Here is a 1072742-nt window from a genome sequence, read left to right as displayed (position 1 = left end):
CTGAAGCAGGCTCCAGGCTCCGCACTGTCAGCACAGAGCCCAACACAGGGTTCCAACTCACGGACCACAAGATCATGACCTGAGCTGAAGTCGAACACTTAACTGACTGAGCCACCCAGGTGCCCCTGTTTTTCCATTTCTTTGTGTCATTTTCCATTTCTTTCAGTAGTGTTTCATAGTTTTCAGAGTACATATCTTTTACCTCTTTGGTTACGTTTATTCCTAGGTATCTTATGGTTTTTGGTGATAATTCCTTGTTATTTTCTGACTTGGTCTGCTTGTTCAAAGGTACCCACACAACACATAGCTTTTGAAGGTAGTCCATGAGCCAAGAGCAAGCTGTTTTCACCTTATATTTGGGGTTTTACTTGTCTTTGTTCCTTAGCTCTGCCTTCATCAAGGAAAAAAAAGAATAAAACAGAAAGACTGTGACCTTGTTGGTCAAGCAGCTTGTAATTTCTCCAGGCCAGAGGAGGAGAAACAATGCATCAAACTTCCTGAAGAGGTAAGTAAATTTAGGAGGACACAGAATTATTTGTGAGTCAGAGTTTTTCTCAACCTCAGCACTATCATCATTTTGGGCCAAATAATTCTTTGTTGTATGAGGCTATCCTGGGCTCTCTAGAATGGTTAGCAGCATTCTGGCCTCTATCCACTAGATGTCGGTAGAGTTTCCTGCTCACCCGCAACCAGACATGACTGACGGAAATGTCTACAGGTCTTGCCAAATGGTTGAAAATCACTGGTTTGAGTTTTCCTAAAGAGTATAAAAACTACCAATCCATAGTTAAAACATAATAATTACTGGGTTGTGCTCTGGCAAAGAGGATCAGAGATACAGCAAAATAAGCGAATGCACTCCTTTATAAATTGTTGTTTACCATGCAAATCTGGAAAGCATCCTGAAGTGAGCACAGGGAAACAAAAAAGGGCTTATTTCGCTTTCAATTCATAGCTCAGAAATCTAAATATCTCACGGAGTTTTGGCAAGAAGGAAGTAACTAATGTGCTTAGATTTCTCTCACAGGCAGAGGTTCATTACTGTCAAACATGAGATGTCTGCCTCTGGCTAAGTTCTGCAGAGTCTCTCTTCTCTCCTGTTCTCTGGGGCACAGTGGTTTCTTGGTTCTTAGGAACTATGGGGCCTCAGGTTTAACGTTTTTCTTCTCATCTCTTGATGTCTTCCTACTTCTTCAGTGAGAAGCTCTGTTAGGATCTCCAGGCTGTGGGAATGTCTGCTTCGAAGAGTGGAAATCTAAGGAAAGTGCCCTTGCTTATGGATGGTGAATTGTTAAGTACTGAGTGCCATATTTCACAGAGGATGATCAAATTAACTCTAATAGGTGAAAAATTGGCATTGCCCCTAAATTGACGAACATTCAAATGAAGGTTTGAAAGAGGGTTTTTTGTGGCTTTCACAGAAAGCCATAGAGATAATAGGATTGAAAGCAGAATCTTTGGTGGGAAAACTAGTGGGAATGGGGTCATTCACCTTGAAGAAAAGATTGGAGATGAATCCCAAAGGGTCACTAAACAAAGAAGCTTCTAAGTGTTTTCTACCTCTGCCTAAGGTAACAAAAAGAAATTAATATGGGTGTGAGGAATTTAAATTTATTTCAGGGGAACATTTCTGATAGTTAAGGCTTATCAGCTTTACAAAGGGTGCCAGAGGTGGTTCTGGAATCTTCTTTAAAAGTCTTTAAGAATTGCCTGGACTTGTTTCTGGCTGACTGGCTCAGATAGGGTGTGGTCCTACAAGGGAAGGAATAGCCTTGTCAGTCTCACTGCTCTGGCACTTGAATGGCTCCATACACATTGCAGTCAGCAGTGAGGTGACAGCCTGTAACCTACAGAGCCTTAACTTCATTAAATCAGGACTTGGGCAATGTTCTTCCATAGAGATGGGTTATTGATCAGATTCAGTGGATGGAGGGTTTTCACTGTGCCTTCTGTATATTGATTTAATGAGCAGTGTTGCAATATGGGTTCTCCCCGAAGCTGACTGAGATGGGGATCTATGTGCAGGCTGCTGTTCACTAGGGAGTGTTTTTGATATCAACAGTGTGGAAGGCACAAGGAGAAAGTATGGGCAGGGGAGAAGTTAAGCCCTGAAGCAATCCCAACAAAGAATTCAGCTTGCCAGGAAAGCTCTGAAGCTGGGAGGGTGTACGCAGATGGGGCTAGAGGGTCAGGTCTTCACACTCCTGTGGTTGGGTCCCTGGCTGGGGGCTGCCACCAGAAGGCAGGACCTTGGGCAGGGCAGCTTCCTTTGGCCCAGGCACTCTCAAAGAGGTCTGACAGCCAGGAGTCTTCTAGCAGCGCTTCACATGTGGGGGAACAAACTCTTCCTTCTGGAAGGGAAATCTGGGGGCGTATCACTGCAATCACCACAAGCGGCTTCCCCTGTCTACTCACATCTGAGACTTGCCTTGACCTTTGTTTATACAAGAAGCGTTTTCCCTGTTGCAGGGACATATTGCCCTTACCTCATTCCGAGCCAACCGCGGCCACCCTAGAACACGGAGTAAATGCAGTCACAGATTCTGTTTGTTCTGAAATATATTCGTTGCCTCCCGCCCTCCCTCTTCCTCACTTTCCTCCTTCAGCTCTCATCAGGCAGATTCACCTGCTTCCAATTTTAGCCTCGTGACAGCCAGCCTGGATGGCGAACTAAAAGTCAGCTGATTTCTTCCTCTTCAGAGTTTCTTCATTATTCCGTGAGTGGGCCCATGGCCCCCTCTGTCCGTGCCTTGCGCACGAATTCCCAGGGCAGTTGTGCAGCCAGCAGAAGGCTGGCCTGGAGCCGGGGTTAGCTCAGCCACCGGCTTTGGGATTTTGATCACGGCCTGTGTTCTCCATTAGCTCTCTAAAATGAGGAGGGGCCATTGGCCTGAGCGATCCCCAACATCTCTCCTAACTCCCACATCCAATGACTTTTTGATTCGAAGGGTTTTCACGAAAGGAAATGGGAACAAAAAGGGATGGCAGATTTCCTATTTAGTCTTTGCTTCCTGTCTCCCTCACATAGACTACTGGAACCTCCTCTCTCAGATAAATGCAAGATGTAGGATTCATTATGGCCTACCCTGAAGTGTTTGGGGGAGTGAAGGTTTAGAATCCCCAGGACATTTTGGAAATCAGTCTGAATTGAAATCAAAGTTGCTAGCAGCTGAACTTCGCTTGTGGCTGTGAGGTGAGTGAAGGTGAACCAGGACTAGCATTGAGCTGCATTTGAAATGCGCAAGGCAGTTAGTTCACTGCAGCAAAATTGGTTTCCCCCCCCCCCCCCCCCCCCCCGCTGGGTTCATTCTGCTGGCTTTTCCTTCCTCTCTGCCTTTTCCTAATCTAAATGGATTTAGCTATCACTGCTGGTAGTTTCTCTGGCAAAAGCAGGAGATTGGGCCAGGATAAACACTGGCCCTCCAAACAGACTCAGGCTGAGGGAGACCAGATAAGACCCTTCAAACTGTCTTTTTTCATGCTTGGTGTCTCATTCGGTAATGACAGGCCATGATAAATGAGTGCCACAGAGTCAAGATAGCACAGAGTCTGGGAGCTGGAGAGAAAAGGCTAGTGGAAAAGTGAACCTGGCTGTTGAGAGAGTAGAGCTGAGCTTATTTGCATAGTAACTCAGGTGTGGTTACTTATTGATGAAGCACATGTTCTCTGAGGTGTGGAAAATAGGCTAGCTGTGAACCCGATCCCTGCCCTAGAACACTCATGGTCAGGAGGCACAGCCTAGGGGGAGCCGCCATCCTCAATTGCTTCCCCTTTCCGGGTTTTCTTTGAATTCCCTGAGCCTTTTCTAGCCTTGCCTTATGCTAGACTGTGAGGTCCTGGACCTCCTGTCTTTGGTCACTATCATTCCCCGTTTCCCTAATCTCACCTGGCACGTGGCAGGCCTTTAATAAATAAATGTGTAATGGAAGACATTTGGCAGTGAAGCTTACAGCTACTTGGGAGTTAGAGTGAGATAAACGCAAAAGAAGAAGGCAGGACTTGTGTTTCGCAAAGTAGACACCCACCCTGAGGGAGAGGGGGAAGTAATGTTAGAGACTAAGGGACAGAAGAAGGGATCAGCTGTGAACCTACTGCAGGAGAAAATCCCAAACAAATTTGACTTTCTTCCAAGTGCATGGTTTAAGTCCTCCAAAACAAGGGGAAAAACCATCCTGTCCACCCCCAAAATACCTACCTCAAACAACAATTCCTCCAGACTCCTAGTGGTGCCCTAGTTACACAGCAGAAAGAACAAAGAAGTGATTTAAGCATCTCGACACTGAAAGAGCTATTGCCAAACACCAGAGGATCAGCAGAATCATTAGATTCCAGAAAATGCAGAACCTCTTAGGCCTCTGTATTCTTCCATCCTGATGTCACACTGCTGGCAGCCCACGCCGAGCTGCTGTATAAGAATGTGCTGCTAGAACGACGGGAGGAGGAAGGAAGGGCAAGGTCGCCTTGCTGGGAATTTGGAAGCTCTGTCTTGAAGACAGCTTAACCATCAATGGACACTGTGGTTTCTCTGCTCCCAGTGATGGAGGAACACAAGGGTGGCCCTTTGAGCTGACTGGACACGGATGTGGATGTGTCTGAGTTTATCAGTCACGGGCCTGATTTATCAGGATTATCAATTATCAGGATAAATTGGAAAACAATTGATCCCAGGTGGCTCAAATGAAAAACTTTAAGAGATTAACAGAGATGCAAGCAGGGTTAAGGAAACAAATAGGGAGGTGCCCAGAGACTTCCATCACCTGGAAGCCATTACCTCCCTGAGGCTAAAGGGCAAAGGGGAGAAGGGAATTTTGGTCCCTGAACCACTTTTCCTGCTGGATGTCTCCCGTTGTTCAAACCAGAGACCATCAGCGAGGGTGCCCAGAAGGATGACTTTCTCAGAGGTCAGCTTCCTGGGGCTGGGAGCACATGGGGGTGAGTCAAAAGGAGAAAAACACGACAACAAACCTTATTACCATTTGGCATATATATTTTAAAACATTTCAGATAGCTTCTTATGTGTTACCTCATTTAATCCTCAACACTAAAGCAAGTCTGAGCTGGGGGCTCTGGAGAACACCAGAGGCTGGTGCATACAGTGCTTTCTCACGCCTGAGAGCTCGGGCTAGGCTGAGGAGAGGGGAAGTGTGCTGAGCCTATCACGTGGAGCTCAAGGTGACAGGGGCTCTAAAACACCAACTAGGAAGGAAGTCACTGGGACAGTGTCTGTGGGCAATCTGTCCACTTTCTACAGCCTTTGTAGTTTCCCCACGTTTGTGCATTTTATCCTGAATGGTTCCCAGTAGTAGGAATGTTGTTTTTTGATCAACGGGCAGCCCTGAGGGGAGAGATCCTCTGGGTTTCCTCCTTCTTCTGAGGAAAGAAGAGGAGGCTGGCTCCCTGGTGACATCACTGAGGGAGGAAAGGGAAGCAGAAGGGCCAGAAGCCAGATGATCCAGGGGAGGGGTTGTGGTTGGGGATGAGGGGCGCTTAGTCTATGCTCTGTGTCTCTAGATTCTCCTCCTGGTCCTTCTGCTTTCCTGCCTGAGGGGTTGGGGGGGGGGAGCTGTTGGCCATGGCTCACGTGCAAGCTGGAGTGAGGGACCCTTCAGCCACTCAAGCCAGTAGGCTGCAGACACTGACATTGGGTCTACCTTATTGTAAGGTAATCCAGGCCCGAGTGGCCATTTGATCTGAAGGGCAAGGTCTTATCACCAAATAAATATTTCATCATTCTTGGGCCCCGGTGAGCCGAGGCATGGACAGGACTTGAGTCCCCTGCCCCCTCTCAGATGTCCACTGCCCAGAGAAGGGGGGGGGGGAGGAGAGCCTGTGGCTGAGCCATTAGAGGAGGTGGGAGAGGGGGGGTCAGCAGCCAGGGCTCTGAGTTCTCCTCCCATGGCCTCCACCAATGTGCTGAGTCACTTGGTCAGGCCACTTCTCTGTGTCTTAGTTTTCTCAGCTGCAAAATGGAAATGATGTCCCAGCCCAGCTCTAGTGTCTTTTGTTGTTGCAAAGATCAGAAGTGATAAGGCATGAAAGCATTTTGGAGGGCAGAAAATGAAACACCTAATATGCTAATTATTAATGCTGACTGACTGTGCCTTTTCAGAAAATATTCCTTAAGAGGCCTAAATCACATTTGAGTTGCTTTTATTCCCTTCTTCATTTAACAGATATTTATCTAGCCCCTGCCCTGTGCCAGAGGCTTATATTTTGCCTGATGGATTGGCCGGCTTCTTTGTATATCCTTCATTTACCTGTCCTTTAAGGTTTTATTTTAACCTCTGCTCTCTAAGGTTGACAGTATAAAAGGAAGTCGAATGCTTGTTTGGGTTGATGAGAAGTATATTGGCTGAAATGAGATTTCATTGCCCCTGCTCATTCACTCATTTTAGTGACCTTCTGCCTTTTTTGCCTGTGGAGTCTCAGGCTGGGTCTGCTCCGGGAGCTGAGTGGCCCTCAGGGCGCCATGGCAACCACACAGGACCACCACCAGGGAGTTCATGTCAGGTGGCGCCTTGCAGCTCATCAGCTGTGGGCTCAACAGAAAAGAAACCCTTTCCCACTCTTTGAGGTGGAAAAAGGGGAAGAGAGGCAGGTGTGCCAGATACAGCTCGGGCAGGCCACTGTCAGCAAGCTGCATTCATCAGGCTGGGATTTTCACTTGCAGCAGGACCTCTGCTGGCTGGGAAAGCAGGAGGCCGGGCTCCAGCAGAGAAAGGCACAGATGCCTGGCTTGGGTTACTAAATACCGGGATGTCCTCTGAGACCAAGAAGCCTAGGGGTAGAAGGGCTCCCACGTGGTTGGGCAGTTTAGGGTTCCTTGCCTGTCCTGAAGGGGAACCATCGTGAGTTGCTCCTAGATAAACCATACACAGCCCCCATGTCCCGGACCCATAGTCTCTGGGTGTGTGATAAACTTTTTTGTTCCTTTCTTTACTTAAAGCATTCATTAAAAAAAATTTTTTTTTAGTGTTTATATTTGTGTTTGAGAGACAGAGTATGAGTGGGAGAGGGGCAGAGAGGGAGAGAGAGACACAGAATGGGAAGCAGGTTCCAGGCTCTGAGCTGTCAGCACAGAGCCCGACACGGGGCTTGAACCCACTAACTGTGAGATCAAGACCTGAGCAGAAGTCAGACACTTAACCAACTGAGCCACCCCGGTGCCCCAAAGTGTTCAGTTTTTAATAGGACGTGTTGGTGGGCACCCAGTAGGTGTTTGGATTATCTGACAAAACCAGCCCTGGTCCTGAAGAGCATTATCTGCATAGTATCACTAAATAAGGAGAAAAGAGTGCCCTTGCTGAAAGACAAAAGGAGAAATGTGTGACAGGGTCCTCCCAGAGACATGGTATCCCTGGGTACTTTAAAAATATGTTCCTACTCAAGGTCCCAGGGAAGGAAGGTGCTTATAGGGGAGCAGACATAAGCGAACACCTTGCATGGGGCCACCCCACTACTTCCTGTTTCCTGGTGGACTCAGTGTGAATCTCCAACACTTGGTAGCAGGCCTTGTCTGCCAGGAATTTGTGCTTCCGCCTCTATTTTAGCTTGCTTTGTGATCTCCAAACAAATCTAGTCTCCTTATTCACTTCATCAACCACAGGCAGGCCCAGAGTAGGAGCTGTGTCCCTGGGGAAGGTGAGCCAGTGTTGGATGATGAGGGTGATGAGGCCCCTCAGCCAGCCACCTCCTGGCTGCCATCTCCTTGCCCCCATCATTAGGTAGTAGTGGCCATTATGATGATGATGGTTGACAGCCCTTCAGGGGATTGGTCTTATTTTAGCTACTCTTTGCTCAGGTGTGTCAGGGCTTTGTAAAAACCTCCCCCTGAGCTCTGGTGATTTGTCTTGTATTATTTCTCAGACCCAGGATACTATTTTGATTTAGAAAGTTTGCTTGCTTGTGCTGCAGCTGGTGGTGGCCACCATATCCTTGGAGGAGAGGACCCGATGGTTGTCTGTTTTCATAGGTGCTGTGTCAGCTGTCCATTCAGTATTGATTTTTACACTGCTTCCTGTAGTCACTCCCCATTATGCTGCACTGGCCCGGGGCTGGTGCAAAGATTTTAACCTGAAATGTCTTGGTTGATTCTCTGGAAGCTGCTGACGCTCTGTCCTTTGGCTGCCCCCACCAGGTCTGCTGGGGCCCCCAGCTTGCCACTGACCTCCTTACTGTTGAGTTGAAAAGGTCTGGGAAGAGAGGGTGTCCACACTCATAATTGCTAGGCATGGCAATTTGGCTTCAGCTCCTGAGGTTGCTTCAGTCTTGGGATGTAGGGTGGGAGGGGCTGAGCCAAAGAAAATTCTCAAAGGAAGATAGCATGCATTAACATCAGAAATCTGCAGAGTAAGACTTTGAAAAACATCCCATAAAAAGAAGTATACTGTATCTGGAAATGGCAATAAGGGTTAGTACCCTGCAAAATGAGTACCTCGTGCATGCTGTTGAGAGCTCTGGATGGATGCTATGATGGTCAAAGGAGAGGGACTGTGCCCAGGGGCTGCGTTTGCTCCCACCCACTGCCTGAATGCTGTGTGAACCTTCCCTTTGTTCTCCATCCCCATGCAAACTTAGGTCTTGCAGGGTCTTAGAGCTCTGAGCTTGTGGCAAATGCTATACATGCTTGGTAAGGAAAATATCCAGAATTGTGGGCCACAGATGGGCCTGGAGGACATGGGAATATGCAGCTGGGGTGGAGAGTACTGTCTTCGGGGTTTAGGGGAAGTTGTAATTGGTGATACAGAGCAAGACCTGTGGGGGGGGCCCAGGCTACCGGAGAATCAGAACTGTTCCTGGGAGGAAGGGGCAAATGATTTACTTGAGTGCCCACTGTGTATGATGCTTTACACACATTTTCTCATTTAATTGATACAGTATTCCAGGAAGAAGGTGTTGCTGTCACTTTTTTACGCAGGAGGAAATTGCACAGAGCTGCTGTGGGAAGGGGGTGACACCTCTTCCTCTCTGAGGAGAACATAGAAGACTGGTTTGGGCATGTTCTGTGGACACTGGGTAGGGGTGGGGCAGCCTCCTAGCACCCACTTCCCAGGGGAAGGAGGTTGGGGGGGGGTTCAGGCTGTGGAAAGGACGTCTCTGTCCTGTGGAGGTGGAGGCGCGATTCTGGGGGAGGACCAGGCCATAGTGGCACTGCTCTAGCATGAGCTGAGAGGGGCTGAATCACACCCCCTCCACCCAACACACACTGAGCCCAAGACCCTCCGTGGTGGGGACACAGAGTTCACAATAGCTTCCCTGACTTCTCACTCTTCTCTCCAGGGCCTTGTTGGCCAAAGGCCCAGGCTCTGCTGATAGAGTACTGACAGATTTCCTAAAATAGGAAGCCTTGTCACCCACCCATTATCTCTCTTTGGCTGAGCTGGGTGGGGCCTCCTCAGTAAAAATCTCTCTTTATAGATTTGTTTTACCAGAGAAAGCTTTGGCATGAAAGAGTGTGGCTGACTGGATGCCTTTGGTTCAAGGGCCAGTTTGAACCCATTGAAAGTGTGTTGAGCCCTGGGGTGGGGCAGGGGTGGGGGTAACTGGAATAATAGGGCTGGTTGGGGGCTGGACTGGAGTCTGCACTCTCACTTCCTGTTTGAAAGGGATGAAAGAAGCCCAAGGGACCTCACTGACTACTCAGCTGAGTTCCTTCCCTTCCTGTAGAGGCCCAAGGCCCGTGGGACACTGCAAGGAGTTCTAAGCTTGGTGTTAGAACAGCCAAATTCAAGTTCTGGTTATATTATTTTTCTAAGTAGAAGACCTGGAGCAAATCTTTCTGGGACTTTATTTTCTCATCTGTATAATGGATGGAAAAGTCCCTGTCCTGCCTACCCACAGGGTCGTAGTTCAGGTCCAGAGAGGCAGTCTCCGTGTGGGTCAAGTGCTGGGTCAACCCTGTGGTGTGCTCCACCTGATAAGAGACAAGATTTTGTTTGCTCAGAGATAACACCCAGGGCCTGGAACAGGAAAGGTGAGCTGAGGCCTGCCTGCCTAGTCAGAAAGCTTGCTTCTGTGTAGCTGTGACTGGGTCAGCTCCTCTCTCTCCCATAGCCTCTCTTTCACATTGATCATAAAAATAACCACACGCCTCGTCTGCTTTGCTGTTTGGATTTTGCTTGGCAGCTTTAATTCACTCTTGGGTCACAGGGGCTTTTTCCTCCATCTACATTCCATTGATTTGAAATCAGATTTCACCTAATGGAGCAGAATTTCTCATTCTCTTGTTGGTGAGGAGTGTGGGTTTTGTTTTTTAATCTTGTTTTGTTTTTACTGCTCAGAATTCCCCTGGATACACTTAGTTTTCTGATTTTGCCTGTGATTAGAAGGAGAGGCCATTGTAAGAACAGCAGTATGATAGTAACTTTCCCTTCCCCTCCCCAGTGTGATTCCATTGGGAAAAATAGTAAAGACTGAGACAGGGCAGACCCATTTCAAATCCCGATGGTGCTCCTCCTGAGTCTGTTCCAGGGCCGCAGACATGGGCCTATGGTGTTAGGCCCCATTCCTCTGCCGATGGCCATGGGAAGGACCCTCAGGGCACACTTGCACACTTAACCGCTGCCTCTGAAAGGCAGAGGCCTGGGGAAGTCTAATTGGAGTGGGGAACTCTCCTTCTCCCTTGGCATGTTGGCTTTGGGTGTTGTGGATGGGAATGGAGAGAGAGAGAGAACTGCAGTAAACTACACAATGACACAATGGCTGAACCCACAGAGGTGTCCCAACCATTCATGCTTTACTGCAAGCAGAATCTTGCCCCAAGCCCCTTGTGAGCAGTGCGTTGGGACCCTCCATGCCTACCTTGGAGGCTGAAACCATGCCTGTTCCTCAGTGATAGATAAAAAAAATAGCAGATAAAGTCCCTGTGTTTGAGGAACTCAAGACCTACCAGGGAGCTTAAAGTGATCTCCAAATTTGGGGCGCCTTGCTGGCTCAGTTGGTAGAGTATGCACCTCTTGATCTCGGGGCTGTGAGTTCAAGCCCCACATTGGGCATAGGAATGTTAAAAAATCATTAAAAAAAAAAAAAGCAATCTCCAAATCACGAAAGATGAGGCAATTATTACCAAACAACTGGGTGTGTGGGTTTGAGTGTGAGTGGGTAGGTGTGAGGATGGCAACTTACCTGGGCTCACTTTGGCCTTCTGAACTGGCACAGAGGAGGGGATTAACAATCTGCTTGTCTCTCTTCTTCCCTCTTTGCCTCCCTTCCTTCTAATAGAAAACCTGCTAGGTCCTGCGTGGAGGTAGATGTTAAAATAAGGGATTCGATAGTTCCTATGCAAGAGTGTCTGTGCCAGAGTTGGTGAGTACTACCTTAAGGGCCAACCTATCCTGCCTGAAGGGGCAGGATGTGGACTTGAACTAAGTTTCAGGGCAAATGAGCTTCATCCAAGCACATCATTTTAGACAGACCACATCCTAACCTCTGCTTCTTTACCTATCCTGTTCCTTTGCTCCTGCTTTTGAGTCTAAATCACTCACATAGATTCTGCCTCCACATAGGTGTCTTTCCCATGATTATCCCAGTGTCTGAATCGGAAAGACCCCTGACCTCACCCCTAAGGAAAAGTTTTGGTACTGAGCCCCCTTTCTCACCTTAACCAGTCTACTGGTTTTGGTTCTGGTAAGTGACTTCAGCTCGGATGGAGCATACAGGACCTCAGATTAATTGAGGAGGTAAGACTAGAAACAAACTAATAAAGAAAAAATACTATGTTAATTCCAAGAGAACAGAATTCTGTAAACTCTACAAGGCCTTGGTTTTAGTCCTGAGGGAGAGTCAAGATTTGCATAAGTGGAAAGGAGAAGGGAGTGCATTCTTGGCAAGAGACAGGACTTTAGCAATGGCCCAGGGATGGAAATGTGCTTCATGAGTTCAGGGAGCAATGAGTAGACTGGTTTGCTAAAAAATTTATTGAGTGCCTCCTATGTGCGAGACACACAGAAGATAGAAAGGGTAACGAGTGATCTCTGTCCTCTGGGATTCCGTAGGGCTCTGAATCAGAAGTGCTCCCATCAGGACAGAGAAGCCTGGGTGTGCCTAAGGAATAAAGCAGAGACCACAACTGAGGGAGCAGGAAAGTGTCCACTCTCCCAGCACAGAGGTATGGATGTCTAAAAAATGTGTGCTCAGGATATAATCTTAGTAAAGCTGCAGATTACATTTAAAGCAAACATTTACAAAGAGGATTGGCATGAGGAATGTGCACTGAGGGGGAGCGGCTCTGCAATGTGGAGCTTCTGAATTGCTGTGGTAGAATTAGCCAGCAAAAGAGGAAAGAAGACCAGCTGGGGGCCAGGCACAAATGTGTTTTGTATTAAAAAAATTTTTTTTTTAATGTCTGTTTATTTTTGAGAGACAGATGGAGCGTGAATGGGAAAGGGGCAAAAAAAAGAGAGGGAGACACAGAAGCTGAAGCAGGCTCCAGGCTCTGAGCTGTCAGCACAGAGCCCGATGTGGGGCTCAAACTCAAGAGCTATGGGATCATGATCTGAGCTGAAGTCAGACACTTAACTAACTGAGCCTCCCAGGCACCCCAGGCACCCCAGTTTTAAAGTAATCTCTCCAGCAGGGGCTCTTGCTAGTGATGTTTGTTATGTTGCTATTGTCTTGGTGACCCTGGCAGCAGAGTCTTACGGGCCCAGGGAGGCTTTTCTAGGTTGCTAGATTCTTTGGCTTTTTGAACTTATCACAAGAAGTTGCTTTGGTTTCCTCTCACTGCATGCAGAGGAATGCCTATGGTCTCTGAAATAGAGTAATGCTTGACAGATCTCTGTGTCCTTGTAGCTGGAAAAATTGCTGAGGAGATAGATGATTTTTCGTCCTTGCCTTTGGTCACCTGAGCATGTCCTGAACATAGCTAAATTCTGATGGTTTCTCTGAAGGAACTTTTACAAAAGCTGGTATATCATCCTTTAAAGTACAATCAAAAAGTAGCAAGGCATGAAATAAACACATAGGAGTGCCGATACAATGAATATTCATTTATTCAACAGGCATTTTTGTCCCTATTATGTTCCAGTCACTCTGCTAAGTACAAAACTAAGTGCCTATTAATAAAAGCCTCACTTGCACTATCCTCCTGAGTGCACAAGTTCAGAACACTCCTCAGCTGAGTGAACAAGGAATTTCAGGCGCTGTTCTTCCAGTGCAAGCATAAACTGTCTACCAAATAGGAGGGACATGGTCTCTGGCAGTCATTTGGCCACACAGGCTTCAACTTTATCCCTGCCTTGGAACTTTGGAGCATACTAAGTTTCAGAAGAAAAGGCCTCAGTCCAGACGTGTGTATGCAGGAGGCATAATTCTGGGAGAGACAGGAAAACAATCTAATGAAGCAGGGAATAAAACCCAATGTGGAGCCCTGCAAAGTGGGGGCTCACCTCTGAAGAAGCTGGTTCCTTTACACAAGCAGGCACGCTCTGCGTGTTCTCAACCCAGGGTTGGTGATCCTTATTGGAATTAGCCTGCTGGGTGAGAAGGTGTATTCCCAAGAACTGGGGGTGAGGTACAAGAGCCAAGATCTGAGCGTGTAGATGCCTGGAGTTGACCCCATCCCCTGTGGGACAGGGTGGGCCCCTGCTGGTTGAGTCCAGAAGGCCCTAGGGAGAAAGTGTGCTGTGGGAGTTCAGTCTGTCTGTGTTCCTTCCTGCTCCCTTATTTGAGAACCAGACAGAAGCAAGAGAAGAGGGATTGACACAGGATGGTGTCAGAGCATGTTCTGTGGAAGACTGGCCCGGGGCTTCTGAAGGTTAGCTTCTGGGTTGCCAAAAACACAGGACTCTACTGTGGGACTGTTGTTCTAAGTAAAGATACCTATCAATATGAATCATTTGTTAGAAGAGCTCGGGTCCAGAAAGAGTGGAGACTGTGCTGCCCCTGGGTTTATTTTTGGGAGGTTCTTCTGACTCAGAGGATTAGGTGATCATTTGTACCTCAGTTTCTCCTACCCACAAAAACAGGATGAAACTCGCCTACTGCAGTATAGGGCTGTGGGAAAGTTAAAGAGAATAAGGAACATTTACATGCTCTTTAATACCTTTGAGGGAGGCAGGATTTTGGCCTGGTGAACATTTTCTATAGGAAAGCTACAGGGTAGTCTGAAAATCCTTCCTCCCTCTCCCTCTCCCTCTCCCTCTCCCTCTCCCTCTCCCTCTCCCTCTCCCTCTCCCTCTCCCTCTCCCTCTCCCTCTCCCTCTCCCTCTCCCTCTCCCTCTCCCTCTCCCTCTCCCTCTCCCTCTCCCTCTCCCTCTCCCTCTCCCTCTCCCTCTCCCTCTCCCTCTCCCTCTCCCTCTCCCTCTCCCTCTCCCTTCCTTCCTTCCTTCCTTCCTTCCTTCCTTTTAGGCTGTCTGCCCAGTGCAGAGCCAAGCAGGGGGCCCAAACTCATGACCCTGAGATCAAGACCTGAGCTGAGATCAAGAGTCAATTGCTCATCTGACTGAGCCACCCAGGCATACCCCAAAATCTTTCTTAATAAGAAGCCAATCTCCTTGTTTGTGTCAATATTTTCTTCCTACTTCCCTTGTTATCATTCCCCCATAGTAATGAACCTCATATGATAATATTAGTAACTAATAATAAAAGCTATTATTGACCGGACAACTCCTATGTGTCAGTCATTCTGCTGGATATTACCTGATCTTGAATTCTTTTAATTTTTTTTAAGTGTTTATTTTTGAGAGAGGGAGGGAGGGAGGGAGGGAGGAACACAGCATGGGGGGTGGGAAGAGAGAGAGGGAGACACAGTCTGAAGCAGGGTCCAGTCTCTGAGCTGTCAGCACAGAGTCCAACGTGGAGCTCGAACCCATGAACCCGTGGGATCATGACCTGAGCCGAAGTCAGAAGCTCAACTGATTGAGCCACCAGGTGCCCCTACATGATCTTGAATTCTTAAAACAGATACAAAAGAGAGGTGTTATTAGTCTCCCATTATACTGTGGAAACTGAGGCTCCAAGAGATTTGTGGAAAGGGTAGAGGTTACCCACAAAGAAGTGGGAGAGCCAGGATTGTAACTCAGGTCCACCTAGTGCAAAGTCCTGTCCTCTCCACTACACCCCACAGGCTCCTGGCTACTCTTTGCAGATTTCTGAGGGCACGAGAGTGGAATCTGCCCAGAGAAAGCAGCTCCTGGCAGAAGAGGTGACCACAGAATGCTTGGTACTAAACACAATGCTGTCAGTACCAGTGCTCAACCCAGTGATGTGTGTTTAGGCTGGCTGTGGTGTGTGTAGAAACCTGCACCTTCAGAGTTCCCAGCTGTGGAGGGTGACAGAACTCAGAAAAGGACAGAATTTGTCTGGGGAAGACTCCTCTCACACCCAGGTCCCTCTCCCTTCTTGAACTTGAGGGATGCAGCAAGCCTTCTGTATCCCATCTGACTGCTTGTTAAGGCATCAAGGCAAGGCAAGGATCTCATTGGGCCCTGGGGATTGGGCCTCTGTCCCTTGGCTTCCAGAAAGCCCAGTCTTCTGGCAACATGGCTTACTTGGAAGCTGTTAACTTTGCCCTAGTTCATTTTATTGCATTCATATTTATCCTTTTTGTGGTGCTTTCAGACGGTGGGTGTGGTGGCTGATGAGTTGAAACCTGTCTTAACTATCCACTGAAGCTGGTTATTACCTGCTTAATGACAACAGCTTGCAAAACAGTTTCCATGGCCCTCAGCACAGCCAGGCCTGCGTTGTCGTACATCTGCTGCTGAACAGGGTTTGCCATTTGGAAATGCAAGCACTTGGCTTCTTCGGCACGCTGTGGCCTGACACAATCATTCTAGTGTTCCATGTCCTCTAAATGTCATTGTTGAGTAATCAGTATTGATTTTTGGTAGCTCTTTCAGAGGCCAGGCTGTCACTAACCCCTCTGGGGGGCATCCTAGCCTTTGATACCTGGAGGGTAACTGCTTGTTTTATTGATGGATTGCCAGGACCAAACTTCCCAGGTCTATCATTAGCTCTTCAGAGGAGTTTTTGTAAACAACATCCAGAATCCTTGTGAAATTTCCATATTGTGTAATCCTCATCAATACTGTATATGTGAGACATTTCTTCTTCTTCTTTGTGGTAATCCCTACCTTGATGCTTAGTTATTTAGGTAAGGATGCACAATAAGGCAGAAATTTAGAGCCATTTCTTATACATGGTATTATTCTATTTTTTTAACTTTCCATAGCCTTCTCAGGAAATGATGCATTCCAATAGCATATTTTTTCTAGCATCTAAAATTTACCTCTTGAAGTAAAAAAAATTAAAAGATTCTTAACTTTCATAGTATAGTCCTGTCTTTTTTTTTTAAATTATATATATTTTTTGCTTTAACATCTATTTATTTTTGAAAGACAGAGACAGAGTGCGAGGAGGGTGTGGGGCAGAGAGAGAAGGAGACACAGAATCCAAACCAGGCTCCAGTCTCTGAGCACAAAGCCTGATGTGGGGCTCGAAACCATGAACTGTGAGATCATGACCTGAGCTGACTTCGGACACTTAACCGACTGAGCCACCCAGGTGCCCCTTCAATTTTTTTTTTTAATGTTTATTTATTTGGAGAGAGGGAGAGAGTTGGGGAGAGGCAGAGAGAGAGAGAGGGATAGAGAGAATCTCAAGCAAGTTCCAAGCTGTCAGCACAGAGCCTGACACAGGGCTTGAATCCACAAACTAGGAGATCATGACCTGAGCTGAAATAAAGAATCAGACGCTTAACTGACTGAGCACCCAGGAGCCCCTAGTCCTGGTTTTTTAAATATTACAGATTTCAGGGAACGCAGTTTTTATTTTAATGTTGTAGGGCAATCAATATCAGGGATTATATAGTAATGCTGTAACTCAGTGATACTCTCTCAAGATGCTGAGATTCATGGGATTGGCCTTTTGTCCCCCAAATAGTTATATTGCTATGTGTTTTTATTTATCTGAACTTTTAGCACTCTCCACTTTCTTTTCTCCCTACTGGCCTACGTCCCACTGCCTCCAATCCACAAGCTTATTTCTTAGAGTAGGATGAGGACTTGAAAATAGCTTCTATTTCCTGGACACATTCAGCACATGGATTTTGTGACAGCAGCCCTGTGGCTCAGAGGTCCTTTTTCATTTACTCCAGAATTCACAGCTCTGCCGTAGATGGTGGAGGGTGCAGGAAGTCAGAGCCTCCAGTACTCCAGGGTGTTTACTGGCATTGGCATTGAGCAGAGCTGCCCCTTTGGAAAATGCATGTCAGCCTGTATGAGGACATTACAGGCTATGGATCCAGCACGTGTATGATAAGACTAGTGTCCTTTATCTCCGGTCCTCCCTTTAACAGGGAGGATTTCTATTTTAGCAAATAGTGGATGCTTAGTGGAACGACCTAGGCTTTCCTTCATCAGTCTCCAGAGGGAAATGTGACCCGTTTTGCCTTATGTTCCACTCCTTGGATGGGCAGGACATGCCAACACAAAACCAAAGCAGAGAACCAGCCACCCAACTTCTGAGCACTTCCGAGGATCCTTTGGTAAACTTCATAACATGTGTAATTTCTTCTTAAATGCCCATCTTCCCCATTAGACTGTGAGCTCGAGCTCCAACAAATAGGAGGACTGTGTCTCTTCTGCCTGTAGCCCCAGCCCCTGCAAAATGTTAGACATATAGTGGGCACTCAGGGAGTAGTCATTGGGCTGGCTTAAGTGTGTGAGGGCCCCTCATCAACTCTGTCATCTGAACAGCCTTGTAAGAATATTCACCAGACAGAGGTATATTTCAGATGAGGTGTTTGAGCTTGAGGAAAGGTTCTCCCCTGCAGGGCTGATTGGAAGTCTGTGCCATCTTCCTGGTTTTTGGCCTGGGATTGCAGTCCCACCGCGAAGTGGCTACCCTTTGCTCAGCTATGAAGGCTGGAAACCCACTGTGTGACTTTGCATGTGCCAAAAACAAGTCTATATTCCAGGTAGGGAGGCAATGGCAGCCCCGTGGGTGGAGTACGTTAGGCGCTCGTAAGCCTTGTGGGATTCGGAGAGGACAGAGAGATGGATGGAGGCTGAGGTAAGACTAGGACTCCCATGGTTGAGTCTTTGATATTTGGGTGACTCAGTCTCTTACCTCTGCCTGTCTTTGTGGGACCGTTACTTTACAGTATTCCGTATTGCTTGCTTGTTTAAACTGCCACTTCTCCATCCTGGGCCTCTCTGGAGAGACAGCTGTAGGCTGGATGTAATAGGTATGGGGCATCTTCCCACCTTGATTTCTTCCTTCCTGGTCTCATTTTGCCATGTCATTGTTTGCCTCTTCCAGCTCCAATATTCCACTTTTCTTCACGTGCCCTTTCCTGCTGTCCCACCTCTCAGGTTTCCAGTCTTCCTTTCCCCACACGCTGCTGCTCATCTGAACACATACTGCCTAAGCGGGAGTCTGTTCACATCTCCTTTCCCATGCTTTTGCCTACAAACTAAGTATCTCCATGACCCATCACTTCTGGGCTAGACTTTGCATTTTCCAAGATGAGAGTGAATTTTCCAGTACATTTATCTGCGTGTTAAACATTTACCTTCTATAATCAACAGTGACACGCTCCCTAGAAAAGTAACATAATGAAGATTCACCTTCCCAGGAACTTAGAACACTCTGTTGGCATTTATCTTTTCCTGCGAATCTCTTAAGACTTTCTGATAAAAAAAAGATAAAAGAATTTGGGACGTAAGTTAAACTTACATTCCTATCCATCCTGACCTTGGACATCCATTCACGGTTGGTGGGAATAAGACATTGCGTGGTATCAGTCAATGTCCTCTCGTCTAGCTTTGGGAATGCTTTGCTCACCTGCAGACACAGACGTAAATGGAGAGCATCAGATTCCCTTGGGAGGTGGGAGGAGTCTCAAGGGAATTGTTAACACTGATGAAGAGAGAAGTTTCCCCTTCTGTGATTAGAGGCAGGAGTAAAAACTTTGAGAGAGTCCACATGGTGAGCAATGAAGCCAAAAGGAGCAGGGCCCTGGTCTCCTGCTGCTAGCAGCAGTGAGCTCTGTGGATCTGTCTTCCACCAGTGGTAGCAGTGAAGAGCTACAGAGGAGAACTATCAGCCCCTCAGGCCAGGGACTCAAGGGACATGTTTGGGGATGATGGGGACTCCACAGGCAATTGAACTTGCAGGAAAAACTCTGGTGGAGAATTAAGATTCAAAGGCATTACAGTTGTTCTTTATTTGTCTCCCCCAGACTTGATGGGTGCACAACAGAAAGATTAGGTAAAGAACAAACTATGGCCCTTGTCCTCTGAGAGGATCACATTGTGATGGGATGGTTAGAGAAATGGACACATATGTACATGATATGGGGGAGTGAACAGAGTTGGGGTGACGGGTAAGGAGAGAAAGTGTTGAATGTGAGCTGGGTGTGGGATTGCCCAACCTTAGTGAATCCAAATGGGAAGAGTGTTGTGGCCTCCATGGAAATCAATTAAAGTGACTGGTGTTTGTTTCTCTCTGTGGCATAAATGCTGTCAATAATGCCGATGAAGAGATGAACACTAAACCTTCTTCATTCATTCTGACCAGATAAGATCATTAGTTTCCGAGAACATTTTCTTACTTGTTTATACTGAAACTTCTCCACCCTGATGTTCTCTGGCCAGCACAGGGGTAAATATTAATGGAGCCAGGAAATTAAGCTTAGCTGGGTTCAAGTAAAACCAACTATCCAAGGGGGGTTGGTGCCATGACCACTGCTCAGGACATTCTTATTCCATAAAGCTGGTTTCAGCATATGAGGTACAGAATTCCTGGAGATCAGTGATGGCAGGGATCATATGGATAACCAGGCACAGCTTCGCTCCTCTCCCAATGAGAAATCTGAGATCTGGAGAAGATAAAATCTTGCTCAAATTCAGAGTTGCAGAACCAGAAAAAGAATCCATGTCCTTCAATTGCTAGGTCAATGTGTTACCTCTTCTGCAGTATAGCCTCAAAGTACAATGTTCTCCACCTGGACTGGACTAAAGCACTTGACTCTAGAAGCCTCTTGGTGAACTAGAAAATAAAGCCATGCATTAAGCTCTAATCGTTAATAATGCTTTGGTGTGGATGGTGATAACTTTCTCTTAAATCAACCAGGCCAATAAGCTAGGATTTAAGACTAACTTGCTCCCCATCCTACTACTGGTAAAAAAACAAAAACAAAAACAAAAAACTTCCCCCTTCTTTCCTCCTCCTGCTCTGCCCTAAAGCATGTGCCCATATTGGTCAGGGCAGGAGGATATTGATTATTATGGATTATCGATTATTATTGATTAGCCTAGAAGAATGCCATGTTGACTTTCTTGTTTGGGCCATGTCATGATTCTCTGTAGAGGAGGCAAAGCTTTGGGCTCTTCCTGTGTTTTTCTAGCTGCCATTTCTGTGATGGCAGTGCAACTGAAGATGTCTTAGTAAATCTCACAAAAACGCATTCCCTCTTCACTCCTAGGAGATGAGGAGCAGAGGAGGAAAAACTATGAAACATTCCTTCTGTCAGCTAATGGGGTCATTGATGACCAGCATGATAAATGCCTTTAGAAAAACTGACACTAAAAAAAAAAAATAGGCATTTTATGTGTTTAAAAACTCCATTCTAGAGTTTTGTAAGTGACATCCTTTATCTGGAAATTTAAAAAAATGTTGAGGTTCCATTGCTCTTCTGTGAGGAACATGGGTCATGTGCCTTCCTGCCACTGGGTGAAAATGAGAAGTTTGGATCAGCTTTCACCACTGAACATACACCCACTGCCTGAGCTAAGTCTTTGCTTTTCCTTTCCTTCCATGTCTTATCACAGAATTATGGGCTCTTCAAACTGGTCAATTAAAGACCATAAACATACATCTCTGATCACCTCCCTTTCCTACCCAAAACAGTGCTGAGTGACTATAGAGTGGTCCCTGGACCAACAGCTTCAGCATCATCTGGGGGCTTGTTAGAAATCAAATTCTTGGACCCCACCCAGACCCACTGATTCAGAAACTCTGCAGCAGGGGTGCCACAAACCCTGTAGTGATTTGGACCAGCACATTTGACCAGCACTGGACTCCAGCATGGAGTACTCTTGAGAGCTTGCCATCAAGGGACTTCACAGCATAGCCCCCAAGCCACCTGTTCAGCCTCCCGGTGCTTCCCTGTGCACACTCTGTGCTCTGGTTATGCTGAAGAGGTGCTTCATTTTCATGCCTTACTGCCTTTGCTCAAATGCCTCCTCTACCTGGAATGCCCTCCCCACTCTCCCCCGTATCTGCCCAATTCTCCACCTAAAAGTTTTGCCTGCTGTAAATGCTGGCAGACATGTTTCTGATGATGGATATTTTAGTTTTAGAAGCAGAGATGGGGATCTCCAGTTACTCCCATGTCCATTGATCACTCTAATCACCTCAGCAGCACTGAAGGGCTGCTCCAGGTGACCGCTGGCAAACATCCTCTAATCAGCACATAGGTTAACAAACATTTGTACATTGCTTTCCTTCCAGGAGCCTCCAAAGGCAAGTGTTGTGACAGAAGAGGGGGTGACTCAGTCCACACCTGTTGGGAAAGCAGGATATAAAATCCAGTAGCACTGATGTGAGCAATGAACAATAATGGCAACCTATTTTTAAATGGCATGAGCCTTGATAATTATCACTTGCAGTATCTAGCCTCCCAAGCTGAATGCATCCTCAGGATGTGAAACTCATTCTAATAATTTAGGCACTGGAAAACAGTGGAAGGCTTGTAGAAAATATATACTGTGAGCACAAGATATTCTGAGCAATGTGTTTACTTCTGTCTGGTTCCCTGTGCTAAAATGACTGCCTTCATTATGAAAACCACAAACAAATTTTTAAATAATAGTCCTCAGGTCTCAGCGACTCTCCACAGGGCATTGATCACGATGGTCTACCATCACAGTCCCTGCCATCTTTGAGGTATCATTCGGGTCTGTAGCCATTTGTATTTGTGGGACAACCAGGCAACCTCTTAGTGCAGATGGATGATAATGAGTAACATGTCTTGCTTTCTCTGCAGGCTGTTGGGAAGATTAACTGGATCATAGACCCCCCTCTAAATGACAACGTTTAGTGTAAATGTCAGTTAATATTATTTTGACCACCTGGATGCCTACTCCAAAGTCAGAGACCTTCAGTTTCTCTTGACAAATGGAGAAATCATTCTTCTTACAGCATGAATATTGACTAGTCCTGGATTGTGCCCGTAGGTGACTGGGGCTTGGTTGAAAATAAGCACTAGCTTTTAGTGAGATTTTGGAATTAGGATGTGGAAGGAGTTAGATGAAGCAGATTTGGTTCAAAGCACTGATTTTCCCGGTGGTCCTCAGACTAGTTTCTGTTCACAGAATTGTGGGCTCTTTGAATTGGAGGGGGGGCTGTGGTGGTGAGCTAGTCTAATCTTTGACACTTTTCACAACTCCAGGCCACAGCATTCAGGACAGATTTCATTTAGCTCTTGCTGGGACATCTGCAGAGTTGGGTGGGCTCATCATCTCAACAGCTCATTGCGTTGTTAGACATTTGCAGTTGTTGGAACATTATTTCAGCTTTTGAGCCAAAATCTGCTTCCATTTTACTTCCTACTATTGGTTTTCATTCTCAACTCTGGCAGAACACACAGAAGGCTGCTCTTCTCAATAAGCAGGGCTTCCTGAAAAAAATAACGCACAGCTAGCATGCTTCTGTCAGAGCTTCTCTTCTCTGAACTAAACATCCCCTGGTCTTGTAACTGTCCTTTGTGGATGTCGTTTTCAGAGCCACCTCACAATCTTGGTTTTCTCCTTTGGGCAAGGAGCATGAGTGTTTATAATATGATCGCTGGAGTAAGAATAAACTGGCAGGGAACAGCTAGATCTTCCATAGTCTTACAGTAAAGCAAACTATGCCCTGAATAGTGCCCCTGCTCCCTGCACCCTCACTGCAGCACACAATTGTAAGAATTCAGAGAGGAACCCGATGGTAACTGACTCTCCAAGGAACCACCCCGGTGACATCGGGTTGTGGGAGCAGGTTGATAACTGTCATGTGGAGTGAATTCACTTGGTATATACTTCCTACTGATCATCTCTTTGTCCAAAGTGATAGGATTCTTCCTAGTAATTGTATAGAAATGTCTAAGCAGCAGACAGTGTGGAAGTTGGATGCAGTGATAAAGTGCGCACGCAAACAGGCAGATCTAATTTCAAACATGGCCCTGCCAGTTCAGCAGTTTGCTTTACATCTCTGAGTCTCTGTTTTCTCTTGTATCAAATGAAAATCATTCCTGCCTCACAAAGTTGATGTGAGGACTAAATGCAATGATGTTTTCAAAACAGTAGGTGCCTATGAGTGCCCTCTGATGTTCTTAGCACAGGGACTTTTTGTTGGGGTTTGGCCCTCCTTCCTCTAAAGCAGTCCAGGTCAATGTGTTTGACACGTTCTGGTGGTAATGAGAGCCCTGAGGAATCTAAGTCAAGGAGTGGCAAGATTCTTTTCGTAAAGGGCCATGTGTAACTTCTTTACATTTAAATAGCCACATGTCTGGTGACTACTTAATTGAACATAATAACCTTGGAGCATGTGGCAAATAAAGTTAAGCCCAGTCTATGGATTGAGTGAAAGACTACCGGTAGCAGGATGTGTTTCAAGTTTTGCAGTAGGAGAATGACAAGAAGAAAACTGTGGAGAAAACTAAGATGACCAGTCGCTCACACCCTTGTGTAGGGTAGTCAGGAGTTTCAGCTTTGCGGGTCATACGGTCATGGTCACAACTACTCAGCTCTGCTGTTGTAGTGTGAAAGTAGTCCTAGAAAATGCATAAATGAATGCATGTGGCTGTGTCACAGCAAAGCTTTATGTATTTACAAAAACAAGCAGCAGGCAGGCCATAGTTAGTCAATCCCTAGTCTAAAGACTTCTCCCTTCTCTTCTCCCTCCTTTCCCCTCTTCTCCCTCCCCTCCCCTCTTCTCCCCTCCCTTCCTTGTCCTTGTCCCTCCTTATTTTGTCTGTTTCTTTCTTTCTTGTGGTAAGAACACTTCACATGAGATCTACTCACTAACACATTTTGAAGGGCATTATATGCAGAGTTGTTAACTATTATCACAATGTTGTACAGCACATCTCTAGAACTTACTCATCTTGCATAACTGAAACGTTATACCCATTGAGCAGCAATTACCTGTTTCACCTCCTTCCAGTCCCTGGCAACTACCATTTTACTCTTTGCTTCTATGAGTTTGGCTATTTTAGGTAACTCATATAAGTAGAACCATGAAGTATTTGCCTTTTTGTGGCTGGTTTATTTCACTTAGCATCATGTCCTCAAGGTTGGTCCATGTTGTTTCATGTGGCAGGATTTCCTTCTTTTTTTAAAAGCTGAAAAATTCTCCATTGTCTGTGTATACCACATTTTCTTTATCCAGTCATCCACTGTTGCACATTTAGATTATTTTTACAACTTGGCTATAGTGAATAAGCTGAAGTGAATGTGGGAATGCAAATACCTCTTTGAGATCCTGATTTTCATGCTTTTGGATAAATAGAAGTGGGATTTCTGGATCACAAGGTGGTTCAGTTTTCAGTTTTTGAGGAACATTCACACTGTTTTCTGTAGCAGCTACTTTCACTGGACAAGAATTTCAATGTCTCCACATCCTTGAAATGTTTGTTCTTTGTTTTTTGATGTTAGCCATTCTAACAACCATAAGGTGGTTAGAGCCTCATTTCCTGATCTCAGCCCTGGGGACCTGCTTCTATTGCATTTATCTTTCCAGAAGCATCTCTCTCTTACCTGAGGGGTTCTAGGATCCTCTCTGGGGTCACTGGGCATATAGCCGCAAAACCTGTCTGAAGATTTGCTTCAAATTGTTGTAGCTCCTGGAGAGGTAGGGACCTCCATCCACTATTCTGTAGAGTGCACAAAACCTTTAGAGCAGGGACGTCTGGGTGGCTCATTTGGTTGAGTGTCAGACTGTTGGTTTCGGCTCAGGTCATGATCTCCTGGTTTGTGTGTCTGAACCCCACATTGGGCTCTGCACTGACAGCCTGGAGCCTGCTTGGGATTCTCTCTTTCTCCCTGTCTGCTCCTCTCCTGCTCATGCTCTCCCTCCCTCTCTCTCTCAAAAAAAAAAAAAAAAAAAAGATTAAAAAAAACTCACAAACCTTTAGAGCAGACCCACGGGAGATTTCATTATCACTGGGAGCAAATACCTAGGTTTCGTGTTTCCATGTAAATCATTTGTTACATGTGCAGAGTGCCCTTGTGGAGGCCTCTGTGACACCCCATCCTCATACTTCATAGAAATACTTGTATGATGAGATGTCCCTCTCTATGAAGTCAGGACAATGTTAGAATTGCTGTTTGTGGCTATAGCCCTAGCATCTAGCAAAGTGACCAACACAGGGTACCCACTCCACAAATACCTACTCCAGTTCAGCCTCTAATCCACAGAATTTTTTCAGACAACATTGTTAGACTTTGTCATTCTAACACTGTGGAGGAAAGTTCATGGACTCCAGGCCTGAAAAATAACAAGTGTATCATAGGCGTGGTCTTAACCAAAGACCTATAATATTAGGCCTCAAAAGTTTTCTTGGCAACTATCACTGACACAACTTCTCTTTACACAATTGCCAGACGTTTCTTGTAGGGAGTTAACATTAATAACTCAAGGAATGGTTCCTTTGAAATTTAGAAAGGGTGATTCATTCAATATTTTCTTCCTTTCCTTTCTTAGACAAAGTACTTTTAGAATTTTTGAATCTGGTATGCCCTTTTCTGATCTTTAAATTGAATTTTGTTAACTAAGTTTTGGAAGGCTTTTCCTTTTGTATATTCTAACCACAGCGGAAGAAAGCTAAGTGCTGCTGAATCCTGTGTTCACAAACCAGCCATGGAAGTGCAGGCATCTGAGCAGTCCCAGAGTGGACAGAGCTGGCTGACCTCCACAAGACAGGCTTCAAAGTGCTGGGTGGGCAGGCTGCTGCCTTGTTCACACCCCCAGGGGGATCCAAACCTCTGGGTTATCCATAGGTTTCTCTGTAGGGGTCAGTGAGGTGGGAGGGAGGGGGTCAGTGAGTGGAGAAAGAGATTGATGACCTAGCTTTTTCCTGTGACTGTTATTCCAGCCAGCTAGTGACCTTGGCAGGTCTCAGTGGAGCGCAGATCCCAAGTCACTGCCCCTTCTTCCCTACTACAGCGATGCTGAAGGCCCATTCAATCACCATGGTCTTTACTACCATCACTTGGCTGAATAGCTCTAGTCCCCACCTTGTCCCATGAATTCCTACAGATTTGAATAGAAGCTCAGTGTGGTTTCTTCCTCTTCTCTCTTCCCCTTTGTTTGGGCACTGTAGTGGTTAAACAGAGGTCCCTCAAAAAGATATGTCCAAGTCCTAACCCTTGGAACCTGTAAAAGTGACCTTATTTGGAAGACAGATCTCTGCAGATATAATTTAAGGACCTTGAGATGAGATCGTTCTAGACTTAGAGTGGGTCCTAGGTCCAATGACAAGTATCCTTAGAAGAAGAGGAAAGGACACACAGACACACAGGAAAAAGGTTATGTGAAGTTGGGTGGGAATTAAAGTGATAGAGCCACAAGCCGAGGAATGACAAAGGTTGCCTCTAGTGAAGGCATGGAATGGATTCTCTGTCAGAGCCTCCAGAAGGAACCAACCCTACCAATGCTTTGATTTTGGATTTCTAACTTCCACAAGTGTGCAAGAACAAATATCTCTTGTTTTAAGCCACCCAGTTATGGCACCCCTAAGAAACTAACACAAGTGGTGATATGAGTGTGGTTTGGAAAAGACTCAAGATCTGAGCATTACTGCACCATATTGTCATGTTTCCAACAGCATTGTCTAGTCTGATGCAGCCAGAGCTTGGAAGTGTTGAGGGAAACAGTGCTGGGTCAGGTGCTATTAACCACCAGCCCTGGGGTTCTCCTCCCCAAGAGCCAGTGGCTGCATAGAGCAGATAACACCTCTTTTCTCCTTATCAGCTGGGAAAATGAAAGAATAACCATACAGCTTAGCAACCACCTAGTTGGCTGAGGAAGGGTAGAAAGTGCAGACTGCTCATGGGACCTTCATATCTCTTTCCTGTCTCTGTTCCTTATTTGCCTCTTAGCATATAAGCTGGAAAAGAACAATGCCCTGCAGGTTAGACTAGAAACTAAATAATGGAATCTTCCCTAAAGGGACAATGTAAAGCAATCTTCAAAATTAGAGAAAAGCAGCCTTCCCACCCTCACTACTCTCTTTGGTCCTTCCTTCTCCCAGGCACTTGCCCTTGAACATGATGCCAGCAATGTGACCGGAAGCATAAACTGGGGGAAGCAAAGAGTGAGTCCCAGGCATGTGCAGGCGAGATGCTCTGGGGAACCACTAAGGGGCCAAGGTAGGAGATGGTTCACTTTGGCTGTTTTGGTTTCTATCATATAAAAATATTGGAGGTTCATTTTGGTGTTAATGTGCAAGAACCTTCATTTGTTCTATTGGCTGGGAAAAAAACAAAACAAAACACCCACGCCTGTCTCACTTAACAGTAGAGAGGTTTTTGGCAGTCACTAAGTGGTCCAGTGCTATAGCCTCAGTGCTATAGCCTCAATGAAGACATTTCTGTTAATACATGTATGCCACTTAGAGTCGCATTCATGTTCTACATTTCATTACGAACCTTCCAACAGCTCATGAGATGAGTAGAGCAAGGATTATTACTCTATTTTCAAATGAAAAAACATGAGGTTCGTGAGGCTAACAGAATTTTCAGAAAAATAGTAGGAAATTCCAAGCATGCAGAGGAGTGCAGAATGGGGGTTGTGAAGGAATCTGGAACAGTAAGATACCTTCATGGTTAGAGAGCAGGGCATGTGGGGTGAGGAGACAGCTGGAGGGCTCAGACATCTGAAGAGGTTCCTGGAGTGGAGGAGGTGAGTGGGGATGCTAGCCAAATGGGAAGACAATGAGGGAAATCTGTGGTTTGTGAACAAGGTTCCCTCCTGAAGCCTGAACATTCAGTAGGAGATGGATTTTGGTAAAACTGTGTCTCCTCACACCAATGACTGCTCACCACAGTGATGCTTCATAATAATACAATGAATGAACTCTGTCCTCCACAGTAAAGAGTGGAGGCCACTGAGGTAGTGAGTTGTTGCATCACGGGCCTGACCGTTGAATGAGTTCCCCCTACACAAGGCAGCACTTTGGGAAGTTGGCTCTGTCAGGCATGGGGAGGCCTGGGCTGGTGGATGTGACCGTTGGGTTGTTATCGTGCTGTGGTGAGCTTTGAGAGGAGGAACTTGGCACCTCCAGACTCCCCAGCAGGAGGCCTGTCCTCAGCTAGTCTGACACATCACATTTGCTTTGGGATTTGCACACATAAAATGAATCTCCCCAGCGACCCTCTCCCCAGAGCCTCATCAATTAGAACTGCTTTTGTCCTTAGCCTCCTTTTGTTGACCAGCTTGGAAATTAGTTAGAAGGGAGAAGAAAGGGAAGTTGTCTTTGTGGACAGTGGCACTGGAGCTCTGGCTGCTAATGAAGGAGCCCTGAATGGTACGATTGTGCTGCTGTTTATATAGTTTTTATTTTAATTTGCATCCGTACCAGGCTCGGATCCCAAGAGTCATTTGGCTGTGTTTGGAGCTTTTATCTCCTCCATAGAGCCAGACCTGCCAGCTTATCATTTGCCTCGAAGAAATTAATGTGAATCCCCCCTCCCCCTACTTTGATCATGTGCTGTTGAATTGTTCATACATCCGTGGAGAGAAAGAAAGCCTCCACGGAACTGCAGAAGAAGGGTTCTTTCTCCTTTAGCTGGATCATCTGAGACTTACCTCTCCTGGTGAAGGGCTGCTAGGGCCCAGGACTCAGACAGCAAGGCCTGGGTTGAGGTGAGGGGACGGAGGGTAAGGGATGGACGCATGGCATCCAGGAGCTGAACTGAATGTCTGAAAGTAAGAAGTGAGAGAAGCTATACTCCAGTTCTCCTTATCTTCTGCATGGATCTCTATCTCTTCTCCTACTTAGCCTGAATGTATCAGCAAATTTTGACTCAAGAATCATCTCTAGCTCACCATTCCCTTTTCCAGTAAGTTGCAACTCCTCAGTGTGGCACTTAAGACTACACATAAGTTACTTCCTTTTAGTTTGTGCCCCTGCCTGATGAGAACGTTTGGTTCCAGCACATGAACTTCCCATGCCTGTGGTTCTCCCCACCTGTAAGCTTAGCTCTGGAGAAGCACTGGTTAGGCTGACCCAGCCCAGAAAGCCCCTCCTGCCTTGTCCAGTCCACCTTGTCCCTGCCATTAGCCCCCAACTTCCTTGTTTATGGAGCTTTCTCTAAAGCTTACATGGTTCCCTCCATTCCTAGGGTCCTTGATACTCAAAATGGGTCTTAGACCAATAGCCTTGGCCTTCTCTCAGAACATGTGAGAAACACAGAATCTTAAGCTCTACCCCAGAACTACTGAACCAGAATCTGCATTTGAACAAGACCCCTGAACACTAAATTTGGAATCCCTGTTCTAGATACCTGTGACATTTATCGATTTGTCCTACCCGCCTGGTAATACATTTATTCCCAAATGTCTTCATGTGTACGCATCTTGCTTCCCTAATATGAATGTTAATACCTGAAGATGGGAACAGTTGACTTAGGTTCACTTATAATATCTTTAATAGCTCGAGGACCATGCTGAAAACATTGTAAGATCTCAATAAATACTTGGTTAATTCCAGGGCAGATTTGCCCTGTAAGTCACATTTATTTATTGCTCCTTTAAAAATTTTGGACAGGAGCACCTGGGTGGCTCAGTCGGTTAAGCATCCAACTTTGGCTCAGGTCATGATCTCACCATTTGTGAGTTTGAGCCCCACATTGGACTCTGTGCTGACAGCTCAGAGCCTGGGGCCTGCTTCAGATTCTGTCTCCCTCTCTCTCTGCCCTTCGCCCGTTCACACACACACACACACACACTCTCTCTCTCTCTCTCAAACATAAATACACATAAAAAATTAAAAATAAAGTAAAAATATTGGACACAATATTGGACATCCAATGTTTTGATGTCCTTTTATGTATGTTTATTCTGTCTTCATATTTTTTTAAGTTTATTTATTTTGAGAGAGAGAGAGAGAGGGAGGAATAGAGAAAGATGGAGAGAGAATCCAAAGCAGGCTCCATGCTGCCACCAAGGAGCTGGACACAGGGCTAGATCTCACAAACCTCAAGATCATGACCTAAGCCAAGATCAAGAGTTGGACACTTAACTGACTGAGCCACTCAAGTATCCCCTGTCTTCATCTTAATTATTAATATGTTAAGGGCAGGAATCTTTGGCTATTTTTTTTTTTCTTATTTTCATACAGCTTTTTATCCCCCTTGATAAACTGAGACTTCCCCAGGACTTTTCAGAGTAGAGAACAGAGTAACTGTCCAGTCTGGAGAGATCACCTCTGGTACTCTTTCCACATTGTGTTGGGTCAGAAATCCTGGTGCATGCCCAGAGCATGCCCTCATCCCTCTGCACACTCTTCTTATCTCAGCTTTCTTAAGGCAGCTCCTGCTTACATCAGATGACTCTAAAATCTCTATCTCCAGCTCTCCTGCTCCAAAAACAAAAGACAAGGATGCTGTCTTGAAGACGTGACAGTTTAGTAGGAGTGAAGTAATTTACAGAGGGCAGTGCACAGAGTGCCCTGAGACACAGGAGGACACGCTCTTGAGTCTGTCCTCAGGGGGAGCTTCTGGAGAAGGAGCCTCAAGCTATACCTGGAAGAAAAGGAGGGTTTTTGCTGATCAGTTGAGGCTGAGTCTTGCGACAAGGCACACAGGTGAGGGAACACAGAGTGTACTCTTGTACTGTGCATGTGTGTGTGTGGGGGGAGGGGGTAAGGCAGGGGGTACAGGGAGGAAGGGAGAGACAGGAAGTACTGCAGAGATGGCAGGATGATGTGACACAGGCCAGTGAGTGGGCCTGGCTCTCCCAGGTCTTGGTGACCGTCTAAGGCAAGTGAGATTTCATTCTGGAGGTAGTGGAAAGCCACAGGGGAAACTGAGTTGCCAGGAGATGGAGAGTTTAAGTCTCTCTGTGCCAACAATGGGCTCGGGGGTCTGGGCAGAGCGAGTGCAACACCTGTGGGGAGGCTGTTGCCAGAATGGAGAAAGACAGGATGACGTCCACCCAGGAGCAGCAGCCATGAGGGACACCGGAGTTGACTCTTCTGAGTGCCTCACATTCCATTGCCAATTCCTGTGAAATCTGCTTTGGAACTCTCCAGAATGTAGTCCCTGTTGTCTGTTCCCAGTGGCATCATCCAAGGATGCATCACTGCTGTTTTCTTCCCCCCAAGTGTTCTTCCCAAGTACAGTCTGGGCTGGCACTTTTCCCTGGCTTTCGTGTCTGTGTCTGGAGGACAAGGACCAACCCCTCACCAAGGCATAGCAGGCCCTTCATCCTGGCCCTTTCTTCCTCCACTCCCATCCCATGCCATCCTCTCTGCTCACAGATCCCAGCTCCCGGAAACTGCCCTGCCTTGGGAGATTTCTGAGTTTCTCCTGCACTTAGAAAGCCCTCCCCCAACTTTACTTGGTAGATTCTCTTCCTCTAATACCTGGTTCAATTACTATCTCCTGGGGAAACCTCCCTGAGCTCCCCACAAAGACATCAGTTTCCTCCTTTCCACACCAGAGGCTTTATGTCTCTCTCTCTGGCTTCTCATGTTGGGTTTGAGGTGACTACTTATGCATCTACCTCCTTCCCCTCCAGATGGCCATTGCCTTGGGGCGGTTCTTGGAAAAGGTCAGTTTGGGAGGCACATGTTTGGAATCTGTACCCAGTGTCCCTCTCTTCTTGGGCCTTTTACTTCTGTAACAATAGTTCCTCACTCTGCACCTGGCCCAGTTTGTTGAATTAAGCTCAATTAGGTAGGCAGCCAACCTGAGCTGGGAAAGTGGAGGGCCTAGCACAGAACCTAGAGGGGCACTATTCGATAGAAATACAATGTGAGCACATTTTAACATACACTAGCTGCCACATTAAAAAACAACAAAAAAAGGTAAAGTTAAAAGACATAGAGGTGCCCCTTGGTGGCTTAGTCAGTAAAGCATCTGACTCTTGATTTTGGCTCAGGTCATGATCTCATGGTTGTGAGAGTGAGCCCTGCATCAGGCTCTGTGTTGACAGCACGGAACTTGATTGGGATTCTCTCTCTTCTTTTCTCCCACTCTCTCACTTGCTTGCTCATGCTCTCTCTTTCTCAAAATAATAAACTTAAAGAAAATAAAAGACAAAGATAAGTGTTCATACCTGCTTGATCTGCAATAGCCCCCAAATGGAAACAACCTCTGTTTGTCAACAGGTAAATGGATAAACAAACTGATATGTTCATATAATGAAATACTGCTCAGCAGTAAACAGGAATGAAGTTCTGATACATGGAACAGTATGAGTGAAGCTCAAAATAATTATGCTGAGTGCAGAGTAGAAAATTATGCATACTGTATGATTGTACTCACATAAAATTCTAGACAATGCAAAGTTCTATAGCAACTGAATGCAGACCAGTGATTATCTCAGGATGGGGGATGGGAAGGAGGGAATATAAAGGGCATGACAACTTTTTCGGGGTGACGGATATGTTCATGATACTGATTTTAATGATGGTTTCATGGTATACAATGCCAGAACTTATCAAATTGTATTCTTTAAGTACGTGTAGTTTGGGGCATCTGGTTGGCTCAGTCTATTAAGCATCTGACTCTAGATTTTGGCTTAAGTCATGATCTCTTGGTTCATGGGATCAAGCCCTGCATTGGGCTCTGTACTGACCGCGTGGAACCTGCTTGGGACTCTCTCTCTCCTGCTCTCTACCCCTTTCCTGCTTGTGTATGCTCTCTCTCTCAAAATAAGTAGATAAACATTTAAAAAATTCATGAAGGGGGACCCAGGTAGCTCAGTCGGTTAAGTGTCCGACTTCAGTTTAGGTCGTGAATTCTTGGTTTGTGACTTCAAACCCCACATCAGGCTCTGTGCTGACAGTTCAGAACAGAACCTGGAACCTACTTCAGATTTTATGTCTCCCTTCTCTCTGTCCCTCCCCTGCTTGCACTCTGCCTCTGTATCTCTGTCAAAAGTAAATAAACATTACTCTCTCTCTCTCTCTCTATATATATATATATACACATATATATATTAAAAAATGTATATAGTTTATTGTATGTCACTTATACTTCAATAAAGTAAAAATGAAACAGAATAATTTTGATATATTTTAATCCCATATATCCAAAATAATATAGTTTTAACGTATAATCAATATAAAAATTATTAATAGATTTTTTTTGCCTTCTTATTTTTGTACCGTTTTTGAAATCCAGTGTACATTTTATATTACTGTATATCTCACTTTGGAGTCCATATTTCAAGTGCTCAGTAGCTGCATGTGACTGGTAGTGACTATGCAGACAGCACAGATCTCGACCCTCTAGTGAAACCTCCTCCCCTGATCAAGAGTGGCTTTCTCCTCAGAATGGACAAACTGTGGCAAATTATTCCTCAAATTTATATGTGGAATAGTTTGGGGCTGCCTTAAGAGCCCCCTTCTGTGGCCTTGAAAGTGTTGGGCTCTCTGGGGCTGTGGATCAGAGAGTGGCTCTGGAGAATTCAGATCATAAACCTAGAACTTTGCATGAATTCCCATCTCCTGTCCCACTCTCCCTTTCCTCTTATATTTAAGGTTGAGAAATAGCATTCTTTTTGCATGTCTGTTTGCTTTAAGAAAACACCTTCTTATTTTCCCTTTTGCATCAATAAGCAAAGTCTAGGGGCACCTGGGTGGCTCAATCAGTTGAGTGTCTGACTTTGGCTCAGGTCATGATCTTGCAGTTTGTGAGTTCAGGCCCCGTGTCCGGCTCTGTGCTGACAGCTCGGAGCCTGCAGCCTGCTTCAAATTCTGTGTCCCCCTCTCTCTCTGCCCCTCCCCTGCTCATACTCTGCCTCTCTCTGTCTCTCAAGAATAAATAAATGTTTACCAAAAAAAAAAAAAAAAAATGCAAAGTCTACTTCATGTGCAGGGGTTGGTGCTGGGGTAGGAAGTGGAGCTGCCAGAGTACGGAGGGCATTTGCTGGGTGAACATCAGCCTTTGAGAGATGGAGTGAGTCTGGGCGCTGCCTCTGGCAGCCTGGGAGAGTCCTGGTGCACCGCAGCCTTGGACTTCCTGCAAGCCTTCTCTGAGCCTGGGATCTGCACCCCGCCCCCATTCCCTCAGCTTCTGTCAACAAGAGCTAAGAAGGGATGGAGGAACGGGAGGTGCTGGTGGCAGGACAGACAGGGACTTCACTAGCCCTGTGGTTGCAGGGTCCCCTTGATGGTTAGGCATCAAAGGCTGCCTGAGGGTCGTGAGAGCTTTTTATGGTCTTGCCACAAACCAGCTCAAGGAGGCTGACCAAGTTACCCCTTCTTCTCAGGGTCTGTTTCCCCATCGGTAAAATGAATTAATTGGAATAGACAATCTGAAAGGTCGCTTCCAGTCTTGTGAGGAACACTGATTCCAACTGCATTAAATGGAGCTCATACCAGTGCCCGGCAGGGTCCTGCATAAGGGGAAGGTTATGAGAAACACACACGGCACAATCTACGCCTGTATTAATGGAAGGTGGATTTACAGCTCTCTGTATTGTTTGACATTTTTACACAAATACATTACTTTTACAAGTAAAGGCAGAGAAAGGGAAAAAGCTAAAAAAAAAAAATGTGGGTGTACTATGTGTATGAGAAACTAACCCCCTAAAGTGATGAGTATATTTCTTTTTAACCTTTTATTTAAAGTTTCAAACATACGTAAAGGTTGAAAGCCTGGTATAATGAAACCCCATGTGGCCATCCCCAACTTCAATAATTATCACACTGCTTCATCCTGTATCCACTTAATTGTGCTGGTGGTTTTTAAAGCAAATTCCTGATATCGGATCATTCCACTCATAGATACTTGAGTAGGAATCTGTAACAGATAAGGACTTTTGTCAGAATAAAGTAATGCTATTAGCACACCCAATAGTAACTTCTTTAAAGTTTATGTATTTATCTGGAGAGAAAGTGAGAAAGAGCACACATGAGTGAGCATGTGCATGAGCTGGGGAGGGGCAGAGAGGGAGAGAGAATCCCAAGCAGACTTCACATGGTCAGCGCAGAGTTGGATGTGAGGTTCCATCCAAAAAACTGTGAGATCATGACCTGAGCCGAAACCAAGAGTCAGAGGCTTAACCGACTGAGCCACCCAGGTGCCCCTGAACAGTAATTTTTAAAATACCATATAATAAAATATTCCTTTATCCCGACTGACTTAAAAGTCACTGGTTTGTTGGAATTAGTAAAAGAATACTTGAACCTTTTAAAAAGTATTTTAAGGAGCGCCTGGGTGGCTCAGTGGGTTGAGCGTCCTGCTCTTGATGCCCACTCCAGATGTGATCCCAGGGTCATGGTAGCAGGGTGCGTTCTCAGTGTGGAGCCTGATTGATATTGTCTTTCTCTCTCTCTCTCTCTCTCTCTCTCTCTCTCTCTCTCTCTCTGTCCGTCTGCCCCTCTCCCTCCCTCATGCATGCTCTCTCTCTCTCTCTGTCTAAAATTTAAAAAAAGTACTTGAAAAAATACTTTGAAAAGTGTCATTCTGGTGGTGGACCATGAGCTGTGCTGCCTGGAGCTCCTCTCCCGGGCCTGCCTTCTCAGGTGCAGCGCTCACCGGCTGGTGGACAGTCCGAGGATGTGGAGCCAGAGGCCACACGGTGACTGCACAGCTCCCAGCCAGGGCCTTCCTGGGAGGGACCTGCACAGGAAGACTGCCTGAGTCCAAAAGAAGCTAAGGAGGGGGGAATTGGTGTCCCTGATGTTCCAGATTCTTAAGGGAATGGGCTGCTTCAGAAATTCAGGCCTCATGGGGCTTTTACTCCCTAAAAGCCTTGTGGGGTGTACTCTTGACCTCTGGTTTCTGTACGCTTTCTTCACTGCCCTTTATACTTTTGTAGTCAAATCTTAGGAGAAGGAAGCTGGGTCCTCTATAGCCTGGGAGAGCTAGGGGTGTCCTTAGGGGTGAACAGAGGCCTTGGGGCAGCAGTGGGGCTAGGTGGAGCCTGTATGTTTAGCAAGCCTCCTGGTCTGTGCACCCCATGAGGGGAAGGTTACAGTAGAACAAAAGGCGGTGAAGCAGGGGTGCAGGGGGAGGGGAGGCACAGTGGCTGGCAAAGTTAAAACCTGCACCACTGAAGAACAACCTTGTCAACCTGTACGTACATTATGTATGTATTTTTAAGTTTATTGTTTTCATTTATTTTGAGAGAGAGAGAGAGAGAGAGAGCAGGGGAGGGGCAGAGAGAGAGAGAGAGGGAGACAGAATGCCAAGCAGGATTCCACACTGCCAGCACAGAATCTGACGTGGGACTTGAACTCACCATCAGTGAGATCATGACCCCATCCGAAGTCGGGAGTTGGATGCTGACTGAGCCACCCAGGTGCTCCTTTACATGTATTTCTAATTTCTATCCTATTTCCATGAAAGATCGAGGTGACTCACAATAAAAGTAATAAGTACAGGGGTGCCTGGGTGGCTCAGTCAGTTAAGCGTCCGACTCTTACTCTCGTCTCAGGTCATGATCTCATGATTTGTGAGTTTGAGCCCCACATTGGGCTCTGCATTGACAGTGTGGATTCTGCTTGGGATTCTCTCTCTTCCCCTTTCTCTCTGTCCCTCCCCTGCTTGTGCACTCTTTCTCTCTCCCTCTAAGTAAATAAACTTAAAAAAAAGTAATAAGTACTTCTGTCATTAGAGTAGGCTAAAGAAAGATATGGCATGTGGACTGTCCTGTGCACACCCAGTCATTTTTTCCTGTCATCGGTCTTTATTAAGGGACCTGCACATTTATGAATGCATATTGTCTATTTTTAAGCCACATAATGCCCCCCATTAGACTAAGAGTCAAAATAAGCAAACGCCAGTGACAAGTTTAAATAATGTGCTACTGTGTAGCTATTATAAGTTTTCTTATCTAAGTGCTTTTCTTTTTGACAAAGTTGTAAACTGTTTTGAAATACAAAGGGTATTATTCTTTCTACTTTTTGTGGAGACAATAATATAATGGATACTGCTATACTTATCACTCAGCTTAAGAATTCGTATAATTACAGGGGAGCCCGGGTGGCTCAGTGGGTTTAAGCATCTGACTTTGGCTCAGGTCGTGATCTCACGGTTTGTGGGTTCAATCCCCGTGATGGGCTTTGCGCTGACGTCTCAGAACCTGGAGCCTGCTTCAGATTCTGTGTCTCCCTTTCTCTCTGCCCTTCCCCTGCTCACTCTCTGTCTCTCAAAAATAAAATTAAAAGAAAATTAAAAAATTAAAAAAAAGAATTAATATAATATAAATTGAAGCCTCTTAAAGTGTTCCTCATCCACCCCCACCCCACATGTTTATGTCTCTCCTGCATGTCTTTTTTTTTATTTTTAAATATTTATTTTTGAGAGAGGGACAGGGACAGAGTGTGAGGGGGAAGAGGCAGAGAGAGAGGGAGACACAGAATGTGAAACAGGCTCCAAGCTCTGAGCTGTCAGCACAGAGCCTGATGGGGGTGTCGAACCCATGAACCATGAGATCATGACTTTAGGCGAAGTCTGACACTTAACCAACCGAGGCACCCAGGCGCCCCTCTCCTGCATGTCTTTATGTTTATACTAGTTTGTTTCTATTAAAAAATATATATCAATATTATGTAATAATAAGTATTCATAAATATAAATAGTAAATAGTTGTGTTTTAAACGTGCTAAAAATAGCATTATACAATCTGTAGGGAATTAAATGCTTGATTTTCTTTGTACAGTGAAGATGAATATGGGGTCCACGACTTTTGTATAGCTCTTGGATATTTCTGTTCCAACCCGCTATTTAGAAGAATCGTAATAATTACCTTCTTAATACTTCTCCATTGTTTCTCTTGTTTTAATCTGTCCTGGCTAACCTTGAGTCTTTGCAAGCCACTCCCTTCTTGGTGGCTCTGGAATCAACCCAGACCTGGACCAAAATCTTTCTGTGTTCCTTGTAGCTCTGTGACCTCAGGCAACTTACTTTACCTCTCTGAGCTTTGATTTCCTCATATGTAAAATAAGAAATATTAGTACCTGTAAAATAGATAATATTAGGGAGCACCTCAAAGTTATGAGGTTTGAAGAAGACCATGCATGTTAGGGGCTTAGCTCTGGACCTGCCAGAGAGCAAGAGTTTGATAAGTCAGATTTTCAGAGTGCAATGTCCTGAATTCTTCCTCCATTTTTGCGGCCTGACATCTTTGAAGGAATCAGGGCCTTATGTTCTCCACCGCCCCCCCACCCCCCACCATCTAGTGATCTAGAACTGCCAAATGAAAGCATAAGGCCTAAACCAGGCTATACAGGTTTCTTCAGAGTTTGGGGAGGAAAGAGCGACTATTTCCTTTGTGAATAGGAGTGGCATAAGGATAAACGTTTCCGTGTTGGTAACTGTGGGTCCTTACTGTGCTCAGCTCTTTGGGTTGATGGAAGCCCCTGACTCTCTACAGAAGGACTTTGATGCACAATGGCTTAAACCTAACAGGCAGATGGGACAAGAATGGGAGGGAGCCTGTGGACTTAACTCTAGACTGCTGGGATTTGTTAGTGGCACCCAAAATGTGGTGTTCCTCTTTTCCTCTCTTTACTTTTCAAGCAATGGATTTGATTTACTGTGAATTAAGTTCTTTCTAGATACTGAAACTGAGACCAGATCATTACCAGGGCTTTTTTTTTTTTTCCTTTTAAGATTTTATTTTTAAGTAATCTCTACACCCAATGTGGGGCTCAGACTCATAACCCCAAGATCAACAGTCCCATGCTCCACCGACTGAGCTAGCCAGGCACCCCATTACCAGGGCATTTAAACTCAAAGCATTGCTGCCTGTTTCTGCTCAAACCATCCCCCCCCCCACAAATTTAGATATTTTTCCCCTTCAAACTTTGCTTCGTGGGTCCTACAGAAGGAGTTGATACAGGTAAGCCTGATAAGCAATGCCTCAGCCTGGACACCCAGTTCCATGCTTCTGTTGTTGACCAACTTCCAGGAAAGACATCCCAGAACACATACCAGATGTTTCCCCACCTGTAAAAATGTGTAGCCTTGCCTCATTTCTTCCAACCTCAGAGATGGTTGCTTAGCTCCAGATTCCTCTGGACACAGCAAATTTCCCAGACTCCCTTTCAGAACTGAGGTACTCATTCCCCCAGATGCCTCCCACAGCTGAGTGTCTCCAGGGACTCGCCCTCAGCTGAAGCAAGTGGCTTTGGCCAAAGCCACACTCCCTTCCCAGATAAGTCCACACTTAATGACTGGTCTAGGTGGAGGTAAAAAGGTCCAGGCCCATTCTTCATTTTGGGATGACTCCAGATGTCCCTTCAGCTCCAGAGCTCCTTCTGGGATCTGCCAAGGCCTCTGTTGTGCCTGCACCACAGCCCCATTTCTTCCTCTGCTCAGTTTCAGCTTCACCTCCCTCAGAGGTGGTGTTCCCAAGAGCTCTTACCAGTAAGAGCTTCTCTTAGCCCTTTTCTTCCATGCAAATCACAGAGTCTCAGAGGCTATTTCCCAGGGAAGCTTGACCTGAGGCATTAGCAGAAAGTAGAATAGCATCTGTCAATTCTTGGAATTTATTTGGAGTCCTGGTATGCCATGTAAGTGACAAATAACTTTCCAAGTCTTACAAAAATTGTAATCGAGGGAACACAAAAACAGAAGGGAGAATGGCCTAACTGAAACAAGTAAACACAGTGGAATCAAACCAGGAAAGGGAAGGAGGACACATGAAGGGGTTTCTATGAAAGGTCTTGGCTAGGGCGAGTATCAGAAACAAGGCTGGCATCTGGCATTTGGGTGGGGGTGACACTGGACACATGGTGGTTCCCTTTCTCTACCCTGTCCCCTCTCCCCATGCCCTAGTCAGGCTCTCTGTGTCCCCTCAAAGGAAAGCAGACATAATAGATTTTATAGATCTGTCCTTGAACAGCCTTGAGGCCATGGTAGTTCCCTTCTCATTTTAAACTTGCACATGTAATATGTAATGCATTCTTCTTGTAATAATGTCAATTAACAGAACAGTCATTGCAAAAGTCTTTCCACTGCTGTGTTCCCAAGCCCACTTTGCTACCCAAAGTAAACAATTATTGTCAGCTTAGTATGTATTTATTCAGATGAATTTCTATCCATTTACATACACAGGTACATATAGAAACAGGTGGTTTTTGAGTGTACATGTTTAAAAAACAAATTATGCATATTGTTGAACAATTCACTTATTTTTACTTCATAAGTCTTAGAAATCTTTCTATGTCAGTGCTCAGCATGACTGCTTTCTAACTGCTGCATAATGATTCCTACTCTGACCATCCCAAACCTTATTAAGCCATGCTTTTAGTGGAGGGCACTTAAGTTTATTTCCAATGTTAAGCTTTTACAAACAGTGTTGTAATTAATGTTGTGTACACGATTCCTCATTGACAAGTTCAGGTGCTTCTCTAGGTTAGCTGTTGGGTGTAGAAAGCTGTGTCAAAGAGCATATACGTTTTAAAATTTGATGCAACCTAATTGCCCTCCTAACTCTCAACACTGGATGTTTGTTTCTCTTTTCTTCCAGCTTTATTGAGACATAATTGACATATAACATTTTTTAAGTTAAGATGTACAGTGTAATGATGTGATACACCTATCTACAGTGAAATGATTACCACGATAAGGTTAGTTACCACATCCATCACCCTACAGAGTTACCATTTTGTTGTTGTTAAGGTGAGAACATTTAAGATCTACTCTTGTCAGCGGCTTTCAAATACACAGTACAGTATTGTTAACTGTAGTTGCCATGCTGAACATTAGATCCCCAGGACTTACTCCTCTTATAACTGGAAGTTTGTACCCTTTGACCAACATCTCCTCATTTTCCCATCTCCTAGGCCCTGGCACCCACCAGCCTACTCTATTTCTGTGGGTTTGGCTTTTTAGATTCCATATATAAATGAGACCATACAGTATTTATTTTATCACTTGTCTTTTTGATAATAGCCATTCTAGCAGGTGTGAGGTGATATCTCAATGTGGTTTTGATATGCATTTCCCTGATGATGAATGATGAGCATCTTTTCATGTGTCTGTTTGCCATCTGGAAGTCTTCTTTGGAAGTCTATTCAGGTAAAAAAAAAATTGTTTTTTTGGAAGAGTTTGGGAAGGATTGGCATTAATTCTTCTTTGAGTGTTTAGTAGAATTCAACAGGGGAGCTATCTGGCCCTGGGCTTTTCTTTGTCATGAGTTTTTGATTACTAATTTAATCTCCCTACTTGTTATAGGTCTGTTCATATTTTCTAATTTTTATGATTCAGTTTTGGTAGGTTGTGTGTTTCTAGGAATGTATCAATTTCTTTTAGGTTGTCCAGTATGTTGGTTTGTAATTGGTCATAGTAGTCTCTTAATGATCTTTTTTCATCTGTTGTAATGGGTTCTTTTGTTTAAAATTTTATTTGAGTCTTTGCTCTTTTTTTTTTTTTTCTTGGTAAGTCTAGCTAAAGATCCAACAAGGGATATTAGTAGTATTTTCAATGCTTGCTAATTTGATGAAAAACAACCATATATATATATATATATATATATATATATATATATATGTGTGTGTATATATATATATGTATATATATATACATATATATATATATATATATATATATACATATATATATATATAAATTTAAATTTTTTTGAGGAGAGAGAGCTGGGGAGAGGGGCAGAGAGAGAGAGAGAATCTCAAACACGCTCCATGCTCAGTGTGGAACCTGATGCAGGGCTTGATCTTATGACCCTGGGATCGTATCAAGATTAAGTCACTCTTGCAACAACGTGGATGGAACTAGAGGGTATTATGATAAGCAAAATCAGTCAGAGAAAGACAAATATCATATGACTTCACAAATATCATATGTGGAATTTAAGATACAAAATAGATGAATATAAGGGAAGGGAAGCAAAAATAATATAAAAACAGGGAGGGGGGACAAAACATAAGAGACTTAAATATAGAGAGCAAACGGAGGGTTGCTGGAGGGGTTATGGGTTGGGGGATGGGCTAAATGGGTCAGAGGCGATAAGGAAGACACTTGTTGGGACGAGCATTGGGTGTTATACATAGGGGATGAATCACTGGAATCTACTCCTGAAATCATTATTGCACTACATGATAACTAACTTGGATGTAAACTAAAACAACAACACAACAAACCAGAAAGTCATCAAAAATGTGAACAATAAAATACTTAAAACCAAAAAAAAAAAAAAAAGGAAATATAAAGTAGTGGAGTGCTACTCTCACAGTGTAGGAGTGAATGCTAGGGCAGATCCATGAACACAGGGGAGGGAACTCATGGCTCTTTGACTCCTGGACTTGCCCTAAGACCACGCAGGTCTTTGGTTTAAACCAAACTATATTTGGTTTATTAAAACCTCTGATCTTACTTAAAAAAAAATTTAGTCATTCAACTAACTGAGCCACCCAGGTCCTCTGAAAAAACAGTTATATTTTAGTATGTTAATTGTATTTCTGTTTACGGTGAGATTTGGAATGTTTTCCTTTGCTATTTGCCATTTATATTTCTTTTACTGTGAGTACCTCTTTATATTCTTTGCCCCTTTTTATTAAATTGCTCACCTTCCCTTTTTCTTATTGTAAGAATTGTTGATATACTTGTTGAAAATCGACTTCTGTGCCTCAGAGCTGAAATACATAATGCGAAGATGGAGTTTGTATATAAAGAAGGAAGATGGTTTATTATTTTGTGGGCCACAAGAGGCTGCAGCATGCTAAGGCCTTTAAACTGCAAGCCCCCCAGAGGAAGGGGCTGGTGGGTTTTACAGGGAAATACAGGATGTAGCTGGTTTTGACAGAGATTATGTACATGCTGTCAGCCTTGATCATAGGTCATCATGTCTTGAGGGTGATACTGGGTTCCTGAAACAAAAAGCTAAGAAGGGAGGAGGGAGGTAGGTCTGCAGAAGAGAGGATAAAGGTTACTTAGTTTAAAATTGAGCCTCACACGCCTGGGTGGCTCAGTCGGTTAAGCCTCTGACTTCGGCTCAGGTCATGATCTTCTGGTTTGTGGGCCTGAGCCCCAGGTTGGGCTCTGCGCTGACAGCTCAGAGCCTGGAGCCTGCTTCGGATTCTTCCTTTGCTCTCTGCCCCTCCCCTGTGCATGCTGTCTCTCTCTCTCTCTCTCAAAAAAAAATAAGGATTAATGAAAAAAAAATTTAAATCGAGGCTCACAGAAGCACTAGTGCAGCCATTTTGAGTTTTGTTCAGCTTTATGCTTTTAAGCAGTTTCATACTATTAATCCTTTGTTATACCTGCTGCAGCTATTTTAATATACCACTTTCTTTGAGCTTTGTGATATATTTTATTCCAAATTTTGGATTATTATGCTGCTTGAGTCTTTTTCTTCACGGCTTCTGTGTTTTTGTACCTTAAGCAGGCCTTCTTTACCCCATGGTTATGAACATGAAAACCATTTATTAAAATTGCAATGAGTTGAGACTGTCCTATGGAGCCAGAATCTGCTTGGCCTCAGATGCTTAGAGAAGACCCTGTAGGGGAGCTATGATCTGGAGTCCTACAACTCCTCATTTTCCTCATTCCAAGAGGGCAAGAAACAGAAGCCATGGCTTGTGGGTACTCACTGCCGCCATGAAGCAAGTCTAGGCAGAGTGCCTTTAAAAAGGACTGTTGCTGCCCTCTCTACCTCAGAAGAGTGCAGAAGGTGTCAGGTCACCTTGAAGAGTGGAGAGTTCTATCACCTCATGCCCAAAGTCCTTGACATGCTCAGCAGTCCCAGAACCATGCAGATGGTTTATAACAGGAGAGATACTCACAGCATGTGCTGCCGTGTAGTACCACTGGGTTGTGGTTCTGATGCTAAACATGGAAACATCTATCAGCACAAGGTCTCCTGAATTATCTGCCTTTGTAACACACTGTGCTGGGTGGTGTGCAAGAAGATGTGATGCCTGCTCTTTTAGAGATGCCGCTCCACAAAGATGTGGTCGAACAGAATCAGACCCATCTGTGACTGAGTCCTAGCCCTGGCCTTGAGCAGCTGTAGTGTGGGACTGTGGGCAAACTGATGAAGTTCTCAAGGCCTCTATCTCCTCCTCTGTAAATGGGCACTATTCTGGCTTGGAGGAATGTGATGTGAGGACTGCCGAGTTCATAAATGGGAAAGTGGGTTGTATGTGTTCTAAGAGCCACAGTATTGTCTTTACACCTGGAGTCTGGGTGACACATGAAGAAGAAGATATGGTCTCTGTCCTCAAGGAGCTTGTGATATACTCACGTGGAAACAGAAAACAGGGCAGGGCAGGAAATGGTTAAGTTGTCAAGTTGTACAGTAGTGGAAATTGGAGAAGGGTCTAAAGTTTGGGTGACCCAAGGACAATCCCATTTGTGTTTGTGTTTTTATGAAAGCTGCCAAATGTGTTTGGTGTGAAATGAAATGAAACAGTCCCAAAGAGATCACCTTGTCAGCAGAATCCATGTCCTGCCTTGTTCAGTGAAGGACAGTGGAGCATCAGCTGGGGTAGTTTCTGTCCCCAGGCTCCCACTGTAAGGTTGACTTTCTTTTCCTTCGAATTAGACATCAGTCCTACAGGGCTTTTATCCATTGAAGACTCTGACCAGCCTTGGTGAAGTGGCCTGGGAAAGCTTCTGGGTATCTAACCAAAAATCACCAAGTAGTATTCAGAGGGAAAGGCTGAGAAATTGGCTGTTGGCATCTGAATCACAAAAATGTAATATATCTTGTGCCGAGTTCCTCAACAGGAATTCAGTTTTCTCCATGCCGTATCCCCAAAGGAGCGTAGATGTTCACCTTAGAAGGAAAGGACACCAACAAAAAAAGGGAGGTTGGGGTGATGTTCTCAGCCATGACTTGCTGCCAAGTCCACGTGTAGGGGGCTGGCAGTTCCACTGTGGTTGGCAGAGAAGAGGCCTGTGATTGGCCTGTGCATTATTGGCCTGTGGGCCAGTGCAGTGAGGGCATGAGGTCCCCAGTTCATCTCTGAAAGGGCCATTTTCCTTCCCAAGACCAGCTGCCTAACAGATAGATGCTCAGCCCTCCTTACAAAGGGTGATGGTGGCTCAATGACCTCTGGAAAACAGTCCAGGAGAGGGCTGGCTACATCATTTGCAGGGCCTGATGTGAAATAAAAATGCAGGGCCCTTGTTCAAAAAGCAGGAAAGAAGTTCCATTAAAGGTTTTAAAATAGAAAACTTTTTCTTTAAAAAAAACTCTTGTTACTTACAAACATAAGGCATAATGGTATTATATAAATAACAGCCCAAACTTACAAATGCAAAAATAGTAATGCTTTTGGTATCATATAATGTTATATAATACAACGATGACTGTATTTTATTAACGTGGTATCTCCAATATAAGATTTTTCTGGTTTACTTTTTTGCAAATTCATTTATTAGGTCATTAAGAGTTACACTTCCAGCAACTTCATTTTCAGTTGATATAATTGAAAGTGACATTAGTCATTCTTGGCAAATGCAACATTTCAAATAAATGTTTGATAATTGTTAATTTTGAGAAGGATCTTTCTGTAGGTACAAAGGTTGCTGCAAATGTTAGGTATGTTTTAGAGGCTGGGAGAACATTGGGGTAAATTTCTGGTAAATTATTTCACAATAGAAATTTTAGTACATGTAGAGCTGATGAGCTTCATGTAAGTCTGAATTTGATTTTATTTAATTTTATTTTTTAAAATTTTTTGTAAAGTTTATTTTTCAGAGAGAGAGAGGGAGATAGAGAGAGTGCATGTGCGTGCATGAGTGGGGGAGGGGCAGAGAGAGAAGGAGACAGAGTCCGAAGCAGGCTCCAGGCTCTGAGCTGTCAGCACAGAGCCCGACACTGGGCTCCAACTCACAACCATGAGATCATGACCTGAGCAGAAGTCAGGTGCTCAACCAGGGAGCCACCCATGTGCCCCTGAATTTAATTTTAAATATAAAGTTATGCAATGCCATTTTAATGTTTCCTCTGGTATTTCCTGTAACTTGTAGAGGTCGTACAAGAAATTGAAAGCAGCTTCATAATTAGTGTATAATTAAATGTGCTTCTTTATGCATTCTGTTGCTTTATTTTCCATTATAAGAAAAATTAATTTTAAATTGTCTTGTTAATAATTGACTTGTCTCAAACATCATATGAAGATAATTTCCTTTCTGTTGAAAGCAGAAAGTTTACTTTCTGTTTCTCAGCCTGCGGGTATTTGCTTTATGGTACTCTAACAGTGTTCAAAACCAGAGATTCTGTACTCTTTTAAGAATTTGAATAACTGTGACAGTTTTTATTGCAGTGTCCACATGTGCACTTTCATTTTGTGGTACTTTACTGACCGTCTGCTGCCTGAGGACTGGCCGTTCCAGTGCTCAGGCAGCTCCAGTCTCACACTGGAGAGTTCTGGTTTGTGCAGATGTTGCAGGGACTTGCTGGGGATGGAAGGGCACACTGGCCTCCCACTGCTGCCCCCGCTCTGCTTCCATGACGGGCCCCTCCCTCTTTGGGGGCTGTGGCCGCTGCTGCCATCGGTGCTTCTGCTGCAAGCACAGCCACGTCACTAATGTGATTTCAGATCTGGGCCGGGCTCACTCCCTGATGCCCACAGGCCCAAAGCTGTTTGTGTGTGTGTGTGTGTGTGTGTGTGTGTGTGTGTGTGTGTGTGTGCGCGCGCGCGTGCGCGCACACGCACGCTGTCAGCCTACCTCCTCTGCTCACACATGTTTAGTTGTCTCATCAGCCTTGGCTCACAAAACACAAATTGAAAAAATAAAGTCATTTGGAATTTCAGGATAGCGGCCACAGCTGTTAAACCAAATAGGAGAGCTGGATTCTGTGGGACTGAACAGGGTGAGCCCTGATTCAGGGCTTGTGTGCAAACCTTGGTAGGGAAGCAGTGGCATCCTTGGGTGGCAAGCCAGAAAGCAGGGGACTCCTGATAATCAGGACTGTGTTCTAAAAGGGAAACCCAAGGGGTGACTGGGTGGCTCAGTCTATTGAGCTTCCAACTTCCACTCAGTTCATGATCTCACAGTTTGTGAGTTGGAGCCCTGAGTGGGGCTCTGTGCTGACAGCTGGGAGCCTGGAGCCTGCTTCAGATTCTGTGTCTCCCTCTCTCTCCCTGTCCCTCCTCTGCTCGCACTCTCTCTCTCTCTCTCAAAAATAAATAACCATCTAAAAAAATTAAATAAAAAGGGAAACCCAAGTTGTAAATTCAGTGTCCCATACTGATAAATAGCTGCAAGACTTATTTCTCCTAGGGTCAAGAGGAAGCCATTGCTAAGTACCTCCTGTTACTTCCCCCACTTCTGCCCCAAGTCTGGTGACCTAGGCCAGTGAGAGGTCAGCTGAGCACCTCGGGTGGCCACTGGTGCTTTACCATCATCATAGCCTTCATCCCCTCTTGGTGCTAGAGAGCCCTGGGCAATGGCCTAGGCTCTTCCCCGCCAAGAAGAATGTTCCCTGGATGGAGCAACAGGAGGCAGAGAAGCAGATCTGGCCTTATGTCCAGGCAAGATGACTGATCTGGTTTTGGCTCTACCACAAGTGTTTCTTAGGGTAACGCACACCCTGCAGCTCAAAATGGGATTTTCCTCTTCATTCAGGATCCTAAAAAGAGGACGAGTTCTGCAGTTAAGCCAGTGCCTGAAAAGTTTTTATGACTATCTTCTCATTACAAAATCAGTTCCAATTTTTAAACAGATGTTGATTTAGAAAATATGGAGAAATAAAACCAAGAAATATCACCTAGCAGAAAAAAATCACTGTTAAAATTTTGACAAATACTCTAGCAATCTTTTTGTTTGTTTTTCTGTATGTATTTCAGGAAAAAGTGTTAACTATAGGAAAGTGCAGGGAATGACATGATAAGCATTTATGTACCCAGTACTCTGGATAAAAATTTATATTTTGTCATATTCGCCTAAGATTATTTTATATAAAAGAAATATTGCTGATAAAGTTCAAGTTCCCTTGGTACTCCCCTCAAATGCTGTTTTCCTTCTTCCTTCCCTGGAAACAACTATTGTAAATTTATATGTATATCATTTCTATACACATTTTTATAGATTTACTACATACATGTATTTATATTTTGTGAGGTATTAAAGATTTACCTAAAAGTATATATTGTTTCTGGAATTTGTTTTTGTCATTCATTTTTATCTTTAAGACTTACTCAAGTTGATGCATATAGACCTAATCTACTAATTTTAATTGCTGTTGTAGCATTTATTAAACTGTGGCTGCGAGCATATCTAGCCTGTGAGCAAATCTGGCTAAGAATGGTTTTACATTTGTAAAGGTTGTTTAAAAAAAGAAGAAGGAGAAGAAGAAGAAGAACAGAACCTGCAGTACAGACTTAGGTGATCTACAAACCTAAACATTTACTATCTGGCCCAGAACAAGTTTGCTGAGACGTGTTACATAGCATTCCTTTGTGTCTATATAACAATCCATTCCCCACTGATGGCCATTGAGATTGCTTCCAGCGTTCCACTCTTAGAAACAGAACTGCCACCAACATGTTCACATACGTCCTGTGTGTGTGTGCGTGCAAGTTTCTACAGAACACGTGGCATTGCTGAGCAGAATGGTGGGTGCCTTTGCGACACCCCTCCACAGTTGCTGTGCACATCAGACCCCAACCAGTGGTAAATGAGAGGTCTTATTTTTTTCCCTAAAAATTTCATCTACATTTGATTTTTATCCGATTTTCAATTGTTGTGAATCTAATGGAGGTGAGTGTCTTACTGCTTTTATTCGTGTCTCTCTTCTTTTCTAGTGAAGATGGGTAGCTTTTCCTAAACATATTAGCCATTCAAGTTTCTTCTTTTGTGAGTTGCCTTTCTGTTTCATTTAACTCTCTTTCTACTGGATTATTTATCTATTTTTATTATTGTAGGAATTCTTTATATATTCTGAATTCTAACCTTTTGTGAGTTTTATATGTTACAAACCTCCCTTCCTACTTTGTTGTCTTTCTTTTCTTTTTCTTTCTACTGTTTATGGTATCACTTAATGTATAAACATTTTAATTTTTGTTGTAGTCAGATGCAGCAATCTTTTTCCATATGGTTTGTGCCTTTTACTTATCTAAGAATTTTTTCTTTATCTTGAAATCATATAGACTCCTGTTATTATTTAAAATTTTTAAATCTAGAATTTGCTTTTGTGTGTATTGTGTGTGCGTTGAATTTTATTTTCTATCTGGAAACACCAAAAATCCCAACACCATTTTTTGATGTTCTTCCTTTCCCAGCTAATTTATCATTCAATCATTTATTCACTAAGTATTTATTGAGGTTGTACTATGTTCCAGGCACTGTTCTAGGCATTGGAAAACAGAGAAACAAAACAAAACAGGAAAAAAACCTTTGTCCTCAAGAAGCAAACATTCTAGCAGAGGAAACAGACAGTAAACAAAGAAAGTACACTGTGTATCAGATAGTGATACCATCTATGGAGAAAAAGCAGATAAGGAGGACAAAGATTGCGGAGGGACTCATATGCAAGGTGGCCAGGGAAGGTGTTACTTACAAACTGGCAATGTGACATTTGAGGAGAGACTTAAAGGAAGTGAGAGAGTAAGGATGTGGGAAGAAAGTTCCAGGAAAAGAGAATGATCAGTACAAAGGCCCTGAGGAGGGAGTGTGTTTGGCATGTTCAAGAAAACCAGCAAGGAGATCCACATGGGAAGCAGAATAAGCCAGGAGACGAAGTCAGACAAGTAAGGAGTAGCTGGCTCATGGAAGACCTTGGGGGACGTTGTTAGAAATCTGGCTCTTAATGTGAGTGCAGGGTTTTAAACAGAAGAGGACATTATCTGACTTAATGTTTTGTAAGGTTCACCCTGGTTGCTGTGCTGGGGGAAGTCCATGAAACTTCTCATCACCTCACTTTTTCTATCTTTGGGGTTGAAGATGTCTAACTCATCCTATGTTCTTAGTTGATATGAGGCTGCTTATACGATGGCCATAAAGGGCTGAGCCTTCTTGGGGGAGAGGCTTCTGGAGATTATTACTGTCAGGGGGAAGAGTAAGAATAATGGCAGATGATAATAGCATGCTGATTATAATGACCTCAGTGGATAAAGGGATCTGTCGTGCTTCCCAGAGAATTATGGGCTCTTTGACGCTCTATGATTATAATTATTTATTCCCAGAGCTTTATGTTCAAGAGACTGGTAATGAAATAGAACACACACCAGATGGGTAGATATTTGCTGCAAGTTTAATTAGCTGAAGAAAAAGTAGGGATGGCCTAGGCTAACAACCCCTGAGACCCCAATAGTTTGAACTTCGCTGTCTCTCTAAGTGACAGTTTCCTTATCAAGGCAATTCCTGTGCTCAGTTTAGATATTCCCTACCATTATGCTCTTGGTTCCTTGAACTATATTACAACACTCATCGCATAATAACCAGCTTAATTGCAGGTGATTTCTTCTTGACTGTCAACTCCATGACAGTAGGGATTAAGATTGTCTCCTTCACTGCTCTATTCCTTGTTCCATGCATCTGCTGGAGTAGGTGCACGGTCTGTATTTGGTGACTGAATAAAGAAACTCTTAAGGCATAGAGCTATTGTGTGGGATTCGTAACCCGTCTGGTTCTTGGGTTTAGTCTGTTGGGCAAGGAAGGCATTGTTGTGTACTGCATTTTTCTACCGGAGTCCTGGGTTCGTTGGAATTTTCCCAGCTATCCTGGGGGCCTCCTGGGTTTCCTTGTTGGTTGAATCATCCTTGAGCGGAGACCCTGGGGACCCCTGCGGCCGGAGGCAGTGTCTGCAGCAGTCATCGCCTGCAGCTACGTGGGTGTGATCTGGAGACCAAGTTTGTCTTAATCTCTGCGCCAGGCTGCTGACAATAAACAAGCTTTCCTCCCAGCAGCTGTTGACAGTCGCCTCCCACACGGCCCAGAGAGCCCTGCCCGGAGGTGGCATGACTCCCTCCCAATTGCTCTAATAATAACACTATATTCTTAGCCAGAGCTCCAGGGCCTCACTCGGATAGACATTTTTCACTTGTTTTAGAACAGGAGCCGGAGAGCATAGAAACAGCAAACTCTTTTGGACGTTTATTTAACCACTTCCTGGAGTTATTCTGTTCCAGGTCCCAGTTTTCGAATTTCCCCTGCTGCTCGCGTTCTGGCAGCGGAGCCCCGGACGGGGCAGGCGGAGCTGCGGTGCAGCGGCGGCCGGAGGGGCAGGCCCGGCCCTGCGGTCTGTCCCCGCGTGTGCGGGCCGGGGATGGGGCCGGCTGGCAGGTGCCACCTCAGGGAGCTGAAGTCACGGCGCCAGGGAGGATTGCCCTCCTTCGGAGACCGGGCGGCTTGCTCCGGCTTGCGCCTCTGCCCCTGGGAGCGGGACTGTGCGGCTCCGCCCCTCCGCAGGGGCTGTGGGAGGGGGGCCGTGGGAGGGAGGCCGGCGCGGGCTGCACCCCTGCGGCCCCCAGAAGCCGCAGGCCCCGCTCCCACAGTCCCACCCCCATCCGCCCCGCCGTCGGGTTCAGCCAGTGCCTGATCCCCACGCCCCTGCATAATTAGGGGGTGCCCACGCGGTCCGTCTCATTTTCTCAGCAGCCCTGTGAGGTGAGGGGGAGGAGGCGGGCTTCCGGAACCACAGGCCCCGGGGCTTAGGCACTCCACCAACCTAGGAGCTAGGCTGTCCTGGGAGATTCCCCCCCCCCCCGCCCCCCCCAGCATTGACCTCGGTCTCTAGTTTTTTTGTTTGTTTTTGGTTCTATGTTTCTGCTCCCTGCAATACTTGCACAATTTTCACTAACAGCTCTGTGAGGTTTTGACTTGGGCGGCTCACTCTGCCCAGAGAATATGGTATTACCCTGTAAGCAGGAATCCCTGAGGTTTCTTGAAGAAAAGTGTCCCATAAATCCAAGGCATTATTGTATTTACTTCTGCTTTAAGGCTTTTATACTCACATCCAGAAAGTCTGTGTTCCTTAGCTGAGCGAGGAGCCAGCCAGCTATCACACATGAGCTCTCTGTTCTTAAACAGACTCAAGGCTTTGCTTAAAGCTTTTCAGATGGATTCGTTTAAAAGTGCAGCTTCCTTGCCACTTTAAGAAATTCGTCGTGTCCGCCATCAGTCTGATACTGCTGGATATGTTACTACTCTGCAGAGACACAGACGGCAGTCTCCAATGTTGAAACTAAAACTTTTTATTGGAAAACTGCAGAAAACTTGCCTGTAATTCACTAAGAACGTATTTTGATAAATAAGGAAAAAACATTTCAGAAAGTAGGTCAGAGCCCTTTTAGGGAACCCAAAAGCCCACAAGTATTCTCTGCAGGTATGGTAATTGGGCTGTCAGTCTCCAGCCTTCCGCCCCCTTCTTTTGTGTTTCTTTTCCCTGCCACTGTCTGTGACAGCTCCGGAAGGGGCCCCAGGCAGCTTTTCTCTGAGTCCTTCCCTGTGACATCTCCTCTCTGCCTTCTCTCTACACAAACCAGCCTCACTAGCACCTCAGCTTCTAATTTTAGCTTCTGTTTTGCATTTTGTGCAGCAAAGGAAATATAATGCAGAATTTAGACAAGGAGAAGTCAGGCTGTTTTCTTCCTCATAAACTGGCAGCGATCCACAGTTGATGGCTGAAGGCTGATGGCAGTCAGTAAAACAGGGAACAGCAAAATGGTTGTGCCTTCATCTGCATTAGAGAGCAGTTTCTTTTAAGGATCCCATGAGCTAGAAGCTTTTTATCCTTTTCCCTCTGTGTGCATGACTGGTTGCATGACTTCAGAAACCACTACACTCACTGCTGGTTTTGTAGAAGTTCAAACTGACACATAATTGATTATGTTGAGGATATGAGTGTGTGTGTATTTGGGAAGCAGGGAGGATTATTTCACATAAAAATACTTAATTAGATTCAGTGATCTATCAAGACTAGAAGCTAGATATGTCTACATTGACAAACAGGCAGAGGACCATATCTTACATCCTCTTTCATGTGGACTGTCTCCTTGTGTGTCTTTTAAAGGACAGGGCAAAACTTTAGGAGCAGACAGGTGGTACTCAAACTGTGGTAGCATCAACATCATCTGAGAGCTTGTTAGGAATTCAGGATCTTGGGCCCCAGACTCTGTACCTATTGAATCCCAATCTCTGGAGGGTGGGGTCCAGGAAATCTGTCTTTTGCCATGTTCTCTAGGTGATCATTATGCATGCAAAAGCTAAAAATCACCGAACTTCATGATATCTCAAGGTCTTTTCTATCCAACTAAGACTTATTTCCTGTGGCTTAAAAAAATTTTTTTTAGTGTTTTTTATTCATTTTTGAGAGAGAAAGAGAGTGAGAGAGACAGAGCACGAGTGGGAGAGGGGCAGAGAGAGAGGGAGACAGAGAATCTGAAGCAGGCTCCAGGCTTTGAGATGTCAGCACAGAGCCTGACATGGGGCTAGAACTTGTGAACTGTGAGATCATGACCTAAGCCAAAGTCTGGCTCTTAACAGAATGAGCCACCAGGTGCCCCAGTTCCTATAGCTTTTAAAATGTCTTCTCAGGTGGGGTTGCTGCAAATTTTACTAATGAAACAAAGCCAAATGCAACATTTGTTATTGTGAAATACAATGCACAGAAAAGTGCATAGATGAATTCTATGAAGGGGACCCCATAAATCTAAATGAATTATAACAAAAAGTAAACCTATGTTATTTCTACCCAGGTCAAGAAATAGAACCTTGCCAGAACCCTAGGAGCCCCTTTCCCAAAGGAATTCCAACCCTCGTTGCTGTCCCAAAGGTAACCACTCTCTTGACCTCTGTGGTAATCCCTGCCATTCTTTCCTTTATATTTTTACAATCTAAAAATACATCCCTAAATAGCACAAGGTAGTCTTGCCTGTTTTTGACCTTTATCTAAATGGAATCACAAAGTACATATTCCTTGGTGTCTGGTTTCTTTTGCTCAACGTTTTGTCTGCAAGATTTCTTTAAGTTTTCAATACAATTCTTGCCCTTCATACAGCTGCAATGCCCTCTCATTGTTTGGATCCATAGCAACACCTCAGAGAAGCTACAGATTTTCCTTTAAAACCACAGCAAACTTGGGGCGCCTGGGTGGCGCAGTCGGTTAGGCGTCCGACTTCAGCCAGGTCACGATCTCGCGGTCCGGAGTTCGAGCCCCGCGTCAGGCTCTGGGCTGATGGCTCAGAGCCTGGAGCCTGTTTCCGATTCTATGTCTCCCTCTCTCTCTGCCCCTCCCCGTTCATGCTCTGTCTCTCTCTGTCCCAAAAATAAATAAACGTTGAAAAAAAATTAAAAAAAAAAAACACAGCAAACTTAAATTAATTTGCTTAATAGGAATTTCATGGTGCTCCTTGAGCCAACCATTGGCTCCCCAGGATGTTGCTGAATGAGGACTGGGAATTAGTGCTGTAGGGCTCCAACTGCGTCTTCTCTGTGGTGAGGATGGGGCTGAAGAGAGGGTTGGGAGGTGACACCTCACTAAAGGAAATGCTCAGACTGTGAGCTCCCAGGGGCCTCAAAAGCCCCAACGTTCAACCAGTGTGTGGCATTGGATCAGGTGCAGGATGACTCAGGGCTATTTCAAGGCTAATGTGTGTTTGTCTTCATGGTAGTTTCACTCAGGTTTTCTAACCCATCACACAAACAGCAACTGTGCATAAGGCACATGATAGAAAGTATAGAAGAAACACACCATCCAAGACCCAGTTACTGTCAGCATTTTCCCCCTGGACTCTTGTCTCCGACAGAGGTTAAGAGCGTGGCCTTTTGAGTCAGACCAACCTGGCTTCTGGACCTGGCTCTGCCACTGCCCAACTATGTGATCTGAAGCTCATTTCCATCTTAAAAGCGGAGATGATGAGAATAGTACATACCTCATGGTGCTATCTTGATGATTAATTAAGAATTGCTTGAAAAATGCTTAACATAGCATCTGGCTATTAATAATTCCAGCTAACAGTGAATACTTTCAATGTGCCAGGTTCTGTAATCCTATATGATTGGTTCTGCTGTTACCCTTAATTTCAGATGAAGGAACAGAGGTACAGAGAGGTTAAGAAACCTGTCCAGGATTCCATGGCTAATCTGTGGTGGAAGTAGTCTAATGCCAGAGTCTTTGTTCTAAACCACCCTGTGTGTGACTCAATAACTGTTACGTATTTTTTTAACATTATGCTTTATTAATATTTTTTAATGTTTATTCGTTTTTTTTGGTTTTTTTTGTCTTTTTGAGAGAGAGATAGTGTGTGAGCAGGGGAGGGGCAGAGAGAGAGGGAGACACAGAATCGGAAGCAGGCTCCAGCCTCTGAGCTGTCAGCACAGAGTCCAACGCGGGGCTTGAACCCACTAACTGTGAGATCAGGACCTGAGGCCAAAGTTGGATGCTTAACCAACTGAGCTACCCAGGTGCCCCTACTGTTACATATTTTTGTCATGTTTTATGTGTAGGCTTTGGTATTGTTGGCATGTTTCTCTCATCTGTTTCATACTTCTCCCGTGCCTTCTGGCACAGCCAGGGTCCTCCCAGCTGCCAGGCTCCTCCCCGACTGATCTGAGACAACACATGAGACTGGCTTTGGAATTTGAGGATGGTTCTGTCTGCTTGTTATATGATGCTCTTTTTCGTTTGTCCTTCACAACGGAAGCTGGTGACAATGATGGTAGTCAAGTTAGATGCATACCAGAGGTCTTAGCTGTCCCTGTATAAAACACTGGCTTGCTCCAAAAGCGTCGTGCCTCACTGGATTGGGATTCTGCGGCAGGGAGCTGTCAAGATGGTCCAAGTGTTGGAAAATGGTCTGTAAACGACAGCTTACAGGAATTTATAGTCATTTGGTAGTGACATATTAGTGACTCTAACTTTGAACAGTTTTCCCTGCCCACAGATGGTAAAAGAAGCAGCAGCATATAGAAAGGGAAGAGCTTGACAGGATGTTTTCCTTCTATTGATGACAAAGACTCACTGCCCTGGAGTGGGTAGAATATTGAAGGGCTGTTAGAAACACGCTGTGCTTTCCTGAGCAGTAGCCTCGGCAACTTCAGACAGGGGCAGACACCCTCCCTTCTTTTTCCACAGTTTTGTGGTAAGGACATGTTCTCTTCATTCTCAAGTTTCTAAAGACCTTCTAGAGGATGGTGAGCAGAATCGCAGCCCCCAAACGAGGTCCACATCCCAAGCCCTGGAACCTGTTGCTAGAAGCGTGCTCACAGGGGTTCTTCTATGGGGAGGGAGGTAGAAGGAGTCCTTTTCAGAGGGATGCCATGTGGGAAAGGCTCTGGCAGTCATTGCTGGCTTTGAAGATGAAGGAAGAGGAGCATAAGTCAAAGAATGTGGGCATCTGTAGACGTTGGAAAGGACAAGTAAATAAATTGTCCTCTAGAACTTCCAGAAAGACACGCAGGCCTGCTGACACCTTGAGATCCATGTCAGACTTCTGACCTATAGAGCTATGGGATAATAAATTTATGTTGTTTTAAGCCACTTAAGTTTGTGATGATTTGTTACAGAAGTTATAACATGGTAGATTGAGGGGGGTTGATTTTGATTTTTTGCTTTTTTTTTTAAATGTTTATTTATTTTTGAGAGAGAGAGAGAGAGAGAGAGAGAGAGAGCCAGTAGGAGAAGGGCAGAGAGAGAAGGGGACAGAGGATTGGAAGCAGGCTCTGTGCTGACAGTAGCAATCCCGATGTGGGGCTCCAACTCATGAACTATGCGATCATGACCTCAGCTGAGTCAGATGCTCAACTGACTGAGCCACCTAGGCACCACTAGAGGGGAGGGATTTTTAGTCTTTTCTCCCAGCCTACCTTTTTTTTTTTTTAAGTTTATTTATTTATTTTAAGAGAGAGAGAGAGCGAGCAAGTGCTTGCACACAAGTGGGGTAAGGGCAAAGAGAGAGGGAGAGAGAGAGAATCCCAAGCAGGCTCCACACCGTCAATGTGGAGTCCAATGCAGGGCTTGAACTCACTAACCATGAGATCATGACCTGAGCTGAAATCAAGAGTCAGACACTTAACTGAGCTACCCAGGAGCCCCTCCTAGCCTGCCTTCTCTTTCCCAAGTTCATGAGATTCACAAGCTCAGACGTATGTGTTAGTGTGGTGTGAACAGTAGTAACAGTGAATAAGTACCTTGGTTTTTGAAGCTGTCTTCAAAGCTGCTTGTCAGATGATGCACCCTGTGAGGTGCCTTGGGATAGAGAGGGGGGAAGTGCATGGGGACTACTATTCCTCACCCTGTCACCACCCTTGAACCTCTGCAACCAGAGAAGCTTCAGAGGAGAATGTAGTAGGACCACTTTTCAAAGGCATCACGAACAGTATGCTAACTTTTTATGCTTCTCTGGAGTCACTTTAATCATTCATGACCTGAACTTTGGAGCCTCCTTGTCCCTTTCCAGCTCCAGCCTCTGATTAGAGAAGTGAGTTTTTTTCCCTGTGCTGACTCATGTCTCGGACTGCAAAGTGGAGCTGCAGACTAATTCACAGAAGCCAGGAGGAAGAACAAAAGCATCATCGCAAAAGATGCACCAAGTCCCAGACAAAGAAGTGACATCACAAAATGTTCTAACTGTGCCCGACTTACTATAGATTAATGTAAAGATAGATACTTCCAAACTGCAGACTGGAAAAAAGTCTAGCTATATTTTTCTATAAATTATATATTTAGTATTTTATTCTATTTTTTTAAAGGACAGATATTTCTTTTTTAATTTATTTTTTTAAATTTATTTTTAATATGAAATTTATTGTCAAATTGGTTTCCATACAACACCCAGTGCTCATCCCAACAGGTACCTTCCTCAATGCCCATCACCTACTTTCTCCTCCCTCCCACCCCCATCAACCCTCAGTTTATTCTCAGTTTTTAAGAGTCTCTTATGGTTTGGCTCCCTCCCTCTCTAACTTTTTTTTTTTCCTTCTCCTCCCCTATGGTCCTCTGTTAAGTTTCTCAGGATCCACATAAGAGGGAAAACATGTGGTATCTGTCTTTCTCTGTATGACTTATTTCACTTAGCATCACACTCTCCAGTTCCATCCACGTTGCTACAAAGGGACATATTTCATTCTTTCTCATTGCCACATAGTATTCCATTGTGTATATAAACCACCATTTCTTTATCCATTCATCAGTTGATGGACATTTAGGCTCTTTCCATAATTTGGCTAATGTTGAAAGTGCTGCTATCAACATTGGGGTACAAGTGCGCCTATGCATCAGTACTCCTGTATCCCTTGGGTAAATCCCTAGCAGTGTTACTGCTGGGTCATGGGGTAGGTCTATTTTTAATTTTTTGAGGAACCTCCACACTGTTTTCCAGAGTGGCTGCACCAGTTTGCATTCCCACCAACAGTGCAAGAGGATTCCCGTTTCTCCACATCTCTCCAGCATAGATCTTTCTTTTTTTTAATGTTTATTTATTTTGGGAGGTGGGGGGGAGGGTCAGAGAGAAAGAAAGAGAGAGAGAATCCCAAGTAGGCTCCATGCTGTCAGTGCAGAGCCCAATGTAGGGCTCGATTCCACGAACTGCGAGATTTTGACCTGAGCTGAAATTAAGAGCCGGATCCTTAACCTACTGAGCCACCCAGGTGCTCCTGTCTATTTTATTTATTTATTTTATTTGGAATTTTAAAAGAAAAACTTCCAACAAGAACAAATAAAATCAAATTTTAAATAAAATAGAGTTTTCCTGAGCAAGTTTGTGAGGCCATTTCAGGAGCCAATAGCCTGAGCATAGAAGTGTTTCTTTCGGGGCGCCTGGGTGGCGCAGTCGGTTAAGCGTCCGACTTCAGCCAGGTCAGGATCTCGCGGTCCGTGAGTTCGAGCCCCACGTCGGGCTCTGGGCTGATGGCTCGGAGCCTGGAGCCTGGAGCCTGTTTCCGATTCTGTGTCTCCCTCTCTCTCTGCTCCTCCCCCGTTCATGCTCTGTCTCTCTCTGTCCCAAAAATAAATTAAAAAACGTTGAAAAAAAAAATTAAAAAAAAAAAGAAGTGTTTCTTTCACTACCTGGCTTAGTTCCCTAGAGGCCAGAAGGACTTGATTTTCTGGTTTGTGCCAAGTAGGGGTGGCCAAGACCATTTCCAGGGGCAGAGAAGTTCCTACATTTGGCACTAGAGTTAGGCAGGAGGCTTCTTGGCCATCTGATCCTCGGCTGGTCAGTCATGGTCCCCAACCACTTTGGACTGGAGGTCTTCCTCCCTCCCCTTCCTATGAGGGTAGTAAGTGTTCCTACAGCTCCCGATGGGCTGGGGGGCAGTATGGGTGATGAAAGCAGGCTGATGAGCCAGTTTACCTACATTGGAGCCCTTGGGTTCTACAGGTTGGGGTGAGAAGTCATCTACTGGGGGGAAACCCATAATGTTGTCCAACCTATGGCCACTGTAGCAACTTCTCCCCACAGAGCCGCTGCCACTGCCCCCTGTCTCCTCTCCCCACTGTAGGCAGACTGACAGAAGCTTCCCGAGGGAGGTCTGCATAGTCAGGGATGCTAATGAGAGGGGAAGGTCACCATAACCTCACCTGAGCTCCTTCTCTGTGGTCAGTGAGTTTCAATGGGGCTTGGGTTCAATTCCATAGTGTCTCCAGACTATAGAAACCATGGTACTGGAGCTCTGGAGGGCCATCTTCTATAGGTCAGCAGTGCTCCTCCGACAGAGAAGAGAATGTACCTTCCCCATCCCAGGGTTGGCCCAAGCTGCTTCCCCTCCTCCTAAAAGAAGCAGAGAGCCCTCTTGCTGGTGGACCTTTTTACTTTTCTAGTGACAGCACAGGACAGAGCCTTTCTCTTTCTGTCAGGACACCGTCTTCCTCTTCTTCATGCTAGCCTTGAGGTTTCCCCCGGGTCCTGGAATCCTGGTGTGCCCAGGCCTGTTATCTAGGGACCATCCACTGAACACCCGGATGCCCACATTGTTCTGGCCATAGTTTTTCATTCTACAGTTTGTTTTCCAGAAACCATCTTTGTAAGTGTCAGACTCTTCCCATTTCCCCTTTTTTGCTTTTAGGTATTTTATTCCTCCATAAACTCTAGTTATGTGTTGGCAGAAGAAATCAAACAAGGAAGCCGGAGTCATGAACAGCTCTGATGACTTCTCTAGCAGAGGAGAACTTTGATTCATGGTTAAATGAGAGTTGGGGATTATCTGTTATAATTATCCTTGCTTCTTCAACCCATATTTACTCTGTTGTGGAAATGCAGGCCTATCCCTGAGCCTCCAGGGTTTATCCATTTGGAAATCTGTTTTCACAAGACAGCACGAGCTGCAAGGCTGGGCCCGGAGCCAGCGGCAGCATGGATACAGTGAACTGTGGGGTCAGGTTCCAGAAGAGCCTCTGAAGGCTGCTGCAGACATAACCTAGGCAGCCTGGCTCCAAGTTTGCTGGAGGGACAGTGCCTGGGGAGATGCTACTCTATAAAAAGCTCACAGGTCAATTTGCAGGGGGGGGGGGGCTTGCTTCCTATCCTTTCCCCTGTGTGCTTAGATTTAGAGCCATACTGGTGTGGATAGCACAGCTTTTCTAAAGCCAGTGGTGTTGAAGTGGTTAGGTGTCTGGACTCCTAACCTTCCAGGTCTGAGCTCAAATCCTGCTTAATCACTGCTTGACTTTAGGCTCTATGACCTTGACTTTCTTCTAAATGAGAATTTCACTCTCCATCTTCCAGGGTTGCTATGGGGGGTGGTAAACGAGGCACCCTATGCCAAGGGTTTAGCAAATAATAAGCGTTCAGTCAGTACTGCCTTTGTTACTAGATCTGTTGTTACCATCATCATCATGACAGCCCAGTTGGAAGCTAGCAGGATGGGCCTGGTGGAGTCCTAAGCAAGCTTACCCAGCAGCCTCTTGGGACTGGCGCCTGAGCTCTTTCCAGGGCTAGGTATGCTTTTTCTTGATTTCAGTAGCACTGAATTGGAAGATATGGCTCCAGTGTTCACTTTCTTTTGACCCTTGGAGCAGGGTCCCCAGAGGCCCATTGCAATCAGCTGCCTCTGGTAGTTAAAGCAGTTTTTAGAGCTGAGCCTGCCCACAAAGCCAGACTTCACGCTGAGTCATACTGCAGGGTCTAAGCCAGTCACCAAGACAAAAGGCAGGCAGCAGTCGGGAAGATGAATGGCCGTGGCGTACAGAATATTTTTCAAGGGGATTTTAGTGCATATTTCTGTTCAATGTGTCTGGAAGAAGGAAGGGTGGGGTGGGTGTTAGCATTTATTAAACTCTTACCACCCACCTGGCCCTACAATTGGGCTTTAATTTTTTTGAACCCCACCCAAACTACCCAGCGGGGACTCTTACCTCTTGAACAGCCCCAGACACCCTCTTGTGTGGGTCCTTGTGGGTAGTGTCTGACATCCAGCAGAGGGAGGGAGGTGGCTGTGAAGGGAAAGCTACTAGAGTGGTCCTGGATTGGGGGGGGGGGACAATCCTCCCCCTCCCCACTCCCTACCTGGACATGCACTCAAAGTGAAATTATGGGAACAAGAGTGGAAAACACTTATTTCTGCCTGAGACTGAATGGGGTGTCACAAAAGGAAGTGACCCACAATAAGGACTGTGCCGTGAGATCTGTTTTCCATAGTTGCTCTGGATATTTGTTTCTGTTACTTCCACTGTCTATTTGAGTGTGCGGTATGAGGATGCTGTCAAAAAATGCTTTCCCACATCTCTGTACTTATTTTCTGATTTAAAATCTTGAAAGGATAAAGTGAAGTGGTTTCTTTCACACAAATACTTCAATATTCTCTGAAAAATTAGGGGAAAATAAAAAGCAACTTTGCAACTAGCAAATTTTCCAAGGTTTGCAGGCAAGCAAGTAAAGAGAAAAGAGAAACATAATGTGTATATATATATGTATATACATATATATACATATATACATATATATATATATACATATATATATATGTATATATATACTTTGAATAATATGTATTTTTCCTGCTTTGAGGTTGGCTCTTGATTTTATTGTGAACACATTTGGCATTTATTTAAAGAATGAGGCAAATAAAAAAGGATCCAAATGGATGTATATGTCTCTTAAGATAGATTGACATTGGTCTGCATTATTGATAAGTAATCAGGAAATGCTGTTTGGGAACATTTGTTTTCTTCATCAGCAAGAATTTTTTCCTATCCTTTATTGGCTCTGATAGGTCACAAGGCATTCCTGATTGTTTTGCTTCTTTTGATATTATTGTAACCTTGGGTAAATACCTATCATAAGAAAATGGAGGGTGGGAAGGAATGCTAAGGAGTCATCTGGTCTACCCTTCTGCTTCATTTATAGCCACAATTGTTTGCCCTTCCTTCCTTCCTTCCTTCCTTCCTTCCTTCCTTCCTTCCTTCCTTCCTCCCTCCCTCCCTCCCTCCCTCCCTCCCTCCCTCCCTCCCTCCCTCTCTCCCTCTCTTTCTTTCTTTCTTTCTTTCTTTCTTTCTTTCTTTCTTTCTTTCTTTCTTTCTTTCTTTCTTGATTTTTTTTTTAATCTCTACACCCAAAATGGGGCTCAAACTCACAGCCCCGAGACCAAGAGTTGCATGCTCAACTGATTGAGCCAGCCAGGCACCTCTATAATTGTACTTACTATGAGAGAGACCCTCTGAAACTGAGATTCCAGATTATTGTTTTGATAATTTGTTCCACTATTTAACATCCCTTCTTTACCCAAAGTTTTCTGTTACTGCTTATGGGTGTAAGCTGAATGTCTCACTCTTCAGTGAAGAGGCAAACAGTCCCCCCCCCCCACCCCCACCAGGGAATAAATAGTATCCTTCCCCAGGTCTGAGGTTTTATTTGAGCATTCCTTCAGTCTCCTCTTTCCTTGACTGAGTAATTCTCATTTTCAAATGTTTAGAGGATATTTACTCTGAAGATCCTGTGTCCTGCCAGGCGCCCAGGCCACATATGCTCTGAATCACTTCTTGGGTGTTGCTTTTCTCCCAACGAACTCCTAATGTGGGGCCTACACAGTAAGACCCTCTTGCTCCAGCAAAATATTCATCCTGCTCAAGCTCTTCCTTTTCTAAAACGTGTTTCATCAGAATGGTTGGTGAATATCTGTAATAAAAAATTCCAGGGTCAAACATTCTCATTGAAGCTGAGCTGTGTATTGTCTATTCAGGGCCCACCTAGCTACTTGATACGGCATGTGTTGGTTCTGTAGCCTGGGAGAAATGTGAGGAATGGGCAGTACCAGAAGCGAGCAGTGGAGTAGAAGCTGGGCTTGAGTTGCCCTGAGCAATTTATTGTCAGTGTTGACACTTCCCTAACTTTGCATCTATTATTGAAGGGCCCAAGCTGTTCCGGGACTTTCTCCCATGGCAGTATCCACTTGGTAAACTTTGCATTATGGCTTGTGATGTTGGACGTTTACTGCATTTTATTTATTTTTTTAATGTTTATTTATTTTTGAGAGAGACATTGACAGAGTTTGAGCAGGGGAGGGGCAGAAAGAGAGGGAGACACAGAATCTGAAGCAGGCTCCAGGCTCTGAGCTGTCAGCCCAGAGCCTGACACGGGACTCCAACTTACAAACCGTGAGATTATGACCTGAGCTGAAGTCAGATGCTTAAATGACTGAGCCACTCAGGTGCCCCATGGATATTTACTACATTTTAAAAGGAATTTAGCACTCTTTTGTATATAGCTTTTTTTTTTTTAATTTCAAGATTCTAGGAGATTATAGTTTATCGATGTTTTAAGAATTATGGCTGGAAAAAAATATAAAAACAGGGAGGGGGACAAAACATAAGAGACTCTTAAATATAGAGAACCAACAGAGGGTTGCTGGAGGGATTTTGGGAGGGGGGATGAGCTAAATGGGTAAGGGACATTAAAGGAATCTCCTCCTGAAATCATTGTTGCACTATATGCTAACTCAGATGTAAATTAAAATAAATAAATAAATAAATAAATAAATAAATAAATAAATAAATATGTATATAAAAAAAGGAATTATGGCTGAAACATTTCATATAGTGGGAATACTTAAAAATAATAGTTCAACCTGTAGACTTTAAGCAACTTCACTTCTCATGATTCAGAAATGGTACTTGGAGCAGAGCCTGTTGTCACTTTTGAAAAAGCTTCTGGCCTTGACCTTGTCTTTGCCATTTTCTTAAGAACATATTTAACAGAGAGCTCCTGGAGCTATTCTCTGGGGAGTGTAACTGTCCCTGTAGATCCTCTATTCTTAGTATTTTCTGCAATTCTGGTTTTAGAAGTTGGTCCGTTATTTCTTTCTTTTGGGGATCAGAGTAATAAGACATGAGAGATAGGTAAGGGTAGAGACAAGGCCTAATGGTTTTTATTTCCAAATCCACTTATATTAGCTTAGCTTCCCCAATCACCATCCGCCCCGGGAGCTGCTCTCCCTGACCCCTGTACTCAAAGTACAGTAAAAATAGGGGCGCCTCGGTGGCTCAGTTGGTTAAGCATCCAACTCCTGATTTCAGCTCAGGTCGTGATTTCACGGTTCATGAGTTCAAGTCCCACATTGGGCTCTGCACTGACAGCACAGAGCTTGCTTGTGATTCTCTCTTTCCTCTCTCTCTGCCCCTTCTCCCCCTCTCTCTTTCAAAATAAATAAATAAATTTCAAAATATAGTAAAAACAAAACAATAACAACAACAAAAAACACCACCGCCCACCCATAGCTAGCAAGAGACTCTCTGCCACCAATAAATTTTGGTTCTCAATCTCTCTCTCTCTCTCTCCCTCTCTCTCTCTCTCTCTCTCTCTCTCTCTCTCTCTCTCACACACACACACACACACACACACCAGTAGAATTCCAGGTTCATCCTCTACCCTGCTCCCTCTCCACTGTGGCAGGAAATAGGCACTCAAGTTACTAAGTGCTCAACAGCTTGGAATTTGGAGAATACAACAGAAATAGGCCAATATTTTTAAATGCTTACTCACACTTCCCCAAAACTCTGTATGTATGTATGCATATATATATGCATACATACATATGTAACTGAATTTAACATGATAAGAAAAGTAGGACTTATAGTTAAAACCCAAGCTCTAAGGTAGCAGAAGTCATGATGAGGTTGTTCCGAATTGGGTGCACCCCATGTAGCCTTTCCTGAGTCACTCAGAAGTATCTCACAATCTCTGGTTTTGTGATCATAATTGGTCAGGGGGAGGAATCCTGCCTTGGGATCTGTGTTTGTCCAGGGAGTGGCATGGACATTCCTGATACAGACATGAGGGCTGTAGATGCCCAGAGTACCCTTTGTCTACCCAGAGCCTGACTGACATCTCTCTTCACTTCAGTATCTGTTCAGCCTGGAGTACATGACCTCTTTCTATAAATACCAGCTGTGTTTAAATAAGAGCTGCCTTGGACTCGTGGCTACCGCAAATCCCCCAGATGCATGGGGGCAGGCGGTCCCTTCCTCGCTGTGAGGTTTGATCTGCCCTCCCTCTGGGAGAAGGAGCAGAGGCATGGGGGGAGGGCTCAGAGCTGCCATCACTCTTTCTTTCTTTCCACAAATGTGAGGCCCTGGATGAGGGCTCTGGTGGATACAAAGATGAATAAAACTCAGTGCCAGCTTTCAAGGAGCTTACAGTGTGGTACAATAGAGGGGATTACACAGAGAATTATGCTTTGAGAAAGAAAGAAGAACCATAGGGGATGAGGGGCAAAGGGAACAATTAGGAATTGAGAGGAATGTGAGCCCTCTCCCAAGTGGGGCAATCCTGAGAGGAAAATAGGTGAGCTATCTGGGAAAATATTACTGTAGCTCCCCAGCATATACACCAAGCTAAATTCCAAATCCTAGCAGCTTAACATTAAAGAATGCAGTTCCCCAAATAGAAGAAAATATAATTGAATATTTATGTGATCTTGAAATGGGGAAGTTCATTTTAAACATAAAAAAGAGAAAATGTGGGGCGCCTGGGTGACTCAGTCATTTGAACATCTGACTTCGGCTCAGGTCATGATCTCATGGTTTGTGAGTTCGAGCCCCGCATCTAGCTTTGTGCTGACAGCTCAGAGCCTGGCACCTGCTTTGGATTCTGTGTCTCCCTTTCTCTCTGTCCCTCTCCGCTTGCACTCTGCCTCTCTGTCTCTCTCTGAAAAATAAATAAGTATTAAAAAAACTTAAAAAAGAAAATGTAAAAGGAAAGATTGCTTTTGACTATAATAAGATGAACTATCATAAACATCCTACACAAAATAAAAGAGCAAGGGAGAATAGGGAAATGCTTGTCACTTATAGAGATAAAAGGTTAATGGCAACATGAAGAACTCACAATAAATTAGAAAAAAAACATATTTTAATAGAAAAATGGGCAAAAGGCAATGAGCAATTAACAAAAAGAGAAATATAAATGGCTTATGAGTAGGAAAAAATTCCATATGAGTAGTAATTAAGAAAACTAAATGAAAACAACAAGGATATGGAATTTCTTACCTATTAATTAGGAAAAGTTTTGTTTTTGTTTTTATTTTTTAATGACTATTCCCCCATGTCCAGCAAGAAAAATGGGGAAGAATGAACAGCTCTTTCATTCAGAACTGACTTTTATTTTATTGTTATTATTATTTTAAGTTTATTTATTTACTTTGAGAGGGACAGAAACAGCACAAGCCGGGGAGAGAGGGAGAGAATCCCAAGGAGGCACCTCGAGGTCAGCATAGAGCCTGACTCAGAGCTTGAACTCACAAAACTGTGACATCTTGACCTGAGCAGAGATCGAGGGTCCCATGCTTAACCAACTAAGCCACCCAGATGCCCCTAGAGCTGCCTTTTAAAAACTCATTATTTCTTTAAATGCTTTCTAAACTTGGTTTAAAAACAGATGTTATGATAGTAACCTTTTGTATTAATGAAGCTGCTTAAATTTTATTTGTTTTTTGAAGGAGAGAGATCAGGAGTGAGAGCAGGTGAGAGGGAGACAGAGACAGAGAGAGAGAGAGAGAGAGAGAGAGAGGGAGAGAGAATTGCAAGCAGTTGCCATACTCAGCAAGGAGCCCAATGCTGGGCTCAATCCCATGACCCTGGGATCATGACCTGAACTAAAATCAAGAGTCAGATGCTTAAGGGGCACCTGGGGCTCAGCTGGTTAAGCGTCCAACTCTCGATTTCGACTCAAGTCATGATCTCATGGTTCCTGAGATAGAGCCCATGTCAGGCTCTTTGCTAACAGCAAGGAGCCTGCTTGGGATTCTCTGTCCCTCCCCCACCACCCCCCGCCCCAGTCAGAATAAATAAATACACTTGATCTTAGCCAAAAGGCTAAGAAGCTATCTCTAAATAAACAATAAAATAAAATAAAATTCAGGAACATTAAAAAAAGAGAGACGCTTGCAAAAAAAAAAAAAAAAAGTTGGTTGCTCAACCAACCAAGCCACCCAGGTACCCCTTACATTTGTTTTTAGAAAAGTAACACCATGATGTTTTGTTTCCAAATATCTTGGATTCCTTCCACTATTCCCTAGCCCTCAATTCCAGGACTCCAGAGAAGCAACAGATTCTAAGTATCAAGTGCTGGCCTAGAGCAGAGGCCGCCAACTTATGGCCATGGTCATCTGCCTACCGCCTGATCTTTATAAGGCCTGCCAGCGAAGAATGGATTTTACATTTTTAAAGGATTGAAAAAAAAAAAAAAGAAGAAGAAGAAGAAGAGGATTTCATGACATGTGAAAATTATATAACATTAAATTTTTAGTGTCAATAAAAAACATTTTATTGAAAAATAGTCATGGCCATTTGTTTATGTATAGACGATGGCTGCTTCTGTGCTACAAGAGCAGGGTTAAGCCATTTTGATGGTAGGGAAGGAAGAAGTTTTCTTTGACCTTCTTAGGGTCCCTGATTAGGTCTGCAAATTAAACTGATGTTTGTTAGGATTAATAGATTAACAGGAGAAAATCATACAGGCTTTATCGAATCTTTACATGGAAGATTTCACATGAGAATGAAGACCCGCGTGACCAGAGTAGGAAGACTTTACAACTTTGAGACAAAAACCCAGTAAATTTGTGAGGAATTGGGGAGACAGAGATGCTTGGCTAGAGGTGGTAAAGGGGGAAGAAGTAACTAGGAAGGTAAGAGTTTAACAAGGTTTATGTATACAGGCTTCTTGGTCCTACATTCCCTGCTGCTGGTGATAAGAATGTCTTCTTTCCTCCTGGAAATAAATTTTATGACTCTTTCATGAAAGAAATACAAGTGGGGGGAGATCTGAGGGACCTTCCTGCTTTTGCCATTTTTTAAATTATGTCTTCAGCTTAAGATACTTAATAGGCCAAGGCGCCATATTTTAGAGCATTGTGTCCTGAACCCCATCAGGACAGAGACCGCCTGGCCCACAAAGCCCAAAACATTTACTGTCTGGGCCCTTTATAGCAAAAGTCCTCTGAACCTTGGCCTAGAGTAACAGCAGATGAGCATCTGCAAGGAAGTCCAATTCTGCAAATATTAAATTCAGTTCTATTTCACGTTCATGCTCCCTTCCCTTGTCCCCTAAATTGTCACCTGTTCAAAAGGAAGGACTGAAGAATGTGGACATGATTGGAGCCATAGGTTATGTTTAAATTTTTTTTTTAATGTTTATTATTTTTGAGAGAGAGAGAGAGACAGACAGAGGGAGACACAGAATTGGAAGCAGGCTCCAGGCTCTGAGCTGTCAGCACAGAGCCTTTCGCAGGGCTCGAGCTCACAGCTGGCAAGATCATGACCTGAGCTGTAGTCAGCCACCCAACCGACTGAGCCACCCAGGTGCCCCTGGAACCGTAGGTTATGAAATAAGAACATCTCATTAAAAAAAATTTTTTTTTTAATTTTTTTAACGTTTTATTTATTTTTGAGACAGAGAGAGACAGAGCATGAACGGGGGAGGGGCAGAGAGAGAGGGAGACACAGAATCGGAAACAGGCTCCAGGCTCTGAGCCATCAGCCCAGAGCCCCATGCGGGGCTCGAACTCACGGACCGCGAGATCGTGACCTGAGCTGAAGTCAGACGCTTAACGGACTGAGCCACCCAGGCGCCCCCCACCCCCCAATTTTTTTTTTATGTATGTTTAAGAGAGGGAGAGACAGAGCACAAGCAGGGGAGGGGCAGAGAAAGAGGGAGACACAGAATCTCAAGTAGGCACCAGGCTCCAAACTGTCAGCACAGAGCCTGATGTGGTGCTTAAACCCACAAACACTGAGATCATGACCTGAGCCAAAGTCGGATGCTTAACTGACTGAGCTACCTAGGTGTCCCTAAAATATCTCATTTTTAAGGAAGTTGGTGTTAATGATTTTTTAAAATTGATTTGTTAATTTTGTAATTCAAAATAAGACCAGAGACTTTTAAAAAATGTCCTTAGTATCCAGAGGTCACATCTATGACTGAAACACTAACAGGAAAGAAGATAAGCCTTCTCGTCTATTTCTGTTCTTCTTATTTTATATTTTATTTATAAGTATCAAACTATATATCACAGTGAGTGATGATTTTGTGAAATTTGAATATGCTGATGAGATAATGCATGTTAGTCGCTTAGCCCTTATTGAAAGGAAAAATTCACTTAGTAATAAAAATTTGAGTAGAAGTACAGTTAACTTATTTGCTTATTATTTATTCACATGCAGTAATTCTAGTTTATTTCTGATAATGCTTTAGGATATGCACAGGGCTGGTTCATGCCATAATATGGTATGAAACTGAGTTTGTTTTTATTTATTGAAGTATAGTTGACAGATAATATTATAGTAGTTTTATGTGTATAACACAATGATCTGACATATATATCAAGAGATGCTCATCATGATTAATGTAGTTACAGTCTATCATCATAAAACATTACTATAGCATTATTAACTATATTCTCTGTGCTGTACTTGACATACCTGTGACTTATCTCCTTTATAACTGCAAAGTTGTACCTCTGAATGCCTTTCATCTATTCCACCCATTTCACCATCCCCTTGGCAAACACCAGTTTGTTCTCTGTATTTATGAGTTTGTTTTTGTTTTGTTTTGTTTTAGGTTCCAAGTGTAAATGAAATCATATGATATTTGTCTTTCTCTGTCTGACTTATTTCACCTAGTATAATACCCTCTGGCTCCATCCACGTTGTCATAAATGATAAGACCTCATTCTTTTATATGGCTGAGTAATGTTCCATTGTATATATGTACCACCTGGTCTGTATCCATTTTCTATTGATGGAGACTTAGGTAGCTTCCATATCTTAGCTATTGTAAATAATGCTGTAGTAAACATCAAGTGCATATATTTTTTCAAGTTAGTGTTTCCATTTTCACCTGGGAAATATCCAGAAGTAGAATTGATAGATCATATGGTATTTCTATTTTTAATTTTTTGAATAACCTCCATTACTGTTTTCATAATGGCTGTACCAATTTCCATTCCCACCAACAGTGCATGAGGGTTCCATTTTCTCCACATACTCACCAACACTTGTTATTTCTTCTCTTTTTGACACTAGCCGTTCTGATTGGTATGAGGTAATATCTTATTGTGGTTTTAATTTACATTTCCCTGATGATTAGTGATGTTGAGCATCTTTTCAATGTGTCTGTTTGCCATCTGTGTTTCTTTTCTGGAAAAATGTCTATTCAGATCCTCTACATTTTTTTTAATCAGATTGGTTTTTTGCGGGATGTTGAGTTGTATGAGTTCCTAATATATTTTGGATATTAGTGCTTTATTAGATGTGTCATTTGCAAATATTTTTTCCTGTTTAGTAGGTAGTCTTTTCATTTTGTGGATGGTTTTCTTCACTTGCAAAACTTTTTAGTTTGATGTAGTCCCAGCAGTTTATTTTTGCTTTTGTTGCCCTTGCATGAGAAGACAGATCCAAAAAAACAATGGTAAGACCAATGTTCAAGAATGTTTACTGCCTATGTTTTCTTTTAGGAGTTCCATGGTTTCAGGTCTTGTATCTTTATATAAGGTCTAAGTTTATACCTTTAGGTATAAAGGTCTTTAGGTCTTTAATCCTTTTCGCTTTATTTTTGTATGTTGTGTTTATTTTTGTATTTTGTATGTGTGTGATTTGATGACTTTCTTTAGTGTTATGCTTGGATTCCTTTTTCTTTACTTTTTGTGGATCTATTATAGGTTTTTGTTTTGTGGTTACCATGAGGTTTATTTGTAATGTCCTATTATATAGCAGTCTATTTTAAGTTGATGGTCATGTAAGTTCAGACACATTCTAAAAGCACTATAATTTTACATATACATATCATATTTTATATCTTTTCATTTTGTGTATCCCTTGACTAATTATTATAGATACAGTTGGTTTTACTGCTTTTGTTTTTTAACCCTCATATTAACTTTATAAGTGGTTAATCTACTGCCTTCACTATATGTTTGCTTTTACCAGTGGATTTTTTTCTTTCATAATTTTCTTACTTCCTTTCCTTTTCTGCTTAAAGAAGTCCCTTTAGCATTTTTTATAAGGCCGGTTTAGTGGGATTAAACTTCTTTAACTTTTATTTGTCTGGGACACACTTTGTCTTTCCTTCAATCCTGAATGAAAAATTTGCTGGGTAGGGTATTTTTGGTTGTGGGTTTGTAGCACTTTGAATATATCATGACACTCCCTCTGGCCTGCAAAATTTCTGCTGAAAATCAGTAGATAGCCTTATGGATGCTTCTTTGTATGTAACTATTTACATTTTCTTGCTGCTTTTAAGATTCTCTCATTATAATTTTTGATATTTTAATTATTAGGTGTCTTGGTGTGGGTCTTTTTGGGTTCATGATTGTGTAGGGCTCTCTGTACTTCCTAAAATGAGAATGGTAATACACTTGATGTTGTACCAGAGGTCCCTTAACCTATCCTCATTTTTTAAAAAATTCTTTTCTCTAAGGGCACCTGGGTGGCTCAGTTGGTTAAAGCTTCCAACTTCGTCTCAGGTCATGATCTTGCGATTTGTGAGTTCGAGCCCCTCGGAGGGCTTGGTGCTGACAGCTCAGAGCCTGGAGCCTGCTTCGGATTCTGTGTCTCCCTGTCTCCCTGTCTCTCTGTCCCTCCCCCACTCGTGCTCTGTCTCTCAAAAATAAATTAAAATGTTAAAACATAATAAAAATTCTTTTCTCTTTGTGCTGTTCAGCTTGGATGATTTCCATTACATAGACTTTTATATCACTGATCTGTTTTTCTGCATCCTTCTAATCTGCTGTGGATTCTAGTATATTTTTCATTTCAGTTATTGTATTCTTCAGCTCTGATTGGTTATTTTTTTATATTTTCTATCTCTTCTTGAATATCTCACTGAATTCATCTATTCTCCCAAGTTTAGTGAACATTTTTATGACCATTACTTTGAACTCGTTTCATTTAGGTTTTTGTCATTGTTGTTGTTTGTGGGGTTTTTTTTGTTTTGTTTTGTTTTCCATGGTCTTCTTTTTTTTTGGTCTTCTTTTTTTTCTGGTCTTCTTTTTTTTCGGTCTTCTTTTTTTTTCATTTGGAACATATTCTTCTGTCTCCTTATTTTGTCTGACTTGTACTGTTGATACCTATGTACTAGGTAGGTTGGCTATGTTTCTTGGTCTCGAAGGTGGTGGCCTTACATAGGAGTCTGGTGGGGCCCAGAAGCCCAATCCTCCCAGTCACCAGAATGAAGCATTCCAGGAGTGTTTCCTATATGGGCTGCATGAGCCCTCCTGTTGTGGTTGGGCTGATTGCTGCAGGCACACTGGTGGGCAGGGCTGGCCCCGGCCTGGACGGCTTAGAGGCCCAGTTATGGCTGCTGCAGGCATGAGAGTAGGTGGTGTTAGCCCATGGTATGGTCTGACCACGAGGCCAGGCCATTACTGTTGCTCTTCCTCTCTGGGGCAGGTGTCACCTTTGAGGGGTACTGGTCCTGGCCAAGGCTGCCTGTTGGGTGTGGCAGGATGGGAGCCTCTTTGGAGGGGCACCTACAGTGGGCATGTTGGGCAGGATGCTTCCACAGGGGAATGCCAGGGCAGGGCCAGTGGTGCTAACAAGGTGATGGAGAGTGTCATAATTGGTGCCTACCAGTGTCTGGCCAGGAAGGCTGAAGGAGGGCAAGAAAAGCGGTGCCTACCAGCACCACTGTTTTTTTAATTGTCTTCAGGTGTTTTCTCGGAGCAAGGTGTTCTGTATAAAGTTGTAGCCTTGGTGTGTCTGTAGGAGGAGGTGGCTCAGGATCTTCCTCTTCTGCCATCTTCTGAAGCAAGTTTATCTTTTCTCCCACTGTATACCTAGTTCTTACACACCTAACACATTGCCTGGCACATACTTCTAACGGAAATACATGTTTAATGAATAAGTATGGTTTGTTCATTGTTTTACAGATACCAGAGTTTTAAATTCCATTTGGTTTTAAATATGTAGAAAGCATATACTACTGGCTCAGTAGCCATGTGACCCTGTGGCCGGTCAGAGTGCTATGGGATGCACTGGGACTGGCATCGGGGGTCATGGAGGTGGCATGGAATGGGCCTCTTTGCCTTTTGCCATCCTGACTCTTGTGAACGCCCCATATAAGCACGGCCTCTACTGCAGAGAAGACTCCATCCAGTACCCCTACTGTCCAGACACCATCACCCATGAGTTCATGGCCAGAGGTCACCATCACAGCCACCATCATCCTTGTCTCAACCAAGGAGGCCTGCCTGGTGCACACAGACTGCCTCTATTCCCATTCCAACTTCAACAACAGAGTGGCTGGCTTCTATAAGGTGCTGAGAAAGTTCCTGTTCAGGGCTGCAATGAGTCAGTCACTGGCAGACCTGGCCAAGGTCACGATAGGCCATCTGTGGCCCAACTTCCTGGCTAAGTGTGACCCTGACTTGAGCCACTTCAACTGCTCTGTCTACCTGCATGTGGAGAAGATGTGCAGGGAAAGCCTAGTAACATCACCGAGTCCAGAATGTCTTTCTACTCCGGACACTCCTCCTTTGGGATGTTTGTGGTGCTCTATGCGCAGGCAGGCATGGCTCTGCCCCAAGTGAACACAGCTTCTGGGGCCCACAGTGCAGTTCTTCCTTGTGGCCTTTGCACCCTATGTTGGCTACAGCCGTGTGTCTGACCATAAGCACCAATTGAGTTATGTCTTCGTTGGCCTCCTGCAGGGGATGCTGGTGGCTGGCCTCACCATTAGCTACATTCCTAACTTCTTCAAGGCCTGGCCTCCATAGCGCTGCCTGGAGGAGGAGGAGCTGGGACTGAAGCCCAGACTGTCACTGACCCTGACCCTGACCCTGACCCTGACCCTGAGTGAGGCTGACCACAACCACCCGGGTACCCTGTCTCCTCCTCCTGAGGCAGGTGCCTGTCTCTGTGTCCAACTAGGGCTCAGGCTGTGCTTCAGTGTGTTCATGGTCCTGGCAGAGGCCTCTCCTGGGGTGGTGATGAGGGCTCTGGATAGGCTCTGGGTGCCCCATGCTGGCTGCCAGAGGGGTTTCCACTAACCCCACCTCTTGTGCATGGGGCCAGGGGCCTGGGGATGCACAGGGCAGCCCCAGCATTTGGAAGGGGGACATTGTCCTCTTATTTCCCTTAGAACCCTCCTATATTGAATTAGAGGGAAGCAAGAGATCCAGATAGATGCTTTTTTTGTAAAGTGCAATGTATGTGTATATGTGGACTTCCAATAAAATAGAGTGTTTGCTTGACAAATGGTGTCAGCCTCTATTCTTGCTTTTTTTTTTAACGTTTATTTATTTAGAGAGAGAGAGAGAGAGAGAGAGTGCAAGTGGGGGAGGGGCAGAGAGAGAGGGAGAGAGAGAATCCCAAGCAGGCTCCACACTCATCCCAGAGCAGGACATGGGGCTTGAGCTCACTACTGTGAGATCATGATCTGAGCTAAATTAAGAGTCCATTGCTTAACCAACTGAGTCACCCAGGCACCCCTGTAAGCCTCTATTCTTTATGACCATTCTGAGAACTGAGCCATTCTGAGCCCTCAGTTGGGGGCTCAACTGAGTTAGGCATCAGAGTAGCTGGTTGCAGTACTGTGGTTTAGAGGTATGGAGAGGGCAGTGTATTCTTTTCCTTGGTCCTCACCCTATGTATCTCTTCATCTTGCTGTTGATTCGTAGTTATCACATCCTTTCATAAGCTGGTAAACATAAAAAAAAACAAAACAATCCAAAAAACCCTATACTAAATTGTTTTGGATTCAGTGAGGGTTAGTTATACTGTTTTTTTTCCTATACCAGTTATTATAGTAATCTTTTTAAATATAATTTATTGTCAAATTGGCTAACATACAGTGTGTAAAGTGTGCTCTTGGTTTATGCGGCTGATTTCCGTGGTTTGTTGCTTACATACAATACCCAGTGCTCATCCCAACAAATGCCCTCCTCAATGCTCATCACCCATTTTCCCCTCTCCCCCACCTCCCTATCAACCTTCAGATTTTTCTCTGTGTTTAAGAGTCTCTTATGGTTTGCCTCCCTCCCTTTCTGTTTGTAACTATTTTCCCCCCTTCCCTTCCCCCATGGTCTTCTGTTAAGTTTCTCAAGATCCACATATGAATGAAAACATATGATATTTGTCTTTCTCTGACTGTCTTATTTCAGTCAGTCTAATACCTTCCAGTTCCATCCACATTGCAGCAAATGGCATGATTTTATTTTTCCTCACTGCCAAGTAGTATTCCATTATATATACAAACTACATCTTGTTTATCCATTCATCAGTTGATCCATAATTTGGCTATTGTTGAAAGCAATGCTATAAACATTCGGGGACATGTACTCCTATGCATCAGCACTCCTGTGTCCTTTGGATAAATTCCTAGTAGTTCTATTGATGGGTCATAGAGTAGCTCTATTTTTAATTTTTTGAGGAACCTCCATACTGTTTTCCAGAGCGGCTGCACCAGTTTGCATTCCCACCAGCAGTGCAAGAGGGTTCCTCTTTCTCCACATCCTCGCCAGCATCTGTTGTTACTTTTAGCCTCTCTGACTGGTGTGAGGTGATATCTCAGTATGGTTTTGATTTGTATTTCCCTAATGATGAGTGATGTTGAGCATCTTTTCATGTGTCTTTTGGGTATCTGGATGTTTTCTTTGGAAAAGTGTCTATTCATGTTTTCTTCCCATTTCTTCACTGGATTATTTGTTTTTTGGGTATTGAGTTAGGTAAGTTCTTTATAGATTTTGTATACTAACCCTTTATCCAATATGTCATTCTCAAATATCCTGTCCCATTCTGTTGGTTGCCTGTTAGTTTTGTTGATTGTTTCCTTTGCAGTGCAGAGGCTTTTTATCTTGATGAGGTTCCAATAGTTCATTTTTGCTTTTAATTCTCTTGCCTTCGGAGATGTGTTGAGCAAGAACTTGCTGTGACTAAGGTCAAAGAGGTTGTTGCTTGCTTTCTTCTCTAGGGTTTTGATGGTTTCCTGTCTCACATTTAGGTCTTTCATCCATTTTGAGTTTATTTTTTACACCAGTTATTATAGTAATAATAACTGCTATTTTCACAGAAGCTTACTCAACTGAGAAACTACCATGAAAAATCTCACTAATAATATTAAAATTAATATATAATTAATAAAATTAATGATACAGTCTTTTGCTCTTTTGCACATATTATAATAACAGTGGTTTTTTAAAAATATTTTTTTCTGATTGAAAAAGTAATACTTATTCATAAGAAATTCTAAAGAGTATAGAAATATATAAGAAAAATCTATTATAATTTCATCCCTGAAAATAGCCCCTATTGTCAGCCTGAGCTATCTTTCTTCAGATTTTTATACCAAGATGTATAAGAATTATTATCTTACTAAAATATGATCCTACTATACATACTGTTTTGAAACTCCTTTTGGTTCTCTTAATACCTAAAGATATCTTTTTTTGTTAAAAATTTTTTAATGTTTTTATTTATTTTTGAAGGAGAGAGAGAGAGACAGAGCATGAGCGGGGGAGGAACAGAGAGAGAGGGAGACACAGAATCCAAAGCAGGCTCCAGGCTCTGAGCTGTCAGCACAGAGCCCGATGCGGGGCATGAACCCACTGTGAGATCATGACCTGAGCCGAAGTCGGACGCTTAACCGACTGAGCCACACACGCACCCCTAAAGATATCTTTAAGTATCGATACCTAAAGATCCACTTTATTATTTTTAGTGACCAAATAGTTTCCATTATGTCAGTCTACCATTTTTTGTCTACAACTTCCCTGTTGACAAACATTTGTGTTACAATCATTATTTTTAAAGTGCTTCAAATGTTATATGAATGGCATGTCATCTTATTGACAAGCAGCTACTTGAAAAATGCTGACAATGCAATAAGACACAAAAAGAGGAAAAAAAAATTAAAGCAAGTGAGTAAATTTTTGTTTAAGCAGTGATAGATCTTGGGGCATCCTGGGAATTTCTGGCCAGGGCTGATGCAGTCACAGTGCAATTATATGTCAGTGATGCAAGTGTGTAAAATTGCAAACAAATGTCTTTGTCTTAAAGAACTCATGGCATCACCACTTGAGAGACTGTTCACATTAGGGCTCTGTAGCGTCTTCAGGTTCAGAGAGGTCCCAGGAGGCTTTGTTGAGATGTAAGGAACCAGCCTCCTGGGCTTCTGCTTCCCTTTCACTGTCTTTATTTGACCAGTCAGTGGTAGCAGCCCTGAAGCCTTTAACCTCTCAAGCCTGAAGAAAGAGTTGTATTGCAAATGGCTAAATGGATCAAGATTTTAATAAGGATGAGCTTCCAGAGCAGGACCGGTGTTAAGATTTATGTGATCTGCAATATGCCTTGAAGCTCTACCAGTTTGATTAAAAAGGGAGCTGGAGGACTTTGGGGAATGCCATCTCTGATAGCTCCCTGTGTTCAACTAAGAAAGACCAGACAAATGTGACTTGGCAAGGCCCCCAGTGCAAAATAAGAACTTAACTCCACGGTTGGGCCACTCCCAGCCAGGCCTCTGCCAATTTACCCCTTTCCAAAGGAGCATAAAAAGCAGGAAGTACACGGGTGCTTGGGAACTTTATGAATGCCATTAGCTTTGTTGAGTTTGGATTCCTTTATAGGAAATGTTCTAATATGTGTGAGTGTTGCATCACTTAGAGCTACACATTAGTGGGGCCAATGCTGCAGATGGAATGTTAGAATAATTTTCTTTAATAAATCACTGTGTCACTAGATATGAATAAAACGTAAGTCTGTGTTACATCCCAGATGACCTACGGTGTGGGCAGGCAAAATGACAAGGCTACAAAGAAACGAGTAATAAGAATTTTTTTTAAAGTTTATTCATTTATTTTGAGAGAGAGAAAGAGCACAAGCACAAGCAGGGTAGAGGCAGAGAGAGGGAGAGGAAGAATCTCAGGCAGGCTCTGTGCTGCCAGTGTGGAGTCCAACATGGGGCTTATCACGGGGCTTGAACCTGTGAACCATGAGATCATGACCTGAACTGAAATTGAGAGTCAGATGCTTAACTGACTGAGCCCCCAGTAGTAAGAATGTTAGTGGCCAACTTTTACACAGCCCTCTGTGCCAGGCTCTATTCGAGGCATTTTACATACATTTCTTCATTTCAATCTCACCAGGATCTTATGACTTGAGGTAGCGTTATTATTCTCCTTTTATAATTGAAGGAGCTGAAGCATGGAGAAGTTGATAAACTGGCCAGTGAATACCTAATAAGTGGTAGAGTTGTGATTCAAACCCAGGCAGTCAGTCTACCCCTGGAGTCTGCACTGTTAGCAACTAGTATGTCTGAGAAATTTAAAACTTCAGAGTCAAGGTCAGGTCAACCAAGGGGCAGTGAACATCCCCAGAGCCCTGATAAAGGTCTTGTAATACCTCTCCCATTAAAAGGAGCCAGGCTGATTCAGGTCTGGGGCAGGAAGTGAACAAGAGAGACTTGAAGCATCCTGTCACATAGTTGAGGAAGTTACCAAAGACTACTAGGCTTGCTCCAAAAGAACTCAAGAACGAATCTAGAGAGGTTCCCATTGGCCAAAGGTGTGACTACTTGAGCATTAGGGGGGATAATAGTGGTAATAGGTGGAAACATCAAATATGTTGAAGTCTATGAGTTTATAATGATGCTCAAAAAACTGGTCACATTTAGAAGATGATGGGGAAACAACTCATTATTGGTTTGAAAACTGGTAAAGAAATTATATTATTTTTTCTGAACTTTTGATGTGACTGGTAACCGAATAAGGCATGAAGTGAAGCTCCTCTTTTTTTTTTAAATTTTTTTTAATGCTTATTTATTTCTAAGACAGAGAGACAGAGCATGAATGGGGGAGGGGCAGAGAGAGAGGGAGACACAGAATCAGAAGCAGGCTCCGGGCTCTGAGCTGTCAGCACAGAGCCTGAAGCGGGGCTCTAACCCACAAACCGTGAGATCATGACCTGAGCCGAAGCTGGACACTCAACCGACTGAGCCACCCAGGCGCCCCCTAAAATGTTGTTTTTAAATGAAATAACTAATTTTGGGGTTGCACAAGGTACACACCATTTCTGATCAAAGAATACATGAGTGATTTAGCCCAAAATAGTTTAGGTGTTAAGACGAAATGAACCTCACACCCATGACTTTAATGTATGACTTTCCTGTGCTATGCAATGGTATAAAGAGATACATTTGAATAGCTATTGTTAAAATAAAATGTGAGAACCTTGAGCTAGAAATAGGAAGATAAAAACCAGATGGTACTGTGTCAAAAAAATATCATCAGCAATAATTTATAATAGCTTGGTAGCTCTTGTTTGAATAGATTCATTTACCATTTAAATGCTAAGATTTTAAGTTCAAGTTGATGCATTACCTCTAAATCTTCACCACGATGTCACAAACATTTATTAGGCATCTACTCTGTGCTAGATGCTGGAAATCCAGAAATGTTTCTACCTCTAACAGGAGAAAAAAGAAAACGGGACACCACTAACCCTAATCAGAAATGGGGCACCCGGGTGGCTCAGTCAGTTAAGCGTCCAACCTCAGCTCAGGTCACCATCTCATGGTTCGTGGGTTCAAGCCCTGCATTGGACTCTGTGCTGTCAGCAAACGAGATACTGTAGCTCAGTGCTGGGGTTAGTTCTATCTGGGGGTGAGAGTTGGACAGATAGCTTGTGAGGTTGTGTTAGGCAGAGAAGGGGACTGAGTGAAGGGCTCTCTCATGGAGGGCAATGATGCGAGATGGAAGCAATGAGCAAGAGTAGGGAGTGCCGCAAGTCCTCCACCTGTCATCTTTGGCTGGGCAGACCCCACCTGCTTCCCTGGGAATTTTATTTTTCATGTTTTAACCCACATGGTAGTGACTCAGAAATTCTTATCTTCACCCTCGACCCCTATCCTGAGCTCCAGTGCTGTATGTCCTAATGCCTACACTTCATTATGGATTTCACTGCAAATTCACCATGTCCCAAAACTCTACTCATTATTTTTCCCTGAAACCTACTTTTTTTCCCCATTGTGACTATCTATGCAGGCATCCAAGAGACAGACCTTGGAGACCCACACCTCCACATCTGACAGCCCACCTTCTAGAGGTCTCAGCAGTCACCACCTCCTCCTTTTCCCTTGCCTTACCGTCTCTCAGACACCAGTAGCTGTCTTCCACCTCTGGGGTCTTCTCGTTTCAACCTATTTTCTAGTCTGCTGTCAGAGTATCAGTGTTCCTAAGTTTCCCTCATAATAAATATATGGGATGCCCATTAAAATACAGACTACCAGGCTTCCCCTGGACATTCTGATTCTGTGAGTCTAGGTTGGGGCCCAGAAACCTGTATTTCCAACAAGGACTCTGAACTGGTATTATCCTCAGGGAAATTTGAGAAATACTGTTTGAATACATATCCCTGCTACATATCCTTGTAAAACCTGCATAGAACAGTGTTTTAAAATGCTTATTTAAAGGTGATTTCCAGCAAGAAATAGTTTACATTGCAAACCAGGACATGCAAATATTTATATATGCAGTAACAGACAAAATGTCCACAGCCAAGTTTTCTCACATGTTCTATTTCACTTTAAAGTAATGATAGTCAGGGACTCACTAAGTTGATTTCAGACCAACAGTTTAAAAACACTGTCCTGTAGTTGTTTTTTTTTTAATGTCTATTTATTTTGAGAGAGAGAGAGAGAGAGAGAGAGAGAGAGAGTACACGCATGGGGAGAGGCAGAGAGAGAGGAGGGAGAAGAGAGGGAATCCCAAGCAGGTTCTGCGCTATCAGCACAGAGTCAGCTTGGGGCTTGATCTCATGACCTGAGCAGATCTTAAGAGTCAACGCTTAACCAACCGAGCCACCCAGGTGCCCCTGTCCTTGTTTGGTCGCATTCTAGCTCATATTCATGTTTTGCAAATACTTCCATATTATATTTCTCAGTGGCCTTGACTTACTCTGTGCATGAAGTGCCCTCTGTCTAGGCCTTCCCTCGGCCTCTTGTCTGCTTGGCGAACTTTTATCTATCTTTAAGACATGGTAAGATACCATGTCCCTTGTGTAATCTCCCTTAAGTACCACAGCCACCATGCAGGACTTTGGTCCAGACTCCCCCTTTGCAATTTGCCCATGCCCAAGTTAGCATCTAGCATCCACTTCCCTCCTCCACAGTTACCTGTTTACAGTGCTTGTCACCGTAATGTCACCACCCTCCTTGACTATAGGGAGCCCTTTCTCAGCAATTTCTGTATTGCAGGGCCTAGAAACATGACTGTCACAGAATGGAAGCATGAGAAACCATAACCCAGTGGCCTGCATGAAGGAATGAGCAGGGGTGTGGTCGATCCTAGGAGTGCTAGTGTGGAGCTCAGACGAGCCTGTGGTCAGGTTAAGAAAAGGGCCTAAATGTCATGCCTCCCTGTCTTTCTGCCCCTCCTCTACTCTCTCTTGCATGCTCTCTCTCTTTCTCTCTCTCAAAATAAATAAATAAACTTAAAAAATGTTTAAAAAAAGAAAATTCAGAGGATGCCTTGTGTGGAGTAGAGGGTCATTCTGAGACCATTGTTCTTTCATTGGTATTTAAAATCTGATGCTTTTCTTTTCCTTTTTTTCTTTTTCTTTTTCTTTTTCTTTTTCTTTTTCTTTTTCTTTTTCTTTTTCTTTTTCTTTTCTTTTCTTTTCTTTTCTTTTTGAGAGAGAAAGTATGAGCAGGGGAGGGGGCAAAGGGAGAGAGAGAGAAAGAGAATCCCAAGCAGGCTCCACACTCAGTGTGGAGTCTGACCTGCGGCTTCATCCCACGACCCTGGGATCATGCCCTGAGCCAAAATCAAGAGTTGGACACTCAACCTACTGGGCCATCCAGGTGCCCCATGAAACCATTTTTTTTAAGTAGGCTATACACCCAGTGTGGAGACCAATGTGGGGAATGTGGGGCTTGGACTCACAACCCAGAGATTAAGACCTGAGTTCAGATCAAGATTTGGAAGCTTACCTGTCTGAGCCACCTAGGCACCCCTGAATTTTCTTGCCATGTATCTCTTACTTCAATTTCTGGGTATTAGTACTGAAGTCTGTCTTAAGTCTATTCATTCCCTGCCTGCACTAACTCACAGGTAACTGTCAGGTCTTACACAGGCACAAACTAACACCATGATCCTGTAGTTGGGATGTTATTCCACCAAGTTTTCTCTTAGTTGGCTCTTCTTTATCCTTTGGCTCAAATGTTCCCTCCCCAGAAAGCCTTCCCTGACCACCAGATCTAAAGTGGCCCTTCCTATCATTCTGCATTGCATTCCCTGTTGTGTTTCCTCATGGCTCGTCTAATCTAAAATGTATGTGTTTGTGGGGCACCTGGATGGCTCAGTCGGTTAAGCGTCCGACTTCGGCTCAGGTCATGATCTCGCAGTTTGTGAGTTCGAGCCCTGTGTCAGGCTCTGTGCTGACAGCCTGGAGCCTGCTTCGGATTCTGTGTCTCCCCTTCTCTCTGGCCCTCCCATGCTCATGCTCTGTCTCTCTCTGTTTCTCAATAATAAACATTAAAAAAAAATTAAAATGCACTTGTTTGTTTACTTGCTTATTGTCTGTGGCTAATCTTCCTGTTAGAGTCAAAGTCCCACCATGAAGGTAGAATCTCACTCATCCACTTTACCCGTGCTTTCTTCCACAGCCCTGGAGCAGTACCTGCCCATGCTCAGTAAATCTCTGCTGAATGAATTCACATAAAACACTGTCTTTGTTAGCTCAGGTTGCCATAACAAAATACCACAAACTGGATGGCTTAAACAACAGACCTTTATTTCTTACCATTCTGAAGGCTGGGAGGTCCAAGATCAAGGTGCTGTTGATTTGGTTTCTCGTGAAAGCGCTCTTTCCGCTTGCAGATGCCTTTCTTCCGGCTGTGTCCTTACACAGCAGGGAGAGAGAGAGAGAGAGAGAATGAGAGAGACAGACAGACAGAGAGATTATAACTCCATCCATTGTGACTCCATCTCCTCTGCTACCCAGACACATGCGTGTAGGATTTTAGTTATTTCAGGAGAATGGACTCTTTTATGGTATTTCCATTTCCCTCTTATATTCCTTAAAAAAAAATTAAAAGCAAGAATTTTTTTCCTTTATGATTGCTACCCCAATTCTTTTTCTCCTTAGACAAAACAAACCATGCAGCCACAGACACATATCTAAATGAAATACATTTTTTCCTTGACAGATCTTAAAGGAGAGTTAGGTTGAAGAACCCTCAGACTGTCTTTCTCTGGCTGGAATCAGGAAAAGGAAGAATTGGCCACATTTACCCTTTTCTTCTTCCCTTTTTTTTTTTTTAAATTTTCAAATGTTTTATTTATTTATTTGTTTGTTTGTTTATTTATTTATTTTTGAGAGAGAGAGAGAGAGCAAGCAGGGCATAGGGGCAGAGAGAGAGGGAGACACAGAATCTGAAGCAGGCTCCAGGCTCTGAGCTGTCAGTGCAGAGCTGGAGGCGAGGCTCAAACTCACAAACCACAAGATCGTGACCTGAGCTGAAATCAGATGCTTAACCGACTGAGCCACCCAGGTGCTCAACTTTTATCTTTTTCTTCTTACCAATTTATCTTTCTTTCCTTCCCTTCTTCATCTTTGACTCTCTCCTAATTCCCTGGTCTGGGTGGGGGAGAGCTGTGGGTGTTCTGGCATGCCCCAGATCTCAGGGGAGATGTGGGAAATGAGTTGGGGCTTGCTCCAGGAGAAACGGCACCTCTAAGCTGAGCAGGGACATAACTTTGGGGTTATGAGAGCCAGGACTTCCCTCAACTATAATAAACACCTTCCTGGCATATCAGGAGAATGAAGAACAGTCTCTTGGGGCCCAAGGATGTTACTGGTTCATTTATTCAAGGTTTGTGTGTATGTGTAAATAAAACAACAAACACGGACACATGCTTTTTGCCATTTTGAGTTCAATGGCGTTTCAGTTGTACTTGTGAGCACTTCAACTGCAGAATCTGTTGAATAAACATTTACAGGTATTTACTAAGAACACATATGAATTCTGTTCATGTAAAAAACATGTGCAACATTCTTTTCCTATAAGAGTTATTATGGCAATTAGCAGGCTCTTGAAATGCATCACAAGCTATTAGATCAATCAGAATAAGGCAAGGCCCTCATCATCTGCTGTTCAACACACACACACGCATTTATTTATGTCAGTTCTCAGACTCAGTAAGCAACATTGCGTTGATAACTGAAAAAATAAACTTCGTAGTCATTAATAGTGATTAGTGACTAAGGGTCAAACAAAAATGTTTTACCCTTTGGGAAAAGGTCTGAAGAGAAAAGAAAATGGCAGGAGCAGGAATTTTCTGTGAGGTTTTGAAAAGGTTCAAAACTGGATACTTGGAAAGAATGAAACTTCCCTCTTGTGTGAATTTCCCCAGGGCTTTGGCCAGCCCTAGTGAGGACCCTGCTTTGCCTCCGGGAGCCTGCAGGGCATCCACATGAAACAGTGCCCATTTTACCCGACTTAGAGGAACCGCCAAATGACAAAACTGTAATAAGTGAGGCTTTAACCAGATGCTGTAGTTCAGGCTGGTCTGGGGCAGAGAGAAAGCAGGAAACAAGGGAGACTCAGATGCATTCATTCCACAGGCTTTACTGAGTACTATTCTGTGCCAGGTACTGTTGTAGGAGCAGAAGGTAAGAGTTTCTCCCTTCATGGAGCTCATATTCTAATGTGGAGACAAAGATGAAAACTGTGTAATCAAACAATAAGAGTTGTTAGGAATAAAGCAAAGTAAAGGTAGAGAGTGACTGGGGGCAGAAGTTTGGAGGTGGCAGCAGCTTGGCAGAAATTTAGGGGAACACACTCTAGGCAGAAGAGTAGCAAGTACAGGGGCGCCTGGGCTGCTCAGTGGGTCAGTACCCGACTCTTGATTTCAGCTTGGGTCATGATCTCACAGTTTGTGAGTTTGAGCCCTGCATTGGGCTCTGTGCAGACAGCGGGGTGGATCCTGCTTGGGATTTCTCTCTCTCTCTCTCTCTGCCCCTCCCTAGTGTGCTCTCTCTCTCTCTCAAAAAATAAGCATTAAAGAAAAAGAAAAAAGTAGAGTAGCAAGTACAAAGGCTCTGAAGCGAGAAGGAACATCATGTGTGTGTGCGTGTGTTATGTGTGTGTGTGTAAAAAGGGGCCAGTGTTCATGACATCCCAAGAGTTCAGAAAGAGAAGGAAATGAGGTCAGGGAGGTGAGCCGGCTACGTCACGTGGGGCCCCTTAGGCCATGGGGAGGAGTCTGAATTGCAGTGGGAAGCTATGGATGATTTTAAAGGGTAGGGTCATAGGTTCTGACTTGGACAAACACAGTCTTATCTGGCTGCTATTGCTATGTAGTAAAAATGGCACTGGCACCAGATTAGAGGCAGGATTGTGTTAATTCAGTTGAGAAACGGTGGCTGATACTTAGGTGGGATCAGTGGAAACAGTAGCCAACACCAGGAAGACAGTGGGAGCTAGCATCTTGAAGACTGTCTCCAAAGCCCTGAAGATACTTCCAGGTTTCTGGAAGGAAAATGTGGGACAAAGGTCAGTGGGTGTGTGCAGGAGGGCAGTAAAGGTCAGGAGGATCTTTGTCTTGGAGTCAATCACAGGTGGGGTCTTGCTGGCTCAGGGCAGTCAGTGCTTGAGGGGATGCTTTGCCCCTAGGATCTTTTACCCGAGTTAAGAGATAAGTGGAAAGAAGAACTTCATCAATTAGAAAGTTTCAGGTCAAAAGGAGGAAGTGGAAGTCTTCTTTCCAAATGTTCAGACTTAGGATATGTCTTGGAGGTGGGGGCTGATGGGGCCTGCTGGTGGCTTAGCTGTGGGGGATGAGCTAGAGAATCCAAAGCTGACTTGCAGTTTGGGGCCTGAGCTACTGAGTGGATATGGGGCTGATAACCGAGATAAGGAAGATTAAGGGAAGAATGCGCTTGGAGATGGAGTCAGGTTTGGTTTTAGGTCATTTTAAGCTGGAGTTATCTGTCAGACATCTAAGAGGACAGATTGAATAGGCAATTGGCTTCAAGGTCAGGCCTGGAGAAGGTTTTTTTGGAACCATTGGCTGCAGTCTCCTTGCCGCGTAGAATAGGCTCAAATGCCTTTCCCACATTTCATGGAACTCAACAGCGGTCAAGATGATTTGGGGGAATTTCCAGGTGGACAGGGAGGGAAAGGTGGCTTCATTCCTTGTCACTTTTAGCTCCAGCTTCTGCTTCTTTTGAATCAGTGCAGTTTATGGACAATATCTTCTTCCTCTGCATCACCCTTCCCTCAGAGAAGGAAATCAGCCACTTCCTTGATTTCCATATTCAGTCAGGCTGTCAAGTGTTTGCTGGAAACAGAGGTGAGTGTGCATGTTTGGGGAGAAGGTGGGGTCGTACTATACTAACACAAACTTGTTTTTTTTTTTTTTTTTTTTTTTTTTTTTAGAGAGAGAGAGAGTTTGAGCTGGGGAAGGAGCAGAGGGAGAGAGAGAGACAACCTTAAATTTTTTTTTGTCTATTTTTAAGACAAAGAGAGACAGAGCACAAGAGAGGGAGGCAGAGAGAGAGGGAGACACAGAATCTGAAACAGGCATCAGGCTCTGAGCTGTTAGCACAGAACCCGATGCGGGGCTCAAGCCCACAAACCATGAGATCATGATCTGAGCCGAACTCAGACGCTCAATCGACTGAGCCATCCAGGCACCCCGAGAGAGAGACAATCTTAAGCAGGCTCGATGTTCAGCTTGTGAGCTCATGACCTGAGCAGAAATCAAGAGTCACTTAGCCAACTGAGCCACCCAAGCAAGCCTACGAATACTATTTTTTAATAACAGAAGTACTATTAAATGGAATACTAGTCTTCCATGTTCTTAAAATGTCTTAGATCGCTGTATGTGAGGGACATTTCAGGGTATTTCTTTTTTTTTTTTTTTAAGTTTATTTATTTATTTTGAGAGAGAGAGAGAGAGAGAGCAAAAGCGCGCACAAGGGCAGGAGCAGAGAGACAGGGAGAGATAGAATCCCAAGCAGTCTCCGTGTGGTCAGCACTAAGCCTGGCTCGGGGCCTAATCTCAGGGACTGACAGATCAGGACCTGAGCTGAAATCAAGAGTTGGACACTCAACCAACTGAGCCACACAGGTGCCCCATTTGCTCTTCTTCTTCTTCTTCTTTTTTTTTAAGGGTATCTCTGTGGCCCTTTTGCACCTCTCATTCTTAGCACCTAGACTTTTCCTGGCAGAGGAACTAAACTCTCTCCACCCATGCCCCACTCTCCCCACAAGGCAGCTCCAGATCCATATTTATATATTCAAATCCACCAAGAACTGAGAAAAATCTCTCTTTAGAAAACATTTGCTGTTTGTAAAAAGTCAGCCTTTCTCAACTTTGACAATCCCTGAAGCATCCAGACAGCTTCTCAGGGCAGGGAAGAGGGAGAGGGTTCAGGCAGTTGCCCCTCCCCAGTCACTGATGACGGTAGGGGAAAATAGTCCAAGCTCCGGTGTCCCAGGAGGCATCTTTTTACCACATACCTGGAATAAGACCCGTTGGCAGCAGGACCACAGGACTTGGCGGAGGAGCAGGGGCCAGCAGAAGGCACTTTGCCCTGGGGGAGACTTGTACCTCAAGTGCTTCTGCATTTCACAGATTTAGGAAATGACAACTCAAACCAGAAATAGCTAAAGCACTAGACATGCCCTTGATACTGTAGAACATCTCTGTTGTTGAAACACTGAATTTTAAGCACATCCAGACAAAGAGAAAGATATGCAATTGATAGGTCCCTTAATGCAGATAATGTGAGAAAGTGGCTGGGTTTATAAAAATGTTATGTGACCAGAAAGAACTGGAAAAGCAGAAAAGACACATTCCGGGTTCTGTGGTTTCAGTACCAAAGCAGAGAACTTCCTGCCCAGAGTGTAGGGTTTAACAGTGCCGCCCTGGATGGGGTGGGTATTTTAATGCTAGATGGGCTATTGTAGTGCTGGGTTTTAGTATTCATACTGCTGCTTAAATTAGTGATAAGTAACGTGCTATGAATTCAGTTCTTCTGAACTCTTTTGTTCTCTTTGAGGTATCCTGAGATAAAAGAACCCCAAAGATAACCTTATTCTTATGCTGTCCTCTGGCCAGAGGATGGGCAACCAGATAAGCTTCTCCTTAAAACAATATTGCCTAATGAGGATCCCTTCCTGATAGGTGGTGCCAATGTTTCATAACTCCACCTTTTTAGCTGTCTCTCCTCTTCCCAGTTCCTCCCTCTGTCCCTGTTCCTCTGCTTTCAGAAGATTCTTTTCTTTCTCACTTTCACCAAATCCAAGTAGTCATTACTTACCTGCTTTGCTTCCCAAACACTGTGAGGAAAACTATGGACCCTCACCCAAGAAAAGTGTATATATAGGAGCATACATAGATCATGGTACTAAAATGGACCCATGTTAAGGACCCTACCCCGAGGGGCTACACAGTGGTTGAAGGAAGTAAGGAGAGGGGTTGGAAGCTATTTCTTTAAAAAAAAAAATTTTTTTTTTAACTTTTATTTATTTTTGAGAGACAGAGACAGAGTGCAAGTGGGGGAGGGGCAGAGAGAGAGGGAGGCACAGAATCGGAAGCAGGTCCCAGGCTCTGAGCTGTCAGCACAGAGCCTGACATGGGGCTTGAACCCACGAACTGTGAAATCATGACCTGAACTGAAGTCTGACGCTTAACCAACTGGCGCCCCTGGGGTTAGAAGATCTTGATCATAGTCATGAACTAGGGCTCCTGTGACAGAGCAAGGATGCTGCTGTGAGAATAGGTGGGAACTCTACTTCCTGCTTCATCATCTGTAAACATGCAAGTCTTCCTGTTCCCTCTCGTAAAATTGTTTGTCACATAGCTTTATATTTCCATCTTGGGCAATAAACCAGGTAACTTAATCTTTGTGTGTTTTCAATGTAGATTAATTGGGAAATTGAATTAAGTTAAAGAGCTGCTATCCTTGAGGACCTGTGGGACTTCTGTCTGTGGTATATATTTGATGCAAGGAGCTTGATTTCAGAAGACCCGACTTCTTGGCTCTGTTATCTATTAACTCTACAGTCTTGGACACGTGAAAATAATTCTCTGGCCTTAATTCTGGCCATATGAGGACTACAGTAATGGATTGTTGTGAAGATCACACAAGATGTATCCATGAACATATTTTGTAAATCTTGAGGAGCTACAAATTCAATTTGTTATGATCCAATAAATGTATAGCAAGATGATATTCACATCTCATAATGTCTATTGCTAGGGGCTGGGGCCTTTACTAATATGCATTACAGGCTCTGAAATACAAATTCTCTCTCCTCTCTCTTTTTTTTTTTTCTGTGTAGATTGGGGAAGGATTATGTGATGGTTAGCTTTATGTGTCAGCTTGGTTGACTGGAGCCTAGTCCTCTAGTCAAACATGTTTAGATGTTGCTGTGAATATCTTTTAGATGTGATTAACATTTAAGTCAGTAGACTTTGAGTAGAGCAGATTGCCCTTCATAATGGGAGTGGACATTATCTAATCAGTTGAAGGCCTGAAGAGGAAATGAGATCCCACAAGAGAAAGAATTGCTGCTTCCTGACTGCCTTTCACTCAAGACTACAAACATCATCTCTTTCCTGGGTCTCAAGCCTGCAGCTGGCTCTGCAGGATCCAGACTTGCCAGCCCCCACAACTGCATGACCCATTTCCTTAAAATAAATCTATATATCTCTCTATACATCCTATTGATTCTATTTCTATGAAGAACCCTGACTATCAGGTCAGGTAAAGGGAAGAGGAGAGGAGGGTGAGGAAATTTTGCATGGCCGTTAGAAAAGAGAGGATCTAGTGCCCTGTTTAAATTTTTTTTTTTAATGTTTATTTATTTTTGAAGAGAGACAGAGACAGAATGCAAGTGGGTTAGGGCAGAGAGAGAGGGAGGCACAGAATCCAAAGCAGGGTCCGGGCTCTGAGCCGTCAGCACAGAGCCTGATGTGGGCCTCGAACTCACAAGCTGTGAGATCATGACCTGAGTTGAAGTCGGTCGCTCAACCAACTGAGCCACCCAGGCCCCCCGGATCCAGTGCCCTGTTTAAAAAGTGAATTCTGTAGGCTTGGGTGGGCTGCTTTATCTGGATTACACATGGAAGCACAGCTTTTCCCCTTATAATTCCTCTTAATTCGGTACTATTGAAGTGAAGGTATAGTTTGCCTATTAAAAGAAAAAACTGGTGTGTTTCCTTCCTCTGTGTGTGTGTGTGTGTGTGTGTGTGAGAGAGAGAGAGAGAGAGAGAGAGAGAGAGAGAGAGCACATGTGTGTGCATCTATTTTAAACATACTTTAGATCATTCTGCATGTAGAAATTCACATCCTGCTTTTATTCTTATGTTTACATGCAAGCATTTTTCTGTTGTGACAAACTGTCATAGGCATCACTTTTAGTGGCTGCACATCAATCTATTGATACTAATTTATTTACTTATCTCTTGATTGTTTACCTTTGGTAGTTATTGATATGTTGATTGTTGTTACTGTCATTTTAAATTATAATGCAGCAAGGTGTGGTGGGTAAAACACAAAGTTTGGAGATCTCTAGATGTAGGTTTGAATTTCAGAAAAGATATTTAGCTGCATGACTTAGGAAAGTTACTTAATCACAAAATGTGAAATGTGGGTGGTATTACTTTACACGTTTTAATGATTGAGAAAACATAAAAATGCCGGTAGAGTCCCTGGCACATGGTAGGCATTCAGTAAATGATAAAAATACATTTCAAGTCAACTGTTAAATCCCCAAGGTCAAGGCATGATTTTATTATTTCCAACGCCTATCCTGGTTTATGATGTATAGTACTCAGTACAGGACGTATTTGCGGAGCTGTTGACTGCTTTAGTGAGCTTTGCCAAAATTTAGGATTATTTTCTTAAGTGGAATTACTGGATCAAAGGATAGAGACAAGCAAGGCTCTTGAAACATGTTACAGATTGGTCTCCTAGAAGGATTGTATCAATTTAAGTGGTTGTTATGCCAACAGGGAGTACATTTATGCATGAAAGCAGCAGACCTCATCTGCCGTAAGTCATGACTATTGTCATAACCAGTGGGTGTGACCTTGAGTACTGCTGGCACCAAAGCAGTCCTGTCCCATAGGGAAGGGGAAAAAAAAACACCTGGCCAGGAGTGGGTGAAGTGGGGCTAATCACAAGACTGGGTTTGCTAATAAGGCAGCCTGCCAGGGGATTGCCCATTGAAGGAGCTTATTTGGGAGTGTGGTAGTTTAGTTTTTGGTGGTTGCTCCTGATTTGGCTTTTCTTGAGTCCTTGACTTTTGGGGGATAAATGTATCACCAATAACAGTTGGGTTTAACTTCTGAGTGTGTAAAAAACACTTACAGAAGTGTTCATTTACTGTTGCTTTTATGGAAATCAAGGGAGATCAAGGCATCAGACAAATACATCTTGGTTCCTATATTTGTACTCCAAACCAGGAAATGGTAGAGCCAATGAGAAATAATCCTCATAGTTTCTGAGATTACAGATGGAATCATAATAGGTACAAATTTTTGCACATTTATGCTTATGTCATATGATTATATCAAAGATTGAAATTCAATTTAAGCCTTCTTAAATTGGGTAAGTAACTACCCATCTATGGAGAATAAGATGGCTGTCATATTTAAAATCAGCATGAAGAAAAAGGAAGAATTTAAGTGTGTTCAGGTCTCCTTTTCCCCATACCTGATAAATTCAATTAGCATTCTTGATTAGCACAAAGAGGAGGGGCATTCCATACATTTTTTTCTATCACCTAGGTGAAATAAATAAACTCTCTGGATTCACAATACAATAATCAGAAATGTTTAATATTCAAAATGTCTGTTATTCACACAAATAATTCTGTGTTGCATATATGCCGTTTAATTTAGACAAAATAAATTTGCGGTTCCTTTTCTTGTGTGCTGTAGCTTAAAAGAAGATGCAGACAATGTACCCTTTTGAGAACTCCAAATATAGAAAAAAGTATAACATCCCTTTCTTCCAAAAGAAATTGCTTTCCTCTCTTTTTCCTTTTTAAGACCAAAAGATTTCACTGAAAGATCAGAAAATCTGGCCATGCCCCCAAGGTTCCCACTGAACCACAAACTGTTTTTATACTTGGGCTCTTTACTCATCTAGGTCACCTGACAGACTCAGTAGATCAGACTTGAAAAAACAAAGGTCACTTCCCCCTCCCCTGGGGCAAGGAAGCCTAGCCTTCCAGGAAACAAAGCCCTGTTTGCCGTCCCAAGAGGTGGAAGAAGAAATACTACTTGTTCCTTCATGATGAGTCAACCCCCTAGACACAGTTAATTTCTCACTGGCATTGGTATAAATTTCTGCCTCCATAAATAACAAGATTGGTTTGGGTTTCCCCATCATCTCCCTAGGCACTGAGATTTGAAGCCTTGGCAGTCTTTGTGGCTCTTCCCTTGTGTTTGCCAAATAGTTCTATCAGCTGACAAACCTAGATTCTTCCACCAGAGCTCTTGTGCCCACAACCTTATCTGTATCCCCCACACCCACCTCCAAGATGCTACTTTTGTTATGGAACCAGGCTGGAATGCTGATGGAAAAACCAAGTGGCACTCGGAGATCTTGGTGGATCCGAGGTTTATTTAACACTGGCGTGCTCAGAGGAGACCATTTCTCCAAAGATCTGAGCCCTGAATGCGAGCGGGAAAGGTAATTTATAGTTATCAGCCTCCATATTTGTGTGTGTGTGGGGGTGGGGGGGGGTGGAGTGGGGGGTGGTTCACACATGCAGCAAACAAAGGAAGAACCCAGAGGAGGGGTCTCTAAGCTAGAGACCAGGGTTTGTTTTAGCCCCATCAGCCATCTTTGGTGTACTTTATCCACTTCTCCAACATTCCCCCCTTTGATGCCTTTAAAAAAAAACTGAGTAGGCATCATCTTTCAGTTTTACAGGTTAGTACACTTGAAAGGCTAAGATATGTGCAGTAGTCTGGTAAGCAACAGTGTTTTCAGTAAAATGTACCACGGCATTCAGTATACAGGGGCCAATGGATACAAGTAAAATTATGGAGAGGAGGGGCCCCACCAGGGCAGGAAGCCAGGATGCCCAATCTGTGAGATCCCATCCTTTCCATTGATTGATACTTTCCTGTTGTCTATGTTGAATTCTTTTCTTGAGTTCCTTAACCTTAGTTGTAACTATTCCTGACAGGTTTACGAAATAGCAACATTCCTCCCCCAGAAAGATGAAGTCCCTCTTTTTCTGAAGTGAGGAGGTCAAGGGCTCGCCTATTTTGGAGGGTCACTGCCACCAGAGAGTTTATTTGGCTTTGTAAGGTTACCAGAGAATCTGCCCCTTGTTCCATGTCTTCATTTAGCTCTTGAGATAGTCTGTGGCATAGTCCTATGGATGAACCTATGCCCCCTATTCCAGTTCCTATTCCTGTCGCAATTCCTGCTCCTATCAGAATGGATAGCAGGATTGCCCATTTAGCCTGGGACTTGGGGCTAAAGGCTGTTAGGAGCTGATCTTCATTGTACACGGATATCTCTGGGGTTAGGAAAACAGGATAACATATCTGAGTCCAGTTGGCCTCTAAGCATCGGTAGGCCAAATTAGAACACAGAACACACCAGGGGTTGAACATAGGGTTGTATTTCTCTTTAAGGTTATATTTCTTCCGTATAGAGGTACTATTCATACCTTCAGGGACTGTACAGATTAGATTGTCAGCATTTGTGAGACGGATCCCAGTGGCCAGGGGTCCAATTAAGACAGAGGTGTTGGTTTTGAGATTTTCAGGAGCTTCCCAGGTCAAAGGGATAGGAGTGGCTAAGTAAGCCCTCCAGCTAAGGGGCAAGCGCATCCAGCAGGTTTGGGTGTGATTATCTATTTTATGAGGACTTGTAGAGTAGTGTTGGCCCAACGCTGGAGTGGGGAATTGGTAAGCATCTGAATGAGGGCCGAAAGGTTCAAGCCCTGGTAGGCTGCCGGGGGAGTGGTCGCCTTTATGGCTTGTATCACCCTGTCCTGGGTATCCTCTATAACGTTTTGGAGGGCCCTGTCTTGCATCCCTCCCCCGTCCAAGATCCCCCATTGAGGAAGGTAAGTGTAGCAAGCTCATTTCCCTTTCTGGAGGCCCTTGTTGTGACATGTGTTCCTGATATTTTGGGTTATCTCTGTGGTCCAATACTTAGTCCTTGGGGCACTGGATGACTGACAGAGAGTGGGTGTTTTTCCCTTGTAACAATCTTTGTGGAGGGAGATGAAGGCACTGAACGCCCTTGACCCCCCTTATTGTCGTATAACAATCCTGGGGGCAAAGTGTGTAAGTGGCAATTGTGAGGGTAAGAGAAGTTATAATATACAGGCAATACTTAATAATCCTCCCATCCAGAGGAAGTATGTGAGACCCAGCATGCATCTTTTGTCCCATGTCCAGCTTGTTGGTGCAGTCTCTCTCAGCCCAACAGTAAGAATTAAGATCAGGACTATGATACCAATAAGGGGCAAGAGCTGGCAGAGTTGTATCCAAACCCCTGGGCTCAGTCCACATGTTGATTCCTCAAGCTTCTGCCATGTGCAGGCCAGCCAGCTTCCAGGGTGTGGCTGGAGCAGGGCTGGAGATCTCAGGGGCCAGTGTCTTTTTGAAGGTCCATTTAAGTGGGTTGACTGGATCTGGATCACTTCACCAGGTTGAGGGTTCCTCTGTTGGCCTTCTTAATTCTGGAGTAATGGACCCATGGGGTGATATCTAAAACTGAGTCCTCTATTTGGTTGTATATCTGTAAAGTCCATCTCCAAATCTTCGAAAGAGGTGGGTGTCTGGTAACTGTCAGATCAGGTTTAGGGAAGATATGGTTTGCATATTTAGAGATCCATCCTGTTTTCCAGTTGTTTAAATAATCATATGCCCATTGGGTCTTATTATTATCCTCATAGAATAGCAAGCATCTAAGATTGCCTATACATGAAATACTGTGACAATTTTCTGAAGTTTACCTCAAGTTGTCTAGTTTAGGCAAACAACAAACATTTAAAGGCAATCATAACTAGAAATCATAACATCCATAATGGTGTATTGTTGAAATATAGTTGTTCTCTCTAAGCACCCCCCCCCCACCCCTTTCCAGAGATAGCCAAATTGAGACCAGTGCATTTGTAGACCAAATCCAGTCTTAACAAATCTGGCCTAATTATTTGCATAAGTTCAGCAAGAATAGCGATTGATCATGAGGATCTTTTAAAGTTTGCTTTGTTGGAACCTTTTATAAGGATCTCTGGGTTGAAATTTTAGTAGCCTCTCCAGGCCAGAAGCCAAGCCAAATACTTGCCATCAGACAGGTCTGTGATACCTGTAGAATTGGGTGAATTCCTCTTCATGAGGTGCCCAAGATATCCTGAGGTTCCTGCACCTGCCAGGAAGTGACCTTCTTTACTTACCTGGTGAGGCTGCTGGAACTCTGTAAGCAAGGCACCAAGCCAACATTATGGCTCCATGTTTTATAAAGCCAACCCTAAGTGGCTTAAGGAACCTTAAGTTCCTTAAGTCTGTCTGGTTATAGCTGAGTCTATGAATGTCATCCTCAAATATGACATTCCAGTCAAAGCCTTGGTAAAATAACCAGTATTTCCAATGGTGACCTTTTACAAGATGAACAGATTCTTAATGAATTTATGCAAACAATTGTAATTGCCATGAAAGAAAGAATACTCATTGAGAGTTTTGAATTTGAGGGGAGTTATGTAGAGAGAAAAGATAAATGCTTCAGTATACAAATGCATACTTTATGACATTTTTGTATATCATAGATATCTTAAGAGAAAGTTTCCTTAATCTGGAAGAGGAAACATTAGAGAACCAGCAATATTTTCAACAAGAATCACAAAACTATCATCTACCTCAGTTCATTTAATCCCATGTTCCTAATTCTTGTTCAATTTGAATGCAGCTTTTTAGTTCTGGAAACTCTTACCCATTTTAGTATTAATCTTAAAGATGTTGAATACCTGTATTTATACCCAAAGTCCTTTTTATAAATCTCCTTGAACAAGAAACACATTTTGTGAGAGAATAAGAACAATTATAAATGACAAAATCTCAGAAATAGACATCGTTAAAGATCTGATGAAAGTTCATTATGATGCAATTGACAAAAAAATTCGGTTATTTCTGTGACACATAACATCTCAAGTGATCAGAATATTAAGTTATGACCTTATATCAAAACATTAAAACTTTAGGAATTGCATATATTAGGGCAGTTACAGCATTTACCTGTGCAATACAACTTAAGGTTTACCATCGTATGACCGTGCTTTTCCAAGTAACAGCATCCCAAATAAAAGGGCCTAATTGGTCAAGAAGACTTCATTTACCATTTAAATCCTGAGAAGTTTGTTAAAACCCCAGAAGTCATAAGTGCATCCTAAATAGGATTACAGATCATTACAAATCTTATAATTTTATTTATTCCATCAAAGTGGCAATAAAAGTTCCCAAAGGTGAATGTATAGCATTACACAGTTGTTATCAAAACCTAGCTCCTTTAACATTGAGAAGTTTTAACTAATCAAAGACCTAATAGAGATGAGACCTAAAACTCTGATTTTCCCAGAGGATAAACCTTTGTTTGCATTGTCTTATCAAGAGCAGATCAACAGTTCAAGAAAACGTTGTCATTTGAGCAGAGAGAAAAGCAGAATTTCAACCTTATACCAGTGTACTTTTAAAACTCCATTTATCTCAACCTTCTACAACTTTCTTTTGCTTCCAAATTTTGTCCCAAAGCCATTTCTTTCCAAATAACCAGTCTCATTTACGACAAAGTTACTTTCTTCTACCCTCAACAAAACTGTATTTCCATTCCTTATATCTTTCTTATATATTTCCTATTTTCCTATATACAGGGTTGCTTTCTTTATTTTCATCAGTCTTAAGTACATTTAGCAGAATTTTAACTCTTAGGAAACCTTAGTCTCCAGTTGAGGACTTAGTAACCAATTGAGAGGTGTTTACATCATAATTTTTTAGATAGTGAATTCATGAACCAATTAAGTACAAAGCATGTTTTCCAGTAGGTCCGAATAGCCTTTATTTCTCAGCAATAAGAAGTTAAAATCACAAACGTATGTTCAATGATCAAAGCTTTAGCATTCCATCCTATTTGGAAAGTTTCAGGTTACCAAGGACCTTGAAAGTTAACAATTACCCGTGAAAACTTTGAGACAGGCAAAGTTAACTATCATTAACAAATTGCAACAGAGCTAACATGAACTTATTTGACCTTTGCCGATACCTTTAAAGACAGGTTCAATAAACTTAAATTAGTTTAAACATCAAATATACTTCACCTGCATCCACCTAAAAGTCAATCAATTTTCCCCATTGTCAATTTTCATTTGGGGCACCAGTGGAGATATCTGAAATGGGTGGCCCAAGGGGGGTGCACTTTGCTCCTTGACTTGGAGGGTGGGAGGAGGAGCCAATGGTGCCTGAGACACTGAGGATGGTATAGGACCACACCCAAGTTGGTGCAGAAACATGAAGGGGAGGGGAAGGCAGAAGCAGCAACTGCTTGGGAATATTCCTTAAAGTCCCTGTCCTGAGGTAGACTAACCACAGTTGGTTCTAATTATAGCCGTTCACCTGGGAAATGAGGGATAATCCCTCACATTTATTAAGCAGAGGAACAGGGAGAGAGAGTCGGTGTCCCCTTTTAGTCTGGTTCTATCTCGGCTAGACCCGTAAGGTCCCCTTCTCGAGGTTCCTCCTGATTTTGGTTGGAGTTTTGGGACTTTCCCTTGTTGGGACACTTATTCTTTTTAATGTCCTTTCTCCTTGCAGTAGGTTCATATTTATGGCCTTCTCAGCCCCCTGCTCTGATCCCCCAGAGAGCCTCTTGATACCAGCAGACGTGGACTGGCATCTGGAGAGTGTCTGAGCCTGGCCGAGGGTGCAGTCTGGCCGGTGGTCCTTGCGGTGGAGGGTTCTCTGGCCCGGAAGGGGAGGAGAGATGGGAGGCTGCCGTGGCAGCTCCGTGGCAGCGGCAGTGGCAAGACAGATGGGGAAGAGTTTCGAGCTCAGGAAAGGGGGAGGGAGCCTAATGAGTCATGAGGACTCAGAACACTAGGGGAGCGGTGGGTCGCTTCTTTGGCTCCCTGGGTGAGTCTCCAGATAAAGTGGCTAAAACCTTTGCTTGGCTCTCCTTGCTCCGCCCCGACCCCACAATGTTCCCATGAGGTGGAGTCACAAAGACAGACAGAGGGACAGGGGCGCCCCCTCCAATGAGGAGACCAGCCAGTTGCCCGTCTGGCCGTGTCCGAAGGGATCCAGGTGACGCTCAGCCCCACAGGTCCCAGCCCTGTGACCCATGATCAGAAACCACTCTGATATTGCCACAGATGAGCACCATCCATCATGGAATTGCAGACAGGCCCAATCAGACTCCGTGGGCCCCTGGGAACCCCAAGGACTCCCGCCAGTGGAGCCACGGAATTGAACTCGGTAGGCAAGCTAGACCGAGTTGCACATTCACATTCACATACACACCAGAGGTTATTACATTCCCTCCCACAGAATTCCTACCTGTGAGACTTCTGAAATCTCGGGGAGTGATCAGGTTCCCCTTCCACTCTTGCAAGTGGGCCTGACTAGATTGGGCCCCAACCTTACCAGTTCCGATGTCGGGTCCAGGTTCTTACCTGCCAAGTCTCCTCAAGTCCGATGGGAATGGCAGAGCGGGGCTGGCCCGAGGTGACAAAGCAGGAGACTGCCAAAATTCAGGCAGGGCGCGCACTCTCCCTTGTGATTCCTCATTCCGTCACCGCCTCACCATTCTCCCAAACTGGTGGTAACAATGAGCCAGTGCGGTTGGGTTTCCCGGTCAGGGGACCAAATTTGTTAGGGAACCAGGCTGGAACGCTGACGGAAAAACCAAGCGCCACTCGGAGATCTTGGTGGATCGGAGATTTATTTTACACCAGCGGGCTCAGAGGAGACCTTTTCTCCAAAGATCTGAGCCCTGAATGCGAGCAGGAAGGGTAATTTATAGTTATAAGCCTCCATATTTGTGGGGGGGGGGCGGGGGGGGGTCGCGAGCACAGCAAACAAAGGAAGAAGAACCTGGAGGAGGGGTCCCTAAGCTAGAGACCAGAGTTTGTTTTAGCCCCATCAGCCATCTTTGGTGTACTTTATCCACTTCTCCAGCACTTTAACACAAACTCTCCTCACCTCTTGCCTGGACCATCCTGATCTGTGACTTCTTACCAGGTCTACTGGCTCCAGTTGATATTTTTACTTTATTTTCCACTTTATGTGTCCCATCCTTATCCCCATTGCTCAGGTGGAACTCAACCTCTCTTTTTCCCAGTACCTGATGGGGTTGGGGGATCAGAGCAGACGGCCAAGAAAGAATTCTTGAAGATGTCTTTGGTGCAAAAAAGGGTGATTTTATTAAAGCTCAGGACCTGTGGACAGAAAGAGCTGCCCTGGGGTTGTGAAGAGTGACTGTGGAGTTGAGGGAGATAAAGTCAAGAGGAAGCTTCTTAAAGGGATTTCTGTGTGCTAAAGGACTTTTTTTTTTTATGTTTATTTAATTTTGACAGAGAGAGAGAGAGAGAGAGAGAGAGCACAAGTGGGGGAGAGGCAGAAAGAGAGGGAGACACAGAATCTGAAGCAGGCTCCAGGCTCTGAGCTGTCAGCACAGGACCCAACATGGGCTCGAACCCATGAGCCACAAGATCGTGCTGGGAGCCAAAGTCACTCAACTGACAGCCATCCAGGCATCCCTCCATGTGCTAAAGAAGACTTACAGATTACTGGAGACCTAGCTATTATCAAGGTAAAGTTGTCTTTCCCTCTAGCAAAGCATTATCTTTAAGACAGTTAAGAGTTCCTGGAGATTAGGCTATTGATAAGCTTGCCCTTTTCTTGTAATATTACTAAGATATTTGTAAGCTGATGGAGACTCTATCAGTTTAACTCGTTTGTTTTCTGTCCTTTCCTTTGTTCTTAGGCAGCCAGGCCTACTTGAGGAGGAATATCACACATATCTCACCCGGGGGAAGGGGGTTTGTGCTAGCTTGTGCTTGTCCCTCAGCCTGCCTTATGCTCCCTCACCAGTACCTGCGCTGGCCTTTTCTACTTCTATCATCATTCCACTCTTTCAATCTAAAATTCCCTTCCTGTCTTCCCACTTATTCAAACTTTACCTCTCTTTCAGTGGCCTTAAGTTTCACTTTATTCCGGAATCTTTCTCAATGGAAATAATTACCCCCTCTAAGTTTCCACAGCATTTTTCATGTACCTTCTTTAAGCATTTACTGATGAAGTTTGGGGGTGATGGTGGGTTCAAGAAAGAATTCTTGAAGTCATCTTTGGTACAAAGAGGTGCTTTTATTAAACCATGGGGACAGGACCCATGGGCAGGTAAAGCTGCACAGGGGTTCTGACAGGTAACTCATTACATGCTCTCAGGTTGGGAGGGGGTCAGGGATAGAGTAAGTCTCTAAGGAATTTTGGAAGCAAGGTTTCCAGGACCTTGAGGGGCTAGCTGTTGCTAGGGGATTCCATTTATTACCATTTAATAAAAGCCCAGTCATGATGCATATCAGGGGGCCTAAACTTGGAGCATGATTGCCAGCATATATCCTGGGGCAGTTGAGATAAAGAGAGTAGATTTACAGGATCCTGGAGGTTGGGACAACGGTAAGCAAGGTTCTCTTTTGCCCCTAGCAAAGTGTCATTATCGAGGCAGCTGAGCTCCTGGAGGAAAGTCATTCTGCTGGTTTTAAGGACTTGTCCGTGGGCTGTAGGCAGAAGGGAATTAAATTTTTCATTTGCCTTAGTTTCCCACATCACCATGGTGAACCCTTAAACCCCTTTCCTTTGTTCTTGGGTAGCTGGGAGTGTCAGAGGAATATCACACATATTCAACCTGGGAGTGGGGGAGGTATGCCAGCCTGTATTTTGCTCTCAGCCTGCCTGGTGCTCCCTCACCACTTATCACCACCACTCTGTTTACAAATAGTGTCCCTACTTGACAGCAAATCTTTTCACAGTCGAGCTCATTTTTTTTTATGATTTTGTATGTCCAAAAATGGTATATTGCAGGTATTAAAAAAATGTTTACTTATTTAGAGGGGGAAGGGCAGAGAGAGAGAGAGAGAGAGAGAGAGAGAGAGAGAATCCCAATGCTCAGTGCAGAGCCGACACAGGGCTCAATCTCATGACTGCAAGATCACAACCCAAGCTGGTATCAAGAGTTGGTCGCTCAACTGACTGAACCACCCAGGTGCCCCTTCTAGTGAGTTTTTTTAACGTTTTTTTTTTATTTATTTTTGAGACTGAGAGAGACAGAGCACGAATGGGGGAGGGTCAGAGAGAGGGAGACACAGAATCTGAAACAGGCTCCAGGCTCCGAGCTGTCAGCACAGAGCCCGACGCGGGGCTCGAACTCACAGACCGTGAGATCGTGACCTGAGCCGAAGTCGGACGCTAAACTGACTGAGCCACCCAGGCGCCCCTCTAGTGAGTATTTTTTAGCAGGTTTTCAATATTTGTTAAAGGAAGACAGGCTAAAATCTCCTACAGAACAAAAATGTATTTAGTAACAGGAAATTAATTATTTTTTTGGTTATTGCAGCCTCACCTCTATCATTCCAGTAGAAGAAGAACTGGAATATCATTTCTAAATCTACATAATTCTGTCTGAGAAAAATAGGGCAAAAATATTTCTACACTGATGTTTCCTTATTTTATGATAGTCATCTATGAGCTAGCTTTAGAATCACTAACTGCCACAACAGCCTGGAAGACAGGTGAATTCCTGACACATATCACATACAAGAATGTGTGCATTGGAGAGAAAGGACTTAAAATTGACCAGAAGGCTAGGTTGTGCTTACTAGTTGCCACATAAGTTCTTTGGTTGTGTAAGTATGTGAGTTGCTTTGGGGACATGCTGTGGCTTTGGCCTAACCTTAGATTTCATGTAACCCTGTGATGTGGCTGGGGCAGGTGGCCCTAGGGAGCGTGGACATGTGGGTGGTGCACCACATTTCACGTCAGAGATGGAGGCTCAGGTCCTGGTGCTGCCATTTACCAGTGAGTGACCTGGACAAATCTATCAGTCTCTTTGCTTGTAAGGGAAGAAAATCGCTCCTTATTTCTAATGTTCTTTTTGGTTCCCAACACCTGTGCATCAGGCTGTGAGCTGATGATTTTCAATAAATTGAAACAGCAAATGTTTCCAGAAAGCCATCGATGTGAGCAGCTGGAAGACAAATGGGAATTCTGGAAACTGTATTTTCAAGTTGCACCTAATTGATGCCTGGTATTTTTGCATATTGACATAACAATGTAGCTTCATGCAAATGGCACGTATTAGCAATGTGTTGTAATTCCCAGAATTCTTCCCAGAAAATACTGGGGAAGTCTTCAGCCATTCCCTTAGGTGTACCAACTTGCTGCCAAAGTCCCCTTTTGCCTTTTGCTCTCACTGTTTGGACAGCGCATGAAAACTGAGCTACTGCTATTGTTGCTTATAAGAGTCACAACCAAATGCTATGCTGTTGCATATTTATGTTTCCTATAGACTTATTTGTAGACATTATAAATGGCTTCATATGACAAGATGCTCACTGGGATATGGAATGAATACTCTTGGCTGTTTGATAATTTATGGAAAGAAAGAAAGAATGAGATTGATCTAAAGGTTACCTCTGGCAGGAAAGAAAAAGATCATCTAAGTTTACATGTGGCAAGAAACTCTATTTTAAAAATGGTTTCTAGGGGTGTCTGGGTAGCTCGGTTGGTTAAGCATCCAACTCTTGACTTTGGCTCAGATCATCATCTCACAGTTTGTGAGATTGAGTCTTGCATTGAGCTCTGTGCTGAGAGTGTGCAGCCTGCTTGGGATATTCTCTCTCTCTCTCTCTCTCTCTCTCTCTCTCTCTCTCTCTCTCTCTCCCCCTATGCACCTCTCCTGCCACATGCACATTAGCATATGCGCTCTCTCTCTCAAACAAACATTGGAATAAAAATGGTTTCTATAGAAAAGATGGCTAGTTAGAATGGTCTTGTTTTGTTGCATGGTATATACAGTAAAGCTCTGGCTTGTAATTAATTTTAAAATATGTAATAACCAGGCTTAGCCTCTTGATAGAATTGCCTAATATAATTGCAGAAATAAATAATTGTATGGGGAAGGGGTGGAAATTAGAGGAGGCAACTGAAGAGGACACATTAAGGAAGCCCAGCAATTGGTGAAGCTTTTCATGGGTAGAGTTACAGAAAGAACACTAAAATTTCTCTTTTGATTATTTGAAATAAACATATCTAAAGCACAAATGGTGACCCTGAAAAAGAAAAAGAATGATTATTATCATGATCTTTATATTTAGGGACTTTCCAAATTTGAAGATCACATAGGCATTCTTTCAGATAATTTCAAAATTAGAATGTATATCAAGTATCATTAGGCATGTGCTCAAGGGCTAAATGGTACAGATATATCTAGAACAGAGAGATGGCACCATGATACTTAAAGAGAAGGAATCCTCAAAAACTTATCAAAATTGAAATCTTTAAAAATGTGCCCCTCACCCAGAAACTCCACAGCATCTAAGGAAATACATATACATATACATATACATATACATATACATATATATATATATAACATTTTTAAAATATTTATTTATTTTTGGGAGAGTGCAGGTAGGGAAGGGGCAGAGAGGGGGACAGAGGATCTGAAGCAGGCTCTGTGCTGACAGCATTGAGCCTGATGTGGGGCTCAAACTCACAAAATGTGAGACCATGACCTGCGCTGAAGTCAGATGTTCAACTGACTGAGCTACCCAGATGCCCTGTATAACAATTTTTTGATGATATTTACTCAGTTTTATTTATAATTACAATGAAAGAGAAAAAGATGAAAAGGAAGGAAGGAAAGAAAGAAAGAAAGAAAGAAAGAAAGAAAGAAAGAAAGAAAGAAAGAAAGAGAAAAGCTAGAAACAGCGCATTTCCAATAAGGAATTGTTTATATAAGTTGTACACGTCCATACAAAGGAAGAATATTTTAATGACATGGGGTATTGATGGGAACCATTTAGTGCAGGAAGCAGGGGGAGGAAGATGGTGAACATTTCTACTTTCTTTTACTCTGGAAAATTCTCTTCTGGAAAGTTCTCAAGTAAATGGAGTTTATCTTAGCAATCTTCCAACTTGCCTTTCTGCTCTTCTCTCTTCTTTAGGATCCTAAAATTTTCAAGCTAACTTAGTCACTACAACACCTCTCTGTCACAAAATTATTTGAACTCACCTCTCCTGAACTGTTTATGACTTTTCCAATTGCTTCCCTGCCTTCGTTAATAAATCCACAGAATCTCTCAAAAGATGCCAGGGTGGGGTTTTTGTTTTTTGGGTTTTTTTTTTTTTTTCGTTACAAGTACAGCCATGGCAGCCATGCAGGGACTATGGTGAAAGGTTTGGACTAGTGTTTGCAAGGAAGAGCTAATCTACAAATGAAGTGTCTGGAGTCAACGATTGCCTGCAGTATTTTTCATAGAATCAGATCGCACTCATTCTCTGCACTAGCAGTAGCAATTAAGTGACTGGTATTTTAGTGGCAAATGGCCCTACTCCTATACCGGCAAGGCAAACCATAAGGAGTTAAAAGTGGGAAAAGGCATCAAACACTTTAAAGTCATTTGTTAATGGGCTTCCGTTTTTTGCAAAGGTCATGAGGAGTTAATTATGTCTGATTATAGTTTCTCCTAACTTTTCAAAGCACTTTTACATCCCCTTTTATTGTATCCTTATAATCAGAAAGTAGGTGAGATGCTCTTGCACCCACTTGGGAAATGATGAAACTGAGGTGCAAGGAGTTAATTGCAGAGCAGCAATAGGACACAGGATGGCTGACTCCAGCCTAGACACTCTATCTTGTACATCACCAGTGGGAGTCCCTTGGTAGCTGATTAGTTGTTACTGTAGAAACTAGGCAGCATTTGAAACTATTCCCAGGAACTCAACCTGAGCTTAGAGTTTTATTTAAAAAAATTTTTTTTTCAACGTTTATTTATTTTTGGGACAAAGAGAGACAGAGCATGAACGGGGGAGGGGCAGAGAGAGAGGGAGACACAGAATCGGAAACAGGCTCCAGGCTCTGAGCCATCAGCCCAGAGCCCGACGCGGGGCTCGAACTCCCGGACCGCGAGATCGTGACCTGGCTGAAGTCGGACGCTTAACCGACTGCGCCACCCAGGCGCCCCAAGAGTTTTAAAGTCCCATTTAAAAAAAAAATCAGAAGGGGTGCCTGGAATGGCTCAGTCGGTTAAGTGTCTGACTTCGGCTCAGGTCATGATCTCACAGTCCGTGAGTTCGAGCCCTGCATCGGGCTCTGTGCTGACAGCTCAGAGCCAGGAGCCTGGTTGAGATTCATTGTCTCCCTCTCTCTCTGCCCCTCACCCACTCACACTCTCTCTCTCTGTCTCTCTCTGTCTCTCTCTCTCTCTCTCTCTCTCTCCCCCACCCTCAAAAATAAAAATAAACATTAAAAAAAAAAATCAGAATACTGTTTGTCTGTGAAAGGAATGGAGAGGGTTTATTCTTTTGTTTTGTTTTTTTTAGTGTTTATTTATTTTTGAGAGAGAGAGAGAGAGAGAGACAGAGCCAGAGCATGAGCAGGGGAAGGGGTAGAGAGAGAGGGAGACACAGACTCTAAAGCAGGCTCCAGACTCTGAGCTGTCAGCAGAGAGCCTGATGCAGGGCTTGAACCCAGCAACCATGGAATCATGGCCTGAGCCGAAGTCAGACGCTCAACCAAGTGAGCCATGCAGGTGCCCTGAAAGGGATGGAGAGTTTTATAGGTTGAGATAATAATACATCCAGACCAGTGGATTTTAAGTAGGGGCAACTTTGCCCACTCACTTCACTGCTCTCCCCATAGACATCTGGCAATCTCCAGAGACATTTTTGGTTGTCCCCACTGGGAGGGAGTAGTACTGGCATGTTGTGGGTAGCAGCTAGGGATCCTGCTAAATATCATACAGTGCACAGCATAGCCCCCGTAACAAAGAATTACCCTGTTCATAAGGTCACTAGTGCCAAGGCTTGAGGATCCCTGCTCTCCATGTCTCTCTGCCTTGGTTAATGGTGATTGCCAAGCTCTCAATTTGTCACACATACAGTCTCCATCATCGGAATTATATAAATGAATGGACAAAACTTTTATTTTTATTTTTTTAAGTTTATTTATTTTGAGGGAAAGGGAGGGGGAGAAGGGGCAGAGGGAGGGAGAGATAGAGACAATCCCAAGCAGGCTGTGCACTGTCAGCTGAGAGCCCAATGTAGGGCTCTAAGCCATGAACTGTGAGATCATGACCTGAGCCAAAACCAAGAGTCAGACACTTAACCGACTGAGCCACCCAGGCGCCCCTATATAAACAAATGGACAAACTTTTAAATTAAAGAGTTTGCTCTTGTGTTCCTTCTACCCCATATGTAGTGTTTCCTCTTTGTTCTTCCTCCCTTCTCCTAGTTCTTGGTCCCTCGTTGTCACCCTCCCTAACTCCTTGGCTAAATTTATATTCCTGTGCCTTTCTCCAACCTCATCCTCTTTGACAGCAATCTGACATGATTCCTCTCTGCTCTGGGCTGGGCCCCTTCTTCTTGTGCTCTGTAAGTGAGCACTGAGTCTGGGCAGAGACTGGCTGATGTGTGGGGCTGCAGGCCCTGGAGGCCACCAGGAATGCCAGTTGGGCCTCTCTTGGGAACTGCTTATCTCAGAACTTCAACTATTATTTTTGGAAGAACGGTTGGGTGGGGGAAGCAGAAGTCTGTCCTGAGTGTCTTAAATAAAACCCACAGGCTAATTTTTCTAGAGGGAGAGTAAACTACTCTTGTCCTAGAAGGAAGGTAAAAAGTAGACCCCACATTCCCCTATGCGTTGTAACTCTATTTGCCTAATAGTAATGAACTATGCATAGGAAGTCTCAGGCCATGCAGACATTTTCAGCAAGCTCTTAGACACCGGGTAGATTGAACGTACTAATTAAAAGGATCACTTAGGCTATTACAGGGACTTGCTGATTTTTTTTGTGAGGAAAGAGGTGCAGAGGGCCAAGTAACGTTAATTTTAACTTTCCAGAAGGGTGCTAACAGGGATGGGAAGCACTGTTTGCATCTCAGTAATAAAGATTGGGACTATATATCCTAACTATTTTCATCAGCCTCCTTAGGGTTGGCTCTGAGCTAGGTGAAATGAATCCATCATCTTCAGCTGAACTATCATCTTCGCTCAGCAGTTCTCAAAGTGTGGCCTCCCAGACCCTGCATGCTCCTGAGACTCTTTCAGAGAGTCTGAAAGGTCCAAATTTGCCAAATAATGCTATTAACATGTTATTTGCCTTTTGTCTGTGCCATTCTCCTCCCCGGCTGTGTACCGATGATGCACACATAATGGCAAAGAGGAGTGTGGTTGTCTTGGCGAAACTTAAGCCGTGGCTCTAAGGGGTGCTAGTTGTCATTGTATTCTTTGCTTCCGTACTCACAGTAAAAAAAAAAAAAAAGTTTCACTTAGGAAGGTCCTCGTTGAAGCAGTAAAAATTACTATGTTTTGTTAAATCTTGACCCCTGAGAATTTGTATTTTTAAATTCTTTTTAATGTTTATTTTTAAGAGAGAGAGAGAGAGAGAGAGAGCGCGAGAGCGCACAAGCAGGGGAGTGGCAGAGAGAGAGGGAGACACAGAACCCGAAGCAGGCTCCAGACTCTAGCCATGAGCACAGAGCCTGTCGCGGGGCTCAAACTCAGTGACAGTGAGATTATGACCTGAGCTGAAGTCAAGATGCTTACCCAACTGAGCCACCAAGGTGCCCTGAAAATTTGTACTTTTAATAAACTGGGTGGCCAAACAGGAAGTGCGCGTAAAGCGCTGTGGCTGTATACGAAGTACAGAATGCAACGATTGTCTGAAGGAAAAGCATGAGTGCAGTTCAGTTGAGTGCAAACTGAACTAGTCACTTTGTTTCCATGAAACATCACGTTTACTTGAAAGAATCACTGAAATACAAACTATGATTAAACTTAGGCGTTTGATAGAAGTTTTCAGAAAAGCAGGTGAAGTGAGCCTGTCATTTTAAGGGGGAGAAAACACTACAGCATTTTCTAAAGTTGAACTCTGGGTTTTTAAGCAAAAATAAGAATTTTGGTAAACTTGTATTTACCACTGTGAGTTTGACAGTTCCCACTACTAAAAGACATTTTTGGCGAGATGAGTAGTGATATCAATTCATGTGATATTTTAGTATTATATAAGGAAGTGTGTCAGAAAGACCTGAAGTCTACGTACTGATATATTCAGTAGGACCAATGAATATTGCCACCCAATTACAGATGGGTGAAAGAGCCATTAGAAGTATAAGATAGACCAGTGGATTTTAATATAGCAGAGGAGCAGTTCATTGATAATAACTTTTCACAAAAAAGCAATGAACCAAGTTCATTGGTTTCAGATTCTTTGTAAATAACCTTTATGGAACCACTATTACTATTTGATATAGTATCAAATAGTTAAATCAATAATTACCTGAAAAGGCTATTAAAATACTCCTTCCTTTCCAGCTACTTACTGTGTGAGGCCAAATTTTCTTCAACCAAAACAGTATGTTGTAACAGATAGAATGCAGTAGAATTGAGAATCCAACTGTCTTGTATTAAAATAGACTTTAAAACCTTTGCAAAAATGTAAAATGATGTCTTTTGGCATGCCTGGATGGCTCCGTTGGTTAAGTATTTGACTCTTGATTTTGGCTTAGGTCATGATCTCGTGGTTCATGAGTTCAAGCCCTGCCGTTGGATCCCAGCTCTGGCATTGTGGAGCCTGACTTTCTCTGACTTTCTCTCTTTCTGCCCCTTTCCTGCTTGCTCTCGCTTCTTTCTTTCTCACCCCCTCTCTCTCTCTCTCCCTCCCTCAAAAATAAATAAATAAACATTAACAAAAATGATGTCTCTCTTCTCACTAATTTTTATTTTAATTTTTTTTCAATGTTTTTATTTATTTTTGGGACAGAGAGAGACAGAGCATGAACGGGGGAGGGGCAGAGAGAGAGGGAGACACAGAATCGGAAACACGCTCCAGGCTCTGAGCCATCAGCCCAGAGCCTGACGCGGGGCTCGAACTCCCGGACCGCGAGATCGTGACCTGGCTGAAGTCGGATGCTTAACCGACTGCGCCACCCAGGCGCCCCACTAATTTTTATTTTATAAAAAATAGCTATTTCTCATTAAAGTTATTTATGTTAGCATGAATGGGTATATTCATATTATTTTTAAATAAATATTAAACAATTTTTAGTTTACATTTATATTGTAGTAAGTATTTATAACCAAAATCCACATCAGAGAGGGTGTGAAAAGATTCTGAGATCAAGGAGAACGGCTGGTCTAGAAGAACATAAATTGCAATATGGGTAGTACAAACTTGATCTCTTCAAAGCAAATATGGGCTATTTCCTTTCTTCATTTAAAACAATAGTGATTACATTTGGGTAGTGCTTTATACTTTGCAAATAGCTTTTACATGCATCAGTAAGTTAATCCTTTGTGTAATCTTATAGGTCAGGCATTATTTTCTCCATGTTATACTAAAGAAAATTAAAGTTCAGAGTAATCAAGCAGCTTATCTTAGATCAGATAGCCAGTGAAAGAACTGGAATGTGCACCCAGATTTTCCATTGTCATAGCATTTTCATCATATTTCTGTAATACTACTATATAGGTTCAGAAACTATTAGAAATTATTGGTATGTGACCAATATAATCACAAATTATAATCAATTTGAAAAGTTACTTTTGAGCAAATATTAAACTCAAATATATAATCAAATTGTATTGGTTTTGAGTTGTATTCTTTATGTCGATATGCAAATTATTTCAAATTCCACATTAGTAATGTCTAAATGAATGTTTTTATATAGTTTCTTTATATCATTCATATATATTTCTTTGTGTTAATTGTATTACTTTGAACTATAAAACTCAATATTCTCTCATTTTTTTACTTAAAAACATGACAATTTTCATATGGCTTGAACTATGCAATTTTAAAAACAAGGAAAATATAAAGAAGGCTTTTAAATTAGGTGAGAAATTATATCAAAAGTATGAAAAAGTATAAACAAAAAAATAGTCTATGTACACAATCTAACCATTAGTCCCATATGCTAATAGTCTAAGGTAACTGCTATCAACAATTTTCTATATATCTTTCCAGAAATTGTCTATGCAAATACAATCATACATATATCTATTAAAACACAAACACACTCACAAACACACACAAGTGGGGTCATGCTAAACAAACTATTATGCCTTTTTTGCTAAATATGTTTGGGTGTCATTCCATTCAATTCATGTAGTTCTATTCCTTTAAAATTTAAAGTTCTGTGAGTCTATTGGAAGATGTACCATAATTTACTGCTGAATTTAAAAAAGTGTTGAGGTACATATCCATTTAGTAAAGTGCACTAATCTTTTTAAAAAGTTATTTATTGGGGCGCCTGGGTGGCGCAGTCGGTTAAGCGTCCGACTTCAGCCAGGTCACGATCTCGCGGTCCGGGAGTTCGAGCCCCGCGTCAGGCTCTGGGCTGATGGCTCAGAGCCTGGAGCGTGTTTCCGATTCTGTGTCTCCCTCTCTCTCTGCCCCTCCCCCGTTCATGCTCTGTCTCTCTCTGTCCCAAAAATAAATAAATGTTGAAAAAAATTTTAAAAAAAAGTTATTTATTAATTTTTTAGAGAGAGGGAGAGAGAGAGAGCGCGCACACATGGGAGGGGCAGAGAGAGAGGGAGAGAGAATCCCAACCAGTCTCTGTGCTGTCAGCACAAAGCCCAACACAGGGTTTGAACTCACAAGCTGTGAGATTATGACCTGCGCTGAAACCAAGAGTCAGACACTCAACCAACTGAGCCACCCAGGCTCCCCTAAAACGCACTAATCTTAAAGTTTTCTACATGCATGTGTGTATATGTGTATGTCTAACTGTATAAGCACCACCTAGATCAAAGTATGGAATGTTTCCAGCCTCCAAGAAGGCCACATTGAGTTGCTTCCTAGCCAATAACACCTCCTCAAACCTGCAACCATTGTTCTGAATTTTAATACATAGATCAGTTTTGTCTTTTCTTAAACTTCATATAAATGGAATTATACAATGTCACTGTATTTTGGGGTGTGTGTGTGTGTGTGTGTGTGTGTGTGTGTGTGTGTCTGGTTTCTTCTACTCAATAGCAGTTCTCTGGGATTGACCTATATTGTGTGTAGCTGTAGTTTGTTCTTTTAAATTGCTGTATAGTATTCCATTCTATGAATTTGTCCATTTCTACTGTTGATGGACATTAGGTTTTTTATATTTAAAGTGTTAGATATGAATAAAGCTTTAATGAACATTCTTTACATGTCTTCTGGTGGACATTTTCATTAATTTTCCTCGAGGTAGTCTTACCTGATTTCATTTTGGTTTAAATGTCTGACTATGCCTGTAAAGGCAGTACTTTATAGAGGAAGTACAACACACCCATCATGCTAACAAATAGTGGTAGAAGGCAAATGGATGAAATACAGAAATTATGAGTGAGATTTGAAAAAACCTTTCAGATGCAGAAAATGTGGTATAAATAAAAATAGATGTTTTAGTAAAATCTATATGAATTGGATGTATGATGGTGGATTCTAGTATGAAGAAACTCTGCCAATAGAATGCTAGATAAAGAGGATATTCTGTAAGAGCAGAACCACTGGCTTTTTCAGGCTAAAGATATCAATCAGTAATATACTAGCTAAACTTATCTCTATGATTTCATTTGCATTCTTTCCGTCAGATGCTTACTGGCTTATTTTGAGTGCACTATTTAAAAATCCATAGGATATAATACATGCACTCTAAATGGAAAAACTAAAGTTGTTTATCTGTAATAATCTAATTTGGTATCAAATCACTTTCAGATCAATGATTCTTCCTAAAGAGGAAATTTTTATTAGGACGTAATTTATATGTTCGGTTAAATATATAATTTAAAATGAGAAAAACCTCAATTAATTGGAACTTTATGTTATAATTAATTTTGTTTCTTGTTAACTAAGGACCAACTAGAAAACTCTTTTTATTTCTCACTGATGAGCATTTCTTAAGTAAATAATCATATTTTCCCAGTCTTGGTATTTTGGTATAAATATCCAATTCAATTCATTCTTTGATGATTTAAAAACTCCTGTGTTATTGTTTTAAATATTAATTATTGTTGCAAAAGTGCTATAGATGGTCTATACCTGAGAGGACTCTGCAAGTTTCCTTTAAAAATACATTTTGTGGGGTGCCTGGGTGGCTCAGTTGGTTAAGCGTCCAACTCTTGATTTTGGCTCAGGTCATGAACTCACCATTCGTGGGGTTGAGTCTGGCATCTGGCTCTGGTCTGACAGCGTAAAGCCTGCTTGGGATTCTCTCTCTCCCTCTCTCTGCCCCTTTCCCACTCACACACATGCAGGTGCTAACTCAAAATAAATAAACTTAAAAAAAAACACTTTACTAGTTCAAAGTTCTAATTAATGGTTTATCATTAATTAATATTTTACCTAATTCAGATCTTTTAAATCAAGCATTAATATTTCATGTAGTATGTCATAAGTAAAACAGATAAAGCTTGAAGGTAATCTATCATATCATTTTACCAAAATGACACCCAATAGTAATTAGCAAAGTAGTTTTTGGTTTAATTGACATGTTAACATTTAGAATGTTTCCAGATAATAAACATGGGTCTGTTTATTCATTACCTGAAACCATTATTAAGTTAATGTTACTGGAAAGAGATTCATTAGTGTGGTTTCTTTCTTTTGATTAAGTACTGAGTGACCAAGGTATATATATATATATATTTTAAAAAGTATCGATGGTGGTAATTTGTTAATGTAGAGCTTTAGAAAACACTGGAAGCACTCTCTTGCTCTGGATGTTTATATCAAATTGCTGGCTGGACACCTCTGCCTCAACATTGTGAACTGCATGTGCCCGGAATGGAATCCTGACGCCCCACGTCTCTGCTGTGCTATTTTCCTCTCCCTGCTTCACACCCCTTCTTCCCCAGTCTTCCTCACTTCAGAGAAAGGCACACCCACCTATCCAGTTGTTTAAGCCAGAATTTTGGAGTTTTATCTCTGATTCTTCCTTCCTACATCCCACCCAGCAGCAAGTTCCGCCCTTCCTCCCTCACATCCGTCTCTCATTTGTCTTCCTCCCCCTCCCCAGTGCTGCCACAGTAGCCCATCTTCTCCTGCCCAGACCTCCACCACAGCCTTCTGTCTGGTGGCAGTGCTTCCAATTTTGATGCCCTCCATTTGTTCTCCACGCAGCAGTCAGAATAATTTTTTTTATAAGAATGAGGCTTTCACTTTTTTAAAAAGTTTATTTATTTTTGAGAGAGAGAGAGAGAGAAAACGCAGGGGAGGGGCAGAGAGAGAAGGGGAGAGAGAGAATCCCAAGCAGGCCCCTGCTGTCAGTGCAGAGCTGGATGTGCGGCTCCAACTCACAAACCGTGAGATTGTAACCTTGAGCCGAAATCAAGAGTTAGTCGCTCAATGGACTGAGCCACCTAGGCGCCCCAATCATTTCTAACAACATAAATCAATTTTCTCCTCAACATTACACTTGAAAAAAATTCCAACTGTGACCCACTCTTAACACGACTTACTAATCCAGAATGATGAGGCACCTGCTAACCTGTCCTACTATGTCTGGTGCCATTAAGCTCTAGCCATATTGCCTCCTTTTAATTCCTTGAACACGTCAAACAAGCCCTTTCTCACCTCATCACTTTCCACACATGGTTTCCTCTGTTTAGGATACTTCCCTCGCTTTCACACGGTTTGTTCTTTCTCAGCATTGCACTCTCAACTTAAATGTAACCTCTTTGAAGTGGCCTTTCTTCATCACCCGATCTAAGTACCCCACTATTTTCTAGCCCCCATTCTATTTTTTAAATAACATTTATCAAAATTGTAAATATATGTTTGTTTTCTTGTTTATTTTCTTCTTTGTTGCATCAGTTAGAATTTGGTTCAACTGCTAAAAACCAAAAATACAGTGGCTGGAAAAGATAGTACATTTTTTGCCCATATAAACAAAGTTTAGAGGTATGTAGATCAAGATTAGTTTGATAGCTCCACGATCATAAGAGACCTAGGTTCATTCTCTCTAAGTGTTCCACCAAATTCGGCATCTGGCTTCCACCTCATGGTCCAAAATGGTTGATTGAGCTCCAGCCATCATGCTTTTCTTCCATCCAACAGGAATCAGGAAGGTAAATGTGGTCTTTATTCAAGGTGAAGGAGATTATATACACAGTTAAAAATGGTTAGTTCCTTAATGAAATTATTGCTTGAGCAAGGATTACTAGTTAGTGTTAAAACTATTAGGAGAATGGCTAATAAGAAAAGAACCTTCCTAAAGTATCCCCCCATGTGCCGCCCCCCCCCCCATTTCCACACAGGTTACTTTTTTTCCACTGGAGAAAAAAAAAAAGTAGCTTCATAGGAGAGGAGTCGAGCTGTCATCATCTTAATCCAGTAGTCAGCTATGCTGTGTTTCCTGATGTGATGCAACATGAAGTACATGATACAGTGTATGGTGTAATCTTGCCAAAAATGCTTGAGTCTAATTGGGCCTTTTGTCATAATTTCCAGGTTTACAGGAATTACAAGGAAAAGAGAAAGTAAATGATACCCTGAGGAAGCAATCACACAGATTGAGAAATTGGGACATTCTGTAAGACAGTTGTCTCTGTCTGCTTCGTTAACATTTCAGTTTCATGAATATAAGGACTGATTTATTTTAAGGAGACTGAGGGTACATGACAACCAGATGTGATGTGAGATCCTCAACTGGATCCTGGTTTGGGCTAACCAGCTATAAAGGACATTGTGCAGACAACTGGAAAAATGTCCAAATATGATATGATATGATAAACTATTCAATGTATAGAACTGTTGAATCATTATATTGTGCACCTAAAACTGATATAACACTATGTTAATTATACTTCAATTTAAAAAGGAATTATTAAGGAATTATTAATGTCAGCTCTGATTCTGTTATTTTGGTTATGTAGGAAAATGTTCTTATGTTTAAAAGATGTATACTTGGGGTGCCTGGGTGGCTCAGTTGGTTAAGTGTCCGACTCTTGATTTTGGCTCAGGTCGTGATCTCATGGTGGTGAGTTCCAGCCCAGTGTTGGGCTCTGTGCTGACAGCTCAGAGCCTGGAGCCTCCTTTGGATTGTGTCTCCCTTTCTTTCTGCCCCTCTCCTACTTGTGCTCTGTCTCTCTCTCTCTCTTTCTTATAAATAAATAAACATTAAAAAAGAAAAAGAAACTAAATTCTATGTGTTTTTCAGGATATTATTAGAAATTCAAGTAACTTTTTTTCTCTTCTTCATTCCTACGTTCTTTCTTTCTCCTACTACTGCCCTGATGAGATAGCAAGACACTCATTTGCCAACTACAGCTCCTTCCTATTGGCCAACTACATTACAAGAGAGTTTCCCCCTTCCCTGCATCTTTAGTTGAAAAGCAATAATTATGAGAAAAAAAGGGGGGGGTGCCTGGTGGCTCAGTCGGTTAAGCATCCAACTTCAGTTTAGGTCATGATCTCACTGTTCCTGAGTTCCAGCCCCGAGTTGGACTCTGTGCTGACAGCTCAGGGGCTCCAGGCTCTGTGTCAGATTCTGTGTCTCCCTCTCTCTCTGCCCCTCCCCTACTCATGTTCTGTCTCTCTCTCAAAAATAAACATTTTTAAAAAATTAAAAAAAAATAAATAATTAAGTTTTTACCATATGTATTATTAAAAAAAAAAAAAAGAAAACCAATTCAGTCTAAATCATAGATCTTGTTCTTGGGAGTCAGGATCAACACAGATAAAACAAAACTAAAAAATCCCAGCGATACTTTATTTTTCTGTGCTGGTTTACATTTACAAACAGGTCTGACAACAAAATTTCATTTATTCCCCAAATGATACCTTGCTGTAGGCTGGGTTTGAAAAAAAAGATTAATTGTCTTGCTCAAGGTCATCTCCATAGTGAAAGATAAATCTGGTATCAGAACCCATGTTGTCTGACTTCTTGTGCCACATTCTTTACAGATTACACTACCTTCTGAAAACCAAAACATAAGCCAGTGTTGCCTTTTTGATGCTACAGTGTGCCAAGGACAATTAACTGTGCTACCCTGTGATTGACTAAAGTACACCTTGACTGCGGGAATGATTTCTATGACTTTCATTTCTGGAATTTCCCGCCCCTCCCCCCTATTTTTCTTAGCAACCAAGAAGTACTGTATTATCTTCTCCCTTTCTGCTGAGCTCCAGCAGCAACAGACCCACTGTGATCAGCAAGAGAGAAGGAAAACCTCCAACTACCATGAATCGTGCGTAACACAGTACGAGAATGTTTTGGATCCTACTACAAGTTCATTTAAAATTTCATCTACATAGCAGAAGCTGTGAAAAGCATAGACAAGGCTGAAAATGGCTGGTAGCTGGCACGTATATCATAGGCATTCCTTATGAGGAGAAAAGAATCTGTGATTTTGTGTGGTACATTTAGCATTATCACCACCTACACATTCAGTTAAAAAGCTGTTCATGGCTGAAGAGAAACCTGATTCCCTCCTACGTCACCTCTCTGCCTCTTTTTGCTGTGAGCTATGGGTGGCTTCCTTGAGAATGTTTGTACCCTTTACCCAGAACAAACATTCCAGTAGGGCAACACTTGGAGAATCTATAAAATAGATTTACTTAGTAATATTTCATAAGTAAATAATAATACAGTATATTTAAAAATATTTTCCTGGCTATTCCCTCTCTTTTATCCCCTATATTTCACTAATCAGTCTTTGAGGTCTTCCCGTATTTAAAAAAAATTTTTTTTAATGTTTTATTTATTTATTTATTTATTTATTTATTTAAAAATTTTTTTTCAACGTTTATTTATTTTTGGGACAGAGAGAGACAGAGCATGAACGGGGGAGGGGCAGAGAGAGAGGGAGACACAGAATCAGAAACAGGCTCCAGGCTCTGAGCCATCAGCCCAGAGCCTGACGTGGGGCTCGAACTCACGGACCGTGAGATCGTGACCTGGCTGAAGTCGGACGCTTAACCGACTGCGCCACCCAGGCGCCCCTGTTTTATTTATTTTTGAGAGAGAGAGAGACAGAGTGCAAGAAGGGGAGGGGCAGAGAGAGAAGGAGACACAGAGTCTGAAGCAGGCTCGAGGCTCCAAGCTGTCAGCACAGGGCCTGGCGTGGGGCTCGAACTCACAGACTGTGAGATCATGACCTGAGCTGAAGTCAGACACTTAACCGAATGAGACACCCAGGCACCCCAGCCTTTCCATATTTTTAAAGTCCCTTCAATATATCTTTTATTTCTACTCTACCACCCTTGTTAAAATACTAGTTGCCTTTAGTACTATAAAGTCCAATGAATACCCTTACTACCCATTCTCTCTTTACTTTCTCCAAGTCATTCTTTATGTGTTCCAAACAGTTTGACTGAATTAAATTGTTTTCTGTTTAAAAACACACAATGACTTGAAAAGTCTTAACTTCTCTGACAGTCGAAATCCTTTAGAATATGATCTTCACTAGAGACTCTTAACTATAGAGAAGAAACTGAGGGTTGCTGGAGGGGTGTTGGGTGGGGGAATGGGCTAAATGATGGTGGGCATTAAGGAGGGCACTTGTGCTGAGCACCAGGTGTTATATATAAGTGACGAGTCACTACATTCTACTCCTGAAACCAATACTGCACTGTATGTTAACTAACTTGAATTTAAATAAAATCTTGGAAGAAAAAAAAAGAATATGGTCTTCACATACCATATAACCTTATCTTGCTCTTCTAATTGTCACAACAACAATAATTATTATTACTAGTTGAACACCCAAGTCCCAAACTCTGTGCTAGGTCCTGTCCATATTGAACACAAACTCCTGCTCCAACTAGACCTGGTTCCCCAATCTGCCTTGCTCTTCTCAACACTATGTCCACGCTCTATTTTTCAGGTTCCTTTTGTCCCCAAATCCTACTAATATATATTTTTTAATGTTTATTTATGTTTTAGAGGGAGAGAGACAGTGTGAGTGGGGAGGGGCAGAGAGAGAGGGAGACACAGAATCTGAAGCAGGCTCCAAGCTCTGAGCTGTCAGCACAGAGCCCGATATGGGGCTCTAACTCACGAACTGTGAGATCATGACCTGAGCCTAAGTCAGACGTTCAATCAACTGAGCCACCCAGGCGCCCTCCAAATCCTAGTAGTATTTTGAGAGTGAATTAATTTCTCAGCTCCTCCAAAATTCTCCTCAAATTATTCAGACCCATTTATCTCTTCTATATCTGAGTTTTTTTAACGTTTGTTTATTTTTGAAAGAGCACGTGCAAGTGGGGGAGGGGCAGAGAGAGACACACATACACCACACAGAATCTTAAGCAGGCTCCAGGCTCTAAGCTATCAGCACAGAACCCAACAGGGGGCTAGAACTCAGAAACTGTGAGACCATGACCTGAACTGAAGTTGGATGCTTAAGCAATTGAGCCTCCAAGGTGTTCTGATATCTAAATTTTTAACACTTTTTTCTATGCCACACACTATGATATTTAGAACCACTGTATGATTGTTTAGTCCTTTCAGGTATGCAAATTCACCACCCATTAAGTTGTCATATACTGGTATCCATGGATTGGCTTCAAAGCATGCATGAACTGTTTGGAACCGCATGCTTTCCATTTGTGCATTTTTTTCTAGGTCAGGAGTTTTTATGGCATTGTGGAGAGGCCTGTGGAAAAAGTTGAGTTACTCTCTGGATACCAAGTCATACTTTTAGTTCAAGCCTCTTTTTTTTTTTTTTTTTAATTTTTTTTTTCAACATTTATTTATTTTTGGGACAGAGAGAGACAGAGCATGAACGGGGGAGGGGCAGAGAGAGAGGGAGACACAGAATCAGAAACAGGCTCCAGGCTCTGAGCCATCAGCCCAGAGCCCGACGCGGGGCTGGAACTCCCGGACCGCGAGATCGTGACCTGGCTGAAGTCGGACGCTTAACCAACTGCGCCACCCAGGCGCCCCAGTTCAAGCCTCTTAAGTAAACATAAGAAATCTATGTCTTATTGCATGTCCTCTGATCATTATAAAAATTCTAAGGGGCATGGGACTGAGTGTTAAAATTCTGAACTGTTGTTTTACTCTGCATTAAATATGAGGTGTCTTGAATTTTGATGTGAAAAACATAAATCATTATATGCAGAACTTATTTCAACAATAATTTTTAAATTAAATATTTTTTGAATAAGGAATATAGTCAGATAATATAATAATATCTGTAGCTTCATTAGCCAAGGCTTTTTTGGTTGCAAGCAACAGAAATTTATTTCAAACCAGTATAAACAAAAAGTAAATTTATTTAAGAATAGAGTATCCCAGGGGCGCATGGGTGGCTCAGTTGGTTGAGTGTTCAACTCTTGATTTCAGCTCAGGTCATGATCCCAGGGTCATGGGGTTGAGTCCCACGTTGGGCTCCACAGTGAGCATGGGGCCTGCTTAAGATTCTTTCTCTAAATAATAATAATAATAATAATAATAATAATAATAATAATAAATTGTTCTAGCTCTGTGACAAATGCTAGTATTATTTTGATAGGGATTACACTGAATGTGTATATTGCTTTGGGTAGTATAGACATTTTAACAACATTTGTTCTTCCAATCCATGAGCGTAGAATGTTTTTCCATTTCTTTGTGTCTTCTTCAAGAAGATTTATTTGGTTAGATTTATGTCTAGGTATCTTATGGTTTTTGGTGCAATTGTAAATGCAATTGATTCCTTTATTTCTCTTTCTGCTGCTTCATTATTTTTATATAGAAATGCAACTGATTTCTGTATGTTGATTTTATATCCTGCAACTTTGCTGAATTCATGCATTAGTTCTAGTATTTTTTTTGGTGGAGTCTTTTGGGTTTTCCACAAAGAGTACCATGTCATCTGTGAAGAGCAAAAGTTTGACTTCTTCCTTGCCAAACTGTATGTCTTTTATTTCTTTGTGTTGTCTAATTGCTGAGGCTAGGACTTCTAGTACTATGTTGAACAACAGTAGTGAAAGTGGACATCTTTGTTCCTGACCTTAGGAGAAAGGCTCTCAGTTTTTCCCCCATTGAGGACAATATTGGTGTGGGTCTTTCATATATGGCCTTTATGATGTTGAGGTATGTTCCTTCTATCTCTACTTTCTTGAAGGCTTTCATCAGGAAAGGATGCTATATTTTGTCAAATGCTTTCTCTGCCTGTACTGAGAGGATTGTTTGGTTCTTAACCTTTCTTTTATTAATGTGATATATCACGTCGAGTGATTTGTGGATATTGACTCAACACTGCAGCCCAGGAGTAAATCCCACTTGATCATGATGAATAATTCTTTTAATGTATTGTTGGATTCGATATACTAGTATCTTGTTGAGAATTTTTGCATCCATGTTCATCTACACATTCAATGCAATCCCAATCAAAATAACACCAGTCTTCTTCACAAAGTTAGAACAAACACTTTTAAAATTTGTATGGAACCAGAAAAGACCCCAAATAGCCAAAGTAATGTTGAAAAAGAAAACCAAAGTAGGAGGCATCACAATCCCAGACTTTAGCCTGTATTACAAAGCTGTAATCATCAAGACAGTGTGGTACTAGCACAAACACAGACACAGATTAATGGAACAGAATAGAGAACCAAGAAATGGACCCACAAATGTATGGCCAACTAATCTTCAACAAAGCAGGAAAGAATATCCAACAGAAAAAAGTCTTTTCAGCAAATGGTGCTGGGAAAACTGGACAGCAATGTGCAGAATGAAACTGGACCACTTTCTTATACCATACACAAAAATAAATTCAAAACAGATGAAAGACCTAAATGTAAGGTAGGAAACCATCAAAATCCTAGAGGAGAAAGCAGGCTGCAACCTCTTTGACCTCGGCTGCAGCCATTTCTTACTAAGCATGTCTCCAGAGGCAAGGGAAATAAAAGCAAAAATGAACTATTGGGACCTGATCAAGATAAAAATCTTCTGCCTAATGAAGGAAATAATCAACAAACTAAAAGGCAACCAACAGGATGGGAGAAGATATTTGCAAATGACAAATCTGATAAAGGTTAGTATCCAAAATCTATAAGTAACTTATCAAACTCAACACCCCAAACCCAAATAATCTAGTGAAGAAATGGGCAGAGGACATGAACAGACACTTTTCCAAAGAAGACATCCAGATGACTAATAGACACATGAAAACATGTTCAATATTACTCATCATCAGGGAAATGAAAATCAAAACCACAAAGAGATATCACCTCACACTTGTCAGAATGGCTAAAATTAACAACTCAGGAAACAACAGATGTTGGTGAGGATGCAGAGAAAGGGGGAATACTTTTGCACCATTGGTGGGAATGCAAACTGGTGTAGCCACCCTGGAGAACAGTACAGAGGTTTCTCAAAAAATTAAAAATAGAGCTACCCTATGACCCAGCAATTGCATTACTAGGTATTTATCCAAAGGATACGAAAATGCTGATTCAAAAGGGCACATGCACCCCAATGTTTATAGTAGCACTGTCAACAATAGCCAAATTATGGAAAGAGTCCAAATGTCCTAATGAGTGGATAAAGAAGATGTGGCATACATATACAATGGACTATGACTTGGTGATGAAGAAGAATGAAATCTTGCTATTTGCAACAGTGTGGATGAAACTTGAATGTATCGCACTAAGTGAAATAAGTCAGTCAGAGAAAGAGAATTATCGTATGATTTCACTCATATGTGGAATTTAAGAAACACAACTGATGAACATAGGGGAAGGGAAGAAAAGATAAAAACAGAACAATCCTAGCTCCCTTCCTTCCCATCCATCCATCCATCCATCCATCCATCCATCCATCCATCTTCCCATCCAAGTCTAGCAGTACCTTCTTAGAACTCCCCAGAACTTGTACTGTCTTAAATTCTTATTTCTCTGCATGAAAATCCTCAAGAATGTTTATGAAAAAAACTAACCTGTATAGTGTACTTTTGTGTGCCAGATACTCTTAAAGTTCAACTTATTCTTGAAACCATCCTATGAGTTTGACCACAATTATTATCCCCATTTACAGATGAGGAATGAAGCACAGAGAAGATAATTGCTGAAAATCACAAACCCAGTAAGTGGTAGTGTAGGGATGTAAACCTAAGTAAGTTTGACTTTAGAATCTATGCTTTTTACTCCTACCTTCACTATGTCATAGTGAAGGCTGTATTCAAAACAGTGATTACCAAAATGTTTAACATGTTCTTTTCATTTATTTTTTAAAAAATGTTTATTTACTTGTTTTGAGACAGAGAGTGAGCAGGGGAGGGGCAGAGAGAATCCCAAGCAGACTCCTTGCTGGCAGGGCAGAGCCCAATGCGGGGCCTGATCCCACAAACCATACGCTGAGATCAAGAGTCAGATGCTTAAGTGACTGAACCACCCAAGCGCCCCTGTTTAGCATGTTTTCGAATATATGCTGCTGTCATACTTAACAGGATTGACAAATGTGCTGGTGCAGCTCATTTGTGGGGCTGCAGAACTAAGTGGATCTGAACTGGGCTGGTGGGCCTGATTGTCATTTATTTTTGCAGCCATTATTTTGAGGACTTACCTTTGGTAAATGCCACCTTTCTCACAAGTTTTAGGTTTGGAAGTTACCTATGAATACAAGATTCTTTAAAAGGATTGTGGCTTCAAATTAAGCCAATATGGTCTCTTCCAATTTTTTATTATTGGTAATTGTATTGCTCCTTTGAATGCTGTCTTCCTAGGTGGTGGTCATCCACGTGGGCTATTATGGCAGAGCTCTGTTGGAAGTGGCAAAAGAGATGAAAATAAAGTTAATAACTAAGCTTGGATGAAGCTTGAGAATGCAATAGGACAAATGGGTTATTGCTTTGGAGAGGTTTTGATCTAAATATGGAGAGTGATTATAAACTGTCTGTAAGGCTTAGAAGAATCAGTATGACCCTGTAAAGATAACAGGCAGGAATGCCATGCTTGAATCTTCATCTGCAAGTTAAGACTCTGCAGTGCTCATGACTCTCAAGAACATTTCCAATGAAGTCAGACACCTAATGTGATTGACAGCCTAGTGAGATTAGTGATAATGAATGTGAATTCAGACTGGTCAGCGTCGTGGTGTGTTTTTCTCAAGCCACGTTCAGCTCTGATGGTGCAAAATTAGAGAAGGCAGAGTTGGATTTAACTGGGGTTGTGGTTTCCCAGAGCCAGATAAGGGAAGGGAGTTGAGGGAGTCTTTGCTATTCTCAACTACTCATTAAGTGTAAATTTTGTAAACATCTCGTCACCCTTCATGTGAAAGTCTTGGGAATTTATTTGAACTCCCTTGAGCATACTAATCAATTTGGGACTAATCACCTCCTTTATGATATTGAGTCTTCTCTTTATAAGTTCCTATAATATCTTAAAAAAATTTTTTTTTTACATTTATTTTTGAGAGACAGAGCACTAGTGGGGAGGGGCAGACAGAGAGAGAGAGAGAGAGATTGAGAGAGAGATGGAGAAGGAGAGGGAAAGAGAGAGGGAGACACAGAATCCAAAGCAGGCTCCAGGCTCTGAGCTGTCGGCACAGAGCCCGACACGGGGCTCGAACCCACATACTGTGAGATCATGACCTGAGACAAAGTTGGACGCTCAACTGACTGAGCCACCCAGGCACCCCTCCCTATAATCTCTTTTAATGTAAAGTTTTCAATTTTTCTCCAAAAAAATTTAATCACATTCGGATACTAAATCTAGTATCAGTAGACATGAAAGAAATTGTTTATCACATTCTTGCTTATTGTTTTCATATCTAAAGTTGTCTTGTGAAAATTTTCCATCTAAGTTTCATCATAAAATTATGAAATTATTATTGCTGTCAAATTCTTATTTTGAGACTTGAATGGTTTAGTAATATCAAGTGTTGTAACTCAGCTGCCCGTTTTGTAATAGTTCTCTTGAAAAAAGAGAGAAAGAAAAAAGAAATAATTCTCTAGTAGCTGTTTTTCTTTGAGTTTTTATCTTTTGAGTAGGCTGCCTTGCTTCTCTCAAAGGTACTGTGTTATTTCTCCGTTGTAAATATTTGCTTTTTTTTTTTTTTTTTTACTTAGTACCCTTACAGTTCAAAATATTTGGAAATGCAGTACCTTAAAGAAATTGTGTAAATGTTATAAGGCATCATACATTACTATAATTAATAACTCAAGTTCACATCCCCAAATCATCATTATTTTAGATTTTTAGAAATCTAGTAATTTGGTTAAAATGAGGGTTCTCTTTGTGTGTGCGCGCCCGCGTGTGCGTGCATACATGCGTAACATTTGGCTGTATATTTGGATTAGTTTCCTATGGTTACCATAGCAAGGTACCACAAACTGGATGGTTTAAAACAATAGAAATTTGCTCTGTCACACTTCTGGAGACTAAATGTAGGAAATCAAGGTGTTGACAGAGCTGTGCTCCCTCTGAATCTTCTAGGATCCACTCTTCCCTTTCCAGCTTTTGGAAGCCACATGTATTCCTTGGCTGTGGTTCCAACACTGTAATTTCTGCCTCTGTCTTCACATGGCCAACTTCTCTATGTGTTTTTGTCTTCTCTTCTTCTTAGAAGGACACCAGTTAGATTGGATTAAGAGCCCACTCTGCTCCAGTAGGACCTCATCTTAACCAAATACATCTGTGATGACCCTATTTCCAAATAAGGTCATTCTGAAGTACTGAGGATTAGAACTTCAAAATACTTATTTGGAGGGAGATACAATTCAACTCAAAACAACACCTAATTACTTACTAAGATCCCATGTTACTTTTTTAGGAATATGTGCAAATTCATTTAAAAGTGTAGTTTCCAAAAAAATAAATAAAAGTGCAACTTTGAAAAAATAAAAAAGAAAAATAAATAAAAATGTAACCTGAACTCTATTTGAAATAAAGAGATAAATGAAATAATATACTGTTAAAATCTTCAGGAACGAAATATTGTACATCAACTAGGTCTTTATGGTGACTCTCCATTTTTTACTTCAATAAAAATTCTGCAGGCAGTATATTTGCTTAAGAAATTCGGCTGAGTCACTGACTCTACTATGGTTTACTTGAGTGTATTTCCAAGTCTACTCAGCTTTCTACATAGTTTCATATTTGCTTCTAGAAATGAGAAAGATAAAGTTTGAGGAAAGAAGCTCATCTAAGTTAAACACACTGTGTGACTAACTTCTGTCTCTTTATTTTTTGACATTGAAATGTGTAAAAGGAAATTGCTTTCTTTCAAAAAAGTCTCTAAAAGATCTTGTTACATTTACAAAGCCTTCTGAATGCTGTAATAAGTCTGCCAGCACCATCTTTAGTTTAGAGCATTGTTGCAAATGTCCTTTTGTAAAATAGATCTTTCTGAGCTGGTCATCCCAATATTTGGTGTTGGCTCGAAAGAGAAATTAAGGTTAAAAATGAACAACAGTAAAAAAAAAAAAAAATCTTGAAGGTAGATCAGAGCTAGGGCAGTCATCTAGTTCAACTCCCTGATTTACAGTGGAGATATCAAGGCCCAAAGGTTCCTGAAGGTCACTTTGCTGAAGCATGGCAGAACTGACTCTAAAATCTTGCTCTACAGAATCACATTGTCTTTTCTTTCATATCATATTCAGACCTTGTACAAAGGTGAACAATGGCTGGCACTGAATTGTACACTTTTTTGTTGAAGTATAGTTGACACACAATGTTATATTAGTTTCAGGTGTACCACATAGTTATTCAACTTCTCTGTATGCTATGCTCACCACAAGTGTAGCTACCATATGTCACCATGCAATGCTACAGTACCATTGTCTACATTCCCTGTGCTGGACTTTTCATCCCCATGACTTATTCATTCCATAACTGGAAGATGGTACTTCCCACTCTCTTTCATTCATTTTGCCCATTCCCCCTTCCTCTTCCCTGTGGCAACCATTAATTTCTGTTCTGTATTTATCAGTCTATTTCTTTAAAAAAATTTTTTTAATCTTTATTTTTGAGAGAGAGACGGGGAGAGAGAGAGAGAGAGAATGAGTGGGGAGAGGGGCAGAGAGAGAGGGAGACACAGAACCCAAAGCAGGCTCCAAGCTTTAAGCTGTCAGCACAGAGCCTGACATGGGGCTTGAACCCACAAACCAAGAAATCATGACCTGAGCCAAAGTTGGATGCCCAACCGCCTGAGCTACACAGGTGCCCCTGGGTCTGTTTCTGCTTTTGTTTGTTCATTTGTTTTGTTTTCTAAATTCCACTTATAAGTGAAATCATATGGTACTTGTCTTTCTCCATCTGACTTATTTCACTTAGCATAACCTCTAGGTCCAACTGTGTTGTTGCAAATGGTAAGATTTTATTATTTTTTTTATAGGGCTGAGTAATACTCTATTGTACGTGTGTGTATGTGTGTGTGTATCGTCTTTATCCATTCACCTATTAATGGACACTTGGACTGCTTCCATATCTTGGGTATTGTAAATAATGCTGCAGTAAACATATATCTTTTCCAGGTAATATTTTTTGTTTTCTTTGGGAAATTACCCAGTAGTGAAATTATTGGATCATATGGTATTTCTATTTTTAACTTTTTGAGGAACTTCTGTATTGTTTTCCACAATGGTTGCACCAATTTGCATTCCCACCAACAGTGCACGAGGGTTCTGTTTTCTTTACATCCTTGCCAATGCTTGTTATTTCTTCTCTTTTTGATGCTAGCCATTCTGACTAGTGTGAGATACTATCTCATTGTGGTTTTGATTTGCATTTCCCTGATGATGGATGATGTTGAGCATCTTTTCATGTGTCTATTGGCCATCTGTATGTCTTATGAATTGCATACTTTATGTTTTTTATGTTTATTTATTTTTGAGAGAGAGAGACAGAGTGTGAGCAGAGGAGGGGAAGAGAAAGAGGGAGACACAGAATTTGAGGCAGGCTCCAGGCTCTGAGCTGTCAGCACAGAGCCTGACACAGGGCTCTAACTCACGGACTGCGGGATCATGACCTGAGTGAAGTCAGACACTTAACTGAGCCACCCAGGTGCCCCTGAATTGCATACTTTAACGGCATAAATCTTATGGTATGAGAATTATATCTCAATAAAACTGTTTTTAAAAAAAGATGAATGGCTGGCTTTCAGGGCAACAGCAATGAAAGTACAGTATGCTTGAGAAACATTTATTTTAAATAATAAATGGTTTCTTCTTAAAAAAATTGCACAGGTTTGTTCCTCTTTCTCAAGATTGCTTTGGCTATTCAGGGTCTTTAGTGCTTTGACACAAATTTAAGGATTGTTAGTTCTGTTTCTGTGAAAAAGGTCATTGAAATTTTAATAGGGACTGCATTGTATCTGTAGATTGCTTTGGCATTTAACAACAATAATTGTTCTAGTCCATGAGCCTGGAATATCTTTGTGTCATCTTCAATTTCTCTCATTTATGTCTTACAGTTTTTAACTTATAGATCTTTCACCTCCTTGGGTAAGTTTTTTCCTAGGTTGTTTTGTTGTTGTTGTTTTTTTTCTGATGTAATTGTAAATAGGATTGCTTTCTTAATTTCTTTCTGATAGTTCATCATTAGTGTCTAAAAACACAACAGATTTTTGTGTATTGATTTTGTACCCTGTAACTTTACTGAATTTATTTATTAGCTTTAACAGTTTTTTGATGGAATCTTTAAGGTTTTGTGTATAAAATATTAGGTCATCTATAACAGTGACAGTTTTTTACTTCTTCTTTCCAATTTGGATGCATTTTATTTTTTTCTTGCCTAATTGCTATGGCTAGGACTTTCAATACTATGTTGAATAAAAGTGGCAAGAGTGGGCATCCTTGTCGTGCTTCTGCTCTTAGAGGAAAAGCTTTCAGCTTTTCACTGCTGACTATATTAACTGTAGGCTTGTTATATATGTCCTTTATCGTGTTGAGGTATGTTCCCTTTACATCTACTTTGTTGAATTTTTATCATAAGTGGATGTTGAATTTTGTCATATGCTTTTTCTATGTCTATTGCGATGATAATATGACTTTTATCCTGTATTTTGTTAATGTGGCATATCACATTGATTTGCTGTGTTAAACCATCCTTGCATCCCTGGAATAAATCTCACTTGATTATGGTATATGATCCTTGTAATGTTTTGCTGACTTCAATTTGCTAATGTTTTGTTGAGGATTTTGTGACTATGTTCATCAGGAATATTGGCCTATAATTTTCTTTTCTTATGGAATCTTTGTTTGCTTTTGGTATCCAAGTAATGCTGGTCTAATAAAATGAGTTTGGAAGAGTTCCCTCCTCTTCTATTTTTGGTAGAGTTTGTGAAGGATTACTATTAGTACTTCTTTAAATGTTTGATAGTATTTACCAGTGAAGCCATCTGGTTCTGGATTTTTGTTTGTTGGATATTTTTTGATTACTGATGCAATCTCCTTACTAGTAATTATTCTGTTAGATTTTCTTTCTTTCTTTCTTTCTTTCTTTCTTTCTTTCTTTCTTTCTTTCTTTCTTTCTTTCTTTCTTCTTTAAAGTTTATTTATCTTGAGAGAGAGAGAGAGAGCAAGTAGGGCAGGGGCAGGGAGAGAGAGAGAGAGAGAGAGAGAGAGAGAGAGAGAGAGAGAGAGAGAGAATGAATCCCAAGCAGGCTCTGCACATCAGGGCAGAACCCCATGTGAGGCTCAAGCACACAAACTGTGAGATCATGACCTGAGTTGAAACCAAGAGTCGGCTGCTTAACCGACTGAGCCACCAGGTGCCCCCTGTTCAGATTTTCTATTTCATCATGCTTTAGTCTTGATAAGTTGTATGTTTTTAGAAATTTATCTATTTCTTCTAGGTGGTCCAATTTGTTGATATGTAATTGTTCATAGTAGACTCTTATGATCCTTTGTAGTTCTGTGGTGTCAGTTGTAACATCTCTTTCATCTCTGATTCTATTTATTTGAGTCCTTTTTTGGGTGAGTCTAGCTAGAGCTCTGTCAATTTTGTTTATCTCTTAAAATAACTACCTCTTCATTTCATTGATCTTTTCTATTGTCTTTTTAGTCTCTATTTCACTAATGTCTGCTATAATCTTTGTTATTTTCTCCTACTAACTTCAGCTTCATTTGTTTTTCTTTTTCTAGTTCATTGAGGTGCAAAGATGGGTGGTTTAAGACTTCTTTTTTCTTGAGGTAGACATTCATCACTATTAACTTTCCTTTTAGAACTGCTTTGCTGCATCCTGTAAGTTTTGTGACATCATATTTCTGTTTTCATCTATCTCAAGGTATTTTTTATTTACTTTTACAATTTCTTCTCTAATTCATTGGTTGTTCCATAGCAAGTTTAATCTTCACATATTTGTGAATTTTCTGGTTTTCTTTGTATAATTAATTTCTAGTTCATACCACTGGTTCAGAAAAGATACTTGATATAATTTCAATTCTCTTAAATTTATTAAGACTTGTTTTGTGGACTAACATATGATCTATCTTGGAAAATGTTCTTTGTGCACTTGAGAAGAATGTATTCTGCTGCTTTGGGATGGAATGTTCTGTAAATATGGACGTCCATCTCATCTAATATGTCATTTGAAGCTGATGATTCTTTATTGATTCCATCTGGGGGATTTATCCATTGATGTAAGTGGTGTACTCAAGTTCCCTACTATTATTGTGTAGCTATTTCTCCCTCAAGGTCTATTAATAGTTTGTTTTTTTTTTATCTGTTAATACCCTCTTTTACAATTTACAATTGTTGTACCCTCTTGTCGGATTGACCCCTTAATCATTATGTACCCTTCATTGTCTCATTACAGTCTTTCTTTTAAAGTCTATTTTATCTGACGTATAAAAAAATAAAGTCTATTTTGTCTGATGTAAGTATAGTTACTCCAGCTTTCTTTTGGTTTCCATTTATACAGGATGTTTTTTTTCCATCCTGTCACTTTCAGTCTTTGTATATGTTCTTATGTCTAAAATAAGTCTCTTGTAGGGAGCATATAGATGGAACTTGTCTTTTTATCCATTCAACTACTCTATCAATTGGAGAATTTAGTCCATTTACATTTAAAGTAATTACTAGTAGCCATGTGCTTATTGCCATTCTGTTGTTTTATGGCTGTTTTGTAGTTCCTCTCTGTTCCTTTCTTTTTCCCTTGCTCTCTCAATCTCTCTCTATCTCTCTCTCTCTCCCTCTTTGTGTGTGTGTGTGTGTGTGTGTGTGTGTGTGTGTGTGTGTGTGTGGTTTGGTGACTTTCTTTACTGGTGTGCTTATATTCCTTTCTCTTTATTGTTTGTGTATTTACTATACATTTTTGCTTTGTGTTTATCATGAGGCTTACCTATAAAACTTGTATCTATAACAGTCTATTTTAAGTTGATAGCAACTTAGGTTTGATCCCATTCTAAAACTCAACAATTTTACTCTCACCCCTCCCCCCAGGGTTTTGCTTTGATGTCACATTCTACATCTTTTTCTATTGTATATCTCTTGAAGAATTATAGTAATCATAGTCATTTTTATAATTTTGTCTTTTAGTCTTCATACTAGCTTTACAAGTGATCAATCCACTGCCTTTAGTATATATTTACCTTTCCAGTGATGGTTTATATTCTTGACTGGAAGTTTTTTCTTTTAGCACTTTAAATATATTTTGCCCTTCTCTTCTGGTCTACAAAATTTCTGCTGAAAAATCTGATTCATTGTATGAAGTTTCCCTTGTATGTTAGAAGTTGTTCTTCTCTTGCTGCTTTTAATATTCTCTTCTTGTTCTTAACTTTGGACATTTTAATCATAATATGTTTTGTTGTGGATCTCTTTGAGCATCACAATCCCTGATTTTTAGATTATATTACAAAACAATAGTAATTAAAACAGTATGGTATTGGCATAAAAACAGACACATAGATAAAGAGAACAGAATAGAGACCCCGGAATTGAACCCACACTATATATGGTCAATTAATTTATGACAAAGGAGACAAGAATATACATAGAAAGGACAGTCTCTTTAGTAAATGATGTTAGGAAAACTGGACAGCCACATGCAAAAGAATGAAATTGGACTACAATTTTATACCATACATAAAACTTAACTCAAAATGGATTAAAGACTTGCATGTAAGACTTACCATAAAACTCCTAGCAGAAACATAGGCGGTGAACTCCTCAACTTAGGTATTAGTGATGATTTTTTTTTTGAAACTGACACCAAAAGCAAAAGAAACAGAAGCAAAGTAAACAAGTGCAAACTACATTAAACTATAAAGCTCTTTATAGCAAAGGATGCCATCAAGAAAATGAAAAGACAATTTACCAGATGGGAAAAAATATTTTCAAATCACATATCTGATAAGGGGCTAATATCCAAAATATAGAAACAAACTGCTATAACTCAATAGCAAAAAACAATCTGAATTAAAAATGGGCAGAAGATCTGAATAGGTAATTTTCTAAAGAAGACATGCAAAAAACCAACAGGCACATGAAAAGATGTTCAACATCATTAATCATCAGGGAGATGTAAGTCAAAACCACAATGAAATATCACCTTAAACCAATAAGAATGGCTAGTATCACAAAGACAAGAAATAAATATTAGCGGGATGTGGAGAAAAAGGAACCTCATGCACTATTGGTGGGAATGCAAATTGGTGCAACCATTGTGGAAAACAGTATGGAGGTTCCTCAAAAAATTAAAAATAGAAATACCATATGATCCAGTAATTCCACTACAGGATATTTACCCAAAGAAAACACAAACACTAATTAGAAAGATATATGCACCCCTATTTTTACTGCAGCATTATTTACAATAGCCAAGATATAGAAATAAACCAAGGATTAGATAGAATAGATGAATAAAGAAGATGTGGTCTGTATGTGTATATATATATGTTACTCAGCCACAAAAAAGAATGAGATCTTGCCATTTGAAGAACATGGATGGACCTACAAGGTATTACACTAAGTGAAATGAGTCAGAGGGAGACACATAGATCCCATATGATTTCACTTCTATGTGGATCTAAAAAAACAAAACAAAACCCAAGCTCATAGATACAGGGAACAGATGAGCAGCTGCCAGAGGTGGGGGTGAGGGGTGGGAGAAACGGGTGAACTGTGTATTTTTTTGTTTGTTTGTTTTTTAGTTTAAATAAATTCAATTTTGTGGGGGGCGGCAGGAGAAAAATAGAACTCAAAAAAAAATTGCACCTTACATAGTCATCTGAAAATAGCAACCAAACTCAACTCTAAGATCTAAATAAGAACTTAAGGTAGACTTAGATTGTATTTACAGCACTATCAATTTCATAGAGATAAAGGGTGATTGATTTAGAGAAGGAAAACTGTTTAAGAAATAGTCTTAAAACATTTCTTGACATTCAAACAATCTGCACACAATTATAAGGTTGAGTTAAAATGTAAACTCTTAAATAATGCTCTGTCATGGAGCATGTAGTACTGTACTGCAAGTTCACCTTTCTAGAGGGCAAGTTAGATTAATAGAAAACTTAGTGTTTTTTCTGGTCTTTCTTTGTGGATCTCTTGTTAGTGATTCATAGGCCTTCCAAACTGATCTTCTAACTTTCTTTCTTTCTTTTTTTTAATTTTATTTTTTTCATTTACATCCAAATTAGTTAGCATATAATGCAACAATGATTTCAGGAGTAGATTCCTTAATGCCTCTTACCCATTTAGCCCATCCCCCCTCCCACCACCCTTCCAGTAACCCTCCATTTGTTCTTCATATTTAAGAGTCTCTTATGTTTTGTCCCCCTCCCTGTTTTTATATTATTTTTGCTTACCTTCTCTTATATTCATCTGTTTTGTGTCTTCAAGTCCTCATATGATATTTGTCTTTTTCTGACTGACTAATTTTGCTTAGCATAATACCCTCTAGTTCCATCCTTGAGATCTTCTAACTTTCCTATCTTTTGTCCTCTGTATTATATCTTTGTCTTTTTTTTAAAAAACATCTGTATTGAGATAAAATTTTTATCCAATAAATTTCACTCATTTTAATTGTACAGTTCAATGAGTTTTGACAATGTATATAGTTGTATAGCCTTCACCACAATTACTCCAAAAAGTTCCCTCATCTCTGACTTTGACTCAGGTCATGATCTCATGGTTCATGGATTTGAGCCCTGCACTGGGCTCTGTGCTGATGGTGTGGAGCCTGCTTGGGATTCTTGCTCTCTCCTCTCTCTCTGCCCCTCCCCTCCCCTTCTCTCAATATAAATAAACTTAAAAAAAACAAACAAACCCCCCAAATTCCCTCATCCTCTCTGCAGTCACCCTCCTTCCCTTCCCTACCCCCTGGGAGTTTTGCCTGTTTTAAAATGTCACATAAACAGAATCATATAGAATGTAGGCTTTTGTGTCTTGCTTCTTTCATTTAATATAATTCTTTGGAGTTTCTTTTATGCTATATACATCAATAGTTTGTTCCTTATTATTGCTGAGTGGATTTCCAAAGTCATGTGTTGTTGGTCTATTCACTAGTTGGTGGACATATAGGTCATTTCTGGTTTTCATTTCTTCTGGATAAATACCCGAGTATGGAATTTCTGGGTCATGTGATTAAGTATGTTTAACTTCATAGAAAATTGCCAGATGATTTTCTACAGTTATTGTGCCATTTTATACTTTCAAAAGCGTTTATTATAAATCCTTGCCAAGATTTTATTCTATGTTTGCTTCAAGAAATTTTATTGTTTTATAGTTTATAGCCGTTCTATTTAGGCCCATGATTCATTTGGGTTAATTTTTTTGCATGTGAGATTAGAATCCAAATTTTTTTTATTTATTGATTTCTTTTTTTTTTTTTTGTATATGGATATCCATTTGTTCTAGCACCATTTGTTTGAAAACACAATTTTTATCCCATTGAAATACCTTGGTACTCTTGTCAAAAATTAATTGGCTATATATGTGTGTGTCTCTGAGTCTATTTTTTGGACTCTCTATTCTGTCCCACTCATCTCTTTGTCTATCTTTATGCCAGTACCACACTGTCTTCATCATTGTAGCTTTCTCATAAATGTTGAAATCAAAGTTGAAGTCCTTTTAGTTTTTTAAATTTCTCTCAGCAATATTTGTAGTGTAATGGTAGTGGGCATATTTTGTTTAATTCATCCTTAAATATTTCATGTTTTCTGATGCTATTGTAAATGATATTGATTTAAAAAAAGAAACCTTAATTTCTACTTGTTTGTTGTTGATATATCTTTTTGTTCTTTTTTCTGTTTTCTGGGAGATTTTTCAAGTTTATCTTCTAACTTATGTTAATTTTTTTATAATTACAATAAAAATTTTTTAGTGTGGTCAAATATGCATGGCATAAAATTTACCATTTTAACCACTTTTAAGTACACAGTTCAGTAGCATTAAGTACATTCATATTGTTGTACAACCATCATGACCATCTATCTCCAGAAATTTTGCATCATTCCATCCTGAAGCTGTCTACTCATTAAACACTAACTCCCCATTGCCTGCCCCTCCCTCTAGCCCCTGAGACCCACTGTTCTACTCCCTGCCTCTATGTATTTGACTATGCTAGGTCCTTATTCACAAATGACTTACCTTTCTTTTACCACCTGACAGGATAAATTTCCACCTAGGACAATAAATAATACTAAGATAAGATGGAAATGTAGATCACAGTGGTCTGTAGCAATAAAAGGAAAGAGAGTTTCAAAAAAGACACAGGCAAGGCAATATATTATGGCATTTCCAGTGATGAATGTATTTCTGAGTTCTCTGGAAAGCAGAAAACAAGTTGAGTATGAGCAATGTAGATCTGTTGATTAAAAAAAAAAATCCCATACCTCATAAATACAAGTAGTATACAAAAGAACCATTTATTGTCTAGTTAATTTTTTAATTTAATGGAGCTTGCTTAATCTCTTATTGCTTTTCTTTCAACCATTTCCTTCTCTTCAGCACCTTCATTAGAGGGTGGTCAGTTACACGTAGAGGTTAAAGACCACCAGGCAATTCTACTACTTGTTTTTGGCTAAGAGGCTGGCGCTACCAGCTTAATGAGGGTTTAAGGATTATCTGTGGTTTAAATTATTGGTATTGTCCCTACTGCTATAGATTACTTAGTGCTAAATGTAATTATATTGAGTACTTACCGGAATACTATTTGGAGTTCTGAGTTTAATATTTAAAGAGGAGGAGAAGATAAAATGAAACTGAACAACTAGACCTATGAAGAAAAGCAAAAGGGAGGTTTTTTGTTTTGCCCAGGAAAAGTAAAGATTATGTGGAAATAGCATTGTTCTAGTACATCCAGAGATATTTCGTGTTGGTGTTTCCCATGGCTCCTTTCTAGGCCCTGTTCTCTGAGAATAGCAAACAATATGCATCAACCTGCTCCACTGCCCCCACCCCACACTTTCCCCCCAAGACATTACCCATGAAACTTAACTAACACTTAGGTTCCTGCTGTCCAGACTACAACGTCATCCTAAGTCCCAGCCCTGGCTTTGCAGCTGCTTCCTGATTGTTTCTACCCAATATTCCAAAGGCAATTCAAGGTCAATGTATCTAAAAATTAAGGTCATTATACTCTCCCCAGCATTACTCACCAGTTCTGTGCTTCCTCTCCTGATTTCTTTGCTTTCACTATGGTAGCACCAATATACCTTGCCACCGAAGCATAAAGCTTATTTCAGCTCTTCTTCTTTTCCATCAGCCCCTCCATCCTATTAGTCACCAAATTCTATGAATTCAGCTTCTTCAGTGTTTTTCAATTTTATCTTCTCCTATTTCCTAAACTATTGGTTCACGCTTTCATCAATTTTTGCCCAAACTCTAAGCAGTAATTATGTTTCACTTAAACTATAGTAGCTATAATCAAGTTACTGGGCAAAGATTACCTGTAATATTATATAATTGCATCCTAAATGTTATTTCCTTATTCTAGCATCCATACTCATCTATGTTTATAACACTATCACTACTATTTTTGTAAATTAGCAATCAGGTCATCTCACCATTTTACTTAAAGCCTTTTTTTTTTTTAGGTTTATTTATTTATTTTGAGAGTAAGAGAGACAGAGAGCATGGGGAAGGGGCAGAGAGAGAGAGGAAGAGAGAGAAAATCCCAAGCAGGCTCTGCACTGTCAGAGCAGAGCCCAGTGAGGGGCTTGATCCCAGGAACTGTGAGATCATGACCTGAACCTAGATGAAGAGTTGGATGCTTAATCCAATCAGCCACCCAGGTGTCCCCATTTTGCTTAAAGACTTTTAATAACTCTTTACGTAGAGAATAATAGCTTCACTCTTTAGCATGGCATTTGAGACCCTTCATAGTCTGTATTTGATTTCTTTATTTGGTTTTATCTTCAGTCATTTTCTACCTCTCTAACCACACCTAATGTCTCTCTATGCCTTGAATCTATATTGGAGTTTAACTCCTCTTCCTCTATAGGTGCTATTTTCCCTTCATTAGATGCCTTCCCTTCTTTCTTTACCTTAAAAGAGTAGCACCTTTTATGAAGCCTTCCCAAACTCTGCTGGAATATGTCTGTTTCACTCTTTCTCTAATATATACATATATATATATATGTAGTATGAATTATATTGTATTAATTATGTAAGTATATAATATACATATTATATACTTATAGTATGAATTATAGTAATATATGTATATTCTATATATTCACATACATATATACACATATATATGAATATGTTTACACATATATGTGTATACATACCTATATATTTTTCTATAAACTAGATTATATGTTTCTTGATGGTAACAAGTGTGTTTTATTTACCCTTTATCTCCAGAACCTAGAAGCTCAATAGATTTTAGTTGAGTAAATGAGTCATGTTTATTGTAAAGCTAGTGACTACCTGGTTTCTATTTCCACTGAAAATAAAACAGCAGAAATTATACTTCAGTTTTTAGGTATTAGGAAGAATAGGTGAGATGCTGGAATGAGTTATTTATAACTGAGATCATTTTGTGAACTCTTTTCTGTAGTTCTTTTTTCTCATGAGGATAGATTTTTATTTGTCTAAGATGGTTTAAGAATTTCTCTGCTTGGATTTGTGCTGCTAGATCAAAATTAATTTTCTTCTGAATCAAAAATAGTTTTTATATTAGATCACAATAAATTTCACCAGAGAAATGATGCATATTGAATTTAGCCTAAGGGAATGCAGTATTAATGTGGAGGACCAAAGAAGGTTAAAGGAGAAAGACTAGGTTCAATTTTAATTATGACTTTCACTTGGCTTTTATGTGATTTCTTCTTGGAACTTAAAAACTTGATTTTAGGTCCAACAGTAATTTTCTTTCTTTTTTCTTTTTTAATGTTTATTTATTTTTGAGAGAAAAAGCGAGAAAGAGAGACAGAGCATGAATGGGGGAGGGGCAGAGAGGGAGGGAGACACAGAATCCGAAGCAGGCTCCAGGTTCTGAGCTGTCAGCACAGAGCTCCACACAGGCCTCTAACCCACGAACTGGGAGATTCTGACCTCAGTTGAAGTTGGACGCTTAACCAACTGAGCCACCCAGGTGTCCCAATAATTTTCAACGCTTAACTAGCATGGCTGAAGATGTTGATCTTATAATACTTCTATTTCTATTCTCATTTTAGAATGAACTTAGTATAAGTCAAGATGTTAACCAGAACCATGAACTGCATTTCATGAAAAATGGTAGGGACAATGACACAGCAAGTTTTTAGTTTTCCCCTTAGGACTGCCAACATGATGTTTCAGGGTTTTTTTGTTTTGTTTTGTTTTGTTTTGTTTTGTTTTGTTTTGTTTTTAAAGACAAAGGTTGAATGTAATTCAGTGGTGATCTTGAATATTGGCAAGTCATTTCCAGTAGACAAAAAAGTTGTGCACAGCTCTTGATATAAGTTTGTCAGGAATTAACCTCTCATCTTTCTCCTGTGGTTGCTGAACCCACTCTACATATGTAGACAAGAATATAGCTATCCTATGCCTTTTAACTCTTTCATGGGGCATACATGATAGAAGGACAAATAACCTGTTCTGTGTACATGGATTAGGTATCAAGTGAGCTTTCTGCAATAAGGTATAATATAATAGAAACAGGACGGGATATTTCCTTAAGCGGTGAGTCTCCCTGAAAATGTCCAGGCACATTTGTGCTGAGTTGTTCAGTGCTGTATTCCATGTGCATGATGAAGAGTAAATACCCAATAAATATTTCATATACGAATGAGTAAAGCACAAAACAGATGATGTTTAAACTAGCTTTTGTTCTGTAATGAACCATCCCAAAAGGTAGTAGTTTAAAACAATGATTTATTACTTTTTATGATTCTGTGGGTTGGCTGCAGAATCTGAAATGGTCTCACATTTCTGGGACCTCAGCTCCCAGAGAGTCAGCTAGGTCTCTTTCCCCATGTGTATCTCATCTTTAGCCTCAGTGTTCCAAGACAGTGAGAATAGAAGCTGCAGTGCCTTTGCTAGTTAGGCTTGGAACTCACTTCCAGAGCATTCTATTGGTCAAGAGAGTCACAAGGCCAGGTCAGAAGGGGTGGGGAAACTGACCCTACCTCTGAATGGGAGTTGTTGCAAAGAGTTTGTGGCTGTTTTTAATCTAGCACCGATGGTCAACTTTAAAAAACCTTCTGTAGGGAATTCTTGTAATGGTAAGGAAATTGGTCAAACTGATCTCCCAGATTCCTTCCAACTCTGAGATTCTATAATTCCATCAGGATGAATGGATTTCTTGTAGTGTTCTAACAGAACAGTTACTAACTTGTGGTATCTGAAAACTTTAATCTTCTACTTCTGGTAAGATAATTTCAAAAGTAATTCACTGAATAATTCTTTTTCTAACTATTATTATGATCAAGAATTTACATTCTTCCTTTAAGCATTTCAAATGCTCATCAGAATTTTCTTGTTAGCGAGAGTGATATTTATATGTAGTTATCCTAATGTGTAACTAACTCTACTTTTGATTCTGGTATATCAGCAACAGTCTCCTTTCCTTATCCTTTGTTGATCATTCTACGAACACTGGGTAAACTCTTTACCCTTAATTCATCCATCAAATACTTACATTTTAAACTTCCCTGAGCTCAATAAGATTGTTATTTTTCTTCTGCTTCAGAGGAGAGTGCTTATATTATTGCCTCAATATTTACCATTTATTGTAAAAGTTGTAAATCTACCACTTTTCCATAATTATCCTTTTATGACACTTTTAATAAATTAAAGATATTCCCTTGAGACTATTTTAGTAATAGCAGGCACACATATATATGAATGTGGAGATATCATATAAGCAAGCAACTTACAAATAATATATGAAAACTGTAAAATTTTTCTATTAAGGAGTTTCAGAACAATTATAGTGGGGAAAACAGTACAGTGAAGACTGAACTACTGATAGCTAAATTGTTACATAACAGAAAAAGTTCATACCATAAAATTTTGCTAGTATATTTTTGTATGTGTATGCGGTTGAAGATCATATACATTTCTGATAATTTTTGACGAATACTTGAAACATGACTTTTAGTAATCATTGTAGGACTCTGTTTTGTTTAAAATTTTTAGTTTGGCATTAAACTTTCCACCCCCAAATTCTACACTAATGTTTCTCTCTTCCTACTCTTCAAAAATGACACAAAATAAAAACCAAATAAACTCAAAGTACCTCAGCCATTTTGTAGAAATAAAACCAGTTGGTCTTTGTGGAATGGATATGCCAGGTCCTGAATGTCATGGTGCTAACCGGATCAGGTAATGTTCCCAGGAAATCTCGTTCTACCCTTCCCTTCTTAAAGAATTAACACATTTTGTTTCTTAGAGCAATTTTAGATTTATAGAAAAATTGAACAGAAAGTACAGGGAGTACCATGCCCACTCTCCAACCATCCCCTATTACTAACATCTTGGTATGGTACAAGTGATGAACCAGTATTGATATATTATTAACTAACCTCCATTACAGTAGGGTTCACTCTTTGTGATGGACAGTCAATGGGTTTTGCCAAAAGTATAATGTCATGTGTCCACCATTACAGTATCATACAGTATAATTCTGTTGCCCTAAAAATCTGTGTTCCACCTATTCATTTCTCCTTCCTTCTTCCCTAACCACTGCCTTTCCTTTTTAATACCTAAATTAAGCCTGGAGTAATATTAATTAGTTTGAGCTAAGAATTTACTTAAATAACCCTAATGATTCCCCATGGCAATCAGAATTTCTTAATTATTTAGACTAGCACTGCCCAAAAGAAATACGTGATCATACATATATTTAAAATATTTTAGAAGCTACATTTAAAAAGAAAAAAAAGTGAAAACAATTTAATATACTTCTTCCAACACATCAACATCAACAGCATCAATTACAAAATGTAACCATACAGAAATTGAGATGTTTTAATTTTTTTTATACTGATACTCAAAATCTACTGTGCATTTTAAACTTATGGCACATCTCATTTCATGTAGTCATACTTCAAGTGCTCATTAGCCACAAGTGGCCAGTGACTAAGATATTGGACAGGGCAGGCCTAGACTGTGAGCAATCTGCAAGCAGGTCATCCTGTCTCCAGGGCCTCCACAGTAGGAATGCAGTGAATATTTCTGTAAGATATACCAGAACCATAAAAGGGACTCTAACCCCTTTGCATGCTGATACTTGTATGTTCTGTGACCACTTTCCTTTAAACTCCCTCTCCCATTTTGGAAAAAGTAGAATGGGGATCAGGCTCATTCCAGCATATCAAACAAACCAATACGGGCTTCCTGACTCCCAGAAGGCCTGAATCATCTGAAATGTTGACTCATGAGCCTAAGGTGACTGAAATGTAATGTGAATCAAATTTGCCTTCCAAGGCATCGTTTTGTTTCCACTTTCTTCTCTCTCTCTCTTTGGGTGACTCATCTTTCTACCATGTGAGTCCAGCAGCAGGCAGATCCCAAAACCGTCCTGGAAGGAGATGAGACGAGTTTGAAATGATTTTAGTCCTCCAGACTGTCCAAGCCCAACTCTGTTTTGCCTACTTCATCCAGGGCCTGCAGTGTGACTAGAGAACAACCTTAAAGCTGTCAAAAAAATTTCTTTTCTTTTAAGGAGGTTGCAGGTAGTAGTGATGAGTTGGTCTGGTAATTTAAGTTTGAAAAAATGTAATCTTTTTATTTCAAAAATTTTTAATTCTTAGTGTATACATAAATCTTTAGGGCCTACTTCACAGTACATTTCTCAACCCTGGGATTTTCCTTTCCTGGGAGGAAAGTTACCACCCCCAGTCCCCCAGGATAACGCCCTTCCGGGGGTGCGGAGCCAAGAACCTCTCGGACCCTTCAGGGCAGACCGCCAGCCCTACCGCACGCTTATGGAGCCCTAGGGCCGCAGGCAGACCTCCAGCTCCAAGACAAGTAGAGACCCCGGCCCAACCCGCAAGTACCCAAGGTGAAGGGTGGGTCTCCCAGCTCCAAGCCCCACCCATCGAAACCACCCCAGCCGGTAGGAGAGAGGAAGTGCAAAAAGCCCCACCCACTTTTCTCTCTTTCTCTTTCCATTGGGCCAGCTGGTTGCCCATCGTCTCCATCCCGTAGCCGATTGGCTCTCTCCCTCCCGCGCCAGACCCTGCCTCTCCCCGCCAGGGAGGGTAAGTCACGCCAAACTGGGCGGAGAATCTGCTGGCCTGTCTCCTTCGCTCGTCTGGGCGGTGGCGGCAACTGGGGACTGGGCGGGTGGCGCATCACGGGCGCGGAGGCAGGAGGAGCAGTCTCATTGTTCCGGGAGCTGTCGCCACTGCAGGTCCCTGGGCTTGTTCGGCCCTGCCCCTCTCAGTCCTCCCCAACCCCCACAACCGCCCGCGGCTCTGAAGAGAAGCGTCCCGTGGAGCCAGCAGCTGCAGCATCATCTCCGACCCGCAAGCCATGGAAGACATGGACCAGTCGCCTCTGGTCTCCTCGTCGTCGGACAGCCCACCCCGGCCTCAGCCCCCGTTCAAGTACCAGTTCGTGAGGGAGCCCGAGGACGAGGAGGAAGACGAGGAGGAAGACGAGGAGGACGAGGACGAGGACTTAGAGGAGCTGGAGGTGCTGGAGAGGAAGCCCGCCGCTGGGCTGTCGGCAGCCCCAGTGCCCACCGCCCCCGCCGCTGGCGCGCCCCTGCTGGACTTCGGCAGTGACTTCGTGCCTCCGGCGCCCCGGGGGCCACTGCCGGCCGCGCCCCCCGCAGCCCCGGAGCGGCCGCCGTCTTGGGACCCGAGCCCTGTGTCGCCCTCGGTGCCCGCGCCATCCCTGCCCTCCGCTGCCGCAGCCTCGCCCTCCAAGCTCCCCGAGGACGATGAGCCTCCGGCCCGTCCTCCTCCTCCTCCCCCGGCCAGCGTGAGCCCCCAGGCCGAGCCCGTGTGGACCCCACCCGCCCCGGCCCCCGCCGCGCCCCCCTCCACCCCGGCCGCACCCAAGCGCAGGGGCTCCTCAGGCTCAGTGGGTGAGTGCCGTGCCCTTACTCCTCGCGCAGTCCCTCGCGCCCTCTGTCCTTTGTGTGCACCCCCAGATGCCTCGGGCGGAGCCCTCCTCTCCGGCCCCGAGGGGCTTTGTCCGTGGACCTTGGGGCGAAGGCGCCCCCGCTGGTGGGAGCCGCCAGGAGCAGGGTGGGGCGGCCGAGGAAACCCGGGCTTGTTCTTTATTGTCTGTCTCGGTATCGGGGAACACGTGCACCCCGTCGGCTCCCGGCTTCTTCCCCATAGTCCCTATCCCTCTGCGTCCCGGAAGTTAGGCATCCACCCCTAATAGGAGCTGGGTTTGTATCGAGGAACTAGGGTTGTGCGTTGGGCTGGCTAGGTTCCCGGGTGAGGATGGAAAGGCCTTGGCGCCCTTAATCTTTTGTCTCCCAGGCTGGGTCATTCCTAGGGAAAAGGCGCAGTTTCGCTGCTAGTCTGTTTGCCAGCGTTGAGCCCTGGACCCCCTCCTCACCTCCCTGGCTTGGGTGGCCCCCTAGCACCTCATCCCCCTCCCTCTCGATTCTTGGCGCTGGTGGGGAGCTGGCCCAGTGGAAAACATCCACACTGACCCAACTGCAGTGACGGGAGAGCGCCTCCAGTGGTGTGGCGCGTGGAGAATTGGGAAGGCCAGAGTTCTGGCAAAGTCCTGGCACCGCCCAGTTTATCCGGGTTGTGATGTGGCGACTCCCTAGCTAAACCGAGCCTGGGAAGTGGGATCTGGGCATTTGTGGCCCGAGGGGAGCAGTTCTGCCAGGGTCTTAGCTGCAGAATGAGACGGATTGCTGTTGCTGTGGTTTAGGCTCTTGATGCATTATAATGAATCCGTAGAGGAAAAAGGCAAAATGGTTGACGTTCTTAAAGAAGAGGAAACCTGTGGATTTTTTGCCGCGAATAGGCCAATTGAATTTGTGGCAGATTTGTCAGGAGCCTTTAATACAATGTTTTGAGACAGATGTTTTCTTGTAGTGGTTAGAAATACTATTTCTTAGAAGTTCTATGTTTTAGGTCGACAGAGACAAATCTGCATAGTTTATAAATGGTTTCCAAATCTTTTCATTCACTTTAGTACCTGATTGTATTTTTTTTTAAAGGAACATTGTTTTACTACCCTTTTCATTTTGGGAAATTGTTTATTTTGGAAGAGAAAAAAAATCAAGTTTGTTAGAGATGTTAAATCTTATTAGACAAGTTACTAGTTTATTAACATGTAGCTTGTTACTTTGGGGACAAAGTGTCCCACCAGCAGTAGGATCTTTCTTAATGCATAAAAGGGCAAGAATCAAGTAGTTTAACTGCCTGCTGAGAAATCTTCATAGCTTTATCGGATTTTAGAAATAGTTCGTTTTCTAGAAGAAGAAAATCAATCTGAGATCACACAGAAAATACATATATTTTTCAGTTCGTTTCTCCACAGCAGTAAAATAAGCCATTTGTGATGTTTCTGAATAACATTTTGATGACACACCCCAAAGCATTAATCAAAACAATAATCATTACACTAAAGATATTAGAAGATGAGGAGTAACACGATTTTTTCTTTTCCTGAGTCAAAAACACATTTAAGAGAACTAAAGTGAGGTAGAATAATATAAAGTAGTAAATTTGCAAATGGGCAGTTTAAGGATTAACAAAAGCATACTAATTTGTCATCTTGTATTCCAATATGGAAACAGGAGTAGGGTTCTGATCTTTGAACATTCGGGATTCAGGAGGTGACAGCATTCGCGGAATTTTGACTTTTGGAATACTAAGTTTGGAAGACAAAGGAGAAAGGATATTGCCTACTCAGGGACTCTTACCTTTATATGGTTCCCTAATTCTGTATTTATGATACCTGTTTAGAAACTTTAGTTGCCTTAGTGAACCGCTGAACATCACGATTATAGTCATGGATAGTTAAACCATTTAGTGAGTCTCAGGTTCTTAACAGTTTATTCATTCATTCAACTGAGACAGGTTCTGTTCTGGGCTATGAGGGTATAGCAATGAACAAGACACATATGCTCCCTATGCAGGGAGTATAGATAATAAGCACATAAATAAGAAACTCAGAATAGTGGTAAGTGTTACGAGGAAAATAAATTGGATGATGGCATGGAAAATTACTGAGGTGTGGGGGGGGAGGGAGTGCCTTTTAAGTAGTGTGGCACTGAGAAAGACCTTTCTGAGGAGGTGAGATTTTAAGCTGCAGATAAACATTTCCAAGCAACCCTCTAGGAGGCAAAAGCCTTGAGGCAGGAATTAGCTTTGGGTGTTTGAAAGTCTAGTAAGACTAATGAAAAAAGCTGGAGAGAGAGTGGTGTAACGTGAGGGTGGGGAGGTGGGCTACACTTAGCTCATTTGGGGTCTCTAATAGGCCATTGTAAAAAGTTTTTTTTTTTTTAATTATTTTAGAAATATACTCTTTAATAATTATATTGTGATTTGAAACAAAAATACAGTTTGAAGATTTAGAGGAACCAAGAGGACTGATGTGAATAAAGACAAGGTGAGAGATGTGCAGAGCATGGTTCAAAACAGACCAGCCCTATGGGAAGAGGGTTATATTTACTGAGTTAGGCAGACTCCTGACACTTGTGCATTTAACATTGTTTACATTATTTTTGAATAATTTTGAATTTTGTTGTTTACTGTCCTTGGAACATCCCCATTGTACAGTAATGAAATGAGATGGAAGCCTCTCACTTGACCATTTTCCATGGAGAAACATTTGGCTTCAAGTTGAAAAGGTGCTTGGTTAATGGGCTTTGAAGGTACTCCAGGGAAATGCTGCATAAAAATTGCATTGAGAGAAATGTAAACATCATTAACAATGACATTGCACTGGCCTTTGGGCATGTTCTAAACCAGTGTTAATTAAGATTGAAAACTCGCGGTAGATCTGGATTCTGAGGGGTATTGGATACTAAATTAAGGTATTGGGGTTTTATTATCCTGTTTTTATCCATGCTCTGCCATCCACAGTTGCTCTTGGTTTTGGTAATTTATATTATGAAACAAAAAATGTTTTTGTTATTGTTTCCAAAATGTAAAAGTTCTTTCATTATTTTTCTCTTTTGTCCTGAATTACTGCTTTACGCATTGTGAGGCCATTGGAGATTATTGAACTGAGGCATGCCATTGTTAAAGCGGTGTTAGAAAAGTGAATTAACGACAGAACTCAAGTTAGGTTGGAAAGAAAAACAGAACTATTTAGAATGCTTTTGCAGGTGTTTTGAAAGAGGTGAGTAGAGCCTGAACTAGTTTACTACTACCTTCAGTCAGTGAAAATGGAATAGAAGGGAAGAATATAAGAAACTCTAAGAAGTAGGATTTTTTTGGCTGCAAATCTCAATTTTTATAGTTAGGTTAAAAAAAGGTTTTATGAAAGAAGAATTGATAGAGCTTGGAGGCAGGGGATGTAAATACAAAGAAAGTGTTGGGGCTTACTAAATCAATTTCAGAGACTGTCCAAATTTGTTAATTGCAATGGACATTTGTATAGAATTGAATATTGCTCGTAAGTATAGTTTATGGCTTGGGACTAAAAATTACTAGTCTTTTATGAAGTCATTTATTATATGATCATGTGTATTGGCATGGGAGCACATAGTAGAAATGCTAAAAGATTTTGAGTGATGTATAGTTTAAATCTTAAGTACTAGTTCTTAATACAAAGGCTAATTGAACAGTGATACTCATTTCTAGGAAGCAGGTGCCTCTAAAGAAGGAACTCTCATGCCCTATCCATTCCCCATCCTACTTTGAAATTGGAATCAAGGTAAAGAACTGATGAATTTACAGATTTGGAATAGTTACTCTTGTTAAGCCATTTCTAATTTTGGACTAGGAATAAAAGTTGGTAACGGTGGTATGCTCCTTATGGATAAGTTAAGTTACGTTTTAGGTTGGCTCATAGGAAGCTCCACGTCAAATGTCAAATCGTTTTTAGTAACTGGCAGACTCCCTCAAACCATTTTCAAATGAAATGATGAGGGGCGCCTGGGTGGCGCAGTCGGTTAAGCGTCCGACTTCAGCCAGGTCACGATCTCGCGGTCCGTGAGTTCGAGCCCCGCGTCAGGCTCTGGGCTGATGGCTCAGAGCCTGGAGCCTGTTTCTGATTCTGTGTCTCCCTCTCTCTGTGCCCCTCCCCCCTTCATGCTCTGTCTCTCTCTGTCCCAAAAATAAATAAACGTTGAAAAAAAAATTAAAAAAAAAATAAATGAAATGATGAATATATTTTGTACCTTTGATAAATAACCTCAGTATGAGTAGTAGTATTTAAAAACATGCTATTTTAGCACTATATCCCTGTAAACTTAGAAGATTTGCTATCTTATATGAAATATTTCTAAAAAGGAGCAAGTATATTATCTATTGTCTAATAATTGGCTCTGTTTTATATGTAGTTATTTCATAATCTCCCTAAAAGCAGTTTATTTGAAACACTGCTGATACAAGGCCCCAAATTAAATGGCACATTTTAAAGGTACTTTGCTAGCCCAGGAAAAGGTACCAAGTGGATGATATTTCTTGATCCTTTACTGAAACTTCTAATTAAGTAGAAGTCAGTGTTGTAGACACATCACTCTTATACTATATTCTTTGATACTTTTTGTTCCTTTTCTAAATATAGACCCTAGAATGTCCCTCTGGGTGTGGCAGCACCAGTAATGAGAACTGTAAGGGCAGACCATAATTCATCAGTGTTTATATGGGTAAATGTGACTTTTGTGGTTAGCTAGTATAGGACATAGGCATGCAAAATGGTGGGACGCAGCTTTACTGATGCTGAGGTCTTCTCACACTGATGGCTTCATCATTCTTTTAAACTCTAAAGGAGGACTTAATAATTTTACATTTAAGTGGTTGGTTTTTTTGTTTTTTGGAATGGTGATTATTATTATTTTTTTAGAAGTAGATCTAAAATTTATTTATTTATTTTGAGAGAGAGAGAGTGCACCCTTGCGCATGTGAGCTGAAGAGAGGCAGAGCGAGAGGGAGAGAGAATCCCAAGAAGGCTCTGTGCTGTCAGTGCAGAGTCCTGTGTGGGGCTCAGTCTTAACCAACTGTGAGATCATGACCTGAGCTGAATGAAGAGAGAGGGAGAGAGAATCCCAGGAAGGCTCTGTGCTGTTAGTGCAGAGTCCTGTGTGGGGCTCAGTCTTACCAACTGTGAGATGATGACCTGAGCTGAATCAAGAGTCCAAGGCTTAACTGAGTCACCCAGACACCTTTAAATGGTGATTATTTTTAAGTATTCTAATAACATTCTATATATGTATCATACTGTATATGGTAGTAGTATGTTTACTTATTTCTGTTCTTTGCCAGACTATATGCTCCTTGAGGAAAGGGGCTATATAACTTTTTTTAAAATATTTTTTTTTAATGTTTGTTTAGTTTTGAGAGAGAGATTGAGAGAGAGTGAGCACGGGAGGGGCATAGGGAAAAGGAGACAGAGGATTCCAAGCAGGCTCTGTGCTGACTGCAGAGAGCCAGATACCGGGGCTTGAACTCAGGAACTGTGAGATCATGACTTCAGCCAAAGTCGGACGCTTAACTGACTGAGCCACCCAGGTGCCCCTGAACATTTTTCTCTTGAGGAAAAAGACTATGTGACATATCTTTACTGTTGATCACAGTGCATTAGATGTGGTGTTGGCACTCAGAGATTTGTTGAATGGATCTGATATTATGGATGTAAACTGATATTATGGATGTATAGTCCTAGAAGTACAATATATTCTCAATAAAAATCATATGAATGAAAGCATTTATTTACATATACAAGGTATATGGATGTTCCATATTTTATTCAGTCAGTCTCTTACAGATAGTTAATTAGGTTGTTTCTCAACTTTGTTACAGATAATGTTGCTATGCACTTATATATATTTCTTTGGGAATACATGCTGTTATATATATATTGTGGGATAAATTCATGCAAGTAGAATTACTGGTTCAAAGGGTATGTGCATTTAAAATGTTGATAAGTGGGGCGCCTGGGTGGCGCAGTCGGTTGAGCGTCCGACTTCAGCCAGGTCACGATCTCGTGGTTCGGGAGTTCGAGCCCCGCGTCGGGCTCTGGGCTGATGGCTCAGAGCCTGGAGCCTGTTTCTGATTCTGTGTCTCCCTCTCTCTCTCTGCCCCTCCCCCGTTCATGCTCTGTCTCTCTCTGTCCCAAAAATAAATAAACGTTGAAAAAAAAATTAAAAAAAAAAAAATAAAATGTTGATAAGTAATGCTGAATTGTATTGCAAAGTTACTGCAACCTCTATTTCCACCAATAATGTGTTTAAAGTACCTTTTTCCTTATGCCTTTGTAAACACAGTGTATTGGTAATCTAGTGAATGGTTTAGCAAATTTTCTTTTTTTTAATTTACATTTCAGAGTATTTTTTGGCATAGGTGCCAGTAACTTTTTTCTGATCACAGCTTTTGCTTATTCTTTTGGGTTTTTGTTCTTACAGATGTAGGAACACTTGATGTATTGTAAGGAAATTAGCATTTTGTTGTGTCCTGAAAACTTTTTTTCATGATTTGTTGTTTGTATTTTGACCTTCAGTATATTTTTTGCAGAAATTTTAAGTAATCACATTTAAGTATCATTTTCTTTTATGCCTTTGAATCATACGAGTCATTGAGTTTAATGTAATTCTTAGAAAGGCCTTCTCTAAGATTGTAAAAATTTCTCCCATGTTTTTTCTTAGTCCTTCCATGATTTTTATGATTTAATTTTAATATTTGATCCTTTCATTATCTGTAGCTTATTTTGTTGTAGAAAGTGAAGTAGTGATATAATTTTATTTTTCAATATGATATCTCATTTGTCCCAACACCATTTGTTGAATCATCCATCTTTACTATTTAGATATGCCACTTTTGTCATATACTTGTATTATCGGTGAAATATTTCCTCTTTTCCATTTCTTTGTCTTTTCATGTATAGGTATCAGACTGTTTTAATTGCTATAACTTTCCAATGAAATGATAGCTGATAGGGCTTTTCCAGAATTATTTCTTCTGGCTATCTGCTTTTTACCTGATCTTTAAAATTTGTTTATTTAATTCCCTCTCCCTCTGTTGAAATTACAGTGGGGCTACATTACATTTAATCATTAATTTAGGGGAAAATTGATATTTTTTTGGACCAGTATTATGTATTTTTCTACAAACACAGTTTTTATTAACCTGTATTTTTTTTAACCTGTATTTTTAAAAATTAGTTTGTAATTATGTGAAATACAGGCTTTAAAAAGTAATTATTAAATACTCTAGCCTGCTTAGTATAAGATACTTGATATGCTGGGTTATATAGATATTTGGACCCCTCTTTTCAGTTAATTATAGATAGACAGGTAAAGAAAGAAATCTTGCTTTTTTATTTCTAAAAAAAAAAACAAAAAACAAAAAAAACCTTGTTTTGAGAAGGGGAGAAACATTTTCTATACTCTCGTAGTATAGAGCTATGGCTACTAAATATTGGACTATTGTTTTAGCAGTCTCTAAATTCTTAAATTTAGAGAGGGCCTTAAGTGGTCCTCTAGTTTTAAGGAAAAACATGATTTCTTTAATAGTTTGTTCTTCCCATTGATGGAATTGTTACCATAGGTGAAGAGGGCTTATAAAGTTTTGTTATTCAAACAAATTTAGCGGTTGTTTGGTTATGTTAGTATTCCCTTGAAGTTCAACGTTAGTTAAAAAATTAGCCTACTCCTTTTCCTTTTCCTTTTTTTTTTTTTTTTTTTTAAGCAATGCTTAGGGCTAAATATGGGGACAAAAAGATGAGTAGAGGTTGTACTTAAGAGAGGCATAGGTAGCAGATTAAGGGAAAAACACAAGTTCCTAGTTGTAAAGAATTTTCTGCTGTCTTAAAACTGGAGGAGCCTTGTGATTGTACTATAGGGATAGTCATAAACTTACCTACTTGTCAACAGCTTTTGTGAAAAGAGAAAAAACCTTAATTGAGTTCTAGGTCAGTCTGCATATTTTTTCTTCAGTTTTACAGATTGACTGGTAAACTTGAGTAGTTGGAAGGTGCCATTATTAAATTTACTTATATTAGTGTTTTGACAGTGCTAGGTAAAGCAACCTAAAGCATTAAAAACATTTTTTTAAGTTACTGGTGTCTTTGATCTCAGAAAAGAAGGGAATTTCCTTTTGAAAAATTTTCTTTTTCTTTGTTCTAAGAAAGTTGTTAAACATGCTTAAACCATGCCTTTAAAACTTCTCAGTCTCGCGGCACCTGGGTGGCTCAGTCGGTTGAGCCTCTGGCTTCGGCTCAGGTCATGATCTCACAGTTTGTGAGTTTGAGCCCCACGTCGGGCTCTGTGCTGACAACGTGGAGCCTGGAGCCTGCTTCAGAGTCTGTCTCCCTCACTTTCTGCCCCTCCCCAACTCATGCTCTGCCTCTTTCTCTCTAAGGAATAAATAAACATTAAAATAAAAAAAATTAAACTTCTCAGTCTCAACTAATCATCATTTTTAAATTATAGAAAGGTTTACTATTCTATCAAGTTCTGATATTCTGGTATTTTAATTTTTATACAAAACAATTTGATGAAAACTTAGGTACTTTTGCTTATATAAGGTGAATTATGAAAATCAGAACTTAGGACATCATATATTTCATTATGTAATGTTTTATAGGCCGTTCTACACTACATAATACAGATATGCTATAAGGATTTGGGCTTTAAGATATCACTTTGAACAAGGACTGAAAAACTACCTTTTACCAGCATACTTTCTCATTTACTCATTCTTATCCCACCAAGCTTTCTTTTGACCTTACTAAAATTTTGTTAGTGAAACATGTTCAGCATGAGCTATAGATAGTTAGCATTGATAGAATCAAATATACATATTTTAATTGCTGTAAGAGTTGTGGATAAAACTAATTAAAATTGCTTCAGTATATAGAATTTTAGTGTGCTTACATTGCCATATCTCTTTTTTGAAGGGATTTTAAAAATTATACTTCTCGTATGGAAAATTCCAAACATAGAGACAGAATAATGAAAGAAACTTGATTAGCTGTCACTGAGCCCCAGTAGCCATCGACCCATGGTCAATCCTACCAATCCCACACCCTCATAAATATTTCATTATGTATTTTGCAAACTGTAACTACTTTGCAAAACATAACCGCAACACTAATCAAATGTTTCCCCAACATATTTAACAAAAATTAATGTCCTCAAATATCCAGCTAGTGTTTATATGTCATAAATGGTCTTTTTGTTTGTTTGTTTGTTTGTTTGTTTGTTTGTTTGTTTGTTTCACGGTGTTTTAAGAAATCAGAATCCAAGGGCACCTGGGTGGCTCAGCTGCTTAAGCCTCTGACTCTTGATTTCAGCTCAGGTCATGCATAATCTCTCATAGGTTCATGGTTTCATGGGTTCAAACTTCACATTGGGCTCTTCACTGGCAGCAGGGAGCCTGCTTGGGATACTCTCTCTCTGCCTTGCTTGTGCTTGCTTGCTCTCTCTGTCCCTCAAAATAAATAAATAAACTTAAAAAAAATCAGAATCTGAAGAAGGTCTACATATTAAAATGGTTTGATTTCAGGCACCTAGGTGGCTCAGTCGATTAAGTTTCTGACTTTGGCTCAGGTCATGATTTCATGGCTCATGAGTTCAAGCCCCATGTGCTGACAGCTCAGAGCCTGGAGTCTCCTTCAGATTCTGTGTGTCTCTCTCTCTGCCCCTCCCCTGCTTATGCGTGCGTGCGCGCGCGCTCTCTCTCTCTCTCAAAAATAAACATTAAAAAAATAATAAAATGGATTGATTTGTTTTATAAGTCTTATTGACTGTCCCTTGTTTGTGTGCACTGTCTCTCCAAAATTTATTTGTTGAAGAATGCTCATATACTTTTTTTCATTTTAATGTTATTTTATTTTTTTATTTTTAAATGCTTATTTATTTATTTTGAGAGAGAACATGCATGTGTAAGTGGGAGAGGGGCAGAGGAGGGAGAGAGAATCTGAAGTAGGCTCCACAGTGTCAGCACAGAGCCTGACACATGGTTTGGTCCCACAAACCAGGAGATCATGACCTGAGCAGAAATCAAGAGTCAGAGGCCTAGCTAACTGAGCCACCCAGGCACCCCTTTGTGTTTTTTATTAAGATATAATTTACATGCAATAAAATGCATAGATCTTAAGTTTTAACAGTTTTGTGTTCTGACAAGTGCGTCCACTCATTGACTCACTGCTGTCAAGATGTAGAACATTTATATCATCCCCAAAAGATCCCTTGGGCCCTTAGTAGTCAGTTCAGTTGAATTCTTGTTCTGTCCTTCTTCCAACTCCCCAATCCCAACAACACTGTTCTGATTTCTTTCACCACAGATTAATTTTGCCTGTTTGTTCCTATTCACATGATGCTATGTAACAGGCAAAATGCATCATGTGAATGGAATCATACAGCATGTACTCTCCTATGATTACTTGCATTAAGTATGTGTTTAAGATTTACCATTGGTGTTGCAGGTCTCAGTAATTTCCTTTTTACCACTAAGTAGTATTCCATGATAAGAGTATACCACAGTTTAATTTTTCATTCACTTGTTGATGGACATATGGATTATTTATAGCTTCTGGCTATTATGAACAAAAGAATGCCATGAACATTCTTATACAGGCCTTTCTGTGAACATATGTTGTCATTTCTCTTGGGTAAAGAGAGTAGAATTGAGTAACCAACTGAGTAACCAGCTAACTTATGGGCTAAGTATATATTTATAAGAAATTGCCAAACAGTTCTCCAAAGTGGTTCCACTTCCATCAGCAATATATGAGAGTTCTGGTGGCTTCACATTCTCAACAACATTTGATATCAGTCTTTTTAACTTTAGCCATTTTAGTGGATATGTAATGATTTCTCATTGTGGTAATTTAGATCTCCCAAATCACTAATGAATGAGAGGACTTTTACATGTTTGTTGGCTACCTGTATATTTTCTTTTGTGATGTGTCTTTTGCTTGCTGTTACATAGCGTTGTAATGTCTTTTTCTGATTTATTGTAGGGAGTTCTTTATATACTCTAGATAAGTCTTTTGTCAGATATATGCATTATGAATATATTCTCCTAATCTGTAGCTTGCTTGTTAATTTTATTTATGGCTTCCTGTTATTTTTATTGATAGTTTCTTTTGGTGAGTGTAATTTTCTAATTTTGAAGAAGTCTTTTAATTTATCAGTTTTTTTCTTTTATGGTTAGTGCTTTTTTTTTTTTTTTTTTTGGCAGATTACAGATACATTTTTTTTCCCTTCCAAGATTTTACTTAAATTCAAGTTAGTTAACATATAGAATAATATTAGTTTCAGGAGTAAAATTTAGTGATTCATCACTTACATATAACACCCAATGCTCATACCAACAAGTGCCTTCCTTAATGCCCATCACCCATTTAGCCCATCCCTCCCACGCAACACTCCTCCAACAACCCTCAGTTTGTTCTCTATATTTAAGAGTCTCTTATGTTTTGCCTGCCTCCCTCTCTGTTTTTATCTGGTTAGTGCTTTCTGTGTGCTGTCCAAAACATCTTTGCCTACTTCAAGGTTGTGAATATTCTGTTTTTTTCTAGAAGCTTTCTTTTAGCTTTTATGTTTATTAAAAAAAAATTTTTTTTTTAAGTTTATTTGGGGAGAGAGCGCGCGCGCACACAAGCACAAGCAGGGGAGGGGCAGAGAGAAGGAGAGACAAAATCCCAAGCAGGGTTGGAGCCATCAGTGTAGAACCGATGAACTGTAAGATCATGACCTGAGGGGAAGTCAGACGCTTAACCAGCTGAGCTACCCAAGTGCCCCAAATAGCTTTTATGTTTAAATCTAATACACATTTTGAATTAATGTTTGTCCGTGGAAGTGTTACAGATCCACATTCATTTTTCCATAAAGATATCCAGTTACCCCGGCAGATTATCTTTTGGAAAGAATTTATCTTTTCTCATTGCTTTGGCACCTTTGTTGAAAATCAGTGACCAGACATACATCTGTTTTGTTCTGTTGATTTATTTTTTCCTATCCTTTTGCCAGTATTAGACTGTTTTGATCGGTATAGTTTTACAAGCTTTAAGTAGTCTTAGAATCAAGTAGTGTGCCTACTCCAAGTGTTACTTTTTATTTTCAAAATAGTTTTGCCCTTTCTATGCCTATTGTATGTGCATATACATTTTAGAATCAGCTTGATCATGTCTACAAAATGTCTGCTTGGAATTTGATTGGTATTGCTTTGAGTCTAAAGAGCAATATGGGGGAAGTTGACATTTGAGGGTTTGGAGCATTATAACAAGCTAACAGGATAGTCTGCCGTAGTTTCTTGAATGCTGGCAGAAGACACAGATACCTGGGTCAGAGATAGAAGACTTTATTACTCAGCAATGTAAATAGCTGGAATATCAGCATTTTCTTGTGCACGTTCCCTATTCCCCATTTCCTGTAGAGCAACACTGGAGAGTGCCAAGTGACACTTATTCTTGCCATGGGCTGAATAAGGAAAGGAACTTAGGGAAACTGAATTGTACGATGTAATAAGTATGCCTGGTGCTCAAAAGGAAGACACATATCTCTGTCTCCAGGATTGTTCCGTATATAAACATCTTTGAAAAGATAGTCAGGAGCAAAGGTGTTCAGTACCCAATCCTTCTGCTTATAAAATGTGCAAAAACACAGGAAGCATAGAGTACTCTTTCCTAACACTTAACATTAAATCTTTCAATCCATGGACATGATGTCTCTTTCTCTCCGTTAAGATCTTTATAATTTCTCAGCAGTGTTTTGTAATTTTGTTTAGAGGTTTTATACGAATAATTTTTGTAAATTAATTTTCTTGTAATATCCTTGTTTAGTTTTGGTACTAATGCATAATTATAGAAGATGTTTTGGGAAGTGTTTGCTCTTTATACATTGAAAGAATTTGTATAAACATCTTTAGATATTTACAGAGTTTAGCAGTTTAGCAGTGAAGCCATTTGGGCTTAGAGTTTTCTTTATGGAGAAGGTTTTAAATTGTAAATATACTCTATTTAAGTGATATAGGGATATTCAGATTTTCTATTTCTGCTTGTGTCACTTTTGGAAGTGTACGCCCTTCAAGGAATTTGTTCTTTCCTTGATGAGTGGACATCAAGGAATTTGCCCACCCATTTGTCTTATTTGTTGGCATAAACTTGTTCATAATCGTTTATGGTTTTATGATCGTTAGTGATAATTCTTTTATTTTTAGTACTTGCTTTTCTTTTCTTTTTCTTGATCATTTTAGGGGTTGTCAATTATCTTCATCTTTTCAAGGAACCAGCTTTTAGTTTCACCGATTTTTCTCTTTTTGGTTGTTTTCTGTATCACAGGATTCTGCTCTTATTTTTATTATTTCTTCTACTTATTTGGGTTTAACTTGGTTTTCTTTCTCTAGTTTCTTAAGGTGGAAACTTTAAAGTTTGAATATAACTCTTTTTTCTCAAAGTGTTTAGAGCTGTGAATTTCTGAGCATTACTTTAGCTATATCCCACAAATTTCCATTATCATTCAATTTAAAATTAAATCTTTAATTTCTTCTGTGTTATTTAGAATTGTGTTGTTTACTTTTCATACATTTGGGGATTTTCCAGATATTTTTGTCTTATTGTAATTTCAGTTTAATTCATGTGGTCAGAGAACATATACTTCATGATTTCAGTCCTTTGAAATTTACTGAGACTTGTTTTATAGACCCAGAAATGGTTAAATTGGTGAATGTACCATGTGTACTTGAGAAGGTTGTGAATTCTGTTGTTGGTTATAGTGCTCTGTAAAAGTCAGTTAGGTTTAGTTCGTTGATAGTATTGTCTAAATCATCTGTATTCTTGGATTGGTGTGTGTATGTGCATGTGTGACTAGTCTGTCAGGTGAGACTTGAATGTTAAAATTTTAAAATAAAATTTGTAGATTTGTCTATGTCTTTCTTTAGTTTTTGCTTCATATATTTCCCATACACTTTAGTGTTGGTGTATCTATTTAGTGTTATGTCTGTTTACTTGTTTATCATTAACTGATGCCCCTCTTTATCTCTGGTAATCTCAAGGTAATACTCTGTCTTAGAATCTGCTTTGCTCAACATTAACATTAAGCACTTCAGATTTTGTAGGGTATATGTTTGGATGATATATATATCCTTTTACATTCTTTTACTTTTAATTACCTATGTTTTTATATTTAAAGTGTGTCCTGTAAAGGGCCAAAGTATGGTTTTTATCTAGTCTAAAAACCTCTGTCTCCTAATTGGATCCATTTACATTCAGTGTAATTATTCATATGGCTCATTTAAATCTTCATTTTCTTGGGCGCTTCGGTGACTCAGTTGGTTGAGCCACCTGGTTGAGCCCAGGCCATGATCTAGCAGTTTGTGAGTTCCAGCCCTGTGTCAAGCTCTATGCTAACAGCTTAGAGCCTGGAGCCTGCTTGGCATTCTGTGTCTCCCTCTCTCTCTGCCCCTCCCCTGCTTGCGCTCTGTCTCTATCAAAAAATAAATAAACATTTAAAAATTAAACATGTTCATTTTCTCTTTGTCTCTTCTGCTTTTGTTCTTTTATACTTTTCTATATTCCTTCCATTCTTTGTCCTTTTATTGTCCTATATTTTGCTTCCACATATATTGCATACAGTAATTAGAGCTTCAGAAATCAATTATTCTTTAAAGAAATTAAGAAATGAGAATAACAATATATTTATCATTTTATGATATTCATCATTTCTTTGAAGAAATTATGGAATGAGAATATTTTGTGTTTACTCAGGTATTTACCAATTTTGTTTTTCTTCATTTGTTCCTGAAGATCCAGGTTACTATCTAGTATCATTTTTCTTCAGTGTGAAGAACTGCATTTAACATTGATTGTAGTACAGGTCTCTTGGTGATAATTTCTTTCAGTTTTTGTTTTCATCTTTTGTTTATCTGATAATACTTTATTCATCTGTATTTTTGAAGGATATTTTTGATGAATACAGTCATATTGTTCATGGTAGTTCTGTTCTCTAAAGTCAAAGAAAACACTTAATTAGCAAATCCTGAATCATTGCCTCAAGGGAAAATACAGGGTTAGATTCCTGTGAACCTCTAGTCACAGTATTGTTACCTGATGAATATATCTTTGTTTCATGTGTGTTTCTATTTAAAGACATGTTACTTAATATACAGTGTTGATTTATCAACATTAAACTCAAGGCGAACAGAACTATAACTTATGCCTGAATGAAGCTCATCTAACACACGTGTTTTCTCTGTAAGGTACATCATGGCCTTCTTGTGGTTAAGAATACTAGCTAGCACTTAAGCACTATTCTGAGTGGCCATTTTAAACAAATCACAAAAATTTAGTGTATGACACTAAATAAACTGCAGAAAGCACACGTATTTGTAGTATGAGAGCTGAAACAGGAAGGCATACGGTTGCCTTGTTTGACGTTACCTGGGAACGTGTTTTAGATGACTGGAATGTTGTGCTGCTCTGCACATGACCACTGCTAAGTATTGATCTGGGGAATATCAATTTAGTACACAATCTGACAAATAGCAGTCAGTGAATAATGATTGTATGTAATTCTAGGTTGGTAGATGTGTCATCATATAAAGATACTATCTTCCGTATTCCATTGTTTCCAGTGGCAGCTGAGGTCATTCTTATTGCTGTTTCTCTACCTATTTCCTTTGTTTTTAAGATTTTCTATATCTTTAGTTTTCAACAGTTTGATCTCTACAATGTATCTCTTTCTGGTTTATTCTACCCAGGGTTCACTGAGCCTTTTGGATCGTGGATTTGGTATTTTCCATCACAGTTGTCAAATTTTAGGCCATTTATATCTTTCCCTTTGTTCCTCCCTCCCTCCCTTCCTCTGCTTCAGTCACTTTTGCCTTCTTTAGGGACTCCAATTACATATACTTTAACTGCTTGATTGTCTTGCCGGTCACTGAGACTCTTCCTTTCTTTTTTTTCCATGCTGTGCTTCAGTTGGGATAGTTCTGTTGATCTTTCTTTAAGCTTATTGATCTTTTCTTCTCCATTGCCCAGTCTGCTTTAAGTCCATCTAGTGGGTTTTTCTTTCACTTAATGTAATTTTCAATCCTAGGATTTTCATTTGGTTCTCTCTTCTATATTTCTCTTCCAGGAGTCTCTCTCCATTCACTTGTTATGTCCATCTTTTACTGTATCTACGTAGGAATATTTTAATAGCTATTGTAATTTTCATTTTAGTGCTTATGAATACAATGTTTACATTATTTCTTTGTTTATATTGGCTGTTTCTCTTATGCTCATATTTTCTTTTCATGTCCAATAATATTTTATTCTACACTGGTTGCCATGGATTTGGTGTTAGTGTTGTTCTGGAAGTCAGTTTGCTGGCAAATCATCTTGACCTTTTCAAACTTTGATTTTAAAGTTAGGGTTTAGAGCAGGGCTTGGCTTTTTTTTTTTTTTTTTTTTTTTTTAAGGGTAAAGCAGTAAATATTTTAAGCTTGTGCATCATGTAGGTTCTTTCCTAAATACTTAAGTTTGCCCTTGTAATGCCAAAGTAGCCATAGAGGATACATCACACAAATTGACATGGCTGTCTTCCAATATAACTTTGGCCCACGAGCCATATTTTGCTAACTCGTGGTCTAAGTCTAGACCAAGTAACCTTTAGTTTAGGGTTAAAGTAATCCTCCTCTTAAGATGTGCCTTTCCTCGGGTCACATTTTTATACTTGGGGTGTTCAGCAAGATCTCTCCACTCTGGCTTCTCAAAAACTTTCGATCATGTCTTCCAGTACAGAGTCTGACCTCCAGAATATACGTTTAGTTCACAACTCTTTCATAGATTCTCTGCTTGGCCTTAGTAGGTCTTGTGCTGTATATGTGTTGCATAGTTCAACCAGAGATTTAAAAGGAATCTCTATCCAGATTCCTGGAGCTCCTTTTCTGTGAAGTTTTCCTTTGTATGTTACCTTGCCCCACAAATTCCAGACAGCTGAGCTGTTAACTCAACTTGGCCAGAGTGTTAGTATTCTTGGGCTCCTTTTCCATGTACTGTAGACAGAGTGCCTTCAAGTAGAAAGCCAGGGCATCATCTGGCATGCTTTCCTCTTCTCAGGAATTATACCCTTCATGTTCATGTACTTCATGTTATCCAGTGTCTCATGACAGTTGCTTCATATATTTTGCCCAGTTTTATAGTTGTTTATATGAGACAAGTTAGTCTGATATAATTATTCTCCTAGCAAAAGTTTTTTTCTGTGACTTTAAAATGAAGTTTATTTCCTGTGCTTTATAAATTACTTATGATTTTTATTGACTGACCAGTTATACTTTTGGCTGAAAAACTGGTTTTGAAATGAACATGTCAAAGAAAATATTTAGTATAAGAGTATGTGAACATTGGTGAGATCGTGATAGCATATTTTGAATTGACCAGTAATAAATTCAAAACTGACATACCACTTTTACTTTTTAATGTTCAAAAAAAAGTTTTTAAATTAAAAATTTTTATTTTAGAGAGAGAGTGTGAGTGGCAGAGAGGGGCAGAGGGAGAGAGAATCTTAAGTAGGCCCCATACTCAGCACAGAGCCATTGGGCTCTATCCCATGACCCTGGGATCATGACTTGAGCTGAAAATCAAGAGTTGGACGCTCAACCAACTGAACCACCCAGGCACCCACCTTTTACTTTTTAAAAAAGTGACTTAAAAAATAAATCTCTTTCGTGAACTTTAATTTTGAAACTGATCCTTGTGTGATGGAAATAATTAGTATTCAAAGCATATAGCCCTGAAGCTTTAGTCTAAATTTACACTCTAGATTTAAGCTTGGGTAAGGAAATGAATCTAGCATCAGGGCTAACAAAGAGGAATAGCTCATTTGGAAAAAGTTTTATGAATGGTATTCATCTTTCATACTGTCGTAAGTATAGTGATTCTGTTCTTTTTACTGAGGGTAATAAGGAAATAAATGTATATCTGTTTGTAGTCACAGTTTAATTATAATTTTCTAGCTTTGTCATTAACTAGCTATGTGACTGAATAAGTCACTTAATTCTCTGAGCTTAGATAACTGGAAATGTTATAGAAAATGAGCAGAAATAAGGATAAGTTTTAAAAAGAAAGTAAAGCTGAATATGGTAAATTTGTGTTTTAGTGGATGTCAGCATTCAGATATGCAGGAGGTGGAGGCGTGGGTTTGGTTGGGAAGAATTATTTATGTTTGATTAACATAGATGGCATGTGAGAAATTGTTGAAATAAGTTTAGACAGTTAAGTGAGGACCGTAAGGTATAGGACCTTATCTGAGAGTTTCAGGTATAATTCAGCAGATAACTGGGAGCTTTTAAATGTTTTGAGCAAGAGAATAAATAGAACTGTCCTGTTAGAAATATTAATTTGATGGCAGTAGAGTAGAGAGACTTAATAGAAAAGTTCTGGCTTCCCTTTTGTGTATTATTTAGTGAAAACTTGTTTTTGTTCATTTAAATATGCCACTGTGTTTTTACTTAGTGTATGTATAATTAAGTCCTTAGTGTTATTTTTTTTGTTTCTTCAAAATAGCACAAATGAGGTTGATGAATAAAGTTTCAATTTCATCCAACAGTTAGAATTTGACATAGTCATAGACAAAGATCATACAAAGAGGGGGACTTGTTTACCGTTTTTGTAAGACCAGTAATATAAATATGTACATAACATGTCTCAGTAATTCAGAATATTATACTTTTAATACAGTGTCCCATATTATAAAGTAGTTTATTCACTTGTGAAAGTCAGGGTCTTTTATAGAAAAAGGAAGACTAACCTAAAATTAGTAATTTTTTTCAAAAGAAGAAAGTAATTAGTAGGCATTTTAGTCTTAAAATTTTGGTAGCTTATGATATGTAAGTGTTGTCAATCAAAATTTTTCTTTAACATCCTTAATTTAGTTTATAAAAATTTTTAAACTTAAGTCCAGGAAGAAAGTACTGCAGGGTAGTTAAAGAAAAGAGCATGGACCTGTATACTCTGGATTCAGGTCTCAGATCCATCATTTTTCAGTTTTGTAACTCTGGGGGAAGTTATCTAAACTCTTAGGCCTGTTTCCTCATCTCTGAAATGAGGATAACAGTAGTACCTACTTCATAGGGTGGTTTTGAGTATTGAAAGAGCATCTGAAAAAAATGCCTGGCCGGCATTACCGTCTCTCTAAATGTTAATTGTATTGTGAAGTAGAAGAAAATAACCAAATATTTCAGATAACTATAGGGTATTTCCTGGATGACAATTTATATTTCAGGAGATCAAACTTGAGGGGCTGATTAAGAAAGAAGACTTCACACCAGTTGCACTTATATTATAAACTCATCCCTCCAAAGATAAAGCACATAACTTAAGAGTTAGACATGTTTACATACTGGCTTTCTGGCCTCCTAGCCCTGAGACTTAGGGCAAGCTGTTTCTTATTCTTCTCCTCTTCCTCCTGCACAACATTTTGAGGGAGGTACTATTATTCTTATTTTACCAATGAGGAAAGGAGGCACAGAGGGGATAAGTAATAACTTTTCTCAGGGTCGCACAGTTGTAAGTGATGAATCTGGGATTTGAACCCAGGCAGTTTGATCCCATGATCCATGATTGCTTCAGGAGAAGTCAGAACAACTGTCCTTCTTCTTGAGGGCCAAATGATAGTGATCTTTTCTGAAATTTTTTTTTTTTTTGCTAACTGCTTTTAGAAATGCAGTTCTTGTTTCATGATTAATTTTGTATTGAATCTCAATGTACAGTTTTTCTTTTTTTCAAAATTTAGTGAATATTTGAAATACCAGTTTATAAACTTTCTCAATTGGTCAAGGGCCAGGAATATAGTTTTTACTATAAGAGAGGTTCTGGTATTAGATAGGAATAAGGATACATTTAAAAAATACTTTAAGTTTTTGGCACAAAATTTTAGTTGTAGTTTGTTTTCCCTCTAATTTTAACAGTAATCAGTAACATGTTTTGAATTCACTTTCCAAGAAGACTGACCTGCATTTGTGGCTTTCAGTTATATTAACTCAGTGAAGAAGACTGCCATTTTGTTAAGGATTTGCTACCTTTTATTTAGATGTAGTAGCTATGTAATTATTTGGTTTTGCTCTTTGATCCCCAAGTCTCAGTTTTATACAAGATTATAATTCATTATTTTAGCTGAAAGGAATTTTCAAATTCCTTTGTTTTACAAATGAGAAACTATGTAACAAATAAGATCACATAGCAAGTCATCTTTAAGAAGGGTGCACACAGGGGCGCCTGGGTGGCTCAGTTGGTTGAGCGTCCGACTTTGGCTCAGGTCATGATCTCACTGCTTGTGGGGTTGAGCCCCACTTTGGGCTCTGTGCTGACAGCTCAGAAACTGGAGCCTGCTTTGGATTCTGTGTTTCCCTCGCTCTCTGCCCCTCCCCCATTCGTGCTCTCTCTCAAAAATAAATAAACATAAAGAAAAAAATGTCTATATGTGTATGTTTTATAAAATCTCATAAGGTGGTGTGTCTTACTGGTTTGGATGAGTTGCCCATCTAACCTATTGTTCTGGGTTATAGGAGACTTTTTAAAAAACACGTATAATGAATTTTCCCTTCGTCACCCCATCTAAGAATCCTTTAGATATGACATCATGTCCAGTGTGGATTTATCTAAAATTTATACAGCATTGTGAATTTAATTCTCTTATTCTTCAAGGGGAATATCCTTAGAAGGTATGTCCACGTTAATGATAGTCACATCTCTGTTTCGTTGTTGATCAACCTTGCCTAGTTTGTCCTTCCAGATACAAATATCCAAATTTTTTAGGTTCTCTCCACTAAAGGAATACCTTCCTGCCATTCTTCAGGCTATCTCAAATTGTTTTTTGCTAGAGGCCTTTCTCTAGTATAAACCACAGAAGACCTTTAGCTCAACATCTCCCAGCTGCAGGTATAAAGTGATGCTGTGCAAGCTTAATATACCAATAGGTACTGCATTAGTCGTCTCAGGCTGCCACATCAGAGTACCACAGACTGTGTGGCTTAAACAACAGAAATTCCTCACAGCTCTGGAGGTTGGAAAGTCTAAGATCAAGATATGGGCAATGTAGGTTTCATTCTGAGGCCTCTTTTCTTGGCTTATAGGTGGCTGTCATCTCACTGTGTGCTCACATGGCTTCTTTATGTTGCTCAGAGAAGAAGAGGAGGAAGGGGGAAGTGGAGGAGCTGTTGTCACACAGGCATGAACAAGCTCTGGTGTCTCTTATAAGGGCACTAACCGTATCAGCCATGGTCCCACCCTCATGACCTCATGTAATCCTAATGACCTCTCTGCATGGCCGCATTTCCAAATGCTATCACACTGGAGGTTAAGGCTTCAACATACGAACTTTCAGCCATGGTCCCACCCTCATGACCTCATGTAATCCTAATGACCTCTCTGCATGGCCGCATTTCCAAATGCTATCACACTGGAGGTTAAGGCTTCAACATACGAACTTTGGGGAGGAGGACACACAAAAAAATTAAGTCCGTAACATATAGTGGCTAAGAAAACGAGCTCTGGAGTTGCATTGCCCTGAGTCTTACTTAGTTATAGATGGAGTGAGTTACTCCTCTGTCAGTCAGTTGTGTTTTTTGTTTCATTTTGTTTTTTTTTTATCTGTTAAATGGGGGATCTTAACCCCACTTATAACAAAGAGTTATAAGGAGTAAAATGAATTCCTGCATGCAAAGAACTTGGTATAACAAGTATCCCTCAGTGTTAATTTTAAACAAAACAAGACTGATGATAATAATTATCTTCCTAATGATAATTAGTATTTTCTTTGCAATTTGGACAGTGGCGCATAGGACTAATATCCTCAAGGAATAGTGCACAGTGACTATTAGAATGTTTTTCTTTAAAGGTAGACAACCTGGAATATAAGAAAATATGCATGATTCTCTGAAAGTGTTCTTCTGAACTGAATATATGCCAATAAAAAAGGATTAAGCAAAAGTAATTATTAATTTTACTCATGCATCTTTTTAATTTTAGGCTTGACTAGGGCAAATAAGTTACCTATCTGAAAATGTGAATAAAAGCTTTGGATGTCATGTTAACTGAGAATAATAATATCTTAAGGTTACTTTGGTTTATGAAATTCTTTAACATAAACATGTTATTGCCTCTTGAAAAACGATAGGTTCTGTGGATATGATTTAATCATCTTTATAATATAAATATATAATGATAATTTAATCCAAATTAATGGTACTACTTTTTCCTTTCCATCTTGGCTTTTTCTTTATAAAAGTTTTGTGTTAACTTATTACAAACTGAACCCTTGCTTGCTCCTCTTATCTTTAGTCTCCTTCAAACTCTGTCTTTATTTCTGCTGAGGTTATATTCTATTTGTTTTTCAGATGAGACACTTTTTGCTCTTCCTGCTGCATCTGAGCCTGTGATACACTCCTCTGCAGGCAAGTTCTTTCTGCTAGCCTTTTATCTTCTGTGTATTCTAACTTTGACTCTTTAGTTTTATTAACTCTGTACAGAGTGGATTCAGTTACTAAAATTTAGCATGGTTCCAAGAATGTTTGTCTATTGAAAAAGTTGAAATGTGCATTTTATATGCTATGTCCAAGAGACAAATGGGCAGAACATGATTAATAATTGGTTATATGTAAGGAATTCTTGGACCCTTGATTTACATTTGTATATTGATTAGTCCTTTTCTCCAAATACAGTTTACTTGCTTATGGCTGAAAGGCTTTCATAGAAATGAATGCCACTCTATCGCATTTAATTATCCAGTGCCTTTTCTATACTGCCACACCCTCTTCTCAATTCTCTTGTCCTCTTCTAGTTAGAAGTAGCTTTTCTCAATTGATTATACTTGAGGTTTTTTTCTTAGACTTGATTTATGTCTTTTCATAGCATGCAATTGCCTCTGTAGCCATGCACGTTTTGACAATAGCTTTAATTCTTTCCGTAATGATTCAAGACTACTTGATTATTATTTATTGTTATTTACATTTAAGTTTAGTTAACAGTAACTCTTTACTAATAGTATTTTGAATCTGTCATAAAACTTGCATTAACTCTGAGAACGCTGGCATTCTCTAACTTTCCTTTCTGTCCATGGTCACAGAAAAAATTATGGACTTGAAGGAGCAGCCAGGTAACACTGTTTCCACTGGTCAAGAGGATTTTCCATCTGTCCTGCTTGAAACTGCTGCTTCTCTTCCTTCTCTGTCTCCCCTCTCAGCTGCTTCTTTTAAAGAACATGAATATCTTGGTAATTTATCAGCAGTATTACCCACTGAAGGAACGCTTCAAGAAACATCAGCAGAAGCTTCTAAAGAGTTCACAGAGAAGGCAAAAAATCCATTTATAGACAGAGATTTAACAGAGTTTTCACAATTGGAATACTCAGAAATGAGAGTTTCATTCGGTGGCTCTCCAAAAGCAGAGTCTGCCATAATATCAAATCCTAGGGAAGAGAATAAGGATGAAAAAGAGGATTTAGTTAGTGATAATATCCTTCGAAATCAACAAGAGTTACCTGTAGCCCTTACTGAATCAGTTAAAGAAGAGGACAAAGTTATGCTTCCAGAAAAAACAAAGGATAGTTTTAATGAAAAGGGAATTGCAGCAGAAGCTCCTATGAGGGAAGAATACGCAGACTTCAAGCCATTTGAACGAGTATGGGACGTGAGAGATACAAGCAAGCAAGATAGTGATGTGTTGGCTGCTGAAGTTAATATAGAGAGCAAGTTGGAGAGTAAAGTGGATAAGAAATGTTTTGCTGATAGCCCTGAACCAACAAATCATGAAAAAGATAGTGAAAGCAGTAATGATGATATTTCTTTTCCCAGTACACCAGAAGCTGTAAAAGATGGTTCAGGAGCATATATCACATGTGCTCCCTTTAACCCGACAGCAGCTGAAAACCTTTCAACAAACATTTTTCCTTTGTTGGCAGATCATACTTCAGAAAATAAGACAGATGAAAAAAAGATAGAAGAAAAAAAGGCCCAAATTGTAACAGAGAAGAATGTTAGTACCAAAGCATCAAATCCTTTCCTTGTAGCAACACAGGATTCTGAGACCGATTATGTCACAACAGATAATTTGTCAAAGGTGACTGAGGAAGCAGTGGCAAACATGGCTGAAGGTCTAACCCCAGATTTAGTACAGGAAGCATGTGAAAGTGAATTGAATGAAGCTACAGGCACGAAGATCGCTTTTGAAACAAAAATGGACTTGGTTCAAACATCAGAAGCTATGCAGGAGTCCCTCTACCCTGTGGCACAGCTTTGCCCATCCTTTGAAGAATCTGAAGCTACTCCGTCACCAGTTTTGCCCGATATTGTTATGGAAGCACCATTAAATTCTGTAGTTCCTAGTGCTGGTGCTTCTGCAGTGCAGCCCACTTCTTCACAATTAGAAGCTCCTTCTTTAGTTAATTACGAAAGCATAAAACCTGAGCTTGAAAATCCCCCACCGTATGAAGAGGCCATGAATGTATCACTAAAAAATGTATCAGGAATAAAGGAAGAAATTAAAGAGCCTGAAAGTATTAAGGTAGCTGTTCAAGAAACAGAAGCTCCTTATATATCTATTGCATGTGATTTAATTAAAGAAACAAAGCTCCCTGCTGAACCAACTTCAGATTTCTCTGATTACTCAGAAATAGCAAAAGTTGCACAGCCAGTGCCTGATCATTCTGAGTTAGTTGAAGATTCCTCACCTGATTCTGAACCAGTTGACTTATTTAGTGATGATTCAATACCTGAAGTTCCACAAAAACAGGATGAAGCTGTGATACTTGTGAGAGAAAATCTGATTGAGACTTCGTCCCAGTCAGTGATAGAACCTGAACATAAGGAAAAACTCAGTGCTTCACTACCACCTGAGGGGGGAAAGCCCTATTTGGAATCTTTTCAGCCCAGGTTAGACACTACAGAAGATACCTTCTTACCCAGTCAAGTTTCAACACTGACCCAAAAGGAGAAAATTCCTTTGCAGATGAAGGAGCTCAGTGCTGCAGTTTATTCAGACGATGGCTTATTTATTGCTAAGGAAGCAAAAATAAGAGAGAGTGAAACATTCTCAGATTCATCTCCAATTGAGATTATAGATGAGTTCCCTACATTTGTCAGTTCTAAAACTGATTCTCCTCCTAAATTAACCACTGACCTAGAAGTATCCCACAAAAGTGAGATCGCTAATGTCCAGGATGAAGCTGGGTCATTACCTTGCTCAGAGTTACCCCATGACCTTTCTTTCAAGAATGTACAACCTAAAGATGAAGATAAAGTCCATGTCCCAGATGAACTCTCCAAAGATAGGTCTGATATTTTGAAGGTGCCCTTACTGCCTCCAGATGTTTCTGCTTTGGCCACTCAAACCGAAATAGGCAGTATAGTGAAACCCAAAGTTCTTGTGAAAGAAGCTGAGAAAAAAACCCCTTCTGATACAGAACAAGAGAACAGATCACCATCTGCTTTATTTTCAGCAGAGCTGAGTAAAACTTCAGGTAATCAGTCCATACATTGTTTTGTACTTTCTTGCTAGCTTTTGACTTACGGAATATTCCACTACATTTTGTGTGGTATATTACATTCATAGTATCTAATATATCACATTGATAAGAATTCTTTACTACTGTTTCAGAAGTTCAGTGTTTTTTTTTTTTTTTTTTTGCACTCACTGTTCGTCCTTGCTCATAACTTTTTCCACACAATTATTTATTGCTCCTTTTTATATTGCACCATGGAACTAGAAAATTTTATTAGAATTGGCTTCATGTCTTTCTTTTCTTTTCCTTCAGTATTTCCTCATAGCATGGAGATTAGGAGATACTAAAACAAAATATTTCCAGATGCATTTACTGTTGTTTTCCTAGAAATTACTTGATTTTAAATTTTTATGAAGGAACGTTTCTGTAACAAGTCTCCAATATTTCAATATACTGGTGTATTTTCCAGTAATAGGTAGAAAGTCACGCATATTGAGTATTTTGTTGAAAAGTGTAAATTGAGGTATGCTGTTATGAATTCTTCTGAAAAGTAGGGATTGTCATTTTTTTTCTTTTGATGCTATATTCTTACACACTTGTTTTGTGTAAAGTGACTTGCACCTGTGTTTTTTATTTAGCATTCTAATTTAGTTGTGTTTTCTATGAAAATGTGTAGTGATTACTCCCTATTTCTTGAGTATACTTCTATGTTGGAGATGGGCAGTACTAGTGGCAGAGAGACGAGGTTAGAGATTGTTGCTATAATTTAAGAAAGAGGAGATGATAAATATTAAGGCAGTGGGATGAGCATGGAGACATAGGACCTGATGTTTGATTGGATATGGACATGAAGGATAAGGGGAGAAGTTAGAGATGACTCCAGGAACCCTGGGTTCCATGTGTTTTCAAGTACACCTATGGCGGTATGAGAAACTGAGTTAGAGAACATGAGAGAATAAAGTGGGTTTAAGGAGAGAAGATGAAAAATTCAGCTTTGAATATTTTGCTATTAAAGTGCCTATGAGGTATCCAAGAAGTGATGGATGTTGTACATATAAAGCTTTTGAGAGACCTTGGCTATATGTGTTTGTTTATCATGGGCTCAGAGATAGTAATTAAAACCACAGATACTGACTAGGGAGAGCCAAGAAAAAGAGAAGCTTTAAAGGTGGAAGGATTGGACAGCATTATCAAATGCAATAGAGCTTGGTTAAGATAAGGATTGAGAACTTGTTAAAAAGTAGGGAAGGTGTTGGCATGACAATGGCAGGTAGAGTAAATGGGCAGGGCTAGGAGTGCTGAGGGAATGACACTTGAGCAAATGGATGCTGAATGCTAATTTTTGAGAAATTTGAGATCATGGAGAAAGTGATAGCATGAATGAGGTAGAGGATAGACTTGAGGAAGAACCTTTTTGTTTTTTTAAAGATGGGAATGAAAGTCTAAAGGTGGTAGTAGAAAGTCAGGAGGGGATGGGGTAGGATGAGATCCAGAATTCAGGTGGAGGAATTGGCATATAGAAGTGGAACAATTTTGGAAGATATTGTAGTGAATGGAAGGGAAACTGTGGGTATTGATACTGCTCGTTTTGTGGCTGGAAGTTGAGGGAGTGTATGGTGGTTTATGTTTATTTAAAGCAGTATGTTAGGTCATTTGCTGAGAATGAACTAGAACATGCTTAGGTGGAGGAGGTCTGACTAGGGAGAGAGAGGCATTATATTAAGAGTCCAGTCAGGGTTGGAGGTTGAGTCCATACAAGTCTGTATGGTAGAGTGACTTTTCTCTAACTTTGCCCAACATCCTGGGTATAGGTTCAGGGAAGGCAAATGCTTATATTGATTCAAGCTTCTGTTTTGCTGGATGGCCCAGTGGAAGAGTGAATCAAAGGAATTGAGGATTAATAAATAGTAAGAGAGTAGTTTGATGTGATGGACTGTGGCATCTAAGTTGAAGAATGTAAAGAAGAGAGCAGAGGGAGTTGATAGGTGTTTTTCCTGAACCATTTGACAGTAAGTTATATACATTGTTTTATCCTTAAGTTCTTCAAAAAGGGCATGTTCTTATATAACCTCAGTACAGCTATTAACTTCATAAATTTACATTGATAAAGTACTTTTTCCAATCTATCAGTATTTCAGTGTGTCTGTTGTGACCTAATGTGTCCTGTGTAAGTGTCATCTACTACAAGATCCAGTCTAGGGCCAAATTTTGCTTTTAGTTGTCATGTTGCTTTTGGCTGCTTTTGTCTGTTACATTTCCAGTGTTTATCCCTTACATTAACATTTTTTAAGTGTAGGCTCTTCCCCATCTCCATTTTTTTTTTTTAACGTTTATTTATTATTGAGAGACAGAGAGAGACAGGGCTTGAGCAGAGGAGGGGCAGAGAGAGAGGGAGACACAGACTCTGAAGCAGGCTCCAGGCTGCATAGAGCTCTCTGGCAGCACAGAACTTGACGCGGGGCTCGAACTCACAGTGAGATCACGACCTGAGCCGAAGTCGACGCTCAACTGACTGAGCCACCCAGGCGCCCCCCCCCCCCCATCTCCCTTTTTAATAGAATGTTCTTACTTTACATTTGTCTGCTGTTTGTCAGAGATTCAATTGGGGTTTTGGATTCATGGCCAAAATGAAGATGTGTAGTACCCCTTACCCTTCTCATGGTATCATATCTGAAGGTACCCACTATTCATTAAGTCCCTCAGTGATGAGGTTAATTTCTATCATCTGGTTAAGGTGGCCCTCATTTCCTTACTGTATAATTGCTTTCTTCTTCCCTTGGAACTAATAAGCAGTCTGAGGGGTGACATTTCAAGACTACAGATACCCTGCTCCCCATCAAAATTCCCTCCTAGATTTAGTGTCACTGTTTACCATTAAGGTTGCAAAATGATAATTTTTCAATTCCAACACTCCCTTCACGTTTATCAGTCATTCCATGGCATTCTGCTACTGTTAGCATTCTGCTTTTCTGTGATTTGATTAGTTAATTACCAATATGGATTTATAAGTTTCTCTCTTCCCCCTAATGTTTTATAATTCATTACTGAATTATAATTCATTAATTGTTTTGTTTATAAATTGTCCCAGATTAGAAGGGCCCTGTTCAGGTTGGCCCAAGGATGTGCAGCTATCCTTCTTTTTGGGATGGAGAGAGAAGCTCTTCTGACTTTCTAGCCTAACAAAATATAGGCTCATCTATGTCTGTTCTACCGCAGCCCTGAAATCAATCATTTCTTGAAGGATCCCTGATTCTTTTTAGTTGAGAGTCTATTTCCAGAAGATTGTTTCTTTCTTCTCTCCTTTCATATTTGTATGTTCCTTCTGTAGTGAGAACCCTGGCAGCTAACACATTTACTCATTTACTTGATCGTTTAATATTTCTAAGATAGTTTTAGAATGTTTTCTAATATCGCTATAGTAAACACAATGAAATAATTCAAAGTTATTTTGCAAATCTACACCCCAATCCTGCCCAAGATTGAATGTATATAGTCAAGTACAAGTTACTTGGATTAGTTACCCCTCCTTTCTCCCCCTTCCTTCTCTCTTCCCCAGCCTTCAGTGTGGTTATAATTCTCATTTGAAATATAGTTAGATCAATTTGTTTCAGTTTTCTTTCAGTTTTAAGTTTTCTTTCTATTTAGGAGGTTTTTAACTTGAATTTTCAAAGACTGAGAAAAGCTGAATTTTTCTCATTTTATCTGGAAAAGGGAGCTGCCATTTATGGGAAATCTTCTAAACATCAAGCAGTTTGACATAGTCTCTATGATGAGAAAGAAGGAACCATTTTATGAATGACAGCACCACTGTGTGGGACTTAGTCTTATTTCTTGAAGTTACATAGCAAATTATATAGTAAGCACAATACTTTTGAACCTCTGTATTCCAGACATTGGGCTATAACTTTCTTAAGTAATCTTAACTTAATTCCAAAAGGAAGATCATTCCACAAGGAAAATCTTTTTCCCAACAGGTGAATAACGGATTCCAACCTAGAAGGGATTTCTCCCCTTCTCAGTCGTTTTCCATTTTGGAATGAGGATTTATTATGCTAAATTTTGCAGCAATTGAGGTGCTGTGCTTTTATTACATACATGTTGTGTTGTAACCAATGTTAAGACAGGTTTTAAAAGTCAAGAAAGTTGGGTTACCATGTACATTTTTCTCACATGATTTTCCATATGTAGGGATATCAAAATGAAGGTAACAGTTTTGCTTCCATGTGGAGACTGAATAACCCTCTTGTGAACAGCTGCTATCTTTATTGTTGGTAGGCTGTTGGTAAGGAAAGGTGCTAATGTCTCTCATCCAAACCACTGACATCTTCGCTTCAAAGACATTGATTATTTACTATGTTTGTTGGTTTGTTGGTTTGCCAATGATGCACAGAGTATTTTTAGTTCATAATTAGAGTATAGATTGTTTTGCTGACCTGCTAGAACTTTAGGTGAGTGAAGTGTAAACCACCAACAACGTGATTGTTTTTTCATTTTATTTAAAGTATGTGATATCTACGTAGTATTGCCATAATAAAGTATTGCCATAATAAAGGACTCATTTAAAAGGGGCCCTTTTTTCTAGGTAAAGAATTAAAAATTATCGTTTGCAGATTTATATATGCTTCTTAAATGTGTTCATGAATAAGAGCTTTCTTTAGATAGTGTTTATAACTTAACATTTTTATTATTAGGAATTTATAGCCTTTGCAATTTCTCAGTAAAGTTTTACAGACATTAAGGTTTGGTATTTTGGTTTAAATATATTTTTAGTAAGCATATTTAGGATACTTTGATAATTATTAGTTGGACTTTGATTCTGACACTGAGCAGTTAATCTGATAAAAGTAAGAAATTTAGGGGCATCAGGGTGGCTCAGTTTGTTAAGCATCTGACTTCCAACGACTCAGGTCGTGATCTCACAGTTTGTGGGCTCAAGCCCCGCATCAGGCTCTGTGCTGACAGCTCAGGGCCTGGAGCCTACTTTGGATTCTGTGTCTCCCTCTCTCTCTGCCCCTCCCCTGCTTGCAGTCTGCCTCTCTCTCAAAAATAAATAAACATTAAAAAATTTTTTTTAAGAAGAAATTTAAGTACCCTGAAAAATTAACACGCTTAATCTAACAAATTGAGTAGAATACCTTTAGGTGGGAATCTGTTAGTAAATATAGCTAAATTAGAAATGCGCTGTTAATAAAAGAATCAATTATATTTACTTCAACAAATGTGACTTAAACCAATATAAAATTAATGAGGATTTATTTAGTGCTCACTATGAGCCCAGTACAGATTGAAAATAATTATGAAATATGTACTATAAAAGTTAGGTGACAGTAGTGTGGTTGAAAGACTTCATTTTAGGCATCTTAACAGACCTGAGTTCTAATTCTGGCTTTATTATGGATTATAGCTGTATGACCTTAAGCAAATGTTTTAATCTGTTTGAGCTTAGGAGTTAGAATTTGTCTGAAGGACCTGCTATCAGTAAAGTCAGATCAATGATACATGAAACATTCTGTAGTAATGCATGCTCATTATACAAATTTGAGAAGTAGAGAAAACTATTGAGATGAAAAAAATTTGTAATCATATTGCCCAGATATAGTAATTGTTAATATTTTAGAATATATTCTTCTTGTCTATTTTCAATGCATATAGATACTTTATGAATGGAGTAAAAAAAATGTGTTTTAACAAATAGGGATCATAGTCTACACATTGTTTATAGCTTTAAAAAATCAGCAGTATCTTATATAATGCTGACATTTCCATGTCCTTATTCTGCTGCTGCATGATTTTTTAATGCTTACATTTCATTAGTATTGTATATAATTTAACTAGTTTGCTATTATTGGATTCTTAGGTGGTTTCCAACTTTTTAACTTATAAATAAGGCTGTTGTTAACCTATATTTAAATATTTTACATATCTGAATTACTATTTTTCATAAATTACTAGAAATAAACCCTAGGTAAATGGGTATGACCATTTTTAAGAGTTTTGACAAAACTTGGCTGTCAGAAAAATGGTACTAATTTTTCCCCCCCAAAAGAGTAAGAAAACATCCATTTCTCCATTACCACCTACAGTTGATACTATTTATTTATTTTTGGATAGGTAATACTTCCATATTATACAAAATTCAAAGAGCCCTATGACACTAAGTCTTCTTCCTGTCTCAACAAGCTACCTTGTACTCCTTCAGAGTCCTGTGCTAGGACTTACTTCTTAGATATCCTTCCAGACATTCTGAATTTGGCACTTAAAAAAAGAAAAACCTTTACCAGTTTAATAGGTTGAAGTGGTATCTTGAAGTTTTGATCTTTGATTGCTGGTAAAAGTAAACATGTTTCATGTGTTTATTGGCTATTTTTATGTCTTTTGTGAATTGCCTGTTCATACCCTTTGCCCATTTTTAAATTTAGATGTTCATCTTTTTTCTGATTTTATGAGAGCTCTTTGTACAATGGATGCAAACTCCTGTTATGTTACAGTTTTCCAAACAATTTTTATTTTATTTTATATTTTAGTGGACATTTTCAGTTTTCACATAGGAAAATTATGTATGTATGTATGTATGTATGTATATATGGTTTTATTTTTATACTTGATTCTTACCTATTTAAAATTTATTTTGAATACTGCTCAGAGATCCCTTTATTCCACATGTGTTCTTGGTGGTGGAGTTGTTTTCTATTGCTGTTGTATTCTGATCTCTAGTTCCCTATTGTCAGGCAGAAAGAGCCAGAAAATTAAGAACATAGTTTTTGTTGGATTGCATGCCTAGAAAATTAGACAGTCTACTGTACTATGGGTGTTGGTGCCATCTAGTGTTGTATATAGAAAGTGAGGTCTATGGAATGTTCTGTAATTGACCATATGGAATAAATTCAGATGATCAGAGAAATTTAGTGAGTTGTGGATATTTGGTTTACATTAACAAATGACTTTATAAAAGGATTTTGACACATTGTGTTGAATCAGACAATGCTTGAATCATGTTATTTTAAACATTATGGAATGACCTTTAAGATTCCCCTAAACCTGTTTACTTTAGTGAAAATTGAAAAGTTTTAAAACATCTGTCCAGAGCCTAGTGACTATTAATTTTTAATTCCAAATTTAGAAATGCTTTGGATCTTTTGGAATTTGTATATTTATTTTAGATTATAATACATGAAGCCAGCATTTATTTAGTTCTGAGTAGTATCACTTTAAATTTCTTTCTCTGTGGACTTTCATATTCATTTTTAGCAAATTACATGAAATTGTAGACTTTCAAATGCTCTTTTTTTTTCCCATTTGAAGTTGTATTGTCATTCATTTTTCTAGACTAAAGTATTTTGCCATGTCTTAAGATTCAATTTAGTAGTTAATGTTGAAGTGCTATAATTTAGTCCATAGAGGGCATTATGTTACTGCGTATGGTATTAAGCAACATTGGTTAATACCTTTCAGTAATGGGACATATGTTTAGTTTCATATTTTTGTATAGCTCAGAATAATTAAATTTTTAAATAAGTTTGAAACTCCTGTGTAACCGTAATTGTTTCTTTATAAAAAAAAAAGAATCTTGTTCTCTGTTTACAGAAAGTAGAAATACTTATTTTAGCTATTAAGAATGGTATACTAGCAATCCCCAACTTAGTAACACTTTAAATCTAAATGACTACCTCTTTTTCATTTATTTCCCTTGATTTCTAAATATTCTGGGGAAAAAAAACCAAAAACTTGATTTTTTTCTGGGATTGAGAAGTAGAGGAAGGAAAGAAATGGAAAAGGAGGAAAATCTTGGGAAAGCTGGCTGGAGTGGACTTACTGCTTAGGTATTGCTGCCTATTGCAAAATACAGTCTTGAGTCTGAAATCTTGCCACTTACAGATGCAAGCCACACACACACACACACACACACACACACACACACACACACACACAATGCATTAAAAGGTTACAGAGAAAGGAATTTTTATTCTTTAGCAGGAAATGATTTAATCATATGATTCTCCTACTGGTGAGGTTAAGTACACTAAGAAAATGAGAGTTTTTATTCGAGGTATGAGGAGAAGAGAAATCTAGGTAATTTTAGAGCATGAAATCCTTTGGGAAGGAGTTAGGATTATGCTTGGGCAGGTTTTCATTTATTTTTCTCATGCTTGGAAGAAGTACTGGGGATGTGGATATTGAGGAGTGGGAAGTTGCCAAATATGAACTTTGAACAATTTATTTCAAAAGTTCTGTGTAAGGCTGATTTTGAGTTTTAAAGAGGAAAATGCCTTCCACTCCTCTGCATATGCTATAAGACTTAAAATTAGACTGCACTTTTATTTTACTTGCATTGTAAATAAAGGAATCTTCTGTGGCCCCCTCCTTTGAAAGCCTTTACTTTTAAGGAAAAATAGGTTTCTGTCCCAAATAATCAAAGTGCTGTTTTACAAGTTGGGATGTATCTCTTATGTTTGAAAATTGTCCATGAAAGTATTCATTTTTTAAAAACGAAATATTAAATATTTGAAGGAAAACAAAATAAATGAAGGTAAGTTTCTAACAGATTTATGTCCTTTATTTGTCTGTTATGTTGGGATTTAATGTTGGACCTATAAACTATCCCTATAAAAATTTTTCTGAGCTGGAGTATAATAGAACTGTGTAGCAAAGTATGTGTGTGCATGTGTGTACGCATGTGCTTGCGCTTGTTTAGAAAGGTTTTGGGTTAGTCCCTAGAATTGAATGGCTTAATATATGTGCTTTTTTAGATGTGGTTTATGTACCTTGTCCCTACTAGTTTGACTATTATTTGTAGCATAACAATAATGTCTAAGGCTTATATAGGGCCTACTTTTTGTCAGGCCACTGTCCCAAGGCCTTTTGCTTACACTAACTCATTTGATCCTCACTATAAGCATAGCCCATATGGTTTTATATTTTTAACAGATTTGTATTATTTATTGTGTATTTATATTTAATCACTTTTGCTTAGGTAACCAAACTGAACCCTTTTAAAACTTTTTAAGAAAGAAATGGGCAAATGTCACTTGATTTACATGAGTTAGTTTTTCCTGTAAACTTAGTAGTTTCAATTGCAAAGATCTTAATAATTAAAGAATTAGATATCATTATATAAGATCAAACTTTAAGGCTCCTGTTTTGACTTTTAATCTACCAGGGGAGCTTTTAAGTGTATTTAATGTTTGTTTGTTTGTTTGTTTGTTTGTTTTTAATGTTTTATTTATTTTTGTGAGAGAGAGACAGAGTGCGGGCAGGGGAGGGACAGAGAGAGGAGACAGAATCCGAAGACAGGCTCCAGGCTCTGAGCTAGCTGTCAGCAGAGTCTGATGTGGGGCTTGAATTCACTCAGGAATCGTGAGATCACAGCCTGAGCCTAAGTCAGATGCTTAACTGACTAAGCCACCCAGGTGCCCCAAGTGTATTTAATGTGTAGGTAAATGGTTATTATTACACATTCTTGCTCTCTGAGACTGTTACTAAATATCTTGAGTCAAATCAAGTACCAGCACAGGTGAAAAGTATAAATGGTAAATACCTTTGTCTCAAGAAATCTTTTTTCCCCCCTCTCTCCTATTTGTGTAGTAATCTCTGACTTGAAAACAGTTTGGGTACTATTTTTGAGTGCTTTATTCTAATGCAAAAGTATTTACATGTCTTCAGTTTCAAAGGATTCATTGTTAGAAAATAAGTATTATGGAAATATTTTATATTTACGGAATAGTTTGAGATTTCAAACTATTGTTTGGAGAAGCCAGACTTTTGAATCCATAGTATAACTTAGCAACAGAGTTGTCAAATACTCCATTATGCATAGGTCCATTGAATAAAATTTAAAGTTAGGTATTAACTTTTAAGCTTAGAATAGTAGACTCTCTTTAAAAATTACTTCGCTTTTTTTATGTATGGAGTTAGAAATGCAGATAGTGAAAGAACTGAGTCATTGACCAGGCCACTTCTGATACTAAGGATTTTGCAGAGTTTTTTACAGGAAGTTCCAGAAAATATTATACCAATTTCAATGTAGCTATGTAGTCTTAAGAGCTATAGTACATAGACTATATATCTTATAATACTTCATTATATTACACATTTTAAAATGTTTTAGCTGATTTCTCATTATATATTGCCCTTTGCTTGGTTACACACTGAATCAGTTCAGCCAGTTGTGGAACATTTGTAAAGACATAATATTCTGCACTGGAATGAATGTCAGTTTTATATAGTTGAGCAAAAATTTCAGAAATTCTATGTATAGATTTGTTTTTGTATTTTTCAGTTCAATTCTGGTTTGGTCTTAGGTCATTTTCCCAAGGCAAATGATATAATTAGCACATGAATATTTCTCTTCAAGCTGGGTCTATTAATAGTACCTGCAGTAATGTTTGATAGATATTTATTGAAAGATTGAGTTGTAACAGGTGATGATTAGGAATAAATGTATATTCTTAAGTCTGGATTTCCATAATTGTAAAAGAAGAAAAACTAGAGAACATTACATTAGAGAGACTCCCGAGATAAAATAAAACCTTTTTTCTTTTGAAGTAGCATACACTGAGTAAACATTAATAATTTGACTTTGTGATTCTCTACTTATACCCTCATAAGGATACAAAATGCTGAATGCTCTAAGCCTTAACACACGGGAGAAAGTAAGAAGAGATTCAGCATTTCCCAGGATTGAAATTTAAGCTATTACTTTTCTTTGGATCAGTCCATTTTATCTTATTAGGTAACTATTGATTTTAGAGTTTTAAATGAGACAAAACCAGCAGCATAATTCACCCATGTACGAAAAGAATAAACTTGCATATGGCCGTAAGTACATTTCGCATATAATCAATGGTTAACTGTGTCACAAGAACAACCTTCCTTTCCTTTCTTTGGTAGCACTCCCCTCCCCCTGCAAAAGTAGCTCCCTTTGGTATGAGCAACAAGCAAAAGACTAGAACAATAAACACATAGGAAGAAGGCGGTAGTGCCTGAGTATTAGTAGCCTAGTTACAGATTGCACTGCGTCAGACTGTTCCACACCCAGAAGACGTCAGGTGACTTCAGTCCTGCTGCAGTTGTGCAGCAGAGACTGCAGACTTCGGTTGAGGAAACGGATATTTCATGTCTCACAGGGTAGATTTGTGCAGCTGCAGCTTTTCTGTTGGTATGCATAATTGATAATTGCATCTGGAGGGGGCAGATCGTGACAAGAGATGGACTGTCAGAAGAAAAATTGGAAGGATAAGGGTATATCTGCTTTTTAATCTTCTTTTCAGTTTTTTTCATGTGACCGGTAATATGTTTCTATGAATAAACTTTGCAATTTTAGACACCTTTTGGATTGAAAATGAAGCCTATGAAAGGTTTAGGAGTAAAGGATTAAAACAGCTATTTGGTATGTGTTTTTATATTTGGTTGTGTATGAGGAAATGTCATGCTGTTCTGTTTCACTGGCATTTGATTTAGGCTTCACAGTCCTGTAGTTGATTAGGTTCTATTCTTTAATCTTGCACATTGTAAACAATATAATTTTAACATATTTCATTTGTTGGTCACTTTGGTGTGATAAATGTACATAGCTATCTTTGCATTACATAATGACATTTTCTGTGACTACGTTTTTTTTTTTTTTTGAGCTGATTTGGTGTAGCTGAAATTCTATCCAAGATTTGTAGGTAGCAGAATACTGCGTTTGCAATAAGCTTGTTTCTTCTTTGGAAATCTGTTTAAACCTTTAAAGTCATTACCATTCACTTTTTAAGTAGATTATATTTTTATGTATCTTGAAATCATTAAAATGTATGCACAGTAGTTTTAAATGCATGTCTATATTTAAGTTGTTAACCTTTGTCCTTGTAGTAACCAATCAGTGATCTTGATCCCCTTTCCTCCCCCTTGAAAGCCCAGCAGATCCTTTCAAGTCTCAGTGGGTCATTGTGTAAGAATTTAAGCCCATAAGTGATAAAATGTTGACTGTAATGAATATTTTAAAAATACTTTATTAAAAAATATTTTTAAAAATAAAAATATTTAATATATTAAAAATATTTAAAAATGGGTTAAATGTCCCATTTTTTTAAAAAAGAGAAAGTGGTAGGCTGTATATCTGACCACTCATAATAAATTGTTAACAATTATTAGAACTATTTTTAAGTAGTCCACATAGACCTTACTAAACACAATTTTTTTTCTGGCCATATTCAAGTTTTATAGTTTCTAAAAAATGTTATTTCCTTTTATGGCAGAATTATTAGCAGGATTGGTAATAATGTTTCTAAAAGCAATATGTGGGGCTAATTACAGTAATGTTCATAACATCCTTTTAAAAATTGGTTCAATAAAGAAAGGTGGGGAAAAGGTGAGTTTGAGATTGAGTTCACACTCAGACATTAGAAATATTTTTATTAGTTATAATTTAAAGAATAGAAAACTATACAGTTTTGTAATTTTACCTTTATGGTTTCTTTATATGGGAATTTAAGGAAAAGAACGATTTTTATTTCATCTTTCTGACCATTAGCATTACAAAAGAAAGGTGAATTGATACACTAGTTTTTGATAATTAAATTGTTAGTAGTGATAACAGTACAATAAAACAAGCCTTAAAAATAGGGAAAAAGTTGTATCAGGGCCTACTCTGCAGATATGAAGGTTCTGTATTAATAATTTACATCTTAGACCATTTAATAACATCTTAAGTTATTTACTTGCTGAATTTAGGGACATTTTGACACAGGAGAAATTAAGATCCAGTATAGCCCATATTATGCCAGAGATTTATTTTGATTATTTTTAGATACTCAGTATAAAATTATATTTACTCTTAGAGCTCTCCGGGAGCCTCATGTTGTATGTTAAATGGAATGGCTTAATATTTTAGTGCTTGTCTTTGTTTTTTTTTGTTTGTTTTTTGTTTTGTTTTTTTGCTTGGTACCTGTCTTTCTGATTTACTGGTGAAGTTCTATTTTATTATTTATCAGCAGCTAATTTTAATGTTGTAGATTATAGGTTACAACTTAAATGGAAATCACTGAGGAGGTGAATCTGCCACAGAATGAGTTTTCCTCATATGTGAGGAAATGAGTGTTTTTCATTTTATGATCTGGGCTCAAATCTAGACTCTAGGTACATTTTAAAAAAAATACTTGGGTCCATATTTTTTTCTGCTGTTCCCCTCCCTACCTCAAGTGCCAGGGTTGAAATACAAGTCAGGCCTCATAATGATGATGAAGTAGAATAGTGTGACAAAAATGAGAGATACTTTGATTTCAGTGTTTTAAAAAGTTGTTTGGTTGTTTTTGCTGATTAGGCAAAGTAAGGCATTTTATCTTTCAGGCCAAGACCAATAGTAATAATTTATATTCTTCTATATGTTTTTTAATCTTCAGTTTTCTATTCTTAGCACCATACTTACATAATACCTGAGATCCATATGGGTGCTTGATTATTGGGGTTATATGGAAAGCATTGATTAAGATTTTGAAGAGGTTAGAATAGGAAGGAATGAGTAGGTTTTGAGGGTTGGGTAGGGTGGAAAAATGTGATATAACCTCTAAACAAGGTATAAGTGAAAGTGAGTAGAGCTTTTTGGATAGAACAGTATTTATAAGACAGTAGTTGAAAGGTAAGATTGATACAGTCAAAGAATGTAGAAGATTTGCAAGATTTAGGTCAGGTTTCCTCAAACTTCCCTGAAGATGAGAGAGAATCACCTAGTGCTTCTTAAATATTCAGAGTCCTGTGATTGTACTCAGACCTACTGAATCAGAATTGACAGGGGACGGGTCTGGCAATCTGTATATTAAACATCTTGGTGTAAGTAATGTTATAATCAGGCAAATTTAGGAAATACTGATCTTGGTTTTTAAGTTTCTGGTCTGGTAATTTAATTTTGGCCAGAGTAAGGCACTTAGCCTTTTTGGTCTTGATTCAGTTTCCTCATTTGCATGATTTCTAGGCTTCCAGTTTTGAAGTTCTCTGTCTTTATGAAAAGATACCCTGGACCAGATTGCAGAGGACATTGGCTTTTGGATTTTATCATAAAGGAAATAAAGAGCTTTTGGAAGTTTTAAAGTTAAGAATGATAAAATGATTATCTGGTTTGAAAGACTGGTTTGGGGTGCTGTAAAAGATAAATTCAAGTACTTAGAGGCAGAAGTTAGGATGACTGTATTTGTGGCCAGATTTAAAGCAAATAGTGCCCGAACTTGGCCTGAAATAGGAATGAAAAGGAAGTGACAGATTTGAGAAACTCAAGCGAGTAATACTTGACATCTGACATAGATTTGTAGGACTAGAATGAGGGAGGTTTTCAAAGGACAACATGAGATTCAGTCGTGTTGAGACTGGCAGTGCCAGTGCTTTTTAGTGTCCATGGAAATAGGCACAAATGATGCCAAGTTCAGTTTTAGAAGCTTGAAATTTGAAACGACTATAGAATTTCTCTGAAGCTCAGAGAAACGTCCGGTTTAATGATAAAGAATTGGAAATTGGAATGGCTAAATACTACAGAAAAGCTGTTTACTGTGAAGATTGAGAAATGGTTGCAGACCCTGTTGAATGAATTTTAGGAACATGTGCAACACTGTCCTTGGTTACTAATGCTTTTTGAATTTGGCAGTTAACACGCTGTAGGCGATCTTTGAGAGAAGTTTCTGTAGTGTGGGGACAGAAGTGTTCCTAGCATTAAAATCCAATTTGATTAGATCTTAAGACGAACTGCTTTTGGCCCACTTGTGGAACATACTTCTTTGCAGAGGTTCTTGTTGGCCCCCTGGTCTTTACTTCTGATAAACCACTTTCAGTTTCTTTGGAGGCTTAATGTTAACTAAGTATGTGGGTATGTTTATTTGTTTGTTTTTAAGGTTTTTTTTTTTATGTTTATTTATTCTTGAGAGGGAGAATCCCAAGCAGGCTCTGCACTGTCAGCACAGAGCCTAACGTGGGGCTCAAACTCAACAAACTGTGAGATCATGACCTGAGCCAAGATTAGGAGTCGGACGCTTGACCAACTGAGCCACCCACGTGACCCGATATGTGGGTACAGTTATATGTGCATACTGACATTCAGGTAGAGAGGAGCAAGAATCTTGCTGTGTGAAATAAATGCCTCCCTTAACTCCTGTGAAAGCCAAAAAGTACCTCAGAAGGGAACTGTGGAGTTAATCAATTTTGAGACTGTTTTTGGGAGGAAGGTCCTTGCTTTCCATTCTAAATTTAGTTGAAACCCAACGTTTAGGCAGTCATTGGATATTTCTTTCACATCTTGGTTTAGCACAACACTATATTTGTATATACACAGATACAGATATATATAGGGAAATATATAGGTATATACATATTTGTTGTATTAGGTGTCTTAAAGAGTAAAACTGTTGTTTCACATGGAGTGGTTTTGTTTTGGTGTTTTATTTTAGTGGTGTGTGTGTGTATGTGTTGGGGGACATATGGTACATTTTGTTCTGTAATCTTTCACTAAATGGGGAAATATCTTTCATTTAAAAAATGTTCTATATTGTTTTAATGGCTATAGTATTCTAAGTATGTACAATTAATCTCCCCTAGTTAAGTATTCAAGTTCCTCATGATTTTGCAAGTATAAACAATGCTAAAGTGAATATAAATCTTTGTTTTTATCCATGATTATTTCCAAATTGCTGGTTTATAGTATTTTGGCTTTTGGTTCATGGTGCAAAATTGCCCTCCAGAAAGAGGATACAAATAATAATTATTATTATTTTAAGATGGTACAAAGTATTATACAAATGTATGAAAGTGTCTGTCCTGAAGCTTTGGTCATATGCATTTCTGATGGTTTTAGCTCTAAGATAGTCAGTTTTAAGTAGTTAAATCACTTGATGAGAACCAGGTTTATATTAAAAAATAAATTTGCAAATGCTTTCCTCTATCTGTGGTTTAAAGTCTTCTATAGATATGTGGGAGTGTTGGTGGAAATACCCTCTCTCTTTTATTTATTTATCCAAGTTTGGGTATTCCTAATTCCTTACTAAGACTCTTAACTGGTTTTCCCAGTAAATCCTATGTATTGCAGCCAAGTTAATCTTCCTAAAGTGTCGCTATAATCATAGCACTTAAGGAGTTTTTCTTTACTTTTCAAATTAAGTTCATACTGTCTATCCTGGACTTTCAAAAGGCATTCTGTGGTTTAGTCCTAACTATTATAATCCTGTCTCTCATTGCTCTGTCTATAGACACATTGAAGGATGTGTTCCCTAAATATGCTAGTTCTTTGAACTTGCTTGTCTTTTTTCTGTCTAGAATGCCCCTTCTCCCATTTCATTTTGCCCAAGTATTGCTTACCAAAGCCCCAGTCTTCCTTGTGGTCTTTACTTATCCTCCCATGTGGAGGTTCTCCAGTGTTCCTGCAAGCTGTGCAGAGTCAACAAGGAGACTGATCAATGAAGCCACCTCTGTTTCTGCCTTTGTGGAATTTAGAAGCTAGAAAAGGTCAAGAGATCTATATCTATAGATAGGTGTATAGATGTATATAGATGTGTCTCTAGATTTACATGTATATCTAGCCTGTGAACTCCGTGAAGGCAGAAACAGTGGTGGCTTCATCGTTGGGTTTCTTCGTTGATTCTGTACACCTCAGTGATGTAAGAGGCTGGCTGAGAGCTGTGATGTTCAGCTGGGTTTATTCCTGGCCTGGAACCCTATACATATATTCTTGAAAAATGCAGACAAGGCATCTTACTAGTGTTTTATTCTCACTTCCTCATTTTATAGGTAAGAAAACCAAGAAGAGTAAAGAGATTAAATTATTCAGGACCACATAGCTGATGGCATGGGGCTTTTGTTTTTATTTTACAATTTCTATTTGTACTTGAACAACTGAAGATTGAAAAATGTAAATTGACCCATGTTTTGATTTTTGCTCATTTAATAGGCTGTATCATCTTATTGAACATGGTGTATGTTTCTTTTTTGTATGGTCTTTACTCTGCAATAAAATAGGCAGTAATCTTTCACACTAGCAGTGAAAGAGGGTAGGTGTGGTTAGTTGTTGAGTATTGTCAAAATGTTAAGCCTAGTGAGGATTCTGTGAGCCAGGAGTATAGTTTCTCTTTGTCCTTAGAGATTGGATTACATGCTTGAATATAGGAAAAATACTTAAGCATTGAATAAAATTCTTATTCTGATCTCTAGGTTCCCTTGTTATTTATTCAGTTTAACTCATCTCAGGCTAGAATTTAGGCTAAATTATGTTATTAAATTTAATTTAACCAGTGTTTCTCTTTGCATCTTTGAAGTAGTATTCTGAGACCAAATTTTTTGTTTCTGTACTTCATCATAGATAATGCTGACTTTTGTTACTGTGTGTGTGTGTGTGTGTGTAAACCGGCTTTCACGTTTCAGTCCAATCAACCATCAGACATTTATGTTAGGTATTGATAGACACTAAAATACTGTTGTCTCTCCTAAAATACTGTATCACCACCATCTTATATTTATTCTATATAGCATTTACTTAAGGAGCTCAAAGCAATTTAAAGATTAAAAATTAGCAAACGATAATGGTATCTCTGCAGGTCCATTGTTAAAAGCTAGACATTGACATAGATTCAGTAATTTCTACTCTCAAACTACAGACTTGTTAAAATTATGATTTTCATAAGAATAACAGGAATTATAGCTGTTCTTTGTTGTATACTCCCATTGTGTATTTTTCTCATATAAACTAAAATAATGTAAGATATGTTATTTAGTATTCTGATATGAATACTACCTCCTTTAATCGTCTGTACTATCAGCTACTTATTCATTGAGCATTTATATTCAGTGTGAATGATAGGTATAAATGGTTATAGAAGTACAGATCTTACTTGACTTATGATAGGGTTACATCTGATAAACATATCATAAATTGAAAATACTGTAAGTTGAAAATACATTTAATACACTTAACCTACTAACCATCATAGCTTAGCCTACTTTATTATTTTTTTTTACTGGTTAAAAATTGATTTAAAATTTTTAAAGTTATTGTTTAATTTACATTCAAGTTAGTTAGCATATGGTGCAACAATGATTTCAGGAGTAGATTCCTTAATGCCCCTTACCCATTTAGACCATCCCTCGTCCCACAACTCTTCCAGCAACCCTCTGTTTGTTCTCTATATTTAAGAGTCTTTTATGTTTTGTCCCCCTCCCTGTTTTTGTATTATTTTTGCTTCTCTTCCCTTATGTTCATCTGTTTTGTATCTTAAAGTCCTCATATGAGTGAAAATGTATGTTATTTGTCTTTCTCTGACTAGTTTCGCTTAGCATAATACCCTCCAGTTCCATCCATGTAGTTGCAAATGGCAAGATTTCATTCTTTTTGATTGCCAAGTAATACTCCATTGTATGTGTATACCACATCTTCTTTATCCATTCGTCCATTGATGGACATTTGGGCTCTTTCTATACTTTGGCTGTTGTCGATAGTGCTGCTATAAACACTGGGGTGCATGTGTCCCTTCGAAACAGCACATCTGTATCTCTTGGATAAATACCTAGTAGTGCAATTGCTGGGTCGTAGAGTAGTTCTATATTTAGTTTTTTGAGGAACCTCCATAGTGTTTTCCAGAATGCCTAGCCTACTTTAAACATGCTCAGAATATATACATTAGCCAACAGTAGGGCAAAATGATCCAACACAAAGCCTCTTCTACAATAAAGTGTTGAATATCTCATGTAATTTATTGAATACTGTACTGAAAGTGAAAAACAGATTGCTTGTGTAAGTTGCTTACCCTCGTGATCCCATGGTTGACTGGGAGTTGCAGCTCACTGCTGCTGCCCAGCATCACGTGAGAGTATCATACCACATATCGTTAGCCCAAGAAAAGATCAAAATTCAAAGTATGGTGTCTACTGAATATGCGTTGCTTTCGCACCATCCAACGTAGAACCATGTAAGTCAGGGACTATTTAAATATCATTGGCTTACCTACTTCTGAAGTTCATTTTCTTTCCTTGTACTAATAATTTGCTTTGGGTGCCCTCCGCCATTCCAGTCTGTTAAGATTTTCAAGTTTCTAGAGTTAGGGAATAGTGTGTTTTCCATTTAGTTTATTAGTAGAAAATAGAATTTTGAGCAGTGATTTTCTACTCCTAAGGTTTGGTTCCTATTTCTTGTAATGTTGTAATGCTCAGATGCCAACAAGAAATAAAATTTAAACTATAGTAAACTATGCATTGAACCAATGTCTGTTCTAATTTTAGGTTTACATTTGTGTACGTCTGGATCAATTCTAGTAATTTAAAATAATGACTCCATACTTACCAAAGTTACCAGAACTCAGGTGTTTTATAGGAAGAGTCCTTATTTTTACATACTTTACAGCTGGGAATTGTTTAAGTTTGTGCAGGCAGGGAGAATCATTGGTTAGGATTATGTAAATTTAACATGCTCAGAGAGAAGATATTTATTTAGCTTTACCTTAGAGAAAATGGAATTAGCTATATAAATTTTCCTGTGGAGGGAAAATTATCATGGTTTAGAGAAATTGGAAGTGGGAAATTAGAATCTATCTTCTGTATTTTTTGCTTTTTAATAAAGCTAGAAATAGAATGTGGGGTTAAAGGAAGTATTGAAAGATACATGAACTAATTAATTGGTGAATTTAACTTACAAATGAGGCCTGTACGAGTACTGACATATTCCTTTAAACACAAAATGTGGTATGGTGGAAAAAGTGAGACTTTCATGGTCAGAGCTGAATTTCAATCTATGACCTTACATAATAATTTAATACCTCTAAGCCTCACCTGCCTCATGTGTAAATACTTAGTAGAGGAATGAGATTAGTGATAATGTATGCAAATTACTCAGAACAGTTCCTTGCTCAGAATAAGGGATTACTAAATTATTATAGAAAAAGCAGGTATAGAGTTTATGCTGATTTTACTTGAAATGCTTTTTCTGCAGGTGTGTGGTGGTTGAAATTGTTCAGTATACTGTAATGTTGTTGGAAGTAAAGCAGGAAAGATTTAATGATAAAAGAGACAAGGACCTGAAATTGTGTGAGATCTTCTCAGAAACTCTAGTTATAGGAAGAGGAGATGGCCAAGAGAGATGCTAGTATTTTTGCCAACTATTTGGTTGAGATACTTGGTAGCAATAGTAGGGATCCATCAATCTGAACTGCTCACTGAAACTAAATTAGCAGTGCTTTCAGAGAAAGTTGAATCACCCTTAAAAAAATCTGGGCTTAGTTAATAAGCATTGCATGTAATATTTGATTGCCCAGCTTGACTTTGTCTCATAAGATACTAGTTAGTTCATCAAGCAACTTACACAAGCAATCTGTTTTTCACTTTCAGTACAGTATTCAATAAATTACATGAGATATTCAACACTTTATTGTAAAAGAGGCTTTATGTTGGATCATTTTGCCCCACTGTTGGCTAATGAACTAGTTAGTTCATCTGTGAAATCTCTTTTCGGCTTCAACTAACTACTTAGTTTGATGTCTGTTTTCTAATTTTATACATGGGGAAACTAGGTTAAGTGATCTAGTCTAGGTCATACTGATGGTAAATCGAAGGAAGAAATAGGACACAAGCCCATCTTAACTGTCTTTGTTTAAAGAGTTAAGTTCCCCCTCTGCACAGATCTTTTTCTGGACCTCCACCTGTCATTTATTAGCTTGGTGAGTGCTCACTTGGTGGTGGTAAAAGCTTATTACATAGGGCTAAGTGATCAAGTCTGAGTTTGAGTCAGCTTTTCCTGGCAATTGGGAAGAAATTGATTTAAAGTTGTGGTTCCTAATAAATACATAATGATTTATATAAAGCTTATGGTTGTGAAAAATAACAATTTTTATTATAACTTTAATATATGTTTATTAGTTTCTTACTTAACTGCCTGACTTTATTAAGGAAAACTTAATATTTGCTTTTGCTTAGGAAGAGGCATTGTCCTGCCCAGCCATTCCCTGTACCTAACAGTATTTTTAGGACCAAATAGTTCAGCTTTTCCCCCCTAGACAAAAGATTTTAAAATTGAAACCTGGCTTCAGGCTATTCAAGGAAGAGCTAGTAAGAATTTGATTTGAGGCAAAATGTAATTGGATGACTTTTGCATGTAAGGCATGGACGGTAGCACTATTTTTAGCTCTGACAGATGACACTTTATGATTACCCAGTGTAGGCAAGCAACTCTTCTTACTCTAGATTGGGCCAGAGGTTTTTATTTTGAAGAAAAGACTGTAGTGTAGAGAGTTGTTTTTAAATAAAAATATTAGTTTGATAAAGATGCTGCTGCTCTGCTCACTGCACAAAACACTAAAAAGTTTTCACATTTTTATTTTGAAAATAAAAGTGGGTAGGCACTGCAGGGAGTAAATCACTTTTTTACTAAACAACCAGAATGTATTGAAGTTAATCAGCATTATTTTGGTACAGCAATCCATAAGCATTTCCCACAGTTGTAAGAGGAAAGGCACTGTTAAATTAATCTCAGATCTTTAAAAGGATATTTCATGAATATTTAATTTTTTAAAAATATTTTTATTTATTTTTGAGACAGCATGAGCAGGGGAGGGGCAGAGAGAGAGGGAGACACAGAATCCGAAGCAGCTCCAGGCTCTGAGCTGTCAGCACAGAGCCCGATACGGGGCTTGAACTCAGGACCATGAGATCATGAGACCTGAGCCAAAGTCAGACGCCCAACCAACTGAGCCACCCAGGCGCCCCTCATGAATATTTTATAAAAGAGTAAAGTTAAGGCTACAGTAGGTTACCTTGCATGATTAACATTTTATTTTGCAGTGTAGAAGGAGACCTCAGAATCCATGAAAGATTAAGTTTTTCTTGCACAAGCCCTTTGTCTTAATTTTGGTATCTCAAGAATAAAAAGACCATTAAACTCTTTATTCATAAACAGTACTAATAAGTACAGAAGAACCCCAAATCAGCATTATAGTGAACTTAGAGTTCTTATTTAAAGAAGTCCTTTATTTTAATTTGAAAATAGTATAGTCTTTAAATGTTTCTGTTCCTAAGAATAATCTGGCCTGTATTCAGACAATGCAGCAAATATTAATGAAGCAGGTAATGGGAATTTAAAGATGAGAGGTATTCATCAATCCTTCAGGGTCTAGTAAGAAGAGACAAGCCTGTAAAACAGTATTTGCTGTTTTATAAGTTACCAGACAGCAATGCTGTTTGTTACTGAATAAGTATAGATATCTGAAAGTAGTTTAAATAAAACAAATGTGAAATCCAAAGCCCCCCCAAAAAATTGAATAAGTTAATTTACGCCAGCTTGTTTTAAACTGTCATAAAGTATGCATTCATTCTAATCAATCAGCAATATCTATTGAAAGTTTAGTTGATTGAGGCTTTGTGCTGAGCTCTGGGGATATGGTAAATAAAGGCAACATGCTGTCTTGTGGGGTTTACAACCTAATAGAGAAACAGATGTTAAAACAAGAATTTTTTAAATTTACTTCTAAATTCTTTTAGGTATAAAATTCATTGATATTTAGTATATTCACAAAATTGTGTAATCATCATCATTAATTCCACGATATTTTTATCCATACCCCCCAAAATCCCATACCCATTAGAGTCACTCCCCCATCTACTTCTCCCAGCCCCTGACGACCACTACTTTCTGTCTCTATAGCATCACCTAGTCTGTATTACATATAGACATTACATATAAAGAGAAACATATAATGTGTGACCTTTTGTGTTTGGCTTCTTTCACTTAGCATGATATTTTCAAGGTTCATCCATGTTGTAGCATATATCAGTGCTTCATTCCTTTTTATGGACCAGTAATACTCCATTGTATGGATCTACCATATTTTGTTTATCCACTCATCAGTTTTTCAGCATTTGGGTTGTTTCCTCCTTTTTGGTTACGAATAATGCTACTATGAACATAAGTTCTTGTATGGACACATGTTTTCTAGTCTTCTGGGTGGAAATTTCTAGGAGTAGAATTGCTGGGTAGTATGGTAACTCTGAGGAATTGCCAACCTTTTTCACAATGGCTGAATTTTACATTTCCATCAGCAATTTAAGAGGGTCCCAGTCTTTGGGACCTTCTTGTCAACACTTGTTACTGTCCATCTTTTTAATATTAGCCATCCTGGTGGGTCTGAAGTGGTATCTGATTATGGTTTTGTTTTACATTTCTCTAATAACTAATGATGTTGTTTTGTAATGAGCATATTCTCATTGCTTTATTGGCCATTTGTATACATTCTTTGGAGAAATGTCTATTCAAATCCTTTGCCCATTTTTAATTGCCTTATTTGTCTTTTATTGTTGTAAGAGTTTTTTATATACTATGAACACAAGCCCCTTATCAGATGTTCAGTTTGTGAATATTTTCTCCCATTCAGTGGGCCATCTTCTTACTCTTTTGAAATAGTGGTTTTTTGGGGTTTTTTTTTTGGCAGTTGGTTATCCAGTTGTCCCGGCACCATTTCTTGAAAAGTCTCCTCTCCACTGAATTGTCTTGATACCCTTGTCATTCAACTGACCATGAATACTAAGAGTTTATTTTTGGACTCTTAATTTTATTCTATTGATCTGTCCTTCACCCTTGTGCCGCTACCACACTGACTTGATTACTTTAGCTTTGTAGGAAGTTTTGGAAAAAGCAAGTATGAGTTCTTCAACTTTGCGGTCCTTTTTCAAGATTGTTTTGGCGATTCTGGATACCTTGCATTTTTCCATACGATGTCTACCAATTTCTGCTAAAGGCATTTAGGGTGTTGATAGAGATTGCACTGTATGTAGTAGTTCAGTTTGAGGAGTATTACCATTTTAATAATCCTTCTAATCCAGAAACATAGCATGTCTTTTCCATTTACTTAAATCTTTAATTTCTTTCAACAATATTTTGTAGTTTTAAGTTTCTAAGTTTTGGGGTTTTTTTTCATTTTTCATTTTGTTCCTAAGTATTTTATTCTTTTTGATGTTAGTATAAATGGAATTCTTTTTTTTTTAATGCTTATTTATTTATTTTGAGAAAGAGGCAGGGGGCAGAGAGAGAGAGAGGTAGAGAGTTAATAAAGTAGCCTCCGTGCTGTCAGCGCAGAGCCTGACTCACGGCTCAGTCTCACAAACTGTGAGATCATGACCTCAGCCAAAAATCAAGAGTCAGATGGTTAACTGACTGAGCCATCCAAGTGCCCCTGGAATTATTTTCTTAATTCTTTTTTAGGTTGTTCATTGCTTTTATAGATGTATGCTTGAGTTTTTTGATACTAGTCTCACATTCGGCAACCTTTCTGGACTTGTTTATTCTAGTAGCTGTTCTGTGGATTCCTTACGATTTTATGTATACAAGATCATGTTATCTGTATACATAAAAATAGAAAGTTTAATTTCTCCTGCTTAATTTCTCCTTTATAATCAGGATGTCTTTTATTTTTTTTCTTGGGGGTGGGGGGCTGATTGCTCTACCTCATACCTCCAGGACAGTGTTGACTAATGGAAAGAATGAGTGTCTTTGTCTTGTTCCTGGTCTTAGGGGGAAAGCTTTCAGTCTTTCATTAGTAAGTATGATGTAAGTTGTAGGGTTTTTGTAGATATTCTTTATCAGCCTGAGGACGTTCCTTCGATTCCTAGTTTGTTGAGTGTTTTTATAATGAAAGGATGTTGGATTTTGTCAGATGCTTTTTCTTTGACTGTTGTGATGATCATGCAGTTTTTTTAACCTTAATTCTATTTATAATATGGTGTGTTAAAGTGCTTGGTTTTCATATGTTGAACCAGCTTTACATTTCTGAGATAAATACCACTTGGCCATGGTGTATATAAAGCTTTTTATTTGTTGCTGGATCCAGTTTGCTGTATTTTGCTGAGGGTTATTGTGTCTGTATTCATAAGGGATATTGGTCTATAGTCTAAATTAATTAATGGATATAAGTCTTTTGATGAATATTAGATGCAATAGCATTTGAATATATTTCTCAGAATTTTGTTAAAACTTTGTGACTACTCCCTTATAATTGAAAATAAACAATCCTGGATAAACTTAATCTTCCAAAGTTTCTTCATTAAAACCAATTTAAGGAAATCCAAGAGACTAGAAATACTGAAGAATGTCACTTAAGGTGGCAGCCCTGTTTGCTAATATTTTTATAATCTAATATTTTTTCATCCTTGCAATTTCATTAACAATCTTTAAAATTTCCTTACACAAAATTTATTTCTTTGCACAAAATTTATTTTGCCCAATGACTTTGGTAACAGTGTAGACTGCCTCTCAGCCCTTCCTAGTGTAAGTTATATTAATTTTTGTCTTCCTGTGACTTTCAGTACCTAGTTGTCTTTGACTCTCTTGGCTCTTCTTCCCTTTTTTCCTCCTCAGTGCCTTGAGGGTCTGCAGCTCCACCACCACATCCCTAGGGCTTATTTCAACAAAGCTTTCAAAATATCTACTTTTGAGTATTCTTGTATAGCTATTTGCATATGTTCATGTAATATGTGGAGGCTTGCATGTGTGATTTTCAAAGCTCTTCCAGTTTTTGAAAAGACCTTATTTCTAGGAATCATGATAGGCAGAAGGAAACTAATAGGTTAGGGTTTACTGTACCTTCATGCAGTTAAATTTATTTTAGGCTGTAATCACTGAATACTACTACACCTTATACATGACTATTTCAAGATGATGAACTTTGGGGGAAATTGACTTGGTTCAACCCAAAGCCCCATGTTAACAACTTAGCTGTATACTGCTAAAGTTTTAAGTATAATAGTAATTCATGTTTGCCATTGAAGGGAGACAGTTTCAAATGGTATAGAAAGGAATAAAGCAGCAAGTCTAGACCCGGGGGTAAAAACTGTGTTTGCTAGATACCCATTCAGACTTCATGGTTACCCTAAGTTTTTAAAATTTTACTTGATGAATCTTTTTTAGCATTTTGTTTCTACTTATCAATATGGACATGTTTCTTTGGTGATATAGTTCTGCATCACTGTACTTAAGGACTACATAATGTTCTTTTGCATTGATGCATTTTCTAATTTTACTTAATTAGATTCACATGGCTTTTAAAAGCTGTTTTTCACAACTTGATTAATTATAGTTTTCTACTATGGGAAGGTACCTTCAGGTATGTTGGAATAGAGCTCTTTGCTCCCTTTTGGATTTAACTGTTGGTTAAGATAAAATTTTTGTCTCATTGATTAACAACATCTCTTGTTAGTCTTACCTTGACTTTCCTGGCCTTTGTTATTCATCTCACATGTGATTATTTGCCAACACTGCTTATTCATTATGTGTGCAAATGCATGACATTTTGAAGGACATTAATGTGCTGAACCCTCATTTTGGCATTATACATGGGGCATATGAGTTTTATCAATAGGAAGTTTGTGTTGAAATCGGTGTTCTTACCATTTACTAATTAAGTGATATCCGTCCAGTCATATATAAGAGCTTGGCTCTCACTTTCTTGTCTGAAAGCCTGCCTTTTAGGGTTTTAAGAATTGAAAGAGATAATGTTATATAGTCTATAGATAGTATTTAGCACAATGTAAGTGCCTGGTTCATACTGACTCTGGAAATAAAGGGAGGTGTGGAGAATGTAGACCAGCAACTTGGAAGAGATTTCTGAAACATCTTTCAGTCTGTCAGCCTTAAAAGGTTTGTAGCTTTCCATTCTTTTTTTTTCTTTTTTTAGCCTTTCTCATACTGTGACCTTAATGATACGGTTTATAATTGCTTGAAAAATTGTAGAAATATGAATTTATTGTTTTCCTAAAGTTTTAATGTTGTTTGACACTTAAAAAGCAAAGTGTTTTTGTTAAGATTCATTTTAAAAGACTGGTATGAATAAACATATTTAAGCCCCTCCTGAAAATCTAGATCTAAAAAACAAGATATTTTAAAATTTATATTTGGCACAGATAATACATGAATAAAATCTCATTAATTCAGACCCACTGATTGGGAATTTGAATTTGGGACTGATGTATATCTTTGTACTAACTGTGTATTAGTTTCTGAAGGGAAAAGAAAAATCTTTTATCTAATGCCCTGTTTACTAATGATAAAACTGAGCTCCAGAGAACTTGAAGTCTCATCCAAAGTTGTACGGTTGCAGAGCCAGTACTAGATTGTGGTTCTCTTGAATCCCAGCCACGGGCAGTTTCTTCCGCCATATCTATATAGAAATTATAGACCAATTAGAAATCATTCTTATCTAGTCATTGAAACTGTTCAGACAGTAACTCTTATATTAGGTAATTTGGTTAGTCATTGATATTGTACATCTCAAATCTGAAATCATTCCTTTTAATAAAATCAGGTCTTACTGAATAGTTTCTAATGATGGTAAGGAATAGTGAAGATATCTGCATTTATTTTAGCTTATCACCAATGGTGATTTTGAAGGTTAATAAATGTTGGAGCACATTGAGAATCCTACATTTTTATAAAGCAGCATTTGTTCATCTAAAAATTTGAGTGCTTTAGTAGAAAAATAAAGTACTTGTTGATTCTTCTAGGATGCTTTTTATTTGTTCAGTAATAGTGAAAGATAAGTTTGAAAATCCTTTTCCATGTGGGTTATAAAGTAACATGTTTATAACAGCAATACAATTCATTAACTTACAAGTTAACCATAAGGTTGAAATTTTCTTTTCTTTTTGTTCATATTTAACACCTGGATAAGATTGGTGATAGTGACTGTGATGGTGTTCATAATAATAACAGCAGATAACAGCCCTACATTTACTAAGAATTTATTATATGCTGTGCACTATGTTATGTCCATTATATTTGTTATCTTATTAATGAAAAATTTTGTTAGTTCATTTTCTCACCTAATTCTCACAATATCTCAATAAGATCATTCCTATCTGTATATACATTCTATAGATGGAGAAACGAGGTACAGAGGGATTTTAGTGACTTGCCTGAGGTCATATAGCTAATGTACGGAGTGTAGGTGATAACAACACTAGAGTCTAATTGCTTGGCTTGGGGCACAGGGGAGCCTCACAGGAAAGAATTACATTACCAAGGGCAGTCTTTATCATTTGCTTCCTCTTTCACTGTACCCTGTTTTAAAAAACTGCATTAATTATGAGAACCATTCCTAGCAGAGACTTACAGTGATGCCTGCATGTTTATATGTTCTATATCTTCCCATTCTTTAGGACCCAGCTCAGTTTCTTTTTCACAGTCTTTTAAGTTTCCTCCAGTTTTTTTTGTTTTTTTTTTTTTTTTTTACTGATGAATTCTCATGGTGGTGCAATAGTTATTTTATTATTTTTGTCATTGTTTTATATGTCTGATCTTCCTAGAATTGTAGTGTTGTAGAGTTAGACAGGGCGTTAAAGAAAAGTCCACATCCCCATTTTTAGGTTTTTATTTCATTCTACTAGGTTGAATTTCTTGAACAGTATCAGCTCAATAAATGTTTGCTGAATGTCATAAAACTCCTAGCATCACTTGCTATCTCTTTATTCAGTATGATATTATTCATGACATCATTTTGATAGCATAGGTACACTGCTTCAAGTTCTGGTTATTTCTCAGTTGTGCTAATGTATTGGTACAATAGTAGAAACAAGTTGAATAGAACAAAACTGATGCAGATGTTTTAGGCAGGGTTGGAATGAACTTGAGATGGGGAAAATGAATAAATGAAATCAAAGTCTGAAAACAAAGCTGTAAATCATATATAGAATATTAAATTAATAGCATTTGAATCAAATCATGGTTAGGAGAGTAGAATAAATGCTTCCCAACCATAATGAATGTTGAGCTCCCACTGTGTGTCAGAGACTGTGATGGGCATTTAAAATCTGTTCATCAGTACTCATGGTATATATATACTAACAGGAATTCAGGGCTTCAAGATGATCTTAACATTTTACATTTCACATTTCACATGCATAATTTTCCCCACAGAAGTACTGCTAACAGTAAAGGACAGTTACATACTTTAGAGAGCCTCAAGACCAAAGCAGCTCCTGGAAATGTGGTTTTTCTTTGTTACCTTCTTTACATTAAACATTAACGGATATTTAAGGGGCTCCTGGGAGGTTCAGTCAGTTAAGTGTCCAACTCTTGATTTCAGCTCAGGTTATGATCTCACAGTTTGTGAGTTTGAGCCCTGCCTAGGGCTCTATGCTGATAGCAGGGGGCCTGCCTGTGGTTCTCTCTCTGCCCCTCCCCTTAAATGAATACACTTAAAAACTAACAACTAACTAACTAACTAACTAACTAACTAACTAATGGATATTTAATATTATACTCAAGAAGGGGTACCTGGGTGGCTCAGTCGGTTAAGCCTCCGACTTCGGCTCAGGTCATGATCTCACAGTCTGTGAGTTCCAGCTCCACGTTGGGCTCTGTGCTGGCAGCTCAGAGCCTGGAGCCTGCTTCAGATTCTATGTCTCCCTTTCTCTCTGCCCCTCCCCTATTCATGCTTTGCCTCTTTCTGTCTCTCAAAAATAAATAAATGTTAAAAAATTAAAAAAAAATTCTACTCAAGAATATATCCATATTTATTTTACTGTAAGAATATCACCCCTCCCCCTGTTCACAATCCATAGACAAATTATGTTTTGCCTGTGAATTCAAGAGCTGTTGGGCACACTGCAGAATTCTCTGTGGGTTGTACATAACCTGACCTTAAGAACGTGGGCCTATGCTTATTTGATCCCCAGTGGCTCTCTGACCATAGGCCAAGAGCAAACTTGCTAAGTTTGGCTTTGTCTGACTCCTTACTATTAATAAACATTATATAACAGTGTAGCACATTTAGTTTTTCTCTTTTTCTTTACACCTAAATTTTTATGGCATTATATTTATCTTCACTCACAGAGAAGTAGCTTTTCAGGTAATCCAAAAGCTGTTTCCATTTGTCTTCAGTGTTTTATAGGAAATTTTTGCTTTAATGATAGCCAGGTTAGGTTACAATTTTATTATGTTTCCCAAAGACAGATTTTTTTTAATGTTTATTTTTGAGAGAGAGAGAGAGAGAGAGAGAGAGAGAGAGAGAGAGAGAGAAAGAGAGAGACAGACATAGAATGATCAGGGGAGGGCCAGAGAGATAGAGGGAGACACAGAGAATCCCAAGTAGGCTCCCAAGTAGCTGTGCTGACACCTCAGAGCTGTGACATCGGGCTCGAACTCACAAACCACAGGAACATGACCTGAACTGAAGTCGGACACTTAACCAACGGAGCCACCCAGGTGCCCCTCAAAGAGAGATTTCTTAAAAGAAGAACTGTAGAACACCTATGCGTAGTTTTTCGTAGTTTTAATTTCTTAATATTTTTTGAGTTAGTGGTTTTTCTGCAGATAAATACATTTTTACATCACTGAAGTATCTATTATTTTAGTGAGTGCGTGTTAAGGTTTTTTTCAATTAGTTGTATTTATATCCTGCATTGAACAAAGTTTGAAAGCCTTCAAGATGGTTTTTAAGAACCCTTGTTTTGGATTAGAAGTCTGCTGTACTGGGCTTGAGAATGGAACAATCTTGTCTAGCCAGACTGATTTGGACACGAGGGAAATAGATTTGGATGAGAAAAATTGATGGTAAATAGAAATCGCTATAGGTATGATTCTAATTTACAACTTAGATGGGTTTAAAATGCAGCTTACAAAGTTCATTTTTCTTTAACAATTTAGGTTTTGATTGTACTTTAGAGACCTTTTTATTTTTATAGGTGGAGCAAATATAAGTGTGCCAAATCCAAATGGATAAAATAATGTTCTAATTTCAGATTTCTTCTTTTTTAATTTTTAGTTGTTGACCTCCTCTACTGGAGAGACATTAAGAAGACTGGAGTAGTGTTTGGTGCCAGCTTGTTCCTGCTGCTTTCATTGACAGTATTCAGCATTGTGAGTGTAACGGCCTACATTGTCTTGGCCCTGCTCTCTGTGACTATCAGCTTTAGGATATATAAGGGTGTGATCCAAGCTATCCAGAAATCAGATGAAGGCCACCCATTCAGGTGAGATGTCTGGAAAACAAGGCACACGTTGGCAACGCTGTAAGCAGGATTAATTTTGAGACTTCATTCTATTTGTAGAATTACAGGCATGCATTTTTTACTGTTTAAAGATAATTGTAGATTTTTGCTCAAAACCTATTCCAAAAGCATCTGCTTTTGAGATTTTTGAGATTAAAGGTCATTTCACGGGCTCATGATGGAGAAAACTGGGATTGTGTGTTACTTGCTTAACTCTGCTGTGTGTTAGTAATATATATTTATTAGAACTAGGTATTGGTTCCCTAATTTTACTTTGGAAGCTATCTTTTTAACATGGTAAGGATTGATGAAAGTTATATTTTCTTTATTGCATACTTTTCATGTTGATATTAGAAATACCTTTCTTTCCAACAGTGTATGTTTTTATATAATGCTGTCTTACCATCCCTTCTCTATCTAGTTTCCTCTTCTTGTTCCCTAAGGCATACATTTGTATTACCCTTTGGTGAGCATCTGTATTAGCTTCTTGTCTCTAAACTATCATCTTTTGCCCTTATTTTTTACAAGTACACTCTAGCATCATATCTAACTGGTAATGGGACAAACCTCAATTTGGGTCTTCTGCCCTCACTTCAGATTTACCATGTTTTTCCCTCACTTAAAAAAAAATGAGATTAAATTCACATACTATAAAATTCAGTGGTTTTTAGTATGTTCTCAGAATTGTACAACTATCACCATCCAATTCCAGATATTCTCATCACACCAAAAAGATATTTTGTACCCATTGGTAGTCACTTCCTACCCAGATCCTGACAACCACTAACTCCTTATGTCTTTAAATGAACCTTTTTTTCTCAGACTTGTCAATTTCTATCAGTACACCACTATTATCCTCATGTCAGGCTCCCAATTTTGATGTTATCTTTGTTAGCATCTCACATAAAGATAACTATGTTGTGTTGTTTCCCCCCTGCTTCCTCAGTGTAGACCACAAGTCCATAAGCTGTAGCTAAATCCAGTCTGCTGCCTGCTTTTGTAAATAAAGTTTTATTAGAACATAGCCATATTCCGTCACTTAGCTGTTTTCATCATGCTCTAATAGCAGGGTTAAATACTTGTGACAGAGACCATATAGACTCCAAAGCCTGAAATATTTACAAAAAAGTTTGCCTACTCTGGCTGGACTTCACTTGTTACCAAATTGGGTTCTGGTTACTTTGGTTTACTTTGACTTTTATGGATGTTGTCAGATTAATTTTTCTCAAATACCACTTTTATTGTATTTTTAGGCATATGGGCTCCCTGTTCACTACAGGATGAAGTCCACATATCTTTATCTTCTCTCTCATGTGCCCTTTCTAGGGTTTTGTGCCCATTGATGCTGCCTTTTTAGCTTCTCAGGTGACCCTATATATTACGTTTTTTTATTTGGTTCTGTGTTTGATTTCAAGATGGAACTTTTTGAAGAAGGCTTCTCTAACACTAGGTCCAAATGATCTGAGGATTGATTTCCTATCTCACTAAATATGGCTTTGAAATGGTCTCTGATTGTTTTGTATATGGAATTTTTTTTTCTCAAATGGATCCTGAATATTTAAAAAACTATTTGGTAAGGCAAGTATCTATGTGGGCATGAATGAGTATGTAACTACCTAGAACGTTATCTAGTTGGTATTAATATGTAAATGTAAACTGATTTTCACACTTTACAGAAGAGAGCTCCATCATTTTGCTTATTGTAAAGACTGGTTATTTGTTTCTCTCTAGGTCTCTTCGTATTAAGTAATGATGCTACATAAGTTTTAGGGAGAGACCAACATTGATGAATGGTTCTTATGTCCCTAGCCATTTATGTACAGACTGAATTTTCCCCAAAACTCAATGAGACCGATGGTATTATTCACTTCACAGAGAGGGAAACATACTTGAAGTTCAGTAACTTGAAATTGCAGCTTCAAAATAAATGGCAGAGCCATATCATGCCATAAATCATAGAGGAATATGGTTTTTAGTTAGTTATACTGAAATATATAAAAACATTATCAAGCCAAAACTTTTAAATTATCTACGATATAAATTTCACACGTTGTTTGATTTTAAAGAAGACTTTTGCGGGAAAAACCTAGTGATTTCCTTCTTTATTTCCTTAGAAACACTTTATTTTTCATTCAGAAGCCTTTTTTATAGTCATTATAAATTCAGCCAACATGCCAGTTTAATCCTGTTGGACAGTTTTTCTAAGTCCTCCCAGTCACACTGCTAGCAGTGGCACCCTTCAATTTGTATTTGATACCTATGGTCACTGGACAAGATGCTGGCAGTGCTGGCGTGGGGTTATACTATCACCTCCGTGCCGGTTGAATGAATGTAAGTATCCACGGGACTTCATTGGTTGAGAGGGCCACATGTGTGCCTGCCTGCCAGGCATCTTGTCTTCAGCAAGGATAAGAGCAGTGGTACAAAGGAACAGAATATCAACTTCAAGCTCTATCTGCTTCTGTTCTGTGTTTCTTAAAGCTATACAAATAAATTATTGCTGATTTAAGGGTAGATGTGAGTCTTTGATAATTTTTAACTTGATAATAACAATTTGATATTTGCTGGTTAATCAATAAAAGTTGGCTGAGTGCTATGCCATTGTAATAAAGATATATTCCTGGTTGTTAATAGTTTATACTTTAGTAGGGAAAATGTACAAGTATACACATTTCCAGGGCTGGATATGGCCAATACTATAATACTGCTACAAAAGAAAGCTACAAAAGAGTGCATTAGAATTGCATAGTAGTGTCTTAGAGAAGAAAGAGCCACAGAGGCTTCATGTATGGGTGAGATTTGAGACAGGCTAACTGACTAGATATGCTATTACTAGAGGTGAGAGGAGAGCAGTGTGGATTGGGAAAACAGTATGGTGAACAAAGGCAGTAAGATTAAAAAATGTTTGATGAATGGCTCGTATTTGGCTGCATCATAGTGAGTAGTGAGAAATCAGGTTGGAAAGGCTGAGGAGAGCTCTGGTTGAAAATTTGGAACCATAGAATCACAAAACGTTGGAGCCTGAAGAGATTTAAGAAGGTCTGTTTCTTTAATTTTCAAGTGGGAATCATGACCCTGAGAAGTCAAATGACTTCACAAAGTTACCTTATCTAGATAGTAGCAAGTGTCCTAACTCCTACCTGAGGTCAATCTAAATAGCACTGTTTAGGATAGCTCAAATAAAACTGATCTGGCATTGGCTGAAGGAATGGATTAGGATGCAGACAGATTAGAGATTGGTTTGGAGACAGATAAGAATACCCCAGTTGTAAATAAATGAACACTTGAACTAGAGTGCTAGCATCGTGAGTAAAAATGAAGGGACGTAGTTGGGACATACTACAGAAGGAAACTATAGGATAAGGAGTTATCAGAGGACTGTTGTTTCCAGTAGGAGTAGCTAGTATCCATAGACATGGGGGAGTGATGAGGAGAGACTGGGGTTATAAGTAGGTATTTCTGACAGATAGAAAAGTTCTTAGCATTTCTGAGCTGGTTGTACTCTGCCAAGATAAAATGGCTGCTTTGAAACAATAACTGATAAAACAGTTCCTTGCATTCCTGCAGATGACTTTTCTTCTTCATTACAGTTCTCTTCTTAAATAAAACAATTCCAGCTATCTTAGTATAGATTAGGGCATCTAAAAGGGCAGTAACTATTATGTTTTACTAACATTAGCACTATACTTCTGGCAGCCATTTCACAGCCTGGGCCTTGAGATATTGGGTAGTTTCCCCTGAAAGTTAGGCTGTGAGAGTGTAGTATTTGGGAACAGATAGAATCTTTGTTAGGAAAACCCAATGACAGCCTAATGTCAGCTTGAAGAAAAAAAACCAAGTCCCTAATAATAACTACCATTTATTGAGTGCTTCTTTGTGCCTGCTTGTGTTAAGAAGCACTTTATTCAGTGACTCCTCATGATAGTAACTTTCCAAAGTGACACAAGACAAGTAAGTGGCAGAGTTTAAGATTCAAGCCCAGATCAGTCTGACTTGAAAGCAAATGCTTTTTTCTGTGCTCATCAGCTGACAGCGTGCATATCAATGAAATCTACCCATTGCTTGGTGAATTTTTACATTGTGCTTCATTTAGAAAGAGTAGTTTTTTTTTTTTTTTCAACGTTTTTATTTATTTTTGGGACAGAGAGAGACAGAGCATGAACTGGGGAGGGGCAGAGAGAGAGGGAGACACAGAATCGGAAACAGGCTCCAGGCTCCGAGCCATCAGCCCAGAGCCTGACGCGAGGCTCGAACTCACAGACCGTGAGATCGTGACCTGGCTGAAGTCGGACGCTTAACCGACTGCGCCACCCAGGCGCCCCAGAAAGAGTAGGTTTTTTATGGTAGAGTATTTTGTTAATGTCTTTTTTTACAGATATGTAATTGCTGATTGACAGACATCCAGGAAAAATCACTCTGATCAGTGACAGGATGTGTTTTGTTTTCCAGGGCATATTTGGAATCTGAAGTCGCTATATCTGAGGAGTTGGTTCAGAAATACAGTAATTCTGCTCTTGGTCATGTGAACTGCACGATAAAAGAACTGAGACGCCTCTTTTTAGTTGATGATTTAGTTGATTCTCTGAAGGTAAGTTTATTTGCTCTTCATTTTTGACATAGAATTCAATATCAAAAGACTGGAGTGTAAAATTCTACTTTTCCATATTAAAAGTAAATGACAAGTATGTAGCGAAATCAAATGACAAAGATGTACTGTCAACTTAAGTGTCAAAAATTAGAATCCAATCAACTATTTGAGGTGGAAGAAAGTACTATTCTTTTTTAAAGGAAAATAAGTTAGAAATTCATACTTTTGGAGATGATAAAGATGAGAAGTGGGAAAATTATACATTTATGATGAGCACTGAGTAATGTATACAGTTGTTGAAACACTGTACTGTCCACCTGAAACTAATATAACGGTGTATGTTAACTGTACTGGAATTAAAATAAAAAATTAAATTTAAAAAATGCAACAACAAAAAAAGTGAGAACATTAAAGGGAATTTTCACTGTAGGAATGAAGATTAGATTTGATACCAGAATGTGATTTAATCTCTTTGCCTTTCTTTTAGAGTCTAGCACTTAATTTCTTAGCTTATGTGTGATTTATATACACACATAAGCTATTTTATATCTTGGACTCTTTCCCGAAATGTTTATTCTGGAAAAGTTCTGATACTTGGAACACCTCAACTAATCTTCAGTTAGTAATTACTGGAAGTCTTTCTTCAGTTTTTGGATTTTGCTAGAGTGACTGTTAGAGTCTCACCTTGCAAATAAACTTTCCTGGAGTTCACTGACTCAAAGCAAGCACTAAATCACCTTGTAACATGAGTTCTAAGCACTGAGACTTGAGTTCTTTACATAGAACTTACCATTTGTGTTTTGTGTGTTACTGTCTGTGATCATGCTTAAGATAGACTCATTTCCAGTCTAAGCCTGGGTAGAAATGTACTACGGTGGTATTTATAATTTTTCTTTGGTAAGAGATATGTACGAGATAGCAATTTATCATGCAGACCAAGGATATCATAGCAATACCGTGATTGGGCCTTTTGACTCAGTGAAGCAATTTCTGAACAGGTTACAATAGGTTTAAATGCTCAGTGCTTTTGACAAACAACTTAGCTTTAATAAGCCAGTAGATGGACATTATTTTCAGCTGTGTCCTTTCAGCTTCGGACTGGGAATCTCAGTTACTTACTAACGGCATTAATGGAAAATCATTTAGTTTCCTTTTATTAATATTTCTTTTGTATCTATAGAGTGCTTGCTTTTAGTGACATTCTGTAGTAGTGCTTTGATATTATCTGATGTCAGTCTGTAAATGAAACTATGATGGCTGTGTTATTTGGGATGTTTGATTAATTACTTTCAAAGGGAAAAAATAACAAAATCCTTTGGAGTAAGTGGAATAGAACCTTGTACATATAAGTGCCACAAAAAGCCAGTTCCTATTCATTGAAGTGATATACGCTATATATAGCTTATAGCTGGGGTAGAACGTGTGAACCATTGAGGAGAAAGGTACTAGTGTGGTTTAAGAGGGAGTGGTTGTGGTTGGGAACTGGTTGAGAAAACACACTATACGTAGTGATAAAAGTTTCAAACAGCAAAGGACCATCTCTGAAGTTAGCAGTCAAAAATTGGTGGTGGGGGGCGACTTCAAACAAAAGCATTATGAAGCTTGATAGAGGAGAGTCATTGTTTTTATAGACTTAATAAAAATTGCAACAGATAGAAACCAAAAGTCATCCTTCATGTTTACACAGTTTAGCCATGAAGGCAGCGCTCTGTATGTCTAAAAGATGTTCTTAAAGAAATCTGTTTAAAAATAAAACAAATTGATCTGGGAATGATGTGTTATGTTCCAGTTTTTACAAATTTTAATTGAAAGTTTCCACATGTCTTTAGTCAAAAGAAAATTCTGTTCTTTCAGATTTTATTGTCATCTATATACATTTCTAGGCGTAGACAGTTATGTGTGGAAATACTTGGCAAAGGCTAGAGGAGCATGAAAACGTTAGAGGAGGCTTGATGAAATACTCTAAACACCTTTTAAATTACAGATATGTGAAAATAGGATGAGGAAATTTTATGAATAAGTTACTTCTAGAAGATGAATTATTTCATTTTGCTATTAAAGCTCAATTTTTAATTTCCTTTGAAAATTACCTCAGGGCGTTGGTTTTTTGTTTTTATTTGTTTTGTTTTTATTTGTTTTGTTTTGTTTTGTTTTTTAAGCAGGCATGTTATTCATGATGGAGCTAGCATAAGCGAGAGAAACTGAACTTGATAAATTTTTGCCTTCAGTGACTTTTATATGTGTGACTTTGTAGCAGAAAATGGCACATAATGAGGCAGATTTAGTTTGTGAAACACTTTATTTTTATGACCGTTTTTTATTTCTTTAAAACAAACATTTTTTTTTAAGTTTTTTTTTTTTTTCAACGTTTATTTATTTTTGGGACAGAGAGAGACAGAGCATGAACGGGGGAGGGGCAGAGAGAGAGGGAGACACAGAATCGGAAACAGGCTCCAGGCTCTGAGCCATCAGCCCAGAGCCTGACGCGGGGCTCGAACCCACAGACCGCGAGATCGTGACCTGGCTGAAGTCGGACGCTTAACCGACTGCGCCACCCAGGCGCCCCACAAACATTGTTTCTTAATGTTGGGGGGGAAAAAGGACATGTGTTAGAATTATAGTTTACTACTTTTTGTCCTTACAGATTAGCAGTACTTCTGAAAAGAGAAAAAGAAAAGTTACTTGAATGGTTTCCTTTAGTAGTGTTTTTTGGCAACCCCAGAGCTCAAGGAAAGCTGCGTGATGACCTCCCAGGTGGTGATTCTTCCTGGGCTCCAAACAAATAACTGGTGCTTCAATATACTAACATATAGAACGAACTTTGTTTGCATTTAGGTCTCAAAACCTGTTGAGGCAAAAGAATAAAAGGCAGGGTGTGTCTTTTTCTCCCTACCTTTGCGAAGGTGATGGGTGAGAAGCACTTGGTAATTCAGTTGTAAATTCTGATAATACACACAAAGGGTCTTCCTTGATAAGCCTGGTGGTTCTGTTATTTGGGGGACTTCAGTTAAACCTTTTCTTTTTTTTTGTTTCCTATCCTGGGGTAAGTAGGGTAACTCCAAAGCCAATAAACTTTTTCCTTTTACCCTTTGACCCCCTTTAAAATTAAAAATTAAAAATTGACCCCCTTTAATTAAAATAAAATCTTAATGTCATTGTATGTGAGTGGTACACATTCCATTTGTTTGTTTCCACTGAATAAGGGTACTGTATGTAGAAACACAGGATACTTGCCTAAAATGTCTCTTATTGAAAAAAGCTGACAAAAATCTTGACACTCTTGGCTCTTTATAAAAAATACTTAATAGTATCCTTTTCTATAGATAGATTCTTGAGCATTTACCACTCTTAGTCCTCCACAGTTTTTGTTTATATAAAGAGCGTTTTCTTTTTAAAGAAAATGATTTTCCTTCTATTACTTTTTGCCTTTTAGCCGCAGCAGCTAATAGGGAGCCCTATTCTCTCTCCCTAAAGCAAGCAGTTCTTTTTTTTTTTTTTTTTTTTTTTACTTTTTCAGTATAAAAGAGAAATGTTGGCCCTATTAGACTGATTCATTGTATTTCCTATATTTAGATTTTCAGTCTTTTGAAAGTTTGCTAATAAATAGTCCTGGTCTCTCCAGTTTCCAAATGAATTTGTTAAATAACACTGAATTTTCAAAAACTTACAAGTACCACAGGCACCCGGGTGGCTCAGTCATTTGGACATCTGACTTCATCTCAGGTCATGATCTCATGGTTCTTGAGTTTGAGCTCCACGTTGGGTGTCAGCACAGAGTCCGCTTTGGGTCCTCTGTCTGTCTCTGCTTCTGCCCTGCTTGTGTGCACACACACTTTCTCAAAATTAAACAAACAAACAAAAAAAAAACTTAGAAGCACCAGCTTTTTTTTTTTTTAATATGAAATTTATTGTCAAATTGGTTTCCGTACAACACCCAGTGCTCATCCCAAAATAAGCACCAGCTTCTAATTGGAATTACTTTGATTTTGTATGATTCATCAATTAGGAAAACGGATACCACCCTAAATTCAAGAAAATGAGTGGGAGTCTCATTTACAAGTTCTTAAATGTAGTTCTTAAATACACACGGTATCAAGTTCTGTGGCATATTTAAAATAATAGCTTTCAAACAAAAATTTGAAAGAGGTTTTTCTATAACTCACTGCCTTCATAAATTTGGTGCCCTCAAATTTATATAATCTACATTTCTAGATTCTGGGTCACAGTTACCATTACTTTTATTTGAAACCTTCTTCCTTAGAAAATTTTAGAGCCACTATTCTTAGCATGTGAAACTTTTTCATCCCTTTGCTCATCACTTTTTTTTTTTTTTCCTTGACAGTGAGAGAGAGGAGCCTATTCTTTCAAATGTGATTAAAAACAAAACAAAACTCTCAAGGTTCATGAGCAATCAGGCCTGTTGAAAAAGACCTGATGTGAGATGGTGGTTATCTTTGTGCCTGGCCTAAGACTCCTTTTGGCAGTTGACTTGGACAGATACAAATAAGACATGTTTTTGCAATTTCTCCTTTTTAAATTCCCAGGCAGTAGTTCAATTTGTTTTGCTCCTTTGCAGGGAATTACAAGCTTCTAAGTCCTAGAGAAGATCTCACATGTCCACAGATGTAGCAACAATGTATTTCCCAAAGGATGAATTTTAGTCAAATATGGCAGAATTACTAACAAAATATATCTAATTCCATTCAGTAGAACTTATTTCAAACATTAGTTTTTCACTGCAGCCAAATGTTTTGTCCAGCGTTCAGGATTTGTTTTAAAGGTTATATTTCTTAAAGGGGTTTGTTCCATTGAGTGCCAGACATCAGGTGGGGAAAGGAGAATGAATGAAAGGAAAGCAAAGGAGGAATGTTCTGTAGTAAAATTAAGTAGCAAAAGCTGTGTATGTAGCCTTTTCTTAGCCTGGTGTACTTTATTAGTCTCTGAGAAGTCAGAAAGAGGCAGGATAATTTTATTAACCCACTGATATTTGTTAACTTTTAAATAAGATCCATGACTACGAGAAAACAAGTTTAAGGTAGTTGAACATATTTAGACCACCTAGTTAAGGTTTAATTCTGTGATTGCTCTTATGTGTGAGGGATCTTTGATCGGGTTCATTTTAAAACAGTGGTTCTCAGTCTGGGCTGCAGATTGGAACCACCTGGGAGCTATAAAATTTACTCGCTACTAGGAAGGGGGGTTGGGGAAAGGAAGGAATATTGGGATATCTGTGGATATTGCCTGGAGAATCACAGTTTTTGAAAGTTGTGGCATTAAACTCTAAGCCCCAGGCCTTTGTTTTCCCCCCACTCTTTCCTCCCACTACCACCAGGCCTGTTGTAAAAGGAGGATATTTGACAGTCCCCACTGGGCTCAGCTTTGGAGTTTCATGAGTAAGGCTCCAAGTTTCATTAGTGGGATCCTGGCTTTTGAAACCTCAAATCTCAAGAAAAAAATCTAATAATTTTATTTACCAGATGCCATGTGTTTTAGGCAAAGGTTCTTATTTTTCTGTAACACAGCTTTGGGTGATAAAGCCTGGATTCAGTATGACAGTTCCGTGACTTTCAGTGAAAATATGTTAAAATTGTAAAAAAATTTCTAGCTATAGTTGTCCGAACATCAGGCATTCATAATGTTCCAGAATACAGTTCTTAAATCTGAAAGCGAGCCAAAAAAGGTCTGCACTCCAGAAATAGCTGACCCAGAAGAACTTTGAAATTTAGTTCTTGGGCTCTTATATAGTTATTAGCATACACATTTTGACAGTTTCTGCTTTCTCTGGCTCACAGAAAAATTAGAAGGGAAATGGGCTAGGGAAAATGTAGGCAAAGTGATACCAATGAATAAGGCTGTAGATGTCAAAAAAAGGTCAAATAATTTTGAGTTTAAAAATGACAGCATGCACATTCATGACAAATTTCCATTAATAACGGTTACTCTGTAGGCGGTTTTACTGTATGGCACAGCAGGTAGATTCTGGAGTCAGATAAACTTCAGATCACTGTGACCTCTGGTCTGGCAACTTGCTTAATTGTTCTTTGTCTTGGTCTGCTCTTTGGGGATAATAATAGCACTTAACTTTTGGCACTGTGATGAGATTAACTGACCTAATATATTTGCCAAAGGAAAAAAAAAGTTAGTTGCTTTCATTATATAACAGTTCCAATAATTGTGCAGTTGCTAGATGCATGTCCTTAACTACCATTCCTTTCTCTTCTGATGGTGTATTCTCTGGAAAACTTTACTTAACATTTTTGTTTGGAGCCCCTGAAATGTAAAATTTTTTGCAATATTTAAAAATTCTGTGATACATAAAAATGTGAATTTCTGGTTTCTCTCTCAAAATGGGAAATTTGGGCAACATTGGCCTGACATACTTGCACGGCAATATTCTGTGGAGCCGGGGTGTACATGCCTCCCCGAGAGGGAGAATGTGTATGTCTATCTGTCTGCCTCCGTCCTTAGTCATGCTTCTTCGTGCCAGTCGGTCACTTGTTCCACATTTAGTTCTCCCTCTGTTCTTTTCTTTGCCTTTGGGTAATGTGGCTTTTAGGAAGAGTGTCCTGCAAGAAGCAAGTCCAGTGACATTTGAGTCCCTTAGATAGCCTAGGTGTGAAGTCTTGGGCTTCTCTCCTTGCTGACCTGGGAGTGGAGCCTTGTGGGTGACTTAATGACCAAATTAGGACTTATTTTTAGCCTGTGTGTGTTAGTATCTGAATTCTGTCATGACAAAGGTGTCTTTACTGCTAAAGCAGTTTATTCTAAAATGTGGAAGGTTGATGCTTTTCCCTTTTAGACTTGTCGATAGTGATGGATGAAAACATGAAAATGTTCCTTAGCAAACTTGCTTAAATGCAGAAGTTAAAATTAGCTTCTGCAATAGGAGTCTGTAAAACTCTGAGACGGAAAAGCCTTGCTAACTGGAGTCATGCTGCAGACCTTTCTTACCTTGGCACTTGCTAAGACTGAGGCGGGGTGGGGAGGGGGTGGTGGGGAAGGGGGAAGGTAGCATTTAATTTTTGATTTTCAGTTGGCAGGTATTAAGAATGCTTGGCATTTGGTCACTTGAACATTAAATTCAGTTGTAGAGGTAACCAGAGTGTTGCTATTTGTAAAACTGAAGTTGGTGGAGGAATCCAGATTGTATTCCTAACCTGTAGTAAATGTGAGCTTCAACACCTTAATTACTGCGTGGTACTCAGCTCTTAGTAGGCGATCGAATTTTGTTGAATGAATGAGTATCTGGAAGAAGACAGTTCAAGGGTCTGCAAACTACTGCCTGACCCATGGCGGGTTTTGATATAGCCTGAGAGCGAAGAATGGTTTTTATGTTTTTTAAAGGATAATATTCAAAAACTATTCAGAGACAACATTCCAAGAATATATGAAAGACCCCCCCCACCCCGCCACTATGGCCCGTAAAAGCAAACATGGTTATTATCTTATTATCTTACTTGAAAGGAAAGGTGTGCTGATCCCTCCTCTAGGAGATGGAGGGCTGTTGTCTGTCCCTGACTAATCACTGTAGACGGTGGCATCATATTGTGTTACCTGTTGACTAGGGCAGAGCTAATGCCAGACACATGAAGGCTTTTAATAGAAAGCAAAGGTATTACTGATTAAGAATAATAAAATCCAGACTGACTTTGTGTTTTAAGTCTTCCAAGAACTGTTTCTATCATGTCATTGAGTCTGTACTATATGATGTCACCAAATTTTAGAATGGAAAGAAAACTCTGCAATCCTCTTGTCCAGCCTTTCATGAATAAAGTATGAAGAGGAAACAAAGGACTTCTCAAAATGAAATCTCTTTTTAGAAGAGCCTTTCCCAAACTGCTTTATTTGATGATTTAAAAAAAAGAAAAACACACACACACACCTAGATTTTAAGACCATGATTACTGAAGTAGGAGAGTTTAGTTAATTCACTGCAGTTCCCTACCCGTAAAGAGGACAGTGAAATCTGACTGCTAGCAAGGTATTAAAACTCTTTATTCTCTAGTTGTCTGTATCTGCTGTGGTAATAATAACACCCACCTCATCAAATTAAGAGGAATAAATGAGTTAATATTTGTAAAGCATTTAAAACTGTGCCTGGCACTAATATAGTAAGAACTATAAATAAGGCATAAAGAAAGCAGTGACCAAAAGAATAATAGTTTTATTAATACATATACAAGTTTGAGACATCCTCATTCCCAGGGTTAACTGTGGCTATTAAAACATGTATCACTCGGCAGCCAGTGCTTCTGTTCCTTTATAAAATGCCGGAGCTGGTAATTTTGGTACCTGAAACCCATTCTCACTGATCATAAGTACTCCTGCCTCACTGTTACTTATTCAGATGTCTGAGATTTTAATGTCTGAATTATTCAGCTCATGTGGATCTGAAGTACTTGTTAGTGCTTTAAAATCAGGTTTAATAGCAAATTCTCATCCCTTTTCAGTCTTCCCATGTAAAAGCTAAATGCTGTATTAAAGTTGAAGGAGGAAGGTATACCTTTGGCATGTTTTCCGATCTCAGAGAAAATTGAATCAACTACTTGGTAGTGTAGTCCAGACAAAATGAATCAAATCTATTTTAATTAGGATTCTGAAATTTTGAATTGAGACTGGTGACTTCAAGATGAAATATCCATATGTACCAAATCTCCAACAATTAGGCCTCTAGTAGGTTGGCCGTTAGATGGGATGCTTTTATTTGAAAGCTTCAACTTCATGTGAATTGTGGTTTTAATAGGCTAATGTTTTCTTACAGTTTGCAGTGTTGATGTGGGTATTTACCTATGTTGGTGCCTTGTTCAATGGTCTGACACTACTGATTTTGGGTAAGTCTATAAAACTATTTGAATGAAAAACTGTACAATAAAAGATGATTGTGTGTAGGAGCTTAAAAAACATTTCAAAGGATTTTTTTGTAATGTTTGTTTATTTTGGGGAGAGTGAGAGTGGGGGAGGAGCAGAGAAAGGAAGACAGAATCTGAAGCAGGCTCCAGGCTCTGAGCTGTCAGCACAGAACTTAATGAGGGGCTCAAACTCAACAAGCTGTGAGCTCATGACCTGAGCCAAAGTCGACACTCAACGGACTGAGCCATCCCGGCACCCCAAGAGACATTGTAGTGGAGAGAATTCTTATGTTGTGGGGAAGACAGGACGTATATTTGAGGTTGTGATCTCGTCAGCTAAATTGCTGATACTGATACTGTGTATAGAATTGCTACTTTAGTTCCTGAAGAATGCTCCAGTTAATAGTGATAAACCAGATGGGGGCTGGCCTCATCTGATGGTGCAGGCATAAATCACACTAACCTGGGATGCCTGTATTTTATAAGGTCTGTGTGACGTGATTTTAAGCTAGGAATGGTTCCTGCAGCATCCCTTGGTTAATTCACTCACTGCTCTGCAGTGGTTCCCCACCAGCAGGTGCCTCCAGGAGATCCTTGTGTATTTATTCATTCGTTAGGAACACTGCCTAGCTATCTTAAGAGTTTACCATTTTCCGTGTTTGTTCCCTAAACCCTCCCAGTCGATTTTAAAGGCTGTGTATTTCCTTTTTCAGCTCTGATTTCACTCTTCAGCGTTCCTGTTATTTATGAACGGCATCAGGTAATTTCTTAAGTATAGGTTTCAGGATACAAGTCTCACTTTATTACTTCAAACAGATGTATTATTGCCAGTTTCCATAGCCTTATAAATATGAAAAATGTGGTTTCTTAAGCCTTTATTAAGCCCTTAATTTGCCGGAACAGAGTAACAGTTAATAAGACTCTACCAACGTTAATTTTCTAGTAACTCCTTTATACCTCTCTTTCAGGCGCAGATAGATCATTATCTAGGACTTGCAAACAAGAATGTTAAAGATGCTATGGCTAAGTAAGTACTTAAAATCTGCAACTTTTGTTTTCTTTTTTACTAAGGCCAAGGTGTACTGGACTTTGTGTTTTCATCTTCTAGGCATAATGAGTAGCAAATCTTAATCACACTTAAAAAGTGCGACAGTATTGCCACACGATTTTTCTCTACATTTGGAATCGTTGATTTCTGTTTGCTTTTTGTTGTATTTAAGGCTTTGTTTAAATCTAATTCATCAGGCAAAGTGGCATAATTACAGCTTGTAGTTTGACAGCCTTAAGATTTCATTTCTTGTACAAGCTGAGCAATATACAAGTAGTTCTTGAAGGATAGCGTTTTAAAATACTTAAAATTTAAAAATATTTATATTGACCTTTTGTCCCAACCTTTCCATTTGTAGAATCCAAGCGAAAATCCCTGGATTGAAGCGCAAAGCTGAATGAAAAAGCCAGAAATCATTAACAATAGTTTATCTTTAAAAGGGGATATTCGTTTGATTACATGGGGGAGGGTCAGGGAAGAAGGAAACCTTGACATTGCAGTTTCACAGATCTTTATTTTTAGCAATGCGGTGTCTGAGGAAAATTACCTGTCTTGACTGCCATGTGTTCATCATCTTAAGTATTGTAAGCTGCTATGTATGGATTTAAACCGTAATCATACTTGTTTTTCCGATACGAGGCACTGGTGAATAGAAAAAGATCTGAGAAAGCTGTATATTACACTTTGTTGCAGGTAGTCTTGCTGTTTTTTGGGAATTGCAGAGAAAGTGAAGCTGAAAAAAATAATCCTTTTCACAGTTTGTGCACTGTGTGTGGTCTGTGTAGATTGATGCAGATTTTCTGAAATGAAATGTTTAGACGAGATCATACCACTAAAGCAAGAGTGAAAAAGCTTGCCTTTCTGGTATGTTCTAGGTGTATTGTGAATCTTACTGTTATATTAATTGCCAATATAAGTAAATATAGATTATATATATATCTATATATAGTGTTTCACAAAGCTTAGACCTTTACCTTCCGGCTACCCCACAGTGCTTGATATTTCAGAGAGTCATTGGTTATACGTGTGTAGTTCCAAAGCACATAAGCTAGAAAAAGAAAATCTATTTCTAGGAGCACTACCATCTGTTTTCAACATGAAACGATGCCATGCACATAGAACTCCTCAGCATAAACTTCATTGCACAGACTTACTGTAGTTCATTTTGTCACAGACTCTGAATCTATGGACTGAATCTAATGCTTCCAAAAACGTTGTTTGCAAATATCAAACCTTGTTATGCAAAAAATTATAAAATGAAGATTTATACATTTGTGGTTTAAGCTGTACTGAATCTGTGGAATGCATTGTGAACTGTAAAAGCAAAGTATCAATAAAGCTTATAGACAAAATATGTTTGGTATTTTGGCTCCATGAAACTGCACCAGATTAAAAGTATACACACAGTAGACTTTGCTTCAACTCGTGAGCCGTGGCTTGTACTCTTAGAAAGCTTTCCAGTGCGTAGTGCAGCTGTGTTTACATAATCAAATTTATTTGACACATACAAAATGTTTTCAAATTATGTATTTTTTATACTTTGCTAATTGAAAATAAATTCATGCACCAATATTTTAACATATAGAACACAGTGCAGGATAAACATACATAAAATCATACCATATAAATGTTTACAAATAAGATTTAAGAAGTTTTCTTGACACAGACACTATTGCTCTTTAAATATAGTTGTACATATCCTCATCGATCAATTTATTTCCACGTGGTTATTTCAATACAAGATCTGATTATTATGAAAGGTCGGTGGTACAGTATAGGCAGACATGGTCATCACTCAGCATCGCCAGTTACATGGTTACAGAAAACAGAATCAGGACTGCACAGGGACTCTTAACTGGGGACCCGACAGCCTATCAGGGGATTAATGTAAGGCATTCATAACTTGGCATATAAAAATAGCTTCATGGGTGATCTAATCCATTTAGAATGCTGAAGCACTTCTGGGGTAAATGTTAGTAATCTGTTTAATTGAAAATGCTTCATTTCACTGTCGCTAAACTGACAACTGCAAATAGCCAGAAACTCAAGACCCAGAATTTTGGTTCACTGATGGGAAGGACTGATGGGTGCACGTGTGCTCAGAGTCCCCAGGCCCTCACCAGCCTTCCTCGCGGTGTGTGCTGTCAGCCCCTCCTGGAGTCAGTGGTGAGCCAAGTGTGAAGTAGGAGTGAGGCAGGTCAGGGATGTCGTCTGGTTAATACTGTCCAGGTCACATTGTGTCATCTAGCCAGCTCTGACGAACGCCAAGCTAGCCTGTTTTTGTTGAATAATCTTTCAAATATTGCTTGGGCTTGGGAATTTGTTCTGCTGAGATTTTTTTCTTTTTATCTGGACTTGACCTCGATCAGTTCATCTGAACAAATCCGTGGTGTCAAGTCAGCCCCACTGGGTGGTAGACCCAGTGCAGCCTTGGGTCCCCGCATTTATTATTTTAGGATTAAGAGTTCGTTAATCCTAGACCCACTTGAGCTTTTTTTTTTCTTTTTCTCTTTTTTTTCCTACTATTTTGTAGTAGAGGTTAATTTTACTTCTATTTTGGATTTTGTAGGTTTGGCACTAAACAGTGAAAACCCATTTTTACCCCCTCCCTCCTGAATTTAAGTTTCTTTGCTGCTCACCTGCCACTACTTCTCAAGCAGGTAACTGATGTCTTTCATTTAGGAAGCCTCGACATAAACACATGACATGGGTGACAGACCAGGAATCTGTTAAGGGTCCTGTAGCCCTCCTCAGTTTTGAAGTTTTAGCACCATATGTAGAAAGGAGATAATTTGTGGGAGGGGAGACAGCAGCCCACACAACTGGAAACTTTCAAAGGCACTTAATGGATATAAAACTCTGCAAATGAAACGTTAAAAAATTAAGTTTCTCAACTTGTTTGTACATGGCTCATTTGGTTTTGAAAGCTAAATGTGGAGAACTGAGGCTATCAATATTTCTAGTGCTTTAGGCGCATCTAAATTAAGCTGTCTTGTTCAACTCATTTGTAAAAATGAACATTTTTAAAGTATATAGAAACATAATAGCAAAACATCTTTTGTAAAAGTTTTGATGCAAATTAAAAGCTACATATTGGTCAGGGTAACTGAGGCTTTAAATTTCGTTGGTGGGCTACATTAGCAGGATTTTTTTGTCATTGTGGTCAGTATAGTCTCAGGAACAGAGGAAAGCACTCTTAACATTTTAGAACTGACCTTCTTGGCATCACAGTTTTGGAGATTCCAGAGTCTGGGAGCAGTCACCCCACTTCACTAGCACTTGGAACTTGTGCGGCCCGCAGCGTAGGCCTTTCCCAGCAGCTGGTGGCAACGAGGGGCCTCGTCACTGCCCCTGCAGTTGCTGGGTGGTAGCAGCAGCAGCAATAAAGAGGGTTCCGGCATTTACAGACATCGCCACACAAACACACTGAAAAGGCAGATCAGACCGTCATCTTGCATGGCTGGGCATCATAACTTTGTCAAGTGACAAAAAACAATCTTACCAAGTGCTCTCGAGTCCAGCTTAGCTGATATGTGCTGGACATTTCAACTTCTAAAGGCAAATTGGGGATCTTGTCACCAATTAAAGATTTATTGCTTGTTTTTGGGGGGGGCGCCTAGCTGGCTCAGTCGGTTAAGCATCTGACTTTGGCTCAGGTCATGATCTCACGGTTTGTGGGTTTGAGCCCCAAGTCAGGCTCTGTGCTGACACCTCAGAGCGTGGAGCCTGCTTCAGATTCTGTGTCTCCCTCTGTCTCTTCCCCACTCGTGTGCACTCTCTCTCTCTCTCACAAATAAATAAACATTAAAAAAAAAATAAAGATCTATTGCTTTTTTAAAAAGTTCTTGTTTTCTGTTTTGTTTGGTTCTCAGCAGCCTGAATGTGTTGAATGTAAGGACTTTTGGCAATTTGACTTCACACTATCTCTCTTGTTACTATTGAAAAGGTTTTATCAACTCCACTTGAGTAGGAGAACCCTTTCTAGTGTTCAGCATAGAGCCAGGGATCAGAATAGGCTCCCAGGACTACAAAGGCCTAGGGGTCCTGCATTTTAAAGGTGACTTCTAAGCCTTTCATCGTAATCAAAAGTCACCTCGGATCTCAATTCACTTATTGCTGGCTTGTTCACAGTCTGGCGGGTGCTGCTTTCAATGGGTGTTTCCACTCCACAGGGAGCTGCTGGCAGTATTATCTCAAGGGCTCTAAGTGCCAGCCGCTGTTGGCACAGCGGACTGGAGATTGTGCTCTCCCACCGGCTATCAGCGTCCTTGGGGGCCATTTTCTACACCATGCTTTTGGATAGGAAGTGGGTTGACATTCTCTACAGGTGCCTTTTCCACAACCTCTCTCAGACCACTAAAAATATCTGGGGGAACCTGGGCAGCTCAGTTAGTTAAGTGTCCAACTCTTGATTTTGGCTTAGGTCATGATCTTCCAGCTCATGGGTTTGAGCTCCACCTCGGGCTCTGCTCTGTACTGACAGTGTGGACGGAGTCCGCTTGGGATTCTGTCTTCTCTCTCTGCCCCTCCCAGGCTCTCTTTCTAAATAAATAAATAAACTTTAAAAATACATATATATCAGGGGGCGCCTGAGTGGCTCAGTCGGTTAAGCGTCCGACTTCAGCTCAGGTCACGATCTCACAGTCTGTGAGTTCGAGCCCTGCGTCGGGCTCTGGGCTGATGGCTCAGAGCCTGGAGCCTGCTTCCGATTCTGTGTCTCCCTCTCTCTCTGCCCCTCCCCCGTTCACGGTCTGTCTCTCTCTGTCTCAAAAATAAATAAAACGTTAAAAAAAAATGTTAAAAAAAATACACATATATCAGGATTGCTACACTTCTTTATCCCCCCAAGAGTTTTGCTTGGGCTGAACAGAAACCTATATTCATGTTGCAGTAAAGCCCTTCAACTACATTAGAGGTGGAGAATGAGAGATTCAGGAATGACTTTGTCCTGTTCCTCCACAATCCAAATAAGGAATGCACTTGGAGGGACAAGAGAAAGTGGCCTTTGGAAAGGCTGAAGAGGCTGATGTCATCTCTGGAGCAGGCTGGTAAGGGTCCTTCCAAATCACTGGAAGGCCAGTCACACCTCGCACGGAACATGTGCCTGTTTAACACTCAGCAGCAGTTAAGGTTAAAAGCAGCCCAGTCCAAATAGCTGGTTGAGGATCTCCTGCTACTAACTAGCACTGGGCCTAATGGCTTGACTTCTCATCAGATCTCATGTAAAACTGGGTGACACCCTTATTGTTTCTCACGGTGACTGAGGCTTTTTTTTTTTTTTTTTTTAATAATTTTGAGAGCACCTGCGAGTGCTCCCCATCAGGGGTGGAATGGAGGGAGAGAGAGAATCTTAAGCAGGCCCTATGCTCATCATGGAGCCCAACATGGGGCTTGATCTCACAACTTGTGAGATCATGACCTGAGGTAGAATCAGTAGTTGGACACGTAACTAATGCTTAACTGACTGAGTCACCCAGGCCCCCCTAATCACCCATCTTAAGAACTCTGGTGATCAGCTGGAAGTTATGAGTTAAAAGACCTATTCAAGGCCATTTTAACCTGATTATATGCAATGATGCCTTGGATTGTCCTACTGAAATCAGCCACCTGGAGTCCCTTACTCATCTGTCCCTCCACCCAGCAATGTTCAGAGGAGGAATCCTGTCCTCCCCTTCTCACCAATCCCAGCACAGCTCTACTGGGGACACGGGCCCTTCAAGACCTGGGTTCAGAGTCACCAGACCATACATGACAAGTCCTTGTCACTATGATGTCAGCCCCTCCCTGTGTCCCATGGGACACCTGATGTGGGGACAGGAAGAGGGAGTAACAACCAGGCCCGGGGAACCAGAGCAGGTGAGTCATGTTCATACCTGCAGTCGTCTCCTCCAGTGCTGACCACATACTTGTCATCGTGAGAGAAACGGATGTTCGTCACGTGAGCTGAGTGGCCAAAGTAACGCTTATGTTTGGCCTGTGAGCAAAAGTGAATGGAGACCGCTGAGACCCTGCTCCTCCTGGAAACCACAGACTACTTCCAGGACTCAAATCTCCCCGTCCCAGAATCCTCCACTCCTGGGATTCCCATTTCGTCTGCACATTTCTTTTAGCCAGCCTTTCACTGATGGGTTTTCCTGTCCCATTCTTGCCTGGGATGGCCAATTTGTACCCCTCCCAACCTCCCTTCTCCCGGCTTCCAGAACTTCCCCTCCAAAGGGAGATGCAAACGTTAGGGGTCCCCAAATCTCCACAGGACTGGAACAAGATTCCTCTTGCTCTAGATTCTCGATGGCCATCTAGATATGGCCACTGCCTCCTGCAGACTACAGGAAAGAGCCTGGAGGCCGTGTAGGGAGTTCCTCTGAGGAAGACTCACAAATTTTTCTGTGCATGGAAAATCAAAGAGCTTCACCAGCCCAAAGTCATCTCCTGTGACAATGTTGAGGCCAGCATGGGTCACACACGCGCAGTTGACATCAGCCTTGTCCGCATTTCGTGGCCAGATGCCAATGACTTCATCCCCCAGAATGCTGTTTTGAGTAAGGAGAGGTGTCAGAAGGAGGTGCATGAGAAGGCTTCCTGTGGTCAGGTGTCCCCTCCCAGGGATAAGGAGAAGAGAGGGCTATTTTGCATCATTGGCTATGATCATGTGTCTCTTCTCTCCCCTGCCCCCCTGTGCATTGACCTAGCTCTTACTGCTCTGCTCTGCCCCCCTCCTTTGCACCCCAAGAGAAAAGTTCCCTCCATTTTTGATTCACTCCCTCCGCCCTCTAGTCCTTTTGGATGTGTATATGCTTGGGCACCTTCAAGCTCGCAGCTTGGTGGTGTCCTTTCCCTTGAACTGGCAACGCACTGCTCCTTATCCTGCTAAGTGGCAATGCCGGCCCTCCCACCCTCCCGTCCCTCCTGGCGACTGGAGGCCTCCACTGCAGTGCACCAGGGCTGAGCCAAAAGCTGGGAGGTAATTTCCCTTTGAACATGCTGGGTGAGTTTGCAGATGCAGGACCAAGGGATTACACAAAAGGGAGGGCTTTGCATTTCAAAAGCCCAGGTTCAAGAAGCCTCCTGCCCCCAGCCCCCAGCCCCCAAAGACAAGACAGCTCTATCTCTGAGCTTTTTTTTTTTTTTTTTTTTTTTACATCTGGGCCACATACAAACTTGGAGGCTGAGTCTGGCCTAAGAAACTTCCTTGTGATCTTTTCCTTAAGAAGTGTCTTCCTCCAGGAGCACCTGGGTGGCTCCGTCGGTTAAGTGTCCGACTTTGGTTCAGGTCATGATCTCACAGTTCATGAGTTTAAACCCCGTGTCGGGCTCCTGTACTGACAGCTCAGAGCCTGGAACCTGCTTCGCATTCTGTGTCTGTCTCTCTGCCCTCCCCTACTCGTGCTCTCTGTCAAAAATAAATTAACATTACAAAAAAAAAGTGTTTTCCTCCAGTCACCTTGTCCAGGAGGCCCAGGTGATCTTCTCAATGGCCACGGCTTCAGTGACCCGCTTCCCCAGGGGTACCTCATGCACCTGGCGCTTGTAGGCTCCTGTTGACACCTGCGAGGAGAAAGAGGCAACCATGTCCATCAGCTTTCTCTCCAGGCCAAAGGGCCCCCCTTTGGGTGTACTATTTCCCCAGAACACTGGCCAAGCCTCTGGATCCCTAGGACTCTTCAACAAACCCAAGTTCAGCTTGAGGCTGCAAAACCTGTGGTCAGCCTATAGCGAAATTCACATGAGCAGGACGGTTTTCCATTCATTTTCTGGCTCTTTTCCAAAATCCTAAGGCAGCGGTTCCCCAAATGTGGTTCCTGACCAGCAGCTTCAGCATCATCTGCAAAGTTGTTAGAAATGCATCTTCCTGGGCCCCACCCCAGACCTACCAGATCAGACACTCTAAGGGTGGGACCCAGCAATCTGTGTTTTAACAAAGCCGCCGGGTCATCTGTGATCCTCACTTAAGTTTGGGAGTCCCTGTTCTTGGACAAACAGATCCTTTGGTACAGATGTAGGTGAGTTTTCTCACAGACGGCAACCGATGTACCTGAGTTTGGAACCATCTAGGACCTGACCTTTGCTTCTTTGGGAATGTTCTAGGGGGAGATAAGCATTTTCTAGAAAATCGCCAGCCCCATCTACTCCTGTGGGTGTCTCTAGCCTGGCCACCCTAGGTTTTCTTGCTTTTCATGGAAAGCTGAGATCTTTCCCACCTCAGGGCCTTCATACAGATGGCCCGGAACAATGTTCCCACCTCTCTTTGTTGGCTAACTCCTACACATCCCACCGGCCTCAGCTTAAATATCACTTGTGTGGAGAGGAAGTGAATCTAAATTCAGCGACTGTTAAATGCTCCCGCAGCACCCTGTACTTTTCCTTTGCAGCACATAATCACAATTTGTAATTATAGGTATATTTTGTGGTTATCTGTTCGATGCTTGTCTTCTCCCTTATAGGGAAGCTACAGGAGAGCAGTGACCAGGCCCATCCTGTCCATCCAAAAGCCTAGCACAGCGCCTGGTTCAGTAAATAATCAATGAATGGGTCCCCTCTCATTTCACAATGGGTTATCCACTCCAGGCCAGCTCACTAATGCACAATATTTGTTCAGAGTGCTGGACAAGACATTGTTCTCTTTTCAGCTGTAAGTCCCAATGGTGGGACCCCTCTCTATCCCTTCCAACCTGTCAGTTGGGACCCAGTGAGGGACCCAGTGAGGAGCCCCCACTCCAGGCTTGGAGTCTGGCATCCAGACCCCAAGTGTGGACGGGCCACACCCGCCCCCCCTCCCCAGACTTGCAAGTGAAATGACTAAATATGAGAAGCCACGAGGGCTTAGGGGTAGCCCTGGAGAACCAGAGGTTAGGAAGCTTTCAAAGGGAGGAAGTGAAAGGAGGGTTAAAGTTATTAGGGCTTGAGCTGCCTGCGTCTCTTACTGAAGGACAGCTCTACTTTAAAAATTCTATTTCTTCAACATTTTTAAGTTCTCTAGGCCCCTGCTTCTTCATTTATAAGGTAGGGGAAAAGTTGCAATACTGGAAACATTCCTATAAAGAGGAGATGGGTGCACAGCCTGGCGCAAAGCAAGCCCTCAATTAATATAAGCCACCACTGTTGCTGTTACGATAATGGTGATGATTCTTGGTTGCCCCAGATACTAGCAAAGCTGAGACATACCTGGATGTATCTGCCATCCGCAGAAAAATCCATCTGAATGACAAAGCTTGGAATATCTTTGCAGTAGCCAATGCGGTTCAGGCTTGTGCCCTGAGTGAGGTCATAGAAGTCAACTGTGTGTTCAGAAGAACCAACAGCTAAGAATCTGCTGTCTGGGCTGATTCTAGAAAAAGCAATCCAAGAGCATGGTCTGTGAGAAGGGCTAGTCAGGTCTGCTCTGGAATGGGCCTCCCAAGCTCAAAGGCAATGAGATCTCACTTCATGACTCACACGTGGTTAGCATTCTAGGGAATTCAGCAATTTCTCTGTATGCAATCCCATGGAAGTACGGGAGTGGACGCACGCAGCCTTATGCAGAATGGCGTCGTACACACAGTTTTTAACCACACTCTTCGTGGAACTTAGCAAAGACATGTCTGGGAATTAATGTGTGAGGGAGTCTCCTTCCACGGCTGGCTCGTTGAAAGGGACCCTCCCACAACTGAACTCTTCTTTCCAGTCATGACCCTTCCAGAAAGGTAACCACAGAGAAGGAGAATGGGTGCCCTTCTTTTCCCTGCCCAGATGACCTGCTATGTACCTGATATCTTGGATAGCAGACTTCCGGTCTCGTTTCTTCCCCCAGACTTTCAGGCTGTTCACCAACAAGATGACAAACTCTCCATTCTTCATGCCAATGGCCACCATCTCCCCGTCAGGGCTGTAGGCTGCACATCTGGCCGCGTGGCCCAGGTTCACCTTGTTAAGCAGTTTCTACATAGATACAAAGTAGCACGACCTAAGCCCTAGGCCTTCTTGGCTGGTCTCCAAGGGAAATCCTGCACCCAGGCCAGAGCAGTCAGGCCGTCTTTGCTGCCACTTTGGGCCTCCAAACGTCTTGCTTCTTATAGTAACTGTCCCTGAGGAACCAAGATGGGCAGTATGTTTTCATCAGAACAGCTTGTGCAGAGGTTGGTCAACTTTTTCTGTAAATGGTTTGGTGGTAAACATTGTAGGGTCTGTGGTCCATATGATCTCCCACAACCTAGACACTATGTAAACAATGAGCATGCTTTTACTTTGTAGAAACAGGCGGCAGGCCAGACTGGATCCTCCAGTCTTAGACTGCTGACCTCTTGCTCAGAGAAAAGAGTTTAAGCTTTGGCACCTCTTGGTTCAAATCCTGAATCCTGTCTGTCACTACTGGCTGGGTGTGTTTGTGTCAGTTACTTCCCCATTTTCCCATTTGAACTTTTTATTATTATTATTTATTTTTGAGAGCATGAAAGGGGGAGAGGGAGAGAGAGAGGGAGAGAGTGGGGAGAGAGAGGGAATCCCAAGCAGGCTCCGCACCATCAGTGTGGAGCCCGGCATGCAGACTGAACCCACGAACCGTGAGATCGTGACCTGAGCTGAAGTCAGACCCCAACCAGCTGAGCCACCCAGGCACCCCCCCCGCCATTTTCCCACTTGAAAAGAAGTGATATCAATACCAGTCTTGCAAGGTTATTGTAAGCATTAATGATCGTGTATATGAAGCAGCTGGTGTATAGCAGGTATTCAATAAATGATAGCCAGTGTTCATAATACACAAACAATTTTGAAAAGTAATTTGAGTAAAACAACTATACCGTGAGTCTGTTCTTTGATCCTCACACTAAAAATATGACTGAAATATTTACTGGCTATTTTGTAATGAACCCAACTATTTTAATGATTAGAACTTACTTTTTTTAAATATCAGATACGACATGGTAACAATAATTACCGCCCCGGCCCCAACCCCGACTATTTCCTGCTATTTTTTTACTCAAGATGAATTTTTTAAATTATTTTTTTCCAAACTCCAAGAGGAACTTTATTGGGGATTTATTTTTTTGCTTGTTTGTTTGTTTATGTTTATTTATATTTGAGAGAGTAGAGAGAAAGAGAGAGCACACACGAGTGGGGCAGGGGACAGACAGAAAGGGCCACACAGAATCCGAAGCAGGCTCCAGGCTCTGAGCTGTCAGCACAGCCCAAAGCGGGGCTCGAATTCAGGAACTCTGAGATCATGACCTGAGCTGAAGTAGGATGCTCAACTGCCTGAGCCACCCAGGTGCCCCATGAACTTTGTTGGGGTTTTGACTGAAATGTCCTATTTGGGAACATTTGAAATTTTAAGTCATTTTTAGTCTTCCCATCCAGGGAAGACCTATCTCTTTATTTTTTAGGTTTTGTGGATTTTTTTTACAACAAAGAAACTTCATTTCCAGATTATTCCTGTCCTGTAGTTACACGTGGGTATATGCAGCTAACAGACAGACAGATTGGACGTGTGTGAGTGGGACTTTCATCACCAGGCTTTCTAACTTAATTGCAGACCCACCGCACCCCCCAACTCTGGATCCAACCCTCCTCACTCGGGCTCTGGCCAGGCCCCACCTGTGGGCATCAGAGCACAGTGGACCCCTCACCTTGTCGGCCAGGTCCCAGATGCGGGCTGTGCCATCGTTGCTGGCAGAGATGAAGATGTCCTTGGAGGGGTGTGTGGCCAGACCCCAGATCTCCCCTTCCATGTGCCCATCAATCAGGATGTTAGAAGCGGCATTTTTTTCACCAACTTCAATTATTTCTCCATCTTTGGTTCCTACTAAAATTTTCCCCTGTTGTCATAAAAACATTATTAGGAAAAGGACGCTGTATGATAGTACCCCTATGGCGCACCTGGTCCAACATGTAGAAGAAAGTCCAACGGTGGTTGCTGAGTGTTGCGGAGGGGGAGGGGCAAGGGGAGTGAGGACTTCATAGCTACAGAGTTTCAGTTCTACGAGACACAAAATGTTCTGTGGGTGGATGGTGGCGATGCCTGCACGACAGTGGGAATGTACTTTATACCGCTGAAGTGTACACCTAAAAATGGCTAAAATGGTAAATTTTATGTTACTTATATTTTGCTACAATTTAAAATGAAACATTTTTATGATCTATTAGGAATCTAGTAGGTGAGAGATTGGTAGGCAAATGGATGAAAATAGGTAAAAAATAAGATTTGTATTTTAAATAATAACTTAAAGGCAAACACTATTAGAGCAACATGGGGAAGTGGCCCCTGCTGGCAATGGTATTAACACCGGAAGAGCCGGGACAAGTTGTGTTGTTAACAACAAAATCGCCCGCCCTTCCGTGACCTCCTCACTTTTCCTTTTCTCCCTCAGCCATGGATGAGAGTGTCGGCACAGAGACTGCCATCATCTGGTCTCTGCCAAAACATTCCACTGACGGCAAGCTCATGACAGAGCGGGGTAGTCCATTTCTGTTGTTGGACGTTCAATGTCTTCCCAAATTCTTCCTCGCACTGAACAACGAGCCATCTCCCGAGGACTTCCACATTCCGGGCCTACCTCTGCCTTCATCTCCCAGATGTCTGCCTACCTACCAGATGACTGGTATTTATCTATCTAAAAACAAAGCTCTCGATTTCTAATTATGGAGACTCTAAGTCAGGTCTGCCTTTTTCAATGGGGAACATCCAGAAGGCACATTCTTAGACTGCTAACAATTCAAAACTATAGACACAGGGTATGAACCAGAGGTTAAGATTTGTTTTTTTAAGGACCTCAGAATTTCTTGGGGAATTAAAAAAAGAAAAGAAGAAAAGGAACACACAAGTCATGGCTAAGACTCTGATTTGGCAGCTCTGGGTAAGTACGTGGACAGCCATATATTAAAAACAACAACAACAAGAAACAACTCCACAGTTGTTTCTGATATTCAGCCCAGGTAGGACTTGACAACCTATGGCTTTGAGTCAGACAGTTTGATGGCCCTTTACTGTCCCCCCTTACTGACCATGTAACCGTGCGCATGGCAAATTATTTACTATCTCTGTGCCTACGGTAATAATCACATCTATAACAGTAGCAGCTGACATCCACAGAATGTGGCTCTGAGCCAGGCATAATGGAAGGCATCGCGCATTATAACGCACGCGACCCTCACAACCACCCGCCTGGACACAGAAAGGGTACGTAACACACCCAAGGTCATACAGCCAGTGCTGACTCAGAAGAGTCTGCGCCTGGGTCTGTGGGACCCTGCTAAGCCGACTCCCACCACAGTGCAAGTAGCACCTTGGAAGCCTGTTTTAAGGATTTAGCACCCGGGCACAGGGAAAGAGTATGGCTGAACTCCTTCTCTCTCTTGGGCCCCTTCCGGGCCCAGCCCCCTAGGGACAGCTGGGGAAAGACCGGCCCGCCCACTCACTTTGCCGCGGCACACAGAGCGCACACACTCCACCGGCTGCCCCGTCTCCAGCTGGAAGGCCCGGCAGCGCTTCATCTCCTGGTCCCACAGTTTCACAGCACCGCCTTCTTTGGTCCTAAAAAGGAGTGAGAGGACCTTGGCAAGTTGGGCCTTGTCCTAAGACTTGCCCTTGATGCTCCATGTCCCCTGTCCCTATCGTCAAGGCCACCGGGTCCCAGCAGGACAGACCCTCCAGGGTGGCTTCTTTTTTGGCCCTGCCGACGGGTAGTGACAACCATTTCACTAGAATACTTTCAAAATGCCACTATGGCAGAAGGAAAGAGGACTGCGATCTCAAATACCAAACCGTGTCTTGATTAGATCAAACACGAAGAGAAACGTTTCTCTGCTGCTCTGCTTCCTTCTTACATCTCTGTCCCCAGGGGAACTTCTCTCCCCGCCTCTCCATCCTCCCGTCCCCGAGACCTAGGGGGAAGTAACACTCGATGAAGAGCATAGTCACTCGAGTCTATTCAAGAATACCTCTCTGGATTTTCCACTACCATTAAACCACCTCCCTCCTTCTCTGACTTGTACTCTGAAGGTTTGTGCCCAGGGCCCTCTTGGAGAGACGGCAGACTCGTCTCCCTGATGCAGGCAAGATGGGGGAAAGAAAATCTGCGTTTTCTCCCCGTGGGAGATGCTTCTGTCAGTTCCTCCCAGCACAATAAGAAAAGATCAGTTGTTCCCAGAGGAGTTTCGCCTTACGGCCGCTCTTTGCCACCGGTCACTATGAGTCCATCCCGGAGGGTCGTGTACATTGTGAAGACAGGGCCCGTGTGAGCCTTGGCCACCAGTCGGACGAGGAAGTGGTCCTTCCACACGTAGACGTCTCCGTTGATGGCACCCGTGAAAGTGAGGTTGTTCTGTAAACAAAGGGACATCTTCCACACTAGGACACTCACAGCACCTCTCAAGAGGGTCCCCTCCCAGCCACCTGCTCCTTGGTTAGGGAACTAGAACTAGAGAAAGAGAAACACACTCAAATTGACCTTCTGTGCTAAGGAAAGGGATAAAGGAATAAAGGTTGCAAGTAAGCCAATAAAGGTGAAAATGTGGAAATAGCTTTCTTGCTGTTTGTAGCTTTGTGGCTATCTGTGCCCCCCATGCCCATGCCTGGGGTTCAGGGTCCCCTCTCAGGAAGCTTCTGCTGGAACTCACAGCACCGAAGGCCACGGAGAGCATCGTCTGCATCTTGGCAGCCTCCATGGATCCAATGACCCCTTTCTTGTAAAGCAGGGCACTGCCTGCCAGGGTCCAGAACTTCATATGTTTGACCCCAACAGACACAAACTGCGTGTCCGAGTCAGGGCGAAATTCCACCACAAATATGCGCTCCAGGTGACCCCCTCGGCTGGCAACCTTGGCGCCTGTATGGGTGAGAGAGTCTGGTGAGGTGGGTCCTCCCACACTCTGAGCTCAGGATGGCTCTCCATCCAGCAAAGCCCAGGGTACACTTCAGGTGTTCCTTCTTCCTCCACGGTACCCTCCCTGCCTCAGGCATGACTAGGCAGGTGGGGAAGAGAGAGGTTGGGAAATTTCCAGAACAGCAGGTGCTGCTAACATAACCCCAATCCCGCTCCACCCCCACAAAGCCACATCCAGGCACCCATGAATGTGCAGGAAGGGATGGCCCTGAAGATATAAGCTTCCAGATATTGGAAAAGGACAAAGGACACCCTTCATCTTCCTATCTCCGGTCTCTGACCTCATCACAGAATTCCTGCCTACCAGAAGTTGAACCTTCCCCTCGAGTGTAATTAGAGACTCACATTCCTTTAGACTGTTCTTAATTTCTTTCCAACATTCTCTGCTTTTACTTTCCTAAGAAAAAAAAGAATCCTTCATATTCCTTTGTCTTTCATGGCTTTTAGGTTTAAAAATTCTACCTTTAATATTTAATTACCAGGTTTTTTTTCCTCAAGCCCATTCATTTATGTTTTTGGATTCATTTGCTTTTTAACTTTTGTCCCCACCAAATCCCAGCTCCACCATTTATCTGTAGAGCAACTTTGGGAAAATTATTGTCATCTCTCGGTGCCTCAGTTTGCTCATCTGTAATTTGGGGATAATAACAGTTCCCATTTTATAAGGTGTTGTGAGGATTAAGCGATCTGGTGCAAGCAAAGCCCCCAGGAGCCGAGCCTGGTGCCATGACTTCTCCGCAAATATCCACTTAGTGTCACCACCCTCTACACCTCCTGCCTTGTTGTCTTTCAGCCTATATTGTAAACCCATCTGTTTTTACCTCATCATTATTTTTCTGCCTTCGAGTTTTTAATTTTTATTTTAAACTTTTCTTTCCATTTTCTTCTTAGTCTTAATGTTTTAGTTCCCATTTCCTATTAATTATCTCCCCTGTTACCTCATGTGTACTTTTCCCTGCCCCTCCTCATCATTTACCTTTTTAAAAAATTCCGGCATAGTTAATGTACAGTGTTATGTTAGTTTCAGGTGTACGATATGGTGCTTCATACGGTGTCTAAACATTTCTCCGTGCTCATCATAGTCAGTGTATTCTTAATCCCCTTTTTCTGTTTCACTATGTGTTTGTTTTTAAGTGGCTCCCCAGTGGAGTGGTGGTCAGTTCTGGCATAGCTGGCCTGGCATCTCAGACTCATCCTCCTAGAGGCCCTTCCCAGGACTTGCTGCACGTCACCTCTCACAACAGTCATTCTCTCTCCACCTATGGAAAGTTCGACTTACCAGAAAATACCTCCATACTGAGAGCTCAGAGGTTTAAAAACCCATGCTCTTCAAGGATACCGTAAACTAAGTTAAGAGACAAATACCACACTGGGGGAAAACAATTACAACACTTACCGGAGATGAAGAAGTAACCAGATCAGTAAAAAACTACACATAAGGAAAACACAAACACCTCTCCCTTCCCCAGCAGAAAAAGGATTCCAATGACTGGATTACAGAAGAAGTGGCCCAAGTGGCCACTAAAGACATAGAGGATCATTCTTGGGAGCCAAGGGGGGTATGCTGTTTTATTTTGCGCTTTCTTTGTCTTTAAATTTTTTAATGTTTATTTACTTTTGAGAGACAGAGGGCAAGCAGGGGAGGGGCAGAGAGAGAGGGAGGCACAGAATCTGAAGCAGGCTCCAGGCTCTGAGCCATCAGCACAGAGCCCAAGGCGGGGCTCCAAGTCACGAACCCTGAGATCATGACCTGAGCTAAAGCCTGACGCTTAACCAACTGAGCCACCCAGGCGCCCCTGCACTTTCTTCTAAGCAAGTGTTTGTTTTTTCCTGGTCTTAATCTATGGACACTTCTGACCGTGGAGATGCCTGTATCCTGCCTTACGTTGGCTTCCACATTGCTCAGAACAAGTTTCATACAAGTATCTAGGACCTGACAACATTCATTTTATACATAATAAGCTCATTTCTTACTCAACTTTGCTTCTGAACTACACACACACATACATACCTGGAGTTCGACAAAACAGTCCTTTAACAAAAGAGGAGTAACACGCATATAAACCTCTCTCAAAACTGTCTCATTTATAAGCAGAACTTAAAGCTAAGGGAGGCCCTCACACAACCATCTCAGGAGAGGTGGTGGTTGGTGACATACCATTAGATATCAATGGCTCAGAACCCTTCTGCAGACAGCCACGGGCCAATTCCAGCAAAGACAAGGGGAGAAAGTTACCAAAGAGAAGGCATCTGTTGGCCATGTTTAGAAGCTGGTTTAAAAGTCCTGGCTCCACCAGTCTGCCCTGCAGTGGTCAAAAGGGGCCCAGGGTGAGAAGGGGTCTGTGCTGGGGCAGGTCCAGAGCAGGAACTGCCCAGAGGAGCAGATGGCAGAAGTGAGGACAGCGAGCCTGGCAAGACTAGCCTGTGCACAGGGCCCAACAGGATTAACCCTCTTCCGAGGAACTAGGCACAGATCTGGTCTTGGCCACTGCAGAAGCAGAGTTAGTGCAGTACAAGAAAGGCATAAGGAAGCAAGTTAGGCTCTCTTATAAGGAAGGGCTTTATGAGACATTTCCAGCAGGGGGTGGCTGCCTTGGGAAGTGATGCAGGCCACAGCCCTGCAAGTGTTTGGTGGAGGAGGGGAGTCAGCCTGTCAGGAATGCACTTGTAGGAACTGCCCCATGGGACGGTCGGGACCAGGCGGGAAGACTTCACCAGTCCTTTCAACACCACGAGGCTATGAGTCTGTTGTTTAAGACACTCAGCGTCTCATCCGGGGCTGAGTCTATTTCAGGCCAACTCGACAGGACAAGAAATGAAGCTGCATCCCCAAAACATAGATTGTGGGGCCCTCTGGACACAATGCACTGATGAACAAGAAAATGAGAAAGGGACCGAATATGATAAAGGAATCTCATTATAAAAGTCTGCAGGTCCCCAACCTCTTTTTCTCACATGGGGGCTCAGGAGGGATTGGAACTTAGCTGCCATCTCTTTACAGCTCCCTCCATGGGGAGGTGCTGAGATAATGGGTCTCTAGAAGCCCTGAATTGGAGAAGAGCCACCTCTGTGCGCGCCTGGCTCTGAGTGCCCTAGATACAGGCTGCCCTGCCGGAGACAGACCTCATTAACGTCCTAACTAATTGGATCTGTTCTGCCAACCTGAGAATACACTTGAAAGATTACACATCTTTGATTCTAACATGAACATAAATTTAGCAGCAGCCTGTCTGTGTGTGTGTGTGTGTGTGTGTGTGTGTGTGTGTGTGTGTGTGTTGGGCGAAGGCAAGAGAGAAATCCTGTTACGGGAAACGTAAACCTTGATTATAAGGTGAATCCCCATTTCACAAAAGCGAAATATAAAGTGTTTTTGAGACTACGGTGGTAAGATCTTGTCCCAGTTCCTGGAATAAGGGAACCAGGGTGATAAGGCTGTGGCAGGATCTGGAGGTCACAGAAGGAATACCAAGGACAAGGAAACTTGGGTAGAAAGGGAGTTAAGACGGAAAAGGGGGAGGCTGAGGTCTTCTTTGTGAGGAGGAAGGCTGCCTGCACTGGGGCAATTTTCCAGAGTGCACAGACCCTCCACTAGCTAGCCCAGCACTCCCCTGGCCATGGAGTCCAGGGACCTGATAGGCAGCTTCTCCAGGAACCGGAGATGGCCGATTTCGGCTGACCCAGCAGCAGCGCCCTTGATGGTTTTCGGGGTGAGGCCCATCTAGTCTGAGCCCAGCACGCAACACAAGCAAGCCTCCCAGATGGACAGACAGCCCGGCTCCTTTTACCTTCCTGCCAACGCCAGACAGTGATGGTGTGCTCAGGGTCCACTCCCACCGATACAAGGAGCTTCCCAGTGGCGCTGAAGTTGATGTAATTCACCCCCTTCGAGTGGAAGCACCGCAGCATAGAGAGCGTGTGTTTGGTCATGGCGTCCCAGATGTGGATTGAGGGTGTTGTTCCTGAATGTGGGAGGCATGACACACAACTAAGGCTGAAGAATGGCGGGGCCAAGGCAAAGCTTACGTTCACCCGGAAGACTTTTTAAGACAAATACTTGGGGGTGTTACAGTTACTGGGCCTAAGAGACCTATAGCCTGACCTGGCCGGAGGTGAAGCAATGAGAAACATCTGTTGTGCTTTTAGAGCCAGAGGCCTAAGAGCGTTTATGTCCACACACACACTTGTGGAGGAGTTTACACAGAGGCAACTGGTGAGATCAGTGATTTGTATCTGCAGTTTGGCCAGATACAAGCAGCAAACACGATACAGCGACACGATTTTGCTGTGAAGATTCAAACTACTCACGGATGGAACAGCCTTACCTTGGGTCTCCGTAATATCAACTGCATTGGGTGGGCAATGGCAATGAGGAAGCGTCAAGGGAAAACAATAGCTAAAATAAGTCATGTTTCTGATAGTGAAGCACTTAACACCAGCATCAGGAAGTTCCAAATTAAATTTAAAAATGGACATGGGTTCAATGAAAACAAGCAGAAGGGTATGTTCATAAAAAACTGCCTTTGAAACGACAAAGTTCAAAAAAAACACACACAACTTTTCACAAATGTGAAGTGCCAATCAGTTCACATTTGTCATTGGCAGTTTGCTAGGGTGCAGAAGAGCTGGGCACACAGACAAGCTACCCTTGCCAAGGACAATCACCAGGCTTCGGACACAGGGCTCTTTAACTGACACCTGGCCGGTGAAAAATTATTCTCCACAAGTCCACAGGGATAGGGGCATCCATTTATTTGGATTATCGGGCTCTGGTCTGACTTTATGATCCCTAAGAATCAACAATCACTGGCTATTTCAACTGAGATGACACAGATATACTGAGTGCTCAAAAAAGAACAGCAATGTCCAGAATGGATAGATGTCCACAACCCACCAACCCCCTTTCCAGATATTTGCTATTAAGTCAATGTCCCTGCTCAGCTGGGAAAAAGCTCAGCTAGGGCACGACCCTCCTACCTATCTGGCTGGTGGCCACCACGTTCCTGTACTTGGGGTGCTGGTTCACCGTGAGGCAAAGGATGTCATCCGTGTGCTCCAGGTAGAAGCTTTGGCTCCCTAGGGGGAAGACACGGGATGGTGAGCAGGGGAGTCTTCGAGACCTCTCAGGACAACCTTGAAGGATTACATAGGGTCTGGAAATGCCTTGTCAAAGTGAGAGATCAAGGCCACAAGCTCGCAATTTTAGAATCATCCTTGGGGAGATGGGAGATCATTTTTTACATTTACACATTCTCTTCCAGGCCTGGCGGAAGAGCTGGTATCTATTCTCTAGCACACACCAGCTCCCCTGCCATCCCTCCCGCAGCCTGTGTGGGTCCAGAACACAGTCCAAGTGCAAGGCTTCCAGGGTCCAAAGTGATAATGGAGATAATACTTAACTGAACAAAATGGCACCACTTACTCATCTGAAAGGGAAGTCTGTGGAATAAGAAAATACTTCGGGTATCTCTTTTAAACCATTGTTATTTCTCAAAGTGCCAATCCACTTGGGAGCCTACTGGATGGCACAGGTGATGTATTCACCCCCTAAATGCCCTAACTCGACATGTAACACAGAAAATAGAAGAAATCACAGGAAGTATTTATTATCTACTATGGAAAATGGGTTTGCTGACTTCCAATGTGGCCACTGTAAGCCCATCCAAGTAGCCAACACTACTAGGAGGTAAGTGATGGCACTGATAGACAAGAAAACAGCACATTGCTGCTAAAATGATAGTATGTCTAAAAAAAAAAAAAAAAGGAGAAAATGTATAGAAAATTTCAAGGTCCTCCTCTCCAAAAAGAGATCGTTATGTGCTCAGTGACTTCCCTGTCTAAAAATGTATGCATTAAATAAGTGTGTGCAATTGGGAAGGAGCATAAAAATTTGAAAAAAAGAAAGGGGGTCTGTTTTAAGATATAAAGCAAATAAGGCAAGATGTTAACATATTTAAATCTGGTGGCAAAGGTACGTGTCAAATTCATTTCTACATGCTCCCTTTGCCTTGCAGTGTTTCTTTTCAAACTATTTGTTTCATGTGACTCACCCTACCAGTTAAGGGACACTTTGGGGTGCTTACAGTTTAAGTGTTCTCATCCTTATGGTAAATCTGGTTAACTACTCAAAACAAGCAGAACTTGAAAATTTGAGCTACTAAAAAATTGGTCGCCCCTAACAAATTAGCAAGAAAATCTCCCCTGTGCTCTGTTCTTGGTAACCTGCCACAAGGAATTTCTCCACTCCCTACACCCTCTTTCTGGCTTCTGTCCATCCCTCCCAGCATCTGAGCAGCTGATGGGAAACAGGGACACCTCCCTCAGAGGGCTGACAGCAGGGTGTTGTTCGAAAGACGGCTGTGACCTTTGAACGAGGCCTCCACACTTTCTAGGACCAAATGATACCAGTCTGGAATCGAGTGAAAGGGCTCTATCAGGATAAGAATGCGTCAGTTTGGGGGGCATCTCCAGAGTGGGGGAGTACACACAAAGGGACTAAAGTGGGGTCCTGTCCTCAGAGGGGGGTTCTCGGGCTGAGTTACCTGTGGAGAGGCTCTGGAGCACGCCAGCCGCCGCGGTGTGGAAGATGATGTCCGCACCGTCGTTCAGGTAATGCAGGTTGTTGCGACAGTCGAATCCCCTGTAGCCAAACACGTGGTCGAGAGCCAGCTCCTACGTTCCCACACACAGATAAAAGCGGCTCTCAGAGGAAGTAAGCGCAGAGGCACAAACCCACACTCTGGGAGCAGCCACTTACCTCATGGGAACCGCATGGCTGGTTAGACAGCCAATACCCCACAAAAAGCATTTTGCTTCTTGACTAGCTGAGGCTACAACGCAGCCCTTTCTTTAGTTCCCTGAAAGGCTAGGGGGACAGGCCAACACACAGAATTACAGGGAACTTTCTAAATAGGCTAGATAGGTTTCCAGGCACTGCAGGGGAGTCAAGGTCTACTGATTAGAAGCCCTGTAAAGGTCACCTAGAAGTTGTATGTCTGTCCCTTGGCAGGCACTCTTCAGGGGAGTTGAATGGTGGCCTGGAGGTTTGCTTTGATTCCCGCAAATGCCACTGGGCCTGGCAGGGGCCGAATACTGAGGCAAATGCCATGTTCATTCTGTTGCTTGGTGCTTGCCCTACAGAGTTTCAACATAATTTGCATTTTTTCCCCCCAACAACTAGATGCTGTTCTGGGTTTATAGTCTTTTTCTTCTTCCTGTCTTATCTTCCAAGATTAAGCTCAGGATCAGCTATTAATGCGATTTGATGCACACTTCCTGTTGCCAGCACTTCTGTGCCAGGCACTGTGTTGGTTGGTGGGATACAAGGTTAAGAAGACGTGGGTCCCTGATTCTAGGTTCCCTGATTTCTTTCCCCAAAGCTCCTAAAATACCACAACCCCTCCTTACTCCGGAACATTCACTGACTTTCACTGCCTTCGGGATAAAGCCCAAACTCCTAAGTTGGCACAATTACTTCTACTCACACATCTTCTGTGCCCTCGGTGAAGCTGCATTGTCTATTTAGCCCATACATCATGAGCTTTCCTACCTTTATAATTCTGCTTTGTAAAATAGCCCTTGCCTGAAGAGCATTTCTCCTCCTTTCATCTCAGCCTTCCCCTACCCCCACGTGTTTCCCAGAAACTGTTTATGTAAAATGTGACCCCTCATCCCAGTGGACAACGGACTCGAGCTGGGCCAGTCACATGGTTTCTCCCAGGAATTTAGAATTGAGGACACTGGTAGGCTGGGCTGTTTAACTAAGTGAGGAGATATAAACTCAGGTGCTGGGTCATACCCATTTGTCTACCAAAATAGTTCAGGAAGTGTGCAGAAAAAGAGAAGAACGCATCAGACAGACAACTGCAGTGGGCAGAGAGTGACGCCATCTTGGTTTATGATGGCTTTTCACCTTCCGGATCCTGCATCTTCTGGCTTGTGCTCTGTTTCATGATAAATCGCCCCAATGAGTCCCCCTTTTCCAATAAAAAGTTTTAAGATGGATTCTTCTGTCTTTAGTGAGTTCAAAGTGTGGTAGGAGAGACAGATGAGTAAGAAATAACGGCAGTAGTGTGTGTGACAAGGGCTGTGGGTGAGGGGTGTGTGTGAGGGAGTGTAGGAATGTTCAGGATGAGGAGAATCAAGGAAGACTACACTGAGAAGATGCCAGAGAAGAGCTTGGAAAGACCAGGGTGTGGGCATAGAAGAGGAGGAGACTTCTAAAACACAGGGGCCTGAAAGCCCATGGCAGCTTCAGAAAACATTAGGTATAGGGCTTGGGGGCTGGAGATTTGAGTTGCAGTGGCAAATCACAGGTGCTGAGGCTGCAAAGGTGGCTCCTGGGTCAGGTTTTGAAACCATGCACTTGAATCCCACAGGCAATGTGGGAATCTCCTGGGTCTTAAAGCTGAGGTGAAGTGTGAAGTATTCTATTTGAGAGAGCTAATTCTGTGGGAAGCAAGACATGTGTCAGAGAGGGAGGGGACTCTGGAGGCAGAGACAACAGTTAAGAGGCCTCTCTTAGAAAAGAGAAGGTCCACAAAGCTGCAATCCTCAAGTAGGAACAACTGAATTTAAATCTCTCTGCACTTCCTGGCTTGGAGATCTTGGGTGCAGGACCTAATTAGTCGCTTAGCTTTTCTGAGCTACTGTCCTTATCTGTAAAATGGAAATAACAGTACCTTCCTCATGGGTTTGACAGATTATATGAAATACTTGATGGAAAGTACATACGTAGTACCTGGCCCATGGTGGGTGCTCAAACAACGTTAGAGACAAAGAACAAGCTTGCATCCTCCCTGTGTCTTCCCTGCCCCCGAGTGGGACTGGTCTAGGGGAAAGGAGACAGGTTTGAAGGACATGGGACATTTGTAAGTCAGGACTGACAGGACCTGGTGGCAGGGCTGAAGGAATATGACCCGGTGGGTGTGATTCTGGGATGGGGGATACAACACTCTGTAGAAGGGAGAGGAGACAAGAGAGACCCATCAGCTGCACTCAAGTTTACTTGAAGGTATCTCACCATAAGCAGATGGTAGTGTCCATTGGGCAGGTCTTAGAACACTGATCTTAGACGAAGACCAAAACAGCTTAACTTTCTCACCTCAACCAGTTTCTTTTTTTTGGTGATGTTGTTCTTCTGGAGTTTCTCAGGCTGGGGGGCTGCTCTGCTAACAGGCGGTCTGGAGCAGAGAGTGACAAAAACAGAACAAAACAAAACAAAAACAAAAACACAGTGTTGAACAATAGGCAGCAAGGTTGCTTGTCCAGTGTGCTCAGCTAAGGCCAGAGTCAGGCTCCCCTCTCTCTTGTCCCCCACTCCGAGGACCTTCCACTGGGTTTGTTTGGTCCTGCTCCCTCCCTCGCTCCCCCAGAAAAAGTAGATTCTGACATTCAGGGTCCCATGTGATGGGGGCTGGATTTATCGGCGTTGGGGTGGGCTTCCTCACACACCTAAGGCATCATAGTCAGGGATCAGTCCCTCTACCTCCTGGGAGCCAGGAAGAACACCTGGGCCAGAGAGGCTGGTTTTAAAACTAAAGAGGAGCCTAAGAATGAGAAGGAAGGGGCTGTGCTTCCCGAGTCTACTGGCCATTTTTCACACAGGGATATGCTTATGTTGTTCAGAATTAGGTGGTCAGAGATCATGCCGCGGTGTGAAGTGGGCCTTACAAGCCAGGTTTGGAAAAAGGCTCGGCTGGCCAAGTGCCCAGGTCATTTATGCTACACAAAAGGGCAAGTAGGAAGTATGGGAATAAAAGACAGAAAGAGCACCCACTCTGCCCTATACCTTAGGGTTATGGTCTACATTAAACTGCTATCATCATCCCAAAGTTTGCCTTTCCCTTCTCAGTCTTGGATCTGGGCCTCCAAACTTAGGAAAGAGTTTTTATAACGGGTAAGCTCTCTACTCTTACATGAGCAGGCCAAGGTTTTGTAACACGGGGCTCCCTTAAATCAGACTTCTCGGAGTTTAGGAAATGGGTAAGGGAGACCTGTAGCAGGTCCCGCTGCGTGTTGCAAATCCATTAGTTATTGCTCTTGGGCTATGCAAAGAGAAAGGATTACCTTGATCCCCTTGTAAGCAGCAAACAAAGCCAAGTGAGAAACTTAGTACAGTTTAGAGCCGCATTAGCAACCACCTCATTCATGCACAAGCATTATCCAAGTGAACAGACATTCCTGTGTGGCACAAACCATGCTTCCCGAGCATGCCAGCAAAGAACTAAAACAGAAATGAAAGAGTGCACCAGTCTACAAATTCAGAAAGCTCATACCCTGGCGTCTCTGGGCAAACTCTGCACTAAAGCGCCTACAGAATAGGGAGAAAAAAGGAAGCCTTGTCAATGCTTCCCGCACGCTCTCCGCGCCTTTGCGGATGCGCCTGGGGACTCTGCTTATTTGAGAGTGTGCTGGGGGAAAACTTGTTGTCAGAAAAACAATAACATCCTCCTGGATGTCGTTGGGAGTTATGCACAATGGATGCTTTGTTTCCGAATCCAGTTCGACTCATAATTTAGCCTACTAATTCCCAGTGTTTCTTGGTAGGGCAGCTTGCCCGCTGGAAAGGCTTGCATTTTCAGGCTGGGGAAAAACAAGTTACCTTTATTTTCTGAGAAAGTCTTCAATCAAAACATGTTATGTAATCATAAGTGATAATTGGACCAAATGGTATTATTATCTGCACTGAAGAATAGGGAGTGAGCACATCTCTGCAAAACGACACCCCCGGCTGATGTCACCGCTGCCAAATTGAGCAAAACCGGGAGGCTGGGGGCATGCCAGTTCTCGCAATTAGACACTTCCTTCACATTAATTATCACTTCCCAGGACATCTGCTCTTTCTTCTGTTTTAGTGGGACTTTCAAATGAAATCCGTGGGTTTCTTCTTTCACCTAAGAATGTTTGAGTGTGTGACAAAAGCAAGCCGAGGTCTGAGATGGGAGCAGTACACCGGGGCTACAGCGTGGTTCAAAGGCAGAACTGGAGATTAAACGCAGGGCTTGTTCCCAGGGTACACACAGGTTGTATAATATGTCACATATTATACAGTGTATACGAGGTATGCATACAAGCACAAACACTGCGTATTTATATATACAGGAGATTGTATATATATACACATAAAGGCAATCCGATGCTTTTTTTCACCTTGATTTTCAGTTAAGAACTGAAAAGTAAAGCAATCTCAGAATGTTTCTTTCTTATTTCACAAGCATATGTTTATGGCTGTATTGCTTCAAAACTGAAGATGAGAGGGGCAAAAGGAAGAAACCTGCATGGTGGCAAATTCAGCGGATTGTTAAGTATAGACCCTTCGCGGTTGTGGATTCTGCATGAACGCTTAGTACTGGATGCTCATCGAACACCTGGGCTTTTCCAGAGTGCTGTGAATACTTACTTGACAATTCCCTGCCTCCAAAGGAAAGCAAGTTAAAACACAATACAAGCATTAAAGGCTTCTTTCCAGGCATCTGTAAACAGTGTTCGTAACATCAGACGTGGGAGGAACTGCCAAAAATCTCAAACGCAGCCAAATGCTGGAGGTTTGGCATTTTTCAGCAGATCTAAATCCTTCCAGATTCAGATTCCATTGGAAATGTGACTCTGAAAAGCTTTGCTGAGGTGGGAAAGAGCAGGGTGTGTGAGAACATTCACTCACTTTTCAGTCCAATAAACTCTTTATAGCTGGTTGCCCCAGCTGGCACTCAGGACGGGAGAGCCAGGAAGGGAGTGAGAGCAGTGAGGATTAGCGCTGGGGGGTGGGGGGAGGGGGGTGGAACTCAGGAAGGTTAAGAGCCTGATAGGTAAGGTGGTGGGGAGCCCCGGTTGGGGGAGGGGCAGAGACACAAAGGGACCTCTGGGGGCAAGTGGAACTTTGAAGTCACTCAGGGAAACAAAGAAGAAATAGAGTTTCCACTGGGCAAGAAACTTAAGAAGGGAACCTGGCAAGAGAGCAAACAAATTGGATAATCAGGAGAGAGGACTATGGACTGGCTTGAGCTCCAAGAGAGCACAAGAGCAGTTTGCCAAGGAAGAGAGTAGAGGCAAGAAGCCAAGGGGAGGCCTGCAGACTCAAGCACGTGACTTGGTGTTAAGTAACGAGGCAGCACTGTTCTTGTCCAGTGCCAGGCGTGCAGGCTGCCAAAGACGCACCCCTACCCGTGGATACAGTCCCTACCTCATGTCCCCATGTCCTCTGTGGAAACAGCACACTCTTGGGCAGGGAAGGACCATGAGGAGGTCAGTCCACGCTGCAATCCTGTTGTTCAGCAGCTGGGCTGCTTAAGAGAAAGCTTAGGCTCACTTAAGATGAGTGGGATCTTAAAACATGGGCTTGCACCTCACGGAGGCCACCAGAGGTAGCCAGTGCCCAGTGTTTGCCCCTCTTTGTCCCCTCCCCAGGGTGCTGGGATGACAGAATGAAGGGTAGAGCAGAGCACATGATTACCTGAGATGCACAGGAGAGGGTTCGGAGCCAAGGTTTTTAGGGAAGCTTCTGAAACGACTGAAGATGTAATGAAAATCAGTCACAACCCCAGATGAGCACAACACGAAAGCCAACTGGAGAGTGAGGTGCAGAAAGCTAGTAAGAAACAAAGTTGTTGCAAACAGCTTCTACAAAGAGGGGTGTTGGTGTGGAGAAAATCAGCTATATTTAGCCAAGAAATGCAAGTTTAGATTTGTTTTCAGTGTTGTTAGTCAGACAATGTTTAAAGTGTCCTCGGAGTACGAAACATAGCTTTCTTCAGATTCCAAAATGGGCCATAAAATGCTCCAAGGGTTTTCAAAGTATCTTGGGAAACTAAACTTTTGATCCCTTTTGGTGGGAGCCAGCAGATGACCTGAGCACTATTTCAACATTGTCTTCCAGCAAGACCTATCAGCCCTTGTGGGCTTCAGGTACTCAGGCCTAGTTGTGTTTGCACCTGTGCATTTTTCTGGGGGAAACAATCTGTTTTAAACAGATTTTTTAAACAGATTTTTTAAACAGATTTTAAACAGATTTTTTAAAACAAAAATCTGTTTTAAATAAATTTTCAAAGATGTACATGATTTGAGAGAGAGAGAAAGAGATTAAGAATCATTGCTTTAGGATAAATCCATGTTGAGGAAAATGCTACAAAGCCATGGGAGACCTCTATTATCAAAACAAAAGGAACTGGATTCTGTTAAATGTATTCCTATGTCTTCCAGAACCTCCTGTAGAGCTGCTCAGTAGTAAAGTGGAGTGGAAGGAAAAGAGTCAGACAGGAGAATTATGGGATGCCCTCAGGGAAGCCTGCCATCTTGAAAATGCTTTGGACTGAAGCCTATAACACAGTCTCATCTCCCCACGCTTTTGAAAAAATGGGGATACGGTCCCAGACTTGGACATTTTAAATGAGTATCAATTTATTGGGGGAGAGGGTGAAAAACTGAGGTCATAAAGGATGGAAAGGAGGGAACTACGAGTAAGGTGGGCAGGCTACTGAAGAGGCTACTCTAATAATCCAAGGGAGGGATGATGAGGATCTTGACTAAAGCAATGGTTGTAGAGAAGGAAACAAGTGAATATTTAAAGAAATAGTGGTGAAGTAGACTTCAAAAACTCTTGAACTGATTAGATCTAGGGGTTGAAGGAGGAAGAGAATGCAAGTGGAATACCAGTTTTCTGCCTGGGCACCTGGCAGGAGAAGAGTGAGGTTGTAAGATGGTGCCATGTCAAACTTCAGACGTCTATGGTCTGGCTTTACTCACTAGAAGTGCAAGTCAGAGGTGGGACTCAGAGAATCATCAGCCAATGGGTGAAATACAGGAGATTAATCAGGAAGAGAGTTGCAAGCCTGAGGCCCAACAACATGTGAATGGCTAGAAGAGGAGGCAGACAAGGGACACTGAGAAGAAATGATGGAAGAGGTAGGACGAGGGCCAGGAAAGATGGTTTCTAAAAAGATATAACTTCACTATCCAATATGGTATCCACTGGCTACATGTGGCTTGTCCAAATTAAGGTGTGCTGTAACTGTAAAATATATACCAGATTTTGAAGACCCAGTAAAAATAATTTTTAAAAAATATAAAATGACTCAATAATTTTCACAATGACATGTCGAAATAATATTTTTAACATATTGGATAAATAAAACACATTGTTAAAATCAACTTCACCATCTCTTTTAACTTTTTAAATGTTTTAAATGTGATTACTAGAAAAATTACCTACGTGGCTTGCATTGTATTTCTATTGCACAATGCTACTCCAGAAGAAACAAGTTCTTCCTTTTTAACAAGACAAAGGGAAGATTTGGGAATCAGAAAGTCACCATGCCAGCAGAATGGCAGGGACAGAAGACAGATGGAATGGACTAGAGAGTGAAGGAGAGATTTGGTAAAGCCTGGATGAGAAGGGGAAAGGAGAAGGAAGGTAAGGGTTGGAATATGTGTGTAAATGTTTGGATCAAAGGATTTACTTATTTCCTGAACAGAGTTTGGTAAGGACGGCAAAGACTGAAATGCATTTCTTGGCTGAGGACATGAATCCTGAGGGAGCAGCACAGGAGATACAGGAGAGGAGAGCAATGGTCAGGGAGCACCGATGGCTGGGAGGCTAAGGTCCAAGCAACCAGCTGAGGAACCCACCTTGAATAGGAGGAGGGACTTCATCTCTCTGAGAGGAAAGGATGTGAATGGTTTACATGGGTTGGAAGATGGGAAACAAGATGGAGGAGAGATAAAGAAGTGCCAAGATGGAGTTCATGCCCAATAGCTTCTGTTTTCTTGATAAAGTAGGGGAGAAAAGCCATCTACCAAGAGTGGAGGGGTAGGGTTTGGGCAGAAAGGTAAGGAAGGGGCAAAACTGTGTTTGACTGCTGAGTGGCTGGCAGAGGGAGCCAATCAAAGACAAGAAAGAAAACAAAGGAACAGTGGAGAGCACCTCAGTGTAGCTGGCAACATGGAGTCTGGTGAGGGCAATCTGCACCAGTGTGACCTTCTAGTCAGAAGAATGGAAGTATGTGCTGTAGGAGAAATACAGGGATGAAGGGCCAAGAAGACTGGAAAAGTGGCATTCAGGTAGAGAAAAAATGAGGTATCAAGGCATATAGGATGCTTTAATGAGGATCAAGATTAGGATTACCGGGGATGAGAAATCTAGAGGAGAGAAGTTTAAGTCACTGAGGGAGAGGAGAGCTACTGATGGTGATGTAACCCATGGCTGGCAGGAGCCAGCTCAGCCAAGTTGACCATTAGCTGAACTCCTCAGACAGGAAGTTGATAACTGACAGGGACAGGGAGGGGGAGAAGATGGAACATGATGGAAACTTCAAAGGATTGGGGTGGGGCTGCTCAAAGAGAGAGGCAATATGCTTTACACACACCCACAAAAACACCCAGATACTCCAAACCTTACAGTCAGGGACACTGTTTCAAGGGGGGCAAATCATGCACCCCAACAATTGCTTCTGCAAACACCTCCCCAGTTACCACCTCGTGACCATACAACAGTAGAAAAAGGGAGAGTAACCACCCCGGTAGCGCCCACTCCCTCCAAATGGAGATCTGAGAGATGTTGAGAGACTTGATAAAAATAACTGTTTCCAATCCTGCCACTGTCTTGTAAGAGAAGTTCCCTTTCATCAGAAAATCCCTCACCTGTGTGTGATGCACTCTTTATCCCCAGGAGCAAGTGGGTTTGAGTCAACTGATTACACTGTAAGAAGATGATTTCCTGGGTCTATTAATCTTTCAAAAAAGTCACTTTACCTCTGCATTTTCAAGCCCTGGCACATTTTCTTTTTATGATAAAAAGTGAACAAACTACTCTTTCACGAATGGCAGGTTTAACTCCTAAAATTATCAGTTATACGGAAGTCATTATTTTGCTTCAAACAATATGTAAAATCAAGAGAATAAGGAAAGTCATTTATGAAGGTAGCTTTAAATTCCCTTTAAAAAACCAACTATTCGGCTTTAGGCAGAGTTACATAGCCAAACAATAGGCCTTTGAAATGGTTAATTTCAGCATGTGGGGGGTTTAATAGATATTGTAACTTCACTTCCTTCCACCCTATTAGAGAACAGGAAACTTGCTACCTTTTACCTACTCAGAGCAGCTGTGAGTGCAGAACTCTACAGAATTAAGGGGCAGAGTAAAGAAAAACTCTGCCTAGAGAGAAAAGCTCTGGGTGAATGAGGTCACACCTTGCCGAGGTCATGGTGTGCCCTGTATGCTTGCACTTCCTGTCCTGGAGGAAAGTTTGAGCCTAGTTTACACACAACAGACAGGCAATGGCGGGTCTCTGTATGAACTCGGGCTTGTTAAGATCACTCCATCATCACAGATTGGAATGAAATGTAGAATCAGAGGTTCCTCCCCATTTATCAGACCAAGTTTAGGATAGGATGTAGTGGTTTTGACAGATCTCAAAATGGTAAATTTTAGAGTAAATTTAGAAGCACCTGTTAGCAAGATTGTCAGTTCTTAGCAGCCCTTACAATCCGAGCTCACAAAGCAGCCACTGATCAATGATGACAAAGGGCCTCTCTGAGGCCAGTGGAGCGAGGAAAGGGAAGTGCCAGGCTGTTTAGTCGTGTATTTCTCCATGGAGGGGAGAACTGTCCTGATTTGTCAAGCTCATCATGCTTCAGGCAGACGTGAAATGGGCAGTGACTGATTACATACAGCATCTCTTAAAAACTGGGGGCAGGTTTTTCTCCCTAAATACAGCATAAAAGGTTAGAAGAAAAATTGGGATTACCTAAAGATGGTGGTTTCTTCCAATTCAGGGAACTCTATCAAATCTTTGCTATATTTTTACACTTCATCACTTGTGAGCATGATCTTTGTTTCACTTTAATCCGCTGACAAAGAAGGCCTTGCATGTAAAATAGGTGGGATGGCTACAATAACACAGACTTTTCAGTTCTTTTTGCCTTGGGTTATTAGATTTAAACCAAACAGACATTTAATTCCTAACAGACAGATGGTACGAAGATAAAATTATTTAACCAAGAGCAGTCTCATGGCCAGATTCTACATGGGTCACACCATTCCCCACAAAGATGAGATCACCCATTGGTGCTAACCAAATGAAGGTAAATGTGGTTGTTGACCAAGAAGGGATTTGTAGAGCATTTTGAGAACAGATTAATTCATGTATATATTAAGAGAAGCAGGCTAAGTAAATTCATTCGTTCATCTACTCATTCAAAAAATATTTGTTTACTATGTGCTATGAGCAAGGCACTGTGTTAGGCACGTGGTGAGAACCATGACAGTCACAGTGCTGACCCTTAAGGAACTAAGACACCCATACGCAGAGTTTACAATCCAGCAGAACTTTAAATATCTTGATACAAGGACCAAAATATTAAGAATCCAAGGATTTGGGGCTAAAACAATGAAACAAAAATAAAATTTCCTTTATGTTTCTTTATAAACCCGTAATGTATGGTTTTCTTTATAGGATCTTCTTTTTGCTTAAGTTCATAAATCTATACAAGTGGATTCAGAAGGGATATGATAAAGTAGGAGAAGATAGATTTTAGGCCCTTCCCCGTTCAGCCCTAAGCACAATTTAGGAAAAGGTCTGTAAACCCCGAGTGCTGGAGTGCAGTCTTGAGGTCATTTGGTGGTGGGATCCATCAGTTCAGAGATGAGGAAACCAACATTTATAAAAGGCTCAGAATCTGCTTCTAATTGTGGATTGGCTTCTTGGTTTCCTAAGGAACATATGGCATAAGATTGAAAGTTAAAAATGTATCAGAGGAACTAAAATATTAATGTAGAAGCATTCACAGATTCCTTCGTTATAATTCTCTGCTAAGAATAATTCTGGCAATGCCATCCCAGCGTCTCCTCATACTGGGTGGCTGAGATGGATGGAGGGTGACATTATTTTGTGCATCAGGGAGGACTGGGAAAGGGATTCCGCTGAGAACCAAACATCCCCTCATACATGCTTGGGGGTACCCAAACCATCTCTTCATAGTGGGGGGGGGGTACTGAGATGGGGAGGAGAGGATCGCCCTTCAGGATCCTGGTTTGCCTACAGGTCCACAAGTGGGGGTGACTGAAAGATACTGAGATGCTGACAGCTGAGGTTAGTGAAATGGGGGTGAGTAGCGCAGGGGCCCCCAGTGCCTGGGGACAAGTCCCTGTGGGGGGGACTACTGGAGGCACCACTCATCCACCCACATGGAAGGAAGCTCACAGCACATATGAATGAGGACGGGAGGTGCCTGGTCCCCTGGATCCCTTCTAATCACCTATGTCACACACTCCCTGCCAGAAAAAGGGGACAGTTACCCTCAAAGCTGCAGGTACTAGGAGTAAGGGCCTCTCCATTTTACGCCATTGTTTGGAATTGCCTAAAGGCAGGAGCCAGATGGTGACTAACCTGAGAGCTGGAAGGATAGCCAGGGGTGCCAAATGCTTAAGAGGCAGAAATTCCCAAGCTGGATTATGGGTATACAAGCAAGATGCCAACACAATCTCAGATTCTGATACCTAACCAGTGGGTATCAGTGACTAGAAATGAACCTAAATCTTGTTAAATTGTTAAGGAGTTTATTCACTCAATCAACAATCATTTACTGAACGCTAGCACTGTTATCAAATTTGGAGAAAAGGCAGTGTATCAGAAATTTTGCTTTCACGGAGTTGACATCCTAGCTGCAGGAGAGGAGCTTTATGCCCCAAATCTGGCAAACAACAAAGGCTTGTTTCCCAACTCTTAAGGCCTCCAACCAATAGGAGGAGAATAACAAAGTGAAACCCAAAAAGGTCATCCCCCACAAAGCCAATCTCGACTTGGCAAAAAAGAACAAGGAAAAACAAAGATCTTGGCAAGTACAACACGTAGACCAGAAGGATGACCAAGGACCCTATCTCACACTGTGCTGGAGATAACCTCACACAACCTGAAACCAGAGCATGCTGAGGCAAGATTCTGGTAAAGCCAAAGTCAGTTTCCTTGATCTCATGTAAACACGTTGCAGTGTGTGAGAATTGTTTTATTGTGGTTATACCTCCCGAGCTTGCAGGCATTGATTCAGACTATCCTCAACATTTGGGTATGTGTTTAGGGTGGAGAGAGAATATAAAAAGGTATAAAATAAAACCTCAGGAGAACATTAAGGGAAGCCTCTTCTACTTGGAAAAAAATCCTCATAAGCATGGCTGTCTGTCTCACTGGGGCACTCAGGAGACTTGGGAAGCCTTAACACTGGCTTAGGAAATGCTGTTAGTTCCTGCCTTATGTAACCATGCCTAAAGCTTTCCAGTACTTCAAAATTAAAGAAACTGTACATCTCTAACTTTTGTATTGTCATCTTTCCATCATTGGCATGACTGTCCTATTGTGATGACCAAGCAGATTCCTGTCAGAAGTGGGATTAATGCCAAGGACTCTCTCATGCCCTTGTCACAATGTAGCCAGCCACTTTCTAGATAAACATGACATCTACTGAGGTTTTAGATATAAAAGGAAACCCCAAGGGAGTGGAGTGTTGCTTTGACTTTCACTGAGCCAACTCTTTCTGTAAAAGTTAGAGACTCCAGAATCAAAAAACAAGAGGAATTCAAAGATGCCAAAGGTTTCAAATGTTTGAGGTAATGGAAGCAATGACAGAGTTGATAAAAAACTGTTACCAATTAACATTTACTTAAAAAAAAATTTTTTTAACATTTATTTATTTTTTTGAGACAGAGACAGAGACAGAGCATGAACGGGGGAGGAGCAGAGAGAGAGGGAGACACAGAATTGGAAGCAGGCTCCAGGCTCTGAGCCATCAGCCCAGAGCCCGACGCGGGGCTGGAACTCACGGACCGCGAGATCATGACCTGAGCCGAAGTCGATCGCTCAACCGACTGAGCCACCCAGGCGCCCCAACATTTACTTTTAAAAATGGCCAAAGTGGAGAATAATTTCAAATTAAAAATTGTAACTGAAAATTTCTACTGAAAAATATGTGAATTATCCCAATGAAGGCAAGCCCAGAATGAGGTGGCTTTACTAGTGAAATCTACCGAGCATTTAAAGAAGAATTAACACAAATTCATCTCTAACTCTTCCAAAAAACCAAAGAGGAAGGACCACTCCCAAACTCCTTTTACAAGGCCAGTATTATCTGGATACCAAAACCAGAAAAGGACACCACTAGAAAAGAAAAATAACAGGTCATTATCTCTGATGAATACAGATGCCAAAATTATCAATAAAATACCAGCAAACTGAATTTAGCAGCACACTGAAAAGATCATTCACCATGAGCAAGTGAGATTTATTATGAGGATGCAAGGATGGTTCAAAATATGCAAATCATCAGTGTGATACATCACAACAGGATGAAAGAAGAGAATCATATGATCATCTCAATAGATGCAGAAAAGGCATTTGACAAAATTCAATATCCAATCATGATAATAACTCTAAACAAACTAGGCACAGAAGGAACAAATCTGAACATGATAAAGGTCATACAGAACAAGCTCACAGCTAACATTATATTCAAAGGTGAAATGCTGAAAGCTTTTCCTCTGAGTTCAGGATGAAGACAAGGATGCCCATTTTCACCACTGCTGTTCAACACAGTACTGAGAGTCCTAGCCACAAACAATTAGCTAAATAAATAAATAAATGTATGTATGTATGTATGTATGAGAATTGGAAAGGAAGAAGTAAAATTGTTTTTATTTGCAGATGACGTGATTTTATATATAGAAAATACTAAAGACTCCACCAAAAACCTGTTAGAGCCAATCAATGAATTCAGTAAAGTTGCAGGATACAAAATTAACATACAAAATATCAGTGGCATTTCTATGTGATAACAACAAATTTTCTGAAAAAGACATAAAGAAATTGATTTTTTTTAACGTTTATTTATTTTTGAGATAGAGAGAGAGACAGAGCATGAATGGGGGAGGGTCAGAGGGAGACACAGAATCCGAAACAGGCTCCAGGCTCTGAGCTGTCAGCACAGAGACCGACGTGGGGCTCAAACTCATGGACCGCGAGATCATGACCTGAGCCGAAGTCGGCCGCCCAACCGACTGAGCCACCCAGGCGCCCCAAACCTGTGTGCTAAATTGATCCCATTTACACTAGCATCAAAACAATAAAATACTTCAGGAATTAATTTAACTAACAAGGCGAAAATCTCTATGTTGTAAAGTCTAGGACCTTGATGAAAGAAGTTGAAGAAGATACACATAAATGGGAAGGTATCCCATGTTCACAGATTGGAAGTATATTGTTAAAACGTCAATACCACCAAAATCCATCTATAAATTCAATGCAACAATCCCTATTTAAGATTCCAAGGGCATTTTTCCAATGGTCAGAGGTAGAAAAAAACCCTCCTAAAATTTATATGGAACCACAAAAGAGCCCTAGTAGCCAAAGAAATCCTGAGAAAAAAAAGAACAAAGCAGGAGGCATCACACTTCCTTATTTCAGGCTATCCTGTAAAGCTACAGTCATTAAAGCAGAATGGTACCAGTTTAAAAACAGATAAACAGACCAATGGAACTGAATCAAGAGCCCAGAAATAAACCCAACCATACGTAGTCAACCTAACATTTGACAAAGGAGCTAAGAATATTCAATGAAGAAAAGACAGTCTCTTCAATAAATAGTTCTGGGATCATTGGATATTCATATGTAAAAGAATGAAACTGGACCCATATCTTATACCACTCTCTAAAATTAACTCAAATGTATTGAAGACTGAAAAGGGAGACATGACACCTTGAAACTCCTAGAAGAAAACAGAACAACAAAGTTCCTTGACATGGGTCTTGGTGATGAGTTTTTGGATAGAACACAAACACAACAAACTAAAAAATAAACAAGTGGGACTACACCAAATTGAAAAGCTAATGCACAGCAAAACAAACCATCAAAAAATGAAAAGACAACCTACGGAATGGGAAAAAATAATTGCAAACCATGTATCTAATAAGGGGTTAATATACAAAATATATTTTAAAAAACTCATACAGCCCAGTGGCAAAAAACAAAAACCTTAAAAAAAAATGGGCTAAAGACCTAAAGAGACATATCTCCAGAAAAGATATATGAAAGGTCAACAGGTATGTGAAAAGATGGTGAACATCACTAGCATGAGGGAAATGCAAATTAAAACTGCCATGAGATGTCATCTCACACCTGTTAGGCCATCATCAGGAAGACAAGAGATAAATACTGGCATGGAAGGGGAGCAAGGAGAATCCTCGTGCACTGTTGTGGGGAATGCAAACTGGTGCAGCCCTATGGAAAACAGTAGGGAGGTTCCTCAAAAAAAATTAAAAATAGAACTACAATATGATTGAGCAGTTCTATATCTGGGAATTATATCCAAAGGAGCCAAAACCCCTAACTCAAAAAGATATGTGCACCCCCACGTGCGCAGCAGCATTATCTACAATAGCCAAGACACAGAAACAACCTAAGTGTGCCTCAAGGGATAAAGATAAAGAAAATGTGGTATAACCACACAATATTATTCAGCCATTAAAAACTGAGGGAATCCTGGCATTTGCTAGGTGCTGTCACTTTTACATGGAATCTAAAACAAACCAAACCCACAGAAAAAGAGACAAACTTTTGGTTACTAAAGGTGGAGGGGGAGATGAAGGGAACCTGGAAGAAGGTGATCAAAAGTATAAACTTGCAGTTATAAGTAAGTCCTAGGGATGTCACGTGGAACATGTGGAACTATATAGTGAATACCGCTGTATGAAAAATGGAAAGAGAAGAAATCCTAAGAGTTCTCATCACAAGGAGTAGGTTTTTCTCCTCCCTTTTCTTCTTTCTTTCATTTTTGCTGTATTTCTATGAGAGGATGGAGGCTAGCTGAACCTACTGCGGTAATCATTTCAAAATATATGTAAATCGGCCATTGTGCTGCAGGTCTTAAATTTATACAGTAATGTCAATTATTTCTTAATAAAACTGGAGGAAAAAAACAAAACAAAAGAGAGGTATGTTGATATTTACCCAATACTGGATGACAGGGAAATGAAGAAATAAATAAATATATATACATACATATGTGTATATATATATATATATATATATATATATATATATATATATGAGTGTGTACTAAATATTTCCCTTGACAGCAGCTGGACCTTGTAATTCTATATTATTTAGAAACATCCCACTAAAGGTGATATTCAAATTTAAAAACAGTTTTTAAATTATATTCCATACGCCTTCTCTGGAAAACAAATAGTATTTAATTAAGACACAAAGCTTGCTTGATACAAGTGTATGAAAGCACTGTTTCTTGAAACTTCTTTTTACAACATGATTGTGTGCTTGTTACCTAGTCCCAGGTAAAACAGCTCAACATCTAGACTAAATACGTTTAATAAAATGATGACCACAACTAGAAATGTCCCAATTTCTAGTTATCCATGATTCCTAAGTAAGCTACACTAAACTGGTGCTAAGACAATATAATATCAGTATTAAAAGTGAACTTTTCTACCTCAGACATCTATTTATTTATTTACTTATTTGTTTATTTATTTAGCAGTCACTGCAGAGCCCAATACGGTGCTTGATCTTGCAAACTGTGAAATCATGACCTGAGCTGTAATCAAGAGTTGGACGCTTAACTGACTGAGGCACTCAGGCGTCCCTGGACATTTTTTTAAAGGGAGAGATGATTTTCCAAGTATGAGGCAGGAAAGGGGAGAGCAAGCCTAGGGCTCTGCCGTGGAAGGGAAAATATGGTTTAGGTCGGTTTGGGATTTAGATTTGTGGCCATAACTTATGCAGCTTCTGAGGTGAGAAGTCAGGGGGAAGGTTTTGAACCTCTCCTTCTTTAAGGAAAAGGTGGAAAACATAATGTTATAAAGATAGAACCTGGAAGGGTTAATCCCACATTCTTCTCTTTACCCCTGGACAAGCAGCCAAAAGCTGCAAGCCTCAGCACTTATTACTGAAGAACCTTGAAAACATACAGACTGCTGATTGAGGTGCAGTGAGAAAGCAACCCCTGAGCTAATGATCACATCCACTTAGAAAAACATAAGTTGGTGAATATTTATATGCCAGTTTCCATTAAAATAGTTCAATTGGTGTTTATTTTGTCTCTTTCATCACAGAGTTAGGTTTTTGTCTGAATGCATGTTACAACTAAATATATCAAATAAAAATCTCCATTATTTCTGTTCCCTATTCAGATGGTTAATCTAAGTAGTTGGGGGAGGAGGAGATGGACTAAGTGTGTCAAACAGTACATATTTAAAAATAAATTATGAACCATGGCTCAACCGGGTGAAACTTGGAAGACCAGTGGCTGGTCACTTCATCCGGATTTTACTAATAGACCACATGCCACATGGAGACATTATTAGATCCTATCTATACGTCATGAAAAAGATGCTTTTGTGATCCACCGCTGTGGTGATCACACATCCAAAATTGGGTTGTACGATAATTTGACCCTTACAAAAAATGGGTATTTGCACTAGACATGTGCACAGTTTTAAGTTTCTAAGTTGCTTTTTCCCTTAATGTGAAAATAAAGACCTCTGGACATAGGCCAAAGATGTTCACACATTAGTTTTGAAGATATGTGAGAATACAAAAATGTAATGTTAATATAAAATATCAGTTTAAAAAAGTTACCATTCTCAGTGTACTTCATGTTTTCTCTAAGTTAATTCTTCTGGCACCCCTAGACAGTGGTGTGAAACTGTGGGTCATCAAAACTGATCCATTTAAATTGGGTAGAGTTTTAAATGTCTCTAATGATTCTTGATATCGATTTGGTTATATCTCGTCCTATCTTTAATTGATAGTATATATTCAAAGGCATTTATAAATGATAGGGATTACTGTTCAACGTTAAAATGGCAAGAGGTTCTTTTCTGTGATAATAATATCACTTTCCATTTAAAAAAAAAAGTAAGGAGCATGAGCTGGATATTTTCCATGCACCCCTCCATGTCTACTCTCCACCCTTCTCTCCTCCTGCGCTGTGCCCTCCACAGCTGGCCTTCAGGGACGACATCAATAGACTCTTTTGCTCTTACCTTCAACCTTCCCCTTCAGGTCTCAGCTCCTGTAAGTAGTCTGCTCCTACAGCTAATGTTCCCCACATTTGGCAACAGCTTCCCCCCTGGCCCCTTCAGACCCAAGGGTGGTGATGGCTTCCAGCCACTGCTATTTCTGAGGTGCTACCCCATCCCTATTGTCTCTTAATCCTGCCCACACCTTTGTTACTAGTCCTTTCATTAAACTCTCCCCACATTACTTTCTTTTCAGAGTGCTTTATCTCCTGCTGGGGCCACAACCAACAGAGGGCTTGGGTCAAACCTAAAAGACTTAGGTTATACCTCTCACTGTCCACTAACTCTAAGAAATTCTAAGATACTAGCTGCCCTGCATTTTTACATTCTTTGAAGCTAGAGAGCTAGAACCAAGAATCAAAACCAGAAAAGGAAAAGAAGCTTTCTCATCTTTTAGACAACATGCTATTCAATATAATCTTTAGAAATACAGTATATGAGGAAAAGATAGCATGACAAAGCTCCTATTAAAACAAGGCAAAAAGAGAGTCTCTCTCTCTCTCTCTCTAAAATAAAAATAAACATTAAAAAATTTGTTAAAATTTTTTTTAATGTTTATTTTTATTTTTGAGAGAGACAGAGGGCAAATGGGGGAGGGACAGAGAGAGAGGGAGACACAGAAAAAGAAGCAGGCTCCAGTTTCTGAGCTGTCAGCACACAGCCCAACACAGGGCTCGAACCCACAAACTGCAAGATCATGAACCAGGTTGAAGTCAGAAGCTTAACCGACTGAGCCACCCAGGTGCCCCAACATTAAAAAAATTTTTAAATAACATAAATAAAATAAAATAAAGTAAAATAAAATAAAATAAAATAGAATAGAATAAAATAAAATATCAGTATACCTGATGACCTTTAAAAAAGTGTTTTCTTTTTCTGTTTTAGGTCTGCAATAATTTAAGCAACCACCAGTAGTTATGGGGAACTAATGTGCCCTCACAGAAACCAGATTCCCTGCTGGGACAGGAAAATCAACGATAATCATGGGACCTCTTGTCAAAAAACAAGGACGATTTCAGAAGTACATGATAGTGTTTGTGGAAAGTCCACATACACCAACCCAAAGAAAGGTCTGCTAAAGACCACACAGTCACAATTTAAACATTAAACAATGACAACAATAACAGACCATCAGAATCAGCTGAACCTAAAAAGGTTATACTATTACTTCAAGGTTATACAAATAATAAGTATGCTTTTAAAAGAAAATACATACCAACAGTGAACAATTAGCAGGTGCTCAGTTTATCATCAAAAAAATGAGGAAAGAATGAAAAATAATTTAATTGATTTTTAAAAAGAAAACAGTTATTTTCTTTAATTGATATGATAATTAATTATGAAGTTTAACTACTTGATACTTTAAGAACTCAAGTAGTTACCAGTCTGAGATGTCAAAAGTATTTTTCTTGCTAAGGTGTGCTATGAAATGCCAAATCTTAGGCCAGAAGGTAAATGGTAAAAATGGAATTAGATGGACCTGAAGCTTGGGCCATCTGGGAGATGTCTCTAAAAACTGGCCATCCCCTCCCTGTCTGACTGTGTGCACGGGTCATAGTCATCTGGGGAGTGCCAAGCACAGAGAAAGAGTTTTTGCAAGAGTCGGTGTGGGTAGGGAGGGAATTCAGGGGAGGGTGGGAGGATTCAATTCTCCCATGGAAATGACTAAGGAGTTTCTGGCCTGGGAGAATTCTTACCCCACAGGGGCATCATTTACATTCCAGGAGGTATTTGAGAGGCTTGGGGAAGCTGGTTCTCTTAGAGAACATTGTGTCACTTCCTACTTTATGTTTTCACTTGGTGTATCTTTCGTCATCACCAACACAAGCTTTACATCCTCCGATTGTTGACATCTTCCAACATTTGTATTGCTGTCGAGCTGTGCAAGAACACGCGCATGGCAAGGGCAGGAGTCTGTGACCATCTCAGCCAGCAAAGGATTATATGGACATGGACCAGTGACTACTACATATTGTGTCTCACTCTCTCTCTTTCCAAATGCCAATTAAACAAACCAACAAACTATCCTCGTTCTGTCCCCTCTTCACCACGGTCTATTTGGTATGTGATGGTGGTCAACACTATCATTAGTCACAGGACTATGAAGAGCTTTATCTCAACCTGGATGAGAAGACTTCAAAACTCCCTAAGATTCTGGACGTGAGGCTGGATACAGTAACTGACCAAGACTCTTTGTGGAGGGGCTACCTGTATTTTCAATCACTCATGTAGATAGTTTAAACTGGAACTTTTTTTAAAGTTTATTTTTATTTGTTTTGATAGAGTACACGTACTCCAGGAGACAGGCAGAGAAAGAGGGAGAGAGAGAGAATCTCAAGCAGGCTCTGCACTGCTAACACAGAGCCCTATGAGGGGCTTGATCCTACAAACTGTGAGATTATGACCTGAGCTGAAATCAAGAATCCAAACTCTTAACAGACTGAACCACTCAGGCACCCCTAAATTAGAGCGTTTCAAGAGTGTGCATATGAAAAAAAAAGGTGGAGCGCAGTAGACGTGTGTTCTTTTGGGTCTATCCAGAAATCAAATTTTGTTAGCCACCTTGGACTTTTACTTCTGGTGGAGGTGATTACACCGCTAGTCTACAGGTGGCATGTGACTAATTACGAACAGTCAATAAAAGGCTCTGCTTCAAGGGTGGTCACGTGACCCACCAGAGCCAGTAGCACATCATAAAACACTTGTGAGGACTTATCAGATGCAGTTCTTTTGAGCCACAGACACTTGTAAGGTCCAGGCACTGCAGCCGTTTTGCTGCCTGAATTGCAAAAACCTAGAGGAAGCAGAACTGAAATATGGAGAGAGAACAGAGAGAATAGCAAGATGAATTTCTATATCAAGTGACACCTAAAGTTACTCTACCCATGGATTTCAGGTGTCTCAGCCAATAGGTTCCTTTTGCTGAGGCCAGTTTGTGTTGGGACCTCCCTGAAACTAAAAGTCCTACCTTATAAATTAAAAAAAAAAAATGACATATAAACTTGGTGCGTCCTTGGTAAAGTGGTGAAAGAAACTTCTTAATTTTATAGGCAACTCTAGTAACCTGATGCTGAGGAAATTTCAGGGATGTGTCACCTGATGAGTTCAGAAGAAGTCTTTTTTTACTGAAGTAAGAACCCAGTGTTTGGGTACTATCCCTTGTGCTGTGACAGTGGTAGGCATTTTATATGCTAAATTGCTCTAAAAAACTACATCTCCCCCCTCCTGTTTTTCCTTTTCTGAAAAAGAACTGGCATTTCAAGTACTTATTAAGTAATAATTTAAGTTTGCGGATGGACGCGACAGCTGTAATATTGAGAAAACATGGCCAAGTAGGAATGAGGTCAAAAGTTGAAAGCTGTGTCAGGGTAGAGGTGGGAACTTGAGAGACATGAGAGGTTTGGAAAGGTTGCTCTAGACCAGAACTGGAAACAGCAGGGGAAGAAGGAAAGCACTATGGGGCAGGCCTGAGCGTCCAGATAAGGCCTAAAGCATTGGTTCCCCGCACTGGAAAAGATTCCACGGCTTTCCTCAGCCACATGCCACACATGGGCAGCTGACCAGCAGGATTACCCAAGGGTTCAGCCAAGTTGGGCACTGGCTAGCCAGGTGTGGCTAGGGGAAAGAGGCAAGGGTGCTAGAGCAAAGTTGAAGTGGGTGACCAGGGTACACACCCACAACGGATTACATACTAGGTAGGCAAAACTCAGTATTCTTTTAAGAGCAATTATGCGCTTCTCTCCACTTTCCCACTTCTCAGAAGAATTGAACTAAAGATCTTACGACTTCTGAAAAATAACAACTCGTGTGTGTAGACATTGTATAAAGAAGCACAATCCAAAGCCTCACAGCTATTTTAAAATCAAATAACTGAGTCTAATTAGAAACAATTTAGGACTATCTGAAATGTTAGGAATTAGAAACGCATTTGCTTAAAAAATAACCGAAGCATAATGTACAGCTGTCTGCAAGGCACTGTTTTCAGTATGATGGATCCTGTGCTCATCGCATGGTTCTAAAGAGGAAAAGGATTTAAACCGGGTGTAGAACTTTCTGGAACACTGGTAAGAGGCAAAGTAAGTCCGTGCATTGAGTGGTTGTTCCAAGCTCACTTCTCTTGCAATCCTCAAGTGTTTGTCTCCTGTTAGTCTTACCGGGACTCGTCTTGGCCCAGGTGTTTAGAAAAGGCACACAGGTATACGTAGGTATCGTCAGGTACACACAGGAGGGAACAATGAAGGAGAAAAGCCTCTGTCTCTCCACGCAGGAGGGCATCAAGTAGTCAAAGGTTAGAGTGTCAGGGTTGACAGTCCTGAATACTGTCAGAGAAAAGCCAGGTGCTGCCTGACCCCATACTCCTGTGGTCTGAAGGACCCCAGCATTTCTGTCCCTGCCTCCCTCTTCGGCCTGGGATGCTGGAATCCACAGAGCCCATTTCTTATCCCAGGTGAGGACTCAGGTGAGGTGTCTTCCCAGCTTATTGCCAAGAGCCCTTCCTACCCCACCTTCCTTCTCTCATCATGCTTTCTCACAAAGTCTCTGAACACCCACCTTGTCTGTACCTCCTTCCCTCTTCTGCAGTTCAGATGCTGTCTACCATCCTATCTCTGAGGTTTAAGTTCCCCTAAAATTACTGAGGAGGACTGGTGGAGACTGACGATTCTTGGTTCTGATTAGGATTTGCCTCCATGAAGGCTGTGGATTCAGACACCAATTGCTGCTCCTTCCCCGCTCACCCCTTCCTGCTGTGGTCGAGCTTTGCTCCCAGCATGCTGTGCAGCTGGCACCCTGCTCTCTGGTTACAGCCCACTCTAGGAAGTGAAGCTATCAAGGCCTTTAAGTTATCAAGGATGTTGCTTTCTGTAAAGAAGGCTTGATTATTCCTCCAGACCCTATATTTATCTCAAAAAATGTTTTGTTCGCTACATGTTTTCTTCACTACACCCTGGTGTGAATTATTTTTTAAAATGCCAACAGAGTACTGAAAGGCCTACCCCTGTATCTCTTAATACCATGCAGCATTTAGTTTTCTTTTGTACATATAAGAAAGTCAATCCTGCGGATGCTAATGTATGTACAGCAAGTTCCCCAACTGATGTGATGAGGTCGCTTCAGAATTCTGGAGTTTAAGACTGAAAATTCTTAGGGTCCTCTGTACCTTCACCTCTCATAACTTTTCCTAAGCTGAACAGGTTTGAGGTCTTTACAGACCTACCCAAAGAGACATCACAACACAGAAAGGTTAAGCTGACCCTCAGTTTAGGTCAGAAACCAGCTGCAGTGTTTGGAATTGTGAATTTGCTTAGATAGATAGATAGATAGATAGATAGATAGATAGATAGATAGATAGATTTATTTACATTTTAAACAACCTTTATTGAGATATAATTTACATGCCATGAAAATCACCCGCTATAAGTATATAATTCAGTTTTGATTTTTTTTTTAGTATGTAAAAGGTTGTACAATCATGACTATAATTTTAGAATATTTCCATCACCCCAAAAAGAAACTTGGTACCCATTAGCTGTCACTCCCCATCAATGCCCTCTGGCAGCCAGGGACTTTGCTTAGATTTCTAAATCTTAGTGGCTGGCCTAAGTCTCAGCATGACAAAGCACTGGCTTGTACAAATCAGCCAGAAACAACCTTGGAATAATAGCCAAGTCAACTCATTTCATAATGTTATGTGACATTGGAGAGGTTGGGTAATTTTTTTTCAAAAGAATGTTTAATTTAGGGCAAATGTTTTTAAGAGTTCATTATTTAAGGGGGAGGCTTATTTAGGCACTAACATGCATATAGGTTTTTTTTTTTTCTTTACTCTTAAAATTAGGTCCTTTAAAATTATTTCATCTTTGGGGCGCCTGGGTGGCGCAGTCGGTTAAGCGTCCGACTTCAGCCAGGTCACGATCTCGCGGTCCGTGAGTTCGAGCCCCGCCTCAGGCTCTGGGCTGATGGCTCAGAACCTGGAGCCTGTTTCCGATTCTGTGTCTCCCTCTCTCTCTGCCCCTCCCCCATTCATGCTCTGTCTCTCTCTCTCTCTCTCTCTCTCCCAAAAATAAATAAACGTTGAAAAATAAATAAATAAAATTATTTCATCTTTGTGACCACTAAAAAACTATGTTGCAAGCAAGATAAACTGTAATTTATGGACTACTGCAAAAGAAAATTTCAATAATTTTTTTTCATCAAAAGAGAATTCTGAACCTTCGTAGTGACATCTAACAAAGATGCTAGGGATGAGTTAGGGAATTTTGCATCAGAGCCCCTCTTTTTGCCTGTAGCACACCCACTTTTTATCTAGCTGATTTATTTATTTATGTACTTTTGAAAGCGAGCGAGCGAGCGAGAGAGAGAGAGATGAGTGGGGAAGGGGCAGAGAGAGAGAGAGACACACACAGAATCTGAAGCAGGCTCCAGGCTCTGAGCAGTCAGCACAGAGCCTGATGCGAAGATGGAACTCAACCACGAGATCCTGACCTGAGCCAAAGTCAGATGCTTAACTGACTAAGCCACCCAGGTGCCCCTATCAAGCTTATTTTAACATGGGGCACTGAACTGAGGCAAGAGGAAGAAATATTTTACTTCTTTATATTTATATTCCTACATACTAGTAAAAAGTGATAGAATAAATTTTTGAAATAATTACTATTAGGAAGAAAGCCATGCTGAATGCAAAAAAACAAAACAAAACAAAACAAAACAAAAAACCACAACGAAACAAAACAACAACAGAAAACAACCTGAATCTCCTTTCTTATAGTGGATCCAGGGTACCTGTGAACAACCAATCCATGGCAAAACATCTTTGGGATCCATGAAATTCTCTTCAGATGTGAGAGTTTTTACTGAGTATTTATCCTTTCTAGTATGAATATGGTAAATTAAATAACTGTAGAAAAGATGAGCTTTTTTTCCAAAAAAAGCCTAAATATTTGGCTATTTCTCTTATTGATACTTACAATAACATATCAAAAAGGCCTAAAATAACATCTGAAACCTTCTTTCTGTATAAGAATCCCAAGGCAGCCAAATCAAATTGGTTAGGTCTGGAGTCACCAAACCCACCTGAACAAATTGGGGCAGGTGAAAACACAGTATGCGATGGTACCAAGTGACCCTGTGTAACGCACAGACTGGTTCGAACAGAGGGTTATTTCTCAGGACCCACAGACATTCCTTCTGGACCTTAGAAACCCACCCTCCCTCGCTGATCAGCACGTCTCCTGTTGGCCATCACATTTCAGACAGTACATAGGCTACCCTGACATCCTCTCTGGGCAAGGATAAGCCTGGTCCAATCAAACCTCATGTCTATTCAAGTCACATTCCACAACCAACTTCTGCAAAGCATAACCCACATATCGAGGGCCACATATCGAGGGCCATGGATGATTTTCAGCGGCTTAACTCTGTATGCAGGTTAACACTCTGCGCATAGACACAAAAGACTAGCTTCAGTAACAACTCTGAGGGCAAAGAAAATGAACTCTTGTTGAAATCAGGTATAATAAATGCAAACCTGGTGACACCATACCTTTCTTCCACTGAAACTTCTTTCAGCTGCTGGTGAGGTTTGGTGCCTTCCATCTCCCTGATGCTCACAGCATAGATCTTGGTGGTGTAATCAATGGCCTTCTCTCTGGCAACGTCACTGTCATAGCCTCAAACAACGGAAAGAGATGGGCATGGGGTTGGTCGGCAGTGGCACGGGGTTGGGGGGTGGGGTGGGATGTGTGGAAGGGGCAGCCGGCACATGGGGCTCACTCACCTCCGTCCTCTTCGGCATCGGTGTCCGACTCCTCGCTGTCCACCAGCTTGCTCTCCTGGGTCCCCACAAACTCCCTCGTCCAGATCATCAAGGCTGTGTCGGCTCCACCAACTGTGAGCAGCACAGAGTCGTTGTGCAGCCACCTCACGTTGGTGACGTGTGCGCTGTGCCCCACATACTTCTTGAACCTTGCATGCTGGCCCTGTAAAGCCCAGGAACTGGTGACTACCCCAACCAGTCTCATGACTCCTGTCTCCAGACTATTTCATCCATATTATTTTCCAGAGCGGCTTCTAGTGGATACCGATTAAGCAGTTCATCCAAGCAGCAATTTTCCTCCCGTTCTTTAGAGGGTAAGCTCCATGAGGGCAGGAACTAGGTCTCTCTCTCTTTTTTTTTTTTTTTTAATAAAACATTACCTGGCTCATCATGGGTCCTCAGTAGGTGGTTTGTGAGGAAACAAATGAAATGTTAGATTACAGAACCTATTTCTGGGAACCTAACGAAATAGAAGCAGCTTGATTCTGTTTCTCTCAAATATGAAACGTACATTCTCCATAGGTCTCCTGTGTAAACTCCTGATGGTGAGTCTGGCTGACATTTGACATCACAAGTGTCTTCCCAGTAATCCCCACAGCCCCACAGTTGTACCACAGCCCAGGCTAAGAAAGAAGAGCAAGGGACTTCTTCTAACTCTGGGGCCTCAAGTAAGATTTCAAACAAACACAACAGTTGCTGCCACAGATGTTTGAAACAAATTTGGACACTGGAAACACAAATAATTGGTTTTAAAACAAAGTGAGTTACTTTTCTTTTTAAAAATGTTTTAATGTTTATTTTTGAGAGAGGGAGAGAGAGAGAGAGAGCGCGCATACGCGAGCAAGGCAGAGGCAGAGAGAGAAGGAAGGAGACACAGAATCCAAGCAGGCTCTAGGCTGAGCTGTCAGCACAGAGCCCGATGTGGGGCTTGAACTCACAGACCAAGAGATCATGACCTGAGCTGAAGTCAGATGCTTAACTGACTGAGCCACCCAGGCGCCCTAGTAAGCTTCTTTTCAACAAACCAAATAAAAGGTCCGGTTTATTAGTAATCATGGAAAGCTCTTCAGCACTGCACACAGGGCCATACAACATTCATTCCAGGTGGGAAAGGATGAGGTGGAATAGCAGTTGGCTGCTCACACTGTGCAATCCTGACAAGTGGTGGGAAGCCGAAGCTGCCACCAGAAACCAGCTTCCATTTCTGGCTCATGAGCCATAGCCTGGCAAAAACAGCTCCAGTGAGAGCCATTTAAAGAGGGAGTTTTTTTTTTTTTTTTTTTCCATCCTCTCAGCGACTCTTGGAGAATACCTTAAGCAATGTGGGTAGCCACATGTTCTTTCTGAGGTTGTGAGAGGGCCATCAGTGTCCCCGCTGAAAACTTGACTCAATAACGGAAGAGACTTCCAGAGGGTTTTGGACTGGCATGCTAGGGAACCCGAAACCAGCACAGATACATGGCAGGAGACAGGTGCAGCAGAGTGCATGACTTTGAAATTCTCTTACTCAAGATCTCTCTGTATTTAGCAGACATCTACCTGACAGCAAAGTGGAAATGCCCACTCTGTCGCAGAGTAGTGAGTGTAGAAAGGTTAGGGAAGCAAATAGGCAGGCCATGTTTTCAGGAAGCCCTCCAGAGCCACTAGTTTGCTAGAAAATAGGCAGAGCAAAGTAAGGATTTCCAAGGGAAACCACTACGTGACTATGTGAGATCCAGAAGGCATGGAAACAAAGAGGACAGTCATAGTGGCTGCAGCCATGTGTCCTGCTGGTCTTCCAGCTGGAAGCAGGAACCTACCCATTATATCTACTACAAACACAAGCCGGTTTCTTGAGGAGGAAAAAGAAAAAGAGCCTGAAAAATGCCTCTCCATGCCCTGACTTACTTAAAGCATTACAGGATTTCTAGACAGGGTGGAAGAAAAAAATCCAGAAACAAAAGTTCAGAGAAAAATTATTCTAAGTTGATCATAATCAGGTTGTGAAGGAAAAGAAAGGAACAGAGGAGAAAGAGGAAAAACTTCTGAGTCACTGAAGCTATTTAACAAAGCTGGGATTCTTGCAGCAGAGGGGGATTCAAGATTCTCAGAATAGGAACAAGATAACTGCTGGGTGGAACAATAAAGGGAATTTGCAGTTACTAGAAGTTTCTAGGAAACCAGCTGCTCCCCCAGGAGGAAAAGGCCAGCAGGGATGTTTGGTGGCTCCCTTAGGACCTGTGGAAGGAGTCTCGTGAAGACGTGACACAGATGGTCAGATGAGCTGTCCTTCTGGGTCATCATGTCAAACCACGCATTTCTGTAACACTCATAGAGATTCACTACCACAACTTTCCTCTTCCACTGAGTCATGAAAGAACAGAGAATGTCTCCACAAGGCTGGGTGTTAACTGCTGTTAGGTGAGAAATTCCTGAGAGTTTGATGGAAACCTATGTATCCTCTCCCACATTCACAACGGTTTTACATAGTTTCTCTGTCTGTAACATTTAACAGAGAGAAGGTTCCTCTCTGAAGAACCATTCTCCAGAGTCTTTGACTTTCTGGGGAGGAGACTTGAGAACTTGAGGGTGGGTTTTAGAAATGTAAATGACATGGTGGCATTTTAACCGCTCTGGTATAGTGGAGAGACACAGCTTTGCAAGGGAAGGGAGGCTATGGGAGTAATGGGCCAGGTGTCCAAGGATGGGTCTTGTGATACATGATTTAAGGTACTAGAAAAATGGGCGGGCTCTGGGAAGGAGAGTCTGTTTTATGGAGGCTGGCAATAATGTGATTATCAAGGGACTAATGACCTCATTGAGAATATTTTAAACTGAAAAGAACACCTTTTTGTCATTGAGAGAATACTGCCTGGAAGAGAGACAGAGTAACTCCTAGCAAAGGAGAACAGGGAAAAGGGTCAAGAAGAAGATATGACATTAGAGTCTAACAAATGCAACCTGAATTTTGGGCAAAGAGATTGCTGTGTAGTGTTGAGATCTCATAAGTATCATTAAGACTTCATGACATAGAACTCAATGTTAGAACACTACAGTGGGATGGTGTCTTAAAGTGGTAAGTCTGTCCTAACAAAATATCACATTCTGGGAGGCTTAAACAACAGAAACTCATTTCTCACAGTTCTGGGAAGAGGCTGGAAAGTATAAGACCAATTTGGTTCCTGGTGAGAGCTCTCTTCCTGGCCTCATACCACGCATGAGCACATAGAAAGTGTGCTTATGGCCTTTCCTCAGTGCGCATGGAGACGGAATATGAGCTTTTTGGTGTCTCTGCTTCTTCTTCTTCTTTTTTTAATGTTTATTTAGTTTTGAGAGAGAGAGAGACAGAGTACAAGCGGGGGGGGGGGGGGGGGGCAGAGAGAGAGAGAGGGAGACACAGAATCTGAAGAGGCTCCAGGCTCTGTCAGCACAGAACGTGATGCAGGGCTTGAACTCACAAACCGTGACATCATGACCTGAGCCAAAGTCAGATGCTCAACTGACTGAGCTATCCAGGTGCCCCTCTTTGGTGTCTGTTCTTAGAAGGACACTAATTCTATCAGATCAGAGTCCCACCCTGTGACCTCATTTAACCTTAATTATTTCCATAAATGCCCTCTCTACATATACAGTCACATTGGATGATAGGGCTTCGATACATGAATTTTGGTGGGGAAATATTCAGTCTATAACAGACGGTGAGCTCTGTCCAACAGATTCAAAGCATTGGAGGAGGAGGACTACAAAGCTAGAACTATTCATCAGCCTGGGTCCACATATTTGGGAGCAAAAGTGTGCCAGAAAAATCAGGTTAAGAAGAGGAAGAGAAGTGACACTGTCAAAGTTGTTTACATTGACCAGTGGTTTTCAAATGCTTTTAAATTATGAAACTCTTTCTTGCATCAAATCTTACATAGAACTCAAGAATAACAAGAAACAATCCAACTTATTATAGTGGACAAAGGATTTGTATGAACACTTCACAAATGCCCAGTAAGGAAACAAAGAAATGCTTAGCGTCATTAGTCATCAGGGAAACATAAATTGCAAACACAGTGAGATCCCTGGGACAGCTAAATTTTGCAAGTGTGACAACACTGAATGCTGGCACCTGGAACTCTCTTACATTCATTATGAAAATATAAAATGATACAACCACTTTGGAAAGAGGTCTGGCAGTTTCTTAAAAAGTTAAACATGCATTTTCCCCTATGACCCAGAAACTGCACTCTTATGTATTTACATAAGGAGAAAACATGTCCACAAGATTTGTCCAAAAAATGTTGATAGCAGCTTTCTTACAACGAAACAGTGGAAAAGCATAGGCCCTTTGACAGCCATGCGGGTACACAAACTCTGTTCTATCCATACAATGGACTTCCGCTCAGCTATACAAAGGAACAGACTATTATTAGGAGGAATCTCAGAAACATTATCTGCGTGAAAGAAGCCAGACACAAAACAGTACCTACTTGATCATTTATATGAAGTTCTAGAACAGGTAAAACTTATCTATTGTGGAAAACAATGGAATAGTCTTTTCATGTGAGAATGATGGGGGGTGGGGGGATTGACCCAGAAGTTAGCATGAGGAAACTTCCTGGGGTGATGATAGTGATCTATATCTTGAATCTGTATCTTGACAGGTGTTTGGATTATGTAGGTGTATGTGTTTATCAACGTTCATCAAAAGGAACCTTAAAAAAAAAACTGTGTAATTCAACTATATATAAATTTTACTTAAAAATCACCATAAGCACATTGCGCTAATGGTGTGGAGCCTCCTTAGGATTCTTTCTCCCTCTCTCTCTGCCCCTCCCCTGCTCTCTCTCTCTCAAAATAAATAACTTAAAATAAAAACACCATAAGCAAATGTTGAACTACAGGTAATGATAGGCATGCTGAAACATTTAGGGGTAAGTATCCTTATATCAACAATTTACTTTGTTCAAAAATTTTTTTTTTTTAAATTTTAATGTTTATTTTAGAGAGAGACAGAGACAGAGTGCCAGCTGGGGAGGGGCAGAGACAGAGGGAGTCACAGAACCAGAAGCAGGCTCCAGGCTCTGGGCTGTCAGCACAGGGCCCTGATGCGTGACTCAAACTTATGAACTGCAAGATTAAGACCTGAGTTGAAGTCGGCCACTTAACCGACTGAGCCACCCAGGTGCCCCTAAAAAAATTTTTTTTAAAAATGTTTATTTATTTGAGAGACAGAGACAGAGTGTGAGTGACGGAGGGGCAGCGGGAGGGGAACACTGAGTCCAAAGCAGTCTCCAGGCTCTGAGCTGTCAGTACAGAGCTCGATGTGGGGCTTTAACTGGTCAACTTGAGATCATGACCTGAATCAAAGTTGGACGCTTAACCGAGCCACCCAGGCACCCCTACAATTTACTTTGAATTATATATAGAATCAGGGTGCCTGGGTGGCTCAGTCAGTTAAGCTTCCGACTTCAGCTCAGGTCATGATCTCGTGGTTTGTGGGTTTGAGCCCCACAATGGGCTCTGTGCTGACAGCTCAGAGCCTGAAGCCTGCTTCAGATTCTGTGTCTCCCTCTCCTTATGCCCCTCCCCTGCTTGTGCTCTCTCTCTCTCTCAAAAATAAAGAAACATTTTAAAAAAATTTTAAGTTTGAATATGTATAGAATCTATGAATTCTGTATAGAACTCCAGGAGTTCACTGTATCATTTTTTGCTTTACCTGTATGCTTGAAAATTTTCATAACAAAATGTTGGGGAAAAAAATCTTATACAGAAACTCAATGTATAAAATATAAAATGCAGAACGGCTCTGGGGCAGTAGGGATGGGGTCCCAGAGCCCCTTCAGTTGGCCCCTACTTTGTTTGTTGAGGTTGTCCTTGAGGAGCCTCCTTGGAACTCTGGGAGTTGGAGGAACACAGCTTGAAATTTCTGCTATAGACAGCCTACCTGGGCAGGCTGGGGATGCAGATGATGAATTCCCAGGACCAACAACAAATGTAGCTCAGGAGCACAATGGAGTTGTACCATGGGGATTTTAGCTACTTAAAGATCTGCCACAACCCATCTACTAAAGCCAGGGTATCACTAACTTTTTGACTTGTCCTGCAAGCAATCTTTTTCCAAAAAATGTAAAAGTAGGAAGGAAAAGTGCTACAGAGAACTGAACTGTGACCACACAGGAAGGGGGTGCTGATAAGTGATGGTGAATTGATGGGAAGGACAATGAAGGGAACACTGGATATACTCAGAAGCGTATCTTAGAAAAACTACCAAAATCATACCCTGACAGGATGTTAACAAATGAAGAATTAAAGAGGAAGGCATTTAAGGAAACCAAAGTTGCTGCCGAGGGAACTGGTGTGTTCAACGTCTTAAGCGCACAAATGATGGAGGAGCGGATAACCAAGGATGAACGCAGAAGTCTTGCACAGAAAACTTTAATATAGTTTCAGGAATGCTAAAGTCAAAAACTAAGATAACTGTAAAGAATTCAAAGATACAGGGAGGACTAGAAAAAAAATAGGCAAAAGTTAGAACACATCTTAGATCACATGATTTCATACAAACGGAAAGGAGATTTACTTATCTCCTCTGTAAAGAGAATGCCCTTCAAACCAGAAAGGGCAAAAAAGAACTATGTGCTTGAGTGCAGATTCTTTTAACATGACCACACAAGTAAAGTCAGGAATAGCTGAGGAGTTTAGAAGCCAGGAGAGGTGGCCTCAAACACAAAAAGGTTCCTGTATCCAAAAGGGAAAACAAGCAGACTCTGGCAAATATTGATTCATGAGTTGATGCAATCCCTGGAAAATTCTAGGGTGAATTATTACACAAAAGGTCAATAAGCACTTGGAAAAGGAAGTAATGATCACTAGACAGCAACAAGGGTTCAGTGTGAAATACGTGTCTTTTACCGATTGGTTTATTAAAAGGGGAGATTTGCTTGCTTGCTTTCAGCAAGATATCTGCCAAATCATTAACGATGTGTTATCTGGAGTAGGATAGAAACGTGAGCTCCAAGACAGCACAGTCGGGTAAATGTAAATGTCTGATCCTGACTGAAGAACTAGAACTCAATGTGTACATTAATAAACAGAATAACTGAATAGGGCTCCTGACGGTGATGTTTGGTTGTCCTGGTCTTTTTTTATTTCCCGTGATTTAAAACTTACACTTGTGAAATGAGAAGATGACATGACGCTGGAAGGGAAAGTAAACATTTTGAAAAGGTACTTAAAACGTGTTGACAGGTTAGAACAAGGAGGTGAGTGAAGTAAGATAAATCTTATTTGGTACAAATATAAAGTTCTGTGCTCAAATTTAGAGTATCAATTGTGTAAGGACAAGATGAGGGATAAGCTGAACATTTCTTTAGAATGAAATCTAGGATTCAGTTGCATAGTGTGGCAGCCCAAAGAGTTGGTGCCATTTTATTTGATTTAATACAAATACAGAAACAAAACAAGAAGGTAAATTTCCCACTGACCCTGAACTCGTCAGATTACATCTGAGATGGTGAATTCCTTCTCAGAGGAGACAGTTTAGAATGGAATTGATAACATGGAGTGTGTCTAGAGGGAGGGGCAGCAGGAAACCATGTCCTGTGGGAAATGGCTGAAGAACTGGACACGCACGTTTAGGCTGGAGAAACTGAGATTTCAGGGAGTCGAGGACTATCTTGCTCCATATGAAGGCTGTTCAGCTGTATATAGAGCTAAACGTTTTAATAACTGAACTATTTAAAAATGAAATAGTTGGGCTGCTTTGTGAGGTAGTAAGACCTTCCTCTCTCCAAGGAAGTACCTATTGGAAGGCACTGGCCCAAGATGTTGTAAAGAAATTCTTCCTCTGCAGTTTGTGAGATGTTGGATTTGATGACCAGTGAAGGCCTTTCAAGGAGAAATTCTATATCATGAGAATCTGACACCTAGTAGTAAACAGTGTCATAAAGGTTTTTAGATAGCATAAATAACAATGGTGATGTAGATAACATTATTGATTGCTTATATTTAAAAATCCACTTGGAGGGGCACCTTAACTGCCTCAGTAGGGTAAGCTTCTGACTCTTGGTTTCATCTTAGGTCACGATCTCATGGTTCGTGAGTTCGAACCCTGTGTTGGGCTCCATGCTGACAGCGCAGAGCCTGCTTGGGATTCTCTCTCTCTCTCTCTCTCTCTCTCTCTCTCTCTCTCTCTGCCCTCCCCCACTCACACACTCTCTCTCAAAATAAATAAACTTAAAAAAAGTCTTTAAAAAATAAAAATATCCATTTAGATACTACGCATAGATTTTAGGTTATTAATGAGACTGAGCAAGTAAATATAATAAACATGCAGTATTACCTTGACAGGATATGAAAAAAGCTTAACAAAACCAAAATCATCTCCAGTGGCTAAGAGGGAACAGTCTTTGGTAAGACTGGCAGCATTTACATCAGTCACATCGCTGTGTGCAGGCCAGATTCCCTCACACGTAGGCCCCAGCACGCAGGTCCACGTGTCCCACTCTATTTTCTCAATCTTAAAAAGAAGGAAAGAAATCAATATATTTTTGCACAACCTAGAGATCTTTTTCTTTATTATAGTTGACATGCAACGTTACATTAATTTCAGGTGTACGTCACGGTGATTCGACAAGTCTACGTGTTCATTAAGGTACGCTCAACAAAAGTGTAGCTACCACCTGTCACCACGTGACTCTGTTACACTACCAATGACTGACTATATTCCTTATGCCATACTATTTAAAAAAAAAACAGCAATAAAAAATGCAGCTGAATAGTTCTTACTGATGACTTTGCCAGCACTAGGCAATTGTGTTGTGATCTGAGGTGCGTAAGTTCTAAGATGCAGTTTTTAAGTGGCATACGGATTATCTAAGTAAACACTACAGTCAGATAACCATTTTTCTATGTATAAAATCATTACTTTGGAATTGTGGAAATCTGACAATAAGAAAGTTTCTTAGGGGGCGCCTGGGTGGCTCAGTCAGTTAAGTATCTGACTCTTGATTTCGTCTCAGATCATGATTGCATGGTTGTGAGATCGAACGCCTTATCATCAGGCTCTGAGTTGACTGTGGAGCCTGTTTAAGATTCTCTCATTCTCTGGCTCTCAAAAAATAAATAGAATAGAATAGAATAGAATAGAATAGAATAGAATAGAATAGAATAGAATAGAAAATCTAAAAAAATAGTTTTTTAGTTCTTGTAGGTTTTAGCATCATTTAAGCCATAAGCTAGATCAGGGTTTCTCAGTGTCAGCACTATTAATGTTTTAGGACAGTTGATTCTTTGTTGTCAAGGGCTGTCCTGTGCATGGTAGTATTTTAGCAGCATTCCTGTCCTTTACCCACTGGAAGTCAGCAGCCCTCCTCCCCAAGCTGTCCCGAGACATTGGCAAATATCCCTGGGGGAAGGGGCAATATCGCTCCCAAATGAGAACCACTGAGCTGCATTGATCAATAGGGCTGATTATTTAGCAAATTATTTTAAAAACTCACAAGATGTAACTTTTTTTGAAGGAGTGCTTTCTAGAAGGAATGAGTAATAAGATTCTGCAGCTAGCCTAATATCCTGTATGCTAGAGAGAGACTACCTTACAAACTTGAAGAGCTGTTCATATTGCATTACTATGACTATATTCTATCCTTTAAAACTGTTTTCTCTGAAATTCATGGACAAAAGATTTGAGATTCATATAGGCAAAATCTTGATATAATCTAGGCTTTCCTTTTTAAAATAAACAATAGTAACAACACTGTGTATTAGACTTTCCTGGGGGATTTGATCTGTTAACGCACCTACGCATTACAGAGAAATGGCAAGATAAAGATGCAGTTGGGTTTTAGTCATAACGTGCAGAGGTATTAAATGTATTTTAGTCACTCAAACTTCTCCTCATTTAACATTCTGTGCTCCTCCTGGAACCATGCAGAACTGGAACCAAAAAGCAGCGCTGGCCCTGGTGATTTGGGGTGCCTCAGGCAGGACCACAGACTGAGTTGACTTGAGGTGCCTCCTCAGCAATCATCTCCATTTTCTGGGGTTCTTATCCACTAAACTGGCCTTTGCAGGAAGAGAAGGCAAATGCTCCTGCTGGTTCTGCAAGCAGGCTTTCTGGCCACTGACTCCCTTCCACGTTCCAGATTCTGTTTCTGAGACTTTCCTGTCCATCCCCAGTGCCAGCGCTCTAGGTGGCAGTTTCCCTGACCTCGTTATCTAGGCACAAAAGTGGGCGGTTGGGGTGGGGGTGAGCTGTTATTGCTCACCCTGAGATCACCCCAGCAGATCATCCTTGGCCAGATCTGGACACTGAGGTCCCCAAACAAATACCCAATTTGTTGGAAGCTACAGAAATTGCATTTAAAAGGGAGCATTAAAAAAATGATCCTTCTAACCCACAAAACCCAAAAGGGGCAAACTTGTTAAAAATCCTGAACCTCAGATGGAAGAGGAGTCCTCAAAGGGTCTCTTCCATAGCACCTTGCCTTGGACAGATGTGTCATTACCATCACCATTTTCCAGGGGAAGGAAGATCCAGAGAGGTGAGTCACTTAAATCACATCTGGTTTAGGAGCCAGAGGGAAGTGGGCTCAAGAGAGCCGGCCTCCTAGTTTAGTGCTGCTTTGACTGTGCTGTGCTGTACCAGATGGATTTAAATGGGCATTTTAGTATTCGTCATACAACAATTTGCCGAGTAAGGTTTGTATTAGTTTCACCATGGCTGTTAAAAAAAAAACAAAAAAAAAAACACCTTTTTTGAAAAGGGTTTCTGTAGTGCCTGGGTGGGTCAGTTGTTTAAGCGTCTGACTCTCGATTTTGGCTCAGGTCATGATCTCGTGGTTCTTGAGTTCGAGCCCAGTGTTGGGCTCTGCACAGCAGTGAGGAGCCTGTTTTGGATTCATTTTCTCTGTCTCTCTCTCTCAAAATAAATAAATAAACTTAAAAAAGAAAAAAGAAAACAATACTCAATTCTGCCTCACTGGCTTTATTATAGCAAGAACATTTTTATTCTCTGACAGTGTGGAGCCTGCTTGGGATTCTCTCTCTCTCTCTCTCTCTCTCTCTCTCTCTCTCTCTCTCTCTCTCTCTCCTCCAACTCCCCCAAGATAAATAAACTTTTTTTTTTTTAATTTTTTTTTCAACGTTTATTTATTTTTGGGACAGAGAGACAGAGCATGAACGGGGGAGGGGCACAGAGAGAGGGAGACACAGAATCGGAAACAGGCTCCAGGCTCTGAGCCATCAGCCCAGAGGCTGACGCGGGGCTCGAACTCACGGACCGCGAGATCGTGACCTGGCTGAAGTCAGACGCTTAACCGACTGCACCACCCAGGTGCCCCTAAACTTTTTTTTTTTTAAGAGGATTTTTTCATCCTTCATAGGTAGCTGAAGGGCCTGACACTACTGGTGGAAGAAATGCTGAGCTGCATCTCCAGTGCCCTTAGGTGGCAATACCAGAGAATCCCAGGCATGAAAACATCAGCTGGATGGCCTCCGCAAACAGCAGCACCAGAGATCAGCCTCTGGAATACCAACTGTGTACCTCAGAGTGACAGATGAACTCTTCAGAGCCAGAGTCTGGTATGTGAAGAAGCCTTCTGATAACACAAATTTTCCTCTTGTGCAGATTCTTAAACACAGTAATTGCTCATCGGTCCCAAGTTGGTATCCTTCCCCCTCCACCATTTGGTTCGACTGAATTTTATTTTAGTGCACTTATTTTGGGGCACCAGAACATGAAGGGAAAACACAGATGAAGTGATGTAAAATGATGCTTAAATACACAGGAAAAATCCAAAAGGCCCCATGGTCTAGGCTGCCAAGTAGTCACACGTGGACCCCTCGAGACTGGGACCACAGCTCCATGGTCCTCTTACTCTCCTGGAGGCTTAATCTCCCTGTCTGCAAAATGAGACTGACAGCCATCACACAAGAATGTTCACAAGACAACAACACAGGCGTACGAAGTGTCCAGTGAATAAAGGACTTAATTTAAAATATCTCTTACTCAAGGCTACAGAAGTTTCTTTAAAAAAGTTAGAATGACGACTGATCAGAGATAAATACATTGGAATCTGGGAGTGAGATCGATTGATCAGCAAACAATTTCCATTAATATAATGCCATCATCTCTAACAACTTATACTTCTTAAGTACCGCACATAGACTTCTTTTAGAAACCATGAAAACATTATGAATGGGCACATATCCCAATGTTTCTGGGAGTACTTTGCAATGATGGGACGGTTTCTCTTAATGACAGACTGAAGTTAGAGGCAGATGCCTATCCCTCAGTGGTGTACCCTCTGACACCTTTCCCTCTAAGGAAGCAATTATTTCCTTTTCGTTCATCAAAGGTTACATAGCAAATAAATGACTCAGGTTGTCTCCTGGGGCTAAGAAGAGGTCCTTAATGCTCAACCAGGCAACCACCTTTCAGCCATCCATGTTCACTCTGTGGAACCTCCATACAGACCCTGGAAGAAGCAAAAGCACCCTGGCCACAAAAGCACCTTAGCCTTTAGAAAGGCATTAGTTCATGGATTCAAAAGTTGTATAGAGGCTTTGATTTCAACAACTAAGAAATTATGTATGTGGCCAAAGACATGAGGAAAACAGGGAAAAGGGAAACAGTTTGATACAAATGGATGGTCAGGTTGTACATAGTTTTTGTTTTAAAAAGTAATTTTTCTTACCGCAGAAGATAGTGTTGTTACAAATACTTACTGAGAAAGTAAGTTTCAAAAGTTTATGTTCACAGAAAGCTTTGCACCAAGGGACAGGGCATGTCCAATGGAAGAAGTAATATGTAGCATTCAAATTATAAGCTTAGTCATTGTCTTGCAGCAGAGGAAGATTAAGCACAAGGCTGACTGTCCAATGCTCCATCAGCAGACCAGTGAATTCGTAGGTTCTCAGAATGTAGGGAACCAGATTAAGCACTCAGATTTAAGAAACAATCAACCTTAAAGGTACACTAAATATAACCCATACTAATGGATAATAATGGACAGGGTTTATTAAAAATGCACATATTAAATCTTCACGAAACACTTTTAAAAAGCTCTGTGTATGACCGTTACCTCCGAAGGTCTTATTATATGCCGTTTGCCTCTCGGAGCTTCAAAAAAGAGTTGTTCTTTGGCACCCGAATTAACTTGCAATAATTTTCCTAGTATGATAGAATGAAGCAAAAAGACAATTAACATCTGCATTTATCTTTCTGTTGTAAAGATACAAGCACGGTTGCAACTATTTTGATTCATTTTAATCAGGCTCATAAACTGAGCAAATGAATGCTGGATTATCCAGAAGTGCACGTAAAGTCAATTATATGGCAGGGCAGAAACCCCAGAGCTATGAATTTTTTAATGTGGGCCTCATAAAATCTGACCTTGCACATCCCTCATAGAATCAAGCCTGCTAGGTTTTACTCTGTTATAAAAGGAATATCTGTTTTTCAAAAGCTTGACTAAATCTAGGCTTTTTGCTCATTTTCCTGGTTGCACAAATGTGTAGTAAAAGGAAACTGCTTTGGCAAGAATTGTGGCATCACAAGTGAGAACCTTGTGGCAAGCACTCACATTTACCCAGGTCTAAATTCTAAATTTGTACTTTAAAGCCTAGAAACTAGAAGATAGTGACACATAAAACAACATGCAAATGCTTGCCCTCTCCCCCTACCTTGCTTGAAAAATTGTAAAGAAATCCAAGATTTTCCCAAAACAACACGTTGAGCAAAAACAGTCTTTCGGTCTGATGTAAAATTAAAATCTAGTAATCACTATGATTAATGTTGAAGAAGAATAGACACCCTGATTCTCCTCTTTACACCTCATTGATCCTTTATGGCTTGAAATTTAAATGACTCAAAAGACATACACTCCAGTATTTTTTTTTTTTCAGCATTTTTAAATCATGGGACATTTCAAACACATATAGAAGTAAGAAGAATATAAAAAAAACCCTACTGCCCAGTTAATGTTCAGTTTCAACAGTTATTAGCACATGGCCAACCCTGTTTCATGAGCCTCCACTCAAGGCTTTCACCCCACATGGTTTCGAAGCAGATGTCCCAATACTTCATTGGTAAAAAATTCAGTGTACATTTACATCATACTATTTCTTCCCCTGCTCTCTTTTTCCCCATAACTCTGTACATCTAGTAGTCTTGAAATGTCTTTCTTGCAAAAGTAATATCAAAATAACTTGTCATGGTCTTTAACGTTTAAGTGGGTGCCACCTGGGTCTGAAATCTAGTTTGGCTAACCTTCAGAAGTCACAGGTCTATTTCTCAGTGAATGATTAAAAATAAGGCTCTCTAATTTTGCAACTGAAAACCTTAATTGTTTCTAATTTGCTGGGTTATAATATGGTGATGAGGGGCCTCGACTGTGAGGAGCAAGTGAATTTGAAAAAGTTTCTCTTGAAATGGGCACATTTCCCTGAATTTATGGCTGAATATATACAAACAAACTAGGTAGTTAAATTAGCTTTGGCTATTTAGTATTGTAAGAAAATGAATAATATTTCTCCAATGAACTAAATAGACCTACAAAGTATTTTTTAGTATTTTAAAGAAAACTCCAAAATTATCATAATAGTTAAATACTTTAAGACTGCAAGATTATTAGAGGATCTAAACACAAGACACAGGCACCAGAATGCTGTGTAGCACCACAGACACCTGTGGGGTACCAACCTGGCTCATGTCCCACCCCTGAGAACTTCCTTCCCACCTTGCCTGGACCCCTGTGGTTGTGTTTGTCCTCTGGTAGAAGACGCTGCCCCAGACACTCCCAGAGCCTGACCCAGTCAGGCTGCAGATGGGAGTGGGCACTCAAATTCTCTTTCCTGGAAACTTAGGATCTGGGAAACTCAATCAGTGGGTGCCTAGCTGGGATAAGATGGACTTTGGAACTTAGGGTGACTTTGGGGGGCAACAGAACAGACCATGTGCAAATGAATTAAGGAAAGTTGTCCTGCAGAGACAGGGGCCGAAAACCAACACCAGACCCAGGAGAGCAGTAGACTAAGAGAGAGGAGGGAAGTGCCTGCTTGCTTTTCTGGTTCATTCCTAAAGCCAGTTCCTCAGGAGATGTTGCTTCCTGCTCTTAGATTCTATGAGCTATCCCTATATCTTCCAAATAACCTCATTCTTTACTATTATTTAGAAAATTTAAGCTGAGTGGGTTTGAGTTCCTTGCAACCAAGGATGTGAAGAAATTTTTAAAACTGCAGCTATTCTTATATTAGGAAAGAGGAATTATGGGTATGATTCCCACCCCCACCCCCAACCCCCTACCATATTCTTTACTGCAGTTACTACTTTTTTTTTTCAAGCACACAGAAAATATTTAGGTCACCACTCTTTTTTTCTGCTGCCTCTGCTCTGTCATAAAGGCACTGAAATATTCTGAGAACAGAAGCAAAGAGCAAAAAATCCGTATAATCCATGTATAATTGCCACTTAGTAACAATAACTCTATTCTTTCAAAAGTGTCACATTTTTATTCACTAGAAATGTCTACTCACAAGGTGGAAGAGAATCAGAAGAGCCAGATGTCCTCATTACTAAGCAGGTATAGGAAACCACACACCCTGAAGGTGGATAGAGCTACGTAATCCACGAAATGATTCACACCCATCATTCTAGTTGTTATATAATTTTTAAGTTAGAACAATTCCAAAATTCATACTAAATGTACCAAATATATCAGATCATTTGCAATGAAAATGGGAATGAGAGTTCTATTATGGCCCAAACTGTTGACTGGACTTTTAGTCCTGATATTTCTAGAAATGAACTAATATCAACTAGGAAATATTCTTCCAAATTTTATCTCTCTCCACATTTTCCCCCTTCTCGGCAGCTTTCATTCAGGGGCAGCTGACATTCCTGCAAAAGGCTGATGGGCTTTTTGGTTCCTTAGGACCCATGGTTGCCATGGACACGAAAGGCTGTGCCACCCCCCACCCCTGATGAGCCAGCTGGCTCTAGCAAATGTGTTCACTATTTTTGACAAGATCAAAGGCATGAAATAGAACCCTGCTCCTAAATTCTGCTCTCTGCCCTTACCGGACCCTCAAGGCCCTGCTGTGAAAAACTAGGCTGGTCTTGAGGCAGTATGGAACATTCCTGAGGTCAGCCACTTTGGGAACTGGGATATCAGGAGCACAATACCAACATGACACATGCCTGATGGCAATCAAATTGGAGTTAAACCAGGGAAGGTCCATGGGCATACTTGCTCTGATTCTCCAGGTAATATAACTCCTCCCTGAAAATCAAAAGTATTCTATTTTCCTCTCCGTCCATAGAACACATTTGGTCTGATGCTCTCATCTGACCAAAAGGGCCACATAGGACAGGAGATGAGGTAGGTTTTCAAAGACCTCGGCCTCCTTACTCCCAGTGCCTTTTCTATCACCCTGAGCTCTGGTTGGACCACAGAAGCTGGCTTAGGGCAAAATTGTGGAAATAGTGAGGTTTGCTCCTCTGCCTGCAAAGTGATGGCTCTACATTGGGCGCCTTTATATATAAAGACTATCGCCTCCATGATTGCAACCCACTGATCCTGGCCAAGATCTTGTTCTTTCCATCTAGGACTTACTCCTCTTTATAGCCCTAGCATCCAACACAGGGCCTACACATTTGCAGGTTAAAAAAAAATCCCCAAATGCAAATAAAAACCAAAATAAGATACCATTTCATACCTATAAGGATGGCTATTATAAAAAAGACCTCCTCCCAAACCAGAAAATGGCAGGTGTTGGTGAGGACGTAGAGAAACTGGAACACTTGTGCCCTGTTGGTAGGAATGTCAAGTGACACAACAGCTGTGCAAAATAGTATGGTGGCTCCTCAAGAAGTTAAAAATAGAATTACCATTTGATTCAGCAATTCCCCTTCTGGGTAGATGCCCCAAAAGAATTAAAAGCAGGGTCTAGTACACTCACGTTCATGGCAGCATTATGCACAATAGCTAAAAGGTGGAAACAACACACATGTCTGTCTGTAGATAAACAAAATGTGGCATATACACACTTTGGAGTATTATTCAGCTTTAAAAAGGACAGAAAATAAACAAGAATTTTTTTTTTTAATACTAAAAAAGGGGAGGGGGTGCCAGGGTGGCTCAGTCAGTTAAAAGTCTGACTCTTGGTTTCCGCTCAGGTCATGACCTTGCATTTCTGTGAGTTCGAGCCCTGCGTTAGGCTCTGTGCTGGCAGCACAGGAACCCGCTTGGGGTTCTCTGTCTCCCTCTCACTCTGCCCCTTGCCTACTTGCACTGTCTCTGTCTCTCTCAGAATAAATGAATAAATTTTAAAAATTTTAAAAAGGAAGGAAATTCTGACACATACTATAATATGGATTAATCTTGAGGACATCATGTTAGGTGAAATGAATCAGTTACAAAAAGACAAATACCATACGATTCCACTTACATGAAATACCTCGAGGAGTCAAATTCATAGCGACATAAAGTAGAATGGTGGTTAGCAGGGTCCGGGAGAAGGGGAAAAGGGGAGTTCTTGTCTGATGGGTATAGAGGTTCGGTTTATAGAAATGGACAGTGGTGAAGGTTGCACAACAGTATGAATGCAGTTAATGCCACTGAACCGTACATTTAAAAATGGTTAGGATGGTAAACTTTATGTGTATTTTACCAAAATTAAAACAAATGTAAAAGAGTCTTCCCCATTGAAATTGATTCTTCCTATGTCCCATTTTCTCTTATAAATAAAATGTAACATGTGAATAAGAACCAAGTGTAGCCTCCAGTGACCACTGTCATGGTGGGATTTCACATATTGTGCTATGTATTTTGTGGGTGTTGGATTCCCAACAAAACACACCGTACTCTATTCTACAGATGCATAAGGCTGCCCCTGACTGTTCTAAATTCTCCTCCCAACATGACATAAATCAGGACATTAGCAAGAGAATTTACAGGGGAAATCACTGTCTTTTTTTTTTTTTTTTTTTTTTAACAATGAAGCAGAGAACATCCAAGAAGTGCGGCTGAGAAGCAGCTGTCTCCCTCTATCTGTTTGGCCTCAATGGTTCCTAGAGGACTGTCAGGCCACCAGTGTCACCTCTGATCACAAATGCCAGCCTAAGCCCTCGGCGCTGTGTCTGGCAGGGAGGGCTCTGACGTGAAAGTGAGAGAGACTTATCTGATCTCCCTTTGCCCTTGTTGGGACTTGCACCTCTCACAGTAAAGAGCATGCTTTCTTCCATCTATTGCACTATATAAAGTGCCTGAAAGTTGTAAGGCTCAAATAAAGTCCAAATTCCAATGCATCAAGTACAGTTACACATGAATACCTGCTTGGCAGAAGGATCAGTCTATGGCCAGTACTTCAAAAAAAAATACTTGAAATAAAATATTCTGGCAACTCTGAAATAATCTCTATTTGGTGGAAGATCTCAGCACCTCTTTCTCCTGGCTGATTTTAGTTGCTTTTCCACTCCAGGCTTATTCATCCTTCCAAAGATGGCAGAGAACACCCCCCTCCTGCCCCACCTCTAAATCTTTTATAATTACTTAATTACCTCCAGGATAAAGTTCAGTGCTCAGCTTCCTAGTAGGAGGTAAAGGTTCCTTTGCATCCTGTCCTGGTCTTTCCCTCCACATTCATCTCTCTTCTCGCCCTTAGTCACTCAATATTATTATTTCTTAATTTCCCCTGTTTCTCCCACCTCCTCATCTTGACATGTCATGTTCCTTCTGAGCCTGGAATGCTTCACCATCTGGTGAACTTCCGGTCATCTTTCAAGATCTACCTTAAAGGACACTGCTTCTGTGAGGCTCCATGGACTCCCCTGTTGTGACCTCCTTCCTTAGAGACACCACTGGGCTTGGTGCTTTCTACCATGGTCAACTAAAACTCCTTTCAAAACTGGGATCCTGCCCATTCCTAAATGCCTACTCCAAACTCTAACAACAGCTAAGTCCCTGGGATGAGATTTAAAAGTGACCCTCCCTGGGGCAATGATGCTCCATCTTGGGTGCTGAATGCTGACATGGTCCACTCAGAGGCCCTGCATAACACCTCCCTGTGACTCTCCAGTTCTTGTCCCCATGCCTTAACATTTGGGCGTCCATATTTTTCAAGCACAAGTATGTCTCCCCCACTAAATTATAAACTCTTGTGGACTACTACAGGAACTGTGTCTCACTTCTGAATCATCCACATTTCCTGCCTTAAGACTTTGCACATGTAGAAACTAGATTTGTTAAATAAACAGGCCAATTCCCATGGCATCTGTGGGCATGACTTGCAGGAGGCAGGGGGTCGGCTGGGAGTTTTGGAGAGCAGAGTAACTTCAGGTGAGCTGCGTGCAGAGTTCTACCTCTGTCAGAAGACGAAAATTGCTAGAGACTTCTTGGGCAATTCTCAGGGAGGTGAAGCAGTGGTAGAAAAAGGAAAACAGTAAGGAGGAGATACAAGGCAAGGACAAGGAACACCGAACCCAAAGGTGAAGTGGTGGCTTGCCAGGGTAACAGAAGACATCATGTATCTTCAATGGTCTTAAAACTCAATGGCTTGAATTAACAATAATAATAGTAGGAGTAGTGGTGGTGGTAATAAGACAGAAAAACTATGCAAAATGTTAACAGCAGGTGCCCTGCGTTGTAAAATTACAGTTGCTTATATTTGCTGTGGGTTCTCCACTCTGTCTTTCTCTAAAGCTCCACTGCTCTTCTCTCTGGAAACATGTATGAATGGATATTGACTTTTGTGAAACAAAAATTTTGTCGTGAAAGCCACAACATACTTTACCTCTAGAGTCCCAGTCAATATGGGTAATATAACTAGAAGCACCTTTACAGATGCCCACCCGTTTGCTTGTCAGTACGTTGTAAATATCCACAAAGTTATCATGGGATGCCACGGCAAGGTATTTTCCTGTATCTGTAAAGAAAAACATGCAATTAACACCCAAACATTTTAGACAAGAATTTACTTCCAGGAACTTATTTCAAATGGGGAAAAGGTCAAGGAAGTACTTAAAGAGTCCACTCTCGTAAATTTTTGCCCCAAACACATTCTAGAAAGTTTCTGCTTTAATCTTTACCTTTTGAAAATTTAATATCAGAGATCATTTCTTTTCTGTGATGGAAGGAGACCATGTCTTCAACAGTGTCAGCATTTACGACCAGGAAACTCCCATCATTCAAGCCAACTGCTAAGGCTTTCCCATCAGGGGAGAAGGCACAGCATCTTCCACCTACAAAAGAATCCACAAAGAACAGTTATTAACCAGGATTCTACTATCAAACATATTCAATGAAGAGATGGAGAAATGTGCCTATGTGCATTATGCATAGACATGTTACTGTGCCTTTAACACTACTTGTGAGGAAAACTAAAACTTGGTCATTTAAAATATATCTTCCTGGGGTGTCTGGATGGGTCGGTCCATTGAGCGTCCGTCTTCAGCTCAGGTCATTATCTCGCTGTTCGTGGTTTCGAGCCCCGCGTCAGGCTCCGTGCTGACAGCTCAGAGCCAGGAGCCCGCTTCGGATTCTGTGTCTCCCTCTCTCTGCCCCTCCCCACTCAGGGTCTGTCTCTGTCTCTCAAAAATAAACATTAAAAACAATTTAAAAAACAAATCTTCCCTTCAAACCCAAGGACAAAGATCAGAATGCTAAAAAACAAAGAAAACATTTTCACTTTGAGGTTTATCCATTCATTTCTTACTACTTGAATACTGGGATTTTCTTTTTTTTTTTTTTTAATTTTTTTTTCAACGTTTTTATTTATTTTTGGGACAGAGAGAGACAGAGCATGAACGAGGGAGGGGCAGAGAGAGAGGGAGACACAGAATCGGAAACAGGCTCCAGGCTCCAAGCCATCAGCCCAGAGCCTGACGCGGGGCTCGAACTCACGGACTGCGAGATCGTGACCTGGCTGAAGTCGGATGCTTAACCGACTGCGCCACCCAGGCACCCCAATACTGGGATTTTCAAAAGACACATGGAGTCAACGGATGAAAGGAGCGAAAGATTAAGAAAACCAGTATCTCTGTTCCCAAGAAAAGAGATGATACTTACAAATGGGAATTCTGGAATTCAATTTCTAGAAACCGTTTTTTGGTTATCATGACCCAAAACTTGCACAGAGACCTTGTGGATCTTGTAGTCACTCCAAGTCTGATCCATGGATCATAATGTGTGATTCTACAGGTGAAAGATTTTATCTTGCCTCTTCTGTACTGGATAACACTCTCTCAAGAGGTGTCTACAAAACTAAACAGTATGGGCTGACAGGGCTCCATGAGCAATGTTTTGTACTGCTCTCTGCAGGGTCACAGGGAGACATTTCTGAATGAGTATGGACTCTGTTGGGGGAGTGGTATTTAATAGGATATCTGTTTAAGAATAGCACCCCCCCCCCCTTACTATCAAGGCTTTGGTAAGCAGAGCTCCGGGCATGGAAAAGTCACACAGCATTGTGCTAAGGCATTCCAAAGTCAGCTTCCACACACTCCCCTCCATCACTGTTCATGGTATGTTGAAAGCCATGTTATACCAGTAACTTCAAATTGACTTATCTAAATTGTATCTTCATTCATTCACTCAGTAATAAGTTATTTATGTACTGCTATGAGTCATGCATGGTGCTAGGGCCAAGAGGACAAAAGACAAACCTGTCCTTGAGGAGAGTCATCAAGATTAGGTTAGCCATATTTTTTAGTGAACAAACCATGACACTTCTGAGAGTGAAAGGAAAAGCTATTAATAATTACACAGGGACAAGCTTTCTAAACTGGGTGGAAAGGTCAGCCCATCTAAGATACATTAGTAGATGTTCTTTTGAACTAAGACTTAACCTAGTGAATAAAGCCCACTGTCTGACATTGAAGTCACTCACAAGGAGGTCTTGGTGTATCATTTTCCCAGTATAAATTAGTGGTCAAATGATTCAATCAGGTAGTGGTTTAAGAGCACAGGCTTTGGACTCAGACATGGGTCTGAATCCTGGCTCCACCACTTACTAAGGGTCCACAAGTCCACTGTAAAGAGAGGCTATAGTATGGCAGAGAAAAACAGCCTCAAGCAGTAGCCACAGGTGTGCTCTCTGAAGCTATGCTGCCTGGGTTTGAATTCAGTTCCGTCACCTACTAGCGGTGCAAGACCAAATGCAAATTGTTAGTAGTCACTGGCTCAACAATATTAGCCACCATTGTTACTATCGTCTTGACATCTTCTCTCATTTTATCCCCCTAGAGTACATTCTCCTCATCTCTCTCACTTGTAAAGCTACCAGGTACAAGTATTTTAGGGCCAGACCCCAATCTCATCCTTTCCTGAGAACTTTTACAAATCCTCTGAGCCTCAGCTCTCATGTTTCCTCCTTGATGAAGTTGTCCCTGGCAGCATGCCTTCCTCTGAGTCTCACCAGTCTCTCCACAGCACTCTCCACCCCACTCTGTGTCTTCTGCAGGCCTATGTAGATGGCATCGACAGGTTCCTTTGCCTTCTGGCTTTGATTGCCTTTGGCCAAGGGGGAGCATGGACAGGAGGCTCGTGGGAGGGAACGAGGAAAGAAGGGAGAACAGAGAGTCTGGGGTATGTACCCCCCCTAGCAGCCTTCCCGTGGGCCCACTGCATGCTGGCTGCGTCCCCAGGCTGACGGATGGTCCTAGTTCCTGCCAGCCCCATCAACTCATACAGCTCTAACTTTCAAGGTTCCGGCACTGCTCTCTCTCTCTCCTCTTACTCCTCCGGCCCAGGGCTGGTAAAGGCACCAGGCTGTTACTGGTGTTGCACTATCCCTGGTCACCTCTCACCACTCTGCCCACTCCTCTAACAAATGGTCTCCTTTTGAGACTCTCCTCCGATTGCTGTATTTGAATGGACCGTCTGTTGCTGGGCTCTGTTCAACTCTTTTCCACCTCTGACACTAGAGATGGGACCACTCACTGTGGGATCCCCAGTACCTGACACATAGCAGCTACTCACTAACTTGTACTTCCTGGTATACCTCTCTGTTCTGGTGCACATAGGGGTTAAATACAGGTTTACTCATTTTTTGATATTAACTATTTTTTTTTTTAATAAAACTGACTTTTGTTTTTCAGTAACAAAATCAGTTGTTAGAGGCTGTTAGACATAAAGATAAACAGCATTCTGGAAATCTGATGTGTTTCAACAGATTCCCATAGCTCTCCATGAGAAGAAGAAGGACATATTGCCCCCAGGTGGCAAACGTCTGTGCAATGCAAGGGAAATGAAGGAAATAGTAGATGAGGCCAGCCTTCTGGAACTTACGTCTGTAGCGAAGAACATTGAATTCCCATTCCCTTGCAGATCTGGGGGCATGTGACAGGCACACTCGGGAAATATTACTTGAGCGAATGAACGAACACACCACATTCTGTTGTTTGTAAATACTTTTACAGATGTGTAAGGTGATTGCATGTACCTTTTTTGAGCTTGCGCACTGCCAGCATGCGGTGCTGGGAGGATAATTCCCATATCCGGAGAGTTTTATCGTCGCTCACGGTTGCACAGATGGGCAGGAGAGGGTGAGCTGCCAGCCCCCACACTTCTCCTTCCATGTGCCCCTGTGGGAGAGGAAACAGGGCAATACAAACGTGGCTCACGCTTCCTGGCTAGCCCTTTGGTGGCACTGCGCTGCATACCCAGCTGAAGAGGATCTTAAACAGCTCACAGTTTGAGCTTCCTTGAGCCAAGATGAAGGCACTAATTTTTTTTTTTTTCATCTGAACTTGAGTCTAAAGCTGGTCCTACATGATGCTGAAGCATTCACTGTAAAGCAAAACATGGACTCATTGCTCATAAGCTTTGTTCATATGATGCCAAACATTTTTCTTTTTAGAAACATCTGGATGAATAAGGAAATGCCATCATTTTATCCTCTTGCTTGATATTGAGTTAACCCAGTATATATAGATACAAATATACTTGGAAAACAGCTTGATCATGACATAAAACACCTTTTTCGATAAACTCATTTTCTAAAAGATATAGGTACCACCTATCTCTATCAGAGCAATATTCTTGTTCATTTAATTCCATTTTAGTCCTGTGAATGCATAATATTTGGCAAAACAAAAGTAAAGAGAGCTCAGTTTTCAAATCAAGCGTCCTGGGAATAACTCAAGTTCAGTGTTGGTTCAGAAATTATTCTACCCAGGGTATATCAGAAAACTGAAAGGTGCTTAATTGACATTGGACCAATTCCATATACCTATATCATATCACAAACACACCTAACTGGATTAGAAATATTGAGATAAAACGATTTTAAAAATGAACAATTAGGAAGAAAATGACTCTGATTCCTACAATTTATTACTTGATAAAGCAGTGTAGAGAATAGATTAGTGCACAGAACAATAAGAGACCAGACTGTTCACTGAATTTCTGCTTTTAGTGGCCATTTAGAAAAAGTCTTTGCTTAGTAAAGCAAAAAGGAAGACCATACAGGCAAGTGAAAGGTGTTTGTACTTGGAATGCTTCAGGGAACAGGTGGCTTTCCAGAGAGAAACTGGATGATTCTGGTTTAACAGGGAAATTGTTTGAGCAAAAGAGTAATTTGGCAGAAGATACAAAGTTCCAAATAGAGCTGACATTCAACTAGCTGACAAGGGCCAAAGAGTGAATATATTGCATCTGGAGCACCTCATTAGTTTTCTAGTTGTCTTCCCATCTGAAGCCTCCTACCACAAAGGTCATGGTCAGAGGACAGGTCAGGTGTCAACCCCAGTGTTCCCCCAGAATGGATCTGCTTGGAGCCATTTCACAGACCAAGTTCCTTTTACATTTGGCTTGAGGACAGGACACACCTCTGAGATCCTTTTCAACAACTGTCTCATATATTTACGTAGACGTCATATTTTCCTAACGTGACAGGACTAAATTTCTGTGTAACATAGGAATGGACAGTGAGCAAGACAGGCTGGAAGTATCTCAAGTGGCAGAGAAATGAGCTTGGAATCTTACCTTCCTACTGATCACCCATAAAGCTGGTAGTAAATAGGTGCATAATTCAGAGTCGATTATATTCAAAGAATACACAATGGGAGTTTTCAGAACTCATCTCCTATCACTTCTCTCCCCCAACCCAGACTGCCTTCTCTTAAAAAAAAATAAGGAATCTATTTCAAGTGACACTGAGTTGCCATGTTATTGAAACTGGCAAAGTGGTTCTGACATCTTCCCACAGCAGGGTAGTTGATGGTCTTAATCATGCTTCCTGTTCCTTAACTTTCCCTCAGTGTCCAACCTCTCTCAGAGCAGGCCTGTGAGCCCCAAGAGGTTAGGAAGCCCTATTCCACTGTGCACAGCATGTAGCACAAGGCTGATCTCAGCAGGAGCCCAACAAACACTGATTGAATTGAACTACTTAGTTCTGCTTAGGAGGAAATGGCAAAGGAGTGATAGACAAGAAGAGGAAAGAGAGATGCTGACAGAAAAGGAAAAGAATGGTACGAGCGTAAGGAGACAAGATGGTGGTAACCAACATTTTTTTCTGAAGGTTCCACCAGTATTACTGTCTGCCCACAGATCAGGAGGCCACGCCTTCTGCATGGCTCTCTGGCAGTCTCCATGCCGAGACATTTGGAGAACAGCCCGGTGTAGTGCAAAAGGAAAGGCTCTGGTATCTGACAAACCTTGGTTTGAAATCCAGCTCTATAGTTCTTAGCACATGGATGTGGACAATTTACTGGGCAGTGGGTCCCTCATCTTTTAAACAATTTCAACTGAGCAAATCTGTTGTGGAGAAATAAATTCTGTGCAACAGTATTGCCTGACACATAGTAGGCACTCAATAAGTGGTACTCGTGGCTGCTTTTATTATTAGAGCAACAGAACCAAATAGGGGAAAGAACAGAATTATAGAGAATGAAAGGCTAAAAGCTTTTATTTTCAAGTTTAAAAGATATTTAAATGAAATTAAGCTCAACTGTAATATTTTTTAAATTAGAAAACAGAATTTAAATCTTACAGTATTGTTTAAGTCATAATATAGTAAGGATGTGAACAAATATTTAGCAATATAGCATGTGTGCAAACAAATTAAAGTTCAAACACTCGGGCATTAGAAAGAAATAGTCACTTTTCAATAAAATTCAATAAGAAGTCATGGCCAGAAAGAAAAAGAGATTCATTGGGAAGGAAACAAAATCAAGATCAGCTGGAGAACAGAGAAGCGACACCTCCTGGATGTACCTCCAGCACATTCTCAGTCCTGTCTCCAAAGCACAATCAGAGACAGAGCTTTGGAGGTTTGTTTTTAACACGGAATTCTTTTTTAAACACATTCTTATTTGGGACATACTGAGTGGGGCTTGGGTACATGCATTTTTAAAACCTCACAGTGTTCTAAACCATGGTTATGTGTGCACACCTGTCTCCAAGGTGCAGCAAATCAGAGGGCCACTCTCAGTGGGATTTTGGGGCTCATCTCTAACATAGCAAGCTTGTAGGAGACAGAGATGGAGCTCCTCCACTGGACCCACAGAAGTCCTGAAACTTATATAATCAGTGCATATTTTTTTTCACTCCACCTTCTGAATGTACCCCCACCCTCTTCCATGAGCCTCTTCCACCCATAAATAAGGTCCATCCATCACCAAATTGGGCAGGACTATCTGTCATCTCCACACACTCCCACCCCCTGAAGTGAGATTTTTTCACTTCACTGATCTTTGAAGACTCTGTTGATGTTTATTTTAATGTGATTTTACCTGAATATAATTCTTAAGGGGAGAGGGAGGGTAAGAAGTAGGTCATACATTTACATGCCTCAAGACTGAGACTAGACTGAGGCATAAAATCTAAGGAGACACTTGCAGATTTGGCGTGAGTGGAGAAAATAATTTTTTCTGACAGTTTTCTAGATTGAGAGATTGAGAAGAAATATACCTAAAAAGCCTCGTCCATAGCTGGACTTGATTTAGACAATGAGGTTACGGACTTTGAACAGATACTGTAATGGGATAACACTCTTGGGGACTCTAGGGGAGAGGAATGTACTCTTCATGTGGTAGGGATAGTAATAATCAGTGACCAGGGAAAAGAATGCAATGGACACATTCACGAGGTGACCCTCATGATTCTCCTGGTTTTCACTCCTGCGTAAGCCCTCCTTTTGAGTGTAGCATGACCTGTGGCTATTTGCCAGCCAATAAAATATGGCAAAGGATATGGATGTTCAAGATTACATGTATTTGATGATATGATTATGTCATATAAGACCATATTGCCTTTTTTTTTTTTCTCCTTCTTTTGGTGGCCTCAAGGAAGCAAGCAGCCATGTTGGGGAATCCCATGTGGCAAGGTTGTGTGCAACCTCTAGGAGCTGAAGGTGGCCTTTGGCCAACAGCCAACAAGAAATGGAGCACTCTTGGGGCTGCTGGATGGCTCAGTTGGTTAAGCGTCTGACCCCGGCTCATGTCATGATCTCATGGTTCATGAGTTTGAGCCCTGCTCTGGGCTCTGTGCTAACAGCTCAGAGCCTGGAGCCTGCTTTGGATTCTGTGTCTCTCTCTGACCTCCTCCACTCGAACTCTATCTCAAAAATAAATAAACATTAAACATTTTTTTTAAGAAATGGAGCCCTCAGTCCTACAACAAGGAAGTGAATTTTGCCAACAACATGAGTGATCCTGGAGGCAGATCCTTCCTCAGGTGGACCTCTGATGAGACTGCAGCTGTTACTGTAACCTTGTGAAACTTGAAGCAGAGGACTCAGTTAAGCCACACTTGGACTCCTGACCCACAAAAACCTTCAAATAAACATGTATTGTTTTAAGTTGCTAAATTTGTGGCAATTCATTATACAGCAATAGGTAATTAACACAGCAGTTGCATAACCCTGAGACTGAGTACCTACTTACACACTGAACCCTAAGTGGCCTCCTTGCCTCACCCTAGTCCCGGCTCTGATGGGAACTGTGCTTTAGAATCTGTAAACTGTACCTGAACGAGCAGTGTCATTGGGCCGCTTTTGTCAATTTCCAGGATCTCCCCATTTTTTGTTCCCACCAGGATATGCCCATGTCCCAAAGTAATGGCACGAATTGAAGGGTTATCTTCCAAAAGCAAGCCTGAGGGGGGAAATACAGTACTTAATATTGCAAATACTATATTTAGTAGAACAACAACAAGAAGCCTGATTATTATATACAATCTGTCTTTGTAGTTCAAAAGCAGATACTAGGCAATCCCCCTCGATATTTCTACCAGGGGCTAAGAGCTCTAAATGCAGAAGGAGGAGAAGTGATTTGGTAATGGCCGTCTAAGAACGTTGGTACCATCTTTTCCATTCCTATGAAAAGAAAGATTCCTGGGGCGCCTGGGTGGTGCAGTCGGTTAAGCATCCGACTTCAGCCAGGTCACGATCTTGCGGTCCGTGAGTTCGAACCCCGCGTCAGGCTCTGGGCTGATGGCTCGGAGCCTAGAGCCTGTTTTCGATTCTGTGTCTCCCTCTCTCTCTGCCCCTCCCCCGTTCATGCTCTGTCTCTCTCTGTCCCAAAAATAAATAAAAAATGTTGAAAAAAAAATAAAAATAAAAAATAAAAAAAGAAAAGAAAGATTCCTATTACGTATTTGGGAGTGGCACCTTTTGAGCTGGTTGACAACGCTGCTCTTTTAATGGCGTAAGTCTTCAAGCATCTTTCAAACATGTCATCCCAGAGCTCCACAATTCCGTCCTTTCCACCCGTTACAAAACCCTGCAAAGACACACGTGGGAAGAATTAAATATACATCAAGATGACAAGTTACCCACCCGGCCTCAAAAGGGGTCCCCCTTGGGAAAAGCAGCTTTGTCTGTGTTTTCTTCCTAAGTATAGGAGACCGAAAAACCTGGTAACATAGAATATTAATATAATATCGGCTGGAAGCACGCTCCCCTACTTCTGCAGTGGATAGCATGTTCTCACTGTGTATTCTTTACATTTTCCTCAGACCTTTGGTTGGCACTTGGCACCCCGGGTCATGGATGGCCGATTCTGTGCCCAGCCCCCTACTTCAATGTGGGTACCTGGGGAATAGGACCAGCCTGAAAGCCTGGCAGAGTTTCTGGTACCTCATCTCTTCCTAGTGAATGAACTGGAATTAACGTTACAATTAAAAATGATTATTAAGGGGCGCCTGGGTGGCGCAGTCGGTTAAGCGTCCGACTTCAGCCAGGTCACGATCTCGCGGTCCGTGAGTTCGAGCCCCGCGTCAGGCTCTGGGCTGATGGCTCAGAGCCTGGAGCCTGTTTCCGATTCTGTGTCTCCCTCTCTCTCTGCCCCTCCCCCGTTCATGCTCTGTCTCTCTCTGTCCCAAAAAATAAATAAACGTTGAAAAAAAAAATTAAAAAAAATGATTATTAAATACTTGAAAATTAAACACTTACTTCCAGGAGAGAACACCATTATTTACTAAGAGTAACTTAGGCAGTTCATGTAACAAAACTATCCTGTTTTGTTCAGTGAACATCAATTTCCAGGTTAATTTTTATAAAACCTGGAAAGTAAAATGCCTAACATATTGTTTTACTGAACAGTGTTTGTTTGTTTGTTTGTTTTACTGAACAGTGGTTTTTATTCTAGTTCTAAGCTTATGATTTCTTGGCTTTACTAGTTTTCCTTTCCGGCAAATACATATACCAACCTGCTCTTAGGAAAATCTTTTTTTCGGATGAAAAATACTCAGTAATTAATTGTTTTCTTGGAGACTTAGTTTACTTTACTTCAGCGAAGTTCACGTGGAAATAATATTTTAAAGTTTTTTACCTTAAATTCTGTATTCTCATTACAGGTTTGTAGGGAAGATTTAATTCCCAAATTAAATTTAAATCCGGTTTATTATGCTGTGTCATCCTCATCTTTTCCATGATGTTTCAGGTTAACTTACCAAGCAATAAAAGAGTTTAAACAAGTTATTGCACATGAACTTCTAGACCTGCTCAAATTTTGCATCCTACCTTAATCTTATCCAATGTGCACTTTCACCCAAAACAAATTTGCCAATAAGCAACAGCTTAACCACTAAAACAGCCATTATAATTGCACATCTAATGAGGACCTACTTCTGTACCTGGATCAGAAGTTCCCTCCTGGGAACAGGTAAATGCAAAATGAGGATTGGCTTAGTTAGGTTTGTTGGCCTCCACTGTTTGGAGGTCAGAGAATACAGACAAACTGGTACCACCAGCAAGCTGGCGGTGATTGAAAAACAGGTTTTTCTGGCAAATGGGTTGAACAAAGTATTTTAGCAGTACTGACAGTGTGATCTTTCTTAAAAACAAACAAATAAAATCGCTGCAAGGCAGGAAGGTAGCTGGACAGATCAGGACAAAGGTGAACTTAAGTGGAGATATAGCAGATGTGATGATTAATTTTGTGTCATCTTGATTGGTCAGAGGGTGCTCTGATCAAATATTATTTCTCTATATATCTGTGAGGGTATTTCCAGATGAGAGCAGTATTTGAATTGGTGGACTCAACACACTTGGCCTTAGCCAAACGGCCGAGAAGCGATGAATTGGTGGACTCAATAAAGTAGATGGCCTTCCCCAAGGTGGGTGAGCAATGTGGGTGAGAATTGGATAATTCTTTGAGAGCCCAAATAAAAAAGGCAGAGGAGGGGGAATTCATCCCTGTTTTTCCTGTCTCACTGATTGAGCTGAATCATCTCATCTTTTCCCACCCTCAGACAGATTTACACTACTGGCATCCCTCGTTGCCTGGCCTTTGGACTTGCTGTGAATCATACCACCAGCTTTCCAGGGTCTACAGCTTGCCGAGGGCAGAGTGGGACTTCTTAGTCTCCATAACTGCACGGACCAGCTCCTTACAGTACATCTGGTTTTTGTGTATGTGTAATCTGTAATCCCACTGGTTCTGTTTCTGTGGAAAACCCTTATACAGCCAGTGAAAAGCTTCCACTCCAACACTCTTGTGAAAGCTGAACCTGTCCACACAGGAACAAACTGGTTATCAACTTGACTTTTGGTCAGATTGCTGAGCAGGATAATAATTGAACCGGTTGGTACTTTGAGGTCTTTCCTTATTGTGTACAAAGGGGAAAGAGAGTGCTGAAATATTCCTCAGGACTCATCTGCTACTGGGTGTGTACATTATCCCAACACTTCTTAAGGGATTTTCAGAGGTGAGAGCCACGAAGAAGGAGTGTGAATAAAGTGGAGAGAAACTGCATTTAAGAAAAATTTTAAATGAGTGAAATTTTAAAAATATTTGTACTCATTTACATTCATGACAACTACTTCCCAATTCAGATAGGACTGGTTTTAGAAACGAGCATCCTGTTGATGTGGGCCTTCCAAAGACTAATTTATAATTTTTGAAAGCTAATGATGAAAATATGTCATACCTTATCCAATGCATACATAGCAAACACAGGCCCATCATGAGCTTTCACTGTCTTCAGTAGGAGGATATCTTTCCAAATAAAAATATCTCCAGTAGCTGCTCCTGAGAACACTAGATCTTCCATTCGCCCATAAGAAACACACATCATTGTTTCCAATTTTCCAACACTTCCAAAAATTCCTCTTTTAGAGGTGAAGCCCCCACCTGAAGTGGACCAAGAATATGTATTATTTTTTGAAAAACTGACACCTTCTATGAGCATTTGGAATGACTGTCTTCAATGAAAACCCAGGGTGTCTACATTATATATACATATGTACAGATGTATAAATATGGCAGAAAAATCATAAAAATATTTTAAGAGGGTTTCTCATTTACACATTCATTAATTCAATGTTTACTGAATCCCTCCTTTGCGGCAGATACAGTGGTTGATGATGGGGTATAAAGATGAGAAGAAGAAGTTTCTTCATTCGATGGATTTAGGTTCTGGTTGGAGAGAGGACGCCATCTCGGTCCAACAAGACATGTGGCTAACCAAGGTTCAGTGCCAGTTCTGTGCCAGACAGAGGAAGGAGTGACTAAGTGCCAGGGGTAACTAGGAAAGTCTACATGCATGCTGACCAAGGAGAATGAAAACAGCACTGGCAGGAATGTAAGATGTAAACATGTTATGTATGTCTTACCTCAATTATTATCATAAGACCTTTAGGGTAAGAAAATGAATCACTGTGTAGGAAAAGGTACATACTTCAGATTTGTCCTTGCAATGTTCACATTTCCCTGCACTTCCCAACTAGCATTGAGAAGCCCATACCCATTCCAGAAAACTATGCACAGGATGGTTCTCCAGACATGTTGGATGCCATTGTCTCTTCTTTAAACGTAGAAAGCACTGGAACAGTTGCTTATGTTTTGTTCAGTGTAAGATTAAGCCTGGTATCAAAGCCAATACTAAGAATTCACAATCCCAATAACAGGTCTGGTTTATTAGTGAGAAAAATAAAATGTGCGTGCATGTTCTGACATGCTTACTTACTCATCCTTATCAACATTATGATGCATAAAAATTTATTTGGATCACCTACTGTGTATAGTGTCAGGGATTAATTCATGTGTTAAATTCAGCGATAAATAAAAGAACCTTCAAAGTAGTGAAAAATTTATCCACCCAATCAAAGTGATTATTTTATTTCCTGCTCAGTAGTCTAACACAATGACTGCTTTCAGAACAGATGACTATGAAAATAATTATTTTCACAGTAGAACATTTCCCAAAGCTTTCTAGTTATCGATAAACATGCTTAGCAGCATATAAAGTGTTTTAAAACTTAGACATCAAGTAGCCGAGTGAATATGGGATAGCATGTCTTCCTGACACATTTTAATTTTAAATTGCTCGGTAGTGGTGGTGGCCTTTTTTTCAGTTGGATTTCGGTTTTTTTTTTTTTTTTAAAGCTCTTCAACCACATAAACGATAAACCCAAAGAACAGTACCTGCTTGCTGCCAGAATTTGATGTGCTTCATCCCAACTGTAACCAGTTTGTCAACATGGTGTGGGTTACACTTTACCACAAATATCTTATCCTTATGTCCTCTGCAAGAGACCGACAAGAAAAAAAAATCCAGTTTTCATGGAAGTACTGATACAGAGTTTTATTAAAAGTATACATTTGGTTTAACTTGCATCAAACACATGTAACAGGACAAGTAAATTAGAAAATAGTTTAAAATACACATGAGGTCTATATTAAAATCACGAGCTTTGCTTTCCTTTGCACGTTTGAGCCCTCTCTTCTTACTCTAATGTTGCTACCAAAGTGTAGTAGTTTGTTTTAAACAAATTAACAAAGTATTTATAATGGATCAGAATGTCTCCACAAGATAAAATTCATGCCACCAGCATAAGATTGTAATTCTCAGGATATAGAGGTCTTATACAGGAAAAAGGGGAAGATACTGGAGTCATATTAATGAGAAGCTTCAAATATAATATTCTTTGCTGTGGGCAGCATAACTTTAGGTTATATGAAAGTTCAGCTAGAAATTATTAACTAGGAATGGAAGCCCTTGGCTCATACCAATGGGGAGAGAAAGGATGTTGTATGTTGAGTCAAGGTACTTTAGGATGCTCTGCATTCAGAAATACGAGTTGATAACCAAAGATACAGAAGGACAAATATAAAAATGAAGACTGATTGTAGACCTGGAGCTTTAGACCTGGTGTTCCATAGCACCAGGAAAATTTTGCTATAGACTATAATCACGTTAGAATTTAAGGATTTACTGGACTTAATAGATTTTAATGGATTTAATGGACTATTTGATGGTCTTCTTTGGTATATTATGACAAAACCTTCATTATGTAAATTAAAACAGTTAACAAAAAGAGCACAGCTGACCAATATCTCTAATGAATATAAATAGTAATATTTATATAATTAATAATATATATATATAGATAATATATATAGATAGATAATATAAATAATATCTCTAATGAATATAAATAGCAATACCTTGAATAAAATTCTAGCCAAGAAAATCCACTAGCACATCAAACAATCAGACTTTATGACTGAATGCAAGGGTAGTTTATTATGAAGGACTCAAATAGTACAATTCATCATATTAACATGCCTAAGAAAAATTATGTCATTTCACAGATACTGAAAAGTTATTTTACAAAAATCTAACACTCATGTGTGATTAAAAAATAGTCAATTCACACTCAGCAAAGTAGGAATTAATGGAGATTTATCTCTTAGACATTTATATTTCCCTCAAGTCCTTGGCTCTCATTGAAAAACCCAGATTCATTCAAGAATAACTATACACAGGCTGACTCTCCATATGTATGCGCCATTATCCTTTAGAAGCATAAAGTGCTGAAACAGTAGCTTATTCAAGATGTATTTTTGTGTGTGTGAACGCAAAGTCAGATTCTTACTTAATGTCATTCCCAATAAAATCAGGAACAAGATTATTACCACTGCTATTTAACCTTGTATTGAACATATTAACAAATGCAATTAGGTAAGATTTTAAAATTTAAGGCTTAGGAGCTGGAATGGAAGAGGTAATACTATTTCTATTTGCAGATGATATAATTATTTACCTAGGATATTCAAAAGAAGTAATGTAAAAACAATGACAAACAAGATAATTTAGTCAAGCTGCAGTGTATAAAATTAAACAATCAATAACCTTAATATATACAAAAAAAACCCAAAAAGTAATAACAAATGACTCTATAAACAGCAAAAAAATCAAGGCATAAATTTACAAGAAATTTGTATCAAACATAAGTGAGTGAAACAAAACTCCACATCTGTAAGATGGAAAAAAAGACTTAAAAAATGGTAATACATTCATGTTCTTGGTTGGAAAATTCAATCATAAAAGTGTAAATACTCCCTAACTTAAAAAAATTTTTTTCAACTTGATTGCAATAAAAAAAAGAGCTTTTGGTGTTTATTTGCTTTATAATCTGGGGTTAGACTCCTTGATTTTAAAGTTCTCATGGAAGGATAAACCAGCAGTAATCATCAGGAAAACTCTAAAAAGGAAAAGTGGGAAGAGTAGCTCTCCTAGATATTAATATAATTTATAAAGCCTCCATAATTAAAACAGTGGGGTATTGGTGCACAAATTGATAAACTAATGGCAAAATAGAACATGTGTAAAGAGACCCAAATGAATATTAAAATGTAGTATATAACAAAGATAGGATCTCAAATCAAGGGGGAAAAGATGAACTTTTAAAGTAATTGGTGTATGTCACCAAATGCTGGAGGATGTGGGGCAATAGGAGCTCTTGTACATTGCTGATGGGAATGCAGAATGGTACAGGTACCTTGGAAGACAGGCTGTTTCTTACAAAACTAAACATATTCTCAACAAAACTAAAAGGCAGCCTATGAAATGAGAGATGATATTTACAACCACATATCTGATAAAGGGTTAGTATCCAAAATCTATAAAGAACTTATCAAACTCAACACCCAAAAAACAATCAACCTAGTAAAGAAGCGGGCAGAAGACATGGATAGACACTTTTCCAAAGAAGACATCTAGATGGCTAACAAATGCAAGAAAAGATGCTCCACATCATTCATAATTAAGCCAAATAAGTCAATCAGAGAAAGACAAATACCATATGATTTCATTCATATGTGGAATTTAAGAAGCAAAACAGATGAGCATATGGGAAAGGCGGGGGAGAAGAGAGAGGGAAACAAACCACAACCAATTCTTAACAATAGAGAACAAACTGAGGGTTGATGGAGAGTGGTGGGTGAGAGGTGGATTAGATGAGTGATGAGTACTAAGGAGGGCACTTGATGGGATGAGCACTAGGTGTTGAAGGTAAGTGATGAATCATTGAATTCCACTCTGGAAACCAATATTGCACCATATGTTAGCTAACTAAAATTTAGATTAAAAAAAGCAATGAACCACCCCCCCTCCGACCTCGCACGTGTGCACACACGCACACACACACATGCACACACACAAAACAAAAAAACCCCTCAAAACTAAACACATTCTTACCATGATACCCTGCAATTGTGTTCCTCAGTATTTACTTAAAGGACTTGAAAACTTATATCCACACAAAAATCTGTATGGATGTTTACAGCAGCTTTAATTGGCAAAGAGAAGACATGGAGGAACCTTTGGTGGAGTCTTTTAGGGTTTTCTCTATATACAATCATGACATATGCAAATAGTGACAGTTTTACTTTTGCCTTACCAATTTGGATGCCTTTTATTTCTTTTTCTTGCCTGATTTCTGCAGTTAATATTTCCAGTACTATGTTGAATAAAAGTGGTAAGAGTATACATCCTTGTCTTGTTCCTGATCTTAGAGGAAAAGCTTTCAGTTTTTCACCATTCAGTATGATGTTAGCCGTGGGTGTTTCATATATGGTCTTACTATTGGAACTAATAAATGAGCTTAATAAAGTTGCAGAATACAAAATTAATACACAGAAATCGGTTGCATTTCTATACACCAATAACAAAACAGCAGCAAGAGAAATTTAAAAAGATCCCATTTATAATTGCACCAAAAAGCATAAAATACCTACAAATAAATTTAACCACAGAGGTTGAAGAACTACACTCTGAAAACTGTAAGATATTGATGAAAGAAACTGAAGACAACACAAACTAAAGGAAAAATACATGATGCTCATGGATTGGAAGAATTAATATTGTTAAAATGCCCATAATACCCAAAGCACTTTAAAGATTCAGTGCAATCCCTATCAAAATATCAATAGCACTTTTCAAAGAACTACAACAAATAATCCTAAAGTTTCTATGGAACCACAAAGACCTTGAATAGCCAAAGAAATATTGGGAAAGAACAACGCAGGAGGTTATCAAAATCCCAGATTTCAAGATACACTACAAAGTTATAGTGATCAAAACAGTATGGTACTGGCACAAAAACAAACACATGAATCAATGGAACAGCATAAGGAGCCTAGAAGCAAATCCATGCCTATAAGGTCAATTAATTTATGAAAAAGGAGGCAAGAATTTATAATGGATAAAAGACAGCCTTTCAATGAAAGGTGCTGGGAAAACTGGAAAGGTACACGAAAAGGAATTTCTTATATCTTATACAAAAGTAAACACAAATAGATTAAAGACCGAAATGTGAGACCTGAAACCACCAAAGTCCTAAAATAAAACATAGGCAGTAATGTCTTGGACACTGACATCAATAACGTATTTCTAGATAGGTGTCCTCAGGCAAGGGAAACAAAAGCAAAAATAAATTATCAAGACACCAAAATAAAAAGCTTTTGCACAGCAAAGGAAACTGTCAACAAAACAAAAAGGCAACCTAGTGAATGGGAGAAGACATTTGCGAATGACATATCCAATAAGAGGTTAATATTCAGAATAAAGAACTTAAACAACTCAACACCATAGAAAAATCCCATTAAAAAATGGGCAGGCGTGAATGGGTGGCTCAGGTGGTTGAGCATCTAACTCTTGGTTTCGGCTCAGGTCATAATCTTGCAGTTTTGTTGAGTTCAAGCTCCGCATTGGGCTTTGTGTGCTGACCTCATGGAACCTGCTCAGGATTCTCTCTTCCCCTCTCTCTGCCCATTCCCCGCTCTCATACTTTTTGTGTCTCTCAAAATAAATAAGTTTTAAAAAAAAATGGGCAGAAGACCTGAATAGATATTTTTCCAAAGAAGACATACAGGTGGCCAACAAACACATGAAAATATGTTCTATATCACTCATTATCAGAAAAATGCAAATCAAAACCACAATGAGGTATTACCCCACACGCATCAGAATGACTACTATCAAAAAGACCAGAAATAACAAGTGCTGGTGAGGATATGGAGAAAAGGGAAACCTATGCACCATTGGTAGGAATGTAAATCGGTGCAGCCACTGTTGACAAAATAGTATGGAGGTTCCTCAATAAATTAAAAACAGAAATATTATAGGATGCAGTAATTTCACTACTGGGTATTTACCCAAAGAAAATGAAAACACTAATTCTGAAAGATATATGTGGCCCTATGTTTACTGCAGCTTTATTTAGAATAAACAAGCTATGGAAGCAACTCAAGTGTTCATCCATACATGAATGGATTAAGAAGATGTGGTGTGTACAAACACACCACACACACACACACACACACACACACACACACACACACACACACTAGAATACTACTCAGCTATTAAAAAGAATGAAATCTTGTCATTGTGGCAACATAGATGGACATAAAGGGTATTGCGCTAAGTGAAAAAAGTCAGACAGTGATAAATGCCATATGATTTCACTCACATGTGGAATCTAAAAAACAAAGCAAATGAACAAATCAAACAAAATAGAAAGATTCATAAATACAGAAAACAACCTGGTGGGGAATGAGCAAAATAGCTGAAAGGGACTAAGAAGTACAATCTTAAAGTTACAAAATAACTAAGTCACTGATGCAAAGTACAGCAAGAAACAAAGTAATATTTTAAAAATTTTGTATGGTGACATAACTACCCTTATCATGGTAAGCATTTCATAATGTATATAAATGTCAAATCATTATGTTGTACACCTGAAACTAACATAATATTGTACACTCTACTTCAATTAAATAATAAAATAAAAATATGCTTTTAAAATTAGAAATGCTTAATGAAGTATATACAGGTCAAATGACAAGTGGTCTTAAACTGTCTTTAAAATATTTTAGCAAATAAGTAATACGAAAAAAAATGAGGGGGGAGAGATCTGTACCATCTGTAGGTTGATGCAACAGGGCTGAAGGGAGTCCATTATGCTGTTTCCTCCACTTCTGCGTAACTTTGAAATTTTCCATAGTAAGTTAAAAGAACAGGACAGACATCTCCATACCCATTGCATGGGCCCCAGAATGACAGGCAGGGAAAGGAGAAGGAATTGATTTTTGAACTTTCTCCCTTCGTTTGTATCAAAGTCCAAAGTGAAGCATGGACACTAAGGCCAAGACACATCACTGGAAGTATTAGAAACAAGTAGGAGACAGAGATACAAGTTTAGATATGTAAGAAGAGAAAATGTGCTAAACATCAAGAGGACAAATAAACCAGATAACCCTAAGAGACTTTAAGCATCCAAAGATTTCTTGATTGGAGAAAAATCCCCACAGATTCTAAATCATTAATAAAAACTTTAAAGAAAAGATGCTACAGAAAACTGACAGGAAAATTGAGAGCAGGTATAACGAATTACATTCCCTGTACAGACATGAACACTGTTTTGTGTTTATATAATCTCACCTATGAATAAAAATAGATCAAAATACTAGACCAATGTTTACCGAAGAATGTATGCTATAACGTTGGCTATGTCGTGGGCAGTGTAATTGTGATTTTCATTTTCTTCTCAGTGCTTTTTTGGACTTTGAATTTCTGTAAGGATCACACACTATTTTGAAAACTCTGTTTTCACTTTAAGAAATGTTATTCTAAAAAAAAAATACACATTTTTAAAAAGGAAAGTGAGAAAAGAAATGTGCCAATTTGGTATACAGGAGGCTTCGTCATATTCACTAAAGGTGTGTAAAGGTAGGGATCTATAATAAATAAAGCAACAAAGCTAAAACGGAAGTACATACACACCTGCTCATCCTGGGCCTACATGGTGTCCCAGGCTTTCCAGTAGCATAGTTATTTCACATTGACAGCCCAATTATTCTTGTTAGGCACCTTGATAACTCTTTCATCTACTGCATTCAAACTTTTGAGATGAAACATATCAAGAATAATTAGCCACTGTCCCCCATAGCCCTATTACTGGTGCATTAGAAATGCAAGTAAAGGGAAAGAAAGGTACCAGATTATCTCATTATTCACCTCTGACACTGACATTAGGCCATTTAATCACGGCCCGTAAGAGATTGACTTTGGTTATTAAATGGGTTACTTGTAGGTTACACTAAAACATGAACAAACTTCAAAAGGAAAAAAAAAGACTTAAAAATTCATTTTTAATGGAGGGAACTGAAATCTTTTATGAAAGTTAACAAAGAGGAAAAAAAAATTGTTCCAAGAGATTTAATCAAGTCTCAGAGAGATCGTGCAATAAGATCTCTACATGCCAATCTTGAATTTCTCTAATTTCTCTGAGCTGATAAAAAAGAAGCTTCGATTAAACATTTTCACAATGGAGGGGTGGGTTTGGAGAGTGCAGTGTTGTTCTGGAGGCACACCTTCCCACTGGGCGCCTGCAGCATTGGTGGTGACACCATCATGGCTACTGACTTGCCCGTCCCTCCACAGGGAACTCTCACATCCTGGGAGAGAGGGATTATTGTAGAAGACCGTCTGGCCAAAGCAGTGCCAGCTGCCAGAAGCAGGCTCACTGCTAAGCCTTGCTAGTGCCCAACGCTGGCAATGATTTGACACACAAAAGTGCAAAGGAGGGGTGTCACTGATCTGGCCTTTCTAAGAGTAAATTAAGCCCTCTCAGGAACCAAGAAGACTCCTTGAAGCCAGTAAGGTACCATCAGTAAAGTATCACCTGTTTTCCTTTGTCACTTCTTTCAGGTCCCAGTTTTTTTCTTTTTAAGATATATATATATATTTAGTACTCTCTACACCCAATATGGGGCTCAAACTTATAAACCCCAAATCAAGAGTTGCATGCTCTACTGACTGAGCCAGCCAGACACCCTTATGCCTCAGTTTTTAATGTTTCTATCTGCTTAAGTATGTAACTTAATGTCATAAATAGGTTTTTATTTATGTGTATATTTATATGATCATATAAATATGTGTAAATGTGATGGAAATAGGCATTTATGGAAATATTTACGTATTTGTTATTTTAAAATCTAGTAGTCTTCAAAGAACTTTAGCAATCCTTGACATTCCTTCTTGGAAAGAGCCCTGGTTAATATTACAATGCAAAAATATTCTTGGAGGGCAATTTTGCAGGTGTCCTGTTTTAGGAATGTGACATAAGGCTTGGGAACAATTCCACAAATAAAGTGTGTTACTAACATAATGATGTTAAGTCACTTTGTGTTAACTAAATAGAAGTGACACTACCAAGCATATCGAATAGATACCTTTGACATATTAATAAAAATTTCTTTCTTCCATTTCTATGAATGTTTCTGGCATACAACAGGGGAGACACAGAAGGTTGCACAGGGTTTTTTTTTTAGCAGGAAAATTGCTTTTCTGTTGCTTTGGAGATGCAGACAAAGGCTTTGCCTGCAATAATCTGCACTGCAGTTGGTATGTTATCAGAAATATTAAACTAAAATTCAGTACATGAGTCTAAAGGGAAAGGAGAGTTCTAATCAAGAGCAGAATCCGAGTGCCAGTTGGGGGTGATAGAACAGTGAGGAATACTTGACAGATACCAGGAAGGCCCACTTGGGCAGGCAGCTTTGGGAGCTGTCTTTTGCTGCCAAGAATTTAATCTCAACCGCACTTATCAGAAAAGCTTTTCTTTTTCTCCTAAGACAGTCAGCTGGAGTCCTCAGGGCTCCATCTGCTCCTCCTCTGAGTCCCCCCGGCAACGGAGAGATTTTCGTTTACTAAATCAAATTGCAAAAAACCCTTTTTTTCTTATGTAATATTGTGAAGGGAAGTATTAATTTACAAAGTGAATACTGGGGTTCAAAGCCATTAACTTAAAAATGATTTTATACCGAAAGACAGAAGGGAAATTGGTTAATGTAGACAAGAACTAGCGGAGAGGGAAAGTGATAACCTGTCTTGGGCAACAAATTCGATCACTGGGCCTTGGCTGCCAACCGTGCTGACCTCTGATCATGGCTGGGCACACAGCTAAGCCCTATGTAAGTAGGAGTAGAAAGTAGTGTTGAGACTTCAGGCTGATTCAGCAGGGAGGGAGCCTGGGGTAACGGAGGACAGGTGGTCTATAAACAGCAGACGGTCTTAGAAAAGTCTATTTATAAGACAGGGAGATTAGGGAAACAATTTGCCTGCTTTGAAAGCGAGTGGCAGATGCACACGATGGGGCCTCCTTTTCCAGCATGCGGCAGCTTCATGACAAATGGTACCTCTGACTAGAGTGACATTGACGCTCCTTCACCAGATGCAAGACTGTAGAAAAACAAGGGACAAGGCCCAAGTCTGAGAAAAGCTGCTTTTCCACTGCTGGAAAAAGCTTTGATAAAGACAGCGCATATATTACTAAAACCCAAGTGACAAGTAACTCCCCGGAAAGTGTTTCAGAATTTTCCAGTTCCCTGAAACAAACATTAACTGCTGTAAGTCAGGTTTGTCACTAGGAAATATTGCAGTATGTTTTCCCTCAAGTGTTAAGCTTTCTGTGTGAATTCCATCTGAGTTTGAAGATGAAAGAAATCTCCCTAGAAAATGAAAACTAGTGACCTTTACTGGAGCAAGATAATCAGCAGGATGCTGCAAGACCTCAGCACCTTCTTACCTTGTGGTGGCTATCTTTTCTCCCTTTTTCCAGTCCCAAAACACAATACTGTGAAAATCGTCTAAACCAACCGACACCAGACATTTTCCATCAGCTGTATGAAAACAACACAAATGTCAAGTGACTCATTTCTTCGATGAAACACCAAAACATTTCATTCACTGTAATGATGAATACAAAATTGATCTTAAGAATATTATTTAGGCTCCAATACATTAGAAGTATCGTATGCTGAAGGGACCTCACTGAATGAAATGTGTAACAGTGATAGCTGAGCTTCTTAATGTACAACAACTGGTTGATGAATTAAATCACTGATCTAACATTCCAGTGTCAGACACAGAGCCGGGAGAAGCCTCTCAGTTATATCTCAAAAACCTTGTCTATTTTATGACAAATCTCATGACATTTATTCAAAGAACCATTTGGCTTTGTGACTATATTTTCAGCTTAAAAAAACTGGGTTCTATTTAAACCTCCAAGATAAGAGCATTTGTAGAAAATAAATTTAATCTCAAAAATTCTTTCACAAGATGATTTTATAATTAAAAAATCCTAACCTCTTTGTTTCCCTATTTTAAATGTAGTAGGCTTGTTATAGGACACTTAGAAAATATAGATAAAGGAAATTTATAAATCACCTCAATTTACAGGCCTACCTTTGGTGTATTTCCTGTCATTTTCTCTACATAAATGTGCTTTTGAAAAACAAAACCAGGATGATAATGAACATCCTATTTTCTGATCTTTTTTCAATTGTTATATAGTGAACATTTTCCCTTAGTATTAAATATTATTTATAAGATTGCCAATGGTTACTATAATGTAGACACTTCGGTTGTTTTCCAAGAAAAAAAAAAACTTAAAAAAATACTTTGTATGTACAATTAAATTTGAAAACCAAAATTGTTAACTTGCTTTTTCCCTTCAAGACCAAAGAAGCCGTGCAGTCAGTCTTTCCTTTGCTGCCTCCTCACAAGCCAGATTCATAGGAGGAGTATATGGAGTCAGCGATTCTACCCTAGCTTCATGCTGGTTAGGATATAGGTGACCAGACTCAACACGTATCAGTTGAACAGAGTGTCTTCCTGGTCTACCGAGGACCCACAATATGAGAGGATAAAGAAACACAAGTATGTGATCAACTATTTCCAAGTCTGGGGTCAATGCCACATTAGAGTTGCCAAGTAAAATAAAGGAAGCCTACTTAAACTGTAATTTCAGATAAGTAATGAGTAATTTCTTATTGTAGGTCCATGTAATATTTAAATTATGTATTTACACTTATATGGCCTGAGACATACTTTGTATTAAAATTTATTTGACTTCCTGTATTTCTATTTGCTACATCTGGCAACGCTCCCCAAATGCTAACCAATGCCCAAACTGTGAGTGCCCTTACTGGGGCCAGACACTATTCCCCAAGCTACCGGGAACCATGGTCTGCTCCTTCTCCAGAGGAAGGAGCAGAGTCAGAGGAAGGAAGAGCCTGGCTTCACTAACAGATCCTCCTCAATCCTGGACTGCTGGTAAGTATGAGGCAAGGATTTGAAAGTTACATGAACCATTTCAAGCTACTAGGCTCAGTATTAGAAGAGACATTTCATGCTTTCCACAAGTCCTAAATGATCATCAGGTGATTACTATAAACAAATGTGTCTTCTGAATCACAATGAATGATATGTCCTTACGCTGAACCGTTATCAGGCTTTAAATTGTGTGAGGTTTCTTTTTTCTTCTTCTTCTTCTTTTTTTTTTTTTTTTTTTTAACAGAGTTGGGGGTCAAATTCATTACCCTGAGATCAAGACCTGACTGAGCTCAAGAGTTGGACCCTTAACCAACTGAGTCACCCTGGTGTCCTCAAGGCCTCTTTTCTATACGTTTGGGAGAGGGGACTGGTAATGGCTTCCTATTCATTACCAATATTACTCACTCTTTCCATACCTTTTGGGATGGCCTGGTTGTGCTTCTGTATTAGCATGCTTCTGTATTTTTGTGATTTGATTGACAGATTGGAGCTTCCTCTCTCTGTTTTTAGATTATAAGCTCTGCTAAGGCTTATAGTAATCATATCACATTTCCTCTGTGATCCTCCCACTAAGCTAGTTCCCAATGAGCGTGGAGGAGATTGGTGACACTGAGGATGACGAGGGAGATAAAGATAGAATGTGTGTACGGATGCGATGAAGGGAAAGAAATGTGCTATGTTATCTAGCTATACAAATTTTAAGTGTTTTAATGATCAGTTCTTTAAAAAAACATGGCACTGGTATTCAGTGTCTTTTTTCCATTTATTAAGTCTACCTTTTGTGTTTTCCTTTGTAACCTGTGTAGCTCTATTAATATGTCCTTAGATGGCAAGCATCCACACATTTAAAATGGCAGTTCAAGTTTTATGTCTTTTAAAGAAGTTCTCAGGGTACATTAATTTTTTTGGCTTTTTATTGGAATTTCTGCAAGGCCCCATCAGCTCGTCTTCACAATTATACAGCTTTCTACCCCAGTCTGTGACTATGAGGAGAAACAAAGAAATAGCACAAATCCAGGGGCGCCTCTACAATCACACCTCTTCTTTAAGATAGTGACCTTTTCTAAAATTCTGCAGGTGGAGGCTATTTCTGCCTGCTTTGGAAATAGAATTGGCTACATTTTTATTTTTTCCCAGTTTTCACACCCCAACCCTCCCCCCAAAGAGACTTGGCTTTAGCTTTGAAAATCCATTGTTCCTTGACCAGTTGGAGGTTTTGGGTTTTTTTTTTTGCCATGTTTTTAGAGTCGAAGTAATGTCCTTTTAAATCTTTTCAGTCACAGTATGTATTAATTATAGATAGTGACAAAGTCCAGAAATAATTCTAAGGTACTTAATGTCAATAGTAAAGGGCATATTAGAAAGAGAGAATTTCTACCCAATTACAAGTTGGTCCTTGCATTCAGGGCTCATAAAAAATGCATAGATTTTCAGAATTGAACACAGTGAAATCCAGTTAGTCTTAGAGGTGTCCTTGGGGAAATCAGTATTATTCAGTGAAGATTTTAAAAAATATGAGGATAATATTAAACTAAAAAAGATTTATGTGGCTGAACCTTTCTGTTTCTACTCTGTTTTCTATTCATATGGAAGCACCTTCTATCTTGTAAGCACAAAAACAAAAATGGGCCCATTTTCCCTAGACAATGCTAATACGTTCACAAAGCTAAGGAGTCACTCAATTAAGTGAGATAATGCAAATTCATTCATTCCTGTTCACAGACAGTTACGGATTATATTGTAAGAAATGCTTTTCATTAAAAATGTCTTTGCATTTGCTGTGGAACAGTGGCAAGTATAGATTAATCTAAACCCCAATGTATAATTGCTTATTTGTTGTCTATTTTTCACATCATTTGCCTGTTTTGTATTTCCATGATAATTTCTTTTTCTAATAAGGGGCAAATGTACTATCAGGTCTCCACAGAACCTCCTCAAACGAGCTGGCTTATAAGAGATGGCTGGATATGGGGTCCAGAGTACACAGATGGTGCCACCAGCTAGGTAATGACCAATGTTGGTGCCCTGTTCACATGGTTAAGTAGGGAAATCTTAATAATCTCCTGTTTTGACTACTCACTTTTCTATCACTTTTCAAAAGAAAGGTAGAGCTGCTCCTGTTCCACTTCACATACATGTGTGATCTGAGGTTGTTCTAGGACAAGACTCTCTTTTCACTGGGGGATGTTCATGTGGAAGCCTCTCTGTACCACCTGTCCATTCCACCTTTACACTGGCGAATGGGGGTGGGGCAGGTGGAGACACGTGCCTTTGGGTGGAGTCGGTGACACTGAGTGCTCCAGGTAGGACTCTCATGCTAAGAGTTCACACTAGCCCTGGTGGAGCACAAGGCAGCAGCAGACAAGAGGACTCAGCGGGGAGGGCTCTAGGCACAGCTTCTGCCAGCTCACAACCCCAGGCTTAGTGGCCTTTTCCCTGCACTGAGGCCAGGAGATGTGGGTTCTAGCTCAGGATCTGCCATGGTTTGACTTTTACCACAGCCAAACCACCAAACTCTGTGGATCTCCCATTCTTGGTTGGTAAGGTGATATAGGGCTTTCAGTGCATCATTGCTGAAGAAATATGGCTCCCCCTCCCCCCCCCCCGTCATTGTTATCTGCGCAACAGAGACTATATTGTTGAGACTGAAATATCCTTTTTATGCAGAGAATATTTTGTATCACAATATTCCTTTATTTGCCCAAAATGGGAATTAGAAGCAATGACAGAATCAGCTTCTCAACCTCTTTCTAAAACATCTGGTTTCTCTCCCCAGGCAACTGGTATGAGGGGCTACCTTATGAGGGAAAGATTTCAAAGTTCACTTAACTCTCTTGATCTTTCCCTCTACAAACTACTAGGTCCAGAAGAGAGAGAACTTCCTGGAAATACAGAGGTCAAGTTACTGGGTACCAGTGTATCTGTATTCAATGTCTTTGATCCTCTAATGCCATCCCTAAAAGGTATGTAAGTAACCTTTTGATGTATCTAAATGTAAAAACCAAGAAATTAATTTTACAGAGAAAAGATTCTAATGATTATTAAATTCTATTTATATTATTCTAAATTTCCTGCCCCTCTGTTTATATGTTAAGTTACATACACACATTTTCAGTGGAAATCAGTGAATAGATGCTATTTTGAGTTCTATTTTTCTCTTTCACTTAACTTGATACATAGAAATATGTATGAAATACACACAGTCAACATACTTGCCATTTTGAATTACAGCTTTTATTATATGCTGTCAAATTGTCTGCTGGAGTTACTGAGTCAATTTTTAATGTTGCCAAAAATATGAATACTGTATATTAGGTTCTCCATAATTTAGTGCACAATTAGGTTTTATTATTTTATTTAGTTTTGCTACTTTAATGGGTGTCTTACTACTTTTTCAGAGTATATTTATTAATACAATTTTTATATTAAGTATACACATGTGTATTGGCTAGCAAAGTTAATTTTAGGAAAAGGGAGGTCTGGCTATTGAGGGAAAAAAGCAGAAGAAATTCACTCACATCCTTAGAAGAGAACCATGTTTGAACTCAAATTATGATTTCCTTTTAGATTTTACTGCTTTATCAAGGATGTATGACACTTCCAGTTTAAAACTGTATGTCCATCAAACTTCTGGAAGTTTAGGACTTTGTATTTGCTGTGACTTGGTGTGTTATCTGGGCTTCCCACTGTTCTCGCTTCCTCGGCATTCACATGCTTTCTCGACCTCACATGCCTGCCAGTGTGGAGTAGGAACTCTTTAGCCTTAAGTTTTACTGGTTCAATAACCACAGAGAGTATTGAGCAACTTCTAATATGATGTAACAATTCAGATTTCTACAGCAGTTTACAGTATGTGAGGATGTGCATGTCACAAAAATATTGCCCCAAACCGTTCCATGTTGCTATAGGTGAAAAAATAAAGTTAATTTTCACCCCAACACAGTTTACAATGTGAAGTACCAGTAGTAATAGTGAAAGGCAAGACAAAGTATATTAGGCAAAGCTCCATTCATGCCTTCACATTTTTGGAAGAGCTTCTGTGTCCATAGCACTACAATATGTGCAGTGGGGAAGAGAGACATGGGCTCTACTGCCCAAGTAGCTTATTGAATGAGAAACATTGACCCAGACAGCTACTGTACCACATGGACTCCAACAGGTAGCATGAGAGCAATGACAACAATGGGCTAAGAGATGTAGAAGAAGGGACAAGGTTATTTCTCCCTGGAAGGCTGTAGGAGAAACTTTCAGCTTGGTCTTAGAGGATGGTAGAACTTGAACAGACACATGGCAGCAGCATGAACAAAGGGACACGGGCAAAAAGAAGGACAGTCCTGCATTTAGGGAGATGTAAAGGAACACGAATGGGTAAGTGGGTAGAAACACTGCTAAGGAAGGTTGAAGCCAGATCATGGAAGGTCATGAATGTCCAACCAAGGGCTCGGCCCTGAGTCAGTCAACTGACATGAGTCTACAGGGGGGCAATGTAACTGTGCTTCCAGAAGATTCCAGAACTGGGCAGGATGGACCAGAGAACATGGGAATGGAATCAAAGACCAATATGGCAGAGATGAGAGGGAATCTGGGCTTGAGCAAGGAGAGTAGAGAGTGAGGGATGTAGGAAAGAGAATGCGGTTGTGGAGTCATGGAATTTAATGACTACCATTACACACACTGCACATATTAAACATTTGAATGGGATTTAGAAATAAAGAAATTACAGTATCAGTTTTCAGTAAAAAGTTTATACTTTTTTTCTACCGATCTAACTTCTACTATTGGGATTAAAAATTCTAGGTAAAAACACCTTCTGTAACAGGCCCTTATTCTCCTTTCTAGCTTAAAGAAACGGCCTCACCCTAAAGAAAATTACATTCATCAGTTAGTATTCTACTAGCACTGTGTTCAAATTCTAAATTAAAGAGATGGAAAATCCAGTTCTATTTTTCAAATATGAAATTTATTTTCAAAACACGAGTGTTGTCAAGTGGCCTTTTGCAGAGAATTTGCAGCCCTCCCTCTAGTTCTTTGTATTTTAAATTGCAAGTGCTGTGCTCCCACCTCTTTGGAGAGATGAAATTGATGTTCTGAGTCAATGCCAGACGTTTGCAACTAAAACTATCTACAGCAACAGCTGCTCTGGATTTCAAATTGCTCAAGCAAATGCAGAACACAGTGTGAGCTCTGGGTAATGACTTGGGAGAGAGGAAATGAACAAGACTGGGAAAGGCCTTTGATATAATCCAAAGGCCACATATTTTTTTTGTGAGGTATTCACATATCTGATTTCCAGTCTAAGAATGGGTAGCTAACATACAAAGGGCTTACTTACCTTATTACAAACAGAACTCAACTAAATAGGAGGTTGTAAAACAAAACACAACAAAACAAAACCCAGCCCTAAGTAAAGCAGAACCATCAGTGACTTCAGCAGAAAACTGGTGCTTACCTGAAAAATCAAGTGCACACACTCCTCTCTGGTGTTGTCCTTTCAATAGTGACAAACATTTTAGAGTTTGTGTGTCCCACACATGAATAGCAGCATCTCTTCCAACCTTAAATAATAGGATGAGTGTAATTAACCACTTATAAATCATAACAAGAATGATGCCTTAGAATCACTTTCAGAGTTCCTTGGAGTCAAGTGCTGCCCAGACATCCACACATTTGGGGAGCAGGAAGACACTTGGAAATCATTGTTTTCAGGATGATAAAACTGAGGTACAAAGAGTCTAAGAGGCTTGTTCTGGGCATCAAATTGGGGGCCAGCCCAGCCTAACCTGATACATGGCTCCCAGGCAAGGTACTTTAAAACTGCAAGTCAAATGTCCACTGTGCTTTTTGTAGGAGTTCTAGATTTTTCTCTCCTGCCTTTCCAACTCCGCATAAGATTCCACTTCCTGGTCAAGCAAGTCACCTGTGTGTTGTTACAGCAATATCTTCAGAGTTCTTTCACCATCCCAAATATTTTACTCATCCCAAGAAGGCCTGGCTCTGCTTTTCCTCCCAGGAAATGACAGTTTCATGGCCTACCTGTTGGTAAGGTGGATTCTCCTTGAGGGAATACAAGCTTCTCTGACACTAATCCCCAACAACAAAATTTCAATAAAGTGGTTTTCCTCACTTAATTGTAAGGGAAAGAAGAACCTTGTTGGGTGTAGTGACTATAAAAGGGAAAATGGGACATAAAACAATGCACATAACTGGGCAGAATCCAGCCAACTGCCTCACTGGTGTCTGGAGCCCCAGTTACCCCCGGAATGGCTACTGGTGCACTAGTTTGTCAATGGTCTGCCTCACACCAATACAGTATAGAATGTGGTGTATTAAGTATACACACATGCACTGGCTAGCAAAGTTAGCCAATATATCGGTTAAAATATAAAATAATGATTTAGGCAAAATGCATGACTTTAAGTTTTATAAAAATAACTATTCACTAGATGTTATACTAGCACTAAAAGATGGTTCATTCAATAAACACTCACTGGTTACCTAGGATATATGAAGTACTGGGTATACAGTGATGAGGAAAATATATTAAGACTGCATCCATGGAACTTACTTTAGTTTTAGCTAATCCTATTTATGGATCTCATGTCAGAAGGAAATCTCTCAGAGGCTTCCCAACAGTGCTGTGTAATGTACTGGTTAATTCTTCTACTATCATGAAATGACGCAGCATTTACTGAATCCTCAGCTTATTGCCTCTTGTTTGTTTCTACCAAGTATTTCTTGAACTAGTATGTAAAGTGGACTCAAAATGAAATCCTCTTGGGCTAGACCACCATCCTAGAGGAGAACTACACACCTGCCCGGTGGCCACGTAGTCTTTCACTGGATGGATGGTCAGGCTGAGAATGTCATCATCGTGCCCCAGGTACAGCCTCTGGGAGTGTTGCTGCCTGTTGTACACAACAGCAACTGCAGCAATGTGATAGACCACTTCTCCGGTCTGCGTGTAGAACAGATTGTTTCTACAGTCGTAGCCCCTGTAACTGAAGCACAGGTCCAAGACATGCATGGTAGTTGAATGAACAGTGAACGAACAGAGCAGGAGAGGTCAGGAGGTAAAGCTAACATGTTGATATGGACATGCACAAGGAGAATCCCAGGGATCTCCATAGCTGCCTAGGACAGTCGTCTTCAACACGGGTGTGAGGGCGTCTGAGGACATGTGGCAACTCTCTAACAGGGCTAATGTGTGCTGATAATTTTAACAGAACTTGTTTCTAGATCCTCAACTACTGTATGTGCTCTTTCTTTTTTTTTTTTTAATGTTTATTTATTTTTGACAGAGCGAGAGAGAGAGACAGAGCATAGTGGGGAGGGGCAGAGAGAGAGGGAAACGCAGAATCTGAAGCAGGCTCCAGGCTCTGAGCTGTCAGCACATAGCCCTACACGGGGCTCAAACTCACAGACCATGCGATCATGACCTGAGTCCAAGATGGACGCTCAACTGACTGAGCCACCCAGGTGCCCCTGTATGTATGTGCTCTTTCTTAAAACTGACCAGTCTGAGAACACATCTACAATGGGGAGGTTTCCCTTCTCACCTCCCCTTTCTCAATCACCTTCCTCTCATGTTAGAAAGTCATTCCTCTTGTCCACCTGGACTTTCACTGTGGTGTATTACCCTGGGGCATTGAACCATCCAGGGATACCAAAACAAACTCAAGTGTGGATGTTGAAAGTGAATAATTCCAACAACTAGGTATGAAATTCTTCTGTAAGTCAAGTCATTTCCAATTCTTTGCTTTTAACAAAATTGAAGAGTGATTTGATTGAATTGACAGGTGGCAGATTAAACTATATTATTGTGTGATGTATCAAAATCATGAAATAGATCTGTATTGCAAGAAAAATTAAAGAATTGAGTAACATTGCTATGATAAAGTTGCTTCCATTCTCTTTTACTTATTCATGTAAATAAACTCTCTCTGTGCTTGTAACTATTAAAAAATGAAAAATGGGAATAGAACCAATGCTAAACTGTCACAATCTAGCAATAATACACACACACACACACACACACACACACACGCATATCTGAACTCAGTGAAAAACAATCTTAATTTTTTTCCAATAAAATTTTTTACATTTAGTAACTACTTATTAGAATCTGTACTATATTTATGTTGGTCTGATAAACTTTGTAATACTAATAGTTGTAACAAGAATTCAATCCAGAAAAAAATTAACACTCATAGCAGCAATGTTCAATAGAAATATTATGCAAACCATGTGGGTAAGTGAAAACTTTCTATTGTCATATTAAAAAAAGATAAAGACAAACAGATGAAAAATGTTAAGAACTTTTAACCCATTATGTCTAAAATATTATCATGCAATCAATAGAAAACATTTAATGAAATCTCTTTCTTTCTTTCTTCATGCTAAGTCTTCGAAATCCAGTGTGCATTTTACACATACAACACGTGTGCATTGAGACTAGCCACATTTCAAGCACTCAGTGGCTTTCAGTGGCTAGTGGGTACCATACCAGATAACACGAGTTAGAGACTTAGGATTGCAGGGAATTAAATTTAAACTGCACTTATATACATTTCTTCCCTCGCAGAAGGTATGATAGGGTGATCAACAAAAGGCTTTCAAGCATAAAAATATTACATTAGTGTAATATTCATGTAATATTCTATGGGAGAAGTGGAACAGAAATATGAGCTCATGTATTTTTAAAATTGATGATGGTGAGAAACAAATATCAATGACATTTAGGTTCCAACTGATCCACGTAAATGAATGATGTATTAATAAAACACTAGATGTTATATTCTTCACAATCATTTAACCTTATGTTGAAAAAAAATTTTTTTTATTTTTTAATGTTTATTTATTTTTGAAGGGGAGAGAGACAGAGAGAGAGCATGAGCCAGGAAGGGGCAAAGAGGGAGACACAGAATCCAAAGCAAGCTCTGAGCTGTCAGCACTGAACCCAATGTGGGGCTCAAACTTATGAACTGTGAGATCATGACCTGGGCTGGAGTTGGGACAGTCAACCAACTGAGCCACGCAGGCACCCCAAAAAATTTTAGATGTCAACCTCAAGGGTGATAGGTTGTGTATGATATGATTTTCAAAATTCAAAATTATTTTGGCCATATGTGAGCAAAATTGTTTAAAGGAAATACTGTCAGAGTGGAGCCAACTAAATAGAACAGGAGATATGGGGATAATGGGAGCAGCAGTGGCAGAGACAATGGAGCATGATAACAATGGGCCACAGAAACATACCCATCATGGAAGTCACTGAAGCAGGAAACATCTAGATACACACACTGTTATGGCCAGAGAACATCAACTAAGAATACTGGACAGATAATCATGGTTAAAATATCAAGTTCAGGTAAGTACACACTGGAGAGAAGAGCCAGCCTGAAGTGGGTCAGCACCAAGAAGAGAGGACCCCACTGCTCTGCTGATAAGGCTGGTGACAGGCACCCACCCGTGTATGAACTGGAGTTTCAAGCTGTCCTCAGGAGCCTTTTCTCTTTTGAGGAAGGGCACTGCATGGTTTTTCTCTTTACTTTGTTGCTTTAGCTGAGGTAGATCTTCTTTGTAAACCTTAAAGCATAGCAGAAACATTTAGTTGAGACTCTTCAGGTTTCAAAATTATTAATATCTTGGCATTCTCAGGAGGTCTTTAACTGTAGGAAATCAAGTTTTTGAGAACATGAGAAGCTAAAAATGGTCACAAGAGACAAAGTAGGTCATTATATAATGATAAAAGGGTCAAATTCATCAAGAAGATATAAGAGTTTTAAATATGCACCCAACATCAGAGCACCTAAATACATAAAGCACATACTAACAGAACTAAAAGGAGAAATAAACATCAATGTGTAATAGTCGGGAAGAGTCACTCTGAATAATGGATAGATGATCCAGGCTAAGAATCAATAAGGAAACAGCAGATGAAGAACACTGCAGACCAAGTAACCTAGCAGACATAACCAGAACATTCCATGTCTCAGTAGCAACATACACATTCTTCTCAGGATGCCTCATATGTTAGGCCACAAAACATGTCTCAATAAATTGAAAAATATAGAAATCATATCAAGTATATTTTCTGGACACTGTGGTATGAAAGTAAAATCAGTAACAGGAAGAAAGCTGGAAAATTCTTAAGTATGTGGAAATTAAACCACACACTTTTGAACAACCAGTGGATCAAAGAAGAACATAGAAACATAGAAAATATCTTGAAACAAAAGAAAATGGAAACAATGTAACAAAACTTACACGATACAGCAAAAGCAGTTCCAAGAGCAAAGTGTGTAGCTATATAAACATACATTAAGGAAAAAAAAAACTCTCTGATAAACAACGGAACAATGTACCTCAAGGAACAAGAAAAAGAATACATTAAACCCAAAGTTACCAGAAGGAAGGAAATAATAAACATTAGAGTAGAGGGGTGCCCGGGTGGCTCAGTCAGTTTAGTGACCACTTTGGCTCAGGTCATGATCTCATTCATGGCTTGTGGGTTTGAGCCCAGCATTGGGCTCTGTGCTGACAGCTCAGATCCTGGAGCCTCTTCAGATTCTGTGTCTCCCTCTCTCTCTGGCCCTCCCCAACTTGCATCCTGTCTTATCTCTCAAAAAATAAATAAACATCAAAAAAAATTTTTTTAAACCATTAGAAATAAATGAAATAGACAATAGAAAACAGACAATAGAAAAGACAAACAAGAGTGGCTTCTTTGAAAAGATAAACCGAACTGAATACCTAAGACATGAGACTGCATTTTACTTCCTAATGAACAAAACTAACTTGAAATATCTTTTAAATCACTGGGGTTCAAGATTTTAAGTTTAAATAATACATATTCAGAAAATATGGTATTAATTTTCTGGTAAATAAGAAAGGAAATTACTTGATAAAATCATCAATAAAAATCAATAAAATATTTTGTTGTAATTTTTTCTAAGGTGAGAAATCTCTTGATTCATTTGCAAAACACAGACCTCATGAATCATGGTGATCACTCTCTGGAATTATCTTCAGTCATAATCTTATGCATCTTGACAGATTAGACTCTGAGATTTAGAGCAAAGTTTGGTCTAACCTAGGACCTAAAATGTGCTGCTGATTCAGAGAACATTTCCTACAATTTAAACGTAGATAAAAAAATTAGTCTGTTTTGCTACCATGTATATATGCCCTACTATCAACAGATATCAATTTAACACATTCAAAATGAAGTACAATCTTTTAGTAATTGCTCATCTTCATAGGGAAATTTTTCATTTGATAAAGCTATGTAACTAGAAAGATGATATATTATAATTAAGTCTGTGTTAGATTTAATAAAAAAATTTAAAAAAAAGGATTCAGAAGATACCTCATTATTGCTTTGTCTACTGCAGATACAATGAATTAAGCTTGTAAAATCTTAAGCTAATTATCCATCTGAGTCCATGATGCTTTCTTCAGCTCATCAACTCCTCAAGAGCACTGAATTCTGGTCTTGGCATTTCTACAGGTTATTGGAACAAGTCTCATAAACTCTGTGGACCTAAGATTCTCATTTGTAGACTAGAATAAAACTTTCTGCTCAGGAGTAATTCAAGAACAAAAAAATAATGTAAATCAAGTAATATAGACGAAAGCTTCAGAAACTAAGATACCAGGGAGAATATATAAATCCTAGGCATGGATTTCAGTATAGTCAAGTCTTTTCATTCTTTGACTAACACCTTTCATTACATAAAAAAATCCCAACTAAGATATTGCTTTTCTTTTTTTCCTAAATTTTATGTTCACTTTGCTTAAATTCCATGTCCCCTGGATATGAGGACATAACATTATTCACTGTGTATATATTTCTATGTTAATAATTTCTTTTCAATCCTCATCTTCAGTTTTGTTGCATAATTCATTGTATCAACACATGGTCAAGCTGACTTAGTCACGAAGTTGACCCAAACCATCAGTCAGACTGCCTCTAATTTTTCAAACACTAAATCAATGAGTGATAATTATCATCTGGAAAGTTTCAGTGCTTACGCAGTGGCAAAGCCAAGCAATATGCAGAATGTATGCTTTGGAGAGCAGCCCAGATCCTCATTCTTATCTCAATACTACGGGTGAGGTGGACGTGGGCAAAATAGTTAACATCTCAGGGTTATTGTGAGGTTGGATTTGGTGTATATACAGAGCAGGATCCGGCCCTGTAGAGACAGGTAATACACAGCAGCTGCCACAGGCCTATATGGTAAGTCTCCATGGGCAACAGTGACATTTGCTATGTCTGAAACCGGAAATCTTACTCCATGTTCACTGACAGAGTCTACTTCACATACTTTCATGATATGACAAGAAAGAAAATAGAACACCTTCAGTTACCAACCATAAAAAAGGTGAGATGTCTCCAGATTCCTATGAAGGAATGTTCTCTTTAACACTCACTGTTCAGCACTAAATGAAATGTCTACTTTAAAAAAACTAGGACCCAATTTTTTTGAAATTGTGTAACTTTTCTACTAGCGATAATTTCGGACTGGAGAGATCATACGTAATGTATTTGGGTTTTAACTTCAATTAAATGGATAACGGTATATGGAAATTGAGAGAGAAACCAGGACGCTAGTTATCTTGAAAACTACCATGGCTTTAAAGCTACCAATTCTGTAAAGAAAACGTGCTTTAAAATTTTATTATTTATTTATTTATTTATTTATTTATTTATTTATTTATTTATTTATTTATATTTAGAGAGAGTGTGTGTGCATGAATGAGGGAGGGGCAGAGTAAGAGGGAGAGCGAGAGAATCCCAAGCAGGCTCCACACTGTCAGTGCACAGAGCCCTACATAGGGCTCGAACTCATGAACCATGTGATTATGACCTGGGCCAAAACCAAGAGTTGGATGCCTAACCAACTGAGCCACCCAGGCACCCCAGAAAACATATGCTTTCAGATCTGCTAAGAAAATTAAGAATGCTTTAGCTTACTTGCACATTTTTCTGCAAAAAAATATTTTAAGTTTTAGGCGCTCGAAAGGCAGAAAACTCTGTCATGGGTTCAATTTAAAAATTTGGTACTACTTTCCACTAAAAAAAATTTTTTTAATAATGTGAATGGGTAAATGCCTTATTTTCAATATGTGCTTAAAGACAAGAAGTAGGTAATTTTCCTTATTCTTGTCTGGATTCTCTTCTGCTCAGGTACCAGCCATTTTTAGTGCAACATCCAAATCCAGTGAGATCGACATTCTGGGCTGTAAGGCATTTGTTAGGAGGCCCTCTGCTTACTGACCTGGCGATCATAATTGATTTGAGTTTCTTGCTCAATATCAGAGTCCAACTCTGGCACATCAGATAAATCCGAATCAGACTCTTCACTGTAGGAATCAGTGCCACCTTCTGCAGAAACACAACCCGTGAGAAACAAGCAAAAGTTCTGAGACCCAAAATAGCTTATACATTTATTTAAAATATTTTCTTTCTTCTAGCAAAGTAAATTAAAAAAATCGATATAGCTTAGTTTTCCTTTGATGTAGGTTCTTAAAACGTCTCCCCCCCCCCCATCCCTTCCATCTTTTGGTTAAGTTCAGCACATCATCTCACCCCTTACAGTAGCGTTAACAGACCTGGGCAATTCTCCCCCACCCCTCCCCAGCAGACAGAACTCATTGCCACACTTCTGTAACAAATCTTTGTGTTTTAAATCTTGCTTTGAAAAGGGCCAAAAAGAGAGAAAGAGAGAGAGAGAGAGAGAGAGAGAGAGAGAGAGAGAGAGAGAGAGAGAGAAAGAAAGAAAGAAAGAAAGAAAGAAAGAAAGAAAGAAAGAGAAAGAATGAAACAGAGAGAGAGAGAGAAAGAAAAGGCAAGGCCAGGGGAACGTTTTACCAAAATGAAGGCTGAAATAAAGGGAAATCTAACCACTTAGTTCTTAGCCTTTGCCACATCTACCAAGTGGCAGTAATTGCCAGGGTCAAAACCCCTGCAGAAACTGTCCCAATGAAAACATTTCCTCACATGGTTTCAAATTTTATTACCTGATTACTCCTGCTGGCATGACAGTAAATTAAAAGACTACACATCCAGTGAACTGGAAGACTTCAGTCCCAACTGTGGACCATTCTTTGAACTTCACTCTGGAGCCAACTCCTAAGGTCACTCTGTCCCTCTGTCCCCCTGCAGCCTGAGTAGACCCACCACAGTTATAGTTGTCCTAAGGAGGCTGAGGTAGATTTGTTCCTGACATTCTCAAAGGCTAATTCTTCATGTAAACCTTTGATCTTCAACTGGCATCTGGTATAAACAAAATCTTCTGAAGGAAATTAACCAACTAATTCACATATAACTCAAAAGTTTTGTTTTTACTTTTAATTTTAAATTTTATTATAGGGATGAATTTTTCAAAAATTGCTTTAACTCTTTATGTCCAGGAGAGATGTTAGAACATTATTTGAAATTTTTATTGCCAAAAAAAAAAAAAAAGCTTGAAAAATTATAATTGGTTTTACCCTGGGGTGCAGTTTCCAGCAGACCGTTGCTGACACCTTCTGGAATAAATCTCCACTGGAAAACTGAGTGGTCAGCCCCTCCTGTGCTCAATACCCACTGAAAATCATGGGACCAGCGGACATTTGTGACATGTGCAGAATGGCCCACATACTTTCTAAATTTGGCTCCTGAAAAGATATTTTGAAGAGATTAGTAATGCAAAAAATACAATTCATTGATTAAAATATTACATTCTGATTCATGCTGAAAAGTGAAATTTTTAAATACATTAGAAAACATAATTTTCAGTATTATATATCTTAACAAGCAAAGCCTCCAAAAATTATCTCAATTATTCCACTATGGATTAAGCTAAAAATGGCCTTAAAATTTAAGTCCTGCAGCTGAAGACACATCTGAACCTTTTCCAGATAATGCCTACTGCTTCACTGATTCTGCAACTAAAATGCTTAAGCATGATTATCTTACACATTCTTATTTAAATACAAGATAAGACAGGTGGTCCTTTGCAATAGGGAAACAGAGAATCATTCTGTGGGGAAAAAAAACAGTCAAATTACTGTTCAGGGTCATGTGGATGTAGAGCTGGAAGAATTAAATTTGGTTCCCTGATTGCTTTACTTAGTAAACACCATCCCCAAGGTCATGAATGCAGAAGAAAAGCTATTTGCACTTATGGTTGTAGCTGAACTACTGCAGTAAAGTATCCAGTATGTAGTTGGTACACGGCAGCATGAAGGAAGTCAGGGAAGTAAGCAGGGTCCATGCTATCGTGTGGAGGCCTCATACTCCAAAGGCTACAGGAGATTTCAGGGGCCGGCAATCCTCCTTCAGAAATCATTCTACCTATTGCAGGCCCTCTAATGGAGCCTCTTTAATGGGGGAGAAAGCCACCTGTTCAACTAAAACATGTTTAAAATTCAAATACCCATTGGAGAGGTAATGATTTAAAGTTATATGAAGGTGGGGCGCCTGGGTGGCTCAGTCGATAAAGTGTCCAACTTCAGCTCAGGTCATGATCTCACAGCTTGTGAGTTCGAGCCCTGAGTCAGGCTCTGTGCTGACAGCTCAGAGCCTGGAGCCTGCTTTGGATTCTTTGTCTCCCTCTCTCTGCGTCTCCCTCCCTCCCTCTCTCTCTCTCTCTCTCTCAAAAATAAATAAACATTAAAAAATATTTAAAAAAATAAAGTTATATGAAGGTGAAAATGACCATGCTATTTAAAATATACCACCAAGCTGCCCGATTTGAGCGCTCCTGCTACTGTTTGCTTTTGTTTCCTTCATAGCCTTTCTCACCAGATGTGTTTACATTTTGTTTATTGACTGTGTCCCTTCAGTAGAACAAAAGCTCCATGAGGACAGGGATTTGTGCTTGTTTTACTCACTGATGTATCTCCAGCCTCTAGAATAGCACGTAACAAATATTTATTGAATACATGAAAACCACACCATCTCTTCCCAGGCTTTCCTTAGGACAGTGTCACTTTTTAAGGCCTCTCTTTATTCTCTGAACCACAGGGAAGGCTCTTACCTCTCTGCTGGTCCTCTCTCCTATGGCTTTACGTACTGTCAATATGCCCTCAATTGCTGAACATTCATTTTTCAGCTCTCAGTTCTCCCTGGACTGCAGATGGCCTGTGTGCCATGTCTACTTGGATATCTAACAGGCGCCTCAAACTTATCATGGACAGCACAGACCAAGGGGTGCCCCTTACCCTTCTCTCTTATCCCCATGTCTGTCTGTCTGTCTGTCTGTCTGTCTCTCTCTCTCTCTCTCTCTCTCACACACACACACACACACACACACACACACACACACACCTTTTTCCTTGCTCATTTTCCCATCTTCATAAGTGGTGTCATCATCCACCCCCACTGCTCACGCCCGAAACTCATCCTTGGCTCTTTGCCTCTATTCCCACATCCAAATCCATCAGCAATACTTTCAGCTCTACCTTGACACTGTTTCCTAACCTCATGCACCTGTATTCACATCTGTTCCTAATACCTTTGTCCAAGCCACAAAATCTCTCTCCTGGACTTATGTGAAAATCTCTCTACTTCGAGCCTTCACTTCCCTAATTCATCCCACATGCTATCAAAGTGGTCTTTTAACAACTTAGATGGGTCATGTCACTCCTCCATTTTAAATCTTCAGTAGTTTCCTACCACACTTAAAAGACCCAAAATTTTCACAATGGCTACAAGGCCTTTGTGACATAGTCCCCACTGCCCTCTGCAGACTCTGAGTACACAATGCTCCCCTCATTCACCATGCTGTGGCCACCTTGACCTTTCTGTTTCTGTACTGCCTCAAGCTCGTTCAAGCTCTACTGGAGGCCAGTGCTTTTTTCCTTCAAGGCCCAGACCTTATGCAACTCATGTCTTACAACATCCAGGACATTTTTCTTGGGAGTTCTTCAAGGAATGTGTATAAGTGTGTGTGTGTGTGTGTGTGTGTGTGTGTGTGTGCGCGCATGTGCACGTTTGTGTGAAGGATTAATGGGGCAGCAGCACAGAGGTGAAACAGGAGATCCTCAGCCTTGAGCCTTCCTTTGGAGAAGGGATGGTAAGACACGGCAAATGTCAATGAGCTAGGCTTTGGATTTTTACCTCATGGAAGTGTCTGTGCGATGATGGTTAAACAGAATGTAGTCTAAGCGACACCAGGGAAAATGATCAGGATTGATACTAGTTATATGAAAAGATTTGAAAACTGTCAAAACGAAATGAGAAAAATTGGTTTGACCATGTAAAAATAATAACCATTGTAGTCATTTTCATTAACTGCAGAAATTTACGTCTCAATACTATGCAGCAGAATCCTATACACAAGTAATTGTAAATGTGTCAATGAACTTGGTTGAGAGTTTGATTTAATCACAGAGAACTATAATATTTGCTCAGTCTCTACACTTCTCATGGTCACTAGCCCCTTCTCATATTTGGCTGTTTACAGGTTCAAAAGTTGGGGGACTACCCACCACTGATACCCTGGGCTACAGGGAGACAAGAGCCACCAATTGTCACCATTCCCTTCAACAATCCCCCTTTAGAAACTTCCCTGCCAGTAGTTCTGGCACAGAAAGGCCACAAAAGCCTGAATGGCTCTGAGACAAATTGCAAGATTTAGAAACCACTTGCCATGAAGAGTAGAACAAGTAAATTTGCTATGAGAATACGAATAATTCCACAGATTGCTGAGGTGGGTTTTATTATTCCCATGATACCATCACTCAGCAGTCAACCTCCCCTTACTCTGCAGGTGTCTCCTGGGTTCCATCATCCTCAGGGTCAGTTTACCCATCAGGGGGTCTTGTTTGGACAGGCAGCACTATTCATCGCCTCCCACCCCCCTTTCCCCATTCTTATCAATACATTCAGGATCTCCATTTCTAGACCCAAGTCCACTCTACAAGGCTTGGGAATACGCAGGAAATAACAATTCTGGGTGAGTTACCTTCTTTCCTAGTGTTCACATGTGAGGCCAACAGTATTGTTTCTGGCCTCAGGGATGTATGTTTCTTCTCAGTTCCCAGACCGGTTGCCTAACTCACGTTCTGCAAGTACATTACTCAATCCAACAGGACACACCCTATTACTCAAAAAGCCCGTTAGGGAGAGGAGAGTGTGAATTAGGCACGGGAGGTAATTTTGTGCCTCAAGCATTTTAAACTGATGGCCATGCTGTCAAGCGTAAATGATGGTTTGCTGTGCGTTTTATGTTCAATTCTCTACCATAACTGTTGGTGCTTCAAAACTGCCAGTTAGCCGAAAATGACTTTCTGATTACATTTTTCCATCCCTTCCCTTTCTTAATTTAAAAATTGTTCAAGTGAATGAATTTTCAAGCAATAACACGTCCCTGATGATTACTTTCCAAACATCTGATTTTCAGGGTGCTAGTGGGGAGTCTCAGAAAAGCCTGTGTATGGGCTTTGTCTAAACTTTTTAAGGAAAAAGAAGACAGGGTCATTACATGGTTAACTCAGTCACATTCCACAAAGTCTAAAGGTGCAACAAAAATTAAAGCGACAACATTTTAACTACAGTAAGACAAAACAACAAAATGTGAGAGGAGGAAGAGTTCTTTTGAACCAATCTTCACTCTCAAAAATTTCACCAGTTATGTAAATTGGGTTTGCAAAATAAGCACTACAACAAGCAGTCCACGAATTGTGTTATCACCAGAGTATTCACTTGTAGATTTTATCTAAAAAGACTTTGCTTTGCTTTCCATGTATAAGCACAATTAGCAGTGAAGCCTAAGAGAATTTTAATTACAATATTTTAATGTAATATGTGATTTAAATTATGAGTATTTATTCACATACATAAAAACAAAACAAACTATGATTTGGTTAAAATGTAAAACATGAAGCTTATGAATTACAAACTGGTTAGTAATAACTGCGAACAAATTCTGCCTTAAATTAGTAATTTTAGAATATCAAATAGTCTGGTTTACACTGTGTACACCTTCTAGATTAAATATTTATTCAATGAAATATCTCTTTTGGCCTTACCTTTCTTGAGACAAGGAAATTTAAACAATTTAACCAGTCCAAAATCATCTCCAGACACCAGCACTGAGCTGTTGTAATTTGCATCCACCGAATTGATGTCAGTGACATCGGTGTATTTAGGCCAAATTCCACTCACTTCGGGGCCTTTCACACATGTCCAGGAAGCCCAGGGAATCCCTTTGATTTCTTCTTTACTTGTTAAAGGCTTCCCAGCTGAAAATAATCAATACATGGCAACATAATGTTACATTTATTTATTTATTTATTTTTAAATTTTTTTAACGTCTATTTATTTCTGAGACAGAGAGAGACAGAGCATGAACGGGGGAGGGTCAGAGAGAAGGAGACACAGAATCCAAAACAGGCTCCAGGCTCCGAGCTGTCAGCACAGAGCCCGACGTGGGGCTTGAACTCAGGGACCGCGAGATCATGACCTGAGCTGAAGTCAGCCGCTTAACCAACTGAGCCACCCAGGCGCCCCCATAATGTTACATTTAAATAAAAAGCATATTCTAATTTGTTTTATTCCTTTTCCATATAGAGGTCTATATGGAGGGTTTAAAAAAAAAAAAACTTCCATACATCAAGGAAACTGTAGATTCTAATCTCTTTACCAAATTTATGATTTTTTTCTTCTTCCAGCAGGGTTTAAAGAAAGTGTATGATCAAAACTCAGATACAGAGACAAGAAAGAAAATGATCACTGTACTCAATGTAATATCTGAAACTACTATACAGCTCGTATGCTTTGATTATTGAAAGTCATATTGACTTTTATGCAATCGTAGGTTATCACATTTAGTCACCAACATTTTGCCTGATTTCTAAGAAGTTTATTCTGGACTTCTACCTTTCATAATTCAAGGAACCATAGAAGTGATTTTTTAAAATTTAGGCTCAAAAAATTAGTATGAAAAGTTAATGGATTTTAAATTTAAAAGCATTAGACAATGAAAACTGTAAGTGGTTGGCGAAAATAGCCTTGACAGTGTGCTCGATATGTTCTCAAATGTGTGGCAACTCCCGGCTTGTACCAAAAGCAGGTGAGGGATGTCCCCAGAAGGCATGCAAAGGCAGAACCACACTGATACAGAAATGCTTGGGAAAATGTCCAGCCATACACAGTTTTAAAATTTAAAATCAAGACAATTTAGTGTACCACCTCAGAGTTTCTTCTTCAAAAATAAATATTTTCAAATAAAGAATCATCTGTGAGAGTAGGTGCTCTTATGCGTTACTGGTGCACTGCCAAACTGGTATGCTGAAATTCTGGACTGGAACAGCATGACATAAAAATTCATTAAGATGACCATAAAATGAGAGAGTTGACAGAACATAGTCCTTGACCCAGCATTCCCCCTTTGGAGAATATCGTCCAAGGAAGTGACTCGGAAGAGAAAATCCCACCTGTACCAAGATATTTCGAGATGCACGGTCTGTACCAGCAAAGAAACAGGAAATAAGCCTAAATGCTCACTAACGGGAGAATGAGATAGCAAATTGTGATATTATCACTAAGAGGATTTTACTTTGTTACTGCAGGTGAGAAATGTGTATTCCTTAATTTTTCACATACAGAAAATATATATGAAATAATTTCAAGCAAAGAAATATTTCAAGCACAGAAATATGTTCCTAGTAATGGTGTGCTAATGATTTAACAGGGCAGAGAACTCTAAAAAGCTGAAGTTACATTAGATGGTGTATATTATTTTACATACAAATTAATTATTCAATAAGAATTTTAAGATGAAATATAATTACTTGAGGACAAGATTCATGTTAAATATTATACTTTTCCACTTACATTAAAAAATCATTAGTCACAGATTACAATACAGAAACTTGTCTTTTATTTCTACCATTTTAGTATTACAAACTAAATGTTACTGAATGTTATCGAAGTCTGATGAATCTCTTCTAAAAGAGACAGCAGAGGTCACAAATAGAAATTGTGTTTTTTAAATCCTAATTAGCATATTTCACCAAATAATGCCTTAAGGGCTTCCAATTATGAAAAGCACAGATTTTGGAATAAAATCATCATAGTAAATAAGGACTGTGATCCTCAAATATTTAGCGTTTTTTTTAGTATTTTTCTAGGCTATTTTTCCTTTCACTTATCTTTAGGCATTCTTTTAATTTCTAAGTATATATCTTTTGCCCATTATAACCATTTCAAGTATTTACTTCCAGTCTGCGCCTCATGTTTTCATAATCTCTTTCACTGTGCAGTATTTTTAAAAATTTTAACGTGTTCCAATTTAGTTATCTTTTCTTTGGGAGTGTGAGATTTGGGGGGTCGTGTTTCTGAAAACATTCCTTGCCCTGAGGTCATGATGACATTCTCATACATTTGCTGACTCTGGTTCGAAGTTTTGATTTTCACCACCATCCAGGGCCTGCGTGACTCACATGGCATCTTGTAGAACAGGCGTTCTCCCGCGCCGTCATTGGTCTGCAAGTATTTGCTATCCAAAGACCAGTCAATGTGTGTGATGAAACTAAGCGACTTGCTGCATTCTCCAATTTTCTTATACCGCTGGGCAACGGCATACACGTCCACTGGGCCATCATTGGATCCCACCGCGAGGTAAGAGCCATCTGGAGAAAATTTCATTTCATGAATGACTTCTTTTCGATCTTTGATATGAACCACTTCTGTCATATCTCTATAAGAATAAAAACCAGCAATAAAAAGTGATAAGCAGCAAATCTAGAAATAGGAACCCCAAGCCATGTTTTAAAATTTGTATGTCAGAGAAAAAAATGTTTCAAAAGAGAGAGAACACGTGTAAGAATTAAAGGAATAACTTTTGGGGAAAAATATAAAACTATTTACTTAGTTTCTGGCCAATTTAGGCAAAATTAACCAACATTTTAAATACTATCTGGGCTTCCAAAGTAAAAACAAAACAAAACAAAATTTAATGAAATGCATATTTGCTTTCATGTTTAATTGTTATTTTCCCCTAAAACTTTGTGCTTCAAAAATTTGGGGTTTGTAAAATTGTTTTCAAAACATGCCCTGGAGAAAGGTAAACGTCCACCAAGGGTAGCATAAACATCAACCATCTTTTTTATACTTTAAGATCAAGTAACCAGCGGCTGTGAAGCTTGATGCTTACTGTTGCAAAAAAGACCAAGTCCAAAAAGCATAAGAGGAAAATTTCTTTTTAAATATTAAATTCTTATGTCATTATTTAATTGTTACCAGGAAAGGTCAACAATGCATACGTCATGTCACTGGAATATTTTGTATCCTTTCCGATCAGGTTCTGGTAAGAAATGCTGCCTGCATTTGAAAGCTGCCACCATGAGACAGAATTGTGGCTAGCAGTCTCCTAGGCCAGCACCGAAGACTTCACCCACTGCCAACACAATCAGTGCATACATGATGGCAAATATGTGCTTCTATGTGGTAATCCCCCTCACCAGCTATCACTTATTAATAGCAATATATTATATAATATAATGTTTACTCTAATATCATCAAATAGGTTTTTTGGATTTTTGTTTGTTTTGGCTTGGGAAATCCATCAAAAAGAAAAGAAAATCTGGTAACTGGCCATCTTTCCATACCATCACTAAGCAGAGAAAGAAAACGTTGCCCATCAACCCAGCATTAAGTTATGTGTGGTTGGTAAGGAGAATTTAGTGTAATAAACAGTGCCAAGATCATTTTTCAAACCTATATAGAATTTTCTATGTGCAAAACATGCAGTATCTAATTTACAGCAGCATTTTCTTTCTGTAATCACAAATTGTAGAAGCCATAAAAAACAACCAGTGTTATTTAGAGAAATTACAAGTGTGGGTCATAATTTTTGTCCAGTAAATATAGCATGTTAATAAATATGAAATGTCCCATTTTATTTTTCATTATAGGTGGAAGAAATTTTGACTCAAGCTCACCTCTAAAAATCTGGCACTGCTAGAGACTGCTTTCTCATTTCTTTCTCTTTTCTTGGCTTCCTATAAGCCCAAACCCCCTTGGGACCAGATGAGCTTAGGAGTTCATTATTCAGTGGATTTTAGAAAGGTTCATATACAATATATTATGTAATACCCTCCACAGGAGCTAGGGCAACACCCCGTATTAAAAACATTAATATTTTTGTAGTGAATCACATTATAGAGAATTATTCCTACTAGGAGATTAATAGGCAATAAACAGTCTCAGATCAGTTCATTGGGTCAAGACGTGCTGTCAAAGAAGTTGCCAAAGAACGGTGGATTTTCAGAGTGTTTGGATTTGGGAATTACAGATCCGGTGACTGAATCTAGAATGTTCCTACTTGAAAGAATAAATGCATTTTTCCTAAAGTCCAGGCATACATTGTGACCAGGAGAACTAGTTTAACACAAGAGCATTTCTGATATCATTTTCCCTAGCAGCACGTGCCTGACTCGGAGAACAATGAAAGAGCCGTCCTTCATGCCCAGGGCCAGCTGAGATCCATCCGGGCTGAAGGCCACACTGCGAACTGCTTCCTCCATGTTACAGCGGGCAATCAAGGCATGGTCAGCCAGGCTCCATAGCCTAAGCACAAGGACAAAGTAAAAACAAAACCAGTTTCTCAGACACCAGCGAGCCCTAGGATGGAAGGCTGTTCACCACTCTGATTATGATGACAACACAGGACGCACTAATTTCATACTAGTGTCCTTCCTCACGGCATGTCTGGCAATCTAAGAAGGTGTTTAGATTATCATTGGGTCATTTGCACCATTTGAAATCCCCAGCAAAAACTCTAAGACCAGAAAACCATTTCCAAAGATTTTGAGATTAATCAAATAAAGACATTTTAAACACTACTTCACACAACATCTTGCTATTCTCTTTGGAAATTAAACATTGTTCTTTATTTATACCAAAAATTGTTAATAGCATTTAGAGAAAAAGAAGTACTACTAGGTGTTATTGTTAGTTTGTTTAAAATAATGTGAGTGTCCTTCTAATAACTGTGTTATTTAAGTGCAGATAAATGGAAACACACATTACATTTATTGGCCTCCCTGGCAAGAAAGAGTATCTGTCTACAGTCACCAGCTGTCATGCTTCACAAGGCCTCTGGGTGTCCCACTGCAGATAGATCCACTAGCCCTGGTTGAGGCAGATACTTTAAGTGCCCCTGACTGATGGGCACCGCTACTGCTGGAGAAATGGAGGTCAAGGGGCACGTGCCCCTAACACAGTTTGCAGCAGCTCCTGGAACACCTAATCCAGGCACCTCAGACTGAGTGAACGTGGACTAGTATTTGAAGATGCAAATAAGCATTTAAGTGTCAGTTGTGATTGGGTAACTGACCTCTATCTGTTAGTACTCTTAAGACAGGCTTCTCTTAACATACAAACATTAGTATCTGCCAGAGGGGACACAGAATCTCGAGTTCTGCCATAAGGAAGCAAGAATAAGTCACATGTGGTGCGGTTTCTCTAAATGCATTCTGCCATCAGGACGGACGGGGGCATGCTCCTTAAAATGGAGAGTTGCACAGTGAAGAGCTTACTGATCCCTTAGGCAGCCTGCACTGTTCAGCCTAAAGCTCATGGTAGTCTTTCAATACCTCGTCCATTATTCATAATCTCATGCTGCTTTTAGCCTTGTACTATTTTAAGCAACGTAAGCTTTGCTTTACTAGCATGCAGAAACCATCACTCCCCAGTAGACTGTACCATCCTATAAAGTCACTAAGCTGATCTTGCTCAAGAAATTAGGAATCAGACCCTTCTTAAATTTCAATACTCCGTGTAAAATAACATTTGTCATTTGAGCCAAATTAATGGTTAAGAGGAATAAGACAAATTCTGACAGCCAGGGCTCCTTGGAGATGTTTGCAATTTTGAGACTCAACTAATTTGCCGAAATACAAAAGCCAAAGACTTTCTTGAAATCATTTCTACCTGGATAAATATAAATCGAGTATCTCAGGTGTTTGAGTTGGTGGTACCATTTTGCCTGTTCGGGGAAAGCTCAGAGTAAAGGAAGGAAAAGGAAGAGAAGAGGAGGAAGTTGGGTAAAGAGAAACTTAAGCCAAATAAACATTGATGCCACATGGAGACACACTGTGTTTTCACTGATCTTTAGATTGATGGGGCTTCAGGGCCTGGTAAAGATCACAAAATGGATTTACTTTTAAAATTATACCTCAGTAATGAGCACACCGTGTCTTGATCAGATTCACAGACATACAGAGTAAGAGCAAGGGAGAAGCAGGAACCTGCTTCTAGTCTACAAAATTCTAATTTAGCTACTAGAGCCCAGAAGCAGTAATCAATCAACAAACTGATGGACCAGCCTCTCCCTCCCACTGGCATACACTCTTTCTGGCCTGCTTGTCATTGGGCACATTTAAAGGTCAGCAGTAAATACAAAAATATTGAAGTCAGTGTAACAAACTTCATCACACACTTCTAAACCCTGTGTTCAGTCCTTGAACAGTCACAAGGACATCAGAGGTGTCCTCGTATTGCTCATTTTATGCAATGCTGTGCTCTCAAAGAATAACAAATGATCCACAGCAAGAATCCTTGAGGCCCTAATAAAATTGCCTATTTTCTCAGGAACCAGCACTTTGATTTGAGGACAATGTCCAAAATTCCATTCGAGAATTTGCAAAGAAAGAACTGTTTACTCACATACTGAAGGCAACTCTGAAAATCAGAACTTAAGTTCTTTTGAAGACGAGTTCATGAATTCACCAGTGGAGATGAAGGTAGGAGAAAACGGAAATGCCATGTGCAGCCCCCTGCAGATGACCCAGCATATGAGGGGCAAATATGATCTTAGCACAGATGAATGCCCTGAGCTCTCATCTTTGATTGAAAGAGAACTGGGAGTCTATCTAACCAGGAGCAGTGTATTTTCACTCACTCAGAGCACTTTCACGACTTAAGATACAGCCAGAGAAAGGCGGCAACACCAAAATGCTAAGAAGCCAAGTGTGGTTGGGCTCAGTGTCTCAACGTTCTGTTTGGAACACGTGTGGTTCTACACTGTGGTTTATCCGTCTCTTGCGTAACAAGCAAGTTTGGGCACAGTAACTGTGTTGTCCCAAGGCAGTCAGTGCATGACGACCGCCAATGCCAAGGCCTCACCTGACAGAGCGATCGTCACTTCCCGTCACAGCCAGGGGCTTCTTGGGGTGCAGGGCCAGAGCCCAGAGCTCCCCCTCACAGTGGCCTTGCAGGATCAGCATTGGCTTGTCTCGTTCGCGCACAATCACTTCAAATATCTCACTGTCCTGGGTCCCTGCTAGGAGGCGGTCTGCTTTCCAGCACACGCTCCGGATGGAGAGGCCTGAGGGAAACAAGCAATTAAATAAAATGAAAGCGTATATTCACACCATTGACGAAGAAAGGAAAACACCTACATGTCCTTTCACCAGGATAGCATCTGATGTAACACATCTTAAAAACTCCTGAAGGAGAAACACCAACACCACACGCCATCCTGTATTATTTACCATTTCCTTACCCCTCACCATCTGGATTTTACACATGAGTAGTCACTCTTTCCCGTCTGACTTAGGATAACCATGTGTTTTTACATCAGGATGCATGTGAAATACTACATCTTAAAATGAGTATGAGAAGAAATAGGTCTTTATGAAAACCTATCCCTTTTTGAAATAATGTACTTCTGATTTACTACGGAAAAGTTAACAGTCACTTCAGTCTTTAGGATGCTAACACTGTATTAAAACTTAAAAACAAAAAAAAATTTAATGTTTAGTTTTAGTTTTGAGAGAGAGAGTGAGAGAAAGAGAGAGAGAGAGAGCACGCACGCAAACGAGCATGCACCATGGGGTGGGGCATGAGAGAGAGGGAGACACAGAAGCAGGCCCCAGGCTCTGAGCTGTCAGCACAGAGCCCCATGTGGGGCTCAAACTCATGAGCTGCAAGATCATAACATGAGCCAAAGTCGGACAGCTTCACCGACTGAGCCACCCAGGCGCCCCTAATGCTATGTTAAAATTCTATGTGGGTGATACTCCAGAATGGCTAATTGTCATATCGGGTAAGTTTACTATGATCAGAACCTAGACTCATTTTGCTGGATAAACAGATGTACCATGTCCCAGAAATATGCAAATGAAACTGATTTCAGTCTCAAAATACCATCAAACATTTGTCAGTGAAGATGTTATTCTTCCCCCACTTAACATTTTATACAATGCTCTCTAAAGGCACAGTACTTCTTTGAAACACAATCTTCCACCTCAGGAGTACTTCATACTCTCCAGGCAGGTCTTTATTTGCCTGTCTGATTTGTGATCTCTTGAACTTCTTGTCAGTTTTGTTGCTTACCAGGTACATTATTTATTCACTTGGTGAGTTTTCTCAGGTCTGAATTAGAAATACAGATAGAATCCCACTTTCAGAAGTACTGTAAATAAGGCAGGGATGTGGTAAGCTTTGAGATCTGAGTCGCCTCCCCAGTGGGCTTCGTGTCTTTGGCGTAGAAAGTACCAGAAGTCAGAGCACAGGTCTTTAGTCCTGCTCTACACTTGATTGGCCAGACACACCAGGAGTGTCCCTTTCTCTCTGGAGACTAGTTTTTCTCTGCATTAAATGCAGACTATAATTAAGGAGACCATGTAATTTATCATCCAAATTGTGACTACTTTGAAAGTCAAATTAAATTTACATACTTCAAAAATGTTTATTTTTTTCCCCAAGAAAGCAGCTTTACCATGTTAAAATAAAAAGTTCTATCAAAATATTTTCAAAGATAAAATTATAGTGACACTGCATTACAAAATGAAGAGTCCAGAACAGAGGAACGAATAGGCAGGGCACAGAGGATTTCCAAGGCCCTGAAACTCTTCGCTATCATGGTAGATACATGTTACTATGCATGTAATATGCACAGAATATACAACACTGAATGTGAACTCTAATGCCAACTACAGGCTTTGAGTGATGATGCATCAATGTAGCTTCTCCCATGGTAACAAAGGTACCACTCCGGTGGGGGGTGTGGATAGTCAGGGAGGCAGGGCATATATGGTGTCAGGGGGGATAGGAGAAATCTCTATACCATCCATTTAATTTTGCTGTGAACCTGAAGCTGCTCTAAAAAAATTAAGTCCATAAAAAAAAAATCCAGGACAAATGCTAAGGCAAATGGGATGCTGGGACAAAAGAAGGGTTAACTGGGGGTATATGGGCACACTTTGTAATCCTCACTTTAATCAACTCACAGTGGCCTTAAAAGGATCCGATGAGATGATGCATTTATTTACAAAAAAAAGTTTGGTTTTTTTTGATGCACAAGCCTATTTTTACACTCAGTAACTCTCTTTACCCCTTGCTCTGAATGCAGTTACATGTCTTGGAAGGAGAAAGCACACCGGCAGATTTATTATTCCTGCTTTTAGTAAGTAGAGATACCTTGGCAACGGTTAGTTCAGGGTCATTCAAAACCTTTCTAGCAAACATCGTGACAGGCTTTCAAGGTTGGGACGGACAGGGACGTGGTGAAAGCAGCCAGAGGAAGACTGCAGAATGACAGGGCAGGCAGCTTAGCGGCAGGCAACTCTGCCTTAGAGCAACAATCTCTTTGCCCTGTCCCTTTCTTGTCCTTATCTCTTTCTCACGCTTTTCTAGAGGTTTAGTTACCACTCTCTAATTAACACAGTCCAGTTTCTTCCAGGAGGGGAGTCAATTTGTCTCCCTGCTGTCCTCCCAGCAGATCCTCCCTTAGGATCACCTATGATTTTATTCCAGAAGAGGTATAACACCTTGTTCTTCAGAAAACAGGAAGTAAAGAGGGATGTTAATTCCACTGCAGTATCAGTAAAATCTCAAATAATTTACTTTTTATTATATTTATTGTCCGTTTCATCTCACTAATGTCTGTGAATACAGGAGTTTTCTCAGTTTTATACACTGTTGTATCCTCAGTACCTACCACAGTGTTTGACATGTAGTACATGCTCAATGAAAATGGCTGAATAAAATAAAACATTAGAATCACAAACATTTCTTGTGTCCTTGGAGATAACCAAGAAATAAAAGAATATCCTCATCCTCAATGCAACCATTTAAAGGAGGGATATATTGACTCACTCATTCAAACAATTTTTATTAAGTGCCTACCATGTGCCCAAGACCAGAGCTTGAACAGTGAACAAGCCAGCCCATGCCCTATTGGAAATTACATTCTAAAGAGGAGCAAGACATTTGTAAGCAGACATTTATACACCAAAAATCAATTAAAATGATATATACAAGGTTCTGGTTCAAGATGGAATGTAGGAGGATCCTGAATTCACCTCCTCCCATGGTCACACCTAATCGACAGCTACATATGGGACAATTCCCTCTGAAAGAAATCCAAAAGTACTTGAACAATTCCTATGTACCAGGCAAACAACAAAACACACACACACACACACACACACACACACACACACACACACCCTCACATCTAAATGAGTAGGGTAGGCTCAGACATAATCTCAATATAAATCCCACCCTTGGGCCAGTAACCCACGATTGGGAAGCTCACAACTATGAGCTTCTTTCTGAGAAGTGGAGGGTTTGAACACCACATCCGGCACTCCACTACTTAAGACCTGCACCTGAGAGGTGAACCCCCCAAATACCTAGTTTTGAAAGCCAACAGGGCTTGTATCCACAAGATCCACAAGGTTATAGCAAACTGAAAAACAGTGGGTTCACTGTGCCTATATTCCAGGGTCTGGTGCAGAGGTAGCTGAAATACCCAGTCTTTCTGTGAAACAGGCCTATTTGCTTAAAGTTTCAGTCTGAAGGGCAAGCATCTAACCTAACACACATCTAGAGGCCTACTGAAATACTCCGCAAAGACTGAAGAGGCTGGAGGGTGCCACATAGACACTTCCCTCTGCCTTCCAGCTTGCTGTTATCTCCAGGAAAGATACAAGGGGCACCATGGTTTTTGTGGCTACTGCTCAAGGGTCACCCCTTGAACTTTCCGCCAGCAGTGCCTACATTCATTGATCCCACAGGACTGTAACAAATGGAAAAACAGTTTTATTTTTTATCCTTCACTCAGATTTAATAATTATCAAATTTTCCCACATAAGCCTCTATTTCTTTTTTCTTTTAAAAGCAAATTTCAGTAATCATATAATTTTGTACCTCCCATACTTTAGTTGGCATCTCTAATAATATGGACCTTTGATATAGCCATAGTACCATAACCATACTTGACAAAATTTGGTATCGTCCAGTTCACAATAAAATTTCCCTTATTATCTATAAAATATATTTTACTTTTATTTATTTTTCCTTTTCAAACTTTTATTTAAATCCTAGTTAGTTAACATACAGTACAATATTAGGTTCAGGAGCAGAATTCAGTGATTCATCACTTACATACAACACCCGGAGGCAAATGGAGAAATCTGAGAAACCATTCTTAACCAACTACCCCCTAAGGCAGCAGAGACAAAGAAGACTGAGGTACCATCTTTCTGTAGAAAAGGCCAATTACTTTATCTTCAAAGCTGTGGCCTGAAGGGCCAACTTCTAAATAAATACACATCTAGAGGTTGAATGCAATCCTCTCCAGAGATCAGGGAGGCCGGTGGGTACCATCTTTACACTGTCCCTCTGTCCTACCAGATCATCAGTGTCTCCAAGAAAGGAGCTTATGCACAGGTCTGGGACCCCAGCTTTTGTACCTTGCCCTCAAAGGATACATCTCTTGATAACCTGGTTCTGAAAGCCACCAGAGCTTGTGTTCACAGATGCAATGGCAGGGTAAGCAAACAAACAAAAAATTCTTAACTAGCTATCACCCCAGGGCTCAGTGCAGAGAAAACAAACAAAAATGCCCATCTCTGGCTCTTTCTCTGAAATAGCTACATGTATTTACTTAAAAAAATTTTTTTTCTAACATTTATTTATTTTTGAGACAGAGAGAGACAGAGCATGAACAGGGGAGGGGCAGAGAGAGAGGGAGACACAGAATCGGAAGCAGGCTCCAGGCTCTGAGCCATCAGCCCAGAGCCCGACACGGGGCTCGAACTCACGGACCGCGAGATCATGACCTGAGCCGAAGTCGGACACTCAACCGACTGAGCCACCCAGGCGCCCCTACATGTATTTACTTTAAAAGCTGCTGTCTGATGTCTGGCTCCCAGTCAGATTGAATATAGGTGCTAAGATCCTACCTTTTGGGACACTAACAGGTCTTAGCTTACCTTCAACTACCAGAAGTGACAAAGAACGAAGTAGGCTGTTTATACCATCATAAAGGTTTGAAAGACAATCAAGAGCTAGGGCAGCGTTAAACAGTAAGATTCAGGGGCTCCTGGGTGGCTCAGTCAGCTAATCATCCAATTTCAGCTCAGGTCAAGATCTTGCAGATAGTGATTTTGAGTCCCATGTCCAGCTCTGTCCAGTTCAGAGCCTGGAGCCTGCTTAAGATTCTGTGTCTCCCTCTCTTTCTTCCCCTCTCCCACTCATGATCTGTCTCTAATAAACATTACAAAGAAAAAACTTAAAAAAAAAACCAATAAGATCATCTACATGAGGCCATCTCTTTAAGACTGGAGAGGTGGCTGTTTTATCTAAAGCTGAGAAACCAAGAATGAGAGTCAAGGAAAAAATGAACAAACAGAAGTATATGCTCAAGAGAACAACATAAAAATCTCAGAAAAAACCACAATGAATTGGTAATAAGTCATCTACCTGATAAAGAGTTCAAATATAACAGCCATTCAGATACTTACTAAACTCAGGAGAACAAAGCATGAACAAAGTGAGAATTTCAATGAAGAAATTAAAACTATAAGAAAGCACGAAAGAGAAATCACAGAGATGAAGAATATAATAACTGAATAATACACTAGAGGGGTTCAACAGCAGACTAGATGAGGAAGGAAAAACATCAGTAAACTCAAACACAGGGCAGTGGAACTCACCCAGTGAGAGCAACAGAAAGAAAAAAGGATGAAAAAGAGTGAAGACAGCTTAAGGGACTTATGCAACAATATCAAGTAGAGTAACATTGGCATTATAAGGGTCCTAGGGGAGAAGAGAGAGAGAATGGGGCAGAAAACTCATTTGCAGAAAAAATGGCTGAAAATTTCCTTACCATGGGGAAGGAAACAGACATCCAGATCCAGGACACACAGAGAATTCCACATAAGGTAACCCAAAGAAACCTATACTATGACTCATTATAATTAAAGTGTCAAAAGTTAAAGACAAGGAATCTGATAGGCAGCAAGAGAAAAACAATTTAAGACTTAAAGCAGATTTTTCAGCAGAAACCTTGCAGTCCAGAGGGAGTGGCACAATATATTTAATTTGCTGAAGAAAAAAACTGCCAACTAAAAATATACTACCTGTAATAGTTGTCCTTCAGAATTGAAAGAGAGAGAAAGACTTCACCGCACAATTAAAAGTTCAAAGACTTCATCGCCACTGGAACAGCCTGACAAGAAATGTTCTAGGGACTTCTTCAAGTTGAGATAAAAGGGCACCGATCAATAATAGGAAAACATAAGAAAGTTTAAATCCCATCTGTAAAGGCAAATATAGAGTACAATTCAGAATAATTTAATGTTGTACAGGTGGTGGGTTAATTACATATAAAGATAGTATGAAAGTTAAAAGACAAAAGTAATAAAAACTATAACTATAATAATTTGTTAATGGACAAAAGAAAAAAGATATTAAGTTGTAACATCAAAAACAAAATAGGGGGGCAGGGAGGAGTAAAAATGTTAAGCTTTATTAGGCATTCAAACTATTATCAACTTAAAATATTCTGTTATAAGTTGTTTTGTAAAAGCCTCATGGCAATCACAAAGCAAAACTATAATAGATACAATAAAGACAAAGAAATCTAAGCATACCACTACTGAAAACCATCAAATCACAAAGAAAGCAAAAGAACAAAGGAATTACAAAATAGTCATAAAACAATGAACAAAATGACAGTAATACCGATCAATAATTACTTTAAATGTAAATGGAAAAAATTCTCCAATCCAAAGACACAGGGTGGCTGATGGATAAAAAAAAACCCGAAGACCTATCTATGCACTGCCTACAACAGACTTATTTCAGATTTAAGGACACACAAAGACTAAAAGTAAAGGGATAGAAAAAGATATTCCATGGAAACAGAAACCAAAAGAAATCTGGGATACCTATATAAGATAGGCTTGAAGACAATGACTGCAGTAAGAGACAAAGAAGGTCATTATATAATGATAAAGGTGTCAATCCAGCAAGAAGACATATTTGTAAATGTTTATGCACACATCACAGGAAAACCTAAATATATAAAGCAAACATTAACAGACCTAAATGGATAAATATGTACAGCAATACAATACAGTAACAGACTTTAATACCCTACTTTCCTCAAAGGATAGATGATCTAGACATTAAATAAGGAAACAATGGCCTTAAGCAACACATTAGACAGATGGACTTAAAAGACATTTAAAAAACATTCCATCCAAAAGCAACAGAAGGTGAGTTCTTCTCAAGTGCATATGGAATATTCTCCAGGATAGATCACACATTAGGCCACAATTCTTAACAAATTTAAGAAGACTGAAATCATACTAAACATCTTTTCTGATCACAAAGGTATGAAATTAGGTGTCAATGACAAGAACAAAATTAGAAAATTCACATATATGTGATGATGAAACAACATGCTACTCAACAATCAATGGGTCAAACAAGAAATCAAAAGAATTTTTAAAAATGAAAATAGAAATACAACATACCAAAACCTTTAAGATGCAGCGAGGGCAGTTCTAAGAGCGAAGTTCACTGAGATAAAAACCTACATTAAATAACAGAAAAGATCTTAAATTAGCAACCTAACTTTATACTTCAAGGAACTAGAAAAAGAAGAACAGATGAAGCTCAAAGTAAGGAGAAGGAAGGAAATAAAGAGCATCGCAGAAATAAATTAAGTAAGAGACTAAAAGACAACAGAAAATATCAACAAAATATAAACAATAACAACAAAACTAAGAGTTGGGTGTTTTTTTGTTTGTTTGGTTGTTTTTTTTTTTTTGTTAAGAGAAAAGCAAAATAGACAAACCTTAAGCTAAACTCACCAAGAAACAAGAGAGGACTTAAATAAAATCAGAAGTGAAAGAGGAGACCTTGTAACTGATACCACAGAAATACAAAGGATTGTAAGAGACTGCTATAAAGAGATATATACATACAAACTGGATGAACTAAAAGAAATGGAAAAATCCCTAGAAACATACAATCTACCAAGACTGAATTATGAAGAAGTAGAAAATATGAGCAGACCAATACTGAGTAAGGAAATTGAATCAGTAATCAAAAACCTCCAGCAAAGGAAAACCCAGTATCAAATGGCCTCACTGGCAAATTCTACTACACATTTAAAGAATTATTATCAATCCTTCTGAAATGCTTCCAAAAAATATAAGAGGAGGAAATCCTTCCAAACTGATTGTATGAGGCCTCAATAAACTCGATATAAAAACCAGGCAAAGATTTCACAAAAAAATTTACAGGCCCGAGTTTAAGCTATATTACAAAGCTGCAATCATCAAGACAGTATGGTACTGGCACAAGAACAGACACTCAGATCAATCAAACAGAATTGAGAAACCAGAAATGGACCCAGAAACATATGGCCAACTAATCTTTGACAAATACTTAATAGAATAAAGACAGTCTCTTCAGCAAGTGGTGCTGGGAAAACCGGACAGCGATATGCAGAAAAATGAACCTGGATCACTTTCCTACCACCATACACAAAAATAAACTCAAAATGGATGAAAGACCTAAATGTAAGACAGGAAGCCATCAAAATCTTTGAGGAGAGAGCAGGCAAAAACCTCCTTGACCTTGGCCGCAGCAACATTTACTCATCATGTCTCCAGGGGCAAGGGAAACAAGAACAAAAATAGACTATTGGGACCTTGTCAAAATAAAAACCTTCTGCACAGCAAAGAAAACAATCAGCAAAACTAAAAGGCAACCAATGGAGTGGGAGAAGATATTTGCAAATGACATATCAGATAAAGGGTTAGTACCCAAAATCTATAAAGAACTTATCAAACCCAACACCCAAAAAACAAAAAATCCAGTGAAGAAATGGGCAAAAAACATGAATAGACACTTCTCCAAAGAAGACATCCAGATGGCCAACCAACACATGAAAAAATGCTCCACATCACTCATCATTAGGGAAATACAAATCAAAACCACAATGAGATACCATCTCACACCTGTCAGAATGGCTAACATTAACAACTCAGGCAACAACAGATGTTGGCGAGGATGTAGACAAAGAGGATCTCTTTTGCACTGCTGGTGGGAATGCCAACTGGTGCAGCCACTCTGGAAAACAGTGTGGAGGTTCCTTAAAAAATTAAAAATAGAACTACCCTATGACCCAGCAATTGCACTAATAGGTATTTATCCAAGGGATAGAGGTATGCTGTTTTGAAGGGGCACATGCACCCCAATGTTTATAGCAGCACTATCAACAATAGTCAAAGTATGGAAAATGCCCAAATGTCCCTCGATGGATGAATGGATAAAGAAGATGTGGTATAAATATACAACGGAGTATTACTAAGCAATCAAAAAGAATGAAATCTTGCCATTTGCAACTATGTGGATGGAACTAGAGGGTATTATGCTAAGCGAAATTAGAGAAAGACAAATATCATATGACTTCACTGATATGAGGACTTTAAGATACAAAACAGATGAACATAAGGGAAGGGAAGCAAAAATAATATAAAAACAGGGAGGGAGACAAAACATGAGACTCTTAAATATGGAGAACAGAGGGTTACTGGAGGGGTTGTGGGAATGGGGATGGGCTAAATGGGTAAGGGGCATTAAGAAATCTACTCCTGAAATCATTGTTGCACTATAAGTTAACTAACTTGGATGTAAATTTTAAAAATTAATTAAAATAAATAAATACAGAGAACAAACTAAGGTGGATGGGGGGGGCAGAGGGTAACTGGCTGATGGGCACTGAGGAGGGCACTTGTTGGGATGAGCACTGGGTATTGTATGTAAGCCAATCTGACAGTAAATTATATACATTAAAAAAAAATTATAGGCCACTTGCCTGATAAGCATAGATTTGAAAGTCATGAAAAAATTTTTGCAAATCAAATTCAACAATACCATAAAAGATTCTTACACCATGGTCAAGAGGGATTTATTCCAGGGATGCAAGAATGGTACAACATCTATGTACCAATCAATATGGTACACCACATTAACAAAGTGAAGGATATAAGTCATATGATCATCTCAATAGATACAGAAAACGCATCTGACGAAACTCATTATTCATTTATGATAAAAACTCTCAACAAAGCACACAAAGAGGGAATGTAACTCAACACAACGAAGGCTACATACGACAAGTATACAGCTAACATTATACTCAATGGGGAAAAGCTAAAAGCTTTTTCCTAAGATGAGGAACAAGATAAGGATGCCTACTCTTGTCACTTATTCAGTGTAGTATTTGAAAGTCCTACTCAGGGCAACTTGGCAAAAAAAAAAGAAGTAAAAGGCACCTAAATTGTTAAGGAAGAAGTGAAACTGTCACTATTTGCAGATAACATGATTTGATATATAGAAAACACTAAAGGATCACAAAAAATTTAGAACTAATCACAAATTCAATGAAGTTGCAGGATACAAAATCAATACCCCCAATCAGCTGCATTTGTATATGCTAAAAATGACCTATCAGCAAGAGAAACTAAGTAAACAAACCCACCTATAATTGCATCAAAAAGAATAAATACCTAGGAATAAATTTAACTAGAGGTAAAAGACCTGTACACTAAAAACTGTAAGACATTGATGAAAAAAACTGATGATGACACAAATCCATGGAAAGATATTCCATGCTTATGAACTGAAAAAAATTAAGGTTGTTAAAATAAGTAGAATGCTCATACGACACAAAGCACTTTGCAGTTTCAATGCAATCCCTATCAAAATTCTAATGGCATTTTTTGTAGAATAAACAACCCTAAAATTTGTTGTATGGAACCACGAAAGACCCTGAATAGACAAAACAATCTTAAGAACAAAGCTGGAGGCAACATGCTTCCTGAATTCAAATTCTATCACAAAGCTACAGTAACCCAAACAGTATGATATTGGTATAAACAGAGATACACAGATCAGTGAAACAGAATTGAGACTCCAGATATATAGAGACTCCAGAATTGAGACCATAGATATATGGTCAATTGATTTATGACAAAGGAATCAAGGGACAGTGGGAAAGGGACAGTCTTTTCAATAGTGAGTGTTGGGAAGACTGGACAGCCACACACAGAAGAATGTAACTGGACCACTATCTTACACCGTACATAGAAGTTAACTCCTTATGGATTCAAGAATATATGAGCTGGGTGGCTCAGTTGGTTAAGCATCAGACTCTTGAATGCAGCTCAGGTTGTGATCTCATGGTGATTGTGGTATGTTGAGTATGGGGCCTGCTTGGGACTCTCTCTCCCTCTCTCTCTCTCTCCCTTCCCTACCCACACTCACACACAGTCTCTTTCAAAACAAATAAATAAACATTTAAAAACAAAAAAGAACATAAGAGCTGAAACCATAAAACTCCTAGAAGGAAACGTAGACTTTCTGAAGTCACTCTTGGCAATGATTTTTTTGCCTGACACCAAAAGTAAAGGCAACAAAAGCAAAAATAAACAACTCAGACTACTTCAAACTAAGAAGCTCCTGCACAGCAAACGAAAGCAAAAGCAAAAGCAAAATGAAAAGGTAACCTACTGAAGAAAGTATTAGCATATCAAGTATCTGATAAGATGTGAATATCCAAAATACATAAATAACTCATGCAGCTCAAGCAAAAAAATAAAATAAAGAATCCAATTTAAAAATGGGCAGAGAATGTGAATAGACATTTCTCCAAAGAAGACCTACAGATAACCAACAGATGCATGAAAAAGTGCTGGATATCACCCATCATCAGGGAAATGCAAATCAAAACCACAATGAGATACCACTGCACAATGGCTATCATTTAAAGAGACAAGAAATAACATGTGTTGGTGAGGATGTGGAGAAAAGGGAACCCTTGTACACCGCTGGCGGAAAGGTAAACTGGCGCAGCCACTGTAGTAAGCGACAAGGAGATTTCTCAAAAATTAAAAATACAACTAACACATGATCAAGCAATTCCATAGACAGATATTTACCCAAAGGAAACAAGAACACTAATTCAAAAGGAAAATGAAACTCCATGTTCACTGTAGCATTATTTACAATAGGCTGCTTCCATGTTCGGGCTAAGGGTTTATCAGTGGATAAAGGAATAAAGAAAATATGGCATACATGCATACACACACACACAGGAATATTATTCAGCCATAAAAAAGGAGACACCAATTGAGGGCATTATGCTAAGTGAAATAAGTCAGAGAAATACAAATATTATATGAACTCACTTTTATGTGGAATCTAAAAAACAAACAAGCAAACCCAAATTCACTGATACAGGGAACAGATTGGTGGTTGTTCAGGTGTGGGGTGGGGATGCAAGGTAGGCAAGAGGTAGTCAAAATATACAAACAGAGTTCTAAAATAAGTTAAGTCCTGGGAATGTAACAAACAACATGATGACTATAGGCTCACAACACTGTGTTGTATATCTGTAACTTGATCAGAGAGTAGATCTTAAAAGTTCGCAGTAAAAGAAAAAAATTGTAACTGTGTGGTGACAGACATTAACTACACTTACTGCAGTGATCATTTTGCAATATATACACATATTGAATCATTATGTACACCTGAGATGATGTCATATCAATTACATCTCAACAAAAATGATGGACACGTACAGATATACGCACAGGTCTCAGCAGTGTGTTTAACTGTTATTGAAAGAGCCAAACCCCAATCCCCTCCTAATTCCACTGTCTTCAAGACTCCCCCTTTCTGAGCAGGCCTGGCACCTGCGGCTGTCCCGTAAGCATGAGTATGCCAGTTCTCCCCATGGCCTCCAACAGCACGTCCTCTTCTATGAGGCTAAATGGCTCAAAAACTGAAATTTCTCCCAGAGATCTGGCATATTATTTGGCCCAGTATACAAACAGTTTTTTCTCCCCACCACCCCGACTATTCTTTTACCTACTTATTTTGGGGAACAGATTCAGAAAGGTTAAAGATTATAAAAAACAATCTGCCACCTGGAAGTGACATATGTTAACATTTTTACAATGTTTGATTTGTCTTTTAAAAAGAGGTTTAGGAACAAAGAAAAACTTTCCAACTCAGTGAAGACTGATGAGCCTGTCAAGTTATACAGCGCCCACTGTGTTCTCAGACTGTGTCCAGAGGGTTCTTGGATTCCTCCATAGGGCCTACAGGGTTTGACAAGGAGAGGGTGGGAAATCGAGACCAAGAGTCAGAGTTTGAGGATCCCACCTCTGTTTTCCCTCAGCACCTCACAATTTGCAGATTTCATTTGATAAAAAAGATTCCACTCAACTAATCAACATATGGGAGAGGCTTTACAGAAGGCAAAAGCAATAGAATAAAGTTGATATGGATAATTTCTGACTAAATATGGGCAGAGGGAGGAGAAAGGAGGAGGAAAGGAGTTGTTACATTTTCATTGTTTACAATATAAACTTAATGAGATGTGAACATTTTCTCTCAGAGACCAACTCAGTCTCTCCATAAATACTTAGTTCTTCCAACAGATAAATTATGTTTTGCCACATCAGGTAGGTCAATCCCAGGAGTCTACCTAAAAAGATGGATAGGATACTGGACCACTCTGACATCCAAGGTAACTGTTTAAAATAGGAATCACTTCCTGAAAACACCTCAGCAGGCATAGAACTGTATTCAAGTTTGCTAATAATATCCTATTTTCACCATTTCTGAACCTAATTGCTGTTCTGCATGCAAGACTGGTGAAGAGAACAGCGAAGTCTCTTCTGGGTACATTCTGGAGAGTCCCTGGTGTTGTGGCAGATCCCTGACAGGGTTCTGACAGTATTGTTCTTCTCTTGTCTACTAAGACTTGGTTTTACCTTTTCTGACACAAATGCAGAGAACAGTAATGTAATCGTGGTTTCCTAGCCAGACTGGCCAAGATTGCCGTTGCATTGAGAAATGACTAAGCTATTTTCGCTTTTTGTCTTCTGCTATGGGAGTCAGAAAAACATAAGCTATTATTTTAAATACGGATAGAAATCCACTAATAATAAAGAGAGCTCCAGGAAAAACCATCCTAAGTATTTAAAATCACAGTTCTCTTTTCTTCTGGACAAGTGCATGTTTCAGAGACTTTTGACAGTATGGGCTGAAGGCATTTTGAATAGGTGAGGTTGCCTTCTTGGGCACTCCTCTACGAGAAATGTGGGGCTCTGGCCTGTGCTTGGTCCAGATAGCCAGCAGATGGCAGTAAAGAGCAACCACCCACCTAAACAAAAACCTACAGCAAAGACCAAAATCTCACCAACCCTTCGCACAGTTTCATACTCAGAGCAGAGAATGAGTGGTAAATAGCATCCTTCTAATCCTTTTGGCGCATGTCCTGAAACCAGGGCAGGGGTAGATCTAGTCCATGAGTACATGAATATCCATACAGACCTAGAGGACACTGCTTATTTTCCATCAGTTCACCAAGTGGTTGAGTATCTGGGCTGATTTATATGCCAGCCCCAACCCCTCCCAGCTGTGACCATGGCAAGCCATTTAATCTTTCAAATCTTCAGTGTCCCTGTCTGTGAAGTGGAGAGAATATCAGCACTCATACTTTGCAGCACTCTTATGAGGAATCCATGCAATCATATATTTAAACACTTCACCTAGTGTTTGGCACTTAAGAAATTAATAAATCTGAGTTGTTACCTTAACCAGCAAGTTTTTGTTAGTCTCAGTGGAATGCACCTTACTGTATGTGCAGTCCGAGTCCAGCTCCAGGAAGATTTAACACGAGGAGCTACAAAGAAGTTGCAGTTACTTCCTATGTTATATCTTAGGTGCTGTTGTTGTTTTGATGTGCTAGCACGAGAGACTGGTGGAAGGAAAGGCTATGGTCCAACACGCAAAGACAGAACAAACTATTTGGGGAATAAAATGGTCTTTTCCCCCAATTATTTGGTCCAAGAAGGGAAGACAGTGTGTGTGTGGATGGGGGAGTGGGGGGATATTTGTGTTCTTAAATCCAGGGCTCGTAGGTCTGCTATACAGCAAAGGGACAAGAGCAGTTGCTTGGTCCTCATTGTGCATTATAATCTACAAGAAAAGCATTTTTAAAAAATGTTTTGGGGCGCCTGGGTGGTGCAGTCGGTTAAGCGTCCGACTTCAGCCAGGTCACGATCTCACGGTCCGTGAGTTCGAGCCCCGCGTCGGGCTCTGGGCTGATGGCTCAGAGCCTGGAGCCTGTTTCCGATTCTGTGTCTCCCTCTCTCTCTGCTCCTCCCCCGTTCATGCTCTGTCTCTCTCTGTCCCAAAAATAAATAAAAACGTAAAAAAAAATGTTTTATTTATTTTTATGTTGAGACAGAGCATGCGAGCAGAGGAGGGGCAGAGAGAGAGAGAGAGAGAGAGAGAGAGAAAGAGAGAGAGAGAGAAAGAGAATCCCAAGCAGGCTACGCAAAAAGTGTTTTTTTAAAAATATGGATGCCTGAACCCCAACAAGAAATTCCTCTTGGTTGGCTGGGAGTGGGGCTAGGCATAGGTATTTTTAGCACCCCAGGGCAGAGGACTGCTTGTTGAGAACCACTGCCAAGTGGTTCCCAAGCCAGCGTGTGTTATCAGATTTAGTTCCATTGTTGAAAATTCAGATTTCCAGCTACATCACCAGCTGATTCTAATGCAATGGTTTTTCAGGTACAGGTTGGAAAACTCTGCCCAGAGGATTAGAGAGTCCAAGTCTGATGACCAGAAGGCAAAAGAAAGTGCAATGATGAGAAGTCAATTCTGAGCCAAACAAGCCAGCTGTGTAAATGGGCAGGCATGATCCTCACTGGCATTACCCAGGCCTGTGCCCAGAACTGCACATATATGCTGGGAATGTTCACGACTCGGGAGGAGGCCCCATGGACAGCACCAGGCCCTAAATGGGGACGGTAAATATCTGTTGAATAAATGATGAAATTACAGCAATGACCATGTATATTAATAGCCCAAAGTCCCAGAGTGATCATGCGACAGAGAACAAAAATGAGGATTAGCGCAGACCAAGTCTGGAGCAAACACTCTTCCCCACAAAGGTAATGCCCTTCTCCGTGGATATGCTTCCAGGACATGGTACCAATAATGAAACAAGATATGGTGATGGCTTGCACCTATAAACCTGACCTTATTAAAAATGGATTACTAAGGAGCACCCTCAGTAAAGAGGTAAAAGGTAATAAAAAAAAACACACACACACAAGAGAGAATTCACTCAGTTGGAGGGAATGTAGGGGGAGGATGAGGACATGACAGCAAGGACCTCTGATGCCCCTTGATTCATCTTAGGATAAAGTGGCTGAGGCCACCAAAGGGGTCTGGAGCAGGCCAGGGACTCCTGATGTCCTAAGAATAATGCTGAAGGCAGAGTTTGGGAACCTGGAGGAAACTAGGGGGAGGGAAGGTGTGCATCTTCCAGGGATTTGTGAGCACAGACGACTAAGTGACAGGCCTGGCATTATGATTTTCAGAGCTCAACACAAAATGCAAACATGGGACCCCTTGTTAAAAAAATCATTAAGAATTTCAAAGATGGCCACAGAAAAGCACTCAACCAAGTGCTGAGCCCTTCTGAGAAGGGGACCCTGTGACCACACAGATCTCATGCCCTGGGAGCTGCCATGCCTGGAGACCCCCGGTTAAGGGTTAAATGGGATCCTGCAGGGGCGTCTGGGTGGCTCCGTCGGTTGGGCACCAACTTTGGCTCAGGTCATGATCTCGTGGTCCATGAGTTTGAGCCCCACGTCGGGCTCTGTGCTGACAGCTCAAAGCCTAGACCCTGCGTCGGATTCTGTGTCTCCCTTTCTGTCTGCCCCTCACCTCCTCACACTCTCTCTCTCCTTCAAAAATAAATAAACATTTTGAAAAAAATGTAAAATGGGATCCTGCAGAGCACTTAGCACAAAGGCCTCCACGGACACTGGGAGCTGCTGCATGAGTTGTCGCGCCTTGCCACAGGCTGGGCAGGGGCTAGTCCTAAATTAGTCTGCAGGCTTCCTGCAGCAGGAAGGACTCATGGCCGGCTGCTCATGTCTCTAAGGGCTCTCTGCCTGAGAATTCCAACAGACTTCATAATGAAAGTTACTCTTTACTAAATCCTTGGCTATTGCAAAATTCAGTCCACAAGATTCCAAATCCTGTGGCCATAGGAACTCTGAAGGATCCACACAGCCTAACAGGACCTCTGAAGGCAGAAACACATGACCAAACCCACACAGCAAAGGAACTCCCAGACTGGTTTTTATCTAAGACACCTTCAAGAAGAGTGTTCACAGGGGAATTACTATCAGAACAAACCAGACAGTCAGCTTCTGCTCGTGTGACAGCACATTCCACCTCGAGTCTGAACAAACAACACCGCACATGTCCCCTGGCGGCCTATTTCACCATCCCACCTTCTGCTCATGCTTGGTCTCCTGTAGTACCTCCAGTTCTTGAGCAGAACAACAGTGAAGCAGGTGGCCTGGCCCCAAGGACAATGGTGGGCAGACAGGGGGAGAGGTGACAGAGGGAGGTAAGAAAGCCAGCCAAGGAACCACCAGAACAAAAGAAGGTGCTTTCTCTGTTTCTACTGTAAACCAGGGTGCTCACAGATTTGAGAGTTGGTCTCTTGAATATTCTATACCAGGTCTGCTCAGCCACAGCACTGTTTAACATTGAGTGCTGGATAGTTCTTCCTCGTGATGGTGATCATTGCAAGGTGTCACTGTAAGATGTTCGGCAGTATCCCTGGTCTCTACTCAGATATGCCAGTAGCACTCCACAGTTGTGACAGCCAAAAACATCTCCAAGCAATGCCAACTGTTCTCTAGCAGACAGAATCAGCCATGACTGAGAACCACTTCACTCTATGATCCTCAGTGTACTTTGAGGAAGCCAAAGGGCATTGATTAGTGGGGAAGAATAACCTGGACTGCCACTTTCAATCCTGTCCTCCACCCTTCCCTCTGTGCTCCAGAACAGGGTGACCTATCTGAGGTGATGGGCATGATATGTGCCTCCCTAAACCTTTCTCTGACCTCCGACCACTGGTGTTTAAGGACTTAAGCTTGAATACAGCAGGCTGACCAAAGAAAGGAACCAAGCTCTGTGTCCTCCTCTGTGTCCTTGTCACTTGTGCTCCTTCCCAAGGCTCTGCACCCCAGTCACTCACATAACTCACCTTTCATTCCCTCATTGGCAGCTATTTCCAGGGCACCTGCAGGTGCCAGGCACTGTTTTAAGCCCTTAGGAAGCATCAGTGAACAAAATTTCCTGCTCTTGTGGAAACAGACAAGAGCAGTAAACATAATAAAAGGCAAATTATATTGTTTGTTACAAGGTGAGAAGGACATCTGGCAGAAGGAGATGGGGAGTGCCTGGGGGAGTAGAGGCTGAGGGGATTTCAATTTTAAATAAGACATTAGGACAGGTTCATCTGAGCTAAGTCCTAAAGAGGAGGGCAGTAGTCACGCAGACCCCTGGGGACAGTGCTGCAGGCAGAGAGAACAGCCTGGGAGCTCAGAGGTCACAGGAGACAGTGGCAGCCAGGGCAGAGGGCAGAATGGAAGGAGGAAGGCATGAAGGGGAGGAGTTCGTAGGCCATCTGGAGGACTTTGACTCTTTTTCGAGTAGAATAATGTGATTTGGCTCATGTAAGATTTTTTTAAGTTTGTTGATTCATTTTGAGAGAGAGAGAAAGTCCAAGTCAGGGAGGGGCAGACAGAAAGGAAGACAGAGAGAATCCCAAGCAGGCTCTGCTCTGTCAGTGTGGAGCCTAACACAGGGCTCAAACCCATGAACCATGATGAGATCATCACCTGAGCTGAAGTCAGATGCTTAACCAACTGAGCCACCCAGGTGCCCCTGGCTCACATAAATTTTGAACAATCTCTCTAGCTGCTATTTTGAGAAGCAGGGACACGAGGTATAAATATAAAGCAACTGCAGAAATCTATGTTAAAGACAGTGGTTCAGGCCACCAAAGGGGCAGCAGATGTGATGAAAAGTCTATGAAGGGTTATCTTGTAAGGGGACATGAGCCTCCTACTCTTGCTTAATGCTGAGGTAATGCTGCCTAACCTAATACAAGACATCTCTGGATTTGAAGTTTATATAGTTTATTAGAGAGAGTTACGATTCAACAAATATGTGTTTGAAGTTAAAATAAATACACAAAAAATTCCTAAGTAAAATGCCTGAAACATGCTTTTTAGATGAGCTCATCCAGTTGCTAGGCATGTATCTGACACTTAGTAAATGCTTAATAAATGTTTATTCAATGAGTAAATATATAATACATCCTATACTGTGTGAATAATTACCCTATTTCTTTAGACATAATCATTTACAACCACTATATCCAAGTATTTTATTACCATTGATGTAATTCATTTTGGTTGCCTTAAGAGTTATTTTTGGCTTTTTTGTTATCGCTGTAAGTCATTTAAGCTTCATTATTTATGCAGATCATAAATTTGTTTTAAAAATGATCAAACTCAAAATGCATTGTTAAGTTTAAAGTGAGATAGGAGTTAGAGCCTGAATCCTACAATTAGCTGAACGCCAAGGACTCTGACCTCACTGTATTCATCCATAAGGTGAGAGCTCTACACTCCAAAATCCAATGTCTCTACCAGCTTGCAAATTCCAGAATTTTTCACTGAAAAACATTTAGGGGTTCCACTATCCCATATATCTGAGATTCCTTGGGGCAGGTTGCACTTGGAATTGTGGAATTCAGAAAATTTTGGGTTTTGGACTCATTTAATACATCCAATGGGGTCTGGGGCAGCACCTTGAAATCAAATATTTCTGTAGTGATGCGTAAGAATATTCACACATATGAAGACAAAGAGCCTCATTTAAGTTCAGGTCAAGTTTCACTGCTAAATTAGTTATTAAAAGTTTTTTAGAGGGGCGCCTGGGTGGCGCAGTCCGTTAAGCGTCCGACTTCAGCCAGGTCACGATCTCGCGGTCCGGGAGTTCGAGCCCCGCGTCGGGCTCTGGGCTGATGGCTCAGAGCCTGGAGCCTGTTTCCGATTCTGTGTCTCCCTCTCTCTCTGCCCCTCCCCCGTTCATGCTCTGTCTCTCTCTGTCCCAAAAATAAATAAAAAACATTGAAAAAAAATTTAAAAAAAAAAAGTTTTTTAGAGAAAAAAAGAATGAAGTTAGACCCTTGCCCTACACCATATACAAAAATTAACTCAAGGGGCACCTGGGTGGCTCAGCCAGTTAAGCATCTGACTTTAGTTCAGGTCATGATCTCACAGTTAGTAAGTTCCAGCCCCACCCCTGGTGAGCTTGAGCCCTGCCTGGTTCGGGTGAGCACAAGCACTGCTTCAGGTAAGCATGAGCCCCACGTACAGTGAACCCTGCATCTCTCTCTTCCTTTCTTTCTCCCTCTTTCTCTCTCTGCCCCTTGTGAGATTCTTTTTCTCCCTGTCTCTGCTCCTCACTCCCTCCCTCTCTCTCTCTTTCCAAAAAAAAAAAAAAATAATAATTCAAAATGGATCAAAGATCTAAACATAAAAGGTAAAACCATAAAATATTGTAAGAAAATATGGGGGGGGGTTCTTCATGATACAGTATCTTTGGCAATGACTGTTTGGATATGATACCAAAAGCATAGGTAACAAAAAAAAATTGGGCATCAAAATAAAAAAAAAACTTTTGTGCATCACAGAACATAATCAACATAGTGAAAAGGCAATTTATGGCATGGGAAAAAATATTTGCAAACCATGTATCTGATAAAGAGATAATATCTAGAATATATAAAGAACTGTCATATAAGATATGACAACAAAACACTAAACAACCTGATTCTAACATGGGTAAAAGACTTGAACAGAAATTTCCAATGAAGACATATAAAGGGCCAACAGGCTTATCAAAAAATGCTCAACATCATTAATCATTGGGAAATGCATATCAAACCCATGATGACATAACACTTCATACATATTAGAATGGCTGCTAGTAAAAAAAAATAATATTTGGCAAGGATGTAGAGAAATTGGAATTCTGTGCCATGTTAGTGGGAATGTAAAATAGTGCAGCTGCTATGGAAAACAGTATGGCAGTTTCTCAAAAAAATTAAAAATAGAAATACCATACGATTCAATAATTCTACTTCTATCTAGATCTATCTATCTACATATTCAAAGGAACTGAATGTAAGGTCTCAAAGAAATATTTATGCATCCATGTTCATTGCCACATTATTTACAATAGCCAAAAGGTGGAAGCAAGTATCCTTCACAGATGAATGAATAAACAAAATGTAGTATATACAACAGAGTATTATTCAGCCTTAGGAAATTCTGGCGCATGCTACAACATGTGAAGACATGTTGCTAAGAGAAGACATGCTAAGAGAAGTCAGTCAAAAAAGAGAAAATCCTGTATGACTTCATTTATATGAGGTAATTAAAACAGGGAAATTCATAGAAATGCAAAGTAGAACGGTGGCTGCCAGGGGCCAAGAGAAGAGGGGAAAAGAGAGTTACTGCTCAATGGGTACGAAATTTCAGTTTAAGAAGATGAAAAATGTTCTGGTGATGACGGTCATGATGGTTGTACTACAGTGTGAATGGACTTAAATGATGCCACTGATTATATCCACTTAGAAATGGTTAAAGTGGAAGACTTCTGGGGAAGATGGTGGAGTGGGAAGATCCTAAGCTCACTTCAACCCACAGATATAACTAGATAATACCTACATCAGTGTAAGGAACCCAGAAAAGGACCCAGAGATTGGCAGAACAAACTTTCCTCAGCTAAATATACAGAAGAGATCACATCAAAGAGGATAGGAGGAGCAGAGATGTGGTTGGGAGCTAAATGGACCCACAAGACTGTCCATGGGAGGGAGGGATACTGCAGGAACAGAAAACAGAAAAATAGACTCTGACACCAGGGAACCCACTGAGAGAAGATCAATCACCATAACATTTGGCTTCAAAAACCAGAGGGGCCAAATTTTGTGAGTTCTTACAATCAGTAGGGCCTAAAACCTGGAACTTTAAAAATCAGCAGGCTTGGCTCTGGGAGAGCCAGGAGGATGAGAGGAAACTGAGTCCCCACCCTTAAAGAGCACAACAAACAGCCCTGTGGAGATATAGCATGAAAGGAGCAGTTTGAAGAATGCCAGTGGTATACAGGAAGGAAATTTGCTTACTAATCTCAGAGCATGCAGGAGGGGCAAGGATCATTGGGTGACTTCTCCAGGAACACAGGCACTATTTCTTACATCCATCCCCAAACCAGACACATGGACACCTGCAGGAACCAGAACAGCACGAACATTTCTACCTACCTTGCTTAATACTGCATCCTACCCTTGTGTTCCCTTGTGGATATTACCCCTCCAGAAAGGCCTCAGCTCCAGGTTCCCTTCCACAGTAGACCCAAGCAGACCTTGCTAACACCACGCACTCCACCCCCATGTTCTTCTGCAGTTCACTGCTACCGCATCTCTGGTAAATGCCTGGTCTGACTGAACTCAAGCCCAAGAAGGATCCAGACAGGACCACTAACAACATATGGGACAAACACTGCTTATAACAGGCAAAGAGACCTAATGCAGATGACAAAAATGAAAGCAAAAGTGGCTCAGCCCCAACAGCAGGGCACATGCAACAACATGGGAGACACCCTTGAAGTGCCAGGTTCTGGAAAACAGGGGACATTAAACTTCAGGGTACTAAGGACCTCTTCTACATAAGGCCACCACTTTCAAGGACAGGAGAAATAGCTGGCTTGCCTAACACAGAGAAACAGATAAAGAGAGTTAGACAAAATGAGGACACAGAGAAGTGCCAAATGAAAGAACAGAACAAAATCACAGCAAAAGAGCTAAGTGAAATGGAGATAAGTAATATGCCTGATATAGAATTTAAAGTAAATGTCACAAAGATACTCACTGGACTTGAGAAAAGAATGGAGGACCTCAGTGAGACCCTTAAAGAGACAAAAACAAAAAAAGAACCAATCAGAGGTGAAGAACTCAATAACTAAATTAAAAATACACTAGAAAAAATAAATAGCAGACTAGAGGAGGCAGAAGAATAGATCAGTAATCTGGAGGACAAAGTAATGGAAAGCAAGCAAGCAAGCAAGCTGAATGGGAGAAAGAAAGAAATAATAAAAAATGAAAATAGTGTTAGGGAACTCAGTGACAACATCAAGCATAATAACATTTGCATTATAGGTATCCCAGACAGAGAAGAGAGAGAAAGGGGGACGGAAAATTTATTTGAAGGAATAATAGGTGAAACCATCCTCAATTTGGAGAAAGAAACAGAAATCCAGATCCAGGAGGCACAAAGAGGCCCTGACAAAATCACACACACCAAGGAGGTCCACACCAAGACACACTGTAATTAAAATGGTGAAAAGCAGTCATAAAGAGAGAGTTTTAAAAGCAGAAAGAGAAGGGTGCCTGGGTGGCTCAGTTGGTTGATTTTGGCTCAGGCCATCATCCCAGGATTATGGGATTAAGCTCTGTGTTGGGCTCTGTGCTGAGTATGCAACCTGCTTAAGATCTCTAGATCTCTCAATCTCTCTCTCTCCCTCTCCCCTCCTCTTCCCCCTCTACTGCTTGCACTCCCTCTCTCTAAAATAAAAAAAGAAAGCAGAAAGAGAAAATAAAAGTTACATACAAGGGAAACCCCATAAGACTATAAGCTAATTTTGCAGGAGAAACTTTGCAGACCAGAAGAGAGTGGCATGATATAATCAAAGTGCTGAAAAACAAACAAAAAAAAAACAAACAAAACAAAAAAAAAAAAACACCTAAAGCCAAAAATATCCTATCCAGCAAAGCTATCATTCAAAATGGAGAGAGTTGGTGTGCCTGGGCCACTCAATTCGTCAAGCATTTGACTACAGCTCAGGTCATGACTTGCATTTCCTGAGTTCAAGCCCCACGTCAGTCTCTGGGCTGACAGCTCAGAATCTGAAGACTGTTTCAGATTCTGTGTCTCCCTCTCTCTCTGCCCCTCACCTGTTCACACTGTCTCTCTCTCTCTCTCTCAAAAATAAATAAACATTAATTTTTTTTTAATGAAGGAGAAGGTTAAAAGAACTTACAACCACTAAACCAGTGCTACAGGAAATGTTAAAAGGGACTGATTGGAAAGACCATAAGCAGTAGTGCAAAGAGTAGGAAACACAAAAGGAGTAAAATTAAGTATATCTATAAAAATTCAGTCAAGAGATTCACAAAATAAAAGGATATAAAGCATGAAACAATACACCTAAAACCTGAGGAGAGGACAGGAGTAAATAATGGATTCAAATTTCAGTAACTACCAAGTTAATATAGATTGCTCTATGCACAAGATGCTATGTACAAGATGCTATGTAACCACAAATAAAAAACCACTAATAGATATGCAAAAAACAAAGAGAAAGGAATCCAAGTATATCAGTAAAGAAAGCCAACAAACTGAGACAAAAGAACAAGAGAAGAAAGGAACAGAGAAGAATTACTAAAACCACCATAAAATAAGCAATAAAATGGCATTATGTACATACGTATCAGTAATTACTTTGAACATAAATGGACTAAACACTGCAATCAAAAGACATAGGGTGATGGAATGGATAAAAAACAAGACCTATCTATATACTGCCTATAAAAGACTTGTTTCAAACTAAAAGAAACATGCAGATTGAAAGGGAAGGGACAGAAAAGCATTTATCATACAAATGCGAGTAAAAAGAAAGCTGGGGTAGCAAAACTTACATTGGACAAAATAGACTTTAAAACAAAGACTATAAGGGGTGCCTGGGTGGCTCAGTCAATCATCTGACTTTGGCTCAGGTCATGACTTCATGGTTCATGGGTTCGAGCCCTGTGTCAGGCTCTGTGCTGACAGCTTGGAGCCTGGAGCCTGCTTCAAATTCTGTGTCTCCCTCTTTCTCTGCCTCTTCTCTGCTCATGCTCTCTCTCTCAAAAATAAAAATGAACACTAAAAAAATTTTTTTAAAACAAAGACCGTAATAAGAGACAAAGACCACACTATATAGTCATTAAGGGCACAATCCCAAAAGAAAACATAACAATTGTAAATATTTATGCACCCAACATAGAAGCACCCAAATACATACAGCAGCTAATAATAAACAAAAAAAGAAATCATCAATAGTAATACAGTTGCAGTAGGGGACTTTAACATATCACTTACATCAATGGACAGATCATTCAAACAGAGAATCAACAAGGAAACAGTGGCTTTGAATGACACATTGGGCAAGATAGACCTAACAGATAATATTCAGAACATTCCAACTTAAAACAGAATAGACATTCTCTTGAAGTGCACATGGAACATTCTCCAGAATAGATCACATATTAGGCCACAAAACAACTCTCAACAAATTAAAAAACAACAAAGTCATAGTATGCATCTTTTCTGACCACAACTCTATGAAACTAGAAATAAACCACAAGAAAAAAATCTAGAAAGAACACAAATACAGGGAGGTCAAATAACATGCTAGTAAACAATGAATGGGTGAACCAAGAAATCAAAGAGAAAATCAAAATGACATGGAAATGAATGAAAATGAAAACATATAGGTCCAAAATCTTTGGGATGCAGCAAAAGCTATTCTAAGAAAGAAGTTTATAGCATTCCAGGTCTACCCAAAAAGCAAAAAAACCCCAAAAAACAAAAAAACCAATCTCAATTAACAACCTAACCTTTCACTTAAAGGAGCTAGAAAAAGAACAACAAACAAAACTCCAAACCAGTAGAAGGAAGAAAATAATAAAGACTAAACCAGAAATAAATGAAACAGACTAAAAACCCAATAGAACAAATCAAGAAACCAGGAGCTGGTTCCTTGAAAAGAGCAACAATATTTATTAACTTTTAGTCAGTCTCACCTCCCCACTCACCAAAAAAGATAGAGAGGACTCAAATAAAAATCTTTTCAAGTTGGGCAGTACATAGTGGATTTCTGTTACAACACTGTCAAAGTGTGACAGGTGGGGCACCTGGGTGGTTCAGTTCATCGAGTGTTCAATTTCGGCTCAGGTCATGATCTCAGGGCTTATGAGTTCAGGCCCCACATTGGGCTTGCTGGTGTCAGCACAGAGCCTGCTTCAGATCTTCAGTTCCCCTCTCTCTGCCCTTCCCCCACTTATACTGTCTCAAAAATAAATAAAACGTTTAAAAAAGTAGTGAAGGCTTTATAAAGGATGCATATTTTTAAAAAAAGTGTTTTATTGTTTATAGTAAGGAAAAGTAAAAAAAGAGATGTATTAAAATCAATTTGGGGGTACCTGGGTGGCTCAGTCGGTTAAGAGTCCAACTTCAGCTCAGGTCATGATCTCATGGCTCGCGAGTTCAAGCCTCACATAGGGCTCTGTGCTGACAGCTCAGAGCCTGAAGGCTGCTTCTGATTTTCTGTCTCCCTCTCTCTCTGCCCCTCTCTGTCTCTCCCTCTCTCTCAAAACTAAACATTAAAATAAGTAAATAAATAAAATAAAATAAATTTAAAGTAAAATATTGAAAAAATAAGAGTATTGGTAGTAAGCAGTGATTGTAAAAATCAAGAAGGTGGCAGGAAAGTGGCTGCCATTTGAGGAATGGCACAACTTCTCAAGGCTCCCTTGGGTTCAAACTGCAGCATGGTCTTTAAGATCCTTTGAAAGCACAGTCCATCACTCCCATGGAAATAGGGATCTTGTCTCACTGGTCATCCATCTACAAATGCATGCATGCCAGTCTGTCTCCTGATAAACTGTAAGCCCAGGCACCACAGGCCACATTTATGATGTACAGGCACACTTCCTGTCTACCATGCACCACCTCTATCTGCTTTGACCTTGGCAGGGACATGTATGTAGGAGTCTGTCGAGAGTGAAAAAAAATGCAGGCTGTTCCTGACCATCTCCCTCTGACTCCAGGGACAGGAGTTGGCCATGCAGTCAATATAAACCCCCACTTACCTGGATGCACATTATGCACTGGCTTGTGAACTCTCCTTTGAGACCCTTAAGTCAGGGACTCAGTATCAGGTAGAAAAGTACAACACGGTAAGTATGGCTTCTGCTATGATATCCACTTTAAAATCTATCTTTTAATTTTGTGATATAGTTTCTGGATGAGCTGGATAAAGTGCCAAAAAGGAATCATCATTGCTGGTTTATGCTCCCCAACATCTAGCCAGTTTATGGTCAATAATCCCACCTAGTAAATTAACTCATCTCTTGTCTAAGTACATGATTTTCTCTCCATTTACCTTGAAATATATACCAATAAGTTTCATGATTCAAAGTCAAACGTTTTTGGCTGCTTTACCAATATTTTTTACATTGCTCTTATGGATGCTTGCTTGCTCATATCTGTCTTAAGTATTTTTCTGAATAAAGTTATACTGGCTCATGCACTATGGCAGAGAACTAAAGGGCCTCAACTGTCTCCTTGTCAATGGAATGAAGTGGACACGACATTTTACAACTTGGTATGGTGACCCCTGTACCTGGTATTCACAAATGCATCCAAACATGATCCCGAGCTTCCATAAGAAAATAACAATCCAATCTCCAGATTAGCTTTTTGTATTTAAAAGATATTTTAGGAAACTGGACTCTGAGTACATATAGGAAGTACAAGATCCAGCTCGCTTCTGTATTGCATAATTTTCAAGAAAGTTTTGGTTGACAACAATATTACTCAAGGAGGATGGCCTAAAGAATAGGTAGTATTCTTCTCTCAGTCCTCTGGAATCTACCTCAGGTCAGCAGAGAGCTCTGAGCACCACCAGACCCCTTGGCCTTTGAAGAAACCTCTGTGGCTACACTGCTGTCAGCCTGCATCAAGAGGCTTCGTGGAAAAGAACCTGATGAGTAACGGCTCACTTCAGGCCTTTCGAGGACTTGGGTCTCCTGTCACAGAACACTCTCTAGGAAGATCCTTGGGAAATTTCTCTCTCATTTCAGCACTGGGAGAAATTCACCTTCACCTGAGCAGTGAGTCAGTTTTCATCTTGTGGACAGCATAAGTCACGGTACTGAGCACCCCCTCCCTCAGCGATGGCTGGAGGAGCCAAGAGCAGCGTCTGGGGCCCCTCTGCAGCAAATAGTAGAGCCCCCCCTCCACATACTTAGTGTACCAACATCGCCTAGGACTTCATCTTATCTTTTCTGTTTACATTTCCACTTTAAATTCTCTCAAACCCCAATTCTTTGTCTGTAAGGATGAGATTATAATATGATGAGAATTTAAATAGATGTATATAAACTGCTTTGTATTGCCTGGTACCTATGATGAAAATTCAAATGTATATAAACTGTTTTGTATTGCCTGGTACACATACTCAGTATATTGTAATAATAGCTAATATTTATTGAGGGCTGATTATACCATGACTTAGTCTAAGCACTTTGTACATGTTTTTAATCCTCACACAACTCTACGTGGCTGTTGCTAGTATTATCCTCATCTTAGAGAGGAGGAAACTGAGACCCAGAGATTTTTAAACATTTGACTCAAATCTATCATAGGCAAAACTTGGATTTGAATCCATGTCCCCAGCCCTGATCCCAAGTTAACCTCTACTACTATGATAGCTACTACTTTAAAGCTGATTTTTTGGTCTTCTTTTACCTAGCAATTATTTATTTACTTATTTTCAGAGGCTGGGTGCAGTCTCATTTAGGGTCACCAACTTGTCCAGAATTTCCCAGTTTTATAATTCAAAGTCTCATTTCCCAAGATACCACTCGGTGGTTTTCTCATTATGTTATTGATCTTTGTAGCAGGACCATTGCTAGTACACACAGATACCTTCATGCAAATGAGAAAGAAGGGGTATCCATTTGTTTTTAACACACTTTTGATCGTGTATGCAATCCATTTATGTAAACTGCCTTAAATCCTTTCCGGAATAAGATGGGTACAGAAACAAATACAAATACAGAACTTCACATTGTATTTAACACTTCTAGAGTTATGGGTAATTATTACCACATGCATTACCTTTATATCCTTGTTCTGTCTCCCTGAGATCAATTTTGGTTATTGGTTTGAAATCAGTATCCCATAATCGAATACACCCATCTCGTCCACCAGTGGCAAAGCCTTCTTCACAAGCATACATGCTAAAGATTCCAGCCTGTTGAGTAAGGCAGATTATACTCAATACTTGAAGGATGCTAAATAGTCATTATAGTTGGAGCTTCATGATTAAAAAAAAAAGCAAAAACAAAAATGTTTTTAAAAACCCTTGTTCTTGGGGTGCCTGGATGGCTCAGTTGGTTGAGCGTCCGACTTCAGCTCAGGTCATGATCTCACAGTCTGTGGGTTAGAGCCCCGCGTCGGGCTCTGTGCTGACAGCTCAGAGCCTGGAGCCTGCTTCCGATCCTGTGTCTCCCTCTCTCTCTGCCCCTCCCCCGCTCTCACTTTGTCTCACTCTCTCAAAAATAAATAAATGTAAACAAACAAAAAACCTTGTTCTCTATTGCAATCCTGACAATAGAACAAGTAGCCATTTATAATATCCTTCATTTTGGCTAAAGTAAAAATTAATCATGACTACCACCAAAGCAAATCAGTTCAAATGCTCCTTTACCATTACTAAACTGATGGCAATTTGAAAAAAATATTATTCACTAATTCCTTGGTTAAAGTAGATATGAAGATCAAACTCCTTTAGGTGACAACTGATCCTTATAAAGAAAAGACAACAATAGAGGTGTTTCATATAAATCACTTCTCAAAATAATCAGGCAAAGATATTTGAGCTAGGAACAGAAACACTTTTACTGGTACATAGGTGCCTGAAATGCATCTCAATGAGTTCAAGAAGGCAACACCTGAGCCTAATTGAAAACAAATTACATTTGTGTTAATTTGTTAAGCATTATATGAAGATGCTTTTTTTCCCACACCTGAAATAGCCCCATAACTTAGAGATGCTTCTCCACAGGAAAATATTTTACCTGGTCTATTGAGAAGTGCTGTAAGAATATACTGTTGACCTAAGATCCAGTGTGAAGAGAAATGAGGTTACTAAGGCAGCTGCTTTTATGCATGGGGACAAATGCTGACCTCTGAATGGTTTCAAGATCGGTTTCATAATTAGTGAAGCCAAGAAAATCGGTTCAACATACAAGCCAATGAAAGATCTAAAATTTTACAGCTCTTTTGCTAAGACGTGCTTAAACTTTTCTTTATTTAAGAGTAATGGGGACCAATTTGGAGTCAGGACCTAAGCTACAGGTCTGGTGAGTTTCTAAAAATTGTTTGCCAAATTTCCACTTACTATAATAGGCTTTAGCTTTCACATCTCCCCATTCTTCTGGGCATTTCCATTTTATCATCTATAGATACAGCAGTGTAACCATTATCATAGGTGTCAAAAGAGAGCAGAATGGTCAGAAGTAAAGTTTGCCCATGTTCTTATAGAGCAAATCATCAAAAAAGAAATGTGTCAATGGTTTCTGTTTGCATTTTAAGAACTTGTGATTTGGATTTAGAGGTTACTTACTCAGAGTGCAGAAAATCTACCCTTACTAACAAATGTAAAAACAAGAGTTGTCTACATATGGGCCACAGGCCAGCAGCAAAGGCATCATCTCAGACTTACTGAATCGGAATGTGCATTTTTAACAAGATCCCCAGGAAATTCACAGGTACATTAAAATTTGAGAAGTACTGATCTATAAGATAAAACTGATGATGAAACAGTCCTGTTCTTCTAGATGTGGATGAATAACACTAATCAACCAATCAATGATTGAGGTGAAGGTTAATTAAATTATTGACCTTTGAACTATTTCTTTTAAGGTGAACAAGAATAGCTATAATTGGGGAAATCTTTGATGAATGTTTAGGTAGTTTTCAGAAGAGTTCTGCTGATTTTAATACAACAGGAAAACACACTTATTTGTGATATCAACTTATTTAATAATCCCCAAATTTCCACATGGACATACTCACACTGTGTGCTCCTTGAATGGTGCGGACTAAATTGAGCCCTTTCCAGACATAGATGTCGCCATTTAAAGCACCAGAATAGGTGATGTCATCTTTGGCACATGCAAGGCAAAGGATGGTCTGAAGATCCCCTGTTTTGCCAAATATCCCTCTTTTTGCAGTCAGGGCATTTCCACAGAGTGTCCAAAACTGGAAAGTGATTAAAATACGTAGATCCAAAAATAACATATTCATCCTGATGCATCACATCATTGGTATTTGCTTATATTTCAGTACGTTTCATATAATTTGCTATAGCTGAACTAGGCACATGTAATTTAACTTGTTCTGCGGCAACCAATGGAATCACAAAAGCTTTTAGCCAACTACTAGCAGCATAATAAACACTTTTAGCAGTGTTATTAAAACTTTCCAAGCTCCAAAATTTCCAAACTTTGCTAATTGTTTAACGGTGATTAAATACAAAAGCTCAATGTTCTCAGAGTTGGAATAAAGTGAGTGAATCATCATGTCTTTAACTTTTGGTCAAATTACAAAAGCAGTATAGGTTCATTGTAGAGGAGTTTAGAAAAAAAGAAAAGAGGAAAAAAAAATAAAGAGGAAAAATGAAGTATCTACAGTCTCCTGTTAACACGTGGATGTATCTTCCAGATGTTTTTTGGTGTGCGTGCATGTGTGTGTATGTATGTATTTGGATATCATGTGTTTCTAACTTGAAATGTTATATATCTTCACTGTAGAAATCTTACTCAAAAGCTTCCTAAATATGAGTTGTCTTCCCATATAGCCAAATAACTAAGCTTTTCAATTTTCACTGAATAATTTATCATGTGAAAGACCATAAGCATAAAGCTTGAGCCACTTTATAGAAAGCAACAAGTAGACTTCTGTGGCTATACAGAAATTAATTTTTTTTTGCCATAGTTTTTATTTTCAAAAAATTTTTTTCAACGTTTTTTATTTATTTTTGGGACAGAGAGACAGAGCATGAATGGGGGAGGGGCAGAGAGAGAGGGAGACACAGAATCGTAAACAGGCTCCAGGCTCCGAGCCATCAGCCCAGAGCCTGACCCGGGGCTCGAACTCACGGACCGCGAGATCGTGACCTGGCTGAAGTCGGACGCTTAACCGACTGCGCCACCCAGGCACCCCTGCCATAGTTTTTAAAATGTATGAACTGGTATAACTTTACTGCTAAGTATATAGCCCCTCAACATTTATAAAGGCTCTTTACATTTATTTGATCTTCATAATACTCTTGAGAACAGGCTAAAGCAGCTATTCTTATCATCCCCACCTGGAAGTGAGGGAAAGGGGGCCTAAGTGGTTTGTTGAAGGTAAGGATTCAATGGGGGTTATACATGAGAAAATACTGAGGTCTTGATCTTTGCTTTGAGAAATTTCAATCATTTTTAAAAATTTATTTATTTTGAGAGAACGAGAGACAGAGGAGAGAGAGAGCAGGAAAGGGACAAAAGGAGAGGAGAGAGTGAATCCCAAGCAGACTCTGCATTGTCAGTGCAAACCCCAACTCCAGGCTCAAACTTACAAACTGTGAAATCATGACCTGAGCTGAAACCAAGAGTCAGATGCTTAACCAGCTGAGCCACCTGGGCACCCCTGCCTTGAGAACTTTGAATCTAATGAAGATACGTATAAAACCAGAAATAATTTCAAAGCAGCATATTTAGACTACATGCAAGTGCCAAGAAAATTCAGAGAGAACCATGTTGAATTAACTGGAATGAGCAAAGCTAGGATTTGGATCAGTGGTGAGAAACAAGGTGCATCTGGGATTAGGAGAGCAGGATCAGGCAAGTCCAGGTGACAAATGTGTGAGGAAAAATCAGTGACAAGCCAAATATTTTGTGCCATAGGAGAGGAAAAATGGTGGCCCTCTTAAGTATTGAGGGAAGGAGTTCTGGGCTGATTGTACTACCTTGGAGGTGCAGGACTCTGGCAGCTATGGAGGTGACGGCCCTTATGGAGGATGAGAGGCAGGTGTGCAACCACTTGAGACAATATAGAATTCTTCTCTCATTAAGGAGCAATTCTTCTCTCTTCTGTCAACTCCAGTGATTTGTTTCTTGGGTATTTACTATTTCTATGAAAAGGTACTCAAGTATAATACGGAAAGAACAAAAAGATTTGGGGAAAAGAGGAGTATGTATTAGCTTTGGGAAAACATTTAAGTATTAGCTTTGAACCTGAACAGGGGTGCCTGAGAAGCTCAGTCGGTTGGGCGTCGGACTTTGGCTCAGATCATGATCTTGCGGTTCTTGAGTTTGAGCCCAGCATCGGGCTATCTTCTGTCAGCACAGAGCCCACTTTGAATCCTCTGACCTGTCCCCCTCTCTGCCCCTCCCTGCTTGTAATCGCTCTCTCTCTCAAAAATAAATAAACTTAAAAAAAAATAAAATAATTTTGAACCTGAACAAAGTATTAAATGTAAACACCTACTAGTAGTATAACCATGCCAAAACCCAAAGGCAGATGTTTCCTTTTCTCACCATATACGAAGATTAAAAGGACAATAATTTAAAAATCATTATTCCTAAAGAAGGGTAATTACTTTGCAGTTATTATTTCTCTAACTCTAGAATGTGCACCTCTGATCCGAGTTACTGAAATATTCTAATGAAAAACCACAAAGCATAGAGAGACCATTATTCTCAGACACAAAGGTTTCTAATGAAATCACCCAGTCAGACGGAACAAGGCCAACATGAAACATTCCAAATAATCAAATGACTCTCTAAAAAGGCACATACAGATGTAACACCAGGATAGGTATGAGAGTTTTTGTAGAAATGGCAAATCTCTGAATTCTCGGTTCCTGAAAAGCGCTTCCTGTTTGGAAAACAGTGACAATTTTGGATAGCAACATACCAGCAAATCCACATCAAAAGAACAGATGTAGTTTATCTTTCCCAGTCTCCATTCCCAGATTGTAATGCAAATTTTGTTAGAACTGGCAGATACCTTGGAGTTCATTTGGCCCTAGGTAATCTCCAAAGTCCCTTCTGTCTGTGACTAGAGACTAGAGAAGGATCAACAATATCCACAAACCTGGTAGGCTCATTTGCTGTAAAACCAACCAAGCATGACAATGATCAACTGCTTCTGTTTTCAAGCTTTCATTTCAGATAATTGTTATTTGCCTGTCTGCCAACACTGGGGATTTGCAAAAACACAAAGGATTTCACCCTAGCTACAAAAATGTCACATAAAAATATTTTCTTGGAGTACATCAAAGATTTTGCATTCAGCTTGTGACTGGAATCATTCATTTGCTGTTAGGTAGGTTTTTGCAGGGCGGGGGTGGGGTGGGGAGTGGGGATCCTGGAATTGCTTGTAGAAAATAAAGATAGTGAAAATATTTGTTGGAAGCCTGCTAAAATTTGTTATGGATTTCTTTCTTTTTAAAATATTTTTTTAAGTTTTTACTTATTTTTGAGAAAGAGAGAGCGCAAGCACTTGTGCACAAGGCTGGGAGGAGCAGAGAGACGGAGACAAAGAATCTGAAGCAGATTCCAAGCTCAGAGCTGTCAGTGCAGAGCCGCATGTGGGGCTTGAACTCACGAACCACGAGATCATGACCAGAGCTGAAGTCGGATGCTTAATTGACTGAGTCACTCAGGTGCCCCTGTTGTGGATTTCTTTCTAAACAAAATTAATAAAGATGGGTAGATGGGCATTGGGAGATTATTCCATTTGAGGTAAAAATACTTGGGGTGCCTGGGTGGCTCAGTTGGCTAAGCATCCGACTTCGGCTCAGGTCATGATCTCCTGGTCCATGAGTTCGAGCCCCGCGTCGGGCTCTGGGCTGACAGCTCAGAGCCTGGAGCCTGTTTCAGATTCTATGTCTCCCTCTCTCTGACCCTCCCCGTTCATGCTCTGTCTCTCTCTGTCTCAAAAATAAATAAACGTTAAAAAAATTAAAAAAAAAAAGAGATAAAAATACTTAATTTTGCTTAGAAAAAAAAAGTGCCTGTCTGCTAAAACATAATTAACAATTTATTTTTCTAAATGTTTATTTTTTGAGAGAGACAGAGTGCAAGTGGGGGAGGGGCAGAGAGAGTGAGACAGAATCGGAAACAGGCTCCAGGCTCTGAGCTGTCAGCACAGATCCCAACGTGGGGCTAGAAATTACAAACCGTGAGATCATGACCTGAGCCGAAGTCAGACACTCAACCGATGAGCCACCCAGGTGCCCCCATAATTAACAAATTTAATGGGATAAACAGCTCTTAGTGTTTTCAAAAGAAGCTCCTGGGTTTTATATGTCTTTGTTTTTGGAATTAACTGATTAGAAGAGTTAACCAAGGATGAAAACAAACAGGGAAGAAGCTGGAGAATTCCATCAGTTAAGCAGCTAATCTATTTTTTTAATATTTTGTTTTTTGGGGGAAAATCAGGCCAAAATAGATTATTGAAGAAATAATTTCCAATGGAAAGACCTCTACACAGGGAGCCAGAGACTGAGTTTAAATCTTATCTGTACCACCATTTTTGTGATCCCAGAAGATGGGAAAAGAAATTAACATTGTGCCCCTACTGGTTTCACACACTGTGTAATGTAACTCTTAACACACTCATGAAGTAGTGATCCACAACCCCCTGGTTTCATGGGGGTGTTTTTTGGAAGAGAAATTCAGCCTCAGGGAGATTGAACAGCTTTCCCAGAGACAAGCAGGAGATACAAAGAGGATTCCAAGTCAAATAACCGCCTAAGTCTTGGCTTCCTCACTGTAGAATATGCAGACTGGATGATGGCCCTGTGATCAGAGTCCTAGACTTCCATAAAGCCACCATCACCTGATGGAAACCAGTCTCATCATGAACTCACATAATTCTTTGCTTGTGGGTAAAAAAACAATTCACTGCCTTTGCCATTTGTCGACAGATTAGAAATTCATGTTGATGGATATATATCTTTGATTAATAAAAATTATAAAGGGAATTATTGGTAGGACACTTGATACCTTTGAATAATAGAACCTATACGCTTATCTTTTTTTCTTCTGTTTTTTTTTCATTACTTTTTTCTGATTTTGGAAAAAATATGTTACTGTAAAATAATTTTAAAAATAAAGAAACAATCATAAACTCCGTAGCCAGTGTTAACTGCTTAACATTTTTTGGTATCTTTCCAATTTATTTCCTATACAAAAATATACTTTACTTCTAAAGTAAAAAGAAAAAAATAAAAAAAAAATTACCTCACCTAGTAGACTGTAAATAAATCTTGAATATTTCCTAATAACATTAAATAATCATCTAAACCATGACTTATAATGATTGTACAGTATTTCTTCCTATGGATCTACTATATTGTATTTAACCACCTGGGGGCAGTTTGGTGGCTTCAGGCCTTCTTTAGTCTGGTTTTATTTGCTGTTGGTAAGTTATTCAGCAATGAACCTATCCTGGTTCACACTCCTAATAATTTCCTTGAGATAAATTCCAAGATATGAAAATATGGGCTGTGTTCTCTTCACAGCAGCACATATACTAATACTGAAAAAAAAAATCACTACCTCAAAGGATATTAACATTTTTTTAAATTAAAAAAAATTTTTTTTAATGTTTACTCTTTTTAGAGAGAGTGAGAGAGACAGAGCACAAGTGGCGGAGGAGCAGAGAGAGAGGGAGATACAGAATCTGAAGCAGGCTCTAGGCTCTGAGCCATCATAACAGAGGCAGAGGTGGGGCTCGAACCCCCGGAAACCAGGAGATTGTGACCTGGGCCACAGTCGGAGGCTTAACTCACTGAGCCACCCAGGCACCCCAGGATACTAACATTTCTAAAGCTATCGATAGATATTATCAAATTTCTGGACTGAAAGACTAGAAATACTCATTTATAGTACTCATTTACATCTCCCCCAGCAAGGTTTGACAGTGTTCAGTCACTAAATCTTTGTCAACACTGGATACACTTTAATCCTAATTCTGATGGATTAAACATTGTTATTTAAAAATTGTTATTCCTAACTAAGAAGATTTAGCATTTTCATCTATCTGTTAGCCAACGTTTCCATTTTTGTCAATTATACATGTCCTTTCTCTGTTGTACAGGTTTGCTGAAGGTCTTTACATTTCAAGAACAAACCAAAATTCTATCTAACACGCTTGTGGCTTACACTTTGCTCATGTGTGGTTTGTCTCTCTTGTTTCTTAGCAGTTGGGGGCAGGTAGACAGAAAGTTTTAATGTTTATATAATTGAATCTATAATATTATTTTTATGGTTTCTTACTTTGCTTCTACATTCAGAAAGGCCTTTCACCCACTTGAGAGCAGTTAAACATTTACTTAGATATTCATATAATTATTTTATAGTTTTTTAAACACTTAACTCTTTAATTCATAAAGAATTTATTTTAATGTATGGTATGAAGTAATGATATATAACTTTTTTCTCCCAAATAGATAACAAACTGTCCTAGGGCCCATTGGTCAAGATACTATTATATTCTAAATTCTTACACATATTAACCTCTATTTCTCAGTTTTTTTTGGGGGGGTATTGTTATTTATCCTTATCCCAATCTGATACATTTTAATTATTTTAGTTTCGTAATATGCTTTAGTAAATACAGTATTTTCCTATTCATTATCCGTTTTTTATTCAAGTTCTTGGTTATTCTCATTCTTTTATCCATCTAGACTAACTCAGAATAATTTAAAAGGAAATGTCAGGTAACAATAACAAAACTTCTTGAGATTTTAACTGAAATTGCACTGAATATAATTGAAGTGATGTGTTTAATTTTTAGACTTCACATCCAGAACCAAGGTTGTCTCTCCATTTGTTCAAGCCTTTTGTATTCCTCTGTGAAGTTTTGTAATATTCTTTAAGCAAGTCTTGCATATCTCTTGTTATATTTATTTCTGGACATCTGATCATCTGTCCCTTTCTAACAATTAAGTAAGAACAATGGGAAGGATCATAAAAAACGAGACTGAAAAAAGAACAAAAGAACAGGGAAACAGGAGGAGTTGGTTGGGGAAATAATACAGATACCTATTCCGTTCATACAAAAATGCAGCAATTTGGTACTAGCAGAGATCCACACATGCTGTAGTCAAGCAAGTAATCCTCACACTCTTTCAATTATGAACTTTAATCTCTATTGTGTACAAGTCTTTAGACAGAAGATTCTGGGTCACATCCCAGGGTCCAGAGGAAATTTCTGCTGTTGGAGCAAAGAAAGTTAATGGTGTTAACTGTGCTACCCAATTAACAAAGTAGAAAGAAGCAAATAGCTAAAGGTAGGTCCTGGGCTACCTGTGGTATTTGAGGCTGTGTAGTCTAGGGGAAGACAGAGGCATTTAAAAATCAACGGCTGGGGCGCCTTGTGGCGCAGTCGGTTAAGCGTCCCACTTCAGCCAGGTCACGATCTCACGGTCCGTGAGTTCGAACCCCGTGTCAGGCTCTGGGCTGATGGCTCGGAGCCTGGAGCCTGTTTCTGATTCTGTGTCTCCCTCTCTCTCTGCCCCTCCCCCATTCATGCTCTGTCTCTCTCTGTCCCAAAAATAAATTAAAAAACGTTGAAAAAAAAATTTAAAAATCAATGGCTCAGGTAGGCTCGTACTGTGTATCCCTCTATTTTTATGTCCAACCCAACGCTGTTCCTTCTAAAATAACTTCTCAACATGACAGAAAATGTTTTGATATGCAGTATGTGTAAACATTCATCAAAATGTAAAAACTTATTTTACAATATTAAAATCAGAACTGTTTTAAAGCATGCAATCCTTGAAATACTAGGAGTATTTGGTTTAGCATTTGATTAACACAAAGTTTTCTTTTCAGCTGCCTGCTGGGCACTTCACCCGATGGTCCTTACACTGTAGTTCTGAAAGAGAGCCCCCTCAGCTGATGTTAGCTTGCTTCAAGATCAATGCAGTAAAAGCCTCCAAATTTTAGAAAAATAGAGCCATTCCTCAACATCAAATTATATATATATATAAACACCTTAAATTCTCCACATAAAAGTTACCAAAAAAATTTTTTTTAAATAACTACTTTACCTTTATATGTTTTACTCCACAGCTAACCACTCTGTTTGGCTGATATGGATCCCAGGAAATATCAAAAATCTGTTTAAAAGAATTAAAAATTACTCTGTTGGTAATATATGTGTTTTTGCCTTCTTTCAGATATCAGTTCAAATGCCAAGACTCTATCCAAAATTTAGAATACACTGTTAGTTGGATGGACTGAAAAATGGGCGATTTGGCTCTGGGGTTGGTTCAGGAATTGCTAACACATATTTTGTTGCCTCCTATCTACTTACCTTAGACCTGAATAAAGAAATAATAATTAACCACAATCCATGAGACAAACTGGTGTCATATTTTTAACTTGGTTCATCCAGGGTAAACAAATTGGAATGCTTTAGAATAATTTTTTGATCCAATTTTTCTATACCTGTACACAATGCTAGTAACATACTTTGACATAGCTTTACAATAAAAATCAAAAGAAGTATGAAGTGTTTTATTGTGAGTAGGAAAATGTTTAACAGTCAAATGCAATTCAACGTGGCCAACACTTTCTTGTAATCATGGGCAGGGGCATTTATTTGGCACCTAAATTAGCCCACCAAAAATAGTCCTTTAGCCTCTCATTTTAATCTGACCCAAAATACTATTCTATTTTGCATTCCCCAAGGAACTGAAAACATATCCATTAACACTACTGAATGTTCTTTAAGGAAAGCTACTAGACGGTTTGCAGGCAGTTCTTTTTCCATTTTTGGAACAAGGAACAGAAGACTGTCAACCTTGAGGGTCAGACCACCTGTGGCAAAGTACATATTTCACCAGCCAAACTGAAAGATTCGTATCTAGTGGGTCTGAAATTTGGTCCATGCAGCTGCATTTTTAAACAGACCCCAAGAGATTCTGATGCAGTCAGTCCAAGGACCGCATTCTGTGAAGCTCTAATAGAAAAAAAGAGTAATTGTTAGGGCCAATGTCTAAGCCAGATAAAGAGCTCATGACACTAATTTCTCATCACATAGGAAGGAGCAATATGGATCAATCATCAGAGAGAAAAGGAGGACTACAGAAACAGCACTGAAGAAAGAGCACTTGGTCCAAGTACCAAGTTTCAATAAGGCCCAGTGCCCATTTTAGCTATGCAACCTCAGGCTAGTCTCATCATCTCTAAAATACATGACACCACCTCAGTTCTGTTGTGAGGGCAATGAGTGTTATGAGCACTCAATTACAAAAATGAGTGCTAGGGATTAAGTATTTTCTCCACTAAAATAATCTTGAAGATAATCATTTGCCCATAAGGAGACATTAATAATTCATACTGGCACCAGTAATAAAGAACAAAACTGTGTTCTCCCAGTTTTGGGAGACACTGTGTTTCTCCCAGACAAATCATGGAGTCTGGAAGAACAGTGTTCAAAAAGAATAGTATTTCATTAAAACATTCTAGGATCTGAAAATTATACATTTGCACTAGAGTAGCATTGTACTTTTCATAATCTACTTCTAAGTGGAAGGTATAAAGTACATGAACAAAACAGTAAGAAATAAATTCACATTGATCTAGTCTAACTCAACTTACTTTATATGACACGATGGGATTATCACTTAAGCAGAAACAGTAATATACAAAATGTGAGCATTACAAGTATTTTCAAACTGTTCATTAAGTACTAAGTTAATACTGATTAATTACCAGTAAGTTAATAATCTGGGAGCAGAGCCCAAGCATCACTGCACTATAAAATCTCCCTAAGGAATTCTTACATGTTGCCAGGGGTAGGAACCATTGGGAACAAAAGGGTGCTAGAGCTCCTCCAACACTAAAGTTCCAAGGCTGGTCATTTCTGGACTTTCTGAGAACTTAATCCTTGAGTACAATTTGCTCAAATGTGCCGTAACAACTATCGGGTCACCTTAAAATTATGATTCTCCCTCAATGAATATACTGTTCATTTGAAAAAAATTTTTCAGAGTTCACACTAAGGAAGAGATGATGAATTTCATATTTAATTCAGGCCTCATTCTCACTTACACTGAGAAGAAATACAAAACTATTAATCAATGTAAGATAATCATGCCAATTCACTTTGTTTGAAATTATAAAAAATAAAGTGGTCACATTATTTTAATTATGCAAGAGAATGGAGAAATAGATTTCTGACCTGCTTCATAACCTACCTTGCCTGCTATGACTGTATGAAATTATTTCTGAGCACACTAACTTCAATATGATAAGCAAGGCACAATCTTAAGATTCTCAAATATAACAAAAATCCCTAAGTTGTCATTATACTCATTTGAAGTTAAAATGTATACACCTGTAAACATATTTTGTGAGTATTATTTTCTAACAACTAATTCCATTTCTAAAGGAATACATCAAAACTTTACGATTTAAAATTCAATTCTAGGGGCGCCTGGGTGGCGCAGTCGGTTAAGCGTCCGACTTCAGCCAGGTCACGATCTCACGGTCCGTGAGTTCGAGCCCTGCGTCCGGCTCTGGGCTGATGGCTCAGAGCCTGGAGCCTGTTTCCGATTCTGTGTCTCCCTCTCTCTCTGCCCCTTCCCCGTTCATGCTCTGTCTCTGTCCCAAAAATAAATAAACGTTGAAAAAAAAAATTAAAATTCAATTCTATTTTGACTTTATGATGAAGAAGCTAGATGCGGATATCAAAAATTTGCTTTGCCTATGAAAGGTAGTAACAATTTAAAGAAAGCATCCAATCACCAGAAGAGATCATGCCAACACAGCTATTAGTCAGGAATTGATTTTTTTTTAAAGTCAGTTTTTAGGTTGAATATGTAGAAGAAATCTTTACATGGAGAATTTACTTTTAAAAATAGTACAAATCTGGGAAGCTACTTCACAATTCGCTCATAGTTATGAAAACCGTGTGGCTTGATCCAACAAGCTTTTCTTACCCGGTCAGAGTGGCCGGTGGCTGAGGCCAGAAGTTTTCCCTTCCTCCAGTCCCAAATGCAGACTGTGTTTTTTGCATCCAGTCCCACAGAGGCCAAACGCTAAGAATAAGAACAATAATTTAATAGATAGGCACATTCCTGACTATCCATGTCTTCTTTCAACAAATGGTCACTGATTACCTACTCTGGGCCAGGCATTGAATGTATGCAAAAAACAAAAAAACAAAAAAACAAATGATTTCTCAAAATCTATTTGAAGTCCACTGCTAAAGGCATCACAGATGACTTCCATTAGCATATACTACAATTTCAAAAACCCAAAAGCTGTGACTCATTTGTCACAAAGCCTCTGATTTAACCAGGTGAAATCAGAGGAACACAACTTGAAGACAAGGTTCAGATTTTTTAATTTTTAAATTTAAAATATTAATGTGAGATTAAAGATAATCTAGGATTCCATAATCTAAAAGCCTTGCCCAACTGCTAAAATCAAAGGGATTGACGAACACATAGGGAAGAAAAACCCATAAATGAACGTTACATTCATTCTTAATCTTCATAGTTTCACAAACATTTCAGGTGACTAAAGAGAGTATATACTGTTGGTAAAAGAAATCTGGTACTTCATTTTCCAGTCTACATTCTTTGGGTTCATTTCAGAACTCATTCTCAAGGAAAAAGAAAATTCAACATATTTAAGTATACACAACATCAAAAGTATCAAAATATGTATTAGAAACACCAACATCAGAGGACCTAGTAGGATGCCACACCTAAGGAAACAGCCCTGTGTCATGGATAGAGGTCCGGAATGGGTGTAAGGAGATTTGGCTTCTGTTTTGACTTGTGAGGAACCAGATCTTGAAAAATTAATTAACCTCATTAAATTAGGTTTTCTCATTTGTAAAATAAATGCAACATATCTGTTATGTCTACCTTGTAGGATTATTGTATAGGTCAATGCAATCAGTGAAATGATGTAAGTCAAAGTGTTTTGAAAATACAGTGTCACTCAAGTTTAAGAGTATCTGAACTTATGTGTTTCACTATGTTTGAGTGTGTGTGTTTATGTGTGTACATATACGTGGGATGACATATGGCCACATATAGCTACATGTATATATGTGTTGTTATGCAGGGATTACTCAGGTTTCTTCAGTAAAGATGGCTTCTATTAGTAATGTTTAGTATAAAAAATATATAGTTGGAAGTTTTAAAAATATGCCCTCGGGGCGCCTGGGTGGCGCAGTCGGTTAAGCGTCCGACTTCAGCCAGGTCACGATCTCGCGGTCCGTGAGTTCGAGCCCCGCGTCGGGCTCTGGGCTGATGGCTCAGAGCCTGGAGCCTGTTTCTGATTCTGTGTCTCCCTCTCTCTCTGCCCCTCCCCCGTTCATGCTCTGTCTCTCTCTGTCCCAAAAATAAATAAACGTTGAAAAAAAAAATTAAAAAAAAAATATGCCCTCAAGAAAGAGGGTCTTTGCGGTGTTTTTTCCCATTTTAATTGTGCATTCAAGCAATGAAAACTGTAATATGTGGTTGCATTTTTATCCATATAAAAAAACTTAAAGTGGTGAATTTCATGTGGCTTATTCTTTTGCCTTTATTTTTTTAATAAACACAGGCACTAAAGTAAAATCCACATTTCCTGATGGAAAAAAAAAAAGCCAAAAGTTATCTATTTTGTTCATTTGTAGACAGTGACAGGCCCCATAGCTACCTAAAAAGCATTTCTATTGCCTTTTGTTGTTGGAGAGGTGATGGGCCATTTGTCATTTTCTAAATATCACTTGATTCCAGTGAACTCTGTCCAAGGAATAAGGCAGATGTGAAGCAGTAGGCATCAACAAGCCAAGAAATTCATCACAGCAAGCAAATAGGTTATTCTTCTCAACTGACAGTTAAGTGCCATGCAGTCCACCCCCAACGTCACCCTTCCAAATGGAACCTACAAATGAACAAGATTCCAACACAAATCACATGGACAAAGAATTAAACATTAAAGCTGGATTTCCTTCTGCTGCATGGCATTTTCTTGTGATGCTTCTGAACACATTTTTGACAATGTTTGCTAGAAAAACACAATCAGACAATGTGCATATAAGTACACATCTAAGCATACATTTACACTTAGACTTGTGTATGCATTCTGGTATTCATTGATTTAGTCAGGAAGTCCGGAACTACAAATCTGGACAAATGTGACTACCCAGGTATTTCTCCTTATACATGGAATCACAGTGGAATGGATGCATTATCCTAACTAAAGTAGATGTGATTAGAGTAGTAAAATAAAAAACTATACATTCCAGGGGTCTACATATGTAGTGAAGCTAGTTCAAGAAAGAAAAATGCAATAGTGATCATTACCCTCTCAAAACAGCAGGAAACACTAAGTAAGCTGTTTAAAAAGTGACTCAAACCAGCTCAAGTCCCGTGATCCACTCAACTTGCCCCAAACTCTCAGGCCTGTCAAGCCTCTATGAAGAATTTCATAGATCTTTACACAGCAAGGACCTACAAAATGAACGCTGAAATTTGCCAGAACATGGACTGAAATATTAACTGGCAGAAATACAGAGGAAGGGTGGCCCAGGATCATGGAGAAGGCTGGGGAAAAGGCACAGCCCTAGTTAGGAGGTGGAGGCAGTGGAAGCCAGGAAAGGTGCCTTTCTGTGTGCACTGCCCTTTCTGTAACATATTTTTAAAATGGACATGTAAGTGACATCTGTAACGTTAACAAACCTTTTCTGCCAAGGGTTGCTGGAAGTCAAAGGCAAGAAAGAAAGCTTGTTAGGGGTCCTGGGAAGGCTTCAGGAAATATGTCCCTTAAAGACCTTTGAAACGTCTTAGAAGAATGAATCATTTTAAGGGGCAAAGAAGGTGAGTAGGGCACCAGAGACGGAGAAACACAGCATGAGGGAGGGGCTGGAGGAGCCAAAGTGCAAGGTCTGGTAGACGAATCTCACCGCCTTGTCCAATCTGACTTCAAGGAGATAGTGAAGCCAAAGGCTAGAAGAGTCAGTTAGCCCACAACACCCAGACACAAATTATAGACTTATTCACGGAGTTCTCCAAGCTTGGGTTGTTTTTAAAATAATGCTCTCACACTTTTTCTAGTTGGTGAAATACATTAGCAAGAAACTGTGTGGAGACCAGTCAGAGGATACTTCAAATGTCAGGCAGGACATGGATTTGTAACTTACAGGATGGTGGCAGAGAATGGGAGGGGAGAATGCATGTAAGGGTCACTGTAGAGATACTCACAAACACTCATGAATCAGTGGCAGCTTGAACTGTGGGGAGTGGGTAGGGAGAAGGAGGAGTTAGAAGAGGAACTTAAAAAGTCAAAGAGAATTTTCTCAGTGAATTATTAGGTGGTGGTGAATTATTAAGAGAGGACATTCTCAAAGCAAAGGGAACCAAGGAGATGCTCAGGGCTTGAAGTATATGAAAAACGTTTAGGCCAACACTAATTCCAAATAGGAAGCTAACATTGGACCTGGGTCACGATGGACCCAATCCGCATGAGTTCATGACTTCCTTCTGGAAGCTTTTCAACCAACGCTAAGACTGGGGGAACCAAAACTGGGGCCTACCCAGAGCTGGGTATCAGTGCCACAGCTTGGAAAAGGATCTGACATGATTCTAGGAGGCAGACAAGGGGAGGTGGCAAGGGTTAGTAGACTTTCTGAGCCTATAAGCTTCATGCACTGTAACTCCAGGTGACTCGTGAGAAGTCATTACAGAAAACAGAAACGGAAAAAGATACATACCTGTCCGTCTGAGTCGAAAGCCAAGCAGGCGACTCCATGTGTATGGACATCCTTAAGAATAGACACAGTCTGGACATTATAGGAATCCCATATACATATATATGGCTCCTTTCCAACTTGGCCAGTTGCAACAAGAGTTTTATCTGGGTGTAAGGCAAGGCTGAAAAATAAAAAAGCCTCTTTTCATTTCCTCCTGAACAAAGTTAGGAAAAATATTGATTTTCTTTTATCCACATTTATTTCTCAATCATCTAGCAAGATAATCTCAAGAGAAAAAGTCTGAACTGTCCTCAAAGTAGTAAGTTACCTGACTGGTCTGATGGAAATGTTGAATGGAAAAGAGAGGCTTAGCACAGTTTAACAATAATTTCATCTGATTTTACCCATTTGGTTACCTTGAAAATCAGACACTATTAGAATTCCAGGATTAGAAAACCTACACGGTTCTAGAATTGTTTTATGTCAAGATATTTACTTAATGACTTTCAAAGTATTACTCAGCTTTTTCAAGTTAGCTTTTGACTTTAATTTGAGGGGGAAAAAAACGTTGTTGCTAGGAGACTATGTGCTGCTCAGAATTAATTAAACCTGCCTGCACAAGTGCTGGATCCCAACTTCATTAGGATTTCAAACCACGAAGGGGTCCCAGAGTCAAGTGCTGTTTCTGTGTCTGTTACCACAGATTATGCATTTTCAATGACAATTCCTATTTTACACAAATCACTGTAACACCAAGAGAACCACAAATTACTATGCTTGTGGTCTTTGTAACATTTTTCCTCTGTAGTCCAGTCAAAATAAAACTTTGTCAAATGCCAACGAGAATTTCAGGGAGTCTGTACTAGTCCAGAGGGGGAAATGTCATTATTGTTATTCCTAGATGAGCAAGGACTCTTCATGTTATATAATCATTGTGTAAAGAAGTTGTGCCTTGGGGCGCCTGGGTGGCGCAGTCGGTTAAGCGTCCGACTTCAGCCAGGTCACGATCTCGCGGCCCGTGAGTTCGAGCCCCGCGTCAGGCTCTGGGCTGATGGCTCGGAGCCTGGAGCCTGTTTCCGATTCTGTGTCTCCCTCTCTCTCTGCCCCTCCCCCGTTCATGCTCTGTCTCTCTCTGTCCCAAAAATAAATAAACGTTAAAAAAAAAAAAAAAAAGAAGTTGTGCCTTTCTAAAAACAGGTGTTGGGAATTGAAAAAAAACAAAAGGGCACATACCTATATGAAAAACTAGCAGATGACTGTTTACACAATAGAAGCGGGATTTTTTTTTTCCGATTTCAACATCTATTTACACAATTAACAGAGTTTTGTTTCGTTTTTACTTTTCAACTTCAGCATGATTTTAATACAAGTAAATGCTCTATAATCAGATACCTGAATTTGCACTCAAAGCCCCTATGACCTCTGGTTCTTTGGGCCTGTTGATCTCTTTTGCCTCAGGTTCCTCATCTAGAAAATGGAGTTACTACATAAAAGTAGACAATATACAGAACACAGAGCATTCAGCACTGCACCCGGCTCAGAGTAAGCACTCAAAGCAAGTATCATTATCATTGTTTTGTGTAACTGACATCTAGATACAATTAACATATGCACAGCTAGGTGGATACAGTGCCTCTTTCAAACACAAATTACTTCCTGCTTCTTTCAGGGCCCACGTGTGTTCTCCACAAATTCTGCAGCAACCAAGCCCCTAAACAATCCCCCACGGCACTCTTTCCACCAAGCTCCCTTCCTGGGCCTCCACCAAACCTAGTGTCTTTTGCACCGGACCGGGAGTACTATCCCCTTTCAGCATTGAGGGTCCTCCCAGACTCCTGCACCCTGGTGCTGGAGTGCAGCTGGTCTTCCCAGGAGCTCCCAGCACCTGTCACTGCACACGTCCTTGTTCCTGGAACTGCTCCCTAGACTGGAGGTGCCTTCTATCTGCACTCTCCTCCCAGGCTGGGTGCTATATGGGGTTTTTGTCTTCTTAGACAAATAGAGTGCAGGTGGAGCCTACAGTGGGTGCTCTGTAGCTGTGGGGAAGGAAGGTGCAATTATGGGGCTAGATGCAGGGGCAGGGAGAGGATGGCTGGGAGGCACTGAGCATCAGGGGCCCAGAGGACCAGAAATCAGGCCCCAAGTGCTGCTGCCACAACTACTCTTGCCAGAAGTCTGATCTAAGGGGAGCTCAAGAGTTCTGCAGGAGGCGGTGGAGGAGTACAGGGAGGAGTCATACCTGGGCGCCCCAGGTGCCAGAGGCCCCTCATGAAGGATTAATCTATAAGAAGTTTGGCTCACATCACCTGTCAAGCCAAACCCCAATCCTCCACAATGCCTCCTGCCCCTTCCCCTCCACTCAGAGTTGCAGCGTAGGGCACTTGTCCCAGAGGCCAGTCCTGGTGTTGGGGACCTGGTTTTGGCCCAAAGGTGGGGAGGTACTGCTGGAGGCCAGAGCTAGGGAGTGAAATGCACATACCCCAGCCACAAGTCTACCACCTTCCAGGAGGAAGAAGGGCTCAGACAACAATCTTCTTCTGCAGGGGTCCCTGGGGCCCAATCCAACAAGTGCAAAGGTCCAAGCCCGCAGCAACAAGAATGCACCATCATCGTACATCCTCAAGGCCAGTGGTTTCTCCTGGCAGCAGCAAGGTGTCTAGAATTGTCCCAGGAGATCAGTGCTTCCTGTTCCTTGAGCCTCTCCCTGAACAACATTCTCAGGGCTTTGCTCTCCCTCTCTCTGAGGTAGCGTTCTGCAAGCGTTCTGCCAGTGTTCTGCGATGGGTCAGCTGGCTTCTCCACCCCAGCCCCCTCCGTCAGCAAATGTTCTCCTGTGAATGGGCTCTGGATGCCCATAAGCCTGTGCGGGGTGGGGGCGGTGCACGTTTCCCATAACGGCAAACAAGGAGCAGGTGTGCTCTGTGGCTTACCACGTGGGGGGAGTGAGTGCAGATCCAGATGCACCAGCAGGGACGGGATGCGCTGGTAGGTGCTGAGCGCCAGAGCAGCTCAGAGTGCAGATATCAAGTGCCCCGGTACTGCCCTCCACCACTCTCCCCAGAGGAAGCCCCTCCTCACCAGATCTAGGGAATTCTAAAAGCTGGTAAGAAGAGTCTTGGGATAAGAAACACCTGGGTGCCCCAGATCTGAGTGGCCATCTAACAAGTGCTTGCCTGCAAATGTATCCTCAGGAATCTTTATAAGGAGAACCAGAGAAAAATAACATACATAAAAGGTGCAGAGGGCATCCAGGTGAAAAGATGGTACTCACAGTTAGTCTTGCAGAGAATAGCAGAAAATGAGATGGGTCAGGTAAGCCAAGGCAGCCTTGTAAGCCTTTTTAAGCAGGCCAGGAAGTTAGGGCACCACTGACAATTATTAGAAGATGTGACATGAACAGGTACATATTTTAGTAAGGTAACTCTAACAGCAGTGAGGCAGTGGGAAGGACAGATGGGTGGGAAATGTTAGGAGAGGAGGCCATGAAGCCAGGAAGGGAACAGGTGACAGATAGTGAGGTAAGAAGGGGTAGATGGGGCAGAAAAAAGGATCAGTTAAGAGATACTTAAGGGAAAGAGATAAAGAGGTTGAAAATGCCAAAAGCGAAGGAAAAGGCTGAGCATGTCAGAGCTGACTGAAATTTTTTGCTTGGGCAACTTTTAAAGTCACAGAACTTGTAGCACTAGAGTTTAAAGCCTAGGAGGCCTGATTCTGGGAAAAGATGGCCTTAACCCAATTTTTAGTGGGAAACCAAGGAGACCCCCCTCAAGTTAGCACCACACCTAGAGTCCTAAGTGCTATAAAAAAGAGGATCTGATTGGACAGTATGATCCACGAGGGCAGGGGCTCTTTCCATCACTCTACACATAGTTCCTGAGGCAGAGTTCACACGGCAGAGTATTCACTAACAAAGTGCTTGCCAGAAGGGAGCAAATGATGCCACCAATCATGGCTGCCATACTGCCTCTCCACACTGACAGTAAGTTCTTTTTTTATATATATATATATGAAATTTATTATCAAATTGGTTTCCATACAACACCCAGTGCTCATCCCAAAAGATGCCCTCTTCAATACCTATCACCTACCCTCCCCTCCCTCCCACCTCCCATCAACCCTCAGTTTGTTCTCAGTTTTTAAGAGTCTCTTACGCTTTGGCTCTCTCCCACTCTAACCTCTTTTTTTTTTCCTTCCCCTCCCCCATGGGTTTCTGTTAAGTTTCTCAGGATCCACATAAGAGTGAAAACATATGGTATCTGTCTTTCTCTGTATGGCTTATTTCACTTAGCATCACACTCTCCAGTTCCATCCACGTTGCTACAAAGGGCCATATTTCATTCTTTCTCATTGCCACATAGTACTCCATTGTGTATATAAACCACAATTTCTTTATCCATTCATTAGTTGATGGACATTTAGGCTCTTTCCATAATTTGGCTATTGTTGAGAGTGCTGCTATAAACATTGGGGTACAAGTGCCCCTATGCATCAGTACTCCTGTATCCCTTGAGTAAATCCCTAGCAGTGTTACTGCTGGGTCATAGGGTAGGTCTATTTTTAATTTTTTGAGGAACCTCCACACTGTTTTCCAGAGTGGCTGTACCAGTTTGCATTCCCACCAACAGTGCAAGAGGGTTCCCGTTTCTCCACATCCTCTCCAGCATCTATAGTCTCCTGATTTGTTGATTTTGGCCACTCTGACTGGTGTGAGGTGATATCTGAGTGTGGTTTTGATTTGTATTTCCCTGATGAGGAGTGACGTTGAGCATCTTTTCATGTTCCTGTTGGCCATCTGGATGTCTTCTTTAGAGAAGTGTCTATTCATGTTTTCTGCCCATTTCTTCACTGGGTTATTTGTTTTTCGGGTGTGGAGTTTGGTGAGCTCTTTATAGATTTTGGATACTAGCCCTTTGTCCGATATGTCATTTGCAAATATCTTTTCCCATTCTGTTGGTTGCCTTTTAGTTTTATTGATTGTTTCCTTCGCTGTGCAGAAGCTTTTTATCTTCATGAGGTCCCAATAGTTCATTTTTGCTTTTAATTCCCTTGCCTTTGGGGATGTGTCAAGTAAGAAATTGCTGTGGCTGAGGTCAGAGAGGTCTTTTCCTGCTTTCTCCTCTAGGGTTTTGATGGTGTCCTGTCTCACATTCAGGTCCTTTATCCATTTTGAGTTTATTTTTGTGAATGGTATAAGAAAGTGGTCTAGTTTCATTCTTCTGCATGTTGCTGTCCAGTTCTCCCAGCACCATTTGTTAAAGAGACAACATTGACAGTAAGTTCTATACAGGAACTAGAAAATGAAGAGGAATGAGTGTTTTCCCCCTAGATGGTCAGAGATGCTATCAAGAAACAAACAAAACTCTTGCTGTGATCACAGCTTCTGTTTCTTCTGTTTTTTTTTTTTTTAAGTTTTTTAAAAGTTATTTATTTTGAGAGAGAGAGAAAGTGAGGTAGGGGCAGAGAGAGAGGGTGGAGAGAACGAATTCCAAGCAGGCTCTGCACAGTCAGCACAGGACCCGATGTGGGGCTTGAACTCACAAACCATGAGATCATGACCTGAGCCGAAATCAAGAGTCGGACACTTAACCGACTGAGCCACCCAGGCACCCCTGTGTCTTCTGTTTTAAAATGCTTGAGATATTTGGTAAACTCCTGGGGTCCTGAAGCACTCAGAATTTAAAAAAAAAAAAAATCACTCTTCCAGGCAGTTGTCCTTACTATAATGTCAGGATTCCTGACCTTTCTTACTTCCTTGAATTGGGGCGGGGGGGGGGGGGGGTAGTGAAAGAGACAGCTTTCAACAAATATTTTTTTTCTAAAAATTTTTAAAAGTTTGTTTTTGAGACAGAGAGAGAAAAAGAGACAGAGCACGAGGAGGGGAGGGGCAGAGAGAGAGGGAGACAGAATCTGAAGCAGGCTCCAGGCTCTGAGCTGTCAGCACAGAGCCCGATGCGGGGCTCGAACTCATGAACTGTGAGATCATGGCCTGAGCTGAAGTCCAGCGCTTATCTGACTGAGCCACCCAGGAGCCCTCAACAAATCTTTAAAGAGGCCTTCAAAATAACTTCCCAGTCTCACTCAGTTAGTAGTGTGACCCAAAAACATTCCATTATGGATTTCAAGTATTTTTACTCGGGTTATTAATTGTTCTTTTCCCTCATACCAAAGCCCATAAATTTATCACATTCATTAAAAAGTTCACATTGGAAATTTTCATTTTTGGATTTTTTGCCAGAAGTTTCTTTATGATGTTCTTGATATCCTCTCATCCTAGCACATGATATTCACCGATCTAGCTTCCTGCTTTGCTGTTTGCATACATTATCAGTTATCAATTTCTCCTTTTGTAAGCTGAGAGTCTCTGACCTGACCTCTCTGGCTTACATGCCACTTGATTGCTTAAAATGACTCCCAATGTTCCTGTTTATCCATGTCCATATCAAGAATAGAGAGAACAGGGAACACATACTTTGTTCACTTTGCCGTTTGTTACCTCGCGATCAGCTCCCCAGAAACATCACTCCTTCCACCCGATAAGAGAACAACAATATCCATGTATCTTTTAGAGCACAGCCAAGTGGCACTTTATTTTTATTTTAAATTTGTCATATCATTTCAACAGCACTTTTAAACAACCTTTTCCGGGGGGAAAACCAACAAACTTTAATCCCTGCATTTGCAAGAGCATAGTGTTAAAGGTATCTGTAATAGGGCAGTTGCAGAAGCAGGGACAGCATGAGCAGGTTGGAAGTTACCATCAAAGTATCTAGTCCTTTCTCACATCTTTGCATTCAGGAACTCAAGAACTTCATGAAAAGTCATTTTGAGCAGGATCTGCTTTTGTTTAAATCCCAAAACATGTTTGGAATGTTAGTTTAGAGGCATTCAAGTGACAGATGTGTATATATGTAGCATTTTCCTCACATCAAGACCAAACCCACCCCCTGCTGCATACTTCAGAACCTGCTCCTTCCACAGAAGTGCCCTGAGCCTAAAAAGCTACCCTACAGTAATGCCCTTAGATGAGCCAACGGATTAAAAGAGGTTAGGTCCCCTTATCCGATTAAGGGGATGTCATGGAAAGAATCATGCCTCTTGAGTTCCTTCTGATAAGATTTCATCTATGAAATGGTCAACTATTATGTACTTCCAGAGAGAAAATGACAGAAGTGGAAAGTACCGTCATTACACAAAATACCTGTTTGACGTTGAACTTCCCAACATCTTCTTTGCCATATCACAGTGTTGTAAGTCTTGGTGACAGAAAGTATTGATGCTGTTTACCTGTATTTTAAGTCTATCTGCCATTAGAGAGACCATAAATTCCCATCTCTTCTGTTTTTTTAAGAAAACTTGCAAATTTTACAAATTGTTTTTTTTTTTCAAATCGTTTTAATAGCAATGCCACAATATTAAAACTTTAAAAATTGACTCTTTCACTAAAGGTCTCATTCCACACCTATATAAAAAGGGTTGGTGTCATTCTGTTTTTTCTTTGGTGCTCAGTTTATTACATTGATTATATTATGCACACAGCAACAAAAAAAGGGATCAAGCTTTTAAAGAACTGCTTTTCTCTGTGTATATAAAAATCTGGTTCCCTTAGGAAATCCCATCTTCTGTTACCATAGCAATAGAAAGCACTGCAGAGAAGGACTTTCATCACCCTATCTGGGAGAAGGAATTGATTTGTTTCTCCAGCATGCCAGGAGGGCAAAACCATGTCTTTCTGATGTCAAATGAAATCAGGAAGATTTCCAAATATGTTGTCTGAGGACAAGATGAGAATTAATAGGGTTGTGGAAAGAGGGAGGCTTGCTTATATAGGTTAAAGAGAAAACACTAATCAACACTAATCATTCCTGAAGGCAAAAAATTATATTTGAGTACTTGTTCCAAGTCCAGCATTTGAAAAATGTTCATTGTTCTGACTTCACTTTTTAAAGCCTCATTTCATTTTTGCCCAGGCTGCTTCAGTGATTCTCTAAGTAATAAATTTACGTTATTATCTCTTTTTTAAAGTACCCTCACCAGGAAAGCATGAAAGCTTTCTCTTTGCCTACCCTACAGATATCACTGAGAGAAGTTTGCCAGTGTTGAGGCATACGTGCGTCCTGGTGACTGGGCTGAACTGTCTGAGAACAGCGGCGAGGTGGCTGCTTTCTGGGCTGGAGAGAGAATGGCCAGGCTTAGTGGATGGGTACTGGAGGAAGAAAAGGCAAAGGAAGGCTTTATTTGAACACAGTCGTCTGGAGGTAGTGTGGCCACAAACGGAGGTGGCTGTGCTCTAGTCCTTGTACCCCAGGATACCCTTAGCACTGGAGTACCATCACTGGGACTGTGAGGGAGGGCTCTGCCTTCCAGGTGGGCCTGAGCAGGATGAATGGAAGTGATGGCAACATGTACAGACTATCAATGGTCCATTGCCATGTTCCTGACCTGTGTGAGCCTCAGGGTACCTGTATAATCCACGATTGAGCATGACGGTCCCTCACATTGGACTTCTCAACGACCTTGATGAGTGGTACATCTAATAGGAATTAATGCAATTTAGAAAAATGAAGAAATGCAATGTATCTTGCATGCTTAGTACCACCATACCTGTATTGGTATGGAAGCATATTCTAGCAATACTTTAATAGCGCATCAAAGAGTGGTTAAGAGCATAGTGGTTTTGCTGCCTGGGATCAAAGCATGCAGTGGCATGCTGAAGCTGGCTCAGACTGACCAGCCAGAGCTGTTAAATGTTAGCAATTCTGAGAATCAGTTGTTAAACACGACCACTGTTAGATAGTAAATTATATGAACTTACAAGTATACAATTATATTAAAAACAAAAATATATATACTAAAATTAATTATTTCCTAATTATTTTACTACATTTGACTTTATCTTGAGGTTATTTACCACTATCCTCTCTCTATGGTAGAAATACTATAGAGCGACATACTGCTACGGGAGCATTTACATCATGGAAATCAACAAACACTACAAATTAAGGATTGACTTGTTGTTTTGTTGGTTGTCTACACTTAAGACATAGAAAGATAAAATGTTAATAATGCAGAATAAACTTAAAAGGGTGTCATGTCTGTAGCTGTTACATTCTGAATAACACAAAAAATGAGAAATATTTTTCCAGTATTCAAAAAATATCATCCAGTTCAGCAAAGGAGTCGCTCATATCACTGGCAAATGCTTCAAGTTCTGATATATGTCTTTGTGGTTTCACTTTTGTCTTAGTAACATAGTCGAAAATACCAACATTTATGTCAGAACTTTTGTCAATGATGTGAGAGACTTCTTTTCTGAACCAGATAGTAATCAAGCATTCATTCCTTGTCTGACTTTGTCAGATCATAGTTGAACTGCAAAGTTGGGCCACAGATACATGAGTTCAACAAAAATCAATGAAAGCATTCTAAGGGAATCGATTGGCTGTATGGGATTTACAACAGATGGTTATATATATTTTTTTACTTATAAACTGTGTGCCACCCATCATTTTTACCAGTAAAATTTATCACAAACCTTGGAGGGCATATGCGTACATTTTTTCTAAGAGCTGGTTGTTAAACAGTCATCAATACATCACTGAAGCATATCTCCTCTACTCACTGGCACATAAAGTTCCTCACAAATCATCTTCAGCAAATTACCCAACTTCTCTGTGCCCCAGTTTCTCTTCCATAAAATAAGAATAATGACAGTACCTACCTGAAAGAAGGTAGGAATAACTGTGAGGATTTAATAAATCCTAAGGCAGTGATTAAAACAGTAGTGCTTAAAACCTAGTGAGCACCAAATAGATATTATTATTAATTAACTGCTATGTGATAGAATCTGCTCAAAACAAACACATATGAAGCCTGTCCTTCACCCCTGAGGATTGACATTCTAAGCCAAGGAAACTAGTCCCCAGAGAAGTTATTGTGAACTAACCTGCAAAATTTTAAAATAAGACTACCCTCTGAGAATTAAACAGTTAAGAACCACATAAAATGGACAAGATTGGTTATCTAAAGAAGTTATCCTAAGGAGAAAATATATCAGACAAGACCAGACTTTGAAAATCTAATCTGCTCATGATCAACAGTGAGATAATTTAGATTCCACTACTGAAATCAATAAATCTGAGTAAAAATGCTAATAGAAGGGGAAGTTCTGTGTAAATCCTCTATAGGAAAGAGTCAGAATTAAGCCAGTATAGTATTGGCGTAAGGATAGACATATAGATTGATGGAACAGAATTGTGTCTAGAAATAGACCCACACTTTTATGGTCAATTGATTTCCAACAAAGGTGTTAGGATAACTCAAAGGGGGAAGGATGGTTTTTTTAACAAATAGTGCTGGAACAATTAGACATCCATATGGAAGAAAAAGAACCTTAACATTTATATCTCATTATTCACAAAAATTATCTCAAAAGACCAGAGACCTCAGTATAAGAGCTAAAAGTCTACAACTGATAGAAAAAAAACCACATAGCTAAACCTTTGGAATCTTTGAAAGACAACGTTTCTTAGAGAAGACGAAAAACATGAGCCATAAGAGAGAAAAATTGATAAATTGGATTTTAAAATTAAAACTTGCGCTCTTTGAAAGACACCAGTAGGAAAAGGAAAAGGAAGAGGCAAGCCAAGGACTGGAAAAGAAAATTTACAAAGGACTTTTACCCATAATACAAGAGGAATGCTTATAATTCAATAGTATGAAGAAAACCAAAATTAAAATATGGCCAAAACACTTGAACATTGTCAAAGACATCTAAAATTAGTAAGACTGACATTACTAGGTGATGCGAAAGATGTAGAGTAATTGGAATGCACATACTTTGCTGATGGGAATATAAAATAATAAATCATTTTGGAAAGTATTTGGCAGTTTCTTATAAAGTTAAATATATACTTACTATATATGATCTAGCAATTCCATTTCCATATATTTACCCAAGAGAAATAGTGCATCTGAAGACCTATACAAATGTACAAAATGGCCATCAACAGGTGAATAGATAAAGAAATTATTATACATTCATACAGTGGAATAGTTCCCAGGAACAAAGAAGAATGAACTACTGACATACATGTCAACACGGATGACTCAAAAACATTACAGTGACTGAAAGAACCCTAGAGTATTCAGTGGAATATTCACATCAGTATCTTCACCATACAAAGGTGGCAGCCAAGAGATACTGTCCAAAGTTGATGACCCCAAAAATAAAGGTATAAAAATATAACTTAAAGTTACAAAGGTAAATGTTAAGGGTATTAAAAGTAAAATAACCCTTTGTGTAAGAGAAGGAAAGGAATATAAGAATGGTATATGTAAACTACATCCTCAAGTATTTTAGAAGGAAGTCAATCATGGATTATATCTAAAATAGATTGGGGCGCCTGGGTGGCTCAGTCGGTTAAGCGTCCGACTTCAGCTCAGGTCACGATCTCGCGGTCCATGAGTTCGAGCCCCGCGTCAGGCTCTGGGCTGATGGCTCAGAGCCTGGAGCCTGCTTCCAATTCTGTGTCTCCCTCTCTCTCTGCCCCTCCCCCGTTCATGCTCTGTCTCTCTCTGTCTCAAAAATAAATAAAAAACGTTAAACAAAAAATTAAAAAAAAAATAGATTAAGCACAAAATAGCAGTTAATTCCACTGTTTTGAGATGTGGAGGTAACCATCAGAAAAAAAAACCAGTCCTAAGAATTAAAAGTGTTCCTTTGGAAAGTAGATTGCGGATGGGAAAGGGTAAGGCAGAGGCATTTTTTTTCATTTACATTTTTTTTACATTTACATTTTTTTCATTATGTAATGAAAATTACCTTCTGTACTCTTTGATTTGTGTATCTATATTGCTTTGATACAAATATAAAATTAAAAAAAAAACAAAAAAGCACTTACAGAGAAATAAAAATGGATTCACTTATGCAAAAAAGAATGTATCTGGTGGTTTAGAAGTCTTCCACAGGCAGGAAGTAGGAAGGGATATCTGATGACTCTGTCAGATTTATCAACCCCCAGATGTTCTCATCAAGTACAATTGTTACTGATAAAATGAATTTGATCAGCATGGCTTGTCTTACAATTCATTCTTGAAAAAGGAGAAATACCGCCTTAAGACTCCAACGCAACAATTTGGTAATGAGAAGTTTCACTAATGAAAGGGGTCTATGTGAAACCCAGCTTTCTGGAGCTATTCATCTTGTTTTTTCCTCTTCAAGCAAGGAGCATGACTCAAGCATTGAGGGCTATATTTGGCAGAAGTCCTGTTAACTTAGGATAATTAAATATGCCAGTCATGTGTTTCAGTAAGGTCTGATTAAATACTTTAGAGAAGTCATTAGTGAATCCATCTGGTCTAGTGGCTTTGCCAGATGGCAAAATGTTACTACCTCTATCTGTTCTGCTCTTGGAATATTCTACTTCTATTGTAAAATAGCATGCAGTTCTTTTCAGGGTAAGTCTTAATTTGCTAGTTTATATTCTCAAGGGATCTGAAAGGTGGAAGGCAAGCTTCACAACTGTGTTAACACCATGCCAACTGAGCCACAAGATCCTAAGGCTGTATTAAACGGCCTGTTGTTGCATTGTTGAATTCTAAATGATTTCGTCATTTCCGTTTCCTTAAAATGCTCTTTGCCAAGCGTTTCAGATGGTGCTTCATTCGTGACTGGAGAGTCAAAACCGCAGGGAGAGGTAACCAGATGTATTTCGCATCCATGATATTATAATACTACAAGATAAGGAGAACCCTGGAAGTACTTCCTCCATGTAGATGGTTATCTAAATGGAAAAGTGGCCAATTTTGATTTTTTTAAATTACAGAGTCACACAGCCCTGTGAGAGTGCCATAAAATGACTAATTTAACTTTGTTTTGATTCTTTGACCATGCAGAGTTAACCTCTGACTTACTAATTTCCCAACCAGCTGGGTCAAAATGCAAGGTATTCTCCAACACATTGACAACGGCAATTTATTTCATTTTTTAAAGTATATTTATTTATTTTGAGAGATATTTATGGGGGGGAGGGGCAGAGAGAGAGGAGGAGAGAGAATCCCAAGTAGACTCCACACTGTCAGCACAGAGCTCAAAGCAGGGCTTGATCTCACAAACTGCAAGAGCATGACCTGAGCCAAAATCAAGAGTCGAATGCTCCACTGTGAGAGCCACCCAGACACCCTAACAATGGCAAATTTAATAAGATCACTTCATCAGTTGGTGTCTAAAGTAAATAATTAAACCCAAATCATAAGTGGGGACTTGGAATTGCTGGAGGAGAGTAAGGGGTGGCTTGATGAAGACATGAGGCAAAGATAAAGCTAGAAAAGAGCCCCAAATTTTATTGCCACTCTCAACCTCCAACCTCTAAAGTCTATTCTAAGGCTAAGTATTAGGTTGAGCTGAAGCCCCACTCTCTCCTAATAAAGGCCATATTTGCATATCTAATTGACTGAGTTGACTGTAATCAGAATTTACATTCATGGAAACGTTGCTACCAAGACCAACCCCTCAGCATCTGGGAACTATGGCAACTTTTGCACTTAGAGCTTTATTTTTATTTTATGCTTTGTTGACAGCACTTTCCTTTGTTTTTACTTTATCCCTCTTCCTTTCCTGACTTCCCTCCTTTTCAAGTTTTTCTCTATCTTTACTCTGGGGTGTTAGGTTTTTTTCCAGCATTTCTAGGTGTTTGGAGAGGAGCAGGAAGGGTGAGAAGGTATGTGTCTGTCACCTCAGTCCCATATGTTGCCAGAACGGCAAGTCCATGCTTGACTCCTGACCACCACCCTCAATACTGAACAGCTGGGATTCTATCATTGTAGAGCTAACACTGAACTTGGCGTAATGACTAATTAAAATCTTTTTAAGATCTGCATGTGTATCTGTTTCTACTGAGTAGAGATGGTTGCAGAGCAATGCCCCCTACCACTACCATTATCTCTCATCACTGCCGACACCTTCAATGTAATGTGGGCAACAGCTGGAAAGATCCAAATGGGGTTCAGGGGGTGCCGGGGTGGCTCAGTCGGTTAAGCATCTGACTTTGGCTCAGGTCATGATCTCATGGTCCATTGGTTCGAGCCCCACATTGGGCTCTGTGCTAACAGCTCAGAGCCTGGAACCTGCTTCAGATTCCTTCCTCCATCTCTCTATGCCCACACCCCCCTTCCCCACCTGCTAGAGCTCTGTCTCTTTCTCTCTCTCTCAAAAATAAATAAAACATTTTAAAAAATTCAAAATGGGGTTTGGGATTATCTATCTTTGAACCACCTGTGCTCTATGGTAAAGCAAGAATCTGTGATCCCAGAGGCCCAGTTAGAAGGGGCCAGAATCAGCAAACTGGCTTTTTCATGTGGGTATGAATTAGGATAGAGAAGGGATGATCTCCATAAAAAAACTGCTGAGCAAATGTCTAGCACCTCTGCCTCTAGCAGACCAGGTGCCAAAGAGCACTATTGACCTTCAGTCCAGGGAAATGACTGGTTATAGCTTGGACTCTGCAGTGCTAAAAGAGAAGAAAGGAGGAGTACTCTTCTGATGACTGGACTCTCAAAAAAAAGAAGAGTCTTTCAAGCTGCTCCTTCCTTTGCTGGTTTTTTTTTTTTTTTTTTTTTTTTTTGACTGCTTGATCTATCAACCACAGAAGGAGTGCCAGTATTTCCCACTGGTTGTGAATGGATCAATTTCTCCAAGTAGGTCTGTTGAGTTTTGGTTTACATTTTTTAGGCTATTTTATTAGGTACATACAAGCTTAGAACTTTTTATTTTCCTGGTAAACAACTTTATCATCATGTAGTTACTCTCTTTATCCCTAGTATTTGATCATACTTTAAATTATATTTTATAAGATATTGAGTTATATAAGCTTCTTTTGGGCTAGAATTTGCCTGGTATATCTTTCCTGTCTTTACCGTACACCTTTCTGCATTCTTAACCTTTAGGGGTATCTCTTCAAAAAGGATATAGCTGGACTTTTTTAACCTCAAGTGAAAATCTGTATCTATTAACTGGAAAAGTTCAGCTTATTTGTACTTCATATAATCACTGAGATTTTTGGATTTATTTCTGCCACTTATTTTATGCATTATTCATCCTTTTTATGTTTTCTAGTTTTTCTTCCCTTTTTAATCTTTTTAAAGTGTGTTTCTTTCTCATTCTATTTCTCCATTCTATTGTTTTACTGATTACTCTAGAAATGTTAACATATGTTCTTACAAAAATCTAAAGTTAAAAGAGTTTTCTGTACCTTCTTCTTTAATCATGGAAGAACCTGAGAACACTTTTTAACTCCTGTCTGTCCTGGCTCACATTCTAATTCTACCATTATTTTAGTTTTTTTTTTTTTTAACTTACAAGTTAGACGTTATTATTATTGTTTCATGCAGTCAATGTTTATTTAGTTGTAAACATATAAATTGACCAATTACTTTGCTTACATTTGTCTTGCCTCTAAGACACTTCAGTTTCAGATCATTTTCTTTCTATCTTAAGTATATCCCTCACATTCTTTTAGTGGAGGTCTGAAAAGATTCTTGTTTTACCTGAAAAATTCTTTATTTTGTCCCTGATCTTGAAATTCAGTCTCACCAGATACATAATTCTAATAAGACTTGTCACTCTATTCTCGGCATTTCTAAACCTCTCTGTCCTAAACCATTTATTCAGATATACCTTCTTTATCCAATTGTGTTTATTCTGCTGTTTATTTCAAAGCTCTAATTGGTTCTTTTTCAAATCTTAGTTATTTGAAAAAATTTTTAACATTTATTTATTTTTGAGAGATAGAGAGAGACAGAGCACGAGCAGGGGAGGGGCAAAGAGAGAGGGAGACAAAATTTGAAGTAGGTTCCAGGCTCTGAGCTGTCAGCACAGAGCCTGACGGGGGGCTAGAACCCATGAACCATAAGATCATGACCTGAGCCAAAGTCAGATGCTTACCCTACTGAGCCACCCAGGCACCCCTCAAATCTTAGTTATTTTAAATAGTGTCTTGCTCCTAATTCATATTTTAATTCCTTATTTATTTCTTTAAGCATATTAATCATACTCATTTTTAATATATAAAGTCTTCATGGACCTTATTCTATTCCCTACGTTTTCCTATCTCCACTTATGATGTCTTATTTTCTTATATATATTGTGATTTTTGTTATTTATTTAAAAAAATTTTTTTAAGTTTATTTATTTATTTTGAAAGAGAGGGAGTGTGAGCAGGGGAGGGGCAGAGAGAGAGAGAGAGACAGAGAGAGAGAATATCCCAAGCAGGCTCCATACTGTCAGTGTGGAACTCCATATGGGGCTTGAACTCATAAATCATGAGATAATGACCTGAGCCGAAGAGTCGAACACTTAACCAACTGAGCCACCCAGGAGCTCCTACTTGTTTATTTATTTTTATTGAAGCTTCGTGGTTCTTGGAATTTTACCTGTGGGACTTCTTTGAGACTCAGGGAAAAAGTACATTCCTTTAGAGTACTTATACTTGCTTTTCTGGGCACTTGGGAACACCACTGTCCAAGGATCACTGTGTGAGGTTTTGTGAGACCGCACAGCAGTGTGAATTTGTGTTTTAAGCCTATATGAGAGCCATCACATGATCACAAATTTTCAAAAAGGAGATTTTATTTCTCTCTTCCTTACTAACCTCTTATGCAAGGGAGTGGCTTTGTTTTGTTTTGTTTCTAGTTTACTATTACAATGTGGGTCCAGGTCTTTGGGGTTCTAGTTACACCAGCATCTGCTATTAGACAATTTTTCCTCTGTCACCATGAGGTCATCCAAATGGAAGCTCAAGAACATCAGAGTTTAGCACATGCCCCAGAGAAAAGATCATCTTGAATACTGACTAATCTCTCTGGGTCTCGACCTCCACTTCATTTTTGGCCTCTAAGCATTCCTTGACTTACCAGCTTATGCAGAAATAAATTAAAAATGTGTTTTACGATATTGAAGTATGTTCCATCTACCCCTACTTTGTTGAGGGTTTTTATCAAGAATGGACACTAGGTTGGGGCGCCTGGGTGGCTCAGTCGGTTAAGCGTCGGACTTCAGCTCAGGTCACGATCTCACGGTCCGTTGAGTTCGAGCCCCGCGTCGGGCTCTGGGCTGATGATGGCCCAGAGCCTGGAGCCTGCTTCCGATTCTGTGTCTCCCTCTCTCTCTGACCCTCCCCCGTTCATGCTCTGTCTCAAAAAAAAAAAAAAAAAAAAAAAAAAAAAGAATGAACACTAGGGACACCTGGGTGGCTCAGTCAATTAAGCATCCAAGTCCTGATTTTAGCTCAGGCCATGATCTCACAGTTTGTGGGATTGACCCTCATGGGATTTTCTCTTTCCCTCTTTCTCTGCTCCTTCCTCCTTCTCTCTCTCTCTCAAAATAAATAAATAAGCTTAAAAAAAATAAAGAATGGATGCTGTATTTTTTCAAATGCTTTTTCTATTTATTTATTTATTTATTTATTTATTTATTTATTTATTTATTTATGGGACAGAGAGAGACAGAGCATGAACGGGGGAGGGGCAGAGAGAGAGGGAGACACAGAATCGGAAACAGGCTCCAGCCTCTGAGCCATCAGCCCAGAGCCCGACGCGGGACTCGAACCCACGGACCGCGAGATCGTGACCTGGCTGAAGTCGGACGCTTAACCGACTGTGCCACCCAGGCGCCCCTCAAATGCTTTTTCTGAATCTATTCGCAGGATCATATAGTTCTTACCCTTTCTTTTATTAAGTGGTAGATCGCGTTGATTGATTTGTCAGTATTGAAGCATGCAGTCCTGGAATAAATCCCATTTGATCATGGTGAATAATTCTTTTAATGTACTTTTGAAATCGGTTTGTTAGTTTTTTGTTGAGAATTTTTGCACCCATGTTCATCAGAGATATTGGCCTGTATTTCTTCTTTTTAGTGGGGTCTTTGTCTGGTTTTGGAATTAAGGTAATGCTGGATTTGTAGGATGAGTTTGGAAGTTTTCCTTCCATTTCTTTTCTTTGGAACAGTTTGGGAGGAATAGGTTTTAACTCTTCTTTAAATGTCTGCCAGAATTCCCCTGGGAAGGGATCTGGCCCATGACTCTTGTTTGTTGGGACATTTGTTAATACTGATTCAATTTCTTTGCTGGTTATGGGTCTGTTCAAATTTTCTATTTCTTCCTTTTTCAGTTTTGATACTTTTTGAGTTTCAAAGAATTTGTTCATGTCTTCCAGATTGCCCAGTTTGACCATAATTCCAGTTGGAATATAATTTTTCATAGTATTCTAGTATAATTGTTTGTGTTTATGTGGTATTGGTTGTGATATCTCCACTTTCAGTTGTGATTTTATCTATTTTGACCCTTTCTCTTTTCTTTTTGGTAAGTTTGGCTAGGGTTTATCAATTTCGTTTATTCTTTCAAAGAACCACCTCTTAGTTTTGTTGATCTGTTTAACTGGTTTTTTTGTTTTTATATTGTTTATTTCTGCTCTAACCTTGATTATTTCCCTTCTGCTGGCTTTACACTTTACTTGCTGTTCTTTTCCTAATTCCTTTAGATGTAAGGTTCGATTGTATATTTACGGCCTTTCTTGCTTCTTGACATAGGCCTGAATTGCAATAAACTTTACTATTAGGACTGCCCTTGCTGCATCCCAAAGGACTTTGTTTTTATTTTCATTTGCTTCCATGTATTTCTTTCTATTTCTTCTTTAATTTCCAGGTTAACCCATTATTCCTTAGTAGGATGTTCTTTAACCTCCACGCATGTGAAGGTTTTCCAAATTTTTTCTTGTGGTTGACTTCAAGTTTCATAGCATTGTGATCTGAAAATATGCATGATATGATCTGGTTATTTTTGTACTTGTTGAGGGCTGATTTATGACTCAGTATGTGATCTATTCTCAAGAATGTTCCATGTGCACTCGAGAAGAAGGTGTATTCTGCTTCTTTAAGATGAAATGTTCTGAATATATCTGTTAAGTCCATCTGGTCCAGTGTGTCATTCAAAGCCATTGTTTCCTTGTTGATTTTCTACTTATATGATCTGTGCATTGCTGTAAGTGAGATGTTAAAGTCCCTTACTATTATTGTATTATTTTCAATGAGTTTCTTTATGTTTGTTATTAATTGATTTATATATTTGGGTGATTCCAAGTTGGGGCATAAATATTTACAATTGTTAGATCTTTTTGATGGATAGACCCCTTAATTATGATATAAGGCCCTTCTTCATCTCTTGTTACAGTCCTTGTTATAAAGTCTAGTTTGTCTTGTCTCCAGAGGCATGGGAAACAAAACCAAAAATGAACTATTGGGATCTCATCAAGATAAAAAAGCTTCTGCACAGTGAAGGAAACAACCAACAAACCCAAAAGGCAACCAATGGAATGGGAGAAGCTATTTGCAAATGACATATCAGATAAAAAGTTAGTATCCAAAGTATATAAAAACTTAATCAAACTCAACACCCAAAAAACAAATAATCCAGTGAAGAAATGGATAAAAGACATGAACAGACACTTTTCCAAAGAAGACATCCAGATGGCTAACAGACACATGAAAAGATGTGCAACATCACTCGTCATCATCAGGGAAATACGAATCAAAACCACAATGAGATACCACCTCACATCTGTGAGAATAGCTAAAATTAACAACTCAGGAAACAACAGATGTTGGCAAGGATATGGAGGAAGGGGAGCCCTCTTGCACTTTTGGTGGGAATGCCAATTGATGCAGCCACTCTGGAGAACAGTATGGAGGTTCCTCAAAAAATTAAAAATATAGCTCCCCTATGATCCAGCAATTGCAGTATTAGAGGTTTTTATCCAAAGGATATAAAATGTTGATTGAAAGGGGCACATGCACCCCAATGTTTATTAACATCATTATCAACAACAGCCAAATTATGGAAAAAGCCCAAATGTCCATTGACTGATGAATGGATAACATATGCACACACAACGGAATATTATTCAGCGATCAAAAAGAATGAAATCTTGCCATTTGCAACAATCTGGATGGAACTAGAATGAATTATGCTAAGTGAAATAAGTCAGTCAGAGAAAAACAAATATCATATGATTTCACTCATGTATGCAATTTAAGAAACAAAATGGATGAACATAGGGGAAGGGAAGGAAAAATAAGATAAAAACAGAGAGGGAGGCAAACCATAAGAGACTCAAATAAAGAGAACAAACTGAGGGTGGCTGGAGGGGTGTTGGGTGGGGGGATGGGCTAAATGGGTGATGGTCATTAAGGAGGGCACTTGTTAGGATGAGCACTGAGTGTTATACGTAAGTGATGAATCACTAAATTCTACTCCTGAAACCATTATTACATTACATGTTAACTAAATTGGATTTTAAATAAATAAATAAACAAACAAACAAATAAAATAAAGTCTAGTTTTTCTGATAGAAGTATAGCTATTCCAGCTTTCTTTTGATGCCCATTAGCATGACAGATCCCCTCACTTTCAATCTGCAGGTATCTTTAGGTCTAAAATGAGTCTCTTGTAGGAAACATATAGATTGATCTTATTTTTTTTTTATACATTCTGATATCCTATGTCTTTTGATTTGAGTATTTAGTCCATTTACACTGAGAGTGATTATTGAAAGATGAATTTAGTGCCATTGTGTTGCCTATCGAGTTGGTGTTTCTAGCGATGTTCTTTGGTCCTTTCTAGTCTTTGTTGCTTTTGGTCTTTTTTTATTTGTTTTTTCTCCACTCAAAGATCCCCCTCCTTAAAATTTCTTGCAAGGCTGGTTTAGTGGTCATGAACTCTTTTAGTTTTTGTTTGTCTGGAAAATTCTTTATCTCTCCCTCTATTCTGAATGACAGCCTTGCTGGATAAGGAGTTCTTGGCTGCATATTTTTCCCGTTCAGCACATTGAATATATCCTGTCACTCCTTTCTGGCCTGCCAAGTTTCTGTGGACAGATCTGCTACGAACCTGATCTTTCTTCTTTTGTGGGTTAAGGGCTTTTTTTCCCTTGCTGCTTTCATGATTCCTTACCTGTGTATTTTATGAATTTGACTATGATATCCCTTGGTGATGGTCAGCTTTTGTTGAATTTAATGGGAGTTCTCTGGACTTCTTGGATTTTGATGTCTCTGTCTTTCCCCAGATTAGGGAAGTTTTTATCTATTTGCTCACATGAACATTCTGCCCCTTTTTTTTCCTCTTCATCTTCTGGGACTCCTACGATACAAATATTATTCCTCTTTAATAAGTTGCTGAGTCCTCTAAGTCTTGTATCATGATATTCTGCCTTTGTTTCCCTCTTCTTTTCAGCTTCATTATATTCAATAATTTTTATCTTCTATACGACTGAATCACTGCTCTGCCTTGTTCATCCTCACAATCATGGCATTCATTTCAGATTGCATCTTGGTTATAGCATTTTCAGTTTCAACCCGACTAGGTTTTAGATCTTTTGTCTTTGCAGAAAGGGATTCTCTGGTGTCTTCTATGCTTTTTTCAACCCAAGCTGGTATTCTATAATCATGGTTTTAAATTATAGTTCAGACATCTTACTTATATCTGTGTTGATTAAATTCCTGGCCATGAGTTCTATTGCCCATTCTTTCTTTCAGGGTGAGTTTCTCCATTTCATCATTTTGTCCAGAAAAGAAAACAAAACAAACAAAAAACAAAGAAACAAACAAAAAAACAAAAAAAGTAGATCGTGGGTGTGTTTAGTCTGTTTATTAAAAGAATTTAGATAATAAAATAAAATAATAAATAATAAAAATTAAAGGAATATGTACATATATAAAATGTATATATAAAAATAAAAAATAGGGGCACTTGGGTGACTCAGTCAGTTAAGTGTCCAAGTCTTGATTTCAGTTCAGGGTAATCTCATGGTTATGATATCAAGCCCCACATTGGACTCAGTGCAGGGCATGAAGCCTGCTTAGAATTCTCTCTCTTCCTCTCTCTTTGCCCCACCCTGGCTCGTTCTCTCCTCTCTCTCTCTCTCTTTCAAAATAGAGAAATAAACTTAACAATAAATAAATAATAAAAATAATAATAGTAAAAAGTAAAAAAATAATTGAAAAAATAATAAAATACATTTTAAAAACCATAAAAAATAGAGAATAAAAGGAAAACAATATGCGAATCAAAACCACAATGAAATATCACCTCACACCTGTCAGAATGGCTAAAATTAACAACACAAGAAACAATAGGTGTTGGCGAGGATGTGGAGAAAGGGGAACACTTTTGGACTGTTGGTGGGAATGCAAACTGGTGCAGCCACTCTGGAAGACAGAATGGAGGTTCCTCAAAAAACTAAAAATAGAACTACCCTATTATCCAGCAATTGCAGTATTAGGTTTTTATCCAAAGTATATTAAAATGCAGATTTGAAGGAGTACATGCACCCCAATGTTTGTAGCAGCATTGTTAATAATAGCCAAACTATGGAGAGATCCCAAACGTCCATTGACTGATGAATGGATAAACATGATGTGGTGTATATATATATATATATATATATATATATATATACACACACACACAATGGAATGTTACTCAGTCATCAAAAAATTGAAATCTTGCCATTTGCAACAACATAGATGGAGCTAGAATGTATTATGCCAAGCAAAATAAGTCAATCAGAGAAAGACAAATACCATATGACTTCATTCATATAAGGAATTTAAGAAACAAAACAGATGAACACATAGGAAAGGCAAGGAAAGAGAAGAGGGGGAAACAAACCACAAGAGACTCTTAGTGATAAAGAACAAACTGAGGGTTGATGGAGGGAGGTGGGAAGATGGGCTAGATGAGTGATAGGTATTAAGGAGGGCACTTGGTGTGGTGAGCACTGGTTTTTTTTACGTAAGTGATGAATCACTGAATTCTACTCCTGAAACCAATATCACACTGTATGCTAACTAAATTAAAAAAAAATCAGATGTGAAAATAAAAAGTCCAGGAGCAAAAAATGAAATAAAATAAAATATATTTTAAATATTTTATCTAGCATTTTCAATCATTCTCAGTAGGAGAGTTGTTCAGGTTATCGGATCTTGCACATCACTAAAAATATGAAATCTGTCCCTTTTTCTGCAATCTCACTATTACTGCTGTGGTTTAGGGTCCTAGCTAATGTTTAGAAATCACTCTGTAATCCTTCACTGCTTCACTTACTACAGTCTATCTAGAATCATAATTAGGCCTATTTTGAACATGCATCTCATGTTGTGAGCTATACAAGGACAGTCTGATTATTATTATTTCACAATGCCACCATCCACTACACATAAAAAGCACACAAACACAAATACACTTACACACACTGACCCCCTTACACACACTCATCCACCTACCCTCATACACACAGACTCACATGTTTTCATCCACACACACATTGCATGGCACTATACCTTGCACAGGAAATGCTCAATACAGGCTTAGGTGAATCACATTTTATTTTCATATCTTTAACTTTTGATGCCCAACTTATATCAAGTTTTTGTGAACTCTGTGGTTTCTAGATCTGGTGGTCATCTAGGATCTTGTTCTGAGTATATATTGTAATGTCATTGATTTGGGTTCCTGATCTGTGACCATCAATGGAAGAAATGTGCGTGATGGATAAGAACTCTGACTTTGGAGTCCTATAGACCTGCGTTTGGTTTGAATCTCAACTCTACCACTTACTGACTATAGGAATGCCAAAAGTTAAGTAATTTCTCTGAGCCTCAATTTTTTTTTTATCTGTTAAATGGGGTAAATGTAAACATTTAGCACAGGGTCTGGGACTCAATGAGCACTCAACAAATAGAAGTTATAAGTGACCACTAAAATTATTACTAAATTTAGTGAACTAAATATAAAGCCTTAAACATGTAAGATAAGTTATTTATTTTGGTTTTTAGATGTGGGAAATAAAAACTGAAATGAACATGTTTTCTCATTCTTTCTCTTCTAGGGATCACTCGTTATAATTCTACCATTACTTCTAAAGAATGTTAGCTACAAGAGGACAGGGATTTTAGTTTGTTTTCTCATCAGTGACACTGGATCAGCACAGTGCCTGGCACCTAATGGATGCTTTATAAATACTTGCTGAACCAGTAAATACATCTACACACATAGCTCTAAATGTCTGAATAAGAGGAAGACAGGTATGCGAATACATAAATGATAGAGGCACCCTTCATGCATATAACTCCTGTCATAAACTCTGCAGAGAAGAAAGATCATGAAAAATGCAATTTGTACTTGAGATTAATAGTTCCCCCAAAATATTTATTCAAAATTATCCAGAAGATTAAAATCCAATTTTGTAAGTGCCATTCTAGGAATTATGGCATAACATTTTAATTCATGGGGCCTCAAGCTTTTATGACTAAATTAGGTACAAAATTTAAAATAACCATGTTTGTGATACTGGTTTTGAAAACTTGCATATTAGATTCCTCACAAGAGTTTGTATAGCAAAAATGTTAAGCGGAGATGAAGAAAGGGTCTTTGAAAGCCAAGAACACAGCAAACAAGCCTAATTCAAGGTCAATGATTTTCTTTTGTATTTTAGTTCAGCACAAGTGGTTCATCCAGGAGAAAAAGAGCTTTGTCGATATTGTATTATTCTACAGAAAGGAATCGTGCCCTTCTCCGAGCAGAGGGATGAATCAAGAGAAGAGTCAAGCATGAATAAACTCCCACTTTAAAAGAAGGCTCCCTCCAGAGACAGGAATTCATGCAAGCAGCCTTTCAGTGTCCAGGCCAGCCTAGCCCACTTGCATTACTTCATAATCTCAGATATGTCATGGGAAATGATTTTCAACTCCAATGAGCAATTTTTACAGAGCAGAAATTAATGTCCAGGGTTAAGTAAATTCAAGAAAACAAAGTACATGAAGGAAAACTCTATTTTGGCTCCTCAATCCTTAATGCAATGGGAGTCCCCTGCCAGCTCCTATTCCAGAGGCTTTGCCTGCATGGTCAGGTTTAACCTCCAAGAAGGGTCTAGCTTGGGGGCACCTGAGTGGCTTAGTTGGGTGAGCATCTGACTCTTGATTTCAGCTTAGGTCATGATCCCAGGGTCGTGGGATCAAGCCCTGTGTTAGGCTCCAATACTGACTGTGGAGCCTGGTTGAGATTCTCTCCCTCTCCCTCTGTCCCTCTCCCTTCCCAGTTCTTTCTCTCTCTCTAAAAAAAAACAAAATTTAAGTTAAAAGAAAAAAAAGAAGGGTCTAGCTGGCCTGGAACTACGGGTCCTATACATGTACTGTGCAGAGTACTCTACCTCCCTCACATTCTACCATATCTGATTTTATCCACTAAGGGTAAAAAAATTAAAAAAAAATTGTTTGAGGCCAAAAATTTTGCACTCTGTCCAGAATGGTGGTCCATCTATCTCCCTATCCCAATATCTGATATGTCAGGGGGTGCAATGAGAATGCAAGGGCTGTGTCAACAGGCCCAGAAAAGAATTTACCATCTTGGAAGGCAAAGTGATGTCCGTTAGTTTTAAGAATAATGAAAGCACCCTGTGGTGGGGGTCTCTGAATATGGTGATTATTTTAGGACTTGTTTGATGATAAAAAAAAAATGTCCATAGTTTTAAAACGGGTACTCCCCCCAAAAATTTTGGCTAAAGTGTATGCCTTAATTCAAGCTTTGTTTCGATGGAATAGTGGGGGATACCTTTAACACCTAAGTCCTGAGCTTATTTGATCCTTCTAGGCAGCTATCTGATCTTTCTTCAAATACAAAAAAAAAAAAAAAAAAAAAGGCACAGAGTAGTTAAGTGTTGTGCCCAAAATCTCCCAATTAGTGGCAAAGCCCTAGATCAGGTTGACCACTATACCTCTAGATCATCTCCCTTGCTGGCCTTAAAAACAACAAAACAACAACAACAAAAACAAAACAAAAAAAGGCTGGATTTCAAGTGAATGACATGCTCTCTGGAAAAAGGTGCCATATAAATAACCAGATTGTAAGCAAAGGACTTGAACTAACAATGATTGCTTTTGCTAATCCCCCCATAACCTTGGGGGATAGTTGTTATGGTCTTAGTTTACAGATGGGGAAAGTGAGGCTCAAAATATAAAGTGATTTGTCTAAGTTCAGTCCATAGATGCAAATTATCCAAACATGACTAATATAAACTTGCAAGGAATCAAGAAAAGTCTTACTCAGATCCCTCAGGCGATTATAAGACAGACTTTGATCTCAAAAGGAAAGAAACAATTAAGCCTTTAATGTGTGCCAGTGGTTTGCAAGTCCTTTTCACACTGACTGTCCTTTTAAAGAAGTTCTATTGAGGAGCAGAGAACACCATATAATATGGAGCTGAGCGAAGATTCAAAGTGAGTTTAGAACCAATTAATTTTACCTCTCCACACAAGTTTCCTTTCCATCACAGGTGAGGCCAGCAAACTTTTTCTATAGAGTCAGATAGTAAACAGTTTAGTCTTTGAAGGCCATAGCAGCTCTGTTGCAACTACTTGACCCTGTCATAGTAGTGTGAAAGCAGCCAAGAACAATATGTAAATGAATGAACACATCTATGTTCCTGTAAAACTCTATTTACAGACACTGAAACTTGTATATCATAAAATTTTCACATGTCATGAGATATTATTCTTCTCTGGATCTTTTTCATTCAAAATGAAAATTTCATTTAGGGGCACCTGGGTGGCTCAGTTGGTTATGCATCCAATGCCTGATTTCAGTTCAAGTCATGATCTCACGGTTTGTGAGATCAAGCCCCATGCCGAGCTCTGAACTGACAGCTGGAACCTGCCTGGGATTCTCTGTCTCTCTGCCCCTCCCCTGCTTGCATGCCCACACAGTCTCTCTCTCTCTCTCTCTCTCTCTCTCTCTCTCTCTCTCATTCAAAATAAATAAACATCTAAAAAAGATTTTCTATAAAATGAAAATTTCATTTAAAAAGAACTTTAAAATGCAAAAACCATTTTAGCTCATGGACCATACAAAAACAGGCAGTCAGCTGGATTTGGCCTGTGGGATGTTGTTTAATAATCTGAGTTATATTATCCTTCTTTTAGTATCTACTGGATGCCAACAGTCAATTAAGAAGGTTTCCTAAAAATCTAGTTTGTCAAAGGGTTATTTTACTTCTCAGCACCCAAATCCTTAATTTTGATGTTATGCACATGGCTTACAAGGGAAAATAATTTTTTTTATAAAATATTTCAAACATATAAATATGTATATATATATACTCATATGTACATATAATATGTATATATAAGGCATAAACAATAAAATGAACACCCATGGGCCCATTATCCAGTTTAAGAAATACATTACCAAACAATGATGCTCCTGCCTACCCTTCCCCAATCACATCTCCTCCCTCCCCAAGAAAATACCAGTATCCTGAATTTTGTCTTTATCATTCATTAGTCTTTTTAATATTTGGTTGATTATGCATGTATGCAAGTTTGTATTTGAACTTTATTTAAATGGTGTATTATTATATGTATTTTTCTAGGATTCACATTCTTTCATTCAACATTACATTGTGGGATTCCATCCACATTGGGCATGGCTGTACCAAGAAAAGAAGAAGGAGAAGGAGAAGGAGAGGAAGAGGAAGAGGAAGAGAAGAAAAATGAAAGAAAGAAAGCAGTCAATATATCTACCCACAAGAGCATGGATGATGACATCGTGGTATGTGGAACTGATTCAGCAGTAAGTTTAAATAAAATAAAAACAATAGATTTCTGAAACCAAATGGTGAGGGGCCTTATGGCAAAACTTATCCCAGAGTCACAAGGACTCGACCAGACTCCCTGATTGAAAACAGAGGATATTACTCTGAGACACTGGCTCCGAATGGATCCCAGGCAGAACCTTGTTTCAAAAAAAAAAAAAAAAAAAAAGAGCAAAGGTGTGTAACTGGAAACATGGAGGGAAAAAAAGTAAAAAGAAAAAACAAACAAGAACAATAGATTTCTAACTAAAAATATAAATTAGATTTCAAATAGTCTATTGATGTTTAAAAATAAATGCCAAAATCCTTTAAATAAAAACGTATCTTCTGGGAAGTTATCAATCTCAAATATGATCTACATACATAGAGTTCATGGATGAGAGAGAGGGCAGGAGAGAGAGAGGAAGGCTGCAAGTGAATCCCTTCGGAGAGTGTAATACTGGTGACAGGAGTCGGGGTGGGGCAAATTTCACTGCTTGAAAGTATTTCCTCTTCTAGAAAAATGGATTACAGAGTTGTGCATGGAGGCCCAAATTCAGCTGCTTGGAAGGTATACCAGTGAATCATAGACATGACTGATTGAAACTCAAGTGATGTGAACCACCAGTCTTCTTTTCGTGCCAATAAAATGAATAGTCCTATTAATGCTACTGAAATTGTATATTTATCTAACTAGAATGACTCGGGTCCTTTATGAAAAAAATACATCTGTAAATTAATGTTAAAACAAGATTTCTCACTAATAAATCTAGGAAAAAGTATCTGTACAACATTGTTGCATTAATTTATACTAATGACTTTAAAATTCGCTGCAAATTACTGATTGACCTGGAAATGAAAAAATGTACTTAGAAATAAAAAGCAAGAGAATAAAATATGGCATGTACATCTTATAATTTCATGGAAAATATGTTGGGATACAGCTAAAACTTCAAGTGTCTTTCTAGAACCTGTTTGCTAATGTTAAAAAGCACAAAGCTGACACACCCTAGTGACAATATGGCTAACCCTGTGGCAGAGTTCATCTATTTCTATGGCTACACCCTGGAGCTTTTCCTCTCTTCCCCAAAATTCTTTCCTTCTAAGATTCTGAAATAGGCTATTTACTCCAACATAATGTTATGAATATTCTAAATATAATGTAATACTCTAAAATATTATTTACACACAGCTCTTCCCCAATATCTTTCTCCAGGATTCCAGGAAGATTCAAGTGTAATTATGTTGAGTACCCACTAGGTACAGGGAAGTTAGAAGTAAGTGTGGGTATATAGCGAGTTAAAGAACCTGACTTTAAGACATGTAAATTCAGTAAGAAAGACATGCATGTAAACAATGTATAAGATAGACTAGGTTGTGCTGCAGTAACCAAGAACTCTATAGTCTCAGTGGCTTAGTCCTTCTTCATGCTACCTGGCTATTGTGAGTCCAGCAGAAGGGCTCTCTCAGGGACTAGGCTGATCAAGTGGTCACTATCTTGAACATGCCAGAAGGAAAAACACATGGTAAAGTACCACTGGCTTTTAAAACTTAAGCAACACATATTACTTCTACTCCTATTTCATTGGCTAACACAAGTCACATGGCCATACCTAACTCTAAGAGGGTGGGGAGGTGCAATCAGATCTTGTGCCAGGAAGGAGAGACAACTGGAATATCTGTGAATAGCATTAATGACAACACAGGAACCAATGGCTGTATAATAAAAGGAAAAATAATCAAGGTGTTGAATGGTGCTAAAGAATAGAAGGATATAGAGGTCTTCAGGAACAGTGGCACTTAAGTTAGACCTAGGAGGACTGTATTAGGTAAAGGCTGTGGGGTGGGAAGACAATTGAGGGTGAGAAACAAGATAAGCAAAGATACCGAGGCATGCACCTACCTGCAGGGGGTGTCCAGAGTGTACAGGAAATGAGAACCAGGAAGTATAGACAGAGTTCACATGCATGTAGGACGAAGAAGAAGCTGACCATCAAACCATGCTTAGCATAAATACTATACTGAAAAATTTCAATTTGAAATACTATACTGAAAAATTTCAACTGGCTGGCTCAGTTGGTGACAAATACAACTCTTGATCTCAGGGTCATGAGTTTAAGCCCCACATTGGGTGTGGAGCCTACTTAAAATAAATACATAGATTTTTAAAAATCAAATAAAATAGAAAGAAGGAGGCCACTGAAAAAATGTTTTGTGTATTAATAACAACATTTAAGCAGCTTGATAATTTTTTAAGTGATATTATCTACTTTTAACCCTCACACCAACCTGGACAAGATGTAGTATTGACATATCCACTATAAATTTTTTTTTTACGTTTTATTTTATTTTTTGAGAGACTGAGAAACAGCACAAGCAGGGGAGGAGCAGAGACAGGGAGACACAGAATCCGAAGCAGGCTCCAGGCTCTGAGCTGTCAGCACAGAGCCCGATGCAGGACTTGAGTCCATGGATATGAGATCATGACCTGGGCCAAAGCCAGATGCTCAGCCAACTGAGCCACCCAGGTGCCCCACATACTCACTATAAATATAAGGAAAGTGAGGCCTAGATCACAACACAGGTAAGGAGGGGACTCAAATTCAAATACCATGCTATATTCACTAAATCACATTACCAAGACATGAATGAAACTGGTTTTCATTCATTCATTCATTCAACAAATACTTACTGAATGCCACTATGGGAGATACTGGGGATATACTGAAGAATAAGATAGTCTGTAATGTCACATCATCCAAAGTATACTTCAGGAGAGAGACAAACAAGCAAATACAGTGAGTTAAGGGATGCATAAGAAGCACAGGAGAATGAACAATCAACAGAGGGGATGCTGGGACCTTTCCGAAAGCTATTGAGAAATGAGAAGTTGCTGTTCAACAGGTACACAGTTTCAGTTATGCAAGATCAACAAGTTCTAGACACATGCTGGACGAAACTGTGCCTATGATACTGTAACATGCACTTCAAAATTTTTGTTAAGGAGGTAGATCTCGTGTTACATGTTCTTACCACAATTTTTAAAAACAATTTTTTAAAAAACTATTAGGAGGCCACTGAACCAGGGCAGTGTGGGCAGGGACACAAAGGGGAGGACAGACATGGAGGCAGACCTCACAGATGGGATCAGCCGACTGACGAACAGCAGGAGGAATGGATGGGATGGAGGACAGTTCTCAGGGTGGGACAGCAAAGGAACACAGGAAGGAAGCCAATGGGGAGAGACGATAAACTGTAGGCAGGGAATATGTCTCTTCTGTTCACTGTGCCTGACAGACAGTGGGATCTGATGAAAAACTGCTCAAATAATGAATACTTCCATTTTGGATAGACTGAGATTTGAGCAGCATCAGATGGTCTAGCAAGGGGTAGGAAATCTCTGTCTGGTCCTCTGGAGAGAGGTTAAGGCTGAAGACATGGATTGGAAGGTACATGATGAAGGTCACGCCAGTGCCAAAGCCAAATGATACATCCAGTCTCACCAGCCTTGCTTTCCTGGTTTTGGCATTCTCAGTAATTTTAACATTCCTGGGTTCACTTTTCTCCCTTGGCGTTATCTTTAAAAAGTCCTCTTCAGTTATTCCACAGCAGATACTCTCCTCCTGACTGTAGAAGATGCCAGGGCACTGTTCTTTCAATCTACACACTTTCACTATACACTGAGGCATTCTGGCTCTCTGGAGAATGTTCTTTCTCATTAAGCCAGGAAGATTATGATATGTTATGAAATGACAATGGTTTATTTTTTTCCTCCAGTAATGAACATATATGGATGAAAAATTTTCATCAATTAACTTAGGATTATTATCATTACTGCAAATATTATGAGCTTGTGTTTACTGAAATACTAGATTTGAGAAGACTACTATGTTGGGTTATACAATGCTTAGAGTATTTTATTATATTTTAACAAAATATTTATAAAATTACTTTTTATGAAAAGGGATTTGTTATCCATTGCAAATTCCTGAGAGACCTTCCTACCTCACATAATAAAGGAAACTAAAATAAACAATATTTATTGAGTATCTCTTTTGGGTATGGGCATCAGACACTTACATACCTGAATAAATGCACAAAAATTAAATTCTCATATGCATGAAAAGATTATACAAAATCAGTATAAATAGGGGCGCCTGGGGGGCTCAGTTGATTAAGCATCCGATTTCGGCTCAGGACACGATCTCAAGGTTTGTGAGTTCGAGCCCTGCATTGGATTCTCTGTCTCCCTCTCTCTATGTCCCTCTCCCCTTACACTTGCTCTCCCTCTCTCTCTCTAAATAAACAAATAAACAAACAAATTTTTAAAAATCCATATAATTTTAAACAACTGACACATTATTGTAATGTCAACATCAAAGTACACCGTTAGATTTCAAAATTCTAAAGTTGTACAAACAGTTTGGAAGGACCATTTCTCAGGATATAGCAAAGCAATGCCATTTACTTGAAGTGAAAAGACTGTGCACAGAAAGGTGTGATTCAGCCTGGGATTTCACTCATATGGACTAGGAGCTATGCACACACTGCAGGGGCTCACAGTGGGGGACAGACAGTCAGGAAGAGGAGAGGAAACCAGGTTCCCTGGGGTCTATAGTCTGACAGATGGGGAGGTAGATGAAGAACAGCTAGGCACAATGTTTCAGAATCTAGGCAGCCAAGCAGGACTGAGGAAGGATCAGCTGTGTTTAGCGATGCCATAGGTACTAGGGGAGGCCCAGGAGCAAGGTCCCATATTAGGGAAGATAACTAATAAGCGCAGAGGTTAAGACTAAAGACACATTTGGAAGTTACATGATGAAGTGGCCAAAGCCAAAAGATACGTCTTCAGACTCACCAGCCTCACCCTCTTGGTTTTAACATTTTATAGAAGGTAACTAACAAGTTCCTAAAGGGAACTTAAGAATGGAGTACATACTAGCAACCTCAACTCACAGGTATGAAAGTGGGGAACAATACACAAGCCCATAGGCAGGGGTTTCAGGGAGCCAAGAAAGGGGCTAGAACTACCTCCATCAGAGTTGTCTCAGGAGCTCAGCCAGAATAGTCTGCAGGTAGAGGATACAATGGTCTTAGCTATGGGCTGAAACATGGGTACTGCAGAGGGAAGGAGAAAAGAAGGGCTGACAGGAACTCACAGAAGGGTTATTAATTGAAGTTAAAGTTAACTCAATTTAGGAGTGAACTCAAGATATTCTTTTAAACTCAAATCTAAGTATTAATGTTACTGGCAGAGATTAATCATTTATTACAGATTCGCATGGAATTTTCATGACATCTGAAGCCTAATATTGGGCCAAGTTTCTTATGCACTGCCATTTCTCCAAAAGTAGTATTCTCTTTAATGATTCCATTTGCAGGAAAAAAAAATGTAGGAGTCCTAAATAATTATCAAATGGAAAATTTTTTACTCACTGAAGTTTTATGTGAATTGCTAATTTAAATAGAAAAAAAGTCTACTATTTAAAAATCTAAGCAGTGTACAGGGAGTAGATAACACTCTTTTAAAGATGAATGAACACACCTATCAGAAAATGAAAAAGCTCTCAAAAGTTACAAATTTTCACAACTACCTAAATATTAAATCATGGCAAGCAGAAAGAATTGAAAATATTGGAATAAATTACCCTTAAATTGGCTTCCACAAACTACACCAAAAATAAGCAGGAAGGGAGAAACAAAGGTAAGAGCAGAAATCAATGAAACAGAAAACTGAAAATGATACAGAAAATTAACAGTTCAAAAGTTGGTTCTTTGAAAAGATTAATAAAAATGACAAGCCACCAGAAATACTGATTTAAGAGAGAGGGAGAAAAAGAGGAAGAGAGAACAGAAATTATCAATATAGGGGCACATAGGTGGCTCAGTTGGTTAAGCATCTGACTCGATTTTGGCTCAGGTCATGATCCCAGGGTCATGGGATAGAGCCCCGCATTGGGCTCTGCACTGAGCGTGGAGCCTGTTTGAGATTCTCTCTCTCTCTCTCTCTCTCTCTCTCTGCCCATCCTCTGCTCGCATGCATGCACATGATCTCTCTCTCAAAATAAATGGACAACAACAAAAAAAGAAATTATCAACATAAAGAATGAAAGAAAGGATATCACTGCAGATCCTGCAGACTAAACAGATAATAAGAGAATACTAAAACAACATTATGCACCATAGAAATACAATGGATTATAAGAGACTACTATGGAAAATTATATGCCAAAACATTAGACAACCGAGAAAATGAATAAATTCTTAGACACAAAAAATCTTCCAAAATTGAATCAGAAAGAAACACCAGTAATGAATTGAATCAGTAATCAAAAACTACAAATAATCAAAAGTCCAAGACCAGATGGATTCACAGGCGAATTCTACCAAATATTTAAAGAAGAGTTAATACTCATTCTCCTCAGCTATTCAAAAAATAGGAAAAGTGGGATAATTTCCAAATACATTCTATGAGGCCAGCATTACCCTGATACCAAAACCAGACAGACACCACATACACACACACACACACACACACACACACACACACACACACAGACACACACACAAATTATAGGCCAATATCACTGATGAACACAGATGCAAAAATCCTCAACAAAATATTAGCAAGACACGTTAAACAATACAGTAAAAGGATCATTCACCATAATCAAGTGATATTTATTCCAGGGATGGAAGGATGATTCAATATTTGCAAATAAATCAATATGATATACTACACTAATAAAATGAAGGATAAAAATAATATAATCATTTTAATAGATGCAATGAAACCATTTGACAAAATTAAGTATTTATTCATAATAAAAACTCTCAACAAAGCTGGTTTAGAGGGAATATACCTCAACATAATTAAGACCATATATGAAAAACCCACAGATAACATCTTACTCAGTGGTGGAAAAGTGAGGGATTTTCCTCAGGTCAGGAACAAGACAAGGATGTCCACTCTTATCACTTTTATTTAACATAGTACTGGAAATCTTAGCCACATCAATCAGTCAAGAAAAAGAAAAAAAAAAGGCATCTACATTGGATAGGGAGAAGTTAAACTGTCCCTATTTGCAGATGACATGATAATACACATAGAAAATCCTAAAAACTCCTCCAAAAAACTACTAGAAATAATAAATAAATCAGTAAAGTCACAGGATACAAAATTAATACACAGAAATTGGTTGTGTTTCTATACACTAATAACAAAATACCAAAAAGAGAAATTAAGAAAACAATTCCACTTACAATTGCACCAAAAATAATAAAATACCTAAGGAATAAATTTAATCAAGGAGGTAAAAGACCTGTACTCTGAAAACTATAAGACATTGATGAAAGAAACTGAGGATGACACAAACAAATTGAAAGACATTTCCATGCTCATGGATTGGAAGAACAAATATTGTTCAAATGTCCATGCCACCCAAATAAATCTACAGATTTATGTAATCTCTATCAAAATGCCAACATTTTTCATAGAGCTAGAATCAAAAAACACTAAAATTTCTATAGAACCAAAAAGACCCAAAATAGTCAACACAATCTTGAGAAAGAGGAACAGAGCTAGAGGTATCACAATCCCAGATTTTAAGATTTATATACTACAAAGCTGTAGTAATCAAAATGGCACGGAACTGGCATAATAATAGACACAGATCAATGGAACAGAATAGAGAGCCTGGAAATAAATTCACACTTGTATAAGTAATCTATGACAAAGGAGACAAGAATATACAATGGGGGAAAATACAGTCTTTTCTATAACTGCTGCTGGGAAAACTGGACAGCTACATGCAAAAGAATGAAACTAGACCATTTTCTAACACCATATACAAAAATAAACTCAAAATGGTTTCAGACCTAAATGTGAGATGTGAAAGTATAAATCTCCTAGAAGAAAACACAGGCAGTAATTTTTTTGACATCAGCCATTAACAACATTTTTCTAATGTGTCTTTTAAGGCAAGGGAAACAAAAGCAAAATTAAATTATTGGCACTACACCAAAATAAAAAGCTCTTGCACAGCAAAGGAAACAATCAACAAAATGAAAAGGCAGCTTACTGAATGGAGAAGATATTTGCAAATGATATGACCAGTAAGGGGTTAATATCCAAAATACATAAAGAACTTATACAACACACACAAAAAAACAAAGAATCCAATTAAAAAATTGGCCAAGGACCTGAACAGTCATTTTTCCAAAGAAGATATACAGATGGCAAGCAGACACATGAAAAGACACTCAACATCACCAATCATCAGGAAAATGCAAATTAAAACCACAATTAGATATTACCTTACACCTGCCAGAATGGCTAGAATAAAAAAGACAAGAAATAACAAGTGTTGGTGAGGATGTGGAGAAAAGGAACTCTCATGTACTGTTGGTGGGAATGTAAATTGCTGCAGCCACAGTGGAAACAGTATGGAGTTTCCTCAATAAATCAAAAACAGAAATACCCTATGATCCAGTAATTCTAGTACTCAGTATTTACCCAAAGAAAACAAAAACACTAATTCAAAAAGATAAATGCACCCCTATGTTTACTACAGCATTATTTATAATAGCCAAGATATGGAAGCCACCCAAGTGTCCATTAATGGATGAATGAAGAATGGATAAAAAAAATGGATAAAGAAGATGTGATACACACACACACACACACACACACACACATGCACACACACACACACACACACACACACACACACTGGAATATTACTCAGCCATAAAATAAAGAATGAGATCTTGCTATTTTCAACAACATGGATGGACCCAGAGGGTATTAAGCTAAGCAAAATAAGTCAGAGAAAGACAACTAACATAAGATCTCACTTATATGTAGAATCTAAATACTCCCAGGTGTAGTAAAAAATGTGGTCTTGTCCAAAAAGATGTGGCATGTGCCCTCTGCTACTGGGGATAATCTCTGGACCCTTAAAATGTCATGCCTTATAAGAATGTCTTTGTCTGCTTGGGGGCCTTGGGTCATTCAGAGAGTCTAACAATACAACCAACAATGGGGATTTAGGTCATACAGTTCATCTGGAGGCTGAGATCAAACACATGGGCAATCACTCAATCAATCATGGAGACGCAGTAAAACCTCTGAATACTGAAGCCTGGGTGAGCCTCCCTGGTTGTCAACATTCTGTATGTATTGTGACACATCAATATCCAAAGAGTAACATGCCCTCACTCCACAAGGAGAGGACAATGAAAGCTTTGCATTTAGAAACCTCCTAGACTCCTGAGCCTGGGTGGTTCAGTTAGTTAAGCATCCGACTTTGGCCCAGGTCATGATTGCCTGGTTTGTGGGCTTGAGCCCCGTGTCAGGCTCTGTGCTGACAACTCAAAGCCTGGAGCCTGCTTCAGATTCTGTGTCTCCCTCTCTCTGCCCCTCCCCTGACTGCACTTTGTCTCTCTCTCTCAAAAATAAGTAAACATTAAAAAAATTTTTTTTAGGTGGCTCAGTCGGTTGAGCGTCCGACTTGGGCTCAGGTCGTGATCTTGCCGTTCATCAGTTCAAGCCCTGCATCGGGCTTGCAGCTGTTAGCCTATCAGCATGGAGCCCGCTTCGGATCTTCTGTCCCCTCTCTCTCTGTCCCTCTCCTGCTCATGCTCTCTCTCTCTCTCTCTCAAAAAATAAATAAAAAACATTTTAAAAAAAAGGAAGAAAAAGAAACCTCCTAGACTCTGCCTTATGCCCCTCTTTCTTTGGCTGATCTTAATCTGTATCTTTTCCTTATAGTAGAACAGTGAGTATAACAGCTTTCAGGGAGTTCTATGAGTCTTTCTAGCTAGTCATCCAAACAGAGTGGTTTTGGGAACCCTCAAACTTGGCAGTTGGTGTCAGAGGTAAGGGTGGTCTTATGTGAAACATTTGCCCTCTAACTGTACAGTTGGGCCTGAAATGCCATGCACTCCCCAAGACAATCATGTTCAATGAAATCAAATGTGAACATGATCCAAAATCCTTGAGACAGTCACTAAGAAACTTCAGAACACTGACAACCAAGCTGCAGACAACTCCCAAGAAAATTCTAAGTCACTAAATGATTTCCTATAAACTTAGAGATTAAAATTATTTTCTCACTAAATAAACAAGACATCCAGACCCATGATTACATTGCATGATGTGATGCACAAATGTAGATTTACATGACTGACAAAAGATGTTTTCAAAAATAGGGCAATCAAATAAATACCATTATTTTTCAGAAAGTCAACTGTGGTGCAAATGTAGAAAATTAACCCAGAATCTAAAGTTCAGTACTTTATTTATTTGATTTATACCTATTCATATTACTAAAGGTAAAGAGGATCAGAGAGAGGTCTCCATGCCAGACCATATCAATTCTTCCTTCTTTGAACTCCTATGGTTATTATTGTTCTACACTAGCCCCTAGCGTGGTCCTCAGACCAGTAGCATTGACAACAGGTGAAGCTTTTTATAAATGTAGAGCCTCGGGTCCCCCTTCAGACCGATTTTACCTTTTAAAAAGATCCCAGACACCTCCCCTCCCCCCTTATGACCACCCCAGCCCCCCACTCCCACCTCATAACTCAAGCGTCAGGGTAAGAAGCATAATAAAGGCAAAAAGTGCTGGTCTGAATCACTTACTCCTGCACTGGATCCTATATGGTCTGGTGGTGCTCTAAAATGGCTTGTTCTATGCATTCACATCATGTCACTACAACACAAACTGAAAATTTCTTCTAAGTGGGGTTGTGCCTAGTATGCCTAGTATGCTTAAAGCCCTGTAACTGAGTCTTTTGGTGCTGAGCCAATGATAGTCGTGCGTGTGTGTGTGTGTGTGTGTGTGTGTGTGTGTGTGTGTTCAGGCATGTTTATTATATTCAACCTTTCTTATAAAAGGATTAAAATCTTCCTTTAAAATAGTGAAATCTCCAAGCATATTTCAAACAGGATTTAATTTACCAAAAAATCCACTAAAACCAAAATGAAAACTCTCAATTTACTCAATGCTCTTCAAAAAGGCACAAATCACATAAACGTGAATTCCAACTGAAGTGGGAATATTTCATTTCTCCTTTAAGAAACAGATTCTCTAAAGAAATAGGTCATTTAGCTTTTTTATGCCCTTATTATGTTATTTTGAGTGTAATAAGTAAGAACTGAAGAGAATAGGAAATTCAGGAGGAGATATTTTCTCTCTCATCAGTCATTTTTAGAATCCATTAATCAGACTGATTCCCAAGGGGACTACTTTTGGTTAAAGTTAGATATAGATATAGAGATATTGAGATGTCATATATAGATATGATACCCTAGAGGTTTTAATTATACACGAGATGGGTTATGTATCATACTTGCCTTTTTTTTTTTCGGAATCTTTCGAAATCTTTATCTCCTTAAATTTTCATACATAGAAAGATAGAAGTTTCATTTATTTATATAATTTTATCTAGTATCCAATGCTTTGAATAAATTTAGATAATGAGAGCATCTCATCTACATTTTAGTGTTGGTTTTTTAATGCTGACGATTGCAACCTGCTGATTAAGTTTGTCCATGAAATAGAAATTATGCAAATTCCACAGAAGCAGCTTCCTCTGAAGCCAAATGAGTACCATTTGTCTTAAACATTGAAAATGTACCTCACTAACCTGCTCCTCTGTTTCATCACTATTTCCTCCAGAGACCAGGGAATCGGGCTCACTCAGTTATCAAGTACTGAATATGTGGAGTCACATCTGCTACAAGGGGCTGGATTTGACATCTTGCTCTAGTCAGTCCCTTAGCTTACCATCAGGAACAGCAGTGCATGTGGCTGGTGTATATGACTCTGTAACAGCGCTGAGGTCCCCTGAAGAAACCAAACCATTCCATGGGATATACACGCCTTGCAGGGAGTGGTAGGAGGCCAGCCGTACTTCCACCCCACCCTCTCTCTTTCCAGGATATGTGAGCTAAACGTGTGTTTGATAAGACTCACTATGTTAGTTTCATACCCTCAAGAAACTTACAACCTCTCTGAAGAAGGAAAACCAACCTACAGGCACAGTTGCCAAATAACTGAATGATATGGCAAAAGTCTGGGGTAAAGGCTATCATTGATGAAGGAGTTTAAAGAAGAATAGGTCAATGGCAGATGGTGTGGTCAAAGCAGAGTTAACAAGTGAATCAGCATTCTGAATTTAGCTGCTGTCATAATAGAGCCAGTCCCAGTCCTGGAACCTACTGACACAGTGACCCTCCTTTAGGCATTTACAAAACACAACAAATATGGCATTTGTCATGTAAGAATGCTTAGTACCTTTTATTATTAAAGTTAATTTCTGAGCTCAACAAATGTTTATAGAAAACCAAGACCTTACTCCACTTAAAGGAAAAGGGGACTGCTGGGCATTAAGAAGGTTTTATGGGGAAACATTAGACAGACAGGATCCCTAGTAGAGCATGTGGACCAGTTTAAGGAGTCAGAGGGGTGTAGAGGGAGGGGTTTGGATTAAAGAGAACTGAGTTGACTCTTGCCCTCTCCTCTCCACCCCTTAAACATATACTCTCAGACATTTCTGCCAGAGAAGAGGACTGAGAACTAATATTTTAATAATGAAGTCACACAGCTGGCAAGTGGCCAAATTTAGACTTTTGCTATAAAAAAATTGTAAAATATAGGTTAATGATACTCAGTGGCAGAGAAAGAGGTGATGGATAGATTCTGCAGTACTGAATTGGTGTCTCTAATGTATTTAAATGATCTATAGTAACAAAAGTTTGAGTGAAGATGAACGGGCAGCATGGTGTTATGGGCCAGTCTGGAAGCAAAGAGGCCTCAGCTGTAATCCCAGCTTCCATGCTGTGCAATGAAGCTATGGGGCCAGTTAGATAATCTGTCCTGGCCTTTTAATTTCTTTATCTGTGAAATGTTGGTACTAACAGGATTTGCTTCCGAGGGACGTGAGACTTATATGAAAAGATGTATGGAATGTGTTTAGTGCACTGCCGGGAAAGTATTAAATGCTCAGTAAGGATCAGCTTTTTTCATATTTACTGGGCCATGGCAGGTGAAGAGAGAGGATCGAAGAGCCATTTAAAGGAAACCAGTGATGAGGACTGTTCATCAACTGTTAAGTAGAGAATTTTTCTCTCAGGGCGCCTGGGTGGCTCAGTCGGTTAAGTGACTGACTCTTCATTTTGGCTCAGGTCATGACCTCACAGTTTGTGGATTCAAGCCCCACACTGGGCTCTGCACTGACAGCATGGAGCCTGCCTGGGATTCTCTCTCTCCCTCTCTGGCTCTCTCAAAATAAACATTTAAAAAAAAAGAATTTTTCTCTCAGTGTGGAGACAGCGTGGTGCCTTAGGGGTTCATCGAGGGGGCAGGGGGAGAGAAGTAAACTAGTCTGAAGTTCCAACCATCATGCCTGTATTCCAGGCAGCAGGAGGAGGGGAGAGGCAGAGGTCCCATGGCCCTTACCACCCTAGTGGAGCCAGCTCCCCCATGAGTGACTTCCTGGAAATCCACACAACACTTAATGCAGTGTCACCCAGCCATGTCTGACTCCAATAAAGGCTGGTAAATGCCATTTTTCAGGGATACATTGCTACCCTGAAAAAAATGGGGTTCTGTTGCTAAGGAGGGTGAGAAAAGATATTTGGTAGGCAACCAGCAGTCTTTCCAAGTCTTTGAGATGATAATTGCCTGTGCTGAGTGTGCGTGAGGAAGTACAACAGGATTTAGTGTTTATAGTAATCATTCACCTTTCTTAAATTGCACAGAAAAATTAAATATACATAGATATGCTTCGTAAGGTAAATGTTCTTTGAAATAAAGGTCATCAAAGGTGGTGTTGTCACCAAAATTAAATTCATAAATACTGACCTTGTACCTTTTCAGAAAAACAAGGCTAATCTGTGTTTTATTATTTATTTTATGACTTGGTTCTTCTCTCCTGTCCCTCAAGGTTGAAAAGTAAAAAAATTTAAACCAACATATAAAAAAACCCAGATGCCATACTTTAAACATTGTTTATGTCTTGTTTATTTCTTAACCATGTTTCAGGTTTCCCACCTCTATATTAACTCCAGCTGTCTGGCAACAACAACAGCAAAAAGTGACTGCTTCCAATAAATCTTTGTGTCCTAATAATATACCTTTTAAAAATTCTAAATTTTGATCTCCTAAATAAAGTATAAATTGCTTGTGAACAATGACTTCTTTGTCTATAAAATCTTTATTTCTATATTATCCCAAAGTGCCCAACAGAGTATCAGGCATAAAAAAACACCTCAATAAATAGTTGAAATATTCTTGTCTTTCCAGATCCTTTTCTAACAGTAACTTTAATTCATTTTTTTAAAAAATTGAGCTATAATTTAATAAAGGGAAACTCAACCTTTTTAATGTATGGTTCTGTGAGTTCCGACAAACACCTGTGGTCATATAACCACCACCACTACAATCAAGATACATAACAGTTTTGGGGCACCTGGGTGCCAACTTCGACTCAGGTCATGATCTTGTGGTTCAAAAGTTTGAGCCCTGTGTTGGGCTTTGTGCTGACAGCTCAGAGCCTGGAACCTGCTTCAAATTCTGTGTCTCCCTCTCTCTAAACCCCTCTGCTGCTCTCTCTCTCTCTCTCTGTCAAAAATAAACATTAATACACACACACACACACACACACACAGCAGTTCTGCCACCCTCCACAGTTCTGTCTTTGCCCCTTTTTAGTTGACTCTTCCCCTCGTATTTGGCAATTATAGATATAGCTGCTATAAACTTTGTGACGTAGGTTTCTGTGTGAACAGAAGTCCTTATTTCACTTACGTAAATATGTAGGCATAGTATTGCTGGGTCACCAGTTCCCTACTCAAAGCCCCAAAGCAAGAGTTAGCTTAGATATAAACTTTTTATTAAGCATTTTGACAGTCATCCCCAAAGATGTGCATAATAACTTACTAAAAAGAGAAATTGGCACCAATACTATAAGAGACAGCCCAAGGGACATTAACAAAGTAGGCTATAAGTGAAGGGACAAAACGTATCAAGATCCATTTTTCATTCTGCCCAACACAACAGAAATAAGAGGAAATATTAGATGTTGAAAAGCAGTAAGGAAATACATGGTTTTAAGATTAATGTTTCCCATCAGTGCTGTAATTTAAACTTCCTTCTATTACTCCTCTTACAAATCACATTTCTGAACTTTAAAAAGATTGTTGAAGAGAATGGGGATGACTTTGGGAGGTCCTGGTGACTTCTGATGTCTGCTTATGTGGAAGCTTCTGAAGAGCTCCCTGTAAAAAATTCTATGCTAGACCTTAAAGAGATCTGATGGGATTTTCTGGGTGAAACAAGACTTATTACTCCATAGAATATGAACTAAAAGAAAACCCAAATACAATCTCATCCCACACTCACAGTTCATAGATAAGCCAAAGCCAGATAAATGACTTGCCCAAAGGCACAAGCTACCTGAGCTAGAACCTAGGGCTGGACTTAACGAGGGGAAGGCAAGCAGAAGGATGGACAGTATGGAACTTTTAATATAATTCTATTATATAAATCTTCAATTTTCACTGGCTCTAGCACACAGGCTAACATCACGGGTATGTTTGCTTTATATAGGCACACAAATAGAGAAGAACAAAAGGGGTACTTGTGTGGCTTTTTGTTTGTTTAAGATAAATATTTTATTATAGTCTCTTAGCAATTCTTCCTTCTAATTATAGAGTGCACTAACTGGAACTAGAGATGGGGACACATTGACCAACTGCAGGGTTTGTATTGCTAGAGAATTCTACCAATGATGAATAATCTTCTATGACAGATACAAAAGGGGGCGATACTGCTGGATTTCTTTTACTCTTGAAGGTGCATTGATTTATGTAAAAAACAAAAACAAAAGCTAGGACTCATCTCATCTTAGCAAACTACCAATGAAATCACTCACTGAACTGAATGTGAGCACCTTGCTGATAAAAGATGAAAGAGATGAGAAAAAGGCCCACTTGAAATAGCATGCAGTGGGGTGACAGTTGGGACTACAAAAGCACGAATCCCATTCCTGATGGCTCCACCCTGAAGACCTAATCACCTCCCATAGGCCTCATCTCCTGATTCTAATACATTAAGAACTGGGCTTCAACATATCAATCTGCAGGGGACACAAACATTCAGCCTATAGCACTTCCTGATCAGGCATCTACTCATCACCTCATCTGTGTTCCCAAACACAACTCAAGAAAAGCAGAAAATAAAGTTGAACCCTTCATACCCCACTCTTTTGATACCAATATTATTTTTGTACAGAAGAAACTTTTGCAATGTAGTAACTTAGGCCTGTAGCTAATATTTATTTTAAAGCTTAAAACTTAAATTATAATTTGCATCATACATTATGGGGTACTGATATTGACCTGGGAATGACTGATCAACCATGGCAAAGCCTGGTGCTAAGTATTTCTTAAATATAACTAACTTTGATTTTGTTTCCAAGTCTATTAGAACTATGTCTTTGGCTCCCAAATGTTCATATCTGAATGTCATGACACAAGATAAGAACAGACCCTTTATTTACTTATTGATTTATGTCTGTATTTATTTTATTTTATTTTATTTTATTTTATTTTATTTTGAGAGAGAGAGAGAGAGAGAGAGAGGGAATATAAGTGGGGGAGGGGCAGAGAAAGAGGGAGAGAGAATCTCAAGCAGGCTCTGCACTGTCAGCACAGAGCCTGATGCAGGGCTTGAACTCACAAATCATGAGATCATGACTTGAGCTGAAATCAAGAGTCAGCCGCTAAACCAACTGAGCCACCCAGGTGCCCCAAGAACAGGCCTTTTAGCTTTAAAATGGGTAGTGATGACAAAGAACAAAGTGGTCATGCATACGCAGACTAAAAGTGAATAGTATGTAAATATCATTTATATTTCTCACTCCTTGTAAATGTATTCCATTATTCAGAGTACAACACAAGATGAAGATGCTTCCCCCCACCCCCACCAACAGTAAATCTGAAATTAATTATCCAAACATTCTCTTGGGCACAATATAAAATGTTTAACCTAATTAACTTGCTAATGTATCAATGAAAACAATATGTATATGTGTGGAAAAACAGCGGGAGATAAATTATCATAAAATGGTTAAATTGCCATTGTACACACAGAAAATAACCCAGTTTTTTTTATCTGGCTTGTTAGAAATAACTGCCCATTATTCAATCTTTACTATTTAAGATGATAGTAATTAATGAGTTTTAAGATACATAAATTAGTATTATTATCTATTTAAAATTTGGGAAGACATTCTTCAAACAAATAATGTACAGGTTACCTTTACATTTGTCATCATGTAAAAATAATATAATACAAATAGGTATGTAGCTTTGAAAAAATGAGGTAAACACATACTCTGAAGCTTGTTCGAATTTAATGTTCAAGATCCAGAGAAATCATGGTCTTTGTAGATATTCTGTGTTCTAAAGTTTTTTTATACTAATTGACTAAGAGATGGATATTAAAAATGGTACAGTTATTAAAAATTCAGGAGGTGGGGCGCCTGGGTGGCACAGTCGGTTAAGCGTCCGACTTCAGCCAGGTCACGATCTCGCGGTCCGTGAGTTCGAGCCCCGCGTCAAGCTCTGGGCTGATGGCTCAGAGCCTGGAGCCTGTTTCCGATTCTGTGTCTCCCTCTCTCTCTGCCCCTCCCCCATTCATGCTCTGTCTCTCTCTGTCCCAAAAATAAATAAACGTTGAAAAAAAAATTTAAAAAAAAAAATTCAGGAGGAATAAGTTTTCATCTTCTGAAAGAATGTTCCAAAAAGTTTAGTCCTATTTAAAAAGCCAATTAGGGGTGCCTCAGTGGCTCAGTTGGTTAAGTAGCTGACTCTTGATTTTGGCTAAGGTGGTTCATGAGTTTGAGCCATGATTCATGGCTCATGGCTTCATGGTTCATGATTTTGGCTCATGGTTCATGAGTTTGAGCCCCACATCAGGCTCAGTATGGAGCCTGCTTGGGATTCTCTCCCTCTCTCTCTCTCTCTGCCCCTTTCCCCCTAATGCTTTCCTGCTCTCTCTCTCTCTCAAAATAAATAAACTAAAAAAAAAAAGAAATCTTATCATTAAAAAGAAAAAGCTAATTAACACTCATCACCACTTCACAACCAAACAAGTACAGAAATAGCACCTTTGAGAACTTTCAACATCATGACTGATCCACCAGTCTGTCAGACTCTACAAAGTGGTAAAAGCAGCCAAATATCCAGTTTTTTTAAACGTTTATTTATTTTTGAGAGAAAGAGAGAGAGAGAGGAGGAGGAGAGAGAGGGGGTGTGGAGGGGCAGAGAGAGAGGGAGAGAATCCCAAGCAGGCTCTATGCTGTCAGTGTAGAGCATGGTGAGCGGCTCAATCTCATGAACCTGACATCATGACCAGAGTCAAAATCAAGAGTTGGATGCTCAACCTACTGATCCACCCAGGTGCCCCAAACCATTTATTTTTCTAATAAAAACTGTTGTTTGATCATTTCACTTAATTTCAAAGACATTGAACAAATTCCATTTAAACACATAGGCTACCTTAGAGAAGGTACTGTAAACCTTCAATAAAATTTGAACTGAGGGACCTCAAGAAAGCCCCCCAAACCAAAAGAGACCTCTCCATACATATGACTCTAAGTTCCTCATTAGCAAGTTGGTCTACTTTATAATTAAAATTGCATTTAAAAAATTGCATTCAATTCCATAAGCATTTATTAATCATTGAATGACTACTATCTACTATCTCTTGGTCAATTACTATGTGCTACTTTACACAAGAACTCATTTAGCCTCAAGAACACTCCAGTGGGATACAGATGATACAGATACTTATCCCTCTTTACACACAAGCATACTGAGACTCAAAAAGGTAAGGGAACTTTCCCAAGGTCACATAGGTTGTACATGCAGAGCCAGGATTCAGATTCAGGTCTATGTGACTTTAAAGTCTTTTCACAATTCAATCTTCCTATGGTTCCCTTTTAAAATATAAATACTCTTGAACTTCTCAAAAAAACCTGACATTTAGGTACAAATAAAGTTTCATTTCCTTTCTTTCATCTCTGTTGTTGACAAGGACCAAACCAAGGGGGAACCAAATTTTTATATGAAAGGTAGGATATTGATGGGAAAATGAGAGCTTTTGGTCAATTTGAACACTACCAGCCTCTGAGTAGCCTTCTCCAAAGCCCTCTCCCCTCCACAATCATGACTTCTTGGAGCCCAGATGGGTCTCCTTTGGCACTATCTGCCTTGCTTGGAGACAAGATAAGAGCTTACCTGAGGCATGCATCCCTCAAGGAGGACCTGTCTTCTCATGTCCCACCCACACCTGCACCATTGTTTACAGACCCACAATCGCAGCCTGATCTCAACTGTACTAGAGACCAAAGAAAAAGTAAAATCTAGAGAAAAAGGCTAACACACCAAAAGAATGGCAATATTTTTATAAACTTACAAACTTGTAAAAGTTGAACAAGTTTCACTTGGCCAGTATAAGCTTGGAGAATCTTTGTGGGAAAGCGTTCTAAAGGAAGGGAAGAACATGATTCTAACTTAGGCTTTACAGATCAGTTGTCTTAACAGAGCTTCTCGATTCAACTCTCTAGCAACTGGGAGTAATTGCAATTGTTTGCTCTATTTCTTCACTTAAATCTGGATTCGATGGGGACCTATACTATTTGCCAGAAAATTCTTACTCTAATGGAGAGGAAGGAATCTAAAGACTTTGATATGTGTGTGGTGGGTTTTATCTTGTGCAAACTGTTCACTCACCCCGATGTCCCCTGAGAGGGCACAACAGACTCTTCCTTCACCACAACTCACTACAGGCATGGGTAGGAGTCCAATATGGCAACTGAGCGGGAGAGCCCAGTGTGGCTAGGCTCTGTTCTGAGTTGTGTGGTCTCTGGCTCTTCTAGAGACTCACTGAACATCCCAATACCTGTGACTTTTCTGCTTATATTACCAAGAATAAATTCTGTTTGTTGCCAAGCACTCTGACACCTCAGCCCAGGACATTCTTTACTGCCATAGGGTAATGAAGACAAGAGCAGCAAAGGAGGGCTGGAACCAAAGACTTAAGGTGGGAGCAGCCTCCTTCAAGCATTACAGGGAGAAATCTTTTAGGAAAAGCGGAGGAGCCACAAGGTCCAGTCATCTCACCTTCTCTGCTGCCAACCTTGCACATCTCAAATTGATTATACTAGAGAAACAGAAGGTTCTTTAAATGCTCTCAGTTAACTGCTTTACCACAGCACTCTCTACGGCCACTCCATCCCCAGTCACTGCTAATCCTAGCCAGTGCTCCCCGTGTCTGCTGCACAGGCCCAACCAGCTCCTCTCTCCTGGTCGCAACCATCCTGGCTTCTTCCTGAAAGCAACTGGCTTATGTGGGCTGATCGCTTATAAAACCAAGTCTCTCTGAATATTTATTAATGTTCTTTGTCACTTCTTTAATAAGACAGAGGATTTTTTGTTTGTTTCATCTAGTTAAATATGCTTTTAATTTAAATTTTAGTTGGTTAACATACAGTGCAATATTGGCTTCAGGAGTAGAATTCAGTGATTCATCACTTACAACACCCGGTGCTCATCACAAATTACCTGCCTTAATGCCCATCCCCCATCTAGCCCATTCCCCACCCACTTCCCTCCTTCAACCTTCAGTTTGTTCTCTATCATTAAGAGTCTCTTGTAGTTTGTTTCCCTCTCTTCTCTTCCCCCTCTCTTCCCATATATTCATCTGTTTTGTTTCTTAAATTCCACATATGAGTGAAATCATATGGTATTTGTATTTCTCTGATTGACTTATTTTACTTAGCACAATACATTCTAGCTCCATCCCTGTAAGACAGAAGATTTTATTATCCAGGAGGTTTGCTCTGCTTCTCCTCACAGAAAAGCAGGTAAAACTGGGAACCAGACTATACTTCCGAGGAGGCGGCTCCCAGCAGGGAGGTTCATGAGTCAGGAGAGAGTTGTAGGGAAGAAGTAGAAACAAAGGAGGAAAAAGCAGATGCCATGGAGAAAGTGGGGGAAGAGAGGGAAAGTGAGAATGAGAGAGGATATGATAGGAACAAATGTGAATGGTGAACGAAGAGGAGCAGGACTGGGGAAGCACTTTGGGAAGACAGATGAAATAGGATATTTTGCTCAATGGTATACTGTGTAAAGCTCTGTATAACCTCTTTAAGGAAAGCTATAACCAGGATTTACATTATTCTGCAAGGCTGCTAGAGTTGCATTTAATTTTGGAAGGGTGGTGGTAGAAAGAAGGTTTAGATAGGCCAGGAAGTAGAGGCAGGTTTCGAGCCCAACAGTTATTCTGTTTACACCTCTAATAGCTTATATTTTTACAAATGACACAATTATGCAATAATCTACACAACATTTAGTCATCTTAATCATGACAGAGCAAAATAGACAAATTGAGGTAAAATTATAGAAAATCCCCCCAAAATTTCATCAAGATGCTTCATTTCTTCATGATCTTAGTTTTTAAAACTAAAATTAAAATAACATGTTATGTAGCGTTTACGTCTTAGTTTAGAAAAAGTGAGGCCCTTCAAAATTGAACTTGTCTTTAGAAAGAAACCAAAATAATTCCACCCAGTCCAAGGTCTACGTGTTACCGCTGGTGCAGTGCTCTCTCAAAGGTGAGTTCTTGTCACGTTAAGTCTAATTTGGAATAAGCAAGACAATATGGTAAGGGGTGTCCAGGCCACATATGCCCTGTCCTTCACTCCCTACTTCTGCTGAGGAAAGACAGCATCTTTGATGGAAGGAAGGTGACAGAATTTTGTCTATGACATACTAACCATCCTGTTGTCTTCTGTCTGACTTGACAAAGACCACAGTAGAGCTAAAATAACAAAAAGGTCCAGGAATCTAATTCACTGTGGCCCAGCAAGAGAGTCCCAAAAGCAATGATGAACTGTAAATACACAAATTCTGTAAATTGGCATGGTAGTCTACATGTATCGAAACCATAACCAATCACCAGAACAAGAAATAAGTGACAAATACAGCAAGGAGAAAAAATGGACAGTGGAGAAATAATCCAAATATAGAGACAGAAATATATACACATAAACTAACAGTTCATAAATTTTTATTTCTAAGACAAAGAGTAAGGAAGGATTGTTTAAAACATTATGTTGGGTAGGGGAGTTCAAAAGCATCTATTCACCAAAATGAACTACAGAGGAATCACAAAATCTTAAATAAATACAATAATTGAAATTACTGGCAAAAAATGCAGACTATCAGATATGTTAAAGATAACTTTCTTAGCTTTGAAGCAACAGACATCAAGAAAAATATCGCATTTTTAAAAATGAACACATTTAAACATTTAAGAGGGCAAAGACTCCTGCAAATATTTGCATTACATGGAACCAATGTCAAAATCTGTACATATGGAGGAAGGCTTTAGTTTTAATTTTAGAATCCTATGGCCTGAGTTCAAATTTCTCATTACTACTTATTTAGCTGGGTAACTTTGAGCCAGTTACTTCTCCTTCAACTCAGTTTCCTCATCTGTAAATGAGGACATAAGAATTGCTAGCTCATGGGGCTGCTGGGAGCATTATTAGTACAATGCCTGGAACATGACAAAGGACTTCAAGAAATGATACAGCTCTGAAGGTGAACAGAGATTCTGGACAAACAATATGCCCAAGAAGAGGTCAAGAGAAAACTGAAGGTGTTTTTATTCCTGATTCGCAAAATTAGAATATTTTTAAAAGCCATGTTACATTCCTAAAGTGCAAAAAAATACAACATCCAATGATGCCAAAGCAGGGTTATACATATTCACTCTTGGTGGTATAGTAAAACATTACAACACTTTTAGAAACATAGTAATGTGTGGCAAAAGCTTTATTAGTATTTATGCTAATTCACATGGTAATTCTACTTCTATTTATCCTAATTTAACATAAAAGAGAGAGCCATAATAGAGTTAATTGCTGGTAACTGATTTAAAAACGTTAACTACATAAAGGTGGAACATTAAGGAAACAGCTTAATAAATTATGAGACATGAACATGATACACTAGAATGCAAATATTTAAAATAATTATGTTGCCATGTGAATTTACTTATATTAATATTAAATGAAATAGCAGAATATAAAATAGCATCACAGTCCCATTACAACTATATTATGATATATGCCAACAGAGACATATTTCATTTTATACAAAATGAAAAATAGTCAATATTTTTAGGGTGGTAAAAAAATGATTTTTTTTTTAACATTTATTTATTTTTGGGACAGAGAGAGACAGAGCATGAACGGGGGAGGGGCAGAGAGAGAGGGAGACACAGAATCGGAAACAGGCTCCAGGCTCTGAGCTGTCAGCCCAGAGCCCGACACGGGGCTCGAACTCACGGACCGCGAGATCGTGACCTGGCTGAAGTCGGACGCTTAACCGACTGCGCCACCCAGGCGCCCCAAAAAATGACTGATTTTAATATCATATTTAAAAGCCTTGTCTTCCCCAAATCTATTTTTTTTTTTTTTTTTTTGAAAAATCAAGCCTTGGAGCGCATGGGTGGCTCAATCAGTTAAGCGTTCAACTCTTGATTTTGGCTCAGGTCATGATCTCACTGTTCATGAGATCGAGCCCCCACGTCAGGCTGTATGCTGACACCATGGAGCCTACTTGGGATTCTCTATCTCTCTCCCTCTCTCTCTCTCACTAAATAAATAAATAAACAAACAAACTAACTAACTTAAAAAATCAAGCCTCAAAACTTTTCAGTGTATATGACTCTGTCACAGTTGAGTCAAGCTAGCCTCAATTCACTATAAACAGCAACTAACTTTATGGACATTTTTGTGTGCAACACCAGATACCCACATTCAACTACATTCTAAAAATTAGATTAAGAACAGGTATATGTCTCTATTTCATCTCCTTTCTAGTTAGATAAGCTCCTAAAATCAAATATAATTTTGTTCAAGATGTGAAAAAGGATTTTACAAGCTGGACACAAACTGACCACATGGTAATACAAAAAACTATTTGTGATGTTCAGAGGATTACTGAAAATATTGACTAAAGAGAAGATTATAAGGTATAAATTTAAAATATAGACTTAAGCTTGGTTTTTGCTTGCAATATATTATACTGTTTCATTACATACTTATATATCATCCATAACAAAAAAATATGCATATACATCATATGCTATCATATATGAATAATATCTTGTTTCATGAGACAAGATAGGAGGACTGTAAGTGACATTTCTCAGGCATTGTAAAAAAGTATCCTTCCATGTAACATGTAGGATATGATGTAGTATAAGGCTCTCCTCCGTTACTATTTACTGATTGACATAATGTATGCCCGCATATATACATATATTAACTTCCCCATCATGTAGAATAATACATAGGGACAAAGCTAATGGTCACTGACAGCAATAAAAATATCTATAATTTACTGGGCTTTCCTGGTGCGCTGGGCAGGATGCTAAGCCCTTTACATGGATTATTTCATTTAATCATCCCAACAGCCCTAAGGCAGGTGCTACCCTCATCTTCTCTCTACAAATGAGACACCTGGGGCTTAACATGGGTTACACAATAGAGAGATGGTGGTAAAGGTGTGAAACATAACATTGTCTCAACCCACAGATAATAACCTTTATGTTTAAATTTTTTTTTTCAACGTTTATTTATTTTTGGGACAGAGAGAGACAGAGCATGAATGGGGGAGGGGCAGAGAGAGAGGGAGACACAGAATCGGAAACAGGCTCCAGGCTCCGAGCCATCAGCCCATAGCCTGACGCGGGGCTCGAACTCACGGACTGCGAGATCGTGACCTGGCTGAAGACGGACGCTTAACCGACTGCGCCACCCAGGTGCCCCATAACCTTTATGTTTATATTCAGTAAATATACTTCTTGGGGAAGAATGTAAAAATACAGCTTAGAAAAATTTCAAACCTGGTTTTTGCAATAAGTTTTTTTTATACATATATTGGCTCTCAATTAACTTAAAATTAATTAATCAGAACACTCTAATATCCCCTGCAAACATTCTCAATAGTGGAGGTTATGGCTTTTAATCAAGTAAGGAGTTTACAAAATGGAGATGGAGTTGGGGAGATGAGCAATGAATGAAGGCAGGAAGGGTGAAGCATCTTGGAGAAGAAGACAGAAAGACAGAACCTAGTGAAAAAAAAATTCAAGTTGATCCAGTAGAGTTATTTGTAACCCCTTATGCTTTGATTAGACATGTTCATTTTACTTGTTAGAGAAGTCGAAAGAGCATCCAGAAGACCATAATAATTAATGGACGATCAGTGCATGTATCTTAGGTGGGCTCTAGAAGCAAGAAGAACTGGACCTTTGAAATTAAAAGCAAGACCCTGAATTTGATCAAGAAAAAAGAAGTGATCCCAATCTTTTGGGAAAAGCATTTTAATGCATGTCTCTTTCTATTTCCCTAAGAAACCTTCCTAATATTTCAAAACACTATGTCAATTATTCTAACATCTCATTTTTAACATGCTTCCCAATATTTGATTTTTAAAACACCAAATAATATTTCACAAGAAATGAAATGACACTTTATAAATATTTTAAAGGTTTCATTTACTAGAGGAATACCAAAGGAAACTAATTACCAAACTAATCATCAAACAAGATTAGCAACAAAAGAAAATTTAATATTTGAGCTAAAATTTAACATAGGTGCAGAAAGACCCTTATTAGGTGATACAGAAATTTAGAATATAAATTGGTAAAAGCACAGATTTATTTTTAACATTTTATTATTTTATGCCTGATTTCTATACAACATAGAATGCAATCTGTTGGCATGAAAGACATAACCTTTTTGTTACATGTACTATTACTAAAAGTAGCAAAGATAACTCAATATGAACCAATTTTTTAATATTTTTAAATGTATTTGTAAATTTATACATGTATTTTACTATAACATTTGTATGCTTTTTAGTATTAGATACATATAAGCTTTAAAACATATTTAGGATTCACTAACCTCAATAATTTGTCACTACTGCCCAGATACAGTTATATTTCAGAATGTTCACCAGTAGAGGAAAACTGCCATCATTTGGGCAAGAGTTTCAGACATTCTGTTTAAGCATGGTGGTAATATTTTCATTTCTATGTGAGCCAATTATGGGAATGAAAATGTCTTCCATTTCCTAGCCACAAGCTGCATCTTCTTATTAAGAAACCACCTAGCCAGTCCCGCCACTCACTAGCTCTCTTTCCTTGCGTAAGATACTTCCCTTCTATGCCTCATGTGTAAAGTGAGGATAATATAGGTTTATCTAGTAGGGTTTTGGGGATCATTCAATGCTTAAGTGCTCGGAGAAGTGCAGGCACATGGTTAGCAATCAATAAAGGCAAATAATTTTTATTATTTGGTAGTATCTCCTCATGTACAGAAAACTATACACTAGTATTACCTTTAAAAATTTCACATATGGGACACCTGGGTGGCTCAGTAGGTTAAACATCCAAGTCTTGATTTCGGCTCAGGTCATGATCCTACAGTTGGTGATTTGAGCCCTGCATTAGGCTCTGCACTGACAGAGGGGAGCCTGCTTGGGATTCTCTGTCTCTCTCTGTCTCTGTCTCTGCCCCTCCTCCACTCTCTCTCTCTCTCAAAATAAATACATAAACTTAAAAAAATTTAAATACAAACCCATAATATCGAAGATGATCATTGCTTTCCTACTGCCTAAATAAAAATTGTAAACAAGTATAGGATTTGGACCTTTATAATCAAGTAGCATGCCAATTGCTTAGAGGCAAGAACCAACCATCTACCATACTCCTGCAACAATTCCAGCATTCACAGAATTTAAACTACTATTCATGTGATGCACAAGCAAAAATGCAGTTTATTCTTAAGCACCATCCTTTAACCATGTTTCCATGAAAATACCTTGTTCAGATCACCATTGCATATTTAAAGCTATGGTTCAATTATTCCACTGGAAAACTAGGTAGGATTTGTAGTATTTTCCTAAAGAATTGTAATTATTATTCCTTATCTTAGAGAAAGACATAACCACTGTGTATTTTTTTTAACCTTGAATTCTCCAGATCTCCGATATTATCATTTCCTTAATTTCTGGGGAAAAGAAATAGAGAGCATAGGAAGAAGAGCCGTTTTGAACCACTCACCCAGAGCAGCCCTCTTTGGAGAGCAAGAACATGCAAAGAAGTTCTCTGCATCGAAAGTCAATAATTTTCCTGTACAGTCAACCAACTACTCGTGTAAACCTAAAGCTATACCCATCATTTCCGCCAATGCACTTTAAATACTAAGGGATATTAAATCACTCTGGTTTTTGAAATGTCATTTTCAACAGCCTAGTCCAGTAAATTGTTCAGGCTTAAGTGGCACAGACTGAAATAATTTTTATCATATCTAATTAATTATTGATTTCCAATTACATTTCAATAAATATTATGCTATTTGGGTTAAAAGGCTCTTAGTTGTGTAATATTTATAACAGTGAAAAACCGTAAAAAAACAAACATCCCTCAGTTAAATGCATATATTTTGGCATCCACATAGATAACTGCCTATAAGGATATACTCCCAACTTGAAGAACAGTGACCTTTGAAAAACAAGATCAGGAGTTGGGGGGTACAGGAGAGTCTCATTCCACATTGTACGTTTCTGTATTATTTGAAAGTTTTACAATCATCTCGTGTAACTTTTTCAACTTTTGTAAAGATTTGGTTTTTTAAAGGATATTCTAAAAGAGCAAAGCAGTGCCACGTCAGACAAGGCTAAGGGAAACATGTCAAGATCTTGGATTCTCTTCCTGAATTCTACCACTGATGAGCTCATGAGACTGTGACCACAATGGTTTTCCTCACCTATTGGCTCCTCCATTTAGAACACCTACTCAGATTTTATTACACTGTACTTAAAGAAATCAAATTCCAAAGCTCTGTTATTTCTCAGGTAAAAGCATGAAGTAGTCACCATTTTTTATCATCGCAATTATAAAGAGTGTAAAGTAGGATCTTTTATACATTTAAAAAATATAAATTTTATTATTTAAAATGCACTTCTAATTATATTTCAGTTCTCTCTCTTCTCTCTGAAAACAATAAAAAGAGATACATGGGACCTGACTTAGAGCCTGGTTTCCACATCTCAAGCAGACTAAAAAAAAATGGACTATGATCATTACCATCACTTGGGAATAGAGCAGCTTTAAGAATCAAAATTATGATTCAGCCCCACCTTGGGAGCGGGTATGGAACTTTCCTGACAGAAAACTATCTTCTCTCTCTCTCTCTCTCTTCAGAACCTTCTTTAGTAATACATTTTAGCACTTAATAAGCTTTACTGGGATCTAACACAAACCTTTCATCTGTCGTCTTAAATTGATTTTATCTCATTTTCTTTTGAAAATTAATGCTGGATTTGCACACTCTGACATAATCCCAAACAAATCAAACATTTTGAGATTCCCAGGTACATATAAATAGAAAAGAACTCTTATTCCAACATGTCTAAATGAGGAGAAAAAAAGGAAAGTCTGCTCAAGTTGAAATTTCCAATCTTTTGTATGTTTACATGATAAACTACAGGTTATCTTTTCATTTAAGCATTAAAATAATTTTTCCTCCTAGTTATAAGCTTAGATTTGAAAATAGAACTCCTATTAGTATTAGTTCACATGTAAATATTGCCCAATCGTTTTATTAAATGCATTTAGAAAGTCTATTTTGAAGGCAATAGAAACCTATAAATAAATCATACTACAAAATAATTTCTTCACTGAAGAAAATGTGAGTACTTCCAAGTGAGTTTGCATTAATATAACATTCCATGCCAATATCCCAAGCATGGAGAAAGCTCCTTCTGCCACTGGAATCACTGCACTGAGAGTCATTGTCACTCTCAGGGTGAGTAAAGGGTTCTAGTTGCTGGATGGAACTCACAACTCTGTCTCTCCCAAATAGCCAATTACAACATAAAGAAGTTAAATGAGGCCTCTTAAGGACACAACAAAAACAATAATTGTGTTTCTGATTTCCAGAGCTTTTTCTGCATTGTCAGGATCATGTTAGAGTTGGGGCACCTGGGTGGCTCAGGCGGTTGAGCATCCGAGTCTTGATTTCAGCTCAGGTCATGATCCCAGGGTCATGACATTGAGCCCCACACCTGGCTCTACGCTGCACATGGACCCTGCTTAAGATTCTCTCTCTCTCTCTATCCCTCCCTCTCCTTCTGTCCCTCTGCCCAGCTAATGCTGTCTCTCTCTCTCCTTCCCTCTCTTGCTCTCCCTCCCTCTACTTCTGTCCCTCTATCCGGCTCATGCTATCTCTCTCTCTCTCTCTCTCTCTCTCTCTCAAATAAAATAAAAATAAAAAAGATCACACTAGAGTCTTATTTTGCTGAACATTAAATACTGAAAAAGGGTGCTAATAGTAGACTAAACCTTTTGAGACATATCTGGAATACGGAAAGCAAAGGGCTCAAATTTACATGGAACCTGAAGCAAAAAACTGCAAACTAGATATGGGCATAAAAGTTCAAGCTTAGAGTCAAACAAAGGTAGGAAGCAGGAGTCATCAAAATACTCCATTAAATGACCTCCTGCAAAACAAAGTCCCCCACCCCAATACTTAGCCGACAGGGAAAAGACATTTGGCTCCATGCTAAAACCTTAAGATGTCCACCAAATGCGTCTTCAGGGCTGGGAAACTTCCCTTCTGTAAGTGTTGAGATCAAAGAGAAGGAAGTTGGAGACTGTGGTAATGCCAGGTCTCTACGGGTAGGGATGGAGGCAGACAGCAATGCTGTGTCCAGAAGTACATGTGTCCTTATGTTCACAAATGTGGTAGAATAAAAAGAGGCCCCCAACAAAATAGAGAAAGAACAACTGTTACAACAACAAAGCAGACCTGATTAATAAAATCAAAGGTGGTTTTCTAAAATAACAACAAAGTAGGTAAAACTGTGTCAAGCTTGATTAAAGCCAATGAAAGAAAACACAAATAAGCAATATTAGGAATGATAAAGGAGACACAATTATAGATACAAGAAAACTTGAGAAACTTATTATGTAAAATATATTCAAAACTCTTGATGAAATGAAACCTTTTCTTGAAAATAAAATTATAGAAATGTACTCAAAAAAATGAAACTAACTGAATAGGCCAAAAATCATAAAAATTATAAAGATAATCAAACTTCTACCCAACACGAAGATATCAAGTCAATTTTATAGTCAAGTTTCACCAAACCTAGATAACACAGGGATTCCTATGTTATTTAAACTGTTCCAGAAAACAGAAGTAGATAGACAGTATCCCAAGTCCTCCTATGAGGCTGATACAACCATGACAATGTTAATGATTATCAAAACTGGATAAAGATAGTAGAAAGCTACAGAAAACTGTTCTTACATGCCAATACTAAATAAAATATATAATAGCAAACCCAAGAAGAGCATTTTAAAAAGTTGTATATCAGGGTGCCTGGGTGGCTCAGTTGGTTAAGCATCTGATTCTTATTTTGGCTCAGGTCATGATCTCATGACTTGTGAGTTTGAGCCCCACATCAGGCTCTGCGCTCCCAGTGTAGCGCAGAACATGCTCGGGATGCTCTGTCTCCCTTTCTGCCCCTCTCTCACTCATGGCTCTCTTTCTGTCTGTCTGTCTCTCTCTCTCAAAAATAAGCAAACAAAATTCTATAAAAAGTTGCATATCATGACCAAGTAGGGTTGTCATAAGAAATACAAGGATAGTTCAACATTAGAAGCTCTATTAAAATTATTGAGTACTATAATATATTACAAGAGAAAATTCTATCATTTTCACTGCACCTTCTGTTCGAAGGGTTGTAGACTATATATCCCATGAAGGCAGAGTCCACAACTGTCCTACTTATCACTGAATTCCCAGAAACTAGCATACTCACTCCTTCATTCACAAAAATGTATTGAGTGCCTGCTTGGTGTCACTCTTCTGGGGAAAAAGCAGTATGAAAAATAAAGTCCTGTTCTCTCAGATCCTACAGTCTGGTTACAGAGACAAACAATGAACAATATCCAAATAAATAGACAATTTCAGGAAATAATAAGCACCATGAAGAGAAGTAAAGTGGGGTGAAAGAGGGAGACAGAGAGACAAATGGTACACCTTAGACAGAGGACTCAGGAAATGCCTCTCTGATAGGGTAGCAGGGCACAGAGACCTGCATGAAATGGGGGAGCAAGCCACGCACAGACAGAGGGAAAGAGCATTCCAGCACAGGGAAGAACAAGGACAGGGTCAGGAAGTCCTGGGTCAGGAACTTGCTAGGATATCTGCAAGACGACAGAGGCCAGCATGGCTGGAGCAAACTGGCTGGGTGGAAATGAGATCAGAGATGTGGCCAAGATCCAGAACCGCAGGGCCTGGCAAGGGATGGCCAGTACTTTGAATTTCATTGGAAATACGCTGGGCAGCTATCGCAGGATTGAGAACAAAGGGAATGAGAAGACTGATTTAAACGTTTAAAGGATCACTCTGGCTGCTGCAAGAACACCCTACAGAGAGCAGAAGTGGAAACAGTTGACACCAGACAGGAAAGCACGGCAGAGCACGGGAGAGAGATCCTGGCTTGCACGACTGGGGCAGACCCACCCACAGAGTGCATGCTCAATAAGTATTTGTTTAACGAATGATTTTTTTTTTCATTTCCTAATCTTATTTTCAGTAAATTTCTATGTTACACATTTGCTAACAGAAACAATGCATATCAATGATACAGAATCTTAAGTTTAGAAAAGCTCTTTCTGAATTTCCACTTTGGTGAAAACCAAAATCAAAAGCAATGTAAACACTCTTTTTTTTTTTTAAGTTTTTAAATGTTTATTTGTTTTTGAGAGAAACAGAGCACAGTGAGAGGAGGGGCAGAGAGACAGGGAGACACAGAATCCTAAGCAGGCTCCAGGCTCTGAGTTGTCAGCACAGAGCCTGATGCAGGGCTTGAACCCACGAACTGTGAAATCACGACCTGAGTCAGTCGGATGTTTAACCAGCTGAGCCACCCAGATGTCCCTAAACACTCTTTTCTAATGTAACTCACTAGAAGAGGCCTTGACTAAACATCAACCATAGAAATCAAAGATTATGCAACCCAATATTTCCTAAATTTGATCATTAGACTAGGGATGGTCAATTCTTTTTAGTCCCACAGGATGCTATGGGAGAAAAATATCCTATTAAAATAACTTAGGGAGGGGCGCCTGGGTGGCTTGGTTGGTTAAGTGTCTGACTTCGGCTCCGGTCATGATCTCACGGTCCGTGAGTTCAAGCCCCGCGTCAGGCTCTGTGCTGACAGCTCAGAGCCTGGAGCCTGTTTCAGATTCTGTGTCTCCCTCTCTCTCTGCTCCTCCCCTGTTCATGCTCTGTCTCTCTCTGTCTCAAAAATAAATAAACGTTAAAAAAAATTTTTTTTAAATAAAATAAAATAAAAAATAACTTAGGGAAATGCTGATACCACATCTAGGACTGACTGGATACTTACCATAAGTCTAGTCCTCTGCAAAAGCCCTCGACATTTTGTGTGTTCCTCACAACCACTCTGGGATGTAGTGTGGCAGATATTCTAGCTCCCTCATTCTCCCTGTGGTAGACAACAAGAGAAGTCATCCAGAATCCCCTTCCATAAAGGACGTGTGGGCCCAATTGCTGGTAGTGTTGCTGGCAGACAACCTCCAGCTACCGGTCTTCAGGGGTCACTTTAACTGACAAGAGTTGCCTTGCCCAAGGTCATACCTACTGCCAGGCCAGCCATAACCAACAACTGATCAATACAGGAATATAAAGGCTTGGCCATCTCATCTCTAAAGCAACCTGTGTGGCCCACTGAGGCTGTCAGGGACTCTTCCTTCTGCCTCTCTTCAATCACTACTGACACATAGAGCACCCTTCTTTAATAAATATCCCACAACCTAAAGTTTGTCTCCCTGGGGAATTCAACCTATGCTACTTCCCTTCTTTCTCAGAGATAGGACATCCAAGTGTCAGCTGGGCACAATGCCAGGAATAAAGATTATATCTCCTAGGTTCCCTTGGCGCCAGTGAGAGCCTGCAACCAAGCTCTGCCCAACACCGTGAAGATGGAAGTGTTTCTACCAGGAGGAGAAGGGCCTTGCCCCCCTTTCTCCTACTTGCTGGCCGGAATGCAGACATGAAGCCCAGAGCAGGAGCAGCCACCTTCTTGAGGATAGCAAAGCAACAAGATAAAAAGAGGCTGTGTCAGTCATCAGAAGGAGTATTTCATACTTAATCCAGTGAGGTAGGTAATATTTTCCCACTTTACAAATGAAGAAACTGAGAGTTAAACTGTGCACAAAGGCAAACTGATGATAAGCAGCAGCACTAGATTTGAACCCAGATCTGACTCCCAAGTTTATGATCTTATACCACAATGAGCTGCCTCCGAGAGAAAAATTTAGGGATAACTTTGCTTAGCGGAAGTACAAATTAGGACTATCCATCTCTTCTCAGCACAGAATAGAGATATGAATGTTAAATAAAGTATGCAGAGTTTAAGTCAGCTGCAAGAAAGAAGTTCCCAGTTGTAAATATTGTAGATTAAACAAGAGAGGACAGAGATATGGCTCCTCCCTTGGAGATCTGAGAGATTAGACAATGTAAATGGGAGGCAGTTATTTAATGATGCTATGCCTACAGACAGAGATATCAGCTCATAAATCTTCTAGGCCCGCAATTCCTTCTAAATATGAGCAATGCCTTTTCCTGTCTTGAGTAATGAGAGGTAGAAGAAAGCTCGCCCTTCAGGCATGATCTGCAGGGATGGGGGAGGAAGGGAGGAGTCATCCCTGGCTATGGGCTAAGGAGAGGAAGACCAGGCTCACTTATGGATGTGAGATAAGCAGCATGATGGCCTGGCTGAGAACACTGGCAGACAGAGGTAGGCACACAATATGCCCCGGAAAAAGCAATTCTGAAGCTTCTCTGACATGACTGGTCCTCCCAGTTTTGGGTTGCATACTGGGCCTCACGGCTAAGTGGTGCCTCCGGATCCCTAAGAACTTAGGTCACTTACTGTACCTCTAGCTTCTTTTGAGAGAAAAGGTTTCTCTTAGTGTAGCCAGAGGCCTGCAGCATCAGCACCTGGAAAGACCCCTAGCCTCTAGTGGCACAGTTAGTTCACAAAGGCTGACCCTTGCTGAGGCAGTGTGGCTGGGATCGCTGAGGGGCCCTTTTACTCTCTTGAGCATTTGGGCCTCACCTTCCATGAGTCAGCTGCCCTCTTACAAGGAGACAGAGGAATAGGCCAGTGTTGTCCTGTCCTGGGCCATTAGTACCTGAGCTCTCAGATCACTGAGCCAACAAAATATTGGAAAGCCTGGTTCCAAGACTTGGCCAAATGTAACATTTGGTTAAATTAATCCAGAAGAGTACACATGGATTCTGCCTACAGCATCACTTGCATCAACCAGCAGGCACACATATAACAGCTGTGTGTAAAAAAGACCATATTCTTGGGGCTGGGGGAGGAAGCATGGTCTCTGAAGTCAAACAGACCTGGTGTGAAGCCCAGCTCTGCCATTTATCTCCTATATGCCAGCCTATTGACCTCTCCCATCTAAACTATTTTAATAATATTATCTACATTACAGAGCTTCTGTTGAGTAGTATCTGGGAAGGTGCATAAGGCATCCAGCACATGGTGGGTATTCAATAAATGTTCTCTATTCTCATGAACAAAAATGTAGCCTCAGTTCAGGGAAAATTTTATCTTGGAATGAAATTCTGAAATCTCTCTAAAGGTAACAAAACACAGTTAAAGTTAAACTTGGTCCCACGGTATTTTACTTTACATGGAATGTTTGGTAATTTCCACAGTTCTGGATGATCATTCTCTGGCTGGTGTTATTCACTGAAGTTCACATCTATTATTACCTATTTAATTTTGGTCCAAACAAGCAGGTGGAATTAATTCCCCTTTCCCTCCATATTTCCACAGGACTTCTCTCACACCACTAAGCAAGACACTAGAATTTGGTTTTACGGATAGCTATTTCTCCCATTAGATTGGGAGCCCTTCAATGATAAGACTCATGATTCGTGACCATCCTTAATTCGTATTGCCTAGCACAGTGCCTGGCACAGAGGAGGAATTCCATTAATACTTGGCAAAACTGTACCGAATTTAACAAATGCTGTGGATTCTATGTATTTCATAAAGACTGCTCTCAGTTTTATAATCCTTATGGCAACTGTGATCCTAGAGCATAAAGCATTTCAGACACTACTTAGTGCCAGTACATTTCACTGGAGAAAATTTCATTTTAATGAGAGATTGTCAATTTCATTTGGATAGCCCACAGGGTCCTAGTTAACACTGAGTAGGAGAGATCCCATTTTTCATTACAAATCTGAAATTAATTCAATTTTCAGCTTTGCTTGCCTAGTCAATTCAATTCTAATCCTCATGTTGAAGAGGCAACACAAATGAAACCATCAGAGTAGAAAACTAGGCTGCAGTCTTGCTGCCCATTGTGCGGTCATTTTGTACATCAAGGAAACTATGTGGACACTACATCAGTCAACAGATTATTGGACAACTGTGAGGAATGGTCTCAACCCCAACTACATATGTGTCTATGCAACTACATATGTGTCTATGTGTGTGTAACACACACATATATATACATACACACACAACACACACGTATGTATAGAAGGCATTCTGAAAATGTCATTAAGAGAATTCATTCTCACAGAAGGCATCCTGCATCCAGAATTACCTACATTTGCATTTATTTATGTAATTAGCATATTTCTATTTGCAACAGAAATGCAGCTGATAAATACTTGATAAAGATTAGTTGAGGCAGAAAAGCTACATAGCTTAAATATTGGTTTTTGCATAACTACAGACAGAGCATGAGATACTTACAATTAATGCATCTGTTCTGGTATGAGTAAGAAATGGTGCCTGGGGCATTAAAAGTGACGTGGTGGGGAGCCTGGGTGGCTTAGTCGGTTGAGCGTCCAACTTCGTCTCCGGTCATGATCTCACGGCCCGGGAGTTCGAGCCCCGCGACGGGCTCTGTGCTGATAGCTCAGAGCCTGGAGCCTGTTTCAGATTCTGTGTCTCCCTCTCTCTCTGCCCCTCCCCCGTTCATGCTCTGTCTCTCTCTGTCACAAAAATAAAGAAACATTAAAAAAAAAAAGTGACGTGGTGACTCAGAAGATGACAGAGAATGAGCATGCTGAAAAAAAAAAATTGGAGACCAGAATACCAAAGAACACTTAATCTGGCCAGTGCAGGTTAAAGGCCTTAGGGATAATCTGGTGAGTAGGTAGCGAACCCCAACTGTAATTAGAACTGCCAAGTTCGTAGCATACCATGAGGATAGCACAATAAATTACACAGGATGGATGACAGGGCTCAGTTTCTCTTGACTAATTCTTTTGTCATCTCCACAAAGTTGTGAGTTAATGAAAACTCTTCAGGAATAGGTGAGGGGAGTTACAGAATCAATTTTCAAACTGACTACGTGGATGCTCAAATTAGCTTAATGGAGCAAACAGCCTGGAGTGGTGTCTTAACAAGTGGGCCACTCTCTACATAAACACTGTGGGGAAGATAATGATTTGACATCATTACAAGAAGAAGCACGTACAAAGCTTACAAAGGCCCGCAGCCAGAAGACCATGCAGGGCTGAACAAGAGATAGAGGAGACAGAACAATAAACAGTGCTGGCTTTGAAATGAATATGGGTCACTCATGATGTTGAAGAGCTGCCTGGGACACAAGTCATCCCAGGTCAGAGTGACCCATGTTTGTTCATTCAACAAGAATCAAGTGCCTAACATGCACCAGGCACCGTTCTACATGCTGAGACACGAAAGTAAACAAAATAGACACCATCCTTGCTAGTAAGAAGTTTACATTCTAGTAGGCAAAGGAGGTGGAAGATGACAATAGATACAGACTCTATTAGAGAAAGTACATAAAGTAATGGCATAAACACTGATTTGGACGGGGACTACTACTATCTAAAGTCAGGAAAGTCCTCTTTAAGGAGATGAAATTAGGCTACAACCTGATTGAGAAGAAACCACTCATGCATTAAAACCCAGGCAGAAGGAATAGCAGGTGCAAAGACCATGACATAGGGTAAGTTTGGTGGCTCTGAGGACCAACAAAACCAGTGAGTTGTCAGTGCTCAGCAATCAGAGGAGAGCAAGAGAAGGGGCTAAACAAAAAGCCAGATAGCCATGCAAGGAGTTTGGATTTTTTTTTTTTCTATCCGCAGTGTGATGCCTCAAGCCAATTTTGAATAGGAAAGTACCTTCTTTTAAAAGCTCTCTGGCCACTGGGGAGGCAGGTGGGGTGATGGATGAAATAGGTGAAGGGGATTAAGAGTACACTTATCATGAAGAGCACTGGGTCACATATAGAACTGTTGAATCGCTATACTGCACACCTGAAACTAATATAACACTGTATGTTAACTATACTGAAATTATAAGCATACCTTTATTACATACATTAACAAGGGAAGATTTGATGGATGGTGGTAAGAGATGCCCAACTGGAGCTGACTGAAGAGAGAAGAGGAAGTGAAAGTGGAAAAGAAGGAACGTGGACTATTCTTGCATTAAGAGTTAAGGAAACATAAGAGTCTGAGCTCTGAGTGCTAGTAGGTTATCCTAAGAATTAATGCAGATTCCCTATTAGAAACACCAAAGAGCCAGAAAAGAATGTGTAGTTTAGGGCCAGTGCCCAGATGCAGCAGAGTTCATGACCATGTAATTCAACAGGAGCCAGGAACCATGGAACAGAACAGGATAGCTAGTAGTCCCAAGTTAACCTAGAGTGACCATATGTCTGGACGATCCCAGTTGATATCTTATTCCAGTGTAATTATTAAGGTCTCTCAAAGTGTCCTGGTTTGGATGATAAATTATATTGCTACCCTATTTATAATTCACCATCTCCTTAACCAGCACTGCACCAAAAGTAAGAAGTCTTACTTTTCATTTTATACACTTCAGTAGTTTTCACTGTTTTATGTCTACCGTGAACATGTATTACTTTTGTGATTTAGATTTCTTACATTTATTTAAACCAATACCTAAATATTTCTCAAGAATAAGAATCCATGGTAGATCAGGTGCACGGTATTAAACTCTCTACCTCCAGGCCTAGTCCCATAGCACCCGATGCTTTTAGCTCTGATAGATAAATTGAAGTGAAATCAGATGTCCTCTGCAGAACGCTCTATGACAATATTTAAGCCTAGAATTATGGTGAAGTCTCCTGACATCACTACTAATTCATCGAAGTTTCCTGACAACCCACCAGGTGCATAATGCAGCCAGGCTGACTCATATAAATCTCTGCCAGTTTATTCACAAAGTCCCATCAGATTCTGGTATCTCAACCAGCTTGTCTGTACATTATATTTTTATTAATGAGCATAAGTCGTTTCCCAGCTTCTTGGCTAGTGTGGTTCTCAGATGCCCAGCTTTCAGCTAAAAGTTAAGACCTGCACAGTCAAAATCTTATGCAAACAACATCCCTGCCACTCTCACAGATATGTAAGCTTGTATCAACTCTAGCTCTGTGATCAGAAGCAGGAAATTGAATGGGAAGCTATTTGAGCCCTATTTACAACAGGGCACAACCCTCTAACCCTGTTACAACCATCCCACATTTTTCCATGTCATGCTAAGATTCTAAGTCATCGTTATCCACATGTGTTGGCATTATGGAAATATAAACCTGACATACTTCTGTTGGAACCAATATGCCACACACTTTGGATTGAGAATATTTTGTGTGATTTTCATATGCATAGAAACCAAAGTTCCATTCATTTTCTGAGAAAAAAGATATAATTTTGAGTAGAACCAATTACATAAAAATATTGAACTAGAAAAGAGGTGTAAGAATCCTTAGAATTGATCTAATCTATACTTTTTTCAAATGAGAAAATAGATTGACAGGAGATGGTGGCTTGTCCAAGATCACACAGAAAGTTAACAGCAAATCTTGGACTAGAGTCTGGGTCTCCTGACTCCTAATATCTCTACTATGTTGCTTTCCATGAAAAAAGTAAATTCGGATGGACACTTCACAGACAGATATTTATACAAGTTGACTATACAATAATGAAATATAATCTACTTAATGTAAATAAACCATTTACAAGTGTAATTGCTGTGTTGCCTGCCACACTGAAAACCTTTCAAGAGTCAGTTCAGAATGCCTTCACTCCCACTGACAAGAATAGCAGTGAGGACAAACTTAGTAGGTCCTTGCATATAATCCTTGAGATGCCATATCTCTCAGTAAGTTCTAGCAATATAAGAAGCCAAGACAATGCTAAATCAGTCTGATTCTTTGATAGTTGCTGAATCTTTTTAATTAAAATATAAGTGATATAAATATTATTAAAATATAAATGAGTGGCATTGCTGGGATCAGCTGAAGCTAAACAAAATGTTTTCAGTGTTCTCAAAGACCAGTGAGTCATCAAAAAATTTGTTTCTCTGATCTGCTTAGGGAGGAGAACTAAAACGGAATATCACAAGTCAGGAAGAATCCTTCAAATATGATCTCATCCACAAGGTTACCTTTCAGGATGTCCACTCCTGAACAATGTAAAAAACTTGCCTAGAAGACAGTTCCATAATCTTTGAAAGAATATTTCTCCAGAATGCAATATCATACAGATGTCTGTAAGGGAATTTAACATTAAATGAAAAGTATTTCAGTATATATATACAATGGAATATTACTCAGCCATCAAAAAGAATGAAATCTTGCCATTTGAAACAACATGGATGGAGCTAGAAAATATTATGCTAAATGAAATAAGTCAGAGAAAGACAGATACCATATGATTTCACTCATATGTGGAATTTAAGAAATGAAACAGATGAGCACACAGGGGAAAAAAAGAGAGAGAGAGAGAGAGAGGCAAACCATAAAATAGGCTCTTAGCTACAGAGAACAAACTGAGGGTTGCTGGAGGGGTGATAGGGACGGATGGGCTAAATGGGTGATGGGTGTTAAGGAGGGCACTTGTGATGAGCATGGGGGGTTATATGTATGGGATGAATCACTAAATGCTACTCCTGAAACTAATATTACACTATATGCTAACTAACTAGAATTTAAATAAAAACTTGAAACAAAAAATCAATCAAAAATATTTCTTTAAATATTTTTTTGCAAGTTAAAGCTATCACAATTGCATGTGTTTAAATTTTTTTTTAATGTTTTTATTTATTTTTGAGACAGAGAGAGACAGAGCATGAGCAGGGGAGGGGCAGAAAGAGAGGGAGACACAGAATCTGAAGCAGGCTCCAGGCTCTGAGCTGTCAGCACAGAGCCCAACGTGGGGCTCAAACTCACAGACTGTGAGATCATGACCTGAGCTGAAGTCAGATGCTTAACTGATTGAGCCACCCAGGCGCCCCTACAATTGTATATGTTTATACATATACAAATATGTATACATACCTGTATATATGTGTGTGTGTGTGTGTGTGTGTATGTTATACATGCAATGTGTATAATATACATATACATATACATACCTATTTTTCACATTACTAATTACTGCACAGGCCCAGGCAGGCTATTCAATAAATACGCATTACACACAGAACTAAATTAAAATAGAAACAGTAGAAATAAAATCATCTGCATGTGAAATATCTTTTTAGACTACAGACTAAAAGTATAAGCTTGGGTGTTTTTTTAGATGAAATAAAATATGCTTTCCAGTCTTGATAAAAATACTTACATACATTTATTTATTTTTATCTAGCAGATTCTACTTTATCACCATATAATAAAACTGCAAAAGTATCTCTGTGTGGATCCCTGAGAATCTAAGATTTTCTTAGCTGCAGATTCTTCTTCATTGATACAGCATCCTGAAGAGGTTAGCAATTGTCAAACTGTCATGTTAATACTGAGCTAAACTGTATTTATGCTGCACAAGTTAATACTTTGTCACAACAACAGTGTCTGAAGAGGATTTGAGATGCTTCAAAGAAACAGTGACAGCAAATAGATGCTCTACAAAAACCTACCATGATCACCTCACTTAAGGAGAGTAATTTTGACAAAATGATGTGAAAGCAGGCTATTCTGCGAGACATATTTAATATATTAGGTGCTACTTTTAGCTGCAATTACAAATAAAGGGGAACAGATGATTCTATCATCAAAAAAAGCATTCGTCATGAAGTTATTTGTGGTAAACACCAGGTAATGCACAAATAGAATAATGCATAGTGTTGACTTAAGAGAGCTATGAGAGAGGTGCCTGGGCGGCTCAGTTGGTTAAGCATCTGACTTTAGCTCAGGTCATGATCTCACAGTTTGTGAGTTCAACCCCATGTCAGGCTCTGTGCTGACAGCTCAGACCCTGGAGCCTGCTTCAGATTCTGTGTCACTGCCCACCCCCCACCCCGTCTCTCTCTCAAAAATAAATAAAAACAAAAAAAAAATTTTTTAAGAGAACTATGAGAGAATTCTGAAGCTAAATAAAGGATACTTATACTCAAAATAATAACCAGAATCTAATTAGAAAACCACCATTTGGAGACCATCATAGTAATGAATCATCAATTGATGCTAAATTCCCGAGTGAAAGTTTGATGAGAAACATATTCACATAGTCTCAAGGTATATTCCCAAGAGATACTTCTTAATTACAAAGGATAAAATAGTAACTTTATATGAGAAATCTGACAGGTACCACCTAAATAAGTCACCAAAGTTCACATCACCAGTAATTGTACAAATCAACACATTATGTGCCTCTTGATAACAGGTACAGAGAATATAATATCACTTCTGTGATATTTCTGCCAAAAATGTATAACCCAAATTGTGAGGAAAATTGGACAAAGCCAAATTGAGAGACATTCTACAAAAGAACTGGCCTGTATACTTCAAAAATGTGAAGCTCATGGAAGACAAGGTAAGATGGAGCAAATGTCCTAGAATAAAGGAGACAAAGGAGACTTGATATATAAACATAACACAAGATGGGGCGCCTGCGTGGCTCCGTTGGTTAAGCATCTGACTCTTGATTTTGGCTCAATTCATGATCTCCTGGTTCTTGAGATCAAGCCCTCCATAGGGCTCTGTGCTGACAGCGCAGAGGCTGCTTGGGATTCTCTCTCTCCCTCCCTCTCTCTCTGCCCCTTTCCCACTGTCTCTCTCTCAAAATGAATAAATAAACATTAAAATTAAATAAATGTAACACGTGATCTGGGATTTTCTTTTGCTCTTAAGAATATTATTGGGACAACTGCCAAAATGTTAATCAGATTTGTAGATCAGAGAATAATGTCATTTAAATGTTAATTCACTCATTTTGAGAACTGTATGTAGTTAGGTTTAAAAAAAGTCCTTGTTGTTAGTAACTACACATTGAAGTAATCAGGGAAAAGAGCTATAGAACAGGTCCACAACTTATTCTAAATGGCTCCAAAAATGTACATACATATACATACTTGTATATATGTGTATGCGTGTGTGTGTGTGTGTGTGTGTGTGTGTGTGTGTATTATGGGTAGAGGAACAGATGGCTGGATACATAGCTAAGTAGGTATGGAGGGAGGAAGGGAGGTAGATGAAGGAAGGGGAGAGGCAGGGTGGAAAGAATGGATGAAAGGAGGAGGTGGAAGAAAAAGATAAAATATTAAAGCAAACGTGCCAAAATATTAACATTTGGGGAATCGGGGTGAAGCATATATGCGTAGTCGCTGTATTAATCTTGGAACATGTCTGTAAGTCTGAAATTATTTCAAAATAAAAGGTAAACTAAAAAAGGAAGTAAAATATATGTGCATAAAGAATGGCCAAGAATTAAAAATAATAATTGAGTATTAAGTACCTACACAAAAAAGAATGTATAAAATGTTTTTTCCCTTAAACTTATAGAGAAAAAAGAATTAATACAATAAAGTAATCAGAGAGCAGTTCAAAAGGGTAGATATTTAATTAAATGCTAAAGATTACAAGTATGCATAATTGATTCATAATAATTTTAAGCCACTGTTAAAGACTTAAAATAAGGACAAACCATACCAAAAATATAAGATCTAACAGCATTTCTGTTCTTATAAATATGTTTGTAAATAATTTCTAAAGATATGCTTATGTGTGCACACAATCACACATAAGAATTTAGAGGCTAACTATAATAAAATATTTACTGCTTCTAAAACTTCTGTAATCACCTGGATCTAAAATACAGGTAATTTTTCCACTCAAAGTAAGGTATCCAGAAAATGTTACTATATAATAAAGTGGAAAACAGAAAGAATACTCAGATGGCAAAAATAAAAGTGAGAGAAAAAAAGAAACAAATACACGCTGCCAACACATACATTAGCTAAGCATTCATATGTGTGACTTCACCATTTCCCAGTAATCAAATATCAACAACCCCAGAGGAAGAAAATCCTGTAAAAGCTTTATGCAAGCACTCATGGATGAATTTTACCATAAGCAATTTTGTAAACAGAAGAGTTAAATAGGAGAATCTGGTGTCTCTTATACTCATACACTGAATAGAAGCTGAAAAAGCCACCTTGACCTTTTGTTACCCCATTCCCCAACCTGGGTTCAATTCTGCTATGGGGAGGACATTATTTCGTCATTGCACTGATGAGATAGGTGACATTCTTAAAAATCAAGTCCATCTTTCAGTTCATCCTTGTATTTACTGATGAGGGCACAATTCCATTTTGTCTCTCTCAAAGTGAAAGCCAGAGGATATCACTTTAGCCACTGAATGACTAAGCATTAATGTAAGCAATGCAAATAAGCCTACATAAGCAACAAGAGGCAAGCAAGTGCAGTTAAGGCTAATGTACCTCAGATTCCTTATACAAGTGGAGTGCCCCAAGGTTTTACAGGCAACCAGGATAATGAATTTATTTATGATTACTTTGGGGGAATCAGATGTTGAGTTAATTACAAATTTCACTTTTTTCCTCTTGGTCTAATCTCATTAATTCCATATTTACTTTAATTGGCTCTAGTTTGAATTTTCTGATTTCATAATGGATGACTAATAATACTTCTACCATGGCCACTTTGTGCCAGTTTGTGTGGTATGAGGAAATTTTAGGAGTCAATCTAATTTTACATGCAGACAGGCACACAGTATACATGGTTGTTCTTTACAACATTTTTTTAAATGGCAGAATGAAAGCATTAGAAAGCGTGAGGTTGAATTATGACCTTGGACAGGTTACTTAACTCAGCCATTCTTGCCAAACTAAGGAAAATAAAACATGGACTAAAAAAGCACGCAGATAAGATCAAAGAAGAACCGGGGGCCTGAGAATTACCTATCTCTTAACTTCCGCCTCATTCCTGGGTCAATCTAACACACAGCACGGAACCACCAAGAAAGTTTTGGGAGGCCTCCAGGGCTAGGGATGTTGCACCTCTCCTCCCACACTCAGCCTGAGAGGAGGCCTACAGGTACATCTCAGCCAACGCGCCCCCTAGTGTCTAGCCGGGAAAGCACCATGGCTCTTCAGAGTCCCCAAACCTCCTGAGGCTTTTTTCCAAAGAAATTAATGTTATTCCCAATCTGGACCTTAACCATTTTGAACTACATTCAGTTTTTTAGGCTCCTAGTATTTCACTTCTACATTTTTTCTATGACTTAGAGAAGAGACACCAATATCCTCTACTCAGATCAAAAAACACAAAGGCCTTTAGCCTTGCTTGATTTTAAATTATCATTATGCTATGCTATTTATGCTATTTAAATTATCAATATTCCTTAAGAGCAGATTACTAACTTAAAAAATAAAAAATTAAAGAAGTTGTCATACTTTTCTGAGTATACACTGTTTTCTATAGTCAAGTTTTAAAGTCGCATTACTGCTCCTGAAACCAAAATTGCACTGTATATTAACTAAAATTTAAATTAAAAAATAAAATAAAATCATGTTATGTTCTATATATTCAAAAAATTAAATTAGATCAACAGAGAGGTGGGGAAGATCCTAAAACTGAATGCAAATTAAAATAAATGAACCCAACTATATTTAAAATGAATAACATTACCATGCTAAATTTTTAAAAACAGAACTTACCCAAGTAACTTCTGAATACAGAACTCTACTTCCAATATAAAGGAAAGTAAAATAATTGCAAATAATTTGAATTCTTTTTAGTAGGTCTGTTTTTTAGTCAGTATATAGCAGTCCTGAAACTATTTTATATGTATTGCAGACCTGATCAAAGGACTAAATGTTTCTTGTGAGCCAGGTTTTCACTATGGAAGGAAGGAGACACAAATAAGGAATGGGGGATGACAAGGAGGAACCCAGGGTAGGAGCTACGTTGGAATTGGAAGTATCAGTATAAATTCAGGATTTTTAATATATCTTCATTTTTTAGCTGCATCTATGAGAATATGTATGTATATTTATTTCCCATATCTGTCTGCTGAAAAGATCAAGAAGCAATGGCAGTGCAGTTCAGCAGTGATCACAATCTTGGGCTTTCAATTCCAGTCCCCAATAAAAGGACAAGGGCTCCTTCGGAAAATAATGGTTGATTCCAGTACTGGGGCATGGAAAGTACAAGATGGACCTCAAATAGCTAATTATGCCAAAGAGTAATAAAATATTAAAAAATTATAAGAGCATGTGAAAAGGATGCAGGAAATAGCTACCTGGGGATAATCTGAGCATCAAACTAAATAAAATAAAAGCAGGAAGTATTTCATTATAGCAGAATGCTGGTTAATAAAACATAGAAGGAATGATAGAGTTAAAAATTATCAATTCAGACATAAATTAGTAGCAATGGATCTCAGATTTGGGGGTGAGAGAAGCTTGATGAGGACTAAGATATTTACATAGTCTTAAAATGTTTACCCACAAATTATTTATTAACTACAAAAGGAAAAACAGTAAATATACAGCATGGAAAATGGGTAACACTTTAACGATCAATTTTAACATGATCAATAACGGGTGAATACACATCAGGCACCTCCAGATGTGATGCCCCGAGGAGGATACAATATCATTCCTGAGGTACTCCAGCCAGAAATGCATACACTGAACCTAATCACAAGGAAACACATGAACCCAACTGAAAGGACATTCTGTAAGATAACTGTCCTGTGTTCCACAAAAACATCTGTATCCTAAGAGACAAAAAACAAAAACAAAAACAAAAACAGCTGACATACTTCTCCAGATGAAAGGAGACAAAAGAGACATGACAATTAAGTTCAATACATGATGTGGGCTGGAGCCTGTACCAGAAAAAAACTGCCCTAAAGGCAATTACTGGGACAACTGACTAAATTAGAATATAGACTGGATAAAAGTATTACATCATATTAAATTTCCTGAATTTAATAACTATACTGTGGTTATGTAAGAGAATATCCTTATTCTTGAAGTTGCATGTTTTAGTATTAAGAGTAAAGAGGAATAATGTATGCAACCTACTTTCAAATGATTCAGGGAAAAAAAGCAACATTAATATGTATCTAAAAAAGAGGAAAACCGGTATGTCAAAATACTGAAGATGGATGAAATCCATGGGCTATTCTTGCTATTTTTCTGTAAGTTAGAAATTATTTCAAAATTAAAAACTGAAAAAGACTTTATATTTTGAATTTACAATACAGGTGCCTATAACTAGTCTTTTAAAACCATTTAAATGTTTCCATAATAGAACTCAGACAAATTAAGGTCAAGCTATATCTGCAGAGTTTATGATTCGTATTAGCAAAAGAAGCACTTTCAATCAAATTGCATGTGATTCATAAATATCTACTTTTATGCCATTGTGGTTTTCAAAATGATGAAGCAAATATTTGGTATCTCAGGTACATTCATATATTAAAGCATACTTTAGATAAAACTGGTAAATTCCTCTGAAAATGGATAATACCTTATTTGACTTTCTTATCAGTAATCATAAACATGGAAGTAACCACATTTTTTTAAATCCCTGATACTTCCCCAAGGTTAGTAGAAATAGGCACCTTAATTTGTGCATTTTTGCAATACCATTTATTTTTAAAAACACATATTATTCACTGTTCTACTCTCCAGTCTACAAAATCATACAAAATTCAAGTTTATAACACTGAACAAGTTCACTCCACAAACTCAGAGTATCAATGACATTTGTAATCTGTTTAAAATCATATTCTCAGATGAAATAGCTGTATGAAAAACAACTTCTCAATTTCATAACAATGATGAGATTCAATGTCATTCAGCTACACTACTCAGGCGAATAAACCAGGAATTAAAATCATAAAGCAGAGAAGCTGAGAATCTAGGTTTTAAAATAACTTGGGATTAATTTCACCGGCATAAACCTCAAAGATAACTGGTTACTGAACTCAGAATTTCCCCGATTAATTAAAACATCATTGATCACCATTCATCAGGCTAAGCCTCATCTCTTCTCTTTATTCAGGAAGTTTGTATGTCTGGGCTCCCCCAGACACAGAGGGCACCTCCATTCTTTCCATTGGTCCCAGTAAATATATTCTATTTCTTTGTCTATTAGTAAATACAGTCCCTTCATTCCAAAGCAGGGGAAAGAATTGGGGGGTGGCTCATGTGCACATCCACCATTTCTGAAGTCTTATTAATTCTAAGGCAAGAGGAGCAGTTAGCTGTTACGGTTTGCTGTGAGAGGAAAAGATGGAACATTCACAGGCTTACTTCTTTAGGTAAGAAAAGAAACCCCAATAGAATTATATTTGGCAAAAAGAATTACATTTGACAGTGTCGTATATGGAAAAGGTGTGGGGAAATGGGTCCTCTTCTAGCCTGCTGCCTTTTGGTAGTGCAATTATGCAGAATATATCACAAATGAAAACAGGTAGCCCAGGTCCACTTCTAGATACTTCCCTAGAAGTACATTCTCCCGTGTGTACAGTATTTACCAAAACACTGTTTACAAAGCAAAACAACCTAAATGTCTATCAGCAGGGGAATTTATTTAGAAAGAGAAGAAAAATCGATGCACAAAGAACCATGTCAATTCTTAGGGAGATATGTGAATATAAAGATCTAAAAAGATATACATCAAACTCATAGCAGTGGTTAACTTCTGGGGATTCTGGAGGCAGAGCACGAATAGAAAATAAAGCCTTATCTGGGATGTTTTAAGTTTAAAGAAAAATGTATTCATGTGTTAGTTAAGTAATTAAAAATTAATTTTCAAAGATTAAAAAGATGGATCAAATTAAATACCAAGTGAATCTAAAACAGAGGCCAATTTGACTATAAAATGGTAGAAAGTGAGAAAGAGCGAAAATTAGGCTAACTTTGAATTACTAACTTTTAATACATCAGAACAATGGCTCAGAATCATAGCCTGAATCTCGATCTTTTTGCATATAATGAATCCTGCTGACTCCTAAAGAGAATTAACTGTCTTATTTCCTCATCTATACTTAAAAATTTTAATAAACCATTCAAAAGAAAGGAAAGGAACATAGGAGGGAGGGAGGGAAGGAAGTTTCCCCAAGTTTTACACCTAATTTTGTTTGTATGACTTCAAGCTTCAATCTTCGATCATGTAGAAGATTTGCGTGATGGGAAGAGGAATGTCAGCAGAAAGTTCTCTCAAAAACCTTTGATTTAAAATAAAACAATAGGGGCGCCTGGGCAGCTCAGTCAGTTAAGCATCTGACTCTTGATTTCAGCTCAGGTCATGATCTCAGGTTCATGGTTTTCAGCCCTGTGTTGGGCTCTGTGCTGACAGCATGGAGCCTTCTTTGGATTCTCTCTCTCTCTCCCTCTCTCTCTCTCTCTCTGACTCTCCCCTGCTCATGCTCTCTCTCTCTTTCTCCTTCTCTCTCTTTCTCTCTCAAAGTGAATCGATAAAGTTTAGAAAAAAATAAAACAACAAAACAAGAGGGGAGGGGACATTCTACTACAGAGACTTTGAGGTTGCCAGACTCTAGAGAGTTGAAATTATCAACTCTTTTTCAATAGCGGTTATAGAAACAACTCGCAAAGTCTAGGGAAATACATTTAGGACACACAGGCAGTTAGCAAGATGAAGGGATCCACTTATTTTAAATAATTTCTGAAAAGAAAATGGATACATTAATTTGCAACTTTCTTTGACCCTCTTTAGTAAAATTTAAGGAACTATTCTCTCACATATGTAAATTTATTTCCTTAAATGCAAAAGAAAATAGCAAGAGGAAGACAAGAAGGCTAGTTTCTTGTTGGCAAGAAGGTTGGCAAATAATACATCTTCTAGAAAAGATCAGAAGTTTATCATGACATTTATTTTATGCTCTATTAGTTTGTAATTCTTCTGGTCATTACTCCAGGAATTACAACATACACCCTTCACCACTAAAAGCTTAATGTTAATCCATACTTTCACCCACTTTCCAGAAAAAAATTTGGAAGACTTTAAGTCCATTTAGCCCCTTTCACTTAAATGCTATTGTTGTTACACATTTTTGAAATATTACATATAATCTTTTTTAAAAATTTTTAAATTTATTTATTATTGAGAGAGAGACAGAGACAGAGAGAGAGAGAGAGAGAGAGAGAGAGAGAGAGAGAGCAGGAGAGGGACAGAGAGAGAGAGAAACACAGAATCTGAAGCAGGCTCCAGGCTCTGAGCTGTCAGCACAGAGCCCAACGTGGGGCTCAAACTCATGAGCTATGAGATCATGATCTGAGTTGAAGTTGGACACTTAACTGACTGAGCCACCAGGTGCCCTGAAATATTACACACATTCTTAAAACTTAACAAGATATTACCACCATTGTTTCATATAGTCAATGTTTATTTATCCACATATGTATCACTAGTCTTTGTTATCTCTAGCTTTCCAACTAGGATCATTCTCCTTCTGCCTAAAGAATATCCTTCAGAATTAAAACTGAGGGATTTGCCACCAGTAGACCCACACTAAAAGAAATTCTAAATGGTATTCTTCATTTAGCATAGTCTCCAAAAGCCCAGCTTCTCAGACTCCTCTAGAGATAACCCCAGGGGGAAAACAGCAACCCTCTCTGGATTCTCCACTTCTCTGAAATCTCAGCTCTAGTAACTATTCACTATATTACTAACTTTGTGATGCTTTTCAGAAGATTTTATTTATTTATTTCATCTAACTGTTTTAGTTATCTTCATTGGGAGAATTGGCTCGAAGTGCCCAGTCTACCATTACTAGGAATTACTAGAACACGGTCAGAGAATTTACAGCAGCAATTATCACCTTAGCACAGCCTAACATTTGGATGTAATTAAAATGTCTCCAATTCCAAACAGATTCTGAAGGCTCTTTCCTGAGCACTCACATCACAGCTTGATGATAAAGATTTACTGATGCAAATCCAATTTTTCTTTGTACTTAAATGAGTTCACACATGTTGTTTTTAGAAGAGTGCCTGGCACATACTAAGCGCTCAATAAACAATAGTAAATATTATTGCTACTTCCAAAACAAGTGGATCCTTACAGTTTTCTTCCACAACCTTACAAGTTACCACCACTATTCTTAATTCTAGTATTACCAAAAGAAATACTCCAGAAAACTCAAATCACTCATTCATTTAGTTATTTACACACACACACACACACACACACACACACACACACACACACAGTATTAGGCAGTATTCCTAAACTCAAGTTTTGAGGGTAGCTATAAGAAGTACCAGTCAAAGCCACTGCAAACTGTGGGCCTAATTATCAGATATGCTCATTATTATTTACCTACTAAGAATGTGTCATTTCTTACTACCTGAAAAGAGGGCACTATAACTACAACAGGTTTTTACACAGTTGTTCTATAGTCACACATTTCATAAATGAGAGATGAATTGAAAACATTCACTTAATGGAAGCTGTTTCATTGTGCATAAGAGTGAGACACACAGACCACTGATCTGTTCTTCTGCACCCTCTAATCTCCTACTGATTCCCTCTAGGGTATTTTTTATTTCAGTTACTGAGTTCTTCGTTTCTCACTGGCTCCTTTATATATTTTCTATCTGTTGAGAGTCTCACTGAGATCCTCCATTCTTTCCTCAAGTCTAGTAAGTATCCTTCTGACCATTACTTTGAATTTTTTATCAGGCATATATTGCCTATCTCTGTTTCATTCAGTTCTTTTACTGTGGTTTTATCCTGTTCTTTCATTTGGGACATATTCCTCTGTCTCCTCATTTTGTCTAACTCCGTGTCTGTTTCTATGTATTAGGAAAGTCAGCTACATCTTCACCATCTTGAAAGTAGTGGCCTTATGAAGAAGGGACCCTGTGGTTCCCTGGAGCACAGTGCACCAGAACCAGGCACTCCAGGGATGTCTCCTATGTGGGCTGCTTGTGTTCTTCTGTGTTGTCTGAGCCAAGTTTGCCCTCAGTCCAATTGGCTGCAATGGCCCATTTTGCCTGTAGTGGGCACACTGCAGGGTTTTGTTCCTGTGCTCTTTGGGGACCTGCCTGAGGCTGCTGCAGGCTTGCAGTTGGTCAGTGTCAGCAGTCTGTCCATCTTCCAGGGCTGCAGTCACACTGAACTGCAGGATGCTCTCCCTGTGATGCCCTCTGAGAGGTTTTGTTGGTGGGTGGGAAGAGTGAGCCATGTAGAAAGCTGTACCATACGCTGAGTGCCAAGCATTCCACCACAATTTTTTGTTTTCAAGCATGGGATCCATTTATGTGTTATTATGTGGAAGTGATGACAACAGGAAGAATGTCTATAGCTCCAAAAGGCAACCTATGAGCTATGCACAGTTTCTGCTTGGACAGTAGCCTCCCTGAATCACCCTATGTTGTTCTATGAAGGACTGTCATTTAGAGTGCAGTGAAACCAGGACAAAGAACAATGCTCTCAGACCAACCTGTAATCCATTCCTGCAAAGCCTCTTAAAATAAGATACAGCATCATACTCATTTAAGAATATTTACTGACACCTGGTTTCAGCCAGCTATTTTGGTAGGAACTGGGCATTTAATGGTGAATAAGATAACATGATCCTGGCCTCCCAGAATTTAGTCTAGTCATGCAGAAGAGAGAGAAATAAATGTGTGACTATATTACAGGGTAAGAAGTGCTATGATGGAGGAAGTATAGGCTACTGAGGGAGAATATAGGGAACGGAGATCAGGAAAAGAGTCCCAGGGAAAATCATTTCTAAACTGAGACATGAGAGATGAGTAAGAGCCAAGCAAAGATGAGAAAATAGAACATTCCAGAAACCACATGTATACAGAGAGGCCCAGAAATAAGAGAAACCATAGGGCACATTCTGGCCAAACAGAAGCAAAGGCTAAGCTGACTTGGTAGGTATGTCTCCATAACCAGGATAGGCAGGACTTCCAGAAAAAACAATATTCCCACCAAAAACATACCACAAAGGGAAACAAACCACCATAAGGAAGAGTCAGGAGACAGAGCAAACGAGATGAGCACACACACACACAAACCCAAATACTTGGAAATAATAGAACAATTTAAAAGATTCTAAATATACTTAAAGTCGATAAAAAGATAAAAGGAGGTATAATTACCACATGGCAAGAATAATAGAGAATAAAACAGAACACAGAAAACTTAAAACCAAATAGAACTTGTAGAAATGAAAAATACAGTCATTGGCATTTAAAGTCCTTGGGGCGCCTGGGTGGCTCAGTCGGCTGGGTGTCCAAGTTCAGCTGAGGTCATGATCTCATGGTTTGTGGGTTCGAACCCCGCGTTGGGCTCTGTGCTGACAACCTGGAGCCTGCTTCTGATTCTATGCCTCTCTCTCTCTCTCTCTGCCCCTCCCCTGATCATGCTCTGTCTGTCTCTCTCTCTCTCAAAAATAAATAAAACATTAAAAAAAAAAGTCCAGCACAAGACTTCTAGTTTTAAAGCATTCATCTGTTTTTCGCAAAACCAAACTAAAAAGATAGGTACTTGTTTTAAAAGATACAAACTCACAAAGAGAACAGGAAAGGAAATAATATCCAAGAGAAACTTTAAAAAAAGGAGGGGGAGGGGGCAAAAAGCAAATGATAAAGTGGTAACTGATTTGAGAGCCTTAAGAAAGTTGAAATCTAAGCCTACAGGGCAGGAGAGGAGGAGTGGGAGGAAGCCAGAAATCTGGAAAGGCTCTGGGTTTAGCAGTGTGAGATCACCCTGAAGGCAGGAATGAGGGTGAGGGAAAAGAGCAGGACTGGCTGAGAGTTTGTCTAGAGAGTAGTTAGACCACCAGACACCCTCCTCCCACCCAGCAGAAGTCTAGAGGTTTACTCTCTGGGGAGGTTGCCCAGCAGGGCAGAGGATTGACGCCTATTCAGAGGGTTAAGTGTGTCTGCTTAATTGTAAAACCCCTCCCCACTTGGCTATTGGAATCCTGGCAGATAGGCCCAGGGCCCATCTATCCCACCCCCAGGCAAGAGATTCAGGTACTTTTCTGGGAAAACTGGCCAATGCAAGAGAAAATACCTCTCAGTTCTGGCATTTTATCATCCTTCAATGAAAACAACGGGCTTACCTCCTCAGCACCCTATGGTAAGGCCACTGAACAGCCCTGCCCACCCCCCACCCCCCGACAGAGCTTCCCCTAAGCTTTTCAGAGTCTTGCTCTTAAATATAAAAGGAACCAAAGGTTACCCAACATGTGATGAAAGCCTCGAACCTAAAAGATAAACACCAATACAAATATAGAGAGAGAAAAAAAGGAATATACTGAAGTAATAGAGACAATGAAAGGGACAGAAGAAAAAACAATAATTAATATCCCTAGAGAAATAAGAGAAAATGCTTGGAATATACTGAAACAAGAACAAGAAGCTGTAGGATGCTGGGGCAGCTCAGTCGGTTGAGCATCTGACTCTTGATTTTAGCTCAGGTCATGATCCCAGGGTCGTGGGATTTAGCCCTGCATCGGGCTTTGTGCTGAGCATGGAGCCTGCTTGAGATTCTCTCTCTCTCTCTTTCTCTGCCCCTCCCCCTGTGCTCTCTCTCTAAACAATAATTTTTAAAAATCTTTAAAAAAAGGACAAGAAGCTATAACAAGGAAACATTCAGTAAATTTAAAATTGCTTCTCAAAATACAAAATATGGTAACCGAAATAAAAATTCAATAGAAGTTTTAGAAGATAGAACTGAAAAAAATCTACCAGAAAATGGGAAACATAACAATGATAAGGAAAATATAATTACAATCACAGATGAATCTATAGAAAGTCTCAAAACTACTAAAAAGGACTTTGGAGGGAAAAAAAAAAAAGATCAGAGAGAATGACAGACATTATCACAGTAACAATGCAAGAAAACATTCCAGAACTGAGGCTCATGAGTATGCAAACTGAAAGGTCCCAAGAGAGGAGGCTAGAACAATGGATAGAAAGAGACTTAAACAGGCATATGATTATTAAATTTCAGCATGAAAAGAATAAAGAGAAGTTCCTAAAAGTTTCAGAGAAAATAACAACACGAACAGCAATAAATGAATAATTCTACTTTTTAAGTAAATAATCCCAAATCCAGAACAGGATTTTTATATAAAAGTGCTCATTGGGGCCTCATTTATGAAAAGGAAAAGAAAAGAAACCACCTAAGAGAAATAGTTAAGCAATCTATGTTGTAAACAACATAAAATCAGGACCTAAACTTGTATAAACAGGACACAGAAGGTATTACCAAAAAGTGTAAGGATGATAAATTGGACTTCATTAAATTAAGAATTTGTGGTTATCAAAAGGCACCACTAAGAGTAAAAATGCGGGGCGCCTGGGTGGCTCAGTTGGTTGAGTGTCTGACTTCAACTCTGGTCATGATCTCACAGTTTGTGGGTTCGAGCCCTGTGTTGGGCTCTGTGCTGACAGCTCAGAGCCTGGAGCCTGCTTCAGATTCTGTGTTTCCCTCTCTGCCCCTCCCCTGCTCAAGCTCTGTCTCTCTCTGTCTCTCAAAAATAAATTTTAAAAATGTTTAAAAACTTAAAAAAAAAAAGTAAAAATGCAAGTTACAGGATGGAAGGAGATATTTGCAATACAGACTTGACAAAGGTCTCATCTCTGGAATATATACAGAATTCCTGTGTATCAATAAGAAAAAGAAAATCAGTTATTTTAAATGCTCAAAAGACCTGAACAGGCACTTTGCAAAAGAGGGCATCCAAATGGTCAAGCATATGAAAAGGTGCTTACATGAGTTTCCTATTGCTGCCCTAACAGCAAGTTCCCACAAACTTGGTGGCTTAAAACAACACAACTGTATTACCTCACAGTTCTGGAAGTCTGGAGTTCACAGTGGGCCTCAATGGGCAAAAATTGAGATACCCTCAGTGCTGTGTTCTTTCTGGAGGCTCTAGCAAAGAATTCATTCCAACTCTGTAGAGGCTGCCTCCCATCCTTGGCTAGTGGGCCCGCCCCTTCCATCTTCAAAGCCAACAACAGCCACTCAGGGCCTCTCACACTACATGGCTGCTTCCTCCATGACACTCCCTTCCCATACTCTCCTGCCACCCTCTTTCACATGTAAGGACTTTATGATTGCATTGGGCCCCTTGGGATAATCCAGAACAAGCTCCTCAATTTAAGATTGAGCTTTAACAAGCTCCTTAATTTAATTAACATCTGCAAAGTCCCTTTTGTGATGGAAGGTCACAGATTCACAAGTTCCAGGTATTAGAACATGGACATCTTTTGAGCGACATTATTCTGACTACAATGTACTCACTTTATTGATTACCAGAGAAAACATAAGTACCATGTGCTGCTACCCACAAAGATGGCTAAAACTGAAAAACTGAAAAAGACAGATGATACAAAGCATTAGCTAGAATGTGTAGAAACTAGAACTCTTATATATGGCTGATTCATAAATTAACACACTCGCTTGGGCAACCTGTTCAGTAGCATATGCATTAAATAAAGCTGAACACATGCTTTCTCTATAGTCTAGGTACATACCAAAAGAAAAGCATACATTCATCCTCCAAAAGACATATATAAGAACGTTCTAGATCCAAAGGATGGACACATGACTCCTGCAAGGCAAATCACAGAGTGTCCCCTGCAATGTTATAATCTGATATGGGAAAAACTCCCTGTTTCCTCTGAGGTCTCAGAGCTGAGACGCTGAAAATCTGCAGTCCTCCATGGCCATGGCATCACTTCTGCCCACTCCCCTGGCTTGGAAGAAATTTGTCATCGAAAGGAGAAGGAGGCCAATGGCCAGAGAGAAACAGCCAAGAGTTGGACAAAGAGTCTAAGAGAGTACTGACAATGTCATTTGAGTCCCTGTAGGCCCTGATGTCAGCACCAATCTGGAACTTTCCAGTGACATAAGGTACTAAAATCCTTTATTTCCTCAGGCCAATTTAAACTAGGTCCTGTTACTCTGACCCAAAAGTCTGAAAACATCACCAACTTGTAGTGGTGGTGATGCCAACCACTAGCTGCCCACATCAACTCCTTACGGCTTACCAGAGGAGCGAGTATTTCAGGGTGTGGTCTGATGGCTGAATAAGTGACCATGGAACCACTCTGAACGGTACATTTCCAGGTCAGCCATTCTGGGTCTAAAAAATGAATCCAGTCCCAGGAGACAAGGATTATCAATCTGCATGTCACCCGAGTTTTCTCTAGGCCACATCTAGAAGCCAGAACCCAGGCTTTCCAGCTGGGCTGCAGGGCCAGGGAATGTGGGGTGCAGGGACACTTTTGAATAGTCTTGGAGCTCACTGCAGCAGGGCCCTGCTCTGTGCCCAAGCACGGTGTTTCTGTCATCACCAATGTCTTTTTTGGGTAAAGCAAATGGGCGCCCTGTTCAAGGGATAGGTGATGGGGATTGTTACCTTTGCTTTCAGCAGATCCATCAAGGAAAAAAGTTGTTCAGGACCTAGAGCCCAGCAAGTTCTTGAGAGAGGAGACCTAGATTCCTCAACTGGGACCACTCTGATTGCCATGAGGAAGTATCCTTAATGGGTATTCATATTAGATGCATGCCAGTATTTTTCTTTGGAAAATATCCTTGGGGTGCCTGGCTGGCTCAGTCAGTAAAGCATGGCACTCTTGATCTCGGGGTTGTAGGTGCAAATCCAATGTTGGGTATAGAGATTACTTAAAAATAAAATCTTTAAAAACTTTTTTTTGAAAAGGCCAGGCAATTAGGTAAATGATAAACTAGGCAACTGGAGCCTGGGGTAAGAGAGGCTGGGTTTGAATCCCAACTTGACAGTTTTTAGCTATTGTTCTTAGGCAAATTACTAAATTCTCTAGGCCTCACATTCTCCTTCAGTAAAAGGGGAATAGGAACATCTATCTTAAAGTCTTGTTATGAAGAATACATAAGATAATGTACACAAAATGCCCAGCAATGTGCTTGCACATAATAATGTATTATTAACCAATGAAGTACATGTACAAAAACTTGATTTTTATCTTCTCTCTCCATCAACAATATATATTAGTAGAAGCATTCTGCAGACAATATCATAAATAAATCCTTATTATAATATTATGATATCAATAAAATTATATTAAATCAAGCCAAAAACACTTGAATATTTATTATTAAATATTTTAACTGAATCTATTTCTGTGAGTCTTCACATATTATAGATGTAGACATCACCATTAAAAGGGCCAAACAGGGGCACCTGGGTGGCTCAGTTGGTTAAGCGTCAGACTTCGGCTCAGGTCATGATCTCATGGTTTGTGAGTTCAAGCCCCATGTTGGGCTCTGTGCTGACAGCTGGGAGTCTGGAGCCTGCTTCGGATTCTGTGTCTCCCTCTCTCTCTGCCCCTACCCTGCTTGCGCTCTGTCTCTGTCTCTCAAAAAAAGGGACCAAACAGAAAAGAAGAAACTTTATGTTTACCTTCACCCAAAAATGTCTCACTTTCTTAAATTATAAAATGTCTACATTCGTTCTGATTTCAGAAGAGTTCAAGTGAATCTCATGCCAGATCAGTAGAAGCTGCAGAGGAAGGTCACTCTCCTACATGTATATCGGTGCATCTCTTTTTGGAATGTAATTTGCCAGTATCTATCACAATATACAAAGTACACATTCTCTGACCCTAGCCACTCTACTATATATGTCAGCTACATAAATACTCTAGAGAGCAGATATAAGGATGTGTGCTACAGTATTGCTTGCAACAGTGGACAATAAAAGTGCCCATCAACAGGAATGCAGAGGGGCGCCTGGGTGGCTCAGCCGGTTACGCGTCCAACTTTGGCTCAGGTCATGGTCTCATGGTTCGTGGGTTCCACATTGGGTTCTGTGCTGACAGCTCAGAGCCTGGAGCCTGCTTTGGATTCTATGTCTCCCTCTCTCTCTCTCTGCCCCTCCCCTGTTCATGCTCTGTCTCTCTCTCTCTCTCTCTCTCTCTCTCTCTCTCTCTCTCTCTCTCTCGTTCAAAAGTAAATAAACATTAAAAAAAAAAAAAGGAATGTAGAAATACAAAACAGAGACTCAATTGATGAACTAGAAGCCCAAGGGTCCTTCTGATATCCATATTCAGGGAGATTCTGGCCTCTGAGTCCATTCTAGTCGAAAAAATATATTCAGTGTCTGCCCCGTGCCAGATGTTGTGTTGGGCATGTGTGGACAATGATGAATAAGAGATTCTGACCCTTTAGCTAGAAGAAGAAAACCCAAAACCAGATTCCATATTTGCCTAATACATGTAAGTTCTTATTAAGACTTTTTAATAGCACCTGTGATTTTTATTTTGTAATTTCAACTAAGGTTCATTTAACAATGATGCCTACTGAAAGCATGGGGACAATGAAAAGGAAATAAATCTTCATTGAGTCTTTCTTTTGCACTATAAGAATCACAGTTTTGATCATATCTTATGTCATCTTACTGTTTATTTCTCCTGAGGTTTCTGCCAAATAGCTGTAATTTCTTTTTGGTAGCTTGCCAAAAATCAATAAACAATTTGCCCTTTACAATTTTTGTAATAAACTGTGCTGAAAGGAATCTGTTTTCTCTAGAATTACTGGAACACCTTGCATATATTAAAGTGAAGTATTCTTAACCTATAAATTATAGAAAATATAACCAGGCACAAAATTAAGATGAGTAATAGTGGCTCAGTTCTGTAATCCAGGTAACAATATGAGTAGTAATCCTAGATAAATTTCTATAATGTAGTTATGAATAAATAAGATTAAAATAAGTATAGGAATAAAAACAAGAACTGTTTAACATTCTTCCACATATGCCTCAAAGATTTTTTTCCCCCACACATCTCAAGGATAAATAACATGCCATAAAACCAATCACACTAGGGGCACCTGGGTGACTCAGTTGGTGGGGTGTTCAACTTCAGCTCAGGTCATGATCTCATGGTTTGGTTAGTGAGTTCAAGCCCCATGTCAGGCTCACAGCTGTCAGCTAGGAGCCCGCTTTGGATTCTCTGTCCCTCTCTCTGCCCCTCCCCTGCTTGTACTCCCTCTCTCTCTCTCTCAAAAACAAACATAAAAAGAAAAGATCATTCATTGTGTGAGCTTTAGACATACATGCTAGTTTTTTCATAACATAGCAATAAGCAAGGTTATAGCAGAAATACATAAAGAGCAGTTTGGTTTTCTGTCATTTCACAAATATTTGTTTAGCTCCTATATCAGGGTTTTTGGAACCCTGAACAAAACTAATTTAATTTTATTTAAATAGAGTTTTTGATCTCATTATTAATTTGAACTGTTGTGAATTTCTGGGATTCTGTCTTGTAGTATAATTTCTAGCTTTCATCCGCCACTACCCAAATATCAATCTAGCAGACCTTTTACCTTATTATTCAGAAAGCACACTTGTTATGAAAAGAAAGATGCCCTTTGGTAGATGTGCTTCTTTTGTGGGAAAGAAAAGTAAAGTGGCAGGGCACCTGAATGGCTCAGGCAGTTGAGTGTCTGACTCTTGATTTCCACTCAGGTCATGATCCCAGTGTCATGGGATTGAGCCACACTTCGGGCTACATGCTGAGTGTGGAGCCTGCTTAAGATTCTCTCTCCCTTTGCCCCTCTCTCCAGCTTACACGTGCTCTCTTTCTCTCTCTCTAGCTCTCTAAGAGAAAATTAAAAAAAAAGAGGACTGCTTTGAACATGTGAAGACCTTAGACTCTCAAGTCACTGTACAGGGTGGCCTTATTATGAAAACAAATGAAGCATTTTATTCACTTACATAATGGAGACATTTGGCGAAGTTCTATAATTATTATTACTTACTCTTTATATATTTACATATTTATCAAAATATTGTGTATCTCCTTGATACTTCATAAAATTACTTTTCAAAATCCTGTCATTACAATTCCCAAAAATGTTTAAGGGAAAAGACCAAGGATTTGTGTTCATTTCAAATGAGCACAGGTTTTGGAAAATATACAATGCTATATTGCAGTCTCTCTGAAATGCACATAGAGCAGGAGAAACATAACTCAGACTTCGACTAACTGACAACCTGTAAGCTCTTCTGGAAGATCTCCTGAGTGATTGCCTCCTTGATATGGCTCCTCTGCGAGATCCCTCACGGCATGCTACTGCTTGATACTTTCATTGATTTATTGCTAGAAATATGATTTCCACTTTTTTGTGGCACCCAGAAGGAAAAACCAACCTGCTGAATTAGCTTCTGAGATTTGGATGAAACTAGGACATGTATGGAATCAAAATACCTGTAAGCAGATAATCATTTTCCATCTGTAAAATAACAAGAAAAAAAAGCAATGACTTAAAGAGAAAAGCTACTTTTCTCTTTAATAAGCTCTGAATTTTGTGAAATTTGAGCCTATAATTTAATTTAGTCTTTGCAGTTTGACAGACTATAAGGACAAGCAACAACAACAAAAAACTGTTTTCTTTTCTCCTTTTCTCTAAAGCATTTAAATCAAATATTGTACAAGTCTTGAATTGAAATAATATTTGCCTATGAAATCACAAGCCTGTCCTAAAGAAAATGATACATGGATTTTCAAGTCTCTGATTTGTTGCTCCACTGAAGCAGATGTGCCTCTTGGTTAAGGACAGTTTGGGAGGAAGAGACACAGTTGATGGTCACTCGTACCTTCATTCAGTATTCCCTACTGAAACAGATAGCATCTTGGGGGTGTTTCATCTCCCAGAATAGGTGCCTATGAGCAAGATGGCTCTTCTAATCTCCCAGGTACCAGGAAGTGTCTGCCCAAGTATGTACCCTAATTAGGCTACATTTTGCTGTTGCCTCCACATGTTTATTCTTACTCATTGCTCTAGCCATCTGGGTCCTGCCCCCACGCTACTAGAGTGAAAATGCTCTCCTCTTGACCTCTTTTGAGTACTAATCCTGGTCCCTTTCTTTGCTGAGCTCCAAAGCGGACCCCTCTGCCATCCCCTCAGCAAGAGCCCTTCCACAACACATCTGATCTCCAGTCCCTGCACTCCCTGCCTTCTTCCTGTCTGCCCACTCTTTTGCACGTGCCTTTGTGCCCCTTGTCCTCTGCTCCTAACTTGAAGGTAAGGGTGTCTCACAGGTTCTATCTCAAGCCCTTGTCCTTTTCACTTCACGTGCTGTCCTTTGATGCCGCAAATATGGTAATCACAAGTGTCTCCTGGTAGGCACTCAGTCAGTGTCTGTGACAGGACTCTCACCCTCATCCATTCTGCCAGCCACCCACACACTGTCTACTCTGGGTCTCCACCTGCCTACCTGCTCTGACCAGTCCACCCTCCCATGAAGGGGTGACTTAGAGACTCCAACTCTACTTAACATTTTCACATTCGGCTACTTAGCTAAGGTGATTGTGACTCTCTCTCCTGTCCTTCCTGGTTTATTGTCTCCACCTAACAGAAAGAGTGTGGCTTTGGAGTCCAATAGAAATGAGTTCCAAACTGGGTCTGTTAATTATGAGATATGTGACTATACCTTTAAATTTTTGCAGGATTATCAGGAAAATGTTTATATGTAAAATACATGTATGGGTTTCTAAAACTTACACAGCACCTAGTGAGCTGTCTTTTTCTCTATTTCTCTTTAATTTACTTTGCAAAGTTCCTTACATGCATTATCTCACTGAATTCTCACAGTAACCTACCAGTAGGTCTCAAGGAAGAAGCTGAGACTGGCTGGGTGACAACCAATAAGTGGTAGAAACAGATTCAAACCTAGGTCTGACCAGCTCTGAAGCCCCAGCTTCCCAGAGATGGTGTGCTGGAGTTGCCTCTTGGATAACACGAATCTGCCCCACAGACAGACTGGGAAGGGCATTCTAAGCAGCAATGCCATGAGCAGTAACGGAAAGCAAACCATCTGAGTCACTGCAAAGAGTATGATGTGATGGCAGTAAAGGTGGGGAAGGGGCGGTAATGGAGTTGTCGTAGGAGACGATGGCAAAAAGGTAGGGGGTGGGCATGCTCGAGTGTTTGAATCCCATTCCAGAATCAACAGAGCCAGCGGGAATTTTGAAGCAGGGCAGGAACAGATCAGATCAGTGCTTTTGAAGGATAATCTCAGCGCTAGTATTGTGCAGGAATTCTGGAACCCAGAACCAGTTTGGGAAGCCTTTTCTTTTCTTTTCTTTTCTTTTCTTTTCTTTTCTTTTCTTTTCTTTTCTTTTCTTTTCAATAACTTGGTTTGTGTCATTGTTGTGTTAGCTACTTTGATTATTATCATATTAACTTTGATTATTAATTATTGCTTTAACTTTGATAATTAATGTTAACTTTGATCATCTGGTTAAGGTGGTGTCTGCCAGGTTTTTTCTACACTAAGTATCTTGTGGTGAAGTACTATGTAAAAACATCATGTTCTTCAACAAACTTTCATCACTGGTTATAACATCTATTGATTTTCTAAATACATCATTCCATCCATATTTAATAGTTGATGTTTTACTCAAGAAAGAGCTTTCAGGGAGCCTGGGAGGCTCAGTCGGTTGAACGTCCAACTTTGGCCCAGGTCATGATCTCAAGGTTCATGAGTTCGAGCCCCGCATCGGGCTCTGTGCTGACGGCTCAGAGCCTGGAGCCTGCTTCGGATTCTGTGTCTCCCTCTCTCTCTGCCCCTCCCCAACTCATGCTCTGTCTCTCTGTCTCTCTGTCTCTCTGTCTCTCTGTCTCTCTCTCTCAAAAATCAATAAAAACATTTAAGAAAGAAAGAAAGAAAGAAAGAAAGAAAGAAAGAAAGAAAGAAAGAAAGAAAGAGCTTTCTCTTGGGGCGCTTGGGTGATTCAGCAGATTGACTGTCCAACTTTGGCTCAGGTCATGATCTCACGGTTTGTGGGTTTGAACCCTACATTGGGCTCTGTGCTGACAGCATGGAGCCTGCTTCAGATTCTCTGTCTTTCTCTTTCTGCCCCTCCCCTGCTCTTTCAGAAATAAAAAAAAAAAAAAAAAAAAAAGAATAAGAGCTTTCTCTTCTCCTCATTAGTTAAAATAACATTACAGATGCAGGCATTTTTATCTTATTCAAAGGTTTATAATTCATGCTCATATTTTCCCAGATGTGGCCAATAGAAGTTCCTTTAAGCTGGCTCCTAAGTCATTTTAATATCTCCCCTATTCTTTGAGCATTGCTGTACTTTCTGGCACAAGAAGATATTCCAAACTCATCTTCCCTGCCCTAGGCTTAGACTCAGCTTCTTTTTGAAAAAAAACTCTCACTTTGGGGGGGGAGGGGGGAGTGGGAATGGTATTTAGAAACAAGTTCTGGGTGCCAGATGTGTTCCTGCTATCGGTGTGTCATTGCTTGCCAGTCCTCTCAATGGAGAGAGCAAGGAAATGGTGTGTGCATGTGTGCACGTCTGTATACACCTGCATCTGTATTTCTAGGGGAAAATTCTTTAAAATTTCTTGGGAGGGCTCCCAGCCAGACCTACTAAATCAGAATTTTTAGAAGCGGGCTCATAAATCTGTATTTTTTAAAAGTTGAGCCAGGTTTTCAAACAGAGGATTGAGTAGGGGAGTGACAGCAGAGGCAAGTAGACCTGCAAGGAGGCCACTACAACTGTCCAGACAAAAGTTAACAGCGGTATGAACTAGGGCAGAAGCAGCACCATAGAGAGGACATGAGGAACCTCACTTGGGGCCGGCTGGATAATGGAGATGAGACGGGGAGGGAGAGGCACTCAATGTTTCCTGCTTAGATAAATGTCACTGCTGAGGCCCACACACTGTCATTTACACAGTGAGCACTAAACACATGTTTATTTAATTGAACATCCTCTCACTTTCCTCCTATAGATTATATAAAAATCCAAGTGACATTTCAGGATGAAAGTAATTATAAAACATTCTGGAGTTTATCTCTCTTCCATTACATTGTATCGTACGGACTAAAAGCTGAGTGTTACTCCAGGCAAGAAGGATGACTCATGAATTCATTGTCAGCAGGGCAGTCTCTGGACAGATAAACATAGCCTGGCCCAAGTGACTGCATTCATGTCTATTATGCAGAATAGATCTGGAAGACTTTTTAACAAGAAGCAATATAGCAGTATCTCTTATAGTAAAAAAAAAAAGGTGGGGGGGAGTGAGAGAGAGAGAGCTAGAGTCTGCTCCAGATAGGACAGAAGTCATTAAGCAGAGATGACTGCTTACTATCATTGCAGCATAAAACTCACTGGAGCATGAGCAAAATACATAAAGAAGATGTAAGAAGAAAAGCAGAGCTAAAAGCAAATGACCCTTGAATTCTAACTGCTATAACAGAAAGTTTAAAATACAGATAAAAGTACAACCCAGAGAAAAATAATCATTTCCACTGTTGGTGTAGTAAAAGCAACTCAACACTGATCTTTCAAAGCCAGTACACGGGGCCCTTTTCCAGACTGCTGAGGTCTCCTTGACACCCTCTCTGCTCTTAGCCACCAGGGCACCCCTCTTACCTGGTTTTCCTCCTACCCCTGTGACTGTTCCCATCTGTCACAAGCACTTCTTTCTCTGCTGATCTACTAAAAGTTGATCGTCCTCAAATCCTGACCCTGGCTTCTTCTCTTTCCTCCCTGTGGCCTCTGAGACACCTCAACCACCCCTACATACTCACTGCAACTCCCATGGCTCTCTCCTAAGCAAGCGACCCATACATATGTATAATCACCTCTTGGATGTCCCACAGACACCTCAATTTAACTATGTCCAAAGCTGAACTCATCACCACCTGACCTTGAATCTGTTCCTCAATCTATTTCAGTAAATAATAACCACCCTCCAACTAGGTGACTAAGACAGAAACTAGACCATTTCCTTACACCTTATTTCTCTCCCACTGCCTATCTCCAATCACCAGGAATCTAGAATCTCCAGAATATATTCACTGCATTTTTGCATACCACCATAATGATCTCACCCCTGAATAACTTCAAGGGCCTCTTCTCTGCACTAATCCATTATCCACACTGTATAGTAATCAGCCCAAAGCCTAAATATAGTGATGCTCCTTCCTCCAGAGAGCCTTCTCTGACCACCACCCCTTCTCATGAATAAGTTAGGTGTATGTCCTAAGGCTCTCATATACTTTGAGCTACCTATCATAGAACTAAACACACCATATCCAGCTGCTCATTCATTTATGAATATTGCCCTCGTGATCATAAATTTCCTGAGAGGAGATGCATATTTTTCACTGATGGGCCCTCAGGACCTTGCACAGTGAATGGCACATAGTAAACACTCAAGAGATCTTTGCTGTAAATCACTTTCGTTCCTCTAAGCTAGGGGGTCTTAACCTGGAGTCCAAATACCCCTTAATAGAATTCAGAAAGGTTTATGTACTCAGACTAAAAACTACTAAAAATCTTTACTTTTACCAGCTTGTAACAGACTTTAGTATTGCCTATCATTCAGAATATAGGCAACAAATTAGAGTAGTATTAGCAGTACCTGTCACCCTGAGACCAATAACATCACAGATATTTTCATATTACATTAAAGCTGTAGCAGATCCCTACAACACCATGTATATTCATCACTACTTTGAAATCCATAATTATTAAGACTGCTAGACCTTTCAGTTGTGTGAGTTAATAAAGCACATGTAATACACCATGACATATTAAAAATAGTTTTATAACTATATTTCAAAACATCTCATTTTCTTTATAATCCTCCTTATGTATTATATTATATGCATTAAGAAACATTATTCTGTGATAGTGTGAGTATAAATTGATATATGCACTCTGGAAAACTGTATGGGGGGCCTAGCAACACTGACCTATCGTGCACCCAGTGCCCCAGAAATACCACTCCTGTGTGGAATTACATGTGTATGTTTACTTGTACTAGAATGGCGAAGTAGCCAAAAGAAACAAAAATTCACACAAGTGCCCAGATACAGTAGAATGGATCAATAAATTATAGTATCGAACTGAGAATAATCATGTACAAACACAGATGCATCTCATAAATGTAATGTTGGTTGAAAGGAGCCAGACACAAAAGAATGCATACTGTACTATTCCTTTTTTTTTTTTAATTTTTTTTTCAACGTTTATTTATTTTTGGGACAGAGAGAGACAGAGCATGAACGGGGGAGGGGCAGAGAAAGAGGGAGGCACAGAATCGGAAACAGGCTCCAGGCTCTGAGCCATCAGCCCAGAGCCTGACGCGGGGCTCGAACTCACAGACTGCGAGATCGTGACCTGGCTAAAGTCGGACGCTTAACCGACTGCGCCACCCAGGCGCCCCTGTACTATTCCTTTTTAAAGTACATTAGGAAAAACTAATCTACCCTGTTAAAAGTCAGAATAGAAGTTACCTTTGCAATGGGGGTTACGGCTGGAAGAGGGCACCAGAGGTTCTCTGTGGTGCTGGTAATGTTCTGGTTCTTGATGTGGGTGAGGTTTATAGGTGCATTAGCTTGTGAAGACTGATCCAAATGTGAACTTTTCAGTATCTATATTACACTTTGATCAAAGGATAGAACAAAACAAACAAACCCATTATTCTAAGATGGAATCCATAGGCTTCATAATCTATCAAAGGGGATCCAAAAAAGAAGTCCTATTCTAAGCAGAAATTCCAAAGGGGTTATATTAAATGAGCAAACACAACTTGTTCATTTATTCATTCAAAAATTACTTATTAAGTATCTTCTACATACCAGGCACCATTCTGGGCACTGCAGGCAGGGCAGTGAACAAAACAGTCCTGCCCAAAGAGAGCTTAGATTCTAGTGAAGAGAACAACAAGTAACAAAATAAATAAGAACTAAGGGGAAAAATCAAACAGGGATGGATAATAAAGAATGTGTTGGAGAGGGGTTCGAATGTTAAATAGGGTAATCAGGGAAGGCCTCACTGATTGATGCAGGGAACTAAGGGAGATGAGTAAAGTCACATGGATGTCTGGGGGAAGAAGGAACCAGACAGAAAGAACAGTTAGTGCAAAGGCCTTGTGGCAGAGAAGCAGTTGGGTTTTCAAGCAGCAGTCAAGAGGTCAGTGAGGCTGGAGTGAAGCAAGGCATGGGGAAAAAATAGTTTAGACCACAGAGGTAACAACAGTAGGCCAAATTCCCCCATAGAGGCTTAGAGGCCCATTATTAGGACTTTGGTTTGTAGTCTGAGGATTCCAAGCAGAGAATTGACATGACCTGACTCCTAATGCAACCAGATCAACTGGCTGCCGTGTTGAGAACAGAATGTGAGGGCAAGAATGGAGGCAGGGAGGAGGCAATGTAAGAGGTCTTGGGGAAAGAGCACAGAATAAGAAGAGGAAAGAACAGATGCCATGAGGAACACAGACACAGACACACATTCAAACACACACACACAGACACATTATTGTTGTCATATTTGCTGCTGCTGTTACTTAAATGGTTGAGAGCAATTCGCAGCCTTCATGACTCTTCACTCCTTAATAGTCCAGCATGTATCTCCTAAGACAAAAGCTTTTTCCTACATAACTACATTGCTAGAGTCGAATCCTGCTAGTACCTAAAATGTGGTCCCATCTTCAAATCTCACCAATTATCCCAATACCAGCATTTGTAACCATCCTCCCCACTCCAATCCAGGATCTTACACTGCACTACGGTGGATCTTTTTAGTCCCCCTTAATCTGGAACCACTCTACAATCTCTTGTCTTTTATGAGAATGACATTTTTTTTTTTTTTTTTTGCAAAGTATAGGCCAGCCGTGTTGAAGAAAGTCCCTTATTTTGTATTCCTCATGATTACCCTCAGATCATGCATTTGGGGCAGGAACACCTGGTGAGCAATGTTGAGGGTCCTTACACATAAAAGGTGGGTTTAGGGAAGAGAAGACCAAGGTCAGTCAGAGAGGTAAGAGAAAACCAGGGGCTACAACCTCTGGAACAGAAAAGGGAGACTGTCGAGTAGAGGCTGGCTAGCAGTACCCAATGGTGTGAAGAGGTTAAGCTTGATGCGGCCTCCTTCAGCACTGGAGGTCACTGGGGCTGCTTCAGAAATGACTGCAGTGGCTGGTAGAAGGAGAAACCAGTTCTTTACATTAAGGAGTGAGTAAGGATATGAAGGCAGTAAATGGAGACAACTCCGAATCACAGCACTTTGATTAGAAAAGATTTTAGAAGGGTCTTAGAGATCACACAGTCTGCCAGCTCATTTTTAGATGAGGCCCACATTAAGCACCATACCTAAACTCACTCATCTGGCTAGAGACAGGGCCAGTGCTGTGTTAGATCCCCTAGGACTCCATCCCCCGTATGATGCCGTGTTCCCGCTTCTGAGAAGTTTGGCACTGAAGGAAAAAAGCCTTCAGAGGGGAGGAATCTCAAAGAAAAGGTTAATATAAATAAAGTAGAAATTCTCTGCCTTCAGTGATCTTCCTAAAATGTAAATTGGCCTTGTCTCACCCTGTTTAAATCCTCCCACTGGTCCCCATAATTCGTGGGGGGAACTGCAAACGCTCTCGTGATCTAGTCCCAGGCCATGTAACCGGCTTCATCTCCCACGACATCTTCCTCACTCCAGCAATACTGAACCACTGCCTCTCCCTTCAGGAGACCTTGTTTCCAAGTCCCTGGGCCTCTGCACAAGCTGTGCCCTCCTTGGTGTTCCTTCCCTCCCTATTCCTGTTCCACCTGCTTACCAAATTGCTCTTCATCCTTCAAAAGTCACTTGCCCCAGGAGGCCTGCCCTTGAACACCTACTTCTGTATTTTGGCGGGGGGTGGGGATCTCTTCTGGAGTGGGAACGAAGAGCCAGCAGATGTTACTTTACAATCTCTGCAAAGCATTTCTTACAAGCATTCCATCATGTTTTCAAAAGTTGCTTAAAAGATCACGATGTTTCCTAAAGCTAAAGGGATATAAATCAAGATTTTCCTCATAACACAGTCAAAAATCTTAAGTCATTCAAAAAAAGTGTTTCATTCATTATAAGATCCATGGATATATTTCAATAGAAAAACACGTATGTCTTCAATGGCTAGATTTTCCATCTAGACCAGGAAAACAGTAGGAGGAAGAAGATAAATAGGATTTGGTGTCTGACTTAAGAATAGTGAAGGTTACTATTGTCACCCAAATATTTTTTAAAAACAAGATTCTGCATCCTGCCTATACATGCCAGCTGACAGTATATTTTCAGGATTTTGTCTCTGCAAAGTATGTATGGAATGAGTTCTATAGAAATATCATCTCTGTTTTACACCTTGCTCCTTCCAAATAATTTGAGATATGAAGAACCACAAATAAAAATATGTTAAGCATTTACTAAGCCCACAACACACGTGACACAAGGGGACACACTCAGAACTCAGATCGGAGTAGATCTATAAGTCAAGATCTGTAAGGTAGAGAGATGAATAAGCCAACAAACACAACACAATCCAATGACTCCAGAAGGCAGGTACTTGCATTGTTGCCTGGATGTATAGAGAAAGAAGGGCCTAAAAATAGGCCCTGTAGTGTCAGGTAAGGCTTTGGGGGAGAGGACACTACACTGAGATTGAAGGAAGAAAGAGACTGTACAAGCAGAGAAGTGAGGGTCATTTCAGGCAGCCAACATGGCACATGCAAAGATGAAGATACACAAAATAGGCAGCCAGGCTCAGGGAACAGCAAGGAGTTTGTTGTGGCTGGAGGATGTTAGGACAGGGAGAGACATCAGCCTGGAGGAGGGGCAAGGAACCAGATTGTAATAAGCCTTGGAGACTCTGCGAAAGAAGTCTGAACCCTGTCCTGTGCAACCGGGAGCCTTAAGCAGAGTCCAAGCCTGGCTTTAGGAAGATTTGTTTTCAGTACCTGTTAGATGGCCAACCTCACAAAATCATCTAAGGATCCACTCAGGTCACTCATGGCCAGGGCTGGTGTTCAGCAGATGTGCAACAGTATGTGTGTCAGGTAAATAGTATGAAAATATTTCTTCACCAATTGGCAAAGAGCTGCACCTCCATCATCTTGCAGGCTGCACCGGCCCCTCCTATAAGTGCCATCTGGCCACCTCGCTGGTACCTGCTGGCATCAGCCCCCTTCCCATATACTTCCCTCTCCCTTCTACCACCAGACCCCAGCAGGGAGACAACACCCTCGATAGTAGTACTGACACTCTAGGAGGAAAATGTTTGATGTCCACTTTACCCTACGAGGCTGTGGTCGCCAGCCATCAGACAGCATTCCCTAAGCACACCCTGGCATCGCCTCAGATGAGAATTGAAAATCCCATGATGTGTCATATCACCAATATTTTGGTGTTTTTTAAATTTTATTTATTTTGAAAGAGAGCAAGCAACTGCACACACAAGTGGGGGAGGCGCAGAGACTGGGAGACAGGGAATCCCAAGCAGGCTCCACAGTCAACATGGAGCCAATGCGGGGCTCATCCCCCAACCTTGAGATCACGACCTGAGCTGAAATCAAGAGTCGGTAGCTCAACCCACTGAGCCACCCAGGTGTCCCTTCATCACCAATATTTTGTATTTAAAGCCCTCTTCATATCCTCTTTCCTTGCCTTTTCTCACCTTCGACTCATCACTCTCCTGTTTTTTCTATCAAGAAATCATTTGCCTCCTTTTCTTATCTACCTCCTCTAGGAGAGCTGCCATTTATTCCTTCTCAGCCCATACCTCCCTTCTAAGACAATCTTTCTTTTTAAATTTTAATTCCAGTACAGTTAACATACTGTTGTATTAGTTTCAGGTGTACAGTACAGTGATTCAACACTTCCATGTCACTTAGTCCTCATCAAGATTAAGTATAATCCCAATTCCCTTTGCCTATTTTATCCATCCCCCCAATCACCCCCCTTTAGTATCCATCCGTTTGTTCTCTATAGTTGAGTCTGTTTTTTTAATTTTACTCTTTTTCCCCCTTTGCTTGCTGTTTTCTTCCTTCAGTGCCATGTATGAGTGAAATCATATGGCAGTTGCCTTTCTCTGACAGGATTATTTCACTTAGCATTATGCCCTCTAGATCCACCCCTGACATTACAAGTGGCAAGGTTTCATTACTTTTTTGGCTGAATACTATTCCATTGTATCTCAGTACCACCTCTTCTTTATCCATTCATCTGTCGATGGACACTTGAGCTGCTCTTACAGTTTAGTTAATGAAAATAATGCTGCAATAAACATAGGGGTGCAAATATCCTGGTGAATTAGTGTTTCATATTCTTTGAGTAAATACCAGTAGTGCAATTACTAGATCAATCATAGGATAGTTCTATATTTAATTTTTTTTTTTTAAATATGGAACGCTTCACGAATTTGCGTGTCATCCTTGCGCAGGGGCCATGCTAATCTTCTCTGTATCGTTCCAATTTTAGTATATGTGCTGCCGAAGCGAGCACTATATTTAATTTTTTGAGGACACTCCATACTGTTTACCACAGTGGCTGTACCAGTTTGCATTCCTGCCAACAGTCCCTGAGGCTTCCTTTTTCTCCACATCCTCACCAACACTTGTTTTGTCTTGTGTTTTTTTTGTTTGTTTGTTTTTATTCTTTTTTGTTTTGTTTTTTGGGCTTTTTTAGAGAGAGAGTGAGTATAAGTGGGGGAGAGGGGCAGAGGGAGAGAGAGAATTTTTTTTAAGTTTATTTTGAGAGAGAGAGAGAGAGAGAGGGAGAGAGAGGGACCTTGAATGGGGGGGTGGGAGACCGGGGGGGGGGGCGGGGAGGGATTCCCAAGCAGGCTTAATGTTGTCAGCATAGCGCCTGATGTGAGGCTTAAACTCACAATCTGTGAGATCATAACCTGAGCCAAAATCAAGAGCCAGATGCTCAACTGACTGAGCTACCCAGGTGTCTCATTATCTTGTGTTTTGATTTTAGCCACCCTGACAGGTGTGAGATGACATCTCACTATGGTTTTGATTTGCATCTGCCTGATGATGAGTGATGAGCATGTATTCATGTGTCTACTGGCCACCTGTAGGTCTTCTTTGGAAAATGTCTATTCATGTTTTCTGCCCATTTTTTAATTGGATTATAGTAGGGGTTTTGGTGTTGAGTTGTATAAGTTCTTTATATACTTTGGATACTAACCCTTTATCAGATATGTCATTTGCAAATATCTTCTCCCATTCAGTATGTTGTCTCTTAGTTTCATTAGTTGTTTCCTTTGTTGTACAGCTTTTTATTTTGATGTAATCCTAATATTTTATTTTTGTTTTGATATCCCTTGCCTCAGGAGACATAACTAGAAAAATGTTACTACAGTCAATGTCAGAGAGTTACTGCCTATGCTCTCTTCTAGGATTTTTATGGTCTCAGGTCTCACATTTAGGTTCTTTATCCATTTTGGGTTTACTTTCATGTATGATGTAATAAAGTGGCCCAGTTTCATTCTTTTGCATGTTGTTGCCTAGTTTTCCCAGCACCATTTGTTGAAGAGACTGTCCTTTCCTCACTACCTATTCTTGCCTCCTTTATCGAAGATTAATTGACCATATAACTGTGGGTTTATTTCTGGGCTTGCTATTCTGTTCCATTGATCTATGTGTCTATTTTTGTGCCAGTACCATATTGTTTTCATTACAACAGCTTTGTAACATAACTTGAAGTCTGGAATTGTGGTACCTCCAGTTTTTTCTTTTTCAAGATTGCTTTGGCTATTCAGGGTCTTTTGTAGTTCCATACAAATTTTAGGATTGTTTGTTCTAGCTCTGTGAAAGATGCTGTTGGTATTTTGATAGGGACTGCATTAAATACGTAGATTGCTTTGGGTAGTATTTAACAATACTACCAGTATTGTTACTGGGACAGTTTAACAATATTTGTTCTTCCAATCCAATGGCATGGAATGTCTTTCCATTTGTTTTTGTCATCTTCTGTTTCTTCCACCAGTGCTTTATAGTTTTCAAAGTACAGGTCTTTCACTTGTTTGGTAAGTTCACTCCTAGGTATTTTATTATTTTTGGTGCAATTGTAAATGGAATTATTTCCTTAATTTCTCTTTATGGTACTTTGTTATTAGTGTATTTCAGAAACAACCTATTTCTGTGTATTAATTTTGATCCTGAAACTTTACTGAATTTATCAGTTCTAATAGTTCCTCAGTGGAGTCTTCAAGGTTTTCTATATATAGTGTCATGTCATCTGCAAGTAGTGAAAATTTTATTTATTCCTTATCAATTTGGATACCTTTTATTCCTTTTTGTATTCTAAGATTGTAATCTTAGTCAGATTGTAATCTGGCTAAGACTTCCAGCTGAAGTCCTATGTTGAATAAAAGTGATGAGAGTGGACATCCTTGTCTTGTTCCTGACCTTAGGGGAAAAGCTCTCAGTTCTTCCCCATTGAGTATGATGTTGTCTTAGACAAACTTTATTAAAGGGGCAGCCCTTTGAAACATGGTCCCACCCTCTAGGCTACAGCTGATTGGACTGGGTGGACATGGTGACCAATGCTAAGTCAATTAGATTCTCTTTCCTGGGAATTTGGAATTAAGATTCAAAAGTTCAATTGATTCAACTGGTATTATAGGACCCCAAGCTGGATAGTCATGTGTGCTGAGGGGCCGAGATGAATTTTGGAGAGGGGTGACTATGTGCAAAATGGATCATTGAGTTAAGAAGACAGTCTGCAGTTATAGAAAATCAAAGCATATATTATCCAGAGAGAGGCAGAGGTATGAATCCTTGTGATTCTTACAAGAGAAAGAACTAGGGAAAGACTAGCTCCCTAATAACCGCACAATGCCTAAAAAGGTCAGCCACACTCCCTCTAATTGAATTCCAAAAGATTCTCTTGTCACCTTATGATCCTCTCCTTAATTGGATTTCTTTGAAAAAGTTTCAGTCTTGCAACTGATCGCTTATTTAGAAGGCATCCTGTCATTTGTGGATGTTGTTTTCATCTTACCCATAGAATCAATTCACAATGAACACAGAAAAATGTTTTAATGACATTGTTGAGTAGCTGCTAAACTTAACAAGAATCCTCATGCCTTAAAACAATTCTCAATAGCTTTAGAAAAATTATCTGACCAACATATTATGTACTGCCAGTCAGGAGAAAGATTCTTTCATCTCAGGGAGGTATTGCTGGCCCGCCACTCCCCTCCTTCATGCTAATGGGAAGAGAGGTGGCAAAAAACAAACAAACAAACACACCAGGGGTAACTGTGGAATACTTCAATTTCTGTGTTGAGGTCATCCAGGTGCCTGCCTCCCACTGGGGGAAAAAAGGAATGAACTGAAAAAGGAGTAGAGGTCAAGGGGCACATTCACATTCTCTGACTATTCCCTCTGCTTTCCCTTCTGCTGCCTCAAAAGATCTGTCTTGAGCAGCAAGGATGAAGGCTGGAAATTCATTTTTAAAAAGCAAGAATCTTTGGGAGTAAACAAAGCTAATGTGTATATATAGACTGTCGGTGGTCCCTAAACCAGCAGTTACTAACTACTGCACTGGTTCCTCAAAGTATAAATATAGTTATATTCTTTAAATATTTAAAAATCTTAATATCCTTATAGTTTCTAACACCATCTTTTCAAACAGGATAGCAACCAAAGCCTCAGATTTCTATTACTTCTGGGTTAATCTTTTTAATGACTGTTTCACGGTTTCTGGGTCTCCAAATGTTCAGTATCTTCTAAATGAAAACAATGGGCCCTCTACCAGGGGAATTCAAAGGTTAGAGCCATCCAAGGCAGTTCAATGGGGAAAAAATAGGCTTTTCAACAAATAGTGTTGGGACAACTAGATATCCACCCACAAAAGAATGAAGCTAGACACCCCTACTTCACACAATACATAAAAATTAACTAAAAATGTATCATCTGTCTAAATGTCAAAGCTAAAACTCTTAGAAGAAAACACAGGCCTAAATCTTCACGACCCTAAATTAGGCAATGGTTTATTAGTTTAACACCAAAAGTACAAGGGACAAAAGAAAAAAAAGAAATTGGACATCATCAAAATTTAAAACTTTGTGCCTCAAAGGACACCATTAAGAAAGTGAAAAGACAACTCACTGAATGGGAGAAAATATTTGCAAATAACATAGCAGATAAGGGACTCATATTCAGAATACATAAAGAACTTTTACAACCCAACAATAAAAAACAATTAAAATGGGCAAAAGATTTGAGTAGACATTTTCTCCAAAGAAAATATACAAATCATCAATACATTTATGAATTGATGGTCAGTGCTATTAGTCATCAGGGAAATGAAAACCAAAATCACAGAGAGATACCACTTCACACCCAGGAAGATAACTATTATCAAAAAAGACAGAACATAATTGTGGGCAAGGCCACAGAAGAGCTGGCACTCTCAGACATTGTTGGTGGGATTACACATCGCTTTGGAAAACAATCTGGCAGGACTTCAATAAGTTAAACACACAGTTACCGTATGATTCAGCAAGTCCACTCCTAGGTATATACTCAAGAGACTAGAAAAACGTATGTCTACACGAAGGCAGTGGACACACTCTTCCACTGCCTGCAGGGACAAGCTCACCATTTCCTTAACTTGAGCCAACAAGTGCCTGCTTGGTTCTTTCTGGAGAATTTACAACACGGGGCTAGGAATCACCTCAATGAAAACATCAATTCTCTTAATTTAAGAATTTAATAAATGTATAGATTACATATATTATTAAAAGTCTATTTCACGGGCTACCTGGGTGGCTAAATTGGTTAAATGTCCAACTCTTGATTTCAGCTCAGGTCATGATCTCACTGTTCATGGGTTCAAGCCCCGTGTTGGGCTCTGCGCTCACAGTGAGAAGCGTGCTTGAGATTTTCTCTCTCTCTCTCTCTCTGCCTCTCCCCTGTGCACGTGTGAGTGCTCTCTCTCCCCTTTCTCAAAATAAATAAATAAAATTTTTTTAAAAAGTCTATTTCACCAGCTGAAAATATCACGTGGGTTGAAAAAAACACTGGTCAACTGAGTTCTGAAACACACCAGTGAGGTCCCTAAAATCTTGCTGTGGCCTGTGGACCAGAAACAATGGCATCACTTGGGAGATGGTTGGAAATGCAGACTGTCAGCCCTCATATAAGATTCACTGACTCAGAATCTAGATTTTAGCAAGTGCTCAGGTGACTCCTATGAACAAGGATATTTGAGAAGAAATGTTTGCTCTCAAACATTTTAATTACACTTAAGACCAATCCACATATGACAAACTTGCGTTAAACCTACAAGAGGAGCCTGACTGCTGAAGTTGTACAGAGTCTGGTGGCTTATGGATGGTTTTCCATATGGCTTCAGGAAGAGGAAGTCCCAGAAGCAAAGCCAGCAAGTCAGCTTTCCCAGCAGCTTCCTTCTTTCGGTGGCAAAAATGTCACCTACATTGCAAGAGTGTTCAGATCCAAATCCTGGTGGGTAGGAGAGGCCCTAAGACAACTCTGCTTAGAGATGCTGTCACAGGACAGTTTTTCAACTACCACAGTATAATCCACATCCCAATTGGCCATTGCCTGTGGGACCAATATCATTCTTTGTAAGAGAGTATATTCTGCTATTATGTTTTTCAAACAATGACCCTTTATGGAGTAACCATATTTTCTAAATAAAAACATAGTCATATATTCTGAATTAAAAATAGACACCCATGATACGATAAGAACAAAGATATCTATCACAATAATTGAATGGAATATTTGTGACTGTCCAGGGAAATCTAGGACATATGGTACCAAGACCCCTGAGGCATTAATGACCTGGATGAGAATTACAATGACCTTGATCCTTCTCTGGGTATCTACACCAGAATTCTGGGTACACCAAGTTCCTCCCCACCCTGGTGCTTTTGCATGTAACCTCTCCTCTGCCATGCCATCTTCACTTGTCTGCCCCATCTCATCCTTCAGGTCTCCGCTCCAATGCCATCTCCCTAGAGAGCACAGAATTCCAGCTCTGGAATTCTATGACAAGTAGCACCCACCAACCCAGCCCCTCTCTGTGATCATTCCCTTCTCAGCACTTTTTACAATCTCTATTCGCCATGTCTTCTTGTTCTTTCACTGTTGGCCTCCCCCACCAAAACGGAGGCAAGAATGTGGTCTTGTTCACTGACGCACTCCCTGCATCTGGTACCTTCTAGAAATTAAATGAGTTTTTGACGAATAAACAAGTAAAATGTACCCAATTTAGAGAATAAATAAATATTAATAAAAATCACCAAATATACTATAGCTTATTAATAAGAATAACAATAATAAGATCATTTGTGAACAGATCATAAACTTCCATCAGAACCTTTCACTTCATGCTCTTGCAAATGAACAGGATCCAACAAATAGTTGATAGTACTACCGAGATAACTTTGCTTAAATCTTTTTCCTTCTCAGAGCCTCTTCCCTCTCAGAGCCATTCCCTCTCAGAGTGAAACGAGAAGACTATACCTCAGAATTGGGGGAGAGGGAAATGCAAGATGAAATATATATATATATATATATATATATATATATATATATATATATATATTCTGATGCAAAACAGGCACTCAACTCAATATGGGCTTGATCCTTTATAGTTACCCCCGTGCTTCCCTTATTCAAACTGGTCAATGAATATGAAATCACATCTCCAGGCCTTCATGTGAACCTGTTTACTCAACACTCTAGACCCAGCCATAGCTGTTAGAACCGTCTTTTTAAATTCAGCAAGTTCAACTGTGTTTGCAGCACCAATTATTTCAGCCACATCACAATTGAGACTTAATTTAATTTCTAAAGAATACCTCCAGTAGATCATTGTTTCAGGTCATTGTCTCAAAGTTGGTAATGTTCCTGAGGTGAACTTGAACATGGTTCCATTTCTAGACTGAGTTGTAGCAATCTGCTTCAAATGCTCCTGAATAAAGCACCGGACTGATAAACAGAGTTACAAGAAGCAAAAAGCTCCCTAAGTACTCGTTAGAAACAAGGCACAGTGGTAGTGACCACAGCAACTGAGAAAAATAAAGAGTTTGTAAAACAGTGAAGCAATTTTGGAATCAGATTTGGGTTCCAATTCCCATTTGATAGCCTGCTAAATAGTGACCATGGGCAAGATCTTCAACATCTCTGTGCCCTGGTTTCCTCATCAGTACAGTGGGGCTAACAACAGTATTGATGTCAGGAAGTTGTTGAGAAGATGGTTAAGGTAAATCTGTACACACATTTAGTGCTGAGTCTGCACTCAAAAAATGTTGGCTCTGGTTATTAAATTGATTCTCATCCTCAAAGATCTTATATACACTTATCAATGAAAATATTCAGAAGGAAAGAATGGTACTAAATGATACATATTAAGTGAGCAGTACTGGTCATGAAAGATGCAAAACTTTAGGAATGCAAGGCACCCCTTCATCTAGGGATGGTAGAAGGTCTCCTGGGAGTGGTAAAACCAAAGCAGATGGGGCCGTGCAGGACTACAGGCCCCCTGCAGCGGGCACTTACTGTTTGCCAAACACAGTGGGGCACCTTGTATGTAATCGCCACAAGCTACAAGGTAGATACCTTTAAATCCCCAATTTATAGATGAGAAGCTGTTTTACGGATAATGGCTGAAGCTCACACAGGTTTAGTCATTTCCCCAAGTCACCCAACTGGTGGCAGATCAAAGTTTAAAATCATGCCCGTCTGACAACCCATCACTGTGCCATTGTTGGGAAGAAGGGTTGACGGGAAGATAAATCATTCCATTGTGAGGCAGGAAGGGACAAAGTAATCTTATTAAATGGCAAGTGGGAAGCAAACAATATGTAATTTAAAAAGAGAAAATAAGGGTAGAAAGGTGGGTTAGAGCCACAGGGAATGGAAAGCTACGGAGTTTGAGCTTCAGCCTGTGGACAATGAAGAATCTGTTTTGTTTGTGGTTTAAGTGTGTGCTTTTGATCAAATACTACCGCCACCACCACTACCAAGAGCATTTATGGAATACCAACTAAGGGCCAGGTCCCAGGCCAAACCATTTGCATACATTACTTCCAATACACAATTTGCAATTTAGGTATTATTACCTCCATTTCACAAATAAACAAAGCCCTGAGTGGTCAAGCCCCTCAATGGGATGACTCCAGCATGGTGGGGTTCATAAGTGAGTGTGAGCAAAGTCAAAGTCAATACACTTCCTTCTAAAAGAGTATTGCAGAAAAACCTCCCTTGCAAAAGAGAGTGGGGGAAAAAAAGAAAAAGAAAAACAGAGGGAACTAGTCTGAAACAATATACCAATCCAGAGTAAGGAGACAAATGTCTTAAATGGAGTCACTGAAAATGGAAGGGAGGTGACAGAGAGCAAATGTGTTCATGACCTTTTCTTTCATTTACTCAATTTCTGTGTCATGATGTGCTCCCTGAAGTAGAAACCAAGTTAGTAATTATTCCAGTTTCTATTACCAGCCTTGCCAGTAAGCCTGATTTGAGCCCTGTTGTTAGCCTGAGAGCGAACACTGCGTTTAGTATTTACCTGTCCTGTCACAGTGTTATCAGGGCTAAAATATGGCATCATCCTCTAATCTGTTATCTGTATTGAAGGGTAATCATTCAAAAGAATAAAACTAAGCCTCCACATCCAATAAATCACATTATGCTTCACATATCAACGCTTTAAAAAATCTGACCTAAACACATAGTCTGTCAAAACAGGAGGACACATACGCTTAAGCTCTAATGAGCTCTGCCAAATCCTACATTATTATTAAAGTTCATCGTGAGCTCAGAGGTCACACATTTTTATAAAATGGAATGCGGTATCAATATTTGTTGGGCTGCTTTCTAGTTAATATTCTAGAGAAAGTTGCATAATAAAGCAGTAGGAAATACATGCATTATGAATATATCTTTCAAGCTAAGGCAAAAGCTAAGTAGACAATTACTTAACATTATGTCATTTTTTGGAATTAAGAGTTAGGAGCTTGGACATTCATGTAATTTTTCCAAAAACCCAAAACACTTTTGCACTAAAACCTTAGCTATAGTGCTCCTCATTCAATAGCTAACTGCAATATGTTCAGTGGGAAATCAGTAGTAGAACAGGAACACACAGAGTTGAAATTCATAAAGATAAAAGAGTATAATTTTCCTGTCCAAATCCACAAGTTAATACATGAATATTCCCAACAATTTACAATATTAATTTGAAATATCAAATGTTTCTGAGAATAAAATTATGAAAGAAATGGCACCTTAGAGTCTCACTTACTAAGGATAAAGACAAACATGGTTTGTGTACTGCATTCACCAAAAAAAAGATGTATATATAGACACATGTATATACATATATATGTCTATATATATGTCTATATATCATACATATATATGTCTATACATCATATATATAGATTTATGATAAAGCAAAGTAACAGCATAAACAGTCTAATTTTACAGCTCTTAATTACATAATGATCTGTGGTTTGTGTTTTTTAATCTGTTGGACTTAATTTTATTTCTTTGTGCAAACACATACGTGGATATTAAAGAATTCTGCTCACCTGTGCATATTCAGACCCAAATATCATGAAACATTTAGCAGTAAAATCCAGTCTCTGAAGGCAGGCTTACCACTACGCCACTATTCAGTGTAAAGATACAACTGCCTTCATAATAGACAGAAGCTAAATCGTTTTTTTTTTTTCTTTGCATCACTTGAGGCTTCCTGCAAACCCAGTCATATAAACAACTTCCTTCACCTTTTCTTCAAATCTGAGTGTTTAATTAAGCCATATATCATCACAACCCCTCTAGTCCAGCTGTCTGTCAGAACAGAGGTTTCCTGCAACTCCACCCTTTTCCCACCTTCAGCTTCAACAGTGCATTTCATTTTTTTTTCCTATCAGAGAAAAAAATTAAGATGAAGAGTTCCAATCCTCAAAGTAGTTCAGTGAACTGTCACAATAATATCATTTAACCCCAGGGAATTTTCTGTTTAATTGCCACTCTCTCCCTTCACCCAAAGGGCTACATCTTCTTTCAATGGTGTAATGGAAAGCACCGCATTAAGAAAGACAGAGAGAAAACATAATCGGTTTAAATTTTTAAACATCTAACCTTTTCACCAGTCACTTTTAATCATTTGCACCTGTGACTTTAATCATCAGCCTGGCAATCAGAGGACAGATCTAGGAGAGATGCCCCAATCACAACCATTATTGTATTAAGGAGCAAAGAAGAAAGCGATTTTCTCACATGTGACACGAAGAAAGTTTTACATGTCAGTAACACCCAATCTTGGGAAGAATAGAGCTCCTAGTACTTAAAATCTTCATTTTCTAAAAGTCAAAAGATTTTCTTAAAATATATACTTTACTGTATTTGTAAATATTAAGTTTTTACATTTTGTAACAATTTTTCAACTTTAGGGCTCAGAAAAAAAAAAGGCTCTAGAATAAGCAGAACATTGGGGGAGGCAGTGAGATGTTTGAACCATTCTCCCCAAGGAGAAATCAAAACCATTACATTATGCCACATAACCATTTATTTCACTCTGCAAGGCAAACTTAGAGCACAGTGGTAATATTCTGAAAATGTGATAGAAGTTCTACATCAGTGAACATACAAGTTTGGAAGGGACAAATATGGTCGCTGTCAGTTGTAGTCTGCCCCCAGCAAGTCAACAGCCCTGTGGGTGAGGCTCCCATATGGAAATCTTCCTTGACTGCCCAAGGCTGCATGGGATTCCCTGTGAACAGCATCTGGACCACACCTTGTTTGGTCACACAAGCAGCTGACAAGAGCTGGAGGAAAATGCATCTGGACCAGAGATGAGAGGACAGGGCCAAGAATCAAATATGCCCCTCTAAAATTTGATGGGGAGGGCCCCTTAAAAAGGCTATTTATCCAGTCATGTTTTTCTAATCAGTCTTGGCCATTCACCGGCAGATGTTGGTCATTCTGGGGACTAACTGGTAGGATTTTGTGGTCCTGCAGCTGCCAGCCTTTCATAACCTCAGTGATGTTGTGGAAGCATCCATTTAGTGTATAAATATGCTTTTTTTTTTTTTTGCATTAAAACACTGCCAACTGAAATATTAGAGAACAAACTCCCCACCCAGTGCAGAAATTTTCCAGTTTCAAAGCATCTGGGATGAAGATTCCAAATTACCTGTAGCAAAAATTTCTTCTAGATTTTTTAAAATCCTCTTGCTTGTTGAGGAACCTACTGAGGAGCCTGCCAAAGATGACACCCACAGTTCAGATTATTGGTCCTACATTTACCTAGTTAGGGCAGGAAGAAGTGTTTGATGGTTACCCAGGATCCTTCCACTTGTAGCAGGAATGAACACCAAAAAAAACAAAAACAAAAACAAAAAACATCAGGACACTCAACTCCTTAGAGATTTAAAAGACTTCCAAGAGGAATAAAGAGGAAAGAAATCTCTCCCTCCCCACCTTCACCCCCCACCCTGTGTGTGCCCTAGCCATGTAATTCCATGCAGTTCCAGAGAGAATCCTTTACTCCACAGGGCTCCTAGATCTGACCCCAGCAAAGCCAGGTTGGTCATCCTTCTCCCCACGCTTCCAATCTCCATACCAACCCCTCCCCACCACCTCGGGCCACCTCCTTACCTGATAATGTCGTCGTTGTGTCCCAAGAAGAATTTTTGGCTGTGCTCTCGGGTGTTGTAAACCACCCCGACCCCAGCCACAAAGTAGACCACCTCCTTGCCGGCCGTGTAGTACAGGTTGTTGCGGCACTGGTGACCCCGGTACCCGTACACCCACTCCAGCCGGAGCTGGCAGCTGGGAGCTGTCCGATCCGCCATGATAAGCCGACCCCACTCGTCCCCCGGCCCCCCCGCGCGCGGGTCCGCGGCCCCTGCGCTCCGGGTCTGTCCTCGCCAAGACTCGGGCTGCGGAGGACCTGCAAGGGCTCAGTGGGCAGCGCTGGGCGCTGATTTCCGCGGCGACGCACAGACACAGCCCAGTGCGCCGGCCGCCACCATCATCCGCCGCCGCCGCCAGAGATGAGCCGCCAGTGCGCGGCCGCCAGACCCCGCCGGGCGCCCCGGCTCCCTCTCCCCGGGCAAGGCGTCTTCGCGGGCGCCAACACCCGCACGCACACGCCTCACTGCACCTGCGGGCTTCGTCCCCCAGGAGAGGTTCTTGGGGGGGTCACCCCGCCTTTTAAATCAGGGATCTGCATATCCAAACACTGATTACCCAGTTCGCTCACTGAAGTTTGCAGTGCGTGGGGGCTTCGCAGCAGGCAACGGGATTTATTCTGTGACAGCTTTGATTTGACAGAGAACCCGGGTAAGCTTTGCCATCACCATCCTTGGATCCGAAACTGACAGTCTATACCCAGGATGCAGGAGAAAGGAAGAAAGAAACAGATTTTTTGTATAAGTCACCAGTCCAAGAAAATGACCCCCAGACTAAACCAAGGTTTTTGGTTTTTGGTTTTTTTAATTGTCAACTATTCTCCTCCCTCCAGATCCATTTCCTTAATGATATGAAATATGCCCAAAATGCTTCTGGTTGCTGATATGATTGAAGAGAATACTTGCTGTTTCCCCATTAAGCCAGGGTGAATATGCAACGGTCATTTTTTTTTAGATGCTTCAATTAGTTGTCATGTAAGTATTTTAAAATCACATCCTCCGTGAAACCTCTCTTGACCGAAAAAAATCATGAAGAACTTAGCAGTTCTCACTAATCAGCAACTCCAAGTGCAAGCGTCATGAAAGATTTTTCTGAATTGGAGGAAACGAGACACTAGTGCAGTTGGAGGCAGGAAAGCGCTACCTACTAACGCTCCTGGTCCCGAAGAAATTAAATAATTAACAAGTGGCAAAAATCGAGTGCCCCGCTTCGCGAAGGTCTGAACTAGCTACGGGGACCCGTGGGCTCAAAGGTCAGCCTCTAGCCAGGCGGGGGTGGGGGCCGGGACGCACTCCGCGCCCCCCACCCCACAGCAACGTGCGCCCACACTACCCTAGCTTCGGCTGCCGCATGTCCGAGGGAATGCCAGCCCCCAGGGACAGCCCGACCCGCGCGCACTGCCTCCCTGTCAACGTCCTGCACTCCTCCCACACCGGATCCAGCCTAGTGTGCAGAGCATCCCCGCTCTCTCCGCCTCTAACCTCTGCTCGGAGCGGGCGCCGCCAGCACGTCCCGGATCTCGCACAGGCAAGCGAAATCCTCTGCCTGCCCTCCCTTCCCCACCTCCCGCACCCGAGAATGGGCTTCGTCACTGGGGCGCAGCGGGAGACGGGTTCTTCCTCCAGCGGGCGCTCCGGGGGCGGGGCCACAGCGCAGCTTTCGGGAACCGCGGCGGCCGGTTACTAGGCGAGATCACGGCGCTTGGAAACCGCGACGCCCCAGAGCCTGGGGCCGCCCCTCTCTCTCCCCGCCCAGGTTTCTCCCTTCCTCGATGCATTCTGGGAATTGTAGTCCTTTCAATGCCGACTCGGTTAGGGAGCCCTCGGAGCTGGACCACAAGTCCCAGGATTCCGCACGCCCAGAGGGGGCAGTGCAGAGGCCATTACCGGCGTCGGTGGTGCCTCTTGTTCTCCCGCTGAGCAGAGGAAGGCGCATCAAGGGCGAACGCTTGTCAACCGCCCTGCGATCCCTAAGTGACTGAGGCGGTGGCGTGCGTGCGTGTGTATCTATGGAGAAGAGCAGTGGAGTTGGAGTAGAGATAACCTCTATGGCCCGCCTCAAGAATTTCTTTTGCACCAGTGCCTGAGGGTTACTCTAGCTAGCCGACTGGAGCCCAAGTTTGTTTCCTACTTCAGTTTTCCTTTTTGTTCAGATGGGTTCTAATCTGTTAAAGTGCGGTGCTGCCACATTTAAGAAAAATGCTGGGGGATGTGGGCTCACTCTGCCTTAACCAGAGCCTTCCGTGAGCTACCTCCTAAATTACGACGGGATTGGGGAATTGAAGGACAACCAGATTTTGAAAATGGGAAGGTGAGAACCAGCCTTGGCCTTCAAACACGGATGTCTGTGAATGCCACTGCCCAAAGTGAACTATGAATTCCGGAGTAGCCCATTTTCGTATTGGGACCACAGCAGACCTGTGGAAAGAGATTTCAAAATTCCAGTGACTAAAGACTCAAAGGATGATAGAAGGGATATTGGGAGCATATCGTTTATTTTCCTCTCTGAGCTCTCCTGCAACCACTTAACTAGTTCTTCAACTACCTCAAGTTTTTGTTTTTTTGTTTTTTTTTTTTTTTAACGTTTATTTTTTGAGACAGAGAGAGACAGAGCATGAACGGGGGAGGGTCAGAGAGAGGGAGACACAGAATCTGAAACAGGCTCCAGGCTCTGAGCTGTCAGCACAGAGCCCGACACGGGGCTGGAACTCACGGACCGTGACATCATGACCTGAGCTGAAGTAGGCCGCTTAACCAACTGAGCCACCCAGGCACCCCCAACTACCTCAAGTTTTAATACAGCCCTCTGAGTGGTAGGAAAACCTCCAGAAGATTAGAAGTGCCAGAGTTTGGAAGAGCAGTTGCTGCCTGCAACAATGAAGATGTGAATTGGTTTCAATGTTATTTTTAAGGGAACAGGAATCTACAAATATGTGAGGTGGCATTGTGCAGATAAGGGCACTACCAAGAACAAAAACAAAATTCCTGAAGAAGATTTAAGACATAAGCAAAAATATAAATGACCAGTAATGCCTTACCATAAAACACTGCCAATGAATTATGTAGAGACAATAGATTCTATACAGGAATTCAAAAGATGAAGAGCTTTTCCAGTTATAATAAGTCAGGAAAGACTTCATGGAGGAAATAGGAAGTACGGGTAGAATTGAGATCAATCAAGATAAACAACACTCTACATGGGTCTATGGAATAAAAAGATAGATGTAGGAAAACATAAATTTAGAAACAGTGAATAGAATCCGTGTGAGAGAATTCACGTAAGATGAAAAGGGGACATAAACCTGAAAGGTTAGATTGTGGATGGAGCTGAACCTAGAGGTTTCCACTGTATCCTTAAAATAATGGAGAGCTGTTGATTTTTTTTTTCCTTGACAAGGAGAAAAACAATAAAAACAGTAGTCTTCAATAGGAATAAAAAGTTTCATCAGGACCTGCCCATTATCAGGGGACTGCAGAGCCAGGGGAATAAGCCAAAATATATGGAACTAAGATACATAATTGGCTGCATGGAAAGGGCTGTGGAATAGGATGTTTCATAGGCTCTCAAGAAAGAGCATAAGGCGTCCGACTTCAGCCAGATCACGATATTGCGGTCCGTGAGTTCGAGCCCCGCGTCGGGCTCTGGGCTGATGGCTCAGAGCCTGGAGCCTGTTTCCGATTCTGTGTCTCCCTCTCTCTCTGCCCCTCCCCCGTTCATGCTGTCTCTCTCTGTCCCAAAAATAAATAAATGTTGAAAAAAAATTAAAAAAAAAAAAAAAAGAAAGAGCAAAGGCCTGTCCCCTAGCAGAGGCTATACTGAATCCCAATAGATCTCACCCTTGTCCCTACTCCATCCTTTTCCAATATTAGACTATAGAAAAGTAGACAAAACAATGCCCAGCCACCAAACTATGACTCTAAGAAGATCAACTTATTCCTAGATAAAGTAGGAAGTATGTCAAAAATTCATGCACAGCGTATCAGAATAAATGATTCTGGAAAGAGCTGTCCCATCAAACAAGCAGCAAAACAGGGCATAACCAATGCAAACCAAGATCCTGAAAGTTACATTATGTAGAACCCCATCTGGAAGAAAATTTATGTCAAAAAAGCAGATTGTCTACCAAAGAAGAATTTAGTTATAGTATGAACTCAAAATATCAAGAGCTTGAGGTGCCTGGGTGGCATCCAACTCTTGATTTCAGATCAGGTCATGATTTCCTGGTTACTGAGATATTCCTGAGTTGGGCTCCATGCTAACAGCACAGAGACTGTTTGGGATTTCTCTTGCCCTCTTTCACTGCCCCTCCCACTCATGTGCTCTCTCGCTCTCTCTCTCTCTCTCTCTCTCAAGGTAAATAAATAAACTTTAATTTATTTTAAATAATAAAAGTAACACAATAACAAAATACCAAGAGCTTAAAGATGGATACTAAAAATAAAAGCCAAGCTAAAAAAATAAATATAAACACAGTTTCAGATCTAGTGAATAGCTTTGAAACAACAGAACAACAAAAAAAAGGAAATCAAATTACCAGTATGGAAAAAACACTGGAAATTATCACAAGAAATGCAGAGAGAAAATGGAGATTCAAGAGAAATGAGGGGCACCTGGGTGGGTCAGTCGGTTAAATGTCTGACTCCTGATTTCAGCTCAGGTCATGATATGGTTTGTGGGTTCAAGCCCCACATCAGGCTCTGTGCTGACAGTGTGGAGCCTGGTTGGGATTCACTGTCTCCCTCTCTATCTCTACCCCTCCCCTACTCGCTATTGTCTCTCTTTCTCTCAAAAATAAATTAACATTAAAAAAATGAAATAGATGATGCTTAAGAGAGCAAAGCTAATCCAGCATATAGATCATTGGTATTCCTAAATTAGAAAAGTCAACAAATGGAACAGAAAAAGTATTCAGAAATAAAGTAATATATTAACTGAATCTGCACATTAAAGGCATACAGTGTATACCAGGAAAAAAAAGATGATAAAGTCTCCATGGAGGCAAAATTATTTAACTTCAAGAATAATACTTCAAAATCATTCATGAACTTTAGAGAGAACTATTGCACCATCTCTGCCAATTAGTAATTAAAGGGAAACGTTTAAGCATTTATTGTGTGTTTTGGGGGGAACTGAGGTTTATCCTCAGTTGATAAAGGAAAGCTGTTTACCTAAGGATACCAGCTAATAAATGTAAGAAAAATTGTAGATTTAGAAAATTATTCAATGATGTAATTGATGCAGACAAAGGTCGCAAATGTATACTAAAATGATTAGATGAAAGAGTAATGCTAAAGAATCACTCACAGATTATGTACATTTAAATGGAAAGATCTGGAGGTCAAAATCTCAAACAAATTATAGTATCAGTGGGGTGCCTGGCTGGCTCAGTCAGTGGAGCATACAACTCTTAACCTCAGGGTTGTGGGTTTGAGCCCAATATTGGGTGTAAAGATTAATTAAAAATAAAATCTTAAAAAAAACAGTTTAGTATAAAAATTTTTTTTCTCAGTCTGTTGAATGTAAAGCAGAGGTTCTCAAAGTGTGGTCCAGGAACCCGAGAGTACTTGAGGGGCTTTTAAGGGGTCCGCAAGGTCAAAACTATTTCCATACTAATATTAAGACACTATTGGGTCTTTGAAATCTCATTCTTGCAGGAGAGTGTAGTGATGTTTTCCAGAGGCTGCATGATATGTGATATTTCAGTGGACTGACTGCCAAGGCAGATGTAAGTTTCCTTCCATCTTCTGTTAAACCAGATATTCAGAGATTTGCAAAACTGTAAAACAGGGTCACTTTTCTTACTAAGTTTTTGTTTTGTTTTGGAAAATATAGTTATTTTTCATACACACAAAAAACAGTTTAGTATCACCAATACCAGAACAAACTGCATCTTCTACCTCTTGATATGATGCAATATGAAATACTGCATAAAATATTTTTGGCCAAATAATATCGAACCCAAGTCTAATCATGTCTTAACACCTAACTCAGTTTACAGAAAATATGGGATAGGTGAACAAACAAGTTGATTGAAACCACGAGGAGAAACAATCAGGTAAAGCCAGAAGATAGGAGAGGATACAACACAACTGGTCTGGCCTCATCAAAAAAAGTAAATGTATGAAACAACAAAAAATACAAAATAAAGTGCGGAATTATTCTTGTTTAAAAGAGACTAAAGAGACACAAAAACTAAATACAATGTGATTAGATCTTGGGTCCTTTTGGTATTTTTTAAGGCTACAAAAGATAGTGTGGGTAGAAGGAATAATAGGGGACATCTGAACACAAAGTGGACACTAGAGGATATTAGGGAATTCGTTTTTTTTTAGAAAATTTTATTCTTTGGAAATATATCCTGAAGTATTTAGGAGTAAAATGTTATGTCAGCAACTTACTTTCAAAAGATTCAGAAAGAAGTGTTATCTGTATACATACAAACACACACATGCACATATGCATAGGGAGAAATAAAGCAAATAAGGCAAATATTAGCAATTGCTAAATCTAGCTATTTTTTAACTTTTTCTGCATGTTTGAATTTTTTTTAATAGAAGATTGGAAAAGAATGTTTTTTGATCTAGCCAGAAACAAAAATGGAGGATGGGTACGGAAAGAAATTAGGCTGGCTTCAGCTATCTGCCCTGCAACCTCCAATGCCAGAAAAAATGAAATAGTATCTATATATACTGATAGAGAAGCAAAGTATAACATCAGAATTATACACAGCTAAATTGTGTAAGTGTAAAGGCAACAGACATTCTTAGCATTAAAGAACCTAATGGCATTGTTTAGCACTTGTGACAATTATAATGAATTTTAATGGCAAATGACTAAGGACCCCAAATAAGCCATTTAAAAAGGTAGAGATTTTGTGGCTACATTGAAATACAAGTTATGCTTCTTCCATCACAGCAAGTTTATTGCAGTGGTGACAATGAGACCTGTAACATTTTCTGCTAGGCCCGTGGGGTAGAGTGGAAGTAACAAGACTTTTCAACATTAAAAACAATTAAAGAATACTTATATTTTAGGTCATTTGCCAAAATAGCAATCAATGTGCTTCCTACAGTTTGACTTCTAGGGCCCTAAAGTAATTTGCTTGAAGAAATTGGATTCCAAAGATTACAGGGGGGAATTTTTGAAGTATGTCCATTTTCAAGTGGAGATCAAAAGAAGCCCAAAAGAAATAATTGTGGACTGACTGACAGTGACAATTGCGGATTGAACAAAAGTTCTTTTTAAAGGGGCTGTTTTGAAGATTATGATTCTGACTTTGGAGGAACCAAAGTGATTGGCAGTAGAAGGAATCACATGTGAAATTCCTTAAAAATTGACTTTAAAAATAACAAAAATAAAAAGTTTCTCTCATAAAAAGTCTGGAGGTATAGCAGCTTAAGGAAATGGTCAGCTGCTCAGAATCCTTTTATCTTGTTGTTATACTACATTCAGTACAGATCTTCCACCTCATGGTTGAAGATGACAAATCAAACTTCAGTGTTTACATTTGCGTAACAGCTAGCAGGAAGAAGAGCAGAAGATGGGCATATCCTCTCTAAGGATATTTTCTGTAATTTTCATACAACACTTTGCTTATATCTCATTGGCCAGAACTTACTTAGCATCTAGCTGCAAGGGAGGCTATGCTTAAACACTGTATTCTTGGGGGCAATGTGTACATTTAAAATCAGAAGTATTAAGGGCACCTGAGTGGCTCAGTTGGTTGAGCATCTCACTCTTGATCTTGGCTCAGGTCATGATCTCATGGTTCATGAGTTTGAGCCCCAAGTTGGTCTCTGTACTGACAGCACAGAGTCTGCTTGGGATTCTTTCTCTCCCGCTCTCTCTGCCCCTACCCCATGTGCACATGTGAGCACTCGCTTTCTCTTTCTCTCTCAAGATAAATAAACTTAAAAAAATAAAATAAAATCAGGACTATTATACTGAACAATGGAAAAGTAATGTTGCTGTTCAGTAGTTTCTACTATCACATCATGGGTCCTTTATGAAAAAACTCTGTTGATGATATTCAGCAACTCGAGAAGTGAACAAGAGGGTCAGAACTAGAGAAGTCATGATAAAAAGATGGGAGGTGAGCTTTGAATCAATTTTATAGAGAAAGAGTTTTCTCTGTTCATTCCTCAGTTTCACCTGTTTTCTTTTCTTTTTTTATTGTTAACTCAAGTAAAATTAAAACCTTTTTATTTTTAAAAAGCGGATATAATATGATCCCATTCTCATGAAATTATTTCTATCCATTCAACCATCTGACCCTGAATCTAACTGTATCTGTTTGGAAGTATTATACTTTCCCAAAACCTAACTGGTTATTTCTGGAAAAGTGAGGTTTATAACAATTTATTGCTTTCTTCTTTATATCTTTTTGATGGTTCAAAAATGTTTGAAATGAGCATGTACCATTTTCAATAAAACAATAGGTCATTGCTATTGAAAATATGTGTTGATAATAAATTACATTTTTATTGGAATAATATTTGGAGTCATTAGGACATACCCTTTGGTTGATACACGCACACCCTCTTAACTGGCAAGATCAAAGTCCTGTCAGATCACAACAGAGTTAGGACCAATGAGTGTAGCTATTTAACTACCATTTTCTTTGTAAAAGCTAACCAATTTATTAGAGCTAGACTTTGCAGTCTTGATCTCATCATAAATTAACTACTAAAAATTGACAATGATATTTTACCAGCTATCAACTAATGGGGTTAAAGTCCACATTTAAAAAAATTTTTTAACATTCATTTATTTTTGAGAAACAGAGAAGGAGTGGGAGAGGGGCATAGAGAGAGGGAGACAAAGAATTCAAACCAGGCTCCAAGTGGTCAGCACAGAGCCCAGTGCAGGGCTCTAACTCACAAACGGTGAGATCATGATCTGAGCCGAAGTTGGACACTTAACCGACTGAGCCACCCAGGTGCCCCAGAGAGTCCACATTTTTAACCGAGTAAAAGATTTAAAAACAGACCATTAAAAGATGCTCAACATCATTAAGCACCACAAAACTGCAAATCAAAACCACAATGAGATACCACTTCACGCCCATTGGAATGGCTATAATCAAAAAAATTACAAGCATCAGAGAGGATGTGGAAAAATTGGAACTCTTATATGTTGCTAGTGAGGCTACAAGATGGTGCAGCTGCTTTAGAAAACATTTGGGCAATTCCTCAAAAAAGTTAAACATAGGGTCACCATGTGACCCAGCAATTCCACTTCTAGACATATACCAAGCAATGTAACATCCATCCACATGAAAATTTGTACATGAATGTTCATGGCAGAATTACTCATAAATAGCCAAAAAGTGGAAGCAATCCAAATGTCCATCAACTGATTGACAAATAAGATATGTATAACCATATGAGATATTATTCCTCAATGAAAAGGAATGAAGTACTAATACAAGCTACAACATGGAACCTTAAAAATATTCTCAACAAAAGAAGCCAATCACAAAAGATCACATGATGGATGATTCTATTTACAGATGGAATGTTCAGAAGAGGCAAATCTATATAAACATAAAGTAGAGTACTGGCTTTCTACAAGAAAGAATGGGTAAGTGGGGGAAATGTGTGTGACTATTAATGGGTATGGGATTTGGGGGTGGATGATAAAAATGTTCTAAAATTACATTGTGATGATGGTTGCACAACTCTGAATATACTAAAAACCATTGAATTGTATATTGTTAATGGGTGAATTTATAGTATGTAAATTTCAATAGGACTAATAAAAATAAAATCAGTGTTTTACTTATTTTATTTGGTTGTTGCATGTTGATTCCCTGTGTATTGTACATAATAACCATTTCCATGTAACTCCTTAAATGTCATTCATTTTTAGAGAAGATATTATTATTTATAGAGGAAAAGATTGATTTTAAAATTTAAGTTTATCATTTTAGACTATCATCCAGAATGTATCTTATGTTAAATATTTTTATAGGAATATCAAACATTTTGGGTAAACTATAGAAGTCACATCAGAAGGAACAAATTCTAAGGCTAAAGAAATGGGAATTTATCAGTCATTTGTGGAGAAAAGAACTTCTCAAGCTTTTTCCCCACCTCTTTTCAAACACTTCTAACAAAGGATAAAGAAGCTCTATTGAGCTGTAATAGACACTACAGTCTAAGATCAAATCAATAAAAAGTTTCCAGGATTTTTCATTAAAGGTAGCGTTTCTCTATATTCTCTATTCAATAAGGATAACATGAAAGAACTAGATCAGACAAGTAGGAAAAGGCCTCTCTAATCCATGTTTGAAAAGGAACTATTCTAAAAAGCATTCCCAGATACCCAGAGAGAGTCTGTCTTTCAAATTGTAATTAGCTATGATTCTATGTAAAGTCTAGTTTACCTCAAGACCAACTTGCAGTGTACAGACATCCAACGTGAGCACATTTGATATTTTGTACTCCAAACATGGGTCCTGGTATAATTCTTTTTTTTCTATTCCTGGTAATAATTCAGTTGCAGTGTTCCTTCCTACTAAAGCCTCCACTGAAACTTTTGCATGAGATCTCTAATCTCAAAGAGAGACTGTGAAAAATTAGTCATACAACTAATAATATATGCCATACTTTCAGTACACTTGAAATGTTTTAGGTCAGTTATAATAGGGGTAACATCTAGTTGTTAAAGTGGATCACTGTATCTGACATCATTATATATTCTTCCTAAGTGGACCCTATAGGCTAATTAATATGTCTTCTGTAAAATTTTTGCAGTGTTTCCTATTAAGAGCAATGAGAAGTTCCTATAGAAGATGTTAATTTGTGTTTCAAAGTTTTAAATATGTGGTAATCTCAATGGTAGGTAGGATCCTATAATTATAATTTAATAATTATTATTACTAATTATTGTTATTAATTATTAGTAGTTTTGTAATGCCTTCAGGTACACTTTCTGGAGCATTGTTCAAGCTTACACTGAAGGGGAATTTGTAATCATGTCTAGAATCACAGGATTCTAGAGCTGAAAAATATCTTAGAGATACCTTAATTTTACTAGTAAAGGATGTTCAAGTGATGGTCAAGAATGAAGATCCCTAAAAACTTTGTTGAGTACTTGCATAGTTAAGCAGATAACTCCTTAGTACTGCTATGGGGAGGGATTAATAATGCTACACAGAAAGTATCATGGAACAGTGTGAGGGGGAAATCCTTTCAGTTCAGAAGACAAGGCTCTGGAGCCAGATTGCCCAAATTGTAATTCTTACTCTTCCATTTAGTAGTCTCTTGGCCTTGGGCAGTTTACCTAATCTCTCTAAGCCTCAGTTTCCTCATTGGTAAAATGGACATAATAGCACCTACCTCATAGGATTGTTGTTAAGGATTGAATGAGTTAAATACATATAAAGCAACCTGGAGTCCCATAGGGACTCTCCTTTTCCTTGGGGAGCAGATTTTGCAGGAATACGGAGATATGCCCACCCAGAACCCATCACCTCCCCCATCTCTTCTAGACCATACTCCAGGTATCCAACACACTGGAATTATCAACACAAATGGCCCTGAGCCCACTTATAGGGTTACCTTGGACTGCTCCGCTGGAGTGTACTCTCCTGGGTCAGAGATGACCCGATGACCCGATGACCCGAAAGGACAGCTATTTGTGGAGTGAAAGGCATGTATCTGAAACTTGGGTACATGGGTTGAATGTCCACAAACTTGTATGCAAGGCCCATCGTGGACACAGGAGGAGGTAGGATGAGAAGAGAGGCAGCCTAGAGGCAGGGGACGAATTCTTCTCACACTGTCACCTTCTGGCATGGAACTCAAGGAATTCTAAGAATTCTGCATTTAAATCTGTCCTTCCAGGTTATTATGAAGGCACATTTGACAAGGTAAAAGGAAAGAACATATGTGATAGTCTACTCAATATCTAACTTTTAAGTGTATAGACATATAGCATGGACCCCTTTAGTATTCTTGCCTTGCCCCAACTGGTGTTAGGGGTAAGCCTGGTGCCTTACCCATAGTAAGCATTCGATACATTTTAATCCTTATTATTGCTGTTGTTATCACAAAAGGTAGCAAAATAAAATCTTTCCTTTTCCCTCACTCACCAGAGAGAATACAGCCTGCCAAGAGAACGCTGATGTACAAGCACTCTCAGGTTAGAGATTTCTTAAGGCCCAAACAGAGAGGCAAAACCACTTTTCAGGTTAGCAAGTACAACAGGGAGGTAAGCAAAGCCCTTTGCAAAGATCAACTGACAGAAATTCCATACTAAACATGAACTGAGCATCAGCATTTGTAAATGTGAAGAATAGCTTCCAGGGAAGGCCTGTGCAACAATGAAACCACACTCCCAGCACAGAGCTGCACAGGATAACTGTCCTTAGGACAAGAGAGTGATCCTAGAGAGGACAAGACAGTGACAAATTCTGTCAGATCTGACAGAAGAGGAAGCTAGACCCGAGGAGAGCAGAGCATGGATTATTCTCCCGGCCTCCAGGGCTAGGCTAGGCCTTAGCACCATTTCCTCAGTAAGGATGAGCTGGAAGTGGAACAGAACCCTACTGTTGTCTTTCACTATCTACTTTGAATATAGCAGAGAATGTGCTTCCGGGCATTCCGAATAGATCCCTTTGTTATTTTTATAAAGTCCTGAATTTTACAACGTGTTCTGAAAAAGATAGAATTTGATCCAATCCTTACACCTCACACCTGCTGGTCATGATTTCATGGTTCATGAGATCAAGACCTGCATTGGGATCTGCGCTGACAGAATTGAGCAGAACCGACTCAGAACTGAGACGTTTTGGGATTCTCTCTCTCTGCTTCTCCCCAGCTTGTGCTCTCTCACTCTCTCTCTCCTCTCTCAAAATAAATAAAAATAAACTTAAAAAAATATATATATATAGGGGCGCCTGGGTGGCGCAGTCGGTTAAGCGTCCGACTTCAGCTCAGGTCATGATCTCGCGGTCCGTGAGTTCGAGCCCCGCATCGGGCTCTGGGCTGATGGCTCAGAGCCTGGAGCCTGTTTCCGATTCTGTGTCTCCCTCTCTCTCTGCCCCTCGCCCGTTCATGCTCTGTCTCTCTCTGTCCCAAAAATAAATAAACGTTGAAAAAAAAATTAAAAAAAAAAATAAAAAAAAGAAAAAAAAAAGAAAAAAAATATATATATATAAATGGAAAAATAATACCGTGGAAGTATAAAACAAAAACATGAGTTAATTCATCTACAACTTGGAGCAACATTTCTGATCATGATGCAAACTCCAGAACTAAAAAAGGCAAAAATTGATGCATTCAATTACCAAAAAAATGAAGACTTTTTGCATGGCAGGGAATACCATATGACAGTGAAAAGAAAAATTATTAACTAGGAAAAATATTTGTAATCAATATCACAAAGAAAGGGGAAATATCTCTAATATATGAGCTTCTTTTGATAAAAATTTTGATAAAATATTTTGACAAAAATAAGAACCCTCACTCTATGGAAAAAAGTGAGTAGGCACTTCACATAAGAAATCAAAATAGCCCTTAATCATGTGAAAAAAGGAATGGTCAAAATAAGAGAAATGCAAATTAAAAACTACACAGATTTCAAAACATGGAAGATTAACTGTACAGTCTCAAGGATACCTAAGGATGAAAAGAATAAAATGGACACGTCCTGGAGGATAGAGTCTAAAGTTAAAAAAAAAAAAATTAAAATGTTTTCAGTTGTCATATTGGAGCATAATAAATAATATGACCAGAATACAGTCAGCAAATTCCAGACTTTTGGCATTTCCCAAGGAAAACCTGTTTTTGGTATTTTAAAAAATCAATTAAAAGAAATAAAAATGAGAGGTGGAGGGGCCCCTGGGGGGCTCAGTTGGTTAAGCAACCAACTCTTGATTTCCAATCAGGTCATGATGTCACAATTCCTGAGTTCGATCCTTGCCTTAGGCTCTGGGCTCACAGTGCTGAGCCTGCTTGGGATTCTCTGTCTCCCCCTTTGTCTGTGCCTCCCTTTCTCTCTCTCTCTCTCTCTCTCTCTCTCTCTCTCTCTCTCTCTCTCTCAAAAATAAATAAGCATTAAAAAAAGAGAGAGAGAGGTGAAGGGGAAACTGTATATTAGAAGGATACTTAAAAGACATACCAGTCTCAGGGAGCTTATTTGGATTCTGATTTGAACAAACTTAAAAAAACAAAACAAAACAAAAAAAAAACTCTATGAGATACCATAGAAATGTTAGCAGTGACTTAATATTTGATGGTTTTAAAGGTATTAATTTTTAAGTGTCGTAATGGCAGTATGATATGCTTTTTAAAAGGAATCTTATCTTTTAGAGATACATGCTGAAAGATTTATGTGGGAAAAGTTTTGAGGTCTGAATTTGCTTAATTTGCTAAAAATAATCTGGAGAGGATAGGGAGAAGTGGGTGGGGCTATAGGTAAAATCAAATTGGCCCTAAATTGGTTATTACTGAAGCTGGGTTATGGCTACAAGTTGGTTCACGATACTATTCTGTTTTTTAAATTTTTTCTAATGTTTATTTATTTTTGACACAGAGAGAGAAACAGAGCATGGGCGGAGGAGTGGCAGAGAGAGAGGGAGACACAGAATCTGAAGCAGGCTCCAGGCTCTGAGCTGTCAGCACAGAGCCCCTCGCGGGGCTCAAACTCACAGACCGTGAGATCATGACCTGAGTGAAAGTCGGATGCTCAACCGACTGAGCCACCCAGGCGCCCCCTATTCTGCTTTTTTAATGTTTGAAATGTTCCATATGTTTCATATTTCCAATTAAAAAACTGCTTTGAATACTGTTAGAGCCAGGACTCTGGACAGGACCCCTCCTCTCTGATTGTCACAGCCAAGATTCTAAGTGGAACATCAGAAAAACAGCATCCTCTACAGAATCTTCTTTTGGATTTATTTCCATCTGAAGGCGTTTATCCATTCCCTGTGCACAGTGTTTTGTTATTATGGTCCCATTAAAATGGGTCAAGTAAAATCTTGGGTTATTATTTCCTCCAATGAGAAACAGCAAATGCAGCACGACGGTTAAGGACTCAGGCTCCGGAGTCAGATGGCTGCACTCATGTCCAGCTCTGCCATCTGGATATGAGACCCTGGGCAAGTTGTGGAGATAATACTGATAACCATTTCATAAACATGTGAGGATTCAGCGATTGACATAATGCATGCAGTGTTGAGAATACCCAGAGCATAGTAAATACCCAAAATATTTATTATTGTTAATAATAGTAAATATAACCAACATTTAAAATATCTGCCAATAATAGTAAATATAACCAACATTTAAAATGTCTGCCCACAGAAGTTTCCCACCAAAGAATTTAAAATAAGATTTTAACTTAGTTATGCCCAAGCCTGTGTGATTGCCTGAGTTACTATTGCTGTGTTTATATGCTGCCTGGCCATGAATTTGGCATCTGTTCATGGAACCACAGTTTTCGGATAAAGCTGTAGAATCTGTTGGAACTGATGCTGCATCAATGTAAAAATTCTCCACAGCCTTAAAAGCATCAACATTACTTATATGCAAAGACTTCAATGAGCTGAATAATACGCCACAAATTCATTAAGTTGCTACTGTTATTGAATGTAGCCCAAAAGGTCTTAAATTGTACACAGACGGCACCGTACTATATCATCAAATTAACAGCAGCAGAGTCCTCAGAACCAAGAAGTTGTGCCCTGGAGTGAGGAAACCACAGACACATTTAAAATCAAATGGCTTGGCCCCTGAAACCCCGGATTTCTGAAAACACTTTACTAATAGAAAGGAAACTAAAAAACTTACTTTTGTGAAGGGCCCTTCTGGTGCCTACAAATACCAACCTGATCTTCCATTTTAGCGAGGAGTTTTTACTCCTTGGACAAAAGGTGAACAATCTGAATGGGGAGGGGGGCAGAATTACTGAGCGAGGGGCACACGGAATGAAACAAGACCTGGGGTCCTGCCCTAATCACTTTCTGCATGCCTTTGGACAAGGCACTCGGTCTCTTCAGGTCTTGGTTTGCTCAACTGTAAAGTGAAGGAGCCAGACTGACCTGTAGGACCTCTTCCACCGCTAAAACGTTATGGCCAATTCAAAGCATTAGTTTGTTCTTGGCAATATGTATTTCAGGGAAGTCGTGTCATTTGACATCACTGATTGACATCCTACTTCAGAGAGTGGTGAAAACAAGGCAGAGTTGAACTATTCACTCCCACTGTGGGCTCTTTAAAAAGACTGGGTTGGGGCACCTGGGTGGCGCAGTCGGTTAAGCGTCCGACTTCAGCCAGGTCACGATCTCACGGTCCATGAGTTCGAGCCCCGCATCAGGCTCTGGGCTGATGGCTCAGAGCCTGGAGCCTGTTTCCTTTTCTGTGTCTCCCTCTCTCTCTGCCCCTCCCCCGTTCATGCTCTGTCTCTCTCTGTCCCAAAAATAAAATAAACGTTGAAAAAAAAAAAAAAAAGACTGGGTTAACCTTGTGAATATACTTAAAATTGTGTTGTCAATTATAGGTCAATAAAACTGGGGGGGGGGTACTTAAAACAGTGGAATTTTATATTTTCAAATGTTAAGTTTTATGGTATGTGAATTACATCTGAAGAAGAAGAAAAAAAAAGACTGCTCATCTTCCACGAGCATCTTAGGTGGCCCAAAGAAGCTTAAATAGTGATGTGAACCAGAGTATGAACCTTCATACCATAACCAAGAAAACCAGGGCAGCAACTTAGCTAGACCAACAGTGAAAATCACCCTTTACCACGACCGGCTACAAAATTTGCATGGCCCAGGACAAAATGAAAATACAAGGCCCTTGGTCAAAAATTGTGAATAATTTCCACATAGTGACAGCACAGCGTTAAACAAGCTCGTGCCCCTTCTGGTCATGGGACCCTTTGTGACCACACGGGTCACAGGCCTATGAGCCAACTGTATTTACTGAATTGTTAAGATTTTCTAGGCCCAGGGCAGAACACTTCACAGGCAGTTCTTTCCGTTTTCACCACAACTTTGCAAAAGTAAAATTATTATCCCTATTTTATGAGAGAGGAAATAAAGGCTTCAAGAGGTTAAAGAACTTCACACTGAGGCCTAATTCCAAAGTCATGTCTTCACCAGTTGGTCTTCAAACTTACTAGTAAAAATTTTTGAGTGAATACGCCAATGTATGTGGAAACACAGAAAGATAAATTATATACATATACTATTGTAGTATTTTCTTCCCATACCTCAATCGTCTTTCACAATCCCTAGAGTACTCAGGGGTTAAGGCTGTCCTTGACCCAGACAAAATTAGAGTTAACAGTACTCAAGATGTTAATTTTCCTAGGAAGTGTGACATTTTCATAAGATATTCTTAAAGGGTAACACTCAAAAAGGCGAGTTGCTCATAATGGAATTTTAGGCCCTGTGAAAATCAAGGGGCATTTACTTTTTTAATCCTGGAGGCTGACTTGCCTTGGAGAAATCTCATTTTGTTCACTGATAAAAAACAAGCAGGCAGGGCCTGACCAAGAGTTTTGGTATATTCTAGGCTATCTGCACAGTTATACAGAAAAGGCTAATTAAGAGAACACAGAAAAGAAAACATTCACTTGACAAGTGTTTACTGAGTGCCTAAGACAGGCCAGAAACCTTGCTGGTTGCTAGGGATAGAGTGAGCCAGATGGACAGGGTCCTGCCAGCAAAGAGCTAAGTGTGTTCTAAAGGAAATAGGGGGCCTCATGCCAACAGAAATAGCCTTGGAAAGAGATGCGGTTTTTCATCTCCTCCTTGAACAGAAACCTTTAGAAAGCAAGGACTGTGCTTACAGGAGTATTTTATGAAAAAGTAGCTCAATACATTAGAACTTGATGAAAACCACGCATTTTCCTTAAAAGTGTGAGAATCAACTTTTCATAACACTCTTCTTTCTCTAAACTATAGTCTCGTTTTTAGACCTGTTGACATACTGGGATGCAATGAAGTAAACTACAGAATTTCTTTTTTAATTCTGCTTTTATCTCTCTGTACATAATAAATAATCTGCAGTTGAGTCATGAAGGTGCTAAAGACTGACCGCCCAAATACAGATAAAGGAGGTTTTTATACATCTTCCTCCAGATGGCGACATAGGACCGTGTCTTTAAAACAGGGATCTAGCTTGTGTCCTAACTCTGTGCTGTTTAAATAAATGGAACATTCAGAGTTTATTTCCTTACCAAATCTACATGAAAAAAAAAAGTGTAAATAAATGACATCTACAGGGCTACATTTCTCTAGTATCCTGTTGGTTTAAAGAGTGAATTATTTGGATAGCTTGTGTGCTTTGTAAAAGTAGCACCAAGGGAAGGAAAAAAAAAGGTTGGGAGTAGAAAGAAGAAAATCAGAGTTGCAGATTATGTATTGAGATGGGTATGTCAACAAGTCTTCAGTTTCCTTTCTTTGGTTGCTCTGGGAACCCCAGGTTCATTTACTCAGTCTTTGTTTTAATAGGGCTCTGAAATCAGTAGAATGTTGGGGATGCAGTCAGACTGCCTGGGTCAGATCTTATCGCCACCATTTACTAAACATGTGACTCTCACCAAGGGAGTTAACATCTATCCCTGTGTCTCAGTTTCTTTATTTGTAAAATGAGGATGATGATAAACTGAGAATAAGCATGTAAAACACTTAGCACAGTACCTGGCACATATCGTGCATTCAATAAATCAGCACTCACCACCAAACCACCATCATGGCAACAACTACATGAGCTAAAGACTCATCGAAACATTTGTTTCACCTTTTTTTAGGAAGAAGCATGGTACTTGGTATTGGCCAACCCCAGACAAGGAGGAATACTTTGGGGCTAAGCAGTATAATTTGAATATCTGGCTTATTGCTTAAAATGTCAAATTGTTGGGGCAACTGGGTGACTTAGTCGGCTAAGCGCCTGGCTCTTGATTTCAGCTCAGGTCATGATCTCATGATTCATGAGATTGGGCCCCACTTCTGGCTCTGCACTGATAGCATGAAGGCTGCTTGGGATTCTCTCTCTCTCCCTCTTTATCTGTACCCCCACCCCAAGTGCACACACACTCTCACTCTCTCTCTCAAAATAAACGAAAAAACATTTTGAAAAACTCAGATTGCTCAGTTTTTCATTCTGTTGCAATCAAATAATTTGATCAATGAATCACTTCATTTTGTTTAACTGTCATTTAGAATCTTTTTAGTTTTTGCCTTAACAAATTATCATTCCAAATTACACAGCCTTCATGAACAAGTTTAATCTTCTCATATTTGTAGGAGATGCTTGGTTTTAATTTATTACTATCCTCCTTTTGTCTTTCCTTCTCGATACTGCTAACTTTCTCAGGGTTTAAGCAGTTCTTTCAACATTCATTCTTTCCACTGTCATTAATTTTTTTAACCGTCAAAATAACTTTCCATATCAACATGCCTGCTCCCAGCTGGTCAAGATTCAGTTAGTCTGTTGATGTGGTTGATCTGTTTTGTTTTTCCTTCTGAACAGTTCAATTTATCTACAAAATCCCAAGTTTCTTGCTAGCTTCCCTCAGCTAATTAGTTGTTTATCTTCTACACAGCATTGTTTTTTGAGTTTGCTTTTGAAAATGCTTTGCTTTTGATAGAATCATTTCTCATTTTTTTTCTACTTACTATCAGTGAGACTGAAGCCCTTTCATAGCATGACAGTTGGCACTGTGTCATCCATCCATATTCATGTCTCCCTGCTTCAGCCTGATGGCAGAAATTGCAGAGAAATATGGAACCACAGGCAGAGATCCTCCTAAGAACCTTGGGCAAGGAGAGACAAAAGAACCCATCTATATAGTAAAGCTTGTCTCCCATTAACTGGATAAACTGACACTTTCTAAAATTATGCTGCAGTTTACACATTTTACTTTGTAATCAACATTACTTGGCTGCACGCTAAGATTTTTGACAAATGGTTTTTAAAGTCAGAGAAACTTGACTTGTGTGATCTCTGGTACTATTTCCTACTTGCTTCCTACTTGCAACTTTATTAGAGAGGGGAAAGAAAATAAGCCCATCCTTTCAAACAAAATATTAGAGAAAAACATGGTATGGCAGTCTGTTACTTTGGTGCCCCCAGTGAAATATTTCCTGGTATTTGCACCCTTGTGTATTCAAGCCCTTGACTCTGGCCTTGGCCATGTGACTGGCTTTGGCCGATGGGACATTAACAAGTGTGACACAACCAGAGGCTTAATAAGTACTTGCACATGGGGTCTTGTCCTCTTGGAATGCTTCATTTAGAGCCCTTGAAAGGCCAAATGGAGGGAAACCATGGGAGCCATTTGGACTTTCCAGCTCCAACCAAGCTGTCAATGGAGTAAAAGAGCATGAATGACCTCAGCCAGACAACATGGAGCAGAAGTTCCTCCCAATGGAGTGGAGGTCAACCCACAGAATTATGACAAGTAACAAGCTGTTGTTGAGCTGCTATGTTTGGGGATGGCTTGTTACACAGCAATAGATAGCTTGGACACATGGTAACAAAGTACCTTCTTAATTACACATGGCATTTACTCTAGGTTTCCTCTAAGGGCAGCATCACTGTGTACACATTTCATTTTAATGAAGATTCAGGTCTAAATTTATATCCAGCTGAAATGTCAGAATGATGCCTGACACCCTGCATTGTGCTTTGGCCTTTGAGCTATTTAAAAACATGTCACCCAGTGCAGCCCTGTCCTCAATGACATCTCCACCAGGAAGCCTGGCTGGGTAGTGCTCTAGGCATTGCAAATCCTATTTTGGAAAATGCTGACAGATTATTCCACAGAACATTGTCATAATACCATGTCACTGAACATTGAGTTGCCTTCATGGTAGCGGGTTTCTGCAGGGTTTAGGCTTATCTTTTTAGATTCCTATGACTCCAAAGTTTCCTTTTTCTTAAAATGTAAATTTACAAAAGGTAATTATGAAACTGTAGAAAACTAAAAAAAAGAAAAAAAAGTTTACCTACAAAAAGAGTATGGACATTAACAGTGGACTAGTTTAATAAACTCCAGTATGTCCACACAATGGAGTGCTATGTACCTATACAAAAAATGAGTAAGTTCTATAATATTGATATCGAAAGTGCTCCCTGATACAATATTAAATTTAAAAAAAGCAATTTCAGAACAGCGAGTATGGTATGTTACTCTTTGGGTTAAAAGGGAAAAAATCTATATTTGTATTTGCGTGTATGTGTAATGGATTTAAAAATCTAAGAACAGGAGTAGGAAACTGACCCTCGGGTTGGAAGGAATAAGCACAAGAAGGAAACTTCACTGTATACCTTTTTATACTTTCTGGTTTTTAAACCATATTAATGTGCCACCTATTCAAAATATAAAGTAAGTTGTTTAAGTTTGGGAAGACATGAACTAAAATGTTAACAGTGATTGCCTCTGGGTGATAAGATTTCACATATGTTTTTCTTTTTGTTTACTTGTATATCTTATTTTTTCTGCAAAAAGAAAAACCACCCATGTAATTTAGAAAGCATTATCTAAAAGTTACCAAATAAAACCAAAATCCACTGATAGTCTCACAATTCAATCCTGATACAACTATTTTTTAAATTTTTTTTAAAGACTTTATTTTTAAGTAATCTCTATACCCAACATGGGGCTTGAAGTCACAACCCCGAGATCAAGAATCACATGCTCTTCCAACTGAGCCAGCCAGATGCCCCGTAACTATTATTTTTCTATGCATAAACTTTGTAATCACAAAGTATATGTATCCCTTATCTGAATATACCAAGGTTTACTTAACCATTTCCCTGGAGGTGAACACTCTGACATTTTTTTAAAAGGGATGATTGTCTTTTTTTTTTTTTAAGTCTTTCCTTTTCCCATTGATCATGTGGCCTTCTTTATAATATTTTTGGTTCTATAATATTGCAAGCAGTGGAGGGGCAGAAAGAGAGGGAAAGAGAGTAGATCCCAAGCAGGCTCTGTGCTATCAGTACAGAGCCCAAAGTGGGGCTCAAACCCACAAACGGAGAGATCATGACCTGAACAGAAATCAAGAGCCACTTAACCAACTGAGCCACCCAGGCGCACCAACACTTCAATATTTTTTTATTGTATCCTTTCGTAAATGATGATGCAATACATCTGTTTATATAAAAAGTCTTCTATCTGTGCGTTAGATCCTCAAAAATGAAATTCTGCTTCAAACAGTATAAACATTTTCAGACGTGTGATATGTACTGTCTAAATGTTTTCCAAAGGGATTGCTGCCCATAGAAATTTATGAGAACTCCAGGTTCATTAAGGTATCACTAGCATTGATTAACATTCTAAGAATCTTTGCTAATAGGCTAAATTTGAATCTCTTTATAACTTGTCTTTCTATTTCTTTTGCAACTAATGAAGATGAACATTTTTCTACTTATGTGTTGACAAGTTCAATTCCTCCCTAAAATTTCATTTTCAAGTCTTTTGCCCATATGGAGATTTTAGAGAATTTTCTTTATTTACAGGTTTTTAAGTATATTTTAGTCATTAGCAAGTGTGAACCACCTTATGTGTCCTTTTCATTGGAAATAGTTTTCCTCTGTCATCTGCATTTTGTTTTATTTTATTGCATTTAGAGTATTAGGTTTTTATTCATATCTTTTTTTTTAATTTTTAAAATTTTATTTATTTGAGAGAGAGAGTGAGCACAGGTGAGCAGGGAAGGGGGAGAGGGAGAGAGATAGAGCCTGAAGCAGGCTCCATGCTCAGTGCACAGCCTGACGCGAGGCTCAATCTCATGACCCTGGGATCATGACCTGAGCCAAAATCAAGAGTCGGGTCCTCAACCAGCTGAGCCACCCAGGTGCCCCTATTCATATTTATTTTATATGCCTTGACATTGCTCATCTTCCATCAGAGGTCTAATAAAAATTCACTTCTATTTTCTTCTAATTTGATATATTTTTATTTAAAAACCTTTTTCTTTATTTAGAACTAATTGCTGTGTACAATGTTGGAAGATTTGAATAGGTAATTTTAAGGCTACTCACATTCCTTACAAACCTTTATTGAATAATCTTTCCTTTTCCCATTGATCATGTGGCCTTCTTTATAATATTTTTGGTTCTATAATATTTTGGTTCTATTATGCATAATAGTGTCCATTTCTATAATAGATACTATGTCCACTGATTTACATCAGTATCACACTCTCTATGAAAGTTTGAGAATATCTTTTCACAAATGGCAGTGCTCCAACCCATCATGATTATTATGGCCATTTCTTTGATGCCACCTCTTAATTGGAGGTTTATTCATCAGCTTCCTCAGGTAAATAATTTTATCTTTCAAAAATATTCCATGGTTTTTGTTGGAAATTTGTCAAATTTATGAGCTAGTTTGAATATAAATTGGTGTTTCGTTTTTTGTTTTTTGTTGTTAATATTTTGCTTCCAAAAGGAACATGCTTCTCATTTCCATTTAGTCAGCACTTCCTGCAGCTTGCCACCATTTTTGTTTGTTAATTTCATTGGTTGGTTAGGTTTCTTCTTGTAGGTCACCTGTATTTCACATTAAAAGCACTCCTTAGTACTTGATGTGCTTTGTTTTGTGAATGGGGTCTCTTTTGTTATATCTTTCTAGCTGATTATACCTCAGCTAGAGGCATGGTAGTGACTATCTATCTATCTATCTATCTATCTATCTATCACATCTGGTTCTTTTGGTGGCTTTATTATCCTGGAAAACAATTTCCAGTTGAGGTTTTCTGGGGATACAGGTTGTTTTAACACTTAAATTGGCCTGAAACTGTTAAGTCGGGGGGGAATCATTAATGGTGTCACAATGGCCAATTAATGGGGTGACCTAAATGTTCACTTCCCATCAGTTTTACTGTTTTGTGGACACAGCCTATTTTAGGGATGTTACCATGGGACCTTGTAAAAATAGAAATGTGAAAGTATGCTGATGAATTACAAATACAAGAACAGTCCTTGATTTAGATGTGAGCAGTGCACCCAGCTAACTCACTCTGTTTTGACAATCGCAGGTGAGGAAAGGTGAGAATCCTAAAATAGAAAGGAAATTGAAGAAATCGGCAGAATGCCTGAATCAGTGGCTGGTTTTAATTACCTGCCCAGATGTCTGAGTACTTTCCATATTTAATTGGTTCTATCATACTACCCTTGTACAGATAAAGATTCCTAAGAGAACTGGAAAGACGTGGAGATTTATCCCTTGGTGCTGCTACAGAGATTACCCATATTACTTTCCTTTCCTCCTGGCCAAGAAATGAGGTCATTCTGTGTCCTCTTCATTGCAAGCCTCCTGTAGATACACATAGAAGTGGGCGCTGGTTCATTTTGACCAACGTGGCCAACAGTGTTCTGGTGCAAAAAGCCACCTTGCCCAAGCTCCTGACTATAAGGATGGGAGCAGGGCATTCTACCCCAGTGAAGAAGACCCACGGGGACAACAGGGAATACAAACACTGAGAGAGCAGTTAGGAGGGGGGATGGGACGGAGGGAAATGGAAAGCCTGATATGAACTAACAGATGTCTTAAGGGTAAATTAAGAATTGTTTATGTTCTCTGTGTTCTGTGTATGCTCCAGCATCTAACATCCAATTTTCCTTCAGATAATTGTTGCAACTTCCTTCCTGTTAAAGACCTGGTTGATGAGTTACCTAACAATGTGTATCTCCAAGGCCCAGAAAAAGGTGAAGAGAAAGGATTTAACATGTAAACAGCTGCATTTGTTTATAACTCCGTTTCGCAGTCAAGATCAGTGAGCAGAAAGTCAAGATGGAGCAGCAGTGTAGCAGAGGATAAATGTTCAAGTGAGACACATGCGTTAGAAGGAGTATTTTCACTGAGCAGTGCCAGTAACATGGTAGGCGTTTCAAAGCAATACAGCTGGCAAAGAGCTAAGAGAAATGACTTGTGCCCTGAGAAGCAGCAGGAAGATGATAGAAAAAGGTCATTTAAAAAAAAAAATTAATGTTTACTTAAAAAAAAATTTTTTTTAACGTTTATTCATTTTTGAGACAGAGAGAGACAGAGCATGAATGGGGGAAGGTCAGAGAGAGAGGGAGACACAGAATCTGAAACAGGCTGTCAGCACAGAGCCTGACGCGGGGCTCGAACTCATGGACCGTGAGATCATGACCTGAGCTGAAGTCAGATGTCCAACCGACTGAGCCACCCAGGCGCCCCTAATGTTTACTTATTTTTGAAAGAGAGAGACAGGCAGGGTGTGAGAGGGGGAGGGGCAGAGAGGGAGGGGGAGACACAGAATCCAAAGTGGGCTCCAGGCTCTGAGCTGTCAGCACAGAGCCTGATGCAGGGCTTGAACTCATGAACTGTGAGATCATGACCTGAGCCAAAGTCAGACGCTTAACCAACTGAACCACCCAGGCGTCTGAAAAAAGGTCATTTTTTTACAATAGTAAATTAAGAGTAAAGCAGGCAATATCTTTAATAAGATCTGTAATAAAGAACCCCTATCCTGAAAATCGGTGTCAGGATGGACAGAGGCACACCTCATCTTGGAGAAGCCCCCTCAGGCTGCCACAGCTTAGTGTTTGGAAGGTCAGAAGACACAAATATTTAATTGCTTTTCTTCTTTATTTGTATGTTCTCACCCAGTGACTCTCTCCCTTTTTCCTCCTAGATAGGTGCTCTCTTTGTGGATTATTCTGGTATAAAATTAGGATGCACTATCATTCCTGGTTACAGGGGCAGGGGGAGAGATGAGTTCAATGATATCCTGTTCTGGCAAAGCTGTTCCTCCTCCAAGCCAGAAGCGAAATCTGACCACATGCATGTGGGGATGCACAGACCCACCTCGTTCACAACTGCACCCCAGACCCTGACACAGTGTATGGCACCATGGGTCACAGTAAATTGTTGAATAAAGGCAACGCCTAACTATATTTCCAACCTTTCATCTGTTCTCCTGCAGCTCCACAGGACCTCTGATCTTTCAGAATGTTGTTTTAGAACTTGGGGTCCACTACAGAGGCAGGGAGTATTTTCTTCTATCTTCCTTTCCTTAGATACCACTGTCTCAGCTGTGATCTCCGTCAACACTAAGAACTTATGTATTTATTTATTTTTCCTGGGAAAATGGATCCAGGATTGGAGAGTCACTAATTTCCTCAATTTGGAAACCAAGGCTCTGCCCTGTGGAACTGCCTCCGTTCCTGGTAGAGACGGCCCAAGTTAGAGTTTCCACAAGGGCCTCAACTCACCCAGGCCTGGAGACACCTCCATCTATCAGGGAGCTGTTAGGAATTGGGAGTGGGGTGCAGAGATGTATTGTTTTCAATTTTAGACTTCCATTTATTTGGACTTTGACTCAAGGGGAGGGTTATCTGATTTCGAATTTTAATTCCTTTGGACTTTACTGTCTTTGGACTTTACCATATCCCTAGGTCTATTCTTTAAACTTTCATTTCTCCCTGACAATTTGTAACAGACGAAGAATTTATATTCACATCTGGGGCCTCTTCATAATGTTTGCATTTTATGTATGGCATATCTTACTGTCAGCATTTGCCCTCATCAAAGAACCTCTGGTGATAGACAATGTGACTGACTTAAATGCGGGCTGGAAACAGGACAGATGTGAATTTCCAGCTCTGTGTAGAGTAACCTTGGGGCTTCGTGTGCAGTTCTGATCCATCTCAGAGCCTTCTGAAGACAACACCTAAACTACCCAGCAGAGTTAGGGGGACCTGAATCTTATACAATTTGTAGGGAGGGAGCAGTTTAAGGAAAAAGGAACATAAAATGATGACTACAAAATTAGATATAGGGCCATGGAAGGGAGCTGAATAGTGAGGGTCCTGTAGCATCAGTGCCCTTAGTTTTGCTAAATCCACCCCCCTGCCCACCTGTGGTCTCGAGGACACCCAGAGAAACTGGCTTAGTCCACAAGGACAGGAGCAGGAGCCTCCCAGAAGAGTTGCTGACCTCTCCCCAGATAGCTGCACCCCCTGGTGGATCATAGACTCAACAGCTGTGGAAAACCCATATAAAGCGATGCTGTTATTCATAACTGACTCCTTTCACCAATAATTGTGGCCTCCACTGTAACCTCACTACCAAGTTATAAGGAAAGTGAGTCTTAGATAGAATTCTTCCACTCATGGAAATGTTGATTACCAAGCAGGCATGACACAGTCCTACAACCTGTTCTGGGATCTATGAAGTCCCATCTCTGTTCTTTGCATGGAAGGTTAACCAGATGCAAATATGACAATATTATGGTGACAAGATATAGTCGATTCAGGCACAATAATTGTCCACCAAGGATTTCAAGAGTGGTTTTTTTTTCTCCCTAAGAACAAGGACATTCTCCTACACAAGAACAGTACTAATATCAAAATCAGGAAATTTAACATTTATACCTGCCTATTAGCTAATCCATAGTCTATATTCAAATTTTGTCATTGTGTCAGTAATGTTCTTTTTTTTTTTTTAAGTTCATTTATTTATCTTGAGATAGAGCACAAGCAGGTGAGGGGCAGAGAGGAGAGACAGAATCCTAAGTAGGCTCCATGCCATCAGCACAGAGCCCAATTCGGGGCTAAAACCCACAAACCACAAGATCATGACCTGAGCTGAGATCAGAGTTGGATGTTTAACCGACTGAGCCACCCAGGTGCCCCCTGGTAATGTTTTTTATACCTATTTTTTTGTCTTGGTCCAGGACCCATTCCAGGATCACAGATTGCATGTGGTCATGAAATCTCTCTGCCTGGAACAGTTTCTCAGTTATTGTTTTGCCTTTGTCAACCTTGACATTTCTGAAGAGTAAAGACCAGTTCATTTGTAGAATATTCCTCATTTTGGCTTTGTCTGATATCTCCTTGTAATTAAATTAAGATTATATATTTTTGGTGCTACAGAAATGATGCTATGCATCATATCAGGAAGCACATGATATTGGTTTTCCCCAATATTGGGTGATATTAGTTTTGATGGCTTGGTTACAATGGGGCACTCCAAGATTCTTCACTATGAAGTCACCACTTTCCTCTCACGGGATGAATAAACAATGTCCAGGAAAGACCTTTGAGACTACGTAAAAATACAGTTTGTCATGAAACTCACCCACCATTTTGGGTAACATTGATGAGTTTCTAATTCAATCATTTATCTTTATTGTTTAATTTCCATTAAATGGAGAACTTTATTTATTTGTTTCAGTATGAACTCATGAAATTTTTATTTGGGTTGTACAATGAGTTATGATCCACTATCACTAAAATTTTAAAACCTGTTTAGGTAATAGTGGAATTGTCTGTAATTTCCAACCCACATCTTGTATACCTCTCATTTGATTGATGACATCCATTTGTCTAATTAACAGAGCCTCTGTTGCTAATCAGAGATTAAGAGAGCTGAAGCATTTTTAGTAGCAAAATGACCCATGGAGTATATTCCTGAATTAGGAAAATTGAATACTCACAGAGTGTAGATTAAAGAACATATTTACATCACAGTGCCTATTCTGAAGAACTTAAATTACATAGTACATCAGTCATTAAACCTGAGAGGTCAACAGAATGAAAAGTTGGGCAATATTAAGAGGAAATGTACCCTCCCTCCGCCCCTCTCTTCTTGGAGCTAAATTAGTATGGTTTTTGATCTCTGTCTGAATTCAAGCTCAGCTCAGCCCCTCCCTACCCATTTTGTTCTTAGAAACCCAGTCTGCTTGTGTGGAGCTTGGAGGTGGTTAAGCGTTTGACTTCGGCTCAGGTCATGATATCACTGCTTGTGAGTTTGAGCCCCGCATAGGGCTCTGTGCTGACAGCTCGGAGCCTAGAGCCTGCTTCAGATTCTGTGTCTCCTTCTCTCTCTGCCTCTCCCCAGCTCATATTCTGTCTCTCAAAAATAAATGAACATTTTAAAACAAAACAAAACACAACAATGCCTTGCCCTCACAGGATGAGGCCTGAGAAAGTCCAGCACTTTCTGTAACTGGTAGGTACATCTGTCTAATGCTCAGATTCCGTTACAAAGCCCATGTGCCCTAACATAAAGCCACTTATTCTAACCTACCCTTGACCCTGTAACATACCTGATATTTTGGCCTTTCTCCACAAACCTCTTATTTTCCCATTGGTTGGGAACATGGTTGGGAGGAGGCTAAATTTACTGGACCCATCAGAGACTTCAACCTTCCAAGACCCACCCCTTTCATTTCTGCAGCAAGGCAGTCAAGCAGCCTCCCTCTGTGTTGATGACTCTCTCAGCTTTCCAACACACTGAAATAACTTCTAGGTTAAGAGAAAAAGCCCAAAGTCTGCTTTGATCCTCCTCACTAGAATGGCGGTGCTCTCCAGGGTCTACGTATGTACCTCACTGCTCAGCCTCACCTCCTCCCAGTTGATATTCCCTACAGCAACTAGAATTAAGCTGTGTTACAAAACCAAACCACTTCTCTGTTCAAAATCCTTCATGATCCCCTCTCTTCTTCAGCATATAAGTCCAAGTTCTTACCATGGCCTATTGAAATAAAAACATGGTTTGGATTGCAAAGTGGGTGGATTGTACTAATTTTATCTTGCCTGTGGCCTAGCCTCTCTTACCTGTCTACCTCCTCCTCCTTCCCTTCCCCTTGCTCACTTCTTTCCAGCCACTCTGGCCTTACTTTGTTGCTCAAACACATCAGGAGCATTTCATCCTCAAAACCTCTGCCCTGGATGTTCCCTCTTCCTGGAACAATTCTGTACTTATCTTCATTGCTCATTTCCTCAACTTCTTTGAAATTTACTCAAACGTCTTCTTCGTAGGGACTCCATTTCCAGGACCCCCTAAGTTGCAACCCCCTCTCAAATACATACAACTCTCAAATGTTTCTTCAGCATATATCAGGACTTTTAAAAAAATTTTTGTTCTTAATGTTTGTTTATTTTTGTGAGAGAGAGAGACAGAGAGCACAAGCAGGGGAGGGGCAGAGAAAGAGGGAGACACAGAATCCAAAGCAGGCTCCAGGCTCTGAGCTGTCAGCACAGAGCCCGATGTGGGACTCAAACCCACGAACTGTGAGATCATGACCTGAGCTGAAGTTGGATGCTTAACCAACTGAGACACCAGGTGCCTCTGTATCAGGATTTAATATAACTATATATTCTATTTAATATTGTGTTAATTGTCTATGTCTCCCCACTAGAACGTAAGATCTTCCAGAATAGAGCATATACCCAAAGAGAGAAGTAGAACTCTGGAATATAGAGAGGTAATCTAGAATGCCACTGGTATGTACTTAATGTACCACCCCAGCCCTCATTTATATGTTTATGCCCTACCCTTCAGTATGGCTATATTTGGAGATGAGCCCTCTAAGCAAGTAATTAAGGATAGGATGGATCCAATGGGATTAGTGTCCTTACAGGAAGAAACACCAGAAAGCTCCCCACACCTCTCTGTGTGCACAAAAAAAGTCATGTGAGCACACAGCAAGATGGTGGCTGTCTACATGCCAGGAAGCGAATTCTCACCGAGAGCATCTTGATCTGAGACTTCTAGCCTCCAGTGCTGTGAGAAAACTAACTGCTATTGTTTAAGCCACTGAGTCTGTGGTATTTTGTTATAGTAGCCTGAGTAGACTAATACAGCCACTTAGAGAGATTTTGTTTTTCAAAGACACATATTATGATGGTAGAAATAAATCCAATACATGAGTAGTTACAACAAAGAGTTTAAACTCTCCAATTAAAACAAACAAACAAAAAAACAGAGTTTATCAGGGGTGCCTGGCTGCCTCAGTAGGGCATGTGACTTCTGATCTTGGGGTCATGAGTTCAGGCCCCATGTGGGGTATAGAGATTAATTTTTAAAATAACACGGAGTTCAGCGGTTTAAAATTTTAAGAATCCAGGTATATGGTATATATAAGAGATACACCTAAAACATAAAATAATAGACCAGGGGAAAACAATAATTAAAAAATATGCAGTAGGCAAATATTAGCAAAATGAAATTTCTATACTAGCCAAATGAACAAAACTAATATCAGACAAAATAAAGTTTAAGGCAAAATCATTACTAGACAGAAGGTAAATAGATATTATTGAAAAACTTCAACTCATCAAGAATATATAAAAATTCTAAACTTATATAGACCTAATGTTAAAGTTTGAAACAACATAAAGCACAATGGGTAAAATACTTTCTGACCCATTTATAAAGCTATCAGACCGTCATACCACAAACATATAAAGACAGGAAAATTATGCCAGTCTCACTCCCATGTGACTGCAAAAATCCTAAATCAAAGTTAGTACACCATATGTAGTAATGTAAAAGCAAACAAAATCATACATCATGAATAATTTGAGTTCATCTTAGGAACACAAATTTTGTTCAATAATATTATTGTAGATGCAATTCATTTTCCCACAATTTATTTATTTATTTTAATGTTTATTTATTTTTAAGCGAGAGAGAGACAGAGACAGAGTATGAGTGGGGGAGGGGCAGAGAGAGAGGGAGACAGAATCTGAAGCAGGCTCCAGGCTCTGAGCCGTCAGCACAGAGCCTGACACGGGGCTTGAACTTGGAAAGGGAGAGATATGACCTGACCAATGTCAGACACTTAATCGACTGAGCCACCCAGGTGTCCCTCATTTTCCCACAATTTAAAGGAGAAAGCAACATATACTTATCTCAACAGACCCAAACAGTTCTGCCCCCAACTCCTTCAGGGCTTGGGGCAAGAGTGCAAATGAAGGCCCAAAAATCATTGAAATGATTTTTTAAAGTTATAAATCAGTCTAAGATATTGATAGATAAAATATGCTTTATCCTACTCCCTTGATAAATATACCTCCACAAGGACAACATTTTTTAAATATGCACAAAGCCTTAGGATTCTATACCATCAAAAGCATGCCACAATATCCAAGATAACTCAATGTTAGTGTTATTCTACATATCTGGATAGTGTTTTAATGGACTGGCTATGTTGAGATGAGTAATAACGTTGAAACATATGTAATTGATAAGGTATATATTTTTTCCATAAAATATATTTTTCTCATCTTTTTTTTTAGAAAAATTACTAATTTTGGGGCACCTGGGTGGCTCAGTTGGTTAAGCATCTGACTTCGGCTCAGGTCATGATCTCATGGTTCATGGGTTCAAGCCCTGTGTCGGGCTCTGTCTGTGCTGACAGTTCAGAGCCTAAAGCCTGCTTCAGATTCTGTGTACGTGTCTCTCTCTGCTTTCTCTGCTCCTCCCCTGCTTGTACTTTGTCTCTAAAAAATAAATACACGTTAAAAAAAAAAGAAAAATTACTAATTTTGATGTTACCATCAAGCTTTTCACATAATTTATTGATAGTAATGATCTAAGTAGTTGAACGTAAAATATAAATGTATTGAAAGCATACAAAATTTGAATATATTTTATCAAAAATGCAAATTAAGATAAATGCAAAAATTAAAACATAAAATTATTCTTATTACATTTTCTAAGAGAGCTATGTTATTTATACGTGGGACCAAAGTATAATTAATGTATTTTTTAAATGTTTACTTATTTTTGAGAGAGGGAGACAGACAGAGCATGAGTGGGGGAGAAGCAGAGAGAGAGGGAGACACAGAATCCCAAGCAGGCTTCAGGATCTGAGCTGCCAGCACAGAGCCTGATGCGGGGCTTGAACCCACTAACTATAAGATCAAGACCTGAGCAGAAGTCAGACGCTTAATTGACTGAGCCACCCAGGTGCCCTAAAGCATTCATTTAAAAAAAAAAAATTTTTTTTAATGTTTTATTTATTTCCTGAGAGAGAGAGAGCAGGGGAGGGGCAGAGAGACAGGGAGACACAGAATCCGAAGCAGGCTCCAGGCTCTGAGTTGTCAGCGCAGAGCCCAATGCAGGACTTGAACCCGTGAATTGTGAGATCATGACCTGAGCAGAAGTCGAACGCTTAACCAACTGAGCTACCCCGGCGCTCCATATATATTTGTGAATAGAAGTTGCAAATAAGTTGAGCAGGCCACAGGTTGTCCTCCCTAGTTTTCATCATCCTGTGGACTATCTATCTGTGGGCTAGATGCTATTAATTAAATACAAAATGAAGGACTAACCAGTCTGAGGTTCCACATCTGTGCTGACCTAGCAGAGGCACACGTTTGATTGTTCAGATTCTCCCTTCCTTCACTTTCATGAAAAACGAATACCAGTGGTACATGGAATACATGAATGCTTGTTGACTCACAACTAGGTAGGTAAAACAATGCAAGTACTGAGTTGGAATTTTTCAAATGAGACATTGTCATGGATTGCTAAAAACATTCTAACTGTGCTGGGATCTACAGGAACAAAAAAGGGCACTAGAAACAATTTCACTTCAAAATAGAAACCCTTCTGGGAAGGAAGAAAAAAGTGCTTACATTTTTTAAATTAATTAATTAATTAAAGTTTATTTATTTTGAGAGCGAGAGAGAACACGAGCAGGGGAAGGGCAGAAAGAGAGGGAGACAGAGGATCCGAAGCAGGCTCTGCACCCAAGGCACGGCTCAAACTCACAAATCATGAGATTACCACCTGAGCTCATATGCTTAACCGACCGAGCCACCAAGGTGCCCCAAAAGTGCTTACATTTTAAATGGCTGCTTATTCTCCCACTGCCTCTCAAATTGCACATGATTGTGCAAAGCTCAATTGTGAGAGAAAAATTCTATACTAGTGAGTGAAGTTATCAACAGGTGTGTCACTCAGGGGACTTTTTTATTAGATTCTTTTGCAGTTGTGACCATCACAGTCTTCAGAATTGAAAGCTTTGTCCAAACCCCACCAGGCACGTGCCTACCACCTCTCTCATTCCTCCTTAGCTCCAAATCTGAACATGGATATTCAAACCTGATCAAATACTATGTCAACAAAATAAAATGGTAAGAAAACAACAGTATTAAACCCTTGGGATTAGAAAATGACAATAGAATGTGTGGTGCTGGTGGAAAAACATCTATAGTTAAGAAACTAGAAATAGGCCCCGAAATACAGAAAAGAGGATCATAGGGTGGATTTGTGAAATCAGTAAGAACTGACTGAAATTTAAATTTATTATTAATACCCCTTCCTTCCTTCAACAAATGCTTACTGAGTGCTTGCTATATGTTAAGTTTAGGCACTGAACTAAACACATGGGGCCTTGGTTCACCTTGTGTTTCTGCAATGAGACAAAAGTTAGATAATGTTAACTGTACTTGGTGTTTAATAAATGTTAGAGGCTCGGGGTTGCCTGGGTGGCTCAGTTGGTTAAGCGTCTGGCTCTTGGTTTTGGCTCAGGTCATAATCTCACAGTTCATGAGTTTGATCCCCATCCCCTGCCTGGGATTCTCTCTCTCCTTCTCTCTCTCTGCCCCTCCTCTACTCTCTCTGTCTCTCAAAATAAATAAACTTTTAAAAAAAATTAAAAAAAATAAATATTAGATGTCAAAAAATCAAACATTACAGCTCTAAGTTTGCAAAGAGGAGAAGTGAAGTCTGTTTACTCATAGTATTGTGATAACTGGCTAGAAATTGGGAAAAACAACTAAGTTAGAGGTACTCCTTATAAAAGACAGCAAAATAAACTTCAGAAGAATTTATGAAAGTGTAAGCACTAAAGAAAAAGCAGGAAATAACCAGGTTATTGGATCTATGAAAGATGAACGTCATCAGTGTTGAAGTAATAAAGTCACAAAGAAAAAAAAAAAAGGATGGATCTTAATATTTAAACATTTTCCAATTCCATACCAAAACCAAACAGCAGACTGGGGAAAATAGTTTGATTCTCTATGACTGATAAAGGTTACAAATCTAGAGAAAGTATTTCAATGTATAACAAAATCATGATGACTTCAATAAATAAATAGGCTACGGATGTTGTGGTAGATATTTGCCTTTTTTTTTTTTTTGACAACTGTGATAGGCAGAATAATGACCCTCCAAAGATATCCATATCCTAATCCCAGAACCTAGGAATATGTTACATTACATGACAGAGGAATGAAGTTTGCTAAATAACTGACCTTAAAATAAGGAGATTGTCCTGGATTATATAGGCAGGCACAATATTATCACATAGTCCTTAAAAGTAGAAGAGAGATGTAGACATTCAGAGTGCTGTGTTTGAGAAGGACTTATATCCATTACTGCTGGTTTTGAAGACGAAAGAAGAGAGCCACAAGCCAAGGAATGCAGGCAGGGAAAGAGAAGGAAACAGATTCTCCCCTAGAGCCTTCAGAAAGGAATGCACCCCCCCCCCCCACCACCACAAACACCTAGATTTCAGCCACTGAGACTTGTGTCTGACTTCTAATGCACAGAACTGTAAGATAATAAAATTGAATTGCTTTCAGCCATAAGCCTATAGCAACTTGTTGCAGCAGCAAAAGGAAACTAATACAGCCACCTAGTTTTTTAACCATGTTCCTATGTTTACAGAATCTACCACCTCTTTTTTTTTTTTTTTTGTATTTTTTTTGTTTATTTATTTTTTAGAGAGAAAGAGAGTGACAGAGTGTGAGCAGGGGAGACACTGAGAGAGACAGAGAGACAGAGTGACAGAGAGACAGAGTGTGAGCAGGGGAGAGGCAGAGAGTAAGGGAGACACAGAATCCAAAGCAGGCTCCAAGCTCTGAGCTGTCAGCACAGAGCCCGATGCGGGGCTCGAAATCACGAGCCATGAGATCATGACCCGAGCCAAAGTCGGCAGCTTAACTGACTGAGCCACCCAAGCACCCCCTCTTTTTTTTATGTTTATTTTTGAGAGAGAGAGAGAGAGAGAGAGAGAGAGAGAGAGAGAGAGAGAGAGAAGGGGAGAGGCAGAGAGAGAGGGAGACACAGAATCCAAAGCAGACCCTAGGCTCTGCGCTGACAGCAGAGAGCCCAATGTGGGGCTCAAACTCACAAACCATGAGATCATGACCTGAACCAAAGTTGGACGCTTAACCAACTGAGCCACCCAGGTGTCCCAGAATGCAGCACCTCTTGAGGCAGAATTAGACAGAACTGGGTTGCCTTTAGAGAGAAGTAGGATGCCTTTCCCTAGCCTCCCTGGCGTTAGAGCCCCAGTCAGGAATGAAATGCAGGTGGCACAGCTGTGAATCGGAAGTGGCGATATGAAGGAGAGCCCATGCAGGAAATGTTGTCACCAAAGACAGCAGGACAGGAGTTCCCGAGGCAGCGTGACTGGGCACTTGTGGGTCCTTGCCCAGTGGCAAGTTCAAGGAGCCTGCCTGCAAGCAGGGCTTTGGGCATCACTCCTGGCTATAAAACCCTCAGCCTGGGGCTCTGGCCCCTTAGAGATTTTGAAGGTGTTAATAAGTTTCTTTTCTGCTAAACTAGCCAGAGTTGGTTTTGTGGCTCGTGACTCAGAAGCCTTGTGATCCAGGTATGAACAGAAAATTTACTCGAAATGAAAAAGAAATGTCAAACACAGGACAGCAAGTTTACCCTAGCTGGTAGTCAAAGACCCTCACAGCAAGCTTGAGATGGCACATTACACTTCCTGCAAATAAAAACAATCCCATTCGTAGCAAGAGTGTTATCCTTGTTTACAGCTACTAACTAAGTGTACAGACAGTTTAGAAAGAGGCAATAGGAAAATGAAGCAAAATCTGTAAATATGTTCCAAGTGATTCCCAAGAAAACATGGCAAGATGTGTGTCAGGATGAAGCCTAACTGTTTCTGTGTTTGTATGAGAGGAATTATTGATGCAGTCTTAAAATCTGTTGGGTTGTGGATAACAATTGCATGAGGACCCTGGAAGATTTTAGGGAGCAAGACCCAGTCCCAATTTCTTGAAATATAAAGTTACTAACGCTGTCAGTGTGGCTGAGATCAAGGTCCCAAGCTGGAAAGGGCAACAAATCCCCTGAGAGAATGCTTCCACAAGGTGGAAAGAGGCTGGTGTCGGAGGTGTGTACCCTGCACTGAGGGAAGTAGCTATAGGAGAATATGGTCTGTGAAGTGGCCCTACCTGGAGGGAGTTAATGGCCCCAGAGAACTGTCCTTGGAAAGAATCAAGTCAGAGCCATAATTTTAGGAATACAAATCTCTTTGGCAGGGAGTGATCTTATTGCTAAAAACCTAGAATTTGAGGAACGTGTTAATAACTACTGGTGCATTGACCAGCGGAAAATTATATATCACCCTTGAAATAAGCATCACAAAGTGTAGCAATATAACAAAATGTGACACAAATTTAAGTGAAAATACTACACGGAATAAGTACGTGTGATGTTTAACTGTGGAGGATTTTACACACGTGGGGAGGACAGCCGAGGAGTAAGGTGGACACTGGGGAGAGTCAGAATCAGAGCAACAAGAAAAGACAGATGTCAGAGAACAAAGGGGCCCTGTGGCCAGTCAGGGAGCTGGAATGAGGATGGGGCCCCATGTCAGCTGGAGCCCATCAGTTCCCACAGCTTGTCTCCACCTCTCTGGTCTGGAAAGAAACCTGTCCACGGAGACTGAGCTAATCTTTTCTCTTTTCTTGTTTTAAGTACGAAACATGGGCATGGGTTTGATGCTGAGCTATCATTTATTTTGCCACCTTTCTGAGGTGGCACTTCAGCTGATCGGAGATTCCTTCCACCCTTTCTTCGCTCTTCTCTTCTTTCCTTCCAAATATTTATAATGTCCCCCTGTCCTTTTTCTGACCTTAAATTTGACCCAGAAAGGACTTCAGCACAGGGACAGCCCAAATCTGGGCAGCTGTAGATTTGTAAGGCTGAGCCAAGCATCAACCACCCTCCAGATATGTAGCACATGCCTTTGAGAACAACCTTGCCATTTGCACATCTAACTCTAGAGGAACATGGGTGCTGAGGAGCCAGAGAAGGGCTGAGACTTTGAGGATCCAGGCTTGTGCAGCAGTTAAGTGGACTGACACTAAAAACCCACCTTTAGGGGGATGGTTTACACGCATGAGACGCCCCCTGTCCCCCACTGGCTAGTGCTGGTTCCACGAGAGTTGTTTCTCAGTCTACAACCTAGGTGAGGGACATCAGGAAGGCGATCAGTCCAAGAGTGAGTGTGGCCTCTGAAAAGGCGTGTCAGAATCCGAGTCTCCAGCTGCTGTTTACACAAGCACTTAAGTCTCTAAGTCTTCCTTTCCTCCACTGTATAACTAAGACAATAAACATTGCCCCACAGAGTTGCCGTGAGAATTCCCAAGAAATAGCTCAAGTGCTTAGCACACTATCTGGCATGAAGCTAATGCTAGCTGTTGTCACTAGCAAGACAAAGTCATTCCGTCTGGAGAAGAACAAAGGCTGAAACACATATGTTCACAGGCACACATCCACTCACATAGCCCTGGGCTGGCCATGCGGGATGCTGGTGATATCCCAGGCAAACAGCCTTTTTATAAGCTGAAGATTATAACACAGCCACATGGGGATGTGGCAGGGGGACATGTCAGTCATGGGGTCAGCCAGACCTTGTCAGAGCTCCAGAGCACTCTGAGATGCTGTGGTCTCGGCTCTCTACCAGCTCTGGCTTGGCTCACTGTCTTTAGTTCCCTGCAGCGACAGTTGTGTTCTGAGCTGTAACAATACCTCGCCTGGTAACAACTGTCTACCTCCCAGGGTCATTGTGAGGTCGCATGAGTCATCATATGTGAATTGCTAAGGGTAGGGTCTGACACTTACAGGAAGAGCTCAGCAAATGCTGGCTGTCAGTCACAGCCAGTGCAGAAATGGCACTCCTCTCTGTTGGGCCCCAGGTGCTGTCAAGACAGCCGTGGGGTGGAACACAGGCCCTTCATTGGTCTCAGCTCCCAAGGATCTGAGACACAAATGGGAGCCATCTGGTTATGTTCCCATGGTGGGGCACCTCCCCAAGAGGCAAGTGATAGAGAGATGACAAAAATGCCAAGTGTTGAAATTAAAAAGATAACGTAAAGACCGGTTCATCTTTGCAAACTGCTTTCCTATGGAATTTAAACCCTTTCCCCTCCTAACTGAGGAATGTCAGACACTCCAGCTTCTCTCCTTTCCAGAGACCCAGGGAAGTGGAACTCACTTCTGCCAAGCTCTCTTATCCCAGCCAATGGCTTCCCCTGGTCGCTGCCTCAGCACCAACTCAGTCACACGACAGACTCTTGGCCTTTTAAGTCATTAATACTCTGGGGAACTTTACCTCCTGTCGATGATGAGGACTCTGTAAGAAACAGAGTGCTGAGTAAAAAGGCACTGTTCCATGGAGAGGCGGGGCGCCCAGGGACATTGTTCACCCATGGCGGATTGTATCTTGGCCAAATGGTGTTCCAACCATTGACTCGGGCACTCAGGACTCCTCACATAAATACCAAGCACCTTTTGGAGAACTGTATTTCAAAAGAAAAAAAAATTCATTTCCTTATAATAAGCAAGCATTTGTTAATTCATGAATTTATAGCACCCTATTAGCTTCTTTTGCTCCTGAGCTTACCAGTGTCTGAAGTAACTCCCCAGTGACTGCTGGAGAGGGTTCCTTCCCAGATAGTAGCAAGTGGGACCAGACTCTTACAGGCCCTTCCTATTGATTAACTGGCATCTGTTCTCCAAAACCAGGTGCACCCCAAACAAGCACCTAAGAGGGAAGACCCAGTAGCAGTATTAACAAGTGCAAAGTCAGGGGCAACCTTGAACACATTAGCAACGGTGCTTTAAGATACGAACAGCTTCAAATCTAACTTCAAGAGGAGGTCCTTCTAGAGACAGCATTTCTCCTTTCCAAAGAATAAGTGGCTGTTTCTCTGATCCCACCCCTTCGGGAGCCAACACTTTCTTGTGGAGAATAGGCAGTATTTGGGGGCTGGGAAGAAGGTGGGGGCTTTAGCACCCCCAAACTCATCCTCCATCAAACCCCCCACTCTACCTCACCTAAGCCACCCTTTGATATTGTTATTCTTTGGCATATTTTTCTTAATCAGATGTTGTGAGGGACACTGAGGGCCCAACCATCCATGTTCCTTCTGTAATGACCTGCGGTTTGGATAGACCAGGAGGGCACCCTGGTTGCCTGAGGTGATTTCTCCAGTAGGAGATGTGGTTCAAGGATGGACGCAAAACATACGTTAATCTATTCAGAGTGAAACACAGACTTTGTTCTGTTTGGGACAAGAGGAGCCTTTTCCCTCCTCTTAGGAACCTTACCTTGGCAGCTGCCATCATCAGGAGGGAAAACACCTGAGGCCAAAACTGATGACGGCCGGGTATGGGGCTGAGAGAGTAAAGATGTATCCAATCGAGTCCCAGTAAGATAGAGAACTTTGGTAGCAAATCAACCTTTCAACCAGCCCTACTTTGGGATGTTTTAGTTGGTGTGCTGACAAATTCCCTGGTATTTGCACCACTTGGATGTGGATTTTCTGTCACGGAACTGTGAAACACTGTAATAAAATTATCTTTAGGAAAAAAAATCCAAAGAAGCCTCTTGTTGGCAGCATACCTCACGTGAGAGGGGGAACTGAGTTTTGGAGTGCAATGGCCTTTGCCCCATTCCTTCTATCCCCTTGTAAAGGTAAAAAGAGCCAGGCTCGCTATGACCTAGTAATAGTACTAGTAGGTATTTATCCAAAAGATAGAGGAGTGCTGATTGATAGGGGCACATGTACCCCAATGTTTATAACAGCACTTTCAACAATACCCAAAGTATGCAAAGAGCCTAAATGCCCATCAACTGATGAATGGATAAAGAAGATGTAGTTTATATATACAGTGGAATACTACTTGGCAATGAGAAAGACTGAAATCTTGCGATTTGCAACAACGTGGATGGAACTGGAGGGTATTATGCTAAGTGAAATAAGTCAGTCAGAGAAAGACAGATATCATACATTTTCACTCATATGTGGAACATGGGAAACTTAACAGTAGACCATGGGGGAAGGGAAGGGGACAAAATAGTTTCAAACAGAGAGGGAAGCAAACCATTAAGAGACTCTTAAATACAGAGAAAAAACTGAGGGTTGATGGGAGGGGCGGGGGGGAGAGGGGAAAATGGGTGATGGGCATTGAGGAGGGCACTTGTGGGGATGAGCACTGGGTGTTGTACGTAAACAGTGAATCTCGGGATATACGTATACGTATACGTATATACGTATACATCTCGGGATGTACGGATCTCGGGATATACGTATACGTATATGTATATATGAGCCAGCTCAGATGAAGCAGATGGTGAGGAGGGTAGCATACTGCAGGAGCTGCTCCCCAACGTGTATGGCACTTAGTAGGAGCTTTGCAAAGGCGGCCAGGGAGGAACACTTGTCATTTGGCTGGCTGGTGAAGGAGCCACGACCCCAGCCAGTCTGGGCTCAGAGCCCACGCCCTTTCCCCAGAAAAGCAGAGGCCAAGCAAGCCGCATGAAGGAATCAAATCACATGCACCCAGGAAAGACGGGGAGCGACGGGACAGACGAGTAACGGTGGCAGCAGGAAAGGGGTGGGCCTGTACACCATCTGCAGCACTGGTTCAGATGCACGCTCTTCACGGCCATTTTAGTGAAGACTGTGACAGACCTCTCCCTGAGAGGGAGGCCCTGGACAGGAGATGAAAACATCGACGGCCTGCGACGTTGGAAACAATTCACTGCGACTGAAAACAGAGTGGATTCTCCGAGGAAATGCTGTGAGCCAAGGCTTGCTTCAGCTCCGGGGGAGAAAGCGCCCAGGGAGCACCCAACGCCCAGACTCCGGAATGCAGGATGCCGCGCCCGGTGGAGAAAGTCCCGGCTGGGCGGGGCTGGCGGGCTTGTGCAAGAGAAAGAATCTGTTTCTGGAAATCCCGTTGCCGGGCCTCCTCCTGCGTCCCCACTCCCAGACACAATCGGTCCCCAATGAGTGATAAATATCCAGAGGGCGAAGGGAAGGCCGAGTGGAAACTTGCGCAAGCCCACACAACTCTCGTGGCCATGACGTAATCCCCCCTCCCCGCCCCTCCCCCGCCATCACCGTGTGCGCGCACCGGGGCGGGCGCAGGCCTGTGGGGGCAGGGCGGCCAGGGGAGCACAGGTGTCCTCTGGCTGCGGCGCTGCTGAGCTACACAAGGACAATCACGCCCCGAGAGGAGAGCTGACCGCAGGTCTGAAAGGAAGGCTGACAGCCCCGGACAACGAACCCCACGTGCCCCGGGAAACCCGGGCATTCCTGAGTGGTGTCCTCTATGCGCCCCCTGCGGAGAAAAGAGCGCAAGCGAGGCTCTTGAATTGTGCCACATAATTCTGCCCCCTCTCACGGCCTCTCCCACGTCAGCCCAGCCCACAGGAGGCTCCGGGCTGGCTCTTCCTCCCTCCGCTGCAGTGAACATACACCCTCCACAGCAGGGAAGAGAAGCTTAGCACCTCACACGGCTTGATCCCTAATTTAAACGAAAGGGCGAGAGGAGGCCCCTCCAGTTCCACTTCCTGAATCCCTTCTTTCAGAAGAAGGCTGGCCTTTTACAAAAGAAGCATTCAAAGCCCCAAACAGGATGTAACATTCTTTCTCGAAGCCAACCCTGTTGGAATTTTTTTTTTTAACTTAAAAAACTCATTTTTTTAGGGTAGCCTGAGTTAAGGTGGGTCTAAATCTTGAAAAACTCTGAACGCGCAGTGATTTCTCCCTTGGGAAATCTTTATTCAGTCCTCAAAGCATCAAAAGGGCATTTCACTTTAAGTGCTTGACTCAGAACTGGCGGAAAATAAGGGGAGGTGAGGGTGGCAGGAGGGGGACACTTACTTAGAAACAGACACACTCCAAACAACCAAATGAAGCTAGCGTTAAATAGTCAGTTGTAGAACTAAGGATTAAGAGAGAGAGAGGGCGGAATAATTATTTGCCCAGACGGTAGCTACAGTCAAACGACCTAGCGTAGGGGTGCGGCGGGGAATGAAGAGAGCACATACAAAATATTTTTAAAAATTGTTCTTGACATTCCTGGGCATCTTTTTTTTTTTTTTTTTATTCCAGAGAGATGAAGATTTATGTCCACACCCAAAGCCCCACATGAGGGTTATAGCAGCTCTGTTCATAATAGTCCCAAATTGGAAACGACCCAGATGTCCTTCAGTAAGTGAATCCACGAACTGTGGTACAGTCGTACCTCTGCTCCTCAACAAAATGTAAGTGACTACTGATACACAATAACCTGGAACAATCTCCAGAGAATCATGCTGAGTGGGAAAAGAAACCAGTCCTAAAATGTTACATCGGTGTGATTCCAGTGATACATTTGTGAAAGGACAAATGTTTAACAACGGAGAACAGACTGGTGGTTGCTTGGAAGGTATGGCTGTAACAGAGCAGCAGGAGGGGATCCTGCAGGGATGGAAATGTTGAGTCCTGGCTGCATCAGTGTCCTATTCTGGATGTGATTCTGTATTACAGTTACATTACAGATGTCACCATTGGGGAACAAAGCTAAAGTGCACTGAATTCTATCTTACAACCACATGTGAATCAATGCACAATTATCACAACATAAAAAGCTTTAACCAAAAAAACCCCACAACCAACTGCTCTCAGTAATTGTATTGGTGGCGGTATTAGTATTGCTACTCGGAGGAGTATGTGTGTGTAATAGGTGATAAAGCACATGAGTTGTTATAGGATATTCTGATTCTTTGCCCCCTGATCGTTGAGTGCTGATTCTGGGTGGAAAAGATTATGACATAATATAGAATATGTTAAGTCAAAAACTGCAATCCTGAGTTGCAGTATGAACTCATGATTTTTATCTACTGATACACACAGAAAAAAGGATTAACCCAATAGTAATGAGCATTTCTAGCACATAAATTGTGGTTCTGAGATATCATTTTCCACTAAAAGAAACCAGGGTTTCTTAGAGGGACTTCTGATTGCAGGTCTGAGGCAAGAAATGTACCGGATTGGGCCTGGCACAGCTTGTCAGGTCAGAGAGGGAAGAAAGGATCAAAGATTACTAGGGTTATATCAATAGGACTCAGAAGCCAACTGGAAGGGGCTTCTACCAGCCAAAGACGGGACATCTTTAAGTTTCAAAAAGGATAATGTCATTGTTAGTGTTGGGAAGTGGAAGTGAAAGGTTTCACTATGACTCTCAATGGTGACAGAAATCTTGAGCTTTGAAGTATAATTTTTCCTTTTTTTTTTTTCTTATGGCTTTTTGGGTTATGGGTCATGCTTGAAAAAATCAGTTTAAATAATGGAAGATACTCAAGCTTTTAATCCTACTTTTCCTATATGAATTTTACCACTAAACCAAAGAAAATACTTTAGTCCAACTAAGAAATGAAAATAATGTATCCAGAGGGAAATAGCATGGGATCCCTCCATACACAACCAATCCTAACAGTGCCAAACACCTGGTGATAACAATGTGTCCACCACCCAGTCTGATACACTCTATTTCATCCACTGAAGACGACTGGAACTATAAAAAGCATCATCACTCCAAGTACCCCCAAGAAAACACAACCCTGAGGTGCCATCAACTGAAGATGCATTCCAACTTCAGAAATGGTCGAGACAAAAGTGACCTTTAATCAGTCAATACCCATCGCATATCCTGACAGTTTTGTTACTGCTTGCTTCTCACTTTTCAGATATACAGAGGCCAGTATTATCACCCACCCACATCACTAAAAATTAAAGCAAAATAGCACATTATAGCAATAAAGGTAAATGTGTACAACCCTCAAAATACTAGTGTGCAGCGTTTTTTTTAAACCCGTATTTACCATGATACGATTGACACTCGTGATCCTCTATGGCCTGTAGCTTCATCCACCATGTCTTGTTGGGGTTCCTTGATCACACCTGTTGACATTAGCCCCTGATGACCCACAGAAGCCAGTCTTCTGCTGCAGCTGCTTTTCCTTCCACTGCCCATCGTCTTCCCCACTGTGGGTCTCCGCAGATCCTCAGCAAGAACAGTAAGGAGAGACAGTACCACCAAAGTGAAGTTTCGTAATCAGAGATTGGTCAACCTCTGCAATTATGTACAAAATATCCCATGCATACACATTTTTTATGGGATTCTGGAATTGCTGGCTATTTTCCATTTGAGTGAGCCTTGCCTGCCATCTGGCTGGCTTTGTCAAGAGTAGGCTGTAATCAATCCTGATTATTTTTCAAGATGCTTTTTCTTAATGAAACATTTTGGTGAGAGGATCATCTGTTGAGACATGATTCCAATCTTATGTAAGGCAAGGACAAGGGAGTGTCACACTGAGATAAATGGCCCTAGTGCATGAGAGAGGAAGGAGTGAGGGATGGCAAAGTCTCTGGAGTAACCAGAAAGCTCCAATGCCAGTCAACTGTGGAGTGCAGGACTAACATCACATTAGGCATGGGCACAGCTCACCGAAAACCCATAATACTAGCATCCCTTGCCGCTTTATGTAGGAAAATATACAAGTGCTATGCAGTCAATATACCCAGATTAAAAAAAGGCAAGTAACATGCATATCTAATCCATGATCTCTGGATCTATGCTGGCATCACTGAACTGGCCCATGGGCCAAATCTGGCCTGTTGTCCTTTTTTGTATGATCTATATAAGATATATTTTACACTTCAAATATTAAAAAAAAAAATTAGAATATTATGTGGCACATGAAGAGGACTTAAAATTCACATCCGTGTCCATAAATAAAGTTTTACTGGAACACAACCAGACCCATTCCTTCACACGCCATCGATGGCTGCCTCTATATTACACAATGAGCAGAGCTTCCACAGAGACAGTCTGGCCCACAAAGCCTAAAATATTTGCTATCTCTGGCCCGTTACAGAAAAAGTTCACCAACGCCCTCCTCAGAACTCAGGTTTAACAAGTTCTCTGTTAACTTTGCCATAAATAAAAGATAAAATCTGGATGTGTAGCTGCAAAACATTCCATATTTATTATTCTGTTTGCTGTAGTTTCCAAAGCTGGTGCACCATACACGCACAAGAATGCAAAACAGGAACCCAGACGGATGGTCTAATGTTTCCTGTTTGCTATTTCTGGCTTTGCAATTTTCCTACATGGCATGCACGCAGGGGAGAAAAAACAACAATTACCCACCGTGCTAGATTTAAAAGCATTTAATGACATAGCATATATTTAACAGGGCAAAAGTTGAGAGGTACAGGTCATACGACTGAGTGCCAGGCCTGAGCGACCACCTCCCTGCTCTGGCCCAGCCTCTGGAGTTCATTCCTATCAATGCCATTTTGATTGTGCAGTAAGATGAAAATTTGTCATTACAATCGTTACAGTGACAAAGAAATGCACACTATGTATCAAATAGCAAGGTAATGAAGCAAATTATAACACAGTGTGGCAACACACGAGCAAGTAACCATTAGAGTAACATTACTTTGTCCAGTAAATGCTTCAGTTCCACTTGTACACTTACCAATGATTTAAAGGGTTTATTATACATCTAGTTTTATTATACTTTGTACTAGAATTATCTCAAACATACAATATAATGTATTTCAGCAAAAAAAAAAAAAATTGAAATTACAGATTATTTAAAACAGTATCAGTTTTCTATTCCTTCTCGTATACCGGTATACCGACATTCTTAACTGTCCTTGCAGTTGATGCAGAAAAGCCGCATGTCATGTGTTAGTAAGTGATGCCAGATACAAACGGTTTGGTCTGTAGATTTAACACGGAGCTGCACTGTGGCTGCAGCGAGATCATAATACACGATCTGTTTACTCAAGGTTAGACCCGTCGTGGGCACTTCTAATAAGTCAAGACTCAAGGTAACCACTGGAAATAAATGGAAGAGAATGGTGTCAGGAAATTGGTACATTTTGTCTCTGGTGAGCACAGGAAATATTGTTTAAGCACCGCTGCCTTGCATACCAACAGCACTAGAGGCGGGTTATTTCCAACGCAGCCTCACAAAATTGAGGAACAGTTTAAATATTGAGATCTAATCTATAGAATTTCATTAAAAAAAATCTGGTCTTCCCTCTGCACCTCAAACTTTTGTAACTTGGAGATAAAGTGTTTAGGTATATTTCCCCCACCCCCCAAGAAATGCTCTATAAATAAAAAAAAAAATCAACCACATTGAAGAACATTAGGCACAGAGAGTAATGTGTTGGTTCTGAGCTTGCATGCTGGAGTTTCACTGAAAAGGTAAGAGAAGGGCAGGAGGTGAAGGAAAGGAGTTCACTTCTTTTTGCCAAAAATGCTGAACCTCTTCTCCTTGTCTTTCTCTTTGTCCTTCTCCCGCTTGCCAGGGCTAGACTCGCTGGTGATGGTGACGACGCTGGTGGGCAAGGTCTGTGCCCGGCTGGATGCTGGCGTGCTCTGGGTGCTGGCGGACACCTCGTGTTTATCAGAGGAGATGGCGGAGGAGATGGCCTGGATCCATGTGTTCATTTCCTCCTGGACAAAGGAGGCACAGGTGAGACTCAAGTAAGAGAGGTGGGCTGAAAATGCTCTTGCTCCACCTGCCCCACCAGTGTGCCTCCATTGGTAGGAAAGCTTGGGAACAGTGCATCTGGCCAACAGGGGCTCCTAGCTAACTGAGAGGCAAGCAGTTCCCAAAGAGGCCTGCGCAGAGTGAACACGGTTCAGCTCTCCCGAGAACTCGGTTTACAGTATCCTTCAGAAGTCACCATTCTAGTATGTGGACCTACAAACGTGGAGGAATGAGAAGACGGGTCTCCACTGGTGGGGGTGTCAGCTCCCACCTCTATAAATTCCTCCTTCTTTTACTTTTTTTTTAAAAAATGAAATATATTTGATATACAAGCCTGCATAAATTTAACAGAAGTTGGTTTTTCAAATCTAAAGCACTGCCCATGTTGTGGTTCCGTCAGCAGACCTTCTCTCCCTGCAAGGAGGGGTACAACCATGGAATGGTCAGGTAGAGGTGGTGGAGTGCAGCAGGGAGGCCCTGTGACTGGACTTCAGGATCCACATCCGGTCCTGGAAACACTTCACTGTGCCTCATCCACTGCAAGGGGAGTTGGGGGGTGAGGTGGGGGGAGATTTTCCACTGTCAACTTCAGGGTCCTGGTACTAGCTCTCCTGACAGGCAAAGACACAGTGAGATGCCATTCACTGCCCCCTAGAGATATAAGGGGAACCAAACAGCTTCCTGTTGTTAGTGACTGTGGAGACCAGATGACAGAAGCCATGGCTGATCATTACTTCTATATGGAACACTGTAGATAAAGCTTATCATGCCAATAAACACTTGCAAATACCTAACTACAGAGAGAAATGAATCTTAAAAACTTACATCATCTTTGGCTTGGAAGAGGTACTCATTGCCATCATTTAGTCTGTAAATTGAAGGAAGAAGTCAGTCACAATTTGACTTAGGAAGAAACAAAACCCTCAATTCCCGAAACCTATGTGGATATAAGCAGGCCACTGGAATCCTACCAGAACTGCCCATCAGAGCTCTGCATACATCACCAGCTGTGCCCAGGACCCACAAAGGCCGAGCAACAGCACCTTCAACATCAAGAAGCTATATAATTGGGCCAATATAATATACACAAAACTTAAATGTTTCAATCCACTGGAAGGATAAAAAATGCCCCCAAAACCATCAACATCTGACTTTGCTGTGACAAAGGAGCACCTGAATCATTGCTCTACACTGAATTTAAGAGAAAATGCTTTAAAAATTCTAAGTCCTTTCATTACATAACCATAAAGGGAACAATCCAACAAGAAGATGTAACAATTATAAATATTTATGCACCCAACATGAAAGCACCCAAATACATAAAGCAGTTAATAATAAACATAAAGGAAGTAATCAATAGTAATATAATAACAGTAGGGGACTTTAACACACCACTTACATCAATGGACAGATCATCCAAACAGGAAATCAACAAGAAAAACTGGCTTGGATGACACATTAGACCAGATGGATCTAACATATTCACAACATTCCATCTTAAAACAGTAGAATACACATTCTTTTCAAGTACACATGGAACATTCTCCAGAAAAGATCACATATTAGGCCACAAAACAAGTCTCAACAAATTAAAGAAGATCAAAGTCATATCATACATCATTTCCGATCACAATGCTATGAAACTAGAAATCAATCACAAGAAAAAAAAATCTAGAAGGAACACAGATACATGGAGATTAAATAACATGCTATTCAACAATTAATGTGTCAAACAAGAAATCAAAGAGGAAATGGGGGAGACAAATGAAAATGAAAACACAATGGTCCAAAATCTTTGGGATGCAGCAAAAGGGAAGTTTACAGCAATACAGAATTCACTAAACAAGGAAGAAAAATCTTAAACAACCTAATCTTACACCTAAAGGAGCTAGAAAAAGAACAAAACCCTAAACCAGTAGTAGAAGGAAGGAAATAAAAGAGCAGGAAAAAAAAAAAAAAAACTAAAAAAACAATATGAGAGATCAATGAAACCAGGAGTTGGTTCATTGGAAAGATCAACAAAATTGATAAATCCTTAGCCAGATTCATTAAAAAAAAAAAAAAAAAAAAAAGGACTCTATTAACAAAATCAGAAATAAAACATGAGAAATAACTGACACTAAAGAAGCACAAAGGATTATAAAAGCATATTATGAAAACTCACATGCCAACAAAACTGGGCAACCTAGAAGAAATGGGTTAGTTCCTAGAAACATATAACGTCCAAAAATTGAATCGGGAAGAAATAGAAGATTTGAATAGACTGATTACCACCAATGAAACTGAATCAGTAATCAAAAAACTCCCAAAACGTAAGTCCAGAACTAGATGGCTTTACAAGTGAATTCGACCAAGCACTTACTATTTTTAAAAACTTTTTAAAAGTTTATTTATTTATTTTGAGAGAGAGAGGGAGATAAGGAGAGAGAAAGGGAGAGAGAGCGAGCAAGTGAGCAGGGAGGGGCAGAGAGGGGGAAAGAGAATTCCACACTGCCAGCACAGAGCCCGAAGTGGGGCTGAAACTCATGAACCATGAGATCATGACCTGAGCCGAAATCAGAAGTCTAAGTGACTGAGCCACCCAGCTGCTCCTCAACCAAACGACCAAACGTTTATTTATTTATTTATTTTTGGGACAGAGAGAGACAGAGCATGAACGGGGGAGGGGCAGAGAGAGAGGCAGACACAGAATCGGAAACAGGCTCCAGGCTCCGAGCCATCAGCCCAGAGCCCGACGCGGGGCTCGAACTCACGGACCGCGAGATCGTGACCTGGCTGAAGTCGGACGCTTAACCGACTGCGCCACCCAGGCGCCCCAAACGACCAAACGTTTAAAGAAGAGTTAATACCTATTCTTCTCAAACTATTGCAAAAAACAAAAGAGGAAAGATAGTTTCCAAATTCATTCTATGAGGCCAGCATGACCCTGATAGCAATACCAGATCAAGATACTACAAAAAAAGAAACTATGGGACCGTACCTCTGATGAACATAGATGCAAAATCCTCAATAAAATATTAGCAAACCGTTGGGGTAACTGGCTGGCTCAGTCAGAAGAGCACTGGACTCTTGACCTTGGGGTCGTGAGTCTGAGTCCCATGTTGGGTGTAGAGATTACTTAAATAAAAAACTTAAAAAAAAAAATATTAGCAAACCAAATCTACAATGCATTAAAAAAAATCACTGCAATCAAGTGGGATTTATTCCTGGGTTAAAAGGGTGGTTCAGTACTTGCAAATCAATCAACGGTGATATATCACATCAACAAGAAAAAGGATGAAAAACATGATTGTTTCAATAGATGCAGCAAAAGCCCTCAAAAGTAGGTTTAGGGACGCCTGGCTGGCTCAGTTCGTAGTAGAGCATACAATTCTTTACTCAGGGTCATGAGTTCAAGCCCCACGCTGGGTATGAGACCTACTTAACAAAAACAAAACCAAAACAAACAAAGTGAGAGGGAATATACCTCAACATAATAAAGGCCATCTATGAAAACCCCACAGCCAACAACATCCTCAAGGGGGAAAAACTGAGTTTTCCCCCTAAGGTCAGGAACAAGACAAGGGTGTCTACTCTTACTGCTTTTATTATTCAACATGGTACTAGAAGCCCCAGCCACAGCAATCAGACAACAGAAAGAAATAAAAGGCATCCAAATTGATAAGGAAAAAGTAAAACAGTCACTATTTGCAAATGACAACGTTATATATAGAAAACACTAAAGTCGCCACCAAAAAACTACTAGATCTGATAAACAAATTCACTAAGGTTGCAAGATATAAAAATCAATATACAAAAATATATTGCATTTCTATACATGAACAGAAGTAGCAGAAAGAAAAATTGAGAACAGTCCTGAGGTGCCTGGATGGCTCAGTCGGTGGAGCATGTGACTCTTGATCTCAGGGTTGTGGGTTCCAACCCCACGTTGGGTGTAGGGATTACTTAAAAATAAAATCTAATCTTCAAAAAAATTTTTAAGTTTACTTATTTTGAGAGAGAGAGAGAGAAAGAGAGAGAGAGAGAGAGAGCACAAGTGTGCACGTAAGCAGGGGAGGGGCAGAGAGGAGACAGGCTCTGTGCCATCAATGCACAGCTTGATATGAGGCTCAAACTCACGAACCTGTGAAATCATGACCTGAGCAAGATCAAGAGCTGGATGCTTAACTGTGCCACCCAGGTGCCCCTAAAAATAAAATCTTAAGAAAAAGGTCCCATTTACAATTCCACCAAAAATAATTAAAATAGCTAGGAATAAACTTAACCGAGGTGTAAGACTCCGAAAACTATAAAACCCTGATGAAAGAAACTAAAGATGACATAAACAAATGGAAAGATGTTCCAGGCTCATGGACTGGGGAAAACACTGTTAAAATGTCCATACTGCACAAACCAACCTACAGATTTAATGCAATCTCTATCAAAATACCAACAGTATTTTTTCACAGAACTAGAACAAATAATCCTGAAATCTGTGTGGAACCATGAAAGACCCTGAGTAGCCAAAGAAATCTTGGAAAGCAAAAAAAACCAAACAAACAAAAAAATTGGAGATATCGCAATCCCAAATTTCAAGATACATTACAAAGCTGTAGTAATCAAAACAGTATGACACAAAAATACCGGCACAAAATCTATGGAACAGAATAGAAAACCAAGAAATAAACCCGCAATTATACGGTCAATTTATCTTTGATAAAGGAGGCAAGAATATGCAATGGGAAAAAGTTCATTCAACAAATGGTGTTGGGAAAACTGTACAGTAATGTGCAAAAGAATGAAACTGGACCACTTTCTTATACCATACACAAAAATAAACTCAAAATGGATTAAGGGCCTAACTATGAGACCTGAAACCATAAAAACTCTAGAAGAGAGCATAGGCACTAATTTCTCTGATATTAGCCATAGCCACATTTTTATAGAGATGTCTTCTGAGGTAATAGAAAACAAAAGCAAAAGTAAACTATTGGGACTTCATCAAAATAAAAAGCTCCTGAACAGGAAGCAAACAATAAGCAAAACTAAGAGGGAACCTATGGAATGGGAGAAGATATTTGCAAAGGACATATCTGATAAAAGGTTAGTAATCCAAAACACAGCAAGAACTTATAAAACTGAACACCAAAAAACCCCAAAATAATCCAATTAAGAATGGCAAGAAGACACGAATATTTTTCCAAAGAAAACATACAGATGGACAGACACATGAAAAGACGCTCAACATCACTAGTCATCAGGGAAATACAAATCAAAATTACAGTGAGATATCACCTCACACCTGTCAGAATGGCTAAAATCAAAAGCACAAGAAACAACAAGTGTTGATGGGGATGTGAAGAAAAAGGAATCCTCACACACTGTTGGCAGGAATACAAACTGGTACAGCCACTGTGATAAACTGTATGGAGGTTTCTCAAAAAATTAAAAATAGAATTACCACATGATTCAGTAATTCCACTATTGAGTATTTAGTCAAAGAAAAAGAAAACATTAATTCAAAAAGATATATGCACCCCTATGTTTACTGTAGCATTATTTACAATACCCACAGTATGGAAGTAACCCAAGTGCCCATCGATAGATGAATGTATAAAGAAAATGTGATCTATATGTATTTATTTATACACACACACACACACACACACACACACACACACACACACACACAATGGAGTAATACTCAGCCATAAAAAAGAATGAAATCTTGGTATCTGCAACAACATATATGGGCCTACAAAATATAAAGTTAAGTGAAATACATCAAAAACAAATACTATATGATTTCAGTCATATGTGGAATTTAACAAACAAAACAATGGAACAAATGGAAAAAATAGAGAGGAAAACCAAGAAACACATTCTTAACTACAGACTACAAAACGATAGTTATCAGAGGGGAGGTAGGTGGGGGGACACATGAAAGAGGTGAAGGAGACAAAGAGGACACTTATCGTGAGGAGCAGTGAGCAATATATGTATATAGAATTGCTGAATCACTACACTGTACACCTGGAACTAATAAAACACTGTACTGTTAATTATACTGGGATTAAAAAAATTATGATTCTTTTTTGAAATTCTGCTATAGAGCTGGCATCCCCCACTTTATAAATACCAGAGTTTTTAAATAGACATAAATAAAAGATCTAGATTTCTCTTGTTCTATGGTACATAGTAAAAGAAACTGTCCTTACAAGGCCATCCCTGATACTGAAAAGTCACTAGTTTAGAGGGCTCACTCATTCATTTCACTGAGGTACAGAAGGAGTGATCCTGGGGGGTGGGGTGGGGTGGGGAGGGTAAGTACCCTTTGCCAATATGCTAACCCTCTGAACCTGCATCAAGGGAGAACAAAGGGGGAGGGAGGCAGCCAGGGAGCCAGGCTGTCTGCGCCTTGTCTTACAGAGTGTAAACGTTCCAAGTTCTGAAAAGCCTGCCTCCAGTGCTCCTTGAAAGAGCTGAAGAAGTCACACCCTTTGAGACTCTCATTTGCAGTCTTCAGCCTATTCCAACTGACAGGACAGAAATGCAGAACTGAAGACCAAAGCTTTTCAGGTCCCAAGGCAATAGATCATATTAGTATTAAACTAATTAAAATTGTAACCACTACCATGTTTACTTTCTAGCGGATAAAATGATTTTTCTGTCCATTTCCCAGTATAAGAAAAACTTCTAAGCTTGGATCCACTCTGTGGGGAGTACAGGTGTGGGTTCTACAAGCTAAAGACACTTGGAACTAGATGTTACCAGAATCAGCTAGAACATCTGCTGGGCAAGTCAGGGGAGCACGGACACCCAGTTCTAAACATGTGCTTCCTACTTGTCTCCATCTGGCTCGAGGATGACTCAATTGACCCACCTCTAGCTAGCTCTTGAGCAAAGAATAGCATCTCCTGGGTCTGGTCTGGATAAGCTGCAAAGATGGGTAAACTATTTTTCTAAGCTTCCCTTAAATTGTGAGATGTGAACAGTTCACCCTGTCTTAGGAGACAGTAAGTTCCAGCTTATCAAAACAAAGCTGTTTTCTTCAAGGTCGAGCTGTGCCATTAACCACAGGGAGGCCGGTGACTGGCCACAGTCCCTAAAGATCCAAACTGAGACATGTGCCAAATTGGCACTAGGTTCAGTGGTGTTTTTTTTCTTTCTTTTTTTAAATATGAAATTTATTGTCAAACTGGTTTCCAACCAATTTGCTCATCCCAACAGGTGCCCTCCTCAATATCCCTCACCTACCCTCCCTCCCTCCCACCCCCCATCAACTCTCAGTTTATTCTCAGTTTTTAGGAGTCTCTTATGTTTTGGCCCCCTCCCTAACCTTTTTTTTTTCCCCTTCCCCTCCCCCATGGTCTTCTGTTCAGTTTCTCAGGATCCACACAGGAGTGAAAACATATGGTATCTGTCTTTCTCTGGATGACTTATTTCACTTAGCATAACACTCTCCAGTTCCATCCACGTTGCTACAAAAGGCCATATTTCATTCTTTCTCATTGCCATGTAGTATTCCACATTGGTGTTTTTTTTATTTTCTTCTAATGGCAGAGAGAAGGAAATGACTGATCGCAGTATCTGCCTAGTAAAACCAACCCCCAGAGTGAAAATAAACAGGGACATTACTCTTGGGAACCAAGGAATGCAGCACCTCTCACCTTAGCTTGAACACGTGTTTCTTCTTCTTGTAATCAAGGGCCACTTCACAGATGGCTTCTTTCAAACTCACAGGGACCTCGCTGTGGTAGGGAATTCCAGAGGCAGCGGTCTTTGCATCTTTGTAGAAACCCATTTCTTGGTTATTTATGACACAATAAACATTGTGCCAGGACCTGAGCAGTAAAGAAAGAAACGTCAAGGTTCTAGATCACACTTCCTTAAAGAATTAAGAAAATTAAGAATTTGATTAACATGAAAACAATCCACACACAATGTGATGTGACCCACTGTTAAAAGCCTTTCCTAAATTCTGCTAAAACTGAACCATGGAACAAAATTCCTCCGTGGGCCACCGGGACAGTGTACACGTTGGTACAGCGGTGGGTGTTTCTCAGAGTCTGGGGAAAAACACGGTACCCTCTTCTATTAAAAAAATACTCTTGGCTCTGATGGGAAAGATTTTTTGCTGGTGTGGATACTCTCTGCTGTACTATCCTCTTGTGGTGATGCTGTACAGGGAAGGCTTCTCATTTGAAACATGCCTGTCCTTAAGCAGCTCCTCCAGGACCTCAGCTTTAATCCTGATGTGGCCTGGCGATGTGACAGGGAGGCAAATCCAGAGCCATTAGCACATGTGGAAACTCGGGATGAATCAGAAAAGGATGGCCTTTCCTGCCACGATATGGCAAACTGTCACGATTTACTGATTTTATCAGAAGTTACTTTACTGCCACCTACCTATATTAACATATAAATTTATGTTGTACTCAATGTGGATGGCAGCTTAGATGGGATTTCCTGGTCTAATGTTTGACCTGTACAACTGTAAAAGGTGGTCTCAGGCAGAATGGTTTACTGGTTAAGCACACTGGCTTTGGAGTCAGATAGGAATTTCACCCCAGCTAATGCCATTTACCAGGTTTCTAAAGAGTGGGCTTTTTTAAACACAAAGAACCTCCATTTCCTTATCCGTAAAATAATAAAAGTAGGGTTTATTGGGAGATAGTGAATATAAACACCGACAGGGAGATATATCTGGGGAAATGAATGTCTTAAGAAAAATCTCACAAGAAAGAACACTTCACTTTAAGGAAGATTCCCCAGCCTCCATGTAGCACATTCCTTCTCAGGAAGTACTAGGAAGGCCCCTTTTTTGCAATTCTTATGCACACTTAACTAACCTTCTTTCTGTGAATAAGAAGCACTTATTATTATTAAGTGAGTAATAAGCACTCTCCTCCCAACTTCCAATGTCAGCCCTAAGAAAAACGTGACGCCCAGGAAGCCAAGAACAAATGGACTTCACAAGCAACCCCCTGTCCCCCCAATTCAACACGCAAGCGGATGCCTCTTTCTTTAATGGGCTGATTTCCCATCTTACTGCCTTAGCCTTTGCTGCTGTTACCTGCTTGAGGCTTTCTTATTGTGAGCCTCCCACTCGTGCTTCCGATTCAGGAAGCCTTCCATCTGGGCCGAAGGCGTCTCCTGGGTTCTGGCCGGCAAGGTGGCGGCACTCTGGGCCGGGAGGGCAGTCTTGGCTTTGCGGTCGGACGTGGGGGAGGGGATGGGGCTAGACTCCTTTGAGCTTGTTCTTTGCTCTGCGGCGCCGTTGACCATTTCGCTTGTGTCCACCGCTTCTGCCATCTAGGGACAGCGGAGAGGCCATTCAGCTAACCCCGTGAGCCACAGGGGCGACCACATACGCTCTGACTCGCACACGTGGCTGTGTATAAATGCCTGGCACAGATCGAGGCAGTACAGTAAAACCATTGCAACATCCCACAAAGCCAGCTGGACACCAAGGACATTAGAAGGTGGGAAGGGATTAATGCCTGCCCGCTTATGGGAAGATGAGAAAAGCGAAATGCCAGGATGAGTTTTACTGCACTCTGCTCCTCTGATCAATCCATTTTCTCTAATGGAACTCAGATCATTTCCTCTTGTGGTTACTTTAAAACAAAAGGACAACAGGAACAATCACACATATTAAATATGAGAGAGTGGACGTTATACAGCAGCCACCTTACAACCAAGGACGTCACCAGAAGAGCTGGAAGTTGAAGCGAAAGGGCATTCACAAACAGGTCGACAGACAACTCTATCAGAACTACACAGCATTCCCCCAGAGTAAGACAAGGAAAGACCTCCGGTTTCTGAAAATGCTCTCTGGCTCTCCTCCCCCACCCCTCAACACATCATCATAAACACATGCAGAAATTAGGATGACAATCATGCATTTCACATCTACCATCCCAGTTAGATTTTGGAACTTAAGAGCTGGAAGGAAATGAGGCAAGTCAACAAACATCAATTTAACCACATCTGCCGGAGTTGTATCGTGAGTGGGTTGTAGTTTGTGTTAAAGGAGCTGGAAAAGCCAATCACAGTCACTCAACACCACACGGCTATTTACCCCCAAACACAGACAGAACCAGGGCCTTCCCCATCACGTGTTGGTTGATCACGGTGCCTTGCTGCACTGAGACGAGAAAGCCCAGACACAGCCAGGCTTCCCGCGGCTCTGACCGGCAGGCTGGAGACGTCTTCGGGAGCTGTTCCTTCCCAAGCTCATTTATATTGTAACCCTCAGGGCTTTTCGGCTTTGGAAATGCAGTAGGGTCTCGGTTCATTATCGCTTTCAGCCTGTGTACCATCAACTGTGTACCATTAACTGTCGCGGCCCCCGGCGGGTACACCCAGGGCATGGGATTAGCAAGTTACTAAAGCTGGGTGTGGCTGATGCTTTAGTGGATTACAGACAACCTGCACCCCTTGTACACGGACAAACATGGAGGTGTCAATGGCAACGTTCATTAGATACGTCCCCCACCACTGCTGCCCAGAACCAAAATGACAAGTTAGCAGCAACAACCTCAGCAGGATAAATGGTAGAACGACCACCACTGCCTTCAACACTCAGATATGTCAACTCTCAGGAACTGGATCGCTCATTCAGTCAGGTCTTCTATCTACGTGGCTGGGTGGGAGTCAGGAGTTTCTATTCCACATACACAAACTATCACTGCCACCATCAGGGTTTAGGGTGAGACGAGAGGCTTTGCAATTTAAGGGTGTTTGTGACCGGAACCCTTTACCCACAAAGCAATGTGGAAAATGGAGTCTTAGGGCAGGAAGACATGGGGAGAGGGGGTGTACGTGTGATTATCCTGGTCTCGTGACACCCTGTAGACGCGTGCTTATGAGCGACAGGCTATTTAAATATTTCTCTTTTCTTTCACTTTTAAAGGAGAGATGCAGGAAGAGAAATAACAACCAAAAAACAAAACCCTGAGTCCAAAGAAAGTGAATGGATTTTGAAGTTGACAAATCTGTTCTAGTGTGGAATTTCAGGAGACTTCTGATGGGAAGGAAGTGTGAGTTTGGTCTGAAAGGCCTGTGCCAGGTGAGTCCAGGGAAACATAAGGTTAGTGTGTATAGAAACCAGGTTAAAAAAAATTAGTGCTGCAGCTGTGACTTAAAAACTGCTAGTGACAGCAGTGACCTGGACGGAGTAGCATTTGCTGAAAAAAGGCTAACATTTATAGCATTTGGTCAGACTTCAAGGTAGGTGAAGGCCAGGGAAGCCTCTTCTGGGGGAAATTCTGCAGCAAAAATTTTTTTCTTTAGAGTTAGAAGGAAAGAGAAAACCCCAAACCAGTATGCAGAGATAATTAATGTTTATGCAAATGAATCACTAAACCAAGAAAACAAGGGAAATAAAAGGAACAAAATGAATTTTAATGGACATGTGCTGAAGCATGCCAACAGACAACACATCACTAGAGACAAACATCAAAAGCAAATCATAGCGCTATGACCATACATGTGACTCGCTCCCCCCCCCCCCCCCCCCCGCTCCCCACCCCCCAACATTGCTTCTCTTTAGCGATTAGTCCAGAGTGCTTTAGTGGCTGGGTACACCTGAGATCTTTAAATCAGGAGGTGAATGAGCATAAATGCAACGTGACAACTAGTAGCACAAGAAACACCTGATTGGTTTTCTAAGTGCATGAAGCAACACTATTTTCAAGTTCATTAACTTGAGTCTCTGCATCACAACTCAAAAGAATGAAAAGGCTTTTCTTTTTTCAATTATAATAAAAAATTTGTTCTGGCAAGCTACAAATTTAAAAATCTAGATAAAAATAGGCATGAGAACAAATGCCAAAAACATCATAGCACTCCTTCTCTGTGCTTACGTGGTTTTTTTTTCCTTTTTTTGTCTTCTGAATACAAAAAAGCATAAAATTGGGTGTTATTCCAGATGATATAAAATTTAAACATATATATATATATATGAAACATCACATATATACATATAGATCAATGACACACAGAATTTGGAGCCAGAAACACACATCAGGGCTCCCTAATGACCAAAAGATAAAGCAGTAGTTTTTTCTAAAATGAATTTTGGTGTGTTTAAGGCAGAGACCCAATAATGGTGCACACTACCCCCAGAACATAAGAAGCTTGGCATCTATCTATATACCCATCTACAGTTACAAGTAGATAGATATGTACATAGAAATAAGGAAAAACAAACAAGATGCTATATGATGTTATCCTGACAAAAGAAAAAAAAAAAGACATGCATCATGAAATGAAAAGACAAATCAGACTTAACTCATGGAAAACACATATCAAAACAGGTTTCTGATTTCACTAACATCTAAATATGGCAAATGAGCAAGTGACTGTCTCACAAGGCTTTGATGTAGTATGGATTTGGTTCTGTTCTGTCTTTATCAGTACCAGGAAATCCCCTCTTTCATAAGCTTTTATTCCTAAGGAATAGAATTTATGTTAAAACATATTCAATCCCTGCTGGTGGTCTGATAAATGCCATCCTAAAAGACTCCTTACTGAAGACCTCCACAAAAGGTCGTGAGAAAATGAAAAATAAATGAGAAGATCCATATGAGACATACAACGAAATTTGTCTACACAGACACTAAAATTACTCCTGAAGCCAAGCGGTGTCCAACGGCTCCCTAGGGGTGGTCCACCACATTCATGGTTCAAGTAATCAGGGTGAACCAGAAAGGCTTCTGTTCTGTTTGTTTGAAAAACTTAAACGGTCTGACACCCTGAAGTCATCAACTGAATGAAGAGGCCTGGAAGTCTGAGAGGCAGGCTTCCGAAACATGCTGAGAGCCACTGCCACCCGCCACGTTGGGCGTCACGGTGGTGCCGACAGTGATCAAGACGTGGGGGGCGCGGCAGAGGTCAAAAGGCACTTCACTCCTGAGGCTGGCTGCGTTATTTGCTGCAAGTAAGCCTAGAAGTCTCAATTCAGGTCTTGGCAGAAAAAAATGAGAGGAATTCATTTGGAAAAATAAATAATCCAAGGGTCTCAAAATCATTTCAGATTCTGCACCTAAAATTAATAGCGCTTCCCAAGTAGATCCAACCACACCCCCCTTTTCTTCCTTGCTCATTTTCAATGAATAAAGGCATCCTTCATGGAATGTGACACAGGTGACTTACAGTTTTAATCTTAGTACTAAGAGTCTCCTTCCTCTTATCCCAGTCTTCCTAGTTCCTATTCAACTATTGCAGGTTAATAACATCTGTAAAGGGGGCTCTGTGTAGTGCAGTATTGCACCCTGTTAGTATAACTGGATGTGTCATACCTGTCGGATTCTAGTTTTCTTCTTCATTTTGCTGTAATCTCATTTAATTTCAATTACTCATGTAAGGCTTTCGCTGTAAAATCTTAATAAAGTAAAAAGCTCACAATAAATAAACAAAAAATTAAGAATGTTGCTTTAAGGCAACTGAGCATCCATCATTAAAAGACCCAAATAAACATGAATTAAATGCAAACAAATATGAAACCAAGGAAGCCTACGAATTAAGGAAAATTTTAACACTGTGGGTGAAGTGGAAGCCAAAAGGTCAAACCAACAGGATTTGGAAAGAGTGGTTCTTGACAAATGGTAGTGAACTTCACAGTCCAGACCACGGCTGGTCACTGGCTGTCCGTCTGCTATTAAAGTTTTTGTAGTTTTGGTAGGTTTGAGAGCGGTAACTAACCCGTGGAGATCCCTGTTCAGTCGGCAAACCGTTCTGGGAAACTTGCTCTCCTTTTGAGGTATCCCTGTTAGGTAAAGTGGGGAAGGAGGACAGAGGAGGGAAGGGAGGGAGAGGGAGGAGAGGGAGAAAAACAGAGGATGAGAGAGAAGAACATCAGTCAACTTTATTATAGATTTTCTCTTAGAAAAACATACGCAACCCCCTTTTACATAACGTAATTTCTTTTTAAGAACTTCCCAAGTGTTCCAAACCAACTCTAGGTAGAGAATAAGACCACAGGCATGCTTTTTCTCCCCAATAAAGGCAGCATTCAGGGTTGGCATGGGGCTCTTACCACAACACAATAATTAGCTTTTCAGAAATAGACAATAATTTCTGTTCTTTACGTGAAGGACATTCAAAAAGTATCACCACATAATCACTGGCCTGAAATCTGGGTGGTTCACTCCATCCATTTAGTCACATGGAAATTCTGAGTGAGGGTGTGTTTGTGCGTGCATGTGCAGGCAGTTGAGTGAGCACTGTCCATGCTCCACTTCTGCTGCCTACACAGTAGCAATGTGACTGTGGATAAGTCCCTGTTCTCCAATGTCATCCTGGGGTGACTGCACGGATTCTAAGTACTCTACAGAATTAAGAGGAAGGGCATGTGGCAAGGCCTAGCATAGCACAAGCTTAAAAAAGATGCTCTCCAAACCTCACTTGACACTGAAACTAAGACTTGAGGAGGGCAGTCTGCCCATGACTCACCACTGCTGCTGGGACTCCATCTCCTCAGAAGCCTTCGTGCTCGGCTCAGGAGAGGGCGGCCGCCTCTTCCTCTCCTCTTCCTCTTGCTGTCTGCGCACTTCCAGTAACTCCAACTGAGAGAGAACACAATAATGTTCAGCAGAGCCCCAAACTTTGCTCCAATTAAGGAAAGCCTTCTAGAGGAACCCAGAAAGCCCTCCTGTCTGAGTTTTCCACACTGGATTACGCTGGACAACCAGAAACTCTAACATCCAGCAAGATGGCACTAGGATCACAGGATCTGCAGCTACAACCCCAAACTACTGCAAACAGAGATCTGCGTGACACACAGGCCTACTCCATGGGGTTTGCATGTCCCCTGGGACATGGGGTTTAATTTCTAAACCAACTATGCAGCTTTCAACTTCGTTTAGGAAGAAAGTACTTGAGCGTGAGCGTCCACGTTTAATTCCCATCAGAGCTCAAACACCAGACACAGAGCTACAATAAATCTCAAGGAGGCTTCTTGTGCTGTGGTAGGCATTTGTGTTCAGCTCAAACCCAAATAACACATAAACAAAAGCCACAGGGTAGTCTAATTGAAACTAAGCCATTCCATAAGCAGTATGTACATACTAAAAGTATTCCGTTTGACACAAAGTATGCAGGTATGTTTTAAGTCCCCAGACCTGTAGAAACCAGGAAGAACACCATTTTTGTACACCATAAAGGATCAGCTTTCTACCAGGAGTACAAGTGTCATAGGAGAGGAAATACCAGTGAGTAAGCCCTATTGTAAAGCTTTAATTTTAATGGTGACAGAAGAAACGATCAGGAATGGAGAGAATTTTCAATGGTTTGGGATCCAGCTATTACTTGACAGAAATTCTAATTCTGAAAACCTGAAGAAAACTGCAAGACTAACAAACTCACCTACAAAGCAAAGCTTTCATGAGATATAAGAAGAAAAACAGACCAAAAGAGAAAAGCAAAGCCCACTCAATCAATTCCCCGGCAGGTAGCTATCGTAAAAGTGATCACAAATCTAGGTATCCAGGAGTAACTTAGGGAGTAGTTGTCCTGGATAGTCTCCCAGGTCCTGGATCAAGAGAACAACCATTTCAGGAAGGTCCTCACTGTTTCTAAAAACAGAACAATAACATGAATTCTCTGGTCTAGGTGGTGAGCAGACAGAAGCAGCTGCCAATGGAAACCAACAAGCAAAGCACCCCCGGCATCCAGCAGTTACTTACCGTTGTCAGCCTTTCCAGGGCAGAGAACCTCTCGTCCCAGGTTGCTGCAGACTTTTCAAAAGCCTCGTGGCGCTTGATGAGCTTCTCCACCTCATCCACACTCTGGCCTATTTCTCGGCTGGATAGGTATGGCTCTTGTCCGAGCAGCCAGGCCTCGGCCACACTGGCGTCCCGTGAGAACTGGTGGACCTCCAAAACTGCACAGAGTACCAAGAGTGAGTGCTGGCCAGCAGGGTGACCTGGCAATCAGGGAGGGCACTGCCCTCTGGTGGCAGCTGCCCACACAACCAGTCTATAGTCTAAATCTGCGCTGTCCAGCAAAAATGTAATGTGACCGACATATCCAACTTTAACTTTTCTAGTAGCCACATAAAAAAATAAACTGATGAAATTTAGTAACAAGCGGGTCAAATTAAGAAGTATATTTTAGACAGCCTAATATATCAAACTAGTATCATTTCAACATATAAGCAGTATAAAAAAATTGAGAGATGTAACGTTTTTTCCTTACGCCTTTGATATCCAATGTACATTTTATACTTATAGCACCTCTCAATTTGGACCAGCTCCATTTCAAGCTCTCAAGAGTCACTTGTGGATGGCAGCTACCACATTGGACAGAGAATAGTGCAGGCCTAGAAGGTATGCTCTACTCACTCAGCCCTACACCAGTGAGACAAGCCTCAGAGCCCTGAAGGAATTCAGTCTACGCACAAAGACTAGGCTGATGAAGCAGGCATTCATCAACCAACCTTTCTGGGATGGTAGTTATAAGTTTTATTTTGAGGGGCTGAGAGGGAGGAAAGGATATGGGGAGTACTCTGGAAAGTGGGGACAATATGGGCTAAGGCTTCTGCTTTCCTCATTCTCAAAACATATAGACCAAATTCTCATCCAAAGAATGTTCAAGAGCAGAACTTCTTTTCCAAAAGAGGGCTCTAGCCCAAAGGGTAACGTGCCTTCATTTGGTATTTTATACACATTTTACAAAAGGCCTCCTGGGTTCTGTTTCTAGTGAGCACCCTTGGTGTCTGAGAATGGGGTTCTAGTACATGAACAGAGCCCAGAGCCCCACACATGCAGAATGGCAAAGTATGGCAAATAATGCTTGAGCTGGGCTACCTTCAGTGTTCATACCTATTATTAAATGCTATTCCCAATACTCTATGTTATAAACTCTGTGGTAGCTCACATATTCCTTTATAAAATCAGATGAAAATTACAATCTACCTCAGAGGTTCACTTGAATAAATGCAGAAAAATATATAAAACACTTAAAATAATGCCTAGCTCACTGCAAAACCTTTATAGTTGGTTGCGTTTGTTAAGTTACCAACCTTCTTCTAAGAACACCAGATATAAGAGGTAATCTGGCCAACTCTCTACCTTCTTGACTGCAGTAATAATTCCTCTTAAAGATAACTGGAGGAGGAAGGGACTTCAATCTGCACTCTTCTAGAGGGATACTGAGTTGTCATTTCCAGTCTGTTCCTAAAGAACACCCAAATCCCATTTACAACACTGAGATCAATCATGGGATAAACAGTAATAAATACACCCCAGGGAACAGGGAACTACTTAAAAATATTTAGCATGAAATGGTGAAATAAGGCATTAAAGAAGAAGTATTTAGAACTCCAGAAATCATTAACTGATAACATCACATCAAATCAATTAAAACAGGAAACTAAACTTGCATGCTTTCAACGGACACCCAAAAAGAATGGAAAAATTAAGTATGTCCTTACTCAGTCTTAACCATTCCCATCGGTCTTCCCACTTGTCAATCATTTCTTTTCTCTTTTCCGTCAACTGCAATAGCTTTTCCTTGATCTTGAGAAAAGAAGGACAACAGGGACAGCTTAACAGATTGTACCACATCCTCCTAACCTCCCCTTGATGGGCCACTTCAAAGAAGAAAATACATTTTCTGTAGAGACCACTACTAAGCCAGGGAGTATCTAAGGACTACTCAGTTAATTTGTGTACTGGAGAGAAAAACATGACAATGTGCCTTCCAGAAGGGACTGAGACGAAGGCTGGGCTCCACCCAAAGCTGCTATCATGAGGAGGCCAACAATGCACTGAGCCCTCTCCAGATTCTGGAGCTCCGGAGGGTAAACACACTCAGGAAGAGGGGGACAGTGAGAGGTGCAAAGCCCTGACTTCTTTGAGAGAACAACCTAACCTTTCATCAAGTGGGTCACACATGCTGACTCATCATTTACCCCTGTATTACCATCATTCTAACTGGAATTAGCAACCTTCCGCTAACAGCAAGCTGACCTAGAGGACATGTGACAGATAAGGAGTGGCACCCAGGGTGAGTACTGATGGAGGAGGTGACAGAGGATGGAACTCCAACCTGGGGCCCTCAGAAATTGTCTTCTGTGCCAGACTCATTGGCTCTGGGCCTAGAGTCTTCTTGTGTAACTATACCACACACACAGGAGAGCAGCAAGGAAGTTTGAAATACATGTAAGCATATCTATGTATGAATGCACATATATATTTCTCTGTGTGTGTGTACATGCATATACACATACATACACACTCACAAAAGAAAGTTATCTCATGTCTTAACACCAGCTGCACTCACCCCAGGGCCCTAAAGCAAACAGCTGTCCTACCTCCTCAGATGCATAGTGCTTCCTCGCCAGTAGGGATTTCCCAAGTTCAATGCAAGTTGTAAAGCTGTCATTACGAGCATCGATTTCAGCTTTGATACCTTGATGATTATTCATTAATAGTTCAACAGATGATACATCCCTAAAATTAGACAAATAATACCTCCTTTAGGAGATCAAGTTTTCCAAATAAATGTGCAGGTTTCAAAATACGTCATCAATTTCAAGGAACTGTTCACTAGCACAATATACAATGGTACAATATGACTTTCAGGTCTGATTTACAGTCTGAGCTTAGGCTGGGTCACTGAGTTAAAGCATAATAATGGACTAATTCAGGGCCAGTGATAAAAACCTAACATTTAGAATAAGGTTTCTCTCATCTGTGTGTGTGTGTGTGTGTGTGAGCACCTGAGTAATTCAAAAAGGTTTCCAGGCAGGTGCCAGGAAAACCACTGGATTTCTGTTCAAACTTTTGTACCTTAATGGGTTAGTGCCAAAGGTTCAGGACATGTTCAGAGCAGCAGATATATCCTCTCCTAATTCAGAGACATAAAGAGGTACCCAGAGCTGGAACCAGCTTAGAAATCAACAACTGTAGACCTGTGAGAACTTCTCATGGGTCAAAACCTAAAGTCCTGATCTGGGAAATACATATATATACACACACACACACACACACACACACACACATACATACATATATATATATATGTATATATATACGTGTATATATATATGTATATACATGTATATATATATGTGTATATATATATATGTATATATACATACACAGTAATAAGAATATTTCTTCTCTATTACACTGGGGGGTGGGGCTGGCAGGGGTCCACTGGAGTTGTGCATATACCTGCCTGTTCATCTATTAGCTTCTCTTCACTGCTTTGCATCAAACATGGCCAAAGAGAAGATCCCAAACAAATATTAAATAATCATCTCAAGATGCCATTTAAGCAGATGGTAAGGAATAAGAGACATCTTTTGTAACATGTATGAAAAGGGATAGAGTGGTTTTGAATCTAACAGATACAGAAAAAGAACTCAAAAAAAAGCCATCTCATTCCAATGATGAAGTAGAGCTAGTCATGCCCAAGGCATATGGCTGCTTGAAGCATGAGGCCCAGAGAGAGCAGGAAGGCAGCAGTGAGTGTGGAGCATGGGGATGGGGACATATAGAGGGCTTGAAAATACTGTGCCCTGTTTCCCTGGCAACTGTGTGCTAGAGACAGCTAAAGCAATGGAAGCTGTCCCAAACTGCCACCAATCCTGTTCTGGCCTTGAAGCTCTCCACAGAGGTCCCTGGTTCTCCTCCCACCCAAGAGGCCACGAAGGTTACCTTGGCTTCTCCTGGGCTTCAATCTGCCGGATGACGTCTTCCATCCACAGCATGAGGTCTCGTACCATGCTGAAGAAGCGGAACTTGTCCCCCGTGTCCACCAGCCGCACCCTGCGGCCCTCACAGGCATCCAGCAGGGACTTCCAGGCTTCCAGGACCTCATTCTCCCGCTTCTGGATGTCGTCAGCCTTGTCACCCGCGTAGGCTGCCTGTAGACGGGCCGCATCCTCCTGCAGCTGCCTGACCTGCAAAGCCACAGTGGGGAATGAGCCAGATCAGACAGGTGGGCCTTCTCTCCATTGCCCCACTGCTCCCTTCATGCACACCACATGCTGTTCTGCCTGCCCACTAATGGGACCACCAAGTCAAAACAGGGCCCTGCATCCCAACAGGCTCACAATTTCACCTACATTGGAAAAATCAAGTTCACTATAAATGTACTGGACTAGATTATTGAGTTCAGCGTAAACGGTGAGACAGTGAAATACTACAGGACTGTCTCTGGGCAGGACACCTTGGTTAGGTCTACTGGAGGTAGTCTGGGATGTAAAGACAGTACAGAAAGCACAAGGTACATACTCAAATATAGTAAAAAAACAAATTAGCATGTAATCTGTTCCTGCAGCGTACAGATGGTACTTTTATCATGAAACAGGAACTGCCATGAAGAATTCACTTTGAAAACAAGTTTTCCATTATTATGTGATGTTGCTCATGAAAACAACGTATGAATTATCTGTAAGAGTGCTCACATGTGACAGTTCAACTTGAAAAACAAAAATACAGAATCTAACATAGCTCAAAAAATTGACCGATGCAGGGGCACCTGGGTGGCTCAGTGCGCTAAGAATCTGACTCTTGATTTTGGCTCAGGCCATGATCTCACAGTTTGTGAGATCAAGCCACACTGGGCTCTGTACTGACAGAGTGGAGCCTACTTGGGATTCTATCTCTCCCTTTCTCTTTGCCCCTATCCTGCTCACACTCTCTCCCTCTCAAAATTAATTAAAAAAAAAAAAAAAAAAAAAGCTGACTGATGATGTCTAAGAAGGTGAAATTTTCACCAGCCGTATTTCAATAAAAACTTTGCAGAACAAGAAATGCAAATGGGTATTAGGAAAAGATGCTCCATGGAGATACTAGAATTTGTCATCTATTAGTTGGCAAAAATTCAAGTCTGATGATGTCTCTGCCAGTGAGCTGATTCACGAATGATAGGACAACGGTCTACAGCTCCTGCAGAAGGCATGGGCAGTATGTATCAAAATTACAAACATAGGTGCCTTCTGATATATGAGTCCACTTTGGGGAATTTATCCTGGATAGAGTTATGCACATTTAGGAAATGAAATATACATCATTCATTGTAGTAGTGTCTGCAAAAGCCTAAGACTGAAAATAAATGTTCATCAGTGAGAATCCGGTTGCATTAATAAGGCTCTTCCAGAGTCATGAAAAAGAATGAGTAAAGGCCCTACATACACATGAAAAGTGTTCCAGAATGATGGCTCTATCAAAAAAGCAAAGTGCAGACAGTGCACCTAAAATCTACTTTCTATGTGATAAAGGGGGAAAACAAGGATCAGCTTTCACCTTCTTTTGAGGAGGGGATGGAATGGAGATAGGCTTTTACAAGAGAAAGTAGATTTTTCTCTTACACATTAGTAGTGCTGTACTGCATACAACATCTAATTAAAAATACATACATATGGGGGAATAGACATTCAATCTTTATTTACTGAGGCTATGTAATCAAAGTTCGCAGACAACTGTCATCCAGGACTGCAGGAGCCTTTAGAGGTCTGTGAGGGGAGTATGCCGGTAAGTATCACCTGGGGATGTATGTGGGGAGAAAAGGAGCAGGGATGGACAACACTGGGGCTTTCAGGGAGGAAGATACTGACCCGGACCACACAAAAGGACTTTAGGTGGTGGGAGGTTAAGGAAAACAAATTTCTACAAAAGATTCAGTGAAGTTTGTTTTCCCTGATGATCTGATTTTCATATCCTGACTTCTGCAAATCTACAATTATGGCTCAGGTATAATTCAAATTACAATGAGCAAGTTCCTAAGAAATTATTGAAAAGCTAATTTCCTATATAACTAACCAAATCTTTCCCTACAGTTAAAAAAGCCCAAACAAAAACCCAAAATCTCTTCCTGTGCCTCTGGCTGTTTTAAAACAAAACAATCCAAAACCAACCAAGCGAACAAAAAACAAGGTGGAGGAGGGATGGCAAAAGTGAAAATTCCCACACAAATGAACCACTGCTTTAAGAAGACACTGAAGACCACCACTGCATGCAAATGTCCTAAGGCTCCAGTGCAGAATGGAGTGGGCCGGTGTGAGGGTTAAAGGGCCAGGAAAGAAACACCAATGGCTTCTGGGAGCCTGCACCAAGTGCCTTCCCTCTATTCTGATTCTGTTACAATAAACTGGATTGGGTCGACATTTGCAGAAGGGGCATGCGTACTATTAGAAATGCAAATGGCCTCATCCAGCAGGTATCGTGAGGTGGAGACTCTCAAGACTCAAGGGAGTGTACTCCTGTCCACCCTCAAGATGAGATGGGCACCCTCATCAGTCTGAGTCTCACAAGGTGAAGGGATTTAATGAAGAAAATAAGAGAGCAACTCCATCATCTCTGGGGTCTGCTGAAGTTCTAAAACTAAGTGATTTTTACAGGTACAGAGGAAAGACCTCCTGTTGGTAAGATGTGTTCTAGCTCTGCCTCTAGGGATCTCAGAGGTTCTCCCAGTCAGAGAACACTTACAGAGCTCTCACAGGGACGTATCTTTTGCAAACAACATCTCAATCCTCAAAGCATTAGGGAATGGAAGCCTAGAGAGGTAAATTAAACTTGCAGTGATACAGAGCAGCAGGCCCGGTTCAAACTAGCATCTGCCCCTCTACGGGGGGCCTTACTCCAAACACAGGTGAGACTGCATTGTTATGGATCCTCATTCATTCACGTGGTGCTCCAGGACCTCATGTGCAATGAAAGCCTCTGAATGTGAAGCTGACAAGTTGTCACAGAGCTGGGGAGTCCTCCAGCTCTGAAGGAAAGATTGGAAACGCTTAAGGTACATGGTAGACCCTCCTAAATTCTGCTTCATACAGACCCTCGGCCACTCCATGTACCTATTTTCAAATATTTCCTCAATACGTTCTATCTCCTTGGTGGAAAAGCTAAAGTCACTTAATATACATGGAGCCCCATGCACAACCCCAACTGTGATCTGTTTCTAGTAGGTGAGAAGACAATGGTGGTAAAGGTGGTTCCTCCAGAGAAAACCCGAAAGCAGACCAAAGAATGGTAAGGACAATGGCACTGGATAGGGGTCAAGCCCATAGTCAAATTTTGACCATGTGTTTTCAGAAATAAAGATTCACTGGTACGCAGTCATGCTCCTTCATTTTCGTATTGTCTAGAGCAGCCTATGCTACAATAGCCACGCTGAGTATTTGCAACAGGGACCATGTATCCCACAAAGCTGAAAATATTTACCATCTGCGCTTCTATGGAAGAAGTTAGCCGATCCATGCCCTGGATTACCAACGTGCTCTTAACAGACAAGAACAAAACTCCTAATCTACTCTGGGCTGGTATCTTTAATAGAACTGCCTTCTTTTTTAGAACTATGAAGTTTAGGAGAAAAAGATACAATTTATTTTTCATCTAAAAGTCAGAAGACTGAACAAGACACTGTGCAGAGATTAGAGAGGGAACTAAAGCATGATTATACTATAAGTTCTTACTGCTATACTGTTACCACTTTGTCAAACATCTTTTAAAGAAAGTCTTGGTGTTAGGCATTTCAGACAGGGGCAGTGGGGAGACCAGGCATATTAAAGCATTAGACTCTTGTTTTCCCTCTTTCCAGACATATAACTCAGACCCTGATGGATGGAAAATAATAAGATATTATTTTAGAAATTATTCTGGGTGAATACACTAACATAGTACTAATTCTTGCTGAGAAGGTCTATAACTTGCAAATGTTTGCAGGTGCATCTGGTTTGTTTATTTTAATTGTGGGGATATTCACTTAATAATGTCTGTACATGTGTCAAACTGAGAATTTTATGGACTGAATTCTCCTAAATGGAGCATTATAACAATGTGTGTGTAGAGGTGTGTGTGTTTAATTTGGGCAATTCTTTGACGCATGTTTTGAGGAGCCAAGGAATGGAGAGAGATCCTTAGTGATGCACAAAGATGCTCCCCACCACCCATGGGCATCTCCCTAACCCACCTGAGTGCCCAGAGCCTGGATGTCATGCTCAAACGTGGTGTGCATTCTCTGTAAGGTCTCCACTGTGTTCTGATCTCTCCCAAGCTCCTCGGGGAGTTTCTTGTGTTTGTCCTGTATGCGCCCAAAGATCTCCTTGGCATCATGGTAAAACTTGTGCAGTTCATAAGAGGCGGCGAGAATCTGTGTTCTCGTGTCGATGAGCTCCAGGAGGTCAGCCCAGGCTTCGTTGAGCCCATCCTTCCACTCGGCGATGGTGGCGGCATCCGAATGACCAGAGTTGATGAGCTCATCTGCCATGTGATTGACTGTGTCCACACGCTCCTGTCCAATGTTCCCTGTGTCTCTGGCAAATTCCCGGAATCGTTCTTGTAACATCTGAAACAGGAATAAGCACGAAGAAAATCGGTAAGACTACTATGAACATTTTATTTCTTGATCACATGAATGTCCTTTGGAAAGAAACAATATGCGTGATGTCACAGGTCTTAGCTCTAAAACTCAAATCAGGCTTCCTTCCTGCCCTCTGTCGCAGAGCAAGGCCCTGGCTCCATCTCCTTTCACTACTGGAGAAAGGCATGGAGAGGTCAGACAAGCTAAGTCAGAGTTTGCCTGGCAATAAAAAGCTGAGCTGGAACTAAACCCCGTGACCCCTGATCTGAGTCCAGGGTGTCCAATGTGCTCACAGATAAGGAGTCAAGCAAGCACCCCTGCCCAGTGCACCCTGCATGGCCACCCCTGCTCTGCCCAGGGTACTTGCCGTGACATGCTCGTAGTCCTGCCCCAACTCATGCGACCCTGCGACCACCTCCCTCTCAGCGATCCACTGCTCCAGGTCGTCCACCTCCCGGTTGAGCTGGAAGAGCCTGTGCCTCTCGTCCAGCTTGCCCCTCCGCTCTTCGGCCAGGTCTTTCAGACCCGCGTACAGCTTGTCCACTTTGGACTGCCGCATGCTGATGCGCTCACTGGAAACGGGGGTGGGAGGGGCAACAGGTAAAGGACCTTAAATGTCAAATTTTCTTCAGGGAGAAAACAAGTGAAGGGAAAATGCCAAGAAAACATCTTACATAAAATTTCTCAAAGGAAACTTCCGATTCACCTATTTGGCCTAAAAAATAAAACTCTGAAATTTGACGAGTAATGAAGAGCCAACACATAAAAAAAAAAAAAAAACAGTAATTAAGGCTGATGGCCATCCTGTGATGACTGGGGGAGGTGGCGAGGAGGAGAAACCCTAACTCTCTGCACTGCTGGCTCTGTTAAGTCAGGATTTCCTTTGACATTACAAGTTAATGAAAAATCCAGGAGCTATCTTCCTCTCTCAAGAACCATGCTACTTAAGGGACAAAAGATAACCCTGTCTGGCACACACCTCCACCTTCTCTGGGGTGTATGCTCTCCCCTGCCACTCCTGTCAAGTGGGTCATGGGAGTACTGCATGCCCCTCCCTCCAGCTCCCTGCCCCCCTGCCCCCTCCCCCCTCCATGACTGTCTTGTAACAGGAAATCAAAGAGACAAGGACTTCTTGATGCCGGTCCCTAGAGACTAGGAAGGCCACTTTCCTGGGACTTCTATCATGAATACATGAAGGACCCCCTACACCAACACAGCCACCACTGACTGCATCTTCAACCTGCCTTAGTTACCACACAAAGCCGATTCTCTTCCTGAGTTACGAAGGCAGTTACATAGCAAGCCTAAGATAACTGCCATTAAAGTCAACCTGTGAACATGGTATAAAATTGGCAAGTACCACACACATATCTTCTGTAATTCCCAACGTGCTTGAAGGACTTGACATGCAAGAGTGAGGAAGCGGTATCATCCTGCTCTTTGTGGGAGCTCAATTATTTTACAGGTCTGTGCATTCTTGTTCACCGCTCCTGCTCAAGCTCATCATTTTCCTAAACTGGATGACTTTCAACCCAAGGGTAGGTTTTGATAACTTGTATCTATGCAAATCAATTTGTAGTTTTGCCTCATGACACCAATAATTTTTCAAGAGGGCCTAGGCTCACAAGAGATATTTAAACCACAAGAGCAATTTCCTAATGTAATAATAGTTCACCCTTCCCATTCAGCACAGACCTGTTGGGTCTATTTTAAAAATGCTTCCCAAAGACCTACATCACCAGTTACTCAATGCTGTCATCCATTTCCTTTGGCATTGGGACAGAATAAGAGACCCTCGCTGGGAAGAACCAATAGGCCAATCTCTTGATAAAATAGTACTCACCTTTCCGGATGGCTGTCAGCCACCAGGGCCCGGCTGGTCTTAGAGAGCTGATGCACGGTCTCTGCATAGTCCTCCACGGCTTGTTCCAGAATCTGGTGCTTCTTCAACATGGAGACGGCGCTCTGCTCATCCTGCAAAGATGGGGTCACAACCACAGTCGCCCCCTCTGACTGACACCACCTTAAGGCAAGACCAGCTGACTGCATCATGGGTGGAAGGAAGAATCATCAGAAAGAACAAAACCATAAGGAGCATCAATATGAACTGGACTGTATGCACGTGGGAGGCCTCTGTGAAAGACGAACACGAGGATCACACAGAATGAGTGAGACCCCTCTGAGGTACAGGGTAAAGCCCAGGAAACCAAGTGTATCCTGGCTGGCTGAGACTCCTCACAGTCTAACACCTGTGTAGATGACTGCATCTTGGAACTCTAAAAACTTTCAAATTGTCTTAAAAGCATCTTGTAAAGTTTAGGTGATTCTATTAATTAAAGAGAGCAAAAAGGACTCTAGCAAATATCTATTTAAAAAAAAAAAGAAGGAAAAAACGAGAAGAGAAACTCAGTCTTAATGACATGTCAGGACTCACACAAGAAGATTCTGTGTCAAGAGGAAATAGCCAGATTCCAGCCACCTTAATGCATGTGGTGCCCTCCCACCTGTGACACTTGAAGGCAACAATGAAATGTTTCACAAAGACACAGCCACCGGCAGAAAACAAGCTCGGGGTCTGAGATGGAGGCTCTTAGGGAAAAGCTGGAAACGTCTCTCACCTTGGCCTTCTCCTCAGACATCATGTACAGCTCTTGCTCACTCATCCATGCCTCAGCCTCAGCAGCATCGAAGTAGTACTGCTGGGCCCTGTGCGCCTCCTCAAGCCGCCTGTGGCGCTTCTCGGTCTCCTCAATGAGGAGACCCCATAGCTCCTTGAGGTCAGCGAGCCTCCGTCGAATGGCTTCGGCGTTGAGGCTGCTGCTGTCGGTGACAATGTTCTGGCTCCTCTCAAAGATGTCATCAATGCGAGGCTGGTGCCCCTGGATTTCTTTCTGGAGGGTCTGTGGGAACGGGGAACACACAAAAAAGGCTTGCTGAGCCGCAATGGCAGGCTGTTTCATGAGGGCCAAGGGGAAATAGTGAACCTTCAAAGCTCTCACACATTCTCTGCTCTGTAATTTGGAGCAATTATTTATCAGACTGAGCTAGCCCAAGCAGAAATGCTTACCTGATTTTTCTTTATTAACAGCTGCACAGTCTGGAGGTTGTGGCCATGATCTGTGGAAGTTGCCAAAGGCATCCTCTCTCCAACCCACAACTGGAAAAAATTACAAATTTAGATGGTCAGGACCACTCAAAAAGAACAAATACTTGATGCAAACAAAAGTGCAATAGAAGATTAGCAGGGAGGCCAGCTTGAGAGAGAAGGCGTATTCGATCCCACTGGGAAGGGCTGCCCGAGGAGCCTGCCCTTCTTGCCCAGTACAAGGTGAGGGCTAGTCTTTCAAAGCTTACTTCATCCTCACTGCTGGATCCCCTCGAGTCCTCACCCTTAATTTATTTTTAAAACTACTATTCTAGGGGCAGTAAAAGCCTAGAACATCTTTAGAATGTCAAAGAGAACAGTAGAGTTGCATTTTGTATGAATATATAAAAGCATGGGCTTTCATAGCCCAACTCACCAATGCAGCCCAAAGTGAGTCTAACAAAGAAGCAAGAATGTCCTAATTAAGGCAGGACAGGTAAGGAAGTTTATGGAAAAGCCCCTTGCATAGTGATGGTCTACTTACAATCTCATCCTCCACATCCCTGTTGAACTGATGGATCTCTTTAGAGGCCAGCAGATTATGCTTTCTTTCATTCAAGGGCTCCAGCAGTTCCATGAACTTGGTCTGCACAGTGAGGCGCTTGCTGTCCACCTCGTCAGTGCTCTTCCCCTCCTGACTCAGGGCCTGGGCCTGGCTCTGGAGCTCCTCGATCTCCTTCTTCCGCACCTCCATCTGGTTCTCCAGCATCTGAGAACAGAAAACAGACCAACTGTCACACCGGAGACAAGGGAAAACACACACAGTCCACAGTCCTATAAAATGTTTGTTTTGAGCACTGGCCAAAATGGAAGACCGAATATTAATTTATATAATGGAGAGCCCAAGAAAGGATTCTTAACATCTATGAAACAATCATTAATCCCTTCCCAGGATTTTTAAACTCAGGAACAACACTCGAGTTTATCCAGGAATTCAGAAGGCAAATGACAAGAGAAACAAGAATTAATTACGGGAAAGGACAGTCTTCATCTGCTTGTTCAGATGCCATAACGGTGCTGGAAACCCATTTAACCATCAGGAAAAGGTAATGGAACTTAAGGTTCCAGTTCTTTTAGGCAAAAGGAATAGCTAATGTCATCATCATCTCTCAATTTCTTCAATCAGGAGGCTGATTATTCTTTTTCTTAAATACTGGATCAGCAGGTGAAAACATACTAACTGCTTATCTACATGAGGAGAATGAGCCAAAGTGAAAGCAGAGGAGTCTCAGTCAGGGAACGACACACTGGGAATACCATACGCTAACGGTTGAGAAACAGGGGGGTCCCCTCTGGGAACAAATGGGCTCCTTTCTTAGGTAAGGCAGTAAACAGCCATGAGTAAAAACTACCTGTAGCAAAGCTCCTTAATGCATAATAGTGTAGCCAAATAACTGCATCAGTTAGCAAAGGGAAGGGTGGGGATCACTCTGAAGAAACAGGCTTCAGCACTCAGCAAAGACACTTCCACATTGACTGGTTCAAAGCAGAACCATTGGGCTGGGGACTTGGCTGCACAAGGCAAAGCAAGCCAGGGAAGCCACTGGAAGCTTCTGCCACCAACCTGCTTTTCCTCAACCTCACTGAAGCTGTTTTCTTGCCAGTGTGAAGTAAATTCATTCGCCTTTAGAATGCTCTACCATGACGTCCAAAAAACAAGTACATAAATAAAATTTATGATCCAAAAAGTACCCTGACCAACTCAGATAACTGATACATACCCACTAGATGTTATAGAGCAAAGTATGTGAAAAGGATTTCCCTGTGTAAACCTCAGAACTGAATGAAATGCATATTTACTCAACTATTAAATGGTGATACTATCCATCAACTAAGATGATGACGATAAAAAGAAAAGCACTGCCATGCACGGACACCCAATATTTCTACTAATATGTATCTTTCCAGTTGATTCTGGAAATGTCCCATGACGCTGTCAAGACAAACACTATGCTGGGTTAAAACCCCTCACAGAGAAGGCAGGTGGTTGAGAACACAGTAGTGAGTTAGGGCTATAAGGATGATGGCAATGAAACAGAAAGAGGCCCGAGTATGTGGCTGCCTCGCCCACTTGCCTGTTGCTTTTTAAGCAGGATGTTGACGCTGGTAAGGTCTTTGCCATAGTCATCAGACTGAATCTGACTCTCCAGGCCGTGCAGCCATTTGTCCAGATCTGCACAGCTCTGGGTGAAAAGTTCAGCCTTGTTTGCATCAAAGAGCCGCTGGGCCTTGGTCTGGGTGGTGGACTCGAGGACTTCCCACATGTTATGTAAACCAGTGAGTTTTTCCTTTACCACAGCTTCCGTCTCAGGCTTTTCTGAAATGAGCTGCATTCCTTCCTGGAAAACATCAACAAATACAGTTTGCTAGAGAACAAAGGGCAATGTGAGAAACAACCCTACGATATTTAATCTGTGATTCACCTATTCATTCACATAAGGTTATGGCTTAATAAAATGGACAAGGGCCTAGTCTATGTACACTACACGGCTTTCCAAAGAGTGCAGCAAGAAATGACTGTTGCATGATGAAATACTTTCAACAGGGGCAACGGGAAAGTGCTAATGACTTATGACTTCCACTGCACTTGGCTCCCGAAGATGGTAACACATCACTTTAACCATTAAGAATCTGAAACAATATAAAAAGTCTGAGGAAAAGAAGGAAGGGTGGGGAACTTCACCTTCATGTTCAGTTATGCTGCAGAGAATCTCCCTGTGCCAAGATGATACATACTAAGTTACCATAGTGCCTGGTCACACAAGAAAAATCGAGGAAACTGAAAATACGTAATATTTCTAAATTCTGTGTAAATCATCAGTCTCTGTCACAGTCCAGGACACATGCTGTGATCAAGTAAGTGGGACTCTGCCCAGGAGGCTCACAGCCCATCATCTGCAGCAGGTGAGAAACAAATCGAACAACTAGTACTTACTAAAAGACAAATCAAGGATTTTGAACCACAACTGGTTGGGTTTCTGCTGTTCTCCCTTCTAGCAGGTTAAAGCTGGCATTTGGTTTAGTGGGAGAGGCCCCGCTTCTGGCAGGGTAACTTCTGTATGGGATCAGATGGGACTTAAAAATGCAGGAGAATGTGCTGAAGAGAAGAGCTCGTTTCCCACCTGGTTCATTTTCTTGCCATGGCCACACCACCCAAATGGGAGTCTCATCCAACATTTTAACTCACCTTCTCAATTTTGTCAAGCCATTCTTTGTTGGATGCAAGTTCTGCCATAAATGCTTGATGTTTTAACCATTTACTGTGCAGATTTCTGGCTTCATCGTAAGACATGTCCTGGGCAGTAAGCATCTTTTCATTGATCCAAAGAGATAACTAGGAAAAACAAAAATCAGAAAAATGTCAGAGATTGTAATCACAGACATCAGCCTTTTTTCTGCCTGGAAAGAGTTGTGTTATGTTGTACTACACATACTGCATGTTTCCATGTCAACTGACAACCAAATATTTACTTTACAACTCTGACCCGTCATGACAGGTTATCTCCATTGTACGGGAGATGTACCTGAGCCTTGCTCCAAAGTATCTAATGTTAAATCCATAGGTACAAAAAGCTCTCTGAGCCAGCCTTCGAAGGGTTTGGCACGCACAACCAGCCTTTCCCCTAAAGGCTTGTGTTTAAAATTCTGCCCTAACCAGTCCAAGTCACTTCTTTTTCTTCCAAATACTTGTGCCAGCTATACCATGTTAATCGTGATTAACTGTCTTTTACTTTATTCGGTAATCTTTTTATCCTTTTAGTTCTTTCTATTACATATTAAAAAGACCAAACACAAAACCCCACTCTTTGATCCCTCCCCTCCCTTCACAGCGTATCTATGGGAATGCCAAAAAAGCATAAATAACTTGCTCACTGTAGGAGCAAGGCAACAATGATGCCCTCTTAAAGTTTCCTTCAAGTTTCAGTCACCTTCACCCTTTTTTCTATAGCCTCTATTTCTCTAAAGAGCCTTCCATTCAGACCGAGAACACTCCACAGGATTTGATTTTGAGACCCAACATGTCTACTTGGATCTGAACTCTGCAAAGCATCACAAAGCCTGCCAGCTGCTGACAGATCTAAGAAGGGAGTTCTCTCACGAGGCTTGGGGTGGGAGGCAGCCCAACGCGAGGCCCTGGACACACTTCTCTTGCTGGCTTTCATCCCAATTTGCTCGGCTCCTTACTGCCTGCCTGTAGTTGGCCATGCCAGGTCCTAATTCCTACCCCATACACAGCACTAACCCGGGAAGAGCTTTTTGTTTGCCCAAGAGAAATATACACAAAGGAATGTAGGATCAGGCCAGAATCAGAAGCAAAGGTCTTCAGAGACCATGTCCCTTCTCCTGTGTGACCATAAGAAGCCCACTTCTTACACCAGTCGCTGCCAAAACAAATTTGCACCCTCATGGTCCAATCTTCAAGGTTTAGAGATTTCTGTGCCAATCTCCAAGGCATAGAAAACCAAAAGAACACTTAAAGGATCAACATTTCTAAGACCATTCACTCACACTCGGGGCTACTGCTGGGAAAGGCTTCCCTGCAAATGTGTTTAAATAGCAAGTCTGTTCTTTAAAAACAATGTCAAGGAGGCTGACACAGGTCACAGGAGCACCCTTGGATCTGAAGGTGGGTGAACTCCCAGTCACCATCTCTACTTTCTCAGCATATTCACCCACTCTCTGTACAGAAGGGGGTGGAGGTAGAAAGCAAAAGGTAGTGAGATCTTAGTTGTTATTCTTTATTGAGGTGAAAAACCAGTAAATCTCATAAAGCCCTTTGTAAGCTAGGACCACAGATTGGTTACACAACAGAGACAGTAAACTTCCTACTTTAAAAGAATTATCTATTTTCCAGTTACCTGAGTAGGCAAAACCTGAAATACTATGGCCATTCATTCGGTCCAAGGGGGAAAGAGGTTAAAAGGAAACCAAATGGTAAAATTTTCCCCGTGTTCCACATACACACAGATTATACACAATAGAAGGCATTTATCCAAAGTGCAAAGGACATTCACATATTTTCGCTATTCATAACCACCTACCCAGAGAGATTAAAAAAAAAAAAAAGAGCTACATAAAAATCAGAGGCTTATAAACAAATCTGCTCTTTGCTGAACATCATCCTACAGATAAAGCATCATGCGATACAGCACAATGAAATGGATCTATGGAACTTGCTAGTTCATCAACCCTTCATCAGCACTCTGGAATCAGAACTGCAGTTATTATTTGTGGGCATTTACAAAGGTCATTTAAGAATATACTCATTCTCTGCAGAAAAGAACACTGTGCAGATTGGAAAAGGATAGGAAAAATGCTTTGATCACTGAATCAAGCTTTCCAAAGCAAAGCAACGGAACTTGCTATCCCTGGTGCCACATGAGTCTAGCTTTACTGCCCTCTTAAAAAAACACATCAATTTCTGAAAACAGGAGTTATGGTATGAGAGAATAAAACAGAAAAGCAGTAACTTCTAAATCATTTTCCAGGAATACACATCAAAATAACGCTACAAAAATTATGATGTTCTTTATATCCCCATCTACAGCTGGGGATAGGGGAGCCCCTGCAATAAATTTCCCCATCTAGGCAGTGGTTAATGGGAGTGGCAACCAAGGCAGATCTCACAACTCCTGCCTGCTCCAGCCAAGGCACTACAAGGAAGGGACTATGACAGGGACAACTTGGATTCCCTAGACTTGGACGATACCAGTAGCCAGCAATGGTACTAATTCTGACCTCTGGGTGCTCTCTAAGTTTCTAGAAGCATAGAAGGTAGATTTTCAAATGCAAAGCTAGTCCATACACAAACTCCATTCTCAGAGATCCTGGCTTAAAACGTACGTATTTTAATGATGCTGAATGATGCAGAGCTCACGGCCAAAGAAAACTACATACCAATGCTTTGCTTGCACTTCTACACCAGGGTTTTGGAGCCCCCAAACCTGCCCTAAATTCTGTCACTACACAGAAACTGTACATGCTGATGTGGGAGGGATTGCACCCCCCACCCCCAGCATCTATGGTTATACTAACTTTTTATTATTTATTTTTAGAGAGAGAGAGAGCACAAAGGGGAGGAGATGGGGGGACAGTGAGACAGAATCTTAAGCAAGCTCTATGCTTAGCTCAGAGCCCAATGTAGGGCTCAATCCCACGACCCTGGGATCATGACCTGAATCGAAATTGAGTCAGATGATCAACAAACTGAGCCACCCAGACACCCCTAGATGTACTTTTTTTGTTTTAACGTTTATTTATTTTGAGAGAGAGAGAGAGAGAGAAAGTGAGTGTGGATGAGAGCGTGCATGTGAGTGGGGAAGAGGCAAAGAGAGGGAGACAGAAAATCCCAAGCAGGCTCCCTGCTGTCAGCACACAGCCCAATGAGAGGCTCAATATCATGAACCATCATGACCTGAGCCAAAATCAAGAGTTGGACACCTAACCTACCAAGCCACCCAAGCGCCCTGAGTTGTAGTAACTTAATGAGGCTAGAAAGAAAGGCTAAAACAGGAAGACTCAGCAGAGCAGTCACAAAGAGACCTGCACATCATTCCCAGGATGTAAGAACGCAGCCAAAACCTTTCTGCACATAGGGGAAATCCCACTAGGACTGAGCCCTTGAGGCATGCCCAGCAGTCACTGGTGCATGTTAAGGAGTGAACTACTTGTAACCAAGGGTGCTAATTTAGAACAAGTGCTAACAAAGCTCTAATGACCTAGTAAGACCATTTCCTGTGATTCTACTGGGAAGGACTATTATTTTACCCACTTACTTTTCCCATGTTTCTACTTATGAATCCACACATGTGTAAATGGAAAATAGGGAAACTCCAAATGGATTTCTTTCAAGGGTTCCTCTCGCCTCCTCACCTCCTGCTCATTTTCCAGCATTCTTGTTCCCAAATTTAACCTAGGTTTCACCATGCTGAGGTTCATAACTTTCATCTCATTAAACTTGCCTTTTAAGCAAGAGTATGGAATCCTACTGGCTCCCCGCTTCCCCCTATATGGGCTGAGGTTAAAATGAGTCATCGATGGTACTACAAGGGAAACATCAAGGGATAATACAGGGACCTCCAATGTGTGGAAGGCACAGCCCAGGCTACGGACATCTCCTGACCCCTCCAATGAGTAAGAGTCACTTGGTATTCACTATGGCACAACATGTGGCCCAATACAGCTAACTTCAGATCCCATTACTCTCCTCTATGTCCCGTCCGGGGACACAAATACCTCTTTAAATAAGCATCCTATCCAAATGGGTTATTAATGCTTGGGTGCCACTTGAAGAGGCATTCCTGTTTTCTGCTTGTCTGGCTCCAGGCAAATCCCCCAGAGACCTAGATTCATCAGAGTGGCACAGAAAACTGACAGACCCTGAGCTACACAGTTTAGGGGCTTTCCTTCTGAAGGTTTAGCTGCTGGAGCATATTGCAAGATTCAGAGTCAGACAGCAGCTGAATGGATATGAAGGATCGCTTCTGTCACACGCGATCTAACGCGACTGCTATTAGGGCTGTATTACTTCTAACACACAGCCACACATTTGCATGCAAGGTGTTGTGATGATTTCAGTCACATTCTTTGCACACGACCCGATCCCGTCCCCACACCCTCCGATACCCTTCCCCCAAGGCCCCTGCAGCTTCTCTTGGATATTCTTCATCCCATTTCTGCCTCCGAGTGGATTTAACCTAATAAACCAGAGAGAATAGAGTCTCACTGTTATTCTCCGGCAGAGAGAAAAAAATGCAATGTGCTCCTGAACTCACACATGTGAAGGCAGCCAGATGCTTTTCTCCAACTAGCTTGGAGAGAGACTGCATTTTTCTGGCTAACTTTAGCTTTCCAAGTTTGTTTGTGCACATATCAGGGGAGCATGAAATAGTATGAGAATCATCAGATTAATACCACATGTTAAAACTCACAAGTTTGAAATCAGGAGTGCTGCTCTTGGCATGTTAGACATGTATTCAAGGAGCTTGAAAGATGGTTATTTCAAAGTCTTCAGTGAGTAAGAAACTCAGTCTGTATTTTTTAAATATTTGCTTTTTACCTAGATAGCCAGTTCCAGTACTCCTTAGTTCTTTCCTTCCATACCAGTAAGCGTGTATTACTTTAAATAGTTAAAACACGGCAGTAAATGCATTTACAATACAGAATATCCTAGGGTGTCACTGCCTTCGACAACTGAAATGTTCTAGATCTGCACTGTCCAACGTGGCAGCTGCTAATCACAGTTGGCTAATAGATGTGATAGAAGACAGAAGAGCTACACCTTGATATGTACAAAAGAAATAGCCCCATGTGTGGCTAGGGTCCACTGTCATGGATAGCAGAGTTCTGGACTATTCTAGATTAGAAGAATCTAGTTATTCTAAGTGGTAGCTTGCAGGCTGGAGAACTGATGAGAACTGCCACACTGCCCCAGCAGGAAACAATGAATTTCTGGGCCTTGATTAATTTTATAATTCAAGGGCTCTTCTGTTAAGTGCTCTGGATCTCCTCAGAAGCAAGGAAGGGAGGCATACCTCCTGACAATCTTGCAGGAATTTCTGAAGATCCCGGTTGTCCTTCAAACGCATCAGAAGCTCGCTGGCTGCCTCGCGATTCTTCCTATGTCTGTTTATAATAATAACAAAAATAACTTTTAAAAAAGGAGACAGAGAATCTTGAAATACTGATTTTACAACTCAATGTCTTTCCTGGGTTTCTATATATGACGACAGCGGTATGCCTGTACGGTTTTAATTATGTCAAAAAGGCAAGATAAACGAGAGAATTTAGCATCCTCCAAATGAGTAAGCCACGGTACGAGAGACCAAAATACTGTCCAAGCCACAAAACAGGCAGAAGAGGCTGTCAAATGAGCCATATAAGTCCAATGCTTCCTAATCTGGTGCTGGGGGGAAAAATCTGATCATGTACTGTGTACAAATCTCCATTTGGGGCACTGAAGGAAAATTTGAAACTTACCTTTAAGACACTGGACTAAGAAATTATAGACAACCATACAACCGGCTTTAAATTAATGTCTCCTAAATAAATATTCTGTCATCCTGAGAAAAACTCCCTCCAAATGACAATTAACCAAGAATGAAAATTTTGAGACCTGTAAGATTATTTATCTACTAAATCCCACTTTATTAACAGGTAAGGGTAACCAAGGTTTAATGCAGCTAAAGCACAAAACCTTAAGCAAAATTGGTAGGAGCTGCTGAACTTGGTGAACAGCAAGGGAAATGGTGTGCTCACTCCCCACCCTGAATGCCCACACTTCGCACACAACGATGAGGCTCCAGAACTTAGCAGCAGACTTCCCTCATGTGCCCGGTGGCTTAGGCTCACCAGAGATGGTGAAGAACAGCCATGTGAATACTGGGAGTGCCAGGAGAAGGATGGCCTTGACACAGTTCTGCGGCAACAGGGGAGAGCCACAGCACACCAAGAATCAAGCAGTGTCATTCTAATACGGCTTCCCTGATATTCCCGAGGAACCTAAGCCCAGCCAGCCAGCCAGCCAGCCAGCCAGCCAGTGAAGGACATTAACTGGGGGAGATGAGGATGCTGGGTTTCCATTCTGATTCTCAAAGTCATCTCCTGCTGCATTTGCCTGGGCAAGGTCTCTCTGGTTCGGCCCCCATGGAAGGAGGAAGAAGACCACGACCTGATTCTCTATGATGCCCAGAAAGAGCAGCTCAGGGAGCACTAGCTGCTGACTGACTTTCAAGAACCCTCCTTGGGAGCAAGAAAGATCATACAGCCATGCCGTGAGTCACACAAGCTCTCAGTGAGTGCTGGTGGAACAAGGAACCATGGCAACACTGCCGCTACCACGTGTCTGGGGAACGGAAGGAAGGGCTCTCAGCTCCTACAGGCGCCAGTGACGACAGAACAACTGGAATGATATGAGCCGAAGTAATGCTGCCAGGTATATGCTAGTTACATAAAATCACTTTCTAATTTTTTATTTTTAGTTGAAAGGGGTTTTATAGCTTCAGAAACGGGTCTTAGTATGTTTAATCACTTAGGTAAAATGCAAAAATAGAAAAATACTTCTTAAATAATGCTAAATGGAAAGTGTATGCATGTTCAGTGGCACAATTAGAAAGCAGAAACTGAAATGGCAGGTGCTACAGGTGAGATTCATGGCTGTAGCTTCTCTCCCAACATTTTTAACATTCTGTTGTTTTCATAACAAAAAATAAAGGCCAAATCCTCTTAACTGCAGTGATATCCTTTCTCGGATACCAAAAATTAAAAAAAAAAAAAAATCATTTAAAGACTGTTAGTGTATTTGGGCTAAAGGAATTACGTGTTTAAAAACGGGTAGGGAAGGAATGTCCAAAAAAGTTTTTTAAATTCCCAAACCTCAAATTTCAGGCACTATTTGTAGGGAGTTTTAAGAATATAAAGCCAATCCTTCAGGAGGTTAATTTGAGTTGGAGTCAGGCACAAAACCCAGGAGGTCCAGCCTTTACTCAGAGGCCTTGAATAAGGATCCTAGTCCTTTCCACAGTGTCACACCCAAGTGCTCAGAAAGCAAGGAGGAACCAGAAACTGACAGCTATAGCAGGACATGCATCCTTGAAGCTCAAGGCAATAGTGGAAATAAAAATAACTTCAAACACTGAGAAGACTCACCGAGACAGAAACAACCAGACAGAATCCTGAATGTATCTTACATATTCAAGTCACACACATACAGCAGACTTCTGTCCGGCCAGTCTTTCTCTTCTAGTGGGACCAGGGAGAAGAGAAAAGCCAAATGGTGACTTAGGGCCCCGTGTCCAAATGACACAAATCTACGAGAGGACAGGATGATGGCTTCGGAGGGATATGCTTCTCATTGTAAAAAACAGTTACACGGGCAGTGGACATGGTTGCTGACTCAGAGAACCCTCGAGAGAAGTCAGTGTGGCTTCATTGCTCACCAGTGGTAACCAAAGGCGTTCAGAGAAGGCCTTTCAAGGCTGGATCATCAATTTAACTATAGGAAAGGACCATCTAAAACTTGGCTATAGTTTCCCATAGTCCTAAGGGTACTTTTTGTTAGGGGCAAGGTTAAATCTCTTGCTTTGTTTCCATCTCTCACCTCCTATCCCTATAATAGGACTCAGAAGCTCCTTCATCCTCTGAGGCGGATGCTGGGTCTAACTCTGGTTCTTATAAAAAGTAAAGAACCACAGGTGCCTAAGTACAACAGACGGGTAATATGTAAGCTTCTTTTCCCATTGAGATAGGGTCTGGCTTTATGAAGCTAGATCCCATTTTCTTGCTCACCCAGTACTGCAATGTGTCTGGAACTTCCTTGGAGCCAGGAAGCTCACCCAGTCACACCCCTGGGGCGGGCTTGGACAGCAGGCTACTTTCCACCCAGGCATGAGCACTTTAAAGGTCACTTGTACCACACCCACATCTGTTAGGAGCCAGTGTCTTTGTTCTGGTACTTTTTCATTTCAACAAACTCAGTGGTAATGACAAGATTTCCGGAACATAAGCACATTATAATGACTTTCGCATTTTATGAAAATAGCTTCACAACAGCATCAGAAAGTTTCTGGACAGGGGATGAGATCTGAAGATTTAGATATTTATACTTAGCTTGCGTCCCCACAGCACCTGGAATTCACATATTTGTGTATTTTGGTAATAGACAAGTATCCTCAAGGTCAGTTTCTGATCTTGAGGCCTCTGGGGATATTAAAGTGAAACCAGAATTCATTTAACATCAGCTGAGGACAGCGTAGACCTCCTGAGGGCAGATCAATGGAAAGACCCTTCCCGCATCCATCTTTCTTATGTTTATGGACAGTATTTCCCATTTCTTGTGCTTTTTTTTTTTTTTTAAGTAGGCTCCTTGCTCCATGTGGACCCCAACAGAGGACTTGAACTCATGACCCTGAACTGAGCTCAAGAGTCAGATGCTTAACCAACTGAGCCACTCACATCCCTCCATTCATCCTCAAGACAGAAATCCTAAGAAGGCTTTGGAACCCCTGGAGCTCAGGTTCCAAATCAAGGGCAAAAGGAAGGTTAAACCGACTGCTGCTGAAAAGTTCTGTCATACACAGGATTCTCCATTGACAACGTCACCTGCTTCCAACAACCCCTCACAGCTGCAGCACCAGGGGACGTATAAATACATGCAGGAAACTACAAGGCGGCTGCACGTCTGCCTCGAAGCACGTGTCCCTAACGGCCAAGCCCGCCTTCAGGAAACCAGCTGTGTGCATCTGATACAGATGAACATGAGGTATTATATTTACAAAATAACTGGAGACTTAACATTAGGAAGAAAGGAAATAAATTCTTTTTCTCTAAGTTAAGAATACCTGGCCTAATTTTTATTTTTCACACTCACTCAAGGGTTTGGTGGAGGGATTTTTCCCCTTTTTTTGTAGCTACTTAAAAAGCAACAGACACAAAATTATAATTAATGTATGTCATACCTTATTCAACAGTAGCACCCTCAGAATATATGGTTCAGGCTCTGAATCAGTGAAAGAGACAGACCGGAAGTGCTAAAGCCAAAAGCTGAATCGTCATGGGGAGGGAGTAATTTCCCCTTTCAACCCATATGCTAAAACATTAATCTGGCCCAGGGTCTCAGGAGATGCTCTTGGACATGGTAAGCAAGGAAACGCTCTCAGCAAGAAGTTCTTCCTTTTCACTGCACTTGAAAGTCAGAAAAGAAGCCTTGAGGAAGAACTTGCTTCTTGAGGACATCGGTTTCACGATGAGCCCTTAAAAATCCAACCCAAACCGGGACCACGGAAGATTGACTGGAACAGAGGCTAGGCAGCAGATGGGCCAGACCAGAACCGGCCTGTGCTGGTACATCCAGATCTTGATCTGCCCTGACCTCGTACTTTAGTAACCACCAAGGCAGGGTAAGAATTAAGTTACAAACAGAGCGCATTGGCTCTCAGTCAGGGAGAAAAATCTTACAGGACTCCAAATAAATGAGTAAACAAATAAAAATTAAAGAAGAGCATCCAATCTTGGAGATGTCTTGGCAGAAGAGGAAAGGGGCTTTTCTCTCATCAGAAAAAAAAAAAAATCCTATCAAGGTATTATCCAAGCCAATTTTCTGAGAAGGGCCTGATAACATTCCTTTGTGGCTGTGCCAGATACGTAGGACAAGAAAACCTCGCCCTCCCTCGCTACTCCCTCCGAAAGGCTTCAGAGGAGTCCTGTGTGGATGAAGGTGAACATGGGCTTAGCTGGGGAAATGTGGCTCTCAGAGTCCCACCAGGTGACAGGCTATACATCAACTCTCCAAGGGCATGGCTCATATCCAACTGCTACTCGGCATCATGAGGGCTCTTACAACCCTTTGATTTAGTATTAGTTTAGCTTCTCACAGCTTCTTTTCTTTTGTGGACACCTGCACATGCTTGACCATAAGAACCACAGTGCCAGGTAGCCATGCAACTGCTTACTAATTTTCTGTGAGGTAGGGAGATTTTCTGATAGATTAAATTTTGCCAGCTGCCTATACTTCACTCACTGGGAAATTTATACCCACAGTCCCAAGGATGTCTGGCCAGTGATTCGGAGGCTAGAGAGTCCCAGGGTGCCAGACTCCCTCAGGAACCTTGGAACACCGTACCTGTCATCAATGGAGTCCACCTTCTCCTGGATGCGATCTGAGTTGATGTTTCCATCGCTCACCAGCCTCCGGCCTGTCTCCACGACAGCATTGATCTTCTCCTCATTGGCATCCATGGTGGTCATGAAGTCCTCTTGTTTTTTAATAGCTGCTTCAGCTCCTTCCAAGGTGGTAGGCATTTCAGTATGAGCCAAAACATACTCCTTTTTCAAAGAGAGAAAACCAAAATCACAGCAGGATGAAATATGAAATACAACTCATTTTCAGAATAATGAGAGCACTGTTTCCCATATCCTGGGTTTTTGTGTAACATACTTCATTACACTTCCTTCATTATTCTTAAATAAAATAATCTACTGAATCAGAAAAAAACAGAAGTTGGGAGGGGAAAATACCTAGTGGGACACCATAAGGAACTAAATTTCCTTAAGTGGTTCCATGTGCTAAATTTTTCTCTAAAGTGAGTGAGGACAGTAACCAAAGCTTTGTGCATCAGCCACCAGGGTCCTCTCATGCTCATGAAGGCAATAGTGACATACTCTTCAAACGCTCTCTTAAAAAGAGAGATTAACAACCCTGATGTTGGCCACCATCTTCAGCTGTTTTCTTTCCTGAGTTTCTGACTCAAAGTCCCTCTTATACTAGAGCAAGGAAGACAACCATTTACTCCTCCATGAAAAAAAAACCAAAAGACAAAAAACAAAACACTCAAGCAAACAAATAAAAAAACCAATCAAACAAAAAAAATCCCTCACCGCACCTTTCAAACTGTCAAACTGGATTGCTCTCTCACAGAATATCGCCAATTGACGTGATACCATGAGGACATACTATGAATGTAACAGACCCTCAGAAGCAGCTGAAACAGAAGAGGACTCTGCAGATGAGGAGCTCCCGCAGGGACCCGCAGCTCCCATCCCCTACACTGTGATGGCTTTCAACACCTTAGAAGTCGGGGAAAAGAGCCTCTCAGATACCTTTCTGCCTCCACACAGGGGTGCTTTGAAGCAGCGGCCTGCTCTACAAGGAAGGAAGCAAAGGCAGTGAGGAGAGGTACCTGGTTGTTAAGGAAGGCCTCGGCCTGCTTCGTGTCCCTAAGGAACTGCTGGTAGGCATGTGACTGGGACAGGAGATTCTGCCTGTTCTCCCACATTTTGTGCAGCTCGTTCCACCCGGTGTCCAGGGCCTGCAGCCGCTGCCGCAGAAACATGTACTGGGCGTCGGTCTGTCCCTGGGTGACCATCTCGCCCATGTCCCTCATCTTCTGGTAGTCCTCCTCGTAGTTGTCGATCTCGTTTTTGATGTTCTCATGCTGCGTGAGGAGCTTCTCTGCCTCAGTCAGGGTGTTGGGCATGTCCTCAGAGGCGATGGCCGTCTGGGTCCGGGAGAGCCAGGACTGGAAGTCGTCCAGATCCCGCAGGAACTGCTGCAGCTTGCTGGCCTCTCCCAGGGAGGCCTCGCGGTTTTTCAGGGTTGTCTTCATCTCCTCCCACACGTCGCTGATCTCGGCCAGCCGAGACAGGATGGCCTGAGCCTGGTCGGGGTGCTCGGACTCGAGCTTCTCCGCCTCTTTCTGCAGGTCACTCAGCTTTGCCTCGATGGCCACCAGGTCCCGCTCCATGCCGGTCAGCTTGCGCTGCAGGGCCATGACGCCGGCCAGGTCGTTGCCCAGGTCCTGAGTGGACTCGATGACTTTTGTCTTTTCTCGAATCCAGGATTTGGTTTCATTGCACTCAAGGTGGTAGTTCTGTATGCTCAGGGCAGAGAGAAGAGCGTCCTTCTTCCTGTCGACCAGCTCTCGGAACTGACTCCACCTGTGAGTGCAAGGCCATGGAGAGAGAGTCATGTAAGAGACAGGCTGACAGCCCACGGCTGGACAGTCACATTAACTGCGGTGGTCATTTCCTCTCTCAATCTCTTCTAGGAATACATGCTTTTTGGAAAATCATCTCACTCTGTATATGGATAGCAAATATTATCAAAACAGCTCAGGGATACAATATAATCTGAAAAAAGCCAGTCATGAGAGGCACTTGTTCAAAGAGCTCCAATGGAGCTGTGACAGCAGCACATCTGTCCCCCAAAGAGTCAGTTACTTTTCTGTAACTGCATTTCTGCCATGTGCATTTTACTCACCTCTGAACTGCAGCTAATGAACATTTTCCAAACCCAAAACCTGACAGATACCTTCAGAGCCAAGGCCACCACAACCTAGTCAAATGTGTTTATGCAACAGAAAGATGACAAGGGGACAAAGGTCTAACTTGATAATCAGGACTTTCACTGACCAATTAGGCCTAAAACATGCTAAAACCCTGTCCCAGAAAGATTAAGATTAAAAGGGACAGTAGAGGTGCCACCTTGACGCTGTGGTGCTCCACTCTGGGCACAGGCCTCACCTTAACATCTTGACTTCTGATGCTAGGGGCTAGGCTGCCTTGTATGACACCACCCCAAAAGATACTTCTTGCAAAACTAGGGGATGTTGTAAGGCACATGCCAATGCTGTGACATCAGTGCCACAGTATCAGTGAACCTTTGTAGGAAATTCCTGACAGCAAGTCTCAGCAAGTGACCTTGCCCTCCCTGGCCCCACACACTGCTGGCTGCACGCTCACCTTGTGTTGAGTTTGTCCTGCTGGGCTTTGATCTCCTTCTCACTTGGGTGGCCACTGTGCATGAGCTGTCGTGCAATCTGGTTCACCACTGCAACCCGGGAAGCCTGGTTGTTCATTTCAGGCTCAAGGCTCTCAAATCTGGAAAAGCAATTGAACAGGGTAGGTCACCCTCTTGGTCACAAGTGGTGATGGGGGGGCGGGTGGTGGCCTCAGCACTGCTGGCAGCTCTTGCACTCACCTGTGCTGGATGACTTCCAGGTCCTCCAGTTTTTCTGGGATCTGCATGTTGTTGAGCCACTGCTCCTTCTCGTCGATCCAGAGCTCACAGGCATCAGCCTCACTGAACATTTTGTACAAGGCCAGGGTGTCCTGCAGTGCCTGCTTCCTCAGCCGCGTCAGCTCTGCCACCTCCTTGTACCGTTCCTCGATGCCTGACAGCCGGCCCCTCACATCTGGAGACTCGGCATGCTCCTGGGGGAGGGCGCTGGCCTGCTCGTGCAGCGTGTCGATGGTGGGCCTATAGTTGGCGATCTCCTCTGCCACGTCCTTGTGTTTCTTGACCAGAGACTGCGTGGAGTACTCGTCATGGCCCACGTCATTGCTGGAGACAATCTTGAGGATGTCCAGCATCCACGCGTCAATGTCGTCGGCGTCTGCCTGGAACTGGTGTAGCAGCGAGGCCTCCTCCAGGCGCTTCTTCCGGATGGCCGAGAGCTGCTCCAGGTTGGCCCACTGCTCCCGGATGTAAAGGATCCGCTCTCGGATCTTCTCTGACCCAAAGTGCTCCTCCGCGATCATGTCTTCACCTTCTTTGATGGCCTGCTCGAAATGGCCACTGCGGCCGCTCATCTCATCCTCGAATGCCCGGTGCTTGCTGAGCAAGCGCATGACGCTGGTCAGGTCCTTCCCATAATCGTCGGAGGACAGGATCTTCTCCTTCTCTCGTATCCAGCCCTCCTCTTCTGCCATCTCCCAGAAGAACTTCCAGAGGCGACGGGACTCTTCCAGTCGAGCCCGGCGTTCGGCTGCCAGCTGGCAGAGTTCTTGGTAACAGAACTCCATGTGGGCCACGCGGTCTCGGATCACCTGAGGGTCACAGGGCTTGTAACCTGTTTAATGTCAAGGAAGGAATGTGGGAGTATGACAGTTTAGCAGAGGTCCCTGTTTGTTCGCAGGCAGTGAGCTATACCCATTTTCTCACCATGAGATTACCAGTTCCATTCTCACTGCAGAGCCAGATTATGAGGCAGGGGCAATGAGAAGTGTCATTTTTGGCCCAAGTGCAAAGTCATTACTTATGAACCAAAAAAGGCACATAAATTATAAGAAAAAGGGCAGCTACATTTAATTGTTTTGCAAATATAAGGAACACAACCAAATCCTTCCAAACATCCTCTCAACAAGGATATGTACAACCAGATGTGAAAAAGCCATGAGATGCTTAAACAGCCATACCAGGGTGTTGGTATGAATCAAGTGTGGTCTAGGTCAAGTATGATTGCCAAATATCACCATTAAAAACCAAGGAGCACTTGGGTATTTAAGGAAAACACCTGTCCGTTTCAGAAAAGCCAGACAGAATTAAATAAAGTGTCCATTAGGCTACCCCACTGCATCTTGTGTACACCCACGACGTGATAGCAGACAAACCCACTGGGAACCTACAATGGCACAGTAACTCCAGTTACTGAAGGGACAGTGTCCCTGCTGGCACACACCACTTATCTACTTCTATAAAAATGGATCTCCGGTGATGAAGAAGTAATGTCTGCAACAGTCCATCCTCACCTTCCCCGTCTGTTGCGAACTTCTGGGCAGAGGCATTGACGCCTCTCACTCGCTCTGCCTGGATGCCAATGTCCGCTTCAACCAGGGCGTGCTTCTGTAACAGGTCTTCCACACCAAGCAAGTGCTTGCCATAGTCTTGAGACAGTAATAGCACCTGCGCGCCAGAGAAAACAGAGAGGACATCTATGCACACAACCTTGACTTCAGTGTCTTATAATCTTTGGACATGCCGAGAGCCAGCAACCATGCTACACCCTCTCTCCAGCCACCCTCCCTCCCTGCATCTCAAGGGGAGAAGGACAAGCAATTTGGAACAAAATCAAACTAACCCAGAAGCTTTCATCAGGACAGACATGATAAACTAAAGGTGATTTACCCTGGAATACGCAGGTCACAACTACACTAAGAACAGAATAGAAAAAAAGGGAGCAGTGGAAAGCGGTATGGCGGGTAACCTGGGGCTCGAAGACTCTATCCAAAAAGATAAGAGATAAAGGTCACAGAGTTATTTCACTTCAAAGTTTAAAGAAATCTCCCAGAAGTTGTGGACCTCTCAAATGGATGTTTGCCTCAGTTAAAAGCTTACTGTTATGCCTCTGAGATACTTCTATCATCAATGGGAGAACAATCTAGTTGAAAGCTTACAAACCACACCTTTAACCAAACAAACACAGGGTCAGGCAGCTTCATGCTTAGAAGGGCCTGAGCAATTTCTTTGGTTTAAGTTCGAATCCATTACCATTTTCTTCTTTTCTTCCATCAGCTCAATTTGGGGGCCTCATGAGACCTCCCCTCCAGATGGAACTTCCACTTCACTCCTACTTCTGAGGGAAATCTCTGGCCCCAAATCTGAACTATAATGTACAACATGATTTATAAAATGAGAAGCATATCCCTGTTAGATTTTATGAACATTTCTACGTTAAAAAGTCAATGCAGACCATACTTGAGAACCTAATAAATCTTGGACGATAAGAGGGCAAACTGATGTTATGAGGTGACTCTGCCTCGCCGCCAGGACAGTTCAAGAGGCGAGGCAAAAGACGAAGGCTTATATCCCAGGAAGGAAATCCCCTGCATAAGGTCAAGCTTGGGAACACAGTGTGCTGAGATAAAGGGGGTTTCACGGGACTGTCTACAAACTGCCCTGTTCTGTTCGAGCTATGAAGCCAAGTGCGTTCCAGCTGGGGGACTGCGTGACATGGACGAGCCTTCTACCACTTGCAGCAGAGAACACAAACGGGCGTGGGGATTTGGCACAATGGCAGGTCTCCTCCCGGGCGGGAGGCAAGCTTGGAACTCTATGCTCAGGGCTGTCCAGTGAGGAAGGGGAAGCACAAACTGGCACTGGCAGCCACTCTGAATCCACTCTGTCCTATGATGTGTACACATATTACCACACTTAGTCCTTGCTACAACGGATTGAGGTAGGTGGACAGTGCGATCTCCACTTAAAAACAAAGAAAGGAGGCTCAAGAAGACTACACAGCTCCAGCACCGACAATCTCAACTGGTTCCCAAACACACTGCCTACCACTCTCCCATGTGCCCACATTATCTTCCCAGGCCCCTCCCCAAACTAGAGCCACTCACACAGATCAATGAGATGGAAAGCTAGTTCAACTCTCAAAAATCAACAACATTTGATTGACTCGCTACTGAGGAACAGATCTAAATGAAGTCTAAATCACTGCAGCTGACCTCTAGCTACAGAACTCGTCTTTACACTCCACACGCCATTTAACTCTTAAACTAACAATCTTCCCACGGGTAATGTGGCCCCTCTGTGGCTTCACAGAGAGGGCAGTTAGACCAGTGGCACACTGTACAGCATGGGTTCCAGAAAAGGGAGGCCCCATTTCATCAGCTCTGGCCTCCTTTCACTCAAGTTCTACCTTCATTTCGTCCATCCAGTCCATAATGTAGAGCATTTCCTGGAATATCTTTTGCAGCCCCAGGTTCATCTCAAGACGCTGCCTCCGGGCCCTGAGCAGTTCCAGCAGGTACTCCCAGAGCCGGATGACATTGTCTTTCCTTGCTGTGATGCGCTTGATGTCGTGGTAGTTCTCCGCCTCAAGCTCCCTGGCCACTGCTACCACCGCCTGCACACGTTCCTCGTATGCGGCGATGTCTGTCTCAATGGCCTCGTGCTTTTTTGTGGCGGCCTCAACAGCAGGAAGGTCAAAACCAAAGTTGTCCTATAGAGAAATGGGAGGAAAAAAACCCCACAAAATAAAAAAGCCATCCAGCTGGAACAAAGAAACCGAGACGGAGGATGAATCCTGAACACCACCTCTGGTGGTTCTAAGGCCACACTGACTTGAGCCCTGCCAGATGCTGGTCTGTCTCTGCCTTCCTTAGGACACTTACAACACCTTAGTCGAGCTAGGATGCCCTCTCCAAAGCCAATCAGCAACTTCTCATTTTACACTGGAGTCCAAGCTCATATCTAGACCTTTATACTTATGTGACTGGAGCAGGTGACAGTTTGCGTTACGCTAAGTAGAAAAAGAAAGCCACTTTTATTTATTTCATGACTAGTCTAACTGCCTTGAACGTCAGATGGTCAGAGACAGAAGGTAAGAGAAATTTCTAAAAATTATATAAATGTGAGCAGTTCACACTCAACTGGCTCTAAACAAACTGCTTGAGCTGTTTTCAAATCTATGAAAAGTTAGATACACAGAAGACAAAGTATATTAGAAATGATAAACATCCTCTTCATAGGAAGTGAGCAAGAGGACTCGAGTTACTTCAGAATAGTGGGTGTTGATAAGTGGCTGTCCTGCAGTCCTTGGGTATGGTCTACATTTCTAGATGACCCCAGGAGTGGTTCCCCGAAGAAGGTCTAGAGCAGAACCTGAGACACCAGACGCTGGTTTTCGCTCAGCCAGGTCTCCCTCATAGCTGCCTTGCGATCGAATCTGCGGGCGAGCTGTTCCAGTTTCTCCTGTCTGATGAGCTCATTCCGCAGAGCCAGTTCTCGCTCGTGTTCCGCTTTTTCCAGTCTTTCCCAGGCCTACAGGGGCGAAAAAGAACAGCTTCCTGCAATGTTCAAGGAACTTTCCTTGGCTACAGTCAATGGCTAGTACTTCTCAATAAGACCTGAGAACTTAAAAAGGGACATCCTGTTTCCAGCCTCCCTGACCCTTAAGCCCGGAGAAAAGAAATCGTTTTCTCTCAGTTGAGCCACATGGGAACACTCTCTCCAATCTTTATTTAAAGGTCTGCTATATTTGGAAAACAAAACAGGGCAGATATGGAGAAATATAACTAAATTATAAATCTCTCACTTTGAGAGGAATCAAAGTATCTTCAACAGCTCTGATCACATAAAAAAGACAAATCCTTTTTCTCAGAAAGAAATCATATTATGAATCTCTTATTCACCCCACACTGGGCCATTTGTTATTTTTTTGCTTTGTTTTTTTGGTTCAACATTTTATTTATTTAACTAATCTTTATGCCCAACATGGGGCTCAAACTCAACCCCAAGATCAAGAGTGGCACACTCCACCGACTGACTGAACCAGCCAGGCACCTCCCATGCCCTCCCCCTTCTTTGTGTGCCACTTTGTTTTTAATTCACACACCTAGCATTTTTTTCAAAATCCTCACCCAATGTCCACATTAAATTCATTTCTATGAAATATATCTTACATTAAAAAAATGTAAAATAAAATAATCTAAATGTGTACCACTGACCACAGTTCTACATTTTTCAAATTTCTACTTGGAAATAATACCCACCACGAAATTCTATCATTACAGACAAAACAGGCCAATAATGGAAACTTTTGGACAGCTTCTCTGATAGAAACAGCCCAAATCCTAAGCTCAAACCTCCAGAGGTACATATATATTCCAGATATATGAAATAAGGTTTCAAATTCTCCCTTCTGCAATTTAAAGATGCTGTAGTTGGGGTGCCTAGGTGGCTCAGTCAGTTGTGTCCAACTTTGGCCTCAGGTCATGATCTCGCAGTTCATGAGTCTGAGCCCTGTGTCAGGCTCTGTGCTAACAGTGTAGAGCCTGGAGCCTGCTTCAGATTCTGGGTTGCCCCCTCTCTCTGCCTCTCCCCTACTCTCTCAACAAACAAACAAACATTAAAAATATATATAAAGGGGCGCCTGGGTGGCTCAGTCGGTTAAGCGTCCGACTTCAGCTCAGGTCACGATCTCGCGGTCCGCGAGTTCGAGCCCCGCGTCGGGCTCTGGGGTGATGGCTCAGAGCCTGGAGCCTGCTTCCGATTCTTTGTCTCCCTCTCTCCCTGCCCCTCCCCCATTCATGCTGTGTCTCTCTCTGTCTCAAAAATAAATAAACGTTAAAAAAAATTTTTTTAATATATATAAATAAATAAAGATGGAGTCGATGGCCTTGAACAAATGAGAGTAACAAGGTAAAGAGAATGAACGAAGACCAGTTTGATAATATCTAACATTCCCTCACCAAACTCCAGTGGACTAGCCCACCTCAAGTATTTGCTTGACCCCCTGCAAAACCCCAGCCACCACTGTTACTCTTCAACTCAGCAGGCTGGGACAGACCCTTTCAGACTGCCCTCTTAGCAATCAAGACCTAGAACCTGAAGCAATAAAGCAGGTCAAGGCCCTAACAGGACCAGATGGATTGATTGGCTTTACCTTGTTAATGTCAGAGATGAGCTTGCCCTCCCGGGGCATGTAGACCTTCTGATTGTTGGCCCTCATCTTGCTCTGAATAGTAAAAAGCAGCACTTCCAAGTTCCCCTTCTCAGTAAACCTAAGCACAGAAAAAAAAATAAATATGCTCTTCCTTCAAGGGGAAAAATTAATTTGCTTTTGGAGAAAAAAACATTTCCCACAGCCACACAATCTTAAAAGCCATTTATCTCTGGTCAGATTTATGTGCAACTCAGGTTAGAGAAAACGCAGTACATTAGTTTTTGGGTATTATAGACCTCAAAAAATGCACCTAACTGTGGAATTTTGGTGGGGTTGGTTGACTGTTGTTACTGAGATTTATATTTGGGGGCATACAATACCAGTCCTTTATTAATTACTTCATTCAAGGTTTAGATTATATACATTCCGGATGATGGGCACAGCTGAAAACATTCAGCAAGAATTACTTCAAATGGCTACCTACTATAACTTTCAATGGGTTTCAGAGACCGCAGCAAGGAATTCTCAACAGAGCACGTTTACAGAAAAAGGAATGACTTTCCAAATATAAGAAGGAATAAGGTCCATAATCCTTATCTGACAATTAGAATTTTCAAAAAGAAGTTAAAAATCAAATTTAGGGGAAGTGAAAACTGATCTGAACAGATAGATATAAAACTATATATTATTTGTCTTTACTCAACACAATGTGAGTATTTACACATTTTGCTACACACTTCTCAGTAAGCCTGACAATGGGTTACTGCCTCAGATCTACTGGGAGTCATATAATAAACAATATCCATGCACTCAGCTGCTTCTCTAAAATCCACATCAAGCATGAGGGTTTGGTATAAGGGACCTGTACTATTTCTTAGGATTCTCATGTATCACATGTATCAGACCAGGGACACAATCCACTGGAAGGGCTCACAGAGGGCATGATTTGTAATAAAGTTCAGCCACTCAGGGTCAGATGAAAAGAAGTAAGATAGGCCACTGGTGACAGGCATTCATTAAGTGAGGAGATCACACAAGTCAGAAAGCAGGGGTCCATGCTGCAATCATCTCTCTTTCCACACTAATTATAACACATTCCAATCTGCATCTTACTTGGGTGGTTTCTCCACAGTGCGGTAAGTGTTAAAAGCCTGAAGCTGTTGTTGAACCCCAACCAGAGAATTGGCAAATTTGCGATTGTTCAATATAATGATGGTTTGTTCAATCCACTCCAGAAGATCAGAGGCAAGTGACTCATACTTTTCAATCATTTTTTCTGTTTCAATAGCATTGTCAAGCACCTGTAAACAAGAGTTAGAAAAACGGGAAAGATCGTGTTGCCAAGTAAGAAAAACGTGATTATAACCCTACATGAGCACATGCACACTTAATGGACTGGCTTTGAAACAGTTCTCTGCTACTCTGGCCCAAGCATTTCAAACTAGAGGAACTATCTGTTAATAGGCACTCAGACTGCAGCCATTATTTGTGAGCAATGACAGCTTAACTCAAGTGTAATTGGTTCTGTAACCTCCCAACCCCCAGGCAAAGGGTTTCAGATTCTGAATGACTCCTGTTGCCTAAGCTCCAAAATTCCTAGAAAAAACGAAAAGGGCTCTATTTTGCTTGGTCCTGTCCCATGAATGCCCTTGAATTTTCTGAGGTGTTCTGAAATACATGGTGGTGAACATCAGCCAAATGAGAATTAAGAAGCATAACAGTGAGGCCTTTTCAACCGAATAAATAGGATTTCCTACCCATGACATCAACCGACTCAGATTTCTAATACCCAATCTTCTGATAGGGTGTAGGGGAGGGCTGTCTCTGGGTCTGAGATGCCCCTGAAATCCCTCCCTAAACATTGTAGCTACTCCTACCTCCTGTTACTCTTAGGGACAAAGAGGCTTCCTGCCTACTTCTCTGCCACCAGAAGTGTCCACCACAAGCTGCTGCTGGCTGAACTGATGAGTGCACGGGAGAACAAGGTGCTCGGTGGCAGTACATTAAGACACGAGCTTTAATCATGTCTCACAACTGATAAAATTGGTGTGAACTCACCTTTCCAATTCGTTTTCCTTCAACAGCCAAAGCCTTCATCTTAGAGAAGTAGTGGTAATAAGTCACCACATAAGTGATAATGGACTTCTCATCAGGGTGGTCCACACTGATATCTGTAACCCGGAGAAGATTTCCTCAGTACTCTGCTCAGAGTGCTACCACCCAGGCAGCGGCAACAACCCAGAATGACCGTCTAATACTGACACAGGTCAGTGTCTCCAATTTTTATACTTAGAGTTCTGCGATCAGTGCAGTAATTACAAGGCTAATGAGGATGAAACCATCTCACTGACTCTTTTATGATATGAATATTCACGAGTGCCTTCTACTATTGCAATAAGGACATAAAAGTCTTAAAAGACATGATCCTTTCTCTTCAGGATCCCAAGCCATGAAGAAAACAACATGTACACAAAACAACTAGAGAAAAATGAAGAATACAGTAAGAATTATGTCAGAATTCTTAGCAATGTGGCTACTATCTAGCCACACCACGTTCATCTCCCTGCCCAATTCTACTCCCAAACTGGGTTTGTGCTACTTGAATCCTCATTTATGCCAATGTCACCTGAATTTCTTCCAATCATTCAGTCTTTGGACATCTTTACCTTGTTGTTACCTGTTATCCAGTTAGTCACCAAATCTGAGTCCAGATGATTCTACTTATGGAATCTTTACTGTCATTTATGGTTCAGACTCTCATGGTCACATAACCAGATATGAAGCAATAGCTTCCTCATTGGGTTTCCCTACCACCCAAGTCACTTTACACCCTGTACCTGGTTGATCTTCCAGAAGCATAGCTGTGAACACTCTTTCTCCTAGCTCAAAATTACTTAAAAGTGCCCTACAATTTACAGAAATAAAGTCTAAGCCCCTTAACCCTCTGCCATAACTTTCCTTCCCTTCATTCCATCCATCCATCGAGTATTTATCAGGCTCCCTATAAGAGCCAACCACTGTTCTAGACATTTCTAATTCTATAGCCTATTATTTATTCTCAGGCATAAGGAGACTCAGGCATAAGGGGGCTATTCAACACCCCCCCCCCACACACACACATTCCACAATTCCTAATACTCCTTCCCTTTATTCACAATATCCCTTTGCCTAAGACATCCTTCCCCACGCCATCACCTTCTTCCTAACCTTCAGCTCCACCTGAAGATACCACCTCAACACAGTTATTTCTGATCCCTACAGTCAGAATTAGTGTCTCTCTCCTAAGTTCCCTTAAGGACTCTGTTTACATGGACACACAGTCCATTCTCTGCCAGGTATTATAATTCAGTACTCATACACACTTTCTTTGTTTTACAAGACTAAGTCCCCAAGGGTAGGAACCCTGTGTCTTGGTAAGCCTGGTGCTGCTCCACCTCTCAAATTCCTGGTGTGTTGTCTTGCACAAAGTGGGTAGTCAGAAAGTATTCACTAAGAGGGGGAATAAATGCATGAAGATGGCAAGTGTTTGAGGTATGGCAATACAAGTGAAGTATTAAACTCAGGACAGATGGAGAAGAGAACACATAGGATGAATAATACATAGGATAATCAGGCTGCTTTTCAAAATGCATTCACACATGTGCCTTCTATCTTCCTGGCGCCCTGTGTGAGCCAGGATTGTTTCTCTTACTTTTAAGATGAGAATACTAGGGCACAGGGCAAGAAAGCTCCCTGCCAGTGTCACCGAGATAACTGATGGCAATGGGGGCCAGCAGAGCAGCTACTGTTTCCCCCCCAGAGTCCCTGCGGCCAACTCTGCATCTGGCTCAGCCCCATTCAAGTATGCCCCAAAGAGAGAGAAATGGATGAAGGCCAGAAAAAAAATGCTGTACACAATACAATAAACACAAAATGTCAACATGACTGGGAAGATGTGAGCAGGCAAAAACCTTGTGGTTTTGTAACTAAACTGCAATCTTATCTTAGCTGATGCTCTCTGGGGCACTCAACAACTAACAATAGCTAAGAACAACTAATAATCAAGATCAAACCGGACAAGTGACATCAACTGCCTTTTTTAGCTCCTTGTCTTGTGATCTGGGAAACATCAATCCCCTTTTCCATACTGGGAAATGATTAGAAAGATTAACTAATGAGCAAGTTATTTAAAAAATATCTGTCATAGTGGTAGGAAAAAAAAGGTTATTTAGCAAAGCACAAAGAGCTACAGCTGAGAAGAATGTCTTCCCATAGTTAAAGTAGGGTTAAGAAGGAAGATTAATCACAGCCCAAGGAATTTTAGTTTTCTGTTTATATTAAGAAATCATTTAATGGGTTAGCACAAAGATAATTTTATCTCCACTTCCTGTATAGTGAATTTATCAGTGAATCTGATGCATTGGAAAGAGCAAGCCTGCTTGGCAGCCTCATGACCTCAATCTGTCCTTGGGGAGTTCAACTTCCTGTTCTATATTTATAAGAACTTTAAACTTTCACTCACAGCTTTCTCTGTAATATCTGCTCGCAGCTGAGAGCCATGATCTAAAGAGCTCCAGCACTACAAACAAATCCTCTTATGTTTCAAATGCTTTTCAATATAAGAAAAAGTACCTATGACAGCTCACGCTAAAATCCTACAATTAGGATTCTGTGTGAACTAAGGGAGTTATGGCCTGAGGGAATGCCCCACACCAGTCGACTCCAAGTCACCTGCAGTCAGTCTCTGGGGTCCTGCTGCAGGGACTGAGAGTGGAGACAGTGGTTTCAGGCAGAAGCGGTCAGCCGTAAGAAGGGACTAAGTCTTAACACTTCTTCCATTCACATGTTCCCTTTCCTGATCCACCTTCTTCACCTAAGTTGTTCTTGCTCACAGCAAACACTGAACAGCCTCCTAGGAGACACCTTCCCCACCCCCCACCTCTAGTCTTGCACCCATTCATCCCCTATGGCTGCTTGCCACCTTGGGATGAAAGTAGTCAATAAACATTTGCTGAGAGTCTATGGCAGGTTCTCTTCCTTGAGCACAGCTTCTAAGAACTTCCAGTGACTGCTGAATAACCTCTAAAAATTTTAGCCTGTAGAGCCCTGACCCACCTGTCCAGTGGTAGTTCCTATTATTATTCTAAACACCATTCCCAACGAAGTGTTAGTCCCCAAACACACCTTCCTGGTTCCTGGTTCCACACCTCTGCTCACACAAGCACCTCTGCCTAGCAAGCCCTCCCTTCCCATCATGTTTAAACCACACTCATCTTTCAAGGCCTTTTTAAACAGAATCCTTTGCACAAATCCTCAAGTAATTCCCACCCCAAAATTAAGCTCCTCTTCCTTCAATAATTCCCAAAGCACACTACACAAATAAAACAAATTGACAGAAAGCAGATTTTATATAAGCCCCCCAATACCATCCCACCTTTCATCCCTCACGTCCTTACCTTCCGGATCCAACAGTTTAGTGAGACCAAGGTGCTGCTCTGCCAGATTAAACGCATTCTGCAGATTGTAGTGTGCATTGGATTTCTTTAGTTTGTCGAAATCTATCAGGTCAGGCCTATGCAGAACAACAGTGGAACATGACAAAAACTATGGCTTGAAAACACATGTGACCAATGAGATGCGATCATTACTCCAAAAGCCATAGAAATCACCCCTTAGAGTAAAACTCTATAATATTATTTAATCATCAAACAATGAAATCTGATTTTTGAATAAACACTTCAAAGTTTATTAAGACAGCTGAAGATAGATAATGGGCAAACTTGTCTGTTTGGGAGAATTTACATATTCTCTCACACTTTCCTCACATGGAATGCAGAATTCTCACCGTGGTGCAACATCTAAGGCAATGGATATGAGGATCAAAAGTCACCCAGATCTGCTAACAGAAGAGTGTCAACATTCTACCCCCAAGTCGTTAGCATGATTCCTAAGGATCTGACTTACCGGTGTTTGTGTATCAGGGCATTGAAGGCCATGCCGTCCCTCCAGCTGGTGGTGAAATTGTGAATGTTGACGTTCGGGTACCTAGCAGAGACCAAGCACAAGAGAAAAATCAACAGAATTACTAAATAAAGATTTACAATTTCGTGAAATGCAGTGTTTAAGAAAAAGTTTGTAAGCACTGTAAAAATGTTGAGGCAGTAAATGTCAAAAGGACAATTAAGTCAGAGCAAACACTGTTTCAACTTCAGCATGCTATAAAATAAAAAAATACACATCCACATGGCTTTTCTTTCTTGGTAAGTAAACTGGCCAAAAGACTGTGAACTGTGTCCTAGATTTAAAAACAACACTTAAAGAGGAAAAAATGACCACAACCCAGATGCCTAGAGGCCTCTCTGCTTTCACTGGCCTTCTACTCTGTCAGCAAAGATATCAGGAGTCTGCAGTCACTGAGATCTGAATTCACAAGCTACTTGGGGAGAGGAAGCAGCTGGGATTCACATGACACTTGGCTTTCTTGCTTATTATCACTGACTTGAATAAAGTCTTATCAACCAAGTATCTCCCTGAAAAACTTCCCTATGTTTGAGACCTACCCCTCATCACTGAGCTATTCTGTACCATACTGCATATTACTAACTTTGTATCTGTGGTTGACTAAAGGTTTATAACTAAGTTGATGCCCTTATTAGACATATACTCTTGATGGGCTCCATGCTTACTGTTAATTGATCATGTCCATTAGAGTTATAACTGTCCTCAAAGTAGTTCTGACAAAAACTCCAGTTAACCAAAATCGGTGCTAAGTATCATGAATCCTAGCAATTTTAGTGAGCAACACAACAGGGGCAGTGCTCTAAAAGTATTTTCACTAAAATTTCACTAAGGAAAACTGAGATAATGTATAAGGACTACTCTTAAGTTTATCACACAAAGCTCTCCAACAGCAGCGAAAATTAAAGGGAGGAGAAAACCCACAGTTGCTTTTTAAAAATATCATGGATGTGTTTCCTAAACATGGTTTCTTGATTTTAAAATTCAAGATATATTGCTCTCTGGAGCGTCTTTAACAAAGAGAGGGAAAGTGACTACAGAGATGACAGGTCCAGAATATAAATCAGAACTCCTTCCATGTTGTGAGCTAGCTAAAATGTCAGCTATCAACTGCTTATGAGTTAATAAGATTTCTCGATGGAAGCAGTGGAAGAGATACTTGTCAACACCTCAGAAGTGATGACTGCAGCGGAACCTTGTCCTGGGCGCAGTGGCCCCTGATCCCCTGTGAGTTCACACTCACCCAGCTGTCTTCATCTGGCACCACAACAGCAATGCATCCTTGGCAGATTTCTTCTCTTTGTTGTCTTCAGTTTCTACACTGATATCCTGGATCTAAGATTTACAAAGAAGTATTAGTCAAACAGATGGGTCAAGCTGTCCACGACTGCCAGAGAAGAACAGGTCTCATACATGAAGAGTAAACTTCAGATCACAATCCAGTCCTGCAGATTTACTTACTGTGCCAAAGAAAACTGCTTTCTTCACACTTCACCTAACAGAAACACCAACTAGGTTTTCTACTTTGCATGGAGGTAAGAAGTGAAGACTACTTAACCTGCATGACTTCTCAGAACTATCCACTGGGAGTCACTTCTAACCTCTAGGTAGCCCATCTTTCCAACTACAAGCTAGCACAGTGGTTCACATTGTAAATAACTTGAACCTTGTCAGATCCCAGAAAAATACCTGGTTCAGTTTTTTATAACTAATTTTTTTTTCACACTAGGGTGTGTGTCACTCATAGATGAGGATAGTCTATATTCCTTTTCCTAAAAGGTGACCCAAATTCTTGGAGAAAGGACACATTTACACTCTGTGCTTCTGTAGTCTGTGCTATGGTCTGAATGTCTATGACTCCTGCAAATTCTTACACTGAAATCCTAACTCCCAAAGGTGATGGTATTAGGAGATGGGGCCCTTGGGAGGTGCCTAGGTCATGAGGATGGGATCCTCATGAACAGGATTAGTGCCTTATAAGAGAGGCTCCAGAGAGGTCCTTAGCATCTTCCACAATGTTAGGACACAGGGAGAAGTTTGTGATCCAGAACAGGGCCCTCACCAGACCATGCTGGCTTGATCTCAGACTTCACCTCCAGAACTGCGGGAAATGAATTTCTATTGTTTGTAAGCTACTGTGTTTGTGGTATTTTGTGATAGCAGTCCAAATGGACCAAGACAGTCTGCATTCATAAGCTGCTCACTGGCATCATAAACACAACAGTATACATAGAGCTTGGTCTACTGGCACCAACATCAGGCAGCCTAGGTCTAAAACTAGGTTCCACCACCAACTGTGTGTCACTGGGCAAGTTCCTTAGCTTCCCATCTGAGGAGTGGCAACAGCAACAGTGGCTGTCTCACAGCACTGTTGTGCACTTAAATGAAGAAAGAATATCAAGTGCTGACTTCATAATAAAGATCCATAAATGATAGCTCTTTAGATTAGGGGCTATCTACCAGTTATGTGATTTTAGAAAAATGCTCTATATACCCTCTGTCTTTAGGTTCTTGCCTATGATACTACAATGTGGGATGGTGGGTGGGGGTAAATGGTGGTGGCCTAGCAGGCCCTCCATCATCTTTTAGCTCTAACCATTCCAAGTTTCCCTGCCTTCGTCCCTGTTAAAGGTCTTCCCATTTAATCTAGAGATGTGCCCCAGCATTCTTTTTGGAAAAGAGACAGGAGGAGGATAAAATATATAAATAAGAGATGAAAAAGTCAGAAACTTTCAACTAGGAAAAACACCTACAAATTGAAATAATTATACTTCTAAAAAAAATATCCTTTTTTAACTGTGGTAAGTATGTGAGGTGAGTCTGCATAAGCTCCAAACGTTATCATTAGGATCCTGAGTTCTTATGCACAAAGTAAATGTGAAAGAACAACCTTACTCAAGGGATAAGGCACAGATTCATCAGGACAGACAGGTGGAATCCCACACACTAACCCCTGTCAACCTCCTTATGCTTCAGGGTGAAGAAGGGAGTCTATTTCCACACTTGCTCATTTAGAAACAGTCTACTCTTCTTCAATGAAGACAGCTCCCTATCTACACAAGACAAACTCAGAGGCCTTCACTCCAGTTTCTCACAATATCCTTTACTCTCTTTTAAAGGGACAGAATAAAACCTGTGTGTTATCATTAGTATTTAATGGATACCTACTATGCACAGACAGGCCAGGCCATGTCCTGGGAGTTCTGGGGCCACACACACACACAGACACACACAAAGAGAGAATGTAAGATGAGGCTGTATATTCAGAAACTGGGAGAAAGAGATTTCCGTAGAGCGTGGGGAAACTTCACAGAGGAGGCAGAAAGCAAGCTGGGCCTTGGCTGACGCAGAATCAATACATATTTGTGAAATGGGTGATGATTCAATAAGCCTAGGAAGCTAGGTCATGCAAGACACTAACACTGCAGGCCATGCAGTGACATCATTAGCCTAAATTTCTTGCCTCAAAAAAAAAGAGAGGAAGTATGTATCAGCATTTACAAGTTCAATTACAGAAAAAGACAAGCTGTCAGGAAGCTAATTAATCGATGACTTAACCCCATTCATGCTGAGAATCCTGGAAAGGGCTGCGTGTGCCAGCTCACCAACGTGGGCAATGACCCGATGTGAAGAGAGGCCACCATCAGGATGCCCCTCCACGCTCTGATTCCTACAGGCCAAAGGCAACAGAAATAGAACATTTTACTCTACAAAACTGAGGTGAGGTTCAAGGAGGGTGCTGTTAATATCACCTCTGTTGGCCTGAGAATGAGAGCTATTATTAGTGAATTTAATGGTATTCATTTTCAAGTCATTCAGGAACTAAATGACAGAAACCTACATAAGAATTGTTTGCAAAATAGTCTTTGGCTGTTGTAATTAACTCCATTCACGATGTCTTCTTCAACAGTGGTCCCTCCTTAAACCCACCTAAATAGAATAGTTGGGAGTGTGGACAGGGGAATCTGAATTAGTAAAAAGCTTTCCCAAGGAGTCAGATGATCAGCCAGACTTGGGAACCACCATTCAGGGAGTTTCTTTGGATAGCTCTTTTTGCTCCCACCTCCTCCTCCCACATACACACCCAAAACACTGCTAACTCAAACCCACTCCCAGTGGAAATGAGAAAGAAAACAACTGGTTACCCGCTGACTTCAGAATTTTAGGAAGAATACAAAGAGAGCTATAATTTGATTTCTGGCTTTGCCCTTTTTTGGTGAGATTTTTATTTAGCTAGAAAAATCAATCAGACTTTATATCAAAGGGGTGGAACAGGAAGGAAAGGCACAGAGAACACAGCCACCCAGGAGACAGGATTGTTAGGACATTTGTTTGCAGAGTAACCTGACGCTTTGGTTAAGAAGTGTTTCCTGCATTTCAAATTCTAACTGAAAAGCAAGAGCATGAAGCATTGCCTGGAGAAAGAACCAGTAATCAGGCCAGAGGTGCTCCACAGTGCTGAAATTCTGAGCTCTCTCCTAAAGGGTCAGAAGTATGCATTGCAGCCCTGACTGGCCTTGTAATCCTGGATAAAGCTCCTCCCTTTCCTCACAAAGAAACTGGACAGAACGACCTTGAGAGTTCCTTTTGGTTTAGACATCTATACTTAGAGCCTTCCCCTCAAGTATATCAAACCCAAAGAATTGTCATCGATTCAAACAAGCATAAGGTTTTTGCATATTCCCCCTGAAAATGGCTTCCTCACATCCAAAGGAGAATGAGAAAGTGAAAACAGAGTGCACACACAAATCATAATCCTAAACAACTTCTCCTGAATATATTCCATGACACGTGCTACAATCTGGTGAAGTTCAGATAGTCTACTACCAGTATGCCAGCATCAACCACATCCTTCTTATCATTGCTCCTGAAAGACTAGTGGCAGACACCAGACATTTAGAGGAGGTACCAGTGAAACGATGGGTGGGGATGTAGCCCAGAAACTCCCTTATCTGACAAGAGAACCAAGACTTTCAGGGGCTAGCAAGACTGAGGGAGGATGTGGTAGCTGCAATGTGCCTATGGGTGGCTGAATGGGACCCAGCGCTCCGCACACCTGACTTGGGGATGCCATTTCCACAAGGATGCTCCTAGCCAGGGAGAAGGCAGAACCTTGGGGGCCAAGCCCTTACCTGGAAGCGCAGGATGATGGTCCAGATGAGGCCGAGGGTCAGCCGGTGGTTCCCATCCACGATGTCATGGGACCCCATGTTCTCAAGATGGACTCTCTGCTCCTTCAGGAACTGAAGGGCCTTGTCCACATTCTCCAGACAGTGGATACGCATTCGTCCCTTGGTGGGTTTAGGCTAGAAACAGGAGAGCAGAAAATAGAAACAGATCATGTAATGGGGCAGAGACAGGCTCAGCTCAGAGCTACTGCCCAGAGTTCACACATGCCTGCTCATGCAGCACTCTTCTACCCAAACCAAAACATTAAAAACATGTATACTCAGTACAAGGACAGTATCTACCTAACATCCTTATGAGAGAGAAGTTTACTTAACGGATGGTGATCACTCTTCAGAGGTTTGTTTAATTATGCAAGTGACACAATTTACAAATGAGCAAAGAAGCTGGAAGGTTAGAGAGAAAGGAACCCCATTTCCGTCAAGGATTTCAGAGCTACTGCTGCCACCCACACAGTTTTCTGCAGATGCAGGGCAAAGCACTCAATGATTTTTCTGACTGCTTTAAATGTAAAAGTAGGTTTGCTACCTGCAGGTTTGGGCTGTTTCCTAAGGCTGGCTCAAAATGAAAAGGGGATACACCACCAAATGAGAATTTCCAAGTGGCAGTTTTGTGAGAGTGACACAAAGGGCTGAGAAAAAGGGTGTGACCCCCTGAGGATAAAGGAAAAGAAAACGAGAGAGTAGTTTAATGTGAATACCTCAGTGTCTCTTTTTTTACTCAGTTATATCTAATCCAAGAGGCCCTGGGGAGGTGAACATTTTAAATAAGTAAAACAAAAGACAAAGGCACACATACAGGAAATTCTCTGTGCGCCTCTGTCCTCTATGGGGTCTAGAGCAAGCTCATGCCTCCACCGCCTGGCTCTGTCCCTCCCCTCCTTTCTATTTCCCAGCACAGCCCCCTCTAGCACAGGCAGCACCTCAGACTGACAATTCCTTTCACGTCCTGAGGCCTCTCCCTCTCATCTCTTTTCAAAATGACTGTGCACCTGACTAGTAAGACCTGGGTCCGCTGATGCATGCTGTTTCAGTCCCAAAGTGGCCTGCAGAGCAATGAGGACAGGACCATTCTACTAAGTGCAGTACAGTCTCCCAAGTGTGCCTCAAAGGGGACAGAAGAGGTCATTTCCTAACTGAGGGTGAGAGAAACAGTGTGGATGGAATCAGAAGGAGCTAAAGAGATGGGGAAGGAGTAGACTGGGGGGCTGTTGGTATCTTCCCAGGCTCCATCAGGTATAACGACTGTTCTTTCAGACTTTATTTTAAAAAACTCAATCGCAAACACACAAGGCCTTCCAAGCCTCTATTCTCTCTCTATAAAATCTCAGTGGAACCTGTGCTCCTTTCCACATGAATGTATATACAAAGTGTGAGTGGGGGAGAATGGTGATAAAGGTCCACTTCCCAACAGGTTGATCAAGTCTAATGCCACCTCGCAGGGACCCCATGTGTTTGTGACTGGCCATGCCAGATGAGCTATGGATGGTTCACTAGAGACCCAGATGCAACTTAAGTCCCTGAAAAGCACCAGCCATTGGAAACACCAGGGCATGAGACAAAGGAAGGAACTAGAAGAAAAAATTCAGACAAACCTCTTCAGGTAAAATGGTCAGACTCCTTCAAATGGTTAAAAAATAAACAAACCTCATGAACTTCCAAAACCCAGGAAAAAGAAAAAAAAAGAGGGAAAACTTTAGGAACCAACCCTCTTTTTTGCAATTCTCCCCAAATCAAACCAAGGCGGGGGTGGAGTTTCCATTTCCCTAAAATTTCCCTACTGCTCATGGCCTCTTCTTTTAAATCATCAGACACGAGCAAACCAGCCCTCTGCGGTAAGTTTTTGTTGGACAGTTGAGTATAGAAGATAACAACTGTAATGTTGAAATACCTATGTTCAAGCTACAATTTCCCCATTTTCTGGCAAATAAGAGCCTCACTTCTCAACTGTTTACCCATAAATTGATCAGAATACCAATAATTATCTCAAAGGGCCGCTACATAAATGAAATGGTAATCTAATCACTATAGCATTCTCAAACACACAAAATGTCTCATTACCAGCAAAGGGCACCTCAAGTCTCTTCCTCCCAACAATTCTACTTAAAACAAAAGGGGGAAGACTCTCCCCTCTCTCTGTGTTTAGATACAACACACCTCTCTGGAGACAGCAGCAAATTTTTAGGGTCTAGACAGAACTTGCCCACTAAGAGCCTGAAAAGTTGAAAAGTTAACATACTTCAATTTTTGAAAGGCAAGTTTAAAACCGGAAGAAAATGTGCCTCCAAACAGTGATGATAATACCACTCTTCTAATCTTGACACCCAAAATTAAATTCTGGACTGGAATGAAAAGAAAAAGTGGTAGGAAAAACTGTGACTGGTTGGTGTCTTGACAAAGGGGAAAGGACATGAAAATACCCAAATCTCAACACTTGGGGCTTCTGCAATAGTGAGGACTCTGTAGTTCAAAGTTTATTAGAAAACAAGTTTAAGAAACATGATTTACAGAGACATTTTAAGTATTATTACTGTAGGGGCACCTGGGTGGCTCAGTCAATTGAGCGTCCGACTTTGGCTCAGGTCATGATCTCTTGGTTTGTGAGTTCAAACCCCACATCAGGCTCACTGCTGTCAGCACAGACCTGCTTCCAGTCCTCTGTCCCACCCCCTTCTTCCCCCACTCTCAAAAATAAACATTAAAAAAAGAAAACTAAATAAATATTATTACTGATCTATAGCTGCTAATTCAAACTCAGCCAACTACCATATAGTAAAAATTATCACTCTATCACCTTTCCGTTTCTCCAACGCTTTCCCACATTTCATCTCAGTGGAAGCTCACTCATCTTTGGTGGCACTTGTTAAACTCCTTCTCAACCAAAAGAGTAATAAACAAGACATGGTGAGGTTAAAGGATGGTGGCACGATACAAGGGAGAGTAAGGATCAAGACTAAAACTCAAGTATCCCGGTTTTCAAGTCTCGTGTTCTGTGTGCTTCACAGAGGGGCTATAAAATATTTTCAGGCATAATACTTGGGCACATTTAGAAATGACTAGGGAAACTAATTTTAAGAAATATTAATGACCTCACAGAGCTATACAGTGAAACACACTGGTCATTAAAACTGCAAAGCCCCCTTAGGGGCACCTAGGTGGCTCAATTGGTTTAGTGTCTGACTTTGGCTCAGGTCATGATCTCGAGGTTTATGAGTTCAAGCCCTGCGTCAGGCTCTGTGCTGACAGCTCATAGCCTACAGCCTGCTTCAGATTTTGTCTCCATCTCTCTGTCCCTCCCCTCCTCGCTCTGTCTCTCTCTCAAATATATATAAACAAAACAAAACAAAACAAAACAAAACAAAACAAAACAAAACAAAACAAAACAACTGCAAAGCCCCCAAGATTTAAAAATTCTTGGTGGCCACTGATAGACCTACTATGTTAACCTCTGTTAGGTGGTTAATAACTGTTATTGCATTTAATCCTCACAGTAACACTGAATAATAATTACCATCTTATGGATGAGAACACGCTGGTTTAGAGAGATGGAGTAATCCATGTGGCTAGTCCCTTTGTGGCCGGTAAGGATTCCAAAGCTCACGGTCTTCATGCTACACCAAGAACCAAGAGCAGTGCACATTTCCACACGAAAGGAAATAGACTCAGTTCCCATCTAGCAGATAGTTTTCATTTTTTTAAGAGCTATTTTTATATCACTAAACTTCCATCCTCTTAAAAGGAAAAAAGAGATAACAATGGAGAAAACTGAACACAATGGAACTAGGGGGAAGGGTGCATTTCTCAGTAATAAACACTTTCTTAAAGCCGCGCCCCAAGAGCGGCTGATTGTGCCAAGAAATGGAGTGCTCCCTGTCTTGCCTCCATTAATTATTGTCAAACTTCTAGTGTGGCATTGGTGTGTTCCCACAACAACATGTGCATTTCTGTTCTGTAGGTCATTTCTGATGGGGAAGTCTGAAATGCCATTAATGCGGAGACAAGGATCAATACCAGACCCATATGTGACTCAGAAACAAGTGGTGGTTGGTGGTGGTGGCAGTGGGGGTGGGGGTGGGGAGAAGATTCCTCCGAGGAAATGCCTATTTTTATGGATCCTCCTGGAAATCATTTTAACAAGGTGGGCGCCTGGGTGGCTTAGCCGGTTAAGCATCCAACTCTTGATTTCAGCTCAGGTCAAGATCTCGTTGTTCATGATTTCGAGTCCCGCATCAGGCTCTGCGCTGGCAGTGTGGAGCATGCTTGGGATTCTCTGGTCTCCTCTCTCTCTGCCCCTCCCCCATTCATTCTTATTCTCTTTCTCTTTCTCTCTCTCTCTTTCCCCCTCCCTCCCTCCCACTCTCTCTCAAAAATAAGTAAACTTTAAAAAATAAGCTTTCCTGCTCCTCCCACAACAAGGCCCATGTTCCTGTATTTTGCAGGCACTTTTCCTGTTTCCCTTCCCAAGGTCCCTTCTAGTCCCAAATCTTCAACCACAGCTCCATCCTACATTTCACCCCAGACCCATCTTTTTTCAGACTCCAAGTAAGGAGAAGAAATTACAGGGCTAAAGAACCACCTCTAGCATCTGACAACACAATTCTAATTGCTTATTAGAGCAACTTATCCAAGCTCTGCCTCTGAGAAGCGGTATGGCCTTGGGCAAATCTGCCTGAGTGGACCCAATGCCTTTAAAGAACAAAGGAGCTGGATGGTGTCCAGGCCACCACTCTGCCTCCACTGTCTGCCCGTCCTTGAGTTTGAATCTATTATACCCTGCAGGGCATCAGGATTTGCAGAACTACAGAATAATCACAATGGCAGCGTCTAGAGATAGAAAAGAGAAAACAAATGTTTCCTAGAGCAATTTCACCTCCTTGAACAAAAGAGGAAAACATAAGGGAGGGTTTCTGGCAGGGTGTTTGGGAGGCCCCCTGGGAGCTGGGCCATGCTGTTCCACCCTGGTAACCCCTACTTCCTCAGATACTTTCCATGGGTTTCCAAAGTCACCTTGAAGCCACCTGGAGCAACAGCTCTCCAAGGGTTGCAGTGTGACCAGAGAACCAGCCCTGGGAAGTGGAAGAAGCAGACTCTAGGCCTCTATCTGCCACACACTAGCTGGATGGCCTGGCCGGTTGCTTTTTCTTAGTATGAAGGGATGAACTTCCAGCTATAAAACAGAATGTATATGTTAGAGGTTGCAAGGCTTACTAACATGCCTCCTAGTCTCTTGTTCAGTTGAAGAGGAAATGGAGAAAACACACTAACTGGTCTCCACCTACCACTGTGACTGACACTTATGTCTTTGCCTTTTTTTTTTTTTTTTAATGTTTATTTCTTTGAGAGAGAGAGTCTAAGTGGGGGAGAGGCGAAGAAAGAGAGGGAGAGAGAATCCTCCCAAGCAGGTTCCATGCTCAGCACAGGGCCTTGATGCAGGTTCGATCCTATGACTGTGAGATCATGACCTGAGCCGAAATCCAGAGTCAGACGTCCAACCGACTGAGCTACCCAGGTGCCCCTGTCTTTCTTTTAATCACAAATGGTTCCATCACACGCAAAAGGCTCTACTTAATACAGATGGTGGGATGGGAAGCATTTATTCCAGTCTCCTCTAATACAATACACAGCCCAACTCACTTCACCCTAAGTCCCCAGTCAAGTTTTAGCTTTAATAAGAGTATAGATGATTCTCGTCCAATTCAAATCAATCAAGAAACAACACACTGTGTTCCATTAGGTCCTGCCTGGCTCCTCACTGGCTGGGCCCTCTCCCAGTGAACATTTCCCTTTAGCAGGGCTCAGAGGGAAAGGAAGGCACCAATATAAACAGGAGAATGGACTGGAGTCCACGTTCTGTTACTTACTAGTGATACTGGCCTTGGGCAAGATCCTGGTCACCTCTGCCTATTTCTTTCATAAAGCCTAACTGTCCACTTCATTAGACTGTGAGAACTCAGTGAGATCATGCATGTGACAGTACAAACTAAAAGCAACAGACCCTCAAGTTACCATCATCACTCTTTCCAAAAACAATCCCCAATTTAGCCAGGATACTTTCCTACACCAGTTCCTTCCTAATGCCCACTGCCAAACTTGCTCCTTCACTCTCCCTCACAGCAGACATCTGACCCTTATCTCCTCGGGCCATCTAAACCTAAACCCCTCCTCCCGGATCCCGATGAAACCCCACCCACTTGCTATGGCTTCTTGATAAGCCATCCAAAAGGCTGGTTTCCCCTTCTGAACTCTAGGACTCTGGGACCATTCACTTGGTACTGATCATATGTACCTATTACTATTAATTCGCTCTTTGCATTTGTGCATTTAGACTGCAACTTAATGGTGCTTTCTTCTGTGGCCATATTTAGAACAAAAGCAAATACTCCCAAACAAACAATATTACAAACAACAGGTAGGTTCTGTGGCCAGTCCACAAAATCCCATTTCAACAATACATGCCAGTATGGCTCTCCTAACGAAGGCTTTATGCAAAACTCACTCAGAGCAGTTCAATGTGGGATTTAAGGCTTAACAAATCTCGTGGTAAATCTATCTTCCTCACCTAGCTCAGCCTGTTCTGGAGTTAACGGTGGCAAAGAAAAAAAAAATCCTTTTTGTTGTTGTTGCTTTCTCTTCTTTGACACTGATTAACAGAGTAAGAAGACCGAATATCAGGAAAACACAACAGGCAAGCAAAAACCAGTGATATCTGCTATTGGAAATGGCAGGCAGAGGTGTTAAGAAAACCTTGTCCTCTCTGGGTCAGAGGTGAGTGCCCTATGTGGCAGGAACCGGGCAGAAAGCTGGCAGTCTTACTTAGAACCATCCCTCACTGCTGAGGCCCATGGAGGAAAGGGGGAAGGCACAGGCAAGCTTCAACCCTGGGTTATGACCCGTGGGCCCCACTTCACCAAAGTCCAAGCCTGACAGCATTACTCCTGAGGCCCTAAGATCTGGGACCACTGACAGAATGACTGGCACAGCTTCTGTGCTCACAGCATTTATCTGCTCAGGTGATGTTAAAGTTAAGGGTGGGTCTGTATTTTTAAGGGAATTTTAAAGCAACGCCTTTATGAAGAGCTATAAGCCACTGTCATTTCAGAGTAAGATATTGAGGAAAAAAATGGTTTTCTTTGTCATCAACCCAATCCCACCCAAGTAAGAGAAGCTTCCTAGTTCAGTCTCAAAGTTTCCTCAATGCTCCACAGGCTGACATATTTAAGGCAAACAAAGGGACATTTCCAGACATGGATTCTGTCCAAGCCTTGACCAAAGAAAGGGATTTCTGCTCTCTTGACGCTCCCAATACAGCAGAGTCAAGTGCCTTGATAACCCGAATGTTCAAATGTAACTCAAATTTTATTGAGTCAAAATGCAGGATGGGGTTAGGGTAAGAATTATCTGGAGCTGTTGTTTCTCTGAACTTTACTCAATAAAAATCAAACTTTCTCCTTTGTAAAGAAGGATGAACTGGCTCCATAGATCTATTACATTTAAATACTCTAGTTCCTCCTATATTCATCTGTTACCCACCGTCAACCTGATGGTAAGGCTGGGGCTAAAATGCTGACTGAGATATAGGCCCAGACAGAGGGCAAAAATGTTACCCAGGGTTTGGGACCACTGGCGCAGAAAGCCCAGAGCTCGCTAAATGCTATCTGACCATACACATTTAGCTGTGGACAAGAATTTACCCAAGCCTGGAAGCTCTAACCACAACTCATTAGTTCTGTACTCTGAATATGCAAGGATTCTTTGGGGCCAGACCTCAGAGAGGTCATCTGCTGCAGGGAGGGTCTCTAACTTGAGTCCCTGGCAGCCTCCGCAGCCAAGAGCAGAGAGTAGTTTGCGTCCCGTCCAGAAAGTTCCATGAAACAAATAAACCATGGGGCCAAACAGGCTAAAAAGTCTCAGTTCGAATGAACAAGAGTCTTAGCTCACTCTATCTATGGTACCCTTATTTTTGGAGTAAGAAGATTAATCAGACTGCCCAACCTATAATCAGGGTTGGCTGTGAGGAACAGATAATGAAAGAACTCAAGGCACTTGGGGCTTCACAAAGGGGTATGTCATTGCTAAACACCATATCTAGCACTGACTGCCTAAGAGGTTGGAAATGGCTCCCATTTTCTGTTTTTCCCCATTCCTACTCTCCTAGGCCTCTGGATGACTGCAAGAAAAAGAAAAAGAATAATGGAAGAAGAAAAAGAAAAAGAAGAAGAAAAAAAGTATTGCTAACAGCAAATAAAGAGAGGAGTGGGACCCACACATAACTAAGAATTATGCTTTGCTGGTTGCTTTCTTTTTCCCTAGTAAAGTTTTTGTTGCCCTGTTCAGAATAAATGGCAATGGGACTGATCCCATTTATTATGTGGACATTATCAAGGACACGATCTTCTTGGTATTAAAGAACCATGGACCTTCAAAGGTGAATACTTTGCTCCCTAGAGCCTGGAAGACTCGACCCTACTGGAACCAAAATAAAAGTTCAAGTTAATTTTCATCCATATGACCTTTAATGATTTTTTAGCTACTTTCCAAACAACATTCCAAAAAATAAAAAATAAAAAATAAAATAAAATGAAATAAAATAATCATACTAAGTTAAACATTGAAGAAGGGGGGAAAAAAGTCTGAGAAGTAGGGGGAAATGTCTGGTTACAAAAGTGAAATTTAGGAGTGCCTGGCTGGCTCAGTCAGAACATGCAACTCTTGATCTTGGGGTCGTGACTTTAAGCCCCATGTTGAGTGTAGAGATCACTTAAAAATAAAATTTTAAAAAAGGGGAGGGAGTGCCTGGCTGGCTCAATCAGTAGAGCACTCAATTCTTGATCTCAGGGTTGTGAGTTCAAGCCCCACATAGGGCGTGGAGCCTACTTAAAAAAATAAATTCAAAATATGAACAAAAAAATAAACAGGAAAAACAAAACCAAAACCAAAAACTATATTTAAAGGTGCATATCATGGTAATTCTATCCTAGGTTCTCACACAGGCTCACTTCAAAAAACAAGTCAAGGGGCGCCTGGGAGGCTCAGTTAAGCATCCAATTTCCGCTCAGGTCTTGATCTCACAGTTAGTGAGTTCAAGCCCCGCATCAGGCTCTGTGCTGACAGCTCAGAACCTGGAGCCTGCTTCAGATTCAGTGTCTCCCTCTCTCTGCCCCTCCCTGGCTCGCTTGCTCGCTCTCTCTCTCTCTCTCTCTCTCTCTCTCTCTCTCTCTCTCAAAAATAAACATTAAAAAAAATAATAAAAAAAATTAAAATGCAATAAATGAGGGGTCTTACATCCCCTCCATACGAACCCAACTGCCCCAACTCCTACCCTATATACCACTTGTGAGGCAGCCATCATGGGCTGGAACAGAAGCTCAAGTTTAGCTTGAGTTTAGTTCTCTAGTTTAGCTTGACCCACAAACTCTCAAAGATGAGGTAACAAGACCTGCATGCTTGGGGAACAAAGCACACAGACAAAACTCACTACAGATGAGATAGGGCTTGCCTCACTATCTTTTAAAGGGCTCTGTTCTTGAACGTAGGAATGCGAGAGAGAAAACTCTGTGTCTTCACCCAGGCTCAAGAGGCAATTCTGTTGGCAGGCTAATAATAGAGCAAGGTACAACCTTAGCCCCTTGCCTGTGGTCAGAGGTGTGTGGGTCGGTCTGCATACAGACCCATGCGGCTGTCAAGTTACAGGGTGGAGCTCAAGTTAAAAATAAGGCTTTCTGGCAGCCCTGCCAACCACCAGCATCATATTTTCCTGGTGATGTCACTACAGATGTGGGACTCTATCCCTGGGCGTCAGTTTTTGGCTCTGTCCCACCACCACCTATGGAACTACATGTGTTCTGGTACAATATAGCATCTATTTTCAAACCAAGGCGAGACAAAACCTGTTGGGTCAGTTACAGTGACTGGTTTATGGTTCATAAACAAAAGTCACATCACAGAAAGCCAGAGTAGCTCTGAGAAACAAAATGGGAAGAGAATTTTCACTGTAGGCTGACAATTCCCCTGCCCAAAAAGGCACAGTGAATTCATCAGAAGCTGAGTTTCCAAGATGACAAAACACCAGCCTCTCCTTCCACCCCCAAAATATGAAGTATGCAGGGAAGAAAGCAAAAAACATCAAAGACTACTGAATTCAATTCCTGCCACCTTGTAACAGCAGCTCAGATTTTCCAGGGAATCAATAAGAAACAGATTTAAAATTATTCCATGATCTTGTGGGATACAGATTCATCCTGGAGCCAGTGCCTACGTCTGGCCCTTCCATTTCCAGTGCTGTGCCCAGTTTAACAGGGGACACCAGCCAAGATCTTTCAGACCAAGGGTAGTAACCTCACAAATTACCAGAAGGAGGCTGCTTTATTACAGTTCAAGAATATCACCCAGACTCACAATGGTACACAGGAGCTTTTCCCAACATACTCATCTCACCTATCCAGATTCTCGTTCTCAAAAATATTAGTCATTAACTGCAAAATTCATTAGAAAACACAAGTCCACACTTGATTTTTCAAAAACATTTTCCGGCCTATGATGCAAAGTCACTTAATAACATTCCCACTTACCAGCCTCTCTCCAGAGAGAACTTCCAGTAGCTTGATGAGCATCCGTCCATCTCGAAGGTCAGTGTACAGGTCTGTGATCCGGCAGGACACCCGGGCGAGGTGGGAATTGACCCACTTGGTGAAGGTCTTCTTCTGCACAGCTTCACGCTCATCTGCAAGCAGAAGAGAGCTCGTTTTACCATCAATCACAGCATGGCAACAGCAGCTTTGTGCTAGCAGGGTCACAAGAGCCCAGCCAAAGGAAGAACAGGAAAACTCAACTCTAACTGAAACTGCTACTTAGCTTCTCTGAAGCATGATAAACGCTTGAGGAATGTAAGAATCATACAATCCTTGAACATCTGAGCCCCTACGTGTACCACCAGCAGAATATTCTTGCTCTCATTCATTTCATTTTCTCTCATCTCTGTTGAAGAGTCAAGAGGATACAGCAGATCACAGTGGGGTCCTGTGCAGCCCTGCCCCATAGCATAACATTCGGTAAAGTTTCTAATGTGTATGTTACAACTACTATTGTTCCTTCAAAAGGTGAGTATTAGGGAAGCACACAGTACAGGGAGGGACATGGGGTAAAAAAGCTAAAGCAAGAAACTGCTTCTCTCATATACAAAGGATCAGAAGATACGGGGTGCCTGGGTGGCTTAGTCGGTTAAGCGTCCGAATCTTGGTTTCGGCTCAGGCCATGATCTCACGGTTCACGGGATAGAGCCCTGCATTGGGCTCCAGGCTGACAGCGTGGAGCTTCCTGGGGATCCATTCTCTTCCTCTCTCTCTGCCCCTTCCCCACTCATGCTCTCTCACTTTTTTAAAAATTTTTTTTAATGTTTATTTATTTTTGAGAGAGACAGAGACAGAATGTGAGTGGGTTGGGGCAGAGAGAGAGGGAGGCACAGAATCTGAAGCAGGCTCCAGGCTCCGAGCTGTCAGCACAGAGTCTGACAAGGGGCTCAAACTCACGAGCTGTGAGATCATGACCTGAGCCGAAGTAGGATACTCAACCGACTGAGCCACCCAGGTGCCTCAAATGCTCTCTCACTCTTAAAATTAAAATAAACTTAAAAAAAAAAAAAAAAAAAAAGAAGACAAATTCACTCATGACCTTGATCTGCAATGACCCTCTCACCTGCTAAATCACACACCCAGGAACAACAGAGAAAATGGCAGTCAATGTGGTAAGGTACAAAGAGATCTGGCCAGGCACTGGGAGAGCAGGGCCTGGGCCCAAGGTTTCACCAAAAATGTGCTGAGATACTGTGTTCAGTGTCCCCTTCTATAAGAGGAGTGGACAGCTGTAATCTCCAAACTACAACCATTAGTTGAAAAGGCAACTGCTAGGGGCACCTGAGTGGCTCAGTCAGTTGAGTATCCAATTCTTGATTTCCACTCAGGTTATGACCTCATGGTTCCTGGGATGGAGCCCCACAACGGGTTCTGTGTTTATGACACAGCGCCTGCTTGGGATTCTCCCTCTCTTGGGATTCTGCCTCTCCCTCTCTCTTTGCTCCTCCTCCTACTCATGAGTACACATACATTCTCTCTCTCTGAAAATAATAAACGTTAAAAAAAAAAAAGGCAACTGCTAGTTTATGGTCTAAAGCATAGTAGTAGTACATCCAAGTCATCTAGGAAACAACGCTAAGTTTTTCAAGCCTCAGTGATCAAGTTTTGTCCAATTCAAAGCCTAAAACTCTAGACATATCAGCCCAACAGGCTGTTGAAACCTTCAACAGAGATCCACATAACATGCCCTGTACACATTCATATTCACTGACTGTTTTCTACAGAGATACCCTTTTGCCAGTTACTCACCCCACTTCTGGTTCTGTAGCATAAATTTGCGTCAAAAGGACCCAAGATCTACTCCTTCCAGTGTAAGCCCTAACCCACCAAGATGTCTATGCATTAATCTACAAAAAAGGGAGCAGACCCCAATAATTTTTATGTATTTCGCCACCACTTGGTGACAACTAAAAAGCCACCCTTGTGGACAAGGGCATGTATCTGGTGGCCTGGAGATACTGGGTTCCCGGCCTGGCCGGAATATCCCGGGAGTCTGCCTGGAAGGCTTTGCTGAGGCCTCCAGCCATCCCTCCACAGGAAGGGGGCCAGGCAGAGACAACACAGGACAAGCCTGTACTGCTGCCAGCCTGGCAGGTGAGGCGGCTGGCCACCTGCTGCAATGAGCAGCTCCTCCCTGCCCAGCCTTTCCCTAAAGGAACAGTCCGTCCAGCAGAAAAGAGGGCCTTTTTAAGGGACAAAAGCCAACCCAAAAGAAAGGATCAGAAAGGGCAGGATTGGGGGAACAAGAAAACGGTAGTAAGGGGCACAGTTGCAGATGAAAAAGGAGTTGTACCAATAACATCATGATAGGTCACACAGAGAAGATCACATGCATTATTAATCACACAATCATCATGATGGATGGCAACTTCAAGACACTGACACAGGGATCTGTATTTTTTGCCAAAGGTTGGCTGTTTCGAAGAGGAAGTCCAAAGCAGAATACATAGACATTAAGTACATTTCAGAGATGGCAAGTAACTCCTGGTTCAGACGTATTTAGGGACAGCTAATTTTTTAAAAAAATTCTAATACATTTTATGTGCTACACTGGAGTTAAAAATGTCTTTAATAAAGCCCTTGATGGGTTTCGAAGCTGTTATTCAAGGGTTTGGGCTCAAAGTCACTACCACACCCAACCTATCAAGGGAACAAGATCAAAATGAAAACCTGCTTAGATTATGGTATTTCTAAATAAACAAGCACAAAGGTGTTCCTCAGCCAACTGTCACTCTTTTAGATAAATCTCACATTACAAAAACACTCCTGGCTTCCTTCAGGTTCTGAATTCACAGGTTCCCTTACAAACAAGGAGATTCGAAGGATTTGCTTCTCAAGACAGTAAGTACACTCCCACACTACCCAGTTCTGGGAGTTATAGTCGAACCCAGACCCTCCTCCCCCTGAAGTGGGCAGAGAGGTCATAGGTGGGGCAGAGAACTGAATGGAAATAAAACAGGCTGAGGATCTATGTGAGGAGGGCTACTTCCATCCCCAGAAACTCCAGGAAGGAGGGGGAAAAGAAGATGAAGAGAACTTAAAAACAAAAGGAAAAGAACAAGCCCTTGCTTTCTTGTCCTCGCTCCTGTTTCCTCTTTCTACTCTCCCCACACAGCTAAAGAGCAGGCCCCAGATCACATAAGTGTGCTAGAAGAGTCACATAAAGCCTAAGTTCCTCTGGCTTGCGCCACTGCTCTGGAAAAGACATGGAAGATTCCATCCAAGGACTGGACCACAACCAACACTCTTATGACACACGAGGGGCAGGAAACGGGCTCAGCAGTGAGACACAAAGTCCAGTCAGCTTAGTGTGTCCTCTGACAATGGAGGGCCTGGTGAACAACAAACACTTCTGAGGCCGGAAGGAGGGAAAGGGAAGGAAAGAAATCTACCCAGCAGCCTAGCTGAGGATGAGGCTGTGTGTCCTTGGGGACCCCGTCCTTTGTTCCACCCTTCCTGGGAAGGCACAATGACATCACCCCTGCACTCACAACCCAACGAGACAGGGGCAGATTAAGCCAGATGACTGCTTGAGGAGGAGCAGGAGGCCCTTGGCACAGATGATGGAAGACAGTCCAGAGGCGTGTTTCCAAGCTCAAGCTGCTGTCACTGTGCCAGAACTGTGTGAGAAAGTGGTGGGAATAGCTGAGAAATGAGAGACCATTTCAGCTCTACGGGTATGAGGCAAATCTGGTACCATGAAAAGGGAGCCCTTGCAAACTCCATATTGATTTGGTTATTTAGAGCAGTAGTTCTCAACTCCCCAAGGGACATTTAGCAATGTCTGAAGACATTGTCCTGCCCGGGGGTGGGTGCTACACTGGCAACTAGTGAGTAGAGGCCAGGGATCCTGGTAAGCATCCTACAGTGCACAGGACAGCACCCACAACAGGAATCATCCAGCTCAAAATGTCAGTAGTATCCAGGTTGGGAAATCCTGGTGTACACATTCTGGTCTTCTGCCAAAAGGAGTTGGCATTTGTAGTGTCTCAGACTGCACTCCCCAGAGAGACACCTGACTTGGGGTGCTGTTCATTTCACTATTCTCTTAGCCTACACCCAAGGTTTTATGAGCCCGATGGTCTGCATGTTGGCCGCAGCAGGAGAAATTCTCTACCCTCAACCCCACTCATTCCACAAAGCTCTTGCTTACTGCTTCCTTGTAAGAAAGAGCAGCAGCAGCAGCAGCAGCAGCAGCAGCTGTGTCTGCCTCCGGGACAACCAAAGGGTAGGGCCCAGTGTGACACTGGGCATTTCTGTACCCCAAGCCATTTCTGTTCTCCTTGTACCTTTTTAGGACCTTGTAGTGCTGTTAACCAAGCCAAATCATGCCTGCATCTGCGGATGTCTGAGCCTGACACTGGGGCAGGTTCAGTGCCCCCCACCCGCCCTAGCCCTGCCCATAACCTGGTAAGTGCTGCCTCTAAGGAACAGGCACTTCCATAGCTCTGTTCCCAGTGAGTGTCTCTCAGGTATTTGTTCATCCCCCTCCCACCCCCACCATTTATTTATTTAGAGGGACTGACCTAAGGTCGCTCCAGCATTAGATGAGAGGAGGTCAAGTGCACAGCAAAGTGCCAGGCTTGTAACTATCAGCTTCTTCTGCACTGCCCCAGTACAGCAGCACTCTCATTAGTTCAAACCATCTGAGATCCAGTATCATGGAGCCATATGCTCTCAGGGTAGAACAAGGCTTTGAAAGTTATCTAAAACAACACTCTTTTTTAAAAGCAAAAAATTCCCTTCTACCACACCTGGGCCAGCTATTTAAAAATCTCGGGAAGGGCGGGGGGAACTCTGTATGTGTACATGGCAAGAGGTTGTTAACAGTCATACAGAAGAAAACAGCTTCTTTCCTTTTTATTAAAAAAATAATAGCATTAATGTGACTTCCTGTGTCCCAGGTACCTATCTACATGCTTTACAATCCTTGTAATCACTCTATGAGGTAGAATTAGTAACTTTCCAGATGGGCTGGCTCTAAAGCCTGGGTTCTCAATCATGTAATAATGCCTCTAGCACAACATTAAAACAAAAACAAACGTGTCCATGATACAAGATGTAGAATCACCCACCATTTCACCATCCTAAGTCCTTATTTTGCCAAAGGGTCTGCTCCATTACTGGGTAACTCCAACTGTGTCTCTAGCAAGTCTAGATATGTCTCTATGGCCCAGCAAGGCTCACTCTACCCACAAAGCTACAGAGAATATAGGTCTCCTCACTCCTCCACATAAGGGCCTTCATGTTAAGCAATCCTCATTGATGCCTCTTTGCAATGAGCATCATGATGTGGTAGGCAGAGTGGAAACCAAGGTGGTAGACGAGGACGCTACCACCTCTGGCAGCCTGGCATCAACTCATACCGACCAGTGGAAGTCAACCTGCAGTGTCAGCAGCCCAGAGACCAGGAATGTGGTGAACCAAGTGAAGAAAGGGCAGAGAGAACCAGCAGCCCCTCACAGGAGGGGGTGTGGTGAGTCTACATGTCAGTGCAGGAGTAGGAGTCGGAAAGGGCTAAAGTGACTCCCAAAATAAGCCTCCCAGAACTACCAATTCTACCAAAATGTCCTCAGAACAGACCCCCAGAACCAGAAGTGGTTCCGGGTGAGATCTAGCCAGCTAAGTCTTTGTCCGCACAGACACAGAGAAAAATTAGCCAACCACCTAGAAAATGAGGACTATTGAGAAGCAGAAGAGAAAACCCAACCTTGAGTGAGAGGCAATCCCTAGAAGCAGTGAACTGTAGGTGAAATTCTACTATGGTGACCTTTCTTGAAAACAGAATTTGACAAGATGGTGTGTCTGCAGTAACACCATCATGCATCCCAACAGCAATTTGCACTTTGTCTGCACAGCAACTCTATCAGGGAGGTGGAACACAAGAGGTATCTCCACCAAAGCTCAAGGCCTGGTGAGGACAAGGGCTGCTCTGCAATGCCAGCCAGTAGAGGCACAGCTGACATATGCTGGGTGTCTCTGGGCGTTGCTCAGTCTCTTCCATTGTTTAGTCAAGTTAAGACCAATTATTATGCATGGCTATACCTTCTTGAAGTATCTAGATTCACTGTCTTTTGGTTTTGATAAATAACTTGAAATTTTCAGAAGATGGCTTACTGAAAAGGGATGGAATATTTATAACAGAGAAACATACTTGCTTATTTTTAATGAATTAATTATTTAATTAATTTGAGAGCAGGAGAGAGAAAGATCGTGCAAGCAAGTGCGAGCAGGGGAGGGCAGAGAGAATATTCCAAAACGCCAGGCTTGAACTCATGACCGCTGAGAACATGACTGGAGCTGAAATCAAGAGTCAGATGTTTAATCAACTGAACCACCCAGGTGCCCCCATACTTGCTTAATTTTAACCAAAAGGCTGTGACTATCCTTTCCATCATCAGCCCCTTTGAAGCACATAACTGACTTCCATGCTTTTTGGGGAATGGCTACTACCAATACCATAAGACTGTAATGCTTCAACATTTATTTACTCTGGAGGATTTGCTACAACTAGAAAAATGAACACTGTGTTAGCATAAGTTAAGCTAGAAGATATAGAAATAGCTTTGATGAACAGAAGGGCATTGTGTTATGGAAATGATTGTATAGCATCTTTCGGCAACACCCTGTGCATGGAGTGCTAAACACGATCATATTCACCATATGCCACAATTCTGGCTATGAAAAGGGATGGGAGCCAGGGATGAAGAAAGGCCTCAAGGCATGGAACATTTCTGGATGGAAAATAAGGGAAACACAGAAACAGGAACTAGCAAATGACCCATGCAGTATTCCCCCAAAGACTAGATTTATACCTGGCTGCAGAGAATAGATCTTTCTTCTACTTTTCAAATAGTCTGAACCTGCTGGTATAACACAAGAATATTTTCTTCCCAGGATCTTCTTCAAGTGTGCTAAGATAGTGGCCTATCTTAAGGAAGAGGTGGCAATCATGTACAATTTTTCTTTGTACAGACTCAGCTACGTTAAATGTAGATGTGGGTTCACAGTAGGAATGGAGAAACAAGGACAGAAGTTGAGAAGAAATCAAAAGGAGGCGATGAAGCAATCATGCCTTGAACACTGCTCCATGGCTGGCTATTTGAATGGACATTATTGTATCTATCTGAGTAATGACTAATCAATCAGAAGGTCAGAGTATTAACAAGTTCCAGTCTTTATGAGGCACCTACTGTATGCAGAATTCTGTGTCTCAGTCAAAATCGAAAGTCAAAAAAATAACAAAAGTAGTACAGGATCAGTTGCCAGGAGAATGACTTCAAGATGTATTTCTGGGTGTTTGGAAGAAAAAGTTTACTACAATTAGGACGGCTTCAGGCCCACCCCCTTCAACAATTCCTCAAGTCTCCTGCCTCATGCTTTTCTCATTCTTACCCACCTTAAATATCACTGCTGTGGTCATCTCCCCTAAATAGCAGTTTCTCAAAGTTCTACCACTGTACCAAAACCTTCAATGGCTCCCAGCCATCCACAAGAGGGTCCAAATCACTGAGCTGGGAGTTCAAGAGTCTGGAACAGCCTCTCTTGAGGAGGCACATGCTTCCTCTGGGATCCTCCCTGACACATGAGCTCTGTGTTCCAATCTGACAGAGCTTCTTCTGTTACACTCTGAACTGACACCTTGCATATCCCTTTGTCCTACCTTTGCTTACACCATTCTCCTAACCTAGAGGGCACTTACTCATCTCTTACCCTTCTCCTTTAAGACCCAGACCAAGATAAGCTCTTTGAGGGGCCATTCATTTGATGGGATGTGAGGTCTTCTTTTTTTTCTTTGTACATTTATTTATTTTTGAGAGACGGAGAGAGACAGAGCACAAGTGGGGGAGGGGCAGAGAGAGACACACAGAATCTGAAGCAGGCTCCAGGCTCTGAGTTGTCAACACAGAGCCCTACTCGGGGCTCGAACTCACAAACTGTGAGATCATGACCTGGGTCGAAGCCGGACGCTTAACCGACTGAGCCACCCAGGCGCCCCTTATGTCTTATCTTTTTATCATATATCCTGTGTCCTTTATTTCCTCAACTAGCCTGTAATTGTGCCCAGGGCAAGGACTCAATTCTACATCTGTTTAGTGCCATATGCCTGATAGAGCACACAACAAACATTTGTTGAATGAACCAGCAGATTTCCAGTGCCCAACAAACAGGCACACTGATAAATCCTGCTGCTACTGGTGATCCTACTTAAACTGTTCAAGAAAGAAATTTGAAATCACGTAGACAGGCCTTAAGAAGTTAAATGTTATCATTGTACAGCAACTAAAAATCTTTTACAACTGAATTGCTTCTTGCAACTGTTCCTCAATGTCTGATAAATGATAAAAATGTAATTTTGTGGTACAGCCTTTCAGAATAAAAGGGGTCCAAAGCTAACCTAAAAAGTTTGAAGTTTTTACTTCTTTCCTATTTGTTTTGTGACAACTGCCATCACATACCTGTATAGAACAAGGCAGCAAAATACATAAGGGTGTAATTACAACATTATTTTAACATGACCAAGTAGGCCAATAGTCACAAGACTCAATTTATAATAATTTTAACAATTTATCCATTAAAGCTCAATTCTGGAGTTATTTAAAAAAAAAGCATCTTAATTCAAAACAAAAGACTACAGAAGGGTGGAGTTCCCATGTGTGTCTTGGCTTGAAAAAATAAATAAATCATTTCCCATGAGCAACATGCAAAATACACACAGCCGGAAACCGGAAACAGGCAACTGGCTGTATTGATAATAGAGAATCGAGCTGTTATCTTGAAGCAGCAAAAGGAAGGAAACTAATCTTCTGACTAAAGGCCTCCCTGTGACGGGTTAGTCTGCGTGCGGGCCTTTAATTTATGTTTGCTGATTTATATATAAATAGAACTTGAGTTAAAATATTTTTCCTAACAGTTTAACCTGCTTTGTGGACAAAACACACATAAACATCTGTTCTAAATGCATGTACAGCAAATATGCAATTCTCTGCTAACACTTAACAGCCTGATACGCAGACTACAGAACAACTGTGAACTCTATATAACCCTGCACCTAGGGTTTACATCCCTCAGGCAGGCCCTGCCTGGAGCTTGCGGCCGGCCTTTCTTTTGAGTAGCCCAGCCCAGTTTTGCCAATGGGGAAACTAAGGCACTGCGGGGGGAGACTCACAATAATGAACTGAATAGACAGGCCAATTCCCAGTGGTCCTGCCTCCCTGTCGCGGTCATCACTTCAAGGTGAGCCCCTTAAAGTCACAATGCACAAAAAGTTAAGACTGTGGATGAGGCTATGGTAGGGATGATCTGCGAAAGCAAATGGCCAAAGCAACACCACTAATTCGTTTCAATGAGAGCAAAGCTGAGAACTAGGGTGAATTAAGTAGTGTAAAATGCCAAAACCAGGAGGGAAAATTAAATGCCTTAAAAAAAATAGAAAAATTTACCTTATATGTGCAAACTAAAAACCAAAACAAACGAATGAAACAAAACGCAGACACACACCCATAAATACAGAGAACAAAGTGATGGCTGCCAGAGGAGGGTGGAATGGGTAAAACGGGAGAAGGGGAGAAGGGAGGTGTGGCACAGGGGACATAGTCAATGGTATTGTAAGAGCTTTGTATGGTGACAGATGGCAGCTACACTTGCAGTGAACACAGCATAACCTACGGAGTTGTTGAATTGCTGTGTCAACTATACTCAAAAGGATACACACACGCACACACCAAATTTATCAAATCACTGATTTGTGGGGAAATTCACCTCGAGAGAGTTCATTCACATGAACTTGGGAATGTTTGTTAATTTTTTAATATTTATTTTAAAATACCAAAAATGTTTCACAGAAAAAATATCAGTAAATGATAAAAGGAAATGATTGGTTCCAGTGCAAAATAATCTATCAATGAAGCTTATTTTAAGAAAGAATGTTATTTTACTAAAAATTTAAATTGCACATAATTTTCCAGGAACACAACTATTAAATAATATCAGATTTCATTATACTGTTTAAAAAATTATTTGGTCAGTACCCTGATTCATATTGGTGATTCTAAAAGAATTACTGTAGCTCCCATCATAGCAACAATAACATATTAAATTTATTGAGCCCATTTGCCAGAATCTCTTCCGTTTTAAATCTATCCATTTATTTAGACCCATTGTTATTAGATATATTAATTATTATTCCCAGTTTTCAGGTGAAGAAATGGAGGCATCAGGTGCCAAAGGTTATATAGTCATTAAGTGATTATAATCAACAGGTTTCTTAAGCTTCCGGCAATGGGATTATGATGCATGTTGAGTAACAACACCTCATATGTTTGACACCGAAAATACACTTTTCCTCCACTTAATATTTAACATAAATGCAGCGTGGGGCACCTGGAAGGCTCAATTGGTTAAGCGTACAACTCTTGATTTCAGCTCAGGTCATGATCTCCCGGTAAGCAAGTTTGAGCCCCACCTCGGGCTCTGCACTGACAATGCAGCGCCTGTTGGGGATTCTTTCTCTCTCCCTCTCCCTCTGCCCTCCACTGCTCCCATGCTCATGCGCACTCTCAAAATAAACTTAAAAAATTAAAAAAAACCCAAAAACATAAGTGCAACTTAATCTTTGGAAGTTTGGGGCTGTAAATGTGTTTTGGTGAAAATGTTTCTGAAATTTGTTGCATGTCTCAATAAAATATGTTTATGTTAATAAAATATGATAAAGATTAAAAAAAAAAAAAAAAAACAAGAAACAGGACCTGATAAAGAAATACTCAAGAAACCATTCACTAAATATGCCTGAAAATGGATGGCACACTTCAAAAGTGTGAGCCTACTAACCGCTACTCTCTATCTTTAAGGGACATTCTGGCACAAACCGTCTGCAACTGCAGCCAGGGAGAGTCAGCAGGACCAAGGATGAAGTCCTACTCGGCTCCTACGCACTGGTAGATGCTGTGTTAGGGCCAGTGTTAGCTTCACCTTGCTCATTAACATATTAGTTCTAACTAGATGAGGCACAGAAAGATTTTGGTGATTTGCCTGAGGGCATGTGGCTAGCAAAGGCACAACCAGGATCAGAACGCTCATCTCTGTGAACCCTGAAGAATCCCAAAGCTCCTACTCACACGATCATCCCACATTGCTTGAGGAAAATAACATCTTACCTCCCCCAAACAACACCCATCCACTCAGGTCAGCTCCTTGATGACTGAAAAGATCAATTTAAAATAGGGACAAGCAAACTTACTTTGACCTACAGCCGTTTTTTGTACAGTCAAGGGGCTAGCATGTTTTTATATTAGGGTTGGGGGGGCATTTTAGGGGCAACATCAAAGGAGAATGAGGAGATATGACAGAGACCCTATGCGGCCCTCAAAGCCTAATATAGTTACTGTCTGGCCCTTTACAGAAAAAGCGTCATCAATTCCTGGCTTAAACATTTTTATACTGTCATTAGTCCTGTATCCCCTTTGTTAGCTTCCATTTTCCAATCAAAATTAGCTTAGCAAATACACACTGAGTGCTTGCTATAAAGAAGATACCACACTGGGGACCATTTGAATTTCTACTATTAAACGGGCAGACAGGTTGATGTGCCCCATTTTTTTCCTTTTTAATTTGAATTACTAGGACTCTGTCCACATGTCAAATCAGCCAGGGTGTGAACTCTGGGCCCACTTCCCTCCCTAGCTGAGGTATTCTTCTGGCCACCTTGAAAAAAAGGATTAACAGTGCTAACCCAGCAGTCAGGAGGGACACAACACAGTGGGCACACAGGCCAGAACTTGAAGCTGTACCTTCATTTCGAAGGATGAGGAAAAGCCAGGAGGCTTCAGGCCAGATTTCCCAACTTCCCACTTCCTCTATGCACAAGCTTCAGGTACACTTTATTTGCCATCACCTCTCCTCCTCCAATCCTCCCTGGAAGAAAACTAAAAAACATGAAGTCCCAGGTAGATTAGGGTAATTTGTAATATCCTCAAAAGGTGGAAAACCTTGGAACTAAAGAGACACCACTTTAAGTATTCAGCTTATATGGGAGAATGCTAACATTAATAATACAGACTCACTAGGAGAGAATTTTTTAAAGGGCAACAACTATAATGGGTACACTAAAGAATTTATAAAGGTTAATTCCATTGCAATATATGAGGGGGATATTATCTGTATCTCTTCTTAGCAACAACTAAAGAAGCAGTAAATAATGTATCCTAACCAGGATATCATATGGCACACAAATTTACTTGTAAAAATAAAATCCTTTACTTCAAGAGCTAAAGGTAGTTTTTTATTATAGTAGCCTTGGGATTACTGTGGGAGGAAGTAGCCTTGGGATTAAGTGGAGGTGGTGAGAGAGAATTAAAATTTATTATGTTTTTTTCATGCAATGCACAAAAAAAGTAGCCACACTGTTCTGTGGATCATGCAGCTGGTCTAAGCCAGTATATTAAAGATCAAGTAGCATGTACCCTGGCCCCTGCTTAGGATTTTCTCTCTTCTCCAGTTTCCCAGAATTCTCAGGGTCAACAGTGCAAGGAGAAAAACAGAACTCTCTTCCACACACTAGAGTCACATTATTGTAAGAAATTCAAGATTTCTTGAGAGGATACAGCCCTCCCTCAATGCTTTCAGAAGGGCTGATGCTGCCAGCAGGCTACTGCACCAGTTCTAGCCACTCAGGACAGTTTCTGACAGTTCTATTTAAAGAGGATGTCCAACTCACCTCTAATTTATTATTCCAAAGAGCAAAAGTCCAAGAAACTTTTTAAGCCAGAAAGACAAAAACAAGAAGGAGGGGACAGTCAAAAACCTACATGTCATCACAAAGCCATCTCCTTTTCACGGATGGTATAGCATTTAGTACAATGATCATTTCCGAAATCAGTTGTGGAAGTGCCCTTCTAAGATAATCTACCATGGAAGTCCTCCAACTACGGTTCTATGTGTAAATTTAATCTGCAAAGTATTACTATTTTGGAACAAAGAATGTTACAGGGATGCCAAGGTATCACTTGGAACTACAGAATTAGGACAATTTTCTAATTAATGGGAAATTATATTTAAAAACAAATGAATGTAAACACAAAAGAACTTAGAAATGGGGGCGCCTGGGTGGCTCAGTCGGTTAAGCATCCAACTTCAGCTCAGGTCATGATCTCACAGTTCATGAGTTCGAGCCCCACATCGGGCTGTGCTGACAGCTCAGAGCCTGGAGCCTGCTTCGGATTGTGTCTCCCTCTCTCTCTGTCCCTCCCCCACTCATACTCTGTCTCTCTCTGTCTCTCTTAAAAATAAACATTAAAAACATTAAAAAAAAAATTTAGAACTGACTTCCGTCCTAAAGATCATTACAAATTAGTTACCCAAACCACTCCGACAGAGAATATGACCCGCTGTAGAAACTCAGAGTTGAAATGGCAGATTGGGACGTTAAATAAAACTGTTTCAACTTCAAGGCCAAACTCCAAAATTGCAGTTGTATATGCAAGTAAGCCCAAGGTTTCATGTACTGGGGATGGGGGAGAAATGTTCAAATTACAGTTGCATATCAGAAAGAACCAACAGTTGTGACAAGATTTTTTTTTTTAATACATAATGTTGTAAAGATAAGCTGTTTCCTGAACTGAACTAAAAAATTTCCGAGTTTAACACTATTTTGTAAAGTGATATGTCAGTGCATCAAACCAAAATTTTCACTTTTCATGGAGTATTCTTCATTCAGTAAGTAATTTACTGAATGATACGCTCTGACCCAATCCTTGGTTATAGATTTAAACTCAGCCAACGATTTCACTGCCTAAAAAATTATTCCTTGTAGAACAGCATATGTTTTATTTTATTTTAATGTTTATTTATTTTTGAGAGAAAGAGACAGAGAGTGAGTGGGGGAGGGGCAGAGAGAGGGAGAGAGAATCTGAAGTAGGCTCCAGGCTCCTAGCTGTCAGCACAGAGCCCAACGCAGGGCTTGAACCCACAAACTGTGAGATCATGACCTGAGCTGAAGTCAGACGCTTAACCAACTGAGCCACCCAGGCACCTCAAACAGCACGTTTTACACATTAGTACCTGACATTCAGCCATATGGGCCTCTTCGTTTTTTTTCTTCTTGAGTTAATCTGTTAACCAGTAAGCAACCATTTATTGAGTAACAAGTGTGAAGGCACTGGGAAGGGTACCTAAAAGCATTAAAAGTCCTCTCTTAAAATAGTTAATGAGAAATTTTCAATTCCTTGAGAATTCACAACATTAGATAATTGATACCCATATTCAACCACCATTTAGTTATTTTTAGGATATATTAAAATGAAAAAGAGAAAGTTATCACTCACAAGACCAAACACTGAAAAACAATTCCGGTAACTTCCTTTGTGGCTTTACTCAACCTCACACATAGAATGGTTACACAAGATTTCTTACAAAACCAAATAATACAGAGTTTTGGCGCGCAGATCTTTTAAGTACACACGTACACTACCTTGTTTTAATAAAGGAGGACAGAAAACTTGGAGGTATAAATGACCTCAGATTTAGCCCCTATGGTGACCTAGTCAACAGGGTGGGTGGCACCAAAGAATCCCTCACCCTAATCAAAAGAGGACAGGACAGTTGAGTTTATACTAGTTTTTTTTTCTTTAATTAAAACCTATTTTTCATTAATAGGAATACTAATCAAAGCTTTAAGCACAATTTTGTATAAGACAATGCACAAGGTGTAATTAGATAGTATTACTTAACCCAAATGCCAATCTCTTCCCACAACACGGAATGCATATCTTTACAATACCCCAGAGTGCACCCCCACACACAGGACCACCAGCTCGGTTGTTCCGGGTCTGTTCCTGTCTCTATGAGGCAAGTCTTTACCTCCCATCCCACAGCTTTGGGTACTTGTAACAGGTGTGGGGACCTTGCTGTTTGTAGTTTTGCAGGTTTGTGACATGCTGGTGAAGGGTAAGGCAACCCTGTCACGGGAGAAGTATTTCTGCTAGTTACCTAGATATGCCTGGGAAGCCAACTGCCATGGCTGATTCGTTCTTGAGGGACATTTTATTGCTTAATGAAGACTTTAGCTGTTTCTCCTCAATAGCCTATATAAAGATAGTAATCTTGGAAACTGGGTGGGAAGGGCTCACAGCCCATAGATGATGTTCCGCTAAGGTGGCAAAAAGTTCCACCTACAGGACTAGGTGGAAGCAGGCAAAAATAAACTAATTCTACTCCTTGGACTTGAAAAACAAATCCTGTCACTTACTGAAAACATGAAGAAAAGGGCATACTAGTATGTGGTTGGTGGGAGGATAAATGGGCAATATCAAAACTTAAAATACGCATTTCCTCCATCTACCAATCACACCTGTAGAGGCACTTTCCAGAAATGCTTGTGCAAGCACACAAAGATGTATGAGACACAGATTGCAGACTTTTAAAAAAAAACTAAAAAACAAACAAAATGTTTATCAGTAACAACAAAAGAGTAAAGACCAGAAACAACTAAATATACATTAACAGGTTGATAAAGTAAAATATGATGCATTCATGTAAAAGAATAGTCTGTACGCATTAAAAAGAGTAAGGGAAATCTGCAGCATACAGGTTTAGGGAGACAGCCATGAATGAAGTCACTTACAGAACACTGTATATACTTAGTATGATCCTATAGAGAAAGATATGTATTTAAATGTAAGCAACCAAATAAAAAGGTATGGAAGGACACTTCCCAAACTATTAACTGTAATGGTCTCAAGGGAGACAACCAGAACCTGAAGGACTTATGCTTCTGTATTTCTGCACTGTTTGTTAGTTGTTTTGTAAAAACAAACAAAACAAAAACAGCATATACCACTTCTAAATATTCAAAGGGCATTTCTATTTGAGGGAAAAACATACAATTCATCTTAATTTGGGTAGGAGAACCAAGCCTCACAAATGGGTGCGAGATTGATGAGCAGGAATAGAAAGGGCATTTGCTGGAGGAAATCATTCTCCCAGGGCACAACAAAAGGTCATATGTGAATGCTGTCTCCAGTGAGTACTCTAAAATAAATAAAATGTCACCCTAAATTTTCACGCCTATCATCTGGAGAATGCCAAATCAGTATTTAACTTAAAACAACATTTATAAGCAAAATAAGGCAAACAGATACTATTTCTTCCCTTTAATTGAGGGAAGAAATTCCCTAATTAATAGGGAATTGAGGCTATTAATACAAAAATAAGTGACATTCACTAAAGAAACACTGAGGTCTACAGGATGCTTGGGAAGTAGTTTGCAAACCAGGCTCCCAGAGGTCAGGCTCCAAGTACCTATTTATTTGCACTCGGGTCAGAAAAGCTCCATTATACCCTTTATTTACCTAGGTTCCACCTCTGATTTCATCTGCCGGGAAAATAATTCCATTTTTAAAAAGCGTTCATAAATCACTATACAAAGAAATAGGAAATTAGGATGCATGCTGGAGAGGTTTTCAGTTTAATAACACACGGCAGTTAATTACACAGCATGTAAGAAGTGGCAAAAGAGAGGAAGGAGCAAAGCACTGTAGGATCATCTGACCAGAGGTGATTCAAGGGGTCAAAGTGTCACCAATGAGGTTTAAGTCCAGGTGACATCACTACACAGCCACAGGGATAAGATCAGAGCCCAACGGGGTTCATCCACTAACAAATTCTAAATGATAGAGAAATTCAATTACTGTCTTCTATATTAAGCAGCGTACTTAGGGTTTATGGAGCACTTACTGTAAAAGGGCCAGGCACCCTTCTAAGCACTTCACTGAAACTCATTTACTTCTTTTTTTTTTTTTTTAACTTTGTGTGTGTGTGTGTGTGTGTGTGTGTGTGTGTGTGTATTCATTTTTGAAAGACAGAGACAGAGCACAAGCAGGGGAGGGGCACAGAGAGAGGGGGACACAGAATCTGAAGCAGGCTCCAGGCTCTGAGCTGTCAGCATGGAGCCCGATGCGGGGCTTGAACTCACGAACCATGAGATCATGACCTGAGCTGAAGCCGGACGCTCAACCAGTTGAGCCACCCAGGCGCCCCTAAACTCATTTACTTCTTACAACTGCCATGTAAAGGAGGTACTCGTATCAAACATGTTTTGCGTAACAGCAAACCAAAGTCACAAAGCACAGTCCCATGGATTGGAACCAAGATCTGCCTTGCCAGCCCCCACTGCTCCAAACAGAATTCTACACTATGCTGCATCTGAGATGAAATAGAGGAGTCAAGCCTGACTGGTGAATACGTTTTTTCCCCCACCTAAAGGGAGCACATGGAACTAAATATCTTACAGTATCCTGTAAACTTACTTCCTGACAATTTGAACACCAGGAGTTTTACTTAAAATTCAGTGCAGAAGCCCTCACCAAAAAGAATCCTCCTTTCAACAGTTCTTTCAGTTCCACTGGGATCTCCCGTTAAGTCTCAACAATGGAAGCATGCTCCTCTGCCCTGCCTGTACAAGTCACCATGTACTATCAAGGACTCCTTGCTTTCAGTCACCACCAGTCCAACCCCCAAGATCAACACTTTGCTTTTCATGTCACCTGTAGCTACAACACAGAACCATCCATTACACTCCCATCCCAACCCCCATTAAAATTCTTTGTTAGACTCTGGAACAACTAGCTTTGTGACTGTTCTGCCATCACGTATTTTAACAAACATATGAGATAATTTAAAGAATGCATCTGTTTAAAAAAAAATCAATTATTGAGGGGTACCTGGGTGGCTCAGTCAGTTAAGCATCCAACTCGATTCAGCTCAGGTCATGATCTCACGGATTGTGGGTTCAAGTCCTGCACTGGGCTCTGCGCTGATGGTGCAGAGCCTGCTTGGGATTCTCTCTCTTCCTCACTCTCTCTGCCACTCCCCTGCTCTTTCTCTATCAAAAAATAAACTAAATAAAATAAAAAATAAATCCATTATCAACTGAAAGCTTTCAACAGTTGAGGTTACACAAAACCAGGCTTCCAGAGGCACCCTATTCTTGGCCCTGATAATTACAGGTATCCCATACCCCAAACCACAAGGTAGCATATCTGCAGCCAGGGGAGAGTGAAATGCCTGTTGTCTGGCACAGGCAAAGGTCCTCATTCAGGTTTGGAAAGTGAGCAGAGTAATTAATTAATAAAAAGTATAGCTGAGAGTAATTAGCAGCAACAAAAATGTTTAGCTGAATTTCCTCTTTTTATCTTGAGGCAGTTCCTATGGACAGATAGATGCTCAGGATTAATGAACTTTAATGAGACCTGCAGCAGCTGGCTAATTAGTAAGGAAGAAGCAGTAATGACAAGGGGGAAAGGGTTGTATTCTTGTTATGAAGCTCGGGCCTTGAACAGTTTTTTTTTTGTTGTTTTTTGTTTTTTTTTTTAAACCATGGGGCTATACCCCCAGGAAAATCCATGAAAGGCCTCAAAGTGGTCCCAGAACAACAACAACAAAATGGCATGAATGCTGTGCCACCCAAGGGTTGGCTTGCCGGCTGAGGAGTAACCGCGGGAGCCCAGATGCAGGGGCAGCTCAGTGCCGGCCATGATCCTCTGGAGAGCAACACCAACTGGTCAACCCCAAAGGAAGCCCATGTCCTGGGCAAGCTGGTCAGACACCGGCTTGTGTCTCACTGAAGCCCTTACTGAGAATTTTCAATTTAGAATACTGAAAGATTATAAGGCACAAAGGAGGAGCACTTAGTGACTACAGACAACTCCTCTACTCTCCACCCTCCACTTGTACTCTCATTATCTTTGTTATGTGTGCATCTCATCTTCATCACCTCCAGGCATGGTAAGAACCCAAATCCTGTCAGAATTAACTCCCTCCTCACAATAAACTTCTTATTCTGTCAAGAAACAATGAGGGAGGGAGGGAAGATTCTTTTACTGAAAGAATGAGAACATACTGGAATTACCACACCCACCCCACTGCCCCAGACACACAAATAAGCAGAGGATGGCAATACTATTGATCATACTAATTAACAAGTCCTGTGCTTCAAGTTGCATTCCCAGTAATGGGGATGAATTTGTCTTTTGTGTATTCAAGACATGCACTGTGAAGAGCCACGGTGGGCATTTAAAATGAAAGGTGCCCAGCCAAAGTGGGCCAGAAGCTTCTAAATGGTGGTTTCCTGAAAGTTTCAGATAGTTTTCAGCTTCGCACATAGTTAACCACAACTCTACACAGCAGCAAGAAACAAAATCTACTCTTTATGGACCAGAAAAGTCACCCCAGAGTAACTCTCACAGAGATACTACTTCAAAGATAAACAGCTTTTCAGCCATCACTGTCATGTAGAGGATTTGTTAGGGTTCTACCTGACCACTTGGAAGCTTCAATTTGTTCAGCATTAGCTTCCCTCCCCACGACAGGGGCCAAAGGCTATCATGTCAGGACCAGTCTGCAAACCTCTTAAATACATGGCTTTAAAGTAAATGAAAATATTCCCCTCTTAGTCATTTACATGAAGAAGGTCATACAGATTTGTCCTAGCAACACGGGAGAGCAGTCCTCATTAGGAGCCTTTACTCTAGGAGAGGAGAAAAGAAACACTCAAGTTCAGCACAGAGATTTGGGTTTATAACCTGCCCCCCAAGTAAATATAGTTAACTCCTGTCGACTCTTTACTTTTACAGTTTTAGGATCTTGCTGTCACACCGTACTTTCTCACATGACCTGACAGTCATTTTAGTCAATGCATTTGGCTAGAACTGGTTCCTACATTCTATTTAAGACTCTTTAAGACTTACATTCTACCTAAACCCCAGGGTCAATAGTCAGGAGTTACTGGAACACATAAAGATACCTTTCAGAACTCCACACAGCAGATCTTCCCAATTCAAAAGCAGGACTGAACTGCAATGATCATACTCCCTGATATGCCTAATCTTCAGCCATGTGCTCCAGCTAGGTGAGATCTGGTCTGCCCACAAGTTCTGATATTGAGGGGACCAAAGATTTCCCTGCATTCCTACTGCACAGAGATGAAGCACCCCTCACTGGGTGCTATGGTCTCTCCCCGTAAATGTGAAAGACGGGGAGGTCAGGTGTTTTCAGAAATGTTCTGGTTTATGGTTATTACATGGTTCACCCATAAATGGCTCCACACCAGCTTCATCTCCACAGAATCAATCCTAAAAAAATAGCAGCTGATAATCTGGTACTGACTCTCTTTGGATGTCACTCTTTACAGCTGTGGTGTACCACACGATGAATGGAAACTGTTATAATTCATCTTGACTACATGCTTGTCATACCTCCTTCTACACCTTGAGTATACTGCATCTCAGAGAAAAGGTGAATGAGATCACTTGAACTACATAAATCCAAAATATAAAGCTTACTTTCCAAAGAGATCAAAATGTGAGTTCATAACACATACATCATATATATAAGAAGACTTCTCTATAGCACCATCAAAAGAAAATTTGCTGGGGGGGGAGGGGTGGGGAAAGACATGCAGCAGTGACATGGCACCTCTCAGTACTGCAATTGTCAGGCCTTCCTAAAATGTTCACAATTTTCTAGATAGGGGCCAAAGAAGAGAACAAACTCAGTGTTCACCAACCCAACAGACCCATCATGAGTTTTGTGATTCCAGACAGTGCAGGCAGCAGAATTACCATCACACATATATTTTTTTAAAAAAAGGTCGGGGCGCCTGGGTGGCTCAGTCGGTTAAGCGTCCGACTTCAGCTCGGGTCACGATCTCGTGGTCCGTGAGTTCGAGCCCCGCGTCAGGCTCTGGGCTGATGGCTCAGAGCCTGGAGTCTGCTTCCGATTCTGTGTCTCCCTCTCTCTCTGCCCCTCCCCCATTCATGCTCTGTCTCTCTCTGTCCCCAAAATAAATAAACATTTAAAAAAAAAAAGGTCATGAGAAGACACTTGCCTAGGTCAAATTAAATCATTTCTGGAACTGGGTGGGCAGTGGAGGGAACTATATACAATAAATACAAATCACTTGCTCCTCTTATGCCAAATTTACAACACAAGGTATGATGAACAAAATCAAGCATGCAGTTTTAGAATAGCAATGAGCAAGGATGAACTGGTGCTTCTCTTAAAAACTATGTGTGTATCTGCTGTGGGAAAACTCAAAAGGTGGCCCGAAAACAAAATATAAATAGCAGCTGGAAGTCTTCGCCTATACTTGGCAGCAACAGTCGAGCCAGAAATTGGGATTATCTACTTTATTCACACATGGACATCACAGAATAAAAGGCAACTTGGCCTAAATACACCAACAAAAGCTCCAGCAGCTGAAAATGTTTAAAGTCAAGAAAAATCAGCAAACTCCATGAATGTAAACTTAAAACGTGGGTTCTGGCCCAGCTCCATGTTCCAGGGTAAGACCATCACCACTGAAAACTGCTCCAGGGTTACCTTCTGTGGAGGCTACCACAGGAGTAAATATCACCCTTTTAACTCCAAAATTCTACTCCAGCACTATGACCCTTCATTCCAGGCTCTCCAAGTCTCTTTACAAATAATGTTGTACACTGGCAAAATACCAGGCAAAACAAAACAAAACACCACTAACGAAAACAAACAAAAAACACATCTAAACAACAAAAAACCAATCCCGCTAAAATGGAGGTGGAAAGCATGTAACACAGTGACAAATAACTTGTGACACTCTAGAAGGAGAGGGGACAGATCGAGGAGCCTGCACTGTCAGATGAATGCCTCTTACTCTACCAGAATTACCGAAGCAAACCACCAAAGAAAAGGGAATGAAGTCTTCCTAGACTAGGCAAGGCTTAAATTTTACGTTGCATTTACCATGCTGCCCTTCACTACCCCCACCAATTCAGAATGAAAGTCTCAACAGATCCTTTACAGTTGGAGTACGCTCAGGAATTTCCACTTCCCAGCAAATGCTTTCACCAATCAAGGTTTTGAGAAGTCCTAGCAAAATGCTAACCTGCGATCTACAAAAGCATAGGCCTTAATTGCCATAAGAGAAATGCTCTGGAGAGGCAGAATGGCAAAATGGTTAAGGATTCAGACTCCACTTCAGGTGGCCTGGGCTGGAATCCCAACTCCACCACTTACTACCTATGTGTCCTTGGACAAAGCATCCTTTGTACCTCAGTTTTCTCATTTCCAAAATGGAGATAACTCTTTTCTAACAGGGAGGCTGTGGGAGCATATGAATCAATACATGCAAAGTATTAGACACGTGCATGAGGATAAGTATCAAGAAACTTTAGCTGTATTACTATTACCACCACCACCAGGCTGGAGTTTAGGTAGGGACCTACTTTTCCTTCTCTCTGCATGAGGATATAGCTTTTCTTTTGCTTTCCTTCTCCTCAGGAGCCTGTTAGTTTCCAACGGGACTGATCCTGTGAGCCCAGAGGACACAGAAGCCAGATGCTTGTGTGTGTTTTGCTTTGTTTTTGTTTTTGTTGTTGTTTTGTTTTTGTTTTTTTCTTAGCAGTGGGCATCTACCCAGCAAAGTCTTAACAGATGCCTTCAGTAAAATCAAAGTTACCACTGGTTACTGGTACTACCAATAATACCTTCCATACGTTTATTTGCAGGAACCTTCACGTCTGTGCCAAATGATGATCTCACAGTCCCATCTAATAGGCGAGAGAAATGAGATGCATATCACTTGTGCAAGGTCACTTTACCAAAATTGGCTGCTAAGCACCTGATTCTCTGTACCTGTGCCAACATTAGCTGCATGTTGGCTAACAAAAAGGCCAAACCCCCAACTAGTAATAAAGCATTAACAATGGAAATGGAAGGGAAAATATACATCTAACATCCTAGGCAGGTGTCTAGCCATTCCCCCAACATGCCTCACTGTTTTTGTGGCTCCCTCTGGTCAAAGCCCATCCCTACCCCCCCAGCACCCACCATCTCATTACCTAATCCTGGTCCTAAAGTTGTAGCTGAAATGTCAACTCCAAAAAGTCTCTCTCCCATCCTACCACAACCTAGGGGTGTTATGTGCACATCTTAGAACACCTGCCACTTTCTACCTAGTATTCCCTTTTAGAATGTTATTCAAGGGAGTGACTGTCTCTTACACCTGTTTTCTAGAGTGTTTAGCATCTTAACTTGCTCACCATGACACTCACTCACTTGCTGAATTGTTGATTAAACAGGTGGATGGATTTGATGGCTCCTTTGGCAGTGTTAGAGCTATAAACATGTTCTAAAACTTGATCTTGCTTTCATCCACAGCACTTATTCTTCGTTACTTAGTAGGCACATGCTACTCCATCCCAACAGCCAGTCTGCAATAGTGCATCAACTAGAGCCCATTATAAGCAAGTGGCTTCCAGGTTATGCCAGTTGAGTTGAGGACAAGTTCTAGATAACAATACTTATCACCAACAGAAAGAAATGGAAGCAACAACTAGAGCCAACAGCTATCTTCCTATGCCTACATGCATCTCCCCCCTCAGCGATGTTCTAGATTTCAGTCACAAACTGAGCCACCGCAGTAAAAGGTGAAGCAGACCCCAGTGACATCAGGTGATATCAAAATAAAAGACCAACATCGTTACCCAGCTTTCCCTCTAACTCCACCGCGATAACCTAAAAACTGAGCCGGGTTCTGGAAGCTGCCCTAAGTACCCACCCAAACACATTTCTTTCAGGCTACAGGTCAACTCCTGTCTCACACAGGAGAAAGGAAGAAAGACATGGTTTTCATGACTGCCTAAGCAGAGGCATGTTGCGACCCAGCTTTCCAAATGTAGGTAAACACATTTCCCCTCCCCTTTTGGTTCAGAGGTTTGTGGACAGATTCAAATGAGTCCTTCATACTTTAAAGTTGAGCTGTCCTACAGTTTGGCTGTCACTGAGTCACCACATCATTTAAATCACAAGAGATGTCTGGCTGCAGGTATCTCATGTCTAACAACTCAAAATCCAGAGTCCTCAAAGTACTGGCACTGGGTCCTTATCTACATGCGTGTTTATAGCTATCTTCAAAAAGATCCTGATAGACCAAGGCTTAATATCACCTGAATTTGAGCTATCACATGGCTCAACATCCTCCCAAATACCCTAAATGCATTTACCATTTATCCAATGTATCCAAATGGATGTCAGCTCTGACCTTCAAGATATGCAGATACAGCACCCCTCCCGGCAATGTTATGTCCCTTGCAATATCTATAAGCAGTTTAGCAGATGACACTGTTTTTAATGGAAGGATATACTCATCAGTAGCAAGCAGTTTGATCAGAAATTCATCCTTGAGAAACCTGACTGACAAGCCTATCATTTTTAATCTATGTATTCAATCTTTTGCTAGGTTAAGTGTGACACTTTAAAACACCTATGAATTTGGTTGAAACCCTAATAAAAATAATTGAATACATGTGTTTTCAACAAAATGTAAATGAAATTAAAATCAGTAAAATCTACCCAGTGCTGATAAACATGTACACTATGCCTTGCTATCTGCCTCTACCCTATGTAAAAACAACAACAACAACAAAAACATACTTTAAGTTCAAAGAAATGTTGAAAACAGCCCCCTCTTGCTGCAAAATTTTGCAAAATCACCCATTTGTCACTTGCTGGCTAAGTGATCAAGCCACCTTATTTCACCTTTGTTATCTTCAGGTTCCTCAATTCTCAGGGCAGATAGGACGCCACCTACCTCACAAGGCTACTGAAAGAATAATATACAATAGACATCAAAGCACCTGGTTCATACCTGGTTCGTGCTGGAAATTTCACCCACAAAAGCATTTTTTTTTTTTTTTAAGGTTACATTCAGTGCAGGAGAAAGAAGCTTGTGGTTGAACTCTTACATCACAGGCATCAGGGCACTCATGAGCAATGTGGTGGCCAAGGCTGTGACCTCTGATTCCAAGCCAGCCTGCAGTGGTCAGGCCCCCACAGCACCACCAGCTTACCACACGGTGACACAAACATGACCCATCCTGAACACAGGGCGGGGACCAGTGACTCCAGCACAGCACATTATCAGCCACCCGTGGGCTTTCTGACCCTGGGGGAGAAGGGCCAGAGGCAGGAGGAAGGAAACCACATCATAAATCCCACACCCACAGGGGAGGACGCTTTCTGAGGAGCAAGCGCTGAGGAAGCTGCTTCAAAGCACACTCAAGAAACTGTGTAGGCTGCTGCTAGACGAGGTCCAACCGCTCTCTCCACACCTTGGCACGCCTAGATCTTCCCAGGAAGATAACTATCTCCAGAGAGGCAGCGTGGAGTGGGGTCTGTGAACACACAGCTGGGTGTGATCATGGCCCCGCCGTTTACTGGCCCTGTGACACTGAGCAAGTGTCTTCATCTCTCCAAGCCTTGGTTTCCTCATCTGTAAACAGAGATAACATCTATGCCTATCTCTAGCATTCCTCTGAGCCTGCAATGAGGTAATGCATATAATAAATGGCACAGAGTCAGGTATTTAAGTATTCAGTAAATACAGGCAATTGTTATTGAAAAGGTCTGTTTCCTTCTTCAGACCAGTTGAGTGAAACTGAGAACAGAGTCTTGCCATTCGTTTCCCCACACAAAAATTTCTTGGATTTGATTACGGATTTGTATTTTTCATAGGGTGCTCACACACATTATTGTAACTGATTCTCAAAGCAACTCCTGGATGAGCAAGGAGGGCAGGTGTTCTCCATTTTGCAGGTATATGAAGCACCCACCCCATCTTTATATTCACCCATTTAAATCCTATTACGAAAAGCATATCTGTTTTGCTGTCTCTTGACTTGTTTGTGAGCCTCTAGAGGGAAGTTGTACCCTAGGTGCCTAGCAACGAGCTACAGAGATGCCCTCCATAAGGCAGAATATTAAACAGGAATTGAGTAACACCAACTATTATTCTAACAATCACGTCTCCCACTGCAGTAGTTTTATTTGTCGGTTTTTAATGCAGGGGACCTTAGCAAATGACTTACATTGTAAATTCCCACTAGGGAAGGGGAAATAGAGGAGATCCCAAAGCCAACTGCTAAATCACTGAGTGCCCTGTGCCTCAGTTTCCTCTTCCAAAAAACACTGATGAGCAAAAGAGCTGCTCCTTATCACAGAAAAAGTGATCCACAGCATAACTTACCTTTGCAAACAACTATGAGCTCATAAGTAAAATGAGGTAAGAAAGGTCACTACCGAATTACTGGATGACAACACTGGCTGAGATGATATCTGGACTCACCCTCCCATCTGACTCAGCACACAGGTAGGCAAACAGTCCCAAAGCCGGCCAGATGCAGAGCCCTAGACCAGCAGGCCAGTGCCCTAGTGCCTCTCCCTCAATTCCAGGCCGCTCCTTTCCCAAAAAGCCAACTGAATTTACTACCCTAATAAAGGCTGCAGTATGTGGTTCTGTGGCCAAGAACTCCTAGTCAAGCTTGGCTATAGTCAGGCCCACTGCTGAATGACTAGGACTTTTAAAAATTGCTTCCTTGTGTTTCAAATGAAAAAATAACCTCCTGTCTCAAAATAGAAATCATATATATTTGCAGAGGAAAACCAACATTTTTTTTTTTTTTTTTTTTAAGGAGGGGGCAGGGGACTGGAAATCACTGTGAGCTGAGAAACAGTCTTTGGCCACAGCTAGTTTTCTCGTGGCTATCTCTTCAGTTTAAAAAGCCAAGCTTGCATCATAATCTGATATCTACATTTCTGAGGCCCTGCCTCTATTTGCTCAGAGTATCATTAACTGCTTGGCTTCCAGAAAAACATTACTCATGCTGTATCACTGTGAGCAAAGACATATTTGCAGTTAGAAAAACTGCCTTCATTTCACAGTCACACAGTATAAAAATCTGAACGAATGGCTACCACACCTAGAACAATGGATTTCAATTTCACAGGGTACTTTTCACCTCTCTGGCTATGAAACTAGATTACATTAGGGTGATCCTAACCTTCTCTGGTCCAACTACTCTTGCCCCATCTCACTCAAAGGGAAAAAAGGAAAAACAACCACAACAATAAGTCTAATTAACTTCTGGGGAACTGTTACTACCTCTCTAAGTACTTCAGTACCATGGGCTTCCTTCTCTCCTCGCCAAAGTTAAATCCCCCAGCACCCTGCAGACTACAGGGACTGTTATGCGAGAGGTCCCTAGGGTCCTATTGAAATTTCATTTTATCAAAAAAGTAAATAGATCCAGATGAGCCCTTCCTGAAGTTATAGCTTAGCTACATCATAGAGCCAAAACCATTATTATATGATTCACTCTTTCAACACATTATTTATTATGTGGCTGGTAAGGCCACCTCTTTTCTCAGGAGAGGAGAGGCCACAGGGAGGAAGACCAGCTAACTCACTTTAAAGAACTTTGTATGCATTACTGTCTTCCTTACTTTACTCATTTATGTGTCAAACAGTAGGAAGGCATATAGGGATGAGCAAACACACACAGACCTTGTCTTCTGTACATGGTAAGTATTTTCATATGTAACTATAGTGACCCACTGCCCAGCTTGCCTGGGACTTGGGGAGATTGCCCAGAAGGAATAGCCACTGCTGACACTGGGAAAGTCTCTGACATACTAGGATGAGTTTGTCACCCAATCAATACGATGTACTAATTTAAGTTTTACAGCCACCCCAAGGGCTATTTATTTTTCCCAGTTTTTAACAGATCAAGAAAATGGGGTCCAGGGAGGTCACTGGTGAAGCCAGGATTTGATACTGGTTTACGTGACTCCGCGGCCCATGTGCTTTACGCGATGCTGTGTTTCTGAGAGATGAAATGTCCGAACGCTGAACACTGCCGACCACAGCCTTTGAGTCTTCTGCACCACACCACCACAGCTAGGTTCTGATCATTCTCCTCCTCTGCTCCCCCAGCCACTCCCACCCAGTCTCCACCACAGACTGTGCAGCTGTGATTTCATCTGCTTGGCAGTTGTTCACAGATAATGCATAATCTCCCTCTACCACTACAAGAGTCAACTTTTTATAGCAAGTTGTTTAAACCTCTGTAGGTAAACGTCTCCTTCAATAGAAATCAGGGCACCATTTTCAAGCATCAGAAACACACTTTGCACTAGACTTGTACTCACCTCTCAACTACTACACAAACTAGTGATAAACAGAAACTCACTGGCATTTAATAGTTCAAACAGAATACACGGACTTTCAAAGATTTCATATACATTAAAAAATATATTAAAACAGACCTTCAAAGTTTCTCTTAAAAAAAGAAAAAAAACCTAATTCAAAATGCCAAGGCCACATTCCAAGAGATAACCACCATTTGCACATCTTCAGTGTCACCAAAATAAGGTCTATCGTTTGTGTAAGTATTTCAGGCAAAACACACACACACTCCAACTAGTCTGTACTTAAACGGCAGCTCTCACTCCAAAATTCCAGCACAATTACACTCCGTAGGGGGTAAAATTCACCCAAATAATGACACAGCCTATGTAATTTCCTTGCCACCAAAGAAGAACAGAGCCTGCAGACTTTTTATGTTTTGCTCACATTCTTCATGAATAAAGCGTGCCTCAGTGATCCTCAAATTAACTTTCCACTTGCATCATTTCAGTATTAAAAGAGACTTTAAGGCCGGATCTTTCACAAGGCCTTTGTGAAAACCAAATATAGGCTGGCCTGTGTCTCCATGCTACTGTGATTACTGGATTTGCCACTTAAAGACCCTATGCCTCTTGAAAACAAGGTTGGGGCAGAGAGAGAAAAGCTAAGAAAGGCCTTTCAAAAGCACACACAGTAGAGGCATTCACCAATCTGCACAAGGCGGGTAATATTAGTTTGGCTACAGTAGTTCTCTCTGACAAAGTGCTGGAAGCTCTGGCTCCAGCAATAACTGCTCTAGATGCTTTTTATGAACTTGGGAAAGCCAGCACCATTGTGACCTTCAACCTACATCAAAAGTTATCAGACTCAGACTCAAGTGACTGCAGTCAACCTTGTAATATGTTCTAAAGGGGAACATAAAAGGGGTGTTTCAGTTGGGTGCATTTTCAAGCAAACCAAACACTCTTCTGACATGCTGAAGGAAACCACACCCAGAACAGGTTTCAGGGGTGGAGGTGGGGTAAGATACCCAACTTAAGTTCAAGAGACCAGCCACTGTTGGGCCCCACTTTGCCATTTAACCAGAACGTGTAATAATAATGGCTGTCATTGATTACTGAGGGTCTACTATGTACCAGGTACTGTGACCACTTCCATGGAGAATCTGACTTTTTCTTACAATAATTTTATTTCATAAAATCTGTATTTACCTTCATCCCAGAGATGAGTGAACAGGCTCAGATTAGTAAAAAGACTGCCCTGATCTACAAAGCAATTTGGCAATAGGCACAGAAATACTCACATATGAAAGTTTATGATAAAATGTTAAATGAAAAACAGAAACAAGACACCAAAAAACTGAATCTATATAATGATTATAATAACGTTAAACTGTACATGCATATAGATAAGAACTATCGAAAAGTTAAAATCTGCTGGGATTGCTGGATCTTAAACTATTCTTTCTTTTTGAACATGTCATAATTTGGCTATGAAATAATTATTTTATAAGTGAATTTTGGAGTAATATAAAGAACAGTTAGAAATTAAACTTTTTTTGCCCATAAGTGACCTTCAATCCTACTGTGGTAAGAATATCACCTGAGTGGCCTCTTGACTCATACTGCTTTCATTACCTGTGCCCTTTTCATCAGGAAGGCTTTGGACTGGTGCTGGTTGAGAACAGAAATAACTTATCTCCCCCATCCCTTTTCTTTCTTCTTTAAGGGGCAAAAACTTCCAGCCATCAAGTTTCAGCAGATGTTTTTTCTCCTCCACCTAATTAATACCCACCAATTTTAAAGCTTCACCTGCAGACTCACAGGAAATGAGCACTTATCAAGTAACAGATATTTAATGTATGTTAAATCCACTTTTAACAGCCACACCTGAAGGCACTGCTAGGGAAGTCTGATATACATGAAAGTGGACTAAAGTCTAAGTGCAAGTGCAACAAGGGCATCATTGATTTCATATAGGATGCTTTTACTAAAACGGAGCATGGGGGAAGGAATTTTTTTGCTTTAAAAAAAAGTTTAAAAGTATGTAAAAGGTTGAAGTCATAAAGCAGGTATGAATTTACCAAACCTCTACTTCCCAGGATAACACGCTAAAATTCTGAAAGAACTTAAAGAAACTGGCCGAGAGAATTGTTTTAATGCTCCATTAATACCAAATGGGTAGGGATGCTTGGGTGGCTCAAGTGTTCTCTTGGTTTTGGCCTTGGTCACGATCTCACAGGTTCCTGAGTTCAAGCCCTGTGTCAGGCTCTGCACTAGCAGCAGGGATCCTGCTTGGAATTCTCTCTCTCCCCTCCCCCCACCCCCACTCACACTCTCTCTCTCAAATTAAAAAAACAAACTTAAAAAATACATATACCAAATGGGTAAATGAAAAGAAACTGTGCTTTTTTAACCTCACCAATTTTGAGAAATGCAGGATTAGCAAATGCAAAAATCCCAGCCAAATTCTACAAAGATTTACAAAGCTAGGAATTAACCAACCATGCTTTTAAAGCCCTGTAATCTCCTAGGGTAATACTAAACTTTCTTTAATTAACTATTATACATTTGGATATAAGATTATTTTTATAGTTACTTTAAAATGCTCTAGATTACCTGAAAGAGAAAAAGACCAGGAAACCTTTAATGTAGACTCATATAAAACACATAAACTTTAAACCTCAGGAAGGTCATAAGCTTTCTGGAACTTTTTTGCTGTCTGCTCACAGGGGTAAAGAGGCAAGTAGAGATTATTTTCAAGGCAGCACTTTTTTTTTTTTTTTAATGTTCATTTATTTTTGAGAGAGAGACAGAGCATGAGCAAGGGAGGGGCAGAGAGAGAGACACAGAATCCTAAGTAGGCTCCAGGCTCTGAACTCAGTACAGAGACTAACTAGAGGCTCGAACCCACGATCTGAGCTGTGACATCATGACCTGAGCCACCCAGTGCCCCCCAAGGAGGCACTTCTTAAACTTGAAGATGCCTACAAACCACCTGGGGATCTTGTTACAATGAAGTTCTGACTTAGTTGATCTGGGGTGGGCTTGAGATTCTGCATTTCTAACAAACCCCCAGGTCATCTGCAGACCACACTAAGTAACCAGGTTCTAAGTACCTTGCAATTTAAAATTCGAGGAGGCTATGCTGTTTCTCACCCCACAAATGCAACAGTCTCCCAACTGGTTTCCAGCCTCTTTTCCTGACCACTACCCTCTAAAGCAATCAACACTCTAAGCAGTCAAACACACCTTTCTTGGGAGGAAAAAAAAAGTCAGAACAAGTCACTATCCTATCTAAAATCCTTCAGTGGCTTTCCACTGCTCAACTTACCTCCGAACTCCTTAACCTGATTTACAGAACCACACATCCTCTGGCTTTTCAATTATCCTTCTAGAACCCCTCCTATCCACCCTTCCTCATTCTGCACTCTACAAACTCTGGCCACCCTGAACCTGCTCCACTTCCCCTACCCTGGTCTTGCATCCCTAGCCTGGGTCTCTAACCTGGAACAAGTTTATTCTCCACTTGTGTCTCTACTCTGTAAGCTCAATCAGCATTTCCAGCATTGCTGAAATATACTTCCTCACACACTTCCTAACCAGGGGACAGGTCTCAACACATTTTTATTAATAAGCTGATAGGATAAGCAAGAAAGCAAACCCTCTATTTTAAAAATCAGTTTTATTATTTCTTGGGATTCTTCTTGCTCTAAAGTTACCTAGATTAGTGACGGACTACTGAGCTTTTAAATGCCAAGTCCTTCGCACCCATGAACTGGTTTAACAACTGCCAAAGTCTTAATTAAGCCAATCTAAGAACATAGCCAGCAATCTTAGCCAGCTAAGAACACAGAAGTTAGAAAAATGCTTACAATACCTTTATTGTTTATTTCACCTGTCATTAGTTTTTCATAGCTGGGGGCCTAAGAATTGATAGAAACTTGTCAGACAAGGGGGAGAAAAGATACCAAGATCTAAAAATGGCCGAGATCTACCTGGCTTACTTTGATAACGTGCACAGGTGTAATTCCACTTTGATGGATGTATGCCTATGAAGCTATCATTAACTGAAAACTTGAAGCTCTGTCACTAGTCATGTCATTTTCCAGAAGACAAGAAAACAAACCCTGAAATCCATATTTAAATTGCTGTGCAATACCAGACTTCTTAAGAGTTCATCCACATGTAGAACTTTTCTTTAAAAGAAAAGATGACGATGGAAACAATAACCACACTTCACATTTTTAATAGTACATGGATATTTTCATGGAAGCTTCATATAGATTATGGCAGCTACTGTTCAACACAACCCTGGAAGGTAAACCTGACAGGTATTCGGATAAGGAAAGCAGCCCAGATCTTCAGAGATCCAGGACAGGGCTGTGGCGAGGTACTGCATGCCTGCCTTCCAGTCACCAGGTCGTTGGGATTTCTGTTTTTACAGTTAAATGCAGTAGATTCTTAAGAACCTAAATGGAACTAAGCGAGATGCCTTACAGAACTGTACTCACAACCTGCAGATACTAGTGTCTTTACCTCTATTTTTTCTAAACTTAGATCTTTCTGGATTGATCTTCACACCAACTTGGTGGGCAACTAGGACAGGTAATTGACCCATCTGGCAGATGAGGTAGCTGAAGCCTGTAGATGTTAAATGGCTTTTCTAATTTAGTGGGACAGAGGCCATTCCTGACTAAATGCCTTTTCCACTATTAAACAATTTTGTTCTGAACATACTTTTTCACAACTCTTCATTCTTCAATAAATCACATATATTATCTGCTCCTATTTAGGAGCAATTTATGCAGTCAGTTCCTCCCCATCACCAAATTACAAAGATTCTATGAATGATCCAACAAGGGAGTATTCTCAAAGTTGAGTGTGCGTTAGAGCCACCTGGCAGGCTATAAAAAACACCTACTGCTGGGCCCCACCCCAGAGTTTCAGAAGTAGGGCCTGAGAATTTATATTTCTAGCAAGTTCCCAGATCATGCTGATGCTGCTGGGCTGGGGTACCTCCTATTGAGAACCACTGCAATAAAGCAGCCCATAATAATAATTGCATTTATTTACTCTTTAACAGACTTGGTAACTATTACATGTAAGACAGGTTATGTCAGACTTTTGTCGTTATGCCCCTATAGTAACCAAAAGCAGTATGTAAAAATCACAAAATGAGCAAGTGCTTAAACTTTAAATCTTATAGGAAGGGAATCCAAGCAGAGATTCTGACCTCCTCTCCCTCTGGGAATACTTAGAATTAAGTGGCATCTGAACTGGAACTCGAAAGTAACAATCCTGACTCAAGAAAGAATTCCCGGTGCAAGAAAGCTGGAGAGCAGGGTCTCAAGGGCAGGGAAAATGCAGGGTAGGTTTAGGGAATACTGAGTACTGTTGAGGAAGGAGTAGCAGGAGCTGGAAATGGGAAGGTCAGCTGGAGCCAAGTCACAATGGAGTCAAATCCCAAAACTTTTTGCACAGAGCTCTAATCAGGGCCCAGTTTTAGGAGGCTTTAGGAGACCAAAGAGACTAAAACACAGGTAGAGGCAGTGGGGCGCGGGAAGAGATCCCTTTCTGGGCCCTAGGCATGTGAAGAGGTGACAGGAACAGAGTCATCAGAAAGCTTCCTCAGCAGTCAGGTCATTTACTCCTATTTCACTACCCTAAAAAAAGTGGTCTCTCTCCCTCAAAGGGAGTTATCAGTCACCTCCTTCTTCTTGCTAGCTGGCCTCCCACAGTCCTTTTAATGGACATCCCAGTCAAACACCAGATTTAAGCTAAAGGAATTGGCATTCCCTTGACCATCAGAGTTCCTAGCCCACCAAAACCAGAGAGCACCACATGTCCAGTAATCTGACCAGTCCATTAATTTTCCATGCCACCACAATGCAATTCATGATATCTGGGGAATGGGTGCTATTGCTCATACCTAACCCACTTTGTTGTCCTAGAAGAGATCAAATTTGGAATCCAAAAACCTGGATTCTGGAGCGGTAGCCTCATACCAAATGATCTGCTTATTTACCTATAAAAAATAATATCTAGCCCAGAGAAATATTATTATTAAATACATGCACACTTACTTAGAACTTACTAAGTACTACATCCCATGCTGGGTACTTTGAATAGTCTCATTTAGTTAATTATGCAAGATGATTAAGTTAAGTGCTGTACACATTAGTAGTAGTTATTATTACTACACCATTCAAAAAGGATTCTAATTCACAAATCTGTTAAGAACTTCCAAATTTTAAGGTGCTCTGGGGTGGCTCAGTCGGTTAAGTGTCCAACTTTGGCTCAGATCATGATCTCACAGATCAAGAGTTCGAGCTTCATGTCAGGCTCTGTGCTGACAGCTCAGAGCCTGGAGCCTGCTTTGGATTCTGTGTCTCCCTCTCTCTCTGTCCCTCTCCTGTTTGTGCTGTGTCTCTCTCTCTTAAAAATAAATAAACATTAAAAAAAATTTTTTTTAAAAGAACTTCCAAATTTTAGGCTGAAAGTCTGGTAAACTGTTAAAAAGATTTTTTTTAATTGGTTACTTGTCCCACAAAGTTATCTGGGCTTAGAAAAGCTATCGTATCGTACTGGCAGGTATCCAGACCAAAACGCCAATCTTGACATGCTTTCATTAAACCCAAAAATGCTCTTATAAATCCTGGCCCCCACCCCCAAAAAAGAGTTCTCATTCGTCACCAACTCTTTTCACTGTCACAATGGGAAATATATGAAGGCTAACACTGTATCTAAGAACTTTAAATTTTCTTCATGATGAGGAGGTAGAAGCCCAGCAATCTTCTTTCTCTAAGGTTTAAGATATTATGCAAGACAAATATCTAGGTACCCTAACAAACTGGCAAGTTCTTAAAAACTTAAGACCAGCAATGCTCTTGCACTAAGAGAAGAAACCAGGACCACAAAAAAATATGAAGAAATGCAATAAGACAACTCTGAGATAGCAAGTAATAAACTGCTCTGTAGTTTTCTCTGTGTCCCACTGAAGACAAATGACTCCATAACTCCTTCTGGACACTGGGCACGTTCATTGAGCCAGAACAGCTAAGAAAAAGCACCTTTTCCAGAAATACCAAGTGCTAGATGTCAGGGTTAGACTGCAAAGAAGGCAGAAGAAATTCATGTTGATGCTTTTCAACTAGATCCTGTCTTCATTACAACCCCACCGCCGGGGCCAAGAGAATCAGTGTTCTGGGAGGCAGGTAGGCAGGAGAGAGCAATCTGGTTAGGGTGCCCATTTCACAATGTAACCTCATTACTATTATTATTATTATTATTATTGCAGAAATAAAATCAGTATCTAAAAGTCTAGGAAAAGAAACCTAGAGAACAACAATATGCAGCCTGAGCTCAGTAATGCCTGTGAACCCTCGTCAAGCTATTTGATTGTCTTCTCATCTTTAAAATCTCCTAGGTGTGTTACGAAGACAAGATACCATATATAAAGCTCCTACTAACATGTCTGGGACACAGTAGGCACTCAATGAAATCTTTTTCCCACCAACCACAAGAGAGGAGACAAGAAGCTTTATGGAATAACTGGAATGTGAGCAGAGTCTTAAAAAATTATAGGAATGATTTGTGCACGTAAAATGAAGAGTGGGGCATTTAAGGCAAAAGGCAGACAATGAAGGCAAAACCTGGGGCTTGGTTTTATGAAGAGCTGCAAGCCTGCCTACCTGGAAGATTTGACTGGAATGTAAGAGGCAGAATATGAAGTATTTGGGGTTTGGGTCATTTGGGGAGGGTCCAATGCCAAGTTAAAGAGCCTGGCATTTAATTTACTTTCTAGGCACAAGCAACAGTTCCTGAGTAGAAGAGTAGCAATTCCTATAGGGAATTCAGCTGGCTGATTTGAAACTGAAGGAAAGGTATTATGAATCTGTTACTACAAACACATTTTTTAAAACATGTCAGGTTGAGTTTTTCGTTTTAGCATTTCTTTCTTATTTGAAAAAAACTAACCCACCTTTAAAGACACATGATCAGGCTCTGAGGAAGGTGGTAACTTAATTTTGCAAATGAACAATTTCAAAAAGAGAGAGAATGCACTTTGGGTGTGTCTGTTAGGTGTGCTGGGTGTTGGTGGTTAACGTCTGAAGCCATCAGAGGCTGAAAGTCTGTTTCTTGTTTTACTTATACCAGGAACACCAGTGTGACAGATATCACTCTACATCTCAGACCCTTAAATCAGAGTGTAAATAAGTCACACTTACTTGCTTACTATCTAAGTAGACTAAACACATTTTAATATCATATTCCTTTAGCTACAACATCAAATCTCATCCCCTGGTCCCTCCTGAAATTTTTAGGATCCACTGTGAAAATATGCGAAGCCAGCAAAAATATCTCCTACGAAATCACAGTACCCTCAGAAATAAACATCTCAGGCATAAATGCTAAATGAATAAATTCATGTAAGAAGCATTTTAAAAAATCAATTCAAAAGACCAGTTTACCAATACTGGGTTATAACTGCTAGGAAGGATGATATTCAGAAGAATAAAAAACGGGGTGGTGGGGCAAGGAGCAGCTTTGGAGGCATGCATAAAATTAAATCAGATGATATAATCTATATATTATAAAAGATGTGATGATTGTAAGAACTACAAATACAAACTGGGGGTAGGAAAGGGAAAAAGTTTTAGCAAAAATTTTCCTAAAGTTGCTCACAATGCAATCAGTTCCACACACCCCTACCAAGGAGGATGCGATGTTTGTAATTCTCCTGGGATCCACCATACTTGGAAGTTAATTCACCCTTTCTCAGTTCCTCAACATGGGTAGTTTTCTGTTACAGAAATACCAACACTCAACTTGTGTAACTCCTAAACCACAATATTCAGAAATAAGTTATCTGGTACTACATTAGGGAGCAAAAGTCATTAAAAAAAAAAAAAAGCCAGCAAACAAAATGTGAAGCCTACACCTTTTGAAGAGATTTCCTTGAGAAACAGTAATGAGCACCTGGTGATTTTGTGTTTTTTTTTTTTAATTTAAATTTTACTGTATCCAGGGAGGACAGTTTAAGACATTTCCTGTGTGTAAGCTCCACCCTTCTCAGTGAGCAGTTTTACAACCATCCTCAAACCTTTCAGATAACGGCCTTTTGTTATGGGTGGGCCTTTGAGAACACTGCTCCCCACACCTTCTTACATTTTCTCCTTGGTTTTGCATTTTTTTTCCCTGAGACTACAGGAGTGGGCTGATTGGATGTTGGTAATAGGTTTTCTGATCAAGGATCTGCCCGTTGGGTGCTTTCTCCTTAGCGGTGTGACACAATGAAGCAGGGAGACTTAGTCATGCTTACAGGAGGTGCATTCTGAATTCTTAAAACCTAAAACCATGGGGCTTCCAGCACAGACCCAGAAGATAACAGACACACCACCATTCCTTTCTTTACCGTTTGCAAATATCCCCTACCGCCCTGTTTCCCCAACCCAAATTTTCCCAAAAAGCAAATTCTACCTTCAAAGAGCTCAAGGGGAATGAAGCAAAGACACATAACTACTCCCTGGGGGGAATGGAGCTTCCTCTTAGCTAACTGCCCCAGGAATGCAGCACAGACTAGCAAATGTTTAAAATCACGTCCCGTTCTGCCTCTTGTTTTCCAGAAAAGTGTCATTACTGTCAACTATTTCACAAGACAAATAAACCTTTGAATGAAATATATCCTCCCTCCCCTTCCCAATGAAAACATTTTAGGATTGAGCTGCTTCCTTCCTTCCTCCTCCTCACAGGAACCACATTTGTGGCACTAAGAAGAGTTAAAATAAGAAACATACAGTGTGTAAAGGCCACTTTTTCACAGCATTAGAACCATTCCTGGCCTACTACTGATTCCAGGGGCTTCCAAACGGAAAGAGTTCTGTTTTCAGTTATATGAGTCCTTTTTCATGTACAAGCTCTGAGAAACCAGCCAGGCCTGCTGGTTGGGCAGGGACAGCCAAGGGCTGGAGGGGCCACCCCAGCAGCGGGCTGCAGGCCCATCATCCCACACACTGCTGCACACAGGTCCCTGCTCTCCATAAAAATATGTGCGGTAAAATACTGGATTCATTCAATTATTTCAGACTAATATAGACGCCAAGAAACCTATAATTGATCCAACTAATCCAACCCATAGCACTGGAATGACAATAACTGGCTTTCATTATAAATTACATAGCCTACTAAATTGATGGGAAGGTTCTCCCCAACACAATACATCAAAAGAGTTAAAATTAAGCTTCGGAATCAAAACTGTAATTTACCCAAGGCTTAAGAACAAAAAGACCACTCCCTCCTCCCTTTTGCTATTGTTCTACGGGACTGGGTGTCGAGCAGTGCACTTTACACCTTTAGGATTCCCAGAGGTAAGAGGCTGGGGGCGCTGGGAGACAGAGGCGACCCAGAATCTAATGCTTGCATACTAATAGGTCTATTAGCATTGATCTACTGAGCTGCAAAGATAGCTAAAAGGACCGAAAAGGTGTGTGCAGTGAGCAGCAGATACCTGACAACCTAGAAAGCCAAAAGGATACTGGGTTGAGGGCAGAGGGGAGGAGGGGGAGAGAGAGGGTGGGGGGGAAAGGGAGAGAGGGGGAGAGAGAATGGGACTCCAAATGGAGGCTTTTCTAGAGAGTGAGAAAGTGTCTCCTTTAAGGAGTGAATGGGGTGCTCACAGCCAACCAGAGGCTTTGGGGCTGGGCCAAACGGCGGCTCGTCTTCTTTAGGGTTACATACCATATGGCACAAATAAAACCTCGGAACCCCTGTAGGCAGGGCAGGTCCGGCCTTTGGGACGGGGGCTTACCTTGTAGCTGCTTGAATCTGCCTTCCAGCTGGTTGTAGTTGTAAGGCACCTGCCCCGTGTAAGCTGGGGACAGCGGCCCAGAGATGCTAGACGTCCTCTGCAATTCCATTATGCCCGGCGTAACGCCCCGGCGGGCTGCACGGTGGAAATCCCACTCCGGCCCCCGCCTACCCCCATCCAACACACAGCAGCTTCCGCACGGCTTGGCTCCCGGCCCCTGTGAAAAGGGCTGGACCTCAGGCAAGCCCCATTCCGGTCTGAAAGTCCAGCAGGCTGATCTGATAGGAAGTTGGCTGCAGCAGAGTCCACCTTAGCCCGGCCAGGAGTTACCACTCACGCATCTAATTCCTTGTTGTTTTCCTTTCTTTTGTGGTTCTCGACTAGAAGCTTGAAATAAATTACCGAGGAGGGGCGGGAAGACGGGGGGAGGAAGGGAAGGAAGGTGCAAGTCCTACTTTAAAAATGTGTTTAAATATGGCCAATCCTAAGCATGCCCCGATCGCTGAGCCCAGGAGCTCGCGGGAGCAGTACACACACCTCCTCCCGGCTGCCCGCGGCGGCCGCCGGTTTGTAATTTAATCATGAGCCACTCTCCGTGCGCTGGGCGGTGATGTCACCTGATTAGCATAACAGCATTGTAGGGGAAACGCAGGCTGTACCACGAGGAGGGGCGCGGGGGACGCCGGCCGGCCGGCGTCCCCCCACCTACAGGCGGCCCGGGACGGCCCACGCCGCCTCTAAAGCCCTGGAGCCGCGGACCCTCGGGCCAGGCCCAGGACGCGCCCGTCGCAGTGGTACCTTCCCAAACAAAGCTGCTGGAATTACAATCTTTTGTTGAGAGCCTCGTGTAACGGAAAAGTCTCCGATTACTATCACATGAAAAGGAGGCAGCCCGGGAGGGTGAGGAGCCCCGCAGGTCGCCGGCCGGGGCGGTTCATCCACTCCTCAGCGTCCGTGGAGATAACGCGGCCACCAGGGCCGCGCACCTAGGTGCGCGCAGCGTCCCTACTGCGCGGGCGCCAACCACTCGGGGGCGGCCCGGCCGGCCACTGCGTACAAGTGAGACAAGGTCAGGGCCACAGCGAGGGGAAGTGTGAGTTCATCGCACCGAAGAATCTCCTCAATAGACTTCTGCGGCCATCACAAGATGTTTAGCGGAAGGTTTTCTGGTATAATACTGGCTCCGTAATACTAAGTCGATGCAGGATTTACGGGAGCACTGATTTGCAAGGCATTGTGGGAGAAAGGTACACAGGTATATACCTCAAGGATCCCTGACCTGAGGAGTTTACCAACCGATGGGGAGATTAAGAGACCAGAAATTATCTTCAAATCCTACTTTGATTTGTAAAATGAGACTCCTGAACTTTTGGGTTCTTCAAGATACTAAAACTCTCCTCCTTAACTTCTCCCACCGATCTCAACCAAAAAAAAAAAAAAAAAAAAAAAAAAAAAATCTCATACAGAGACAGTAACAGTGGTCAAAATATATTTTGGGTAAATAACTGACCCTAGTTTTTTCTTCTCACCACCCCAACCCCCTCTCCCCTAACTACAGACAGAAAACAAATCACAAATTTGGCTTTTCCACATGGAATGCTGCAGCAATACTCACTGAAGAAGGTAATTTCTTCCTAAGGGATTCCAATCTGCACTAAAGAGGTGGGCCTCCACTCCAGGTTTACTTTAGTCCCCAGGGCACTGGTAATTCAAGCAACTGCATCCTGTCCAGGGCTAGAGTTAAAACAAACCTAAAGTTCAGCTAAGTGCTCAAATGAGCAACCCCCATTGCTGGTATCTACAGGACAAGGTTTTTAATATATCCAGTGTCAACCTTTAGCTTTCTAAAGCCAGGTCCAGGATTTGAAGGCATTTCTCATCATGCAGGATGCTGACAGGAATGTGGGGTTACTGGAAGAAGCACTGGACTAGGATTCCAAGACCTGAGCTTCTAGTCCTGGCCAAGCCTCTTAATCGCCTATGACCTTAGAAGAAACCTGGATTCTTTCTAAACCTCCCCTGTCAGACAGGGATAATTAATGCCTATCTTTACAAGGTCAATGAGGGAATGATGTAAAAATACCCTGACAATGATGATACCATTCAAATAGAAGTGCATTTTTCAAAATACACCTTTTGCATATTTTCCCCACATATCACATCAAAGCTACAGAAAGTTGAATGGAGAATTTTCTCAATTACAATTTTAACAGGCCCTTCTTCACTATTTCATACATTATATATTAACATTAAATATACTTCACTATTAAATATGAAATTTTAAGTCTCTTTAAGTGTCCAGCTGTGGGCAGAGACAAGGAGACTGCAAAGTGCTTGCCAATTAACAATGCTTTATTTTTAATCTTTAAGCCACTTAGTGAATAGAGTATGAGTCACCACTCTTCGAGACTCCCTTTCAGCTCCCTCTGGTATGGGGAAGTAGGTGAAATGAGCTTTCTAATCAGCCAGGTTACATACTAGGTGATGGGGGTAGAGGCTGGGACTAATGTAGCCACACTCAGTACTAAAGAGCAGACTCCAAACAAGCCAGGCAGAGTGAATACATGCCAAGTAAGGAAGGTTTTGAGGCTGGTGAAGGGTTTAATAGCCCTGCAGGGGCAAGAGGTGAGAAGTGGGAATCTATCTGGTATGATGGGGCAGGAGAAGAAGAGGACACAACCCTGATGATTCATCTGGCCACCTCCAACTCAGCAGTGGGGTGGAGGTAAAGGAAGGCCAGAGTCACTCGTTCTTTATTCCATTCAGCATTTACTGGACCGCCAACCTTGTGCAAGGAACAATGCCCAGTGGAGGTTTCAGAGATGACTGGGAGATGGGAGAGTTTCTGGCCAAGAGGATGGGACAGATACACAAACAGTCTGATAGCAGAAGAACAGACAGGGGCTAAAGAAGGGGAGCTACAAGAGTTCAGAGGACAAGGGAGACACAACTGCCTAGGAAGACAGGTAGAAACAACTCTAGGAGGGATTGGCATTGTGATCAGAACCTGAAACACAGGTAAGACTGTCGATGGGTGGGATGAGGGGAGCCTCCTCTCCTAGTGTGGAAGGTGGGATGGGAAGCAACATAAATAAAGACACCAACTGGGCTGTTCCAGGAACAGCACCAGCGAGTGTTACCATCTGACTGGAGCATAAGGGACTGTCAGACCGGAGGGAAGCCCTGAGGGAACTAAGCCTGAGCTGGGAACAGTTGGAGACATTTCAGCCAGAGGAAGACTGGGTCTGGGTTGGGCTCTCGGGAAGATTATTCTGGCAGTGGTCAGTTAGAATGGGTAGAAAGGAGAGAGACTAAAAGCAGCAAGGTCATTCAGGTGGTTACTGGAGTTCTCCAAGTCAAAGGACTAGTCAGTGTGAGGCAACAGACACAAAAAGGAATGGACTGATGCAAGAGTTAATCCATAGGACTCTCGCAACCAACTATACATACGTGGGAGGTTCAAAGGCTAGGGTTGCACAAGACTCCGGGGTTTTTAGAGCTGGTGGCCAGGTGTAGGGGAGGGCTGACCATTTCCTTCTGGTTATGCTCAATCTGAGTTACCTGCAAAACCTAGAGGTGACATGTCCGGAAGTGGTCAAGGATGTGGAACGAGGGAAAGCTCAAGGCTGAGGAAAGAGGCCGGGCACAGTGAGAGATACTGTAGTAGGCTTACACCTGGGAAGGAATGTAAGAGGAAAGTGGCTGGGCAGAGAGCCCTGGGGAAAGCCAGGGGCTGTAAGCAAGAAGAAAAAACAGTGGAGATACCAAAAGAGCTATGGAATGAAAATCCAAGAGAAGAAAGAGATACTCAAGGAGGAAAGGGGGTAGGATGGCATCACACTGCAAACAGAAGGAACTAGAAGTCAGAGGAGATGTGGATTAATCCAGTATGGGAATGAGGAGGTCACTGGGGTATTAAAAGCTGAAGCAAGGTTACAGGGAGTTAGAGAATGAGGAGCAAAGGGAAGAACAACAAGAAGGTAGAGGTGGTAAACAGGAGCGACAGAACCAGGGGAAGGAGCTCTCGGTCAGGGTCCAGCTGAACACATCCTCTGTGCACAGGTTTCAGCCCTGAGTTGGCACAGGTAGGAAAAGGCCAGTGGGAAAATGGCTTGAAGTTATGGCTGGGGCAGTCAGCCGTAGCCAAGAGGAGAGATACCCTTAGCTTCTGAGGCAGAAGGGAAAGGATGAGGACATTCTGAGGAAGAAAAGAAGAAATGTAAAGGAGTTTACCCAATTCTAACTTAATAAAGCAAGAGGCCAGGGGTCTTACCCACATTTTATGGTGCTCTAAGAAGAATCCTGAAGACACTTACTGCAGAAACACACGGCATGTGAAAGGGAACACGAAGGGAGGCAAGATAGTTTTCAGAGTGCTCAGCAGTCAACCAAGCTTTCTGCAGAAACAGACCCTGTGATTTGGGGCTGTCCCCTCAATCTTTTCTAATCCAAAAAACTAGTGTCCCTCAGCCGGGCCAGGGATATCAACACATGCAGCCAACTCTGATAAGAGCTGTACCTGCCTTCAAGTTGCACCAAGATTCCAGGGCGCAATGAAAGGTGGCCACAACTGACAGGCACAGTTAGCTATGGGGTCAAAGCAAATGAAACCTAAGCAACATGTACCTGCCATCCTTGTGGTGCCAGAATAGTATAACCAAGTCCCTATGGTTATCTGTGGACAGCACAAATTAGAAGTGCTGTGGTGTACTCAAAGACCCAGGTCCACAGTACTCAGGCTCACCCCATCTCCTGAGTGCCACGGAAAAGCCAAATAATTGCATGTGTGTCTAACCTTCCCTGGACCTCACCTAGAGATCAAATAGGTTGGAGTCTATGGTCATAAAAAATTCCTTCTAGTTCTACATTTATTGGTGATAAATAATCTCCTCTCAGAGACTATTGTTGTAGTAGTAATTATCATCTATCTCCATATAAATGATTGGCCATAATAACAACAGTTATCACATTACTACAGCACTCTGTAATTTACAAAATGCTTTCACATACATTTTCTCAAGTGACTAAACCTATGAAGTAGGTATTGTGTCCATTTTGCAGACAAGGCAACTAAGATTCAGAGACACTGTGCTTTGCCCAGGCCAGGAATAGGCACATTCCCTGCTAGTTCATGTGGAAGTTGCTACTTTGAGGGTTCTCTTGTTGTGAACGGGTTTTGTTTCTTTTCTCATACTTGGTAGACCTATACACTAAGATTCTGTATGACTTAGCATGAAGCATGTGAATGGGAACACTAAGAGAGGATATTAAGCCTCTGTTGCAAGAGGTCTGAGCGGTTATGAAGTCTGAGAGGTTAAAAAAGAAAGAAAGAAAAAAAGATGACCGCTTTCCCTGCATCACAACAATCTCAAAAGGGTAAACTACGGAGTGTTCATTTCCTGAACATCTAAACATTAGCAAGATTGCAGTGCCTGGGAGAGGATGGCCAACAAGCTGTGATGGGATTTGTACACATTCAAGGACTTGAAAAACCTACCCAAGAGCTAGGAAAGAAGTGGTGGGAACAGGGAGGTCAGAATACAAGAAGGTTTCACATATAAACTGTTTTGCCAAGTTCTCTGCCGTTTCCCGATCTGCCTTTCCTTCATCTGGATAACAGCTGGACGACCACAGACAATTTCTCCTGAACGTTTCTTTATAGGAAATCAAAATACTACTACTAAAATAATCCTCCACTGGTGTGGCCAGATAGAGAAGCAGGCTCCAAATTATGCCAGTGCATTTATGTTCCCAGGAGCTGAAGCTTACGTGATCTGTCTCACCTCTCTGGCCCACCCACCCCCTTCTCCAACCAGCCTCCTGCCCACTCCTAGTCTTGAATCCTTAACTGTGGGCATTCTTTCTCTGCCTCCTCTCTACTGTACAATGCCCAGAGAGCCTTCCGCCCCCCAATGACTGAGTTACCACTGTCCTTTCTCCCAAAGCCTGCCTCAGTATGTGTATTCTCAAAAGCCCAGTCCTTTTTCAAAGGGAACTGCACCATGTACCAGAAAGCTCATCAACTAACCAAGCATACCACCATGAAATCCAGTCAAAAACAGAAAACAGAATTACCTGAGACCTTCTTCCCCTGCCCTCCCGAAAAGAACAATTTTCAGTAAGTCCCACTATAACAACACATATCTCTAACATTTCTGTGCCACTGCTAGCAAGCAGCCTGCCATGCTTCCAGAAGCTTCTCCTTTCTCCCCAGTGGCACCTCACATACAGGACCACAGCCTGGGTTGCTGGAAGCAGTCAGCAGCATTTCCTCATGACCACATGGCTCCTGAAGATCAGGGCCTACACCACTCCTCAGCTTACTCCCAGAGCACCACCCACGGGGCATTTGGGTCAGGGTTTAGAGGAGGAAAGGTGCTTAAAAAGAGACTTGGAATCTAGGAATCTGGCTCTGCTACTTTCTAAGCGTGTGATTCCCTGAGCCTGAAAAGTCAGCACAATAAGGGGGCCAACTTCAGAGAGTTGTCCTATAACTGAGATAAATGTTTGCAAAAGAGAAATGCCAGGAAGGCAGCCACACTGTCTGAGCAGCTATGATCACTAGTCTTTAAATTCTTCGTGGAGGAAATTTCAAAAAGTAATTCTACCCCACCTTTGGCCACCTGTTCGCCAAGGGGGCTGTTGGCTGGAGGGTGTTACAGGTTTCCTATGGAGTCACTGACCTCAAGGCAAGGGACCACAGTGGGCACCCCTCTGGATTTCTGGACAAGGACAATTCAGGATGGTAAGACTAGTCCTCAACTGGGGTGGTGCTCACAAACCTCATTCCCTTCTCTTTCACCCCATTTTGCATGGGGAAAGGCATATTCAAATGTGTCTTACAATGTTCACTATGAAACAAGTTACAAAGGGCCTCTGTTTTTAGAAAGGCCAATGTTTATTTGAGGTGGGGCTATCAGATTTGATCCTTCAGGACTCAGAATACCTAGAAGAAAAATTAAAGGGAAAGCTAAAGGTATTTTTCATCTACAGCAAGTGCTATCTCTGTTCCATGGAAGATATGCGTGGTTTTTTTTTCTCTCTCCACACACACACACACACACACACACACACACACACACACACACACACCTCCTGCAAAACTAGTTACACGGCTGCATTTGAAATACCAGGGCAAATCTAATTCCCATTTATATCCTTTTCCTGTTTCTTGTTCGGCTGGTCACAGCAGAATACAAAGTACCCGACATCTCTGCTGAGAAGGAGAAAAATGGCAAGTGACACTCAGTAACAAGCACCCAAGGTTCTGGGGAAGGAATGCAGTTTATTGAATCTTCTACCCCGGCCAAACCTTATCCCTGCATTCTTATCATGTCTGTTATCTGCACATGCAAAGCTTCCCTGTATGGGCAAAAGAATGCCCCAGTCCAGAGGCCCCACCTTTGGCAAACAGGTGTTGCTATGCCTGTGAATATAACACCAGCCAGAGCCAAGACTGGGCTCCTCTGCTACAGGCAGAGTGGTTCAAAGGGAAAGAATATCTGAGGAATGCAGCTGGGGCCAGGCCTGCTCTTGCCCAGAATTTTGGGTTCTGTTTCCCACTTCCAACATGGAAGGAAAAGGCTGACACGCACAGGTGTTCAGAACCACTGGGCCAGAGTTTTACAAGAAAGCAGCTGGGACAGTGAGAAAATGCTGTTTCCTGGTAGCACAGCTCAAAGGAAAAAATTGGAAGAGAGGAGATACAAATCTATTCTTTGTGAAAACAGGCCAATGGACCCTGCCCTCAGATCTTCATACCCATGTTACATTCTCCAGAAGCTTACCATAGACTGGCTGCAATGAGAAAAGGTGAAAAGAGCAGGCTGAACAGGCACCCAAAGAGGGAAGGAGGAAGGAGTGGAGGGAGGCAAACCTCATCATCAAGGCAGAGGCCCCATACCTCCTGGTCCACAGAAAGTAAAAGTCAACCCATCTAACACATGTTTAGTCCCATCCAGGAACACAGGCCACTGGAGGGACCCACAAAGTTCTAAGATGTGATTTCTTCTCTGCAGACACTTTCATCCTCTGCAGACACTTTCATCCTAGCTGAAGAAATAGGACAGACGGATGGCAACAGACACACATAGACACACACACACACAGGGCATGTAACAAATGAAGTCAGTGACAGTAACAGTTATAGTTACTGCAAGTACCATTCTGAATGGATCAACAATAGCATCTCTCTATTTGGCTGAGATAAAAACAGAGCAGAGTGGGGTTTCTCCCACATGAACACTCTCTGTGGCTATACTGTCTTATCTGCGATTTTAATGTGGCTCCTAGCCAAATCCCTGCCAACAAGTGCCAGAGTCACACAGGAGTGTAGGTTATTGTATTTGTTAATTAGGGGTCGGAGATACTATTTCTTCTTCTTTGAAAAACAGGTCCTGATTACCTCGTTGCAGGTCTATGGAACACTGTGTGAGGCCCTGGCATGTTAAAATGTGAAATATTTTAAGGGTGCAGTCATTTCTTCCTCCTCAGCACCCGAGCTTCTGCCAATCTCTCAATGAGATAACACAGCCTCCTTCCCACAGAACTTTGCTAGGTACAGGCCCTGAATAATTCATGGTCAGCCCAGTCACTCAGGAGTGCAAGGCCCACCAGCTGCCATTAGCTAGGAGGCAGGCTCCAGGCTTACTGCAGAATTACCTATCAACTACCTCTGAGACCCTCTTTACAGAAGCAAACAACTCGTCCCACTTTTCTTCTCCCCATTTTTAACTAGACACTTTCCCACTAGATAAAAGTGTAACTTTTACTCGAAAGAAGACAGATGGGGGTGGGAAGACAGTGATGCTCTGAAACAAATGCATGGTCAGGGTGTCATTTCTCCACTTGGGACACTGAGATGACACGGGTAAAGGACCAGACACTGTGCCTCACACAAGACAGATGCTCAATAAATGCCAATCCTCGTCCCTTTTTCCTACTTGTCTTTCTGCTCCAGCCAAGCTTGATTCACACTGCACCCTGTTTTGGGCTCTCCCATCTCCATGCCTCTGTTCTGGGTGCTCCCCTCTCCTCTGAAGTCAGTCTATCTATCCTTCTTCAAGCCAAGTTCAAAACTTCCCTCCTCCAGGAAGATTTCCCAGATTATCCCTGCTGAGATGATTGCTCCCCCTCTCAGAAACCCTATACCAGTACCGTCAGCACCCCCTTGTCTGGCACCTATCATGCACTGCCTTAGAGTATTGCTTTTCTTGTGTACCAGTCTTATCAACCTAATTAAAATAATGGCAAGTGCATCCGTTACAGACTCGAGAGAAGTGAAAAATGGACTCTAGACTCAGCTCTTGTCACTGACTGGCCTTGTGACCCTGAGCTGGTCCCTTGGCTTCTCCAATTTTCTCCCCCAAAACCACAAGATGTGAAATTGAAAAGCTCTACGGTCCTCTGGATGCAATGCTCTTGGAAATACATTACCACCTGTCTTAGGGCAGATTCAAGTCTTAGAACACCTTTACTCTATATCGTTAAGCCCAGTTTCCCCTAAGAGGCAGCTGTTAAATACCATTCAGTCATTTCAGAAGCCTGGACACCAAACAGAAGCCTGAACAGAGCAAGGGCTCTGTGAGGGAGGAGCCACTATATGGAGAACTGGAGAGCCTTCTCCACCTTATGGAACACCCCTTGGTTTACATGTCAATCCTTCATGAGGAGAACATGAGAGCCAAACTCCTAACAGGTATCAAGAAGGTCCTTTTCAAAATGTACCTACCTAAGCCAACCATCTCATTAATAGATAAGGAAAATGAGGCACAGAAAGGTATGCCCAGAGATACGAAGGAAGTTAAAGTATACCTTCTGAAATCCTGCTGCCTTTCATTTCTAGGGCAAACCAAGAGCTGTGGACAGAGGAAGTAGCAGGCATTTCTCATGCCTCTTTGTCCGGGAAGTAGGCCCAGGTCTCAAAATTAGAAAAGGCTCACCTTCGTCCACTCTCCCACTTCACCACCCAGCATCCAACACCATGGTGAAGCCAAGAGGCTCGTACTAAGTGGCAGATGATCCTTATTTTCCATGTTCTCTGATGCCCAGTGTGTCCCAGCACAGACAGAATAAAGACCCAGATGATGGTACTGACAGCTTCAATCTTACCTTTACAGACTAACACAGAATCAAATACACTGTCAGCCCCAATAAACTCTCTTGTCCAAAGACCCTTTCTCATTTTTCTGCACTGAACTTTTATTTTTCTTATGATATTCTGAGAGAAGAGTTTACTCAGGAGGCGTTTTTTAAAAACATCTGAAAAATGGACTATTGATCAAAAGTAGAATTTTTTTTTTTAATTTTTTTTTCAACGTTTATTTATTTTTGGGACAGAGAGAGACAGAGCATGAACGGGGGAGGGGCAGAGAGAGAGGGAGACACAGAATCGGAAACAGGCTCCAGGCTCTGAGCCATCAGCCCAGAGCCCGACGCGGGGCTCGAACTCACAGACCGCGAGATCGTGACCGCCTGAAGTCGGACGCTTAACCGACTGCGCCACCCAGGCGCCCCCAAAAGTAGAATTTTAATGACAGGGAAGGAATGAAGTGGGCTAAGAGAGAGACTAAGCTCTTTTCTAAAACCTGACATGCTCATCTATAACCACCTCTCCACTCATCTTTTATTACCATTTCTACTGCCCTCTTTCTTAATTACCACCTACCAGAAAAAAAAAAAAAAACACATAAATTGTGACCACGATGGTGCATTTCTCCACTCCACCTTATTTTTATAACATAATAAAAACTTCAGTAAAGGATGCAGAGAAATTGGAACACTTGTGCACTGTGGACAGGAATTTAAAATGGTAGAGGTGTTATGGAAAACAGTATGGAGGTTTCCTCAAAAAATTCAAAATAGAATTACATATGATGCAGCAATCCCACTTCTGGGTATCTATCCCAAAACAAAACAAAACCAAAACCTGAAAGCAGGATCTCAAAAAGAGATGATTCGCACACCCATGTTCAGTGCAGCATTATTCACAAGAGCCAAGATGTGGAAACAATGCAAATGTCCACTGATGAATGAATGGGTAAAGAAAATGTGGCATTTACACACAACAGACTATTATTCAGCCTTAAAAAAGAAAGCAATCATGTGACATGCCGCAACACAGATGAACCTTAAGGATGTCATGCTAAGTCATTATGAGGACATCATGAAAGAAGCCAATCACAGAAAGACAAGTACTGTATGATTCCACTTACATGTGGCATCTAGAGTAATCACACTGATGGAAACAGAAAGTAAAACAGAGGCTGCCAGGAGCTGAGGAGAGGGTGGAGGGGGTAGTTTTTCGGTGGGTACAGAGTTTCAGTTTTCCAAGATGAAGAAGTTCTAGAGATCTGCTACATAATATAGTGAATACAGTCAACACTACTGAACTGTACACTTAAAAATGCTTAAGATGGTCAATTTTATATGTTTTTTACAATTAAGAAAAATTAAAAAAAAAAAAACGAGTCGGGGAATGCAGTACTGAGTGTGGGGACAAACAGCAAATCTAAAGCTATGCGGTATGCATGTGTGAGTCCCAAGCTCTAACAAACATTCTCAAAAACTATTGACCAACACTCTGATCCCTCCAAGCCCGTTCTTCAACCCTTAAGAAAACTTTATGGGAATCTTGCCAACTCTTCAGTTTTGTAAAAACTGGAAAAAAAAAAAAAAGGCTTAATAAACGAGTTATTGGTTCCAAACTGCCTCACTCACATCCTGCACAGCACTGTAGAGCAACCTCCACTTACCAGTTACCACCAGGGTCAGGCCTCAGAATCTCCACAAGTCCAAACTCCATGAAATTGTTTAAAAATGATGTTGTCTGAGATTGAGTGCCTCAAACACAAAAGTAATCAACTGGCAGTTAAGGAATAGTCAGTAGTGACACATCCTAGTTGAGCAGGCATGTGCACACTGACACACTTTGGATGTAGGGGTGTGTGTGTGTGCGTGTGTGTGTGCACGCGCACGTGCGCACAGGCCCACATGTGCACAGGATCACCTTCGCAGATATTAAATAAACAAGTTTTCCTTACTCCTAAGGTTTTGTGCTACTCCAGCATCAACTGTCCTGCAATACTTACAAATGCCCACCTAGCTAAAAAATACCCATATCCTGTCAGTGTGGGCACACACATAGTTTTCTGTCAAGAATATTTTAGTGTAGAGGTGCCTGGCTGGCTCAGTGGGTGGAGCACGTGACTCTTAATCTTGGGGTTGTGAGTTTGAGCCCCATGCTGTGGGTAAAGGTTACTTAATAAAAGTTAAAACGGGCACCTGGATGGCTCAGTCGGTTGAGCGTCCGACTTCGGCTCAGGTCACGATCTCATGCTTTGTGAATTCGAGCCCCACATCGGGCTCTGTGCTGACAGCTCAGAGCCTGGAGCCGGCTTTAGATTCTGTGTCTTTCCATCTCTCAGCCCCTCCCCTGCTCATGCTCTGTGTCTGTCTCTCAATAATAACAATTTTTTTTAATTAAAAAAAATAAAAAGAAGAGGAAGAATTATTATTTTAGTGTAATAAGGACTCATGAAGCAACAGACAAAGGTTCTTACTGATCAAAATGTCCTTCTATCTTGCCTATTAGATTGAGGAAGGCAAATGGCAAAAATCATTACACAGGAAAGGGGACTGTAATTTGCAGTCATTATAATCAAAGATTTGTTAATACTCTATAAGAACCTGCATTTCTGACTCATCAAACACAGAAAGTTAAAAAATTAACAAGAGCCTCAGACTGGAGTCTGAGTCACACGACATTTATTATTTCCTGGAGAAGGACAAAGGTTGCTATCAACCCTATACTCCCACACAGTTAGCTTCTCACTGTATAAACAGAAACCATCAGGAAAAGAGGCCACAACATACCTTGGTAACGAAAGGATGTTAGCCTGCTAACTCCCCTGGAGCTCACACACAATCTCAGAGGCCTAAGCGACCTAAGTATCTAACCAGCCAACCCCCTCATTTTGCAAGTAAGGAAACTGAGGCTGAGAGGCTGGATGACTTCTCTCATGTATCAACTAGCCAGGCCCAGTGGCCCCCAGATGTCCTGGATGCGATAAAAGTACTGACAATGGCCTCCTATCTGAAGCGACTTTGTAAATACCAGAAAAACGCTTTGTGACCCAGGGGCACCTGGCTGGCTCAGTTGGTAGAGCACACAATTCCTGATCTTATTAGGGTTGTGAGTCCAAGCCCCACATTGGGCACAGAGCTTGCTTTTAAAACATAAATAAATTTTTAAAAAGCTTTGTGACCTAAAAAAAAAGTTTTCCTTAGATTTTAATTACCACCTGCAGACAGTAGAATAGCAACAGAAAAGTAGGCATGTTACATAAAGGGTCTAGCTAGCATCTGTTACTTGGTAGGGTCTTAGGATAGCCTCACTTACTTAATTTTATCCTCCCTGAAAATGAAAATAACTTGTTGTTCTCAAGTTGTGCAACCTACCAATAGTCATATCTAGGAGAAAATGTATATTTCCACACCATATAAGACAAATCATGCTGCTATATTTTTTTAGTATACTATTTAACACATAACTGTTTGATTGTTTTTTAAATATATAAGTCATTTAGGCCTTCCTTTTTCAACTGGTCACATTTCCCTTATGCTTGTCCAAATACAAAGAAACAACCCTGTACAATATCAGATTCTTACTTTTGCTTTCCTGTTAAATATAGGTAATGTGTGTCCTATTGGGAAAGGTTTTAAAATAAGCTCAATCAGCACTGATGTCACAAATGAGTATTCACTACTTAAACAAAAAAACCCAAAAAAACTACACTCTAATTTCTGTTCCTCCAGCAATTCTCATCTTCTAAGTTTATTCAAGGGATCTCAGTCTTGATTCTCTAATATGGAGTCATCATAGAGAGAGCCGCAAGATTTCTCTCCATTCGGAGACCTACAAATACTTATTCGAAGGAGAGCAATTTCCAGTAGAGTTAGAAAAAGCAAGCCAAAGATAGGCATCAGAGGCTTTCAATCACCATCCCAGACCATAGGAGCCTCTGATTTATATTAGCACTAAAGCAGGCAGGCTGGGGCAAGTAACAGCCCAGTTCAGAAAAGCTCAGATTGGAATCTGTAAAATGGGGGGTAATGCCCCCCTACACTAAAGACTGCTCTTAATACTAAAGTAATATTTTCATAATGTTCTCCAAGATGAAAGTGATACACAAATTTTAAGTGTTCTAGATAATACCAATGAAAATCTAGTAATATTTCTTCGTTATTATCCCCTGATACCAAACTACAGCTGTCTCAACAAAGAGGAACAGTGCACTCAAGCCAAAAACACCCCAGGAAGGACCAGCTCTCTTCCAGTCAGAGCCAGGCTGTTCGACTGGGATTTTCTGCACTGAACACATCTCTCTTCCTCCAAGGAACACAGGTCTGTCTGTCTCTGTCTCTGTCTCTGTCTCTGTCTCTCTGTCTCTCTCTCTCTCTCTCCTATCTCCATCTCTCTCTCTCTCCCCCTCCCATCTTGGCTATTTCTGAGGGTGGGAGGTAGGGGTAATAACTTCTCAACCTCTACTCCAAGAAAAGTTTTAAAATATTTTTACTGTACTTTCGCTGAAATCATTCTCTCAGTAAATGTTTGGGGTTGTGATCATTTTAAGGTGTAGCTAGAAAGAATATAGACTAATATGAGCTAAGGAAAACATGATATAATCCTGAAAATCGGAGGCCATGTAATGGAGAATAAAGAACAAAAAAACAAAAACCACCACGACAAACAGTGGCCTGCTTTGCAGATATGTGACCAACATACTCAAACAACCCTCATCTATCCCAAATATCTGGCACCCAAAAGAAAAACTTGGCATGAGGTTTCATATAACCTAAACCAAACTGATATTCCCCACCCCACCTCCTATGCTCCACAACCCACTATAGAGCAAATCCTCAGGAGGCAACCACAACAGCTTAAGTCCCTGCTCTCTCAAGCCCTTTGCCACTGCCCTGTTTCAGGGCCTCCTCCTTATCTCTCCCCCAAACATGACATTCTCCTAAAATGGCTCTTCTCCCTCCAGCCATTCTCCCAAGTCACCCTCCATGGTGTCCCCAGGGGGGTTCCTCCTGAGACATAAGTCCAGTGCTACCTGTGGCTCTCAGGTAAAGTCACCAGGGGCTTTAGAACCCCTCGGGGTAGAAATCTAGAGAAGACTACTCTGTTTCATTCAGCTTGGCTCCAAGTTTGCCATTTTACATAGTGAGGTAACAAATTAAATTCTATTTGAAAATAAAATTATCCTGAGCTAAATGTTGAAAGCTGCTGGCCAAAAGGATGGATAAAAGCTAAACCTCTTGGCATGGCATTCAAGGCTCTCCTGCCTGCTCCTACCTTGAGCTCCTTCTACAATTCTGCACACAGTTCCTGAGAGAGAGCCAGGCACCAGCACACCATTCAACAGATCACGTGCTTAGCCTAAAATTCGCCTCCATCTACTGACACTGCCTGTCCTGTGAGAAGAGAAAACCTCTGCTGACCATACACCTATGTTCACTTAATTACCTATCTCTGTATTTCTAATAGTAATCACAGTATCTGGTAGGCACTCAATAAAATTTCACTTAGTCATTCGCTAATAAATGAATAAAACAAAAAAAATCAAATACTACCTAACCCATTTCACAATCATGATTCACAAAGCTTAAAAATAAAGAGGCCACTTTGATGTCCTTTAATTGCACCTGCTACCACAGGGTTTCCTAACCATTAGTTAAAAATTCTAATTGGTACGGTTGCCTGGGTGGCTCAGTCAGTTGAGCGTCCGACTCTTGATTTTGACTCAGGTCATGATCCCAAGGTGGTGGGATCAAGCCCCACCATCAGGGTCTGTGCTGAGCATGGAGCCTTCTCAAGATTCTCTCTCTCTCTCTCTCTCTCTCTCTCTCTCTCTCTCTCTCTCTCTGTCTCTCTCTCTCTCTCTCTGTCTCTCTCCCCCTTTGCCCCTCTCCCCTGCCTGTGTGCTCTCTCTAAAATTAAAAAAAAAAAATCTAATTAGTAGATCAATACTAGCATTTAAAAATATGGGATAGAATAGAAAATATCATAGCATCTCATGAATTCAAGTTCAGCATCACATTGTGAAATTTAAATGAGTAAATACATAAACATACCCATACACATAAATTTCTGTGTATACTAGAATACTATGTAAAATATATTTCCTACTGATATTGTGCTCAATTTTTTTTCTGTCAAAATCTTAAGTCAATTACAGATTAGATTAACATGATGAGTAAAGTCTTCAGTTTAGTTTAAAAAACAGAGAGAGAATGCCATTGGGGGGAGGGGGTACCTGGGTGGCTCAGTTGGTTAAGTGTCTGATTCTTGATTTCAGCTCAGGTCATGATCTCATGGTTAGTAAGTTCCAGCCCCACATCAGGCTCTGTACTGACAGTGCGGAGCCTGCTTGCGATTCTCTCTCTCTCTCTCTCTCTCTCTCTCTCTCTCTCTCTCTCTCTCTCCCTCCCTCCCTCCCTCCCTCCCTCCACCCCTCCCCCACTTGTGCTGTCTCACTCTCTCTCAAAATACATAAGCTTAAAAAAAAAGTTAAAAAAACCCACATAGATACTTCATCCTTCATGACAAAATCCAGTTCAGACAATAATGGTGTTAAGCATGCCAATTAAAATGGTTCACTGAATGTGAGGGAGTCTAAAAAAAAAAAAAAAGATCTTCATGAGAATACACCTGAAGAATATGCCTGATTAAATGCACAAAGAAAGCTGCACCAGCACACCTGTTAATTCAGTGCTGTGGGTTTTGGGTTTCGAATTAGTATCAAGTGCATCCTCTAGCCTGGCCTCTTCTCCATCCTGTATTTCTTAAGGCAGTCTTGAATACCTCTACATTATTTACAACATCCCTACTAACTCTGGCCTTCCCTCAAATGCTGGGAGACAACTCCATGGATGGCGTGTATAGGGGCTCAGGGAAGAAGCTGGAAGCTCACACTAATCCTCTGCAGAGCAACCAGTTCCAGGTATAAAACTCTGTGTTCTCACAACAGAGACATATAAAGGGCTAACTGATTTGGTCTGTAAAACCATTTCTCCAAAATTAGTTTCAGGACTGTCAACACATGGAACTGTCAAACCCATCTCAAAAGAGGTAAAAACTGACCAAGGGCCGAGCTGGCTAAATGACATACTGCCAGTCCCATGGACTTAGAAATGTTGCTGAATGGTTTTTGTTGTTGTTAACCACAGAAGAAAAGGTTTAAATTATATACCGGTTAAAACAACAACGACAACAGTGTTCTAGTCCACTTGTAGCCTAGTCTGAGGGACAGACGAATGGCCTTTGGCTGTCATAGTGAAATAAAGTATTCTAGGAACCATAAACTATAATTAGAGCATTCCATTCCCTGTCATGCTTGGCCACTATATTCACCAAATTCCCTATGTCCTTAAAGTCACAATACATTATTCCAGATGGCCAACTGTGGCCAGCATTTATAAATTTGTAACGAGCCATTAAATTATCTAACTCCAGCTGCTGGCACCCACTGGAAGCTAAGTGACACATGGGAAAAACACAGGCAAACTGTGGGCCAACCTGGGAGTGAGAGCCTCTTTAGAGATGCCCCCATCAAGTGCCTTTAGTATCTCAAAACATGGAAAGTAAAGAGACAAGGAGCTTTCGAAAGAGGTCCAGAAACACTGCAATGATCTGAGGAAGGAGTGGACAAGTACATCTTTAGCTGTAGCTCTTTTGGCCAAAAAGTATAAAACCCTAAGGGCAGATTCTTGCAGCACAAAAAGAAGCAGGGGCCGAACTGAAAGCATCATTAAAAGATGTCCCATACTCTGTGTAATGGTTTGTATCAGCTTAAAAATAATGCCCCAAACTTTCAAAAGCATCTCCATAAGTTAACACTGTAGTAGTGAGATCAAATCCTGCAAGAATGAAAATCTAAGACAAATCCTCTTTGCTGAGAGAATACTCCAGATTCTTATAATCAACCTGTCCTGCTTCTGCTTATTACTTAAAAAAAAAAAAAAAAAAAAAAAGGTGTTTCGGGACACCTGGGTGGCTCAGTTGGTTAAGTGTCCAACTTTGGCTCAGGTCATGATCTCGCAGTCCATGAGTTCAAGCTCTGCATCTGGCTCTGTGCTGACAGCTCGGAGCATGGAGCCTGTTTCTGATTCTGTGTCTCCCCCTCTCTCTCTGCCCCTCCCCCACTCATGCTCTGTCTCTGAGAAATGAATAAACCTTAAAAAAATTAAAAAAAAAGGTGTTTCAATAATGTGCATGGAAACTATCTCAAAAGATATGTGTCAAATTTTAAAAGGAATTATCTCTTACATTTTTTTTTAAGAGAGGGAGCAAGTGTGCACCTGTGGGGGAGGAGCAGAGGAAAAGGGAGGAAGAGAATCTTTTTTTTTAAAATTATTTCTTTATTGAGAGAGAGAGAGAGAGAGCGCGCGCACATGCACGAGCAGGGGAGGGACGGAGGGTGGGGGACAGAGAGAATTTCAAGTAGGCTCCATGCTGTCAGTGCAAAGCCCAAATGCAGGGCTTGGTCCCACCAACCTCAAGATCGTGACCTGAGCTGAAACTGAGATTCGGACGCTTAAATGACTGAGCCACCCGTCTCATGACCATGAGTATCACGGCCTGAGCCTAAATCAAGAGTCAGACACTTAACAGACTGAGTTACCCAGAAGTCCCTATCTCTTACATTTTAATGTAAAATTCTTAAACACATAGAACTAACTTTCCAATGGGTATCACGGAAATTAGGGGCAAATTTTCCCCAAATAAAGTGGGCTCTTCAGTCTGACAAGTAAAAACACCTAACTGCGTTTTCATTTACACGAGGAACTGTAGGAAATGTGGAAAGAAGTATTATTCAGTCACTGTCTTCAAGGAGTTAAGTGATTAGCTGGAGGGAAAATAAAGATACACCCACTTTAAGCACACACATGAAACTAATAAGACTCAGGGGATAGGGTACAGAAATACAAAGTCCAAAGAAGTTTTTTGAAAAGGTGTGAACCATGCAAGAGATGGCTCCATGGAGGGGCTTGGAGTCAGGGTGAACACTGGAAAGGCGTGGGTTTCCTGAAGATTTACAGGGTGATCCAAAAGGTAACATATGATGCAGGCAGGGTCTGGAACCTGGCAAATGGCCCAGCATCTCTCTGATGCTGTTAAGAAGCAATCACGTGGCTAGTGAGGCAATTTCACATAGATGCTCAAGAAATCTAAGGAGGCTGCAGAAATTTAAACCTGTATGGCAAAATTTTTATCAGCCTCACCCAATAACATGTGTCCATCACCCAGTTATGTCACTACCTTAGAGTTCTGAAAATTCACAGGCTTGTAGGAAAGACATCAAAACTCAAGCTCAGCAAATTCCCTTGAGGATTAACCCAATGAGAATAAGGAAGAAGAATTGTGGAAAAGGGGCATGTTTATCAACTGGAGAATGAAGAGGTAAGATCTAGGATTTGGGGAAGCATCACAGCACTTTTATGTAATCCTGTCACATTCACTGCTTGTTTTATACACATGATCTATTTCCCCAAAATAGATTAAATGTGGGTAAGGAACATGCTAATATGGTGCTTACATTGTTGTACTGCTAAAAAGTCTGGAATGATGCACTATTATTGGGCATCTGTCATACTCCAAGAATGGTGTTAGTCTTTGAGGCCTCAAGAAGACAGAATGGGTTAGAGTATTTCCAAGTAACAAAATTGTCAAATTCACGAGTTAACAACTTAGGTGCAAACTAAGCATCTTATTAGAGGCATATTCTAAAGACTGAAACGCTGGTGTACATTTCTCTTTTTTCAAAGATCTTAAAGGAAGCTGTACATTATTAGTTGCTTTTTATTTTTTTAAGGAAGCAATCAGACAACAGCAAATGTCACCCTGTCACTTTATAATAGTTTTATTTCTGAATCAGGAACATTAATCTAGGGGTGCCTAGATGGCTCAGTCAGTTGGGCAGCCGACTTCAGCTCAGGTCATGATCTCACTGTTCATGAGTTTGAGCCCCACATCGGGCTCACTGCTGTCAGTGCAGAACACGCTTTGGATCCTCTGTCCCCCCACTTCCGCCTTTCTCTCAAAAATAAACAAAAAAAATGTTAAAACAAAAACAAAAAAAAGATCACTGAAATATCTGAAAATGTGTGAACATTTATTGTTACTTACTGTCATCTGCCCAGCACCCACCTCCCTTTCCAGGAACATCTCCGTATGATTCCAGGGAAAGCTGCCATGCTCTCACATTCCTCCATACCTCACACCGCAGTTCACTGGTTCAGGACTGGCCTCCTGACCAAAGCCTAGTAAATTAAAGCCTCCCTATCAAACACCCCCACCCCATGTTTCCAACTAGAACTAGAAAAATAGAGAAAGTGGTAGATAGCAAAGTCCAGGGACAGATGGCAATCATATTTAAGTCACCTGAAAGACCACCTCTGAGGCAAGAAACAGAAGGTAAAAACAAGAGACAGAGATGGAAAGCCTTAATTTCTGTGGTTCCAGCGCCTGTCTATACCCTGCCTTTCCCTCATATTGGCTGTTTAACTCTTCCCTTGATCATGCAGAATGCCCCGGTATCTTTCCCCAAAAATCCCAACATAAAGTACCTTCCTCCACTACACCATTCTGCATTAGAAATGCCAACCATAGCCTCTAACTGCCAGCCAAATATCCTCTGAGCTGTGGAGGGACAGGGCTGGTATGTTTTATACATTTGGCTTCCTGCTCTTTACCAGTGCTGTGGATACCTCTTCTAAAGATAATCATTTATAAGTACCCCATTGGTCGTGGCCAGATATAAAAAGATTACGTGGGCCAATTGGAGCCCTATCCTCATATTCAACCTCATAGGGATCTGAACTAGAGAAAACCAGGATATTGAGTCATTTCAAAGAGGTCAAAAGAGAAAAGATTGGCAAGATGTAGAGCTGTAACTACAGTACGCCAAAGCCATGTGCGGGCTGAATTAGGAGGGGGCAGATACTATTACTATGCACAGGGCTCCAACGAAAGAGGCACACAGTCCATGTGAAAGATGAAGAATGCCTCCAGCCCCACAGCGGCCTCAGTCACTAATGGATTTCTAGGTCTGGGTAAGCCTGAAATTTTGCAGTAACCCTCTCCCACTCCTCCCTCACTCTACCACAGGCCCATATCCTTTTTATTAAGATAATTCAAGTGAATTTCTGTTCTGGACAACTGGAAAGAACTAACCAAAAATAATTTTGAATGCAGGATTCTTTTCAGAGAAGCCAAACAAACAGTAAACACAGACCAAATGCTTGTTACCTGGCTACCCAGATCCCTCCCAGCAGATTACTATGTAATGGGATCATGTCAAAATTGACAAATACACAAATACTCAAGACCATCTTCTTTAATCAACTTGGTGTCAAAAATCAAAATGTAATTTAAGAGACTATTAACACCTACCCAGCATCAATCTCTCTATAAATCAAAAAACTAATACATTAAATTGAATGGTATCACTGAAGATGGTGGTTACATAAAACTTTAGCTATCTGAACTGCAGTGTTAACGTAAAACCTACTTTTTGACACTTCCAATTTTTTCTTATCATGTAACATGTTTATTTTTAAAGTGTACAGGACTTTACAAATGTCCTATATATAAATTATATTTTCTCTTTTTATCTTCCTATGAGGGTACTTACTCACAGGTCTACTTTGGTAGAAACTGGCAAAGGAGTTAGACCGTGTAAATGAACTTAATAAAGGCAACAGATATGACCACATGAGACACCAAACAATGAAATGAAGAAGGTCCTAAGTGTACAGGACTTTCAGATACCTACAATAGATCTGCCATCTGTTCCCAGTAACTGCCAGATAAAGAAGTATTATGATGTTGGTAGCTTTTACAGAATTTTTCTGTCCTTTCTCACTAATCTACCTCAATTACTTACATAAGAGAGCAGAGGAAGAAATGAGGTACCAATGTATGCTATAGCATAAATGAACCTTGAAAATGTTTTGCTAAGGAAAAGAAACCCAGTCACAAAAGGCCACATATTGCCTGATTCCACCTATATGAAATTCCCAGAACAGGCAAATCCACAGCCAGAAAGTACAGTAGTGGTTGCCTGGGGCTAGGGGGAGGTGAAAATGAGAAGTGACTGCTAATGTGTATGGGATTTCTTTCTGGGTGAGAAAAATGTTCTGGAATTAGTGGTGGCTGTTGGACAGCTCTGTGAGTATATTAAAAACCACTAAAGTGTACCCTTTACAGGGACAAATTTTATGATATGTAAATTATATCTCGATAAAGCTGATATTTAAGAGACAGATGGGGTCAGGGGCACATTTGCAGAGAGAGCCAGGAAAAGGCTAGGAAAAGAGAAAACGCTTAAGTTTTCCTCTTCTGCTTACCCAGGCAGTCCTCAAAAGACAGGTTATATTCCCCAAGTTCATTCACAAGTTAACTTATGGGAATTTTCTCATAGAAATGGTGACTATGGAGTTCTTTAAAAGTAAGAGACTGACTTAAGGAAATCATGTTGCTGGGCGGGGAAAAGGAGTTAAGGCAAAGGCTAAGTGTGCAGTAAGAGAGCAATAAAAGAATGAGAACCAAGGGAAGTCCACTGAGGTGGCTGAGAAAGGAGAACATGGGCTCTAGAAGACAGGGGCAGGAACGGGGCTGGGGTAGGAAGAGGGAATGGTGGGTGGTGAAGCAGTGTAATGAAGGAGAGGATTGGTAGGCTGGTGCTCCCCACCAGGATCATTCACCTCAGCTACTAGGGGATGTCAGCACAGCTAAGCTGATAACAGAATGGGAAGAGTATAAGAAACAGCAGCAGGAAGCCAAGCTGATTTCCAAAGTGGGGAGGGGTCATCCCCAGCAATCAAGAGGAAAAAAAGGGAGGGAAAGAAAAACCTGGGGAACTGTACCTAAACAAGAAAGAAACTATTCCTGCAATCCTATGGTCAGGAAACTACTGAAGCGATACGTATACAGAAAATAAATGGAGAGTATAACCCAGAACTACATACACGTAATGACCTGAACAGACTTTCTTCTCATTACTTTTCACGAACCTCTTTCATATCAAACGGCTCCTGCAGATTCCGATTTACAAATAATGGGTGGTATATTTACTGTACTCTAGGCACCATACCTCTCTCTCAAATAATACCAAATAATACAAAATTTAGGGAAACAGCTTCAAGAGTGGATGAGGAAAATAATGGATAGCTATTAAATCCCTGTTAATCCTGACTATAAATGTCAATTCCATCATGCAAGAAGACTTTCCCTGGGGACATAAAAGTGTTCCATCCGAACGGGCGGGTGGGTATGCACATAAGAAAAGCTCTCAATTAATTTTAGAGCAATGAGTCCAAGCTTTAGAAGCCAAAAGCTGACTTTCTGCTTTAATGAGAGGGGTCCTCAGAGATCTGCAGCCTGGCCTCTACAGTTTTGCTGCAGTAGAAACAGAAACAGCCATGCCAAGGTTCAAGCCTCAGTTCCTCTCCAAGTTCCAATGTTCTTCACACTACTTCGTCCATCCTCTCAAAATGACTAGCTTTCTTCCTCTTGTGTTCACCCTTTGCCTCTCAGTTACTAGAGCACTAATTGCTTATACTACCTTCCTGGCACTTGCATCCATGTTTGGTTAATGTTTCATGTAAATAGGTCTTGTCTTCCTATTGAGACAATTCTAGACCATGTTTTAAAGATTTATTTATATATCCAATAGGAGGCTAGCTTTGCACTCTCACTAGAAAGAAGGTGAATATTTTATATATGCATACATACATAGATACATGTATAAATTTTTGTTATGTTTATTCATTCTGGCAGGGGTAGGTGATTATGAATTAACAGTCTAATTCTGGAAAGTCTCTAAGTAAAACCATCATATTATAGATCGTAAAAAATATAAAGCCAATATCTAAACTATCTCATTAAAAACTCATGACTGCTAGGTAGAAAAGACATTAAGACATCTCTCAAAAAAGGTAAACTTAAAAATCTTTTAAGGTTTTAAAATAGGCTTTCCCCCATCTATGTGCAGGTCTGTCTATTCTGGAATTATGTAAACAACTTAAGTACATAACTTTAACCACAGCTTGAAATTTGTACTCACGTGGGAGAAACTATGACAAGTTTTGCTCCAATTTTCAGTGTACAGAATCCAGCTCTTTTCCTCCTGAGAAAAACCCTGTCCCTGAATTTTTATTTTTATCTATAACTGCAGAATTTTTTTAGGATATACCTTTCAAGTTTCCTTACTAATTTTGATTAGCACTAGAAAGCTAATTTAGGCCCAGAGAAACTGTCTACCCTCCTGGAGATTACAAACTAAAAGGCCTCAACAGTGATAGAGGTTGGGGACGGGCGGCGGGGGGGGGGGGGGGGGGGGGGGGGGCACTTTATCATCTCTGGGACCAAGAGGATCCACCCAGAGAGGGGCTGGAATGAGGCCTGGGATTAGAGGAAGAATGTGCTCCCCCTGCCAGGAGACAGCACTGTACTCAGTTTGGGCACAACATTAAGGCTTCTTAGGTGTCAAGATATCAAAACATAAACTGTGACCTGCTTACTGGGGGAAAGGGCAGACGGATATTTTGAAGAAGAGATAAAAAGTTGATTTTCACTTTGAGGGGAAGACTCAGACAGAACAGGATATGAATATTAAGTGAGAACACTCAGGCCATGTCCCAGGAAAATGTTTCTCAAAAAGTGTATCAGATGCATTAAAAATGCAGATCACTGGGTTCCCTCCTCCAGTGGTGAATCTCAACTTATGGGGGAACCTTAAATGCGCATTTTTAAGTAAGTGTGCTATTGAGTCCTCTGCATCCAAAAACAGTGCTTGAGAGCAGTGCCAAATTTTCAGCTGAAACAGCAGAACAAAGATGTGGTACAAGATCTGCGTTGTTGCTACCTGTGTCTTAGTACCAGAAAGCACAAAAAGGAGATTCATTTTTACAACAACAATTTGACTGATGCATTATTCCCAATCAGAATTTAAATTTACACTTAGCCAAGTGGCCAACTACTTACTGCTCTATAAATATACTCAAGACCAAATACCTGATGGGTATTTTAAGCTCACATTTGTGTGGCTGGATCTATAAAGTTTTAACCAGTAAGTGTCTATGTGAAGGCATTCAAGTTGCTCTGTCCAAATTGGTAGCCACTGGCCACACGTGACTAATGACCATAAGAAATGTGAGTGGTAAAATACATATTGGATTTCAAAGACTTAGTAGAAAGAATGTAAAGTATCTTGCGAATAACTTCTTATACTGATTGCACATTGATACGATAATATTTGAGATGATTTAACTACAAGATGAAAGTTAAAAATCACATGTGGGTAGGTGGCTCAGTTGGTTAAGTATCTGACTTCGGCTCAGGTCATGATCTCAGGGTTTGTTGAATTTGAGCCCTGCATCAGGCTCTGTGCACAGCACAGAGCCTGCTTCAGATCCTCTGTCCCCTTCTCATTCTGTCCATCCCCTGCATGCACATGTGTACTTGCTCTTTCTCTCTCAAAAAACAAAACCATTAAAAAAAAAAAAATCACATGTGGCTAGTTTTACATTTCTTTTGGACAATACTGCTTTAAACATTTAAAGCAAATCAGTGCTTTAGCTGATTAAATGCTCCACCAAAATTATTGTTCATTCAAATGCTTGTATTTAAAGGGAGTCTGGCCTATACATATAGCCGCCAATAACTTATATGCTCTAGGGATATAATGTAAAAGATACAATTAGTGAGTGGCCTTCAGCTCATTTTCCTATGGCTATCAGGTGTCCTTGATTCCCCACTAACCATGTAAACTCAAGGTCAATTTCTTCTTCCAAGTCCATAGCTTACCAGAAAGGCTCTTATGAATAATTTTAGCTCATAAATGTTGACGAGTGACAACTCCCAAAGGAATTTCATTTTTTTTTTTTTAATTTTTTTTTTCAACGTTTATTTATTTTTGGGACAGAGAGAGACAGAGCATGAACGGGGGAGGGGCAGAGAGAGAGGGAGACACAGAATCGGAAACAGGCTCCAGGCTCTGAGCCATCAGTCCAGAGCCGGACGCGGGGCTCGAACTCCCGGACCGCGAGATCGTGACCTGGCTGAAGTCGGACACTTAACCGACTGCGCCACCCAGGCGCCCCAGGAATTTCATTTTTAATTTCTGTCTTTTTTAACTACTCATTTATGTATAGGCTTTTTCCTATAACTTTTCTATGACATGATTTTTTTGTGGAAATAATTAAAACTTCTGAATGTGATATTAGGAATTTATGTTTTGTTTTCCTTATTACAAATTAGTTCAGATTTTATGTCAGGAAAAAATTCAAATACAGGTAAGAAAAAAGGGAAGTCATTCAGAAATAAACACTATTTTGGTGTACATCCTCCCAATTTTTAAAATTACTGCTGATGAGTGTTGATACAAAAATATTAATTCTAATTACTTTATCAATATTTTCAAGCAAAATGTACTTTTTAATGGACTACTTTTCATTTCCTACTTTATGTTGATTCTACAAAATATAACCTGTAACCATAAACACTTATCACTTGTAAAAAGAAACCATTTACCTTTTACATTTCTTTAAAAGATCTAAGTTTTTTTGTTTTTATTTCAAATAAAATGTTGCTTTGCAAAAAGTCCAGCTTTTTCTAAATCACTTTCATTACCACATGTTCCACACTACTGGGGCAATTTGGTCAGAGGTCAGGAATGTGGGTACACCATCATGGGATGCAGGAAATCATTTACAGAATGCATAAAAAAAAGTCACTTCACAGCACTCTGCCTTAAGGCTGAATCGGCACGGCATGATCTCTGCTACACAACACAATGCACCAATGCTCTTCTCATCTTCCTTCTAAATTATAAATGGGAGCGCACAATTTAGGCACAAGTATAAATCTCCCCAGCCTCGTATATATAAAATTTGTGAACATGTGGCAAGAGTCAATATTAATTCTAATTACTTTCTAAAACATTCCTAAGTCTTGACCTTTTAATTTTTTTATTGTTTAGTATTTATTTTCGAGAGAGAGAGAGAGAGAGACAGAGACAGAGAGTGAGGTGGGGGGGGGGGGAGCACAGAGAGAGCTGGAGACACAGAATCTGAAGCAGGCTCCAGGTTCTGAGCTGTCAGCATAGAGCCCGATATAGGGCTCAAACACACAAACCCTGAGATCATAACCTGAGCCAAAATCGGCTGCATAACTGACTGAGCCACCCAGGTGCCCAGTCTCAACATTTTATAAGCTAACAATTCAAGAGACCCTCTCTCCACCTAACTTGTGTGAGGGGGAAACTTTCAGATGAAGGTTTTCTCTACTGTAAGAAAGAGCTGCTGTTTTCAACCCCACCAGGAGATTCTCTAGGTGGATTATGAAGACAGCAGTGCTCAGCTCCTGATGCTTTCACTAGTGTTTTCCTCTGATGTTTCAGATACTAAAGAACAGGAGGGGGGTGCTGAGTGACTGAGAGATGAATCAGACTAATTTTCAAGCAAAAAAAGTCTAAGGAGAATGGAAAGATTCAGAGCTCCCTGGGCAATGGAAGTGACCCAACTCCAGACTCTTTCATCTTTGCAATGATAAACTGGCACTTGACAAGTGACTGCAGGCCTGATTCCTACATTTTTAAAACATGGCCACGTTCCACACCATACCAGGGAAGCCATCTCCCCTATGAAATATCTTACTGAGTCTGATACAACTCTGACACCAACTGGGTGTCCCAGACTATGATTCAACTCTGACACTAAGTGCTTGGAGTTAGCGCTGACCCCCCAGCTTAAGGGATCTGTCCCACAAGACTGCCTCCACTTCAGATGCCAGTCACAGGCCCGAGACCACCATATTTCTGACTAACAGCAAAAGTTCATCAGGTCCATGAACACAACCCTCAGGTTCAAAAATTTACTAGGAGGACTCACAGAACTCCAGAAAATACTTATTTTGCTGGTTTATTATGAAGGACACAACTCAGAAACAGCCAAATGGAAGAGGTATGTAGCCAAGGTATTGGGGGGCAGAACTTCCATGGGGTGGGGGCAGAACTTCCATGGCCTCACAGGACACACCACACTTCCAACACACTGGTGTGTTCCCCAACTCAGAAGTTCTCCAAATCCAGTCATTTAGGAGTTTTTATAAAAGTCTCAATATGTAGACATGATTGATTAAATCATCATCCACTGAGATTAAACTCAATCTCCAGCTCCCCCTCTTTCCTGGAGGTTGGTGGACGGGGCTGAAAGTTCCCACCGTCTCATTATTTGGTCATTCCAATGACCAGTCCCATCCTAACACTATCTAAAGGTTTCACCCTAAGTCACCTCCACTAGCATAAATCCAGGTGTGAGGAAGAAGGCTTTTTATGAATAACAAAAGACAGCAAATTCCAAGGGTTTTAGGAGTTCTGTGCCAGGATCTGAGTGCAAAGATAAAATTTATTTCTTATTATACCACAAAGTTAAAAGCAAGAAGAGGATGAAGGCAAGTAAAACTGAAATTAAGAATGGTTTTTACAACTCAGAGGAAAAAAAAATATATCATATACATAATATATATTACCTATATGTAAAATATGTAATATATATTACATATATAGCAGCTTAATAATAGAAAGGATCTGCGAACTGGGTAAAAACTAGTAGCAAGTAGTTTACCTCACCTTATTTTCTCAGAGAAAAGCCACTTAGTAAAGGACACAACCCAAGGTGGCTGTTACATTATCAATATAAGACACACTATCAATACAGCACACTATAAAAAGATGAATTCCTACAGTAATGTCCTTTGTATATCACCTCGGAGTTTCAGACTGAAATCTAGAGAAGACTCAATATGCAGAACACTTAAGAGGGACAGGAAACTTGGTATGCACATTTCTACTCACATTTCTAGTGCTCTAACCAAGATTTCCCACTTTAGAATGTGCATTTGTAACAGAAATCCTACAACAGTACTCTCTCACGCTGGGCCTATCACTATACTACTTCCCTGTAAGGAACAGGAAGATATTTCTCTCCTCTCAAAATGAGGTGCCAGCCTTCCACACCACTCCCACATTAAAGTGTGTCTTTCAGATAGCTCTGTTGAGTTTGATACTTTAATTCTTACTAGACTTCAGCTGGGTCTAGATGAAATAGTCTCAGACGCCCAAGGAAATAGACCAAACATCAATACTCCACACCAGTCTGGAAATGTGATTCCCCAGACCAGCCACATCAGTATCACCTGTTAGAAATGCAAATTATCAAGCCCTATCCTGGACTTAATGAATCAGAAACTTGGAGGTTGGCCCAGCAATGAACAAAACGACCAGGTGATTCTGATGCATGCTCACATTCTAGAACCACTGTTCCAGACACTGCCGGACTGTTCTGTTACTCCTGTTTTCAGCATATAAGATTTCTTAGAGAGTTCAGAGATCTTTCTGTCCCACAGAAGTGGGAAGTCAGATAACAAGAAAATCTCCTCCAATACACAGATGGTTTTCCTGATATTTTCTGGATTCACTGAAAGCAATTTTTTTTTCTATTTAACTTGAAGGCAACACGTTTTCTTTTCAATAACTTGTCATGGTTACTCATGGCTTCTTCTAGACCACAAGATGCATTCCTGAGCCTTTTAAAGATCTTTTTAAAAACATGTTTCAATTACTCATTATCAATACTCTATACCAATATGCTTTGAAATCATTTTGTATTTTACTGAATATAGAAAAATAGGTATACACTTTGGAGGCAGTCTGCCTTAGCCATTTATCAGCAGTGTGACCTTGGGCAAGCTAGTTAATCTCTCCATGCCTCAATTTCCTCATCTATACACTATAGATAATAATAATGCCCCTCATATATGGTTGTTATAGGATTAGCTGTTAATATATACAATGCATTTAGAACAGTGCCTGCACACAGTAAACACCATGTTAAGTGCTTACTATCATTAACTATAGTAGTTCAGGGACCCAGATAGCATGGAAGAAAAGCCACCCTAGGAAGTTTAAGAAAACTGACCAATACTAAGTACAGCTGGAGATATCCTCCAGAACTGCAGGAAAGACCAGATACAAAAAGCAAGAACTGCTCTACAGTTGTAAATACATCTTCTTTTTTTTTTTTAATTTTTTTTAATGTTTATTTATTTTTGAGAGAGAGAGGGAGACAGAGTGTGAGCAGGGGAGGGGCAGAAAGAGAGAGGGAGATACAGAATCTGAAGCAGGCTCCAGGCTCCAAGCTGTCAGCACAGAGCCCCACCCGGGGCTCAAATTCATGAGCTGTGAGAGCATGACCTGAGCCAAAGTTGGATGCTTAAAAGACTGAGCTACCCAGGCACCCCATATTATTCTTCTTAAAAGGGAGATAATACATAGTAGCCTAGAACCAGAAAGTAAATGATTCATGATCAAAGGTAACTGGCTACCCAAATCATACTAGTCTAAAGGCTTAAATGAAGATTCAAGAAAAAGAGGTAAGGGATTAAAGTACAAATCAATCCACTAGCACAAGCCAGCAGCAAGGTTTCCATAGGCTTCCATGTTAATGAATACACTAGAAAATAAAGCTTCAATTCTAGAGTGACTATCTGGTTAATCATTCATTTATGCACTCAATCAGGCAAGCTCAAGAAAGATCATTAAATCACCACCACTCAAGAGACAAATTATTCTAAGGCAACTGAATAACCTTCCTATAGCATTTAGTTAGCTATATTCCCAGCATCCATTTCCCTCCTCCTCCTTCCTGTTATATACCAAATTTTCTAGCCAAGGAGCTCAGATGGAACTGACCCCTCTCTGCCTCACCCCACAACCCCCACGCCAGAAGTACATCCTCATTAGCTAATGTCAATCAGCGTACCCTCTTCTCTGACTCCACTGGAAGAGAGATTCTAAGGAAGGCCCATGGCCCAAGTCATGATCGATCAGGTCAGTGAGACTGATCCTAGGACATGGTAGAAGTACTGGGGCAGCAGAGGTGCTCTTTTCTCCTGGGTATCCTTACAGATGGATCTGGGACCTGGGGCAGCCATCTGGGAACTATAAGGCCAAAAAATAATAGAGAAGGAAACTGGGTCCTGTGCACACCATTTAAGCCCAGGAATAAGTCTTGCTTAAAGGCCAAATTTGTCTTCTATGTGATCAATACATTTTCTTTACCATTTAAACCACTTTGGGTTAGGTTTCCTTTTGCTTACAATCAAGAGAACTCTAAATGACACATGCATCATAAGCAAATTATACTATAAAGGTAAAAAATGTGAGCTATATGAACAATTAACAGTAAACTTACCTGTTAAATCATGGCTATAATTTATGTATCGTGATTAAAGACATTCAGAAAAAAAGTCATAAACGTACTTCTCTCATTTAGAAACCATTTTATTTAAAATCTCAAAGTACAGATGCAAGACCTTAAATAGACTCCACTTTGACCCTTGGTTTACATATATTCAGTACTGCTGAATCCTGATGAAACTTTGATGAAACCCTTTCCTGATTTCCAGGGCAATTCAGGGCAAGACCACTACCCACCCCAACTAGGGTTAGGGTAAAAGTGTGTTCTAAGTATTCAACAGCACCAAGAGAGTTAGAAATCACAAAGGAAGGATGTGTTCCTGCTAATTTTAGTGAATTAATGGCAAACTTACCTGTTGTAGCATTAAATATGCCCTCACCACATTAAGTTATTGCTCTTTACATCTAAAACCCTTGCATGTGATGCTAACTACTCTTGGTCAGTCAAAGTAAGAACTCTACTGTAACAAGTCAGGTCAACTAAAATATCACAGCAACTAAGCACACAGGATGATTTGTACATTTGTCTGAATACGGTACAATATGCTGCATTATTTTGAAATGTAAGAGGAGTCAAAAATAAAAGAATTCTTAATAACCTAGGGCAGCTTGAAAAAAAATCACTCAATCATTTTGGCCTTAGGATCAACAGTTCCCCAAATATGGACCTGGCTACCTTATGCAACGGTCAACTCCTAGGACATGTTTAAGTAGAGGTGAGCTGACCTTCCTGTAGAAGAGAAAGGGTGGGTGATTTTAAAGGGAACTATCAGGCCCCTGGGCTTCTGTCACAGGGCATGAGAAGACTTACCTGCCAGAGCCTTGATTCGGGACCGCTCAAAGAGCCTTGCGGAGCTGTTCTCATTGTCCCAGTCATCCACATCCCAGCGGTTGTTGACATCGCTGTACTGCTGTTGGATCTCAATGTTGTCATAGTCTGTGGCTACTGTGGTCGTCATCTTGAACTGTCTCAGCTGCTCCTCCACATCAGCTCCTTCTTACAGTTCTGTGAGAAAGAGCAAGAAAATCCTACTTAGAGGTCAAAAATGCTCTGTGCTCCCATGAAACCTACTGGGATAAAGGTAAAGTAGAACTGTAGAACAATTCCTACACGTCAAGAACAAGTTTCTGGGGTAAATCAATGCTGGTTTTGAACTTGAGCACTGCCTCATAACACGTGTGTGACCTTGGCTAGGTTATTTAACATCTCTGCGTCTCAGTTTCCCCAACCATTAAAGAGGAAAGATACTCTCCACGTTGTTCACAGGACTGAATGAGATGACACACACCCAACACAGGGTGAGTTTCTTCCCTCTTTGTAATGTTTAAGTTTTGCAGTTTTAAAGTTTTATTTAAGAACTAAGATGAACACCTAGGGCTTCTGAATGAACTCATTTACTTCTACTGTGTACCACCATAAACTATAATCTCTTAGCTTCTCCTAGAAATTCATAAAATGTTATATAAGAGAACAGATCGTTTCACCTAAATATCTCATTTTCATATCAGAACTAACAGATGCCTAAGATCAAATGAAATAGTAAATGTAAGGCACCAAGGACTGTTCTGGTGCATAGGAGAGGTTCAAACAATAATGACTGCAATTATTTATATTATTGTTATTTACAAATTCTATGACCAATATCCATTTCTCAGGGACCCACCCAGGTCACAGTATTTTACAAGAACAAATAAGAAACAAGAACCTAGGCCTCAACTTTTGGTCCACTGCTGTCTTCACTTTATCAAAATACCCTCAGAGAATAATCAGAAATACATTCAGCTTATATAGCTTCTTCTCTCTTCAATACAACTACGATTCATCCACTGAACTAGAATGTACTTAGGACTCACTACGTGCTCAGCACTGTTTCAGATGCTAGGGATAACAGTAAACAAGATAAAGACTCAGTTCGGGGCACCTGGGTGGCTCAGTCAGTTGAGCCTCTGACTTCAGCTCAGGTCATGATCTTGCGGTGCATGAGTTCAAGCCCCACATTGGGTTCTGTGCTGACGGCTCAGAGCCTGGAGCCTACTTCAGATTCTGTGTCTCCCTCCCCTTCTCTCTGTCTCTCCCCACTCATGCTCTATCTCTCTCTGTCTCAAAAATAAATAAACATTAAAAAAAATAAAAAAAAATAAAAAGAAAGATAAGGACTCAGCTCTAGTGAAGCATATGGCATAGGAAGAGGAGCTGAACAAAAAGCACACAAGCAAGAAAAGGCAAAATAGTTGAAAAAAAATGAAAAGTGGAGTGATACAACACAGTCAATGATCAACCACACTGTATTATAAACCTCAAAGTTGCTAAGAGACTAGATCTTATTGTTCACACCACACACACACACACACACACACACACACACACACACACACACGGTAATTATATCACGTGACAGAGATGATAGCTAATGCTACAGTGGTGATCATGTTGCAATACACATATATATCAAGTCAACATGTTGTACACCTTCAACTTATATAATATTATACATCAATTATATCTCAATTTAAAAAAGAAAGAGAGGGGTGCCTGTGTGGCTCAGTCAGTTAACAGTCTGACTCTTGATTTTGGCTCAGGTCATGAACTCAAGGTTTGTGAGTTCAAGCCCCATGTCTGCTTGGGATTCTCTCTCTCCCTCTCTCTCTCTGCACAATGCCCCCTGCCCCCTCCCCTCAAAAATGAATGAATAAACCTTAAAAAAGAGAGAAAATTTTGAGACTATTTGAGATTTGGTGGTCAGGAAAGTCCTCTCTGAGTCAGTATTTAAAATGAGATCTCAGTGTCAAAAAGGAACGAGTCATGCCCAGATCAGGAGCAACAGCATCCCAGGCAAAGCAGAGACTTTATGTTGAGAAGCAGGATAGCTTGTTGGGAGGAAATGAAGAGCTCAATGACCCAAATAATGACCCATCTTCGCTCAAACACAAACATTTGGATGGGAGTAAAATCCTGGATTCCCATCAGGTAGACATAATCAATTCCAACAATATAAACTTATCAGTAATTTTAAGACTTACATTAGCAACGTATTTAACCACATTTTATAAAAACATAAAAAAATTATAGAAAATTAAGCCAATAAGTATATTCTATTGATCTTACTGTTTGTTGCTTTTCACATTGAGTCATAAACCCCTTCAAAAAAAAAAATCAATAATGTCATGTACCATTTGACCTTGGGAGATGGTTAATTTTCATAACTATGTTAATACCAAAGACTTTCGTAAAATTCAGCCTTGGAGGATGCCATCTCTATGGGGGAAAAATGTGAAAGTGCTATGAATTACAAATTTGTGAAAGCAGAGAAAGTGCAATTCAACCCAACCCATGGTGAAATCTAAACACTACATACCTCTCCAGATTCGTGCTGGCTATTTGGTGCCACCTGCTGACCAATGAGAACAAGCCACACCACGGTCTCTAGGGCAGCTAACAACCTGTGCTCCATCCCACCACATCGGACTCCTGAGTAAGCCCAACTAACTGCAATCCTTTCCCCTACGCAACCCTCTTCCTACCAATGACTTATCCCAAATTCAGCGACTGCTTTCCAGAAATTTCTCAACAAGCGTTAATCCTCCTCTAAGCTTTAAATAAGTCATTTAAAGCACATAAGTACGTCTTGTCCTAAAAATTCTTCTTTAATGGTGTTCTTTAATAACGTAATTTTCCCTTAAGACAAAGAGCAACGTGGGAAGCAAAAGCTCCTACTAGTTTGTGTACAAAAGAAATATTGATGCTATCACTTAATTCTTTTTTTTTCAATTGGTTCACTTGAGTGTCTAAGAACTTGGACATCGGGGTCACTTTTTTCTTTAACATTTTCCATCTGTCCTAAGATAATATCTTTATCAAACAGCTGATTTTTCATAATGATGGAAGATGGAAGCTCCCCGCGCCCCCTGCCATACCAGGGCAATGTTAAAATGAAACATCCCAAACCCCAAAGGGCCACAGTGAAAGGGTGTTTCTAGGTTTTCAAAAACAACAACAGAGTAACCTGAGGATAAAGGGAAAGTCAGAGTCAAGGAAAGATGGGGATGAGTATGCCCATGACATGTGGATTCCAGAAAGCTCAGCACACTATAAACATTATTATCCCCCAGCCTATTTCAACAAGTGCCAGTGGAGGTGTCTCTAGTAGGTTATCTATAAAGGGCTAGATTTTCCTAAGGTGCTATCAGCCATGTGACCCCACAGCCAGTGAAGTAATCTGTATTTCTTAAATGGCTGTGGGGAGATTAGGAGGAGAGAAGAAAGGAGAGCTGGCCATCTTGGAACTCTGCCTAGTGGGTCCACCATTTGGAAAGCCTGAGATGGCTATATAAGGTTGGCATGAAACAAGACACTCTCCCCTCCCAGAGAAGGTTCCTCCCTGCCACTATGGGCTCAAGTAAGGGCCTGGATTCTCACTTGATCACCACAGCAGGAGCTCATTAAATAATCCCCAAATGAATAAAAATCAATAATATACTGGGTGCAGTAAGTAATACCCATGTTTTTGTGGCTAGGTTTGGGAAGATGGGTAAAAGTACATACCCACTTTCCCAGCCATGAGAGAGAAAGAGAGAGAGAGAGAGAGAGAGAGAGAGAGAGAGAACACGGAATATATAAGAAAATGCCAAGACTTCTCAACAACGTTACTCTTCTGTAACCCTACATCCTATGAACTGGAATTTTCCAAGATACAAAAAAAATTCCAAAAGCTCATCATTTTCTGCTTCAATAAGAAGATAATTAATTTTATTTCTTTAAATTGGCAGACCAGTTTAGATCTAGATCTAGAAGGCGAAGAGGTTCCTACAGCTCTTACATGTACCACTATAAGGTCACAACCATCAAGAAAAAATCCAGAACATTACCATTCCAAATTTTAGTAGTATTCCATTAGTTCACCTCTTTATTGATTAAAATTCTGTAAGTCAGTATCTCTCAAAGCCCAGAAGGAAAATACCATATCTGTTAATTTTCCGAGATGCCAAATCTGTTTTCCATGTGACACAGGTATTAGATAAATGTACAGGTTTTTGTTTCTTATGGTTATCTCCAAGTTTCCTTCCACTGCCCTCTTCTGTTACTGTACAAAATCTCCCTTGGTGATGTTACCCACTCCCCAAGCTTTGGGTCCTTCCCTATGTTGACTGCTGCTCCCTGGACAGCTAAGTGCTAAAGATCACCAGGTCAGTGTCTAAAACTAAACCCCTAGTTCCTCCCTGCAGACCCTGTTTCCCTTCCATCAATCCCTCACTAAATGCCACCTTCCTTTTTTCCAGTTACCTCACCTTGCAGTCCCCATCTCCCCCTCTCCTCCCATCTTCAGCCCCCAAGGCTGCTGGTACCCCCTGAAAATCCCAAGAGTTAGCTTAAGCAACAGTTTCTTCTTTTTCCAGCAACTCACCTCCAATTTTAACCCCTAACCCTTTCCCCTACATTGCCACCAGAGGGAACTTTCTCAAATGTAAGTCCAATCATTTCATTCCTGTGACTAAACCCACCAATGTCCACCCCTTCAAATATGCCCAAAAACCTTTGAAGAGAAATGTGACTCTTCATGAGGGAGCTCTGACCAGCTCTCCAGCCTGGTTTCAATATTACTGTTCTAAGCTCTTGTAGCTCCTGAGAAAAAAAGTCAAGCTCTTGACTTACCAACAGGCTACCTGGAAACAGCTTTCTCCTCTTCCCACAAATCCTAGCTTAGGTATCACTTCATCCAGGAAGCTATCTCTTATCAGTTACCACCATTAGCTCCTGGTCTGAATTAAGACCACCTTAGATAAGCCTGCATAAGCCTGGGAGGGAGCTCCCAGACACCTTATACACCACTGACGTACCACTTACCATACCATTATAAGACTGTTTCAAAATTACAAAACTTCTAGCTACTTACTGTTAATAGGCCATAGGCTCTCAAGGTCACGTTCCCATCTTACTGTCCTTGTATCTTCTCAACTCTTAGTGGAGTGCGTGGAAACATTAAGTGCTTGCTAATTATTTATTTGTGGCTGGCTAGGTGGGTGGGAGACCGGTAGATGGAGGTCTGAAAGGTGAGGCAGATGTTACCTTCTTGACAGAGGCAATGTCAATTCAAGCTGCCATGCTAGTACCATCTCATCAGTCACAAAGGCCAAAATACATACTATTCTGAGCTATACAGATCTTCTAGGCATTCTGCTTTTAAGGAGGTCACAATTTTAGACTAGGATGTTAATAAACATGAACAGATTTAATAAGGTACTTCCCCATGTACATTTTGAAATTTATGTTTCCCTTTTTAATTTAGTTTTTACCCACTAAAAGAATTTATTTTTTGTCTGAACTATTCAGATTTTACAAAGTAACAAGTAGAGAATAAATGGGATTTTCACTGGTAACACATACATACACACACACACACACACACACACACACACACACACCCCTCCTTAATACTCAATTTTAAAAATTTTATTTGAGAGAGAGAGACAGAGAGAGAGAGAGAGAAGGTCAGAGGGAGAGGAAAGAGAATCTTAAGTAGGCTCCATGCTGAGCTTCAATGTGGGGCTTGATCCCACGACCCTGGGATCATGACCTGAGCCGAAATCAAGAGTTGGATGATCAGGGGAATGAACAACTCAGGTGCCCCTTTAATGCCCAATTTTATATTAAATGCTCTAATAAATTAAATGAAAATGAAAAAAAGGTAACTAACAGTTGCCAATTCTTTTTGAAGATGAAAACCATATGCTAACAATTATTTTGGCAGAATCCATAGACTCAAATGTTCTGCAAACACTAAAAACCCTCCCACTTACTCCTAAAAGAGTTGACAAAGCATACAATGGGTTTCTGGTATGCTATCTTTAAAAACAATTCTCCTCAGGTACTTTGAAGAGACAAAACTGTGTGTCTGACAATTTCCAGGAAGAGACCCAGGAGAGTTCTGCCTCCAACCTCTCAACTATAAAACATCCACAGAAAGTAAGGCAGTCACACCCTGTTTGCAATGTGCCCATTCAGTCATTCTGCAGCATGAATAAAACAGCCAACAAAAAGGAATATCTGCAAGAAACCACATCTAGAACCAAAGTGAAGGATAAACCCAGCTAACCTATTGTTATTCAGGTTCATGGAGTTAGTTTCACAATAAGTCCCAAGACATCATCTTAAGTATTCAGAGTTCTCTGCTCACAAAACCAAGACATAAATGATAAGTTCTAGTGTGATAGCTAACAAAGTCACATACCCAGTTCCAGTCCTTTATAGAAGTATCATTCACTTCCTTTTTTTTTTTTTTTAAATAAGCTCTATGCCCAACATTGGGCTTGAACTCATAACCTTGAGATCAAGAGTCATGCTCTACCAACTGAGCCAGCCAGCCACCCCAGTATCATTCACTTTTAAAATGACCAGTTTTGGGAATGCAAGCTGGTGCAGCCACTCTGGAAAACAGTATGGAGGTTCCTCAAAAAACTAAAAATAGAACTACCCTAAGACCCAGCAATTGCACTATTAGGCATTTATCCACAGGATACAGGTGTGCTGTTTTGAAGAGACACATGCACCCCCATGTTTATAGCAGCACTATCAACACACACATATATATATATGTGTGTGTGTGTGTGTATATATATGTATATATATATATGTATATATATATGTATATATATATGTATGTATGTATATACACACACACACACACACACACACACACACACACACAATGGAGTATTACTCAGCAATCAAAAAGAATGAAATCTTGCCATTTGCAAATACGTGGATGGAACTGGAGGGTATTATGCTAAGTGAAATTAGTCAGAGAAAGACAAAAATCATATGACTTCACTCATATGAGGACCCTAAGAGACAAAACAGACAAACATAAGGGAAGGGAAATAAAAATAATATAAAAACAGGGAGAAGGACAAAACAGAAGAGACTCATAAACATGGAGAACAAACTGAGGGTTACTGGAGGAGTTGTGGGAGGGGGGATGGGCTAAATGGGTAAGGGGCACTAAGGAATCTACTCCTGAAATCATTGTTGCACTATATGCTAATTTGGATGTAAATTTTTTAAAATAAAATATAAAATTAAAAAAATAAAAATAAATAAAATGACCAGTTTACTTGCTGCTTTACAGGAATATACCAACTATACAAAAAGCATGATTCAGTTATACAAACAAACAATTCATAGAATCAGGCCATTTTGAGAGGGAGGTATGCTCAGATACGTGTTTAATAACTACCCATCATTAACAAAGGTGGTCTTCAAATACTTTATACTAACTTCTGTCTGTTTTATTTATCAGTGACAGAATAGGTTAAAATCTCCCACTGTGAGTGTGGATTTATCAGATTTTCCTTGTAATTCCTTGGATACATACAAATACAAATCATATCTATTTTGTCTTCTTGGTGGGCTAATAACATGGAAATAGTCCATTTTCTCCCTAGTCACATATTAACTCTACTTCTTTGATAGTAATATTTACCTGGTATATTTTTTCCATTCCACTCTTACCTTCTATAGTCATTTTGTTTTAGGTTTTAATTATGCCTCTTATTTTTAAAATCTAATCCAAGAGTTTCTGTCACTTTGTGGACAAATATAATCCATTTATGTTTATTAGGATTACAGCCATATATGACATTTCAACCAACTTGTTTTCTATCTTAATTAAAGAAATGGGGGACCTGGGGTGCAAAGTGTTAAACAACTGGACCATGTCACAGCTGTGAGCCCAACATCCATAGTATCTTAGTCACCTCTGAATCCTGAGCCATAACTCAATCTAATTTTTAAAATGCAGAGAGCTGACGAGTTTAACAACCAAAGAAAATGCTAATAATACTTAAAATAGCTTAATTTTCATGCTGGCTTACTTTATGTGAGCATAGTGCTTTACTTACTTTTTCATTCAGTCCTTCCCAGGAAACCTTTGAGGAAGATATCATTATTAGCCCTACTTTATTATTTATTTATTTTTTTTTTAATTTTTTTTTCAACATTTATTTATTTTTGGGACAGAGAGAGACAGAGCGTGAACAGGGGAGGGGCAGAGAGAGAGGGAGACACAGAATCGGAAACAGGCTCCAGGCTCTGAGCCATCAGCCCAGAGCCCGACGCGGGGCTCGAACTCACGGACCGCGAGATTGTGACCTGGCTGAAGTCGGATGCTTAACCGACTGCGCCACCCAGGTGCCCCTGTTCTCTACACCCAACATGGGGCTTGAACTCACAACCCCAAGATCAAGAGTTGCACACTCTACTGATTGAGCCAGCCAGGCACCCCTATGAGCCCTATGAATAAACTAAGGCTTTGCTCCAGGTAGCAGAGCAAGGAAAAGAAGAAGCCAAGGGGATCTGAACCCAGTATATAGGACTCCATAGCCCATGTTTTAAATGAATGACTTAGCCTACATTCTGAAGCACAAACCTTTAATAGTGGTCTATATCAAAAAATATCTAATGGACTCAAGGTTCTTAAATAAATTAGGAAATAGATTAGCCCTCTTCAAAGTCTAATTAACTGCTTAAGGCAGCAAGTGACCTAAATGGGCCTCCAAAATTGTGCATTCTCAATGGAGGTGATATTCCTCCCAAAGAGTGAAAATTCATTTTGGGAATGGGGGGAAAATACTCTTTCCAATATTAAGTACAGAGATATGGAGTATTTGTAGTATTAAAATTTCATGGATGGAAGATTAGGGGGAAAAATGTCTAAAAGACTCCTGGTAGAGAAAAGGAATAATGAAAAAAAGGTTAAAAAGCACCATCCAAGCTAAGAGAAAACATGTATCACTTTTAAGTAAATGAAGACCTGAAGGCAGCCACAGAAGACAGGAAGACGAAGAACAATTTTTTTTTTTGTAGAAAGGATTAGAATTTCATATACCAAAGGTCCTATTCATCATGTTTCTGATGTAAAAATTCACAGTGGGCTACTCTTCCCAAACACTAATGTATGTGCTTTAGAGAAATGATGATGGTTAAGCCACCTTCTCCCTACAACATTCTAAGAGTAAAAAGCACCTATCACAAACCTTCTGCTATAGACTGAATGTGTCCCCCCAAGAATTCACGTTAAATTGTAATGTCCAATATGGTGGTACTGGGAGGTGGGGTTTGAGGGAGGTGATTAGTGTCCTTATAGAACAGACACAGAGTATAACCTCATTCATTCTTCCAGGAGAGGTTACAGAAATGTGATAGCCATCTATGAACTAGGAAGCAGGTCCTCATCAGACACCAAATCTGCCAGCACCCTGATCTTGGACCTTCCAGGCTCCACAACCATGAGAAATAAATGTCTGCTGTTTATCTATGGTATTTTTTTTATAGCAGCTCAAAGGGCTTCATTCCCAATATTTAGAAATAACCTCTTTCCTACGCAAGTAAAAGATACCCCAAAAAGGCTGATACTTAGTTTTATGAACAAAGTCCTAGGAACAAATTTTATTTTTTAACATGGGCACGTGAAGCCAGGCTCTACTATTTGGAGGAGGAAATTTCCTTTCCTTATTGTAAAGGAAATTAATTATTTTAAAACATTTCACTAGCAAGCAATACATTGACCATAATTCATTTTATCTTAAAGCAATCTATTTAAAAAGTCCATCACTATGGCTTAACAATTTACATTACACAATGACCAACAACAGATTTCTACAACAAGGAGGAGTATAATGTAGGGGGGGAAACAAGGCATTGCTGTGACCTTCCTCTATTTTTTAGGGTAAGCTGCACAAAAACCAGTGGAATTATAAACAGAATTATTATTTGACCGTTTTAAATGAAAGAAAAATTCTTAATACACTGAATAGAAATTTATCCTCTTTTACTATTTGTAAATGAAATTTTTAAACAAAGTACCTAATTTATTTTCTCTGCCTACCTATGATATCACCCAATTCTAAATATAAATCTGCAAGCCCTGAAGGTTTTTTTAGACTAGCTTTATTTTGAAAACAGATCTAGACTAAGATTTTTTATTCTGAAAACAAAAGATTTTTTATTTAGAAAGAAAGCTTTTGCCATGTCTACCTAATATGCCTCAAAATCACTTAACTTGAATCAAACAAAAAAAAAAAATACAATAATTTCTACTAAACATATGGCTATCTTTATCGGCAGCTAAAGACCAAACTTCTTTTTGTCTCCTTACAGAGAGAAGCAATTAAAACTGAAATCATTAACTCAATGCAGACCTAACACCACGATCTGATATGATAGCCAGTGTGGGATTTCTGAGCCATTAGAAGTAACTATTTTGGTCTTACCCTTATTCCCAGACAGTTTTAAATTACATTAGAATATAGGCCTAATGGCACTGCTGCCAAAGTGCTGATCCTGAATTTCAGTAAGTTTGGCATTTCACTGCCTTATTTGAGAAATTTCCTAAGTCAGTATCATGTGCGCCTAACCGGAACAATAGAGGAGCAATAATGTGCTTTCTATTTGGAAAGCAGAGTTTTCCTTCTAGAGTAGCCCATTGCCAAAATCCTCTGCAAATCTATCAAGTGAAAATGAGTACCTCTATTTCCTGGAATAGTGATCAAATGAAGGAAATATATAAAATGGCAATGAAAAACAACACTATGGGAAATGATGAATGAGGCACACATACCCTAAGCTCCACGAGGGCCAGGATCCTCTCTGTTCTGCTTATTTTTATACCGCCAACACCAGCATCAGACTTAAGCCACAGCAGGTGCTCAAAAACAATTATGAATTAAAATGGCAGGTGCCAGGAGCAGTGTTAACTCCAGAGCAATTCTGAAACACAATGCTTTTTTCTGCCTAAATCAAATGTATCTTGGACCCCAATAAAATTCTCATTGTTACATACGTGGGAACCTTCTCTTCACTCAGTTTCATTTAGAAAAGGATCAGTTTTTACGAGAAGTTTGCTTTCAAATGTTACAAAATAAGACAGATCATATTTGAATAGGAATGGAGCAATCACTAATTTCACAATCTCATTTGGGATAAATAAATACATGTATCTTAATACGTAATGTTTTAAGAATCATTTCCCTTTGCAAAATGACCAAAACCCTAGGCTTGTCTAATACCCAAATTTCCAAAGGTTTAAATATCTCTAGTTAAGTTTTCTCAGAGAGAAGTTCAAACAATTTTCGTTGCTCAGGTTAATACTTTGGCAACAAGCCTTTCCCCTATGTATGCCTGGTGAATGTTTCCCAAAGCTACTTAGAAATCTGTAACCTTTCATATGAACAAAATGAGTAAAGGTTGGGCTATGATACTTGAAAAGGAGAATTGACATTAATTTCAGAAAATAACATTCAAATAATTGCCGTTTTAATATGATCAAACCTCTATTACTAAAATTTGTTTAGAACTGATCAATTTGAAAAACTTTACAAAAAAAATGTTTAACAATTAATACAGGCTGAACTCCATTAGAATTCTGCACATTACTTTCAAAAGCTTGATTCCAAAGGAGCTCAGTATCAACCTTGGTAACAAAGGTCAGTTAAAGTAAATGTGGAGATCCATTTTGGATTTCTAGGATATTTAAACGTTGATATATGAGAAAAAGGAGTCACAGTGTTTGAACTGTTCCCTCAAGTTCAGAATGACAGAGAAACTCTCTGATATATAACTAAGAGCATGCATTTCATCATAGGAGACCAAACACAAGTACATCTACCACAGGGCCAGACCCTAACCTGACCGACTGAGTCAGCTCAGCACCCCACACCAAACTTCTCACAAAGGCCAAGATTAAAGCATGGCCTACCCAAAGCTACAGGGGCATGGGCCTGCAATTCAAATTTGCTATTGCTCAAGTCACTTCAAAATGAAAATAAGGTCTCAGCTGGTGAAGTCCTTAATCAGGTTCAAGAGCAAAGGAAACCAGCAACTTTCCTTGTTCCCCCCAACAGCAGAAAATAGGCTTAAAAGAACAAGAACTAGAGCATCCAGAGCATTCCCTTTAAAAGCTCCCTATTGATATGATTTTGGAAACTGCATTTTTGAACTCCTCGCCTGAACAAAATCAAGCCTAGACTTTTATCTCCTTGAAATATGTTATTAATAAACCAGTTTTCTACTTCCCAAAATACCTACAACATAACATGCACTTTGTTTTTCCTGCTTCCAAATGCTTTCAAATAAGTTAGTTACTTCTTTTGCCAAACTCAGCAACAGTGCGAAGAATGAACAGGATGGTGGGGTAAATTAGAGAACTAGAGGCAATAAATCCTGTTAGCATTCTATGATCCTGTGCAGAGAGAAAATCAGGGGGCAGAAAATCAGGGGGTGACTGGACATTTAGGGATGTCTGAGTGAACTCTGACGCTGTCTTTCCTGCCATCAAACGCTAATGCCGATTCGAAAAGATTCCTGTAATTAAGGGAAGCTTACTAATCTCATTAGCAACAGAGCTACTATCTCTCAGTAACTCGTGATTTTAAAGACTGGGACAACAGAACCAGGTCAGCCTAAACATTACTTTCTCTAGGAAGCTCTTCTGAAGCTCCCAGTCCCAACCCATGGCCTCCTATTATATGCTCTTGTTGGTATCTTTTCCTCATGGCACATACCTATAGCGTTTAAGTAATTATATGTGTAATTATTTGTTAAATAACTATCTCACCTTCTATACTATACTCTCCATGAGTAGGGCATCTCTCTTTTTCATCAATGTATGCGTAGATATAATACCTAGCACATAGCAGATAATAAACATTTAATAAATAAACTTAAAAAAATTTTCACCTTCCACGAGTATTATAAGCACTTTCCCTATGAAATCTGCTGTATCAAGAAAAAAAAAAAAAGTCCAGTGTATTGAATGGTAATTTTTTTCAAATGAAAGCAAAACTCAAACAAAATCTGAATAAACTCCTAAGTGATCAAGAATTATCTGCATAATTTTACTGTATTTACATTAAAACTTTTAACTTCCCTGACTGACCAAGAAGAAAAACTTCAAATGACAACTTCAACTTCAAATTACAGAGGTTAATTTCCTCAGTAAAAACTGCATTGTCGGCTGAAGAGCCATAGTCAAAGGGTGCCAAGTCAAAGATGAAAAGTGTGGTGGGTCAGGTCCATAACCCAGGGCCCAGACAGAAAGTATACCTAGAAACCTCAGAAAGTATACTTAGCACAGTGAAGGACATCAGACAAAGAAGAGATTCAAAACTGTTCAAAAACACAATCGGTACTCCATTTTAAGTACCCAAAGTTGGAAAAGGTGAAAACTGACAGCATTCCAAAGAAAATGTGGTAAGCTCAGGGGCACCTGGGTGGTGCAGTCGGTTGAGGGTCCGACTCTTGGTTTCGGCTCAGGTCATAATCTCACAGTTCATGAGTTCCAGCCCCACATCGGGCTCTGCACTGATGGCGTGGATTCTGTTGTGATTCAGATTCTGTCTCTCCTTCTCTCTGCCCTCCCCCACTTGTGCACTCAGGCACATGCGCTCTCTCTTTCTCTCTCTCTCTCAAATAAATAATTAAACTTAAAAAAAAAGATTTTTAGAAAATGTGGTAAGCTCAACATGAAGTGCCAGCAAAAGACAGTACAAACATGGGTGGCTTGGTTGTTAGAAATGAAGTCATCACCCCAGGGCACTGACCAACTCTAGAGTGCTGAGAAGCGGGTAGCCAGGTTGGAAGACACCTGGAAGTCCAGGCCCAGGAGCCAGGACCTCACAGGGGAACAAGTCTTAGAGGGACATTCGGCATCTACCCTTAAGAAGAGCTTCAGGAGCTCTCATGTGGGCACTGGCACAAACTCCTTGGCAGACAGGGAGCAACAAATTCATAGTGACTCAGGGTTAGAAGGCACTTTCTAACAACTAGAGCTCTCCAAAAAATGCAGAGGGTTGGCCAGAGAGCAGGGAGCTCACCTTATCACCAGCAGTTCACACAGGGTGGGGGAAGTACCATATGACAGGGAAGCTACAGAGGAAACCAAGTACTGTGTGGGAAGCTGGGCTACATGAACGCTAAGATCCCTTCCAACCAGCAGGCCCCTAGGATTTGGTTAACCACAAAGTATTTACCATTCTTACAACCAGTACACTGTAGTAATAGTACAGTACTCAAAACTTAGTTCCCAAGGTATGCACGATACTCTCTCTTGGATGGGGCTTAAAGGATATTTCAAGAGAATGACTTTTCCATTCCTATTTTTAACATGATCTCTGTTACCTTAATTATAGCCATTCTTTGTGTTTCCATATAAGGAAAGTATTTGCATTCTCTTTAAAACAAAAGTGTTCTTCTGCAAACATTTATAAATATTTTCATTGAGTTGCACAACCCCAGTAGAAAAAAAAATTGGCAAACAGTTTTGAAACTGGTTTTTACTTTTTTTTTTTTTTTTAAGAGAGAGTGTGAGAAGGGAAGAGAGGCAGTGGGGAAGAGAGAGAGAGAGCAAGAGAGAATACCAAGCAGGCTCCAGAGTCAATGCAGAGCCTGATGAGGGGCTAGATCCCATGACCCTGGGTTCATGACCTGGGCTGAAATCAAGAGTTGGATGCTCAATTGACTAAGCCACCCAGGTTTAGTCATTTTGATGAAAACATTAAAGTGCACCACTGAAAATATTTATCAAAACAATTATTTTATTAGGCAACTTTATACTTTTATTAATACCATAATGTACCAAGTAAAACCTATGTTCATTAAAAAAAACCTTTATTTAATTAGAAAATACTGCCTATGCTGGCATAACATCTCTGTGACCCAAAGCATATTATTGAGTCTGGGACGGTTCTTTGCAAAATGTAGAGACATTCCTGATACCTAAATGTATGTATAAAAGTTTTTATTTAATAAAGTCAGAATGTCAGAATATAAAACAGCTTGTGCTTCATAAACCCTCTGTTTACACTGCTTAAATGAAAACCTCTCTTTACTTCTTCAGTTTTGGGAGAAGGGTGCTGCATTTCAAATAGATTCCTTAAGAAAATTACTCTGTGATCCCCCTGATCAGATTTTAAATTCATCAGCCCCACCTACTGTACTTAAAAGTCAATGGAGGGGCGCCTGGGTGGCGCAGTTGGTTAAGCGTCCGACTTCAGCCAGGTCACGATCTCGAGGTCCATGAGTTCGAGCCCCGCGTCAGGCTCTGGGCTGATGGCTCAGAGCCTGGAGCCTGTTTCCGATTCTGTGTCTCCCTCTCTCATTGCCCCTCCCCCATTCATGCTCTGTCTCTCTCTGTCCCAAAAATAAATAAACGTTGAAAAAAAAAAATTAAAAAAAAAAAAAAGTCAATGGACACATATCCAGTGTCCAGAATTGGTCATTTTCCAGCTAAGTCCTGACATAACGAGAGTGACAAACCAGATCAAATAACCAAGGTACCAAATCAGCTAGAGAACTGGTTTTGCTATGGCTGTTTTAAATGCAGTTCCTAGATGTGTCCTTTTCTCACCCGTTTTCTAGAGGCAGATCACGACTGCACCATAACATTTCTGAAAAAAGTGAATACATTTGGAAGCATTAAGAAAGTGTGGGAAAACTTCACTGTAATCATACTCAGCTATGGGATGATGAAGAATTAGTCATTTAGCAGCTTTTCTGCCAGAAGTTGGCTGGTTTTGCTTTCTGGTGATGTACATGTGTTTTTGATACTGCCATTTTGCTCAAAAAGGGTTGATATGTTCAAAGACTAGGAATGAGACACCTGTTTGTGAGAGCAAGGATCAAAATGGTGACTTACAAGAATGGTCATTGCCATACTTACAGAGATTTCTTGCCTGTAAGCCTTGGATACTTTTAAATTCTGCTAAATCCCTCAGACCCTCCAGGGGGAAGGAGTAGGCAGCCAGTGTCAGAGATTTCTTTAAAACACATCTTGCCTCACTGGAAGACAACAGGGAGGGTATTGATCTGCTTAGTTTGCTCTGACTGCAAAGGCACTAAGCAGGTGGGCAGAGACCCCTCACATTATGGAAGGCAGCCAATGGTTTACACAGTCTACTAAAAACTAGCCAAGTTCCCATGAGATCCTTCTATCTTCAAATGGAGGATGCAAAGAAATGGAGTATAAGACATCAGAATGGAGACTCCAGTCTTGGGGGCAGGTGAGACTGGTTGACCAGGATCCAAAAATGCCTTTTTTTTTTTTTTTTTTTAATTAATCAGCTCAGTAAAGTACGCTCTACAGGGCAAGAAGATTTTTTTAACTTAGCAATCGCTGACCAGAAGACTAAAACATACCCCACTGTTAAAACCCCTCTCCATGTAAAATCTAGAGTGACTACTGTGCCAGGAAATATGCCAGCTACACAGCCAGGGAGTATCAGTGTTCCTCTTGCCTCATGACCACAGAGGGAACACGGCAGTGACATCAAGTGCATTCTCCTTCAGATGAGCTGGCTGATGTACTAACTCAGGAGTCTGTGCAGAGGTCTCTCTTCATTCCTAATGAGGACAAAGCCAATCAGCATTGGTCCTCTTCAATGAGACTGCTCACCACTCCCACACACTCTAGGAACCTTCCTCAAGAAGTTCCAGAAAGTTCCTGCTAGCCAGCTCCACAGTCTTTACAAATGAAGGAGGAGACCCTCCCCCTTGCTTTCAGTGTACATTCCAAGAAGAAAACACACACACACACACACACACACACACACACACACACACAGCAAAGCCAGAGTTTACCTTTGGTTTTGCAATGAGATTTTTCATTAACACATCTCTGTCTGACTTCAGACTAAGTCCATTAATCTTTACGTACAGAACTTTGCAGAAAAAGCAGGCTGGGAGCCTGAATGCATACACGTCCCAGCCCCAAAAGGTATTCTCTGAAGTGAATATTTATTTCATTTCCTCTAAATAGCAGGAGGGATCTTGCATCTCTGCCATGCCTCTGTTGCCAGAAATAGCAATGTCAGGAGCAGCCCTCTCTGATGTAAACCAACTCCTCATGGAGGAGGGGCGGGCAGGTACAGCTAGACCATTCTATCAGCCTGACCATCCCACAGTGCTAAATTGATGCCAGCTGTCCATTACTGTCTACATTCCTTAGGTCTCTGGAACCTGCTCCTGACAAGAATAACAAACCTTCACCATCAGCTTCCAGATGATAGCAGAGGTGAGGCCTTCAGGGCTAAAAAGCAGAAAACCACCAGCTTCCCCATCACAGCTACTGTCTCTCATGGAAAGGAGGGGGGTATTTCAGAGGCCGGTGAGGGTCTTTTAGATAAGAGATGAATGAATTTTCTGATTCATGTCCTGAAAGAAAAATGCATTTTTATTTTCTTCATTTCTCCGAGTTTTACATTTGGAAATGGATGCTGTCATGTTACAAGAATCAACAGCAGGTCTGGAAATGAACCAAAGGCCTTTAATCCAGTCTTGCTTTAAAATGCAAGTGGTTTTCAATCAAACATTCCAAAATATGCTAATGATCACCTGCAGCACAAATTTTCAGGGAGCTGTAAACACTTAACCAAAATGTGATCAAATTTTTCTCAAAAGTCTCTATGCACAAAAGTCACTCCATATCTCAGCTTCCTCTTGTCTCACAACTCCCCAGCCCCTCCGTTGTACTCTCCTCTCCTCAGAAGCTTCATCTCCCAAGTAGGCTGCGCCACATGTGCCCTGTGTTGGGCCAGGGGGCAAGCCAGGTTACCACCTTCCACTGTGCACAGACCTGACCAAGTGGCCAACAGAAGTAGGCAGGTAAAGAGAGCATTTTAGACAAAGCCTCCAACACAAAAAGTCACGGACCAATTCAGAGTCCAGGGGTCCAATCCCTCTCTTTGATGCTGCAGACCTGTACCTTACTGTCCAGCCAGGTTAGCACTTAATTGCTTTAAACTACCCTTAATGGATACAGGTAGCATTAGAAATTGTCAGTTATCCAGAACACTGCCTAAATAAGCTCTACTATTCCCTAGAGAATAGTAATAGAGAAAGAGGCTTCTAAGATATGCAAACATGACCAGCTATACCAAAGACTCTTTCGTGATAAACAGCAACTGGTCTGGAAGCTGCCATCTCATTTTAGCTAACTGCAAACCTATTTGTTTCTGGAAAAAAAAGAACAAAACAAAACAAAACAGAGAACCTGAGGCAGTTTATCATGCCTCTCACTGAGGAATGTGGTAGCTCCAGTGGGGAAATAGAGGGCAGTTTCTACTTGGATGAAAGGGACAGGCTGATCAATGCTTCATCCTCCTTAATGGGGTCCTACCCTCTGTAGCAGCTTGGCCGGGCTCTCCATAGGGGCCAGACGCCCAGGAGATCACCAGAGATCCAGAATCAGAGACTGTGACATCCCTTCCGGAAGCCAATTATCCCATGTTTATGTCAGTCCCAGAAGGGGCCTTAGGACAAGTCACCTCAAGGTTCAGGGCCTCAGTTTCCCCATCTGTAAAGAGAGAGGTCCAGACTGGAACAGCAGTTTCCAGCCACACATCACAATCCCTTGCGGTAATTCTGTGACTTAATTAGGCTCAGATGTGGGTGGGCATCGGGACCTTTAAAACTAAGGGCTGAGATTTACTGATCAAATAGAGGCCCTTCCCGCCTAAAGGAAACAAAAGCCTTCCTAAGCCTCAAACGCAAGGGAAATCATCTGCACTCCTCCCCACTTAGGGTGGTGGATGCAGAGGAAAAAGGTGAGCTCATCACAGCGTTAGGCAAGTCTGTCAGAGAAAGGGGCATCTCCAGCCAGCCCCATCCTGAGAACACCTGATAAACACTGATGTTGCAGCCTGCTTGAATGTTCTAGGAAGTTTCCAGTCAGTTCTAAAATTTGGACACTGTATTTGGGATTTAGATGTTCTTCCCTCTTGCTGCCTGAAACATGAGTCTCACAATAAAGTATCTTTAACGAAAATTTTGTGGTTATTTAAGTCTTTAGCTAACAAATGAGACTCCTTGTCATTTGTTTTCTTTTAAAACAAAGAACAACTGGCTAAAACATTCGTTCATTCCCTCATTTTCAGTCTATTATAGACCACAGAAAAGTACAAAACAAATTCTAAGAAATGAACAATTAACATAACAAAAAGTGAAAAGAATTATAATACCAAGATGCCAAAAATACTGATTACATTTAAATTACTATTTGCTCTTTCATCTGGAAAACATATTCTCCATTGGAAAGTACCCAGTATAACAGCTGCATTGCTTTTTCAACTTTCACAAACACTCTCAAAGTTAGCCAAACTCTGTGTTGGCTGCTGTCCAGGGTTTTATTGTTATGTACTATTAGTTCATAGTGAGAAATGTGGGCTAAGGAAAAGAGAAGGTGAAGGAACAACAGGGCTTCATAATCATGTGCAGATGTGAATGTTCCCGAAGGTTTATCTGCCAGAAAATGCCCCATATTACTTCTATTACCTGTAGCCTTTATTAGTTTAATTAGATAATTACAAATGTTGTGTTTTTAGGACATCATTTAGAGACTTAACTTTAAACAATTTTTCTTCTGTCAGTGGCTGACATTTTAATACTTTTCGTATGTAAAGCAAACCGGTCCATTCTCTTCCCCTCCTTCCACTTTTTAGCAAGTGCTGAAAGCGAATCGAGAGGAAAACCAACAGTCAACCTGCCTTCATATGTCCACTTGTTGTCAAATCAATTATGGTTCAAAAGCCTCTCACTTTTAGTAGTTTATAAATGTTGGGACTTTATATCATTATTTTTTTAAGTTTATACAAACCAATGTAGTGACAATGACATGGTCCAGCAGAGACTTTTCAATCTCATGAACTGGTTAAGTTAAACAACCAACCAAAACAAAATGGAGCAACCAACAAGGGTTTTGACTTTTATTTCGTTAAGGATAAAAATTAAAACAAACCCCAAACTAGTAAATCATATTGCCACTATCTTATAAAAAGATCCCAAATAGGAGAAGGATCATCATCTGAGAATTGAGACATCAATCCTTTACATAAAAGAACACACAGTAACCTCACATCCAAGTTCATGAAGCAGGAAATGAGCGGCTCAAGTCACACCTGGCCCCACAGGTGCAATGGGAAGCATGAGTCAGCAGTAAGAAGATGAGAGCTGAAAGCCCAACTCACCAGCCAGGAGCAGGCACAGCTGCTGCAAGTTTCTGAGTCTACACCGAAACATTTACTCACCCTACACTTCTATAGTCCTATCCCGTTCTAAAGTTCCATATCCATCAGATGAGAATACTCTGCTAGAACGTTACCTATTTCATTAGGATGAGGCATAAAAACAAGGTCTCTTTTGTCCCACAATGTTTATCTCCAGCACCCAGCATAGCACTTGGCAAAAAGTAAGCACTCATCTCCATAGTATTTAAAGGGTTTTAAGAAAATTGCACTGATCATTGATGCTTGGGAGCTTCTTGAAAGAAAATACAATGTGGATCGGGCTTTAATTTTTAACTTTATAGAGGTATGTATATTTGTATCATTTAACACATACATAGCTCTGTGTGCCGGCCTAAGCCTCAAATAACCTTTATGAGGTAGGGACTATTATCTTTTGTATTTTATGGATGAGAAAATTATGGCACAGGTCAAAGGTCAAAGCTAGTGGAGTTGGGATTTGAACCCAAGTAGTCCAGATTGTGAGTCTACTATCCTATGCCATCCAGTATGGTTGCAACAAGCCACATGTGGCTATTTAAATTTAAATAAAATTAAATAAAATTTAAAATTCAACTCCTCAGTCCTAGCCATATGCACATGTGGATCATGGTTACAGTACTGAACAGCACAAACAGAGAATACTTTCATCACTGCAGAAAGCCCCAATGGAGGCACCAATCTATGCTCTTAGGCAAAATTCTATTGCTGCCTCCTTGATCTGGGTTTACCTCCAGACCTAAGGTCCCATCTCCAGGCCTAACCTAACCTAATAAAACAACACAAAGGGTTTTTCCAATAGGGACTCTAACACCTTCTCTTTAAGCAAAAATACATAAAAGCAAGTTGACAGCAGCATGACTCTTGACGAATGTCTTCAACAAGAAAGCCAACCAGAAACTCTTTTTTTTTTTCCTTGTTATTCTCAACTCTTCTCTTGGCAGGATGTTTGCAGAATGGTCTCTGGCTGTAAACTCACTGGCACACACTTGCACCTGTCCTGCTGTGAAAGACTGAAACCCTGTATTTATGGATTTTGTAAGCAGAGTTCAGCCAGAGGGTAGCCATTCCCAAAATTCAGTTCTCAAAATATTTACAGATATTTTTCAAAATGAACCACAGAAGGTTCTTTCTGTAACATAAGAAAGTTCTTGATATCAAGGCAGCCTTTAACTTCTATGTCTTGGAGAAGGATTCATGGTGAGCTGCCATGAAGGTGGGGGGGTTGGGTGGGGAGGTGTTACGATTTCTGCCAATTCCCGAAATAGTTACACTTTTAAGAAAAAGGCAGTTGTGAAAGTTTAATCACCCTAAGAACAGTAACACACTGAATCCTTGTTCAATACAACATCCGAATCCACAAGGACTTGAGGGAAGATGAAACCCTGGAGAGGTAAATTCCGGTAGGACAAAAGTCAAGTCCTAGCACCAACAGCCATAACAATAAAGAGGTAAAGAGGAAAACTTATAGGGTGGAGCGAGTCTCACGGGAAGAGGAAAGGTACTCAAGTGGGCTTACACGCGGGCTGGAGAAACCAAACAAATTCATAGCTCTGCTATGGCTGGACTTCCCAGTTGTAAAATTCTGCTTCTGCATCTGTTAAGTGAAAGATATTCATCATTCCTCTTCCTTCTTCTCCTACTTATTTTCAGAAAACCCTAGAGGGTTCCCCACAGAAACTTCAGGGGTTCCTTGAAAGGACATGCATTCTCTGGGTCAAAAGAGGACTAGTTTCTCCGGCACTACAGAAAACAGAGGAAGCCAGGTATGCTGGCTCCTCATGGAGAGCCAAATACCCACAACCAAGAGCTCCAAGTGGACACAGATGTTGGATCCTCATGTTCCACACTATATGTTTACCCCTATGTACTATTTCCTCAGCACCTATTTCTGTAAACACATGCCCAAATCATCATCTCCAATAGCTGAGCAATTTTCTACAGTATGGATATGCTATAATCTATTTAACCAAGTCCCTATAAGACACAACTTAGGGGACAACTATGCTCAGTATTTTTTTTTTTATATAAATGTGGTAATATCATTGTAACCTTGCCCATTATTTTCTTAGGATAAATTTCTAGAAGAGCAATCTATTGCCCTACAGAAAGGCACTTTCCCACCAGGATTATTATACAAGAGGGCCTGTTTCCCCTCTCCCCTGATCAGCCTCCTCAAGTGTTATGGTTAAGATCACTCCAGGTCTATAAATTAGTATTGCAGTATTATTTTAATTTGCATGTCTGTGTGCACGAATGACGTGACACTGAGTATGTTTTCATAATCTAAATGAATCACTTATTTGAGTAAGCTACTAGCCTCTCTGTGCTTCAGTTAATTTATCTGTAAAACAAATAATCATTGAACCTATATTCCATAGAACTGTTTTGAGAATCAAAGGAAATAATGCACATAAAATATTTACAATATATGGAACATTAAAAAAAGTTAACTATTACTGTTATTTATACTTTTTAACTTATTTCTGGTATTTATTACTTTTTAACTTATTTCTGATAAGGAAGAAATCTTCCTTTGAAACAACAGAATTCACATCAGTGGCTGCTTTTTGCGAACAGCACAGATGAAATAATTATCACTGGGTAACAAAGAACCACTGTATGTACCCATGTGTAATTCTAGAAATGGACCTCCCTCCCCTTCATTTGGTTTTAACATCCAGTAGACCAAGGCTATTTTTCTGTAACGTTAAAAAAAAAAATACATGTTTGAATAAAATTTTAATAAACTACGGATTCTTTATTTTCCTTTTTAAATAAAATCCTCATGTTCTCAGAATTTAAAAAATGTTTTAACAACAACAAAATTCCCAAAAAGAGTTTGGTTAAATAAATAATGATACACACACACACAAACACACACACACATATATATACACAGACACACACATACACATATATACACACACACTCACATACATAAAAAATATGTAGACTTTCAAGCCTAAAATAAAAACAATGATATTTTATAGATATATGTAAAATATGGGACAATTATCAGATGAAATAGCAGGTAACAAAATGAGTATGTTATGATTCTTTTTTTTTTTTTTGAAAACATACCTTTAGCTGGAAGAGTATACACCAAAATGTTAAAAGTTAGCACTGGCTGGTGGTATGAAAAGCAATTTAATTTTTCTCATTTTTCTTTAAAAAAAACCCCTATTTTTCTCAGTTCCTACAAAGAACACTTTGATTTTTGAAATGAAAAATTTTAAGTATTTGTACAGGTGGGATTCCAATGTGGTATGCAGTTTCTTGGACAGAACAGAGCCTGGCAAGATGGTCCCCTCTTGGATAACAAGGTTCTCTGGCAGGAACATTTTTTGGACTGGGGAGTAGCATCTCCTATGGGTTCCTTGAGCTCTGAACCTGATATTCTTGCCTCATTTTCCCAGATATGGGCAAGGGCTTTGAGCTGATTTTGTCTTTCCCCCTACTTACCAGCCATCAGTGATGCTCCAGGGCTTTCAACACTGGTCAAACTCTCCGATACGCACACAAGGCCCCTGCTTTCCCCCAGTCTCATCCCCTGGAATGACCACATATACCTTCATTCCAGACATTCCCAGATTCAGATGTAACACCCCTCTCTCCTAATCAGCTCAAGATCACCTCCTGCAGGTGTCTTCATTGTACCCCTATGCCCATATCTAGCACAGCATTCTGTACCCCAGACTACAATGCTGGCCCATTCTTGCCCACGTTCTTGACTTTGAGTGGGTTGGGAGGGATGCAAAAGAGTGGTAGAACCAGTAGGCAGGAGGAGAGGGGACTTACTGAGGTATAGCTGACATATAAGAAATACAATGAGTGCTCGCTTCGGCAGCACATATACTAAAATTAGAACGATACAGAGAAGATTAGCATGGCCCCTGCGCAAGGATGACACGCAAATTCGTGAAGCGTTCCATATTTTTCCCTCTTACACTGTTGGTGGGAATGCAAATTGGTGCAGCCACTCTGGAAAACAGTGTGGAGGTTCCTCAGAAAATTAAAAATAGACCTACCCTATGACCCAGCAATAGCACTGCTAGGAATTTACCCAAGGGATACAGGAGTACTGATGCATAGGGGCACTTGTACCCCAATGTTTACAGCAGCACTCTCAACAATAGCCAAATTATGGAAAGAGCCTAAATGTCCATCAACTGATGAATGGATAAAGAAATTGTGGTTTATATACACAATGGAGTACTACAGGGCAATGAGAAAGAACGAAATATGGCCTTTTGTAGCAACGTGGATGGAACTGGAGAGTGTGATGCTAAGTGAAATAAGCCATACAGAGAAAGACAGATACCATATGGTTTCACTCTTATGTGGATCCTGAGAAACTTAACAGAAACCCATGGGGGAGGGGAAGGAAAAAAAAAAGAAAGGTTAGAGTGGGAGAGAGCCAAAGCATAAGAGACTCTTAAAAACTGAGAACAAACTGAGGGTTGATGGGGAGTGGGAGGGAGGGGAGGGTGGGTGATGGGTATTGAGGAGGGCACCTTTTGGGATGAGCAATGGGTGTTGTATGGAAACCAATTTAACAATAAATTTCATATATTGAAAAAAAAAGAAATACAATGAATGGCACATATATAAATTACACAGTTTGAGAAGTTTTGGCATATGTATACACCTGTGAAGCCATCACCACAATCAATGAGCACATCCATCGCTCCAAAAAGTTTCCTCATACCCCGCTGTAGTCCATCCTCTTGTCCCACCTCCATGTATTCACACCCCCCCCACCCCCCAGACAACCACACATCTGCTTTCTGTCACTATAGATTAGTTTACATATTCTCTAATAATGGGATCACACAGCATGAAATTTTTCTGTCTTCTTCATAATTACTTTGAGATTCAGCCCTGTTGTTATACACAGCAATACTTTTTTTTTTTTTTTTATATAGCTGGGTAGTATTCCATTGTACAGATACAACACAGTTCATTTACACATTCACCTGTGATGGATATTTGAGCTGTTTCTGGTTTGGGGCTACTACAAATAAAGCTGCTACGAACATTTGTATACAAGTTTTTGTGTCGATACATGCTTTCATGTCTCTTGGGTAAATGTCTAAGGAGTGGAACACCTGGGTCATATCATAGGTCATAGTGTAAGTTTTTTAAGAAACTGACGGGGGCACCTGGGTGGCGCAGTCGGTTAAGCATCCGACTTCAGCCAGGTCACGATCTCGCGGTCCGGGAGTTCGAGCCCCGTGTCAGGCTCTGGGCTGATGGCTCAGAGCCTGGAGCCTGTTTCCGATTCTGTGTCTCCCTCTCTCTCTGCCCCTCCCCCGTTCATGCTCTGTCTCTCTCTGTCCCAAAAGTAAATAAACGTTGAAAAAAAAAAAACTCAATCATGGAGTATTCTAATTTAATTAAAAAAACAAAACAAAACAAAAGACAATGAGCAGACAAGTACCCAAATGCACTAGGGGAATATCCTTTTAAAAGAAAGATAATAAATCCCTTTTATAAGGGATGAGTCATTTTATAATGTGAATAATCATTCTCTGTAACTTTTAAAATTCAGTCTTCACATTTGAAGTATTTTTTTTAACTTCAAATGAGTCATGCCTATATCAATTACAGTTATACAAAAATTCGCACTCTATCCACTGCCCAATTCCCCTACATTGAGCCTCATTCTTTTCAGGATTTGGATGGCACCATTTAATTGCTTCTTTCTCTGTAATTCTCTACAGTGGTGTTGCGAGAAAGAGCATGACACTGTGATTCTATCAGTCTTGAAGAAGGACCCTTTCTTTTTATATGTTCCGAGAAAAGACAGTAACCCACTCATGTGACTTTGGGGAAGTTATGCTAACTTTCTGTGCCTTTGATAGTCACCCTATTCTACTGGCATTCAAAATTAGATGTGAGAGTTAAGGGCCTCTTGTTTAAATGACTATTCTGCAGTAGATACAACTTGAGCTAAAAATAGAAAAAGCAATTCTACATGGAAACATTCTTAGTCTAGGACCCTCCCCCCAACTTAAACCTATTTAAATTCAGAACAGATAGAAGCATACATTTGTAGAATACAAAAATAAGAGTAATCTGGAACACAGAGGAAATTGTAAGAAAACTGCTCCTTGGTTCTATCCAAACTTCAAAAGATTGGGTTTTCACTGGTAAACACTGTATTCAATATTCTGTGGATGCTTTACACTACACAACAATTTTCTAAACAGATTTAGAGGAGTCTAAGTATAAAAGCATAATAGAGCTAAACAGTCTGACAACTTTTATTATTTCTATTAACCCTTCTGCTCTAGTTTATACAAACCAATAAATCTCATTCTCATTCCAGATAAAAAGAAAGGAAATTCTACACAGCAGTCAAGTACATTTCTATTGCAGGCTGGGAGTATCTTTGCTTGAGACCTAACACGCATGCTCATGATTCCTCAGCACAAAGACCACTATGATTTTACATAAATGTTACAGAAGCAGGGGAGAGCCTGGGTGGCTCAGTCAGTTAAGCATCCTACTCTTGATTTCGCTCAGGTCATGACCTTGTGGTTGGTGAGATCAAGCCCTGTGTCAGGCTCTGTGCTGCTTGGGATTTTCTCTCTCTCTCTCTTTCTCTCTCTCTCTCAAGCCCTGTGTCAGGGTCTGCACTGCTTGGGATTTTCTCTTTCTCTCTCTCTCTCTCTCTCTCTCTCTCTCTCTCTCTCTCTCTCCCTCCCTCTCTCCCTCCCTCCCTCTCAAAATAAATAAATGAACATTTTTTTTAATGTTAGGGAAACAAACTGTTCAAGTAACAAAACCCAAATCAAGCTTGCTTAAGCTTGAAGCTATCTGTCATAGGAAGGAGGAAGTCAAACAGACACCTGCAAGGAGGTCCTGGGAACACATAACCTTAGAACAGGTGTTAAATAAAACTCCTTAGAACTAGGCATTCCCCTCTTAGAAATCTTCAGAAAAACGAGAATTCAGATAAAAGTTTGAATTCAGTAATGCTCATCACAGGGCTTTTTATAGCAGCAAAAAAGGTGAAGACAACCTAAATGCCCAGTAATAAGAGTACTTTACATAGCCATGGGTACTTTACATAGCCATGAAAAAAAATGTTCAAAAAAAAATTTTTAAATGGACACAACTCATGACATAACAAAGGGAACATAATTATATAAAAACAAAAGTATAATTATGTGGTTGTATGTATGTGAGCAAGTATGAATGAACAAGACCAGGAAGAAGGACATTTATCAAAATGTTAACAGGGGATAGAATAGCATCAGGATCACAGGAAAATTCTTAAATGTATTACTTTCCTAATCATAAATTTTTTCTTTAATTATGTATTTCTCAAAACAAATATTTTACAGGGTTGTCGGGTTTTTTTTTAAGCCCTTAAAGTACCACATTATTTCTCTGGAAACAGAATCTAAGAACTTAACTATGGTCACCAGCAATATGGAATGCCTGTTTCTTTAAGGGTCTATAAGCAAAGACTCTAATAAGACAATTTGGATTTAGAAAAGAGAAAAATCAGAAGTCAGCTACTTAAAAATGATTCTTCAAACCAGAGAAGTTTCAAGAAAATTACTTTAAATGGTACATGGCTAGGGGCGCCTGGGTGGCGCAGTCGGTTAAGCATCCGACTTCAGCCAGGTCACGAACTCGCGGTCTGTGAGTCCGAGCCCCGCGTCGGGCTCTGGGCTGGTGGCTCAGAGCCTGGAGCCTGTTTCCGATTCTGTGTCTCCCGCTCTCTCTGCCCCTCCCCCATTCATGCTCTGTCTCTCTCTGTCCCAAAAATAAATAAACGCTGTAAATGGTACATGGCTATAAGACACTTAAAATATGATGTTTAAAATTTTACTTTCCATGAGATTCCTCAGGTACATATTTACTCTAAAAAACTATTCTCACAGGGGCACATGGGTGACTCGGTCAGTTAAGCATCTGCTGATTTTGGTTCAGGTCATGATCTCACGACTTTGAGACTGAGCTCAGAGTTGGTCTCAGCACTAAGCATGGAACCTCCTTAAGATTCTCTCCTTTTGCTCCTCCCCCACTAACATGCTCTTTTACTCTCTCCATAAATTTTAAAAAATTAAAAAGTTAAAAATTATTCTTACATAATATGATCAACAATTTCTGATCAGTTCTTCATCAAGAATGTTAACCACCACAGGAGCGCCTGGGTGGCTCAGTCGGATAAGCGTCTGACTTTGGCTCGGGTCATGATCTCACGGTTTGTGAGTTTGAACCCCGCGTTGGGCTCTGTGCTGACAGCTCAGAGCCTGGAGCCTGCTTCAGATTCTGTGTCTCCCTCTCTCTCTCTGCTCCTCCCCCACGATGCTTTGTCTCTCTCTGCCTCAAAAATAAATAAACATTAAAAAAAAACAATTAAAAAAAAATGTTGACCACCACAATAGTTCAAATCATAATATCTACAATTTTCTAATTGTAATCAGAAAATATTTGAAAACTATAAAGAATTGTTAATAATGTGGACAATCTTTAACCACTGAATATAGATTTGGAGACTCTTCATAATGTATGACTACGTGAAGGTAAAACCTCACAGTGACAGACACGATGCCTTGGGGATTCAGTTTTTGCTGTCAGTCAGGTTTATTATTAACAGTTTCTCTGGACCCCCCCTAAATATTCTGAGCTATCACCCTGACTCTGGTAAAGTCCCTCAGTGTTTCTTGACAGAATTATGGCCTACTCTGCCATTTTGTCCTACAAAAATTTATTCTCTTCCATCCTGGAATTCAAGCGAGCTTTGAAAAATACACAGACTTGCCTAAAATCTTTCAAAGCCTCCCGCTTCATCTTTGAGGTAAAACCTCATTTCAATGTATGTAAGACCTCTTTCATCTTGCTTCAACCACATTCAACACAGTCCCTCTACGCCAGCCATAGCAGAACACTTCCCCAAAGCACACTATCTTCTTTCTCCATGGTTGTGTGCATGCTGTTCCCTCGGGTGGGACTTCTCCACCCCCTAATATTTCCAGCTAACACCATTCATTCTTCCAGAGTCATCTCAGGTCATCATCCTTCAGAAAGCTGTCCCTATCCCCTCATATCTGTCACCTACCTAAATAAGACATGTCAATTCTATGTCTACAGTTATACCAATGACAAGGACTCGTCACTGGTTCCCTATTTCCTCCTCTGAACACTTGTCCCATGAGGGCAGAACTGGTGCCAGCACAGAGCCCAGCAATGGGAAGTATTCAACATTCCAACTGAAGCTCCATGCCCATCTAGGCTACGGAAGCAACCTTATAAACATATCCACTACTGAGGGAAAACTAAGATGTAGCAGATTAATGAGAGAATTCAGTTATTTTAAAGTGCTTATTCCCAATCAGAAATTTCTGGAAAACTGACTTTTGAAAGAAGTTTCTTGCCACCACTTCAGTAATTTCAAGATTGTTCAGATGTCCTACCTAGTTTCCCTTTTACGTGGCGCTACCTGAATTAAGAGCACGACCAGAGAAGACCCTTTAAATATTTTGGGAATTAAAAGATCTGTTTAGAAAATGTCTGAAAGTTGTTTTCTGCTCTCTGCATCATCAACCAGAAAAGTTAAACAGATTCTTGGGATGGCTCTGTGAGATCAGAATGGATGATGAATGCTAAAGCGTTCCTTGTATTCATATAGAAACACAGTGAGGATTAAAACTATTTCAGGCTCAAAGAATAGATCATAGGTCCTCTCTTTGATCCAGAAAAATCCAACTGATTCAAAACCACAGAGAAAAGATCATTTCAAAGTAAAGAACATTTTCTATAAATAATCCACATACTCAGTAATATTTTGCAAAACATGCCCACTTAGGGATTTCTGTATGCATGCTCTTTGCAAAAGCTCTTCATCATTTGAAACATATCAGCTCTCAACTCAGAATTATAACTGTAAAAATCAGTAACTTACATCTCTATATTGCCATGTATTTTTCCAAGTACTTTCAATTACATCATTTTATTTGATCCCACTTTTGGCACTCATTCCATTTCTAGAAAAAATGGATTATTACCTTAGCATCTGATGCTAAAGATGTAAGACAGCAACAAATAATACAAAGGCGTAAGGGTAATAATATTCTTAATTTTTGCCAGTGGAATTAAATACTGTACACAAGTGTGTTTGTTCATGATTAGTGTCTTTACAAATGAGTCCTTTGTAAGATTAATAACTTCATTAAAATTGAAAGTAGGAAAATAATTCACAGAAAGTGTGAAAAATTCTGTTATTTTCCCCCTATACAAAATGTACCATCTGGAGTTATTCTGTAGCCAAAAATATAACAAGAGATAGGACTTTTTTTTTTAATGGTGAGGGGAAGGAGGAAACTATAAATCACAAAGAAGCCGCTAGGATGAGATAATGCACAACACTGAAATCTGAGGAAGAGGGTCCCAAGAGATCATCCACACACTCACACTCAGCTTGTGTAACCATGCAGGACATGTGACATGCCACCTTTTATAATGAAGCAAGAAACAGCACTCTGGGATGAGAAGAGGAACAGAATTCAACACACTGCCAAAAATAAACAATAAAATGAAAAGAAGTAGATTTCGGAAAGAAGGCAGATTCTAGAAAGAGGGTTTGCCTGAAGAAAGCATCATTTAGAAAATCTACATCCTTCGGCATACTACATTTTGCCTCTACCGTTTTCTCTTTTCCTTAACCCTACCATACTTGGATTTTATGTGACATGTCTGAATAAAAATGATCTAGTCTGATCCCATTCTCTTAACCTCCATCTGCCCTCCCTCCAGAACATGGGAACCCACAATGGAAATTTCACTGGAAATATGAGCTAGCACCACCCTTCTCTCCCACATCTGAGAGTTCAGCTGAGACGGCAAACAACTGGGGAAGGTATTTCTTCAACAGAAGGGATTTTTTGCCTCTCACCTAGTTTTACCCCAAATTCTCAGGCTTTAGTCCCTTAAAGGGCATTCTTCAGCTCTGCAGAAAATAAAGCTTAATTCTCTCCTTCCTGGCCCTGGACTCCTCAGAGTTCACATTTTCCTGCCCTTCACCCTTACCACACCCCAGCAGGCCAGCCTGCTTTAAACAGGGCCTTTCAGCAAGATGCGACACATAATCCATCTCACCAACTGCTGCAAGACTTCTGGTGCCAAAAGGCCATTGAGAAAAAGGCTGCTAAAAACGTGTGTGGTAATTCGGTACTGGCAGGTCCTGCTGGATTAGCTCTATTCCAAGTCTGTCTTTCCTGTGTCAGAACTCTCCAATGTTCATGGCTTCTCCCTGTTTTGTTGACATCCTACAGAGAGAGCCTGAATCTAAACTTTCTGCCATGTTGGAAACATTCTATATCTTCACTGTCCAAAACAGTAGCCATGAGATTTATGTGGCTATTGAGCACTTGAAATGTGGCCAGTGTGACTGAGGAACTGAATTTTTAGTTTTAGTTACCTTTAATTAACGTAAATGTAAGTTGCCACATAAGGCTCATGGCTACCCTGCTGGACAGCATACACTAGAGTCGTAATTCTGAGAGCAAAGAGTAATATGCAACCTGGGCTGTATGTTTCAATCACCTGGAGAGCTCTTAAAAGTCCCAGGGCTCATTTTACCACCAGATGATTAAAGCAAATTTTGTTGGGGTGGGACCCAGACATCTGCATTTTTAAAGGCTCCTCAAGTGATGTCAATGTGCTGACAAGAAGGAGTATCACTGCTCTAAAATGCGAAAATTTCTACCATTAATAGCCAATCCTCATCCAACAAAACACTGACAAACACTAAGCTATGTAAACAATTGGGTCAAATATTCTCCCCATCATGCAAATCAATCCCAAGACACAAGGACAAATTTAGAAGAATTCCTTCAAGAGCAAAACCATGTCCAAAAGGAATGGGCCGCTAAAGAAAGCAAGGAGTAGAAAAGGAAAGAGCTCAAAAAGGAAAGCAAAACAAGGAAGGAAAAGAGTTTTTCAAAATAACTATCAGCATCCAGAGCCTGGCTAGCCTGTATTTTTACATACAAGTAATTTATTTTCTGGAAAGGCACCAATTAGCAACAAAATGCACCTCCAAATCTAGCACTTTGAATAAACAGCTCTAAGTGGATTATTTTTCCTTGGCTAACTCACCCACATACTATCTGCGTCTGACAGCAAGCTCTTGAGACTGTTGGTTTTTCTTCAAAGAGTAACCTGACACTTGTGCCTTTTCATGGAGCACATGAAACTTTTTAAATGGCAGTAATTAAAAAGCCAGTATCACTCCAAAACCCATGTCTTCTGGCTCGCTCTTCTCGGGTGGGCACAATGTCAACCTTCACTTGCCATTACTAATTTCATCAAGTGTATCATTAACCTGGTGCAGCTCTGTTTCTGAGGCTTGACTTAACAGAGGCATTATACCCAGAGTATAAAAAAATGCAAACAGTCACTCAAGTTCCCACAGCCTCTAATCTTCCAATCAGCATTTCCCAAAGGCACACAGTGTCCTTCAGGTGGAATGCTGACAGAGTTCCAAGGCTGATGCAAAAAATTCACCAGCATTTTCTAGGCAGCAGTACTGAAAGTCAAAAACAGGAAGAGGCGATTTTAATGGGAAGAATATTTGAAGGTCACTCTTAATGACAGTAAGTTGTTCCCTCTACTGAGAGGTGAAATATAAATGATCCAAAATTACATCTTCCCCCACTTTCCCTGATTACTACTAACATAATTCAGTCATAAAACTGAGAACTTGAGTTGACCAAGGCTTCAACAATTCACCTTACCCTCCAAGGAGAAAGGGCTGGCTTAAGTCCATCCACATTCACAGCCAAGAAGTTCTCACAGAGCAAATGTAATCCCTGCTGCTGTGGCAAACCAGATGATATTCCTTTTCATCTTAGCGTTGGTGGGTACCCAGCAGCAGCTCCTTATAACAACTTCTCAACTGTCCATTCCAATGGAGAGTAAAACACATGGGCGTTTTTATATTATAGTTCACACAAAGTTTACAGTAGCAACTGGACTATACTTTTGTATATATATCTGAATGTGAGGTAGACTGAATAGGGTAAAAAGGCTCTTTATATAACTAGATGGCCAGATAAACAAAGAAAGACAAACTGAAGATGAATTTCAGATAAAAAATTAATTTTTGGTATAAGTAACCCCCAAATATTGCATAAGGCATATTTATACTAAAAAAGATGTGCTGTTTATCTGGAATTCAAACTTAACTGGGCATTCTGGTTTCTTTGTTTTTCCCAAATCTATCAACCCGACACATCACTGTGCTGGGAAAATCCAGCTTGAGAGAGTCAAGGAAGAAACCTAGTTTTGGCATCCCCACCCCCCCCCCTTAAATATCCAACCATTCCTATTTCTCAGGGCCAACTATAAAAACTGTGTCCCTAGTGTGAACACTAATTTGCCACCACCTGATAAACATGTGTCCCAATGCCTTTCCTTCTCTGGACCACAGATGCTAATTATACAACTAAGTGCATATACCTGGGTATTTGGCACAGTAACAGTAAATTTTAGTTTCAGGGCCTTTATCTGAAGAAAGGCCTCAGATAAATCAAGTAAATTAAGTTTGAGATGGTGCCATAAATAGAAGTAGTCATTAGTAAATGTTATTATTCCATCAATAAAATTAAAAGCAAAATTTTCTATGGAGAAATAATATGAAGATACCAGAAAGTAAACTGAATATGTAAGTGGTTGTCATGTGAATTAAGTATGCTAAATAAGTTTTTTTAATAGATGACTTTAGTGAACAGTTATTATGTGCCAAGCAACATTCAAAACACTTCACATGTTCTATTGGACTTAATCTGATTCCCCCAAGAAGTGAGAACTATCATCACTCCCATTTTACAGCATGAAGAAACTGAGACACAAAGATGGAATAATTTGATAAGCCTAGGATGACCATATTACCTGGTTTGCCTCAGACAATCCGAGTTTATGCATGCTGTCCTGACACAGTTGTTAAGAGGGCCCCCTTTCACTCTCATAAACTACCCAGTTTAGACAATAAATTACCTGGTCACTTACCAAAGACCCACACTCAATAACCAGGAGAGGCAGGCTTCCATCAGGTAGTGTGGCTCCAGAAACAGAACTCAACTACTGTAAGATACCCTCCCAAGTCTTACCTTCCACAGAAGACTGGGATGATGGGATTTATTCTTTTTACTTTCACCCCATCATACCCCAGATTTCCTGCATGCTGACAAATCCATGTGGGTAGAACTGGTAAGACCATGTTTTTCAGAACTGTCCTTTATCCCCCTTTAAATCATTGATAAAATACAACACAAACCCACTGTGGGCACAGAGAATTCCTGTCAGCCTCTATTCACATCCCTGGGTCTGAAAATTTTTAAACGTATTCAGCTTATCCGAGCAATATTTAACCAAATCCTTTTCTACTTTACAATGACCTTCACCTTCGTCCAGACTAGCCTGAGCTGCCAGGACACAGGTGTTTGCTATTTCTATTAAGACAAAGGTGGGTATGCTGTATGTGCCGACTTTTAGTTTCATACACAATGGGCTTTCTTTTTTTCCCTAATTCAAAAGCAAACAACTCTCTCATTTTTTTTTTAATCTATGGTAAAACACTATTTTCTCAATAAATATTTCCCATTAAACATTAATGCTAGTTTGACAGAGTGAAAACAGCAAACATGAGCATTAACTTGTAGCCTCACCATGTATGTATAGTTTTAAAATGGCCCAAGTAAGCAGTGGTGGCAATTTCAGCCCTTACCAACAGGTTGTGTGGCTTTACCTGGCCTCTCTGAGCTGGTCTCCTTCTTTCCCCAAAAGGCATGGACTACTAAGATCCATAGGGTCCTGCCCAGCTCTAAAGCTTCTAATTCTATGTATTCTCTACAATCTTTCTGACCATGAGCTGCAGCCTGCAATGGGAAAACATTACTCTACCACAAAATTTCCTAACAGCTGGCTTCCTAGCAGGTCCACAAGATCCACGATGGGGCCACATTACTATTCCCTGAAGGAAATGAACAATCCTCCCTCCAAAGCAGACCTACACCAAGGCTACCTTTACTGAAATTTAACATAAGATCTGAGGTCTTCAAACACAGGGAAGACCTGCCACAGGCAAGGGTCCCGTGAGTAGGCTTGGGAGCAGCCCTGTGGTAAAGAGGGATGGCTCTCATGTTTGTGACACTCCTCGGATATATTACGTTTGACTTCTGTCAGCCCTAGGCCATGTGAAAAATGCTTTTTAATGTTTTTGTGATGGGTCATGAATGCTTTTTCAACAGTGATACTAAAATCAACAAAAAGGATAATGGAACCATGGCTCTAAAGAAGATTTTCCCTGCCTCAAAAAGTCCCCAGTCACCTTCAAAAGGCAGGTTTACTACTGGCCAGGTCCTGATTATAATGGCAGTGGTAAAGGGGCTGGATGGGCAGCAGGGTGCTACTGAGTTAGCTGAAAGATTTAGAAGCATGTTTCCCATCAGGAAACAATTGCCCTGGGCAATTTTTCACTCACAAAGGAAAAAAACAAAGAAAAGACAAAATGAAAACTCAATTCTCAGCCTGGATTTCATACAATTTCTAATAAAAACTGAATTCATCAATTAAAAAAAAAAAGACAGAAAGAAAACAAAAAAGCCATAAACTCAAAGGTCTGGAGAGTTGGTCATTATTAAGTTTTACTCATGCATAGTCATGAAACAGGAAGAGCACCTCCTTACCTAAAGTTTTATTACATGAAGTTTACAGCCACATTTAAGTGAAAGCTTCCATATACTGAGATTTATTACATATGCAGGCATAAAATCCCTGGCAACAAATATCGTGTTTAAATCCAAAGCCTTTTGGTAGAGAAATATGCAATACCTCTCAAAAAAAGTTGTCTCTCTGTTTACCAGAGCTCTCATTTCAGTAGTGTCAAAACTTCTAGAAAATTTATTATGGAAACTCAGAGGGAACCCACAAAAAATGTTGAAGCCAATAAAAAAAGTTCTATGCATTTGGGTCATTTGTTCAAACCAACTTAATCTTTTCTAACAACTAAGATGTGTGGTCACGGTTTGTTTACCTTTCTCTTTCCAATGGTAGGCTTGGAACACAACAGCAACTAAATGAAGAAAAAATCATATGGATTCAACACAGGCATATAACCAATAATGACGAAATTTTTAAAAAAGACTGTTTTAAAAAACTGAGGGCCTGCAATTTGATTCATAATAGAAATCAGACTCTTCAAGTAAGCAACTCTTCTAACAATAAAAACAAAGCTTCTTCCTAGTCTATGTAATAATTAAAATGAAACTCTAGTTTTTGCTCTGTGTTTCATACTAGACTAGTGTACCCCAAGTACATTTTATGAAACCTTAAGCCTAAGAGAGACTATAAAAAAAAAAAAAAAGAATTCCAAGGTCAGGTAAATTCGGGAAACACCATATATTTATTTCTCTCCCTCTCCCTCAGAATACCTATTAACTTATAAAAGTTCTAACCTATTACATTTTACTTAGCCTAGCATTTTCTTCATAAATAATACATGTTAACATACTGCAAAGCTAGTGCTTCAAAGAACTTGATGGACAATGTAAAGGACCTACACTGTTATCTAGGTTTGGTCAAAAACTTCTAATCATCACACATACCCAGTCTCTTCTCTTTCTGGTCATATGGATGGATTACATTTGCCTGCTCCCCTTGCAGTTGGGCAAGGTCATGTGACTAGTTCTGGCCAAGGGCTTTTCTATGACCTGTCAGCCAGGGTTCTCGAGCTAGAAAATGTGAGGCAGAGCCCCCTGCCATCTTATGATGGACATGTAACATGAATCAGAAATACACTTTTATGGCTTTGAGCCACTGAGATTTTGGAGATGTTTGTTACTACACACCAAGCCTAAACTGCTTGATACACTATGGAAGGGAAATGTCTTAAATAGAGCTATATAAATTGACTAGAAGTGACAAAATAAATACACAGATGTATGAGAAGAACGGGCGGATAGCAGAATAAGCTTATAAAAATGAATCTTTATGAAAGCCACTTTGGTCTACTGAATCTTACATTAAGCAACGAAGATGAGGGAGTTAAAACTAAACAACATGGTACGGACGAATTTGAAGTGACCAAATTTAGTTTGTTTGTTGACAAGGGTGGGGAGTGAAGGTGGGCAGTAAGGGACATAGAATCACTTACTGAATGCCAGAAATGTGTACAGACTGACACAGTGGTAGTTGGTAGATGATAACTACCATCATCTGGCATCATCCTTGGCATCATCTCCCCTTCACATGATACAACCAAAACTCTATTACATAATTTGTCTAAGATCATATTGCTAACAAATGGAACTCATGTAACTACATGTTCCATTCTTTTTACTATACCATTCATCTGAATAAGCAGAAAAATGTAAGTCATGAGATTAAAAAAAAAAAAAAGTTTGGAGTTTTATTGCCGAGGCACTTTATAAGAATGTGAAAGTACTGTAGAATCAAACTCTGGCCAAATGGTATGTCCTGAGCTTTCAAAGAATAAACAGGATGTTCTTATAATTAACATACTAACTGTTTACAAGGCATGACATGCACTTTTGAAAAAAAGTTTATTTTTTCAAATTATAAAAGTAAGACATGCTTATTGGTGAACATTGGAAAATACAGAAAAGCACTGAAATGAAAACAAAAGTCACAATCCCACCACACTTTACAAAAACTTAAAATGTGGAGTATTTCCTTCTTCTTTGTGTGTGTGTGTGTGTGTGTGTGTGTGTGTGTGTTGTTCTACATAGTTGAGATCACATCATTTTTTTGTTTTTTTATTTAACTTTATTTTTTATTTTTTAAGATTTACATCCAAATTAGTTAATATATAGTGAAGCAATGATTTCAGTAGATTCCTTAATGCTCCTTACCCATTTAGCCCATCCCCCTTCCCACAACCCCTCCAGCAACCCTCAGTTTGTTCTCCATATTTATGAGTCTCTTTTGTTTTGTCCCCCTCCCTGTTTTTATATTATTTTTTTTCCTTTCTCTTATGTTCATCTGTTTTGTCTCCTAAAGTCCTCATATGAGTGAAATCATATGATTTTTGTCTTTCTCTAATTTCACTTAGCATAATACCCTCCAGTTCCATCCACGTAGTTGAAAATGGCAAGAGATCATATCATTTATATAAATTTGTGTTTTGCTTTTATTCCTTTATATTAAAAAGCTCTGTTATTAGAATGTCTTCAATAATATTTTTATCAATATAATAATAACTAATAAGTATATATTTGCCACTATTAGACTAATCTCATTATTTATATCCACTTACTTAATCCTCACAAGAACCCTCAAGGTCTGTATCATCATTGCCCCCATCTTACAGATGAGGAAACACAAGTACAGTAGGGTTAATGACATGCCCAACGTCACAAAGTGAGTCCATGGTAGATCTGGGATTCAGACCCAGGCAGCCCCTGGGTTGGCACTTTGAACCACTACATTGTAGTGCCTTCATAATACTTCTTCCACTAACTTACCAATGATGAGTATTTGGTTTATTACCATTTTTTCCCTAAAATAATAATGTTACAACAGACATTGTCATGGGCATTTAAAGCACTATTTTATCTAAGCCTATTCAGACAGCAACTCTTACCATTCCAGCAAGTTGAATTTATTTTCAGCTAGCTGACAACAGCTGTAGAAACATCTAAGATGGCTAGCATTTCATAAACCAACTCACTACTCCATCTACGCCTGGTATGAACTTCCATGTGGTCCTCACCTGTCCACTCCACTGCCATCTGCAGCAGATTTCTGTAATGTTTCCATCTGCCTTCACACTGCACAAAGAGCCAGCTAAAACCCTGTGTCTGTTCTGTGCATCCCCTAACATTTATAAGCAAATTCCGTAAATTTTTGCCTGGAATATTTTGAATGCTAAATATTTGTTCCCAGTCTTATGAGCTTGTGCCAATACAAGGAATAGAAACCCAGAGAGATGACATCCAGTACGCAAGTGTAAAATTAAAATGAATTTTCTAATTGAGACAGTAACCTAGGAAAAGGATATCAAATATTTTACTTTTTGTCTTCTTATAGTGAATGATTGAAGGCTCTTGCAAGATTAAATGATCTGAGTTGAAAGCTATCCAAAATAGTTTTGCAAGCAGATCAGATAATGGTGTGTTAAGTAAAAAGAAAACTGGTGGCTCTAGCTCCTAGTTCACATCTTCTGAACTCAATTTACCAATCTGTTTATCCAAGAGTATGTTTAAAAAACAAGGAATGTGTAAAAGGAAAGACAAAAACATAAAACAACTTAGAAATCACAGGCTCAATAAATACATTTTCCAACATATCAACAATAAGACACAGAGAACTCATTTGTCATCTAAAAATGAAAAGATCAGCACAGCTAAAGAAGATGTATCCATGCATTTTCCACAGAACATTTTTCCATGTGGTAAAAACACAAAATGTTTTTTTTTACATATTCTAAAAACATATGTAGAAAGATAACCTCAATTCTATTGACCAAAGCCCTGATAAGTATAAAATAAAAATCTCTGTATAAAGGCACTTACATAAGAGCCAGAAATAATGCTTCTATATGAGAAGAGGCCCTCTGAAATATGTGTACGATACTGAAAATGACAAAGCAAAATTCATGATTTCTAAATCTAACCACAGCAATACATAAGAAACAAAGCCATGGTGCAAAGTACTCTAAAAAGCTCTAAAATTACTGCAATTAGTCTAAGTCCAAATTTCTAACGGACTTTAGAGGATAATTAAAATATCTGTTAGTAACATCTTTCAAGAAATTCTTAACAGAAATTTGGTTTGTATTTAAGCCCTTCAAGATGAAGTTCACTGTTTTTTTTGTCTGTTTGTTTGTTTTTAATGTTTGTTTATTTTGAGGGAGAGAGAGCACAAGCAGGGGAGGGGCAAAAACAGAGGAAGAGAGAAAAATCCCAAGCCAGCTTGAGCTCGACATGGGGTTTGATTTCATGACCCTGGGATCATGACCTTAGCCGAAATTCAGAGTGGGACGCTTACCCGACTGAGCCACTCAGGTGCCCCTCACTGTTTTCATATTATATTTAACATCCAAGTCCTCTCTGTTCTTATTTTATTTCCTCTCAATAATCTAAATGTTCCTTTTTTTAAAATGTCATCTTCACAGTACCCAAGCTAGTAAGTAAGTTGACCGTATTATCCCCACAGGCAGCCCCCACCTCCACCAAGCCTCATCCTCTGCAGGTGATGATCATGTCACCATCGGGCTCAAACTTGTACAGGACTCCTCCGAAAGACTGCACACCCCAGTCCTCCTTAGTTTACCATCCTGACTTTGAAAAACAAGACTGTTTTTTTTTTAAATTGAGAGACCAGAATTAGAAAGTAAATCAATTACAAACAAGAATCAAGTGCTGCAGATAAATGGCAAAAACTTAATACAAACCCAAAAAAGCAATAAACAAAGAAAAAAACATTCTGCAGGACAGTAACCAATGCCCTTTACTATCCTTCTACAATGTTTTAGTGTTCACACATCAACAATTCATATCCACATATATTTTATGACATAAAATATAGGGCTTTAGTTTTTATCCTTTAGGGCCCAAATTTCTATTCAAACCATGGAAACTACATATTTTGCAGTGAGAGGGATGAGTGGGGCAGAGGAACCTCAATGTGAAGTTTGGCATAAGGCATTACTAATTAGTCCAGATAAAACTACCCAAGATAATATGTTACACAGAAGAATTTTCCTATATACAGGCACAAGACTCTTTTAAGACTGTTGGAACAAAAAGCTAAATAATAGTAAACCTTACTAAACTAAAGAGGATAGCAACCATTTCTATTTCTTGGGAATATGTTTACAGGAGTGATTTTGCTCAAGTGAAATGACAAGTTTCAAGATATTTTGTGAACGGTCGCTATTTTAAGGCAGGCCAAGGCCGCATTAGTGCTTGTCATACAGCTTGCTCCCAATCTCCTGGCAGTTCTCCAACACATTCCAACTTCTGATGCACAGCCTTGCTGGAATCACATCCCACTTATCTCTAAAGATACACTAAGTAAGATGTGGCCACATTACACAACCAACCTGCCATTTATTCCCATCAGATCACTTTGCACAATGTCTGACTAAAAAAAAAAAAAAAAAAAAAAAAAATCAGACCACCATCTGTGAGGACACCGTTTAGTCCAAATGATCCAATGTACAGTTGGTTCCCAAAATAAATATTAGAAAACTGATCAAACTGGGGGGGGGGGGGAATGCTGTACTTTACTGCCCAAAAGAAGGCTGAGTACTCCTCAACTAACGAAGGAGAACGGATATAGAGAGGGAAAAGCAAGATTAAATCTTAAAAAACAAACACCTTAATTACAGATGCTAAAACCCTAGTAATGTTCTCACTGTCTACATTTTGAAGCAGATTATTAATCAGGATATATTTTAAAGGATGATATCAGTATTTAATAAGTCCCATTACTTCCTTTAAAAAAACAGTGTAACCTAGTAATACATCCTCTCAGTCAACATACTCTCTAATTGTTAATATTTGGCCAAAAAAAAAAAAAAAAAAGTCCTCTTCAAAAACAAACCAGAATGGTTAACCACATGCTGCTACATTCCATTCTTGCTTTAAAAAAATATATTTAATTAGCACATTTGAGCCTCATACTCTGCACAGCTGCACAACATTCCAGAGATAGACCAGCCATCAAGGTACTCTTTACATTAAATATCTATTTACTTTAAAAGTTGAGAAGACTGAGAACCAGTTTTCAAATATGACCCACTAAAGATATATTTATTGCACCTGAACAAAAGTTTTCTTTAACAAGAGTGTAGCCCAACAAAAATGCACAATATAATTAGGAATAAAATATTCATGTAAATATACACTAACAAAATAATTCCTCAGAGCTGGAAATATATATATAAATAAATACTAAACTGACAGATAAGAATAGTCTTACGCAGGATAAAACAATAAATTAACCTGCTCTCTAATTTTTTTTTTTAATGTTTATTTACTTTTCAGAGAGAGAAATACAGAGCGTGAGCAGGGGAGGACAGAGAGAGAGGGAGACACAGAATCCAAGGCAGGCTCCAGGCTCTGAGCTGTCAGTGCAGAACCCCACACAGGGCTCAAACTCACAAACCGCGAGATCATGACCAGAGCCAAAGTCGGACACTTAACCGACTGAGCCACCCGGGTGCCCCAAATTAACCTGCTCTCTAATTAAACTTTCACCCTTTATGAATTGAGCAAGATTCTTAGAACTAAATGAAAGCTGGTATTCTTAAAGTCAGGAACACACACTTCAAAAGCAAAATAAGCTTTTCAAAATGAGAAATCATCCTGATTATCAGGGAAACTCAGAAATTCCTTTAGCAGTGGGTGTTGATTTAAAAACAGACAAAAACAAACCAAAACAAAACTTACCTTTAAAACAAAGAATAAACCACTAAGTGTGCACTGGCTTCTTTCCTGCTCAATAGCACAGCACACGAATGTCTTTGCTCCAAGGATCATAGTACATCCTTGACTCCGTCCCAGGAGATAAGTTGGGTATTTAAGGACAGCTGGCAACACAGAGTTGTCAACCTTGCTGTGAGAAGGACCAGGCCCCTCTCAGAAAAATTACCCAACTGATACCTCTGACCACCACTCGCTTCCTTAAAAAGTGACAGGTGTACTTATCCATTCAGAGGTCCGCATAAGGCCACATCCTAGTCCCCCATCTCCCCATAACCTGGGGTGCAGGGACCACGTTGAGCACTGTCTCACCTCAGTGCCTCCCCAAGTGCTAGACCCAACATGTGCAGGTGTCTGGAGGTTAAGCTGAAGTACCTACTACAGGTTTCGGACAGCCCAGGCACTATAACCATCAAGCATTTCCACTGATGAGTTGTAGCCACCCTCAAAAAGAATGATTCCTATCAGGTTGGGAGTTTCTGAAGAATCCCTTATTTGGAGAGAAGAAGTCCATGTAGCACAGCTAAGTTCCAAACCCCAATCTTGGTCCATCCATCACCAAGCCCAGCTGAGTTTTCCTCTACACTGTAAAAGGAACTACCACTGGCCTTCAGTATTTAAACCCGGGAAGAAGGACAATTGCCACTTTTCCTCAGGGCCCACTACTCCAAACAAGACCAGTAACAACCACAAAGTACCTCATGGAAACTGCTAGAAAGGACTTTCTTTCCCAATGAAAGGGTATTCCACTCATTTCCCTAAACACATGAAAAAAACTCTTTTAGTACCTTTTTAAGGAAAAGGCCAATACCAGAATTACAGTAACAAAGAAGCACTAACAAGTCACCTCCATCCATCCAATGTCCCAGGGCTTAAATAACTGGCTTGCACAATCCAGTAAGTACGTTGCTTTTTCTCGTTGAAACAGATCTTAGAGCCAGAGACAGTACTTTAAAGAATTCAGCCAATACAAAGACCCTAAGAAGGTCGAGCTCTAGTATACGCTTTCAACAGTTACAGCCAAACCCAGCCCAGTAAAATTTATTACCTCTAAAACCAAGATGCTAATAACTATATCCATTCCATTTGTAACATGTTATGGGGTAGCTGTTTTAAAGATTCTCTGAAATCTGAAGATAAAAGTAAAATCAGATGTTGTCCAAAGCATATAGAGATGTCCCTTGAGGGAATTAATGCAACTCTGATGAGAATTCTTTCCAAAACAAAACAGAAAACACACATTATCTAATGAGAACTTAATTTCTGGTATTTTTCCACTTTATTTTTTTTCTTTTTCTTTTTTTTTTCACTGTATTTTTTTCTTGAAAGTAGAAAAGTATCTATAATAAAATTTGGATTTTCTGTTTCTTCACCATTTTTCTTTACTACCCCCACCATTAAAAACAGCTCAGGCAACAGACAGTGTCCATGCCACAGCTTTAAATACAACCAGTAATAGGATTTTATGTTTTGCCATGCTACATGTATCAAGTGATTATTTAAACTGTCAAAACCTGACATCTTTAGCCTGAGATCTGAGAATTTGGCCCTTATTTGTGAGATGAACAAATATATACACAGGGAAAAGAGGTTTAAAGGATAAACACCTAAATGTTAACTGCGTGTTGCTGGAGTCACTGAATATCTAGTGACTTTAATTTTCTTCTCTGCATTCACTTTTATTTTCCATGATCTACAATAAACATTTATTATTTTGGTAATAAAATGTTAAAAAATCTTTATGTTAGATGATTTTATGCTAATTTATAACCTTATGAAAGTATATATTCCTCAGAAGCCACTCAGAAAAAAAATTACACATACTATATATACAGTGGCAGACACTGTCAAATATTCAGGGATTCCAAGAAGGTAAAAAAAAGTGAATATTTTAACTCTTACTGACTATTCTACTCACTATAAAAACACTCCCATGCTACAGATTTAAAAATACAACAGAAAATGTTTAAACGTCAGAGAACAAAATAAATAAGCGTTGTTTTAGGGAAGAACCCAAGTTTTCCTTCCCCTTTAAATAAGTAAGATAAAAAGGCTAAAAGGGGGAGGGGGAGTAAACCATGATAAGAACATGCATTAACCCATCCCAAAGACTGTAAGCTGGTGAAAAACATTTCAGAAAAATGAACAGCCCTTGAATGTTTAGATTTAGCCTTGAAGCAAACACACTAGAACAAAAGTTATCCCTGAAACTGCTACCCAAGAGGGTAAGGAAACAACAAGAAACTCAGAGCCAGAGACAGTAGCCATAGACGCTGATCTCCTGGAGGATGTTTTTTACCCGCTCCCTTGTGGCCCAGTTCCTACATTTTTCCCACACTCTACAGAAGTACTAAAACGCCAAGGCTCTAATAAACTGCATATTTAAATATGGAATGGAAAAATCTTTTCAAAATTTCAGTGCTCTTTACATCTTTAGTATTAATACTGCTTTCCTGTAAGTTCTGGCAGAAAAAAGTTGAATAGCAAAGGGTATATTTGGCTGATCAGTCATTTTACTTATTAGTTGTTATCCATCTAAAATGAGGCTTATAGGTGGTGTTAGGATATTTTTGATAAAGAGCAAGAGTTTATCGTTAGGTACTTCTAAAAATTTGGGAAATGTGGAGATGACATCAGAACTCTTCCACAATCCCATCACCAGCGATAACCACGTTCTAAGCACAGATATATTTAATTATACATATATACCTCCAAAGAATAAATTCTGCTAACATATAGCATTCTGCATTTCATCCTAGTTCATCTGTTGGATAAAAATTTGTAATAATGTTCTAATACAGACTTTACTGCGTAGCCAATGGCTTCAAGTTTATATGTTAACATCAAAAACAAGGATCCTCCATATTCCACATCAGAGATGTCAAATGGCTTTAAAAATCGCTCAGGTGTTTACTTTCATAGTTTAGAGTTTATTAAGAATGGAATTATGACACCTATAAACAAAGGGTCAATTTCTAAGCAATCTTGAAATTATAACATCTTACTTTCACATCTCAAAGCACATTTAATCTGAAACCCTCCCCAATCAACTACTTAAAATCGATGGCAGAAAAAAACACAAAACTCGTGGAAGTGAATCAGTTCATTTCTACAAGCTACATTTTACAAAGTACCAATACCGTTGGGATTTGCACCATGAAACAAAAAGTACTATTTCCTTCCAAACATTTCCACCAAAGATGAAGGGCAATGTGATTCATACCTAAGATTCACCTTCAAAATGTTATCCCCACAAAATTCCCCACTTTCAAAGCCTTAAAATAGCCTTCTGCTTCCGTTCATGGTGGAGATTACTCAATCACACATACATCTCTTTTTCACCTATGTGACAGACAGATGCAATAAATCATATGCATACCTAAGAACTTCCTTTCATACAAAGAAGGAAGGATATTATTAAAATTCATTCCTCTCACTCTTAGCCTACACTACTCCCAAATGGTGAGAAACCATTAATTGGAAGTAATATACATCTGGAGTTATTTTTATTTTAAAATTTTCACTTGGAATTTTATCCATATTTCTGACCAATTCCAAGGAAACATGATGGCCTAATGGTTACATCCCAGCAGTAGCTGGGTTTCTACAAGTGAGGAAAGTATGTCACAGAATTCCAGGGCCCTCTCTTCCCAAGTGTGCATTTTGGAAACACTAAAGAATCCTGGTCTTCCCCACCTTTCTACCTGACCCAGGTTAGTATAGAGTCACATTAGCATGCCATCACATCTGAATGCTCTACTTCCTCTCAGCTCTATACCCTGAAGATACCGATTTACGTATTTTTCCTCTGCCCTTAGAAAAGTGTACAGAAGGACAGATGAGGCAATCCTTTGGAAGTTTAAACGATTCTTTAATAATGATCTATAGGTGGCCACATTTGCTTTTTTTCTTTCCTTTCTTAAAATGAAAAGCTGCTTGCTTTTTTGATCATTTAAGAACAGCCCTCATGATAGTCTATTATATTTACTGTACTCTTCTCTATTTATAAAATATTTCAAAACTCAAAATGAGAAACATTACATCATTGGAATTTCCTTTCTTGTAAGAAAGGAAATCACCCATCAACCTACCATCCAAAGCAAACCATTAATATTTTAATGTATTTCCTTCCAGTCTTTTATTTAATAAAACAAAACTGGAGTCAAGCCCTATTATATACCCTTGCATAAAGATATTTCCACTGGATATGATATTGTTAGCATTTTCTCATTTCAGTAATATTTTAACAAACCAGTACTATATTGAATTCCAGCCAATCCTGTGCCATAATTTATTTGAGTATGTCCCATTTGCTTTTTCACTAGAAATACTGATAAGAAAATCCTTGTTTAGAAACCTCTGTCCTTGGGTGGGAGTGCCTGGGTTAAGAGTCAGTAGGTTAAGAGTCTGACTTGAGACTTGATCTCTTGGTTCATGGGTTCCAGCCCCATGTCCAGCTCTGTGCTGACAACTCAGAGCCTGGAGCCTGCTTCAGATTCTGTTGTCTCCCTCTCCCTGCCCCTCCCCCCCCCCCAAAATAAATAAACATTAAAAAAAAATTAAAAAAAAAAACCAACCCTCTGTGCTTGGGGTGCCTGGGTGGCTCAGGTGGTTAAGAGTCTGGCTCATGTCATGATCTCATGGTTCGTGAGTTCCAGTCCCACGCACGTCAGGCTCTGTGCTGACAGCTCAAAGCCTGGAGCCTGGTTTGGATTCGGTGTCTCTGTCTCTGTCTCTCTCTCTCTCTCTGCCCTCCCTCGCCCCCTCTCACACTCTCTCTCTCTCAAAAAATAAACATAAAAAAAAAATTTTTTTAAAGAACTTAAAAAAAAAAACTCTGTCCTTATTTTTATTTCTTTCTTTAGGTTACAGAACTGCAAGTGGGATTTCACTCCAAAAAGTTATAAACATTTAAGGTTTCTGTTATATATATAATCCAGTGTTTTCTACTAAGTTTGTATTAACCCAAACATTCTCCTGACAGGTAATGCAGAGCTTCTATTTCATGGCATCCCAGAGAATATTATCTATCTACTAATTAAAGTGGAAAAATTAATCTGATTGTTTTGTGTTTTGTGTTATTGGTGAATTTGAATAATTCAATATAGTTATAGTTATTGAACTATCTGTTCATATCCTTTCCCCTGGGTAGTAGGATTTTAGTGTTTCCTTGTTTGTTAAAAGTAAGTATTAGTTAGGTTTGCCTTACCTATAATTCAGACATAAGGACAAGTTTAATGTAGATTGAACTTAGCATTATTTATCTGAATGATGGTATTGTTTACCGGGATATATCTTTTTTGAATAAATCAAAATATTTATTTGAAAGAAAGCATAAAATTGAGACAAAATGTCCACGTCTCATGCTAATCAAAGGTACTGTAATGGGCAGTGGATTATCTCACTTAACTTTAACGATCCTTTGTGACAAGTACTGTCAATACCACTACCATGCAGATGGAGATACTGAGGCACACAGACAGGTTAAGGCAGTTTGCCCAAGGTCACTTAGCCTGTAGAAGGAGTCACTAGGTTGTGTAACTCCAGAGCCTGAAACTTGGGACCCTTGCATCCAACAGCCTCCCATGAGCCACACTAGCCCTGATGTGTCTCAACTTCTCCATTATCTCCACTCAGGGTTCTACTGGAACCTCAAATTCAACATGTTTAAAGACAAAACTGATTCTCTTACCAACCAGATTTCCACTCTTTCCTGGGTCTATTTCTCTCATCATCACCAACCATGCTCTTTGTCATCATCCAAATTTGAAATCTTTATCACCTGAGCTCCTTATCCACTTAGCTCCACTTCCCATCCATGTACCCTACAAACAGCTGGCACAGGACTGGGCCTTCACAGCCTTTCTCCCTTTTCTCCCCTCCTTCTCACTTCCTTGGCTATCACCATAACCTGCTCCCTTAACCTTCAGACCCCCACAATCACCTATTTCTTGTCTCCCTGCTTTTGGTTTCTTCCTGTTCCACTCTATTCTCAACTCTTCCAGAGTGCTGTGTCACTCCAATATCTTATCATCACAGAATATTAGGGGTATATGGGATCTTAAAAATTAAGCATTAGATCTGATCAACCAGTAGTCACTGCCTGAAGCACTGCATTGAGAAAGTTACTGAGGCTCTATCTCAACTTCGCAGAAAAAGTATCAGGGCTGATTTTCTACGTCTGCCAGGGACAGAGGGAATGACACTCATGTGCCAGGTTTTATCCCCCACTATAATTTCATCTAAGTTTTTCATTTTACAAATTTAGAACTCAGAACAGAAGGGTAAATGGCTTGCCAAAGTCACACACCAGATCATTAAGAGGTTTTTTATCTTCTGTGAATGTACAGAGAGTATATTCTATTCAGTAGAGTATACAGTCCTTAGATTCAGGAACTAAATCTTATTTAACATTAAACCAGCCCATACCACCATCACTGCAACCCAATTTCAAGCCCTAGCAAGAGAAGGTATCCAGTAATTATTATCCAGTATCCAATAAGTGTATCAAAAACTAATACTGAAGAGTAATCTTAGAGATGCAGCAAAGGGAGAAGAGTAGTATAAATGCTTCTTGGTAAAAAGAACTATCATACTACTTTCAAGAACGGGAACCTGAGCTGACAAAGAGTTTCTAGTAAGTGGTCTCGTACAACCTGTGCTTATCAATACATAAATTCCATTGGTAAAACAGCCTTTTAAAAAATAAAAGAATAAGCTGTTTAATACCTCTTTTGACATAAAAATATTAAGGTAGTTTGGGGAAAGCATTCAAAAGAAGTTAGTGGCTCATATGGCTTAGGCAGTTTGAAGAGAAAGTAAAGGAACTGTTATTAACTGAACACCTACTAAGTGCCTAGCACCATACACTGTGGTCTCACAACTGTATGAGGAAGTATTAACATTTCAATTTTACTGATGAGGAAACTGGTTTCAAGAGTAACGAATTGGCCCAAGGCTAGAACCTAGCTATGGCCACATGAACAATACAGAATAGCATTAGGATCTGAGCCCAGATCCGTTTGACTCCAAAACTCATGCTCTTTCCCAACTGAAAAAAATTTTTCTGCAATAACAAAATTATCCTCATAAACCTTAAAGGACAAAAACTGATTATGACGCTACTGAAATTATGAATGACTGTTCATCAAAAGAAACTAAGAAGAGTTTTTAAAAACAAACTGGGAGGCAATTTTTGCAACACATATAATCCACAGGGATTAGGAAGCAATCTACATAAAGAACTCCTACAAAACAGTAAGAAACAAATTTAAAAGATAAACAGGCAAAAGACTTAACAGGGACTTCACAAAAGAAGGAACCCAAATGGCCAATAATATAAATAGATACTTAACCTCAGTAATCAGGGAAATGGCAAATAAAAAGTGCTACGAGACATTTCATAAATATCAACTAGACAACAGTTTAAAGTCTGTTAAATGAAGTAGTTGCAAAGTTGTGGACTAATCATAACACATACATTACTAGTAGGAACACAAACAGTACAACCACTTGGGAAAAATAGTTTGGCATATCTAGTAAGGTTGACAATCTACATACTCTATCATCCAGCAAATTTCACTCCTCAGAGAGGCAGATAATATGTGTATGTATGTTTAAATCTATCTCCTCATATGTATTAAGAGACATGTAGAAGACCCATTCACAGCAGCCTTTTTGTAAGAGCAAAAAACTGGGATCAATCCAAATCTCTATCTACAGTAAAAGGAATAAATAAGCTGTAGTAGAATACTATACAGCAGTAAAAATGAATGAACCACAGCCACAAAATGAATGAATCCCAGGAATAAAATGTTAATCTAAAAGTTCAAGACACAGAGGGGCACCTGGGTGGCTCAGTCAGTTAAGCGTCCCACTTCGGCTCAGGTCATGATCTCACAGTCTGTGAGTTCGAGACCCGCATCGGGCTCTGTGCTAACAGCTCAGAGCCTGGAGCCTGCTTCAGATTCTGTGTCTCCCTCTCTCTCTGCCCCTCCCCCACTCATGCTCTGTCTCTCTCTGTCTCAGAAATAAATAAACATTAACAAAATTAAAAATAAATAAATAAATAAAAGTTCACCAGACACAGAAAAATACATGAAGTATCATTCCTTTTACATAAACTTCAAAAACATACTAAATTAAAAAACTTTAAAGGGTAACCCATAAAGAAGAACAAGGGAAGGATAAGCCTAAAACTCAGGACAGTGGTTGCTTCAGATGGGATGACAGAGAATCACTCAAGGGACTATGAATGTACAATGATAAGGTTTTTCCTCTACTAGGTGGTGCTTGTCTGAGTGTCCACTGGTTTATGATTCTGTAACATATCTTTTATGAGCATTATTTTGTATGTACAAATCACTTAATAAAAAACTTCAAGAAGGCAATGGACCAGAGGGGCAGGACACCGAACATACCAGAAGTAACTGACAACAGAGAACAAGATGTCAGTCAGAGGAGAGCAAAGGGACCAGAGGGGACACCTTGCACTCAGTCAGGCAAGCTTTCCAGACTCCAGTTCTGCTGTCTCAAAGCCAAGGCCTTTTTCTCTAGGCAGGGAGGGCATATTGTTTACCAGCTTTAGAAGTGTTCTAGAAAAGAACTAAAAAACTTGACTAATCTAAATAAACTACAAAAAGTAAGGGTCTTCCACCTAAAGATTAAAGAACTTTACAATGTACTCCTGTATTAAGTGATTTACAGTCAGTGCATCCCTTTCCTCAATACCACTTAATTAACACAAAGGGAAAAACGTGCTGATACTTTAGCAAAAGACAAAAGAAAGATACCAGAAGGAACCTTCTGATACAGAGGTCCCTTAGCTGAAGAAGTAGAGCAGTTTGTCCATTTAACATGCATATAAATCACTTAGGGGTCTAGTTAAAATGCAAATTCTGATGGGGTGGATCTGGAATGAGACCTCTAAGAATCTGTATTTATAACTCCTGATGTTACTGTTCCACAAACCTTACTACCATACCATATCAATACATTATGAAAACGCATTTTGGGGTAATGTCTAAAAACAGAAGTATGGGTGCCTCTAACTGGGATAGTTTCATTTTACCCACTAAGATACAGAAACTGATGATACTACTCCTACACTATATAAACTTGGGTACAGGATTACTGTTATCAGAAATATCAAGAAGGGGTGCCTGGGTGGCTCAGTGGGTTAAGCATCTGACTCTTGATTGCAGCTCAGGTCATGAACTCACAGTTTGTGAGTTTGAGCCTCACATGGGCTCTGCACTGACAGCAGGGAGCCTTTTTGGGATGATCTGTTTCCCTCTCTTTCTGCCCCGCCCCCCCCCCCCATAAAACAAAACATTAAAAAAAAAAAAGAAAAATCAAGAATACTAAACTAGGTCTTTTGCAAAGAAAAAGGTGCTTTGGGAGACAGCAAGGACTGAAAATTTACAAGAGAAACTCATGAGGGGTTTTACTCACTTCCACAAACCTATAGAAGTAGTCTTTCCAGAAGACATATTAGTCCCTTCCTAATGGAAAAATGGTTTCCCAATAGTATTGAGGAAACCAGGACTACCCTAAGGAAAGCCACAGAATATTACTTAAAGACTGATTATAATGCAGATGTTGGTCAGGGCCCAGAATAATTAAAGGAGCATCACATCACTGTATATATACATGTGTGTATAGCTTTAGACTCCTAAGAATATGCTCTTAAAATGAAAAGCTTATTATTTTAACAAAAACCACATCAAATAATATTCACTCATCATGTCTGTTTGTTTAGTAGTAGTAAAATCCTTCCATCTCAAAATAGTACTTCTACATGTAGAGTCATGCTTTCATACAGCACTCAATAACCACTCAAACAGACTCTTCCAAGGAAACGCCAGTGCCAAGTCTCTGCTAAGGATGTGTCACAAGTAGAGAGTGAAGTCTTCTCACTTGCTCCTACAACATCACAGACTGTTGTTACTAGTCTCACCCCAGAGATGCTCTGCACAGAAAGCCTGCACAGCAGGAGACGGCCAAATGACAGCAGTTTCCTCATGGCCCCAATGCTACTCTCAGATGAAGGGTTTGGTTAGTCCAGAGATGACAGAGTTACAAACAGCATAACCTAACAGAATTCTGCACCTGGTGTGTACGTCAGAACAGCTAAACCCCCTGTGCCATCAACACAGGATATTTTTTTACAACATAATAAATCCAAAATGTCTGGATAATCCATGGAAACAATACTCCCAACCATCCGTAGGCATCACAATTTTATACAACCAGAGCAACGATGAAATCCAAATTCAAAAAAAATTCTGTATCTTAATGGCCATCTATTACAGAAATTCAAAATAATGCAATAAACCACACAATTTAAATTCAGTTCTCCTCTGAAGAGCCCCATAAAATCAAATGCGACTAAGCCGGATTCATTAGAGAGTTTTTAAAAATAAAAGTAGATACGCCCTTGCATTGAAACACTGACCTTCCCTTCCAGTTAGCATACCGAAATTCTCTTTTTCACTTAAACATTTTAGAAGAGTCTGAGGTGACATTTAGATGTATCCCATTTGCCATCGCACACTGAATAAATGAATTGTGGAAGCAGCATTTAGAAGAGAAATTCCCAATGTTCCCAGACTAAACAGATGAGGACACTGGGAATCATCTCCTCTGACCAAATACCAGACACCGAGGCCTTGGTGGTCTCCCCTTTCTCTTGGTCTCCCTCCCCAGCCACATCAGCAAAAAATATGTATGCAAAAAATACATATAAACAAACACAAGTGCAGTCCGTTACCATGATAATTCCATTAGTCATGACTGGACACTTGGCTATCTAAATCAATCTGAATACCAACTGACCAACAATCATGACACTCACTTACCTAATAATCCTTAGTAAAGAATCCAAATATGCAACTGTACTTGATTTACAGAAAAAAGCAAATGATGGAAATACAGCAAATACAGGTTAAAGAAACAATTTTTAATCCATCAAAAAATACCTTCCTTTTTAAAACAACTTACTGAATGTTAGTATTTTTAGAAATGTCTCAGAGACATAAGAACTAAAACACACCAATCATTTCATTTCAAAAAAATGGTTTCCTATAGGAAAGATTCATATTCTTAGTATTAACCAAAGACAGAGGTACTGTAATGTCATCGCTGTGAAGCTCCAATTAATCAACTTTTCACATATGAAGAAATCGATGGATAGCTGGGTTGCAGTCACAGATTATGGGTAATGCACAGAAAACACTGCGACTCCCAATACTGACTGCACCACTGCCTCTGCACACCCCGGGCCTGTCCTCCCTGCAGCCCCTCCCTACGGCTCAGGTCCCTAGGTCGAAGATCAGATTCCCGTCCGCAACCGCAGGCCGGCTCCCTCAGCCTGCATTGGCGCTGCAGGACGCCCCTTCTTCCCAGCACAGCCCGACAGGCGGGGCGGGAGGGCTCACCCCAAACAGCAGACTCCCCCCCTCACTGCTAGGTGACCTGGTCCTCCTGACGCCACATCCAGCTGAAGCAGCATGACAAGGTAGAAGCAGCTCCCAGCCTCGGCCAAGGGCAGCCCCGGGCCTGGGTGGGGCCGGGCGGGGGCCGCAGGCGCCGAGTGGCCGTGCCAAGCCCCGGCAGCGAGAACCAGGGGAGGCTGCGATACTGCTGCATTGTGCTGCATCACGGCGAGGGCACTGGGAGCCATCCATCTTGCCAAAAAAGCACATCCCCGCCCAAATAAACCCCACCGAATCCATTTTTCTCCTCTGCTGAAGCACCGTCACACTCGCCCTCTCCTCGCTCTGTGGCCCTGCTTTTGACTGGAAAAATAATGGACTTGGTTTCGTATACTGACATCCACAACACTCCCCTCCCCATCTGACGGCAGACACTTGGCATCTCTCCTCTCACAAAAACAAAGAGAAGGCTCCCCCCAAATAGGAGGGCCGCGGGCGTGGTGTGAGAGATGAAGACGAGAGGGGCTTCCAGCCCACCACCCCAAAGGCCAGCCCGGAGGGTCACCGCGCTGATACAAACCTGTTGAAGAGCCGGTGGCTGGAGCTGAAGGGCGGGCGCCACCGCCGCTCCGCGCCCCGAGGCGGCTCACGCCCAGCCCTGGGAGAGTGGGGACAGCAGGGAGGGCGGGGGGCGGGCGCCGGGAAGGGCGGGGGGGGGGCGCCCGGCCGCCGCCTCCGGTTCAGCTGCAGCGCAGCGCAGCGGGGACCACGCCTGGCCGCATCCCCCGTACCGTTACGCGCACAGCCCGGCCCTGTCAACGCCGCCCCCGCTCCCCACCAGCCCCGGCCGCAGGGAGGGCACCCGAAAATACGCCCAGCGTGCTGCCCACTCCGCACCCACCCCCACACCAGTGGCCGCTGAGCCCCGCTGGAGGGAGTAGGCGGCGGAGGCAGGGAGGAATCCGCGCCGCTGCGTCGGAAGATGGGGCTGGGCGGCCGCGGTGCGCACGGGGGAGCTGCGTTCGCCTCACTGCGGAGCCTGCCGCCCCTGTCCGCATAGCCCGCGTACTAATAAGCACTGGAGATCAAGGCTCCCCGCGCCGCCCCCGCCCCTGCTCCGCAGCCTCCCTGCCCCCACGCCGCTCCCCAGGCGCAGGGCATTGGCGGGGCAGCGGCGTCCTCCGGACCTGGGCCCGCGCCCCTCCCCCTGTCCTCCCGCCGCCCAGGAGCCCGCCCGGGAGGCAGCCCCAGTGAGTTGGCATCTTCCAGCCTAGGCCCCCCACCTACCTCCCGAGGATAAGGGGGTGGGGGCGCCGGGGTCCCGTCCTCCTCCCGCTCCTCGGCGGCCGGGCGGGTGGGCCGGGAGGCGACTCCGCGGGGCTGTCCGCGGCTGGGGCCGGGGCTCACAGGACGGGACCGGTGGGCGCTGCTGCGCGGGGCTGCGCGCTCGCTCCGGGCGGAGAGGCGGCCGAGGGAGGGACTGGAGGAATCCGCAGCCTGCACGGCAACAGCTGCACTGATTCCGGGGGCTGGGCGGGAGCGCGGGGCGGGGGGAGGAGGGGAGGGAGCAGGCCGGGAGGGGGCTAGGGGCGGGGAGAGAGAGCGCGCGGGCGCCGGGAGCGCGCGCACACACGCGCGCGCACACGCTCTCTCCCGCACACCCTCCACACTCCTCTCTGCTCACCGCTCCTCCCTCCCTCAGTTCCTCCCTCTCCTACCCTCGGCGCCTGTCGGGAGCCCCGCAGCCGCCCACCCAGCGCCTGCAGCGCGCGCCAGCCGAACCTCCGGCGCGTCCACGCACTCCCCAGCTGAGGCTCTCCTCCGGGCTGGCGCCTACCTCGTCATATGCCGCGGGGACCCGCCAGGCTGGCCTGGCCTGGGTGGGCACCGCCGCCGCTGCCGTTACCCGGGCGAAGGGACAATGGGGGCTTTGTCCCCCACAGCCGGCGAGGGCCAATTTCACGTTTAATTTGAGGCTAATTTGATTATCGCTTTAGAAAGGGGCAGCCTAATTTTCTACGTGATTTGTGCAGCCTCTTTTCGCCTGCGATGTTGGCGTTTGGAACGCGCTGGAGAGTGTTGAGAGGTTTTAGAGCGTCCTTTGGTTGTTTTGGTTTTAGATAATAGTTGGTGATGCTTTATAGGTTCCGCCCAGCCTCATGAAGAGCCACAGTGACCTCTCCGTGGGAAACGTTGGGCGGTGGGGGCAGAGGGTTGTTCCTCGGTGAAATCACGATCTTCCCCCGATTTGTGAGTGCTTCTTCACCGTGTCCCTCAGGGCGGACAGTCCCTACAAGTGGTTTGTCCAACTCCTGCCTCTGGGCGTTCTGGCTCACTTCAACCTAAAACCGAGTTCTTTTCCCGAGCCACCCGTACGGAGTGGGGTCGTTCAGGCAGCAGGGCAAGCCCCGCGATGGTTTTAGGATTTGTTTTCTTCCCCTACCCAAAAACCCTGAGACGGACACCGGCCGTTAACTCGAGTTTTTGTCAAGTGCTAACGCCTCTTCCTAACCAGCTTGCCCACCCAGTCAGTCCCCAGGCTATGTAGAAATTATGGAACCGCCACTGTTGGGGAGAAAGGATGGTGTCATCACCATGTCCACGAATAGAAACGCTCTTTAGAGAGCAGAGTCGGGGGAAACTGACGTTCTGCCTGCCTTGTAGGTAGCCAACGGCTGCACTGCAAGCTTTCACAAGGAAGAGGGCCCTTCTCCTTTGACTACGCCCAAAGGCTTCTCTCCCTAAAGATCTGACCTCAACCGCTGAATAAAGACAAAAAAAAAAAAAAAAGACAATTTAGATCATGCTTCTATCTCAAATCAATAGACCCGAGGCCTGGTGGGTTTATATTTTTGCATGTATTTTTTAAATGAATATATTTTTAAGTAAATGTAAATGAAATTGTTCCAGCAGAGTGAAGATGATTCTTCCTTTTAGCGCTTCACCATCAGTTTGGATGTTTGGATCAATGTTTACTTTTGATATATATGAAAAAAAAATTGAGAAAGGCAAGTAATTTAATATTTTTCCCAGAGGGTTGATCAACACCGCCAGAAGGTGAACTCTCCAAAGACGGGGTTCTTTTGTCTGTTTGTTCACTGTTTTGCACATAGCAGGCGCTTAGGAGGTGCTCAAAAATATTTGTTGAATTGAATTGTACAGAATCAACACGTAAGTGGCTGCCCTCATTAGGTAATACAGGAAATCCACCAGGAATGAAAGTTGTTTCCCTTTCACTTATTTTGCTCCATAGCCCTCAGCAGTCCCTACCCACAATGTTAATGAAATACCAAAGAAAACAATGGCAATTGTGGAAAATGCCTGTTTAAATTCTTGCAGTGTTACTCTGAAATGGTGACTCTTAACAGCTTCCTTTATCACAGATAACAGTACTTGAATAAATCTCCATTTAATGGATGAGTCACCTCCCCTACCCCATTCCACTCCCACTTAATTTTTAAAAATTTCTTTCAAAAAGGGAGGCCACACACAACCCTAGCAAGGTACTCTAGTAAAGTGCCAATAAGTATTTCAAAAATGTGAAAGGCAAGGATTCAAAGTTTCACTACAAATACCTGAGTTTTCATCAGACTTTCACTATAAATACCTCACAATTTTGAATTTTTTTGGTGGAAAAAAAAAAATCATCTAGAAGAGCCCAGTGTACCACTGACCAAAAAAAAGTAACAGGACAAATAAAAGAGTCTAAATATGGAGAGATTATTGGTGAAGACCTATATCTCTGTGAAAGGCAATAATCTAAAAAAGGATAAAAAGCCTTAGTAATGATGGTAACTCAAAAGGATTATTCTCAAATATGTCAGAAGCTGCTTTGTTGAGTTCTTCCTCACAATAGAAATCAAGATGATTTAAAGCAACCTAGAACTCATTGATAATCATGTCTGTAACATACTATGCTATTACTCTCCATTTTTGAAGCCACGTGATTATATATGTCTTTGTCTCCCATAGAAATAGTACTTTATTACAAAACTTTTGCAGATACAAATTGTTATTTTAACTTCCCATTCAAAATGTAGACGAAAAGATTGTCTATATATATATGTCACTACAGACTAAATTATGATGTTATAATACACAGTTCCCAAATCTCAGTATAGCACACGAGTTCCAAATCAACGAGTTAATTTATTGCTGATATCAAATCAACTGTGGTTCCAAGAGACCGTCTCTTGGGCAAAGCTGTCTTCTATGTGTCAGCTCAGCATTATAGAATATGTTAATATTATGGTACCTCCATGTCATGGGTACTTGCACAATCTCCATTGTAAGGAAAGACTATGATGGAGGGTTAAGTACCAGCAACTAAACACTTCCACCCAGAAATGACGTAAGGTTACCTCCACTCACATTTCATTTGCCAAAGCAAGTCCCATAGCTACACTTGAAACCGGATATTGACAAACAAAAGTATTGTCTGCCTGTTTTATTTAGAAAAGAGAGACTGGTGCTTAAAGTATTTCCTTGGTTACATTAAATCAACCCAATTAAAACCCACCTTTTATTGTATTGATAATGCCCTAAAATTTGAAATTGAGAACACATTTTGAACATTTGAATAAATGTTGTTCATTTCTATTTACTCCTAAACTTGACTTCCTTTCAACTCTGAACTAGTCTGGAAGTTTCCTCATAGTAGAAATGTTCTATTTGGGGCTTCAGACATATTAATTTAGCACTGGGAAGATGTAAAGACTTACATGTTTGAACTATCAATATCATGAATTAATAGTTTTTAATATTAAAGCACTAATATTAAAGCACTAATAACACATTTACTGATGTATGAAATAATTCATTCTCTCATTTATTCAGGAAATATATATATACTTTGATCTGTTCTAGACCATGAAATAGAGCAATGGGCAAAATAGAAAAAAATCACTGCCTTCATGGATTTTCCTTTCTAGTAGGGGATACAATCGATCAATAAACAAGTAAGATATATGTGGGATAATAAATCTGAATAATCTAAATATGTAGAAATAATATTTATAAAGTGATGAGAATAAGAAGCCTAGCTTTCTATGAAAGTCTCCTCAAATTTTCTATTAATAAAAATAAACATAAGTAGCAATTGTAAAATACTTTCAGTTTTTAAAATGCTTTAAAAAATATATTTTTTGTCCTTTTTGTTAGTCCTGTGGGGTAGATATTAATCCCATCTTATAGATTAGAAAACTGAAGACAACAGTAGGTTAAATAAGTTGCCCAAGGTCACACTGCTATGAAGAGCCACTGGTATCTGCTTAGAAGATAGCATAGCAGAGCCGTGTGCTTGACATTGCATTATTATTAAGAAGCAGTTTTGTTTTGCAAGATGAAAAACTTCTTGAGATTGATGGTTGTAATGTTTGCACAACAATGTGAATGTACTTTATGCCATTGAACTGTACACTTGAAAGGGTTAAAATGGTAAATTTTATGTATTTGTTACCACAAGGTTTAAAAATGTTTAAAAAATGTTTTAAATAATTTTAAACTGAGACCTCTAGAATAATAGAATAACTGCTCTCTTAACTCTTCTTCAGTTAACACATTTGGATTACACAATTCATTCCCTCTGTATTGTGGGCAGATTGACTGATGTCCATAGCACACCAAGCACACTTTGACAGTGGGCTGTATTCTGCTACAACTATATTTTTCAGTTCCTGCCATCGTGCTATGTACTTACCAAGTCAGTTGGGTTTATTCCCAAATTTATTTATGCCAGTTATACTTGTTATAGTTATACCTATTTTACTTAGTAATTATTCTTATTATAATTAAGCATCACATAAGCCAAATAAATATGAGTGGGCAAAGAGACTTATTTCAGCGATAACTAATTTGCATATTTTAAAGTTTATTTACTTATTTTGAGCAGAGGGATGGGGGAGAAGAGAGCGTGCACATGCACATGAAGGGAGGGCAGAGAGAAAGGGAGAGCGAGAATACCAAGCAGACTCCATGTTATTAACTCAGAGCCCAGTGCAGGGCTTGATCTCATGAAGCCTGAGATCATGACCTAAGCTGAAATCAAAAGTCAGACACTTAACCAAATGAGCCACCCATGTGCCCCTAAGTTGCATATTATTTAAATGTCTGTTAAAGGCTAAAAATACTGCATCAAATTATATGTGGGCAAGATAACATTAAAATTTAGGGAAGAATGGAAATCATAAAAACTTTGAAATATCTGGAGTCAGGTTGCTTTGCAAGCGTCTCTAAATTCTTAGTCAACTTAAATCAAACTATCAGATAGTTGTGGCTTATGCAAAAATAAGTGGTCTTTCACTCAGTAAACATGTTGGAAGAAACCTTTTGACTATCAACTGATTAGCAGGTAAATTTAAATTCATGTTTCAAGTAAAGTAAAATTTTATGTCTTTTTCCAGATATAAATCTATTGTTATTTTTTCAAAATGTGCCTCATGGATTAGGCAATGAATTGTTAGATGTGACACCAAAAGCATGACAAACAACAATAAATACAGACAAGTTGGACTTATCGAAATTGTAAACTTTTGTGCATCGAAGGGTATTACCAAGAAAATGAAAAAGCAATCTAGAAAATAAGAGAAAAGATTTGCAAATTACACATCTAATAAGGGTCTAGTATCCAAAATACATAGAGAACTCTTACAACTCAACAACAAAAAGACAACTCAATTAAAAAATGGGCAAAGGACTCAAACAGAATTTTCTCCAAAGAAGGGGCGCCTGGGTGGCGCAGTCGGTTAAGCGTCCGACTTCAGCCAGGTCACGATCTCGCGGTCTGTGAGTTCGAGCCCCGCGTCAGGCTCTGGGCTGATGGCTCAGAGCCTGGAGCCTGTTTCCGATTCTGTGTCTCCCTCTCTCTCTCTGCCCCTCCCCTGTTCATGCTCTGTCTCTCTCTGTCCCAAAAATAAATAAACGTTGGAAAAAAAAAAAAAAATTAAAAGAATTTTCTCCAAAGAAGATAATACAAATTGCCTATGAGCACATGAAAATATGTTCAACATCATTAGTCATTAGAGAAATGCAAATCAAAACCACTATGAAACAGTATTTTACACCCACAAGGATAGCTTTAATTTTTTTTTAATTTTATTTAAGTCCTAGTTAGATAACATGTTGTGTAATAATAATTTCAGGAGTAGAATTTGGTGATTCATCACTTACATATAACACCCAGTGCTCATCCCAACAAGTGCCGTCCTTAATGCTCATCACCCATTTAGGCCATAGCTTTACTTTAAAAAAAAAAAAGAAAAAGAAAAAGAAAATAACAAGTATGAATGAAAAGAAAATTCAGCAAGATGTAGAGGAATGGAAGCCTCATATATTGCTGGTGGGAATGTAAAATGGTGCAGATGTTGTGGAAAAGAGTTTGGCAGTTCCTCAAATAGTTAAACAGGATCACCACATGATCCAGCGGTTCCATTCCCAACTCTATGCCCCAAAGTCCAGAAAACAGGTATCACGCAAACACTTGTACACAGATGTTCATAATAGCACTATTCACAATAGTCAAAAGGTAGAAACAACCCAAATGTCCAACAATAGATGAATCAAAATATGGTATATACATACAATGGAAGAGTATTTGGCCATAAAAGGAATAAAGCACTGATACATGCTATAATGTGGGAAAAAAAGACACAAAAAGTCAATATTATATGATTCCATTTATATGAAATATCCAGAATAGGTAAATCCACAGAGATAGAACGCAGATTGGTGGTTGCCAGGGACTGGGAGAGGAGCAGGGGAGTGAATGGGGTATACTTAATTTCATACCTAATTGGTATGAAATTTTATTTTGGGCGATGAAAGTGTTTTAGAATTACGTAGAGGTAGTAGTTACACAACATAATGACTATACTAAATGCTACTGAAATGTCTGCTTTAAAATGGTTAGTTTTAGGTTATCTGGATTTCACCCCAATTAAAAAAAATATAATTCAAAAGTGAAAATCTTTTTTATTTCTCATTTAACATTATTTTTCAATAACCAACCAACCACTTGTCCCATCTGGTGAATAGGCTTCTGCATATTCTTTAAAACTTTCCTACAATGCATGGCTTGAGAAAGGGTTTGTCACCATGTACCTCTCATATATGTAAGTTGATTATTCCACTTGCTTATTTTCAGACAGCTTGATTCTAATTATCCCACCACAGAAATGTTAAAGGGATTCTGAGTCCGTATTGTTTTGGGAACAAACTAGAAAAAGTTATTGGACCCTCCCTTTGGCATATAGCACTTGAGGATGTAGCAGCAGAAGACCTCTCCATAAAACATCATGCACTTTTTCTTTATTTTCTCAGCCTGCAGTGTCTCATACAATAATAGCCGCTAGAAATGTAGCTGGAGTGACAGAGAACTGAATTTCTAATTTTACTTACTTACTTAATTTTTAATATTTGAAGTTTTAATTTCAAGTTTAGTTAGTTGATATACAGTGTAATATTAGTTTCAAAAGTAGAATCTAGTGATTTGTCACTTGCATACAATATCCAGTGCTTGTCAATTTTACCTAATTTTAATGAATTGAGATTTAAATTTAAAAATCAGTTCTTGGTTTGAGTTATCAGAAAAATGTTAACTGTATTTGGAACAACTTGGATATTCGAATGTACTTGCTTTAACTGTAAATTTTGTGACGTCTACATACACACCAGGTTCAGGTTTAGTTAAAAAAAAAAAGGATATAAAATATCTCAATTTTTTAAATATCTGTTTTATGTTGCTATGAAATTATCTTGATATGATGGATTAAATAAAACCTATTTTTAAAATTAACTTTACCATTTATTTTTATTTGTTCAAATATGGCTATTTAAAAATATTTTTAATGTTCATTTATTTTTGAGAGAGAGAGAGAACATGAACCGGGGAGGGGCATAGAGAGATGGAGACACAGAATCTGAAGCAGGCTCCAGGCTTTGAGCTGTCAGCACAGAGTCCAATGTAAGGCTCGAACCTAGGAACCGTGAGATCATGACCTGAGCTGAAGTCGGATGCTCAACCAACTGAGCTACCCAGGCATCCCCCCAAATTTTTTAAATTACATATGTGGTTCACATTATGTTTCTGTTGGATAACTTTGTTCTAGGTATTGTCAATGGGGACTCCAGTTATTGGCATCCTCCCTATTTAGGCTGAGGAAAACTGAAGAAAAGCAACTAGAATTTGGAATATGCTACCAAGTGAGAATCCAAAGTGAGGCCTAATCTCCAACTTTCAGGCTTTCCATAGTGCCTCCATCACAATGGCCTTGGTATGTGTGGGTGGCAAGCCTTGGTGCTTCCTTGTGAGCAGAAGGCAGGCATGGCTAATATTTTCATGACTGGTGTCATTCTTTCAGAAGTCCAAAGATGACCTTGGCAATGACAGAGAGGCATTGCCTCAAGATAACCCCACCCCCCAATGTGACATAGTTTGCCAGCCTATGTAAAGGATTCCAGAAGTGGGCTAGATTCATGCCTAGAATTCATTTGAGAAATTGCAGAAATTCATAGGCTGATGGGTGAGGAACAAAGAGAAGAAAAATCACTTCCCCACAGAGGTCAGAAAAGTTTAACATGCCACTGGTTTGAGGAGAAGTTCTTCTGTCTGGATTGAGTGATTAGATCTTATCCACTTTGCTCCCCAATCATACTTTTGATGTTGGAGTGTCCTCATTTCCCATCCTGGGCCCTCAGATTCTCAGTAGGTGGGGATGCCCAGCCGCAGCATAAATGCCGTGTCTCGGGCATGACAATAAAACACTCAGACTATCTGAACATTTGCTGTGGAGGCAATGAAATTCCTTCCTTGCTCGCTTCTCATGGTTGGCAGGCTGTTTTCTTCTCTTGGGTTTTTTCTTTTATACGCAGGCTAGAGTAAACAAGAGTTCAATTTTAATGGTAAGCATTTATTTAAGACTGAAACTGGAGCCTGTAAAGAATCACAAAAATGAAGAAATACTGTATTTGCTCGATTTCAGTTAGTATTTCCCCTACATGAGATATGAAGTATGATAATTTTTTGTTATTGTTTTAACACTGTTATTTTTGTCACTCACATATATCTCTAGGCACTCCGCTAAGTACACATACTCATTTTATTTATTACTTGTTAGTTGATTACATGTATTTGTACTTTTATTACTCTATCTTACCAATGAGGAAATTGAGGCACAAAGAGGTTGGGTTACTTGTCTGAGGTCTTACAGCTAGTAAGTGATGAAAACAGAATTCAAACTCAGATCTGACACCAAGTTTCTAAGTTTGTTTCTAAGTCTGAAAAGGGAAATAGGATCTTATGACATTTATTTACTAGCTTTACACTCAAACATAATGAGTCAAAATATGGGGCCAAAAGCACCTCTTTTTTTTTAACTGAAATTGCTTTAATAAAACTTTAAAAAGACTTTTTTTAGACGAAGGTTGTAAGGAGGTATCTAAGTTTGAGGAAGTTTTAAGCACCTGGATTCTTATATGTTTTTGTTTCAGAGTTCATGCAACTTGAAAGCCATCGGTTCCTTAACAAGTCCTGCCAATATGAAATAAGAAAAGATACTTTAAACAGAAAATCCCCCTGTGCTTGGTGAACAGAGCGGTATTGTTGTTTGCTTTTTTAAGGGGACAGAAGATGGGGGTCGTAGTGGGGGTGTTTGTTTTTATGAGGTCTGCTTTGAAAAGCTCTTCTGAAGCCTTCCCAGGAGTAACCAAGCAGGAGTGCTGGGGTTTGATGCAATATATACTGGCTAAACACGTGGGCCTGCCTCAGCTGCAAGTAATTTAATCTCAGGATTCTCTCCAAATGGGACCCTGGACCACAGCAATCTGAGAATGTCGTACATTGGATTTCTAATTGCTGCAGGACTCTGTGGTAGAAACAAAAATATTTATAGGTCTAAGTTTCTTAAGGTGGTGGGTTACCTAAATTTGAGAAGAACGTGGGATTTCACCCATTGGGGAGGAAGATTTGCACCATCTGATAGATAGATTTTTTGGGAAAGCTGGAAAAGTTATCTGAAAACATTCCCTGAACTGTGTCATAGCTGTTGGAGTGTAGATGTGATCACTTTAACCATTCCCCCCACTTTTTTTAAAGAATTTATCTCATCTTGGGGTGCCTGGGCAGCTCAGTCGGTTAAGCATCTGACTTTGGCTAAGGTCATGCTCTCACAGCTTGTGAGTTCAAGTCCTGCATCAGGGTCTGTGCTGACAGCTCAGAGCATAGGGCCTGCTTTGGATTCTGTGTCTCCCTCTCTCTCTACCTCTCCCCTGCTCATGCTCTGTCTCTGTCTCTCTCTCAAAAATAAATAAACATTAAAAAAAATTTTTTAAAAAAGGATTTATCTAATCGTTTAAAGTAATCTCTACACCCAACATGGGGCTTGAACCCTGCAACCCTGAGATTAAGAGTTGCATGTTTCACTGACTGAGCCCACCAGGCACCCCATCTTTAACCATTCCTAAAAGGAGAATCAGAGCCTTCTCTGAGTCCTCTGATCCTCTGTTCATTTGCCTTCCATGAGGATTTGAGAATTTGCTAGGTTGCCCCCTCCCTTCCTCCTCAATTGAATTCTCCCAGATCCTCCAGGAAGAATAGGGGTGCTGATATTGCAGCCCAAGGCCTTTCCTTTAACTACCAGCTACCTCCTAGGTGGGTGGAGGCCTCTGGCTGCGGAGCATCTATCTGCATCAGGTGGCATGAACTGGGGAATCAAGGTGGCTGGCTTGAGAAGAAACCTTCAAGAATATCCAAATGGCCAAAATTTCACCTTTCAAATGGCAAGTATGCCACAGGGATTCATATCTCAGCACAAAGGTACAGCAATAAATTAGTACATCATTCCTTAGTTCGACCCTAGCCTCACTGAAAACTGAAAATAAGCAAATAGGATAAACATCTGTTTTTGTTAAACATTGTCACAATCAGAGGTTTCTCTTGACTTTTTCTTCAAATAAGCAATGCATTCGCATAATTAAAAAATCAAAATGGTAGGGGCTCCTGGCTGGCTCAATCAGAAAAGCATGTGACTCTTGATTTGGGGGTCATGAGTTCAAACCCCACATTGGTGTAGAGATTATAAATAAATAAATAAGTAAATGATCAAATGGTGTTAAAAGGAATGCATTGAAATTCTCTTTCTCACCCTGTTCCCACCAGTCCCAAACCCCAGCCCATTTCCTATAGGTAACCATTTTATTTTTTTTTAATGTTTTTATTTATTATTGAGAAAGAGAGAGAGAGACAGAGACAGAGCATGAGTGGGGGGAGAGACAGAGAGAGGGAGACACAGAATCCGAAGCAGGCTCCAGGCTCTGAGCTGTCAGCGCAGAGCCCAACACAGGGCTTGAGCCCTGACCCGTGAGATCATGACCTGAGCTAAAGTCGGACGCTCAAACGACTGACCCACCCAGGTGCCCCTATAGGTAACCATTTAAAAATTTTTTCTATGTACTCTTCCAGGGCACCTGCCCAGTGTCCGTTTAGGCATACATAACCAAAATCAAATATATATTCTTATAACTTCTCTCCCTTTTCCATAAAACAAGGAGCATTCTACAAACACTGTTTGCACCTTGCTTTTTTTTTTTTTTCACTTCATGCGTCCTAGAGATCTTTCCTTAGTTGCTTTCCTTATGGTAAGCTTCCTTCTTCTTTGTTGTTGTTATTAGAGCTCCACACTATTCCATTTTATGCCACACTTTTTTTATTCGGGTTGTTTCAGTCTGTGTTCTTTTATAAACAGTGCAAGCGTTTCTAATCAGACATTTCTGGCTCAAATTTTGTTCCTTCTATTCTCTTGAAATTCTTCAGGCTTACAGAGGGCTGCCCAAGGGGTGCACACTAGACTTACAGAAGAATAGATGTAGAAGAGGCTTTAGAGCTGGCCTAATCCAACTCACTGTTTTAAGGGGAAATCAAAGCTCCTGTAAAGTGACTTCCCCAGGGTTACAGAGTGGGGCCAGAGTCTAGGTTTACTGCTTCCCTGCCTGAAATTGTACCGGCTAGATCACACGGCTGGATACTGAGTGTGTGTGTGTGTGTGTGCATGCCTCTAGGAATATAAAACTCATTGAATGCAATGTCAAACGTGGTAAGAGCCAGGAGGAGATTACAAAGCCCCTTTCAGCATTGGATCCCTTGGAGCAGGAAGTCACCTCGCTAGGGAAAATCTGGAAAGGCTTCATCAAGGAGGCAGCATTCGTGGTGGGCCTCGAAGGATGGGTAAGATTTCACCAGGGAAAAAAGATGAAAGACAAGAGTTGTGAATATGGGAAAACATCAGGTATCTTTGGGTAGCAAGGAGCCTACTGTGGCTGGAGCACAGTGTATGATTAGAAACTAAGACTACTAGTAGTTTTAATGAGACTAGTGAATGCTTACCCTAGACTAGGTGTTATTCTTATTGCTTTATCAATACTAGCCTTTAAATGTCACAACCCTGTGAAGCAAGTACCAGTTGCTTAAAATTATCCCCATTTTACATGTGGGGACACTGAGGCACAGAGAGAGTTGATAAGTCAACTTAAGTCAAATGTTACACAGTAGGATTACATTCTAGAGAGTCCGACTCTAAAGCAGTGTTAACACTTCTCCATGTTCTTAGGAAATGAGACTGGAAAAAGCCCTATTAGAGAGGATACTGGAATGCTTGTTGAAACACAGAAAGATTTATACTGCCTTGTTTGTAAATGGAAGGAGATACATATTTATTGAGCATACATACCTTAAAAAACATGTGAGATAGATATCATTTTCGATAGAATTCAGATGGGGAAACTAGGGTTCTGAGAGGGAAAGTAACTTGCTAGCTAGCAAGTGGCAAGAGAGCCCCTGAGGCTGGCATGTGAATGAAAACCAGTGCCTGTGCCCAGGCTGACGTTTATCCAAACACAGCCCATAGAATACTAGTGCCTAGCTTAGAGGGGAATGGGGTTTGTGGTCAACTAAACTTGGGAAATGCTAAGATAAACAAAATTAGACCTCAATTTAATTGCAGATTTTAATATAGTTTCCATGCTTCATAAATAGAGAGGTAGATGTTGCATCACAGACCTACCGTGATTCACTCTGCTCCCACCACTTCCAAGCCCTTTGTTCAAGTCATATTCAGTGGAAATAGTGCTGGGAGGTATACTGGTTTGGGAAAGCCTGAATAGAACATACTGGAGAAAGGAAGGAAAGATGTGTTTCCTGATCAGCTGGGCATACAGGCACTCTTTACAGATCTATAATGTTAAAATATGAAGGGCACATGAATCTTACTTTCTGAGGATGGCACAGAAAATAAGTTATCTAAACTTCCATATCTCAGAAGACTGGAATGTTTTGTGGGTTTTTTGTTTGTTTGTTTTGTCTTGGTTTAAGTATCAAAATGGGAAAACCTGATTTGATTTCTAAGCTAGAAATCTCCCAATTTCTATTCTAGTTCTTTCACACCCCAAGGTAAAGATGTTGCAGTGTTGGGAACCAAAAAATATATGTAGGGTATGCTTTTTAGGTTATGCCCGTGAACTTAACTTCTGATTAGCTGGTGGTTTAATTTATAATCTGATATTGCTATTGTATTACTCTAAAAGAGAGTATGCTCAAAAAGAATACCTTCACCCTTTCCTTCAAATTGCCTCACGAAATGTAAAAGTTACATGTATGGCATGAGTAAACCAAGTAAAACCTTTGTCATTAAAAAAGTATTCTGCAGAACACCTGGATGGCTTAGTTGGTTAAGCATCTGACTTTGGCTCAGGTCTTGATTTCACAGTTTGCAGTTCATGAGTTCCAGCCCTGTGTCAGGCTCTGTGCTGACAGCTCAGAGCCTGAAGCCTGCTTTGGATTCTGTGTCTCCCTCTCTCTCTGCCCCTCCCCCACTCATGCTCTGTCTCTCTCTCTCTCAAAAATCAATAAACAAAAAAAAATTTTTTTTAAGTATTCTGCAAATCTTAAACACAGTGTGAAAATAATACTCTTTTACCGGCTACAAATTCTGTATGTCAAAGGTCATTTCTGTAGGCAATTGTTATTACATTTGATAAGTTGAATGGAGCTTCCTTTTTAATTCAATTCTATGAGTATTTTTTTAATCTGCAGGATGATTATTGGAATGGCCAGAAATGCTATCGGTGCTGATTTTATTACCCCCATAAAATGACCCAGCTCTAAGAACAAGAGGGAGATTTAATAACATCCATTCTTATTTAGAGAGCTGGGGTGCGGGTAAAGGCTTAAATACAACCCTGAGTTCTTGCAAAAACTGGTGGGATCACTGACAGTAGTGTTATTTCATACTTCTGGAGACATTTGACGGGGATCTCTTCAGATACAGACAAGATCGACTTTTGGATATTTTTCCTAAGAAAGTTTTCATAATAACATACTTTGCTGCTGCTGCTGTTGCTCTAAAATTTAATTTTAGTGACTTGAAGCTGTGAGTAAAGTTCAAACTCCCTCTTTTACCACTGCATTCTGATTGGAAGGTAGCTTATTTAGGATAACCATCAGTTCTTTTGCCCGGAGTCTACAGTAAGAGGAACCCAAAGGAAAAACACAAATAAAAAGACGGTATTCACTCATAATCTTTCTTAGGCCAAAATGAACAATATATATATATATACAAATGCTAGTGAAACAGATTGAAAATAGAACCCCACAGGAAAGTTGAAAATGATGCTAACTAATTGCAGTAAAATACAAATCCACCCATAACCTAATTAATATAAATATCTTCTTTCTTTTGCATACCCCATAACATGGACATATACATTGAAATGTTTCTCAAGCACGGGCAACTGGGATCCCCAACCTATGAAACATACCAGCCTTATGAAACGTTCTCATCTTAGGAACCACTGGATTTGGGATTCTGTACCATTCTAGTGGCTTCTTGGTTTTGGAATTGGGTATGAAATCTTGGGTGAAAGGAGACTCAAGATGTGCGTCCTGAATTGTAACCTTGGCACCACCCACCCTGTGAGCTCAGACAAATGACTTCATCTCTGGTGCCTGTTTTATTATCTCCCAATTTCTATTCTCGCTCTTTCATATCCAAAGGTGCATGTCATCTGAAGCCTTGGGCACTTTGCATCATAAATCAGAAACAAATCCAGGAGTGAGAAAGAGTGAAGGAGACAAGTACCTGGCTAGGAACACTAAGTTTCTGCACACACTTTGTATTAGGTTTTGTTCATGGTGTTTCATGTTCTGGACCATTCCTTCCACATTTATACATTTTCTCCTGGTCCTTGGAAAACTGAAGTCTCTGTGGAACATTCCATGAATGATCATCAGCATTACGTTCTACTAAAATAACTGGGACCTATTTATAAACCACAGGAAATTGTTCTTGCTCAGGATACTGTCTGAATAAGTAATTTAAAAAGTGGAAAACACTGTCAGTCTTCCATATGTTTTCTCTATTTATTGTTTCCCAAACTGGCCTTGAACATTCCTATCTCTATACCTTTGTTTATGCTATTCTCATAGCTCACATACCTTCCTCACTTATTCAAATCCTCTCCTTCTTTAAGATTCAGCTCAAATATCACTTTTTTCAGGTAGAAATTTCTATAACTTTTGACATGGGTCCTCACCCCCCACAACCCAGGGATCTTTTTTTTCCCCTCAAAACTATGAGTCACTTGTACCCCCAACACATCACTTAGCACTTAAGTCCTACCCTATTTTGTTTTCTTCTTGTTGCCATTACATAAAATTGGGATTTCCAGAGAGACTGTGAACACCTTGAAGAGAAGCTCCCACATGAATAAACCAAGATAGCATCCAATACACAGCTAAGAACACAGAAGGTGCTTAGTGTTGTGGATATAAGGTGATGGTTTTCAAATGGTCTAAAGCCAAATAAAAGAAAATCACAGAAACCCGACGTGCAAAATAGACAAAAGTTGGCCCAGTGTGGTAGAAGTTGGAGTATAGATAGGGACACTGGCATCCCATAAAATGGACCCCATTCCCTACCCTCCTCTTTGCTCAGATGCTGGAGCATCCCCACAGCTCACACTCCCTTTCTCCCTTGGCCTGTCCATGCCCAGTGTCCCCAGGCTTCTGTGCTGGGAACCTGACCTTCCCAGCACCTTAGTGGCCTCATTCCATTCCCTCCAGGCATAAGCATAGATGTGTCTGAGCTGAGCTGTTAGAACTCTCCAGTGTGCTAATGTTACCTACCCGCTCCAAAATGTTTGCATTCTCATAGAATTTTTCTAAAGAGAGCACCTCAACCACACCCATGGATCCCTAACCGGTCACTTGGAGAACTCAATATGGCTGATCATGGAACAGTCCTTTTGACCACATTCCCTCTTTCCTACTGCCCCAGCATATTCCCTTAGGAATGCCTGTGTGTTTGAAATTCTGGAAGTCCCCAATAGTATTTTCTGTCAACACAAACATACTCTTCCCCATAAGCAAAATTCTCTTTTCTCTTTCATACTCTCAATTAATTGGAAGGAAATAGAGCAAGCAAAGTTACCGGTAGTAATTTTTTTTAATTGAGGTAAAATTGACATATAGCATTATATTAGTTTCATTTTAATGAAATTATAATGATTTCATGCAAATACATTTTGCAAAGTGATCACCACAATAAGTCTAGTTAATATCTGTCCCTGTTCACAGTTACATTTTTTTTTCTTGTGATGAGAACTTTTAAGATCTATTCTCTTAGCAACGTTCAAATATGTAATACTGTATTACCAACTACAGTCATTCTGGTGGTACATTTTGTGTGTGTGTATTTTTAATGACTGAAACAAAACAGATTTAAAACCTCAGCTCCTGGAAGAACCATTTGTTCTTGCCGGTCCTGTACCTCTCTTGGAAGTTTACCTTGGCTACTACTCAAGCCTTGCATTTAAGAGCAGGGTCTCTGAAGACATCCTTGTTGACGACAGTTTTGTCCAAGAGGATATGCACAGAGTACTTTATGGGCATGCATGATTGTAGTTATAAACTTTCACAAAAGACTTGATCTTTGACCTCTTGATGATTTCCTTCTTTCCCATGGCAGCTTGTCACTTTGCAGGGATAGCGGTCAATTCTAGCCACCAGAGCATGGCTGTAGGGACAGTCTGAGGTATCATCATCAACATTCTTCATGATAACTGCTTTGCATCTGGAGCAGTGACTGGCCAGGACCAGCATCACCTTCCCCGGTTTCATGAACTTGCCCATCTTGATGCCATCTAAATGAACTTGCCCATCTTCGAGCCTCTAGAAGAAAGCTCTGGTGGTACTTTAAATGGCACAAGACACATCTCATTCAGAGCACAGAAACAGAATGAAGAGTGGCTGTACTGTCCACTCCTTGGCCTGGCATTATTCCAGCCCATTTGCCCCAGTGCTGGACTGCACTCCTCCAACATTGACCACTATGGCCTCCTGCTCTCTCGGGCTCCACACTCGCATTCTTGCTCCTCCCCTGATTTGCCAAACATGCTTATTGGACTAACAATGGGTTTGTCCTTGACTTTACACCCTGTTGACCTCTTTGATTATGGAGATCCAGTTTTCACTTCAGACCCCAACTCAGACCCTGGTGCTCTTAGTTTTGTTCACTGGCCAGGGGCCTGTCTGGGTCCACAGATCCTGGCAACTTCAACCTTCAAAACACCAGGCCCTGCCAACCACAGACGGCAGGCCACACTTGCCAGCTGCAATCTGGGGCTATCTTCCAGGAGACCCTCTTGCCTGTGCTACGAGCCCACTTCCATTCAGTTCCAAACCCTTAACTTAGCAACTCCGATCTCAGTAGCCTCCTGACTTCACACTGCATGTGTTCTTCCCACTATTTACACTCAGATTACCTCTACAGACTTTGGCCTTATTCACCTTTGCCGCTCCATGTGCCCTCTAAAACCCTTTGGCTTCTCTGCCCACCCCCCCCCCCCCCCGTACCTGGCCCACTGCAAGGAGAAGTCATAGCCTCACCATCACCAGTGTGGAACATTCCACTGGCCCCTGAGGAGTGGGCATAAGCCAATCAGGAGAATGATTTTCCTGGTAAACCAGTCAGAGAGAAGAGCTTTTTGGTGTTCTTAAGTCCACTGTGCAGGTCAGGAGATTATTCTCAGAGAGAGATATGAAATAGGGAATTTAAATCTGGAGTCTTAGTCCAGTTACAAGGAGGTACACACATTTTATAAAGGGAAAGTGATTTAATCTCTCTCCCATCATTTTACCAGATGGGCTGAGTCCTGCTGGGAATGTGCTGCGAGGGAAAACGTTTATCAGGAAGAGAAGTAAAGGACCTGGGATTCTTGTTATCCATCTTCCATAAGCAGTCATTTCTTTTTTCTTTTGTATTTTTTTTTTTTTTTAGGGAGAAAAAAGTGTTGGCCTGAACTCCTCGTGCTTTCTTATGTAATAAAAAAGTCAAGCAAAGGTCATGTCTTGGTTCAGCCTGGACTCGGCAGACTGCCTGCATTATTACAGTGCTGGGAGTCTGAGGCTCTTTGCTCCTTGAGGATTATCATGCAATTCCTCCACAAGTGGTAGGCCTCTTTCTCTGCAGAGGGGGCCCATCTCAGGGCAGGCCATTATGATGTCTACTCTGTTGTTGATGTTCAGCAAGAGTTATATACATCTTAATGGTTTTATAGTAGAAATATTACACTTGGGGGCACCTGGGTGGCGCAGTCGGTTAAGCGTCCAACTTCAGCCAGGTCACGATCTCGCGGTCTGTGAGTTCGAGCCCCGCGTCAGGCTCTGGGCTGATGGCTCAGAGCCTGGAGCCTGTTTCCGATTCTGTGTCTCCCTCTCTCTCTGCCCCTCCCCCGTTCATGCTCTGTCTCTCTCTGTCCCAAAAATAAATAAACGTTGAAAAAAAAAAAAAAGAAATATTACACTAGGGGGCAAGATTTCCAAAACCAGTTCTCTGACTATGCTAAGTCACTAGCCTATCTGGGTCCCTTTGCTCATTTGTAAAATTATAAAGGTTGATCCCATCAATGAGGTTGATATAAACCTTAGAGATACCCTCCAGCTCTGATATTCCCCAACTTTGTAATAAATCCTAGTTGGCATCTAAGCACTGATCAGAACTCTATAAACCAGATAAGATATTCTAGAATTGAATATATTAGTATCCCTCAGGGATCTTAGTAATAGAGTCTTTGCTTCAAAAGGAAATCAGCTTTTTCTTCAATAAATAACAAAGATTAGGGGCACCTGGGTGGCTCAGTTGGTAAAGCATCCAACTTTGGCTTAGGGCATGATCTCACAGTTCGTGGGTTCAAGCCCCACATTTGGCTCTGTGCTGACAGCTCAGAGTCTGGAGCCTGCTTCGGATTCTGTGTCTCCCTCTCTCTGTGCTCCTCCCCTGCTCACACTCTGTCTCTGTCTCTCAAAAATGAATAAACACTTTTTTAAGTTTAAAAAAGTAACAAACATTAAATGAGATAATATATCCATGGGAAATCTAGCATGGAGGGGCACAATACATTTCAGTTAATGGGGCATTTCCTATACTAGCATTTCCCAGAATATAATTCTAGAAAGACTATGCTTTCACTGAGATTCACCAAGGCAACTGTATCCTAAAAGGTCCTTTATAATGTTTTTTAATACATTCAGGATCCAATCAAGGATCACATAATTGCATTTAGTTATTGGTTGTCTTTAGTTATTTTTAATCTAGAATAGTCTTTTTTTCATTTTTCATAACATTGATAATTTGAGGAGTCTCCCCTGGTTATGTTGCAGAATATCACACAGTCTGGATTTATGTGGTTGTTTCCTCATGTTTAGATTCAGAGTTAACATGTTTGGCAAGAAAACTGCAGAAGTGATGTTTGTACTGTTATTTTTTAAAACTATTTTTATTTTACCTTTCATCTGTGATCAAATCTGATAGAAATACGTAAGGTGGAAATGGAAGGCTCCCCAAAATGCCAACTCCCGGAAATAACCAGTATTTACATTTTAGTATATATGCCATTACATTTTTTTCCTTCGCATAGAACAAAAATGGAATCATTTTCTACATCATTTTTTGCAACTGGTCCTTTTTCCTTATTACTGTTTCTTGGAACGCTTTCTGTGTGAGTACCTGTAGGTCTACCTCATTCCTTTCAGTGGTTTGTTTCCAGCGTTTAGCTCTTAGGAATGATTCTGCAACCATCATCCATATACATTTTTGTCTTTGTGTATGTCTGTAAGTTTTTTCATAGATTCTATTCATTAAAGTAAAGCTTCTGGATCAACTTTGACCTTGCAAAACTGCCACCACAAAACATATCAATTAACACACTCAACAAATATGGAGGAAAGTGACTGTTTCCTCACATCTTCTCCTGGTTTTACCACCACCATTTTTTTCTTTTCTTTTTCTTTTTGTTAGAAAGAGAGAGCACAAGCAGGGGACAGGGGCAGAGGGAGAGACGCAGAGAATCTCAAGCAAACTCCATCCTCAGTGTGGAACCTGACGAGGGCCTCAATCCCATCACCTGAGCCAAAAACAAGAGTTGGATGCTCAACCAATTGAGCCACCTAGGTGCCCCACCAACACCCTTTTTGATCTTTGCCAATGGGAAGTGAAACTTGCCTTATCATTATCACTTGAATTTTTAAACTATAAGCAAGGTTAAGTATATTTTTGTATGTCTATTTACTGTTTTTTAAGGTTCCCTCCCCGCCCCGAATTATCTATATCTATCCTTTGCCTATTTTCCACAGGATTATATTTTTCTTATTGATTTGTAACACTCATTTTTATGTTAAATAAGTTAGCCATTTGTTTTCTGGAGGTGTAATAATTATTTCGTCTAGTTAATTGAAGCACCTAAGTAACACCCTGTGACAGGTGCTCCAAAGAATACGCCTAACTAGAAGAAAGCCATACATAGATCCTTCTCTTTGAACTTTCCATACAACGAATAGGGGCAAGGCACCTACTTGATTCAAATCTCTACGCATAAATATGTCATATGCTTATAACATGTATGCTGGACCCTGTGTGTATAATTGGAAAGTGTCTTTTCAAAAAATGTTTTCTCTGTGGTAAATTTCTTTCAAAAAAAAACTATGTTGAGATTCTTTAAGACAAAATTCTTAAACTACTGGGCTGGGCTGTGGGGGGGTTATAAGGTAGAAGCGGAAATTGTTCTGAAGCTGGAAATAGGGTGCAGATAATGAAATCCAGTGTTTACAGCTGGCCAAATCTTCTTTCCCCCCCCCCATAGCTAAACACAGTTTGGAAATCATGCCTCTGGAAAGTCTCAAGAAGCTCCGAGAAGAGCATCTTCAGAAGATAGACTGTGTCCACTGAATTTTCTCCCACCTCGAGCTTCTGGGTTCTGTTCTGTGGCTTCTTGTTGGCAGTCTGCCGATTGCATTGTCAGATGCACTGCCGGCCCAAGTTCAATCTTCAGAAATCTTTCCAAACGAAAATGACTTCTGGGCCAAAGTTGTTTTTTGTTTTGTTTTGTTTTTGCTTTGTCTTTCCTATCCCAACCAAGTTGGATTCTTTTTCTCACAGTTTGGATCATGTCATTGCATTTTGTAGGAGCAAGATTGTCAGCTTCAGAGACACCTATATTTGGTGATAGTGAGTTATGTTCAGCTTTTTTGCAACATTCTTCTTAATCATCTATCCCAGTTAAGTGGACATGCTGGCTCTGTGCCTGGTACAAAAATTAAAGATTAGTTAACTGGATTCACTAGGTACATTGCCGCCAGCTCAATTTAGGACACACAATTAACTCTCTTACCTCCTCTAAGTGTCACACTCACTCCTCTGGCCTAAAAGTAACACATTTTTTCTTCTTGTTCAATACTAGTGACTCCTTCATAGAAAGAGACAAAAGAAAAATTAATCTCCAACTTTTGAGACCCCAGAGCTGGATTTGTCAGCAAACTGGAATACGTTCAGTCTCCAATAATAAAACATTTTCATATGTTGCTCATAGGGAGTTAGAATACATTTGCTGGGAATTTGATTTCACACATGTAGGCGGTCTAGGAGGGCAAAAGTGAGATATCCACCCCCAGCCCCCAGCACAGCCAAGAAATAGGAAACGGAGAAATAAACACATACAGCCAAAAAATAGGAAATAGGGAAACAAACACACTTTCTGAGTGTTAAACTATGAAGTCAACACATAATGGCACCGTGCAGACAGACATACATAAAAATCTTCTTAAAGGGGCAGAAATCAATATCTATCCTATGCCTTTAAGGTTAAACTGCTGTGGACTCCAGGATAAACTCACACTGAAAGAAAAAATGCACATTACTTGTAAAAGGAAACACAGCAATGTTGCATGACAGCTTTTCTGGTGGTTATATAATATAGATATATTAATTTTGTTTCATCATTGCTATTCTTTCCATCTGCCTTTTTTCCCACAGGAGAGACTCACTGGAACAAAAATACTTTCTTTTTTTATTTTTTTAACGTGCTGTAATTGCTAACATAGTGGATCTGCTTCAGGACTGTGATTAAAAACACTCATCTGACTTGGTTGGGACAGAACCTACTATACCTACTTGATTTGTTAAGCTACAACTGAAATATTTTGATAAGAAAAAAATAGGAAACAGCTCTACAAATAAACAAAGGTACATCTGCAGTGAAATAAAAACTTTCCTGTCATGAGAAATAAACTCCTAACATCTCTTCTCTGAAGCAGAGAAAAGCTGGCATAGAATATGGCTTATTGTGCTACTGATAAGTTTATTTAAAAATTAGGTCTTATGGATGAAGCATATTGACTATCACATCTTTTGGTTCCACTCCTCAGCAGCTATTCAGTGAACTAGGACTTCATAAACAGAATGTTGAGAAAAATATTTCTGCTGCTTCATGGACACACCCATAACACATTCGACAGTGGTCTCCCACGCCCTGGATTTACCCACTCATTCTGTACCACGCAGCAGACAGCAGTCAAGTACATGTTGATTGGATTGTACCACAAGGATATTCATCCTAGCTAATCATCTGTAAGGGAGATTGTTTATCTCCTATAAACGTCGAATGTCTAAAGATTTTGACTGAATTTTGGCCATCAAGTTTGATGTTCCCCAATGACCGAACCAGTTAGAAGAAAAACCAAACAAACAACTATTGCACTCCTCATTCTTTTGTTTGGAGTGATTGTGCCATGATTACTTAATTTGCTTTTCATACTTTGCAGAGAAATTTAAATAGCTCAGATGTTTAACTCTTGGGGGAAAAAATTGGTTACTAGTCACACGTAGCAACTACCTCCCTTGAGAAACATCACAAGGACGTTACAATTGACTGCTGGGTTTGTTCAGCATAGCATGAACAAACTTAACATGTTTACATCCCGTATCAAATACTATCTTAAAAACAAAGGCACCACTCGAGCCAATCAAAGCAAGGACCCTCATTTTTAGCACCGTGGCACTGCTCTCCCTCACTCTCACATTTTCAACATGTTAAAATGGTTCTGTTCTTACAATATAGGAGTTCGTGTATGTGTCAGAACCACCAAATGCAAATAAAAGGTGGTCAGGGCACCATTCCATGACTGTCTGTAGAACTCAAAGCTGTTGACCATAAGGAGAAGGGAATTCCAAAGCAAAGGCCTTGTTGGAAACCATGGCCTCAGGGATTCAGTGGACACTGCTCATAGGCCCTGGGGAATAGCTGTGCAACCACCCCAAACCACAGTGACGCCAATGAACTCGCGGAGTCAAATCCTAACAGCATACCTGAAAGCACAGGGAGAAAAGCATTTCAGCTGAATAGATGGATTCTGAGATGAAAAGCACGTTGGAATAGGCCGTTCCCCAAGACCCCACCCTGAAAAAACCCTCTACTTGCTGTTGTCTGAAATTGTCTTACTTCTTTGGTTTAGGGCTTTCTTAAGCCCTAAACCTTAAGCCTTTTTCTTAAGCCTTTTTCTTAAGCCTTTCTTTTCATTTTTTAGATGAAAATAATTTGAGAGAGGTATAATATTGTTCTTAGTATTATGCTAATGCATAATAGCTGCTCTTAGTTACCCATGCCTTTACATGAACAAGGAATAGAATGTTCCTAAAATAAAATGTGCTTCTAGAGCACAGGGACACAGGAAGAACCAGCCTTCTTTGGGTCCTTGGGGAGAGGATGCTGCAAAGGTGAGGAGCTGGGGCTTGATGCTTGACGTTTTGCTAATGGCCTCTCTGGTATCCTGCTTAAGTTTCACTCCAGGGGACAGTACTGGTATTTAAGCTGCTGTGAAGCAAACGGGGAGTGGGCTGCCTGAGTGCTGAGTAGGAGAAAGAGCTGTTGATCTGCAGAGGCAGCGTTGTGTAGCAGAAAGAAATGGGGTTGGTGATTGGAAAACCATTTTGTCGCTTTCTGTGGCTTGTAGGTTCTTCCTGTGTAATCAAGTCCCCTTGCATGGAAGATTAGCCTTCTCTAGGTATTTACAAAATTAATGTTTCAAGTTAGTTCCCAAACCCAAGCCTGCCAATGCACAGGGCTGGAGAAACTTCCATAAGCAAGAAATGGCAATTGGTGGATCTCAGGAGAGAGGAGCCAACATCCCTCCCCCATTCCTCACTTGCTGCCACTACTGTGTCTCTGCCCAGAGATTGAAGTTTTGTTTTTCACCTTTCTGAGTGGATCTCAAAGCCTTTGACAGACAAGAATGAGGGTTATCCCAGGACAGGGCTCTTAGTTTGTATTCATCAGATTACACTTGGCCAAAGCAACAGTCTCAGTTGGAAGCAGGAACAGGCTTCATGCTTCCTAAGAAGTCTCGTAGGGATTTTGAAAGCACAGGATGAGACTGGAGTATGAGGCAAGTCTCAAAGTAACTAAAAAATGTGGCATCAGTGTGCCTCCCTGAGACTTACACACTGCATATGTTGTGCGTATTCCTTTAATTCGATAGGCCAGCTGGTGGTAGTGGTGATAGTGTGCAGTAGACAATAATAACCACCGGCATTTACATAGCATTTATGACACACCAGACACTGTTCTAAGACCCTTAATACATCAATAAATAACAACCCATAATATGGGTACTATTAGCATCCTCCCATTTGACAGATGAGAAAACTGAGGCACAGAGAGATTAAGTAACTTGCCAGAAGGCACATAACAATAATAGAATGCATTACCTTTTAAATTGTAAAAATAACCGCACTGCTATTGCCTTCATTCTGCAGATCAGGAAACTGAGGCTCAGAGGTCTGATGTAACTTATCTAAGGTCACACAGTGTTGAAGTGCTAGCGTGGCCCACTCCTAACATTTAGGGACCTTGGAGCAAGCATACAAATTGAGACCCATATTCCATGGCAAAAGCTATATAGCAAGCTTAAAGTTAAATACAATATCTTCTCTTTTCCTGCTTCATAACAACTTGGAAGGCCAGATTCAAATTTAGAATTTTCAGACTTCTTGGTTTGAGCCAGAAAGAGGCAGTGCACAGCGAGCCATGCCCCAGTCCCTGGCCTGGTGCCCTTCTCTTTCCAGCCCCGAAACTCACACACAGATACTTCGGCACACGCTGTCCAACTCTTGTCTGTTCTGTCCACAAACAGCTGCCCCTAAGCCACCCTGAAAGCTAGGAGATACATACCCTTGGGAAGGCATGCCTGGGAAGAGGCCTGTGCAGGTCCTGCGAACAGACTTAGGGCCATGGGCACAGTGAATTCTGGTGTCTCAGTACCTGGAGCATGGTCTAGAGAAGATAGGGGCTCTGGTGGGCATGTTCTTTGACCTACTGGACTCTTGCCTCCATGGAGTGGAGCTTGACCTGAGGAGGGCCAAGGTAGAGCTCTCTAGACCTCACAGCTCAGAGCAGATGCCCCTCTAGTCAGGCTCTGAGAGAAGCACTGGTAGTGGTCACAGGGCTTTAAACCTGTCTACCTGACCCCAACGTCCTTGCCCTACTGAACCACCATTAATGTCACTCCTCTGCTTCTAACTCCAGTTTTCCTGTCACTGGGACCTGAAGTGGTAGGTAGAGGAACAGCATGGGAAGGAAAGAACCCTAAGGTGGGGGGCAGGGGCGTAGCAGATGAAGGGAAGAAGTTCCCCTCACCCTCTCTCACACCCTCCTTTTCCACCCAGCCCTGCCTCTGGCAGCCAGCTAGGACTGCACAGACACTGCCCAGAGCAAATCCAAGTTCCAACCACACCCTTTCCTTGTTTACGAACACAAAGCAAGGGAGAGAAAAGGAACAGCTTTGAACTGGATTCTTTCAAAGACTGTTAATTCTCTCTTAACCTGTTAGATAAGACTTCTGAGCAATTAACTTGCCTAGAGAAAAGCCCTTTTTCCTCCTTCAGTTATTAGAAGACAGCCAAGGGGCCTGCAGGCCTAGCTGGTCCTGCCCCTGCAGTTACTTCCTGGCACCTGGCATGGGCTATTTACATGGATTTAGGAAGGATCCTGTCAATCTGTCCAGGCTTCTAAATTTAGTTTCCATACATAAATGCAATTTCCTGTGTTAGCTATCATAATTGAAATTTTCCACAGGCTTAATTTTGTGTTGTTGACGCTCAGATGTCATCATTCGCGGTGTCATGCTTCCCTTTTTAAGGAACTACATTAACACCCCCACTAACCCACAGCTCGCAAGCTCCCGACTGCATTCACAGCTAAAACTGCAGCCAGCAAGGGCCGTGGACCCCGACTGTCTGCCGCAGTGCACTCCCCCAGCGGGCCTCAGTTGCACCCTTCTCTCCTTTTCCACAGGCACTGGGGGAGTGAAGACAGACCTCTTGCCAGAATACCAGAGCGTTCGTGTCCCAGTCCTGGGACTCAGAAACCCATCCAAACCAGCAAGAGGAAAAACACAGTATTTTGTCGTGAGGTGTAGGCCACACTCGGCCAGAGAATGCCTCCAGATCTCTCCAGAGGATTGAAAACAGGAACAGGAAAGCTGTCAGGAACTGACCTCTCTTCTCGCCACCCCCACCCGCCTCGATAGTTATTGTATCTTTTCTCTCTCCCTACGGTCCACTTCTCTCTGCTTCTCCACTCCTTGGCACCCCGAACGGCTGGGCAGGAAGCCCCACAGTCCTCTCCTGGAGAGCCAGGCTAACCACAGCTGGGTACTCAATTCCAAACTGAGATAATTTGATTGGCCCTGCTTGAGTCAGATGTCTATGTCTGGTCCAATCAGCTATGGCTCAAGAAGATGGGTGGAGTCAGAGACAGTATGAATAAGTCTGCAATTCAGGTCCTTAGGATGGAGTAGATGAGAAGTTTTCATTGATGTGGGTGGGCAGATGCCCTGAAGGCAGGTTGGGTCCCCTACCCAGATTGTACCTGTTTAAGATAGATGAGTATCTCTTTACCTTTGCCTTAACTCTTTGAATGATAAAGCAGTTAGAGGTCAGGTGTCACTTTTTTTTTTTTTTTAATTTTTTAACGTTTATTTATTACTGAGAGACAGAGAGACAGAGCATGAGCAGGGGAAGGGCTGAGAGACAGGGAGACACAGAATCTGAAGCAGGCTCCAGGCTTTGAGCTGTCAGCACAGAGCCCTATGCGGGGCTCGAACTCACAAACTGTGAGATCATGACCTGAAACAAAGTCGGTCGCTTAACCGACTGAGCCACCCAGGCGCGCCTGGGTGTCACATTTATGTGAGTTCCGTTGCACATTGTACATGCTTCTTTACCAGGAATTGTCATGATGGCAGTCTCCTCATCATCAGTACCCTTTCTGGCTTTCTGTTGTGGAGCCATTCCTGAAGGCCAAACTCAGAAGTAGAAAGAAATATTGTGGAGAACCCAATATGATCACCACATAGCATTTTTGCCTGGTTTAAGCCTGCTTGGAACTTGCATAGAAAAATGACTGTTGTCAATTTGATTCACTTTTTAGGCCCCGAGCCTAATCATAGCATTCATTGCATTTACTTGACCTGTCTAATATGTAAAAACAATAGCCCATTCTACACTCTGAAATATCATAAACCTCTCAGTCCATAAATCCCAGACCAGGATATCTGAGGAATTTTTGGCAGATCCACCCAAGGAATAAGGCCAATCTAGATGTGAGAGGAATTTCTTGAGTTTCAAGCCAACCAAGAACATTAACACTTCACCCATATTTCAGAGGAATGCAATCATTTTGTACAGTTGGACAGTCTTTAGGGAATGGGCAGTATTACTATTATACATTTTAAGAAATGTGTATTTGGTTTCCCTGGTATTAATGTTCATGGGGAACAAAGCACTCATTGCAAACTAAATTTGGGGCATGGTATAGTCTATGCTGCCAGATTCGGTTTTTTCTTCTTTCTTTCTTTCTTTCTTTCTTTCAACTCTTCTTGATGGAATGACTGAAGAGATATTCTGCACCAAAATCAAGATGTAAGCTAAATTTCATTAATCTCTTTATTAATTCATTTGCTGTTCATTGGACATTTGCTATGTGCTGCTCCCTGCACTAGATGCTGTGTATGCAGAGATAAAGGACCCAAGCCTTGCCCTCAACCCACTCACAGTTCATCAGTGAAGAGAGGTGTATAAACCAAAAATGACAGTGCAATGTAGGAGGGGTGATAAGTACATAGAATGTTAAAGGAGGACAAGGAAGGCACTTCTAACTCAGCCTGGGTTGGGTGGGGTGAGGAAAAACTTCCTGGTGGAGAATGAAGTCTAAGTTTTAAAAGGAGTTAACCAGCTAGATGAAATGGGAATGGTATTCAGGAAGGAGGAGAGCATGAAAGAACACGATGCATTGCAGGTATTTGGTGATAGGCTTATTTTGGCTGGGGTAAGGCCAGGATTAGTACAGATAGGGTTGGAAAGGTTGACCTGGGACCAGGTCACAGGGCTTTAGGTCAGGCTAAAGTATTGGGATTTTATTCTTGGGTAAGATGGAGTCTTCACAATATTTCTTTTTTTTAGGAAAAAAAATTATTGAAATGTAAAATATATGCAGAAACATGCACATGTGATAAGTGTTCCGCAAGCACATATGATAAGTTCATGAACTGAACACAGCTGGATACCCAGAAACTTGATCATCATGTAACAAGAACCCCTGTAGGCCCATCTTGTTCCCTTCAAGTTAGTACATCCCTCTCCAAGGAGGCCCACCTGCTTAACTTCTAACACAATGGATTCCTTTTGCTTGTTTTTGAACATTATTTAAGTGGGACTTTACTATATGTACTTTTCTGTCTGGCATCTATCAGCCAGAGTTATGTTTCTGAACATCATCCACTCTGACACATGGAGATATAGTTCATTCAATATCATGGTTGTATAATATTCTATCGTATGAATTTGCCATAATTTATTTATACTTTCTACTACGTACCAACATGTGAGTTATTTCCAGTATGAGGCTACTATAAGTTGTGCTGCTATGAATACTCTTGCATATGTCTTTTGGTGAGTATATGTATGCATTTCCACTGGATAAAACACTGAGGAGTGGAATATCTGGGCCTTAAGCTTAGCATATACTCAGCTTTATTTGGATTCTGCCAGTTTTACAAAGTGATTGGACTAATTTAAAGTCCCAGTAGCAGCATATAAGAATTCCAGTTGTTCCAGTTTCCAACAATTGATATTGTTCATCCTTTTCATTTTAGCTATTATGGTCTGTATGTGTGTAATTGTTATGGACTGAATTGTGCCTTGCCCACTCCCCACCCCCAGCCTGCTAAATGCATGTGCTGAAGCCCTAACCTTCAACGTAACTGTATTTGGATTTACAACGTTTACAGAAGTAATTGCATTTCAATGAGGTCATAAAAGGGTGACCCTAATATGATAGGACTGGTGTCCATAGAAAAAGGGGAAGAGACACTAGAAAGCTCTCCCTCTGTCTGTGCACACACGGAGAAAAAGCCATGTGAAGACACAGTCAGTTGGCCAACTATCTGCAAGCCTGGAAGAGAGTTCGTATCAGAAATAAATCCTGCTGGCACCATAATCTTGAATTTCCAGCCTCCAGAACTGTGGGAAAATAAATATCTATTATTTAAGCCACCTAGTCTTTGGTATGTTGTTACGGCAGGCCAAGATGACTAATGGAGTATTGGAATCTCATTATAGTTTTAATTTGTATGTTACTCCTCAAAGTGTATTTTTTCTTAATTTTTTTTTCTTTTTTAATTTTTTTTTCAACGTTTATTTATTTTTGGGACAGAGAGAGACAGAGCATGAACGGGGGAGGGGCAGAGAGAGAGGGAGACACAGAATCGGAAGCAGGCTCCAGGCTCCGAGCCATCAGCCCAGAGCCTGACGCGGGGCTCGAACTCACGCAGCGCGGGATCGTGACCTGGCTGAAGTCGGACGCTTAACCGACTGCACCACCCAGGCGCTCCTCTCAAAGTGTATTAAATAACAAGAAAGTTACTAGGTTTATACTATAGCTTTAGGACTAAAAATAAGGAGAAATAACAAAAAGCTAAAGGAACAATCTAGGCAAAAATTTATGAGAGCCTGAACAAAGTCAGAGCCAGTGGGTTGGAGAGAAGGAGTTAGGTCAATAAATAGAAAAGAAAAGAATTGGCAAATCATTTAGATGTGGAAAATAAAGAAGAGAGAGGTGCCAATTTAGCATTTTGTCCAAGAGTGGCCCTAGAGCCAAGCTATGTGAATTCAAAACCTGGCCCTATCACTTAGTAGCTGTGTGACCCGAGCTACATATTTTATCATACCAAACTTCCATTACTTCAACTATAAATTAAGGAATTAATAAAAATAACAACTTTTTTCTAGAGTTACTATGAAAACTAAATGAGATAATGTAAAGTACCTATGGGAAAGAAACATATATCATATAATTATATAAATATAATTAATGTATATAATTTATATATTCCTATATAAATATACAAATTTCTATATAAAAATAGAAATTTCTATTTAATATATAAACTTAATATAATATTAATACATTAATGTTTATAATTAACATAATTATAAATTTTCAATTAAAATTAATATTATATATGATTAATAAAATTAATAAAGAGCCTATATGATTTAAAATTAGTATAATTACAAATTAGTTACAAAATTAATATATTATTATTTAATAATATAAATTAATTAATATAATTACTTTATAACTTCATAAAGTTAAAACCAGAGGCTACAATTTATTTATTATTAAAATGTATTTATTTATTATTTTTAAACATGCAAGAATTAGAAAATTCTTTTAAAGTCTGATGAGTACTTGTTTTCTATTATTTTCTTTGTGAATACTTATAATCGTGGAATACATATAAATTTAGTCTATTTTGTATCCATTCTAGATGCAATATCTCAGAGAATATGAAAATATGCTTTATTGAGGATGATGACAAGATTCCATTTTTCAGTTTTCTTAGCCCATTTAGCTGATGAAAAGTATAGGAAAATATGTCCAGAAAGTCCTTAAAGTCATAATTAGTCCAGTCGAGGGCAAGGGATTAGTAAATTAAAGATGTCGTTAAATGACAAATATTTTGTTTTGATTTAATCCATGTGAAATAAGTTAAACTATGCAACTGTGTTTTTAAACCATCTGCTCAAAGCAGCCTTCTCATTATAGGACAGGGACATAGTAATGAATGAGGAATTTTGACACCAATTTAGTTGTTTGTAAGAATGCGCAGTTACTAACACAAGTGCTTTTGAGAATACAAAGCATTAGATTAGTACCAATGTTTGCTTTATAGTTGAATAAAGAAAAGTAGTAATTACTGTATTTCCATATTGGTTACCATACAATTTAAGTTAAATTTACACATATTCTATATCATCTCATAATAAAGTTGAAACTTCTGTATAAATAAAAGGTGATTTCAATGAATAACTTTAAACACAATGCAAGTTTTGTCTTTTCCTTGACATTAACTCAGAGCAGAGTATGTACTAGGTACTCAGTAAACGTTAGTTAGCTGCCTTCACTACCACCCACCACCACACCATATTGTCAATATGGAGGCATCTAGGATTACTTCTGTGTAGATTGCAAAAATCCTACACTTCTCCACCACACTGTGTATGTGTATCCACATCACTTGCAATTTGACTTCGCAGCTTTTTCCATCAAAAGGTGTTGGGTATTTCTCCATTCCTTGACTCTGGGCTGGCTTTGTGACTTCTAGCCAATAGAATGCAATGGGAGTGATGGTGTATTAGTTCCCATCTTAGGCCTCCAGAAGCCTTGAGTGGTTTCTGCTTTCTGTCTTAGAACTCTGCCCCTCTGCCGTGTGAATAAACCTAAGGTGTAACATGTTGGAGGATAGACCATATGGGCCCAGTTGGTGTGGCTGTCCCAGCAGAGACTCCAGACATGTGAGAGAGCCCAGCCAGGACCAGCTGAGTCAGGGTCAGGTTAGCAGAAATGCCCAGCTGACTCATAGATTTGTTAGCCAATACTAAATGGCTGTTGTATTAAGCCAGTGTTTGGGGATGCTTTGTTAGGCAGCTGTAAATAACTGATATAAGTTCCAGAGACATAGACTCCAGGAGGAAGAACCCATCTGAGGGTAGGAGAGCTCTGTTTCAGACATGTGGAGTTTAAGGTAGCTGGGCGACACCCTGCAGAGGAGTTGATAAGTACAATCTGACATGGCAGCAGAGATTTAAAAGGATCCAGCATTAAGCGGAAGCAGAAAACCCAGGAACCAGTTATATTTTCTGGGAAGATGGAAAAGAGAGCTGAGGAAAGTACCTCAGGGAAGCTAACATTTAAGGGATGAATAGAGGAAAAACAAAGGAAGAAGGAAGAACCAGAAGAGATGACTCTAATGGAAGAAAGACATGAGACTTTAAAACATTATTACATATTAATTTTATTATGATAAAAAAGAAGGTAAGGAGAAGATCCAGAGCAACTTCCCATAGCTAGATGACTATGTGTGAGGGAAGCATGGGATGATCCTGAAAGATCATGAAGGAACTCATATGGCGTCCCAAGGGGTCTGGATTTTATAATAAAAACTTTTAACAAAGGAGTAACTTGGACAGATTTTTTGTTTGGTTGGGGTTCATTTTGTTTTGTTTTGTTTTGTTTTGAACTTCACTCTGCAGCCATGTGGTAGATGGGCTAATTGGAGCGAGCAAAGCAGAAGTTATGAACCCTAGTTGGGAAACTGTCAGAGAAATCCATGAGAGAAAGGATGAAGGCTTGAGCTTGAAGACATGGCTGTGAGCATGAAGAGGGAAGAGGGATTCAAGCCAATGTCAGGCAAAAGAACTGATGTGACTTTGTGACTGAATATACACAGTAGGTCAGATGATACACAATCAGTTCTCTTTTTCAGGCTTGGATGGTGCAGTAACTGGTCTAATTTGATGGAAGTAGATGTAATCCAGGGGAATTCTCTGGCCCTGCTAGCCTGTGACTGTGACATAGTTATTCTTCCTTTATATGCCTAGATTCTTATAGCATAGAGCCTGCACCAGAACCACTTGCTGGGAACCCGCTCCTGCCAGAGTGTCCTGGCTGTCATTTCTCAGTGTCACAGAGTGTCTCTCCACTGAGCTACAGAACAAGTCCCTTGGGTGATTCCCCTCTAACCTTCTAATCTTGCTGCTTTGCTGCTCTTGCTACTACTGTTCATGCCCTTCTGAGATCCCTACTCTGCGGGATCAGCTGACTTATGGTGTGACTGCTGCCTGTGGGCCCCCTTCCAGCCTTGAAAATGGGATGGGCCTTCTCAAGACTAGCCAGGTCCAGAATTGCTGCCTCAGTCTGGCGTCTTCAGAAACTGGCCCCGTTTTTGCCTCACATTCTCAGCCTTCGTGTTGTTGCTAGATCAGAACTCTGGCGTTCTCATTCACTGCTTCCATGTGATAGTAGCAATGCCTCTTCTTGTAGAACAACTCTAGGCTTCTCTGTATCTCAGATTCAATCTCAGCTGGTCTTAGGCCCTAGATCTTTCTCTACTCCAGTTCAAAAACACACCCCACCTTTCATTTCTTGTCCTAAGAGAAACCACGTCAAGGGATGATTGAGCAGAGACATCCAGTCTCTGCTGGGAAAAACTCCATCCCCAACCACCAGCATGTGGTTTCATTCCATTGCTCAAAAGACACAACCACACAATAGTTCAAGGTTAGCATACTTTCCCTACCCTGGGTCACTCACTCCTATGCAGGGTTACCTTGATAAACGGGGAATACAGGCAAAGGTTTATAGGAAGACCGTGTGTCTGTTTTGCTCCTTTTGATGCTGAGAAGATGTGACATTTAGGTCAATTTGAATGTGAAACAAGCTCACAAATGGGTGAGTCACACACACAGAGGGATATTTCAGTATGTAGGTGGCAGTGGAAGTGATGGGTTATGGGTGATGGGTGATGGGTGCTGGAGCTGTTTCATACAGCTGGTAAGAGCCAATTCTGTGCATCAGTTCCCAGCTCCACAAATGGTTGGTAGCTTGAGATCAGCAGTGATGAGAGAATTTACACCACAGAAATCAGCAAACAGCACACGTTTTTACCCTCCCTGGCAGAGCTGTTCGTTAACGTTTATTGCATGCTGTTGTGGGTTGAGGGTGAAACCATCCAAGGAGGGCAAATATAGTGAGAGAGGAAAAGGCCTGAGAAAGAGTGCTAAGGAAATAACATTTAGGGGGTGGACAGAGAAAGAGGAGTTGTAAAATAGAACCAGAAGCATCTAGGATGCAGCAAAAGGTTGTGCTATAGACACTAAGAGAGGGGAGATTATAAAATCATCCTGTGGGTTGTGTGTCTCAAGATGCCCATAAGCAAGGTTGGATTATGTGATGGAGACCGACTGATCAGAGGTGGTTATTCTTATTTAAAAAAAATATATATTTTAACTGTTTTGAAACCTGTTTTAAGCAAAACATGGTCAAGTCAGTAAGTGGTCACAATTGCTGAAATAACCAGCCAAGGATTTTCAAATCTGGTTATCTTGGTCACTGCGACAACGGAATGGTGTAACAGTTTATTCTTGAGCAACAGACCTATTCGAAACTTCTGTCTGATCAAGTTATAAACATCAAATGATATTATTTGGGGACTAGAAAAGACCTTCAAGATCATCCATACTCTGATCACCCAGCCAAGAAAACTACTGTTCAGAGAAGGGTGACCCAGCATGTCAGACTGACACACAGGTGACTGCTGGTGCAGACTGAATGGATCCCCATCTGCCAGCTTCTCTCACCTGTTGTCCTTACCTCTTCGCAGAGACTCTACCCAGGAGTGAAAGATTAACCTAAGTTCATCTGAGATGAAGCATTAAGCAAAAATGTCAGCAGTCTTTGCAAACTTTTTTAAAAAATTCAAATGAATTGGGGTCACTGGTTCTTCTTCTTCCTCTTGTGGATGCATCTCCAAAAGTATGCAGGCTTTAAGCCCACGGTGGACTCTGACTGCCATAGTCAAGGGAAACAGGAGAGTCTGGGAGCCATTCAGTTTTCAAGATGATTCCAGGAGGAGTGTGTTGACAGATGTTCTCTGGGTCCAGGAAGCTTGGTACCAACTACCTTAGCTTATCCTGAGTACCAAGGAAAGGCCTGTTTGCTGCATCAAAAGACGAAGTTTTGAATCTGCTTCGAAATCACAAATATTATGCAATGTTTATTTAAAATATGACAATTTCTACTAGAAATAAATAGGGAAAATAACTTTGGTTTACTGGGAATTCAAATCTATCCACTAATATTATTTTCCAGTTAAGCTCTTCAGGGGAACTGTGGTTCACAGTATCAGCTTTCTGAACAGTTTCATTTCCTGATTGCTGTTCAGAAGCCAGAAGACACCCCCACGACTTTGGGATGATGTAGGAGAACATTCTACTCCTTTCCTTCATCAGAGGGAGTAGGGCTGGGGGTGCCAAGAGCTGTTAATTGAGTTTTCTTACTTTTTGACTTGAGTGGATCAGAGCTAAGGTTCCAAACTGGAACCATTATGATTCCTCACTAGATAGTGAACCAGTGTGTACCCCTGTTTATTGCCCTCCAGGAGCCTGTTGGTCAATGAAATGCATAGAACACTTAGTCCTTATTGTTATTTGCTTCTTAAGTATGACTGCAGTCACCAGTGCTGCCCTGAATCCTAAATTAATTTCTTAAAATGGCATCTAATGGACTGTGACACATGTCCCAGCTGCCCACACTTTCAGATCCTAGTTGGCTAATGCCCCTTCAGCTCAGAATCTCTCCTCCCATTACAACTTCATTTCCACTCACTGTCCTTTGCATTCTGCATATTCTCTGCAAGCAAATTTTCCTCTTTTCATATGAAGTAGGTCATCTAAGGAAATTATTCACATTTCCTTTTGCAAAATATATTCTCCTTCTCATGTGGGCATTATTCCTAAATAATTTGGTTCAGCAGTACATGTAAATAATGCTTGATATCATCTGCCTCACTTGGTTTTGTTTCTTAGTTTCCTCCGTAAACTACACACTTTTTTCCAGTTGTCTCTGTTATTGGTACCCTTTTATTATATCCTTTAAGCAACATTTATCTTTAAAACCATTTACAGTAAAACGAAAGGAAATTCTCCTTTGTGTTCTGTGTAACATGACTGATCCTGAATGTCTTGTTTATTAGTTCCAGGAGGTGCTACTAATCTCCTTTACATATTATAACTCTGTCGATCCACCAGTGTCTTCTTAATACATCACACACACATATGTGCACACACACCCATGTGCACATGTGTACATATATGTACATACTCATTTATTTATTTAATGCAGATATCTTATTTGGGTTTTTGTTTGTTTTGGCATGTCTGGCTTTATAATTGGTTGATGTATGGGAAAAATTCTAAGTAACATTTCAATGCTAGGTTTCTGAGGTCACATGAGCATTAAAATACCCTAATACAGAATATTTATTAGAGAGTTTTAACTCGGCAAAGACATGTTAAGAAGCAGACTTGGGAAACTTGCCAATGTTTGCTTGTTGATCTTGAACCAGTCATTTGTGTCAGTGATTCCCCATGATGTCAGGGATGATATTTCCAAAGGATAATGGCACAATGAGGGAAATGAAGTCAATAGAGGGAATGCATGAGGAAATGAAGCCAAGCTATAGTTTTCACAGAACAAAGTTTATTCAATTTAAAAAAAAACAATGAAGGTGGGGGCACATGGCTGGCTCAGTTGGTGAAGCGTGTGACTCTTATACAGGGGTTGTAAGTTCGAGCCCCACATTGGGTGTAGAGATCACTCAAAAATAATAAAATCTTAAAAAACAATAATAAAATAAAATAAAAAGTAAAAGACAGTGAAGGTTATGTCTTTTCTGCTCTTTGGAAGTTAAATGTCCTTTATCTTATGGCATGATGGTGACAGTAATGGTATCTTTACTCAGCAAAATAAAAATAAAATTATTACTCTGTGTTGGTCTCTCACAGGTTTTCTTAGGGAGTATTGTAATCCCAAAGTCTAGAAAGTGAGCAGTTTAATTCCTTGTAATTTTCTGTTTGCTTACTATACCCCTAACACACACACATCCTCTGCCCTCTTTACTGTCACTATGGCATTTACTATCCCCAGATCAATTTAGAAATTTAAAGTCATGCCTGAACTGGTATCTTCTTCCTTCCCACTTATCATGCAGGCTTTCTGTGATTCTTACTGTCCAGTTTTATGGGAAAACAGATCCCCAGAGATGCATTTGTGCGTGTATATATGCATCCAGTAACAATTTGTCAAGGGCCTGGGTGTTAGTGGAATAGCAGTGACTGAGACAGATGAGTCCCAACTCCCTCAGGGTTCATTCTCTGTTGAGGTGTGGGGCAGAGCTGGGGGGTAGAGGGGAGAGTAATATGAAACAAATCCTTAGTGACAGAATTCCATATAGTGATAAATATGAGGCTATGGAGCCTTTGCAGGTTATCTTCATGACCACCAGAGTGACTGGAAGGGGTGCTGGGCAAGGGAGGGCCTACTTTAGAGGGGAAGTCAGGGAGAGCTCCACAAGGAAGTGATGTTTGAATGACAATAAGAAGCTCTCCATGAAATGACTAGGAAAAGAATGTTCCAGTCCCAGGGAACAGCAAGTGCAAAGACCCGGACACAAAATTTGTTTTATGGAGTTACAGGGGTCTAGAGTGAGGGAATAGAAGCAAAAACTCTGTTCTAAACATATTAAGATGATCATTGGCATCCAAGTGGAGATCTTACATATGCAGCTGGATTTATTAGTTCTGAGTTGGAAGAGTTTGAAGCTGTAGATAAAATTTGGGAAGTATCAGCATATGGATGACATTTAAACCAAGGAGTGGGTAAGAAGATAGGGTCAAGGAATGAATGACCCTTGTGTGAACTGACATTGAGGAATCAAGGAAGAACAGTCAGCAAAGGAAATGGAGAAGGGGCAGCTAGTGAGGTAGGAGGAAATCCAGAAAAATTTAGAGATGAAAGCATTGTAAAAGTGAGGGCCAACTGTACCCAAACCCAATGTCAGTGGTATTTTTTAAATACAAAAAACACTCTTCATTTATGTTGTTTCAATATACCTGCAGTTATAATACAGGTAAGGGTAGCTCCTTTCACTTGATTCAGGCACCACTTGATTTAAATTAACGCTGGTTCCACCTTCACTTTCCCACTGCTCAGCTCTGCTTGCTGCTTATGCTTCCAGAACAGCCTGGGCCACTGGAGGCTGAGCACCATGCTAAGCTTAGTTACATTCCCCATCCAGAGCCCTACAGAGAGTTCAGCCCACTGACACAGGGTTCACTCTTAATTACCCTTCAGATTTTGAAGGCTGACATTCCTTTCATGCTGAGAAAAGAGGATATAAAGTTTTCTGGGATGCTGAGTCAGCTCCAGTTCCGAGTTAGAGTCAACCCAGTCTCCCTCTACCTAATCAATACAGATTAAATTTATTTTGCAGAGAATAATTTTGGTTTGCTTTGACTAGGTTAGTGAACTATCAGATTCCCCATCCCATTCCTTGTTTTAGACTGTTGCTGTCTTTAAAGACTGTCTCTTTTTCCTCTATGGGTTTGAAAAAACAGGTAGAGAAGCAGAACATTTAGAAAGCAGCTTCACATAGGGCTTCTCATGTTCCTCTTTGTTGGGGAGATGGCTGCGAAGATAGCCTAGAAACCGCTGAAGCCTTATATTATTTTGTGTTGCATTCGTTATTGCTATTATTTTATTTTTTTAGATCATTTGGGCAAAGGCATATGATGGAACCAAAAAAACGCTGGACTGGAATTTGAGAAAACCAAATTCTGCTCCTAACTCTAGCAAGTCAAAATCTCTTTGATTTTCAGAGCCTTTCAAGGTGAGGGGGCAAGCCTACCTGTATTAGCTGTCTGATAGGTTAAAGCGTAATTTTCAAAAGGGTAAAATCCTATCCCTCAGGCAAATATAATAACAATACATGTCAAAGATTTTATTTATCAAGGGGACACATTAAGATGTTAAAACTGGTCAAAAGAACATTGGAGATTATGTGTGTGTGTGTGTGTGTGTGTGTGTACACAATTTATAAAGAAAAGTAAAAGATTGTTGTTAGATATGAAACTGATCAATGTCCTGTAATCTTTGTGCTTATCTAATCTATTGGACATAAATTATTTGCATCTTCACAAGACAAAAATTTTCATGTTAGCCTCTATACCCTCAGAGTTTTAGAGTCAATAGAAAATTAATCTCAGTTTTGCACTGAAAGAAGACCCAGTAATCTTTTCTTCCTATTTTCAAATGTCACATAATCTTTCTGACAAATATATATATATATTTTTTGTATGCTATTATATTATATATTATATTATGCTAACCAGAATTATATATATATGTATATATATGTATATGTCAGATTATCAGATATTATATGTATATATAATGTCAGGTCTTATATACTGTGTGTATATAGATATATAATGCTGGTTAGCATTTCTTCAGCACTTACTACATGCTGGCCAACACTGACATGTATTGCCTCTTTGGATGCTCACCACAAGCCTATGAGGTAGACACTTTTATTATCCTCATCTTATAAGGGAGAAAAGATTGAGGCTCAGAATGGTTAATTAATCAGCCCAAGGTCACACAGCTCATGAGACAGGGGTGGCAATCAAATTGAGATCCTATTCCAAAATCTTTGCTTGAACTCTTGTTGTTATTATTATGTTAAGGGTCAAAAGAAATAATGAATGTAAAAGTGCTTTCAAGATTGTGAATGTGCTAGAAAATGAAGTGTTATTATTAAATCTCCGTCCCTATTAAAGAATAAGGCAGTAAGAGTTACTTCCAGCTCAGTGCAGAGGGAGATGTGTTAATTATGGAAAAGGTCTATTGCCCTGGGAACACCTCTGAGACTTTATCTTAAATCTGCTCCCTTGAATTGTATAGGTTTTACTTAACTCAGCCTACCTTTTCCTTCCTCCTTTTTTTTTTTTTTGAAGTGGATTTCATTGAGACTCTTAGCCCATTCTTTATTACACGCATGGAGATGTGTCCACTCTGAAACCTCTCCTCACTTCTCTTAGTGTTTCTTTTCTCAGCATAGTAAACTGGAAAGGACACAGATCTCAGACCTGGACAGGCCTGAGTCTGAACTTGAGCACCCTGAATCACTCAGTGAAGACCTTGGGCAAATTACTTAACCCAGATTGTTGCATAGTCTGTCTGACTGCGCCAGCATCCCTCAGGGCAGTGGGGTACTGCTCACTCTGCATGCAAGAGAGGGGCCTGAAGAGTCTGAAATTTCAGGCCCTCCCTGGTGAAAGAGCAGTATTGGTACCCACCTTGAACGCGGTTTTGAGAACTGATATTTAGTAGGATGTCGGAAATGTTAGTTCTCTTGTTCCCATCTTCTTTCCAATGAAGTTTATTAATTTACCATTCTTCTCTCCTCTGGCCCCATGTGTTCCCTTCCCCTCATTCCCTTCCTCTCTCCTGTCCATCAATTCTTTCATCTCCTGCCCTCTCTCTCCTTTCCTTTCTCTCCTCATCCTCATCCTCACCATTCCCTTCCCTCCCTCTTTTTGGCCCCACCTCTCCACTCCCCTACATCCCTCTGTCCTCTCCCATCTCCTCTTATCCTCTTCCTTCCCATCATCTCCTAAATCTCCCCCTTCCCTTCCCTGAGCTCCTTCCTTACTTGTTCCCCCTCTTCTTTCCTCTCCTTCTCCTTTCTCCCAAGGTCCCTGAGACCAGATGGTTCTTTTTTTAAAATTTTTTTTAACGTTTATTTATTTTTGGGACAGAGAGAGACAGAGCATGAATGGGGGAGGGGCAGAGAGAGAGGGAGACACCGAATCGGAAACAGGCTCCAGGCTCTGAGCCATCAGCCCAGAGCCCGATGCGGAGCTCGAACTCACGGACCGCGAGATTGTGACCTGAGCTGAAGTCGGACGCTTAACCGACTGAGCCACCCAGGCGCCCCCAGATGGTTCTTAAATAACGAGGTTGGTCCTTACCTTAACTAATTTAGAGAAACTTCGCTATTCCAATCTAGCAGAACTACTGGGCCCTCTTTCTGTTCCAACTCTCACTTGATTGATGAGGGAGCTGAGAACAGACAGGTTAAACCCTGCATATCCTAACTTCCGGGTAGTGCTCCCCCTAACACATTTTGACCTGCATCTGCCTCTGCATTTTTGACACAAAGTTGTGGTTCATCCCCATCTTTGCCTCATGCTGTATTGAAGGGACTGGAAGAAATGGGGCAATGACCCATTTCTGTAGTCTGCTCATAAAGAGTGGGGTAAGGTCTCCTAACCTGAGACCATCAAAGAGAATATGTCACGGTGCATAAAACAAAAAGGTTAGACTTCACCATCACATGTGCAGCGTCTTACTTAGCTACTTGGGAAAAAACAGCAAACACAAATTGTAAGCTAATCCGTCAGTGGTCACTTTCACAGAGAACCACAGTTTTTGCATTCAGTGTCCCTGGAAAAGGAACAAAATGGCATCTGGCAGGCGATAAGGCTGGCGAGGAAGAGAGTTGATGAACTTGGTGAAGGTGACCAGAGACCAAGCTACCACACTCACCGTGCCTCCTGCAAGTTCCTTAGTGGGAAAATGAAGATGCTCCACCAGAAGGTGTGCTTCCTGCCCAGCCCTCATGCTCTTCTCACACTGGTTTTCACTGGTCCCCCTTTCTTGGCTCGAGATATCAAGGAGGGAAGCTGGGAACCGGGGGCTGAAAAGGTTCTCACCTCAAGGAGGAGGTGCTCGAGTTAGGATGATGGGTCTTCAGAACCCCACAGGCAAGGTATGCAACAGTCTCTAGATGCACAAGAGGCTACATTTAATTCCCTTGTGTTATGTCTGAACCTTTAATAGGTGGTGGTTACTGTCTTTCAGTCAGCTCCTCCTCAGAGGAGGGTCTGTATCCACACTGAGGCTGGAGCATTGAATAGATGTTTCCCCTGTTTACACAGACCCAGGGAGGGCAGCAGTAATTCTGGAGGCTTCTCTCAGAGCAAGGTGAAGAATAGGCAGGTCTATAGGCACAGAAGGTAGATTAACAGTTACTGAAGGCCAGGAGGAATGGGGAGTTTCTTCTTCAGGTGATGAAAATGTCCTTGAATTAGATAGTGGTGATTGTTGCACCGTTCTGTGAATATGTTAAAAGCATTGAATTATGCACTTTAAAATGGGTGATTTTATAGCATGTGAGTTATATTTTAATTTTTAAAATTTGAGGGATAAAAGGGGGCAAAGGTGAATTTCAGAGCAATGCTCAGGGTTGTCAACGCCAATAGCTGTTCTCCCCTCAGGTATCCTGCCCCTGTGTCCTAAATGTTTTTAAGTGTCTTATATACTTTTTCATAATGTTCATTCTTATGGAGGGATAATGGTCCACTGTGTATCATAATTCATAAAGAGATATTTCCAATGTTGGTGATTTCAGAATGTTCCATGTTTTTCTATTTGAGATGTCAAACAAGGTCAATACAGCTCTCTGCCCTGTGCCACAAATCTTAGTTTTCCACAAACTTCGTCCTGGAATCTCTGTTCTTATACTGCTGGACAACTCATTGTCCCTATTTTCTTTATTTATTATTTTAATGTTTATTTTATTTTTGAGAGAGAAGGAGAGACAGAACGCAAGCGGGGGAGTGGCAGAGAGAGAAGGAGACACAGAATCAGAAGCAGGCTCCAGGCTCTGAGCTGTCATCACAGAGCCTGATGTGGGGCTTGAACTCACGAACCGCAAGCTCATGACCTGAGCAAAGTCAGACTTTTACCTGACGGAACCATCCAGGTGCCCCACATGGTGCCTATTTTAACTCTCTGTGCCTTTTTGCCTATAGTTTCACTTTGCCCCCTTAGAAAGCCTCATCATGAAAATCTAGCTCATCTAACTTCCTCTTTGTTTTTATTGCTGGACTTACCGCACTGTTTCATAATGTAGTTATTTGTCTATTTGCCTGCTTTGCCAGACTGTGAACCCCCTGAGGTCAGATGTAGTGTCTTATTAATTTCTAATTCCCTAGTGCCTCTGGTTGGAATGTGTAAAATATATGTTAACTGAATTTAATTGAATTGCAAAGACTCTGAAGAACTGTGCTGAGGCTGTCTCTTTGCTTCTGTTCACTTATTCTCCTTAGTGTGAATTGCAAAAATTGGATTCACTAGGTTAAAAGGCACGGTGTCTCTCCTGACTTGCCACAGTGCTTTCTCAAAGCTGGTACAGATTTGTAGCGCCACCCGAAATGAATACCAACCAATATCACTGTCACCTTGCCAGCTCATCAATTTAAAATATGCTAATTTAGTAGGCGTCAAATAACATTTCAAGGTTGCTTTAATTTGCATTTCTTTGGTCACTACCAGGGCTGAAACATTTTCTCAGGTGTGTATTTCTCCTCAGGGGGAATTGCTTGTTCATATTCTTTGCCCATTTATCTATCAGAGTAAAGAAATATAACTAATAAATTTGAATAAGGTCCTTTTATATTTTATTTATGACCCTATAGTCTGTCACATATGGTATCTATTTTTCATATTCTGGATTTTGTTTTCTTATATTTTTGCTGTTTTTCATCATACAGAAGTTTAAAATTTATATACATATTTACCTATCACTTTGTTTATGGTTCCTTTTGAAGCTTCAAGAAAGAAAAAAGTTCTTTCTCACAGATCTGCTCCATCTTTTATTCAACATTCTTTTTTTTTCTTCTAATAAAACAGTTAACTCATTAATTTAGCTGAATTATAGTGTCTTAGCTATTTTTAAAATCACTAATTTCTATACCTCTTATCAAATATTTCTTGTATCAGTTATGATTATGCAACTTCCAGTAACAAAAATCCAAATAACAGTGGCTTAAATAGATAGAGGTTTATTTTTCTCACTTTATAAGAAGTCCAGAGGTTGGTAGCTATTTTGAAATGTACCTGTGGGATTTTAGTTTACAGAAGTGACCTAGTAATGACACAGAGAGATCCATGTTACTGAAAAAAAAAAAATTATTACTTACATTTCCTGATTGAAGAGGTAACATCATGCCATGCTGGACCACAGAAGGAGCATCAGGTTTTGGTCAGAAGCAGTAGCTATGGAAAGCCTAAGGCAGAATCTTTATGGGGGTTTCTGCAGGGAAGGTAAGGCAGAGCAAACAGCTTAGGAACAACTAGTTTGAATAATTCTGGTGGGCTTTGGGCTATAAAGGTGGTCTCTCTAGTTGCCTGATACCTGGCCCTGAGATGATTTAGGACAGGAGAAATATTGGCTTGGTGTGTAAGAATGAAATAAAGGGAGGGGTTGGTGTGTATGTAAGAAGCATACTTCCCAAGTAAGTTGTTTACTATCTTGAGATATTAGCTAGCCCTGGAAGGGCTATTCTCCCGGGCCAGTAAGGTTTTGTTTTTGTTTTTTTTAACGTTTATTTTTGAAGGAGAGAAAGACAGAGTGTGAGCGGGGGAAGGGCAGAGAGAGAGGGAGACACAGAATCCAAAGCAGGTTCCAGGCTCTGAGCTGTCAGCACAGAGCCTGATGAGGGGCTTGAAACCACAACCTGAGAGATCATGACCTGGGCCGAAGTCAGACGCTTAACTGACTGAGCCACCCAGGTGCCCCGAGGCCAGTAAGATTTTTAAGATGTCAGGACAGATGTCAGATATAGAAAAGTTTAAACAAAACAAAACAAAACAAAGCAAAACACCATGATTGATATACTAGCTTTTGGCCTCATTTCAGCATCTCAGTGATTTGGGGCTGAGACTCTAAAATTCTCTTGGCCTTTGCTTCATGCTTATCACCTCATGGTTCCTAGATAGCTGCTGAACCTCAAACTATCTCCTCTGTATTTAAAGCAGGAATAATGTTGCATTCAAAGCAGGAAGGAAGGGCAGTGGGAACCACGTCAGTTGCTTTTATCAGAAAAACAAAAATTTTCTCAGAAACCTACCAGCAGACTTTCACTTATGTCTCATCAGTCAGAACTGCATCATGTGGTCACATCCAGCTGTAATGGTGGCTGGGAAAGAATTTAATTCTTCCCGCTTTAATAGTAGAAGACCGCAAAAGAGAAGGTTGAGAAAGACCACTGAATCAGCCAACTAGCAGTGTCTGCCACACACCTTCCTTCTCTCCTTATATTAAAAAAAACTATTTTTTTTAAATTTTTTTTTCAACGTTTATTTATTTTTTGGGACAGAGAGAGACAGAGCATGAACGGGGGAGGGGCAGAGAGAGAGGGAGACACAGAATCGGAAACAGGCTCCAGGCTCCGAGCCATCAGCCCAGAGCCTGACGCGGGGCTCGAACTCCCGGACCGCGAGATCGTGACCTGGCTGAAGTCGGACGCTTAACCGACTGCGCCACCCAGGCGCCCCAATTAAAAAAAAACTATTTTGCACTAGATTATTTTATTTTACTTTTTGTGAGCAAAGTGATAGAATTTATTGAGTGAAAGTACGTAGCTCTCGAGAATGAGAGGGGTCCCAACTGGGTTGCCGCCAAGGATTTTTGTCTCTGACTTTTTATTGGGACTTTATCAGGAACTGGCTAACAAGTTTGTGACACTCTCTTCATGGCACCTAGCATGTGCAGGTCTGGAATGCATTTATCCTTTTTTCCAACCCCACCTCCGCACCCCCACAGCTATAGCCTCCCACCTGCATCTGCAGCTGGAGGCAGGGGGTGAGGTGGACTCCTTGAGGAGTAGGAGGGCTGAGGGCACCTAAGGTGAGCCTTGAAGCCTAGGGTGCAGGCCTGGGTGGAATGAATCAAACTATATATAGGTATACATATGCGTATGTGCATGTATGTATATATATATGCATGTACACACATACATATGTATGTATACACATACACCCATAATAGTTATACTTTGATTTATTCCATGCAAATGCTCCTATAAATTGTTAGGCCTTTTTAAGTCTCCTTATTTGGTTCCACTAATCTGTGATCTATCTGTGATCTATCTAGCACATTATTTTAATCTTTATTATATAGTAGTTTTTAATGGCTGATATTGGTAGAAACTTCCATTGCCTTTCTTTTCTATACTCTCTGTTGATGGTTTGTTATTATTTTTATGCATACATTTTAGAATAATTTTGTGGATTGAACATAATTATTGGGCTTTCAACCAGAATAGTATTAAATCTATAAATTTAATTAAACTCAAATCCAATCCTATTGGTTCAGACATCTTAATGTTATTGTCTTTTCACCTTGGAATTGGCTCTATTTCTTCACTTATGTGAATCTTCTTATCATCTTTTAAATGTTCTAACAAAGTTTTGAGGTTTTCTCTTTAAATGTCACATTATGTAGCTCCTAATCATTTTAAGTTTGAAAATTTGTGAGTGTGATGTGTGTGTGTGTGTGCCTATAAATCAGATACTTTTTAAAATTATGTTATCACATTGCCAACCTGGCAATTAAGTGTAGGTAGGAGTTGTCTTGTATTTTACGTTTGTCTTGAAAATCAGACTGTCTCATTTAAATGAACTTATAAATTGTAGATAAGGGACTTATCTACTTTTTGATCAAATCTCACCTGCTGTATCAGTTAGTTTGGGTTTGATTGTAAGTAACAGAAAACTCAAACCAAGCCGCCCTAGACAAGAGAGGCTCCCATCATTGAGATTAGTTCAGCCACTCTACCAGGTAATAAAGGGTTTAAGCTCTTTTTAGCTCTGCTGGGCAACATAGCCTTGCTGCTGAGGCTGCTGGTCCTTGTGGTGATCAGATGGCCAACAGTAACCATTAAGTCTTTGCACTTCCTTATTCATGTCCATTAAAGAAAAGACAGTGTTTCAGGGCACCTGGGTGGCTCAGTCAGTTAAGCATCCCGCTTCAGCTCAGGTTATGATCTCACGGTTCATGAGTTCGAGCCCCATGTCAGGCTCTGTGCTGACAGCTCAGAGCCTGGAGCCTGCCTTGGATTCTGTGTCTCGCTCTCTCTCTGCCCCTTCCCTATTTGCACTCTGTCTCTCCCTCTCTCAAAAATAAATACACATTAACTTTAAAAAATAATTAAAAAAAAGAAAAGACAGTGTTTCTTTTCCAGACCTTCTTCCCATGCAAACCTCTCTCTTTTCCACATCTTTTCAGTCATATTGCAGATTAGTCCTTGCTTATACCTGAACCAATAATTGGCTAAAAGGATGAACTTATGCTATCAGACTTGAGTTGAGGGTGATGAAATTATTTCCCCCAAAGCATATGAGCTTCATGTAGAAGGTATAACTATCCCTGGCAGTCCAATCTCCACCACCAAATTAGGGTAGTTACCAAGAGTTGAACAATGAACATTAAGGAGGCAACAATAACGTCCACCACACTTTAGATTCTTCCAGGACACCTGGAAGTGTTCTTCCAGGACACCTGCCTTGCTGCCCTAAGTCCAAGTTCCAAGTCTCTCTTATGTTTGCTTTTAACACAGGGGATAATACCACAGTAGACCTGCCTGTTTACTTATGGGACAAGGAAAATAATAATGTACTTATAATTCCCTGGCCATCTTATAAGGAAGAGAATCTTGCTAATGTTTGGAGAACTTTGTTGGAAACCTGAGATGTAAGACTTAAGTAGTCTGCATAAGGAAGAAAGATTTATAGAGCAGCTTTCAGGGCAGATGCAGGGACAGGGGCCTGTTCCTAGACTGGGAGACGGGGGGTGTAAGACGGTGGTGGGGTGAGGAGGTTAAGGGTTGATATAATATGAGGACAAAGATGCTTATGGAGACTTTTGGTGAGAAATTATGTGTATTGTGAGGTGTAAACAACTTATCCTATTTATTCTTCAGTAAAATATCTTTCATCTTGGCCTAATAGAGTGAATTTATTTTAGGAGCATGAAGAGAAGGGTTTGCATTCAAAATGGCAAGGTTGAGAATGGGAGCAAGCTTCGGGACATCATGATATTGTGTCTGGACTCCTCCCCAGACTCCAAGTTTTGTGATGGCAGAGACCAGGTCTGTCTTGTTTACCTCTTTGCCTAGCTCAGTGCCTAGTACACAGGAGCTTAGTAAGTATTTGTGAATGAATGAATGAATGAATGAATGAATGAACTAACAAGCCTGATAAAATCAGGCCATTTTCTCATTTGTGGAATGGAGAAATATGACAATCACCTTGTAACCTTATCGTGAGATTTAAGTCTAATTTAATAAATGGTAACCAGAATTATAATTATTAGCTCTTCCCAAATTCTACCAGCTAAGCTACAAAGACTAAACATAACAAACGCTAACATTTATTGAACATATTCTTTGAGCAAGATCCTTTGGTAAGCACTGCATGTGTATTACTTTAATTTCAATCCTCCCGACAACCCTATAATTATCCAGATGTCAGTTATTCCTCCAGGACATTCCACATGCCCAACATCCACCAATATCTCTAGTCACTCACAGGCACCAAAATCTAGGAAGGGAAAGAAGGAATGCTTTGCTGATCTGTTATTTGCTACTTGACTCTCTAGAGATGCACAGCTCCATTGTTCTAACAAGATTGGATAGAATGTAAGTGAGTGACAATTTACTTCTAATAGTGAAATGTGATAGATTCATGGTTGTTGTAGCAATGAAGACCGCATGACCCTAGAGGCAGGCAGAGGCTGAGACTGTGGTCACTAGAAATAGGAAACAGCAAGAATGGATTTGTGAGCACCAGGAATCAGTGATCTTTATTTTCTCACAAGGTCCATTCCTGGAACAGTTGAAAATGCTAAGGGCTAAATTCAGGTTTCTGGATGATACTCAAAGATTGCCCAACGAGAAGGAGAAAGGAGAAAGGGACTTTATTATAGTTCATATAAGTCCTCTGGGCATATTAACGTTTGGGGATGTTAGTTTTCTCAATTCTAGAAGAGGAATAACAATACCTGATTCATCTTCTTCTCTCATAGGAGTATTTCAGTATTTAATAAATGATGTTTAGAATTTCTCTATGGAAAAATGCTACAGAGATATAAATTATTTCAATAACTAAATATATATTAGCTCCATGTGTACTCTGAAGAGTTGAAGGAGAGATAATACAGACTCATTTAAGATTAATTTCTCCATGAGGTTCAGATCTGTGTTGTGCCCTGAAGTCTCCTTAATAATACATTTATGACTCTACTGGTGTATAGAATATTAATAAATGTACTGTTAAAATTGTGAATGCTCTGAGATGCAGAATCATGTGCTTGTTGCTGTTCTTAACTCCTTAGATTTCTGTCTTTTCAGAAAATATCAAGTGATCACTTTGACAATATTGTGTAACACTATCATATGAAATCGTCACTTGTTTTACATGTCAAAGGGACTACTCAAAGCTTAAAGCAGTTGGCAAAGAAATAAGGTAACAGGAAAATATGACTTAAAGAATTTCAAATCTTCTAGACTAAAATAACTCCATTGTGTAGGAAAAGTGTTTTCATCAAAGCAGTCGAAGATTTTAATTGAGAGTGATAATGACGGTCATGATTGTTATTAAGTTTTGGTAGTTAAAAGGAATAAGCTTCAAGGGCACCTGGGTGACTCAGTCGGTTAAGCATCTGACTCCGGCTCAGGTCATGATCTCGCAGTTCATGGTTGCAAGCCCTGCGTTGGGCTCTGTGCTGACAGCTCGGAGCCTGGAGCCTGCTTCGGATTCTGTGTCTCCCTCTCTCTCTGCCCCTCCTCTGTCCACACACTCGCTCTCTCAAAAACAGATAAACATTAAAAAAAAAAAAAACTTTAAAATAATAATAATAATAATAAGGAACAAACTTTAGTTATCTAAAGTAGATCCCCTGACATGGAATGTTCAGTCTCGCCTATAATCTTTTCTGTAATTGATTCTAAAGAATTTGGCATACGGAGACCTGTGTTCTGGTCTGTGTCCTGCCACTAATTTGGTGGATGTGGGCGATCTTAAAAAAGTCACCCAATCTTGCTGCATCTCTGTTTTCCTACCTGTCAAGTGAGGAGAATGAAGTAATTAATCTCTATAGTCCTTTCAGCTCTTAGATGTTTCAATCATTTCCGGGAAACTTAGTGCTTATCTTTGGAACACTGCTAAGTAACAACCTGAAATGAGAGCTTAACATTAAATGAGACTCACTAGGGTTACCGTAATAGTTAATGCTGACATTATTGAGTGATTTCACGGCACCAGACTCTGTGCCCCATACTTAGCACTTACTATCCATTTAATCCTCAGAACAATTTCGGGAATACCCAAGCACACATCTCAAACAAGGAATTCCAACAGTTTGTGGAACTTCAGTTATCAACCGACTGGTCCTTACTTACATGAAGACTTATCTAAAGCCTGTTGTCACTTTGGAATAAGTCCAGGGAGGGACGGTTGCTGGGATTGTTTTCCATGGCTTTTTATCCACCTTAGGTGTTTGCTTAGGTGTTTACCAAGCACCAGAGTAGATCAATTCTTAGCCTTCATTTTCCTAGACATTTTGGTAGCATTTGACATGGTTGACTGAAACAATTCTTAAAACATTTCCCTCATCCAGCTTCCATGAGCCTGAACCCACCTGGTTGTCCTCCCTTCTCTCTGGCTACTCTTTCTTAGTGACCTTTGCTGGATCCTCATCTTCCCAGTCTCCACTTGTTGAAAGACCTCTTCTCTTCTGCACCTGCACTCACCCTTTTGGTGATCTCATCCAGGCTTGTGGCTTTCATTAGTACCTACATGCTGATCATTCTAAAATTAACCCTCCATCCGGATCTCTGCTCTGAGCTCCAAACAACTATATTCAGCCGTCAACCCAACTTTTTCCCTTGGATACCTGACCTCAAACTTAAAGATCTGGACTTTCAAAGTTCTCCTCCAAACCTGCTCCTTCCCCAGCATTCCAAAATGCAGTAAAAGGCACTATAGATACCCCTAGCGGAGAAACTAGGAGTCCTCCTGGGTTCCTCTCTTTCTCTTACATGCTACCTTTAATCCATCAGCAAATTCTATCAGTGCTAGCCTGGAAAAGTATCCAGAATCTGAAGGCTGTTCACTAGCTCTGTCATCTCCCAGCTTAGTCCACATGCTAGCACCCTTACTGAGACTATTGCAATAATCTCTGACAGACCTCTTAGCTTTCACTCTTGCCTCCAACCTGTTCTCCAAACAGCAGCTTGTAGTTCTTTTAAAATGTAGGTCATTGCAAACCCAGGTACCTCCCATATATTGGCACATTCTCACCTTGGCCTGTGAGAGCCTGTGGGATCTGGCTTCCAGGTTTCTCTGCAACCACTTCCCTTGCCACTGCTTCCTCACTTACACACTCCGGCCACACTCGACTTGTTCTTTTTTCAACACATCCAGTAGACTCAGGTCTGAGGACATCTTCCCTTTCTCTTCCCTCAGTCAGACAAACTTTTCCCCCAGAAATTTGTTTCATTTCCCTACTTCATCCAGGTCCCATTCAAACGTCACCTCATCAGAGAAGTCTCCTCTGACCTGCTATATGAGAAAGAGGTTCCCCCTTCTACCAGACACTTTCTATGCTGTTATGCTCCTTTTCATTCTTTGTAATTGGTAACCTCCTTCTCTTGTTAGAGGCTTTGTCTATTGTGTTTAATGCTGCATCACCGTGGTTACAACAATGCTTGGTACATAGCAGGTGCTCAATAAATATTTGTGGAGTGAATGAGTACGTCAACATTATAATTAGAGAGGCAAATTTTATGATGTGAATAGATAATTCACTCAAGGAGAAACAACAGTAAGAAAAGACGTTGGCAGCAATCAAAGTAACAATCTGTTCCTCTGACTTTTGAAGGTCTGGTCTTTTTCCTGCCCTGCTTCAATTGCTTATGAGAAGCCCTCAAGTCCTTGTTTTTAACTTCCTTTCTGCTCCAGTGGCATGCTGTTCCTTATTCTGGTCTCAGTGGACTCCCCAGACCCAGGCTGTATATCTATCTCTCCACCTCTGGCTTCCCGTTTTAGGTTTTCCAGGTCCTGGTGACCTGTGGGGACACTTTTCTTTATTTTCACACCTATGCCAGCACTATCAAAGTTCAACTCATTAGTAAAATAATACATTGTAATTGCTTTACACTCATCATCACAATACATATTCAATTTATAATTAGAAAAAAGGTAGAGAATAAAAATCGTACAAAATCTCTCATACATACTCTTCAGAGCTCCCTTTCAAAAGACTATTAGCATTTTGCTTTAACTTAGCTCTGTGTGGTTCAGTCTGTTAAGCTTCCAACTCGGCTCAGGTCGCGATCTCACGGTTTGTGAGTTCAAGCCCTGCATTGGGTGAGCTTGAGCCCTGCTTCAGGTGAGCCCCACTTCCCTCTCTCTCTTCCTCTCCCTCTGTCCCTTGGAGGATTCTCTCTCTCTCCCTTTCTCTACCCCTCACTCACTTGCGCGCTCTCTCTCTCTCAAAACAAAACAAATAAAACTTAGCTCTGGGTAGGAAGCTATCTTGCCCCAACTATGGTCATGTAAGATCTGCCCTGGCTGGTTTAGTCTTCTGGTCTCCTTGCCAGAAAAAATGGAAATAATGTAACATTTTGTTAGTTGGTGAATCAGCAAAAAACAAAACAAAACAAACACATCTAAATAATGATAGTACCATGCTGGTGAGGTTGTGATTAAATTTACAAATGTATACGTATACAAATATATGTAATATATACATATATATGTGTAAAATATATACATATCACTAGAAAATTTTAAGCTAAAACAGTCATTCTGCATGAGAGTTTGACAATATCTTATAAGTCATAAAAATATCCATTGCTTTTTTTGAGGTATATTTGACATATTATATTCATTACAGATATATAGTATAACGATTTGATATTTATATATATTGTAAAATTACCAGCACAGTAAGCCTAGTTAACATCTGTCACCATACATAGTTTAAAAAATTTTTTCTTGTGCTGAGACTTTTTGAGATTTACTCTCTTAGCAATTTTAAAATATGCGATACAGTATTATTAACTACAGTCATCATGCTATACATTACATCCATATGACTTTAGAGGTTATTTTGCACTTAAAATAATCTACTAGTTGGGGCACCTCGGTGGCTCAGTGGGTTAAGCGTCTGACTTCGGCTCAGGTCATGATCTCGCGGTCCTTGAGTTCGAGCCCTGTGTCGGGCTCTGTGCTGACAGCTCAGAGCCTGAAGCCTGTTTCAGATTCTGTGTCTCCCTCTCTCTCTGACCCTCCCCCGTTCATGTTCTGTCTCTCTCTGTCTCAAAAATAAATAAATGCTAAAAAAAATTTAAAAAAAAATCTGCTAGCAGAAAAACTTATGAAGATGTTATTAGTATACCTATTTTAGCCAAAATATAATAGTATAATCTATTTTAGCCAAAAAACGTAAAATCATCTGAGTTCAATAATGAGGAAAGGGTTAGGTTGTGATATATCTTAAAGAAAAAACTTTCCATTAAAATTATAATTGTAAACAATATATAGAAAAATAGGAAAATTATTACAGTGTAATATTAAATGAAAAAAATATAAAAATAGATTGTAAACAGGTAAAAATATTTAAGAATATGGACTATGGACAGGGAGTGGAAGACAAAACATGTAAGAGAAATCTTTATAACAGGAAGGTGGAATGATGAGTGATTTTTTCTTTTTTCAAAGTATTATTTGAATATATTTACTGCAATTACAGTTTTGATGTATTTTTTGTTTTATTACAAAACACAGAGAGCAAATAAACATATGCAATTGCTGATCCCTAGAAGTTTATACTCTGTGTTAGATGTTTGTGGCCTACTCAGCAGCTGTTCCCAGCCCCCTTTGAGCCAGTGCTCGTCATGACCCACTCCTGGCCAGTGCAATCCAAAGGGAAGCCTGTTGGACTACAGCTGCAAAAAAGTTTCCTCCCTGATAAAGTCCAACCCACTAAGAAAATCCTTTTCTGCCTTTGTCTTTTTGCTCTGCCTTTTCCCTCTGGAAGTTGTGGCAGCCATCTTGAAACCTCACCAACTCTTTGAGGAGGGCAGGGTAGAATGACTAGACAATACCACTGAGTTACTGAATAAACTCAAGGACAGACCGCCTCAAGACTTTTTGATAACTACATAATAAATGTCTTTGTGGTCTGAACCACTATTAGGTTTTCTATTACTTGAAGCGCAGTGCATTTTAACTGATATAGGCTGACAAAAATAAGACTCTGGCACACAGAGCTATCTAAGTATATGGAAACCACAAAGTGACAGGGAACATTGCAATAAATATACAGAATAATATAGAGGAATGTTATACTCCTACAGAAGAAAGCAAAAAAAACAAAAAACAAAAAAAAACAAAGCAAAACCAATAACCCAATAAGCACTTTTTTTTGTTGCCAGTTTCCCTGGATCTGTCAATATTTCCTGGTAGAAAAAAATATTAATTTATACTTCCGATTAAAATAAAACAAGCACCCAGATACTTTTTTTGGCTTGTAATCTTTTTCAAGTGCGTATATCTCAGGGAACAGTCTTTTAGGGAGTGATATGGTAGTGTTTTTTTCCTTCCTCCCTCCATCCTCTGACTTCTTTTATTATTATAGAATACTACTAAATTATGTAAGATGGAGCTCCCTGGGATTCGAGAATGCACTGCCTGGTGGGGCTGGGGGAAGAATGTGATTTCTTTATTGATCTAGTATTGGGAGTCTCTTCAACTCAGGCTCTGTGCTACTCAATACAAATCTGTTTTTGAAGATGATAATGAGTAATTGAGTTTGCTGAGAAGGAAATTGATTGCTTGAAGCTGGAGAAGTGGGTGATGAAATAGCTTATTAAAAACAGACTTTAGAAACACAATTCTAACTTATCCAACGTTTTCTAAATGGTAGGTGACCCTTAGCTTAAACAAAAAGCCAGGAGAATGGATTCTGTGATTATTTTCAGCGAGGTAGTGAATCCTTGGCTTGGTATAGACACTGAAATGGGATTTAAATAGCACATAAGTGATGAAAGTGAAGACATTCGCTCTGCCCTACAGTGCTCTTAAATGATGATGGGTTGGGGGTGAAATGGCCACAACGTGTTTCATCCCTGCATTGGTGTTGGTTTGGATGCTCTGGCTGTCAGGGGGCAGTGGGAGGAGAGAGGTAAAGGGCCTCCTTCATCCTTTGCTTCTTCATGATGTTCCCTCTTGAAGCTGTTTCAGGAGACAGGGATGCTCTCAGTTCAGATGGCAGTTATCTGCAAGTAACAGAAAACCCGTCTTAGAGTGTCTTATACAGATATCTATTTACTTTTTGTTTTTCCACATAACAAGAAACCCAGAAGTAGGCTGATGCTCATTTAATTCAGCTGATCAAGAGTAGCACCAGGCACCTAGTCTCTTTCTATATATCAGCTGCACCATCGTTAATGTGCCAGTTTTCACTTTCATCCTTGACTCCTGATGATGGCCAGGTGGCTATACTCTGTAATTAGAATCCAAGGCAGGAAGAAGGGAATGGCAGAGGAGGATGATATTAACTATATATATACCTATATCTATCTATATCTATCTATATCTATATCTATATATCTATATATATATATATATATATATATATATCTGGAAAGCAAAATATTTTGCAGAAAAATTCAGGAGACTTCTGTTTATGTGTCATTGGTCCAAACTGTGTCACAGGGCCATCCCATGATGCAAGGGGTAGGGGAAAAAATAGCCTGTTACATTGCCAGCCAGAGCAAAATTGGGATTCTGTTAACAAGATGATTCCACAAAAATATAGAAAGAATAGAAACATTCTCTCCTGCTTTGCTAAAGATCGTTGGACAGCTTTGGGTTCTTCAAGGGCTCCAGAAGCCATGGTGGAACCTGGTTGGAGACAGTGGCAGAGCCCAGGAAGGAGAGCAGTGTTCATGAAGAGGACACCCTGAGAACAATAACATGACCTCTCTCCTCACCTTTTACTCTCTTCTCCCAATGAAAGCAGTAATGACTCCTCTGATGGCAGATTTTGGAGGAAGGAACTGGGCATACCCTGGTCATTCCTTTGCTTCCTCCTCTCCTTTGGGACTTCCTGATTCTTCTGTTCTTAATCATACAGGAAGCTTAGTGCACAGCCCTTGACCCTGTGGATGAGGAGTAAGATTGTCCAGCTGTGCCTGTGACCGGGGGCAGTGTGGAATAACTGTTGTACAATACAACGATACAATATTGTTGTACAACTAGCTATGTCCTCTAATTTAGCATTTCTCAGTAAGAAAGCCCATAATTTTCATTTTCAGTTATCTGACACTTATGTCTGTCTCTTAATTAGTATTGAACTCAGATGAGTGAAATATAGGTACTATGTATGAACTCCCTAATACCCCCACATGCATGAGCCTCTAGGTGTTCTCAGACTGGTATGCCGCTGGGACACTCAAAGCTCTAATGATCCACACTGATAACCTGAAAATGGAAGGTACCCTCCAAAGATGTGGCCTCCTTTATTTGAGTAACGTTTGGCTTCCATTTCTGAGACTTTCTTTTCTGCCAGGATCAGGTAGTTGGCCACTTTTAGACCCAGCTGGACTGATAACTCATACAAAGTGAATCCAACATAAGTTAGCTGAGGTTTAAAGATGATTAAGGCAGTAAGACTGCCTCCAAATTACTTCAAGGATGGATATTTAGAGTTAACAAAAAATAAGTCTTCATTCTTGGATTGAATGAAAAACAAACTCCAGAGGAAAGAAAACAGATTTCTGAAAATATCTTTTTCTTCCCCTCATAAAAAGAACATTGGCAATTCTTCATTGTCAAGCAGCTGTGTTTGGAAACTTCTTATTCATCTAGATTTGGGGTTACTTAAGATCCTGTACAAGTCATGACCCGTATACCTAAATCTGATCCAAAAGAAACTCTCATGTAAAAAAAAAAAAAAAAAAAAGAAAGAAAGAAAGAAAAGAAAAAGAAAAAGAGAAGGCATTATATTCAGGAAAGTTCAGCCATGAGAACAATAGTGAGAATTTCCTGAAGTGTTTTCTAGATCTTACCAGCTCTCTGTGCCTAAACATGCATGTAACCAAAATGTAGTTTTGTGGCTTCTGGGCAACTCTCATAATTTAAAGCAAAACCATTAAACATCAACAGACCCACCCATGTAGAAGAGTTAAATACATTTTCGCTGCTTGGCTGCCCAACAGGATTACTATTTGCCCTGAAAAGACTTCTTTCCAGGATGTATTAGTCCTGTAATGTGGTAGGGAGGCTAACTGAGCAGATCAGAGGGCCCTGGGGTGCCCTGACCTTCCCAGTGCTGATGGAAGACTGGCAGTAGGGCATTCCCAAAGGTGTACCCTGGCCACTCAGGGTTCCAGTAGCCCTTCCTCGTGTTGTTCATGTAAGAGAACCTAAAGCAAAGTTGTTGAAAAATCCTTAAACTGCTCTGAGCAATAGGCTGGAAGCTGATTGCATGGAATGCTATTGGTTTAAATTCCAGATATTTAGGGCCGTCTGGATGGCTCAGTCGGTTGAGCGTCAGACTTCAGCTCAGGTTGTGATCTCATGGTTTGTAAATTTGAGCCCCGCGTCAGGCTCTATGCTGACAGCTCAGAGCCTGGAGCTGTTTCGGATTCTGTGTCTCCCTCTCTCTCTGCCCCTCCCCACTCGTGCTCTGTCTCTGTCTCAAAAAGATATAAACATTTAAAAAAGTTGAAACTAAAAAGTTGAAAGATGTTTGTCCCAAATAAAAATGTTAAAATTTAACTGCAGATTTCCCACCCAGGTGAGGCTAATGGACAAGTAACCTTGACCTTAACAGTGGTAGCCTAAGTCCTTTTTTCCTTTATTCACCAAAATGCACCCAACCGAGTAAAATTAGTGTATCCATCAAGGTTTTATCAGAGAAGCACAATCACTAGGGGTGACCTAATAACAAGGGATTTATTTTCGGGGTTTGACCTTATGCAGTGTGGGAGCTCGTTAAAGAGTCTCTGTGAGGCTTTGCTTCTGCCTCTGGCACTGGAACTTGAAGTTAGCAGACAAGCAGTTGAGAAGAAAAGATGGGCATGAAGGGGGGAAACATAGACACACCAGAATAGGTGGGAATGAGGCAGAGGCTGCAAGGATGGCTGGACCTCAAATGGCACTCTCGACTACCTTCAAGGCTCCAAGTCTACATAGTGCAGGTACCCTGCAGAAGAAGCCGGCAGCTTCTCTCCCACAGAGAAGAGTGCAGTGTCCATGGAGCCCCAGAAGCTGATGCAGGACAGCTGGAAGCACTATGGCCAGGCCGCAACAGTGGCCTATGCCAACCAGCGGAGCCACTGAATCTGTAAAGACACACGTGAGTGGCACCAGCGCCCCGTGCAGGCACCAACCTTCCAAGCACCAAAAGAAAATGGCTATTTCATTTCTGTCTTCTGAATCTCAAACAAAATTTCTCTTTTGACCCAAGCCAGCTATGCAAAGAGAACTCTGGGAAATGTAGTTCTAGCTTAGCTAAATTGACATAATACACACGCATCCCAGAGAGGAATAAGGCATCCGAGTAAACTGTAGAAATAGTAGTATCTTGATTATGTTGCTGGATGGAAAGCTGAATATGCTTTATAATCAAGTAGGTCAACTGAGGGCAGGAAAATGGGGCATTTTCACTTTACATGACAAAAGAATCGGAGATGGAGCATATAAAAGCTAAAAGCCCAGCATAAATTACTCAAAATATAAAAAGATACAGAGAAAACAAATAGACACCTTGAATAGAATCAAAGTGTTGGAGGCGTACAAACTGCCCTATTGAAACAAGATTCCTTGAGAGGGCTCTAGTAGCAACAGCAGTAGAAGCACCAGCTGAACAGACATTTAAGTCTTCGCTGACATCCGTTTGAATGAGGAGCAGGAATGTGCCAGAGAGTAAATCGGGAGATTTCTGTGCTTATAAAAATCCCAAAGAAGGAAAGAGGTCCAGCTCTCCCTGTCAATTCCCAACATCTCTAGAGAAGGCATCTCTGCTAAATCATCCAAAAGGACAAAGTGAGGTAATATACCATAATCCATGACCTGCCAGCATCGTCACATCCTTAGTTGTTTGGGGGGGTCCCAAAGACGGATTACTGACTGGGTTCCTGGAATTCTTGACACACATGTGCTTGCACACTCTCTCATCCTCTCTCCTCTCTTTCTGTCACATTTTTCAACCCTCATAATTTTCTCTAGTAGGAAACTGGAGCCTTGAGTCATACCAGATGGATAGAAGGAACCAGCCACTTACTTGTGCAAAGGGACATGGCAGACTTTAAAACGATCACTGTGATAACTGTTAATGACAGACATTCTGAAATGTTTCAGAGACATTTGGAAGATGTGATTTATCTAGAGAGGCTTATGTTATTTGGAACTGTCACTTTTTCTATATATCATTAGGCAGTGCCTCCTGCTAATTGCATACATACAGTTGCCCTCAAGTGCACTTATCCTTGACCTGCCCACATTATAAATATTTTAGATCTATGTGCTTCTAGTCTGAGAAAATGACTGTGATTCATCCTTTCCTCTCTGGGTTGCAAACCAGGTTGCTCTATACAACTAGAACAGGAAGCCAAGACTCATTATATTTTGGTTTTTATAATAATATTTTAAAGGGAGAAGAATTTTTACTAGCATGAATGCCATAAAGTGTAAATAATGACTGTATATTTGAAAGGGAAATTAATGCCATCAAAACTTAAATTAAGAGGAAAATAAATACGTTGTTTAATTGGTAAAAAGATAGGCTTCTGGGTGACCCTACAAAGAAACTAAATGTTTCCCTGGATATCCCACAGTACCCTCAGAATGTTGTTTCTAGAAGTCAACAGAAACTGGGCCTCTACATTTAGAAAGTATGAGTGCAATTTATATCGACTATTTCAGTTAACTTCCGATTGATCGGAACTGGAAACGTTTTCAGAGCACAGAACATGTATCAACTATTGAACATCTCAGCAACATAAAAAAATATTGACATAACATTAGTACATGATTTCTATTACTTACCCAAAGTATTTCATGGATTATTTTAAGATATATGTAGTTCAAGTCAATTTCCCAGAGATCTACATGATGACCCTCCAAAGGTTTGAAAGTTTTGATACTAAAGACAGAATTTTAAATAAGAACCCATAAGGAATGAAGCCTTAGCTGCTTAAGGCTCTAAATTGAAAGGGATTAAGTTATTTCCAGTTCCATTTGAAATGATGGTTTCTGGCAAGTTCCAAAGAGCCGAACAAACCTGCCATTTTGTCTGAATGATGCTCTCTTTGAGGACAGCTTCCTTCCAGGGGTAGATTGCTCACAGCTCTCTTAGTAGGGGGAGTCTAAAAACATAGGCTGGCTTCAGACAGAATCACTACCTAAAGCCTTAATAAGAGTAATTCAGACCAGATAATGGCTGCAGCGTGTGGATGTGGTCAGATGAGGGGACCACCCTGTCTCCAGAGGTAACTTCCTAGTGACCTTCTTTCTTACCAAGAAAAAAAAAAAAAGTTTATTAAAACAGGCATGTCTTCCTTCCCCCTCCACGTTCTTCCTTCCTCCCTACAACCAAACAGGACAAAATGGCCGTGTGAATGAATGCTTTGAATGCTTCCTCCACAACCTTTGACATTACCACCTGGATGGGTGAGGCCTATTGTTTCTTTTCCTCCTTCCCCAGCTTGGCTCTGAAAGGACACTGATGCAGTTACTGATAAATTATTCACTGGGACTCAATGACCAGTCCTTAGTTTAATAGAATGGAACGGATTCCTCTCAGAGTGAAAGCAGGGCCTTTACCACGTTTGTGAGGGATTCAGCCTCTTTCTGGCTGCTACACTGGATCAGGGAAGGCACTCCGGTGCCTCTGTATGCTGGGAGGGCATCGGAGCCTGGAAAAGCCACAAGCGTGTTGTGCGTGTTCTCCCACAGCCTGCTCTCTGGGGTACTCTTGGCCTTGAAGGCTTGACTGGGGAGTTCTTCCTATTCCTATGGTTGCCTTAGGAAAGAGCAGGACAAGGTATAAAGCATTTCCAGCACTGCAGAAGGTTTCCTGGATGCACCGGTTTCTAATAGACTCTGGGACCATAACAGACTCTTGATTAACAGAGGCCTCCAGTTTCAGAGAAAATCACAAACCTGTGTGACACCGGTGACCTCCCCTTATCCCCAAGAGAGAACCACCAGCCATTAAGCCCCCATTAAGTGAGCTAGCCCCCCCCCCCCCCCCCGCCCCTCACCACCAAAAAGAGAGAGGTAGCCCTTGAGAAGGGGCTGGCAGTGTCAGGGCAGGTGTCATCCCCCACACTAAATACACAAACCCATTTCCAAGTCCACTCTGGAGAAGGAAAGAAGAGCTTTGAATCGCTTATGACATTATGAGCTTGGACAAATTTTAATAACTAAAAGTGACGTGAAAGATATCAGATCTGCCTAAAATAACACTAGGGGATGAAATGGACAATTTGAAAGGACATGGTTGAAAGCAGTGATTAAAAAAATATAAAGCCATTTCTGTGGCGCCTGCGTGACTCTGTCAGTTGAGTGTCCAACTTTGGCTCAGGTCATGATCTCACGGTTTGCAAGTTCAAGCCCCACATCGGGCTCTGTGCTGACAGTGCGGAGCCTGCTTGGGATTCTGTCTCTGCTCCTCTCTGTCCCTCCCCTTCTCGCATGTGTGTGCCCTCTCTCAAAAATAAATAAGCATTAAGTATCTATCTATATCTATATCTATATCTATATCATCTATATCTATCTATACCTATATCTATATCTATATCTATCTATAAAGAGCCATTTCCTTCTTCAAGGTAAGGCTCCTCAAATAAACTGGTTACCTAAAATGCATAATAATCTGGTTTCTGCAAATTTTAAGTATAGAGCTAAAGCAACACCACGGAGAAGAAGAGAATGGCCAAAAACCTCGAATATTTCTAATTTTCTCTCTCCTGAAGATGTTTCACCTGTCCATGAAAAAGAACACCTTGACAGCCTGAGGTTTGAGTACTGGGCAAGGAGTCAAGGGACCAGAGCTCTGGGTCCTGCAAAGGCAAACAAAGCTGCAGGCTTGGACAAGCCCCACTGCCTCTCGAGTCTCGGTTTTCTCATCCATCAGACGCCCTGCAGCACCGGCTCCCCAGCTGTTTCCAATTTCCTCTCAACTTGCTCGTGAATGACTCATAACCTGGTCTTTTATAGGGGCCAGAGCATTTGAAACACATCAAATATAGGTTAAATACAATTCAAACAGTTAATCCACATAAAACACCAATTATGTAAGTAAAGAGGTTCCTTCACTCCAGGGTTTGTGTGTTGCTCTGGAGGTCAGATTAAATCTCGTGCACATTCCAAAGCGGAGTTACTAAGTGGACATTGATGATGCAGCAGGAGCCTGATACTGTGGCTGTGAGATGGATCACCTGGGACCCTCAAGTCTCCGCCCCCATCAGCAAGTGGACGCAGGCAGCCAGCCTCATGCTTCTCCAGCACAGCTGTTTTGCCATCGCAGTATTAAAGGGAGAGAAGAACTACATCAAAGCTCCAAGCAAACGATGTAGTTGTGGCTTTTTTCCCCAGAAAAAGTTTTTAAAAAGTTAGTTATTAAATATTTCAAATGTATAATAAGATACAGATAAAAGTATAACAGTACACATTTACCTTATCCAGGTTTTAAGATCATTAACATGTGGCTACATGTCCTTAGATTTAAAAAACGGAAGGAAGGAAGGAAGGAAGGAAGGAAGGAAGGAAGGAAGGAAGGAAGGAAGGAAGGAAGGAAGGAAGGAAGGAAGGAAAACATTTTAGTTGGAGTCAGAGATGTCTCCCCAACCCTGACTGAGGAGATCCTGCCTCTTCCCAAAGGTAATAACATTTTTATTCATGTGCCTTTTTCCTGCTCATGTCTTTATACTTTTTCTACATGTATGTTCATAAATATATGCACATATATAATTGTGTGTTTTCACATTTTACATAAAGGGACATTTTGTAATTTTCACTTCCATTTAGCATTACATTTTAATCTGTGCTGAAATATGTAGATGTTTATTCATTGTAACTGGGTATACTATTTCATCATATCATGAATCGTATGATGATGAAACCACAACCTGCTGTTCCCCCATCAGAGGATATTAGCCCTTCTAATCCTCACATGACATTCACATTACAAACAGTGCTGCAGTGGACACCCTTGTATATCTGTCTGTCTTCTTCTGTACCTATCTGAGTGGCCAGTACCTGAAGGGGAAATTGATTCATAGAAGGGTGTTAGCATCTTGTACATCAGTAGATACTGCAAAACTGCTCTTCTAAGTGGCTATGCAAATGGACACCCCATCAGTAAGATAGGAACTTTCGTTGCTCAACATTCTTGCTAACATTTGGTATTACCAAGCTTGGATTTTAGTCATTCTGTTAAGTGTGAAATGGTATCTGTCTCATTTGTGATTATAACCAGCATTTCCCTGATTACTAGAGATGTGGAAGATTTTTTTCATGTTTATGGGACTTTAGAGGCTTGTCCTTTATTTATTTTTAAAAGTTTATTATTTTGAGAGAGAGAGAAAGCACAAGTGGGGGAGGGGCAGAGAGAGAGAGAGAGAGCGCGAGAGAGAATCCCAGGCAGACTCCCTGCTGCCAGCGCAGAGCCTGATGTGGGGCTTGAACTCACAAACTGTGAGATCATGACCTGAGCCAAAACCAAGTGCCGGAGGCTTAACAAGCAGAGCCACCCAGGCACCCCAAGTTTTCTCTTTTACTAACTTTCTATTCTTTGCTCATTTTTCCATTGGGTTGTTGCCTTTTTTCTTACAGGTTTGTATTTCCTTCTGTTGAGATACTAATCCTTTCTTGGTTGAAAATAGGAGTTGCAAAATATGCAAAATACCTGCTTTTGCTGGTGGATGTGCCTGTCTCTCTTGATAAAAGTGTAACAACTGACACTTGAGCTTGGACTTGGGGATGGAGAGGAGGAATCAGCTTTTCATTTGACTCTGCTTTGTGGCTCTTAATTGCAGGCAAAAGTATGCCTTAGGCCCAGCCTAGCTCACTACAGTAGTGCAGTGAGATTGGGGGCTGCAGCTCCTGAGAAAGTTACTTGCTTTGTTTTCTTCTCTGAGCACCTCGTAGGAACCGATGGCTATCTAGGAAGGGCTTAGGATCCTAATGATTCTAGACCTGTGTTTCTCATGGCTACCTGCACATTCAAATCTCCTGGGGAACTTGCAAAAATAATATGGATAACCTGGCCTTACCCCTGAAACAATTAAATAAGAATTTCTGAGGATGTATCCTAGGCATCCCCATTTCATTTATTTATTATTTAAAACAATTCTTTTAATGTTTATTTATATCTGAAGGAGAGAGAGAGAGAGAGAGAGAGAGAGACAGTGTGAGTGGTGAGGGGCAGAGGGAGACACAGAATCCAAAGTAGGCTCCAGACTCCAAGCTACCAGCACAGAGCCTGACACGGGGCTTGAACTCACAAACTGCAAGATCATGCGCTGAGCTGAAGTCAGAAGCCCAAGCAACTGAGCCACCCAGGCGCCTCCAGGCCATAACCTTTTAAAACTTTCCAAGTGATTGTAATGGGCAGCCGGGGTACCGAACCACTGCCTTCAACAAATACCATCTTAACCACGGCCTGTTGTTACTTTCAACACTTTGAAGTTTAAGTCAAGACACCTATCCTCATTAAGAATTATTAATTAGCTCTGGGGAGAGGTTAAGAGTTCTCTAAGCAGATAGGAAATAACTATTAACACGTGTATTTTTAAAAGGCCAAGAGACTGATTACTATGTGACACAAAAAGCTTTTAAATCACATGCAGTGCTGAGGTCAGTAAGCTAGGGAGTTCTGTACTCCCCCTTCCTACCCCGTGTATTATTTGATCTCTATTTTGGTCTCCTTGGAAGACAAAGATGTTCAGTTTGTAACATTTTTGCAGCTGGAACAGTGGTCCCTGGAACCTGAAGCCTTCATTTTATTCTGAGGGTTGTGACGGTGACCCTGCAGGATTTATAGTATTTTTCTGTCCTGACTATCCTTTCTCTATTTTCCAGTTATTCCCTCTACTCAGAATCTTCTCTGCTATGTTGTGCTGAATTTTAGTTTTACAAAGGATCCCTTCAGCGTTGATTACCTTAGATCCTATTCTCCAGGGCACCTGGGAGCTTCCCTCAGCTGCAAAGCCTTGTTTAGGGTCAAACATCTCTAGCATACATAACAGGGAAGAACAGAGGTTCTTGGAAGATGCTGGGTCTCTGTGGACAAATTTTCCAGGTTTCCCTTTGAGGTTGCTTTGTTCCTCTCTCCAGGGAGAAGGACAAGATTTCCTCTGGGCATTGACAGACTGTTCAGATGCAATCCCAGGGATCTTTGAGGTAAATGAGCAGAAGGTAACTGGGCTGTTTTCAAAAGGGCATGTGTCTAAACTCAAAAGGAAATGTCTGCTGAAAGGAAACACTAGATGCTTGTTTTCTCTAATGATTAGAAACTACTGATGAATTATGGAAGGCCCAAAATTTCACATCGTTCCTTCCCTCTATACCCCCAGGGTGACACTGACTTATGGTTCATTCTTCACCACTCTTACCTCAACATTCAATGACAACCATGCTTTTTAGTCTCTTTCCTTGCAACTGGGGGCATGAGTCTTTTCCTTCATCTTGTTTTCCACTTCATCTCTTAATTTTTTCTTGAAAGAAGGTTACTCTTTTTCTCATGCTAATTGTTTGCTTTGAAACTCGGTTTCTTTTAAAACCTTTTGTGAGGGGTGCCTGGGTGGCTTAGTCAGTTGGGCGTCCGACTTCGGCTCAGGTCATGATCTCTGGTTCTTGAGTTCAAGCCCCGCATGGGGCTCTGTGCTGACAGCTCAGAGCCTGGAAAGCGTGTTTCAGATTCTGTGTCTCCCTCTCTCTCTGCCCCTCTCCCACTTGCACTCTGTCTCTCAAAAATAAATAAATGTAAAAAAATTTTTTTTAAGTATTTAAAGCCATTTTTTAGTACTCCCATCAAAAGGTTTACCCCCACTCTCCAACCTTCAGTGTTCACTCAGGAGGGCAGATCTGGAAGGGGACAACAAGGCAATTTACTTTGTCTTTATAAAACTTCCTTATCTTTACTTTCTTAAAATGGGCACATATGACTTCTGTTAAAAATCTTAGAAAGTACATTTAGTCACAAGTAAAACAGAAAAAAGTGCACCCTTTGTCAGAATTTATGCAACCCCGTAATATTCACATTATGTGATAAATTTATATATTCTACATACACACAAATGTAGATGCATAAATATAAATATGTTAGCATTTATAAAGCAGTGAAGACACCATCCAGACCATAGTCAATAAACTAAAACAAATAGATGTGCCATCATTCAGCAAAACGAAGGATTTGTGTCAGGTCTCTAAGTGAAAGGAAATTCCGAGTTAAGGGTGAAAACACAGTGCTTGGTCCAGCGTGGAGTGCCTTGCTCTGCTGATGGGTAACTGCTGAGGTTTCCTTTGTTCTCATCTGAGAAACTGGAATGAGTTAAAGGCAAGGAGCATGCTGAGCTTGAACTCCTTCCATAGTTTCAAAGTGACACAAGGCATGATTTAAAGCCAGACAGCCTGCCCAGGTTTTTAGTTCTTAGTGGAAGCTGTCTGTCTTTGATGGATTACATGGGACTGGGGGTTCTGAACACCTATTGTGACTGACCCAGGGCTGAATGCAGCCAGGCAGATGGTTTGCTGCATTCCCATAGGTTTTCCGGTTCCAGTCAAAGCCCTTGGATTTGAGTAGCCATGGGATTGACCTAGGACTTGTTGGCTGGTCCTGGACCCCGTATCCACAGATAGGGCCCCAAAGTGTCTAGGCTGTTTCCATACCAGACCAGGGCACCCGAACCTTGAGTCTGATAGTCAGCTCTGGGTACTGACTAGGACTTTTGTCCTCCATAGAACTAGGGTTGGGCTCTAAGCTAAGTTCCATTGGGAGGAGGAGGCAAGGTCAACCAGGAGTTCTCATAGCCCAGATAGCCTGAGACAGATAGAATCCTAGTCAAACTCCTGTCCAGCAGGTAGGTCCAGCCGGACCTGTTCTGACTGTAGCACTAAAGGTTTAGCCAACCCTGGGTCAGCTTTGGTTTTGGCCCAGTTGAGTTGGTGTCAATGCTGCTTTTCCAACTCAAAGTTTTCTTTGAAAGCAACCAAAAATAAGAGAGAATTACGCTTGGAATATATTTTTTACACATATGTATTTTTGATCATAGTAATTTGTAGCTGCATTTCTTTTTTAGTTGTTAGAAAAAAGAAAAAAGTCTAAATCCTGAACAAACATGGGTGCCTGGGTCACTCAGTCAGTTAAGCGTCCAACTTTGGCTCAAGTCATGATCTTAGGGCATCCAACACCACATCAGGCTCTCTGCTGTCAGGGCAGAATCTGCTTTGCATCCTCTCCCCCCACCCCCACCCCTTCGTTGCTTATGTGCATGTGCTCTCCCTCTCCCTCTCTCTCAAAAACAACAACAACAATAATAATAACAATAATAGAACATTTAAATCCTAAACAGACAACTGCATTCAGTGGTTACATTGGTGGTTTGAAATGATGCTTTCGGTAATTTTTTTTTTAAGTGTAACTTGTTTTCTTTGGCATAGAAAATTCCACAGGGACTTGTGAAAAATTATAGGGGCTTCTTTGTGTTTTTAGGCTTTAATTCAAAGAATTGTTGATGGATCAATAATGATACAACTGAACTTCTGAGAGAAGTCATCCTACTGGGGTTTCTTTAAGTTTAAAGGAAAATATTTTGTGAGGCTTACTTGGATGGGGGAGAATTAAGTGTGGATTCATGATTGTTTAGGGAGGGATAGTTTGGGAACTTTCCTAATGACCCCATTCCAAGTGAGGAGCCAAGTCCAGCCCCTGGGACCACACACTCACATCCTTCCGGCTATTCTAGCTGTGGGGGGAAGTCCAGAAGTACCTCCTGTCCTGGGACAACTGGTTAGGGTGGAGACCAGTCAGAAATATAAAGCGAAAGTACCAGAAGCTCTTGCTGTTCATGTCCTGAGCCTAAATTCTTACTTGACTCATTTAACCTCCTTTAGCCCCCTGAATTGATGCCCTTGGAGAACCTGACTTTCCCAAAAGGATAGGGGTTTATTTATAATTATCATATGACCAAATCCACTGTACTGGAAATTCATCATATGCATGCTTAATATATAAAATAGCTCAACAGTTCAGGTTCATTCCCATTTCATTTCAGCTTTCTCCAAACCTATCCTGGCCAAAACATTGTAATATTTAGAAATGGCCTGGGCACTTCTGTTTTGATTAAGAACAGATGTGCTTATAGTTGGAAAGTCTTTTCTCTCACTGTCTGTGTCCCCCTGATAGCATAGCAGAGATTCAACAAATACTTACTAAATAAATGGATAAAGAACAAAAGCTAGTTTGGTTCCATTTCGAAGCATTTATCAGGTACCTTGTACATCCAGGAAGAATGAACACAAATACCTGCTCCCAAATCTGGCCAATCCCAACCTCACACTTGGTGTGTCATCCAAATAACTAAGAGATGATCCCCCTCCCATTGAATCACATGTTCTCTGAGCACAACTTGACGGTGAATGTCTACGTATACAATGGGGTCAACATATCTATAGCAGGGTTTCTCAACCTGGACACTATTGGCGTTTTTGACTAGAAAATTCTTTGTGGTGGGGACTGCCCTGTGCCCTGTGGGGTATTTAACAACTTCTCTGGAGGCTGGTAGGACCCACCCACCACCAAAAATGTTTCTAGGCATTGCCAAATTTCCTGTGGGGGAAACAAATCACCCTGGGTTAGAAACCGTGAATCCCTGTAAAAGAGTAGTATGTGGTTATGCCATCTTAAACAATACTAAAATTACAGAAAAACCCAATAACCCATTTTTTTGGTGTCGTTCAGTGAAGGTGTTTTGTAACATTCTGCTCTAAGGAACACACACTGAGTGGACTATTCTCTGAGAAACAAGTCTTTTGTTTATGGGAACAATAAGTGTTGTTTTAGGGCAGAGATTTATAGTTAAAAAACCAAACTAAAAATAGTATTTTATTTCTTTGAACCAGAATAATAGAAAAATGAAGACCCAAATAGTCAAATCCTCACCCTGGTGGACTCTGACACTTACAAAAGTAAAATGAATAAGTACACACAATAAAAAGTTAATATAAGAAGTAAAAGTGGAAAACAAATGTCTCCCCCTTCCCCAATGCCCCTAACTCTCCCCAGACCTAGCCACTTTAAACAATTAAAAAAAAAATTACAACAAGGAGGGTTTAAGCTCACCTTTGGGAGGTTAGAATAGATACAGGTATAAACTTGGAAACAGGGCAGTGACTTGAAGCTAATACCAATTCCGAACAAATCAGAAAGGAAGACCTGGGCTTTGAGACTATTCATTATTTATCTACCCTCCCTAGGAAGGGATAGTCTTCTTTTTCCCAGGCTGCACTGGCTGTGTGCTTTAGAAATTAAGCTGTTTTAGTTTAAATCTGATAGGGTTTTCACTCCTAGAGCAAGCTCGCTGAGACTGGTTTCTGGCAGGGAGTTGTGTCCCCATCTTTGTTAAGGCTGACCTGCTGTGATTGTGCCAGGGACTCATTTACGGCCTTTTTCCCTCAGTACACAGGGCACCCACTCTTTCACTGCATTAGCGTGTTGTTCTGAACAGAACAATTCAGCCTTTGTCATCGTGCTGAGGTTCCCCCCGCCAGGCCTTGTGAATGGACACAGGTTTCTAGAGAAATGGGCACCCATCAGTACAGTAGTTCCTGTCTTCTCCTTAAAGGTGCCTGTGGATTCCAGTAACTTTCTCTGAGTCGGCTCTTCAGAAAGTCCTGAATTTGTTTGATGTTCTGAAACACTTTGGACTCTTTATCTAAAAATGTAGACATGATGAAGAATTTCCTAGTATTCTCTAAGCACGCTTTTCATCCAGTGAATGAATCTCTTTATGTGTTCTAGCCACTAACACCCTAAAGTTCAGATGCATACAAGTAAAAGGAGGCATTTGTATGAGGACGACAAGATGTCAGGACAACAGATTTTTTTTTGACTATTTGTGAACTTTCGTGACATTTCCCCTCTTAATATATTACCAATTGTTCATTCACATTTTCATGCAGTCACAGACATTAATTAAACAATGACTGTATGCAGGAAGACTGTGTTGAGCACTGTGTGGGATACAGGGGTACATGGGAGGGAGCAGAGCAGAGTGGTCCAGAGCTCTGAGTTTGGGAATAAGAACACTCTTTGGCTTTTCCTCTTCTGGGCCACGTGATCTTGAGCAAGTCACTTAACCTCTCTGTGTCAGACTCCACATCTGAAAAATTATTGTAAGAATTAAATAATACATGCTTGCAAAGCACATACTGCCAAGCATCTTCCAACTGCTTGTTTGTTCATGTGAAAAAAACATTTATGTCAATAATTATAGCCTGTATGGTAAGGAACAATAAATGCTATGAGAAGGCAAAAGGAGGGTGTATTCACACAGTAAGTAGCATTAGCTACTGTAATTAACAAGCTGTGCACCTGTGGTTTAGCACAGTAGGCATGGTTTTTCCAGGCTACCTCTGTTCCAAGTGACTCGGAGGCCCTGGCTCCTTCCATCTGTGGCCTTCTAGAGCCTCATAATCATTCACTTCAAGGTACACAAGTAGGAAAAAGGAGAGTATGTGTGAAATACTGCTTGGGATGTGTTGTAGCGAGGCCTGCCTATTAGTTACCTACTGTTGTGAAACACAGGGCCCCAAACCTAGCAATTTAAAAGAAGCCCTAGTTTCTGCAGGTCAGGAATTCTATAGCAGCTTAGTTGGGTGGTTCTAGCTTTGGGTCTCATGAGGGTGGAGTTAAGATTTGGCTGGGCTGCAGTCATCTGAAGGCTTGAATGAGATAGGAGAATCCTCTTCCAAGAGGGCTTATTCACATGCCTGTTGGCAGAAGGTCTCCCTTCTTGGCTGGCTGTTGGCAGGATGCCATGTGGACATCTCCCCTGGACTGTTTGAGTGTTATTACAACATGGTAGCTGGCTTCCCCCAGAGCCAGTGATCTGAAAGGGAGAGCAAGGAGAAAGCTCTAATGCCTTTCTATGATCCAGTCCCAGAAGCCATGTGCTGCCATTCCTGCTATATTTGCTCATTAGAAGAGGGTCACTAAAGCGTGCCTGGGTGGCTCAGTTGGTTGAGCGTCCGACTCCGGCCCAGGTCATGATCTCACGGTTGGTGAGTTTAAGCCCTGTGTTGGGCTCTGTGCTGACAGCTCAGAGCCTGGAGCCTGCTTTGGATTCTGTGTCACTCTGCCCCCTGTGTCTCTGCCCCTCTCCTGCTTATGCTCTGTCTCAAAAATAAATAAAAATTTAAAAAAAAATTTAAGAAGAGGGTCACTAAATCCAATCCACATCATGAGAAGTAGAGTTAAGCTCCAATTCTAGAAAGGAGGGGTATCAAATGTATATTGAGCCCAGAGCTCCAAAAGCCCTTGGGGTGTTCTAAATGGTAAGAGTAGATAAGAGTGTCTTTGGTTATTTAACAGAAGGCTCTTTCAACCATACCTCAGTTTATTTGAATGAGGTGACATTTGGAAAGACCTGAGGGTAAGGAGAATCAGCCTATGGTCAGAGGGCTGGCATTTTCAGCCCCATTGCCTACAGCTTTCAGCGAGAGACTAGAGGTTGAGTTCATTGCCAATCATGCCTAAAATGATAAAGCTTCCATAAAAATCCTCAAAATTGTCAGTACAGAGAGCTTCCTGGCTGGTGAATGCATCCGTGCGGTAGGAGGGCAGTGCACCCCAGCTCCACAGGGAGAGAAGACCCTTCTGGATCCCACCCTATGTATCTCTTCATCTGGCTGTTTGTCTCTGTCCTTTACCACATCCTTTATAATATGATAAACTGGTAAATGTAAGCAGGTGTTTGCCCGAGTTCCGTGAGTCATTCTAGCAAATTACCAAACCTTTGTGGGAATCCCAATTTATAGCCAGTTGGTTATATGTGCAAGTGATAACCTGGGATGTGCTATTGGCATCTGGACTGAGAAGACAGTCTTGTGGAACAGAGCCTTTAACTTGTGGGAGCTGAATGCTAATTACTGGATAGTGTCAGAACTGGGTTGGACAGGATGCCCAGCTCATGTTGGACAATCAGTTGGTGTAGGGTACAAAACCACACACATACCTGGTCACATAAGTGAGTAGAGCAGTGGAGGAAAACACCACTGGAAAAGAAAAAGGGGTTTCCTCTCATAGCTTCTAATTCCTTCATGGATCCTCATTAGCTGTGTACCTTTGGGCAGTTTACTTTGTCTCTATCAGCCTTGGTTTCTTCATCTGTACAATGGGAACAATAATATCTCTTTTCATGGGTGTTAAGAGGATTTTAGAAAATGTGTAAAATACTTAGGACAGTAAATGGTGGCTCCAATGATCAATGGAGCTTCTTCATGGTGAATAAAGAAATAGTCATAGAAAGTTTTAACAACACGCTCAAAATCAGATAGGGGCTTAATTAGAAACTGGACTAGAACCAGTATGAACATAGGCGTAGAGATCTAAAAATAAGACCTGGGTCTGGAATAGAGGTAGCAGAAGAAGCCACCTGAGCACAGAGGGACAGGGCAACACCAGCCCTTGAAGCAGGAGAGGAACTTGAGCTGATCTAGTAAAGAGAAGGATAGGGTCATAAATTCTTGGGCAAGGAGGCGTTTTATGCAAACATATTCTGCGATTCAGTTACAAATAGATGAATGATATAATTAATACAATAGACTTTGAATCAGGAATAGGAATACGCTCATTCAGCCACCAAGCTCAGTGGTGAAATATGTACTAAAAAGCACCCAGAGAGTTTCATCATTCTCAACTTGTAGTCAGGGAAACAGGGAGACTAAAAAAGATATCACCAAAGAAACACTGTTTTGAAAATATCTGTACAAGAAAGAGGAGAACCAGCTATGTATTCTGTGCCCATGTTCCCATGGTAGCATGTGTCTGTTTGGAGCACCTGTCCCATAAAGCACAGGTGTAATTGTGTGTGTGTGTGTGTGTGTGTGTGTGTGTGTGTGTATGTGTATGTGTATCAAGGGCAGGTGTGGAGAATTCATACCAAACTCATGTGATGTTGCAGTTGTGGGAAAGATATAAGCACATGGTCCCCCTGTGGCATCCACAGGTGGATGAGAAATTCCCAGGAGCTTTTTGAGCTTTTAGCTTTTATGGAAAATGATCTGTGGAATAGCGTCTCAGAAGTCATTTTGGTCAATATAGAAAATATCACCTGGGGGTGCCTGGGTGGCTCAGTTAGTTAAGTTTCCAACTTCAGCTCAGGTCGTGGACTCATGGTTTGTGGGTTCAAGCCCCATGTCAGGCTCTGTGCAGACAGCTCAGAGCCTGGAGCCTGCTTTGGATTCTGTGTCTCCCTCTCTCTGCCCCTCCCCTGCTCTCTCTCTCTCTCTCTCAAAAATAAGGTAAAAGGCAACCAACAGAATGGGAAAAGATATTTGCAAATGACATATCAGATAAAGGGTATCCAAAATCTATAAAGAACTTATTAAACTCAACACCCAAAAAACAAATAATCCAGTGAAGAAATGGGCAAAAGACATGAATAGACACTTCTCCAAAGAAGACATCCAGATGGCCAACCGACACATGAAAAAATGCTCCACATCACTCATAATCAGGGAAATATAAATCAAAACCACAATGAGATACCACCTTACACCTGTCAGAATGGCTAACAGTAATATCTCAGGCAACAACAGATGTTGGCGAGGATGCGGAGAAAGAGGATCTCTTTTCCATTGTTGGTAGGGAATGCAAGCTGGTACAGCCACTCTGGAAAACAGTATGGAGGTTCCTCAAAAAATTAAAAATAGAACTACTCTATGACCCAGCAATTGCACGACTAGGCATTTATCCAAGGGATACAGGTGTGCTGTTTCGAAGGGCACATGCACCCCAATGTTTATAGCAGCACAATCAACAATAGCCAAAGTATGGAAAGAGCCCAAATGTCTATTGATGGATGAATGGATAAAGAAGATGTGGTATATATATATATATATATATATATATATATATATATATATATATATAACGGAGTATTCCTCGGCAATCAAAAAGAATGAAATCTCACCACTTGCAATGATGTGGATGGAACTGGAGGGTATTATGCTAAGTGAAATTAGTCAGAGAAAGACAAAAATAATATGACTTAACTCATATGAGGACTTTGAGACAAAACAGATGAACATGAGGGAAGGGAAACAAAAATAATATAAAAACAGGGAGGGGGACAAAACAGAAGAGATTCATAAATACGGAGAACAAACTGAGGGTTACTGGAGGGGTTGTGGGAGGGAGGATGGCCTAAATGGGTAAGGGGCACTAAGGAATCTACTCCTGAAATCATTGTTGCACTATATGCTAACTAATTTAGATGTAAATTTTAAAAAATAAAAAATAAAATTAAAATAATAATAAACATTAAAAAAAAGAAAAAAAAAAAAGAAAGTATCACCTGGAACTTGGGATCTCAACTTTGTGCCTCCTGCAAATAGAGAGGCACCCTGTATAGTAGTGGGGTAGTCAGTGTAAGGTTGTGGAAAGAACTGAAGACATGTGGCCAGATGGACTTGGATCAGAATTCAGCCTTAGTACTAACTCGCTGTGGGGCCTTTGGCAATTTGTGTCTGAGACTCTCCTCTGAAAGAAAATGGTGTGAGAATCAAAGGAGACATCTTAAATTAAAGGAGCTGGTACCTGGCCTGTAGGAACCACCTAACACACTCCTTTCTCATGTCTCTCTCCTCTTCTGAATAAGAGACTCTTAAACTTAAGAGTACATAAGAGTCACCCAGGAAATGCAGGCCTTGCCTCCCACCTAAGAATCTGATCCAACACCTTTAGAGGGGGGCCATGAATCTGCATGTTTACCTGGGGCCACAGGGGATATGATGAGGTGATCAAACAACCATATCCTAGAAGAGAAAAAAAACTAGAGAAACATAAGAAACAAAGGATAAACTGTCAAGTGAACACCAAGGGTTCCTTCCTGGCTATTTTTATTAACCAGGGGATGAGGAGGGGATTGTTGGGGGAAAGCCACATCACTTTCCAGAAAAGCCTGTCACTCTGACCCCAGGGCAACAGGCCACATTTATAGAAAAAGCTTGTCATTTTAAAAAAATGCTTATTTATTTTTGAGAGAGAGAGAGAGAGAGAGAGAGAGAGAGACAGAGAGACAGAGAGAGGGAGAACGTGTGCATGTGCCTGTTGGGGAGAGGTAGAGAGAGAGAATCCCAAGCAGGCTCTGCGCTGTCAGCCCAGAGCCTGATGCAGGGCTTAATCCCACAGAACTGTGAGGTCATGACCTGAGCAGAAACCAAGAGTTGGATGCTTAACCGACTGCACCACACAGGTGCCCTGCAAGAGCTTCATTTTTAAATTGAATCAATGCAATCTCCTTGTGTAAGGCCAGATAAGGAGATGGGATCACAGAAGCCATGCTTTGCCCAAATCCATAACTTCTGTTCATTTACTGCTTCATTGTTTCACTTATTCTTCATGAATTGACTGCCTGTTATATGAAGCTTGCATGAAAGTACAGGACCTGCTCTCTGCCCTCAAAAACAGGAGACGTTAAAAAAGGACAATTTGAGTATCTACAAAGACGACAGTACAGAATGTGAGAAAAGTACAGACTGAGCGGTAGAGATAACGTGTTCTGTAGCTGTGGGAATTCAGGGGATGGGGATCCAAGAATGGTTTACTGGAGCCTTTGGGAACCGGGCTGGGCTTGAAAAGAGAGTTTGATTTGGACAGAGAGTGAGCGGAAGGCATTCCAGCTTTCCCCCTTCATTGAGTACTTCTTTTTAATTTCTTGTGTGGGAAATCATTACATACCCTTCACATACCCTCCTGCATACCCTCTGTTTGTAAATGTGTTACTAAGTTTTGTCGTTGTTATTCAAACTAGTAACTCTTCCCTTTACTGTTGATGATACTGTTTTCTGGGAAAACTGAATGCTCTTTTCTTCTACCCTAGACAAGTTTTTGGTAAATTCACTTGCATATTTCCTGAAATACATTAAATTTTTTTTTAATGTTTATTTATTTTTGAGAGGGGGGCAGGGGCAGGGGCAGAAAGAGAAAGGGAGACACAGAATCCAAAGCAGGTTGTCAGCACAGAGCCCAACACAGGGCTTGAACTCGCAAACCGCGAGATCATGACCTGAGCCAAAGTCCGACGCTCAACCAACTGAGCCATCTAGGTGCCCCTTCCTGAAATACATTTTATAATAAATTTCTGATGTTCTAAAAAAAAAATCTATTAACACGTATAAAACACGTGATTTGATCAGTTAATTAGGGAAGAATTCAAATTGCTTTAATACAGAGTTTTTCTGTTGAAAATCTGTTGACAAACTCTGTTCAGGCTCATCTAGGTGCAGGCCTAGAACCCTGGATAAGCTCACGTGGCTGCAGAGCCGTATGAGGCTGAGATTGTTATCAAGAATGAAGAGCGCTGGTTATACATCCAATCCAGATGACCCAGAGGAATATTTTCACCACAAACTCAGGACGATTCTATCTGTAGAAACTGCCACACAGTGGCAACCTGAATTAGTGGGCTAAACTGCAGACCGTTGCCAGGCACCAGGATGATAAAGTCAGTGTTTCTTCCAACCTGATTTCCAAATCAGGTGAAAAGAAAAGGAGTCAGGTTCAGCCTGCTGTGTCCTGAAGCTGCCTGGTTCTGCAGGTCTCTCTAAATAGCTCCAATCGATTACCTGGGATCTGTGGAGATGCTCTTTAAAGAGAAAGGGTCCTAATATGTATTAAGCTCCTGTTAGATGCCAAGTGCTGTATATGTCAGTCCTTAAGCCTCACATCTGCTTTATGTTTAAATACGTTCTCTACCTGCTTGATCTTTTTATTACCATAGGTAATATTATTAAATCATTAAATTAAGATCCAAAGATTAATTAAATGGTACATTGATGCAGAACACTACTGGTTTATTTGACTCGAACGTCCAAGCCTTTCTTCTTCTGTACTGTCCAGCCCCGATACCAAGCCCAAGGAGCTGTGAAAACAGACGCATGCATCAACAGAGCACTGCCTGTCAACATACTGATACATGGGTTGTTGAAAACACAGGGAGATCTGGGTATCCATTAAGGAAATAATGACTGTGATGTTTCCAGGAAAAAGAATATCCATAACATCTGGCACTGTGGTAGTCTCAGGGGTGGGCTGGAGCCAGTTTGTATTGGCTTAAAAGAGCCAGTTGTTAAATTTTCAGGAATTTTGTGAGTTGTTAAACTTGGCCATTATTAGATACTAAACTACATAAATTTTTGATTAAATAAGATATTAAAAATGAATGTCATAAATACAACTCACTTCCTCGTTATTTTATTACACTTTACCATTACCTCTGCTCTTAAGGTAAAAATGGTATATGATGGTACGCTATTGTGTGCATGTCTTCTCAGTGCTCAGCAACATTTTGATGGGATCTTGAACTCCATCTTGGACATTGTAACTGCACTAAGAAAATTAATAAATATTACAAACCAGGGTGTAGTTTCTCCAAGAGAGCTGGTTGTTCAACATTTACCAACCCACCACTGGGCAGTATCCATACAAGTGTTGTCATGAATTCCCTTTATAAGAAAATAAACAGTCCACAAGGACTAATGAATACCTTCTGTAAGCCCAAAGTGCTATCCACACAATAGAGAGTTGTCCAGGAGAGTGGAAATCAGGAAAACAAAGTCTGTTGGAGTGTTAGTAAAGTGAGTAGTATAGATTCCTTACATCAAAAAAATGCTTGGCCATTCACAAAATTGTGACACAAACTCTAGTGTGAGCTTCACACGGATCCTGTGGTCGAAAAAAAAAATCTAATTTGTTGAGCTTACAATGCTCAGCTAATAGAAGCCCTGCAGTGGCCTAACGCTTTTTCCAGAATGCTCAGCTTCTTGGGCTTCAGTGCTATTGGCCAAGCAGTGGCAGCCCTAGCTGGTGAAGTGCGTGAACACACGTTCACAGCAGGTTTCAGGATGTGGTTTGTGGATGGCTTGTTCTTTTTTTTTTTTTTTTTAATTTTTTTTTCAACATTTATTTATTTTTGGGACAGAGAGAGACAGAGCATGAACGGGGGAGGGGCAGAGAGAGAGAGAGAGACACAGAATCGGAAACAGGCTCCAGGCCCTGAGCCATCAGCCCAGAGCCCGACGCGGGGCTCGAACTCATGGACCGCGAGATCGTGACCTGGCTGAAGTCGGACGCTTAACCGACTGCGCCACCCAGGCACCCCAGTGTGGATGGCTTGTTTTCACTAGGTTAGTAGGACTCCTGATTCTGGGTACTGCCAGCCCATTGCCCCACTGAGTGTCCAGTGGTTTATTCCAGGTGACCTTCACCAAAGGTTAGATTTACCTCCATGGGAATAAGATGTCTGGAAATGAGTAAGACAGAATAATTGGTAGAGGGTCAGAAATGAAAATCATGGCCTTACATGTAAAATCATATACATCTATTTTAGTGCCAAGAGAAGGGGCCATAAAATAAACTCGAAATTTTATGGTAAATATGGTCTTTCAGGTATCTTCAAAGCTTAGTGGGTCGATACTCATGACAGAAATATAGATAAGATTTAATTGGATATGATTTCTTCGATCATCTTCCCTAAAAATTTAGAAACTGATTTATGTTACTGTAAAAATTTTAAACAATATGCAGGGGCACCTGGGTGGCTCAGTTGGTTAAGTGTCCAACTCTTGATTTCGGCTCAGGTCATGATCTCATGGTTTGTGAGTTCGAGCCCCACATGGGGCTCTGTGCTGGCAGTGTGGAGTCTGCTTGGGATTCTCTGTCTCTCCCTTTCTCCCTGTTCTTCCCCTGCTTTGTGCTCTCTCTCTCTCTCTCTCTCCCTCAAAATAAATAAACTTAAAAAAAAATTTAAACAATATGCAAGGATGTCAAGCCAAAATGGGAGTTGCTTCTTTATCCCTGCTCTCCAGGGATAATCACACTATGGTTCATATTCTTCTAGAATTGTATCTACACACACACACTCCTCTACATGATTTGAAAATTTTTAGTTAAAAAATTGAATCATACCATCTGTAAGTAGTCTTGTGACTTGCTGTGTTCATAATACATCTTAGAGAAGATCTAGACCGTATTTTGAATGTATAATAAAGAATTCCATTGTGCAGGTATACCATAATGTATTTAAAAAGTTCCCCATTGAAGAACATAGAGATGTTCTTCAATTACTTACAACTAAAATAATGCAGTAAATAAACATTCATATAAATTGTTCTTGCTTAATCGTACAGTTGTTTCTGTAGGATAGTTATCAAGGAATAAAATTATAGGGTAAAAATGTATGTGCATTTACAATTTGGTAAGTTTTGTCAAATTGCCTTTCAAAAGAGTTGTACTTCTTTATACTCCCACAGTGTTATAGTAAAGTACCTGTTTCCCCACTGATTCTTTCCAACATTTTATGTAAATAACCTTACATTTTAGTCCATCTCAAGTGAATAGTTGTATCCTTTTATTTTGCAATTATGTGACATAATTGTGCTTGTTTTTTTTTAATTTAATTTTTTAAATGCTTTATTTATTTTGGGGGGAGAGAGAGACAGAGCGTGAGCAGGGGAGGGGCAGAAAGAGAGGGAGTCATGGAATCCGAAGCAGGCTCCAGGCTCTGAGCTGTCAGCACAGAGACCAATGCAGGGCTTGAACCCATGAACCGTGAGATCGTGACCTGAGCCGAAGTCAGACGCTTAACAGACTGAGCCACCCAGGCGCCCCTGCTTGTTTCTGTATTTTTTCTTTGAATTGTCTATTCATGCCCTTTGCCCATTTTCCTATTTTTATTGACTTAATTTGATTTATGTAAGCTCTTTATATAGAACATTTGATATCTTTATGTATTAAGGCTATTAATATTTGTAGCACTAAAATATTTTCTTGTATTTATTTTTTAACTTGACCAAAGCTCTATTTGGGGCCATATTTATATTTTGCATTCTTGTGTAGATAATTCTGATCTGTTCCTTCGTAGCTGCTCTTTGGGGTATTGTTTTGGATATTCAGAGATGTTGACAAGGTAACTAGAAAGCCTTAAGAATAAGCCTTGAAAATTTGACTAAATGTCATAAAAGACAGCATTTTAAAAATACTAGATATTCTATTATATGTGGAAGCAAAGCAAAAATACTTTTCCAATAAGTTTAATAAATTGTTTTTACAGGCCAGGGAAGTAAATGCAAGTACAAAGCTGTCCTGAGCCTTCTTTCTGTGAGTGGCAAACACACATGCACTGGAGTGAGGGAGCCCGACAGGAAATGGGAAAGGTGTCTTGACATGTACTTTTCGTTATTTGCTCTGGATCTGAAATTTAACACTTGATCATTCTGTTCTTATTTTCCATGTAAAAAGAAAAGAAAGGATTAGAAATCTGTCAAGTGCCCTGTGTTTGAAAAGTGACCACTATTTTCAAGCTCAGGCCTATCTAACCTTCTCTTTGGAATACATATTTTGGAAAATGTGTATAAGAATATTCCTAAAAAGGGACCAAAATGCGAACCACTGGTTGATGTTTAAGTTCTTTAAATAGAGACCGATTGTGCTGTAATTTTGGAAGGAATTAGTTATTCCCTAAGAAACTTAGGGTATATTTACTGGTTTTCTAAGCATTATTTTACCTTTACTTTAAATATCAAAATCTTTATTCTCCTTTTGCCCTGAGACAGCTTTTCTTTTTACTTTAAATGCCATCAGTAGCCAAAGGAACTATGAATGTCCAACCAATTATTAAATATCATTCTTCAACCAGATAACTCAAATTTAATTACTCAGGATAACCTGTTTTCAGTAGGACTTCCCAGTGCATTGGTATATGATTGCTTAAAATAGCTCATAAGAGAGTGAGAGAAAAGAAAAAAAGACTTCCATAGAAGAATAACAGTGTAGAGCAAAGAGTGCTCAGCTAAACCAGTTACTTTGGAGAGCACTGAGTGTGAGAGAAAACAACCTTGCGGGAGGATGTTGCACAGTAAAACACAAGCTACAGTGATTGGGAAGGAAGCAAGAAACTCTATCTCTGATCTTCAGTGTCGCCCGGCTATTGCCTTGGCAATGGCAATAAAGTGAACTTGCTATCTAACACGCAGAAATAAACATGACCTCCTGGCCATTCATGAGACTTAATGTGGAGACTCACAAGAAAAATGGAAGAATAAATTTTGCCCAATAGGAAGAGACTATGAGGGAGATAAATATATGAGTAGAAATCCAAAAAAAATTGGACCATGCATGCTGGAGAATATCTGAGTACAGAAAAGAGGAAAGAGGATCACAAGCAGCACAGAGATGGGTAGTACCCTAGTCCATTTAACTTACTGGGTGACTTCATCTATTTGATCCTTACTCCAGGTCTCCTTCAGTCCAAAGGCATAGATCACATGCTGTGCTAAGCTCTGTCTTCATTCATTGGGGAGACACCTACATTTTTGAGGGGGGCGGTGACCTGTTGGCAGCTGTATTTTTTAAAACGAATTTTAAGACACAACCTCTGAGCATTAAATCCCAAGAGGAGCATCCTTCTTTTTAGAAAATGTTTATTTATTTTTGAGAGAGAGAGAGAGAATGAATGCAAGAACAGGGGATGGGCAGAGAGAGAAGGGGATAGAATCCCAAGCAGGCTCCATTCTGTCACCATGGAGCCGGATAAGGGGCTTGATCCCATGGATCATGAGATCATGACCTGAGCCAAAATCAAGAGTCAGACGCTCAACCGACTGAGCCATCCGGGCGCCCTGGCAGCTGTATTTTCAGAAGACAAATTATATTAGGGTGAAGATTATTCTGTGAATTAAGGTAGCAGCAGTATAAATCCTAAAAACATTGACAGAGTACATCTTGTGTTCCAGGCAGGATACACAGTAGACCCTAGAGATGCAGAGTATAGAGACAGACAAGTACGTGCTGTAAAAGTGACATGCAAACAGGGTAACAATGGGATATTCAGCTATGAACAATTTGTTCTGCTTGGGGTTGGTGGAGGTGGACCTTCAGAAAATGTGAAATGGGGAGGTGTGAAGGTGTGGGCTGTCCAGACAGAGGGAACCGCATAGATAAAGACCCAGAAGCACTAATGTGTTTGGAATGTTCTGGAAAGAGCAAGTATCTCCAGGTGTGAGCACAGGGCATTGGGCTGGAGGCATGGCTGGCTGGAGGGAGGCTGCCAAACTGGGGAGTAAGTCCTTCTGACAGCAGTGAGAGGTCTTTAGAGAGTTTTCCACAGGGTTGAGCTGCATGAGTCTGAGGTGAAACTGCAGAGACCAGTGCCAACAGTGAATGAACAGGATATGAGAAGCAAAGGCTGACAGGCCAGTTAGGAGACCATTGCCTGTAGATGAGTGGAGTGGTGTGGTCTTGAACCAAGGAAGGCAGAGGCAGTGGAAATAGGAAACAGGAAACAGATGGAAGAACTAGAACTTGGTGACTGATTGGAGATAGGACACAAAAGTTTTTAACCCATTGGGTGACCTATGATGCCATTAACTTAAAGGCAGAAATATGCAAGGGGGAACATAGGAGGCAGGCAGGAGTCTCATTTGGGACATAATGAGTGTTCCAGTTTATCTATTGCAAGACAATAAACAACCCCAACCTTAGTGGCAAACAACAATAACCATTTTGTGATGGAATGGGTGTGGCTCAACTCTACTCTTCAGTCTGGGGGCCTCTGCTGAAAGAAAGACAAATGCTGACCATAGAATAGCCGGAGCTGCAGGAGCCTCTTCCGAGTTGACTTTTTCACTCATGAATCTAGCACCTTGGTGGAGAAAACTAGAAGGCTGGGCTCAGCCAGGACCGCTGGTTGGAATGTCTACCTGTGGCCTTCTCTGTATGGTAGCGTTGGGGAAGTCCAACTTCTTACATGCTGGCTTCGTGTACCAGTAAACCATGGCCTTTTATGACCTAGCCTTGGAAGTCTGATGTCATCGCTTCTGCCTTGGTCTACTGGTCCTAACAGTCACAAGGTCATGCAGATTCAAGGGGAGGGGACACAGACTCCTCCTCTCAGTGGGAGAGAAAGTTTGAAGTCATGTTTCAAACCACCAAAATCAGTTAGAATAAAAACAAGAGGACAAATTGAGACACAAATAAATGATACAGATCTCGGCAACTGATTGGATATTAGGTCAGGGAGGAAGGAAACCTCAAGGATGAATATACACATTGAAATTTCCCACATTATAATTTTATTACTAGGTGTCAGAGGGCAGACTTGGAATCAGACTACGTGAGTTTCAATACCAGCTCCGCTGCTTATTAACAGTTTGGTCATAGGCAAGTTACTTAATATCTCTGCCCCTTTTTCCTTAGCTGTTACCCCATTTTAGTGGGTATGGTGATAGTAACCTACTTCAAAGTGTTGGTGAGGATCATAGTTAAGAAACATGAACTCGATTTAACAGTGCCAGCCAAACAGCACTCTCAATACATATTAGCAGCCATTATTGTTTGCAAAGCATTCCACATGCATTACCTCATGTATTCCTCACTAGGACCCTGTGATGAAGCTGTTTGCATTATCTCCATTTCACAGATGAAGAACCGTGACCCTGAGAGGTTAGGTAACATTCTCACGGTCACACAGCCCGGAAGTGGCAGAGATGGGAAACATGCCTTCCTGCTTCCCTAGACTGAGCTCTTCCCAGAGCAGCTCTGCAGCTCCCAAGGCAGACGCATGCATAGGCCCCTCCTGCGCTCACCCACACCGTGGGATTAGCTTCCTGGCAAGCTGCTGTGTTTCTGGCACTGGTGTCGTCCTCCAGGGAGATGCCTCTGAGGCGGCCTCAGCCCTCGCCCACTATCGGCATGTCTGAAATTTACTAGAAGCAAGATTCCTACAACTGTGACAGCAGGTGTGACTCTTGCAGGCACCCGCCTCCCTGCTTGAAATCTGCAGACTGTTGCATTTGCTCTGGGATGGGCATGGGATGGGGTGGGGTATGGTCTTTTCCCTAAAGCTGATTGGAACCCGGGATTGGACAGGTTAGTGCAACCTCTGCTCCCCAGGGACTGAGCAGATGCCAGGCCCAGATGTTTCTGTCCCCCTTTCTGGCCAGAAGGAGAGGCCCACAGGGCTGGCTGTGGGGGGAGTGTTGAATAAGGACAGGCTTGCCTTTCCTGGAAAAATCCAAGGCAAGCCAGCTGCCTGGTGAAGGCTGTCAGGTCCCCAGCAGTGGTACCTGCAGGGTGGCGTCTCTCACCCCCTCGGTGCTCTGGCCGAGCGCAGTACTTTCCCCAATCTCACCCTGCCCCGTCTTTGCATTTGGGGGGCTCAAAATCAAATCAGAAAAAATTCAGAATAGTGACAGATTTTTCTCTTCCTCCTTGAACAACCTACAGCATTGGCACATCTGTGAGAAAATGAATCTATCAACTCATCAGAGACCCTGAAACTGGCTGGAAAAGCATAACCATGTCCGCTGCTTTCTGTTAAAGGGCACCCTCTGGGCCCTGAGGAATTGTTCCTGAATTACAAAGGAGGAACAGATCAAATGCTTGTCATAACACACTGTAGAAAATAAGGAGTGACCAGAAGTTCCCATTCATCTAAGGAATCTTTGAAAATCCTGTCTTGGGTGGAGTGACATTTGGTAACAATAAAAACAGTTCAGTAAGGGCGGGCAGCCCTGTTACGGCTAAAGCTGACTGGCAGACTATCCCTCCAGGGATCGTGTCTCACCTCTCAAAGCTTCCAGGAAGTTCCCAAGAATGTCAGGAGCCCTGTCTGGCCTTGGTGGGTCCCAGCCCACCCCCCATCCAGGCTTGCTCTCCACCCACATCACAAGAGAAGGGGCCTCCTTCATAGAATTTTCTTCTTAAGACCAGGTGACTCCTTCTGCTTTTCCCACAGTTGAAGCTGACCAGGGTCAGCGTGGGGAGAGTCACCAGGCAGAACTACCCACAAATTTGTGTGCGTCCAACAAGTTACCTGGTTCCTGCCCGGATCGGATTCTATGGCTAGAATCCTGGATGGTAAAACCTAAAAACATCACATCAGCTCTGCAGAGACAGATCTGAGTTAACATACTTGCTACTCTTCTTTACATCGGTTTTCTAAAAAAGCACTAAAATAGGGGTGCTTGGGCGGCTCAGTGGGTTGAGCATCTGACTTTGGCTCAGGTCATGATCTCACAGTTCACGAGTTTGAGCCCCAAATCAGGCTCTCTGCTGTTAGCACAGAGCCCTCTTCAGATCCTCTGCCCCCCCTTTCCCTCTCCCTCTGCCCCTCATGCTCTCTCTCAAAAATGAATAACCATTAAAAAAATTTTTTTTAATAAAAAGCACTAAAATAACAGCTAATATTTGTAATGTGCTGTTAAAGGATATATGTAAAGTACGCTTTACAATTAACATCTTATGATTTCCATAACATCCTTGTAGACATGGTAGGGAATTTTATTTCCTTTCCTTCTTCTTTCTCTGGAAATGTAATTTTCACTCCTTTTTTTTTTTTTTTTTTAAGATAGCTGGCAGCCCTGAAATATAACATAGGATTTTTTTTTAATGTTTATTTTATTTTTGAGAGAGAGACAGACAGAGTGTGAATGGGGGAGGGGCAGAGAGAGAGGGAAACACAGGATCCGAAGCAGGCTCTGGGCTCTGAGCTGTTAGCACAGAGACCAGCACAGGCTGAGATCATGACCTGAGCCCAAGTCAACCCTTAACCAACCAAGGCTCCCAGGTGCCCTTAATATAGGATTAAAGTAGGATAGGATTACTCAGTGTTTTGTAATGTGTGAATGTACTGACAACCGTGTTAGAAGCAAGATGAAGAAGAGAAAACCCCACCGGATTGCCCTGCAGTGGGATGCCCTTCATTGCCATCTATTAATGAATTGTTTTAACAACTCTGGCAACTTTGGTGTTGTTAAAAAAACAAAATTCGTCTCTGTAAGTTTAAGGATCAAATTTGGCTTTCTTCAATATTTTATGATTCGAGCATCATTCCATCCAGCAGACAGAAAGGAGCAATTTTGAGCTGCAGAAAAGGTTTTTAAAAGCAGAGAGGGAACAGGAGAAATGAAATTAATAGCAAAGAGTGTATTGTTTCAGGCAAAGTCACCCTAGTAGGGGGAACAGACAGGGTCTCTCAGTGGGTTACCTCCTCCAGGTTGGCTGGTTAAAGGTCACATTCCTTAGGGGATTGAAACCGTAGTTAGGTTAGATAGTGAGTCTTGGTTTGCTGACATGGGCCTTAACATAAGTGACTCCATCTTGGGCCTCTGGTTTTCTTTTTAACAGTGTGATTAGAAATGCCAGCACCATACTGATTTGCTTAGCAAGGAAATTTTTAATATATATATATATATATATATATATATATATGAGCAAATAAATGGATTCAGTAGTATTGTTTTTCCTCCCTTCAGAACAGTGCTTCACTGTAACCCATGAAATTGTCCTAGTTATTGAAACAACCATTTTTATTGGCCTATTAAAATTTTCACAGGTGGTGCTTCTGGGTCGTTGTTGGTTAAGTATCTGACTTCAGCTCACATCATGATCTCAAAGTCCATGGGTTCAAGCCCTGCATCGGGCTTTGCACTGACCGCTCATAGCCTGGAGCCTGCTTTGGAATCTGTGTCTCCCTCTCTCTCTGCCCCTCCCTTGCTCATGCTCTGTCTCTCTGCATCTCTCAAAAATAAATAAACATTAAAAATTTTTTTTTCAATAAAAAACATTTTTTTCACAGGATCAGGACTTCAAAGATAAGAAAAGAAACTCCACGTCTTGTCACTTTACACATTTTAAAGCACTTTCAAATAAATTTTTGTTTCTAGTTTGATCCTTAAAATCACTGGTGACTTAGAGTGAGTGTAATTGTTCTTGGATTACAAAGCTGATATTTATGTGGATGAGGTGACCTGTTCCAAGACCTATCTTGGAGTTAGAAACCAGATTTTCCAGCATTTGGTTCAGGTTTGGTCCAAGCTGCCTCCGTAGAGATTTTCAGGATTTTTTTTTTTTTTTTTTGTCTCCTGAGTAGGCATTACTGATAGGTGTAGGAGTCAAAATGTCTGTATACCTTGGATCATTTCGCTTCAGACAGTAATACAGACACAAACCCTATGCAAATTTTTGAAAGTTTTATCTATGTCAGTTTCATCTTACTTTTTGGTAAACTACAGATATAAGTTCTTATTATGAGAGGAATATTATACTGTGACCCAGAATGGTGGTTAAAGTTCTTGTGGCCAGATGGGTGCCATATGCATAAGGTGCACAGCACCATAGGTGAACAAGGGCCATTAGAGCAAGAGGGGAGCTCCTGGGGAAGCTGGGATGTTGTTTGAGAGGTTTTGGACAATCCAAATCCAAGATATGGAAATCTTGGATTCAAGATGTCCTAAAAGTTGGGCTGGACTTGACTGAACTGCCCTACTGGGGCGGAGTTGAAATCAGATTCCCAAGTGAGGCAAGGGTGCACCAGAGAAGGGTGTACCACAGCTAAGGAACCACCCAGGCTGGATCTTGGTGCTCTCCTGACCAGGTTCTGCATGTGGGACACAAAGGATGTGATAGCCACGAAGTGATAACCCACTTCAGGGGAAATCCCCTTGCCCTGCTCTCCTTCCTGGTCTGGAGGACAATGTGTCTAAGAGGGCTGTTATGAAGAGATGGAGAGCTTCTTAAGAGGACACACACACTTGGGGCCTAAGGTCTGGATCTGTCAGCCGTGTATTTAAAATGTTTCCGGGGTGCCTGGCTGGCCCAGTCAGTGGAGCGGGCGACTCTTTATCACAGGGTTGTAAGATCGAGCCCCATGTTGGGTGTGGAGATTACTTAAAAATAAAATATTTAATACAATAAAAGGTTTCTGAATTATGATATCTTTATTTTTTTTAATTTTTTTTAACATTTATTTATTTTTGAGACAGAGAGAGACAGAGCATGAACGGGGGGGGGGGGGGGCAGAGAGAGAGGGAGACACAGAATCGGAAGCAGGCTCCAGGCTCTGAGCCATCAGCCCAGAGCCCGACGCGGGGCTCGAACTCACGGACCGTGAGATTGTGACCTGAGCTGAAGTCGGATGCTTAACCGACTGAGCGACCCAGGCGCCCCTGAAATATGATGTCTTTAGAAGGGGCCTGGACTCCATAGTTTTCTATAGGTTCAAGTACTGCCTCTTGTCTTATTTTTAATAACTTTATTGAGATATACAGTTGGCCCTTGAACAACATGCGTCTGTACTGCGTGGGTCTACATATATGCAGGTTTTTTGGGTAAATATGGTACGGTACTGTAAATCTTTTCCTTATGACTTTCTTAATAACATTTACTTTTCTCTAGCTTACTTTATTGTAAGAATACAATATATAATACATAACATACTAAATATGTGTTAATCTACTGTCTGTTATCAGTAAGGTTTCTATCAACAGTATGCTATTGGTTAAGATTTGGGGGAGTCAAGGGGAGCTTGGGTGGCTCAGTTGGTTAGGTGTCCGACATCAGCTCAGGTCATCATCTTGTGGTTCATGGGTTTGAGCCCCACTCCGGAGTCTGTGCAGATAGCTCAGAGCCTAGAGCCTGCTTTGGATCCTGTGTCTCTCTGTCTGTCTCTGTCTCTGTCTCTCTCTCTCTCAAAAATAAATAAACCTTAAAAAAGATTTGGGGGAGTCAAAAGTATACATGGATTTTAGACTGTGTGTGTGGGGTTCAGCATCCCAATCCCCTGCATTGTTCAAAAGTCAAGTGTAGTTGACATGCAATAAAAATTTGCTATTTTAAAGTATAGAATTTGGTGGTTCTTATTATTAGGCTGTATGTTGTCACCACTACCTAATAGCAGAATGCTTTCATCACCTCAGAAAGAAACCTTGTACCCGTTATCACTCCTCATTCTCCCTCTGCCACTCCTAGCCCCTGGCAACCACTAATCTGCATGGGTTTCTGTGGATTTGCCTATTTTGGACATTTTCTATACCTGGAATCATACAACTTGTCTTTTGTGTCTGGCTTCTTTTACTTGGCATAATATAGTTTCAATGTCAATACTGCTGCATAATCTTCCATTGTATGGGTACACTGCATTTTGTTGATTCATATGTAAACTGGGGGGCATTTGGGTTGTATCTGCTTTCTGCCTGTTATAAAAAACGCTGCTATGATTATTTGTGTATACATTTTTGTGTGGACACATGTTTTCTGTTTTCTCGGGTGTCTTCCTACAAGTGGGATTACTGGGTTGTATGGTATCCCACATACAATTTGATTTTGATTTTGCCATCCCAATGGGTATGAAGTCATTTTTCATTGTGGTTTTCATTTGCATTACCCTAACTCCCCTTGATGTTGAGAATTGTTCATGTGTTTATTGACCATTTTTATAGTTTCTTTTGAGAAAAATTTATTCAAATCCTTTTCCATCTTTAATTTTTTAATTGTCGAGTTTCTGAGTTGTTTATGTTTTGGATACAAGTCTCTTGAGTGATTTGCAAATATTTTCTCCAGTGGGTTGACTTTTAACTTTTTTAATGGTGCTCTCTGAAGCACAAATTTTAAAGTTTTGATAAAGCCCAAATTTACCTATGTTTTCTTTAGTTTCTTGTGGTTTGGCATTATGCAAATCATTGCCTAATCCAAGGTGATAAAAATTTATGCCTACATTTTATTTTTAAGAGTTTTTTGTTTGTTTGTTTGTTTTAGTTTACACTCTGACATTTAGGTTGGTGATTCATTTTGAGTTAATTTTTGTTAAAAGTAAAGAAGGGTCCATCTTTATTCTTTTGCATGTACTTATCCAGTTGTCTAGTGCCATTTATTGAAAAGACTATTCTTTCCCCATTGAATTGTCTTGGCACCCTTGTTGAAAATCAGTTGACCACAGGTGAATGAGTTTATTTCTGGACTCTCCAATCTCCACTGATCTTCATGTCTATTTTTATGCCGGTACCACTCTACCTTGATTCACGGTAGCCTTGTAGTAAATTTTGAAACCAGGAAGTGTTAGTCCTCCAATTTTGTTCTCCTTGAAGTATGTTTGGCTATTTGGGGCCCTTTGCATTTCAGTATGAATTGTAGGATCAGCTTCAATTTCTGCAAAACAGGCACCTGGGATTTTGAAAGATACTGTGTTGATTCTGTCAGTCAGTTTAGGGAGTATCGCCAATTTAACATTATTTGTTCCAATTCATGAACATGCTCTGTCTTTTGATTTATTTAGATCTTCTTTACTTTCTTTCAACAATATTTTGTAGTTTTCAGTGCAAAAGTCTGACACTTTTTGCCTCACTTATTCCTAAGCATTTTATCCTTTTGGGGAGTGGGATGGAAATAGGGCAAGTTAAAATACCACAAAGCTTACTGTTCTAACAGAGATTCAGTCATTTTTAGTGAATAAATGCTCTTCCAATTGTTGTAAGCCTTTGGTTAACTTCCAGAATTTTAAAGTTGATTTCAACAATATTTGTCAGTGTTCTCATTTGTTTTATGGAGGAGTAGATTTTTGGAAGCCTTTATTCTGATGTGACAGAAATCAGAACTCCTCATTGTTTATAACACTGCCTTTCGTAGGTTACCTTCTGGTCTCTGAGGACATTTGAGATATATAGGCAAGTGACTGGCAAACAAAGAGGTATGACACAGAAGTTCATTGGGCTGCAGGGCATCCTGGTGGATGTCATATATTAACAGATATATTGGGCCAAAATTCCCATCACTGAGGTCACAGGCAGAGTCGTAAAACTGAGGTGTTGTAAGTTGTTCCTCAGTGAATTAGAAGTGAGACAGCAATGAAGTGTCTAATAATAAGGCACATTTTTCATGTTTCTTGGTGGAAGCTCAAACCAAGAGGTATATTGTGAAATCCTAAATCTAGGAATGACATGCATTTTAAGTGTCAACTTTAATCAGTCATAATAATAGCCTGGAGCTCAGTGTAAAGAAGATTCTGTGATCATGGGGCATCTGGGTGGCTCAGTTAGTTGAGCATCTGGGTCTTGATTTCAGCTCAGGTCATGATCTCATGGTTTGTGGGTTCTAGCCCTGTGTTGGGTTCTGCATTAATAGCACAGGGCCTGCTTGGAATTCTCTCTCTCCCTCTCTTTATGCTCCTCCCCATGTACATGTGTTTGCTCTCTTTCTCAAAAATAAATAAACATTTAAAAAATATATATTTAAAAACAGAAAATTCTGTGATCACATGTAGCCTTAGTGCCAATCACTGCATTGGTCAGGTTCAGCCAGGAAATAGTGGCCACACAAATGGGGTGAATGAGGAGTTTTAATAAAGGGATTATTTAAGACTCTGTGGCAAAGTTAAAGGAAGTCTGTGAGGGAGGCTGCTGTACACAGGCCAGAAATTGTGATTTCCACTCCAAGGCCTACAGGATGTTCCAAAGGATGGATTGAAGAAATGAGAGTTTCAGTGATTGATCTAGAGTTCTTCTTTTGGCCATTTTTTAGTACCATATATGAGATTACTTGTAAAATTAATACTCTGTCCTTAAAAATTTCAGAAGTTGTAATTTAAAATGCTTGGGAACATTTTTATAGCAAAATGAATATAACTTATTACTAACTTTTATCAAATATTTAAACTTTCTCTAATACAGTGAGAGATTCCACACTACTAAGGATTTTCACTGTAGACATCATTATCTTGCTTAATTCTCACAGCAGATGAATCCGTCCAAGGTTTGAGAGTCCCCAAGACCACCCTGACTTCTGACATCAAATTTGAGGGTTGTCAAATTCATATTCAATAATTTGCTGGAAGGACTCCTAGAACTCACTAAAAGCTCTTATACTCACAGTTATGGTTTATTACAGTGAGAGGACACATGATAAAATCAGTAGAGAAAAGAGGCACATGAGGCAGTGTCCAGGAGAATTCCAAGCAAGAACTTCCATTTGTCCTCTCCCAAAGTTGTGGAGTTGTGAGCAGTACTAACTTCTCTGAGTAATGTGTGATGATACACATGGATTATTGCCACTAGGATGTTTTGCTGAGTTTTGGTATCCATAGTTTTTATTGAGTTTGGTCATATAGTCATGGTTAACTGCCTACCTGGCTGACCTTAGTCTCTAGCCCCTCCAAAGGTCCAAGTAATATTGTGTGGCCCAAGATCACTCCCCCCCAGCAAAAATTAAATCGTTAGCATAGACCTTCTGACATGGCCCAGGGTCCCAGGTAAACAAAGGCACTCTTGTCAAGCAGAATATTCCAAGGTCTTAGAAGCTACTTCACAGGGGTCAAGGGCAAAAGCCAGACCTCTCTTCGGGCAAGGTTCATCCTTTACTACATAAGCATGTACTAAGGTTATAGAAGCCTAATATAAAAACAGAATGCCTATAGACAGGCAGACATCTGATAGGGATTTTCCTTTTGTCTTCATAGCTCAGGGATATTTTTAAGTGTATATAAGAATTACTGTGTACAGAATTGTATATATTGGACATCATGTGCTGTATAGGGGACTTTCATGGGAACTTTGGCTTTATAGGCTGCCTCTTAAAAATACCTTCTCATTATCCCCAACTCCTTCCACAGAAACACATAAGCTCTTGCTGCTATAAAAAAAGAAAAGCAAAAGCAAACAAACAATAGTACCCTAAAAAAAATGGTTTTTACAGAAGAACTTAATCTGGAAATTTGGTTTCTGTTAGTGCTACAATTAAGATTCTAAATTTTTTTTTTCAACGTTTATTTATTTTTGGGACAGAGAGAGACAGAGCATGAACGGGGCAGGGGCAGAGAGAGAGGGAGACACAGAATCGGAAACAGGCTCCAGGCTCTGAGCCATCAGCCCAGAGCCCGACGCAGGGCTCGAACTCAAGGACCGCGAGATCGTGACCTGGCTGAAGTCGGACGCTTAACCGACTGCGCCACCCAGGCGCCCCAAAGATTCTAGACATGAGGGGTACAGAGTGGCTCACTTGGTTAAGTGTCCAACCCTGGGGTTTGGCTCAGGTCATGGTCTCTCGGTTTTGTGAGTTTAAGCCCCGTGTTGGGCTCTGCACTGGTAGCATGAAGCCTGCTTGGGATCCTCTCACTCTCTCTCTTTCTCTGCCCATCCCCTACTTGTGCTATCTCTGTCTCTTTCAAAATAAATAAATAAATAAATAAATAAATAAATAAATAAATAAATAAATAAATGATTCTAGCCATGAAAACTGTGCTAGGTCATACATTTTTTTCAATTCATTTGCTTAGGATTGTGAAACCAATTACTGGGAACTCTGGGGACCATTTTGGGGGTATCTCTTTCTGATGCAAAGTTGACTAAAGAATGAGGAAATTGTATGAAATTGGCATTCTCAATCTACAGAGTCAACAAGTTGACAGAGCAATTTGAAGAAAATTTTTATAATAGTTATTATTACAAGTAAGTAAAATGTAACATGTTTTTTCTATTTCTCCCAAAATTCACTCCTTCAGAATTGTTCAGTATGGTTATCCATCTTTGATTTTGGTGGGCATGTAACAGTACTGGGCTCTGCCTTCTTGGCTGAAATACTGTAGATGACCTTGAATAATTTATCAACAAAAAGCATTCTCTCCAGAAACCTTAATAAGTTAGCAATGAGTTTCTGTGGTGGGTTTTTTTTCTTCCTTTTTGACATTTTGACTTATAGTATTTCCTTCACAGGAGCCATGTTTGAGGAAAACAGTGATTCTCACTAATGGCTACATGCAGCCTGTCCTTACAGCATGAATCCAGATAACCAACAAAATATCCTAATACCAATAAATATTTTTTTTTTGCATGACATACTAGTAATTAACTTTGCAAATTTGTTTTTTTGAAAAAAAATCTTTGTTGCACAATAGATCACTAGTTGCCAGACTATGATTTCACACACTAGGAAAATTACCAAAATTTGGGGGGAATTGACGTAAAGTCATCAGATATTTTCTCTTGCCAAATACACTACAAGGGGAGAAAATCCCCTAGAATCTATTGTCAGAATTATTTCATGAAAGAATGTTCTTGTGTTAATAAGTAAGTTAATCAATATTATTTGCTGATTTAGTTTCCTTGTTTTTCTGCTTATATCCTACTTTTTCTGTCCAAGTTCCATACCAAGCTTTTGTGTGTCATCCTTGTGCACAGGCCATGCAAACCTTCTCTGGATCATTCCAATTTTAGTAGATGTGCTGCTGAAGTGAACACTGTATCAATCTTTTAAAGGACATCTTTCAGGGGCGCCTGGGTGGCTCAGTGGGTTAAGCATCCAAATCTTGGTTTCAGCTCAGGTCATGATCTCACAGCTTCATGGGTTAGAACCCCCATGTCGGGCTCTGTGCTGGCAGCTTGGGGCCTGCTTGGGATTCTCTTTCTCTCTCTGTGTCTCTCTCCCTCCCTCCTCCCTTTGCCCCTCTCCCACTCACACTTACTTCTCTCTCAAAATAAATAAACTTAAAAAAAAAGACACCTTTAAAAACAAAATAAAATAAATGACATCTTTCAGTAGTAATTTCATTGAAGATGAGCAATTAAAACCATGGCATCTGAAGCAGAATGCCTGTGCTTGAATCCCAGTTTGGTCGGATACTAGCTGTGTGACCTTGGGCATGTTACTTAGCCTCCCTGTATCTTAGTTACATCATCTCTAATATAGCAATATTAATAGTATCTACCTCAGAGGGCTGTTGCAAAGATTATGAGTTAAAATATATAAAGCGCTTAGAACAGTGCCTTGTAAAGTTGTGTTATATAAGTACTTGCTATTATTGCCAAACTGCGTATGTCTTACAATGTCCATATTTTGTCCTCATTCTTGAATTATAGTTCATTTAAGCATGGGATTCTATGTTGAGCAGTATTGCCTTCCACCATTTTCAAGATATTACTCCATTTTCTTCTTGCGTCTCTCATTGTGGATGAGAAGTTTGTCTTTTCTTATGGGTAACAATCACTTTTCTCTCTGATTTGCTTTTAAAGTTTTTCTCTGTACATCTGTGGTTTTATTATTCTATGTCCATGTGTGGATTTAATATCATTTTTTCTAGCTCAAAATTCATTTTGCCTCTTCAAATTGAAGATTCACATCTTTCTTTAATTGTAGAAAATTCTCAACCATTGATTGCATTAGTTATGAATAGATTTTGCCATAAGTGACCTTAAAAAACAACTCTAAATCAAAGTGGTTCATACGAGATGGAAATTTATTTCTTTTTCACACATATTAGGCTATCCAGGTGGTATTTGATGGTGTCAGGAGCTCAGGGACTCTTCTGTTTTATTCTACCATTCATTCTCAGTAAGTAGATTCTCTAATCAAACTTAAACAATACCATTAGTGTTTTAGCTACTAAGAAGGAAAAGGTGGAGAGAAAAATCTTACCTCCTCCCTTTAAGGACATTTCTGGAAGTTGTACATGCTGTTTTGGCTACATCCCAGAACAGAGTCATATGGCTAATCTAGGTATAGGGGAAACTGGGAAATATTGTCTTTATACTGGACAGCCAAGTTCTCAGCTAAAAGTTGGTGATTCAATGAAAAAGGCAGAGAGGCAGACTGGGTACTGAGAACAGGTAGTCTCTATCATAGCCATTTTTATTGCAGATTTCTCTCATATTCCCTCTATTGTGTCCTTCTGGAACACTTAGTAATGTTCTATTCTCTGTGCCTCTTTCTTTTTAATATTTCTTTTTATCTTTTTGTGTTTCATTCTGTGAGATTTCTTCAACTGTCTTCCAACTTTGTTTTAAGCTATGTTTAGTCTACTGAGCTTTTTGTTTTTTATCTACTGAGTTAAGTTTTAAAAAATGATATATACTTTTTATCTTTAGAATTTTTATAGCTTTTTTCCCCTGAAATATGCCTCTTATTTTTTGTGCTGTTCTGGCTTTTCTGTATAGTTTTTATTTTTTATGTCCTGAATCATTTAAGCTTAGTAATTTTATAGTCTCTTTGCTCTCTTGTCTGTAATCCTTGGGGGATGAATTCTGCTGACTCCCTCCCCTGGAAGATGGGTACGCTTTTTCCATCTTATCTTAGGTATTGCTTTCCATCCTGTACCCAGGATTGTAAAGTGTGACAATGGGGCAGTATTATGTTTGTCTGTTGTCTGTACTTGGGTCCTTCACGTTTCTCTGATTCTTCTGGTTCTTTGGTTCTCAGGTTTTCTGTTGCGACCTTGGTTTGGGTTTTCTGCGCTATTACTCATGAATACACGCTTGGGTCCCATTTTTTGCACGACTTAGTTTAGGAGGTGTGTTGTCTGGGTGATAATCAGTTTGTTTTACCCCCTACCTTGCAGTCTAATCTGAAAGAGAGATTCTAGAGTCTTTTTCACAGCAGCAAAACTCTTCTGGAATCCTGGCTCTATGCTCAACTCCAGTTCCACTGCATGTGGGGCCTTAACCCCCATTGCAACTCCTAAGGTCAAATTTGATTCCACCTCTCTGGTTGCCTTGCTTCTTGATCACCACTTTTTAGCATTCTCTTTATTTCTGGAACTTGAGGATTTCTATGTTTTGTTTTAGTGCTTAGTTATGTACTTCAAAGCTTTTTGTAATACCTTATCAAGGCTTTGTCTATGCAGGAATAATGAAGTCTTCCCGCATCAACTTAGTCCATCCTAGTGATAAGAAGTCTAATAAAGAGCATTTTAAATCCCAAAAAGCAATGAAGTGATGATCTCTTAATAAAAATTTTGAAATATTTGCTTTGATACTCCTTAAACTGTCCTTGTTTTTCCATTTGTAATGGGCCAGCACTGCTCTGTGCATTGACATTTGGGGATGAATGGACAGAATACTGGGAGGCTTAGGTTCTGGCCCTGGCTTTGCTGCTTGTTAACTGCAAACTGGGGGAAACTCCTTCAGTTCTCTGAACCTATTATTAGCTGTAAGATTGATATACATGTTATCATTTGCCCTGTTTCCATCTGATTATTATAAAGATCCAATGAGATAATAGATTGGAAAATGCTTTAAACCTTAAAATACATATAATTAATAGCAATGTTAAGGACTGAAAGCCTTTGGCACATTCGCTAAGATATTTAAAAAATAGTAAATTTTAGGAAGAACCATGTTTGTTTGTTTTTTTCCTCTCTTTGGTAAACAGAAAAAACAACCCTCTATCCTGGTAAAAGCTTTAATTCCATGAAAATACCTAATAAAAGAACTATTTGAAAGCTTTCAAATATTCTTGTGAAATTTAAGAGCACTATTTGTAGCAACAGGCACTTATAACTTTAATAGACTATGGAATTCATTGTGTAGAGACACACCCCAGCGGTTAAAAAAAAAAAAGAGAGAGAGAACTGAACCTGGGAATCATCAGTGCATTTTGTCGTTATATGTTTTCTCAAACAATGGATACTAAAAGTTCAATTATTATTTTGTTGTTGTTTTTTTTTTTAATTTATTTTTCCAACGTTTTTATTTTTTTATTTTTGGGACAGAGAGAGACAGAGCATGAACGGGGGAGGGGCAGAGAGAGAGAGGGAGACACAGAATCGGAAACAGGCTCCAGGCTCCGAGCCATCAGCCCAGAGCCTGACGCGGGGCTCGAACTCCCGGACCGCGAGATCGTGACCTGGCTGAAGTCGGACGCTTAACCGACTGCGCCACCCAGGCGCCCCTCAATTATTATTTTGTGAAGAACCATAAGCTTTTTGAAATGCAGAAACATGTCCCTATACTTGAAAACATTGAGAACCACTAATCTAGCCTATGATAGTAGTCCACTAACTGGGCTATTTGACCCCAGACCCTCGATCTTGCACTAAAACACATTCCCTAAGACATAAGTACTATATCGGTCCTCAGTGATGTCTGCCAGTCAATTGTGAGGTCTATTGCAGAGAATTTATAATTTCTTACTGATTAAAGTACTAAGTTTGCAAATGATTTACTTAATATTAGAGACTGATTCAAGATGGCAGACTGATCATACAAATCTACCACTTACTGCTCACTAAATCTCATAAAATATATGTAAATAGATACTGATAATAAAATACAGTCTAATATCATTGGAAACCAGGGAAACCTATTATCAGAAGAAATATGTTTGTGTTAAATTCTGAAAGAAATTACCAGAGAACAAATGCTTGGAGGAATAAAACTAAATGAAAGAAAAACCCAACACATGTGGAGAAGACTGAGGTCGAGGTAGGTTGGACAGAACTACACACTTAGAGCCATTGGATATTAAGAAGTGGAAGGAGCTCAGGAGCATTTATCAATTTGAAAAATTAGGAACTGCATGTGGAGCAGCAAGCAAATCAGTAACCCTTACCTGTTCTGCATGCGCAAAGTGCTGGGCTGCTGTGGATGAATTGAATCATACGCTGGGGCTGGAAAAGCAGACCAGTGCTCAAGTAGCTACTGACCTCCAGGAGGATCAAAGATACTATCACACAAATCATCCTCAGATCCTGTCTGACTGCAATATCCCAACCTTGTCTTAAAGTCAGACTGCAGTAGACAAAAAGAGTTGACACTGACAGAGATCTGGGAGTCACATAATCAAAGAAGAGTATACAAGCAAAAATCACCAAACATTTGAGAAAAAAAACCAAACTACAATACAAAGAAGGTGAGGCATCATGCTTAACAAAAATTAACAGAATTAAGAGAACAGAAAAAGACGTTAAGCTTAATTACAATATTTTAAGAGTATCATATTCATAATATAGGAAGAGTCTTATGTATTCAGGAGGCATTTCTAGATCTTGGAAATTAAAAAATAAAATACTTATTAAAAAGTGTTTTTCAGTAGATGGCCTGATATAACAATTGACATGGCTGAAAAATAATTTATTTCGTATACGGTTAGTGTCAAGGGATGCTTGCATTCTTAGTGGTAAAGTACCATGAAAAGGATAATGAGAGGGGTGCCTGGGTAGCTCAGTCAGTTAGGCATCCGATTTTGGCTCAGGTCATTATCTCGCAGTTTGTGAGTTCGAGCCTAGCTTTGGGCTCTATGCTGACAGCTCAGAGCCAGGAACCTGCTTTGGATTCCGTGTCTCCCCTTCTTTCTGCCCCTCCCCCACTCACATTCTGTCTCTCTCTGTTTCTCAATAATAAATAAAGGTTAAAGAGTTGAAAAAAAAAAAGAAGGATAATGCTAGAAAAGATAAAAGGGATAGAAGATAAATCCAAGTGTTCCATCATTCGGCTAGTAGCTGTTCTAGAAGGAGAGAAGAGAGAAAATGGAGGGGATGGAAATAACAGAAAAGGCTACAGAGTAAAATTTTCCAGAGTGAAAGAAAGACAAGTATCTTCAAATTGAAAGTGTTTTACCCCAATGTTTATAGCAGCACTCTCAACAATAGTGAAATTGTGGAAAGAGCCTAAATGTCCATCAACTGACGAATGGATAAAGAAATAGTGGTTTATATACACAATGGAGTACTACGTGGCAATGAGAAAGAATGAAATATGGCCCTTTGTAGCAACATGGATGGAACTGGAGAGTGTGATGCTAAGTGAAATAAGCCATACAGAGAAAGACAGATACCATATGTTTTCATTCTTATGTGGATCCTGAGAAACTTAACAGAAACCCATGGGGGAGGGGAAGGAAAAAAAAAAGAGGTTAAAGTGGGAGAGAGCCAAAGCATAAGAGACTCTTAAAAACTGAGAACAAACTGAGGGTTGATGGGGGGGTGGGAGGGAGGGGAGGGTAGGTGATGGGCATTGAAGAGGGCATCTTTTGGGATGAGCACTGGGTGTTGAATGGAAACCAATTTGACAATAAATTTCATATACTAAAAAAAAATTGAAAGTGTCTTAATTCTATTACCTCTAGTTTTGTCTTAACCATTCTCTTTGTTTTACTGCAGACTCTTACTCAGTTGGGTTTCCTTTTTGTGTGTGATTTGCAATTTTTGTTTGTGACTTTACCTTCAGTGGGGACTGTTTCATCTGTGGTTTGTAGAAATATCTCTCCAGGAGGGTTTTGCATTTACTTTAGTCAGACAGCTCAGTGGTAGCACCAGCAGGACTAATTTTTATGTAAATTTGGTGTCCTATGAAAGGTACTGTATGTGAGTTCATATTCCATACTGGAATATGGTACACACGAGGTTTTACTTTCTCACAAAGATTTTAACTATCTATAGCTGTAGGAAGAGGCAAACTTTCTTGCATCTGCTTGGTCATATGAGTGAAATTCTTCCAGTCTGTCTTGTACCAGTTGGCCAGCTGTTTGAGGGCTGTAGCTTTATGTGGGTTTCAATCTCAATGCTGTACTTTGGAGGCCATACGTTCCATCTCTGTTCCAATATGAATTAAAATTCAAGTGCCTAGCATTTAACACCTCTCTCTCCATCTTTGCTATCAAACCCCACCCCTGCCCTTTCCCTACACATATACTTAAGCTTATATTCTTTTTGCTCCAGTTCTGTGGTATATCTATACTATTGAAGTCTATTCATCTATTAAAATAATGACATACTCTACACGTGTTGACAAAAGATCTTCAAGAAATATATTGATACACAAATAAGCAAGTTCTCTATTTTGGAACATGAGGGTTTCTCTGTTTTGTGCACTTGGCTACATATGTGTTTGTTTCATTTTATTTAGCATTTCAAGGTGTTTGTAATGAAAGGGGTTCACTATTACCCTTAATCTGCTATATTGCAAGAACAGAAAGTCCCCAATACACAAATACAGAATAATGGCATCCATTCATTTGCAGTCTATTAAAATTTCTTTAGTGGAGGAGAAATGGATAAAGATACACCTATATATTTTTTTGTCAACACTACAGATAACAGTGTGAAGCTGATATATTGCCAGGGAAATTTGCTGGGCATATAAATACTCCTTTGGCACAGATATTCCACCTACTTCCACTTGTGTGCAATAGAACATAGCTTCTGATAGACACATTTTAGCACACCAAATGTGCCAAATCCAAGAGCTGGTAGAATTAACTACGCCGAACTCATCTAAAAAGCAAAGATTGAGTTAGTGCTAGAAATGTTCTAAGTAAAATAGAAAACAATGTAAGAAATATTTTTATATTCTAGGTACCCAAATGTCTTTGAATTAATTGTGTGTGTGTATGTGTGTGTGTATGTGTAACTAGTACCAGGAGAAATGTTTTTAGATTTTTCACACTCTTAATTGTATATAGAGGGACTAAAAGTTTAAGAATAAAGAGGAAAATTTAAGGTTATAGGAGAACATTATCCTTAAATGGAAATTTTAATTATAGTAATAGTGATGATGTAATTACATTGGTCACTTACCGATCAGTGTGCATAATCTCATGCTCACTAACCCTGGAGAAGTTGCTATTATCCTGATTTTACAGACAAGGAAACTGAAGTCTAGAGAGGTTAAGTAATTCACCCAAGGTCACACAAATCATACATGGTGGAACCAAAATCCAACCCTGCTTTGATCCCAGAGAATGACTATCTCATAGGGCCTCTCCTCTAAAAGTATTATATTTGTCAGTTATGTTCATTTTTATGCAAAACAAAATTGTTTTGTTTATAAATAACACAAAAATATGTCTCATAGCCCACCACTCATTAGAGACCACTCTTAAATTTCTGGTGTATTTTAATTGTCTTTTTTTTCATTTTCCCATTTATGTAAATTGAATTTCTTTAGTTTATTGATAACAGAAAAAGCAACTGTGAGGGCTTGTATGGTGATTCTGAAATTTGTCTACATTCCAAGGATTAGATTTTCATCTGAAGAAGGTAATTTATCCTGATTTATTCTGGCTTTTTATTGGGGGATTTAAAGGATCATGCCTGGGGAGAAGAGCATTTACTGCAGTTATTTGGAAGGTGTCTGCAGCCTTCTCTCTTCTCTCAGGACTTCTGGGGCATGCCTTGGCTGCCCCTCTGACGTCTGTTTCTGATAAGTGAGTTTCAGTCTCTAACAGCTCTGGGGAATTTTGTCGGCAGAGACCTGGTGAGATCATTTTGCTTTCCGCTGAGTTTCCTTTCTCTGTTTTTTTGGACTGTTCTGATGCGCATGACCCTGCAGCGTTCCGTAATACCTCTGTTCCCGTAGGAACTATTGGCCTACTCCCTGGTTTTATCTCCGTCTGCACAAAAGCTCCATGTCGCTGGAAAGGAAAACAAAGTTGACATTAACCAGGGCACGCAAGTTGCTGGAAGATGCAGCTGGGAACTCAGTTCATGTGTTAGCTCAAGTCCTGGCAAGGCAGGTACTTCTTTCTCTGCCTCTTCATTGGCTGTCACTTGACTCCAAAACCCAAGACAGCGGCATAATCATTATTAGTGAAACTTTTAAATCACTTATAACATAGGGCATGCCAGAAAATAAACGAGAAAGGAAACGCAGAAAGTCAAAGAAGCAGAACCTCATTTCTCATTCTCAACAGTTCTATCAGTTGGATTGTTTAAGACTAATCATATCAAATTCATTTCTTGCTCTATAGGGCAACTTGTGGTTCATAGACCTAAGGGTTTGTGACTGTATCCCAAATGCCTGTTAGTTTTCAACAAAAGACTTAAGGTGAAATATGAAAACAAACATTTGCAGTTGGAAAAAAATCCAGCAACTATTACATTGCTGTTTTGCTTTGTAAATCTTACATGCATTCCCCTGCCACACCCACATGAGCATATCCAAAAGCTTATCAAACTGCTTTGATATTACCTCAAGTGAATGATTACAATAATTTAAACCAAACTCCAAAGACTGTGATCCAAAATTCTGACATCATTCCTTAGTTTTAACCATGGCATGTTGTTGAGATCTTATCCTATCAGCCATTCTAGTTTGTTTAAATAGACTTCTAGAAAGATGGTTATGACTTGAGAAGGCTTAACGTTCTGCTATAAATCTGTCCCATCCTAAAATATTAAATAATTGATTCTGAATACTCACCTTTCCCGGGATGGGCTCATTGGGACTTTTCCTAGCATCGTATTGATGTAAATAAGAGATGTGTTCTATAAAATTCTTTTGAAGTTCTGCTGATGCTTCAGGAGAGGCAAGTGGAACTGAGCGAAAAAAAAGATTGTGTGAAGTCAGGACAAGAATTAGATTTGTATGTGGAAATATAATCAATATTCATAATCATGCTTTATCAACAACTGTAATAAAAGTAAATTCTTTTAGGTATGGATAAATATAATGGATGCATCATCCTTTCTCCATGAAAAGAACCAAATCAAAACAATCAACTTAGCCCCATATGTGAATTATTAAATTCTAAAACTAATATTAAATATTACTACTAAAATTCTAAAACTAATATTAATGCAATAATGGCTTTGAAAGTCTGTTAGAGGGGCCCTTGGGTGACTCAGTCAGTTAAGCATCTGACTTCAGCTCAGGTCATGATCTCATGGTTTGTGAGTTCAAGCCCCACATTTGGATCTGCGCTGAAGTGCAGAACCTGCCTGGAATTCTCTCTCCCTTGCTCTCTGCCCCTCCCCCGCCAAAGTAAATAAATAAAACTTAAAAAAAAAGTCTTTTAGATATGCTTCTTGCCCAGATACCAACCAAAATTTTAGGAAAAGTGTAAGTACAAATCATTTGTCAACTTATATTTTTACTACTGGAAAGGCTATGAGAAATTTATGCAGGAGTTGTTCCCAACTTAGCACTAACAGAATGAACTGGAAAACCCCAGGGCTGCTGTAGTGGTAGCTGAACACGTGATTCTTTTCATTTCCCATTGACAGACATTCTGAAAACTTGTAAGAGTGTTAAACCTTTTAAAAATCACTTTTAAATAATCTTTCTAGCTGGGTGAATGGTATATACAGGGTTCATTATATTGGTCTCTCTCTATTTTACACTTTTAATAACTCTTAAAATTCATTTTATTTTTACTTTTAGCACACAAGGTTATAAAAGGGTCACAGCAACTCTCAGTTTAGTGAGGTAAAATTATGTCAAGGAAAAATTAAAAATTTCTCCCTTTTATAAAAAATTGATACATAAGAGTTTATGTACACCTACCATATCTCTGGAATAACATTCAAGAAACTGATAAAGTGATAGCTACAGGGGGAGGGAATTAGGTGACTCGGGGACAGATGGGGATTCACGTTCATTGTATATACTTCTGTGCTATTTGAATTTTGTATCATATGCATGTGTGTTAACTGTTAAAAAAAATGAAATTTAGGGGCGCCTGGGTGGCGCAGTCGGTTAAGCGTCCGACTTCAGCCAGGTCACGATCTCGCGGTCCATGGGTTCGAGCCCCGCGTCAGGCTCTGAGCTGATGGCTCAGAGCCTGGAGCCTGTTTCCGATTCTGTGTCTCCCTCTCTCTCTGCCCCTCCCCCGTTCATGCTCTGTCTCTCTCTGTCCCAAAAATAAATTTTAAAAAACGTTGAAAAAAAAATGAAATTTAATTTTTTAAAAATCTTGCCTTTAAAATTAGGGAGAATATATAAGAAGGAGAAATATGTTAGTAAATTCATACTTATTAAGCATTCATGAATCCAATTCAGAATTCAGACATTGATATAAACTAACTTTACTAGCAGGAATGAGGAGTCTTTAAGTATTTACATATTACATTATATGAAATGGCAATCTTTCCTCATTACCAGGGAAAAACTGCTAACTGATAATATTTTCTTGATCTTTTTTTTTTTAAGTTTATTTTTGAGAGAGAGAGAGAGAGAGAGAGGGAGAGCGAGCATGAATGGGGAGGAGCAGAGAGTGAGGGAGAGAAAGAATCCCAAGCAGGCTCCCCACTGTCAGCATGGAGCCCAATGCAGGGCTTAATCCCATGAGCCATGAAATCACATCTTGAGCTGAAATCAAAAGTCAGATGCTCAACCCACTGAGCCAGCCAGGTGCCCCAATTTTCTTGATTTTTAATTGCGGTAAGTTACTCAAAATGCATTTCTTCTTAATCATTACCTTTTTTTTTTTTTTTTTTTTTTTTTTTTTTTTTTTAGGATTTGTTAGTGCAGTAAGGAACAGCAGGTGCCAAAGAGTATTAAAAATGTGTGGGCAACTATGACATTGAGAAAATTCTAACCATAACTTATACATATTTTTTTCTACCAGTTGGGAAAAGACTACCAGGTTTTGGGTGAATGCCATGGTCCAGCTCACAGAACATTAGTGTTTTTAGAAACATAGTTTGATAACTTCTTGAAAAAAATGAAACAGCTCTAAATTCAGTGATTCATCAGGTGGGGTTAATGGAGTGTCCAAAGCATGGGCTTTGGGATATGATAGACATGTTCTTAAATTCTAGCCCTACCACATTTCCTAGTGGTGTACAAATCACTTACCTTCACTGAAATTCAATTCCCTCCTCTCTAAAATGCAGATAATAATATGATTCCAGAACTGAAAGATGCTGGATCAAATTAGAGAGGGTCTTGTATCTTGATGAAAGAGGAAACCATGAAAGGGAGAAGAAGCAGGATTGATGAACTATCAACTCTGAGAAACCCAAAGGCTTTAGTGGACTGGTGTGAAGGGTTGGTGGCAGCTTGGGCTGGATGGTAGGAAGGTCAGGTTTGGGCAAGAGAGAATAAGTGGGGAAGAGGTCTCAAAACCTGCTCTTGACTTCCCCCCACATTGCCATGGGAAGATCATTGCTTGCCTCAGGGGCAAGAAACTGGTGGCAACTACCTAGCCATCTGTTGTCAACTTAGTAACATTCGAACAGGACAGAAATCCCTCCAGGTAAGGAGCTGATGAAAATGGGTGCATGCTGTCCTCTTAGGCATTTGTTCTGCTACCATTCCCCAGAAACCATCAGTACTGGTAGGGTTGAAAACATTAAGAGATTGTCTTTTCTTGTGATGCCTCTTTATAAGAGTTTAAAGTAAGGGGGGGAGGTGTGGTGTTCTGACTAGAGAACTGGCCTAGTACAGGGACAGCAAATGGAAACGGTCAAAATTGGTTTTATGGGGTCTGTCACTCTCCAGCTTCACCCTCCTTTTCTTTCCTTTAAATTCACTGGGAGGCACACAAAGCCAGACCCTAGTCCTTAGACTTTCCCCCCACAGGGCTGTTGACCCCTTGAGGAACATGACCTAAGATAAACTAGACAGACACTATAAAGAAAGACAACAAAATTTAAAACATATATTATGTGAGGCAGAGTAATTGGAACTGGTTCTCCAAGAATTTAAAATAAGCATAAAAAATATCTTCAAAGACACAGAAGGTATTATTAATATGAAGCAAGAAGAAGAGGTCAATAAAAAAAGAATCATGTAAATATCAGAAATCAAAGAAAATGTAATAACTAAATTAAAAAAGATGCGATCAATAAAGACTCATGAACTGGAAAGACAAACTCTCCCAAAGGTAGCAGCAAAGGATAAAGAAATTAAAATATAAAAGAATGGATGATATAATTTAGGAGACCTAAGTAAAGAAACGGAGGGAAGGAAACGGTTAAAGAAATAATGATGATAGGGGTACTGGATGGCTCAGTCGGTGCAGCATGTGACTCTTGATCTCAGGTCATGAGTTCAAGTCCCACATTGGAGCCTATTTTTAAAAAAATGATAAATATCCAAGAATTAAAGAAAGACCAAAGACCTCAGGTTGAAAGGGCTCACAAATTACCAAGCACGGTGGCAGGTCCAGGAGTAAGTTGAGGCAAGTGAGACCCATGGGATGTAAAATTGAAGGAGGCATTTGCATAGTCCTGGGACTGAGTCCCTCATCAAGTTTTGCTCCCTGGGTCTCTCATTTGCCTCACTCTCCTCCCAATCCTGTAGGGTACATAAGGAAAAACTCACATCCAAGACCCTTTATAGAGAAATATAAGGTTATCTGGGGCAAAGAAAATTCTAAATGCTCTGAAAAAGAGAAGGTAGATTACTTACAAAGGAGGAAAAAAGCAGATCTATATTAAAATTCACAGCAACAATCTTGGACACAAGATAATAATTAATATTTTTAAAATGTTAAAGGGAAAAGAATTTCAAGCCTAGAATTTTTATATCCAACCAACCAGTCATTCAACTGTGAAGCCAAAATAAAAAAATATTGGGAGGCAAGTAAGTCCTCAGACTATTTCCCCATAAAACAGATCAACCTCAAAAAATTCCAAGAGGAAGAACTCAAATAAGAATAGAAATAAATCAAGGAGAGTACATAAGATAGAAGAAAATAACAAATTTTTTTTATTTCTTTAAAAAGACATGGACTAAATAACACAAAAAAATAAGTATACCCATAACAACTCAGAACTAAAATTCTACTGTTTATTAACATATTAATGGAGATACTGGAGAATATTATATATATATAATATATATTTATATATATAAAAGTAGTAAAATGATTGCAAAAGAAGAGTAAAAATTGTCATTATTTGTAGGTAACATGATTACCTGAATAGATAAACCACTAGAATCAACAAAGTATGAGAGTAAGAATATGGGAAGGTAAGCAGTTAAGTGTATAAAAATCAAAACCATAATCTACTAGATAAGAAAACAAAAAATATGTTCTCTGTGGGAACAAAAACTGAACAATATCAAGGTTTTAGAAACTAACAACTAACTTGCAAGACATCCACAGAGAAAAAAAATTTAACTCTCTTAAAGACATAAAAATAGAACTGAATAGGGGTACCTGGGTGGCTCAGTTGGTTAAGTGTCCAACTTCGGCTCAGGTCATGATCTCACAGTTTGTGAGTTCAAGCCCTGCATGGGGCTTTGTGCTGACAGCTCAGAGCCTGGAGCCTGCTTTGGAGTCTGTGTCTCTCTCTCTTTGTGCTCCTCCCATGCTTGTGCATCCTCTCTCTCTCTCTCAAAAATAAATAAACATTAAAAAAAATTTTTTTAGAAAGTCTGAATAGACTTTCCCACTCTGTTAGATAGGATGAGATAGTAGGTTACTATAAAAGTGACCCCTTTCCTAAATTACTCTATAATGTCAACACAACCCAATCAAAATTCTACCTGGATAGTTTGAAGAATGTCATAAATTCCAAAGTTTAAATGGAAAAATAAAAGTCCATAAATAGAGAGGTCAATTTTGAAAAGGAAAAGCAAAGAATGGGTATTTTCCTGATCATATATTAAGACAAGCTAAAAATTCAGAAAATTAAAATACATTAGTACTGATCCAAGTCCTAAAAATTAACCAAAGGAACATAATGGAGAGCTCAGAGGCAGACCCATAAGAGAACCGTAACATACAAGTAAGGAAGTCCAAAGCAACAAGGAAAACATGGATTGCTTAGTAGATGGCATCCAGGATACTTCTCCATGGAGAAAAATGGAATATCTCCTCTATTTAACACTGCACATAAAGACAGACTCTAGGATTAAAGACATATTTATGGAAGGTAAAATTATAAAAGCAAGGAAGAAAATGTAGAATATTTTTGTGACTTAAAGATAGGAAAACTCTTCATAAATACCCAATGCGCAATCCAGAGGTGAAAAGTTGATAAAACTTGATTACATCAAGGTTTAGGACTCCTGTTCAGTGAACAGCATGCCAGACAAAAATAATAAATAGTGGAAACATTTTTAACCCAAACACTGAAAGGTAAAGGACATCAGTGGGAATGGCAGAATAAGAGCCTTTGAAAAGCTGCTCCTCCATAATAGCAATGAGAACTCTGACAAAAAGAATCAAAATAAACTTCTCAGAACTCTGGAAATTATGGGCATCTGTGTGGCTCAGTTGGTTAAGCTTCTGACTCTGGATTTCAGCTGAGGTCATGATCTCATGGTTCGTGGGTTTGAGCCCCGCAACAGACTCTGCACTGACAGTGCAGAACCTGCTTGGGATTCAATCTCTCCACCCCTCCCCTGCATGCACTCTCTCTCTCTCAAAATAAATAAATAAACTTAAGATGAAAAAACTCTGGAAATTAACCAAAAGCTCACAACAACCCAAGGAGTATTTATTTAAGAAAAGTGACATTTTAACTTACCCAGTTTTCGTGCTTCTCTCCCCACCTCTACAGAACCCTCAAAAACAAAGAGCCTTGCAATGACAGCGAAACAATATTTAAAAATTAAAGGCTTAAGGAAAGAAATATTTTTAATTTGTAATATTAAATCTGGGATATTAATTTAAATCATAAGTAACTATAAATAACTCTTTCTATATACAAAGTCCCCTTTTAAATATTAAAAATCTTATCCTGAAACATATTACTCTCAAAGGATTAACAATTGGATTTCCTGCAGATTTGATGTAACAATAGGATCCAGAAGACAATGGAATAATATCCTCCAAGTACAAAAGGTAAATAACCACAAACCCAAAATTGTATACCCAGCTCTACTTTCACTCATTAGAGTGAGGGCAATTTAAAGACATTTTCTGACAAAAGAAGAGTGAAGAGTTGGCTACTCCTATACTATCATGGGAAGAACAATTTAGGGATGTTGTGGTGGTCTGTTATATAGATAGCCATAGTTTATTGGTCTCCCATTACTCATATCCTGGTACAGTCCCCTTCTTGTGGATGTGGGCTGGACTTGCGATTAGGCTTAACCAACAGGACGTGGCAAAAGTAACACTCTGCCAGTTCTAGGCATAAACCTTAAGAAAGCCTTTCAGCTTCTGTTTCTGCATTTTTGAAAACCTTGAGCTGCTATGTAAGAAGTTCAGCTACCCTACTGGAGAACCCACATGGAGAGACCACATGTAGAAAGAGAGGCCTGGTCATTCCAGCCTCCTAACTGAATCTAGTCCTTAGATGACCTGCCAACTTAATGCAGCCACAGCAGTGCCCACCACCAAGATGAGCCAAAGAATTGCCCAGCTGAGCCTAGCCCAGATTACAGAATCATGAGTAAATAAAATGATGGTTGTCTGAGACAACTAAATTTGGGGGTGACTTGTTATGCAATTAAGCAACAGAAATACTTCAGAAGGAAGTCAATTAAGTCAATTATAATGACTTATCTTTTAAGTAGTGATCTAGAACCTCTCAGAATCTCAAAAATAACAACTTAAAAAAAACACTTCTTTACGGGGACTAATAAAAAAGGGAGAGGAAAGGAATCTGAGCTATCAGAGAAATTCCTTACCCAGACGTTTTATCTATTAAAATTAGACATAACTACCATATGCATTTATGCATATATATGAGACTTTTAAACAAACCAACAATAGTAAAGAACATCTAAGTAGGAAAACATCAAAGAAGATATTCAAATTCTTAGTGGTTATTCTACTTCAGAATTCAAATTGAACCCAAAGTAATTACTTAAAAGAAGCCTTGTTATATGAGGATTACGAAACATAAGGCAAAGTCCATGAAGAATGTTTGAAATCCCCTCTCTGTTTCTTGGAAACTTGATCTAATTAAAATAGAAAATTTCTAAACAAGGATACACAAAACAAGTTGGTGTCTAGCCGTCTATATTTTATCAACAAAGCCAGGATTTATTCAAACACACAACTTAATCCTTGTATTGGTGGGAATGTAGCAGCTTTTACTTTGAGAAATCTTAACTTTTTGTGTCTGCTTAAAAAACATTCATCACTAATATTTTTCTATCAGAAACTCCATTCTTCTAAATGGTATTTATTTTGATCTTATATAAAAATATTAATATAAAAAATAACACTATAGATGTTCAAAATACAGTGAAAAAAACTTGAATATATCTATGGCAGGAAATCATTAAGCTACACCTTGGGACAAATAAAGCAACACAAAATAAATCCTACTTTAGAAAATTATTTTTAATAATAATCTGAATTTCAATTAAGAAAAACATTAAAATAGCAAACGGTTGATAAACAGCCAAAGTTTCATTTAAGTGTAAATGACTTCCTTCACAAATTATATCAGCCTTTCCAATTTATAAAGTTTTATTACAAAAAACCCAAAGTGCACACTTATTCTTACAGGGACTCAGATATGATGGAGCATAGCCATTTGTTGAAATGACCATGGATGGAGGCCAGGAAATTGTGTGGTAGTACAAGAATAAAGGGCACTTTCATTATCAGCACAAGATGACATTGCTGAAATGCCAAAGACCAAGCGTAATTAAGTGGGCTGATGGAACAGAATGACCAGGAGATGACTTTTAATTGGTATTATGCATGTTTACATACACATTTTCTATGTCTGTATGCATATATATATATGCATATATATATGCATATATATACATGCATATATATACACATATATATGCAAATCTGGATTATACAAACTGGTATGTATACACATTTTAAAATGCTAAACTAAAATATTTTCTTTTAAAAACCCTTTTCACTAGTACCCAAACACCATCTAAAATATGAATAAATTGCAGGCCTATATTATAGTGTGTATGTTAGTTTAAATCACAGTATGTCTTTAGTTTAATCTGTTGAATAGTATGTAATTATCATTAATCAATAAACATTTGTTGTGTCTGGGTATCGTACTATGATCTGGGAAACAGTAAAGAATTTGGCAATGAGAAATACCAATAAAAGAACTGAGAAACAGAAGAATGAGGAGTAGGAGGGGGGTGGTGAAGGGAGAGGGAGGGTGGGGAAAGGGAAAAGAGAGACTTCCACACCTGTTTTCAAAGCTAAATTCCAACTAAACACATAACTTAGTACAATGCAAAATTAATAATAGAAATAGCTTCCTTTTTGTCTAGTATGTACCAACATAGCACATAGTACGTTGTGGTAGGCGCTTCACATATTTTTATTTCTCATAACAATCCTGCAGAGTAGGGATTATTATTCCCACTTCATGAACTGAGTAAATAAAATGATGAAATTTAAGTAATGAGTCTACAATTAAACCACTGTAAGTGCTAAATCAGTATTAAATTCTGAGAGTGTTGGATGATGATAAAGTGACCATGATTTCCAGTTAAACATGGCAAATTCAAAATGTGCATTTCCCCCTATTTCCTCCCCAAACACCAGTACAATGATAGTAGAGACATTTAAAGAGCTTCAATCCTTCGAAAACAAGAGAACCAAAGAAGAACAAAGATCTTGACAAATTTGGAAGCCAGAAAGCAGATGGTTAAGTGGCAATTAACTTGAGTAGACCACAAAAAGCTGGAAACTAAGTGCTTACGGGGATGGGGTGGGGTCCCAGTAAGGCTCAGAAAATGCAGGTATCAGATATCTCAAGGGCAGGGATCACAGCATGTGGTACAAGGTGAAGTTGCAAAGAGAGGACTATCTGAGAAATTCCCAGATTTTTTGTTCCCCTCTCCAGGGAGAGATTTGGAGGATTCCACTCTGCGAAAATAGATTGGCTTGGCAGAACAGAACCACAGGTACTGACGTTGGGGGCATCTCTTATGAAATGGCTGGGCCCTGCCTGGTCATTCTAAAACAAAGCCTAGCTCTCTGGTGACATCTTCTACCATGTCCCATACTGAACCAGAGTAGAAGCAACCACTCCTTATGAGAAAGAACTGGACTTGACTGGTTACTTAACCAAAAAAGTTAAGACAAAGACTCCTAGAAAATTATAAATACCAAACTTAGATACTAGTTATTCTCACCAGTTCATTCACCACATTTTTGTTGGAATGCCAATGCATTTCCTTTGCAGAATTATCCATTGACTGGAATTGAACTTTGTTTCTGTCACAAACCACATCGCTAATATATCCTTTCTAGTTTGTTTCTTTAAAACAGATTGGAAAGTTAAAGACACATTTGAAATGAAATGTGTACAGAATCCTTTAAGATTTTAAAAAATTCACTCCAGCTCCTCTTATTTATAGTGATTTTGTCTACACCTAATTAGCACTTGCAAAAGTTAGTGACCTTTTGGCAAGCCTTTCCAAAGTATTCAACTTTGAGTGTTTTATAGAAAGTCTTCTAGTACTCAGATTTTGATTTATAACAATATTAAATTATGGAAATACAATAACAAGTACACAGGCATAAATTGGTTTAGAAACAACCATGACTTTTAGAGAACATTTTCTGCCTCCTTGGCCTGAGTTACATGCCCCTTCTCAAAATCCCCCATCATGATGTCATGAGCAATAGGAGACAGACTGATTCCATAGATTAGACTGACAGGTAGGCCATGGTGAGGAATTTGAAATTGATTCTACAAACCATGAGAAGTAACTGGAGGATCTAAGGGAGGAAAGTGATATCATGAGTGTTTTTAAAAGATCCTTCTAACAATGGTGTGGAAAACATTTTGGAGGAGAAAGAGAGGAAGCGGGGAAACAGAAGCTGTATGACATTGGTAAGAAGATTTGGAGTATATTTTGGAGATAGAGGTGTCAAGATTTGCTGATGGATTGGATAGAGAGAGTAGTGAGTTTGGGGATGACTCCTAGGTTATCAAAACTTGAGGGGGAATAGAAGTGGCATTTACTGAAAAGGTAGGTTTGAAGGGAGAAAATGAGCGATTCTATTCTAGCCATCGTAAGTTTGAAAGGAGATGAGCTATCCAAGAAAGGATGTTAGGTGGGTGGCTGGATAGGAGTTCAAAGTTCAGCAGAAAGGCCAGAGCTAGAGAGATAAATTTGTTCTGGTTCTTTTGGCTTCAACCTTATACTTCTGTTCCTTGATTCACCCGTTTAGGATAGTATCTTGAATACTCATGTTAAATAAGATATTAGCACCTTTCTCTTATACTTCCCATCTTCTATCAACTGGATATGTGCTTTTCTTGGTAAGGCTAATAACACAATTCTGTTCTGTAACCACATTTAGTATTTCCATATTCTGTCTATATGATGCTAAAAGCTGAAAACTATGAAATAGTGTTTATGATATAATTATGTGAATTTTGTTCACTTAAGGGCCAAATATTGAGCTAGGACTACATTTCTTTCTCAGTGCGCTCAATACCTGGTGCCACTTGAAAAAGAATGATTGTAGTATCGGTGTGAAATAAATCCTCTTTCCTAAGGAAAAAAATCTTTTCCCCTGAAAACTTTGAAGACCTAAATTCTGTTGTGCTTTTGCATCAGTGCTGCTTAATTCCATACTTATTTCTTAGATGGTGACTTATTTTTCTTTCTCTTTATGGGAACTGATAGAATCTTCTTTTTATAGTTGTTGCTTTTCAATTTCATAACGGTGTATAGTTTGTATCTTTTTCCTCTTCATACTTGGAAGCACTCTCTAGACTCTTCCAATGCCTCTCTTTCATATGGGGAAATTTTCCTAGTCTAGAGGCTGTGTAGAATACTGGTAGAATACAGAATTATAGGTAGATTGAGTTCAAATAGCAGTTATTTGCTATGTAACCTTCGACAAGTTATCTAAACCCTGTGCTTGCTTTCTTCTCTGAAAATTGAGAGTATTAATAATATTACCATATTAATATATTCCAGAGGGCTGGTATGAGAATTGAATGAGGAAATATTTAGAAAGTTCCATAAAGTGCCTGGCAAATAGGATGTGCTCAATGAATGTTATGTGTTGATAATTATCTCCACTTTCATTTTTTATTCTTTGCTTTTCTGGAGCTCCAGAAAAGTTGGGCCTCCCAGACTGATACTCCATTTTACTTTTATTCTCTCATATTTTTCTTATTTTGTTGTTGTTGCTGTTGTTTTATGCTCTGTGATAATTCCTTGACTTTACCCTGTAAACATTAAAAGAATAATTTTGCATAATTGTACTTTGGCTGTCCATTCTTGAACTAAGACTAGGATAGGAGATCAACTTGAATTACAAAAAAAATAACTGGTGTGGTAGTTGACATCTGGCTTAGACATTGGGCTCAACTAGTCTTAATGTTGGCATAGAGTAGAGTGTTCACGACTGGAGTGGTTATTTAAAAGACAGACTTTTGGGGTTCCTGGGTGGCTGAGTTGATTAAGTATCCAACTTAGGCTCAGGTCATGATCTCACAGTTTGTGGATTTGAGCCCCGCGTCAGGCTCTGTGCAGATAGCACAGAGCCTCGGAGCCTGCTTCGGATTCTGTGTCTCCCTCTCTCTGCTCCTCTCACACTCATGCTCTGTCTCTTCTCAAAAATAAATAAAAACATTTAAATTTTAAAAAAAATAAATAAAAGATAGACTTTTAAGTAACCCTTGGACTGTCCCCTTTCCCCTTCATTCTTGCCTTCTGCTATGCCTGTTGACTGAGCCTACAGCTACTTTGGGGTTTTGTCAGGCAGATTGGCTCTTTGCTGCATTTCCCTCTATATTTTCTAAGCTATTGCTTCTTTGCTCTCTTTAATCTATCAGCAAGTTTTCATTCCTTCCCACACCACAGAAAGTTCTTCTTTCCATTCTCTTCATCTTTATGGGTTGATTGCTTTCTTGTCATTGAATAGACTCTTGGGAGGTGGGAGATTTAGATTTTTGTGTTCAGTCTGCCATCTTGAATCACAAGTGAAAACTTAATTACCTTTCTAAAGGACAGACGATGTTACAGATTATCTAACAGTTCTCTCCATTAACTACCACCCTTGAGGTGGAAATCATGCTGAATATGACTATTTTCCAATATCCTGACCTTCAGTCTACCTGCCCTTTGTATCTTAACTACACTGGCTAGATCACAGAGGCTAAAATAGGCCTGTACTACTAAAAGTAATCCTTTGTTGTCTACTGTCATGTTCAGAAAATTATTTGAAGTTTAGCTTATGAACTTTTATATTGTTTTGACTTGGTCTTGCATTTCTTTAACATTTACTAAATCTACTTCAGCAGTAGAGATGACTAAGACATATGGTAGGAAACAGATACCACTTTACTAAATGTGAAAGATTTAGGTTATTATTATGATACTGTCAGGTAAATAACTTTTATATCTGAAAATGCTTTAGTGGTCCATGTTAATAGTATTTCCTACAATGTGTGGTGGGATACTAGTCCTGTGAAATAATCTCTTGGAAAAAGAGTGAGGTGGTCAGTAAGTGGGGAAAACATAGCATTCTTTATTCTTTTTCTTGGAATGAATGCATTATGCTTATGCTTACATTAATAGTTTTAAGAGTTCTGTGGTTTAAAAAAATCTGTTCAACTTTATAAACTTAGTTTTTGCCTCCACAGCAGTCATCTCTACACGTGTTGGGTTTTTCTTTCATTTAGTTTTGTTCAGGAGGTGCCAGTACATGTAATGCATTTTAATTTGAGAGCGGAATAACCTCAGAGAGTGGGAAAGAGGTTTTATCATAGCTAACCTTACCTATTCCACAAGAAGGCTTTTGCAACTTGCTGTGTTTGACTGGCAAAACCAATGGACATGTTGGTTTTTTAAAGTCATTCCTCTGGGTGCTCTTAGTGTCATAAGGTGGTTGGAAGGGGTGTTCCATTCCTTTACTGTGCGACCACCAGTCACCCTTTAAGGGAAAAAAATAGGAAACACAAAATTGGATACTGTAGAACATTTTCATGTGCTGCTTGATATCTGTGAATATTTAGTAATTCAATCCGATAAGCTTTTGGATATTCTAGTACGAAATGGAATTCTGAAATCTTGGAATAAGTATATTTTTTCAAGGACTTAAACTTTTAAATGGTACTTAAAAGTGAATTATCATGTATTTTTAGCTAAAATATAGCTGCTAAATTCTTAAGGTACTTTCTATCAACAGATGGAGTGGCAAAAATCAACCAAGTAGTTATACTTCTATATGTTGTACTACCATTTTATTATATATATGTATATACATGTGTATATATGATTTAATCTAAAAATTATGTTCTATACTTTTCATTATGAAAGTACAAATAATGTATTATCATCTAAGATGGTAGTTTTCATAGTTTTTAGTCTGTGATCAACACCATGAAATATACCTCATATCATATAAGAGCACACAATGCATACACATACATAAAACTAAGTTTTACAAGACAACACTTATTCTTACTATATGCCTGACTATTTCTCTATTTTATCGTTCATCTCTTCTATTTCATTTCACAATGCTACTTGCAACCCACATTGATTTATAATTCACTAATGCCTCAGTTTGAAAAAAACTTTGTTCAAAAGAAAAATACCTCCAATGTTACTGAATTTTTGATGGTAAAACCTGCCTTAGGTACCCAGGAAAGGGAGAATTGATCGATTCTCCATTAGTACATATTGCAATCTGATCTCTTAGAAGTTGTGAAAACAGTGAGGGGAACCGTTACTCCACTTAATGCTAACTAAATATGTATTTTTTAAATCTAGTTGATCAGTTAGACCCGAGACAACCTTGAGAGAAAACAACTGTGACAACCAGGAGTTCTTGGATATTATTAGACAACGAAAGTAACTTTGGGTATAATCAGACACCTACCTTGGGCTTTGAGGAAAGAGATCAGGCTTTTAAAAAATCAACCATGATGTTATAGTCAGAGGCTTTAAAAATATGATTCAAGGGGGATGAATATGAGATTCAAATAAGTAAAATTCTGACAGTGCAATTGAAGCTACATTGATATAAAAAGTAAGAGGCATTTGAAAACATCTATCTGGCTCCATAGGGAGTCAGCTCCCAGCTTAGTTTCTAAAAAGACAGGCATGTGTAAAAGAGGTACACAGTATCAAATTTTAAAAAATAATAATTTCATGGAGTCAACTTGTCAGGAGATTGTCAAGAAGCTTAGATAGAAGAAATTCATGAAATATGCCAAAGGCAGCAAAAAATAGGGTTTTCTGTGAGAAAAAAAATCTGTTACATCAAAAAATTCACAGAAGGACTAAGAATTTGGAGAAGAGTACACAGTTCAGAGCTGAAAGTCAGAGCTACTCAACTTTAGGTTCTTCGTTAAGTGAATTATCCTCAAACTGAAAAAAACAGGATGAACGGGGACCTAAGAGGGAACTGAGCCCTGACTAATTAGAGAGAGAGCTAGACCTCCCTTGGCAACTTTAAATGAGTGCCGGTTTTTAGGCCAATAACAAATTGTAACCAGGGGTAATGAATAAGATTGCAGAGATCAAAGAAATTTAGGAAGTAGGGAATTTTGGAGACTGGGAGAGATGGGCTAATACCTCATTTTTCAGAAAGAGCTGAAAGGTGAATTATCAAAATTAAGACTACTTGATGTCGATCCCGGGAATTCTAGAACAGATTACTAAACAGATGGTGTCTTCTCACTATCTGGCTGAAAATAGTCACATCTAACTGTTGTCAGAATGCCTGCTTCTTGCAGCCCTCCTCCACTGCACAATTATCATAGTGCTTATTATGCCCCGAGGTCTAAAATTTATAGGTCTTCTCTCCCTTAGCCTTGTCACGATTCTGCAAGTAGATATACCCACTTTACAGATGAGAAAACTTTTGGGAGATTAACTTCCCCAAAGTGTATCCCTAGCAGGCAGCACAGCTGTCCAAGTCAGACCCCTGCCCCCATCTCTGCATACCTCTAACTTCTGTGCTACACTGCTTTATCAAATCTTCTGTAGAGGGGTGCCTGGGTGGCTCAGTCAGTAGAGCGTGCAACTCTTGATTTTGGCACGGGTCATGATCCGAGGGTCGTGGGATCAAGCCCTGCACAGGGCTCTGTGCTGAGAATAGAACCTGCTTAAGATTCTCCCTCTGCCCCTCCACTGCACGTGCACTCTAATGTGCTCCCTCTCTCTCGCTCTAAAAAAAAAAAAAAAAAAAAAAAAAAAAAGCTGTAGCATGCAAAGCCAGATAAGCACACACCTACCTAACTTATTTGAGAAGTGACAATGTAATAATAAAGAGATTTTAAGTAAGTATCTTGAGAAAGATCTTCTGTAAAAAGGTTTTAAGGAGAACACTGTGTATTATCTTCTTTTGTTGATCAGAAATTTATTTTACTAACACCCAGGTTACTGGATAACTGACTCTGGGAAAAACAAACTGCTAGGACATGCCTGGAAGCATTCAATCATTTCTTGAACAAGAGTATAATGCAAAAGTTCTCCTTAAAGCATGAACTTTAGAACTTTGCCAAAATGGTCTCTTTAGTTTCACAAAATGTAAAGCAAAGAATGAACAATGGCTCCCAAAGTGTGACTGATGATTTGAAGACCTCAGAGTTGGTGGAGGTATTCTGATTAGTGTCATAAATTGGATGAATCTTCACTTCAGCAGAAGGAAATCCTACAGTTCAAAAAAATGCTGTTTTTCTCTTTTCTATTTCTGGAGAGCCTGCCCTTTGCCTGAAAAGTCTGGTTTGTTTCTGGAAGAGAGAGAGTGTGTATGGGCCCATGCACATGTGCATACCATTTTGGTCCAACATTTGCTCATAAGAGATTATAAGATTAAAGGGATAGGTGGAAGCTTGTTTTTTTCCCCCCTTTGCCTCACGCTGAAGTAAAAGACTAATAAAAATTTACTGCTCTGTGGACCATCACTTGAAATGGATGGTGAGGGGTTGACATGAGTTATTTATGATGAAACAAGGCAAACCAAGAAAAATCCTCTACTGTGATTGCTTTGTCTAAACTTCAGGGGTCAGTCCATCTTTTGTGGATTGCGGAAGGGGTTTTGCCTGACAGGATAGCTGCTGTCAGTTCAAAACTTTGAATACAGAGAAAGGAGGATGTCTTCCCTTCTAGCCCAAGGCCTGCCTCCTTTGCCGCCCCAGGATCACAGTCATTGGAGCTCTATGGTAAGGAGACATCTGGAGATTCCTCAGGAGAGGGCTCCCATTAATCCCCACCCCTGGAAGGCCTGTTGGCCATTACACTGTGAGCTCCTTAGCCACATTGGAAACCAATGTGGGACAATCTTTGTTATATTACTGCTATCCCTAAGCCTTCAGAAGTGCATTAGGAGACACTAATTACTTTTCATTCTTTGGGAAATTAAGGGAGAATCTTTGGGGAAGAAGTAGTAAAAGCAATGGGGGCACCCTGGAGAAGCCGGTTAAGAGAATGCAAGAGGTGGGGAGCAGACCTCCATGGCAGCAGTGTGGCAAAGATGGCTGCTCATAAGAGATCACAAAATCGTGCTTCATGGGTTCCTAGGGAAATGCAGACTTCTGACAACAGCTTTTAGAGAATCACATGCTTTCTTGGTAGAGTTCAATGGCTTTAACAAAATGAAGTGCTACGGGAAACACTGGGAGTTACACCGTAGCTATGCTCTTCTCCATTTTGCTGTGGAGACCAGGAGTGCTGACAATACCTCTTTTTAAGCAGGTCATGTCACCGATAAAAGTTATTCCTGAATTGTGTTTTTGGAATACCAGTTCTGTTAGCATATTAATAGGTGTTATATACAAGATTCCAAAGTTAGATAAATTTGGGAAATACTGGGAGAAGTAAAGTTAAATAAGTTTATCACAGGATTTCTTAGAGCCTTTATGTACAAATGTGATTTGTAAAGTTTTAAGATCTAAAAATTCAGCTTTTCCAAAATGTATTTGACTTTGGAATTTTATTTTGTTGAGTACATAGGCAGGGCTAATGCTCTGAAACATACACTTTGAAAATAATAACTAGCGTAATCTCTTAAAATACCAATACATATATTTTTAATGTTTATCTTTTGAGAGACAGAGACAGAGCGTGAGCGGGGGGGGGGGGGGGGGGGGGAGGGAAAGACAGAGAGGGAGACACAGAATCTGAAGCAGGCTCCAGGCTGTTAGCTGTCAGCACAGAGCCTGACGTGGGGCTCGAACTCGAGAACTGTGAGATCATGACCTGAGCCGAAGTCGGACGCTTAACTGACTGAGCTACCAAGGGCCACTAAAATACCAATATTTAAAAACACAAGACCACCAAACTGTTTTCTTTGAAAGTGATTGAGCCACAGCTCCTTTTTACTTTTTCTGGCAGCTCCAATTTTATGTCCCTAGGTCGAACTGTGTGATTGTTTCATTTAAATATCTTGTAAATAAGTAAAATCAACCAACCTGGTGTTAGGTTCATAAGATATTATCTTAGCAAAATACATAAGACAGCAGTCCATTTAAACATTAGGCAACTTTATTTTCTTCATCTTTGTTTTAAAGCCAGTACTACTACGAACCAGTTAATTAAAAACAAACAAAAAACAACTAACCTTTAAGAAGAAACTTGTCATCTTAAATAAAGGAACAAAGTGTACAGATCTGTGAAACGAGCATTACTCAAGTATGTGGAATTGAGTACACTTAAGGTTCTTGTTCTGTTTTTTAAATAGGACCATTGCCTTCACTCCATGCCCAAATCACATTCACTCTTAATTCTGGGGTGCTTGAGCGTCCGACTTCAGCCAGGTCACGATCTCGCGGTCTGTGAGTTCGAGCCCCGCGTCGGGCTCTGGGCTGATGGCTCAGAGCCTGGAGCCTGTTTCCGATTCTGTGTCTCCCTCTCTCTCTGCCCCTCCCTCGTTCATGCTCTGTCTCTCTCTGCCCCAAAAATAAATAAACGTTGAAAAAAAAAATTTTAATTCTGGGATGCACCTTCATTCTTCCTTTGTACCTCCTCACTCATACCCAGGGGCAGTCTTTCCTACGAATCCTCTTCCTTCCTTTAACGCTACCTCTACCCTCTCTTACAGGCCTCTGACTCATGTAGCCTTTAGCACCAAATAACAAGAATCCTACTACTCTGCTACTCTGTTGCCCAATCTTGACAGCAGCTTCCAAGACACCTACAAACTAGGAGTAAGAGAAAAGTAGTTGGATTAACTTTTGAGATTTTTACATTTTATATCTCCCTTCTCAAACCGACTTCTTTTCTTAGTACCTCCAAGGTAAGGATGGGTTCAGTTAACAGCTGGGTTTTAATTCAGCCCTGAATAAAAAAGCTCAGGAGAGTCTTTCATTAACTTTGTAAGAAACATGGGAACTTCACTAACCTGGATTTATGCACTAGACTTATTTCCCCAATGTAGGCCTGGACTATCAATATCTTTAAATCCCAAATTGCTTGTTTATAAAACAAAATAGCCTTAAAACTGCCCATGTAAAGATTTATTGCATGACATTAAAGCATATTTGACTACAGGACTTCCTGCCCCAAGAAGATCTCCCATTCACATACAGTGTCCTGGCATGCCATGTATTTTATGACAAGAATATTTGATGTTACAGAGGTGAAGACAGGTCATTAAAAGAAATCTCCATTTAAGTTGTAAGTTAAATCACAACTGCATATAAACTTAAATGACAAAAGGAACTTTGCAGCTATGATGTTTAGCTTTCCCAAATTAAACATTTGGGGAAGAGGACATTACCAGGATTATCTAGGTGGGCCCTATGAAATCACAAGGACCTTTGGAAGAAGGAGGCAGGAGAATCAGAGAGATTTGAAGATGCCATGCTACTGGCTTTGAAGAGGAAGGGGCCATGAGCCAAGGAATGTGGGCAGCTTCTAGAAGCTGGAAAAGGCAAGGAACTGGATTTTCCCTTAGGTCTTCCGGAAGGAACCAGCCCTGCTTATAGCCAATGAGACTAAATTTGGACTTCTGAGCTCAAGAAATGTTGAGAATAAACTAGTGTTGCTTTAAACTAGTGTTTAAATTTGTGGTAATCTGTAACATCAGTAACAGAAATACAATAAATTATACCTCAACAAGCCTAACTTTAAAGAAAAAAGATAATGGAATATATTTAGTATAACAGTGAATAAAAGTGTGATTCGACTAAACCAACAGTCCAGGGTCAGAAACACAACTGTAACATTGTAATGTATCTCAGATATCTTCATTTACTTCTTTGTGGTATGTTATCCAATAGTACCTCTTAGAAACTATCATACAGATTAAAGTATATAACTTTTATAACTTATATAATCACTTAGCTCATCCCTAGCACTTCAAACACTTTAAATAAATGGTAGCTATTATTTTATACAGAGTATCATGGGAAATTTTTATCTTAGAATATGTGACACAAATACAATATTATCGATTTCTTCAGTATCTGCCAAGCACTACTAAGTAGCTATAATCTGACCCAATCTAGAAAAACAATTATTTGGATTCCTTCCTTATTTATATATTGTTTGTATGTGACAGTTATCTGTAAGAATAGTCCCAGGTTACTGCTTTTAACTACTGGGTTATAAGAAGTATTAGTCTGAGCTATGTCACATCCGTTACGTAGTCTGTGACTAAATTATCCTGCAAAACAGCTTCTGAATCTAAATCTGTATTTATATATAAGGAACATCCATCCAACCTGTTTTTCTGGCCCTTTTTGGGGATCTATGTAAGGAACTGGTTCATTCAGTGTTCTTGCATTTGTATGAATGAATTTTGCATAATATACACGTCCTCTCCCGACACATGGTTTTGAACGTTGTACACTTTTCCTTGGTTTTTCGTCATATTTGATTTCTTCTTTTTTTTCAGTTACATACTCTATACCAGCATCTTCTATTTTTTTATGCTGTCTGAAAAAACAGAATTAAATAGTAAATAATTTATCCCAGTGAGCATTTCCATACTGTGTCGTAACTGTATAAAATAAAATTTAAATATATTTCGAGTATCAGTCAAGACAATTTAGGTTTTATTAATAGTTATAAGGGAGTATTAAAATATGGACGGGTATCTTTTCATTTCAGTTCATGTAAGAGATAAAGGGATTTGTGTTATTAATGATTATTCATAACAATATACCAGTGCAGGATACAGACTTGGATTTGCTTGGAGTAAAGAATGAATAGTGATTTGATAACGTTACAGATCATGTTTGCAGTTTCATTCATGTAGCTAAATTACATGCTAATCTTAATTCATCTTCTTTAAAAGTTACTTAGTAAAAATCAGTTACCCAGACAAGGACAGCTATTTAACTTTATTTTTATTTATTTATTTATTTATTTTTAATTTTTTTTCAACGTTTTTAATTTATTTTTGGGACAGAGAGAGACAGAGCATAAACAGGGGAGGGGCAGAGAGAGAGGGAGACACAGAATTGGAAACAGGCTCCAGGCTCCGAGCCATCAGCCCAGAGCCTGACGCGGGGCTCGAAATCACAGACTGCGAGATCGTGACCTGGTTGAAGTCGGACGCCTAACCGACTGCGCCACCCAGGCGCCCCATAACTTTAAAAGTTCACTTGGCAAACCTATAAAAGCTACAAATGACCACTATAATTTATCTTTTCAGGAAAAGAGCACTGTATAGAGATCAGATCAGTCAATTTAATCTCATCACTTTTTGCTTTTAATAACTACACTGGTACCAAAATAAATGAACGTTATTGAATTTTTAAATGTTAAAAAATGTTTAGAAAGAATTTATAGAATTTTTCTCCTTTGAAATAAAGAGTGATAGACATTATAAAAGGCAGTAATTTAAAATCTCACATACTGGGAAAATAAATGGTAAGGATGAAATAGATGAATGTGAATACTTTTTTACATAAAAGCATGTAAAATCAAAGCCCTGACCCATGGAAGATGAATAAATAGGATTCCAAACTTATAGAGAAAGTCAGTGATTCTGCTTAGTCTTGGCCCTTAAAATATAACCTATACCTGAACTTCAAACCAAGGCTGGGTCCATCTTTTCAATTAAAATCCCCAGATGAAGAGGCACTTGGGTGGCTCAGTTGGTTCAACCTCGGACTCTTGATTTCAGCTCAGGTTATGACCTCCCAGTTGGTGGGACTGAGCCCCGTGTGGGGCTGCATGCTGACAGTGCAGAGCCTGCTTGGGATTCTCTCTCTCTGTCTCTCTCTCTCTCTCAAAAATAAATAAACTAAAAAACAAAAACAAAAACAAAACACCAAATAGCTTTGCATTGCATTTACAGTGAATATTACTTCCTTATCATAGCTCTGAGACCATGTGACCCAGCTCCAACTAATCTCTTCAAAGGCACTCAGACCTCTCTCCCCTCCCTTCTCCAGACAGCCCGCCTACTTTCAGTTCTTGGAAGCACAAGTTTCCTCCCCTCAGGGCATTTGCACACACTCTCCCCTCTGCCTGGGCAGCTCTTTCCCAGCTCCCTGCAGGACTGGTCCATTATCAATCAGGTCTCAGCTTATGAGCCATCTCCTCAGAAGATTTTCCTAGATTTCCTGCTTCCTGCCCTATGTAGTCTCTATTTTAGTACTTTCTTTCATAACACAATTTATAATTTATGTACCTAGATTTTTAGTTGTTTTTGGTAAGCACTATAAATATCCTTTACTAGTCAGTAAGCTCCATGAAGGTGAAAAGACTGTTTCATTCATCATTACATAGCCACCTGGGGAAGCATCCTGTTCATCACAGGTAAATGGACTGCCATGATAATATTTTGCATATTTTTGGTGCATCTGTATTTTGTTTTATTTTTGATGTTTATTTATTTATTTTGAGAGAGAGAGAAGGAGATAGAATTCCAAGCGGGCTCAGAGCCTGGCTCGGCTTGACTCTAGGAACCAAGTGATCATGACCTGAGCCAAAACCAAGAGTCCGATGCTTAACCGAATGAGCCACCCAGGCGCCCCAACTGGAATTGTTTTTCAGTCTGGCTGAGTGTAGCTGTATACTCCCAACCCCCACTCCAATACACATACAAACAATATTCAGCACCCTTGGATTCTAGTTCCCTGAATCCCAACAAAAATTGTCCTCTTTAAAGGGTCTGGAAAAACTGATTACTGGTAAAGTGTAAATAATTTATAAGGCTTTTTCTATTACCTTTCCAGAGACAGAAGTATTTGTTTAAAGGTCATGATTGATTTATTATAGACTTCTGATGTCAGTTTTTTCTATCTGCTTCTCATGGTTGTAACTCAGCAGTACACTTGTAATGCCATCAGGTCCTTGAACAAGGACTGTGGCTACACGCTTACATATGTATGCATTCGTTCAATTAAAGTATTTGTGATGTGAGTAGCTATAGATTAACACATAAACATGAACTATATGATTTTGTAGTAATTTCTTACCAGAAGGAAACACAAAAACACTAATGGGCAGTGAAGGAAGTCAGACCTGGGTTGGAATCCCAACTCTGCCATTTACTATCTGAGCTTTGGTTTCCTCATTTGCATGGTAAGGGCAAGAATACCTATTATGAGAGATGTGACAATAACGTTGAGTAAGTCATTCTTTCAACAGGTATTTATTGACTTATGTGCTGTTCACAGCACTGAGGATAAAGGAATAACAAAACAAAACTTCCTGCCCTCACAGAGCTTACATTCTAGTGAGGGAAGGCAGATGAGAAAGCAAGTACGTAAAACATACAGTCTTTTAGATGGCATTAAGGGCTAAGGACACCAATAAAGCAGGGAATGGGGAAAAGGAGTGTATGTATGTGGGAGAGAGCCTGCATTTTTAGACAGGGTGGAGGCTGCATTATGAAGGTGGCAACTGAAAAAAGGAAAGAGGGGAACAAGCTAAGAGGATATTTGAGGAAGAGCATTCTAGCAGAGTGAACTGTAATTGCCAAAATACTGCAGCAGAAGCACCTGTCCTTCTCGAAGGTGGTGCTTCTCGAAGTGTGGTCTCAGGAGTAGCTGCCTTGACATAAATTGTTACCTTGTTAGAAGTACAAATTCACTGGCCCCATCCCAACCTGAGGCAGGTTTCCTGGGAAACTGTTTTAACCAGCTCTCCCGGAGATTCTTATATAGGTTAAAGTTTGGGAACCATTGTTTAGTGACGAACATAGAGCAAATACTCCTGGCTCCATGTCATATTAAGCTGTAACACCTTGGTCAATAGTTTTCAGAATCTAGGGTACATCAGAATCACCTGGAGGTCTTGTTAAAATCCAGATTGTTGTGCTCAACCCTAAATTTCAGATTCAGTAAGTCTATGGTGGGGAGCCTGCAAGGATATACTTAAAAAAATTTTTTTTAATGTTTTTATTTATTTTTGAGACAGAGAGACAGAGCATGAGCAGGAGAGGGGCAGAGAGAGAGGGAGACACAGAATCCGAAGCAGGCTCCAGGCTCTGAGCTGTCAGCACACAGCCCAATGTGGGGCTCGAATTCACTGACGGTGAGATCATGACCTGAGCCGAAGTCAGACGCTTAATGACTGGGCCACCCAGGTGCCCCTAGGATATGCATTTCTAACTGCTTCTCAGTTGATGCTGATGTGGCTGGAGGACCACACTTGAGAATCACTGCAGATGATAGCATGGAGGCCTATGTGCTGGAGCAGACTGGAGTCAGAGGATAAGCAGCAAAGAAGCCCAAATAAAGGAAGAGGGGCAGTTGTGCAGGTCCCATAGGCTACAGCAGAGGCCTTAGCTTTCACTCTGCAATGGCCAATGGAGAAGAGAGATCTAACTTGCGTTGTAAAAAAGACCAGACTACTGTGTTGAGGACGCTGCAGAGGCAAGGAGAGCAGCAGAGACATTACAACATCCCGGTAAGAGATGCTAGCAGTAGTTGGGCCAGGGTGGGGATGATAGTGGAGGTGGTGGATTCTGGATATATCTTAAAGATAAAGCCTACAGGATTTGCTAATAATTTAGTTGTGGGGCATGAGAAGGAGTGGATGATTCGACAGGACTTGAAGAATTTTAGGCTAGGTAATGCATGTAAGGTGCCTGACACACAGTGGGTGCCCAGTAAACAGCGTGTTTTAAAAAGTATCACTGTCAGCGCTCAACTACTAGAAAGGAGAGGTAGGATGGAAGAGGAAAAGCTTTGATGGACCCCCCCCCCCCTTCGGGTCTCACTTCACCGTCCCCTAAGGAGGGAAATATTTTTTGTAAGGGGAAATAGAAAACCAAACCCCAGCACTTACTGCAGCTTATCCTCCTTTCCCTCCATGGGCTCCCACGGCCTGACACGAGGCAGCGAGGAGCCTCACGCGAAGATCAGGCACTAAGCCCTGCTAGGAAAGAGGTGCGTGGAGAGCCGCGACTGTGACTCCCGCGTTGCTAAGCGACGGCGGCCTCCAGGCTATAGGCCTCCAAAAGCGGCGTGGGGGCGGAGCCGGAGCGCGCAGGCGCAGTAACCCGGCTGGGCTCCGCAAACTAGCGGGTGCGACTGCTTGGCTCGGTGGGGGCTGCTGGCCGGATCTCTGGGCGGCCTTTCCGGACACGCCCCAGGCAGGACGTTTTGTATTTGAACTTGGTCTTTGCTATCGGGCCCAGCAGGGTATTTAGTAAGGCCCACCCTGTCCTTGGGGATCGGGAAGGGCGGTTCCCAGAGCCTCCCCGTGGCCCTTGGCTCTGGTGCCGGAGACTGCACCGCCTGCGTCCCCGCCGAGCCCCGCAGGAGGCCTCCCCGGCGTTGCCCACGTCTGCCGGAGCTGGCTCCAAAAGTGCACGCAGGCAGGGGAGAAACTTGTTTACGTGAACCGTTAAATACTGTGCAAGTCATGGTTCGCTGTTGTGGGCTGACTAGTCTTTGCTTGAGAAAGCTTGGCTGTCGCTTTTCTCCGTGATTTCTGGCAAATCTTCCTTCGCCGACCCGGCAGCAAGCATTAAAATAGAGCAAGGGAACACTCATCTCCTGCAAATGAGGCTCCCCGCGGTGTGTGCATCTGCTCCAGCCTGAGTGGGGTTCAGAATCAGGCGGAGGGGGCTGTAGGCTATGGCAGCAGGTTGGATTAGGGATGAGTAGCACTTATCCAAAAAGAGCAAGTTCCTGGGAAGAGCAGTTGATGACTTGGGTCCACCTTCTGGCCCCGGATTTTCTTACCTCATTTCACCATTGCTTCCCAGTTTCCACTACCAGAGCCAAAAGTCTTTGGCATCAGTCATGGTAACTCTTGCATTTGCCTGGATAATGGGAAAAGAAGAAGCTTTATTCAGTTGAATTCGGCTGTATAACCAGGGTATGCATACACGTATATTTTGTAACCCAGAGCCAGTATTAGTATGTATTTAGTTTACATTTACCTGGAGTAATGTAGAGAGAGCCGAGTTTGGTTCCTGGACTCATTTGTACATATGTGAGTTTAAGTCCTTCCTATGAGGAAGAATATATGAATAGAAGTTTGATAGCTAGTTATCTACCCACCTAAGATGGTAACAATAGTGAAGTGTGTAAATACGGGTATGTGTGTTTGGGAAGTAAGAACTGGTGGGTAAATAAATATGAGGAGAGTGGGTTGAAAACCCAAAAGTGGGGTAGGTAACATTAACTGAGCTCCTGCTTGGGAGCCAGGCATTTGTTGGGCACTGTATTAAACACCACAGACTTATGTGGTTTTATCCTAACCATCAAACTCTGGGAGCATAGGCCTTAGTTCAGTGTTTGAATCCTATTCCACCAGTTTGGTAGCTGTTTCAGTTGGGCAAATGACCTAATCTCTCTGAGCCTCAATTCTCTTGCCCACAAAATGAAAATATTCTTAAGGTTGTTCTGAGGTGTGGATGATTCAATACAGGCAGAGTAATGACAGGAGGACCAGGCTCCCAGTCAATCCTTGGTCATTATTAGTTAGGGTTTTGATTGAGCAATTTGATGTGGATATGCTACCACATGTCTTAAAAACTCAGTCAACTCTCTCATCATTCCCTCTAATTTTTATTCCTTTTCTTCAAGCTCCTAAAACCACCCACTTTTGAGTGAGTTGGACAATCCCAACTGCTTGCTGTGAAGAAATGAGGAATTTCTCAACTTGTCCCTTTCAAAACAACAAATTCACCTGCATCCATACAAGCTGACAGTTGTTGGGTTCTATTTTGAGTTGTGTAGTATGAGTCTAAAATCTAAATATATTTATGTCAATCTCTTTCCATTAAGCAGTTCATATATGTGTAGATTTATTGAGGGATATAAGAAGCATTTTTAAAAGATAATTGTGCTTACCACAGAGAAGTCACAATCTAGTTAGGAACACAAGACATACATACTGGAAAAATTGTGAACAGCAATGATACATGATAGTATGGAACTGATAGTCGCAATTCTCAAATTTCAGTACTGAGGATAACACAGTATTATAAAAATGTGCCGGTAATTTTTTTTAAAAGTGCTAATTACTTACTGGCACATCTTTTGCAGGGCACTGCAAAATAATGTGGATTTTATAGTAATTATTGTCTTTTTAATGTAGAAAAAACACTGGGCTACTAGTTTTTTCTGCTAGTAACTAGCTATTCTGACCCAGGAGAAACACTTAAACCTGCCTGCTGTAGATTCTTACTTGTAACAGAGGTAGTCAGATTAGATAATCTTTATGATCGCCTCCAGCTATAAAATGTAGTGATTCTTCTGGGGAATTTATATCTGAAAATCAATGAACACACTAGCTTCAGTAATACATGTAATTTTCTCATTTATGTTAGGTAGTTTGGATTCTTGTCAGCGAAGTAATTCAAAGTGGCTTACTAATATTGTGCAAGTTAAAAATACCAGTGCTATTTGAGCTAGAACACCATATGTGAGGAAACACAATAGGATAGAAATTGCTCATCCAAAATGTTATAGATGCAGAAAATTGTCAACACTTTTTTTCGAACCCTAGGAGAATGCCAAAAATAATGAAGGTACAGTTGTATAACCTGATAGGAAAGGAGGGTCCACCTTCCTCTCATTTCATCCTTCAGTGATGGGATACCGGTGAGGATCTCAGAATATGGCATAAAACCATATCCACCTCTACTTTTAGTTTTTTTTAAGATAGTTTATTTGCCTCACATATATGTATTGTAAAGATTAAATGAGAAAATAACACACAGAGAATTTACCCTGGAACATAGTAAGGACCCATTATGAGTTGGCCGTTAGTATTCTCCCTATTTTTATAATTAGTAGGGTAGAGGTTTCATCAAGTACATGCATCATGATTATCTTGACTTCATTACCTTAGACTAAGAATTTTATCATACCAAAATATACATTAATTTGGGGTAATGGAAGTGAGAAATGTTAATGTTAGGTTTGTGTATCTTTGAAAATGAATAGATTCAAATGACTTACAGATAGGAAAGGAACGCTGAGTTTTCCTCTGGTCTGAATTCAAAACTAATTGATTTATATTGTACTTTTGAGAGAGAGATTATAAAACAACCATGAGATGTTACATGTGTTGAAAGGTAAAAGTCTCTAGTATAAATCATATAGAACACTCTGATATAAGTGATCCTGGGTGTATGCATGAATATGTTTATATACATAGAATATGTACATAAAAATATCTCTTGAAATAACAAAAACAATTAGATAGCCGGCTTACTCCAAAATCATTGTTAGAAATCATGAGTTTGGAAATCTAACTGATTGAAGGAAGAAACCTATATTTTATGAATGTGGAGCATTCCAGTCACCTCTATAATTTCATAATTCAAGGCTTATTTTGAAATAACCCACCTATGGTATCTTTTATAGAAGCTGTACAACCAAAGAGTGAGTAAAGAGCTGGTCCCAGGCAGCCTTTAGTAAAGGGTGGTGTTGATGCTAGAGTGATGTCCTCAGTAGAGTGCTCAGGTAGTAAAGATTGGTTGAAAGAATAGCTATGGACATAGGGACCTGGGTGGCTCAGTCAGATAAACGTCCAACTTGGTTTCAGCTCAGATCATGGTCTCACGGCTTCATGTGTTCATGCCCCATGTTGGGATTCTCTCCCTCCCTCCCTCTCTAGCTGCCCTCCCCCCACTCTTGTTGTCTCTATCTCTCTCAAAATAAATAAACATTAAAAATAAAAAAAAATAGCTATAGACACATTATGTCCTGAGAAAGCAAAGCAAAATGAAACCTGGTTGAGGTGTTACTATTTTCAAAAAGTTAGGAATCCCTCGTCTAAGCTGTCTAGTTTTGATGGTTTTCTGTGTCCTAGCTTATTTTGGGGGCAACTGTCCTTGTGCTCTATGAAGAATTCCAGAGATGCAATCACCTTCCTTGCAAGTCATTATTACATTTTATTACCTAGTTACTGAGCAATCCAACATATATTCCACACCTTGCATGTTCTGGCCTGTTCTGACTGGACCATGAGATTTTAGTTTAGAAAAGTACCTTGCAAATAACTGGTTCTATCAATGAAATTGATGCAGAAAAATCTTCCTTGTATCCTACAAAATACATTGTATGACTTTGAACTTTTCAGTGTTTTTTATGGACATAGTAATTGTTCAACAAACTCCTTAGAGAATCTCCAGCTTTTAAAAATGGTAATTAAAACTAACTTGTAAGCCAAGAAACTTAAGTTCTTCAATTTCTTTCTGTCCAATAAAATCTACCTTTGATACCTTCAATGATACAAATTACTATTCTCTGTACTTTACTTAGTAGAGGAGAACTAATACCTATTAAAATTCAGGGCAGAGTTTAAGTCCCAGCTCTGTATTTTTTTTTAAGTTTATTTATTTATTTGAGAGAGATGGAAACTGCGAGAGTGGGGTAGGAACCTAGAGAGATAGGGAGAAACAGAGAATCCCAAGTAGGCTCCAAGCTGCCAGCACAGAGCCCAATGTGGGGCTCAAACTCATGAAACAGTGAGATCATGACCTGAGCCGAAACCAAGAGTAGGACACATAACCAGCTGAGCTACCCAGATGCCCCATGTCCTAACTCTGTTTTTAAAGCTCTGTGATTCTGGGTAAGTTATTTAAATCCCTTGAGCTTTAGATTTGGACTATGTCTCTTATTAATCTTTAAAAAAATAAATGAATAAGACACCAAAAGATTAGGGATAAAAGAACTTACCTTGTAGGGCTATTATACTAAAGTGTAGAGCTTGCACAAAGTAGGCACCCAATATGTATTGTTTCCTACCACCCTCCCCTGGCCTTACCTATGGTGGAAGCTCCCCACCCCCCCCCCCCACCGTGGGAAAGTGACACAGCAAGGATTTGTTTTCAGATCAGTCTCTCTTTTATTTATTTATTTTATTTTTTATTTTGGGGCCAGTCTCTCTTTTTTATATCCCATTGCCTCTACACATAGTTTCTCTACCTCTTGTTTAAGTCATAGCCATAAAAACGGGCCATAAAATTCAAAATAGGGTCTTCCTAAGGTCACTATGGTGTGGGAATGGGTAAAAATAACTAGAAAGAATTAAACTAGCGGATGTTTCAGGAATGGAAGCCTTCAAAACAGGAAGGTTGTGATAGGGGAGGAGAACATTCAGAGATGGGGGGAATGGGGTGTGTGAAAAGTGAAAGTTTGCACAATCTACTTGTGAAACGTTGCCATACACAGTGTATTGTCACAAACATCCTGCAGTTAGGGCTGATGTTGAGGTGCCAGAGTTGGTAAAACAGAAACCGTAGCAATCCAAGAATATGCACACAATCACCAGTCACCACAGCTCCTGGTGCCACAAAGTCAGACTGTGGCAATGAACTGGTAAATGCTGGTAATTATTTTTATATGGATGGGTAGACCCATGATAAATTTTAAAATGCTCTTCTTCTTTAACACAAGAGTTAGGAGATAAGCTTCCATTTAAAGAAAAATGGGAACTTTGACCTAAGAGTTGGAATATACCTAAAAAGAAACCACAGGTGAGGTTTTATTTTTTTTTTTTTTATTTTTTTAAAAATTTTTTTTCAACGTTTATTTATTTTTGGGACAGAGAGAGACAGAGCATGAACGGGGGAGGGGCAGAGAGAGAGGGAGACACAGAATCGGAAATAGGCTCCAGGCTCTGAGCCATCAGCCTAGAGCCCGATGCGGGGCTCGAACTCACGGACCGCGAGATCGTGACCTGGCTGAAGTCGGACGCTTAACCGACTGCGCCACCCAGGCGCCCCCACAGGTGAGGTTTTAAATAGAAAAGTACAACACTTTTAATTAATAAGGGTAGTTTACCTCAAATACATCCTAGGCCCATCTTTTTTATATGACATGGCAAATCAATATTTCATGGGTGCTTGCTTTTAAACTATTATTCTAACCTATCCTTTTTCCCTTATGTAATTATACTGGTATTATGTGCTCCAAGTTATAGTTAATTATTTTGGTATTCATAAGATTTTCAAGAGTTTGGAAACTTACCTATTTTTTTTTTTTTTTTAATCATCTTAGGGTAAGCAGGGAGCAGGCTAGCAACCTTCCTGATTTAAATTTCCATTTTTTTTTTTTTTTTTTGCTTTCTCTGCCAGTGTTGTTCTGAGGCTTTAAGAATGAGTTGTAAGATTTAAGATTGAGGAAAAGATATCTTACAGGATTTCCTATATTTTAAGAGCAGGAAGGCAGCATTAGAAAGAATCCTGGTATTACTGCAATTTTTTTGCCATGAAGAGAATAGGTAGGGAAATACCATAGTCCTTACATTATCGTGGCTAGTTAGCATCGCGGGCACCACAAGGAAGCCTTGTGAGCCACCATTGAAGGTAACAAGCTACCACAATGAGCAAGGGCCTGGCTCCCCTGTCAGAAGTCCAGGGGACAAGTCTGACCTCTCTGTGCCTTTGGCTGGACACTGGGCTACCAACATTTCTCCTCTGGGCTCCGGCAGGTCTAAAGGATCAGTTGTACACCAAAGGGCTTTGCTAAACTCCTCTTCCTTAAATGCAATGGTTGGACCATGCTAGTGTCCTAACCTCACCCTCATGGAGTGCATTGCATGGGACAAAGCCACTCCCCACATATTAAGTACAGTTTGTATCAGCAGCCACTTTGGTAACAGACTCTCCTGCTAGTCTTTCCTTTTGATTTTTGTTCATATTTTAGCTCCTGCTTGCTTGTTCGGCCTGCTGTTAATCTTTATTTTAAGCTATATTTCATCTGTATTAAGACTGTGAAACTGAGAAGCTCAGCCATAAGATCATCTGCTCAAGGGGCGCCTGGGTAGCTCAGTCGGTTAAGAGTCCAACTCTTGATCTTGGCTCAGGTCATGATCTCATAGTCATGAGATGGTGAGATCCAGCCCCACATGGGGCTTAGGGCTCAGCGTAGAGCCTTCTTGGGATTCTCTCTCGCTGCTTCTCTCTCTGCCCCTCCCCTGCTCACAAACACATACTCTCTTAAAATAAATTAATAAACATTAAATAAAAAGATTATCTGCTCCAAACTTCTATTTCTCTCTCTGAAGATGGGCCTGACTTGTGTAGAAGATAGGACTTTGCTTTGACTGCAATATAGTTAGATTAGATTGGGTGAGAACAGAAAGTTTTGCTAATGAGAAAACAGAATTATTTTAAATATATTATTTCCCTAATGAATGTTTGAGGTTATATAAAATAAAATATATAGGAGCCATAAAATTTTATGTTGCCCATACTTCATCGGGTTATATACCAAAGTCACTATTTTCCTTCTATCATTTTCTACTCATGTCAGAGTTGTGATTTTTTCCCCCCTTAGGATTACTACTCTTTAAACTTTCTCTTTTTTTACCTTCTCAAAGAAAATTTTTTATACTTTTTAACTTATATCTATTATGGTCCTTTCTTCTGAAATGAGTATAAATAGAATGGAAATTCTACTTCTTTTTTGATACTCTTTTTGTCTCATTCAGTATTTACAGGAATTTACCATAATGGTCACAAACTGTGCCCTGATGTTGGGACCATTTCTTAATGACTTGACTTTGCATAAGTTTTGTCTTTCTTTTTTTTTTTTTTTAATTTTTTTAATTTTATTTTTTATTATAAAATTTATTGTCAAATTGGTTTCCATACAACACCCAGTGCTCATCCCAACAGGTGCCCTCCTCAATATCCATCACCCACCCACCCCTCCCTCCGAACCCCCATAAGCCTCAGTTCCCAGTTTTTAGGAGTCTCTTATGTTTTTGCTCCCACCCTCTCTAACCATTTTTTTTTCCTTCCCCTCCCCCATGGGTTTCTGTAAAGTTCCTCAGGATCCACATAGGAGTGAAAACATATGGAATCTGTCCTTCTCTGTATGACTTATTTCACTTAGCATCACACTCTCCAGTTCCATCCACGTTGCTACAAAAGGCCATATTTAATTCTTTCTCATTGCCACGTAGTATTCCATTGTGTATATAAAGCACAATTTCTTTACCCATTTGTCAGTTGATGGACATTTAGGCAATTCCATAATTTAGCTGTTGTTGAGAGTGCTGCTATAAACATTGGGGTACAAGTGCCCCTATGCATCAGTACTCCTGTATCCCTTGGGTAAATTCCTAGCAGTGCTACTGCTGGGTCATAGGGTAGGTCTATTTTTAATTTTTTGAGGAATCTCCACACTGTTTTCCAGAGCGGCTGCACCAGTTTGCATTCCCACCAACAGTGCAAGAGGGTTCCCGTTTCTCCACATCCTCGCCAGCATCTATAGTCTCCTGTTTTGTTCATTTTAGCCACTCTGACTGGCGTGAGGTGATACCTGAATGTGGTTTTGATTTGTATTTCCCTGATGAGCGACATTGAGCATCTTTTCATGTGCCTGTTGGCCATCTGGATGTCTTCTTTAGAGAAGTGTCTATTCATGTTTTCTGCCCGTTTCTTCACTGGGTTACTTGTTTTTTGGGTGTGGAGTTTGGTGAGCTCTTTATAGATTTTGGATACTAGCCCTTTGTCCCATATGTCATTTGCAAATATCTTTTCCCATTCCATTGGTTGCCTTTTAGTTTTGTTGGTTGTTTCCTTTGCTGTGCAGAAACTTTTTATCTTCATGAGGTCCCAATAGTTCATTTTTGCTTTTAATTCCCTTGCCTTTGGGGATGTGTCAAGTAAGAAATGGCTGTGGCTGAGGTCAGAGAGGTTTTTCCCTGCTTTCTCCTCTAGGGTTTTGATGGTTTCCTGTCTCATATTCAGGTCCTTTATCCATTTTGAGTTTGTTTTTGTGAATAGTGTAAGAAAGTGGTCTAGTTTCATCCTTCTGCATGTTGCTGTCCAGTTCTCCCAGCACCATTTGTTAATAAGACTGTCTTTTTTCCATTGGATGTTCTTTCCTGCTTTGTCAAAGATGAGTTGGCCATACTTTTGTGGGTCTAGTTCTGGGGTTTCTATTCTATTCCATTGGTCTATGTGTCTGTTTTTGTGCCAATACCATGCTGTCTTGATGATGACAGCTTTGTAGTAGAGGCTAAAGTCTGGATTGTGATGCCTCCTGCTTTGGTCTTCTTCAAAATTACTTTGGCTATTCGGGGCCTTTTGTGGTTCCATATGAATTTTAGGATTGCTTGTTCTAGCTTCGAGAAGAATGCTGGTGCAATTTTGATTGGGAAGGTATTGAATGGGTAGATAGCTTTGGGTAGTATTGACATTTTGACAATGTTTATTCTTCCGATCCATGAGCAGGGAATGTTTTTCCATTTCTTTATATCTTCTTCAATTTCCTTCATGAGCTTTCTATAGTTTTCAGCATACAGATCTTTTACATTTTTGGTTAGGTTTATTCCTACGTATTTTATGCTTCTGGGTGCAATTATGAATGGGATCAGTTTCTTTATTTGTCTTTCTGTTGCTTCATTATTAGTGTATAAGAATGAAACTGATTTCTGTACATTGGTTTTGTATTCTGCAACTTTGCTGAATTCATGTATCAGTTCTAGCAGACTTTGGGTGGAGTCTGTCGGGTTTTCCATGTATAATATCATGTCATCTGCAAAAAGTGAAAGCTTGACTTCATCTTTGCCAATTTTGATGCCTTTGATTTCCTTTTGTTGTCTGATTGCTGATGCTAGAACTTCCAACACTATGTTAAACAACAGCGGTGAGAGTGGACATCCCTGTCGTGTTCCTGATCTCAGGGAAAAAGCTCTCAGTTTTTCCCCATTGAGAATATTAGCTGTGGGCTTCTCATAAATGGCTTTTATGATGTTTAGTATGTTCCTTCTATCCTGACTTTCTGGAGGGTTTTTATTAAGAAAGGATGCTGAATTTTTTCAAATGCCTTTTCTGCATCGATTAACAGGATCATATGGTTCTTATCTTTTCTTTTATTAATGTGATGTATCACATTGATTTGCGAATGTTGAACCAGCCCTGCATACCAGGAATGAACCCCACTTGATCATGGTGAATAATTCTTTTTATAAGCTGTTGAATTCAATGTGCTAGTATCTTACTGAGAATTTTTACATCCATATTCATCAGGGATATTGGCCTGTAGTTCTCTTTTTTTTACTGGGTCTCTTTCTGGTTTAGGAATCAAAGTAATGCTGGCTTCATAGAATGAGTCTGGAAGTTTTCCTTCCCTTTCTATTTTTTGGAACAGCTTGAGAAGGATAGGTATTATCTCTGCTTTAAATGTCTGGTAGAATTCCCTTGGGAAGCCATCTGGTCCTGGACTCTTATTTATTGGGAGATTTTTGATAACTGATTCAATTTCTTTGCTGGTTGTGGGTCTGTTCAAGCTTTTTATTTCTTTCTGTTTGAGTTTTGGAGGTGTGTGGGTGTTTAGGAATTTGTCCATTTCTTCCAGGTTGTCCAGTTTGTTGGCATATAATTTTTCATCATATTCCCTGATAATTGCTTGTATCTCTGAGGGATTGGTTGTAATAATTCCATTTTCATTCATGATTTTATCTATTTGGGTCATCTCCCGTTTCTTTTTGAGAAGCCTGACTAGAGGTTTATCAATTTTGTTTATTTTTTCAAAAACCCAACTCTTGGTTTCATTGATTTGCTCTACAGTTTTTTTAGATTCCATATTGTTTATTTCTCCTCTGATCTTTATTATTTCTGTTCTTCTACTGGGTTTGGGGTGTCTTTGCTGTTCTGCTTCTATTTCCTTTAGGTGTGCTGTTAGATTTTGTATTTGGGATTTTTCTTGTTTCTTGAGATAGGCCTGGATTGCAATGTATTTTCCTCTCAGGACTGCCTTTGCTGCATCCGAAAGTGTTTGGATTGTTGTATTTTCATTTTCATTTGTTTCCATGTATTTTTAAATTTCTTTTCTAATTGCCTGATTGACCCATTCATTCTTTAGTAGGGTGTTCTTTAACCTCCATGCTTTTTGAAGTTTTCCAGACTTTTTCTTGTGGTTGATTTCAAGCTTCATCGCATTGTGGTCTGAAAATATGCATGGTACGATCTCAATTCTTGTATACTTATGAAAGGGCTGTTTTGTGACCCAGTATGTGATCTATCTTGGAGAAGGTTCCACGTGCACTCAAGAAGAAAGTATATACTGTTGCTTTGGGATGCAGAGTTCTAAGTATATCTGTGAAGTCCATCTGATCCAGTGTATCATTCAGGGCCCTTGTTTCTTTATTGATCCTGTGTCTAGATGATCTATCCAATGTTGTAAGTGGAGTATTAAAGTCCCCTGCAATTACCACATTCTTATCAATAAGGTTGCTTATGTTTGTAATTGTTTTATATATTTGGGGCTCCCGTATTTGGCGCATAGACATTTATAATTGTTAGCTCTTCGTGATGGATAAACCTGTAATTATTATATAATGCCCTTCTTCATCTCTTGTTACAGCCTTTAATTTAAAGTCTAGTTTGTCTGATACAAGTATGGCTACTCCAGCTTTCTTTTGACTTCCAGTAGCATGATAGATAGTTCTCCATCTCCTCACTTTCAATCTGAAGGTGTCCTCAGGTCTAAAATGAGTCTCTTGTAGACAGCAAATAGATGGGTCTTGTTTTTTTATACATGTCTGATACCCTATGTCTTTTGGTTGGTGCATTTAGTCCATTTACATTCAGTGTTATTATAGAAAGATATGGGTTTAGAATCATTGTGATGTCTGTAGGTTTCATGCTTGCAGTGATGTCTCTGGTACTTTGTCTCATAGGATTCCCCCCTTAGGATCTCTTATAGGCCTGGTTTAGTGGTGATGAATTCCTTCAGTTTTGTTTGTTTGGGAAGACCTTTATCTCTCCTTCTATTCTAAATGACAGACTTGCTGGATAAAGGATTCTCGGCTGCATTTTTTTTCTGTTCATCACATTGAAGATTTCCTGCCATTCCTTTCTGGCCTGCCAAGTTTCAGTACACAGATCCGTCACGAGTCTTATTGGTTTCCCTTTATATGTTAGAGCATGTTTATCCTTAGCTGCTTTCAGAATTCTCTCTTTATCCTTGTATTTTGCCAGTTTCACTGTGATATGTTGTACAGAAGATTGATTCAAGTTACGTCTGAAGGGAGTTCTCCATGCCTCTTGGATTTCAATGCCTTTTTCCTTCCCCAGTTCAGGGAAGTTCTCAGCTATTATTTCTTCAAGTACACCTTCAGCACCTTTCCCTCTCTCTTCCTCCTCTGGAATCCCAATTATGCATGTATTATTTCATTTAATTATGTCACTTAGTTTTCTAAGTCTCCCCTTATACTCCTGAATTTTTTTTAATCTCTCTTTTTCTCAGCTTCTTCTTTTTCCATAATTTTACCTTCTATTTCACCTATTCTCTCCTCTGCCTCTTCAATCCGAGCTGTGGTCACCTCCATTTTATTTTTCAGCTCATTTATAGCATTTTTTAGCTCCTCCTGACTGTTTCTTAGTCCCTTGATCTCTGTAGTGACAGATTCTCTGCTGCCCTCTATACTTTTTTCAAGCCCAGTGATTAATTTTATGACTATTATTTTAAATTCATTTTCTGCTATATTGCTTAAATCGTTTTTGATCAGTTCGTTAGCTGTTGCTACCTCCTGGGGTTTCTTTTAAGGAGAATTCTTCTGTTTTGTCATTTTGGATAGTCCCTGTGGTGGCTCCAAACTGCAGGGCACTTCCCCTGTGCTGTCCGGAGTGACTTGTGTTGGTGGGTGGGGCCGCAGTCAGAACTGATGTCTGCCCCCAGCCCACTGCTTGAGCCACAGTCAGACTGGTGTGACCTTATCTTCCCCTCCCCTGGGGCAGGACTCACTGTGGAGTGGTGTGGCCTGTCTGGGCTACTTATACACTGCCAGGCTTGTGCTGCTTTGATGGGATCTGGCATATTAGCTGGGGTGGATTGGCAAGGTGCACAGGGATGGGAGGGGCAGGCTCACTTCGCTTTTCCTTTGGTGATCCACCTCCGGAGGGGCCCTGTGGCACCAGGAGGGAGTCAGACCCGTCAGAGGGATGGATCCGCAGAAGCACAGCGTTGGGTGTTTGCATGGTGCCAGCAAGTTCCCTGATGGGAACTGGTTCCCTTTGGGATTTTGGCTGGGGGATGGGAGAGGGAGATGGCACTTCCCAGCGCCTTTGTTCCCTGCCAAGCTGGGCTCAACAACTCTCCCTCCTGTTGGTTGTCCTCTAGCCCTCCCGCTCTCCGAGCAGAGCTGTTGACGTATAACTTTCCAGATGTTAAGTCCCGCTGGCTGTCAGAACTCACCCAGTCTGGCCCCTCCACTTTTGCAAGCCAGACTCTGGGGCTCCGCCTTGCCGGGTGGGCTGGCTGCCCCTCTACTGCCCTGGCTCCCTCCTGCCAGTCCGTGTAGTGCGCACCCCCTCTCTGCTCTTCCTACCCTCTTCCGTGGGCCTCTCATCTACGCTTGGCTCCAGAGAGTCAAGTTTTGTCTTTCTAAACCTAAATTTCCTTATCATAAAGTGGTAATAATTATCATGCCTGCTTTCCTCATTGTGTTCTTGTGAGACTGAAATAAGATGGTCCATATTGTACTGCCTGCCACCTGGCAGGTGCTCAGCCACTTGTCATCTGGCAGCATTGCCATCAGAAAATAAATGACTTAAAAGTTGGGATTTTCTCATATTCCTTTCTGTGCACCCAGCCCCAGGCACAGTGCTTGGCATCAGTAGATGTTTCCTGAATAAATGACAGAAATGTCCGCTAAGTTTTATATGGTCCCCGTTCTTTCTCTGCCAGCCCACTGGTTTCTCCCTCCTTCTGGAATTTTTCATGGAGAGTTATGGGTACCAGAGACTGGAATCCTGGAGTGTCCCAAGACCTTAGTGTTTATGTAAGAAAGGTTTCATTTTTTTTTTTTAATCAGACTGCCTATTTTCGGCAAGGGCAAGGGTATTTTTCAACCCCATTTTGGCTTTGGACTTGACATGCTCACAAGGCATGGATCTCTGTCTTCACACTGAGCCTACTGATCTCACAGCTCCACAGTTTGGATCCTCTGGTCCAAATAGTATATTTTACCACAAAATCATTCTCATTTCTGCTTTACTCTGTTTGCAGATACAGTTAACTTACCTGAACTGTGTTCACTCCTGTTTGGAAGAAGGAACTTCCTTTCCCCTTTGTTCGTGGTTTAAAAGGAAACCATTGCTCCACTTCTGGCATCCCTCTCTCCACCCACTTTCATTATGCTGGAGAACAAATTTGCTCAGTGGACTGTTAGAACTGGACTTACCAGTAGGTAGGATCATTGTGTTAAAGGTCATTGCTAAGGGATGGTGGACTTCCTGTCTCCAGGAATTGGACAAACCAAACAGGGTCTATCTCAGCTGGCCTGGCCATTTTAACACTCAGTTATACCTGCAGCTGGATGGAGCTGATGGCCCAGTCATCCATAATCATGCAGCTATTTGGAGAGGGTATAGAATTCAAGAGAAATCCCAGGGGAAGTAAGAGGGCTCACTTTGGCCTCCTACTCTAAGTCAGTTTCTGTAATTTAGCTTGTAGTCTTTTTTTTTATCCCATTCTTGAACTGGGTCCTTGTGCAGTTAATGAAAGTATTACTATGTTTGCTATTTGGCTATCATTTCTTGTCTATATCCTTCTTTGGCAGAGAATCCAAAGGTAAGACCAAAGCCATGTGCAAAACCAAATCCTTAACATCATTCTCCATTCAGACCAACCTACTTCACCAAAACGTTTTAGACAGCCACTGTAAGGATCTTTTTCTAAAGACATTTTGCGGTATTAAGAGAGGTAGCTTATTCTAATCCCCTCCTATTTGTGCTGTTGATGAGGGAGATATTGCTGCCCCACAGTTATGGGGGTGGTTGAATACATGACACCTGACATTGGACAGATGACACTAGCAACAGTTCGCTAGTCACACTCATAGCCAAGGGGATGGACACCAACCCATGCAGGGCCACACAGGGTTGCAACAAGCACAAAATGAACAACCAGAGGCTGTGGTAGGCAGGCGGGATGAGGTCACCCCTGGTTTCCATTGAGGAATGTGATTGGCTTGCTTGGATAATTTTGCAGGCTAGCAGGGACCTAAAACTTGCTGCTCAGGGATAAGCCAGAAGTGCATCTGGTCCCTTGGAAGGAGGGTTGTTTGGCTAGGGGACTTTCCCATGGGAGCAGAGTGGGAAAGACACTTTGTAGTTAGGCCATTTAAGGCCCTCCTGATTTAATCAGGTATCAAGGCAGCGCTTAATACTGGGCCTTAATTTTTTAAGATTTGCCCCACACAGACCACACTAACAAAATATCATTCATTCATTACCTTGGAACTTTACCATAGATGTGTGTTTGTGAAGTTCTTATTTCCCAGTCAAGTTGTGAGCTACTCAGGGACAGCCAGCACTTAAAAAAAACAATGCATATTATAGTTTGGAAAAACATGATTTGCAGTAAAATGACCCGTTCTATCTTATATCAAAGTGATATTTTCAAATTTAGTCCTCTGAATACCATTTAATACACTCAAGTTTTGTCTTTGGACGTGATTAATTTTTTAAATGTAGCAAAACTTTTAGTACCACAGGATGTGCTAGGTAGAATTTAAACTTGTGTCAGTGAAGAGTTTGAACTCATGGCTGGCAACGTTGCCCACATACACACATACTGCTGAACTAAAGCCCTGTGATGTGCCAGGGATTGACAGCTCTACACATTTAGAGTTACTCGCGTTTGCTGACATTCTAGAAGAGCTAATGTGGTTTTTTTCCACTCTGTTTTCAAACAATGGGTAAAACAATAAAACGAATGGAACATTGGCATTCTTTCTAAAATCAGAGTTAAGCTAAGGCCTAACTACCAGAATGCTGATGTCTCAACTGTATTATTCGGGCTGCATATTTTAGGCACTAATGGGGCCCATTAAGAGGTCTAATTGTTGCTACACTGAAGCACTGTTGGGAAGGAGGAAATGTGAGGAGGTCAGGTTGTAGACATTGAAAGAATTTACAGTATATCCCCTCAATTTTTTAAAAAGCTAATACTACATCTTTTATTTATCTCAGGTTGAGTCCATTAAACTGATTTCATTTTCTACTTTATTAAAATATTTGTTAAATTCTCCGCAACTATAAACACAAAACTCTTTCCCTTCTGTTATATACAATTAGACAAGTGAATGAAAGTTTCACAACTTAACTGATTTTTTTATTGTCAGCGTAGTCCATTATGTCTCTGAGATAGAATGCCTTTCTTATACTACTTACAAATAATCCTGTCTAGATCCCTCACCATGCAGAGGAAATGTTGTTGTTAAGAAACTATTCATTTCACTTGCACATGAAAATTTGAAACTAATTTCCTTAAATTCAAATGAGATTTCCATTTTGCTCAACTCTTTGTTGGTGTAGAAAGTCCTATCCAGAGATGAACACTGCTTTGAAGGATCAAGTGCTACCTCAGTTTCTCTACTATTAGAGTTTGATTCTAAAACTTTTCTGGTGAAATCACTTCTTATAATTCCAAGTTAGGTATTAGGAATTTGATGTACACATGTTTTCAATAGGTTTTTTTTCCCTATTACAAAAGAAATACATGCTTATTATAGGAAAAGTTGGTAAACATATACATTAAGCATGATTTGACCTGCTAGAGACAACCACTATTAAATTTCAATGGATTTGTTTCCATTTTTCCCTCATTAGTCTAGAGCTGTGCTGTCTAATATGGTAGCCACCAGCCAAGTATAGCTGTGTCTCCCTAAACTCCATTCTGTCCCTTCTCTTCAGTAAGGCCTCCAAACACTTCCTGCCCCCACACTGGAAATTGCCTCTAGGCAGAAAATAATGGCACTTACAGGGCTCACTTCATTTGTTCTCCTTTCCTTGGGATCACGGTCCTGCACTGCCTGTTCTCCTGTGTCTGAAAACACTTGTTGCATATATTTTGTGCAGTGTCCTAGTTGTTTACCATGGAAGGCTAAGTTTAGTGCTTGTCACTACATCATGAATGATAGTGGAAGTTTTTATTTTATGTGTCTCATAATCAGCATATGCTTAGATTATGGGAGGAGTGTTTATAGGGAAATTTAAAACATTTTTTACATATTTTCATGAAGCCGTCGTCTTCTGTTTAAGCCCTTGAGGAACTATTTCTTTTTCTATGTCTAATTCAACAAACACTCTTGAGCACTTACTATGGCCATGTGCTGTCCTAGGTGCTACAGATACAGCAGGGTACAAACTTACATACATTCCTGTCCTAATGTAGCTTACACTGGGATAAAGACAATAAATTAGTAAAATAGGGATTATTAGTTAGATGGTGATAAGCACCATGGAGAAAGAAGTAGCTAAGGAGTTAAAGGAGTGTGTTTGACAATTTAAGTAGGTGACCAGGGAAGGGCTCGCTGATAAAGTGACATTTACCCAGAGACCTGGAGTGATACCTGTGGATCCAAGAGAAAAGCATTTAAGTCAGAGAAAATAGGGGTGGAAGGACCTGAATGTAGAGGATGCCTGGGACTATCAAGCAACAATAAGGAGTTCCATGAGGCTGGAACAGGTGAGCAAGAGGAAGAGCAGTAGGAGATGAAATCAAAGACATAAGGGGAGGCCAGATTATAGATGATTGTAATACAATTGTGGCTTTGACTTAGAGTAAAATAGCCTGCAATCAGAAGGTTTTAAGTCGAAGAGTGACATGTTCTAAATTTTTTTTTTCAAGGCAAAATCAAGAGTCCTAAGCTCAACCAACTGAGCCACCCAGTTTAAATTTCTGTTTCAATAGTATTGCTAAATACCGTGTCAAGTACAGGCTGAGGAAGGAAGAAGCAGGGAGTTTGGTTAGGAGACTATTAGAGGAACAACGGGGACTAGGATCACTAGCCTGGAGGTAGTGAGAAGTGGTTGGATTTGAGCACGTATTTTTTAGCTCTTTGTTATGGAAAATATAAATAAAGGAAATGATAAAGAATGGTCTAATGATCTATGTGCCCACTTTAGTAGTTGTCAGCTCATGTTCAATCTTGCTTTATACCTCCAGCCACTTTCTGCCCCTCCCTTCCTCCTACTGTATTATGTTTTTCTAATGTTTACTGATTTATTTTGAGAGAGAGAGAGCAGGAGGGGAGGGGGAAGTGTTTGCAAAGCCTGCCTGATTGTCAAAATCACCTGGGGGTATTTTTAAACATGCAGATTCAGGAACAAAAGCCAAGAAGATTCTGGTTCAGTAGGTCTGGGTATGAACCACCTAGTAATATGTATATTTAAAAGGCTTCCTAGGTAATTCTGATAATCAGCTGGTATTTGCAACCACAGCTCTACATCATTAATGAAATTTGCCAGTTTTAATAATTCCAGAATAGATAGCAATTCCCCTATTCCCTTCTGGGTTTCCTGTAGTCTGTCCATAGCTTAAGTGTGTCTGTATGTGTATGTTGCCTGCTCTTCAGAATATGATTTTTACATCTCAGCTAATTTCCCATAATCCATATTTTTTATTTTAATCTGTACATCTCCCCCTCACCCACAATAGCTCCCTGCTCTTTTCAAAGATAAATTTTCATTGTATGCTCTCAATGATAAAAGCAGGTGTTCCCTGAAAATATTTTTCTATTATAAATAACTTTTAGAGGTGTGTACTTCGCCTGATTCTAAAGGATAATGTTCCATTTACCTTAACTATGGTGCTTTTTTCGTAAATTTTAAGGCTAATTTGGTTTACTGTTCATCTTTTAATGAGAAGAATTTGATTACATACTGGTATTTGCCCACAGAGGGTAGGTATCCTTTTCAAGTCTAAAGCCCTAGAATGGTTGGACTCTTCGAATCCAGTATTTTGTTATTTTGCTATGAGATTTCTAGGAGCTTTAATTTTTTTAATTATGGAATACACATATGAAAGGATATACTTAAAAATTTATAAAGTTGAAATCATTTTCAAGTGAACACTTAGGAAGCTACCTGGCCTCACTTCCATGCTTTAAGTAAAGGGACCACCCAGCATGCTAATTGTGTCCTTCTCTTTCTGATGTGCTATGACTGAAAAATTAAATTATCCCAGTTAATAGAGAAAGAATGGTAGTTGGGATCAGAGAACAGAGAGAAAGTTTGATTCTGCCTTTGCTACCTCAGAAAATAGTACCCAAAACGTAGGATTGTGTTCCATTTGTTCTGGTTGTTGTAGATAATGCATCTCAAAAATACTAGGATGTTGTGTCTACCTGTTCATGCCAATTTCCTGGTTAAGCATTGCAAGCATGTTGTTAATCCAGATTACTGTGTACTGAATTCAGTAGAAATTCTGTCTTGATGATTGCAAATGACCAAATGACTGACTGTAATCCTTGCTTTTAATACTTGTTTTGAAACAGAAACTCTATTTCCAATACAATTAATCTCTTGCATGTTCTCTTTCCGTATGCATTTTTAGTATTTGTAAAAAAATGAGAAGGGAAGGGAATAAAAGCAGCAGCCACCATATGGGAGGCTTGTAGCCACTGCTACTTGCAGCGTCCATTGTGCCAACATGGAAAATAAAACTAAAAAAAGAAAAACCTAGTTTGAGTATAAAAGAAGCATCTTGGACATCCAACCAATAATGTATACAGACCTTTAAGCAGCAAAGAGAGAATAAATCATGTCTCTACAATGGGGAAAAATCCACTTTCTGTAGAAAAACCTGCCAGTGAGATCACACACTAAGACTTGAGACTTTCAAGTCTGATAATTCTAAATTGTATTAAATTTTTATCAGACTTTGGTTTTATTCAAAAACAATTTGAATCAATTAAGAAAAGGAAAATTATCTCTTAGACATAATTCTAAATATCAGGTTAAAAATCTCTAAGCTATGCTTATAAAATACATTTTAATTAAGCCACTAGGTATATACCTGTGTTTCCTCTTGCATATTTTTCATTTTGGCACATAGAAACAAAAGACAACAGAAATTGATTTCAGAAATATTTTAGTCACCATGGACCTTTGTGGAGACCACTATGAAAAATAATTTATTTCCAATAGTACTTTTCGTAACTTCCACATTTCAATGGAAATAGTTAAAGGTAGAGTATAGGTAACACAGTGGCTTGATGGAAGTAGTCAAGAGAACAAGAAATGAATTTGAGTTTAACATGTATAGAAACTTAGAAAAGAAGACCCCAGATACTAAATTCATAGTTGTTTTGTTGTTGTTGGTGGTGTTGTTTTTGTTTTACTTGAGAAAGAGTTCTTCTCAGCCGATGTCTTGCGGATAATCCTAATGCGTGAAAGAGAGGAGAGCAGAGCTGCTTTGATTGGAGCAGATATGAGCACCCTCAACTAACCATCTTTCGCATGGCTGTTCTGTACCTCTCCCTGCACCACCTCCTGGGAGGCTTCTGGCTTACAGGAATCCTGCAAAAAGTCTTGATTTAGTTCAAATTCTTGACTTTGCAAATGACCTAGGCATACAATTAATGGATGGATTGGACCCAGAATGCAGGTCTTTTGATTCCTATTTCCTGCTGCACAGTGTTGCCTATTTTCAGTTCCTGCAATTTGTTCCAGATATAAAAATCTTGTCCCTCTATGTAGTGAACAATTCTTTGATATCCAAATTAACAGAGGCCAGAGAGAGCTACCATGTGAAATATATTCATGATATACCTTCCAAATACAGGCTAATTTTTGGAAGTAGATTCTGGTTTCCTATTGTCTTTTCTGTTGTAATTATGAGCTTAGAGATAGGTACTTCTGAAAAATTCCTTCAATAGACAAAGTTAAAAATATCTAGTCATAAAAATAGTGGTCAGTTTCAAGCACAAACTAGTGGGTGTTGCTATATCTCCTGACACCACCCCCCCCCCAGACACACACACCAGCCACCTGTTAGCTCTGTTCCTTCAGTGCTTCTCTGTTCTTTGTTAACATAAGTAGCTACCTCTGAAGCACAAGGATCCCTCAGGCAGGATATTCCCTTGAACTTAGAGATTCCCTGTGTCAGATGAAACTTCAATAGCTTCTTCTCAAGCTTAGAAGCACATACTCTTCCTAAGGAAAAGTCTCCTATATCTCTCACAGCGTAGTTGCTTCTATGCACCCTACCTGGTGAAGGGTCTATCTTTTGCATATTCCCTCCAGTCAAGAAGACTTCCCTGAGCTTTACTTCATGAGCTAGCTTTTTAAAAGATAGGCATTTTCGGGGCACGGGGTGGCTCAGTCAGTTAAGCATAACTCTTGATTTCGGCTCAGGTCATGATCTCATGGTTCATGAGTTTGAGCCCGCATTGGGCTCTGCACTGACAGCATGGAGCCTGCTTGGTGTTCTCTCTCTCTCTCTCTCTCTCTCTCTCTCTCTCTCTCTCTCTCTCTCTCTCTCTCTGCCCCTTCCCTACTTGTGCTCTCTCTGTCTCAAAATAAATAAACTTAAAAAAAATAAAAGGTTGGGGCGCCTGGGTGGCGCAGTCAGTTAAGCGTCCGACTTCAGCCAGGTCACGATCTCGCGGTCTGTGAGTTCGAGCCCCGCGTCGGGCTCTGGGCTGATGGCTCGGAGCCAGGAGCCTGTTTCTTCTGTGTCTCCCTCTCTCTGCCCCTCGCCGTTCATGCTCTGTCTCTCTCCCAAAAATAAATAAACATTGAAAAAAAAGTTTAAAAAAAATAAAAGGAATTTTTATATGAATTTAGAAAATAGTATTTAATATGTTTTTACAGATCATACCCCCGATTCTGATGCGTGTTTCCTGAAGAGGGTGTGGGCATGTGAAGTGTTGTAACACTTACTGGTTGACAGTCACTGAAGTAGATACCCATCTTCTGCTTTTTTTTCTTGATTTTTAAAATGTCTAATTCTGACTAAACTTGTCAAGGTTTATTATCTAAAATACATAAATTTAAAATTCCCTGTGTGCATTCACTGTGAAATTTGACATAATCAAGTTTACTGGTAAGATGTGTCTCTGGTATCCATAATACATTTTTACAACTTCCCTCTTGCTTTTTACCCATTCACAAACACTACTTTTAATCATTATTTACAACATTTTTCATCCTGTGATGGAATTTCATTATGTGTTAATCATTAAGTAACCTTGACTAATGTGATTCACTTTGTGCAGTTAGAAGATTGTGCCAGTAAGGTATGATTTTCTTATAAAGACAGTTGGGAAGGGAACTACCAGAGTATAGCAAGGTAATAAAAAGTGACATATTGGTGTCACTTCTGAGATGGTATTTTTCTAAAATCATTTAGCCTTTCTATGTGTAAAGAGATACCGATTTTGTTTCAAACTTGAGTGTGCAAGAAATATCTATTTTATTTTCTGTAAATCAAAGCAAATCTCTTTCAAGCCCCATCCTGTCTGACCGGTGGGAGGTTAATTCTCAGTCATCCCTGGGATTGTCTGCTCTCTTCCAGAAGGACCACAGAAAGGATTTCATGGACAGAGAACATTCAAGAAAGATTTCTCTGGCTTCTAGTCCATTCCAGTTGCCAGGACTATTGTCTGAGCCACCATGGTCCCCTGTAGCAGGATGCTTTGTGGCATTTTTGGGGACAGGAATCTTGCTGGTACCAGGAGTCCCTGGGCCTGGGACCCCTCTTCTCTGAGTGTTCAAGCTGCCCCCTTCTCAGGTGTAGCCATCCTGCACAGGCGCTGCTGGGGAGAAAGGCACAGGTCTCCATCTCTTAGGAAACCCAAGGCCTTTGGTACCTTCTCAAAGTCTTGGATAATCTCTTCCTCTTGGCTCTTGCCAGTTCTGCTTCTCTTTTACCTGCTAAAAGCCTAGTGTTAATCTTTGTCCTCCACTCATAGCATCATATGCCCTCTTTAAAATTCAATCTTGGAAGAGAAGTTGTCTCCAGGACACTAGCACCAAAAGCTTCCCTGAGCTTAGGGAATACAAAGGCTTTTCTCCCTTCTTTCAACCAGGAGTAGGGAAATAAGAGAAAAATTCAAATGACTATCACAATAGATTCTCCTGTATAATATTTGACATGTATAATGCTTAACATGATGATGACATTAGAATAATAGGAAAGTTGTTTTATTCCTTTAAGTGTGTTTGGAAAGTTTTAAAAAAATATCTTGGTCATTCCCTGATTTTGTGTTGTCTTGTGTATGGTAGATATCAATATTATTATTATGCACAGAGTTAACCTTTCAAAGGAATGATGTCAGTCTCACCTCATTTTTTTTCTCAATTCTACTCTTGGAGCAGGTAAAAGAAAGAGGCCTCAGGTCTTTGTCCATGCCATCGAGAGTAACAGTGGAGATTGGTTCTACAGACAGAATGGTAGTTTCTAATGTGGATTCCTAGGGGATGTGAAATTGTCCAAGGCAGACAAGATGCAGGAGGCAAAGTGAGACCAAGCATGCAGGGCTCCAAGGACCTCCATGCCCATTTCAGTCATACTAGTGGGCTTTTTTACTTACTTTAGGTATTAAATTCCATGTAAAATTTTGTTTTAATGAAGGATTCCATTGGTACAAAAATTAGGAGATCACTGAAGGACATACACATGTATATGCCTATAACATTTGAAGTCCCCTAGTATTTTGAGTTAAAGATCTTTTTTCAATAATTCTATGGCATAGAAATGAACCTTCTCCTTAAAATATCCTGTTGCTTAATTACCATTTACATGTGAAAATCCCTAAATGATAAGTCAAGTTCAAGGGATAGTATGATTTAATTGGACTGTCGGTTCCTTTTCTGGTTAATAGGACAAACCATTGTACATAGTTGTTGACATAAATCTTGCTGTTTGTAGTAGTGAAATTGCGGGTTCTTAACAGTTACCATCACTCACCTGCACACTACACAGAACAATAAAGGTCATAGATGGCATTAGGTTACTCCAACCAAAATATTGAATGTCTCAACCAGAATTTAAAAATTCTTTATTGATATTATTTTGTGGTTATACTGATCATCATATACATTTATATCTAACTACTGGTTCTTGTTAAACAAATGACTCAAATTTAATAAATTATTATTCAGGAGGTTTTTAGAATTCAGACAACAATGCTTAATTTTTAAATGGTTGAGCTTTATTTTATACCTAGCCAAATAACGCTTGCTATAATATTCATTAAAGATTCCACAAGACAAGTTTAAATATTCATATTAAATATTTTGTAATGTCCTTTACAATACTATGTTTTTGCGTCTTAAAAACATAGTCGAGTAAAACTATTTTAGTGTCAGACCTTTTTAGTAACATATATTCTGTTGTAGCTTTCAGAACAGAAAGTTCTTTTTTTTACCCTACTCTGCTACTATTATTCTAGTACATAGACTTGAGAATATATGGTGTTTGTTGTGTAATATAAGCATTAAAATTTTTATTTCTCTTCTGTTAGTATCGGATACTAAAATTTGAGTAGTCAAGTTGAGAGATGATTTTTTCATTAGAAAAGTTTGTGCGGTCAATGCGAGAACTAGGACTTCCAACCTTGCTCAGCCAGGACATCCTACAAAAAATAAACAAATGAATAAAAATTAGCACTCAAAGCATCTATGGACTAGCCAAAATGATCCCACCACAGGTTACAATGGGAGTTTACTTTTACTAAGTAACTTTTGCATCTAATGTGAAATATAATTTTTTATATTGTATACATCATGTATCAGAGTACCAGAAAGTTTAACACATAATTAAATAGGAACAAAGAAAAGCTTATAGCAAATTAAGCCCAGTAAACTCCTGATGATTTCATATTTTCCCTGTTTTAAAGCATTCAAAGCCATTAAAATCTAGCTCTTATATGTAAAAGGATAATATTTTTACAAAGAAGTAAATAATAAAAACAATTCACCATTGTTTTTTCTCATTACTCAGCACATGGTAGGTGTGTGTACGTATGTATATGTACACATCTGCCATGTGCTGAAAGAGAAAAAATGAAAAAAAGTGTAAAGAATGTGATTTCCCATAAACATTTTAGATGAGGAGTGCCTGGTTGGCTCAGTCAATATAGTATGCAACTCTTGATCTCAGGGTTGTAAGTGCAAACCCTACTTTGGGTATAGAGATTACATTAAAAAATAAGATCTTTTTAAAAAATTTTTTAAAAATATTCTTTTAATTATTTGTGAAAGAGAGAGAGAGCATTAGCAAGGAAAGGACAGAGAGAGAGGGAGACAGAATCTGAAAGCAGGCTCCGGGTTCTGAGCTGTCAAGCACAGAGACGGATGCGGGGCTCTAACCCAAAACCGTGAGATCATGATCTGAACCAAAGTCAGATGCTTAAACTGACTGAGCCACCCAGGCACCCCTTAAAAAAATAAAATCTTAAAAACTTAAAATAAAATTAGCTGAACATTTTCTGATCTATCCAAAAACTATTTCTTAATACATATATTATCAAAATGGCCACGTTAAAGAGACAAGTTAAATGCTCTGAAACTATTTTTCGGCTTCTATAGTGCAATGGTTTTTATTTATTAGCAATATATAGGTGTTTAATTTATGCATTTGGGTACTTACCTGCGATGCTTCCTTATATAATTCAGGCTTAGTTTAATATTGTTGACCCCCGAGATATTACTGTTAAAGATTTTCCAGAATCTTTCTAACTATTAATAATTAGTTGGGATGACAGATTACATAGGACTACAGGTAAACAACCTGAAGCAGTTTAATATAAGCACTGGCTGTTACCCAGCTGTTGCTGTAGAAACAGTCCACAAGTTTGCCCATATCCCCAAAGTTCTTTCAAGTTGTGAGGCTAGTACCACATACAGCTGTGTACTATCATATGTAACACTCTCCTGTAACCTTGAATTAAAAAATATTTTCTATGCTAAAGTGGTCTGATAATCTGGAAATTACTCTTAATCAGTCTAGAGAAGAATGCCAATGATTCAAATTGCCATTGAATTATTTAACCCTTTCTTTGATTCTTGTGACAGTTTTACTAAGGTAAATTTTCATGTTTCTCCTTTCTCAGAAGCTAAGCCCAGTAACACATCTTATTTTCTTCAACTCACTTAGTTAAAATCTTCAAAGTTGAAATTGCACATGTTGAAGAACAAAATTCAGTTATTTAGAAAAGGAGCCAATGGCTTCAATTTTACTACTATCTCCTTGAAATCTTTTAGAAAACAAAGGCCAGAAATAATAAAAGCGAAAGTATATTAAGCACTATTTGCTCAGCATTGTGCTAAGTTCTTTATATAGACTCTAACCCTGTAAGTTATAGTCCATCATTACTCCCAAGGTATGGATGAGGAAAGAGAGAAGAGTTAAGTAATTTGCCCAGGGTAGTAGCAGTGGTGGTGATGACAAACGGTCAGATTCTGGCTGTGATTTGCTGACAGATTGGACATGATGTGAGGGAGAGAGGACTGAAGGATGACCCCAGAGTTACTGGTGAGAAACTATTTGGTAATGGTTGTGATTCACTGAAATGGAGAGACCGTGTGAAGAGCAGATTGGGGAAAGATTAGCAGTTCAGTTTTGAGTAGCTAAATTATGGAAAGAGCCCACATGTCCATCGACTGATGAATGGATAAAGATGTGGTATATAAGCACAATAGAATATTACTCAGCCATTAAAAAGAACAAAATCTTGTCATTGGCAATGACGTGGATTGAGCTAGAGAGTATAATGCTAAGTGAAATAAGTCAGTCAGAGAAAAACAGATACCATATGATTTCATTCATGTGGAATTTAAGAAACAAAACAGAATGTAGGAGAAGGGTGGAGGAAGAGAGGGAAGCAAACCATAATACTCAACTATAGAGAACAAACAGGGTTGATGGAGGGAGGTGGGTGGGGGATGGGCTAAATGGATGATGGGTATTAAGGAGGGTACTTGTGTTGATCACTGAGTGTTATATGTAAGTGATGAATCACTAAATTATACCTCTGAAACCAATATTACACTGTATGTTAACTAACTAGGGTTTAATAAAAACTTGAAAAATAAAATCATATTTCCTAAAAAAAAAAAAAAGTTCAATTTTGGAAAGTTGACTTTGAGATATTAGACATCTACATGAGATGTTGAGCAGGCAGTTGGATCTTTGAGTCTGGCTGGAGGAGATAAAGTTGGAATTTGTCTGCAGGTAGTCAGTACTGAAAGCCGTAAGATTGGATGGCATCACCGAGAAAAAGCATATAGAAAAGGAAAGCGGTACAGGGACTGTGTCTTAGGACACCCCAAAGTTAAGAGCTCAGGAAGCAGAGGAAAAACCAGCAAAGAAGAGAAGAAAGCATCTAGGGGGTAGGAGCAAAACTGGAAGGGCATCCTGTCCTAGGAGGCAAATGAAACCCTCCACGAATGGATCAACTGGGTCCCTGCTGCTGGCAGGTCAAGTAAGGTGAGGACTGAGAATTGACCATTGCATTTGGCAACACGCTGGTCACTGATGACCTTGATAAGTATAGTTTTGGTAGAGTTAAAGCTGTATTTCAATGGGCTCAAGAGAGAATGAGTGGAGAACAATTAGAACCAGTGAATCCAGGACAAGTACTAGTGGGCCTATGAGTTGCAATGACTAATCCACCTAGGATGAAAACTCAATGTATTTAGCTAGTTGAGAGCCTGACCACCTACTTGTAGCTGGTCTTCAACACCATTAAGAAGTTCACCAGCCACAAGTAGGGCCAAGGATAAATCTATGCCACTGCTAGGGGAAGAATGGTCATGCTGTTAGGTGATTCAGCTATGGCTTTGTATCAGATACAGGAGGGCCACTTTGTGTCATGGCTCCAAGCATGCCACCCCTACTGCTAGGAGCAATCTTGCCTGACCTGCCTACTTACCGAAGAGTGTTCTGGTCACCTATCACTTGGCAAGCCCTGAGACTTCCCTCATGTGCTGCTCCTGCAGTCAGCCCTTTATAGGTGTGGCTCAAATCTGGGAGATGGCAGAACTGCGAGGTCTCCTAGCTCAAATGTTTTAATTTCACCTTTTTGTATCAAGAAGGTTTAAAAACCACATAATCAAACAGTATCAGTTAATTCATTTCAGTAAATATTTAAGTAGCATTGTAAGCAAGGTGATATTCTTGATAATGGAATGCATTACAGATATCTAAAATGAAGTTTCTTTACTATCCAAAATATATAAAGAACTTATAAAACTCAGCACCCAAAAAATGAGTAGACATTTTTCCTAAGAAGATATACAGATGGCCAATGGACCCTTGAAAAGATGCTCAATGTCACTCATCATCCAGGAAATTCAAATCAAAACTACAATGCAATACCACCTCACACCTGTCAGAATGGCCAAAATGAGTAACACAAGAAACAACAGGTGCTGGTGAGATGTGGAGAAAGGGGAACCCCTCTTAGACTGTTGGTAGGAATGCAAACCAGTGCAGCCACTCTGGCAAACAGTATGGAGGTTCCTCAAAAAGTTAAAAATAGAACTACCCTAGGATCCAACAGTTGCACTACTAGGTATTTATCCAAAGGATACAAAAATACTAATTTGCAGGATAAATGCTCCCCAATGTTCATAGCAGCACTATCCACAATGGCCAAATTATGGAAACAGCCCAAGTGTCCGTTGATTGATGAATGGATAAAGAGGATGTGGTATATGTACAATGGAATATTAGCCACAAAACAAGAACAAAATCATGCCATTTGCAACAATGTGGATGGAGCTAGAGAGTATTATGCTCAAAATAAGTCAGAGAAAGACAAATACCATATGGTTTCACTCATATATAGAATTTAAGAAACAAAACAAGCAAAGGGGGAAAAAAGAGGCAAACCAAGAAACTATAGAGAACAAACTGATGGTTGCTAGATGGGAGGTGGGGGGATGGTTGAAATAGGGGATGGGGATTAAGAAGGGCACTTGTTGTGATTGATGAGTACCAGGTATTGGTTTTAAGTGTTGAATCACCAAACTGTACACCTGAAACTAATATTACACTGTATGTTGACCAATGGAATTTAAATAAAAACTTGGAAAACACAAAATCTGTGAAACTGGCTGCCAAGAGAAGCCAAAGGAGACATGATGACTAATGCAGTATCCTGGATGGGATTCTGGACCAAGAAAAGGACATTAGTGGAAAAACTAGTGAAAGATAAATAAAGTATGGAGTTTGGTTAAAAATAAAGGAATAAAATGAAATTTCTTCCCTCAGTAACTCACAATCTAACAGAAGAGTTTGGAGAATAAAAATTACTATAAAGTAATTCAGAATGTGATGTGCAATGTGATTTTAATGTAAAGGCAGAGAAAATGGTTGGGGTTAATTTCTGGTCAAGGTACTCAGGGACATCCTTGTGATGCCAATGGCACTGGAGCTAAATTATAAAGAAAACAGTATTGAAAATTTCAAATCTTAGGATAGGGAATGCCAGCTTAAGCTTGACAGGAAACTAAGAAGCATAGGGGAAAAAAATGGATAATGTTAACCAATTAAAAATGTAAAACTTTAGAGAATGGTCAAAAAAAAATGTCTTAAGCAAAGCCATAACAAAGAACAAACTGGAAAACTTACCTGCAATTTTCTTACTCTACAAAGAGCACTTAAAAACCAATACATAAAAGATAGCCATTCCATGGAAAAATGGACAAAGAACATAAACATAAGAAATATAAATGGCCAATAAATATGTAAAATATTCTCTTACGCATAATTTTAAAATTATAAATCAAACAAGATACCATCTGTTACTTATGAAATGGCAAAGATTTGAAAAATTGATTATATCTAGTAGTGATAGTTTAGAGGCACTTTTCTAGATTGATGGGAATGCAACTCTGTACAGCTTTTTAAAAGGGCAACTTGGTACTACCTATCAAAATTTTAAATGTCCATGACTTACAGACGTGCTGTCATAGAGAGGGGGCCCTGGGATGCGACTCTGAGATGGAGATTAGTTTGTAGGGATTGCTCTTGGGTTCAAAAACCGTGGGAGGCAAAGAAAGTAAACAGCATTGGCCTGAGGGGGAAGTTGGGTGAGATGTAGTCTCATTGAAGACCTTGGCCAACACACAGGAGCTCTGAATTAGGGAAGACCCTTCAGGGCTGTCCCAAGGTACAGTGAGAGGGCTGGGTCTTTATATCCCACCCCTCCCCCCATTAGCCAGTCATTACAGAAGAGCTGCCCAGAGAAGGGGTGACTGTTTGTGTTATGACTTCCTTCTGCTGGGGCAACTTCTGAAGATGGCTGACGGTTGAGGGCCACCTTCCACCAGCACTCCTGGCACCTGGAGAATAAGCCCACATATTCTCACAAGTGGGCAGCCAGAATGAATAGAAGATGCAAGATAGAAGTAGTAATTAGAGGGAAAAGGGCTCAGGGCAGGTTCATAAGCAGACTCGTTACATTTAGAAGACAGGACAAATCCTATCTGTACAGAAGACAGATAAACACACACACACACAATTTGGTATGAAGAGGCATTTACATAAGATAGCCTGAGGTAAGGTAATTTACTGAGAATTACTGGAGGTGAGGTAGGGTTGAGGAATTTAAGTGAAAATGGTGTTAATAATTGCTATGGGAGGGGCACCTGAGTGGCTCAGTGGGTTAAGGTCTGATTCTGAATTTTGGCTCAGGTCACGATCTCACAGTTCGTGAGTTCGAGTCCCACATCAGGCTCTGTGCTGACAGTCTGGAGACTGGGATTTTCTTTCTCTCCTTCTCTCTCTACCCGTCCCCTGCTTGCTCTCTCAAAATTAAAAAAAAAAAAAAACTTAAAAAAATAATTGTTATGAGAGTTAATTGCTGAAGAGCAAGGGGAGCCCTTGAGGATGAATAGATGTCCAGGAATGGAACATGTGCCTGTCTGCACTGCGCTGAGCTCTACTTCCTTAGACATCTGTCCTCTAAGCACAGTGGAAACAATAGGGCCAGGGATCAGTACTTGGGCCAAAGTCTTCTCCATAGGGACATCCCATCTTAGGGGCAGAGTAACGATTCAATCCGATGTTTCCTGGAGTGAGCAATGGAAGGTAGGACATCCCCCAACCTGGAGTGGACTTCTCCTTAGCCAGCTGCAGAGCTGTGGTCTTAGGTTTACTGGAGTACGGTGAATGAGCCATTTCATGGGGGAGCTTCTGATTTTGGTATCTTTGTATCTCTTCTCTTAAATTGGGCAGATCCTCCACAGAAGGTATGTCCAATATCCACCTAGAGTCTATAAATTTGGCTATGTGTGTTCTGGGAAGAAGGGTAAGACCTCAGTATTTAGTGTGTAATTTTCACTGAATATCTGTTATCAGCACTTGATCTTTTTTCAGCTCTGTCTCTAAGACCCTCTCCAGAGCTTGAAATTCTGGCTTCCACCTGGGTGGGTGGTGCAGCCACTCCCCTGTAAGGGATGGGAGATAATAGCTTATTAAAAAATTTTTTAATCCTTGTATTTTTGACCCCACATTTCTGCCCACTTCTGCCCACTGCCTTGGGGAGTTTCCACTGTGTTAAAAGGGCCATTTCTCTGCTTCTCCCACTGGACACTTACCATTCAGATCAGTGTGACCATTAGCTCATTTGCTTTCTAATTTCCCAAGTTTTGTTGCCTAGTTTTCCAAAGTTTTGAAGCTTTCTCTCTCATTCTTTGTTCTTCTGGGTGTTTAAACCTTTTTTAAAAAATCAATTTTACTCATACTTAAGTGGGGCTTAGATGGGAGAAGTAAATGCATATGTTCAAAATGTAACATCTTTAATTGGAAGTATGGCTTTTTCCTTTATGTTTAAATCTTCAATCCATCTGGAATTATATGATTGCATTATATGAAAAAGAGATCTTAATTTTGAATGGTTAGATATTTTCCCCAGCACAACTGTTATTAGAGACTGAATCTACGTATATGCCTGAATCTTTTTCTAGACATTCTATTTGACTTCACTGATAGCTTTGGTTAATCCCTAAACCATTACCAAACTATTTTATTTATTTTTAATAAAATTTATTAAGTTGGCTTCCATACAAACCCAGTATTCATCCCAACAAGTGCCCTCCCCAATGCCCATCACTCACTTTCCTCTCTTCCCCCACCCCCCATCAACCCTGTTTGTTCTCTGTGTTTAAGAGTCTCTTACGGTCTGCCCCCCTCCCTTTCTGTAACATTTTCCCCATTACCTTCCCCCATGGTCTTCTGTTCAGTTTGTCAAGATCCACATATGAATGAAAACATATGATATCTTTCTCTGACTTATTTCACTGAGCATAATACCCTCCAGTTCCATCCGTGTTGCTGCAAATGGCATGATTTTATTCTTTCTCATTGCCAAGTAGTATTCCATTGTATATATAAACCACATCTTCTTTATCCATTCATCAGTTGATGGATATTTAGGCTCTTTCCATAATTTGGCTATTGTTGAAAGCGCTGCTGTAAATATTGGGGTACATATACCCCTATGCATCAACACTCCTGTATCCTTTAGATAAATTCTTAGTTGTGCTATTGCTGGGTCACAGAATACCTCTATTTTTAATTTTTTGCAGAACCTCCACACTGTTTTCCAGAGGGGTTGCACCAGTTTGCATTCCCACCAACAGTGCAAGAGGGTTCCCATTTCTCCACATCCTCACCAGCATCTAGTTTCCTGATTTGTTCATTTTAGCTATTCTGACTGGCGTGAGGTGGTATTTCAGTGTGGCTTTGATTTGTATTTGCCTGATGATGAGTGACATTGAGCATTGTTTTTGTGTCTGTTGGCCATCTGGATGTCTTCTTTGGAAAACTGTCTATTCATGTCTTCTGCCCATTTCTTTATTGGATTATTTTTTTTTTCAGGTGTGGAGTTTGGTGAGTTCTTTATAGATTTTGGATACCAACCATTTATTCAATATGTGATTTGCAAATATCTTTTCCCATTCTGTCACTTGCCTTTTAGTCTTATTGTTTTCTTGATCAACAAGACCTATTGATGAGGTCCCAATAGTTTATTTTTGCTTTTCATTCTCTTGTCTTTGGAGATGTGTCGAGTAAGAAATTGCTGCAGCTGAGGTCAAAAAGGTTGTTGCCTGCTTTCTGCTCTAGGATTTTGATGGTTTCCTGTCTCACATTCAGGTCTTTCATCCATTTTGAGTTTATTTTTGTGTATGGTGTAAGAAAGTGGTCTAGTTTCATTCTTCTGCATGTTGCTGTCCAGTTCTCCCAGCACCATTTGTTAAAGAGACTGTCTTTTTTCCATTGGATACTCTTTCCTGTTTTGTCAAAGATTAGCTGGCCATACGTTTATGGGTCCAATTCTGGAGTCTCCATTCTATACCATTGGTCTATGTATCTGTTTTTGTGCTAATATCATACTGTCTTGATGATTACAGCTTTGTAGTAGAAGCTAAAGTCTGGGATTGTGATGCCTCCCACTTTGGTTTTCTACTTCAGTATTACTTTGACTACTTGGCATCTTGTGTGGTTCCACACAAATTTTAGGATTGTTTGTTCTAACTTTGAGAATGCCGGTGCAATTTTGATTGGGATTGCATTGAATGCGTAGATTGCTTTGGGTAGTATTGACATCTTAACAATATTTATTCTTCCAATCCATGAGCATGGAATGTTTTTCTGTTTCTTTGTGTCTTCTTCAGTTTCCTTCATAAGCTTTCTATAGTTTTCAGCTTACAGATCTTTTACATCTTTGGTTAGGTTTATTCCTAGATATTTTATGGTTCTTGGTGCAATTGTAAATGGAATCAGTTTCTTTCTCTGTTGCTTCATTATTGGTGTATAAAAATGCAACCGACTTCTGTACATTGATTTTTGTACCCTGTGACTTTGCTGACTTCATGTATGAGTTCTAACAGACTTTGGGTGGAGTCTGTCGGGTTTTCTGTGTACAGTATCATGTCATCTGTGAAAAGTGAAAGTTTGACTTCTTTGCCAGTTTTGATGCCTTTTATTTCCTTTTGTTGTCTGATTGCTGATGCTAGCACTTCCAACATTATGTTAAACAACAGCGGTGAGAGTGGACATCCCCGTCGTGTTCCTGATCTCAGGGGGAAAGCTCTCAGTTTTTCCCCATTGAGGATGATGTTAGCTGTGGGCTTTTCATAAATGGATTTCATGATGTTTAAGTATTTCCTTCTATCCTTTCTTTAGGGTTTTTATTAAAAAAAGGATGCTTGGGGTGCCTGGGTGGTGCAGTCGGTTAAGAGTCTGACTTCAGCCAGGTCACGATCTCGCGGTCCACCAGTTCGAGCCCCGCGTCAGGCTCTGGGCTGATGGCTCGGAGCCTGGAGCCTGTTTCAGATTCTGTGTCTCCCTCTCTCTCTCTGCCCCTCCCCCGTTCATGCTCTGTCTCTCTCTGTCCCAAAAAAAAAAAAAAAAAAAAAAGTTGAAAAAAAAATAAAAAAAGGATGCTGGATTTTGTCAAATGCTTTTTCTGCATATATTAACAGGATCATATGGTTCTTTTCTTTTATTGATGTGATGTATCACATTAATTGATCTGCGAATATTTCCTGCAGCCCAGGAATGAATCCCACTTGATCATGGTGAATAATTCTTTTTATATGCTGTTGAATTTGATTTGCTAGTATCTTGTTGAGAATTTTTGCATCCATGTTCATCAGGGATATTGGCCTGTGGTTCTCCTTTTATGTTGGGTCTCTGTCTGGTTTGAGAATCAAAGTAATGCTGGCTTTGTAGGATGAGTCCAGAAATTTTCTCTCCCTTTCTATTTTTTGGAACAGCTTGAGAAGGATAGGTATTAATGCTGCTTTAAATGTCTGGTAGAATTCCCCAGAGAAGCCATCTGGCCCTGGACTCTTATTTGTTGGGAGATTTTTGATAACTGATTCAATTTCTACACTAGTTATGGGTCTGTTCAAATTTTTTATTTCTTCCCGTTTGAGTTTTGGTAGTGTATAGGTGTTTAGGAATTTGTCCATTTCTTCCAGGTTGTCCAGTTTGTTGGCATATAATTTTTCATAGTATTCCCTGATAATTGCTTGTATTTCTGAGGTATTGGTTGTAATAATTCCATTTTCATTCATGATTTTATTTGGGTCATCTCCCTTTTGTTTTTGAGAAGTCTGGCTAGAGGTTTATCAATTTTGTTTATTTTTTTGAAAAACCAACTCTTAGTTTCATTGATTTGTTCTGTTTTGGGGTTTTGTTTTGTTTTTTCGATTCTCTATTGTTTATTTCTCCTCTGATCTTTATTATTTCTCTTCTGCTGGATTTGGGGTTCCTTTGCTGTTCTGCTTCTAGTTCCTTTAGGTGTGCTGTTAGATTTTGTATTTGGGATTTTTCTTGTTTCTTGAGATAGGCCTAGAATACCAAACTATTTTAATTCTTATAGCTTTAGAATATATTTTAATGCTCAGCAGTCTCTGTTACCCCCCAACCTCATTATTCCAATTGTCCTTGTTTATCACGAAGTCTATTAGATTTTAGCATAATTTTGTCCAGTCCAAATCCCTTAAAAATCTTAAAATACCCTTGTAAATTTAAAAATAATTCGGAAAGAATGGACATTCTAACATTTAATCTTATCAAGAGTAACAGATTTTCCCTATTTCTGTTCAATTCTTTACATTCCTCCTCAAAATTTTGTAGTTTACTTAATTCAGGTTCTTAATTAAATACCGATAAGTTAATACTTAGATATATTTTTCTTGCTATTTTGAACAAGATGCTTTTTAATCATCATGTTTTTGAACTGGTACATAGGGAAACTAGTGATCTCTTCATTGGAATCAGATGCCTTACTGAAGTTCCTTAGAATAGTTTTCTTTGGGGTTCCGAGATAAACCACCCTATGTACTTCTCCAGAATTCGTTGTTAGTCAGTTTTTATCACATTAATTGGATAATTTCAAATTGCTCCTTATTGTAGGTTATCTAGCCACATTTTTGTTGGTACTAAGCCTTTGAAAGAATTGCTTTAGTACATAAAGAAAGAAAGAATCATGAACAGTGTTCACTGAGTCAAGGGGCCAGTATGATCAGAGTACATTGCTCTGGCTAAAGCATATTTTACCTATTAGGTCAGTAGACTCAATAAATACTGAATGGATGGATGGTTGGATGGATGAGTGAATTATATTTGCTTGAGAGACACTGAAGTATAATATTTATGCTATAAATCTGAATCTGCCCTATGTGTGTATATCTTTCAGGTATTTTTATTTAAGTAACATGATACACTGGTAGGCTTTTAAAGCCCTTTTGTTTTTAAATAAGAAGGTTCAACTAATACAAATGGAAGAATAAGAATGGAAAGTGGAAAATTCTGTTAACAGAAGTCATGTTACTTGATAAACATGTCCTCCCTTCACTCTAATATATTTTAAATGCTGTGTGTAGAGATTTTGAAAATTAAAATATTTCTGTGAAGTCAATTCTTTTACCAAAATCATGTTGCCTTTAACAATTACAAAGTAATACGAGGACATTTCATTATAGATGCATTTCTTACATGTTTCATGAGGATTATACATGGTTATAAAAATAATTTTTATGGAGTGGCAAAAGACAATGATCTTGCATGTGTTTTAAGTATTCTTCAGGTCATCTTTGCATGGAAAAAAAAGAATAAAAAACAGTGCTGATAAATGTTAGATGACCAGGGGAAAATTCCATTCATTTACTAAATTAACTATGTTGTATTTTTCTGTTCCTACTCAGGCAGTCACCAACTATTGGTCCCCTCAAGGGCTTCCACAGCATTCTGATTCTTTGGTGCAGATGGCACACATTTGGCTATCCAGTATAGTAAAAGCCACACATTTATGGCCTCAGCAGCCAGCAAAGAGGCCAGCTGTGACTTTCTAAAACACACTTAGGTATTTCCCCTCCCAGAGACCCTTCTCTGACTGCCTCTATCTAAAAAGGACCCGCCCAACTATTGTGTGCATCATGGGAAGTATCACATTCTGTAATTGCTATGGTTATGTAATTCTTGATGTGTTCATTACATGCCTCCTCCATATTAGAATGCAAATTCTATGAAGGCAGAGGAGGAATCTGACTATTGCATCCCAAACATCTAGCATGATGCCTGATGACAGGGGGCACTCAGTAAATACAACACATCCTGAATGAACCCATCTTTGTCATTTGCTGGCCTTCTTTGGGTCTACAGCTTCCGTGCATGAGAAGAGGGGCACATTTCTAGGGTTTTACACAGTTCACACACAGAAGGGAGCCCTGGGCATGAACTTTTAACTTTTTAATTTTATCTCCCATGAAATAACCCTCCCCCCAGTTTTTACACACTTTGAAAGGTAAACAAATAGTTGCTCTTATTACAGAAAAGTGATAAAATTCATGTCAGTAACAAGTAAGGACTATGTTCATCCTCACAGAGGAAACTGGAGGCCTATGGGTCTGACCTAATAACCTGAATGCAAGCATGTGAACCAAGTTTATTTGTGGAATCAGTTCACTTATTTTTGCCAGCCCCCAAATTTTACTGCAGTTCTTGTGATTTTAAGCCTATTCATTGTACACATTAGCATAGTAACTGACTTCACCCAGCGTTTAGGGTGATTATTACAACACCCCTGGAGGTCCAAGTCCATCTTGCAAACCAAGTCACATGACATGCCACCATTTCAATCAAGTTCAGGGCACAGTTGGTTGTATATGCTCAGATGAGTTTTAATTATCAAAAATCCTTAGACATTGTTCTTGGAATCTCAAAGCTGTATAAACGCCTATTGTAGTTGTATTTATTCAGGGTTTTAAAGCTTTTTAAAAAGAAGAGTCCTTTCTTCCAACATAATCTTGCATGAAAGCTTAATGCTTATAGAAGTGAGGTGCTTCTCTGAAGCAAGGGAACGGTTGGGGGTGAGGTTCAGAACCTCCCCCTCAGGCCTCTGTTTCCCGACTATACCTTGAGTACCTCTGGGGAATCCCAAGGGCTCCAAAGAGCTCAATTTAAAAATTGCCCTATTAACCTATCACTGAGCAAGGATATATGGGATGGAATGTACAGAGAATCCATAATAAGTAGAAGTGGAAACCAACATAGGACTGTCTGTTCTATTACTCAAGTCATTGAGCGTTTCCTACAAAATGTACTAAGTTCCTGAAGTGATAGGAAAAATTCCATTTAATATCCTTATTGAAACAAAGAGGTAGAATTAAAGCACTAGAAAGCCAACACTATTAATAATTCATAGCAGTTCTATTTCCTGGGACTGAAGTGGGGCGGCATAATCCTTTCGGACATCTCTGCAGCACCAGTGTAAAACATAGACCACAGCAAGAAAACAGACAGTAAGAAGAGACAGTTAATGAATTAAGAGCTAATATGATGCATAGTGGAAAATATTCAGTTGCCTGCCCATTTGAAGCTTTTAAAGTATCATCAATAATGGAAGGATGGCACATATTTTTGCTATTCTCCTTTCTTAAGCATGTTTCTTAGTTGCATGTGGACAAATACTACCATAGACTTCATTAGTTTAAAAAATTTTTAACATTTATTTATTTATGAGACAGAGACAGAGCACAAGTGGGGAAGGGGAAGAGAGAAGGAGAGAGGGAGGTACAGAATCTGAAGCAGGCTCCAAGCTCTGGGCTGTCAGCAGAGAGTCTGACACAGGGCTTGAACCCATGAACCATAAGATCATGACATGAGCCAAAGTCAGAGAATTAACCGACTAAGGCAGCCAGGTGCCCCATCAATAGGAGCTTTTTAATGGTATTTAAAACAAAATTTTTTTTAACGTTTATTGATTATTTTTGTGAGAGAGAGAGACAGAGTGCGAGCAGGGGAGGGGCAGAGACAAAGAGAAGACGACACAGAATTTGAAGCAGGCTCCAGGCTCTGAGCTGTCAGCACAGAGTCTGACACAGGGCTCCAACTCTCAGTTGGTGAGATCATGACCAGAGCCAAAGTCGGATGCTTAACCAACTGAGCTACCCAGGCGCCCCTTTAATGGTATTTTAATAGACCGTTGACCCTCGAACAATATGAATTTGAACTGCATAGGTCCACTTACACGTGGATTTTGTACAGCACAGTACAATAAATGTATTTTCTCTTATTTTAATAACATTTCTAGCTTATTTTAAGAATATAGTATATAATACATCTAACATACAAAACATGTGTTCATCAACTGTTGATGTTATTGGCAAAGCTTCTGGTCAATAGTAAGAATTAGTGGTTACATTTTTGGGGAGTCCAATGCTATATGTGGATTTCCAAGCACATAGAGGGTTGGTACCCCTACCGCTGCATTGTTGAAGTGTCAACTGTAATGTCTAAAACTTCTGCCATATTGTAGCTCATGATCAGTGAAGAGTTCAGTGATTATCAAGGGAATCCTAGCACTTTCATAACCTGAAGCCAAATTACTCTTCTTTAAAATGGAGATAACCCTCACCTTACTGAGTCACTGAATGGATTAAAAAGAATGTATATAAATTGCCCAGTACAACATCCGACACACAGTAAGCCCTTAATAGCAGCTCTTACAGTGTAATTGTTCTCTGTCTTTGCCAAAGATGGTGGACTGGCTCTTAAGCAAGCTCTGTGACTGGCAAAGTCACACACTTCCTGTGGAATTCACTCATAAAACCTGGAGTTACTGCTCAGCATGTCATTCAATCTCCTCAATTGGGAGAGTCTGGGAGAGCTACCCAGGCTATGCCCAGGATTCTGAAAAACAGCCAACTGGATCAAAGGGCCTGGGAGCAGAAGAGGCAGAAGAAGCAAAGGCAGTCACTTCTCTGTCATACCACAGTTTCGGGTCAGCAAAGTGACAGATACTCTCTCCTGTTTAGTGGAAAGAAAAGACAGAGTGGCACAGTGGTAATGGAGGGGGACTTTGGATCAGTTCTGCTTGAGTGCAAATCTAGCTGCCACTTCCCCGCTGGTCACAGTGGACAAGTACCTTCAATTCTAAATGTCTCATTTGTAAAATGGAGAGTATGTCACCTGACCCAGAGGTGTTATGAAGATGAAAGGAGATAATCTGTAAATTGTTTCAGACAGTATGTAGAAAGTAGTAAACATTAAAAATTTAGCTGTTTTCTTAGGGTACCATAGTAGGTAATGAAAACCATCTTAGCTATTTTAGAATGCATTTAATATAGGGCATTGGGTCCTTGCAAAATCACTATGAGTCATAGACTGGAAGAACATATTTAGATGGGGCCTGTTGGAGCAACTCTGTAGAGTTGGCTGCTCAAATATGAAATGTTAAAACTGTGATTCTCCTGCAAATATAAACGGTGTCAAAGATTTCTATTTGACACACGAAGTAATGACAGAACCTGGTTCAAAGGAGAATGTAGACATATGTGTGTATATACATTCATGCAATCAGGGATGCTGAACTCAACTGGCTAATAGATATGAAACTGGTTTAAATGCTGCAGGGCAGGACTGTCCAACACTGCTGTATTATGAGCATCGTGTACAATTCAAAATCTTCAATCTTGTACCTATTGAAGTAAAAATAGGTGAAATTAATTTATCATTTAGTCCAATATATCTAAAATATTTCAGTATATAATCCATATAAACAATTAATGAACAAAATGATAGAGTTTACATACCTTTTATATTGAGGCTTTGAATTCTGGTATTCTACACTTACAACATATCTCAATTCAAACTGGCTACAAGTGCTCAATAATTGCATATGGCTAGTGACTCCCATATTATTAGAGTTTTAGGGCAATAAAAAGAATGTTTGGGATTATCTTTTCTTTAGGGCAAAAGCCAATTATATATCTACCAGAAAAAAAGGTAATTTGCTTTGCTATGAACAAGGAGTATTAGCATTTCTTTGGTTTGCAACAAGTAAATTTCTACCTTAGAGTTGTCAAATAGTGTAGTTAGTAGAAAATCAAAGGGGCATATCTGTAACATCAGAAAATTGCTGAAAGTTCCCAAAAGAATACCCAGAACTTTCCTGAAAGTTCCCTAATCTCCATTGCTATTTTTTTGTGTGTGATAGGCCCATGAGGGGAACTTCTGGGAATCAGGAGACTGTCACTGAAATCATTGCACTAATGGACATGCTACCCTAGCCACAGTCCAGGCATCAGGAAGTCTCACCAGGATTACTGGCTCCAGCGTCACGTAATAGCAGCTAGATCCTGACACTAGCTAAGTGGATGATTCAGGCATTTCTGCTGCTTCTCTTTCCACCTATATCAATTTCAAATTCAGATTTCACATGAGGACTTCTGATGGATGAAACCTACATCATGTTGGAGTCTCTAGCTGTAAAGGAGTGAGGGAAACACGGTTCCTGGCTCTCCAGGGTCTGCAGTAAAGGAAAAGCACCAGAAGGATTATGGAACCAAGAGTGAGCAAGGCGATATACCGTGTTTACCGCTGCTGTCATTCAGTTGACAAGAACTTGATGAACTTCTCCATTATGGGATACAGAGGATAAGTACTTTTTTTTCTGGTCTGCATGACAGCAACATTTTTGTGGGCTCTCTCATATCTATGGTTCCTCTAAGCACTACAACAGAACTAAGGAACACTAACACTGAAGAGTCAGGTGAAAAAGGAGAAGCAGATGGAGGACAGGTAGAAGGAATGAACAAAGAACAGGGAGGTGTCCAAAAAGTATGGTGTTACAGAAAACAAAGGGCACAGAGTATTTTAAGAAGGAGGGAGAAGTCAACTTCCAAATGCTGCTAAGACTCTAAGAAAAACATGAGCTGAAATGTACTTTGGGGACCTTAGCAAGATCAGCTTTGGTGATGTGCTGGGGGTGGAAGCCACATTAAAGTGGTTTCAGGAGTGAGGGGGAAGTGAAGAAATGCCGACAGCAAGAATAGATCAATCTTTTGAGCTGTCTGACTCTGAAGAGAGGAGAGACACAGAGGAGCTTTATACATCTTTAAGGCTCTGTTTTTGGCAAGCAAGCAGGCCTCGATTCTGAATACGATGCCTTCCAATATTTATGAGCGCTTTGTCTCAGAAGAACAATATTTGAGGAGGATTGTTTTACTAACACACAGTCTAGGGCGTTTTCTGTTCCAGATATGTTAAAATCTACTCCTACATGAAGCCAAATGAAAAGTGAGTTGGCCAGACTCCCCTGTGTTTTCACCTCTCCCCCTGACCTCTCTACTTCTCCCCAAAATGCTCACAAGGCAAATTGAATTTTGGGGGGTGATGTCATTAGTTGATGCAGGGCTACTAGATAGAACCAAGCTGTGATCCACCCAGAGCAGAGGTAGTTATTTTATACTTTTTTTAAGCCTTGTTCCTGGCTCTCTTTTATGTCCCCACCCTTGTTTTTTGCCCTTTTTCACTCTTTTGTTATAGTTTTACATATTCTGACAAGTCACTTTAAATTACGTTGGGAACAAAGTGAGGTATCAACACATAACACTGAGGGTTTCTTTTTTCTTCTTGCTGATACTGTTTCTTTGATTTTATAAAGGAGATTACTAGATACTTTTTTCATTAAAGCAAGGCATGCAATGTTCTGAGGTCATTAAGAGTGAGTGAGGCGATGGACTAAATGTGTGATGGACCTTAAGAAGGGCACTTATTGGGATGAGCACTGGGTGTTACATCTAAGTATGAATCACTGGGTTATTCTCCTGGAGTTAACATACTACACTGTATGTTAACTAACTTGAACCTAAATAGATAGACCATTAGGCTGTCTTTTAAGGGTATCACCTGTGACACCATATTGCATTACATGTTCTTAACCCTAGAGATGTGGGCTTTCAGAATGCCTTTAAAGATGTGCCCAGAAGTCAAAATATTGAAACTTTTCTTTATTGGGATGTTTCATAATCAGGGAAATGGTGTATGGTCCGAACCTCTTAGGGTTAAAAAAATTCTTTTAAGATTTTCATTTTCCCCTAGGAAGGTGTTTTATCTTTAAATCCAAGTAGGTGACTCAGTTCATAGGGGGAGGCTCATGATAGGATAAAAATGCCATTGAAATGTCGGTTCATAAGTGGTCACCTGCAAGTGGGACTTGGATATTATACCCTGAATATTTTTTCAGCACTAATGTGTTCAATGCACATAAGTTTTAGTCATTTTAAGTGATTCAGAAAAAAGCCATGTCCTTTCAAAATGTTTTCCTTTTTGTATTCATAAAAATAGATGCCAATTTCCTTTTACAAAAATAAAGAACAAAATAGAGGTGAAGAAAAAAATACATATCCTAATATTAATGTTTTTTTTACAGATAGTAAAAAATAGTCATTACTAAATCCCAATGAATGCTTTAGCCTAAATTTTAAAAACTAAAATTGCATGTATTATTGTCACCCCCAAAACAAAAAATTCAAATAGTGTGTGCTTGTTAACTGACTTTAAACTTGTTGTATTTTTCACAAAGAAATTTCATAAATAGCTTTATGAATCTTATAAAAATGAAAGGATATCATCAATTTATTTAAGTTGCCTAGCTAGTGGGAAGTGACAAGGTGAAATAAGAATGGGATTACAGGCTGAGAGGAGGAAGGGAGAAAGACTTAATGGAAGAGACTGAAAGACAGGTAATGATCCTGCCCTAAAGTAAAATTCTCCATAATTTTAATATTGCATTCTAAGATTGTTCATTTTCTGACACCATTAATAAAATGATCAAAGACTGTCTAGTCACCAGAATCAAAATGCAATTTAATTATATTCTCTCTGTTTTGAATTGATAGCTTCTTAGAAAGAAGATGGCTGTCATATTTAGTTTTCCAAATGACTTTTATATGAAGCTGCTCAAACTAGGCATATAAACCCAACTCACCAGAGAGATATGCTTGCATTTAAAGAGAATTAAAAGCCTAAGGTTTCAGGACTTAAAATCATGAAGCTGAAGTCAGAAGATAGGTCCTACCGTGGAAGAAAGTGGCCTCCCTGACATTGGGTCTAGAAAGTGCTCTGTGAGCCTGGCAATCATCCAGATGAGGACTAATGTTTGGGAGCCTCTTATAATTGGACACTCTTTCCTGCTACGGCTAAACTTGGATCAAAGAAAGAAAGAAATTAGCTAGCAGCTTCCTGTAGAATCCGATGAGGCATCATCACCTTGGTGGAGATGCCAACAGTCTTCAGTGGTCTAGGAAATTGATCCTAAAAGCTTTCTCTGAAATGATCAAGTTTAGGAGCACAAATAAATGCTAGCCAAATTCATAGATCAATTTATAAAACAGAATGCCGCATAGTCATTTATATTGGGCACTGTATTTGTCAAATGTATCATCCACTTGTGCAAGAATTTTCCTACTAGAGCTTGCTGAAATGGAATTACATTAGATTGCTTTCTCCAGTCTAGGCATATTTTGGCCTAGAGAATCTACACTGAGAGTACTTTCTTCCCTAGCTAACACTGAAGAAGTGGTGATAATGGATAGCCTTTTTAAGAACTCTTCATCACCCCTGCTTTTCACTTAACGCATCATTGCCGCAGACAGGTTAATAAGGCTGCGGATTTCTTTACGGTTACTTTGTTCCTGTCCTGAGCATATTCTCCGGCCACCTGGATTATGCTGAAACAGTCTAGTCTGTTCTTGTTTCTAGGGCAAGAGAAGGAAAAACCTATCACTTTTTTTTTATCACTTATTGTACCATATTTATAAACTACATCTTAAGGCAGTTTTCTTTGAAAGAGCTAATTTTGTTTGTTTCAATTTTGGAAGGCAACATCTCTGCTATTCTCCATAGATTCGGAAAAGGTAGGAGGAGTGAAACCCTTTCTGACCAGTGGCCACAGACATGGTAGGTGACTACAAGAATGCCTCTTTACCACAGAGAGAATTCTTCAGAAAAGGGAATGCACTGAAGTGTCAGAATGTTCTCCATGGCAATCAAGCAATAATACTCTCGTGGCAACATATAGCATAGATGTGCTGGGTCAGAAAATGTTTCTGTGACCAGGGGTACTACTCAAACTACCCTCAAACTTAGAGACTTGAAGCAGTATTTATCCCGCTATAAGTCTACAATTTGGGCAGAAAGAGCTCATCTCTGCCACACTCCATCAAGAACACTGAATAACGGGAAGGCTTAGTCACTCACACGTATGGCAGGCTATCCTTGGAAAACTCCATGAGCTAACATCTAGAACAGCCAGGGCTCCTTAGGCATCTCTCTCCAGCACGGTGGCTTCAAAGTAGCCAGACTTCTCACACTTGTATCAGCTCAGGAATCCAAAAGCAATGTGTCAGAGAGCAGCGTGTGGAAGCTGCATTGTCTATTCTAACCTAGTCTTGGTATAGGTTCAAGTGTCCCCTGAGTAGCATTCTATCTGACAGAACCCAGTCCCCAAGGATAGCCCATATTTAGGGGGAGAGGAATTAGGACCCAACTAAGTGAGAGGAGTGGCAAATAAATTGTGAGCTTGCTTTAAAATTATCACAATAGGGGCTCCTGGGTGGCTCAGTTGGTTGAGTATCCAACTTTGGCTCAGGTCATGATCTCACGGGCAGGGAGTTCCAGCCCCACATTAGGTTCTGTGCTGACAGCTCAGAGCCTGGAGCCTGCTTTGGATTCTGTCTCCCTCTCTCTCTGCCCCTCCCCAGCTCACGCTCTGTTTGGTCTCTCAAAAATGAATAAACGTTTAAAAAAATTAAAGTATCACAATAACTTTATATAGCTGAAGAATTACAGGAGAATACACCATTAATTTACTCATTCAGCAAATATTGTGTTTGTACCGTAAACTAACTTAACATAGACTTTTTAAAAGATTCTAGATATTCTAGCCTGAGACAACTCAAATTTGGACGTGATTTTATGCATCAAGAAGGATGTATTTTATTTTAGGCCTGTCATATGAAAGTACTCAAACCAGTACAAAATGTCAGATGATGACAATTCATCCATTTGGAAAGGAGTATAATCTTAGCAGCATAAATGGGTTTTTATTAGAACTCATTAAAAACCCAAGAAACAGAGGCACCTGGGTGGCTGAGTCGGTTAAGCATCCAACTCTTGATCATGAGCTCATCATTTGTGGGATTGAGCCCCTCCTCAGCTCCACACTGTTAGCATGGAGCCTGCTTAGGATTCTCTCTCTCTCTCTCTCTCTCTCTCTCTCTCTCTCTCTCTCTGCCCCTTCCCTGCTCATGTGTTCTCTCTCTCTCAAAAATAAACTTTAAAAAATAAAACCAGAGAAAATAGAAGTATGAATCTTCATTAGATACAAATACATTCTAAAAAAATTATTTGTTGAATCAATTTGTGTAAAAGCGAATCATCTTTTCTAACTTTATACTTTTAGTGATTAATATGTAAGAAAAGTTTTCCTTGACTTCCTAAACATTCCAAATTGCCTAGTATGTGAAAGGAGGATTGCTCTCTGATAGACAAGAGATAAAATACAGAATACATAGGTGAATATATTGGATACTATAGGTTCAGCTGAGAGGCACAGTGGAAGTGGCTTGAACAAGGAAGGTCTTCACTTGTCCATCATGGAAGGAAGCCTGGAGGCAGGTAGCTCTGGACTGGTGTGACAGCTCCATGAATGTCAGAGACCCTTTCAGCTTACCACTCAGCTACTTCTGGGAAGTTGTCCTCATTTTCCTCACCCAAGATGGACACTAAAACTCCAACCATCACCTTTTGTTTTCTCGACAGTAGAATGGAAGAAGGGCAAACAAAGGGAAAAAGAAGGTGTCCCTAAGGTAAAGTGCCTTAAGGTGTAGTTTGTAAATATGGTACAATAAGTGAATGTTGTCCAGAAGCAGCCACAATACTTCTGATTACATTTTATTGGCCAGAACTCTCCTACAAAAGAGTTTTGGAAATGTAGGCAAGGTTAATGTTATTCTGAGTCGCCACTGGTCTAGCCAAAGTCACCAGCATTTCAGAGGAAGAAGGGGAGGGTGGTTCCTAGAGGGCAGCTAGCAGTCCCAGCCACAGGGTGGAAATCATGTGTTCTATTTTGCACTTTAAGCATGAGATGCCTCTTAAACACTCAAGTAAACAACAGTATATACAACTCTGGAATGTAGGGGAGATATTGAAAACCTGGGGTTAAAAATCGGGAACTCGTTGGCCTACAGATGATGTTAAATATCTTGGGGCTAGACGGCAACATGTGGGGAATGAATGGAGACAGAGAAAAGAAGTGGCCAGCCAGAGAGGCCGCCAGCAGAATAGGCTGAGAGGACATCATGAAAGAGACAGGTGAAGGGCCAGGACACTCTGGCATCCTAGAAACCCAGTGAAGAAAGAAGTTCAACAAGACCAGAGTCTCCACAGTCTCACAGGCTGCTGGGAGTTTGAGTCTCCAAGCCTGAGAACTGATGACTGAATTTGGCAAGAAGGAGATCATGGAGATGAGATGTGCCAGGCTACAGTGCAGAGGTGGAGAACAGAGCCTGTGGGGAGGGGCTGAAGGGGAATCAGGAGACGGAGGAAGTAGAAACAATCAATAGTTCCAGGAGATATAAAGGGCAGTAACTAGAGAGGAATATGGCATCCAGAGAAACCCTTAAAAAAATGATGGTGGGTATTAGAATATATATATATATATATATATATATATATATATATATATATATGCTTATGGGAATGAACTATAAGAAAAGCAGAAGGTGATGATGTGGGAAAAGTGTTAATTTCAGCACAAAACCAGGGTCCAGTATACAAGTGGAGAGGCCAAAACAGTGTGTAAAAAAGATACACATAGAGCCTAGAGAAGAGAGTAAGATCAGATATAATGAGAGAGAAATCAAGGAAAAGAATGTGGTGAAGGGAGTCTGGCAGTGGAATCAAAGAGCAAATACTCAACAAAGAAGATTCATCTCAATCCAGATTCACCACCTGGGATTGACTGGTGGTGGCTGCCCAGGGCTCTGTGTTGAGCAGATGGGTAGAATCCTTATCCAGCTCACTGGGGATAGTGCAGTGACTGGTGATAGGTTCCCCAATGTTCTGGCCTCAAACACTTAGTAGCCTACTTTTGAAAGTGTTTCTTTTGGAAAAAGAATCTCTACACCCAACATGGGGCTCAAGGACCCCAATATCAAGAGCTAGCTGCATGCTCCACCAACTAAGCCAGCCAGACCCCCTTAGTAGCTTACTTTTGACATCTTGGACTTTAATGAGTCCAACTCTGACTTTTAATTATGTAGTTTTTCACAAAGTTTAATCATTCTACAAGTACTGTTACAATCTTTTCCACTTAATATGAACAGAATTTGCTTTTGTGTTAATGGATCAATATCTACATCATCTTTTTAAATGTTCCTCAAGTCTGGCACTATGTGGGTGGACCCACATCCTATGGTTGGAAATTTAAGTTTTTCCAAGTTCAAAAATAAATATTTACTTGTACAACTCCTTCTTCTAGATTACACTGACCTTATGATCTGGAAGACATTGTGAAGTGGTGGTTTAAAAGCATGGGCTGTTGAGTCAGAGCGGAAGCCCTCTGGGATTCAAATGACTGCTACCTTAGTTCCTAGCAGTGTTATCTCTCTGTCTCAGTGTCTTTATCTGTAAAATCGGGTTAATGGTATTTCCACTAGATAGAGGTGATACAAAGATGAAAGGAGATAATACATATAAAGCACAAATATCGTGCTTAGGGCCTGGAAAGCATGCAGTAAAGGTTAGTATACTGAAGCAGGTTTATGTCGGTCCACCTCTATCCTATCCTCAGCACCCAACCCAGAGGCTGGCAAGGAGAAGATGTTCAATAAGCCTGCTGAATGAGTGGGTTGTACACAAGATCTGAAGTAACAGTATTAAAAGGTTATAATCCTAGTCACAAAGATAGGACTAAATTGTAGACTCCTGAGCCAAGATATACAAAGTTAACAGAGGGTTTATATGTAAGAATTATTTGGATAATTTTTTCTTTTTATTTTCATTCATTCATTCACTCAGTAGGACAAAACCTAAAATACACCATTTATCATTGGATTGAAAATGCCACCGTGAAAAATCAAAAAAGATTTCTGATCATTGGTGGTGCTGTTTCATAATGTTGTCTTAAATATGTTTGTTAGAAATCATCATACTTGTATTCCTTCAGCAGCTAATTAAAACAGTAATATCTGCTCGTCAGAAAAATTTCAGTCTGACAGGATACAAAGTAAACTGGAAGCAGGAAGTGAAAGCTCCCCTTCACCACCTCCCAGCCCCACTCAGATGTCGCTACCCTCTGAAGTATATTCCTTGACACTTTCCTATGCATATACAAATACAAACATACAAAAAACTCCACGTGCATGTACCCAATGCAGGGAATCGTCATCATCTGATTTTAGGCCACAAAATTGCTGCTTTATTTTCATATTAAAAACAAAACCAACCAACCAACCAACCAACAAAGCAAAACAATAGCAGCTTTGAAGCCATTTCTATCTGAAAAGATTGTCACCGTTCTGGGGTTCTGATCTGCTAAACATTCGTTTCTGGTGGTATGCCTGGGAGTGACTCAGTGCTGTTGGTTAATCACTAACAAGCAAGTCAAGTGTTTCGGTTCTGTTAAATAGAAACTGTTCTCTTTTTTAAAAAAAGATTTTTTTAAGTTTATTTTGAGAGAGAGAGAGAGCAAGAGTGCACGCAAGCAGAGGAGTGGCAAAGAGAAAGGGAAAGAGAGAATCCTAAGCAGGCTCTACATTGCTAGTGCACAGTCCAATGTAGGGCTTAAACTCACAGTGAGATCATGACCTGAGCTGAAATCAAGAGTCAAATGCTTAATGGACTGAGCCACCCAGGTGCCCCAAGAAACATTCATAAGAGTACATCTCTTTCTTAAATATTCATAAGAGAATATGGGGCAGGGGGTAGAGACACCAGACCAGAACGAAGACCAAATCAGGTAGAATTGTGCTCCAGTTCAGAATTAACCTCCGGGATCTTGAAAACTAACCACAGACAGGGTGATCTGCCTACCATGGAGCAAAGTAAAGGTTGGAGCAGACAGAAGATACAAGGGAGGATTGAGAGACGGTTGACAATTGCCACAATTCCCATCACCAAAATCCCCAACACGAACACTGATCTTTAGTTTCCCATCATCACTGATGGTAGGATTTGCTGGTCATTTATTGTTGGGGTTGTTTTGTTTTCTAATCACCACCCCCAACAGACATGGGAGTGTAACTCACCTTGGGATTTATAGATGTATCCCTAAGCAATTTGTGAAGGATTTGGAGAACTTGGATATTCTTCTTTTGTTCTTTCACAAGAAATTGTGATTTACTATGTAAGTCAAACTTGGAAGGCAAAAATACTCAGATTAACATAAATTTCATTTCCAAGAGAAGTAGGATCTCCTGGGTAATCAATTATGAATAAAACCACATAAAATGAGTAGCAACAGTTCAGCTCCTTTGTGAAGGAGACAGGATATAAATAAGTAAACATATAAATGAAAAAATGAAAATAAACAGTAATGAAGGTTACTAATTATGTTGCTTGCTTCTGTTATAACTCATTCATTCTAAGGAAGAAAATAATTAGTGGGTAGAATATCATTAGTATTTTTAGAACTCTTGTTCAGATGTATTCAATTGAATTTGTGTAATGAGGAAGAATGGAACTTGGTAAAACATTTTCAATAATCATCTAGTTTCTATGTCACTTCAATCTGTATTCAACTCCTTAGGAAATGCTCCCACAATCAAGCTCTCCTTCCTGGTTCTCTCACCAGGAGTTATGCCACTATGACTTTGAGGAGCATCTGGGTGACTCTGTTGGTTAAGTGTCTGCCTTCAGCTCAGGTCTTGATCTCACAGTTTGGAAGTTCAAGCCTGTGCTGACAGCTCAGAGCCTGGAGCCTGCTTCAGATTTGTGTCTCCCTCTCTCTCTGCCCATCCCCTGCTCACACTCTGTTTCTCTCAAAAATAAAAATTAAAAAAAAATTTTTTAAAGAATATGACTTCAATTTTGTCTTTTTAATTTTACTTCATGATACCACAGCCCAGAACTAACTTGTACATCACAGAAAATTGAGCACAAGAGTTTCACCAAACTCTAGCTGTGATCATTTCTGCATATAATGTCTTCACCATCTAGTTCCCAGAAGATGAGGAATCTTAACCAACTGAAATTGGATCTGGTCCCCAAAGTCATCCCATACTTACTTTTCCTGGGCATTATTAGGCTAATAACCCCTACCTCTCAGCCTACTGATCGAGACACTGGTATCTACAAAACATCCATCAGCAGTGCCCTGTACATGTGCACTATAGTAGGACCTCAGATTCACTTTGTATACGGGGCTTAATTTGATGAGATGAATTCAAAAAGTTACCTGGATATGATGTAGCAATCATATTCCTGGGTATTTTTACTAAAGACCTGAAATAGAGATCTCAAAGATATTAGCACTCCCACCTTCATTACAGCATCATTCACCCTAGTCAGGATATGGAAACAACCCAGATGTCTGTTGATGCATGAATGGATAAAGATGGAGGGATGAATGGGTAAAGAAAATGTGGTATATACATACAATGTAATATCAGTTAGCCTTAAAAAGAAGGAAATTCTACCATATATAACAACATGGGTAAACGCTGAATACGTTATACTAAGTGAAATAAGTTAGTCACAGAAAGACTAATACTGCACCCATTCCACTTATATGAGGTATCTAAAATATAGTTAAATCCATACAGTCAAAAAGTGGAATGATGGTGGTCAGGATCTGGAGGGAGGAAGAAATGGGGAGTTGCCAATCAACTCCCATAAAGTTTCAGTGAAGCAAGATGAGTATGTTCTAGAGATATGTTGTACAACATTGTACCTATCGTCAATAATACTATACCATATACACTTAAGAGGTTAGCTCTCATGTTAAGTGTTCTTACATACACACGTGATCTGACATTCAAAGCATCAGAATATATATACCCAATTGTCAGAAGGGACTTGCGTCCTGTTTTCTGAGCTGCAGTGACAAGCTTAATTATAACTGGATTCTAAGTCACTAAGACTAATCTTAGTGACTGACTGAATTAAGGTAATAAACTGGAGTTAATAATACAAAGAGTAATCTATTTTAGATTTTGTTACTTTCAAAATGTTTTTAATTATGTTACTTCATTTGGGGTGCCTGGGTGACTCAGTTAGTTAAGCATCTGACTTTGGTTGTTCAGGTTATGGTCTCATGGTTCATGGGTTCAAGACCCGAGTTGGGCCCTGTGCTAACAGTGCAGAGTCTGCTTGGGATTCTCTTTCTCTGTCTACCTCCACCCATACCCTGCTGGCACTCTCACTCTTACTCTCTCTCTGTCAAAATAAATAAATAAAAACTTAAAGAAGAAATTTAAATTTAAACCTTCAACATCTAAAATATTATTTCCATTTATGTATGAAGAGACCTAGGCTCATACAGATAAATTCTTCTCCCTCTTGGTGATGTCTCCTTTTCCACCTTTTATATACTTTCCCCTCTATGATCCTGATGCCTGGTAGATTCTCTTTAAACAATTAGCCAAAAATGCCAACCATGTAATGGAATGTAAACTCATTTTCCAATAACCATCTGATTTCTCCCTTTTTTCTCTCAAATTTCTCTTTAGCATCTTAAGAGTGAAATGTATGCAACATCTCTTCTCCACCCCTCATTAACTTTTCAACCCACTGAATCTGGCTTTGAAGCCCACTCCTCCACTAAAATTGCTCTCAACAAAGTTATCAGAGTCCTCCAAATCACTAAATCCAAAGCATTATATACATTTTTTGCTCTTTTTTTTTTTTTACTTGACATTTCTTCTCTCCTCCCTAGGCTTCTGGGACACCACACTTTTGTCTTCCTCCCACATCTCCCTGTGATCCTTCTCAAGGAGAGTTCCTCTTACTTTGTTCAATCTTTACTTTTCCTGATCTTTATTTCAGCTTCTGCTCCTAATCCTTCTGCTTGCTCTCTTAATCTCTATCTACTCTTTCAATGACTTCATCTAAACCCAGATTTAACACCAAAGCTCCAGATTCATATACCCCTCTGCCTACTGAGTGTCCCCACTTGACTGTACCATATCTACCTCCAGCCACTCCCTTTACTCTCTGACCACACACACCTCCCTCACCCAATGTGCTCTTCCTCCCACAATCTGAAACTTGACAGAACTGGGAGAGTCATAGACTCTCAACATCCCTGCACAATCAACACGTCCAGTTGATTCTAGTGGTCTTTCATCTCTCTTGTTCATTTTTATTGCCCTTGACTTACATCAGGTTCTTGTCTATTTGCCAGGAATACAGGTCAAGATTGGCTCTGAGGCTTGGGGCCATTACTTAGCAGGTGCAGTGAAAAAATTTGAGATTTGTCACCTTCATTTAAAAAAATTTTTTTTTAAGTTTATTTATTTTGAGAGAGAGAGACAGCATGAGCAGGGGAGAGGTAGAGATGGGGGGGGGGGGAGAGAGAGAGAGAGAATATCCCAAGCAGCCTCCGCACATCAGCCCAATGCAGGGCTCGAACTCAGGAAACCATGAGATCATGACCTGAGATGAAACTGAGAGTCAGATATTTAACTGACTGAGCCACCCAGGTGCCCCAGTATGTTACCTTCCTATCACAGTGTTTGGATTTGGACATCTCCTATTGCTGGAAGACTAGGGATGGGGAAGTGCTTGCTCAGGGATAGAAAATTATAAATCACAACGTTTGCATTTTATCTTCACAGTAGTTGAAGTTTATTTAAAAATAGCCACAAAAGCAGATGAGGTACCAAAGGAATAAGTGAACAATTGGAGGTATTGATGAACAAATAGTTGTTAGAGATCTATTCTGTCATCTATGTTAGGCATCTGGGTTACCAAGACTAATATGGCATGGTTTCTATGTGCAACAAAATCATACTCTAGTGGAAAAGTAGATGATTCAAATTTAGCAAGGAACGTATGAAGCATCATATAAGTACAGAAGAGTTTTCTTTCTGCCCTTACTGCAGTAGCACATTAGGTGGTGGAGGAGGGAGTGATGTCCTGCCTCAGGAGGAAGAGTAGAGCTTCCAGAAGATATGAAAATGCTCTCGCTCTTACAGAAACCTTAAGGGAGTGTAACCCTGGATCCTGACAGTGGGGATTTGGGGAATTCAGCCAGCTGTTTTCTCAACTTACACAACCTATGTGATTCCTACTCTCTACATCTCTAAAACAGAAAGGCTGGTATAAATGAGGTTGGCAAACCTTTTCTATAAAGAGCCAGAGAGTAATGTTTTAGGCTTTGTGGTCCATATAGTCTGTCACAACTACTCAACTCTGCTCTTGTAATGTAAAAGCAGCTATAGACAGTACATAAACAGATGGGCCTGGCTGTATTCCAGTACAACTTGATTTACAAGAACAGGCCGGGGGCTGGATTTGGCCTATGGGATGTAGTTTGCCTACGCTTTGTCTCCATTACCTCTAAGATGCTTTCTAAATTTACCATTCTATTGGTTCCTGAAACAGTAGTTCTCAAAAACTTGATATACTTCATGGTTTTTAAATGTACTTTGTTGTGGCTGGTTAGCTCAGTAAGTTTAAATTGGCATTAAAAATAAGATTTGGAGTCTGATTTATTGTGGGTCAATTAGCTTCGCTGTTCCATGACCACAAACCACACTGGGAACTTCAACAGATTCATGGTCCTGCCTGGAGCCAGGTAGAGCAATGTGACAAATGCCATCCTCTCCTGCTTCTTTAAAAAAAAATTTTTTTTTGACGTTTATTTTTAAGAGAGAGAGACAAGAGTGTGAGCAGGGGTGGGCAGGGGGATGGGCAGAGAGAGAGGGAGACACAGAATCGGAAACAGGCTCCAGGCTCTGAGCTATCAGCACAGAGCCCAACACAGGGCTCGAACCCACAAACCATGAGATCATGACCTACGCGAAGTCAGATGCTTAACTGACTGAGCCACCCAGGTGCCCCATCCTTTCCTGCTTCTAAGAACAAATGCCCCAATGATGGTGTGGCAGCATCCTTTTTACACATGTACCAGCACCACTGAGTTCATTTCAAAAAAGCAACTACTTTTCTTTTTCTAAAAAAGTTTAGAGTGTGTGTGCAAGCATGGGAGAGGGGAAGAAAGGCAGAGAGAGAATCTCCAGCAGGGTTCATGCTCAGTGCAGAGCCCAACACAGGGCTCGATCCCACAACTGTGGGACCATGACCTGAGCCAAAATCAAGAGTTGGATGCTCAAATGACTGAGCCCCCCAGGCATCCTAAAGAGCAACTTATTGTCAAAGAAAGTTGTCAACGTAAAAGCAGGCTTTGGGAATATATAGGTCAAAAGAAATGTCTCATCACCTTTTAATTAAACCAAATTGGTTTTTATGGCTACTCAACAAAAGAAGAACATGCTGCTATGCACATAAGCTAAAGCAGAATCACCAAATTACATGGCACAGAAATCACCAAATTACATGGCACCAAATTACATAGCAAATTCCTTCCTTTCCTTTGCTAGACATCACTAATTAATTCTAATGCTTTCCCGCACAGAGCCTAGACGTGTTCTCATAACTCTTCCAAACACACTGAACCAGGATGCTACACTGAGTAGCTTGGCATCCCCGTGCTAGATAAAGCTTCTTGTCATACTGCAACAAAAGTTACTGTGCCTTATGTTTCCTATCATTTTCCATTCCTGTCACCAAATTACTCTTGTTAAAAAGATGTACGTACAACCTTGAATATAGCAGCTATAAAATTTAACAATACAAAATTGAAGGTAGTATAAATTTCATTTAGCAGCTAAGAGTATAAATCAGTTAAAACCTTTTATGGAGAAAAACTGGACATTGTTTATTATAATCATACTAGTTGGGTACTTGGGGATTTGTTATATTATTCTTTCTGCTCTTGAGTGTGTTTTAACTTATTTTTAAGTGCCTAATGAAGATAAAAATATCATGGTAGTGATATAGTACATAAAAGTAAAATCTAAGTTAACTAATAGTACACAACTGAAATAATTCAATGCGGCCTTGTTGTACAAAGTTTTCTGCCTTTGCTTAGTTAGCATATTAAATTACAAAAGTTTACTACTGAAACCATTTTACTAGTTTCTTAATATGCATACTAAAGGATTTATAGAAGTTTATAAATGCATGAAATATTTCTGGAAAAATAAATAGAAACTACCTATCTTAAGTAGCTGCTTCTGGCTTACTTTTCACTGAATATCCTATTGTTCCTTTTGAGTTTTTGTACGTGTTGCATGTGTTGCCTAATTAGATAAATAAAATGTGACTCACTGATTCCACTCCTAAAAAAAAGGATCCTGAGGTAATAACTGAGGAGTGGGTAAAGATTTTACCTCAAGAATGTTCACTGTATATAACAAGAAAATAGTTCAAGGAATCTAAATATCTAATAATTAGGAATTGGTTAAATAAGTTAGTGTATTTTCATATAAAGGAATACAGAAGATGAATTTTTACTTATAAAGATGTTTGTAATATGGTGTTAAGTTTTTTTTTAAAGCAAGTTACACAAGAAGATTTGTATTATGACCTTAGTTTTATAAGAAAATATGGATAGTTTTCTTTCTTCCTTTTTTTCAAATTTCTCCAACAATTACCAACTTTAAATAAAAGATTATTGATAAAGAGCAATCTTAACACAGAGAGAAATATAAAATTTGGCTTTTGTGACCAAAGCCAAAGTCATTACAAAAATACTGAAATTTTATTGACAACGTCTCTTGTAGAGGGGTAGTGACATCCAGAGTTAGACACTACCTGGTATTTCACCAAAGATATCAAGTCTTTTCAGTGGATTTAGTAACTCCAACATGGTAATGTAAGGAATGATTTTCCCCCTGTATGAAAAAGAAATCTTATAATATTGAAAACTGTTAGACTAATACATACAGGTTGTGTAATAAACAAAGGGGAATGGTGGCTGAAATACCTGAACATGGAGACACCAGACATTTTGAGTGGGAGACTGATATGGATTCAATAGGTTGTTGTGGCCATGGCTGGCTGGTAAAGGGTCTTGTGCAGCATGCTAAGGATTTGGACTTTTTCTGTAAAGACATGGACCAAGTTGTGTTTCAGAATGAAAACTCAAAGTGTCCATAGACGGAGTCAAAATTAAAAACAGAGTACAAGTGGAGTGTTTATATTTGTAGTTTCTTTAATTTCTCCTAACAAGGATAGAAAGAACACACTGCAAGTTATTTGTTTCAGAAAAAAATATATGATATGTAAACACAAAACCCATAGCAATTGCTATGTCAACAACTATAATATACATAGTTAGGGATAAGTTTAATGTTGCATTTTATTGTTTGACTAAATATAAATAAGAAATTATATTAAATTGGAACTTATTTTGTCCTTAACACTCTACACTAGGCAAATCAAGCACCGCTTGGATGTTCATTATAAATCAATACGTGCTGACATTCCAAGTTCACCTAAATGGAATGCACTTAGTATGTTAGATTCTATCAATCTGTTTAATCATTTCTCAGAGATTAATATTCCTTACAAAAAGAACCGTTAAATACAAAGGCAATCCCTACTCTGAGAGCTATCAGTTTCTTCCCGTGAGACCCCCTGGAAGCACATCCCTGTGGTTGCCAAAAAAAAGTATTAGAAAATTTCCCAGTTCCATCTGATTCCAAGACTTTAGGGACAATGTTAAAAAATGGTTTTCTTTCCTGATCTATTACCAGAGGCTAGAAATAGTCAAGTAGTACTAGCTTCCTTTCAAAATTAAAAACCGTTGAAACCACACTTAAGAGCGTTTTACCTCTAGCAATTAGTCGTCCAGAGCTAGTGCTCAGTCTCCTGTGGGTGGGAGTGACACAGTGAGGCACATGACAGATTAGGAGGGCTAAGGAGTCAGATGTTACTGGAGAAGCGTACTTGGATTAGGTTCACGTTGTTCAGGCCCTCTTTTAGAGAATATGGTTAAACTCCTACAATTTAAGGGCTTGTATGAAATTTAACTTGAATGAATACAGAGGACCTGTCCCATCACAGTCAGTCAGGGGAGCCGGATCATTTTAAGTCAAAGGCAAAATATTAAGACCAAGTTTATTTAGGTGGAAAGGCTTTATTCTTCTTTCATATCTCACCTTGCACAGAACTGTAAAACACCACTAGGAACCCTGAAACACAGTCTAGAGAATTCAGGACCACCTCAGCTCTGGTTGCCATGGCATTTTCTACAACTGAGCCTAGTGCCTTCTCTTGCAAACTGAAATAACACAGAGAAGGTAAAAAATATCTACACTGAATAAGCTATTACCAAAATTTAATTAATGTGTTTACCTTTTCCTATTCTGGGACAATAAAGCTAAGAACTATTAAAAAGTGGTAAACAAAACAACAAAAACCCGAAAGGAAAGACATTTGTGCCTTTACTGCCTGTTATTCAGGTTGCACTTGAACACAGATATTTTGGCTAACAAAGGGTAAGGAAATAAAGGATAAGGAAAGCACCACTGGTGGTCTTTACCAGGGCAGCACTGACTGCTGCTGTGGTCTGCGTCATTCTCCTTTATAGCCATGTTACAAAAGCCCTTCTTGGTTTATGTCAGGTTTTCTCTCCCTGCAAATACTGTGGCTCAAGAAAAAAGTTTGACTCATTAGCTTTTCCTCCCTATGCTTCCTTTTATATGAAAACTTAGTTAAAACCTATTTGACATTCTAAATAATTTTCAACAAAAAATGTTTAATTTCTCCCAGATATTTCTTTTAGGTTCGGAGAACAATAATGTTATAGTCTCAATATGATGCTGGTCTTTGTGAAGCTCAGGAGACAAAGCCAGATGCTTGTGCATGCAGCAAATTCCTGTTTTCATCCCCCAAATAACCTTTTTTTTTTAAAGTTTGTTTATTTGTTTTGAGAGAGACAGAGAGAGAATCCCAAGCAGGCTCCACACTGTCAGCACAGAGCCCAATACGGGGCTTGAACTCATGAAACTGCAAGAACATGACCTGAGCAGAAACCAAGAGTCCAATGCTTAACCAGATGAGCCATTCAGGTGCCCCCCCAAAATAACCTTTTTAACTAGTGTCAGTACAAGTCTTCCCTCCCTACCCTTTTTGGCTGGGGATGGCAGAGAGAGCAGGAAGGCTATTGGGATAGCTGCTCAAAAGTTTTTGGATGTAAATATTTAGAAATGTCAACTAGTGTCTTCAATGAGATTCTATTTTATATATATATATATATAATTATATAATATTAAATTATAATTATATAGTTATTATAATTTTTTTAGAGACAGTGAGCAAGAATGAGGAGGAGAGAGAGCATCTTAAGTAGGCTTCACACTCAGCATGGAGCCTGACATGGGGCTCAATCCCACGACCCTAGGATCATGACCTGAGTTAAAATCAAGAGTCGGCCACTCAACTGACTGAGCCTCCCAGGCACCCCTTCAATGAAATTTTAAGTTTAAAACTAGTAATTACAAAATCCACAGATTGTATGCCTCCCAAGAGCTGTGTATCCTCCTTTGGATTTTTTTTTTTTTTTGGCATGAAAAGAGAATATTAACGCAGAAGTGATTATATCTTCTGAGGGTGCACTAAAAAGACAGGAACTTAAGACTTAGTTCTCTATCATATGCCCAAACAGAGATGTTAAGGCATACTCCCCACAGTTTGTCATTTATTCAATTATATTTATCCAAAACTGGCTTTGGATAGGCTCTAATTTGGTTAAATTTGAATGGTCGCATTTTTTTTTCATATTGTTGTTGTAAGAGCAGCACGAAGAGCAAACCCAAACAGCTTTATGAGAGAAAAGTCTACCTTCCACAGCTCCCACCTTGATCCTTCCTAGGCTTCCAGCCTTCCTAACGTCAATTCTTTGTTCTTTTCAGATGAAAACAAGATGACCCTGGCTAAGCATCTTCTTGTGAAGAGACTAATGACAAACGCAGTCTTTATAAAAGATTCCACAGTTGAAATGTAAAATATTTTTTGCCCCTTATGTCCCAGCATTGAAAATGTCCTGTGAGAAAAGCACTAAGATTATGTCATTTGACTGATTGATCAACTGATCATTCATTCATCCTGTCTAGTATTCACTAGACACTTGTTACATGCAAAGCAATAACACTGATTCAAGATTGTGGAAAGTACAGTCTCTGACTTTGAGAAATTTGCCATCTTGAAGAGAAGTAAATGCATTTATCAACAGGGTTGTTGTCCAGCCTGTAAAAACTGGACCATTTGTCTGACTCTTTCATTGTACAGATGAGGAAATTACAGTACTGAGAGGTGAAATGAACCTCCTGAACTACATCATGGTGTAGACATCACTGGGAGAATGGAGAAAGCACTGGCCATTGAGCAAGCCACTGACTCCATCACTCATTATTTATATGACTTTGGAGAAATTACTCAACTCACTGAGCTAAGCCAGACCTCAAAGGGCTAATGGGGGAAGAGGGGAGGGTGTGCAAGACTGGTGAGCAGGGGAACACAGACTTCCTTCAGGACTGTTTTCATACAAGTTTACTGTGACCCAGAAGCAGGAAGTGCGAAGTGTATTTACAAGATAAGGATGAAAGTGAGCTGATGCAGCTTCTCCATGCCTCCCTACTTCCTCACAGACCCTTAACTAAAGGTCAGTGGTCAATACAGCCCTCAGGGAGTGATAAACCTGCCAGGTCAAGAACTCCAGGTTACAGGCCCACGGCCACTCATACACAGACCTCCACAGTTGGGTACTTGGGTGTTCCATTTCTTACTGCTTGTTTGGGCCTAGCATAGGCCAGCTTTGTCCTACTACACTTGCAAAACTTTAGTTTCCTCGTTTCTGATATTTAATTATATATATACTCTGTAGGCTTATTCTAAGACTTAGGCAAGATGGCATATGTAAAGTGCCTAGCAGGGTGCCTGAACCAGACAAGGTGCTTCATAGATGGCTTTCTTAGTTGAGGATATGAAAGTAGAATTCGAATTTCTGGACTCTCCAGCCTAATGCTCTTTCAATACACAAAGAATGACAACTCCATTTAGTGTGTATTTACTTTGTGCCAATGGAATGATATATTAAAGGGTGAGATAAAACTATGGTTATTTGCAGAAAGCATCACATATCTAGAAATCCTAAGAAATCTGTTTAAATTTATTGGCCTGTATGAGTTTATCAGAGTGACTAGGTTTATAATGAATTTACCAAAATTAGGAGCTTTCTTTATGATGTTAAGTGCCAGCTCAGTAATATAATAACAAGGGAAGAAATTCTATTAAAAATAGCAAAATGTCGGGGCACCTGGATGGCTCAGTTGGTTAAGGGTCTGACTTTGGTTCAGGTCATTATCTCACAGTTCATGGTTTCCAGCCCCGTGTGGGGCTCTGTGCTGACAGCTCGGAGCCTCGAGCCTGCTTCAGGTTCTGTGTCTCGTTCTTTCTCTACCCCTCTCCCACTCATGCTCTCTTTGTCTCTTTCTCAAAAAATAAACAATAAAAAAATCTTTTTTAAAAAATAGCAAAATAAAACAAAACAAACAGGAGGGAGGATAAACTTAGAATCGCCTAGAACACTTATAAAGAAAATTGCATGGGGCACTGAAGTGGTTCAGTCAGTTAAGCATCTAACTCTTGATTTCGGCTCAGGCCATGATCTCATGGTTCATGAGTTCGAGTCCCACATCAGGCTCTGTGCGGACAGTGTGGAGCCTGCTTGGGATTCTCTCTCCTCCTCTCTCTCTCTCAGCTCTTTCCCCATTTGTGCTCCCTCTCTCTTTCTCAAAATAAAATAAACCTTTTAAAAAAAATTACAATGGATTTTACGAGCCATATGCAAAGAAAACTACAAAGCTCTTCTGGAATGTATAAAACAAGATGAACAAATTGAGATATATACCATATTATCATGTAGGAAAACCAATTTCAGCAAGTACAGTTATTTACTGTTTGTTAAATATTAAAATCCCACACTAACAAAGAAACCGTGAATATAATGCTGATCTAGGTCCTAGGAAATCTAAAACAAAGCATACTGCTTAAATTATTAAATAATCAAGGCAGTGTGGACCATACAGAAATGAATCTAGTTTACAAGTATCATAAAATTGGGGAAAATAGTAATTATTTAATGTTTGCCTAATTATACTTTAGTAACTCCCAGAGTAACTGGTTAACCAACACAAAGCAAAACATGATTTGGATCAGCTCTTATACTACACACCAGAGTAAGCCCCTAGTGGATTAGAGAGTCAAATATTTGCTTTAACTCTTAACAAAGCTAGGAAAACAAAGAATAAAATATTTATGAAATCGTTAGAGGGATATTATCTTTGAAGAGTTTATTACAATAATGGAATTGCAAATGAAAAAATAAATGGCTCAAAAAATCAAGCAAGAAAATAATATAAAATAAATATAAAATAAAAACCTAACTCGATTAAGAGAAACACGATTGGGAAACATTTGTATTGATTATGATAAAAAAGAAGTTGGCATACATAATTAAGAACTTATTCAAATCTTCAAAAACTAAAACCTCAGGAGATAAATGGTCAATGTATATAAACATACAATTCACTTATGAAGAAATGTATGTTTATTATATAAATTAACAAGTATATAATGAATATATGATCCAATATATACTTGCATTATATTAAAAATACATAATGTACAATTAATATTCTCAGAAGGATATTTATAAAAGCAAAAACTGAAAACAAGCCAAATACCCGATATAAATGATACTTTACAAACTCAGCAGAGTACTATATAGGCATTAGAGGTATAATTATAAAAACTGGAAAAAATTGTTCCTATTTAATGATGGAGGGGAGCCCAGTAATAATTCCACTTACTGTGCATACTGAAGAAGACAAAACTCAAAGTCACTATTGACGTGGAATAGTGGAATCGTGGATAATATTTTTCTGTAAATAAAATGGGGGAGGAAGCAGGAAGCAACTATACTAGTAGTTGAACAATAGTAGTTGTTGAACATTATGGATTCTAACACCTACTATATTTTTCACCATATAGATGAAAGCACAGAGTAGAAGAGAACAGGAATATCTGTCAAATGGCAATTTATTAGGTTTCCTAGAGGAAGGATCTTTCACTGTACCAGAACCTTACAGAAACCATGTTTCCAAAAGGTGCTGGAGAATGCAAGCATCACATCTTGAAAATCAAGTGTATGCGATTTTTGCCACACCTTTGTCTATGGAACCTTGTTCTGGGCTCTTGGTATCCTGTTTATCTTCTTCCTTCCAGATACTTTATTTTTACTATAATACTTTTTTCAAAAGTTTGCCTGGATTTAGACAAATAAATTCACATGTAAAAAATTAAGACATTTCTTCTAACTCCTAATACATTTTGATTTCTTTTTATTGTCCTTTATCTTCTCCTCTACTGGATTCCATATAACAGACATAATTTGGATTATGTGTTAATAACCAGGAATAACAGACATGGGTTTCAATCCTGACTCAACTGTATGACTTTGGGCAAATCACTCATTTTTAATCCTTGGATACCTTCATCTATAAGATGGAAATAATAATACTCCATTGGGTAATTATGAGGTTTAAACTAAAGGAGTGAATTCATGTAATATACCTGGTATGGTATCTACTTCTAACATTAAACTCTCAGGTAATGACATATGAATATTCCACTTGAAATTGTATTCAAAATTTTAACTACTTAGAAAAAGATAGAAAAGCAACCTTAGAATGGTTCTTCTACTTCCTTCAATACATTTCGTAGATCACATTTCCTTACAGAGAGTCACAGTTCAATGAAAGAGAAATTCCCATATTTTTCTGTCCTATACTTGCTTTTTTTTTGTTTAATTTTTTATTTGAGAGAGAGAGGGGGAGAGAATGGGGGAGAGGGAAAGAGGGAAAGAGAGAATCTTAGGCAAGCTCCATGCTCAACACAGGGCTTGATCCCAAGACTCTGGGATCATGACCCTGAGCTGAAATCAAGAGTCAAATGCTCAACCGAATGAGCCACCCAGGTGCTCCCTGTGTTTGCCTTTTTAAAGAGGCCCTGATTTCTTTATAAAATGGAATTGTGTGTAAATAAATAGATATACCAAGTTCCCTTAGTCACAGCACCCAAATGAAAACTGTCATTTACTGGAGAAAAGGCAAAGAGGAAAAATGCATCTATTCAGTCCTGGCTTTCTGACTTCAATAGTCTAGCAACCTCATTTCAACTACTGAAGGCTGCAGAATGATCAAAATCAAAACCCACAACTGTTGGATAGAGTTCATATTTAAAATTTTGCAAATGAAAACGAATCTCAGTTGAAAAGTGACTCAGATAGGGAGAAAGGGGTGTTTTTAAGAGATTAAATGTTGTGGTTCAGACTCAGAAAAACCATGGTTGGCCAAAAAGCAAGGCTTTCATATTGTGTCTTCATCAACATCAGTGACTGCAGTGTAGGTTTTCTGGAGGTGTGTTTTTTAAACACTCCTTGAAATCCATAAGTATAATATGAGCATTACTTGGACTTTATTTGAATTTATTTGAATTTCATCAGCTACCAGCAGATGTGCTTAGAAGGAATAGGCCCCCAATTCCCAAATAGCACAGTATTTCACATCTATTTTAGACTCTGAAATGAGATTCCAGGAAGATGGTTCTGAACCTTTCTCCCAGCTGCAGAAATACCTCCTCTTGTTACCCTGCTGACCTACACCAAGGGAAGCCACTTGAAAAGATGTTCTTTTGCCAACAATCATGTTACCATTGTAACCCACAAATGGAAAAATAAACTGTTGGCTCCTCTTCAGAAAACCTATTCTCACATTGCCCAGAACCAGGTAGATAAATAAAACCATAGCATTCTTTTCATTCCTTTCTCATTTTCCAAAATGATCTTGTTATTTTTATAACCTCAGCAAGCTTATAAAATGGGGCTTATCTACCAACAGTGAAGTCATATTAACGTTTTTCAAGGTAAAGGGTTCCAGAACTATCCCCCTCCCCTGTTCCTTGGGACTTCACTCTATCGGCGCACTCACACCAATTTGCTCTCCCTCCTGCCCTCCCCACCCCTCACTTCAGGATGTACAAGCCCTTCTCATTGGAAAATAAAAACCTCTAACCTGAATTCTTCTCTACCTATTGCCCTATCTTATTTCTTTCCTTCACAACCAAGCTTCCGGAGCTAACAAATCCCTATTAAGTCAAGTGGAAACTCTAGGACTTTGCTTTCAGACATAATAGCAACAACTTTATTGGGTGCCTGTCTATCCCAGGCACTCTTATAGGCGTTAAAATTGTTTTACTTGATTACAAAAATGCAGGACTAATTCATGTTCATTTTAACAAGTGAAACAATACAGAAACAGATAAAGACAAAATCAACCTCATCCCCATCCCCAACCCTCCACCACCTGAGCTCCTTATCTTATTTGACACAACCACCACGAGAAAATTGAGGCCTGGAAAGTCTCAGGATGTACCCTGCAGTGTTTAAGAGGAAGAACTTAGGGATCTGACTGCCTGATTCCTGACTTTTCCATTTACTAAGTGTCCACGAGCAAATTACTTCTTATTTCTGCACCTCAGTCATCATATCTGTAAAATGGGGCTAATGACAGTGCCTAGTGCAGAGGGTTCAGTGAAAATGTAATGCACCAAAACACAAAAACATTGTTATTTCTAAAGAAAAAAACTGATTAAAAAAAGAGATTGTTTCAAAATGACAGCTGAGAAGAAAACAGGCATTAGAACAAAATTCTGTTCACCATTCTGTAACTAGTACAGAGTCTAAAAGAGTCTTTTCAAGCAGCTGGAAAAGTTGGCTCAAAAAATATGCTCCTGTAATGATGACACCATGATGCACTTTGTTTTTCAAGGTCATGCTATTTTTTTTAAAAGATCCCATATTTCAAATTTTCATAAATGAATTTTATTGATTTGCTATAGTATCAGCTAATTTTTAATCATTAGTTTCATCCCAATTAAGTTAAAATGATTATGTTTAGCATTTAGATATTACAACCTTATTTTATGTAATGTTTTATACCACTTTTTTCAATTTTTTAAGTGGCTCTTTACATCTGTAGGCTGATCACAGTCACCCCTGCTATCTGGCTCCACCACGCCAGACCAGCACCCTACAGAGACTTTCAGCCCCTTATGGTTTTATCAGGCACCATCATGCATATTTGCTCTTTCTGAGTGCTGTATTCCTAGCACATGATTAAATCACAATTATTGACTTTCCCAGGGTAAATCATTACCCACTCTCTGGTAACTAAAATATTTTCATTCCACTTCTATTTATATACTTTTTCCAAGAGGCTGTAGAGAGATGACTGCAGCTGTAAAGCTACTTGGTTAATCACTCAAAGCCTCTTTTTCACCAATTCCTTCTGCAAACACAGTTTCATGGGCTTTCTATGGGAAACTGAGGAAAGTAACAAAGCGTGTATCTCCTTCACTTGTCTACCAGCATTCTTTCTGGTCTTAAGTAAGTAACACCAGATTGAGGTCCTCAACGTTCTACCCTGGGTGGCCCAGCCCAAGGAACCATGGCTCTGCGTGCCAAATTATACAAACATACTTGCTTAAAGAATTTAAGTCAAGAGAGATCCCTTTCAAAGCAAGGAAGAACTGCTCAACAGGATTTGAAGAGTCAAAGGGAATTAAGACTACACAATTCACAGGCTCTCTTCATTCATCTTATATTAAGTTTATCCATTAAAAGATCATGGTTTATTTTTTTTTCTGTTTCCCCGAGAATTTAAACACTTCACAATTCTATGCTGTGCAGAATTGTGGCTACTATGGACTTCTCCCAAGAAGCCATCCTTCTTTCTTTCCTCATTTTTCTTTTCTTTCTTCCCTTTTTCTTTATCTCTCCCCCCTTCCCTCTTCCTCTCTTTTCACATTTCTATTTCTGCTTCTGGTTGACTAGACAGTTCATATATTTTGTATTATCTTTCTTTATTCCCCCTTTCTAAAATATAGATAAATAAAAAAAATATATATATATTCCCCCTTTCTAAAATATATGTGTATATATGTTCCCCCTTTCTAAAATATGTAATACATATATGTATATATATTATATATATACAATACATATATATACATATACATATATATGTAATACATATATATATCCCTTTCTAAAATATATATATACACACATATATAAATCTAAAAAATATGTAAATATATATTTATTTTATGTATATATTATATATATGTATATTTATATATATATTTATATTTATATATATATTATTTATATATATGTATATATATGTATATGTATATATATGTATACATATACATATATGTATATATATGTATATGTATATGTATATATGTATATATATATTTATATACATATATACATATACATATACACATACATATAGCCAGAATGTTTCAAGCCCCAACTTAAAATATGTAATACATATATATATATCCCTTTCTAAAATATATATATACACACATATATAAATCTAAAAAATATGTAAATATATATTTATGTTATGTATATATTATATATATGTATATATATATATTTATATACATATATATATTTATATACATATATACATATACACATACATATAGCCAGAATGTTTCAAGCCCCAACTTAAAATCCTATTTTGTTCTCTTCAGTAGTTTCTAGTCCATCCTCTAGGACTCAAATAGAATGAAAGACCCCAAGAGAAATTACCATTCACCCTAAACCCAGTATAGTCACCACTTTCTAATTAAAAAAAAAAAACATACACATTGCTTATTTTTTATCAGCTCCTATATGTGTAACCTTCTTCTAGGCACTCTGAGAAAAATAGTGAAATACAGGGTCTGTGACATTAATATGAAATTCTAAAAGTATCTGCTTTCCCACTAACTGATTTCAGCAAAGGTGGCATTGCTATGTAATTAACCTTGGCCCTAGAATACAGGCCCAGCTTTAAATCTCCTGTCATCACTTTAGATCGCCTAATGCCCTGCGTTCATGCCCAGGTCATGATCCCCAGGTCATACCCCCTCATTTCTCAATGATTTTAGCTCCTGGCTCTTTCTCACTGCTCTCTGGCCTTATCTTTCCATCATTTCAATATAGACATCAGTGATCCTTCACACCCTGGCCTCGTGGTTCACTGACCTCCCCACCTGGAATGACCTCATCCTCAATCTGCCTCATCTGAGCCCCATTTGGAAGGATGAGTAAGATTCTGACCAATCCTCTGTGTTCCACTCCCCAACCTCTGTGGCATCCCTCCAGCGCACTCTGGTACTTGGCCCAACAACACCTCAATTCCCTGGGTCTTCCAGTGCATTGATCAGGCCACCTGTTCACTGCCCCTCATCCCTGTATGTCCTCTATTCCTGCAGCTTCAATTCTAAGATCGATTATTGTCATCATTTTCTTGCTCTTCTTGCTTCAGCTCTAAATCTAACTCTGCTTACTCATGCTGCGCCTGTACACTGAATGTGGCTGAAGAAAAATTCCCAACCATGCTGACGTAACTCACTTCAAATCCATGACCTTGAGAGCTCTCTTCTCAGAATCCCACTGCCTCTTGCCTCATCCTTTTAATAATCTTGCTTTCTGCCTTACTTATAACACTGAAGAAATCAGAAGAGAACTTCATAGATTCCACCACTTCTACCCACTGACCAGCATACATACCCTTATCCTTTGCCTTCCTGCAGTTCCTACAGGTGAACTTACCGTGCTCCCATCGACAGCCAAGTCCTCCTCCTTCTCCACTTAGGCTCCAGATTCCATCTGATCTCATCTATTCAAGGGCATCCATCGAATGATTCTCCTTCCTCTCTCCTACATCATTTTTTGCTCCCTACCAAATCATTGACATCAGCACGTACACATACTTCCTTTTCCCCCATTTTAAAGACACTTTCATTGACCTACTTTCTCCACCAGCTATCACCCCCCTTCTGTAGACCACAACTCCTCAAGAGTTGTGTATACTTGCTACCTTCACTTTCTCCTTCACATTTCCTCTTAAACCCATTATAGCTAAGCTGTCACCCTCCCACGCTTCCAAAACTGTTCTTGTCAAGTGATGACCCCATTTCTTTATTTCCTTTTGGAGCAAATTCTTCAAAAGAATTGTCAATGTTCACTGTCTCAAATTTCTTTTCTCTCATTCCCCTTAAAACCCACTCCAGCCCCCTCACTCCACTGAAAGTGCTCTTCCTGAGTCACCAGTGATTCTTTTTGCTGTAAAATCCAATGGTCAATTCTCAGACTTCATTTTACTTGACCTGTCATCACCATGTCACACATGTGAACACAGTTGAACACTTCCCTTTATGCATCAGGCTGCCAGCACACTGCACACTCGCATTCCCTCCTACCTCAGTGGTCTCTCCTTAGTCTTATTCTCCTTGACCTTATAATTTTGGAGGCCCCAGGGCTTAGTATATCAATACTCACACCCTTGGTGATTTAATCTAGCTCTCTGGCTTTAAATATCATGTATGCTGTTTATTCCCAAATCTGTATCCCAGTCACAGACCTGAGTTTCAGATTTCTAATGCTTACTATCTCAACTGTTGTCTAACAGTCATTTTAAACTCCACTCATCCAAAAGTAAACCTCTGATTCTTCTGTAGAGATCGGCTCCATCATGATCTTCCCCTTCTCTGCTTCTGGCAACTCTATCTTACCAGCTACTCAGGTCAAAATCCATAGAGTCATTTTTGACTTCTTTGTCTCATTTCCCCTACCCAATTTATCATGAAACCATGCTGGCATTACCATCATACTACACCCACCATCCACCTCCATTGCTACCACTTGGTCTGAGAAATTTCTTTCACCTGGACTACTTTGGATAGCCTTCTAAAAGATCTCCCTGCATCTACCACTGCCCCCATCCAGTCTATTCTTCACGCAGGACCTAAAACAATCCATGCAAAACCTAAGCCAGATTTTGAGTCCTCTGTTCAAATTTCTGAAGTGGCTTTCCATCTCACTAAGAGCAGAAGCCACAAGTCTTACAATATCCTATGAGACCCTACTTGATTTGGCCTCTCTCACTCACTCTGCTCCAGTCACAGTGATCTCCTTGTTATTCTTTGAATGCCCTAGGCATGCTCCTGTCTTACGGTCTCTGCTTAGCTCTTCTCTCTTCTTAGAATGCTCTTCTCTATAATATCCTCTAGCCAAGTCTCTCGTCTTTGAATCTTTGCCAAAATCTTACCATTTCAATGAGGCTTCCTCTGACCACCCCTTTTAAAATTATTGTTCCCCACTCCCTACTCCTAGAATCCTCATTCCCCTTATTCAATTCTTGTTTCTTTTCCATAGTACTCACTTCCTATTATGTTTTACTGTTTAAGTGTTATTGTCTTTCTCCTCTGTTAGAAACTCCAAAAGGAAAGAAATCTTTGTTCTGTTTACCAATATACCCCAAGGGCCTAGAAGTGTGCCAGGCATAGCACAGGCACACAATAAATATTTAATGTTTGATAGACTATGTATTTAATAGACTATGTAGGTATAGTAGTATTTGTCTCAACATCATTTCAGCCTCATGCTATTTTGTGCAAAGATTACTTTGAAACTCTTGATTCAACTTATTTATTGTTTCTACATCTGTTTAGGTTTTCTACTGCCTTTCATTCAGTGTCAATGAAATACATTCTGTGAAATAATATATTTCATCCAGGTTTGAAAATGCATTGGCATAATGTTTTCCAACATGCCCTCTGATAGTTCTTTAAATCACTACTGTGACTATTTTTCATTCCAAATACTGTTTACTTAGTCTCCTCCCCTCCTTTTATTGTTAATCTTTGGTTGATATTCTATTGTTTTTCATTTTTCTCCTCTAATGTTCCTCATTTACTTTTTCTCTTTCGTTGGCCTAACTCTGCTAATTTTACACATTACTCAGGTTATACTCTTCAATGAGTGATATAATGCTCACCAGTACTTCTAGTTTCTTTTTTCCTAGACGATAGCACTTACCTGACCTTGTGAAGCTAGGCAAGGCCATCTGACTAGCTCTGGCTAATTACATATGCCATTTTTGATGGAAACATTTAAAAACCCATGCATGGGGAGGTGATGGTCTTCTCAACAGGGTCTGGTCAATTCAATATTTATATGGAAAAATGAATCTTGATTCCTATCACATCATTCACAATAACCAATTTCAGATCAACTGTAGGTATAAAAGTGAAAGATCCTGGACAGGGAAGATTTCTTAAACAGAAAATAAAAATCACTAATCTAAAAGGGGAAAGTGATAAATTGGAATATGTTACAATTTAAAACTTCCGTTCATCCAAAGACATAGTTAAAATGAGGAAAGCAACTAAGAAAGGGAGGAGACATTTGCAATACACCTGTTTCTAAACAGACTCGTATCTAGAATGCATAAAGGATTCCTACAAATCAATATGAAAAATACAGAATATGCAACAGAAAAATGGGGAGAAGACTCGGACACCTCGTAAGGAGAGGATATCAAAACACATGAAAAGTTTCTTTGTTACACAGGAGGTAAATGCAACTTAAAACCAGCATGTGATAACATCACACACACACTAGCGAGGCAGAAATAAAAAGGATGGCACAGGTTATGGAAATGGACTATCACGAGACTGACCCATGAAGGGCCTAGAAGCAGCCTCTGAGTAAATGAAAGCAACATGAAAAATGGCTTTTAGTGTAAAGAGCCACATGGTCCTAGTGGGGACAAGGGCCTAGAAATCTATGGCACATGGAGGCTGGGGTCTGAAGTGATGGCTCGGGCAAAGGCCAAGAAAACAGACTGAAAGGTGTGCCATCTTCTGAGGAGCAGTGGGTGAGGAAGAGAGGGCTGGAGTGGTGGAGGAGAAGCCAGGAGGTGAAGAAATGGAAGCAGTGGAGGAAAACAAAGTGGTAAATTAGGTGAAAGTCAAGGGAGGTCCCTGGTCCCTGAATGTGGCTCTCCACATGAGCTCCGTGGAGGCCGGCCAGCCAGCCAGAAATGGACACGAATGCTCAGGCTGACAGAGCCATACTGTAGGTGGAGCACAAATTTGGGAAGGTATGGCAACACTACCTAGAGCAGAGGAACTACATCATTCAGAATATCCCCAGCTTCTGGGTCAGGGCCTTTTGGAACCACCCACAGCTGTCCATCCTGATTAGAGGCCAAGAAGCATAGATGTTTAAGTACATAACCAATATGGAGGTGAAGGGCTTCAGATACCCTAGGATGGGCTGCAAGTTCAAGTTTTTCTTTCTAAGAAACCCATAGTGCAGAGACAAGCTCACTGTCAAGGAATATGAGGTTAGAACTCCCAGCCAAGTGATGTCTCTTGCCACTCCAATCAAGACTTCATAAGAATCAAGACGTCATCTGCAGCTTCATTGCCTGGTTTTCAGACCACAACCTCCCAGAGTCTGACAGAATTGCTGAGATTATCAAAGAGAACCTCTGGCCAAATCCACTTGAATACTACCTATTGCATGAAAGTGCCCGTAAAGCTAGACTTGGCCAGATAAGGAAGCCAGTAGAGATCTCCTTGAGTTCCAAAGTGATTAACCTCACCCTTGAAAATACTCCCATACAAGATCCCCTACCATTTCCTGCTGGACCTGTGCTTTGGCAACAGCACTGGGTATGCCCATTACTCTTTATGTGCTGACCTTTCAGCATCTTCCTTCCTTTGAACATTGGTTCTCTCAACTTTAACATTAGACCTTCATGGCAGTTCCATATTAACATCACAGGCTATGTGGCATGGTTCACACTCTTCTAAGCCAAACAAATGATATTATAAATTGCACTGCTTTTATCTACACTGCTTGTTTTTTCCCAGGGCCTCTAGCCTGGTCACTACCACCTGGATTTCTAGCTATATTCAGGAGCCTGTTTTGCTCACTTTGCTCATCACCTGTGGACAATTGCTGGGCATTAATAAAACCCAGGGAAAACAGCAGTGTGCCACTTGGTCTATGTGATTTATGCAACTCCATTGCTCTTCTTGCCCTTCTGGTCACCGACTGCTGCCTATACCCACCCCCTCAGGCTGTTGCCTGCTGGATGGACATTTTCCAGACCATTGTCAGCTCCACTTTCTGATTTTAGATAAACACTGATCTCCAGAATTGGTGGTGGGTCCACGTTTCCTGCCAGCCCATGAAAGGCCTTTCTATTCCTCCCCTACAAGACCCCAATTCCTTACCACCACAACCACCACTCAGGAAACCTACGGGCTGTCAGGCAAGTGGTTGAGGTGATGAGTTAGACCCTATTCACATAACGAGGATAATGATAATGTCCTTGGTGATAAAGTACCAGGCTTTCTCAGCCTCACCCAGGGAATTCATATAAAATCTAGGGACTGTAAGTTGCCTCCATTCTTCACCTTCAACATGATTAAGTGTCAGAGGTGCCATGGTGAGTATACGCTTTGTCTTCTCTTTCTCATTTCCTTCTCTTTGTCTCTTTCTCTCATATCTCTCCTACCTCTTTTTAAAAGTGGTAGCCTCACCCTCAACAGAAACATTAAAAAAAAAAAGTGTCAGCCCAGACACATCTGCAAAAGCAGGCTCTTTAGTTTAATCTAGCTCTCTTTTCTTCTCCAGAGACAGAACGGGAGTCCTGTCAAGAAGACTACCACAGCTCTTACTGCCCCTCTGCACGCTTCCAGCCCCTCCTTCCCTTAGCAATGCCTATAGGGTTTAAGGGAAGACCAGTCTAGATGGAAAGAAAGGTGTTTCCTGTTCAAAGTGGGTGAAAGAACCAAAGAGGTTTTGATGGGTGCCCCATGCAGGGAAAACTGAACTAAAGGCCAGCAGCAGAAACTGCCAGTGAAATGCAGGGCCTAGAATTAAGACTGGGTTGACTGAGAACCTGCAAGGAAGGGATGCTTGCTCTATGAGTGGTGACAGAAGGGCTACTTTTCTCAGGACTGGGATGGGAGAATTGCAGGTGGCTGAAGTGTTAGCTCTGTTACCTACCTAAGGGCTTTTTAAAGAAAAACAATGCCATATTGGGTGTTTTCTCTCTTGTTTTCATGTGACCTTATTTATGTGAAAGATTAACTACTGTGCCCTTAATTTCACTCATATTTAGTAAAATCCTGTTACTTTCTCTGCTTCTGCTTACTGGGAAGATTCAGTCATATAGATTTGTTTTGCTTTCAATTGAGGGAACACTTGGAAGAATATATATCTATTTCCTGTATAATATGGAGAATTCTGTGAATATCCACAACAGTTTTCACCTTGTTTCTGTTAAAACTGTATCTTTAGAAATACAATTTGAATAACTTGGTCTCATCAGAGGCTGAAGACTTCAGAGATTGTCGTCTTCATGGGAAAATTACCTACAAAAAATTTGTGGCCCTGATTATCTTGACAATTTACCCTGGTAACAACCTAGCAAATGATAGATCGCTTTTCCTAAACAGCAAAAATACTTGTGAGATTTCTCTGTAAAACTGGAAGGGTACCATTGGCCTATTTATTTGTACATGTTATGGCAAAATGAAAGCATGTCAGTCTGAAAAAAAAACAGATAAACTAAAAAGATGGAAAATAACAAGTGTGGAAAAGTACACAGAGAAACCACAATGGTGGAAGAGTAGCCTGATACAAAAATTTTAGACAATTGTTTGGCAGTGTCTATGCACACCCTCTGATCCAGTTCTGGGAATATACCCAACAGAAATGCATACATGTATTCACAAAGACGTGCAAAGAAGTGTTTATAACAGCACAATCCTAATAGCTAACACTGGGAACTGCCCCAATGTTCATCACTGGCAGAAAAAATAAACACAGTTTAAATATTCACACCATGGAATACTGTGAGAAATAAAGAACTGTGCCTACATGTAATAACATGAATGGATCTCACAAACATGATGTTGGATAAAAGAAGCCAGACTCAAGAGTATGTGCTATATAATTCCATTTATAGTTGAAGTTTAACAACAAGTAAACCTAATCTATGGTGATAGAAGTCAGCATAGTAATCACTATGAAGAACAGTGAAGATTCTGGTATTTTACCCTACTTACAAACTTAGCATGTTAGCCTGCTTAGTTAATGGATGCTGAGTCAGAGACAAAGGACGTTACAATTCAATAGCCAACTTCAGTGCTTGCACCAGTTGCTTGAGCCCTAATTCTTATTCTGCAGCATGAAGAAAGCCAAGTGACCCCTGCCCACACAGTGGGCTGCAGAGGAGAGGAACCCTGGGCTTAGGGAAAGTGAATCCTTTATAATGGGAATTAAGCATGTATGCCCTTTGCTTTGAAGGCCAACATTATCTTTACTACATAGAATAGCAAGTAAACCTGTACTTTGTTCCATAGGAGACAATCTCTATTTTTTCAAGGCTGTAAGCAAACCTGCCCTTTCCTCTGGAGGGAAACACTATTTCTGTCTTCCAAGGCTGTTCTCAGATATCCTTAAAAAGATACTCTGAACAGAGTGACCAAAATGAACAAATCAGGAGACTATAGATGCTGGAGAGGATGTGGAAAAATGAGAACACTCTTGCACTGTTGGTGGGAATGCAAACTGGTGCAGCCACTCTGGAAAACAGTGTGGAGGTTCCTCAAAAAATTAAAAATAGACCTACCCTATGACCCAGCAGTAGCACTGCTAGGAATTTACCCAAGGGATACAGGAGTACTGATGCATAGGGCCACTTGTACCCCAATGTTTATAGCAGCACTCTCAACAATAGCCAAATTATGGAAAGAGCCTAAATGTCCATCAACTGATGAATGGATTAAAAAATTGTGGTTTATATACACAATGAAGTACTACGTGGCAATGAGAAAGAATGAAATATGGCCCTTTGTAGCAACATGGATGGAACTGGAGAGTGTTATGCTAAGTGAAATAAGCCATACAGAGAAAGACAGATACCATATGGTTTCACTCTTATGTGGATCCTGAGAAACTTAACAGAAACCCATGGGGGAGGGGAAGGAAAAAAAAAAGAGGTTAGAGTGGGTAAGAGCCAAAGCATAAGAGACTCTTAAAAACTGAGAACTGAGGGTTGATGGGGGGTGGGAGGGAGGGGAGGGTGGGTGATGGGTATTGAGGAGGGCACCTTTTGGGATGAGCACTGGGTGTTGTATGGAAACCAATTTGACAATAAACTTCAATTATTGGAAAAAAAAAAAAAGATACTCTGAACAAAGGCAGTGTTTCTGCTTCCAAGAGTGCAGAAACATCAGAACCCATGATAATTATCTCCCAACAGTTTGGGAGTAGGGGGCGGGGGTGTGAGTACCTACTGACTGGAAGGGACTATGATGGTGGATTCTGAAGGACTGGTCATGTTCTGTGTCTTGATTGAGTGTATTCAATTTTTGAAACATCATTGAGTTGTATACCTATGAAACACACTTTTGTATGTGTATATTATTTTAATAAAATATACTTGAGAAAAACAAAAAAAAGAAATAAAAAATAAACAAAGGAAAATAAAACAACAAAACCACCACCAACCAAAAAAACTTCATCATTTTCTGGAAACTCTGCTAGAAAATGATTAGCCAATTCAAAAGTATATTTCAGATCCTTCTGGGCGGGTCATGAGTCCATATGTGAGAATTCTAATAGGATCATTTACTGTGTTATATTCAAATGGCTAAATCCCATTTTCTAAGAAAAAAATGTTCAATTATCTGGGTATGGGCCATCAACTTTTAGTATTTTTATTGTTCCTGCTCATTTTGTCAACTGACCTTTATCAGACTTTTTCAGTTGTAAATAGTTCATTTATCATGGATTGTGACAATTTTCTTTTCTCCATCATGATAAGTGTACTCTTTAATCCCATCACCTATTTTACCCCCCTCCAACCTACCTCCCCACTGGTAATCATATAACCCCTCTGGTTCTCTAGAGTTAAGAGTCTGTTTCTTGGTTTGTCTTTTTTTTTCCTTTACGTGTTTATTTTGTGTGTTAAATTCCACATATGAATAAAATCATATGGTATTTGTCTTTCTCGGACTTATTTTGCTAATAAATACTCTCCAGCTCCATCCATGTCATTGCAAATGGTAAGATTCACTCTTTTTATGTTGAATAATATTCTATTGTATATATGTACTACATCTTCTTTATCCATTCATCAGTTGAAGGACATTTGGGCTGCTTCCATAATTTGGCTATTGTAAATAATGCTGCAATAAACATAGGGGTGCACATATCCCTTAGAATTAGTATTTTTATATTTTTGAGGTAAATACCCAGCAGTCTAACTACTGGATCATAGGATAGTTGTGTTTTAACATTTTTTTATGTTTATTTTTGAGAAAGAGAGAGAGAGAAAGCATGCATAGGAGGGGCAGAGAGATGGGGAGGTGGACAGAGGATCTGAAGCAGGCTCCGTGCTAACAGCAGAGAGGAGGATGTGGGGCTTGAATTCACAAACAATGGGATCATGACCTGAGCCAAAGGCAGATGCTTACCCAACTGAGCCACCCAGGTGCCCTAGTTCTGTTTTAACTTTCTGAGGAATTTCCATACTATTTTCCCCAGTGGCTGCGCTAGTTTGCATTCTCACCAACAGTGCAAGAAGGTTCCTTTTTCTCCACATCCTTCTCAACACATCCTTTTGTTTCTTGTGTTTTTGATTTTAGCCATTCTGACAGGTGTGAGGTGGTATCTCGTAGTTTCATTTGCATTTTCCTGATGATGAGTGATGTTGCACATCTTTTCACATGTCTGTTGACCATCTGTATGTCTTCTTTGGAGAAATGTCTGTTCATGTCTTCTGCCCATTTTAAATTGGATTATTTTTTGGATACTGAGTTATATAATTTTTTTCTGTATTTAGATACTAACCCTTTATCAGATTTGTCATTTGCAAATATCTTCTCCCATTCAATAGGCTGCCTTCTAGTTTTGTTGTTTCTTTCACTGTGCAGAAGAAGCTTTCTACTTCAATAGTATCCCAATAGTTTTGTTTTGTTTTGTTTTTGCTTTTGCTTTTATTTCCCTTGCCTCAGGAGACATATCTAGAAAGATGTTGCTACTGCCAGTGTTGGAGACATTAATTACTGCCTGTGCTCTCTCTTCAAGGACTTTGATGGCTTCTTGTCTTACCTTTAGGTCTTTCATCCATTTTGAGTTTATTTTTGTGTATGGTATAAGAAAGTGGTCCAGTTTAATTCTCTGAACATAGCTGTCCAGTTTTCCCAATACCATTTGTTGAAGAGTGTCTTTTTCCCATTATTTACTCTTTCTTCCTTTATCAAGAATTAACCACATGATTATGGGTTTATTTTTGAGTTTTCTATTCTGTTCCATTGATATATATGTCTATTTTTATGCCAGTACCATACTTTTGAAAATATTACTGCTTTGTAATATAACTTTAACTATGGAATTGTGTTACCTCCAGTTTTTTCTTTTTTAAGATTGCTTTGGCTATTCAGAGTCTTTTGTGGTTCCATACACATTTTAGGATTATTTGTTCCAGTTCTGTGAAAAATGTTATTTTGGTAGAGATTGCATTAAATCTGTGTAATGCTTTGGGTAGTATAGACATTTTAACACCATTCTTCCAATCCATGAGCATGTGTCATTTCTTTGTGTCATCTTCAATTTCTTTCATCAGTGTTTTATAGTTTTCAGAGTACAGGTCTTTCATCTCTTTGGTTAAGTTTCTTCTTAGATATTTTATTGGTTTTGGTGGAATTTTAAATGGGATTGTTTTCTTAATTCCACATTCTGCTGCTTCATTATTAGTGTATAGGAATGCAGATTTCTGTACATTGATTTTTGTATCCTGTGATTTTACTGAATTCTTTTGTCAGTTCTAGTAGTTTCTTGGTGAGATCTTCATGGTTTTCTATTTATAGTATCATGTCATCTGCAAAGAGTAAAAGTTTTACTTCTTTCATACCAGTTTGGATGCCTTTTCTTTTTGTTGCTTGATTGCTGTGGCTAGGACTTCCAGCACTATGTTGAATAAAAGTGGTAAAAGTAGACATCCTTGTCTTGTACTGAGCTTAGTGGAAAAGTTCTCAACTTTCCCCCATTGAGTATGATGTTCACTGTGGGTTTTTCATATAAGGCCTTTATTATGTTGAGGTATGTTTCCTCTAGACCTACTTTGTTGAGGGTTTTTATCATAAGTGGATGTTGTACTTTGTTGTCAAATGATTTTCCTCCATCTAGTGAAATGATCATATGTTTTTTTATCCTTTCTCTTATTGATGAGATGTATCACACTTATTTGAGAATGTTGAACCACTCTTGTATCCTGGGAATAAATCCCACTTGATCATGGTGAATGATTTTTTAAATTTGTTAGTTTGTGTTTACTAGTGCTTTGTTGAGAATTTCTTCATCTATGTTCATCAGAGATAGTGGCCTATAGTTCTCTTTTTTTTGTGGTGTCTTTATCTGGTTTTTATATCAGGGTGATACTGATCTCAAAGAATGAATTTGGAAATTTTCCTTCCTCTGGCACTTTTTGTAATAGTTTGGGAAGGATATGTATTAACTTTTCTTTAAATGTTTGGTAGAATTTGCCTGTGAATCCATCTTATCCTGGAGTTCTGTTTTTGGGGAGTTTTTGATTAGTGATTCAATTTCATAGCTGGTAATCAGTCTCTTCTAATTTTCTATTTCTTCCTGATTCAGTTTTGGTAGGTTATATGTTTCTACAAATTTATCCATTTCTTCTAGGTTGTCCAATTTGTTGGCATATAATTTTTTAATAATACTTTCTTAAAATTGTTAATATTTCTGCTGTTGGTTATTTCTCCTCTTTCATTTGTGATTTTGTTTACTTGGGTCCTTTGTTTTTTCTTATGAGGTGATAGTTCATTTTCTTTTTTTTTTTTAATATGTGAAATTTATTGTCAAATTGGTTTCCATACAACACCCAGTGCTCATCCCAAAAGATGCCCTCTTCAATGCCCATCACCTACCCTCCCCTCCCTCCCACCCCCCATCAACCCTCAGTTTGTTCTCAGCTTTTAAGAGTCTCTTATGCTTTGGCTCTCTCCCACTCTAACCTCTTTTTCTTTTTCCTTCCCCTGAATCAGTTATCAAAAATCTCCCAACAAATAAGAGTCCAGGACCAGATGGCTTCCCAAGGGAATTCTACCAGACATTTAAAGCAGAGATAATACCTATCCTTCTCAAGCTATTCCAAAAAATAGTAAAGGAAGGAAAACTTCCAGACTCATTCTATGAAGCCAGTATTACTTGGATTCCTAAACCAGAGACCCAGTAAAAAAAGAGAACTACAGGCCAATATCCCTGATGAATATGGGTGCAAAAATTCTCAATAAGATACTAGCAAATCGAATTCAACAGCTTATAAAAAGAATTATTCACCATGATCAAGTGGGATTCATTCCTGGGATGCAGGGCTGGTTCAACATTCGCAAATCAATCAACGTGATACACCACATTAATAAAAGAAAAGAAACATATGATCCTGTCAATCGATGCAGAAAAAGCATTTGACAGAATTCAGCATCCTTTCTTCATAAAAACCCTCGAGAAAATCGGGATAGAAGGAACATACTTAAACATCATAAAAGCCATTTATGAAAAGCCCACAGCTAATATCATCCTCAATGGGGAAAAACTGAGAGCTTTCTCCCTGAGATCAGGAACACGACAGGGGTGTCCACTCTCACCGCTGTTGTTTAACATAGTGTTGGAAGTGCTAGCATTAGCAATCAGACAACATAAGGAAATCAAAGGCATCAAAATTGGTAAAGATGAAGTCAAGCTTTCATTTTCAAAGCTAAGCTCTTCCAGCCAAATAAGTAAAATCCATGTATAATTTAGTTCTATTGTTCAGCAAGGATGATGCTATTCTGAAGATGGGCCCTATTATATACTTGCTTGTTAAGATGGTTTTTATCAACGTTTCATATCCTTTCTTTCCAGGCTTCCCTAATTGAGGTATAAATATTTCATTTGATAATTAAGGGTTAAAAACAATTTCAAAGCCACACCTTTGGCACATACCATAGAAGACTGCCATTAATAACAACAAAATCTTCTGTTAAAAATATAAAGAAAATTTGGTTTGGTTTTTGAGCAAAATCTTTCCATTTCTGTATATAGCAAGGATATTTGGGGATAATGAAAATTCAGTGTTGAAGATGTAGCAGGTTTCTTTTTTACATAAAGGTATGAAAACATTTAATAATGCACAAAATTAACTCAGTGCTTTTGAAGCATAAAGTAGATTTAATTAGGCTTTTTACAGTTCTTACTATCAAATTCATAGCACACATTATAGTTTTAAATGGCACCCATATGGACAGCTTGCCCTATGTTTTCCAATGGCAAAATTTTCTCTTTGCTGTTATTAGCTAGAAGTATAAGACATATAGGAAACTTTGATTCACATAAAGGAGTCCAAAATTCAACTTTAGTCTGTCTTACCAAGATCGGTAGGGATGGGAAAGGTGTGTGGTGGGATTTTTGAATTTAGTATTCAACCGGAATTCAGAGCATCAAACTAATACTGCACTGAATTACAGGTTGGGGCACCTGGATTCCAGGGGGCCTTGCTCTAAATTGTAGGCAAACCATTTGATTCCAAACATACAGTTTTCCCTTTTTTTTTTTAGTTTATTTATTTAGACAGAGAGAGAGAGAGAGAGAGAGAGAGAGAGAGAGAGAGAGAGAGAGAGAGAGAGCGCACACACACACAAACGGGAGGGGCAGAGACAGAGAGAGAGAATCCCAAGCAGGCTCTGCACTGGCAGAACAGAGCCAATGTGGGACTCAGTCCCACAAACCGTAAGATCATGACCTGAGCTGAAACCAAAAGCTGGACGCTCAACCCAATGAGCCAGCCAGATGCCCCTTCCTCAGCTTTTTAATAACAAATTTGAAACAATTTCATTTAAATCTGAAGCTTTACCTACTCCTTAAAAACAAGTTTTCCACAAAGTTCAGTGCCTGGCTTGCTTTCTCTGTACTTTTCCTAACTGACCCTAGCCACTGTCATAGCTTCTGCCATCACCTTTGAGAAAAGGACTCTGAAACCGGAATCTCTAGCCCTTATGCCAGATCAGGGTCTGACATGTCCTTTTGCACAATGTTTTCAGAACTGCTCTCTTCTTTCCCTGTTTCACTGCAACATCTCTTATCTACATTACTGGAAATCTCCAGACTGCCCCTCCTAAATCTGATTTTTCTTTTTCCAACATTCACACTGTTGACAAAGTGACCAAATCCTTTTTGCCCATTTATCATTGTCAGCACACCAATACCTGCAGAACAGAGTCTCAACACCCCATTAGTGCATTCAAGGTCAGTTACCATGAAGCCCCCATCCAATAACTTTGCTGGAGCCCACTCACATGGGACTCTGCTATACCTCAAACAGCCCATGTACTATCCTGCTTCTATGCCTTTCCCTCATCTTGGATTTTCTTCCCCATCTCCTTACCTATGGAAATCCTACCCTTCTTTCTGATTCAATTCAAATGCCATCTCTTCCAAATAATATCACAACCCCCCCACCTCCTGCAGCATACAGTCTGTAGTATTGAATTCATTCAAGCTTATACTGTAAGTTGGTTTTATCTTTATATATGTTAGCTGGTTTTATCAGTCTGTTACTCAATTTTGAGTTATTTAAGGGCCAAGATCATGTTTTAGTTATCTCTTTCTTGTGTGATGAATAAGACACAGTCCTGTCCTCAAGTAGCCTAGAGTCCAGCACAGGAGACAATTTACAGTGTGAGAAATGCTAAAATACATACAAGCATAGAATGCTATGGGACCACGTAAGAGGAGTAATTCCCCCAGCTGAGGCTAAGGGCTATCAGGGAAGGCTTACATTATTATAAGAAGTGGCTTTTAAAGTCCTTTGTAAGCACCATACTAGACTGTAAGCTTATTCAGAGTAAGGATTTGTCTTTTCAACTTTGGATCCCTAGGGATACATATTTTATGTCTAACACAAAAGAGACACTCCAAAATTATGTAATGAACGTATAAATAAAAGGTGTCCAAGTCATTTACAGTTCGAAGTGTGTAGAGTGAATCATATTAGTCTTTTGTGCTTTTTTATTCTATTTATCAGATGGCCAACAAATAGTAATTGGCTAATGAAAACCTCATTAAAAAGTTAATAACCTATTTTTAGACTTGAGGTTTTAGGTAACTGTTAATTGGCACAGCTACCCAAATAATTCCTAAGAAAAAAGAGCCCAGGCAGAGATTTCAGTCAAACCCTTGCAAATACCTTAATTCTAAGTTTCAGAAAGGAGTACATGTGGATGAATGAGCTGTTTTGAAATCATAGATCCAAGTTGTGTCCAAACTGTGATATTTGCTCCTTAATCTCTAAATTCATCTGAATTAAAAGAACAACAACAACACACACACACAACAACAATAGGTTTTGTTACAGCCCTTAACAAAAGATTGCACTAATAGTAGCTTTCATCTATTAAGTCCCTACATCATGGTACCACTGTGCTAAGCACTTTAGGTGCATTATTCTCTTAATTCCCATACAACTCTCAAAGGTATTCCTGCCCCCTTTTGCAAATGAGGAAAATGAGACTTAGTTGAGATACTTGGGTCTAGTCACTCAGCCAGGCAGTAGTAAAGCCAGGATTCAAACCCAATCTGACTTCACAGTTTCATAACTGTATATGGGTAGAAATATTATGTTTTGTTTTACAGTAGAAAATTATTATTCAAAACAATTTGCCAATGGCTTAGATTTTTCTCATTTGTATACAAAACTTTTTAGTATATAAAACACTTTACTGATTTTTAAAAATTAATGAAAGTTACAACAAAGGATAAGTGCAAAATCAGAAATACAGTACTAATACACAATTATTTTTCCTTTAATGATTACCAACATATTATGACCTAATTTCTTTTGAGATCTGAATATCATCATCAAATGTCTTTAAGATACAATGGCATTTGTGACATATCTACTGTTGGTTCAAATCACTTTTTTAAGGCACCATCACAGCTAAAGCCTATTTTTAGGTGTTCAGGTGGCTCCAATCATCTTTCTGTCCCAAAGTAACCAGCAGCATTTGGAAGACAATGCACTTTGTCCAGGAAGACCAAATAACAGAGGTCTTTTTGGGTGGGGAAGGGATTATGTCACTGTCTAGAAATCTTTGATAAACTTGGCTCCTCAGCAATGGCAGGCTGGGGAAAGCAGGCACAGCCAAGCAACACATGTGAAGTCTCAGAAATGTGATGGAAAGAGAAGGATAAAATGGAAAAATCTTAAAGGAGAAAGCACAATGGAAGAAAAAAATAGTCATATGAGAAATTTTCAATGTAAGTTGCGTATCCCCAAAAAAACACTGGTGTGAGACCTAAGAGTGATTTTTAGTTCCAGCTTATTTTCCAATCTAATTTTGGGACTTCTGGGAGGAAGTATAATCTCCCTGTGGTTGGAATTTATTACTCATTATGGGAGGGAGGTGTACTAGAAAGTCTTTAAGTTTCCTTTTAAAGCTTTGATCCTATCATGCTAGAGAGGGTGCAGATATACATTCCTGTGGCTTTACTACTACTTAGAAATATGGTTGAACTTAAGTAGAAATAAATGGGTATCTTAACTTGATCAAATATACCATGGCCCCAAAGTGACCACCATGCTTACTGGGGCAAACAGTAAAGGTATTCCCACCTGAGTTAGGAATAAAGGACATTCACATGTCACCATGATTGCTTAACAGTACTGGATGTTAGACAACACAATAAGAGAAAGTAAGTAGAGGTACTGCAATTTAGAGGAGGAAATAAAAGTATCACCATTTGTTACTATTGTGGGAAACCAGAGATATTCAACTGATAAAGTACTATCAACCAGAAAAATTAATAAGGTAGCATTATATAAAATTACTACAGAGATATCAGTAGATTTCAGATGAACAATTGTAACAAATTAGAAGCGGAAATGGAGGGGAAAAAATAAAGAAGGAATGGAGGAAGGCTCCATTGACAATAGCAATGGTTAAGGATGAAATACCTAAGAAAAATAACTTTAGAAATATGTAAGATTTATAAATACAATTTTAAAGCACTCCTGAAGGCCACAAAGATGTGTAGAAAAAGAATGGCATGACCAGTTCTTAGATAGGAAGTCTCAAACTCAAAGTGATCAATTCCTCTTACCCAAATTTTAAAAGTTACTCTAATTACAATAAACAAGGCCAAAAATTGAGGAAGGGTGGGAGAGACACAAATTCTAAAGTCCATTAAAAAACAACAATTTGGAGGCGCCTGGTGGCTCAGTCAGTTGAGCGTCCGACATCGGCTCAGGTCACGATCTCGCAGTCTGTGAGTGTGAGTTCGAGCCCCATGTCAGGCTCTGAGCTGTCAGCTGACAGCTCAGAGCCTGGAGCCTGCTTCAGATTCTATGTCTCCCTCTCTCTCTGCCCCTACCCTGCTCATGCTCTGTCTCTCCGTCAAAAATAAATAAACTTAAAAAAAAAATTTTTTTAAAAAGCAACAATTTGAAGGAAACTCCAAAAAGAGGCAAAATGAGGGGATGTATTCCTAATACTCATTACAAATTAACATAAAGCTGCAATAATTAAAAGTGTGGTCTTGACACAGTAATGTTAAACAGATCAATAGATTGCAACAGGAAATATAGAAATAGACCCCACTACATACAGAATTTGGTGTAGGATAAACATGGTACCTGAAATCAGTGAGGAAAAGACCAACAACTCAAACACTGTCTCTAAAAACTGGAGAGATATTTTTAATAAAATGAAGTTGGATTAATGCTTCACAATGTACAACATGTAAATTCCAAAGAAGATTTAAATCTTAGATAATGAAATCATAAAAAACTAGAAGAACATAAGAGAAATTCCTTATTAACTTAGTGTGGGGAGGCCTTTCTATTAATTAAAATCTGGAGACATTAAGGAAAAGATTGATACATACATAAAGGGTAACAGTGATAAATAAATGTAGTTCATGAAAAAAAATCTACATGGTCAACATCCATTCATGATAAAACTCTTACTTAATGAGGCACAGAAGGAATATATTTCAACATAATAAAGGTCATATATGACAAGCCCACAGCTAACATCATACTCAATATTGAAAAGGATGAAAGTTTTTGCTCTAATATCAGGAAAAAAACAAAGGCATAGACTCTCACCTCTCCTATTCAACACAGTGCTACAAGTACTAGCTAGGGCATGGGGGGGGGGGGAAGAAGAGATGAAAAAGAAATAAAAAGTAAGAGAATTGGAAAAGAAGTAAAAATGTCTCTATTTGCAGATGGCATGATTTTATATATAGGAAATTCCTAGGGTTTTCTGGGTGGCTCAGTTGGTTAAGCATCCAACATTTGATTTCATGACCCTCAGGTCATGATCTCAGAGGTCATGCAACCGAGTCCTGTGTTGGGATCTATACTGACAGCAAGGAGCCTGCTTGGGATTCTCTTTTTCCCTCTCTCGTTGCCCTTCCCCCCACTCATGCCCATGCTTTCAAAAGTAAATAAACACTAAAAAAAAAGAAAAAGAAAATCCTAAAGACTCAACCCCAAAATTGTTAGATCTAAACAATGAATTCAGGCATGTTTCAGGATACAAAATTTACATACAAAAATCACTAGCATTTCTACACACTAACAACAAAATTTCTGAAGAAGAAATAAAAAAATCAATCCATTTACAATAGCATCAAAAACAAAATACTTAGGAACAAATTTAAGGAGGTGAAAGATGTCAATGAATGCTAAAAACTGTAAGATAATGATGAAAGAAATCATAGAAGACATAAATAAATGGAAAGGTATCCTGTATCCATGGATTGGAAGAATATTGTTAAAATATCAATGCTATCAAAAGCAATCTATAGATTCAATGCAATCTCCATCATGAGTCCAATGGCAGTTTTTCAGAAGTAAAAAAAAAAATTACTCCTAAAATTTTTATGGAAGCAAAAAAGACCCCTGATAGCCAAAGAAGTCCTAAGAAAGAAGAACAAAGCAGGAGGCATTAGACTCCTGATTTCAAGCTGTACTATAAAGCTATAGTAATCAAAACCGTATGCCACTGGCATAAAAAGAAATACACCAATGAAACAGAATCAAGAGCCCAGAAGTAACCCCAAGCAAACATAGTCAACTAATATTTAACAGGCAAGCCAAAAATATTCAGTGGAGAAAAGACAGTGTCTTCAATAAATGGTGCTAGGATCACTGGATATTCACATGTAAAAGAATGAAACTGGACACATATCTTTTTTTTCCCAATTTTTGTTTATTTTTAACTTACATCCAAGTTAGTCAGCATATAGTGCAATAATGATTTCAGGAGTAGATTCCAGCAATTCATCCCCTATGTGTAACACCCAGTGCTCATCCCAACAAGTGAATTCCTTAATGCCCCTGAACCATTTAGCCCATACCTCCACCCAAAGCCTCTCCAGAAATCCTCAGTTTGTTCTCTGTATTTAAGAGTCTCTTATGTTTTGTCTCCCTCCCTGTTTTTATATTCTTTTTGCTTACCTTCCCTTATGTTCATCTCTTTTGGATCTTAAATTCCACAAGAGTGAGGTCATATGATATTTGTCTTTCTCTGATTTATTTCACTTACCATAATAACCTCTAGGTCCATCCATGCAGTTGCAAATGGCAAGATTTCATTCTTTTTGATTGCTGAGTAATACTCCATTGTGTGTGTGTGTGTGTACACATGCACACACACACACACACACACACACACACACACACACACACACACATCTTCATCCATTCATCTGTCAATGGACATTTGGGCTCTTTCCATACTTTGGTTATTGCCAACAGTGCTGCTATAAACATTGGGGTGCATGTGTATCCCTTGGATATATACCTAGTAGTGCAATTGCTGGGTCATAGGGTAGTTCTATTCTTAATTTTTTGAGGAACCTCCATACTGTTTTCTAGAGTGGCTGCACCAGTTTGCATTCCCACCAGCAGTGCAAAAGAGATCCTGTTTCTCTGCATCCTCGCCAATATCTGTTGTTGCCTGAGTTGTTAATGTTACCCATTCTGACTGGCGTGAGGTGGTATCTCATTGTGCTTTTGATTTGTATGCCCCTAATGACGAGTGATGTTGAGCATTTTTTCATGTGTCCATTAGCCATCTGGATGTCTTCTTCAGAAATGTGTCCATTTACATCTTTTGCCCATTTCTTCAATGGATTATTTGTTTTTTGGGTGTTGAGTTTGAGAAGTTCTTTATAGATTTTGGATACTAACCATATGTCATTTTCACTTCTCCCATTCCGTTGGTTGCCTTTTAGTTTTGCTGATTGTTTCCTTCACTGTGCAGAAGCTTTTTATCTTGATGAGGTCCCAATAGTTCATTTTTGCTTTTGTTTCCCTTGCCTCCAGAGACATGTTGAGTAACAAGTTACTGCAGCCGAGATCAAAGAGGTTTTTGCCTGCTTTCTCTTCTAGGATTTTGATGGCTTCCCATCTTATGTTTAGGTCTTTCATCCATTTTGAGTTTATTTTTGCATATGGTCTAAGAAAGTGGTCCAGGTTCCTTTTTCTGCAAGTTGCTGTCCAGTTCTGTCAACATCATTTGCAGAAGAGACTGTCTTTATTCCATTGGATATTCTTTCCTGCTTTGTCAAAGATTAGTTGGCCATATGTTTGTAGGTCCATTTCAGGGTTCTGTATTCTGTTCCATTGATCTGAGTGTCTGTTCTTGTGCCAGTACCATAGTGTCTTGATGATTACAGTTTTGTAATACATCTTGAATGAAACTGGACCCATATCTTACATGACTCACAAAAATTAATTCAAAATGGATTAAAGACCAGGGGCACCTGGGTGGCTCAGTAGGTTGAGCATCTGATTTCAGCTCAGGTCATGATCTCGCAGTTTGTGAGTTCAAGCCCCATATCAGGCTTGCAGCTGTCAGCACAGAACCCACTTTAGATCCTCTGTCCCCTCTCTCTCTCTGCCCCTCCCTTTCTTATGCTCTCAAAAATAAGCAACAACAACAAAAAAATTTTTTTTAATGTATTAAAAAGACTTAGGTTTAAGACCTGAAGCCATAAAACTCCTAGAAGAAAATATACAGACAAAACTCCTGGTGATGATTTTTTGGATATGACACCTAAAGCACAAGCAACAAAATAAAAAATAGAAGTGGGACTACATCAAATTAAAAAGCTTCTGCACAGCAAAAGAAACCATCAACAAAGTGAAAAGGCAACCTACAGAATGAGAAAAAATATTTGCAAGCCATATATGTGATAAGGGGTTAATATCCAAAACATATACAAAAGTCATACAACTCAATAGCAAAAAACAAATGACCCAATTAAAAAATGGGTAAAGGTGAAAAACAAATAACCCAGTCAAGAAATGGGCAGAAAACATGAATAGACATTTCTCTAAAGAAGACATCCAGATGGCCAACAGGCACATGAAAATATGCTCAACATCACTTCTCATCAGGGAAATACAAATCAAAACCACACTCAGATATCACCTCACGCCAGTCAGAGTGGCCAAAATGAACATATCAGGAGACTACAGATGCTGGAGAGGATGTGGAGAAATGGGAACCCTCTTACACTGTTGGTGGGAATGCAAATTGGTGCAGCCACTCTGGAAAACAGTGTGGAGGTTCCTCAAAAAATTAAAAATAGACCTACCCTATGACCCAGCAATAGCACTGCTAGGATTTTGCCCAAGGGATACAGGAGTACTGATACCCCAATGTTTATAGCAGCACTCTCAACAATAGCCAAATTATGGAAAGAGCCTAAATGTCCATCAACTGATGAATGGATAAAGAAATTGTGGTTTATATACACAATGGAGTACTACGTGGCAATGAGAAAGAATGAAATATGGCCCTTTGTAGCAACATGGATGGAACTGGAGAGTGTTATGCTAAGTGAAATAAGCCATACAGAGAAAGACAGATACCATATGGTTTCACTCTTATGTGGATCCTGAGAAACTTAACAGAAACCCATGGGGGAGGGGAAGGAATAAAAAAGAGGTTAGAGTGGGAGAGAGCCAAAGCATAAGAGACTCTTAAAAACTGAGAACAAACTGAGGGTTGGTGGGGGGGTGGGAGGGAGGGGAGGGTGGGTGATGGGTATTGAGGAGAGCACCTTTTGGGATGAGCACTGGGTGTTGTATGGAAACCAATTTGACAATAAACGTCATATATTGAAAAAAATAAAAAATATAAAAAATGGGTAAAAGACCTAAGCAGACATTTCTCCAAATCCAAAGAAGATAAACATGTATATGAAATGATACTCAACATCACTAGTCATTAGGGAAGTGCAAATTAAAACCATGATAAGGTATCTCACCTCACGCCTATTAGAATGGCCATCATGAAAGTGACAAGAGATAACAAATGCTGGTGTGGATATGGAAAAAAGGCAATCCTTGTGCACTGTTGGTGCGATTGTAGATTGGTATAGCCACCATGGAAAAGCATAATGGAGGATGCTCAAAAAGTTAACAATACAAGTACCATATGATCCAGCAATTCCACACTGGTGAATATATTCAAAGGTAATGAAAATACTAACTTGAAAACATACCTGCACCATCTTTCTAGCAGTATTACTTACAATAGCCAAGACATGGAAACAATCCAAGCAACCACTGATGGATAAATGAATAAATGTATGTGCTATATACATGCAATGGAAGATTACTCAGACATTAAAAAAAAAATCCATGAGGACTTCTGGGGCACGTGGGTGCTCTTTCAGTTAAGCGTCAGACTATTGATTTCAGCTCAGGCATGATCCCAGGTTCATGGGATCGAGCCTTGTATCAGGCTCAACACTGAACGCGGAGCCTACTTGGGAGTCTGTTTTTCTTCCCCCCTCTGTTCCTCCCCTGTTCGCGCTCGCGCGCGCGCACACACACACACACACACACACACACACACACACACCTCTCTTTCAAAATAAGCATTTAAAATAAATTTAAAACATTAGGACATCCCACCATTTGTGACAATACAGACGGACCTTGAAGGTCTTTTGCTAAGTGAAGTAAATCAGAGAAGGCCAAAACCTATATGATCCCACTTTCATGTGAAATCTAAAAATAAAAAACAAACCCATATAAAAAGAGACAAGACTCATGGTTATGAGAAGAACAGGCAGAAAAGGGGGCTTGATTAGAGCAAAGTAGTCAGAAGGCACAAAATTTCAGTTTTAAGATAAATAAGTACCAGGGACGTAATATACATCATGACGACTACAGCTAACACCACTGTGTGATATGTAAGAAAGTTAAAAGAGTAAATCCTTAAAGTTCTCATCACAAGGAGGTTTTTTCCCCCCTCTATTCTTTTCCTCATTATTTTCTTTTTATCATCTCTATATGAGAGGATGGAGCTTGGCAGAACCTGTTGTTGCAGTCATTCCAAAGTGTGTGTATGCGAACCATCATGCTGTGTGCCTTAAACTTACAGTGATGTATGTCTGTTATTTCTCAGTGAAGCTGGAATAAAGACTTTAACCTACATGATAAAAAAAAATCCATAAGCAAGTCACAAGAAAAATAACCAACTGGGAATGCATAATTTCATATCAAGCAAATTCCTAGAAGAGTGAGAAAGGATGTACACCCTAGAGCTGCAAATCACTAACCCAGGGATTTGCCAAAGAAGGATGCTAACTTCAGTTTAGTATTTATTTCACCCAAGGTGCCAAATAAATGTTCATTCTGTCACATATAATTCTATTTTCCATTTTAATGGAGGAAGCCAATAACCACAATGCCACCAGGGCAAGATTAGTAAGATGAGCCTGCTATACCTGTCTCACAGGACATCAGTGACGGGCAAGGTCACCTTGCAATTACTACATTCTGGAAGGATTTTATAATAACAAGCCTGGTCATTTCCATCTTGTTTGATGCTGTGTTTTAACAACTGCAGACTTCAGTGACTGCACCATGCAAGTCACTTCTGTAGTGGTGTGCATGAGTTTGCACAGATTAACTTGAATTTATGGAAGCGGCACAGCTGATGTTACCTTCACCAGGTAGGCCATGTAGTCATGGCCTCTGCACCTTTATTGGGCCTATTACAAATACACAGCCAGTTTTTCCCATATACTACTACTACTTCATCTGAAATGTTTTTATATTCTTAATAGCAATGCATTTGATGAGTAAATCTGGTACTATTGAAATATGGTTTCTCTCTCAAACAAGAACTTTAACTGATTATTCAAGAGAAGAATATGATTATCTCTGAGTCTCTTGACATACATAAATCTTTGTCTTCATAGAGGGGGTGGGGAAAAGCTTTTGCAGTCTCTTCCAGTGTTTGACTTCAGATAGAAGCAACCCAAAAACATCAGATTTCAACTGAAGAGGTTTGAGGGAAATCCCAGGATTATTATACCTATAATCCTTTCAGTGAGTTTTTTTCAAATTAAGCCTACCTCCTGAGCACCTGAGTGCATACTTGAAAAATGGTCTGTTAGCGGAAGGTTTCTTTTTTAGGTTCAGTTTCACACAAAGCAGCTGGAAATTTCAAAACAGTCCATGAACATACTTGTGTCATAAGAAGGCTATTTCCATGGAAATTGGGATAAGGGTCAACCAGAATATATTATAAATAGTATCTTCCCATGTGATGCCTAAATTAGAGATCAAATCAACTTGTAATTATTGAATTGACTTAATTAACAGATATTTTTCATGACTTGCCATTCACAGGCATGTGGGGAGGGGATAGGGTGCTCCACTTGGGTATGCCTTGCTCAAAGGGTGAAAAGAATACATTCTTTGGACCATGTCAATGGCACTTGCTCTCCAGCTAACCAAAGGAAAAGAATGCAAATCAAGACTGATAGAGAAAGTGGATCACAGAGTCACATGTAAGAGGTAAAATGATAAAACTCTTAGAAGAAAAATAATAGTAAATTGTCATGACTTTGGGTTAGGCAGTAGTTTCTTAGATATAATATGAAAATCACAAGTGAAAGGAGAGAACCAAGATGGTGGAGCAGCATGGAAGTCTTTTGTGTGTCTCGTGTCCATGAAATACAGCCAGACCAATACTAAACCATCCTGCACACCTAGAAAACTGGTCTGAGGATTAACACAACAATCCGCACATCCTGAACCACAGCATTCAGCAGGTACATGGCACAGAGAGGTGAACTTGAGGAGAGAGAAGCCACAGAGGGCAGGGAGGTGCTTATGCTTGTGAAGAGAGGATGGAGATAGTGGGGAGAATACAGGAAAAACACCCCTCCCCAAAAGTAGCTAGGGAGAAAGTGGAAAATTGGAAACAGCCACAGGGACTGAACTTAAAAAGGGAGAAGGGAGAAAGGAGAGGGTATAAATTCCATTAAGACTGTAAATAGGGGGAGCACAAAGTCTGCAAATCTGCAGCTTGATACCTGGCAGTGCTCTGGTGGGAAGGGCAAATCCCCAGGAAGAGAGTGGGATCCAGGAGGTGCTTGGGCCACACGGGGAGAAGCAGTTCCACTGCTGGAAGGACATTTGGTAGAGGCTATGAGGCCACCTGGGCCCAGCAGACCCCAGAGAACAGCCACATTCCCTGGTGCTGGAACAAGGTAATTGAGGGTGAAGCCTGGTGCCAGATGTGTGTTGTGATTTTCCATAATCCCTGAAATGCTGCTTCTACACTATCTTGTGAACTTTTTCTGGGGCAGGCTGGCAACTGGCCACTGTCTCTGGGCATTGGCAGCAGCACAGTAACACGAACTTTCCTGGGTGTGGCCGGCATTTGCCCATTGCTCAGTGAGACCCTCCACAGAGGGGTGGAACAGGTCAAAGCTGCAGTCCCTCAGAAGTAAGGGGCTGGGGAAAACAGCTGCATCTGAGACAAAACTCAGGAGAGAGGTACTGCCTGAGGCTCAGTCACAGACAGTGTAAAAGCAGCCAGTGGATGAAAGCTGAAGACAAAGGACGGGTGCACAATTGCTAATCAGGGAGAACAGAGTTCCAATACTAGAGACTAGGTAGCTGGGTGACCCCATTTTCACCACTCCCGTGCATGTGCATATGCACCTACAAGCGCCACAACAATCCACCCCAGTAGGCTAGCAGTGCCATCTAGTGGAGAATGGAGCCGTTACACTAAGCCCCACCCAACTGGGACAACCTCCCTCCTCAAGAACAGAAGTCTCACCACCTGCTTATTTTATGGACTATAAAGCGCTTCATAGTCTGACTTCTAGGAGAAAACGAAGTAATTTCAGTCGTAATACAGTCTGTTAACAGGTCCATCTATTCAATTTTTTTTTCTTTTTCACTTTTCTTGTTCTTGAATACAGAAAGAAAAAATTCATCCTTATTTTCAATTTTTATTAAAAATATTTTTAATTTTTTCTCTACTATATTTTTTACTTTTGTGTAAATTTTTTCAATTTCTATTTTACTTCCAACATTTTATTTTAGTCTACTTCAGTGTATTCATTTTTTCAAGTTTTCAAACAATTTTCTTTTTTTTCTTTTTCTTGAATAAAGAGAAAAAATTCATTTTTATTTTTAATTTTTATTAAAAATATTTTTCTTTAATTCTTTTTCTACTGTATTTTTTACGTTTGTGTAAATTTTTTCAAATTCTAGTTTACTTCCATCATTTCATTTTAGTCTACTTCAGTATATTCATTTTTTCAAATATTCAAGCTATTTCCTTTTTTTTTTCTTCTTTCCCCTTTTTTTCCTAATATATCAAGCCACTTTCAACACCCAGACCAAAACACACCCAGGATCTGGCATCATTTATTCGATTTGTGTGTGTGCATGTTTAATTTCTTAATTTTAATGTTTATTTTAATTTTTTAATTTTAATTTTTTCTACCTCATTAATTCCTTTTGTCCCTTCAAAATGATGAAACGAAAGAACAAATGTACCAAAAGTAACAAATATTAGAAAGGACCAGAGAACACCACCAGAAACTCCAACTCTACAAGCAACATAATGGCAATAAATTCTTATCTTTCAGTATTCACTCTAAACATCAATGGACTCAATGCTCCAATCAAAAGACATAGGGTAACAGAATGGATAAGAAAACAAGATCCATCTATATGCTATTTACAAGAGACCCACTTTAGGCCTAAAGACACCTTGACACCTTCAGATTGAAAGTAAGGGAATGGAAAACCATCTATCATGCTAAAGGTCAACAAAAGAAAGCCAGAATAGCCATACTTATATCAGACAATCTAGACCTTAAAATAAAAACTAAATCAAGAGATGAAGAATGGTATTATATCAATAATTAAGGGGTCTATCCACCAAGAAGACCTAACAATTGTAAACATTTATGCACCAAATGTGATAGCACCCAAATATATACACCAATTAATCACAAACAAAAAGAAACTCATTGATACTAATACCATAATAGGAGACTTCAACACCCCACTCACAGCAATGGACAGATCATCTAGTCAAAAAATCAACCAGGAAACAATGGGTTTGAATGACACACTGGACCAGATGGACTTAACAGATATATTCAGAACATTTCATCCTAAAGCAGCAGAATATACATTCTTCTCCAGTGCACATGGAACGTTCTCCAGAATGGACCACATACTGGAACACAAATCAGCCCTCAGCAAGTACAAAAAGATCAAGATCATACCATGCATATTTTTAGACCACAACACTATGAAAGTTGAAATCAACTACAAGAAAAAATTTGGAAAGGTAACCAATACTTGGAGACTGAAGAACATCCTACAAAGAATGAGTGGGCTAACCAAGAAGTTAAAGTGGAAATTAAAAAGTATACGGAAGCCAATGAAAATGATAACACCACAACCCAAAACCTCTGGGATGCAGCAAAAGTGGTCATAAGAGGAAAGTATATAGCAATCCAAGCCTTCCTAAAGAAGGAAGAAAGATCTCAGATACACAACCTAATCTTACGCCTTAAGGAGCTGGAAAAAGAACAGCAAATGAAACCCAAAACCAGCAGAAGACAGGAAATAAAGATTAGAGCAGAAATTAATGCTATCAAAACCAAAAAACCAGTAGAACAGATCAATGAAACCAGAAGCTGGTTCTTTGAAAGAATTAACAAAATTGATAAACCACTAGCCAGTTTGACCAAAAAGAAAAAGGAAAGGACCCAAATAAATAAAATCAAGAATGAAAGAGGAGAGATCACAACCAACACAGCAGAAATAAAAACAATAAGAGAATATTATGAGCAATTATATGCCAATGAAATGGGCAATCTGGAAGAAATGGACAAATTCCTTGAAACATTTACCCTACCAAAACTGAAACAGGAAGAATTAGAAAATTTGAACAGACCCATAACCAGTAAGGAAATCAAATTACTAATCAAAAATCTCCAAATAAAAGAGAGTCCATGGCCCGATGGCTTTCCAGGGGAATTCTACCAAACATTTAAGGAAGCATTAACACCTATTCTCTTGAAGCTCTTCGAAAATACAGAAATGGAAGGAAAACTTCCAAACTCATTCCATGAAGCCAGCATTACCTTGATCCCAAAACCAGAGACCCTACTAAAAAGGAGAACTATAGACCAATCTCCCTGATGAACATGGATGCAAAAATCCTCAAGAAGACATTAGCCAATCGGCTCCACCAATACATTAAAAAAATTATTCACCACAACCAAGTGGGATTTATACCTGGGATGCAGGGCTGTTTCAATATCCACAAAACAATTTACGTGATTTATCACATCAGTAAAATAAAGGATGATCCTCTCAATAGATGCAGAGAAAGCATTTGACAAAATACAGCATCCTTTCTTGATAAAACCCTCAAGAAAGTATTGATAGAAGGAGCATACCTCAAGATCATAAAAGCCATATATGAACAACCCAACACTAATATCATCCTCAATGGGGAAAAAGTAAGATCTTTCCCCCTAAGGTCAGGAACAAGACCACTCTCCCCACTGTTACTCAACATAGTATTGGAAGTCAGCCTCTGCAATCAGACAACACAAAGAAATAAAAGGTATCCGAATTGGCCAGGAGGAGGTCAAACTTTCACTCTTCCCAGGTGACAGGATACTCTATATGGAAAACCCAAAAGATTCCACCAAAAAACTGCTAGAACTTATTCATGAATTCAGCAAAGTTGCAGGATATAAGATCAATGCACAGAAATCAGTTGCATTCCTATACGCCAACAATAAAGCAACAGAAAGAGAAATCAAGGAATTGATCCCATTTACAGTTGCACCAAAAACCATAAAATACCTAGGAATAAATCTAACCAAAGAGGTAAAAAATCTATACACTGAAAACTATAGACAGTTTATGAAAGAAATTGAAGAAGACATAAACAAATGGAAAAAGATTCCATGCTCCTGGATAGGAAGAACAAATATTGTTAAAATATCGATACTACCCAAAGCAATCTACATATTCAATGCAATCCCTATCAAAATAACACCAGCATTCTTCACAAAACTAGAACAAATAACCCTAAATTTGTATGGAACCAGAAAAGACCCCGAATAGCCAAAACAATTTTGAAGAAGAAAACCAAAGCAGGAGGCATCACAATCCTGGACTTCAAGCTATACTACAAAGCTGTAATCATCAAGATGGTACAGCACTGGCACAAGAACAGACACTCAGATCAAGGGAACAGAACAGAGAACCCAGAAATGGACCCACAAACATATGGCCAACTAATCTTTGACAAAGCAGGAAAGAATATCCAATGGAATAAAGACAGTCTCTTCAGCAAATGGTGCTGGGAAAACTGGACAGCGACATGCAGAAGAATGAACCTGGACCACTTTCTTACACCATACACAAAAATAAACTCAAAATGGATGAAAGACCTAAAGGCAAGACAGGAAGCCATCCAAATCCTCAAGGAGAAAGCAGGCAAAAACCTCTTTGACCTCGGCCTCAATAACTTCTTACTCAACACGTCTCCGGAGGCAAGGGAAACAAAAGCAATAATGAACTACTGGGACCTCATCAAAATAAAAAGCCTCTGCACAGTGAAGGAAACAATCAGCAAAACTAAAAGGCAACCAATGCAATGGGAGAAGATATTTGCAAATGACTTATCAGATAAAGGGCTAGTATCCAAAATCTATAAAGAACTTACCAAACTCAACACCCAGAAAACAAATAATCCAGTGAAGAAATGGGCAAAAGACACGAATAGACACTTCTCCAAAGAAGACATCCAGATGGCCAACTCACACCTGAAAAAATGCTCAACTTCACTCATCATCAGGGAAATACAAATCAAAACCACCATGAGATACCACCTTATTCTTGTCAGAATGGCTAATATTCACAACTCAGGCACCAACAGATGTTGGTGAGGATGCGGAGAAAGAGGATCTCTTTTGCATTGTTGGTGGGAATGCAAGCTGGTGCAGCCGCTCTGGAAACCAGTATGGAGGTTCCTCAAAAAACTAAACATAGAAATACCCTACAACCCAGCAATTGCACTACTGGGTATTTATCCAAGGGATACAGGTGTGCTGTTTCCAAGGGACACATGCACCCCCCCCATGTTTATAGCAGCACTATCAACAATAGCCAAAGTATGGAAAGAGCCTAAATGTCCATCGATGGATGAATGGATAAAGAAGATGTGGTATATATTTACAATGGACTATTACTCAGCAATCAAAAAGAATGAAATCTTGCCATTCGCAACTACGTGGATGGAACTGGAGGGTATTATGCTAAGTGAAATTAGTCAGAGAAAGACAAAAATCATGTGACTTCACTGATATGAGGACTTTAAGAGACAAAACAGATGAACATAAGGGAAGGGAAACAAAAATAATATAAAAACAGGGAGGGGGACCAAAAAAAGACTGATAGATTAAAAATCAAAACTTTGGGGTGCCTGGGTGGCTCAGTTGTTTAAGCATCCGACTCTTGATTTTGGCTCAGGTCATGATCTCACAGTTCGTGGCTTTGAGCCCCACGTCAGGCTCTACACTGACATTGTGAAGCATGCTTCCAATTCTCTGTCTTCCTCCCTCTCTGCCCCTACCCACCCTCTCTCAAGATAAATAAACTACAAATTTTTAAAAATAATAAAAATAAAAATAAAGGCTTTACCAAGAAAGGTGGAATGATAGAAAACCTCTTAACTTCAAGGAGCATAAAAGTTCATTCCCTCAGCCTAAACATTTTTGTTCCAGAATTGCTAAAATTAAATCAAGCACTAGACCTAAGTTACATGTCGAAGGTGAAAGGGACCTTATTTTGCAGCCTGAGCCACTGAAGCCAGAAATAGATATTCAAGGCCAAGCTGTGAGGCAACAAGGAGCCCAAGGTGTGGCCCCCAGGTTGTCTGTCCCCAACATCACGTCATGGCCCTCCTCACTCCATCTGCTGGAGAGCTGTTCATCTCAACTACACCCTTTGTAATACAAACCTAAGGCCAGGGAATTTTCACTTGCCATGGGTATGATGAGGCAGGAGGTGCTGCAATGTCAAAGTTCTAATGACCTATAACAACAGAAAAACTAGAAATTGGAGAAAGTTCTAAATGTCTTTGGGTGGGGTACCGGAGCTCTGACTACAGACATTTCCGAGTTATTAGTCAGAGAAAGAAACGTCTCCAGAGTCGAGTGAGTTCTCCAGGCCACAACAGTTTGATGTATTACTTTCTAGAAAAGGCCTTTTTCTTTTTTGATTCTTTGGCTCCAAAAATGTTTCTGTACACATGCAGACTGATGCCTGAATGAGGTATGTTGTCTACTCCCAATTAATACACTGCTGTTTACCTTATTGATCATTCTCTTCTTAGTTACAAGATTGTGGCTTCATTTTTCACCTAAAATTTGGTTTCTAGAAATTCAGCACTGAGGTCACAGTGACACTCCCTTCCCCCACTCCAGCCACGTCTGTGGGCAGTCTCAGTCCAACCCACCTGCATTAAAGTAACCCCAGAGCCCTCTCAAGCATCCACTTGGTGCTCTTGTGCAAGAGCACACATTTAACTTCATTCTGAGAAGAAATCCCCACCTCTAATGACAGAACTCTTGGCCCACTGGAGTCAGACTTCCTTCTAGGAAACTCTCTTCATTGCTGAATATATGTGTAATTTTTGTTATATACCCTTTATACTAAGGGATTGTTTTTAGAGTACTTTTCACAAAGAAGAATCCTAAAAATAAAGAAATGAATAAGTTCATATGTAAACATATGACATTTAGAAATGTTTACCAGTTTCTTCTTCCCTATCCCACCATGAAAACAGCACAGTTGGCCTTTCAGTGAGCTGTGACTAAGCCTATCTATTTAGAGTTCATCCACCATACCACTGTCTTAGGTCACCATTAAATTTTCGTTCAGCTGCAGTAAGGCCATGTCCCTTATAACCTTGGTGGCGTAGACAACCCCCTGGTGTTTCTTAGTCATTATAAGTTCAGTGTTTCTCATAGGGACATATGGCATGGCCCCCTTTCTCCTCTTGTTCCTATCAGATACTAACAATCCTATTTCAAGGATGAGGAATATGAGGAGCTGTGAGGTGGTGGATGTTTTCCTTAACCTTTCTAGAAAGCATTTATTTACATCATTAGCTTCATTCTAGAATAGGAAAATACATGGGTGGTGCAAGGAGGCTCTGAGTTGATGACTTTATTAGTTCCATTTCTGTTTCTAGGCTGGCTAAGTTTGTTTTAAGATGCCTAAAAGAACAAGACAGAGACCATTCTTGCTCTCTTTATAGGCAGCGAAATGTTACATTATGGCATCTTTTCTTTCAGGCAGGATCCCTTTGAGACATTCCTGGAAAAGCAGCATAGTCCCTGAACATTAGGAAGGCTTGCTGACCTCAGGCAACCTGGGAAAATACTGTGGGCAGCAGCGAGACAGAAAAGCCTTACTGTTAGGGGAGTCTAGTCTCTCTCGACAACTAGCTTTGATCTACAATATAGATTCTTTCTGAGTACCTATAACAACAGCATATCATGTCTAAGTCTAGGCGTTATAGGAAGATTTAAGGTTTATTTAGGAGAAGAAATTTACAAAGACATTCAGAAATCAGAGTTATGTTTTTTTTGCCCATAAGAAATGTTCTATTTGTGTGAGTCCCTAAATAGCTTCACAACAAATAGGTATCTCTATAGACTACAAATGAACTAGACAAAGCAATAACCAGGTCCTGGCCAATTAAGCCTTTACACTTAAAAGCATTCATAGTATTTCACAAAAATGATAAATTTTTCTATGCAATCACAATAAAATTTCATACTTGAAAAATACTCAAGTAGTCTTGAATGTACATATTCATTATTTCACCGGAAAATAATGCATCTTATTTGGTAGGTGCTGTAAAATGAACTGTATACTCCCAAAATTTGTATGTTGAAGCCTTAACTCCAATGTGATATATTTGGAGATGGGGGCCTCAGGAGATAATTGGGTTTAGATGAGGTCATGAGCGTGGGATTCAATTGATGGGATTAGTGCCCTTAAGAGAAAGTGACACCAGCACACATATTCTCTGCTTTGTGAGGACACAGCAAGAACACAGCCATCAGCAAACCAGGAAAATGATCCTCACCAAAGCTGACCATGTTTCTAGCGTCCACAACTATGACAAAATAAATCTGTCTTGTTTATGCCACCTAGTCTATGGTATTTGTTATGGCAGTCCAAACTAATACAGGTTTTATTGTTTTAATTAAAATAAAATGTTAAAAATTTAAAGCACATGGGACACATGTCTAAACTCAATTATGAGATACCAGTTAATTTAAACTAGTGAAAGCAATATTTCAAACATAGTGAAGTTTAATTTTGATATTTTAGGTAACAATGATGGATAGAAATATAATCAATGATACTATATGTATAAAAGAATAAAGCATAGATAATAAAATGTAAATGCCTTGCTTAGTTTATTTCTCTTTGTTTTCTTCACTTTCTATACAGAACTCTATCTTCCTATATGCATTATCTATTCATCATTCATCCACCCATTCATCCATCCACAAGTATTTATTGAGTACCTAGCTCTCCTTCAGGCAGAGTTCTAGTGACTGGGATATAGTTGTAAGTAAATAAGTCTCTTTCTGATTACATTTTATGTTCTAATGGAGGGAGGCAGAGAATAAGCAAACAAATGTTAAATACATAATGTGTCCTATTATAATAAGTGCAATGAAGAAACAAAACCAGGTACAGTGTAAGAGTACAATGTGGGAAAGGAGGAATCTGAGTGATCATTTCAAAAAAGTGATCAGGGTAAGCCTCTGATAAGACCACATTTGAGCAGACACCTGAATCATGTATGGGAATGAGTCTTGGAAATATCTGGAAAACAGTGTTTCATGCTAAGAAAAGAATATTTTCAAAAGCCCTGAGGCAGGAGCATGCTTGGCTTGTGAGAGAAACAGCAAGGTGTTTAGAGACAAGTGACTAAGACAGAGCTTGGCTGGGGACAGAGTTAAATAGGTTGCCAAGGGATCCATTCATACATGTCCAGAAAGTTAGATAATGAGAAAGTCCCCAGAGGAGAGTGAAGAAAGAATGAGGATGAAGGAATATTTGAGAAGATAATGGTTAACATTTCCTCAAAGTTGGCAAAAAGTCATAGACGCAGGTAGCTCTCTAAACATAAAGCAAGATAAATAAAAAGAAAAGCACGCATGACACATTAAAGCTGTTGAAAATCAAAGTTAAAGAGAGAATATTAAAACTGAAAGAAAAAAGAACTTCAAAGGAGCAAATATTAGACTGACAGCTGATTTCTCAAAAGAATCTAGAAAATGCAGAAGAAAATGTGATCTTCAAAATGCTAAAACAGTGAAGTTAACCCTCAATAATGCAGTAAAAGCCAGACATTTTTCAGGGAAGAAATGTAGAGAATTTTCCACCAACAGACTTTTTTTTTTCAAAGTAAGTTCTACACCCAGTGTGGGGCTCAAACTCACCACCCCAACATCAAGAGTCACCTGCTCTACCACCTGAGCCAGTCAGGTGCCCCCCAGCAGGCTACTTTAAAGACAACAGTAAAGGGTATATTGAGCTCCCATATGGGAGCTCAAAGGTGCTGGAAGGAATCCAAAAACAATGGAAAGGAGAAACATGTGAATTAACCTAAATGAATTTTAACTGAATATAGTAGTAATTATAATAATATATTAGGGATTTTAAGTACATATAAAATGAAAATACAGAATAGCTTATAAACCATATTTGTACCAAAGAAGATTTTAAGGCAAAAACCATTATTTGAAAGGTTTATAAAGATTTAAGCTTTTCAATAAAAGATAATAATTCTACATTTTTATGCATGTAACACTGCCCAAAACTTTTAAATAAACATTGACAAAACAAAATAGAGCAACAACAACAACAACAAAAAAATCACAGACCAATTTTAAGATACCTCCTTCAGGTACCTCAGACAAAATAATATCTACAAATATATAAGATCTGAACAACAAAATTTACGTATTTGATCTAATAGTCACACCTACAACACTGTCTCCCAAAACCACAGAAAACACGTTGCTTTCAAATATACATAGACTATTATAATCAACCATGTGTGAAAGCAAATTGCTACAAATTCTAACAAATTCAATTCATACAAGGCACATTTTTTGAGCACTAAGAAATTAGGCTAGAAATTTCTAATAAAAATATTCTTAGAAAATCTATAATGCTTGCAAATTAAGAAATATACTTCCTAATAACCCATGGGTCAAAGAAGAAATCACAATGGAAATCAGAACCTACTTTGAAAATGTTCATGAAAATTTATGAGATGCATTACAAGTATTTTAAGAGGAAAATGTGTGGTCCCAAATACATATATTAGAGAAAAAGAAAAGCAGAAAGGCATTGAGCTAAACATCCATAATAAAAAGTTATATGGGATGCCTAGGTGGCTCAGTCGGTTAAACGTCTGACTCTTTCGGTTTCCACTCAGGTCATGATCTCATGGTTTGTGAGTTCGAGCCCCACATAGGGCTCTGTGCTGACAGTGTGGAGCCTGCTTGACATTCTCTCTCTCCCTCTTTCTCTCTCTGCCCCTGCCCCGCTCACTCTGTCTTTCCCTCAAAAGTAAACTTAAAAAGTTATAAAAGAAAGAAAATAAAAGGATACAAATAAAAGATAAAAAGAGTAATAAGTAAAATAAAAAACACACAAGAGAGAATATCTGCAAAAATAAAAACTGTTTTTTTGATGGGGTGCCTGGGTGGCTCAGTTGGTTAAGTATCTGACTCTTGATCTCTGTTCAGGTCATGATCTCACAGGTTCATGGGTTTGAGCCCTGTGTCAGGCTCCACCCTGATAGCGAAGGACCTATTTGGGATTCATTCTCTCTCTCTCTCTCTCTCTCTCTCTCTCTCTCTCTCTCTCCCTCCCTCCCTCCCTCCCTCCCTCCCTCTCTCTCGCTGCCCCACCTCTGCTAGTGAGTGTGTGCACTCACTATCAAAATAAATAAATAAGCTTTAAAAAAACTTTTTTGAAATGACAAATAAGCTTATAAACCACCCCCCTCTACCACCATCATGGAGAATAATGAATAAATGCAAAGTGTGCTTAAATAACTAATCAGAGAGGCGCCTGGGTGGCGCAGTTGGTTAAGCGTCCGACTTCAGCCAGGTCACGATCTCGCGGTCCGGGAGTTCGAGCCCCACGTCAGGCTCTGGGCTGATGGCTCGGAGCCTGGAGCCTGTTTCCGATTCTGTGTCTCCCTCTCTCTCTGCCCCTCCCCCGTTCATGCTCTGTCTCTCTCTGTCCCAAAAAATAAATAAACGTTGAAAAAAAAAAAAGATTTAAAAAAAAAATAACTAATCAGAAATAAAAAAGGGGAATCATTATAGAGCTTACAGATATTAAAAGATAAAATATTTGAACAACTTTACATCAACAAATTGTGCATTTGTAAAAAAAAAAAAGTCAACCTTTATTGTACACACTACAATGTATCTATTTCATAAGAGTCAAGAAAACACACATCTTATAAAAACTGACAGCAAGAGAAGAAACAAAATGCGAATAGCTCTAGGTCTATTTTAATTTTTTTTCATGTATTTTTTTAAGCTTTTATTTTAATTCAAGTTACTTAACACGCAGTGTTCTGTGCTCAATATAGTGCTCAATATAGTGACAACACTTATATAGCTCAATATAGTGACAACACTTCCATGTATCACCCTCTGCTCATCACAACAAGTGGACTTCTTAATTCTCATCACCTATTCCACCCTTTCCTCTGCCCCCCTCCTCTCTGATAACCGTCAGTTTGCTTTCTGTAACTAAGAGTTTGTTTCTTGATTTGTCTTTTTCCTCCCTTTGCTCCTTTGTTTTGTTTCTTAAATTCCACACGAGTGAAATCATAGTATTTGTCTTTCTGTGACTGACTTATTTCATTTAGCATTATACTCTCTAGCTCTGCCCATATCATTATGAATGGGATCTATTTTAAAACTGAATAATTAAAAACTTTTCCACAAAGAAAACTGTAGGTCCAGTTGGTTTCTCTCGTTGGTTCAAACCAAATATTTAAGAAAAAAAAAATAACATCTCTTTTATATAAGTTTTTCCAGTGAATAGAATAGAAAACACTCACTAGTTCATTTTATGAGGCCAGCAAAACCTTAATGCTAAAGTATGACAAGGGTATTGTTAGAAAAGTTATGGTCCAATTGCAATTATAAACAGGATTTTTTGCATCTAAGCACAGCATTAGATTAAATGAATACAGAAATATTTAAGAGAAAGAGCTAATACATAATGATCCAGTCGGGTTTATTTCAGAAAAGCAAGTTTAGCTTAACATGCAAAACTTGAGTCAATAACGCAGCTCATCTATAGTGACAGCAGATGGTCACCTATAGTGAGAGCAACAGAACCGTGTTTGCCTGGGAGTCTTTGAGAAGGGGCAGATGTGAGGGAAGGGACTGGAGCAACGGGTTAGGAAGGGCATAAGGAAATTTTTGGAGAGGGATAAATATGTTCATTATTTTGATTTCAGTGATGCTCTCAGTAAAAAAATGATCCAACTATGTAACTATATATATTTATATAACACACACACACACACACACACACACACACACACACACCCCACTGGAATATTACTCAGCCATAAAAAAAGAATGAAATCTTGCCACCTGCAATGCCATGGATGGAACTAGAGGGTATTATGCTAAGTGAAGTCAGTCAGAGGAAGACAAATACCATATGATTTCATTTATATGTGGAATTTAAGAAATGAAACAGATGAACATACGGGAAAAAAAGAGAGGCAAACCATAAAACAGACTCCTAATTGTAGAGGATAAAACTGAGCTCGAGGGGAGGTGGGTGGGAGGATGGGTTAAATGGGTGATGGGTATTAAGGTGGGCACTTGTGATGAGTACTGTTAAAAAATCAAAATTAATAAAATGAGTTGACCCTTTTAAAAAATCAATCAGTAATGTATCACATTAAGAGAATAAAGAAAATACACACGATCATCTCAGCAGGAATGAAAAGCACTTGATAAAAATCAACCTTCATTCATGATTTTTTAAAACTCTTAGTTAACAAAGTTATTTCCTTAAACTGATAAAGGATATCTTTTAAAGAAAATCCTAGGGGCGCCTGGGTGGCGCAGTTGGTTGAGCGTCCGACTTCAGCCAGGTCACGATCTCGCGGTCCGGGAGTTCGAGCCCCGCGTCAGGCTCTGGGCTGATGGCTCAGAGCCTGGAGCCTGTTTCCCATTCTGTGTCTCCCTCTCTCTCTGCCCCTCCCCCGTTCATGCTCTGTCTCTCTCTGTCCCAAAAATAAATAAACGTTGAAAAAAAAAATTTAAAGAAAATCCTATAGCAACACATCATAGTTCAAGCTAAAGTGTTGAAAGCTTTCCATGTGATTCTGGGAACAAGACAAAGATGTCTTCCCAGTACCACTTCACCTCTTGCTCCATTATGCCCCTCCTTGATTTGGGTGACACTGACCACAGCCTCAGGTATAGGTCTGAGCTAAGCAGCTGAACAGATTCCTCTTGTCCAGTGATTAATCCAGAGAAGAGAAGGGAGAAGCCACTCAATGCACTCCAATCCCCTACTCCGAATCACTGTGTGAAAGGCAACACAAGATCTAAATTGGTCCACTCAAAGGAAGACAAGAGTTTTTGTCTGGGAGAAAAGAACCTCTCATTCCAGTGGAGAGCATGGTATAAAGATGTCCTGTCAGGGGCTGCTGCAGCCATTTCTAACACAATAAGGGGAGCCATGGGGGAAGACAGAGTAAAAAGATTCACAAAGAAACAAAACACAGTAAAGAATTATTCAGTTGTGTGTGTGTGCGAAAAATTCCCCCCTTTTTTTTTTTTTTTTTTTTTTGAGTCAGATTGGTTCTGCTTTTCTATTATTTGCATCCCAAAGCCTCCTGATACAGTTTGGTTACGTAATGTACCATAATTAGTTCAAATCAATAGAGAGAATAAGGCAGACAAAAGTCAAAAGAATATATGCTCTCAGAGAAAATACACACAGTTTAAAGTCTTGGTACAAAGTCAGAAATGAAAAATTTCTTTAAAGAATGGCTGTTCTGATTAAATGGCATGATATATGGAAATCATTTAGCATAGTGCTAGACATACACCAAGCTATCACGACTAACTTCAGAGAGCTAATGGGGAGTGCCCAGGGAGGCAGGAAATAGTCTTTTATATCAAAAATATTTTCTTGGGGCACTTGGGTGGCTCAATTGTTTGAGTGTCCAACTTTGGCTCAGGTCCTGATCTCATGGTTTGTGAGTTCAACCCCCTCACTGGGCTCACTGCTGTCAGCACAGAGCCCACTTCAGATCCTCTGTCCCCATCTCTCTCTGACCCTCCCCTGTTTTCCCTCTCTCTTTCTCTCTCTCTCCATCCCTCTCCCTCTCTCTCAAAAATGAATAAACATTAAAAGAATTTTTCTTAAAATTTGAAATAATTTGGATAGTCTTAAAGTTCAGGTGCCAATGAGGGATAACCACTTTTACTGGAAACCTACATTGGCAACTTTATATACATTAGTTTTCTCATAAGAAATTCTTCCTCCCCCCTGGCCCCTCCCCCTTGCAAGATAGGTATTATTTCCAGCGGACATATCAAGAAACAAAGTCAGAGACATGAACCAATTTAGCAGCTCATTAAATGGTGATACCTGCTTTCACCATAGTCCCAACTCAAGCCCATACTCATGCTCCATTTCAGGCTGGCTCTAATGGGGGTTGAGACTCTAAGATGCACATTAATTGTATCAACTTAGAGAATGTACATCACAGAAAGTCACTGCAATTCCTGGATGCATCCTATATTTTAATATTTCTTTTGTACATCTCAGACCTGGTTCATAGTAACAAAGGTATTTACTGAACAGATCACAACAAATACACAGATCAAGAGCAAGATTTTCAAGGGGCGTCTGGGTGGCTCAGTTGGTTAAGCGTCTGACTTCGGCTCAGGTAACAATCATGGTTCAGAGTTCAAGCCCCGCGTGGGGCTGTGTGCTGACAGCTCAGAGCCTGGAGCCTGTTTCAGATTCTGTGTCTCCCTCTCTCTCTGCCCCTACCCCACTCATGCTGTCTCTGTCCCTCTCTCAAAAATGAACATACATTTAAAAAATTAAAAAAAAAAAAAGAGCACGATTTTCAAGTAGAAACCACCCCATATTATGGCAGTCATCTAAAAAATGGTTTCCTAGTAAAAATGAAATTAAACTGGGTTCTTAAAAACATTTTGGGGAGATTTTTAACAGCCCTTACAACTAGATCTAGGAAATCATGAGCTTTATAAAGAATAGATAATTGTACAGTCTTTAGAGCTATTATAAGATAAAATATGGACACAGTTGGATAAACACCAAACGAAAGAAAAAATAAAATTGCTTTCTTTCCCATAGAATAGAGGATGGGAGTAGCAAATGAAAACTACTTAAACAATTCTCATAAGTATTGCTATCTTCAATGTTTACTTGACCTTTTAAGGAGACAAACCATATCTATTCTCCAAAAGTTATTTTAAGTCAGTATAAAAAAATGACATGAATTATTAACTAATTTCACATCTAATTATTCTAGTAACCTCCCAAATGTCTTAGCATACTCCACCACCCATGAATCACATAACATACTATGTTTTTTTTGTAATAGGAGAATAGCAACTTATATGGTGGGAGATCATGTGTGAAAGGATGCTACTTAAGTTTGTAATTATAGTATGAACATGTATCGCTGTATTCCACAGTCTTTGCGTATCTCCTGTCACTGCCACATGATCTCCCACAGAAGCAGGGGCTGCCAAGAGGAAGAAATGAGAGAGGGAAATGAGAACTAGCTTCTTCCCTGGAACTCTCACCCACTCAGGTTAGTTTGTCGTGGCTGACCTGGCTCCTGTCCTTGCTTCTCTTTCCCTCTGAGCTCAATCTATTAAATTGACCTGACCTACAGCTATGCATCTGACTCTGGGGCCAACACCAGCTCTCAGCAGGTGAGATAGGGTGAGAAATCCTCCTGCCCCTGCCCTGAATTCTTGTCCCTCTGATTTTGCTCCGATTTTATTCTAGTTTCCTTGTGACTGGGTTCTTCCCCTTGTATTCCAGATTCCCATGGTTGGGTTTCTTACTGTGAAGTCTCAATCTCTTTATAAGGGGTCCCTAATACTTCATGGGAGATTCCCACAATACTCAGTGCCTGTTGGACTGGCCTTAAAAAAAAAAAAAAAGAATTACCTTGATACTTGTGCCACTTGCTAAGTAATTTAGAACTTGGCCTCTGTTAGGGCCATATTCTACCAGATCTACACCACCCCCTTCCCTAGCAACAAATGTGGTGGATTATCTACTTTTCACATTGATGTGAGGCAATATAGCATACTAGTTAAGGCAGTGGTTTTGGCAATCAGATTCCCTGGGTGTGAAAGCTAGCACAGCTATGTATGACCTTGAGTAAGATTCTTAATCTCTGTATATCTTGATTTCTTCATTTCCTAAATGGAGATAAAGACAGCACCTACCTCACACACACATTATCTGTAGATGTAGCTAATAATGAACACTCCATAAATATTAGTTGTTATTATTATGGTTCCTATCTACCCATCTATGAAATGATAGTAATTCAGCCTATCTTTAGGTCTTGCTTAATCAAGACCTGCCTGATACCCTAGGTCTATTTGTGATCTGCTTCCATACTTGCATGTAAATTCCTTCTTCTTAATTTATGGTAAATGTGATCATTTTCCCAAAAGAAAGTAGTAAGGGACTGAAATCCCTTATGTTCCTTTATAATCCCTCTATATTCCTTTCCTTTCAAAGGAAAAGGAGCTATTGTTTACCCAGCCTGAACTTGTTCATACTTCTCTTTATCTATGAGATGCTTACCTCTATAGCCATTCTGTCATCATGGCTTATCTTGAAGAGCCACTGGAGTTTAGCTTTCTGAGCAGATCATGTTCAAATTTTGTAAAAAGCAAGTCAAAATGGTGGTAGCTTTGAGTAGTGACCTGTTCCATTCCTACAAGGTCTTAACCCTACAATTTTTTTTAATTTTTTTAATGTTTATCCATTATTGAAAGACACAGAGCGTGAACAAGGGAGGGGTAGATAGAGGGCGAGACACAGAATCGAAGTAGGCTCCAGGCTCCGAGCTGTCAGCACAGAGCCCGACACGGGGCTCAAACGCACAAACCGGGAGATCATGACCTGAGCCAAAGTCAGTCGCCCAACCAACAGAGCCACCCAGGTGCCACTTAACCCTAGAATTTTTAAGCTGTGGTCTGAGGATGGAATCTGAAAATACACATGTATGAACCTTTGCATCTGATTTCATTGTTCCAAATACTTGTATAATTTTTATAAAATGTAAGTACTTATTATGAATAATAAAGATTAAATAATATAGCATTCATTTACATGATTCTGCTCTTATTCTATGCAATGTTGGTACCACTATTCATACACGTAACAATACTTTGGGTTGATGAAGTCTTAAAATATCACTACTGCTGATATTTTAAGGCTTTACCACAAGGAGTGGTACATGTATGACACCTTCAGATACAGGGAAGCCAGAATTAGTGTGCATATTTCATAAACTGAATAAAAGAAAAAGTGATTTACTCCAAACTCTTTTAAGAAAGAGTTAAATAAGAAACCCAGTCCTTCAACATCTAATACTTCACTAAACTGTTTTTGGAAAAAAGCAAAATGTATTACTCATTCTTTGAAAAAAGATACTCTAAACATATAGAGGTATTAAGGCTGGATGTAAAATCAAATACATCTGGGGTGCCTGGAAGGCTCAGTTAGTTAAGCGTCCGACTTCGGCTCAGGTCATGATCTCACAGTTTGTGAGTTCGAGCCCTGTGTCAGGCTCTGTGCTGACGTCTCAGAGCCTGGAGCCTGCTTCAGGTTCTGTGTTTCCCTGGCTCTCTGCCCCTCCCCCGCTCATGCTCTGTCTCTCGAAAATAAAGCATTAAAAAATTAATAAAATAAAATAAAATTGAATACATCCTAATACTAGCTGTCCGGTTTGGAACCCTGAAGCAGTCTACCAAATTCAGCTCATTTTCAATATTTACATATAATGGCTTACAGACAGATCTTCAAATTCTCTGTACCTTCATCACAATAACAAACTCTTACCAAATTTCATAGATTTGGGCAGCTTTACATTATTCCAGCCAAATGTATGGATAAAAATCCTAAATCAGTTTAGAAAAATGTTATCCTATTTCTTTAAGCATCAGAATGTGCTTCTAAGGGTCAGCCTGTTCTGAAACTCTAAAGTAGAATCACATTTTACACTGTGCTTGTGTAGTTACTGTTAAGTGTAGATTCATGGTAAGAAGCAGTGAGGGATAAAAGGAGGGGACTAGCCACTGCCAAATCTAAAGCTGGGGCACGAACATCAATCATAGAAGACTCTGTGTTCCACTCTTAGGGCTGAGCTCTGTCATCTCTTCCAGCATTTACTTCTCTTCTCTGTTGTTTCACTTAGGGGTTTATTGCTCCAATGCATCCCATGAGCCACGGCCTATGAATTCCCCTGTCACTTTTCAGGAGTAGATCAGAGAAGTACATTTCACCAGGGTCTAAAATGAACACTTCTTTCTTACCACAAATGGCTCAACTCTTCTGGACATCAACACATTATTGGAGGTTCTATACTATAAATTCTTTGTCCTTCTTAATCCTGCCCTTTCTTATTGCCTACAGCCAGTGATAACAGACTATCGGAGCAAACTGGGGTTTCACAAATGCACATAAAAATTCCAGGTGCTCAACATCTTTATAAGATGGGTCCAGACTTATCCAAAAGAATCCATTTTTACTCACTTAGGTATTTAAATATTTTTTCTTTTGAATTTTGAATGCGGGGTTGGCTACCATCTCCCAAACCATTCAACACATCATGTGAATTTATGATAACTGTGAATATGTGGGCCACACTGGTGCCACTGTGGGATTTGTAACGTAAATACAAACAATTAAGAACAGCATGTTTATGGGGCGCCTGGGTGGCTTAGTTGGTTGAGTGTCGGACTTCAGCTCAGGTCATGATCTCATAGCTCGTGAATTCCAGCCCCGCATCGGTCTCTGTGATGACAGCTCAGAGTCTGGAGCCTGCTTCAGATCCTGTGTCTCCCTCCCTCTCTCCCCCTAACCCACTCACATTCTGTCTCTGTCTCTCTCAGAAATAAACAAACATTAAAAAAAAAAAGAACAGCATGTTTATACAAGACTTAATTTTCTCACAAACTTTCCCATATTTTCTCTAAATATTTAAGTTAAAGTAGGCATCAAAGTAGCAATTCTACTGGAGTAAAAGAGCAGTTAAATATAGTATGAGAATTTAACACCAGATTACTCCCTGAGATCTTCTGTAGTTTTTAATCCTAGGTTTGCTTTCTTACACTGCTTGGCATCTTCTGGAATGTCACCCCTTCCTGTTGTTGTATACTCTGAAAGTGAATGCTTATTTTTGTCTAACAAAGAAATAAATTGGAAAGAAATCCTTAAGGCATTCCAGAGCCAAAAACAATTACAACTAACTGGGAATCTTTGTCATTGGTTTTTCATTAGCATGAATAACAGATTATCCACTTTTTTCCTTTAAAAACTGTCAAAGGTAAAGATCACTAGCAATTTGACTTTTGAATACAAAAGATTAAGGTAAAATGATACCCAAAGATTTAGTGTCCCATAAGAACACAAGCAACAGAGTAAAACCTCATTGTGACAGTGTCCTTGAAACCTGACAAGAGCATATAAGCAACATGAAACATGACAAAACTGTAAAGACACTAGTCCTATCATTTCTCATCTATTAAATGAAAAAAAAAAGCATACTCAGGAACGATGCTAATCTCTATATCATTCCTATTTTAACATACATGCTGCTGAGGCAAACACAAATCGAAACCACAATGAGATACCACCTGACACCTGTCAAAATGGCTAAACTCAAAAAGACAAGAAATAAATGTTGGTCAGGATGTGGAGAAAAGGGAACCCTCATGCACTATTGGTGGGAACATAAATTGGTGCAGCCACTGTAAAAAACAGTAAAAACTTAAAAAAAGAATTACCATACGGTCCACTAATCCTACTACTGGGTATCTGTCTACCCAAAGGAAATGAAAACCCTAATTTGAAAAGATACACGTTCAGGCTGCCTGGATGGCTCAATCTGTTAAGCGTTTGACTTTAGCTCATGATCTCCAGTTCCTGAGTTCGAGCCCTGCATCAGGCTCCATGCTGTAAGCTGGGAGCCTGGAGCCATGGGGGATTCTGTATCTCTCTCTCTCTCTCTCTCTCTCTCTCTCTCTCTCTGCCCCTTCCCTGTTTGCACTCTCTCTGTCTCAAAAATAAATATTAAAAATTTTTTGAAAAGATATATGCACCTTTATGTTCACTGCAGTATTATTTACAATAGCCAAGATAAGGGTCCATCATCAGATGAATATATAAGGAAGATACTGACGTACTAGATAAAGAAAATGTTTGATATAATGGATACTCAAATTTTTAAAATATTTTTAAAGAAAAATTATGATTATAGAATTCTGTTTGTAACCAACCTTTTTAAACACCCTTAATTTTTGTCTTTTCTGTATTATTTAAACATTATTAAAAATATGGTGTATTATTTATTTTTCTTTATTTAAGCACAGTTTATACACAATGTTACATTAGTTTCAGGTATACAATGTAATGATTCCACAAGTTTATACCTTATGCTATGCTTTGCCATAAGTATAGCTTAAATTACTCTGTTTAATGATGGGGGAAAAAAACATACAAGACCCAGTCACAGTAACCAGTTCTTTTCTGCTCCAATCACTCTGTCTAGCCTTCTCCCAGCTCACCCCTGCTAGTGGGTTGGAAACTGCTGGAGAGCAAGATATATATTTTGTCATTGTGGGTATCCTTAGCAACTACCATAGTGCCCAGCCCATCGTAAAACACTTAAGTATTACTGAAACGATTGGAATTGGCATTCACTAGGGCCAGTTAAAGAGCCCTGCCATTGCTGTGCCCCAGGTTGGGGGTTTCCTTCCTGCCATCATTAAAGCATGTAGAATTTGTATCCATTTTCAACCACACTGAGGGAATGAATTACAAGCAACCTTGCTTCTTCTACTCCATCTTGCCTATATCTGTGCTCCACCAACGTAATCACCAATGTCTATAGGTACTGTGCAATAAAAAGCACTTTCACATTTATTGTTTTTAACTGACCCTTACAACCTTTCAAGGTAGGCAACACATAAGGAATTTTAAAACACATTTAGTGTTTAAACACTATTTAAAACACATAAGGAATAAGAGGTTTAGGAAGGTTAAAGAATTTAATCATGGTCACACAAAGGTCAAATGTTATTTTGCAATCTTACTATTAAGACCACACTAATAATAAGAGCATGTTAACACCAATGTTCCAATGGGGAATCTTAAGACATTCTGCTTCAAACGCATCTCACTTCTTGGATCTGCCCCATCTTTTAGTCACCCTCTTTTATTACTATGCATGTGTTTGAAACATGCCCCAATGCAATGCTTTAATACAGAAAATGATGTTAAGTAAAAAACAGTACCACTATAATCATGAAATTAAAAAAAACAAAAACAAAAACATGAGTTTCTCAAAAAATCCTCAAGGCCAGTATCTTTGGTAAGGTTTTATTTAAAGGAATTAATGTCTGCCAAATTACCAGGAAAATCGTTTCCTAAATTAAAAATGAACCAATTAATATATTTGAGATGAATGAGAATTAAAGTGTTTTTAGTCAACTGGTTTCTAGATTTCTCCCATTAAAAATAATTCTGACAGGAATTAAATTTTTAGTGGCCAATCATACAAGACAGGACAGTAATCTGGGCTTATCCAGAAGCAGAAAGCAGTTCTCCAACCATATCTAAGACAGTATTGTAGAAGCACTTCAGACTCTTTAAATGTATACCAACAGCTAAATTCTAGGCCTAAACAAACTAAGCTCTCAAACTCCTAAAATACACTCTGAATAGCTAATAGGAAAAGTGGTCTGAAAAAAGGACAGAAAAAGCTTTTTTCAGATTTATTCTGTAATTTTTGTAAATCACATTTTTGGAAAGAGGTAGGAAGTAAGTAAAATTCTAAATATAGGCTTTTTCTTAGTTATGTAAAGTATTTTATTTCTAACCTAAAAAGAGTAGCTCTTATATTAGATGTTTTCAGTTCTCACCATTTAAGGTTAGTTGAACGAAATTGTTGATGTTGAAAATTCAGTGAAATTCAAATCAAAATTGAGCTAAATGGGGGCTGTCAGACTGATGAGACTAATTCCAACTTTTGCTTTTTTCCCAAGAAAATATATTTTTGCTTTTAAGGAGATAGAGACAGGGAAAGCATGCACTGATACTCCAGTTTGGGGATAGAGAGGATTCCCAGAGTTGTCAGGTGCCTAGAACATCAAGGCTTTAAAGGAAGGTAAAGATACTATGCATGAGAGAAAAGAATTTAGAGAAGAACAGGGCATTGTAATTAGGGGCAAGGCTGAGAGGGGAAGAATGGTGTAAGACCTTGGGTTTTGTATGGGGATCCTAATTAATGTCCATAAAATGCTTGGTGAAGGCATGTGCTGCAGGAACCGGAAACAACAAAGCTCGACACCCAGAATGAGATGGCAGATCAAGGTGGCCTCCAGAGACACAGGAGGGGGACCATAAGAGTATAAGACCTGGGAATTAGAAATTGTGGGGAAAACTTCAGACTGGCAATGGAAGTAACACAAGTGGGGGCTAAGCTAATTTCTGATTTCTCAACACTAAGGCAATCCCAGGTAATACCTGGTTTACATAGCAAATAATGGTTAGGGACAGCACACCAACAAGTATTAGGTAAACCCATTTGTAAATTCTATCTTTTCTCCTACTTCCACCCTTCCAAACATGAACAATACAATGACAACAGTAGTTTGATCTTTGTTTTTCTTTTTAATGTTTATTGATTTTTCAGAGAGTGATATAGTACCAGTGGGGGAGGAGCAGAGAGAGAGGGAGACACAATCTGAAGCAGGCTCCAGGCTCTGAGCTTTCAGCACAGATCCCAACACAGGGTTTGGACCCACAAACCATGAAATCATGACCTGAGCCACTTAAACTACTCAGACACCCAGGCACCCCAATAGTTTGATCTTTGAAGTTCGACCTCAAGTTAAATCCTAGCTCTGCCATTTCCTAGCTGTTAGACTTGAACTAATCACTTAACTTTCTGAGTCTCAGTGCCTTCATTGAATAAAAATGAATGCAGGACACATCTTGCAATATGGCATATAATAAGTGCTCAATAAATATGTGTTTACTGAATGACAAGTTTGCCAGGAGAAAAAGATGTGATGTTAACACCAAGCACATGTGTGGCCAGGCCCTGAACAAATGTTAGCCATGCCTCCTATGTCATTCCATTTTGTGATTACTTGAAGTGCCAGCCATATTTATAAAAGAAAGAGAGAGAGAAAGGGAGAAAGGGGGAGGGTGGTAGGTAGGGAGGGAGAAAGGAAGTTCTTTGACAACTAATTAATCAAGTTCCATTTCAGGCATTTTACTCAAAATTTGCAATGGCCAGTAGCCAAGAAATACTCTCAATTACTGTTATGTGTTATTACTTTCCAACAAAAAAGCAGGGAACTGATAGTTTATCCATGTATAATTATGCTTTTTCTTAATGAAAATATGAAGACCTATTTTTTTATGAACTGTACTAGTCAGCTATTACCACAATGATCCTACAGAATAAAACATCCCAAATTCATTGGCTTACAATAAGCATTTATTCTCGTGTTCATGTCCGTATGTGAACTGAAGTTTGGCTGGTCTAGGCAGGGCTTGGTTGGGTGGCTCTGCCTCAGATTGTAGGTTGGGCTCAGGTTCATTCTACCTGTGTTCATTCTGGAACCAAGCTGAAGAAGGGGCAACAACTGCCCAGGAAAAGCTCTTCTCAAGGGATACTACCAGTGTGCAAAACCAAAGCCAAACCATGCAAACATACTTAAGGCTTTATGTCACATCCATCAATATTCCATTGACCAAAGTAAGTCTCATGGCCAAACCTTTTATCAGTGGAATGGGACTGAACAATCAGAAAGTACCCAATAGTGAACACTAAAATCTTAAGTAGTTGGGTATAATTGCATTATATGTCTATGTATACATGGAGTTAAATTTATACTAATGAATCTCTAAAAGAACTTATGGTAATTAAGAGGAAATTCTAGAGAGATGAGGCATTAATGAAGATAATTTCTGATACTCCAATTACTAAAAAAAAAATGATGTAACTCAAGCTTGAGATGCTCATTTATAATGATGTAGGAAATAACTTGAGCATATGTTTTACGTGTTTCAATTGAATCAGACTGTCTTATTCAAAATGCTATGTCAAACCATCAAAAGTAATTGATTACACTATTAAAAGAGAAGATAAATCTTTAGTATTTTGTGAGATTTACAGTTGAATAAATATTTGTTACTTCGTAAAATTTTCAAGTGCGTCTGCGGAAAGTTCTAATATATCTTGCTTATTTAAAAGACGTTTTCCAGGGCTCCTGGATGGCTCAGTTGGTTGAGCGTCCGACTTCAGCTCAGGTCACGATCTCATGTGAGTTTGAGCCCCTGGTAAGGCCCTGTGCAGACAGTTCAGAGCCCAGAGCCTGCTTTGGATTCTGTGTCTCCCTCTCTGTGCTCTCTCCTCTCTCTCTCTCAAAAATAAACAAACATTAAATATTTTCTAAAGACACTTTGCAAAATGTATTTATTGATTTAAAAAGGAAACATTAGGGACGCCTGGGTGGCTCAGTTGTCTGACTTTGGCTCAAGTCAGGATATCACAGTCTGTGAGTTCAAGCCCCACATCAGGCTCAGCGCTGACAGCTCAGAGCCTGTAGCCTGCTTCAGATTCTGTGTCTCCCTCTCTCTCTCTCTGCCCTTTCCCCACTCACACTCTGTCTCCCTCTCTCAAAAATGAACATTAAAAAAATTTTTTGTAATAAAAAGGAAACATTAGGTCAACATAAGTGCTTTGAAGTTTACACATTTTCAACAATCTTAAAATTCTAGACTGAGAAAATAGCAGACATCAAAATTACATTTAGTCAAAGAGAACCAATCTGTTTTCAATCATCATTTTACAAATTATTCAGTGCAAGCTTAGAGAAATGATTTTAATTAAGGAAGATTACACTTGGGTATTAATATGATAAAATATGCTGACATAATATTTAAAATCTATGTGGTGATAACAGAAACAAAGAATTCCTTAGCAATTAAAAAAAAAAAAACAAGTTTAACAGAAAATCTGATTTCTAGAGTTCCACCGGTCTGTACCTGGAGACTTCAAATGTAACAATATTAGTTATCTATGTTAGGTATTGAAGACACCTTAGGACCAACTGCTTTGGTCAAAAGTATTATAAACTATCTTAACTACTGGATAGGAGAGATCTCATATATTAATTCCAGTGAATCAATCTGTAAATTATTCCTTCAAGCTTTCTCTAACATTAACATTTCTATTATCATACCTATTCTATTGTCATTTATTTTCTACTTCCCCCTATTATTCCTCTTTTCAGATACCTCCAATACATCTGATGTGAACAAGTCTCAAATCCAAACTCCTCCTGGTGGCACCCCAAATCCTCTACTGTGTTATCCAAACCTATTTTCTACTGCCCCATAACATGAGTTCATAACTCTTGCTAAGCTGGTCCAGTGATTCAAAAACATAGTTAAGGTCTATTATTCCTCACTTGCAAAACAGTTATCCAGTGCCTCTGTATAATATTTGACTCATCTTTTTTTTTAACCCATCTTTTAAGACTCTGCTCAAGTTCTACCTCTTACACACAAGATTTCTTATCAACTCCATCTTTCAGAGAGCTCTTGCACCTCTCATCTTTGTTAGCACTTACTATCTGATTGTGTATATGAAGTTTATCATGTAATTGTCTTGACTTGTTGAACTTCTCACATTATCTTATCCCTTTGTAGATTCTAATGGCTCTAAGTGTGCATTCCATGTCCAAGATAAATACTCCAGGCTGCCCATCCAAGATTCATTCTCCTTTTCTTCCTTATGAACAGAATTCAAATTTTGGGGGGTAACAACATTCCTAGTTAAAAACACTCACCTTCCCCAATTCCTGGTAGATGGAAATGCCCCTGTGACCAAATTCCTGACCAAAGAAATAAGATATGTCTATTTTTAGAGACATCTAAAAAAGCTACTGTTCTGATAGAAAGGAATGGCAACATAAATGATGCTTGGAGGTGGAAGACCCTCATATGATCATAAGGACAAAATGTGACGTGTTTTATATGTCCATAACGTTAAGAGCAGAATAAGTCTGGGGCATTCATGACATCATGACACCACTGTATCAACTGTATCAGCCCTAGACTGTATACCTCCAGACTTAATGAGAATAACTGCTATTCCATTAAGCTAGTCTAGTTGGATTCCCATTACACAGAGCAAAATGTCAATCCAAAGTAATTAGTCAGAACACTTTTTATGAATATTTTAAATAATTACCCCCAAATTGCTCAATGCTTAGCACTGTACTAGTACACAAAAAATGCAAAAAACACATATGATCTGTAGTCTGCAAAGGTTATCAATTGAAGAAAAGACATACACAACATAAATGATTAATACAACTTGTGTATCAGTCATTTAATAAATACTTACTGTGCGTATGTATATATATGTAGCATACCAGCAGATGAAAAGTATATCAGTCAAGGACTATTTCCAAGAGATTATAAGAGATACGTACATCCATTTTAGTATTTATAATATCATTTGTAAAACCTACCAATAGATATAGATATGTATTTGATGTGTCTTCATAAATAGCTATAAGAAAATGTGCAGGACTAAACACCATAAAAATAAATGACAAATCCTAGTTTCAAGGAAGACAAAACTTTTAATCAATGGCATCAAAACAGGGTTCTTTCATACAGAAGGTCCATTTGTGAAGTACTCTGAAGAATGGAGGAGATAGAGGTCTGTGGAAATGAGGGTGGGGTGAAGGAGTGTCTGGGTATTAGGGGACAAGAAATGGAGAAAACTAAAAAAAATGTAAGGTTTTGGGGTAGGATAATGATGGAAATACTAACAGAAATAAAGAACAAAGAAGAAGGTACATGTTTGGGAGGATAAGTAACATGTTGAGTTTAGGACAATACCCAGTCTTGGTAACAAAATAAATAGACGGAAAACAAGCTTTTCTTTAACCCTCATCCAGCTATATTCTATTCTCTATTCCCTTCCACATCCTGCTAAAAGCATCTCACTTTTACCCCATCACCTTTACTCTAAGCTGGCTTTAATATCTTAAAATATGCATCTGAAATAAATACTTAACAAAATTAATAGTGAAAGTCTAGAGATGTGTTGAATGTGGTTGAAATTTCAATTATTTTTAAATCAAATAAAGTAAAATTCAGTTTTTAAATTTCAGTTTTCTCGTTAGCCACAAGTTGAGTTCTCAAATGGCCACCTGTATGGGACATTAGGAGAATAATCCCATAGTTACAGAAAATTCTACTGGACAGTGACAACCTAGACTCTTTCTTTTCGAAGTCAGTAATTAAGCAAGGAAGCCCACTTATTACAATTTTCAACACTTTCCTAGACTAGGTTTGAACCTACACCATGGGTCAAGAAAGAGAAATGAGATCTAAATGGTAAGAAATGACTGTCTCTATGAAAAACCTAGAAAAATAAAATAAAAAATCTATTAGAAATAACTATTTTCAAAATGGAATATAAAACAAGTATGTTCAAATTTATATGTATTTGTGCTAACAAATATTTTTTCTCAGAAAGAACAAAAGGTCCTATTTACAACACCAACAAAGAATAAAATATCTTGCAATAAACTTAACAAGACTGTGGAATAACTATATGAGTAAAACTTAAAAAGGTCATTAGAAAGTAAAAAAAAAAGATGAGTAAATATGGATATTTATGTTATTCTAGATTTACTGAGAAATAATTAACATAATATTGTATATGTTTAAAGGCTCATGATGTGATGATTTGACATATATATATATTATATATATATATATATATAATCACCACAATATGATCACCACAATAAGGTTAATTAATACATCCATTACTTCACATAGTTGTTTTTGTAGGTGATGAAAACATTTAAGATCTACTCTTAGCAACTTTCAATTATAAACTATAATACCTTTAACTATAGTCACCACATTTTACATAGCATGGGATATTATAAATATGTTAATCTCTCCAAATTAAGCTTTACATTTAGCATAATTCCAATTCAAAACTCAAGTTGCAAACATTTTTGTATCTTGACAAATTATTCTCAAATGTATCTGGAAGATAACCCACTGTTAGTCTAACCAAGAAACTTTAAGAGGTTTTGCTCAAACGGACATCAATCGAAGAAAATAATAAAAATTAATAATAAATAAAAATTAAAACACACCCGGATCTTACACAGGAAGAAAATACATCAAGAAAATTAAATGTAAATGCCTCAGAACAGTACTGATTATTCATATGGATCATTCTTGATGAACAAACTGGCAGCTCAAATTAGTGGAGAGATGAATTATTTAACAAAGGATTTTAGGAAAAAAGTCAGCTTTCTGTCTCATAACATGGGAGACAAATTCTATATTAGTTAAAGTTTTTAGTGTTAGAAACCAACGAAGTACAAGAAAAAAAAACATGTCTTAGTAATTTTAACTTGTATTTAGAAGGAATTCCTGAGCATGATCGCAAAAGCAGAAACCATAACAAGACTGAGAGATTGGACTCAAAAATGTCAGTCTTCTGTATGGTACAACCAACCCCCCACCTAAACAATTATAATTTTCTTGATGAGTTTTGTAAAATAATGTATGTATATATGTATTTATTTTCTACATCAGTACAGTGGAATGTCACACAGCCTTTATTAATAATTGGGAGATGTATTTATTGACATGGAAAGATATTAACAAAAAAGATTATACCTAAGTATGTGTGGTGTGCTTCCAGATAGTCATAAATTTATATAATTGTACAATTAAACATCTGGAAGAAGAGACACCAAAATCCTAATATTCACTATCTCTAGATAGAGATTAAAATTTAAAGGTACCCGTTTCAATACTACCTTCTATTTTTTCTAGAAGTAAATACATGTTACCTTGGTAATAAGAAGTGTTTTTGGGGGGCACCTGGGTGGCTCAGTGGGTTAAGTGTCCAACTCTTGATTTCGGCTCAGATTATGATCTCACAGTTGGTGAGTTTAAGCCCCACATCAGGCTCTGCACTGACAGTACAGTTTGCTTTGATTCTTTGTCTCCCTTTCTCTCCACCCCTCACCCGCTCCCACATGCTCACTCTCACTCTCAAAAATAAACATTAAAAAAAAATTTTAAGAAGTATTTTTAAATTCTTGTGGTGAAAATAGCCAAGACATTAAAAAAAGAAAGAAAGAAAAATAACTTCTATTAAACTGTGGTTATTTCTAGGAAGCAGGATTACACTTGATTAATATTTTCTTCTTCTCAGACTTTTTGAATGTTTTTGTACAAGGATATATTTACTCTTTCAATAAAAATGAAGTAAATTTGATTTATCAAATATATCTGGCTACTGTGCAGCTACTGATTACACGCTACTTTATAAAAGGAAACTTCCTCGGTCAATAGGTGAAGTGCCCAATAACGAATAGACGTGACATCCCCTGTTTCACATTTTGTGTCCAGGTCACATATAATAAGCTGTGTGTACAAGGTCAGAAATTAAGCCATTTTCTTTGTATTCTTTTAGTGTTCTCACTCCTCTTTTGATGCTGGCAGCAGGAAAGCTGGTGGCAAAGGCCTGAAAGACAGACTACTACTAATATGATCATAACTGGGTTATTCTAGCCCCAGTAAGGCATAAAAAATGCATTCTTATTCAACAGTGCAGGCAAAGGGAGATTACATCTGAAGATCCAGGGTGACAGGTGAATTCAAACTAAAATTAAAAAGCAAAATAAAGTAGAAATTCTATGTACGATTTTATGTATGTTCTAGGACAACTGCTTCCTGTAATGTTAAAGGCAATCTATCCACCTGGTTATCCAAAGATCATGCTCCCCCTAAGTATATTAGCCGGAGGACCTAGCTAATTTTCCCCAAGATTTCTGCATGTCCAAACATAAAGGTTCCAACAATACAGAGATCAGTAAGACAAACTCTCCAGCTTCAAATGATAAACCATCTAGGAGCGCCTGGGTGGCTCAGTCAGTTAAGCGTCCAACTTCAGCTCAGGTCATGATCTCGCAGTTTGTGGGTTTGAGCCCAGCGTTGGGCCCTGTGCTGACAGCTCGGGGCTGGGAGCCTGCTTCAGATTCTGTGTCTCCCTCTCTCTCTGCCTCTCCCATGTTCACGCTCTGTGTTTTTCTCTCTCTCAAAAATTAAACATTAAAAAAAATTTTTCTTTAATTTTTTTAAATGATAAACCATCTAATAGGTGCCTCTCCTGAAAAACTACATGGCCACACCATCACCACTACTACTATACCAAATTCATCCATCCATCCATTCATTCTTCATTAGTTTGTACATTCATTCACCTACAATGAATACCTATGTGCCTGCCAAACACCATGGCAGGCAGTGGGTGCAGCTTACAATCAGCCTCTAATCAAATGTAAACATATTATGCTCCTGATTGAAATCCTGCCAGATCTAAATTAGCTAAAAGTAAATTCAAAAAAGAAGAAAAAATGCAGAGATACTGGCATCATAAAGAATACAGGTTTGCTCTGAATTTTCAAGTACGGATCATGCTCTACCCTTTTGGTCCATTAGAGATGGAAATAATGAGTCGTACAAGAGAGAAGGCCCTGTAATGCAATCCATAGAGAAATGGCAGGTGTCAGATATCTGAAACATGGAAAAAGTAGGAGAAAACCACTGATGAGACTAGGGTTAAATTTTTTCTTTGGTAAATGAATCACTTTTTTTTTTATTTAAAAAAATACTTAACATTTATTTATTATTCAGAGATAGAACATGAGCATGGGAGGGACAGAGAGAGGGAGACACAGAATCCAAAGCAGGCTTCAGGCTCAGAGCTGTCAGCACAGAGCCCGACGGTGGGCTTGAACTACAAACCATGAGATCATGACCTGAGTCAAAGTCAGATGCTGAACCAACTGAGCCATCCAGGTGCCCTGAATCACTTCTATTATTTAGAAATTAAAAGCAACAAGTAACACATGAAAATGTGAACATTATAGTTCTCAAAGTAAAATAAAGTTATATACTGAAACATAAAACTAACAACACTTCCCAGAGCCAGCACTGGTGTCCCAGAGCCAGACACCAAAGCCGAGCTTCATGGTCAGTGTTTCAGCCCAGCTAAGCAGATCTGGATGTTCACAGCCTCAGCAGAGCAAAGGCTACAAACAGTTAGAGTTATCTCTTAAAACCTAGGACATATCCAAATTGTTTACTATATGTATATATATATATATATATATATATATATATATATATATATATATCCCCCATTGTCAGGTCTTAGACATGAGATTTAAATATGGTAGTGCTATGCTTTAACAGTGGATCTAAAACTGAGAACCTATTCACAAATCTATTTAAACAGAAATTTGTATTTGGAGCCCCAAGTCTTTTTTTAGTAACACTGAACTGCTGAGTACCCCCTGGCAGCATCATCTCTCAAACTAAGATCTATGGCTATAGTATTAAAGGTCTTCAAACTCTTGATGATGTTTTAAAAAATATTTGTCTTTAATTTTATAATTTTTTAAAAAGGAATATAAAGATAGTCTGCATCTTTTGGATGATCCCCATGCAACTGCATACTGCCATCAGATCTTTATGCAGTAGTTTGTATGTACAAGGGGGTTTATGTCAATGACATCAGGGAAAGCTGTATACCTGAAAGGTCTCAGAGTCCAAATAAGCAGAGTAGTGAGAGAGCCCAGTATCATCTTTGTGCCAACCTGTGTCCATTTATTGGAAGTATGGTCCTAAGTATGTAAAAATTTTTCCATTGCTAATTCTTGCAACAATTACATCACATATCTATTTAATGAAGATGTCAATTAGGCTAACTTTATCTTCAAGTGATGAGGCTTTACAGAGTTGCCAAGTACTGTGTCTTTAATGTGCTGTTCCAAGACTACTCACTGGCAGAGTTTTACTCAAGATGAAGCTTGATTAGCTTAACTTCCAATTACAGACTTACAGGTATTAACATTCTTTGAACAACACACTTACATAAACAGGCATTTGTTGAGTATTACCAGAATCCAAATACAGAAACAGACGAACCACACAACTAGGCCTGTGGTGTTATCTTTCTGCTATAACTCCCCAAATCAACAGCTATTTCAGCAAAGCAGCATCACCCATCCCATTAAATCCATGGGGATTTGCATTTAACTGCAATGCTCATTTGACCTCTAATGGCATCATAGTCTGATTTATATTTAATATACTATATGAAACTAAAACAAATTTACATTAAGAGCTGTAAGCATAGGGGCACCTGGTTGGCTTAGTCAGTTAAGCATTCGACTTCAGTTTAGGTCATGATCTTGGCAGTCCATGGGTTTGAGCCCCACCTTGGGCTCTGCACGGACAGCTCAGAGCCTGGAGCCTGCTTCAGATTCTGTGTCTATCTGTCTCTCTCTCTCTCTCTCTCTCTCTCCCCCTTCCCCACTTGTGCTCTCTCACAAAAATAAACTTAAAAAAAGGGTTACAAGCATAAAATATATTGTAGTTTTAAATTTGTGCATATTAAATAGCATCATGAACAATATAAGTAAAATAAGCAATTTAATGTAATAATTTCAGTCAGCACTGGAATTTCACAGCGATTTTATTTTTTTCTTCAACAAGGTAGGACAAATCCTTCTGCTTGAGGAACTCTGCTTTATGGCACATTAGTCTTCTCCAGGATTTAAGAGAAAAGGAAGCACATTACCATGGTTCTCTGTTGGCAGCTTAAATTTTATTTCTTTATTTCAAAGTCAGTTTCTCTGTGTCCTTGCTTCTGCTGTATTACCCAACTTCAAAGCTCAAAGTAACTTTTCAGGCCATCTAGAGATGGCCAGAAATGGTAGGACACAATCAGGAAAAGGAGTCCTTTTGTAACAGTCACTATACTAAAATGTAATTGCTTTCATTTTTATCTCAGCTGTTAGTTTCTGCAGAGACAGGACAGTGTCGAAGCCTATCACAACTGGCAGGCTTAAAAAATGTTTGCCAAATGACGGAATAAGCCATTCCAGGTTATCTTCTCAATTCTTCTTACTCCAGTCTGGCTCCAAGAAAATGCGTCAGAACAAAGTCTTAATATAGTTATTTTAACTATATAAGAAACACTCTAAAAGAAATGTACTTGATGTTGACTGATCAGTCACGTAACCTCTGTAGGAGGCTCTCCAAATGATCATTGACAATCCTAAGATGACACTAACAGTTATATTCAAATTTTCCAAAGAAAATAAGCATGAACAACATTACCTCCCTTCCACAATAATCATTAACTATGAAGTAATGAACATATCAACCCAGAACAAGAGTCCAAAAGCCAAGAGGGAATTAAAATAAGCTATACAGTAAAAGGCAGGATTAAAAATGTTGTAAAATATATTTTTAATTTACTGGTTCACAAAAGTGAAAGGACTCCCTACCTCCTCCCAGATATATTTTAAGAAAACAGATTTTTTAAGAAAAAACTTTCTGGGTGGTACTAACCTAGAAGCCAGCAAACATTCCCAGCTTCATTCTTAAGAACTGATGAAATACATCTGCAAAAATAAACAGCTTGAAAAAGCTGAGCTTGCCAAAAAAAAAAAAAAAAGTGTTTTTGTCATTTCCTCAATAGTTTTCTTTAATAAAGGAGAAATCCAAGTAAAAGCTAATAAACTTTATATTAGGGATTGCCTCAGTGAACATACATGCCCTCCACATACACCCACAATCACAGAATAAACTGTGACAACACAGTCTGATAAACGGCTAATCCTATAAAATTTTATTTATGACACAGAATATCACTCAGTACTATATGCAAGTAACAATTTTCTCAATATTTTTCTATAACCAGAATCTATACAAGCCCTGGAAAAAAAATCTCCCTTTCCTTCCAAAGTTTAAACCTAAATTCTTATCAGCAGGTGGTCTCATGAGTTAAGTCAATCACTAAGCCCCTATTTCAGTTTGTGCTTCTGTAGCAGAGAGGCTTTGGAGCTAAGAAAGTCATTTCTGTTGTATCCCGCTATTCTGGACAAAAATTAATTTCCTGTCCAACCCTAGGGGTCACATGACACTAACTTAATGAAAAGTCACGTACAGATCAAGCTCCAACAATTAAACACACACACACACACACACTTCCCATTCACCATTCTAAGATTTAAACAAAAAACTATAATCATCTTAGGGAAAAAACATAGTTGAAGACTGTTACATAAACTGAAAATAAGAAATCCAAGATTAAGGACAGTATAGTAGATTGCAATTTATACCTTAGTACTCCAAAGATGAGTGGGGGACATGAAACATATAAATCAGCATCAGGACTGAGGGGGCAAAAGGAGGGAGGGAGAGAGAGGGAAGACAGGAGAGAAGCAGAACCACTTTAGAACTGTACAGAAAAGTATCAATACATTTTTTTTTTAACTTTAGAGACAAAAAAAAAAAAAATTAGAGGGTGGAGTGCCACCTCCAACCAGATCACATGAGGTCAAAGGAAAAGCAAGCTCAGCATCTCCTTGAGCTGGAAGAGCTAGAAGTGTACACAAACCACAGAAGGAATAGAACACCAAGAAGATACATTTTACGGATCTGTGTGAGGTCCTGGAACATTCTGTGTTGTAACAATTTTAGGATTTCAGAAATTCCACAGGATTGCCAATTGATTAGACTTCTCTCTTTAATCTATCTTTTGGCCAGTACTCTAACTGTGTGCTCAACATTGCCCAATATTGAATTCATACAAAGAACTTGAAAGCTAAGTTTCAAAAAACAGACTGAAACAATACGATTATAGAAGACTGACCCCTCCCCCAAAAAGGGAAAAAATCCAAATTGATAAGAAGTATGGTTTGTGATTTATATGTTTCATGTCCCCCACCCAACTTGAGTACTAAGGTACAAATTGCTATCTTTATTACTGCAAAGTTGTATCAAATATTGAATCCAAGCTACCTAAAGACCTAGTTACCATTATCTTTAATTTAGGTTCATCTCTACATCAATAAAAACATATGTAAGATGCCCAGTGATCATTAATTTTATGTGTCAACTTGGTTAGACTCCACAGTGCTTGGTTGTTTGGTCAAATACTGGTCTAGATGTTGCTGTAAAAGTATTTTAAAGATCTTATTAACATTTATAATCAGAAGACTTTAAGTAAAGCAGATTATTCTCCATTGTGGGTGAGCATCATCCCATCAGTTATAAGACCTTTACAGCAAAAACTGAGGTTTCCAAGAGAAAAAGAAATCCTGTCTCCAGACTACAACTTAGAAATTCTGCCTGAGTTTCCAGCCTTCTAAGAGCAGCAATATCAACTCTTACCTGAATTTCCAGCCTAGAAGCATATTTTACAGATTTCAGATTTGCCAGCTCCCAAAATAGTAAATCAATTTATTTGTATAGAAATATATATATATATATACATATATATATATATATATATATATATATATATATATATATACATACACACACACACACGTGTGTGTATAATACCTGAATTTCCAGCCTGGAAGCATATTTGACAGATTTCAGACTTGCCAGCTCCCATAATAGTAAATCAATTTCTATATTTGTATACATATGTAGTACATGTGTGTGTATAATAGTATACTAGTATATTATATGTATGTATGTATGTGTATGTAAACATACACACACACACACACACACTATTGGTTCTGCTTCCCTGGAGAACTGATTAATACAATGCCCAAAACTCTAACAAAATATGAATCTATTTCATTTTTCCTAACATTATTCAAATTTTCTAACTAGCAGCCAAGATTGGTTATCATCAAATTTTCAGGGTTTTCAAATCACTGAAAGAACCTGCATTAATAAAGAGAGAACCTACAAATGTTCCCTCTATGGCTTCTAGCTTTTATTACACTTATGGAATACTACGTGGCAACGAGAAAGAATGAAATATGGCCTTTTGTAGCAACGTGGATGGAACTGGAGAGTGTGATGCTAAGTGAAATAAGTCATACAGAGAAAGACAGATACCACATGTTTTCACTCTTATGTGGATCCTGAGAAACTTAACAGAAACCCATGGGGGAGAGGAAGAAAAAAAAAAAAGAGGTTAGAGTGGGAGGGAGCCAAACCATAAGAGACTCTTAAAAACTGAGAACAAACTGAGGGTTGATGGGGGGGGTGGGAGGGGGGGGGAGGGTGGGTGATGGGTATTGAGGAGGGTACCCTTTGGGATGAGTACTGGGTGTTTTATGGAAATCAATTTGACAACAAATTTCATATTAAAAAAAATAAAAAATAAAACTGTCTTGCAAAGCTGGTCATAAAAAAAATAAATTCATTCTAAAATAAAATAAAAATAAAAAATAAAAAATAAAACAGATTGCACCCCCTAGAGGGGAACATTTAGTTTGCATTTCTAAATTATATTTTGGAACAATTAAGTCAATTTCATTTCTACAATTATGGAAAAAATTACACAGATTTGATTAAACTAAAGTGAAGTGGGTTGGTACACCTGTTTCAGGGAAACAAAAAAGACATCGATAACCATGAAGAACTTATATAATGCTAATAGGCACCTGGTATAAATAAAAGATGACATCTCTGAAAACTATGAGTCTTAGGTCTGTCAAAGCATAAAGGATAAATTATCTTGTTTTCAAAGTACCTTTTAGTGTATTAGTTTTGTATCAAACACAATAGAGATATCAGTAATTATACCTTCAGCAAAGTGACAGCAATCTAATTAAATGAAAACACATAACATGTTTTGGGTAGAAACATTTTAGAAACATCATAGACTTGGGGAAGAAAAAATCATTTTAACTGAGTAGGAAAACAATCCCAGGTCATTCTCTGGGTGCATCCAGCAATGACAGTAAACAACAGATCTGCAATTCATGACATGTGCCTCTAATTCATAATGTCATCCATTACAAATATTTAAGCAAACTATTTGCAAACAAGTAAATTACAATGACATCTTGGGCCCAAGTTCCCAAACTTTAAACCCAAATGCCTTCAAGATTAGGGGGGTGAACAGAAATGTGCAAAGTGTGAGGTGTAAGGGGTGAGGAGGCAGGGAGTGCATGCCCCATCAAAAAGATAAGTTTATATTAAAATGACACAGTAACAACTTTATTCCTTCCCAACAGAATGCCTCAGCCCCGGGTGGAATTCAACAAATAGCTGCCAGTTTGTGATCTTTGAAGTCAACACAGTAAATTAGAACAGTATATACATGAGTTAGTGACAGAATAGAGCCATAAATATCTAGAAAATATACTCTAAAAAGGGGTGCCTGTTTGCTAAGTACATGACTCAGGATTATTGGTATCTATTTAACCCTAAAGCAAAGCCTGCATCATTTGAAAAGTACAAATGAGCTGCAGATGAGTATCCCTGACCCAATTATGTGAGTCACTTTGGTAAATCAGTATAGGTTAAAAACACTAGGAAGATAAATCTGTACAGATTACAGGCACTAGGAAGAGAGTTAAACCTTGGGGAATAGAAGAGAATTTCAGGAGAAGGGATTTAGGCAAGGGATGAAGTTATCGAAAGAGATTACTAGAAAGGAGATACCTGGTGAAGTAAATCCAAGTCTCTATAGAAAGAATGTTGAGGAGATGGGTCCCCACTATCTCCTGAGCCCTTGTGAGGAGATGAAAGCATCCCAGGCAATAGTGGTAGGACTGCTGCCTCATCTGGGAAGAGAGATCAACTAGAGGCATCTCAAGAAAGGGGAGGAGGGTGGGTGGGTGGTAGGAGTGGGTGCAAAGAGGAGATATGCAACCAGTATCATAAGAAGATAGGCAAAGGTTTTGTAAGAAACCAAGGGGAAAAAAAAAAAAAAAAAAAAAAAAAGCAGGCCTGTCAAGAGCTGAGTCTTCACTTTCTCAAAAATCTGCTTCTCTCTGGGCATTATCTTTTCAATGCAAACTGGTTTCCTTTGCTTCTATATCTTGCCTTTGACCAAAATGTCCTCTCCAGGCCCAGGTGCAGTCTTACAATTTTTGAGTTTAGCTCCCACAGGTTATTGGCAATATCCACCATGGCCAAGAGACTTCACCCACCACACCTAAACATGATTGGGAGAGAACACTCCCCTGGCAATAAAAAGGCAAAAAAACTTCATAGACTTCTCAGGGACTTAGAAGTTTGAGCTAGAAAAATCAGAATGGACAGAATAGGCATCTTCAACCAATTCCACGTTAATGGAAGAAACAATACAGATGTGTTAAGAATGTTTAAAGGGATACACACAGAAAAATTATAAAAATTTCAGGGGGACGGGCTAAAGGAAACATGAATTCTGAGGTCAAAATTCCAATGGAGGAAGTAAAATGCCTAGTACTGAAAACCAAACTAGTCAATGGGAAGATGACATAAAGGAACTATCACATGATGAAGCAAAAATTACAAAGAAATGTAAATTATTGAAAATATAAGAGCCATGGGGGACCAATCCAGAATTTCCAGAAGAGAAAAAAGAACAGAAGCAATGAGCAAATAAGAAAACTTTTTTGAGCTGAAGGAAGAATTGAGTTTTCAGATCAAAGAAGTTCACCAAATGCCAAGCAGTTATAAGGGAGGCAGGGAGGTGGGGAGTCACACAAATGACATACTATGGCGAAGTTTTTGAACTCTAAGAATAAATTAAGTCTTACAGACTTCGAGAAAGAACATAATACTTACAAAGATCAAATAATCAGACTGCCAATGGATCTCTCATACACCATACTGGACCCTAGAGATGTATATAGACTTTAAAGAAGGACTGCATTACAAAAATACTGTCTCCAGACAGTAGACAGTATATAACATTAATGAGAGAAATTTCAGATTTACAATGATTCAGGAAATAGATCACTCATTTGCCCTTTTTTGAAGGAAACAGGGTACTAAAAGAGTACTCCAGGTTTAACATGTAAAAAAATTAGCATAATATCCCATATTAGAAAGAAAAAACAAACCATGTGGCCAATTAAACAGATGCAGGGAAAAAAAATATTGTGACAAATTCTAGCACTCTTTCATGATTAAATACCACTCAACAAACTAGGAAGAGAAGGCAGCTTCTTCAACCTAACAAAGGACATCCATGAGACACCCACAGCTAACATCATACTTAATGGTGAAAGCTTGAAACTTGTCCCTTTAAGAAGACAAGGATGTCCCATCCCAACACTTGTGTTCAACACTGTACTAGAGGTTCTGGCAAGGTTAATTAGGCAAGAAACAAAAATAAAATGCATCTAGACTGAACAGCAAGAAGTGAAACTATCTCTATTTGCAGATGACATCATCTTATATATAGAAAATCATAAAGAACTGGGGCACCTGGGTGGCTCAGTCAGTTACATGTCTGACTCTTGATTGCAGCTCAGGTCATGACCTCATGGTTAATGGAATCCCAATACACTGACAGTGCAGAGCCTGCTTGGGATTCTCTCCCTCTCTCTGCCCCTCCATCACTCATGCTCTCTTCCTCGCTCTCAAAATAAATAAACAAACTTTAAAAAAGTGAAAATCATATCACATCCAGTAAAAAACTATTATAACTAGTAAATGGACCCAGTAAGGTCAGAGGATGAAAGATCAAACAAAAAATCAATTGTTTTTCTATATACTAGCAGTGAAAAATGTGATAATAAAATAGTTATAATCACAACAAAATCAAAAGGAATGAAATACTTAGGAATAAATGTAATAAATGAAATGCAAGACTATGCACTAGAAACTACAAAGTGTTGTTGAAAGAAATTAAGGAAGACCTAAATACATGGAAAGACATCCCATGTTCATGGATTAAAAAAGACTTAATATTAAGATGTCAATACTGCCAAAATTGCATCTGTAGTTTCAATAAAATCCCTATTAAAATTCCAGCTTCTTTTTGCATAAATGGACAAACTGATCCTAAAACTCACAATGAATTTCCAGCGACTATAAAGAGCCAAAATAATAAGAAGAATAATAAGAATAATAACAATAAAAATAAAAATAAAAATAAAAACCTTGAAAAGACTTAAGCTGGATGACTCACACTTTCCAACTTCAATAGTCTAACAAATGATGCTGAGAAAACTGAATACCTAGAATTAAGGTAAAACTGAATACCTAGAATACCTAGAATACTCCAATAATTAAGCTGAATCCCTAACTTTATACCCTATGTAAAAATTAACTCAAAATGAATAAAAGACTTAAATATAAGAGATTAAAATATAAAACTGGAAGCTCTTGGTTGTCTCAGTCGGTAGAAGAACGTGACACTTGATCTCATGGTTGCTCCATATTGAGGGCAGAGTTTACTTAAAAAATAAAAAATAAAATATTTAAAATATATATTCAAAACTCTTAGAAGAAAAAACTTGGTGTAAATCTTCCCTATTTTGAAATAACCAAGGTTTCACATATGTAACACCAGAAGCACAAGCAAAGAAAGACATTATCAAATTAAAAATTACTGTTTCAGAGCACACTATCAAGAAAATCAAAGGAGCCCACAGAAAGGGAAAATATTTTTGTAAACTCTGTATCTGATAGGGGTCTAATATCTAGAATACCATATATAAAAATTCTTACAACTTAACAAAAAGACAAATAACCTCATTTTTTTAAATGGGCAAAAAATGTGGCTAGGCATTTCCTCAAAGTCTATGTAGAAGTGGCTAATAAACACATGAAAAATGTTAACATAATTAGCCAGCAGGGAAATGAAAATCAAAACCACAATGACATACCAGTTCATACCCACTAGGACACCTATTAAAAAAAAAACAACAAAAAAAAAAAACAAAAAACAAGAACAAGTGTTTTTGAAGATGTGAAGAAATCAGAACTCTCATACATTGCTTTGTTAAATGGTGCAGCCACTTTGGGAAACAGTTCAGCAGCTCCTCAAAATGTTAAACATAGGGTTACCAAGTTAGCAATTCCAATCCTAGGAATACACTCAGGAAAACAAAAAACTTAAGTCCACACAAAACCATGCACACGAATGTTTATTGCACCATTATTCATAACAGCCTAAAGTAGAAACAACCCAAATGTGAATGAATAAAAAATGGTAAAGCCACACAATGAATATTACTCGGCCATAAAAAGGAATGAAGTATTGATTCATGCTGCACATTGGATGAATCCAGAAAGAGGTCAGACACCATATTGGCTCATATTGTAGGATACTATTTGCAGTAAATGTTCAGAATAGGCAAATCATAGGGACAGAGCATAGGTTAGTGGTTGCCAGCATTTGAGTGTACAGGGGAAGGCAGAGTGATCACTAATAGGTTTCTTTTGCAGCTGATGAAAATATGCTGGAATTAGATAGTCATGATGCTTGCACAATTTTGTGAATATACGAATAACCAACAAGTTGTTTTCTCTAAGCAGCAGAAGAGGAAACCAAAGATTTGAAGCATGAAAAAGATTTAATGCATGGCTGCTGGCTTAAAGATGGAGTGGATCATATGATTCCACTCACATGTGAAATTTAAAAAACAAAAATAAGCAAAGAAAAAAAGAGACACACACACAAACTGAAAAACAACCTCTTAAATACAAACAAACTGAGGGCTACCAGAGGAGAGGAATGGGGGGATGGGTGAAATAGGTGATGAGGATTAAGGAGTGTACTTATGAGGAGTACTGGGTGATGTGTGGAACTGTTCAATCACTGTATTGTACACCTGAAACTAATGTAACATTGTATGCTAACTACATTGGAATTAATATTTTTTTTAAAAGGTGGAGTGGATCATATCACTCCTAAGAGCTGAAAGCGACCCCCAGAAAAATGCCAGCAAAAAAGTGAGGATCTCAGTCCTACAACCACAAGAAACTAGATTCTACCCAAAACCTGAAAGCACTTGGAGATAGATTTTTCCATAGTGCGTGAAGAGTGACAGGAACCTGGTTTCCAGCTTGGTGATACCTTGACCAGAGAAAACAGCAATGCCATGTCAGACATGTGACCTCCACGACTGTGAGTTGGGTGTTGTTTTAAACCACTAAATTTGTAGAAAGCTGTTACATATTGATAGAAAACTAACAGACTCCTCCTCCAACAGTGGCTGGGTCTTGGTAAATATCAGTCACCACTTTTATCAATGAAAGGAAGGCAGGTTAATGCCCCTGGGGGTAACCAATGGGAGAGTCAGTAGAGAAGTCTCTCAGTCTCTTCCCAACCTAGTGAACAGGATAAGAAAATAATTCTGAGATGCATTCTTCCTAGCTCCCCCAGGGTCCTGAGAGGTAAAGTGCCCCTGGTGGCCCAAGGGTAACTGGATCACAGCTCAACATCAACTGCTTATCAGCTGTTTTTTTCTTCTGTTTCACTCTCCCTTTTCTGTCACTGCTTCCTGGGATTGCCTCCCAAATAAATCAGTCACACCCAAGCCAGGTCTTAGGCTCTGTAAGGCAAGCAAAGCTAAAATAACCTCCAAGCCTCATTATCCTCATCTGTAATGTGGGGGTAATACTACCTAACATCATTAATACTTTAATGCAGTGCTGTTAAGAGGACTTTACATCTGGTGATAAATGTAGTACTCTCATCACAGTGCCTGGCACACAGTAAAAATTCAACCAATTCTACTTTGTTCATAGCAAAACAGCTAGTGACAAAGTAAAATGTACAATGGCATGTTTTTACAGGAAACCAAACAGGTAATTTTAAATAAGTGTGAGGCTATCTTACAGCACAGTGTTTCTTGACAGGGGCAATTTTGCCCTCCAGGGGACATGTGGCAATGTGTGGAGACAGTTGTGATTGTCACAAGTGGGAGCTGTTACTGGCATCTAGTGGATAGAGGCCAGGGATGCTGCTTAACATCTTATAGCACATGACAGCCCCCTCACAATAAAGAATTATCTGGCCAAAATGTCAACAGTGCCAAGGTTGAGAAACACTGTCTAGCACAATATCCTGATTACAATAGGAACCTCTTAAATATTTAATGTAATTCATCAAACCTCTAAAAAAATTTTTTTAAATAATCCTATCACAAGAATAAAATTAAGTGTTAACATAATGTCTATGTTGACCACATAAAGAAAACCTAATGAAATATACCGCCATGGCTCACTTGGGAAGAAAGGACACATCTTAACAATAAAGTGGGTTAAATATCAAGGAGTGGCAGAAATTTCTAGATACCCATATAATACACATTTAGCCTTTCTTCCTTAGTAAGAGAACCCCAATTTTAATTGACATGCCAATATGCCCAGCTCAAAGAATTTATTCACCATCCTTTTTTGTGACTATGTCACTGAAAGAGGCTCCCCGCAAAATGCTTTTAAGCCAGGAAGCATGCCTTTTTGCCTTTGTCCCTTCTTCCTTCTTGCTGCCTGGGCTGTGGATGTTAGAGCTGAGCTGTGGGGGCCATCCTGCAAATGTGAGGAACCCTGGAGGATGGAGTCTATGATCCTTATGATTAAGGAACTGCCAAGTCAGTCTTAAATTGCTTGTCTCTGGACTTTTCTCACCCAAGGAGAAAAAAAAACCCTCTATTTTACATGGGTTTTCTGTGACATGTAGCTAAGCCTATTCCTAACACTTACTCAAGAGATTAAACCTACAAACCATAGTCACGAAAGATGACTGAATGTCAAAGAAGCTATATTTGAAATACCATCTCTCAGTTAATTATCATGCCAAACAAAGAAGTCTAAGCACCTGAGAAGGTCTCCTGTGGTACAAGAGGGTGACTGAATCTGTCTGTGGTGTGCATAGCCGTCCATGTTGGAAGCACTTCAGGAATCAACAACAATATTCTCAAAGAAGCTAATAAGGCTACCAGAAGAGAATCATCAACCTGTAGACAGCTGCATACAATGTTCAGTGAAGATCAAAATCTGCTACTGAAAATTTAACTAAGAAGGAAACAGTGATACAATTTAGCCAGAATTTTAAGGTCTCTATTCAGACCTAGTTTGCTTCTACTTGCATATTAATTATCAGAAAACACAACTTCCTGGGATACCTGGGTGGCTCAGTTGGTTAAGAATCTGACTCTTGATTTCTACTCAGGTCATGATCTCGCAATTCATGGGATCGAGCCCTGCATCTGGCATTCTGGTAGCATTCAGCCTGCTTGGGATTGTCTCTCTCCCTCTCTCTGCCCCTCCCTGACTCATGTTCCCTCTCTTTCCCTGCCCCTCCTCCCATGCATGCATGATCTTGCACAATCTCTCCCTCTCAAAATAAATAACCCCCCCAAAAAAAGAAAGTACAACTTCCTAAAATAGCTCCTAGTGTTTTCACTAGTGTTACTAACTCAGAATATTAAAAGTTTAATACCAGTTGAGTGAGCACCCACTGTGTGGATGGCATTTTAATACGATATAAAGCTTACAAAAGATAAATCATTTCTAACCTAAATATTTTCATATCTAGTTAGAAATATCAAACAAACATCACACAACAAAATTGATTGTAAATTACAGAGCAACAGGAAAAGAAAAAATGTTAGCTTATAAATAGACTATAGGAAAAATACAACGAAATTAAACGCTATGGAAAATTAGAGGCATTGGCATTGATAGTACTACTCTATACATAGGATATGAACTCTATCTTTATATATTATTATAGTAATATGGACTTCCTGATAAGAGAAAAAAATCAGTGCATTTAAGATTTGAATCGAATGCCTCATGGATGAAGAGTCTGGGTTGAACAAAAGATTTAACTCAATAAAAATGTACAGTTAATTTTTTTCATCTCTAATTATTGATGTCTTACTTCCTATAGAATTGACCAAAACCCATTATACACCATGCCCAAAAGAAAATGCCTATGGGGTGAAAGGTGATCAGTCTTGTGGTTTCATATATCATGTATATTTAAAACTCTGGTTTTTAATCTTTTTGGACACAGTACAAATAACAGCAAAAGAAAGGAATGTTTTACTCTAATTTTTAAGCGAGTGTTAAATGGAAATATTTCTATTTTCTCCAAATTCATAAGGTCAGCTATTTTCTAATCCATTACTATTTATCACTTGCAGATAGAAAGACAACAACGCAATTACAAAACACACAAATTGCTGCCATTGTTCCACCAGGATGTGCTGTTTGTGTAATAATAGTTGTTGATCATTCCAGGCTACATTCCAGCCTATATTATAGGCTAAAACATATGAGGTTAACTTTTACTGGTAGAAGTTCACATAATTATCATTAAGTGAAAAATTGGCCTTTTGAGTAATACAAGAACACACCTTCCAGGAAACAAACAGAAAACAAATTTTGATTTATTGCATACATTTTCTCTTTGAGCACTCATTGTGAGTGTGCAGGTTTCAGGAACTAAGTGCACAGCAAACTCAGAGTGGAGGCCCCCTGGAGACTCTTCCCAGTCCTACCATCTATAAGTGGCATCAAGTTGAACAAGTTCCTTCACCTTCCCTAAATTGCCCTTTCCTTAACAGTTAAATTTTGATAATTACCATTTAAAGAGCTAATGTAAAAATTAAATAAGATAAGTATATTCATTTAACAGATACGTAAGCATTCAGCAAATGGTACCTTTTATTTCTATATTGCTATTACCTTCTATGTTGCTATAATAAAGCTTAAAAGTACACCTTCATAAACAAGGAATATAGACCACTCCTCCTCCTTTTTAAAGGACAGCAAGGACCTCATTAAGTCTTAAAACAATTTAAACCAAGTCCTTCTCTGGCAACCAAATGTTGATTATGGGAAAGGCTTTGATCTGTTCTGTTGTGATGTTTAAGTTACATCTGGGTGGCTCGGTGGGTTAAATATCTGACTTTGACTCAGGTCATGATCTCACAGGTCCTGAGTTTGAGCCTCGCATCAGGATCTGTGCTGACAGCTCAGAGCCTGGATGGGGCCTGCTTCAGATTCTGTGTGTCCTCTCTTTCTGACCCTTCCCCACTCACATTCTCTTTCTCTCAAAAATAAACATGAAAAAAAATTAAGTTACAACTGTTTTATTTTTCAAACATTCTTCAAAGTAAGTACTAATTGAAACCCAGCTTTCTTCTTCTTTTTTAAAAATACTCTTTCATTTTTTTTAAGAGGCAAAACACAACTAAGTGGCACCAACATCTCTTTACTCCTAACGCAACTTCCCAGGTTTTTGTTGGAGTCAGAACCTTACATCTATAACCTTAAATGTTATCTGCATTTGCATTTTGAGCAGGGCTCAGAACTCTGGATTTTACAGACCAGTTTTGTTTTTTGTTTTAATTTTGAAAAGCACCATTCTGTTGACTAGTTTTCACCTTTCAAATGTTTAAAAAATTAAAAATAGGGATAATAGGAATATTTTATTAAATAGAATAAAAATAAGGATACTGGGAAAATATTTAAATTATCACCTACTATCTAAAGCGTTTAATTAAAGAAAGTATATTTTGACACCATACGAGGAAGGACATACTTTCAGAATAAGGAAAAACTTTATGCAAGTATGTCCTTCCTCTTTATACTGTCAAAAAGTTCTTTCCCAATAAGCTGGCCACTCTCTATTGATGTATAGATGTACACACACTCATTCAGATATTGTGCTAGTATTCTTTTTGATCTTTACCAATCTGATGGTTGGAAGAAGTTCTCTAAAATTGAATTTCTGTAACTACTAGGGACATTTCACCTTTTGCACATATTTGCTGATTAATAATTTTTGTGAACTACCTGGCCATTTTTTTTCTATTTTGATTTTTTCAGGTGTTTTATTCAAATATTTAATATTATCTTTTACTTACAACATATATTCATCTATATTCAATTCTATTTTAACAATTTACTTTTTGACCATAAATTTTGTTTATGGTGTCCCTTGGCATACAAAGTTCTAAATATTTGAAGTCTACCCTGCATATCCTTTATATTTTATTTGCCTTTCAGTTTATAAGGCCTTCACTAACTCCAATGTAGACATTTGGTAGTTCTTTAATGTTTTCATCTTTTACATTCAACTCAATCTAGATAGGATTTTCCTGTTAGAAGGAAGGAAGTTAATGTTTTTCTAAATAGTTATCAATGGCCTCAGCATTGTTTATTAAATAATCAATCTTCATCATATATAGGAAGTGCACATATTAGTAAGTGCACTTCTACTTCACTGACCTAATATATTTGGATTAGTATTACACTGCTAAGACTGCTACAGGATTTAAAATTTTTCATTCCTCCAGATGAGTTTTAAAGCCATTTTGTCATTTCATTTAAAAAGCATCCATGGGAGATGATGATTACTGTATTGGTTAAGATGCTCTGGTAATGAAAACACTGAAAGCCCAATTCAAAGAGGTTAAAACAAGGAATTGATTGGCTTTCATAACTGAATCAAAAAGCAGATCAAATTCCAGTGGTGCTTGAAACAATGGCCCATTAATGTCATTAATAACCCAGTGTCTCCATCTCTCAGTCTCCAGCTCTCTCCCCATGATGTCACGTTCATCTTCAGCTCTGTTTCCTTGTGGATGTAGGATGGCTGCCAAAAGCAACCCGGACCACTGCATCCTCAGTCACAGCTAGCTGAAGACCAGGAGCCACCAGGAAACAGTTTTTGGTGCACCATCACCTGAATCCTGTCATCAACCCATTGTTTCTTGGGTTGTTTTTGTTTGTTTCTGTTTTTTTAATCAATCACAACTAAGAAAAACAGGATTAAAATTATTTCCTTAGACTAATAAGGGGCACCCACACTACAATTAGAATTGCCTTAGGGGTAGGGCACCTGGGTGGCTCAGTCGGTTAAGCATCCAACTCTTAATTTCGGCTCAGGTCATGATCCCAGGGTCATGGGTTTGAGCCCCATGTCAGGCAGTGTGGAGCCTACTTAAGATTCTCCCTCTCCCTCAGCCCCCCTCTCCCACTCAAGCTCTCTCTAAAATAAAAAAAAATAATAAATTGCTTTAAATGCATTAATTTTTAAACTTTATGTTTTTACTCTATTTTGGGGAGAGAGAGAGAGCATGCACAGAGGAGGGGCAGAGAGAGAAGGAGACAGAGAATGTGAAGCAGGCTTCAGGCTCTGAGCTGTCAGCACAGACCCTGTTGTGGGGCTCGAACTCACGGACTGTAAGATCATGATTCAAGCTGAAGTTGGATGCTTAACTGACTGAGCCACCCAGGCACCCCTAAATGCATTAATTTTAAACGAACTGATAATTTATAATTTTGAGACTTTTATCCAAAGACATTTGCTATCCAAACAGCACCCCATTTATTCAAGTATTTTGCTTTTGTAACATGTATTTTAGTGGGGACTTGTAGTTTTCTTCATATACATACTATACATGTATATGTATATATATGACTTCCTGAGTCTACCTAAATTTTTATTTAGGGTTCTATCATGAATGGGATCTTACATTATGTTATATTTTCTGTCGAGCTGTATCAAAGTTCACTGGTTTACATACTTGCCAAATCCGGGGATTACTGCCCTCAGACGCAAGCAAAAGAGTGCCTGCCCTGGCCTCACACTCAACAGCCCCCCCGCCCCCCCCCCAAAAGACACAAATACACTTATTAAACAATGCATGAGTGCCTTGTTACTCAGGAAGTGACACTTAGAGGTGACAAATGTAACCCACAATGCTGAAAATCCACTCTTATGACTAACACTATTCAGGTCCCTGGAAAAGATTTCTCCACAGTTCTTGCCCTATGTCCTCAAAATTAAAAAAAAAAAAAAATCAACTTTTACTAAATATTCCTCAACTGTGACTTTTGAGACAGACCCTGCTCCTAATTAAGAATAGTTTTATTTTCATGAAAACCTAAGAATAAATTATAATAAGGTTAAATTTTCACATGATTAAATGTTAAATCTTCATTTAAATGACAATTTTTAGATATTTGTTAATTATAATTTGTAGTGCATCTTTGAATATTAACATAATTCTAAATATTTTAAAGCATAAATAACGTTTTTAGAAAATATATTTGAACATGTAATCTTTCAAATGTTTGCAATTGATTTAATTTACATATTTGATGAAATATTCAAATGGATACATCTGAAATATAATTATATTTTTAAATATTAAAAAACATTCTTTTTAATGTTTATTTACTTTTGAGAGAGAGACAGAGCACAAGCAGGGGAGGGGCAGAGAGAGAGACAAAGAATCCGAAGCAGGCTCCAGGCTCTTAGCCATCAGCACAGAGCCCAAAGCAGGGCTTGAACCTACGAACCTGGAGATCCTGACCTGAAGTCAGATGCTTAACCAACTAAGCCACCCAGGTAGCCCTACATTTTTAAATATTTTACATCAGTACTGTGACTCGAACAAAAATTAAGTGAAATTCTTGATCATAACATTATGAAACATAAACAAGGGAAATCTACTTTGTAGAATAAATTATGAGTTATATATTATTTTACATTAGTACTCATCCTAAAATTCTGACCCATGATCACAACACCCAGGTTTGCATGATAATAATTTAACATAATCATTTATATATATACATTTTATGTTTACTTATTTTGAGACAGAGAGAGAACATGCGGGTGTGCACAATCAGGGGAAGGGCAGAGAGAAGGAGAGACAGAATTCCAAGTAGGTTCTGCACCATCAACACAGAGCCTGATGCAGAGCTTTAACTCCCACACCATGAGATCATGAGCCGAGATCAAGAGTCAGAGGGTTAATGGACTGTGCCACTCAGGCACCCCATCATTTTTATATTTTGCTAACTTATAGTCATGGAGAGAGCATAGTTTACAATTTTGACTCATGTTTTTAATTTTGTTCTACTGGAAGGTTTATCAAGGTAGGGAGGTAAAACATTTTATTTAACAGCTTAATTTAAAATTCAACATATAGGGGCGCCTGGGTGGCGCAGTCGGTTGAGCGTCGGACTTCAGCCAGGTCACGATCTCGCAGTCCGTGAGTTCGAGCCCCGCGTCGGGCTCTGGGCTGATGGCTCAGAGCCTGGAGCCTGTTTCCGATTCTGTGTCTCCCTCTCTCTCTGCCCCTCCCCCGTTCATGCTCTGTCTCTCTCTATCCCAAAAATAAATAAACGTTGAAAAAAAAAATTAAGAAAAAATTCAACATATAAACCTTTGGTTTATGAGCCTCCATTTTTCCTCTCACCCACAGTCTAGCAACAATTAGGGGAGGGCATGGTCTGAAGTTTTATGTGGCCCATTCATGGCTGGGTCAGGGATCAAATGATATCAGGGTAGGATGGCGTTGACAATCCTGTCACCTCCTGACTCTGTATTCCTAGCAGAAGGTGGGCTCTTTCAGCATTTCTTATTAATCCTGCTGGGATCATATGCTCCTCCCCCAGATCTATCATGGAACCCAAAGAATGTGGTGCCATGACAAGACCAGTAACATCTCATACCCTCCCCTGTATCTGGGAGTTGGCAGGATTACATGGAGTGGATAAAAGTGATCCTCTCAAGAAAAAATGCTGGCAGTAAACAAAATTAAGTCCCCCACATTAGAACCTAAGGTAGATACTTAATTTTACAAATACATTTTGCATTTCCTTCTTAATGAACTCATTAATTCCAATTGTTTTTCTATTGGTTTTTGTGGATTTTCTAGGCAAACAAGGATATAAAATAGTGATAATCCTGTCTCCTGCTTCACAAAGTTGTTACTTCTTTTCCTTCTATTGTTTTACCTTAAACTCTCAAATCAGGATTCAATGGTGGTGGATAGCAGATATCCCTATCTTATTCATACCTTGATTTGGATTTGCCTTTAGTATTTCATCATTAAATATCATTCTGACGTTGGCTTAAAATATTCTTTGTCCTTTTCATTTGATGCCCTTCCAGAGCTATATGGCCAGTTCTGCCTGGCAAGTTCTGGGAATCTGGGTCTGCACCAATGTGGACATCACCACTCTATACAAACAAGCCAAAACAAAAAACCCACAATTCTGAACTGGATAAATAAACTGCTCAAAATTAAGAGTCCCTGCCAGTTGTAGGACTTTGCATGACTGAACCTCCACTCCTCCAAGCCTGAGACCATCCAGAAGCAAGGCTATCCAGGCACCAAATGGTGGGCACAAGTGTTACCTTCTATTTTTCTATTTCCTTTGTTATTTTTAGTGGAGGAACAGAAGTTTATGATTGGCACATAAATAAGCATTTGGTGAGAAGACTCACCAGATTTTAAGATTTATGGCCTATGTTTTATGCAGTTTGTGTACATGTTTATTTGATTTCACAACCACAACAAATTCTAATGTAAAATGTGCCTACCAATGGGTGAAACACTGTCACTAGTAGTCGGGACAATCAGTGGTGAGAAACTGCTTTGTCAGTCACAGACAAATGAGGTCATCAAGTGATCTTGGACAAGACAGGGATGGTGTCTATTTCATTTGCCATTATATATCACCATGGAGTGGTGCACAGAAGTGCTCAGCAAATTTGTGATGAATTTAAGTGATTCAAAGATGTATAGAACAGTTTTCTAAAGTTAGACCATTGGAAAATGGGTGTTACAAAATTCAAATTACATATAACTTAAAGAGTTTAACAAGGAATATTTGTTGCCTGACAGAAAATGGTGCTCACCATGTGAGGAAATTTCTCTAACTCTTCAACTACTTTAAGCAGTAGGCATCATTATCCTCAGGCTGTCCAGGCGTTCTGAGGAATTAAGGAATTTGCAGAAGGTCCTGAAGCCAGGTCTTCATTTGATTCCCTCATTCTACTCTTGGGTGCTAGCTTCTATGAAAAATGAGTTTGGATTGGTCCCTGACCATCCAATCTAAAGTGCTCTGCCTCATTTACCCTCCATCATCCTATGTATCTCCTTCTTGTCACTATTTATGATTATCTTACTTGCTTACATCCTAATTACCCAACTCCCTTGATGTCAGAGTATGTGAGCAGATAATTTACCCAGCTTGTTCACAACTAAATCATGGTGCCTACAACATAGTAGGTGCTCAGTATTTACTGAATGCAATGAATAAATGAGTCAGTGAATGAATGCACTCAAGTGATTTTTGTGAAACTAGAGAAAGGTTAACCTAAGTAGAGAGAACTTACAGAAAGTCACCTGGTGAGGTAGAGAGCTAGAATTTAAGAGCACATGGTTACTTTGTCCCATATTCCGTGATTAAAACCCTCTCTCACTGTTTTCAAATATGGTGTTATTCATACACAAGCTACATGATCAAACTCTATTCTTTCAAATCCTTTCCACTAAATGCTTTGTATTTTTTCTAGAATTATCAACACACAAGGAATATAAAAAGATCACTTGCTCCATTATCTAGTATCCAAACAAAGCCTGGCCCAGAAAACAGAAAAGAACATCACAGTCAAGAACAAGTGTCGATTCCATTCATCAGTTCAACTGTTTTAAGAGCTAAGGACCTTGAAGTTGTAGGTTTGGGCCACAGCCTTGCTTTATTCTGTGGGAGCTACAGAGTACAGTCAGTCAAACATCTTGAAAATACACTTCTTTTGTCACTAGTATTTGTCATTGTAAACACTACATAAAATAAATGAGATGAATTAGAGTAAATCTCTTGTCACTATGTGATAAACAACTCAAGCTATAAGCTCTAACCATAATATAGCAAACATTTGAAAAGATGTTTATTGGAAGTTTTTCATGGCACCATAAACGCTTTGATGTATCATGATAAAAATCACTATAAAACTGTATATACACTCCAACAATAGGGAACTAGTTAAAGAAACACTGCTAAGTCTACATGACAGAATTTTCATAGTCAATGAAAATCATGTTGTAGAAAAACATTTAAGAAGTGGGAAATGCTTTCCGCTCATCAGTCATGGTCCTTCCAGGGAAGAGAAGGCACCCTCAAATGGGGTGACCAAGCCAAAGGACTGGGCAAGGATGAAAGAAACCAATAGAAAAGGTGAAGCTCCCAGGGCTGGAAACAATGGAGACCTGCTGGTGTTGTTTGGTCATCTGCATATGCCTACAAAGCTTAGAACAGGTATTTCTCTTCCCTTGTAATTCTTACTGGGATGCAGATGTATGTGAAAGAAGGTTGGTGCCCTTGGCTACACATTCCATTGAATGGTGTAAGGACTGAGGTCATAGGCCATTGTTACAAAGTCTATTATCACCTCATATAATCCATGTGATAGTAAGTAGATGCCAGTTAGTTCAACTTTAAATGCTGAGGATGGTCAGGTAACTTGCTATCAAGCATCACAGTCCAGACCAGTCAATTTATTCTTTTTGGTGAATAATGACAGCTATTGGAGGGGTGGTATAGTTAGCTACTCTCACAAACTTGCTACCAGTAATAGAAACAGCAGTTTTCAGGCAAAATTCGGGCACACATACAGGTTTTTATTAAGCATGCATTAGCAAAACATAAATGTTATAAAAAAGACAACATTCCCCAAACAGCTTCTACAAATCCCTCTGCCATTCAGATCACTATATGACACTTTGCTAACTAGCTGCTATTTTATCAAGAACACGTTTGTATTAGTCAATTAGTGACTTGTTAATTGGCATGACAAATGTTCAAAATGAATTACCACTGGTGGAATTAAAGGCATTCAAAACACGTGGATTAGCTCAAATGCCTTAGAAACACTCCCCAATCTTTGTCCAAATATAGTATAAAAACACAGGGACTTTTAACTTGTACTTCTAGGGATGACATGAGGGGTTTGATTCTGTAACTGGTCCCATATGAACTACTGGTTTCAGAGGAGTGTGACTACACCGTCTTTTTTGCCCCGAGAACGTAGTATCTGTCTTTAATAAATTTTGTGTATACAGTAAAGTCAAAGCACTTAACAAAAACAGAGCACTGGATTTATAGACACTTGGAATGAACTCCTTTGGACTACTTGCTAATGAATGCCTAATAAAAACCTGTATATGTGCTTCAATTTTGCCTGAAAACTGCTGTTACTATTACTGGTAGCAAGTTTGTGAGAGTAGCTAACCATACCACTCCTCTGATAACTATCATTATTCACCAAAAAGAAAGTAAGAGTCAGGTATGTCTAAATTGACAGACTCAATTTGAAACAAGTATTATTGCTAGGCAGGCCAAATCCAGAGGACATTGAAAGAGCAGATAGTATTCTTATCCTTCCAGAACAATCAGTTTATTCAGAATTGATTTACAAGAATACTTCATTCTATTGTTTAGAGTAAATACATTGATTTCTTCATTCAAAACTTCCTCCCTTTCATTTTACTTTATTAATTCATTTATTATAACAAACTTGTAGTAAGTGTTGGCTCATCAATGTTCTTCATCAGGGGTCAGGAAACTAGCCTGAGGGCAAAATCTGACCTTCCATCCTTGTGTATATAACTCACAATCAAGAATGGTTTTTATGAATTAACAAGATTAGGACTGCAGCATGATGTGTAACAGCCAAATTATAGAAGCAGCCCAAGTGCCCACCGATAGATGAATGATAAAGATGTGAAATATATAATGGACTATTACTCAGACATAAAAAAAGAGAAGGAAATCTTGCCATTTGCAACAATATGGATGGATCTAATGCTAAGTGAAATAAGTCAGAAAAAGACACGTACCATGTGATTTCACACATATGTGAAATTTAAGAAACCATAAACAAATGGGGGCACCTGGGGGGCTCAGTGGTTAAAAGTCTGACTCAATTTTGGCTAAGGTCATGGTCTCACAGTTGGTAGGTTTTTGCCCCACATCACACTCTGTGCTGACAGTGCAGAACCTACTTGGAACTCACTCTCTCTCTCACTCTCTCTCTCTCTCTCTCTCTCCCTCCTTCTCTCTCTGCTCCTCCCCTGCTTGTTCTCTTCTCAAAATAAATAAACATTTTTTTTTATTTTAAAAAAGCCGGAGCACCTGGGTGGCTCAGTCGGTTGAGCATCCAACTTCCACTCAGGTCATGATCTCACGGTTTGTGGGTTCAAGCCCCACATCAGGCTCTATGCTGACAGCTTGCTCAGAGCCTGCAGCCTGCTTCAGATTCTGTGTCTACTTCTCTCTCTCTGCCCCTCCCCTGCTCATGCTCTCTCAAAAATAAATGTTAAAAAAAATTTTTAGGGGCGCCTGGGTGGCTCAGTCGGTTAGCATCCGACTTCAGCTCAGGTCATGATCTCACAGTCTGTGAGTTCAAGCCCCACGTCGGGCTCTGTGCTGACAGCTCAGAGCCTGGAGCCTGCTTTCAGATTCTGTCTCTCCCTCTCTCTCTGCCCCTCTCCTGCTCATGCTCTGTCTCTGTCTCAAAAATAAATAAAAACATTAAAAACAATTTTAAAAAATTTTTTAATTTTTTTTTAAAAAGCCAAACAAATCAATGAAGAATAAAAGACAAACCAAAAAATAGACTCTTAACTACAGAGAACAAACTAATGGTTACCAGAGGGGAAGTAGGTGGGGAGGCGGGTGAAATAGGTGAAGGGGATTAAGGGTACATTTAACATGAGGAGCACTGAGGAATGTATAGAATTGTTGAATCACTATACTGTATACCAGAAACTAATATAACACCATAAGTTAACTATACTGGAATTAAACATATATGTATATATTGGGAAGCCAAGTGCTTATTTGGACTATTTTATTAGAGCATATGTTAAAAAATAAGTACATAAAGCTATCCAAAAATAAAGGTTAAGAAAAAAGACTAATAATCATGACATATAAAAATTATGTGAAGTTCATATTTCAGTGTCCATAAATAAAGTTTTATTGGGACACAGCTTCATTCATTTGTTTACATATCATCTATGGCTACTCTTGAACTATGAGCACAGAATTGAGTAGTTTTGACAGAGACTATTTAGCTCATGAGGACTAAGATACATGTTATCTAGTCCTTTCTAGAAAAAAAATTGCTAAACCCTTTCCCTTGATGATGGGGATACACCATTGAACCAATCAGAACACAGGCTAAATTCTCATGGAGCTTAGATTCTGGAAGGAGGTAGAGAAGAAAAAAAAAAAAAAAACACAAAAAAATCCAATGCACTTAAAGAGGTGAAAATAAGGCTGTGTGACATAGAGTGACACGAGGCCTACTTAGATGGGGTGTCCCACAAACCTCACTGAGAAAGGGACACTGAATGAAGAACTAAATGACAAGGAGGTAGCTGTGTGGAGATGGGACCCTCCAAGCTTGCAGTATTAGGGGACCAAGAAGATGGCCAATGGAGCAGGTGCATGACCAATGGGGAGAAGGTGATAGAAGAGTGTATGTACTGCTCATGCCTCTACAGATGGTCAGGAGAGTAACAACTGGTGAGAGCCTCTGAAGAGTCATTAGCAACCAACCACCACCTTCCCATCAAAAGTGCAGACAGGCTAAGAATTTGCACCCTTTCCCTCCATTCACACTCCCAAAAGAGGCAGGAACTCATCTGCACAATTACCCCTTCTACTTTTCATCTCTAAAGCATCTGGAGAAGACGTGAGCAACTCAGTGGAAATCAGTCAAGGTAACACGTCAACCTTGCCAAGTGTGAGGTCCATGAGCTAGCAACCACAGACAGAGAGCTGAGGGGTGATGGCAGCCCAGTTCCTCACTCCCTCACCCTCACTGTTCCTAATGCGTATGTGGAAGTGAACTTTGTCTCCACACCCATTCACGGACAATGGGTTATACACACTGTTGTGTGTTGAGGATTTGAGAAGAAATTTAACCCAGGCTATCACTTCAGTTGCTACAAATGTATTCACAAATAAAAGCACGTGACCACACAACTTCGGTGTGAAAGCTTTACTTAAACATGAAGATTTTTGTGTTATCCCTTTGCAAACATACATATATTGAGTATGGTTGGAGGGAATATGAATTTTTCAAACCAATATTCCTATTAGTACAAAGAACTCAGCACCTTTAAGAAAAACAAGCTTCTCAAAAGAAGAAATGTAATTAGAAATGTATTAAAGCTTAAAAAGCTGTTTTTAACTTGTTTCCTAAGAAACCAAAAATAGAATTGACAAGTATAACTTCCAAAGAAGCTTAGCCCTACTTACTCTATTATTAAATTTTCCAGTTCAGATTTTTAGAATCATTAACTTAAGGGGTGAAGAAATCTCTTACATGAAATAAAATTAAGCCCCCCAGTTAATTTTGTTTGTAATCCCTCTACTCATGAAAACTGACCTTCATGAACAAAGAAACTACCACCATTGCTCTCCAACAGGGTAATCATGTATTTAGCAACCAATAACACATTGCAATTCTTACATAACCACAAGTGACACCACTACAGTCTGCTAAATTTATGCAAAAAAAAAAAATTCCTGGCAGCTAAAGTTACTTATTTTTTGTAAATTCAGTCATCAGAAATGAAAACTCTCAGAAAATAGGTAACAATTAACTCATCCTTGTACAGTATTTCCTATTCCACTTGCTATCTTCAGTGTGGGGAGGAAATTGGTGACTGGAAACTCGACTCCTATATTTATTTTTATAGTTCTTTTAAGTAGTTTCGTGACACTGAAAGGGTCCATATTGGAGGCTGGACAGAGCAGACATGAATGGAGGCCAGCAGGAAACCTTGGGAATATGAGATCAGCCCATAAGCCTCTGAAGTCAGTAAGCTCAGCCTCATGTACCCAGCTCTACTCCCTTAACAAGCTGTAGGAAGATGAGCAGTAAAAGGTTAACCATGAGCAAGAACCCTCCTCTCACCCTTGACTGCATAACTATGTTCCATTCCATGAGTTCAGAGGCTTCAGATAGAGTCAAGAGACAAAGACATCCTATTGTCCTTTTCCCAAAAACAAAGAAAATAGACATCCTCTCATCCTTGAGCTTATCCAAATCCTAACCTTTCTCTCTCAAATCCCTACTCACAAGCCCTGCCCTGAAGACTTCTCAAAATTTAGCTAGACATGTGAACATGCTTCCACCCATCACAGAGATTAGGTCTGTTCTGTGATGAAAAGTGCTTTGGGGCACCTGGGTGTCTGGACTCCTCACTGGAGGCTGATACATGGAAGGATGAAGAGCAGCTGAAGCCCTTCCCAGGCTTGAAAAGAAAAGGAGAAGTGAGGCAAATCACAGGCATCTGCAAGGGCACCCACCCCGCCGAACGCCAAGTGCTCCTAAGCATACTCTTGGAGAATATAACACTCACCTAGGAGTGAACATAGAGAGCTTGGAGTATAGAAACCGACTGCTGATTCGCTTAACCTGAAGTCAGATGCAGCCACACTGAGGGCATAAGGAAGGGAAGGGGGAGTGGAAGGGAAGGGGGAGTGGAAGGAGTAGGAGAGTTACCTCTTCATGTATCGTAAGAGAAAGTCAACAGATTTCATCTGTCATCATAGAAAGTCAACAGAGTGCCTAAAATGATTTAAGACAAACCGTTTTTATTATTTAGAAATTCAAAGGAATGCCCAAAATCAATAAAAACAGTTGCTGAGAAGATGGGATGGTTTGAAGACAGGAAGCTGCTATTTGATATTTTTAGCACTTTCGACTTTTAAAACAAGGGCAGCTATTATTTTATTAAAAAACAAAATTAAGTTATAAAAACACAAGGCAGTAGTTTTTTTAGGGGAAAAAAACTATTAATTTTTGGAGGCCTTTCCTGTGAGCTATTTGTCAAAAATGTCTAGAGTAGCATGGATATAGCTGGTAGATCATAGCTAGTCTGAAGTCAACTTCCTAGAGGTTGAAGACTATTAATTTTTCTGATGTAAGAGTCACATAAAAGTATATTTATGTGTATTTAGGTCAGCGATGCCCATAGATTAGAAATGGAAGTGGCAGACTGGGGGAGAAGGGAAAGGCTCTCATGGCCATGCCCCCAAATTTACAGAAAGTGATAAAAGCCAGGCAGACCTGGGACGCCTGGGTGGCTCAGTAGGTTAAGGGTCTGACTCTTGACCTTGCCTCAGATCATGATCTCGTGGTTTTGAGTTCGAGCCCTGTATGGGGCTCTGGGCTGACAGCGTGGAACCTGCTTCTAATTCTCCTTCTCCATTCCCTGGCCCTCCCCACTCTTACTCTCTTTCAAAAATAAATACATACTAAAACAAAAACAAAACAAGCCAGGAAGACCCAAAGTCAAGAAGAAAATCATAGAAGAACTAAAGAACTCAAGAACACAGTGGCCATTTGGCATTGGCACACATAACACTACACACATTCACTGGCCCTGGAAGAGTCATTGCTGAAATGATAGACTAGAGCCGTTCAGGCAAGGCTAACATCTGCAAAATAACTCCCAAGTGGGGATGGGAGGATGGTGATAAGGGATAAATTAACGCACTTTAGCACTTTAGAAAGAAGAGCATCTAAAATGGTTTAAAGTAAATAAAATTCTGCAACATTTCCTAATTGGCTCTTGAGGCAGCAAAGCCAAGCTTTACAAATCCAAACAGGTTAAAGGGATGGAAACTAGTGCCAAAAAAAAAAAAAAAAAAAAAAAAAGGCTTTGGCTCATCTTACCCATGTTACACCTTGGTTGCCCATTTTATATGCCATTTAATTGAATGTGTACAATACAAATTTTGCCTTTAACATCCTTACCTATCCAGAAAATTCCAACACTTAAGATTTTATTTCTAATAGTTACAGATACAGTCAGACTACAACTAATGTATTATCTATAATAATCATCCTCCCTGGTACTAGTGTCTTATCATCCATGTTATATTTTCCTGACAGGTTTTATGTTCATTTTCATGGTTCTTCTTTATTAAATGGAGTTTCTTACTTTAATTCAATGATTATCATGTATTTTTAAATAACTGCAGATAGATCATCGATTCTACATCTGTCTAAATATTATCCTAGTAATATGTGTCAAGTTTTATTAATAACACTTCCCTTGGTAATATCCCATTACTTTTTACAGTCCCTAATTCACCATTCATGTTGCTTTTTTCCTTTAGTGGACATTCTGATGTAGCAGATTTGACGGCAGTTTTGTCTGGGGCATGTTTGGATGGAGCCAAGAGCAAAGTGGACAGTTATGAGAGGTATACACAAAAATATAAAAACACTTTATTATAAATTATATTAATAGTAGGGGTGCAGAAATGGGATGGCTTGTGGCTCTGGAATGGCACAGAGACCAGGAAAAGGACAGTTTGTTTCATATAGAATATGGTAATTTTTACAGATGGCTTATTTTTTCTAATGTTTATTTTTGAGGAGAGAGAGAGAGAGAGAGAGAGAGAAAACAAGCAGAGAAGGCGCAGAGAGAGAGGGAGACATAGAATCCGAAGCAGGCTGCAGGTTCCGAGCTGTCAGCACAGAGCCTCATGTAGGGCTTTAACCCACAAACCACGAGATCATGACCTCCAAAGTCAGACACTTACCCGACGCCACCGAGGTGCCCCCAAATTGGCTTGTTATTTAGAACTTACCCAAGTATTCCATACTCAAAACAACGCATTAGGGGCACTGTGTGGTCTGAACTAATCCCGTTGTCACATGTACCTAAGGTTCATTCCTGGACACTGTAGTTTGGCCCATGCCACCTTGTCTTTTGTGGAGCCCCCTCCTTGCATTCTTCTCTCAATATCCGAATTCTACCCACCCCCAGAGCCCAGACTCCATAGTTTCCACTTCCTCTGCCAATAGCTATCCTTTGGTCTTCTGAGTGGCTACCACACTTCTTTGCCATTTGACAGAATATTCTCTATATTGGTAATTAACTTTCACAGGCATAGGTTTTATTTCCTCAGGTAGACAGCAATCTGCTCAAGATCAAGGAGTTTATCTTTTTTCCTAATTTCCTAAAGTGCCAAGTGCAAAGCTTCACATGGCAGGTGCTCAATATATAAGAGCACTCAATGACTGACTCCAATTATGTGTGAACCACTTCTCTTAGGCTGAATTTATTTTGTCTGAAAACACTGAACTTCAGAAATTTCTCTCTAGCCTCATCATGCCATGAACAAATCTTGGGTGGGATCCAAGAATAAGCATTTCTAACAAACTTCCAGATTATGCCATTGGTGATGCTGCCAGTTCAGGAACCACAGCCACAGGGTTACACTGTCCAAATATGACAGGCCACCTATTGTAGGAATTTTGCTTCAAGTGTACTCCCAGTAGAAGGGAGAATAGTGAGCGAGTAGACAGGGAAGAGAAAGAGAAGGGACAGCAAAATATTTCATTTTTGTTACAAAAAGGTAGTTAACGCTCCTTTGTACACAATCAGGTAAAAATAGGCTGAAGAAATTACTAGCAACACCTGTGCTCTCCACAAAGTCTAGCAGCAAAAGGAATCCCATCTTACATAAATTCTATTCCAACATTGAGTCTTTTAAGAAACAAAAACCATGGGAAACATCCCCTTCATTAAATATTAAGTGACAACAATACAGATTTAAGATGAATTTGAAAATGACTCTTTGAGGCCTGGATTTGCATTTTTAGGTGAAGCAAGGAAGTAAAAGGATTTATGAGTTTTTATCAACATGGCTCTAAAACAAGTAGAAAAAGAAAATTGAGAAGTGTTGAGAATATGTACACATTTTTAAATGTCTTTTTAAAAAATCCCAATAATTTTTTTTTAAAAAGACTGTCAAAATTGTAAATAGAACAAGATTCATATAAACCAAAGAGCTCCACCTAGAGTCTGAAGACAGGTTCTCATTACTGAGATCCTCAAATGATGAAGCACTGTTTACCCATATCATATATATATATATATATATATATATATGTATATATATATATATATATATATATATATATACTACTTTCCATTGATGTTGAAAAAATATTTTCACAAAATCTTTATAAAAAGGGTAACTTTCTCAAATGTGAAATAATGTTAATTGAAAGGAGAAAATAAATTTTTCTAATCCTGTCTGTAACCTATTTTTCCCCTCTATTTTATAATTTAAAAACCATTCTCTTAAAGCAAGTTATTAAAATGTGGGAATAGTGTTCATCACAGCACAGAGAAGACAGCTTTAAAAAAATGCCTCTTAGGACACCTGGGTGGCTCAGTCGGTTAAGTGTCCGACTTCGGCTCGGGTCATGATTTCATGGTTCCTGAGTTCAAGCCTCACGTTGGGTTCTGTGCTGACAGCTCAGAGCCTGGAGCCTGTTTCAGATTCTGTGTCTGCTTCTTTCTCTGACCCTCCCCTGCTCCTGCTCTGTCTCTGTCTCTCAAAAATAAATACATGTTAAAAAATTAAAAATAAAAAACGTCTCTTACCTGAACTTGCTGTATGACCTTGAGCAAGATGACTTCCAGCCCTAAGTTTTCTCATCAATAGGGGTTACGCAAAATCAGTGGTTCTCAGCCCTGGCTGCACATGGGAACCCTTTGGGACCAACAGAGATAAATTGATGCCTGGTTCCCAGCCCCAGAGATTTTGATTTAGTGAGTTGCTCTGACGTGGGGCCCAACCTCGTTGACTTAAAAACAAAACAAAACAAAACAAAACAAAAAGCTGCCCAGGTGATTCTAACATGCAGCTGTGGCTGCATCAGACCAGATGGTCAAGCTCTTCACCTCAAGTATCTACCTCGCTAGGTAGTGGTTCTCAAGCTTCAGGTGCTTTGAGTCACCTGAAGAGCTCGTTAAAACACGGACTGCTGAACACACCCCAGGGATTCTGATTCAGTAGGGGCCCAAGAATTTCCATTTCTAACAAGCTGCCACATCATGCTACAGGTCCAGGGTCATGTTCTAGAAGATGACTTCAAAATGACATTCTCCAAATTCCGAGTTATTTTTACTCTACCCTAACGAACCACAGTATATTGTTAATTAGCCTCCCTGACTCTAGTCACTCTTCCACCAGTTCCTACACCAGGCTACCAAACTCACTTAATATCCTGATCTACAAATCCTGCCAGTCCCTCACCTGAGACTCTTCAGTGGCTCCCCAGCAATAATATAGACCGGACAAAGTAACCTGACACTAAAGGCTTTTCGTAGTTTGACCCAGAACTACCTTCCTTTCTTTTTTCTTCCTTTATTTATGGAGAGAGGGAGAGAGCACTCTTGAGCGGGGCGGAGGGTGTGAATCCCAAGTAGGTCCATCAGTACAGAGCCTGACGCAGGGCTCGAACTCATGAACCGCGAGATCATGACCTGAGCCGAAACCAAGAGTCGAACGCCTAACTGACTGAGCCATGCAGGCACCTTCCAAACTACCTTTCTAGCCTCAATTTCTAATAGTCCCTGTCATCTGCCTATGCTCCAGTCACTTGTCCCCAAATGCACAAAGGAGGCTATTTCAGCTCGGTGCCTTTGTACCAAACACTCCTTTCTCTTGCAATGTCCTTGTTCAACCTTCTTTTCCTGACATAGGTGTCACCCAACCTTCATTCTGTGTGCCAGGTACTGTGCTAGGCATTGGGAGTTCAAGGGAGAATAGGACAATGGCTTCCCATAAGGAGTCTTGAGTTTAATTAGGACAACACGTCCCAATTATCCCTTCTCCCTCACTATATCGTATTTTTTACTTTCTATATATCAGGTTTTGTCATCTTAAAACTCCTTCTAGCTGGGGGTTGGGGGAGACTGCTGCTCCTGGGGATTAGCCAATTCTCAAGAGATAGGTGCGGTCAGCCTTGAGTACACCTTTAATATGCAAATTTACCAATCCAGACCCCTACACGTCCTCTATCCTACCCAGGCATCCCAGGAGGCAATATTGGTTTCCCTAAACACCCCAGGGCAGCTAAAACTCAAAGCCTTCTGGAATTATTCAAACTAGCCAATCCTAAACTGTTCACCATGCCCTGTCTTGCCTTTCCCTCTGAAACCCTAATAGCAGGCTCTGGCTTAACCTTCCCCTTACTCCCTCCTGTGTTTTCCCTGTGACTCCGGGTAGCAGGCCACACCTTCTGTCTCTAGGATCTGTAAATACAGTAAACTTGTGTTTTCCCTAAGCTCCTCTGTCTTCTCTTGTGGCTGCACCTGACTAAGCTTCTCATAAAAGAACACAAAACATTTACCTTCCGTACCAGTTGCTGAAAAAGTTGATACAGCTAGAAATGGCCAATGGCACAAACACGCAAGTGTACCACAGGCTTCTGGGAAAGTTTGCTTCCGAGACAAAAAAGAATAGACCCAGAGCCATCCCTTCCTTCAGCCTTCAACGTGGGTGACGATGGAAGCTGGGGCGGTCACTTTACACCCATGAGGGAAAGAGCAAGAGAAGCCTTCAGACCAGAGCCCTGACAGCGATAACGAATGAGGCACCTGACTACGATATCCCCCAACCCGACCTCCAGCCTCCTTTATATCTGCGAAGAACCAACCCCTGCTCCTCTGAGCCACCTGTTGATCAGGTTACCAATCAGTTACAACTGAAAGCATTCTCTCCAGGTGGAGGTGGGGGATACTAAGCAAGTAATTGTTCCTAACAGCTTTAATAAGTGCCATGAAGAAACAGAGCGTGGAGTGAGAGGGTTTCACAGAGTGAGTGGGAGAATAATCAGAAAGACTGGGAGATAAAAATATGCATCCATGCCAGGCAGAGGGAGCGGCTTCTGTACAAGTCCTAACGGAGGAAGAGTGTGGTGTGGTGGAGGGACTAAAGCCAGCGAGAGGACAGTGAGCGGCAGAAGATGCCGGAAGACAGACAAGGCAGGAGGGGGTGCACTTGCGTCTGGCGCCACCCCACCCTCCCCTTGCTTCCCCACCTCCACTCCCCCACCCCAGCGCTCCATTCCTAGGGCCCACCCATCTTCTTCCCCAGTTAAACTGGACTTGTCACAAAACCTTTAACCATCTTTGTACCCCCAGCACCTAGCAGAGAGACATGGGAAGACACATAATATCTGCTGAATAAAAATCATCATGACAATATTTTTATTAAAAATTATCCCCAAAGCATTGATCCAATAAGGGGCCTGATTCATAACTATTTTTTGAGGCCCCTTTCTGCAATTAAGTCCCACCACCCATGCAGGTACTCCTTCTTCACATGATTGACTGAGATGCTTGTTCCAATAGAACCTTAATAGGGTTAAAATATTAGGTGAACTTCAGTAAGTCTCACAGCTCTATAATTTCCTGATTTTGAGGATTTTCTAAAATCACTAGGATCTTGGCTTTAATACCCCAGCAAAAGAGAAACAGAAGCAGAGAGAAATAGTTCCATTATGAATCAAAACCATATCTGTATTTTTTAGAGTGGGTTTATAGATGACTTTATTTCATTTCCATTTATTTCTTAATTTTTATAATTGTCTTGATTCACTTAAATTACCTAAATCTATACAACTATGTACTTACAAAAGTACATAGAAGAAAACTTCCTCATCCATGAGTCCTTAGTTTATTCAGTATTTATCTGAAAAATACTTCATGGTTTTTATCATTAAAACTGAACCACCAGTTTACATTTTAAAAGGCATGTAGCTTGGGGCACCTGGGTAGCTTAGTTGGTTAAGGATCCGACTTGGGCTCAGGTCCTAATCTCAAGGTTAGTGAGTTTGAGCCCCACTTCAGGCTCTGTGCTGACAGCTCAGAGCCTGGAGCCTGCTTCAGATTCTGTGTCTCCCTGTCTTTCTCTTCCCTCCCCCACCCCCAAGAATAAACGTTAAAAAAATAAAAATAAATAAAAAGTACATAGCCTTTGTTTGACTCATGTCTAGGAGTTAACACTTAAGAAAATACAGTATAGGGGAGCGCCTGGGTGGCTCAGTTGAGTATCCAACTTTGGCTCAAGTCATGATCTCACGGTTCAAGGGTTCGAGCCCCACATTATGCTCTGTGCTGACAGCTCAGAGCCTGGAGCCTGCTTCAGATTCTGTGTCTTCCTCTCTTTCTCTGCCTCTCCCCTGCTCGAGCTGTCTTTGTCTCTCTCCTCTCTCTCAAAAATAAATATTAAGAGAATTTTTTTAAATACAGAGGGATAAGCACACAATGTCAGTGTTGTGGTGGGGAGGGCAGCGGAGAGCAGTATATTATTGGTTAGAATTGTTGGCATAGGGCAGTAATAAAAAGTAAACCAATTTTAGTTGGTTTTCTCATTTTCAGGTTCCCTACACATATGTACCCTTATTGCCTGTACCAGGCAGATGCTCCCACTGCCCTGCCTGGTGCCAAGCTGCTTGTCCCTGTCCCCACCACACCCCCAGACTCCATCCACAGGCAGCCTTCTTTTCACCATGCAGTTCTCAGTTCAGATGCCACCTCCATGAAAACCTCTTCCCTGGCCATCCTATCTGAGGCAGGGAAACCACCACTACTCCTTTCACAGCATTTACTACTATCTGAAAACATCTAGTTTACCTATTGTTTCTTTATCATGGGTCTCCCTGCAAAAGAAATTGAGCATCATCTCTGGCTCATGGCTGAATCCCAGCACCTGGAACTGCCCGGTATACCTATATAGTAGGTACCAAACAAATAATTGTAGAATAAATGAAAAAGATATACACACATAAATATGGATGCTCACTGCAAACAAGATTCATAAAAGCAAAAAACTGCAGGGACACCTGGGTGGCTCAGTCAGTTAAGCATCCGACTTCAGCATCAGGTCATGATCTTGTGGTTCGTGAGTTCGAGCCTCGTGTCGGGCTGTGTGCTGACAGCTCAGAACCTGGAGCCTGCTTCAGATTCTGTGTCTCTCCCTTTCTCTCTGCCCCTCCCCCACTCACTCTCTGTATGTCTCTCAAAAATAAATAAACATTTTTAAAAAAGCAAAAATATGCAACAATATGAATGCCCAGCAATAGATGAATGATTAAATTAGGATAGATCCATACAGTAGAATACTCTGCAGTGATTTAAAAAGAACATTTGCTGCCATGAAAAGATATTCATGGTATTGTAACAGTGTTGTATGGTGACAGATGGTAGCTACACTTGTGGTGAGCACAGCATAAGTATAGACTTGTCAAATCACTATGATGTACACCTGAAACCAATGTAACATTGTATGTCACCTACACTTCAGTTAAAAAAAAAAAAAGATATCCACAATACACAATACTGTGAAATGTTTAAAAGTTGCAGAACAATACATATACCATGATCATGATCCCATCTTTGCTAATGATAAAGAGATAAATGTAACCATATGGGCATATATAGTTGTGGGTTTTACAATAACAGGATTATACCGTATGTATTTTTAACATATACACATGTTTTTACACACATAAGAAAAAATGTGTAAGACTAGGATATTAGAAAGACAGGCAAGGCCTACATCTTTTAGCCCATATAATTCCATATCATTTGAATTTTTGGAACACTTGTAAACCTTCTGCAAATTAAAAAAAATAACACTTTTATTTTGTAGTGGGTAGACTGAAATAGGTTTCAAGCTGTTGAAAAATTGAGATATCTTTTTAAAAAATATTTTATGCTCACATTTTCTTATCTAAGTTAACTTTAAAATATGTAAAAATAAATACTTTAAAAGTATATTTTATTTTATTTTATTTATATTTTAAAAAGTAATTAATCTCATGACTGCCAAAACTTGGAAGCAACCAAGATGTCTTTCAATAACTGAATGGATAAACTTACTGTGGTACATCCATACAGTGGAATACAATTCATCAGTAAAAAGAAATGAGCCAAACGCATAAAATGTATAACACCAAGAGTGAACCCTAAGGTCAATGGTGGACCTTGTGTGATTACAATGTGTCAACGCAGGTCCATCCTTGATTTAAAAAAAAACAACAAACATTCTGGTGAGTGATACTGATAACGGGGGAAGTAACGCATGTGTCAGGGAGGGCATACACAGGAAATTCTTATGCCTTCCTCTCAATTTTATCATAAACCTAAAACTGCTCTAAAAAAGCAAAGTCTTAAAAAAAAGCTTTAAAAACTCAACATTTCTGTACTTTAAAATTTAAACTATACAATTATCATCTAAAATCTGTATTTTGAAATAAATTCCAACCCACCACACACACCCCCACCTGCCCCCCCCACACACACACACACCAAAAGGAGGGAGAAAGGGAGGAACTCTCAAGCCATGAAAAGACACAGAGGAATCTTGAAAGCATATTTCCAAATGAAAGAAGCCCATCTGAAAAGGCTGAATACTATGTAATTCCAGCTATATGCCATTGTGGAAAAACTATGGACGCAGTGAAAACATGACTGATTGGCAGGGGTTAGGAGAGTGGGAGGGAGGAATAAACAGGTTGGAACACAGGATTTTTAGGGCAGTAGACATATTGTGTATGATACCAGAATGGTGGACATGTGTCATTCTACATTTGTCAAATCCCACAAAACCTACAACACAAAGAATGAACTCCAGTGTAAACTACAGGCTTTAGTTCATAATAGTGTATCAATATTGGCTCACCAATTGTAACAAATGTGCTACACTAATGTAAGATGTTCATAATATAGAGGCAAATGGGGGTGGGGTGGGGGCAGAGGTGAGGGGATATATGGGAACTCTACTTTCTGACACAATTTTTCTGTAAACCTAAAACTTCTCTTAAAAATAAAATCTATTGGGGCGCCTGGGTGGCTCAGTCGGTTAAGCGTCCGACTTCAGCTCAGGTCACGATCTCACTGTCCGTGAGTTGGAGCCCCGCGTCGGGCTCTGTGCTTACTGCTCAGAATCTGGAGCCTGTTTCAGATTCTGTGTCTCCCTCTCTCTCTGACCCTCCCCCGTTCATGCTCTGTCTCTCACTGTCTCAAAAATAAATAAAACGTTAAAAAAAATTAAAAAAAAATAAAATAAAATCTATTAATTTTTTAAAAGTTCATTACTGCTGCATTATACGTTTCTTAAATATTATTATCTTACTAAATTCACATATCTAAAATGTAAACTTTAAAGCAAAAACCAGGGATTTAAGTAGTTTTTATACAGATGCTATATTCCAAAGGAAAATAAATGACTTGGTATTTGGGGTCTAAAACCTGATGTGAGAACTCCAGCTCCCCTGTAGATATTTTGTTATGTTTTTAATTTTCCACTGGAATGATTTATATCAGTCAGGTCACATTAAAATTTTTTTCCCAAAATTACAGCTCCTCAATGAATTTCTGTCTCTTAGAAAATGTCCAAGTCTTCTGTATTGCAATAGAACATGCAATGGAAAACACACCCACACCTATACTCACACAGAACCAAAGAAACTTTCTTAATAATCCCATGTATTTGTAGAAAAAACTTTGATGATAAGGCATAAAAAATATTAGTTAAGTGCCTTGAGATTCTCAGATGAAAAAGGAAAAACTGGTAATTCTGGTTGCATAGAAATTCATGCCACTAATGGTCTGCCTGAGAACAGTTAGTTTTTTTTTTTAATTTTAAATAACTTTGGGGCGCCTGGGTGGCTCAGTCCGTTAAGTGTCCGACTTCGGCTCAGGTCATGATCTCACAGTTTGTGGGTTCAAGCCCCAGGTCAGGCTCTGCGCTGACACTCAGAGCCTGGAGCCTGCTTCGGTTTCTGTGTCTCCCTCCCTCTCTGCCCCTCCCCTGCTCACGGTCTGTCTCTCTGTCTCGCAAAAAATAAATAACAGGTGAAAAAAAATTTTAATTTTAAATAACTTTTAATCTGACACTACCTGTTTACAAAATCCATTGCTTCATTCCAATCCACTGCTGTAACAACTAGAAATTCAAAACAATGGCATTTCATAGTTAAAGCAGAATGTTGTTAAAATTCCTATTTCACACAAATGCTAAATATCTGTGGAAGAGATAAACATGACTATATTGATGAACATGCCTCTATTCTACTTCTAACTCTTAATATATGGACACATTTTAAATACATGTATATTGTCAACTCTGCATAGAACCATAGAATCTCAGTTGGACAGGACCTATGAGGTCACCTACACTGACTTACCATCCAATGAGTTAGATCTTCTACCACACCCTTGACTTGTCTGATATCTACACCATCAGTTGGTACTCTTTCTATAAAGGGACAGAGAGTAAATATTTGAGGCTTTGTGGTCATCCAGTCTCTGTTACAGTTGCTAACTCTGCCAATGTAACACAGAAGCAACAGAAGACAAAACATGAATGAATGGGCTGTGATCCAATAAATCTTTATTTACAAAACAGGCAATAGGCCAGATCTGGCCTGAAAGCCATGGTATGCCAATCCCTGATGTAGACCACTCCTAGTTATTGACAAAATTCCATTAGATACATTAGATACCTTTACAGGAAAATTCTTCGTCAAAGTGAATTGAAATAAACAAATTCACCCATTACTATAACCAAAATTATCACTTTCTAGAACAACATAAAAGACTTATCTTTTCCCATGTATCAGCCTTTCAAATACTTGAGGTAAACTATCATGATTTCCTCAAGTATTCTTTTCTCCAGTTTAAATACCTTCAATGCCTTCAAGCATTACCTATATTGTGATATAGTTTTCCAGACCACGTAACCATTTGATCACTCTCTTGAGTACATTCTCCAGCCCATCAGTGATGCTTTCAAGTACAAACTACACATACATGACATATGGTTTTAAAAATATATAGCAATCAAGATGTAATTTTAATTTTAGAATTTGGCTGTGTCCACATGCAAATGTTTTTAGTTTTTTGTGTTTTGAGGGCTTTTTTCCCCCAGAATTTCCATTTAGTTTTTAAGAAAAATATATTTTGTACAGATTTAGTCAAAAGTTTATGCCCAGCTGTGCAATGACAGCACGAAGCCTGCTTGGGATTCTCTCTCTGTCCCTTTCCCACTCATGCATTCTCTCTCAAAATAAATAAGTAAACTTAGGAAATATAAGTTTGTGCTCAGAATTATAACTCTATACATTAATTTTAAATGGTTACCAATGGGAAAAGTAGCTTTAATGAAATGAAACAATAGACTTAGGGACAACTGGGTAGCTCAGTTCATTAAGCGTCTGAGCCTTGATTTCAGCTCAGGTCATGATCTCACAGTTTATGAGATGGAGCCCCAAGTTGGGCTCTATGCTGACAGTGTGTAGAGCCTGCTTGGGATTCTCTCTCTCCCTCTCTGACTTTTCATTGCTCTTTCTCAAAATAAATAAATAAACTTTAAAATAAAAATAAAACAATACTCAAATGGTTTCTATGTATCAAAAAATGTTGGCGAATCTTACCATCACAATTGGAATCACATAGTGCAATTTGCAAAAGAAAGCCATCAGTCATTCTTTCTGACCAAATGAAACACAGAAGGGGAAGAAAATACACACATCTGCAGCATGTTCTGGGATCTCCTGGCACCTTTCCAAAGAGCTGCTACAATCGTAGCCAAGCCACCTCTAAATGATGTTGCCTGTTGAATTCCACATTTCAATAACTTCGGATGAAAGCACACTCATGTTTTTAAAAGACAATTTAATTCCGATTTTCTTATGTCATAGCACTCTTAAATAAATAAAGTTTTTTAACAACCAGAAGAAAATAAGGCAATATTTATTTAACCATAAATATACCACATGTAGTCTGACCTTGCCACCTATTTCTGTAATTTCTCTTTACCGTGGTTTAACTTTTTGATAATTCAGTACTTTAACCAACACTGCACACAGTACATGCTAGAGGAATGAATTCACTCTCTACCATCTATTTTTATTTGTAATGGCATTCCAATTTATAATGTTGGTGAAGCTTGATTTACATTCTCTACTGCATGCTTCCTGTTTATCTATCATCAAGAAAGCTCTCCCTGGTAATCCCATCCATGTATATAACTTCAAACACTATCCACAGAGGGACAACCACCAAATTTATTTCTCTAGCCCAGTTTCTCTGCAGGGATGACCCATATATCCAAGAGCCTAGTGGCATTTCCACCTGGCCAGTCCAACTGCCACTAGAACCCCACGTGCAGAGATGGAGTCCTATGGGTCACCTAATGAGAGCAAACGTTTATTTGTTCTTTATTCTGGGCCAGGCTCTATGCTAAGTGCTTTCTGTGGATTTTCTCACGTAAGCTTCACTGTACAATTAAACATGGCAAGCTCATGTCCTTTTACATGAAACCCCATTAAAATGATAGCATCGGGTCACCTTGGTGGCTTAGTCAGTTAAGCATCTGACTTCGGCTTGGGTCATGATCTCGCGGTTCGTGAGTTCAAGCCCCGCATCAGGTTCTGTGCTGTCAGTGCAGAGCCTGCTTCAGATGTTCTGTTTCTCTCTCTCTCTCTCAAAAATAAATAAAACATTTTAAAAATAAAATAAAATAATAGAATCAAAATACAAAAAATGTAGCAGACATCATTCATTGCCTACCCACTACCCATTATCCTCCCCTTCTTTCTGGCCAAGAGAACACCAATTTTGTTCAGGGAATCAATATGCCAAACCAATTTCCCAGTCTTCTTTGTAGCAAGGAATATTTATATGACCCTATACAAGCCAGTGAAATACCCACAGATGTAAGCTTGGGCAAGTTTGGGGAAAGCAACACAAACATTATCCCTTCTTGCCTTCTTCATGTCTTAATTATGGATATTCTGTACAGCTGCACTTTCCCTTTTTCTGACCACAAAGGAAAGGCTGAGCAAATCTCAGAAACATTGACCCTGATACTACCAAGCTACTGAACCAAGGCCAGTAACCATCTACCTCCAGACTTCTTGTTACCAAGAAAAATGAACCCATTTGTTTTATCCTTTGTAAGTTCTGTTTTTCTATTAACTTGCAGCTAAAAATAGTTCCAGCTGATACAGAACTATAACCTGAGCAAGAGGTTTCAACAAATTAGAAGGAAAGCGGATGGAGGATAAGTAACTACACAGAAAAACCAAAGATGCTTCGGCCTAAGTGCCTGCAGAACCAAAAACAAGGAGAAGCTAGTCAGCTTACCTCATGACTCCACAGAAGACTTGGGATCTGGAGGCACCAGGAAGGAAAGACAGGAGCTACAGATTTAACATTTGGGAGGTTTCCCAACAAAAACATCATCTCTCCCTCAGAATTTATGGAAAATTTCCTTAAAAGTCTGTTTATTCTTGGGGTGCTTGGTGGCTCAGTTGATTAAGTGTCCAACTTCGGCTCAGGTCATGACCTCGCAGTTCATGGGTTCGAACCCTGCACTGGGCTCTGTGCTGACAGAGCCTGGAGCCTGCTTCAGATTCTGCCCCTCCTCTGCCCCTCCTCTGCTCGCATTCTGTCTCCCTCTCAAAAATAAATTAACATTAAAAAAAATTTTTTTTAAGTCTGTTTATTCTTGGCTGTCTGTTCATATTTATGAATAAAAGAAGAAGAAAGAAAAACAGTGCAAAAAGCAGAAGGAAACAAAATGAAAAAAGGCACACACAATACCATCAGGGAAATCTGAAGAAAACAAGGACAAGACTCTATGAAGCAGACACAACAAAATTAATCGGAAAGTTGGAAGACAAAATTGAGACAGTTTCCAGATAGTAAAGTTTGGAAGCTAGCACAGAGAAAGAAAAGAGAAGAAAAGAGAAGAAAAGAGAAGAAAAGAAAAGAAAAGAAAAGAAAAGAAAAGAAAAGAGAAGAGAAGAAAAGAAAAGAGAAGAAAAGAAAAGAGAAGAAAAGAGAAGAAAAGAGAAGAAAAGAGAAGAAAAAAGAAAAATCAAAGAATCATGTCCATAAGCAAGTTTCAGAAGAGGACAACCAAAAAGAGAGCGGGAAAGAAATCTTCAAAGACACAGAAATTCTCCTCCTCCCAGAGCCCAGCATTTCAAATGAAATTAAAACATGCGCTCTGGCAGAGGACTGAAACACAGAAAAAGAAGGATACACTGAATATCTAAAACATTTTCGGAGGAAAATAAACAGATATATTTTCCAATCCCGGGTATGAGAAAGACATCAAATCTCTGGGCAGTCTCACAAGAAGTCACGGAGTTATGCCTTCAAAATTCTGGGTGGGTGATGATCTGGGGGCTTGGGATTTTAAAACTCGAACAATCCAACAAGTATGAGTGTAAATGAAGGCGGTTAAGGGTTCAAACTTTTTGCGTCTCTCGTATCTTTCCTTGTGAAGCTAGTGGAGAATTAGGCTTCAACAAACAAAGGAGTAAGTCCAGGAAGATAAAAATATGATTGAGAAAACAGGAACCCACTCCACAGGAAAGGGACAAAGGGAAGCATGAGAATGACAGCTGTCCAGCAGACACAGACCCAGACTGGGGAGAAGACAAGCCTCAGGGAAAGTGTAACAGACTTTTCACTCTGACATTTGGAGATAGATCTGCTGTAGAGTTTAGAAAAATATATTGATGGGTATATAGAGTTTCTGTTAGAGAAAAATAGTAAAAGTCTTAGAGACTTAGAGAAAGACTTAGAGAAAACTCTTTCAACAATGTGGAACTGCTATTTTGTGGCTCAAAATTTTGTCAAACATTGGTAGTTTCATATTGCTCAACCTAACTTACAGGTGCATAAAATATGATGTAGGAAATTCGCTTTAATACTCTTAACAATGAGAAAAGTAAAAGAAAAGTGGGAGGAATATGTGAAATAAGAATGCCATAAATTGTTATTGAAACCAGGTAACAGACACATGATGCTCATTGTCCCACTGTCTCTATCCATGGATCTGCTTGAAAATCCCGTAATGGGGCGCCTGGGTGGCGCAGTCGGTTAAGCGTCCGACTTCAGCCAGGTCACGATCTCGCGGTCCGTGAGTTCGAGCCCCGCGTCAGGCTCTGGGCTGATGGCTCGGAGCCTGGAGCCTGTTTCCGATTCTGTGTCTCCCTCTCTCTCTGCCCCTCCCCCGTTCATGCTCTGTCTCTCTCTGTCCCAAAAATAAATAAACGTTGAAAAAAAAAAAAAAGAAAAAAAAAAAAAAAAGAAAATCCCGTAATAAAAAGCAATTTAAAAAGGACAGTACAAAAACGTGCCGAATTTCAATAATTTCTCAGACAGCTGAAGGAAGTTCCACTGAGCAACAGTCAGATGAAATCTGGTTAAAGAACCACTGGACACAGAAAAAAAAAGTCAGTGCAAGAGCCTCTCTACACTAGAACTTCACTCACAGCGGGGCCGGAAACACCGCAGATGTCTCACATCCCCCTTCCGTCTCTTCCTTTCTGCACTGACTCTGCTGATTCCAGGACTGAGTTGTGCAACAAAACACGGCTCCTGCAAGCTGTTACAATTCCTTACACCCACAATTAAATAAGACAACCGTTTCTCACTGCCCATCAATTTCCTCCCAGCTCATTTCTCATTTTGTCTGAACTTAGGTTCGGGATTCATCCTTCTATTCACACTCTTTGTAAATGCCCTCAAACCCTGCTCTCTCACTTCTGCTCCTTATAGCTGGCAACAACCAAGCCCTGGATGAACCCCACTTCATGCCTCTACTGCATGCATATCCAGAGAACTAAGTATTATGGGAGAAAATCACCTAAACCAACTCACAGGCTTAATGTTATATTTATTATCACAAACTGTAAACTGGCAATTTTACTATCATTGCCATTTTAAAAGCAGCAAAATTATTTTCAAGAAGCAAGGTGTAAAACTGACAGCCAATTTCACAACAAAACAATGCATGTTAGACACTGTAATGTTATCCACAGGGTACTGGAAAAAATAACTGCTATGTCAGAGTTCTACATGAAACAAAGATATTTTTCAAAAATGAAGGTAAAATAAAAACACGTAGGGACAAACCAAAACTGAAGTAACACATCACCAGCTGCCCAAATGAAGGAAAATACTAAAGAACATTTTTTGGCAGAATGGAAATATTCCTACACAGAAGCTCAGAGAATTAGGAAGGAAAAAAATAACAAAACAAATGGCAAATATATAGAATACCCCCCAAAATACTGACTTTTAAAAAATAATTTCTTATGAGTTTTAAAATAGGTCATTAAAATTAGCATCTAGGGGTGCCTGGGTGGCTCAGTCGGTTGATGGTCTGACTTCAGCTCAGGTCATAATCTCACGGCTGGTGGGCTGGAGCCCCACATGGGGCTCTGTGCTGACAGCTCAAAGCGTGGAGCCTCCGGATTCTGTGACTCCCTCCTCTCTCTGCCCTCCCCTGCTCGTACTGTGTCTCTCCCTCTCTATCTCTCTCAAAATAAATAAACATTAAAAAAATTAGCATCTAAATAAATAGTGAGTTAAATGAACTTAAATAAATAGCAAGTTAAATGCTAGAGATGTTGCATTATTAGGAAAAGAGTAAAGAGATAAATTAATATCAAATTTTGAGCAGTTATGGTTGTATGTTGTATCTCTAGGAACTAATAAAAGAAACAAAAGAATATACAACTTCTAACAGACAAAAAAAGTGGAATAATAAAAAATAATCAATTTAAATAAAGGCTAGAAAGAAGAAAAGGAAAACAGAACTAATAAGACAAGGGGGAAAATACAGTAAGATACACATTTAATTCTAAACATGAATGATTCCATTAAACTTAAATGGATAAATATACTAATTTAAAAACATGAGATACACATATAAAATATATTGAAATACACTTGAAACTAATATAACATTGTCCATCAACTACTTCAATAAAAACAAACAAAAGCACACAATGAGAAAGAAACATTGAAATTAAAATAATGAAAAAAGATACTCTATGCAAACATATATATAAATAAAGTGTACATATCTCTGTTAATACCAGATAAAGTAACTTTAAGGCAAAAAACATTATTAAAGATAGAGAAGGACACTGGATATTTTAAAAAAACACATACCCAGAATGTCATTTGTTATTATTTGAAGAGGAACCAAAAATGAACTTATAGACTATCCAGAAAGCAATGAAAAGAACACTTTTTACCCAACCTATGTAACAAACAAAAGCTGTATTTAAGGGCAAATGCTTAATCATCTTCATTACTGACTTAAAAAGATTAAAATTAGGGGCACCTGGGTGGCTCATTTGGTTAAGCATCTAACTCTTGATTTCGGCTCAGGTCATGATCTCCCAGTTTTGTGAGTTTAAACCCTACTTCAGGCTCCAGCCTGACAGCATGAAACCTGCTTGGGATTCTCTCTCTCATTCTCTCTGCCCCTTCCCCACTCACACACTCTCTCTCTTAAAATAAATAAACAAACTTTTCAAAAAATATCTTATTAAAAAAGAAAAAAGAAAAAGACTAAACCTAAAGGGAACTACAATTCATGATGAAGACCTAAAGAAAGATCAACAAAGAAATAAAGAGCGGGGCGCCTGGGTGGCGCAGTCGGTTAAGCGTCCGACTTCAGCCAGGTCACGATCTCGCCGTCCGTGAGTTCGAGCCCCGCGTCGGGCTCTGGGCTGATGGCTCGGAGCCTGGAGCCTGTTTCCAATTCTGTGTCTCCCTCTCTCTCTGCCCCTCCCCCGTTCATGCTCTGTCTCTCTCTGTCCCAAAAATAAATAAACGTTGAAAAAAAAAAAATTTAAGATTAGGAAAATTTCAAAGAACATATAACTGCAAATACAAAAGAGATTTTTAAAGTATAAAATCCATGACAAGCAATTTGAAAACCTAGAAAACCTGGATAATTTCTTAGGAAAACATAAACGAATCTGGGAAAAGTGGAAAATTCAAACAACCAATTACAATACCCTAGATTGGGGGGACGCCTGGGTGGCTCAGTCTCTTGAGCAACTGACTCGATTTCAGCTCAGGTCACCATCCTAGGATCATGGTATAGAGCCCAAAGTCAGGCTCACATTGAGTGTGGAGTTTGCTTGGGATTATCTCTCTTTCTCTCTCCCTCTGCCCCTCTACCCTAATGGTGCATGCTATCTCTAAAATTAAAAAAAATAATAATAACAATAACAGAAAGAAAAACAACCAAAAACAAAAACAATTGGTAGCCCACCATTGAGAAGGTACAAGGACCAAGTGATTTCATAACTTGTTTCAGCTAACTTAATAACAGAAATTCCAATATTATTCAAGTTATTCCAGAATGAAGGAAAAAATGGAAAATTTCCTAATACATTTTATGAAGCCAACAAAATTTTAACACTGAAACATAATAAAGAAAAATTTTTTAAAAGAAACCATAATCCCTCTTATAAATATAGATGCAAAAATTCTAAATAAAATATTAACAAGTAATATTCAGCTATGATTCAAAAGAATAACACTCTGTGACCAATCAGAGCTTAATTCAAGGAATGCAAAGTGAAATTCAATGTGATAAAGTACATTTAATGAAAATCAACAGCAAACTATTCTACTTGGTGAAACAAAACCATTTCAAATACAATCAGACAGGGATGCCCACTATTGCTATTATTCAACATTGTCTTGATGGGTCTGGCAAACGAAATGAAAAAAAAAATATATTATTTTTTGCTAATTACACACTTGTGTACTTAAAAAACCCAATAACTATAGTTTAACCCTCCCCCCAAAAAAACTTAGTAGAATTAATGAGAATATTTGATAAGGTAACTCTGATGTAAGATAAATACACAAAAGTCCTTAGGCTTTCCCTATTATAGCATGGGAAACAGAAATGGGAAAAATATTCTATACACAGTCATGAAAAGGGCAATAAAATATTGTTATGGAATGAATGTGTCCCCCCCCCCACCCACCCAAATTCACATGTTGATGCCTAATCCCCAATGTGATGGTATTTGGAGGTGGGGCTTTGGGGAGATAGTTAGATCATGAGGATGAGGGCAGACACCTCATGAATGGGATTGGTGCCCTTATAACAAGAGACCAGAAAGCTGACTGGCTCTCTTTCTGCTGTATGAGGACAGAATGAGAAGTTGGTAATCTACAACCCAGCCGGGGCTCTCACCAGAATTCGACAATGCTGGCACTCTAATCTCAGACTTCCAGCCTTCAGAACTGTGAGAAATAAAGTTCTCTTGCTTATAAACCACCCAGTCTACAGGACTTTGCTACAGTAGCCCAAACTAACACAAAGACTTAGGAATAAAGTCAGCAAGGAAAGCACAAAATCTTAATGATGATAGCCATAAAACCATACCGAAGGATAAATTTAAAAATCTGAGAAAATGAAAAGACATGCATATTCTTAGATGGGAAAATTTAATAACAGTTCTCTTAATGTCATAAAAGTGTGGAATTAAAAAGCAAGTAAAATATGGACTCCTAAAGAGAAAAGGAACATTAGGTAAAAGCTAAAAAAATCTGAATAAACTATGAACTTCAGTTAATACTAATACATCACTACTGGTTCATTAGTTGTAACATAAGTATCGTACTAATATAAAATTTTAATGGGGGAAAGTGGGTGAGAAGTACATGGAAACTCTTGGTAGTATCTTCACAATTTTTCTGTAAATCTAAAACTTCTAAAAGATAAAGTTGGGGCGTTTTTAAGATTTTATTTTTAAGTAATCTCTACACCCAGCGTGGGGTTCTCACATCCCTGAGATCAAGAGTTGCATGCTCTACTGACTGAGTCAGCCAGGCACCCCTAAAGTTTATTTTAAAAAGCATATTTGTAAGACAAGCAGGGAAGTTTAAAAAAAAAAAAACTATAGTTTCAATTAAATGGATAAAAGTATCTTAAAGTTTAGAGAGAAAATAAATGCCCAAGAAAGCAAATAAATGAATAAAAAAAAATAGTGAAGGGAAATAACCTATAAAGCCAGTATAATTAAATCAATATGGAGTATTAGTCTAGGAATAGGTAAACAGATCTATTAAGGAAAGAGAACAGAACCCAGAATCCAGAAACAGAATCCAGTTTACATATGATTTTAATACATGATAAAAATGTAGTTCAATTTGATGGGGAAAGAGCGATTATTTAAAAATAGTGCTGGCACAACTGGCTGTTACATCATGGTAGAAAATAGTCCCCAGTCTCATATTCTAAATAAAAAACAAATTCCAGATGGAATAAATGCTTAACATAATAAATAAAGCATCAAAAAGGTAGAAGGAAACCTAGGGAACAACAATTATGATCTGTTTCTTAACCAGAAAGAAAAGATAACTATATGTGAGTTTATAAAAATTAAAAACAATTCGCGTCACAAAAAAAAAAAAAAAACTATCATAAATAAACAAAACTAATGAATAGGCAAAAGATAGAATTGGGAAAATACTTGCAAAAGAGATTACAGATAATGAGTTAATAATCATTACCAATATACAAAGAGCTCTTAAACATTGGCAAGAGACAAGCAGCCCCACAGACAAATGGGTAAAGGATGTGAAAGGGAGTTAGTTCATGAGAACAAACCCACATAGCCACAAGCATGAAGATGCTCAAAATAACCAGTAATTAGAGAAATGCAAATTACAGTGAAAAAAATACCATATCACTCTACACCCAATCAGATCAAAGAAAAATTAGACAGCAATAATACCAATTGCCCACAGGATGAAGAGAAAAAAATGTAAATTGTTTACAGCTGTTTTGAAAAGCAGTCTGACAAATATTTTTAAAATTAATAGTACACAGATACGTCAACCAACAAACTGCACTTCTGGGAATCTATCTCCCAAAAATAAAATCACCAATAAAATGTTTATTATAGCATTGCTCTTATTGGAAAAAAAAAAGAGAGAGAAACAAAATGAATTTTCAGAAATAAGGTAATAAAAAATGGTGCACTAACACTGTCAATTATTAAGCAGCCATTGAAAAGAATGAATTGAAGCTCTACCATCTGACTTGGACAGATTTTCTGGGATGTATTTTTGTTTTGCTTTGGTTTTTTTTTTAATTTTTTTTAATGTTTATTTATTTTTGAGAGAAAGAGCGCAAGTGGGCGAGGGGCAGAGAGAAAGGGAGACACAAAATCTGAAACAGGCTCCAGGCTCCAAGCTGTCAGCACAGAGCCTGACGTGGGGCTCGAACTCACAAACTGTGAGAAATGACCTGAGCTGAAGTCCTACACTTAACGGACCGAGCCACCCAGGTGTCCCTGTTTTGTTTTGTTTTTTAATTTCAGTATAATTGACATACAGTGTTATATTAGTCTTAGGTGTACAATATAGTGATTCATCGATTCTGTACATTACTCAGTGCTCATCATGAGTGTAATCTTAATCCCCTTCACCTATTCCACCCATCCCCTTACCCGCCTCCCCTCTGGTAACCATCTGTTTGTTCTTTATAGTTAAGAGTCTGGTTTTTGGTTTGTCTCTTTTTTCTTTGTTCATTTGTTTTGTTTCTTAAATTCCACACATGAGTGAAATCATATGGTATTTGTCTTTCTCTGACTTATTTGGCCTAGCATTATACTTTCTAGGTCCATCCATGTTGTTGCAAATGGCAAGATTTCATTCTTTTTTATGGCTGAGTGATATTCCATTATATATATACCACACCCTCTTTATCCATTCATCTGTCAATGGACACTGGGGCTGTTTCCATAATTTGGTTATTGTAAATAATGCTGCAATAAACACAAGGGTATATATATATCGTTTTGAATTCGTGTTTTCATTTTCTTTGGGTAAATAGCCAGTAGTGGATCAGATGTATATGAGAAGGTGAATATGGAGACAAACATGGGAGGAAACCCACCCAGTTGCCAATATAGATTACTTGTAGAACTGAGAAGGAAAAGTGGGTGTGCAGGGGTTGAAAAGAAAAATTGGCTAGCATGTATGATATGATTATATTTATGTTAAGGATATTAATCAAAAATGGCTACAACGTGGATTAGGATATAACATGATAGGCATGAGAGTCAATCCTCCATGCAGCCTGCATTCTCAATACCTCATAGTCATTTGGCACTTTCTCATCCATTGAACTGTTTACAATAGAAGTCTCAGAATTTTTTCTTGTATGCTTGTGTGGCAATCCTACTGATAATTATTGTTTTTCATTAACTGTTAAAATAATTTTATGAAACTAAAATTGTAGACCCCACTTTCCAAGTTGGGGTACAGTTTTACACAAAGTATGTACTTATGCATAAAGAAATTAGGAAAAATAAGGAGTCAGTGGTTATATATTTACTGATTGATGAATGTCTATAAAATGAAAAAACTAGTTACAGAAGAATATGCACCAAGTATTCTATTTCAGTAAAAACAACCAAACCCTAAATAAATGCTTAAATAGTTTTAAGTGAAAGAGAAAGCTTCAGAAAGTATTCACAAAGCCACAGGCACAGGTGCCATCAAGGGGAGGGAAGCAGAGGGGAACGGGGCAGATTACTAGCTTAATTTTTTTTTTTATCTCTCAGCATCGTACTACTTCACTTATTACAATAATCAAAAAAGTATTACCCTTGAAATCTAAAAACATTAATGAGAACAAAAATAAATTGCAAACAATAAAATGAATTAAATTGGGTATGATAAGATCCATTGTGTAGATTAAACGAGAAAACCTATGTGAAGTGTTTAGCATATTGTCTAACATTGCAAATACTCAATAAATGTTAGCTCTTTTTTATTAGGAAAAAAAAGACTACAAAGAGCAGTGGAACTTACAAAAAAAGAAGGCTTTTGAATGTGACAGGGCACTTTTTTCTATGTTACTGAATCTGATCTCTTTTGGAATACAAGGATTCATTATCATAACCATATAGCTCACAGAATACACTTTCATTGACAGCAAAAATAAAATTACAATTACATAAATAATATACTTAATAAAAAGGGGAGGGCAGCCTTTTTGCCTTGAAGTCTACTTTAAGAACTTTAAGAACCATCCAAAGGCACTATGCTTCTTCACAACTACTTTGGATAAGAGATATGTGGGCCCAGGATGCTTCTCCCAGGTTAGAAGAGAGAACTCAATTCAAATAGACTAGAGAGTGACACTATTGTTCTTTTTGAGGGCCTGCCCAAGTGGGAAATCCATTCCTACATGTACAAATTCCATTCCCAGATCTAAGGACATCCTTGCTAGTATGCCTAAAAACATGTGAGTTGAGTTATATCCACAAACTGAATTTGGTCCATCAATATTGTTCTTACTGTCCAATGAAGCATTAAAAAAAGTTCATAAATTGCATAAGTGCATTATTAGTCTTGCTACTTACATGGAGTTGACTTTCTCTTCGGGGCCTTGCACTTGGCCTGTCACAGTCCCTTTGCTGGTATTCTTCACCCAGCCAACCACTCCTATTTTCCTAGCCTCATCTTCTGTGTACTGGTTTCAGGAGAAAATATGAGAAACAAAATCCAACATCAAAAACTGACTGACAATTTTCTTTCCTAAAATATAGTCTATGCCAAAAATTGTGTAGCTGACCTACAATCATACCTCTGTTCACAGGAATCCTCACTTAAGTTGTATTTTTTAGTAAATTCCACTTTCAGTAAAGACAAACACATTATAAAACAATAAACTGATAGTGGGAATTACTTCAGAAAACAGTTTCCGTGATGTGTTTTGGGATCCATAAAATTCAGTTGCATTGCCCCCATGCCTGCTAACAGTGAATTACATTGTCTGGTTCCAAAAGATGATCACTCTGAGATTTTCAATCACTGAGGAAAAATACGGAGTTATGATCAATACAAAGAATTCAATTAAAAGATTCTGATGTCTTCCATTGGCTGTGGACTTGCCACACACACGTTGTTAATTGTCTATAGATAAGTTTATTCCTCCTATTATTCTTAACAGTTTTTAAAAATTCCTTTTCTCAGTTCCAAATTCAGTTATGCTACTGGCAAATGAAAACCTAGCAACATTTTGATTTTGAACTATTTTAACTATATCATACTAAATTCTTGTAGATCTCATCTACAGGAAATTTTTAAAAACATGGTCTTCTGTTTGGAGGTCAGAGTGACCAAGAATCTATACACTCTACATCCCCAATTAAATGAAGCAATACAACCCAAGATGGTCATAGCCAGAATTTATGTTGGAGCCAGTCCTGAAAATAATAATGAAAAGGGACAGAATCTGAACTGTGGGGGGAGGGGCTATCTCAAAACAAGGAGACTTTACTGGTTGGGAACATGTTAGAACCCTCAGAGGTTAAGAACAGACAGGTAATAAGCTAGTGACTGCCAGCTGAAATAGTAGGTAAAAACACACGCACATTTAACTTTTAGGAAAAGAGTATACTAACAAAATTAAAAAATGTAAAGCAATAAGGGGTCTTAACTTCTAAAAACCAAGAACCACTTCCTTATGCAACATGAGCATTTTTCATTTTGCAATTCAAGATACAGACATTTGCCTGGAGGGGGTTCTTGGATCCAGAACAAGGGGAAGATCCCATACTTTGTATTCTATATACCTAACCAGAACATTTAATTTGATTATCCCAGTAGAAGTACTTTTGAAATTCATACAAAACATTAACTAAAACGAGGCAGGCTGAAATGTTTTTAATAGACTACTTTTAAAAGACAGCTTTAATCAAAAACTTCAAGCAGTAATTTGGAAGGAATACAAATACTTCATTTGCTGTCAAGGATGGAAAATAAGCAGTAGTCTAGCACTAAGTAGAAAACTGCTCTATGTCTGTGAATAGAAATAACAGTAGGGAGAAAATGGCAAAAAAAAAAAAAAATAGTGAACAGACTTACTGACTTACCATTCTGAAGCAAACACCTGTATTAAAAAAAGATGAAAAGAAATGTCAGTTTGTCTACCTTTAAAAAAAGGTATATATTTCCTGACTTAATTTTTATCTAGTCCATTAAATAGTAAGTAAATGAAATGAACAAAACCTTTTACGTCTGAACATATTCAGAAAGTATTTTTAAAAATCGTTTTCTTTTAAAATAAAAATGAAAAAGGAAGACTATTTTTGGAGAAAGATAGTAATATTCTGAAACCAAAGAATCATGAAATGCCACACTGCATACTCATTTCATTTCAAAAAAGTAAACAAAACAAACTACTGATAACAAGGACAGTTGAGTATATTTGGCATAAAATTTATACATCCTCAGCTTTTAGAATTTCTTCTTTAAGTGCAAGGACTAAATTCAAGTTAAAATGTAATAAAAACATTTCTGTTTCCATTTTAATTCCACATTCTGGAAAGGCAGAACTACGGGGATGGGAAACTGACGACCTGTTGCCAAGGGCTGAAGGAAGAAGGGGTGCTGTAAAGGGGCAAGAAGGAACTTTCTGGGGTGAAGGCACTGCTCTGCATCTCATCTGTGGTGAGGGTTACAGATCTGTATGCATTTTTCAAAACTCATTCAACTGTACGCTAAAAAGGGTGAATGCTACTGAATTTAAATTATACCTCAACTGAAAAAAATATTTTTTAATACATTGGGAAATCATAAGCGATAGATCAAACCAATATTCAAAGAGGCCACAAGATAGTGCTTCCACCTACAACAACTGAGCCTGCTTTAAAAGAGATAGAAGGGATCAATGGCTTAGATAATCTTATGTATTTTGTAAGCAGATTTATAATAACAGGGGGCATCACTTGTTTCCTGACAATAGCATATTGTGGTATCAAATGAAAATGAAGGAAAAGCATAGTAAAGCAATAAAGACAGGATACATCACAAATGGAATTTTTATAGGGCTATAAAACATAGTTTAAAAGATACATACAAAGTGAGGAGAAATGATGAGTGGCAAGTATTGATCTGAAGGGGAATCAGAAAGGCAATTTGTTAGATAGAGGGAGGGAAAGAGAGTAGCTTGCAGACATAAAAGGAACTGGCAGAACTTTCAAAGAGAAACTTGAGCTAAACCAGGCCATGTAGAAGAGAGGGACAAAACAGGAGAGAAAACAGGCAGCACTGGTGAAAAGTGTGCAGTTGTTTTATCCTAAGCATGAGCAGATCCCAAAAGAAGCTGACCAAGAAGACTTGAAGGTTTTGGTCCAGGCTGTATTGAGGATATTCCCCTGAGGTCCTTCTCAGTGAGCACCACCGCCCCCCCCCCCCCCAATGTCAGCATTATGAAAAGAAAGCCAGGCCACTGAAGTAACCAGAAATGGAAAACATCTGGCCCAGCTCTTTGCTATTCAAAGAGTATTCCAATGCCCTGCAGCGCCAGCAGAACCTGAGTTTTTTAGACAATCAAATCTCAGGCCCCTCCCCAGACCTACAGAAACAGAAGCTCTGCAGGTAGAATCCAAGAATCTGGTTTTAACATGCTCTCCAGGTGATTCTCATGCCCACTAAAGTTTAGAACCGATGGTTGGCACTACCTCAAAGAAAGGCCTGGGAAAGGTTTGAAAAGGATTTTTATTTCCGATCAAGAATTGCATCATAAAGGGGAAAAGTCTCATAGGGTCCTGCAGATCAGATGCATTTCCCAGGGACGCTGTTCAAGTTCATGTTGGTAATAAATCATGACCTTGCATAGCAATGTTGCTTCACCTATCTTACAAGTCAGCAGCACTACATGAAAGAAGCTACAGACAATGAAAAGGCAAAAACACCTCCCCTGGTGTCAGAGCGGCCCAGGTCTCCTTAGACTGTCACTTAACTAAATATCCAAAAACATGTCATTGCACTCCCTTTACAAATTATTTCTAGCCCCAAACGTCACTTAAGACTCACTAAAATAACAACAACAACAACAACAACAACAATAATAATAATAATAGTTCTGATTCAACTGTTTCTAGAAAAATGGGTAATGGTGTTTTCATGTCCTAGTCCAAATTATCGTAATCTCTCAACAGCCCCCTTAACTAGCCTCTGTGCTTCTAGTTCTGCTGTCCTACAGTCTAGTCTCTATAAAACACCTAAGGTGATTGTCTTAAGTAAAGTCAAATCACTTTCATCCCCAGCTTAAAACCCTGTACTGACTCCCCATTACACTCAACATAAAAGGTATCCTGGTTGCCACAGCCCTCCAGACTCCCTCTGATGAGTCTGTCTACCTCTTATTTTAGGACTCCTCTCGTGGCACACTCCATTTCAGCCGAATTTGCCTCCTTTGTGCTCCTCAACATGCCAAACATATTCCTGCCTTACAGTCTTTGCGTGTATCATTCCCTCTGCCTAAAATGCTCTTTCCTCTGATCTTCTCATTATTCAAGTCTCTGCACAGGTATCATCTCCTTAGAAATACGTCCCCTGACCAATTCACCTAAAACAGCAATGCACCCCATGTTTCCTGTATAGGCATAGTACTGATTACATATGACATTACAATGCATTTATTTGCTTTTTTAAAAATTTCCTGTCTTCACTGTAAGTTCTATTCTGTCTTGTTCACCACTGTGTTCCCAGAACCTAGACCAGGACTTGGCACATAGTTGTTGAATAAATGAATGAAAGACAAACCAGCTGATACATACTTAAGTGAAATATTTAACTCTCCTGTAATAATTTGTTATTAATATTGCAAATACACATATCAGCATATTGATTAGACTTTATTTCAAAGTGATGATAAATTTACTGCATTCCAGAGTTGAAAAGAATTTCAAGAATTCTGTGTTGATTCTAGCAGAACATTACCTAAATGATAATACATAGTGCTGTGAAAATTAGTAATGGGAAATTTCACTAAAATGGATTCAGGAGGTTTCAGCAGGGGGAGCTCTCATGCCCTACCACTGGTAGTCATTTGCAGACCCAACAGGAAAAGAGAGACTTGACCTTACACGTACTGGACCATGCACGTGGATACTACTTTACTACTCCAGCCCAAGAAAGAAACATTTCCTCAGCACCACCTCTGTCCCATCCAGGGCAACAGCTCAGCCAATGAGAAGCACCATATTTGTAGCTCCCAGTTTACCCTAGTGGACTTTCCGTTTAACAGCTTTCCCAACGTACCCGTTTTCTCCTTTAAAAAATCCTGTGTTCCTTTGTTGCCCAGGCTCATCTAAGGTTGTGACCCAGCTTGTTTGTCCTGACTTATAATTCTCTTTTATTCCCAAATAAATCCATTTTTGCTGGTAAAAAAAACTGACAGTTTTAAAGTTAACATTACCTGTATACATACGTAGTATATATGATACAGAGGATAGTGAGAAGCCACTAGATAATGCCTAGGTTGACAAAAAAAAAAAAAAAAAAAAAAAAAAAAAACGAATACAACCACAAGAATGGAAAAGAAAGAAAATCGGTCATCTTATAGAACTTAGAGGATTTGAGATGGGAGACTGGAGCAAGATCTGGTGGTGATTTTTTTTTATATTTCTATTTTTTTTTTTAATTTCCTTAATGTTTATTTATTTTTGAGAGAGAGAGTGCACATGCACGTGCAGGAGGTGGGGAGGGGCAGAGAAAGAGGGAGACACAGAATCTGAAGCAGGCTCCAGGCTCTGAGCTGTCAGCACAGAGTCTGATGGGGGCTCAAACCCAAGAGGTGTGAGATCATGACCTGAGCCAAAGTCAAACCCTTAGCCAACTGAGCCATCTAGGTGCACTGCTGGTAGTATTTTTAACTGTGAGTGATAAGGGCACACACATATTTGTTGAACAAATCCTAAAATGCTAGAACTAAAGAACTGCCATTTAAGTGTAAGAGACGTAACTTTAGGCTAAGTTCATATTGCTTCACAAACTGGGTCAAAAATGGAAGTGTTGCCCATTACTTTAGGCAGTGACAGATGGACAAAAAGAAAAAAAAACCATAAGACTGAAATAAATCTTTCATGTGTGAAAGATTTAATGTGTACTTAACAGAAATTTAGCTTGTCTTGGTTTCTGATCTAATGTTTTGAGGTTGAAACCATGGAGATCAAAGACTCTGTAATATGTCCTTCTGTGTCCCTACTTGGGAAAGAATACAGAATGTAATAATTATTCGGTTAAATTTATTTAATATATGAACATCTGTGGCAGACACTGCCAGCTGCCAACACAAAATCCATCTTTCTCTTCTACCTTTCTAACAGACTCTGATTTTACTTGGGGCAGCAACATGCCTTTCTGTATTTCCCATCTTCCTTGAAAGAGGAGTGGCCCTGAGATGTGAGACAGATTGCTGCTTGAGGATTTCAGGAAAGCTCACTGAGAGGACTGACTCAGCCAAGGGTTTTGCCCGTATAGCCTTTCCTTTCTCTTCCTGACTGTAGAATGAATATCATGATGGAGCTATAGCAGCCTTCTTGAAACCATGAGGGAAAGGACAAGGACATTGTAGTGGCCTTGATCCTGACCCGGCCCCTGAGGGAAGGGACAGGTGAGGAATGGGGAACTACTGATAAAGGGAATCGTGAGAGAGGGATCCTTTTTTGGGGTGGCAGAAATGTTCTGGAACTAGATAGTGGTGATGGGTACAAAAATATTCAGACTATTGGAAAAATCACTGTATATTTAGTATGCTATGAACACTTTAAAAGGGTGAATGTAATATTATGTGAATTATATCTCAATCTGTCTCTATCCGTAGAACAAGGGCAGTCATTCTCCAACTCTGGTCACCATACAACATCCCTGACTCTTCCTATCACTCCTTAACAAAACGCTCTGGGGAACAGATCATCTTGACATACTGCAGCCAGAACTCTGGTTGAGCTCTCTCTAGATTTGATGACCTATGTCTAGAGGAGAAAGCTTCTTCACCCCTGTAATAGCTCCTTCTTTGAGAAGGAATATCTATTAGTGTGACACTCCTGACCATTCTACCCTGTCCCTACTCCTCACACACAGACTTATCTAAGTGTTACGTTTGGAAGAAGAAACAAGCACTGCCCAGGTGCTTTCTCTTCTTCCTTCTCTGGGGAGTACATTACGCTTGGGGAACAACACTTCTGCTTTGCTTGTCAGGGGAGCCCTGCCTATGCCTGGGTGAGTGTGTTTAATTCTGCAGGAGAGATTATTACAAAGTCCACTTACCTGAAGATTTCTGCTTTACTCTCTTATTTGTCAACAACTCACATAATGAAGAGAGGTGTTATCCAATGGGCCCCTTAACCATAACCCTCCTTTTAAAGGCTTACAAGGAATGTGCATCAAGAGGTGGCAGGACATCCAACCCATTAACTTTGCGAAGCAGTGAACCATGCGAGAATTAACCATTCAAACCTCCATAATCCACTTTGAATTTCCTCAGAATCTTTCTGAGTCCTGATCCCTGGTTTGAAGCACGCTGTGCAACAGAGGGAGGTCCATAAAGAAAGAAAAAGCCAATGTGGAGATAGATTTTCTGCAGTTTTACAGCACTAGCTGGAACACAGCACTCTTGGGACAGGGCCTGTGTTGGAAGAGATGCTTCTATGGGCTCCCATGGCCTCTCTGCACCCCTTCCACCTCACTTGTTAAAGAGAAGGGGAGCTGATATGACACATGCAGCATTTTTTTGTTGTTGTTTTGTTTTGTTTTGTTTTGTTACAGACACACTGCTCTGGAAACTGGGACAGACATCAGCCCCTTCGGTTATGAAAGACTCCAAACACAATATGCTGCTGAGTCGAGGCTCGATTGGCTGTGATGACGGTGGAAAGATGTGTCAGTGAGAAACTCTGAGGTGAACATTTGCAAAGTGAATCTTACTTTAAATTCACAAAGACACACTGCTATTTAAAGAAACCATGATGAATTTTAAGCATCAGCATCCTTTCATGTAAAATCAAATTTTCATATTGTAACATACCCCTTCATCCTGGGATCTGACTGCATGTGTCAATTTTAAATGCAGGAAGTCATCCAGTCACTACCTTACAAAGCAGCCCTTACTGATGTTAAACATCTTTATTTTTCAGAAAGACCTTCCTTTAACCTTTCACCTTCCATCCAGGGTTTGCCCCCTGGAGCCACACACCATGGCATCTTTCACATTGTTGAAATAGCTGTCACACTACCGTTTCTTCTCCAGGCCAACTATCCCCAAGCACTTCAATTTAATTGAAGACACTTTTGAAGTCCTGGCCATAAGCACAGCCATAGGGGCTATAAAAACAAGCCACCAGCTTGACCTTGAAAATACTATCCTTTTTAATTAGTGAGAGGCACAGATATGTGTACACAAATAAGTGTAGTTGGAAGCAGAATGGATTAAAGAGAAGTAAAAACAAGAAGTAGAACAGGACTATAAATGAAATGCTATAGGAAGAAAGATGAGCAAGGGAATTAGACTTAACCATATTTATGTTTCTGGGCTTTAGGGACTCAAATTTTCAACCTCTAGGACACAACTTCTTCCTGTCTACATAAGGAAAAATGTGTACATCCAAATCATGTGGTGTCTGGCAAAACTATGTAATAACTCATTCCAATTTTTATGTTAAGCAATCTTTTTTCAACGTTTTTATTTATTTTTTTTTGGGGGGGGGACAGAGAGAGACAGAGCATGAACGGGGGAGGGGCAGAGAGAGAGGGAGACACAGAATTGGAAACAGGCTCCAGGCTCCGAGCCATCAGCCCAGAGCCTGATGCGGGGCCCGAACTCACGGACTGCGAGATCGTGACCTGGCTGAAGTCGGACGCTTAACTGACTGCGCCACCCAGGCGCCCCTATGTTAAGCAATCTTAAAGAAAATTACCTATTTCTGTAGTTATATAAGCTACTCCTATTCTAAATCTGAGTTAATATTGTCAAAAATAAACTGTTGAACTTCTAAAGCACAGGTAAACCAACAGATTGCCACAATCCATTTCTACGACTGTCATTAGTGTTCACCAAAGAGCTGGTAAAGCCTCTATACACAGCTTAATCAATTTCCCTCCCAAGTTTTCAGATTATGTTACAGTTTCAGATATAATTGTAATTAAAGATTTATAGCAACATTTTAAACCATGCCATAGTTACAAATGCTCTAAAAACACAGGTTAGTCCCATGCTCCCCTATCCCTGCTTCCATAGCCCCCACTGCAACAGAAATTGGTGGCAAAAAAAAAAAAAAAAAAAAAAAGCTTCTTGAGAACATGGAGATTAAAAAGTAGAGGATGGGAAGGGAGCAGGGAAAAGTAGCTTAACAGTGGAGAAACCTGACAAACACTTATCTCAGCCAGGTGATGGAGGCTGAGATACATACATAAATAGTAGGCACCCTTGATATGGTGTGATGAGAATGGCACTTGACCTCTGGTCTTCCACTCATCCATAACCCTGGTCTTAATATGAGAAAAATACCAGACACATTGTACTGGGGAGCTCCCTACAAAGTACCTTACCCCCAAGTACACCTCAAGACTGCCAAAATCACTGAAAACAAGGCAAGTCTATGAAACTGCCAAAGCTTAAAGAAATCTATGGAGACAAGATAACTAAATGTAAAATGATGTCCTGGATGAATCCTGGAACAGAAAGAAGACGTTAGGTAAAAACTTTAAAAATCTGAAGAAAATATAGGCTTTACTTAATAATGATGTACCAATATTGGTTCACCAGTTGTGACAAATGTACCATACTAATATAAGATGTTAATTAAAGAAACTGAGGAGCACCTAGGTGACTCAGTTGGTTAAGTGCCCAACTTTGGCTCAGGACATGATCTCACAATTTGTGAGTTTGAGGCCACATCATGCTCACTGCTGTCAGCATCAAGCCTGCTTTGGATCCTCTGTCTCCCTCTCTCTGCCCTTCCTTGTGCAGTCTCTCTCTCTCTCTCTCTCTCTCTCTCTCTCTCTCTCTCTCAAAAATAAATAAACAGGGGCACCTGGGTGGCTCAGTCAGTTGGGCGTCCGACTTCAGCTCAGGTAATGATCTCGTGGTCTGTGGGCTCAGGCCCCACATCAGTCTCTGTGCTGACAGCTCAGAGCCTGGAGCCTGCTTCGGATTCTGTGTCTTCCTCTCTCTCTGACCCTCGCCCGTTCAAGCTCTGTCTCTCTCTCAAAAATAAATAAACGTTTAAAAAAATTAAAAATAAATAAATAAATAAACAAACAAACAAACAAACATTTGAGGGGCCAAGATGGCAGAGCAGCATGGAAGCTTTTTTTTGGCCTCTCTTGTCCCTGAAATGCAGCTAGATCAAAACTAAACCATCTTTCACACCTAGAAAACTGATTTGAGGATTCACACAACAATCTGTACAACTGGAACCACAGAACTTGGCAGATATGTGGTGTGAAGAGGTGAACTGGGGGAGAGAGAAGCCACGGAGGGTAGGGAGCTGTTTTTGCTTGCAGAAAGAGGACAGAGACAGTGGGAGAGTACAGGAAAAGTATTCCCTCTCAAAGTAGCTGGAGAGAAAGAGAAAGAGTGAAAACAACAGCAAGAGACTGAACAAGAAAGGGAGAAAGGAAAAAGAGGGTTTAAATGCCTTTAAGACTCTATAAACAGGGGAGCACAGAGTCTGAAATTCTGCAGCTCACTACCTGGTGGAGCTCCAGTGGGAAGGGTGAATCCCCAGGAGCAGACAGTGAGGTCCTCAGAGTCCTCAGGGCACAAGGGGAGAGGCGGTTCCCCCACTGGGAGGACATTTGGTAGAGGCTGTGGGGCCTCCCCACAGGCAAAGTTCCCAGTGGACCCTGGAGAACAGCCATGTTCACTGGTGTTGGAACAAGGACATTAAGGGTGAACCCTGGCGCCAGATATGTGTTGTGATTTACCATAATCCCTGAAAATGCTGCTGCTGCACGATCATGTGAACTTTTTCTGGGGCACACTGTCACCCAGCTTCAGTCTCTGAGCATCTACAGCAGCATGGTCTCACAAATGTACCAGAGGGCAGGCTGGGACACAGCCATTGCTCAGCAAGACCCTTCCCCAGGGGGTCTGAGAAGGTCAAAGGTGCAGTGCCCTCAGAAGTGAGGAGTTGGGAAACACAGCCCCATCTGAGGTAAAATGTTGGAGGGAGGTACCACCTGGCAGGCTGATGGCTTGGTAAAGGACAATGTAGAAGCAGGGAGTGGACAGAAGCTGGAGACAAAGGAAGGGTGCTTGATTGCCAGCCCCTGAGAGCACAGAGTTCTGATACTACAGACTGAGTAGCTGGGTGACACCATTTTCACCCCTCCTGTGCATGCGTATGCTTGCCTACATGGGCCACAATGATCCACCCCAGTAAACTAAGCAGTGCCATCTAGTGGGGAATGGAGCCATTATACCAAGCCCCATATAACTGGGCCAACTGCACTCTAGAGGAACACAAGTCTCTCCACCTGCTTAGTTTACAGACTATAAAGGGCTTCATAGCTTGACTTCTAGGGGAAACTGGGTATAATTTCAATCATATTTCATTCTGTTTGCTGGTTCATCTATTCAGTTTTTTTCTTTTCTTATTCTTGAATAAAGAGAAAAATTTTATTTTTATTTTATTTTTATAAAAAATATTTTTAATTTTTTCTACTATATTTTTTACTTCTTTGTAAATTTTTTAAATTCTATTTTACTTTCATCACTTCATTTTATTCTATATTGTTGTATTCATTTCTTTTATTTTCATTTTCCTTTTTTTTCCTTTTCTTTTCTTTCCCATTTTTTCCTATGAAGCTTCTTTCAACAACCAGACCAAAACACACCTAAAATCTAGCATCCATTATTTGATTTTTTTGTGTGCTGTTTTTAGTTTTTTAATTTTTATTTTTTTTCTTTTATTAATTCTTTCTCTTCCTTCAAAATGAAGAAAAAAAGGCATTCACCCAAAAGAAACAATAGGAAAAAGTGACAGCCAGGGACTTAATCAACACACATACAAGCAAAATGTCTGAACCAGAATTTAGAATCACGGTAATAAGAATAATAGCTGGGGGACAGAGGGGGGGCGTCTGGGTGGCTCAGTCAGTTAAGCATCTGACTTTGGCTCAGGTCATGATCTCACGGTTTTTGAGTTTGAGCCCCACATTGGGCTCTATGCTGACAGCTCAGAGCCTGGAGTCTGTTTCAGATTCTGTATCTCCCTCTCTCTCTGCCCCTCCCCCGCTCACACACACACACACACACACACTCTCTCTCTCTCTCTCTCTCTCTCTCTCTCTCTCTCTCTCAAAAATAAATAAATAAATAAATAAATAAATAAATAAATAAATAAACATTAAAAATTTTTTTAAAAATAATAATAGCTGGTGTTGAAAAAAAAGCATAGAATCCCTTTCTGTGGAGATAAAAGAAATAAAATCTAGTCAGGATGAAATTAAAAATGCTATCACTGAGATGCAATCTTGAATGGATGCCATGGTGGCAAGGATGGATGAAGGAGAGCAGCGAATCCGTGATAGAGAAAACAAACTTATGGAGAATAATGAAGCAGAAAAAAAGAGGGAAAGTAAGGCAAAAATGCATGATATAAGAATTAGAGAACTCAGTGACTCATTAAAAAGGAATAACATCCTAATCATAGGGGTCCCAGAAGAGGAAGAGAGAAAAAGGAGTAGAAGGTTTATGTGAACAAATCATAGTGGAAAACTTTCCTAACCTGGGGAAAGACATGAACATCAAAATCCAGGAAGCACAAAGAACTCCCATTAGATTCAACAAAAACCAACCATCAAAAAGGCATATCATAGTCAAATTCACAAAATACTCAAGCAAGGAAAGAATCATGAAAGCAGCAAGGGAAAAAAAAAGTCCTTAACCTACAAGGGAAGACAGATCAAGTTTGAAGCAGACCTATCCACAGAAACTTGGCAGGCCAGAAGGGAGTGGCAGGATATATCCAACGTGCTGAATCAGAAAAATATGCAGCCAAGAATTCTTTATCCAGCAAGGCTATCGTGCAAAATAGAAGGAGAGACAAAGAGTTTCCCAGACAAACAAAAACTAAAGGAGTTTGTGACCACTAAACCAGCCCTGCAAGCATTTTAAGGGGGGGACCTCTGAGGGGAGAAAAGATGGGAAAAAAAAAGACCAAAAGCAACAAACACTAGAAAGGACCAGAGACCACCACCAGAAACTCCAACTCTACAGGGAACATCATGGCAATAAATTCATATCTTTCAGTACTCACTCTAAACATCAATGGACTAAACACTCCAATCAAAAGACACAGGGTAACAGAATAGATAAGAAAACAAGATCCATCTATATGCTGTTTACAAGAGACCCATTTTACACCTACAGATACATGCAGATTGAAAGTAAGGAGATGGAGAACCATCTATGATGCTAATGGCCACCAAAAGAAACCTGAGGTAGCCATACTTATCAGACAATCTAGATTTTAAAATAAAGACTGTAACAAGACAGGAAGAAGGTCATTATATCATAATTAAGGGGTCTATCCACCAAGATCTAAGAGTTGTAAACATTTACGCCCCCAACATGGAAGAACCCAACTAATCACAAACATACAGAAACTTTTTGATGATAATACCATAATAGTAGGGGACTTCAACACCCCACTTACAGTAATGGACAGATCATCTAAACAGAAAATCAACAAGGAAACAATGGCTTTGAATTACACACTGTACCAGATGAACTTAACAGATATATTCAGGACATTTCACCCTGAAGCAGAATACACATTCCTCTTGAGTGCACAAGGAACATTCTCCAGAATAGATCACATATTGGGGCACAAATCAGCCCTCAACAAGCACAAAAAGATCAAGATCATACCATGCATATTTACAGACTACAACACTATGAAACTCGAAATCAACCACACAAAAAAATTTGGAAAGACAACAAATACTTGAAGACTAAAGAACATTCTGCTAAAGAATGAATGGGCTAACCAAGAAGATAAAGAGAAAATTAAAAAGTACAAGGAAGCCAATGAAAATGATAACACCACAGCCCAAAACCTCAGGAACACAGCAAAGGTGGCCAAAAGAGGGAAGTATACAGCAATCCAGGCTTTCCTAAAGAAGGTAGAAAGGTGTCAGATACACAACCTAATCCTACATCTTAAAGAGCTGGAAAAAGAACAACAAATAAGACCCAAAACCACCAAAATATGGGAAATAATAAAGAATAAAACAAAAATCAATGCTATCGACACCAAAATAAAAACAGTAGAATGGATCAATGAAACCAGGAGCTGGTTCTTTGAAAAAATTAACAAAATTGATAACAAAATTGATAGTTTGATCAGAAAGAAAAAGGAAAGGACCCAAATAAATAAAATCAAGAATGAAACAGGAGGGGCACCTGGGTGGCTCAGTCGGTTAAGCATCCGACTTCAGTTCAGGTCATGATCTCATGGTCTGTGAGTTCAAGCCCCACGTCAGGCTCTATGCTGACGGCTTGGAGCCTACTTCCAATTCTGTGTCTCCCTCTCTCTGCCCCTCACCCACTCACACCTCTGTCTCTCTCATTCTCTCAAAAGTAAATAAACATTAAAATAATTTTTTAATAAATAAATAAAGAATGAAAGAGAGATCATAACCAACACAGCAGAAATACAACCAATAATATGAGAATATTGTAAGCAATTATACACCAATAAATTGGGCAATCTGAAAGAAATGGACAAATTCTTAGAAACATATACACTTCCAAAACTTAAACAAGAAGAAATAGAAAATTTGAACAGATCTATAACCAGTAAATAAATCGAATTAATAACCAAATATCTCCCAAAAAATAAGAGTCCAGGGCCAGATGGCTTTCCAGGGAAATTCTACCAAACATTTAAAGAAAAGTTAACACCTATTCTTTTGAAGCTGTTCCAAAAAATAGAAATGGAAGGAAAACTTCCAAACTCATTCATAAGCCAGCTTCATAAGCCAGCATTACCTTGATTCCAAGACCAGACAAAGACCCCACTACAAAGCAGAACTATATACCAATTTTCCTGATGAACATGGATGCAAAAATCCTCAACAAGATACTAGCCAACTGGATCCAATAAGACATTAAAAGAATTACTCACCACGACCAAGTGGGATTTATACCTGGGATGCAGGGCTGGTTCAATATCCACAAAACAATAATGTGATACATCACATCAATAAAAGAAAGGACAAGAACCATATGATCCTCTCAATAGATGCAGAGAAAGCATTTGACAAAATATAGCATCTTTCTTGATAAAAACCCTCAAGAAAGTAGTGATAGAAGGATCATACCTCAAGATGATAAAAGCCACATATGAAAGACCCACTACTAATATCATCCTCAATGGGGAAAACTGAAAGCTTTCCCCCTAAGGTCAGGAACACGACAGGGATGTCCACTGTCGCCATCGTTATTCAACATAGTATTGGAAGTCCTAGCCTCAAAAATCAGATAATACAAGAAATAAAAGGCATCCAAATTGGCAAAGAGGAAGTCAAACTTTCACTCTTCACAGATGACATGAAACTCTATATGGAAAACCCTAAAATTCCACGAAAAAACTGCTCGAACTGATTCATGAATTCACCAAAGTCATAGGATATAAAATCAATGTACAGAAATAGGTTGCATTCCTATACACCAATAATGAAGCAACAGAAAGAGAAATCAAGGAATTGATCCCATTTACCACTGCACCAAAAATCATAAAATACCTAAGAATAAACCTATCCAAAAAGGTGAAAAATCTATACACTGAAAACTATGGAAAGTTTATGAAAGAAATTGAAGAAGACATTAAAAAAAAATGGAAAAACATTCCATGCTCATGGATTGAAAGAACAAATATTATTAAAATAATACTACCCAAAGCAATCTACATATTCAATGCAATCCCTATCAAAATAATACCAGCATTCTTCAGAGAGCTAGAACAAACAATCCTAAAATTTGTATGGAACCAGAAAACACCATGAATAGCCAAGAATCTTGAGAAAGAAATACAAGCTGGAGGCATCACAATCCCGAACTTCAAGATGTAATACAAAGCTGTAATCATCAAGACAGTATGGTACTGGCACAAAAACAGACACTCAGATCAATAGAACAGAATAGAGAACCCAGAAAAGGACCCACAAATATATGGCCAACTAATCTTTGACAAAGCAGGAAAGAATATCCAATGGAATAAAGATAGTCTCTTCAGTAAGTGGTGCTGGGAAAACTGGACAGCAACATGCAGAAAAGTAAACCTGAATCACTTTCTTACACCATACACAAAAATAAACTCAAAATGGATAAAAGACCTCAATGCAAGACAGGAAGCCCAAAATCCTAGAGAAGAAAGCAGACAAAAACCTCTTTGACCTCAGCTGCAGCAACTTCTTACTCAACAAGTCTCCAGAGGCAAGGGAAACAAAAGCAAAAATGAACTATTGGGACCTCATCAAAATACAAAGCTTCTGCACAGTGAAGGAAACAGCAAAACTAAAAGGCAACCAACGCAATGGGAGAAGACAATCAATCTTCTGACTTATCTGACATATCAGATAAAGGGTTAGTATCCAAAATCTATAAAGAATTTATCAAACTCAACACCCAGAAAACAAATAATCCAGTGAAGAAATGGGCGAAAGACATGAATAGACACTTCTCCAAAGAAGACATCCAGATGGCCAACTGACACATGAAAAAAATGCTCAATATCACTCATCGGCAGGCAAATACAAATCAAAACCAGAATGAGATACCATCTCACACCTGTCAGAACAGCTAACATTAACAACTCAGGCAACAACAGACGTTGGCGAGGATGTGAGAAAGAGGATCTCTTTTGCATTGTTGGTGGCAATGCAAGCTGGTGCAGCCACTCTGAAAAACAGTATGGAGGTTCCTCAAAAAACTAAAAATAGAACTACCCTACACCCAGGAATTGCACTACTAGGTATTTATCCAAGGAATACAGGTGTGCCATTTCAAATGTTGATAGCAGTGCTATTGACAATAGTATGTAAAGAGCCCAAATGTCCATCAAAAGATGAATGGATAAAGAAGATGTGGGATATGTGTGTGTGTGTGTGTGTGCGCATGCGCGCGCACGCATATATATATATATGTATATATATATATATACACACACACATATTTACACATGCGCGTGCTCGCACACACACACACACACACACACACACACACACACACACACACAGGAATATTACTCGGCAATCAAAAACAATGAAAACTTGCCATTTGCAACTGCATGGATGGAACTAGAGGGTATTATGCTAAGTGAAATTAGTCAGAGAAAGACAAATATTATGACTTCACTCATATGTGGAATTTAAGATACAAAACAGATGAACCTAAGGGACAAGAAGCAAAAATAATATAAAAACAGGGAGGGTGACAAAACATAAGAGACTCTTAAATACAGAGAACAAACTGATGGTTGCTGTAAGGCTTGTGGGTGGAGAGATGGGTTAAATGGGTAAGGAGCATTAGGGAGGACATTTGCTGGGATGAGCACTGGGTATTATACATAGGGGATGGATCACTGGAATCTACTCCTGAAATCATTATTGCACTATATGCTAACTTGGATGTAAATTAAAAATAAAAAATAACAATAAATTTAAAAATTAAAAATTTAAAAATTAATAAAATAAATAAATAATAAACATTTTAGAAAGGAAGGAAGGAACAAAGGAAGGAAGTAACTGAATCCCTATAGTATCTTCTAACTTATCTATAAATTTCAAACTATTCTAAAACAAAAGATTTATTTTTAAAAAAGGTAGAGGAAGAGAAACAGCAATGGAAAGCAACAGCACCCAAAGGCTCTATATGTAGACTTTGCAGATCCACCTGAGAAGTGAATCCACTATTGGTAATAATATCTCTATGAGTGTATTTTCCTGAATTTCAAACAACCAAGTTATAAACTAATTCTTAGAATATGATGTTTGTAAATTTTGCTGTATTTGAGAATAAGGCAAAACACCTTTGACCTCTAGAATGTTTTGACTGCCTTTTGTCACCAAGTTAAATTCAAACTTTTTTTTATTGTTTATTTATTTTGAGAGAGAGATAGTGTGGGGGAGGAGCAGAGAGAGAGAGAGAGAGAGAGAGAGAGGGAGAGAGACAGAGAATTACAGGCACTGACAGCCTAGAGCCCGATGCATGGCTCAAACCCATCTACCACAAGATCATGACCTGAGCCGAAATCAAGAGTTGGACATTTAAACAACTGAGCCACCCAGGTGCTCCTTAAATTCAAACATTCTGAACAGGCATATAACAAACCTTGATTTTGGTTGGAAAATATTTTCTGTCCATAAACTCCATTAAGCCAGTTTAATTCATTGATCAATTTTCCATCAGGACAGGATAATTAAATCATTTTCCATATTTTCCATATTCATTTTGATATCATTGAAACCATCTTCATTGGGAATATTTTCCATTTAAGTATTTTACTGACAATTTTATTTATCAATCTAAATTGTGTCCATATAAAATGTTCCCAATCGTTGCTTCTTCCATTGTAAATTTATTTTTATAGCTATTATTTCCAGCAAGTCAGCTTTCACTAAGATTTTATTATTCCATACTTTTAAATTAAAATTTAATCTTAAAATGTTTCCTCTAGGGGCACCTGGGTGGCTCAGTTGGTTAAGTGTCCGACTTCAGCTCAGGTCATGATCTTGCAGTCTGTGAGTTCAAGCTTCGTGTCGGGCTCTGTGCTGACAGCTCAGAGCCTGGAGCCTGCTTCAGATTCTGTGTCTCCCTCTCACTCTGCCCCTCCCCTGCTCACACTCTGTCTCTCTCTCTCTCTCTCAAAAATAAATAAACATTTAAAAAATAATAAAATGTTTCCTCTAATTATTATCCATTTTATATTAAAATTAAATTTTGTTTTTATTATCAATAATTTCTATATAAGCATTATGACTTAGACAAAAGGCTAATGGTTTGTATTTATTTCTTACATAATCTGTAAGAAAACTGTGGGTTTTGTGAGACAAAGATATAGACTAATATAAAGAAATAGTGGCAGTGTCACCAAGCAACAGAGACAGAGTCAAACATCTGACTGTTTATGGACCAGGTCAAACTTCCTTGGAGCCAAAAGTCCTCAGGGTCATAAGCCATAAAAATGTCCTCAGGTCATCCAGACTGATCCAAATGGCTGAGTCTAAATATCCTGTATCAGTATATATATGTGTGTGTGTTTGGTGCATAAGTTAGGAAGAGGCAAAATAAAGGTGGAAAAGGTATTGAAAGGAGAATCAATGAGTTATAGTGATTAAGAGCATGGGCTTGGGTATCAGAATGTCAAGGTACAAATCCTATCACCACCACTTAATTTGCTCTGTAACCTGGGAAAGTTACTTCTCTATGCCTCAATTTTTCTACCTGATACATGAGGAAAATGTTGAGGTCACAGGGTTGAGGATTAAATGAGATAATATATGTAAAATATTGAGTACAGAACTTGGCACATCCTAGGTTCCAGCAAGTGTCAGTGTATATGTGTGCAAATATCTGACTCTGAATTTGTCACATATACTATGCTTTGATAAACCAATAGTATGCAGGTACTCTTCCATTTAACATACCACAAACTATAGGAGTTAGCCCTAGAGATGATTTTTTAAACCCCACTCTTCATGTGTAGTTGATCTTTACATGCCATATATAATTGATCATTATATACCACATAACCACCACATACACAAAAGTACAATTATATTGTTAAAATCAAGAGAAATACATTATGCATTAACACAAAACACTGCATAATGGAAACATGCAGGTTTTAGAATTTGAGAAATGCAGGATCAAATCCTATTTATGAACTCCAGACTTGTCTAAGTTAGTGAACCTCTCTGTATCTGTTTTCTCACTGTGGAAACGGGAATAAGACATATTTCTCACAAAACTGTGATAAGGATTAAGTTAACAATAGTAAGATACTCAGCACATGGAACATACCCTATAAATGTCACACCTGCGCATGTGCACACACACACACACACACACATGCACACACACACTCCTTAATTAGTGCCATTTCTGTCCAAATGACCAAATATTTTGTCATAAAATATTTTCATATTTTATGTCTTGTGTTTCAAATGACTTATTCTGGCAGTTTCCAACCCAGAATACCAGATCCCTGGGCATACACAAAGACTTACTATAGGTACAAGGCCTTAGATAATTTTAAGAAAATCAGTTTCCAGATCTTCAACATCCACATGTATTCTTTCCTCGTGTTGGCCTGAGAAAGCACCTGTGGTCTGGGGTGGTTCTCCTTTCCTACGGCCCTTTGCACAAACATCTTTGAAAGGAAAGCCCTTAATCTCATTCTGTGCATCACCCCAAAGCATAAAAACCTCTAGAGTACCAAAATAGAGTACAGTTTCTTTAATCAAGTTTCCATAAACACCTCCAGCTTTCTCCTTAAGAAATAAGTCTTCAGTACAGATTTTCCTTTTAAATTCAATAACATTTATCATGTTTTTAAGTATAGTTTTATTATTTACATGAACTGTATTCTATTAGTAATCATAATAGCAACTCAAGCCAGAAGAAAAAAAATTATAAAGCTTTATGGTCATAGGAAATTAAGAAAATATATTTAAATGTATATGTGCATATATACACATATATACTGTACATACATATTGCAAAAAAGCTTGATAGGGTGATCAATAACAAACTCTCAAACATAACAATGGGATAAAATTCTGTGGGGGAAGTGGAATGGAAATCAAACTCAAAGAGGAAAGGTATGATGTAAAATTTTCCAACGCTAAAAAAAACTTGACTTTAAATGATGGCAATTATTAAATCACTAACTTATTTATATTCCATTGGATAAATTCCTGAGTGTCTTAACATTTTAATTTTGAACTAACAATAGTAAAAATCAGCCAAATATTACATCCTTTGCAACTAAATTTTTGATGAAACAAAAACTAGATAACTGAACTCTGTTAAGAGCTACACAGAAGGGGGAGAAAGGGTAATCTGGCAAAGCGAACCCTCAAACATCAAGTGTCCCTTCTGAAATTCAAGCCCAATCTCAGTGGCTTGAAACGAAGACCACTAGTTCAAATGCCCTCTCTTCATTTCCTACCCAACTTTATTCTTTCCCACTCCGCCCGCCCCCCAACCCCGCACCTCCTCACTCAGCGGGCTCGGAAAGCCCAGCAGTCCCCTTTCTACCTCCCCTCACCCCCTCCTCACACCCACAGCGTTCTCTGCTCTCCCTCTCCTCTCCCACCCCAGGTCTTCGGCGCATGCGCGCTTGGATGCAGTCCCATCCGCGGCTGCTGTGTCATGGCCGAGCGGAAGTCCCGGCCACAGCCGGGAGGGAGGGGGGGGGGCGTCCTTAAGATGGGAGGCACTTTTCTTAGCTTTCTCCCCTTCTGCCCAGAACACCTCTTTGATCTCCCACTGTCGCGGGGAGGTGGGGGCCGTCCCCTACCCTGCACTCTCCCGAACACCTCGTAGTCCACGGATTTGAGTCGCCTGGCGGCAGACATGGCGGCGAGTCCTCTGCCGAGGAGCCGGAGTGGGGTTCGGGACGCGGCGACTGCGGCGGCCAGGAAAGGGAGGGGGCACATGGGACCTCTCGGCGTACCCCGCGCCTGTCACCAGCCCGGGACGCGAGCGCGCCGGGGTCACGCGTCGGAAGGTGGCAAATGAGACTGCGGGTACTGGGATCGGGGGCAGCTAAGGACGCTGGACGGGAAGACCGTTCGGTCCCTGGCCCCGAGGCCTCCCTCTTTGCCCTCCCCTCCCTTATGGAACCTGACTTGCTTCCCCGCCGGTTCCATGTTCCCTGCTATTTAATTAACCTCCGGGCTCGTTTCTCAGTGTTGGTAAATAAAAGCCGGATGCTGTGCCCAGATGTCAATAGTTTGGTAACCAAATGTGATTGCTTTTGAAATGAAAGATCTGCCAGCTTGTTGATTGAGGGCGCTTGGTTATTGAGTTAATTCTTATTAAATGTTTGGGCGACTGCCAAGTCTATTTGGCGATTTTGAGCCAATTCTGAAGGTAATGTGTGCACATTTTCATCTCTTCTGTTGAGTCAGAAAGGTTTGGGGCCTGAATCCATATTCAAGTGGATTGTAGTATTTTCTGGGATAAGAAACTTGAAAAATCTAACTTCTTTTATGCTGGTGGAAACGGAGGCGGGGGGGGGGGGGGGGGGGGGGGGAATCTTCTTGCCTGCCGTTCACTCACATAGCTTTTTTATGGTCTTATTGTTGAGCGACATCCCAATTGCCCACAAGGTTAAGGCAGTTTGTACTTAAAGAATGCACTTTATGGTGAGCTGTTATGAAGTCTTAATTTAAAGCAACCCACCACTGCGAAGAATCTGGATACAGCTATTGATAATCTGCTGCCTTCTAGAATTCCAGATTTTTTTACTTGTGAGAATTTGCATTTCTCAACATAATTTGTTGGCTTCAATACCTTTACATATTTCTCTGCATCTGGCCACAGAGTTAAAATAATCCTCTACAATATGATTCAATATTATGTGCCAATTCTAGTAGAGAACACCAAAAATCATCTAAAAGTTGGTTAGAATTTGGTTAAAACATTTTAAAGTAAAATTCCAGTATTCTGGAAGTGCTAATCCAGGTAATTTTATGTAATGAAGATCCTGGTTTATTACAGAGACCTGACAATTATGTCTCCCTCTCTTCCCCGTGTTTATTCCATGCCCACTCTAGAATCTACATAGATCCTACACCATTCTTTTCAATGATGTCTCTATAGAGTTTCTACATTGCATTCTAAACAAAACTGAAGGCCTTCAGCCTTCACTAACCTCTTATTACCTGCTTATCCCCATCCATAAATTATTCTGTAGTTTATAGGTAACCTACTGTCAAGGCACTTTGAATTATTCTGCTCTCTGAACATACCTTGACCTTTAAAAAAAAATCTTTAGGGGCACCTGAGTGGTTCAGTCAATTGAACATGGGACTCTCGGTTTCAGCTCAGGTCATGATCTCACAGTTCGTTGAGTTCGAGACCTACATAGGGCTCCGTGCTGACATGCCAAGCCTGTCTCCCTCTCTCTCTGCCCCTCCCCTGCTCGTTATGTCTCTCTCTCAAAATAAATAAATAATTTAACTAAAAAAAAAAATGTTTTGTAAATCTTTGCTCTTGGATCTACTTTATTTAGACTACTTCCTCTAATTCCCAAATCTCCCCCTATTCCTTTTAGTTGCCTGTGCAAGTGCTTACCAGATTTCATCCTAATTATTAGTGTCTTCTTCACTAGCACTGTGCCTTCTAAGAAGTAAAACTCAAATTGGGTTGAGATCCTGTCACTACCACTAATCCTGTCACTGATAAGCTTGACATTTTCTTTTTCTTAATCTTGGACTTTTCCCCACATTTACCCAAGAGTGCCCCTGCCAATTATTATGTAGCTTTATTGTAATTTTAGAATGCTATAGCAACAATTGACATTTGCTTAGCTAAAAAATTTACTGTGTCCGCCAACTACAGAACATTAGCAAACAGACATTTTTCAGCATGGATTGCCAATAATATGTGATACTAAGACTGTAAAAATTTTAAGCAAATATCACTAATAATTAAGCTAATTTTAAATAATAGAAACATCTTTGCATAGAGAAATTTTTTTCAGTAGGAAAAAATAATCTATAACCCTAACACAATCTTTATCATTTGTAGGTTCTCTTATACATATATTCTAAGTAAAGTCATAATACAAATTCAACCTTTATTTTTTCTTTTTCCATATTATAGTCTTTTGAATGAATATTTTACTAGTTTCATGATACTCTGTTAGGTGGGTATAACCATAAATTTACCTAAGTCCCTATTACACACTCAGATTGCTTCTAATTTGTCATTACCATAAAAAATATTGTGAGGGAAATATTCATGGACATAGCTTTCTTCCCATATTTTTAAATTATTTAGAAGTTTGAATACCCAAACTGTTTAAATATGTAATTTTCTTGATACATATTGCCAAATGGTTTTCCAAAGGGCTGCACCAATTTAAATATACCACTACCAACACTACATGAGTGTATGACTGTTTGGTTTCTGACACAAACAAATGTAAGCAGGTGCTTCACATACAATACATGACTCAATTAGAAGAAAAGTTTTCATTTTGGAACCTGAGCAATAGACTTGAGGTAACTAGGCTTTTTGTTACTGATTGAAATTAAAACCTAGGTCGTGATTTCAAGGTTTGTGAGATTGAGCCCCACATCAGGCTCTGTGCTGACATCTGCGTCTGGAGCCTGCTTTGAATTCCATGTGTCCCTCTTTCTCTGCCCCTCTCCTGCTTGCTCTCTCTCTATTTCAAAAGTAAACATAAAAAAAAAATTTTTTTTAATGACCAGGCCACAGAACTTGTAAAATAGGGACAGACAATATAGTCTCTGTACCCAAATGATGTTTGAACTGAGTAGGTCTCATCTATAAATCTCTGTATCATCACCACGAAGGGTCAGTTGAAAGTTATTCCTAGAGTGATTTCTCAGAAATTTGATATTAAGGTATAATTAATTTCAGGCACAACCAAAATTACTTAATCTATCAACACATTTCTACCACTGAAATAGTTTTGTAATCATTATGTTAAAAGAGAAAGAGTCAACAAAATATAAACTATTAACTTCCACAGTTGAAGAGGCCTGAACAAACCAATTCCATGATTCCCTCATGGAAGGAATACTTTACAGACAAAGAAATGGTTAGATAATTAGTACTAAACTGGATTCAAAATCATTAGACACCAGACTGTTAGTCACATGAAGAAGTAGCTAGTTTCCCAGAAGAGGCTGTAATCTCATAATTTATCAGGAAAGCATATTTCTTCTCAGAAGGAAATTCTGTCCCAGGTTTGAACCAATTTTTCTTTATCACAGTCCAATTTGATATTCAAAGCTCAGAAGTACATTTACCATTAAAGTCATTTCCCTCTCCTAGCTTGGTACTGTTAGGCTAGGCATGGTTGATTCCTCCCCTTGCCTTAGTTTCTCTCTGCCTAGATGAGAATTGGAAAGAACTTGTACTTTTGGAATTCAGTGTGGGCTCTCCAGGATTGGTAGATATTCAAAGCTGATTAGTTCTTTTGAAGGAATCTTTCTGGGGCGATTCAGAGCTTTTCCCCACCAGGAATTCCTGACCTTTGCTGTCTTGGTAAATGATGTCTATACTTTGCCTAGGGGCACACATCCCCATTCCAACTTCTGTATTGAATACTACACCTCCAACCCCTTTCTGCTTAGACTAGCCCCCAACAAGAAGGCTATGTGGGCTGGGATCCCTTTTAAAATAAACACAGGACCAGATTCCTCCTTTCCATTACATCTAATTGTGGGGACTCATACCCCTGTCCTACCACTGATAGAAGGTGCAGTTTGCTCCGAATGTGACCACCTCTGTCTGCTCTCTTGGCAGGCCTCATTCAAGTATTTCCAGCCACAGCCTTTCCTCTTTACTTTCTGCAGTCATGGGTCAAATGCCAGTCCCTTCTAGCTCCAACGAGTAAATGCCAAGCTCTCAAAAGAAGGGGTTCTTTTAAAGACCCCTTTAAAGACCCCTTTCACCAGGTAGTGAAAGGAAAACACCTGTTTTTTCTCTCCCTTGGTGGGACCTGGGAGAAGAGAGAAAGCCACAGCCTCCAATAACTTTCCTGGAAGAAATCCTGTCTCGAGCCCGAGGTGGGTGTTGGGCTAAGGATCTTAAAGCCAGTTTTCAATACCCCTTTTACACAACATGGTAGTCCAGTACCTCATCTAGAAATGTGGGTATAACTAGTGCTTTGTTTTCAGTCTCAGGTCTCAGCTAAAACTGAGACAAAAGTCCCATTTTCCAAATCAACAGAATTCAATATACAAACCCTGTTAGGATCGTGATTTTGAAAGTTCAACAAGACATTTTTGAGACCAAACACAGGTTGACTATTAAATATTATAGGATTATCTTTGTTATATATAATCATGACATTGTGGTGTATTTTTTAAAGGCCTTATCAATTAGAGGTGTATACTGAAATCTTTTAGGGTGTTATGAAATGATATTTGGGACTTGCTTTCAAATCCTCCGGGATTGGGGGTAGGACAGTTTAGAGAGAATAAACTTAGTAAAATAGTGATAGTAATTGCAAGTAAGTCATGAGTATATGGGGATTCATTATACTGTTCTCTAATTTTGTGTGTGTCTTAAATTCTTAGGTAAAGTTTTAAAATAAAATATAAAATTTAAAAGAGTCCCTTTCATTCTACAAAATATGTGCTCAATAATCTTCAAAACTGTCAAAGTTATGAAAAACAGTGAAATCCTGAGAAATGACCAAGAGGAGCCTAAGGAGACATGATGGTTAAAGGTAATGTGTATTAAGGATGGGATTCTGGAACAGAAAAAATTTTCGGTAAAAACTGAGGACATCTGAATAAAGTGTGGACTTTAGTGAAACAGTAAGGTATCAATAATTGGGTCATTAACTGTGACAAATGTACCATCTTAATGTAAGATATTAATAATAAGAGAAACTCGGTATAGGGTATAGGAGAACTCTCTGTACCATTTTAGTAATAGTTTTATAAATCTAAAACTGTTCTAAGATTAAAAATTTACTTTTCAAAAGTCCATTTTAATATCCTGTTATATATTTTCATAATAACATTTGAAAATAATTTCTCACTGTAGTGAATAACAAAATTATTAGTTTAATTTTTTTAATGTTTATTGATTTATTTTGAGGGAGAGCGTGTGTGCATATGTGAGCTGGGGGGTTGGGGGGCGCAGAGAGAGAGGAGAGAGAGAATCCCAAGCCCACGAACTGTGAGATCATGACCTGAGCCAAAACCAAGAGCCAAAAACAGTCAGCTCAACCGACTGAGCCACTCAGGGGCCCCTAGTTTCAATAAATCGGTACATGATTTAAATTTTTCATAAATTCCTAAGTCAAGCTAAGATAGAACTGAACAGTTGACTCTCAAAGCACTAAAGCTGGTCTTAACCAGTATAAAGAAGCACAAACAGATAATTAAATATAATAATACCTCAACTAATGAAAAGAATGTGTTACAGAAACATAATTCATTTCCAGAAGAAAATATATAAAATGCATGAGAAAGTTTGAGATGTGAAGAAACAGTATGGAAAAATACCATTATGCTTAGCACCAAGTGCTTTAGAAAACAGGAAATATGCATCTGTATGTCTTGACTAAAGAAAGGATACAGTTAAGATTAGATAAAGAAAAAAACTAATCACCAGTACTGCTGCTTGGACACATTACAGAGGCAACAAATGGCAAAGCCAGTTTATGTACAGAGTGTGCCCAGGCTCTGAGTCTTAGCTATAGCACCAAGATCAGGAAGGGGAAAAAGCGGACGAACACTAGCTCAGGAAAAAAGTAGGCAGCCCAGGCCCTTCCCTTCCTAATACTTCTCAACCACAGACTTCAGGCAGTCTCAGATTTGCTTTTCCTATGAAAGCAAGGAGACTATCTGGGGACATTCTTTCTAATTCCTCCTTAGTGTGCACACACATACACATACACATACACACATGCATGCATGTGTGCTTATTGCCTGAAAGGTATAAAATCACATTTACCCTCAGATCTGGGCTAGTGATAACAAGAGTTCTCCTGTCTTTAAAACATATCTAATGGGGCGCCTGGGTGGCTCAGTTGATACGAGTGTCTGGCTTCGGCTCAGGTCATGATCTCACAGGTTGTGGGTTCGAGCCCCGCATCAGGCTCTGTGCTGACAGCTTACAGCCTAGAGCCTGCTTCTGATTCTGTGTCTCCCTCTCTCTCTACTCCTCCCCTGCTCATGCTCTGTCTCTCTCTCTCTCTCTCTCTCCTTCAAAAATAAATAAAAACATTAAAATTTTTTTTTAAGAAATAAATAAAACATGCCTATTTTGGGTGCCTGGGTGACTCAGTTGGTTAGGCATCCAACTCTTGGTTTTGGCTCAGGTCATGGTCTCAAGGTTCATGGGTTCGGGCCCCTCACCCTGCTCTGCACTGACAGTGCAGAGCCTGCTTGCGATTCTCTCTGCCCCGCCCCCCACCACTCTCACTCTCTCAAAATAAATAAATAAACTTGAAAAAAAATATTGAAAAATATAAAACAAATCTATTTCATGATGCCTTGGTGGATAACTGAGTTGGTATACAACATCCATTCCAATCTCTTTCTAGCTTGCTTTCCTGTTTTGTAGAGCTGGAAAGTTTAAAGTTACATCCATCCCATAGACATTCTTGGAATTGGGATTCCTTACATGCTAGAGGATCAACCATCAGAAGTACAATGCTAGATGCGGGGCAAGGGCATGAATGAGAGACAGAGGCCATCTGCTGCTGGTTCTGTGATGAGCACAATCATAGAGGAATTTTAGTTTTTCTGTGCCATTGTCACATAACTGCAGCTTCTTGGACACCAGGAGGCAAGCAGGAAGCAGGACGTTCATTTCACTAGTTAATATCATAGCAAGTGTGGCAGGTTCTAGAGTCTCAGTTCCCTGGATGTGGCAGTTTCCTGACTGTACCAGCTTCCTGATAGTGGCAGGGGAGATAGTTCTAAAGCCAGCAGCTTCTCAATTCAGCACATTTCCTGACTGCAGAAGAATCTACTTAGTAACTCCCTTGGTGGCCCAGTGCTGCAGTGAGAGTCAATCCTGAAATGTCAGCCTCAAAGTGGTTTTCAATCCTGTCTGCACATTAGAATCTCCAGGGGAGCTTACTAATTATACACATACACATGTCCAAAGGTTTTGATTCAGTATGTCTGCAATGGATTCCAGAATCTATATTCTCAAAAGCAATCCAGATGCTTGGGGTACAAAGCTAAGGCTGAGAATGACTGGCCCAGAGACTCTTTCTTTAGGCCCCTCAGCAACTCCATAAGCCATTTAATGCCCAATGTTAAATCCATTTCTGTTTAAACTGTCTATAATGAATTATTTTTTCTGTAATTGAACCATGACCAATGCAATGCCTGGGGACAAAATCTTCACAATAGGAGTAGATCAAAGTTTAAGCATAATGTAAGTTCAAATATGCCACCCCCCCTCCTGTCAATAAAGCAGCATTAAAATTTTTAGTGCTTACAAAGAGAAGAAACAAAAATTATAAGAAGAAACTAGCCAGGAATGGTGATAAAACTAAGCCTGGAGTGTTGAAATATAACTTGCTATTGAGATATAATAGCACAAAGGTTTAGGCAACCTATATTATATTCTATAAATTAGTTGCAGCATACTTCTTTATTTTTATTGTCTACTTGCTTATTTTGAAAGAAAATTAGTGAAATAATAAATTTAAAAGAACCCTTTCAGAGCCCGAATTGTTTAAGTGAACTATGATTTCTGGTGTGTTGCTGCCACCTACCATCTGTCCAAGGCAAGGCAGGTCATGTGGATATGCTATTCAGTCCTTCAGGAATGTTAATACCAGCTAAGTTCTCTCATTTCAGTGTCACACTTCCAAAATAATTGTAGGAGCATGCTAAACCCCTAAATGATAAGCAGTACGTGTTTTGGGGGCTCTTTACTCAACATATCACTTAAATATGAAAGTATCTTGACTATTAGATATGGATGTTACAGGAAAATCAAAAAACTTACAAGAAAATTCATTCAGTTAAAGCTGATTGAATTCCTACTATGTACTAGACAGGCATTGTGGTTTACAGTATACTCGTCTACGGCAACCTTTAAGTTTTTCTAATATTTATTTATATTTGAGAGAGAGAGAGCGAGAGCAGGGAAGGGAAAGACACACACACACACACACACACACACACACACACACACACACAGAATCCGAGGCAGGCTCCAGGCTCTGAGCTGTCAGCACAAGCCTGACGTGGGGCTCAAACTCACCAACCATGAGATCACGACCTGAGCCAAAATCCAGAGTGGGACAATTAACTGATTGAGCCACCCAGGCACCCCTCTGCTTAATTCTTCTGTTGTCCTAAAACTGCTATAAGAAGTAAGGAGCATAGGGGCGTCTGGGTGGCTCAGTCGGTTGAGCGTTCGACTTCAACTCAGGTCAGGATCTCGCGGTCCATGGGTTCGAGCCTCGCATCGGGCTCTGGGCTGATGGCTCAGAGCCTGGAGCCTGCTTTGGATTCTGTGTCTCCCTCTCTCTCTGCCCCTCCCCCATTCATGCTCTGTCTCTCTCTGTCTCAAAAATAAATAAACGTTAAGAAAAAAAAAGGAGCATAATTTAAAAAGAAATAAAGAATTACACATGCATTACCCAGCAGTTATGCAATTATAAATTTCTCCCAAGGAAAAAATTGGGCAGGGATTCAAAGATATAAATAAAACAATTGTCACTGCAAGTTGTTACAGTAAAAAATTGGAATTGGAATCTACTCAAATATCCATCAGTTTTTAAATTTAAATAAATAATTCTTACACAGTCTTAGAGAATGATGATGCTGATCAGGGCTTCTTATCAAGAATTCAGGATAGGCCTCAGAGGTTCAAATGCTGACCCTCTCATGGAGTCACTTGTGAGTTCTTTGGATGTCCTGTGAGGCCCTCTCACCACAAAGCTCCCTGATACGGGGAATGCTATTAAAGTGACCAGTGGTACTTTGAAATTCCCTTGCCCTTGGGGGGGTTGCCTTCTTTGGACACTTGCTTCCAAGAAGGCTTAAACCCAAGTAGCTTGCACTCTTTGAAAACTTTCAAGAGCCTCCTAGGACCTACAAAGTCCAAACTTCCTGGCACGGTATTCTTGACATTACATTATGTGGTTTGAGTTGACTGTTCCATACCCATTTCTCATTCACAAGGGGTTATTTATTTGTTTGTTTATTTGGAAAAAACTAGGTACTTTCCTGTATTGTTGTCCCTTACAAATATATATTGTTGTCCCTTACAAATAGTCTGATGATGGAATGATCAATCCAAACCACAGTTTCAAATATCATTCTTGGCATGCACACCAAATATAACACAAATTAAAATGTGGCATGATTTTGTGCAATTGGTGGAGGGTAAGAAAGGAAAATCTATTTTAATATGACACTGCAGGACATTCTTTGGTACACTGGTTCTAACATTGACCATATAAAGAGGAAATCAAAAGGTATATTTTGGCTCTGCAGTGAATTAAACCTGAGAAGACACAGTAATGTAAATGGGCATTTGTTTTTTACAATTTTAGAATAAACTCATAGACAAATCACAGAAGACAAAATTGTGATTACAGAAAAGAATGTGTTAGCCACCCAAAAAATTTAAAGCTAGATTTGCTGCCAGGGCACCTGGGTGGCTCAGTCAGTTAAGTGTCCGACTTTGACTCAGGTCATGATCCTGCACTCTACGGGTTTGAGTCCCCCATCAGGCCCTGTGCTGGCAGCTCAGAGCCTGGAGCCTGCTTCGAATTCTTTGTCTCCCTCTCTTTCTGCTCATCCCCTTCTTATGCTCTATCTCTCTCAAAAATAAGTAAACATAAAAAATTTTTTTAAAAAACCAAAAAACTAGGTTTGCTGCCAACAGAGTGTGAGAAGTAAAAGGGAAGAAGAACAGGTGAAGGGTACCATCCAAGCAAGAACATCCTTAATGAGAGATGGTCTTCTAGTTGATGGAATGGTAGATAGAGGTTCAAGAATGTTGTTGGAAATTAAAGAGGTGAAAGAAACCAAGATTAGTGACAAAATTATGTCGGAAGAAGAGAGGCAGCGGCAGAGAAAGGCAGGGCAAGTGAGCTAAATTTGCACACATCATGATATCTAAATCAAGAAATGCTCATTCTGAGACATCAAGGTAATCACGAAAAGAACTAAAAACAGAAACTACTAAAAGTAGTTACCTCCAGAGACCAAGGTAAAGGACACCACAAGGAAGCAATCAATCAAATCCAGAATATGGGACATTCTGCAAGATGACTGACCTAGATTCTCTAACAAATTGATGGCATGGGGGAAGAAATGAGCTACAGAATAAATGAAATTTAGGAGACAAAACAATCAAATTCTACGTGGAGCTCACATTTGAGATCCTTATTAGAATGATTTTGAAACAATTAAGAAACTTTTGATTATGAACTGGGTATAAGATGATGGTATAAAAAATCAATAATATTTTTAGGTATAATAATGGCATAGAGGTTACATTTTAAAATACCTCTGTAGTTAGAAGCATCATGAAGTATTTCTACATAAAATAACATGATACCTTGGCTTTGCTTTTAAAATACTCCAGTGCCAATCCCCCATACCCCCCAAAATATAGCAGGATAGAGAAATAAGACTGGCCAAACATTGATAATTGTGGAAGCTGGAGTCATGGGGTTCACTGTACCATTCTCTCTGCTTGTATGTATGTATGTATGTTTGAAATTTTCCAAAATAACAGGCTGCTTTATTTATTTATTTATTTATTTATTTATTTATTTATATCTTAAAAGCAGGTGTCTTTGAGGAGTATGATAGGATTTGGGGAGCAATGGAGCAAGCAAGATTGTTTTATGTTTTTGATCTATTCAATAAATATTCATTGAATCCCTGCAATGTATGAAGCACCATTTAGGCACTTTTGGGAGAGGAAAAGAACATATCAAAATTCCTCTCCTACTAAAGCTCAGATTCCTGTGAGAAGGAAGAAACAAACAAAAATTACATACAGGGGACACCTGGCTGGCTCAATCCAAGAAGCATGCAAATATTGATCTCAAGATCATGAGTTTGAGCCCCACATTGGATGTAGAGATTACTAAAAAAAAAAAAAAACCCTGCAGACAGAATAATTAAGTTTTAATATGTTACAAGTGGATAAGTGCTATGAGGAAAGAATAGGGTAAGAGAGATGAAGAGTAAGGCCAAGTTTACAGTTTTAAATAACATGGTCAGGAAAGGGCTCTTTGAAAAATTTAACATTTGGGGGGGTCCTGGGTTGCTCAGTCCACTGAGTGACTGGCTCGTGATTTAGGCTTGGGTTGTGGTCTCACAGTTTGTGAGATGGAACCCCACATCGGGCTCTACACTGACAGTGAACCTGTTTCTCTTTGCTCCTCCCCTGCTCATGCTCTCTCTCTTTCTCCCAAAATAAATAAATAACATGAAAAATCTTTTTAAAACGTAACATTTGAACAAAGACTTGAAGGAGTTGATGGAGATTATAAACCCTTCTGAATTGTTGCCTTTTAATTATGTCCATGGTTTAGCCTGATAAAAAGAATTGAAGATTTCTTTAAAAATAAAATAAAATCCCCCTGCTCCTCACTGCTCCTTCTCTACCTAACAAAATCTTCTTTTTTTAATGTTTATTTATTTATTTTGACAGAGAGAGAATCCCAGACAGACTCCATGATGTCAGCACAGAGCCTGACACACAGAGCTCCATCTAGTGAACTGTGAGATCATGACCTGAGCTGAAATCAGGAGTCTAATGCTTAGCCAACTGAGCCACCCAGGCGCCCTTCAAAATCCTCTTTTATTCTTCAGGCCTATTTCAAGAGATCAACCTTCATGAGGTCTTTCATCCACTGTCAGAATTAACTGCTCTTTTGTGTTCTCTTGTACATGGCTAGTCACAGGTATTTCATTCCCCTGTATCATAGAGCCTTTTATGGCTTTACGAAGCATTTTCACTTTCATTATTTTATTCACACCTCATGATAATCTTGAGTAGTTTTTATTTCAAGATCATTATTATTCCCACTTATCAGATGAGAAAACTAAGGCTCTCAAGAAGTGACCTAACCCAGATTAGTCAGACACAAAGAGTTCAAATTCCAGACCACATCCTCTGTATGCAAACATTACTTCTTGACCTCACTCCACTGCCTCTCTATAATTAGTTGCTTCTAAAGTTCCTTTTTTATGTTAAAATTAGATTTGAATCAAAGTACTCTTTGCATGTGATATGAAATTAGGTAGTTCAGAAAACTTTAACAGGAAAAGCAAGCCTCCCACCTAATCAATCCCCAGGGATTTTAAAGGACAATTTTTTTTTCCAGCATTTCTATTTTTAATTCTTCTAGTGGTTCTAAGTGTTAACTCTAGACATTATGCTTACACCTTTATACATTGATCTTACCACATTTAGATATTATTTGCTGACTTTCTCCTATGAAAAGGGAGGATTTTGCTCGTTTGCATTGCCCTAACGTCTCAGGTTAGGTTCCCCAGGACACAGACACTGAGTCAGACTTGTGCACAGAATGCTTTGGTGACAACCCAGGAGGAGTGAAAGTGGCAAGATTGTGGGGAGAGGTGGGGAGGGAGGTAACCTGCTGTGCCGCTGCAACAGAAGCCTCTGCCCATTTCAGGAGCTCTGGGGCAGGAAAGTTGTCAGCAATCAATACTTCCAGCCACTGGAGAATGAGCTTGGTCCTGAGGTGGGTGGGGATGTGAGCAGAGCAGCATGGTGTCCACCACAGCTCACCCCTACAGTGCTCTGATCCACTTTCTTAGAGTAAACTCACTCTATTTTCAATTATCTCCCTCAGATTTATGTTTGGTTCCTTTGTTTGGAGAATGTTGGTGAGTTGGATTACATCCCTTGCCTCTTCTGCAAGTGCTCTCAAAATCATATCTGAGACACACCATTTCTACTGCCAATTCCAGATTCCCCTTGCTCTCAGCTAGCACTTGTGCTGATCTAAGTGGCTTAGCTGGAGTGGTGGGGAGAATCCTTGATCTTCATCCGTGAGGGGTCTGAGTCTAAGGAGCCAGGTCTACTCAGGTTAGGTTGGCTACACTGATTACTTACCATCAAAACTGGGCAGGTGAGAAAGGAGGGATGCCCTGATGAGCCAGGTGTCCAATGTATTCTTCTCTGTCCTCCATAAAGCTGATATCTCATTCTCTCCTGGTGCCCATTATTCCTTCCTTATTCCTTTCTTACCCTATGTGGTTTCCTTCTCTATTCTTCTCTTTCACACATCTCACATACTGAGAAGTGGCTATGAGACATATCTAATCCATTGTCCCCTAGGACCATAAATTCAACATCTTCAAAACTAAATTGATTTTTCTATCACCCACTAAACCTGTTCCTCCTCTGTCGTCCATCCAGCCCCTGTGTTGGAAAACCTGGTCCATAACCTCCACCTCCCTCACCCTATCTACCTACCAAGTTCTGTAAATTCTATCTCCTACACAGCTTTTAAAGCCATTCTCTTTCTCCCTCCCCATGGTCACTATCCTCATTCAAGGACTCATCATTTGTCACCTGGACTATTACAAAAACCTCTCAACTGCTCTTCCTTTCTCCAGTCTCCCCCATAGCCTCCCACCCACATCACACCACATCTTTCTAAAAGATATGCCATTTTGCTACGTAAAACTCTTTTCATGTTTAGGCTCTTTACAACTTGGCCCCTTCCTACTCCTCCATTCATTCCCCCTCCATCCTCTCCCACACCTACTTGTTACTTGTAGCTGCCCAAAGGTGACAGAACCCCTTCAGACCCTTACCTCTGTACACTTTTCCTCTTGTCAGACTCCACTTTTCTTCTGGGATTTATTTCACTCCATCCATGACTCTTCCTGAAAGGTAGGATTGGGTGCGTCTCTCCCAGTGGTCACATTGAAATTCTTCCATACCTTTACTTATTTATTTGTTTACTTACTTATTTAAAGTTTATTTATTTATTTTGAGAGAGCACACGAGTGAGTGGGGGAGGGGCAGAGAGAGAGAATCCCAAGCAGGCTCTGCACCATCAGCACAGAGCCCAATGTGGAACTTGATCCCACAAACAATGAGATCATGACCAGAGCTGAAATCAAGAGTTGAATGCTTAACCAACTGAACAACCCAGGTG

The 1072742-nt window shown here is 40.1% G+C and overlaps 6 protein-coding genes, 4 long non-coding RNA genes, 4 other non-coding genes and 2 pseudogenes across 37 annotated transcripts; 6 read left to right on the top strand and 10 right to left on the bottom strand.

The window, feature by feature from the left end:
- Positions 1-14833: 14833 nt before the first annotated feature.
- Positions 14834-25406, bottom strand: LOC123384463. Of its 3 annotated transcripts, none has more exons than XR_006595572.1 (5): positions 25115-25406; positions 21360-21508; positions 19556-19992; positions 18679-18786; positions 14834-14891 (listed from the first exon to the last, which is right to left on the bottom strand). It is a non-coding gene; the product is annotated as an uncharacterized LOC123384463 (long non-coding RNA). The 3 variants fall into 3 exon arrangements; XR_006595573.1 differs by having other exon boundaries at positions 18679-19822; positions 19910-19992; XR_006595571.1 differs by having other exon boundaries at positions 18679-19992.
- A 47520-nt stretch (positions 25407-72926) lies between these two features.
- On the top strand, positions 72927-74347 carry LOC101096307 (annotated as a pseudogene).
- A 67912-nt stretch (positions 74348-142259) lies between these two features.
- Positions 142260-215362, top strand: RTN4 (reticulon 4). 4 transcript variants are annotated; one of them, XM_019827207.3, is made up of 9 exons: positions 142260-143078; positions 165460-165516; positions 166188-168578; positions 199298-199505; positions 203973-204111; positions 212873-212942; positions 213674-213720; positions 213929-213987; positions 214367-215362. In XM_019827207.3, the coding sequence occupies exons 1-9, from the start codon at positions 142520-142522 to the stop codon at positions 214407-214409; spliced, it is 3573 nt and encodes a 1190-aa protein (XP_019682766.3). In that variant the 5' UTR covers positions 142260-142519; the 3' UTR covers positions 214410-215362. The 4 variants fall into 4 exon arrangements, with proteins under 4 accessions (XP_019682766.3, XP_019682767.2, XP_019682768.2 ...); XM_019827208.3 differs by lacking the exon at positions 166188-168578 and having other exon boundaries at positions 142278-143078; XM_019827209.3 differs by lacking the exons at positions 165460-165516; positions 166188-168578 and having other exon boundaries at positions 142279-143078.
- Positions 215363-215520: 158 nt separating this feature from the next.
- On the bottom strand, positions 215521-528692 carry EML6 (EMAP like 6). Of its 12 annotated transcripts, none has more exons than XM_045054220.1 (46): positions 527492-528692; positions 527201-527387; positions 488059-488787; positions 377452-377611; positions 373679-373777; positions 370781-370849; positions 362746-362931; positions 360784-360919; positions 331685-331886; positions 328988-329125; positions 326998-327254; positions 324583-324795; positions 320056-320223; positions 318843-318949; positions 315026-315144; positions 312371-312557; positions 311009-311114; positions 304031-304124; positions 294579-294679; positions 293083-293285; positions 290321-290432; positions 289678-289805; positions 285152-285293; positions 281799-281951; positions 281504-281635; positions 274795-274883; positions 270051-270227; positions 261707-261908; positions 261473-261599; positions 240259-240273; positions 238926-238934; positions 237961-238039; positions 235400-235529; positions 233835-233933; positions 233183-233203; positions 232646-232819; positions 228595-228803; positions 228142-228299; positions 227395-227509; positions 225606-225794; positions 223751-223923; positions 223171-223333; positions 221450-221553; positions 220385-220538; positions 219882-219982; positions 215521-217434 (listed from the first exon to the last, which is right to left on the bottom strand). In XM_045054220.1, the coding sequence occupies exons 3-46, from the start codon at positions 488253-488255 to the stop codon at positions 217410-217412; spliced, it is 5922 nt and encodes a 1973-aa protein (XP_044910155.1). In that variant the 5' UTR covers positions 488256-488787; positions 527201-527387; positions 527492-528692; the 3' UTR covers positions 215521-217409. The 12 variants fall into 12 exon arrangements, 7 of the variants coding, with proteins under 7 accessions (XP_044910155.1, XP_019682760.1, XP_019682761.1 ...); XR_006595565.1 differs by lacking the exons at positions 527201-527387; positions 527492-528692 and adding an exon at positions 489576-489883 and having other exon boundaries at positions 215521-216867; positions 217224-217434; XM_019827201.3 differs by lacking the exons at positions 527201-527387; positions 527492-528692 and adding an exon at positions 489576-489883.
- LOC109498174 lies at positions 223918-228497 on the top strand. The gene is made up of 2 exons (XR_006595570.1): positions 223918-224120; positions 226347-228497. It is a non-coding gene; the product is annotated as an uncharacterized LOC109498174 (long non-coding RNA).
- LOC111560007 lies at positions 476799-476905 on the bottom strand. Its single transcript, XR_002741451.1, has one exon. It is a non-coding gene; the product is annotated as a U6 spliceosomal RNA (small nuclear RNA).
- On the top strand, positions 494944-495049 carry LOC111559970. The gene has a single exon (XR_002741430.1). It is a non-coding gene; the product is annotated as a small nucleolar RNA SNORA1 (small nucleolar RNA).
- A 5388-nt stretch (positions 528693-534080) lies between the features above and the next one.
- On the bottom strand, positions 534081-733943 carry SPTBN1 (spectrin beta, non-erythrocytic 1). 4 transcript variants are annotated; one of them, XM_023251677.2, is made up of 36 exons: positions 733729-733943; positions 678301-678495; positions 607302-607453; positions 596680-596853; positions 592791-592882; positions 591494-591574; positions 590986-591101; positions 587609-587721; positions 586664-586851; positions 585551-585668; positions 583768-583926; positions 582803-583105; positions 580908-581061; positions 579358-580228; positions 579120-579257; positions 577559-578315; positions 576502-576704; positions 571418-571508; positions 566071-566217; positions 564959-565222; positions 563368-563592; positions 562806-562895; positions 562357-562638; positions 561582-561712; positions 560106-560310; positions 559349-559723; positions 555091-555335; positions 553740-553878; positions 552858-552942; positions 551110-551306; positions 549878-549990; positions 549128-549191; positions 544494-544732; positions 543088-543261; positions 536264-536306; positions 534081-535401 (listed from the first exon to the last, which is right to left on the bottom strand). In XM_023251677.2, exons 2-36 carry the CDS (start codon positions 678446-678448, stop codon positions 535183-535185), a joined length of 7095 nt encoding a protein of 2364 aa, XP_023107445.1. In that variant the 5' UTR covers positions 678449-678495; positions 733729-733943; the 3' UTR covers positions 534081-535182. The 4 variants fall into 4 exon arrangements, with proteins under 4 accessions (XP_023107445.1, XP_023107446.1, XP_023107447.1 ...); XM_023251678.2 differs by lacking the exon at positions 733729-733943 and adding an exon at positions 733022-733125; XM_023251679.2 differs by lacking the exons at positions 678301-678495; positions 733729-733943 and adding an exon at positions 646165-646424.
- Positions 702369-702475, top strand: LOC111560006. Its single transcript, XR_002741450.2, has one exon. It is a non-coding gene; the product is annotated as a U6 spliceosomal RNA (small nuclear RNA).
- Positions 733944-750027: 16084 nt separating the features above from the next.
- On the bottom strand, positions 750028-751287 carry LOC123384215 (annotated as a pseudogene).
- Positions 751288-788143: 36856 nt separating this feature from the next.
- Positions 788144-816792, bottom strand: LOC123384462. Its single transcript, XR_006595564.1, has 2 exons — positions 816503-816792; positions 788144-788906 (listed from the first exon to the last, which is right to left on the bottom strand). It is a non-coding gene; the product is annotated as an uncharacterized LOC123384462 (long non-coding RNA).
- An 11029-nt stretch (positions 816793-827821) lies between these two features.
- LOC111559939 lies at positions 827822-827928 on the bottom strand. The gene has a single exon (XR_002741405.2). It is a non-coding gene; the product is annotated as a U6 spliceosomal RNA (small nuclear RNA).
- Positions 827929-835431: 7503 nt separating this feature from the next.
- On the bottom strand, positions 835432-861325 carry CA3H2orf73 (chromosome A3 C2orf73 homolog). 3 transcript variants are annotated; one of them, XM_045054217.1, is made up of 5 exons: positions 861193-861325; positions 856668-856877; positions 849772-849925; positions 836602-836717; positions 835432-835813 (listed from the first exon to the last, which is right to left on the bottom strand). In XM_045054217.1, exons 3-5 carry the CDS (start codon positions 849896-849898, stop codon positions 835445-835447), a joined length of 612 nt encoding a protein of 203 aa, XP_044910152.1. In that variant the 5' UTR covers positions 849899-849925; positions 856668-856877; positions 861193-861325; the 3' UTR covers positions 835432-835444. The 3 variants fall into 3 exon arrangements, with proteins under 3 accessions (XP_044910152.1, XP_019682757.3, XP_044910153.1); XM_019827198.3 differs by having other exon boundaries at positions 856668-856881; positions 861193-861323; XM_045054218.1 differs by lacking the exon at positions 856668-856877 and having other exon boundaries at positions 861193-861318.
- Positions 861326-885106: 23781 nt separating this feature from the next.
- ACYP2 (acylphosphatase 2) lies at positions 885107-1072412 on the bottom strand. Of its 3 annotated transcripts, XM_045054216.1 has the most exons (5): positions 1058412-1058799; positions 1038963-1038979; positions 1037448-1037557; positions 1027375-1027430; positions 1024602-1026711 (listed from the first exon to the last, which is right to left on the bottom strand). In XM_045054216.1, the coding sequence occupies exons 1-4, from the start codon at positions 1058548-1058550 to the stop codon at positions 1027376-1027378; spliced, it is 321 nt and encodes a 106-aa protein (XP_044910151.1). In that variant the 5' UTR covers positions 1058551-1058799; the 3' UTR covers positions 1024602-1026711; position 1027375. The 3 variants fall into 3 exon arrangements, with proteins under 3 accessions (XP_019682758.1, XP_006930166.3, XP_044910151.1); XM_019827199.3 differs by lacking the exons at positions 1024602-1026711; positions 1027375-1027430; positions 1058412-1058799 and adding exons at positions 885107-885699; positions 1072396-1072412; XM_006930104.5 differs by lacking the exons at positions 1024602-1026711; positions 1027375-1027430 and adding an exon at positions 885107-885699 and having other exon boundaries at positions 1058412-1058758.
- Positions 932401-935418, top strand: TSPYL6 (TSPY like 6). Its single transcript, XM_045055058.1, is given in 5 exon segments — positions 932401-932437; positions 932789-932940; positions 932942-933300; positions 933302-933593; positions 935233-935418. Coding segments are annotated over 5 exon segments (1026 nt in total).
- On the bottom strand, positions 987118-1019223 carry LOC123384461. The gene is made up of 3 exons (XR_006595563.1): positions 1018569-1019223; positions 1016815-1016923; positions 987118-987770 (listed from the first exon to the last, which is right to left on the bottom strand). It is a non-coding gene; the product is annotated as an uncharacterized LOC123384461 (long non-coding RNA).
- Positions 1072413-1072742: the final 330 nt, after the last annotated feature.

The sequence above is a fragment of the Felis catus genome, chromosome A3 (assembly GCF_018350175.1).
Source record: "Felis catus isolate Fca126 chromosome A3, F.catus_Fca126_mat1.0, whole genome shotgun sequence".
Taxonomy (NCBI): domain Eukaryota; kingdom Metazoa; phylum Chordata; class Mammalia; order Carnivora; family Felidae; genus Felis; species Felis catus.
This window is presented reverse-complemented; position numbering and strand designations above follow the sequence as displayed.

Excerpts from the sequence above, each read along its gene's own strand:
- RTN4 (XM_019827207.3), top strand. The coding sequence starts at position 142,520 with ATGGAAGACATGGACCAGTCGCCTCTGGTCTCCTCGTCGTCGGACAGC. Across the intron at positions 143,079-165,459 it reads GGGCTCCTCAGGCTCAGTGG|ATGAGACACTTTTTGCTCTT; the intron begins GTGAGTGCCGTG and ends TTTGTTTTTCAG. Across the intron at positions 165,517-166,187 it reads TGTGATACACTCCTCTGCAG|AAAAAATTATGGACTTGAAG; the intron begins GCAAGTTCTTTC and ends CCATGGTCACAG.
- EML6 (XM_045054220.1), bottom strand. The coding sequence starts at position 488,255 with ATGGCGGATCGGACAGCTCCCAGCTGCCAGCTCCGGCTGGAGTGGGTG. Across the intron at positions 377,612-488,058 it reads CACAACGACGACATTATCAG|CCTTGCCTTACACCCAGATA; the intron begins GTAAGGAGGTGG and ends TTTATTTTTCAG. Across the intron at positions 232,820-233,182 it reads TGATATTACGGAGACCCAAG|GAACAACACCCTCAATCCAC; the intron begins GTAAGGCTGTTC and ends TCCCACATTCAG.
- SPTBN1 (XM_023251677.2), bottom strand. The coding sequence starts at position 678,448 with ATGACGACCACAGTAGCCACAGACTATGACAACATTGAGATCCAACAG. Across the intron at positions 591,102-591,493 it reads GCCCTGATACACAAACACCG|GCCTGACCTGATAGATTTCG; the intron begins GTAAGTCAGATC and ends TGTTCTGCATAG. Across the intron at positions 551,307-552,857 it reads ATGGGAATGGTTAAGACTGA|TTTTGGAGGTCCACCAGTTC; the intron begins GTAAGGACATAC and ends TACTCTGTGCAG.
- CA3H2orf73 (XM_019827198.3), bottom strand. The coding sequence starts at position 861,218 with ATGGAGGGAAAGGAGGATAAGCTGCA. Across the intron at positions 836,718-849,771 it reads AAAGCCTTCTTGTGGAATAG|TTCCACTTGCCTCTCCTGAA; the intron begins GTAAGGTTAGCT and ends TTTTTCGCTCAG. Across the intron at positions 835,814-836,601 it reads ATGAGCCCATCCCGGGAAAG|CGACATGGAGCTTTTGTGCA; the intron begins GTGAGTATTCAG and ends TTTCCTTTCCAG.
- ACYP2 (XM_006930104.5), bottom strand. The coding sequence starts at position 1,058,550 with ATGTGCCCCCTCCCTTTCCTGGCCGCCGCAGTCGCCGCGTCCCGAACC. Across the intron at positions 885,700-1,037,447 it reads GAAGAGAAAGTCAACTCCAT|GATGTCCTGGCTGAGCAAGG; the intron begins GTAAGTAGCAAG and ends TATTTTTTGTAG.